This window comes from Malaclemys terrapin, chromosome 6, assembly GCF_027887155.1.
Source record: "Malaclemys terrapin pileata isolate rMalTer1 chromosome 6, rMalTer1.hap1, whole genome shotgun sequence".
Lineage (NCBI taxonomy): Eukaryota > Metazoa > Chordata > Testudines > Emydidae > Malaclemys > Malaclemys terrapin.
The window spans coordinates 92,446,720-93,600,152 of NC_071510.1; the positions used below are offsets into that span (position 1 = coordinate 92,446,720).

Genomic DNA, 1,153,433 nt, shown 5'->3' on the forward strand with positions numbered 1-1,153,433 from the left:
GGTCATAGTTTATGCACCTCAAAAGTTGTTTCATGTTGTCATAGGTTTCCTTCATAAGGACTGCATGACCAACTGGAATTGATGGCAAAACATTGCCATTATGCAGTAAAACAGCTTTAAGACTCGTCTTCGATGAATCAATGAACAGTCTCCACTCATCTGGGTCGTGAACGATGTTGAGGGTTGCCATCACACCATCGATGTTGTTGCAGGCCACAAGATCACCTTCCATGAAGAAGAATAGGACAAGATCCTTTTGACGGTCACGGAACATGGAAACCCTAACATCACCTGCCAGGAGATTCCACTGCTGTAGTCTGGAGCCCAACAGCTCTGCCTTACTCTTGGGTAGTTCCAAATCCCTGACAAGGTCATTCAGTTCACCTTTTGTTATGAGGTGTGGTTCAGAGGAGGAGGGTCCTGTGACATTGATGGTTCAGGACCAGAAGTTTCATCCTCTTCCTCATCTGACTCAAGTGACTTCTCCCACCATGTATGTATTCTGGTGCATCAGGAACCGGCAGTCCTTCTCCATGGGGTACTGGGCGTATAGCTGATGGAATGTTTGGATAATGCACAGTCCACTTTTTCTTCTTTGACACACCTTTCCCAACTGGAGGCACCATGCAAAAGTAACAATTGCTGGTATGATCTGTTGGCTCTCTCCAAATCATTGGCACTGCAAAAGACATAGATTTCCTTTTCCTGTTCAACCACTGGTGAAGATTTGTTGCACAAGTGTTGCAGCATACGTGTGGGGCCCACCTCTTGTCCTGATCTCCAATTTTGCAGCCAAAATAAAGGTGATAGGCTTTCTTAACCATAGTGGTTATACTGCGCTTTTGTGATGCAAAAGTCACTTCACCACAAACATAGCAGAAGTTATCTGCACTGTTCACACAAGTATGAGGCATCTCTGCTCACTTTGGCTAAACAGAAATATGTCCCTTTGCAAAATCAAACACTGACAAATAAGAGAGCACAACACTGTATGATTTCTAAAGCTGATATAGGGCAATTTATTCAGCAGGGTGATGTAAGCTTCGTTATGATTGCATCATCCATGACTTCTAGGAATAACATGATGCAATTCATATCATGTATGACACAATACCAGCTTCAGATTGCATCATTCATTGTTTTGCCTAAAAAGCAAGTACTGTCCAAACCCAGTCATAGATTTATTCATAGATCCAGTCAAGGATGTATTTTAGTCATTTCTAGTTTAAATTGAGATCCCTTCCCTTTATAACTCACTTATCCTCCGCCATTGCCAAGTCAAGGGTCATATATACTGACCCAATCGCATATCTTTAAAACTAGAGCCAATCAACAATTTTAAGCATCATTTTCGTTCTCAGTGACCCAGAATTAGTAAAGTTTGACTACATTTATTTCAGAAGCATTTTGGCTGTAGAGCAGTGCAATGAGTGATCATTGTAGTGTTCAAACACCGTAAGGTTTGCAGAGGCTCTGACAACACCCTACTCCTATCTTAGGTCCAGTCTAGCACAGCGTTTATCATAGAATCAGAGAATATCAGGGTTGGAAGGGACCTCAGGAGGTCATCTAGTCCAACCCCCTGCTCAAAGCAGGGCCAACCCCACTAAATCATCCCAGCCAGGGCTTTGTCAAGCCTGACCTTAAAAACCTCTAAGGAAGGAGATTCTTCCACCTCTCTAGGTAACCCATTCCAGTGCTTCACCACCCTCCTAGTGAAAAAGTTTTTCTTAATATCCAACCTAAACCTCCCTCACTGCAACTTGAGACCATTACTCCTTGTTTTGTCATCTGGTACCACTGAGAACAGTCTAGATCCATCCTCTTTAGAACCCCCTTTCAGGTAGTTGAAAGCAGCTATCAAATCCCCCCTCATTCTTCTCTTCTGCAGACTAAACAACCCCTGTTCCCTCAGCCTCTCCTCATAAGTCATGTGTTCCAGCCCCCTAATCATTTTTGTTGCCCCCTGCTGGACTCTTTCCAATTTTTCCACATCCTTTTTGTAGTGTGGGGCCCAAAACTGGACACAGTATTCCAGATGAGGCCTCACCAATGTCGAATAGAGGGGAATGATCACGTCCCTAGATCTGCTGGAAATGCTCCTGCTTATACAGCCCCAAATGCCGTTAGCCTTCTTGGCAACAAGAGCACACTGTTGACTCATATCCAGCTTCTCATCCACTGTAACCCCTAGGTCCTTTTCTGAAGAACTGCTGCCTAGTAATTCGTTCCCTAGTCTGTAACAGTGCATGGGATTCTTCCATCCTAAGTGCAGGACTCTGCACTTGTTCTTGTTGAACCTCATCCGATTTCTTTTGGCCCTAACCTCTAATTTGTCTAGGTCCCTCTGTATCCTATCTCTACCCTTCAGTGTATTTACCACTCCTCCCAGTTTGGTGTCATCTGCAAACTTGCTGAGGGTGCAGTCCACGCCATCCTCCAGATCATTAATGAAGATATTGAACAAAACCGGCCCCAGGGCCAAACCTTGGACAATGGGACTTCTCCCCCATGTATTATGGTTACACATTTAACTGCTTTGCTGTATTGGGGCTCTACAGCATCTTTACCTTTTTCTCAGGAGCCTGTTGTCCCTCCTCCGTCTTCTCAGCTCCTAGCCCTCATAGAACCTGTAGCTTCCTCCCTAAAGCTGGCTGCCTCTCTGCTGAAATGAGACATATATTACCCTACTGCAACATGCAGTACATTGACTCCCCGTTAATTACAAGATCAGGTTCAAGGGCTTGGCTTTACTTTTTAAATTGCTGAGTTGGAATTGGCCACAACAAATGTACTATTAAGGCACAAGGGAACTGTTGATATATACAGTGACACTCATGGCAGGAGGGAATAGAGCCTTGTTCTTGTACTGTCCTTCAGCTATGGATCTCTATACCACAAGAACTTAGAGTAAATCTGAATTCCACCCCTTTTCAGGAAGTAAAAGTTTTCATATGATTAAAAACCAAAGATGTAACCAAGGGAGCTAGGGAGTTCCATTGGAGAGATGCAAAAAGACCTTGTTGCCTTTGTATTTTTGTTTGTTTGTAAAACATCCTGGTAGAAATGTAGTGAGGCTAGGATACTGTAGATTTAGATACATATGGTTCTATTCCACATTGGTTCTTATACCATACTTCTCACTGTAATATCTGAAGTCCTTACAGTAGTTCATTGAGCAACATTAAGCAAATCTGTCATGTGTGTGTTATCTCATCCTTTCTGCAGGGAGAAAGTACATGTGGTGGAGTGGAGTGTTTTGGATTTATAGATACACATGCATGTTGCCTTATGTTTGTCCAAAAAAGCAAAGTAAAAGAAATGCTCCTAGCACTTGGAGTGGAAGGTGGTGTGAGGTTTGTGATGGTCGTTAGTTACATAGTCTCTGACCAGCCCCTGAGAAAGCTCTGTCTCTTAACACAGAGGAGCTTTACCCTTACTGAAGAAAGCTCCATTGGGCCAGAGCAGCTGTTGACTACAGTCTTCATCTCAGAGCTGTTTATCTCACCCACAAGATCAGATAAATGTGTTTTCAAAATTTGTCTAAATTGATATCTGAGTCAATTTGCATGCCTTCAAAATCATCAGGTCAGTAACATTTCTCTTGTCTTTTTTAAAAGTAGTTTATTACTTTTTGAAGGATCCTTCTCTTCATTAATTCATCCTGTTGTGCCTAGCTGCTATAGATGTGTCATACATTTTAATACATAGGCACAACAGGATGAGTTAATGACTGTGAGAGCCAATTTCTTCCCTTTGCTGTTGTAGAATCAAACCCTCCATGTTACCTAATTATCTTGTAAGTTCTGTGTGGTTTAATATTCCACGGGTGCAGATCTACGCATTATTACAAAGCACAAGTCCCATACATGTAACATTATTAATCTAGAAATTTCCCTTTGGTTTCTTTGTGTCATTTTCTCTGTTACATATAAAATTATGATTCTGTTTATTTAGATTATTAAGGTTTGGATAAAGCTAAAATTTTGAACTACAAGACATATTTACCAATGTCCTGATGATTGGTAAAGAAATGTTTAATAATTAATGATTTATCTTTCAGCAGACAGTAGCCATTTCAGTGGTGCTGATCTCTTCATCCTTTCTCTTCCCCTCCCCCCCCCTTTTTTTTGTATGAGAAACTATTTCTTAAAATAACAGCCTTCTTTTGCAATGACTATGTTATCATTACCTCAGTAATCTCACTTTGAGATTGCGGGCCATTCATTTTAACACCCGACTTCAATTTGCCTTTTGATATTTTTCTCTTCCTCTGTTCAAACAGTCTTCTGATTGCCCTGGCTCATCGCTGTGGGGGCTAAGATTGAAGATGAAATCAGCTGACATCCCACAATGTCACTCAGCAGACCCCATGCTCTCTTCTAGCAGCAGCCATTGTAGGAAATGGTCAAAATGTCTCACTCTTAAAATTCTTTTAATCATTGTCCCCATGCTATTTTTTAATCTTTACATTGTGTCAAAACGAAGCCATTTCAACATCAAAAATGAAGCTGTAAATCTTAAAATATGAAACCTATGTGGTTAAGCATTGTCTGGAAATTGAATGCAATACTGGCTTCTGGCTTCCTTGTTTGTAGCTGCTTGCCAGTGCTTCTGTAGTGCAAAATTTTACTTCTGAGAAGGGATTTACTTTTATTATTTTAACATATTATTATATGCCTCATAGTTGTGGCTTCAATGTCACATTTAGAGAGATTTGGCTTGAAAGGCGATATTGTGATTTCATAACATCCCTTCTATGCATCTTTAGGACCACTATTCAAAAGTCTCTTTTCTTTTCTTATCCCAACTTGTCTTTGTAAACCTTGTTGATAGCAACATATGTTCAAGAGCTCCAACTCAGCTTTTAAGGATATTTTATCTGCTTTCTAAAACTACTGCAGACCACTAGGTACATGATACTGTTGCAGTTCACCACCTAAAGCAGGGGTGGCCAACCTGTGGCTCTGGAGCCACATGCGGCTCTTCAGAAGTTAATATGAGGCTCCTTGTATAGGCACTGACTCCGGGGCTGGAGCTACAGGCGCCAACTTTCCAATGTGCCGGGGGGGGGGGTGCTCACTGCTCAATCCCTGGCTCTGCCACAGGCCCTGCCCCCACTCCACTCCTTCCTGTCTCCTCCCCTTAGTCTGCTATGCCCTCGCTTCTCCCCCTTCTCCCCCAGAGCCTCTTGCATGCCACGAAATAACTGATTGGGAAGGAGTGGGAGGCACTGATTGGCGGGGCTGCCAGTGTGTGGCAGGCACTGGGAACAGGGCAGGGCAGGGGGATGGTGTTGAGGGGCTGTTGATGTATTACTATGGCTCTTTGGCAATGTACAATGGTAAATTCTCACTCCTTCTCAGGCAATTAGGAGTCCTTGTGGCACCTTAGAGACTAACAAATTTATTTGGGCAGGCTCAGGTTGGCCATCCCTGGCTTAAAGCCATATGAGGAGGATGGTGACTTAAGGTGGTCCATAGAGCGTATGAGCATTATAGATTTGCTTGTACTGTACTATTTAGTTCAGATAAATCTTTGTTCCAATTAGAATTCAGTCTCTGCATAAGCATTACATTAATAAAAGAATGGAGTGTTGTGGGGCTGCCATACAACTATCTCTGTATTAATATCACTGTAGGAGAGATGAGCAAATCTTTCTGCCTTTTCCTGTTACTCTATACAGCCTTTTATTACTCTTTTGTTTTAAGGTCTCTTAGGTATAGATTTTCACCAATGCCTCAATAATCACTACTGTAAAAACGAACAACACATTTTTGCCCATATCCACACTTCATAGCTTTCAGCGTTGAACACGCCGTGCTCACTCGGAACATAGTAACAGAATGGCTAGGACTTGCACCCTTCTGTTCCAAAACCACATGAACTAGAGTGGTATTGGGTTTATGACGCACAGTGGAACAGTTCTGATGCTATGCAGTAGAGAAGAGAAGTACAGACACACTCATTAATTTGCTGCAATAGCAAGTTCTCAAGTTCACTTTTGGCTGAAAACATTATGGGAATAAAACTGCGGTTAGCTGAACATGTAAAGGGCTATGTTCTGCCCTGGGGTACTCACACCCACATCCATTGACTATAAAAAGAGACCTGAGTGTAAGTACCAGAGAGAAGAATATGTCACATAGTACATAAGTGATGGACTTGATTGGACCATGGGTGAGTCACAGATTTAAAGCTGGCTTATATCTTTGTTTTACCTCATGAGATGTTTAAAACCATTCTTTCCTTCTTACACTGCTTTGCTTGCATATACAGACCCTACTTACCCCATTAAAGTGACATGAGGGATGCAAGGCTGAGGCCTGCTTATCAGTGGGAGTAGTCTTTACTCACACAAGTAGTCCCATTTACCTCTGTGTGTACGAGCGCGCGCGCGCACACATACATCCTGATCACACAGTAGGAGTAAGCTGCACCCCACGGAAGGGTGGTGTCTCTACTCAGCCAGGAGCTTCAAAAGGCATTCTGTTTCCTGGTGCTTCCACTCAGACTCTGCCTTGCTCATCATAATGCAAGGCTGTGCTTTCTGGGCACAACTGAGCCCTGAATGACAAGCAAAGGCAAAATAACATGAATTAAAAATAAAGAGAGCAAAATAGGCTGGGGCAAATAACTACATACACACACACACAATACAGGAAAAAATAGGAACAAAAAGTGTTGTGTGTCCCCTTGTTTCTATCTCTTTTTGAACTGTATTGTTGTCACTTTAGGGCCCAATTCTGCCACAGATACTCACACTTAGTACTTTAAATCAAGGAGGTCACTCATAGGTCAAATGAGGTCAAAATGAGGTCATTAGTCTCTAAGCTATTTGGGCCATGCCCTGTGTTCTTACCTGCCTGCAAAATACCAGTACACTTATGGGCACTATATAAATATCAATAAATCAGCTACACATTACAGAGCTGCTTGGTAAATGGAGAGCATATGTAAATAAGCACCTGGAAGGTGGAAAGTGCATGCAAATGAGTTTATGCTCTCTGGCCCATAATTCCCAATGCTTATTACCTTCAAAACATTTGTTTGCATCTATGCAGCACTCGGAGTTACTCCAGCTTCTTTCTCAGCCATGGAAAGGAGGACATATAGACTCTGAGGTCCATATTTAAATGATCCATTTTAAAATCAAAAGAATTGAAAGATAACTGTCAATTTTTTAAGTGGTTTCTATATTTGTTTGCTTAAAAATCTTTGAACTATATTTGCCCCCATGTGTTTTTTATGGATCTCTAGGATCAGCCAGTATTTGCTGTTTATAGGATATATTGAGATAGAATGTGATGTGCCTTTTATGCTCAAGGCACCACAAGGTATTACTTATAAATTATACAGAAAGTTTCATCTTCAAAGTGCTTTATGAACAACTTAATTTATTAAGCCTCACAACACCCTCATGAGGTAGATAAAGCCTCAACTCCATTTTACAGATGGGGAAAACTATGGCAGAGAGGTTATTTTTATTATTTTTTATATTATGGGAGCACACAAAGGCACTAACTGGCGCCCCACTGTTTTAGTGCCATGTTCATGGCATACATACAGTAGTTAGATAAAAACATAAATCCTCTTGCTGGAGGGTTACAGCATCCCACTACTTTATTTTTTAGAATTCAGAACAATAACACAGAAGAATCCAAAACCAGAGACACACAAAGCAGGCTTCCCCCTAAAACAGAGTGGCACACCCTTCTTTACTCTAAGCTGACTGCAAATTCTTTCTGATCACACTGTTCCTTACAGTGCAAACAGGACCAGCAAAATCCTGAAAATTTAAAGTGATAGATCACAATTTAAACAGAGTTTTCATTACACCACAGTTAGGCCCTGTAGAAACACATGGGAAAACATGAACCCTTCCCCAAAGAGTATTCAGTCCAGACAGAGACAACCAAAGGGTGGGGAAGAGAGAGAAACAAACAAGCAAATGATCAGAATGAGGATAGGCACATTTCTTGTTAGTTCCATGTCGTCTGTATCATGTATCAAAGTTTATATATTATATATACACAATTTGGGTCAATGACTGCGAGGGGCAGTTTTTTGGGTGGGGAGTTAGTGTGTATAGATATCACAAAGGCTAGGTCTACACTACCCGCCTGAATCGGCGGGTAGAAATCGATCTCTCGGGGATTGAATTATCGCGTCTCGTCGGGACGCGACAATCGATCTCCGAATCGACGCTCTTACTCCACCAGCGGAGGTGGGAGTAAGCACCATCGACGGGGAGCCGCAGAGGTCGATTTTGCCGCCGTCCTCACAGCGGGGTAAGTCGGCTCAGATACGTCGAATTCAGCTACGCTATTCGCGTAGCTGAATTTGCGTATCTTAAATCGACCCCCCTCCCCGTAGTGAAGACCTGCCCAAAGATTATGTAAAAGAATGTTAAGGTACCAAAGGCAAACATTCAAAAGTTAAGAGATGCCAGAAGAAAGGCTGCCAATGCAATCTTAGTTCTGACCCCTTGTGCATATGCATTAGGAGTCAGTCTTTAATTACAAAATCACATACTATTTTTTCCACAAAACCCCTAAATGGGTGGGCTCTTTTTATCCTCCTCATCCCAAGGGCAGCCCCCGGCCTTATTTAATGCACACCATCCAATCCAAACTGCACAAATAATTTCCTCATGGGTATTTCTACAGTATTTTCATCACAGTATCTAATTTTAAAAATAAACTGAAAAAAACCCCAGAAATTCTATCATGTGGAACCATAATGACCCCCCACTTGGGTCATCAGTAGGGTTCAAACCTTAGACACAGCTTAGATCTCTAGCTAGGGTGACCAGATGCCTGATTTTATAGGGACAGTCCTGATTTTTGGAGCTTTTTCTTACATAGGCTCCTATTACCTCCCACCCCCCGTCCCGATTTTTCACACTTGCTGTCTGGTCACCCTACCTCTAGCACTTGAGATAACTGAGCAACCTGATAGAAGAAGGTTCTTCTCTAAATCAATGAGCTGCAACAGAAGGATAAGACATACACTTCGGCAGTGGATGTCACAGCGCAGGCAGCCAGGTGGAAATATTGCAGGGAAAGTCCTTCTCAGCGTCGGGTTGGGCATAATCAGTTGCTGTGGGGATGATGCCTGCACAGTCTGGTTAGCCTATAGGATCTGTGAGGGGATGGACTGTGCTCAGTGCAGACTATGCTGTGGTAGTGGGTTCCAAACTGCCACCGAGGGCTGGTTCTAGGGGTGGGAGAGCATGGCCGTCACCCGAGGCACCAATTTCCAGAGGGCACCATACCACTGGGGCTTTTGGGGGGAAAGGGGATGGGCTCTGCTGTTGAGCAGGAGATAACAGAAGAAGCAGGACCGCTCCTGCTCCCATCCATTGGCTTGGGGTAGAGACCCCTCCTACCCACCTTTAGGGAGGAGGAGCTCACACAGAAATCACTCTAACACCCTTATCAGTAAGAAACACTTGGCTTTACCACCAGTCCATCAGTCAGAGATTGGGGCATCGCTTTCCCATGGTGTTCGGGCAGATCCTCATGTGTACTTACAAAGGCCCCACTTCTGTTCCCCAGCCCAGAGCTCGAACTCTGAACCTGCTGGGTCCTTGGCGCAACAGCAGCAGCTGCTGCTGCCCAGCTCTCTCACTGTCCAGCACTGTGCATTCTCCCCCTGGTGGGACACCCCAGGAAAGTGTGCAACGTGAGGGTGGGATTTCCTGCCATCCCTCTATCCATCCAGAGCTCTGTGAGGGTGAAGAGGCTATTCCTGTTTGCTTGCCCCACCAACAAGAGCCTCAGGGGCAGGCTGTCACCGCGTGCAATGATGTGGGCATTCAGCACCTCTTACCTGGCCTCAGGTCTATTGGAAATAAGACCTGCTCTCCTAACCTTCTAGTTCGATTCTAGCTATCCTCAAATACCTATATCATATTCCACCTGGCCCTGGCACCAAGATCCTAAAGAGTCAGTTCTGCTCTCGCTCACGGAGTATAGGACAAGTACCTGCCTAGGGCCCCCTGTTCCTTCCCCCCATAAGTCTCACCCTAGGCCATAAGGGCTTCTGATACTTCTCTTTGGGCAGCTTAATGGCAGTCTGCTACTGATGCAGTGTAACTGTCAGCCTCTCTGGCTGCCAACCCCAACTGGCTGGGCTACAGCCTCTTATCCCAGCTGTTGCTGGTCGCCCATTTAGCCACATCTTGAGAGGTAGCTATTCTATCCCTTAGTGGTTGTGGCAGACACAAGATGGAATCTTCAGAAGATTTAGTTGCCAAACTCTAACAAATCTCTATTGAGCATGTGTCATCTGAGATTTTGAGACGCTCATAACATGGACAAATTTGGACAAATTTTCATATAGCTAGCAAAAAGCACATCTCTACCACCAGGGCCATTCCCTGGCACCCTGCTCCAAAGCATGCTGGTGCTGGAGCTTCTTAAAGAAAGTCTTACAATTGTTTCATTACAACCTGGGCAAAATATTGTTTCCTAATCTCATTCTCAGAAACATCTTAACAACTGTAAGAAAATTGTAAAAAAAAAAACCCAAAAAACAAAAAAAGAGTCCTGCTTGAGGCAGACATCTGATGTGGAAAATTTCAAACTGTTAAACTTTAGCAAAGTTATAAACAACGGAAAACAAGTGAAGTGTTGGGCAATCTTAGGTTCAATCAGAGCAGTTTCCACTCCCCTTCTCATATGTGAGATTCCCTTGGTACAATAGGAAAAACGTGCTGCAAGCAAACTGGTGACAAATGTTGGCCTGATTTTAATTCTTACTAGAACAAAATGGTCCCCAGACATAAGCATGTATAAATGGACATATTTTGCCATCTGCAGTTATTTTACTCTTTTGTTCGTACCTAAAATAGTGTCCTTTAACTGAAAATTAGTATGAAAGCTCAGTGCATATGTATCCAACATAAAATATATTTGCCAGATTATACAATACAGATATTACTCACAAATAAGAGAGACCGAGAGAGAGAGAAAATATTAGTGGTATGTTGGGCTTTTAGTCCTTCCTAAACTAACAATATTCAAGTACTCCTGACACTTAGTGACACCTAGTGGTGTTTCCTTTACTGGGGAATAAAAATAAAGTCCATAATTATCTTTCTTAAATGGTAGACTTTTTAAAAGGAACTAGTCCTTTTAGGATAAGGCATTCTTTCCCATTCCACTTGACTCTCCTTCCCTGGCCTCCCATAGGCAGATATCAGGGGGAAATTTTAATCTATAAGAGCTACTAATATATGGAGATATACCTATCTCATAGAATTGGAAGGGACCTCAAAAGGTCATTGAGTCTAGCCCCTTGCCTTCACTAGCAGGACCAAGTACTGATTTTGCCCCAGATCCCTAGGTGGCCCCCTCAAGAATTGAACTCACAAGCCTGGGTTTAGCAGGCCAATGCTCAAACCACTGAGCTATCCCTCCCCCCTAATAAGATCTAAAAGCAAATACATTAGAAACATAGAAAGAATGATTTCCTTAAAAGAATTTTTTTCTGAAAAAAAAAAAAAAAAAAAAAAGTCCAACATGAGGCTTAAACTTCCTACCTCTCTGCAGAGGGACGGTGCAGAGAGCCTCACTTAAGCTCTGTTAAGGGCCTGAGTGAGTCTTAAGCGGTACAGAGCCTTCTTAAATTGCACAGCTGATTAGCCCATGTCCCTAAAAAAGCTAATAAATATAAAATAATAGTTTGCTCCTTACAGCAGTTTGTTTTATTTTCTTCTGATATGTCTAATAAATGTTAGTCTTTTGTATTATCACTCTCCATCACTATCTGTCCCAGTGTATGTCTTACTGCATTTGGTTTTTAATTGTATTCTGCTGAAAATACATGTTATCTAGTAAAATGAAGGATCTTTGCCAACAGGTGTCACTATAATATGATACATTCAAAATGAAACGGAGTTCTGATATGCAAGACGTTCTGACAGAAAAAAAGTTCAAAATATTCACCCCTACACATTAACATACCGGGTGAAACTCACTTTGTGCAAGGGATAGCACAAGGCATATATATTACTTAAAGCCCATTCAGTCCCTCAGATTTGGGTGTAAGTGGGTTGCACATCTCTTGTGCTGGTCCTCTTCACAAGAATGACTTTCACCCACAGGATTTGTTATATAGGGGTCGTAGGCAGATAAACAAAAATGTGTAGGGTTGTGTTGTGCATTGTCAGCAACTGAGGAACAGTGGGGGTCTGTGAAGCTATTGTCTGAATAAAAGTACTATTAATACTCAAAGAAGTTGGAGTACGGCTGGTTTACACTACAACATATGGCAACAAGGTGGAGCCAAACTCACAAGAATGAAAAAGAGAAAGAAAGAAATAGGTTTGGAAGTCATCTGTAGGTAAGGCCTACAAACCCCTACAAACACGAGGGAAATGGCTGCAACATTTGGGACTATTTCACCATTTAATCAGCAACACAAAACTTGGGGGAAACGCTGCAAAATAGTGTCTTATTTGTTCACTGCTAATGATATTACAGATGAAGGTAAGAAGAAAGATATCATACTCAGCAGCATAGGGGCCAAGACTTACAGTTTAACAAGACACCTGTTAACCGCTGAAAAGCCTGGAGATAAAACTTTTGATGAAGCTAGTAAATCTGGTAAAAAACCATTTCAACCAAACACCCGGTGAAGCAGTAAGATAATTTAAGTTTAGCTCTTGGTTGAAGAAATCCAGGGACACTGTAGAAGAATTTGTGACAGAACTGAGCAAGTTCTCTTAAGATTGTAATTATGGTTAACTCTGACACAGATGCTAAGAGATAGATTAGTTTGCACATTAATGATTGATGACAAAATGCAAAGGAGATTACTGTCTGAAACACAGTTAACATTTGAAACAGCTTGGAAATTGGCCCAGGCTATGGAATCTTCAAATAAAAATGTATAGGATTGTGATGGGTGGCGCTCACCAGTAGTGGCCCCTAGTGGTTAGGTTACTAGGTCTCTACTCGCCCCTCCTTCAATGTCTCTCACTGACCACTGTCACATCCCATGGCAGTCCGCTTTTTGGTTGGTGTCGACCTGACCCTCTGGTCAGGTCACCAGTTAGCTGTATCCCTCTCCAGGGTAACAGTCCCAAGAAAGCAGGGGGTCCCATACCCTCTCAAAAGCAAGGAACGTGGAAAGACCGTCAGTTTGTTTAGCAACCCCTGTTCAGTCCCAGCAATGGGATTTGCAAAGTATTTATCCTCTGTGAGTTTGCACATGGGAGAGTCTGGAAGAGACGGTTTTCATACCCTCCATAACAAGGTGATTGGTAGGAAAGCCCAGGCCCTCCTGCTCCACTGGGCTCTGGCCCAGGGCCCCAAGAGAAGCAACTATGTCCGGCACCAGGAGTGCCTTTAGGCTACCTCCCTAGGCCACTCACTACCCTCTCAAAGTCTTACAGTTTGACGCAATAGCAAAGAAAAGGAGAATAACTGGGCCTTCAGCCCCTCTGGGCTCAGTGGAAGGCTTTTTCTCCCAGGGAAAGTTTTTCGAGGCATCCCTCTTCAGGAACTCTCAGGGTACGTCTCTCTCCATGCCCTGTCAGGCCCCTCCTCCTCCTTCAGTTTTGTGCCATAGCAGACTCATTTCCTGAATCTATGACTGCCATGCACTATACTTTGTATCTTTTTCATGATTTAGGGCAGGGGTTGGCAACCTTTCAGAAAAGGTGTGCTGAGTCTTCATTTATTCTCTCTAATTTAAGGTTTCGTGTGCCAGTAATACATTTTAACGTTTTTAGACTATAAGTCTATATTATATGCCGTTTCTGGGGGTGAGACATGTGAGATAGTTTTAGAAGGTAAATCATCAAAAACACAAATTAAGCACAGGCACATAAGTACAACTACTTTGTTTCATCAACCTATGTATTTATTAACATTATACATATACAAACAAAGTTTTTAAGTTTTCAAGTTTTTAAGCTAATTGTAGTGTAATTTTTTTTATAAGGGCTGCAGAGTGCTGGGACCAGGCCAGGAGCAGAGCCCTGGGCTGTCTGCCAGGACCCCAGGCTGGCAGGAGGGCTGAGCAGGGCCAGAGGCCCAGACTCCGGCTGGCAGGGGGCCGGGCAACTGGAACCCCAGACCAGCAGCGAGGTGAGCGGGGCCGGTGGCTGGTATCCCAGGCCGGCAGCAGGCTGAGCGGGGCCGATGGCTGGGACCCCAGCTGGCAAGAGGCTGGTGGCCGGAACCCCAGACCGGTAGCAGGCTGAGCGGCTCAGCCCCTGCCGGTCTGGGGTTCCGGCTGCCGGCTCCTGCCAGCTGGGGTCCTGGCTGACGGCCCTACTCAGCAACTGCTGGATGGGGGTTCCGTTCACTCAGGCCGGCAGCAGGCTGAGCGGGGCCGGCGGCCGAGATCCTGGCTGGCAAGGGGCCAGAGGCCAGAACTCCAGACCAGTGGTGAGCTGAGCGGCTCAGCCTGCTGCCGGTCTGGGGTTCCATCCGCCAGCCGGAGTCCTGGTCACCGGCCCCGCTCAGCAAGCTGCCAGCTGGGGGTTCTGGTCACTCAGGCCAGCAATGGGCTGAGTGGGGCCAGCGGCTGGGACCCCGTCTGGCAGCAATGTGCCAGTAAAAATTGGCTTGTGTGCCGCAGGTTGCTGACCCCTGTTTTAGGGTAATCTACTCTGCAGTTTAAAACACAACCGCAGGCCCTTGCCAGATGACTCAGGCTCAAGGACCCTGCGAGAATGGAGAGTCCCAGAGCTCAGACTGCAGTCCAAGCCAGAACATCATTTAAACAGCCACACAGCCCGAGCCCCATGAGCCTGAATCAACTGGCATTGGCCAGCTGCAGGTGTCTAATTGCAGTGTAGACATACCATTAAGGTTTCACACTTTCCCCAGTTTTCTTGAAGAACTGTAGAAGAGCTTTTTCTCCTGGTCCCCATTTTCCTTGTATTCTTGATAGACGTTGCAAAGAAAATTTTGTTAGTTTAAGGCCTCTGAGTTTTTTATATAAATGCCTCCTTTCACAGGTACAGTCTCTGCAGTCCCAAAGGATGTGCTCTATCATTTCCTGGACTATACATGTTACACATAATCCATCTTGGTGCATATTAATTAGAAATAAACTACTATTTAATCCACAATGCCCTTTAGAATTCTAAATAAAGCCACTTTGCTTTTTCTTACTGGGCCTTAGATTATATCAACTTTGTCAACTGTTGGGCATACGTCTAAAAAAAATTTCCCCTTTGTTTTTTTGCCTCCTGCCATTCCTTCCTTAGCTCATTTTGATTAGGTATTTAAATTCCAGTTTTCTTAAGGGGATTCCTAGGTCAACTTGTTCATGATTAATAGCACTTTTTGCCTGTTTGTCTGCCAATTTGTTGCCTGCTATCCCTACATGCACGGAAATCCATGCTATTACTATGGTTATATCCAATTGCACCAGTTCAGGGGTTAACACTAAGAATATCATTTCTGTGTCTGACTTACCACTGTAAATTGCCTGCAGCACTGATAAGGTGTCAGACAGGATGGCCACAGCAGCTAGCCACACATCTAAAGCCCAATGTAGTGTAGTGTAATGCCTTGTAGCTCAACCACAAAGATAGATACAGAGTGAGCCTAATGGCTTTCTTGAGTCCAAGTGAAGGCATGCAGAAAACTTCCTATTCTTCCTGTTCCTTCCTCTATGGAGCTATCTGTATATATTTGGCAATAGTGTCCCCACTGATCACAAATATATTGATTTGCTGTTCCTTTTATTTATTTCATTATACAATTCCATGTCTACCTCAGGGTGAACGGTTTTCCAATGTTAGGATATTTTCCCATAAATAAAGATTTTGGTCTTTTTCATTAAAATCCTTCTGTACCCTACTTACATGGGGAATTTTTATTTTTTTTTGGTCCTACCTGGCTTCTACTTAATTCCCAACAATCATTATATATTAGCTTTGTGTTTTCATCTTCATTATTCCCTAGTACTTTAGCCCAAAAGGTTAAGTCAGAGTTTCATTCTAACAGTGATTTCACCAGCTGCTATCTGTAGTACAAATGGAGGCGTAGTAATGAAGGCACCACATGTGATATGCAATGCCTGTGCTTCAATATAGACTAGTTTTCTCATACTTGTGCTCAATGCTGAGCCAAAGGTCTGGCATCCATATGCAATAATTGGTCTAATTAGTGCTCTGTATAACATTGCCACCATTTTCTTATCCATTCCTTAGGATATTCCAAAGACTCTTTTAAGTAAGTTACCTTTACACTTACCTTTAATATTTTTAGTATGGTCCCTGTAAGTGAGCTTGTTATCAAACATCACACCTGAGAATTTGTAATTTTTTTGCTATATTTATCTGTTGGTCATATAGATATAACTTTACATCTTTTTTGATCTTCCTACTTGTAAAGATCATTCCCTTAGTTTTGTCTACATAGAATTTGGAGTCCCACCTGTTTCCCCATTCTTCATTGCTCTTAAGTACATCATTGATTTGTAGGTATTTCATCTTTTTGCCATATGTTATTATATAATTTTAGCATCACCCTCAAGCTTCCTTCACTTAGGTGTTTAGGCATTTTAAAGCTTATTTTGACCTTGCCTGGGGTGGTGCTTTTGCTCCTTATTGTCACTTTTTGGAGTTTTAAATATCCACATCCTCCTCCCACCTCTTCATCCTCTCATAATTATCTTTAAATAATGTTCTTTTCCTCTCTCTAATTTCTATCCTCTGATACTCATCCTTACTGACTATTTGAAACATGGCGGCCAGAATTGTCTCTTTTTCTTTGTTGGAGCTTATTACTCTATGCCCTGCAACTGCAAGGCTTGGTATTACATGGCTCTTACTCTTTATTCCATTGATTTTCCTAATTTGTTTATATACCTCTGCTGTAATAGTATCTTCATTTACTTTCCCGCAGTATGTTCTCCATGTCTCTTTTTGCTCTTTATAGCCCTTTGTGCAACTGCCTTACTTCTTTTATAGTTCATTAAGTCCTTGCTATTTAAGGAATGTTTTTGCTGTCTTACATGCCTTATTCCTTTTCCTAATTACCATTTCATTTCTTGTTCCACCATGGAACATTTTTCCTCTCTTTAAGTAGTGTTGGTATCCTAAGAATAGCTAGGCTGGCTGTCCTTCTGACTCCCTTACTGCAGAATTCCCAAGTATCTTTATACATTGCTCATTCACCTATTTCCTCACTTTTGTTTCTAACGAGTTTCCAATTTGCTTTTTTTAAATTCCAAGTTGGGATATTATCCTTGTCTTTGGTATTTTCTTTGCCTGGATATGTAATTAATGTCAGGAAGTGGTCACTATCATTCCCTCCTCTCTGTAAATATCTCAGTTGTATTTACTCTCTGTGGCACTAGAAGCTATTCCTAGAGCCAGTCATGAGAAGCTTCCATCTGCTGTATTGAACCTGGTAGGTGCTCCATCATTTAATATTATTAAATTATTCTCTTAAAAGAATTGCTCTAATCACTTTCTATTTTTATCATGTCTTACGTCCCCACAATCTGCAGGCCCTTTCTGTCCGGCTCCCTTTTGAGCTCCAGCCGGAGCATGCTCCATAGGTGGGGTGGGACAGGACCGCTTGGGCTCAGATTTGCTCCTTAACCCCTTCAGTTCTGGTATGGAATGTATACACCCCATCACAAGGATTTACAAACATGAGCTGTGGGAGCCTGGGGAGATGGAAATAGCACACATTAAACAGATGATACTGTGCACAACATTGCAAGGCAACCTGGGAAACAGATCCAACCAGCTAGCAGAGAGCGTATCATGGTGGAGGCAAACACACCTCTATAGTCTGTATATTTAAAAATGAAAAATGTCACATTCACGGAGCATGCTGAAACAAATCCAAGAAAGCAGACATGCGAAACCATGAAAAAAAGCAGCCTCATTGTTATGGCAGCTTTAATGTACTGGAGGAGGAAAATAGTGAAAAAGAAGAAGAAATAGCTTATACTATCTATAAATGATCTGGAAAAAGTAAACAGTGAGGCGGCAAAATTTGCAGATAATACAAAACTACTCAAGATAGTTAAGTCCCAGGCAGACTGCAAAGAGCTACAAAAGGATCTCTCAAAACTGAGTGATGGGGCAACAAAATGGCAAATGAAATTCAATGTTGATAAATGCAAAGTAATGCACACTGGAAAACATAATCCCAACTATACATATAAAATTATGGGGTCTAAATTAGCTGTTACCATTCTTGGAGTCATTGTGGATAGTTCTCTGGAGAAAGTAAATAAGGAAGTGTTATTTGCTCCTTCTCATAACACAAGAATTAGGAGTCACCAAATGAAATTAATAGGCAGCAGATTTAAAACAAACAAAAGGAAGTATTTTTTCATACAATGCACAGTCAGTCTGTGGAACTCCTTGCCAGAAGATGTTGTGAAGGCCAAGACTATGAAAGGTTTCAAAAAAGAACTAGATAAGTTCATGGATGATAGGTTCATAAATGGCTAACAGCCAGGATGGGAAGGGATGGTGTCCCTAGCCTCTGTTTGCCAGAAGCTGGGAATGGGCAACAGGGAATAGATCAGCTTTCTTCCTCAGCTTTCTTCTCATTACCACCCAATGCTGTTATACCCTCTTTTGTCACCTGCATAGAGAATTTGTAATCTAAGCCCAACACCTTTGTTGCATACCTAGTCCATTGTGCTTTCTGAAGATATAGAATATCAATCACATCAGCTACTTCCATACCTTTGCCCATCAAACTGGACTCATTTCAGTGTAGGGTTACCATACGTCCGGATTTTCCCGGACATGTCCGGCTTTTGGGGGCTCAAATCCCCGTCCGGGGGGAAATCCCCAAAAGCCGGGCATGTCCGGGAAAATCGGGAGGGCTGGGTGGTGCTCGGCCGGGGCCGGCGGTGCGGGGCCGGGGGCATGGTGCCGGGCCGGGAACCAGGGGCGCAGTGCAGGGCCGGGCGCGGGGCCGGACGGGGAGCTGGGGGCGCGGTGCCGGGCCGGGGTCCGGGCTGGGAGCCGGGTCGGCCGGGCCCGCGGGGAGCCGGGTCGGCCGGGCCCGCGGGGAGCCGGGCCGGCGGGGAGCCGGGTCGGCCGGGCCCGCGGGGAGCCGGGCCCGCGGGGAGCCGGGTCGGCCGGGCCCGCGGGGAGCCGGGCCCGCGGGGAGCCGGGTCGGCCGGGCCGGCGGGGAGCCGGGCCGGCGGGGAGCCGGGTCGGCCGGGCCCGCGGGGAGCCGGGCCGGCGGGGAGCCGGGCCGCCGGGGAGCCGGGGAGCCGGGCCGGGGGTGTGCCGGGCCGCCGGGGGCCGGCAGTGCTGGGCGGGCCGGGGGTGGTGGGCCGGGGCCGGCACCCCAGGGCCCGAGCCGACCCAGGCTGGAGCCGCCGGGGGGGCTAGCCTGGGCTGCGCCTCCTCCCCCCCACACCCCCCTTACCTGCTTCAGGCTTCCCGCGAATCAAATGTTCGCGGGAAGCAGGGGAGGGGGCGGAGACTTTGGGGAGGGGGCGGGGTTGGGGAGGGGGTATGGGCGGGGCTGGGGGCGGGGCCGGGGGCCGTGGAGTGTCCTCCATTTGGAGGTACAGAATATGGTAACCCTATTTCAGTGTTTCTACCTTATTGATATTGGTCTTCTTTGGCCGTGCAGGTCACCGCTTTTCATTTGACTCTTTGCTCTGACTGCTAGTTCCCCGACCCTCTACAGGACAGTTCAGAGACCAGCTGTGTAACACGTCCTCTGCCCGGCCTTCTTCCTGGGGCCTACTGGCTGCCCCAATAAAGCACAGAAAGGCTTTTCCTTCTGCAGCACCCGTGGCTTTATTTACAGACTTCTCCCACCACCAGTGATATACTATATACAGTTTGCAGGCCTTACAATCTCCACTTCCACCCAGAGCCTGCCCTCAGCCTGGAGACTGACCTTCCCCTGGCCATCCTCCCTTCCTTCTGGCTGCCAGCCAGCCTTTATCACCCTTGAACCCTCAGGCCCACAGGTGCAGCCAGTTCTAAAGGCCAGGCACCAGACTTCTCCCCAGCCCCAATCTATTTCCCCTGATTGGGGCTGGCTGAGCAGGGGCTAATTAGGTGCCTCTGCACCAGCACCCTGCTACAAGCTGCTAGAAATCCTATAGGCCTGGGGCTGCCAGGCTTGAGGCGGGCCAGCTTGTGGCATGGGGTGAAATGTCTTTCCACTATTAGCAGTAGTCCTTGGTGGAGAAGTATACGGGCCAGTCTCCCCCTTCTTATAACTGGTATCTACTACTGCCCTTTGGAAACCTGTCACAAAAAGAAGAAAATGGTTTGTACTGATGTGGGAGAGACCAGGTGGGTGAGGTAATATCTTTTATTGGACCAACTGGTTGGTACAGGATGCGTCTTGTCTCTCTAATATCCTGGGACTGACACAGCTAGAACTACACTGCACTGATATAGTCACCTTGAGCCAATAAGAGCTGCAGAGCATTGGTTAATTCCCTGGTATTTTATTCTATTTAAACTAATTATTTTACAACGAATATTTCAGTGGTCAAACAATCACAAATTAAAGATGGAAAGGAATTATTACATCTATATTCTACTAATTAACTCTATTCTTGGGTGCCTTTTCTAATCTATTTAATCTGTCGAGAGCAATCAGGAGTGAGGCAAAAGGGGCAACGACGTTAAAGCGCTGCTGCGGCAGCGCTTTAACTTCGGCTGCGTACGCGAGGGTACCGGCCGCCACTTCTTACCGGTACGCCGTACCGGCCCACATTCACCCTTGCCTGGTAGCAGAAAAAACGCCAGAAAAGAAAAGCCAGACAACTGTCACGCAGCAATTGCGGCCAAACCGTGACTTCCAACACCACCTGCAATGTTTGCCAATGAGCCTGTGGCTCAAGGATCGGACTCCTTGGTCATCAAAGGGCCCATAAAAAATAAACACCTGTGAAAGAGATCGACCTCAAGGGATCGCCGACACACACCCTGTTATGAAACACTGCCATATTAGCATAAAATGTTTTAACTTTCAGGTTTGCTTTTTGGTTTTTACAGAATGTATGACAGGTGATGTGAGATAGCACACTACTGAGTCTGGCTTTTGTCTTTTGATCTCTGAAGATAAGTTTCCTTGAGGGGAACAGAAGATAAAAAACTGTGCATCCTGTAGCAGTTACATTTCTTCTAGTGTACACTGTAATTTTCACTTGTTAAATTACTTTTTATGAAAGCAACACGTTTCCCAATAATGAGAGAATAAGATTTAAGATAGTAACTAAAATAAATGTGACCTTTCTTGGATCTTTCCCTCCACTGTCTGCTTCTCTATGTACAGTATGTGCTATAATGTGACTGAGAACTTGACCATAGAAATACATACAAAACCTACACAGCAATACCTAGAAGCTTATCAGTGTTTCTGATCTATGACATGGGCGTCAGAAATTTTTTGTAGTTCTCTTCATGACTTAGTAGCTCAGTTAAGCAAAAAGACGTGACAGGATGTGTGTCATGCTGGGACATTGCCATGTCCGTAGTGAACTTCACAAACCACACAAAACATGCATATGGGGAGCTCTGTGTGACGTTGGAGGAATGGAATCTACCACCCTCAATCAATGGTCCGGAAATAGCAGCTGCAGCCAAGTAGTAACACTTTGTGGGGGTTTTGGACTTCTGGCTCCTTATAAGTATACATCCAGTAGTCTCCCCTTGGACCTACAGCCAACAATACCCCCATTCACAGAGCTTCATTTGCAGCCATTCTGCTCATGCCCAAGTGGTAGGGAGAAGTGGGACTAGTGGCATGAAAAGCCTTGTGCAGACCATTAGCAGATGGGTGAATTGCTGAAATGACTACTAAAGTCTATGTGTGTTTGTATAAGGATTCCAGGATTGGGCCCAGAAAGGGGAAAGAATGAGGAAGAGAAGAGCAGAGCAAAGATGACAGATGGCAATTAAAAAAGCACAGAAGAATGAATTGGGGTACAGCAACCATGGTCCAGAGAAATAAGGGAGCCTAGAACAATAGTTACTAACAACAGAAAACAGACAGAAGAGAAAGAAAAGCTTAATTATTGTTTGTTTGTTTTTACATCAAAATGTGTAATTAAAAGACATTCCATGGCATCAGAAAGTCCTACAGTTTGAATGGCCAAAAGCCATTCTTGTGCAGTGTATGTGTGACGCATTGCAGCAAGACAAAGTAGTTCCAAACTGACATTATGACAAAATATCACCTTGGTTACTAAATAGTCCAATGGAAGGATTTACAAGATTTCACAATAGTGCTATAAGAAGTGGGGGTGTTGGGATGGACTAATGCTGTGCATCAGGTGGGTTGTTAAGAGGCACATGCCGAATACCACAACCACTCAAAAAAAAAAAAAAGTAAGATGACATCCTAGCACAGCAGCATTGTATTGGGATTATATCCCCGTGTAATTCATATTTGGGAGAAAGAAAGGAAAATGATTTGTTTGATTTTATTTTTAAATAAAAAGGTATCTGATGTCTCTAAAAATAATTCCAAAAAGATCAGTTAAATGAAATGAAAACTGCCTTGACTTCTGTTGTTTTCTAATGCAATGCTTTTTTTCTTGATTTTTTTCCTCTCTAAAAGAGTTTGACTAGGATGCCGTTAGCCTTTGCTTCACACCCAGGAAGCTGAATATGGGGCTGAACAGAGACTTGGCTTTACCCTTTACCCTTCACTGCTGTTGAAGTGGTGCTCCAAGCGATTTGGATCTGACGTGCCAGGCCACTGTTTCTCTCTTTTGGAAACCACTTTGTTTTGCTTTTGAGAACTAAGCCCAGTTCCATCCAATTCAGATGTGTTGTTTGTTCTCCTTTTTTTGTTCACAGCTTTCTATAAGCACATATCCCAAACAAATCTCTAAGTACTGTATTTTTCCTCTCCTCAGAGTAAATACCTTGGGCCTGATTCTCCATTTCCCTAAAGACTTTGTCTAATAATTACACCAATGCAAAATGAGAGTAAATTGCCTATCATTGCCATTTGGTAGCATTTTACACCCACTTTGAACTGGTACAAATGACTAGACAAGATACAGTTCAGAACAGAATCAGGCCCCCGTCCTGAATTGGTTCTATAGAGATAGCCAATACTTTTCTTGAGATGCTCCCGTATGCTTTGTTTTAGGCCAGGTCTATATGTACAGCACTACAGCATGTCTGGTGAAGAAGCTCTATGTTGACAGGCGAGAGCTCTCCCATTGGCATAAAAAAACACCACCATGAGTAGCAGAAGCTACGTCATCAGGAGACGCTCTCTTGCTGACATAGTGCTGTGCACACAAGCGCTCATATCAGTGTAAATTATGTTGCTTAGGGGAATGGTTTATTCATCCCTCTGAGCAACATAAATTATGCTGACATAGACTATAGTGTAGACATAGCCTTAATTTCATTTTGGTTTATATTTTCTGCTAGTTCCTTTGAGCTTTCTGTGTGAACTGGAGAACCTAGGAAGGGTGGATTCATGGGCAATCAAGCTCATCTCTTGTCCAAGTAATGACTTTGAATATGCTTTGCTAAACAAAGTTACTACAGCCCAATGGCTGGAATGAACTGCAGGGGACCTTTAGCCTCCTTGTCTTCACCTCCACGCCATAGCTGAGGGACAGGGGGATCTTTGCAGTGGCTCTTTCCAGGGACCTGTCCACAATTCTCATCCTACATGTCTATCTAGTACCCAGTCTGGCTATATAGCCAGAGCACTGGGGTCTAGATCTGGAGCAATGCCGTTTTGCTGCATAGGGACCCTCTGCAGCCATGGTAAAGGGGCCTGGCTTTGCCCTTCATTATTTAAAGAGGCAGTTGAGTGTTGAGTCATTGATTTTACTTAATTATATAGATGAAACCAAGCCAAAAAGCTCAGATCCAAACTTTCTCAAGTTTAGGGCTCTTCATAATCACAGGTTTAGTTCAAGTTCATCTTTAATGCCATGCCACTTCTACCAACTCCATTGGCTTTTCCCCTTATATAAGGACATTACAGTGGCTTGCAGCAAGCACCCCAAACACTCCAGTATGACTACTGTACCATACAGAGTTCTGGGGTTTCTTTGTTGTAGAGCACAGTAGTAGGTTGTTGTTTTTTAAAAAAGAGCTTTCACTCCCAGGGTTTCCTCAAGTCCAATGTAAAAAAATCAGAATAAACAACCCTTAATGCAACACATTTCCTGTACCCCATCTCGTGGTTTTACTTAGTTCTGATGGAGAACAATGGGGTTAACCAACATTTGGCACATCTGAACACGTGATCGTCTCGCCTCACAAAGTAAAGAACATCAGAAAAGAAAATACCACGAATTGTTTTGAACTACTAAGGCATTTTAACAAGATGTAATTGATAGAGATAAATGGGCTTCAAAAGCTTCATGAAGGCAAAGGGAAGTATGCAGACAGTGGTGGTTTATTGAAACTATACTTGTGTTGTAGGGTAAAGCAAATAATAATGCTGGTTAATTTGGAAGTCACCACAGTTTTATTTTTTATCTGCTCTTTATACTCTTCATTTCTGCCGTTATCTTTATATCTGAGGCGAATTAGATTTTAGGCTGGATGCTCACAGGTACTATTGGAGACAAGGAGTCAATACAAAACTCTAAGATACAATATAGACAGATGGAAACTGGATGGGGGAACCAAAACAAAAACAAACAACAACAACAAAAAACACACAAGAGAAGGAAACAGATACAGAGCTAACTTTGAAATGAGTAACTTACATAGTAACTAACCCTAAGAGCAGCGGAATCTGGACTTGAGGGAACAGTGTTTCTTGTGTTTGCAGTTTACACAGCTCTGTGCCACAGAGATCTATGCCTTTGTGATCTCCGGGCTGGATGAGTGCAACGCACTATTGCAAAGGCAGTCATTTAAAATCATATATTGTACATACTAGGCAGACTATTACTTCTCAAAACTGATGCTCTACCAGGCCAGAAGCATTGATGGAACTGGACTGATATGCTGGAACTAGACTTTTCCCAGATGACATTTACAGTTAAACTTCTTGGCATCTTTTAGAGCAATTCTGAGCCCTTCCTTAATGAAATCAAAACTCAAACGAGTCAGTGTGACTTTTGCCTAAATAAGGAGTTCAGGTTCAGGCTCCTATTTTGGATAAAGTAAAATGAATATTCTGCCTGTTTTACTTTTTTAAGGCGCCTCACACCATAGTATCAGAAACACCATACAACAATTAAAATAGTCTGAAGCATGCCCTAAATGGCAATATTCTTGTAGCCTATCTTGTTCCTGGTATGCCTGCTTGGCTGTGTTTTGGGGATTTTTTTTTCCTTTTTTTTTCCTTCTTGCCTTCTATTCAGTGCCATCTCCCCCAATTTTGGGATGGGACTACGAAGAAGCCATTACTGACTTACTATCAAAGAGATGGGTCCTGGAAGTCTGTGAATGAAGAGGCAACTTCAGAGGTTGCATGGACCCATTAGGAGCCTTGTAAATCCTGTGACCTTAAATTCTAGTTGGTTAGCATGATGTTGTTACGTGAACTTCATCTTATTTGTGATGATCAAATTAGTCTCCAGCCAGAACAAGCTACTGGTGGTGACAAACATGATATGAGTGGACTCTGCAGATTATTTTTGTCTGCTTTCAGAACCTTGACTGTGCTTAAAGTTGACTTTTAGTCTTCCATTCTAGTCATCGTACAATAGGAATTGTGGTCCAGGAAGTCAGGCATGTGACTGTTACTGCATTCACTTAGGGCCTGATCCAAAGCCTGTTGAAGTCAGAGTCTTTCCATTTACTTTAGTGAACTTTGATCAGGCTCTTACACTGGTGTGAGTGAGGAATAACTCTGCTGAAATCACTGCATCAGTGTAAAACTGGTGTTAGTGAGAGCAGACACTTGGATTATATTTCCCCACTCTGCCAGTGACTCATTGTGTGACCTCAGACAAACCACTTACATTTTCTATGCCTTACTTTTCCCAACTGGGCGGGGGGGGAGGGGAGTGAGGAGGGAGAAGCTTTTCTAGTTTTGTAAAGTGCTTTGAGCTCCATGGATGAAAAGCAGATAGTGAGTCAGTATCCTAGTTCTACCAATGTAAATTCAAAAGTACTGAAGTTACTCTGGATTTACACTGGTGTAGATGTGACTAGCGACTGCCAAATATGATTAATAACAATGTTTAAAAAATTTATACTGAATGCAAAGTAAAAGTGGGTTAAGGCCAAAGGAAATAAGTTATGGCCAAAAGGGTAGTGTTAGCACACAACTCTCTGTTGGGTTTCTGTTAAAATGTTGATTTATTTTAGGGCTGTCGATTAATCGCAGTTAACGCACACGATTAACTAAAAAAAATTAATCACGATTAAATACATTAATTGTGATTAATCATAGTTTTAATTTCACTGTTAAACAATAGAATATCAATTGAAATTTATTAAATATTGTGGATGTTTTTCTACATTTTCATATCTATTGTATTCTGTGTTGTAATTGAAATCAAAGTGTATATTATTTTTATTACAAATATTTGCACTGTAAAAATTATAGACAAAAGAAATAGTATTTTTAAATTCACCTCATACAAGTACTGTAGTGCAATCTCTTTGTTGTGAAAGTGCAACTTACAAATGTAGATTTTTTTTGTTACATAACTGCACTCAAAAACAAACAACGTAAAACTTTGGAGCTTACGAGACCACTTAGTCCTACTTCTTGTTCAGCCAATCGCTAAGACAAACAAGTTTGTTTACATTTACAGGAGATAATGCTGCCCTCTTCTTATTTACAATGTCACCTGAAAGTGAGAACAGGCGTTCAGCTGGCACTTATGTAGCTGGTGTTGCAAGGAATTTACGTACCAGATATGCTAAACATTCGTATGCCCCTTCATGCTTCGGCCACCATTCCAGAGGACATGCTTCCATACTGATGACGCTTGTTAAAAAAATAATGCATTAATTAAATATGTGACTGAACTCCTTCGGGGAGAATTGTATGCCCCTGCTCTGTTTTACCCGCATTCTGCCATATATTACATGTTATAGCAATCTCGGATGATGACACAGCACATGTTGTTCATTTTAAGAACACTTTCACTGCAAATTTCACAAAACGCAAAGAAGGTACCAATGTGAGATTTCTAAAGATAGCTACAGCACTCAACCCAAGGTTTAAGAATCTGAAGTGCCTTCCAAAATCTGAGAGGGACGAGGTGTGGAGCATGATTTCAGAAGTCTTAAAAGAGCAACACTCCGATGCAGAGACAACATAACCTGAACCACCAAAAAAGAAAATCAACTTTCTGGTGGTGGCATCTGATTCAGATAATTAAAATGAACATGCGTCGGTCTGCATTGCTATGGATTGTTATTGAGCAAAACCCATCGTCAGCATGGACACATGTCCCCTGTAATGATGGTCGAAGCATGAAGGGACATATAAATCTTTAGTATATCTGGCACATAAATATTTTGCGATGCCAGATATAACAGTGCCATGAAAACGCCTGTTCTCACTTCCAGGTGTCATAAACAAGAAGCGGGCAGCATTATCTCCTGCAAATGTAAAGAAACTTGTTTGTCTGAATAACTGGCTGAACAAGAAGTAGGACTGAGTGGACTTGTAGGCTCTAAAATTTTACATTGTTTTGTTTTTGAATGCAGTTTTTTTGTACATAATTCTACATTTGTAAGTTCAACTTTCATGATAAAGAGATTGTACTACAGTACTTGTATTAGGTGAGTTGAAAAATATTATTTCTTTTGTTATATTACAATGCAAATACTTTGAATCAAAACTAAATATAAAGTGAGCACTGTACACTTTGTATTCTGTGTTGTAATTGAAATCAATATATTTGAAAATGCAGAAAACATCCAAAATTATTAAAATAAATGGTATTCTATTATTGTTTAACAGTGCGATTAATCACGCAATTAATCGTGATTAATTTTTTTTAATTGCTTGACAGCCCTAATTTATTTGCAAAACAGTTTAACCACTATAACTTAGAACATCAATATTTTTCAGACTAGCAGCTGATGAATACTTTAGGATATGTACAGCTTTATATAGTATGTCCCCAGTCTCCAAAGAGCTAATAGAAATTTCAGTAAAAGATGTCACCACAGATTGGAGGAAAGGGGACTTATTCTGATCACTCTAATAGCATTGTTTTTACCATTGTAATTCAACTGACTTTACTCCTGCTTTACATCAGTGTAACTAAGAACAGATTCAGGCCCCAAAAGTCTATTTTACATCAGATGCTTCCTTTTGAAACAAGACCCCTCAGTAAAATTTGTTTCTAATTGCTTGTTGCTTGAAGTATGTTCCCTTTTAACAACATCTGTTTTCTGCTTCTCATAGGCTGCATTTTAGTGTAGCGAAAAACTTCATCACAGAATGGAAAAAATAAAACCTGTCAAAATGTAGACATTTGTTTTCTGCATAGCCAATGGAGTTCCTAGTTGCAGGTCCATGCAATCTCAACACTGGGTATTAAGAACATAGGTTATTGATCTTCTTTTTCTGTGCCCTATGTGGGATTTTCCATTTTATAGTCAGAGCTGGTTATAGTGATTCAGCACATTGCAGAAGCCAGTCCTATGAGATTTACATTTACAAAAGTCCAAAGGAAATAGCTTATGTGGGGGAGGGAGAAGATGAAATTGTCTGTTAAGGGTTTACAGGTGACAGGGTTTTTGTGGAAAGTTAAACAGAGGATGGTCAGATCACTAGCTGTGATTTCCTGCATCCTGCGTCACAAATGACAAAACCAAATAAAGATATGAAACCCTTTTAAAAGAAATTAGTTTCACAGCACCCAAAATGCACAGAATATCCAGATGCTAGAAGCCTATATAGAGCTGGAAAAACTATCCTTTTAACTCAGCTTGAAAGCCAGACCAGGTGATATTAGCTCCGACCCAGGGTTATAAAGGATTTCAGTGTCTCTCTTGTGGAACATGGATACGGAGAAGGGAAAAGAACAAGGAGTACTTGTGGCACCTTAGAGACTAACAAATTTATTTGAGCATAAGCTTTCGTGGGCTAAAACCCACTTCGTCAGATGCATGCAGTGGAAAATACAGTAGGAATATATATATACACAAAGAACATGAAAAAATGGGTGTTGCCATATCAACAGAAAAGGATTAGGAAAAGAGATCTTGACAAGGAAAAGCCTAGGAACACACAAACTGATGTGAAGGTGGGATTGATGGCAGCAGCAGCTTCTTAGGTTAACATTCATAGTCATTATTATTTAATGAGCAACAAAAGCAGACTTAGGCGAGAGGCTAAGTGTGTTGCTGGCAGACTAGGTGCCAGCTCAAGCCAAGGTCCCTAGGTCTCAGCTGAACCCAGATAAATACGTGGTGGGAACCAGTCTGGATTATTGGTGTGTTATTATTGTTAAAATAGGAATTAGAATTGTAAGAATGAGTTTAGACTTTATGAAATGCTTGTAAGTTGCTGCATGCACTGATCTCACTTGCAGTATCGGTATCCCATGTTATAAGGTAATATATAAGGTCTTGGTCTTGTCTACACTTAAAATGCTTCAGCAGCACAGCTGCACAACTGCAGTGTTTCAGTGTAGACACTACTTGTTGTGCCAACAGGAGAGACACTACCAATGCCAATCCTGCATTTACCTTTATATTGATTGATACTTTGTTAGTGATTGTATGAGGCTGATCCTTCTCCATGCAAATGGGAGTGTTGGTTGTTGAGGAACATAGGCCCCAGGTGGTGAGCATACATGAATGAGGAATGGGTTTATAAAAACAGTCATTACATTCACTTTCTATTTTCAGAAGCTGGTTAATATCTGAAAACAGACAGGTTAAAATTAACATGTAAAGTGCGCTCAGAGGCAAGCCACGCAAAGCACTATTGATTCAAAACAAGGTACTCACAACACATGACCTGCATAAGGAGCTGTCAGCTTGTTTCTGTAAAATGCCATGCATCTCAAGGAGCATCTCTTCCCACTTTTCTCCACAAAACAACCCCGCATTCTAAGGCATAGGTAGTGTCTCTCCTGTTGGCACAACAAGTATCGACACTGCAGCTGGGTAGGTAGCCAGGCCAGAGCAGGTAGACAGACATACACACTAGCTCTGCTTGAGCTAGCACACTACAAATTTCAGTATCGTCCGGGTAACACTGATGGCAGCTCAGGCTAGCTGTCTGAGTACAAACCTGCCTGGAATGCCAGCTGCCCAGGCTATCCTAGCTACATTAGTTTTAGCACACTTGTACATGTCTGTCTACCCACACTGGAAAGCATGCTCCCAGCCACAGAGCAGACATATCTTAACTGTGAAGTTGTAGCAAAAAAAGAGACATTGCCTGTCCCTCTAAAAATATTTTCTTGTTTCTTAAAAATATTCTAGCTGACCTACTAGGACAAACTCTGCTCTTACAGACACCAGTGTAAATCAGATGTATTGGAGCATAAGCTTTCGTGGGTGAATATCCACTTTGTCAGATGCATCCCACGAAAGCTTATGCTCCAATACATCTGTTAGTCTTAAAGGTGCCACAGGACTCTCTGTTGCTTTTTACAGATCCAGACTAACACGGCTACCCTGCTGGTACTGGAGTGTAAATCAGGTCACTCCTTTGTCAGTGGAGTGAGTGCAGATTTACACCACTGTGAACAAAAGTTAGACTTTGCTCTCTCAAGACTTTCTTAATAAAATGAAGGAAGATTTTGGTTTCTAGTCTGTTCTTCAAAAGAAGCTTTCCCCTGAGATTGTGAATTGCTTGTTCTTCTGTATTCTGAGTTTGCTATCTAGTATATATATTATTTGTGGTTTGTACAGGCTTCTGGGGGGATTTTTTCAACCTCTTGTTTGGAACTCAACCTTTTGACGGTCTCTGATTAGAGAACACATTAGGGTGTACATCCTGATTCTCTTTGAGATAATATGTAAATATTTTAGCAATAAGCTATTTTACGGTGTAACTTGAAATTGACAAGGAGGAAAGTGGGTGGGGTGAAGATTTCCCTGTGGTTCCAAATTTCCCTCAAGGGGTGTGGCTAAGGGCTGTGTGGGATTTCTTCTGTACAACATGTCAGAGTTAGTCTCTGAGGTCAGAAACACAATGTGTTTCTTTGGCAACTACACTCTGCAAGAATCTGTCCTACCTTTTACTATCTTGGAGTCCTGGAGGTGAACCTAGAGGAAGTGGTGTTGGGTACAGTATTCTATTGTCTGTGAGTTGATTTTTAATTAAAGCTAACCTTGATTAGAAGGGAGATAAATCGAACTTCAGTCTTTACTAATAAAACACCCAAAAAGTATTAATTTATTAAAATGTCCATATCCCACAGAAACAATACTTATTTAAAATAACTATATTATGCAATTTCAGCAAAGGGGCAATGAAGATTTCTCAGCTACCATACTTCAAACCAGGTAGGACCTTAATTAAATATGCTATATTGCTTACCATATACAATATAGCTGTATTCTATGATGTGCCTGTTGGTTTCTGGGTTGATTTTAAGGCATTGGCTTGACTTATCAAGCTCTAAATGGCCTAACCTATCTGTCCAAGACCCTGATGCAACGGACTTATTCACATGGGGAGACTCCTACTGATTTCAGTGGGGCTCAGTGTGAATGCAGGGGTCTATCCACAGGAGTGCAGCTGCAGGATCAGAGTCTGACCACCTCAGCTAGTGATATATGGGGATGCATGAGCTGGAGCCCCATTGGTAGAAAGCTGAAAAAGCCTAGCAGGGTATTCTTCATTAAGGCCCCAACCTTTAAAACACACTTCCTCTTTGGAGTATAATAGAAAGAGATGGTTAATAGGGGAGGGTTGGAGTGAGTGAGAGATTCTATTGTGGGGGGGTTACATTAAATGTTTTGTTGTTGCTAGATTATTGTTATCTAGGGTAACTGATGGATTGGTGGAAGTGGTTTATTTTAAGATTGTGTTTTGAAGAGCTTCAGGGTGCCCAGAACCTGCAATGGTTGTCTTATTGTGAAATAGTACAAATTTAAATAAATGAGAGGAGGAGATGAAGACATCCAGTAGAACACTGACTTTAGGCATCAGCCTTTTTTTTTTCCTCTGGAAACTTGGGCTGAAATTCTGCATTTGTCCCAAGTGAAGTGAGTTTGGTGGTCTAGTCTAGACAATACTGAACATTTGCCAACATCTCAGAGAATGAAATTCAACCTGGTTTGCAGAAACCAGAAAAATTCATTTCACTTCTGATATAAGTCCAGGCCTGCAAGGGTGAAAGGATAAGATTGACAGGTTGCAGAAAGGGGCTATTTTTAAAGTACATTTTACATAGAATAATTCAGGGTTCATTATACATAAAAAGGTTATTATAGGAACCTGGCAGTGCTGCTATAATTAAAGATGAGTTCTTATTCATTCCTATTATAAATTCCAGTTTTCAGCATTTTATCATCTCGGCTATTTTGATTCGCAAGGTTCTATTATACTTGTTATATTTGGCCCAAAGTCTTTATTTTTAAAATGGCATTAAAGCAATGTGGAGTTTTGGAGTGCCAATAAATATAATTTGGACTTGGTTTATGGTGTTCTCCTCTCTAAGCTTCCTCATACTCTACACTTATCAAATTCAATATATTTGCTGCTGAACTGTTTTGTTCACAGTGCAGGCTTTCTTCACTGGAAACAGGCTGCCTTAAATGTGGTTATCCCTCTTGTTTCAAACAAGAACTTTGTATTTAACAAAGTTGGCTCTATTGTTTTCTTTTGATTTGTTTCATCTCTTGTCTTTTATGGTCTAATCTATAACTCTTTGATCCACTGTTTCTGCCATCAAACTATAATTGACAAGTTGACTTTTATTTTCTTTTTTGAGTTTTTCTTTAGCAATCATAACTTAACGATGGAAAACTATTCTTGACTGGTTTTGAGCAATCCTATTTTTCAGTGACTCAGATTACTGTATTCTCCCCCTCCCTTTCTCTTTGGGACAGCCTAAAAAATCTCACAACTAAGGACTTTTCTAGGGGGTAGTTCAAAATGGATTGATTAGACATGCATTATTTAACTTGCAGTATGTAAGCCACACATGAGACAGCTGTTCCTCTTTCAATCTGCATTATTGTGTACACAAAGCAGCATCTTGCTGAGTACTAAGCATACGACATTCTCGGAGAGCATCCCATGGCTTTTTTTTTTTTTTTTTTGCTGCTGAGCAGTGTGCATTCTGGGATTTTTCTTGCTCTGCATTTTGGGATGCATAGCAGAAGCCAGGCAGGTTTCCACGGGCTTCACCCCATGCTTCCTTTCTGGTTGAGCTAGCTCTGTTTTCGAATTGCTGTCAGCCAGCATGGACCCAATAATGCTCAGCAATGCTATACTGGCAACTCAGAATAGGCAGAGGCTGCTTGGGCTGTATTTCAGCACTCAAAGCTGGATGAATTCAGAGATTTGAGCTGGCAAACTGTGTTTGGATGTAAAGGGGTTCACCAGGCAGGTCAGACGTGGAAAGCGGAAAGGAAAATATGTGGATGGGCATGGTGTCCTCCATGGCATGGGCCTAGATTTCTGGCTGGGAATTGGGCTCTGTTGCTCGCATCAGGATCCTCTGTCCCAGAGATCCTGGCTTTCTGGGGACAGCTCTTCACTGACCTCCTCATGCTCATCATACAATGAGTCTTACTGGCCATCCTTTGAGAGGTGGGGGAGGTTAGCAGAGTGGGCAGCAGCATCCACAACCTTCCTGGGTTGGGCAGTAGGGTAATTGATCAAAATCTTGTCCAACTCCTGAAAAAAGTGGACAGGTCACATTTCTACTGCCAGACTTTTTCCAGTCAGCCCCAATTTGAATGCAAATCCTCCTGAGCTGCTTGCTCTTTATCCTGCACTAGTCAGCATCCCAGTTGTGGCCCCTTGCAGTCATGTCCACAGAAAGATCCTTATTCCGGTGACTGGCCACAAGAGCTTCCCACCCCGACACCCCTCCCCACCTGAGTATAACTAACAGCTGACTTTGAGTCTGGGTATCTCTTACAATCCAGTGTATCACCAATAAGCACCATAAGAGAGTCACTGGTATTCACTTGATGTTAGTGTAGTAGATAGTGGATTGAACGGGCAGTTTGGAGAGCTTCAGCTAGAAGTGGACTGAAGCCCATGAATACGCCCATACTAACGATTATGCTTCTTTTTAAAGGAGAAGATGAAGCGCTTCTTATTGCTTGTGTCTATGGCCTTGTTCACAACAGGTGAGTTTTCATTCACTGCATAACTCATCCATTTACAAACAGTAAAAAATGGTAATAAACTATTTAAATATGATCACCCCATGCCCAAAGAACTGTCTGTATTAACTCATGGCAGGAGAGACTATGCAAAAACTTTAAAAAGGAAGAACTTCAACACATATATTCTTTCCATATTTGTTTTACATTCTTGCTGTTAATTTTATCCTATGTTATCTTCCAGATTCTTCTAATTGCTTGGAATCTGATCTTCCATTTTGCAAGCAAATTACAGGTAAATAACTCTCTTTAGGCAATAGTCAGTTAATGGCAAGGATGAGCCCCACTGCTGAAGGAAATCCCCCAGTTGAAGTGATTGGGTAATCAATTTGGGTTTGAAATATTCATTAGTGTAAAGTTTTTTGGCTGCAATCCAATCTCCATTGGATAGGGATTTCTGAAAGTAGCACCAGAAGTTTCTTCAGAGCATGAACCTTTACTCATTGGTGTCCCACTGCAATCAATGAATTAATTCAAGGGCATGGAGCAGAGGGCTTTACTTGGAAAGATTAACTTTTTATGTTTGCAGATTTAGTGAAAAGCAGAGACATTCATACCATTGAAATGGTTGACATATAACATCTGAGCATTACTATTGTATGGATACAACCAATCCATGCAAACATGCAGCTTTCCAGGCCATGGAGTCTAAAGCAATAGGGCCAGCTAGGATGACAATGTCAAACACTGAAGATTTTAGAATATGTGATAGAGAAAGATAGTGCTTCTGCATCTACTGACAAGTGATTGATATCTCATATCACAGTGATCAAAACAGTCTAATTTAGATAAACTATTTTCAACACAGTTGTTGAAGCAACTGACATGCTGCTGTTATTAATGTTACTGTCACATCTCTAAGCCTCCATAATGGACCAGGACCCTATTGTGCTAGACACTGTACAAACACAGAACAAAAAGAGTCCCTTTCCCAAAATGCTTTTGCTGTAGGTAGAAGATGAGACAACAGATGGGGAGTGCAAGGAATCAACATGAAAGGCAGTTGTCTCAGCACCTCAGCAGCTTAACCATCGTCCATTTATTTTTGGTAGGCATTGTAGCAAAGGAGAATTTTGAGAAGGATAATGTGGTAGCTGTAGGGATGTTTACAGGTAGCTCCACCCAGCCACAAGAAGCATTATGGGAGAAAGCACAAAAGGGCTTGTTTGAAAATAAGTGGCCAATGGAGACTGACATCAAGGGTCAATCTGAGGCAGGAGTCAACATCTTGATAGTGAATGACACATAATAGGTAGGATGGGCATTGACTGTGAAGGGCCTTGAAAATTAAGAGAATTAGCTTATGTTTGGTTCCCCCTTCTCTGTTGCCTCAATGGAGAGATGTGACATGGTCAAAACGCTGAGCTAGGAAAATGATCTTTGCAGCAGAATTCTGAATGGGTGTGAATGGGGGTAAAATTGTATTTGTCAGGGCCAGAGAGAAGGATGTTGCAGTAATCGAGGTGCAATATGATGATGCAATAGGGAAGGGGGAGCCAATGGATGAAAGTTTTAGCTGTGTGGATAGATAGGAATATAATCAAAATCTTGCATAACATCTCTATGTAGCCTGGATGCAAGGCCCTAGACAGAGGTCCAAGTTGAAGAGGACACCCAGGTTACAGGCCTGAGTGACCACCAGGATTGTGGAGTTGTCCACAGTGATTGCTCATTATAGTGTAATCACCTGCAAACTGAAAGCATTTTTGTAAAGCCACCAGTACTAAGACTCAGATGATCTCCTCCACAAGCATAGGGAGCTCTTCAACACTATGGCCACCTCTTCCCTGACCCCACAAAAGCCCCATATGCATCCAGGGAATTTTGACTGGTGGGGTAAGGAGAAAGAGTTACTCTCTGCCCTTGCAAAGGTAACAGGTATCTGCTCTTAAATTAATGCAGCATTAATTTAGACTCCACAGAAGCCCTTCTTTTGGGTAGGGGTGCAGGGGGATTTATGCAGGTGCAGTGTGCTTGACCATTGGCAGAGGAACAGATGCCAGCAAATAGCATGGCGGGGCTGGCTGTAGGACTGAAGCTTCCTTTCCCTGTGAAGCTTTAGGGCCACAAGAATTAAAGGCTGCACTCCGTCTCCACTTTGTGGCCCTAAAACGCCTTCTAACTGAAGGAACAGATTCCTGGGAATATCAGAAAGTCACATTCTTGGAGTTTTCTGGCTCCCTGCTCCTTCCCATATCCTCTGCAGTGAAGACCAATGCAAAGAATTCATTTAGCTTCTCCACAAAGGCCTTGTCTTCATTCAGTGCTCATTTATCAGCTCCATTGTCCAGTGGCCCCACTGATTATTTGGCAGGCTTTCTATTTAACTAGCTTCCTTTGTAAACTTCCCTTTTTTAAGTTCAATGCTACTATGATGGGTGTCTTTGGCATTTCCCCTCCACCACCACAAGGATGTTAAATTTAATTACATTATGGTTGCTATTACCAAGCAGTTCAGCTAGATTCACTTCTTGAACCAGATCCTGGTTTTCACTTAGGACTAAATCAAGAATTGCCTCTCCCCTGGTGTGTTCCAGGACTAATTGCTCCAAGAAGCAGTCATTTAATGGGTCTAGAAACTTTATCTCTGCATCCCAATCAATGAGGATAATTGAAATCTCCCATTATTATTACATTGTCTGCCTTTGTAGTAGGGCAGTCAAATGATTAAAAAATTATCAGAATTAATCATGAGATTAGAAAAATAGTCACAATTAATCACAGTTTTAATCACACTATTGACTATAAATATTTTTGGATTTTTTTCTACATTTTAAAATATATTGATTTCAATTACAACACAGAATTCAAACTGTACAGTGCTCACTTTATATTATTATTGGTTAAATATTTGCACTGTAAAAAAATAAAATAAAGCATTTTTCAATTCATCTCAAGCAAGTCCACTCAGTCCTGCTTCTTGTTCAGCCAATCGCTAAAACAAACAAGTTTGTTTACATTTACGGGAGATAATGCTGCCCGCTTATTTACAATGTCACCTGGAAGTGAGAACAGGCATTCACATGGCACTGTTGTATCCAGCATTGCAAGGTATTTACATACCAGATATGCTAAACATTCATATGCCCCTTCATGTTTTGACTTGTAAGTTCTAAAGTTTTACATTGTACTCAAAAAACAAAACAGTTATGTTAAAAAAGTCTACATTTGTAAATCTTTCATGATATGGATTGCACTACAGTACTTGTATTAGATGAATTGAAAAATACTATTTATTTTGTTTATCTTTTTTACAGTACAAATATGTGTAATAAAAATATAAAGTGAGCACTGTACACTTTGTACTGTGTTTTAATTGAAATCGATATATTTGAAAAAGTAGAAAAAACATCCAAAAATATTTATAGTAAATTTAAATTGGTATTCTATTATTGTTTAACAGTGCGATTAAAACTGCAATTAATCATGACTATTTTTTTAACCTAGTTAATTTGTTTTGCTTTAATTGCATGCATTGACTGTGATTAATTGACAGCCCTAGTTTGTAGCATCTCTAATTTCCCTGTTCATTTCAGTCACCCTCACCATTCTGGTCAGGTGGTCGGCAGTATATTCCCACTGCTATACTCTTATTGTTCAAGACTTGTTTCTATCCATAGAGATTCTGTGGTACATGGTTTGATTCATTTAAGATTTTTACTTTGACTCAATGCTTCCTTTCACATTTAGTGCCACGCCCACACCAGCACAACCTATTTTGTCATCCCTATATATTTTGTACCCTGGTATTACTGCGTCCCATTGATTATCCTTATTACACCAAGTTTCTGTGATACCTATTATATCAATATCATCATTTAATGCCAGGCTCTCTAGTTCACCCATCTTACTATTTAGACTCCTAGCATGTGTATATATAACACGAACAGATCCCGGTCGTCAGCGGGTGGGATCAAACCTGGGACCTCTAGTGCATGAGCCTCTACTATATGAGCTAAAAAGCCATCTGGCTCTTAGATAAGGCTGTAGAACAGACTCATTAATCTCTCTCTCAGAGGTCTCTCGATCCACTAGATGGGACAGAAAACCATGCCCAGGAGGTTAGTAGCGTAGCTGGGGGGGGGAGGGGGAGTGGCTGCTCCCCCACCAAGCACAAATGACACCTTTTTAATTTTACTCACCCGGGAGCGGAAAAAAAAAAAAAAGGCGTCCCCTCGGCAGTGCTTTTACTGACGGGGCGGTGCTCTGGGTCTTCGGCGGCACTTCGGCAGTGGGACCTTCACTCGCTTCGGGTGTCTTCGGTGGCACTGAAGCTTCATCACCGAAATGCCGCCGAAGACCTGCAGAGCGAGTGAAGGTCCCTCTGCCGAGGTGCCGCCGAAGACCCGGAGCGCTGCCCGGTCAGTAAAAGCGCCGCAGCAGGTGGCACCTTTTTTTTTCCGCTCCTCCTCTTCCCTCCACCTGGCTACGCCACTCCAGGAGGTGTGTGGGTTACATACTTCTCCTAACTGAGGAAGCGTGTCCCAAGCTTCAGAGACTTCCCAGTTGAAATCCCAGATGAGCCCGCGCTTGTAACACTGACACACCCTGGTCATTGGTGGGATTGAACCTGGGACCTCTGAAGCTTAGTGCATGAGCTAAAAGCCATATGGCTCTTAGCTAAAGCTGTAGAACAGACTCATTTTCTCTCTCTCTCTAAGTGATCTCGGTGCCACTAGATGGGACAGAACACCTCACCCAGGAGGTGTGTGGGTTACATATATAAGCACTTGTATATTGTGAGTATTCAGTTGCTTACCTTCATGTGTTCTATTTAAGTAGGACTTTTACATTTGACTGTTCCTCAGTAGCTCCTACCTGTACTTTACCAACTTCTCTCCTATCCTCTTTACTAGGATATAGAGTTCCCCTTTTAATAAAAATTCATCCCTAAGGGATGTCTCTGCCTGAACCATGTTCTCATCTGTATCTGTTGGCTTTCTCCCACCCCTTAGTTTAAAAAATCCTGTATAACCTTTTAAATTTTACATGCCAGCAATCTGGTTCTGTTTTGGTTTAGGAAGAGCCCATCCTTCCTATAGGCTCCTCTTTTCTCCAAAGCCTCCCCAGTTTCTAATAAACCTAAATCCCTTCTCCCTATGCCATCATCTCATCCATGCATTGAGACCCTGCAGTTCTGCCGGTCTTCCTGGCCCTGTGCTTGGAACTGGAAGCATTTCAGAGAATGCTACCATGGGAGTCCTGGACTTTACTCTTACCTGGCAGCTTAAATTTGGCCTCCAGGCCCTCTCTCCTACCTTTCCCTATGTCAGTGGAACATATGACTGTGGGCTCCTCCCCAGCATGACACAAAAGTCTATCTGGATATCTCATGAGATCCACATCTTCACACCCGGCAGGCAAGTTACCATGCAGTTCTCCCAGTCATCACAAACCCAGCTATCTATATTTCTATTAAGTAAATCCCCCACTCTGCTACCTGGCTCTTCCTAGTAACTGGGTCCTCTCCTTCAGTGGGTAGCCTCAGTATGAGGGGATATCATGACATCATCTAGAAGGAGGTCCCAGCTATGGAATCATTTCCCTCTGCTCCAGCTTTGTTTCCTTCCCTGAGACTTTCATCCTCCTCAGCAGTACAGACGCTGTCAGACTGGGGGTGGGACCGTTCTACTGTGTGTCTGAAAGTCTCATCTATGTACCTCTCTGTCTCCCTTAGCTCTTCCAGTTCAGCCACTCTGGTCTCAAGAGCCCATACTCAGTCTCTGAGGGCCATGAGTGCTTGCACTGAAAATACACACACGTCACCTGCCCACAAGGCAGGTAATTGTACATGCTGCATTCAGTGCAGTAAACTGGTTAGTTCTGACTTCTGCCGGTATTATTTTTACTCTTGCCGGGTTTGTTTGTGACCTAAGTTTAGAGAATGTTAGGTGTAGAAGATTGTTTTTGTTTGGTTTTTCTCCTCCTTTCTGTGTTTTTTTTCTCGAGGGTTGTCTGGAGTAGTTAGGTTAAAACCCCTCAGCCTCCTCTTCCTGCCACTGAACTGTCTCTGCTGCCAAACTCTCCTTGGTAGCTCACTCTGTCCCAGGGCTCTCTCTGCTTGAGAGCTGGACCTAGAAGGAATGCCTCTCTGAACTCCCTCACATAACTCCCCTGTTTGCTGCTGGTGGTCACTTAGGAGCTGGCTTTTTAAACCCCTGTTCTCACTGAGGTACGATACCTTGACAAGGGCATGGGGCTAACGGGCTTAGGGATCAAAGAATAGCACACTAGAGCCTCATTAGTAAGCTCTCAGCCTAGCCTAGCTGGCCACTTGGCTCAGCACACAGCTCCCACAACAGATCACACCATGCTCTAAAACGTACCTAGTTTGTGTTGATGTAGTTAATTTCAAACAAGTCTATATTAACCTGAACTAGGTACATTTTAGTATATACCAGCAGGGTCTAGATGGGCAGTTAGAGCACAGCACACTTGTGTGCTTTACAAATCACGCCCTTCTGGTGCTCTTTGTATAGACAAGCCCTAAAGTGGTTGGGTTTTAAGTAATTCCTGAATGTAGTCCTAATTGCATAGATGTCTGTTTTGCTCAAACACTATCATTTTGAGAGGAAATCCCACTGGTTAATTAAGAAGCTGAATCCCAGTTCACACTTGTTGCCTTTTTATTTTGAGAGTTGCCTTCCTCTTGTTAATGGGGTATTATAAATAGATGTCCAAGATAGGCCTTCACTATATAGTGTGATTGCTTATTTAGTTTGCTTTCATTTTGCAGATTGGCCTGGCGAACTGACTTGCTACACAGAGAGAAAAATAAGTCTATTTTGCTCCTGGTTGCCTGTCCCCTGTGCTCCAAAAACTACTACTTATACAATAATTTTAAAGTGGTAAGTTTGAAAGACATTTCAGAAAGTCTGTCATGGTTACTTGGTGTGATTCTTTCTGTCCTGACTTAAGTTCTCTCTCCTATATTAGACAAGCAATCAGATTCAGGACAGTTAAACACTGAAGGTCAAAGTCTTCCCTCAGATTTTGTACTCACATGTAATACCCACTGATTTTAGGGGGAACTGCATTTTAGAAACAGATGGGAGAAATTGGTGTGGAGGATGAAAAAGATTCAAGGCAGGTGGGCTAGTAAGCAGTGCAGAAGCATACAGGACCTCTGCATAGATGGCTCTGGCCTCCACCAGTTTATGTATCTATCTCAACATTTCCTATAGAGTCCACCACACTAGTATCTAATTTCAGTAAGTAAAGGGATTAACTGCTCTGCTAGTTCCATAGGGGAAGGTGCGGGTGACAATCTCTTCCTTGTTGGGGACAAATCAATGGAAATGCCATGAATATGATCTCACAGGTTTCTTGTCCCTTGCAAAGGTTCTTCCTCCTTTGGGGACAACCTGCCCATGTATTTTTTTTAAAGTAGTAGTAGAAAGCAGCAGTACCAGTTGGTAGTTGTACTGGGGAGGAGGGGGAAGTAGTGGTCTGAACTGTGATGTGATTTTTCACCATACCGGGGGGGTGACACGTACACCATTTGCTTGTTTACATTTACAAGAGCCGTGGTTAGGAGCATACATCCTAATGCTATGTAAATGGCTGTGCATTGAGGAATTCCCCTGGTCCCACTGGGGCCAGCGACCAAGAGAATAATCTCTTACAGGCTGGTCTGGCAGTGGAGGTGCTTGGCAGCTGCAGTGCTTCTCACTGACTCCTGCACTCTCCCATTCTGTGAAGAATGGCTGGTGGATCCACCCTATGGAGGATGCACTAACTCCACTCCAACTCCTCCCCTGCCCAGCTCAGTCTCCAAAGCGCCTCTATTCCCTGGAGTGCTGGGAACCCTTTTGGAGCACAGACTTGTGTTGAGAACCCATTGCACTTGCCTTGACCCAGCAGAAGCACCAAATCTGTTGCACTCTGTAGCCGTGCAGAGCAGGCAAGTCTTGCCTATCATTTGCCTCACTCCTTGCTGAATGTGTGTTTCTATATATGTAGTGGATGTGAGTATTCCAATGGCTCCAGAAGACCCCAGCCATCATCAGGCCCCATTATGCTAGGTGCTGTATATACACATAGCAAGAGAGAGATCCTGCCCTGAAGAGCTCACATTCAGAAGAGAGAAAGGAGATGAAGGGTAGGAAGAAGAGATACAGCATACAAGCAGAAGACTGAGAACCAAGACACAAAGAGATTATGACTTTTCCAAAGTCACAGAGAGGGACTGTGGCAGAGATAGGATTTGATCTCCCAAATTCTAGTCCAGAGCTCTTAACAAGAAAATATTCTTCCTTTTTATTGGGTTTTAAAAAAGCATTTGCTTAAGCCAAGCTGAGGACATTATTGCTTTCTGCAATTAACATCAGTTGGAAATTGGAAGAGTACTGAATAGGATTTAGCTGTCATGAAGGAAGAGATTAAAGAAAAACCTCACACAGATGCTCTAGCTGTGCACTCAAAAAATCATGCTTTGAAACATTAACCGCTAATCTACAGCTAAGTTGACTTAAAAGATGCAGGAGAAAACCTTGAAACGTTGTTCATGTATTAAATATTGCATTGTGAGCACATATTGAATTCTAAAAAATCTGGTAGGTAAGTAATATCACTAGCCATAAAATAAATATTCCATTTTAAAAACAGTGAGACTGCACACCTTAGCTGTACAAAGTCTCCTGTCCTCAGTGTGCAGGTAAGGATGTATAACCTTTTAGGGGATATGAGATAAAAAGATAGGATGTTCCACAGTGTTTATCTCCCATTTTTGCTTACATGCCAGGAAATTCTATTAAAAGCTGTGTTTAAGTATCATTAAGGCTCCATGGTTAAATCACTCAGAGGTCAGGAAATGCCAAAGTAAAGGTTTGTCCATAAAGTTAATCTGCCCCCTTGTGTATATGCATTAAAATGCAATTTTTAATTACATCACATACTATTTCCCAAATAATGCCCTGTACTATTGTGATGGTGCTGCCCGTGGGAGCCTGCTGAGGTCACTCAATTAGGGTGAACTGCAAACAAAACAGGGCAGACAAACCCCAAAAGCTGGTGGATATTCCAATACTTAGATTTCCCAAGCCAGCACAAAACGGCTTCTATAGTACCTCACTGCTTACTCAGAAGTCCAAACAAGACAATTCCCTTAAATTACCCAGCCTCAGGCCTCCGTCCAGACACACCTGTTAGATGATGATGATGATGATTACTGAAAATCTTATCTCATCATATAAAAGAAAAGGTTCTTCCAACCCCAAAGGGTTAGCCACATACCTAGGTTCAATTATAACTTAGATCTTACCCAAAATACACGCTTAAAGCCAATTCTTATTAATTAAGCTAAAATTTATTAAAAAAGAAAAGAGAGAGAGAGTGTTGGTTAAAAGATCAATATACATACAGACTTGAATTCAATTCTTGAGGTTCAGATACATAGCAGAGGTGAGCTTGTAGTTGCCGAAAGTCCTTTTAGAAATAGTCCATAGGTTATAGTCCAATGTCCATATTCAGGGTGGCTCCAGTCAGTGACTGAGGATCTCAATCCTTATGGCTTAAGGTTTCCCCCTCTTGAAACTCAAAGCAGATCTGAGATGAAGCAGGATTGTGTCCCAGGGTTCTTATACATTTCCAGCAGCCTTTTGGCCTGAGAAAACAATAGGCTTAACTCTCCTTCTCCCAAACATCCTGGCAATTAGCACAGGGTAATTTATCTATCAAACAGTTCAGATACAGGATACCACAACCTTCAAAGAGACATATAGACAATAATACTATTTCACTCAAGTGTCATCATAAATGTTAATATTCCTTTTTTGATCTTTGAATTAATGCTATAGCAAAAGACAAGACTTGTTTGCTTATATCACAAGACCTGAGCAAACACCTACCCTTCTATCTCTAACAATGCAGACTTGCATTTCAAAGCTCTATTCATTTACATATCTCCCTAACCAGTCTCTAAAGTTCAGCCATGGGTCAGGTCAGTCTGCGAGGTAATTAACTCTTTTCTGCCCTGTCACCTTTCAATGAGATATTATATTACACTCATAACGTCACAACTATAATATACAATTATTTTCTACAGCCATGGTTACAGATGTAACATTTGCAGAACTTTGTCCTACACTGCGACTGTCAGACAAAAAGGCCCAAATCCTCAACTGTGCTGGGGCCACTCCACCTGCTTTCATTTCCCCAGCATAGGAGAAACATTGGGTTGTTTAGAGATGCCACAATGGCTCCTGCACCAATCTCCCTTCCTGGTCCCACCAATGGAGTCATGGCTACAGTAAGGGGATTTGGTGGAGGCAGTTCCTGGGTGCCTCAATGGCCCATAGGAGGTACTGACAGCAAGCACAGTTTAGGGCAGTCTTCAGGCTGTTTTAATTTATGCCAGGGAACTAGCTTGGCACTTAGCTAGCACATGATACCTTCTCATTCCTCCTCCTGAAAAGCATTGAGACCATAACGTATTAAAATCATTCCTATACCAGGTATGTGAAAGAGTTTTATCCTGAGGACAGTGGCAGTTGAGAACCCTCTGGATCTTGCAAGTTTGATCTGTAACTAAATAAAGGTTCCTGTGGAGCCCTGCCTCTGCACCTGACAAGATTCACCTTACAAAGTTGTGGGAAAAGTGATATATCTGAGAAACCATGTGATTCAGATATGTGTGGGGGCAGAGTTAACCTTTGACTGTAAAGCCTCAAGTGTTTGTAAAGTTCATGTAGGGAATCTCAAAGTAAGGCTAGCATTATTTTATTTGCATTCATATTCAACAAAAATTACATGTCAAATTTGTAAAGACACTTAAATCTGGACATAAATAGAATTGCTTGGTTACCAGTGTTACATTCATTGGTCTGGTTCAACTGGATTGCACTGTAGTGATAACTGGGGCCTTCTGAGCCTAACTGAGGGAAAGTGGATAAAAGTTTATAAAGTATCACAATAAATTAACAATTAATGTGGATGGACAAAGGTTCAAAAGGGAATCAGATTAAATTAATCTAAACAAAAAGGCCTACTGATATAATTCAAGAACTGTGTTAAGATCATATCTGGTAATCAAGAAAAGTGTGGGACCAGAAATTAATGAACCAATATTGGTGTGTTGGAAGTGAGGCCTAACAGAATAATGAGGGGGTGGGCTATTCTGCTCATTACTACTTTTGGGATTCCTCAAAAAGATTTTTTTGGGAAAGCTAGAAATGAGTGAAAGATGAAAAACACAGGAAGAAGCAAGCTTCTCCATCATTTCTGACCACCCATGGTCTCCTAGGACTACGAGATCCACTGTGACATAATTGGGTCTTTTTCATCCTAATCTTGAGAGATGTCCTGACCAGAGACAGAGACCCAGATGTCATTCCCACCAGTTCTGGCTAAATTCCAAACAGCATCTGGGGTGTGAAACTTTGTCACTTCCTCCCATATGTCCTTTTTCCTTCCCTACCATATTTTTGACTCTTTCCTAGCCTTCTTCCTTTGCATTCTGTTTAATAAGAGTTAGGGTTGCCAACTTTTTAATCACACAAAACCAAACACCCTGGCTCCGCCCCTTCCTTGAGGCCATGCCCCGGCCCCACCCCTACTCCGAGGCCCTGCCCCCCCCAGGCACTACATTCCCCCTCCCTCGGTGGCTCGCTTTCCCCCACCCTCACTCACTGTCACTGGCTGTGGTGTGGGAGGGGGTGAGAGCTCTGTCTGGGGGTGCAGATTCTGGGGTGGGGCTAGGGATGAGGAGTTCAGGGTGCGGGGGGGCTGTGGGTTGAGGCAGGGGTTTGGGGTGCAGGAGGGGGCTCCAGGCTGGGGGGTGGGGCAGAGGGGTTCAGGGTCCATGAGGGGGCTCTGGTCTGGAGCAAGGGGTTGGGGTGCAGGGGAGGTGAGGGTTCTATCTGGGGGTGCAGGCTCTGGGGATGAGGCGGTTGGGATGCAGGAGGGGGCTATGGGTTGGGCGGGGCTCAGGGCTGGGGTAGGAGCTCGGTGTTGGGGCTTGGGCTTACCTCAGGCGGCTTCCAGTTAGCTGCACAGTGGGGTGGCTAAGGCAGGCTTCGTGCCTGTCCTGACTCCACACTGCACCCCGGAAGCGGCCAGCGGGTCCAACTCCTAGGCAGAGGCATGGCAGGCGGCTCTGCGCAATGCTCTCACCCACAGGCACCGCCCCCATAGCTCCCATTGGCCGTGGTTCCCAGCCAACAGGAGTGCGGAGCCAGTGCTTGGGGCGGGGGCAGTGCATGGAGCCCCGTGGCCTCCCACCTAGGAGCCGGACCTGCTGGCCGCTTCTGGGGTGCAGCACAGAGCCAGGCCAGGTAGGAACTAGCCTGCCTTAGCTCCTCAGCACTGCCAACCGGACTTTTAACAGCCCAGTCAGCAGTGCTGACCAGAGTCACAAGGGTCCCTTTTTGACGGGTGTTCCAAAACCCAGACACCTGGTCACCCTAATAAGAGGCTGGGTTAGCCAGCCTAAACTGCAACAAACCCAAAGAGACAGTTAAAAGCAATGTCCTAAACAGCCCAGCACTGGTACAAGTTTGCCAGGTCTTGGAGTGGCTGATAGTGTGCCTTGCCTGAATTTTTTCAGCAGTAAGATTACAAGGAAAAGTGAGCACCAAAATCAGAAGCTGCATTTTCTATCTGCTGTTTTCTTCTTTCCCCGTTTGTATGCGGTTGTCTTGTTTTGTTTTCTAGGAAATGGGATTGGATGTTAACAGCGACAACAGCTGCTCCAGCCCATCTCAACTAAATTTCTCTTTCCCAAAAAAGGACCATTATCACCATCTTTAATACCATCTAAAAGACTGTCAGACAAGCCGTTTTTCTTTATGAAAATGTTCTACAGTTAAAGGGAAAGGGAACAAAGGATATTATTAAAATATAAGCTTTATTACTTTGTTACAAATTCAAATGCTTTAACTTCTTTTTGTATATTTGGTAACAGGTTTAAAAGATTTTAAAAAATCTCTTTGCCATGGTACTAAGCAGATTGAGGTGACTGAATTCCAAGCCTGAACTTTATTTAAAATTGTTTAATATTGGACAATAACAGGGTCATGTTAACACCACTAAGTCTTTGGGCCCATATATTCCACCAAAATTAATACACGTCTACACCTTTGAGATTGCCTTTTAAAGTTGTTGTGTGTGTTCTAACTGCCCCCCAAATTCACCAGTTGTCATATTGCTGCTTTAATGAGTTATAGTGCAGTAATGTTTATTTTAATGCTCTTTGCTTGAAGGGATAAAATCTCAAAACCTTTTGCAAGAACTACAGCATCAACGTCCATCACAATAGAACGAAAATTCCTTTACATGAATCGTGCTGTAATTATTTGGGTATCAGCAAATTACTCCCATGAGAGCTGTGTGAAAACAAAGAACATCTCCATTATACCCAGCAAGGCAGGTACAGTGCCTCTAATATGGTTCATTATTTGTATTACCATAGCATCTAAGATGCAATAGTTTGGCTAAAACTACAGTATAATTTTATTAAAGTATGGATTTATTTGCTAAATTGTAACTCTTAGTATAAACTTCTTACCACCAAATCAAATAGTTAAACCATAATTTGGACCTCTGGGGTGAAATCCCCACTCTAGTGATGTTAATGTGGGAAGGATTTCACACCTGGAGTGTTTGCGAGACTGTAAAGGAGCAATATCCAGAAACATATACATCAATACACACACACTACGTAGGCTCTTATTTTGTTTGCTGGCTTTCTTGAAGGGGGGGCTGGTTCAGCAGCCTGTGTTTAAGGAAATCTATATAGTTAGAATCTCTGTGTGTTCTCAGTCCTTTTCCAGGTTTTGGTCTGTTTCTTGGACCACTAAGGGTATGTCTACACTTAAAAAGGGGGGAGGGGCCTGGGGCGGAGGGTGTGTGTGTGCAAGCCATGGCAGTGAGTCTGAGGTCAGATCTACAGACTCTGGCTCGCAGTGCTCACACTACAGTGCTTAAAAATAGCAGTGTAGACATTCTCGCTCAGGCTTAGAGACCCACCCTGCTTGCTGGGTTTCAGACCCCCAGTGGGAACATCTAGACTGCTATTTGTAATGTAGTGCCTGCACAAGTCTGTAGACCCAGGTTCTGAGTCTCACTACAGTGGCTTATTTTTGGGGGAGGGGGCAGTGTAGATCTACCCATTGGGTAAGACCAAGTCTGATTCAGGTTTGAGCTCAAGTCCCCCTTCCATCCACACACAAATCAGTCTGACTTGGATCAGCAAACACCCAGGACCTGGGTCCTATGACCCTGCTATAGGGCTCGGTCAGAGCCAGTGTCCTACTGTGACTGTAGTCCAAGCCCTGCCATTTTGCAATGTGGACACAGCTCAAGCCATAGACCCAAGTCAGTCAGTCTGTGTAGTGCAGTATGGCCACATTAGCACAGCTGAGACCTGGGCCCAGCAATTGTAAGCCCAGGTTTACAGTGCAATGTGCATGCTCGGGTGTAGCCTTGGAAACCAAGCCTGGGTCCCACAGACCTGGATTTACAATGCAGTGTACACATACTTAAGTTAGTTACACAATAATTTTATATAAAAGGATACCACCTGGTTACAAATGAGATATCAAGTCCTGTTCTTCCGATTAGGTATTTATAGTGAATTCACCATGGTATCCAACTATTGCTCTAATCCTCAAGTGCTGCCCAAAGACATGGGCTCTTCTAGGAGACATGGGATTGGAGGTGGAAGGGAGAACAGAGTCCTCACTACTGCAGCACCCTACCACTCCACAGCTGCTACTCTAGCCTCTGTTGGGGGCCTTTGGCCACCTTACATGTGTTAGGTTATGTCTACACTTTGAGCTGGAGGTGTGATTCTCAGTTCGAGGAGACACCCATGGTAGCTCTCAATGAGCTAGCACACTAAAAATAGACTGTAGCCCTGACAGTGAGAGTGGTGGGAGGTGTTGCCAGTCAGAGATGCTAGATATGTAGTCTGGGCAGCTAACCCTTCCCATCACTTGCACTACTGCAACTACATTCTATTTTTAGTGTGCTAGCTAGCTCAGGTACTTCTCCTGGAGCTGGAATCACACCCTCAGCTCCAAGTGTAGCCATAACCTTAGAGAAAAAGAAATTGTACTTGAAATTACACCTCTGACATACCCATAAAATACAGAAGTAATTAGAGTTCAGGATAGTCTTTTTAAACAGCATTATTGCTCGTGCTGTAGACGTTCTGATTTGAGGATTATGCCACTCATGCTGACTTTGAATGGTGTCTGATACCATCAATTCTCATTGAAATCAACAGGACTACCTGCAGAGAAAGATCTTACCCTCGCTGAGTAAATGTGCCAGAACTGGGCCTTTGTCTCATACTGCAAAATTTTACTAATGAATTCTTTCTGGATTTTGAAGATTTAAAATCAACATATTTAGTACTGAACAAACAGAAGGGAGAAAAAAATTGTATTTAGCATTGGTTTCCTGCTGTGTGTGTGTGTGTGTTTACGGCTTCTGCATTGTTTATTTTAGAGAAGTGTGCTATACACTCCATAAGTGCTCACCAGTTATCAAACAAATTAATAATTAAGTGGGACGCACCAAAAAAGTCTATGCAATATGAACTGCAATATAAAGAAGCACGTCCAACATCCTCACAGTGGATATTGGTGAGTATATGAAGATAGATATCAATTTAAAAGATTCAGCTGAATATTATTGGTTCTACGATACACAGCACTGTTCTGACAAGACCAAAAAATACTCCCTGTTAACCACCATTTAAATTCTGTTAAGATGTCCCAGGCTGTGGGACAGATCCTGAGCTAGTGTCAATCAGAATAGCTCTGTTGACATTAATGAAGCCATGGTAAATTACATCAGCTGAGGCTCTGACCCTACATTGTTAATGGCTAATTTCAGCTTGACAAAAAAGTGCCAAATGTTGCACCCTCTGCTCATGCTTAAACCCCACCTCTTAGACACACATTACATTTTTAAACTGGTGTTCAAGAAATCAGATACACAAGACATTTTCAGTGCCAGTGCAAAAGCTAGCTTAGCATTTTGAGCATTCACAACTCTTATCAAAAATCAATCTCAAAAGTTGCACATGTGGCTTGAGGGCTTTGAATGTATTACCTCACCTCTTCCATGTGCCTCAGCTTCAACCCCAAAGAAAGTGGAAAGTCTCTAACTCTTTCCACAATTCTGTATTTTCCCCCAAATCAACTTTATTAATAGAAATATGTTACAAAACAAAATATTGTCTCCTAAAAATGCTTCTGCTCACTGTCGTAGCACTAGAGCAAGAGCTAGCCACCTAATTGCTTTTATTCATAATTATCGCAAATATTTTCATGGCAATAAAAACTATAATGGAGAGCAGTAAGGAGACTTTTAGGCCCAAATTTTCAAAAGTCCATCTCTGCCAACTATGTACATTGCCTATGTGATCACTGTAATTGTACTACTATTAACTGCATACACAAATTAGCATTGAGGCACTAAGTATGTGCATGCAGTTTTGAAAATTTTTGAGCCCAATGTGCATTTTCAATACTTCATTTTATCTCATTTTCTAGCTCTTTTGAGCTCCTAAATGAGGCCCCAACTCAGTAAAGCTCCTAAGCTTGTGCTTAAATCCATCCTTGGTCACAAAAGTACTTAAGCTTATGCTTCACTTTCAGTACCTGCTTGAGTCCCATTGAAGTCAATGGGACATAAGCACGAGCTTAACTTTAAACATGTGCTTAAGTACCCTTCTTGAATGAGGATACTTTCCTGAAATGGGACCGTAGTACATGCCTTGAGTATCTAATGGTTCTCAAAGTGCTTAGGTGCGTAAGTCCCAGACTTATGCGCCACTGTAATCCCCAAAACCCCACCAAACCCCCTAGGTGTCTACACTCACTCAAGTACCCTAGGTGCCTATGTCTCTGACTCTGAGCATACACAATGCTACCTCACACTCGAGGTGTCTGAATGCCTAGCTCCTGCCTATGCCCCAGACCGATCCGCAAAGCAAGGGAAGATAGGTGTTCCTCCTTAGTCATGCGCAGGGCCCAATCCAATAGGCATGCTCAGATGCTGCCTACTGGATCAGATCCCATTCAATATCTGGCATCCTGTTGGAGCTGGGAAACTGGATCCTGGGACCTCCCAGGTGGATGACCTCACCACTGAACTATACAGTCATTCACTTTCTCTCTCTCTTGCCCAATGATTGTTCCACTATGAATAAATACTTAAGTAGTCATTGGGCCAGAAAGAGAGCGAATGAATGTTTCTATAATTTAGGATCCAGTCCCCCTGTTCCAATCACTAGTTAGTTATACACAGTAGAACACTTTCACCAGAAGAAAGTAAGAAACACTATGTCAGAATATCCCATAGCTCAGTGGGTAGAGCATTTTCCTGAGAGGTGGGAGAACCCTGTTCAAATCCTCTGCCCCACTCAGGCAGAGGGAAAAATGGAACCTGAAATGCCCACATCCCAGGTGAGTGATCTAACCATTGGATACTACTGCCTCCAGCCATTTTGTAAGGAACAAGTCAGGCTTCTAACTCTGTCCCAGAACAAATGACTAAGACACCTAAGACACCTGATTCCAGGAAAGGCGTTCCCGTTCATGGATTACTGGCAGAGATAGGTGTCTCCCTGCAGCCTCTGAGAGAGAGATGGAGCTTAGGACACTGTCTTCTTAATGGCATCTCCCATTGGCTAGCTTAAGTGGCTCCCTGCCTTGTGTGCTGGCTTTTGTGGCTTGCATTCTAAGGCACTTCTCTTCCCCGTTTGTTATACAGGGAGCCCAGGTGCCTGATTCAGGCTTTTGTGGATCACAGTGTTGTTCTTGTGATTTTCTAAGTGCCTAAAAGTTAGGTGCCATGATGTTTAGCATTGCAATACCTACATCTCTTTGTGGATCTGGGCCTTAGTGACTCCTGTATGTTGGTGAGTACCCTTAACTTCCATGGAAATTAAAGAATTGGGCCCTTAGAAAGGAGAGCAATGATTACAGAGTATAAAATTATTAAAAGGGAACTTTAGTTTAATTATGCCAAATATTGTTTAAAATTTGTTTGTTTGCAGGTGCCCACAGCAAACGATGCTGTCAATGTGACTGTCTCCGATTTAAACAGTACATCTTCATATGTTATTCAGCTCAGATGCTTACCCAGTGAGGAACACCACTGCGTTTGTGTCTGGAGTAAAGAGATTTTAGTCCCTCATAGTACGTGGCATTTCATTTGGTTGTTCTGGTGATTGGTATAAATCAGTTGTTGTTGCATAAAGTTATGTAATATTTATAGATTGAAAAATATTAAAATCAAATTATGAGACTGGGTTTCCCCATCCTTCTCTTCTTTAGAGCTGATTGACAAGCCAACAATTTCAGCAAATGAAACCATAGAAATCTCTCCAGGAAGAATAAATGTTTTTCTTCAGTGGCAGGTAATGTATTCGTTATTATTATGGATATAGCAAAAAAGTTAATCATTTTGAGTGACACAGGGGATTTAGTTCATTATATTGAAATGTCAGCAAATGTTCTTATGCAAGTAAAACTATATTTGAGTATTGCGATCTTGTGCACCTTTGCATCAGCAATTCCTAGCACTATATATATAAATTTGTACAGTCATGGTCTTAGAGAAGAGTGAGCAAAACCCCTTTGTAAACTTACAAAATGATTGACGCAGCAACATCTGAACTCTGGACATTGGCTTAAATGAAGTATCTTTCCATTCTACACTAAGTATTTGTAGGAGCTGGATTCTCAAGTCTCTCTCTCACAGTCACCCTCACACTTCACCTTGAAAGATTCCTTTAGGCAGAGACACCTGGGGCCGTAGAGCTAAAAGACTCTCTTTGTCTCACATATTCATAAGGTGTCATCTTATTCTCAAATGGAACTACAGCTTTTGAAGGAGCTCCACTCTAGGAATTCTGAAAGCAACTTCCAAGTTTATTTATTCAAAAATCTAGATACAGCATAGGTTATGAGGCTTTTGCTGACAAAAGAATGTCTATTCACCGTGCAGAGTGCTGCATATTCACCATAATGCCATTAAAACTTCAGAAGCTGAAATCTGGAAGTGTCCCTTCTTACATAATGGACATCATGATCATCAATTGACAGACTACTGTACATCAGCCATTTTTGCTGAATTAATGATGTGAAGGTTTCCTGACAAAGTGAGCACATAAAAAGTGTGAGGGAAGTAAATCCGACAACCTTGAGTTCACTGCCAGGGGGCTAGCAGGACATTTTGATGACCAAGGAGCTATTATAGACTTCAAGGCCTGTGGTCTTCATGTAAAGACTCTCTATCTAAAACCAGAGGGAAAAAGAGGGCTTCCAATTCTAAATCAAAGGGGGCTGTCATGAGTGAAGCCAAGAGACCAAGTCAGAATCAACAAAGACACCCATATCTGTATGTGAAGTGATCTATCAAAAGGGACATTTTGCAGCAATCTGCTGAAAAAAAAGAAACTTCTTAGGATGAAGCTAAACTAGAAATAAAATTATTCCTCTTACAGTAATGTTGTAAATCGTACATACTAATTCCAATATCAAACTGAAGGAAGAAATCATCTTTAGACTGAGAGCTTGAGTTAGAGCTTATGTAATTGTTTCATCTGATCCCATCTTCTATAAAATTGAAGGCCTTTTGTGCACTTTAGTCCCATTCAACTCAACTGGGATGCACTTAAGTGCATGCTTAAGTGCTTTCCTGACTTGGAGCCTAATGACTTTAAAGATGCACAATAGTGTAAGAGTAGCTGGGATGTGCTTCTGAGTCTTTAATAATTATAAAATGTTAAGAAAAAAAAATGCAGACTCTCCTGCCACGGCTATTTACACAGCATTGGAGCAGAGACCAGTTTGTAACACAAGACTATAGTATCTAGTACTAGTATCTGGATGCTTAAGATGCATTTGCCTTGGTCAGCGCTCACCTTGTTCTTTTGGAGGATTGCTCTGCTCTTTTACCATACTAAACAAACTTAATATCAGTAGGCAAGGACACCTTTCTGCTGTAGCAGTTTAATTACCAGTCCCCTCCTCCTCACAAGGTAGTTCAAAATGCCCTATCGAACCTAGGGGATTAAGATTTTCAAAGGCATACATGGCAGTTAAGCACCTAACTCTCACTGACTTTCAGGCTCCTAATAATTAGGGGCACATTCTGAGTGCAGCATACAAAGTGTTTTAGTGGCTTCATCCTCATTAGCGTTTATTGGATTTGCACAGGTAAGAACCCAATTCATCATCATCATCACCACCACTCCCATAACCGCATTGGTCATTGGGGCACCATCACTGATAATCAATCAACCTATTATCTCCACCCCTGATGATTGTGTGTCAGTGCTTGAGTCTCTGCGACGTCGATTCCTGTCTATTCTTTTATGTTGTCAATCCATCTCTTCTTCTCTCTACCTCTTCTTCTCTTCCCCTCTACTGTCCCTTGGAGGATGATCTTGGCTATAGGCCAGATGATCTTGTTACATGGCTGTACCACTTCAGCTTGCGCTTCTTCATGGTCGTCAGGAGGTCTTCATATGACCCAGCGCATTGGGTGATGATATTGCAGACCTCTTCATTAGTGATGTGGTCAAAGTACAAGATGCCCAGGATTTTATGGAAGTCTCTCATCTCTACTACCTGTATTTTCCATTCAAGTTCTGCTGTAAGGGTCCATGTCTCACACGTATACAGAAAAATTGAGATGACCAGTGCATGCAGCAGTTTCAGTTTGGATTCCAGGAAGATGTTCTTATTTTTCCAAATTGGCTTTAGCTTTCCCACTGCTGCTGCTGCTTGTGCAGTTCTTGCCAGAATTTCTGCCTTTGATCCTTCATCAGTGATGACTGCCCCCAAATACTTGAACTGTTTCACTATCTCCAGCTCTTGTCCACCAACAGTGATATGTGATCCCGTCACGTTTGTTTGTCATCAGCTTGGTTTTCTCTGCACTGATTTCCATGACATATTTTGCGGAACCCAATTAAGCAAAGCATTTAAGCACACGATTATGTGCTATATATTTAAATAATTTCAGTCCCAAGAACATGCTTAAGTGCTTTGTTGAATCATTTCCTAAATCCCCAATCACAGCACTAAATTTATCTCCTTTTGACAATCAATGTGCAAAGACAGGGAAGATTTGTTTATACATAATTTTATGTGTGTTTTGTGGCTTGCAATTTTTTGTAACTGTTCTAATTTTATTAAGAAGGGGATTGATATCTGATTGTTCAGTACTAATCTTTTTCTATTAGATAACACAAAGCAGGAATGCCATTGGATACTATGTTAATATTGAAAGAATACCCAACAGTTGCAATGATCGACCCGAACGCATCAACGTAACCGAGAGAAGAGTGCATCTGAATCTCTCCATGGCTTATTATCGGTTTAATATTTCTGCCTATAATGAAGCAGGAGAATCTCCACAGATCACTTATGTTGTCCCAGATTTCACCGCAACAGGTACTTTATCACTTATTCCAGATAGGTGAAGAAACATTCTTTTGTGGGCAATGTTGCCTTGTGATAGCAACAGTTTGGGAATGATTGTTCCTCTTTATTTTTTTCTTTAAACCTGCACCAGATTAAGGACTCATATGAAAACTGGCCAAAAAGAGCAGTTTTATGGAGCTCTATCAGAACACGTTATGTCACATGGTACTATCTATTATGAAGATTAAAGTTACTCGTATCAAATTAATGCCTGTAGGAGGAATTCAAACTGAATTCTGTGTGAGCTGATCCAAACCAAGAAATCTGAAAAATAATCTTGAAACCTGAGAGAACAGCTACATTTATTACAGCTAGGCCATTGGATTAACCACTAGCAGACTAATTTTACTGTGCATTACAAACACTGTGGTATGAGGTGGTTATAGCTGTATATGACCTGTCAGGTGCATATTTACAATTAAAAGTCATCATGATCTACTGCTACTCCATTCAGTCTTTATCTTATGTCATCTTCTGGCAAGTTGCATGTGCGCACAAATTTCCAACATGAAACTAATACGATGGTAAGAACAAAATTAAGAGAGGATGGGGAGGTCCTTCCAAAAATTAGAAGGCTTCTAAGAAATCCAGGAAATATAACTGCCACAGTACAATTTCCATGTTTTGCTAGACACTTGCTTGTATATCTCCATTCATAGTTAAAATCAATGTTCCCATGGACTGGCACCTATATTACATTGTATTATAAATGTAATAGGTATTGTAAAGGTCAATGTTTGTCAAGTGCTTTATAGATTAAATATGTCACAAATGCTAATTGTAATTATATATTATCTCATATCATGATGACTGTGACCTCTTTCCCTCTGGCCTCCTCCCATATTACCACTCTCCAATCCATACAAAATGCAGCTGCCAAGAATCTCTTCCTGCCCTGTTACTCTGACCATGACATCCTGTCTCATTGTCCACCAGATCATATTCAAGATTTTTGTCCTTACCTTCAAGACACTGCACAACTCTACTTCTCCCTGTCTTTATGGGTTGTCTCTTAATCCCTTCCCCACCTTCTCTTCTCCATCAACAGTGCAAGATTTAAGCACCCAGTTGCTCATTTCTCCCACAAATATATCTGCACTGTCTTCTATGCGACCCAAACTCATAGAAGGAACACTCAGAACTTAACCTCAAGACCACTCCTCTCCCCTTCTTTCTCCTAAACATTCTCTCTTTTCTGATGCCTATTAAAAAAACAAAATAACCAGTGGTGATTAGGTTTAGTGACATCTGGTTTATTAAAACTTTCAAATGGTCTAGAACCTTCTGTTGTGCAATAATTACCTTTTGTAGCTACACCTTTGTTTTCTATTATCCTTCTTGTCGTTTCCTACCCATTCCTCCTCCTTTTGTTTGCCATACTCAATCATTGAATCTTATTCCAAACAAGATTTTAAGCACCTCAGGGAAAGGCCATGTCTTCCTATATTTTTGGGCAATGCTAAGTGTACAGGACCTGCTACAGCGGGACTAGCATTTTTCGACTGATCATATCAAAGTTATAATTAGTATTGTGACAAAGTCAGTCCTGAGAGGTATACCAGAGTGGTGGAGGGCAGATATATCAGCCCTAGAATGGTAGAGGCCTGTTCCCTATGAGCTTAACAAGGGTTACCTCAGGTTAACTAGACACACTTGAGGCCAGTTAAGGGCTCACAGTGACATTTAAAAAAAACCTCCTGGTGAGAGAGGGGAGGGGAGATAAGATGCTGATTGGAAAAAGGCTTCTCCTGAGTGGAAGGCTGCGCTCCTTCCGATAGCAACCATGCTAATGGACTGTTAGGGGAAGGACTGCACCCAGAGGCCAGCATAACAATGGAACACCCCAGAGAGAGGGCATGAAAAGATATTCCCCTTTTTGTGTTATGAACTTGTTTCTTTTAAAACAAACAGAATGAAGTATTTCTTCACATAATGCACAGACAACTTTATCAGAGGATGTTATGAAGACCAAGACTATAACAGGGTTCAATTCTGAGTAGTTTGCTGTAAGACTTTCTAATTTGAGTGTAGTTATTGTAATATTATTATTGAAATATTAGGACAATGTATTGTTGTAAGGTAGAATTTCCTATGGCCTGATACTGTGTGTGAGTAACAATCAGCATCTGGGTACCTCTGTCAGTCTCCAGCTGATGTGTCTGCAGTTAATGTTTCATACCTTCTCCTTTCCACCCACCACCAGAATTTTCCAATTAGTCCTGAACACAATTCTTCCCCTTCCTCCAACGTCATTGTCACCTTAGCAAATCTCTCTTCTGGTTTCTCTTATTCTTGACTTATTTAGTTCTAACCATAATTTTCCTCTACCTTTCCCTGCCACTGAGGAATATAGTATCCACCACTTCAATCTTTTCTGACTAATCCTACTGATAGTCAATGGTTTACCAAGTCTGCCCACTTAAGCATCATGATTTTCCTTAGACATTTATTTTCAACTCTAGCCATAGTTTCATCCTTTGTTTTCCCTAATGTGCCTAAGGTCTTGCACATCAATAAAAGCATTACTGTGATGATATAGGCATTCAGTTTGTTTCCCATGACGTTTTCTTAGACCTGGTCTACACTATGGGGTTAGATCAAATTTAGCCACATTATGTCGATTTAAAAATGAATGCATCCACACAACCAACCCCGTTCCATCGACCTAAAGAGCTCTTAAAATTGACTTCTGTACTCCTCCCCGGTGAGGGGAGTAGTGCTAAAATTGACTTTGCTGGGTCGAATTTGGGGTAATGTGGATGCAAACTGACGGTATTGGCCTCCGGGAGCTATCGCAGAGTGCGCCATTGTGACTGCTTTGGACATCACTTTGAACTCCGATGCACTAGCCAGGTACACAGGAAAAGCCCCGGGAACTTTTGAATTTCATTTACTGCTTGGTCAGCGTGGCGAACTCAGCAGCACAAGTGACCATGCAGTCCCCCCAGAATCATAGAATGTTTCTCCCCCTATCATCTCTGTCTGTGAGGTTATCGCAGATTAGAAGGCGAAAAAAAACGCACTCGTAATGACATGTTTTCTAAGCTCATGCAGTCCTCCCTCACTGATAGGGCACAGCTTAATGCATGGAGGCATTCAGTGGCAGAGGCCAGGAAAGAATTAAGTGAGCGCGAAGAATGGAGGCAGGACGCGATGCTGAGGGTAATGGGGGAGCAAATGGGCATGATGAAGCATCTGTTGGGGGAGCAAATGGACATGATGAAGCATCTGTTGGAACTGCAGGAAAGCCAACAAGAGCACAGACCCCTGCTGCATCCACTGTATAACCGCCTGCCCTCCTCCCCATGTTCCATAGCCTCCTCACTCAGACGCTCAAGAATGCGGTGGGGGAGGCTCCGGGCACCCAGCTACTCCACTCCAGAGGATGGCCCAAGCAACAGAAGGCTGTCATTCAAACAGTTTGATTTTTAGTGTGGCTCCAATAAGCAATGTGGCCTTCTTCTTCCCTCCTCCCCCACCTCACCCAAGCTACCTTGTCCGTTCTCTCTTTTTAAAAAAAATAATAATAAAGAATGCATGGTTTCAAAACAATAGTTACTTTATTTCGAAGGGGAGAGGGTGGTTGGCTTACAGGGAATTTAAATCAACAAAGGTGGCAGGTTTGCATCAAGGAGAAACACACACAACTGTCACACCGAAGCCTGGCCAGTCATGAAACTGGTTTTCAAAGCCTCTCTGATGTGCAGTGCGCCTTGCTGTGCTCTTCTAATCGCCCTGGTGTCTGGCGTGAAATAATTGTCTGCCATTGCTTTCATGGAGGGAGGAGCGACTGACAACATGTACCCAAAACTACCCGCAACAATGTTTTTGCCCCATCAGGCAATGGGAGCTCAACCCAGAATTCCAATGGGCAGCGGAGACTGAAGGAACTGTGGGATAGCTACCCACAGTGCACTGCTCCGTAAGTCGATGCTAGCCACGGTAGTGAGGACTCACTCTGCTGACTTAATGCGCTTAGTGTGGACATACGCAACTGACTGTATAAAATCAATTTGTAAAAATTGACTTCTATAAAATTGACCTAATTTCATAGTGTAGACATACCCTTAGATCAAGTTCTCCTCAGCTAGTTTTGTCACTCTTTCATTCTTCCTTATAGCCACTCTCCTACTGTTTTTCAGATAGAAGATGAAATGGAGGTCTCTATCAACCACAACATTCCCTGATGTATAAGTTGCCCATCTTCCTTCTTAGTGTCAGCCAGTTAGTCTTGCCAATTTTGATTAGTAATGACTACACTATCTAGTGTTCATTGGGAATTTTTAGATTAAATGTTTTTTTCAGTCAGAAAATGCTGATTTGTCAAAACCAAGACTTTTAGCAGAAATGTATCAATTCAAATGAAGCTTTTGTTGGGACAATTTCTCAGGCCCTGGATGGAATTTCTAGGAAAAACCAGGGAAAGAAAGACAGACACTCAGGTTCAAGATCCCCACTCTGCCTAATTTGGAGCAGGGGCTTGAACCTGAGGATTCCACATCCCAGGTGAGAGTGTCCTAACCACCAGAACTTTAGGTATTCTGAGGTGGAGGAGCCCAAGTCTTTCCTGTTGGAGTGATTCCAATTTGTATAGATAATTAAATATTAATTGGATATGAGTGAGAGAGAGAGAGAGAGAGAGAGAGAGAGAGAGAGAGAGAGACTGACTCTAGCCTGATGTTTAGAACACTCATTTGGAATGAGAAGGACTTGGGTTCCAGTTCCTGCCCCTTCTAACTTGGTGCCCTAACTACCAGGCTACAGTCAGTCTCTCTCTGGTTTTTCCACAGAGTTTCAAAACTTTGTGTCTGTTCACACAGACACAAAACTAAATGCTGAAACCCCAGCTTTTCTTGTGAAATGCAATTCTCATTTTCTAGCCAGTCCTACTATTGTCAGACTTTACATAAAGAAGAATACCACAAAAACATCTTATTTCCCTCAATCTGAAGCCATGACTGTCTCCCCCACTCAGAAATGTCTCACATAGCAGTACTCCATTCAGTACTATGTATGACTTTCCTGGGGGGAGGATTCCTGTTAAGTAAGGTGCTCCCCTTCCCAAGGTTTGAATGTTCTCTTCCCCCTTTGTAGTAAAGGCCATGTCCAGAAATCAAATGTGGATCTTCGCTAAGGCAGTGCAAAGCACTAGACTGGCTTGAAACTATTTTATAAACTATATTGTTACTAGTGATTAGAGTTCATTAAGCCTTACTATTCCCAGGGTCTCCATGACTTGCCACAGGATGCTGACTTCACAGTGAATTTTTTTTTTAAATATGTGCTTTCCTATTTATTGATCTATACAATATTTTGCTTTTCCCTCAGTTTTGCCTGAACAAATCACTGCCATACCACAGGGAAACAACACTGTTGTCACCTGGACTCCAGAATACATTCCAAAGTGTTTTGTGGTTGATTGGGGCACTGGTAAAGAAGATATGCACATGAAAATAATAACTACGCCCATGGGAAATTTCACACTAGGTAACAATTCAACTTTCTTTCATGGATTGTCCAGTTATTTTATGGGAAACATGCCTCTGTCTTGTGGTTTTTAAAACTGCAAGTGAAAGAAAGACGAAGATCCTTCCTCACACTTCTACTCTTCTTTGTTCTGTGTACATAGGGAAAAAAAATATTGAAGTACATGGGAGTTTCAGTCCTCCCTGGGAAGCCTACTGGTCATGGTCAGTGAAGAAATGCAGCTATACAAACACAGACTGTTTGTGCTATTCCCCTCCCCCAAATCCAGGATAGAGACTTATATACTGCAGGCTAACAGCATGACAATGGTGACAACATTTTGCCCTCCTAGGTAAACTTCACTTACATGACGGACAGCTGTGTCACAGGCTGCCCAGTAGATGACATTCCATCCCTTTCCCCATAACTTGTCCTTGTAAAGTCGCAATAACAAAACAAAGCTTGTTATGCAGCATATCTGAGTTATGTGCAAAGTGCTTCTGTTCAGGAACATTTTACAGGACTTGCATTCTGCATATTGACTGAGATCATACAAGTGACTCTGGCAAAGATCAATCAGGATTAATGTCAATGTACATTGGAGACATTTGATCTGAGGGTCACAATTGAAATGTTATCAATAATTCATCCACTGTTTTCATGGATCCTCTTAATATATGAGCACCCCAGTTTAAGTTCCCAGACAGAAAAAACAAAATCCATGCTTGAGCCAAGAGGCCTTCGAGCTATTTTACTTTCCTGCTTTCCACCCTGTAGCTCCATCTGTGCAACAGAAGCAGACTAGAAACCAATTTGGCATACTTTACGAACAAGGTTGTATATTAATATTTGTCATTTTAATTATGAAAAAAATCCAATATACAGGTTGTATGAGGGTGGTCTAGGAAGCCACCTGGAGAATGTGTACATTTGGACTCTTAACATGAAGACCTGAAATTTGTTAGACTATATTTGGGGAGGCTATACAGAAAATCTGAAAGTTCCCTCCCCTTACCTGTTCAGCAAATACTGATTCTAACTTGATTGTTTTCCAGACCATTTACAACCATATAAATTGTACAAAATAATGGTGCATGCATCTGATATATGTGAATGTGAAAGTTTCATGAGACATGAGAGGACATTTGGAGTGACCCACTTCTACTCAGTTCAAGGAGGTATTTCCTAGAAAATCTTCATTCCCCGCCCCTCGCCCCGTTTGTTCCCCTCCACTTTTTCTCCTATTTCTCCACCATCAGTAATAAGGGAGCTCCACCATAACATCTTTGCTGGGATGACCTAACATAACACTACTATCCACTCAGTCATGCCCCTAACTCCAAGCTGTGATGTGCTGGCTTTGTGTGTGAGTGAATGTGATGTTGCTTGCTAGTGATGGGTCCACAGAGATGATGGGGTAACTATTACTATTCATGGCAGAGATGTTTAAGGCAATGGAGCAGGGGGTTTGTCCCTTCTTGCAGTGTGTGATTTGTGGCCAGATTCTGATACCTTTACCCACATTGACTAGCACCTTCCTAGGTGAGTAGCCATTCATGCCAATGTGACTATGGTGAGTAAGGGTATCCTTAGAAATTGTATCTGTAGCAGATGGATGATATGTCTCTACCTTCTTTGGTATTGTTTTAAGCAGGACTCAGCCTCCCACTGTATGTAATTGTTCTCTTTCCCTTCTCTGCCATTAGTTATCTGTGTGTCAGTCTGCAAATTGGGGAGATGCTTCCCATTCAGCGGTCAATTTCTATGTACATTGGATTACAGACAATAATTATCTGTATGATTTGAATTATTTATTTTTAAATGACCTGATGCTTAAGTTCCTAGGACAGGTCCAGCTACTGTGAAAATTTCAAATATCATGAAGCATTCCGCTATTGTGAAATGGACTGAAGTACCTGCAGAAGACTGTTTGGGCTTCCTCCAGGGATACAGAATCAACTACACAGATACAATGAAGAATCTCTCTCTGGGTAGGTCACTATGTCATATCATCATAAGACAAGACCAACATTTCCCACATAGAGCAGTAGCAATCAGACATAACTGTTGCCTACAAATTACAAGTGTTGAGCGACTTAATACCTTTAATCCATACATAGAACTTTATTCACCTTTGATTTCAGTGGCAGTTGAGTCTATCAGCAGATCAACTGCAAGTGAACATTTTAATATTCTAACTGGTTTAGACTATCCAAAGACTTCTAATGATTACAGGGTATGTTCTCAGTTTATTATGAAATGTATCTTTAAAGATTAAGCATCAGCATCACCACAGGAAGCCAAAATTCAGATCAATTTAGGCCATGAAAGAAACACTCAACATATTTTGAATTCAGAAAAATGTTCAAAGGTTCACAGAATTACCCTCCAGTTCAATACAATTTGTTTTAGTTTACAAGTGATCAAGTTGCTGTTAAAGCTTCAGCCATTTTCATGACACTAGGTTTTAGTGTCATGGCCAAATAAAAGCTTCAAAGATGCTTAAAACTCCTGCTGCTAAAAATATAGTAGCAATTTCTGTTAAACACTGAAAGGAAGGATATGCTATCAGCAGGTTTACCACTTAGCTTAAGTTATTGTGACAATTCACACTATTTCTGTGTTGTATTATGACTCAGCCCATCTTGTTTCTGAAGATCTCTACTGGGGGGTCAAAGATAATGCATGATTCTTATTTGCTGCTTATTAGACAAAAATTAAATATAGTCTCAACAGTTTCCTGCTCGTATTGAAAGACAGATTAGATAAGTGATCGGTTATTACCATCTCCAAAGAATATAGTTTTCAGTTGGTTCCTAGAGGCACTATATTAATTACAAAGAAAGATTCATTAAATAGCTAATGAATGGTGGGCTGATTCCGTTTTACATGAGCTCATATCAGAGAAAATTTACAACAGATTCTCTTTTGATTGATATCCTCGCTCTTGTCTGCAGGGGAAAGATTCCAAGCTGCAAGTTACAACACATTGAGGTTTAGAACTTTAACTTTCATAGCTAGTGCAGTCTGCATATCAAGAGAGATGACAAATATTTCCTGAAAACAATAGAAGAGCAAAATAGAAGAGCCACTGGTTTCTAGAACTCAAAAAAAATCAGCCGATGGACGTAATGGATGATCAAAAAATAATCTAAATTTGGTGGATGAAATCCTGGCTTCATTGAAGTCAATGGCAAGAGTTCCATTGACTCAAAGGCAGATTTCATCCCAGGTGCCTGCTTAGAAAGTTTAGTGTTTTGCAAAAACAAATCCCAGGGTTGCTTGAACTTTGTGGGCAGAAAGAGTTGAAAAACTGCTGAAGTGTAGTGACAATTCAAGTTGCTGCAACGAGAATTAACCTGACAGATGATTACTGGGTTTTCCAGAAAGGAAGGATGATAAGCTTCATTTCGCAGACTCTTTGCCTCACTCAGCTCTACGGTCACACCTTTTGCTTTCAGGAAATAGGCTATTTTCTTTAACATTAAAACTTCCATATCAAGAGTATCTAAAAGCTTGGCAGCATTCTACAACATAAAAGGCATTGTTGTATTGCAAGTGAAGTTATTCTGGTGACAGCAAAACCATCCACTGCACCTTCAGAAAGGAAATATAGTTTTGAACTAAACCAAAGCAATACAGCTGTGGATCTGAACATACAGTCCTTTCTCTCACAAATACCTACCTGAGTAGTACATCTCTGAAGTCAAGTAAGGTGAGTGTTGCTTGATGAATGAGGATTGCTCATGTTAGTAAAAGTTGCGAGATTAGGCCCCATGGTACGTTCCTACTATCACCTGCTTTGACAGTTACCAGGCATCTACAAGCTCTTTTGAGTCATGCATTCTACATTAGGGGTCAAATTCAGGGCCTAGACACTTAATGCAGATGTATAAGCATACTGATTAAGCAATAACCTTCAGATAAGTCCTTATTCTGACTGTCACAACAGTAGATACACAGGAAACTCACTTTCAGTGTGTTTCACACCTCTCTTCTCCCTTCCCCCCCTCCTCCGCCTGCACCCGGTCTACAGAGTATACGAGCCTATCACGGCTACCCTTTAAGGATAGCTCAAGTGGTAGAGGCTTATGCTTTTAGCTCTTGAGATCTTGGGTTAAATACCCAGGCAATTACCTATACTGGAAGTTTATGGCACACCATCTTCAAATAGCCATACACTGAGATTACTTGTTCCAGGATCCTGATTAATTTCAAGAAGAGAGGATACATAGTGAGTCCCAATCCCAGCATCCGCCATAGAATGCTTCCTCCTTTGGCACCAAGCATCGAAGGTCTGCAGAGTATGGTTTCCTACAGGTTTGGGATGAGGGCATGAAGTTAGGCCTCTTCTCAGCTACAGCTTTATGGGCTTGTTCCTATGTACAGCTTGAATTTGGCTACTTTTGCTGATCCCTCACCCTCTTGTGTTGCAGCTGTTGCTGTCAATTCTTCTACCACCTGCTACCTGTTAACAGGACTTAAAGAAAAAACTACCTATAAAGTACAAATTTCAGGAGTCACCACTGCAGGAGAAGGAGCCCAAAGTCGTTCACAGTTTTTCACTACTCTGAAATATGGTACCGTGAAGTTCTTTGTGTGACTGTACTGTGCTGCATTGATTCATACCATAAAAATCGGTTGCGGTATTTTATTCCAAAACCTCAGTCCTGGGCAATATTAGCTATGAGTAGAACAACCTGTAAAACTGAAAGACAGAGCTAGGGAAAGGGTGACATTCCCCTACAGCTTTTTGCCTCTTTGACCTGAAGGAGGGGTAAACATGATAGACTCCCATGAACTCTCTTCAGCAGACAAGCAATGAGGGAGGCCTATAATTTCATTCCGGTCAGTTTTTGTACAGCGCAAAAACAAACAAACAAATAAACCCACACACCTAGGGCTTGAAGCAGACAGAAATGGGAAAGGAATTAAAATTCCCCTGCAAACATGAAATGGTTCATCATCAACTTAAACCAACTTTCATATGAGAACACTTGGATATAAATTGGCCATGAATAAATTTTAGGCTGGAAGTTAGAAGAAGGTTTCTATAAACCCTCAGAAGAGTGAGGTTTCAGAACAGCCTCCCAACAGGAATAGTGGGGGGCAAACAACCTAACTAGTTTTAAGAATGAACTAGATACATTTTAGTGGGATTTAATGACTGGGTTGCTTGGGAGGAGGGGTAGGCTGGGCTTGGTGGCCCAAAGGGTTCCTTTCGGGTTAGTTTTATGTTCCTAAATCTCATGCAGGACTTTAGCTGGTCAGCTGTAGATGTCAGGAAGGAATTCCTTCCTTCCCACCCATCCCTGGCATAATCAGAGTTTTTTCCCCTCCCTCTTCCGATGCTTCAGAGATGACTATGCCCAGATGGGACTCTGGAAAAGGTGGGCTAGTGCGCTGAGGCTGTGTAGAGAATTTTCTTTACCGTTCAATTGGCTGGTGGGTCTTCCTCACATGCTCCGGGTCACTGATTGCCAGATTTGGGGTCAGGAAGGAATTTCTCCCCCAGGTCATGTTGGCAGGGAACCTGGGGTAGGGGGTTGGTTTGATTTGGGTTTTCACCTTCCTCTGCAGCATGGGGCACAGGTTCCTTGCTAGAATCGTCTGGATATATCTCACCAAATCTGGATATATCTCACCAAATCAATTCCCTGCCATTGCAGGGGCTTCGGACATTGGTTTGCCTCAGTCCCTTGTACTCTCTACCTGAGGCACATAATAGTTTAGTCTCCTGAGGGCTGTATTACATTAGTTTAATCGCTAGGTTATTAGGTTCAATGTAGGGATAACTGGGTGGGTTTCTGTAGCTCGTAATGTTCAGGAGATCAGAGTACATGATCTGCTGGTCGCTTCTAGCCTTAAAAAACTGTGACATGCTGCTGCCAAGGAATCAAGCTTGGTACAATCAGTGAGTAAAGCAAGGACACACTGTTTGTATCAGATTCTATTTGCACTAACTTTCAAATGAATTTGACCGGTTACTGACATGGCTGGTTAAAAAAAAAACAAATTTTGTAAAGAGAAAAACTCAGCGTTTTTATTTTGAAGTGTTCATTTTTTCAAAGTTTCACAGTTTACTCATTTAAAAATATGAAAAATTATCAAAATGGATGAAAATTACCAAAATTACCAAAATCCTTTTTTTGGAACTAAAAAATTTACAATACCTATTTAAAAAAAAAGAATTCAGCCAGCTTTATTGCAAGTGTTGTTTGTGTCCACACAAAACTTAGTTAATACTCAGTTCTAATCATGCATTGACCATGTCAACAACATAGGCTAGCATATGATTATCTTCCAGTAGCTAGGCTAAAATGCTGTTGGTTTTGCTGAGTATACAGGACTCTCTACCTGCCATCTAGGTAACCAAGATGACATGTACTTCCTTACAGCTCTGTGCTGATGGTGGTCTTTGTGCATCTCCTCTGGGCACTCAGAAAGGGGGCAGAAAGGGAGAAAGAAAGGGGTCTCTAGCAATACTTTCCCAGAAATTGTTGATACAAATAATGGTAGGCTGGGTAGTAGGTGTAGTTGCACAGCCACAGTTGACATGGTTGTGTTGTGAATAAAGCTGCCTTTTTGTTGTAACCAGGTCAAATTAGCAGGTCATCAGCTGATTACAGAATCAAAGTTATAGTTATAGGGGACAAAAGAGAAGATCCTTGGACCAAAATGGCTCCTGGTTTAATTTAGGGCTACTTTAAATTATGCTGGTTGAAGCAATCTCATAATCTGGGGCTACAGATGTAGCCCATAGCTTAGATGGGGCCCTACAAGACAGAATACTCCCTACTCCACCCACTTTTTATATAGCTCCTTTCTATGGTCAGTGTGTGGATTTAAAGATTTATCATTCAGTCATGTGTGGAACTTGAAATTAGTTTTATAGTGATTTGATTGTGACTAAGCTCACAGGAATCTCATGCTATAACTGTGAGGTTTATGCTTTGTGCAAAGATAATTCCATTTCGTTCCAGTCTCTCAAAACCTGGTCCCATAAGTGATTTACTTCTCTATTTATCTCCCATCAGATAAAGGGGAATTTGAAGGTATTGTTGCTGCCCTTTGTCTTGGCATCATATCCACCATGTTTTTTCTACCCATCATTTGTTCTTTGATGCTTAGAAGGTAAGAGGGTAATATTAATTGGGCTATTGCACAGCATAAGTACATTTTACTGACCTTGCACATTCTGTAGTGTTGAGTCATGTCTTATTTTTGCACAATTGGTCTTTCTAATTTGAAATTAGAAATGACAATTCCTTATGAGACAGGATGCAAAAAAGCAAGTTATACTGATAATTTACTCAATACTTGTGGTTTTGGAACAGTATTAACAAACCAAGAATGTGCAAGCTACAGATGACTAAAGAGGCTTCTTTGCCACAAACTCAGAATGTTTTAGTCTTTGATACAGCTGCCAGTCCAGTTACAATCTCAGACATCAATGGGATAAATATGTAATACTTCCTACTGTCCCAAAAATAGATAAAAGTTCTTATGCAAGGAATAATTGTCAAATTGATTATTATGGGCCATATTTCCTGATGGACTGGGATCATCCATTTCCTATTACAGTAGGACTGTGGATTGATTGTTCAGTGCCACGTACAGATGGATATAATTTAGAAAGCCCAGATAACCTAGTAGTGCATCAACTCCCACTAGTGCTCATTTGGGACATAATCTCGTACCACCCCCAACATTATGTTAAATGAGTGAAGAGGAAACAATGAGGGGAAGAAGACAGGGATAACAACACACCTGTTGAGATGTGATGGTGGTTTTTCCCATTTTGTGAGGAACTACTTTCTATAGTGGAAGAATGTTGCATAACATCCCCCTCCCCCCAAGAACTGTCTTTTTAAAATATTATTTTTACAAAATGCAAACTGAAGGAGCTATAATCTAATAAATAATAATAATAATAATAATAAACCATGACTGGTTGCACATTAGTAAACTATTGTTGTGCATCTGAAAATGCACCAATAGTCTACTAATACAAAACCTGTCATAGATTACGATAAGGAAACCCTGGAACCCTGCCCCCATCTCTGTTTTCTCTGCTTTAACTACTTCTCCTGTCATTATCTGACTTGACTGGTGCTGAGTGACTAGAGCAGACAAGATGTCAAAACCATGGCCCTAAGGTCAAATATGGTCCATGGCATGATTTATTCTGGTCTACTGCTCCATCACAACCCTTCTCCCTGCAGCAACTACTCATCCTTGCTGGCCTCTCTCTGGCTTATTGCTACTTTCAGAATGAATTTGAGGCTCATTGGTATCTGTTCTGTAGCCGGAGGGGACAGCTTAAGTTTGTGTAGGCCAGAATCAGGGCATTGGGAAATAGTGTGTCAAATCATGTGAACATGATTTCCAGATTGGAGCATTCCAAAGTTAAAAAAACAAAAAAAAAACTGAAGAGTGACCCTGCCCTTTGCATGGGGGCGGGAATATATATATATAAAAAAACATGTTTAAGATTCCGGAAACCTACATAACAGTAGTTTCTGTTGTTTCTGACAGGATATTTTTGGAGGGTGGGAGTGGGGGGCAGGGTGGAGGTCTAAGAAAATGAATTCACTCAGTCACATGAGCTACACTGATTTCATAAAAAGTGCATCTAAAGGGAGAGCAGACAGACAGCTTGAACTCCTTCATTGACTGCAGGAAGGCTCTCAGCTCATGAGAGCAGAATCAGAAAATGTTTATACAGCCAACAAAATATAATATAGCTTTGACTTATTGCACTGATAATATTAAAGTGAATAATTTAAAAAAAAACACATACAAAGTGCTATTGTGCCGATTTCATATGCAGAGAGAATTGAGGCCAGGAGATTCTCAATAGTGGACAAGTTAAATTAATTCAACTCACACTGACTTCAATAGGAGCAGAGTTAGGCCAGCATTAATTGCTTTTGAAATTCCTTCCCTGCTTCCACATTTTGCTCTCCGCCATTTCCACTGGAAAATAATTGCCAGGAGCTCTGTTATTGTTATGGCAGTGCCAAACTAATCAAGATGGAGCCTTGTGTTGCTCGGAGCTATATGGAGGTAGTCTCAGTCCCTGTTCTGAGAAGCTTACAGTCTAGGATGACCCATATGAAAGTTGGGATGGGAGGGGTGATGACATAGATTCATAGATTCATAGATTCATAGATTATAGGACTGGAAGGGACCTCGAGAGGTCATCGAGTCCAGTCCCCTGCCCGCATGGCAGGACCAAATACTGCCTAGACCATCCCTAATAGACATTTATCTAACCTACTCTTAAATATCTCCAGAGACGGAGATTCCACAACCTCCCTAGGCAATTTGTTCCAGTGTTTAACCACCCTGACAGTTAGGAACTTTTTCCTAATGTCCAATCTAGACCTCCCTTGCTGCAGTTTAAACCCATTGTTTCTGGTTCTATCCTTAGAGGCTAAGGTAAACAAGTTCTCTCCCTCCTCCTTATGACACCCTTTTATATACCTGAAAACTGCTATCATGTCCCCTCTCAGTCTTCTCTTTTCCAAACTAAACAAACCCAGTTCTTTCAGCCTTCCTTCATAGGTCATGTTCTCAAGACCTTTAATCATTCTTGTTGCTCTTCTTTGGACCCTTTCCAATTTCTTCACATCTTTTTTAAAATGCGGCGCCCAGAACTGGACACAATACTCCAGCTGAGGCCTAACCAGAGCAGAGTAGAGCAGAAGAATGACTTCTCGTGTCTTGCTCACAACACACCTGTTAATGCATCCCAGAATCATGTTTGCTTTTTTTGCAACAGCATCACACTGTTGACTCATATTTAGCTTGTGGTCCACTATAACCCCTAGATCCCTTTCTGCCGTACTCCTTCCTAGACAGTCTTTTCCCATTCTGTATGTGTGAAATTGATTTTTCCTTCCTAAGTGGAGCACTTTGCATTTGTCTTTGTTAAACTTCATCCTGTTTAACTCAGACCATTTCTCCAATTTGTCCAGATCATTTTGAATTATGACCCTGTCCTCCAAAGTAGTTGCAATCCCTCCCAGTTTGGTATCATCCGCAAACTTAATAAGCGTACTTTCTATGCCAATATCTAAGTCGTTGATGAAGATATTGAACAGAGCCGGTCCCAAAACAGACCCCTGCGGTACCCCACTCGTTACGCCTTTCCAGCAGGATTGGGAACCATTAATAACAACTCTCTGAGTACGATTATCCAGCCAGTTATGCACCCACCTTATAGTAGCCCCATCTAATTTGTATTTGCCTAGTTTATCGATAAGAATATCATGCGAGACCGTATCAAATGCCTTACTAAAGTCTAGGTATACCACATCCACCGCTTCACCCTTATCCACAAGGCTCGTTATCCTATCAAAGAAAGCTATCAGATTGGTTTGACATGATTTGTTCTTCACAAATCCATGCTGGCTATTCCCTATCACCTTACCACCTTCCAAGTGTTGGCAGATGATTTCCTTAATTACTTGCTCCATTATCTTCCCTGGCACAGAAGTTAAACTAACTGGTCTGTAGTTACCTGGGTTGTTTTTATTTCCCTTTTTATAGATGGGCACTATATTTGCCCTTTTCCAGTCTTCTGGAATCTCTCCCGTCTCCCATGACTTTCCAAAGATAATAGCTAGAGGCTCAGATACCTCCTCTATTAGCTCCTTGAGTATTCTAGGATGCATTTCATCAGGCCCGGGTGACTTGCAGGCATCTAACTTTTCTAAGTGATGTTTAACTTGTTCTTTTTTTATTTTATCCGCTAAACCTACCCCCTTCCCATTAGCATTCACTATGTTAGGCATTCCTTCAGACTTCTCTACATTCTAGGATGTAACTTTTATATACATATTGTAATAGAGACTTACCCAATCTGGCTCTGGGCTGGTCTCCTGCCTCAGTTTCCCCTTGCCTGGAAATGGCTCTTTCTGCCTTCGCCTTCTGGTCAAGTCAAAAGTCCACCCCTTCCGGAGTATAAGCCAAGTCCAAACACACACACGTCTTCCATGCCAGACTCACCTGACACAGTCCTTCTATCAAGGGTTCATCTTCTCTTCCACACCACACGCATTCAGCATTACCCTTCTCCTGGGCTCAGCTGTAGCCTTCCTGGGCTCTAGTCTGTCCTTTCATCCACCCTTCATTCACAGAGTTCACTGCATCACCTCAACAGGTGGCAGTTTAAAAAAAAAAGAAGTCACTCCTGGCTTCCCTTAATAGTTTGGGTGCGGGAGGGGACTCCAGGCTGGGGCAGGGGGTTGGGGTATGGGAGGGTGTTTGGGGTCTTGGCAGCGCTTACCGTGGCTCCCGGAAGCGGCCGCCAGGTCCCTGCAGCCCCCAGATGCATGGGTGGCCAGGGAGGCTCCGCGTGCTGCCTACGCACCCACAGGCGCCATTCCCACAGTTTCTACTGGTTGTGGTTCCTGACCAATGGAAGCTGTGGAACCTCCCTAGCCGTCCATGCATCTAGGGGCTGCAGGGACCTGGCAGCCGCTTCCAGGAGCCACACAGAGCTAGGGCAGACAGGGAGCCTGCCTTAGCCCTGGGCCCCCGCTGCACCGCCGGCTGGACTTTTAATGGCCCAGTCGGCAGTTCCGACCGGAGTTGCCAGGCATTCCAGTTGAAAACCGGATGCCTGGGAACCCTAGTGAGCCAAGAATGGCACAGATGTATCTGAGCCCCAACCCTCTTAAAGGCCCAGTTCACTCTGTGGCATGTATATTTATTTCCATTTTAGATTAGTTTTGTATTTATATAAAATAGTATCACTTTTCCGCATCTGCCCCTCAGTTTAACCATCAAATACTGTCTGATTTCTTGTCGGTCTGGAGGCTTAGTTTGAACACATACATGGTAAAGTTAGCCAGAGTTAGAGGTGGATAGCTTAGTAGGGCTTTTGAAAGCTTGTTATTTCTCAGGTCCCAAGTTCAATAAGAGATTATAAACCACTGAGAGATTGTATTCATGAAGGCCCTCAGCTGAAACTAATTTGAACAAGGCTCATTAATTTGGTTTTACCTTGGAAAAGCACCACAGTTTTTCTCCCACCACTAATCCTAGTAGGATTTAAGCACAGAGGCAGACATACTATCTGAGCCCTGAAAAATGCAGCTAGAATTTGGATTTTATATGAAGTCTGCATGAGGAAGTACCTATTGCTCTACAGCTAGTTCACTGAATACCATGTCTGATCCTTCAGTCAAGATAGGTGGAGCTCCCATTGTGTCTGAGTCCTAAGCAAGGGGTGACATGGGCTAATATGCCAAGATAGCTCTGCTGCACTCTGCCTTCTAGTCCCTAGGCCTCCACAGGTTTGTAGCATCATGGGGGAGGAGCAGATGCTTGCTTTGGGGGGATGGGCAGATTTCTAAATGGAAATCTATCTATAAGTTGCTACTGGTAAAACAAGCCTAACCTGCAAGGGAGGAAAGGGGGTTGGAGGAGCCATGAAATAGTGGTGGATTAAAGAAAGAGAAAGCTGATATGTAGTATAGATGGGAAGAGAGTCACATGCTGATGGCCTTCATAGCTCTTGTTAATTACACTAAATAATTGTGCATCAGAAACTCACTAACTTACTGTGAAAATATGGACTATAGTTTTGGACCTCCAATTTTTGTGTGTCTTGTTAATAGCTGCTATAAGACATCCTGGTCTGATGTGCATGAAAACACTGATAAACTATGTACATGACTTGTGATGAAAACAGAAGTATATGAAGGCTCAGTTATTTAATTGGCTCCTCAGTTTAATAAGCATGTCTTTCCAGGTCAAGAAAATTGTGCTGGCCAACTTTACCAAGTCCAAGAGAGAGCAGCGCTATCCAAGATGTGGCAAGAATCATTCCACGGGTATGAAAAGTGTTTATGAATGGGCCCTTTCAGTGAATTACAGCAGCACTGATTACTAGCATCTTCTCTTTTTAATTGTGTCTGGTAAATGTACAGCATTAAAGATCTAGCTGAAGCTCTGATCATATTAGGAATGTAGTGTCAGGCTTTTACAAGGGATTTTCCTACTTCGTTTTAAAAAGGTTTTATTGATTTCCCCCCCCCCCCCCCAAGCATTATGCAATATGCACTAAGGCAAATGTGTGAAAAACAAAGACAAAACCATGAAGTAATTCAAAAGGGGGGGGTGGGGGGAGAGTTACATTTTTTTGACTTAAACAAAGTCCATTATGTAAGAGTCAATAATCACCAGGATTGATGGTTACTTGAGAAATCCAGAGTGTGAAAGTTCATGTGAATCTGGAATTGTTCAAATCCACAATTAATAGAATCCCCAAATATATGAAAGTTAGATAAAATATTTTGATCCAAATTCACAACTGCATCACAAAGGAGCTGGTTTCTGCTATCTGATTCTGGGACCAGTTCTTCACTGACCTCAGCTTCAGCACACTTTTGAGGGCTTTGGGGTTGCTCTAACTAGACAGAGAGTAATCGCAGCAAGAGATTGTCTACCAACCAAGTATTGCCAGAACTCAGTAGGGTGCTCAAGTCATGCCCTTTCTCTATCTACACATGCCTGCCATATGCCATCTGCTGGGGCAGGGGCCAGAGGAGCTGGCTACATCAGTTCTGTGTCAGCAAATTGCTAGCTAAAAAGATCCATTCTTCAGGGTTTAAGAAATCTCTAGCTTGTATGCTGTCAGGTTTCTTGCACCTTCCTGTGAAGCATCTGGTGCTGGCCAATGTCTAAGCTAGGATACTGGACTAGAAGCACCATAGGTCTGATCTAGTATGGCAGTGTTTATGATCATATCCTACTGTGTTCCATAGCAGAGTGGATCTGATCCTTTCTTGTTTTGTTTTTTTGTTGTTTTTAACACTTCCAGATTTTTACAAAGTACAAGTAGATAAAGTAGCATGTTCATGGTCAGTTAGAACCATAGAAGATTAGGTTTGGAAGAGACCTCAGGAGGACATCTAGTCCAACCCCCTGCTTAAAGCAGGACCAACCCCAACTAAATCATCCCAGCCAGGGCTTTGTCAAGATGGGCCTTAAAATCCTCTAAGAATGGAGATTGCACCACTTTCCTAGGTAACCCATTCCAGTGCTTCACCACCCTCCTAGTGAAATAGTTTTCCTAATATCCAACCTAGACCTCCCCACTGCAACTTGAGACCATTGCTACTTGTTCTGTCATCTGCCACCCCTGAGAACACCCTAGCTCCATCCTCTTTGGAGCCCCCCTTCAGGTAGTTGAAGGCTGCTATCAAATCCCCCCTCACTCTTCTCTTCTGCAGACTAAATAAGACCAGATCCCTCAGCCTCTCCTCGTAAGTCATGTGCCCAGCCCCCTAATCATTTTTGTTGCCCTCCGCTGTACTCTCTCCAAATTTGTCCACATCCTTTCTGTAGTGGGGGGCCCAAAACTGGAAGCAATACTCCAGATGTCGCCTCACCAGTGCCGAATAAAGGGGAATAATCACTTCCCTCAATCTGCTGGCAGTGTTCCCACTAATGCAGCCCAATATACTGTTAGGCTTCTTGGCAACAAGGGCACACTGCTGACTCATATCCAGCTTCTCATCCACTGTAATCCCCAGGTCTTTTTCTGTAGAACTGCCACTTAGCCAGTCGGTCCCCAGTCTGTAGCAACGCATGGGATTCTTCCATCCTAAGTGCAGGACTCTGCACTTGTCCTTGTTGAACCTCATCAGATTTCTTTTGGCCCAATCCTCCAATTTATCTAGGTCCCTCTGTATCCTATCCCTACCCTCCAGTGTATCTACCTCCCCCCCCAGCTTAGTGTCATCCACAAACTTGCTGAGGGTGCAATCCATCCCATCATCCAGATCATTAATGAAGCTGTTGAACAAAACCGGCCCCAGGACCGACCCATGGGGCACTCCGCTTGATACCGGCTGCTAACTAGACATCGAGCTGTTGATCACTACCCACTGAGCCCGACAATCTAGCCAGCTTTCTATCCACCTTATAGTCCATTCATCCAATCCATACTTTTTTACCTTGCTGGCAAGAATACTGTGGGAGACCATATCAAAAGCTTTGCTAAAGTCAAGATATATCACATCCACCACTTTCCCCATATCCACAGAGTCAGTTATCTCATCAGAGAAGGCAATCAGGTTGATCAGGCATAACTTGCCCTTGGTGAATCCATGTTGATTTTTCCTGATCAACTTCTTCTCCTCCAAGTGCTTCAAAATGGATTCCTTGAGGACCCGCTCCATGGTTTTTCCATGGACTGAGGTGAGGCTGGCCACTCTGTAGTTCCCTGGATTCTCCTTCTTCCCTTTTTTTAAAGATGGGCCCTATATTTGCCTTTTTCCAATTGTCTGGGACCTCCCCTGATCGCCACACGTTTTCAAAGATAATGGCCAATGGCTCTGCAATCACATCAGCCAACTCCCTCTGCACCCTCGGATGCAGCGCATCCGGCCCCATGGACTTGTGCATGTTCAGCTTTTCTAAATAGTCCTTAACCTGTTCTTTTACCACTGAGGGCTGTTCACCTCCTCCCCATACTGTGATGACCACTGCAGCAGTCTGGGGGCTGACCTTATCTGTGAAGACTGAGACAAAAAAAGCATTGAGTACTTCAGCTTTTTCCACATCTGTCACTAGGTTGCCTCCCCCATTCATTAACTAACTTCCAGCCTAAAATTAATTTCACTATAGTCAGAGCGCTCACATAATTGCTTCAAGTCACGAACGAACACTGTCAAGTAAATCAGTAGTAAATTCCTAGAAGAAATAAAGGAGATCAAGCATAGGATTAAAAGTACCTACCATATATACTTGTTCATAAGCTGAATTTTTTTTAGTAAAAAAGGGAAGCATCAGAGAAGGGGGTCGGCTTATGAATGGGTATAGAGAGGTGGAGAGGTGGGACACAGCCCCACCTCCCCAACATAGGGGGCAAGGAGTGGCAGCACAGCCAGAAGAAACAGAAGGGAAGAGGCAGGGCCACAGTCTCTCCACTTCTAGCCACGCTTTTCTCCCCCCAACCTCTGAAGCAGCTGCAGCTCCGTGGCTGGCAGGCTGCGGCCGTGCTGCCCGGCCTGCCGGAGCAGCTCCAGCCAAGCCAGGGACATCCTCCCCGGGCCCTCCCCAGCTAAGGTGGGAAGGGATGAGATAGGGAGAGTGTGGGGGTCCCAGGCTAGGGGTAGGACAGGGAGAGGTTACACGGGGAGGGGTCATGTGGAGGGAGGTCACAGGGGTTACTCCCTTGACCCCCAGCTTCTCCACCCCAAAAAATTTCCCCACCAGAATCACTTTAAGGCACAATTATGGAGTAACTTAACCACAGGAAAGTTTTTGTTCCTAACCTCAGACTGCTAGAGGATGCCTTATGCCAGGAAACAGGCAGATTTAATGCCACTTATATTTGTAAGGTTACAAAAATGATATTATATGGGATCAATATAATATATAATTTTTTTTATCTTGGAAGACTCTAACTCAATGTTATCTTGTAGCAATGAGTTCCACAGATAACTATGCATGGTGTAAAAAAACAAAAGCATTTCCGTTTTATCACTTTTAAGTTCGCCTTTCTATTTCACTGGATGTACCTTTGTTCTTGCATAATGCATAATGAGGGAAGTCTGAAGTCTGTTCTTACTGCTTTTCAGATTCAGTTAAACAGACTCAGTTAAACAGTCTTCATTTTCTCTTCATCTCACTCGTATGTGTATTGCCATTGAAGTCAGTAGGGCTATACACTTAAGCAAGATGATCAGGATTTTGCACTAGTTCATCAACCTGCAGGCGATTATATATATATATATATATATGTGCATGCTACTCCTGCGTGACTGCACACCTGTAGAAAACGCCCCCCCCCCCCCCCCCCCCCCGCAGAATTTATGTGCTTCCCTGACGAAAATGGCAGGGAATTAAAAGAAAGCCATGCGAGGGTGGGGAGGGGGGGAAATGACCATGGGTGCAGTTTGGGGGGCAAGGCATGGAGGGGAACATGGGATTAAGTGCCACTGCCCCACCTCATTTCTGTCCAGCTGAAGGAGGCTACCTCTCAGCTTTGCCGACTCTGCAGCTGAAAGCTGCCTCCTGAGACCTAGTGCCAGTCGTGCTCCATTCCTCTTCTGTGTGCTGGTAGTCTTCCTGTTTTCTGTGCAACAGTGAGTGCCCGCAGTAGGGCTGGGTAAGAGGGGGTTGGGCGAAGAGGCAGTGGGGAAGGAAGTGGGGTGGGAATAGGGCAGGGGGAGGGGGAAGAAAAGGGGAATCATGGGGGGAAGCAGGAGCCCGGCATGCGGCATCCCCTTGGCAGCAGCTGGGACTCTCCCATTAAGCAGGCCCATCACACCCTCACCCTGATAAGCCCTATCCCCCTACACCTGGACCCCTCTGATGAGCCTCCCACCCCACTGATCCCCAACCAGCTGCACCTGGATTTCCACCCCCATCAAGCCCCACTTCCCCAGCACCCAGACCTCCCACTGAGTCCCCCTACACCCAGACCTGCCTTGCTGAGCCCCATCTCCCCACAACCCCTTGCTAAGCCCCAACTACCTTCACCTGGATCCCCTGAAGAGTCCCATTGCCCCTGCACCTGGAACCCCCCAATGGGCCCCTGTGAATCCAGATCTCCTACTGAGCTGTCTGCACACAGATTGCCCCATACAGAAACCTCCCACCCCACACCTGGATCCCTCCACACTAGGATCCTGCTAGGCTGAGCCAGCCACCCATACCTGGTGCATCTGGCGCAGAGGGGCAGGGCCCCGGGGTGTTTCTGGGGCAGACGTGACCCTTGCACTGTGTCAGGTTGGGTGCAGCCTCACTTGTGAGTTCCTCTACCAAGGTAGGTGGGAGCTTCAGGGTGATCTCCCACCTCAATGCAGCCAGTGGCCTGTGCTCCTCACTGCCATGCCGGAGCCACATTTATTTATTGATCAATAAAATTTGCAGAATTTTTAAATATCGTGTGCATAATTTTGAATATTTTGGCACAGAGTAGAGTAATAATATGCAGCTCATGCTTCTTCCTCATATGTTAATGCATCTTCCAGTTAGGAATTTGTGGAAAGCTTATTCTGGACTCATAAGGTAGAGTGGTACAGCTGTTATCCAGTTGTCACCACTGGTGTATGTCAGACCATTCCATAAACCATGGAATATCATCAGTGCCTGAATATGCAATCTCAGTTTTCAGAGATGCAGAAATCTTGTAGATTAGCTGGGTCCAACAAAAATACACACACAATATGCAGGTCTTTATTCAAAACAGGACAGATTCTGAATGTGCTGAGGTACCTGCTGAACCAACTACCACTGCTGGTAAGAAAAACCTTGACATTTTATGTAGGACTGGTGAGGTTTCATAGAAAGCTAAGCCCTGGCTGGGTGAATGGCCCAAAGTAGCAGTCATTCTTCCGCTCTTGAATGGGAATCAGAAAGAATGAATGAAATACAATCAAATCTTGATAATTTCTCAGGTCATCAATGCTGTAATTCACCTATTCCACTTAAAATAAATGAAGAGGGAAGCAGTTACTGGTGGGTCAGAGAACATGACATCCAGTCTGTAATTTAAGATAGATAATGGAAAAACCAAGGCAGTGTCACCAGAAAGGAAGGATGCTATTTATGGACTCTAAAAAGCCTTGCTATTCTGTGTGTTTTGTGATAGTTTCTATGGCTCTAATAGGACACACACATTTCTAAGCAGGTAGTACTTGGCTTTACATCACACACTGCTCTGCAGTTTAGCCAGCTGAAATATACACAATCTTTACCTAGACCAAAGCGATAGTGAAGTGAATAGAAGGCACTGCAGATGGACATTGATATCAAAGGGTAGTTAGGCAGAATTGCACTGTTCAATTCAACCTGTTAAATGTTGATATCAGCATGCGAATCACACATATCGATAGTTATAGGGCCCTGCAATATACATTTTATTAGTTATGTGTTACCTACTTCACCTCACGTTAACAATGAAGAGATGGAGAATATGGTCCTCTTGGGCAGAAATATTTATTTCCTTAATTAAGTTCCTCATACGGATGCACATTGTAAATGGAATTTAAAGATTAAATAAAATAGCTTGGCCAGCTTGATTAAACAAGAAAGTAATAGCTGCGGCCATGCTGCCCATTAACTGACTGTTTTTCTGTTGCTCAGTATTAGTAAATTATTTATTTCAATATTGTAAGTTTACACTATGTGCAGAAACATGCAATTATTTTTTTCTTTCCATTTCATCTTGTTTGTAGGCTAACCAGGGACCCACTTCAAGGCTGTTGCTTCAAACACAAACAGACAATGATACTACCAGCCTTCATGTGATAGAAGAGGATTCAAAGGCTTCTTTGAAGCTGCAGCCCTTTATTGAGGACACAGAAGACAACAGTGAGTGTGATGCAGGCCAGTCTGAAAGTGCTAGTGGTAGCCCAGACATCTGTCCAAGTCTTTTGAAAATCCCTGAAAAAGCAACTGCAACCGAAAAAGAAAGAGTCAGCTCTAGCATGAGGGCACCTCTCCTGAGTGATTACACCAGCATGGAATTCAGTCAGAAAGCCATGCTAAGTCTGGCGCTGAATCTCCCTCCATGGGCTGCCCATCCTCATATGGAGGGGAAACTGAACAACAGGCCAGGAAAAGTGGAGCAACACACACTGTTTACGCCTCAAGACTATGTGAAACAGAGCCAGGTGGTGTTTACGCCAACTGGACCAACACTGATGGAAGAAACCAGTTTGAGCTGAGGTGTCTCAATGCCTCTCTGTGACATAGGATCAAGCCCCAAAACCTTTGATGCTTGATCGGAGCAGTTACAATATTGTAGGATGGTGATTCTGTGAGTGTTGACGGTTCTTTGCTTTAATAAGTTCCACAGCTAAAGTGGTTCGTGTGTATAGTTACATTAGCCATTTCAGGCCCTTGCTCTTACCACAAATCATGCTCAACTAACTCTTACAGGCACGACATGGACAAAGCTCCAGTTTGGGTCCTCAAAAGATTTTCCATCTGGATATGGCTCCTTGCTACTTTGAGTCTGATTATTTGTCAGTGTTAATGTAGTAAATGCAATGTGGTCTCGTGACTCAACTGCAGCACTGGTAGACAAGACCCCTTGATTCTAGGCCCAGCCTTGTTTTTGGTTTGCTGTAAGCAAGTCAAAATCTCCAAAAGTGACATCCAATTTTGGGTGAGCAATTTGAGATAACTAAGATCTGCTTTTCAGAGCTGGTTAACAAACCCCATCAAGCTGTTGGAAAGGAATCCAACCAACTTGTCTGTCTTTTGCATTTTGGGGCATTGTGGCAACTTTCTCAACGAGGTTCCTGTTCATTCCTTCCAAAAGATGTTCCTGATCATTGTGTGTTGGTCATTGTGAAGGGTACAGAAAATCCTCAATAGCGGGAGAGCAAGCTTTCAGCCATATCACACTAGGCTCTGATAGTCTTGGCTCTCACAAGCCAGGCACGGAATTTGCTCAGTATATGGATGAGACATCTTCAATGAAAACCTAAGTGGTTACTGTAAGTGATGTTAGTGAGTCAGACTCTTTGAGTCAATGATATATCAACCCCCCCCAGGCAGATGTTTCGCTGGTAGAGGTGGCATCTTTAGGATGAGAAGGAAAGGAAAAAAAAGCCCTCATGGCCATTGGAGACCCCTTGACACTTTCTGCAAGAGTGGGAATATTTGCTAGATAACTTAGCCAAACTCAGGAGGAGGAGGAAATGATTCCCTGAGTTCAGCACTTCACATTGATAAAGCACCTTACAGCCTGAAGTAGTGGTGCTATTGTGGGTGTGTTCCCCTTTTTGACTCAAGCAGCAAATCAAAGTTCAAGGCCCGTGGGTTGTTTCTACTAGGAAGAGAAAATAATAGAGGCAGGTATTTCTTTGATGCAATCCTGTTTATGTATACAGAATGTACAAAGTCCAGTTTCCATGAACAAAGGAGGAAGCAACAACAGAAGACAGCATCCTTTCTTTCATCCCATAGCCCCAACCCAAAACCTCTCTCTAGCTTCTTCCAGGGCCACATCATCAAACTCTCTCTGTCCTGAGTTTGTTCTCTCTCTCTCTCTCACACACACACACACACACACACCCCACAGTCCTTTCACCTAGATTGTAAGTTCCTGAGCTGACCTGCCTGTTCCTTTGTTTTGAGCTTGTTTAACTGTCTTTTACAGTTCTCTTAAGTGAAGGGTGGCAGTTAAATCTGCAACCGGCATTATGATTTCCAGCTTTATATAAAATAGTTACTCACCTTCTTGTAACAGTTGTTCTTAGAGCTGTGTTGTTCATATCCATTCCAATCAGGTGTGCACATGCCGTGTGCACGACAGCTGGAAGATTTTTCCCCTAGCAGTATCCGTAGGGTCAGCCTAGGCGCCCTCTGGAGTCGCACCTTCCTGGCGCCCAATATAGGGCCCTGCTGACCCGACCCCCCTCAGTTCTTTCTTGCCGGGTACCCTGACAGTGGGGTAGGAGGATGAATATTGGAATGGACATGAACAACACATCTCAAAGAACAACAGTTATGAGAAGGTAAGTAACCGTTTTTTCTTTTTCAAGTGCTTGTTCATGTCAATTCCAATCAGGTGAATCATAAGCCAAAATTCAGGAGGTGGGGTAGGAGTTGTCCACCGACTGGAGTACCGCTCTACCAAAGGCTGTGTCGTCTCTGGCCTGCTGGGTAATTGCATAAAGTGTATATGGAGGATCATGTCATTGCCCAGCATATTTCCTGGGTAAGAACCTGAGCCAGGAAAGCCTCTGAACAGGCCTGCGCCCTGGTGGAGTGTGCAGTGATCAGAGGGCCCGGCACTCCTGCCAGGCTGCAGCACTCACGGATGCAGGACATGATCCACAACAAAATTCATTGAGAAGAGACTGGAAGACCCTTCATTCTGTCTACCACAGCCACAAATAGTTGAATGGACTTCCGGAATGGTTTTGTTCTTTCGATGTAAAAGGCTAGCGCTCTGCGAACATCCAAAGAGCGAAGCCTTTGCTCCCTGCCGCTTGAGTGCAGCATAGGATAGAATAGGGGTCAGCAACCTTTCAGAAGTGGTGTGCCGAGTCTTCATTTATTTACTCTAATTTAAGGTTTCGCATGCCAGTAATACATTTTAACGTTTTTAGAAGGTCTCTCTCTCTAAGTCTATAATATATAACTAAATTATTGTATGTAAAGTAAACAAGGTTTTTAAAATGTTTAAGAAGCTTCATTTAAAATTAAATTAAAATGCAGATCTTATCAGTTTAGTCCAGTGATTCTTAACCTGGGGTGCACACACCCCCTGGGGGTGCAGGATGCCCTTTCTGGGGGTGCAAGACATGCGAGATATTTTTTTAAAAGGTAAATCGTTGAAAACACAAATTAAGCACAGGCACATAAGTACAACTACTTTGTTTCAAACGTATGTATTTATTAACATTATACATGTTTTAACGATTACTGTAATATACAAAAAGTTTTTAAGTTTTCAAGTTTTTAAGCTAATTGTAATGTAATTTTTGATAAGGGCTGCAGAGTGCTGGGACCAGGCCAGAAGCAGAGCCCTGGGCTGGCTGCCAGTATCCCAGGCCAGCAGGAGGGCTGAGCAGGGCCAGAGGCCCGGACCACAGCAAGCAGGGGGCTGGGCGCTGGAACCCCAGACCAGCAGCGAGGTGAACGGGGCCAGTGGCTGGTATCCCAGGCCGGCAGCAGGCTGAGCGGGGCCAATGGCCAGGACCCCAGCTGGCAAGGGGCCGGCGGCTGGAACCCCAGACCAGCAGCAGGCTGAGCAGGGCAGGGGGCTGGGAGCCAGAACCCCAGACCATCAGTGGGCTGAGCGGGGCCGGCAGACAGAACCCCAGACGCGCGCCGCCGGTTGCCGACCCCTGGGATAGAACACTGGGAGGAAGATGTCCTGGTTGATGTGAAACAACCTTTGGTAGGAAAGCTGGATGTGGCCTGAGCTGAACCTTGTCCTTGTAGAACACCATATAAGGGGGCTCTGATGTTAGGGCCTTGAGCTCAGACACCCTCCTGGCTGAGGTTATTGTCACCAGAAATGCCACCTTGTATGAGAGGTAGAGCAGGGAGCATGTTGCTAGTGGTTCAAAAGGCGGCACCATCAGTCTGGAAAGGACCAGGTTGAGGTCCCAGGCCAGGACCGGCTGCCTGACATGTAGGTATAGTCTGGCGAGACCTTTGAGGAAACAGCTGACCATAGGGTTAGCAAAGACTGACCGGCCCTCTGAGCCTTGATGGAATGCAGAGATGGCAGCCAAGTGAACCCTTATTGACGACATGGACAACCCCTGCTGCTTGAGATGGAGGAGCTAGTCTAACGTAAGTGGCACAGAGGCAAGGATCCGCCTTAGCCAGCCAAGACTGCATCTTTTGTAATATTACTGTGAACCCTGTGACCAGAAAGCCAGCCAAAAGCCTTTACCTGACATACCAGTGTCAGGTTTGCCAAGTCTCAGAGTGCAAAAGGATGTGCTGACCCATGTGTCTTTAGCAGCAAGGTTGCAAGTAAAAATCAGCACCAGAAACAGAAACTATACTTTTTCTGTATCTTTAATAAAAGGTTAAAAAAATAATGGTGTGTTTGCAATACAACTAAGCAGGCCAAAGCCTTTGTACTCAAACCCCCAAACCATGTTTAACTGTTTAGTGTTGTACAGTGACAGGCTCATGTTAACACCTTTGACTCTATTGTCCCACTTATTCCATTTAAATTAACACAACAGCATGCTCTGGGAAGAACAGTTGCCAAACTCTCACTCTCTGAAAGGGAGAAACAAAATATATATGAAGCCAGAAAAGTTAACTGTAATAGTTTCATGGACTAAAATATTATTGCTATGCTGATTACTCATCTCTATATCAGGTTTGAATAGGACTGTGTTTTCTTGCTTAACAAGCTGCTTGTAGGGGATAGTGTCCTAGATGGACTCTAGCTAGTGGAGGTGATCTAGAGGCTAACATTTAGAGGAATTGGCAATTAGTGATCACATGCACTTTCAAGTGAGGGCATTTGGCTGCAGATTGTCAAAGTGATTTACAGTCTCAGGTCATTTATGGACTAATCTTTGTCACAAAAACATGTTTTTTTTTCATCTTAGAGATTGCACACCTTTCCTTCATGCGCAGACCTAGCTACATTTATCCATGCTTTCATTTTACTTTAAGGCCAGTCTACAACAGCTCTCTATCTGGGCTCCCCCAAAGGCCATGTGGCATTCAGTGAGTGAGAAACATGGCTACTCAGCTTTGGTATATGGTAGATTGGCAAGATGTTAACACACCAAGTTTTTGTACTCTGTGCTGGCTACCAGTTCACACATGGGTCTAATTCAAGATATTAGTTACAGTCTATAAATCCCAGAATGGCCTAGGCTTTGTTTATCTCAAAGACCACCTCTCGCTCAGCTCTACCATGGCATCTGTACTTGAAAAAACACCTCAGCTGTCTTCATAAAGGAGGCATGGGGACTGGAAGAAAGGTGCACTCTGTATTGGTCCCTCAGCTCTGGTACATGGGCCTATTGGACGTCACTCTGAACCCAAACCAGGTCATAGCTAGAAAGCTCTTTGAAATGCACGTCCTTGTTTAAGCCTTCTACAAGTGACAGGCATTGATTTCCAAGCTTGTGTTACCCTATTTTATGCAGTTGGTTTGCCTAGCTTGGGCTTAGTGGCATTGACATTGGCATCAGCATCCTACTTTGGGGAAGTACATTTCTTTTGTCTAAATTATGTTAACTGTGCTCTAGTACTGTGGTGAATCACAAAACTAAGTGATTTCTCTCAAAACTAAGTGATTGGGCAACAAAATGGCAAATGAAATTTAATGTGGATAAATGTAAAGTAATGCACATTGGAAAAAATAACCCCAACTATACATACAATATTATGGGGGTTAGTTTAGCTACAAGTCAGGAAAAAGATCTTGGAGTCATCGTGGATAGTTCTCTGAAGGTGTCCATGCAGTGTGCAGAGGCGGTCAAAAAAGCAAACAGGATGTTAGGAATCATTAAAAAGGGGATAGAGAATAAGCCCGAGAATATATTATTGCCTTTATATAAATCGGTGGTATGCCCACATCTTGAATACTGCATACAGATGTGGTCTCCTCATCTCAAAAAAGATATACTGGCACTAGAAAAGGTTCAGAAAAGGGCAACTAAAATGATTAGGGGTTTGGAACGGGTCCAATATGAGGAGAGATTAAAGAGGCTAGGACTCTTCAGCTTGGAAAAGAGGGGACTAAGGCTACATCTTCACTACGGGGGGAGGGGGTCGATTTAAGATACGCAAATTTAGCTACGCGAATAGCGTAGCTGAATTCGACGTATCGCAGCCGACTTACCCCGCTGTAGGGACGGCGGCAAAATCGACCTCTGTGGCTTCCCGTCGACGGCGCTTACTCCCACCTCCACTGGTGGAGTAAGAGCATCTATTCGGGGATCGATTGTCGCGTCCCAATGGGACGCAATAAATCGATCCCCGAGAGGTCGATTTCTACCCACCGATTCAAGTGGGTAGTGTAGACCCAGCCTCAGGGGGGATATGATAGAGGTATATAAAATCATGAGTGATGTGGAGAAAGTGGATAAGGAAAAGTTATTTACTTATTCCCATAATACAAGAACTAGGGGTCACCAAATGAAATTAATAGGCAGCAGGTTTAAAACAAATACAAGCAAGTTCTTCTTCACACAGCGCACAGTCAACTTGTGGAACTCCTTACCTGAGGAGGTTGTGAAGGCTAGGACTATAACAGCGTTTAAAAGAGAACTGGATAAATTCATTGTGGTTAAGTCCATTAATGGCTATTAGCTAGGATGGGTAAGGAATGGTGTGCGTAGCCTCTGTCTGTCAGACGGTGGAGATGGATGGCAGGAGAGAGATCACTTGATCATTGCCTGTTAGGTCCACTCCATCTGGGGCACCTGGCATTGGCCACTGTTGGTAGACAGGATACTGGGCTAGATGGACCTTTGGTCTGACCCGGTACAACCGTTCTTATGTTCTTATTAGGAAGGCATGTAACAACTATATCTGGACTGTTCATGGCAGGGTTTCAGAATACAGTTCATGTTTTAGGAAGCCTTCCCCTGAAGCAAGTCATATTATTCATACCAAGAGACCAGTCTTGTATCTGGGGAGCTATATCAATCATACCCATCCCCATTTCTATAACCAAGTGCAGGTCTAAGGAATAATATATGTTGGGGTTGCGAGACGGGGAAGGGCGGGAACTCTGGGTTCATTAAATGGAGCCCAAGTCACATGCATGAAAGACCCCTGCTTGCCCCCAACTATGCGTGAACTCCTGGTTCCCTACCATACCTTTGGGGAGGCAGGAATTAAATCCAGAAATAAATACTGCACCTCAGCTATAAAACACTTTTAGCAGGGCAGAAACAATGACTCAATTAGACACCTCCCCCCAAGCAGTAACACAACGTACTGCGTCCCCACTGCCTCAATATACTGACGAATGTTCTCTAAAGCAATTAAAGTCCAAACAATCCCCCAACACCAGTCTTCTTGTTCCTAACAGTTTGAACCAGTCTATACAAGCCTCCTGAGGAGATGGTATCTCCCTGTGGGAGATAAGACCCGAGTGATTCACCTTAATCACCCTGCACTGCTCTTAGTCCCCGCAACCCGCAACTGGATTTGTATACAGTCCCTGGCTCAGTAATGTATAAACCATTTATAAACTTGGTTACAATATGGTTCCCAAAGACATTGCACGCAGTTGCAATAGTTGTGACAGATATAGGTAACTCTAATTTAGTATTATTTGCTAAACAACAACGTGCTTAACTCTGCATAAGACACAAAAATCCAGCCAATTATCCCAATGAGCTCAAAAAAATGAACAAGATTGTTTAAGTTAATATAGAGAAATATAGGTTGAAAACTTGAACAGATTGCGTTTTCATAGCGGTCAGTTCCCACACAACCTGGACAAGTGCATTGTACGGTTGTTCACTTAATTCATTTGCCAGTGCAGTTCCCTGCCATAATTTTGTGGTACATTTGCCTAGTTTTTATTTTAAACGGTGGTTCCTGCTGCCTCAAAATGGAGGCTTTTCATTGAGTAGCTTTTAATGAAAGCATCCCTTTTTGGCAGGTGTACTGAATCTTATACTACATACCTTTCCACCTGCACTAATGACCCAAACTTCTGCAAAAGACCTGGTATTGGATGTACACGTGCAGATACTGCCAAGAAAGAAAGCTTTCCGAAGTGCCAGTCCAGCTGTATGAAATGCAGCTGCCAGCAACTACAATATTAACCAAGGATATGAGCATCCCAAACTTGCCCTTTGGGAAAGTTTGGAGCTGAATTTTGCAGCTCGGGCCCAGCTTTATTATGAATATAATTCCATAATTAAGAGGACAAGTTTAAATGATCAAGGTTGAAAATGTGAGCTCAGGCAAAATTCCTCTATGAACTTTAACCAACATTCCTCTATGAGCAAAAGTTTTTAAAATAGCTACAGCAGCTGTAACTAAAGGGAAACTGAACATTCTGACAGGTTTCAGAGTAGCAGCTGTGTTAGTCTGTATCTGCAAAAAGAACAGGAGTACTTGTGGCACTTCAGAGACTAACGAATTTAGGTGCCACAAGTACTCCTGTTCTTTTTGCGGATACAGACTAACACGGCTGCTACTCTGAAACCTGCCATTATGCAAGGCACTGCACTTAGCCATATGGAGTGGAAATCCATCAACTTCATGAAAAAAAATTAAAATTTGTTAGTCTCTAAGGTGCCACAAGTACTCCTGTTCTTTTTTTGAACATTCAGAGTAATCATCATTAGGAATATAAAATCATCTTGTGGAAAATTACCTGCAGGCTATAAAGGTTATGGGCAAAGTTGTTATTGCCATTATGTTGTAATGTATTTAACTTTCAACTCCCTTTCAGAGCATTTCAATTTCATGTGTTTAATCCAGTCTTTAGTTAGAACTTATTCTGCTATAAAGTCCCCAAAGTAATTGCTATTCCTATGAAGCTTCCACACTTGTTTGAGCCTTGTAAATTTCCTCTTAATTCAAACACTACGAAACACTTATTAGATGTTAAATAAGCCTCTGAAGGCTTCACAGCCTTAATTTATACCAACTTGATAATTATGTCACTTTTTGGCCCTGCCATGTGTATAAATTTGCATAGCTGTAATAGCGAGACAACGGCATAATGTTTTGTTGAAAATGGCAAATGCAAGACTAATTTTGAAAGCTTCCCCCCCCCGCCCGCCACGCTCTTTTGTTGTGTTATGTTGAAAATGCTTGGAAAGATCACTTCTTAAGATTAGTGCCAACTTGGCCCTAGTATTCCACAATAAGAATACTACCTAACTCTTATACAGTGCTTTTCATATATAAATTTTCAATAAAGAATTGTAAGTCTTCTTCATGCTAGGTGAGAAAGTGTAAAACTGACATTGATGTAGGGCTTTGGGTGTTCAGCATGGAAAAGAAAATGCTTTAGTTTAAAATGTGTATGAAGTTCAACTTGCCAGAGATGAGGCCTAGACTAGACAATCTGCTCCACTCTGGCAGTTGCTATGTTACTAACTGTGTGTGGTGGTCTTTTTAACAAGGTCATGCATCTTTAGTAGAGGTAACTAAAGCTATACAAGTGATACCAATGAACAAAAATCATTCTGCCAGGGGACAGGCAAGGGAATAAAAGTGAACAATCTAGATACTGAGGGCTTGTAATCAGCCCCCAGTACCTCTGAACACATTTTACAAATACTTTGTTACAGAAGGTGGCTCTTCAAAGCCAGAGGGTGGTTTCCATTTAATGTTTAACTTCTGTTAGTGCAAAATGGCAATTCTAAGGAACGGACTGCATATTGCTGGTGTGATGTGAGGAAGATAGCAGTGTTAGTGGTTCTCCTCTTCCTGTTCTGAGTAACTAAAGGACTGTGGTTTCCCCAGCTGTCATTCCTGTGAATTTCACACTCATCTGACATATATGAAAATGAGTAAATTCCAGCTTTAAATTATCCCGATTCTCTCCACCAAAACCAGATTTGAAATAAAACATTGTAAAGCTCATGTAACTCCAGTCATCAACTTCACATCCCCTCATAATAGGCCAAAATAACCCTTTCTATATAACCTCTTCTCTCTCTCTTTTTGGCTTTTTCTTCCTCCACTCTCTTTTTGGCCACATTGTTGTCTTGAGCCAGTTACTACCATGTCCACATATTCACAACACAGAGCCTCACTCACCTCAAAATAGAGCCTGACATCAATTGTAAATACCACACAGTCTAAAACAGAACCTGGTCGAGAGTGAAACTGACAGTTTTATTAGCCTGTCAGATGTGCTCCTTCTTAACTGGAAAATGGAAATCCTGCCTTGCTCTTTTGAGAAACTTGGAGCAGCAAAGAGGAAAGAAATTTAACAGTTTTTCAAACATAGGTTGGAAACCTTAGGAAAAAAACAAAACAAATGCTAAGTCTGACTTATTGTTGGCCAGGCTGTTCTGTGGTCATGGATGAGTAGACACTGTTGGGGGATTCAAGACAATTACACACATACAGCAGTCAGGTTTTTCTTTTTGACCCAGCAAACCATCTGTCTAATTACTTTTTCCCCCCTCATGAAAACTTGGTTCCAAGCCATTTGCAATTGAGGCCAGTGGTGCTGGAACTAGGGGTGCTGCTGCACCTCTGGCTTGAAGTGGTTTCCATCATATACAAGGTTTGCAGTTTGGTCCAATGGCTTTAAGCACCCCCACTATACAGATTGTTCCAGTGCCCCTGACTGAGGTGGAGAATAGGCTGAAAAAAAGTGTTAGAGGGATTTTTTTAAAATTATTAAATAAAATTAATAATAATAATAATAATAATAATAGGTACCTTACCAGGACACACAGAAATGGATATGCAAAATGAAAAGGCTAAAAGGATCACCCTGCCACCAACTGGCAGTACTGAAGCTACTGCAAACAATCAAGCAACATATTCCTAGTATTCTAAGCTTGCCATTTTCTATAATCATATATTGCAGAAACATATTAAAATGACAGCAAACTGCAGCAGATAATTTCAATAGCCCCTTACTACATTTAGCCTGGTGTGTAAACAGTCTATTGCAATGTTAGCAAAACCATAGCAACAGGCCACCGGGCCAGTAATATATATGTAAATAATAGTGTGTTATTAACATACTGTTCCAAACCTCCATTTTTGCTACGAGGTGTTGAACAAAGTGTGCCTGGCAGTACCCATAAAACATATAGAGTTGAATTATTTACCCTTGCACAGTATTCACTGTAATCATAAAAGTATGTGTAACGAAGTACCTTGTTGCTAAATGCAGAAGTAGGTATTTAATTACAAGGCCCATCTTGTCAGGTCCAGTTGCACTGGGTCTCACACACTCTCCAATTGTAACACTGAGATTGCCTCAAGATTATGATGAAACTGATGTGACACATGATGCGTGTATTGGATGAAAACTAATAAGATTTAGCAACAAGTCCGTTGTTTGTAGAAAAATAACTATTTCCACCAATCATGCATAAACTGTTTAGATGCTGAGAAGAAGAGTGAGGTCAGGAAATAGCTCAAAATCTGAGTTGGCTATTTGTGCTTCTATCAGTCTAATTTTTTTAAAATTGTGCTTATAGCCATATTAACTGAGCACTTTTTGGTCATTTTACATTTGGTTGCTTTCCCCCCGCCCGCCCCATACTCTTTTTTATGTCTCCTCAAAGGCCTAGTGTTGTTGTGACCTTCGCTCTGACCATAGCGCGCTCTATAGTCCACCAGAAGTTTTACTAGCCACTACCATTGTTTATTTTGTATGTAGTAGTATAGGGGACACATTGTAACTAGTTTAATTTGGACCAAAATATGAACTGGAATCCTGGTATATAGGGATGGGGGTGAGTGGAAAAAAAAAACAACAGGCAAAAGGTTGGGAATGTTGCTTTGGTGGGGTAGTATTTATTTCTATAGAAAGTGAATTGTATAGGCCTCAGATCGTGATAGTTAAAGTTTTATTTTTTATTAATATTGGTAGGTATCATTGGAAGGTTTCAAAGAACAAGTGTATCTGAAGGCAGGATTTAAAAGACGAGAAAGCATTGACTGGCGCACAGGCGGTGGAAGGCTGCTCCAACCACTCCAATCATAAGGAGAAGGATGGAAGACAGAAACACAAAGCTCTCTTTTCCATCTGTCCTCTGGCTTAAGTATGCTGCCTTTGCAATGCACCCAACATCTGGCAGCTTTGGAACTAGTTCTGATGTCTGCGTGCCAGAGCATTGCTTATTATCACAGAGTAAACAGTATGGCACAATGTCTAGTGTTGCTCAGGTGGAATAAAATCCTACAGTCCTTATTTAATCCTTGCTCAGGAAAAACTCCCATTGCACTCAAGGACCGAGTAAGGCCTACACGATTTACATGAGTACATACTTTATTATTATTATTTTTAATGTAGAACAACAAAAAGCATCTACCTATACCCAGGCTCTGAGTGTACTGGCAGCCAGTTAAAAACAAAGCCACAGTTCAATCAATCAACCATGTGTTCTATCAAGTAGCAGCTCATAATCAAATATTAATCCTTGTGTGACTGGGTGCTCCACTCACCGCTAGTTTGATGCCTCCTCCTACCTGCTCTGCAGATTAGCTCATCAGGTCGACACCCCATCTTGCGGTTACATGCCATGACTCCATCTCTCTCTCCTTGTTCCGCAGTCCCTCTCTCATTCCAGAAACCACATCATCCTCTTCATGACTCAGCCCTCTGGCCAGGTCACTCAGCGTTCCCTCTTTCCAAGGTATATCAGTCTTTCCTTCAGCAGCCCTAGGCAGTCGTCCCATTGACTGCCTCAGGTGCCATTCCTTCAGTGGCTGGTAGGGAAACTTGGGCCCACCTGCTACTCAGGTTCCAGCCCAGGGACCCCTACCAACACACAGCCAAGGTCTGTTCAGTCCCCAAGCTTGCTGCTTATGCCCTGGCCTGCTTCCTATTCTTCTGGTTCCTCCTCCTCCCCCACTTTCTCTGGCTGTACTAGCGCCAAATCCTCTTCCCTCTCCTCAGGGGGTAACTACAGGCTACCTCCCCAAAGCCTCCTTCCTCTCTCAGTTCCCTGGCTTTATAGAAGCCCTGCCTGTCCCTGCACAGGTGAGCTTCCTCTAATTAGGACTTTCCTCTTAGCCTTCAGTCTAATAGGCCTATCTAGCCTCCATTAACCCCTTCAGGACAAGTGTGTGGTGGACACCATATCATACTCTGCCACAGCCAATGCCTCAATCCCCTACCAATCCTAAAGGCCCAGTGAAACAAATGGACCTTACAGAATGTCCTGAAAATCAAAAGGCTATTTCAGATCAATCTGAGAGGGCACTGTAGAGACCTATAGCCCTTGTGGAAAATGCCTCCTGTTTTATAGTGAGGCGGGGGATCTACCATCAGTGTCTTTACTGGGCACAGCTGTGATAGTCTCTAAAGGGAAGAGAGGCAGTCTTTCTAGAAGGCTAGTCACAGGCTATTTAGAGCTTTATCGGTTTAAATATTAAAGTGTTTCTAATGCTACTTTCATAATTACCTAAGCATAAGATTTCACACTATCACAAGCCAGCAATATTTCCCTAGCTACAATTAAAATGTATACCATATAAGAACAATCAAGGGGGAATCTTGAGTCAGCACAAATTTGAACCTCTGCAACATTTGACTGCAATATTTTATTCCAAGCGTAATAGGTAGGCACAGGTGTCTGCTCCTAATATTTTATATACATTTCACAGACTTGCTATAGCACCTTCCATCTAAACATCTCAAAGCAATTTTCAAACATTAATAAATTAAGCCTTGCATCACCCCTATGTAAAAAGGTAAGTATTGTAACCCTGTTATGCGGATGAGAAAAATGAGGCACTGAGTCATTTAAATGACTTACTGAAGGTCACACATGTATTTTTACTGAAGGTCACACAGCAAGTCTGTGAGAAATGAAAGTACACCCAGTCTCCTGCAACCCTTAAGTATATGGCCATCCTATGATTCCTGAGCATGTTTAAGTTATTGTCTTAAGTAATCAAATGACCACAGCGTATCTTCAGGACTGGGGTCACTTTCTGATCATAAGAGCCTCAAGGCTAAGGTGAAATGAAATTTGGCTAAACGGAATAGTAGTCTAATACATATCAAGCCCTTAGGCTTTTAGTGGGGTTAACCAAAAAGAAGGGATACTCCATCTTCCTTGTCACCCTAACAGACCAGTTTAAAAAAGAAAAAAACAACTTTCCCAAGACAAACTTAATCAATGGGATCTACACTGAGCAGCTTAAAACACTAACAACAAAAGTGGCTCTGGGCTTCACATCTGTTCCTGCTCACACAAAGCACATCTTACCACCTCTCTTCTCAATGTTATTCCTTGTGATGAGTTCTAGTGATATACAAGGCAGCAAATTTAATCTCAGACCTCACAGTTCAGCTGGATGTATTTTAACAGCATGATTTATGGAGATGCTTATTGATGAACTGCTTTAGCTGTGGGAGTATGATGCTCCATAGCTAAACATAACTAGGAAAAAAAAAATGTTAACATAGCAGAAAGGCAAGTTTCCTGGATTTTACAAGAGCAAAAAACTTTTAAAGGCATCTTGGTAAAATAATGAATGTTCCCCTTTAAAAATCTATGAAAAAATGCTAGTCTAGACAGCTAGCGCAGTAAATAGAAGTGTAATGAAAGTATAAGATTAAACACTTCAGTGGGCATGTTCTACATGGAATACTAGATTCAATCTGAATTTCTGACCATGACGCTATTAAAAACAGCAGGAAAGTGCAAGTATCAAGGAGTCTGGATCAACCCTTTAAAATATTGACCCAATTTGATTTAAACCTAAAATCTTTTCTTCCAGACTCTCTCTCAAAAAATGAAATACTTCTATCATTTATACTTGACTAGTCTCATAAACTCAAAGTTAAATACAGGAGGCATATCTTATTTTTAAAACACTCCCTGTCCACTTGCCATTCCCCTACTTGAATATAAATATTTGCCCTTGATTTAAAAATATCTTTGCTTAAATTAACCTTATTTAATGAAGCCATAAGGCACATTGTTCAAACAAGTAGGACATTATCTGGGCCCAATGCTGAGGCATCACTTTATTTCTCACATGAACAAGATTTTTTCCCTCTTCACCCTTCAGAGGAGAGCAATGCAGTCTCCTCACAATGAAGCACAAGCACCCAGAGTAGAAGACTGTGGTCAGCTGGAACGGGAAGAGTTGGAGTCAAACCAGCCAGAAAATGTACCATAAATAGGGCAACTTTCAAAACCAATATGGCAAGATTCTTATTGACACAGGGCAGGATTTTCAAGAGTGCCTAAGTGACATAGGAAAACAATTGGATTTGTGCTCCAAAGCCACTCAGAGCTAGATTTCCAAAGATATTTAGCCCCTGGAAGATGCAGATAGGTGCCTGATGGGATTTACAAAGTGCCTACACATGTGAAGTGCCTAACTCCCATAGACTCTTGATACTTTTGAAAAAAATCTCACACTCAATGAATTAAAATTATTTGTTAGCACTAAAGAACTTGGGTGAAATTCTGACCCTATTTAAGTAAATGTGAGATGTGAGTACTGCCATTGACTTTAATGGAACCAAGTTTTCACCTCTTTTGTTTAAAAGGAAACGCATCCTTGGTGGCTTAGAGACAAGTAACCTCCCAACCAGCCTCTCGGGATCGCTTAGCACTCTGAGGCCTTGTCTACACTAGAGAATGTTGGAGTGCTAAACACTGTCTAAGCCTCCCACCCTCATTCCTGTAATACACTCTCCGGTTCTAGCCCTCAAGTTCAGTTACCAGCCATTCAATTCTCTGGTGTAGATGCAGCCTGAAAGCACAAAGAGCTTCAGAAAGCTGAGCAATCTGTCATGCTAGCCAGCCAGCCAGCAAGGTGACATTTTTTTCACTAAAATCAGACTGGGTTAGGCGAGAGAGTTTCCAAGACACACACAAATCAAAAAAACCTTAGGACTTATTTATTTACAAAAATAGCAACATAATAGTAGCAGCATTTGACAGTTCTTTACTCATACTATTTAATAATTACTTTATTAACACACAAGTATACATAACCCACACAGAACAATTTTACTTTTTTATTATCAGAAACATCTAATATTAGGAGAAGGGAAATTATTAGTAACAATTTTTATTACAGTAGTGCCGAGTCCCCAGTCAGATCAGGGAGTTTTTTGTGCTAGATATTGTGCAAAAAGTAAAACATGGGCTCTGCACCTTAGAGATCTAGAGAAGAGGCCAAGGATCCGCTAATGATTAATGAAATGAACTGTGCATAACTACCTAGCTATCTCCAGTGCTCCACCACCAGGTTGTTTTGTTTAAATAATAGTGGAGTTATGAATCTGTTAACTGGCAATTTTTCAGCAGTTCATGAAAAATAGTTGTTTGGATTACAGAATTGATGTAGATGTATGAATCTTTTACCTTAACTCACCAGTTCAAAGCCAAATTCATTAGTCACTGACTGAAAGCCCACTGACCTGAGAGTTATGAATTAGTTGTCCCAAATTTAGTTTGTAGTGGACAGTTCTCCATATCCTGGAAACCACTCTCAATTGGCACCATTGAGCTGGAAGTCTCATTAGTGACTCTAAGGGCTGAATGGATGGTAAGACTAAGCTACGCTCTTACTGTTGCCAATGGCAGTCCTTTCAGGTCAGATGTGAGGCACATCAACCAATCTGTGAGAAAGATTGTACTACTACTGCCAGGATGACAGGGGCGGCTCTATGGTTTTTGCCACCCCAAACACGGCAGTCAGGTGGCTTTCGGCGGCCTTTGTCTGCTGAGATGTCCACCAAAGCTGCGCCTTCGGCGTCGCCACCGCTGAATTTGCAGGACCGGCGGACCTCCTGCAGGCATGCCGCCGAAGGCAGCCTAACTGCCACCCCCAGGGCAACTGGCAGGCCGCCCTCTGTGGCTTGCTGCCCTATTCACGCGCTTGCTGCGCTGGTGCCTGGAGCTGCCCCTGCAGGGTGATACTTATTTTGTGATCAAAAGACTTCAGTATCCATGTCTGTCAAAACGTGGCACTAAACTGACTCTTTAAAACAATATACAATCAAAACAGGTCAAATATTCTCAAAAATAATCATAGGATAAAGATTTCTAAAGCAGAAAACAAGCAAACAGCTAGAGTCCATTTTTACAAGGCACTATCATCCTGCAGTAGGCCCAATAGTCACAAAATAGTCAAACTTTACTGGGACAAAGCTCTTTTTCATCTTCTTAAATTGTAGAATTGATCATTTCAAAACAGTCTATGAGAAATAGTTTGTAATGTTTCTGAATTGTAGAATACCATTACAAATACAACTGATAAAGTATAAAGGGGGAAAATGGTTTCCTTCTCAGACCAGGCCAGTGTCTGACTGGGTCATGCTTTATACCGAAAGTAAGAGATGCACTGGGGGAAAGGTAGCCGACACATCTCAAGACCAGCTTATTCAATTGTTGAATATGGAATGCAGTAAAGGAAAAAAACATACACTGATGTGCTCAGATACTTAGATGGCTCTCATGCAGGGTATGATAGATAGATGCCTAGAGCAGCACGAGCTATGCAGAAAACGTGATGACAAGCCTCCTTGTTGTTGGATTTGAAATAGGATATAAATACTGTATGCAAAGGAGCTCTTGATAAGATTGGAATGAAATGTTTGTGGCTGAGGGGATGCCTATCTCACACAAAACTACATTTAAATGCTTTACTTTTCATTTTCAATATATAATAAACATTAGATGGAAGTTGACTCAGCTTTTTTCATGATTACACAATAATCAAATAATCGCCATCTGAAGATAAGTTGACTGTAAGACTAAGGCCTGGTCTACACTAGATATTAAGTTGGCATAACTAAATTGCTCAGGGGTGTGAAAAACCATACCACTGAATGGCATAGGTAAGCTGACCTAAGTCTCCATCTCACAGTGCTAAGTCTACGGAAGAATTCTTCCATCAACCTAGCTACTGCCTCTCAGGGAGGTGGATGCCGACGGGAGAATTCCTTCCATCAGTGTAAGTAGTTTCTACACTAAAGAGTTAAGTGTAGACAAGCCTTTAATGTAAAACAAACGACATACATCTATGAATTTCATCTATCCATTCTCCATATTTTGGGGAGGAACACTACATCTTTCTCAAATAAGCACCTGCTGATTTTAATGGGAGTTTTACCAGAGTGAAGATTGGAGGATCAGACCCACTAGGTCCAATTCATCACTGTTACTTTTGTGTCACTCCCATTTTAACCTGGTTGAAAATGCAATGAAATCAATAGTCACACTAAAATAAAGCTGGAGGAGCAACATGTGGTGGATCAGGTCCATCATATCCCCAGACTTGCTTGTAATAGTGCAGATATTTAAAAATGGTTCATAGTTTATACTGCTGAAACCCAATTTTCAGGCTAACAGCTACAAAAGACACATACGATTTCATCATCTTTTTTAAAGAAAGTCTAGCAAAATAAGAATGGGTTAGCTATAATCCTATTTCATTATAAGATGAACAAACAAAAAAACAAATCAGATATTTCAGTTCTAAAAACCTAAGTAGAAGATAGCTTCTTGAAGAGACAAGAACTACTTGTGTTTAATTATTATTTAGATGAATGGAAAAAAATGAAGGCATTCTGAAGAGAACGTACATGTGAGCAATTTTTTTTACCATCCAAAATTGCCTTTGCTTATTATTTTCTGCTTAGGTAAAAAGTACTGAAATTCAAACCTTTAAGTTCTACAATGGATAAACACAACACATTTTTGCACAAAGGATGAAATTTTGACTTTATGAGTTCTACCCTGAAAAGTGACTATAATCATGGAATTGTGGGATCGAGGATCTTCGTTCCCCTTCCCCAATAAAGGTTTTGCAGGGAAAATTATTTCCTTCGTAGCATCTGTGTAACCCTATTTACCTCAATTGATTTACACAGAGTTAAATGCGTAGCCCTGTAATTGGAACGTCAAAAAAACAACAATCTTGAAACAGAATCCAGCTCACTTTTTCTTAGCTGTGTCACCCCTACAAGAATAAGTTGCAAAAATAATGTTAGTCACTACTGTTCGCAGATAATTCTGAACAAACATTCAGATTTGTTGGATAAAAGATGCCATTTTTACAGTCTCTTTTCAGAGTGGAAAAATCCCAGAAGTTAAACTATGATTCGCCAACACTTTCAGCTACGGCAAATGTTGATTCAGATGAAACCATATTTAAAATATTTATCTAACCATTATTAAATATGTTGTTCTTGAAAATATATACTTCACTCACTTTCAGCTAGTTTACCTAGACTGATGATAAAAAATGCAATGTGACATGGCAGCACAGCATGCAACCCTGCTATGAAGGAGACACTGGTCATCTAGTGGAGGCTGTGCATTTTGAATAGTTGATGCACACGATCCTTGGGGAGCAGGGCATGAACTGTATTACTAAGCACCAGCCTTATAAATACAATTTACCTACTGCAGAGGCACTATTCTTGGATGAGGCTAATTCCCTGGTGGTGGGCTTTTGGGGAAGGAAAAATGGAGTAATAAAATAAAAATAATTTTAAAGAAAAACTGAAAATAGAAATGAAAAATATTTACAAAGCAAACTGAAAAACTAGGGCTTGTAAGAAAACAGCAATTTCTATTTTTTTCAGAGAAAGAAAACTACCACACTTTCTAGGAAAAATCCCGCAGTACAAGAGAATATGCTAAATTATGGAACACATACTCCAACTAGCTAGTAAAACTGCTAGTCTGCTGTTGCAAATTTTCAATTTTTCAAAGATACTGTTCTTAGACAACCGTAGGTAATCTTTTATGAATTTCTACCATATTATAGAGCTGTGCAATTTCAGAATACTAGAAAGAAAAACAACCAATAGGAATCAAAATAAATGTTGACATCTGAAACATGAAGCCATGTTTGACTTCTCACAAGGAAAGATATCATATAAAAGCTAATTTTTTAAATGCTATGTATATTACTGGCATGCACTTTCCAAATCAAAGCAACCCCCTGAGAAAAAGTAGATGAATAATAAACTAAGAATGTTCCTTTCAAATATATGTATATAAGCAAAAACTTCCCTCTAAAATACTTAATTTTATTAGTGAAATGGTACCAAAGATAACAAGTATACAAACAATCTTTGCTCTATGCTACTTACACATAAATAAGACAGCTGTTGTTGCAAGACCTGATCCTTCAGTCTTTCTATAAGCATACAGATTTGTCATTCTTTTATTGGAATAAGCTGTTCACCAGCCAACTGCATGTGGCTTAAACATCACAAAAATGACCATCTATACTTTACACGGTAAAGCATTTTCTATAGTTTTAATGGTACACAATGGCGAGATACTTCAAATCCTAACAAAAATAAAGAGTGATTAAGCAGCTGCACAAACTGGGTTTCATTACCTTATAAAGTGGGCAACTTTTCATTCCCCATAAAACACTTAGGCTTCTGTAAGTATTAACTTTAAAAAGGAAAATCAAATTGAAAGTAACTAACTAATATGCTACTTAGCTTTTAAAATTGATAGAAATAACTCTTCCCATGAGGTAAGGCAATTAAGTCTTTTGATTGTATTACACTGTATTAAAAATAAGTCTACTTGATTTTAGTATTAAACAAGTTTTAAAGGTCTGACTTAGAAATCTTACAATGATGAGATTACTTCAGAGCACAAGTCACATTTTACTTGACAAAATATTTGCAGTGTGTCATTCTCTCAAGTTACATGCTTTCTCCCCAAAGAATGGATCCAAGAAGGACATAGAATCTCTATCATATAACTCTAATGTAAATTCAACTACTATTCTTTTCAAACAAACTTTGCACACAATTCCTTTCACATCACACAACCAACATTAGAGAAGATGATTGAGAGGTAATGATTAAGGCCATTCAATGTACAGAAAAAGTTTAAAGAGCTCCCTTTGATTTTGGTGAAATTAGAGCATGCTCTGTATTCAGTTACCATACTTCATAGTACGATGGTCTCCAAACTGCACTTTTGCATTCATTTATAAATCTCTTCTTAAAAATGGAGCTTCAATCTTGTACCAAGTGAACCCAGCACAGCTTTTCTGACAAAACACTCACATTCTTGTCTACTGGTGTGGTGTTGGTAGAACAGCCATCGAGATTATGTAAGATGTAATTGAAAATTAATAGCATACATAAAGTTCCAGAAAATATACCACATTTTAAGAAGGCACTAAAGCTTTAGCTTGTGCTCCCATATACTATTTTGAAAACAGGGGTATTGATTTTCATAATGAGACCTGAACCATATGCAGCTGAACAGACCCACTGCAATATGGCTCAAAACAAAACCAGAAGTTCTGATACCACTGTACAGATGTGCTCACTTTTGAGGGTAGGAGAGGGGAAAGAAACCCAGTAAGCTAAATTATTATCTACAATATGGTGGTTTTTCCTTCTATAAATAGGACAGTAGCATGCCTTGTTCAACTACTATTAAAAGAAATATTCATTTTAGGGATAGTAATAAGAAAATGACTTTAAATAAGAAAAAATGAATCCAAGCAGTGAGCAAATGAAAACTTAATAGTCAGTGGGCGTTTAACGCAATAACAGCAAAACTATGTACTAAAGTAAAAACCCTTTTTTCCATAGCTGTCATTTACAAGGGAAAGTGTGTATTTTTGCACCATTTCCAAGCACATCATCAAAACAGTACACATTGAAATTAAAAAAAAAAAAAAAAAAAAACACAAGGAAAAACAATACAAAATTCATTAACTAGCAATATTTTAACAACTTCCAATGCATACCGCCAGCTTATACAGGTCTACATCTTTCAACTTCCACTTATTTGAAACAGTTCTTGGCAAAAGTTAACATAAATCATTTTACAAATAAGTACAGCCATCATGGAAATGCATGGATTCTCACAGATGAATAGTTCTGATGGCATTTGCCTTTATCATGGCATATATTACTGGTCCATAGTCTTTCTTGCTTTCCAGCAAGAAGACAACAAAGCTATCACAAGGATTGGAAGAGCTACTAGTACATATCAACCTGCTCAGTAGATTGCTTTGATGTTTTCTTCCTCTTTCAGGGAAATAAAAAGCTTTGGATTCACCCCACAGTTGAGTCAGAGGTCCATTCATTACTTTATACCTCTTCCATTTTAACTGAGAGGTTTTCTTCATTTGGTTGACAGTTCCCATTCTGTTGTAGTTTGACTTCCTCTGTCCTTTGTGCATCATTGTTGTCTACTGTCTTGTTAATTTCTGAATTCGGATCCTCTTTAGTGTGATCTTTGTCCTACCAAGAATGTTAAAAAGTTATATTTTCATAATAACAATATTCCTTATTATGCCAAGATTTCCAGAAGTAACTAGTGATTTTGGATGTTTACATTTCTGGATACCCAATGTGAGACAGCTTAAAGAGGCCAGTTTTAAGAGTGTGGGTGCTCAACAGCCTCTGAAAATCTGTCCCATTTAAGGGTGTCTGAAGTTGGGCACCCAAAAAACACCAATCACTTCTGGAAATATTTGCCTTAAAGAATTATATTTTGCTATATACAATTATTCAAAAGTGAAATAAAACAGAACAACAATACTAGGGAGCTATCACTAACAACTCCATAGTTAAAACGTTGCGGAGTTTCCATTTAAACGAGGACTAGATCTCTCTATTTCTAGTTTTAATGGTTAAATATTTTACCAAAATTTCTGTTCAGATGTCCACTACATTTTTATGATAGCTCTTGGATAAAATAATTATTGAAGTCTGTAGAGGAAGCAATTAGAAGTCAGCCACTTTTTAAATTGGACACTTGCAGTCTCACTTTTTCACTTCTATAGTTAAATAGCCACAATTACAATTCTCTCAAGGACAGGCTACTTTTGAAATGTTAAAATCAAAAGATCACAAGGTAATCAGTCTGAATACTTGATTTTTGCTAATAATATCCGTATACCTCTATTCCCTGACCCACCTACTGAGCCTGCTCGTCCAGCTTTGCTCCTTGTAGAGTTCTCTAGCCAGCCTTTAACCCTGGGGAACCAGGAGGCAGCACTGTGGAAGGGAAGTACAAGGTAGACACATAGTTCTGAAACTGAGCTGCCTTTTTTGGATGGCTACAGGTAGCCAACCCACTCCTTACCCTATGCTTCTTTATTCCATCCCACTCATTTCTCCCTACCTACCCACTCAAGCACCTGAAGAGCTGGGAAAGTTCAAGTAGGGAGACCTAATCTAATGGATCTGCCAAAGTCACTTTCTTTTGTAGCACGTGTCTCTTGCTCGTAGGAACTATACTTAACTGTCCAAACTAGCAAAGAATGAAGACAGAAATGACAGATTTTGCCAAGAATCAATCAAACTCTACTGCTTAGTCACTCTCCTGTTCATCAGTTGTTCACAAGTGCTTACCTTCAGTGTAGTAGTGGTTTTGTCAGACTTCTCCTTCCCATCTTTTTCTTTGCTACTTTTTTTCTTGGATGTGGATTGCTCTCTCTCTTTTCTTTCATTATTTGAATCCTTTTCTTTCTCTCTCTTTTTGTCCTTCTTATTTCTGCTTAAGAAAGTTTTTAGACATTCAATAATCGAGTAAACCAAATTAATACTAAGAAGTTATCTTTAGAAAGCTGTAATTCTTAGAATCAACCCTTCATTTTCAGTGCTGAACTGTAACACTAATGTGTTTCAACTGGAGGCTCCTATGTAAGAGACTGTGTAATTCCACAGCTTATTTTAAAAAGTAAATTTTCTGAATCATCCAGGTAGCATACTTCTAAGAGACCCTGAAGATGTACAGCTGGCAGAATTTACTGAAAGGACAAATCTCTTCATGCCAAATAATAGTGATCAGAAGTATTTCTAATTGAATACATATATGACTTAGCTAACAATGCTAAAAAAAATCCGAAGTCCATATGTGCAAACACGCAAAACTTATTCAGTACAGTAACTCCTCGCTTAACTTTGTAGTTATATTCCTGAAAAATGCTACTTTAAGCGAAACTATGTTAAGCGAATCCAATTTCCCCATAAAAATTAATGTAAATGGGGGTGGGGAGGTTCGGTTCCAGGGAATTTTTTTTTTGCCAGATAAAAGAATATATACACACACACACAGTATAAGTTTTAAACAATGTAATACTGTACACAGCAATGATGCTTGTGAAGCTTGGTTGAGGTGGTGGAGTCAAGAGGGTGGAACGCCTTACTGCTAAATGATGAACCAGCACTCGGCTGAGCCCTCAAGGGTTAACACAATTGATAGCCTGCTGGGCAGCTGCTGCACAGAGAACTTAGGGGAGCTGATAGCAGGGCTGCCGGTCCATCCTGGTTCCAAGCCCTCACCAGCTAGCTCCAACGGCTGCTTTTCCTGCAAGCAGTAGACAAAGCGGGTGGCTGCCAAACAACGTTATAAGGGAGAATTGTGCAACTTTAAACGAGCATGTTCTCTAATTGATCAGCAACAAAACAATGTTAACCAGGACGTTAAATGAGAAGTTACTGTGCTGTATTGTATACTTATATCCATTAAAAAAAAAAAGAAAAGAAGGGTAATTTATCTTACATTCCCAAGTCACTCACATTGATCTGGAAATAACTGCTCACACATATAAGGTTTTCATCATTTGCTCTTTTGTTTAATAGCTATCAGACTTTGGGAAAGTAAATTCACAATCTTTTTCTTATGAACAACTGACTGAAGCAGTTCAATGGTTTGCAGATCAGTAACTACAGTTTGATTCCTTTAATCTCCAATTAGATCTAGAATTACTATCAAAACATTAAATTGCAAACCAGACCCGCATCTGTGAGACTTTCAAAAACAATGGGTAAAAGAGAGAAGAAATTAAATATTTGTAAAAATGCAAAACACTGTCAATTTTCTTACTCAAAAGAGCTAAAGAATTTAATTTTCAAAAATATACAAAGAGGGGAGCAAATTGACAAGTGTGACAAAGTTCCTCCTTTATCTTGGTGGGTCCTGCGCTTATTGGCGGATTTTCTTGCCTCAGAGATTCACCAGGTGGGTTGGGGAACAGCCCAGAGACCTTCCCCTCTGGAAGAACCCACAGTCCAGGTCAATTGGGAGGTTTGGGAGGAACCCGGGCTCACCCTCTACTCTGGGTTCCAGCCCAGGGCCCTGTGGACTGCAGCTGTCTCTAGTGCCTCCTGTAACAGCTGCATGACAGCTACAACTCCCTGGGCTACTTCCCCATGGCCTCCTCCAAACACCTTCCTTATTCTCACCACAGGACCTTCCTCCTGGTGTCTGATAACGCTTGTGCTCCTCAGTCCTCCAGCAGCACACCCTCTCAGCTCCTTGCGCCTCTTGCTCCCAGCTCCTCACACTCCCACCACAAACTGAAGTGAGCTCCTTTTTAAAACCCAGGTGCCCTGATTAGCCTGTGTTAATTGATTCTAGAAGCTTCTTCTTAATTGGCTCCAGGTGTCCTAATTAGCCTGCCTTAACTGGTTCTAGCAGGTTCCTGATAACTGGAACGGGTGCAGAGAAGGGCCACTAGGATGATCAGAGGAATGGAAAACCTGTCGTATGAAAAGAGACTAGAGGAGCTTGGGTTGTTTAGTCTGACAAAGCGAAGGCTGAGGGGGGATATGATTGCTATCTTTAAATATATTAGAGGGATTAATACGAGGGAGGGAGAAGAATTATTCCAGCTTAGTACTAATGTGGATACGAGAACGAATGGATATAAACTGGCCGTGGGGAAGTTCAGGCTTGAAATTAGACGAAGGTTTCTGACCGTCAGAGGGGTGAAATATTGGAACGGCCTTCCGAGGGAAACGGTGGGGGCGACGGACCTGTCTGGTTTTAAGATTAAGTTAGATAAATTTATGGAGGGAATGGTTTAATGGTAAAACATAGTAGTCAAGGAAAACCAAGCAATGGTAGGTAAATTGTATAATGGCTGACAGGGGTCAGGCTGGAGACTCTTGCCTATATGCTCGGGGTCTTACTGATCGCCATATTTGGGGTCGGGAAGGAATTTTCCTCCAGGGCAGATTGGCTGAGCCTCTGGAGGTTTTTCGCCTTCCTCCGCAGCATGGGGCAGGGATCTCTAGCAGGAGGGTTTCTGCCGATTGAAGTCACCTAAAACAGGATTGGGGACTTCAACAGCAGAGTCCAGGGAAGGGGTAGGGACGGTTTTATGGCCTGCAGCATGCAGGGGGTCAGACCAGATGATCATAATGGTCCCTTCTGACCTTAAAGTCTATGAGTCTATGAGAACTCTAGTGCAGCCCCTGCTCTGGTCACTCAAGGGAACCGAAAACTACTTATCTAGTGACCAGAATATTTGCCCTGTACCCCACTGGTCTGGGTCTGTCACACAAAGGACAGCTGTACAGAACAATAAGGATCTTTGATTGGTTTGTAGGTAAAGAATGTGAAGAGCTCCAAAATAATAAATCAATGCAAGATTGAACTGAGACTTGAATCACTTTGACCAAATGAAATTATCTGCAGCGACGGAAGTGTAATAAAAGAGACTCAGGCAGGGGTGATAAACTGATGAGAACAGTGTTTCCAAACAAGTTTTTTTCATATTCTCAGATTCTCCATCTAAGATTCTGTTTTGGAGAAAGAGGGCTGATCTTGTCATTGTCATTTACGTACAAGATAGGTAGAAAGCTTCTTACATGTACTGAAAAAAAAACAAAAAACTGCCCAGAAGAAATCCAAATCTCAACAATTTTTTTTTGCATGATATTGGTACTGATACTGGGAAGCTGATGAAATTTCAGTATGGGAGAAAGATCATTAAAGATTTTCCTTTTTAGCTGTCCGTTTTAGTTCTAATATGTATATAAATCCCACCTCCTTGGTGATGGAGACCGAGAGGACTTTCTCTTGGATGTTTTGGATGTTTTTGGAGACTTGGAAGGACTTCTACTCTTCCTCTTACGCCTTTCTCTGTTAAGACCAAGAAGTTCAAAATTAGGCAATGAAGATGCACAATAAATTAGACAATGGCATAAGAAAACAGATGGTTCTTAACATTATTCTTTGGCATGACAACTGGTTGACACTGTTAATGTCCTGCAACATGTTGGCCACTGCTAAGTGTATGCCTCACTGATTGTACATACATTACACAAGTCAAGAAATTTAAAGCTTCGTGTAAGTGAGAGTTTTGTGGGAGGAGGAATGGCAGAGGGAAGTAGCAGAGGGAGATTATGCTTCTTCAGATTTCTGCTATATCACATTTTGGAAGGGAATAAATTTACCTTCTCAGCCCAAACACCTCTATCAGGTGATAATGGGAACCTGATAAGAGTTAAATTTATTATTACCTATTGTCATTACAGTAAAGCCAAGGATGAGGACCTCATTGTACTAGAAGCTATTGACCTCAGCGAGGCCAGGGTCACCTATGGTCCCTCCTCTGAAGAGTTTGCAATACAAGAAATGTTCCTCCTTCAACATAAGAGCCAAGAATTATCATTATTAAACATGAATCTTTAAATTATCAGCCGAGTTGATGAGTAATGAAAGATAAACTATTACTAGAACACATACCTTAAGAATTACAAATACATACATTTTAAAGGGGAAATGAAAGAAAGCTTTTTAACTGTCTTGTCTTGAGTTTGGAGATCTAAATTTCCTCTACAGGAGCTGATGAAACCACTACAATTTACCTTGTATGGAGCTGCATGCCTTACAGTGATCTGAAGCTCAATTGTAAAATATGATTCCTGCGGCCCTGATCAAAGAAAGCGCTTAGGTATGTGCACAGATTTTAAGCATGTGAATAGTCCCGCTTCAATAGACTAATGTATTTAAACTTGAGTACGAGCTGAAATGCTTTGTGGGATCAGAACCAGAGGACCCAGTTCCACACAGTATCAGTCCCAGAGGTGTTTGTTGTAAATCATGACAGGGAACATTTTAATATGGATTAAAACATTTCTATTATTATTATTTCTCAAAGGATGACATGCTATCGTTAACAAACAATGCTGTGTAAAAAAAAAATAGGACACAATAGTTGTATGGGAAAGTTGAAGCCCAACAAAATCCAACAAACACAGGAAGTTCAGATTAAGTCAGATTCTTAACATTTTATTTAAATAGGAGTTTGGTAGGGTTTTTTTTTTTTTTTTTACCAGTTACCAAAGTTTGCTATTCTAAGATCTAATTCAGGGTGTTGCTGAGTTCTCATAACTCCCTCTGACTGCACGTACAATGAACCAGGCATAAAACAAAAATAAGTTAACTAGATCTAAAGACAGTTTAATATTAAAGTAGAGTAGAAGTGATATCAAAATGGATGCCCCCTTCCTGTTGGCATTTTTCAGAACAGAAAATTGTGTCATGGTTTATTTCAGAAATTTGACCAAGCAGGACAAAAAGAGCTCAGGAGAGCTGGGAGTTTCTCAAAGAGACAATATTAAAGGCATAATAGAAAACTATCTATACAAAGGAAAGATTGAAAGAATAGTAAGAAGCCAATATAGCTCCATCAGGCGCTCTTTAATGACCTGAAAATCAAAAAGGAAGCCTACAAAAAGAGGAAACAAGGACAAATTGCTAAGAAAGAGTACAAAAGAATACCACAAGACAGTAGGACAAAATCAATAAGGTAAAGACTTTGTCTACACTGCCAACTGAACGACAAAACTTTTGTCATTCACAAGTGCTTAAAAAAGCCCCCAAAAAGACAAAAGTTTTGCCACGGCAAGTGGCAGTGTAAATGGCTCATTGTCAGCAGGAGCGCTCTCGTTTCGACAACGCGAACTCTGCATGTACGGGGTGGAAGTATTTTGTCAGCAGAAGTGCTGACAAAACAGGTTTACACTGCCCGACTTTTAGCAACACGGCTGAAGAGTTAAAATCCATGTGCATTTTATATAACAACCTGCTATATGGATTGTGCCAGCTCATTTCCAGACCCAAAGTCCAGAGTTTAGTCCGGAGACCAGAGGCCTTGCAAATAGTGATTAGCTAAGAGAAAAGCAGAATAAATAAGATAACATTGTCTTTGCTAAGATATGCTTGATCAGTAGAAATGCCAGATATTGAAGCAATAACTGAATAATTATGTTTCATCCAATGTTTCAAATTGAACAAAGGATCCCTGTTCCTATTGTGTTTCTCCTGAAGGGAAAACAGTCTTCCCACAGATCCAACCTTGAGTTTATGAAAAATTGGCACATGTCACTATAATGATATGGCATCCTTCCACCTCCCTTCCCAGGGACCAATGACCTGCCTTACGACATAAAGGAGACAATCTCTATTGCCATATGCTTTCACTGTTTCTTTGCTTTAACCCCTAGGAATGTACCTGTTGGACAATCAAAGGAGTTGCTCCATTCCTATGGACCCCAAATCAGAATTCAACATATATATTTTATACTAATAACATTTTATCAAAGTATTAATTAAATGTTAACTTGCTAACTTGAGACCACGGTCGAGACATTATGTAACCTTTTAAACCATTAGCAACTGTGCTAACTTGTCTTGCTGCAAAACCTATCCCAGGGTGTGGAACTGCCTACCCTGTCACTTTCCCCCGCCCATGGTAAATCTATATATTCCATTGTAATCAATTGATTGACAGTGTCTCTGAGCCTAATAAGCCAGGTGACACTCCGCTAGCGCTGTGTGTAATAAACTCCTATGCTTGACCTCTACACGGTGTGGATTTATGTCCTTCAACGGCCATGTTGCTAAAAGCTGAGTAGTGTAGACAAACCCTAAGATACAAAATGCATTACACCTAGCAAGGGACATAAGAGGTTCTATAAATACATTAGGCGCAATAGCAAGACAAAGGAAAGTGTAGGTCTACTACTTAGGGAAAGAGAGCACATGGATGACATCAAGAAGGCTGATGTGTTAAATGCCTATTTTGCTTTAGTCTTCACTAAAAAAGTTAACTGTAACAAAATACTTATCACAATTAATGTTAACAACAAAGGGGAAGGAACCCACGGCAAAATACAGAAATAATAGATTAAATAATATTTAGATAATTAGATGTATTCAAATTGGCAGGGTATGATGAAATTCACTCTATGGTACTTTTAAGGAACTAGCAGTCTCAAAACCATTAGCAACTATTTTTGAGGCTCATGGAAATGAAGTTCCAGAGGGCAGGAAAAGGGCAAACATAGTACCTATTTTTTAAAAAGAGGATCAAAGAGGACCTGGGGAATTATAGACCAGTCAGCCTAACTTCCATAGCTAGAAAGATACAGGAACAAATTATTAAACAATCAATCGGTAAGCACCTAGGGCAGGGGTGGGCAAACTTTTTGGCCCGAGGGCCACATCTGGGAATAGAATTGTATGGTGGGCCATGAATGGTCACAAAATTGGGGTTGGGGTGCAGGAGGGGGTGAGGGCTTTTGTTGGGGGTGCGGGCTCCAGGGTGGAGGACTGGGGATGAGAAGTTTGGGGTGCAGGAGGGGGCTCCAGGCTGGGACTGAGGGGTTCGGAGGGTGGGAGGGGGATCAGGGCTGGGGCAGGGGTGCGGGATTTGGGGTGGGGCTGAGGATGAGGGGTTTGGGGTGCAGGAGGGTGCTCTGGGCTGGGATCCAGGGGTTTGGAGGGAGTTGGGGCGTGGGGAGAGGCTCAGGGGTGTAGGCTCTGGGCGATGCTTACCTCAAGTGGCTCCCGGAAGCAGCGGCATGTCCCTTCTCCGGCTCCTATGTGGAGGTGCGGCCAGGAGGCTCTGAACACTGCGCCGTCCACAGGCACAGCCCCTGCAGCGCCCATTGGCTGCAGTTCCTGGCCAATGGGGGGGCGGCACTTGGGCGGGAGCAGCATGCAGAGCAGAGCCCCCTGGCTGCGCCTATGCATAGGAGCCAGAGGGGGGCCATGCCACTGCTTCCAGGAGCCGCGTGGAGTGGCCCCCGACCCTGCTCCCCGGCTGGAGCATCGGAGCAGGGCAAGCCCCAGACCCCCCTCCCTAATGGGAACTCGAGGGCCGGATTAAAATGGCTGGTGGGCCGGATCTGGCCCGCAGGCCGTAGTTTGCCCACCCCTGACCTAGGGGATAATACAGCGATAAGGAAGAGCCAACATAGATTTGTCAAGAACAAATCATGCCAAACCAATATAATTAATTACATCCTTTAGGGTTACCGACCTACTGGATAGAGGGGAAGCTGTATACGTGATAAATCTTGATTTTAGTAAGTCTTTTGGCACAGTCCTGCATGGCATTCTCATAGGCCAACTACAGAATGCAGTCTAGATGAAATTACTATAAGGTGTATGCATAATTGGTTGAAAGCCCATACTCATGAAAGTTATCAGTGACATGCTGTCAAAGTGGGAATAGGTATCTAGTGGGGTCTCACAGGGGTCTGTCCCAGATCCAGTACTACTCAATATTTTCATTAGTGACTTAGATAATTGCGTAAACAGTATACATGTAAAATTTGTGGATGACATCAAGCTGGGAAGGCTTGCAAGCACTTTGGAGGACAGGGTTAGAATTCAAAATGATGATTTTAGACCAGTTCTCCAATTTAACAAGATGAAACTCAATAAAGACAAGTATTACACTTAGGAAGGAAAAAATCAAGTGTACAAATACAACATTGGAATAACTGGCTAAGCAGTAGCACTACAGAAAAGGATTGGGGGGTATCATGGATCACAAACTGAACATGAGCCAAAAATGTGATGCAACTGCAAAAAAGGCTAATATCATTCTGGGGAGTATTGACACGATGATACATAACACACGAGTGGTAATTTTCCTGCTCTATTCAGCACTGGTGAGGGCTCAGCTAGAATGGCATGTCCAGGTTTGGGCACCAAACTTCAAGGAAGATGAGGAAAATATGAGAGATCCAGAAGTCAGCAACAAAAATGATAAAAGGTTTAGAAAACATGACCTATGAAGAAAGATTAAAAACATGGAAATGTTTATCTTGGGGAAGAAAAATGACTGAGGGGAGGACCTGATAATTTTCAAGTACATTAAGGGCTGTTATAAAAAGGACGGTGTTTGATTACATTTTGCCCTACCCTCAATGGACATAAAGAACAATTGGCTTTAATCGCCAGCAAGGGAGATTTAGGTTAGATATTAGGAAAAACTTTCTAACTATAATGCTAGTTAAGCCCTAAAATAGGCTTCCAAGGAAGTTTGTAGAATCCTCATCATTGAAAGTTTTAAAGAACAGATTAGACAAACAACTGTCAGGGATAGTCGAGGCGTAAGTATTCATGCCTCAGCACAAGAGGGTGGATAAAATAATCTCTCAAGGTCCCTTCCAGCCTACATTTCTATGATTCTACACGAAGGCTTGGTCTACACTTGAAAGTTATAGAATCATAGCTACATCGGTAAGGGGGATCAAAGTAGATATGCCAACATAACCCTCAGTGCAGATGCAGCTAGGTTGACAGAATAACACTTCAGTTGAAATAGCGAATGCCATTCCTCTGCTGACAGAAAAACTCTGTATGTTGGGGTAGGCTGCATCTTCACTACATAGCTATGCCAACACTATGGAAACTAACACTATATTCCCTCTTTCTGAAAACGGAAGGGTGATAAAACCTTTATCCAAACTTTTCATTAATCACCACAAAACACAAATAAATAGACCTATAAAAGATAGGGTAGCCTGCCTAAACCTTCAGTCTTGTATCAGGGATTTATTTTGACTTTTTAGGACTAATTCTTTGACATTCTTGGATTCTAAGGATTTGTTGGGTCTTTATTTGATCTCATTTCTGATACCCTGAATACAAAACTGTCTTTATTTCCTGTTTACACAGGCTCTTATCTCCTGACTCTCAGCTCCCTAGTGGCCATCCTGAATAGTAGGTCTTAACATGACAGTGCAAAGAACAAGAAGATTAGGTGATAGTCTGAAACAGATCCTTCACTGAGTGAAAAGGGTCAAGTGAAGCCCAGTCTGGATCCTGATGCAGTAGTCTACACCATTATTCCCACAGCCAAATTTGACAGAAACAAGGGAGCAAGTGGGACATCCTCATGGAAATGAGAACTCCCACAATGATCCTCAGTCTCCCTCCGAGATGGCAGTCCACAGAATTATTCTAAAGAGGAATTTCTGCACATTCATAATTGGTTCCCTGCTTATTTGAATAGAGGAGTTTGGGGACGGCTCTGAGATTTGCCTCAAACCAGCAGCATTCTCAGCATCACCAGAACCTTTCAAGTACTGAGACAGAGGAGGATGCATTTTGGTTCTTTTTCCCGCACAAAGAAATATCTCAGTAATGATGGCCTCTTTCAGGGCGTCCAATTTACAGAATTCAGAAGAAGAGTGACATTTCTTTCCCTTTTTGACTCTTCTTAGTCTCTGAACTGACTGGTCTCTTTTTGCACTTTGGAATCCATATTCAACTTGGCCTTCCATCAAAAAGGGCCTGCTTCTGATGTGCATGGAGAGTCCTTCTGAGCTAGCCTATCAGAAATTACCAGAAATTGGACTATCAATCCCTCTGAGCTCTTCAGGTGAAAGTGGCACTAGAGAGAACCTCACAGATAGGCAAGTTTCACTAAAGTATAGGAGGTATTGTGTCAGTGAGTCTGCCATGTACATCTTGGCTTTACGCAAAGGGCACCATTGAAGCCAGATGTATTGGTCCTCAGTTCCAAAAGAAGATCCCCTTGGCACAAATACAAAAAAACAAACCAGGATTAAACTGCACAATGCAAATTCACACTAACTTTACTAAACTACAATAAAAGCTAAGTAGAACAAGATAAATAGCTAATATTCCTCTGGCGTCTCTTGGCTGTTTTTAGCATGTAGGAAACAATGCAATGAGGCTCTAGTGGCTAGAAGTAACTGAGGAACTATATAACCTGGAGCCCAAATGGTTGGTGAGACAAGGGAGCGTGCATGCTGCCTCACAGACAAAGCTTTCTAAAGTAATCCAGTGTACAATATAGGTGCATCTCAAGAGTGTGTCTCAAAGCAGGCAACCACCTCAAAAAAGAACTAACTATCACGCTGAGAGAGGATACTGCACAATTATCAGAAGGATCAGACTAAATCTGAAACCAACTTTTGTCAGTCCTGTTCTATGTTAATCTCATCTGTGACATAAAAAAAACAAACTTCCTGCTGATTATTTATGTCATAAAGCTAAATGCAATTAAATGTTGCTTTCCCTGGAGTTGAAATAAAACATGTAATAATTTCTGAACAGAAACAAAGCTTCAAGGTTTCCTCCCCAAAATCAATTTAGAGAGAACAATATCACAGAAAATTAAATTATATCTTATTAATAAATGACATTGCAATACTGATGCATAATATTCAGGTTTTGTGTTATCTCATTGTACTGACAGGTTAAGAAATAGCATAGCAAAATTATCAAACAGAACCAAACCTGCTGGAACTACGAGATCTTCTTAGAGAACTGTAGCTTCTGGGAGGTGTTCTGGATCTCTTCTCTTTCTTCTTTTTATCATCACTCTCTTTGGATCTCTCTTTTTCTCTTTCCCGTTCCTTCTCTTTGTCCCCTTCCTTGTCTTTGTCCTTCTCCTTGTCACCCTCCTTCTTCTCTCTGTCTTTCTCCCTGTCCTTCTCCTTAACCTTCTCCCTTTCCCCCTCTTTCTCCCGATCCTTTTCCTTGTCCCTGTCCCCCCCTTTCTCCAGGTCCGTTTCCTTCTTGTCCCGGACTACCTCCTTCTCCTTGTCCCTGTCCTTCTCCCTATCCTTCTCTTTGTCCCTGTCCTTGACCCTCTCCCGGTCTTTGTTCCTCTCCTTTTCTTTGTCTCTGTCCCTCTCTCGGTCCTTGTCCCTGTCTTTTTCTTTATCTCTCTCCCTATCCTTGTCCCTGTTTCTCTCTTTGTCTCTGTCCCGCTCCCTCTCTCTTTCTTTATCTCGGTCTCTCTCCTTCTCCCTGTCTCGGTCCTTGTCCTTCTCTTTGACCTTTTCTTTTTCCTTGACCTTTTCTTTGTTTTCTTTGTCTTTTTTCTTGTCCCTATGAAAAAGAAACATTCATTCATCATTGAAATGACCCTAATAAAAAGCTGAATTCACTCCTTTACCCTACTAATAAACGCTCAACAAAACTCATAATTCTCTCCTTCAAAAATAATCACAACTATGCAAAATGTAAATTTCCCACCCACCTCATTCCTAACAATCTAGCTTTTTTTCCCCCTGCAGCAGCTGAAGGCAGAGGTATAAAAAAGAAAGAAAAAACAATTAATCTTTAGACTGATAACATAATAGCATAGGAACAGACTATGAATAAGAGCAGTATACAGCCTATGGACATTTGTAGGAACCTGATTGCTGAAGGAGACTTTCCAGCATTTTGTGGGAAATCAGATTTTTTTAAACTTGGCTTTTAAATATTTCTTTTCATAACAATGAGGAGTCCAGTGGCACCTTAAAGACTAGCAGATTTATTTGGGCATAAATCATGCATCTGAAGAAGTGGGTTTTTTTACCCATGAAAGCTTATGCCCAAATAAATCTGTTAGTCTTTAAGGTGCCACCGGACTCCTCGTTGTTTTTGTGGATACAGACCAACATGGCTACCCCTCTGATACTTCTCATAACAGGGAATCCATCACCCTAAAATGGACTATAGGACAGTGTTTCTATTTGTGGTTAGGTCCAGTAAAGAATAGAGACAACTGTACATTATTTTTATTGAGTCTGCAAAAAAGAAACCCTACACAAATAAAGTACAATGATTTCGATGTATATATGTGCATATTTAAGTATTTAGGAAAAATTGTAAGGGATACCAGCAGCAAGAGTTGGTGGCTACACTCTGAGGTCACCAAAAATTTTGTTGCGAGAACCCCTGCTATAGGATAACCACATCCGCAGGAACTCACAAAAGAAACTCAAATTATAAGTTTTAGTCCTAAACTGCTCCATCACACATATATACATACATATATATCCTTAACTGTGCCACAAATCCAGGATAATTGTTATTGGACTTTAAACAAGGGAAGTTAACGTACATATTAACAAAGGAGGGAAAAATATACAGACCGATGGATTCCCTGTTATAAAAAGGCAAATTTACAGGCAAAGGCAACATTGTCTTATTCTCATATAGAGGCAATTCATCAGTCTGGATTAAGCTATTAGGAGTTGGCAAGCTACCCAAAACGCAGAAACGGAGGAAGAAAACAGAAACATATGGCTCACGAAAGGATGGCAGACTGTAGAACCTGATGTCTAAATGCTGTACCTGAGGAAAATGGGATATCCACATTGTAATATTTTGTGAGAGAGTGGACAGATGCCCAGGGTGCTGCTTTGCACATTTCTTTGTAACAAACAATTTCAATATGCATGAGAAGTGGATACAGATTTTGTAGAATTGCATCTTATAATAGATGGAAGAATTTTACCATCTTTTGTATAAGACATCTATTACTTGTAGCCATCAGCAGATGGTTTCTTTTGCAGCTGGAGATGGTTACTTTTGGAGCTATGAGGCCTTTGGTTTTGCCAAAACGATCTTTTTCCTGAACAAGTTTGTTCTGTCCAACTAATATTTAATGGATTGACAGACATTTAACTTCCCTAGAATGAGAAGAAGAATTGGGACAGAACCAAGATGGAAAGAAAAGAAAATGAGGAAGCACCCACTGGTTCCAAGGGCAGCTCTTTTAGTTCAACCAAAAAGATTTCAGCTTCCAGCTGGCCACAGAAGCTTTGATCGGAGAATGAAATTTTGCTACTGCCTTGGTGAACCTGCAAATATGAAAGTCTGAACACAAACTCTCCTTTCCCAGCTGAGAGGGCTCATAATGCAGCCATATGGACATATAAGGGGCTGAGGTTCAGACCTTTACTTGATCTATCAAAGAAGAAGACTAATTTTGACAGTTATTTAATATGAGCCAAGGCTGTTGAAGACAAGTATGAGCCAAGGCTTTTTGAAGACAAGTTAGACACATTAGTAGGCCTGACGCGTATAATTCTTCCTGGATTGGAGGAATACATCCAGTATTTGCTTGGAGTACCCAAGTTCCCACAGATTCATCCTCTCAGGTTCTTCCACAAGAACACCTAGAACTTGTCGATGTCTTGACAACAAAATGACCTCTGAATCAGAAGGTCTCTGGTGAGGAGTAGTCATCTGAGAGCAGAGGTTGCTGAAGAGGCATCAGAATCACTTTTCAGAAAATGTTCCAATCTTTTAGCCACTGAGCTTTTGGAAGCAATTGTTCCATCTTGCAGGATTGGTTGGTTTTGTTTTGGTGGTTTTTGTTTACGAGTCAGATGAGATCTGAAGATTTCTCTTGGCTGTGGGGCTCATTTGGGATGATCCCTCCAAAAAGATACCCAGTGAAAAGCTTATGTGATTGCATAAATATCTCAAAACAAATACACTGAAATTTCGGGATAAGTAAAAACTCTGTGAGGATAAATGCCAGAAGAGATCACAATAACAGGAGCCAGTAATAGGTTTGCAAAGCCCAGGATACCTAGACTGGTTGAGAAAGATTAAGCTGCTTTGGTCACCAGTACGGGACTTACTCTAGGAGGCTCATAAGTGTAGCTAGGGCTCCCTTCAGACAAAGTCCAGCCATGTCCCCATGATCCCTACCTTTCTCCACCAGAACCAGTGTTTGGTCAAAGTTCTTTCCACATAGGCCTTCAGATGATCAAGATCCAGTGGCCAAAGGCTCTGGTGGGGACACCTTTTAAGAGGAGCCTGTGAAGACCACTGCCCCCACCAATGGGACATACCATCTAGAAAGGCTGAACAGGTCAGGAGCAGGGCAGTGCTAATACCCTGTGGCCAGAAGGAGCTAGTCATCGATGGATCAGGCCCAACCAATTCCACCATTGAGGTGCGTTGCTCTCTGACATGCTGGAGGAGGAGTGTGTGTCATGGGGAGAGAAGAGGCCAAATTACCTACAAAAGCAAGTCTGAAGCCTCCCTAAGGTAAAGCAGCGGTTCTCAAACTTCACTGCATCGTGACCCTCCTTCTGACAACAAAAATTACTGCACAACCCCAGGAGGTGGGACCGAAGACTGAGCCCACCCCAGCCCCACCGCCCCAGGTGGGGTTGGGGGGACGGGAACGGAGACGGAGGAAACTGAAGACCAAGGGCTTCTGCCCTGGGCGTGGGGGGGAGGGATGTAACCTTAGCCCAGGGCGCTAGGACTTGGGACCTGGGCATTGGGGCTTGGGCTTCAGACTTGCTGGGGCCCAAGGCCAACACCAGCCTTGGCGACCCCATTAAAATGGGGTATTGACCCACTTTGGGATCCCAACCCATAGTTTGGAAACCCCTGAGATAGAGTATATAGAGATGCTTCTGCCAGACGGAGGAGATGGAGGCAGGACACTAAAGACCATTTTGGCGCCAAAACTTCTATCCAGTAAGCTGCGTTAATGAGTATCTGTTGATGTGCATATTCCCAGAGTGATGGATTGCCTGTGTATGAGAATTATGCTATTGTTCAATAAGATGAAGAATTAGCTTAATGGAATCCTGTAGTTGGCCAAGCCAGATAGTCAAGGGGACTGATCATGAATAACTGGATTTGGATTAGGCTGGTAACAAGTAAATATTTCATAACACAAAGATGTATAGTTTTATTTATAGGAGGGAAAACAACACCCCGAAATAACTAGAAAATTGGCAGAGCTAACACACACACACACACACACACGGTGGATGTCTGTTTTCTGAATACTTGCTGATTTGCGCCCAAATTCAACCCTAGTCTAAGCCAGTGCAACAACTTTGGAGTGATAGTTTGTGCCCACTTACACCACGGTTGAATTTGTCATGTAGAGTAAAATTTCCAAACTTGGTTGCCTAAGGTCTGGCATTTAACTAAAAACTATCTTTTTTTTTCCCAATGATGCTGAACAACTGCAGTGACCACTGACTTCAGTGGAAGTTGAGGAAGCTCAGTACCTAAAGTTTAGGGACCCCAGTTTGAAAATTTTAACCATAGTATTTATTTTGCATAGTTTTCTTCTTGGGGAAATAAACATTATTTCAAACACCATGGAAATCTCCACATTTCTACAGCCATGAAACTGATATCACAAAGGTAGGTATAAAATAGAAATAATTTGAAAATTCAAGACAGAATAGCTTAGAGATGAACTTAGAGATTTCATTTTTCACCTGCAGTCTAAATTTGTAAAGGTTTTTCCAGAAGCTATAAACTAGATAATAACACCAACTGTTAGCAAAGAAAGCTCACCGGGAATGAGAACGACTTCTTGACTTCCGCCTTTCCTTAGACTTGGAACGTTTTTTGGGAGGACTTTTGGATCTACGCCTATCCTTCTGACTAGAGAGTGATCTATTGTGTGATCTACTCCTGCAGCAAACAACATCAGAGAATAAATACTACATTTAACCTTGAGACTTCAGAAAAGAAACAACTGAAAAAATACATGGTATTTCATCTAATTATTATGCCTACCCCACAGTGAACTTTTTCACAGTTCTCCAAATTTAAAATTTGATCAGGCTGTCCCACCTCTTTCAAAACAATATACCATTTAAAAAAACTCTGTTACTGCAATGTCATAGCAAAGAATTAACACACAGAAATATCAGGAAAAGCAGAGTTATGAATCATACAGCAATTGAACCTCCTTGAATATACTGTAAAATATTAATGCATCATATTATCATCCCAACGAGGGATGATAATATGATGCATTTAATTTAAATTTAAAAAATTCAATTTGCACTAATCAGTCCATGTTGCTGGCATGCAATATAGAAACTACGCCCGCTCAGTTAACATATTTTTACCACAGGAATAATTAAGTATGATTGTGCTATTTGAATTTTACTGTAAGATAAACAATTTAATTTTACAATATACTGCTGTTAAATCTATACCTTCGTATGTATACACAATATGGCTCAGTTACAATATTTTGGATCACCCTATTCCTGTGTGTTTAAATTAATACAATGTTACATTTAATAATGTTTTCTCTTGCATTTCTTCAATCATTCAATGTGTGGACAGGCAATCTTAATTTTTGCATTTTCTACACCCAGAAAGAATCAATCTCCTATGTAACACAGGCCACAAAATTTCACCTAGCAATTCTGGCATCAAAGTTCCTAACTTCTGGTTCAGTTAGGGCATATCTTTTAGAAAAAATATCCAATCTTGATTTAAAACACATCAAGCAATCGAGAATCCACTATATCCTTAAGTAAGCAGTTCCAATTAAAGGTACCATGATCAATCACCTCTTAACCTTCTCTTGAATAAGCGAACTAGATTGAGCTTTTAAAGTCTCCCAATGTAATGCAGGTTTTCCAGACCTCAAACCATTTTTCTAGCTCTTTTTCAAAGCCTTTCCAATTTGTCAATTTTTTTTTTTTTTTTAAAATAGAGAGATCAGAACATAGTTTTCCAGTACTGGTCTCAGTCTGCATAGGTATAATCATAGAAAAAAAATGGGGTGCAGAAATACAATAGGAAGAATGTTATTCAACAAAAAAATCAGTAGAGAGAAGAGACAGCCAGGTAGGATTGATTCTAGGTGAATTGCTATCCCCACCCATTTCACACTCCCATCCCATTTAACACAACTGTATCATTTTGCATGAACAGTATCTATTAGGTAGAATTTTTTCTCCCTTGCATTTGTTCTTTTCTTTTTTAACTTCCTTAACTTTATTTTTCCCTTTCTACCACCATGATTCTTATCTTTTGTCTTTTTCAATATGACTTTTCTATGTTGGGTAAATAGTTATCTTTTTTCCGCTCCATTCTGTCTTTCTTTTCCTATGTTATTTTGTCTTCTTCAAGGTTCTACATCTGGCACCATCAGGGCTAGAAAAAAGTGCAGTATACACATACTGATGGACACAGCACTTAATTTTTACAATCCTCTAAAAATTAATTACATTTTCCCCTGCCTCCAAGTCCTATTCAGTTGGCTCATGGTAATTAAAGCAATTTGGCTTTACAGGTTTAATCTAGCTTGGCTTTCCAGCCTTAGTACTAACATACTTTTAAAAACTCTCTGAAACCTCTCAAGTGTTTTTTCTGAAAAAGGTGGCAGATCCAAAACATATGATGGTGTGATATAAAGTTTTAATAGTCCTCATTTTGGATTATCTGCCCAACCTATCTGTGGCTTTGCACTTGGGTATAACATGGCCATCTCAAATCCACGCTAATAAATCCTTTATACCATATCATCATATATTCTCTCTTAGTCTGTATATATGACATTCCAACATAGTATATGCATTTACTGAATGCCAAATCATAGAAATAAATGCAAATAGATTTATTCCAATGTACAGACACTTAAGTAGAAACATGCTTGACTTATTTCTGTATAAACATACTCAGTATGCACTCAGATTGGTGTAGAAAATGACATGCTGTGATATTCTCCACATTATTTTCAATAAATTATAATTTACTGATTTGAACCTTTTTTCTTTTAACTCTGAAAAAAGTACACCCCGCTCAGAAAACTTTGTACTAGAGCTGGGCAGGAAATGTTTGTTTGTTTTTGTCCCACAAGAATTTTCAAGATTTTGAAAGTTTCCTGTCCCAAATCAGGATGAAAATCTTGAAAATGTTCACAAACCAGAAATCTGGGAGGTTACGGTAGAAGAAGGATTGGATCAGACAAATTCATTTAATGAATTTTAAAATGCTTTGTTTCAATTTCAAACTTTCGCTTTTCCTTTTTTTTAAACCTATAAATTAACTTCAATTTAAAAATTAAATGTTGTGTCAACCCCAAAAAAGGAACTTTTGTTTAGAAAATGTCAAAATTTCAAGACTTTCTTTAAAAAAAATTCCAAAACAAAAAATTCATCGACACCTTTCCCATGAACAGTTTAGGATTTGACAAATCAGCATTCTCTGACAAAAAAGAAGTTTCATCAAAAAATTCCAGATCAGTTCTACTGAGTTTGATATTTTAGGGACCAATTTTAAGTTGCCTTGCCCCATCTAAACTTACCAAGGAAAATGGAGGTTGACAGGAAGCAATCATGTTTATTACTGTCTAAATCCTGAGGAACAAAAAGATGCACAAAATGCCAGCACTCCCTGTGTTCTGCAATTCAAGATGCATACTCAAAAGAGGGTAATACCAGGGGAAAGGTTAGGGTTGTTTTGCCTACAGCTGTGTTTCACATATTAATGTGGAATAGACTGTCAACTAATTCCAGCTCACTTAGAATAAGACCTCTGTGATTGATGAATTTGAGATGAAAGTAACTCGGGAATGACAAGCCACCAAGAAACAGGGAATGACTGAGGGAGGTTTATTCTGAAAACGCTGTTGACTCTCTGCCAGGATCAGAATGATCTTTAGTTCAATAAGTCCCCAGAACTGACTTCAAAATAAATCCATCATACTACTATGCAAAGCATTGGATTCAGACATTTATTTACCTGTATCTAATTTTGAAATAGGCAAGTGAGAATTTGGCTCTTAAAGCATAGTCAGTTCTGAGTTATCCATAGACAAAAGAATCTGAAAATTGTAGTGTGTGACACGTAAAGCTTTCCTAAAGAGAAAAAGTTGTCTAATTATGTGCCTACTGTCCCAAATAGGCATTCAGCAAGTAATTGATTGTAAAAAAATAATTCTTCAATCTTCTAACATCATAGAACACAATCTCTGGTTACACCTACTGGAACAAACCATAAAACTAAAGCCAACCCTTCAGCGGTTGACAAATCGCTTCTCTTTGGTAGTATATGGATGTGGTGAGTCCCTATGGGTCACCTCATTGCCCACCATGGAGTTCTGGTAGTTGCCACGTGACAGGACAATGCATTCAGGGGCATAACACAACTGCAGATGCAATACTGAGGAAACAACTTTAAAAAAAAAAAGTTACTTTACATTCACTTCTATGCTAAATTTCTCTCACTCTTTTGCTATCTGAGGTAGTGGGTACATAACCTTGATTATCTAAATGGCTCTGGGAATATTTCTAAGTTTCAGAGAATAGGAATTCTGATTTCAGGAGACATTTCCAAAACTGAGATAACAAGAGAGTTTACCCTTGACTCATTTATGGGTAAAAAAAAGTTTGCAGGTAATTTTTTAAGAGTATACAGACAAGTTTTCTTCCACTTCTAAATAATTTGGAATTTAGAACCTAGCCAAATTTTAAACCTTGAAAATCAAAACAAATTCTCAGACCAAAATAGCGGGGATTAAGTATGAAAAAATTTAGCCAGAATTGGTGCGGGGGTTTTGTGTCAGAAGCATTTTCAGACTGAGTCCGTTAAGTAACATTTATAATTTTGGGATGCTAGGAGTATCATACCAGTAAAAGCTACCAAACCATCGAACAATCCAGGCCATCAATAGAAAAAAAAAAAAAAAATCTGACTACATTGTCCACTAGCAAAACAATTAATTGTATCACATTCTGAAATCCAGACCTTTCAAAATTTAACAAAAAAATCAAGCTACTAAAATGTGAGCATTTTATCTTCGTCTGCTCTAAATCAGTCCTGTATCTTTTCAACACTGTCCAAAAATAGCTTTTCCATGATGATTATCTGGTTTTGGGGAATGAAAATCTGCCCAAAACACAGAACGTTCTTATTTTGGTCCAGTCAACAGTATCAGGTAGTTCAATAAATCTCTCCCAGCAGAATTCAAAGATAATCTCAAAAGCTACTGCCATCAAGAAACACAGTGTAATCTCTTAGTGTAAAATGGAAAGTATTCTCACCTGCGTTTTGAGTGTGATCTTTTCCTTCTAGATCGGGATTTTGAACTAGATCTGGACTCTGAACGAGAATGGGAACGAGATCGACCGCCTTTTCTTTCACTGCTCTTTCCAGACTCTGAGAGGAAAAAACCACTTTGCAGTGTAAGCTCAGAACATTTAAAGATCCCAGTTAACAATCTGGCACAAGTGGAATGTACCACATATAGTGCAATGGGCCTACTCTCTGCACATCTTCCTTCTTTGCAAAAATCCTTCAGAAACATCCAAGAAAGTCATTGCATATACTCGTTGAGTGCAGCCATCCTGCAGCAGTACACATAAACCAGATAATTATAAACAGCTAGCTGAGTAAGGAATGGGATTTATGTTGCTGCCACAATGCACAAGATTACAACATGTTCTCTTCTTGGCTTATTCAATTATATAAATTACTTTTTCTGAAAAAAATTAACTTCTGAGAATAAACAAAATTCAGAGAGTAGTAATTTTGAAAACGTGCACAAAAAGTTAAATGACACTCAGCACTCAAAGCACTGTATAAATAATAACTACTTAATCCTCACAACCCTCTGGAGAAGTAAGTAAAGGTATGATCCAAAAACCCTGTAGTAAATGGAAAGTTTTCCATTGACTTTGATGGGCAGTGAATCAGGTCCCATCTGATGATACTATGAGTAGTATTAATGCATTACAGAAATAACTAGGAAATTTTAGAGTGTTGTGTCTTCCAGTTTTGTACAAGGCAAATAATTATGCAGCATCTAGGTTTGTTAATGATAATGAAACATCTCAAAGGTCTATGAAAAATCTTCATTGTTATCTTAATTACAAGTTTTTTTAAAAAGATAAGCCAATTCATATTCTTTAATGACAAGCAGAGGACAACAAAGAACTGATAGAGTGAAAAATGTAATGTCTGTAAAGCACTTTGAACATAAAAAAGCACTAGCATTAAGCATTATTAGGTATTATAATAGTATTGACTTCACAGTTTTAAGCTATTGACAGCATTCATTGAAAACAAAATATGTCAAAACAAATTTGAAAAGAAACCTGGAACCCACTGGCTTGTCACATAAGAAAATAATTTTGATTATTCAACTTTTACCAAAGACAAATACTGCTCATCCTGGGGGAGTCCTTTTCTCTGTCTGAAAATGCTCTATAAATGCATGTCAAGATACACTGTTTGAGATATACTTGTTTCATCCTAACTAGCGAACATAATGGATTTACCTGGCTCAATAGCTGCCGATATGAAAGACTGGGCTTCCCTTACTCTCTTCATCACTTCTTCCAGCTCCTTGGCAGCAGCTTGTGGAGTCATTTCAGGAGGTTTCACTATTGCATTATTGGAGTGATTTATTCTAAAGTAAGGAACAAACCTAGCTTTAAATTTATGCTCGTGCACACTTTGTTTTAAACTTGATTAAAACAAACAAACAAACAAACAAACAAAAAAACACAAGATAAATATACAATGCACCCTATCCAAAATTAGCATGTTTATAGATTTTTTCCTTATAATCACAATACAATTCAAGTATTTACATGTAGTACCTGGTTTTTATTGCCTAAAACCTTTTTTACCTTGAATAAATGCATTAATACACATGGTGATGCCCATATTTGTGTGGCATACAAGCATATTTTCAAACAATACAAGAGTAAGAAATTTAACTTTTTTTTTTTTTTTTTAATTATTAAAGGTAAAATTTATATCCTGAAACCTATTCACCACATAAGCACCATATTTAGGGCTTAATTAGAGCTTAGCGCAGGTTATCTACACGGTGATGGATTTCACTCTCAGAGATTAAATATTAATATAGGCTGCTCTGTTCTACACTATACCCGTATCCAGGGGAAGTCATATTTCACTCTTGAAAGTGTAAAACAACAGCTATCACAGGCTACAGAAAGCAGTACCCTGCTAATACAGGCCTTGCAAACTGCTTTGTATGGCAGACCTCCACAGATGAGAGGCATAATTACAGACATATTTATAAAGATACTGAGAAATCTTTCGTTCAGAATTCATTTGGATATTTTCAGTTTAATTTCTTACTTCAGTGGCCTGTCTCCAAACATAACTCCATTAAAGGCAAGAGCACGAGGTACAGAATTTTGGTCTGCGAATTCCACAAAAGCAAACCGTGTTGGTTGTGTCTCATCACCTGCCATTCGCACAAACTTCACTTCTCCAACTTGTTTAAAAAATTCAAGCAGCTGATCTGCTGTTGTAGTCTAGAAAAAGTCAAAAAGCTCAGGTGAAGTAAAATATGTAATGAAAAACACTTATCCAACATACCAAGTAACCTAAGAACTTCAGAGATTAGAAAAAATATTTCATTAGTCAAAGGCAACATGAACCAAAACGTTTACATTTCTTTCCTTCCCCATACAAGTTATTTGGAAACTAGCCAATTTAGAAAAGGGAGGATAACATTTTTTTTTCTCCACACATCTAAAAAGTCTGCTTCTATTTAAAATGGTGCCACTAATACGAAGATATTTTGAAAGGGTGATGTTTGGAAATTATACATTATTGGAAAAAAAAAAAAAAAGATGTTTCTGGATCAACCATTTTAACAGAGGTATGTTAATCCAACAAATTAAAATAATCAAGGAAAGGAAAGGTGAAAATGCTTATCCTCCCCCTTCAACTGCCTGTAGAAATGAAGGAAAGGATCACTGCAAGCCCTGAACTCATCATACCTGTGAATAATTAATGTATTTCCATACAGATCTGCTTTTTTCAGGGTAGTTCATTTGAAATCATCCATTAAAAAGCAATTTATTTACATTTCAAATTGAAAAATTTCATTTGCATTACATATACTGATTGAAAGTGCATCAAAATAATATTTTTAATATTTTTTAAAAATGTTGTTTCTATCTATTCACCCATCCAGGGTTTTAGAATGGAACTCATCACAGTAGTGACTTTCTACTTAGGTATATTGTTAGGCAAACAAAACAAAAGCCACATTTACTCTTGACTGAGTGGCATTTTCATATTTAAATAACCCTCTGATAAATAATTGGCCATTTAAGGAAGAGGACTTCATTTCCCTGTTATGGATACAGAGGACTTTTCATACTAGATTATACAAGTCCACCAAGACGAGCCTCCTGTGATGGCCAATTATTCATACTTGAGAAAAAGGTAAATTCCTTCCCCACAAAGCAATGCTGCACATGGATGGGGGGATGACACTAATTCCTTCATAATCCCTGAAGTGATCAATTTATTTATTCTGATACAGATCATCATTATTTCAGAATACACAGTGATAAAACCATCAAAATCTGTAGTATTTGTTTCTTTGCAGCAGTGAATTCTACAGGCTGTCTTCTCCCTCTCACCCCATGCCATTTCCCAAGCAGCATTCACAACACAACTAATAACCACAAAAGTATCTTCTTCTATTTGTTTGAATTATCTTCTATTAGCTTCTACTTTTACCATGTGGAACAAACTCATTATGCACATATGGGTCTTTTCAAAATTGTTTAAGATTATAAATCACACTGACATGGGCTAAAAACTACATTTAACATTTCAAATTTGACAAAAAGGATGGTACCTGAGAATTCAGATTTCCAACGTAGACTGTTCTCCTAATTTCATCAATTTTGGAAGGATCCACATTTCCCATAATTGGTGGCTGTGGTATTTCTCCAAGTGCTGTAATATTAGGGTCCAGTGCTGCTGCTGGTATAGCTCCCAACGTGCCAAGTGAAACACTAAGCTAAAAAAACAGAACATGATTTATAAACAAATGGGAGATTGTGTGTCCCAGCAAGACTTTTATCCCAAGTACATTTGAGTAATAAATAAAATACAAATTAAGTACAGAGACAATATTTTTACAGTTAAACCCTCACCTTACAAAAATTCTATCCCCCAAATTGAGCCTCTCATATATTAAATGTTCCAAAATTCAGCCACAGTCACCATCTTATTTGAGCTTTTTGGCTAGTGATGCTATAGCATAATCAAACAGAAAGATAATGGCAGAATTCCCGTGCAGAATATAAAACATGAACATTTATGCCCATGATATTAATAAACATAGAATTAGCATCTAGGGAAAAGGCAACTTTCTTCTTTGTGTCTATTGCACCTTCCTAGCATGAGACAATAAACAAGAATTCCATAGCTATGCCGTCAAGAATGACATAATTCCCTCCCAAGTCTTAAATTGTAGAGAAAGAGACCAAATTACATTTTCTTTTGTGAAACATGTGCTTAGATTTGAGTTTTTCCCCTAGATTAATATAAAAATTGACAAATTGGAGGAGGAAAGACTAATATTGCTCAACAAAGGAGTTTCTTATGATTAATGCTTTGGTTGCAATGTTTACAGGGGCCATGGAGAGCCCAATGGGAATAATTAGACACACCGTTCTCCTTAATTTTAAAGAAAAATGAGCATCCAAATCCCCTACATGGCTTTGACATCTCAGCCTAAAGCTTTTCTAGCTTGGACCCACTGCTAATGTGAAAGCTCAGAGGAGGACCTAAACTGGCTGAGGTCTAAATATTTCTTATTCAGTCCTGGGCCAGAACTACAGAAGCAGCATTAGTCTTGGGGATCAGTGATAGATCTTGTGCAACATCAGAGAGGTAAATGAACACCGTGTACCAGTGGAAAATAGAATTCCATAGCTAGTATACAGCAGTTGTTTCTATCCCTGGTAGATTGAGAGAGATTAGGTTTTAAAAATCCAACAATTCAAATAACTATCACGCTTTTCGTTACATACATACACACAATTGAATTCCAAAGTGATTTTAACGAGTATCTTGACAATTGCTAGATTTTCATATTCCTTATGCTGGTGGAAAACCTGGAATTCTAGCATTCAAACAGCATTATGCTGCAATTCTGTGGACTATAAAGCACTATCTGGTAGGCAACAGAGAGGTGGTAAGTAACATGGTACCATTTCCTCCTTATTTCCAATTGCTTCTACATGAGTTCAGGTGTCTAAAAACAAAGTCTAGCTACATCCACCAGGTGCCAGTCTAGCTATATCCACTAGGGGTTACTGCAACATAAGAAAAAGAACAGGAGTACTTGTGGCACCTTAGAGACTAACAAATTTATTAGAGCATAAGCTTTCGTGGACTACAGCCCACTTCTTCGGATGCATCCGAAGAAGTGGGCTGTAGTCCACGAAAGCTTATGCTCTAATAAATTTGTTAGTCTCTAAGGTGCCACAAGTACTCCTGTTCTTTTTGCAGATACAGACTAACACGGCTGCTACTCTGAAATAAGAAAAAGAGGAGGAGGAGGAGGAAAGTAAAGAGTAATTGATCTCAGGGAATGGAACTGCCATGCACTAGCACGAGAGGTGCAGGGAGCCCTTCACCAGGTGAAAAATGTTCAGGGAACAAAGAAAACAGGCAGGTGGGGAGGAGGACCACCAAGCAGCGTACCTCTGGAAATGGAGGACAAGCCTGCAGGGGAGCAGAGAAATGAACCAAAAGGCCAAACAGCATATGCCCGTAACAAAGAGGAACAGGCAGCAACAAAGCACATGTAGGGAGAGAAGATGATCAAGCAAAAGAGAAATACATGTAGCTGATTGGGGGAAAGAGTGAAAAACAGGACAGATGACAGAAAGAAATGAAACAAAGAGCAGGAGATACTTATTTTTTCCAAAACAGACAAAACACTAATTGCTTAAAAAAACAAACAAACAATTAAAGTACCTAAGACTTTCCTAATACTAGCATTCCATGTAAGCATGCTGCACAATTGTATACAGGATTATGACTGGAGAGATGGGAGGAGTTGGTCTACCAGGCACACTCTCCATTAAGATGTAATGTATGCCATGAAAAAGTTGAGAATTTCCTATTATAGAGCATTTAGTCTTATTTCTAGCAGCTCTTCAAGATATCAGCTGCAAAAATCATGCCACAACTGAAGAGGAATAAGTGAGATCGTAATCAGAATAATGTGACTTAAAATCTTCTGTATTCTGAGCTGCCAGAACTAAATATCTATTGTTGGAGTACAAAGAATGTTCTTATGATTTTCCAACTACTGCTCCTGAACCAGAGATAAGAAAAAATGTATGTCAATCTCTGAATTTCTAGAATTATTTCCAAATCTTTATACGGTATAAACTTCTGTGTTTCTTTTTAAGTAACACAGAAATACTAGTTGATAACTGAAGTTACAAACACAAGTAGTTAAGATCTGCTCCTTTTTCAAAATGCAGGGATGAAATATTTTCTAAGATTTATACATAATCACTATTTTCCTAATTCCAGAATGGAAATCATGAGCGTTAGTTTAAATTTAATGATTCTCCAGTTTTTGGTCACTGGCACCAAATTTCACCCTCTTTCCTCTTCTGCCAGAATGTATTCATTGGCGAACAGCAGCTCACTTTGGCTTGTATTCACTCCTTTTACCTTCTGGAGAATCCATAAAGAATACAGAACTAGGATTTTTCTAAACAAACATCAAATATCGTCAAATGCTTTACACAAGCACAACTGTCAGTCCTTTATCTGGCATTTAAAAGGTCACTATTTTGTGGTTGCAAGGAGCTCAGATCACGTGTAAGTAGTCTCTCAGCCTATTAAAGGCTATTATCAAGTGTCTCGATATGTTTGGTCTTTTGGCCCCAAGATGAAAGCCTGGTCTGTGTCTCTTGGACTGTGAAGTACAAACATTATCTTTTGATCTAATCTGAACATGCAATGGAAAAATAAATACACTTTTGAGGACTGGAAACCCTTTTCATTTTAGTCTGTAAACTACCAGAGATAAAAATGCTAAGAGTAATGGTCTTCTCTTGTACATGCGTCTGAAAATACCTGAGCGCTATTTACAGCAAATCTGGTTTCCCAAACATACACTGACAGTATTAAAAACAAATCTTTAAAACTGAAATAACACAACCACCACATTGGTGTTGATGAGAAATTTTCTTAAAATATGTTAAAACATCCACATTTACATCCATCCATCTATAGAGGAATTAAAGTGGATCCAAACCTATTACCGTAATTAATATGCCAGATGGCTCTAAGGCAGGGGTAGCCAAATCCAGACCGCCAGATGCTTTTGAACACACTCCAAAATCTTATTTACTTATTTTTATCATTATTGTTATTATTTTTCTCTGGAGTCTGGACTTGAGTATACCTTGACCAAGAAATTTGGACCCTGACAAAAAATAATTGACTATCCCTGCTCTAAGTGCCTGATCCTGCAAAGTGCTGATCACCTTCAACTCCAATTGGTTCTGGAGGGAAGCCAAGAGCCCCTGCACCAGAAGAGGGCACTCATCATACTACAAAATCGTAACTTAGTGCAACACATTACATCCTTGTCACCAGGAACTCACTATGTACTGGAGAAGGCTATTTCCCAGTGACAGAAACATTAGATGTCTTTGAAGAGAGTTGCAATCCACCACAAAATGCGGTACCTCATTTTTTCACCTTATGTCCCTTATTAACATGCAACAGAATGACTGAAACAAAGATTTCACAGATGGTTGCCTACTTGGCCTTTATAAGAATTTGTAAACTGCAGGGAAAAAAAATCTCTGACTGAGAAATATTTGCCTTACTTAGACTGAATGACAAGGGAAGATGCTGAATCAAGTTGGAATCCGCAAAGCCTGAATCAAGGGGTTAGAAGTTTCCTGGTTTTGATAGGTGTGATTATTTTCCTAATCTGCATGTTTTCTAAACAAACTACATCCATCCACCCAGAGGAAAGGTTAGATAACCTTTTAATTGAATAAGAGAAGTGGAAAAGGCATACAACAGGTTATGCAAGCCAATATCCTCTGGACAAAATTTCTTTACCATCTCACTATCTTCAACTATAAATTAAATTATAAATTATTTTCCTTACAAAAAATAAGTCAGTCATTTTCTGCAGCATCAAAGTGGAATAATGCCTTCACTTTCCAAAATATGGAAGTGATCTCTCATGACAGATGCCATAACATTATGTGGTTAGTAAAATCAGTTGACCAGTTGAGTCCAAGTCTAAGCATTATCTTCTTCTCAAAGAACAAAGCAAGTTCCTTGCTATTGAAGAAGTATTTATAACAAATGTCATAACTCCTGATCAGTCTAAACACTAGGCTTATTCTATCATTCTCAGTGCTATAAAAATTAGTACCTGAATTTATTTTAGGCTGCAACAGAGTACTGCTCAATGCGTCTTTTAAATTCTTCCTGAATTACATCTCTATCCTGATATAAAGCGACCCGATATAACACGAATTCGAATATAAGGCGGTAAAGCAGTCCTCGGGGAGGGGGGGAGGGCTCCCACGGGGTTGCGCACTCCGGCAGATCAAAGCAAGTTCGATAGAACGCGGTTTCACCTATAACGCGGTAAGAGTTTTTGGCTCCCGAGGACAGCGTTATATCAGGGTAGAGGTGTACTTTAATAACAGAAAATTCTGAGAGTAGAATTGGGCAGAGATTCTAAAAAATTATTTACAATGCTGAAGGTTGAATATTTTCTCTTGGCTAAAGTCCTAGAGCGCAGATAAACTGAGCAGTTAACTTCTGGAAGATGACTTATAATAAACAGGGGTAATCTGAGCTAGGTGATTAGATTAATCTGGTTCAAAATACAAACGGTGGATTATTTATGGCTGGAGCAGGGGCATTTATGCGCACAAGGCATTAAAGTGTCAGTAACAACATTTTTGACTAATGAATTTCCCTGGCATGTAAACGAGGATGGGTACTGTTTATAGGAAATTACAAAAGGATTGAACTATTGATCATTTTGCAGGAATTTTGTCTTTTCATTTTAGAAGGAAAATTTTTAAAATACTACAGTGTCCCTTATATAACTACTACGGTGAGCCGGTGTCATACTGTGCATATTAGTTTGCAGAAGGTCAGTAGGAATCTATCATGTGTGTCTAACTAGTGGCTGAATGACTACTGCTTCTTTATGAATATTCACATTGTCTACAAGGACTAATAGGGCAGAAATCATCATATTCTAAAAAGGAATAATGCTTACCAGAAGGAAGAAAAGAGTCCTTTCCAATGTTTCTGAAACTATTGCCTGAGCCCTTAGCCAAGCCTGCTTTTCTTATGCCATTTTGTATATGAGGAAGAGACCTTAGAATGTTCATTTCTTCTAGAGGTTTGATCAATATCAAACCAAGAAATTGAAGGTGTTGTTAATGATGCCAGTAACAGAGTTTGGTGAGGAGCCATTCAAAGGCACACTGTTGTTGCCAGTGTCTGTAGTGGTGCTGTCAAATGCACAATGTAGAAATCTAGGATGGTACGAATAACGGTTCTGGTGAATGCAGAGCTGCAGCAAGGTCAGTAGCTCAAGGCCCCATTTCCTCAAATAACGTGGGGCTGATGACAGGGGAACAGAGGGAAGACTCATTAAGCCCTTTTTTGTTGAAGGAAGGTCTGCTTATTCCTTCGTTCCTGGTGGAGAGGGAAGGGGGATGGTAGCCTGTTGCTGCCAGAAAGAGTTAGCAGAAACAAAAGGGAAGTTGAATATGCAATAAGTAGAAGCTAGAGAATATAAAAGCCTCCGTTCTTTTTGCAGTGATCCCATTTTGAGGCAAACATGCAACAGCCCCAGTCACTGGAGGGAGTGTGCTTGAGCATCCTAATGTGGCATTCTAGCCTTCCACAGGACTGAATGTGTTTAATTCTAGTATTTTAAACTTTATTATTATTTGGGGAAGGGGAATGGTTGGTAGTATACGCATTGAGTCAGATTTTGCTCCGTCTATACCCATTCAACTAAGATGGATGTAATCAACTACAGAATCTAGTCCAGTACTTTGCAGAATAGGAATTTGGAAATAAAGAAAAACAGAGTGAATGTGCTGGCCATACTCTAGCCTGACCTCTTGAGAAAAATCAAGACAGAGGGATTTAGTGTCTTCACTGACTTACTAAGTAGGGTGTGATGTCATGGGACTGGGCTATTCCAACTTAGTAGGTAGGGTGTGATGTCATGGAACCGGGATATTCCTTTTCTCTCAACCCAGAAGGGAAGAATTCTTGGTTGGGCTGAAGGAGGGAGCTAGAACAAACAGAACAATTTATTAACTCCAAGTCAAAGAGATTAATTTTACTTACAGTAGTCAGAGGAGTTGGTGTGGGTATAGGAAGCAACCCTGCACCAGGCATCAGGCTTGTCATAGTAGGAGCAGGAGCCAATAAAGAGAGGGCTTTGGCTTCATCTGGGATTTTACCTGGAGAAGCAAATGGAAGTGTTAGAGAGAGTTTGAACACCAAACTAATGTTATTCTTTTTATGATTTTACTATTTACCCTTGCACTTAAAAACAACAGTAAAGAAAAATGCATCTATCTACCAGATCCTAACAAAAAACAAATAAGAACTTAAGTTTTTCCTTTTACCCTGCTCTACTAGGAAAAACAAAAGTGAGCAAAACTTCAAAGACTAGCAATCTCATTAATGGATTATTATTTTAAAAACTGAATAATGTAGACAATTATTTAACACTTTGAGCTATGGGTCACCTGTACTGGAAACTTAATGTTCATGAACCAAACGATATCAAGCATGGACGCTTTCCCAGGGCGGTGTTTTCGCGGTGATCGAAAGTTGTGTTACACATGACAACCGTTCGTGTAGGCTGCATCACTAATAGCACACAGAACATCAGATACAGAAAAGAAGAACATTTTTTAAAGTTTAATCCCCAGAAATGGCAAATAACCAAATTAGTTTAAAAAAAAAAAAAAAAAAGTATGTGCTAATTGAAATCTGTCCCTTTTCTTTTACGGCTGCTACCTGCTTTTGATAAATAAATAAATATAAAAATTACCACTGACCCCATACAAACTCTGTACTGCAGGTAGAGTCAATAGGAAAAAAAAAGACCTGCACAGTTTCTCTTTCTAGGTTGTCTCAATGTAACTGGGACTACAAGACTTAAATCTCTTGTCGCCTAATTGTAAATTTACTGAGATAGTTGCTCCATTACGTTTCCCTTCTAAATGCACTACACTTTCATATATTTTGCAGCTGTGACTAACAAACTCCCCCTGTTGTCATGCCAATAGTTTATTAAAATAATTTCTCATCTGAATAAAATGAATGTTAGTTATATGTATAGTTATAACAAAAATGCTGGGCTAAGAAATCTTCAGAATATTAAACTCTATAATATTTAAACAATTTGCTAAATGCAAATACTGATTTCCAATTTAAGGGAATTAAATCACCACAAAATCTAAACAGTGAACTGAAAAACTGTCAGAGAATTCCTAATCACACTAAATAATTAAGGACTTCATAATCTGCACCAAATTGCCAAAGTAACCATAAAACAGCCCTCATACATTACCTCATGCAATTTAGAGGTGTTAATGGCTTTCTACAATAATGAACTTTATAAGTACTATAACAGTACTCTTCTGGTAGTACTTCAATTTGCACATACATTTTCATTACAGATCTCTAACTTCAGGAGTTTATAATGAATACATACAAAAGGACTCCTGATTTAAAAGTAAAATATGGGGTAAATTTTCAGAGCACTATGAAAAGTTTTGTCAGTGCAATTCCCATTAAAGCCCACAGGAGTTATTTGACTAAAAGAATGTTTTGAAAATATGCACCACAATTTGCAGCTCTGGAATGTATTTGAGTTGCTCTGTCCAAAAGAAAATAAATGTAAATAAACTCAATTTTAATGTGAATAGATGTTGAATGAAAGCAATAAAAAACACAATTTCATCTAAAATATTATGTTGCACTCCTGTTAATCAAACACACAGCTATTTAACTTTAAGATATATTCTGTGAAACTTTGGTCCATAATGTACAACAGACCAAGCCACATTGCTATCTTAAAGAGAAAAATAAAATCAAATTATTAGTATCTGAAAATTACCTTCAAAGTAACTTCTTCCGTAACTTTTAAAAAAACATATCTGATCTAAAGCCAAAATTGTATTTAGCATGAATATAGCGCTTTACAAGCCTTGTTTTAAAATTAGACATGCGATAGCATGTGACGTTATAATGCCTGATTTGCATGACTGCTCATGAAAAAGCAGGTATTTGCTTGCACAAATTGTCAGTTATGCAGCTGAACAGACATTTACCTACATAACCACAGTAACTGTGCATGCAAATTAGGCATATATTTACACGGCTGATTTTAGGGGGAACATAATTTATGTTTTTAAATTGCTGTTGAAACATGAACTAGCCACGAACGTTGATATTACAGAGCAATGAGGCCCTATTCCTGCGGAGATATCCTCCCGTCTTTACACTTGGCACCTATATAAAATCCCACAAAGTCAATGGGGCTTTACATGGGTGGATCCACCTACAGGAAGCTAGTAGTAATGCTGCATTCTAATGTAGGCCCCATAATGCACTTAAGCACATGCCTAATTTAAGCATGCACTTAAATCTATCCCTATTCTGCAAACACTTAAACATATGCTTAACTTTAAGTAGATGCTTAATATGCTTAAGTGCTTTGTTGAATAGGGATGAATTTAGAACATGCATAAATATTTAGTTGAATGAGGGTCATAAGTTCAGAAAGGTACTTAAGCATGTGCCTAGACTTCCAGAGTAAGAACGATGCCACTGAAGTCAATGGGACTATTCATACATTTACAATTAGGTACATGCTAAAGTAACTTGCTGACTCATGACCGCATAAGGTAAACTATTATAGCAGACTGCCAGGTAGATAACATGCATTTTAAATTGAAATTTTTATTGAAATTTCCCTAATACTTTTGATTTCTCACCTATGTTAAAAAAAATTAAGTAGATCTGGTCAAAGTTTTTCCATAGTTTTATTTAAGAAAAAAAAGTGGCTTTTTCTCAAAGATCTTTTCATGAAAAATTATCAACATCTGGGTTCTGCAGATGTTTCTTCAATATTTTCATTGATTTTTTAAAATCAAACTAATGCTCAAAAATATTAAACAAAAATTTCACACACTAAAATCCTGTGGAAACTGTCCCAAAAAATGAATCAATTCAGAACCCTGAAAAATGGAAACAGTTTAGAAATTTTCCACCAAAAAAACCCCACAACAACCTGTTTTCCTCCCCCCCCCCCCCCAACGGAACTCTAGTAAAAAGCTGATCAGATTACTTAGCATTAAAAATCAATTTAAGAGCTCCAAAGGAACCTGTTATGTTCTTGAGTAATATTTTATTACCTTCCTTAATCTTTTTTATAAAAAAGGAATACAAACCCAGAAAAAATATGAACAACATTTAGGCTATTGCACAATCTGATATCTGTTAAGACATTTAAGTTTAAGGCTTGCATGTTTTTCTTAATGCATATTGCTATGGGATGGGTGAAGTCAAGCCTTAAAAGTTGAACTGAAATGCTTTCCCCAAATATGTATTTATTTAAAAAGTATATCAATTTCTTTTTCAATTTATGCCGGTGCCTTAAAATAGTTTTAATGACTTTTGGGTGTTCAATAATTAATGACAGATCTGATTCTCATTTGCAATAAGGCCCCTTTAGACTATTCTAGCATTACAGAGGGACCTCTTAAGTGGGGCGTAAATTACTTTTACATCCATTTTAAGACACTTCAGTGGATCAGCGGCTTGATCTACATTTCAAATTTATACTGGCATAGCTATATGGGTCAGACGTGTGAAAAATCCACATCACCTAGCGACATAGATATGCTGTCAAAAGCCCCAGTGTAGATACAACTATGCTGACAGAAAAATGCTTTCGTTAGAATGTTGTTCAGGGAGGTGGTGCTCTTGCACATGGAGAAAACTCCTATCAGTGTGCACTGCAAGTTCACTGAAGAGCTATGCCAGCACAGCGATGATAGCATTGGCTCTGTAGCGTAGACATGGCTTAACAGAGCAATGTAAAATGGCCTTAGTGTAAATGACAATTAGGCCTGAGATCAGTAAAATTATAGTGTATTAGTCACAAGCTTCCATTCTCATGCAAGTGTTCAGAAGGGATCAGTTTCCTTGTGTTTTGTACTATAAACTGATAGATTATAAAACAAACAAACAAACAAAAAAAACCCAGCTTCAGTGATGAACAAGTATCTTCAATCAAAGACTCTTTATGCTCATATCTAATCTGGAGATTAGAAGAATAAATTATTTTCCTAATATGTTTAATCACTGGGAAATACAAATTTATGGATGAAACCATTTCCCTTTCTATTGCAGCTAAATGAAAATGCCATTCTAATGTGTAAAGGTTAAAAAACAAACAAACAAACAATGCTATCCCCCCCCCCCACAAAAAACCAAACAAACCAAAAAGTTGTTTCCATCTTCCCACAGATAGCAATGTTAAAAGACAACATATCTGACAAAATACTCTCCCATCAAAGCTTCAGAATCCATTTACACTAACGTGTGGTAAAGGTTTTTCTTAAACAAAAGTAATACATGAAATCCCAAGCCCTCTGAAGTCAACGGCTAAACCTCCGTTAACGTCAATGGAGTCAGAATTTCACCCACAGCGAATAAAAATTCTAGAATGTTCAGAATTTTCTCTAGAGTCATTCCAAAATAGATATCTTAACTTCTTCATATTAAAAATTAATACAGAAACCTTATGCTGTGCTGGTTATACAAGCTTAAAATAAAACTGTGCTTCTGATCATGGGAAAGAGACTGATTAAGATCCACGACTTTGTTTGGAAAAGCTAGATTCTTAAGAAAGAAGTAATAAGAAAGAAAGTTTCAGCTGGCTTTTTCAGAGACATACTTTTGAAAATATGGTCCAAGGAGGAACACACACACGTGAGAGCTGATATATCTTTATCACTATTTTAGTCTTCAGACATCAAATACTGATCTGCCTGTCATAGTTGAATTAAGATCCTTAAACATATCTCTAAGGCAGTGTTTATCCCTAGTTTACAACAGAGAATTTAGCTGACCTAATATACCATCCACCACCCTCATAAACAGCTTCAGAAAGTCAACTTTAAAATGAAACATCATGACCCCTTTATGAAACACCATTTTACAGAACTGAAGAACCAGTTCACAAGTAGAAGTGAAAGAGATTCAGCAAAAACAAAAAACAAAACAAAAAAAGGGACAAAATAAAAAAAAAAAAGAAAGGAAAGCAAAATAAAAAATAAAAACAGAGACAGGGCGTCCATCTTCAGCGGGCCAGACTTCGATCTCATTTCCCCCATGAAGGTTTCACTTGACGGCAGGTTTAGTGGCATGGCAAACAATGCCTAACTCAGGCAAGTGTAACAGGTCTGCCTTGGCCAGTCTAGTCATCTAATAATGCACAAATATCACACAGAGAAAACATACAAAACCAAATTAATAGTCAAAATCCATCTACCAGAAAATGTGGACATAAAGTTTAGAATGATGGTTACGGCAACATCTTTGTTACGTTTCAACCTTTGCTTTCTAAAGGTATAACATTTAAAAAACAAACAAAACAAAAACAAAACCCAGGAAACCTGTGATGCACAAACAAAGAAAAGGGTAACATTTTGACAGTGCAATGAAATTTTACTTCATTTAAAATATCATTTTTGGTTAATAAAGTAGCAATGGTGAAGTACATATATGAACGTTAAAAATGAACATTATTTTCAATGCTTAGGGGTTCCCCTTCACACACTACTGAGGTTGCACTGTTGAAAGGCATTCTAAATTTGTTTATTTTTTTTAAACCAAGCTTTCTGTATCCTTTTCTCTTTCCTATCCATCCCATCAAGCTTTGCTTCTGTACACCAAGCCTTTCAGAAATGGCACTTTTGGCCAACGGCAGAATTTAAACTTTGCAGTAGAACACAGCTGTTACTGCTTCAGCAGCCCATAGTATCAATCACGTTTACAGCTATATCACCAAATATTGCACTGTGCTCTTCAGAGCCATATATATCAGCACACATCTCCTTGGAAAGTTAAACTATCATCAATACAGATAGTATTTACAAACTAACATGAATGGTTCTGTAATAAAGTTGCATAGAAACAGCATATTTATGGTGTGAAATTTTCAAGTGGGTTTGTCCCACAACCTAATCATGTTCAGTTAGTTGTACACAAGCTCTGTATTATTCTGTAGAGTCCACAGTGACTTGTAAACAAACTGCTATACAATAATAGTCCTGCTTTCAGATTGCCTCTGTCAGCTATGAAATGGCTTGAACATGATTGGGGAGGTAAAAAATATGTTCTCATAACTTCTGTTGTATTCTTCCTCTATTGTTATCTATCACCAAGAGACAGAGAAAAATTCACCTTTACCTGCCTGCTGCCATGACCCCATCACAAGGAAAAACCCAAGAGTGGTGTTGATTCATTAGGAAGCAAATCTTCCCTCTCTGGTAGTACTGAACCCAGTATTTGAGTTTTCTAGATGAGACATAAAAACTAAAATTGTTCCCGATCATCCTCCTGAATGATCTTGTGTGACCTTTTCAAGTGTATCAACGCTCATCAGATATCTTCTGCCTACCTGGATTCCTTTTGCAGTTTCAATTGGATACAGTATTATTCTTTTCTCCCTGACTTATAGATTCATAGACTCTAGGACTGGAAGGGACCTCGAGAGGTCATCGAGTCCAGTCCCCTGCCCTCATGGCAGGACCAAATACTGTCTAGACCATCCCTGTATTAAAGGTAAATGTAAAAAATCAAAACCTATACTCCATGAAGCTCAGAAATATGTGCTGTATGCACAAATTAACATGGTTGTGGGTGTAGTAGCACATAAATAAGATTTAAATAACCTTTAAAAAAATACTTTCAAGGATCCATGAAAGTCTGCTTGCTCTGCTGAGTTTGCTACAGACATCCCAGTACGGATCATTCTGTAGGCCAGAGATGGGCAAATTACGGCCCGCGGGCCACATCGGCCTGCGTGACCGTCCTGCCTGGCCCTTGAGCTCCTGGCTGGGGAGGCTAGCCCCCCGGCCCCTCCCCTGCTGTTCCCCCCTTCCCCACCACCTCAGCTTGCAGTGCCACCAGCGCTCTGGGCGGTAGGGCTGCAAGCTCCTGCTGGGCAGTGCGGTGGCTGGCTCTGGCCGGCCGGCGCAGCTGCCAGTCCTGGTACTCTGAGCGGCATGATAAGGAGGCGGGGAGGTTGGATAAGGGGCAGAGGGTCCCGGGGGGCAGTTGGATAGGCATGAGAGTCCCCGGGGGACCTGTCAGGGGGCAGGGGTGTGGATAGGGGTAGGAGGAGTCAGGGAGCAGGGGGGGTTGGATAGGGGGTGGAGTCCCAGGGGGCAGTTAGGGGCGAGGGGTCCCGGGGGGTGAGGGGGGAATGGTGCAGTCAGGGGACAAGGAGCAGGGGGGGTTAGATGGGTTGGAGTCCTGGCAGGGGCAGGAAGTGGGAAGGGGTGAGGCCAGGCTGTTTGGGGAGGCACAGCCTTCCCTACCCAGTCCTCCATACAGTTTTGGAACCCTGATGTGGCCCTCAGGCCAAAAAGTTTGCCCACCCCCGCTGTAGGCATAGAACTCAAGCAACAACTCTTGGTATGTTTGCTGTGCCAAAATAAAGCTTTCTGGAGGGTACTGCTAACAAACCCAAAGAAGCCAAAAATAGACTTTGTGGAACCAAACAGTATTTTTTTTTTAAAAGATCAATTAAGACTTATTAACTAACTGATTATTTGGTTAGTGGTGGCATTCAACAGATGTATTAGCTTTGCAGATTACCATTAGCTCACTCTGATTTCCTGTGCAAGGTAAGACAGCTGGTATGTACACCTAAAGATGGCTGAATTCCACTGGTTTAAGAAAGTGATTTCTATGGACTTATGGCCCAAATCCTACAATCTGATCTATGTGGACAGACACTTAAGGCTTGCCTATACTACAGTCACTAAAGCAGCATAGTTATGGTGCTGTAGTGCCATAATGTAGACACTTCCTACAGCGATGGAATGGGTTTTACCTGTCAGTATAGGTAATCCACCTCCTTGAGTAGCAGTCGCTAGACTGATGGAACCTAACTGCATCGTTAAAGTGGGTTAGGTCAGCATAGAAGTGCTTAGAAGTGCGGATTTTTCAAACCTCTGAGCAACGTAGCTATGTTGATCTAAATTTTAAGTGCAGACCTGGCCTAAATGTCACATGGCATCCCAATGAAGTCAATGGGGCTCTGCATATGTGCAGGGATCTGTCTATGTGCATCAGACTGCAGTATCAAGACCACAATTTGCAAAGCGCTTAACTAGTAACTCAAACGTTTTATATTCAAGTAGTAAATGGAACCATAAACATTGAAAATATTTCTATTGGAGAAACCCAAATTGACAAAATACTTAGTCATGTCTGTACTTAACATTAGAACTGGAATTCCTGACAACAGTCCAGTTCTGAAGTTTTATTTAAAGATTTGATTAAATAATTTATCAAAAAATTAGCTTTAGGCTCTGATTTAAAAATGCATATAGGCATTGCTACACTCAGCACTACAATGTCTAACTCATTTAGAAGTCTCAGTCTCATTTTCTGAAGGATTTAGGCTCCACAGTGCCTAAATCTCACTAGGAAAGGAGACTGATTTCTAAACTAGTTAGGTATTGCAATGCTGAGTGCAGCAATTCCTATATATGCCTTTACAAATCCGGTCCCAAATGAAGTTGCAGCTTAATTGATGTTATAATTTAAGAGGAATACTAAAAGGATTACTAAACTTTTTTAAAACAACAATAAACCGAAGCACAGTTAGGCCCTGAACTGCAATCTGATCTGTGCAGGGAGACTCCCTCACCTTTGCAGGAGCACACTGATGTGAATGAAGACTCTGGATAGGCATAAGGGTCCGCTCATGTGGATCAGACTGGAGGATAGCAGTCTTATTTCATAAAGTTTTTTCAAGTATTTCCATATACAAGTATGGAAAACCAGAATAAAACTACTAATTTAAATTAACTTATTAATTTTGCTTATGCATAGTTACAGCTAAATGTATACAAAAGATGTTTAAAAGTGTAGCCAACATATTTTACTACTACTTCTTCTAACACTTTATTCTTTTTACCTTTTTCAAATCTAAAATTTTGCTTACAAAAAGATGAGGGGGGAAAATAAAAAGAAGAGCAACAGTTACTTGCCAGTTTCTGGGAAAGCTATTAACATACAGGACAAAGACCAACATTACAGAAGAATGTCTGAAATACCAACCTTCTGCACAGGGTACGACTATCAGAGCTCTATCAATAAAAACGGTGTTAGTTAGATGCTGGGCCACACCAACACTTGATGCTTCACGAAACTTAATATAACATACTTTGGAGGAAAAAGCAAGAGGAGCGTTGCTGCAAAATAAAAAGGAAAAATCAATTAGTGTCATGAAAACACAGATTTTCGTTTTCCTCAAAAGTCTTTTTTAGTTTACTTATATACATTCACAGGAAGACACCTGTAGCAAAAATTAACTGAATCACTCATTTCTCATTCACACACACACAAATGGTACTATCTTCCTCTTAGAAAGGATTTAGTAGTGGCAGAGTGTAGCTATGAGTTCTATTAATAAGGCACTAGTGCCTTTAGAAAACCTGCTATAGAACATTTATCAGTATAATCCAAAAATCATACTGTAAATTGAACTATAGCACACTTGTCAATAAATGGAGAACATTTAATCTTTCTTTTCCCAAATAGCCTTTGTTCACTTACTGTAGAACACAAAATTGAGTCATTTGTAGTGAGTCCTCCAGACATCAGCACATATTAATTGACTTTCGTGTCTATGCCCTTAATTAGACCCTGTTCATTCTTGTTAATAAAAAAATGTTCTCCAATAGCAGGAAAATTGGTCTTAGCTTACTGGTGGAAAGAAGGGCTCTATCAGCTACCTTAGCATGGTGCAGTAAAGTATGTAATAACTTTGTCATGAAAAAACTCACAGATCAGATTAAGGTGAAACACAGTAAGACAAAAAACAAGAAATCTGTCAGCACATTCATTAGACATCCTATTAATCAAGGTTTTAGCCTTATTTCTTCTAAATGCCATGGTCTTGACCAGTCAAGTTCATATCTATGTACCATATACTCTGCATAGGCTTGGCAGAAGTTAATGTTTTTAAAAAACAATTTTGAGGGATAATACTGATGTTAATTTTTAAGCTTTTTTTATTTTAATCTATTAAAATTTTTGCAATTGGGGAAAATTATAGAGTGGTTGGACAATACTTATTTAATTTTAGTAGATGCTAATATTCAAAAAGATAAAACTTTATAGTAATAAAAAACCAAATTGTATATTTTAACATGTGATATTGACAAAGTAAATATTCTTAAATCAAACTCTAGTAAATTCTCAAGCAGCATTTTTCTAACTTTGCTTATCTGTAAATTTTTATTGTTATTGAGGAAAATATTTGCATGCCTAGGGTGAAATCGACATTTGCCGACATGTACTGATAAAAATATATAATCCTTTAAGTCTAACTATGCACAATGAAATCAGTTAAAATAATTTTAAAATAAATTTTTCAGAAGTGTTCTCTAAACAGGGTTTGTATCCATTGTACTAATATTTACTTTATATTCCTCATGTCAAAAGCAGATTAGTGGTATGTTCGAGGTCTTAAAAGACTAAGAACAGACACAAAATGGGATATTATTGGGATTTGCGAATTGCGTTCAACAAGACCTAGAAGAAGCTCATATGATAATGTCTTTTAATAAAGCAGCTAACAATGGAATTTGATTATTTCCTTTCTGAGACTGGCCTCTACCCCTGTCAGATATATTTAAACAGTGGCTCTCTTCCTGCAAATACTGGAAACAGTTCACACCTTCCATGAGGCACTTGAGGTTGCTTACACCCTTTAAGTCCTCACTCCAGTTGAGTACTTCCAGAACTGTGTGCAATTACTAAATCCTAATTAACAGAACATAAACTTCTCAACAGAAATGCCTTATTTCACCATATTAACTATGTAAATTAACCTGAAGTATCATTACATAGCAACCCAAGGGCACTTAAATATTAGAGCATGAGTAGATTGGAGTGGAGGGGGTCATTTCCAGAAAGATAATCATTAGGTAAAAAGTTTGCCATTCTGGATCTGACCTCTCCCCCAATCAGAGGCATTTGGCACACAGCAAGAGGGAAGAAAAAAATAAATAGGTGAGTGAGAGATTAGAAGAACAGAAAAAAGCATGTTTCCCCTTCTTCCCTAAAATTAGCAGCATTACGCTACTTTGGAACCACTTCTTGGATTCACCTTCCCACAAAAGAATGCTCCTGCGGAGCAATGTAGGCCTGGTCTACACTAAATAATTAGGCCAGCATAACTATGCTGCTCAGAGTGTGAAAAATGCACACCCCTAAGCAGAATGGTACACACAGAGAAACATGTGGAGTGGGCTCTGAGGTCTATTGGAACTGGTTTATCTGCAGCTGAGTAAGCTTCTGCGACACAATATGTATCCACCTGGCTATGGAGGATTTGGGTGGCCCAGGTATTTAAGGAAGGAATGAAATTGATAAGAAATCAATTTATTCTTGGTTCACATTTAAAAGGCTAATTTTGAACCCCTAAGGACTAGAGATTTACTGGGTTTTTGGGGTGTTGGGTCCCCACCCCAAAATGCTTTAGATTCAGTAGACTCTGACAGGTTTCACAGTAGCAGCCGTGTTAGTCTGTATCCGCAAAAAGAACAGGAGTACTTGTGGCACCTTAGAGACTAACGAATGTATCTGAGCATAAGCTTTTGATGAAGTGGGCTGTAGCCCACGAAAGCTTATGCTCAAATACATTTGTTAGTCTCTAAGGTGCCACAAGTACTCCTGTTCTTTTTTTAGTAGACTCTGAATATGCCATATTGCTAAATAAATAAATCAAGCAGTCAGATCTGGCCTGTAGGCCAGATGTTCGACATTTTTGCTATGAAAAAATCCAGATGACCTTGAACTCCTTTGTTTTCAAAGACTGATTTTTCTATCTTGACACCAGTTGCAGAATCCTGTCTAAACACTGGCATAGCTTAAAAGAGAGTGGAAACCTTGCATGAAGATAAGAGTCTTTACTACTCTAGAGGCCTCTCTTATTTTGTTTAGGGTTTGCTACTAACACCAAGCTGTTAGGTTCATGTAGTTTTGACTGAAATGCATAAGCAGGCCTCCAGGAAAGATGATGTCCCAGAAATCTCCATGCAATCTTCCACTAGATCGGAGTACAATGGACCCAAGACCACTGCCTTTTATCTTCTGAATCACTCTTATTAGAAGAGTAGTGGAAAGCTGATAGAGAAGTCAATTCAGTCATTTAGACATTTTAAAGTCTTGCATACAAGAGGTTTAAAAGAGCAGGCTGAGGAGCTTGCTGAGGAGCGTTCAATAAGCCTTGGAACACTGGAAAAGTTCCAAAAGATCAGAAGAAACGTAACCTTATGCTGATTTTTAAAAAGGGTAAAAGGATGACCCAGGTCATTATAGACCTGTCAGCCTGACATCGATCCTGAACAAGATAATGGAGCGATTGATATGGAACCTGATTAATAAAGAACTAAAGGAAGACAGTGTAATTAATGCAAATCAACATGGGTTTATGGAAAATACTCCTGAGGGAATTCTGTGCCAAAAAATTAGAAGTTCTGCACACAATATTTTAAATTTCTGCAAATTTTATGTCAATAAATAAATGTGGTTCCAGCATGGCAGCACAGGCCACGGACTGCACTGAGGTGGGAGATCACCCTGAAGCCCTCCCCTACCCCGGTACAGGGACTCGGCAGTGAGGCTGCACCTGACCCAAACACACCAGGCTGGGCCTGCCCCTCTGCGCCAGGTGCATGAGGTGTGGGTGGGCAAGCTCAGCCCAGCAGGATCCAAGTGTGGAGGGGCTCAGTGTGGGGGGATCCAGGTGTGGGTTGAGAGGCTTCTGTGTGGGGCAATCTGGGTGCATGTGGCTCAGTGGGAGATCTGGATGCACAAGGGCTTGTTGGGGCGGTTCCAGGTGCAGGGGATATGGGACTCTGCAGGGGATCCAGGTGAAGGTGATTGGGGCTCAGCAGGGGGTGGGGGGAGCTCTGTGGGGGGGATCCAGGTGCTAGGGGAGTGGAGCTTGATGGGGTGGGGGTCCAGGTGCAGCTGCTTGGGGATCAGTGGGGTGGGGATCTGGGTATGAGGGGCTCAGAAGAGTCCAAGTGTAGAGGGTTCAATGGGCCTGCTTAACAGTTGCTGCCCCAGTTGCTGCCGAGGGGACGCTGCATGATGGGCTTCCGCTTTCCTCCCGCAATTCCCCTATTCCTTTCTTCATCCCCTGCCATTCCACTCCCCTTCCTTCTGCACTGCTTCTTCTCCCCACCCTCTCTTCCCTCTTTTCCCCCTCCACCACCCCTTATCCAGCCCCACCACGGACACTCATTGTTGCACAGAAAACAGGAAGGCTCCCAGCACACAGAAGGAGAGCGCGACTGGCACTAGGTCCCAGGAGGCGGCGTTCAGCTGCAGAGGCGGCATAGAACTGCAGAGTCAGCAGAGTTGAGAGGAAGCCTCCTTCAGATGGGCATCTCTGCGCTTGCAGAAATTGGGGGGGGGGGAAGGGGGGCAGTGGCACATAAACCTGTGTGCCTCCCCATGCCTTGCCTTTGTTTGGGGGGACAACCCCCCCAAAAAACTGCACCCATGGTCATCCCCTCCCCCTGGTGCGGCTTCCCTTTGCTTCCCTGTTGTTTTCAGCAGGGAAGCACAGGAATTCTGCGGGCTGGAGTGGGGGGAGCATGTGAAAGCTGAAGCTAGAAAAATTCAGACTGGAAACAAGGCATACATTTTTAACGGTGAGTAATTTACCAAGATTCTCCATTTGACAATTTTTAAAACAACACTGGATATTCTTCTAAAAGATATGCTCTAGGAAGTACTTTGGGAAGTTCTATGGCCTGCGTTATATAGGAAGTCAGACTAGATGATCACAATAGTCTCTTCTGGCCTTATGATGTATGAATTTATTAACTGTATTTGTCATGGTTCTGAGGGTTGAAACTGTTTAAGATATCCCACCTGAAAATTGTTGATCTGACACGGTTGCCAGTGAAGCTTTAAGAGTTAATGAAGAAGTTTCAATATTCTTTCTAAGGGTTTCTTCTATCACCCAGTCTGCTGAAGAGCGGTTAGGAAGAAATTCCCCTTAGCAGGAGTTACCACAATCTTTGCCAGGGACGTCACTGCTACATCAACTTTAAGGAAGATCAAGAAGTTGAAGAATTGAACTTTTTGACTGAGCCTTCTCCTTTGTCAGGAGTTTCCCAAACGACTTCTTAAACCGAGGAAAGAAGGAAAAAGGTGAATTCTGATTTAATTTTATGTATTTGCTTTAGTCTGCACATGCACATTTACTCTATGGGGCTACTGCCTTCTTCCCTATTGTCACAAACAGCTGAGAGAAAGAGACTTCTGCTTCTCTGGTTCAGAGTTATTGCGATCCAAAACCAATTCTTTAGGAGAAGAGCTAGAATCGAAGGAAGGAGATGAGATTTTTGGCTTTTAGGGTTTACTTTTGTCTTTTGTGGGGGTGTAGTCACACTCATAAGGAAGATGTTCTTGTATTACCTTAGAGGACCCAGCTTGCTGTCAGAGGGAACTTCAGCTAAGCAGGCTAATCATCATCTAAAATGTAGGTGGAGAGAAAGAACAAGGAAACATCCCTAAGAGCCCAGATCTTTCTTTTGGGGAAAAAGGATACTAAATTTTTTGCCAAGTGACTCATTTACCTACTTAAGAGATTAGGATGGGACCAGACGCCCTTCAGAGGTGGGCTGGAGCAAGTGATCAGGTAGCTTTTCAGATTTACCCCAAAGAGTCTTGAATGGTCTGGTTTGGTGAGACTCAAGAGCTAAAGAGGACTGAACAGATTTTGCAGTGGTCTCTCCAGAGGAATCTCGGCTGCTGCAAGGGAATGGAGAGGTTACTAAAAGCCATACAAAACACTGAGCCTTAGCAAAGCAACAGTGGGTTGGGACCAAGTCTGGCAGAGCTTCTCCTCTGTATTTTCTGGGTGTCTCCTCACATAGGGACCTCTTAACCTTTGGCTTGCTCTGCCATGATAACGCAGGAGGAAATAAACAGAGCGAAGGAAGGTAGTGGATGGTCCTGTTTGGGAAGTAAAGCCCCTGAAGCCATTTGGTCCCCTAAGGCAGACGATGGAATGAGGTAAAAAGATTCTGCTCACTACTACCAATGCTTAAAAGCAGGGAGTTCAATGGGTGAGGGAGGAGTGCTAACAGCCAGTCTGCGGTGTGTGAGCAAGCCTTTGGGTCTTGTGAACAGCTATAAACTGTCTCCAGTACTGGCATTAAAAAAGAAGAGTCACAGTCTTGGACTGAAGAAGATGGTAGGACCCATAAATAGTCTATTAGCACAAGAAGTCCTGGTACGCGGAATATACATACAAAAAATATTGTCCACGGATGATGTTAAAAGGAAAATTATATATATATTTACTCTCAGAGGCCCAGTGCTGGCACACACAGGGGGCAGAGAGTGCCCGCTGGGGTGAAGACTCCCAGATCCCAGCTCATGAGGGATAGAGAGAGGGGTTCAGACCACCCAGATCCTGGCATATATACAGAAGGGGAAAATGTGAGGTCAACAGTCACCTATACCTGTTTTCCCCCAGCCCTTCTGCCACTCACCCCCATGTGTACCTCCCCAAAGCCCCCAACCGCTCTCACATCCCATATTACCCATCCCCATTTATCCACCTCTTCTTGCACTTCCAAACCTTCATCTTACCCTTATTCCCTCCATTCCTCTACTCCCCTGCCAGCAAGCATTCGCATATTTATTTTTTAAACAAAAATACTTTGATTATATTCCCCCAAAATAAAATTTGAAAAAGCCTCACTCAGAGATTTCAGCAATATGCCACCCAATCTTTTCCATATTGCTACACAAGATGTGACTTGAACCAAGGTTATATCTACACTATAAACACTACAGTGGCAGAGCTGCAACTATGCTGCTGTAATACAGACACTTGCTACAGCAATGGAAGTGGTTTTTTGTTTGTTTGTTGCTATAGTAAATACACACCCTTGAGAGGTGGTAGCGAGGTTGACTAGCTGCATCTATAGTGGGGGTTAGGTTGACCTAACTGCATCTCACAGGGCGTGAAATTTTTCACAGCCCTGAGAGATAAAGCTAGATTGACCTAAGTTTTAGGTGTAGACCAGGCCTGATGCTGGCAGAATGGGTCATGTTCAAAGGACTACTGGTTATACTGCTGGTGTGAAACTTTAAAGACTAACAATCCTGTTTATTCCTCTATCCACACATGCTCAATATAATCCATTAGGTGTATAAATAGGCTCATGAGTCTTTGCATGACTAACAGGAGAAGCAACATTTCTTTCAAATGTTGTTTTAATTTGATTTCCCCCTAAGGGCTGGTGGGTGCCATGCACTCTGTTGGAGTAATCCTCAAGCATTTGAGTACTTGTGGCACCTTAGAGACTAACTAATTTATTAGAGCATAAGCTTTCGTGGACTAAGTGGGCTGTAGTCCACGAAAGCTTATGCTCTAATAAATTAGTTAGTCTCTAAGGTGCCACAAGTACTCCTGTTCTTCTTTTTGCGGATACAGACTAACACGGCTGTTACTCTGAAACTCCTCAAGCATTTGAGACCCTTATGCAATGATCTAAGACCTGGTTTGATTTGTACCTGTGAGCAAAAACAGGTTGCCAAAATCTGTCCACTTTAAGAAAAGCCTCCTCTGATCCCAGAGGCTGTATCTCAGGAAGCTGTTGATCAAATGGTCCCAACTTTGGGTCACTAGTCATATCCCATGCTGCACACCAAATTTCAAGGCAACTAACCTGTAGATTTCAGAGCACTCAGAACAGTCAAGCTTTAAACAGAAAGCTGGTCTTAAGCTTAACTACAGCAGAGTTGTGACACTGCTACAATGACCAGAATGCCAGCTGGACAGTGCCAGATATTCCAAACAAGCCCTTGTCCTCCCTATACAGGGAAGTTGGGAGTAGGGTGGTCTGTAGCCAGTTATGCTGGGTTCTATGCCACCAATTCTCCTACAACAGGGGCATCCTTCTTCTACCCATCACAGCACTGCAAAGGGGCTATATTGTTGGAAAGAATCTGAAACTATTATATAATGATCATTCCCTGCAAGAATGGAAAAAATAAAGACTTCTGTCAAGCAGTGAGGAGTGCTCCCCTACAAACTTTTCATTGTGCTTCCTGGTGGAAAATGGGTTAAAACTTAATTCTTTCCATTAGTTCATAGCAATATTATGGGATAATAGTTATAGACCCATTTTTCTCCTCTTCTTTTTTTTTTTTTTTTTAACCACAGCCCATATTTTTCTGTAAGTTAAAAACAATCAAAAGATGATCAAAATTGGTATCACACAAGAATAGTATTGTAACTTTGAGAGATTTAAATATTTATATGTAACATATTTTAATTTAACGATTGGACTAAAGAATTGATAGCTTGTACTGTGCAAAGAGAAAATATAAGGATGACATAAGAACATAAGAGTGGCCGTACTGGGTCAGACCAAATGTTCATCTAGCCCAGCATCCTGTCTTCTGACAGTGGCCAATGCCAAGTGCCCTAGAGGGAATGATCAGAACAAATCATCATCCAGTGATCCATCCCGTCACCCATTCCCAGTTTCTGGCAAACAGAGGCTAGGGACACCATCCCTGCCCATCTTGGCTAATAGCCATTGATGGATCTATCCTTCATGAACTTATCTAGTTCTTTTTTGAACCATGTTATAGTCTTGCCCTTCACAACATCCTCTGGCAAAGAGATCCACAGGTTGACTGAGCGTTGTGTGAAAAAATACTTCCTTTGTTTGTTTTAAACTTGCTGCCAACTTATTTCATTTCGTGACTCCTAGTTCTTGTGTTATCAGAAGGAGTGAATAACACTTCCTTATTTACTTTCTCCACACCAGTCATGATTTTATAGACCTCAGTCATATCCCCCTTAATCGTCTCTTTTCCAAACTGAAATGTCCCAGTTTTATTAATCTCTCCTCATACAGAAGCTGTTCCATACCCTTAATCACTTTTTGTTGCCCTTCTTTGTACCTTTTTCAGATGTAATATATATATTTTTAGATGGGGCAACCTTATCTGCATGCAGTATTCATTGCGTGCACGTACCATGGATTTATATAGAAGCAATATGATATTTTCTGTCTTATTATATATCCCTTTCTTAATGATTCCCAACATTCTGTTAGCATTTTTGACTGCCCTGCATTTTGAGTGGACGTTTTCAGATAATTATCCACAGTGACTCTAAGATCTCTTTCTTGAGTGGTAACAGCTAATTTAGACCCCATCTTTTTATAGGTATAGTTCGGATTATGTTTTCTAATGTACATTACTTCGCATTTATCAACATTGAATTTCATCTTCCATTATGTTGCCCAGTCACTCAGTTTTGAAAGATCCTTTTGTCGCTCTTCGCAGTCTGCCTGGGACTTAACTATCTTGAGTAGTTTTGTATCATCTGCAAATTTTGCCACCTCACTTTTACCCCTTTTTCCAGATCATTTATGAATATGTTGAATAGGACTGGTCACAGTACAGACCCCTCTTTCCATTTTGAAAACTGACCATTTATTCCTATCCTTTGTTTCCTGTCTTTTAACCCCAGTTACCAATCCATGAAAGGACTTTCCCTCTTATCCTATTGACAGCTTACTTTGCTGAAGAGCCTTTGCTGAGGTTCTTAAGTCAAAGGCTTTCTGAAAATCTAAGTATATTATATCCACTGGATCCCCCTTGCCCACATGCTTGTTGACCCCCTCAAAAAATTCTAATAGATTGGTGAGGCATGATTTCCCTCTACAAAAAACATTTCCCCTACAGATTATATTCATCTATGTGTCTGACAATTTTGTTCTTTACAACAGTTTCAAACAGCGTGCCCGGTATTGAAGTCAGGCTTACTGTAATTGCCGGGATCACCTCTGGAGCCCTTTTTAAAAATTGGTGTCACATAGCTATCCTCCAGTCATTAGGTACAGAAACTGATTTAAATGATAGGTTACAGATGACAGTTAGTAGTCCTGCAATTTCACATTTGAGTTCCTTCAGAACCCTTGGGTGAATACCATCTGGCCTTATTGTCCTCGAGTGCTCCTTTAGCATCTCCATCATCCAGTAGCCCCACACTGGTTAACAGGCTTCCTGCTTCTGATGTACTTAACTTTTTGCTATTACTTTTTGAGTCTTTGGCTAGCTATTCTTAAAATTCTTTTTTGGCCTTCCTAATTATATTTTTACACTTCATTTGCCAGAGTTTATGTGCCTTTCTATTTTCCTCACTATGATTTAACGTCCACTTTTTAAAGGATACCTTTTTGCCTCTCACTGCTTCTTTTACTTTGTTGTTTAGCCACAGTGGCACATTTTTTGTTCTTTTACTATGTTTTTTAATTTGAGGTATACATTTAAATTGAGCCTCTATGATCAAAAATGATAGAATTTTTTTTGGGGGGGGGTGTTACTTTATAATTTTATTTAATAATAAACATTTAATCATCTGGAAGAGGCCATAATATTTTGATTCCCGATTAGAAAATTGGGGTTTTGCTATACTTAATGTTATTTATGTATTTTTATATGGCACCCATTGCTGAGACACCTGGGTGCCTGACAACCATTAAAATGTAGTTCTACTCTATACTTTCATATTCAACTGATCTGCTCCTGATTCATGTTAGGAATCATAGCTATTTACTTTGAGCTCCAATCATGTAACTTCTTGCATGCTCTCTCCAGATACGAAGACTGCTGCCCCCTACACCCCCCTGCCCCAACAACAATCTTGCACAATTGAGGCTCTAGAGATCACAACCTCAATCCTGTAATCTGATCTTCATAGGCAGACCGTTGTGTCTGCACGGATCCAACTGCAAGACTGCAGTTTAAAATGAACTTGTATTGAATTTTACTACTATTAGCACGGTATAGCTTCCACAGCAGAGAGTGAGAGAGATGGATTATAGCAATTCTTGTGAATCACCAGTAGAACTGGAACAGAAGTTAAAATCAATTATATATGTGCAAACTCGTTAAAGGCAAGGGATTACAGAAGCACCTCTTTAGCCCTAATTTATCCTACAAAAACTATTACTGGAGAGGATGCATACAAGGGAAAAAACCCACACTGACTCTCGGAGTTGAGACTTAGTTTGCAAAACTGGCCATTAAAATATTTTTTATTTGTGAAATAAACATTCAATATGGTTTCAATGACAGAAAATGAATATTACTGAGAAATCTTGAGCACATTACTTAATATCTCTCTCTGCCTCATTTCTTCATCTGGAAAATGGGGATAATAATTCTCCCTTACCCCTTTTCTGTGTTGTTCAGTTAGGCTGTGAGCTCTTCGGAACAGGGACTGTCATTTACTATGCATCTGTACAGTGCCTAGTAGGGTCCTGATTTCAAGTGGGGCCTCTAGGCGCTACCATAATAAAAATAATAATAGAAGCCCCCAGAACCATTTTTAAACTGTCACTTTTAAACATGAAACAGCACTTCAAAAAATGTATCTAAATATTTGTCACTTAAGAGTTGCTATTCATGGCAGAACCTGAGGTTCACTTATTCTATGCCCTGAATTATGCCATTCACTTGGAGATCTAACTGAAAAGAGAGTTGTTTCCTTAAGGTCATCAAATCTGGGCTCTGGTATGTCAGAGACAGTTTATTCCAAAAGTGAGCCCCTTCATTGAGAATGCCCCATCACCGTTGTTGGACATAGCACAATTCCAGGAACTACCAACAAGAGTGATCCTGAAGAGCTTAATTGCCACATAGTGGACAGGTGATCTCTAAGATAACCAATATTGTGAATTCCATCCGAAAGTATGGGAGTTCAAACGGACACTGTCAAGTTAAAACAATGAAACTTTTTTTTTTTTTTAAAAGAGTAATTTTTTTTATCTATGCACCAATAGCTCAGATAACTGAAACCAGATAAAATTTTAAAATCTAATTTTTTTATCATCATTTCTGTTTGATTTATTTATTTTACTTGGAAATTGAAGACAAAATAGTCAGCTTCACTTTTTTTAGTCAATTTCACTTTCTTCTTCTCGGGTGCAGTACCATGCTGCCACACTGCAGTTGAAATTGCTACACCTAAATTTGTAAATCCAAATAAAAGTTATCATCACTTGAATTTTTAAAAAATATTAAAATATTCTTCTATTTTGAACCCAAACTGCTTAACAGTGACCCTTTACTATTCATAATGTGTACTTTTTTGTTCTTAAAGCTTTGAGGAAGATTCTTGGAAATGTACTTCCATTCTAAAATCTAAACCCAATAAATATGTAACAAAAAGAAAGCAAAAAAGTATTCTCAACATTCTGTACTGAATTCCTGTCTGATATTCGTTGCTGTCACTTTGTTAACTCAAAGAACTTTTTCCTAAATATGCTTTTGTTACTAATGCATATATATCTATATATAGATATATCTAGCTATATATATATATATATATATAAATATATATATATATACACACACACACACACACCCTGTGCTTGTCTTAATGTTTAAAAAAGTGCTTTTCAAATGACTGCTGTGTTTAGAAAGCCTACTTTTAATTTATTTTAATTTTAAATTGTCAACAAGTATGTTATTGTTGGTTCACAAAAGAAATTAGTTAAAATCCTCAGTTTTATCTAAAATATTAATTGCAAACCATGTCAAGTATTGGAACTCCAGTACCATTTGGCACTAGATTATGTATTTCTTTTTATTTTAAAAGAGGTTTAAATAAAATAAAATCTAAAATAAAATTACAGAAAAATGGGAATATATCCTCTATCCCACAAAATTTCTGAACATAGAATGGATCCACCATAGCTGAGGTTTAAATCCTTTTAACATGCACATGTAAATTAAGATTTGCTGTGGTATTGGATTTCAGTTTAATTTAAGTTTTAAATATATACTATATATTGCATAAACAGATTTCTCTATGGTGTGAAAGGAGCATCCACTTTATTTAAATCTTACAATATAAAACAATAATAAATGAGATCAACAGCTACATCCAACCATACATTTGGAAGAAAACTCATGTTAATTAGCAAATATCTGTAGAGCACTTTTAAAATAAAATATAGCATATAAGTGCTATGTTAAGGCTATTTTAAGTCTCTCCCTGTGGGTATAGAAGATTGTATTGTATGTCAGTCAATAAGATCTTAAATCTCATTTTGGATTTTTTTTTTTTTTTTTAAAACTTTCCTCATTTAGAAATTTCCTAGTCCAATATATTTTGATGGACGTATCCTTATTTCCCCCTACCTCCCATTCCTATTTATAGCTTTCAAACCTTCAGTAATACATATACTTTCAGTTTCAAAGGACAGATATGTCATCTGGGAGAAGGCACTTTTTCCTTTTCCTATTTGCTGCTGTGAAGTCCTACCCATAAGTCCAGCAAATATTTAAAAGGAACACATTCAATTTAAACCATAAAAAAAAAATCATGCTGTCTGAAAATGTTTTACGTACTGTCGTTACACATTCACACAGAACTCAAGACTATTATAGTTGGAAGAGATTAGTTATTTTTCTCTTTTTTCAATCTTGTTTACTGTAAACATTTCAGAACACTTAGTGTAAGGCCAGTTTCATTATTTAAAAGTGATAATCACTTTCCCCTTTGTGTATACCTTTTACAGAGCAACACTTACTGTAAAACAAAAAAAAAATGGTAGGTGGGCTTAGGGACAGATATAGTAGTACCTGTTAACCTAGAACTACTTCTGAGCTTATATTCTTTATAAACAGATGAGATTCCACCACCAGAGTGAGGTTTAGGGCCAGATGGTAGAGAGGAGACTCCCCCATTGGGGTGGACTTTAGTTTAGGCCAAGAGAGGGGGTAAGAAACGAGGCCCCCCTCATCGGGCAGGGACGGGAGGGGGGTGGAGAACAGCTCCACTCACTGGGAAGGGGTTTAGGGCAAGGGTGAGAGTGGGAGGAAGCTCCCATCATTGGGGGTAGGTTCAGAGGAGAGTGCCCTCACGGGGGGCGGAGGGAGGATTCAGGACTGAGACCAGAGTGGGCGAAGGTTCAGGGCAAGGGCCAGAGTGGCGGTGTAAGGAGGAGGAAACTCCCCACACTGGGGCGCTCAGGGAAGTCTCAGGACAGCAGGCGGGGGACGACTCAGGTTCACTTTTCTACAGTCGCTGAGCCCAAGGCACTTGACGCGTCGGGAGCCCGCAGCCCTGATTCCGGTTACTAGGCTACAGAGGCCGCTCTGGGTCGGAGCGGAGACAACAGAGACCCCGCGGCTCCCTCCCTGTGGCTGGGGGAGGGGCAAGTTCCCAGGCCATGGACGGCGGCCGCCATCTTAGCTTCGGGCAACATTCCTTCCCATAGACCGGCAAAGCCCAAATAAATGGGGTCACGTGACCCCATCGCCATGGAGATGGGCCGGCCGCCCATAACCAAGATGGCCTCCGCGGCATCCCACAAGCCTCTCTGGGCTCCTCTCTTCCTCACCCTCTCTATGGCCCGGGCAAGGCCTCACTTACTCTGGGGGATAAAGGCGCAGCTCCTCGATTTCTCCCAGGAAGCCGAAGAGCGTCCGCATCTGCTCGCTGGTTACCGCCGAGGAGAGGTTGGTGACTTGGATGACGGAGGTAGGGCCCAAGGGGAAGCCGAGCGGCACCCCGATTCCACCGCTGTTCATCATGGCAGCACCTACACAACTGCTCCGTGCTGTGCACTCGCAGCCAAGGGCTCAGGAGGCGGGGCCAACCATAGAGAAGAGCGTGCGGTGCTTGTTAGAATGTCCCGGCGTGGGGACGCTCTAGCAACGACATCGGCTACTCAGTGGCAGTGGCGGTTTTTCTTTCCAGCCTCCCCTAGCCCCGTGGGGGAGGCGTCGAGGCGCAGGGCTGGGCCTGCGAGAGGTTCACGGCGTTGCCGGTCGCTTCGCGGGGGGCGGCTGCTGCGCGGCCGTGCGTGCCTTGTGGGTCCGGCCTGTTCCGCGGGTCACCCACCGGGCACGTGCTGTGCGCCACCCACGGCGGCCAAAGCGGCTTGGACGGGTGCTGCGCTAGCGCGGAGCCGGGAACCTGCTGGTGGCTCGGCCGGCCTTAGGGGAGCGGCAACCAACCCAGTTCCAGTGTGCCCTTCCCGCTTGGACAGCGGGTGCAGCTGAAGCCAAGGAGTTGCCAGGCGGGCGCCGCCGGCCCCGGAGCACGCGCCTGCACAGGGTGAAGAACTTTGTCCGTTGGCTTTTTGAGAAACAGGCCCTTCAGCTCCCCGCATTGGCAGGGGTCTCCTGGCTAAGGCAGAGCTGGGCCCCAGTGGAGTTTTGGTTCCTTGCCCAGGTGAGCTGTTCTCAGTGTCCGTCAAGGCAAACCAACAGTGATTTTTTTTTAAACTTTTTTTGGCAAAATGAAACGTTGAAAATACTTTGTCAGATTGAAACAAGGGTTCGTTTCACCCATTTCCGGTCTTTTGGGTTTGGCCATGTTGAGAAAAGCAGCCTCTCTTATAGCCTTTAGCCAAGTGGTTAGGGAACCCTCCCAGGCAGGTTCAACAATCTGAATTTGGACCTCCTACATTGCTGGAGAGTGCTCCCTAGGCAATGGGATATTCTGGTAGTGGGCTCTTTCTTTTCTCTTTTGAAGCGGTGCCACTTTCTATAGGCATTGGAGCAGGCACTTGAACTTGGATGCCCGATATCCTATCTCAGCCCCGCTGTACATCTGAAAACTAGATTGATATAGGCCACAGGTTGAGAACCACTGAGCTATGTGACATCTTCAGGGCCATACAGGTAGATATGGCCCACACTGGTAAATAGTAGGGCTGTCAAGCAATTAAAAAAAATCACAATTAACCACCCTGTTAAACAATAATAGAATACCATTTATTTAAATATTTTTAGATGTTCTTGATTTCAATTAGAACACAGAATACAAAGTGTACGGTGCTCATTTTATATTTATTTTTTATTACAACCTAATACAAGTACTATAGTGCAATCTCTTTATAATGAAAGTTGAACTTACAAATGTAGAATTATGTACAAAATATAACTGCATTCAAAAATAAAATAATGTAAAACTTTAGAACCTACAAGTCCACTCTGTCCTCCTTCAGCCAATTGCTCAGACAAAAAAGTTTGGTTACCATTTGCAGGAGATAATGCTGCCCACATCTTGTTTATAGTGTCACCTGAAAGTGAACAGGCTTCCACGTGGCACTGTTGTAGCCAGAATCACAAGATATTTACATGCCAGATGTGCAAAAGATTCGTATGTCCCTTCATGCTTTAGCCACCATTCAAGAAGTCGTGTGTCCATTCTGAAGACGGGTTCTGCTCGATAATGATCCAAAGCCAAGCGGCCTGACGCACGTTCATATTCATCATCGGAGTCAAATGCCACCAGTAGAAGGTTGATTTTCTTTTTTGGTGGTTCGAGTTCTGTAGTTTCCACATCGGAGTGTTGCTCTTAAGACATCTGAAAGCATTCTCCACACCTCGTCCCTCTCAGATTTTGGAAGGCACTTCAGATTCTTAAACCTTGGGTCGAGTGCTGTATCTGTCCATAGAAATCTCACATTGGTACCTTGTGTTTTTTGTCAAATCTGCTGTGAAAGTGTTATTAAAATGAACAAGTGTTGAGTCATCATCCGAGACTGCTATGAAATGAAATATATGGCAGAATGTGGGTAAAACAGAACAGGAGACCTGCAATTCTCCCCCAAGGAGTTCAGTCACAAATTTAATTAAAGCATATTTTTAATGAGCATCATCAGCATGTAAGCATATCCTCCTGAATGGTGGCTGAAGCACGAAGGGGCACATGAATGTTTAGCATATCTGGCATGTAAATACCTTGCAACGCCAGCTACAAAAGTGCCATGCGAACGCCTGTTCTCACTTTCAAGTGACATTGTAAATAAGAAGCAGTCAGCAGTATCTCCCGTAAATGTAAAACTTGTTTGTCTTAGCAATTGGCTGAACAAGAAGTAGGACTGAGTGAACTTGTCGGCTGTAAAGCAGGGGTTCTCAAAGTGGGGGTCGGGACCCCTCAGGGGGTCATGAGGTTATGTGGGGGGTCGTGAGGAGTCAGCCTTCACCCCAACCCCGCTTTGCCTCCAGCATTTATAATGGTGTTAAATATATTTTTTAAAAGTTTTTAATTTATAAGGGGGGAATCACACTCAGAGGCTTGCTATGTGAAAGGGGTCATCAGTACAAAAGTTTGAGAATCACTGCTCTAAAGTTTTACATGATTTTGTTTTTGAGTGCAGTTACATCTCTCTTCTCTGGCTGGGATCTAGTATCAACAGCTAAGCTGGTACGGAAGCACTGAAATAGTAAACCTCATGGAAAAACTTATTTGAGGAGATGTCTGAGACGCCCTCCCTGGAGCCACTTTGATCATGATTATGATAAAAAATAACCACAGCTTACACCTACACCCGCCTCCCCCCAACAAAAAAATGCTGTTTAACAGCCCAAACTACAGGGCACAAAATTACCCATTTAAAAATAGTAAAAATTAAATTTTATCCCCCAAAGAGTATTAAATTATTGTCACAGTGGACATAGAGACCAAAAGAAAAACTTAGGGTCTTGCTCTGGCCAAACTCTTCAAAGTAATACTTTTTTTTTTAAAATATATTTCAAAAAAAAAAAATCAATAGAAGAAATTGTATGGTCAAAGTGAAGGTAATTCATCTTGAATCTAATATGGGAGAAACAGAAAATAATCAACTCCATGGGAAACAACAGAAACTGGAAGAAAAAAATTCAAAGATGGAAACAAAAGCTGTAAACTACATCAAGAAAAACAGATGACTTGGAAACCCATCCCAACAATATCTGATCAACAAGACGGCTTAAATATACACATCAAGAAGAATTCTTAGAAAATATGCTGAAATCATTATTACGGACAAAAGACTAATATCTCTATAACAAATGTGAGAGTCCACAGAGGATCTGAGGGCAGGGAATGTTAGTGTGCCAAGGCCTACATTTGGCAGACTTCTTGCTCTGGACCCGAATATTCGTTTTTACACAAGCTAGAAAAAATGGACATCACATCATAATTCTTCTCATAGTTTTTTCTAAATTTTAGCACCAAAATATAAAATAACAGACAAACCTTTGAAGTGAAAATAAAGTGACATGGAAAACATTGTTAAAGGAAATTCCCAGACTAGCTTTGCTGAAGTAACAGTGATCAAATTTGGCTTACAATTGAGGTTTTGATAAACATACTCATGAATAATCATGCTCTTTGGATCCTGGGAATTGTCCATTTTAGCTCCTCTCCATGCAGTGATTGTGAAACAGACAAGTAAAACATTTACATACTTAGGTTAACTATAAAATAGTAGAGTAGGGATTCAATTACATTGTAAGTATAAGACTTAGAATGCCTTGTTTTAGGGCCAGTTTCCATAACACACCATAGGATGACAAAGTGATTCTGATTCTAAACTCAAAAGTCTCTGCCAAAGTAGGCAATAATTAGCCTGGAAAAAAAAACACCATACAAACAAGCTTAGAATGATAACAGAAAGTAGTAAACAGAAAATAGTAACTGCTACTGTTCACATGTAATCCTTACAGAGTCTGTGGGACGTACAGGAAGTTTGAGGATTTTCAGTTTTTTTGCCTTTATCTACAGCGAAGTTTTCTTTGTATCACTGTTAAATTTGTTTCCTGCATTTGTGGAAAAAGAATCTCCCTACAAGCAGTACCTCAGCAGGGAGAGATACACAGATGACACTTACAGAGAAGTGCGACCCCCATTTGGAATAATGTATTCTGAGATAGTCCACTGTAAAGAAAGCTAAGAGGAAAAGCTGACCAGACAGATCAGTTATACAGACACAGAGGGTCCTGTCTATACTGCAAAATATGCTGTGCTGAATCAGTTATATGAGGACTACTCTGTGGCTGCCTAAGCTTCTGGGCGGTGATAGAACATATTTTTAGTTGCCATGGTTACTAAACAAGTAAACGCGTGCATATGGACACAGCTGAACCAGCCTTGTCACTAATTTGGATACAAATAATTAAAAACTAATGTAGACAGGGACTTTGGGTCAACAGAAGGTATCAGCATAGCACTGAATCCTGATGCCTGTGCAAATGAGTGAAGTGACCATCATTCTGAGTTTCACAATACGGCTGTAGTGCTATGATTGACATTTAGTGCTGCACTGTTGCTCACTGCTAGCCTGATGTGTGAGAGAAAGATGAAGAGATACAAAGAAGTGAAGAGGGAAGGGAGATAGACTATACAGGAGAAACCGTGATAAAATGGTTTGTATCCTGCCATTTCTCCACTTTGAGGTATATGTAGCTGGTCAGAGAGATTATCTGTTTTAGAGTTTATGAAATCCTGGAAGGAAGGGGATGAAAAAAATTGAGACTTGGGCACCAGGGGAGTCAAGAGAATTAAAAGTAAGCAATAAGAAGACATACTGTATACAACAAGAGCTGTTACCAGCCAGGAAAAGTGTATGAGTTTCGGAAAGGGCGTGGATGCACAGACCAGATCTTCACTCTACAAACATATGAGTTTCAATGCTACAGAAAAAAACTTGTCACAGGTGCATGCTCATCTTGGCCTTCTGGGCTCCATTCTGTCCTTAGACATGCATGCACAGCTTCCAGTGATTTCACTAAGGGCTGTCTGGGTCTATCTGTTGCCTGCACTGGGCCCTATGACTTTAGTTAGTACCTTGAGTTACTGAACCCACATGTGGTAGATATTTATCCACCCTGGAGAGAGGCAATAATCAATTATTTAAAAAAAAAAAAATTTTTTTTTATTTAAAATCGGATTTTTGAGGGAAAAAACCTTTCTAAAGATAGTTTTATTTAAGATACATTATAGGTCAAGAGATCTCATAATGGAATAGAGATTATAAATTCTAATCCTATAGTATGAGACAATATATTCATGTAATGTTTAAGAAAAGTTTTGTAAGTGAGTTCCAATAGTTCATGGATTAGGGATCCAATCTTATGGGGTTCCAGGAGCTTCTGTATAGATTAGTTAGGTTAATCTTTCTATCTACCCAATGGGATTCAGTGCTCAGTCTAGAAGATACCATCAGAGATGCTTAGTTTTGCAGTTCTCAAACTGTGGATTTGTCTCTCCAGAGATAACATGCTTGTTAACAGCAAAAAATGTTTTTAAATAAATAAATAATAGAGGTGAGAAATAAGACCTCCACCCTATTGTCCTTCTGCAAATTTGTGTACACAGTCAATCCCTTACCTCTCTATAAAAGTGCAAAGTTTCAAAAAGTTGAATAGAAGATTGTTGGGGGTAGATTAGATCTGGACAAGGAGAAGAAGTCTGGAGATAAATGTGAGAAGGGAGGGACAGGGAGTAGAAACAAAAGTGAAACCGTTTGAGCAGCATATTCCAGAAGTCTTGAAGTCTTTCTGATTTGAGAGCCTTCATTGATTTGAGATCTACCATACTATTCTCTAGAAAGGAAAGCCTATAATGGCAGGAGGCCGTAAAAGAGACCCAGTTTGGGAATATTTTAATGAAGTTTCTCTATCTGTGGGTAAGACAGGCATGTGTGCAAAATGCACACAGTGCAACAAAAAAATGCAAGGCCTGGTTACCCGAGAAACAACATCATAAGAAGCATTCCTTCTCAGGAGGAAACTGCGTGGAAGATGATGAAAGGAACATGTCTGAACATGCAAAAATCTTCAGGTTGGTAAACTTTTTTTATTTCATATTTCTTTGTAAAGAACTGCCTGGTCTTCCTTCTGGACTATTCTTGAATGCTCATGTTTGAGCAAAAAAATATAATTGTTACTCTATGGTACTATCCTTTTAGATGCAGTTTTGATAAAAAAAATAAATAGCTGAAATAGGCAGATCTTCCTTTTACAATTTCACCTTTTAAAGTAGTACTGAGTGTCAGTGAATACAGTGAGTAATACTAAATGAACAGTATGGTAATAATTAAATAACTGCATTGACTTATTTTGTTTATGAGAATCCATCCTCAACATACAGGATTCTGAAGACTATCCACCTTCAAGATCACCATCATTTTCTATAGTTTCAGAGTTATCTGCCAATGATAGTTGTGACGGGTTGGATCACAGAAACCCCCTTGGAAGCTGCCACCCGATGTGCAAAGACTACCCCTGCTTCTGTTTTCCCTGCCAGCTCAGGACTCCAGCACCCTGTCTTGCTGAGCCAGACACTCCCGTCTGGCTCCAGACACAGATCCAGGGTCTGAATCACCTGTCCCAAAGCTGCAAGTTTACCTGAAAACAGCTCGCAGTAGTGCGCTTGTCTTTAGCACTCAGATGCCCAACTCCCAATGGGGTCTAAACCCAGATAAATCCGTTTTACCCTGCATAAAGCTTTATGCAGGGCAAACTCATAAATTGTTCGCCCTGTATAACACTGATAGAGAGATATGCACAGTTGTTTGCTCCCCCAGGTATTAATACATACTGAGTGAATTACTAAATAAAAAGTGATTTTATTAAATACAGACAGTAGGATTTAAGTGGTTCAAAGTAGTAACAGACAGAACAAAGTAAGTCACCAAGCAAAATAAAATAAAATGCGCAGATCTATGCCTAATCAAACTGAATACAGATAATTTCCTCACCAGTTCCAGAATGCTCCCTTTTACAGGCTAACCTCCTTTTAGCCTGGGTCCAGCAATCACTCACACCCCCTGTAGTTACTGTCCTTTGTTTCAGTCTCCTTCAAGTATCTGGGGGGGGTGGAGAGGCTCCTTCTTTAGCCAGCTGAAGACCAAATGGAGGGGTCTCCCACAGGTTTAAGTAGACTCTCTCTTGTGGGTGGAGATCTCCCTCCTATGCAAAGCCCAGCTCCAAGATGGAGTTTTGGAGTCACCTGGGCAAGTCATATGCCCCTGCATGACTCAGTCTTTGCAGGCCGACGCCATTGTCCACATGGCATCTTGCATGTCTCCAGGAAGACTTCTCATGTGGATTGGAGCATTCCAAGATGCATTGTTCCCTGTCTCCTGATTTCTAAGTGTCTCCTGATCAGGTACTTAACCTGGCAAATTCCTTCCTAAAGAAGCTGACCAAATGCCTCACAAAGCTTACTTAGAAATCAGGCAAGCATACAGCCCATATTCTTAACCTAGAGTAGAAAATGATATATATGTACAAATAGGATGAATAGATATAGTAGATCATAACCCTTACGGAGATATGTTACATGGCACAGGCAGCACAAAACATATTCCAGTTATGTCGTACATACATTTATAAGCACCCCCTCCCCATAAAGCCTTATGGGGTACACTGTCACAATAGTGTTTCAGTCACATCATGCATGTCACATAATCACAGTATATCACCTGTAGCAAAAAAGAAAAAAAATCTCCATCATCCAGAAACAACCATAGATAAGTTTGTGATAAGAACCAGCAGATTACAAAAAGAGGTAATTGATGAAAAAATTGCCCGGTTTGTTTATGCAACAAACTCTCCTTTCCGTATGATTGAGAACCCACACTTCATTAACATGGTTCAGTCATTAAGGATTCAGTCCACCCAACAAAGCAGATGTCGCAGGCAAATTGCTGGATAAAGTGTATGAAAGAGAAATTGAGCAGTGTGCAAAAGGTCTAGAGGGTAAAATTGTTAACCTGAATCTTGATGGGTGGAGCAGTGTCCACAGTGATCCTGTGGTATGTGCTTGTGTGACAACAGAAGAAGGGAATATCTTCCTTACAGAAACAATTGATACATCAGGAAATGCACACACAGCAGAATACTTACAAGAAGCAGCAGTAAACTGAAAAAAAATTCAAATGTCTAGTACGCAGCTTGGTCACAAACATTGCTGTAAATGTATCCAAGATGAGAAGAAATTTAGAAGAGCGTGAAGAGAGTCCCAAGCTAATAAAATACGACTGCAGTGCTCATTTGATGCACCTCCTAGCCAAAGACTTCAGTGTTCCAGAAATAAAGGCTAATGTTGTTGAAATTGCAAAATACTTCCATAACAACCACTTTGCAGCAGCTGCTCTGAAAAAAGTGGGAAGAACCAAGCTAACTCTCCCACAAGACGTGCGATGGAACTCAGTAGTGGACTGTTTTGAGCACTATATCAAGAACTGGCCTAATCTGATGACAATAGGGGGACGAGGGGGCGGAGTCGGGGAGGGGGGGGGGCAAGAGCCTGTGCACCAGAGCGAAGGGACAAACAAGCAAATATCGGGACGTCTGGTCACCCTAGTTATCTATGACATGGACATCCAGCAATCATCCCTCCATAATGCCAACTATAATAAACTTCAGAGCTAAGGGTGAACTATTCAAGAAATATGTTTGCTGATGATGTTTTTAAAGAAAGTCACACCAGTGAACTGGTGGAAGTCACTTAAACACGTGGATTCAGAGACTGTTGAAGTGATAATCTCACTTTTAACAGCAGTAGCTTCTTCTGCTGGTGTAGAAAGAATATTTTCTTCTTTTGGACTAATTCATTCCAAGTTGAGAAATCGTTTGGGACCTGAAAAAGCAGGAAAGCTTGTTTTTCTTTTCCAAATTATGAACAAATAGGAAAATGAAGGTGAAGACTACTAAGTTAGCTGCAGAAGCCAATATTTTAAGTTTCTCATGTTGACTTGGCTGACATAGTCTATTTAAATTTTTTTAAAAAAATATTTCATTTAACTTTTTTAGTTAAAAACAATTAACAAAAACAAACCTGATTTTAAAAAACTTGAATGTTTAAATTCAAAAATTCATATGCTTGTTTTGTTAAAATATTATGTTTGCTCTTGAGGAAAAAAATCCAGAATACATAACATTATTGTTTTAGTTAAATAAAACAATTAAATGTCTGTCTGGTGATTGTTGGGATATATAAGGGTTAAGTAGAGACCTGGGAAACAGCTGGTGTGCTGGTATGGTATTAAGGAGTAGAGTCACAGGCCGGCACCGTTTCTGTGCCTGACAGAATAAGTGTCCATCCCTCGCCCTCCCTTTCAGCTTGCTGGGAATAAATAAGTGTTGCAGCTGCATAAGAATTGTAGTTGTCTAAAGGATACTTTTGTGTAAAGAAGTGTTCTCTCTCCCTCCCTTCCTTTCCCAGCTACACAAACGAGCTCAGGTCATGGTCCCTCCCTCACTCCCTCCCCTGAGAACTGCTGATTAAGGGAACTTGTAGCAACAATTATTGCAAAGAAATGTATGTATAATATGCGTAATGCTGTAATCAGTCAATAGGGGTGGGTATAATCATAGTATGGGAGTTTATTACTTAATAAGGTTTTTTGGGGTGTTGTAGCGAATGTAGGCGTTTACATACTAACTTAAATAAAAGAAGTGTTATGTAACTAATCCAGTACTCACTCGACAATTCTGTTGAGGGGAACAAGTATTGCAATAAAGAAGCTCGTACTCAAATCCGCCTCTGGGTCAACCTGCTCATTCTTCTCTAACAGTGATGTTCTCCTCCTAATACATCATGGCAAGAAAATCCTCCAAATATTAGCGATTAACCAGTTGAATTGGAGATAGTTCACCTCCCAATGACTTCATAAGTATCTGCTTCAGTTACCTTTGGTAAACAAAATAATCATTCATTTTCTGATATAGCTGTAAAACTATTCTGAAAAGTTTTCAAAATAAATCACTTAAAAAATGTATAGTGTTACCTTCTAAAAATAAAACCTACATCTACCTCTGAGTTGTGAAGAACATGTATTAAGGTTATAGCAACCACCAAGAATGTACTTTTTATGTAGAAATCCATGATTAAACCCAGTCTTCCTGACTAGTGATTTAGATCAATTTGATTTAAATCAAATTCACCCTACTTCTCCCTGATAATAGCTAGGGATAGTTGAAGCTCTGGACATCTTGGTTGGTTGATTCTGGACTCTATTTACATATTGCTATCCTTCAGACATATAGGATGGCTAGGATTTCATTTGAATCATGTAAAGACTTATAAATGCTACACTATAATGCAAGTGTACTATTCCCTTCCAATAAAATGGTGCAAAGGAAAACATGTATAGACAATATTTTGTCCATATGCAATTACACTAATTCAGTATAATACAGAAAACTAAGGCAGAGACTTACTAAAGTTAGAGAAACCACTTAAACCCTTTAAATATATCAGCATCTCTTTCTCAGAGACAAAACACAGACATGCTATGGATGGACACACGACGCCCTTGTGCTTCTTTCTCCTCCTTCTCTTTCAAAATGGAGAACTCTTCTGTAGTTAACAAGTTTAAGTGCCCGTCCCTGTGTCATGCAAAGGTCAGGCTCTCTCCTCAGTTAAATCCCTCAGTAGATCATTCTTGGTTGATAAGGGATTCAGAAAAACATTTTCCAATAAATAGCCATAATAGACATTTTCCAATAGTCTAAGGAAATCTTTGGATGTTTGTGTGATGTTTTCTTGCGCAGATCTTTTATAGTTGGTACATATCTGATTGTAATGTTCATCCTTCTTAGAAACTTTACATATATTCTTAAGAAAACTTATTGACCTCTTTACAGAGACAATCCACTAGTATCCTGCATCATCATCTGTCTTCCTCAAAGAGAAAGATCTTAACAAAGTCTTTTATGACTGATGGCCAGAACTGCCCACTGTAGCAAACCAGCTATACTTTCTGTTTGATTGAAATGATATTGAACAGCGTTTGAAGGAATGCAACTGTCAGGTGAGACTATTGTTATTCTTAATATTTCTTCTGCTGTCGTAAAACAGATGAAAGACTCTTGACTGCCACTGAGATGTGAGTAAGAACAGATAGGGTTTCTGGGAATCCGTAAGGAAGCTTGGCTGCCAATTGTCTGGTTAATGTAGCGTACAATACTAATAATACTTCAGTAAAACATGGAAAATACCACACTCTTTGCCAATCACAAGATGGTATGTCAGCCACATTGTGCTTCAAGCCAAGTATAACTGTCAGGTGTCTGCGCCATGGGGCTGAGTGTGCATGAAGAGCATTGTTTTAGAATAGAAATCAAAATGATCATGATAAATTGGAGAATTTAAAGAGAAAATTCTATTAAAGCAATAAGAGGAATTCTATTCAAGCAAACACAAAGTACAACACTTAGAAAGGGAAAATCAAATGTACAAATACAAAATGGGAACAAACTGGCTAGGCTACAGTACTGCAGAAAAGAATCTGGGGATTACAGCAGATCACAAATGGAATACAAGTCAGTAGTGTGAGGCTGTTACAAAAAGATAGATGTCATTTTGGAATATATGGGCATAACGATTGGGGTCCCGCAGGGATCAGTTCTGGGTCCAGTTCTGTTCAATATCTTCATCAATGATTTAGATAATGGCAGAGAGAGTACACTTACAAAGTTTGTGGACAATACCAAGCTGGGAGGGGTTGCAAGTGCTTTGGAGGATAGGATTATAATTGAAAATGATCTGGACAAACTGGAGAAATGGTCTGAAGTAAATAGGATGAAATTCAATAAGGACAAATGCGAAGTACTCCAGTTAGGAAGGAACAATCAGTTGCACACATACAAAATGGGAAATGACTGCCTAGGAAGGAGTACTGTGGAAAGGGATCAGGGGGTTGTAGTGGACCACAAGCTAAATATGAGTCAAAATGTAATACTGTTGCACAAAAAAGCGAACATCATTCTAGGATCAGAGGGGTAGCCGTGTTAGTCTGAATCTGTAAAAAGCAACAGAGGGTCCTGTGGCACCTTTAAGACTAACAGAAGTATTGGAGCATAAGCTTTCGTGGGTGAATGCCCACTTCATCAGACGCAAGTAATGGAAATTTCCAGAGGCAGGTATAAATCAGTATAGAGATAACGAGGTTAGTTCAATCAGGGAAGGTGAGGTGCTCTGCTAGCAGTTGAGGTGTGAACACCAAGGGAGGAGAAACTGCTTCTGTAGTTGGATAGCCATTCACAGTCTTTGTTTAATCCTGATCTGATGGTGTCAAATTTGCAAATGAACTGGAGCTCAGCAGTTTCTCTTTGGAGTCTGGTCCTGAAGTTTTTTTTGCTGTAAGATGGCTACCTTTACATCTGCTATTGTGTGGCCAGGGAGGTTGAAGTGTTCTCCTACAGGTTTTTGTATATTGCCATTCCTGATATCTGACTTGTGTCCATTTATCCTCTTGCATAGTGACTGTCCAGTTTGGCCAATGTACATAGCAGAGGGGCATTGCTGGCACATGATGGCATATATAACATTAGTGGACGTGCAGGTGAATGAGCCAGTGATGTTGTAGCTGATCTGGTTAGGTCCTGTGATGGTGTTGCTGGTGTAGATATGTGGGCAGAGTTGGCATCGAGGCTTGTTGCATGGGTTGGTTCCTGAGTTAGAGTTGTTATGGTGCGGTGTGTAGTTGCTGGTGAGAATATGCTTAAGGTTGGCAGGTTGTCTGTGGGCGAGGACTGGCCTGCCTCCCAAGGTCTGTGAAAGTGAGGGATCATTGTCCAGGATGGGTTGTAGATCACTGATGATGCGTTGGAGAGGTTTAAGCTGAGGACTGTAGGTGATGGCCAGTGGAGTTCTGTTGGTTTCTTTTTTGGGCCTGTCTTGTAGCAGGAGGCTTCTGGGTACACATCTGGCTCTGTTGATTTGTTTCTTTATTTTCTTGTGTGGGTATCTTAGTTTTGAGAATGTTTGGTGAAGATCTTGTAGGTGTTGGTCTCTGTCTGAGGGGTTGGAGCAGATGCGGTTGTACCTCAGCGCTTGGCTGTAGACGATGGATCGTGTGGTGTGTCCGGGGTGGAAGCTGGAGGCATGAAGGTAGGCGTAGCGGTTGGTGGGTTTTCGGTATAGGGTGGTGTTAACGTGGCCATCGCTTGTTTGTACTGTGGTGTCTAGGAAGTGGACCTCCCGTGTAGATTGGTCCAGGCTGAGGTTGATGGTGGGGTGGAAGCTGTTGAAATCATGGTGGAATTCTTCCAGGGTCTCCTTCCCATTGGTCCAGATGACGAAGATGTCATCAATGTAGTGTAGGTAAAGAAGGGGCATGAGTGGATGAGAGCTGAGGAAGCGTTGTTCCAGGTCAGCCATAAAAATGTTGGCATATTGTGGGGCCATGCGGGTGCCCATGGCGGTGCCACTGGTCTGGAGGTATATATTGTCACCAAATTTGAAATAATTGTGTGTGAGGATAAAGTCACAGAGCTCAGCAACAGCCCAGCCTGACTCATGAAAGAAACCCCCTTCCCCCCCCCCCCCGCCTCTGCTTAAACCAAAACCCATCAGAGGAAGAAAACTTGCAGAGAGCAGTGAAGGGCGTTGGGAGACACACCTAGATCCCTCCCGACAAGGGTGACAAGATTAAGACATCTCCATTAGCATACAGAATGGAGAGCAGAGACAACTCCCCTAGCCTCATCTGCATGAAAGATGGGACAGGAAGACATCTAAATTTACATACAGAATGGAGAACAGAGAACCACACTGAATTCTGGGACCAGAAAAAGCAGGGAAGCACTGCATCCTGGGAATCTCTGCTCCAGATGCTAATGAACCTACACCTGCACAAAGAACAGGAGTACCTGTTCTTTTTACGGATACAGACTAACACGGCTGCTACTCTGCACCTGCACACACAGCCAGCTCAGCAGTTATCAGACCAATTCTAGTAATGAATCCTTAATTGATATCCAAATACTGAAGCAGCCGAGTTGTATTGTGAGCTCCCTGGAAGAAAACACCACCCATAGCCAAGATGCATCTGAAGAAGTGAGGTTTTTACCCACAAAAGCTTATGCCCAAATAAATCTGTTAGTGTTGAAGGTGCCACCAGACTCCTTGTTGTTTTTTCGTAGCCAAGAGTGATCAGCTCCTATTGTCTAGTCTAAAGAAAACCCTTGAGTCATCAGTTTACCTATAAACAAATTTAGTGTTCTCCCTTGAACCACTGTATTTTCTCTACAAAAATCCCTCTAGTCAGGGTTCTGATGCTTGGATCCAAATAGGCATCAGTTCCACTGGAACTCCATCATCTCCTCACTGATCGTGCTGGGGACTCTGCCTGCCTCTTGCCCTCAGGACCCTCAGCTACTACCCGACCAGTTCAAGCTTCAGGGAGCGGTGAGACCTCCCCCCCCCCCCCCCCGTTTTCCTGTCTACCTTAGGTATTAGCCTTTAACCATGTATGTTACGTTGGTTTAGTCCTCCGTGTGTAGTTATCACTATTATTCAATAAATAACTTCTGTGGTTAAGTTGGTTGCTTCTCTTGCTCTTGCTGAACTTTACTCGTTTGTGTTTTTAGCTTCCCCCATTCACTCTACTTTACTTAAGCTAAAGATCCCTGCAGCGCCCAAAATACTGTAGGGTTTGCTCATCGAGTAGGTTACTGTCAGTACAATTGTGTTGGGGGAGTGGGGATAGGGACGTGCTGAATTTGGGACGCATAAGGGTAACAGCTTGAAAGTGCTGCTTGACCCAGTCCATGGAGCCCAGGGGCATATAAGGAGAGACAGCTTGAAAGTGCTGCTTCCTCCAGCCCAGAGACATATAAGGGGTCAGCTTGACAGTGCTGATTGACCCAGTCCGCTCAGACTTGCTCTGTTAATGTATGTGTGGGTGTTCATCCAGTTCTAGGGTGGGAGTAACCCAGCCCTAGGGACTCTAGGTCCTGCAAGATAGCTCCATTGGGAGGGGACTTGCAGAAGGGAGAAGTAGAGCTCCATATGTAAACACAAGTGACACAAGCAGTACATTGACAGGATTACAGAACCTCTTCCCCAGAGGAGTAACCCGAATAAATGAGCATACCCCAAAGTAATGGGCACATCTGGTAACAGCCAGGAATGTCTGAGGGTAGATTCTCTGGCACCAGCGTTGGACTTTTCAGCAAGAGGTAAACCTCCTGCTGCTTCAGGCCAATGTATGGGGTGGGGGTGGGGGTTCCGACCCTGGGTCCGATTGAGGCCATATGGTCTTTTCCATGAGGCGTTTTCAAAGGTGGAGTTCCTGTCCTTCTCAGGTATGGCGAGGGAATGAGCGGCAAATACTACACCTCACTGCAATGTGAGCTTCCCCAAGGCCATACAGGCAGTGCTGGTGGTCATTGCTGACCGAGAAGGATCATGGGTAAGAAACAGAGTTTAAAGGCTGTAGTCCAATACCTGCACAGGGTATGGGGTGGGGAAGGGGAAGTGTTCCCCTATAGATTAATCTAGCACTAAAACTATGGAAACATTAAAACTTCACGGTACAAGATGCTAAAACTATTTACAAAGTTAAATATTCTCTTAAGCGATGAAGACGAAGCTACAGAGAGGTTCCAACCTGGATCATGTGGCAGTGAGAAGGAACTGGAGAGGTGGTTGGTCCACCCTGCTCTTTATCCCCTCAGTCGGAGGCACAAGGTGAGCCAGGTGCATGCGTGGATCAACGGACACTACTTTCAAATCCTCTGGCTCTGGGCACATGGGTGATACGTGTAGCCCACAGTGGAATACAATAGGGACCATCATTCAAAGAAGAAAAATAGATTATGAAAATGGGTCATGTCCGAGATCCATTTTCATTGCTTTTAGGGCATATCCTACCTATATTCAATATTCTCAAAGCCACTATACCTTGTAGCTCTGTTGACATAACCGTGAAGGATGCTGGGAGCTCAAGGCTTATATGTGGCAGCATTCTCAAATTCAGCAAACGTCACAGCATCAGTTACACTTGATTTGAAGGTTGTCTGTGCAATCATAAGGGCTAGGGACTTCTGAGCTTTTAAATTAACAACAACAACAACATCTAGACAGCAAGACAGTAGCCTCAGAAAAGAACAAAACCAAACCTCTGGATTGTTGTCAATGTTCCCTCTAATTTTTTCCATCCATGTGCGGAATAAATTTTGATATGTGCACCAAGGTAATGTGTGGATGTGCACCACCAGTAGAAACAAAAAAACCTAGATATAATATATATTTTTAGAAAGTTACCAATAGGGATAATTACTCCAGCCAGGACAGGTTAGGCATTTTAGAACTCACTACTCAAAGGGGGTTCAATTTTCAGTTTTTAAATTTAAGTGTAAGAAAAATAAAAATTATGAAATGCATAGACCAGTCAAAACACTAAAATAACACACGTTGAAAGAATAATATTACAGAGAATATATGTGCATTGCAGGAAGTACCAAGTAACAACAACAATAATAATATAAGTAGGTATGGGGAGATGAATGTGACACACACAGACTGTGTGTGTGTGTGTGTGTGTGTGTGTGTGTGTGTGTGTGTGTGAGAGAGAGAGAATGAAAGAAAAAGAGCGAGAGAAAGACAGACACTGTGCGCACGTGGGACACAGACTGTGAGAGTGTGTGCACGTGCGAGAGAGAGAGAAAAAGACACAGATTGTGTATGCTGGCTGCTGGGGAAGTCTGAGACCGTGCGCTGTCGCTTTAAGGCTCTCACTCACTGGGAGGCTTGTTCAGACCTCAGAGCTGCTGCAAGTCCTGAACCCTGTCCCCCGCCCCCCCTGCTCTGTGGAGATGGGGTACAGGGGCTGGGGACACCCTGACATCAGCACCTGCTCCTCCTCGCTCTGCACAGTCAGCAGGAGGGTCCCAGGAGCAGCTGCAGGAGCAATATGGCTGCAAAGCAGCGGGGAGGAGGGGCACCTGAAAACACGCTGCCGGATGTGCGCAGCTCTGCTCTTCAAGTGGGCAGCACTTGAATCTCTCCTGGGCGGCCGCCCAACCACGCAGCTTAGAGGGAACACAGGTTGTTGACCTGGTTCCACTCGAGCTTTGATGCTCAATTTTGTAGGGTATAGGAATGTCTCTGGGTACCGCACACTCCTGAAATAGTGGTACCTGGATCTATCTAACCGTCTCCATTGGTTAGCCCTTGCCAGATTTGGAAAGATGTGCAATCTGTGGTCCTGGAAAAGAAGCTGTTCACTATCTAGGGGAAGTCACTTAATTGCTTGCTGCCTCACTTTCCCCATCTATAAAGTGTGGCTAATACTTTAATAATAACTGGGATTTCAATAAGGCTTAATTCATTAAAATGATTAAAGTGCAGCAAGTCTTTAGATGGAAGGCACTAGATAAGTACAAAACAGTAGTAGTATAAGAAAATATTCTGGTAGGTATATGTCCTAACTGTTGCAGACAGTTCATATAATACTGATTCCCTATAATTCCATATTTCTGTTCCAGAATATAAACTTGGTATTACTTCAGATATACTAACAAACTACTTTGTGGCCATTCCCATCTCTACCCACTTGGAGAGATAACAAACTTAGGTTATCCTCTTAAAGCATTTTCTAGTGATTCTCCTTTTTAAAATGGATTGAAACGTTATCTTAATTCCAACAGTCTGTACCTTCCTCAGCCTACTGCATTCCCTTTTTAAACATCATCTGTTCTTCCAGCATTTCTAATCTTCCTCACAGCTTTTTGTGGTTTATTTTAAAGCCTTTTCTGGTTAACAGTGTTGCTTTTTAAGTCCAGCAGGGTGCTTTTAACTAACTTTAATGGCTAAAAGTGTTTTTTATCCTTATATCTAAACTGCTCTTCCTTTAAGCCTGTTTGTGATCAGCTAGCCAAGAAAGTGGGGCTGTCTCCTTGGCTTTCTTGATAGTAATAACTTCATCATTAAAGTACCGTCCAAAGACGTAGCCTCAGGTTACTAGTAGTTCACTATTTTTCCATCTTTGGACTAAACTTTCTTTACATGACTTGCAACTAGATCAGAAATTCCCCAACCCTCTTCCTAAAATAAGATTTCCATACATATGCCCATATTACAGATATACGAGGCCTTTCCCTTTAAAGGAGATTTGGTCATACAAAGCCTGTCCTGCACCACTGAAGTACAAAGGAATTTTGCTAGAGAGCAGAATCAGGTCTGAAGGAACTGAACTGAAAGCATTTAATTAATATTTAGCAACTCTACCCTGTGATGTATTATTCTCCACATTTTACAAATGAGTAAAATGAGGCACAGGTTAAATAATTGATCAAAGCCACATACTGAGCCCTTTTCAGAGTCTGGCACAGAATCCAGGAGTCCTGGTTCCCAATATCTGCTGCTATCATTAACTCAACATTATATCTTCCCTGCTTGTGAGAATTTGCCACAAAACAAAGTGGTAAGACAGGAGAGGAGAAATCCTATCTTCCAAAAGGGAGAAAGTGGATTAGACATTTTAGGATTATCATTGCCTCCTAAAATCAGGCAACTTCTTTGGAGGTTCAGTTTTTGATGTGGTAAAAGCTGAGGTCCAACTACAAAATTCCTGTACCCATTCCAGCTCTGAACATGTGAGCATGTCTAATAATGATCAAGTTTTGTTTCCATAGCTATTTTCACATAGTGCCTGTATCTTGAAATCAATGGATTGCGTGACTGAAATGACTTTGAATAAATAATAAAATCCACAGGAAATCTACTCTGCCAATAGAAATGTCTGGTTTAGGTCTTAAATAACTGGATTTCTTTGGAGTGAAATTGATCATGCTCTTACTTTGGACCATAACATTTTGAGTTATGGAAAAACAAAGCAATGATGTTTTCTGTGTAGCTTTCAAATCAGTAATAGTTCAGGGTTTTTAAAAACCTGCTGTTCAAAAGCTCTTTTAATCCCATTTTAAGTGATTTAAACCAGGATGGTTGAAATCAGTTGTACAGAGTCTCAAATCTAGTTTGAAAATTATCATTACAATTTTAATGAATTAAACTATAAATGTTCCCTGGGTGGCATGCAGAGGTGAAAGTAAGGCGGTAAGCCCCAGTATGGTGTACCAGCAAGAGCCGGTGCGCCGTACAAGGGTGGATAGGCTTCCCCTGGTGACAATTTAAAGGGCCTGGGGCTCCCAGCATCTGCCAGAGCCCTGGGGAAGCGGTGGTGGGGCTCCTGCCGCAACGACCACCCCAGGCCCTTTAAATCGTCCCCGGAGCCCTGGGGTAGCAGCAGCAGGTCTCCGGCAGCTATTTAAAGGATCCGGGGCTGCAGCAGCCACTACCTCCCCGGCCCTTAAAATAGCCACCGGAGACCCGCCGCCACTTCCCCAGGGCTCTGGCAGCAGGGCTCTGGGGACGATTTAAAGGGTCCGGGGCTCTGGTAGCTGCTACCGCCCCGGGCCCTTTAAATCGTACTCAGTGCCTGCTGGAGCCCTGGGGTAGCAGCGGCCGGGCTCCAGCAGCGATTTAAAGGGCCAGGGGCTCGGCCACCGCTACCGCCCTGGGCCCTTTAAAACTTCGCCAGAGGCCGGGGCAACGGCAGCAGCCAGGAGCCCCCTCCGATGGTGATTTAAAGTGCCCAGGGCTCCACTGCGGTAGTGGCAGCTGGAGCCCCGGGCCCTTTAAATCACCTCTGGGGCTCCCAGCCACCTCTGCAGCTGGTAGCTTGGGGGTGATTTAAAGGGCCGGGGGCTCCCTGCTGCTGCTACCACAGCCCTAGCCACTTTAAATCCTGATTTAAAGCGCCCAGGGATTTAAAGGCCCCACCTCTTCCGGTAGAGCACTGGAATGGGTTGCCTAAGGAGGTGGTGGAATCTCCTTCCTTGGAGGTTTTTAAAGTCAGGCTTGACAAAGCCCTGGCTGGGATGATGTAGTTGGGAATTGGTCCTGCTTTGAGCAGGGCATTGGACTAGATGACCTCCTGAGGTCCCTTCCAATCCTGATATTCTAGGATTCTAGAGGCCACGCCTGTTCTGGTTGAGCCCCTCCCCCTCCTAAGGACTCTGCAGTACCGGTAAGTCCTTTAAGTTACTTTCACTCCTGGTGGCATAAGAGCCAAGTTGAAGTTCCTGCTCCAATGACTAATTATTTATATAGAATATATAGCTTCTACAGGAGAAATTCAGAGACCCCCCACTCCAGCATAACCATTAGCACAGTGCTTAAGGCACCCTTTTAGTAGTAAGGAGATTCCAGTAGGTGGATTCAGACCTGGGTCTCCCACATCTCGGGTGATTATTCTAACCACTGGGCCAGTACTATTATTTTATATGTGAGTGTAGTCCTTTGAAACTGTTTTGTTTCCAGGCACTTTTAATTGAACGAAACACTTCATTTAATCTGCAATGGACTTTTTCAAGTTACTGAAGTTTGGATTCAGTTCAACACAATCTGAATTTTTTTTTTTTTTTTCAGAACTGCCAGTGAACCAAAAGAGAAGGCCAGTTACCTGTAATTGGAGGTTCTTGGAGATGCATGGTCCCTATCTGTATTCCACATGTAGGTGCACTATGCTATGTGCCAGAGTCTGGAAGCATTTCTTAGCAGTGTCTGTTGACTTGCACATGCGTAGTGCATCTCCTCGTGCTCCCAGCTGAGGGTATAAGGTAGTGCGGGTCAACACCTCTCCAGTCTCCTTCTTACTGTAATGGAATCCAGTCTGAAGCAGAGGGAATTGTAGGGCAGGTAGTGCAATATAGATAGAGACCACACATCTCAAAGAACCTCTAGTTACTGGTAAGTAACCTCTTCTTGGAGTGGTAGTCCCTACATGTATTCTCTGTAGTATTTTCTGTTGGACAGTGTGATTGCTATATGAAAGTACGCGTCCTTCAAGTAGAGGGCGGCATTCCAGTCCCCTAGATCCAAGGAAGGGATGATGGAGGCCAAGGAGACCATTTGGAACTTGAGTTTCTTATGAACTTGTTGAGCTCTCTCAGGTCTCGGAGGGGCCTGAGCCCGCCTTTGGCTTTTGGTATTAGGAAATATCGGGAATAGAAGCCCTTACCCTTCTGCTCCTGAGGAACCTCTTCAACTACCCGCAGCAAGAGGAGCGATTGCACTTCCTATATGAGGAATTGCTCATGAGAAGGGTCCCTGAAGAGGGATGGGGAAGAGGGTGTGGAAGGGCAGGAGGGCAGAAAATTGGAGTGAATATTCCCAGCGATCTGATGTAATACGGGCCCATGCATGGTAGAAAGGAGATAGATGGGATGAAAAGGTAAGGCAGGCTGGATCCAGTCCATCACCCCCAAGCACACATTCAAAAGGCCAGTTTTGAGCCTAAGGAGGGTTTAGACTGGCCAGAGGAGAGATGAGGTCTCTTCCTTGAGTTCCTAATTCTCCTGCACGACCCATCCTGCCTACCCTGAGGTTGATAATTCCTCTGAGGGCCTGGGGTCTAAAGTGCTTCCGTTGGGTGGCAGGGGTGTGGCAGCCCAGGGACTTCAAGGTGGCTTGAGAGTCCTTGAGGCTGTGCAGACGAGAGTCAAGTCTTCTCAGAAAACAAAGACTGACCCTCAAAGGGGAGGTCCTGGATTGTCTGCTGTATCTCGTATGGGAGGCCAGAGACCTGCAGCCAGGAACTCCTCCTCGTGGCCACCCCCGTAGCCATGGTGTGAGATGCCGCATCTGCTGCATCCAGGGTCGCCTGCAAGGATGCACGGGAAATTAATTTATCGTTCTCTACTAGCACAGAAAACTCAGCGTGAGAGTTCATAGGGAGGAGTTCTGTCATAAGAACAACCATACTGGGTCAGACGAAAGGTCCATCAAGCCCAGTATCCTGTCCTCGGACAGTGGCCAATGGCTGGTGCCCCAAAGGGCATGAACAGACAGGTGACCATCAAGTGATCCATGCCCTGTCACCCAATCCCAGCTTCTGGCAAACAGAGTCTAGGGACACCATTACTGCCCACCCTGCCTGCTAGCCATTGATGGACCTATCTTCCATGAATCTATCTAGCTCCCTTTTGAACCCTGTTATAGTATTGGCCTTCACAACACCCTCTGGCAAGGAGTTCCAGAGGTTGACAGTGTGTTGTGTGAAAAAATACTTTCTTGTGTTTGTTTTAAACCTGCTACCTATTAATTTCATTTGGTGGCCCCTTGTTCTTGTATTATGAGTAAATAACACTTTCTTATTTACTTTCTCTATACCACTCATGATTTTATAGACCTCTATCATATGCCCGCTTAGTCGCCTCTTTTCCAAGCTGAAAAGTCCCAGTTTTATTAATCTCTCCTCATATGGAAGCCGTTCTATACGCCTAATCATTTTTGTTGCCCTTTTCTGAACCCTTTTCCAATATATCTTTTTTGAGATGGGCCGACCACATCTGCACGCAGTATTCAAGGTGTGCACTTACCATGGATTTATATAAAGGCAATATGATATTTTCTGTCTTATTATCTATCCCTTTCTTGATGATTCCCAACATTCTGTTCGCTTTTTTGACTGCCGCTGCACATTGAGTGGATGGTTTCAGAGAACTATCCACAATGACTCCAAGATCTCTTTCTTGAATGGTAACAGCTAATTTAGACCCCATCATTGTATATGTATAGTTAGGATTATGTTTTCCAATGTGCATTACTTTGCATTTGCCAACATTAAATTTCAGTTGCTATTTTGTTGCCCAGTCACCCAGTTTTGTGAGATCCTTTTGTAGCTCTTCACAGTCTGCCTGAGACTTAAGTATCTTGAGTAATTTTGTATCATCTGCAAATTTTGAAACCTCACTGTTTACCCCTTTTTCCAGATCGTTTATGAATATGTTAAATAGGACTGGGCCCAGTACAGATCCCTGGGGGACACCACTATTTACCTCTCTCCATGCTGAGAACTGACTATTTATTCCTACCCTTTGTTTCCTATCTTTTAACCAGTTACCAATCCATGAGAGAACCTTCCCTCTTATCCCATGACTACTTATTTTGCTTCAGAGTCTTTGGTGAGGGACCTTGTCAAAGGCTTTCTGAAAATCTAAATACATGAGATCCGGTGGATTTCCTTTGTCCACATGCTTGTTGACCCCCTCAAAGAATTCTAGTAAATTGGTGAGGCATGATTTCCCTTTACAAAAAACATGTTGACCATTTCACAACAAATTATGTTCATCTATGTGTCTGACAATTTTGTTCTTTATGATAGTTTCAACCAATTTGCCTGGTACTGAAGTGAGGCTTACTGGTCTGTAGTTGTCAGGGTCACCTTTGGAGCCCTTTTTAAAAATTGGCGTCACACAGCTATCCTCCAGTCATTAGGTACAGAAGCTGATTTAAAGGATAGGTTACAGATGACAGTTAGTAGTCCTGCAATTTCATATTTGAGTTCCTTCAGAACTCTTGGGTGAATACCATCAGATCCTGGAGACTTATTACTGTTTAGTTTATCAATTTGTTCCAAAACCTCATCTAATGACACCTCAATTTGGGACAGTTCCTCAGATCTGTCATCCAAAAAAAAAAATGGCTCAGGTTTGGGAATCTCCCTCGCATTCTCAACAGTGAAGACCGATGCAAAGAATTCATTTAGTTTCTCTGCAATGGCCTTATCGTCTTTGAGTGCTCCTTCAGCATCTTGATCGTCCAGTAGTCCCACTGGTTGTTTAGCAGGCTACCTGCTTCTGATGTATTTAAAAGCTTTTTTGCTATTACTTTTGGAGTCTTTGGCTAGCTGTTCTACAAATTCTTTTTTGGTCTAATTATATTTTTATACTTCATTTGCCAGAGTTCATGTTCTTTTCTATTAACCACTTTTTTAACCACTGTGGCTCTTTTTTGGTTCTCTTACTATGTTTTTTAAATTGGGGTATATATTTAAGTTGAGCCTCTATTGTGGTGTCTTTAAAAAGTTTCCACCCAGCTGGCAGGGATTTTACTTTTGGTACTGTACCTTTTAATTTTTTTCACTAACCACCTCATTTTTGTGTAGTTCCCTTTTCTGAAATTAAATGCTACAGTGTTGGGCCGCTGTGGAGTTTTCCCTGCCACAGAGATGTTAAATTTAATTATATTATGATCACTATTACCAAACGGTCCAGCTATATTCACCTCTTGGACCTGATCCTGTGCTCCACTTAAGACTAAATCAAGAATTGCCTCTCCTCTTGTGGGTTCCAGGACCAGCTGCTCCAAGAAGCAATCATTTAACGTAAGAAACTTTATCTCAGCATCCCTTCCTGAGGTGATATGTACCCAGTCACTATGGGGATAGTCCTCACTCAGTCTCGCCCCACCCAGTTTAACAACAGCACGCAGCCGTAACTTCATCCCTTAACATTCATATATGAAAAAATTATTGGATTATAAAATCTCTATTAATCTTCATCCCCGTTCCTTTCCTGCCTCCTGGCAGAACTCCATTCCAAGTCTGAATAGCACAACTCAATGCAATCCAGTCCCTTAGCCCTTCTCCAGCTTCTGGCCCTCCACATTCCCACTCCCACAGTTCCTCCTCCCCAAACTGTTCACAGTCAGAAGCAAGTCAGTATATATTTCTGGAAGTTTAAAAATAATTTTAAACATTGCTCTGTAGATATGGGAGAACAGTTCTGTACAAGCATAGGCCAATCTGGAGATCAATTAAAACAAAAGAGGGGAAAAAAACAAGAAAATATATTGCATTCTACATTTCAAGGCCACAGATCTTTGTATAGGACATTTCTCTGCTCCAGCCTAAAATACGGACCAAAGACCAAAACAACAAAGGGCAGTTTCAGTTTCTTCTCCCTCCTTACCTGAAACAAGCAGTCTTCAACGTGCATCTGCCCTTCCCCTCAAACAGTTAAAAAAAAAAAAAAAAAAAAGGCACTTTCCTAGCAAGACAGAAAGACAGACAGACAGAGACAAACAAACAAAAACAGCTGGAGTTGTAGAGCGAGCCATTCTGGAGCTATGATGAACCAAAAGAGTTAAAGAATTTTTGTTAAAAATCAACAGGGGAAAAAAAGGGTGAGCATCATTACTATAACATTTTGTTTCCGATTTTTTTTCCCCCACAAACTTCTCAGAAAAGTTCTACCCAGAAATGAGATCTGGTATGTGACATTTCAGAAAGATTGATTTCTTTTTGAGAATGTTGCATGTGTGGGGGAAAAGTCAGGCTTCTATTACCTTAGCTGTGGAGGTGCTGCTCCACAATTCAAGAATTTACCAGCAAGATTTCTATGTTGGGAAACAAATCAAAAGATCTAAGTTAGGAAGAATAAGAGTAGATTCAGAATGTTATATTAAATCAAGGATTATCCAAAAAGCAGAAGGCCCTACTCTTAATGTTACTTAGGACTGTTTTCCATTGACTGACAGGTTTTTCATCAGTACTGGAGTATATTTTCCAAGTTATGTAGAGGGATTAGGAATCTATGTGGCTATGCAGAGATCTGTCTCAGTCTCCAATGCTAGCTTGGCTACAACAAAAAAGCCAAGAACTCCTCAAGATGCATTAATGCAAGGAAAAAATTGCTGTGCATTGTAATATTAAGTCTCTCAATCATGAAGGACAAAATGAGAAATGTGATAACCCTAAAACTCCAACTGATCTTAATTAGTCACATGTTAAATTATTTTGCATCGTTTGGAAAATGTTGTCCCATTGTGTCCAGAAATTTTTAAAATGTCTTTCAGCTGTCAGACTATCACAGCTGTTAATTATTTTATGATTTAATATTTTAGACAAAGATTTTTTTTTTGTTCTAATTGCACACTAATCCACATATTTTGTTGACAAATTAATTACCATTGGTGGTGAGACAGCTTCATTTCATAAGCCAAATTGACTATAACAGACTATAACATAAGAGGTAAGGACATAATGTTTAACTCTTGCTAGTAGTTTCCTGTCACCCTTTATATTAGTCTGCAATTACAACTTCTTCTGATGAATACACTATTATCATCTCTTTTCCTTTGCCATAAATCTTCATAATTGTAAGAACAATCAGATTAATTAATGTCAGAAGAAATTAAATCATCAGTTTCAGTGCTCAGTTGTTGAGGATGACTAAAACTCTGAATTAAATACATGTGACTTCTAAACCCAGCAGCAACTGACTGGCTTTCAGTATATAATGCTTTATCTGTATTATGCACTGTTACTGTCGCACAAATTGAAAAATCATTTCTGTTTAGTCAAACAGAAACATTTTAAAATTTCAGGGATACTGTACATTTTCAAACTGTAGAGGAATTTCATTGTTAAGTGAGTAATGTAATAACCACCTAAAATTATCTGTACTGTGATAACTATGCATCAGTGCTTTAGCGGAACAATATATTACTCTCATCTAGGTGCACACAACAACAACAACAAAAAAAAAAAAAAAAAAAAAAAAAAAGTAAATGCAACCTTAGTCTTTTTAGTGGAATGAGAACAAACTCAATGTCATTTGTAATCTCTGAGTGGGCAGACAGTAATGACAAACCCAGTTTTCCCAGGGCTTCCTCTTAACTATTTACATTTCTGCTAACTTATGAGCATTTCTTCCTTATTAACTCAAACTAGTGCTACCCAATATGCAAAATACTGCACACAATATAAAGGTAAGAATGCTAGCACATTCTGCCCTCAGATTATGAATGTGGGTTTCCCGAAGCTAGTCACTAAACCTTCCCAACTTTTGAAATACCCAACACCACACAGTCTCTCAACTGACCAAAGTCTTATGTCTTGTCATTAGGACAATTCAACCCCCTTTCTGCATCAAATTCATTACAAAAAAACAGTGGATATAGAACAATAATTTTAGGTTAGTTTAAAACTACATGTACATAAAAAAATTATTTACTCATAATTTTCATCTTCTCTTAGGGTTTTCCTCTATCAGTGCAGAGGGTTTATTGCCGAGAATAGTCTCACCCCCTGTGCTGCAAAGGCAGTTGATTCTGATTTGTGGCAGCAGCTAGCCCCAGTAACTCTGAAATGAAGTTCTCCAGATGGCCTAGTCCAGGGTCTTGAGCAATACATGACAACAAGCTATAAAACAGCCAATAAAAGAAAACATACTTATCTGGAAAAAAAAACTAGGGCTGTCAAGCGATTAAAAAAATTAATCGTGATTAATCGCACTGTTAGACAATAATAGAATACCATTTATTTAAATATTTTGGGATGTTTTCTACATTTTCAAATATATTGATTTCAATTACAACACAGAATACGAAGGGTATTGTGCTCACTTTATTTTTATTTTTGATTAAGAACATAAGAACCGCCATACTGGGTCAGACCAAACGTCCAGCTAGCCCAGCATCCAGTCTTCCGACAGTGGCCAATGCCAGGTGCCCCAGAGTGAATGAACAGAGCAGGTAATCATCAAGTGACCCATCCCATCGCTCATTCCCAGCGTCTGGCAAACAGAGGCTAGGAACACCATCCCTGCCCATTCGAGCTAATAGCCATTGATGGACCTATCCTCCATGAATTTATCTAGTTCTTTTTTGACCTCCGTTACAGTCTTGGCCCTCACAACATCCTCTGGCAAAGAGTTCCACAGGTTGACTTAGCATTGTGTGAAGAAATACTTCCTTTTGTTTGTTTTAAACCTGCTGCCTATTGATTTCATTGGGTGACCCCCTAGTTCTTGTGTTATGAGTGAATAACACTTTATTTACTTTCTCCACACCAGTCATGATTTTATAGATCGCAATCATTTCCCTCCTTAGTCGTCTCTTTTCTGAGCTGAAAAGTCCCAGTCTTTTTCATCTCTCCTCATATGGAAGCCATTCCATACCCCTAATCATTTTTGTTGCCCTTTTCTGAACCTTTTCCAATATATCTTGTTTGAGAGGGGGCGACCACATCTGCATGCAGTATTCAGGATGTGGGCATATCATGGATTTATATAGCGGTAGTATGATATTTTCTGTCTTATTATCTATCCCTTTCTTAATGATTCCCAACATTGTTAGTTTTGACTGCTATTGCACATTGAGTGGATGTTTTCAGAGAACTATCCACAATGACTCCAAGATCTCTTGAGTGGTAAACAGCTCATTTAGATCCCATCGTTGTATATGTATAGTTTGGATGATGTTTTCCAATGTGCATAACTTTGCATTTATCAACATTGAATGTCATCTGCCATTTTGTTGCCCAGTCACCCAGTTTTGAGAGACTGGGAATTAACTATCTTAAGTAGTTTTGTATCGTCTGCAAATTTTGTCTGCCCAGTCACCCAGTTTTGAGAGACTGGGAATTAACTATCTTAAGTAGTTTTGTATCATCTGCAAATTTTGTCACCTCACTGTTGACCCCTTTTTCCAGATCATTTATGAATATGTTGAATAGGACTGGTCCCAGTACAGACCCCTGTGGGACACCACTATTTACCTCTCTCCATCCTGAAAACTTACCATTTATTCCTACCCTTTGTTTCCTATCTTTTAACCAGTTACCGATCCATGAGAGGACCTTCCCTCTTATCCCATGACAGCTTACTTTGTTTAAGAGCCTTTGGTGAGGCTCTTAAGTCAAAGGCTTTCTGAAAATCTAAGTACACTATAACCACTGGATTTCTCCTTGTCCACATGCTTGTTGACCCCTTCAAAGAATTCAAGTAGCCCAGTCCTCCCAAATCAGACTGCTCCCCAAAATATCTTCTGACTCTGATGCCTGACCTCACCTGCCCTCGGGCCTGTTGAAGCTAGAGTCGTCACATTTGAGGCATCTCATACCTCAGTGATAGGGGCAGTTGGTTATCCATATTCTTCTGAGATTCCTGGACACTCCTTAGCAATAAAACAAACTCAAGTGGAAACCAGATCTCATTTACCTAATTGCATTTAAAAAAAATTAAGTCTCAAATTGTTATTCAAAATACAATGCTTTTCCCATTGGTTTCAATGGAGAGCAAGTTTACATTGGTCTTAGTTTCCCTTAGTTTCGGTCTGTTAAAGGGAAATGGCAGCCTCAATGGAACAACAATGGACATATCCACAGTTATAGCCGGCTTGGAACTATAAACAGTAGTAGTTTTTTTTTTTAAAACAAATATCTATTAAGTGTTTACCTTTAAGTGTCTGACCAAAATTCTGACCCAGTCCTCCAACAAGATCCACTAAAGTAGACCCCTTAAGCATTCACTACTGGGCACATGTGAATCTGTACTAATACATTTTGATTAAAGACTGAGGTCTGTATTATGCAAATTATATGAAACTATAGAAAAATATGTTCTGGAGAACTTTTTAAGTATTAAATAAGTCAGTTACACACGGCTTTAAAGAGCATTAGTTTATTATCTATTCTCCATGTGTTATCTCAGAAACAATCTAATTATATACAAAAATTTGGAATGTTGGATAAATGCTGATCAATAAAAACATTTCATAACTGCTGACAAGGAAATAATTCTAAAAAAAGTAGTACAGCAAATCAATCATCAAGGCTTGATTCTGTGTGTTGCTTATTGCTGTTTGTGTTCATAGAATGCTTTCAAGTATATACACACTTTTTAAACTCCAGTCCAAAAAAGGAAGTCAGAAAAATATTTACATAATAAATACGTGGGAAATTTCATTGCAAGTTGAACTGATTCTTTAATGAATTGTTATGATGAGAAAGAACATTGAGTTGATGTAAACTTTATTAATTCCACACTTGTGTTGATGAATTTGATTTTGTTTGAAAATATAGGCTAAATAACTTTGATATGGTTCTGCTCCTCCTGTATTTTGAATGGACTAATTAAACAGACCTCTCCCTTCCCACTCTCCAAAAAACATGAATGTTGATTTTTTTTTAAATCCCCTAACCATTTTCAATACATTTTTAAAAAACACCTCCAATATTTTCTTTGTAAAATCAATACAATCAATATTTTATTTCATGATTAGTTTGCTAATTTCTTGAAGACAGACTTTGGCCAAGTATTTCCACAAGAAGTACTAAACTCCTACAGTTATACCATAGCCAAACCAATGTTTTTGGTAACAGTATTTTTCTGCAATACACAACCTTACAAATTAAGTTAATTGACACAACATAGTTTAAATCTTCTGTTAACATTAAAGAAAAATGTTACAGCATTTGCAACAGTAAAACCCTCATTGAACTATTTAAACCTACTGTATAATATACACAAAGTTAAAATAAGTCCAAGATCAGTAAAGAATCAGTTCTGGTTTTTGGACTTTTCCCTCCTCAAAGTTACAGTTTATGTATCAGGTCAAGTTAAATTAGGATTTATCTGTATGTATTCCCTTTAAAAGGCAGAGTGTGATTAAAAATAGTATGATTAAAAGCAATGAAGACGTCATGTGATCATTTTGCATTGTCGATAAAAAAATATATTGAGAAATTAAAAAGTCTTAGGGGGAAAAAAGGAACGCGGAAGCCTGCCATTATATAGCTATATTTTTGTTCTTTTCTGTAAAGATTAAAGCACACAGAAAATAAGTGAATTTTATCAAAATACAGCACACTTCTGCTAATATTAAAAAAATCAATTCCTATGTAAATATTACAGAAAATCAACTAAAAATTATAATATACAAAGAGTTGTTAAAGGGTTTCAGTTAAAATTATTAGAACTATACACAGTACAAGAAGCAACAGATTAACAGTTTTGAAAGAAGTGCAATAATATTGGAGTTCACGTATTTAAAAAGTACTGCCTGTTTATTTCAGCTAGCTATGTATAATTCCTTTATGTTCCAGCTCATTTTTCCAAAAATGAAAGTGGGCTGGTGTTTTTGCTAGCTTTATTAAAAACATTTTATTACATATGGGTTGAAAAGGCAGTTTCTACCAGTTTAAAACTATGAACTTATATTTATTAATTAAAAATGAATTGCAACAAATGAATATTGCTCCAATGATGGGCTAATAATTAGCCCTGATTAAAAACAGTTATTGGTCTTCTATGGCACTTTTCCCTGGTCCATAACAACCATGTTTTAATTACCACTGCAGATTATGCAATCTCTACTCAATTACATAGGAAAAAAAGAGAAAATAAAGTTAATGTGTCAGGCAAACAAAAAGTATAATCAAATATTTTATACAGTAATAAGGAACAAAGGCAGCCTGTGGTAAATCACTATTACATTAATATAGTTAGAAACCCTTTAATGACTCTGAAGTGTCTAGTTCACATTTAATGTTTCCTGTAGGAACAGCCCTTTAAGAAATATCGTTACAAACTGGTGGGTTCCAAGTACCCCGTCCTTTTGCTCTACAGTTACCCTTAGCAATTATCCGTCACTGTTCAACAGTTTCACAAACTTGCTTTGGTTACCTAGCTCCATGCGTATTGTTTCCTTTTAGTTTAACAAGGCAATGCAAGGCCAAACAAAAATCAAGATGACTTTCCTAATCCTTCTTTCCTAACCCATTTACTGTGTGTGTGTGTGTTTTGTGGGTTTTACAGGCAACACAATCTTAAAAACTGGCCTTTTTAAAAAAATCTATAAATAAGTTTAAAATTGAGTACTTATTACAAAGAAGATAGAAGTATCACCATTTGCACAAAATCGGGGATTTCCATGGCAGAGAAAAACCTCTGGGCACATCTCCACAGTACAGCTGAAAAAAAATTGTGTATGCAAATAAAAAAAATAAACTTGAATCACACATAGCAAATGGATAGTCGATGATGATGATAAGAACAAATCCTGAAGAGCTCACAATAATGTAATTATAGTCTTCCTAAAAAGACATTATGCTTTTATTGCGTTATTCTATTGGTAGACGTACACTCCCAGACTAACCAAATGTTTCCTTCTTTCTTGATTCCAGATACTGATAGCAAATAGTTCTTCACTAGGCCTTTAAATTAACCCAACCAGCACCAACTTCCATCTACCCATTCATCTATACAATGTGCACATAGCAAAGCCAACATTTCAAATCTCTTGCCCATATCTAGAGAAGTGGTTTCAGCATAACACATTAATACCCAGTGAATAAAAATAAAGGCAGTAAACAGCTACAGGACAGACAGCCCTGCCATCTGTCCACTGGCTACAGCTGAGGCTTCTCACAGCCTTGCACAAAGTTTAGTAATGTGTATGAATTATCCAAAAATAAACCGACCGTCTGTACAAAAACAACACAGGTCTGTTCTTGGAGGAGTGATTCTTGATTGCTATAATGCTTAAAAATGTAACCAGGGTTATTCACCATATGCATTTCAAAAATGGTTTCCTGTATGTTCTATACAGTGGTTCTTCCCCATAACCACAAGTTCAATATTTCATTACTGTACAAATTTTGATCATAATTTTTTCAAGTTCCTTTCATATATAAAAATAATCAAAATACTCAGTTTCCCACAAGTCCTTTGATGAATCTTGCTGGCTTTTTCCCCCACAGTATTTATGAAGAAACCTCTCGCACAATTATGAGTTCCACTGTGTTCTGAAAAGTCTTCAGCAAGGACACCGCTTGTCCATGATCAATATTGATGAAGCTGTATCCATTAGCCTAAGAAGGAAATTATATTTTATTAATAATGTCCCCAGGATGTGTTATTTGTAACTTGAGTTTTAACAAATAGCAAGTTGTCTTTAATTTTAGCAATAAAACTCTATAGGTTTTCACATTATTAGATTGTTCATGGTGTGGTAGAAACATTCTGTATTGTACGATAGGGAAGTGAACCGATCAGCATGTTTAAGTGTTTGTGGAAGAATTTTGCTCCAAAGATTGGCGACAGGGACACATTTTCAGCTACCCCAAATGGAGGAACCAGAACTGAAAAAGCATATAAATCCCATCTCTATTTGACTTCATATGACTGCACTAGACAAAGCTAATAAATGGAACACAGGTGCCCTCTCCCACAAAGAAAAAGTGAACATAGTACTGTAACTCCTCACTTAACGTCATCCCGGTTAATGTTGTTTCATTGTTACAATTGGTCTATTAGAGAACATACTCATTTAAAGTTGGGCAATGTTTGCTTATAATGTTGTTTGGCCATGGGGGCTTAGATCCAGGGTTGGCCAGCAGCTCCCTTATCAGCTCCCCTCCACCCGACCCCAGCACCTCCCGCCCGCCAGATCAGCAGCCCTGCAGATCAGCAGCTCCGCAGTAACGCCTTAGGTGAGTGTGGTCTGCAGCAAGACTTCCATTGTGAAGAGCAAAAGCTGGGTAACTACTCATAAGCCAAGAACTGGACAGTAGTGCTCTCAATCTTTCCAGACTACTGTACCCCTTTCAAGAGTCTGATTTGTCTTGTGTACCCCCAAGTTTCACTTCACTTAAAAACTAACAATCACAGTAACTGTCACAGCACAGTTACTGAAAAATTGCTTACTTTCTCATTTTTACCATATAATTATAAAATACATTGGAATATAAACATTGTACTTACACTTCAGTGTATAGTATACAGAACACTATAAACAAATAATTGTCTATGAAATTTTAGTTTGTTCTGACTTCGCTAGTGCTTTTTATGTAGCCTGTTGTAAAACTAGGCAAATATCTAAATGAGTTGCTATACCCCCTGGAAGAGCTCTGAGCACCCCAAGGGGTACACATACTCCTGGTTGAGAACCACGGCTGTACAGGACCAATTTCAGATCTTAACCTTCCTACTGATATCCAAAGCGCATACAAAAAAACTTTATAGCCACCAGTCAGGCCTAAATTTTACATTATGACATACATTTAATGCATGTTTTCCTGAGAGAGCAATAACCTTCTGAGACCATCCTTTGTATACAGACCAGGGCTAAAGACATCCAAACACGGAGATGCTTTTGTGCTTTAGAAACACAAAGGTTGTAAAGCGTACAAAGGTGCGATTAGCAGATTTGTGTACAACCATGGATTCTCTCTTTAGCAGCTTCAGGGAAGCTTCACTAAGACACACAAATACAAAAGTTGTGTAACTGGCACTGTGGCCGTATAGGACAGGTTTTCCATTCTGCCACTCCCAGATCCTGCTTTACGATTTACATGAGAAAAATAGAATCATCATGAATAGCAAAACCTGTCATAGAGCAAAATATGGCCTAGTAATTCTGAAAAATGAAAGAACCTGTAATTACTACCTCAGCACATTCACCAGACATTTTCTCTTTGCTCTTTTTCAGAGAATGAATTCCTTCATAAAAACCAACCCACATATAGGCAGTACAACAATGGGAAAATTTAACTACTGAACTATCAAACAAATATCAGGAATAACAATCCATTCCAACAGAAGGCTACCCTCCGCACATATTCGATTTTACAAAATACACAACAGTAATTCACATATCTCCCATGTGTCTTACTAAACGGTTATGTATGTTTGCAAACAAACAAACACATACAAAACCCTACTGTATAAATAACAACTATAAAGATTTCTGCACTTATAATGGAAGAGTACTTGCACCCTTTAAGATCCAAAGCCAGTCACATTTCCCAGCACTGGTGGGAGGAACTAATTTGCAAGAACTATTTAAGCCTCACTCAAATGCAGGCAATCATTTAGCTGGAACGGCTCAATCTCAAGTCCAAGTTTGTATTCTGGGTGGCTTTATTTTATGTTAGGTAACTTATGTTGTCTATCAAAATGCTTTTACTTTCGTAAATTATTTGATTTTAGGCTGCACTGTAATTGTGATACTAATATATCTGAAAAATACTCAAACGCAGCAGAGTATAACCGGTTATCTAAGACTTCTTTTGGAAGAGATATTGATAAAACTATGTAAAGAATGTAAGTACTAAACTTGAATGTAGTCTGCCACTAGTAGCCATAAAAATGAAAGGCACTGACTGACTGAACAAACATACAAACAAGGACTATGTATATTAAACAGAATGATTACAATTACAGTACCTGAATTATTTTATCTCCAGGCTGCAACAATTTAGATGCTGGTCCTTCAGGCTGCACTCTGGTTACAAATATACCCTGTAAAAACAAATAGGGCAGAAAAAAAGAATTCTGACTGAGCCTATTTAATAGATATTGGAGCAACTTGAAGCCATTGTAACTTAAGATATTCTTTGATTTTTCCACACTAAACAGAAGAGAATGTGAAATACTGAAAAATAATAGGTTCATTGGCTTTTATTATTAAAATCTTTTCAGAGATTAAAGACAGAAGAATTGCATTAATTGGAACACTGAAGGGAAAATATTTCTCCATCTGAATTTTAAGTTAACCCCTCTGTTTAAATTGCCAGATATAATACGTGTCAAAATGTAGTACCGACACTGGATGTAAGGGCTCTAGGCTAAATCCTTTTCCCTTTAAGAGACATTGTAATTTTAAACTCCATAATTCATTATCTTGTTTATAATGCTTGACGTTTCTAACATCCTACCATTCACCCAACCTAGATTGTCCCCCACCACTAACTTTCATGTACTGTAATTTTGCCAAACTACTTTCATCCCTTTCTATCTCAATTTTCATAGCCTCCCTCCTGCACAAAACTCCAACTTTATTACAAGTCTCACCTTCCACTCTTCAGTTCCCTCACTTTTGTAAGCCAGTCTCCCTCCCCCACAACCCTACAGTAAACACAATCAATTTTAGCTTTACAAAAACACAGACTCCAAGCCCCACAGAACTTACCGTATAAGAAGCATTCACAGGCAAATAAATTATTTCTTGTGGCATTATGAGACTAATTTGTGAGGAAAATATGGGAGGAGCTGGAGCACCTTGTGTGTGACTGGGAAGGAGTTAGCTAACAGGCAAGGACTGAATATATCCAAGGATTAAATCAGTGGAGGTCAGATGGTAGGGCTAGAGCTAGGTAGTGAGCAAATGGGCATGGGTTTGAGAGAAAATAGAATGGAATCAATAAGGGAAGGAAATGAAAGGAAAAGAACACCCTACAAGAATCGGACAACAAAATGCATTTCAAACACTATCTCAAATCACTTGCTCGTATGTTTGCTTCCCTTCCCCCATCCCTTGCTTATTTTTTGTATACTTAGATTCTAAGCTCTTTGAGGTAGGGGATTCTCTAATATGCCCGTGAAGTGCTTAGCACACTTTTATTGTTTATTTTATAGCACCTAAAAAATAAACAATAGCACATTTGGATATTTTATAAATAATAATACTAATGATAATATTGTTACCGGTAGTTGAAAAAATAAAAGAAATGGTCATGGAGAGATTAATTCCATCTGCCTCTTTCCATCTGTTATATGGATGGGAAGTGACAACACTTAAGAGGGGAAAAAATACTGGAGATAACCTCTTTGTTCCAGTCAACACTATTTGGAAGGCAGTGTGGTATAGTGGATTGGAAAAGACTGAAAGCTTGAGTTCTAATGTTACCCATCACTGACTCCATACCTGTAGACAAGTCACTTAACCTTTCACCTTCAGTTTTGTCATTTAATAAATCTCTTAGTGTTTTGAAGATGAAAAGTACTATATAAATGCTGAGTATTGTTTTGCTCTATATACACTTAGTTCCAATTAAAAACCTCACAAGTATGTATGAGATACTGTTTAGTGCAACAAAGAGGTAATAGGTGCTAGGTCATTTATTATAATTTAAAGTGAAGCATGTAAAACAAACCTATTTTAAGAGTTGTTTTAAAGATAAAAGATGTTTTAAACAGGTACATATATATGAAATACTCACATCATCATCAGGTCTGAATGGGTTTCCTCTACCACCAACTCCTCCTGATATACTAAATCCTAGCTCTGGATCTTTTTCAATTCTCACTCGAATCTAACAAAGTAAAAGGAATTGCTCTGAAAGCTCAGATCCACAGAAACGGACATACTATAAAATGCTGAATCACTTGTATCATATTGTCTAATTACTATAGTTGGAATTATGACCAAACAATAAAAGACTTACATTGACAAACCGTTGAACTCCATCTCAATGTTTTTCCTCTTACCATTTTTAATATTAATACAAGGAAGTTTTGAAGATGGTAACAGACATACAATATACCCCCAAAATATCAACGATCAAAAAACAATAGTAAACTTTACTTTTGGAATGCTGATTAATATTCATACAGATGCTTTTATTTAATTAGTACTAAACAGCCTTCAAATTAACAAACACACAAAAATATTGAAGAGCCTACTCTGCAGTTCAAAAGAAATAATTGTATCTCAAATATAATTTCTGGTAACAGCATGTTAAAACATAATACATAGCCATAACAGCCAAGTTTTATGGTGTATTAGTTTAGTTAGATTACAGCACACCTCCTAAGGCTGTAAATCCAGAAATATGGAGATATAACCCAAATGATTTAAACACGCTAATCTGCACACCTGGCAAATAGGCATTATCTCATTTACATAAGCTTACTCCCCTCTTTTCCTGGCTTACGCCAACTGAACTCCCCCATTCTGGCTTTCCCTCAGTTTCCCACACCTACTCCTCTCTCTCGCTGGCTCCCCTCATTCCTACATAATCCTGTTTTCCCAGGTCTCCACAATGTACACGAGGCACAGCATCTGTGGACAAAGCTTGGTCCCCAATCCACTATGGTCATAAAAATATGATTAGAAAAATAGCTGCCAATGTACCACCATTCTATCCAAAATACTGCCTTGTGCTCTTGCCATACCTTAATGGTGTGGGCAGGCTGGGCCTATGATCTAGATAGGTGCTCTATGGGTCAAGTCTCAGAGGACTCCTAGGAATCTCTCTGAATTAGTGTCCTAGAGCAGTCCTCCAAGACACTACCTACAGCAACATAATATACTCCTCCACACAACTTTCTCCCAATATTGCTCTCCCAATAACAGCAGAAGATAGGAGCAGGTAATTGGAAAGAGGCTCCAGAAATCAGGAGCTTTCCAGCCTATCAGGGAAACTTAGATCTGAACTATGGTCTAGCAACTGATTTTCCTAGGGTACAGCTAGAGTAAGGAGCTGCCTACTGAGGTACAATAATGCCTACAGTTTCACCTAGTTTCTCTTCTATTATATACTGCAATGACCAGGGCAGACAGCACTTCCCCTAATATGTGGTGCTGTATCTTTATTTTAGTGTTAAATTGTTTTGTTTTGATGTTATGTTATTGTCTTTGTTCAAGGGGGAAGGATGGAGGGACTAGAAGGAAGTTAAGTCCTGCCTGTGTGTGCTGGAGTTATTACTTGCTGGGTTCCAATAAATCCTTTGATTTCTATAAAAGTGAGAATTACAACTATTGGCAGTCCTGCAGTTTTTTTCTGGATGCTTTTTCCAGTTGCAGAGCCAAACCTTCTCTTCTTCAGGGACAGGCATAATTCTTTTTTTTTTTTTTTCTGGCATCTTGTGCCTGTCATGTTTGCTTCCAACTGATCTGTTCCTCCATCTTTTGGAATGCTGCCTTCAGGTCACTAATAAATGACACTGCTACCTGTGTAGGTGCAAAGGGCCTTGCAGGTTCTTGCTGCCTGAATGTCACTTCACAAGGAAGCAAGTGTTTACGGAGTTAAAAAATAATCTCATAGGGAGAGTAATGCATAGCTGCCTGGTGTTATACGCAAAGATGACAAAAGGTACTCTTGGGGGCATTCTGCACCAAAAAATAAAAAATTCTGTGCCAAAAATATAAAAATTCTTCATAATTTTACATTTTATTTGTAAAAATAACACCAGTTTCATTATTTTGGTAATTAAGTTCAAAATACCTGTCAGCAAGTATGTCTATAACAATACAGACAACAAAAAAGATTCAGGAAATGTTTTTTTGACAAACAGATTCCTTACTAGGCTTATTAATACAGAACTTTGTGTTATAATTCAGAACCGTATTTCCCATGCTGCTCAGAAGCAGTGCAACGGCTTGGGGGACTCAGGGATAACAGAGGAGCTGAGGGAGAGGGAAGTAATTGCTGGGACTGAACCTGGAGGGGTTGTTGGGTGTGGGTGGCAGAAGTATGCATCAGGTTGGTTGGTTGTTTTTTTGGGGGGGGAAGAGGAGGGAGGGGAGGAATTGGTCAGCAAACCCTGGCTGACCCCTAGCATCTCCCATTCAGTCAGGCACATCTGTCCCTGTCCCCATGTGTTCCTGCACCCGTTCTTCCCCATCCTCATATGGCCCTACACCCTCAGTCAATGTCACCCCAATAGCTCCTATGCCCCCACCCCAGCCCGTCCACTGCTAGTAGTCCTTCTGTACCCCAGTCTGTGTTACCCCCCCAGCTGCCCCACGTGCTCCGCTCTGTCTGTCCCCCTCATATCCTGTGCCTCCTCACCTGGCCCTGCAGGCAGGGCACTGTGAGAAAGGCAGCCTCTGCCCCCCTCCCTCTCTACAGCCAGCTGCTCTGGCCGATGAGCCAGCTGCCCTCTTTTCTGGCACCACATCAGCCCCTGGTGGGCGAAACATGTAACTGCAGCGTGACCCCTCTTCTTGTTTCCTTTCACATCCCTGTCAGAATAAATTATTGTGTTTGTGTGTGTGTAAATCTACAGGGGACATTAATTCTGTGCTTGCACAGAATCTCCCCAGGAGTAAAAAGGTGTCTTTTATCTTAGTCTTGTTGTTCTTCACTGACTACGAGTCTAAGCATGGAACCAAGGGTGCGGTTTATTCGCTCCACTCTCCTATTACTCGTGGTGTGGACAATACTGGTCCTCACCTTGGTTATCTGGAGTTGCTGGCAAAACTTATGTAATAACCATGACTCAAATTCTTTTCCAGATCACTGAAAATGAAGCTTGGTGGGCCAAACTGCAACACTACTTATTTCATCCATTCATTGATTAACTGTATCAATCCTTTTATCCTTCAGTAGTTGTGCCATCACACACATATCTACTTGCAGCTGGTGTTTCTGGTAATAGGCCTTTCAAGTAAATCTGTATGAATTATTAGATTGAGGCCTTTCCCCTATAGGAGTTTTGCGTCCACTTGCTGGTACTTTCCTTTCTTTACAGGTAAGACAGGAAAGTACCCACTTTTTAACTTCTGCAGCCATGTCCAGCCAAAAAACCTGTCATATACCTTGCTCAGTGTCTTTTCATATCACAGGTGTCTGCTGCTTCACCATCAAGACACTCCAGTACTGTTCTCTGTAAACTTGCTGGCCATACAATCCTTATACCAGCAAGTTGGTAGCCAGATCAATAGATAATCATTCCTGAACTGTGTTTAACCTCCCCAGTCTGAGGTTATATCCTTTGATATATATGTTGGTGCACCAAAAGTAATTCAGGGGCCTTAGACTGTTCTTGCCAGATGTCCTCACTAGAATCTACTTTCACTGCCCTCACCTAGCTGAGTGCATCCACAACCATATTTTGCTTTCAAAGGTTTATGGTAAACCATGAATATATATTTGGACAGTTTGAGATACCATCTCCACAAGTGTCCTTCTGGGTTGTGCTTTGTAAGGAACTACTCCATAGCACTACGGTCAGTATACACCATGAATTCCATACTTAGTAAATATGGACAATAGGCCTTGAAGGCCTCCACAATAGCCAGACACTTCTGTTCTGTAGCCAAAAAAAAACTTGGTTTTCTTCTCATTTAATTGGCAACGTCCAAAAGCCACATCTCTGTGCTTACTGAGCTAATGAATTTATTCAAGAGCAAATCTGACAGCAATCTTTGAGGCATCACAGGTTCATGAGTGAGTATTATAGTTGTGCAGTTGTGATCACTCAAGAAAACTGAATTAACAGCCCTTGTTTCCAAAGAAAGGCCCCAGTGGAAAGATGCTCTCCATGATTGGTCCAGTTGCTGGCTCTGGAACTTACTTCCCTACCTTGGTCTGTCAGATTTTATTAGTTTTCTGGGCTTGCTGCAAAAGTCACCTTTTTTCTACTATAGACGTTTTGCACTATTAAATGTGTTGATTATTTTACCATCTGGGTGAGTATTACTAGTCTAGATGGTCTTGAAAATTAGTAGTAATTAAAAACTCAAAATACCTATTTTTGTATATTTTAATTATTGTATAAGCATGAAGGGCCATGGATAATCAGTTAGCTGAAGGGAGTTGTAATTCAAGTTTCTGCAGAAATACTCTAACTAAAATCCTCACTAACTTCTGATAAAGGTTAGTAACAGGTTTATTTCTCTGTATAACATCCACATCACAAGAAAGGGAACAAAACAGATTAAAATCAAACTGAAGGTCTGATTTCAGGCAACCATTTTTCTTTTAAGAGTGGGATGACAGAACTCCAGTGAGCTACAGCTCTTTCTTGCTGGAGTTAAATTCCTAAACTGTTTCTGTTATCACCCATTTAGTAATAATAGTAATAGCAAATAAAATAATACCACCTTGCACTTATGGCTACCAAAAAGTGCAAATCATATATTCAAACACTTATTAAAAACCTTACCTCTTGACTTGAATTAATATAATTTTTATCCTTACCTCTTGCTTTGCCATCTCATTGACTTGTTTGGGAGAACACTGAGGCTGAGTATAGGGAGGTTGATGCGCAACTTTCAGCATCAGATAATCAATTAATTGCTCTCTAGAGGGATGTCTTGCCACAGATGCTTGGGGAGGTGGATGATGGGCTTGACTATAGTTTGTCTGAGGCCTGTGAGGCTGGCACATCTGCCCATTTGTCAAAGGTATCTGAATAAAACATGAATCGTCTTTAAATCATAACATTTTATAACAATCCTGAATTTTTATACAATTATTTCAACATTTCTTGACTGGTCATTGCATTTTTATGAGCATTACTAAACCTCAGTTTTAAACTACGTGCCACTAAATTATATTTTCATTATAATTATCAGTATTAACTTATGAAGACAAGCATGAAAAGCTAAGCTAACTTTGCACTCTTATCAGCTAAAACAGAGTAGGCCGCTTCCTGTTCCTTTTTAACACTTGTTTCCCTGTAATTCATCTCAACCGTGTTTTTTGGTCATACTTCTAACAGTATCACATTTGGTTTACATTGTTAAATTATATAGTATTTTATTTTTTATTCATATAACTTGTCTATCAATTCTAGTTCTGAACTATTAATAGACAAGTGTAATAATATTACAAAGGTGTGAATGCTATGTCAAAATGTCTATTCAGTAAACTCTAATTATGCTACTGTTGGATGTGTTTTCTCCTACCACTTAATATGGAAGACCTCTTCCACTAAAGACTTTACAACTACAGACCTTATAGAATCTTAATTTTAAAACTACGGTGAGAATCTTTCCAGTATATGTTGCTCTCTGGTTTGACTTGATCTGTTGATTTGATCTGGCAGACACTATGGCGTTAATGCCACAGGAATATGTTTAAATATTTAATTAACTAAAGTTGCTGCTCTGCACAACAAAACTTAATTTGTACTGGAGCACAATGTCCATGGACAAGAATACCTCCTCCCCCCCCCCCAAAACACCTACTAAATTTACTCGGTACCCTAATACGGTGATATCTCCTGTCACTCATTCTGTAAAATCCCCCATTCCAAAACCACCATCATCTTCCATTTATATCACCACTGCTATGCTGAATTAATCTGTCAAGATATACCATACTAGTATGTCCAAATACTAATAAAGTTTTACTCTCTCTAAACCATAAATAACTGAAATAAGTAGGTAAGAAAATTCCATCTTCTATTTATGCTGTGTCAGTTGTCTTCTGTATCTCAGACCCTGTTCTGAGTAAGTGAGGTTCTACCTTGTAAAGTGATTCTCAAAAATGGCAATGAGGGGTTTAATATGTATTATTTCATTTATTTACATATCAGATTGGTCTGGTTTACAAGTAAAAAAGATGTTTTTTCCAACTGCCATTTACAAAAAATAAAACAATTGAGAAAAAAAGTTAGATTCTTTCCTTCTTCTGCAATCACACCAATAATAAAAGTTTATACAAGCCAAAATCTGCCCAGGTACAATTGTGCAACCTCACTGCCTTCAGTGGGTTTGCACAAATGTAGTTGAGTGGAAGTTAATAAACTATTGATGATGCACACGAAAGTATAGGTTCCAGCTCGCTTCCTTTTAGCTGTATTGGCTCCTGAAGTCCTAACAAGAGTAGAAAGTTATTTTTGTCCATATTAAGTAGATGCAACTCTGAAACACAAGGAACAATGTATTGCATAAGGTGGTGCTAGTGTTACCGTGAAGGAAGTGGGAGTTGTCTGTAATATTTTATGACTGTGTCTCCTTGTTTGTTACTGTGATGTATACTGTATGTATACAAGGGGTTAATTCAAGATGGGTTAGTTACAATAGGCAAAAAAGGAGACAATGACCTGTTAACAGCTGCTCTGCCAGCAACTGACACAATGCAACACAATCCCTTTGAGGGCTCTGTCTGATTCCCTGGTGAGCTGCCAAAACCGGTTTAACCAGATTCAAGAGATACAAGAGAAACAAAGGACATGGCTGGTCCTAAAAAGGCAATACTTTACTTGAAGGGTGCAGGAAAAGAGGGGGTAAAATGAGGTTCTGAGCGAAGGTGAACTGAGACTCCAAAGGCTGAGGTGTCTGCAATATGATAGACCTACCTAAGACCATAAGTGAGACAGATACGCAAGTAGACCTTTGATTATGTTACAAACCCTTTTTTCTGTTTTGTTCCTACTTTAAGATTAAACAATACTTGGTTTTGAAAAGGCTGTTTGGGTTGCTTTGTTATCCACTTTGGAAAGGAAGACTTGCTGGTGCCAATCTCAGTTGGACCTGCGGAAATATCACAATTGGCACACACAGTGCTGTAGCAGGGGACCTGGTCTAAAAGTGAAAGACTCACATGATTCCACCCCAGGACAGGTTAAGGTAAGAGGCCTAATACCTGAAGGGTCCACTAATCAGACTCCTGGGAGTTACAGAATGAAGGTGCAGCTAGACCTATAACAGTGACTGTTACATAATAATTTTTCAAAGTAAAACCATATCTTAAGGCAGTAAACCGTTTCTCAGACTGTAACTAAAGAGATAATTACAAGGTTAACATCTGGGAAACAAATAAAATATTCTATTATTTTGTAATTTCTAACTACTTGATGTAATTTTTTGTCTGTATAATTTAAGATAAGTAGAAGGTTGGTGTTTTTTTTTTAACACAACTGTATGTTTTGTGAGGAATAGCTCAGTGGTTTGAGCATTGCCCTGCTAAACCCAGGGTTGTAAGTTCAATCCTTGAGGGGGCCACTTAAGGGTCTGGGGCAAAATCAGTACTTGGTCCTGCTAGTGAAGGCAGGGGGCTGGCCTTGACGACCTTTCGGGGTCCCTTCCAGTTCTATGAGACAAATCAAATATATGGAGATATACCTATCTATCTTTCAGAAATATTCTTAACCAAATTCCATACTACACAAAATGAACATTTGTTTGGTGATCAAATACATTGGAAGTCACAGCAGTTCTAGGATGAGATTTTCACCCCTATTCTGGCCCCTTTATACTGCATAAAAGGGATGGAGTAGAATAAAGGAGCCATACAAGTCCCATATCTAGTTGGAGAAGGATTTCCCCCATAAAGCTGCCCACAAAAGGACTCCTTCACAAGCTCTGGCTTAGGGAGTGGTGCTGGAGGTAAGGCGTAGGGGCATGTCAGAGTCAGGGCCACACTGAGGCAATTCTGGGCAGTGCTACTACCCATAGGACAGCCCAGGAAGCTGTTATAACTTCGGCTCTCTGGGGCTCTTTAAGATGTGCTGGAAATGTCTCAAGCTCCCAGAGTAACCCAGAAAAAGAAGGGTGCAAAGGTGGCTTAAAGCTCCCTTAATCCTTCATCCCCAGCCGCAAATTCTGTACTGTGCCTCAGAGGAATACAGAATTTCACTCTCCAGTGTCTGCAGTTTACTAGTCCAATTTTATCATGATATGTAAATAAATGCTGACTTTTTTTTTTTTTTTAAAGTTTATTCTGCTTTGTTTACTGTTCTAAAATTGTCTGCCACATGCAGGATTCTGCATGCAAAATGCAGGCCCCCTGTTATTGGGAAACCTATTAAAAACCTTCCCCATTAACTTTCCATGACCAGAAGAAAATAAAACAAAAAAATCACGCAGTTGTTCCAATGAGATGATTTCTTATTTCAAGAATGATCTTGAAGTAGTGGTAGTGGTGGTTGGAGACACTCTTCTGAGGTGGACGGAGGCGCCCATCTGTCGCCCTGACAATTCATCTCAAGAGGTATGCTGCCTGCCGGGGACCTGTATCCGAGACGTTACGGAAGCATTGTCGAGGATTATCCAGCCCTCTGACTACTACCCCATGCTACTCATCCATGTGGGCACAAATGATACTGCGAGGTGTGACACTGAGTGGATCAAGAGTGACTACAGGGCTCTGGGAGTACAGGTGAAGGAGTTTGGAGTGCAGGTGGTATTCTCTTCCATCCTTCCTGTCAATGGTAGGGGCCCGGGCAGAGACAGGTGCATCGTGGAGGTGAATGCCTGGCTGCGAAGATGGTGTCGCTAGGAGGGCTTTGGCTTCCTCGACCACGGGATGCTATTACAGGAAGGACTGCTAGGCAGAGATGGCGTTCACCTTTCAAGGAGGGGAAAGACCCTATTTGAACACAGACTGGCTAACCTAGTGAGGAGGGCTTTAAACTAGGTTCGATGGGGACAGGTGAGCAAAGCCCACAGGTAAGTGGAGAACATGGAGACCTGGGAAATGGGTCGGAAATAGGAGGGAGCGTGGGCTATAATGGCAGAGAGAAAGGAGGCAAGATCAAATCAGGATCTTAGATGCCTATATACAAATGCGAGAAGTATGGGTAATAAGCAGGAAGAACTGGAAGTGCTAATAAATAAGTACAACTATGACATTGTTGGCATCACCGCAACTTGGTGGGATAATACACATGATTGGAATGTTGGTGTGGATGGGTACACCTTGCTCAGGAAGGATAGACAGGGGAAAAAGGGAGGAGGTGTTGCCTTGTATATTAAAAATGTACACACTTGGACTGAGGAGGAGATGGACATAGGAGACGGAAGTGTTGAGTCTCTCTCGGTTAGGCTAAATGGGGTTAAAAAGCAAGGGTGATGTCATGCTAGGGGTCTACTACAGTCCACCTAGCCAGGTGGAAGAGGTGGATGAGGCGTTTTTTTAAACAACAAACAAAATCATCGAAAGCCCAAGATCTGGTGGTGATGGGGGACTTCAACTATCCAGATATATGTTGGGAAAATAACAGCGGGGCACAGACTATCCAATAAGTTCTTGGACTGCACTGCAGACAACTTTTTATTTCAGAAGGTTGAAAAAGCTACTGGGGGGAGACTGTTCTAGATTTGATTTTTAACAAATAGGGAGAAACTCATTGAGAATTTGAAAATGGAAGATAGCTTGGGTGAAAGTGATCATGAAATCATAGAGTTCACAATTCTAAGGAAGGGTAGAAGGGAGTACAGCAAAATAGAGACAATGGATTTCAGGAAGGCGGATTTTGGTAAGCTCAGAGAGCTGATAGGTAAGGTCCCATGGGAATCAAGACTGAGGGGAGCTGGCAGTTTTTCAAAGGGACACTATTAAGGGCCCAAAAGCAAGCTATTCCGCTGGGTAGGAAAAACAGAAAATGTGGCAAAAGACCACCTTGGCTTAACCACAAGATCTTGCATGATCTAAAAAATAAAAAGGAGTCATATAAAAAATGGAAACTAGGACAAATTACAAAGGATGAATATAGGCAAACAGCACAGGAATGCAGGGGCAAGATTAGAAAGGCAAAGGCACAAAATGAGCTCAAACTAGCTATGGGAATAAAGGGAAACAAGATGACTTTTTATCAATACATTAGAAGCAAGAGGAAGACCAAAGACAGGGTAGGCCCACTGCTCAGTGAGGAGGGAGAAACAGTAACAGGAAACTTGGAAATGGCAGAGATGCTTAATGACTTCTTTGTTTCGGTCTTCACCGAGAAGTCTGAAGGAATGCCTAACATAGAGAATGCTAATGGGAAGGGGGCAGGTTTAGAAGAGAAAATAAAAAAAGACCAAGTTAAAAATCTCTTAGAAAAATTAGATGCCAGCAAGTCACCAGGTCTGATGAAATGCATCCTAGAATACTCAAGGAGAATACTAACAGAGAAGGTATCTGTGCCTCTAGCTATTATCTTTGGAAAATCATGGGAGACAGGAGAGATTCCAGAAGACTGGAAAAGCGCAAACATAGTGCACATCTACAAAAAGGGAAATAAAAAGAACCCAGGAAACTACAGACCAGTTACTTTAACTTCCATGCCAGGGAAGATAATGTAGCAAGTAATTAAGGAAATCATCTGCAAACACTTGGAAGGTGGTAAGGTGATAGGGAATAGCCAGCATGGATTTGTAAAGAACAAATCATGTCAAACTAATCTGATAGCTTTCTTTGATAGGATAACGAATCTTGTGGATAAGGGAGAAGCAGTGGATGTGGCATACCTAGACTTTAATAAGGGATTTGATACGGTCTCGCATGATATTCTTATCGATAAACTAGGCAAATACAATTTAGATGGGGCTACTATAAGGTGGGTGCATAACTGGCTGGATAACCGTACTCAGAGAGTAGTTATTAATGGTTCCCAATCCTGCTGGAAAGGTATAACAAGTGGGGTTCCGCAGGGGTCTGTTTTGGGACCGGCTCTGTTCAATATCTTCATCAACGACTTAGATATTGGCATAGAAAGTACGCTTATTAAGTTTGCAGATGATACCAAACTGGGAGGGATTGCAACTGCTTTGGAGGATAGGGTCAAAATTCAAAACGATCTGGACAAATTGGAGAAATGGTCTGAGGTAAACAGGATGAAGTTTAATAAAGACAAATGCAAAGTGCTCCACTTAGGAAGGAATAATCAGTTTTACACATATGGAATGGGAAGAGACTGTCTAGGAAGGAGTATGGCAGAAAGGGATCTAGGGGTTATAGTGGACTACAAGCTAAATATAGCTTGTAGTCCACTATATGCTACAAGCTAAATACAGTGTGATGCTGTTGCAAAAAAAGCAAACATAATTCTGGGATGCATTAACAGGTGTGTTGTGAGCAAGACACGAGAAGTCATTCTTCTGCTCTACTCTGCGCTGGTTAGGCCTCAACTGGAGTATTGTGTCCAGTTCTGGGCACCACATTTCAATAAAGATGTGGAGAAATTGGAGAGAGTCCAGAGAAGAGCAACAAGAATGATTAAAGGTCTAGAGAACATGACCTATGAAGGAAGGTTGAAAGAATTGGGTTTGATTAGTTTGGAAAAGAGAAGACTGAGAGGAGACATGATAGCAGTTTTCAGGTATCTAAAAGGGTGTCACAAGGAAGTGGGAGAAAACTTGTTCATCTTAGCCTCTAAGGATAGAACAAGAAGCAATGGGCTTAAACTGCAGCAAGAGAGGTGTAGGTTGGACATTAGGAAAAAGTTCCTAACTGTCAGGGTGGTTAAACATTGGAATAAACTGCCTAGGGAGATTGTGGAATCTCCATCTCTGGAGATATTTAAGAGTAGGTTAGATAAATGTCTATCAGGGATGGTCTAGACAGTATTTGGTCCTGCCATGAGGGGAGGGGACTGGACTCTATGACCTCTCGAGATCCATTCCAGTCCTAGAGTCTATGAATCTATCTTTTAAGGCCATATGATTGATCATTTCACCATAAATAAGTGGGTGAAAATCAAATAATGTTTTAGATTTAAAAACAAATTACCAATTCTAAGTGCCACCATATTTCAAATATACATTTTTGCGAAGGATAACTTATCCAAATATGGTAACATATTACTCATTACCTGTGCAGCTACTTTCTTCATGCTGTCTGGAGGAACATCTTTGAGATTAAGTGTGCCAGATGAGTAGTTCTGCTGTCCTGAAATGAATACATCCTCTTGGCATGGCTCTCCTGGGGTGGATGTCTGGGGATGCTTTAAAGAGGGTAGAAATAACTAAGCAAATATTTCTTCAAATTATCAAAATGACTCAATATTTCTTAAAGTATTAGAATAAATTGCTCAATTTTTACATTTATTTTTGCTTGTAAGGATGCTAATCATATCATCTGAGTTTGCATGGACAACTTAATCCTATTAATCAAGTCAGAGATCCATAAAATTTAACCCCAACTTTCAAAAAAGAAATTACAACTGTTGAAGGTCTTAAAGCCACGTAACACAGATGGGTCACAAGAAAGGTGAACAAATGTCCATGGCTGCTATGCATGGACTTACAGGATTAATACAAGTTTCTTGTGGACTTAATTCTTCTAGATTTAAACACCAGATCTTCATTCAGGTTGTTCAATGCTGAAGCTACCTTCATCTTTCTTGCCAACCTACATATCAACTTAATTTGCTTGATTGCCTCTAGACATCTTTAAATAAGGCTTACTTTACCAAATATTGAAAATAAACAGATAAACTCCAACTCAGGTCTCTTTAGACCTGGATCAAATTCAGAAACAAAGGATCATCAGCTCAAGTTCTGGTTACGGAGGAGGGCAAAACAGAAAATAATCTTAGCTCTTTACAGCCATCCGCATGTGGAAGCCAATTAGAAAAATTTGTTTTGTAAGTTGTAACGCCCTGCAAAGAAGGTTGAGCATATGAACTCAAGGCAATTTAAATGTTTGGGTTCAGTGCCCAGGAACTCATAGCACAAGTTTAAACTATTTTTATAACTATGAAAGTGGTTTCATGTATAAAAGGACAAAACTCTAATTATTGATTTAAAGACATATTTCAAGTTTCCTTTCCCCCCCTCTATATATTGCAATAGCCTACTGTAGGTACTCACACGAACAATGTGCACACCAGAACCTCTTCTGTCTGCAACACTCAAGGCAACACTACTCTGGCTGCCATGCAGATCCCTAGAGCTGCCATACTGAAAGCTGCTAACTGCAGCATAATTGGAATTAAAGGACCTAGACAGCATGCTCTGAATAAAGAGGGGACAGATTTAACATAGAGATTAGTGCAGCATGCATAAACCACAGGACATGTTATACACCGACTTACACAGACATATATTCCATAACATGCAAAAATAAATACCATGCAACTGAATTAGCTGTGGCATCGTGAAGTACAAAAAAACGCAGTGACACTCTGTTTACATTTATTTACGATCAATCAACATGCAACCTAACATAGTACACATACAAAATTACATGTACGTAAGGCCATTCAGATGTATGTGCGCTTAGGAAAACAATATGGATGTTTAACTCATCTAAATTGTCATACTTTAATTATTCCAACATATATAGACATGTTGGTGGAAAGGAAAAACTGACAGCCAAGATTCACTTGTGCTGAAATTATTTCATTCTCAGCAGAGCCATTATTTTGTCTCAACAGTTTTCAAGATTACTTGTCCAACAATGAAAATTTTTTCAGCCATAGAAATTTTGTTTTTTCTACCAACACAAAAGTAACACAAAATAAATAACATGCACTCAGACAAATTTATTGAACAGAGATTTACCTAGGAGGGAATGTAAGTTCAAGAATACTTGGAGGCTTTTTTTTTTTTTAAGCTACAGTACCTTGCAACATTGACCTCTGTAGTATTGGCAATGGTTTCAAAAAGAAAAGCAGCAAGAGCATTACCATCTTGGCCCCATGAAGTTTTGTCAAGACAAAACAAATGAAAGAACAGGGACACCCAAAATAAAAAAAAAAGGGGAAAGTCCCCAAATTAACCAAACTGACAAATGAACTACACCTATTTAAACACGGACATTGAATCCACTGCATGACAATATTTGTGTACAAAAAATTACTTTCATAATGTTAAGGATATGCCACAAAACATCAAAAGCCAGGAAATGCAGTTTTGTTTGTTTCTATGAAATTCCTGTGTGATTGTTTTCTGTTAAAAAAAGGTCTCATAAAAAGTTCCAAACTTATAATTTGACTAAGATACTATAATCACTGTTGGGTGAATACTTTTTTTTGTTTTGTTTTTAAATGTACATACAATACTGATTTTTGGAATGCATACAAGTCACCAGAGACTACACTGACTACACTACTAGGAGCGTTCCCGCTACAGTACACTCGTGGGATGCTCCATCCAATGCCACTGACCATTGGGAGCCTACTAAATCAGCAGTGCCCATTGGGACTACATGGTTCTTCTTACAGCACCAACTGTTTGGAACCCAGGACATGAGAGGCTCTACAGTCCCCAGTTGTCTCACTTTGTTTTGCTAAGCCTGGGAATACAATGCCAAGGGAAAGGGGAAGGTGGGTGAGCAGTGTGAATCTGCTGAGGCAACATTAAGAAAACCACAGTTACCTTTCTTCAAGTAACCTCTCTCATTTAAGGTGGTCTCTACATATTCCCATTTGTGGGAATCTAGCAAAGCATTCCAACCCCCAGGAAAGAGTCCTAATTAAACAAGGATTGCAGTATTGCCCTTCCAAAATGGGCATGAGATCTAAATGACAAATTAAAAAAAAAAATAGTGCTGTGTAAACATTTGGGCAAAAAGTTCAGGTGGCAACATTGAAGATTTCTATCATGGAAACGTTACAGATGCAGGCCACTGATGTCTGAGCTAATGAAGAAAGCATTAAGACTTTGAGATACGGACACCATAGTTAAAACATACACATGCCAAAAAATGGTCTAATTGACATCATTCTGCTCCCTCCACTTCTGACTAACAAATCCTAGTAAATGCTAACCAAAGATGAACACCTTAAACACTTGAATTAAGCAAAGAAGGTATTTACACATTATTTCTTTGGGAAAAGCAGAGGAATAAGTTTAAAAGAGGAGGTTTTTCAACTGTTTTTTTTTATGGTCACCATGAAGCTAAAGGAAATCTGCTAATGTAGCCATGTGCACCCTCTGAATAGAAACCTATGATCCACTCCTGTGCTCATAGATCCATGGCAACATTTTGTTCTCTCTCTACAAGGTCTCCTGGTGGAGATACCCCACTCCCTCCACAACTCTGTTTCTTCTTCCCCTTAAACCATCTCCTCTACTGAACACAGTGTATTGTCTCACAATTGAAAGAGATTTGTTTCAGTTAAATACTTAAAATGGGAACTTGCAACAAGATAAGTACAGAAACACTACCGTGACATTATGTAAAGTACATGTAAATAATCCGTATCATTAAAGACAATTTGATGAAAAAGATTAAAGGCTTTTAAAAACAGAATAAAACTCAATCTGTGCAAGAGGCTAAAAAACAAAATAAAACAAAAACACACACCCAGGGCATGGATGATCAAATATTTTTGGCAGCTTATATATACATAATTATTTGTGACCACTAGAGAGCAGCTTTACATTAGAAGGAAAAAGAATGGCTTCTATGGGTACAATAACTGATTCTTTGCGATGTGTTGTCCACATGTTCCACTTCTAGTGCATGTGTGACACCAGAATCTTTTTGAGTAGCAGTGTCTGTTGTGGCCTGTGTGCCTTCCCAACACTCCTTGGCCAAGGGCATAAAGGATGAGGCAGCTGCATCAAATCTCCCTCCAGCTCCTTCAGTGACACCAAATCCAAATTAGCAAGGATTCTCCAATAGCAGGAAAGGAGGGCAGGCCATGGAAAACATATCTAACACATCTTGAAAAGCCAGAATTACTGTAGGGTAGTAACTTCTTTTTTCAAGTGACTGTCCACATGTTCCACTTTGGATTATGCAAGTGATAACTTGCATGGACACGTAAGCACTACTAGAGTTTACTGGAAAAATGACTGCATGACAGCTCTGTCAAAGCAGGCTTCAGACAGGGAGTTCTCCACCAGGGAATAGTGCTAGGTGAAGGTGTGAATTGAACTCCGGGTAGCTACTCAGCAAATCTCTAAGACTGGGGCACCTTGCAGGAAAACTGCAGAGGCTGCCTGAGTTCTGGTGGAATGGATCCAAATGAGCCACCATATAGCGTGTCTTAATACGATCTGAGACCCATTTTGACAGTATTTGGCTGGAGATAGGTTGACCCTTCATTCTCTCAGCAAATGCTAGACGCAACAAAGCCTTTTAAGAGCCCTTCTAGATAGTAGGGAAGAGACATGACAATGTTGAAGGTGCGGCTCGATGTCTAGTTGGCAGCTGGTATCAAGCAGAGTACCCCAAGGGTTGGTCCTGGGGCCAGTTTTGTTCAACATCTTTATTAATGATCTGGATGATGGGATGGATTTCACCCTCAGCAAGTTTGCAGATGACACTAAGCTGGGGGGAGAGGTAGATATGCTGGAGAATAGGGATAGGATCCAGACTGACCTAGACAAATTGGAGGATTGGGCCAAAAGATATCTGATGAGGTTCAACAACGACAAGGGCAGAGTCCTGACCTTAGGATGGAAGAATCCCATGGACCGCTATAGGCTGGGGACCGACTGGCTAAGCAGCAGTTCTGCAGAAAAGGACCTGGGGATTACAGTGGATAAGAAGCTGGATATGAGTCAGCAGTGTGCCCTTGCTGCCAAGATGGCTAATGGCATATTGGGCTGCATTAGTAAGAGCACTGCCAGCAGATTGAGGGAAGTGATTATTCCCCTTTATTCGGCACTGGTGAGGCCACATCTGGAGTACTGAGTCCAGTTTTGGGTCCTCCACTGCAGAAAGGATGTGGAAAAATTGGAAAGAGTCCAGCGGAGGGCAACAAAAATGATTAGGGGGCTGGGGCACATGATTTATGAGGAGAGGCTGAGGGAACTGGGATTGTTTCATCTGCAGAAGAGAAGAATGAGGGGGGATTTGATAGCTGCTTTTAAGTACCTGACGGGGAGTTCCAAAGAGGATGGAGCTAGGCTGTTTTCAGTGGTGGTAGATGACAGAACAAGAAGCAATGGTCTTAAGTTGAAGTGGAGGAGGTCTAGGTTGGATATTAGGAAACACTATTTTACTAGGAGGGTGGTGAAGCACTGGAATGGGTTACCTAGGGAGGTGGTGGAATCTCCATCCTTAGAGGTTTTTAAGGCCCAGCTTGACAAAGCCCTGGCTGAGATGATTTAGTTGGTGTTGGTCCTGCTTTGAGCAGGGGGTTGGACTAGATGACAAACTGAGATCTCTTCCAAACCTAATCTTCTATGATTCTTTGGGCAGGTCTTCACTATGGGGGGTGGGGGGGTCGATTTAAGATACGCAAATTCAGCTACGCGAATAGCGTAGCTGAATTCGACCTATCGGAGCCGACTTACCCCGCTGTGAGGACGGCGGCAATATTGACCTCCGCGGCTCCCCACCAACGGCACTTACTCCCACCTCCGCTGGTGGAGTAAGAGCGTCGATTCGGGGATCGATTGTCACGTCCCAACGAGACGTGATAATTCGATCCCCGAGAGATCGATTTCTACCCGCCAATTCAGGCGGGTAGTGTAGACCTAGCCTATGATTTAGCTCTCCCTGGGTCGTGTGAGATTTGGAAAAGAAGACAGGTAAATGGATCATCTGGTTAAGAGGAAAATCAAACCACTTTGGGTAAAAACTTTAGATGAGGTTTTAAAGTTGCTTTGTCCTTGTGGAATACTGTATAAGGTGGACCCACCATACGGGCCTGAATCTCTTCAGGCTGAGGTTATGCCACTAGGAAGGAGGTCTCCACAGAAAAGTGGTATAAGGAACAGGCTGCCATAGGTGCTAAAAGAGGTTCCATCAAAGCTGTTAAGACAATACTGAGATCCCAAGAGGGCAGCATCTTTCTAACTGGTGGGAAGCTATGGAGGATACCTTTGACAAGACACTGTCGGATAAGAAGGTGTGGCCTTCCACCAGAGGATCATGGGCAGAGATGGCTGCCAAGTGTACTTGACAGAACAGATAGAAAGGTCCAAATGCTTTAAGATGAGGAGACAGTTCAGGATGGCAGTCACTGGTGTTTCCAAAGGAGTGAAATTATTCTCCAACTCCCAGATAGAGAATCTCTTCTATTTAGCAGCATAGGTCAGTCTGGTGGAATCTTTTCTGCTGCAAATCCGGATGTTTTGAAATGCTATACAGCAGCCAGGATCCATGCTGTGAGATAGAGGTGCTAGGTTCAGGTACAGGACTTTTCTACCTGATTGTGTATCATTTCAGGGTGTGTTTCAGTGAGCATGATCAGGAGCCATGACAACAGGTTTATGAGGTCTGAGAACCAAAAGTGTCTGGGCCATGCTGGGGCTATCTTATTACCAGAGCCCTAGCTTATCTGATCTTCCCAAGGACACTCTGTATCAGAGGAATTGGGAAGTAGGCATACATGAGTCCCGGTTACCACAGTATCAGAAAGGTATCTGAAGGCGAGCTGGGACTGGCTCCTCCCTTGGAACAGAATCTGAGGCACTTGTACTGGTCAGATAGCAAACTGGCCCAAAACTGCAGGCCCATAGGTGCAAAAATGTCTCACAGCATGGAGTCCTTGAGTGATCATTCATGGCTGAGTACTGACGACTGAGTTGGTTTGCTAAGGTGTTTTGTAGACCAGGATGATGTAATGCTACTGATGTGACATGGTGACTGATACACCATTCTCAAAGGTGGGTTGTCTCCTGGCACAACCAGGATGGGTGAACACATTCCTGTGGTTGATACAGTACATTGCTGTGGTGTTGTCAATGAACATCTGTACTGTGGCATCTCAAAGCAATGGGAAGAAGGCTATGCATGCTAGCCGAATGGCTCTCAGTTCCAGGATGTTTATAGGAAGCCTGGCCTCTTGGGTGGAATGGAAGCCTTGGATATGATAGAGGAATGGGACTGCTTTATAACCTTGGCTACAGCGCATCCGGGTGCGTGTAGGACACAGATGTGGCTGCAATTCACAATGCTACAAAAACAAAAATTCCAGTCGTGTGTGGATGGTATGCATGCACTCCAAACGTGGAATACATGTGGACAATCACTTGAAGAAGAGCCTTTCTTCCACTTACAAAAAAAAAAAAGTAACAGTATAATGAACAATCCGACAATTTTTATTGAATATTCAAGTCTCTATCTGAAGATCTATTTTCAAGAAGTCTTAGCTATCATTTTTCTTCTAGTTGCATAGTTTCAGGTTACTCAATTATGATAGGAACATATCCCTAACGTGCTGTAAAATGGGTTACACATATTCATTGCTATGTTGAAGTTAGTCAATCTTATTTGCTAGACATCAGGCTTTCATTTGATCCCTTATGCAAACTGCTGCTTGAAATGTTTTCCCCTTTACATCACCAGGCGAAAATGTCCAAGAGACAGACAAAACAAGAATTAGCTTCTCTGGTTTTGATTTATAGACAGCCTTTGATTATTTAAAATTTAAAAAGATTATTCTTGTACAAGTTTAGAAACTATGGAATCTATAATTTTAAAAAAAAATCATTCATGAAAACTTTTATTAAAAATCCCTAAATAGAAATAATGATAAGTATGTTATATAAACCACTGAAAGTCAGGTAATGCAAAGGAAAGGTGAACAGTGATCTTAATCATACTACTGTGTAAGAATACAGGCAGCAACATATGAATTAAAGATGGCGATATTATTTTTAAGTTTGTATTTTCTGATTTTTTTTGTTTTGTAACCTTTATAATGTTTAAACACAACAGATTCTTTTAATCTGTGAATTTCCTTTCTTTGTTGTGGAGCGTTTGTTAAAGAATATGTACTTGTGACCTTCTAAATTAAATAATACTGTTTCTTTCCCCTGTATACATCCCAGAGATCTAGAATACAGTATGGAATAACTCCCTACAAAATTACAAGCCCATTTTGAGTTATAAACAGAAGCACACCGGAAACTACCAAATTCTGATTTATGGGACTCTCATAATTTAAGTGATCTGAAAAACAAAAAATGTAAAAAGATACGGTAATTGTAATGCTATTTGCTTAATGTCTTAAATAGAAGCGGATAGAGAAACATGCAGCAAATAACTGGATTTTCACATTCCTCACTATTGTATTGGCCAGCCGTCGCTCAAAGCCAGCTCAGAGAAGCACATCTGTGGCTCTTTTGAAATTCATGGCATGGTTTTGAGATGTTTATCATGTACCAAACAATATAAAATAAATGCTACCTATAAAAGCACACTCTCAGAGAAAGAGAAAGTGTCTCTCACACAAACAGACATCTCCACACTGTGCTCAGACCACTGAATGAAAAACCACTGTAAAAATTAATAGCATTATTTATAAAAACAAAGCCACCCTCTTAAATGTTGAAGAACAGATAAACCTAGTGGTTCCAACATAAACTAAACTAGACTGGTGGAAGGGAAGGATAAGAATTAAGGAGACAGCATTTATTACACAATACCATTCCAATAGGGAAAAAAAGTAAGGTGTTATTAAACACATGGAGGGAAAGGATGAACTGTGAGGGCAAGTTTCTCACACTACCCTCATCACCTAGTATCTGGCGTCTTTCAGTAATGTATTTGGTGCCCTGCCTAACATTTGTAAAGTCACTATCTGACATAGTTCCCTCTGGTACTTCATTCACTGAAGCACAAGCACTCTGAGGTCTGGGTATGTTTGGACCATCAGTACTATAAGTTCTGGCAGAAAAAAGTCCCTGTTGCCAAGACATTATTGGCAGAGCTCTACCCATTCTCTCATCTTATCCCAAGTGGGAGAATTGTGCATAAAGTGTAGTATTTTGTTTAGGTAGGGTTGTTTTTGTTCTTTATGTTTATGCTTCAATGTATTTATACAAGAGAAGCAAGGTTGAAGACGTGCACCTTACACTGGGAGTGGAAGGTGATGAGGTCTGTGATGGTTAGGGCCCTACCAAATTCACGGCCATGAAAAATGCGTCCTGACCCAAAATGGAGTTCCAGGAGGGTCGCAAGGTGATTTTTGTGTGTGTGTGGGGGGGGGGTGTCATGGTCAGTAGTGGATTGGGCACTGGCCAACTGGGGAGCCCCCACACCACACTCTGCCTGCCCAGCACTGCTGCCGTTAAGCGGGGTTGGGGCGCGGGAGCTTGCTCTACTCAACCTGCCTGGCGCTCCTGCCAGGGAGCAGGGAAAGTGTCTATGCCCCAACCCTGCTCCCCAGCAGGAATGCGGGGGGAGGGGAGAGAGAGGAAGGGGGTGACTGCAGGTGGAAAGAGTGGGGAGGGTCCCCCCCACTTGCTCTGGCAGAGAGCCCCAGAAAGGCGTAATCCGCAACTGGTCACGATATTGTCACCCTTACTTCTGCACTGCCTTCAGAGCTGGGTGACCGGAGAGCGGCAGTTGTTGGCCAGGTGCCCAGCTCTGAAGACAGAGTCCTGCCATCAGCAGCACAGAAGCAAGGGTGGCAATACCATACAATTACCACACCGAGAAATTTCAGATTTAAATAGCTGAAATCATGAAATTTATGATTTTTAAAATCCTATGACCGTGAAATTGACCAAAATGGACTGAGAATTTGGTAGGACCGTAGTGATGGTCCTTAGTTTCTGTGGGTACTCAAGGATCCACCACAATAAAAGCACTATTGTGAGATCCTTAAAATGTACATGATATCAGAGCTCACATACCTACCCAGATAAGGCTTGAAGCCAGAGTCTAGAACTTATTCCTATGAGGAGGGAATTACAATAATTAAGATTCTTGGTCATGAGGGCTAATATTGCTGTTCTGATATCACATAAAAAGAAGATTAGAGCCTGAAAAAAACTGCAGATTCAAAAAAACACTTTTGTTCCACGTCCATTGAAAAGTCATGCTTGAGTATGATGCCAAGATTTTTAACCTTGCTTATCATCTTCAAATAAATCCCCTTAACAAGAAGGGACATTGAGGTGAGAAAAATATTAACATGATAATCATTACCCACCAGAAAGACTATCTTCCTGAGGGTAAGGATAAAGCAGCTTGATGCATCTGACTGACAATGTCATCCAAGGCAACGTGTTTTCAAGGACAAGAAATGTGTATCGCCAGCAGAGCAATGACACTCTGCCCTATATTTAGAAAATACTTTCCTAAGGGGCTTTGTATATACATTGGGCAACATGAATGACTACATTCCTGAAAGATGCTAGCCTCCCTTCACATCCCTTGGTGATGACCTATAATTGTTCAACAATGCCAATCAACTCTTATCTTCTGGGTATAGCAAAGCAGCTCCAGAAATATCAGCCACTGTCTTTTAGCCACCAATGATCAGTCAGATCAAAAATCTGCTGGGATCTACTACATGATCAGGATGGTTAAGTGCCTTATCTCAAAGCAGCAAAAGATCATTCAAGATTCTGACAAACATGAACTCCAAAAGACTAGATTCCAGATTAATATCTACTTAGTGTGGCTTTGGTGCTCAGATGCAACTGAAACTACAAAACCATTAACTTTTCAGTCACCTTGCAAAATATAATATAATTTTTTAAAACTACACTACAATTAAAAACACTTACCTGAGCCTCTAAGCACTGGGTCTATAGTCCAGCAAGTCTCCTTGGTGGAAGCCATGATGTTACATAATGATTCATTCTAACGTAGTTGAACTGAGCCAACAAGTATGATGGGGGGCGGGGGAGGGTTTTTCCTTTTTTCAGGAAGGGTAAGTTTATAATCAGTTATCTGAATATTTCTCGGAGACATTCAACACATACATTTATAATTACCTATATTTTTTGAAAAAAAAATTGTTCACAGGTCCCATTTAAAAAGTTTCAGAGCACATTTTCATTACAAAGTGAAAAATTAATCAAAATACAGATTATGTAGTTTTTTTATAATACAGGATGACAGAAAGATGAACATAATTAACAATTTTTTACCTTTTCTAACTTTTTAGCTTCAATGTGTCGCAGCACCTGTTCCCGCCAATCATGAGGGACTTTGCTTTTTCCTGGAGGGTCTAACAAAGAATGTTCAGAATTAACCCTTGGGTTTGGTCTTTTTGTGGGACTAGTCCGTGAATAATTAAAGTCACTAACTGACATAGTTCTTTCTGGTATTTCATTCACTGAAGGACGAGCACTCTGAGGTCTAGGTGCATTTGGACCATCAATGCTGTACGTTCTTGCAGAAAGAGGTCTCGGTTGCCCAGACATTATTGGTGGAGCTCTTCCCATTGAATGCAAATCTCTATATGTTAAGTAGTCCCCTTCAGGAACCTGGGCACGCCTTGGGGGTCCAGTATCACCAACATTTATGGAAGCTGTAGAGGATATGCTGCTCTGTCTCTGAAGAGTATTTCTGGTTGCTCCAGGAACAAGTCTATCATTCGGTGGAATAGCCCACATTTCTAAATGTCTTCCACCCATCCTTTGATGCATGTTATATGCAGCATTGGCTCGAACGTTATTATGATTGGAGAAATTCATGTTGGCAGTATGTTTTACATAATTAGAGCTTTCTGTGCTGTCTGACCTAGATAGACGCTGAGGTGGTAAGCTCCCTTGTTCTAGTTGGGCATTTTGTTTTGGGAGCCACAAGGTGTCTTTGGCTGTTGTACTGCTGCTATATTGGATATTATACTGAGGTACACTGAACATCTGTGCACCACTTGCCCCTGGTCCTCTAACTACATTAGCACCTTCAGGATTGTGATTTGAATCAAACTTAAACAAAGTTTTTGTACAAGATACTAAATCAGAAGATGATGATGATCCAGGAAATACCTGCAAAGGTTGGTCATATAGAAGAGTAGCAGACTTGCTTCGGACAATGTTTTTTCCATCTGGACCAGCAGATGCTGATTTTACCAGTGAGTTGGGCTCTTGGGATCCATTGTCATTAACAATATCAAAAATTTTTAGAGCACCAGTGTCGATGTTGGTGATACTGTGAGATTTCACCACAGGACCACTTCGCTGTGGGGACAGATCTTCAGTGCTCTTTGAAATACATATATCCACAGAAAAATCAGTGTCAACTGTAATGCCTCTCTTTAATTCAGCCTTCCTTGGAGATTGTGGTACTTTCTCAGAATGTCCATTCACTTTACTTATAGAACAGAGGTTAGAATATTGATTTCTATTTTCCAAGTGCTCAGTTTCTTCTTTCATGTTATAGTTTAAACAGCCCTTTACTGACACTATTTCCTGTGTCTTTAATCTTTCCATAACACTTGGTTGTATTGTATCTTCACTAGTCAGTTTGTTGATGTTCATGTTAATTTGGTCTAATTTGTGTGATTCCTCAGTAGTTGTGTTTAGATCAACACCTTTTTCTATTAGAGCTAATCTCTCTTCAATCCTTAACTCATATTCAGGTAAATTTGTAACTTTCTCTTGCACATTGATTTCTTCTTCTGCTGTGATGTTTAATTCACCTCCATTTTGCAAAAGGCTATTAAAATTTTCATCTTCTTGCCTGAAAAAAAGATAGTTCTTTAAGAAAACCAGAGAGGCTGCCAATAGCATTGATCTATTTTTAAATACTGGTTCAGATAAGTTGTGTATTATCATGCAGAAGTCCCACACCATGGATGCATGATGAGACAAAAGACCAATTGCTGACCTAATTTATAATGTTATATTCCCATTAGGAAAAACATTCTGTACTAACGGCCTAATCCTGCAAGTCTTACTCACATGACAAGTTGCACTTGAAATTAATGGACTATTCATGTAAACAAGAATTCTTGAATTAGCAACAGGTTGTAAAATCAGGCCCTAATTTCAGAATTCCACTTAAAAGTTCAGTGTTAATGTTTCAATATTGTACTTGCGTCATTTTTGTTGCAATAAAATTATATTTCTGATTGGATACTTCTAAACAAGATCAGCATGAGAAAAATGCCTTGATTTTAGTTCGTTATATCAGATTTTAATTACTAAACTATAGACTGCTAGCCATTAAACTAATAGAGTACAATATTTAAGGAAATCTAACCACTTTTTGCAACCTGTGTCGTTAAACTATTTGCTCTCCAACATCCTCTGAATAATCGTAAATGATATGATGAAGTTTTCTGTAGAGGTAATAGAAAAATAAAAGTTGAAAAGGATACAATTATTGTACCTTAAGAAGATGGGAACAGATTCTTGACTATTACAATTTGCTGGGGTGCCTTTTTTTTTTTTAAATTAAGAAAAACAAGTTATTTTGTGTTACACTTCAAGATAAAAGTCCTATTTTGTTATTTAAAATTATTTTAGAATATGAACATATTTAAATTAATTATTTAATGAACAATAATCAAGGTGTCAGACTGGACTATATAACAACAATTTTTACTAAACGATAAGCAACAAGTTTCTCTATTGTAGTTGCTCAGGTATCCTTGCTGTTATAGCCTTGCTATAAACGGTTTCACAAACCTGATTTTGGAAATAGCAGCACTATGTGTTTCTTTGTCCGGAGAGCACACTGAAGTGTCATTGCTACTGTCGGTATTTAGAGAAACTGAATCTGACATTCGAGAAGGAGAGGAACAATTGCTGTTATTGTGATTGCTGTTGTGGGTAGCTTCATCTGATAAGGAATCTGCATCTTTATCTGAAACAAAATTTGTCAGTTTAGTCATGCACATATTGATTCTCTATAAAGTCAACAAATATTCACGTAATGCTTATTACTAGAAAAAGAAAGTATAATTTCTTCATACACTAACACTATCAATAATTATTAATTATTATTATTATAAACATTGATAAATTGCCTTTGCAAAGTTCAGTTTTGCTTCATACAATTTGACAGAATTTCTGTTTTTGTCAGCAATGGTTCCTGTTTAAGGAACAGCTGGTTAAGTGCAGCCAGTACTCGTCCACTACTGAAATTCAACTTGTTGCTCTTTGTAAAGTTTATTGGCCAGGTACCAACGTTACACTATATAATCTTTTCCAAAGGCCATCAATCAAATTATGTTTCACATGTTTCTGTTTTTAGACCCCCTTCAAGTGCTTATATTGCACAAACTTTATTAGCTTTTTTCCAAGTAAAGTGTTCAGCTTCGAATGTGAGACAAATAGTAATGTAGCAGTACACAAAGTTGCTACTCGCTAACCTTATGGTATAATTCCATTTAATTGAATCCAGTGTGCCCCTCATGTAGCCCTATGTAAATCATCTGCTAATTGTGGAGATAAAGGGAGGGGGACACGCATTAGGACCCTAATTGGGCCCTGGATGATTGCTACTTTCCACCACCCACCACAGAGGTAATGAGGTTGAATAGTGCCCGTATAAGAAAAATGAAAATTACTGATTATTTTTTAAGAAAGGTTTTTAATGACTTACGGCTATAAATGCAACACAGACAGAATAGGAAAAGAAAAATTAAAGACCAGCAATGAAAAAGGATTAATATAAATGGCAAGTTATACTGAAGACAAGCACAAGTACAGGTAATATTATGCATTAGTTACTTACTACTATAAGGGAATGTAATATTATGCATTAGTATTGAATATAAATGGCAATTTATACTGATGACAGGTACAAGCACATGCAAAGCTATTATTACTTATTAACTACTAACTTTACATGTACTGTTTTTGCCCTTAGTAAGCACAAGTACAAGTAAAGATATTATATCTTGATTAACAACTTACTACTATTTTTAAACAATGTAATACTATTATTGAGCTTTTAATACTACTTTTAATACTGCAGTATTGATACAACTGGAGATTAAATTATTCCGACACTACCATTTTTAATACTGTAGTGTTAACACAACTTGAGATTAAATTAGTTTGAGCGACCAGACTTTTTTTTACTTTATAACCCTACCCCGCATTTGTTTGAAAATACGTTACCCTTTAGTCGGCCATTTTTTGCATTGGCCAGGTACAGACGGTTGAGAAGTGCACATTCCTTTTGTTCGGGGATGTTGGCTGGGTTTACCAAAACACACACGCACAGTTTTGTGCCTTCATACTTTTTATTTTATTTGTTGGCCGTATTTTAAAACAGACCAACCAATTAGGGTAGGCCAATTGTTTACTGTGGTGGTTGTGTTTACTTTGATATTTAATTGTTGTTTTAGTTTTATAAGTTAGCACAAGGAGATAACTTATTTCCATATAGCCCGTTGTTTTGACTGAGTAATGTGGTTTTATAAGCTATGCCTGAAGGCCTTATTTTACCACATAGGAGTTAGCATAAAGCGTTGTTTGGTTGCAGTGTTTTTTGACCACAGGTTTTAGCCTAATTTTGCAAAGCTTGCTTTTTGAAGCTTCTGGAAGTTTGAGGCCTAACACTGACAATACTTTTATTCAGTTTAGGCTTGACAATACAGTTGTTCAAATTATTTACACTAATAACTTCTCAATAGCCTTCATCACTGACGGTGATTAGTCAGGTTTTTTTTTTAAAAAGACAAATACTTTAAATTATGTCCCACAATGGTTTTAATACAATCTGGGGTTTTAATAAACTCAACGAAATTTTTTTTCTACTCTTTAATAAAGTACAAAGTATTAAGCAAACATCAGCATTACTCCCTTCTTTCCCCATATTTCTGTATCAATGAAACTGCAGCTCAAAATAGCACTTCAGTTTATCTGAATGCCAAGTTATCCAAAAGTTGTATATGTCCCCCAGTCATCTGGATAAACAGTAATGTACTGTATATAGTTATAACACAGCTATGTATTAAACAAAATATTCTGGAAGAAAATGAATCTTTGAAAAACCTTTGAATGTGCTCTAAATACTGTTATGTTCTGAAGAATCAGTTTTATAAATATAGCAAGAGAAGATCAACAATGTTTTTATGCCTAACCATAATCCAGAAACAGAACTCCGTAGTATTTTCATGAAGACCTAAGTAAGGCATGTATTCTTGCACACATTTGCTCTTGCCTAACCTATGCATACAAATACCTGATGAGATAGTACAAATCATCTATATGCATGGCCTACTAGGCACCAAACTAGCCATGTGCATAAGCAAGTCAGGTTTCATACACATAAATTAGACAGGCAAATGTACATATACAATTCACCTTGCCTAACTTTGAAAATTTGGCTCCAAGAGACTAACTCAGGCACCAGCAGGAATTAATTTGCCAACCTGGCCTCTGGCTCCTGGGACAAAGAAAGAGCTTTTGGCTCATTTTATTAACCAGACATCAGATCTCAGAGAAGGCTTTGCTAACTGTCAAGATCATCTCCCTTTCTCACACTTCTTCCGCAAGCAAGTGAATGAATGTTATGTGGGTCCAAAGCAGGGCAAAGCCCTACAGATCCATAAGATCTCATTAACCCTTATCCCTTTATATAGTGTGTCCAGAGTCCTTCTTGCTCTGAAAGGAACTGGACTGGGCAACATAGGAGAATATACAAAATGGGCAAAGAGCCATCTCTTTCCTAACCTTTAAAATTTGTGCCCCAGAAATCTGGACTAGCCCTTACACTTCTGACAAAACGGTTGCTCTGGCTAGAACAATTATCCTCCAGAAAACCAATTCTGGTTCTTCTAACAAATTTCATAATACAAAGTTTCCTCTGGAAAGGAAGAGAGAACTAAGTGGCTTTGGATTTACGAGCACCAGTCTGGAATGGCAAAGAGGCACTTGACAAATTCCATTTTTCTGCAGTTTAAATTTTCATTTATTCCACAAAAATGGGATATTTATAGGCTTGGCAGGATTCAATTTAAATTGGTAGTCATCAGTAAACGTTGATTTTACCTGACACACAGATATCAATGGAAAAAATTATCCATTGATAGCTATCAGGGAGTGCAGCTTCCCCCACACTTTGCACCCACAGGGCCCCTGTATCCCAGCCATGTAGAGAGCGCTCTGCAGCCCTGCTGACACAGTCCTATGACAACACAGGGTGCCTCCTGCTGTGAAACTGTGAAATTTACAAAAAAATAAAGCTCAAATTCTGCCATACCTAGGTATTTACTCAATAATAGAGAAATGAACAATCCTCAGAACCATATAACAGTACTCTTGATTTTGTGTGTTTTGTTATCTAACCTTTTTTATTATTGCTAAGTGCTACTACTTTTGGTTGGTTAATGGAAGTTTCTATCAGCGGTGGGCGCATTTCTGCCATTTTCATCTCTTCATCAGAAGAAAGTTCTTCTGACTCCTGCCAAAGGAAAAACAAATAGCGTTTATGCTGTAAATCTGTAGTGGGTTGCTTTAAAAAGTTAAACGAATGCTATAAAAATTGCCACCCTACAGAAAGCCCAGATATTACAAATAGCCCTAATGAATGCTTATATCGTAGTTAAGTTTCCAAAAGTTGCTAATGATTTGGATACCTCTTTTGTTTGCCGAACTTGAAACACCAGGGCAGATGAGCAGCCCTTTCTAAAAAAAAAAAAAAAAAAAATCAGGCCACTTGAGGTGTCTCAAGTTGGCACCCAAAAACACAGATATTCAAAATCATAAGTGACTTTGGAAAATCTAAAACAGCAGCTCTAGCAAAACAAAGTGTGGTAAGGAAAGCCTATAGGAAGGCTGCAGGGGCTCAACCTCCAACCTGAGAGTGCCCTCCACTTTGCAATCTAGTTAATCCTGAGGCAAAAAGTGATGCTATTTTGGCATCACTTTGAGGAACAGAAACTAGCTAAGTCTTTGGATATTTTGCAGAATTTCAGAGTCTGATAGCTTAGGGTTCGTCTATACTTACTTCCAGGTCTGGCGGTAAGCAATCCATCTTCTGGGATCGATTTATCGCGCCTTGTCTAGACGCGATAAATCGATCCCGGAAGCGCTCGCCGTCAACGCCGGTACTCCTGCTCCGTGAAAGGAGTACGCGGAGTCGACGGGGGAGCCTGCCTGCCGGGTGTGGACCCGCGGTAAGTTCGAACTAAGATACTTTGACTTCAGCTACGTTATTCACGTAGCTGAAGTTGCGTATCTTAGTTCGAAGTGGGGGTTAGTGTGGACCAGCCCTCAGTCTCTCCCCTTTTTCTGGGCACTTCTATTATGATCTAATAATAATCTCAAATAAAGTGTGGAGCAGCAGTAAACTGAATTCAGATTTATATTCAGAGGGCAGGTATTTGCTAGGAAGTTTGAAGTCTGAATCTAGGTTTTAAGGCTGAATACTCAAGGGAAAACGTTTTCTGCTTCTTTTGGTCAGGGTTCAGTGTGAGAAGCTGAAAATTCAACCTCTTTCAGATGTGAAGAGCTGGAACAGGAGGAGAGCAGGGTGAGATGATCAGAAGGCAATATATGTTTTTCCTTTTGTGTTGTTTGGCTACCTCCTTCTCTAGCCGATCACGGAGCAGCTAGCTTGATTGATGCCTGTAAACTTTGAGGGGGTAATATCAGTTGCGCAAGCATCCACTTTCCAGAGATACATCCAGAGAAACTTTTAAAAAGTATATTTGAAACCAAGGGACTTATAGGAGGACAACATTTAACTTTACCCAAGGAGATTAAACAAATAAAGTTCCAGCTTGACTGATTTTGTGCCAGGCAGATGTCAGCTTGTCTTTTATTTAATCACACCAAGCTAAAAGAGCTCTGGTGAAGGTATTAAAGACCATAGCAGCTTGCCCAGATGCAGCTGAGCATCATAATTCTTTCTTAGTCACTTCTTTATTTTGCTATCAGTTTGCTCTTTAAGAAAAAAAAAGAAATCTCCTTCCATGAAGTAGATGATTCTTTCAGGGAAGTCTGTTTCCTCTTAAAAATACTGCAAAATCCTTCTAGTAGGGAGACTGGAAACGGAAACCTGCAAGTTTAACATTTTTTGATACAGATTTCTTCCTGCTAGGAGTTTCAGGATATTTCAGCTGCAGGACTTCTGGTAGGAGCTACAGGGGGCTCTTCTTCCATGATGCAGACTGACTGATAACTCTATTCCATAGTGTCTTTGGCTGCAGTAAGGAAGGACACAGCCTTATTGTGAGGACCAGCAAACACAACTTAACTCCCAAAAACAGAAATGTGTTTCAATGTAATTGGGACAGTCGCTCACTCTAACTATCTCTATAACTCTCCCCTAGATTTTAATGCAGCAGATAAAACAGTTACTGACCTGGACTAGAATTGTTATTCTTTGAGATATGGTTGCAGACGTGTAATTCTACTCAGGTGTGCAAATGCCCAGTACACCAAAGGCAAAGAACTTTGCTTAGCAGTACCCATCAGGGTGGTGCTTGTGCCCTGTGCCTTTAAATAGCCAGGGGAGGGGCTAAGGGCAGTGCCATCCCAACCCTTCAGTTCCTTTGCACCGAACATGAAGAGCAGAGACACCGATGCAGAGGGGATGGAGGTGGGTCGTGGAATATGGCTTAACCCACATTTGAACAACAACGATTACAGTATAGGTAAATAACCATTTTTCCTTCAAGTGGTTACAGACATGTGTTCCCCTCAGGTGACTCACATGCAGTCATCTTAGGAGATGAGGCTTGGAATCTACTTAAACAACGATTGTAGGTCTGCTTTCCCAAAGTCTTCATCTGACTTAGATGCAATGTTAACAGCACAGTACTTGGTAAAAGTATATACAGAAGACCAGATAGCAGCCCTGCGAATGTTTAATATCAAAACATCACTGAGGAATACTATCAACATTACTTAGGAACTCACTGAATGAGCCCGTAATCTCGGTGGAGGCATTGTCTGAGGTACTTCATATGGTGTCATAATGCAGGAAACTATCCACCTGCAAATCACCTGTGCAGAGACCCCCTGAACTTTCATTCGATCCTCATAGGAAACAAAAAAATGAGGGGATGCTTGAAAAGTTTTATCCCTCTCTGGGTAAGATGCTAAAGTACTGTCTCACATCCACGTGAAGTCGCTATTCATCAGCATTCGAGTGCAGTTTAGAAAAGAACACTGGTAAATAAATCATTTGGGTAAGAGGAAACCACTTTCAACAAAAAGTTTGATGTGGCTGTAGGGCCACCACTTTGTCTATGAAAAAGTGCGTATATAGAGGCTTAGCCATGAAGGCCTGTAGCTCACTTACTCTCCTTGCAGATGTTATAACAACAAGGAAGGCTGTCTTCTAGCATAGGAGGGACAGAGAACAGGTTGCCAAGGACTTGAATAGAGGTCCCATAAGAGGAGCTAAGCCGGTATTAAGGTTCCACCAGAGAACCGTTTCTTTCATAGGTGGGTGGAAACGAATAACTCTCTTAGAAATCTCACTACCATGAAGTTCAAGAAAATTGACTTCCTTTTGATGGGCAAATGAAATGCTGAGATCACTGCTAAATGAATCCTCAATGAACTGAGCAACAAACCAGAAGACAAAGTATAACAGGTATTCCAAAATGCCCTGAAAGCTGGCCAGCATCAGCTGAATTTCTCAAGCTAGCGTCCAAACTGAAAATTGCTTCCACTTGGCCAAATAAGTAGCCTTTGCAGAGGGCTTCTTACTAATAAGTAACACTGGTCAAACATCAGGGGGTAGCCGTGTTAGTCTGTATCTACAAAAACAACAAGGAGTCTGGTGGCACCTTAAAGACTAACAGATTTATTAGAGCATAAGCTTTCGTGAGTAAAAACTTCACTTGCATCCGAAGAAGTGAAGTTTTTACTCACGAAAGCTTATGCTCTAATAAATCTGTTAGTCTTTAAGGTGCCACTGGTCAAACAGCTTCTAAACATAATTTCTCCTCTTCATCTAGCCATGCAGCTATTTTGTAAGGTCCAGACTGCTCAGTGTTAGATGCCAAATCTGACCCTGGTGCTGGATCAATAGGTCAGGATAAAGAGGAAGAGATATGGGAGGTCAAGCCAATAAACTGAGGAGGCTGGAGAACTAACCCTGTCTCAGTCAAGCTGGTGCAATGAGAATCAATCTGGCATGATCCAACTTAAATTTGAGAATGACCTGTGAGATGACTGGGAGTAGGAAGACAACATACAAGAACACCGATCCCCAACTCAAGTAGAAGATATCTGTAAAGAAACCTGGACTGAGGCCTGCTCAGGAGCAAATCTGATGGCACTTGTTTGCAATGAAAGACAACAGGTCAATAGTCAGAATGCCTTGTTCTCTGAAGATGGACCTCAACACACTGTTCTTCAGAAACCATTCATAATTCTGAGAGAAAATCCTGCTGAAGTGATTGGCTAAGAAATTCCGCACCCCCGGAATTGTGAGACCATGATGCATTCTCCCTGATACAGAACTGCTAAAACTTGACTGCCTCCTGACAAAGCTACTTTAGTGGGCTCCACCCAGTTTGTTCACATAATACACTGCAGTACTGTTAGGAATAAGTATATGAACCACTGTGCCTCTGATGTGCAACTGAAAGACCTGGCACACACTGTAAATAGCTTGAAGCTCCAGGACACTGATATGAAGAGAAGCTTCCTGATCGGTCCACAGTTGCTGAACTTTCCAAGTCCCAAGATATTCTCCTCAACCTACTGTGGAGGCATTACTGTTATGGTCTGTGGAGGACGGGTGAAGGGTACATCTTAGCAAACATTGATTTGATCCATCCACCACTTAAATGTCTGCAGAATAGCTGGTGGCATTTTCACTAGGCAGTCCAATGACTCACAACTCTGGCAATATGTGAACTTGAACCAGGCCTAAAGAGGACAAAGATGCAACCTCATATGCTGGACTACATAATTACATGTGGCCATATGAACTAGCAACTTCAGGCATACATGAATTATAGTGGAAAGGTGAGACTGGACGGACAGCCACAGACAATGAATCGTCTGAAATTGCTCACTTAGCAGAAATACCCTCAAACTTGTAGAATCTAGTAGGGCCCCAGTTAACTCTATTTTTTGTGTTGGTATTAAAGTTGATTTTTCTTTGTTTACAATCAGATTCAGATGATCAAAGAGATACAGTGTAAACCAGACACGGTCGAGGAGTTAATCTCTGGACTTGCGCCTCACCAACCATCGTTCAGGCAGAGAAAGACACCTATTCTTCTCTTCCTGAGATGTGAAGCTACTACAGCCATGCATTTGGTGAAAACCTGAGAAGCTCAGGAAAGGCCAAAGGGGAGCACTATGGTTAATAATGCTGCCCTATGACTACAAATCTCAAAAACTTCCCGTGGCTCAGGAAAACCACTACATGGAAATAGTTATCTTGAAAATCAAGAGCAGCAAACTGGAAAAAAGGGTAAACAATGAGGTGGCAAAATTTGCAGACAATACAAAACTACTGAAGATAGTTAAGTCCAAAGCAGACTGTGAAGAGTTACAAAGGGATTTCACAAAAAGTTGATAAATGGGAAACGAAAGGGCAGATGAAATTCAATGTTGATAAAGGCAAAGTAATGCACATTGGAAAACATAATCCCAACTATACATACAAAATGATGCGTTCTAAAATAGCTATTACCACTCATTGTGGATAGTTCTCTGAAAACATCCACTCAATGGGCAGCGGCAGCCAAAAGAAGCTAACAAAATGTTGGGAACCATTAGGAAAGGGATAGATAATAAAACAGAAAATATGATAATGCCGCTAAATAAATCCATGGTATGCCTACACCTCGAATATTGTGTACCGTTTTGATCACCCCATCTCAAAAAGGATATTCTAGAATTGGAAAATGTACAGAGAAGGGCAACAAAAATGATTCAAGGTATGGAACAGCTTCTGCATGAGGAGAGATTTAAAGAAGATGGGCCATTTCAGCTTAGAAAAGAGATGACTAAAGGAGGATATGGTAAGGGTCTATAAAATCATGACTAATGTGGAGAAAGTGAATAAGGAAGTGTTATTTACTCCTTCCCATAAGACAAGAGCCAGGGATCGCCAAATGAAATTAATAGGCAGCAGGTTTAAAACAAACAAAAGGAAGTACTTCTTCACATAATGCAGTCAACCTGTGGAAGTCATTGCCAGGGGATGTTGTGAAGGCCAAAAGTATAACTGGGTTCAGAAAAGAACTAGCTAAGTTCATGGAAGATAGGTCCATCAATTGCTATTAGTCAAGATGGTCAGGGATGCAATCCCATGCTCTAAGTGTCCCTAATCTATGTTTGCCAGAAGCCAGGAGTGGATGACGGGGGATGGATCACTCGATGATTGCCTATTCTGTTCATTCCCTCTGAAGCACTGGCATTGGCCACTATCAGACGACAGGATACTGGTCTAGATGCACCATTGGTCTGACCCAGTATGGCCATTCTTATGTTCTTATATTAGTTGTCATGATTCAAAACAGGAAGGATAGACGCTAGGATAACCATGTGGAATCTCATGTATTTTATGTGCCTATTGAGACCCTGGAGATTCAGAATAGGTCTCATTCCTCCCTTGGACTTGGGAATCAGGAAATACTGAGAGTAGAATCCTTTTCTCTGATGCTGCAGGGGGACTTTCTCTATAGCCCCCAAAAGGTCACAGACTCTGGACCTGCTATAGGAGCAGTGACTCGTGAGAGGGGTCCCTGAAAAGTGATGGGATAGAGAAGCATGATGGTGTAATGGACAGAAAACAGATGGCATAACCCAATCCCACAATGCTTAGGACCCATCTGTCTGAGGTTATAGCTTTCCAAGCACTGTGGAAATGAGAAAGCCTGTCTCTGAACAGCAGGAAGTTCACAGCTAGAATGATGCTCTCAATCTCACAGTCAAAATGGCTGCTTGCCAGAGCTAGGGGAGGACAGGCTGGCTGGTTAAACTTGAACCCAGAAGGCCTTCTCCTGTGCAATTTATATCCCTTCCTGGAGTAGTCCTATTGCCTCAACTGGTAAGGTGTCTGCCCAAAATACTGCTGAGGTGGTACTGCTGCTGCTGACCTGGAAAATGACAACTTGTGTGTCTGTGGTATGAAACTCCAGTGAAAACAGCTGCTCACGAGTCCTTCAATGAAGGTAAAATCTTAATTTTTGTTCTCTGGCAAAATGGTTAACCATTGAAAGATAGCTCTGGAGGTCCATCAGAGCACAAAAGACCTATGACAGAGTTCTGCAACCACAAGGCCCTTCTCATCGTGGCAGATAAAGACATGACTCTGGAAGCTGTGAACACTATACATCCAGTGCTGATTGTAAAGACAACCAGATGACCTTCCACAATAAATGCCCTAAACTCTTCAATGGAGGATTCAGGCAACTTATCCATGAATTTGGCTACTCACACTCAATTCACGAAATTATTTTGATAACATCACCTGTTGATTTGCAGTGAGAGGTCAAATATATTTTCTCCCCATGAGATCCAGCCTTTGGCCTTGGGCATGGACTTCTCTCTTCCCTGCCGTGATCTCTTATTAGCTGATCTTACAACAACAAGAGAGTTAGAGGCAGGCTCACAATAGAAGTTCTCAAAACCCTGCATAGGAACATAATATTGCTTGTTGGTATGCTTCACTGTAGGAAGGAAGGTACGCCACAAAGTCTTAGCAGGTTCTAATAGTGCTTCATTTATAGGGAGTGCTACTCTCCCTGAACTGAAGAATATCCACTAACTTGTGTGTATTTTCCTGCACAAACTCAGCCTGAATACCCAAGGCTGAAGTCATTTGTCTCAGGAGCTCTTCATGCAACTTAAAATCCTGAGACACTAGAAAGGAAGAAATACAGTTCTGCAGAGTCATTTGGTGATGAGGGAAGCAGAGCCACCAGAACCTCCCCTGCAGCAGCACAGTTCCATGTACAAGTGGTTCAGGCTGAGCCTGCTCAGAGGAAGCAGCCTCTGTCTCAGTCTGCAATGTAGGTGGCTAAAGAAGGGATACCATGAGCTGGCTGGGTGAATCTTGCCCTGGAGTGGGCCAAGGATTGGGACTTTACAGATTGAGGAACATCCCACAGATTCCAAAGAGGCCACTGAGGATAGGGAAATGGCATTGGTGGCCAGGAGGCACTGGGCCAATAGGCCCTGTCCCTATTGTAGGAATGGTGATGATCTTGGTACCAACTGTGATCCATAGGAGGTCTTGACAATCTTTGAGAATGGTGTCTAAAAGACTAGGAAGAGAGGAACAATGCATCTGACGAAGTGGGTATTCACCCACGAAAGTTTATGCTCCAATACGTCTGTTAGTCTATAAGGTGCCACAGGGCTCTGTCGCTTTTTACAGATCCAGAGTAACACGGCTACCCCTCTGATAAATGTCACTGAGCTCAACCTCAACAAACACCCCCAGTTATCAGAAGGCAACAGAAGAGAGCAAACATTCAGCCTTGACTGAAGCCCAATACACTGACTACATCAGTACTGAGACAAGTAGAGAAGTTGATGCCTTAAGGATTGGTAGGAGCATTGCATTTCCACTTGCTACGAAAACAGAAGATGGTACCAAAGCATGGGTCAGTACTGAACCTGCAAATGTAGTCTGCACCACAGTCATTGTTGGTACTGAAGATAGTAACAGTGCTGACAGCCCCTCGATACTGATAAAGAGGCCAATCTCAACTGCCCACTCTGAGTCTTAGACAGTGCTAAAAGAGACGATTGAGACGAGTCTGCAACCAGTGCAGGTCATGCTGAGGACCGCACAGTAGTCCTGGCAGCAGAATGCTCTTGAATAATTGGGGTATCAGGAACTGTGAGGCCAAGCAGGTATTACGCTGCTTAGTATATCAATGGTGTGCAATGTCATTGGTACCAGACTCAATGGGCATCTCACAGCTGGTACAGGAATCAATACTACAGCGGCCACATGTCGCCTCAGAGAGTGAGCAGACGGCTCAGCTCCATCTTGTGTACCGGAAGAATCTTCACTCCTCCTGGAAGAGGAAGATTAATCTCCCCAAATTCTGAAGTGGCTGCAATCCATTTTGAGAGATTATTGTTTTGGACATTATCTCTGCTTCCTGGGGGAGGCAGCAGCATCTGGCTGAGGAACATCAGCTTGCTCCAGCTTTGAAGATGTCTGAGGAACAGGATGATCTGCAGAGGTCTCAAGTGCTGAAACAGGCCTCATGACCTGCTCAAGGAGCAAGTCCCTCATCCACTTCTGTTTTTTTCTTGAACAATTTGCAGGTGGAGCACCTTTCTTCAACGTGCCCTTCTCCAAGGCACAACAAGCACTGTGTGTGGGCATCACTATTGAGAATAACCCTCGTTACCAACTGAAAGGAAGGAATTTTTTTCTGGTGTCTGATCAACTGGATCCTGCCATCTCCTTCACTTATTGGTATACTGCTGGCTTTGGAAAGTTGCTGTGCAATTATTAAAAACAAAACAAAAAAACAAACAAACAATCTGTTGCTCTGATACCAAAATTTTTTTTTTTTTTTAAATGTCAGAAATAACATTTTTCAGAAACATTTGCAGTGGCTTGTCAGAACTAAGAATATGCTACTGGGAAAGGAGATATAGCTGTCCATGATTCCAAAGGGTGGCTTCGGAGAATGTGCAATATATATATTGTTCATTATTTAATGAACACACATAACTGCACTTAATCTATGAAAAAATACAGTTTAAAAATTGTGATTTGAAGTAATTTTGTTCACTGGTGAGTTCACCTGGTTTATGTCATGTCTCTATGTAGAAAGAGATGAGGGACTCATATACACCGAATACAAAGATTACAGGAATTCAAGCTCTCTGCCTGAAGCTTAAACAAAAGCCGGCAGGTTTATAAACTCACAACAGCTAAATTAAATTCAAACCTCCTTTACTATAGATGTCTCTATTAATCACAGCGAGACAGATTTTTGAAAACATGTCTCCTTTTTACATTTAAAATGTGTAGGGACAATTTAAGTCACTTGAAAGTCTAAGTTTCAGACTGCTCCCACAAATCAGATACTTGGATATCTAAATGACAGCTGTGGCCACAACTACCTATGCAACAAAAAGGGAGATACAGTTAAGGGGAAGCAGAAAATCAGTACCAACATGAACACCCTCTAGACCACACATTTATCAGTGTTTTTAGTGGGGGGGGGGTTTAATTCACATATATTTCAGTCTGTATCTCCAAATAAATGCAGATAAAAACTTATTTCAAAATAATTTGAAATGAGAAAAACATTGCATTACTTTGTTTATAACCATACTTACTTCCCAAATGCTCGCAATGCTAACGGGATGGGCATTTCTGCTATTGTCAACATAATTTTTCATTGCTATCTTTCAGAATAGCAGATTCAATCCGACACGAACGCAATTCTTTTACTGCCATGGTGTTCATCACACTGCCATACCTCAAGCGTATCTTCATGGTTGACAATTATTTTCGTGTTCTCTAAGGTTTTAACATGTGCAGTCATCTGTGAATTTCCAGTGCTGTGCTCAGCTTCTGGTTCAGTGGGCTTCTGCACGCAGTTTTCCATCATATAGTTCTCTCTGTCTTCTGTTTTGCTCTTTGCTGAAGCAATTTCTGAAGTCTAGAGTAGTTTAAAAAAAAAAAAAAGATTACTGGAGAACCACCCTGGTTCATAATTATTAATATTTTATAATTAGAGCTAATATTTTATATTTTGGGGAAACCATGCAATGACATAAAACAGACAACTTCAAAAATAATTTTGACTGTGAAGCAAAATTGGAGAGAAAAAACCTTTCAGATTATTAAAACAGCTGATTATAAACCTTTTTTTCCTAAGGCCTATTTTATCCAATACATTCCTATTAGAATGGCAGACAAGTGAATACAATCAAAAACAACAAAACACACACAGATGGACTGACAATGAGAGAAGTGAGCAGTTGTCAGCACTGTTCTCCCACCTTACCACCAAGCAGAATCAACATGTTTCAGCCAGTGAAGGATCCTCTAGATGCTTCACCACTGCTGCCTTTTTCAGCTTTTCCTATAAACCCTCTGGTCAGATGGGAGAAAAGCAGAGTCCTTTGTGATCATTCTGATTTCCAATTTGAGAGTCAGCAAATAAGGGATGCTTAAAGGTGATGGAGATGCATCTTTTGGAAGATCGAACAAGCTACTTTTGTGATATGTCTGATTTATACTGGCCTCAGGAGCGAGTCACTCGGGTTGCTTCCTAAGCAGAGTCATTCAGAGGGCAGCAACTATTACTAACACAAAGCAGTCATTTATAACTGTCTCTTTTAAAGTACTGAATACACAGGTCATGATCTTTGACATTTTTTTCCTCACTGAAATATTTAAAAAAAAGAGATTGAATTAGAAGGAATAAATCAATATATTGTTATGCAATATCATACTTCAGATCTTTGGGATAGCTGTCAAAACTGGAAGAGGATATTGATTCTAACCTTTACACCCACATCTTTTACTGAAACTTGCTGGCCTTCTCTCTTTGACTCTTTGCCACCATCTTCAGTGGTTTCTTCATCTTTTAGTCTGTGTACTATCGTTTGAACTGTTTTGACCATATTCTTTAGTTCATCAGGATATGGCGTTGGATATCTCTTCAAATTACCCTCCTGTGAAACAAAGAAAATAAGAGCAACAAAAAACTTAAAACATGAATATTCAATCAAATACGAATTTGACAAGAAGGAATTAACAGAACAAACCCTGCGTATCTATTTTGCCATTTGAATTATACCTGGATAAACCTATGGGAGCTGAGGCTAAATTAGCTAGTCCTAGAAAACAGTTTGTTGTCTAATGCATGCCCCATCCTGTCCCATTAAAGTGGTTGCAGTTTCTCCTTGACATATATTTATAGAAAACTCAAAATACAGTCCTTAATCGCTGTGAGATGCCAATGATTCTTCTCAACTACTATCTTCAATTTTTTCCAAAGCATCATAGTTCAGTAGTATCCCAGAAAAAAAGTATTGCCTTAAACCAGTTCACAATTTAATAACATGTGCTCCATTTTAATAACATATCCTAAACGGCCAGGCAAAGGAGACACCCGCTGATCAAAAAGATTTCTCCCTTGGGTAATTTAAAAAATATGAGGGATGAAAAGAAAATAGGTTTTACGCTTTTTAATTCTGCAGCTACTAATCAGTGCAGATAGAGGTTGATCGCCATTAGCAAGAGTAAAGGGGAAGAATTAGGAATTCAAAATGGAGTTGGCAATACTGACCCTGGGTGGTGCCTCCCTTTCATCTTTATCTTCATCACATTCAAATGCCACCTGAGCACGCTGTTTTCTCTGCTCCTCCCACAAAGAGGGATTGAAACTTTCATTATCAGATATGAACAGAACTAAAAAACAAACAAACCACAATTCCAATAAATACAGGACACATGAAATTATATTAGAAACCATTTCTTTTTCATTCCCTTTATTAGGTGGGGTTTGTATTTATATCTGTGCTTGAGAAGGTAAAGAACCAAAAAGTACCAGAAATTAAAGCTATGCTGCAGCTCATTGCATTGAGAACCTGCCCGTTTTCTATTAATAGTGACTTCAGCTGCAATCTACAGAAAAAATACTCTGCAAAGCTGTATTTCAGTTTTCAAGTATTCTCACCAAAGGAACTCTCCTGAGCTGAGCTTGCCAACTGTAACCAATTATGCAGGCTGCTTTTCTGATATGTCTAATAAAGGCTGATATGGCAACACTCAACTTCATTTCACTAAGATTTACATATTTCCACTAAAGGAAGTGTTACCTACAAATATGCCAGACTTCCAAATATCCATACTACTATTACTACTACTACTGAGCCTTAAAAATAACAAAAAACCCCACTAAAAACATTAAGATAGGCCCATGGTTAAGCAGGAATTATGATAATTACAGTTTTACAAACTATTTCTTAGATATGGCGTTGGATAGATTACCTTGTTGTCACCATTTACTGCAGCATGTATGTTCATGATAGACAACATAAATTGGTTCTGTATTAATCTGTCAAATTTTACTACAAAAATCCCCTGCATTCCTATATATCACATTAGCAATGAAGAGGTTGCTCACATAAACAGCTGCTTTTCAACATTCCTATACTTGCAATAGAACAGTGTTTCTCAAACTGGGGTCTGTGGACCCCTGAGGACCCCAGGGGGTCTGCAGGCCCCGCTGATCATCTCCTCCCCCCACCCTCGCTCAACTCTTCTCCTTCCCTTCCAGCGCCTCCTTCACGCCGGGGAACAGTTGTTCCCCGGCGTGAAGGAGGCGCTGAGAGGGAGGGGGAGGAGTGGGGATCCTGGGTCCACGCTGCTCCTAGAAGCAGCCAGCCCGTCCCTGTGGCCCGGAAGGCAGGGCGTCTCCATGTGCTGCCCGCAGCCTGAGTGCCACTCCGCAGCTCCCATTGGCCGGGAACTCTGGCCAATGGGAGCTGTGGGGGTGGTGCCTGCAGGCTAGGGGCAGTGCGTGGAGAAACCCTGGTCCCCTGCCTTGGAGCCACTGCCAGAGGGACGTGCTGGTCGCTTTCGGGAGCTGCCCGAGGTAAGTACTGTCCCCTCGCCCCTTCCTGCACCCCAACCCCCTTCCGCAGCCCAGAGCCCAAACCCAAACTCCCTCCCAGAGCCTTCACCCCCTCCCACACCCAAACTCCCTCCCGCACCAAACACACTTGCTCCAGTCCTGAGCCCCCTCCAGTGCCCAAACTCCCAGCCAGAGCCTGCACCCCTCACCCCAACCCTCACCCAAACTCCCAGCCCAGAGCCTACACCCCCACCTGCACCCCAACCCCCTGCCTGGTGAAAGTGAGGGAGGGTGGGGGAAAGCGAGCGACTGAGGGAGGGGGGATGGAGCAGGGATGTGGCCTGAGGGAAGGGGGTAGGGCATGGCCTTCAGGAAGGGGGCGAGGCAACAGCTGAGCGGGGAGCCTGGAGGGGGAGCGTCTCTGAAAAATTTAAAATCAAAATGGGGGTCCTCAGGTTGCTAAAGTTTCAGAACCGCTGCAATAGAAAAATAATTTCTAGACTATATGAACCCCAAATGTATCCTGTTATAGTCAAGATGATTAAAATTATATTTATTGAATGAATAAGGCAAATGTTGACATTTCAGCAAAAGACGTCTTTGAAGACAAATTTCAGTTGACTAATCTATATTTGGAGTGCATTACTATGTAGGTTTTTCCTACCTAAAAACAAATAAAGGATTCAATTTATAGTTCTTTTTGAAACCTGGTTTTGGGATGGTGACTTTTCTCCTTTGTGACTGCTTTGGAGTGGAGGAAGAGCACCTACTCCTCTTTTCTGCTTCCTTATATGGGGTTGGAACGACCCCTCACCCTTTTTGTGATAATACTCTCACAATTTGGGATCAGAATATATGTTAAAAGAACATAATTAAGGTTGTGAAGTCACAAGGTTACAAGGGTCACGCAATTCTGACATTTCCCAACTTCCGAGTACTTGATTTCACAACCTTAATAACGTTACTTTAACTTTTTGCATGTGGGTAATTTCCTGGATTCTCAGAAAAAGCAAATTAAAAAAAAAAAATCAGAAATTCCCCATCATGTGGCATCATGTTGATAACCACATGGTTCATCAGCAGAGTTGGAACTTTTACATTCACTGCACAGAACTCTGCCACTTGAGCTGAAGAAATAACTGATAACGGAAGTGGGTTGTCATCCTCCTTGTGGACTAACACTAGTGGGGGATGAGACACTTTGCCAGTAGGTTTCAGAGATATTTGCTGACAGCAGATGAATGGTGAGAAAAAGGGAGTCTAGGATTTCATTCCAAGCTCTGAAGTGGCCAGGTATCCTTCTGCTTGTCCTCCAACAAGTGTACCTTCTTCTGCCCTGACCCCTCCAACCTGTCCCTGTGCCATTTCTTCCTCACCCCTGGCTCCTCATTCCAGACACATTCTTGTCACCTAGCCAGTCCTTGTCTCCATTCCTCACATGTCTCTTCCCAGTTAGTCTCCTTGCCCAACCAGCCCTATTCTCCACACTCCCTAAGTCCAACTCTCTTCCCACCTCCACCTGGATCAGAGCAGCAACTCTGCTGAGCTCCTATATCTCTGGGCTTGTGCATGCTCAGTTATTCTATGGCAATGGCACATGAAGAGTTTGGTCACACATAGGAGCTGCTGCATGCTCAGTGTGGACAGAATCTTTGGAAATTCTATCTGCAAAGTTCTAACTTGTCTACCTACCAGGTGCAACTTAGATTTTGCAAAGGCTTTCAACTTAGCCAAATCTGGGTGTTTTTTTCATGGGGACAGCAACAGCACGTCCCTGAAACAAAGGCCACCCATGGACCCCCACCAACTTTCAAGTTCCTGTGCCAAAGCATGGACATGCTAGAGCTTCTCAATGAAATGGCTTTAAGAATTTTTTTTTTCCAGTATGGCAAAACAATATATTTTTCCCTAACCTCATTCTTGGAAATGGCCAAACCATTCTGGATCAAACTTTCAAAAAAAGTCAGTCTGAGGCAGACACCAGGCAGAGCAATTTCCAGCCCAAAAGGTTAATCTTTGGCAAAATTATAAGCAACTGAAAACAATATCTCTTATAATGGGATGAGTCAGGCAAACATAATAATAGAAGGCACTGCCAGTCCTGACCTCTATTTCTCTCTCTGTCACACACGCACACTCTCTCGCCTCCCCTTTAATAATCCCTGGACTCGCTCAGTTCTACCTCTGAGAAGTTATTGTTCACATTCTTCAGACAAATTTTCATCAAGTTGTTCTTGTTTTTAGATCTAAAAAGTTTTATATATTGAAAATCATGTTCTCTGAACTCTTTCAATTTTTACTTTCACTGGTCAGCATTTTTGACAAAAAGAATCAATTCCTACCATCTTCACTCCTTGGTTGCTGGGGGAACATGTAATTAGTAAGCACTGTTTTCTGTGTTTCAGGGTCGACTTCTTTTTGAAGGGGGATGAGCGGTTTAGACTGAGAAAAGAAAAAAATACTATGAGAATATACATGTGTAATATTTAAATAGGATCTCAACATTGAAATCCCTGCTGCTTATCGACTGAATGCAGATTAGATTTTGAAGACTGATCTATCTGGCATAAATTCCCACGTATTCTTCTCTGAAGGATTTTTACAAGTTATACAAAACAAAGTTATATCAAAGAAGTACATATTTAATAACAATAGTGTGGGAATTCTATAAACAAACACTCTATAATAGTCTATTAGAGATGTATAAAATGGATGGATATGGATACATGACAAAGTATTCCGTTTCATTCTAGGACATTTCATAGTCCCAAAATATTCTACATCTGGAGTGTAAATTATCTATTTGAAACTGCAGGGAAGTGCATAGAACAGAACAATTTTCTAAACTAAAATTTGATCAGGACAATAGGTTCAGTGCCCTGCCTTACAAAAAATGTGAAGGATCCTGAAATTACCAGTGTGGCTGCTACCTCTGTTTTATATCGCAGGTGAAATAATGTATTTCTAGCAGCATAGTACCCCTTAACACCAACCTGGGCACTGGTTCAGTACTGACTCAAAGAGAAGAGAGAGTGTTATCTACTAAATTACCTGCACTACCAACACTATTGGATTGCCAGAAGTATGAATGTCTCCCATTCATGTGCCACTCACTGCTGTTTAGCTTATAAAAACTGAGAAAATTACAACCCAAGGTTGTCTTGGTGTATCTGCAAATTATCACTTTTTACCCAACTGATTACTCCATAAAATTAACTATTTCTATTGAGAATAACTTGGACAAATATCAATTATACAAATTTATTAAAAATACTTTTCACCTGATTGTCTGATAGCCACATCGCAGTCAGCTGTTGTAGCTTTGTAAAGCTATAGGGCAAATTCTTCAGTCTGTGAAAGAAACATCACAATATACAAGGCAAAAAATTAATCTAAGTATGGCTGTCAAGACTAATGGTCTATTCAGAAACAATGCTATATATATATATATATATATATATATATATAGCCTCTGAAAAGCTTGCAAAACATTTAAAGAAAATATTGTTAGATAAATAGAAGTTCAATATTTTGAAATTTGGTATTGTTTTGTTTAGCTACATACTCCTCCCTCCCGCCTGCCGCCCCTCCCCCGCAAATGTCTAAACTGTCACTAAAGCAAAGGAGAAAATCCAAATGTTGGGCTTTCCCAGATCTGCAGACCCTAGAACGTCTGCGGTCTCCAACTCTGAGACAGTCCACCTGGTGGGCTACCAAGGAGCCAGGTAGGCAAGCTGGCAGGAAACTAGGCTGTGTTCCATTGGAATCCTGCTTCACTTCCAGAGGAACTTTGCCAAAAATCGAATGATCTCTGTGAAATGTTTCAATTTCAATGGAATGGCAAATTCCTGCAAAGAAATGTTTTATCACAATTTCACTGACCAGTCTAGTAAATGCAGCGATGCATTCAAAGTACTGTACAGTGTACTGTGATAGTATTCTGTATCCTGTCTTGTACTGTTCAACCATATATGGCATTCAAGTCTTTCCTGAAATACTGATTCAGATAGTCTTATAAATTTAACTCCAAAAGAATAAATGTTGATGATTATGAATGAGATGAAGCTGTGCCACATAAGGAAAAAAAGATATACATTAAAACCACTTGGGCTTAACAACTACAACATATCTGCTGGATTCACATGCAGCTGGAAGAGTACAATAGCAATACAAATGTGAAATAGTGCAGTTCTGCTTCATGAATCACTCCTACTGCAGTGACGGGAAAGGAATAAAGAAGCTTTTACAAAATGTAGAGGCGTCCAAATATATGCAGTAAGACGATTAGTGTGACAAATAATAAAATATAAATGAAATGTGTTATTTTAACTTTAAGATGAGAAAGAACTCCAAGAGAAATATCACAACATTTTTGGAAGGGTGGAGTGAAAAGGATTACATTTTGTAAAAAATGTCTTGGAGACACAATGCATTCCAATCTCTGCAATGCTTCTACATTTTATGCCATAATTAACTAAATGAATGCAATTCACAAACCTATTGTCACTTAGATTGATGACTTTTAATTTCTGCATATCACCCATTTCTTCAGGGAGAAATTCAAGCTTGTTGGAATGCAGAAATAGCACTGTTACATTTTTCCAGTTTCCAATCTGAAAAAATAAATTATTATTCAGCTTTACAACTCTACTTACACTGATTCACAATATTAGAATGAACACATCTAATATTAAATTTTATTTTGTGTGTACAATTATTTGCTTTATTTTTAAATATGAAAGTGAATAAAGCCATTATAATATTAAGTAAAAGTAATTATTCTTTTCTTCATTTTGTATCATGTTGTTTATGAACTATTATGAACAATTCAGACATTACTTTTGCAAAACCAAGCTTGCCTCAAAATATTTCAATACTTGGATTGCAATTGCTTGAAAGCCACAATATGTACATCAATGAATCAAAGCTGTCACTTTGGTATCTGAAGTGAACAGAACTAAGGTAAGTATAAAATATAGTCTATATCCAGGTAATATGGATTAATATTGGCTCTGAGCAAAAACATACCTCTGGTGGCAGCTGTATTAAAAAATTATGATCTGAAGCAAAGGTCCTTATGTTAGTGAGTTGCCCAATAGATGAAGGCAAAGCTTCAATCTCATTGAAACTACAATCCAGTTCTTCTACGGATATTAGCCTGAACAAAATTAAAGAAAGTCAAAATATTAACCTGATATATACATAAAAGCTTACTTGCTTTAACAATATAATTCTTACTACAAATAATTTTCATTATAATTAGAATAAATTTATTTACAATTAAATTTATGGATGAAAAAACGCTTCAGAAACCTAAATAACCATTAAAAATTTCAGATACTTTTTGAACCTGAACTATACTGATACTCTCTCCTCATGTATTCAGGCAAAGTAGACTTTTCCCTCTTAACTATCTGTAGCCTGTTTTCCAATCTCTGCTACCCCAACGCAGTCCTTAAATTGAAATGGCTGATGACCTAGGTACCTCTGTCGTAGGGCCCAGCATCTCTACTTAAAATTTTTACGCACTGCATCATACAGTGCTGTTTGAAGCATACCAGATAATAGAAACATTCGAAGTCGACAAGCCAGAATCAGAAAAATGTCAAGCTGGGGCGGCAATGAAGGGATAAAGACTTCTTTAGTCCTAAGAAGTAGGAATATGGCATGTAGAGAGCAGTTGGTGCCAATGTGATGAGGACCTCATTAAGCAAACATTTTTTTTAAAGGTAAAGAAACCGGGCTGACGTGCAAACTTAACTTATTGTTTTACACGAGCTGCTTCACTTATGTCTCACAGTAAGTAAACTGCAATTTGTACCTAAGCACCTTAAATTATGTTTGGACATCAGAATTCAAAGTTAACAAATTTAGTACAGTTAGGCAAAAATAACGTAATAGAATGAATGAATGCCTGTAAGTTTTTACTATATCCACTCATTTTTTTAAAAAAAGCCTAAATTCTCTACAGTATTTACATTTTGAACCAATGTACCTAATAACAATAAAAGATGAGTGGTTTGGCCCAAATCTGATTTGTTGACTCTGTTTAATCGGGGAAGAAATTCATGTCTCATTGTTAAAATGGAATGTATAAAATACCTGTTATTTCAGTTTATTTGAAATGTTTACAGTATGTAACTCACGCAGCCACAAATATGAAGCTGGGACCTTTTGTATACACTATGTCTGTACATTTTAATTTGACTGAATGTTTTACTGAACTCATAAGAAAGGCTACGTTTTACTCATGGGGAATTTTTAGTAAAAGTCATGGACAGGTCATGGGCAGTAAACAAAAATTCACGGCCTGTGATCTGTCAGTGACTTTTACTATATACCCCTAATTAAAACTTGGGAAGGGTGCCACGGGTGCTCTGGGGGGGAAGGGGAAGGGGAAAGGGAAAGGGCAGTCCGGGGGTGCCACAGGAACTGGGAGAAGTGGCCCAGGACGCCTGCTGGTGCTGGGGGCAGGGAGAGAGTTGGCGGGACTGGCAAGGCAGCTGTTAGGTAGCAGAGGGGCAGGGGGCTTTGCACGCTGCTCCCGCCACAAGCGCTGGCTGTGCAGCTCCCATTGGCTGGAAACCACAGCCAATGGGAGCTGTGGGGGCGGGGCCTGCGGGCACAGCCAGCACGGAGCCCCCTGACCCCTCTGCTGCCTAGGAGTTGCAGGGCCATGCCAGTGGGAGCCGGGGAGCCCCCCACCCCGAGGTAAGCACACCCTGCCTGGCTTGGTCAGCCCCTGAGCCAGCACTGGCCACTGCAGAAGTCAGGGAAAGTCACGGAATCCGTGACCTCTGACAGACTCACAGCCTTACGCATAAGTATTATTTTATTCTCCCATACTTCCAGTTCATTTCTCATATATATTGATGCCTGAATTTCTGAATGCAGGATTCAGCTCCTTGAAAATACCAACAGTTACATACAGCCAACTAGCAGTTGGATGTGAAGGCTACTGTTGAACATCATCATCTCATGGAGAAAGATTAGTGCAACCAGTCATACCAAGCAAAGATATAGGTATACCAACACCATAGAAAGTAGATGATTGTTAATGAAGAACTTGCAGAAGAACAATGCAAAGTTTTGTTCAGGTGAAACACTTACCCTCCTATGGAGTCTGGCAAATACATCAACTGGTTTTCATCAATTTTAAGTGTTGTTACTTTCTTTAGTGAACCTGTTGTAAAATGAAAATCTAATCAAAAAAAGGAGTATTCAAATAAGAAAAAAGTGTAATTTCTTCAAATAAAGGAAGTTGCAGTTAAGAATAAATGTTACTGGCAATTCATGTTGTCTTCTATATTACCTGAAATCTTGGGAAACATATATGCTATGTATCTCTTGGGGAAATAAGCAGATTAGTTTATAGAGTTTCATTTCCAGCTCATCGTGTGTCAGCCACACAAAGGATAAACCACTCATCTCTAGTTAAAGTTAATACTTTGCCATCCATTTACAAAAAGTTTTTCAAAATTTGTGATAAAACTGCAATTCCCGCATGTTACTCAACCATGCATTATGATTTTATCCAATGTCTTGCACATTTATGAACAGAACAGTTTAAGATTATGGATTTGCTTTTGGGTCCATAGGCTATTCCAATTTGTATTCCATAAAGTTTTGTCTAACAGCTACCTTAATTTTTTTTAAAAGCGCATAAATTAGATGATAATACAAACCTATGGACTCTGGAAGTTGCTGAAGTGAATTACTGGATAACAGCAGGTCTTGTAGGCTTTCACAGCCTGAAACACCTTCTTCAACTATTTCAATGTTGTTTTTAGAAACATCCAAGTAGGTCAGCTGTTTCAAGCTGCCAATTAACTACACGAGAGGGGAAAAAATGGGTTAACTCTGCAACTTCAATCAATTAAGAAAGCCATTATTTCTGACAGTCTACTGATTCTAAAGCCGCGTTTTTCAAACTGGGGGTCCTGACCCAAAAGGAGATCGCAAGACTATTGTAGTGGGGGGTCACGAGAGTGGTGACTGCTGGCCAGGCGCTAAGCTCTGAAGGCAGCGCTGCCACCACTAGCAATGCAGAAGTAAAGGTGGCATGGTATGGAGAGGGGTTGTCACAGCCTGAACTATTTTCAAAGGGGGTCCTAGCAAAAAAAGTTTGAGACCCCTCTGCTCTAAAGTATCATGCTGCAAGAGAAGATAAAACAAAGTATTATTAGCATCATGGTGTAATTTGATATTAAATAGCCAAACTATATCATAGTACTCAATTTATTTTTAAAATATCAGAATATATAAATATTTAAATATCATAATGTGATGTATAGTTGTATGCAAGCCTGCACAGTTTAAATGTAAACAATCCAGTTATTGGGGTTTCTTTTTAAGATTAATTAATTTTACAATTCAGTCTCTGGATCAGTAAGTACTCTTCCAATTTGAAGACTTAGGTTCAGGAACACTCCTTAATTTAGCACAAGCAGAGACTGTACTAATGTAACATGGAAGTATCATAATTTATCATAGGTGAAGCAGCATTATTGCTCTTCAAGCACTCAACTTTCTCCCTGATGCATACAGTTTTTGTAGAGTTGAACCCTACCTTCCCCTAAAAAGCAACTCCAATGGCAATCATTAACTGGACTAGGTTGAGGGATTAAACAAGCAAAAACCTAAGCTCTTCATATTTTTACTTTAACTTCCTTATTTTTCTGCATGGCTCAAGCATACACAAATGTTTATGAACACTAAACCAGCTAACACCACTTTGTGTCACTTATGGTTTTACCAAACTTAGGCTGTATAGTATAGAGAAAGGCTTAAAAAAAAAAAAAACCACTTATCCAAGGAATAATTCATTGAAATGGGAAGAGACTAAAGATGGCTTTAGCTCAGTTCCTAGAAAAGTTCTGTAGACAAAAGTAGACTAACTACAAGCCTCAAATGTCAGAAGACCACTATGACTTTGTAAGTCTGAAAGCAAAATACATATTGACCATACTTTGAAGTACAATTTATAAAAAAATAAAATCAGCAGTGAAGTTCCAAAATAATCAAATTGCTGTAATTGTAAGAACAGCCATACTATGTCAGACCAAAATTCCATCTAGCCCAGTATCCTGTCTTCCGACAGTGGCCAATGCCAGGTGCTCCAGAGGGAATGAACAGAACAGGTAATCATCAAGTGATCCAGCCCGTCTCCCATTCCCAGCTTTTGGCACACAGAGACTACGGATACCATCCCTGCCCATCCGGGCTAATAGCCATTGACTGACCTATCCTTCATGAATTTATCTACTGTATATACTCATTCATGAGCCGAATATTTTTGGTAAAAAGGCGACGCATCAAAGAGCGGGGGGTCAGCTTATAAACAGGTCTACACCACAATTTGATGATTTTAAAACTCTATGGAATCATTGAATTGAATATCTAATACATTGTCGTTTTGTTTACCTGGAGCGTCTGCAGGCACAGCGCCCCTCAGCGGCCTGTGGCCGGGGTTTGCCGTTCCCACCCATTGGCTGGGAATGGCAAACCATGGCCACAGGGAGCTGAGGGGATCCGTGCCTGCAGCCACTTCAGGTAAACAAAACGTTCTGACCTGCCAGCGGCTACCCTGAAGGGCTGGGAGCCAAAGTTTTCCAAACCCTGAAATATAGGGTCGGCTTATGAAAGGGTCACATAGCTTTTGCTATTTTTACTTATCCATCTTGGGGGGTTGGCTTATAAATGAACGGGTTAATGAATGAGTACATAGGTAGTTCTTTTTTGAACCCTGTTATAGTCTTGGCCTTCACAACATCTTCTAGCAAAGAGTTCACACAACTCACAGTCAACCTTTTGTTTGTTTTAAACCTGCTGCCTATCAATTTTATTTGATGACCCCTAGTATATACTATTTATTTTAAGGCTCATTAGAACAGGAATAAAATGTCAGTATGGACCGTACATAACTGTAACTGAGATCCAGAATATAGAGCCTGTCCCTAAACCTTTTACAATCAATGGGAGCATTTGCACTGGCTTCAATTGGCTTAATCTCCTGGCTATGTGGTACTGTTAAATATTCTTAATTTAAGAAGTTAATTGACAAGACAGGTACTACTACACAGTTAAAATACAATGCATTTAAAACATCAAAAAGACATACCCCAGGGATAAGAGTTAGTCTATTACCATCCATCCAAAATTCCTTTAACCCACTCAGTTGTTCAAGTACTTCCGGCTGTTAAAAGAATTTTAAAAAATCAGATACAAAAGAACAGTTTAAATGCAGCAGTGAAACAGTCAATTCAGCCATTTGAATAGTCTTATTAAATGAGATTTTTTAATCCTAGTTTTAATTTATACTTGCTTTGTGTGGAGCCACAGAACACAACACAGATAACTAACTTTACAAAATGTAAGTCTCTGACAAGTGTAAGAATTTGACCAAAATTTTTAAAACAATCTTTACAAAAAACTTAGTTTGTTTTCCTTTTGGAACACACATTAAATAAAGCTTACATGTACCTATTGCCTTTCATACTGAGAGATTTAAAAAACGTTCTATTAATTTTACACCTCAGCATGGCTATTTATTCAACAGCCAGTTAAAGTCTATTAGATCCTAGACCAGGCAAACTTCAAATCTGTAGGTTAAAACCTGTAATAGTGTAGCAGCAAATCAAAAAGTGTATATGGGATAAATGATATGGGATATATCAGTGAAGAGAATATTTTAACAATAAGTTCCTATTATAACTTTCCTCCTTAATTTGTCCTAGGCCTCAAAGGAGGACATATAGAAAACAAAGGAATCTACAATTTGTTTTCCCATTTAAATACAAATGTTTTCTCAAGCCCCAGAAAAGAGGCAATACCACTTGACAAAACACACATATTATGTATGCTTCACTGAAAATATTTATACTTTGGTCCTGAAAAAACAGAGAGAGTATATGATGGAGGTATTGGCTGTAGCCCAATAGTTAAGACTGAGTTGAGTTTTGCACTTAAAACGTGGATTCAATCACTTAATATGTATGAAGAATACAGCAACCTCTTCCTAAAATTACGGTTCTTACTACAAGTACAGAATTAATTTTCTGAGAATTCCCAAGCAAGTCCTAATTAGTTCATGAGTGAAGATTTAAAGTGGATTCCTTAAGAAATTAAACATTCATTGCCAAAAGATCTTCATAGAACAATGCAAATTCTTTAAACTTTCTAAGTAGGAGGGAAAACAGAGGCATAGAGGGATGAAGTGACTCATCCAAAGTCACAAAGCAGCCCAGTGCCAGAGCTAGGAACAGAAACCAAGTAATCTGATCCTCAGTACATTTTCTTAGTACACGGGCTAGTAGTGCATAAGGAAGTGCATGGTACAACAGCACTCCTCAAACTGTGTCCCACACAGCACTTACTAGGGTTACAGAGAGTCGGCTGATCACAAGTGTTGGCTCTTCATCATGTTTCCAATTGCTAAATTCCATTATAAGTCAGCTAAAAATACATTGAATACTTTCCTAATATTACTTTTCTGTATCAGCAGTTGCTGTAGTTGCTACAGAGACATTATGCTATTGTAAATGGGAGAGGAAGTGCTTGTCTGCAGCATCATAAATGGGAGAGGAGGCAGTCTTCCCTATGACAAGGTCTGTGAACCCCAAGCCAATACTCTTGTGGGCACTACCCAAAACAGCAAGTAAATAATTTATCTTGAGCCCAAATAGTTTACATTCACTATCTATCACTAGAAGGTTCCTCTTTACAGTTTATGTTTGCCTGCCATACTAAAGCAAATGAAGACTTGTACCATTTAATTATTTGATTACCAAATAAAAGAATCCCTATGCCTGCATATTAAAATGCATATTAAAATACACCTTTACCAAATGTCACAGTCCTATCACATCATTAGGGTTTTTTAAAAAGGAAAAGGGAAAATAAATAGTCAGAATTTTAAAAATAGATTCCATAAAGCAGTAAGAAGTGTATGCAACATTTGTTCAGTAACATAGCTCATAAGCTGATTTTTACATTTTGATGTTGATTAAAAATAGATTTAAGGATAAAGATTTAGAAAAAGATTCTAAGCTCTGCTACTTAGCTAAAACTCACCACTTCTGTGAATTCATTACTTCCTAAGTCCAATCTCTCCAGCTGAGTCAGTCTGTTCATGGTTCTGCACATGGAAGGAATTAATAAGGAATTAGATTTTAGGGGGGAGGGATAGCTCAGTGGTTTGAGCATTGGCCTGCTAAACCCAGGGTTGTGAGTTCAATCCTTGAGGGGGCCACTTGGGAATCTGGGGCAAAATCAGTACTTGGTCCTGCTAGTGAAGGCAGGGGGCTGGACTTGATGACCTTTCAAGGTCCCTTCCAGTTCTAGGAGATGGGATATCTCCATTATTTAATTTATTTAAAAAATACCAGTTACATTCAATCTTCCTGTATTCATACTAATACATGTTTTTAATCAGCATTAAATAGTGATGCAGTTTTGTAAAAAGACTGATACTTAGTCAGGGTCAGATTTTCATACATTGTTCAGTTGAATAACTACACATTAATGATCCTGCTGACTAAATCACGCAAAAGAAGTCAGAGCTTTAAGTCATCTAGTGTCAGCTAGTTTAGTTTTTGTAAATTAAATTAAGACCAATATGGTCATCTCAATCATTCCAAGTCATTCTGTAAAGCTACTCTCCATTTACACTTCCTTCCATCTCCCCCAACTCATTGTAATCACTTCAGAGTTCTCTCTTGTTACATCAGCGCTGGCACAACTATGGTTGGCCCAGGTCATCTGGACACTGGCTCAGGGCTAAAAATTTCTGTATAGATGTTTGGGCTCGGGCTGGAGCCCAAGATTTGAGACCCTCACCCCTGAGCTGGAATGTCTACACAACAATTTTACAGCCCTACAGCCCGAGCTCTGCAAGCTCGAGTCAGTTGACCCAGGTCAGATGTGAGTGTTTTATTGCTGTGTAGATGTACCACCTATGGCAGTGATTCTCAAACTTTTGTACTGGTGACCCCTTTCACATAGCAAGCCTCTGAGTGTGACCCCCCCACCCCTTATAAATTAAAAATATCTTTTATATATTTAACACCATTATAAATGCTGGAGGCAAAGCGGGGTTGGGGTGGAGGCTGACAGCTCACGACCCCCCCACATAATAACCTCATGAGCCCCTGAGAGGTCCCGACCTCCAGTTTGAGAGCTCCGATCTATGGCCAGAATGCTGGTTTTCTATCTACCTTCCCTCACCAATATGAGCACTGCATAATGGATTAGCTATGGCCAAAAAGAACATGGCTGACAACTGAAAGTTTTTGACCCCCCACTCAAAGGCTGACAGCATTATAATAATATAACTCTAGCAGTAAACAAGGCACATTTTTAATTCACTCCATGAAATGTATTCATGTATTCAGTGCCTATTTTTATATTTAAGAATTTAAGTAAGGTGAATTAAAAAAATAAAGAAACAAACATTTACTTATATATAACGCAATAGCTGAAGGACTATAAACAATTCCTTAAGTTACTTTATATTTCTAATAAATGTTTGCTTTGACTGATTTCTTGTTCCATTTCCAAACATTGTGCCATTGTGCATAAAGCAGCTATTCCTTTAACTTAAAAAGCAAGCAAGATTTAGGTGAGTCACATTAAGCACTAAAGTGACTTAAAATCTTAAATAGAGTTAAGATAGCATTAGGGAGTACAATAATGTTTCATATTATACAAAAATCAAAATCTCAATTTAGTTAAAAATAAAGAATTTAACAGACACAGTTTTAATTAAGCTTTAGACCCCAATACTGCAAATACTTATGGCCATGGATAACTTTATTGATGCTAGCAATATCATTTACTTCAGTGGGAATAACACACAGCTTTAGTTACATGCATATGTTTGCAGGAATTGGCCCTACATAGTGCAAAAGTAACTCTTCCTAAAAATCATTTGCATTTTTTTTGTTTGTTTTAGGAATTGGTCACTGCATTGTTTACAATCAGAACTACATTTAAAAAGCCAATGAAAACGTTTCCAAACTGAGAAGCTTCTCAGTTTCTGCAAATATAAAAAATTATTTGTCTTTACTTTTAGCTATCAAATAAACTGTCTATACAATGTTCAGTACTCTTGCTTTCCTTTCAAATAGAAGATCTATTTTTAATATGAATTACAATAGTTCCTATCTTCAATCTCTAAATATTGGATCAGCTTAAAGCTAAATAATGTATTTGGCACAAACTAAGGTTAATTTAGTTCCTTGGCATTATTTACCCACTTTGATTAACAGCTTTAACAAGTGCTTTTTGCTTCACTGTTAAATATTTTACTCAAACCTAATTCAGTAGGTGTGCTAGCTCTGTGTTACTATAAGTTTGTCCAATGACATCTATGGGTTGGTCCCCACTTAGTCCGGACTTCGGACTAAGGTACGCAAATTCAGCTACGTTAATAACGTAGCTGAATTCGAAGTACCTTAGTCCGGACTTACCGCGGTCCAGACGCGGCCGGAAGTCTCCCCCCGTCGACGCCGCGTACTCCTCTCGGCGAGCTGGAGTACCGGCGCCGACTGTGAGCACTTCCGGGATCGATCCGGGATCGATTTATCGCGTCTTAACCAGACGCGATAAATCGATCCCAGAACATCGATGGCGTGCCGCCGGACCAGCCGGTAAGTGAAGACTAGGCCAGAGATTAAAAATAAAAATCAACAAGTATCAATAAGTGTGAAGAAACTAAAGGAAAAAATACAGAAATATAAACATGAAAACAAGCAAGAAAATTGTTTAGGCTCTGTAGCAAAATATTAATTCAGGCTGGTATACCTAATTAGCGCCAATAAAGCATTTTCCCCTTTGCATCTACGTTCCAATTTCTTTTATCCTGTGTTATTATTTAGTTCTATATTGATTTTTTTCATCCAAACTCATTCTTCACAGTTATAAAGCACCTTTATTTATAAACATACCTGGACTTTTAAAAGTATTTTAATTTAGATGTTTGTTACAGTCCCTGCCTTCACTTCATAATTGAAGGTGGGCCAGGCATTAATCTGCTAATCACATCACCTGCAAAGTAGACGCAGGGTGCAGAGAGTCTCAGCAGCTATGCTGGGTTTCTTCCTTAGCAATATCATATATAGACTAGGGCCCCAAATCAGCAAGGTACTTTTGCATGATGTTATCTTTAAACACACAAATAAAACCAATAGCTTTGAGTACCTTGCTGAACTAATCCTGGAAGACATGGAAGAGTTATGGCAGCAGCTGTGTTGCTAGGAAGATTATGGTGGCGCTAGTCAAGACTGCACAGTTAAAGCTGAATTTATTTTTGTGCATACAGAATGAAATCCTGGCCCCACTGAAGTCACTAGCAAAATGCCCATTGACATCAGGGGAGCCAGGATTTCACCCATGAAGCATTACAACATTCCTGTCAAAATTTTTATCCGTAAGAGAACTACGCTTAAGTTACTGATATCTTCTCTTAAACTTAACTCTATCTGCATGTAGGTTTTCGTCTGGGAATTACCAATATATTTGCATTTCAACTGTAACTATATGCCAAATATCCCTCACTTTGAGGGATGTCAGTTTACATATACCACGAATAAAAAATCATGAAGCTAAAGGTAAAGAAAATTCTTTACGTCAAATGAACAAATATCACAGCATTTTAAGTTCTCTTTCTGAATAATGTTTTCAATATCACCTTTTTTGGGTCACTGTCACATGCTGACAGGTGAACCCTTCACCATACAGGGCAAGGGTGGTCAACCCATGGCTTGCGAGCCACATGTGGCTCATTTACAGTTAAAGTGCAGCTCACAAAACCCCTCCCTCCCCAATTCTCTGCCTACTAGACTGCAGGGGAGGGGGTGAATAGCCTCAGGCCTTCTGCCCTGCAGCAGGATGGTGGGACTAGAGGCTACTGCCAGAGACAACTGGTGCCCGATGAGAGTGTATGTGTGTGGGGCACCATTCAATCGTCATCCCCAACAGCTTTAGTCACGCAACCCCAGGCACACCTCCCCTTTTACCCTCAGCAGCCTCTCCCTGCAGCTTCCAGGTGTTAGCTCTGTGGGGAGAGGCAGCATCTCTCCCTGCTGCTCCCAGCTGTTTGCTGCTGCCTCTCCCCACAGCCTCAGCTTTAACAGCTGCTGTGCAGGGAGGGGGCCTGGCTGCATCATGTGACAAAGTGGAGTCAGCAAACCCTGGCAAAAATCAGGGGAGGGGACACACGACACATGAACCTCGGGCCTCCCTGGGCAGTCACGCCCTGCGCAGCTGGCAGGCGCGCTCTGGCTCTTGAATTTCTGAAGACTGTCATATGTGGCTTGGAGGGTCAGAAAGTATGGCCACCCCGATGTAGAGTATCTAAACATAATGTGCAAAACAAGTCACAATCAATTCTGTCCAAGAAAGGATTTCAACTGTATGCCATTACTTGCATATATCTCAAATGAAAACAGTCTTAGTTAAGTAGGATCACCATGTGGATTAGGTGGAAAATTAAATTACTCAGGACAGTGCCAGACCACAGAAGTAACAACAATGTCAGCTTCCTGGGTTAATTTGTCCCATGCTAGAATAAGGAGAGCAACCCACAATCACTGCCTGAAATTAAGAGGTGAAGGAAGGGACTAGAAGTGATACACAGTCTAAAAAATAAAGCATACAGTTGAATTTTACTATTAAGACAACCCAAGATTAAAATTTTAACAAGCATTTTACAGCTGTGGAAACATAATTGGGGGATACTCACACTAGCTATGTTAAATGATTCAGTGAAGTGTTTTGAAATATATCTTCCATAACAAATTCCACAGAACATAGGTATGTACTGTGTTGTATTTTATCAATAATAAATTTATTCATTATCAACGTTGCTCAAAAACAAATGAATCACATTCACTCACTCTGAACAATAAGCGCCCATTAATCCCACATACATTGAATTTATTATTAGAAATTGAATAATATCCACAAAAGATTTCAACAGTAAAGTCAAGAAGACTTAGTGCCACTAAAATAAATTTATGCATGCACATACAGAGTGCGGCAATGGTACACTAAAATTTGTCAAGATTTCTGGAGAGGGAAATTGATGGATTACAATTTGAAATACTTTCAACTGGAATCAGGACATTCACAGAGCTGGATTAAGGCATAATTCTTGGGATGCAGTCCCAGTGACTGGGGGGAAAAGGGGGAAATTAACAAAGTACCTAGTCAGTAAAAACTCAAGTATCTGAGCCAGAAGATCAAGGAGTCCACTGGGTTAAAGAAGAGAGAGCAAGAGCTAATTTGGAAAGCCAGGACAAGGAAGAGACTGAGCATGAGGAGGAGGAAGAGTTTCTGCAAGAGGGCTGATTCATCTGGGTTTGATCATGAAGTTTTGGTGAATCCTGGGCCAATTAAGGCTCAATCCACTTTTGAAAAGTCATTAAGAGTTTACTGGTTTCAGAGTAGCAGCCGTGTTAGTCTGCATCCACAAAAAGAACAGGAGTACTTGTGGCACCTTAGAGACTAACAAATTTATTTGAGCATAAGCTTTTGTGGGCTACAGCCTACTTCATTGGATGTTAGTCTCTAAGGTGCCACAAGTACTCGTGTTCTTTTTAAGAGTTTACTGAAACTGAAAACCAAGCAGGCATGTACCTTAAATATTCCATCTGTACTTACTTTGGCAACATTTTTAACTGGTTTTCTCTCAGTTCCAATATCTGGAGTTTAGTTAACCTGTAATATAAACATGATAGAATGATTGACCATTAAAAGGTAAAATATTTCTATTTTCTGACAAAACCCAAACTTTGTGATAGAAATAGAAATTGTATTGGAAGTTACTTTTTGTACAACTACTAAAAATAATTTAAAGACCAGAAATATTTTTCACTTAAGACTGCAAAGATAGTCTGTACAAAAAGTCACACAATTGTAATCTCACCTTTTCATTCGGTTTTTTTTTGTTTTAAACTGGATCTCTCTTCTGATTATTTGGTCTTCCTTGAGCACAATTTTTCTTCTCTACCCACAGATTTTTTTATACATTTCAAACAATTCTTAATTTATATAAATTCTCCAGAGATGTCAAAACAAAAGGTTGTTTGAGGGGAAAGGGCAGGATTAAGGAAAACAAATTAAAACACAATTTCTGATATAGGGAATATGTTAGACCAGAGGTAGGCAACCTATGGCACACGTGCCAAAGGCGGCAAGCAAGCTGATTTTCAGTGGCACTCACACTGCCCAGGTCCTGGCCACCGGTTTGGGGCTCTCTGCATTTTAATTTAATTTTAAACAAAGCTTCCCAGGGCTTTGGAGCTGTGCTCTGGCTCCGCTCCAGCTCCAGGCGAAAACCTGCAGCTCCACTGCTCTGGAGCTGCTCCACGCTCCAGCTCCAGGATCTGCTCCAAAGCCCTGCCTTAAACATTTTAAAAACCTTATTTACTTTACAGACAACAATAGTTTAGTTATATATTATAGATTTATAGAAAGAGACCCTCTAAAGACATTAAAATGTATTACTGGCACGCAAAACCTTAAATTAGAATGAATAAATGAAGACTCGGCACACCACTTCTGAAAGGTTGCTGACCCAGTGTTAGACCATATTGCATATTCTATGCATATACATAAAGCTATGTTAAAACAATACATCTGGTCTCTAGCCCCACAAGTACCCATCACAGAAATGTAGGGCTGGAAGGGACTTCAAGAAATCATTAAGTCCAGCCCCCTGTGCTGAGGCATGATCAAGTACACCTAAACCATCCCTGACAGGTGTTTGTCCAACCCATTCTTTAAAACTTTCAGGTGGGGATTCCACAACCTCCCTTGGAAGTCTATTGCAATGTTTTACTATCCTTACAGTTAGAAACTTTTTCCTTATATCTAACTTAAACCTCTCTTACTGCAGATTACACCCATTACGTCTTGTCCTACTTTCAGTGGACATGAAGAACAACTGATTACAGTTCTCTTTATAACAGACCTTAGCATACTTAAATATCTGTCCCCTCTCAGTCTTCTTTCCTCCAGACTAATCAAGCCCAGTGTTTTTAACCTTTCCCCATAGGTCAGGTTTTCTGAATCATTTATTGCTCTCCTCTGGACTCTCCAATTTGTCCACATCTTCCCTAAAGCGTGCCACCCAGAATTGGACAGAGTATTCCAGTTGAGCACTCACCAGTGCTGAGTAGAGCATACTGTTAATATACCGTTATTATACCAGAATATTAGTCTTTTTCATAACTGCATCACAACCTTGACTCATTCAATTTGTGACCCCTATGGCCCCCAGATCCTTTCAAGCAGTACTACCACCTAGTCAGTTACTTCCCATTTTGTAGTTGTGCATTTCAGTTGTACTAAGTGAAGTACTTCACATTGTCTTTATTGAATTTCATCTTGTTGAATTCAGACCAATTTTCTAATTTGGTAAGATCATTTTGAATTCTAATCTTGTGTCCAAAGTGCTTTCAAAATTGCTCCCTCTTCCCAAAGCTTGGTGTAATTCCCAGATTTTATAAGCATACTCTACATTCCATTATCCAAATCAGTCATGAAAACATTGAATCGTATCGGAACCAGGACTGACCCCTGAATCGTATCGGAACCTGGACTGACCCCTGCAGCACTCCACTAGATATGCCCTCCCAGTTTGACAGTGAACCATTACCAACTACTCTGAGTATGGTCTTTCAACCAGTTGGGCACCCCCCTTTATAGTAATTTCATTTAGACCACATTTCCCAAGTTTGTTTATGAGAATGTCACATGGGACTGTCACTAAAATCAAGATACATCAGGTCTACTGTGTCAGCCATCTGATCAAGTGGCCATTGGATTCACCTTGGACTTCCCTTCCCAAGTTTCCTTTCTAGTCATTAATCCATTTTTAAGTTTTCTATTTGGAAATTGCCTGACCTTTCTTACAGTAAAGCCTTGATGCAAGATAAATAACCTCTCAGTCTCTGAACTCAGCTGCTTGGCCAAGATAAATTCAACGGGGTCTTGACATCCAAGCAATGTAGCTCTGGAATTCTGTGGATTAAGACAGAAGTGACAAGGCTAGATGAAATGTAGAAACTGCCTTAGATATAAATTCAGACAGGATCATGAGGACAAGAGTTCTTCATATTACCTGCTGGCAGTCCTTCTACATTACAGAATAGGACATTAAAGTTCCCTGACTCTAGCAGAAGTAATAGCAAAAAAAATTAAAGGCCATGATATGCAGCAAATAGACTTAAGGGGCTCAACAGAAGATGCTATGAGAATATGGAGAATAAACTTAAGTTTCACTGAATATTAGCAACCAAATTTAAGGGAGAACTGGAATGCCTATTAACAGTATCATTTTTTTCCCTCCAAAGCTTTCTCATGCTTTTGGTCAAATCTGGGTGATGTGCATAGAAAAGTGAACCATCACACCTCACACCCTATAATACTGTAATAGCTACATTGTATCTTTATAGAACTGGTATTCAATTCCAATTCTGACCAGCTTACTGGAATGGCAGGATGTCCAGAACTACAGATTGAGAAGGAACTATTTTTGTTCTCCTGTACCAGAAGGGGACTAAGGTGTTCTTTATTCTCATATAGGACAACAAAGTACATTGTTTTCAGATGAGTATTCTAGCAGACATTACCTTATCTGGCAGCACCTCCTCCCTTTTTATTAAAGGTTTTACTCCCTCATACCTAGATCACTTGCTCTGGTGAATTAGGATTTCTAGGAAAATTGTGTTTGCATGAGCAGATCCTTTGTGACAAGCAGAATGATGGGTCTTTCACCAGGCATATCTATTAAGATTTTGGTACCATGGCATCTTTAGCCAATCTGTGGCTACGAAGTTAAACCTCCTGGAGAGCTTCTGCAAGATTCTGTTCATCATGGACATTAGAACATTTGTTCTGCTTGCCCAAGGCTTCTTGAACCTGCTGAATGATCTCTTTGCCTTCCTGCTAGTCTTGAAGGCCCTTCGGTCCACTTCACGCTAACCTCAGTATCTGTAAATCTCCTAGAATATCACTGGAAACTATCTCCCATTCTTCTGACCTCATCTGCATCTAGTGCTACCAGACCACTTCTTCCTGCTGTATGAATCACTGACAGAACAGAGACATTGTTGTTTCTGTTGCCTTCCTTAGACTTATTCCATTTTCTCCTATGTTCAAGTTATCTCCTCAGCTGGTTCCACCTACTGAGACAAACACTTTGGAACTCTCGGAGATACAAAACCTCTTATATGTACGGGAAGGATGAGGTGATCAAAAGACAGTTTTACTTCATCTGCTGGCCTTCAGGAACTATATCCAAATATCTTGAATGGTATATGGGAATTGAACAGAGATAGTTATTTAAAACAGAAACACTTAGACAACCTTCACTATAGATGTCCCTATATAGTCCACCTGTATTAAGTATGTAAGGTTGTCTATGCAAATCATAGCACACAATATATATTTTACATGTTATTTCACCCCAAAAAGGCAACAGAAAAAATCTTCTTGCACTGTTGGGAAATGGTATCTCCCCCTGCAGCAGAAAATATGGTATGTATTATGAGACAATAATCCAAAATGCATAAAATCAAAAAGGGAAGCAACATGACACCTGTCTCAGAAGTGAGTTGTGCAATATTCCTGCAACATCTGGGGTTCTGAACTTTAAACAAAAAACACACACTATATTCAATCTTACCAAAATTCGTTTTTTTTTAATCCATTTTAATATTTTAGATAAACCTGAAGCTTCGTTACAAAAATGTTTATAGGTCAACTAACAAAGCTAAAGTAATTTTATTTCATTTTAAACAATGGGCCAAATTCATATCTGGAGTAACTGTTTACTTCAATTGAATATTCCAGGAATTATTTTGCCCACTGTTACTCTAAGCAGCCTGCATGTATTACAGCTCAACTTTTAAACACAAAAATCTAAATATTTAATACCCTGTATGAGAACCATAGTCAGCAGAAAATTAGTTCAACAACTTGGCTAAATCAGATTTCCTGTCTGTTTAGGTTTAAGATCCTGCATCAATACAACTCAACATCACAAATATATAGTTCCACTTTCCAAGAAGATATGCCTACAAAGTCACATTACAATCACTCTTTCACTCCCAAACAGAATACTTCAGACATTCTGTTTTTTCAGCATGGTCACAAGTTCTTTAATACAGAAAAACATTTTAAATAAAATACTATTAAAAGCAGGAGGCTAAAATAATCAGCTTTCTGCTCTGTAGCAGCCTCTGAGTCTTGCAAAATTATTTCTGTAAAACTGGAGAGATAACATTAAAAGATTAGTGCCTCAAAATCCTAACCCTGCATTGTCAGTTTATGTAAAGTACAAAATTTATGGAAAATTAAGATCTTTTTAAAAGACAAGGTGGGTGAGGTAATATCTTTTACTGAACCAACTTTTTGAAATATGCACTGTACAACACTTGAAAGATAAGATTAAAAATGAGTTCACAGCACTGCCATATTAACCTCTTTACAAAAGACATGGAAGGTTGTCTACAGCTAGCTAGTGCTGAGTTATAAAATGATTCTAAGCATCAAAGATCACATGTGCCAGAGGCTGAGGCTGAACTCCTTGGTAACAGGTCTATCAACAAGAAACTTAAACGTGAGCAGCAGCAGCGGCTGTTGCTTTACCAGCTCCATTTCTATACACTTCAGAGTGCTTATCAGAGGCTAGAAACAGCAGTAGAAAAACTAATGGTTTTCCCAGATGTCTTCTTTTCATGAAAAAAGTGAAAATAGAAGACATAATGGAGTAAAATAGAAATAAATGTGCCCTTTTCATTCTTAAAATAGTCCAATGTGCTCTACAAAACAATGAATAAGAAGCTGGAAATATGATGGCTATGTAGGCATATGCCATAACCATTTGCCAAGATACACAGTTTTGGACACTAGAACCTGTTTTATTGAAAAGGTCTGATCTGGACACCAAGATTATCATTGTACTCTTTCTGAATAGAACTATGGGCTGTAAATTCCAGTGGGACAAACACAACAGTATAGTATCTCACCCAAAGGCTATCACACCTGTAATACTGCACTGCTATATTAGCATTAGATAAGATCTAAATGCAGATATCAGCCTTGCTTAAAGGCACAGCCTACAGATTTGTATATTTAGACATGAATGAACTGATTTTCAAAAGTGCTTAGCACCAGCCAGTGAAATGGAATTCTGTATATACTGCAATGGAAGCTAACTCCAGTATCCTGGCCAATATTCATCCTTACAGTAAAACATATTCTTATGTCTCTGGCTCTATGTTAATGAATACTGAGTATAGAATGACAGCTGCATAATACTGGATCAGTAGAAATTGAGACTAGTTCTGTAAGGTTTCAAATTTGGATTGTAATAAATGAAGTCCGTACTAACTACTACAATGTCACATAGGGCAATTTCACTAAAGAGTAATTTAACCTAATTGTAACAGAGTTGTGGGGGAAGTGCAAGTGTTCTAATTGTTATCCAGCAGAGGTAGAGTCACAGGGAAGCCACATGAAGCAAACAATATTATTTTTGAAAAAAAGAAAAAAAAATATGAGTGAAGACCAAAGCCAAGCACACTGAGAGAAATACTATTTTGACATCTGATTTGTATGACTGAGGAAAACGTGGAGAGTAGTGTGAACATTAACAATTTATTCTCCTATACCAACCTCTAAATTAGTAATTTGTTTACCAGATGCCAAGTATTGCTCAGCCTGAATTTTATTATTGTTGTATTATTATTGGACTGTATTCACAAAGGCAGGGCCTCACTTCTCAAACTGAAACTTGGCAACACAGAGGCAAGAACTCAGAAAGTTTTCTTTATTTTACATGTTAATTTTTTTCATAGGCTTTGGAGGAAGTGAAGCAGTTTCAAAACACTTCTAACACATAAGTATATATTAAGTACGATCCTTAGATACAAATCAGAATTAGTGTATATAATTATCCAAAGTAAAAAAGTGAATTGAAGAGACGACAGTTTTTTCCACCTTACCAATTTCACCATCTGATTTTATCTAAACAAAATAGGTACTGAGTACCTGCTTCCTATAATTTCCACTATTCAGAGGAGAAAGTTAGGACTTCACAAAAGGTTTCAAGCATCCTGGATTTGCCTTAAACAATGATTTAAGTTAGAAGCACACACAAAATGTATTTAAGTGTAGGGTCAATCAAAATTAGACACTTGGGTCAAGAAATAAAGATCTCTCCTTTATAATCATACAAGACTTCTATTTCAATATCCAATGTTGTTGTAGCTGTGTTAGTCACAGGCTATCAGAGAGACGAGGTGGGTGAAGTAATATCCTGGTCTATTTCAATAGTTGATAAAATCATTGCAAAGTGGCTGATTACCGTTTTCTTTTGGTTGAAAAAATAGAATCTATATAGAATAAAATATGGCTGAGCAGGGAGTCCACTGACTGAGTGGCTATAAACGGCTACCTGTACATACCCTACACGTCAGGAAAAGGTAGGTGTCTGCACTGCTGCCACATGAGATGGAGCAGAAGGCCACTTTGGGAGTGGGCTAAGGGTGCAGATCTGTGTTTATGAACAGGTTGGAATAGCATTCGTAGTCTAAGCATGAGAATCATAGAATTCATAGAATCAAAGAATATCAGGTTTGGAAAGGACCTCAGGAGGTCATCTAGTCCAACCCCCTGTTCAAAGCAGGACCAATCAGGAAAATGTTTAGCAAAGCAGTACCGTGATTCTGGTTTTGGGGGGGTTGAGGAGGTTGGCTTTTCCACCTCCTCAACCATTCAGCACTCCACCTATATAGGGCTTTATGTGGTGGAGTATAGAACACCCTTAATGTCTATCTCTGCCTTTAAATAAATTTATATGATGATTACATTAAAAATGTCCTTGGAGAAGATCTGAACTAATTAAAGAAATACAGATAATTCTCTAGGAGATTTTAATGTGCAATTCAGATCTGAATAACTATCTTATTTAGGTTTCAGAGTAGCAGCCGTGTTAGTCTGTATCCGCAAAAAGAAGAACAGGAGTACTTGTGGCACCTTAGAGACGAACAAATTTATTAGAGCATAAGCTTTCGTGGACTACAGCCCACTGGCATCCGAAGAAGTGGGCTGTAGTCCACGAAAGCTTATGCTCTAATAAATTTGTTAGTCTCTAAGGTGCCACAAATACTCCTGTTCTTTTTATCTTATTTAGCTTCACTGTCATAATGCCCTATTTCTGTGAAGTGCTGGGCTCCTTCAACACTCTTTAACCTCATCAGGGAAGAGCTGAGCTCTTCCCAAAACAGAGCTTTTTGGCAGTGAAGCTAAAAAGGACAGCCATTCAAATCAGAACTAGACAGTGAAACCTGTTGGAGGGTTAATCTATATCAATTTAACTTAATTTAATAGGAGTTGAGTGTGTTTAGCACCTAGTACCTCACAGACTGATATGACTTGTCCCAAGCTTATGTTTTTTGTAGACTGCTACCAATGAAATTATTGCAGGCAAATGCTAGTATCAGAATGGCTGGCTTTTTAAGGGGAGCTGAGCCCAACTGCATCCAATCAGACTAATCAACTGCCTCTCACCTGAGGCTGTAAGGCTAGGGATCAAATGATAGCTTGAAGATCAAATGGTTCTCATAAAAGTGAACAAGTAGCTTAGTTGAGGATAGGAGCTGCAGGCATATAAGAGGTTTTGTATCTCCGAGAGTTCCAAAGTGTTTGTCTCAGTAGGTGGAACCAGGTGAGGAGGCAAGAGGTCCTGGGGCAGAGGAAAGAACACAGTTTATATGTGATTCTCAGACAGAGGGCCTGCAGAGTGTAATCCTGCGGGCAAGCAGTGCTAGGAAGGAGATGGGATCAGAAAGGTTTGCCTTGACTTGACTCCCAGGCAGATGGTCTGCAGAATGTAATCCTGAGGGGACCTAGATAGGTCCCTGCAGAAGACTCTAGGTCAGGGGAAAGGACACAATCGATATTTTGAATTTCTAAGTTTATTTTGAAGAAATCAAATCAAAGCCTTTAAGAAAAGGACAGAAATCCTGTGGCTGGAAGAGTGCTCTTTGGTGCACCGGCTAGTGAGATAGCCAACTGGCTTATATCTAGGCTCTGTTTGACATTGCTCCAAATAAATTAAGCAGACATCACATGACACTTATACTTCATTTCCACATTCAGACTAGCAGCTAACTAAAGCTCAGCTGTGCTTACAAAACTTGAAAAAAAGCACACTAATCTGCTACAAAAATATAATAGCTTAAATGTATATCAAACTGTGTCTAAAACAGATGCCAATAAATCTGCAGAATGCACAACCAAAAATCGAAATGTTTTTAAAGCACATTTTGGAGGTTTTATTTCAGTTCTAGTTTATTCTCTTTCATTTCTAATATTTTCAAATATGTAACAAGTACAGATGAAAAAAATCACTTGTCTTGCAATTTCTAATTTCTCTCCATAATTCTATTCATACACAAGACTAATTAACTAAGCATCTGAACGAGCACATTACTAAACAGAAAATCTTACTGTATAGAGGGTAGCTACAGCAATGGTGGTAATATCTTTTATTGGATCACTTCTGTTGGTGAGAGAGACAAGCTTTCGAGCCACACAGAGCTCTTCTTCAGGTCAGAATAGAAGGTAAAGGTAAGAATAAAAGATCAGGAACTATTCAATGTTTTCATTAATGACTTGGATAATGGAGTGGAGAATATACTTATAAAATTTGCAGGTGACACCAAGCTGGGAGAGAATGCAAGAATTTTGGAGGACAGGCTTATATATAATTCAAAAGGACTTTGATAAATTGGAGAATTGTTCTGAAATCCACAAAATGAAATTCAATAAAGATAAGAGCAAAGTACTACATTTATGAAGGAAAAAGCACATGCAAAGATGCAAAATGGGGAATAACTGGCTAGGAAGTAGTACTACAGAAAAGAATCTGGGGGTTATAATGGATCACAAATTGAATGTCAGCCAATAGAGTGATGCAGTTGTGAAAACGGCTAATATAATTCTGGAGTGTATTAACAGGAGTGTCATATGTGACACATGGGAGGTAATGTCCTACTCTACTCAGCACTGGTGAGGCCTTAGCTCGGTGGTTCCCAAACTTTAACAACCTGTGAACCCCTTTCACTAAAAATTGTCAAGTCTCACAAACCCCCTCCTAAAAATGAATATCTCCAGGGATTTTCTCCTTTACCTGAGTATAAATTATAAAAGCAGTGATCTTGAAATATAAAATTTGTTTTTATAACATGCTTATTACACACTTTATTATTAATTATTATCATTACAGTATTTTTATTATATTATGAAAATGCCAACACTCTTACCAGATCTCACTTTTGTAGCTTATAACAGGCTTATTCAAAGTGATACAAGGCAAGGCTCCTACCCTTGTTACCAAGAAGGCTAACACCATTTTGCGCTGTATGAGTAGGAGCACTGACAGCAGATCGAGGGACGTGGTCATTCCCCTCTATTCGGCATTGGTGAGGCCTCATCTGCAGTACTGTGTCCAGTTTTGGGCCCCACACTATAAGAAGGATGTGGAAAAATTGGAAAGTCTAGCGGAGAGGCTGAGGAAACTGGGATTATTTAGTCTGCAGAAGAGAAGAATGAGGGGGAGATTTGATAGCTGCTTTCAACTACCTGAAAGGGGGTTCCAAAGAGGATGGATCTAGACTGTTCTCAGTGGTAGCAGATGACAGAACAAGGAGTAATGGTCTCAAGTTGCAGTGGGGAAGGTTTAGGTTGGATATTAGGAAATAACTTTTTCATTAGGAGGGTAGTGAAGCACTTGAATGGGTTACCTAGGGAGGTGGTGGAATCTCCTTCCTTAGAGGTTTTTAAGGCCCGGCTTGACAAAGCCCTGTCTGGGATGATTTAGTTGGGGATTGGTCCTGCTTTGAGCAGGGGGTTGGACTAGGTCCCTTCCAACCCTGATATTCTATGATTCCATAAACTCCACTAAAAGATGTTACCTCACCCATCTTATCTCAGGAAATTTTACTGTAACCTTAGCAGTTTAAACCCATTTTTAAATTTTTTATATATATACAAATATAAATATAAAATAAAAGCAATTGATGGTATAAGGTCTGTTAATAATTCCTGTTCAGATCTATTAGCCTAGAAATTAGGGTGTTTTAAAGTCAGTACCTGTATATTTTAAAAACCAAGGCTGAGATTTTCATAGCTATTAAGGGATTTGCATCCCAATTCCCATTAATTCTAATTTTTTAAATTATTATTATAAAACACATTTATATTGCAGTACCACCTACAGGCCTCAACGATATTGGATCTCATTGTGCTGGGTGATATACAAAGATGATAAATTGAAGTTCCTGCCCAAAAAAGCTTACAGTCTAAAAAACAGATGCAACAGGTGGGTGAAAATCAAGCATGCTGGGGTGTGGTGACGGAGACAAGATAACAAATCAATTGCACAGGATGTGTACTATTCTTAGCCAGCCAGTAGGTGGAGTTATGTATAGTCTCTGATATGTCCTGGAGATTCTAAACGGACAAAGGTGACAGAACAGGTTTCTTCTATATAAAGGGGAAAGAAAATATAGTGACAGAAGCCATGTCCAGGAGAGAGGGCTCTAAAAGGCTGCCTCTGGGTTAGCTACTAGCTAACTTTCCTCTATCTTTGTAATGGGAGAGGTGTGATGCTAAAAGCATGCCAATGCAAGAGGCTCACTGGTATCAGGTAGTGAGTTTCAGCTGGCCTGACTAGTTCAGTGTACACCAATTCACTATGGTTATAATCTGCATCTAAAAAGGTGCCATGTGATAGGTCATTGGGAAACTAAGAATTCACTAATCAATAATATTCTTGCATGATGTATGTACACAGTGTGCATTAAGAGTAATGGCTATATGCTAGAATTATGACTAAAATGCGTTTAAACCAGATATATCGGGAGAGTTGGTAAATTGGTCTGCCCTAGACAAAGGCATGTATATTTGCTTCTCAGACTAGCCCTGTCACCAGGCAGAGACAATGAAGGTCCATTTACATAGAAGGTAAACAAAGCTATCAAGCTAACAAATATAAAGACAGGGGGGTTGAATCTCAAGTGATAAGCAACTGAGTCAACAGATTGTATACAATATTACTGTATTATAAAAGTGGGTATACTGAGATCTTCTATGAAAGCCTATGACACACTGGTGATTAGTATCATCGTGAAATGTATGTATTATTACAATATAAGGAATTATGAGTACCCATTGATATTAGCTTTTACAGTTTGTGTTCAAACAAAGGAAGATACAGGTCTCTCCCAGACAGGAGGGAACATCACACCTACTTACCTGTCTCCGATGTAAATTAAGCATGGTGGAATCAAAACAACGGAAATCACATTTACATACATAGGGATGGGAAGCCCACATGAAGGAAAAAACAGCATGAGGTTATCCTGCCTTTTGAAACACGTTCATTGAACTTTGGAAGATATAAGCAAGGGCAGAAGCCATCTTTGGCATCCATCACTAGACAGCCACAAGGGCCAGAGCTCTTGCAAGCTGAAGAAGATGGGTCCTTCAACCAAGAAAAGAACTGAATATAGGTGAGAAAACTGCTTGGGCAAAGTTATTTCATCTAGGAAGATAAGGGAACCAAGCATCTTGTACTTCTGTGGAAGATCCCAACTGAGGGGAAGTCAGCCATGGTTGGGAAGAAGGAAGATTGATGAGAGAAACCATCTTGAACAAAGCCTGTACCTTACAAGATTAAGTTTTAGACTATTAAATATATATTTTCACTTTTAATTGCTTGTAACCATCTCCACTTTTATTTCTTTTATTTGGCAAAACTTAATCCTATGTATATTTTGTTAATAAATTTGTTTTATTTTTTACTATAAACCAACTCAGTGCTGTGTTTGAAGGGAAGGGTGTAATTACCCCCATTATTTTAATAAGATGTAATGGGCTTCTGTCTCTTTGAATGAGCAACAAACTTTAATATTTGTCTGAGTGGCCCAGATAAGGGCTGGACACTTCAGGGCACATGGTTTTGGGGGAGTCTGGGGCTGGGGGAGTGTGTTGGGGTCACTTGCTGGTTGTAACCAAGGCTGGTGGAAGTTTGGTTGTGAGGCAATAGACAAGCTTCTGGGGTCAGAGCTGCTGAACCAAGGCTGTCTGGCACACAGACACTCAGGGTATAACCTGCTAGCTGTGAGTACACTCTAGCAGGCTCAGAGCTACAGCAGCAAAGCATTGTAGTGCACCCAGGGTTGCAGGATAAGCAGTGGTACAACCCCTTGCTGGTCTGATTTATACCCAGAACACCATGACAGTATGTCTACACTTCAAGCCAGAGTTGTAAATTCCAGCTTGAGGAGACATACCTGCATTAGCACACAGAAAATAAAGTGTAACCATGATAGTGTAAGGAGCTAGCCACCTCAAAGGCCTACCTAGAGTCTCAGATGGGATCATATTTGGGGTAGCTAGGCCCTCCTGCTGCTGTGGCTACACTCTATTTTTAGCATGCTAGCTCAATCAGAACTAGTAGAGGTATGTCCTCAAGCTGGAATTTACACATCCAGTTTGAAGTATAGACATACCTCATAGCTCAGTTCTAAGAGTGAAGTGAAGAAAACAATTCCCACTCAACCTATTTGCAATCAAAATGTTTAATGTACAGTGTAGCTTATTTTTTAAAATACTGAATTCAGGAAATGTGTACATACATAAGAGAGATCTAGGCCAACAATCCTAAAAGTGTGCATCTCAGATGACTAGTAAATGCATCGCTAACAGACTACTTTTGTTCTTGCTTTTCACTGAGTGCCTACCGGTCTGCCAAACTACTTCAGCAACTGTAGAAGAGTAGTGTTATGCTTCTGCTTTCACCACTTTTCTGAGCACTTGTTTACTGAATTGTATTGACTAGGATTATAGGATCCTCGTCACTTGCACTCAAAGGGTCAGATCCTCAGCTGGTGTAAATTGGTGTAGCTCCTAAAAGAAAAGTTTGGATGAGACATGGGAAGGGAAAGGGGTTGAAAGAAAGAGACAGACAGGACAGGGAAGAAGAGAGCAACAAAGCAGAAGTGGACAAACCAAAAGAACAAGAAGGAAAGGACAGACAGTACTGTCCTAAAAATAATTTTCTTCTTAACTATACTATCCTATCATTTTTGCACTGAAGAATTAACCCAGGGTTTAAAGGCTAGGATATAAGTATTTGCCTCATACTCTGATTGAGAGCAAAATTTTCTTACAGGGTAGGACACTGCATCTGATATTCTTCACAGTGATATTATGTTGATATGATTATGGCATAATTATAATGCATTCTGTACAAGATGGGTCATGTGAGGCGTCATTGGAAAAGTTATGATTTGCTGAATACGATTATACTATTTGTATGTATGTATCATTTTTGTATCTAAAGTTAAGAATATTGACTATGTATCTGTATTTCAATCGTGCTTACTCTGGGTGACATCCACAACTAGCCTTTCTGGTACAACAATGAAGAAGCCAGACAGTGCTGATGGTCCATCAGCAAAAACAGTGGACCCTGGAAGAATTTAACCTTCCTGTGAATGTTTTGGCCAACCTGTAAGCAATTGCTGCTATGACTCAGCAAGGGATGCAAGGGCATGTGACCAGGCCACATGACTCTGGACTCCATCTTGGATACCAGTGTTTTTCCACAAAATGAGGTTGGGCCAAAGGGTTCCTGCCATATGCTAAAGCTATATGAGGCAGGGAGTCACATCCTCTCTTGTTCTTCATTCCCCACACAAGAAAACTCTTGGAAACACCTACGGAACAAAAGACTGAACTGGAGGAAGTGCTGGAGGGATTTCTAGCCTGTGTAGGAAAATTCTGGGGATTTCAAACTGCAAAACAAGTGTAGCTTGTGCCTTAAGAATCTGCAGCCCATTTTTATCATTAATCAGGGTGAGAGACTGGTAATTCAAATCCTATCTTTCTAGTATATTAAGCTTAGTTTGAGATTTTGATCTGTTTGCTATCACTTATAATAACTACAAAAGATAAATTTGTTCACTTAAAATCTATGTTTTAATCTAAACCAGTATGTTTTAATCTAAACCAGTTAGAGTGAAGTGCTTGGGAATCTTAGCTCAAGAGGCTGCTTCATTTCCTCTCCAGATTGAGGGAGGGGTGAACGCTATGAGTTTACGCTGTACAGTTCCTTGTGCAGCGCAGGATGGTATAATTTTGGGTTTATACTCCAGTGGGGTGAGAGAGTTTGAGAAGCGGGTAGTTATTCTGACTGTAGCCTCCTTATTGCTGGTTCGTGCAGTGGCTCCACCAGAGGTCCTTTGGGCCATCTGCCTGTCCCAAGTCAGGATAAAGGAGGAGGGTTGGGCGTGGGGCTAGCAACTCCACCCCGTAAAAAATTAACCTGCTACAGAAACGCCAACAATAGAGATAACAGAGACTTTTAGCCTGGAAAAAGAAGGGTCTTCAACTTGAAGACGCATGACGCTGGGTGGTGAAAGTCGTGAGGATGCCACTAAGCTGATTACCCTTCTTGCAACCAGGAGGATTACCATCGGTACATGGAATGTGAGGACCATGTACTAGTCAAGAAAGATGGCGCAGGTCGCAGCAGAGATGAGGAGCAACAACCTGACCCTACTAGGCATTAGCGAGACAAGATGGACGCAAGCTGGACAGAGACAACTGTTGACAGGAGAGCTGTTGCTGTATTCCGGACATGAAGAGAGCGATGCACTCTACACACAGGGAGTAGGCTTCATGTTGTCCAAGCAGGCACAGAGAGCACTGATTGGTTGGGAGGCACATGGTTCCAGGATCATCACAGCATCCTTCAGAACTAAAATGAAGAGGATTAAGATGAATGTTGTACAGTGCTATGCTCCAACCAATGACAGTGAAGAGGGGGACAAAGACTACTTTTACAACAGACTTCAGAAAATATTAGAGATTCTCCCAGACAAAGACATTACCATCCTTATGGGAGACTTTAATGCCAAAATTGGACCTGACAACACAGGAGATGAACAAATCATGGGGACCCACGCTCTGGGAAAGATGAGTGAGAATGGAGAGAGATTTGTGGATCTGTGTGCACTTAACAACATGGTCATAGGAGGTAGCATCTGTCCTCACAAGCGGATCCACAAGAGTACCTGGGTATCGCCAGCAGGCACGATAGAAAACCAGATGGATCACGTCTGTATTAGCAAGAAGTTCAGAAGATCTTTGTAGGACGTTAGAGTTAGAAGAGGAGCAGACGTAGCGTCCGACTATCACTTAGTGGTGGCCAGATAGAAGCTGAAGAAGAACTGGATAGATGTGTCAGATAGAAGAGCGAAGTACAACATCAGCCTTTTGAAGGATCATAAGACCAAGGAAGATTTTGGACTGACGCTGAAGAATAAGTTTTCAGTACTACAGGATCGGTCTGAGGAAGAGAAAGACAGTGTATCCAACAGATGGCAGAAAGTGAGAGACACACTTAGGTCAGCATGCCAGGAAGTGCTTGGAATCAAGAAATACCAGCAGAAAGAGTGGATCACAGCAGAGACCTTGACTAAGATAGAAAGAAGAAGGCGGCAGTAGTTAATAACAGCAGGACTAGAGCAGCAAAGGCTAAAGCGCAAAAAGAGTATGCTGAAGCCCATAGAGTAGTGAAGAGGAATATTAGGAAGGATAAGAGAGATTATGTGGATGGACTGGCAGCAGAAGCGGAGCAGGCAGCATACAACGATAATATGAAACAGCTGTATGACATCATCAAGCGACTGTCTGGAAAGTTCAGCAAGCCAGAACGTCCCGTCAAAGACAAGCAGGGAAAGACTATAACAGAAATAGAACAACAGATAAATAGATGGGCGGAGCACTTTGAGGAACTCCTGAATAGACCAGCACCATTAAATCCACCAGACATTGACCCAGCCAATGAAGACCTTCCAATCAATTGTGATAGACCAACCAGAGATGAGATCAGAAAAGCCATCACTATGATGAAGAACAGGAAGGCGGCTGGACCTGACGATATTCCAGCGGAGGCCCTGAAAGTAGATCTGGATGCTTCAGTGGAAATGCTGTACCCCCTCTTTGAGAAGATATGGGAAGAAGTGATTCCGGCAGACTGGAAAGAGGGATACCTTATTAAAATCCCCAAGAAAGGAGACCTCAGAAATTGTGCCAACTACAGAGGAATCACACTTCTATCGGTGCCAGGGAAGGTCTTCAACCGAGTCCTCTTAGAGAGAATGAAGGATGCCGTCGATCCACAGCTACGAGATGAGCAGGCAGGTTTCCGGCAAAACAGATCATGCACGGACCAGATAGCAACGCTCCGCATCATAGTCGAGCAGTCTATGGAGTGGAACTCTTCATTGTACATCAACTTTGTTGACTATGAGAAAGCATTCGATAGCGTGGATCGAGAGACTCTCTGGAAGTTCCTTCAGCACTATGGCATCCCAGCAAAGGTGGTCAACTTGATTAAGAACTTATATGACGGCATACACTGTAGAGTGATCCATGGAGGGCAGCTTACAAACAGCTTCCAGGTGTGAACCGGAGTTAGACAAGGATGCTTGTTGTCACCATTTCTCTTTCTCCTTGTCATTGATTGGATTATGAAGACATCCACTTATGAGCACAGGAATGGAATCCAGTGGATGTTGTGGACCCAGCTAGATGACCTGGACTTTGCCGATGACCTTGCACTCCTTTCGCATAGCAAACGGCAGATGCAAGAGAAGACCAGCGTAGTGGCAGCCACGTCATCACAGGTTGGCCTCAACATCCACAAGGACAAGACCAAGATCCTCAAGATTAACTCCATCAGTAATGACCCACGGAATGGAAGCCCTCTGGAAGAAGTGCAGTCCTTCACCTACCTAGGCAGCATCATCGACCAACAGGGTGGAACGGACGCAGACATCAAAGCAAGGATCGGTAAGGCAAGAGCAGCTTTCTTACAGCTCAAGAACATCTGGAGCTCCAGAGAGCGGTCTTTGGCAACAAAGATTAAATTGTTCAACTCCAACGTGAAATCAGTTTTATTGTATGGAGCTGAAATCTGGAGGACAACTAAAACAACCACCAGGAAGATCCAGACCTTCATAAATAGTTGCCTTAGAAGGATTCTCCAGATCCGCTGGCCAGACACAATCAGCAACATCTACCTCTTGGAGAGGACCTGTCAACTTCCAGCAGAGGAAGAAATTAGAAGGAGAAGGTGGGGCTGGATAGGACACACACTATGCCAACCAACATCACTAGACTGGCATTGCGGTGGAACCCCCAAGGCAAGCGGAAAAGAGGCCGTCCAAGAAACACCTGGCGACGCGACCTTCAGGCTGATAGCATAAAAATGGGCTATACCTGGAACCAGCTAGAGCAAATGGCCCAGGATAGAGGACTCTGGAGATCTGTAGTTGGCGGCCCATACCCTGATTGGGGTGACGGGCATGAGTGAGTGAGTGTGCAGTGGCTAGTCAGAGTCTGCATGTAACTGCAACTGGGTGTATCCTTGTCTGTGTGAATGCTGGTGAAAGTGCAAGCTTGGAGGAGCACAGTGTGAGAGGGAGCCCAGTGCAAGAGGCAGCACAGTGTGAGAGGGAGCCCAGACTGGTGGGTCAGAGGGCTCAGTGGTACCCCAGTTCCAGGTGACACCCCAAGGGGGAACCCATCACACAGGGTACTGCGAATAACTGATAGCGAATATGTTGTGTGCTCCTAAGCACTAATCGTTCAGGAATCACTGGTTTACATAAGTTTACTAATGTGTAAAAACATCTCTGTGAGTACCAGAAACAGATGGAATGTTCATAAATAAATAGATTGCTGAAGACGAAGTCATTGTTTTGCTCCATTCCAACAACTAAATGGTGACCAAGCTGTATTTCAGCAAGATTAGTTTCTCATACTTAAAACAAGACAGACTTACCCCATGAAGTGAGACAAGCATCTAATTGTTATTTTCCACTAAGTAATGTTTGGTAAGGTTTCTCAAGGGTACAAACAGAACACTCAGGAAGATCTACCAAAGAGAATGTTGGTGTTTTTTGTTTTATTTTAAGCTATGTAATATATGGAAAACTTGTTGGAGATTTATCTCCCACCCTTTGCTTAAGAGGCAGCAAAACGTTTTCTGAATAGTTAAGAACCAAGAATTAAATATTATAGGTTTTCAGATTCAAATTTAACTTACCTGCCAAAATTGGCTGGCAAAAACTCAAGGAAAGCATCATTCAGGTACAGCTGTGTTAGGTTTAACAGTTGGGAAAATCCATCTGGAAGCCTAGATGAACACAAAAACAATTTTTTAGGCACTGTTTTTGTTTCAACATTATATCGTCATTATATTGTACTCTCTTATAACACAGTATAATTTGTTTAGTATAGCAAAAGGAACATATATGCTAAAATTAAGGTTTATCAGCATTTCTACAAGGCTCTCTCAGCCTACATTCGGCTAACTGTTCATACCAGGATCAGTTTCAAGGCCCTTGTTTTTCAATGCTATGAACAGGTTATGGTCTAGCTATCTGAAAGGCTTGTTTTCACACTGCAATCCACTGTGGAAGATGCACTGAGTGGAAATACCAAGGCTAATGAAAAACTAGTAAAACTTTTTGAGTTTATTTGTTTTTTAGGCATGGAAGTGGGGTGATGGTCATTTTCAGCAGAGATCTCACCTGTGCTAGTACTACTTCCAGAAACTGGGCCAAGCCTAAATCTTGTCACCAGAGAGACAAGAGCCATCACTTCTGGGCAAGTCTTATCCTAGGAGATGAGTTTGCAAAATGGTCCATGGTTTGTGCTCCCATGAAATAAACTAGACAGATTGGATTCTTTTTCATTAAGCAACTGATAGTTGAGGAAGAGGAATATACATTTGTCCACCTTCTTCAGAGAACTGGTGACTTCTAAAAAAGTCGGTAATGGCATTCAAATGTTATGGCTGTAGGTGCCTAAGAAATAGCAGCAGAAGCAAAAGAAGTAGCAGCAATTTCCTATTTTTAAAGATTTATGACTCTGACATAAAAAAAAAAGAAAAACAATAATGTTCCCAGCAAGCTGAGAATCTACATGTTTCTGCCCATCCAAGGAGATGGTATTGTGGTTCCCTGCATCTTTTGTCATTTTAAAAACCAAAAGTTTATGTAAACATTAGTCTCTCTATAAATGCTTCCATTAAAAGCTCAGTTTAGAAACCCCTGCAACATCATATTTAACTTCATCAAAACCAAGAATTGAAAAATACACTCCAGTAATGAAAGGGAAGCACAAGAAACTGTCTAAGTCCTACTTTCCTGAACAATTTAAACTTTAGTCTAAAACAAAAAGTAAGTTTCTAACACTTACAGTCTTAAAAAGATAGAAAAATCTGACCTTAATGTAAAGCAGCATGTGCTATATCAATAAATATTTACTTATTTATCTTTATCCAACATACCCACTCAGCCCTTATGCCTACAAAATCCCATAATTTTAAATTGAATAGAGTGTAGATGGATCATCTGATCAGTTAATTAGTACAAATTTAGTACAGTTTACTTACACTTAATTAGTAATAATTATGTAATATACAGTTACACATTAAAATATAAATGATTATATAATTATATATGTGCATGCACATGTTGGATTATTTTCAAATGTTATTTTATTAAGGTTGCAAAAATGTTAATCCCTTTTTTTATTTTTGTATATATCTATTGAGGAAGACGATGTATATATAACTACACACAAAAACGATGTTAAAAGAATATCAAGGTTGCAAAAATCAAGCACTCAAAAGTAAGGAAATGCCAGAATTAAGGTTGTCTGTGCAACCCTAAGTTACCTCCCATATGTGCATCCATTATGATACCGTCTTTTATAACAAGATCACTTCCTCCCTCCGCTCCCCGCAGAACTCCTGCCTCATTCAGTGAACAGGACAGATGGTATTCACAGAACCAATAGCTATTCAGTATCTTGTTTTATCCTTATTTTTCGAAGTGTGATTCTATGTCTTATTTACTGCACACTATTCAAACCTTGCTCTGAATACTGAGCTTCTCAGAGGCTTTTTCCATGGCACTCTTCACTAAAATATCTGAGTGCTTCCCAAACATTAATGAACTGATTTGCACAACAACCCTGTGTGTGGTGAGGTGGTATGACCCCAATTTTAAAGATAAGGAAGTGAGGATCAAAGAGATTAAGGTCAGAACTGTTCTTTGATTTTGGGTGCCCAGTTTGAGATTTCTAGGACTTGATTTTTCACTGTACTTAGCATTATATAACACTCTGTGTGTTCTAGCCCAGTGACTTCAGTTGCACCTATGAGTACTCATCCAAGGATTTCAAGTCCGCCACTCAGAAAATGAGGAACACACAATTAGCGAGCACCTATGAAAAGTTTGGTTTAAGTAACCAGTTTAGCATTACACAACAACTCTGTGGCAAAGGCAGGGAAAGAATCCAGTTTTTAGAGCAGCATTCAACTGATTTAACCTAATTCTATCCTGTAGAACCATACTGATAGCCACATGGTTCATCAACAGGGTTGGAACTCTTAGATCCACAGCACAGGCCTCTGTCACTTGAGCTAAAGAAGTAATTAAGAACAGTAGTAGGTTGTGTCATCCTCTGTATGGATCAGTCTCTAGATCAGTGGTTTTCCACATGCTGTCCGTGGACCCGTGGCAGTCTGCAGACTATGTCTAAGATTTCCAAAGCACCTCCATTTGAAATTTTTTAGGGGCTCGCAAATGAAAAAAGGTTGAAAACCACTGCTCTAGATCCGTAGCTATTTGCTGACAGTGGAGACCCAAGAACCTTCCGTTCAATTCCAGATTCTGGAAGGGAGTATGTTCTTGTGGGCACACTCTTCTGCCCCATTCCCCTGCAAGTCTGACCACTTCTGCTATTGCCTGCTCCAGCCTGTCCCAGTGCCAGTCCTGCCTCTCCCTCAACAACCCCCTCATGCTCCTTTCTCCCAGTCTCATTTCCCTGCCTCATCTCCCCATCCTGGCTCAGTTCTTGTCCCATCTGCATTTCAGTCAGGCTGCTTCCGCCTCCATGATGACAGTTCTGTTCTTAGTTCCAGAGCCCAGTGCCACAGACACCTCTAGCAGCCAGGAGCAGCTAAGAGCCTGCATTCCTGGGCTTGGGCCTGATCAGTGCAGACGGACTCGAGAATTTACCTGCCAAACTCTAGCAAGTTACTACTATACAGTAATTATTATATTATTTATTTGTTGTGGCAAATGCAATTTTTAAAAGGTTTATAACTTGGCCAAATTTGGGCAATCAGTCATACAAACACTAGATAGCATGTCCCTTACACCGGGCTATCTCCCTGCTAAATTTCAACTCCGTGCTTCAAAGCATGGGGGCACTAGAGCATCTCAGTGAAAGAGTCATAAGAATTCAGTTGGTCTGTTTGTTTTCTTTTAACCATGGGGAAATATATATTTTTCCACTAAACTTGTTCTCAGAAACCGTTGAATTGTTTTTGCTGAAACTTTAATCGAACTAGGGCTACCAACTTTGGTTGGACGAATTCCTGGAGGTTTCATCACATGACTTTACCTTTAATTAAAGATTAATCTTTAATTCCTGGGGACTCCAGGACAATCCTAAATCAAACTCAACCTGAGGCAAACAACCAGCATAGAAAATTTCAGCCTGGACAGTTAAAGTTTGGCAAAGTTGTAAGCAACTGAAAAAGAGCATCTTATAATGGGACCTGCAGGGCAACTTTAATTATGGGGGGCACTACTAGCTCCTTGTGTAACTATACAGACATACAACACAATAAATGGTAAGAAAGTTTAGGTTTTGTCATCAGAATGAAGGGGGGGAGGGGGAACTTACTTTGAAATTGGATTTACACTGGCCTCAACAATTGCCAAAACTTTACAGTTTTTGATGTTTTCTGGAAACTCCTGTATGCCTGTTAAATAAGGAAAAGACAAACTATGTTAAGTTATTAGACTCAATCACAGGCAGAAAAATGTTTAATTTAAAACATTTAAAAAAGAACCAATTCATTTAACAATTAATGCAGTGGTTCTCCAATTTTTCATTTTGAGGACCACTTCGTATGATAAATATCCTTTTTCATGCACTTCCTTCTCTCGCAATACCCATTTCATACCCACTATTTGTTTCTCAAAATGCTTCTTTCTGTGTTCTATCAGGAAAGGCTCCCACCAACACTCCAGAGAACCACTGCAACAGTGATTTTCCTGGATCAGTAAGGCAAATGAAGGGCCTGATCCAGAGCCCACTGAAGTCAATGGCAGCCTTTGGGTCAGCCTTCAATCATCAATTACACATATATACATTTTCAGTAACAAATTGTGCTCCCTGTCTCCCCCGCCAAATTTAGACAGACTATAGCTCAAGCCCACCTGATGTGTTTATGTGGCCTGCAAGACATGTTCTGATTATGTAGAATATAAACTTCATTCCTTTAAAAAAGTAAGAGTCTAGCCTTCATGGTTGCAGAGACCTTCCCAATGTTAATTAAATGTAATTGATGCTGTTGTCTTCCTAACTCTACAAACAGCCTGAAACGATAGACTTTGTTTTTACTGCCCAGAAAAGTGTGTTTTTTTCCCACAAGATAACATGCATTAACTAGTCCACTATAAAATCCTCATGGAGACATGGCACTGTAGTTTTACTATGTGGTAAATTAAGCAAGGCCAATCACAGGTGGGGATATAGCATTAGCCCCACCTAGCTACCTTTCATTAAAGTTTTTATTAAAACTACAGTGCTTTGACTCCAACAGGATTTTACAATAGGACAGCTAATGCAGATTAGTTATCCCACTGTGAAAAAACAACACCTGGTGCAGTGAAGGTAGCCTCAGAGGTGGGAACTTTCCTACCTTCTATTAATCTCACTAGGTAACTCTAAAGCCCAATTATGACTCTTCAGTGTCAATGTAATCTTTGTCACCCCAAGGCAAGATTAACAGTCCTGTTTCTCAACCCTAGGTTCAGCAAAGAGGATTACCATTCCTCAGCCTCAAATTAATTTATACCAGTAAGACAAACAAGATGTAAAATTTGTTGGGTAGACCAAAATATTTACAACATACAATATACATAATCACAAATGATCATGTTAGCAAATGCAATGTGGAGAGTAGGAGTGAAGCCCATGGAGAGATGGGAAATGATAACTGCTGCAGGGCAGGAAATGCTGAGGGGTGAAGAGAGAGGAGGAAGAGGGAAAGAAAAAGAGTGGGGAAGGAAAAGAAACAAAGGGATACCTTTGCGATGGTCTAAAGGTAAATATTTTCTCACTGAGTGACTCTGAATGCAACAATAAAGTATTGAACAAACAGCTAAATATTCAGCAAATCTCTCATTCAAATCAGTGGTAGTCCAGGTGTAGATTCAGGGTAATACTTTAACAGATCCACAGGAATAGTGCTATGGCCCCCGCTTTTACTCCTTGGGGAATTCTGCGCCACTGCACATGCACAGAATTCATGTCCCACACAGATTTCTTTGCTTCCCTGCAAAAAAATGACTGACAGGGAAGCTGCAAGAACAGTCATGCGCCACACCCAAGCAGTGCAGGTGCATTGTTTTGGGTGCCCAGAGCAGCCAATGGAGTGGCAAATCACTGGAGGAGCGGGGTTGGGGAAGCCTCGGCCAGTGACTCCTACTCTGTGCCAGGCTCAGCTACTAATCCTGGCTGGGCTGGAGAGGACAGAGTTTCCTCTTTCCTGGTAAGGAGTGGCCAGGGCTGTGTCAGACCCACTCCCAGAAACCTCTCCAGCTGCAGGAAGTGCTGAAACCCCGAGCCCCGCTTCCTGCCCCCATCGCTCCTCAGTCGTGAGGAGGAGGAGGAGGAGGAGGGGTCATTGTACGGGGAGCTGCTCCCCCATTCGCCCAATCTCCATTCATCCAAATTGCCCTGCCAAGCCTCACCCCCTGCACTCAGAACCCCTCCACTGACCCCACATCCCAACAAGCCTCACCCCCTGTACCCAGACCACCCCCTGCACTTGAACCACCCTGACTAGCCACCTGCATTCAGATTCCCACTCCACTAAGCCATCACCCGGATTCCCACCCCACCAAACCAGCACCTGGGACTCCCCCCCCAAGCCCGCCAAACCAAGACCACCACCCCGCTGAGCCCGAACCACCTTCACCTGGATCCCCCTGTGGAGTCCCATTGTGTCTGCACCCAGAGCCCCTCCCTCCCAACAAGCCCCCATTTATCCTGATCTCCCTCACACCCAGGCCCCCCACCGAGATTGCCCCACACAGAACCCTATCACCCCACACCTGGATCTCCCTACACTAAGCCCTCCATATTTGGATCTCGCTGGGCTGAGCCTGCCTGCCTACAGCTCCTGTGCTTGGCACAGAGGGACAGAGCCCCCAGGTGTTTCTGGACAGTCCTGGTCCTTGCGGGGAGGAGGAGGGGGGAGGAGAGGGGTGATCTCCAACACCTCTGTGCAGTCAGTGGCTTGTGCTCCCCGCTCCCATTCTGGATCCAACACATTTATTTATTGACAAATAAAATTGGCAGAATTTTGAAGAATTTTCAAATATTGTGTGCAGAATTTTTGTTTTTTTGACGCAGAATACCCTCAGGAGAAAGCTTTGGAACAGTCTCTGGGAGGACCCCTTCAGTATGCCAGACTCCACAGGGGGTACCACTCCTTCACCGCCTCCTTAGACTGGACCTCTAGGCCTTTAGCACACCTGCTTTACACTGTGAGCTCCATTCTGCGAGGATACTGAGACAGACCCTTGAGGGAGGCTTAATCTTAGTGAGCAATGCACCTCCACAAGCATCTGCAGTGACACTCAGTCAGTGATGTTAAACAGTAAGGTATATTAGTTGACTAGAACACAGTATAGGAAGACCCTGGATAGCACAGAGAAATGAAGGTTACAGTAGAGTACCTTCTAGTTAGCCAGAGCTCAAAGCTCTCTCCCTCTGTTAGTCTGTCTGACCTCCTCAATCAGACTTCCCAGTGAGCATCCCCCTGACTCCTCCAGCAGCCAATACTTAACTCCCACCTCACACCTCTCCAGTCCTTAATCTCCAAACTGGGGAGATGTGGCTCTGCCTCCCTGCTGAGAGGAGGGGAGTCTAGATCTCTCTCTGGGTCATTGGTTACTAGGTGTCCACATCCAGGCAATTGGATCGGCCACTGTATTCTCAAGAGCAGCAAAAAGTCTTGTGGCACTTATAGACTAACAGAAGTATTGGAGCATGAGCTTTTGTGGGTGAATACCCACTTCGTCAGATGCATGTATTCACCCACGAAAGCTCATGCTCCAATACGTCTGTTAGTCTATAAGATGCCACAGGACTCTCTGCGGCTTTTACAAATCCAGACTAACACGGCTACCCCTCTGATACTTGTATTCTCAAGAGCTCTGCTGATATGGGACCTAAGGCCCCAGACAACTAGGCATCATTCACATCTGTGTCTTAGCCTGCCAAGAACAGTCTCTTTTCACCCACTAGATAACAATGCAACAAATAGGGGAAAACTGAGGTATAGACTGGCTTCATAAACATTACAAAACATTTGCCCATCACAGATATACAATGCCCACTGAGATTAATTAAAAAGAGAAACCATCTCTATCCATCAAATAAGTTTGACACCTCTTCTGAAAAATTCATTTTTTAATACTTAATATGTAGGTATGTAAAAACTATATGATTTGTAATCTGATGATTACAACTACTTAATACTTAAACAACTTTTTAAAAGAAAGTTACAAGTATACAAAAATTATGTTTTGGTTAAAATAATAAAGGCCAGAAAGTAAAAGATGGGTATATCAAATGGAGTTGGGATGGGGACTAAAACAGAACTACAATCATTTTATTTACATTTTCGTTAAATTTGTCTTCTGGTATGTCTTCTCATCTATGCTGTAATTCAACAACACAACATAGAGATGAACAAGTTCCAAAATTAAAATACTGGCTTAGTACTCTAAACTGGTGTGTGTATCAGCATAATTTCCATGATCGAATTGTTAGAAGCTTGTTTAAATATGTAGATTTACTTTTCTTAATGAATGGACTATTATCAATAAACATAGCAGAACATAAGAATGGCTATACTGGGTCAGACCAATGTTCCATCTTGCCCAGTATCCTCTTTTCCAACAGCAGCCAATGCCAGATGCTTCAAAGGGAATGAACAGAACAGGCAATCATCAAGCGATCCATCTCCCTGTTGTCCATTCCCAGCTTCTGGCCATCAGAGGCTAGAGACACCCAGAGCATGGGGTTGCATCCCTGACCATCTTGGCTAATAGTCACTGATGGACCCATCCTCCATGAACTTGTCTAATTCTTTTTTGAACACCATAATTTCTCCCCCGATTATTGTTATCAGAAACAAATACTATGGCCAATAAAATAATTGAAAGTGAAGGTCCTTTTTTGTAAGGCTATAGAATAGAGATCAAAACCATTTTCCAAATTTGCAACTCCTCTTCCTAAATCCAAGGAAGCCTGCATAAACCCACATATTACACAGTGAATTTGTAATCTAAACAGTCTCTGCCAAAATTCCTATTAGAACTTGTCAGAGATTTGGGCAAGAAAATGATTTGAAATACAGATACTATAAAATACTCTACAATGTGAGTAGGAAAAATGGCACTGAAGCCCATTTTCCCTGGCCAAGAGCATCACCTACACCAGCGGTCGGCAACCGTTCAGAAGTGGTGTGCCGAGTCTTCATTTATTCATTCTAATTTAAGGTTTCGCGTGCCAGTAATACGTTTTAATGTTTCTGTAAATCTATAATATATAACTGAACTATTGTTGTATGTAAAGTAAATAAGGTTTTTAAAATGTTTAAGAAACTTCATTTAAAATTAAATTAAAATGCAAAGCCCCCGGACCGGTGGCCAGGACCCGGGTAGTGTGAGTGCCACTGAAAATCAGCTCACATGCCGCCTTTGGCACGCGTGACCTATACCATGCATCTAGATCTTTATTATCCTATAATTAAGAAACATGAGTCTTATTACAATTGCATTTCCTTTTCCACTGTAATGTGCTACATTGCTCCTATATCCTTCTGCAGGTATTTTTATTTTAAATAAATTCTTGCATCTGAAGAAGTGAGGTTCTTACTCACGAAAGCTTATGCTCCCAATACTTCTGTTAGTCTTAAAGGTGCCACAGGACCCTCTGATGGTAAACTGTAGCACTACAGAGGAACCATCACAGTTTAACATGTAATCCAGCCACAAAATATTTTTTAAACCTAAGTAAACTGGCTATTTTGAAGGTAGTAAGTCATACTGTTGACTTTTCCACACAGCTCTACCAAGTAACAGTTCTGACCCTGCTAATCCAGAGTTCCTGTCTCTCTTGGAAAGAAGCTGTTTTTAATCATGCCAAATGTTGAACTCTTTCCCTTCTGACTTATACAAGGATTTGAACTCTTATTTAGAGATGATGGTCTAGGAAATCCACTGAGCCACACAGTATCCAGGTGTTTAGATAATACACTACAATGACTCTTTTGGCAAATGGCTCACTGAGCCAAGGACAAATGACAAAGCAAAAGAGTAAAAAAATTGAGCCATCATTTGTAATACTGATCTCAGATATCTGTCAATTATGTGATACTACTGCATATAATTTATAGATTCAGCCATTTGAGTTTTACAAGAAAAGAACAATTTTTTTTATTCTTATGGCTCAAACGAAAACTGAACAAATTTAACACACGTTTTCCAAGAAAAGTTCACTTTTGAGAGTAAGCAGAGAAATTTTCATCTCAAAAGATTTTAAATAAAGTTACCAGGAATTGAAAGAAGCTAGAAACCATAACTCATAACTATAGTGCTCCAAAAATTGTTACACAACAAAAGGTTATTTTCAAAAACCTGAAATACCCAATAGCTACATTCTACTTGTAGCATGAAGTCTCTATTTGACCTGCACCAAGTAATGCCATCCAAATCTCCTGATAGAAATAGCCTAATATGGCATGAAACGTTAAACCAATGTGAAATATACACTATGAAGAATCTACTGCATAGGAGGCTTGACTAATTTTCCAGATATAATTAAGGAGGACTCTTGAACTCATCTGTCATTAACAGAGTGTACCTCAAGATTTCATGTATTGCTTAAAGGATGACTTTTTTGTTGAAAATGAAGGAACAGTATTGGTAATAACTTCTGTTACAACCCTGGATGAGCTCACGCTTGTGGTGTGACACCAGGCTGCTGTACTGGACCCAACCTTTGGATCCCACGTGCCTTTAAATTTACTGGGTCTGAGCAGCTTCCAGACACACTTATTCCAGCCTCTCTGGCACACACCAAGCCTACAGACACCCTGTACCATCTTACTGGGAGGTGGGACCCAGTGATCCAGCTATCCTAGGCCGGAAGACTAGTGCTGAACCCCTAATTCTCCCCACCAATTTAAGCATCCCTTTCCCAGAGCTCCATCCTTGTGAGTTTTCTGGTTTACTGTTTAACCCTTTGAGGGCCCTGTGATAGTTAAAACAAAGGGAGCACACAGACTTTACAAAGGAACTTCTAAACAGACAAAGCACAAGAGGTACAGATCTAGGTAAAAGTAACAAACACCTGCATATAAAATCTCTCTCCCTCCAGCGTCCTTACCACTCTGAAAGCCCTTTGTATTTTGGTTAGTATCCTTTCAGGGTCCCAGTATGCTCCTGCACTCCACTCCTCTTGCTTAATCTTCCGGTTGTCAGCAGATGGACAGTGAGAGTGCCTGGGGGCACAAAAATCTGGCCCTTAAATAAAATTCTGGCCTCCTCTGTCAGGTGACCTTCGGACAGCTTCAAAACCTGTCAGGTAATCAGCTGCTGAACTCCCAGACCCCCCTTCCTCATGCATCTAAACTGGAACTAGTAATTCCCCTGGAACTGCAGCCAGCCTGCTGTCCTAGCATAAACACATTTGAATGGAGGTCCATCAAGGCTGAGGAATTTTGATGACTTTCCCATTGTTATCCTTTCTGCTAGATGTAAGGATTTCTTCTAATATCTCCTGGGTGTCCCAGCTCAAGATGGAGATCACAGGGCAAAAGTGAAGGGCACAGTAGTTTACAATCCAAATGACGTTCACAAAACAGAATGGAGTTTGTAGATTAATTTAGACATATACTAATCACTCAACTTTTTATCTAAAACCGAAAGTATATCTGGTGACTAGACACAGAGGAATAGAGAAGTGGGCTGGCAGAAGAGAAGAGTAGATTGGCTGGTGGGATTTGCATTTTTGTTGTTTTTATTAGATAAATGGATAGTTAAGTATTCTGAATGAAAATATCAGCTATTGATGGACTGAGAAAATACATGTAAAGTTTTTGTGGTGGTAATTTCTTGCTCATTATTGACTTATGAGTGCAAAACAGTGCAGTCTGAGCTATGCAGATTGGCTGGTGGATGCGCTGCTGTGACTATCTATTCTATTTTTAATTAGAGAAAAAATGTGTGTCTTGTTATGAAAATCTCAAACAAGAAATGGTGATTTTCTACAGTATATAACTCAGCCAAATGTGAATGACTTTCCATTAACTTAATTGTACTCCCCTGCAAAATTTCAAAATCCCACTGCAAGCTATGGAAGCAACCAAAGCTCTCCAAAGAAAGATTGCAAGATTTTTTTTTAAATAATGGAAAGTGTTAGGCAATCTTAATATGGGGTATTTTGTATATATAAAACCAAGACCACAATTGTGCACGTGCTTAAACGTTAATGATATGAGCAGTCCCCCTTTAATGAACTATTCAAGGGAGCAAAATAAGCATTCCAATATGAGCACGGTGGATAAGAGACACTTTTTTACTATCCCATTCTTTCAAAAAATAATCAGTACGTTTTAAAGGTGGCTGGGAAGGCACCAGATGATTGGTGGCAAAATATTTCTTAGGCATGGCAAAAAATGCCAAAGCGGACTCTGCTTGTAAAAGGTATGAACCTATCCTCCCTACTCCCCTGGTGGTTTTGGAGATCATTAATTAATACAAAAAAGGGAATTACTAAACCAGAAGTTGCAGTACACAAGAAAAAAAGTGTGCAGGAAGCCCATTAATTAATGTATTTAAAACTTTGAAAACTATCATGAAACCAAATCTGAAATGGCAAAAGGAAAAATAAATTAGGCCAAATCTCAGTTGCCATCTCTCTTGGCAAGCAAAACACCTTGATTTGGTTCCACTTACTTGAACAAGGGAATAAATTTGGAAAGATGTTAGTCAGATTGTTAAAATCTGTAGGAGTCTGTATGCACATCACTGCTATCATAGAATCATAGAACTGGAAGGGACCTTAAGAGATCATCTAGTCCAGTCCCCTGCACTCAAGGCAGGATTAAGTATTATCTAGACCATCCCTGACAGATGTTTGTCCTACCTGCTCTTAAAAATCCCCAATGATGGAGATTCCATCACCGCCCTAGGCAATTTATTCCAGTGCTTAACCACTCTGATAGGAAGTTTTTCCTAACGTTCAACCTAAACCGCCTTTGCTGCAATTTAAGCCCCATTACTTCTTGTTCTATCCACAGACGTTAACAACAATTTTTCTCCCTCCTCCTTGTAACAACCTTTTATGTACTTGAAAACTTATGTCCCCCCTCAGTCCTCTCTTCTCCAGACTAAACAAACCCAGTTTTTTCAATCTTCCCTCATAGGTCTGTTTTCTAGACCTTTAATCATTTTTGTTGCTCTTCTCTGGACTTTCTCCAATTTGTCCACATCTTTCCTGAAATGTGACACCCAGAACTGGACACAATACTCTAGTTGAGGCCTAATCAGCGCGGAGTAGAGCGCAAGAATTACCTCTCGTGTCTTGCTTACAATACTCCTGCTAATACATTCCAGAATATTTGCCTTTTTTTTGCAACAGCATTACACTGTTGACTCATATTTAGCTTCTGATCCACTATGACCCCCAGATCCCTTTCTGCAGTACTCCTTCCTAGGCAGTCATAAACAACAGACGGACAAAAGAAAAACAGTTAAACGTATCTTTGTAAAAGTTTTCAAAGTTTTTATGAACTATCCACATCCAACATGTTAATATAAGGGTGAGCAGGTAATAAGTTTTTAAAGAAACTGGGCATACCTAAAATAGATCCCCTTGGGGAGAAGACAGTGAGAGACGTCAAAGGAAACAAGCAATTAGTGAATTCTAATGCAAACAAATGCAGAACCACCTTGAGCTCCTTTACATTGAAGTGGAGCAGCCTCTCATCTCTGGACCACAAGCCTTGTGTCCTTAGCTCCCCTAAGTGGGTTCCTCAGCCGAGGTCTGACGCATCTGTCACCAGCCTCAGAGCCGGCTGCGCTGCTGTGAAGGGGATACCCTCGCATACTACCGGCTGATTGAGCCACCATCGCAGGGAGTCCAATACTCAGGCAGGAAGTGTCATAACGTCTAGGGGATCTCTGCCGGGGTGATACAATTGGGCTAGCCATGCCTGTAAAGTCCTGAGCTGTAGCCAAGCGTACTTGACTACGTGAGTGCACGTGCTATGTGTTCCAGGAGCTGCAGGCAGCATCTGGCTGTGGTTGTGGGGAACCTTAGCATCGAGTCTATGACACGCTGGATGGCCAGAAATCTGGATTCCGGGAGGCTCACTGGTGCCTGTACTGAGTCCAGCACTGCCCCGATGAACTCCAGCCTTTGCGTAGATATCAAGGAGGACTTGGGCACGTTGACTAGAAGAAATGACAGGTCATGGGCCATATAATCAACTGAGATCCAGGCCCTTTACAGCACTCAAGTGCCTCAAAAGGGACAGACTTTGGCCATAAAAAGCCAGTCAGGAATTGCCCTAGTGCAGACGGCCTCCTCACTGCTATAAAGAAGACTGATGCAACTCCTGGTGCCAGCCCCATCCTCCCACACCTGCATAGCAGTTGTATCAGCTGTAAGGAGGGAGCATGGCTTCTCCATCACACACATTCTCTGACGGCATAGGTTCCCTATTGGACAGAAGTTAGAGCAACTCTTCAGCTACTCTAATACTCAGTAGGGCTAGAGCAAACTGGCTCTCAGAATCAGGGAGCCACAGTTGACCTCCCCTCCTCTCTTCCAAAGAGGAAAATCAGGTCCTATATCTTTTTGGGAATAAGTGATCCATTTTGTTTGCAAATCACATCATACCAAATTTTGCAAAGACACAGTGCTGTTTCTTTCTAGTGTAAATTCTCCCTAATTGAAACACTTGAAATAAAAGCTGTGCTTGGTACACTACTGGTATCCTGATCAGGAAACAGAGTATACAAAGGTGGCTTTGAAAAACACTCAGCCAGACTGCATCCTTTGTTAAATTGGTGAAAATCCAGAGCAAATTGAAATTTCTCCAGATTTAATCTAGTGTAAATGAGAGCAGAATCTGACCCAAATCTTTAAACAAATATTGGCAAAAGTAAGTTAATATATATATATATATTAGTTGAGATTCAGAAAGGTTATGTATGTTAATAGGACAGGCAACTACTATATTAAACTTATCCAGTTATCAGAAGTTTCAGAGTAACAGCCGTGTTAGTCTGTATCCGCAAAAAGAAGAACAGGAGTACTTGTGGCACCTGATAATGTCACAGCTAACCTGGTGGCTGAACTTTGTGATTTTGTCCTCACCCACAACTATTTCACATTTGGGGACAATATATACCTTCAAGTCAGCGGCACTGCTATGGGTACCCGCATGGCCCCACAATATGCCAACATTTTTATGGCTGACTTAGAACAACGCTTCCTTAGCTCTCGTCCCCTAACGCCCCTACTCTACTTGCGCTACATTGATGACATCATCATCATCTGGACCCATGGAAAAGAAGCCCTGGAGGAATTTCACCATGATTTTAATAATTTCCATCCCACCATCAACCTCAGCCTAGATCAATCCACACAAGCGGTCCATTTCCTGGACACTACTGTGCTAATAAGCGATGGTCACATCAATACCACCCTATACCGGAAACCTACTGACCGCTACACTTACCTACATGCCTCCAGCTTCCATCCAGGACACACCACACGATCCATTGTCTACAGCCAAGCTCTAAGATATAACCGCATTTGCTCCAATCCCTCGGATAGAGACAAGCACCTACAAGATCTCTATCAAGCATTCTTAAAACTACAATACCCACCTGCTGAAGTGAAAAAACAGATTGACAGAGCCAGGCGAGTACCCAGAAGTCACCTCCTACAAGACAGGCCCAACAAAGAAAATAACAGAACACCACTAGCTGTCACCTTCAGCCCCCAACTAAAACCTCTCCAGCGCATCATCAGAGATCTACAACCTATCCTGAAAGATGATCCTTTACTCTCACAGATCTTGGGAGACAGACCTGTCCTCGCTTACAGACAACCCCCCAACCTAAAGCAAATACTCACCAGCAACCACACATCACTGAACAAAACCACTAACCCAGGAACCTATCCTTGTAACAAACCCCGATGCCAACTCTGTCCACATATCTATTCAAGTGACATCATCACAGGACCTAATCACATCAGCCATACCATCAGGGGCTCGTTCACCTGCACATCTACCAATGTGATATATGCCATCATGTGCCAGCAATGCCCCTCTGCCATGTACATTGGCCAAACCGGACAGTCTCTACGCAAAAGAATTAATGGACACAAATCTGACATCAGGAATCAAAATACTCAAAAACCAGTGGGAGAACACTTTAACCTGTCTGGTCATTCACTGACAGACCTGCGGGTGGCTATATTACAACAGAAAAACTTCAAAAACAGACTCCAAAGAGAGACTGCAGAGCTAGAATTGATATGCAAACTAGACACAATCAACTCCGGTTTGAATAAGGACTGGGAATGGCTGAGCCATTACAAACGTTGACTATCTCCCCTTGTAAGTACTCTCACACTTCTTATCACACTGTCTGTACTCGGCTAGCTTGATTATCACTTCAAAAGTTTTTTTTTTTTTCTCTTAATTAATTGGCCTCTCAGAGTTGGTAAGACAACTCCCACCTGTTTATGCTCTCTGTATGTGTGTATATATATCTCCTCATTATATGTTCCATTCTATATGCATCCGAAGAAGTGGGCTGTAGTCCACGAAAGCTTATGCTCTAATAAATTTGTTAGTCTCTAAGGTGCCACAAGTACTCCTGTTCTTCTTTTTCCAGTTATCAGAGTATGACTGACAACTAAGTTATTAATGGTTCATTAAGTCATATCTGATTGTTAACAGTCACAAAATGTTATGGCAAATGTGAAAAACAATGTGTGGAAAATATTTGATTAAAAGAAAAGCCACACATGGCCATACAAAAGTACAATAGATATAAAACCTATTATATTAATACTTTAGCCATATTGCCACTCTTCTGTATCAGACATGAACAGCATCAGCTGAACTGCATGTTTAATATTAGAGTACGCTGCTTGTATTAAGGAAAATATCACAAAAGACTTGTTAAACTTTCATATGAAACTGGTGATGAATACCTATAAAAAACAAATAAATTGCATATATAGTAACATCTACTAAGGAAGAGTAAAGTATCAACATAAATTTGCTCTCAAGAACAGCCAAATAGATATCAAGTATCCAAATATAGACATGTTAATCCACTGCGCTTGATATATAAAACAGAAGGCTCTGCAGTAGCCTTATGTTTGATTATGCCTTTGGCAAGAGGCATTAAAAGCATCACTGTCACTAATCTTATCCCCTTGTGTGTTTTACACAATTTATTTGCCTAGTGAAGACTAAGTTATTTCTTATCTGTGAGAACAAGACTCCTTTTTCCATCAAAGTGTGGATCTGTAAAGTAATCAAAGGAGAAAATATATTTAAAGATGATTGGAAAAGAAAAATGTTTGCTGTGCAGTAAAACTTACTAGCTACAGGGACAAAGTCTTGATTTTGTGTATATACACCACAGACCAGATCTTCAGCTGGTGTACATAAACTTTAATGGTGCTACAGTGAGATATGCCAGCTGAGGATCTGGCTTTACATTCAGTTACAAATAAAGAACAGAAGAACTCTTACAGCTAAATTCATATTAAATCAATAACTAAGAACAATATGAATAACAAACAACTCATACTAGAAGTCTGACACTGAAGTTGATCAGCAGTTAATGCCTCCAGACATATACCATGTTACCTGCTAAAAGATGGCTACCAGTCTCATTCAGTTTTTTTACATAGATAAAATCTGTCATTCAAAGCATTAAACTTCATAAAAGTGGGAATAAGGGACGTGAGTAATGAAAAACAAACCTATTTTTGCCTGCTGTGTTGCAAATACTACGGATTCTAAAAACTATTTCTGGAAGTGAATTAAATGACTCTGTTCTGTGTCTCAGTGGCTTTAACCATCAGGAAGTAGGAAGCAATATTTATCAATCAACTGTACCAAAGCCCCAGGCCACCCGCTTTCCTTCTGCTGTTTACCTCCCACATGCTAGAAGCATAGAGTTGCAGTTACTTCTGCCTTTCTCTTTGCTATCCCTTCTTTCATCTCTCCTTCTAGCAAGAAAACCGAAACTGAAATGAAGGATACAAAGAAGGGAAAGTAAAAGGATAAACACAAACGGGCAGGGGAGAAAGCCTGGAGAAAGAAAGAGAGAGATGAGAGAAGAGGGTCAAGAAGGGCAGTAAGCAAGATGATTCATTCTATCTCTGCTCTTTCTTCTGTCCCTAGTGGCCAGAGTTCCAAAAATTGTTGTTCTCCACCTTCTAGGTTGATCACTAGGTATTCAGAAAGTAACCCCTTATCTCCCCAGAGAACTGGTGATCCTCCTGGCTTTGAGAACTGCTGGTCATTAAACTTCATTTTCTAATCACCAAATCCACAAACGGAAGCTGAGAGTTGAAACTCAATTTTTTCCCTTCCTCATGCAACACCACCAGGAATAGAGATTCTGTTACACCTATATAATCTCTATTGTCTTTAACAGGGTAGTTTTAGTGCATCTCAGGGGTTCAAATTTGTCTCTCCCACAACTAGGGTTGGATTGAGGCAATCTGGGGCCCAAAGTATACCATGACACAAAGCCTCACCATGGCCTACCACACCACTTAGCAGTGGCAGTGGCTGGGGGCCACCTCCTCTCCCAAAGAGACAAGGACACTGGCATGGGATCCCTTTCTTCCTACCAGAAGCAGCAGCAAGGGCCATCTCTGCCTCCCTCAGAGTGAATTCTAAATTCAGAAGAGTGTGTATGTGCTCTTCCAGACTGTATCTGCATGGGTGGGTGGGTGGAGGATAAGCCATGCCCAATGGAAGAGCAGGTACACACTTTGAGTACTTTTGAAAATCCCATCCACCATGCTTAAGTGCCTTAATAACGCTCAGTTCACTTTGAGTAGAAATGGAACCTTCCCCCCACCCACCCACTTTTCTCCAGCCATGCATACAATCCTCTGTTGGAGTGGCGCTGGCAAGGGCCCCCAATGCAACAGATCTTGGAGTCAACACTCTATTGAGATGAATAGGGCTGTTCAATCCTTTCAGAGCTATTGTTCCAGACTTATTACAGACTCAAGATAGGTTTCACTTCATCGGTTATGCTCTGATCACGTTTTCATGTTTTACTTATCATAAGAGCTAGAGATTTACTTTTTTAAAAAAGAAAACCAATGCTAATGTAAATCACATAACTCCATGAGCCACAGACCAAGGCATGGATCCACAGTATTTATGCCTTAATCTAGCTCTGCCTTTAGCACATAGCACAAAGTCTGACACCTACAGTATGTCCCATCAGTCCATGTTCTGAGCTCTTAAGAGATGCTGCCAATTGATACAGTTGCTTTACTGGTAAGAATCCCAGCAATTTGGGTCCTCACTGTTTGTATACAGTTGGTCACAGAATATGCACCTGTGTGCGTCTCAGGAAAAAAAACCCTGTGCCTTGAAATCTGTGGAAATACTCTACTTGTATCAAGAAGAATAACTCAGATAGCTAGAGCTCTCATTTGTTATAGATTGAAATGTAGTACATAAATGTACCAGCCACAGGCACCTATCACTGGTAATCCAACAACTAGTATTATCATTAAAATATAGAGCCAATATTCTTCATCTTGCCAGAATCAAAAGGAAAATAGTAACTCCATCTTCAAGAAAAAAGTCCAAAGTCTCAGCAGGCAGGCAAAAGTCAAAAGACAGAAGCCAAAAATCTCTTTAAAGAAACAAACACTAACTGTTACTGAATGCAGTGGGATTATAAATAAAATTAAGATTCTGTCACGGGTATTTTTAGTAAAAGTCAGGGACAGGTTGAGGACGATAAACAAAAATTCATGAAAGCCCACAACCTGTCCCTGACTTTTACTAAAAATATCCCAGAGGGGAGGGAGGGCAAACAGAGCACTGCTGGGGCTTGCAGCTGCTCCAGCCCCGCCACTGCTCCTGCAACAGGGGCTGACCGCTGCTGCTCCGGAGCTGGCCACCAGCCAGCTATTCAGTCAGTCTCAGGGCTGACTGCTAGCCAGCTGTTCCGGTGGCCACTGCTCCAGCAGTCCCACGGCTGACAGCTGCTCCAGCCCTGTCCCAGAAGTAGTCACAGAGGTCCTGGAAAGTCATAGAATTCATGACCTCTGTGACAGAATTGCATCCTTAATTATAAAATATGCCACTTATACTTTTGTTGGAAGGGAGGGGGAAGGAGGGTTCATGTTCCACTTGTAGTCATACATGCAGCTATTTGAAGGATTGAGTATCAAAACATAGTATACAAGGGCAATGCTACTCTTGAGTATTCTTCTGGAGATGAGCTTAACAGCATTCATGCATAATTAATTTTTCATTCTGATGATGAGCTTAAACCTCAAAAAAATATTAAGCAAGAAATAATACATTTTGTTGCACCTAGAACATTAACAATTGGCTCTATTTACAACTTTTCATTTCCTGAGAGGATACTAATGTAGATCTAGTCCTTACACAAAAAGTTTGAGATCTCTCTTACCCAGGGCCCAGTTCTGCAAGATGCTAATTTCATACAAACTTGTCTTCTACTATGCCTGAAGGAATTCAATCGATACTCCTATAAAGACCATCAACGTTCTCTACAATTGTACGTATTATAGAAATTCAGATCAGAGTGTGATGAAGGAACAAAACTTTGCTACAATATTACATCTTCTGCTATGCCAGTTATGTTGTTGTTCACAAGGCCCACAGCAGAGTCCAGCACCCTCAGAACAAACAAAAAAGCCAATCTGCATAGTATCTTTCTGAGGGCTGGTCCACACTAACCCCCCCAGTTCGAACTAAGATACGCAACTTCAGCTACGTAAATAATGTAGCTGAAGTCAAAGTATCTTAGTTTGAACTACAAGGTACTTACCGGGCCCACATGCTCCCCCGTCAACTCCGCGTACTCCTCTCGCGGTGTACCGGTACCGGTGTCGATGGCGAGCACTTCCAGGATCGATTTATGGTGTCTAGACAAGACGCGATAAATCGATCCCAGAAGATTGATTGCTTACCCCTGAACCCGGAGGTAAGTATAGTCGTACCCTAAGTCAGCAATGCTGAAACTTGGTATATCCTATTGTGTACATGTCATAAAAGTGTAAGTAGAGGAAGAGGCCTATAGGAACATCACTTAAGAGTCTGCTATCCAATATGGATACTTCTAAGACAGGGGTGGGCCAACTGTTTGGCCCGAGCGTCACATCGGGGTTGCGCAACTATATGGAGGGCCGGGTAGGGAAGGCTGTGCCTCCCCAAATAGCCTGGCCCCCGCCCCCTCCCCGCCCCGACTGCCCCCCTCAGGACCCCAACCCATCCAACCCCCCCTGCTCGTCCCCTAACTGCCCCCTCCCAAGACTCCCACCCCCTATCCAACCGCCCTCTGCTCCTCGTCCCCTGACCACCCCTTACTGGGACCCCCACCCCAACTGCTCCCCCGGGATCCCACCCCCTTCCAACCCTCCCCCCCCCCCCGTTCCGTCTCCTGACTGCTCTCCCGACCCCTATTCACATCCCCACCCCTGTCAGGCCCCCCGGGACTTCCACTCCCAACCCTCCCTGTTCTCCATCCCCTGACCGCCCCATCCAACCGCCCCCTCCTCCCTGACTGCCCCCGAGAACCCTCCACTCCCTTACCCACCCATCCACCCCCACTCCCCACCCCCTTACTAGCAGCAGGAGCTCGCAGCCATGACACCCGGCCAGAGCCAGCTGCACTCCCCACACTGCCCAACGGGAGCAGCGGGCCAGAGCATGGCCCACACGTCGGCGTGGCTGCAGGGGAGGAGGGACAGCGGGGGAGGGGGCGGGGGATTAGGCTCCCCGGCCGGGAGCTCAGGGTCCAGGCAGGACAGTCCCGCGGGTCAGATGTGGCCCATGGACCGTAGTTTGCCCACGTCTGTTCTAAGATCAGCAGCTCTGTTTCACCCTCCTCTCTACTGCCCCATCTCCTATGTCTCCCACCAATATGACCTACTGACTTGTAAAAAGATTTCAGCATGCATTACATTCTCCATTACTACTGCTGAAACACAAGTAATTAACATTCTTCAGAGAAAATGCTCTGCTCAGTACTCATGAAAAAGTTAGATGGCAGCTATAGATCTAATGCCATTTTCCATAGAAGAAAAAGTCAAGTCACTTTCACTTCATAAAACCATGGTGCACTATTTCTCTTTTGTGGAAATTCCCAACGTATATTAAATTGTACAAATCATGGTCATGCAGGCAAGTGCCCTTTTCACCAGTGACATGAGGACAGTCTCTATTTGCTCACTGGCTTAGTTTTCACCATTCACATTAAACATTTACAATAAGGATAGAATGAAAATGGTACTACTGCACCCCAAAACCTTTAACAAATCTCATAAGCTTAAAATCTGCAGCATGAACCTGATAAAAGGTTTTGAATACCTGACCTTGAAGAAAGGTTAAAAAAAACTGGGCATGTTTAGTTTTGAGAAAAGACTATGAGGAGGTTGGGTGGTAGAGGAGAAAGAGATCTGATCACAGTCTTCAAATAAGTTAAAGACTGTTATAAAGTGATCGGTTGTTCTCCATGTCCACTGAAGGATAGGACAAGAAGTACTCAGCTTAATCTGCTGAAATAGAGAGATTTAGGTTAGATATTAGGAAATGCTTTCTAATAGGGCTGTCGATTAATCACAGTTAACTCACAAGATTAACTGAAAAAAATTAATCACAATTAAAAAAGATAATTGCGATTAATCACAGCTTTAATTGCACTGTTAAACAATAGAATACCCATTGATATTTATTAAATATTTTAATGTTTTTCTACATATTCCAACATATTGATTTCAATTACAACACAGAATACAAAGTATACAGTGATCACATTATTTGTATTACAAATGTTTGCACTGTAAAAATGTTAAAAGAAATAGTATTTTTCAATTCACCTCACACAAGTACTGTAGTGCATTCTCTTGATCATGAAAGTGTAACTTACAAATGTTTTTTTTGTTACATAACTGCACTCAAAAACAAAACAATGTAAAACTTTAGATCCTACTTCTTTAGAGTCTAAAGTCCAACTTCTTGGTCAGCCAATCGCTAAGAGAAAAAAGTTTGTTTACATTTATGGGAGATAATGCTGCCTGCTTCTTATTTACAATGTCACCTGAAAGTGAGAATAGGTGTTCTCATGGCACTTTTGTAGCCAGCATTGCAAGGTATTTACGTGCCAGATATGCTAAACACTTGTATACCCCTTCATGTTTCGGCACCATTCCAGAGGACATGCTTCCATGCTGATGGCACTCACTGAAAAAATAATGTGTTAATTAAATTTGTGACTGAGCTCCTTCGGGGAGAATTGTATGTCTCCTGCTCTGTTTTACCCACATTCTGCCCTATATTTCATGTTATAGCAGTCTTGGATGATGACTCAGCAAATGTTGTTCGTTTTAAGAACACTTTCATTGCAGAGCTGACAAAACGCAAATAAGTTACCAATGTGAAATTTCTAAAGATACAGCACTTGACTCAAAGTTTAAAATTTGAAGTGCCTTCCAAAATCTGAGAGGGATGAGGCATGGAGCATGCTTTCAGATGTCTGAAAAGGCCAACACTCTGATGCGGAAACTACAGAATCTGAACCACTAAAAAAGAAAATCAACCTTCTGCTGGTGGCATCTGATTCAGAGGATGAAAATGAACATGTGTCAGTCCATACTGCTTTGGATTGTTATCGAGCAGAACCTGTCATCAGCATGGACACATGTTCTCTGGAACAGTGGTTGAAACATGAAGGTGCATATAAATCTTTAGCGCATCTGGCATATAAATATCTTGCGACATTGGCTACAACAGTGCCATGCAAATGCCTGTTCTGACTTTTAGGTGACATTGTAAACAAGAAGGGGGCAGCATTATCTCGCACAAATGTGAATATACTTTTTTGTCTGAGCGACTGGCTGAACAAGAAGTAGGACTGATTGGACTTGTAGGCTCTAAAGTTTTACATTGTTTTATTTTTGAATGCAGTTATTTTTGTACATAATTCTACATCTGTAAGTTCAACTTTCATGACAAAGATTGCACTACAGTACTTGTAATGAGGGAATTGAAAAATACTATTTCTTTGGTTTTTTACAGTGCAAATATTTGTAATCAAAAATATAGAGCACGGGTAGGCAACCTTTCAGAAGTGGTGTGCCGAGTCTTCATTTATTCACTTTAATTTAAGGTTTTGCGTGCCAGTAATACATTTTAACCTTTTTTTAGAAGGGGTCTCTCTCTAAGTATATATTATATAACTAAATTATTGTTGTATGTAAAGTAAACAAGGTTTTCAAAATGTTTAAGAAGCTTCAGTTAAAATTAAATTAAAATGCTGATCTTATTCCGCCAGCCTGCTCAGCCCACTGGGTGGGAGGTTCAGGGCAGAGGGCTGCGGTTGGAGGGGGACTCGAGGTCAGGGCAGAAGGCTGGGTGTGGGGGGGTTCAGGGCAGAGGGCTGGGTGTTGGGGGGGACTCAAGGTCAGGGCAGAGGGCTGGGGTATGTGTGGAGGTGCAGGGGACAAGGCTGGGTTGGGGGGGTTCAGGGCAGAGGGCTAGGGTGTATGTGGAGGTGCAGGGCAAAAGGCTGGGTGTTGGGGGCAACTCAAGGTCAGGGCAGAGGGCTGGGGGTGTGGGGTGCAGGGCAGAGGGATGGGTGTGTGTTGGGGTGGGGAGGTGCACGGCAGAAGGCTGGGGTGCTCGGCTCGTGCGGGTGCTCCCAGCCCCCTGCCCTGAGCAGCTCATGGCAGGGGGCTGGGAGGGATATGACCTGTTCCACCCTCTTCCCCCAGGTCCGTCCCTACCTCTCTCTTCCTGCTCTACGGAGCAGCGAGCACGCTGCCGCTCAGCTCTGCTCCTCTGGGGGGAGGAGGAGGGGCCGGAATGCACCACGTTGTGTGAAGAAGCAGGGGAGGAGGGAAGCTTGCCGCAGGACCAAGCTTCTGCCTCCTGCCTCCGCAGGGGAGAGCGGTGGGCAGGGGGGCTGAGTGGGGCGGGGGGCCGGGACCCCCTCCCCACCGCTCTTCTCTGCGGAGGCAGGAGGCAGAAGCTTGATCCTGCAGCAGCTAAGCTTCCCCCTCCCCCGTTTCTTCCCACAGTGTGGTGCATTCCGGCCCCTCCGCCCCTCCTCCTCCTCTCAATGGGCAGCAGCGTGCCACTCAGAATTGGCTCGTGTGCCGTGTTTAGCACTCGTGCCGTAGGTTGCCGACCCATAATATAGAGTGAGCACTGTACACTTTGTATTCTGTGTTGTTATTGAAATCAATATATTTGAAAATGTAAAAAATACCCAAAAAATTTAAATATATGGCATTCTATTATTAACAGCATGATTAATTGTGTGATAAATCGAGATTAATTTTTTTAATTGCTTGACAATCCTACTTTCTAACTCAGGGGTGGGCAAACTTTTTGGGCCAAGGGCCATAACTGGGTGGGGAAATTGTATGCAAGGCTGGGGCAGGGAGTTGGAGTGTGGGAGGGAGTATGGGGTATAGGAGGGGATGTGGTGTGCAGGAAGGGGCTCAGGGCAAGGGATTGGGGCAAAGAAGGGGTGCAGGGCATATGAGGGGGCTCAGGGAAGGGAGTTGGGGTGCAGGAGGGTGCAGAGTGCAGGAGGGGGCTCAGGACAGGGGTGCAGAAGGGGTGAGGACTGCGTCAGGGGGCTCAGGGCAGGGGGTTGGGGTGCAGGGTGCAGCATGGAGCTCAGGTCATGGAGTGTGGAGTGCAAGAGGGGTGTGGAGTGTATGAGGGGGGCTCAGGGCAGGGGTGCAGGAGGGGTGCAGGCTCTGGCCCCACTTACCTAAAGCGGCTCTGGGGTGGCAGTGGCACGCACCGGGGCCAGGGCAGGCTCCCTGCATGCCTGCCCTGTTCCTGTGACGCTCCAGGAAGCGCTGCAGCCCCTGGGGGAGGGGAGGCGGAGGGGTCCACATGCGCTGCTCTTGCCACGCCTCCAGGTACCTCCCCCGAAGCTCCCACTGGCCTCAGTTCCCTGTTCCCGGCCAATGGAAGCTGCGGGGGGTGGTGCCTGGAGCCAAAGGCAATGCCCCCCCACCCGGGGGCCGCAGGGACACGGTGCCAGCTGCTTCTGAGAGTGGCGCGGGGCCCACAGCGTCACGGGGGGCAATCTTGCGGGCCGGATCCAAAGCCCCGAGGGCCGTAGTTTACCCACCCCTGTTCTAACTATAAGGATAGTTAAGCTCTGGAATAGGCTTTCAAGGGAGATTGTGGAATCCCCATGACTGGAGGTTTTTAAGAACAGGCTGGACAAACACACGTCAGGGATGGTTAAGGTGTACTTGATCCTGACTCAGCATAGGGCTCAACTACATGACCTCGTCAGGTCTCTTGAAGCACTACAATTCTATTATTCTGTTATTGAGTATGTGCAAGCTGCTGTGTCAACACCACCACACAACAGCTCTGGCAAAGAGGTAATGACAGTTTATGAGCCCTATGGGTTCAAGCACGACTAGATGTCTTGTCAGTGCCTACTGCATTTCCTGAGTGACCCAGGAACAGTATTTAAGGCCTAAGGAAAACATGTAGAGGCTGTCTGTGCAAGCCAGCGGATCCCCAGCTTGCTGTTGCAACAGACCCCTCTGTGTGCTTCTGATACCTTGCCTTGCTCCTAGTTCCCGGCCCCAGCCTTACTCCTGATACCTTGCCTCATTCCTAGTCCTGGTTTTTGGTCCCCCGCTCTTGCCCTGCCTCTGTTCCATTCACTCTACCTCAGCTGACTGACTTGGTTCTGACCCGGTGCAGCTCCCAACCCTGATTCCCAACTGATTCTATGGCATGATAATAATATGAACTGCTGCTTCTAGCCTTAACAAGGTTTAGTCCAGATGGTCATCAAGCCCCCTTCAAGCCAGGACTCTGCTTCGATCCACATCTTATAGACAAGATCTTGACATTACAAGTTATATTAAAAATGACACATTATGCGCTTGCAACACTAACAGGCAAGGTTCAAGATTCTCTACTTTTCTGAACTTAGGTGTACATGAAGGACAGAATAGTGTTAGCAGAGCAAATATTTTTTGTTTAGTTAAGCACTGCACAAAACATAGTTGGAGGGGAGGAATAGCTCAGTGGTTTGAGCATTGGCCTACTAAACCCAGGGTTGAGAGTTCAATCCTTGAAGGGGCCACTTAGGGATCTGGGGCAAAATCAGTACTTGGTCCTGCTAGTGAAGGCAGGGGGCTGGACTCAATGATCTTTCAAGGTCCCTTCCAGCTCTAGGAGATTATTTATTTCTTTTATAACAATTTCTACTTCCTTTTTTTCTCAGTACATTTCCTAGTGGTCTTGCTACTCAAAATTTCAAAAATCTACCTTTGATGAAATGACAAATTTCTGCTCAGCAAATCCAGTCACAGGTATAGCATTACATACCTGCAATAGTGTGCTTATACGTCAATTAACCATGTAAGGATATTAAACACCTGTCCAGTTCAATACTATTAAGAAACCAAATCATGATCACCTGCTCTTAGATTGCAAAATTATCCACTAACAAGTATATTCTGAGTAGATGTTTAGCATGACAGATGTGAGCTAAATAGGCCAATCTGACCTAAGCCTATTCAACACAAGAAAATAGAAGAAGTTTTTGTAACAACCTTTAATTGTATTTCTTAAGAGAGCTCTGTTTCCAAGAAGTGACTTTTTACCAAGCTAAAATAGTAAAGTTCCCCTATGTTGCCAGCAAGGCCCAGAATATTTTTTTAAATGCTGAGTGAAAATATGCATGACTGGAAGTATGGGTGAAGATTAAGAACAACAACAACAGCCATTGATCCTGCACAAAGCATGTAGAAGCCTAAGAAGGAATGTGACCAGCTGAATCTCTTAACTGGCACCCCAAATTTAAGAGATGTGGTTTTCAGCACTTCTAAGTCATCCCCTACTGATTCCATGTTTTTTGTATTATCAGTACACCTGTACTTGCAGTTGGTGGTATATTGTATCATAGAACTGTCAGTAAAACACTTTTCAGATGATCTAAAAGTCAGCTTGCTCACCCCACAACTCTGAGTGGTTCATGTTACTGGGGTATGAGGCCTATAATCCCAATTTACTCTGCAGATTTCCAGTGAGTTGTCATGGGGTGGCGCGACCCAGAAGTTGCAACCTTAAAGATCGAAGTAAACATGGAAGAAGGTGTGTCTTATGTCCTGAAGCTAGCTGAAGGAAGGAGGAGACCAAGACTTCACAGGCCATGCCAGCTGGTCTAGCCAAGAGCCCAAGAAAGCCCATCGGCATGAGATACCAACCAGATGACAACATCTGATCCTTGAACTGCAGTCCTAGCCCTGAAGCTAACACCATGCAAGCTGAAGAGACCTTTTTTTTAAGTAACACTTCTTTTTTCTTTAGTGGAGACATCCACAATATTATTTATTTTTCCTCTGCACTTTTTAAAGTGTGAATGAGTGTGTGACTATCAAAGAAATAGCATGTGTATATTTAGATTTTAAGTAAATCCTACTTCAAAGCACTTTGTGTTATCCTGAGTCATAAGAATGTTGCAGAAACTGTTGTATGCAATAGCCGTGCCGGTCCCAGGATATTAGAGAGACAAGTTAGTCCACTAAAAGATATTACCTCACACTCTCTGCCCATAAAGGGGCAGTTAGAGGTGGTCAACCACACTGTACCACAGTGAATAAATTAGATGGGGAAAGAGCCAATGGTGAAAATCACCTGGTAATATGCAGCTTTGAAGGGAACTCAGCATTATTTCCAAGGGCAGGGAAGTAGATGGTGTCTCCTTTAGTTTCCAGTGATACCAGTTAATCAAGCCTTATGCCAACTTCATGATTTAAATCTTGATTGTGTTAATTTAACGCTTTGGTCAGTTGCTGAATCCATTCCATATGGTCATCAATTGGTTGATTTATTATCTCAAGTTCAGTTGTAACTCCAATTTGCTAATTGTATTGCTAATTCTTAGATAAATAGAAATATTTTTAGTATTTAGTTTTAGTGACAAGTTGAAGTGACTAAGTTTGTTTTTACTAATTTCACAATAAAACCAAAAAACCATACAGCTGGTGTTTATTTCAAAAAACAACAACATGGGTCACAAAATCCTCACTGAGTGTTAATGGTCATCGAGAAACCATTTAGGAACTCCTTGGCTCTAATCCTAAATTAATACCTTTATCCCTCACTCAAAAATAAGAGGCCAGGATCCAGATTGCTCCCTAAACATGAGCATACGATGTTTTTGAAAGTGAGCTGAACAAAATTTAATTACACAAGTGTATTCTGGATAGAGTCACTGTGTAATGAAATTGGCAATGACAAGATATGTTACTCATAAGGTCCGTACTCCCCCAGGAAGGCAGAGACTGAGGCAATGGCAGCAACAGCAGCAGCAGAGCATGGGGAGTGTCACACCATCAGAGACTCAGGACATTCAGGTTGCTTTCAGAACCTCCGATGTCCACATGCAAAACTGAACTGAACTATATGTGAAAGTAGAAGGGGCTAAAAGCATTTTCCTGGTGATTAGAGAGGGACATTTAAAGGAAGAGTGAGACATAAGGCATTAGAAGAAACCAAAAAGTAGCGGTAACAAAATAGGAAGGGTTAAGAACAAAACTAAAACGTGGGATTTGCAGAATGGAAGGAGGACATGCTGGATTAGCACTGGTAGAGATAGTTGGGTGAAGCCCCTGGAGAGAGAACTGGGTCAGGGCAGTCCTGGAGGGATGGGGGAAGAGAGAAAATAATGGCTTGGGGAAATCCAATATATGTAACTATGACAATATTTTGCTTATATGTTGTTTGTATGTTACTGTTAGTTTAGGCTCTTTAACTGCAGGGTCTGTGTTTTGTTTATCCCAGTCAGCATCAGGACTTTATTGGGCTAGGTGCTGTACAAACATTCAACCATTATAAAATATTAAAGCCTCAATAACTGTGTTAGTTTAATTGCTCATGTGCCTTTTCTATCTGATGAGTGTGGTGACTCACCTAATTTTTCATTGTGCCTTGACAGTTAGGGGTGTGCATTGGCCCATTCTCTGTAACTTCAATTACATTCTGTCTCAGAAAACATTTCTACTTTACCAAAATGTTTAAAACATTAAATACAGATTGATCAATTAGAATAATCTGTGACAAAATTAATCATTGTCTGCTTTTCAGTGGGTGGAAGAATTAGAGATACAAGTAAAATGAGATCCCAGTTCACCAAGGCATTTAAGCACACACCTGACTAAGTGCTTTGCTGAATCTTGGCCTACGTTAGGGTTACATCGTGTCTGAGAAGTGCCATTGCAGGCACAGGGAAGAAAATAATACCACTGTTGCCAGACACATGCACAATAGGAGGATGGCCTGCATCATGAGCCTGAATACATATTTTACTGCATTTTATCTGTGGCATAGTATTTTCATCACATATAGTAATTACCTCACCCCTAAGGCAACTGTACATTAACCCAAGCTTATTTTAGGCCATGTCTACATTAACAAACGTACAATGGCACATCTGTACTGATGCAGCTTCACCGCTGTAAGTTTGCTTGTGTAGCCACTCTATGATGATAGGAGAGTGCTCTCCCATTAACATAATAAAACAACCTAAAAAGTGGTGATAGCTATGTTGGCAGGAGAGCATGTACTGCTGACACAGTGTTGTGCACAAGGGTGCTTATGCCAGTGAAACTTATGTCGTTCAGGGGGGATGTTTTTCCCACACTCCTGAGCGATATAAGTTTTGCCAACTTAAATGGCAGACATGGCCTAAGTGACTGGAAAGAAAAACAACTATATATAGACATAGATATAGATATAGATAGTAAATCTTTCATTGGATCTCCTCACCATTGTTTGCATAGCACAAATTTCCCTTGTTGTTTTTATTGATTAGGTCTTAAAAACGTGGGTTTCATTAATGAGAAAAAGGAGTTAATATACATTTTTCAAATTTGTAAGATACTTTTTAAAGTTCATTAAGCCTCACAAAATCACAGTCTCCACTGGATTCACCCATTCCTATTTGAACTTAGCCTGAATTGGCAAAACCAGTAAGATTGCCTCCCAGAATGTATATGATGTTAATGATCCACCAAACACTATCCTGGTGATGGTTTACTGGAGGACACCAAGATTCCCCCTCAAACTACCACCACCGCTTGAATTTTACAAAGCTTTTTAGGCACTATTTGAAAGTTATGAAATATTTTTTTCCTTACCAATTTGTCTGGTCTTAATTGTACATATATACTGGTTTGTCCTATCAGGATTGTTGATGAATGTTGGACTGCTGTCTTCTTTTAGAAAAAAGGTACATTTTAGGGGTTTGGGGTTTATGCTTCTATATATATATAGAAGCATAAAAGTACAAGTAAATCAAATTTTGGGCCTCCTAGCCTTAGGGTAGATTTAAAATCAATTTTTACATCAATCCCCAATTTAAATTATTTAAATTAGACAATAGGAAACCTTGATTTAAATCATTGAATGTAATCATATTTTTTGATTGTATAAGATTCATTCTCATTGGTTGGTATAAACATTGAAACATGTTTAATATTAACAACGAAATGTAGCCAATTGCCAGGAATAAGCTTTGAGGATACAAGGGAGAGACAACAGAACTTCCCCTGTTGCAGTAACTGCAGCTAGGGAAAATAAGGCGGGGGGTGGGGGGGAATCTCCCCCTTTCTTTACATAGCAAATTGAAAAGCCTGGGACAGCTTCAAATTTATCACACATTCTGGAGGGAACTTATCTCACCAGCCAGGATGAAAGGGGAGAGAAAAACTCCTTTTCTGGTTTTTAATCAAGCTTCCCAGAAAAAGTCTATCCGAGGATAAAATGTAGCATGTAAATTTTCAGGAAGATTGGTGGGGATTTTTTGGTTGGGGATGGAAGAGTTCAAATTGTGGTGAGTGACTGAAAATTAGGTTTTATGATAGGAAGCTAACTTCAGTCTTAACTATGAAGTAGCTACTACTGCTCCCATAACATTTAAAATACAAAAAAAAAAAAAAAGTTATTTCACAGTTTGAGATACCAAATTATACAGCTACTGCCTCCTTAAAATACTTTATGCCCCAGCAACAAATGTTCTTTGAGCAGATCTTTGTACGCTTAATTAAAGGTTGCATTATTTTGGATGGATAACTCTCTACAGCTGGTAACTGATCAGTTGTCCCTTGTCTGTGAGCTGAGTAATTTTTTAGCCCTAATACTAAAACAAAGAAAACCTTTTGATTCATTTAAATATCATTTAATAACTGCTATACTGGAAACAGTTATTCCTTTCAGCAGTTCAGGCTAGACAGAAGAACACTTCTTTTAACTTATCATAGTCATAGTGAAAGTATTTAAGGATGGTCTTATTTAGTTAACACTATTAATTCACTTGTACCAGGAACAAAGTAATAACAATCAAGTTACTATATTTCAATAAAAATGCTGTGTTCATTAGAAAATTAATAATAAAATAGCTCAAATATAAAGCTGGTCACAAAGAGCAATAAGGGAAAAAACAATATTTCCACAACAATATATATATATATATATATATATATATATATTTTTTTTTTTTTAAGAGGAACCCTTTTGTAACTCTGTGGAGTTATAGTTGATTAAAAATGGACATGTCGTCCAAATAAAGCAGTACATTTTATACAACTAGATTATGGAATTGTGCAGAAATAACTAGCTTAAATATACAGAATACTCTAACATGACTAATGTGACACCTAGATCTCTCTTTTCTTTAGAGCTCTGGACTTTATTAGAGACATTCAGAAAAGAGATGATATGTACAAAACAGACCTCTACAATTTCCATAGCAGGCTTCATATGCACAACATTAATTTTATCCTCCTATTTGGCTATGTTTGCATATTGTAATAAACATTCTATATCCTATAGTTTTACCCCTTTGAATGCCAAGCTTCAGATTAAATGATGATTTTATTCATTCTCTGGAAAGGCAACAACTTTGCTCGGGCTTTGAATGTTTTTGTTAATAGTTTTCAAACAAAATCATTAATCCAAGCTGAGAAAACTTCACTGTGATTGTGGTAAACCCAACTTCCTGTTGTAATTATTTTTTTTAATTGCTATGCAATGTACGAGAATGTTAATTAAGGCAAAATATGCTAATCTGCAATAGGTCTCCCATCATTAAAGTGAATTAATGAGGTGATACTGTACGGTATTCTGCAACAACTTAGTTCCTGATCAAGCACACCACTTTTTCCTATAAACAAGAAAAACAAGTCTGCTAACAATATGCAGGGTCGGATTAACTCTCCTGTGGGTCTGGGGCTAGTAGATTTTGTGGGGTTCCCATATACAAGTCTCTTTCCTAATTTAAAACAAAGTGATCACAATGATGGCATCGAGGCTATTAACGCTATACTAAACTTGCCTTTCAATTAACATAAAGCCATTCTGTGGTTACATTTCAGTCCTAAAACATGTAGAATTTAGTTAAGTTAATTAAAAATAGCCTACTTCTTACCTTAGAACAGCTGTTATATTAATTTCTTTCTGGAAGGGAGTTTGGGTGCAGGAGGGGGCTCCAGGCTGGGGCAGAGTGTCGAGGTGCAGGAGAGGGTGAGGGGTGCGGGCTCTGGGAGGGAGTTTGGTGTAAGAGGGGATTCTGACTTGGTGCATGGGGTTGGGGTGCATGAGGGGTGCGGGGTCTGGGAGAGATTTTGGGTGCAGGAGGGGATTCTTGCCTGCGGCAGGAGGGTGGGGTGCTGGAGGGGGTGTAAGGTGCAGGCTCCAGCCAGGAGGCGCTTACTCCCGGCCGACGACGCAGCAGGGTTTAGGCAGGTTGGCTGCCTGCCTGCCATAGTCCCACGCCACTCCCAAAAGCAGCCAGCTGCTGGCACATCTCTGCGCGTCCCTTGGGGGAGGGGACAGCGTGCCTTCGTGTGCTGCCCGTGCCCACAAGCGTCACCCCTGTAGCTCCCATTGGCCGGGGGTAGTGCGCAGAGCCGCCTCCCGGGCCCATGGCCGCAGAGACATGCCAGCAATCGACCGCTTCTGAGAGCCGTGTGGGGCCCTGGCATGCAGGCAGCCTGCCTAAGCCCTGCTGCACCAGGGCCCCCCTTAGCCCAGGGCTGCAGCCCCTAAAGCCCTTGCGTTAATCCAGCCCTGACAATATGAAATGTTTGAATTTGCTCCTGTCAGCACAAAACTACCAATTTGGCAAAATAAAATAAAATAAAATAACCCCCCCACACACAAAATCCAATCAAGAACATTCAAATTTCTGACTTTCCTTTTACACTAAGAATTAGCTGTGTACAGCATTTAATTTTGTTAATATTAAACAAAATAAACTATTTATATTTGGATTCAGCAAATGGAATCCACTGCTGAAACTATATACAGTAAACCAATAATGATAATTATTACAGGCTCCTGGTTATTCTCTGCCTGTTTCCAGTCACAAGATTTAGATCTCAGTATTTCAGACTTCAGACTGCTGCTTACAGCCCCGATCCTATAAACAATTATGCACATGCTTTGCAATTTGGCCGCTTAAAATAAATGAACCAACTCGTGGTGGTGCAGTTCAGTGTGTGTATGTTTAAGTTTGCAGGATCAGTGTATTTCATTCCTCTATCAATTTTTTTTTTTATACTGAACCACAAAGTTCCAACTAAACAGTTTATTTTATTTTTTATACCTCTGAAAATAATAAATGTCACACAGACACATTACAATCAACGTTTTTCCATACAGTAAGTTTGACAGTCACTTAGGCTGGTGATTTATATTTAATATTAAGACAAGTGTTTTCTGAAAGTAATAGTTGCCTCTGCGATTCTGTATACTGTTTTGCTCTTTCACTCCTCTAAAACGTAACAAATAAAATAACTTACCATTCTTGCTGACATCCAGTTCCCTGAGATTAATGAGATTTGCAATGGATGCTGGCAATGTTGTTAGATCATTGTCTGGCAAACTCAGCTTGTGCAGGGATTGACAGTTAAAAAGTTGCTATTGAAACAAAGAAAAAAGTGACTGAGCATCTTTCAGTTTTCTGTATATATCTTTTGTTTTTAATCCTTTTTAACTTCTGACCTTCTCACTAGAAAAACAGGATATTTGTGAAACAATTTTTGTTTTAAATTTAGTGAATTACTGAATTACAAAATGTGCATTAGTGAAAAGCTGTAACTGTCTAGAGCCAGCAAAGTGTGGCAAACACTTGTTAGATGCTCTCTACAAACACCTTCCAATGCTGCAGAAATCATTAGCTAGAGCTAATATGTAGTAATGAGGAATACTAAAATTCACGTTTCAGAGTCAAAATGCCCGACAATTCTCAAACCTATAAATAAAAAAAGCAGAAGCAATTGTAGGGGAGAGAGAGAGAGAGAGAGGGAGAGAGAGGGAGAGAGCGAGCCTGGAGCACTAGCTCTGGTGCAAAATTTGAAGCTTGCATCAGAGGCTGTAAACCAAAGTCAGGCCATGTATTAAAGTAAATGCTTACAAGTTCACTGTTTGTTACATTGCAAAGTTGTTGCTAGTGTACTAGGCATTAAATATTTACATAAATATATTTTAGAAGGGTAGTACAAATATACCCCAATCTAGTACAAAATAAGATGGATAAATAGAAATGTTTTCTCCAAGATATCAGAAACAAGTGGAGATAAACAAATGTCACAAAACACATAAGGTGGTATGTAAAGCGGTACCTAAGTTGTTTATCCCAGTTGTTTGTCTCAGTCTATAAATATCACCATTTGCGTCGGTGAGGGGACAGCAAAAATTCCTGATAACTGAGCCACTCCTTGCCATAGTGCACTCATGTGTTAATGAATTTGGCAAGTTGTGCAGCTTGTTAGAACTGTGCCTTAAGGACAATAAATCTGGCCAAGCACATTTGTCACCAAACTGTGCCTGTGGTCTTTCTCTACAAGTAATATCAAGGTCTGCTAAATTAGCAGGCTGCACTCTCTACTACTGCTGAGAACACCAGAGTTCCAAAAACAAAAGCGCTAAGCAGCCATAACAACATTCCCCTCTTCTACAGCAATTACACTTGCTTCCACAAATAAAAAAACTGAAGTCTGGATTTAAAACCATCCATTCTGGAACACAAGCTTTAACACCCACACAGATAGGTGTTAATTTTTTAAAAAGGGATGAAGTTAATCTAAATTAAATATATTTAAAATAAATCTAAATTATGCAGCCTCCTTATTTCCCCTTCCCTCAAAGGTAAGACTAAAGAAATTTAATGGGGGTGGAGGAAAGGGGAAATGACTAACATTTTGAAGTTATCAAGACCAGCAGGATAGTCTGACTGTGCATATATATGCATGGGTTAATTTAAGAGAATATACAGCCAATGACCTCTGTAAACATTATCATTAACAATATTAACAAAAATTATTTGTATTGGGGTAGTGACTACAGCCAGAGCCCCACTTTGCTAGGCACTGTACAAAACATATAATGAAAAGATGGCTCCTACTCCAAGTATCAGAGGGGTAGCCGTGTTAGTCTGAATCTGTAAAAAGCAACAGAGGGTCCTGTGGCACCTTTGAGACTAACAGAAGTATTGGGAGCATAAGCTTTCGTGGGTAAGAACCTCACTTCTTCTTGCATCTGAAGAAGCGAGGTTCTTACCCACGAAAGCTTATGCTCCCAATACTTCTGTTAGTCTCAAAGGTGCCACAGGACCCTCTGTTGCCTCCTACTCCAAAGTGCTTACAATCGATCTATAAGACAAGAGAAAGCTGATGAATACAAAGAGATGAAGTTGAGGGGAAAAACACAAGGAAACAATGGAATGATGCTGATCAGCATGTTAAGCAGTGGTCATAGCACTCTGGCTGCCTAAACACTGTCAAGGTTTTTGTACATATCACATCAAAGTAGTTTTTAAGGAAGGATTTGAAGAAGGACTACAAAGTGATTTCGTAGGTATTTACGGGGAGTTCTTCCCACATGGGAGAAAGCATGATAATACCTGTTGGAAAACTTTACAAATGGGCAGTCAAGACAATTTGAGGATCAGAGGCAAGGGTCAATGTTGGATAGCAAATAGGAGATGACAGGTAGGCCAGAGATAATCTATTGTCCATGGACAATAATTCCTCCAAAGATTAATATTGTCATCTATCATCAAATCGTGCATAACATTGGTGTTGATGATTTGGTTCCTGACAATCTTCAGTAAGTCACAACTCATTATGTTCTCTTTTGCAACATTTCCCCTCACTTATGTTTAAACAGAATTCTAAGGAAGCACTGGCCAAACAGTGGGATAGCTCAGTGGTTTTAACTTTTTAGTGACTGCCACAACAACTGCCATGAGTACGAGCGAGAAGTCACTGGATTGCATTGCTCACATAATAAACCAATATTTCAACCACAAATCATGGAACAAGTCCCAGGAATGTGATGTTCATGTAACACCCAAACCATAAGTTTGGAGGATGAATTATTCAAGAGACTAACGCTAGTCTGTGTAGTGACACAGTACCTTTTCTTCAGAAATATGGGCGTGTTACAAATCAACTAGCTTGCACCATCAGTGCTTTCATGAGTTAGATTTCCTTGGGTAATGTACTGGATAGGTGCTTTGGTTGGCATACATCTTTTGGAGTCTTTCCTTTTTCTTACTATTTCCAACAAGACAATGTGCTCAAAAGCTCATCCCTGCATGCAAATAGCTATATAAGATTTTAAAAATCATACTAAATTTATCTAATTATTCATGTGAAAAGAATGAAAAACATATGGCACAGGCAGTGGGGGAGAGGTTTACAAAAGTGAAAAGTTTTAAAATTTTGTTTTTTCATCTTCTGTATTTTGATACAGTGATCCATCATCGGGAGTGTAGAAGCCAACTATAAGATGTGCTTGTGCAGGAATGATTTATCCTTCCCGCTAACAGATATACCTCCAGAAAGCTGTACTGGTAATTGAGTTCTTTTGCAGCTTTAGGAAGTTTCAGTGTTTATTGTTAGCTGGAAGACACCATTTTGGCCAAAGCCAACTGGGGAAGGGGCTATGGTAGATAAAGCCTACTCTAGTCTTAAAATTTTTGGATACATTTAAAAAAAAAAAACACATAGGTAACATCAATCTAGCTTTGGGAGGTTATCTTAGACAGATGTCTGTTACAGCCTTGAAAGACTGAGTAAGCTTGATGTAGGCAAAAGCCTGCCTAGCTTGAAAGATTGGTTCTAACTCTGGGGTGTTCCTCTTTAGCTGGAAGAAGACATACTATGCAGCTACCAAGAAATGTTTCTAACTTATGTCAGTTTCTTGGGGACATAATACTAATTTATATATATTTTCTCCTATATTTTTAATGCTCCTGAGTCTCCTTCTACCTTTCCCTTTCTCAATATTTGAGTCTATGATTCACAGGTCATATTAGTGAGACAGATACTGGAATACTGCATACAGTTCTGGTATCCACATGTTGGAAAAAACTTAGAGGGAGTTGAGAAGAGCAATAAAAATTATTTGAGAGCCGAAGAAAATGCCTTATAGTGAATAGCGCAACTCAAATCGACATAGCTTAGATCAGGGTCCACACTACGTGATGTCGGCGGCCCACTCTTCTCGATCCAGTGGAGTCTAGGAGTTGACAGGAGAGCAATCTGTGGTCGATTTAGCGGGTCTTCACTAGATCCGCTAAATCAACCGCCGATGTATCGATCACCGCTCGTCAATCCCCCTGTAAGTGTAGACAAGCTCTTAGTAGTATTAGTAGTAGTGTTGGCTTAATTGCTCCCACTCACGTCCAGTGGGCTTAATGAACTGTAAGCTGCTACCTTATTTGTGATAAACAAGAAACTGAGTAACTTCCTCTTTGGTTTCAATTGCTTGGACTTCCATTGGTTACAAAAGCTATAAATGTGAAAAATAGTCAACCTTTAAAGAGCCTAGCATAGTAACATTCAAAAATGATTCAGGCAGGATAATGATTAAATTTTCCATATACTGGTGATGAAGATGAAAAGAAGCAAAAACAACAAACTCTTCAGTTACATATTAAGAAGTTTAAACTGGTGAGTTGAAAATGGAAGTTGGTCACCTACGAGAGCCCTCAATGACAACAGACTTAGCATTATTACTCCACTGCTGTATACTATAGATGTAGTAAAATAACAGGGTTAATACACCTCACAAAAAATAAACCCCAACATCATACCTTCGGAAGCTCCTCAATCTGATTTGCATCTAAATAGAGTTCTTCCAAGGTCTTTTCAAAGGTAAATATCTCTTTCGGCACTTGTTCCAGGCTGCAGTGAGAATAATCAAGTGCAGTGACAGTTTCTTCTTCTCCACGCAGACAGCGGCATGGCACCAACCGCACAAACAAGTTCCGCTTTGTTGTCATTTTCAGGCACTGTAAACAAAAATTAGGTTTCTGAATTAACTTTAGATTTTGAGAAACTAATATATAGTTTTTTTACCTCAACGGCTTATTAGACACAAAGTTTAGAATTTTTACATTTTAAGGACTGCAGATCACCTGCAACTTCCATTGAAAAAAAAGGATACTGTGGCTGATTGGCAGTGGTGAAAATCAGGCTCTACATTTTTATTTTTTTTTTAAAAAGAGAAAAAACAAGTATCAAACTGATACCTCTGCTTCTTACAGCAAAGTTTCACTTTCTCAGGAGCATTATGCTTTAGTTCCTAGAAAATTAATTAGACATTTCTTATAAGAGGTGCTTTTATATTTCATATCAGGAAAACCATTCTAACTATAAGGATGGTTAAGTATTGGACTGGGCTTCCAAAGGAGGTTGTGGAATCTCCATCACTGGAAATTTTAAAGAACAGATTAGACAAACACCTGTTGGGGATGACAAGATGACCTTGAGGTCCCTTCCAGCCATGCATTTCTAGGAGATAAGGTTTTCACCCCTCAGCTCATTCAAAAAGTAGGACATAGATAATGAACCAGTATGGTTTCTGTAAATTGATCCAACTACAAACATGACTGCCACTAAAAATTGCACTACAAAGAAACACTTAAAAAGTTGCTCAGACACAGGAATTCTGTTCATTTTATGCAATTCCACCCGCAGTCTGGAAAATTTCACAAAATACATATTTTACCAAAAAAGCCATTAAACATTTGTTTTACTTCTTAAAAGTAAATGAATAGCCAATAGGAAAAAGATTTTGATGGAAAACAATGAACCCAACTTTTTTTTTTTTTTTTAGCGGTGCAAAAGGTAACTGCAATCTATGATCCACCTTTGAATTTACGCAGTTACAAATTCGATCATGTGAACATCTAGTCTGCTACATATTCCAAATTACACTTCGCTCATCTGGAACCCATTTTGTGGTGATGCCTTACCTTCCAAAAATTATTTAACTCATGAATGAGTGTTAGTATTATTATAGTGCCTGAATTTCCATCTATCATGAAAGGGTGGAAAAGCAGCCTTTTGTAGATGGCAGGCTGTCAGAGTTCCTTACTGAATAATTAATATTACACAAAAGTCCAGCAGTATTAAAATAAGGCTTTGTATAGTTGTCTTTTTTGTTATTTAAATCAAGATAAATCTCTTTGCCTAATCAGTACACAGGGATTGGAATAAAGTAAAGTAAAAATCCATTTATTCATGTCTGAATATTGGTGACATCGTAGCAGAATTTTCAGATGCTTTCTTGATCTATTGTTAACTTCAAGCACACAGACATCTATCCATTTCCTTGCTGGTTGCCCCATACTACAACGGCCACCACCATTCCTTCCCTAAATTTCTTGAAGTTATTTCCATCTATATGCCTCATGTGACTAAAGTACATAGAAATCAGCAGGTGCAAATGTAATATTATAAATAAATAATATTGCCAACTAATATTTTTTTTGGCGGGGGGGGTGGGGGGTGGAGGGGAAAGGTTTCGAACCAGGAGGTACGCAAGAACATTTGCTACCACCACCACATCTCAAAAGCTTAAATTTTCATCTTGTCAGCAGCATTTATTTTCCACAATTCACATCCATAAGTCACTATGGAAAAAAGTAAGTTTTTCACCAAGCGAACCTTTACACATTTTGAGATGCCATGGTTTTTCCAAACTTTCATAAGCAACCCATTCCTAGTCTTCTAATTTCTTTGGAACAGTCTCGTTGGTTGGATATGTAGAACCCCATCTACTACCTACTTCGGCAACTTGACCATTAATCATGTCGTCGGTTGCATTTTTGTTAATCCTGTCAATATCCAGGCATTTTGTTTTTTTGCCATATTCAGTCCATATTCCTTACTAATTGTTTTTACAAACTCCAACATTTGTTGCATTGCATCAGTGATTGTAGCATAGGGCTACATCGTATCTTCAGTGTATCTGAGGTCAGTTAAGAAGCGTCCACCAACAGAAACCCCAGGTCCTTCCATTTTGTCACACCCTTCCACAGCTCGTCTCATACCCTGCCCGCACCTTGAAAAGGCTTAAGGACAGAGTACACCCTTGTCTCACACCCTGTCCAGGGAAAAACCACTCATTGCCACCTGTACCTGTTCACACAGTGCTGTGTCTGATCATGGTAGAGACTTAAAATGAGTTCAATGAAATGCTTTGGAATCCCCATGTCTGCCATTGTTCTCCAAAGATGGCCATATTGGATGGTATCTAATGCTTTTACGTAGTCAATGAAACACATAAGTGGGTGACTGTAGTCCCTGCATTTTTCAGTGATGTAGCAGATGTTCATGATTTGATCACGTGCCTTGTCTCTCTCTGTTGTGGTGGTAGTTCCACTTTTATCATTAACTTAATGCATATCTGGATTAAGCAGAACACAACTTTGCTCACATGCAATATCAGGGAGATGATATGATTGTTTCTTAATGCCATGAAGGTTCCCTTCGTCCAAACATCATTGCAAATTTTCCACATGAGATAGATACAGCAGTCACCAAACGCTTTAACAATTATGCTAGTACATTAACTATCCAATGTGCCTTCCTAGGCTTCATTTTCATAATAGCATGCATCACTTCCCCTTGCAAGATTGATGGCTCCAGGTCCCTACCCTTTCTGTCTTCCTGTTTCGTGAATGATTCTGATAAGGCATAAGATTGTCATAATAATCTCTCCACTGGCATTAGATGATATCACCTTCAGGGAGGACTCTGGCACTGTGATCTTTTATTATGTTCGACTGCAAGGGAAACTTTTTGGTAAGAAGGCTGACCACTATGAACGTACAGTTTGTACTGGAGACTGCATGTAAATTCCCTGGTGGGGTTTCCAACAGCATGAGGGAGATCCCAGCAGAAATAGAGTCAGTGTTACGAGCTCCTCTCTCTCCCTTCCCACATCCCCCCAGCACAGAGAGCATCTCAGACAGAGAGTGGACTGGGCAGAGCATAATGGGTTCCAGACATACACAACTAGCAAATGGTCCCTTAAAAAAAAAAACAGCTAATGCAACTTAGAACTACACTTATTTTAAGATACTTGGGTGATCCTCAGAAACTATAGTGATGGGAAATTTTAGCAGACAGATTAGTAAATAAAATACTAACATCAAAATACATTTAAAAATATTGATAAAGTGAACAAAATCAATAAAGTAGTAGTTGTTAGATGTTTGGCTGCGTGTGTATTTCCTCTGTGTGGTGCCCCAGCCCCGCACAGACAGCTGGTATGGCAGACCTCGAGTGAACTGCCCAATGACCACAAGATTTGTTAAGGGATGAAGGCACCTGGCCAAGTTTATTGTTGACAAATCACAGTACTGATATCCTGCAGACTCTATCGGACCACTAATGCATGTATGCCCGTAACAATGGACCAGCTCAGTGAACAGCATGACTTTCCTTTTTTCGCTAGGCCAGACAGAGATACTCCCTCTGACACACATCTTTATATCCCCATACAAACAAGTTAGTACTGCTCCTTTGACATAGTTATTGTAGTTACTGCCCCCTGACATAGCTAGTTATTATTTATCACTTTGTACATGTGGGTTAGATTAAAACATTTCTATTACATACGGTCATCCTGATCTTATCTTTTAGAGGGATCAGTGTGTACCTGTTATTTTTGGGGAATGTTTTTATACCATCCTTGATATTGGGATGTTTTGGTACCATTTGATATTGGGATGTGTTTGCGTAAGTACTATGTGACTGGCACTTTTTAGGAATGTGTATTTTTGCAATATTAGCCCTGTTCTTGCCAAATTCTGTAAGCAGGTCCTGCCTCATACCAGACCTTTGATACAAGGGCTTATGTCTCAGGCTCTCTTCCTACTACAGTAGTATGTTAAAATGTTAGTTGAAAACAGCTTTAACTTGCTGATACATAATAAAAATGTATATGTAATCCACAAATAACTTTACCTTTAACTTTAAAACTCTGTGTTCATTTTTTAATTAGATGAGGTGGGTGAGGTAATATCTTTTATTGGACCAACTTCTGCTCGTGACAGAGACGAGCTTTCAACGTACACAGAGCTCTTCCTCAGGTCTGGGAAACAGGTAAAAACTGAATCCAACAGTTGAGCTTAAGTAGTTAGCCAGTTAACACATATTCTAAGGCAGTGTTTCTCAAATGCGGCCACCACAGCCACATGTGGTCGCCAGGTGCTTTTCGTGTGGCCATAGCCTCCTGGGCAGTGATTGGGGGAAAGCAGTGGCCCCTCCCCCAGGGCCATAAGCAGGGGTTGGACCCTGTTCCCTTCTGGAACCACAAACGCCAGAGAAGCAGGCAACTGGTAGAAGTTCCCCACATTCCTGAAGGCAGTAGGGCTTGGATTTCTGGCTTCAGTCCTGGGGTGGCGGGCTCCATCCCCCGGCCGTGGGGTTTCAGGGTCCAGCTGTGGGGCCATAGCTGTGGTCCCAAGTCATGCAGCAACAGGTGCCAGCCCTGTGCTCACAGTCTCCTCCCCGCACCCACCCATCACTCCTGGTCCCCACTGTGTCCTCTGGCCCTGGACTTCGGTCACACAGCTGGAGGGCTCCAGCTTCAGGCTCACCACCACTCCATTGCCACTGCTCACTGCTGCTTCCCCAAGCCCTTCATCCACTCAACCTCACTGCATCTGGCCCCTGCTGCCTCGCTTGGCCCCCCCATCCATCTCCCAGGCACCCGCTGCCTCCCTCAGTAACCCATCCATCCCCCTCATCTCCTCTGGCCCGCTGCCTCTCTACCCACCCCCACATCCCGGGCTTAATTTCTCCGCCAGCTCGCCATGTCTGAGTAAGTCTGTTGTGAAAAGTGATGTGATATTATGTTTGTTAATATCACTTTTCGCTGCATCCCAGCTTGCTAGCAAGTCTGCTGCTATGAAAAGTGATATTAACATAAAAACAAATATCACTTTTCACAGAAGCACTTACTAACTAGCAAGTCTTTAAAAAAAGCAACCAAAAATGCAAAAGAAACAAAAAGACAAGAACATTTAAAGTACCTGATTTGTTTCTATTCTGTCCAGTTAAGAATAGAGACAACTGTACATTATTTTTATTATTGAGTTTGCAAAAAACCCTACATAAATAAATTACTATGATTTGGATATGTATATGTGCATATTTATTTGGTTTTCCTAAAGTTAATTAAATATTTTAGGAAAAATTGTCAGAGCAGCCACCAGCAAGAGTTGATGGCCACACTCTGAGGCCACCAAAAAAATTGAGAGAACTCCTGTTAATCTACGGGACCATTCAAGGTGAAGTGCCCTGTTAACACCCCTGTTGGCATAGACAAAAAAGAGGGATTAGTGGGTTACACGTTGTTGTAATAAACCATAAATCCAGTGTCTTTATTAAGACCATGATTTTTAGTGTCCAACAAAGTTATTAATTTAAGCTCCCAGGCTTATCTTTTGAAAGTGTTGTGCAGGTTGCCTTTGACAATGAGGACAGAGATCAGATATGGAGTGATCGCTTTGTGAAAAGCGACACTTTTCCAGGACACACCACACGATCCATTGTCTACAGCCAAGCTCTAAGATATAACCGCATTTGCTCCAATCCCTCGGATAGAGACAAGCACCTACAAGATCTCTATCAAGCATTCTTAAAACTACAATACCCACCTGCTGAAGTGAAAAAACAGATTGACAGAGCCAGATGAGTACCCAGAAGTCACCTCCTACAAGACAGGCCCAACAAAGAAAATAACAGAACACCACTAGCGGTCACCTTCAGCCCCCAACTAAAACCTCTCCAGCGCATCATCAGAGATCTACAACCTATCCTGAAAGATGATCCTTTACTCTCACAGATCTTGGGAGACAGACCTGTCCTCGCTTACAGACAACCCCCCAACCTAAAGCAAATACTCACCAGCAACCACACATCACTGAACAAACCACTAACCCAGGAACCTATCCTTGTAACAAACCCCGTTGCCAACTCTGTCCACATATCTATTCAAGGGACATCATCATAGGACCTAATCACATCAGCCATACCATCAGGGGCTCGTTCACCTGCACATCTACCAATGTGATATATGCCATCATGTGCCAGCAATGCCCCTCTGCCATGTACATTGGCCAAACCGGACAGTCTCTACGCAAAAGAATCAATGGACACAAATCTGACATCAGGAATCAAAATACTCAAAAACCAGTGGGAGAACACTTTAACCTGTCTGGTCATTCAGTGACAGACCTGCGGGTGGCTGTATTACAACAGAAAAACTTCAAAAACAGACTCCAACGAGAGACTGCTGAGCTGGAATTGATATGCAAACTAGACACAATCAACTCCGGTTTGAATAAGGACTGGGAATGGCTGAGCCATTACAAACATTGAATCTATCTCCCCTTGTTAGTATGCTCACACTTCTTATCAACCTGTCTGTACTGGGCTATCTTGATTATCACTTCAAAGGTTTTTTTTTCCTCTTAATTAATTGGCCTCTCAGAGTTGGTAGACAACTCCCACCTGTTTATGCTCTCTGTATGTGTGTATATATATCTCCTCAATATATGTTCCATTCTATATGCATCCGAAGAAGTGGGCTGTAGTCCACGAAAGCTTATGCTCTAATAAATTTGTTAGTCTCTAAGGTGCCACAAGTACTCCTGTTCTTCTTTTTGCGGATACAGACTAACACGGCTGCTACTCTGAAATTTGTGAAAAGTGTTCACCCATAGGTGATATGGATGCTATTTTTCTTTCATTTTTCTGTGCAAGTTCATTCAAAAGTATAGATTATCTGGTTTCACCCACAGTTATTGAGGCATTTAGTGCACTGGCTGAGGCACACCACATGTAGGACCTATGGATCTTGATAAGTGTGTTGTAGGAGGTGTTGATCACTGTAGCAGTGGAGATATCACTGCAGGCTTTGCATCTGTTGTTCTGGCAGAGTCTGGTGTCATTCTGAGTTGGTGTGTCCTGGTCTGTGAGGGGCTTGCTTCTTGCACTTAGAGGAGCGGAAAGTGATCAGGAATAGTCAGCATGGATTCACCAAGGGCAAGTCATGCCTGACTAACCTAATTGCCTTACATGACGAGATAACTGGCTCTGTGGATGAAGGGAAAGCAGTGGATGTGTTATTCCTTGACTTTAGCAAAGCTTTTGATACGGTCTCCCACAGTATTCTTGCCAGCAAGTTAAAGAATTATGGGCTGGATGAATAGACTATAAGGTGGATAGAAAGCTGGCTAGATCGTCAGGCTCAATGGGTAGTGATCAATGGCTCCATGTCTAGTTGGCAGCCAGTATCAAGCCGAGTGCCCCAAGGGTAGGTCCTGGGTCCAGTTTTGTTCAATATCTTCATTAATGAGCTGGAGGATGGCGTGGCCTACACCCTCAGCAAGTTTGCAGAGGACACTAAACTGGGAGGCGTGGTAGATACCCTGGAGGGTAGGGATAGGATACATAGGGACCTAGACACATTAGAGGATTGGACCAAAAGAAATCTGATGAATTCAATAAGGAGAAGTGCAGAGTCTTGCACTTAGGATGGAAGAATCCCATGCACTGCTACAGACTAGGGACCACATGGCTATGCAGCAGTTCTGCAGAAAAGGACCTACAGGTTACAGTGGACGAGAAGCTGGATATGAGTCAACAGTGTGCCCTTGTTGCCAAAAAGGCTAACTGCATTTTGGGCTGTATAAGTAGGGGCACTGCCAGCAGATCGAGGGATATGATCATTCCCCTCTAGTCAGCAGTAGTGAGGCCTCATCTGGAGTACTGTGTCCAGTTTTGGGCCCCACACTACAAGAAGGATGTGGAAAAATTGGAAAGAGTCCAGCGGAGGGCAAGAAAAATGATTATGGGGCTGGAGCACATGACTTATGAGAAGAGGCTGAGGGAACTGGGATTGCTTAGTCTGCAGAAGAGAAGAATGATGGGGGATTTGATAGCTGCTTTCATCTACCTGAAAGGGGGTTCCAGAGAGGATGGATCAAGGCTCTTCTCAGTGGTAGCAGATGATAGAACAAGGAGGAATGGTCTCAAGTTGCAGTGGGGGAGGTTTAGGTTGGATATTAGGAAAAACCTTTTCACTAGGAGCAAGGTGAAGCACTGGAATGGGTTACCTAGGGAGGTAGTGAAATCTCCTTCCTTAGAGGTTTTTAAGGTCAGGCTTGACAAAGCCCTGGCTGGGATAATTTAGATGGGGATTGGTCATGCTTTGAGCAGGGGGTTGGACTAGATGTCCTCCTGAGGTCCCTTCCAACACTGATATTCTAGGATTATGAGCTTGGAGAGGTTGGGGGCTTGCATAAAGGCCAGAAGAGGGGGGTTCAGGAAAGATTTATTTCAGGATGGAGTCCTCATCAAGTATGGGCTGTTATTGTTTGATGATACCCAGGTATGGGTTTCAATGGGGGGTTGTAGGTGACAACTAGAGGTGTGCAGGTGGAGAAGGTTTTATTTCTATATTGAAGAAGGTTCTCTTGGGGGGGGAGGGTGTTTGAGTGGCCTGTTCCATGATGCAATCGATTCTCTAGTCTGGTCTGGTGAAGGCATTTCTGAGTGTGTTAAGGTGTATATTGCAGACTTTCTCCTTGGAGCATATTTTGTGGTATCTGAATGCCTGGCTTGATAAGAGTGTGTCTGGGATGGTTACTGGATCTGTGAAGGTAGGTGTGCTAATTCGTGGGTTTCTTGTATGTAGTTTATCTATAGGATTCCATTACTGAAGCTGATTGTAGTGCGGTGTTGAAAAATTTGATGCTAGTGTGGGAAAGTTCTAGAGAGTTTAATGAATGGGTGGTGGCAGTTGAAGTTGTGGCGGAAATCTATGAGGAAGTTTAAATCATCTGTCCAGAGGATGAAATCATCAGAGTATCTCAGATATATGATTTGTTTCATGGTGTATTTTCCAGAAATTCTGAAACAGAATTTTAAAATAGGCTTGTCCACTTTGTTCCTTTATTATGTACAAATAAAGAGACATTTTGTTGCTGTCTTTGTGGCTTTGGGGGGGGGGGAGGGGTTTGTTTATTTTTTAACGTGTATTCAAGTACTGTCTACTCTGGAAGACTATGTTGGAATGCAGAACTAGAGAAATTATGACTTCGAAAGAGCAAAGAGTGAAAATTAGACAACTGAAAGAAGGTATTTTTATTCAGACTGTTTAAATCTTCATTTTTTAATATTTATTAAACCACACGCACACACACAAATCAGAAAAATCCAGAGCTGACAATCCTGCTATCTCTATGGTAATAAACAAGCAAAGAAGGATCTCTTTAAAGTAAAACTTTCATGATATCTTTATAAATCAGAAAGAAAAAAAAATTCATTGTTGGTCATCTTTAACAGATTTCAACCAAAGCACTACTAATAGGAGGGACATCCCATAACTAAAATACATCCAGATCTGAGAGGGAATACAGCAGTCATTGTGTTGTATTCTTTTGACAGTGCAGGTGTTCTTTTATGTAATGTTTTGGGATGTTTTTAAGGTTGAAAGAATATGAACAAATTTTCTCCTGCTGAAACTGCAGAAAAAAGTTTTATGAAAAATTGATTAGTGCTGGAATTTGGTCATTACAACAGGGTTAAAAACACTCTTATTCTTGATAAAAGTTCTACTATGAAGAAAAGGCAGATATTATTTTAACTAAAGCATCAACTAATCAATTTGAAGAACCTGAGGAGATTCTTGGTCAAATTGGACACAGAATAAAGAAATCTGCACCCCTTTTTCCACCATCTTCCAAACAGAGTGACAGACAGTAAAGAGCTCACTGCGAGAGAAACAAGGGCCTGTCACATCCCCCAAGGATTTCTGTTCCACAAGGGAATCGTAACTAACCCCATTCTTCAAGAATCATCCTAACCTTCTTTCACAGGGTTTTCTGAGAAAAGGGAAGGTGAAGAGCATAGGGATCCTACACAGCAGACTGAGTAAGATGAGACTCATAGGGTTGCAAGGTGCCAGTTTTCAGCCAAACACCTGGTTGAAAAAGGACCCTCCCCAGTCTGGTGAAAATGAGCGAGTCAGGGTGGGGGAGAGCGAGTGACAGAGGGAAGCGGGGGGAAGATGGAGTGGGGGGGTCCTCGGAGAAGGTGCAGGGCAAGGGTGTTCGGTTTTGTACAGTTAGGAAGTTGGCAACCTTTGGAAAACTTCCTATAAATGAAAAAATGAAATATGAAGATTGCCACTGAGGACAGAGAAGAGGTCCCTTGAGAGAATGGAGGAGGAAAGAGCTCTCTTGGAAAGCTCTTTCTCAGAGGAAGTGAAAAGATCCTTTCTGAGACGAGGCAGAAGGCAGCAAAAGCCCTGTGTATCCATGCTACAGCTCCTGGATGAAGAGATTTCCCTGTAGTGATTAAACAGGGAGAAAGCAGAAAGATGACTGGGCACCCCCTACACTCATGTTACTCTATGGCCTTGATTGGTGATATTGGATGCTCCTCCTTTTTGAGTGACTGAGCCTAGGGAGAGTGACTTGAGAACTCTAGCCCCTGGAGTCTGCACAGGTTGCTGAAGTAAAATGAAGTCACCAGTTCAGGGTTGCTGCGACCCCTATTCAGACCTGGTTGCAGTGGTTTCATTTGAAGCAGCAGCAGGGGAGGATAGGATGGAGAGAATGGTTCCTTCTTCGAAAATTTACAAAGAAGGAGTATTTTCAGCCCTCTTTCCTTGGCTTTTGGCAAGATGAGCGCTCACCTGGAATTTGGGAGATCTTGGGTTCAATTCCCCCTACCTGGAGAAGGAATTTGAACTTGGGTATCCCACATTGCAGGAGAAACGCCTAACCACTGAGATAAGGATATTCTGATGTCAGTCTCTCAGTCGCTCCTGTTGAAACTGTTCTACTGTGTATACATAATTAAACAGTAATTGGAGCAGGGACATTGGAGCAGCGTACTAATTATTCTGGAATAAAGTGTTTTTATTTTTATTCTGGAACAGAGTGTCCACATGGGCACTGTTCTGAAATAGTTAGTGCAGAATTGCTTATTCCGCAATAGCTATTCTGGTCAATTTTTCCACGTAGAAAACCCAGAAGAGAAAAAAGGAAGGAAGCATCTCAGATTAAAAGGGATAAATCAGTATGACCTTTTGAGGTACAAGGAAATGTGATGAAGCAAGGAATGCATGATTTTCATGCATGAATTAAAACAAAGGGCTCCCACTGATGTCTATAGGTGGTTTGCCTAACGTTCAAAGCTAGAAATGGACCCTGAACAGGGAAGGGGAAGCACAGTATTGTTTCTCTTCCCTGAAACCTCTTCATCTCAGAAGACAGAAAAGCCTAGCAAGCAGCAGATTCTGGTTTCACTCTACCCCATCCTCCTTAGACAAGCTCAGTCAGAGAGGAGGCCCATGCACCAATGGAGGTGAGACAAGACAGCACTCTAGAGTGCTACCGCTCACTGCAGTACCTTTTCCCCCATCATATCTGCCACTGAATGCAACAATAATTGATAAGTAACTTACTAGCTATGTCTGCTAAAATAATCAAAGAAAAACTGACAATTCGGAATCCTAAGGATAAACTAACACACCATTTAAAATAGGAAGTACACACAACTATTTTTTCAGGATGTCTACAGATTCAGGGAGTAAGTCATCCTTGATTTTCAAAAGCTTTTCTTGGCAATCACTGAAGGCTAGCAGTTTAATTATTAATATGACAGTTTGAATTCTGTCATGGGGCAGATTAATACAACAAATAAGATGGAGTTAGATTCCTAGAGCTAAACCAATGTGCCTGCTAAATTTAATCAAATTATATTTCTGTTTTAAGTAACCCTGTGAGCATATTTCAGCATGAGGTACCCCATTTGTTATGTTTTTCAAGATTATTTGGTATTCATAGTTTCATACAGAGTGACTGGAACCCTTAGTAAATCCACAAACATAGGGCTAAGTTAAACTAAATGCAAATATATGAAGTGGATTGGGTATCTGAATAAGACAAGGTGGTATATTTGACTGAAGTACTGGTGACTCATTCAATTTGTGGTGACTCAAAGAGGACAGTTTTCCATGTTCAGTGAAGGACCATATATAATGGGCTTACTCTGCAGCAAGGTTAGATATTAGGAAAAACAACTTTCTAAGGAACATTTTGCTTAGTTCACAGGAAACAAATGAAATTAACAAGTTGATTTTTTATAAGAGGTAGAAATAAACTGCTGTGCTTTTAATTTCATATTAGGAAAAACTTTCTAACTATGAGAACTGTTAAGTACTGGATTGAGCTTCCAAGGCGGGTTGTGGAATCCCCATCACTAGATGTTTTAAAGAATAGGTTAGACAAACACCTGTCAGGGACGGTCTAGGTATACTTGGTCCTGCCTCAATACAGGGGGCTGGACTACAGGACCTCTTGTTGTGTTCCCCTCAAGCTCTACATTTCTAGGATTCTAAAAAGATCTTTGCCAACACTTTCATCTTAAACTCTTTGCTAACTTTATTAAGTTTCCACCACTTGGTTTTCTGTATTGCTTTGGACTATTTCTTCTCATGTACGATATGTACCCATAGCCAAGAACAAACCTTCTGTGTTGCGTTGCAATGCTTTCCTCTAGGATGACCCTACAGTTTTTGTTGTACTTCAGCTCTGCTTGGTTTATCAGGAAGTAATCTATCTGCACCCTCATGCTACTACCCTTATAGGTAATCAATGTTCTTCCTTCTTAGTGAAAATGTATGAATGACTACCAAATCATATGCTTGGCAGACTATAAGCTTGTTTCCCCTTCCTTATTTCTATGTCCATATCCATGGCTGCCATGGTACCTTTTGAAGCATTTATTGTCTCTCCTTACACAACCATTAAGTTCAGCTCCAGTTATGACTCTTTCATTCTTCCTCACTTTCAACAGTGTCTGTTCCCCTCCCCTGTAAACCTCTTTTTTCTTGTTCATCATATCCCACTTGGAGTACATATGCACAGAACATTTAGGGGGTCCATTTTCAAGAGCTAGCTTAACCAAAATTATCCTATCACTTATCCTCTCCACAACCACTACAAATTCCTACATCACTTTCTCTAAAATTACATCAACTCCATTTTTCTTGTTCCACATGCCATAGTATAATAGCTTCTAGCCTTTTCCAATATCTCTTGCCTTTGCTCCCTTCCATTTGATCTCTTGAATGCAAGCAGTCCGTACTTTCCTTTTCATCAATATCTGAGCTAGCTAGATACTTCTTCCAGTTAATGGCTCTATATTCCAAGATACCAATCTTATTTTCCAGACTCTCTTTTTTGACTGCATCTGTCCAGAATGATGCAGTAGCACTCACACAAGTGCTACACTTCACTTCTGGGGCAACATCCTAGTTCATAAAGGACTAATTGCACAAAAAAAGTCTCTTTTTTCCTTTGCCAAAGTTTTATGGACAGCTGCCAGCCTGACACCAACACTCCTCCTTTATTAACTGGTCTTGGGACTGGCTACGGTGTACTCCTTGTACATTGCCAACATTATTTGAAAATATGGATAACTTATCGCAGCCTAAATTTCAGAAGCGACTAGCAGGGCCTAATTTTTCAAGGTTTAGGCAGTCACAACTTTGTGAAAATCAGATCCATTTATGGTACCTCAAGTGGGGCACCTAGTCTTTGTTTTGTGCTGTTTAACTGATAAGAACAGATAGTAGATAATGTTTTATATTAATATTCTCCATCCAACTGAGAGGTGCTACCAACTGAATCAGTGTCTTTTATGCAGTTTACAGTAGTCTGAAATGAGAAATCAAACTAAAAATACAGGTCACCATGTTGCGGATAACTAAATTGTTTCCTATTAATGTTTAAGCCTTTCAAACTTTCATTTAAAAATCACTCATACAATTTTAGCAACTTTGTTTAGTTTATGTGTATTCTATTCCTCCCCCCAGAACGTTTCATTGTATAAAATGTTGTTCATTGATCTTTGATTCAGACCCTAAGGAGTCTTTCCATTAACTTCAATGTATTTTCTGATTAGTCCCCTTACAGAATAAGACAACTGAATTCATGTGAAACCATAAGAACAAAGCTCAAGTGGTTTATGAACTAATCCAAACCTAGAAAATTTTAAGAGCATAATTCAAAATGTGACTATTTCTATATTGTTAAATATCATGTATAGATCAGAGATTCAGTTCAATGCCCTGCAAACAATCTCAGTGGATTCAATTCCGGCACCCTCAGGACTAGTTCTCTTTGCGAACTCTTACAGCAGCATCACTGAAGGAACATATTTAATATTGTCAGTTATGAGTATGATATCACACATGTGACCTTTATAAAAACTGGTTTGCCTTGTATTTACCACTGGAGTCTATGTATTACATTACAATATTAGTTGTACCTTTAATGAATGAATCTAGTACAAAATAGAACCTTTGCAAGTAACAAAACCAATGACAAAGTAAAAAAAATGTTTATGAAAGAATTTTGAACTATACCAATTGGTTTTCCTCTTCACAAAGAGACACTGTTTACAAACATAAATGCTCTATAGAAACAATTAAAACATATCAATCCATTTTGATAACAGTGAACAGGTCATACAATCCTGGCCTTGAGCTATGCTATACAACTATTACAATCTCTCCAAGTTTTTTCCCTCCTACAAAGCCCTGTTTAAATTCTTAAATCAAACTAGATAGATCCCTCATGCAGGGGCAGCGAGTTATATGGGCCCGTGGTGCCCGGACTCCAGCAAATTCAGGGCCCAGCTGCACCAATATTCGGGGCCGGGTCTCTCCCAGAGCATCCCCCAGCCCTGCCTACTGCCCCTGCGCACCTCCCCCAAGCATCCCTGTCTGCCCTGGGCAGCGAGCGGCTACCCCCTGCAGCACTGCACTGTGCTCCCTCACTGGCCATTCCGGCTACAAGGAAGCAGGGCTGGGGGCAGGCTGAGGCAGCTGATGTGCCTGTGGAGGGAGGAGGTGCATGGCAGACCCCCCAGCAGGCGAGTCAATTCCAGGAGGGCAGAGGGGGGGTTTAGGGGCTGGACCTCCTGAGCAGCGCCATGCTGCTGCTGCCTGCGGGGAGAGGGGCTGGAGGAGTCCTCCTCTCTGGCCCCCAGCCCTGGGGCAGCCTGCCTGCTGCACCCAAACTCCTCATCCCCAGCCCAACCCCGCACCCCAACCCTCTGTCCCAGCCCAGAGCCCGCACCCAGCACCCAAACTCCCTCCCAGAGTCCGCACCCCCTCCTGCAACCTACCCCCCAGCCCAGAGCCTGCACCCAGCACCCAAAGTCTGTCCCAGAGCCTGCACCCAAACTTCTTCCCAGAGCCTTGGGGGAGGACGGTGGGACTTGGATGGAAACAAAGGGTAGGAATAAATGGTCAATTTTCACAATGGGAAGAGGCAAATATCAGGGTCCACCAAGGATATTTATTGGGACAAGAGCTTTCTTATTTACCATTTGAATTATTTTTGCCTGAACCACCTTCGTAATTAAAGGGAACAACTTAACGCATTCAGTGCTCATCTTTTAGGTGCTCAGGAAAAGAGCCCTTGCCTCAGTGTGCTTTATAAGATAAAAATTATACAGCTTTTAAGTTAATGAGAAAGGCTCCCCTTTAAACCTTGTAATGTGCATGAAATAGAGGTACTGATGTTTAACTTTTCCTTCAAAACACTATGTTAAAAAATCTTGTTTGTATAATTAAGGACCCCAAAGTCAGGAAACATCAAAGGTCAACTTGCATATACAAGTTTAACTTTGCCCTTGTGTGTGCAAAGTTTGAGTTTTAAGTCACACGTGTAATCATGTGTAATTTCTCAAACAATTCAATATATACACACAGGCATTTTCCTCAGCCTAGTAAGCTGCCTTTTATAAGAGTGCGACATAAATAGAGGCAGGGCACTGCAAAGTGCACAATCCATGCCTCATTCACAGCATATTCTTGTATATGACTTTCATGGATTCTATCTGACATGTGCACTGTAATAAATAGCACTACACCTGTATATTGAAGGTTGTAAACTTTTTGGATTACATTATATTCAAGAAACAGCATGTGATCATGTAATTAAAGACTACTACACAAGAGAAAAGAGTTACGCTTGTGCACATACCCTGACTTTGGCATTTCATAACTTTTGCGTACTTGCCAGTTAAACCTTAATATTCTTTTAATGAAGGTTTTTAATAGAATTAATAAGATTTCATGTGTTAGTATTCCTTTGAACAAACAAAACTTGTTTTAACAGAGGAAAGACAGCAGTTAGCTACAGCAAATAAAATCACCACAAACCGTGATCATTTACTTGAAAGAAGCAAAGAGGTGCTGCTGAACCTGCAATTTCAAGCACAAAAAAGTTCTCCCTGGAAATGCTGAAGAAAACTGTATACACCATTTAGAAGCACAAAAATTCTGGGGCATGTAGTGGCACAAGTCCCTTTTCAGGGTTATTAATTACTCCCAAATACACTTCTGAAAATAATTCTGTTCCTCTAAATGTACAATTTAAGTAATTACCCCTAACTGTATACTTAAAATGCACACTGAAAAATTAGTCATAATTGACATTACAATCTATTTTTCTACATATAGTTGGCTCAGAAAAAGGTTGCCTTAATATTTTTTCTAATTCCAGTGGTGATCTCTGGCACTGGCCCAGTTCAGAATTTGTCAGCATTTTGTGGGTAGATAATTCAACCATAAAAAGTCACTTCAGGAAGAAGATGCGTATCCCAACTTCTTAGCCTGGAAGCAAGTTGTTAAAAAAAAAGTGCTAATTTTTTTTTAATTATTATTATTATTTGTAAGTTCTAACAACCAGTAACCCATTTCAGCTGGTTTGTACTTTCAAAAGGGAAGGGATTACCTTCATTTTTATCTCTACCTTAATTTCACCTATTCAAACATGAATACCACCAAAGCCTCGAATCGAACAGTATACTAACAGTTTTTCAAATAAAGTGTTGCAATACCTCATATACTTTTACATCACTTTCCCAGGTTCTCTGAATACTTCAGAAACATTCACTAATTAAGCCTTGCCATCCTTGTCAAGTAGGTAAGAAACTCAGATCACTTCGCCCACCACCGAAGTTCTGCCTAACTCTGGTATGAAACATGGAAGCTATTGAACAGGACAAAGGAACATTGCACAACAGTTCAGCACAGGAAGTAACTAACAGTATGCAGGTCAAAACTGCTGGAAGAATTCAGGTAAGAAAAATGTAATCATTCTGCTAGTTAGAATTTAGCAAGTAAAATTTAGCAAGTACCAAAGGATCTTTACCCGAATGCAAATCATCAGGTTTTGTGTTTTAGCTTCCGTCTGAAAAACAGACAGTGCCCCAAATGCAAAGCTTGGACATGAGTTTAGTAATAACTAAGAAGCAAAAATGCCATCCAGTGAATCACCGTTACTTCCTGTAGCATCCAGATGTTTCCTAGAACACTCCTACCCAAGATCTGGCAGGATCCCACTATAACGCTGTATGTTTAAACATGCAATTAAACAGAAATACTGTGCCTCATGGCTATTTAAAGGGATACCATAGGCTTCAAAATCATATTTCTAATTGAAAATATTGTATCTTGTTACAATTAATACCTAAAATTACAATAAAGATAGAGAAAAAAGTATTTGCAATTTGTTTACTTTGTTTACAATATTTCATTTATAGCTAGTTTCACTGTATTATTCATAGTCACTTATATTTCCTGTCACACGCTCTAGCAAGACGTCAACTTATGCGCTACTTTGGTAGGAGTATACTTTTCCTCAGGTCCAACAAGAAGCATGTTTACCAGTTTCATTTTCAGCTTTGCTGCTGATGTAACTTCAGAGCCAGCAGTCAGATCACAAAGAAGGTGGGGTGGGCATGATTATGTTTTGTCACATTCCTCTCAGCCTGCTCAACACACACGTGAACAGGTCCACAGAGGTCACAACCACTTTTTTGGGGCTAGATGGAAGCAGACCTCAAATTTTGATGTAAAATGGTCACTGTACAGAAAAAATTGAGAACCACTGATTTAAAAAAATGGACACATTAAACAATTCCCATTGCTGCACCATTCAATTCACTTAACTTCACCGAGTCTATAAAGATACGGAATCTGCATTCAAAAGCTGCATCTGAAGCAGAGACATGTCTTCAGCACATTTTTAGAGATACCATGAAGAACAAAAAACATGAATATTCTATTCTACTCTCCTCCTACAGTGGAGACATGCCTATTGTGGAATATGCCCAGATATTGGTTAAATACGTCTGGCATGCTTGTGAAGTGAGACAGATTTGTGAAAATGTTTAGTTTGTTGTAAATGAATCTCTTCCAGGGAGCAGCATTACTTATCCCCATGGTTTAAAAGAAATAGTAAGTGTGTCTTAATGAGCTGAAGGAAACCGGACACTATCATTCTCTGATATTTTGCCTGAAAGAAACAGAAACTATACCTAAATTGTGTAACCTCAAAAGTCAGGGGCATGCACTGGTCTCTCTTGAAGTAAAAAAAACCTGTGTGGAACCCTATAGGTCTACTCGTGTTTTAAGGATTTGGTCCAGACATTTAATGAACAGCTGAACTATCGGCAAGTGAAAAGCTATGACTAATACTCATTATATTAAGATTTGATTCTTTAATAATACCTCTCCTTTACTCCCCCCCACATTTGTTTATTTCATTCACTTATTATGTTCTGTTGTAACCTACAATGCAAGCTCTTCAGAGCAAGGCCTATATATATTTTTAGTAAGTATTTGTAGTGTACCTAGTATAATGGGGCCCTGATTCCCAATTATGGTGCCAAAATAGTCTTCTGTGCCAACTGCCTCTTTTCAAAGACAGTCAAGGAATTTGAAGCATCCTCCAAACCTGAATCCGAGGGCTCCTTATCTTCTGCAAGACCCTTAAATAAAAGTCCCAGATCTAAAGGAGGTAGCAAAGAAGAAGAAATATCCTACAATGGTCCTACTGGCTGAGACAGCAAATGGCAGGCATTTTTAAATCTCATTCTCTTGTAACTTAAGAATATAAAAAAAAGTCATACTGGATCAGATCAACAGACCATCTAGCCCAGTATCCTATTTTTGACCCATGCTAGATGATTCAGAGGGAATGAACGGAACAGGACAATTTCAAGTGATTCATCCCCTCTTGTCCAGTCCCAGCTTTCGGCAGTTGGATGTTTACGGACACCAGGAGCATCCTGACTAATAACCTTTGATGGACCTATCCTCTATGAACTTATCTAATTCTCTTTTGAACCCAGTTATACTTTTGGCCTTCATAACATCCTATGATAATGCATTCCACAGGTTGACTCTGCATTGTGTGAAGAAGTTCTTTTGTTTGTTTTAAATCTGGTCCTTATTAATTTCACTGGGTGACCAATCATTCTTGTGTTACATGAAGAGGTGGTAACACTTCCTTATTCATCTTCTATCATCTATCATCTTCACCATTGATTCCACCGCAGTCCAGCCAGTTGAGCACATGCAATCCTGATACAGGGGAAGGAACATCTGGTAAGTATGCAGTTTATTTTGAAATTATGGGCATGGCACCCCCAAAGTGACAGGACATATCTTTTGGTTTGCTCATTTTTATTTGCACTAGAAGAGCTACTGGAACAATCAAGAAAAGTAGAGCTGCTATCTGCTTTTCATTCCCCTCTACTGTTGGCTAGTGGGGGCTTTGTGGAGCCGTTTGTTTATGTTCACAGGGATCTCCTGTAAATCCTCTGTAGACCTCTTGATGAAATTTTCATGGAGGTACTCTGAAATCCTGTGCCGAAAGTGTCTGGGTAGGAATTGTGACGTGCACTCTATGATTTTATGAAAGTATATGTGAATATAATGTAACTAAAATATGCTTCATGCAAAAGGTCTCTTGTAAGGTATCATTACAAAGATTATAATCTACTGAGTGTGGTCAATCTATTTGTATAAATGTATCACGCTTGTATCTGAAACTAGAAATATGAAATATAACTGAGGGCCTATTGTAATTATGTGAAGTGTGGGCCATTAATGGTGGTTTGGAATCTTGATGGCACCCATCAACCAGGACAATTGACTGTGGATGGCTCTGTTTGCAGGCAGGCCTTCCTGTGAGTCAGGCTGGGAGAAATGAAGGCTTGAGGTCTTACAGTGACATGTGATCATGTCACCTGAACTGGAACCCATCTTTAACCTGGTGTTTTTCCATTGAGAAGGAGGGGTGGGAACCCAGAGGGACAAAGAATTCCCACCTTATGCAAAAGTTATACAAGTGTGTGGAACAGAACAAATTGGGCTGCAATCATGAGAAATCCCCTACCTATCACCTGAGCTGGAACAAGGGCAGTACCAGGGGAAAGGATTGTGCCCAGAATAGGAAGGCATCCAGTCTGTGAAATAAACTTATTGAAACATCTCTGAGGGTGAGTTTTTATCTGTATTCAGTTTCATTACTGTACTAGGCTTAGACTTGCGTGTTTTATTTTATTTTGCTTGGTAATTCACTTTGTTCTGTTTGTTACTACTTGGAACCACTTAAATCCTACTTTCTGTATTTAATAACATCACTTTTTACTTATTAATTAACCCAGAGTATGTATTAATAGCTGGGGGGAGGCACAAACAGCTGTGCATCTCTCTCTGCGTTATAGAGGGCGAACAATTTATGAGTTTACCCTGTATAGGCTTTATCCAGAGTAAAACGGATTTATTTGGGGTTTGGGCATCTGAGTGCTAAAGACAGGAACACTTCTTAAGTTGCTTTCAGTTAAGTCTGCAGCTTTGGGGCACGTGGTTCAGACCCTGGGTCTGGGTTGGAGCAGGGTGCTGGAGTCCCAAGCCGGCAGGGAAAGCAGGGGCAGACGTAGTCTTGGCACATCAGTTGGCTGCCCCAAGGGGGTTTCTGTGATCCAACCAGTCACAGGAATGTCTTATTTCTTCTTCTGTGGTAAGACACTTTCTCATACCACTCGGCAAGTACGTCAGCAGGCACCACTGCAGTATACAGGCCAGCAGTATGTGGTCCCAGACAGCTGTGCTCTCTCTGCCTCTGTTACCCTGAGGAGTGAGATATCAGCTAAAATCACTATGCCTGTGGAAAACAGTACTGGGATTCAGTTCCATTGCCCTATACAACTTGAATCACGCAAGCAAGCTATTCCGTCCTCATGTCCCAAACCCCCAGAAGGCCATACTCACCACGACTCCCAAGCAAAGGGGAGAATGTAGTGCTTACAACTTTTGGGGAGCAAGGGCAGTGAGTTCAGCATTTTAAGATTCGATTTCCATTGTGAATGGTTCCTGTGTGTTGTATCCACAGCTGCTGCCATTGTGGCCTTCAGGGTCTACCCCTCCAAACTTGCAGAATGCCTGAGCCAGATAAGGAGGAGAAAGAAGAGGACTCGGGATAACATGTGTCAGGAGATCCTACAAGCCAGGGGTGCATCAGAAAAGGATCACCCTTGCAGACAGCATGGGCAAGGACAGAGAGGAGAAAGGCACAAGAAAAGGAGAGGGACATGCAGTAAGAGATGCTTGCACATCTCAGAGAGCAAATAGAGATGTTGCATACTCTGATGGACCTGCAGATTCAACATTCCTGTGCTCGCCTCCCATAGAGAACTCTATATTGGTACCACCCTATAACATTCAACCTGGCATCAGGGGTCAGTGCACTACCCTTACTACTCCACCTGGGAGGACATTAAAGAAAACAACAGCTTCATATACACTGACCTGTGAAAGACATGATTGGAGTATTTGTACCTGAAATGGAAATTACTGTTCTTTCCCTTTCAAAAGTTGTTCCCTTAATTTATTAAGTTTTATTAAACTTTAAGTGTTTTTATTTAATTCACTCGTTCATTTTACAGAATAAAATTATATTTTTTGAAATATAAGTCTTCTCTATGAGTTCACAACATATGCTGGCTGGTGATGAGCAAATTTGACAGCAATTTCCTGCACTGTGTCACAGAACCTAGAACATCACAATTCACAAACAATATTAATAGGTGCATTGACAATGTTACAGTCCTACATATACAGCAATCACTAGAAGAGTCACTCTGGACCACAAAAGAGAAAGGCCAGGTAGAGCACACTACAGCAACACAAACCATTTTGGCTCACTATTAAAATGGTCTTTCAAAGCCTTCCTGAACTGTATAGCTCCACGCAAAACTCTTTTTATAGCCCTGGTGTCTGGCTGTTCAAATTCGGCAGACAGCCACTCCACTTCCACTCTGTCAGAATTTTTTTCCCCTTTGCTTCACAGATATTATGCAGGACAGAGCAGGCAGCTATAACCATTGGGGTTTTTTTTCATTGAAGTCTAATCTTGTGAATAAACAATGCCAGCGACTCTTCAAATGACCAAAAGCACATTCAATTGTCATTCTGCATCTGTTCAGCCTGTAGTTGAATTGCCCCTTGGTGCTGTTGAGGTGACCAGTGTATGGTTTCATCAGCCAGGGGGAGGCTAGTCACCCAGCACCACTACTGGCATTTCAATATCCTCAATGGTAATCCTCCTGTCAGGTAATAAAGCCCCTCCTTACAGCTCTCTGAACAGTCCTATGTTCCTAAAGATACACAGGTCAAGCACCTGCCCGGACCAGTCCACATTAATGTCGGTAAGGCATGCCCGGCAATCCACCAGCACTTGCATTACCATAGACAAAGTAGCCCTTTATATTGATGTACTCTGTGGCAAGGTGGTCTGGTGCTAAAATAGAGCTGTGTGCCCCATCTATTTCCCTAATGCAGATCGGGAACCCCATTGCCACAAAACCACCCACTATGTCCTGCACCTGGCTCAGAGTCACAGTCCTGCATAGTAGGAGGTGATTAATTGCCCTGCACATTTGCCTCTGAAGTGGATTTCCTGATTCCAAAATGATTCCTGACTGACTGGTAACAATCCGGCCTTGCAAGTTTCCACATTGCAATTGACAATCACTTCTTCACGGTCAGTGCGGCTCTCATTTTGGTGTTGCTAACCTGGAGGGCTAGGGCAGATTCTGCACACAGATCCAGGAATGTGGCCTTCTGTAACCGAAAGTTCTGCAGCCACTACTCATCATCTCAAACCTTCATGACAATGCAATCCCACCAGTCAGTGCTTGTTTCTTGGGCCCAGAACTGGCACTCCACCACCTTCAGCTGCTCTACGAATGCCACCAATAATCTTGAATCTTTTCTTTCACTCTATCCTCCAAGGAATCATCTTGTTCCCCATGGCTCTTCTTACAGCTCTTCAAACACTGCAGGATCAGGCACCCTAGGTTTACAACGCTCATGACAATAGTGCAGACCTGTGCAGGCTCCACGCATCCATCAGAAATGGCAGACAGCAAGGAAGGACTCACGAGATTGTGTGATTTTGTAAATAAGGCATGCAATATTATGGTCTGCAGATGAAATTATGGGCAAGAGAACACTATATTATGGGAAGTTGACTGCATGTGCCCAGTCACCCCTGTGCAACTCATTTCAGCCCCATCAGGCATTGCAAGAACTTCCCAAAAGACCCTGCACTGGAAGGTGGCGAGTTACATAGTAGGATACCTACCCATGGAGCACTGCAGTCTACATCAGTAAAAGTGCTCCTGGTGAGGATGTGCACTGCCAATACAAGGACCCAACTGTGCATGCACACAAACAATTTAATAACTCCAGTGGCTGTATGCCAGCGTAACTTAGGTCTACATAATTTTGTAGTGTAGACGTGGCCTCATATCTCTTTCTTGTGTGATAACTAATTTGGTTCCCATCATTTTGTATATATAGGTGGGATTATGTTTTCCCATGTGCATTACTTAGCATTTATCAACATTAAATTTCATCTGCCATTTTGTTGCCTGGTCACCCAGTTTAGTGAGCTTCTTTTGAAATTCTTCACAGTCAGCTTTGGACTTAACTATCTTGATTAATTTTGTTTCACTGTTTACCCCTTATTCCAGATCATTTATGAATATGTTGAATAGCACTGGTCCCAATAAATATCCTTGGTGGATATCCTGATATTTGCCTCTTCCCATTGTGAAAATTGACCATTTATTCCTACCCTTTGTTTCCATCTTTTAACCAGTTACTGATCCATGACAGGAACTTACTTCTTATCTCAGGACTGCCTACTTTGCTTAAGAGCCTTTGGTGCGGACCTAGTCAAAGGGTATCTCAAAGTTCAAGAACACTACTTCACCCTTGTCCACATACTTGTTGACATCCTCAAAGAATTCTAATATATTGGTGAGGCATGATTTCTCTTTACAAAAGAAATGTTGACTTTTCCCTAACGTATCATGTTCATCCATGTGTCTGATAATTCTGTTCTTTACTAATAGTTTCAACCAATCTGCCTGGTAGTGAAGTTAAGCTTACCAGCCTGTAACTGCCAGGGTTGCCTCTGGAGACTTTTTCAAAGATCAGTGTTACATTAGCTACCCTCCAGTCATCTGATACAGAGGCTGATTTAAGGTTACATACCACAGTTGTTAGTTCTGCAATTTAATTTGAGTTCCTTCAGAACTCTTGGGTGACTGCCATATGGTCCTGGTGACTTATTACTGTTTAAATTGTTCTACAACTTCCTCTATTGACAACTCAATCTGGGACAGTTAGATTTGTCACCTAAAAAGAATGGCTCAGGTGTTAGAATCTCACCCACATCCTCTGCAGTGAAGAACAATGCAAATAATTCACTTAGCTTCTCTACCATGGTCCTGTCTTCCTTGAGAGCTCTTTTACCACTCTATCATCCAGGGGTCCCAATGATGTTTGGCAGGCTTCCTGCTTCTGCTGTACTTAAAGGTTTTGCTGTTAGTTTGTGTGTCTTTAGCTTATTGCTCTTTTAAGTCTTTCTTGGTCTATCTTATTACACTTTTATACTTGACTTGTGAGAGTTTATGCTCCTTTCTATTTTCCTCATTAGGATTTGATTTCCAGTTTTTAAAGGATGTCTTTTTGCCATTAACCAACTCTTTTACTCAGCTGTTCAGCTGTGATGGATTTTTATTTATTTTTTTGTTCTCTTACTGCTGTTTTTTATTTGGGGTTTAACTTTAGTTTGAGTCTCTGTGGTGTTTTTAAATAGTCTCCATGCAGTTTTCAGGCATTTCACCCTTGTGACATTTTAATTTCTCTTTAACTAGCTTCTTCATTTTTATGAAACGTCCCCTTTCTGAAGTTAAATGGTAATGTGGTGGGTTTCTTTGGTATTCCCCACCCATCCACCAATTTTAAATTTAAAATTACATTACATTATAGTCATTATTACTGAGCGATTTAGGACCAGATCCTATTTTCCACTTAGGACTAAATCTGGAATTGCCTCTTCCCCTGTAGGTTCCAGGACTAGCTGCTCCAAGCAGCAGTCATTTATGTTGTCAAAAATTCTCTCTGCATCCCTTTCTGAGGTGACATATACCCAGTCAATATGAAGATAGTTGAAATCCCACCTTACTTTTAGGTTATCTATTTTTGAAAACTCTCTAATCTTCCTGAACATTTCGCAATCACCGTCATCCTCCTGTCAGGTGGTCGGTAGTATATTCCTACTGCTATACTCTTATTGCTCAAGCATGGAATTTCTATCCATAGAGATTATATGGCAGTTTGATTCATTTAAGATTTTTACTTTGACTCTGCTTTCTTTCACACATAGTGCCACTCCCGCACCCAGCATGACCAACTCTGTCATTCCTATATATTTTATACTCTAGCATTACCGTGTACCATTGATTAGCCTCATTCCACCGAGTTTCCGTGATGCTTATTATATCAATATCCTCATTTAATGCCAGGCACTCTAGTTCACCCATCTTATTAGTTAGACTTTAGCATCTGTATATAATCACTTGTACATTTTATCAATATTCAGTTGCTTGCATTTATGTGTTATACTTACATGGATTCTTAAGTTTTGACTTTCCTCACTAGCTCATACCTGTTCTTTACCAACTTCTTTCCTAGAATATTTACTGAGTTTTATATTTACTAGCATATAGAGTTCCCCCTTTACTGTGATAGCAAATGGCAACAAAATCTGAGAAGAATTTTTTTTTTAAAGGGAAAAATATGTACAGAAAGAGTAAGGTAGTTGCTAATTTACAAAAAGATAAGAAAAAACTTTATTGCAAAATTAAAAATTAAGGGAAAAGGTCAGTTCAGAGGCCCGCAGGTCTGACATCCAACAGGATGAAAACCCTAAAGGAGGGGGTCATCTTCGGTCTTCAGTCTAGATGCAAAGTTGTACATGCATCACATGACACTGCACCTTGACACTAGCATGAGACAATTTTATTATTTTTGTATTCACTAAACTGTTTGCTGAACTATTTTTTGTTTCATGAAGCAAATTCTAAATAGCTTCATTCTGATCATTTAACATTACAAAATTAACATTAAAGATACAAATGATCTTAAAACTGAAAGACTATTGAGAGTTTTTTAGTCAAATCTTACACCTATATCTTGTCTTCTTTATCAAGTTAGAAATAAAAAAAAATATTAATAAAGAGGGATGGTCTTGCTTTAACCCAAGTGCATTTAACTAAAAATATAACCATATCAAGCCATACATTTGTTGTAATTATTATTCCCTGTTTTGATAACTAGTTCAACAAATCAACAGCTTTTATTTATGATAGTGTGTTAATAAAAACCACACAAACCAAGCCCACCTCAAGCAGCTTAGCAGGGACTTTTGAAATTTACCAAAAAAAAAGTATTAGAAAGGCTCTCTGGAACAATTATTATTTCTATTAGTTTTCATGATAATTAAGAAATACTTCCACTAGGAAATGGGTACACTTGATCTATTAAATAGGCCAAAACTACAAGTGAAATACCCTTAGCTCTTCATTGTAAAATCAAACAACCATTTCTTGTTAAACGGAGATGAAAAGCAGATAATTTTTTAACAAATGTCATATTAAAACTAGGACTTTTTAAAAGCCACAATACTGTTTCCATGCAATCTCTACCCTCTGCATTATTGGGTTATATTCTGAAACAAAAACATTAACACAGAGTAAATGTTGAGAGCACATATCCGACTCCGATAAAATAATAGCATTAGGTCTGATCTCAATTTCTAATGTTTGACTTTAATCCACAGTATCTGGATGAGTAGTAGGAGTGTTACTAAGCAAACAATGAAGATGGCCTATAGAAAGTGGGCTAGAGTGACTTGGGCTAAGCAAGTGGGCAAAAGGATTAAGACCTCCCTAACTCCTTATGCTCCTGGATGGGGGCCCTTTTGGTGCTTCCATTTGGATGTACACAAGTAAGTGCTGTGATCCTACTACCTGCACCCCCAGAGCTGGGAGTAGGTGCTTATTTTCACCTGCCATATATCAGCCAGCTCAGCTGAGCCAGTGTCGGGGGAGGGAGGAGAAGAGATAGTGGTAGTAATTTATACCAGCATGAACCAGCAGCAAATGGCAATCCTTGTGCAGCAAAGAAAGAATGCAGAGAGCAGCAACACACTGTCCCTTGTAACTCAGGGCAGAGTGCATATGCAATCACTAGCCCAAAGCAGTGTTTAATGCACAAATAAAGAAAGCAAAAAACTCTACTCTTTCAATTATAATTATGTTATGCATTATTTAAAACAGTGGTAGTTAAAAATACTCACACAAGTGTGTTTGAAGACTAATTAAAAATACTGTCAGTTTAAATACACTTATGACCACTGAGGTGTCAATATTAACTAGCATTTCCACAAACTAGAAAATCTTATTAAAACACTCAGAGTAGACAGAAGTAGCTATCATAATTCCATTTGTTTGGAAGACATATCACAGAAGTTTCTCTACAAATTTGGTACATACAAATAGGCAAATATTCATTTAACATTCTTTTTTATTGTTCAGTTGTAGACACTTTATATATCCTTACAACTTCAGGTGAAATTTGTATTTACATTGACATCAGCCTAAAGATAGACTCCCATATTGCAGCTTTTCCATAAAATTTAGCCAGAAACAGCAAAATATATATACAATATTAATTATATAATATTAATTAGTGTGTGTGTTTTAGTGTGTGTGTGTGTGTGTGTGTGTTTGTTTTAAATACTTTCAACAATCCCACATTAATAGGGAAGCACTGAACTCTTATTTCCAAGATGCAAAAGTTTTGCAGATTTGGGGGTGAAGGTGAGGAAAAGCCCTGCAAATTGTTAAATATCCTCCATACATCTACTGCTGGGGTAGGCAACCTATGGCACGCGTGCCAAAGTCAGCACACGAGCTGATTATCAGTGGCACTCACGCTGCCCGGGTCCTGGCCACCAGTCTGGGGGGCTCTGCATTTTAATTTAATTTTAAATGAAGCTTTTTAAACATTTAAAAACCTTATTTACTTTACATACAACAACAGTTTAGTTATATATTATAGACTTATAAAAAGAAACCTTCTAAAAACATTAAAATGTATTACTGGCACGCAAAACCTTAAATCAGAGTGACTAAATGAAGACTCGGCACACCACTTCCGAAAGGATGCCGACCCGTGATCTGCTGCCTCACATAAAAGCTTCACAAAATATTTTTATGATCCAGAAACCATCTTTCAAACATTTATGAAAAATATTGTTAGCTTTACAATGGACAGTTAAATTCTAGAGCAGGCGTTTTCCCCTTAGTTTCCTGTATATCCTCCTTTCACATAGACAATAACACGTAAATGTGTCTAAACTAGCTTGAAAACATGCATCCTTCAAATTGGCTCTCACAGCAGATATTTTTAACCTTAAAATTTGGCATCAGTTCTCAATGGAAAATATTTTAGAACAACATGGGATTGATGTAGCATAAAGTCTTAAAATACATTAGTCAATCCTGTTTGAGAATTGAAAGTGTGTTTACATATTTTAATAAACATGCTGTTGGTTCAAAAGAAAAAAATAAAAAACATGATACTTACCACTGTGTTACGTTTTTCCCCCTACTGCTTCTTCCCTGAGCTTTCAAAGCCAACATTCTGTGAAAGGAAAAGAGAAAAAAAGTTTACTCAATGTTCTGCATAATTAGATATAAATTGTTCTTTTATATGTATTATATCAGAGATTCTCAAACTGTGGTCCGCAGACCACCAGTGGTCCGCGAGTTCCATTCAGGTGGTCCGTGGATAGTTCCCTCTAAGGGGCGCACCTGGGCAGCTGCACACATAAGAACGGCCATACCAGGTGAGACCAAAGGTCCATCTAGCCCAGTATCCGGTCTACCGACAGTGGCCAATGCCAGGTGCCCCAGAGGGAGTGAACCTAACAGGCAATGATCAAGTGATCTCTCTCCTGCCATCCATCTCTATCCTCTGACAAACAGAGGCTAGGGACACCATTCCTTACCCATCCTGGCTAATAGCCATTAATGGACTTAACCACCATGAATTTATCCAGTTCTCTTTTAAACATTGTTATAGTCCTAGCCTTCACAACCTCCTCAGGTAAGGAGTTCCACAAGTTGACTGTGCGCTGCGTGAAGAAGAACTTCCTTTTATTTGTTTTAAACCTGCTGCGTATTAAAGAGAATGATGGGCCACCCACCTAATTAGTGAAGCCGCACAGGCATGGCTCCACTAATTAGGTGCCTGGACCCTGGAGAAGACGCACATGTAAGGTGAGATGGTAGCCTTGGGGGGAACAGGGGGTAAGTGGGAGGGGGCAGTAGGGTAAGAAGAGGAGGTGGAGGGAATTGGGACGTGCAGGGCTGTGATGGCCAGAGAAAGAGGTGACTTTCCCCAGCTCCAGGGCTAAGGCAGGATGTGCCCTATCTCCCCCATTGGGCACATCCATCGCATTAGAAAGGTAAGCTACTGATATTACAATATGAGTTGTGTGCTTTTATTTGTAGAACAAAAAACGTTTATTATGAATACTTTTTTTATATAGCGCTTTCATCCAAAGCGCTTTACAATAGTTAGCTAACGGTACAAACAACATTTGGAAAGATCAGTACGTGATCCGCCAAGACCCTCAGCAATTTTCAAGTGGTCCACGGGAAAAATACGTTTGAGAACCACTGTATTAGATATTTTACTTTGCATTCAGGTCATTTTAAAAAGTTGTGCTTATCGTGGTCTGAAGAACTGAGGGAACTTGAAAGCTTTTTCATAAACAGTAGCCAAAAAGTATCTCTACAGTAAAGGGCAACATCACTTTCTCCTCTACTTTAATTTTGATTTTAGATTATTTCTATATTAATTATTATTATTTCTTCTATAATCCTTACCTAGCATTTTTGGAATAGTTAGCAAGTATCAACCCCAGTATAAAAAAGTTGAGAATTCACTTTAATGATGTTGAAAGACATCTATCCTAATAAACTGATTTATATCAGCACCATTCTCTCCATATGATCCTGAAGAAATCTGAGAAGCTAAACATAATAACTAGAAATTAATGGAGCATGACAAGATTGCACTTCACCCATGCATTTAATAACTTAACTTTCTACCAGATTCCTTCTCAGCAAATGCTGAACAAGGCACATTAGATAATTTTTTTTTTTAAGCTGAACTAAAACAATTTGTAGTAAGCAAGCTTTTGAACCAAAAATTGTTCCTCAGGTGAAAGACATTTCTTTTTCAACTGAACTTGTGCATATTTTAAATTATTTGCTGCTCCTATAAAAAGGGCAATTTTATCTACAACAGGGATGAGCATGGTACAATTGCCTCTAAAGATCAATCTACCTTGTCTACTTTTTCCTTTAGAGATTAGAATTGTCAGCTAAAAACATTTTCTGCAGCTGACAACAATTATGCACAAAGGAGTTCAAGTTGGTTGCAGTATCCTTTGAAGTAAATATACATTATGTAGATAAGAGTGTATATTTGGACCAGACAACAACTTTATACCAATACAGAAGAGTGAGATTTTAATTACACCTCTACCCCGATATAACGCTGTCCTCAGGAGGCAAAAAAAAAAAAAAAAAAAAAAAATCTTGCTGTTATAGGTGAAACTGCGTTATATTGAACTTGCTTTGATCCACCGGAGCGCGCAGCCCTGGCCCCCGGAGCGCTGCTTTACCATGTTATATCCGAATTCATGTTATATCAGGTCACGTTATATCGAGGTAGAAGTGTATTTCAATTTCAGTCTAAAAACATTCCACACCAAAGATTACCTATCTTGAGGTTTGGCATTGTTGGCATACAATTAAAAACAATACCATAGGCAGTATTGCCAAAATGTCCAAGTGTCTAAATAATTCAAAGTCACATACCCCCCAAAAAAATCACAAGATTGCCTTAGAACTCATGACATCATAAAAATATTTTCTGGGTTCTTTTATGTGTCTTTTGGTTTTTGAGCCTCCATGGTTTACAGTTTCAAACTTTACTCAAACAGCCATGAAGGCCAGAAACACAAACAAAACAATCTCTCTCTCTCATGTAATCAGATGACTCCAGGAGCTGGGGTTTAACAAAAATAAACACCAAATATCATGAGCTGGCAAAACAGTACATAGAAGTTAGTGAACAAATCACCTAATATATTTTTCCTTCTGCCTTACACTTCCAATTATCATCCAGTCATCACATTAACCTACTTTTAAACCCAACTATCTTCACCATGTTATCACGCTACACAGAAATCCCCCCCCCCCCCCCCATCTCCAACCACCTGAGCCCCTCACATTACCAACATGAGTTTTGTGCACTCCTCACAAGGGCAAAAAAATTGGGCTATTTCAGAACAGGGTGGGAGAAGAAGGAATTCCAAAGGAAGCTGGCCCTCATGTAGGACACACTGCCAGTAGTACCCTCTCTTTTATACCAAAGGGGATCCAGGCCGAGCGTCCCGCTGATCTCAACTCCAACAGTAAATACTACAACTTCTTACAAGCAGCAGCAGAACTTTTTATTTACTAACTCCATTTGAACACAGCAGTAAGATGGAAAAACAAGAGAGATGGAATATGAAAATCCACTTTTCTCATTACACAAGTAAGTTATTTATCAGACCTTGTTCAGACCCTGCTTTCATACAAGCCACCAGACAGGCACAAAATTATTATAAAATTTCAGGACTTGAAAAATTCACTCACCTGCCTGTCCAATGTAGGAGTAGTGAACCAGCATTCCCCAGACTTTTATACTAGGAAGGATCAAGCTGATACTGAGCACAACAGAGTGCACACTACTTCTCATTCAATTTACTGAACCACTGTTAATGGCACACAGCCCTAATCCCAACACATACCTTTTTTGTATACAGATGAGGTCAAAAAGCTCTTACTAGGAAGAAGAGGAATAGAGCACTGTCGTCTCTTTCTAGTGTTGCTAGATCATGCAATTTTACTGCGAGTTCTATAATATTTGGTGTTTTTCTTCAAGCCCCAACTTCTGGATTCAGGAAGCCACATGAGAAACCCAACTTTTAAACTTTTTTTTTTTTTTTTTTTCCCAAATGAATTATCATGGCTGCAGAGAAAGGCTGAAAATGTATTCATTAAAAGGCTTAAAAATCAGAAAGGAAAAAAAATATATTTTAAAAAATTCATGATTTTTAAGAAAATCGTAGCTCTCCATTTCAAGTAGGGATCTTTCTGGCAGTTCATTCATTTTACTCCAACATCTATATTAGATGTAAAATTGCCACTTGTCCAGGTTTTCCCAGGATCGTCCCTTCTTTGAAGTAGCTTCCCCAGAAAATCTGTAAGAGGGTTCAGTTCAGACTGCCAGCTGTTCAGTTTTACGGGCTCAAGATCATCTTAGATGTCATGGGGGGTTTATACCTCAGAGGTGGCAAGTGGCAACCCTAATTTGATGAAACATCTCTATTCTTCTGTGAACCTAGTGCTGTGTACACCAGTGGTTAGATCAGCTTAGCTAAATTAAATACAACTACTACAGCTACATTAATGAAACATGATGACTGCATTTATGGTTCTCACAGCCATCATAACATTCTCCTCCTGCAACCACGTACAAAATGTTTTAGGGTTTGGGGGATGTTTAAGTTAATCTACTATTCATAAAAGATGGGTGCAACCATAAAAACTAAAATTCTATTTATCCACACACAAAAAAGTAAAGCAGAGAGATCAGCACTGCAATCTTATATACTATACTCTACCAATGCAACTCAACCCTGTTCTGTCAGTATCAGCTTTAAAAATAGGAGATGTTAGTTCAGTCTTTATGCTCGATCAACTCTTTGCATCTGCAGAGACTGTACATAAGACAAGTCATTAGTGCCACTAACAATGACAGTTTTGTAGTGTGAATACTTGTCCACTGAATTAAGACCATCAACTGAATCACACCTTTAGTAAGGCAGTTAACTAAGGCCTGGTCTACACTACAGAGTTAGGTCAACTCAAGCTGCCTTTGTCGACCTGACTAGGGAAGTGTCTACACTAAAATTTCGCTCCCGCCGATGTAACTGCCCCCCTACACAGACTTCATCATTTCACTTCCATGAGAGGTGTCGAGTTTAGGTCAACATAGTTAGGTCAAAGCAGTGTCAGTGTAGATGCTGCATTACTTATATTGATTTTAGTGGCCTCCAAGGGGTGTCCCACAATGCCCCACCTTCACTGCTCTGGGTCACTGTTTTGAACTCCACTGCCCAGAGCAAGGTACACAGGAAGCCGCCCTCCCCTTTAAAGCCCCGCAAAATTTTGCGACTGCATTTCCGGTTTCTCTTGGAGAGCTTACCTAGCAACTAAGCAGCTGACCATGCTGGCTCCATACTGGAAACGCACTCCTGCCTGGAGTACCTAGAAGGTGTTGTATCTCCTGGGTCTGTGGGGTGAAGAGGCTGTGCAGGCACAGCTCTGATCCACCCATAGACACTTATGAGCAGATCACTCAGGGGATGGAGGAGAAGGGCTAGAAGAGGGACAGTAGCAGTGCCGCATGAAAGCCAAGGAGCTGCAGCAGGTGTACCAGACGCCAAGGGTGGCTAACAATTGCTCTGGTGAGGAGCTGCAAACCTGTCAGTTTTATAACAAGTTGCATGCAATCCTCAGACGAGATCCCACCACCTTCTTCAAGAGCGCCATGGATACTCTGGAGGAGCCCAAGTCACAGGCAGTGTTCCCTCTAATTTTTTAAGTCCATGTGTGGAATGAATTTTGTTATGTGCACCAATATGAAGGTGACGTGTGGCAGGGGTGGGGCTGAGGGTTTCAGTGTGTGGGAGGGGGTTCAGGGCTGGGGAAAAGGGTGGAGATGCAGGGGGTGAGGGCTCTAGGGTGGGGCCAGAGGCGAGGGGTTTGGGGTGCAGGCTGCCCTGGGGCTGCAGCAGGGAAAGGACTCCCTTCTAGCCCTCTCTCGCCGCAGCAGCTCAGGGCCGGGGGAGTCTCGCTTCTCCCCAGCCACAGCAGCTCCAGCTGGGCCAGGCGAGAAGCGCCTCTCCCTGCCTACATGGCCCTTGATATGCTGCTGCGCAGCTGTGCAGCTTAGAGGAAACTTTGGTCACAGGCCCCTGCTGTGAACCACAAGGAGGAGAACCACAATGAGTGAGAAGAATATGGGGGACAGGCGACTGGGGAAATCCAATAGCACAGTGAGGCAGAACCTGTTTTGGATTCCTGGGCAATCCAGCTAGTCCCTACAGTCCAGCATGGGCGAGCCTCATACAAGCAAAGGAACTTCTGGTAAGTGTGCATCTTGCTTTGAAATTGCAAGGATGGAACCCCCAAAGTAGCAGGACACATCTATTTATTTACTCTTCTTTACTTATGGAACAAGAGATAGTGAAATAGTAACTCTACCTCTACTGGTTATCTGCTTTTCAGTCCCCTGTAGAGTTAGAAAGAGGGAGCCCCACAGAACAGTTTATGTGCACATGGATGTCCTATGAATCCTCCGTAGATATCTCAAGGAAACTTTCCTGGAGGCAGTCTGCAATCCTCTGCCAAAGATTTCTGGGGAGGGCTGCCTTATTTCTTCTACTACAGTAGGGGGCAGGCTTGGGGAAGGAGTTGGGTGCGGGCTCTAGGCTGGGACAGGGGGTTGGGTTGCAGGAAAGGGTCAGGGAGTTGGCGCCAACCTCAAATTGCTCCCAAAAGCAACTGGTACATCCTCTGGCAGTGGCTCCTAGGCAGGGAACTCTGCATGCCGCTGCCCGCAGGCATTGCCCCTGCAGCTCCCATTGGCCACAGTTCCTGGCCAACGGGAGTTGCAAAGTTGGCGCTGGGACCAGCGCATGTAGACCCCCTGTCTGTTTCCCCCCACCCCCCTCCAGGGGCCATAGGGCCATTCCTGCCGCTTCTGAGAGCGGCATGGAGTGAGGGCGGGCAGGAAGCCTGCCTGTCTTAGCTCTGCTGCGCTGCTGGCAGTGATGGCGGCCCCCATGCACCTGGGCAACTGCCCCCTTCCCCCCCACCCCCAACGGACCTGGATGACATGTTCCAACAGACCCTGCAAGCTTCTGCTGCTTCAAATACCAAGCACAGGGCTTGGAGAATCACCTTCGTGGACAGTATGGCCAAGGACAGAGCAAAGAGGAGAAAGGCATAGGAAAAGGAGAGAGACATGAAGCAGTAGATATTAGTAAGAAAGACAGAGTGCAGACTCTTGTGACCTTCCGGTTCATAGGTCCCATGCTCACCTCCCTCTTCAGCCCACAGAGAACTGCATTCTGGATCCATACTGGAAACCCATCAGCGTTTCTCCCTACCTGCTCCCCACCCCCACCCCACCCACTCCACGTGGCATCTGGGGCCGCAGCACTACCAGTACCAACTTCACCCAAGGGAAGCGCACAGGGAATCACAGCTGCACATACACTAACCTGTGAAACGCGGTTGGTGTAGGTGTTTCTGAAATGGAAATTACTTATTTCCCCTTCAAAATACTTATTTTATTTATTAAGCCTTATTTTGTTATAAGTGTGTCTGTTTCCATGGGTATGGAATAAAAGTCTATTTATGAAAACTTAATTAATCTTTATTAGTTCACAACATATGCTAGCGGGGCTAACATCATTCACAAATAGTAAGGTGTGTCTTTGCAATGTTATATTGCTGCACACTCACTGCACCCATTACAAGGTTCATACCGGGATGCAGAAGAGCAGGGCCAGGCAGAACACACATTACTGTGGTTCACTATTGAAATGGTCTGTGTCAGCCTCCCTGAGCCATATAGCTCTGCTGAGCTCTTCTTATAGCCCTGGTATCTGGCTGCTCAAATTCAGCAGACAGCCACTCCACCTCCACTCAGGTGGAAACTTTTCCCCCTTTCCTTCCTTATGCAGGACACAGCAAGCAGATATAAACATTGGGATTTTTTTCACAGAGGTCCAATCTCATTAGTAAACAATGCCAGTGTCTCTTCAAATGACCAAAACCACCTTCTGCATCTCCTCAGCTTGCAGTTGAAGCACTCCTTCATGCTGTCGAGGTGACTGGTGTACAGTTTCATGAGTCAGGGGAGTAAGGTGTAGGCTGGGTCTCCCAGGATCACTATTGGCATTTCAACATCCCCAATGGTAATCTGCCGGTCTGGAAAGAAAGTCTCTGCTTGCAACTTTCTGAGGAGTCCTGTGTTCTTAAAGATGCGTGCACACACCCCATGCACCTTTCCTCACCAGCGCACATTGATGTCAGAAAAGTGTCCCCAGTGATCCACAAGCACTTGCATTACCATAGAAAAGTAACCCTTTCTTTAACTCTTTGGCAATGTGGTCTGTGCCAAAATAGGTGTGTGTGTGTGCGCGCAATCTATTGCCCCATTGCTGCAAAACCATCCACTTTGTCTTGCACATTGCCCAAAGTCAAAGTCCTTCATAGCAGACGCAATTAGTCGTCCTGCACACTTGCATCACAACAGCTTCCACCAGTGGATTTCCAAATTTCAAACCGACTCCTGACTGATCGGTAGCAATCAGACACTAAGTTTTCACAGACCAAAATGACACTGCATTGACAGTGGAGAAGCGAGTGGCAATCGGAATCCCTGCGCTAAAGGGCTGGGAGGATCTCTGCACACAGAACCAGGAATGTGGCCTTGTGCATCCAAAAGTTCTGCAGCCACTGGTAGTCATCCTAAACGTGCATGACAATGCAATCCCAAAAGTCAGTTCTTGTTTCTCAGGCCCAGAACCGGCGGCTCCATCATCTGCACCTATTCCATGAATGCTGCCAACAACTTTGAATTGTTTCTATGTCCCACAGCAATCTAGCCTCGAAGGAATTGTTCTGTTCCCCACAGCTCCTCTGGTAGTTCTGCAAATACTGCAGGATTAGGCACCCTATGCTCGCAAAGCTCATCAGAATAATGCAGAGCTGTGCAGGATTCATGCTTCTGCCATAGATGGCAGACAATGAGGAGGGACACATGAGTTTGCAGGGCTTTTGAAAAGAGGCATGAAGCATTATGGGATGCAGATGAAATTATGGGATGGAGAACACTGCATTATGGAACATTGAAATCATGTTCCTAGTCGTAACTGAGGTTGACATAATTTTGTAATGTAGACGAGCCCTATGTCTACTCATTTTTGCTCCTAGTCTAATTAAAGTAATGCCACTGATTACAATGGGAGCAGAACTGGGTCTTTAAACATGTGTGTGTAAACACACCCATATTCAGGGGGGTAAGAGAAGAAAAATCTCTAATTTATGTATGTGCACAATAAGGATACATCACAATTTCTAGAATAATGATAAAACTAGCTAAACTACAATGTTGTATTACTGTAGTTTTTAGAAACCCAGCTTCTGCTGGACAAATCACATTACAGCAGTAACCCAGTTGGCTTTTTACCATCTGCATCTTGCTAGAAAGTTGCAAACTTTCCTTTTGGATGCAGATGCTGCCAGTTATCCATGTGTTTGTTACACAAGGTTACACTATTGCAATGCACACCTTAAAACCATCTGGAAGCTGAGGCTGGTTCAGAAAGGAGTGGCTCATTTATTGAGCCAAGCATCTTGCTGGGAACATATGACAAGCGCTGCAGGGTCTGTGTACGGTTTCTAAAGGGAATTTAAGGTGTTAATTATGACCTATTAAACCCTAAGTAACCTGAGAGTTGCCTACCTCAGGGATCCTGCTTCTCCACGTGGGCACCAATGATACTGCCAAGAATGACCTTGAGCGGATCACTGCAGACTACGTGGCTCTGGGAAGAAGGATAAAGGAGTTTGAGGTGCAAGTGGTGTTCTCGTCCATCCTCCCTGTGCAAGGAAAAGGCCGGGGTAGAGACCGTCGAATCGTGGAAGTCAACGAATGGCTACGCAGGTGGTGTCGGAGAGAAGGCTTTGGATTCTTCGACCATGGGATGGTGTTCCAAGAAGAAGGAGTGCTAGGCAGAGACGGGCTCCACCTAACGAAGAGAGGGAAGAGCATCTTCGCCAGCAGGCTGGCTAACCTAGTGAGGAGGGCTTTAAACTAGGTTCACCGGGGGAAGGAGACCAAAGCCCTGAGGTAAGTGGGGAAATGGGATCCTGGGAGGAAGCACAAGCAGGAGAGCGCAACAGGGGAGGACTCCTGTCTCATGCTGAGAAAGAGGGACGATCATTGAGTTATCTTAAGTGCCTATACACAAATGCAAGAAGCCTGGGAAACAAGCAGGGAGAACTGGAAGTCCTGGCACAGTCAGGGAACTATGATGTGATTGGAATAACAGAGACTTGGTGGGATAACTCACATGACTGGAGTACTGTCATGGATGGATATAAACTGTTCAGGAAGGACAGGCAGGGCAGAAAAGGTGGGGGAGTTGCGTTGTATGTAAGAGAGGAGTATGACTGCTCAGAGCTCTGGTATGATACTGCAGAAAAACCTGAGAGTCTCTGGATAAAGTTGAGAAGTGTGAGCAACAAGGGTGATGTCGTGGTTGGAGTCTGCTATAGACCACCAGACCAGGGGGATGAGGTGGACGAGGCTTTCTTCTGGCAACTAGCAGAAGTTGCTAGATCACAGGCCCTGGTTCTCATGGGAGACTTTAATCACCCTGATATCTGCTGGGAGAGCAAAACAGCGGTGCACAGGCAATCCAGGAAATTTTTGGAAAGTGTAGGGGACAATTTCCTGGTGCAAGTGCTGGAGGAACCAACTAGGGGCAAAGCTTTTCTTGACCTGCTGCTCACAAACAGGGAAGAACTAGTAGGGGAAGCAAAAGTGGATGGGAACCTGGGAGGCAGTGACCATGAGATGGTCGAGTTCAGGATCCTGACACAAGGAAGAAAGGAGAGCAGCAGAATACGGACCCTGGACTTCAGAAAAGCAGACTTTGACTCCCTCAGGGAACAGATGGGCAGGATCCCCTGGGAGAATAACATGAAGGGCAAAGGGGTCCAGGAGAGCTGGCTGTATTTTAAAGAATCCTTATTGAGGTTGCAGGAACAAACCATCCCGATGTGTAGAAAGAATAGTAAATATGGCAGGCAACCAGCTTGGCTAAACAGTGAAATCCTTGCTGATCTTAAACGCAAAAAAGAGGCTTATAAGGAGTGGAAGATTGGACAAATGACCAGGGAGGAGTATAAAAATATTGCTCAGGCGTGCAGGAGTGAAATCAGGAAGGCCAAATCACACTTGGAGTTGCAGTTAGCAAGAGATGTTAAGAGTAACAAGAAGGGTTTCTTCAGGTATGTTAGCAACAAGAAGAAAATCAAGGAAAGTGTGGGCCCCTTACTGAATGAGGGAGGCAACCTAGTGACCGAGGATGTGGAAAAAGCTAATGTACTCAATGCTTTTTTTGCCTCTGTCTTCACGCACAAGGTCAGCTCCCAGATTGCTGCACTGGGCAGTACAGCATGGGGAGAAGGTGACCAACCCTCTGTGGAGAAAGAAGTGGTTCGGGACTATTTAGAAAAACTGGACGTGCACAAGTCCATGGGGCCGGATGCGCTGCATCCGAGGGTGCTAAAGGAGTTGGCGGGTGAGATTGCAGAGCCATTAGCCATTATTTTTGAAAACTCATGGCGATCGGGGGAGGTCCCAGATGACTGGAAAAAGGCTAATGTAGTGCCCATCTTTAAAAAAGGGAAGAAGGAGGATCCGGGGAACTACAGGCCAGTCAGCCTCACCTCAGTCCCTGGAAAAATCATGGAGCAGGTCCTCAAGGAATCAATTATGAAACATTTAGAGGAGAGGAAAGTGATCAGGAACAGTCAGCATGGATTCACGAAGGGGAAGTCGTGCCTGACTAACCTAATTGCCTTCTATGATGAGATAACTGGCTCTGTGGATGAGGGGAAAGCAGTGGATGTGTTATTTCTTGACTTTAGCAAAGCTTTTGATACTGTCTCCCACAGTATTCTTGCCACCAAGTTAAAGAAGTATGGGCTGGATGAATGGACTGTAAGGTGGACAGAAAGCTGGCTAGATCGTCGGGCTCAACGGGTAGTGATCAATGGCTCCATGTCTAGTTGGCAGCCGGTTTCAAGTGGAGTGCCCCAAGGGTCGGTCCTGGGGCCGGTTTTGTTTAATATCTTTATTAATGATCTGGAGGATGGTGTGGACTGCACTCTCAGCAAGTTTGCAGATGACACGAAACTAGGAGGCGTGGTAGATACACTAGAGGGTAGGGATCGGATACAGAGGGACCTAGACAAATTAGAGGATTGGGCAGAAAAAAACCTGATGAGGTTCAACAAGGACAAGTGCAGAGTCCTGCACTTAGGACGGAAGAATCCCATGCACTGCTACAGACTAGGGACCGAATGGCTAGGTAGCAGTTCTGCTGAAAAGGACCTAGGGGTCACAGTGGACGAGAAGCTGGATATGAGTCAACAGTGTGCTCTTGTTGCCAAGAAGGCTAACGGCATTTTGGGCTGTATAAGTAGGGGCATTGCCAGCAGATCGAGGAACGTGATCGTTCCCCTTTATTCGACATTGGTGAGGCCTCATCTGGAATACTGTGTCCAGTTTTGGGCCCCACACTACAAGAAGGATGTGGAAAAATTGGAAAGAGTCCAGCGGAGGGCAACAAAAATGATTAGGGGTCTGGAGCACATGACTTATGAGGAGAGGCTGAGAGAACTGGGATTGTTTAGTCTCCAGAAGAGAAGAATGAGGGGGGATTTGATAGCAGCCTTCAACTACCTGAAGGGGGGTTCCAAAGAGGATGGAGCTCGGCTGTTCTCAGTGGTGGCAGACGACAGAACAAGGAGCAATGGTCTCAAGTTGCAGTGGGGGAGGTCCAGGTTGGATATCAGGAAAAACTATTTCACTAGGAGGGTGGTGAAACACTGGAATGCGTTACCTAGGGAGGTGGTGGAATCTCCTTCCTTGGAGGTTTTTAAGGCCCGGCTTGACAAAGCCCTGGCTGGGATGATTTAGCTGGGAATTGGTCCTGCTTTGAGCAGGGGGTTGGACTAGATGACCTCTTGAGGTCCCTTCCAACTCTGATATTCTATGATTCTATCTCTCCTCTGCCATTCTGCCATAAAAGCAGTTAGCAGGAATGCCTTAGCTGGATCCCTTTCAATATAAAGATGTGGGAGGACTAGTAGGGCGTTTGCTGTGTGGACTCTAGAGCTTGCGCCCTCTTAGGCCTTGGCTATACTTGAGAGTTACAGCACAACAGAGCCACCCACAGCGCTGTAACTCACTCCCCGTCCACACTGGCAAGGCACGTACAGTGCTGTATCTCTGAGGCTACAGCGCTGCTTGTACTCCACCTCCCCGAGAGGAATAAAGAGTACTGCGCTGCTGCGCTGTGGTGTCAGTGTGGTCGCCCAATGCGCTCTGACTGGCCTCCAGAAGTATTTGGCAGTATCCCACAATGCCTGTTCTAGCCACTCTGCTCATCAGTTCGAACTCTACTGCCCTGGCCTCAGGTGACTAACCGTCAGACCCGCCTTTTATATTCCTCAGGAATTTTAAAAATCACCTTCCTGTTTGCTCAGCCAGGTGTGGAGTGCTATCAGTAAATCTTTCCAGGTGACCATGTTTCCATGCGCCAAACGAGCCCCAGCATGGAGCAATGGCAAATTGCTGGACCTCAGTAGTGTTTGGAGGGAGGAAGCTGCCCAGTCCCAGCTGCGCTCCAGCCACAGGAATTACGATACCTTCAGGCAGATATCAAGGGCCATGATGGAAAGGGGCCATGACCGGGACGCACTGCAGTGCAGGATTAAAGTGAAGGAGCAGCGGAATGCCTACCACAAAGCCCACGAGGCAAACCGCTGCTGCCCCCACAACTTGATGTTTCTACAAAGAGCTGGTCGCGATACTTGGGTGTGACCCCACCTCCACTCCAAGCATCACCATGGACACTTCAGAGCGGGGGGGGGAGGAGGAGGAGGAGGAAAGCAGGAATGAGGGTGCTGGGGTGGGGGGAGACACCCAGAATCTCTGGAGGCATGCAGCCAGGAGCTCTTCTCAAGCCAGGAGGAAGGTAGCCAGTTGCAGCGGCCAGTACTTGGTGGAGGACAAACAGAAGAGCAGGTTCCCGGTAAGCGGCTTTTATTTTCAGGAAGGAAATTTTTCGGGAGAGGAGGGTTAGGGCTGCATGCATGCCTAGATGCGGAATAGCGCATTGATGTGGTCTATCACATTGCGGTAATCGGCCTCAGTAATCTCTTCGAAAATCTCATCCTGAACGTGGGCAATGCGCTTGTGCAGGTTTATTGGGAGAGCCACAGTGGTCCTTGTCCCAGTCAGGCTAACGTGTCAGTGCCACTGTGCCACGAGGGGCGGGGGAACCATTGCTGAACATGGGTAAACTGCATATGGGCCAGGGCAGAAACCACATTGCAGTAGAAGACCCTCCCTTGCTTCACAGGTCACCTTCAGCAGCAAGATATCTTCCAGGATAAACTACTGTGGAAAATGTTGGGACAGTGTTCAGGGTAGGTGCCCCCTGCAGCTGTTGGCTCTCCTCAAGGCACAGAAACCCAGAGGACAGTACAGCCCTGAAACAATCAGTCCCCCTTACTCACCATTTTGGGGCTCCCGTGGGTTATGTGTGCTCTCTTTGGGACGGGAAAATTATGCTATTGTGTAGATTGTGTGTGCCCTCCTTAAGTGCGGGGGAATCATTACTCTGTCTGGTATAAACAATGCTGCGCCTCTGTTAAGTGTTGCATTTTGCCTTTACAGATGCAACCTTGAGATCTCAGCCGTCCGTGTTATCACTGGCTGAGAGACTGCAAAAACTCTGGAAGAGACCGTGAAAAAAAGCAAAGAAGACATGCTGCACGAAGTGATGCATCAATCTCTTACAGAGAATCAAAAAGTGCAGGAGTGGAGAGAGAGCGAAAGCAGGATCTGCAAGGAAAACGCAGCGCACTGGAAGCAAAGCACGGAGCGGCTGATAAGCATCATGGAGCGCCAAACGGACTCTATCCAGGTGCTCGCAGCCATGCAGGCGGAGCACTACTGCGCCCGCCCCCCCGGCAGCCCTTGTTCCAAGATTCTTTCCCTTGAGCCCCCATGTCCCCTCCAACCCACTTTCCCCAACATCTGGATTATTACTGCCACCAGCTGCCTCCAACACCTGTATCTTCACCAACCAGCCCTGAGAACTACAATCCTTACCCTCTGCACTCAACCCCCATCATGTTGCAGTATAGCCATCCTGAAGTGCAGCACTCATTGCACAGCGCTCCAGACAGGACATAAGCAAATCTGTGATTGTACCGTTCCCCACCCCACCCCCTTGCCCTTTCTGATTCCCAAACAGTTGTGTTTCTTTCACTAAATGAATTTTCTTTTCAATACATGGATTTTTTGGCTTTGAAAACATTCTTTATTATTGCATAAAGTAAAAGATACCTTAAAAGATACCTTAGCCCAGGAAAGAAACAAGCACTGCAAATCAGCTTAGCAAACACAAGATTCCTACTAACATTGTAACCACTGCACTTCACTTCCGTGCAGGGCACCAGACATTACTGCTGGTTTTCAGCCTCAAATTGCTCCCTCAAAGCATCCCTAACCCTAGCAGCCCTGTGCTGGGCCCCTCTAATAGCCCTGCTCTCTGGCTGTGCAAATTCAGCCTCCAAGTGTTGAACATTGGAGGTCCATGCCTGACTGAATCTTTCACCCTTCCCTTCACAATTATGATGGAGGGTACAGCACGTGGATATAACCGCAGGGATGCTGTTTTCGGCCAAGTCCAGCTTCCCATACAGAGATCACCAGCGGCCCTTTAAACGGCCAAAAGCACACTCCACAGTCATTCGGCACCGGCTCAGCCTGTAGTTGAACCGTTCCTTGCTGCTGTCAAGGCTCCCTGTGTAGGGTTTCATGAGCCATGGCATTAACGGTTAAGCGGGGTCTCCAAGGATCACAATGGGCATTTCGACTTCCCCTGCTGTGATCTTCCGCTCTGGGAAAAAAGTCCTGGCCTGCAGCTTCCTGAACAGGCCAGTGTTCCAACAGATGCATGCATCATGCACCTTTCTGGGCCAGCCTGCGTTAATGTCAATGAAACGCCCACAGTGATCCACAAGCACCTGGAGAGTCATAGAGAAATACCCCTTCCAATTAACGTAGTCAGATGCTAGGTGGGGTGGTGCCAGAACAGGAATATGCGTCCCCTCTATCGCCCCTCCACAGTTAGGGAAACCCATTTGTGCAAAGCCATCCACAATGTCCTGCACGTTACCCGGAGTCACGGTTCTTCTTAGCAGGATGCGATTAATAGCCCTGCAAACTTGCATCAACACGATTCCAATAGTCGACTTTCCCACTCCAAACTGGTTCGCGACCGATCGGTAACTGTCTGGAGTTGCCATCTTCCAGATTGCAATAGCCACCCGCTTCTCCACCGGCAGGGCAGCTCTCAATCTCGTGTCCTTGCGCCGCAGGGTGGAGGTGAGCTCCTCACACAGTCCCATTAAAGTGGCTTTTCTCATCCGAAAGTTCTGCAGCCACTGCTCGTCATCCCAGACTTGCATGACGATGTGATCCCACCACTCAGTGCTTGTTTTCCGAGCCCAGAAGCGGCGTTCCACGGTGCTGAGCATGTCCATGAATGCCACAAGCAATTTCGTGTCATACGCGTTACGCGACTCGCTATCATAGTCGGATTCCTCACTGTCACTTTGAATCTTAAGGAATAGCTTGATTGCCAAATGTGACGTGCTGGCAAGACTCATCAGCATACTCCTCAGCAGTTCGAGCTCCATTTCCCGCAGACTGAAACGGAACACAGATCGCGCTGCACAGAAACCGCTGAAAGATGGCGCCAAATGTGGACAGAAACACAGGGATTGCTGGGATGCGAAGCGATGCATCATGGGACATTGGAACAGGACCCAGAATGCCCTGCACCCCCTTCCCACAACCCAAGGCACCAGAATGGAAAGAGGTGTTCTGTGGGATAGCTGCCCATAATGCACCGCTCCCAATGCTGTTGCAAGTGCCGCAAATGTAGCCACGACGGTGCGCTGTCAGTGTGGACAGACTGCAGCACTTTCCCTGCTCAGCTGTATGAAGACAGGTTTAACTCACAGCGCTGTACAGCTGCAAGTGTAGCCATACCTTTAGCCTGAATTTGCTCATCTTCAGGTCATACAGCAAAATACATAGGCTTGATGGGGTTTTTGGAAAAGCCTGAGAGTTTGCTTCTCATACCAATGAAGGAGTGCAAAGGAGTTTCTGTAGGTGACTGGCTGACTGAGTTGCTGCAGAAATTTTTACTTTAAAACTTCTGGAATTTCACAGTCTTGTTAGTGATTTGTTAGGGTGCCTAGAGACTTGGATACACATCTTATTATTTAAAATCTAAATTAATAAAACGTACAGAGCCCAACATAATGGAGGCCTGTTCCTTGATTGGTGTCCAAAAGTGCTACTGCAATACAAATTATCAAAATACACAGTAGTAATGCACACTCTCATATGCATTTATCTGGATAACGCAACTCTGCTGACATTCAGGAAAGATACTGTAATGAACATATGCAGTAGAGGATCTCCACCATTTTCTAACCAATTTTTTTTTGTTCATACTTGGCAAATTCCTCAAAGAACTGCATGCATGGCAAGTTTGAACTTTTAAAACAAAATTATTTGTGTTAGACAAATGCCAAAAAAGCCTCTGAACAATTTTCTTAAGGCATAAAAAAAAAAATCTTTTAAAACAATAATAATTCAACAACAGCTGAACAGATTTTCAAACTTTCCTAAATTTCACCATGAGGCTTATAGCAATATTGAGAAATTTTACCCAAGAGTCAATTTTATGATAAATTAGAAGGCTGAAAGGGAAGACTAGAACAGAAGTGAGTTTTCTCACACTAAAGTATGCTGAAAACAGATTTCTTTATTCTAAAATATCTTTCACTTAATGAAATCTTAAAAATCAAATAAATAAATCGTGTGTAGAACATGGCTCCATAATGAATAGGGGCTTGTAATAGTTTTTTCTTTTATGGGAAGTTGGGAAACAGGAGGAGCCTCCAAAATGACTCACAACTTAAGACAAATCTAAATTTCTCTTTTTAAAAGTTGTCTGGACTAGGGACTTCCTTTCATCACTGTAGGTAAACCTGTGTATATGTGCTGCACAAGTGTAAAGTGGGGTTTGCAGGAGGATCTACATACTCTGTTGTTGAAATCTGAGTAAATTCCACGGGTGGACGCCCCGCTTTAAACTGGACCAGTGCGTCTAAACAGAGTTTGTACTGGGTTAGGTACATCAATATAGCTTGTCTAGAGCAAAAACCCCTAATGTACACAAGTCCTCAGGCAGGTAGAAGACTCCTTATTTTTTTTTAATTTGCTAGGAATAACCTATGCAGTGTTGTTGTAGCCATTTTGGTCCCAGGATATTAGAGAGACATGGTGGCTGCCAGAATCTCTTTACTGGACCAACTTCTGTTGGGGAGACAAGCTTTCATGCTGCACAATGACCTGAAGAAGAGCTCTGTGTAGCATGAAAGCTTGTTTCTCTCCCCAACAGAAGTTGGTCCAATAAACGATATTACCTAACCCACTTTGTATTTAGAGTTGCTGCCCGTTTTTGGCTTCTGTGTTCAGGTGCCATTTGGGATTGCCAGGTGCCCAATTTTCAACTAGAAAGGTCAACCCCAAATGGCACCTGAATCAAAAGTCTGGTTACCATCGGGCAGGGGGAGGTGCTGGGTCATTAACTTGCCCCAGCCCCTGCTCAGCCAGGGCTGCCTCCTGCCTGCAGGCTAGCTCTTTGAGACGATCTAATGAGTAATGGGAGGAGGGATGGAGGGAGAAAGGAACGAGCAATGGTGGTGGGGCTTTTGGGAGAAGGGGCGGGCCAATGGACCGGGCCTCACAGGAGGAGGCAGGACAGGAGGTGAGGCATCAGGGGGTTTGGTTACCAGTAATTAAAAGATGCCAACCCTATTCTCTCTAGGAATAATGTGGTAGTCAACATTTTTACTGATATTTGACATGTAAACCCCAGACTAGGTTTGTCCCCTTTCTTTCACCTCCCCAATATAACAATTTTATGTTCATTCTATTAGTGCCTTTGACATTTTTAAAATTTTAAAAGCAAACATCTACCAAGATGTACATTTTATGGAGGATGTCCATTAAAAAAAAACATGTCAGTCACAAACAGTTCTCAGAACTGGAGAGAATTATATTCCATGCACAGAAAGGATCCCTGAAAATTACTCCTGCTAAAAAAAAAAAAAAAAAAAAAAAAAAAATACTAAACTTCAATAAAAAAAAAATGCACTGCAAAAATATAATCTTACCATAATAATCTAACTTGTTTCCATAATTATGAATTAGTTTCTAGTAAAAAATTAGAGTTACTTTGATGGTTTAAAACAGGGGTCGGCAACCTATGGCACATGTGCCAAAGACGGCACGCGAGCTGATTTTTAATGGCAGCGTGCCATTAAAAATCCTGCCCGACCCAGCCTGCTCTTCTCCGCCGCTCTCTCTGGTGGGGGCAGAAGCAAGCTTGCTCCTGCTGGCTGCTGCTGTACAGCAGGCTACAGCAGCCAAACTTCCCCCTCCCCCGCCTCTTCCCCCAGCATGCTGCGTGGAGCCCCGCCTCCTCTCCCTCCTTGCCGCCGATGGCCCTTGTGAGGGAGGGGAGAAGAGCAGCCCCAGCGCCCTCGCTGCTCAGACCAGTAAGGAGACAGGGTAGGAGTGGGGCCGCGGGGAAGGGGGTAGGAGCGGGGTGTATCCCTCCAGCCCCCTGCCTTGAGCCGCTCAGGGAAGGAGGCTGGGAACACCCCCCTGATCCCAGCCCACCCCCCCCAGCCCTCTGCCCTGACCCCTGCACCCCCTTTGCACCCCAGCTCCCTGAATCCCCCCCACGACCCTATCCCTGATACCTGCACCCTCCACATACCCAGTCCCACAACATCCCATGCCCTGACTCTTGCACCCCCCACAGCCCCACCACCCACCCTGAGCACCAGGTTGGCAGCGGGTTGAGTGGGGCCGGCGGCTGGGAACCCAGCTGGCAAGGGGCCAGCAGCCAGAACCCCAGACCGGCAGCGGGCTGAGCAGGGCCAGCAGCCGGGACCCTGGCTGGCAGGAGCCAGCGGATGGAACCCCAGACCAGCAGTGGGCTGAGCCGCTCGGCCTACTGCTGGTCTGGGGTGCCAGCCCCGCTCAGCCCGTCGCCAGTCCGGGGTCCCAGCCCCTGGCCCCGCTCAGCCCGCAGCTGGTCTGGGGTTCTGGCTGCCAGCTCCTTGCCAGCTGGGTTCCCAGCCGCCGGCCCCGCTCAGCCTGCTGCCGGCCTAGGTGAACGGAACCCCAGGCTGGCAGCGGGCTGAGCAGGCTGGCGGCTTAAGATCAGAATTTTAATTTAATTTTAAATGAAGCTTCTTAAACATTTTGAAAACCTTGTTTACTTTACATACAACAGTAGTTTAGTTTTATTATATATAGACTTATAGAAAGAGACCTTCTAAAAAACGTTAAAATGTATTACCAGCACGCAAAACCTTAAATTAAAGTGAATAAATGAAGACTCGGCACACCACTCTGAAAGGTTGCCGTCCCCTGGCATAAAACAATGTCTTTCCAGACACAAAGCATTTTCTTTAAAATTTAAGCTAACAGCTAGTACCTGACTACAAACTGACTTTTACAATATCAGATGTAATTATATTTGTTTATTGACACCTATGTTACATAATTCTTAAAAAATGGTTTAACAAATTGTGATCTAAATACAGCTTTCTTTAATACTTTTGACTTGTATAGCATCTTAGGATCTCAAAGCATTTTTAAAAGAGATATATAATATCTTTACTACATATAGTGAAACTACTGTACAAAGAGGTTCAGTGACATTCTCGTGATCACACAGCAATCAGTGATAGAGTAAGCCATAGTACAAGAGTTTCCTAAAGTCCTGTCTCAGTGCTAACAATGCTGCCTCCCAATATTTTGTTCCTGATATGCAAAACAACTCAATGCAGTCTTGAAGAAGTCACTTTTAGTCTCTCACCATTTTGAGCTTTTCATCTAGTTAAAATTATTGATTTTTCCTCTATGTATAAGGGAGCAGAATTCAATATGGGGATCTTGATTACCTCTTTGTGTACTAAAGCATCATCAATGACATCACCAGGAACATACACTGCCCAACTCTAGGAATAACCCTGTTAAATATTACCGCAGGGGGAATAACTGATTTAATATGTCATACCAATAAAATGGATAGTTATGATTTTAAAGAATGCTACTAAATGTTACAAAATAAGATGTAGAATGTGTAGGTCAGTCTACCCAAATAAAATGACAGCATTACTTCAAAATCTGCGCACAAAAATCCTTACCTTTATGATTTACACTGGGTCCTAAAGATATATGGTACTTCAGATCTCTTCCACCAAAAATAATCTGATCTTTGAGAGCAAAACTATAAGTATGCATGAATATTCACAGCAGGTGAGGGAATGACAACTGTTTAGAAAAAATCTAATTTTGGTAGTATTATTAATTTGTTTTGTAGTTCTGCTATGATGGGGGAAGGAATATTTTTCTTAGTGTATATCCATAGTATTCAAAAAAACAAGCTGTGAATTTATATTTTCATTTGCTAATGTATGTAGTGTTTGACTATGTTTTACTTTTTCCAAGTTATCTACAAACCACTAATACTATTTTACAGCTTTTATAACTGCATGTTAGGTAATTAAAGCTGTTCTTCTAGCAATTAACTTGATATCATTACACCCTTACAGACCTATAGATCAAGCTGTTTAATAAACCTAAAAATGCTTCTGTATATACATCATTGTATGAAAAAAATATATACAAGAATTACCAAAACATAGCTTTTTCCTTTCAGTTTGCCAAATCACCATATCTGCATGAACATATTTCTGACATAGTGGCAAACTTTTCTTCAAAAGCATATACAGTATAATTAATACTAAGATTATATCATGGAAGTCACAGAATCCGTAACTCTAGAGACCTCCATGACATTTTTTGCTTCAGCCCCAAGCCCCCAGAGCTCCAAGTCACCCCAGATAGTGGATGCTGGACCACCATCTTCTCCCCCTCCCCCCATTTTGTAATGGTTATTTTTAAAAGTCAGGGACAGGTCACATGCTTCCCGTGACTTTTTGTTTATTGCGCTTGACTTGCCCGTGACTTTTACTAAAAATAACTGACAAAATCTTAACTTTAAATATGATATAGATAGATACACACACACACCATTTTTTCTCATTTCATATAAAGAGACATGCCCTAAACAAGGTCTAGGTTTAGAGATTAGCATGTGATCTGCAATAATGGACGAAGCTATGAAAAGAGTTCTCTGAATTAACATGTCCACTGCATTTAGTAAAGCTGTAAAATGCACTGAAGTGCTCCTGGGCATAAACATGATTCTACAGAACACTGAGTGGGAAGGAAGACCACAGGGAACCAAGCATTAAGGTCAAGATCCACAAAGGGACTTAGATGTTGCAACACTCACTGCCATGGCACCTAACTTTTAGGTGCCTTGAAGAGTCACAGGAACAACACTGCAATCCACAGAGCCTGAGTTAGGCACCTAGGCTCCCCTTAAATTAATTGAGATAGACGGGAGTCTTAGAATGCCATCCACAAAAATCCAGCATGCTAGGCAGCTCCCCACCTAAACCAGCCAGTAGAAGATGCCGATGAACAGAGTATGTGCTAAGCCTGCCCTTTACACAGACAGGCACCGAAATCTGGGCTACAGGGAGGCACCTCTCTCCTTATCAATCCACAAACAGAAACCATCTGTCTGGAGTGTTTGTATTTTATGGAAGTGACATTCCATACTTGATTAATCCTTCTTGGACAAAATGGTACTGTATAAAAGTGCACATAAGCACTAAGGTGCCGTTGCCTCTTAGACCAGCCAACTAGAGACCAAGCTGAGAGTGAAAGAATGGAAAGTAAAAGGCATGGCAGTTCATACTATTTATATATACTACAGTTACAGGATTTAATTTATATATATTACAGCTACAGGATTTTACTCACATGTAGATATTAATACTAACATAAGAACAGCCATACTGGGTCAGGCCAAAGGTCCATCTAGCCCAGTATCTTATCTTCCAACAGTGGCCAATGCCAGGTGCTCCAGAGGGAATGAACAGAACAGGTAATCCATCCAGTCACCCATTCCCAGCTTCTGGCAAAGAGAGGCTAGGGACATCATCCCTGCCCATCCTGGCTAAGCACCATTGGTGGACCTATCCTCCATGAATTTATCTAGTTCTTTTTTGACCCCTGTTATAGTCTTTGCCTTCACAACATCCTCTCGCAAGGAGTTCCACAGGTTGACTGTGCATTGTGTGAAAAAATATTTCCTTTTGTTTGTTTTAAACCTGCTACGTAGTCCTTCCATGAGTGCAGCGGACTGGACTAGATCTCTCGAGGTCCCTTCCATTCCTATGATTCTTTGATATACAGAGATGAAGCAGACAGTTACTAAATACTTTCCATTAAGCTTAAATAAAAAATTATTCGTATCTCACATCTCCTTTTTCTGCAACAGATCTTTGGTATCTGGAATCCCCTCAGCTTACAAAAGTGCTTTTTCTTTGTTCCATGAAATTCTATTTAGATTTGGCTGAGAAAGAGAGTATTAATTATTACCATTGTCTTCTCTCAATTATGTTCTCCAGAAAAATCCAGCAGCAAGCCTAAATCTTTCAACATTCCAAAGCTGAGCTCACACCACCGTGGCTCAAACCATTACCAAAGCAATAGCACCTGTGCCACTACCACACAATGCATCAGGATGGATTAAAAAAAAAGATTTAAATACATATATCTTTTTAAAAATAAACCTATTTAAAATTAAATTTGAAATTATGACAACTTATGTTAAAGCCAAAACTTACTAAAATCTATTTAAAATCAATTAAATACAAATATTATATTTAAGCAGTACATGTTTGCTACCAAAGTTTTAAAGAAAGTCAAACCACTGAACTGCTGAAATGTCACTAGCTAAGCACCTGGAACCAGAATTCACTACAGTGTTACACCAGCTTTTGACAGCCGTAGCCTCTTCTGCATGTGCAGAGAAAATATTTCTTCATTTCACTTTATTCAACTAGTTCAGCTCAATGACCAATTCATTCGAAGTTGAGAAAACAGTTGGGAAAAAAAAAGCAGAAACGCTGGTTTTTCCTTTTCAAATCTATAAATAAAAATGAGATGCGCAACAAAAAAAAGGGTACTACTGGCTCTAAAATCTTGAAGGACATGGTGACCAGAAAATCAGTTCAATTCATTAACTACAGATAGTATTTCCTTTGTTTAATAAATCAGTTTTATGTGCATTTTCTTCTTATGCAACCAGCACATTTAAGGTAGTTTTATTTAATAAAACCAATTTTTAATTAAATTCCAGTTTTTATCCATGTGGCTTGACACAAATCATGAGTAAAAAAATTTATCACTTAATAAATAATAAAAAATGTAAAAATTAAGAATCTGAAAAATGTATATTAAGCTTTATAATTACTTAAATAAATTTGTATTAATATAGTATAGCCTCCTGGGTAGCAGAAAGTAGTACCAAATTATATCAACCATTGAGAATCAACCTCTCTTTAGGAACAAATAAAAAGTATAAAACAAGATTAAAACTGATGACTTAAATCAATGTTTCCTGCTTTGTGATTTAAATCATGATTAAAAACAGTGATTTAAATTAATCTACCCTGTACTACACAGAAAATGCCAGGAAACTGCTGAAAATATCTGTAGCAAAGGAGACAGAAGAGAGCCTGGCTCTCCAAACCCAGGGACCTACCATGTGGCCCCCAATGACCCATTTACACACACACACACACCCCTGGGCACTCCATGTGAGGAAGGAGCTCCCGTAACTCCCAGATGGGCAGTAAGATGGGCCAGGCTTCTCAAAACTACCTTCTGGGACCCAGCACATGGCAGCAGCAAATCCCCACTCTGGGTTCAACACACACAGCAGAAGACCCACCCCAGTTTCAGGGACAGGGAATCAAGCCAAGCTTACCCCGATACAACCTTCCATAGGTGCTGACTCCATGGGTTGGAGAACCCATGGAAAAAAAAAAAATAGTGGGTGTTCTGCACCCACCAGCCATAACTGATTGAAGGTGCCACCAAACAGCTGATTGGAGGCTGGAAAAGGAGCTTGGGGGAGGGCGGAGAGCAGTAAGTGGGCAGAAGCCTCAGGGAGGGGGCAGAGCAGGGGCAGGAAGAGGCTGAGCGAGGGTAGGGTCTCGGGGCGAAGCAGCAGTGGAGCACCCTCGGAGAAAAGAAAGTCTCAGCATCTAATGCATCCTGCCTTCCCCTGAATGCAGCCTTTTGCTGTCAGCTAGTGATGTTGTTAGTCCTGTAGCTCAAGCAGTAGCAGTCTGTGCTGCAGTGCTGAAGGCTCAGGGTTCAAATGCTAATGATGATTCATTCATGGATGGGGTAGATTGCTATACATATACATAATACAACATTTTTAGACTTTTTGTTTAAAATAAACGACTTTAGAAGTTGCATTTAAAAGGTTACATTAAGAGATTATTTTGGTTGCAATAAATAAATAAATAAAATAAAAACAAAAACATTCTGTCACAGCCAGGTTGTGGTCAGACAGACCTAGTAGCTGGAGCCAGAATCTGCAATCACAAGACAAGAATCAAGAGTTGGCTGAGTCGGGAGATTGGGAGGTCAGAAGTGAGACAAACTGGAGATCAGAACTATTAGGAACCAGAATCAGGCTGGGTCAGGATACCAGAGGATCAGCGACAGGAGACAACCAAAGATCTAGAACCACAAGTCAGGTGCCAGATCAAGCCAGTGAAGCAGGCAGTCCAGACCAGGGTAGACCAGTTATTCAGGACAATTTCCTGTTCCAGAGCCTCACATTGAGGCCGGACTTGACGAGTCTCAGATAAGCTATTGCCAGCAGGCTGCCACATGGAAGATTGTTGGGTAGCTATTCCCATGCAACTTGTAGACCTGGGTTTGAAACCCATGGGTCATGACATGTGAAAGTTCATAAAACTGGCTTTTTGCAACCTCAACATTCTTTTAATGTAGGTGTGACAAGATGGCCGATCCTGCACTGTTCTTGGTGGGGGGGAGGGGCTAAGACGCCACCCCTTTCCCCTGGTCTTGGGCACCGAGGGCCCCATTAGTGGCCCAGGAAGATGGTAGAGGAGGGAAGTGCGGGAGGGGTCTGAGTTTGCTCCTCACTCTGAGCCCCAGCCCCTCTCAACCCCTGCGGGTTTCTTACCTTCTTCCCCCTGGGGTGGGGTTACCTTCGGTCCTTAGACACTGGGGGAGGGAGTCTCCCTGCCCTGCTGGGGCAGGGTCTCCCTTACTTTGGTTCTCTGGTCTTTCAAATCTCACAACACACCTCCAAGCTCCAGTCCTCTCTCCTTCCTCCTCCTCCCTGACTGCCTGGAGCAGGGGGTTTTATTAGGTTCCTGACAGGAATTGACTACAGGTGCTCCAATTAACCTGGAGCAACCCTTCCCTAGTCTGCAGGGAACCACGCCTTAATTATATACTTTCCCTCTACCACTGCTCCCTGGCCCTCCTGTATCACAGGATATGGGTTTCTGGTGAGGTGGAGGGGGCAGATATGTCAACAGACTAGCAAATCTACTTTTCTACACCAGACTTGTCCCCAATTCCCTAACTGTGCAGTCCTGGATTTCAGTTGGTCTGACATTTCCTTGTGGATGTCCTGTTGACAATCTGAAGTGTAGGTCTATTCTGAAAAATGACCCCATCTAACTCTAAACTATTTCTCATATGTATTCAAAGTCATATCTGCTTAGGTTAGTAAAAAAAAAAAAAAAATTATACAATTTTGATTTAAAAAAAAAACACTGAACCAAACAGAACTAAAAGTGAGCTGCATTCTATGCCCTGTGAGTCAACATGATTGTTTACTAAGTACCAAAGTGACATTTGTGCAAACTCATTGATGGGAACAGGGAATTTGATAGATGGGGAAAAAAATCAACAGGGCCTAATTTGGCTTGCAGACCCTTCATTACTGGTGATGATGCACGTGACAGAAAAAAATCCCACTTGATTCAGACTCCAAGTTTGAGTTTACAGAGCTGACAATTCTTTCCACTTTACAACTGCTCTTGCATAGACTAGCAATTAAAAAGTTCTCCCCAGGCAGCACAGAGAGAGGAGCAGCAACAATGTAGCAACTTGCAATATATCTACCTAACTTCAGAAGCCCAAGTTGCTATCATAAACGGTTAACTGTAGGTGTACTTCTGAGGATGTGGGGGGAGCATAGATTGATTTAAATTACCAAGGTGAAAGCCTCAATTTAAATCATCGATTTTAGTCAACTTCTCCATCTGTACTTCCGTTATTTTTCTAAAGAAAGGAGCATTCTCATGAGTTGATTTAACCATTAAAACAAGTTGATTTGCAACTAAATAGAACCTTTTCACTAGATTTTGTACTTATTTTTGCTGCCAAGGACGGTATATTATAACTATTTACATTTATTTAAGCAATTATTCACCTCAATATTTTCAGATTCTTATTTATTGTACACTTTTAGTATGTTAGAAAATGGTGAATGATATAGGGCTTATTTACTAGATAATTAGCTATTTGCTCATGATTTGTGTTAAGGTGTATTAGAATAGTAATTGGAATTTAAATAAGCATACAAAAGAGCTTATTTTTATTCAAATGTTTTGAGATTATAAATATAGGCCTTAATATATTGTGTATTAAATTCAGATTTCATCTTAAACAGATTTTTAAAAAGAAAAAACTTATAATTTAAATAACCCGATTCTTTGAATTTGGTTAAATTAAGTAAAAAAAAAATCCGATTTAAATAAAAAATTAAAAAAAAAAAAAAAAAAAAAACCACACTTTAATTCCCCCTTCCCCAGTACACGGATTCTTATCCACACTAGTGGAGGGAGAGGAAGGCAAATGGAACTTCGGAAGGAAAAGGCTAAGAGAAAATGGAAGTAATCGAGGAAAAAATATTTTTTTAAAATTTGAAATAGAGGTTTAAAAACCATAAATAAGTCAATTATAAAAATAAACGGAATGTGGGCCACATTTTCTCTCTCTCTTTCTCACACACACAACCCACCCCTGAATCAAGTTATGGATGAACTAATGTGAAATCTTATTTTATCACCATGACCCTCTTCCTCCCTCTCAGGTGTTGTGATACACCCATTTTTGCTTCTCATCTTAAATTAGGCCATGTCTGCACTAGAGACCTTTCAGCAGCGCAGCTGTACCAATGCAGCTACACCACTGTAAGATCTCTCATGTAGCCACTCTATGCCAACGGGACAGCTGCTCCCACTGACATAACAGTTATCCACACCAGTGCGCCTGTTGGTGTAACTTATGTTGCTCAGGTGGTGGGGCGGGGGGGAAGGGTTCATACCCCTGGGTGACAAATTATACAGACAAAAAGTGCTGTCCACACCAGCGCTATGTCAGTGGGAGAAGCTCTCTGTTGGCATAGCTACCACTGCTCCTTGGGAATGATTAAATTATGCCAATGGGAGAGCTCTCTCCTGGTGACAAAGAGCTGCAGCTGCACCACTGTACGCATAGACAAGCCCTCAGCACAGAGATGTGTCTTACTTGTGTTTGTAGACTTCCTATGAAAATAAAGCACCAAATCTGCTAGGGACTTTGTGATGTGTAACAAGCTAGCAGTGTTCCATAATACACCCATCCTGTTAGCAAGGAATGAGTTGGCTAGAAGAGTGAGAAGTAGGTGGTGATTCACTGGGATAGGTGGATCCCTAGCTATCGCCTATGAGGGAGGGGGAAAGGGAGGACTTGGAGAGCAAGATGGTGAACCGAGGATGTGGAACATATTCATGCAGGGAGGAGAAGGCTTTGGCCAGGACAGTTTCCTGTATAATTGTTTGAAAACTGTTTTGTGAGAGACTTCATTAAACCTAGACCCAGAAAGGGTGAATTTATTTGAAACTAAGGGCTTGTCTACACTGGCAATTTACAGAGCTGCAACTTTCTTTCGCTGCCACGCCCCTCATTGAGGTGGGATTTTTAGAGCACTAGGAGAGCTCTCTCTCAGTACTCTGCCACGACCACACAAGGCACGTTAAAGCGCTGCCGCGGCAGCACTTTAGCATTGCCAGTGTAGACTAGCCCTAACTCTGTACTCATTAAACAAGACTGAGGAATGAGAATTGTTTGGAGTAGGCTTGGAAAGAAGTAGAGTAACTCCCCACTTAATGTCCTCTCACTTAACATTGTTTTGATCTTACGTCCCTGCTCAATTACAGAACATGGGCCATTTAAAGTTGTGCAATGCTTTGCTATAACATCATTTGGCTACCTGCTTTGTCCACAGCTGGCAGCCCCACTATCAGCTCCCTTATGGCCCCCCCACAGCTCCTCTCACCCGCAGACCAGTGCCTTTCCCCTCCCCCCCGCCCCTCCTGCCCACAGCAATCAGCTGGCTTGCAGTGTTCAGGAGGGAAGGGGGAGGAGCAAGGACTCGGCGCGCAGACTCCTCCTCCCTCCCCTGCCTCCCGAAGGCCGCAAACCAGCTGATTACCGCAGGCAGGAGGCAGGGGAGAGCCTGCGTGTTGAGTCCTCGCTCCTCCCCTCTCCCTCCTGAACGCTGCAAGCAAGCTGATTGACATGGGCAGGAGGTGGGGGAGGGAGGAGGAGGAGCGAGGACGCAGCATGCGGAGTAAAGGGGAAGGGGGGGGGGAAGAAGAGGCAGGTTAAGGGTGGGGGCTTGGGGGAAGGGGTGGAGTGGGCGGGCGGAGGGTTGAGCCCCCCACCCCTGGTGCTTGCAGAGTAGGGGAAGCTACCGCTGCGCAACGTGCTTCTCCTTGCCTACAGCACCTTCAGCCTCCTTGCCTGCCTCATTGTCTGCAGTGCCAGTGGGCTGTGCTTGTGTGGGTTAAGGCAGGGGGACCTCCCAACTATAGTACTGTACGGCAAAAAAAACATTTCCCTGGAACCTAACATCTCCCCCCCCCCCCCATTTACATTCATTCTTATGGGGAAATTGGATTAGCTTAACATTGTTTCACTTAAAGTCGCTTTTTTCAGGAACATAACTACAACGTTAAGTGAGGAGCTACTGTACCTACTTACAAAAATGTTACCATAACAATAATTCTTCAACTTTATTTTTTTAAAAGTGAATATCATAAAAGCTCTAGTCTTTATATATTTGTCTAAACAGTTAAAGATACAAAATACAATAATTTGATTTCTAATGCAAGAATTTTACTGTTGGACCTTTACAATGGGTCCTGAAAGCCAACTTGCAACTGGAAGTCCACCAAAGTTGGGTAACAGTCCTGTTTGAAGAGAACTACATTAACATGAACTAGGAACCTTTTAGTTCACACCCACAGCATCCACATGGGGGAGTTACAGCACAGCACTTTGATGCACACAGCTATTCACACCCCTGTTGTCCAAAATGCAGGGTACTGTACACCTAGACTCTTTCCTTCCTGCTCTTTCAAATGTTTGTCATGTTGCCATCCACACAGTACAGAGAAGCAGGAGGAGAAAGCTCCTGCAGACAACGGGAGAGAGAGTATGAAAGGACCAGAGTAGGGCGAATGTGATAAGCAGAGAGGGACTGTGGTAGTGTGGGGGCAGAGGGCATGGTAGTTGGCAAGGGAAGAAAGAGGTCGAGAAGGGTCTGAAATAACAGAGCACACTCCCCCGCAGAACATGGAAATGAAACTCAGGACTCACCCTGCTGCCAGCAAATATCCATGAAATCCATTAGCAAAGTATGTCTGATCCCCTTTTAGTGTCTGGCCCATATAGAGGATAACAGCCTACAAAACTCCATTCATTCAAATAGTGGACATCTGTACTGTAGGTCTAGTTTCCAGACCTGCCAATGACTCATGTGGGTGTTAATATCTTGCACATGGTGGAATTGTGTGTGCCAGTTAGCTTTTTTTTTTTAAATCTAGGTATTTTCGTATATAAAAAACTACATTAAAAACATTAAGGTTGCAAAGTCCAACATGCAAAAATTTGCAAATGTAAATCAATCCTCTTGTGTGATGCAATATGGTATTTTTCCCCTTACAGGATTCCTGAATCATTCAGTGCACAAAATAGGTAAGTGCCCATGGAATTAATCAGGGATGTACAGTATCACCTCAGGCAAGGTATTCCCAGGAGATAAAGGAAAGTGTTATCACTGTATAAGGCACTGGTGAGACCTCATCTGGAATACCATTTGCAATTCTGGTCTCCTATGTTTAAGGAAGATTAATTCAAACTGGAACAAGTGCAGAGAAGGACTGCTAGATTGATTAGAGGATGGAGAACCTACTTAAAGAGAGGAGACTTAAGGAGCTTGTCTTGTTTAACCTAACAAAACAAAGGTTATGGCACAACAACAAATGGATAAACTGACCATCAACAAGTTTAGGCTTGAAATTAGACAAAACGTTTCTAACCAGCAGAGGAGTGAAGTTCTGGAACTCCCTTTCAAGTGGAGTAGTGGGGGCAAAAAAAAACTTAACTTGTTTCAAGACTGAGCTTCATAAGTTTATGGAGGTGACAGTATAGTGAGGTTGCCTACAATGGCATATGGCCCACTTGTGACTGCTATTAGCAAATATCTCCAACGGCTGGATATGGGACACCAGATGAGGAGGGCTAAATTACTACAAAGAATTATTTCCCAGCTGTCTGGCTGATGGGTCTCACCTTCATGCTAAGGGTCTAAATGATTGCCATATTTGGGCTCAGGAAGGAATTTTCTCCAGGTCAGATAGGCAGAGACCCTGGGGAGTTTTCACCTTCCTCTTGCTGACTGAACTAGAGCAGTGGTCACCAACCAGGCGATCGCAATTGACTGGTCAATCCTAGAGAATCTCTCAGTCAATCACGATCTCTGGTGATGCAGTGTGGCTGCCGCTAAGGCAGACTCCTTGCCTACCCTGGCCCCATGCCACTCCCAGAAGCGGCCAGCACAGCCCCAGAAGCCTCCCTTCGTGTGCTGCTCCTGTCTGCAAGCACCGACCTCGCAGCTCCCATTGGCTGGGAGAGCTGCAGGGGGAGTGCTTGCAGAGAGGGGCAGCGCATGTGCCCCTCCGCCCCACCCCCAGGAGTACATTGGCCCCTTCTGGGAGCAGTGTGGGGCCAGGGTAGGGAGGGAGCCTGCCTTAGCCTCACTGTGCTTGCCGCCAACCGGGAGCCGCCGGAGATAAGCACTGCCTGGCAGGAAGCCACACCCCAACCCTCCTCTGGCTCCCTCCTGGAGCCAGAACCCAACGCCCCCTTCTGCTCCCTAACCCCCTGCCTCAGCCCTGGCCCCCTCCCAGAACCAACACCCTGTAGCCCCTCCGGCACCCCAATACTCTGCCCCAGCCTGGAGCCCCGTCCTGCACCCAAACTCCCTCCTAGAGCTTGTACCCCTCACCCCCCTCCTGCACCCCAACCCCAGGCTCAGCCCAGAGCCCCTCCCACACTGCAAACCCCTCCGCCCCAACCCAGAGCCCGCACTTCCTCCCAAACCCCAAACCCCTACCCCAGCCCAGTGAAAGTGAGTAAGGGTGGGGGAGAGCGAGCGATGGAGAGAGAGGGGGGGATGGAGTTAGTGGGGTTGGGCTTTGGCGAACAGGCAGGCCCAATCCTGGGTTGCCCTTAGATTCAAACGTGATCTTGGGCATTAAAACGTTGGAGACCACTGAACTAGAGTAAATGGTGAATTGTCTGTAACCTGGAGTCTTTAAATCAAGATTTGAGGACTTCAGTAACGCAACCAGTGGTTATGGGCCTTTTACAGGAGTGGATGGAGGAGGTTCTGTGGCCTGCAATGTGCAGGCGGTCAGACTAGATGATCACTATGGTCCCTTCTGGGCTTAAAGTCTATGAATTAATGAGACTTGGCTGCAGGACCCCAGCCATATTTGTTGCGAAATTGGAAAATGTGAAATGAAAGAGGCAAAGGACTGCAGCAAAAGAGGATGGTCTCATAATTAAGGCAATAGAAAGCCACCCTTAATAACTAGATTCTCTGTCTGCTACAGTTCCTACTGGAGACTGGGCAAGTCACTTAAGCCAAAATTTTCACAGGTGGCCAAATAGGTGCTGACTTGAAACATCTGAGGACTTATTTGCAAGAATGCTGAACACACACATCTCCAACTGCAGCTGATTGGAGCTGTGCTGTGAACATACAAAATGCTACAAAAACATTAAGTACAGTACTCTGAAATATCACACCCCAGGCATTTCAAGTTGGGGACCTGAAGTTGCTGGATAAGGCTCAAATTATGGAAAGTAATCACTCTTTGCCTCAGTCCCTTATCTGTCTTGTATGCTTGTTCTTCAATATATAATTGAATGTGTCATTCTATTATAGTTCCATTCTTTAAAAAGTTGCTTAATGTTCCAGGAGTTTGGCCTTACAGGGACAAGATCCCATGCTTTTCGACTCCAAATGTGAACAGGTTCTTAAAACTTCTAAGGATCCTCCCAAAAGGAAGATATCACTGAGACACACTGTCAAGTGTCGAGGCATTTTAAAAACAAGGCAATTAAAAACAGGCAGGTTTCAGGAAGTACAATTTCCTGTTTGCATGTCATAATGGTAGTGACAGATACGAGGTTCTTATCTTTCTGCAACAGCTACTTGATTTTACTTGTCCATATACATCACTCCAAAGAATATTTTTCATTCTATTGTGTTTCAAACAAATAGAGATGTTCAATCTGCTATTGAGGTATGATCTGTTTCTATGTGACATCATCACATTACACTTGAGAAGACTAATACTGCCATTTAATCTCATGGCTTCAGCCAATTTATAAACACTAAACCTTGGCTCAGTTTCAAAACTCCTTACTACCTGCCATATAAGTAATGATAAAATGTGTGGATTATCTTTTTTATCATATAATTTAGAACTACTCTACTATGATGCAAGGCTTTACATTTTCTACAAAAGGCAATTCTAAATAAATGATTTGTTATATGATTGAACTAGAACTTTTGTATTGTCTCTTTGGATTTTTTTATAATACAACAGAATCCAGTCATTATTCCTCTTCTGACCCGTAAAAGCTATCCAGGGCCACAAGTAATGTGTGCTGAAGTGCAAACAATTTATTACAGCAATAAAGATTTTTATATTCTGGAGCTATTGTATATTTGCAAGGTAATTGTTATTTCTTCAAGTTAACATCTTACTCAAAGAAAGAGAATTTTAAGAATATTTTAATTTCCTTGAGATTTACTAAAAATTATTTTAATACCTCTAATCAGAAAAAAAACTAACTGTGCAGGTACAGTTTGAAACCATCTTTACTGGGCAAAATAATACATGTGATTTAAAACAAGCTGTCTTTGTGTCTACTTAAACAAGAGGATTACTGAGAGAGCACAAGGTGTTTAGAGAGGCAGTGACAATAAATACTCCTAAGGATACTTTCCTTGGAGATGCACCCCCTCAATAAAAGTAAAACACCTTCAGGGATATGAGGTTTTAGAAGGAATTCATTCAGGCTAACATAACCCTGGAACAATACATGGAAGTTGCTGAAACACTAGTACTACCAGAGTCATCTAGAAGTTTCTCCCTGTTGTGGAGTCTCTCTCTTGGTCTGAAGGGTGTTTTGACAGAATTTTGCTTTCAGTGGAAATAACTGGCCTCCACCTACAAGGACAGGACTGCCAACTCACACTCCAGTGCATCTTGGAGAATATTTAAGCACATCATCCCAAATACTTGGCTTTCACAGGAGTTACTCATTTGTGCCTCATGACATCCTATCCTCTAGTGATGCATCCAGATCAGTGTATGCCTCTAACATGGTACCCAAAGAGAGATTTTCCTAGTAGCTTCTCTGCCTTCTTTTAATTACCTTCTCTTGTTTTGTAGACCCATCTGGTGGGGACGGCATGGAGAACTAGGCCTATTATAACTCTTTTGAGAAGGATCTTATGTTCTGAGGCATATCTTAACCAAATTCTATTTCTCCTAGTCCTTTTGAGAGGAGGGGGAACAACATCTCCCATCTTTTTGAATATATTATACTGAAAGAACTGACTTCAGTACAGTGTACAGCTGAAAATATCAGAGGCTTGTCAGAACCTTCCACCAAGTACAGTATGTTCCAGTAACAACCCAGGTGTCAAAAACTATGGTAAATCCCATGGTTTAATATTCAGCCTTAAACATCCCTCAGCAAATGCTGAGAGGGAATTGGACTTTCACATATTCTGTCTGTGCACAAAGAAGAAATCCATCTTTTTGACATTCTTGAAGATTTTCTCTTGTATTTTTAAATGCCATATTTTAACATTTTTTTCTACACTGGATCTAGAAATTTAGCAGGGTGCCAAATTCCAAGTTTAACATCAGACAAATTATGGCTTCTTTCCCAGAAAGCAATGAATTTTTAAAATTTTACACTAAAGCATCTGAAGAATGCTCAATAAATTCAACAACAGACTACGCTTTGTGAAATAACCAATACACAGTTATAACAAACAGGCACTTCTATAGCAGTTTCTAACCAAGTACTTCAAAGCTCTTTATAAACATTGCTTAGGCCTCACAAGACCCCTATGATGTAGTACATTATACAATCCTGTTTTACAAAGGAAGAATCTGAGGAGACATGCTTGCAGCCACACAAGTCTGTGGCAGAGCCAGGAATAAATTCCAGCTCTCACCTAGTCCTGTCCATTAGCCACTAGGTAATAATGCAGCTCTGCTTGGGAGAGAAAAGCATCATTCACCGACTAAAGTTTTCCACACAAGCAAGTTTTCCACACAAGCCAGCTGGAGTCCTTCCATTAAACCTCAGTGAGCTTTGGAATAGGTTCTTACTCACTGTCCCTTTTAAGATGAAATGGACAAAGGACTGGACTAATCTTCATATAGAACAAACTAGTATAATGGAGGTTATTAGTTAAACTAATAGAAATTATAGAAAGAATATTGTACTTGAAATAAAACCTATTTTCTGATGGCCTGAAGTTATCACTTTCTTCTCCATGCAGAAATTCATACTCATTGTATGAGGCTCTGGGAAAAGTATTCTATTCCTTACAGACATTAAGGAACCTGAGCCAACATAACAAACAGGAAATGGACCACCTCAGAATTAACATTTTGCATTGCTTCTTAAACTTCCAGCTTGATTATGTTATGTGGTACTCTAATGTATGTGCTTACCAATAACCCAATTAAAGTTACCAGTTCATTATATCAGAAACAGCACAAAGAAGAGATGCAAGTTAGTATTATGGAAAAAAAGAAAGTAAGCACCACAATAGCAAAAAATGAAAGAAAGCTTTGTGACTCAAAAAGCCAGCAACTGAATCTGATTCTTTGCTTTTCAAAATCCTTGTCTACAATATGCATTGCAGTATTTGCTCCAGAACTCAGACACAGCAGCAAGAGAGCACGTTTAAAAAAAAAAAACAACCCCAAAAAACACTTGTTAATCTCCTCTCCTCTCCCAGTACACAGAAGCTACAACCTAAGGCTGGTCTAGACTGGGGGCAGGGGAAGAATTCATCTGAGTTACACGTAGCTGAAGTCGATGTACTTAAATCTACTCACCGCGGTGAGTTGACTGCTGACGCTCCCCTGTCGACTCCGCCTGCACCTCTTGGCCTGATGGAGTACAGGAGTCGACGGGAGAGCACTCAGGCGTCAATTTATCGCGTCTAGACTAGACGCGATAAATCGACCCCTGCTGGATTGATCACTGCCCGCCGATCCAGTGGATAGTATAGACATACCCTAAGTTATTCTCATCTCTCTTTTCCATTATTACTACTTTTGTCTCTGTCTCCTAAATTTACTGCCATGCTACTACAGAGTCCAACACAATGTCCAATCAACATTTCCTGTACTACCTTTTCTTTATTATAGCCATTGAACAAGCAACAGTCTTGCTGGCTATTTGCATTTAATAGCATGTTATTTCATTTCTAAAATGGCATTTCACCCACAAAATGCTTAATAAAACAGTGTTTTTGCTAGTGAATTACTAATGTCAAATTCAAGTGAAATCCCTGATGAGAGAGTCAGGAGTTCCTAGGGTGCATCCTATCATCAGCAAAACTGGTGTTCATTAACTTCTGGCATCAGGAGAAGCAGGGGAGGGGATGTTTGCGTTTAATGGGTTTAATTGGCTTTCTATGGTGAAATTACCTAAGAAGGCTGAGACCACCATGTATATTCCAAAAAGATCCAATTAACCTGCAGTCTCAAAGAATTATGCAACAGGCTCCAATTAAACACATAATTTAATATGTATGTATATACATTTGTATTGCCCATATATAGATTGTATACATTTTTATATATAATCACACAGTTCTGGTTATTCCCCCTCCCTTCAGTCGTTGGACTGATGTGAACCTGTCTATTCATCTTTTATTACCCTCAGAGCTTGGAAGCAGACAGGAAGCCAGATGTATCAGCTTTTGCTGTTATAAACAACAACAACAAACGTGCCAACCTCTTCACAGGCTACCCTAAAGAAGAATTACTGGACAAATGCACCACGAAACTAATGATACATTCGTATTTTTATCCTATGAACAGACGACAAACTCCCTCACAGGATTTCCACAACTTCACCATCCATTCATTCAACTCTCTCTAGAATTCTCCCACGTTAGCAACAACTTCCCCAACACCACAGTCAGCTTCAGCTATATACAAGAAACCCACGCATCATCACGCCTATCTTCACAGACCCAATCACCATGCCAAACCAACCAAGAAATCTCTTATCTAAAGCCAAGCACGGAGATTCCACAGAATATGCTAAGGAGAAAGTCTAGGATACACACCTTAACGCACTTAAAATCACCTTGGTCAAACAAGGACACTCCACCAGAGAAGTAGATTGCATCATGGAACGGGCCACCCAAATACCCCAAGTGAACCTACTTCATTACAGAAACTGCCAACTGTCACCTACCACCCCATACAGAAACCCATATGGGGTATTAAACAATTACAACCCATACTAATAGTGATCACATCCTGAAAGAAATCTTTCCTGAACCCCTCTTCTGACTTTCAACCAACCCCCCCCAACCTTACCCAACTCATCATCAGAAGCAAGGTCCCCCCCCAACTCAGGAACACCAACTCAAAGAGGCACCAGACCCTGCTAGAACAGATGCAAAATCTGTAGACATATCTCCATCAATATGATGATCAACACTGCCCACATACACCTTTCAATAAATATGGGTCCCACATATGCCTACCACAACATGTGGTGTACCTCATCCAGTGCACTAAATGCCCCAATAATAACTATGTGGGTGAAATGAGAATCATTATGCTCTCAAATGAACACTCATAAAAACGATAAAAGACGAAAAAATACCATATCACCTGTGGATGTACACTTTTCATAAAGCGATCACTCCATATCTGACCTTTCAGTCTTCATACTCAAACCTGAACAACACCTTCAAAAAAGACTATCCAGGGAGCTTAAATTCATTACTCTGCTGGACACTAAAAATCATGAACTGAACAGAGACACTGGATTTATGGCTTTTTACAACATTTGTAACCCACTAACCCCCTCTTTTTGTCCTATGACTGCAGAGGTGTGAACAGGCCGCTCTACCTTGAATGGTCCCCTAAAATAAGTGCTAACTACTTGTACTAAACACACTGTTCCACCCTGCATTTTGCTGGGATGCTGCAAGTACCTTTCCCAGACCTGAAGAAGAGCTCTGTGACTCCAGAGCGTGTCTCTCTCACCAACAGAAGTTGGTCCAATAACAAAGATCACCTCATCCACCTTATCTCTGCAATACCTGTATTCAGAAAATACAACTTTAAAACAACCGAAATGTAAAGCAGCATATTCACAGCATTTTTAAGTGTGCAGTTACAAAAGATAAAATGTCATATGCATTAATATTAAAAAACAGCAGTGGTCATCTCTACCACTCTTCACCAGACTGCAAAAAACACTTCTCAAACAGTTCTTCCATAGGTGGTGGGTATAATAGGTCAGGGGAGGCTCAGCCTCCCCGGCGCTGCTGCTGCTGCCGGATGCCCAGTTGAGGATTTTGGCAGCTTGCACAGGGGAAATTTTTGATTATTATGCCCCATCCAGGTTCCGGAGCAGCTGAAGAGGCAGTACGTGCTACTCAACTTCCCGGGTTCATCAGTAGTCTCCCTGGACTCCAGGGAGACTACTGATGAACCCGGGAAGTTGAGTAGCAGATACCGCCTCCTCAGCCACCCTAGAACCTGCATGGCACATATAAAAGCATATGAAAGCTCAGGTTCTTCGGGAAGAACCAAGAGCTTTTCCCGAGTGGCAGCTTGGGGTCTCAGGAGGAGAGGTGCAGCGCGGCTGCGGAGGCACGGCATGGCTGGGGCGGCTCCAGCCAGTCCATGGTCCTCCAGCGATGGGTGTGGGGAGGGGTGCCTTGGGCAGAAGGGGTGGAGCCAGGGGTCTAGCCTCCATGAAGTGGGGCTCCACCAGCCACTCACAAGTTCTTCCGTACTTTCCCTAGATGAAGACTCAAAAAGAACATGCTTTTTTTGTTGTTGATTTGTGGTGGGTGGAAGAACAAAAATACAGGATCAGAGGAAGGAACATACACTAGTGTACATGGCTTCACCTTCAATAACATGACATACTTTTGCATTGTACTTCTCTCCAATCCATTCAGACCATTACCTACCCGAATCACTCCACCTTGTCCAGTTCACACCATTGCAGCCTGAATCGGTTTCTGAACTTGGATCTCAAACTCAGTGGGATGCAGCAATCAGCTCAATATAACCATCCACATGGAACTGTAAAAAAGACCAGACTTATTTTAATGAGTACATAATTTTTTTTTCGGTCACTAATAGTGCCTAATGAAAACGCAATCAAACTGAAATCAAAAATACTAAGACTGACAAGTAACCATAGGAAATAAGGCAGTGTAGTATCTAAGGGCTTGTCTACAGTGCAACGTTGTTTATAAAACATTTGTCTTTCATGGGTACTTAAAAAAAATCCCCCCTCGGGGAAGACAGAAGTTTTGCCAACACAAGTGGCAGTGAGAACACGGCCTTGTTGGCAGGAGCGCTCTCCCGCCGACAAAGCTACTGCCGCTCGTGGGGCTGGAAGTATTTTGTCGACAAAAGTGCCGACAAAATACCAATTGAGAGTGTTCACACGCGCTGACTTTTAGTTACACGGCTGTGTTGACACAACCATGTTGCTAAAAGCTGCATAGTGTAGACAAGCCCAAATTCTAAACCAATAATTTTTGCTGACTGTTTAATATTAATGTGACCCAGCTATTGCTGAAGGGCAAACATGAGCGGAATGCAAAAACAGAACAGAAACAATAAGAGTGATTAATTTTTTTTTATTCTCATGCACCAACCAAAGTATTTGGGTTGCAGAGAAGTGTTTGAATTCAAATATAACAAAAACCCATATGCACAAAATAGCATGAGAAAACATTTTGGTTTCTAAAACACAGTTAATAGGTAAACAAACAAAACAATTGAAAAACAACATTTCCAAAAATTAAATCTTGAACCTAAACCAGATGACAGTATCCATTTAAGGATGCAATCTCTGAGAGCATCGGAGGCATATTACAAGACAGAGAACCTGTATGCTGAAAGCATTGTGGTGTGATGGTTCTCCATTGGCCCCTCCTAGGATTAGGATCAAGAAGCCACAATTATTTGGCAGACCTGTCGGCTGCCCTTCATTTTAGTTTAAAGTAAGGTTTTCCGGGAATGTCTGTGGTCATTTATAGGAGGGGATGGAGTTGCTCTTGAATGGTTTGATCCATTTCTATCTGGAAGTTCTGTTCTGCACAGAGAACTCTCTTGTGGAGAGCTGCTGCATATTATGTATGTTGAGAAAAATCATTTCTATTATATGGTCCTGGCTAGTATACTGGAACAGTAGCAGCTATAACTCCAAGACAGAACATACCCATCACCTTATCTTCATGACATTTATTGAGACCAACTCAAATAACTTTAGAAAAATATAGCAAGGAACAGGAGGAGGAGGAGGTGGTGGTGGTGGTAGAGTTACTGACACATAGTTTTATCATCCCTTTTCAGAACAGGAGGTTACTCACCTGTGCAGTAACTGACATTCTTCGAGATGAGTGTCCCTGTGGGTGCTCCACTCCAGGTGCTCATGCGCCCCTGTGCCTTCGCTTGGAGATTTGTACAGCAGTACCTGCATGGGCCTCATGCGCTGCTGGTGCCTTAACTATGCGTGCGCGGCCCTGACTCCTCAGTTCCTTCTCTACTTCGGAGTGGTCTCCATTGTAGAGAGGAGGAGGGTGAGTAGTGGAACACCCAGAGGGATACTGCACAACAGAGTAACCTCCTCTTCATCGAGATGTCCCTGTGGGTGCTCCACTCCAGGTGACTGAAAAGCAGTATCTCTACGTTGGTAGAGACTTCAGATCTGGTAAGAGTCATAGACAACACAGCTCAGACCATTCAAGTGTCAGTCAAGGATCCCTGAGTAAGGGCATAGTGTTTAGCAAAGGTGTGCTCCGAAGCCCAGGTAGCAGCCTTGCAGATGTCTATGAGGGGAATGTTACGCAAGAATGCAACAGACATTGACACAAATCTGGTAGAGTGTGTCTTAACAGAAGTTGGAAGATGTATCTTCTTTAGTTAGTAGCATAAGCGGATACAGTCTGATATCCGGCTGAATATTCTCTGGCTGGCTATCGATTGAGATAAAAAAAGTTTAAGGGAAGCCCTGAATGGCCTAGTCCTATCCAAATAAAAAGACAATGCTCTGTGAACATCAAGTGTGTGCACTGCTGCTTCAAAAGTGCTTGCATGCAGTTTAGGAAAGAAGGTTGGTAGATGGATAGGTTCATTAAGGTGGAAAGACCAATGCACCTTCAGGAGAAATCTGGGATGTGTTCGGAGCGTGACTTTATCCTTAAAAATAAATAAATAAATAAATAGTGTGTGGTGGGATCAGCCATGAGAGCTCCAAGTTCTCCTATGTGTCTGGTGGATGTAATTGCCACTAAGAACGCACCTTTCATAGATAGGTGTAGTAGAGAGCAGGATGCTAGCAGTTCAAATGGCTTTTGAGTCAAACATGTGAGGACCAAATTTAAGTCCCATGGTTGAGTGCATGGTCAGATGTCTGGGTACAGGGTCTGGATGCCTTTGAGGAATCTTTTTGTGATACGGTGGGCAAAGATAGTGGTGTCACAGATCTTCTGGTGAAATGCTGCGATTGCGGCCATGTACCTCATGGAGCTGAAGGAAAGCCCAGATTGTTTGAGCTTCAGAAGGTAGTCCAGTATGATTGGAAGAGGTGCAGAAGTAGGGGCGATTTGCCTGGCAGAACACCACGCCATGAACCTAGACCATTTATGGATATAGGTGGTGCATGTAGATTGTGCCCTGCTGTGTAATAGTACAGTTTGCACCTGCGCAGTGCAGTCTAGTTCTTCATTGGAGAACCACTGAGGAGCCCTGCCTTGAGGTGGAGTATTCCTATGTTTGGTGGTGTAGATGGCCCCTGCATTGGGACAATAAGTTTGGGGGGGGGGGGGAAGGGGAAGATTGGTGGACAAGTGGACATCGTGTTAGAAGTGGGCACCACGACTGTCTGGGCCATGTAGGGGCTATCAGTATGATCCTGGCCCTCTCTGTTTGCATCTTTAATACTATTTTGTGTAGGAGTGGTATCGGTGAGAATGAGTATAGCAGGCTGCTGCTCCATCTGATCGTAAACACATCTCCCATGGTTTTCCCAGACCCCCTCTGGAGCAGAATCTGGGGCATTCCTTGTTGGTCGCAGTCGCGAACAGGTCCAGTTGTGGATAACCCCAGGTTTTAAAGATGTTGTATAAGATGGTGTTATCTCCCATTTGTGGTCAAGCAGGAAGGATCAGCTGAGCTCGTCCACTGTGGTGTTTTGTGCACCAGGCAGGTAACAAGGCGGAGATATCGATAGTGTTGGAGGCACCAATTCCAAAGTTTCATAGCCTCGGTGCAAAGTGAATGGGATCAAGCTCTCCCTTGCCTGTTTATATAAAAACTTACAAGCAATGTCAGTCACGATCCTCATCTTTTGGTTCTTGATAAGCGGGAGAAAGTGGAGGCAGGCGTTGTGGACCGATTGGAGCTCTAGAAGATTTATATGTAGTGAGGTCTCTGTAGGGGATCATAGCCTTGAGTGGTATGGTGTCCCAGCTGTGCCCCCCAACCAATGAGAGATGTGTCTGTAGTAATTATAATTGAAAGGGATTCGTGTAAAAATGGAACCTCAAAGCAGAGGTTGTGTGGGTCGAGTCCACCATATAAGTGAGTCCTTGATCTTGGTAGGCATGATGAGAAGTTTGTTTAGTCTGTGTACATTTGGTTTGCAGACTGCAGCTAGCCCAACTTTTAGGCACCACAAGTACAGGCGTGCGTTCTTGACCACAAAAGTGCATGCGGCCACGTGGCCTAGAAATAGTAGGCAATCATGAGACGTGACCTGTGGGCTGTTCCACAGTTTGGCGACCAGATTCTTTACGGTGATGATGCCAGTTGTGGAGTCGAGGTGTGCACCTATGAACTCCAGACGTTGAGTAGGGATTAATGTGGATTTGTTTGCATGCCAAGGCCCTAGAAGCAGTTGATGGTCATCTGTGTAGATCACATGGCTTCCTCACAAGTTTGCGATTTGAGGAGCCAATAGTCCAGGTAAGGGAAGATTATTATGCCTTTTCTCCTGAGGTGTGTGGTAACCACCGCGATCATCTTGAAGACGACGCAGGGTGCTGTTGAGAGGCCAAAGGGTAGAACCCTGTATTGGTAGTGGTTTGTTCCCAGAAAATATCTGGGGGCAGGGTGTATAGTTACGTGAAAATAAGCATTCCGCAGTTGAGGGCTGAAAACCAATCTCCCTGCTCCAGCACGGGAATAATGGTCATTAGGGTAACCATTTTAAATTTTTGCTTTTTGATGAACTTATTGAATTGCCTGAGGTCAAGAAGGGGTCACCATTCTCCACTTTTCTTTTCCATCAAAAAACAGTGGGAGGAAAAACCCTTTCCCCTGTGCTGATCGGGTACCTTCTCCACTGCTCCTAGTTGCAGATGATGTTGTACCTCTTGGTGGAGCAACTGGTTGTGAGAGGAGTCCCTAAAGAGGGACAGGATGAGGAGGTGGGCGGGGGGGGAGGGTACGGACAGGAAGGGGATAGATTGGGCTATCCTGATAACCTCTAGGGCCCATCTGTACGTAGTGATGGCTTGCCAGTTGTAAAATAGGAGCAAACGGTGACCAAAGGGTTGAGTAATTAGTGTGAACGCTGGAGTGGATGGGGAGGTCTCCTAGGTGCTCGACCAAGGCTTCAAATCTACTTGTTAGGTGGAGGAGGTCGGGATGCTGCTGATGGTGGGGGACGTCATCATTGAGGCCTAAGTCTCTGGCGTTGATGCTGTTACTGATCATATGACCATTGTTATTGTTGTTGTGTGTATGCTGGGTATTGTGGGCGTTGGTAAGACTGATACCTATATTGTCTCCTTCTAGAGGCTGGTGTATGAATGACAAGAGATCTCAGCATAGCCCTGGAATCCTTCATGGTGTGCAGCACCTTGTTGGTTTTTGCTGCAAATAATTTCTCACCATTGAAGGGGAGATCCTCCACTGTGTTCTGTATCTCACTGAGAAAGAGTTGAACCATGAAGCCCGACACAACATCTGTCATGGTGGACCTGGCTGCAATGTCCATAGCATCAAGGTCAGCCTAGAGTGCCAGGCAGGAAATTATTTGTCCTTCAGAGACCACTGCCTTAAATTGCTGTCTCTTCTGGATATCATTAATAAATTCCACTAATTTCCTGTAGTTTCTATGGTCATATTTGGCTAGGAGGGTGGCATAGTTTGCCACCCTGAATTGCAGTGTGGAGGATGCATAAACCTTGTGGCCAAATAAGTCCATTCTTTTATTGTCCCTGTCAGGAGTAGACCGTAAATGCTGCTGCTTGTTTCTTTGGTTTGTTGCTTCCACTACCAGCGAGTTTGGTGCTGGATGTGTGAAAACTGAGTCCTTGGAAGGGACATGGTATTTCTGATCTGCTCTCTTGCAGGTCGGGGGTATAGTGGCTGGGGTTTGCCAGATATTCTTGACCAGGTCTATGATAGCGCCATTGATCAGAAGGAGCAATCTTGGAGGAGGCCATAGGATGCAAGATGTCTGTCAGTTCATCATGGAGGAGGTGACAGACTCACAGTGATCTTGAGCTCGCTAGTCACCCTTTTAAATAGGTTTTGAAAGTGGATGAAATCGTCTGCCATTGCTAGCGGTGGCGGCATAATAACCTCACCAGGTGAAGATGATGAGTTTTGTAAATTTGAGAGGTAACAGGTGGCACCTCTTTGTGTGCACCACTTCAGGTTCCTCCTGTACAATAAATCCTCGCTAACTTTGTAGTTATGTTCCTGAAAAATGCTACTTTAAGCAAAACTATGTTAAGCTAATCCAATTCCCCCATAAGAATCAATGTAAATCAAGGGGGGGTGGGGGTGAGGGTTCCAGGGAATTTTTTTTCCACCAGACAAAAGACATTTTATATTCACACACACCGTACAAGTTTTAAACAAACAAGTTAATACTGTACACAGCAATGATGACTGTGAAGCTTGGTTGAGGTGGTGGAGTCAGAGGGTGGGATATTTCCCAGGGAATGCCTTCCTGCTAAATGATGAACTAGCACTCAGCTGAGCCCTCAAGGGTTAACACATTGTTAATGTAGTCTCACACTCTACAAGACAGCACAAATGGTGGGAGGAGACCCAATAGATGCATGGCAGTGGCTGCAAACATTCCCTGCGGAAACTGAACATGATGATAAACCCACGCTGTCCCACTGGAGCACACCACTCCCTCCACTTTCCAAAGTGCTGTGGAGTGGATGTGTGTGTGAGAGACAGACACACACACACCCCGTGTGTATGAGAAACGTACATTGCCCCTTTAAGTACACTGTCCCCACTCTTAAATACATTGCCTTTTTAAGTAGATCAGCAAGTTGAAACAGCAGCTGCTGCCAGCAAGCTTCCTCTGTCCTGAGCCCTGTCATGTTCCCCCTGACATCAGCATCCCTCTTTCCTCCCACCCCTGCACAGCAAGCAGGAGGCTCAAAAGCAGAGGGCAGGAGAAGCACATAGCAGTGGGGGCGGGGGGAGGGGCACCTGAACTGCCTGGCAATTGATAGCCTGCTGAGCAGCTGCCGCACAGGGAAAAGACGGTTACTCACCGTTGTAACTGTTGTTCTTCGAGATGTGTTGCTCATATCCATTCCATTAGGTGTGTGCGCGCCGCGTGCACGATCGTCGGAAGATTTTCTACCCTAGCAACACCAGCAGGTCGGCTGTGGAGCCCCCTAGAGTGGCGCCTTCATGGCGCTGAATATATACCCCAGCCGACCCGGCGCCCCCTCCGTTCCTTCTTGCCGGCTACTCCGACAGTGGGGACGGGGGGCGGGTTTGGAATGGATATGAGCAACACATCTCGAAGAACAACAGTTACAACGGTGAGTAACCGTCTTTTCTTCTTCGAGTGCTTGCTCATATCCATTCCATTATGTGACTCCCAAGCCCAACTTAGGTGGTGGGGTCGGAGTGAGACATTGCTGTGTGCAAAACCGCTGATCCGAAAGCAGCATCGTCTCTGGACTGCTGCACTAGTGCATAGTGAGCTGTAAATGTGTGGACTGATGACCAAACCGCTGCTCTACAAATGTCCTGGATCGGAACATGTGCCAGGAAAGCCGTCGAGGAAGCCTGGGCCCTCGTGGAGTGAGCGGTGAGGTGCGGTGCTGAGACACCTGCCAGGTCATAGCAAGTCCGGATGCAAGACATAATCCAGGAGGATAGGCGTTGTGAGGAGACCGGTGAGCCTTTCATTCGGTCGGCCACTGCAACGAAGAGTTGTGTCGTCTTTCTAAAGTGCTTTGTGCGGTCAATATAGAAGGCCAGGGCCCTTCGTACGTCCAGGGAATGCAAACGTTGATCCTGGCGAGTGGCATGTGGTTTGGGATGAAAGACCGGGAGAAAGATGTCCTGGTTGATATGAAAAGGAGAAACCACCTTAGGGAGAAAGGCAGGGTGTGGACGAAGCTGCACTTTATCCTTATGGAAAACTGTATAAGGGGGCTCGGATGTAAGCGCCCTGAGTTCAGAAACGCGCCTTGCTGAGGTGATGGCTACAAGGAAGGCTGTCTTCCAGGATAGGTACAAAAGTGAACAGGTGGCCAGTGGCTCGAATGGAGGACCTGTGAGCTTGGAGAGAACCAGGTTGAGGTCCCACGTCTGAACGGGCTGACGTTGTTGTGGGTACATCCGGTCTAAGCCCTTGAGGAATCTAACGACCATCGGGTTAGAGAATACCGAGGACGCGAGTTCCCCTGGGTGAAAGGCCGATATAGCGGCCAGGTGAACTCTAATTGAAGATATCGCCAACCCCTGCTGTTTTAGGGAGAGGAGATATTCCAAAATGAGAGGAATGGGTGCCTGCAACGGGGACATGACTCGTTGTTCGCACCAACAGGAGAACCGCTTCCACTTGGCCAGGTACGTGGTGCGTGTTGAGGGCTTCCTACTGCTCAGCAGAATCTGTTGGACAGAGTGCGAGCATTGCTGCTCTGCCTGGGTGAACCATGGAGCAGCCACGCCGTGAGGTGGAGTGATTGCAGGTCGGGGTGACGCAGCCGGCCGTGGTCCTGAGAGATGAGATCCGGACACAACAGAAGCGGGATCGGTGTCTGAACCGAGAGTTCCAACAGTGTGGTGTACCAATGTTGTCTCGGCCACGCTGGAGCGACCAGAATTACCTGTGCCTGGTCTCTGCGCAATTTGAGCAGTACCTTGTGGACCAGAGGAAACGGAGGGAAGGCATAAAACAGGTGGTCTTTCCAGGGAAGGAGAAACGCATCCGAGAGGGAGCCCGGAGCTCGACCTTGTAGGGAGCAGAACACATGGCACTTCCTGTTGTCTCGAGATGCAAACAGGTCTATCTGGGGAAACCCCCACTTTTGGAAGATGGAATGTATGATGTCCGGACGGATAGACCACTCGTGCGTCTGGAAGGACCTGCTGAGTCGGTCCGCTAGAGTGTTCTGGACTCCAGGGAGGAACGACGCCGTGAGATGGATTGAGTGGGCGATGCAGAAGTCCCACAGGCGAATGGCCTCTTGGCATAGAATTGACGAACGTGCTCCTCCTTGCTTGTTGATGTAAAACATGGCCGTGGTGTTGTCGATGAGAACTAACACACATCGGCCACGTAGGAGGTTGAGAAATGCCTGGCACGCCAGGCGCACCGCCATCAGTTCCCGAACATTGATGTGCAGGGCTAGCTGGGGTGCAGTCCACAGGCCCTGGGTATGGTGTTCGTTGAGATGGGCGCCCCAACCCAGAGATGAAGCGTCTGTGACCAGGTGCAGAGAGGGTTGTGGGGCGTGAAATGGCATCCCCTCGCAGACCACATTGTGATCTAGCCACCAGGTGAGGGAGGTCAGGACCGAGATCGGGACCGTGACCACCATGTTCAGGCTGTCCCGATGTGGTCGATATATTGACGACACCCAGGTCTGGAGTGGGCGAAGCCGAAGTCTGGCATGCCTGGTTACGTACGTGCAGGAAGCCATGTGACCCAGCAGGGTAAGGCACGACCTCACCGTGGTAGTTGGGAACGTCCGGAGCCCTTGAATGAGGCTCGTGATGGTGCCAAATCGGTTGTCTGGCAGGATGGCTTGTGCACGTCTGGAGTCTAGAACTGCGCCTATGAATTCTATTCTCTGGGTAGGTTCTAGAGTGGATTTGTCCTTGTTGAGTAGGATGCCCAACTCGTTGAATGTGTGCACTATTATGTGGACGTGAGCTTGAACTTGCTCCTTGGTGCGACCGCGTACCAGCCAGTCGTCTAGGTACGGGAACACCTGTATCCCTTGCCGACGAAGGTACGCTGCCACGACAGCCATACATTTCGTGAACACTCTTGGGGCCGAGGATAGGCCGAAGGGAAGGACTGCAAATTGGTAGTGCACCGCGTTTACCATGAATCGCAGGAAGCGTCTGTGAGGTGGGTAAATTGAGATGTGAAAGTATGCGTCTTTCATGTCGAGGGCGGCGAACCAGTCTCCAGGATCGAGGGAAGGGATAATGGCCCCCAGAGAGACCATGCGGAACTTCAACTTTACTACGAATTTGTTGAGTCCGCGCAAGTCCAAGATGGGCCGCAGATCTCCTTTGGACTTGGGGAACAGGAAGTAACGGGAATAAAATCCCCTGCCCCTTAACTCTACTGGAACCTCCTCTATGGCCCCCATGGCCAGGAGCGTAGAAACCTCCTGTATAAGAAGTTGCTCGTGAGAAGGGTCCCTGAAGAGGGACGGGGAAGGGGGGTGGGAGGGGGGGATAGAAGAAAACTGGATAGCGTATCCCCTCTCCACCGTGCGGAGGACCCAACGGTCCGAAGTTATAAGGGACCAAGCGCGGTGGAAGTGGGAGAGGCGATCCTGAAAGGAGGGGGCTGGATCCTGGGGGATGACTGGGGCGCCGTCCTCGACCGCACCTTCAAAAGTTCTGTCTAGGACCTGAAGGTGGTCTTGGTGGCCCCTGGTTCTGACCGGGTTGAGGGCCAGCCCATCTTCTCCTACCACCTCGCCCTCGCCTCCGGGCCGAGTCTTGTCTCTGACGAGGCGGGGGGGGGGTAGAAGCGCTGAGGCTGCGGCCTAAATGGTCTGCGCTGAGGGCCCACAACATGCATCCCCAGGGAGCGCATGATTGTTCTCGAGTCCTTGAGGCTCTGCAGGCGAGAGTCCGTCTTGTCCGAGAACAATCCATGTCCCTCAAAGGGCAGATCCTGTAGGGTTTGCTGCAGCTCCGGAGGCAAACCCGAAACCTGAAGCCAGGAGATCCTGCGCATAGCGATACCCGAAGCCAGGGTCCTCGCAGCTGAGTCTGCTATGTCCAAGGAGGCCTGCAAGGAGGTCCGAGCCACCTTCTTGCCCTCCTCTACCATGGCCCCAAACTCTTCCCTGGACTCTTGGGGAATCAACTCCTTAAACTTTCCCATAGAGTTCCAGGAGTTGAAATTGTAGCGGCTCAGTAGCGCCTGTTGGTTTGCCGCTCTAAGTTGTAGCCCTCCGGCTGAGTATACCTTACGGCCAAACAAATCGAGTCGCTTAGCCTCTTTTGATTTAGGCGCTGCAGCCTGCTGGCCGTGGCGCTCTCGTGTGTTCACTGATTCCACCACCAGTGAACACGGTTGGGGGTGGGTATACAAGTACCCATAGTCCTTAGATGGGACAAAGTACTTCCTTTCCACCCCTCTCGCTGTGGGTGGGATAGAGGCAGGAGTTTGCCATATCGTATCTGCATTGATTTGTATCGTGCGGATCAGGGGTAACGCTACCCTCGATGGGGCATCCGCTCCAAGGATATTCACGATCGGGTCGTGCACCTCCACTATCTCCTCCGCCTGCAGGTCCATATTACGGGCCATCCTGCGCAGAAGATCCTGGTGAGCCCGAAGATCTATTGGAGGTGGGCCTGTGCACGATGTGCCCGCCACTGCCTCATCCGGAGAAGAAGAGGAAGATGCCTCCGGTGGAACAGGATCCAAGGGCTGGTCCTGGTCTCTCTGTTCCTGGGCTGGAGCATCACCTGCGCCTGGGTCCAGGGCGTCAGGTGGTGCGGACACAGAAGCCTCCATGCCCCCTGGCGGAGGCCGCGAAATGGTGGACTCCGGGGCCCCTCTGATGGAGTGACCGGAGCGAGAGGTCGAAGCAATTGGAGCCCCTTGCGCCTGATGGTACGCCCACGGGGTCCAAAACGACCAGTGAGATGGGCCATAAGAATGGTCCTCTGCCATCTCCTGCCAATGGCCCAAGTCCTGTTCCTCGGCTTGCCCCTGAGGGGGGTATGCCGATCTCGAGAGGTCCTCCGAGGAGTGGGACTCCGATCTCGATGGCCACGGCGGTGCCGAGAGCGTCGAGACGATTCCGATTGGCTGCGGTGCCGCACGGTGCCGGTCCGGAGATGATCTATCTCTACGCGGTGCCGGCAATCGGTGCCGGGACCGCGATCGGTGCCGATGACCTCGTCGGTGCCGGGAGTCGGATCTGGACCTCGACAAGGACCTGGAGTATGCCCGGTGCCGGGAGCGGCCTCTCGACGTCGAGCGTCGACCGTAGCGGTGCCGAGAACTACGTCTCGACGTTGATCGGTGCCGACGATCATAGCGGTGCCGAGACGTAGAGCGGTGCCGCGAAGAAGATCTTGGCCGCGAGTACGACCGGTGCCGAGGCGATATTCGGTGCCGGGACTGCGAGCGGCGTGGGGACCTGCTTCGGGACCTGGATCGGTGCCGAGGTTCCAGCCCTTGCGATGGAGGGCGCATCAAGGCAGGTTTCCCCCTCGACTGGACCGGGCGAGTCAACGGTGCAGTCGGTGCCGGTGGTTGAGGCGGTGCCGGCTCCGTGAGAGCTATTAAGTCTCTCGCCGCCGCGAAGGTCTCTGGAGTCGACGGGAGGCACTGTATCACCACCGGTCTCGGTGGAGACGCTATCTGCACCGGACTCAACGGCCTCGGCGCCGGAGTCGACGGTGCTGGAGGCACCTGTTTCCGGTGCTCCACCGGCGGACGCGGCTCTACCCCCGGCACTGGGGGAGCCGGCGTCTTCGGCACGGATGACCCCGTCTTATGGGCTTTTGTATGCCCCGGGGATAATGACCGGCGCCGAGGCACTGCTTGCGGTGCCGACGAGGTCCGGTGCCGGGGAGGCTTGTCTGACGCCACTCGCGTGGTCGTCATAGCCAGTGCCGCCGGGGCACTGCGCACCGAGGTGCTAGGTGCCGGGGCCTGACTTGTAGATGGAGCGTCCGGACTAAGTGCCGCCTCCATCAGGAGTTGCCGGAGCCGAAAGTCCCGCTCCTTCTTGGTCCTTGGTCTGAAGGCCTTACAGATCTTGCACTTGTCTGTTTGATGGGACTCTCCCAGGCACTTCAGACAGGAGTCGTGCGGGTCGCTCGTGGGCATAGGCTTAGCGCAGGAGGCGCACTGCTTGAAGCCGGGAGCGTTGGGCATGAGCCCGGCCCCGCGGCCGGGGGAGAAAGGGGGAGACGACCCCCTTAATCCCCTGAACTACTTAGAACAACTAGAACAACTTTTAAACTATTTAACTATTTAACTATAAACACTAGAACTATAACTATGATACAACAAACTAAGCTAGGGAGAGTGGAGAACAGCTAAGCAGCGCTCCACAGTTCCAACGACCGTCAGGGGCGGTAAGAAGGAACTGAGGGGGCGCCGGGTCGGCTGGGGTATATATTCAGCGCCATGAAGGCGCCACTCTAGGGGGCTCCACAGCCGACCCGCCGGTGTTGCTAGGGTAGAAAATCTTCCGACGATCGTGCACGCGGCGCGCACACACCTAATGGAATGGATATGAGCAAGCACTCGAAGAAGAACTTAGCCCTGCCAGCCCACCCTCGTTCTAAGCCCTAACCAGCTAACTCCAATGGGCTGCTCTTCCTGAAAGCAGTGGACAAAGCAGGCAGCTGCTTTGTTTCAATGTTTTATGAAACATTTAGAGGAAAGGAAAGTGATCAGGAACAGTCAGCATGGATTCACGAAGGGGAAGTCGTGCCTGACTAACCTAATTGCCTTCTATGATGAGATAACTGGCTCTGTGGATGAGGGGAAAGCAGTGGATGTGTTATTCCTTGACTTTAGCAAAGCTTTTGATACTGTCTCCCACAGTATTCTTGCCACCAAGTTAAAGAAGTATGGGCTGGATGAATGGACTGTAAGGTGGATAGAAAGCTGGCTAGATCGTCGGGCTCAACGGGTAGTGATCAATGGCTCCATGTCTAGTTGGCAGCCGGTTTCAAGTGGAGTGCCCCAAGGGTCGGTCCTGGGGCCGGTTTTGTTTAATATCTTTATTAATGATCTGGAGGATGGTGTGGACTGCACTCTCAGCAAGTTTGCAGATGACACTAAACTAGGAGGCGTGGTAGATACACTAGAGGGTAGGGATCGGATACAGAGAGACCTAGACAAATTAGAGGATTGGGCAGAAAAAAACCTGATGAGGTTCAACAAGGACAAGTGCAGAGTCCTGCACTTAGGACGGAAGAATCCCATGCACTGCTACAGACTAGGGACCGAATGGCTAGGTAGCAGTTCTGCTGAAAAGGACCTAGGGGTCACAGTGGACGAGAAGCTGGATATGAGTCAACAGTGTGCTCTTGTTGCCAAGAAGGCTAACGGCATTTTGGGCTGTATAAGTAGGGGCATTGCCAGCAGATCGAGGAACGTGATCGTTCCCCTTTATTCGACATTGGTGAGGCCTCATCTGGAATACTGTGTCCAGTTTTGGGCCCCACACTACAAGAAGGATGTGGAAAAATTGGAAAGAGTCCAGCGGAGGGCAACAAAAATGATTAGGGGTCTGGAGCACATGACTTATGAGGAGAGGCTGAGAGAACTGGGATTGTTTAGTCTCCAGAAGAGAAGAATGAGGGGGGATTTGATAGCAGCCTTCAACTACCTGAAGGGGGGTTCCAAAGAGGATGGAGCTCGGCTGTTCTCAGTGGTGGCAGATGACAGAACAAGGAGCAATGGTCTCAAGTTGCGGTGGGGGAGGTCCAGGTTGGATATCAGGAAAAACTATTTCACTAGGAGGGTGGTGAAACACTGGAATGCGTTACCTAGGGAGGTGGTGGAGTCTCCTTCCTTGGAGGTTTTTAAGGCCCGGCTTGACAAAGCCCTGGCTGGGATGATTTAGCTGGGAATTGGTCCTGCTTTGAGCAGGGGGTTGGACTAGATGACCTCTTGAGGTCCCTTCCAACTCTGATATTCTATGATTCTATGAAACAACATTATAAGGGAGTACTGCGCAACTTTAAACGAGCATGTTCTCTAATAGATCAGCGACATAACGAAACAATGATAAACAGGATGACGTTAAGTGAGGAGTTACTGTACGTCCATCACAAAGGTGTGTGAGGGTTGAGGAGGAGATTTGGTGTCACCTCTATGTGGGGCTGTGTTGACTGGTGTGATATCTCCTGTAGTACCCACATGGGTTTCAATAATGCCATTGTCCGGGGAAGGGCATGGGTGGTCCCATCCAATGGTGCTCATACCAGGATGGTAAGTCTCCAGCGTATGAGGACCTTGATCTTATTGGTCCAGCATTAGTAGGTGTGTTGAGTGGGGAGGAGTAGTGTGGTGAGAAAAAAAAAAAACCCTCCACTTAGTCATCACTAGAAAAGTGAGAGGGGATAATTGTCAGTACAGTGCCAATGGTCTCGGTGAGACATCAGAACCCAGTCAAGGAGATTCAGGGGTTGGTGAAACAAACAAATCCAGTTGGTGATGAAACTGCGGTGCCGATGTAGATGGCGCCGATGGGTACTGCACCAAGTGCAGCAACGGTACTGCAGGGCCAGTTGGTGCCAACTGGCGTGGCAAGGTGTGCGTCATCAGAGGTGGTTGAGGAGTCGGTGCAAAGGATGTAATAGTGGTTGTGTGCAGCACAGACAAGTGTGCCTGAGGCAGCATCGAGTCCTTTGCGGTGCTAGGAGGTGCCATGGTAGAAGAGGCAGGCAACTTCAAGCCATTGGCCTTGGCACCAGAGCAGTGTTTATCAGTAGCAGCTGGAGTGTGGATGGCGCCAGATGTGCCCGGAGCATCGTATGTGCTGAGGTGTGGTGCGGTCAGCATGGACGAGACAGACCTGCTCAGAGACCATTTGGAGGAAGTCTGGTTCCTGTGAGGTGACTAAAACTGGCCTCTATTTTTTGCCAATTTTTTGTCCTTAGTGGACTTAGGAGGTCTCTATCATGAGGAGGACTCATGTCCTGGATCAGAAGCGGGTCTGAGGGACTTTTCAATCAGAATTAATGTAAGCCTCAGGTCTCTGTCCTTTCGTGCCCTGGCTTCAGCTTGCTACAATGGGCATATTTTGTGGGGACGTGGGATTCCCCCAAACAGCAGACGCTTTGAGAATGGCCATCAGAAATGGGGATGGCCTCTCTGCATGTAGTCATCTCTTAAAGTCTGGGGAGGCAGGCATAATCTAAAGTCCCTAACTAACCAGGAGGGGAAAAAAATTGGGGGGAGGGGGGGGGGAAGAGAGAGAGAGAGAGAGAACGAAGGGTAGAAGGAAATAAAATTTATCTGACTAAAATACTATGCTAACTATACTAACAAAACTATCCAAAAGTGAAAAAATTTTGAGCGGGACCACTGAGCTCCGTGTCAGGCCGAGGACAGTAGAGAAGGACCTGAGGAGTCAGGACCGTGCACATGCTGTTAAGGCACCAGCAGCGCATGAGGCAGGCAGCGTGCGTGCGCGGCCCGCACGGGTACTGCTGCACAAATCTCCGAGCGAAGGCACAGGGACGCACCAGCACCTGGAGTGGAGCACCCGCAGGGACAGTTCTCGTAGAAGAGCAAGCAGTCTATTTAGGGGGAAAGAATCCTTGATTCAAATGACAACAAGATTCTTCATGAAGTACTCCTGGGGGAATTCTGCACCAACAAATTAAAAAGACTGCACATAGAATTTTAAAATTCTGCAAAATTCTGGATATTTGTCAAAATAGCACTATATAACCATGCCAGTTTCATTTATTTTGGTAATTTATTTCAAACTACCTGTCAGCAAGTATGTCTGTAACAGTACAGACATACAAAATTTCCCCCAGGAGTATAGAATTAAAGAAACCCCTATGACAGCCTAGTTTTTCTGCCCCCCCCACGCCCCCCCCGAGCCCAGCCAGGGAGTTAGACACTTTGGGGGGCAGGGGCAGACTATATATGGTTATATACAGATGCAAAAGGGGATAATCCTTTCCTAATAGTTACTAAGATGCTATAGCAAGGAGTACCCATCTATTAAAGGCAGCATCAGATGATGGTTGGATATCCAGCTTTTAGAATTTTGAAGGTGGTTCGAATAGATGACCAGGTGGCTGCTTGACATACAATCTTTCTGCCCATGAAACTGCCACAGTTTTGAGGGAGTAAGCTCTGATGCTGGAAGATGGAGTCAGACTTTTGGCCTTGTATGCTTCCGAGATGCACAGAGCTAGAACTGGATAAGAAATAAAAATGTACAAGTACCCAGTGTTGGAATATACCCAAATTCCATGCCATAACGTCTCACCATACACAGTATGCCAGCTACTCAGAAATATCTCATTCAGTTTAGAGCTTCTTTTAAAACCATTCCCCCCCACCCTCCCTTCTCACTGAAAGCTGAGAAAGTATTCTGCACCTTTACCTGGACATTTCTATTAGCTGTTTTAAGATGTTTTTATCACAGCAGACAAGCTTGGGTTATGCACTCCCTTGCTGCTTCAAAGAAAGTATTCATATTCAATTTTCTTTGTCCCTCAATATAGATTCCAGTCCCAGATAATTAAAAGTTTCTTCACATTAGTTGAGTGCAGTGATTCACATAAATCATGTGAAGACCTACTTTCCTCAAGGCAATTAGATAAAGAATTCATCAACTCCAATGAATCCCAACTAGATTCATTCTCATAGGAATTAGTTTTAAAAGAAAATAAAAGACAAAAAATAATTGTGATACAGTATCCAATACCATCCAAAATGTTTTGAGATTTTCTTTGCTTTAGGTGTCAAGGAATTTTGTTTCCCCTCCAGCATCCCAAACAGGGAGACTGCCTCCTTTCTGAGAATCACCTTGTTCCCTTTACACTACAGCACAACTGACTAATCAGAACCAAAATGGTGTGTTTAATAAAAGCAGGGAGCAGGACATGAAAATACCAAAATGTTTGCTAACTTGAACATTTATTTTTCCTGAAACGGGCCTGGACCACCAACCCTAGACAAATGGCAATAAGAGGTAACACTATTTCTTGACATCTGAGAACAAAAGAGTTTGATAGTCACTCTCCCTAAGGTAATTTGGAAAATATAATAGTGGGATTCCAATGCAAGAGTCAACTCCCAAACTTACCTTGGTGAATTGACTGAAATTTAAAAAAAAGCTACAATGACTGAGGGGAAATAATGAAGCTACTTTAAGTGGTTCTAAAACAGTGTCTCTCACATGCAGCCACCAAGGACTTTTCCGTGCAGCTACAGCCTTCTGGGCACTGATTTGGGGGAGGGAGGGAGGACGGGAGCAGCAGCCCCTCCCCTGGGGCCATCAGCAGAGGTTGGGTCCTGCCTCTCTCTGGCACCACAAACGTGGGAGAAGCAAGCAGCCAGTGGAGTTCCCCAGCTTCCTGGGGGCAGTGGGGCTTGGGCTTCCAGCTTCTGCCCTGGCATGGCAGATGGTGGGCTCCATACCCTGGCAGTGAGGCCACAGGCTCTGGCCCTGGTTCCCAGCTGCACAGCAGAGGGTGCCAACCCTGCACTCACCCCTTCACCCACATCGCTCCTGGTCCCCACTGCATCCTCCAGCCCCCAGGCTCAGGCTCACCACCATCCCATCACCCCTACACTCCCTCCCACCCCCCCCAATCCACCAACCTCACTGCATCTGGCCCCTACTGCCTCGCTCGCCCCCCCCATCCATCCCACAGGCACCCACTGCCTCACTCAGCCCCCCATCACCGCTGACCCCTGCTGCCTCCCTACCCACTTCCCCATCCAGGTCTTAATTTCTCCCCTCTGCTTGCCAGGGCTAAGTAAGTCTGTTGTGAAAAGTGTCATGTGTATGTTTGTTAATACTACTTTTTACTGCCTCCCAGCTAACTAGCAAGTCTGCTGTTATGAAAAGTTATATTAACAAACATACAAATATCACTTTTCACAGACTTGCTAGTTAGTAAGTCTTTTAAAAATCAACCAAAAAGGCAAAAGAAACAACAAAAAAAGACAAGAATATGCAAAGCACCTTATTTGTTTCTATTCTGTTTAGGTCCAGTAAAGAGTAGAGACAACTGTACGTTATTTTTAAGAATATAAACAACGGCCATACTGGGTCAGACCAAAGGTCCATCAAACCAGTGTCCTCTCCTTTGACAGTGGCCAATGCCAGGTGCCCCAGAGAGAATGAACAGAAAAGGTAATCAAGTGAGCCATCCCAGCTTCTGGCAAACAGAGGGTGGGGACACCATCCCTGCCCATCCGGGGTAATAGCCATTGATGGACCTATCCTCCATGAATTAATTTAGTTCTTTTTTGAACCCTGTTATAATCTTGGCCTTCACAACATCCTCTGGCAAAGAGCTCCACGGATGGACTGAGCGTTGCGTGAAAAAAATACTTCCTTTTGTTTGTTTTAAACCTGATGCCTTTTAATTTCATTTGGTGACCCCTAGGTTCTTGTGTTACAAGAAGGAGGAGTAAACAACACTTCCTTATTTACTTTCTCCACACCAGTCATGATTTTATGGATCTCAATCATATCCCCCCTTAATCGTTTCTTTTCAAAGCTGAGAAGTCCCAGTCCTACTAATCTAAACCTACTTCAGCATAAGAAAGCCTAATCATTTTTGTTGCCCTTTTCTGAACCTTTTCAAATTCCAATACATCTTTTTTGAGATGGGGCGACCACATCTGCAAGCAGTATTCAAGATGTGGGCATACCATGGATTTATATAGAGGCAATATGATATTTTCTGTCTTAGTATATATTCATTTCTATATATATATTTTCTCCCAACATTGTTAGCTTTTTTGACTGCCGCTAGTTCTCAGAGAACTATCCACCATGACACCAAAATCTCTTTTTTGAGTGGTAACAGCTAAGTTAGACCCCATCGTTTTGTATGTATAGTTGGGATTATGTTTTCCAATGTGCATTACTTTGCATTTATCAACATTGAATTTCATCTGCCATTTTGTTGCCCAGTCCCCCAGTTTTGTGAGATCCCTTTGTAACTCTTCGCAGTCTGCTTTGGACTAAAGTAGCTTGAGTACTTTTGTATCACCTGCAAATTTTGCCACCTCACTGTTTACCCCTTTTTCCAGATCATTGATGAATATGTTGAACAGAACTGGTCCCAATATAGATCCTTGGGGGACACCACTATTTACCTCTATCCATTCTGAAAACTGACCATTTACAGGGTGGATAAAAATCAATGTTTTTTTTTTTAAATATATAAAATCGGATTTTATTTAAAATCGGATTTTTTTTTGATAAAATGCTTTTTGAGGGGAAAAAAACCTACCTAACAGTTTTAATTAAGCCCTAGTCTACACTACGAGGTTAGGTTGAATTTAGCCACATTAGGTAGATTTTATAAGCAATGCGTCTACACAACCAACCCTGTTCCGTCGACCTAAAGGGCTCTTAAAATCAACTGCTGTACTCCTCCCAGCTAGGGGAGTAGAGCTAAAAATCGACCTTACTGGGTCAAATTTAGGGGTAGTGCAGACAAAATTTGACGGTATTGGCCTCCAGGAGCTATCCCAGAGTGCTCCAATGTGACTGCTCTGGACAGCACTTTCAACTCCGATGCACTAGCCAGTTACACAGGAAAAGCCCTGGGAAATTTTGAATTTCATTTTCTGTTTAGTCAGCGTGGCGAGCTCAGCAGCACAGGTGACCATACAGTCCCAGCATGGACTGAACAGGACACTGGAACTGATTGCTGTATGGAAAGAAGAAGCTGTGCAGGCAGAACTCCGATAAAAAAAAAGAAGAAATGCTAATATATATGCCAAAATCACACAGGACATGGTGGAGGGGGGCTACAACAGGGACACACAGCAGCGCCGCACGAAAGTTAAGGAGCTCAGGCAAGCCTACCAAAAGACAAAGGAGGCAAACGGTCGCTCCGGGTCAGAGCCCCATACATGCCGCTTCTATGATCAGCTGCATGGCATTCGGCAGGAGGGGAGAGAGGGAAGACCCTACCACTACCCCACCACTATCTGTGGACACCTGCAAGGGAGGAGTCTCATGCAACAGGGAGGAGGAGGAGGAGGAGAAGAATGCACAGACGACAAGCGGAGAATCCGTTCTCCCCGGCAGCCAGGACCTTTTCATCACCCTGCAGCCAATACCCTCCCAAGGCGGGTTCCTGGACCCTGAAGCTGGAGAAGGCACCTCTGGGAGTGCATATGTGTACCTACACTACAGGGGATATGTTTAATGTTAGGTTTGCCCTGAAGAATACGGCATTCGCGGCCAGTACAGCTACTGGAAAAGTCTGTTAACGTGTCTGGGGATGGAGCGGGAATCGTCCAGGGACATCTTCATGAAGCTCTCCTGGAGGTATTCAAAGCCTCTGCAGAAGGTTTCGTCCTCCATGGTAGGACACTTTACCACGCCAAGCCAGTAGCAAGTAGTCTGGAATCATTGCAGCACAAAGCATGGCACCGAATGGTCCTGAGTTTTGGTCACATTCAGGCAACATTAGGTCTATATCTTTCTGTGTTAGCCTCAGGAGAGAGTGATATAATTCATGGTCACCTGGTTGAAATAAGGGAATTTTTTTCAAGGGAACAGTAAAAGGACCCCGTTCATGCTGGGCTGTTTGTGCTTGGCTAAAAGGGATCATCCCAGACAATAGCCACGCAGTGGGGTCGGGGTAGGGGTGTGCTGCACATCCACCCGAAAACTGCAGCCGCTCCTTTTAAATGGCAAACCCAACCCGCATTGCTTGCTATGGGAAAGGAGGGCGCTACAATTTGAAACCATTCCCACATGTTATGAAGGCGGAAGAAGCCAACCCCGCATACCCTTTGACTTACCATGGCTGCCTGGAAACCGAATTCCATTGCCCAGCCGTGTGTGTCACCATACCGGCAGGCACTCAATATAAATGCCAAATGCGACCTTGTACCTAAAGCACATGTGCTGTCTGCTGTGAATTGCTCAATTTACTGTGAAAGAGTCTCCCTTTTGTTCTCAGAAATGCATCTTAAAATTTTTATTAAGATAATGTTAAAAAAAGTGAACGGCACAGAGTTTAAGCATAGAAGTTTCTGGTTATCAGGGAATAACATACAGACTATCGAGGGTGCAAAGTTTGGTTTAAGATCGGGTGTCATAAAGAATACATAATCTGCAATATCCCCGATTGGGGATAAAAGGTTGATGGGTCAAAGTACATTGAAATATGAGGGTATGAAATTCATAAAGTGGCTATGTTCAAGTGTGGAATATAATGAGTGGATATGATGATGAGGATGGATTGACCCTCAATTGGTGAGATTTAATGTTCAGGGAGTTTATAGTTCCAGTTCATATGATCCAACGGAGAAGGTCACTTGGTCCCTTTCTCGTAGCGGGAGAACGATGTCACTCTGGCTCACGCCTCCTGGTACTGTCGGTAGCCGGTGATGTGCTCAATGTAGATGTCCCTGGGTCATCGGATGGCGTCTGAGACCATGAGGCGCCACATGAGCTGTGTGTGTAGCGTCAACCGATCCCGCAAGTCCGCGGCACACGCTTGTTGCAGGGGTCCCAGGAGCCCAGGGCTCCGACAATCAGGGCTTCCATCTGCACCGCGTAGCCCCACTCTACTCTTCCTTTTTATTCCCCCGCAGGTGCAAACGTTTCTATGTTCCCCAAATCATCTCCGTCCCTGAGGTTATCACAGATTAGAAGGCACAAAAAAACAACCACGCACTCACGATGACGTTTTCCAAACTCATGCAGTCCTTCCGCACTGATAGGGCACAGCTGAATGCATGGAGGCATTCAGTGACAGAGGCCAGGAAAGCATTAAGTGAGTGCGATGAGAAGAGGCAGGAAGCGATGCTGAGGCTAATGGGGGAGCAAACGGACATAATCAGACGTCTGGTGGAGCTGCAGGAAAGGCAACAAAAGCACAGACCGCCGCTGCATCCACTGTATAACCGCCTGCCACTCTACTCCAGAGGACGGCCAAAGTAACAGAAGGCTGTCATTAAAACAGTGCTTATTGTAGCCACACTACAAATCAAAAATATGGCCTTGTCCTTCCCTCCTTCCCCACCCCATCCGGCTACCTTGTCAGGTCTCACTTTTTTTTTTTAAATTAAGAAAGAAAGAAAGAAAGAAAGAAAGAATGTATGGTTTCAAAACAATAGTGACTTTATTTCCTTTGCCAGCTTGATTGAAGGGGCAAGTTTGCATCAAGGAGAAACACATACAACTGTCACACTATAGCTTAGCCAGTCATGAAACTGGTTTTCAAAGCTTCTCTGATGCACAGCGTGCCTAGCTGTGCTCTTCTAATCACCCTGGTGTCTGACTGCTGAAAAATCGGCCGCCAGCCGATTTGCCTCAACCTCCCACCCCACTATAAACGTCTCCCCCTTACTCTCACAGATATTATGGCGCAAGCAGCAATAACAATGGGAATATTGGTTGCGCTGAGGTCTAACCTAGTCAGCAAACAGCGCCAGTGAGCTTTTAAACGTCCAAAGGCACATTCTACTACCATTCTGCACTTGCTCAGTCTATAGTTGAATTGCTCCTTACTACTGTCCAGGCTCCCTGTGTATAGCTTCATGAGCCATGGAAACAAGGGATAGGCTGGGTCCCCAAGGATAACTATTGGCATTTCAACACCCCCAATGGTAATTTTCTGATCTGGGAAGTAAGTCCCTTCTTGCAGCTACTCAAACAGCCCGGAGTTCCTAAAGATGCAAGCATCATGCACCATTCCCAGCCATCCCACGCTGATGTCGGTGAAAAGCCCCTTGTGATCCACCAGTGCTTGCAGCACCATGGAGAAGTACCCCTTGCTGTTTACGTACTGGTTGGCAAGGTGGTCTGGTGCCAAGATAGGGATATGCGTTCCATCTATCGCCCCACCACAAATAGGGAACCCCACTGCAGCAAAGCCATCCACTAGGACCCGCACATTTCCCAGAGTCACTACCCTTGTTAGCAGAAGGTCAGTGATTGCATTCGCTACTTGGATCACAGCAGCCCGCACAGTAGATTTGCCCACTCCAAATTGATTCCCGACTGACTGGTAGCAGTCAGGCGTTAAAAGCTTCCACAGGGCCTATTGCAACTCGCTTCTCTACTGTCAGGGCAGCTCTCGTCTTGGTATTCCTGCGCTTCAGAGCGGGGGAAAAGCAACTCACAAAGTTCCAGGAAAGTAGCCTTACGCATGTGAAAGTTTCGCAGCCACTGGGAATCATCCCATACCTGCAACACCGTGCGGTCCCACCTGCCTGTGCTTGTTTGCCGGACCCAGAATCAGTGTTCCACTGTATCAACCTGCCCCACTACCGTCATGATATCCCAATTGCCACATCTTGTGCTTTCAGAAACGTCTGTATCCATGTCCTCCTCACGATTGTTCTCGTGCTCGTGGCTCTTAGCCAGGTTCTGCACATAATGAAGGGTAATGCACGAGGCGTTTACAATGCTCACAAGAGCAGCAATGAGCTGAGCTCAGCTGGCTCCATGCTTGCCGTGCTATGGCATCTGCACGAGTAACCCAGGAAAAAAGGTGCAAAACGATTGTCTGCCGTTGCTTTCACGGCAAGGAGGGGAGACTGACAACATGTACCCAAAACCATCCGCGACAATATTTTTGCCCCATCAGGCATTGGGAGCTTAACTCACAATTCCAGTTGGCAGCAGGGACTGCGGGGACTGTAGGATAGCTACCCACAGTGCACCGCTCCATGAGTCGATGATAGCCACGGTATTGAGGACGCACTCCGCCGATTTAATGCGCTTAGTGGGGACATACACAATCGGTATAAAATCGCTTTCTAAAGATCGACTTCTAGAAAATAGACCTAATTTCTATATCCCTTAGATATCTTTGAGCTATTGTGTATCATCATGGAATGGGGATTATAAATTCTAATTCTATAGTAGGAGAATATATTCATCTAATGTTTAAGAAAAGTTTTGTAAATGAGTTCCAATAGCTCATGGATTAGGAACCCAACCTTATGGGATTCCAGGGGCTTCTGTATAGATTTTTTAGGTTAATCTTTCTATCTACCCAATGGGACTCAGTGCTCAGTCTAGAAGATACCATCAGAGATGCTTAGTTTTGCAGTTCTCAAACTGTGGATTCCTCTCTCCAGAGATAACATGCTTGTTAACAGCAAAAATGTTTATAAATTAAAATTAAATTAAATTAGAGGTGAGAAATAACAGACCTAAACCCTATTGTCCCTCTGAAAATTTCTGTACACAGAGTCAATCCTTTACCTCTCTCTAAAAGTGCAAAGTTTCAAAAAGTTTGTTGGGGGCGGACAAGGAGAAGAAGAAGTCTTGAGATAAATGTGAGAAGGGAGGGACAGGCAGTAGAAACAAAAGTGAAACCGTTTGAGCAGCATATTCCAGAAGCCTTGAAGTCTTTCTGATTGTAGCTTTCATTGATTTGAGATCTACCATACCATTCTCTCACTAGAAAGGAAAACCTATAATGGCAGGAGGCCGTAAAAGAGACCCAGTTTGGGAATATTTTAATGAAGTTCCTCTATCTGTGGGTAAGACAGGCATGCGTGCAAAATGCAAAGAGTGCAACAAAGAAATGCAAGGCCTGGTCACCCGAATGAAACAACATCATGAGAAGTGTTCCTTCTCAGAGGAAACTGCATTGAAGATGATGAAAGGAACATGTCTGAACATGCAAAAATCTTCAGGTTGGTAAACTTTTTTTTCATATTTCTTTCTAAAGAACTGCCTGTCTTCCTTCTGGACTATTCTTGAATTCTCATGTTTGAGCAAAAAATATAGTTGTTACTCTATGGTACTATCAGTGCTACTTTAAAGGTGAAATTGTAAAAGGAAGATCTGCCTATTTCAGCTATTTTTTTTATCACAACTGCATCTAAAATGAGTGTCAGTGAATGCAATGAGTAATACTAAATGAGCAGTATGGGAATAATAATTAAATAACTGCACTGACATTTTGTTTATGAGAATCCATGCTCAACATACAGGATTCTGAAGACTATCCACCTTCAAGATCACCATCATTTTCTATAGTTTCAGAGTTATCTGCCAATGATAGTGTTTCAGTCACATCATGCATGTCACATAATCACAGTATATCACCTGTAGCAAAAAAGAAAAAAATCTCCATCATCCAGAAACAACCATAGATAAATTTGTGATAAGAACCAGCAGATTACAAAAAGAGGTAATTGATGAAAAATTGCCCGGTTTGTTTATGCAACAAACTCTCCTTTCCGTATGATTGAGAACCCACACTTCATTAACATGGTTCAGTCATTAAGATCAGGATACAGTCCACTCAACAAAGCAGATGTCACAGGCAAATTGCTGGATAAAGTGTATGAAAAAGAAATTGAGCAGTGTGCACAAGGTCTAGAGGGTAAAATTGTTAACCTGAGTCTTGATGGGTGGAGCAATGTCCACAGTGATCCTATTGTATGTGCTTGTGTGACAACAGAAGAAGGGAAGGTCTTCCTTAAAGAAACAATTGATACATCAGGAAATGCACACACAGCAGAATACTTACAAGAAGCAGCAGTAGAAGCTATAACAAACTGTGGGAAAAAAATCACGTCTAGTATATAGCTTAGTCACAGACAATGCTGTAAACGTATCCACAATGAGAAAAAATTATTTAGAAGAGAGTCCCAAGCTAATAACATGGTTGCAGTGCTCATTTGATGCACTTCCTAGCAAAATACTTCTGTAACAACCACTGTGCAGCAGCTGCTCTGAAAAAAAAGTGGGAGGAACCAAGCTAACTCTCCCACAAGACGTGCGATGGAACTCAGTAGTGGACTGTTTTGAGCACTATATCAAGAACTGGCCTAATACGATGACGGTTTGTGAACAAAAATCATGAAAAAATAGATAGCATGGTCACAACCAAAGTTCTCAACATTGGGCTTAAGAGAAATGTTGAACACATGCTGAGTACCCTGAAGCCGGTTTCTGTAGCCCTGAACAAAATGCAGGGAATCATCGTTTTATTGCTGTTGAAATTTGGAAGGAACTGAGTGACATCTTAAAGAGAAATATGCAATGACAGAGTTAAATTACAAGCATTAAAAAAAACAAAACAAATGGGACAAGCACTATCTCCAGCTCATTTTCTTGCAAGTATTCTCAATACTCTGTACCAAGGTCAAACTTAAACTGCTGAAGAAGAAGAGTTAACAATGACATGGACATCTAGCAATCATCCCTCCATAATGCCAACTATAATAAACTTCAGAGCTAAGGGTGAACCATTCATAGAATCATAGAATATCAGAGTTGGAAGGGACCTCAAGAGGTCCTCTAGTCCAACCCCCTGCTCAAAGCAGGACCAATTCCCAGCTAAATCATCCCAGCCAGGGCTTTGTCAAGCCGGGCCTTAAAAACCTCCAAGGAAGGAGACTCCACCACCTCCCTAGGTAACACATTCCAGTGTTTCACCACCCTCCTAGTGAAACAGTTTTTCCTGATATCCAACCTGGACCTCCTCCACTGCAACTTGAGACCATTGCTCCTTGTTCTGTCGTCTGCCACCACTGAGAACCGCCGAGCTCCATCCTCTTTGGAACCCCGCCTTCAGGTAGTTGAAGGCTGCTATCAAATCCCCCCTCATTCTTCTCTTCTGGAGACTAAACAATCCCAGTTCCCTCAGCCTCTCCTCATAAGTCATGTGCTCCAGCCCCCTAATCATTTTTGTTGCCCTCCGCTGGACTCTTTCCAATTTTTCCACATCCTTCTTGTAGTGTGGGGCCCAAAACTGGACACAGTATTCCAGATGAGGCCTCACCAATGTCGAATAAAGGGGAACGATCACGTTCCTCGATCTGCTGGCAATGCCCCTACTTATACAGCCCAAAATGCCGTTAGCCTTCTTGGCAACAAGAGCACACTGACTCATATCCAGCTTCTCGTCCACTGTGACTCCTAGGTCCTTTTCTGCAGAACTGCTACCTAGCCATTCGGTCCCTAGTCTGTAGCAGTGCATGGGATTCTTCCGTCTTAAGTGCAGGACTCTGCACTTGTCCTTGTTGAACCTCATCATCAGGTTTTTTTCGGCCCAATCCTCTAATTTCAAGAAATATATGTTTGTTGATGATGTTTTAAAGAAAGTCACACCAGTGAACTGGTTGAAGTCACTTAAACACTTGGATTCAGAGACTGTTGAAGTGATAATCTCACTTTTAACAGCAGTAGCTTCTTCTGCTGGTGCAGAAAGAATATTTTCTTCCTTTGGACTAATTCATTCCAAATTGAGAAATTATTCGGGACTTGAAAAAGCAGGAAAGCTGGTTTTTCTTTTCCAGATTATGAACAAACAGGAAAATAAAGGTGAAGATGACTAAGCTGCAGAATCCAATATTTTAAGTTTCTCATGTTGACCTGGCTGATATAGTTGATTTAATTTTTGTGGGTTCTTTTTAAATATTTCGTTTACCTACTTCAGTTAAAAACAATTTTAACAAAAACAAACCTGATTTTAAAAAACTTTAATGTTTAACTAAATTCAAAAATTCATATGCTTGTTTTGTTAAAATATTATGTGTTTACTGTTGAAGAAAAAAATCCAGAATACGTAATGTTGTTGTTTTAGTTAAATAAAAATAGTTGGAAAAGCCGCCGGAGGGCACAAGAGAGGTTAAAGAGAGCCTTTGGGCCCAGCTAGCACCACCGTGTTACACCTGCACCCAATGCCAGGCCTGGAGGGGAGAGAACTTGGTTCAGTTTGGAGCCGACTGGCAAAGAGAGGTAGGAGCTAGCTGCCTCCCTACCTACCTGAGAGGAATGGTCACTAGCCTACCAGCCAAGGCAGCTACGAGGAAAGAAGCATCATCATCTCTCTGGCTAAAGGAGATTATGGAAGAGGCTTAGGAGCATCTGGACTAGGGGACAGAGGTACAGAGATTTGTCTGGTTCTAACCCCGCCAAAACTTACAGCTGCCCACCCAGAGGAATCTGGGATTGCAGCAGGATGACGCCCAAGGTCCATAATGGGGCACTAGTAGAGGCAAGCCACCACAGAGACTTGACTATAGGGCCCATGTCGCAAACTGAAGGGAGAGTGGCTAGAAGTAGCCCAGGTCAGTAGATACAGACTCCCCACCGGGAGGTCCCCTACTCAATAGTTGACTTACAAACAGCCCTGAGCTGGGACCCCCTGGAGTCGGAAGGCTTGGGTTCCTGTCCCCCTTGCCTTAAAGACAGACACCCCTACCAAGCAGAGGGACCAAAAAAAAAAAAAAAAAAAAACACACCACACCACCATCAAGTGCTCTAATCACTAGACCACCTGGCCCTCCAAGCCCCCGAGTTACAAGAAGGTTGTCAGTTCTTCAGAGCCACAAGCAAACTGAACTCAAATGTAACCTGGCTATTTTGTCTCAGTCATCCATATGTGACACTACTATGCTGTAATTGGATCCGTAGCTAGATCTCTGGCAGCCTTACTTGCACCTAGAAGTAAACTCATTTTCAGAATAGAGCATTAGAGAATCCAAAAGACTATTGTAGAGAGAACCTTTGCTTTCTTCACAATAGACTACTTTGGATGGGTGGCAGTTTGTGTCTGTTCCTCAGGAAGATATAAAAAAGAACCCAGGTCACAGTGTCTGGGAAAACAGACACTGTTCAACACAAAAGAAGGTTTCAACAAGAGCAGCTTCATTTTCTTCCTAAAACAGGAAGCTTTCTTTCTTTCTTATGAGGATAGAAATTATCACATTACATCGATTGAAAAATGGAAACAATCTCAAAGTGAGTGACACTGGAATCATGGAACTTTTGGCTCTGAATTGGTGTCAGAGCTTTCCTACTAGAGGCAAAAGAGAAAAAAATACATACATAAACTTCTCCAATGGATAGGGAGAGCATCTCCTCCCCACATCTTGTGCCAAACACCAAGAGGCTGCTGTTCATTGCTTCAAAAGCTCTCATGAGTACACTCCATTAGCGAAACATACAACCATTACTTTCTAATTCAAGAACCACACATTAAGGCTCAGACTAGACTGTTTCCAACAGGGAGTAAAGTATTGTCATTGCCCAAGCATCAGCTGTCCAACCAATTCAGACCCTCACTGGAATTCGTAGAAGGTAAGTCTCAAAGGGCAAAAACTACACTGCACATAGAAGGGCCCACGTGAAGGTTGAAATGTGAGACTAGAACACATGGAATGTGGTGCCTGGCATGCACAGGTATGAGAGAGTGAGCATCAGAAGAATCCAAATAGAAGGCAAGTGTGTTACGAGAGAACTGAATTTGACTTAACTGCAGCCATTGTGTGTGTCCAGCCACTGTTAGCTGAAAACCAAATACCACATAGCTAGAAATAATTATTAGGACTCTGACAGGCAAGGCCAAATAGCTGCATGATTGCAGTTTGCTAATCAGAATAGGAGGATGGAACAGAGAGTTAATGTACCATGAGAATGGATGGGAGTGTGTGAATAAAGTGGTTCTAAAGTGCCTCTGACATACAAGTTTTATTGTTATGACTAGAAATACTTTGCTGATAAGAAGTAATGAGCAATTTACTGAAGCTAGGAGAATTGGTGACCCACTAGGAGTCACTGAGTTATGTGCTATGTTTAAGATAGCAATAAAATATTGAGCAGGTTGAGAGAACTTTTCTTTGAAGCAGAGATTGACATCCTCTCCCCAGCAGCTAGACGGAAGGAGGGCCCCCAGAAGCCAAGCTGTTCATCACTAGAAACCATCTCAGACTTTGGGTAACTATGTTTGCGATGCTCTCAACCTATTGCCTTTGCACATGTGTATGTGCTTGAAACTCAATTAAGAAGGAACTTTGGGTGAAAGAATTCTTGTTGGTATCAATCAATTATCAAACGAAGAGCTGTGTCCCCATTAATTTATTCCTGACACTGCCTGGACAAAAAGAAAGTTAAGTTACCACAGTTTTGGGTTCTGAAAACATCAGGTAACAAGTGGAGATGATGCCTTTGGAGATGAAGTCTGAGGGAAGGTGTACATAGTGAGGAAAGCTAAAGGATGTTGTGTTTTTAATTAATATTTTACTGTTAAATGCTCGTTTTCTCCCAAATTATGTTTCTAACAGCAGTTCTGAATATTATGGGAGATTTAGAAACAGAACAAAGGGGAGATGAAGAACTTTAAGGTAAAGCTGAATTTCATTCTTCTTGGCTAAGGAGCATTCCAACCCATGAGCTTGGATTCCTGGAGTGCAAGAGAGACTGAGAAAGGAAAAAACTATAATTGATTCTAAAATGGAGCTCCACTGAAACACCAAGTCAGTCACAGGATTTCTCGATTCAGCCTCCTTTAAAGTGAAAGCTGTCATTTTGTGCATTTACTTTTAATATTGAATACAAGGAAGTAGCCTGATATGTCACAAGGCGCTTCTTTGGCTACCCAGTGAGCAGCCCTACGTAGTTTGTTTTCGTGGTTCCCCCCAGTCAAAAACCACACGCAATTTGTTTCTTTTTCACCCCATGAACTTTTAATCCTCAGTTTCCAAACAGAGTAGGACATATCACCGGTACAATCAGGAGTAACCTTCCACAGCTTTCTCTCCTCCCCATCTTACTTTTGAGCTCCCCTTACTTCTGGTTCCTCCCAATTATATATCTTCCCTATTACTAAACCAATTACCTCATTAGCCCAACAACTGTCATTACATGTCAGTAATCCCAACCAGTAACACATGGATTGATTTCCTCCAAGCCTGCAGCCTTCTCTGTACTGCAGCAGTCTCAGTGATCAGGGTACAACTACCACTCTGTCACATGTCAGCACAGATATTTTAGTACTTCTGACAGCATGCATGGGAGTACAGTCTTAGAGTGTGATTTAATGCTGTATTAAGTTACATTAGATTATATAATTTAACATAATTAACATGTCATGAACTGATTTGTGTTAGTCAATCGCTATTTTTAAAAAAATAGACAATGAAAACAAATGTTCAAAGATTTAGGAAGAAGATATTTGTGTGATTAATCTTGCTCCATGGTCTAGGCCTAGGATATCTAAAAGGGCATCTAAAGCTCCAAGATGAAGACCATGATCAACAACTACATTCTTCTGGAATAATTGAACTCTCAACAATAACAGTAAAACTCATCTGTGCAGGAGAGAACTTTCTCCAGAGACAGTCAGACACTGCAGAATGAACTCCATGAACTAAGGACCATCGCTAAGTGCATCACTTTCAAGTGCAAGGTGACCTTTCTTTGACCTTGCACTCTAACAAATAAATAGCAACCTATATATTTAAATAAAACAAAAACAAAAACACAATCCAAACAAGACACTCCAGTCTACAAGCTTCTCCCCCTGGACAGATCTTGAGACACCGGTCACCACGTAATAGGATACTTCATCATATTGCTTAAGTATGGAAGGTGCTTGAACGCTATGGTCATGACTGTGGTATAAGAGCATATATACACACAATAGCCTAGATTGCTGAGTACCTATTGACATGTTCTGACCCACAACTATGTCAGATACCCAGAAAAGGATAAAACATTCAACAGAGTTCAAAAGTTATGATTAAGACAGTGATGTGCCAGCAGTTTAAATGTTAATTGCTGTAGTGTGCATTCTACATTCAGACTGTAGAGAGCTATTTACAGGATGTGGTCTTAACTGGAAGACACCCATGCTAAGAAAAAGCTGTTCATATTTTTGCAACATACCATAGACTATATGGCCAGAAAACATTCTTTTACTTTTTTTTTTTTTTTTTTTGGGGGGGGGGGGGGGGAAGAGATTTTAAAATCATCATAAAAAAGGACAGAATTTCTGTCAAGTGTATATCTACAAAGACATATCCCCAAAAAGTATAACTTTAACAACAAAAAGCAAAAACATCTTAAGATAAAACTGCTAAAAATAGTTTGTTATAAGAACCTTTTCAGGTAGACTTATTTTTTCCTTAAAATTTCTATTGAAGAAAATAATCACAGCAAAGATTACATTTTGTGATAGAAATCTCAACTAGACAATATTTTTTAAAAGGTTAAAAGACATTTCAGTTACTGCATGTGCCCAGGAGTGCTTTTGTGGACTGACTTTAAGTTCCCATTTTCTTTTTTTAAGCATCTCTTTCTCCTGTTTTGGATAACAGGGGAACTGACTAGCTAATTGACTATGCAAGGGAGAAAATTTAACTGACTTTACACAAAGTGCTGACAAACACACAAAACCACTTAACTGGAAGATTAGTATTAAAGAAAAAAATCCTTATCTTTGATGATCCTGTAACAATAGTAGACAAAAAATTGTGATACAGCAGAAAATACACCGGAAAAAATACACTGATGCTGTACGAGAATGAATCCCTGATATTTATGGCAGTTTGCAGCCCAACTTCCAGTATTAAATCCATTTTCTTACGTGAAGCCTTAGTAATAAAACTATCAGTAAGCTGTTTTCTGCAGTGTGGCAGAACTAATGGCAGTTCTGAGTAGAGCCAGCTTCTCTGTCAAATAGTCAGGCTTCTCTTCTGGATGGGATGTTTCCCACCCCTTAAGTATCCTACCTCTTCTAAGCCTCCCATTAGCTGGCCTCCAGTTAACATTTTAAAAGTTAAAATGTATCAAGTGCTGCCTACAGCTTCCACCTAAAAATTGCTTTATACATGCCTGATGTAATATCCTTAGAGGGCGTCACACAAGTAATAGGTGAATTGTTTCTCCATAGCATACTTGTCTGCTAGTGCAGACTCTAGGTCAGACTAGCAATGTCCTAGAAAGATGGAGAAAAGGAAAAACAGAAATACCCAGGCTGAAGACACAGCAGAAATTGGAATATAAAAGGACAAACCGTACCTAGCCAAATTAAAGATACCAACTGTAGACAACTAAATCATTTTAAATAAAGTATTAAACCCTGATTATTGTCAATTATATCAGCTACATAGGATGGGGCTAAGTTGTGAAGGGCTATAAATAAAGACTCAAAGAAGGATATGATGTGGCCAGACCAACGAACCACAAAGAGGATATTAGCAGAAATATTCTCAATGGACTTTAAGGGGAATGCTGCAGCAGGTAAGGCCAGAAAGGAAGCAGTTGCACTAGTCTAGACATGAAATGGTGAGGGGTCGGATGAGAATTTTAGCTGTCTGTATGGAGAGAAAAGGCCAGATCTTGGAGGAGTTGTATAGGAATGCTTAAGTTCTCCCCTATTAGTAGTAAAGAGTGCTGAAGGAATCTGAAATAAAGTTTGGCCCACAGAACCAGGTCAAGAGAGGATACTAGTATGCCTATGGAAGGCAAGCATGTTTGAACAATCATTTTTTCAAGTTAACTAATGCTATGAAGTCCTCTCACTCATGGCTACTAAAATTGAATGGAGAGGCTACATCTTGAACTTTCGATACTTCAAACTGGTTCAGCCACTAAGTTCAAAACAGGCTACATATCCCTTCTACCCCCCACCCACCCCCAACCTCTTAGCCTATGCAGTTTCTTGAATAAACCTTTGGACCCTCAGTTTGCTCCTGCAAGTTTGAAATGATCACCCCAATGTGGATAAGATATTTTAGGATCTGCATCACATGGTCCCTTTTGAGGGCTCCAAAGGAATGGGAGGGGGGGGGAACAGAAGGCCGAGTTTCCAGTAGTAACCACAAAATTTTAGCCATCAATCACAAACTGACAGCATACTTCCTGACCTCAAGTCACACATTTATATACCATGGTGTGGCAGTTGGGCGTAGTAATTCACCATCAATGTAGTCTTCCTCTACAACCAATGAAACTGTTGCATACATATTAGCTATAGACTAAGAGTGGTGATTAGTTGAGCTAACTCTGATATCACAATGGTGTAAGACTCTTGACATGACATAGATACATGCCCTTACTATAGCTGTACACACAAGTAATTCACAAAGTCAAAATGGGTGAGAACTTGCTCCGGGTGAAGGACCTGCCATTGAAATGCCGCCGAAAACCCGAAGCGAGTGAAGGCCCTCCCCCGCCGCCGAAGTGCCGCCGAGGACCTGTTAGGGAACCGGTTATTAGGATTTTGGGAGCTCATCACTGCATGTATCTATGGCATGCCAGGAGTTTTAGACTATTGTAGAGATCAGCGGTAACTCACCCAACCACCACCATTATTGTACAACTGTTCTGCATGCAACAATCTCATTGGTTATATGAGGGAGACTGCACATATGGTGGATTAGATGGCCTAAGACCCATAGTTCTTCGTAGCCACCCACACAATACCACAACAATCTCAAACATACACAGTCCCTCAACACAGCACACACCCATTTGCTAACAGCACAAGTCAACACAAATCTCCCAGTGAAACACACACATATATGCTCAACGTCATTTACACTTACCACATAAAAAGAATGACTATCCCTTAGTTCAAATAAAACTTCACTTTCAAGTATAATGCAAGAATCTTGCCCTGGGCTTGTTTCTCCATTATAATAAAATCCTACTATACCCTACTTGGGGATATGGTTACTTCTCACTGCCTTGACACCCTGTTAGGAATTGCAGAGTTTGCTGGGCAGAGATAAATGTCCTTTTCTGCAAATTCATATTTGTAATAACTCTGGATTTTTTGGTTTGTGATTTTTGCACTGAAGGAAGAAAAACTGTTTTCCGCTATACACTGTTAAAAAGACATTTGTTACCAAACACTTTTAAATGGTATCACTGTTAAATACTTACTCTTCATAAATATTTATCTTTGCATCTACCTCGCATATTGATAGATCTACTTCCACGCAAGCATACAGAGACATCAAGTTAGTGTTTCCCTCATAAGTGAAATGTAATTCTAAATGGAATACCCACTGAGATACAGCTTAGAGATAACCATGGAGGTTTCATCAGCCACCCAAAAAAAAAAAAAAAAAAAAAAAACCCAAAAAATAAGTTACTCTGACGCACAGGTTAGAAAAAAGGAAAAGAAAACAGGAAGAACACACAGAGGAGGAGACTGCTAAAAGTGTACGTCAATAAGTACTAGGTAATGAAAATGCTGCTTAACAAGTCCTTCATTTAATGCTATTCTTTAGAATTAGGGGAAAGAAATAAGATTTTATTTTTAACACTAAAACACAGAATACTACTCCGTTTTGCATAGGAATGTACCATTTTTATTCTTTCTACACATGTTGCTTCTTCAATTATTTAATATATTTTGGCATCACAGAAGAGAAATGTGTTCATAATATTGTATAGTGCAGTGTCAATACAACCAAGAAACCACTTCTTAAACTATGCAATGATCTGCAGCAGATATTCAAAGTAAGCTGTATTGTTAAAACTGCACTTTTAAATTGATACTTCAAGAAAACGTCTCATCTATCAAGTGGATTTTCCATGTAAACCCGCATTACCTGAAGACTATTTTAATTTATCTGCAGTGCAACAGTTTAGTGCAAAATTGTAGGAAACAAGCAATATTTCAAAAAGTACTAAAGAAGTGATTGGTTACTTATTTTCTATTATTAGCGTTTAAGTTAGTGGTTCTTAACCTGAAGAGATGCCCTTTCTGGGGGGAGGGGGGGGTGAGACATAGCAGATTTTTTTAGAAGGTAAATCATCGAAAACACAAATTAAGCACAGGCATGTAAGTACAACTACTTTGTTTCATCAAACCTATGTATTTATTATTATACATTTTTAATGATTACTGTAATATACAAACAAAAATATATCTAGGTTTAAAGGGTGTGAGAACATATTTTTTAGCTTTAAGGGGTGCAAGAACATATTTTGATTTTTGATATTGGGTGCGAGAACATATTTTGAGAACCAAAGAGGTGCAGGCTGCAGTAAAAGTTAAGAACCACTTAAACTTTAAGCAATGCTTTGTGCACATATTACAATCTGTCCTCACATTGGGGGGGGAGGGGGAGAGAAGAAGAGAAGAACCCTCAAATTGAATAAGTTTAAGTTAACTAAGAGTAGCTGCAGGTACTACAAAGATGTTGCCTGTCAGAGCTTTTGCTCTGGCCCATGCCACATCTTCCCATAAATGTCATATTAATCTCTGTAATTACTAATTCCTTCCACATCATTTGGAGTGACAGTTAGACTAGCCAAACAAAAAGCCAAGAGCAAGCATTTCCCTGCTTATTTCCCAGATTCACATGAACCTGAAAGAGAATGAGGACAAAGTAACGACTACTCCATCTGGAGGATATCTGGGAATGGAAAGATATTGGATTACTGATTTTTTTTTCTTAAAGTCCAAGAATTTCTAGCTAAAACTAGTATAATGAAAAAGATTCAATAAGTCAAATCAAATGAATGGAATTGTGGGTAGTGGACCCATTACTCAAAAAATCTTTAAGTCACACTGCATCTCTAACACAGAATCAAGAAGGAGAAACAGCAAACTCTGAACCTATAACTTATTAAATAGGTTCCCATAAAAGCCTCTGCATTGAATTTGAAGAAAAGAGCACCAGACACTCAGCCAAGTGGAAGTCTAGACTAGCAGAGACCATCCCCTAAAATGATCCAGGTGGTCAAGGTGTGGAGGGATAAGGAAGGGGGTGAGGGGAGAAGAGAAGCTCCTTTTCCTTTCAGCAGCCAGGGTGAGAGAAGGAATGCTAGGAGTTCAAATTTAACCAAACATCTACCAACCAGATGCCAATACTAAAAAATGAACCCACCCAAGCAAGATGCAGCACAACACCCTATCAGGAATCCTGGAGATAAGGGAAAACACATATGGACTAGGATTTTCACCAGGATACTGTCCTTGGACAGTTATTAAATACTAAAGTGAAAAGCTCCAGAGTCAGGTGCTAGGGAAAGCACCAAAAGAAAGGTTAATCTTTGATAAACAAGGCAGCAACTACAACTTAGAGATAAATTAGAACAGAACATATGCTTTATCTCCTTTGTTTCCCCCACATTAATTGATACATACCTCCTGGTCCATATGACTAGCTCTTCATAGCAGTTTATGGAGGATTAGTCTCTGTTTGCTTTGAAGGCTGGTTCCAATGTGGCCTCTTCCCATACATTTGCGTGGATAGCCATATAGTGAGTCACCATGTGTTCCAGTATTTGCTTTCCCCATGTTCACTTAGTTTTACTCTCACTAAACCTGCTTAATGTTTATCTACTTATGGTCTCTCTCACTCCTGGAGGAAGGGAGGTTAGAAGTATGGTAGAACATAAGAAAGTCATTATTATTAGTTATATTTGATACTGCACACTTCAGGTCAGGAAGAAATATGAAGAGCTATAGAAGTCATTATTTCTGTTGCAATAGGCAGTTTTGGCGTTAGAATAGTTTGGCGGTTCTCCTAATAATTTTGTTACAAATATATTCTATGATGGTTTCCAGAGGACTAGTATTTTTCTCGCTTTAGAGAGAGGAGAAAAAGGTACCACTACTTATGGAACTCAACCATTAAGCAGACATGCTGGCTACAACAGCAAAACAGCATGGTAATACAAAAACTTCTTTTGTGAAGAAAACTATAACAAGTCCCTTCAAATATTTATTAAACATTTGGTTACTGTATCTTAGTCTTGGTTTAAAGGGAAATTCCACTGACTTCCAAAAGGTCATGGGCCAGTTCATCTTCCCAATTTCTACATTAATATTCAGCTTCTATTTCCCTGGTTACCACCAACAAATATTTAATATTCAGAGATAGATGTTTTTTAAAAAACAAGAAAAACTGAAAATATATGTGGACTAAAAATAAAGCCCCTACAATAAAGGTGGGCTACTGTGTGCCTGCAAGTCAATGGTCATTCCTGGATACTCAGTACTTTTTAAAGTCAGTCCACTTATTTAGGAGCTTAAATAGGGATTTTGTATCTCAATAAAAAACATTTTTTTAAAAAGTCTTGATCATAATGCTTTCAGTCAAAAGCAGCAGAATTTAAATATGGATATGTTTCATTTTCCTACAACACAAAAACATGTTATTCATTAGGAGAGATTATCTGAAACTGAGAATCAGTTACCTAGATGCCTACATAAACATGATCACGTCTACCCCTCCTTTTTGCGTGTAAGTAGTGGAGTAGAGGGAGAAAAATAATTATGGGGGAAAGAATTTGCAACAGCCTTCTGTTTTGCCCTCGCCTGCTCCTTACTGGAAGTGAAAGACACACTGACATGTCTGTACAGGGTTTTAAGATATTTAATGTTACCTAATCTACATTTCAGATATCTATCTCCACTACCGTTCTTTGTCAGAAACCTAGAATTAATCTGTTTCAATTCTATTTCTATAGTACTCTGACTACCATTGCTTTTATTCTATTCTGTGCAGGGCTGGTTTAATTTAGCTAGATATCTACTACCAAAAAGCAAATACAAAAATACTCTAGTGAGAAGCCTAACTCCCACTCACCAAAAAAAGGGGAAGAGTGCTAGGATTCCATTCAGGATGCAATTTGGGGGCTTCTACTTTCATAGTCTCTGGGTAGGAAATGCCTAATTAATTTTAAGTCTGCTCCACAATTTCTCAGACTGCTGAACAAGCAAGGGTCTAGAAAAGGGGAAGGTACCAGAACAGTAGTGAATTGGAGAGAACAAACAAGGGGGGGGGCAGAAAGAGAGGTAGATTTGCAGACTCAGAATCAAGCAATAAATTAAACCAATTTAAGGTATGCTCTGTTTCACACAGAATTTCTATTTTAAAAATAATTTTGGTTGAAAATCCTCTGCAAAGGAAGTCAGTAGTATCTGCAGGTTCTTGCAGGTTTAAACATTTCATAGAAGGAGTCCAATCTCAGCACTGTTGAATCAGATTGGTAAATATCTACTTGTGTGATGAGTCCAACTGAAGCCAGTGTGTAAACAGGTGTTCACTAGTCAGAGTGAAAACTGATCAACTCCAAGGAATTTACTTGATTGTTTTGGAGTTTTTTGTCTGATGATATTTGGCCAAAGTTTTTCACATTTCACTACTGAAGTGAATGGGGAGGAAGGCAGAAGAGTGTTTAACAAACTCGCAACCATCCCACTACTTCCTTCCACTTTCTCCAGCAATGAGGGCATAATCCTTAACTCAGGATGCCATTGCCTGCTACCGCAATATCACCAATCATCATTATTCCTTAAATCTAAGGTCAGAGAGAAGATAGAGCAGGGGTAGGCAACCTATGGCACGTGTGCCGAAGGCAGCATGCGAGCTAATTTTCAGTGGCACTCATACTGCCCGAGTCCTGGCCACCGGTCTGGGGGGCTCTGCATTTTAATTTAATTTTAAATGAAGCTTCTTAAACATTTTAAAAAACTTATTTGCTTTACATACAATGATAGTTTTGTTATAGATTATAGACTTAGAGAAAGAGACCTTCTAAAAACGTTAAAATGTATTACCGGCACGTGAAACCTTAAATTAAGAGTGAATAAATGAAGAGTCGGCACACCACTTCTGAAAGGTTGCCGACCCCTGAGATAGAGGATTTGGCACAGGATCCCAGGAATTCCATATTTCTCCTCTCCTGTTTAAGGTTAAAGCAGGAAAAATCCTATAGAATAATATTCCTATTTCACCACATATCTCCAACAGAAACAGTATGAATTGCACGAGTCTCAGCAGTTTCACACTTCTAAGGAAAATAAATGCAGTAGCACAAATGTTATTTTCCTTAGAAGTAGTAGGAGAATGCAACAAGGTACACACAAATCGAAGGGTAACAGAGACAGACAGGAATGAGGTGGTGCTGGCTCAGTGGGCCTATGCCAATGTGTTTCAGTTCAGGACAAAGCTGGGACCATTATTCTGGTTGCTGGTAACGTTGCAGCTCAGCTCTTTTGGGACAGATTGAGGAAGGGAAGGATTAGGTAGCTAGCTTCTCTGCAGTTCCAAGAGCTATTTGGCTTTTCTAATAGTTCCATTTTTTTTTATGTTCTATTGTTTCAGAATAAAATTTGGTTCTATATGCTTATGAACTGAAAAAGTTTGTGTTAGGAACAATCCTGAGAAAAAGCAGGATTTTCTACTTTAAAATAATTCTGAATGCATGATTCCATGATAGTTAACCAAAAGAACCATTCAAAACTGCCTTTGTTCAATGAATTATGCAAAAGGGTAATGTACTAGAGAAAGAGATAACTGAACAATCCTTTAGCTATTTCTCCTGTATTTACATTTCTCATCTTGTCTATCAGACTCCAAGTTCAGGGTTCTTTGGTCTATATATTTTTTTCCTTTTAAAACTGAAACACTAAAGCAGTGACATTTTAACATTCTGTAACTAGAAAACTTAAGAGATCCACACAGTGTTTTCAATACATATTCCTTCCTATTAACCTCCTGCAGAACAAGATATTAAAAAGTATTCTTTTCTATCACTGTAAAGCAGATTGGGGGGGGGGGGCCGAGGTGGGGGGAGAAGAGGAAGAGGAGAAAGACCTCCAAAAAGAATTCTGGGTTTTGGTATGTTTGTTTTGAATACTCTACCCAATAAAAAGAATAAATGGAATAGTTGTTTAGGGGAAAAGGAGGTGAACACTAGTCTAAAGCAAGTCCTACTGAGTATGTGTCACTCTCTTTTACTTAAAGACCCTCCTTATAGCCAGCTGATGAACCACGATTCCAACAACCCATTATAGGATGACTGGATGCTCCAGATCACATAGATGTATTATATTCAGTATGAAATGAAAAATTCAAGACGACCCAAAACATGACACCCTGTTCTAACCATCTATGTTATGGTCATATAAGAAAAGTTGTGACTAGAAGTACTCAGTTGGGTATATCCTCCTATAAGAATCCAATGCTAAATGGCAGGCCAACATTCTGAATCACCACTGGTTTACTGCAAAAACAACGAGTCCGATGGTTTATTGCAGTTACTCTTACTTCTGTTTGCAACAGCTTATCAACATCTTTGCTTGTGACCCATTAAAGTGTCCTGCAGTGATAAAGAGAACAATACAATTTTTATATCTGCATATTATATATCCTGTACTTTGAGCATTTTTCCATGAAAGCCCTCATGAGATTGGTATGCTACCGAACCCACCCTGACTTACTATTAAGAGCCACACAAGTGCATGAGGAAGTATCTTTTATTGGACCAACTTCTGTCCACTTTGTCTCTCTACCATCCTGGTACCAACATGGCTACAACAACACTGCATTTTAAGAGCTAGGTATTATTGTTATCATTAGTTAAAAATACAGGCCCCGATCCTGTAAACATTTACGCATATGAGGAATTTTAAATACATGCATAAATACCTGCAGGATCAGAACCATAATATGCATAGAAGTTTTCAAAAGAAAATAAATGTCTATAATTTCCACTAGTTTAATTGCATCAGTTTGGATGTAAATGTTTCCTGCAATTAAGTTCCAAGTTAAAGCTTCCCTCCCATCTTCTGGGTAATTTAAATTAGTTGTAGTTTCTATTTTACAGCGACCTGCTACATAAAGGAGGAAAGTTACTGCTTAGAACAGGGGTGGGCAAACGTTTTGGCCCAAGGACCACATGTGGGTGGGGAAATTGCATGCAGGGCCATGAATTTAGGGCTGGGGCAGGGGGTTGGGTTGTGGGGTGTATGAGGGTACTCAGGGTAGGGGGTTGAGGTGCAGGAGGGGTGCAGGGTGTGGCAGGGGGCTCAGGGCAGGGGGTTGGGGCACAGGAGGAATGCAGCAGGGGGCTCATGGCAGGGGGTTGGGGTGCAGGAGGGGTGCGGCAGGGGTTGGGGTGCAGAGTGAAGGAGGAGTGTGGGCACCAGCCCGGCGCCACTTACCTTGAGCGGTTCCGGGGTGGCAGCGGGGCTAAGGCAGGCTCTCTGCCTGCCCTGGCCCCGTGCCACTCCTGGAAGCAGCCGGCAGCACGTCCCTGCAGCTCCTGGGGGAGGGCGGAAGCAGAGGGCTTCATGTGCTGCCCTCGCCTGTGGGAACCTCTCCTGAAGCTCCCATTGGCCACGGTTCCGTTCCTGGCCAATGGGAGCTGCGGGGGACGGTGTCTGCAGGTGAGGGCAACATGCGGAGCCCTCTGAGCCCCCCCTCCTCTGGGGCTGCATGGACGTGGTGCCAGCCATCCCAGGGCAGTGTGGGGCAGGGCAGGCTCCTGCCTTAGCCCTGCAGTGCCATGGGGCCTGTAGTTTGCCCACCCCGGCTTAGAAGGTATAAACTCCACAAGGATTCTCAGTCCTGGGTCTCAGAAGACAACCAGAACTCTAACTTCTACATTTTTCTACACTAGAACTTCTCTGGGTTCCAGGCAGCAACCCTCACAATTCTTATCTTCAGCCAGCCTTCCCTCCCCAAATATCTGGAATCGCCTAAACAATTGAAGGATGGGGGCAGGAAAGCAGTACGCACCCCAGGAAGCACAAATAGTTGCCTTACTAATACTTGTAAGACAAGAAGCACCAGTGCTAAAACTGAACAATTTGCTGAGAGTCTGCTCCTGGTATATAGGCACTAAACTTGGCATAAAGTGTGTTCTAATTGCAACGAGAGTTCCTAGCACTCCCCAGTCAGCGTTAACCCTTCAAAGCAACCTCATCGTGTATCAGGAACAATTTAGCTCGATCACTGATCATACACTATGTCTTCTGAATCATTTTTATTCCTTGCACAAGAACAAATTCCTGGGGAATTCCATAAACCTTTTTGTGAAACTTCCTGAAGTTGAGGGGTTTGACAGCAACGCATCCCACTGGCTCTCCTGATACTTCCTATCTTAGCTTCTTCCATCAAGGGTCCATCTCAGAGGCCTGATCCCATTAACTTCAGTGGGAACGGGAGTCTTTTCACTGACTTAATGGGTACCGGACCAGATGCCAAGGTAAGCTGAAGCACAGTACCATCCATTTGAAGTGCCAAGGTTTGGCAAAGCATTTGGCTTAAATGGAGACAACGTAAAATACTTCGGTAGTAAGGCTATCCCTCCAGGTCTACCAAGGAAGCTAGATTTGTACCAACCCAAAGTTCAAGCAATTAACTGTCTTTCTTGGTCAACTCTGGCTATTTTTTCAAGGATAAGCCCTATAAACAACTCCGAGCAGCCTCATGAGAATCCCCCTGAGGTGCCTCAAAGAGGGTTTAGAGGCATTCCCCATGTTGTCTCAATAGTCAGAGTGACAGCAGCTGCCAAATCTGACACAAACAAATGATGCAGTGTGTGTTAGTCTGTTACAGATGTTGTTTTGCTGTATGGACATGACCTGAAGCAATTGAGCAGTCTCAGTTTCTTAGTCCCTCAGAAGGAAAGAACAACTTCCTGAAATAAATGATACAACAAGCATGTGTGAGAGCACCTTGGGTAAGCATCAAAGCACCACAAAACTACTTAACTCCTGAAATACACACCCAAAAGGCTAAGGACTAACACACTGCAGTGCTGAAAAATAGGTGCTAAAAACATTACTAGAAAGGTGGGCCAAAGCACTGAGATAAGCACCCAATAATTTTAATAAAATTTTCCCTTGCTAGAATGTGTGGCACAATAAAGGATATCAGAGAATGCTAGAGCAGAGATTAGAGACACACAGCTCCCGTAGAAAGCTCCAACATTGACTGTGGTCAAGAAAGAACTGATGGGAAGGTTCCAGAGGCAGGCACATGATGACAAACAGAAAGACTGACTCTTATGCCATTCCTCTATAGCAATCTGTAGGGATACTCTAAGCTCTTGACTTTTTTTTTTATAACCTGTTTCACACTGGAGAGCTGATCTTTAAGAGCATGAATTCTGATGATGACCTCTTCAAATGAGGACAAAACTGATTTGGGAGAGATAATATTAAAGGAATTTTTAATATCAATGACTTGCAATGTTTAGGGAGATTACAACCACTTCAGTTACTAAAACTAATGCTAGCGCTCAGTGTGTGCGGGTACAAAGTTCACCTAACAGTCTGCAGAAAGACAAATATAGCCTGAGTGTCTGCTTCAAACAGGTAATTTGACCTAAAATAAAATAAAAAAATAAATGAGAGAGAGAGCACGCGCGCGCTCAGTAGAGATGTTTTTAATGCATTTCCTTTCTGGGGGTTTCTAGCAGTTAAATTCCACTTGTGCTCTCTGCAACTGTTCCCTATGGTGCTGTCTGGCATTCCAGAATAACCAAAGCACATAGCACTCAGGACATTTCCTCCCTCACCCCTGGCAAACAGGTATGACAGCGGTTACAAGATGTGGTGGCATAGCTCCATTATGATGGCTCTACATCAGCACGGGGAATATTCTATGCTGGAGGAAGTTCTGGCATGGGAGGGGAAAGGAAATCCATTTAAGACCACACCCCAGACTCAGCACCTGCTGTATGACAGTCGCTTTTACCTTCTACTATTACAAGATGCACCTAAAAAAACTGAATGGAATTAGAGAATAAATTTTTATTCCTCCGTCCCCATATTTCCTTTGTGCATTTGACACAACTCTGTGTATAGCCAATATTGCTGTTCCCCCGCTCCCAAGAGGCTTTTGTACAACATCAGGGAATGTGTAAGTGTGGTTATAAAACCACAAAACTTGACAGGAAAGTAAAGGTAGAGATTGTACCCTATTTTTCTTTTAATTGATGGATGGGATTTCTAACTTTTTAAATACAGATTATTCCAAAATAAACAGCTTTCTCCCACAAAAGCTGAATTGTTTTTGTAGGCCTACACTTACAGGGGAACCTGTTTGCAAAAAAAAAAAAAAAGGACAAGATAAGATTATGGCTAATGATAGAATCAGATGAATGTAGGAAATAGGGCTATCAATCGCAGTTAACACAAGCTAGTAACTCAAAACAAATTAACTCAGTTAAAAACATTGTGATTAATCAGTTTTATTCGCATTGTTAAACAACAGAATATCAACTGAAATTTATTAGAAATGTTTTTGGACATTTTTCTACATTTTCAAATATATTGATTTCAATTACAACACAGAATACAAAGTACATAACTAAACTCAAAAATAAAATAATGTAAAACTTTAGAGCCTACGAGTCCACTCAGTCCTACTTCTTGTTCAGCCAATCACTAAGACAAACATGTTTGTTTACATTTACGGGACATAATGCTGCCCACTTCGTATTTACAATATCACCTGAAAGTGAGAACAGATGTTCTCATCGCACTTTTGTACCAGCATTACAAGATATTTACATGCCAGATATACTAAACATTCATATGCCCTTTCATGCTTCAACCATCATTCTAGAGGATATGCTTCCGTGCTGATGACGGGTCAGATGCCAACAACAGAAAATTGATTTTCTTTTTTGGTGGTTCAGGTTCTATAGTTTCCGCATCATAGTGTTGCTTTTTTAAGACATCTGAAAGAATGTTCCACACCACACCTGAGTGAACTTGTAATCTCTAAAGTTTTGCATGGTTTTATTTTTGAGTTTAGTTATGTAAAAAAAAATTCTACATTTGTAAGTTGCACTTTCACGATAAAGAGATTCCATTACAGTACTTGGATAGATGAATTGAAAAATACTATTTCTTTTGTTTGTTTTTACAGTGCAAATATTTGTAATCAAAAATATAAAGTGAGCACTGTACACTTTGTATTCTGTGTTTTAATTGAAATCAATGTATTTGAAAATGTACAAAAACATCCCAAAATACTTTAAAAAATGGTATTCTATTATTAACAGTGCAATTAAAACTGATTAATCATGATTTAAAAAAAAAAAAAAATCGCTTGACAGCCTTAGCTGGAAGAGTCCTCAAGATAGTCCAGCACCCTGCACTGAGGCTGGATCAAGTATACCTAGACCATCCCCTACAGGTTAGGCAAAGCCTCCACTCATGGGGATTTTACAACCTCCCTTGGAAGCCAAATCCAGTATTTAACAACCCTTTCTGTTAGAATGTTTTTTCTGATACCTAACCTAAATCTCTCTTGCTGCAGATTAAGCAGTCTCAGTAGGCATAAGAGAGGAATTGATCATCATCCTCTTTATAACAGCCTTTAACGTATCTGAAGACTTATGAGGTCCCCCAACAGCCTTCTTTACTCAACACTAAACATGCCCAGTTTTTGGTTTTTTTTTTTTAAGCCCTTCCTCATAAGTCAGTTTTTCTAAAAAAAATTTGCTACTCTCTTCTGGTCTTCCTCTAGTCTGACCACATCATTCTAAAGTGTGGCACACAGAACTGGCCACAGTACTCCAACTAAGTCTAACCAATGCTGAGTAGAGCAGGACTACTACTTCCCATGTCATCCAGACAACACTCTTGTTAGTATACCACCAGCCTTTTTAGCTGGTCGTATATGCTTCACATTGTTGGCTCATTCAATTTGTGATCCACTATCACCACCATATTCTTTTCTACAGTACTACTGCCTGGTCAGTCATTCCCCATTTTGTAGTTGTGCATTTTTCCTTCCTAAGAAAAGTAGCTTCAGCCTGTCTACTGAATTTCATCTGGCTTGAATTTTCCAAGGTTGTTTTGAATTCTAATCCTGCCCTCCAAGTGCTTTCAACCCCTGCCAGCTTGGTATCATCCACAAATTTATGAACACACTCTCCACTCCATTATCCAAGTTATTAATGAAAACATTGAATACTATCAGACCCAGGACTGACTCCTGCAGGATTGCATTAGGATATGCCTTCTCGGTTTGATGGTGAACCATTGTTAATTACTGTTTCAGCATGGTCTTTCAACCAGTTGTGCACTCACATTAAGTTACTTATAATCTAGATCACATTATCCTAGTTTGCTTATTTGAGAACCAGTTACAATGCTGATGTCCTCCAACATAATTGAAGTACGGTTCTGTTAGGGTTAAAACAAAGTTTGGTTCCATTTAGACCTCTCTCTCAATTGTACAAAGCCTTGGACACATCCTATATCTGCAAAATGCAAACACCAACTCAGTGCTGAAATATCATTCCTCTGCACAACCTCCAGAAAAAATAAAACCATACAAGAAATTAAGTGAAGAGCAACAGTGCTAAAACCAGCTATATTAAAAGCTCAAGGATTGTAAAACAAACATTTTACATTGTTGAATAGTAGGTAACTGCTAAGCAAAAACACTGCACAAAAATAGAGATAAAGGATATCCCAAAAATACTACAAAATAATAATTAAGAATCATTTAGAATACATTTTATAAATAAAATGATGAACACACTGCTTGTGTTTGAATATTTACATTCTATTGTGACAAGTATCATCATCACTTGTACAGCAATTCAACTGTTTTAACCATGCAAAAACATCAACATTACTCCATCTGACCCTCTGTGTTTATAGCAATTTCCACCCAAAGCATATTTTAATCAAAAATGTCACCTGTAAGCACCTGTTAGCTGCCTGTACCAAACAGTAGTATGCTCTCATGGGCATGAGCTATTTTCAGGTCAATAAGAAAAGCTTTCCCTCCCAAAACTGTCAAACCTTCCTTCAAAAATAGTAGTTTATTCCAGAAGGGAAACCTCACTGAAGAGCCTACACTTGATATCATCATAAATGTTCATATTCTCAAAAATGCCACAAGAGATTGATAAGCAACCCTAAAATAATAGAAGCATGCCCATCATTCTGAATAGAGGGATCTTTTCTCTTCTGAAGTATTTCACTTTCAGAAGGAAGAAGGTAAACTAATAATGGTATAAAGTTGTAAAGGTGAAAAAAATTCATTTACATTAAACCGAGTGGAAGTAATCATATCAAACTTCCCCTAACATGCTAAAAAAGTATTAACTATATTCTAAACCCATGGGAAAAGTTCAATATTGCCATTTACCTTAAAGCCATACACTATGCATGAATGCCATTAAAGAAAAAAAAACCCATACATTTACTTTCGCACACCATTTTATGAACACTTGAATAAAAATTGCTAATAGCTCTTCATCCCTAAAAGTCCCTAAGTCAACTTTATTTGAACTTGATATGTTATTAGACAGTATTTGTACATATCTACTTAAATAACTAAAGTATCTACACATATGAATAGTGATGTTCTTGTGGCTATTCTGCTACCCTCAACTGGATTTTGTACACCACTACAATTGTATTTTTGATATTTTCATTTTAAGTAGCTATGTTACAAGACAATATTTGTTTGTACATATTTAACTCAACTGAGGTGGGGGGAAAGTGTTACATTAAGTCTTATGTTCATAAAGTGGCAGTAGCACACCAAGTTAAAAGATTTCAATAAGATACCAAACACATTTTTAAGACATTGATTGAAACAGCACCATATATAGCATATATACACAGTCACACAACCTACTTACCAGCAGGTTTAACATTTTATAAAATGAATTGATCAAAAATTACAATTTAAAGATTTGACTACCATGTAATTTTTTAGTCTCAAACACTGTTGGCTGCAAAAAAGAATAAGTTCTCTAATACATACTAAACTATGTTAATGAAATTAATGCCATTCTGTGTCAACTACTAGCTGTAAGGTGCAGTGAACTGCACTTTTGTCATTTAAGAAGGGCCTTGTAGCTGCCATAGTGACAAAACTGTAGTTTAAAAAGTTGCAGCCCCAAATACAAGGATCCTTTCTTCTACATGGCACTGAAAAATACCTAGTGCATCATCAGAAAAACAAAAGGTCTGAAAAGAAACAAAATTGCATCCATTAGGAATACAGTGGTTTACAACTAAATTTGTCACGCGTTACTACATTTTTTTTCCCCCTGTAGAACCTAGTCATTATTGGGAATGAAGCACTGCTTTGCAAAGTGATCGTTCTTTGTAAAAGGATTACTCTGTTTATACTTCATTGCTTTACTGCCAAGCATAAACCATATAAGGAAAATGAAGTTCAATGTCATCTATTTTGTTTAGTTCTTTCAGATGCCCAAGAATAACCTTTTCTGTTGCCCGTGAAGTCTATAAATTGTAAAACCGATCACTTGTACTTTATCACTTGAAAAAGCTATTTTATATCAATACAAATTTGTCATTTTTCCACTAAAGACTAATATTACTAAACCAGTTTGTGCTAGATAAATAATTGTTTCATATCTACACAAAACTGCCTATTGTTATTTATCTGATCTGGGTCATTAGGTATTTTACTTTCTTGAAAAACAGACAGATACAGTAAGTATAAAAGGTTCACACAAAGGTGAACTTATTTGACTGTCAGGTGCACATGCTTCTCAGACATGCCAGTTCCATGTTTCTATACCAGACTGATCAGACACCATATACAATCAGCATAACTGAAAACACACCACCCTCCAATTTGTTACACAAGGACAAGAATTTAGACTGTCTTCTACCAAGGGGAACACAAACCAGTCCCAAGTTATGGCCTTTAATGCATTATTTGCAAAGATATACAATACTTGAATGATTTTCTACATAAATGCAGGAGGGAGGTCTCTCTCAGCACAGGTAGTTTTGGAACCCCAACGTAATCAACATCTGGTAATTGCCTTTTTGAAGCATCTTAAACCAAACTGTGATACAGCTTGTAGAAACTTTGTTAAATGTTTTTTGTTTAATGCAGTAAGTCAAGACACAAAGTAACTTGTAGTAGTCACAATTATGCAATACTGCAAACATCTTGTTAAGGATACCACATTGAATTGAGCTTGTGCATTTTCTGACCCCTGCAACATATTTTGATGAGAAGTCGTATCTAAAGCAATGAAAACTAAATTGTAGTCACCAACTTTTTAACCAAAATTATACCATATGAATTTTTAGAATCAGTCCTCACAGTTACTCATATTAAAGTATGCTATTTACCATTCTTTTGTCTACATAGATGTTATCAGGATAATCTTCTACAGCTTCCAAATTTAGAGCATATTTCCTGCATATGAAAAAAAGGCAATTTCTATTGTAAGGAGAAGTGTTAGTTATCCTCCCCCAGATATTAAGATAAAATTAAACAAACTAACTCCTCTCCAATTAAATAGGTAGCCAAACTCTTCATTCTGAAGAGCAGAAGAAAAGTAATGCAACCTTATTTACAAAGGACTAAGTAAACAATTTTTTTACAAATAAAGACCAATAGTTCTTTTGAAAGGGTTCACATATCAGATGGCCAGAGGAAAGGAACCAACACCCCTGAAAGAGTAAGGAAAAATAGTAAATATAGTGATCTCCAAAACCTGGACTTCTTTTAAGTAGAAAAGAAAGAGTAGCACCCTTTGGAAGTGCTTATTTGCAAATAAGGGAACTAAGCTGCCAGGCTTAGTAACTATTTCTGAAGAGAACGATTTAAAAAAAAAGCACAAACGCATAACCAGGCAGTTTCACTTCAATACTTCATCCTGCTGAACAAAGAAACTTCTGTGTTTGAGGAGCTTAAAAACTTTCGATCCCACCAGATTCTTGTTGCAACCTCCATGGAAATAACGATCCCACTCACACAAATAGCATTGGAAGAGACAAAAGGAGACTCGGGCTTATTTCAGGCAGACAACACAGCCCACCAAGAAAAATAAAGGCCAAAAACAGGATATCAGAATGAAACGCCAGCTCCTTCCTTTCCCCTCCCCTCGGCGCAAGGCTTCTTCACCAAACCTCCTCCGCACCGCTTACCTTTGATCGCCGCGGTCTCAATAAGCTTCACCCCACGCCAGCGGGGCTCCTTTCTACCCCAAGGAAAAATTTTAAATCCAACCAAGTTTTCTTCCCGTGGGCCGAGCGGATGCAGCCGCTTTCGGCCGGGAGGCAAGTCTGGGGCGGGGGGAAGCAGCGCCGGCTTCTCGGCACCCCCGATCCCAGTTACAGTGGCTGGCCGATCCCAAGCGAGTCCCAGTCCCCCGGCCGCGGCGCTGAAGAGTCACTTCCTGCCCTGGGCACAGCCACAGACAGCGAGTCCGCAGCGTCCACCCAGCAGCCCCCCGCACCCGGCTCGCTCCGCCGCCACCCCTTGCCGCCCGGCCCAGGCTGCCTCCTCCCCGCTCTAGGCCAGCTCGGCGCGCCGAACCCGCCCCGCCCCGCCCGCTTATTGTCCTATAGCGACTGCCGCATGCAGCCCGGCCCCGCCCGCCCCGCGCCGCCAACCGCCGCCAGGGGCGCGAGGCGAAGAACGAAAAGCTCCTTCCTCACCTGCCCCTTCCTCTGCCCGCTCCCCGCTCCCCGCGCCCGGCCGGCTGCAGGGGGAGCCGCGAGTAGCCGAGCCACGTCCCGCCCACGCCGCAGCCAAGGGTGCCCGCGATACACAAGGCGGCAGCACCGCCGCCCAGCCAGGGGGAGACTCTGCAGCGCCGCCGTGAGGGAAGGGCGGACGCGCCTCTCTCTCACACTCCCTCCCCCTGGCCGCTAGGGGAGAACCCGCCTGCCTCACCCCAGAACCAGACAACAAGTCTGAAGCTGAGTGCGGGCGGCGGGTCACAGCCAATCCGGAGCCAGAGCCTTGAGAGGGGCGGCCATCCCCAGCCAATCACTGCGCTCCGCGAGCGAGGCCTCAGCAAGTTGCGTTGCGTGAAACAGGGAAGTGGGAGAGCGAGGAACACACGAGGGCGGGGGTAGGGGAAGAGGGAGGGTGTGGGGAAGTGGCAGCAGTGCACGAAAAGGTAGGAGAGAGAGAGGAGGAGGGGGAGGGAAATGGGAATAAAGTAGCCGAGAAAAGGCTTGACCTAGGTCAGTTTAACGTTCGCGTTTCTCTCGTTACACCCCAAATGTTGCAGCAGCTGCAGCCTTTAGCACGCTACAGTTCTCTGTGTATAAAAAAGCTACAGCTCTTAGTTGTTGGTGCCCTTTTTCTTCCTCGTTAAGCAATCGCCACGTGGTTTCGCTGTCTGTTTTTTCTAGGGTAAAGGTGTAACTACTTTATTCTGCTTCTTTTTGGCAGAGTTAATGCAATGAAGGGTGCGGTGGCTCATTTTTCTTTTTAAGGAAAGGTGTCAGTTGTTTAGACAAACTCAATCTGGATTCTGCAATGACAGTTGTTTCCTTAGGTGTAAGCAGCTCAGCATCATAATTTATTAATTGTACATATTACAGTCAGTCCTATGCCAGGCTTTTGTTCTCTTGCATTCATAACAACCTTGTTAGTTATCACTCCAATGTACCATTTACCTCCAGTATTTTTATGGGGGAGTAGGGTGAATAGGGCACAGTGCCACCTGGGGAGTTTCCAAAAGATATAAAAAATAAGTGTTTGTGTGTTCTTTTAGAGGACTTAAATGCTAATAATAGTACCATGTTATAGTTGGGATGTTGCACACAAAGCTAGGAAATTCAGAGTAGTATTTCCCACTGAAATATTTGATCCCTTTCTACATAAGTAGCATTTTGCTGAATGTGCTATTAACTTTAATGTTTCATAACATGTAAGCATATGTGAAATGTGGCTAGCAGATTTGTTGTGTGTCACATGATTTATTCATCTGTGTATGTTAAATCTCAACAATATGTGGTAGTAACTGTTTTTGCATTTTGTATCCTTAGTTGTTTTTAAATGTTTCAGTGAATCTGTTGCTTATGTAAAATGCCAGATTGACAATTCTGGAGTCTGAAGTTCTGCTAAGCCACAGGACACTGCACTAGTAGCAGCAGGGCAGAGTTCCACGTGCTGGTCACCTTATGTTCCTTAATCATGTTCTGAAGGGACCACTTCTAAGGATCATGTTTTCATGCCCATTTAATCCTTGGCCACTCCAGTGGGACTGCAAGCAAATGTGCCAGTAGGAATGGTGATTCTGTATATTAATATGTGCCCATTAAGAACGGGACTAAACCCAAACTCTTTATGTAGGGTACTGAACAGCCATCAGATAATAATGATTTCTGGTCGCTAACAACCTACACCTGATTTCAGCACACACCTATGCCATATCTCCATGACTAAAGACGTATGCTGGTATAACTACGTTGCTCAGGGGTGTGAGAAAAATCATGTGGATCGGGGTGTGGGTATGGACATGACTACCCCTCTTGCGGAGGTGGTTTAACTATACCAATGGGAGAAGCTCTTCCATCAGCATGATAGCATCTTCACTAAAGCGCTACAGGCAGGTGCAGTCCTGTAGCACTGTACATGAAGACAGGCCCCTAGAAGTGAAAAGTTCTATATACCATTGCCATTCCCCTGAGATTGATCATTAGATCAATTACCACTTCAGTTCAAAGAGCATTACTGTTACCATTCAGTTCACTGACAGGTTATGGGTGAGAGTAGTTTAGTTGAGAATTAAGTGCAGATGATCATATTTAAATAAATGCACATAAGTTTGACTATGCCTTCAAATGTTTATTTGACTATTTTCATATATATGGGAATTAAATATTTTTCTATCATGTTCAATTATCCAAATATAGAAACTCGTACACTTTTATTAGAACAATAATGCATTAGACTACTTTCACTCACTTATTGCTCCTATATTTTTCTCAGATAATCCCCTCCTCAGTTTAATAAAGCACACATACCTAATTGAGAACAACTATGCCAAATTTTAAACTTTTAAATAAAAGCATTGGAACCATCAGAGTCGGAAGAGGTCTTACATATTTTTCCAAACCTTGAAACCACTATCATTTTCTGGTGCTCATATAAGTCATTTTCTTCAAAACAACTCACCTTTGGGCTAGAATCAACTGTGACAAACTTCGGCCCCCCAAAGTTAAAAATAGAGACTTTGAATCAAAGTACCTCTTGACTCATCAGCATAGTGTCACTACAGTGGTACCTGTAGACAAGTTTCTCATCCCATGTGAACTGTTGAGAGTTCCTACCCAATATCCAGCAATGCATCTTTATCTTAAGTAATGTTATCACAAGATGGTAATTTCCCAGTGATGTCCTCCTTTTTTTCCCTCCATGAATTCTTTCAGGCACTTGCCTTATGCATGAGATTACCATACCCCTTGTTTAGTGCAGATTACTCTTTAGCAATGTTTGTTGTGAATTGCCTAATGCATCTACTAATGCAGCTGGAATAATAGATGGGTGTGGGAAATTCCCTGTGGCTGTTGGTCCCATACAACATCTAGTATAAAGAACAGGAGTACTTGTGGCACCTTAGAGACTAACAAATTTATTAGAGCATAAGCTTTCGATGCATCCGAAGAAGTGGGCAGTAGCCCACGAAAGCTTATGCTCTAATAAATTTGTTAGTCTCTAAGGTGCCACAAGTTCTCCTGTTCTTTTTGCGGATACAGACTAACACGGCTGCTACTCTGAAACATCTAGTATAGTCAGTTTTAGTTTCAGTGTAAAATTTTGTTTTATTTATGGTATTAGCCATCCCAAATCAAACAATGTAGCCCCAGATTAAAAGAAAATAGTTACCCTACAGCTCCTCATGATGTTTTATTAGACAAGATAAAACTATATATACAAATTAAGAAAATACCAACGTTATTCTAGGGATTTAAAAGGGCTATAAATACCAAGACACTGTTTAGAATGATTCTAGCTTCAGGAAACTTCAAATGCAGTGGGATTCATTACTATAGTGTAAATAAATCCTATAACTTCATAATAATTCTTTATTTTTAACAAAAATAATCAATAAAAGTAAGGCAGTGCTAAAGTTATGTGAAACATAAGTACCTCTGAGACAAATTGAGTGATGTCTCTCAAAATGAATTATGTACATTTAATAGATGCTCTTGCCATAAGGGACTTGCAATCTAAGACCCTGCTCCTCCAAACACTTATGTGCAATGTCTCAGACCATCCATGAGCTTTTCTTTATGAGAATATCCCATACTCTGACCCGTAAAATATTATCAGAGGGTTCATTTCTCTTCCAAAATTCCACCTGAGCACAACTTGATGCTATCAGTTGTTGAAACAATTTTGTATTATAAAGAGAATATTATAGCTCTTTTAATCCAGGAGAGACAGACACACTATGCATAGATCAATGGGTAATTTTGCTTTTATATGATATTACATTTAAAGAGTTACTTCTTAAGGTTTCTAAATCTTCAAGATAGAAGATCTAGCATAATCAGACTAAAGCTCATTTAACCATTGTTCCTTGTGTTCTGGGCAGTACTTGTCAATGTTAGGAATTCCCTACTTATTTAGTTTTCAGATGAAATTTAGAACCTAATAAGTACCTAACAGTACTAGTCAGCAGCTGATTTCAGTTGGAGAAGATTGAAAATTTCGACCTCTTATGACAGCAAGTGCGTAGGCTCTAAAGAGATATTTTGTAATTTGGTGAATGCAACTTGTCAGTGATGAAAAATCTCAAAGTTAGTATGATACTAGTTTAGAAACATCAGTTTTAAGTATAATTAAAATTTGGTTAGAATACTTCTATGTGGTATATACTGGTTGTAAGTTATTATGCAATCACTTACAGCTTAGGGGTAATAAACATTATGGTTAAAAGGAAATACCAACACAGCATTACTTATATAATACTCTTACTTCCATAAACTTAAAACAGCTCTGAAAACAAAACAAAAATTCAGTTTTTAAACCATTTCTAGCTTTAAAATTGTTGGGAGGCAGTTTCCTCCCAACATTTATATTTAATTTTCCAAACGGAGACAAATTTAACAAAAAATGCAGCTGCCAGGGATTACCTATTAGAACATGTTTAGACCAAAGTAGATTACAGGAACCTCAGACAAATATGTAGAGTAATTTAACACCATACAGAGCAATAGCTTGAAAGAGGAGAAAGGAAATTTCATGCCAACAATTTATCCAGTCATGCAGAATCATCTATGCATGCAAGTAGCTCAGTAATGAGGATAATGAGGCAAGCCTCTAATTTATATACACTGTGTCAGAGAATTTGGTGAACAGTGTTTGACTAGCATGGCAGAGCATATACCTGTTCCTCTGTAGTCTCAAATATTTTCTATCATGACAATGTCCTGCACTTTACTATCCACTAACATGGGCAACCTTTAGGCAAATAGAGCATAGCAGCATTAGGAAGGAGCCTTCCCATTTTAATCCCAAAGGAACAGTGCCATATGACTGGGCAATCACAGAGAGATTGTGCACATACCTCAGTCAAGTTTCATGGTATTCAGTATGAAGCCCAGTCCAAGTCACTGATTATTCTCCAGAGAGTCAATGAGTCACTGCACTTTGACATTCAGAATCCTTCACATGGTAAGGAAAGCAGGAGACGTTATCTACTGATTCCCCAACAAGCTAAGAGTACTGACTACTGAAACATACTGTGTAAGTGCTATTTATTCTGGTAGTTAGTCACCAGACAATGACAAAGCTGTAAAACATGCCATGGGCCTTTGCTGACATTTGGCAATTACTTCTTCAGGGCCCAATCCTGCAATACATACAATACGTGGAGGTCAGTGGGACTACTCATGTGCCTAGAGACATCGCTCCTAAGTGAAGATACTTATTTAAAGAAGTCCAATGCCTAGATATTCTAGATACCAGATTTCAGCATAGAGCGGGGATCGGCAACCTATGGCACACGTGCCAAAGGTGGCACGTGAGCTGATTTTTGATGGCACGCGGTGGCGGGCTGAGCGGCTCAGCCCACTGCCGCTCTGGGGTTCCGTTTGCTGCCCCGTTGCCAGCCGGGGTCCCGGCCACCGGCCCCACTCAGTGCCCACTGCTGGCCTGGGGACCCCCAAGGAACCCCAGGCTGGCAGTGGGCTGAGCAGGCCGGCGGCTGAGACCCCAGGTGGCAGGAGCCGGCGGCCAGAACCCCAGAGCGATGGCGGGCTGAGCCGCTCAGCCCGCTGCCGGCCTGGGGTTCCATTCACCCAGCCGGCAGCGGGCTGAGCGGGGCCAGCAGGGGGCTCAGTGGCTCAGTCCGCTGCCAGTCTGGGATGCCTGCAGCACTCAGCCTGCTGCCGGTCTGGGGTTCCGGCTACCGGCCCTACTCAGCCCGCTGCCGGTCTGGGTGAATGGAACCCCAAGCTGGCAGTGGGCTGAGTAGTGCCAGCGGCCGGGACCTCAGACCGGCAGCAGATTGAGCCGCTCAGCCCGCTGCCAGTCTGAGGTACCGGCCCCGCTCAGCCCACTGCTAGTCTGAGGTCCTGACCACCAGCCCCACTCAGCCTGCTCAGCCCAGGCCAGCAGTGAGCTGAGCAGGGCCTGGGATCCTTGTCTGGGATTCCAGCCACCAGCCCCGCTCAGCCCACTGCCGGTCTGGGGTTCTGGCCGCCAGCTCCTGCCAGCCGGGATCCTGGCCGCCCGCCCCTCTTGACTCCCTTCCAGCCTGGGGTTCTGCTCACCCAGGACGGCAGGAGGCTGAGCAGGGCTGGCGGCTGGGACCCCGACTGGCAAGGGGCCGGCAGCCGGAACCCCAGACCGGCAGCAGGCAGAGTGCTGCCGGCTCCCCAGACTGGCAGCGGACTGAGCCACTCAGCCCCCCGCCGGCCCCGCTCAGCCCGCTGCCGGCTGAGTGAATGGAACCCCAGGCCGGCAGCGGGCTGAGCAGGGCCAGCGGCTGGACCCCAGACCGGCAGTGGGCTGAGCGGGGCTGGTGGCTGGAACCCCAGACAAGGATCCCAGACAAGGATCACACTAAATTGATAAGATCTGCATTTGAATTTTATTTTAAATAAAGCTTCTTAAATATTTTAAAAACCTTATTTACTTTAAATACAACAATAGTTTATTTATATAATATAGACATAGAGACCTTCTACAAACGTTAAAATGTATTACTGGTACAGGAAACCTTAAATTACAGTGAACTTGGCACACCACTTCTGAAAGGTTGCCGACCCCTGGCGTAGAGTGAACAGTGAACTGTTCCAGCCATGAATACAAACCCCTGGAATTGGGCTGCCAGTGGGATGGAGACAGTGTCTCACTCCACAGCACTAGATGACAGGACCACAGTTAAAAAGGCTCATCACTGTGTGCTAGAATTCTGTGATTGCAAATCCGTGGAATAAATTTAATGGTTCAGTGGGGTAGTATTGTAGAGCTGGGCTTGGAAAGATATATTAGATTTTATCAATGTTCATGGGTAACATGCATGTTTGTTTGCAGTATGGCAAATCTGAGATGGGCAAAAGAATCCAGTTATACAAATATCTTGAAGCCGTTTTTCCATGGCTCTCCAATACTCCTCTAAGATATGACTCTTGAGTAAGTCCTATTGTGATTTCTAATTCATACACCCCTTCAGTCCTGCTATGTTAACTGTAGCCCTGGCAGCTTTGTGATGATTGGGCTACATCCATCACTGAATTCAAAAGTCACATGCTTTAAGGCTTATATGATTTACAGTACAATACTTACATCAGAGCATTGGAGATTTTAACTCAGTGGGAGCCAGGGACTATCAGAGGCTGCCAGAGCTGCTGGGTTCTGCAATCAGTTCTTTCAAAATATAGAGGATACAGGTGTGTCTGGGATGTTTATGATGGAGGAAGAAGCAGGTCTGTTGGGAAAGTCATGGGGAGGAAGGAAGACGGCGCAGGTGGGGTTAGGAGCTGGCAGTGCCTCATCCAACAGGAGCAGAACCACAGGTAAGGTTTGGGGTCAGTTTGTTTTGGGGGGATAGCCAAAGATTCAGGACAGTTCTGAACTTCTTTGCCTAAGACCCCATTTAAACATAGGGCTTGACTGTGAATTTCTATTTGTCCTAGGCAGTTCCTTTTTTTGGCCGTTTCAGTTCAGTGTTAATGGTTGTGTGTAAAATAATTCTACATATAGGCAGGTCATAAACCTCAGGAAAACAGGGTTTATAATAGAAGGGCCATGGTGCAGAGATCTGTTCTGTGGTACAGTATTTACATGGCCTAACATTTCCCATTAACACACTTGTTTATGGAAGACCCACCTGTTCTGGCTCTCAGTTGGCACCTAGGACGTCAGCAGAACTGTTGATCAGGACAAACTAGTGCTTCTAATGCCATTAAGCAGAACAATTTAGAGTGTAGCAGTGCGGTGTTTTTAAGCAGTGGTATCTCTGCTCTCTCATGGAACAAGTTATTTTAATTAAAGTAGTCCTAGTGGCACAGGAGCTATTGAAAGAAAACATGTCACTAGTTATAACTTTCAAACAAACTGACATTTGATTGGATCTATACAACGGAGGTATTTCCAAAACAAACAAAATATGCTGGCATTGAAGTACTTTTATGCTACATCAGATAAGTTTGTTTAATTAAGACACACTTAAACCTTGACGTTTGCTTTGACACATTTAGATATTTTAATCTTTTTTCTATCTCCCATGGTCACAGTCTCTCACTTAATCTTGTTTTAGAGACGAAGGATGGTTTTGTGGTTAAGGTACTGGAGAACTAGGCTGTAAACCTGACTCTGCCATGGAATTTATCTATATAGAATCTTGAGCAAGTCACTGGATCAATCTGTACACTATTATCCTTCTGTAAATTGGGAAAAATAATAATTCTTGTCTTCTCTATGTAGATTGTAATCTCTTTGGGACTGCAACTGTCTTTTATTAAGTGTTTATTATTTAGTGCTACTGTAACACAATTTTTAAAAAATATAATGTAACATCACGTTAATGCCATGAGCAGCAGTTAAACTCTTCCTGATCATGTGCCAATAGCTGATGAAATGTTGTAGGAAACATGACTGACAGAGACAGCTTGGTTACCCTGCATGGGGTTAAATTTGACATTTGGAAGAAAAATCAGTTTCAGCAGCAAGCCAGATCAAGACATGCCTTCCATAGCTAGTGCTGCCCACTGGGTACTAATTATGTCATTGATATAGCATGACTGTTCTGCTGTAGAGTATGATAGCTACATGTCACCAGGCTGTGTTTCTCCCCAGCTCGAAAGCATGTGCTGCCACACCCAGTCATTTGCAAGGAGATTTATTGACTTACAGAGGCTAACAAACAAACAGGAAAAAAAAAGTCTAAACTTAGCAAAACAAACAAAAAATCTCAGCTTAGCCTCAGGGCCACCTCTCCCAAGGGTTTCTAGCACACCTGTTCCTGGTAACTTCCCAGTTTCCATCAGCTCTGTTCCCACCCTGAAGCAGCCACCCCAGTGCTACTTCTTTGAGCCCCTTGCTCTAGGGACCCACCACAGGCATTAGCTCTGCTCCAGTGTGGCTTTCCCTACCAATTAGCAGCCCTTTATAGGCCCTCTGTAGGTACCCCCACCCCCTTTAATTGGCTAGATTGGGCTCACCTGCTCTGGTCCAGGGGCAATGGATCCAGCCTCCCTGTGACACTGCCCCTTGTTTGAACTTCTGATGAACAAGTCATTCAGAGTGGCCTATTGACATCAAGGCTACCAAGCTTCTCCTCCTCCTCATTTGGTGAGGGGTGGAGAAGGGCTGCAAAGAACAGATGCCTAGCGAAGTCATCACATATATCAGCCAACTTGCCTTAATTGTCCCAATGGGGTACGCTTATTTATAGGAAGCTCACCTTAACATATGTTACGTTTCACTATAGTTCTCCTCCCTACCCCTTATCCATGCTTTACTTAAATCATAATTCATTACCTAAATCTGCTTCACAAAATATGGGAACTTCATAAAGACCAGTAACATCATCTACCAAATAACTAGTAGCAGGAATCCAAAATAATTCCTACTTCATAAAGCAAGTGCAAGCAGTACACAGAAATATATAGAACCTTTGCAGGGTTTGAAAGAAAAAAATACTTATTCCAGAATACTAAAAGGTATTTGATATTTAGGAAGTTTCCACAGTTACATTGATGGCACTTTAAATTGTTTATGTCACTGCTGGACCGAAAGGAGCAAATTATCTGGATAGGTTAAACTACTAGTCTGCTTACAATTTCAGATGAACTGGTAGTCATGGTGGGAAAATTTTCAAAGATGTTCCTAGAAGACAAGGGCTAAGGGTTGTGTAACTGCTGTATTCAGCCCAAGAACCCCCAAGAAAGTTGTTTTTGAGTCAGGTAGAATTTTTCCTGAGGACTCCGATTGCCAAACAACCCTCAGACCCCCCTCCAACGCAGTTGAGGGCAAAATCAAGACCATAATTTGGCCCTACTGCTTATGAAGGTGGAGTCTCATCCCTAAGATGAATTTCCTTCCTATATTTCTAAGTTAAAACACTAGAAACTTCAGAAATCTTATAAAATCTGTAAGTGCAGTTTGCATAATTGTCTTTCCACCTTCAGCCATGGCTGACATTGCCAAGAGTTCAGAACAGTTCTGCTGAATGCTGCTGTACCTGTTCCTGTTTCCATGGAAATGGACATTGGCTAAAGTAAGATAAAAGCTTTAAAGTAATTATCAATACAATTAACATTTTTACCTCTTAGGAATATTTTTTTCAGCTAACCAGTGTGACCAGCCAATTCAGACTCATCAATACAGCAATTAGTGTCTAAAGAGGCATCAGTTAATTTGATCAATGTGAAAATGACACAAGAAAGAAAAGAATTGTTAGAACTGGAACAGCAGAACCCTGTGGCTTTCTTTTCCCTACTTATTACTAATAAGAAGCTCTTCTCCTTTGCTATGATGATTCACTGTTTCAATTTCACCCTTGATTTATGCAGTGTCAAGAGAAAGGGGGCTAGAATCAAGGATATTCCATTATTCCCCCAATGGCTCAATAAAGATTGGAGAAGGAACTAAAAAAGGAAAAAATCTTTTTCAAGCAACAGTCTTTTGCTTATGTTGTATTTGGCTGATATATTTCATTTATCAGACTAAATCCTATCCATAATAGCATCATACAGTGATTCAATATTAATATCTATATTTTGAGTGTATCATTGACACATGCAAGAAATACATTAATTAATAATGTCACTCATTACTAAAATCAGTAGTATCAGTTTATACAATTGTGACTTTTCAAAAGATGTTAAAGACCTCTGCTTCCCCAACCTTCCACTGAGGTGACTTTACATTTTAGTTTTAATTCTCCATAGTGACACAGATGTCTTAAGCTCCTGCCCAAGAGAAGACAGGAAGGTTTTGTTTCAGAATAAGAAATGCTAAAGTGTAGCCCAAGGGTCGGCAACCTTTCAGAAGCGGTGTGCCGAGTCTTCATTTATTCACTCTAATTTAAGGTTTCGCGTGCCAGTAATACATTTTAACGTTTTTAGAAGGTCTCTTTCTATAAGTCTATAACATATAACTAAACTATTGTTGTATGTAAAGTAAATAAGGTTTTTAAAATGTTTAAGAAGCTTCATTTAAAATTAAATTAAAATGCAGAGCCCCCCGGACTGGTGGCCAGGACCCGGCAGCGTGAGTGCCACTGAAAATCAGCTTGCGTGCTGCTTTCGGCACGCCTGCCAGAGGTAGCCTACCCCTGGTGTAGCCTATTCTTTTAAGGATATGATAATTAAAATTAGAAATACTAAGAGTCATATCCAGTCTGATTTCAGCTAAAATAACCAACCAAAAAAACCACCCATAACAACAACCACCACAAAGAAAGCAGCCAATACTCCTCCATTTTATCAACAACAGAAATCCTGGACCTTTTTTCTCTTTTAAACTGAACTCTCTGGGATTTAACTTTTCAAAAGGAAAGTTGTCATGGACACATCCCATCTGCTTAAAATACAAAGTCAAAAGTCAATAGACAACATTAATTCACTTTTAAAGTGGAGTTCACATGCATTGATTGGCAAGGTGTTTTTGTCTGCATAAGAATAGTTGTTACTTATAACAACATTAAAATATTGTGGAGACAACTCTGAAAGGCTGTTGCTATAGTTATTTAGCAGAATGGAAATTATATTTCATAAATCAGGATAAGATAATGTCCAAAACTGGGTATAGCAATTACAATCTCTAGTCATATACTGCACCACACTCCTGAATAGCTATTTCTTAACTAACCCACAGACATTTCTTTCCTCCACTTTATACAAGCATGGCTACTCACTCAGGACTGCATGGGACCTTATAAACATTGGCCTGCATTGGGAGCAGTGGCAGGGTAGAGCTACTGGTGGAAGTCTTCCTGGAGCTCCTCATCACACTCCTATGTCCCTTTGGGACAGAATACTCTTCCCTGTACTCCAGGTGACAGCTGTACTGGTCACTGATTAGGTGGTGGAGCATGGGCTCCCTCTTCCCTGTTCCCTTTGGGGTATCTTGCGCCCTAGAAGATTCAAGGGAGGGATGGCATGGAATGACATTGTCCCTTGCCTGGCCACTGCAGAGTGGTGCAAAGGCTGGAAGAAACCTTCTTGCCTCTTCCTGTCAAGCATTTCTGGAGCAGCCAGGCAGAATCTGGACCTCCACAGACACTTGATGGAGTGTTACTATGACAATATTTAGCTAATAAAGTATCTATCTTTTTTTTTTCATGCAGTGGGATTTCCAGGACCCTGTGGGATGGCAAGTTTATCTGCGTGAGCCCATTTTACTCATTATTATTCCCTTTAGCAAGGCATTTGTCAACATCAGGATGATGTAGTCTGTCCCTAGAGATCCACCAATGTTAAGTAATCTCAGAGGAAGTGTGAGGGGATGGGCTAAGCACTTCCATTAAGGGCAAAAGATCTCTGCGGGAACACAGCTCTGCTTTCTGGATTAAGACATATCTAACGGGCTGGACAGTGTCATTCCAACAGCAAACCCTTTGTATGGACTCAAGACATTAGCATATTTTCATGCCAAATTTCAGAAAAGACAGAAATTTTTGTTCACACAGTGACACTAAGAGCCCGGCTTATGCCAATTATACATTTTAAAAAACATGTTGGGGCCCTTCCTATGGGGGAGGAGAGGAAAGAGAGTAGAGAGTCTCCTCCCACTCCTTTGAGCCACTGTGAGGTCTGGAAAAAATGCTGCCCTAATGTTCCCCAACCAAACTTGAGGGACTAGCTAATGTGTCCATTAGCGCTCTATGCCCCAAATAGGGACTCACCGGGAAAGGTGTGGGAGTGACAGCATCCAGCAGCAGGAGGAAATTGTCATGCTGCATCTTTCAAAAGGGGGTGTAATGAATGCTGGAGATTGCCTTTTGCTTCTACAATCATAAAACTTTAAACAAGCTCAAAAGGGCTATTCCTGGCTGCAAGTGCCTCTTGAAGTTTCCACTCTCAGCCCTCCCTCCCCCCGATCTCCCCCCACTGAAGAGCTCTCATTCCCCAGAGAAGCTTTACCAAGGTAGCCAGTAACAACTTTATCTTTGATCCACAAGACATATGGATAAACTATTTTGTCCTATTACATCATTAATATATGTGTATATTTGACTGTCTAATGTATAATTTGTACATGTCAGTGTTGGAAGAGTTTGTCCATATGTCTTGTGGGTCTGAGTTACAGCTGGTCAGAATTTCTTGACACACACAACTTTGACAAAATTTTCCATTGCCATTTTGAATTTCAATCACAACAAAACATACTTAAGATTTTGCTGTGTTTGTGAAAGTTTCATCTAATTTTTTGGCCAGCTGTAGAACTGACTGAAACATCTCAATGAGACTTTTCACTGAAGAGTTGCTCGGAGATCAAAAAATGATCTGATTTGCATGAAAACATTCACAAAAGTGACGTCCTTTTTTTTTTTTTTACCAGCTCTAGTCAGAGTTAAGACTGTCACTGAAATGTATAAGGTGAATTTTCACACAGCAATAGTATGGCCAGATCCTCAGCTGGGGTAAATTGGCATAGTTCCATTGAAAGTCAATGGAACAATGCTGCTTTACACCAACTGAGAGTCTAGCCAATCTTTGTTAACAAAATATATGAATTCTGAGGCTTTGAAGTACCTGTTAATATAGCTTAAGGCTTAGGCTTTTTTTATAAAAAAAAAAAAAAAAAAACCTGCAGTGTTTTCATTTTGTGCTGTGTATCAGAATTAGGTGGACTGTAGCAACCTTAACTGTAAATGAACCAGGTTTATTATTTGTATTGCAATAGCACCTAGGACTCCCAAATCATGGACCAGGACTCCATTGTGTTAGCGGCTGTACAGGCATAGAACAAAGAGGTATGTGGGTATTCATTCTTAGCTAAAAAAGTTTAAAATGCAGTTGTCTCAAACAAAGTCATTTCTCCTGGGCTGAATGGAGAAGTAGCCAGAACTACCCCCTCACCCTTTACACGCAGCCCGGTGAGGTCAGAATTGAAACTCATTGTCATGGGGCTGCCACTGCTGCTACTTGTAAACAGTGTGCAATGCAATTCATCCCTATGTAAGATAGCTAAGTGACCGTTTTCCTAGATATGCATAGTTTTAGGAGACATGGGTAGAAGGATAGAGAGCAATTCTTAAGAGTCTAATCTAGATTCAAATAGGGCCCCACATTAAGAAATTAACCTTACATTTATAGGCAAGGTTAGGAAGGTAAACCAGAAAATGATCTCAGTCTGCACCCCACAAGTTGAGCAAGTGTTGAAACTACAAGCAGGATGGCACTATGGATGGGTAATTACAAGTGGGAACAGGAAGCTGATTACGGAAGGCTTGTAATCAAAAATTATAGAAATCAGATAGCTTTTCCTGTTTTAACTATAAAATCAGATCAATTGAATGAGACTGACCCCAGCAAGATGTTCAGTTATTAAATGTGGCAATATGGAAAGAGACATCTCTGACAAGTAGCGCAGATTAGAACGGTTAAGATATTAGCAGCAAAAGCTTGTAGTTATGCATGTGTGTGTATGCAGGATATAAATATGGGACTGAGGTTAAAAATATTCAGTACTGGTGGGAGAGAGCATGTGGAGGGAATATAGCCTCATTAGAACACTTGTTTGGTTTCCAGAGATATAATAAGATCTTTAATCTTATTTATCCTGGTGTAATGTAATACATCAGATAACCTTCTCCAGTTGTTCCAGGGACACTGAGTCATAATAAATCTGGTTTGCCTAGTGTGATTAAATGAGGGTAGAGATAGTTCCATTCTTGCTGCCAACTCAGATTTTTGTATTTGGAATTCATGGTATTGAATAAGGCAGCCATGTTGAATGGTCTCTGGATTACAAATACCATGACCTCCTTGGTGCAGGGAGGTAAGTGTCCTCACTGAATTATTTTATATAACAGCCTTCCAAGTTGATTCCTGCAAATTAAAAATAAATTAGAAAGTGAGTATACTTTTCTTGATTGGACTCATAATAACCCAGTGACTCTCCCTTGTATACAGTATACCTGGTTTAATACGTCAACCAGGCTTTGTTAATTTTAGAGCCAGCAGGATTACTAGCTATATTTTGGACTGACCAAAAGTTAGGGACATAGAGTTTGTATTCTGTTAAGGAATCTCCTGGAATACCACATAGCATTAGTCCAGCTCACAAATAGTGAGCTTCTCACCAGTATTTATCTTTAGAAGCTATATATAGATTTTCTAACAGCACAGTCTTTCTAATGTACCAGGTTAATTTCTCTGATCAAACATTTTGTCATATAGGCAACAGAATATAAGGGGTACAAGTCTTCATGTGGGTGTGGCTGTAAAAATATTCAGTTCAGTTGTTTCTTGCAAAAACTTTCCTTTGTTTTAGCGACACAAATATATTCTAGAATCTTTTTTAAATGAATCATTTCTTGAGGTAGACCTATTTGTGTTCCAGAAATTAACTCTTTTTCATCATTAACACATTAGCACTTCTCCTACTAAGTACTTGTATATCTTAGTGTATTTTTCCTTCATTGATTATCTGGTATAATTATATTAAATGCAAAAATAAAATATGCACATTTGTTATTTTACTAGTTTTACACAGTACAGAACAACCATGTTTATTGTACCCCTTTTTAAAATCAAACTATAAATATTATATTAACCTGTCATTTGAGATTGTGTTCTAGATATCACCAATGTTACTGCTATATAGGCTATTTACTCTCCCTCTAAAATAGCAGCTACATTCTAGGGTAGCACTAGATTAGAATCACTGTTCAGTGATGTTTTTATGGATAACTATGGTGACATTAATAAGTAGCAATTTTGAAACAATGCCACTAGCTGCTCACAATGTGAATATTATTACTTCATGATCACTAACATATATACTGCAATTGTAAAAGAAGATGAAACAAAGTGAGAGTTTATTCTGAACTTCAATATGCATGCAAGGATTTGCTGACCATTGCCAGCTCCACTTAGTTAAGGTTGAGAAGACCCTTTCTTTTTAAAGGAAGGCTTTTCTAAGTGCTATAAAATCCACATGGTTACTCAAGTTGCCTTGAAATTTGGTGTGCCTCATTAAGGTGCAGGCCCTAGTTAGCGATCCAAATTTAGGGTGATTTGATATAGCGACCCCTGAGATGTTGTCCCCCACCAAAACCAGCATTTTTTAAGACTGAGATTCTACCAATGTTTCCTGACGTTCAAACCATAGCTATGATTAGGCTCCAAAGGTTCTAAATCACCCAACATTTAGCCCTGCTTTTGCATGGCACCCACCACCCCTTTGGGGAAGCAATATTGAAAATTTCAGATTAGCAGCCGTGTTAGTCTGTATCCGCAAAAAGAACAGGAGTACTTGTGGCACCTTAGAGACTAACAAATTTATTAGAGCATAAGCTTTCGTGGACTACAGCCCACTTCTTCGTATGCATCCGAAGAAGTGGTCTGTAGTCCACGAAAGCTTATGCTCTAATAAATTTGTTAGTCTCTAAGGTGCCACAAAGTACTCCTGTTAATATTGAAAATGTTATTCAACAAAGGATTAAGTTCCACAGATGGGTCAGTGGCTAGGCTTGAACCTTACACTCACATGCCAATGATCACTAACTCCTAAACAAACAAATAAATAATTATCTTTCAGTTTTAAAAACTAACAAACCAAAACCCCAAGGAAATTAACTGACAAAGACTTAGTTCGGAACTAGGGTCATCCAGTGGCACCTTGTGCCCTTACAGAACATAGAGTTCAGAAAAACTTAAACTTCTGAAAACCAGGAAATAGAATTAAGGTATGCGCCCAGGCAAAATCATCTCTGCCCACTTTGAGCAATGGTGGTTAGAGCCCTCACCATGGATGTGTGAGACCTGGGTTCAAGTCCCCACACCAAATCAGGCAGCATAGGACTTTGAAGGTAGGGCTCTTAGATCCAAGTTGGGCTATTGAGAGTCTTTCATTTTTTATGAGAAAGGGCTGACCTGAAGGCACCTAACTCTAGGAGAGAATTCACAGCTGAGAATTCCAAGTGGAGATAAGTGCCTCTCTCCAGCCTATTAGTCAGGTGCCTAAGGCCCAGATCAGTGAGACATAGGCACCTAAACGCCTTTGTGGCTCTGGGCCCAAGTCCCGTCCCTTTCCTTTGTATTTCATTCTTGACTAATTTAGGTGGCTCCCCACTTGGTTTTCTGCCTCTAAGAATCCTTTTCTTAGGTGCTTTACTCTCCCCATACAATGCATGGGATGCCTTGCACCTAACTCAGGGTTAAGAATTGCACTAGGCAGTAGGGTGCCCAGATGTGGCTATGTTTGTAGCCACAAAGTATTATTAATAAACCCAGCTGAAGAGACAAGAATTATTATGTTATGCTTCAGAAAAAGAAAGTTATTTTCTAAGTGCTAGAAAGGTTACTTTAAATCCCTTCTTCCCCAACTGCTAACAAAATAAGCAGCACTTTTACAAATATAACATACAACTTAACAGGCAGGATCCAAATGCTTTGACAGTGTCCTTATAATCTAAATTAAATGTGAATTTAGAAATATTAATTTCAACTGCTGTCCATTCTTAACACTCCTTTAAATACACTGCAGTCCTTCAGCTGATCAAACTAATGACAGGCTAAAGGAAGTATGTTGTTCAAAGGTGTGTTGTTGCTAATAATAAAAGTCTATTTGCAGGAAGTGTACAGAGACAGCTCTCAAACACAGGAGGAACTCATGCAATTACCCAATTATTGACAAAGCCATATGCGAGGACCAAATCTAATTAAAAATCAAGAACAAGACTACACTCTCATATTATATTCTCTTCCAAGATAAAGCAATTCTATCCTATTAAACATAGATAGCAAGTTGGGATGTTCCTATTGTAATCCTTCCCTATTGTGATCCTCAATGATAACTTTCCCAGAACACGTAGAACAGGGGAGTGGCAGTTTTATGAGTAAAGCAAATATCTACAACTCACAAACCTCTTGTGTAATTGACTTTGGCTTGGCACTGAGCACAATACAGCATGAATCAGATTATTTACATTTACATTGGCCTTCCTTTTTAATGAAACGTATCACATAACTAAACAACTTCTGAAACATCCTTAAGCATCATGAGGTAATAATCTGGAAAGGTTTAATTTTCCACAATGTGTGTTGATCAATGATAATGGGCTCTGCTCCTTACTAAACCCTGGGGAAAAAAATCAGCATCAGTTTTAAATATTTTAGGAAGCTTTCTTGATAACTAAACACTTCCTAGGCTAAGAGAGGCATTGTGGGTTTCACTTACCTATTCCTTTGTGGATCATGTTCATGCAGTTTGAAAATGTAGGTTATTAAGGGCCAGATCCTCAAAGGAAGTTGATGGAAGTTAGGAGCCTGAATACCTTTGAGAATCTGTCCCTAAGTCACAGAATTGGGACCATGGTGATCAGAGATCTGTTCTGTGTAAATACCAGTCACTACAAATCTCAAACAACCTTTTAAAAGAAATGTATTTAATCATCAAGAATTTAATTTAGAAAAAATGCACATGCTGAGCTACTGTTAGCTCTGTAATCTGATCACTCAAGTGAAACGAGCAGGTTTACCTAGTCTTAACAATAGTAAAGAAATCATTATACAATGTTTAAAGGTAGAAATATTTATTTTGAGGTAATAGCTTTGATCATACTATTAAACTCAGCCTTCACTTCCACAGGAATTTTCCCAAGGGTTGCCAATGAAGGATGTTATGCAAGACAGATACCCCTTGACTATGGCCCCTCAACAGGATATTTACTCCTTTTATCCCCTTCAAAGTCTGCAGCATTGGGGAGGGGGAAGGGATTGGCCCTTATTAGTTGTTATTTTAAAAGACTAATAATAAAGATGTCAGGAGGACGGTGTTACCAAAAAGATGACAAGATTACTTACTTGTCCATTCCATTAACAACAGTACCAGACGAGTCGGGTATAGCTATCACTGCCTTTCAGCACTATGGTGGAATACATTAAGAAGATTGGACCAGACAGAAGGAGAGAAAGAAAAGGAGATGTTAATAACTGTATGAGTGAATATTAAAATAATGAGACATTCAATCTACTGTTAATTCATGTAGGTTAATGCTAGCAGGGGATTCAGGAAGGTTAAAGTTAGAGCCTTTCCTGGTTAAAAATACCTTTTGCTTACTAAAGAAAATTTCTTATATTCTGTATCAATGGATATATACAAGTGCTGCTTGACTTATCAAGATTATTAGGTCTTGTATCACTCAGATAAAGACAGAAAATAAAAAGCCACAGAAAAGGATTTTCCCCTTCAAACTCTTTAATTAAAAATAAAATTAACAACTGAAATTATGTATCTTTATATAATAACAAATCTAACTAAGTATGGGTGTGGAGTGGTGCCTATACCAAATAATAACAAATGGATAAAAAGCCAGACCATGTACATATGTTGTTTAATTTAAAAGAAGTGACTGTTTCTCTATGGCCTTGCAAACTGATCACAGTTCTGTGTTGCTTTTGGTGATTTGCTCTATTATGAGGTTTATTCAGAACAGGTTAAGCCATATAGATTCTTGTTGTTCTGCTGGATTCATCCATGTTCTTAGGCTGCTATTTTAGATAGCGTTAACAATAGTAATAGAGCTTTTATAACAGTTTCACAAAATGTTAACGTCATTAACACCAAGGATACACAACTGTGGGATTTGAGAAATAACAATTTCCAACGTGTTATTCAGTGTGTATTGCCTAAAAGGCTTATATTAGTTGTCAGGACCATATTACAAGAAAATAGGAGGTTTCTTGTAATTTTTATTTATTACGACTGCTGTGCTCTTTTTTGTATATTCTGTCATCAAAGCCTGATGAAATAAAACTTCTATAGATGATACAGGTTGGGAAAGATAGTATGTTTTTATAGCTTTCAAACAGTGCTTTTGACTCATTTCTGTATTTAAATATTTATTCAAAGGGCAATGGTGCCTATGAAGTTGCATTGAGTTAGGTTCATTAGTATTTTACAGGTTGCTGGTATAAACCCTTTAACAGGTCTTAGTATCAACTTTTCAATAGGATGCAGTTACTATAGATGTTTGTGAGGACTGAAGTATAAAACTATAGCTTCTGCCCTGCAGATAGTGCAGTCAATGCTTATATGAAATGCATCTTTATTGTTGGTTATGCGAAACCCGCTATTTATGTGCTTTTATTGCAATATCTTTTTAGGCCAAAACTTGTCCATATTTGGAATGTCGAATCAATTTGTCCTTGTGAAAAGCCTGGGTCTCTCATTATTGACTGTACCCATTAAGTTTTATATTGCATTCAGAAATTGTATTTCTGATGTTGTGCCAGATCTTGGCTGTAACTTGTTTATGGGGATTGTCCATATAACTAATCACTCTTAACAAATAAAGGGGTTAGAAAGATAACAAGGGGCCAAATTTTTCAGCTCCCAGTCGAGTGCATCCTCCAAAATTTAGAGGGTAGACTACTGCTTTTTCATGCACTCCACTTGAATATCTATAAGGAATAGTATCAGAGGGGTAGCCGTGTTAGTCTGTATCTACAAAAACAATAAGGAGTCCGGTGGCACCTTAAAGACTAACCGATATATTTGGGCATAAGCTTTTGTGAGTAAAAAACCCACTTCTTCAGATGCATGGAGTGAAAATTACAGATACAGGTATAAATATATATTGGTACATGAAGAGAAGGGAGTTACCTTACAAGTGGAGAACCAATGTTGAAAGCCAATTCGGTCAGGGTGGATGTGGTCCACTCCCAATAATTGATGAGGAGGTGTCAATGTAATCAGATTATGATCACTGATACCTCAGCAATGACCTCTTCTGTTAAGAAAATTATCATATATAATTTTTAGAAAATAATGAAGTTTTATTACTGGCTGCTCAAGAGTGCCAGTGTATGTCTCCCAAATTGAAGTCCCCAATAGCAGAGTTTTTCTTTACACACAAGAGAACTAGCATCAGCGCTATTCATAGAGAATATGTTGTCGTCACAAGATGATGTCCAAGTGGAATCATTTAAACATTTTGATGTATAATCTCAGGCTCTTTAGCGCTATCTTTTGCAGTTGATTTAAAAGACAATGATCTCTATATACCCATATGTGTACACACACACACAGCTAAATTGTATACTTTTCTTAGAACACTCAAACGTGATCAGTAAACCGACTGAGGTACTGGGTTTGTATAGTTGTCCACGTCTCCTATTCCTTCCTGCTGTCTCCACCCTAACATTCATCTTGACCTTTCCACAACCCTCACAAAAACACCCCAGTCCAACTTCCTCCTCTCAGCTGTTGGTTCCCTGCCTCTCACTTTAACCTCTTTTGCCACTGACATCTAGTCAGTCTCTAACCCCTCCCAGTAGTTGGTTTACTCCCCAACACTTCCAGACATCTAACTCCCACCCACCACATCCTAGGCTGCCAGCTCCCTCTCTGTTCTCACCATTCCCCATGCAACCCACTCAGCTTCTGGAAAGCCCCTTTAACGCTCCCCACTTGACTTACCTCTCAGCCCTTATATCACAGTTCCCTAAAAAGTACTTAGTGTTCTAAGGCTGAAAGCTGGAGACATTAACCCTGTGACTCATTTTTCATTGCAATAACTGCTCTTATAAATGATCATAGTCATCGTAATTGTTTTTTGTCTAACCGACATTGGTACAATAGATTTTAATAGAATTGTGCAAGAAACAAGATTGGTGATTGGCTAATCCTATTTACTGATTAAAATTAACAATCTGGTTTATGTCACAAAGTGTGTTATATTTTCCAGTGGCATTGTTTTAAACATGTTCATTTATATGAGGCTAATGGCAAATTAAAGTGGATCCTTTGAGGGAATGAGAGGAAGCTGGAAATATGATGAATCTAGGCTCCACTTAATTTGCCTCTGCATGATGCCATAACATTTTCATTTTACTGGGCAAACAGCCCCCTTCATCATGTGGGATAAAATAGCTTTCCCCACAAAGAAAGGGAGGGGGGAAAGGAACTGCCAAGAGGAGATGCAGAAAGAGGAAAGATTCCAATCTCGCTCCCAAAAACTGGAGAGGGGGAGGGATAGAAACATATGTGGTGCTGACAGATTTTAGCAGGGAGTTATGTGGCTAAAACACTGTGCACCACTTTGGCAGTGTACCTTTTAGAGTATGTCTATGCTTTGAGCTGGGAGTGTTATTCCCAGCTCCATGAGAAGATGCACATTAACTCTGAGGAAGCTAATACACTAAAAATACAATGTAACCATTGTGATGCAAGGGGCTGATGGGGCTCACGAGATGCAGGAACATCCTGAGGGAGCCTAACCCCTCCTGCTGCTTACACTGTTACAACCACACTTGTATTTTCAGTATGATCACAGCCTGTCTGGGTATGTCTGCTCAAGTTGCGAATTACAGACCCAGCTCGAAGTGTAGACATACCCTTCGCTCTTCATACATCTTTCTGTTATTCCACTCCTGGATTTCTCTTGAATACTGAACTATATTGTTCCAAATTGTGAGGTGGTTTTTTTAATAGGGACAAATTGTCTCCCCTTAGACATAAAACTATTTTTTACTTGTAGGCTTAACAGATATATTGAAAGTTGACAATATCCAATGTGCCTTTTTAGAATGAAGGAATATATTGTTAGTTATAGCTCCAATTCCATTTATTAACCACACAACCACATTCAAGATCATTAAAGCAGTAGGCATTTTACCTGCACCCAGACAAATGATTCAAAAGAGAACTGGCTTGCAAAATTAATCATTTTTTTCCCTGCTGCTGAGCTACACAGAGTTGTACTGAGATGCTGGGAACTGGGCAGGACAGGGAGAGGAGTGCCAATGGGTAACAAACGTAACATCACAAATTCCAACTGCTCATTTGAAAGTTTGTTTTTTTAATTGAGAAATCATTGAGTACATCTATAACTTGTGATGATACAAACATCAGTATATATAAAAACTTAGTAAACAGTAAAATCATTTAAGAAAATTACATTCACATTACATAATGACTACACAATAGGAAGCTTTATTTTATAAAACAAATGGTGACAACAACAGCAGTGTGATATACCCAAGTGACAAAGCCATTTTTCCTGTCACACACTATAAAAGTGGATTGTGGGTCTTAACTATCTCTCTTTATTGGAAGGTCGATGCACTGATTATGAAGATGGACATTTTAAAATCTTCAGTTACAATGTCAGAAATTCCTTTCTTGAGGCAGTTACTGTAGTTCCTTCCTATGAAGGGGCAGAAGGTCCAGTTTGCATCAGTGATCTAACTGTGTCCCTCCGTTTAACATCTTGGCCCGCAGATCACTTACAGGTCCTTCCTATTCTGTGATCCCTTACCCCTTTATCCTGCATGTTCTCCTAATAGGTGTGATCACATTTTTCTGAGGTGTGCTATGGTCCTACAATTGCTACAATGAAGCAGTATCAGGCACTGATGTTAAATAGTATTAAGGGATATAGATTGTTACAGAAGAATATGATGCAGTGTCATTAGCTTTGGAATAATCTTTTAAGAGTATCATGAGAGCATGGAAAAAGTATTGGGATAGGAAATGAAGGTTAAATGGTATACAGGTAGGAACAGCATGCAGCCCTGATGCTAGAGACAAAAGATAAGAAGGGCAGGAGACATACTGTAGTAGACAGACAAATAGATCTTTCTTTTACTTGTCTAAAAAGAACTAGCAGCCATATCATTTCCTATTGGAAAACCAGCCATTTGCAGCAAGATAGCAGGACACCAGTGTTTTTTCTGGTAGCACCATACTCAGTGGAAGCACCAGTCCTTATAATAATTGCCAGATTATGGTAGAAAAGGCGGCAATATTTTCACCGTTTTATTGTTTGACTCTCATTTTAGAACCCTGGGTTGTGAAGCCAAACAAATGTTCTAAGCAGCTGAAAGCTCTGTCTTTTTGGCACATGCCAGAAATGAGTACTCAGTGAGAATGATATGAAAAAATTTTCTAAAAGAGGTATTATACCACTTTGTTGATAAAGTACAAATTCAGCAGGTAGCTGTGTATTATAAACTTAGGATACAATGAGGGCCAACATTTTAAAACATGGGTGTTTAGAGGTGGTATCTAAATAAGTGTCCTGATTTTCAGATGTTCTGAAATGAGGTCAGTGGGATTTGCAGGTTCCTAACACCTCTGAAATCAGACCACTTTTATCAGTTGCCTAACTTTTGACATGCAAGTTTGTATATTAAAAAGTAACAGCAAAAAAATGTTTAAGTACATCAGAAGCAGGAAGCCACTGGACAATCAAGGTGCTAAAGGAGCACTCAAGGAAAACAAGGCCATTGCAGAGAAACTAAATTAATTCTTTGCGTCAGTCTTCACTGCAGAGGATGTGAGGGGGATTCCCACACCTGAGCCATTCTTTTTAGGTGACAAATCTGAAAAACTGTCCCAGACAGAGATGTAATTAGAGGAAGTTTTGGAACAAACTGAAAAATTAAACAGTAATAAGTCTCCAGGATCTGATGGTATTCACCAAAGAGTTCTGAAGGAACTCAAACATGAAATTGCACAGCTACTAACTGTGGTATGTAACTTACCACTTAAATCAGCTTCTATACCAGATGACTGGAGGTTAGCTAATGTGACATCGTTTAAAAAAGACTCCAGTGGCAATCCCAGCAATTACAGATTGATAAACCTAACTTCAGTACCTGGCAAACTGGTTGAAACTATAGTAATGAGCAGAATTATCAAACACATAGATGAACATGATTTGCTAGGGAAGAGTCAACATGACTTTTGTAAAGGGAAATCGTTCCTCACCAATCTATTAGAATTCTTTGAGGGGGTCAACAAACATGTTGACAAGAGGGATCCAGTGGATATGGTGTACTTAACTTTCAGAAAGCATTTGACAAGATACCTCACCAAAGGCTCTTAAGCAAAGTAAGCAATCATGGGATAACAGAGAAGGTCCTCTCATAGATCAGTAACTGGTTAAAAGATAGGAAACAAAGGGGAGGAATAAATGGTCAATTTTTAGAATGGAGAGAGTTACATAGTGGTGTCCCCCAAGGATCTGTACCGGGACCAGTGCTGTTCAACATATTCATCAATGATCTGGAAAAAGGGGTAAACAGTAAGGTGGCAAAATTTCCAGATGATATAAAGTACTCAAGATAGTTAAATCCAAAGCAGACTGTGAAGAGTTACAAAGGGATCTCACAAAACTGGGGGACTGGGCAACAAAATGGCAGATGAAATTCAATGTTGATAAATGCAAAGTAATGCACATTGGAAAACATAATCCCAACAATACATACAAAATGATGGGGTCTAACTTAGCTGTTTCCACTCAAGACAGAGATCTTGGGAGTCATTGTGGATAGTTCTCGGACAATATCCGCTTAATGTGCAATGTTATTCAAAAAAAGCTAACAGAATGCTAGGAAACATTCGGAAAGGGATAGAAATAAAACAAAATATAATGCCTCCATATAAATCCATTGTACGACCACATCCTGAATACTGCATGCAGATCTGGTTGCTCTCTCTCAAAAATGATGTATTGGAATTGGAAAAGGTAGAGAGAAGGGCAACAAAAATGATTAGGGGTATGGAACAGCTTCTATCTGAGGAGAGATTAAAAAGACTGGGACTTTTCAGCTTGGAAAAGAGACGACTAAGAGGGCATATGACAGAGGTCTATAAAATCTTGATTGGTTTGGAGAAAATGAATAAGGAAGTGTTATTTACTCCTTCACATAACACAAGAACTAGGGGTCACCCAATGAAATTAATAGGCATCAGATTTAAAACAAACAAAAGGAAGTATTTATTCACAGAACGCTCAGACAACACGTGGAACTCTTTGCCAGGGGATGTTGTAAAGGCCAAAATTGTAACAGGGTTCAAAAAAGAACTAGATAAGTTCATGGAAGATAGGTCCATCAATGGCTGTTAGCCAGGATAAGCAGGGATACAACACCATGCTCTGCATGTCCCTAGCCTCTGTTTGCCAAAAGCTGGGAGTGGACAACAGGAAATTAAGGGTGATGCCTATATATAGTCCAAGAATGAGTGCCTCTGCGCCTATGGTTTTATTTGGGTAATTGCATAAGTAGTTATTTTCTATTGGAGGAAACTGCAATGCAATCCACTGCATGAACTTACAGTCACGCTCTCCATCAACATGTAAAATAATTAAGTTATGTGACTTTTCTTGGAACATCTCCTGGTTGCCACCTTGGAAAGAATTACTAATAAGATTCAGGGCACATGGATACCATTCTTGGATTGATTTTCACGATCTATTAAAATTTACCTCAGACATAAATTGTTTTTTTTCTACATATCATGAAAGACTTCACAGAACAATTGAAATTATTATAATTGTACAAGTATTGCTTTCTAGTCACTGCCAGTGGTGGTATGAAAGAATGAAAAGGAGATGGATGGTGACCTAGAATAAAGCTTTATATCAACAAAAATAGAAGATAATGATAGAACTGCAAGGATCTTAGCTTCTTTACCTGTTTCACCCAACCCAGGAGACACAACTGAAATTAGGAAAGAAGTTCTTAAATTACATGGTACATGATGATAGTTTAACATAAAAATAAAAGATGAAGGTTTCATCAATGCAAATCTCTCATCCAATAACACCCTCAGGAGCAAAACACCTCTCCCAAGTCTGATTCTTGGATCGTCTGCCTGGAAGCAAGATAAACCCAAATCATAGTAAAGAGCGTTTAATTTAGACAGTAGATGTTAGTGAGCTATCAATACAATAAAAGAAACTGTAGAAAAAAATGAATCAATTATTTAATTTTGGGGAATGTATTTTCTCATTTTTAAATTAATTCATAAAGAATAATTCAACCATGTCTCTTTTAAGAGAGATACAAGTCAGTATTTTTCCTAGATTAATTTGTAGAATTTCATAACAATTCACAAATAAAATCACTATACAAATTTCATCACAGTATCTTAGAATGTGTTTGTACAATGTGTTAAGTTTTGTAGCCCTGTGAGATTTCAAATCAAATTGTTTATTTATACAATAATAATTAAAAAAAAAATCTAAAAGTGACTGGTTTTCCCTTGTGTGATACATTGTCTAAGAAAGGCATGAAATATACTGAAATTTCAAGATGCCCACCTTGCTGATGTACCATTCCAAAGGATCAGTTGCTTCATTGAATATTCAATCCCTTACTCAATAGGAAAGCTTTCTGGTTTGGTTTACACTGTAAGAAATTTTGGAGTATATCCATCCCATCCAAAGATCCTCCAGGTTTCAGGATAAGGTTTCTGTATTTCATTCCAGCCTGACAGAAAAAGTAAATCAGAATGTTAATGTTTATGCAATTCTCTAAATCAGTAACAAATAAAGGAAAGACAGCTTGCTGATCATGGTAGGAGCTGCCTCTCTTCTCAGTCTCCCTTAATACTAAGGGCCAAAGTCTGAGGTGTATCCTAGAGACAACCAGGGCTATGTGGCCAGAGTGGGCTCAAGTCTGCAGGGGCCTCCATCAATTCCTGAAGAAGAAACAGCTCTCATGTTGTCTTATAACATTTATGTAGTCACAATCCTTCCATTTGCCTATGGTATGTAAGATGTTCTCCAAGAGGCAGCATGCATACAGTGCTTTGCCAAAATCCAGGGTGGATGGGTTATCTCAGAAGACTGCCAGACACGCCAAGGGGACCTTAAGTCCACACTCCCCTAATTCAAAATCCTTGGCTATCAGCTCCCAACAGAAGGAATCCCTATCTGCAGTATTGGGGGATAATAAGGATCTAAATTATCCTAAATCATTATCAGAACACAAACTCATAGACCTTAACATTAATTTTAAATGTATTAGGTAACAAAAACTTATTCCCTGCCAAAACCCAAGTTCAGGGGGCTTTTCCACAAGAGTCTGTTGCCTAAAGCACATGGATTTGTTACAGCACCGACAACATCACAAGTAATGTTAAGAATATTGTTATTTTAACCAACAGTTGAAATATGATGCTAGAACAACAAGTAAGAACTTCTCTTTCTAATTTTAAAAACCATTTAAATTCTTTTAGATTTATTCATATGGAATTAGTAATTTAATGAAAATATCACACTGTACTGAGCTGACAGGTTTTATGTTTTCAGGTACCTTGTTTCCATTATAGTACCTATTATGCCATCTCATAGAAGTGTTAGGTGTGAGAGGAATTTTTGTTTGGATGCAACAACAGCCAAGCACCAACACTGCTTCTGTTTAAGTGGACACCTTTAACAGAATTAGCCAGTAACTCCTGAAGCAATAATTAGTTATCAGAACTACCCGAGCAAGAAAGGAGAAGGGAATGTTAAAACATCTGAAGTCATCTTCAGTACTAGTTCCCATTCATAGTTAGTTAATGAATCTTCTTATAGCATTTTGGGCCCCTGAGATATGAATGCCAATGGGAAGATGTTTCTTTGCATGCGGAGTTCCTAGATCTATTTGGCTTCCTGACTGAAGAAGAATTAGGATAAGGTGCTTCCTTGTTTGTCATAAATAATACATCACTAATAGGTTGTCTGTTGATAAGACTATACAACTTCTTGATAGCTGTGCTGATGGACTAAGTGAAGGTTCTGTTGATTGGTTAAATTCTAAGATTTGATGAGCATCTTTTTGGAAACTCTACAGGCCTCTATGCTGTTGTTTCATCCCTTAGCTTCATTTCCCATCACATGGTCTCTAACACATCGAAAAAACTGGCTATAGCAGTTGGACTACTGGTTAATACTGCTGTTTCTTTACCATCTTTAAAGCCCATTCTCTGAGAAAAGCTTCAGTAAATGGTCTTTCCACTGGTATTCCAAGATAGGTTGGAGCAGCAGGAGAAAAAATTATTTCCAAACCTCTCATGGTTTGACTCAGAGCAGCCATGTCTGCCCTTAATTGTGGATTTAGGCCTATGATACGCCTGGAAGTTCCTGTATGGCTTTCCCCCATGCAGCAGAACCATAGTAATTCTGCTGTGTTTTGAGCTTTCTATTCCAATGGAGGGAAAAGAAGGGAAGAATTTGCTCCTGAATCTTTAACATCTCTCTTTAAAAACTCTGGGAAGTGTATTGAGGCTACCCTGACTTACCAAGTGCACTGTCTGAATAACTTATTGAAGAGCGAACATACTGAAAGTGCTGCTTATATTTTACTGCTTGAGTTAGTCTCTGGAAGTCTAATGCAGAATCGAGCCTTTGTTCTTTGGAGAGTAAAGAGTAATTTGGAAAAAAAATAATCTGTGGTATCAGTGGAACAAATCTTTCACTACATCATACAGGTAATCACATCTCCCAGTTCTTGAGAGAGTAGAGATTCCTCAATAAAATCTGTAGGGATTGAGGAGTCTGACAATAATAAAGCTACAGAGTTAAGAAGAGTATGAGTGATCATTAAAAATACAGTTTCTAACGCTCAAGTGGTTAATGTGATAGCTGCTTATGCAGGAAGAGAAACCTCAGTTTCATTCTGACAGGAAGAGGTAAGCTGAGGTTCTAAAAACCCCAGTCTTGTGATATGCTAGTAACTGCCTTCCTTTCATGAATTTCTGAAATTGAAATTATTTGAGGTCTTATTTGAAATTGCTTCTGTAGTAAAAAACCTAAATTGGGCACCTGGGGGTGGCTGTTTTTGTTTGAAATAAGAAAAGATTTAATCTTACTAGAGTATCTGATATTTATTTATGGAGGGTTGTTCGTCCCATCAGGGAAACTCTATTATGCCTCTAAAGAATGCAACCAGAAAGGACAACAGGTTAAACAGATCTGATTTGGAGATGAGGTTACTTTAAGAAAAAAAAAGCCTTCCCCAAGTAGCTCACACAAGTAGATCCTTCTTAAAAAGTTATATGAGCAGCTGAACAAAGATAAAAGGTCACAGACTGTAGTGAAATAACTATTTTTCTCCTCCTCTTCATAAAGAGAGTTTCCAGAAGGCTTTGGACTAAAGAAAGGCACCAAGAACCTATGTAGCTGAAGCACAGTGAATATCCATTTGGTAGTGGCATGATAATTGAAAAGATAAATTATTTTTAAGCCTCTCATATAAAGAGAAAAAAGTCCAGAAAAAAAACAAAACCCTAAATAAAACTCAGAATAAAAGGCACTTTAATGTGTAGGGAAAAACAGAAGTCACAGAGCAATTTGGGGAAATTTTGAATAGTCAAAACTCTAAGCCATCTTTCAGAGGCTCTCAGAAAATGGATTGTGCCTATGCAGAGAGAGAGCACACGGAACAGAAAAGGAAAGACCTAAGGGGCTAGATCCATAAATGGGACGTAGATTCAGCGTTGCAATACCTAACTATTAGGTGCCCCACGGTCTAGTGGAATCCACAGCACTGAATTAGGTGCCCAGGATCCCTAAACAATGCCTGGGGAGAATCAGGTGCCTACAAATGGGATTAACAAAAGCCAGCATGTTGAACAGGGAGCTAATTAAGGTACCCACCAGGAGAGGGGTGAAGCCTAAGCCCCACTCCTCAAAGGGAGTTAGGCACCTAACTCCAGGCCAGAGGCAGGTGCCTCTCTCCTCTCAGCATTCACAGCCACAAACCCTCTCATGGAGTTAGGCACTGAAACCCTTTCTTGTAAAAAAGGGGATGGGGGGTAACACCCTTATAACTTTAGCTCAGTGGAACAGGGACTTGAATCTCCCACATCTCATGTTAGTGCCCTAACCACTGGGCTATAGAACCATTCTCCCTCTCTCTCCCTCTCTCTCTCTCTGGCCTGCTGAATATTTATATGTAAAAAATGGAAGAGCTTTACCAGGAGAGATCGAGATCCACCTCAGAGCCCAGTGGGCAGAGGATTCACCTGAGAAGTGGAAGCCCTGGGTTCAAATCCCTGTCCCCATCAAGCAGAGGGGAAGGATTTGAATCTGGACCTTCCACACCCTGGGTGAGTGCTCTAACTATTAGGTTAAAGGTTATATAAGGGAGGTTTGCACCACCACAACCATGTCCTCCTCCATTTTTTGTGAGGCTTAATCCAGTAGGCATGCTTGAAGTACACCTACCAGATCGGGCCCCACAGTGAGAGAGGCAGGGAATGATTAGTCTGAGGACCCACTGGGCCTTAGGCATGAGATGGGTGTATACCCAGCGACAGAAATGTAGGCACCTAGGGGGCTTTAACAGTAGCAATTTAGGCACCTGCAGGATTAGGCAGCAGCTGAACAAGGATTCTGAGGATCTAAATTATGAATTTAGGCATATAAATGGCAGTTGTCCACTTTGTGGATAACCCCTTTATGGATTTAGCCCAAGGTCACAGAGGAAGTCTGTGTCAGAACATTACATATAGGTCTCTCAAGTCCCAGGCTAGCACCTTAACCATTAGAACAGCCATCCTTCCTTCCTTTGTGCTGTGAAGAGAAGTGGTCAAGGCCTACAAAGGAGTAAAGTAGCAGCTCTAGAATGAACCAATAAATAAAGATTCCCTTTTGAGGGAATGTATTTTTTAACCTGCCAAAACCAAACAAAGAAACCAAAACACAAAATACTTCAACTGATCTGACAGAGTAGTAAGTTATACTGTGCTGCAAAAGGGGAGGCCCAGAATAGATTTAGATTTCCATACTCTGAATGGTAATTGCATAACAAAACACATAGGTGAGTTGCTATTAATGGAGAGAGGTCACTGGTGTCATACAACTTTTACAGCAGCAGAACATGCATAATCTTTTATCATGAGACAGTGTGCTCTCCCATACTGTACAGTGTAAAATAAAAGGGAAAGTGGAAATCATCTCCTAACAAACCATAGGAGTCATATCTTATACAAGTTTTAAATATTTAACTTTATAGCCAAGAATTGTGTAAAACACAAATGCCCTTAAAATACAGATTTTCTACTATGAAATTAAACCATTTATAAACTTTTTTATTGATATAGTGGATTTGATACATACAATAAGAAAGGCCTAAAATGTTAAAACCTACTGATTTGCTAATTATAATAAATCTAGTTTTGGAGCTTGTACAATAGCTAATTCTGAAGTTTAAAAAATTCAGTAATGGTATATGCTAAAAAGCTAGTTCCTATCTTACCTTTGGATTCATTATTCCTTCTTTTTTAAAGCAGCTATAAAAAATATCCATGGAAAAAACTTCACTCCACAGATATCCATAGTATTGGCCATCATAGCCACCTGCCAAATGTCCAAAAGTAGCCGGCATGTTTGTCCCTTAAAAAGCAGATAAAAAATGGTTACTAACTTTTCCATAACTGTTGTTCTTTGAGATGTTGCTCATGTCGATTCCATGATAGGTATGCGCATGCTACAAGCACTGTTGCTGGAGATTTTTCCCTTAGTGGTATCCTCAGGCTGGCTCTAGTGCCCTCTGGAGCTGCATGCTCATGCGGCAGTATAAGGGGAGCAGCGCAGCCAGCCACGCACCCTCTTGGCTCCTTCTTACCGTTAACTCCGACAGAGGGGTAGGAAAGTAGGTTGTGGAATGGACATGAGCAACACATCTCAAAGAACAACAGTTATGGAAAAGTTAGTAACTGTTTTTTCTTTGATTGCTTGCTCATGTCCATTCCATGTTAGGTGACTAACAAGCAGACCATCAGGAACACCACTCTCCCGAAACTGGCATTGTCCCTGGCCTGTTGTTGTGATGGTGTAGCAAGATGCAAAAAGGTATGTACTGATGATCAGGTTGCGCCCCTATACAGATGTCCTGGATTGGGACCTATGCAAGGAACACTGATGCTAGCCACATCTGGAGGGACCTAAGGCACAGTCTTGTGTGTTGAACCATGTAAGTACATGCCGTCACATGCCCCAGTAGCTTGAGGCAAACCTGACTTGTCGTAATTGGGTGGACCATGATATTGGATATTAGGTCCAACATAGTCCGGAATCAGGCCTCTGGTAGGAAGGCCCTGGCTTGGGTCAAGTTGAGCATCACTCCAATAAATTCTATACTCTGAGCCAGGACAAGAGTTGACTTCTGTTCGTTTAGCAGCAAGCCCAGTGTTCAGGAGGTGGCTTGGACCACGCTGATGCTGATCTGAACTTGAGTCTGTGACCAACCTTTGATCAGCCAGTTGTTGGAAATATGAGTAGACCTAGATGCCTCGCCATCTGAAGAAGGCTGATATTACCATCATACACTTTGTGAAAACCAGGGGCTGCCGATAGGCTGAAGGGAAGAGTGGTGAACTGGTAGTGGCACTGACCCACAACAAACCTGAGAAATCTTCTGTGGCCACGGAAGATAGAAATGTGAAAGTATGCGTCCTTTAAGTCGAGGGTAGCGTACCAGTCTCGGCTAAGGAGATCACGCAGAACATCAGTTTCTTGAGATATCTGAGTAGGCGAGACAGGTCCAGAACAGTCTGGAAGCCGCATTTGGAATTAGGAAATATCATGAGTAAAACCCCTTTCCTCCCTAGTCTTGCGGAACCTCCTCCACAGCCCCCATTTGTAGGAGAGATTGCACCTCCTGGACAAGCAGTTGCTTGTGAGAAGGGTCCCTGAAGAGAGGTGGGAGGGAGGGGCGGATAAAATTGAAGGGTATAACTGACTGTCACTGTACTTAGAATTGAACAGTCCGATGTTATCTATGACCATGCTGGGCTGAAATGGGACAGACGGTCCAAAAATAAAAAGGGGAGATGGATCTGAAGCAGTGACTGGTAATAATGCCCTCAGGTGCACCTTCAAAAGGCCCTTGAGTACCTCTGAGACCCCAGCTGGGAGGTTGAGGTGGATAGAAGTGGTTGGCACCACTTAACCTCTCCCTTTTCTTTTGTAGGGCTCTTGTCTTGGAGGCACCAAGAAACGTGGAGGCTGCTGGGGCCTGAAGTGCTTCCTGGAAGCCAATGGAGCATAAAGGCCTAAAGATTGTAGGGTGGCCCTTGAGTCCTTCCGGCTGTGAAGTCTTGAAGGGGAAGTCCTGGATGGACTGTTGGACATTGTGAGGAAGCCCCAAGAATTGGAGCCAAGAACACCACCTCATGGTGACAGCGGAGGCCATTGTCCTGGCGGCCGAGTTGGCTGCATCCAGAGCCACCTGGAGAGTGGTCCTGGCCACATCTTACCCTCTTCCAAGAGGGCAGTGAACTCCTGCCTTGAATTTTGGGGCAGAGAGAGTTTTTAAATTTAGCCAGGGAGTACCATGGATTATAAATCGTATCTCTCCAGCAAAACTCGCTGGTTAGAGATACATAGTTGAAGGCTACCCTTTGAATAAACCTTTCTGAAAAAGTCCAGTTTTTTGGCGTCCTTTTGTTTACGGGTAGTGCTCGACTGGCCCTGCCTGTCCCTCTTGTTTGCTCCAGACATAACCAGGCACCCTAGAGGAGGGTGCGAATACAAGTATTTGAATCCACTCGCTGGCACATAATACTTCTTCTCTGCCCTCTTTGAGATGAGGGGCAAAGGAGGAGGAGTTTGCCACAGGACCTTGACCGGTCCTATCACAGTCTCATTGATGGGTAAGGCCACCTTGGAGGGAGCTGCTTCAGCCAGGATATCAATAAGGCTGTGTGATGTCTCTTTAATGTCCTCAATTTCCAGACCCAGGTTTGCTGCTGCCCACTTCAGGAGGTCCTGATGGGCCCTGAAATCATCATGCGGAAGGGTCCTGCAACAGCCTCGTCTGGAGAGGAGGAGGAGGCTTGCACCAGAGGAGGGGGATCCCTCTTCTTCTTTAGCCTCAATGATGTCCACTACAGTCATCTCCTGAACATTGTTACAAGGGTCAGTTGGGGGCCAGTGCCAGCAGCCCATCTCTCGGAAACCACCGAGTAGAAACTATGGGAGCGAGGACCCGGTGCTGGGAGGGAATCTCCCAGGGGTTCCAGTAAGGCTACTACATTCGTCAGTGACTTACTGGCCAGGTGCCAACAGGGGGACTGGTACCGAAGTCCAGTGGCACATAGGCTGAGTACCAGTGTTGAACCTTAGGTTGCATATACGGTTTCCCTTGGAACTAAGAAGAGGAATTCTCTCTTGGAGCAGTACCTGATTCTGCCACCATGTGGTGCCAAGGGTCCAGGGACCAGCAACGGACCATAGATGGTTGGGACGCTGGGATCAGGGTTGGCTTGCCACTAGAAGGTGCCAAGACGGAGCTCCTTGTTCCTTCCTGCTTCTGGATATCAGAGCTGGAAGGTGTCCCAATGGGGTTGAGGGGACTGGGAGAGAAAGTAGGTCCCTTGCCACTTGGAAAGCTTCTGGGATCAACAGAACAGTCAGACTGCTGGTGCCACAGTGCCTTCCGGGTGTCGTCGGAGGGTCCTGCACCAGAGTCAACGTTCTAGGCAGAATCAACGGTGACATTGTGTGACAGGAATGGAAGAATGGCCTGGCATGGATCTCACTGAGCTGCCTTCCCCACACTTGTCTTTCTTGTGCACTGGCAATCGCCCTCTGTTGGTTGCTGCTTTTTGTACTTCTTCCTTGGCACCAGAGATAGTGAACAGTGCCAGGAAGAGCTTGGTGCCGGAGGAGCACTTCACACTGATGCCTAAGTGCTCGGCACTGAATCAGAGCGGTGCGGCTCTGAGGGTGGCTTCCATGAGGCTAGCTTTCAGCCTAATGTCTCTGTCCTTTTTAGTGCGGGGTCTGAAGTCCTAAAAGATCTGATACTCATCCACGTGAGTTTCCCCCAAGCACTTCAAGCAGCTGGAGGGCGAGTCACTCACGGGCATAGGTTTGCCACAGGAGGCACAAAGTTTGAAGACTGGGGCGAAGGAGTCCCTCAACAACAGGAACTATTTACACTATGTACACCAATACTAATTACAAAAACTATATACACTAAACGATGACAACTAAGTACAAAGAGTTAGAGTTCAAAAACCACTGGGAAGAAACCTTGCCAAAGCAAGAAGGGTCATTCAAGTAACTGTCATGGGCGGTAAGAAGGAACTGAGAGGGCGCGAGGCTGGCGTGCTCCTTATACCGGCACATGAGCACGCAGCTCCAGAGGGCACAAGAGCTGACCCGACAGATACCACTAAGGGAAAAATTTCTGGCATCAGTGCACATGGCGTGCACACACCTAACATGGAATGGATATGAACAAGCTCTTGAAGAAGACAGAAACATTAACAAATTATTAATGTTGAAATCAAATGTAATCATCCCTTTAACGCAGGGGTGGCCAATCTGTGGCTCCGGAGCCACATGCAGCTCTTCAAAAGTTAATATGCGGCTCCTTGTATAGGCACTGACTCCGGGGCTGGAGCTACAGGTGGCAACTTTCCAATGTGCCAGGGGGTGCTCACTGCTCAATCCCTAGCTCTGCCACAGGCCCTGCTCCACCCCTTCCTACCCCCTTCCCTGAGACTGCCATGCCCTCACTCCTCCCCCTCCCGAGCCTCCTGCATGCCACAAAACAGCTGATCGGAAGGTGCGGGGAGGGAGGGGGAGGCACTGAGAGCGGGGCAGGGGGAAGCTGATATGGGGCAGCTGACGTATTACTGTGGCTCTTTGGCAATGTACACTGGTAAATTCTAGCTCCTTCTCAGACTCAGGTTGGCCACACCTGCTTTAACGTATAATAGTGCTTCAGATTTAGAAGGACATTAATGTATCAATCTGGAATATATCCTAGCTGCAAATGGATATTTTTGATGGAATAACATTAATGACCTTTCTTGTCTTATTTCAAAGTAATTACTTCAGTTTCATAAACTGGATTTCTTTTCTAAACCACATTCACCTGATTTGCTATAAGACCTATTGTGAAGGTACTGTATGCTCATCTGAAGCAGCCAACATGCTGAACGAAAACTTTACTTTTACGTACCTGGGGTTGCAGAAATTCCCAGAATCTCCATGCAGTACTTGGCATATTCATCTGCAGGGTCAGCAGATGATTTGGTATGAATGGACTGGTCAACCTTGCTCAAAACAATCTGACGAAGAGTCAAAAGACCTAGAGGTATGAGGGCATTTGGTTTATAAATGTTACAGTAATACGCTGGGTTTCTATGGTATCAGCCATCGAAGGATCTCATTGTGCATTATATACATTAACGAGTTAAGCACTGTAAAATCCAGTGAGGACAATAAGTATCATTTTCATTTTAAAGACAGAGAATCAAGCACAGAGACTTACCCATGTACACACCGGAAGTCTGTGCCAAAGGAAACTGCCAAGTGACAATAGCTAGGAAGAGGACTTGAGGTGATTGTTGATATTTGACAATAAGCAATTTTAAGTAATTTGAAACTTTCAAGGTAGACACATAGGTGGGCCTCTGTAAACACATGCTCTCATTACTGTTACCTTTGTCCTCTATCCCACTTCCCTTCTTATTGTTTTTTATACACACTTGTCGGAGAGCAGGTATAATGTCTTTCTATGTGTCTGTTCAAAGCAAGCATAATCCTGGTAGCGGTTTTGGGGGGTGGTGTGTCATCACAGCACATATAATAATAGTCAGGAAGAGACTGTAGCAATCAGGAAAGTATCCAGACTCCCAGTCTGGTGCATTAATTGTTCTCTCTCTCAGTTGAAATGAATAATTAAAAAAAGATTGGAAAGGCTGTTGAAAGGAGTTGCTGTTACAAGCTCCATCTTTTTTAATTGTATTTTTCTCACAGTTTGAACACAATTAAGATATCAGACATTTTTACAGTCAATCTGAGCATTTAAGCATTTCCAAGGTATAATCTAATGGGCCTTTCTTCCATAGAGATGCGCTTACCTCTCAGTAGTAGTCATGGGGGAGGTGGATACACAGTGAAGGAAGAAGAGACCACTATCTAAGACATGTCTGTTCTGTATTACACAGGATATTGCCCTATGTCTTTCCTACATTTTCATGAATGCTTTTTGTATGTAAAAGAAAAAAAAGATACCTGTATTGGCCATTCTAGAGGCAGCAAGTTTCTCAAGAAGAGCATCTGCAACATGGCTCCCATCTTTATAATGTTTTGACATTTGCTGTAGAGGTTCTTTTTCCCATACCCAGTTCTCAAACATTTGTGAAGGAACTTCTACAAAGTCTGTTTCCACATTAGTTCCACTAAATCTAGCAAAGTCGGTCTAACAAAAACAAAAAACAAGCAAACAAAAACACAACAAAAATTCCTCCATTATATTAAATTAAAATACAAATGAGATTAAATCACATATCTAGTAAAATGTCAACCTATATAAGGTGCCAAAACTGTGATGATGTAAAAACAGGGCAGAATTATAAACAGCTATATTACAAGAAAGATCAATGTTAGAATAGCCTCAAACTTTAAAAGAGAGGGAACAAGAAAAATTAAATTATAAGCAATGAGAAAACTAACCAAAACAATATATCATGCAGTGATTCTTAGTCACAGGAACTCAGAAACAGATCTATTTTTCTTACTCTCTCTTACGTGACATATTATAGCAATATAATTACATTTCAGCATTGCCCCATGACATCAGACAAGAACTGGGGCCGTCAAACGATTTTAAAAAATTGCAATTAATTGCGAGATTAAAAAAATAGTCGGAATTAATCGCATTTTAATTGCACTGTTAAACCATCAAAGAATACCAATGTAAATGTATTATAAGTATTTTGGATGTTTTTCTACATTTTCAAATATATTGATTTCAATAATAACACAGAATACAAAGTGTACAATGCTCACTTTATATTATTTTTCATTACAAATATTTGCACTGTAAAAAAGAAACAAAAGAAACAGCATATTTCAATTCACCTCATACAAGTACTGTAGTGCAATCTCTTCATCATGAAAGTGCATCCTACAGACATTTTTTTTTTTTTTAACATAACTGCACTCAAAACCAAAACAGTGTAGACTTTAGAGCCTACAAGTCGAAGCATGAAGGGGCATACAAATGTTTAGCATATCTGGCATGTAAATACCTTGCAACGCTGGCTACAACAGTGCCATGCAAACACCTGTTCTCACTTTTAGGTGACATTGTAAATAAGAAGCAGGGGACATTATCTCCTATAAATGTAAACAAACTTGTTTGTCTTAGTGACTGCCTGAACAAGAAGTAGGACTGGACAGTGCAAATATTTGTAATAAAAAAAATATTAAGTGAACACTGTACACTTTATATTCTGTGTTGTAATTATAAGCAATATATTTGAAAATGTCGTAAAACATCCGAAAATAGTTATAATAAATTTAAATTGGTATTTTATTAACAAGTGTGATTAAAACTGCGATTAATTGCGACTATTTTTAATCTAATTTGTTTTGTGTTAATTGCATGCATTAACTGCAATTAATTGACAACCCTAAAAATAACTCTAATTTACTCAATATAATTACTTTGTAACATGATACTAAATTTTGTTCTATCACAAAAGTAACTCAGGGACTAACTTGTATAATTGCTGCATAATGCCGTAGTTCTAATGCATTTAAACCTGTTTCAGGGATTTCATTTGACTCACTTATTCTGTTAAGCACTATCCCTCCAATTTTGTAGGAGTATGCTGGCGCCTGAAATACTGCACAATATTTTTCAACTAAGGGGTGCCACTGGGCTTGAAAGAAGGGAAATCCATTAGCAACATAAATGAAATGTTCCTGAGTCTTCTAAATCACTCTGTGCCATGGAGGCACATCTGTATTTGGGTCCCTCAAATCCTGCTCCCATTTCTGTAGCAGATCCACATGTGTTCCAGTCACCAGGAATCCCTCCGTAGCTGTGAAGGAAGGGGCAGGGTTTGCTCCTTAATTTTTGCACTCTGAAACTGTGTTTCCTAGATATCTTGGGGCAAGAACGAATAGCTGGATTCTTCCCATTTTTCACAGACAAGCCAGGAGAGAAAAGCTATGTACAAAATTTAGATGTTAGCTCTGAATTCCGAATCCAACTTGTTTAACTCCAAATTTAACCAGTAGATTTAGAAGTTCCTTGTTCTGTGAAAGTTCTACCTGGGACTGGAAGCCAGGAAATGAAGTCCCAAGTATGCTGCATACCTCTGACATTTTATTTGTGCTGCTACCTATTGGTTAAAGAGGCCACAGTGCAATCACATGAGTTCTGGACTGGTGGGCTGATGGTGCAGAATTTACAGTTTTTAAGAAGAAACACTGAAGGCTATACCTTTCAAACAAAGGGAAACAAATTAACTGGACTAATAATAAATCTATCATCATCATGGCAGAATCCATCTTAAATATGGTTCAACTAAAGATGAAGCTAAGTAGCTTATTTATGTCTTTATGACAAGTCTCCAGGCCAATTCCAGCCTTTCTGCTGATGTGGAGGCTCCTGACTGCTGCAGGACTGGTGTGATTCTGCTACATGGTTGAGGGAGGAATAAAGGTAGCATTCAGAAAGCTCAAGTAGGTGATGTATGCACCCTCTGTACCAAGAAGCGCAGCTTTGTGAGGGTACCCTATGTGCATGCCACCATGCAGAATATGACTGGGATCGGAGGCATGTGAGGACAGTAGATTCATCGGCCATTTTCACTATTTGGGACAAGGACTCTGCTTTCTTTTGTGTCTGTACAGTTCCTAACACATTGCAGGTACTATCAAAAGCAAAAATTGCAGCATCAGCCCCAAATCAGCTCTGTTGCCTATGGGAGGGTTCCTTCCTCATGGAGCTGCTCATTGCTCAGCCCCAGTTGCTCAGGCTGTGCAGAGGGGAAAGGATTTGCTGTAAAATGAACATTTTACAGAAGCTGTATTCACTGCGGGGCTTATACACAAAAACTCAAAACAAGTATCAACTGTGAAAAGTTACCATGAAGCTCTCAAATACTTACCTTAAGGAAACCATACACCCATCAAACAGGCTTACCCTCTCCCCCACCACCACTTTGAGAGACTATGAAGGAAGAATTAAATATTTTAATGAAATAGAAACATTACTTACCTGTGCACATATCTGGTGCATTACGTGTCCAAACTCATGGAAGTAAGTCTTCACCTCATCGTGTCGCAGCAATGATGGGCGATCTGATATTGGTTTTGTGAAGTTGGTCACCAGAGCAGCTACAGACATAATTCTGCTGCCATCAGAGCGTAGGCAGCCAGGCTGGAGACCAAAGCATGCTGCATGCCCATACTTCCCTTCTCTGAGCAAGAAAATATACCAAAAGTCATCCTTACGCAATAGGCCTATCTTCCACAAGTAACATGGTAAAGAGGGCTGTTTCCCTCTATGATTTTATATGAGGAAGAGACCCTCTTTCTTTTATTAGAAAAACCACAATGAGATAGCTCAATGCTCAAACCACTGAGCTATCCCTCCCCCTATGAGATAGTGTCCTATGACCTTTATAAAGGTCACTGTGCTTAGGATTCTACTGAGAGCACAAAGAAAAAGTACTTCTAAATCCCCTCACTTTAATATTTAGAGCAGCATCTGCAAGCCTCTTTTTTATTTATATAATATATTATTGAAATCAAAAGTGATAACTCTGCTCCTTCTAAAAGTTAATTTTACTTAATCTGAGACAGGACAATTATAGTAGTATGAAAGACAAATCCCATTCTGTGAAGCATTAGCTTTTGTTACCAACATTTGAGCAGATTTAAAGAATAAAAAGAACCAGGTTTGCTGTTTTAGCAATGTGATTTTAAAACAAAATGAGTCTCTTAATTAAACTGTTAGTTAATACAGTTAGAAAAATTGTCATAATTAAAAAGTGAGTCACGAAACATGAAGTCCAAAATATTAATGTGCCCCCTTCCTTATTGCAGTTTTATGATGCAAAAAGTTAGTGTCATTTCCCCCTTGCTTTTTACATTAATAATACCAGGCCCTCACTTCCCTTTCTTTACTGAAGGACATTGATTAGAGGACCTGCATAATGATGTCATATGAGGTTGTAGCCTGAACTGTAGAATTCCCTGCCCAGCAAAAAGTCAATTTCCAGCACATAGAGAGGGAGAGACCTCAGAGGTTTAAAAGGATCTAAAAATAAGAAAGTCTCCACAGAGGCACTGGAGACTTAATTGGAGGCCTACGCTAAGAGACCACTTTCAGCAAATTGGAGATTAGTTGGTCTGTGCTACTGGAAAGCCATCTATCTGACCAAAGTGCATTAAGTGCACAGGCCTGCACTCTAGGGTACCTAGCTGACATGTTCTTGTCAAACCCTGCCTAGAGGAAGTCCAGAATGACAGGAAGAAAGATTTTTAGGCTGAAAGACTATAGGATTTGCACCACCGAGAGTGAAGTCCAAGCCCCACATTATGTGAAGGATGCATGAATTCAAGAAAATGATCAAAAACTTGCCTGAGATGCTCAGACACGTTAGAAGGCTCTGCTCAAGGACCAAGCCCGAAGGAACATGAGCCATTTAGGCAAGATGGGACCTAGATGGGGAATCACCTTCAGTGTGAGACTGACACATCCACTAAAGAAAAGACTATTGGATGAGCATCTCCAACATGGAAGACTCAACAGAAACTGCCAAAAGGTTCTGGAATGAAACTGTGGCAATAGAACCAGGTCCTGGCACAAGACCAATGTTATCAGCAAGACTGGACTGGACAGATGTGGCTATCAGGAAGAGTTGAGTTTTGAGATTCTTTCCAAAGAGGGTAAGACTTTTTCCCTGCATCGTGTTGATGGCTGCCCCAAGGATGGGAGAGTCTTGGTGAAGGAGTCAGGGAATTTTTGCCTGCTCAGTCTAAAGCACTTGCAGACTTCTCCTCAAGGAGATATTGGAGCGAGACACAGAGCAACTTCCTACCACCTAGAGCGGAGAAGAGGTCTCTAGACAATATGTTGGGAACGGGCACAGGGATAAAGAAATAGAAGCAAGGTTCCTCTTAGGAGGCAAAGAGAAGACACATACAGATCACTGATAGGGGATAGAAGGAATTTGACCTTGCTCCCATCAGTAGCTACTAGGGCTGTCAATTAATCGCAGTTAACTCATGTGATTAACTCAAACAAATTAATCACAGTTTTAATCGCACTGTTAAACAATAGACTACCAACAGAAATTTATTAAATATTTTTGGATGTTTTTCTACATTTTCAAATATATCGATTTCAATTACAACACAGAATACAAAGTGTACACTGCTCACTTTATATTATTTTTATTACAAATATCTGCACTGTAAAAAACAAAAGATAGTATTTTTCAATTCACCTCATACAAGTACTGTAGTGCAATCTCTTTATCATGAAAGTGCAACTTACAACTGCAGATTTTTTTGTTACATAACTGCACACAAAAACAAAACAATGCAAAACTTTAGAGACCACAAGTCCACTCAGTCCTATTACTCATTCAGCCAATCACTAAGACAAACAAGTTTGTTTACATTTAGGGGAGATATGCTGCCCACTTGAGAACACTTTCGCTGCAGATTTGACAAAATGCAAAGAAGGTACCAACGTAAGATTTCTAAAGATAGCTACAGCACTTGACCCACGGTTTAAGAATCTTAAGTGTCTTCCAGAATCTGAGAGGAATGAGGTGTGGAGCATGCTTTCAGAAGTCTTAAAAGAGCAACACTCCGATGCAGAAACTACAGAACCCAAACCATCAAAAAAGAACCTTCTGCTGGTGGCATCTGACTCAGATGATGAAAATGAACATGCGTCGGTCTGCACTGCTTTGGATCATTATTGAACAGAATTCGTCATCAGCATGGATGCATGCTCAAGGGTGCTTGAAGCATGAAGGGACATATGAATCTTCAGTGCATCTGGCACATAAATATCTTGCGATGCCAGCTATAACAGTGCCATGCGAAAACCTGTTCCCACTTTCAGGTGACATTGTGAACAAGAAGTGGGCATTATTTTCTGCAAACAGGGCCATCCCTGGGTGGGTGCAGGGACCAGGACCACCCCCCCACCCCCCAAAAAATGCCGGGAACCGGCGGGGAGGAGCGGGGCGGGCTGGGGTTGCTGCTGCCACTTCCTGCCAGTGAGTGCGGGCCTGACCCCCGCTGCCGACGCCAGGCCCTATAGCCCCCGGGCCAACCTGCCTCCCCACCCTAACCCCACCTTCCCTGGGCCAGCCTAGCAGGCCCTGCACAACATGCACACAGAGCCGTCCCTAGGCTGCGGCGTTTCAGGGTGGCCACCACGGGGCTCCCTGAAGCGCAGGACTCCCCGAAGCACGGGGCCCAAGACGGCTGCCCCAATTCGCCATATCCTAGGAATGGCTCTGCCTGGAAACGTAAACAAACTTGTTTGTCTGAGCGTTTTGCTGAACAAGAAGTAGGACTGAATGGACTTGTAGGCTCTAAAATTTTACACTGTTTCAATTTTGAATGCAGTTATTTTATGTACATACTTTTACATTTGTAAGTCCAACTTTCATGATAAAGAGATTGGACTATAGTACTTATATTAGGTGAATTGAAAAATACCATTTCTTTTGTTTTTTACAGTGGAAATATTTGTAATAAAAAATAAATATAAAGTGAGCACAGTACACTTTGTATTCTGTTATAATTGAAATCAATATATTTGAACATGTGGAAAACATCCAAAAATATTTAAATAAATGGTATTCTATTATTGTTTAACAGTGCAATGAATCGCGATTAATTTTTTTAATCGCTTGACAGCCCTACTAGCTACCTGTGGAGAGATGGTGCACCCAGGTCCCACAAAAGGGGACTAAAGTTCCACATTGTGGTCAGAGTAAAGTTTTAATTTCCTGAGTAACTCTGCTCTTTCCTCTACCCAGAAGACTGAGGCTGAATGAGCTCCAGGAGGGTGTTTCAGCCAAAGGCACCAGCTGTTCTGCTCAGTTCCTGCAACATGAACCAGAAAGCAAGTGGAAGATTACCTGCAGGGAGTTAAAAAGAGGTGGAGCAGGATACAAAAATTCCTTCATCCTGATTAGCATCTCCTGCCTGATGGACAGAAGACAGGACCACATCCATCTCTACCAGTGTTGACATGCCATGTGAAAGGCACATTACAAACAAAAGAGAAAAATAAATATCACCTATAGTATTAGCCAGCAATCTCACTTATGTTTGGGTCAGGGATTCTGACCTGAACATAAGTATACCCAACAAAGACAGATGTTAAAAGGAATGGTGTCTGATATTGAAGATATATGCAGATAGAATACAAGTAGCCACATAAATGCTTCCCTCCCAGAAACACCCTGGAATTTAGGCAAGAAAAAAGTTTACTTCCAGATTCATATAACTCCACCCCCAGCTAAGATTAACTCCAGCTTAACACTTTTAAAATAAAGCAATACACTATAGAATTACCTGGGATAGAGGTCTAAGTAGAACTGACCTAAAACTTCTCTTGTTGAATCGTCTTTTACTGTATAAAGAGTAACACTCTCATGCCAAACATGAGCATTTTCTACCTGCTCAAATACAAGTCCAAGCAGCTTCTGGTAAATGTTCAATAAGCCTTGTGTAACAGCTTCAACTGGAAAGTATTCCTTCAGCTTCTCTTGATCTATGGAATATTTAAGCTCTTCTGTCTTGTTCATATAATAATGTAAATCCCATGCATTGATTCTTCCATCATAGTCAAAGCCTCTTTCTTCACACTCCTTTTTCTTCAAATCCAGAATAAACTCTCTCTCCTCGTCACCCAGTGGTTTTAGCTTCTTACTTAAATCATCTAAAAATGCAACCAGAGATTTACCTTTGTATCAGCTTGTCTGTTCCATGTTGTACTATGTTACTACTACTAGTACTGGAGAACTAATTTATTTATTTAGATTTATACAAATATTAAAAAAGAGTATTTATCCAATACCAGTCACCACAATTTTCCCTTTCTCAATTAATGACTACTTTAATGCTTGCCTTTCTGTTTTGGTTACAGGGATGTCTGAGATATGAGCATGTGCACTCTTGCACTATCACCACTGGCAAGGGTTAAGTGTCATAGCGTCTTTCATTCTTTTCTAAGGACATCCAAAAGAGAAACAGACTGATAGACTTTAAGGTCAGAAGGGACCATCATAATCATAGGCACCAACTTTCTGCTCCCGCCAGTGGGTGCTCAAACCCGCTCTGTCCCTGGCCCCGACTCCACCCCTTCCATGAGGCCCCGCCACCATTCCAACCCCTTTCCCAAAGTCCCCACCCCAACTCCGCCCCCTCCCTGCCCCTATTCTGACTCCTTCCCCAAATCCCTACCCCGGCCCCGCATCTTCCCAGCCTTCTCCACTGAGCGCACCACGTTCCTGCTCCCCCCCGCACTTGGAGCGGCCAAACAGCTGTTTGGCGGTGGCTGGGCGGGAAGCGCTGGGAGGTAGGCAGAGGAGCGGGGACGCAGTGCGCTCAGGGGAGGAGGCAGGGCAGGGGGGGGAGGGAGCTTGGCTGCCGGTAGGTGCAGAGCACCCACTAATTTTTCCCCGTGGGTACTCGAGCCCCAGAGCACCCACGGAGTCGGCGCCTATGATCATAATAATCTCTAGTCTGACCCCCTGCACACCGCAGGCCACAGAACCTCACCCACCCACTCCTGTAATAGATCCCTAACCTTTGGCTGAGTTATTGAGTTCCAGCTAGTTACCTGGAAAATAATTCCCTGTAGTAACTAGCTAACACTGTACTCATCTATCTTAAATCTCTGATACCACCTCATGTAATTCTGATTTTTCTTCATTATGGTTAGTAGTAGCTACAGTTACAGCACCTATCCTTCAACTGTTTTTTTATCAGCCATTGCAGGTGTGACATTATGATTCACATTGTACTTTTCCCCGAGATCCTTAGAGGGTAACCTCTGTTCTACTCCCAGCTCAAGCCAATTAGCTGAAGTTAGGAGAGTTCCACTTTTTTTTGCCTACACTGGATCTTCTCAATAGCAGCCCATATTTGCTAGGCCATTAGACATTATGCCCTGTAATTCCACTGATTTTTACATTATTTTTCTATGGAGATAAAGGATCAAAAAGAGTAAAACATTTTATATCAGTGAAACTCCCAGAAAACACAATCTATACTTACTCTGACATTTATACTTGAGTCCTTTTAGAATGTCAAAGTTCTGCAATCAGATTATTTTTAAAATTCTAATATTTCAATACAATAGTGAATGCAAATGTAAATTGTAAGCTTTGGGGGCAAGGACCTCTGTTTCTAATTGTACTTTGAAGTACTGTGTACGTTTATATTGCTAATAAATAGTAACAACATACTATCTCAACAAGATAGATTAAAGCGTGTCAAAGGAGTGCACACTTTTTCATCAAACTGTAGGACTTATTGATGATCAACTTCAAATATGAACATTGTTAAAAAAAACACAGCAGATCAGATCCATATACTTATATGTCTTATAATAATATCAAAAGAAATAGAGCAAATATGATTATTAACTGAGGAAATTCTTCTCTTCACAGTAAATAATTACAAAACTTTAGATTTAAAGGACACAATCTTAGAAAATTAATATATGGGCTTGTATTGTAAGTCCCAATGACATACAAGGACTAATTTTCAAGTGTCTCACGCAATCTTAAAACAAATAATACAAAAACAAACAAGTAAACAGAAACCAAACAGCATTCGCCGCTGACATGCAGTTATAGAAGCCTATTTAGAATAATACAGAAAAAAATATGTTTATTCCAAGTTATAGTAGATACTTTGATATTTTAAATGCACTAAAAAAAAAAATAATCAAGCAGTTCCCAAAATGTATGTTCCTATCAAAACCACAGCTAGGTCCACTGTTAAATATGTATATTTTTGTATTACCAAACATGCTGCTAAATTCATGTCATACTATAAGAATTACAGTTGCAAGTCTGAATTTCCTGACTTTTGTACATCAAAATCTCAATGTTACTGTTGCACTAATTTATCTGTAGTTTTTTAAAATATAATCTTCTTGGTTAAAATACATGTGCATAGAAAACCGCCCGAATATTGATTAAACCCATTTATACATGCAGTATATCTTGAGCTGCACGCACGACTATCTTAGACCTTGATTCTGCAACCAGTTACACACATACTTAAGTGTACGCACATGAGTTGCCCCATTAAAGTCAATAGGACGACTTGTGTGCATAAGACACATGCGTAACTGTTTGCAGGATGTAGAAAATCATGTATTGTGCAGTTCACAGTTTTCAAACATAATTACTTCAAGAACAAATTTCTTCATGTGTGAAAAGGCCCTTGTCCTCATTGAAGAGTCAAGCCATGACAAATTTAAATTGGCGGAGTTAATAATTTAAAATAAAAATTCTGAACAGATGTGTTTTTAAAATACTTGGATACTAACAAAAGGTTGAAAAGAATTTAAATTAGTAAAATGTAAAAAAAAAAGATTAGATGCATAGATAAAGGGCTGTTTTGACAAGGTGGTTTTTAGGGATGGTCATGGCATGGTTATAGTGAAAAAAGCAGACAAATTAAAGATACAGTTTTAAAATGTCATACAACTGGCATTGTTTTGTATACCGTAAGAGCCTTTATTTTCTGCATAGTACTCCAAATAACTGCAATTCTGCCTGTACTGTGATAACACAAAAAATATTTAAAACACAGTAGTTGCCAGATTAATTCCAAGGTATTTTGTTTTAGAAGTCTTTATTGCCTTGAGTGAAGGGAGAAAACTCAATCTCTGGAGAAACTGAGTTCAGCACTTTGTATTACTACAATGTTAATGCTGAGCTCCTGCTCTATATTAACTTCCAATGTAGCCCAGGGTTTCAGTTGGCAGACTTCAAGTTGCTCAGTGAAATCAGTTCAGCTGTTACCATCACCTCCACGCTCCCACATAGAAAAATCTCAAAATGGCTAAAAGTTATGAATATTTTTGAATTATAATGAAATCCATGACTACTGTGATAGCCATGACAAGTCTTGCTTGTATGAATAAACACACCACTGTCAGTTATCTTAGCCAAGATAAATATTACTAGGACCATGTCAAATGCTAAATAATGGAAGCAAGTACAGCGTGAGAGCTTTTTTTCCTCTCTCTAAAGCACCGATTAAAAGCAATTGCTGTGGACAGGACAGTCAGCTAGATGGATCAGTTGCTTGTTTCAGGACAGCAATTCCTACACAGCTGTTTAATAGAAGTTTTTCACTGCAGTTATTGAAGCAAGAATACACTGACATGGGAAATGAGATCACAAAACAGATTACTAGAAAGGAAAACCCCTTGATGCATTAAGTAATTTTAAATTGTTCCTCTGGAAACTCTTATGGCCTAAGAACTCTCTTATCCTCTCTATTCATACCAGAACTCCCATTACATTTAACATACTTGGAGAACAGACTCTTAAAAATATTAAAAGGGGTGGGGCAGAGAGCTCCTGTTCCAAATGAACCGTCTGTGCTCCAGTTTCATATTTAAGTTTCCCTGGGGTACAGAGACATGTTGCAGATCTAAATATAAAGTATAACACACAAATAAAAACAAACCTAAAAAGGTTGTTACATTATCCATGCTCTTTGCAGTGTTCACCTCCAGTACAAAGTTGGCATGTGTATTGTACCCAAGAAGTTCTGCTACTTTTGCCCTTAAGGGAAGCAACTGCCGAAGAATATTAGTATTTTCCTAGGAAAAAGAAGGCAAGGTTATGATGAATTAAAGACAACTAAATTCATATGATCAAAACAATAATTTGAATAAAATTTGAACTAAAATCATAAGGAATAGCAGACATTTTAAATGAAACATATTGAGATTATTACTCAAAAATGTTATAAATAAAAATGTATTTTTGGTAGGATTCCTGAAATTTTTGATGGCACAGTATCTACAATTTGATGGAAAGTGGTCAGAGTCCTGATTTTTCTAAGCAGTCAGGATAATTATCATTCCTACACTATCATTCATTTCATTTCACTGAAACCAAATAGCAACAGTTTCTTTTTAAGGTTACAAATCTGAGCGCTAGGAAGAGTATTATTGGGGTTTTTTGGTCAATTAGAAGTTGAGTAAAATTTATAAAAATATAGTTGTGGTGTGCATTCCAAATGCAAACAAAGCCATGCCCAGCATTTGTTAAAAATGGTGAAATCAAGAATGTCTCTACATTGTAGCTCCCAATTTGGAGAAGTGAGATGTCTTAGGATCAGAAGGAAATACTTTTAAAAAGCTATTTTTAGGGTAAGTTCAACTATGGGCCCCATCAGCCTTGAATGTGTATCCCTTTAAATATGCTAGATATGTAGTGTTCAATTCTTAGTGCTGTTTTATCTTATCTTGTACTTTTCACATTTGCCAGTGTACCAAGTACAAAAGCTCAGTTAGGCAATTGTTCTCTAATTAAATGCCTGAATGACAATTAAGGACACATAGGCAAACCCCTACTTCTATTAATATCACCATCAAGACTTCAATGTCCTCACAGAGAGAACATGGGGTGTTAAAGTCCCATCTGAAAGAATCAAAAGAATAAACTATGTGTAACCTGGAAGTATGAAAGGCAAAATCAATGCTGACAAGTTTGAACCTGTAGTGCCAGGGTGTCTAGACCATACAAATCTAATGTTTTGACCACTAAACTATCTCCTGCAGCTCAGTCAACAGGAGAATCCCTGTTTTTCATTTTTCCCCCCACCTATTCACATTGCCCATGCTACACCCATCTTCTCAGCCACAGCGTATTTAGCTGGACTCACTCTGGAGCTCACTACTTCTGTCCTTTAATTGGCAAGAGAGGTCACTGTAGAGCAGTATAAAGTGCCTCCTAGCATTCCCACTCACTACTTGTCTGTGGAATGAGAAACTGAGGTCTAGATCCAGGTTCAATGCCAAGTCTTAGAGCCTGATTCCTATTTACATGAAGGGCTTTTTACACTGTTCTACTAGGGTAAAGGGACCATAAAGTGAGCATGAATTCATTGTCCACTTTACTGCCCATTTACACTGCCAGAGCAATATAACGAGTCTTAGTGAGAGACTTGACTTTGAACCTGGATCTTTAGGACTCCCAGTAGGAACCCACTTAAGGATCCTCATTCCACAGACCAGTAGTGAGTGAGTGCTAGCGTCAAGCCTCTATCTCTAGCAGGACAGTGCCTAACACTAAAATTATGTCGATGGGCTGGACCTCAACTGCGAACATATGACAATTTGTTCTAGAAAATAAGATCTTCTCTACCACAATTTTTTCCTGTAAATATAATGTTGTGTCAAGGTTTGAGTACTGATGAATATTGGCAGCAACACAGTCTGATTCTTTCCTTAAAACATCTACAATAGCTCATATTTGTGTTAATAAAAGATATATTCAAGTACACAGAGTAGATACACTATGCTACTATACTACGTACTGCCACATAACACTCCTTTTTTAAGTGTGGTTCCTTTTACAAGATCAGGAATACTGAAAGGACTGAAGCACAATCTTCTATGGTTTCATGTTTATCATGAGAGCAAAGTGGAAAACAATTACAAGCCTGCTGGTTTCAAAAAGGAGAGATTTGCATGAAAGCAAACCGAGATATTTTAAATCAAAATCAAATCATAATAGAGAGAAATAAATCTAATCAGGTACTAAATCATGACTGTATGGAAAAGATGAATTAGCTTACTGGAACAGAGAAAGAAAAAGCAGTTTACTTGTGAGGTGGTTTATTAATATTGCATGTTATGCTAATATTTCTAGCTACCAAACAGCACTTTAAAGAAGTAATTTGATCCTATTGGTAAACAAATCTCCTAGCCATGTTTTCCAGAACACTAGGTAAGAATTTATTATGGAAGTATAAAATAAAAATGGGATGATTTGTCATACATTTTCTGCACTTTTACCTCAATAATTTGTCATTAACCGATTAAAACTAACATTTAGAAAGATTAGTTACAGAAATATCTTTTTGTTGGAGATCCTGGCATATTTATAAAAAACAAAAATCTCTATGGATCACTAAGATTAGCATGACTTTATTACGGTATATTTTGTGGGCAAGTACTTGGATAAACTAAGTAGCCGGGAGATCAGTTCATTTAGATATGTACACTATTTATTTTAAAACCTTGTGACAGGTTTTACAGACTTTGCAATATGCACAGTAATTGTGTGTGTTTACTTAAACGTACAGTTGTTTGGAAAGGGGAAAAGGTAGTAAAATCTAACTAGGTAGAATTTACTGCTTAAAATAAATTCTTAACAATGCTGTCCAAGAAGATTCTTCAGACAGTGAGTGAATGGAAGCAGCAGACAGACCTGGACTGATTTTTGTATAAAAATGATCTACAGTCAAATAGGCAGTTATGGTCTTCTTTTATTAATTGTATTGAATTTCATTATTAGAAATTCTAAAGTACCAGCTGATTAATACATTTTTTATCTACTACCATTACTAGCCATACTTAGAATTTCATAAATTAAATATCTGATGTACCTCCTTGCATCTTGTGTTAAAGGCAGTTTCCATTTTTCTTCTTGTTTCTGGAACGCAGCACTTTTTCATGACAGAAAAATAGTGGGGATACTTTAAGGTAACTTTATACTTGTTCTTTTCAGTCTTCTCTAAACTATTAATAAAGTCATCAGGAAGGGCTTCTGTGGAATATAAATTAACAACATTCAAAAAAGGATTTTTCAAGTATAAATTCTTTTTTAAAAATATCAGAACAATGTTTAGTGCATAAAACAGTAATTCATTTGTTTTACTGCAGACCAGTTTAATATAAGAAACATAAGAACAACGGTCCATATAGTGCAGACCCCTGTCTTCTGAAAATGGCTAGTGCCATATGCTTAGAGGGAATGAACAGAACAGGGCAATTTATCAAGTGATCCATTCCCTGTCATCCAGTCCCAGCTTCTGGAAGTCAGAGGTTTACAGACACCCCAAGCATCTGGTTGCATCCCTGACCATCTTGGTTAATAGCCATTGATGGACTTATCCTCCATTAACTTATCTAATTTTTTTTTTTTTTGAACAGTTATACTTTTGGCCTTCACAACATCCCCAGGCAACAAGTTCCACAGGTTGACTGTGCATTGTGTAAAGACGCATTCCTTACGTTTGTTTTAAACTTGCTGTCTATTAATTTCATTGACAGGTTTCAGAGTGGTAGCCGTGTTAGTCTGTATCAGCAAAAACAACGAGGAGCCCTTGTGGCACCTTAGAGACTAACAAATTTATTTGAGCATAAGCTTTCCTGGGCTAAAACCCATTTCATCAGATGCATGGAGTGGAAAATACAGTAGCGACGTATAAATACACAGCATATGAAAAGATGGGAGTTGCCGTACCAAGTGGGGGGAGGGGGAGTCAGTGCTAACGAGCCAATTCAATTAAAGTGGAAGTGGGCTATTCTCAACAGTTGACAAGAAGGGAGGAAAAATCACTTTTGTAGTGCTAATGAGTTCAATGTAATCAAGGTGGCCCATTTCAAACTGTTGACAAGAAGGTGCAAGTATCAGCAGGGGGAAAATTAGTTTTTGTAGTAACCCATCCACTCCCAGTCTTTATTCAGGCCTCATTTGATGGTGTCCAGTTTGCAAATTAATTCCAGTTCTGCAGTTTCTTGTTGGAGTCTGTTTTTGAAATTTTTGTTGTTGAAGAATTTCCACTTTTAAGTCTGTTATTGAGTGTCTAGGGAGATTGAAGTGTTCTCCTATTGGTTTTTGAATGTTCTAATTCTTGATGCTTTATTCTTGATTCTTTATCCTTTTGCGTAGAGACTGTCTGATTTGGCCAATGTACATGGCAGAGGGGAACTGCTGGCACATGATGGCATATATCACATTGGTAGATGTGCAGGTGAACGGGACCCTGATGGTGTGGCTGATATGGTTAGGTCCTATGATGGTGTCCTTTGAACAGATATGTGACAGAGTTGGCACCGGGGTTTGTTGCAGGGTTTAGTTCCTGGGTTAGTGTTTTTGTTGTGTGGGGTGTAGTTGCTGGTGAGTATTTACCTGAAGCAAATATCCCCTGCTTAGTCGTCTCTTTAATACGTTCAGCAGTCCCAGTCTTTTTAATCTCTACTCATCTGGAAGCTGTTCCAGACCCCTAATCATTTTTGTTGTGTTTCTCTGTACCTTTTCCAAATTTTGATACATCTTTTTTGAGATGGGGTGACCAGAACTGCATACAGTAATCAAGGTGTGTGCACACCATGGATTTATATAGTGGCATTATGGTATTTCTGTTTTATTATCTATTCTTTTCCTAATGGTTCCTAACATGGTTAGTTTTTTGGACTGCCGCTGCACATTGAGCAGATGAACTATCCACAATGATCAATCCAAGATCTCTTTCTTGAGTGGTAACAACTGATTTAGATCCCATCATTTTGTATAAATAGTTGGGATTATGTTTTCCAATGTGTATTACTTTGTACTTATCAACAGTGAATTTAATCTGCCATTTTGTTGCCCAGTTTTGTGATTTGTAATTCTTCACAGTCAGCTTTGGACTATCTTGCTTAATTTTGTGTTGTCTGTAAACTCTGCAACCTTACTGTTCACCTGTTTTTGCAGATCATTTATGAACAGCACTGGAGCCAATATATATCCTTGGGGGACCCCACTGTTTACCACTTTCCATTGTGAAAACTGACCATTTATTCCTACCCTTTGTTTCCTAACTTTTAACCAGTTACCAATCCATGAGAGGACCCTCCTTATCCCCTGGCTTCTTACTTTGCTTAAGAGCCTTTGGTGTGGGACCTTGTCAAAGGCTTTCTGAAAGTCCAAGCGCACTGTAACAACTGGACTACCCTTGTCCTCATGCTGGTTGACACCCTCAGAAAATGTTAAGAGATTGGTGAGGCATGATTTCCCTTTACAAAAGCCATGCTGACTCTTCTCCAACATAACATGTTTGTCTGTGTGTCTGATAATTCTGTTCATGACTATAGTTTCAATCAGTTTGCTTGGTATTGAAGTTAGGGTTACCGGCCTGTAATTGCCAGAATTGCCTCTGGAGCCTTCTTAAAAAAGAAAAAAAAATCCATGTTTTACATTAACTATCCTCCAGTCATCTGGTACAGAGACTGATTTAAGTGATAGGCTACATACCATAATTAGTTGATCTGCAATTTCATATTTAAGTTCCTTCAGAACTCTTAGGTGAATACCATCTGGTCCTGGTGACTTATTACTGTTTAAATTATCAATTTATTCCAAAACCTCCTCTACTGACACCTCAATCTGGAATAGGTCCTCAGATTTGTCACCTAAAAAGAATGGCTCATATGTGGGAATCTTCCTCACATTCTCTGCAGTTAAGACAAATAAAAAGAATTCATTTAGCTTCTCTGAAATTGCCCTGTCTTCTTGAGTGCCCTGTTAGCACCTTGATTGTTCAGTGGCCCCAGTCACTGTCAGGCTTCTTGCTTCCGATGTACTTAAAAAGAAGTTTTGCTGTTAATTTTTGTGTCTTTTGCAAGTTGTTCTTCAAATTCTTTTTTGGCCTGCCTAATTATACTTTTACACTTCACTTGAAAGAGTTTATGCTCCTTTCAATTTTCCTCAGTACAGTATGACTTTCAATTTTTAAAGTATGCTTTTAACGTCCATTTACATTCTGCTGTTTAGAAACAGTGGCATTTTTCTGGTCCTCCTGGTTTTTTTTTTGTTTTTTTTTTAATTTGGGATATACATTTAGTTTGACCCCCATTATGCTGTTTTTAACTAGTTTCCATGCAGCTTGTCTGTATTCCACTCTTATTTGTGTTCCTTTCAATTTCCATTTAAGCAGCTTCCTCGTTTTTGTGTGGTTCACCTTTTTGAAAGGAAATACTACTGTGGGGAGCTTCTTTGTTATTTTTACCCCCCCATATAAGGGTGTTAAATTTAATTATAGTTTATTACTGAGTGGTTCAGCAGTATTCACATCTTGGACCAGATTCTGTGCCCCACTTTGGACTATATCAAAAATTGCCTCTCCCCTTGTGGGTTCCAGGACTAGCTGCTTCAAGCAGCAGCCATTAATGGTGCCTAGAAATTTTATCTCTGCATCCCATCCTGAGGTGACATGTATCCAATAAATATGGTGATGGTTGAAATCCTCCTTCATTATTCGTTTTTTGTTTTTGTAGCCCCTCTAATCTCCTAGGCCATTTCACAATCACCTTCACCATCCTGGCCAGGTGGTCGGTAGTATATTCCTACTGCTATCGTCTTGTTATTCAAGCATGGAATTTTTATCCAGAGAGATTTTATATTACTATTTAATTCATTATGATTTTTACTTTTTGTACCTCTCGGCTTTCCTCCAGATTGTAGTTTAAAAACTCCTCAACGAAATACAACCCTACATGTTACGGTTAATTGTTAGTGACTTTTTTAAATCAAATCAAACAATATTAAAATTATGAATACCTCACTTATAAGAAGCAGAAATATATTTAACAAGATAATCCCATTTAAAAACAGATTATAGTTTTAAAAATCTCTAATTTTATTTAACTCATAAAATACATTTGACAGAGTGACCTCCAGACCCGGGATCACCAAATCCTTTAGCGAGATAGTGAATAATACAATAAACCGAAAATGAAGGCTTTAAAGTAATATTTAAGTAGCTTAACTTCCTGAACAGCAGAAAAGTGTTTTAGATAGATGGAACACTACAAATGGAGTGTGCAGCCCAATGGTGGAGATGTGAGGGGAGAGGACAGAGAAAAGCAAAGATGGGAAGAGTAGAGTGGGCTGGCAGGGTAATAAGTAACACAAGACCTGAGAGATTAGGTGGAGCAATTCCATTAAGAATTTTTAATTACACAAAGGCAATCCTGAGTTGGATCTGGAGAAGGATAGGAAGCCAGTACAGGCTGTAACAGTGTTACAATTTCATTTCCTAGATACTGTATGACAATTGAACCTTACCTAAGAACTGCACAGAAAGGATTCCTGAAATTTAACTGCAGTTCTAAAGAAAGAGAAATACAATACTCACGAAGTTCATCCTTAGAAAACATAAGAAATGTGTTTTCCTCATTGAGGTTTTTGTTGAAATCTATACACAGCTCACTCAATTTTTTCTTCATGGTCTTTATTTCCTAAATTGAATATAAATTGAACTGACCATTACAAACCAAAATTGTAACTACCTATTGCTGCCCTACATGTACAAAGAATTTAACTTTCTCTAAGATTTTCTTTTACCCCAAACTTACATGTTAGAAGTATATCTTCTTAACTCACAAGGGATTGGTCATGTAAATCAGTGGTTCTCAACCTTTTTTTCATTTGTGGACTCCTAAAAAGTTTTGAATGGAGGTGCGGCCCCTTTTGGAAATTTCTAATGGAAGTGTGGATCCCTTTGGAAATCTATTGTCTGTATATATAGCTGAATTCTGTTCAGTCAGTTTTCAGTCAAAGTCTTTTGTGGGTTCCTTAGACATAGTCCGTGGACTACCAGTGGTTCCAGGACCACAGGTTGAGAACCACTGATGTCAATAATGCTCTAAAATAGTTTTATGTATTAACGTTTAGTTCCTCCCTCTCTCTCATTTGAAAAGTCTAACTTTAATTTTAAATAAAATTTGCTGTTGTATTTCAATGGGAATTGCTGTCCTAAAGCTAATCAGTAGATGGCTCCAAAAGGAGCAGAGAGACAACAAAGGTGTGTCAACAAGCTGATGAAAAATTAAATCGCTCATAGACTAGTTTGGGACCTTTAAATATATGGCATAAAGAAAATAACATCTATGAAAGAGAACAGCATTCCAAAATCTTTTCTTAAACACAAGAAATTGGATGAGCAAAATATTTTTGACATATCAGGCTGACTTCTGAGGTGTTCTGGCTCCTTACTACCAAATTTACATACATATAGTTTGTATACATTGTGATTCATTTGTTTCTGCTGCTGGTGAGATTTTAATAATAGTCAAGATTTTACTTCACTCTGAGCCACCAACAGTCTTGTTACATATAGTTTCTAATGATCTTCTAGAGGCATCAGGAACCTTAACATAATATAAATATGCATAATCGAGATTTAAGCTTCTGTCAATTGAAGGGTTTGCACTGGGAACAATTACCAGGGAAAGACAGAGGGTCACTTCAGGTTCACAAGTCTGTGCTGTTAAATAGCGTGACAAGATGGGTGAGGTAATATCTTTGATTGGGCCAACTTCTGTTGGTAAAAGAGACAAGCTTTCAAGCTTACACAGAGCTTTTCAATTTTTGGGTGCTCAATTTTGGATGTCCTAAAGAGGTCTGATTTTTAGGGAGTGCTGCCTTCCACTTTCTGATAATCAGGCTCCTTTTAAGTTGTCTCAAGTTAGTTACTCAAAAATTCAGGAATTTAAAATCATTACCTGCTCTCAAAAATCTTGAGCTTATTTTAAAATCTTTTATTTTTATTTCTTTGTCTTGTACAAATTATCATCATTACAGTCTCTAAGAGTAAGGATGGCCTCAAAGCAGCACTTAACTGAGACCTGAGCACATAAGCAAAAATATACACTTAGGAAATTCTTCATAGCAGTGAAACCATACTTTCTTCATATTATAAATATAGGAAACCCATACTCACATTCTGGACTTCTTTGGGAAGATGGAGTCCATTCCTTTTTCCCATTTGAATTGACTTTTCTAAGTATCGCTTAGCTTCAGGCTTTAGATGTCCAAGATCACATATTTGCTGAAATTATATTAAATGGAAGATGACGAGTAGAAAAAACAGGAGTATTCCAATGTGTAAAGTTCTATTACTACAATTAAAATTAAGGACAAAAGTTACAGAATTCCAAATTGAATTTGTTAGGCCCCATGTGGGATTTTTTTCTTAACTCACTTTCACCCTAACAACCACCTCTTAAAACACAATTTTAAACCGAAATATCACTATAGCTGCCTTGAAGCTGTCTAATGCTCCATCCTGCAAACATTTGTGCACAGGCTTAATTTCATGAACATAAATAGTCCCTTTCACTTTAAGTAGGCTAGTCATGTGTTTAAAGATAAGCAATTGGTGTAAGATTTTACAGCAATCATGGACTTAATGTGTTATGGTGTGAATTTTAAACTTCTAATTATTAATGATATTTCACCTCACCCAATGTTTCTCTGAGGTACAAGATTTGTGACAGAGGTTCTAAATTTGAGTACTTTACCTTACATGATTATTCTGAGTTCTTCAGAATTAAGGATAATTGCTTTCTGAATGTCACTTTGCTGATATTTACATAATATAATTTTTAATTTCAGTTTTGAACAACCATAATATTCCATGTATTGTGTGAACAAGTCTTTAAGGAGAACTAAAAAAAGGAGACTATGTGGAATATTGGAAACTAGGGTAGTAGCAACTGTTTAAACCAGGCTGCGTTTTCTAAGGATGTGTGGGTGGGGAGGTTTGATAACATTCTTAAGCATGCCCCTGCTAGCCAGTATGTGCAGTTGGTAGGAATGAGTAGGCTTAATATTATCGCTTCATCATACACATTACAATTAAGAATCTATTATAAACACCTATATTCAAGGGTTTAAATCACTGGAGTAAAAATTTCCTATAGAAGGAAATCTGGAATATACATCTACCACATAAACTTAGGATAGAATTCTTTCCTTAATATTTGGAAAAAGCTTTTTTATTTGATTAGACATAAAAAAAAACCCATTTTCAAAAAATATTGGTGGAAAAGGATGTATAAGAGTGATTTAGGAAGTAACATAAGCACGATAAATAACTTTAGCAGACTCAGGCCTGCATTAAGGGATTAAAAATGGGCCTGGGGTCAGAGAGAGATCTAGGAGATCCTAGATCAGGGGTAGGCAACCTATGGCAGGCGGGCCGAAGGCGGCACGTGAGCGGATTTTCAGTGGCACTCACACTGCCCAGGTCCTGGCCACCGGTCTGGGAGCTCTGCATTTTAATTTAATTTTAAGTGAAGCTTCTTGAACATTTTAAAAACCTTATTTACTTTACAGACAACAATAGTTTAGTTATATATTATAGAGTTATAGAAAGAGACCTTTTAAAAATGTTAAAATGTATTACTGGCACGCAAAACCTTAAATTAGCGTGAATAAATGAAGACTCGGCACACCACTTCTGAAAGGTTGCCAACCCCTGTCCTAGATGTTAAATTATAACATCCAACTTTTCGTGGGATACTATGAAAATAAATAATATGAGATTCTCAGGGGCCCTGTTTCCACTGTACTGTTAACCTGGCCCTAAGCAGGCTCATGATGTTTAAATTAAGAATCCATGCTTTAGCCCTGAAAATTCCATGGAAATCCTAATTTGATAGAAATACTACATTGAAATAAACTAGGCTGGATTATTAAGATGGCTTCAATGTTTTCAATGGTTTTAATTCAGTCTCTCCTCTTCCTTTAGAAACTCACTTGGAAAAGTCATTCTCCAGGTGCAGTTGAGGCAACAACCTGCAAGAGCAGAGGAGTCGTGCATCATAACCTGGAAGTGGCAAGATTCAGCCTGGTCTTGGTGGAAGCAAATTACACAGCCTCATGTCCTCCACCAAAAATGTTCTTCTCCCAGACATTGTGAATTTTAGGAGTATTCAGATCTGAGATCTTAGCCCAGGTCACGTATCAGTGTTAAATAGACGATTAATAAATATCTGCATATTCTTGTACTGTTTAACTGAAGGGGGAAAACCCTCAAACTAATTTAAAGGATTAACAAAAAGAAATTAGAAACACTATAGTATTCTGAAATAGATGTAAATGCCAAATATCGTCACAAAGGGAAAATAAATAGAAAGAATACTAAGGTGAATATGAAATAATTCTGTTGACCGACAGTAATTATTGTAGATATTTATATTTGGTTTTCACACGTGACTGCTACAAATGCCCATAAATATGAACATAAGAATGGCCGTACCGGGTCAGATCAAAGGTCCATCTAGACAAGCATTACTGACTTCTAGAATAATTTAAACAATAAAAAAAAAGTAGTCATTCCTAACTCCAATGAAGTAAGAAACAGTGAACGAGTGTGCACACAAGCGTATCTGGCAGCCAAATATCAATGTGAGAGAATGCTCCTTTTCCCCCAGGTATCTGGTAAAGGTTTTCTTTAAGCAAAATCCTTAGCTTTTTGAAGCAAGAGAATTTAAATGAGGCCCCTCATGTAATACATACACTACAGCTCTATTGAGTTGATAGTGGATTTAACAGTGTTTGAGATTAACGAAGTGATGGGGATATTGAAAAGCACAGCATGTACTAATTTATTGGGAAAAAAAGTTTCACTCCTGGCACCTTACATATTCCTCTACAGGTTATTTTTAGTTATCTTCATTGTCATTTACCTGCAAATAAACAATCCTCTGAAACACATCTTCTCTCATGCTCATCTCCACATCAAAATAAGAAAGTCTTTTGTCAGCTTCTGTGCTTGCTGAGCGCACATCTTTGTTGGACGAGACATGCTGCGGGAAATCCAGCATGCTTCTTTCCACTGTTAAAATAAAAATACATTTTAAAAAATGCACCGAGCACTTACAATGCAGTCAGTCCATGTTAATTTTTTTCAAGATGAGGAACTTTCTAGGAATAGACAAGTTATTTTAATAAATCATTCTATTTAGTTTTTACACAAGCTTTCAGAAATAAACTTATATAAACAGATACCTGAAGCAACCACTGATTAGGATTTACAGATAATGAATGGATTACAGATTATGTAAAAAATGAACCAATACAATTATATACACAGTAGCAATTACAATTAGAACAAATGCATATTTCACTGATGGTGTATATTATCAAAGCCTAACTGCCCTGGCAAATGTCCCCACTTTAATCGTTCCACAAGGTCAATTTTGAGTTAGTAAAAGTTTAATACAGATATATTTAAAGCATTGAAGTAATTTTATCTTTTGAAATTAGATTAATCTTTTAAAAGTACAGAAAGTAGATATTTTTAAATACATTATTTTTAATGGATGTCACAGATTCTCTCTCTAGAATATTGGAAGTAGCAAGTTTTGAGTCTTTACAATTCTCCCTCAAATTATTCAAAAATTGGCAGGAGAAAATACAGATATGACCAAGTCTGTTTGTTACTAATAAAAGCAAGCAATAAGAAAACTGAGGGAGATGATGTGTGATTATTTTGGACTATGAGAGATCACAAGCTAACATAATTTTGAACGGAAATGAAAAATAAACTAAATTCTCAGCAATGCTGTCATGCCCCTGTACTAATAACAAACATGAACATAGGTCCTCTAATTAAAAAAGTATTTGAAATGACTAGCTATATTAATTAATTAGGACTTGATTAAATCTAATTATAGTTTTGCCTTTTAAAAAAGTGCTAATATCCTGCATGTTATGCTTTGTTCAAACATTTTACACAAAAGTGTAACAAATGCTTTTTGTCATACTAGCAGATGAAGGTTCTAAAGATTAGTTGGTTACAGATTTTAAGATGAACCGAAAAAGCTTTGTGAAAAACTAAGACACTATACACAACCAAACACTGTGGCATCTTGTTTCTCTCTCTCTCTCTCAAAATCATGGGATGAACATACAAATGTGGTTTACCCTCCCCGCCAATCTGTAGGGCCTGAATTTTATTTGTTTTGCGGGTGTTATAGTAAGATGGTTCAAATGAAGTAGTGAGTTTTACATTTTGCTCTGAAGCTCCTGAGGTTTGTGGTCATCTGGGTCTTTTCTGTGAATGAGTTCCAGGTACATGGGCCAGTTCCTGGGAAAGCTCTCTCCCCTGCTCATGTGAGTGTAATGTTCAAGGCTGACAGTTCCAAGGTTAATAGGCAGCAGAATTAAAACAAAAAGGATGTATTTTTTCCCACACAACGCACAGTCAACCTGTGGAACTCCTTGCCAGAGGATGTTGTGAAGGCCAAGACTATAACAGGGTTCAAAAAAGAACTAGATAAGTTCATGGAGGATAGGTCCACCAATGGCTATTAGCCAGTATGGATAGGGATGGTGTCCCTAGCCTCTGGTTGCCAGAAGCTGGGAATGGGCGACAGGGGATGGATCACTTGATGATTACCTGTTCTGTTCATTCCCTCTGGGGCACCTGGCATTGGCTACTTTCAGAAGACAGGATACTGGGCTACATGGACCTTTAGTCTGACCCAGTACGGCCGCTCTTATGTATTTACAGTTCTAATGGAATGCTGCTGTTGTGGGAGGTCATCATCACATATCATAAGTGATCCCTAAGGAAAGTGAGACCAGTCCCATGTAGAGCTTTGAAGATTGGGACCCAAAGCTTAAATCTGAACTAGTATTCTGATAAGACCCAGGGAAGAGAGAAGAGCACTGGAGTGATATGTACTCTTCACAGCCTCTGCAGCTGGGCAGATTGCTTCTGCGTTCTGAACCAACAGTAGCTTTTTATTTATTTATTTATTTATTTACGTTTATTTTTAATTTAAGCCTGGTAGTTTTATTCCTACACACAGAGAGCTACAATAATTCAGGCTGGAGGTCATGAATGCATGGATCACTGATCATTACTGTGACTAATTCTGAATCTGACAGGAGGCTGTTTGGATCAAGATTGTTCACGACAGTCTTCTTGCCGGCGGTAACGGGAAAGGGGTATAATAACCATAGTCATGGTTACTTGGTGCACAGAAGCTGTGAAGAGTCTAAGAGAAGGGTAAGGCTACAGACTTAATACAGAGCAGATGCCCTCACTGGAGGAGGATGTTAGAACATGAGTTCTCTGAAATGCTTTCCTCCCCCGACTAGCATCACATCAGTCACCTGATCTAACTTCAGATACTGGTCTCAGACAGGTCCTCAAATGGCTGAAGGAAAGTGTTTTTTATGTATGATGTGAAAGTAATTGTAAAGCTGGACATCATGTGTGTACTCTAGACATTTTAGTCCATGCTGTTGCACAGTGCCCCCAAGTGGCTCCATGCAGTCACTGACAAGAACAGGATGGGTCACTGAGATTTCACAGGTGAGGACTTCGAAAGTGGAGGAGCATATGCCCATCATGCTCTCTCGATGTAGTCTGAGAGAAATGAGCGAAGCAATATCAGCATAGTCTTGCTAACCCTTGCCATGTCTCTAAGGCTGGGCCGCAGAATTTCATGGCTAATCATAACAAATACTGTGGCGAGGTCAAAATGAATATGAATGGATATCACTTCTGAGATCTCTACTTTCTCTAGCCGTGAAGGGCACAGATCAGACTCACGGGTGGTAACTGCTTTTGCTGCATTGCTTCCAGAACTCTGTTTTGTGGATAGGATGAATTCAGAGAAGGAAGGTATTAGACTCCACATACTCACCTGTATACTCCACTTCTATGTCGGCCAGAGCCTGCATAGTGTTCTCATATGTTACTTTTTCAAAATCAAGCATTCCAACGTTGTCATACACTTGCTTTGTTTTCATGATCAGATCTTCTGTCCTTGTTCTGATTTGCTCTGGTGACAGGTCCCATTTCAAAAAGTTTCGGTCTGATGCTGCATATGAAGAGGCCTGGAGATGGGTAGTAATTTCCGTTCCTAATGTCATTCTCAGTAAAAGCCTTGGCCCACCAGCTCTGCAATTTTAAAAATGAATTTAGGAGATTAAGAATCTAATTGAAGCAAAAAGTCTATTGTGAATTATTTTTTTAAAAGAACATTACTTTTTTTTATTAAACAGTATTTTTAGAAACAAGAACATATTCCTTTTTAGGTCTATCCTTTCCTCTTCAGGACCCTAAATAGTTGTACTTTTAATTAAATAAATCTGTATTTTAAAATAATTCAGATGTCTGCCCTTTTTTCCCCCCTTTACTAGATTGAGGGAGTGCTATCTAATATGTATGCAAAAACAGAGATGAAACCTTTTGGTTCAGCAAAAATAGACAAAACAGTTTTTCTTAGACGACTGAGTTGTTATTCAAAACACCAGTTACTGAAACTCCATGGAAACAGACAATAGTGTTTTGTATTTTGAGACAAGGAAAAGAGAATAGGCAGTGAAATCTAGGTTATGAAGGCTAGTAGTTACATGAAACATAAACAAAATGGTAAAAACATTTAATATGGAAGTGTAAATTAAAATGGATAATTTTATATTTGCATTGAATGTCTGCTGTGTTCCAGGCCATGAGAGCAAAATATCTCATAGTCTCTTACTTCAAAATGTACTCTTTTAACTGTTGCAGATCTCATATGAGTACTTCATACCGTTTTGCTCTGTAGCTGGAAAAGGCATGAAGGTTTCTCATATCTATAAACAACCTTTGTGTTCAGTTAATAACTCTGATTAATTTAGTCAACTGTATTACAAACTTGGTTAGGCAGAAAAGTTTACAATCCCCTACAGTGCTGGGATTGACAGCTGCCTTTTCACTAACCAATACGACAATGCACACACAAAGCTATGTGATTCAGCCATTTTTCAGGAGTTTAATGGCAGAGGGGGCAATTTCAAAATTTCAGGGTGTGTGTGTTTTTTCTGAGTTTCTTTTGAGTCACCAAAATATAGGAAGAAATAAAATATCATCCCTAAAATTCAGTTATTGACCATCATGTTCTCCCAATCACCCCCAGGAATCTGTGTCTTTTTCTCCTTTCATTGCATTTCACACATTTATGACCTGCTGGATAGCCCACCGAATTGGGACTCAGGAGACCTGGGTTCTATTCCCAGCTCTGCAACAGGTCAGTTGGGTGACCTTGGGACAATCACTTTACCTCTCTCTGTCTCTGTTTCCATATCTGTAAAATGGGGATAATGACACTGACCTCCTTTGTTAAGCACTTTGAGATCAACCAATGATAAGTGCTATATAAGAGCAAATGATTGTCATTATTGCCATACTCCACAATTTCTTCCATGCTCTTCCTTTCCTTTTGTTTTCTGTGCATCTCTTTGCTTTTCCATGCTTTGTTTTGGTCCATGCCCAATTCTACAATCTATTCACTTATCAGTATTTTTCAGCACTCATCCCATTCTCCCTGTACCACTGCACCCACACACATCAAAGCCCCATACCACAGCAACCCTCCTTCTAGTTCAGCAGTCCTCTAACTGTGGCTTGCGACGGCAATCCCTACTGCGTGGAGGACACCACTTTACTCTGTACAGCGTGATCTTGCATGCACAATATTTTGCTCTTCAAAATGGCATCCTCCATACTGTCTGGGATCCTGGGAGGAAATAATTCATTAAATTGGGGTCAAGCCAGCAAAAAGTCTGGGAACCCCCTGCTCTAGTTGATCAAGGTACTCTTCTAGTTGAAGAGTAAGATACTGACGGGTCTGCAGATGTAGTGCTACCCCATTTGGCTGGGAAAGGTGTAATGGGAGACTCCTTGAGAAATCTCTCCCTCAAAGGATGGTGTTAGTAGAGCAGTCATCACAGGCATTTTTTTTTTTTTTGGGCCCTGTTGGCTGGTGGTGGGGGGTTGGGGTTTTTTTTGGGGGGGAGGGGGAAAGAGTTGTCTCCTCCTTCTTTTCCCCCCTGTTTTTCTGTTATTTTCAAGACAGGCTCTCTCTCCTTTTGTTCATTTCTCTTGCTTTCCTTTAGCTGCTCTATCAATTCTTTCCCCCACATCTCTTCCCCTTCTTTGACCCTACTGTTTATGTCTCATCTCTCTCCTTCCATGTTAATCTTTTCTTTACCCAGAGCACCTCCAGGACAGTGGGGAATCACACCTACATACATCCTAGCTGCATCAGAAGTAGATGAGTGAAACTAACTAGGAGCTGAGTGAGTCTCATCAGTTTAATTATGCAGCTGCTTCCAGCTCCATGGGAGAGGTGCTGTTTTGTGAACACAGATTTGATCATACTCTGTAGGATTCTTTACAGGGGTAATCTGAAAATTCACAGCAGTGTATTAATAGGAAAACTCAGAATCCTCATGTCCAACTTAAACCCAGAGTTAATATCTATCTATAAATACATAAATACGGACATATATTTTGCACAAACCTAACATTAGTATCTAATAGATAGTGAGAATGAAGTATGCATAGTAAACCAAGCACTAAGCCATAAGTATGGAAGAATCAGAGACAAGGATTTGCTAGAGACCATATTTTGGAGCAAAGAACCAGAGCCAAAGTTTGAGGGGGAACTGACCTTGGGAGTGAAAAAATTTAGCTGGACCAGACAAATTGTAGAGACAAGGTGGGTGAGGTAATATATTTTATTGGACCAACTTCTGTGTGTGAGAGAGGCAAGTTATTGAGCTTAATAGAGCTCTTCTGAAAAAGAGCTGACCTGAAGAAGAGTTCTGTGTAAGCTCAAAAGCTTTCCTCCCTCACCCACAGAAGTTGGTCCAATAAAAGATACTATCTCACCCACCTTGTTTCTATAATATCCTGGGAAACACAGCTAGAACACTGCATACAGACAAACTGTGACCAAGTCAAACAATGAGATGAAGATTTACTGGAAACAAAAGGGCCAAAAGAGAAACCCATTCTGTTCTACCACAATGTTGACCCTGTGCACACAATCACAAGTTGAGCAGTAGTAGCAGAGATAACTGAGAGCAACTCAAAGCCAGTTTGCCTTTGAGAAGCAAGATTTGCCTGACACAGAAGACTAGCTTGGTAGGACTAACCCACATCTTCAGGCAAATGTGATTACAAAGCAACTAGGAGATTTAAAACCTTTGCATTTACTAAGCTGATTGTTCTATGGCACGGCTTTGTAATTAAAATATTTTTAACTCCTGCTAATGAAGTAAAATAAATTATGGTACAAAGGAAGACAGTATGTGTTGATATGTTAATTGCACAAACTAATACCCAGATATAATTAAAGTTTTTTAAAAATGTGCAAGTGTAAAGTGGTCACTATTACAAGGTGACATTTACTAACAGATACCAATTCATGGTAAATGTTGATTATTTAATAGCAATCACTGTAACTGTGTTAATAGTTATTTGGGGAGTATCAAAACCAGTTTGGTACATATATAAATGCTCATAAAATTTGGCATAATAATGTAGTGTGTATGTGGCCCGGATGAAAAATGGTGACTATACAAGCAGTTTGAAAAGGGCATGGGTGCAGGGCTCCCATTTTAAGGTTACACCTTTGTAGTTGAAAGGTTCTACAATTAGACTGTCAATTATTTTGTACAGATATAAATAAGGACATCATTCTTACACAAATGTATTAATGGAAGACTATTTTTTCCTAGTGAACATGGTTTATTCAAGTCCTTCATCACAGCTCAGACAAGAGGTTTATTTTTCTTCTACCAGCACATAGAGGTGGACAATGTTGTGAGTTGTGACAATGCCCATATGTTAGAGACTTGCTGACTCTGACACTGACACATGGATAAAGAAGAGCTGGCTCAAGCTGAATGTAGGAAAGACCAAAATGATGAGAATCGGAAGAAGAAAACATTTCTACGGGCAGCTTATCATCACCAACTTTCCCTCAGATGAAGGCATTTGTCCACTTATAGTCATGAGAGTGGATCAGCCTTAGGTCCTACTGTAGTCATTACTGACCCTGAACACTCAAATAGCAACAATCCTTTTTCCATCTATGGCTAGCAAGATAATTTTGTTTATTCCTCTCTGACGATAACTCAGATCAAAGGTTGGGGCATTAGTAACTTCTGTGCTGGACTACTGAAACTCATTCTATCTGAGTCTAGATAAGAATGTAGCAGCCCACCCTGAAAATGACAAGCAAAAGAGTACAGTACTGTACACTGGTGCTCTGCCATCTACATTGGTTCCTCATTCCAACACTAGTGGGTCCATTTCAAGATTGAAAATTAATCATCAAATCCCTTAAAGGATAAAATGCTGTAATCTCTAGGACCACCTCTCTTTCTGGGCCCCGCTATGACAACTAGAATCACCTGCACACTGACTAAAAGAGTCCTGATATAGAGTAGAAAGAACTGAAGGTGCATCTTCTTAACTGCAGGCTCAAGGCTCTGGAAAACCCACGCAGATGGAACTCACTCAGATGGAGCGTTCTGTAGTCTACATACAATGCTGATACAGTATATTATGGAGTTAAACACTTTAGAAATTCACACAAATAAAATACGCATCAGCTATGTCACTGAGCAAATATATTTGTCAAGAATAACCACTGACATAGTAACTAAAACAGCAATCAGTGATACATTCTCAATTAACCACTGGGCAAAATGTTTAAATGGGTATAGAATTACTTGGATCTCCCCCCGAGGGCTTGAATGCTGGATCCAGAACACTGATAAGCACTACTTTTAATTTACAGGGTGGATAGGGTGACCAGATGTCCTGATTTTATAGGGACAGTCCCAATTTTTGGGTCTTTTTTTATATAAGCGCCTATTACCCTCCACTCCCACACTTGCTGTCTGGTCACCCTAAGGGTGGAACTGGTGACCTAACTCCAGGGCTGGCTTCAGCTTTTCTGCTGCCCCAAGCAGCCAAAAAAAAAAAAAAAAAAAGAGCGGCAGCACTTCGGCGGCAGCTCAATCACGCTGCTTCTTCTGCGGCGGTTCAGCGGCGGGTCCTCCCTCTCTTCCTCTTCGGCAGCAGCTCAAAGAGGAAGAGAGGGAATGAGGGACCTGCCACCGAATTCCCACCAAAGACCCAGACGTGTCGCCCCGATACCAGACGGAGTGCCACCCCTTTGAATTGGCTGCCCCAAGCACCTGCTTCCTACACTAGTGCCTGGAGCCGGCCCTGCCTAACTCTCTCATTACATTAGACAGCAGCTTTGAGTAACAAAAAAATAAAATCTGTAGCCTAGCACTAATTATTATAACTGCCAGCAAGTGGATGTTTACATCTGTTGGAGACAGAAAACAAATGAGAAATGCTAAGTAGCAACCATCTAGTATTGGAGTAGTAACAACTCTGATTTCTCCAGTCTCCAGCTGATGGTATAGAAAGTAACCATTTGTATGGGCAAGTATAGAGTACAATGCTCCAGAAAGGCTTGAACTGATCAGTGTATCTTGCTAACAACAACATGGGACACTGATATCTTTAACTTTCTTGACAAAGAAGTGTAATATAACTTATCGTGACAAAGTCACTAAAGGTTGCACCTCTATGAACTATTTAAACACATTTTGTAACTCCCCATCCTGATATCTCTCTCAGTAAACCAGAGAGTATGTTATGTCTACTTAGATAACAGTGAGAATATGTAAAATAAAATGTAAATAAAAAATGCACTATGGGTGAAATCCTGGCCACACTGAAGTTAATGGGGGCTTTTCCAAAGGCCCAGGATTTCGTATCAGATGTCTACATAAAATTGTAAATAAACATGAATTCTCAAAAACTCCAGTGCCCTAATTATAAAATAAAGCCATATGGCATAAAGAATCAATGGACGGACAGACAGATGGACGGACACACACACCTCGAACTAAAACCCTGGTCCCTCAGCTCCAAAAATGAATGTTTTTGCCATCTGAGATAAAGGAGATAATCTTTAGCTGTTAGCAGTGATAGTTCCCTGATGCTCTTTGTGGGCCCTTTAACATACACATAAAGCCAATTAATTAGAGTTGTTAAAATGACCAGGTAAAAAGTAAATAAAATAATTTAAACTAGATTTTTATGTGTTTAGAGTTAAGGATGACAGAATAGTACAAATAATATATAAATTACAGAGGTGACACAGAGGTGATCTTCTAAATATGTATATTTTCTTTCTAGAAAGTTAACAGTTTATGAAAGAGAGACAAAACAACACGAGAATGAATGTAAAACTATTGTGGAACCAAATATAGATCATATGTTGACATCAGAATTTTATAAAATCTTTACCCTCTTTGAGGCCTAAAACTCTTGGGAAATTACAGTTTTATTTCCAATCACAAAGGCTTGCCTGACAAGCCATTTTAAAAGCTTTAAGGAAAAAGAAAACATAAAATTTGGCCAGAGGTGAAGTGAAGATATAAAAGACTTATCAACTATCTGAATCATATATTCCAGAATAACTATTCAGTAACTGCAGACTGATTCTGAATGAGCAACATATGTGAATGAACCTCGGACATAAATCCTAAGATTTAACCCAGTGATGTCACCACGAAACAACCAGACAAAATTAAATATAAAATAGTGTCAAAAAAGAAATCCGTGGATACTCTTGAACAATTAGATAGTACATTTCCTCATAGGGAAAAGACAAGAAGAAATGAAATACTGGTCTTCCTCACACCTTCCCATAAAGGGACCAAAGCTTGCAAGATGCTGAGCACCCCTTCATCTCCCAATGACTTCACGGTCCCTTGTTTTGTTAACAGAATTAAAATAATTTTTGACTAATTTGGCCTTTTTCATTATAGAACATTCTCAGAGGACAGACTTCCTGGATAAAATACCTTTGCTAGCTTTATTATTTTCAATAAGGCCTTCTTCCATCTGCAGCCAAATAAAAGGAATTGTATTTTCCTCTTGTCATAGTTCCAGGGTAAGCTGGCCCTTTGATCCTTCACTCAGTGTCTTGGTGGGCTCCCCTTTCAATTGATAGGCCCAGCCCCTTCATTTCGCTCAATGGAATCCTATGATTCACCCCACTTTTATACTGGCTCTCCGGGTGACAGCACCCCTTTTTACCACTCTTGTTTTCTCAACAGGTTTGGTCTCTACTAGAATCTTTCCTTCAGGAGCAGTGATCAGTATGAAAATGAAGGTGACTCCAAACAGTTTCTTCAAAACAAAATATTATTTATCCATCCATTGGAACACAGTTGTCAGAGAGAAAAGGGCTTAAAGAAAGAAAGGCCTATAGGCATATTATCTTACCTACAGCCACTTGCCCATACCCAGCTGACCCCTTCTGCCTCCCCTGTCGGGGGCCCTGCCGGTAAGATCTGTATGGGCAGGGCCGCCGACAGGGGAAGCAAAAGGGGCAGGGACATTAAAGCGCTGCCATGGCAGCGCTTTAAGGATGGTCCTTTGCCGCCGCAGCACTTTAATGTTGCTGTGCCCCACCATTGGCAGGGCCGCCGGGGGGAGAGGGAGGGGAGAGGGAAATGAAAGAGATAAAGTGAGTTTTTACGGAAAAATCACAGTGAAGCATTAGAGATAAAAACTTCTAAATTTAAAACTCGTAAAAAGAAAGAGCATCCACCTGCAGTTTCAGGTACCACGCCCGCCCCTTCCTGTCCCTCTGCCAGTTGTTAATTTTTTTAAGTGTTTTTTAAAAAGTGTTTTTTTCTCACCTGTTTGAAAAATCCAAACAACAGGGGAAACTAAGTGGCTTATACATAGTAAAAAACAGTGAAAATGACTGTACACAAAGGGCTGTAAATACACAAACCGAGAAAACATTTTTACCTTTTTTTTCCCAGTTATAGTGACCTTTGGAGCTACTTACAATAGCAGGTAAATACTTTTAGGACAGAAACTTGATTTCTAAATTGATAGTGTCCCTTTAACCATAAGTGGACATAGCCAAGAGCTCTGGGACGGGATAGCAATGACAATGTGCAAGGAATATACGTATTATTTGTATTACACTAAACAATTAATGGAGATATCCTATCTCCTAGAACTGGAAGGGACCTTGAAAGGTCATCGAATCCAGCCCCCTGCCTTCACTAGCAGGACCAAGTACTGATTTTGCCCCAGATCCCTAAGTGGCCCCCCCAATGCTCAAACCACTGAGCTATCCCTCCCCCCAGTCTACAATTTTTGAGAAGTCGTCTGCTTCAGAGATAAAATGTGCTATTTATTATGTATTTTGATGTGCTGAATTCAAATATGACAATTAAAACAACTGATTGGCTACTGTTTCTAAGATATTTAAGTTTTTACATTTGATGTCTATGTACATTGTGTAGATAGTAGAGTTTTAATCATAAATTGTAAACCTAGGTCTTTTCATGGGTTTATGGTTCCTTTACATGATAATATTTCACCTGTCCTGTTTATGTAACACTTTAAAAATCAGCAAAAGGGTTATATAAATAAAATTTATTATGAAACAAAAGGCAAAAAACTATTATGTACATAATTTAGTCCTATTCAGTGTCTACTCGGCGCTTCTTGGCTTGTCTCTTGTATTCATTAAATGGAGCATCTCTTGTCACTGTCCAGCAATAGTCTGCAAGCATTGATGGGCTCCATTTGCCCTGATAGCGTTTCTCCATTGTTGCAATGTCCTGGTGAAATCGCTCGCCGTGCTCGTCGCTCACTGCTCCGCAGTTCGGTGGAAAAAAATCTAGATGAGAGTGCAAAAAATGTATCTTTAGTGACATGTTGCAACCAAGGCTTTTGTATGCCTTGAGAAGGTTTTCCACCAACAACCTGTAGTTGTCTGCCTTGTTGTTTCCGAGAAAATTTATTGCCACTAACTGGAAGGCTTTCCATGCTGTCTTTTCCTTGCTACGCAGTGCATGGTCAAATGTATCATCTCAAAAAAGTTCACGAATCTGAGGACCAACAAAGACACCTTTCTTTATCTTAGCTTCACTTAACCTTGGAAATTTTCCATGGAGATACTTGAAAGCTGCTTGCGTTTTGTCAATGGCCTTGACAAAGTTCTTCATCAGACCCAGCTTGATGTGTAAGGGTAGTAACAAAATCTTCCTTGATTCTACAAGTGGAGAATTCTGAACACTTTTCCTCCCAGGCTCCAATGACTGTCGGAGTGGCCAATCTTTCTTGATGTAGTGGGAATCTCTTGCACGACTATACCATTTGCAGAGAAAACAGCAGTACTTTGTGTATCCAGTCTGCAGACCAAGCAAGAGAGCCACAACCTTCAAATCGCCACAAAGCTGCCACTGATGTTGGTCATAATTTATGCAACTCAAAAGTTGTTTCATGTTGTCATAGGTTTCCCTCATATGGACTGCATGACCAACTGGAATTGATGGCAAAACATTGCCATTATGCAGTAAAACAGCTTTAAGACTCATCTTCCATGAATCAATGAACAGTCTCCACTCATCTGGATCGTGAACAATGTTGAGGGCTGCCATCACACCATCGATGTTGTTGCAGGCTACAAGATCACCTTCCATGAAGAAGAATGGGACAAGATCCTTTTGACGGTCACGGAACATGGAAACCCTAACATCACCTGCCAGGAGATTCCACTGCTGTAGTCTGGAGCCCAACAGCTCTGCCTTACTCTTGGGTAGTTCCAAATCCCTGACAAGGTCATTCAGTTCACCTTGTGTTATGAGGTGTGGTTCAGAGGAGGAGGATGGGAGAAAATGTGGGTCCTGTGACATTGATGGTTCAGGACCAGAAGTTTCATTCTCTTCCTCGTCTGACTCAAGTGAGAATGATTCTGGTGCATCAGGAACCGGCAGTCCTTCTCCGTGGGGTACCGGGAGTATAGCTGATGGAATGTTTGGATAATGCACAGTCCACTTTTTCTTCTTTGACACACCTTTCCCAACTGGAGGCACCATGCAGAAGTAACAATTGCTGGTATGATCTGTTGGCTCTCTCCAAATCATTGGCACTGCAAAAGGCATAGATTTCCTTGTCCTGTTCAACCACTGGCGAAGATTTGTTGCACAAGTGTTGCAGCATATGTGTGGGGCCCACCTCTTTCCTGATCTCCAATTTTGCAGCCAAAATAAAGGTGATAGGCTTTCTTAACCATAGTGGTTATACTGCGCTTTTGTGATGCAAAAGTCACTTCACCACGAACATAGCAAAAGTTATCTGCACTGTTCACACAAGTACAAGGCATCTCTGCTCACTTTGGCTAAACAGAAATGTGTCCCTTTGCAAAATCAAACAGTGACAAATAAGAGAGCACGACACTGTATGATTTCTAGAACTGATATAGGGCAATTTGTTCGGCAGAGTGATGTAAGCTTCGTTATGATTGCACCATCCATGACTTCTAGGAATAACATGATGCAATTCATATCATGTATGACACAATACCAGCTTCAGATTGCATCATTCATTGTTTTGCCTAAAAAGCAAGTACTGTCCAAACCCAGTCATAGATTTATTCATAGATCCAGTCAAAGATGTATTTTAGTCATTTCTGGTTTAAATTGAGATCCCTTCCCTTTATAACTCACTTATCCTCCGCTATTCCCAAGTCAAGAGTCGTATATACTGACCCAATAGCATATCTTGAAAACTAGAACCAATCAACAATTTTAAGCATCATTTTCGTTCTCAGTGACCCAGAATTAGTAAAGTTTGACTACATTTATTTCAGAAGCATTTTGGCTGTAGAGCAGTATTATGTACACAGTATTTGCATTACTTCTTAAATACCCATTACTGCAAAGGTCACCTCTCATCTTCACTCAAATTTAGTTCCATTCAACACAAATATCTTGTTTTCTCATTGCTGCAAAGTATTTACATTGTGAACCCTTCCACTGGCTTTTCTTTCTCCATTACACAAGCTTCTTGACCGCACCTTGAAGATCTCTTATTCCCACCTTCAAGGCCCTACATGGATCTGCCCATCCTCCCCCTTCATTCAACTCCTAAATGATGCCTCATTTGTCTACTTCTTCCACAACAGTCTACATGCCTTTTTTCACACTGCCCCCACTGCACTGAACATCTATCCTCAGCTGGCCCACAAAGACACAACCCTTCTCTCATTTAAAACCCCCTTGAAGACCCATTTCTGCTACAACTAGCTGCAGTGAGTTAATGACATTTATTTTAATATATAAAATTACAAATTGTTCCATCTGGCTGTACTCATGCCTTTGCTGAAAATATCTTACTGCTCTACCCCATCCTTCCTCCGTGTCTCCACTCCATTGTTTCCTTGCCCATTTCTGTTGCTACAGGTCTGGAACTAACTAGACTGCAAGAATTTCAAGGCAGAGACCCGGTCTGATCGATACTGCACGTGAGGGTGCTGTAAATAGTAAGGGTTTTATCAGGCTGTAGAAAGTCTGACATGTTGAAGGAAGCAATCCCACGTGGTTTAACGTTTCCTGCACTATTATTTTCCTGGTATTTCTCATCTGGGGCCTCTGAACATGCCCTGGGAAAACTATCACACGCAAATCTAACCGCTTTTGAGGGAACCAGATTTTTTCTCTCCTGAGCTGACTGGAAGCCAGCTCGCAGCCTACCTCACAGGGGACAAGCAGAGACTCCCCCCGCGTTGGGGAGCGGCTTGGGGCCAGGGTCGCCGCTGGGGGGAGGTGTGCAGGAAAGGGATGACCCGCCCGCATAAAGGGACGGAGGGCAGGACACGCCCTCCTCAGTGAGAAAGGGGTTTAGGGCAGGGGGGTTCGGCGGGCAGGGGGCGCCCTTTTCCAGCTCGACATCCTCATCCCCACCGATCCCTCAACTACCCCCCCACACCGTAGTCACCCTTGTCCAGCCCGACACCCCCATCCCCACCGGCCCCTCAGACATTCCCCACCCACCATAGCGTAGCCACTGCGGGCCCCGCAGCAGCCCGAGACTCTCCCCCCGCCGCAGTCACAGCGGCTGTCGGGCCCCCGACGCTACCTGCTGACCGCTCGGCCCGCAGCGCTGCACAGGGAGAACATGGGGGCGGCGGGGCTGCAGCTGCTAGGGGCGCCCGAGCCCAGGCGCACGCTCCGCTACCATGTGCCCGCGGACAAGTGGCGGCTCCGCTGAGCTGCGCATCCACTTCCGCCAGCCGCGCCTCCCCCCGCCCTGCGCGGCAACCACGGAGCTCCTCTGCCAGCGCCGTGGGGAGAGAGCATCCGGACAGGGGAACCCTACAGTAGCCAGCCCTGCTCCGGCCGGGCTTCTCGCCCCTTGCACGGTAAGGGTTCCGCCGCCACCCTCCATCCTCAGTGCGGTGGCTCTGGGCGCTCCCGTGTCGCAGCGGGGATAATGCCGCCGCCTGGGGGAATCGGGCTCTTCCCGGTGTCTCTGTGAGAGGGGAGGGTGCAGCAGGGCATCTCTTGTGCCTCCTTCCCCGTTCGAGGCAGTGCCAGGGGAGGGTCTCCCGGGGGGCAGCCGCCACCGCCCGCTCCGGACCCGGGCACCACACCCTGAGCTGGGGCAGAGCAGATGGGTGAGAAAAGCCATTTCGGCCAGATTGACTAGTTTCGCGATTGAGCGGGTTGCCAAGGAGCTCCTGGGGCTGAACATGGGCAGGCTTGGCTGGTGCCTGACACCGCTGAGCTTGTTGCGATGCCTTGCACTGGGGGAGCTTGTCAAATCTAGTATACAGCATGTCAGTGCACGTAGTGAACCATAGAAAAAGGCAAAAGCTAACGGACAATGAATTTTAGAATGCGTGTATTATATATGTCTTCAATTATTTAGATACCTATGAGTGTATATTATTGTGATCTTTGCTGTACCTTATACAGTGAAACCTGCTCTACTGCATACCTCTTCTTTCAAAGGATCACTTGAAAGTAGGGTCAAAATATCCGGTATATTTTGTAAGATTATTACTTACACATCACCTCTAATAGGCAACCCACTTCTCCTAGCCTCCTGAATGGCTGCTTAAGATGGTTGAACCACATCTATAGTATAACCAGTATTCTATAAACAAAGATGCTTTTTACAGGTGTAGTAGCCTTTTGACTATATGTTAAATCTAAGATCTTTTTCTAGAGCATAGTTAAACACGGCTCTTTTTCAAAAATAAATTTTGTTTACTAGTTTAGGAAAAAAACTCAGAAAAAGTTGGAACTAATTTTCCTCCCAAAGAGAAGTTATGTAACTCCTAATAGATGCTGAATGCAAATCAGGCTGAGTCAGCAGCATGTCACTAATCACAAGTTTGCACTGAGGTCACAGTGTTTTAGTTTTCAGTCTAAAGAGAAAATGGAAGTGTTTAATTATGCCAGTGGTGAGACATCTATCCATGTACTTTTAAATTGCTTTTGATTTGAGTGAGTATTCCTGCTTCCAGTTGTATGTGCTTTAGAAATTAAATCAAAACTATATCTTTGAGCAAAATTAATTTACTAAATTATCCATAACGAACTTTTATGAACTCCTTCAGGAATTAATTCAAGGAAGTCCTATGACCTGTTTTATGCAGGTGGTCCTACTGGATGACCACAATGGTCCTTTCTGGTCTTATGATTTATGAATCTTATTGAAATAAATAAATGTCCAGTGATACTCTTCTTGAGATGCTTTTTGATGAAGATCTATTGCTGCATATCTTATACATCCAAAATTCCTAGTGAAGTTAATGGGACTTTGGGGTGGGCAGAGTATTCAGGGATTGGCCCTAAAGTACCATTCTTATGGTCTTGATATTTCTCTGAATATTTTTATAATTTAGGTGAAGTTCATAAGCTTCTAAAATGTCATCAGTCAAACACCTAGTATATGCCGTCATCCATTTCTTGAGAGAACAGAGTCAGCTGGATACTTTCACTTCAGATGAACAAGAAAGCTTAGAAGGTAAATACTGAAGGCCACATATCTGTATGCTAGGTTGGTTGACATATACATCATGACAAAAAAGCAATGTGAATGAACTATATTAATTATTTATGTTGTCTTATTGTATTTTGTTTCTTGTATGTCAGGAAGATATTATTATTTGAACAATTTATATCCTTATCCTTTAGATTCCAATAGTCTCTCTGTCAGTTTATCTATTACCAAAGAAAGTTGCCAATTTTGGACTAGGAATGGGAGAAGTTTGGAGTTTCACAAAACCTGAAGAACTTTGTGAAATGTTTTAGAATTTTTGTTATTAAAGGAAAAACAACTTCATTCCTGAAATAGATTGAAATTTTACATGTCTGCAAGATTCTTATTTCTAAAATCTGTAAATTTGAAGAGGTCCTAAAGTTATTGGCCCTGCATTGTCTTATATCTGAGCAAATGGCACTTTCTATTATGCTAAGGATTTAAATTAGATAATGCCATAGTCACAACCACTGGCGGGATGATGTGGACTGGCTCTTGTCTCACTCAATTTTCATGCTTAGTTTCCCTCGACTTTTCATATGTGCTATAATCTATGGATAACACAATGAAGAACAACACTTCTGTCAACAGCATCTGTATTGGCAAGCGGGGGTTGGGGGGGGGGCGCAGCGGCTAAATCATGAACAGCCATATTCTACCTTGATGCACATGAAAAGCTCTTGTTAATATTGATAGGAGCTCCACGTACTATTTGAGGGCAGGCTAGTGCCTCTCAGAGTGAATGCTCAGAGAATGCACCATTTATATGTCTTGACAAATATATTTTATTGTAAGAGCAGTAATGCTGAAGAGGGCTGTTATTAGTGATTCCAAGTATCACATAGTGGTAAGGATTCTTGATAGGTATATTTTTGTCTTGGCAAAGGAAGATTAAGTTACAGCAAACTGAGACCACTTTACTCCTGAGCAAGAACATCCAAATGGGGGTTTAACATGCTTTAATTTATAGGCATTGACTTCACACTTTTAGTTGATTCACCTTAATTTTCCTGAGTGCCCCCATGCAGACATGCCTTTACCAAAGTTTTTAATATGGTTAACTCCTTCCCTGCTGACTCTTTACATTTTTTTAGAACCTGGTGTAGTGTGCACTCTTCTTGTGCCATGTTTAAACATATCATTCAATCACAGATTCCCTGTTTGTGTAAATGTGGTTTGAAGTATGGTTTCTACTGAACTGGATGTGTGTAACACAGTTGTTCACTAATGTGGACAGGAAAGAGAGATTGTGTTGTCTAGACTGTTTTTAAAAATTTTTAAAGATGCAGTTTAACAACAAAAGCTGAAATAGTCAGTGTATTTGATATGTGATGAACAACTATATTAATTTAAAATATCCCAATATCTGTTGAGAAACTTATTTCCAATTGATAAAAAGGCCACACTTTTAGAAATAAAATTATGAAGTAGGATTTTTGTATTCATAGTGTTTTTTAATAAAATACTGATAAATGTTGATGGTTTATAACTAAGAAGGGTTAATTGATCACTTATTTGACACAGATGTTGGCTAGAGTCGCCCTGTGACAAACGAACTACAATTTTCATAGAGATTTATTTTCTAAACAAAAGTGGATTATAATACTTTTAATGGTATGTAAACGCACAAAGATAAAATTGAACACTCCCACAATTGAGCATATTTTAACAGAGAAGTGAAGTCCTAATTTTAGAGTTTTATGTTGCCAAAAATATGGTACCATATGTTGCATTATACAATATACAGCATCTTTGCCAACCAATTTGCATAGCTGATCCTTTTTTAGCTATAGAAGTTAACTTTATTTTATGTGAAATAAATGTCAAGCCAAATCTTGCCCGTGAATGTGTGAACATAGCTCCCAACAAGACTGTGAGGGAAGAATTTGGTCCATGAAGTACATGGGTACTCTATGTACCTTACAATGTGCTGTGGGATTGTAAAGCATTGTATAATTGTTAACTATCAAATACCAAACAAACTATACAAAAAACAACAACCAACCAGTTGAAGACTTTATCAAAATAAAAGTACAGCATGCTTTTCAAAGTCACCTTCTGTTGATAAAATGTACTCTGATTGGCTGAAGCATACAAGTATATCAGACTATAGGTGAAGTTCACCGCAGTGTAGAAGGACTGCTCATTTGCATGTTTCATTTGTGGAATTCACTCACCTGCATAAACAGAAATCAGAGGGTGAACTGGGGCGGTGACACGCACCCTGCCATTTGCAGGGTCTGGATCTGCTGTGCAGCCAGGACAAAGTCTGTGGTTGACAACTCCTCTGCTACAATGGAACTCTCAACAGCAAGAGTAAAGCTAATCTGTGTGTGAGACAGAACTTTCATGTGTGGGTGAGGAATGGCCTGAGACTGGAATGAACTCTCCCAAAAACTAACAACAACACAAACCTCAATACTTTCTGCTCTGAGTGCAAGGTGCATTTCTTTGATCTTACTTCTTCTAATGCAAACACATAGCAACAGATATATGTATTTAAAACAAATAAAACCTTACCAAAAACAAGACTCTCCATTACACATGCTTCTCCTTCTGGGGAGAGAATGAGAGAAAAACAGTCACATAATGCATGACTGGAAGGTGCTCAGAAACTATGGTGATGAGCACAGTACAAAAGCCCGAATAGAATAGATAGTTCTCTTGCACCTGATTCTCCAGCGTATGCATTAGTAGCTTCAGTCCTTCCACCTCATTTATGCAGTTTGTTTAAATGGCTGCTTTTGCTCTTCCGTTGGCCATTCCAGCATCTACACTTCATTGCTGTCTTCAGCACCAACCTATGTGGGATCAGTGTGTAGTTCAAACTGGAATTATTTTGGGGAAGTTTTATTACCAATTATTACATGAGGTCAGACTAGATTATGACAGTGGTCCCTTCTGTCCTTGGAATCTGTGACCCCTTACACACTGCACCAACAGGTAGTGTAAGAAGGGATTGATCCTAGTAAGTGCCACCACCGCAAAGCCTGTGGTTTAGGTAAAGCAGAGGTCCTTGCACTGGTCCTGTGAATCAAGGTGAATTTCACTGAGGGCTTAAGTGGTGTGGAGGACCTTGCCTAGCCCTCTGCTCTGGGGTGAATTAATTTGCCAGTGACAGTCAGATAGCAGGAGTGTGATAGTGGGATAGAGAGCAAGTGGCGTTTATTCCATACAGATATCCTTCAGACAAATTATTGCAACTACTGTATATAATTGGAGTGAAATCCTGGCTCCATTTTGATGTCAGTGGGGTTAAGGTTTCACCTCAGTTGCCTAGTATATTAAAAAATTATACATTGTCAAAGGATCACTCTCTCCCATTTTAAAAATAAATATTTGTGCTTTGGCTCCACATTTATTTTTAATAAAGTCTTTTGTTTTGGCTTGCCATTTACATAATAGCAGGAGACTATCATCCTGTGGGAAGAAAAAGTCTATTTAATTGATTTATCCCATAAGGGTACTAACATTTGTTAAAATCGTGGCAGAGGAATTATAAAGACCCAGATTGTGTTACTTTTCCAGTTAAATGGGAATTGTGTGAGCTCACTGTAATATATGAGCCAGTTATTTCTACCATGGAAATTTATTCTAATATTAATAGTAGTAATACATCCAGAATATTTTATATAAGCATAATTTGATCTGTTAGAGTTGAGAGTTCTCTTCCCCACTTCCCTGAACAGAAACAAACAAGATGAGGGGCTAGGAGTCATCACATAGACTTAATGCATTTTCCCCCCAAAAGTGAGAAGAGTGAAAATTAAAATATTTTTAAGTGTTTTAAACTATAGTTTCTGTTCTTAGGCTGAGTTAAAAATGAGATGAGGCATTTAGAACAGGGGTTGCCTGAGGGTAAAAATAAGTGTGATGGAATGTGTGTCATTTCCCCGCATCCGTGGCCACCCCAGGAACTGCTCAGACTCTCATACTGAGTGGACACTAAAGGAAAACTTAGTCAAGCCCCCTCCACCGACATCTGTACAATACAAAACAAGAGTCCTAATTCCTATGACCATCAGTCCCTATTCATCAGGGCTCTGAGAGGCAGAGAGGTCTTGCTTCCTTGGGATCACCTTCAATCTGGGTATAGCTACTCCTGTCCTCCCCACAACACTTCCTAGCTTTTATCACGCTAGTCAGCTGATGCACTAGTTAATTCCTTAACTCACCCAGCCTCCCCCTCTGATTCCTCCCAATTTCCTCAATCAGCCATTTCTGGGGAAACTAATTGAGGCTACAGTGATCAGAGTGCTGATTTGTCTGTCATGACTCAGCACTGTCACAGATGGGTTGCTGAGATACTCTCCAAGGGAAAGCCTAAATTTAGCATTTATATATGACAGTTAATACTTCATAGTAAATTGTCAAGATAAACTGGATACCCTATTCCATTGATTCTCTGACAGGCATTGTAAAAGTACTATTAATATCATTCACTTATTGTTAATGGAATTGTGCATGTAGTTTTCCACAGAATATGTACACCATGGAAATGCAGTGGGATATTTTACTTGTCTTTCACCTCAGAAGATAAGATTTGAATTTAGGTCACAAATAAAATGGTTTGAAAGTCACCAACTCACCCCTAGATATTCATTAACAGGCTAAAATCAATATTCAGTTTACCACAATTAAGTTTCTTGTCATGGAGGTCTAGTGCAAGGAAGAGAGGGAATTTAATTCAGACCCTGAATTGTTTTTTACTGAATGGCACAGAACCTGGTTAACATTACAGAACACAGAAGCAAACTTTCTGTGCAGTGTTAATAATTAGCCATGTACCCAATCAATATTAAAGAGTCATTGTCAGCATAAAATATGTAAGAATTTTACTTACTTTTGTTACTTATAACTTACTGTATGTTATCAAGACTGAAATAATTAAATAAATCTATTTTACCATTTATGCTGGGTATTTACTTTTTGCATTTCTCTCAGTTGGGACAATAAAAAATAGACTCCTTAACATCAGTTATTGTTAATTTTTAGTAGATTTTACTTTGATTCCCCTGCACTAGCTCATTATCATCATTGTTCAGATTCACAATGCCACATCTGAATGTTAAAATTAGAATGGACCCTCAACACCCATGATCCTGATGCACCCTGAACTTTTGGGAAGTTCAGACCCTGATTTGAATTTAGTTTCTTGAGGTTATCTCTGGTTTACATTTAAAAAAAAAAACCAACCACCCTGTTTTTATTAAATTAAAAAGAAAATGTAGGAATAAGTTTCTATTCACATCGGGTTTTTTTAAAAACATTTCATACCATTTTTCAGTTTTGAGTCTAAAACTAGCAGCACCTTAATGGGAGTCATGCTGCTGGATTCCCACAAAATGTGTTGAATACTTGCCCCATAACCTTAAGATACATGAATTAGACACCCTCTCTAAGCTATATATAAAGATTACAATCTATGACTGTGTCTACAAACACTTAAGCGTGTCACTCATGTGCAGTCCTATATACATCATTGGAACTGCTTACATGAGTAAAGTTATGAATTTGCTTAAATGTTTGGAGGATTGGGGCCCTCTGATCCTGGGAAGGGATCTGCTCATGTGGATCCTTAGGCTTGGGCATCAGTGGACTTTGTGTGAGTGCAAGGGATTTCACAGGTGGATTCCTTTGCAGGATGAGAGCCTATGATTAATAAAGCAGCTATTAGAAAAAATCTTTTGTTTGCAAAGTAAAATGTACACATTTGAAAACAGTAATTATTACTTAGATATTTCAGTTTAGAATTGGCCCATCTTTTGTGTTACACATAATGTCATAAATGTGTTGCTTTCAGGCTTTATATGTAGTAGACAATTATAAAAATAGCAGTTTATGTGTAGCTAGCATATATATCTACATTACATAATATGTGCTGTTTTATCTTTTGTTTTTAAATTTAGTCACTGTAGGTCAAAAATGAAATGAAAAAAAAAAAGTGAGTATTAAAAAAAGTGTGTCTGGATCAGGAATTAAGTTTGGTGGCTAAGTTCTCTATATATAAACACTAAAGAGCTTGTGCCTCTATTGCTGTGCAAAGTTGACTAGTAGAGACTAAATAGGTTATTTTTTCTTTCCATTAGGGGAACTTCTCCAAAGAACTGCCTTTTGTTTTTAGGCTTAATTAGCCAATAAATATGTCAGGAAGTGTACTTTTGCCTTATTTATTTTTAGTTTTATTTACACATTTCTATTGAGAAAATAGTGATTTTTTTTTTTTAATCTTTCTTTCTTTTCTTTGAAGTTGCAATTCAGTGTTTGGAGACTGTTTTTAAGATTAGCCTAGAAGATACGCATCTTGCAGTGCCACAACAGTTGACAGAAATGTTCTCAAATTCTTTTCACAAGGTAAGAATTGATTTTAGTCTTTTAGACTTAAAATTGATAATTAGACTAATGATAAAGTAAGATTGTGACTATGGTGTGGAATCTTAAAATGTTATATACGTCAAAACAATGTGGAAACTTGATAAAAATTATATTCAAGTGAAATTCCTGTAATAGATAGGAGAACAGGATAGTTTTTGGACTCTGACAGGACATAAATTCAGTCAAGGCAAAGATAACCCATGTAAAATATGTTACTAAAAACAATGGGCTCCTTTCTATCATGCAGGATACTTGCCCTCAGTGACACTTAAGCATTTTGCAATTCCAAAGACAGTTGACGAGAAACTGATTGAGGTCATCCACAGCTTCCTGGTCCCTCTGCCCCCAGCTCCAGTGCATATCCCCTCCCATGCAGAAAATGTAGTCTCTTAAAGCATGCCACACCACCAGTTTAGGTAAAACTAAAAGCTATACTTTTAAAATTCAAAGGTGTCCAACATAGGAAGAATACTGTTGGCGCCAGGAAAGCAGAGAGAAAACTTGGGAGGAAGAAAATGGGGATATCAGAAGTCATACTAAATCCCCCCTTCTTCCCCCTTTACTGGGGCAGGGGGATATTGCTGTAAGATTTTAAGTGGGAACAGACAACTATCTTGGTCTAGTGTGTATTACAGAAATGGTATGATCCCTTGCTGACTTAAGGCCTAATGGTGCAATCACTAAAAGGTATCTGTGTTTACACAACCCCTTTCAGGATGAAGGTTGAGGAAGAAGCCATTAATGTAGCCAGGGCCTACACCTGAATCAGAATATACTTCTAGTTATTTGTTTTTGATTATTTTTTTTTTTAAATGTAGAATGACATGTTGCCTCTCTCCGATTCATTGCCAGAAGATATTGAAAAGGCTGACCAGCTGAAGGATGAAGGTGTGTAATTGATAAGGATGTGTCACACTGTATGGAGTCTGGAGCGCCGCCAGCTCTTTAGCCATCCTAGGCGGCGGAAGGTCCCACCCCCGAAATGCCGCCCCCAACAGAGGCGGTGGAAGGTCCCACCCCCGAAATACTGCTGACGACTGGGGCGGCCGAAGATCCGGCCGCCGCGCCCCAAATGTTAGCATCCTAGGTGACCGCCTAGGTCGCCTAATGGTTGCGCCGGTCCTGTCTGGAGTAGCTCATGACCGTGAGTGCCAACCTCAGGGGAGACTGTCAAAAAGCAGGGCAGAAACCCCAAACTGGTTGAGGAAACTCCTTTTATTGCTCCAGTACTTTGAGCTGTAATGTGTGAGTTCTATATTGAGCTTCTAGTTGTTCCATGCATCTGTGGTGGGCTGTCTCCTCAGCCTCTTCGGTTTCTTTGATCTCCTTGATCTGGGGGTCCACCATCAGTCTCTGGGGCTTACGTTCTCCCTGGGCTGCCCACTACAAGCAGTCGAGCCAGTTCCACTGCAGCAATCTCCATGGCATCTGGGGCAGGCGGGTGCTTAGCTCCTGATCTGGGGTTTTCTGTTTATTGGATATTCCCCTCTCCTTACATAACGTTTCAAGGTCTTTTGTCTCAAGACCATAATATGGCTGTGGTCTACTCATTGTGTCTATTCTTTAACCTTTAAACACTCTCAATATCAAGTTTTAACTTTTAATAGCTCTGGATTATGATCTATAAATCCAATTGATCTGTAACATATGAATCCTGCCACCTATACCAAAAGTTATACTGTCTGGAGTGGCTCCCGACCATGAGTGCCAACCTCAGGACAGACTGTCAAAAGCCAGGGCAGAAGCCCCAAACTCGTTGTGTGGTGTATAATTAGATTTCACCAACCCAGTAACAAGTTTGAACTCCTAAAGCACTATAACAGTTTTACCATGGAATCACAGACTGTCCCGTGGGGCATTCCAGTCTATTTTGCCACCCAGACAAGCTGACTATGTGATAGATGGTAACTTTACACCAAAAAGCACAACAATATTCAGGTTACTCTCAATCCTAAAGGACCAGTCACTTATCCCAGGTAATTTGTACTCAAATCTCAACCAAAGACAACTCCTGTAGTCAATCCTGTAATAAATTAACTAAAGATGTATTAACTAAGAAATAAGAGCGTTATTTAGAAGGCTAAAACAGGAAACATACACTCACAAATGAGTTACTGTCTTAGATTTTAAAAAGGTAGTATAAATTTCTGTAATAAGCAACTTTACATGACCTTTAGGGCCTACCCATGCCAAGCAGCATGGGGATCTCTTGCTTATGCTTAGAAATCTTTGCCCCTCAGAGACCAAACAGCATAAAGAGACAAGTTTCTCCTTGTCAGGGATTTTTTCTCCCCTTCTCCCCAGATTCCAAGCTGATGGAGTGAGTTAATGTATAGGTTTCCCCTTCCTGGAGGGAATTAGAAATGCAGTCAACAAGGTATCTCTCCCTTGGTCCTACACAATGCCTCATTTGTCTACAGTGGGCCATCTTATGTGAAGAACGAGCACTTTACCTTAATTAATGCTTCTTTTCCTCTTTGGTAGGTTACACAATTAGAGGTTTACGATGCTAACACTCAATATAACTTCATACTATGGGATACAGATATTATAATTAGGATTAATACATTCAGTATTCCATTAAGTCTAAACACTAAGCACATTCTTATAACACTAATACCTATTTTAACTATACTAATCCAGAGGTAAGACAGACTGCTTTCCAGTTATGCATTTGTCAGTGTTCAGTGAAGCTCTGGGATGCAGTGCCTCTGCAAAAGATTTGGGGGTTGTGGTGGATAATCAGCTGAACGTGAGTGCCCAGTGAGAGACTGTGGCCAAAAGAGCGAATGCGATCCTGGGATGCATAAATGGGAATCTCAGGAGTAGAGAGGTTATTTTACCTCTGTATTTGGCACTGGTGTGACTGTTGCTGGAATACTGTGCCCAATTCTGATACCTACAATTCAAGAAGAATGTTGTTAAATTGGAGAAGGTTCAGAGAAGCGCCACGAGAATGATTCAAGGATTAGAAAGCATGCCTTACAACGATTGAGCCTTTTGAGTCTATCTAGTTAGCTTACAGAAGGTTAAGGGGTGATTTGGTTACAGTTTATAAGTATTAGGGATGTAAATATCATTTAAAAAGTTAACCATTTAAATGATTAAAATATTTCATTTAAACGGTTAATCGATTAAAGGGAGGGGGGCTGGGGTCGGGTTCGGCTGGCCAGCACAGCTGGGGCTGCTCTGGCCAGCCGACGTGGCTGGGGTTGGGTTTGGCTGGCTGGGGCTGATCCGGCCGGCCAGCGCGGGGCTGCTGGGGTTGGCAGGTGGGCCGGCCCGGGGGTTAATGGTTAAGGTGGGTTAACCACTAAGACTAATGCTTACTGGTTAACATTTTACATTCCTAATAAGTATATACATGGGGAACAAATATTTAATAATGGGCTCTTCAATCTAGCAGAGAAGGTTTAACATGATCCAGTAGCTGTAAGTTGAAGCTTGACAAATTCATACTGGAAACAAGGTGTGAATTTAACAGTGAGAGTAATTAACCACTGGAATAATTTACCAACAGTCATGGTAGATTCTCTCTCACAGACAATTTGTAAATCAATATTGGATGTTTTGCTAAAAACTGTGCTCTAGGGATTATTTTGGGGAAGTGCCATGATCTGTGTTATGTAGGAGGGCAGATAAGATCATCACAATGTTCCCTTCTGTTTTGTAATCTATGAAACACAGAAACATACTTAGCTGTTTTCAGTAATTGTCTGAGATGAGAACTGCCCCTCTGCAGGGTCTATCTCGGTCACAGCTGCAGCCACACTGGATGGACCTGCCCAGTCTATGCATCCATAGCAACCTGTTGACTCACCTCCAATACTAAAGAGAGAATTTACCAACTAGCTGAAAAGTTAGTGAAATGTCACCTAGGCTTGTCATTTATTTCAAACTACATTATTGTTGAAATTAATTTGTGATCCATTAGCTACGTTACTAGACTCTACTCTCTGTTACACTTACACCTGGTTCTGTGAAGATTATGCATTCCTTCCAAATGGAAGTGACTTTGCTAATATGTGAAATATTTAGGATTCAACCTTTCATACTATATTGCCATGAGTAACCTCATTGTGTATCAGTTATAACAGAGTTGAAAAATCTGTATGGTTCTGTTAATTTGGAATGTTGGTTCCTTCACTGCCAATGGCGGAGACCGAAGGATCTTCCTCATTCAGCCATGTGTCCTGCATGGAGAGGACTCAGCGCCTTCTGGAGCATGTCAGCTCCCTGTACTCTCTCTACACTTTGTAGGATACTCTTCTTCCTTCATACTTTCTTTGCTGTGTTCCTTCTCTTACCTTGGCCCATTTGCCAGGACTTAAAGTTTTGTTAGTCTCTTCCTGTTAAATCTGAGCTTTTTCCCTGCCTGAGTGGGATTATGTACTGCTGCCAGACATGGTACAAGGGATGGGGAGAAAAGTAAGGCAGGGTCCTTTTTCCTTTTACTGTGCTAGTGCTGCTTGGTGGTTTTCCTTTCCTGGCTGCATAACATTTTTAGTCTCCTTTAGTGATGCATCTGCTGAGGTGTTGGTGAATACTTCTGCATCTGAGTCATCTTATGACACTTGTGGTATATATGTCCTCAGTGTCTTCATGAAAGAGCTACTGGTAGCTGCATGGGACTGTTCATTTACCTGCCCATCGTTGTTGTCCTTGTTTTTAGAGTCCTCATGTTATGGTTGTAGTTACAGGCAAGTTTTGGGTGAATTAAATCAAAAAGGGTCTCCACATCTAGTTCATTAAGTTGTGAGACCTGCTAGGATATCCATCCTGACCAATCCAAACTGCAGCTAAGCTATTGTGGTTGATCAGCCCATTGAGCCAGTTCCCAACAAACTGGTTCCCTGCTCAACAGCAGGGAACTACCTGCTAAGTATGTAGAGTGTTGAGAGGGCTGTAAACATTAAGTGTCGTGCTGCTTTGTAGATAACAAGTCTGCATGAAAAAAAGCATACTGTATATTCAGCAGACTAATACGAAATCTTTCTTCTGAAAAGTAAATCACAAAAGGCAACACAGTCCCAACTGCTTTGTGAGGTACTGTAGTGATTCTGCTCTGTGTTTATCTTTCAGATCTAGAATTACACCTTTAATTATCTTAAAACATCATTTTTACAATTTATTTCAGGTAATAATCACATGAAAGAAGAAAATTATGTTGCTGCAGTGGATTGTTATACTCATGCTATAGAGCTGGATCCAAATAATGCAGTATATTATTGTAACAGGTAAAAAAACCAACAAAATATCCCATAAACTTCATAGAGATAATTTTAAAAAGAAAAACCGAACTAGATCAAAACAAGGTAAAGTGAAAAGCCCTCCTTTTCAGTGAGTAACAACATTTCATTTATACCAGTTTGGTTATGCACATTTTAAAATGTATCATTTTAACTATACTCAAATGTTTGTCTTCATTATATTTGTCGTGTAGATTTTAACTTTTTTTCAAGACTTTATTTGGTGACTGATGTTGGCAACTTGAAGCAACTTCTATACAAGAAATTAGTAAAGGCCTGTTTCAAAGCTCATTTGAGCTAGGGGGATCCACTCTATGGAATTCTAATGGATCAGGCCTAATACGCATTAATTTTCCAGAGCAAAAATATTTGTAAAGTGCTTTGAAGGTGTAAAACATTATATAGGAGCTAAATATCTTTATGCCAGGATTATTGCAAAAGTAACAGTTCTAATACAGATTTTACTTTTAGTTACTAAACAAGTGAATTATATAGTAGATAGAGACAAGCACAAGGATACAGAGGAACTACAAACATTTACTAAGATGGCATTCCATATTTAAGGCAGTAGTTCAGAGTTTGAACCGTATCTTTTCTCTGATAAGACAGCAGTGCCATAAATTCTCTCTAGATGTAAACTGGTCATGTAGGACCTGATCCAAAGCCCCCTGAAGCCAATTGAAAGACTCCCATTAACTCCAGTAGGTTTTGAATTATCCCAAAATGTGTGTAATTAGCAATACAAAGTAACTACTACTACTTTGATATTCAGTAAGTATGGAAAATACGTGCAACTTGCAATGAGTTAGTACTGTAAGGCATAAGTGGGTACACTGCCAGTGGAAGTCATTTAAAACTAGGATTGAATTTTGCTTCAGGAGTTTTGAGGATGGTACAGACATAAGTTGAAGCAGAGGAGGGAGGGGTTGCTTTATCTTAAGAAAAAGGGAGAGCCTAATCAGGCTGATTCCTTATTTGGTCCCTTGAGTCAGTCTCTAAACATTAAAAAAAAAACCTGAAGTGCATGCAGGGCTAAATACTGCCTTTGATTACACTCATGCAACTGTATTGACTTCAGTGGGGTTGAACAGTTGTAAAGCGGTTCATATAATTAAAGACAATGAACACAACCCAGTAGGAAGGGAAGTAATTTGTTCCATCAAACCTAGACAGATTTAGAGGGCATAGTAGGAAAAAGGTTTAAATAAAAAAAAAAAAAAAATCATTTTACACAGAATTTTTCATGGAAAACTAGCACAAAATGCTTTGCAGAATTAAATATTCCTCCTTCTGTAAACTAGCATTTTAACTATGGAAAGACAAGCTGGAATGTTTTTTCTGAATACTCTTAAACCATCGGAAAGATTAAATTTGAATACTGATCTGAACTCTTTCGCTTGGCCACTCTATTGTCTTAACTCATAAATCATATGTAAAAATAATTAGCATTTCCCTGGTAAAGGTGCAGTAATAATTCAGTGATTCAGAAATTATTAGGCCTCTTTATTCACACTTACCTACTAGCATGAGTGGCATTACACACACAATTGTATTTCTGCAGAGACTTTGAAAAAAAAAATCAGTATAGATCAAATACATGGTCAGTCAGTGTAGAGCTTCTAGCTCCTCTAGCAATTCTCCTGGAGCCAGGCACCTGAGGGATAATTGACCTCAACATAAGGATTGTCATTGTGATATGAGACTGATAGGTAGAGGGGTAAAGAGGGAGAGAGAGAGAGAGAGAGAGAGAGAGAGATCAATGAGATCCTTTGAACAGTGAGGAGTGAAAAAGTATTATTGCTGCAAAAGGATGACTGTACATAATACTTGTTTTCCTAGACAGTCATCATATATCACCAAATCTACCATTTGACAGTTTGTCTTGTTATAATTGATTTAATGATGTATTTTGTGTGTATCCGTATTCTGGTTCTCATACGCTTTTCCACACTGTTATGTTTTTTGTAAGATATGACTCTATATAATTGAAGGCTCTAAGTCAGTAAGGCACTTACACATGTTTAACTTTAAGCACTTGAACAGTCCTGCTGAAGTCAAGCTAGGTGAGCAAATTTTCTATAATGTAACTGAGTAGTCAGTAGGATTAAACATGTTCTTAATGTTAAGTGTGGTCTTTGGGGCTTAAATCTGGATGCTCAGATTTTTCTTAAATAAGTTCTTTTCCCCCTACTTTAGGGCTGCTGCTCACAGCAAGCTCAGCAACTACAATGAAGCAATAAAAGACTGTGAGAGCGCGATAGCAATAGATCCAAAATACAGCAAAGCATATGGGAGAATGGGGTAAGATAATCCAGATTTATATAAGCATTAAGGGCCAGATCTTTCGAAGGTGTAAATTAGTGTAGCTCTATTTAAATCAATGGCATAATTCCAGTTTGTGTTGACTGAAGATCTGGTGCTAAAAGTGCAGTTGTTTTCTATGACTAAAGCTGGCATGAGGTTCCATGTACAGGTTCTCTCCTACTGACTTCCTGTCAGATTTGCTCTGTTTACACTACAGATTTTTTTCTTCAGTTTATCAGCACTGCAAACTCAATCGAGGGAGTCAAACTGTGTTCTTTCTCGCTCCTACATAATCACCAGTAATTATTCTGTAACTGGAACAACAACTGTTCTGTTAATGATAATGAATAGAGAATAGAATCCAGGTCCCACTCTCAAAAGTGTTGGGTTTGCAGAGCTAACAGGAGTACAAACTTATTTTTCTCACTTAAATACACCTAGGAAGCGGATCTGTTGAGGTGGAAAGTGCTGTTTATTTAGTAATTCTTCTGACCCTAACATCACACTCTTAAGTACATACTATTACGAATTCACATCTGCACACTTAGGGAAATTCATCCTTATGACTTTTTTCAATAGTCCCTGTGCAGAGGCGCTTTTGTGATGGGGATATTTCCCAGAGTGCCCATACAGTTGCTTTGTGTCTTCTTTGTCCTGTCATAACTGGGCCGGGCAATTAATCATTGCATGCTTAGAGTGTGGGAATTAGAAACTAGGACCCTTAACACCAGAAATACAGGCCTTTACCACTTGAGTTACAAGCCTCTCTGGCTGATGTTGTAATAACTTGTAGGCAAGACTGTGATTACATTGACCCATAAATGCCCAAGCAGGTCAGACATTCCATGCATCTATATGTATATAAAGAATCAGACCCCATAACCAATAAGAGTGAAGTTCATCTGGTAAACCTCTTTAAAGAAATTTTAATAATAAAACAAATATTTAGTGCCAAATTCTTCCCTCAGAGGCACATACATGGCTCTCATTGAAGTCAGTGAGCTCTGTATATGTACATGTAAGGTCTGACTTTGGTCCTTAGCTTTTTAAATTTCAGAACATGAATTTTAATTCTGAATATTGAATGAAAATATGAATGCTGCTTCTGTGAATACTAATGGTTGAATCTAGTAAAAAAATGTGAATATAGCACAGCGAGAGCTGTCTGGAAGGATCAAATGGGATTATGCATCTTTACTACCTGAAGTTTTATGAATGTCTCCATGTTTGAAAGGGCTCTTGGCCCTAATGTGAAGGGAGAACTATGGCCAGCATAGTACTAGCTTCTGTAAATGTGTCTGTGCCAAAGTCTGTGGTCTGAAGTGCAGTGGACAATTACTTGTTCAACTTTGGTGATAACGAGGATCCCCTATAATTTAAATTAACATAATTTAACAGTTTGGCATAGCTAGCATGATATTTAGGGAATCTAAAAATAATATGATCAATAAATTACTTAAGAGATTCCTTTTGGCACTCTGGAGAATGGTCTCTTTAATGACCCTCAGATGTAGCCTACTGGGGTTTTCCATCATCATGACTAAGCAGGTAGAAAAATTAGATGACTTCAGTTTCTTATACTGCTAAGATTATAATATTAACAGAACACGGAGAAAAATATTAAGATATCAGAATAATCACTGAACTTTTTTCACCTATTCAGATGTAGGTCTGATTGAGTATTCAATATCTTAGATACAATGGAGCTGCCATAAGTAGCAGCTATGAACAAAGTGGAAAACCCTTATATATTAGAAGTGTCATAGTACATAACCATGAAACCCAACTAGAAGAGGGACAAATTGTATTAAACCCAGGGTAGGCAAACTGCCTGGCCTCTGAGGAGGCTTGCCCCCAGCCCCTCCCCTGCTGTCCCCCTTCTCCCGCAGCCTCAGCTGGCCCTGCTGCTGGCGCAATGCTCTGGGCGGCAGGGCTGTGAGCTCCTGGGGCAGCGCAGCTGCAGAGCCTGGCCTGACCTGGTGTTCTGAGCTGCGTGGTGGTGGCGGCGTCGGCGTAGCCTGGCTTCAGCCAGGCGGCACGGCTGTAGCGCTGCCAGCCACCAGTGCTCCAGGCAGCGCGGTAAGGGGGCACGGAGTGGGGGGGAGGGTTGGGTAGAGGGCAGGGGAGTGAATATGGGGTGGGGTGATCAGGGCGGAATAGGGGGTTGAATAGGGGCAGTCAGGAAAGAGTTGGATGGGGCGGCCGGGGGTAATCAGGGGACAGGGAGAAGGGGTGGTTGGATGGGGCAGGGGTCCCCCAGGGGCCATCAGGAAAGAGAGGAGGGGTTGGATGGGGTGGCAGAGGTCCAGGGGCGGTCAGGGGACAGGGAGTGGGGGAGTATGGATGGAGCAGGGGTCCTGGGGAAGGGGGGGAGGAGGGCTGTCAGGGAATAGGATGGGTCCGGAGTCCCGGGGGGGGGGGGGGGCAAGATAGGAGGTGGGGGCCAGGCCACGACCCCCTCCCCTAAGCGGCTCCCCATACAATTTCCGAAACTTGATCTGGCTCTCAGGCCAAAAAGTTTGCCCACCCCTGTATTAAACCATATAGGTGACCATATAGGACAACAAATATAAAACAGTTACTTGTAGTAATTGTGCTTTGTCAAGATGATTGTCTATGTGGATAATGCTCTAGCATGCCACTAGTGCATGAGCTTAGAAGACTTTGGCTTACTAAACTCAGGGTTTAGCAGGCCAAATCCTTGAGGGGGCCCCTTAGGGCCAAAAATCTGTCTCGGGACTGGTCCTGCTTTGAGGAGGGGATTGGACTAGATGACCTCCCGAGGTCCCTTCCAATCTTGATATTCTATGAATTTGCCTAAGAAGTGTATATTGGGGCAGCTTGCTGCTCCTCTCCTTCCCATTCTGGGTTCCAAAGAGATTGCATTGCCCCAAACATCTTTTAGTTCATATCACTAATTTAGGAATCCCTCTACAAGAGACTGCAAAGAAGTGGAGAAAATGAGCAGGGAGCATAGATCCATATGGGTAGTCATCAACTCAGGGAGCTGTAATTACTATGGTAAGTAAATGGGTTTTTTTTCTTGGAGAATTTCCCATGTGAGTTCCAACTTCCCACTCTTGGAAGATTAACAGGTGGGCCTGGGGACTGTTCATTTAAAAATGATTGCAGGACTGTTATCCTGAATTGGGTATCAGATTAGAGCCCTACTTGAGAGGGCAACTCTGTGTAGAGGTGGTTACAGAGCTCTAAGAAGCACCCTTGTGTATTTCACTAATTGATAACTTGTGAAGGCATGGCCTAGAATAGAGCCAGAAGCATTTAGCATTTCTGTTGGTGGCAAAAAGTTTTCATAAGGCTTGCCTGTATGTGGAACATATGCGGGTGATCATCTGTGCTGCAGAAAGTGGTATGACAAAAATAAATGCCAACACCAGTCATTATGCATCAATACTTACATTCTGGTAGTAAACTTACATGTATTTCGGAATGATCAGGATCTAAGTTAGTTGTGAGATTCTCTCACTTACTCCTGTGCTAATTAGATCCAAAACTGTTAGTATCATTACTACTTTGATGCGCTCATACTGGCTTTCTTTATTTCACTCTAGGTTGGCCCTGACCTCTATGAACAAATACCAAGAAGCAATTACCAGTTACCAAAAAGCACTGGTTCTTGATCCAGAAAATGACTCTTACAAGTCAAATATGAAAATAGCTGAACAGAAGCTAAGAGACCTCTCCAGTCCTGTAAGTTACCTTAATTAGTTTTTCTTTTCAGTGAGTTTTTTTTTTTTAATAACTCAAATGGCATTTCCTAGACATAGTACTCTTCAGATATTATTTGTTTACAGACTGGAACAGGACTGAGTTTTGACATGGCAAGCTTGATAAACAACCCAGCATTCATTAGTATGGTGAGTATATTAAGTATATCTTGTTGCTTTTAATTAAGAAACAGAATGTAAAATGTTTTAAACATTACTCCTGCTTCAACAAGAGAAGATGGTTTTAATACTTATCATAACTAGTGTATACATCCAAAGCACAGGACTTGGTGGTGATGGGGGACTTCAACTACCCAGACATCTTTTGCGAAAGTAACACAGCAGTGCACAGATTATTCAACAAGTTCTTGGAATGTATTTGAGACAATTTTTCATTTCAGAAGGTGAAGAAAGCCACTGGGGAGAGGCTGTTCTAGGTTTGATTTTGACAAATAGGGAGGAACTGAGGGAGAATTTTAAAGTGGAAGGCAGTTTGGGTGAAAGCGATCATGAAGTGCGAGAGTTCATGAGTCTAAGGACTGGTAGGAGGGAAAACAGTACAAAAAGATAATAGATTTCAAGAGGGCAGACTTTAGCAAACTCAGGGATTTGGTAGGTAAGATCCCATGGGAAACAAGTCGAAAGGAAAAAACAGTTCAAGAGAGTTGGCAGTTTTTCAAAGAGACACTATTAAGGACATAAGAGCAAACTATCCCACAGCATAAGAAAGATAGGAAGTATAGCAAGAGACCACCTTGGCCCAACCAGGAGACTTTCAATAACCTGAAATTCAAAAGAGTTTTACAAAAAGTGGAACCTAGGTCCTCAAAAAGTGGGAAAAAAGGATGAATATAAACAAATACAAGTATGTAGGGAAAACATTGGAAAGGCCAAGGCATAGAACAAGATTAAACTAGCTAGAGAAATAAAGGGTAACAAGAAAACAGTCTACAAATACATTCGAAGCAAGAGGAAGACCTAGGACAGGGTAGGCCCATTACTCAATAGGGTAGGGGGAAACAATAACAGAAAATGTGGAAATGGGATAAGTGCCAAATAACTTTTGTTTCAGTTTTCACTAAGAAGTTGAGTAGCAATTGGACAACTAACTGAATGAATGCCAGTGAAAATGAGGTAGGATCAGAGGCTAAAATAGGGAAAGAACAAGTTAAAAATTACTTAAGTTAGAAGTCTTCAAGTCACCAGGGCCTGATGAAATACACCCTAGAATACTCAAGGAGCTGACTGAGGGGACATCTGAGCCATTAGTAATTATCTTTCAAAAGTCATGGAAGACAGGTGAGATTCCAGAGGACTGGAAAAGGGCAGATATAGTGCCAGTCTATAAAAAGGGGAATAAGGACAACCTGTGGAATTATTCCAATCAGGTTAACTTCAGTCAATTTGCAAACACCTAGAAGATAATAAGGTGAAAAGTAACAGTTAGCAGGGGTTTGTCAAGAACAATTGTGTCAAACCAACCTAATAGCTTTCTTTGACAGGGTAGCAAGCCTTGCGGATAGGGGGGAAGTGGTAGAGGTGATATATCTTGACTTTAGTAAGGCTTTTGATACTGTCCTAGATGGAACTACTATAAGGTGGGTGCATAACTGGTTGGAAAACCATTCCCAGAGAATAGTTATCAGTGGTTCACAGTCAAGCTGGAAGGGCATATCAAGTGGGGTCCCGCAGGGATCAGTTCTGGGTCCGGTTCTGTTCAGTATCCTCATCAATGATTTAGATAATGGCATAGAGAGTAAACATATAAAGTTTGTAGATGAGACCAAGCTGGGAGGAGTTGCAAGTGCTTTGGAGGATAGGATTAAAATTCAAAATGATCTGGAGAAATGGTCTGAAGTAAATAGGATGAAATTCAATAAGGACAAATACAAAGTAGTCCACTGAGGAAGGAACAATCAGTTGCACAAAATAGGAAATGCCTATTTAGGAAGTAGTACTGCAGAAAGATCTGGAGGTCATAGTGGATCACAAGCTAATTATGAGTCAACAGTTTAACACTTGCAAAAAATAAAAAAAGCAAACATCATGCTGGGATGTATTAGCAGGAGTGTTGTAAGCAAGACATGAGAAGTAATTCTTTCGCTCTACTCTGCAGTGATTAGGCCTCAACTGGAGTATTACGTCCCATTCCGGGCGCCAGATTTCAGGAAAGATATGGACAAATTGGAGACAGTCCAGAGAAGAGCAACAAAAATGATTAAAGATCTAGAAAACATTCCCTTGAGGGAAGATTGAAAAAATTGGGTTTGTTTAGTCTGGAGAAGAGAGGACTGAGGGGGAACATAACAGTTTTCAAGTACATAAAAAGTTGTTACAAGGAGGAGGGAGACAAATTGTTCTTTTTAACCTCTGAGGATAGGACAAGAAGCAATTGGCTTAAATTGCAGCAAGGGCGATTTAAGTTAGACATTAGGAAAAACCTCCTGTCAGGGTGGTTAAGCACTGGAACAAATTGCCCAGGGAGGTTGTGGAATCTCCATCATTGGAGATTCTTAAGAGCAGGTTAGACAAATACCTTTCAGGGATGGTCTAGATCAGTGTTTCTCAAATGCGGCCACCTTGGCAGATTGTGGCCACTAGGGGGCTTTTCTTGTGTCCGCAGCCTCCTGCATGGTGATTGGGGGGGGGGGGGGTAGGGGGGCGAAGCAAAGCAGCGACCCTACCCCCGAGGGACACCAGCTAGGGTTGGGCCCTGCCCCCCTCTGGAGCCACAAACGGCAGAGGGGCAGGCAGCTGGTGTGAGTTCGCCACTTTCCCAGAGGCAGTGGGGCCCAGGCTTCTGGCTTCAGCCCTGGGGTGGCAAGTGGTAGGCTCTGGCTGTGGAGCTTCAGCCCTGGGCTTACCACCCCCTCCCCCCATCATCCTTGGTCCCCACCACCTCCTCTGGCTGCAGAGCTTCAGGCTCTGACCGCAGGGCTTCCATCCCAGCCCCCAGTTGTGCAGTGGAGGGCACCGGCCTTGGGCTCACTATCCGCCTCCCCTCCCCGCCCCATCATCCCTGGCCCCCACTGCCTCCTCCAGCCCCAGGCTTTGACTGCATGGTGGCAGGCTCCAGCCTGCGGGGCCCCAGGATCTGGACCGGGGGGGGGGGGGGGGGGTCCGGACACAGGCTTAATATCACCCGCCACCAATCGCTCCTGGCCCCTGCGGTGTCCTGTGAGCCTGATTCAGCTGACCGAGGCCAGCTGCAGCTATGCCATGGGTCTTTTAATGTAATTTAGATGTACCTTGACAGACTCCATTGCCTTTATTCTAGGGGAAGACCTGGCCACTGTGTTCAGGTTCAAAAATTCCCTAAGGGATAAAGTGGCCTTATGTATTAAATTGATCAAAAGGTACATTTAAAGTGTGTGTGTTTTCTGAACATTTGCCTAAACCTATACTTACAACATACAGGGTTTGCCACTCTGGTATGTTTGGTCTTTCCATACTTATGGATGTGCCTACCAGCATTTGTATGTTAAGTATAACACAGGCACTATAGTTAAGTGGAGGTTGACTAAAATGGACTAGTCAAGCAAAGCACTTCAGGTTCACTTTAGGCAATGTCCATTTTAATTAGGCCTCCTTATAACTCTATGCTGCAGTGCTCCCTCCCCAAATCTTTACAGGCCATCTTTTCCCTTCAGAACCATAGAGCTATGGAAAGAGATCTATTAGGTCATTTAGTCCATCACCTTGTGTCACAGACCTGCTCAGGTTCCAGTTGCCCACTAGATTAAGGACCCAGCGTCTGGGTCCCCAGGTCTTTTAAGCCTCTCAGAGCTTGACCAGCTACTGCCCTGATCTTGGGGTCCCTAGGTACACACTCAGGGTGCTGACATGCTATCTAGTAGGAATGTAAATACCATTTTAAACGTCAACCGTTTAAATGATTAAAAATTTTTGTTTAAATGGTTAATTGGTTGGGGCCATTGCCGCCGGGCGGTGCGGCTAGGGCTACTCTAGAGTTAGATCGATGCAAGGCAGCTTACCCCTGTGTAACTGCCCAGCTATGCTGACTTTACTCTACCTCCACAAGTGGTTAAGAGTCAAGGTTGATGTAGTTGGGTTGATGCAGTGTCAGTGTAGATACTGCGTTGCTTATGTTGACTGTTACTGGCTTTCAGGAACCATCTCAAACTGACAGAATAATAAGTACAAGAGCAGCTGGTGAGGATGCACACCACTGACACAAGTAGCAAAGTGTAGACACCCACAAGCAATGTAATTAGTGCAGAGGCTGTATGGCTTTATAAATTAGGATGACTTAATTTTGTAGTGTAGACCTGGCCTTAAACATCTTTTCAGGCTAGTAGAGTATTGTGAATACACATTCATGACAGTAGATTTTCCAGTCATACTCATATCAAGAGGAACTTTCAGACAGATCCCCAACTTGTCACACCCTATTGTCACACCCCGTCAAAACACTAGCATCTGGAACCACATGTGGTCGAACCAGAGAGAATTGAGCCGCTGTGTCCCTATACCCCAAACACTCCATGCCATCAATCTTGACAACCTTGATGTGTTCTCTATCCACTTCACTAGGCCCCATGTCCACCAAGCTGGTGTGATAAAAGGTAGGAGTGCCCTCTGGGGCCTCAGGGCTGAGGGCAACTGAGCTAACATGGGACAAGGGAGGTTTACTCTCCTTTAATTTGGGACAGCTGTTTCTCAGGTGCTCTGGGGAATTGCAGTGAAAGCACCTTCTGGGATCCCCTGCTTGTGCAGGAAATTTGGGACGAGTAACAGGGGAATGGGGAGGTGAACGCCCAGCCTCCTTTTTCCCCTGGGTAAAATGGTGATTCTGATTCCCACCAACCCTGTACCCCTCTGCCAGTGGTTTATGTTTAATTGCAGCCTGTGCTTGCACATAAGAGTCTGCATACCCAGCTAATTCACCAACTGCATTTACCTTTTTGTCCCACAAATACTGTTTTACATCACTGCACATATCCAGGAATTGTTCCTGAGTAACCAGATCACACATCCCTTCAAAGCTTGTAATGCCTTTCCCCCTCACCCACTTATCTACCAAATCTTTCATTTAATTTGCATAAGCCACATTACTCAATCCAGATCCCCTCTTAAGACTCCTGAATTTAACCCTGTAGGTTTCAGGTGTAACCTGAAACTTTCAAAACCAGTTCCTTAAATTTACCATAGCTTGAAGCATCATCAATAGGCATCTTATTGAATATGTCCAGAGCTCTGCCAGTCAATTTTGCTATCAATGTGGTCATCTTTTGGTCTTTAGGGATTGCATGGAGGGTGCGCAGTCTCTCAAAGATGATGAAATATTCAGCAATATTGCTGGATTCATCATACTGTGGATATAGTCGCTCCCATTTGTGGATTTTTGGGGAAGTGGAGCCAGCATGTGAAGGGTTTGGTCTCTTCAACTCCATAACAGCCAGTTCATGCTTCTGGGCCTCCATAGCTCTCTCATGGGCAGCCTCTTCCCTGGCTTTTTCTGCCTCCATAGCCCACTTGTGGCAGCCTCCTCTCTCTCCCCATCAGTCTTTTATATTCATTTTCTTTCTTGTTTATTCTAGCCAGATCTAGTTTGCTAGCTGTTTCACTGGTAGTCATTTTCCTGCTTTCTTGTGCTGGGCCACACCCCCTCTGCAGTTCACTGAAACTGGGATGCACTCAGCTCAGGGGATTCATAATTAAGAGACTTCCCCACTGCCCAGTGTTCAGACTTTATTTTGCTTCCTTTTCTGTCCCTACTTCCCTTGCCCAAAATAAGCAAACAGAAAATAACAAACCAGTAACCACTTTGTTCTCCAGCCACCACACTTAAAATCACTACAAGTATCTCAAAGCAATCAGCTATGCACAGGATCCTGCTTGACTACGCCACTGTGATGGGTTAGATCACAGAACCCCCCTTGGGAGCTGCCAACTGATGTGCCAAGACTATTTCTGCTCCTGCTTTCCTGCCCCATCAGCTTATGACTTCAGTGCCCTTCCTGGTTTGAGTAAGACTTGCTAGCCTGCTGCAAACCCAGACCCAGGTCTGAACCACGTCCCCTAACAGACGTGTTCTTGTCTTTAACACTCAGATGCCCAACTCCCAATGGGGTCTAAACCCAAATAAATCCATTTTACCCTGTGTAAAGCTTATGCAGGGTAAACTTATTTTTTTGCCCTCTACAACACAGAGAGATATGCATAGCTGTTTGCCCACCCAGGTATTAACACATACTCTGAGTTAATAAATAAAAAGTGATTTTATTAAATACAGAAAGTAGGATTTAAGTGGTTCCAAGTAGTAACAGACAGAACAAAATTAATTACCAAAATAAAATAAAACAAAACATGCCAGTCTATGTCTAATACAGTAAGAAACTGAATACAGATAAGATCCTCACCTGTTCCAGAATGTTTCCTTTTAGTCTGGGCCCAGCAATCACTCACATCCCTTGCAGCCACTGTCCTTTGTTCCAGTTTCTTTCAGGTATCTTTGGGGGTGGAGAGGCTCTCTCTTTAGCCAGCTGAAGACAAAATGGAGGGGTCTCCCCCGGGCTTAAATATACTTTCTCTTGTGGGTGGAGAACCCCTCCTCTCTCCTATGCAAAGTCCAGCTACAAAATGTAGTTTGGGAGTCACCTGGGCAAGTCTCATGTCTATGCATGACCAAGTTCCTTACCAGCCAAGCCACATTCCTGGGGAAGTCCAGATGTGGATTGGTGTCTCCAAGTTCATAGTTGGCTTAAGTGTTTCTTGATAGGCACTTACTGAGACTAGTCTTTTCTCAGGAAGCTGACCAACTGCTTCACTACAGCCTACTTAGAATCAAACAAGTATGTAGCCAATATTCATAACTTCGAATACAAAAATGATACATGCATACAGATAGGATTAATAGATTCAGTAGATCATGACCTTTACAGAGAGAGGTTACCTGGTATATGTAGCATAAATCACATTCTAGTTATGTTAAATACACATTCATAAGCATATTTCCATAAAGCCTTATGGGTGGCACCGTCACACGTACCATTACGAGATTGCTCCCTACATTACATTTTAAATGCTTTGTCCAGTCTTATGTCAAGCAATGGGGTTTTCATAGTTTCCAGGGTGAGACTATTCCAAAGCATAACAGATTTTGCCATCAGCAGTGGCGGATTAGCCACTGGGCCAACGGGGCCTGTGCCCACGGGCCCCGGCCAATCAGGGAGCCCCAGAAAAATAGGCACGCTGACCCGCTCTGCCCCCCTACCCAGCACTCTTGCTGAGGAGCGGAGCAAGCCCCTGCTCCCCGATAGGAGCACTGAGTGGAGTGGGGCAAGCCCCCGCACTCCGACCCCGCTCCCTAGCAGGTTTGGTGGGAGAGTATATTTTTATGTAGTAAATATTTTTAATCTCTGTTTTTTAATCACTACTTATGAGCCTTCACCATAATATCTAATACAGTAGTATCTAATATCCAGTAGTAAATACTGTAGTCAGCTAAACAAATTATATAAATTATATTCCATTATATTTATTTATTAACTAAACACTGGAGTTTTCCAGAAAGATAAATCCCAAAACAGCAGGATATTCCGCATTCCCCATGCAACTTAAGAGAAACTATGTGAGTCTATTCACTCATGAGAGGTGAAGGAAAAACCTCATCTTCAGTCACTCTTAGCATGGAAAGAGAATTTTAACATTTACCCAGGCACTGAAGCCGGTTGCTGAGCCTAGTTTACTGCAGAGGTGCAAGAACAAAAAGCAAAGCCAATCACCCATTAATGCCATTTTAGGGCTTGCTTGTATGGGGATGCACCAGAAGCAGAGAATTATATCAGAATGGAGTGTGCACACAGGAAGTTATACAGGCTTAGCTATAGTTCTATCTGTCAGTTTCCCTGCGGAGACAAGCACTGAGTCAACCTCAATCCAAGGAAATTCATGACAGAGTGCATGATACGCTAAGGGATAAACTGCTGAGCTTTAATTGCCTCAGGAGTGCTCTTCACACTGGAAGTTTTCCAAAATACCGTGGTGAAAGTTTGCTCTGTTTTGACCAGTGATAAAGTGAGATGAGTTGGGTTCCCAGAAGCTTCTTGGATTTGTTTGAAAATACAAAGTGCAAGTCAGCTGTAATGAAACAACTACATGAGTGCAAAAAGCTGCTTGTGTGGAACTAGAGACTGGTGAATCCCTGTGGACGTCTCCAAGACCTTGCAATGTGCAAATTCCAGTCCTGGTGGGAGTGCGCCTCTGATGATTGGGAGTTTTCATTCACAGTGGGCCTTAAAGTCATCTTTGGAGAAAACAACTCTTCTCCTAGAAGAGATGCCTGAGGTGTTTCACCAGCTGCTGACTGCCACACACCCTCATATCTGCCCCCGGTGAATGGAAGGATTGTGCGCCTGTGCACATGCACACACGTATCCCTGCGCCCTGACCTGCTCCCCGGCAGGGGCACCGGAGGGAGAGGGAGGGGGCCACCCAAAACCATAATCTGCCTCTGGCTGTCAGGAAGTTTTCCTATTATTTGGTTTAAATTTTCTCTTTCATTCCATTAGTACTATTTATACTCCCTTTTAGTAAACAAATCTTTTCCCTCCTTGCTGCTTACATTTGCATGCTTGTGGTTTAGTCATTGCTCAGCTATACCAGTCACATTTAGCACTTTTTTTAACCTTTCCCTTCAGATTAATAATTTTTGTTGCTTTTCTCTAAACTGTCCAGTTTCTTTTTTTCTACTCGTGTCCAGAATTGAATGTAGTATTCCAGATGCAGTTACAGAGCACTAGAGAGAGACTGTTACTCTCTCTCATGACATACTTGTGGGTGGGTGGGGCAGGGCAGTGCTCAAAATTACATTTGTTCTATTTTGCTGCCATATCACATTACTAACTTGCATCTAATATCTCTTTATTACTGCTTTTCAGGTTCCTTATTTGTTTTGAGTATCTGTGTTTCCAATTAGTACTGTCTATCAGGCAAAAAAGAGTTTGCATTCCCCCCCCCCCCCCCCCCCAATCCTCATTTGGTTATTTCCTACCCATACTTATAAACACTAGGGCCCAGATCCACAAATGGATTTAGGCATTACAATCCCTAACTCTTAGGTGCCTAGAAAAAAAAAAATCAGTGGAACAGTAATAGGATCCATAAAGCCCTATACAAAGAATGGGGAGAGACTGCCTTAAAATGCCGCCCACAAAAGCCAGCAAGCTAGGTGGAGAGCCACCTAAGCTAGCTAATGACAGATGCTGATGAGAGGGGTATGTTCTAAGCCCGTCCCATAGAGAGAGGCGCATAAATCCAGATTGCAAGGAGGTGCCTAACTTCACTTGCCATCAACAGCAGAGAACCCCCTCTCCTGGAATCAGACAACTTAGGGATCTCGTGGGGAGGGGCCCTCACCATGGCACACTCCCAGGCAGCCTAGCACAACAGTGCAATTACATCTGTCTGAATTTCTCCCATTGGGGTCTCAATAAGTCCAACAAATCTTATGTATATTGAACAGTGCCCCCTCAAGGCTGTAGTTTATTTAACCCAAAGGCAGAATGATATGCAGGCCTCTACCCCAAAGTCTGCAGCTAGAGGGGGAGGGGGCTGAATTAACCTTAGTCCATCAATCCCATTTATGTTCATGTCCCTTACCAGTGAGACCTCTTGACCCAGAAACCTCTTCTTGAACCAGGGACTCTTATCTTCAGAGGAAGGATCTCTTCTCTTGGGTCAAGATCCCCAGATGTTCTGAGAAAGGGTCTCCCAACATACAATTCTTCTAATCTGGGGCTTTTGCTACTTGATTAAATCCTTCCATGAGAACCAGGTTCTGCTGAGACTTGGCACGCCTTCCTTTCAGAGCATCTCCCACCTAAGAGCATTCTTACAGGTACTTAGTTTCCTTTCCTAGTAAGCTCCCTTAATGGCTACCCCATGAAAAAACATCTCACATTGGAAGCTTCCTTGTTCTGCTTTTCTCCCTAAGAGCCTCTGTTCCTTAGTAGTGTCTATTGGGAGTAGCTTCCTTTTATCATGCCTGGTGCTTCCTTTCCTAATTAACTGCCTACCAATTACTCAGTGAGTTAATTAGCCCCAGGTTCACCTGAGTTACCTCATTTCCCCTGGTGGAGCTTGTCAGAGATAGGCTCAGCTCCTGAATCCTATTCAGGGCCAGCTACCCTCTGACAGTGCCTGAGCCATTTCTTGTGAGAATGAATTAGGTGTATGCCTCTTTCCACACAAAATGGGGATAGTCATAGTACCCAACTTATAACTTTTAGCTCAGTGGTTAAAGCACTCATGGGGGATGTTGGAGATCTAGGTTAAATTCCTCCTTCTGCCTGATGGGGAGAGAGGATTTGAATAGTGGTCCTCCACCTCTCAGGAAAGTGCTTTAACCACTGGGTTATGGGATATTTTGATGTGGGTTGTTCTCAATCTGGATAAATAGTCAGAGGGCCACAGAGAGACCTAGGTGTGGCAGCACCCACTGGTTTAAAGTGATTTCCATCATATACAGGGTTTACAGTTTTGTTTAATGGCTTTCAGCACCCCCATTATAAAAATTGTTCCAGCATCTATGCAGAGAAACTGTGAGAATGACTCTATAGCTTGGTGGCAAGGATACCTGTCCACAAGATGGGAGACCTAGGAGCCAGTCCCCCTGCTCCAGTGACTCTAGTTACTTATCCAAAGTTGAAAAACTTCAGCAAGAGAGACTGAGAGAGATCCACACCAGAATATCCCATAGCCCGCTGTTTAAGGCACCACCTCTTCCTCCTCCATTTTGAATGAGGCCTGTTCCAGTGGGCATGCTTTAAGGACACTTACCAGATTGGGCCCGGCAGGGAAGATCGGTGAGCAAACACCCCTGGTTTGTAGATCCTGCTGAGGTTTAGGCGTGGGACAGGCCTGCACATGCCCAAACATAGAAATTTAGGTGCCTAGGGAACTTTCACAGTGGAAACATAGGCACCTAGTGACTGTAACTACCTATAGCATTAGGCAACAACAAAGTGGAGGTTGTATGAACTGCAGTGTTGCCTAAAACTGGGACTTATGCACTTAAGTCCATTTGTGGATCTGGACCTAGATCCTTTCATATTTTTTCTGTATATTCACTTTTGTTCAAGACCCCTCCCTCTCAACATATTATCAATTGGTAAGTTAATTAATCTGCTGTTACGAACAGACAGAACACTGAAAAGTGACATCTTGACACAGTGCTGTAGTTTGTTGTTTTTCATTATCTTTTGTTTATGTTCCTTCAATAAACCTTCACTCCACACAGTGCTGTTATCCAAACTGATTTTAATTAATTTGGGAGCATAGTTCAGGAGACTAAATTTCATATATTCATCTCTGAGTCGTGCAAGAATCCTGTTGTATTCTTCCGAGTTCTTAAAGAATTTCACTGGTGGATCGCAGCATTACTGGGAGCCTTTCTTGTCCAAAGCAGACCACAACACGTCAAACTTAACATCTGTGTGCTAAAGGGTACACAGTAAACTTTGGAGTACGTAGCCCCACAGCATGCAATAGCTCCTAACCTAAAAGAGAGGCCAATAGGTCTGGTCACCTATTGAAATTGTAGGGTAGAAATGGTCTGTGAGGAAGGAGTAGAGTGAATTTTCTACACATCTTAGTTTATTAAGTTGCACAGGAACTCCATCTGTTTTGAGTTGAAAATCTTCTCTTCTGTCTGTAGCTAACTACATTAAATGGATTTTTTGTATTGTTTCCAGAGGTTGCCTGATCAGTCAAGTAACTTGAACCCAGAGCTGAGAGCCAAGAACTCCTGAGTTCTCTTTCTGATTTTTACCACTGTCTAGCCTTAAACAAGTTACTTGTGGCTCAAGTTTCAGGCCTTTAATCTCCTGGACCAAATTCACTGCTGATATAAGCGAATGTGACTTCATTGACATCAAGGATTTGCAACAAATTTGGTTTTCTGTCATTTCCCAACTGTAAAATGGAGACGATATGACTAATTTACCTTGGAGAAGTGTTGTGAGGATAAATTAGTTAATAAACGTGTTTTAAGAAGAAAAGTGTCAAGTATTTTTATTTAGTTGAATAGATAAGATCAATGAGTAAGTGAATGTGCTGAGCATTTTATATACAGCAAATGTGCTTATTGGGTCTTTTTATGTATTTATTTCAGATTTCAGTTGCTTTGGGAACTTCTACAGAAGTACAATACAAACATGTAAACAATTCCATACACAGAAGACTATCCCTGCGACTGCTTAGATATTTTTACCCAATATAATAACAACCACCCCCAGCGGCCCCAAGACTAACTGTTCCCTCCTCACAGCCTAGAATCCATAAGCCTTCTCAGATTCCCAAGGGTAGGCTTTATCACGTAGAAAGCTTTTAATTTGTTATCCTTGCATATATCATTATCTAGAGGAAAACATTAGATAAGACTCCAGTTGGAATGATGGAAGCTTAATATTAAGCAATATATAATTCAAAGCTGTTTTTTTAAACCATTAAGATGATTGCCCAAATATCTGACACATTTTAATGTCTAATTCCCAGGGCATTGGGTCAGAGTAGCTCTAGAGATTCACAGACTTCCTCTTTTTCATGGTTGATTACCCTGAACAGCAATAGTACATCGTAACTAAGATTCATGGTGTAGAGTATAATGATTTATATTATCTTCATGTCCTTGAAATACATTACTTTAATGAGTGAGTTTGTTGAGGATCATATGTCTCTAGAGTCATTAACTTAGCTTGTGTATTGTAATACAAGATATATATTGTGCTTCTCATGTCTCCCACAATGATAACTAAATATATGACTGCATTCTGACTTGCAATACATCTTACCTATTGTAGGCAGCAAGTTTAATGCAGAATCCGCAAGTTCAACAACTGTAAGTATTAACATGGAGTATCAGTGAAAAAAGATGCCAGTAGTGTCTGAGTGGGCTAGCAAATCAAAAGCAAATGGCAATAGATTACTAAAATTTGTATTGTGTTCTTATTATTGCCTTTACAGCTGTACTCTTTTTGTAACTAAATCTACCACAGTTTAGTTTCCCCTACCGCTCACTTAATAACTAGTACTCTTCCTAGTAACCCAGCAAAGAATTGCAGTTTGTCACTTAAGATGGGGTTCTCAAACTGGGAGTTGGGACCCCTCAGGGGGACATGAGGTTATTATATGGGGGTCACGAGCTCTCAACCTCAACCCCAAACCCCGCTTTGCCTCCAGCATTTATAATGGTGTTAAATATATTAAAAAAGTGTTCTTAATTTATAAGGGGGGGTTGCACTCTGAAGCTTGCTATGTGAAAGGAGTCACCAGTATAAACATTTCAAACCCACTGACTTAAGATAATACCACCACAATACCAATGCTGTGTTAACTGTTCTAGAATGTCGGGGATGATGTCCAATGCCATTGGTGGCCCTGCTGCAGGTGTTGGTGGCCTAACTGATCTGTCAAGCCTCATACATGCGTAAGTGTTGTGAAGATTTACATACTATTTTAACTACCTAACATTTGTAGAAGCAGCACTAAGCTGCTGTTTAAAAGAGACAGTACCAAGCTGATTTTTAGCCTATTTCTGATAACCTTAGATGATTAAACTTTACATCTTACTCTTCATTATTCTGTTTACTTACTTTGTACACTTCATTCATTCAGTTTGAACAAGCAAACTGACAGCTCACTTTCTGGTGCTCATGTATTATTTGCTTTTTAGACTCAGCTCATTAAAAGTGCCTGTTTAAATTTTTAGGTGCTTGTACATTTTTCTTCCAAATTGCATTGGACCAGCCTCCTCCAAAAACTTCTCAGTTCCCTGCAGCTAAAGTCCTGTTCCCTCAAGCCATATTCAGCTTACCCACTTGAGGAAAGGCTGTGAGAATAAATAGGTCTTGTGGAGTGATCTGAAATTCAGCAAACTCAATCTCTGTCAGACCTAGGGCTGCAGTGAGGATGCAAGGCTGAAAATATCCTGCCACACCAGCTTCCTCCCATTTAAACTGGGAGGGGCTGCTGCTTCAAGCAACACCACATGAGGAGAGAGGTGGTTTCTATAGTAGCCAGGACCATTTTAATAGTTCACATTATTGGCAACAAAAGTGCGGATCACTTTGGCAAGGACCCATTCCCTCCCCACCCCCAAAATGGCAGCCTTCCTGCCCAGTGCACATCAAATTAAAGCAGTATTGATAGCTACTGCTACCTGGACAAAATTCTCTCAAGAGCTTATTCCTGGAGTAACAGAGTTCTTCCAGTTGTTTTTCCTAGTGATCAAGTATTTCAGTTGTCTCATCTGAGGTTAATTTCAGCCAGATAGCTCAATAGAAGCCACAATCCTGGCTAGTCACCACATAAATGCAGATCAGAGACTCTTTGGGTGAAGTGAAGTCCACTTGTGGAGCTGGTTATTATCAGCATAATAGAGCCTATGTTACCTCACATTCTCCCAATCGCCTCACCTACACATGCACAAAATGGGTAGCAGAATACATCTCTGAAACTCCACATCAGATTGTCTTTAGGCTAGAAGAGCAATTGACCCAAATTGCCTACTGGCATCTTTTGGAAGGAAAGGAGCAGAGTCATGCAAGAGCAGCTTTATTTACTAATGTTAGTGTCTGCAGGTGAGTCAACAATAGTTCTCATCAAAGGCAGCTGATGGATCTAAAGACTCAACATGGACACATCTCCATCTATCATCAGAACAGAATTCAAATAGGAAAAGCTATAACACCATGATTATCATTTTAATACAGATCATCCTAGTCATGCTTGCTTTTGCCTTCATTTACATAACATAGCTTCAGCTATCATAAAACTTGATGTTTTCTGATGAGTGCTGCATGCCAGTTATTTTTCACTTGTTGATTTACAAAAAACTGTTTAACACAGGGGACAGCAGTTTGCACAACAGATACAACAGCAGAATCCAGAGCTCATAGAACAACTGAGAAATCATGTCCGGAGCAGATCTTTCAGTGGCAGCACTGAAGAGCATTCCTGATTTAAAGGAGGCATGTGGTTGTAGAACTAGAAATGTGAATGGTATATAATCCCAAAATGCACACAGTAGCTAGTAGCAAATGCATCATTGTAACTATTCTGCTTGGACATGAAACAGAAAATCCTTTGTGTCTGTTTGTTAAACAAGAATAAATCTGTTAAGCAGATCTGTTGCACACACGTTTGAACATATCATGTATATATAGTGAATCCTTTATAAATTAATATATATATTAAATACATTGACTTATTAAATTCCCGTATATAAAAATGATCATGTTTAGGCTTTTCAAATTAATGAACACTATCTATTAATGGATGTTAAAACTTGCCATCTCTTTTAAAGAGAGACTACTTACTATGCACCAAGGCTGTGCATTGGAGCGATCTACAGGGCTGCTGCGGGGGGAAGTGAGTCTAATGCTTTAATGGGTGCTGGTATGCCTGCATAGAAATTTAGTTTTAAAAATTACATTGTAAAAGGCCTATTGTTCAGTAGCGAAGGTTTGCATGGCTCTGCTTCTTACCAGATCTGCTATGAATCAATAGATCTGACCAGCACTCTGCTTCTTGTGATGAGCCTATGGGGGTGATGGAGTGCAATATGAATTTAAAACATGTGCTGGAGGGTCAGTCCTGTGACTTTGTAGCACAGTCCCTGGCCTAGGGTTGGTTGAGAGGCTTTTGCTATCAGCATCACATGCCTTTCAACTTTACCTGGTGGGAAGAAGGTGGGTAGTAGAGCCTAGGGATGATTAAGAGTTGCACGTACAGAGAGGATGATAAAACTGTGCTAGGAGGAAGATGTGCAGCAATCAGAGGAAGAGATCAGGCCAAGGGAGAAGGAAAGAGGAATTTCTACTGCTATATATGTCCCTAATCATCTTAGTAGCCCTGGAGGTCTCCATTATGGCACTAATAGCATAGGCATGGAAGGTTGTGCTTCATTCTTGTGTGTATACAGTATACAACATGAGTTTAAGAATTCTTAACTGTGATTAGTTAAACTGGTCACATACCTGCACAAGTCATTAGCAGTGAAAACTTAGGTAATTCGAACAAATAAATCAATATGTACCACAGTGTGGTAAATCACTGGCTTAGGGGAAAAAACACAGTTAAGGATTTTTGAAGTTTAATTATGTAACTTGTATATTTTAAATAAGTGATTAATGGTGAAAGGGCCATGAAATAGTTCTTCCAGTTTGTGTTCCTCTTCCCAGCTCTCCTAACCTGACACTTTCAGACCTCCTTGCTTTTCCATATTTTTTCTTTTTTAATATTTTTGTAACCTGTTTCCCTTGTTTGCTGTTCATGCCATCTACTGCTGCTGGATACACTTAGGCTTGGTCTATTCCAGTGTTTCTCAACAACTGGTCCAGTAACCTGCGCCAGTCCCGGAGATCTCCCTGCCACAGTTTAGGAAGGCAGCAAGCTGGTCCCTGGTATCAAAGAGGTTGTGAAACACTGGTCTATACTAACTTTTGTCAGTATAACTACGTCACTCAGGGCTGTGAAAATCCATACTCCTGAGCAATGCACTTATACCGACCTAACCTCTGGGGTAGACAGCACTAGATTTACATAGCTACCGCTTCTCAGGAAGGTGGAATGCCTGTGCTGACAGGGGAAGCTCTCTCGCACATGTAGTGTCTTCGCTAAGTGCTAGAGAGAAGACATTGTGCAGAATGTAAGCGAGAGCAGAATTTGGAACTAAGGCAGAAGCACCTTTCTGAATTTGGTAATGGGAGGGTAAAAATTCCCAATTTTGTCAGGCTGTATATATTGCACAGGGGGAAATTTACAGACATGAAAATCAGACTAACATCCATTGCATAAGACACTTTATATTTTATTAATTAAATAACTCTTACATGGCATTAGATTATTAGCTTGATTTTTTCTAAAAAGACTGCTATTTATAATTGCACTGCATGCTCATTAATGTACTCTGGGGTGCATTGGAGACATTAGGCAAACACCCCTAAGCTCTAAATTGAATCAGTGCTATTCTGTTTTATTGGCTGACCACATGGAAAGAAGTGTTTACACTGGCTGTGTCTGCCTTGGGGGAGAGGCGGGGGGGGGACTAACTTATGTATGTACTTTTTTCAGTTGTAGTTCAGGTAACTAATATTTGCCTTCAGGCAGATTATTGTTTTTACAAAAAAAAAGAGATTATTGCTTTTTATAAAAAAACTGATAAATGATTAAGCCCCAAACAATATAGTTACATTAGGAATCTACATATGCAGAAATCATTTGGCAGATTTTTTCCATAATGCACTCTTTAAACAGACCATTTACACAGTGTATTCTCCGCTATACTTTACCCTTCCACATTTTCAGCAACTCCAAGGTCAATTCCAGATTTTTTGCACTAAATTTAATAAAGGAAACAAAACAAACATAAAACAACAGTGGGGCTTTACAGAAGCTAAGGATGTGACCCAGTATATTTACCCTTGTGTTGTGACAATCTTCACTTAATATTTTAGTTTTCTCTTACCCTCTCCTACTAAAATGTCTTTTGTAGCTGAGTGTCTCTAATGATTAAGTATAATAATCCTAAACTATACTCTTCTGTATAACAATTATATAAACAAAGGTTGGCTGTATGGGTTCAAAACAGCCACTCTTTCTGCTTGTAAGTTATATGTACATGCAGCTACTGAGTATTCTGCAGATGTCTGTGTTCTGGTAGAGCCAGCCCTGTCATAAAGTGCTCTGGAGTAGTTATCACTAATGCTATGAACTGTATTCTTGGAACCATGCTTATTAGAAGTCGTAACTTCCATTTCACATACCACACTGTTAAGAATGTGAGTCTTATTCCAGTATCTGTAACAAGAATGCTTGTTTTTAGATTTTTGATGGCATTACCTAATGCAGGAACATGCCACAATTGACACAATAGAAAACTTGTAACTGCCTATTATATTTTGCATCTGAGCAGATGGGACTTTATAGCTTAATAAAAAAATAGAAATTCCCTAATGGACAGTAGCTGTCATTAATTACTCTTTCTATTTAAGTCCAGGAAGAGTTTTCATTTACGCTAAAATGTATTTTGCCACTCTACAGGCTACATTGTTCACAATGTCAGGACTTGTTTTAATCAGTGGTTGAAGAGAGAGCTTGGGTACTTTGAACTTTGAAAAAAATTCAGACTGATAAGACTGATAAAACCATGATCTAAACAAATATTGCTTTCATTTTAGACTAAATGCAGTTTATCAGTGAACTAAATAAATAATTATGCATTTAAAATTTGTTTGGTTTTCTATCATTACTGGTGCAGCAGCAAATTCATGTGGTAAGCAGTGGAAAAGGGGGAAATATCTTGTAAAATGAAGAGTTTACTTTATTCACACACTTAAAAGATATGAATTTCAAAAAAACAGGTTTGTGTGGAAATGTTTTATTTTCATCTGTTTGATGTCCCTCTTGAAAAGTACAACTTTAGTTGTACTTCAGCACACAGCACCAAACTTAAGCATTTTCTTTTGCTAAAATGCAATTTTGGGTTTTTCTTGAAGGGAGAGGGTAGCCATATAGTTACATCTCCTTAAACTTGTGACAGATCAATTTGAAGGTACTTAGGTTCTATTTTTTGGGGGGGGTGGGGGCAGTAGTTTTTGTTTCTCTTATTACTCCATTGAACTCTGTGGATTATGTGAGGCCACGTTGCCCTCTAACTAGCTGAAGTTTAGAAGGAACATAAGGTTATTTCTGTAGCTGCTATTCTTTAGCTTTTGCTCAACTGATAGATGCACGTTGATTATTTATTGGGGGGAATTTTAAAATATTGTGCGCGGAATTCTTAATTTTTTTTGGTGCAGAATTCCCCCAGGAGTACAACATGCAGAGTGAAGATAGGCTGTGCTGTTCATGCATACATGGCAATTTAGCTACTTTAGGAGTAAGCTATCAATCAAGCATATATTGATTAAAACAGCTCTGAAAGAAAAAGTTTAGCTTGGCCAGTACCACTCACTCTCAATTTAGTAATCTGGTCATGATCCATCCCATATACTTAAAACCCTCTACACTAAAGGGAAAAAAAAAAAAAGATGATAATATTGGAAAGTCTAAAATAAACATTTCAAACTAGGCAAGATTGCTGTGTGATAACCCTGAGGGAAAGTGTGAAAAGCCAGAGAGAAGGACTTTTCTTTATTTAGTAATAGTCTTGAAAATAACTTGGAAGTAGGAACCGGCCACTTTGGGTAAGCGTGAAATTATCAACCTACATAAGGCCATGGGGAAAAATATGTTTACTGTGTGAATACAAAAAATGTTTTCACAAATCTATTACAAAAAATACGGACCCCCCCCACCCAACAATTCATTCTAATTGTGTATCAGGTAATTGCCAAGAGTATTCAGTGACAGGGGCTGGAGGATGTTGCAGGGAGCTCTCTAAGGATTCAGGTTGGTGTGTGTCTATCACTATCCTGCACAGAGAGGGGAGGTGTGCAGAGTGCTTGTGTGTGACAGGAGGTGTTGGTTTCAAGGAGCTGAGTTACGGCAGGCAGTAGACAAAACTGCTACTTGCTAAGGGCAGGTAGTGAAGAGGTGCCTCACAATCCTGGGTGCCCAGGGGGAGCATCACAGTAGTGAGCAGGGAATCTGGGAAAGAGATTGGAACCGTGGGATGCTTGCATGGTGGAGTTCAAGTCCAAATCCTCAAGTCCCTGACAGAAGGGTGAAAATGAGAACTGAATTCTAATAAAAAACAAAAAAAAAAAAACCAAACCTTGCCATTAGAGGTTAGTCCCTCCACGTTAACGCAGCTCTGCAATCAGTGCCACAATGGGCACCCCTTTAAAGCCAATGGTGAAGTGGATAATAACTTCCTTCTTATGATGGCTGCATATTCAATACAATAGTGCAAGAAATCCTGACAGCTGCATTTTCAGACTTTAAAGATTTTATTTTCAAATAATAGATAAAATATGTGTAGTTATCTCTTTAAAACATATTTTAAAACATTCCAAAAATACTCACAGAAGACACAAATAAATAAACATACTTATATTGTTTGCAGATGTTTTAAACATGATTTTGCCATCAGTCAGATGTAAAATTTAGGAAGTTGGTCCAAAAAACCCCAGGGGAAATGTTAAAAGGATTTTTCTTCAATGTTCTTCTTTTACTTTTGAAGAAATTACACAGACTTGTGCAATATCATCATATTCGTATGTTCTCTTCAAAAAAGTGTCCATTAGTCTTAAGCCAGAGACACTCTAATGGGAAAAAGATGTGTACAAATTTTAGTAAGTAGATGAGAATAAGTTTTGCACTACTGTGACCATAAAATAGCCCATATATCATAGTTATGTTATCTCTTACTTGTAGTCCCTGTACTGAAGACAATAGTGTAAGTGCAAGATGGAGGGATGAACTGGGGTGTAGCTTTCCAAGCTGTCTTCCTGAAACTCCACACCAGTGGATGGAATTAGTATTGCACATTTCCAAAACCAGATCCATAGTTCTTTCACTGCTAGATGAAAGCAAACAATAAGGAAAAAACCTAGTTCTTTACCATTCAAGAAAGACTGCAGAAGTACAATAGCTTGATGATTCTGAGAGCACTCATTAGAAACTCCTGATATGAATGGTTTATTACTGAAGTTAGGATGATCTATTACAAGCCACTAAGTCTCAAAAGTTACTCAGTTACATATTAATTTGTTTTCATAGAATCATAGATTTTAAGGTCAGAAGGGACCATTATGATCATCTAGTCTGACCTCCTGCACAACGCAGGCCACAGAATCTCACCCATCCACTCCTGTATCAAACCGGTGTCTGAGCCATTGAAGTCCTCAAATCATGGTTTAAAGACTTCAAGATGCAGAGAATCTTCCAGCAAATGACCCATGCCCCACGCTGCAGAAGGCGGCAAAAAACCTCCAGGGCCTCTGCCAATCTGCCCTGGAGGAAAATTCCTTCCCGACCCAAATATGGCAATCAGCTAAACCCTGAGCATGTGGGTAAGACTCACCAGCCAGACACCCAGGAAAGAATTCTCTGTAGTAACTCAGATCCCACCCCATCTAACATCCCATCACAAGCCATTGGGCATATTTACCGCTAATAGTCAAAGACCAATTAATTGCCAAAATTAGGCTATCCCATTATACCATCCCTTCCATAAACTTATCAAGCTTAGTCTTGAAGCCAGATATGTCTTTTGCCCCCACTACTACCCTTGGAAGGCTGTTCCAGAACTTCACTCCTCTGATGGTTAGAAACCTTCATCTAATTTCAAGTCTAAACTTCCTGATGGTCAGTTTATAACCATTTGTTCTTGTATCCACATTGGTACTGAGCTTAAAGAATTCCTCTCCCTTCCTGGTATTTATCCTCTGATATATTTATAGAGAGCAATCATATCTTCCCTCAGCCTTCTTTTGGTTAGGCTAAACAAGCCAAGCTCTTTGAGTCTCCTTTCATAAGACAGGTTTTCCATTCCTCGGATCATCCTAGTAGCCCTTCTCTGTACCTGTTCCAGTTTGAATTCATCCTTCTTAAACATGGGAGACCAGAACTGCACACAGTATTCCAGATAAGGTCTCACCAGTGCCTTCTATAACGGTACTAACACCTCCTTATCTCTACTGGAAATACCTCCTCTGATGCATCCCAAGACCGCATTAGCTTTTTTCACAGCAATATCACATTGGCTGCTCATAGTCATTCTGTGATCAACCAATACTCTGAGGTCCTCCTCCTCCATTACTTCCAACTGATGCATTCCCAGCTTATAACAATAATTCTTGTTATTAATCCCTAAATGCATGATCTTGCACTTTTCACTATTAAATTTCATCCTATTACTATTACTCCAGTTTACAAGGTCATCCAGATCTTCCTGTATGACATCCCGGTCCTTCTCTGTATTGGCAATACCTCCCAGCTTCGTGTCATCCGCAAATTTTATTAGTACACTCCCACTTTTTGTGCCAAGGTCAGTAATAAAAAGATTAAATAAGATTGGTCCCAAAACCGATCCCCGAGGAACTCCACTAGTAACCTCCCTCCAGCCTGACAGTTCACCTTTCAGTACAACCCGTTGTAGTCTCCCCTTTAATCAGTTCCTTATCCACCTTTCCATTTTCATATTGATCCCCATCTTTTCCAATTTAACTAATAATTCCCCATGTGGAATCGTATCAAATGCCTTAATGAAATCGAGGTAGACTAGATCCACGATGTTTCCTTTGTCTAAAAAAATCTGGTACCTTCTCAAAGAAGGAGATCAGGTTGGTTTGGCACGATCTACCTTTTGTAAAACCATGTTGCATTTTGTCCCAATTACCACTGACCTCAATGTTCTTAACTACTTTCTCTTTCAAAATTTTTTCCAAGACCTTGCATACTACAGATGTCAAACTAACAGGCCTGGAGTTGCCTGGATCACTTTTTTTCCCCTTTCTTAAAGATAGGAACTACGTTAGCAATTCTCCAGTCATACGGTACAACCCTTGAGTTTACAGATTCATTAAAAATTCTTGCTAATGGGCTTGCAATTTCATGTGCCAGTTCCTTTAATATTCTTGGATGAAGATTTAGTCCCATTAAGCTGTTCGAGTTTGGCTTCTACCTCAGATGTGGTAATATCTACCTCCATATCCTCATTCCCATTTATCATCCTACCATTATCCCTAAACTCCTCATTAGCCTCATTAAAGACTGAGGCAAAATATTTGTTTAGATATTGGGCCATGCCTAGATTATCCTTAACCTCCACTCCATCCTCCGTGTTTAGCGGTCCCACTTCTTCTTTCTTGGTTTTAAACATGTAAGAATTGTACAGTGAGATGGTAGTCATGCTGGGATACCATATCACTTACACGTGGGACAAGAACAAGAAGACTACCAAAAGAGGCAAATGCAGAATAATTGCTTTCCTTTACTTCCTGGCCTCATCTACAGCTGAGAATTACATTATTTTAGGTACTTTTACAATCCTACTGTAGCATGACTATTACAAGTCATGTCAAGTGCCAACTTGATATTCAAGACTTGGATAGATTTAATTTTTTAAAAAACATCTAGACAATGCTTCTGGGGGGTTGCAGGGTAAGTGACAGTTAAAGTTGACACTGAAGGTATCCTTTATTCTTATGGAAATTAGTTGAAGTAGTTTAACTTAATGCTTATATTTATGCTAATAGCGCAAGATGTTTTGTAACTTAACACTGGTATCCACATTAATATACAAGATTGCAGTTACACAGACTTCAATCACAGAATTTTGGCAACATCCAAAGCCATTCCAGCAGTATCACCACCACCTTTGGTGGAATTATAGCTTTATGATCACTTTAATTTACTCTAATATAAATATATTTCAAACAACAAAGGGTAACAATATGAGGTATTTCACTTGCACCACAGCTCATAGAGCCGGGAAGCGATATATCTATATAGATCTATATCTACAAAGATGCATGTTTAAAATTTACTTTAGCAGCAAGCACTAAAGAAACCAAACTTCCCGGATCAAAAAAGCTCAAAAACCAATTGATATTACCTGCAATTTGTTATTTTACACGTAATGTCAAAAGGCTCTTCCAGATTTACAGTATCTGGTATTGTCTCCAAAGAAAGTCTTACATCACCATAGCCTGGGGCCTGCAGAGGTACAAGAATAGTTAGCTTTTCAAGTCGTTGGTAACAAAGCTCAAGTACTGTATTGAACCTTCTTTTAGTCTAGTCTAACAAATTTAAACTAAGGCCATGTCTACACTTACAAGCTTACAACAGCACAACTGTATCAATACAGCTGTGCCGCTCTAAAAGGGCTTGTGTAGCCACGTTATACTAATGGGAGAGAGGTCTCCTGTCAACATAATAAAACCAGCTCAACTAGTGGCAGTAGCTATGTCAGCGGAAGAACGTCTCCTGCTGATATAGTACTGTACACATGAGCACTTACGCTGGCAATCAACTTATGTCGTTCTGGGGCTGTTTTTTTCATACCCCTGAGCGACAAAGGTTTTGCTGGCATAAGTGATAGTGTAGACACGGCCTAAGAAATAGAAAGAAAAACAAATAAATTTATCACAAGTTAAGATGGGGGAAAGACTCATAGGAAAAATAACAAGATCTGAATTTTGTGTTTTCCAATTTCTTAATTAAAGTTTCGAATGTGAGCCACATTTCACTCTCAGAGGGTGATAAAATCTTACTTGTGCTCAAAAGCAAGCGACAGTGTGGATAATGGAAATATACGTTTCCCCGCACTATCCCACTAATACATCTCATCCTTGACAGAGTTATCAATTCTATGGGTGAAACGATAATTCAATCTCTATATCCTTTGTCTGTAGAACCTCTACTAGGACTGCCAAAAATATTGCTAGTAACTGCCAGCTAGGGTGGCATTTGATGTCAACACATGTCCACTATAATTTGAATCGAGACTCAAGTCATTTTACATAGCTCACTGATTAGCCATCATATGGCAAAGGCTTTGGTTACTACCAGCTTGAATTCAAGCCAGCAAACGAGATAAAAAGCTCTATGTTCTATTTCCAAAAGCCTTAACTGTCCATTCCCACCTGCCTTTTTTCTTTCTTCCCTCTTTTGAGTCTCATTGAGATGAAGCACTTAAATACTAGGGTAGTGCTGGTATGTTTATTATAAGTTTTCCTGTATGAAATGTAACTTTTCATATGGCATCCTTCAGCAATTATCACAGAACACTTTACAAAGAAGTGATGCAAAAAGATAATGATTGACAGAGTGGGGAATACATACTTGCTGGCAGGCTGTAACGGAGAGAAATATGATTAATTTTTAAAAGCGTAGATGTGCAAGAAAAGCCTGTCTTGAACACACTAAAGTGAGTAGAGAAGTACTAAACTCATTTGAAGAGCTGAAACAGTTGCTTAAGAGAGAATTCAAGATCAATAGAGCAGCTATAAAAAATGGCAACCTCTAACTTATGGGATTTGAGGGGAAGAGACATAAGAGGCAAACACAGGAGACACAGGTTAAAATGGGCCAAATAGGCCATATTTTCAGTTGGATTGGGAGATAGGAATCCAGTGAAGGTGAAGAATGGAAAGGATCTGATCCCATTTCATAATGGAGAGGGTAGTTTGGCCATAGTATTTGTCACAAACCAAGGAGTTAGTTAGTGCTACCTAGTGGCCACAGCAGAATCAGAAGGCAGGAGGTATGGTCAGGAGGCAAGCCAATGATCGGAGTAAGGAGTCAGAACGGAACCGAAGGGTAGAGTGAGTTGTGGTCAAGAGGCAAGCCAGTGGTCAGAGCCAGGAATTAGGAATGAAGAGTTCACAGGTAGGCAGAGTCTAGGGCTGGAGTGGAGCAGGCAAGGGGTAGAGAAAGGGTTAGGTAGGAAGCAGGTCTGGAACACATTGAAAAGCCATTGTACTGCTGTTGCTAAGGGCTTTAATGATCATCTGTTGGTTCTTCTGACCAATCAGGTAGCATAGTCACTTAGTGAGGGCTTACTGGGTCCACTCCAGTTCATCCAGTTGCTAGCCCCAAATCAGCTGAGTTCCTGACAGTATTCTAGACTCTCTCAAGACTAGGGATTAAGAAAAACAGCAGTGCCATTCAGCAGTAGAATGTTAAGGTCTAGCAGCACCTTACAGAATTAAGACTGTAGGACAGATAGAGCTGATGAGTCAGAGGAGAGATGGAGATCACATGCACAAAGCAATATCTAACGTTGAAGCTAACAATTAGACATTCCAGAATGAGAAGCGGCCAAAAGTGAATCCCTGAGATACCATGTCATATCTGAATTTGTGTTATACCGGGTTGCGTTATATCGGGGTAGAGGTATATCTTTGAAATAGCTAAGTGTAGAAAACTCCTCCTAGCTCTCATTAGAAAGAGGGCTACTGTGAACCACTGTTTTACAACAATGACAAACTAGAAGTGAACCCATTTCTGAAATTTAGAGATTCATTATATAGTCAGCTTCGGTTTCCATATGCCCAATGAAGAGGAAACTGAGGAGTACCATTGGCTTTTCAAGCATCAGCAGCTGAAGTTAAGCTACTGGAGATAATCAAATTACCAAAGTAAGCGTCCAATGAGGAAGGGGACAGAATGAAAGAACTCTGATTGTAGATGGGAAAAGTCTGTTTTAAAGGGGAAAGAGGAATTAGCGATAAGGTAGGCTGAAGATGGGAGAGTTGGTTGACAAAGGACAGGAAGTTATAAGCAAGCAGGCTACAGGTTCATCAGTATACCTATGAAGTCCTAGTGATGAAAATAATGATGACATCGACAAAATCCAGGCATACTAGATGAAAGGTGCTTACAGAGGGAACCATTTCCAGTTGGATTGGGGGGAGGTGGGAAGGTGGAAGGAAGAGATGCTTGATGTAAGCATACATACAAGTAAAAAGGAAAAGAACTGTCAGTAATTCAATATGAATTTCCAAGTGATTCTCAGCGTGGCAATTCTGCATTTCATTGATTCCATATCAGACGTACTGTTTACAACGAGACAAGATAGGTGAGGTAATATCTTCTATTGGACCACCTTCTGGTGGTGGAAGGTAAAGCTTTCAAGTACCTTAAGAGCTCCGTGAACCTCAAAAGCTTACACCTGCCAGTAACAGAAGATATTACCTCACCTACCTTGTCTCTCTCAGATCTTGGAGCCAAGACAGCTACACCACCACTGCAATAAAACTGGTTACAAAGAGACTTTTTTCCTGACTGCTAGTTCTGGAAGTGCAGCCTGGGATGCAATTGTCAAGTTGGTATGTGGGAAAGGAAGAACCCATCACCATCAATAAAGGTGCTGCTACAAGCCAAATGTAACTCTTTGTGATGCCTAGTAAAGACAGTGGGGTTACATAGTTGACCGATTGGCCCTGTAATAAGAACTTGTAAGCAACTGTTGATGAGCCACAAGAAGGAAGAATAGATTTCATTCATTTTTGCAGTGTTGGCTCTGCAAGGCTAAGAAGAGTAAAATATAAAAACTATTTTCTATAGTTCATTATGTTCTGCTTAAGAAAGCAGATGAGTCCAAATGCACAAAAGGAGCAGATCTGTGGGATAAAAGAGGAGCCATATTTAAAGACACTCCTTTTGAGACAAGAACTGCACTTCAATATGTTGGCAAACTCCAATCAAGGAACTAATTTTTCTTCATTCTCTGGTACTTTGGTAAGTTAAATGCTTTACTCTTGCAATTCTAAATTTATGATCCATTAAGTTATGTGGTTCAATGTCTCAAAAATGGACATGTTGCTATGCAAAGTAAAACATCAAGCAAGCTGAAAGGAATTTTGCCTCTCATACACCAACAAAAGTCAGGAAAACCAGCATTTTTGTTCAGCTACGCTACCTTCGGAAACATGGTTTTTCACACTCCACAGAGCAAGTCTTTGCTGAAAATTTACACTACATAGTTTTCCAAAATGTGTGTGAAGTATAAAGACACTTGTTGAATTCAGAATAAGTTCAGCTAGCAGGCAGGCACTGAACTACTTTCTTTCCTGTCACAGTTTAAGTATTCAATTTAGCATTCAGTTATCTTGAAAATGGATTTTCTGATTGTAAAAGACGTACCATTCTTTGGAGCTGGCTGGTCTGCAACCTTCCCCGTTCACCTAAATTTGTTTTCCATACGATGTCTAGTTTTCCAATTACTGTTACACCTTTAATCACTCCAGCTTTCTCTGCAAATTCCTGCTTGGGTTTTAGGCAGTATAAATACTGACGAGTATCCATAGGTTGTAAATACGTCCTTGAACCAAATGTAGAGACACTAGAAGAAATAACATTGTTTCTCAGTTTAAACTGTTACTTTCAACAGGATTCTTGATCTTAGCCTTAGCAATAATCCAATAAAATCCTATTTACTTTGTGTGTGGTTTCTTATTCAAAGATGAAAGATGCCTACAGAAAGCCGTTCTTACAGAAACATGGAAAATAAGCTAAGCAGAGACCGTGACCATGCCAAACAAGGAAACACAAAGCATACAGAGCAGAATTCAGGATCAAGGAACTAATTTAAAATATTTGAAGTATAATAACCATGAAAAGGGTATTTCCATGTGGGGAAAAAGCTGTCCTGGGAAAGTCAGTTTTGCTAAATTATAGCTTGGATTGTCCATTAGTTTCTAGCCTAAATCATAGTCTTCTGGTGACACTGTGTTGTTTTTTTTTTAAACAGGGTTATCTAATTTAGACAAGGTTTGTACACAACTTTGAAAAAGTAAAGCACTATGAAAGTTTTAAGTATCATTTTAGACCAGTGTATTAGAACATCAGCTTCATTTTAAGTTCAAACAAACAGCTGTAACACTGCCTCATTTATCACAGATATCAAGTAAGAGAGATGATTTGCACTATATTCAGCCTGGGTTCGAGGTGGGTGGGAGAGGGAGAGAGGTAAATAAGAGCGTGGCAACATAATGTGCAAAAATGTAACTTCTATATTTCATCTAATAATATTTGTCCTAATAATTTGAGAAAGGCGTTCTATGTACAGGAATGGAGCAGATCTCAAAACCTTAACTAAGTATATGATCATGGGAAATGGTGATATTTGTACAAAGAGCAACAGGGAAGCCTGCTTTGTCTTTAAATCTGTTTAAAATTAATATAAACAGACAAAAGCGGAATGTGAATAAATATTCTAAATATCAGTAGTATTTCTAGCCAAAACATTTATGTTAAAAAAAATAATAAAGTTTAATGAGGCTTCCTCTACTCCCTTGTGGAAAAAAAACACTTCAGTGTGTGAATAAGCAAGGAACTCTACAGATGACATGTCAGCCAAACTGACTCTCTTCCAACAATACTAAGGTCTGTTGAAAGGTTTTATAGTGAAAGGGAAAAGGATAATAATCTATTTTAGGAAACTGGATTCACTCACTGCTTACACAGTACTGATAGTGTTCGAAGTTGCATTAAAAATAATCCACATACCTGGTCACTTTAATAACCTAGCAGTTCACTTCTATAGCCTAGAGCAATATGCTGTAATATTAATAAATTCAAGAGCAAATTAGGCTAAACACCATCCAGTAGCACCAAAGAATTGAATTGGTAATAGCACAATGGCACTCCCTTTCTCAAAAACTTCCTGCAATGTTACTGGAACTGGTTGCTCTACCAGAGGCTGAGCTATCTTCCAACCAGAAGGAACAGGTATTTTAGCCGAGGAAGACCTATTCAAGTTGGTGAAAGCTGATGGCTTTCATCAATAGTCCAAGGACAGCTAGGTTTAAGAACTGTATACTAAAAACCTAGCACTGGCAATTCTTCCTATCTTTTAGTATCACCACTTCATGCTGCTAGTGAAGAAACACATCAACACTGTCCCCACTCTCCTCCACCTGCAAAATCTCAGATGACTGTCTTTCTTTGCATTGATCCTTAGTCCCCTCCTCTCTGCCATTGCCACTAGCCTTGATACCCCATTATTCTGCTCTTCCATGCTGTACCTACACACTAATGCCTTCCTGAGCTGGTCTGCTATACCATTTAGATGCCATACTATAGCACTGCTCAACTAGAGGAGCCTGATCCAGAAGTGGAGAACAAGAGTGCACCTGGTGGGTTACATCATACTGTTTGAGAACTATTTAAAATCCAACAGCAGCTCAATCCCTACTCTTCTCTCTACTTCTGCTATCCTCTGTCCCCTCCCACCCAATCCCAGAGCATCTCTTCCACCCTCCCTGCCCTGCATGTAATTCTGCTCTAGGACAAGGGAAACAGTGCTGCATGGAGGGCTGGAGCAGGCTTTACAGTCCATAGGAACAATGCTTCCTCTGCCCTGGATCTGAGCCCTGTACAGGCAAGGAGAAGTCCCACTTTACCCCACAGCAGCACCACAATCCCTACCTTACTTACATTTTTAGATCTGACACACAAAGTGACCAAAACGTCATCCATTATTCAAATCCCACAATCTTTTGCACCAGTAGGATTTTGGGATATGGTGAGTCACAGGATGATTTTTCAGTCATTTTGTGGTTCATGGACCAGAAAAGATTGAGAACTCCTGCTATCAGGTATATTAAAATAAATACTACATTTTTCTAGGGTCTTGCAGGGCCATTCTGCTGATCTACTTTGGCAGCTGGCTCTAGTGAGTCTTATTAGTTATAACTGAGACCTATAAAAGGGTTAAAGCGCTCTCAAAAGCAGAAAGCAGTAGGGGCAAGGTCAAAGGTGTCCTGCAGGGAGAAATCCTAGGAAAAGGCAAGGTTAGAAAGAGCTCAGGCTAACGTTTGTGTTTAAGTAAACAATAAAGGAAACTCCAAGAAGGGAAGGGAGTAAACTTTCAACGCATCTAGTTTGTATTTATCATGTAAGGAGTAGTCAGGAAATCATTAAAAATAGCATCTATACAAAGAAAACTGTTGTACCCTTTCCCACTCCTAGCTCTACATGTCAGAGTAGGGGCTCAATTCTTTAGTTCCCCAAAGGAGAGTTGAGTACTGCCAACTGAGCTATAGACTACTAACATTAGGCTAATTTTATACTTTTATCTTAAGAAAAGTTAATATAGTAGTTTGAGTCAAACAGGAGCTTTTCTCTGAATTTTTCCTTACCTTTCCCCAGCTTTGTTGACAGTATTTAGTTCTGCTACGTTGTACATAATAGATGGCTCTAATGAAACCTTCTCCATAAACATCGGAGAGGTTGTAATATTCTGAATCTGAGCTTCCAGAAATACTTCATCTGTCTGAAAAAGCAGAGGACCAAGTTTATAAAAATGTTACTAGGATTGTAAATAAAGTGCAGTGTCTTATTGTTTGAAAAATATTAAATCACAAATGTGATTAGTTCATGCCTGCAAATCAAAGCTACAGTAATTAAATGCAAGAAAAAAATCTCCATCCCAATACAATTAATGGGAGCAAAAGCGTTAGTTAATTTATCTTGCCAAACAATGGATGTGGGATACTGTACTACATTCTATCACCTATTCTTTTAAAAGGTTTTGAATTATAACTTCTCAAGGCCTTCTTCAAGTCAGCAACAACTTTAGGTTTTATCTAAGATAATTTTTGAAGTTTTTGAAGTTAGGGAATTGCAATGCACATAAAAGACATGCCATGCCAAATTACTGGTGCATCAAGCTAAGTACAAGAAAAATAAATATTACAAGAATATTTAATACAGGTAGTTTATTTATTGAACTGAAATACAAGAGATTAGATTTATGCTCTAAGCTTCTAGTATTACTTTAAAAGGACATTGAAATGTACTAGCTACAAAGCAATCCAATCTCCTCCCTTGTTCAGCAACATCATACAACAGTTATTAACATTATGTAAATCCATCATATCATTGGCACTCTATCTCCAAAAATTCTATGAGAAACATCAGGTCTCCTTTAGTGTTCATGTCCAAGAATGGTACATGTAAGGTGTTCTAGAATGGAAATCAGCCTCCACACAGTTTCAACTGTGCGAGTTCAGATGGAGGTTTTCTGTCACCAAGGAAGGTTGGGTTTACCCTTCAGCATAGAAAACAAGGAACTGGGAGTGTGTGTATATTTATGGCTCCTCTAGAGTCCCACATAGGTGACAACACCTTGGAGTTCTAAAGTCTTAAGACTAAAATAATTGCTGGAAAGTCCAGGTTATCAGAGGCAGAAAGCATTGGGAGAACTGAAAAGAAATTCCTTTTGTAATTAGTTAAGGACCAATCCTGCACCAACTAAAGTCAACGGGATTTGCCGTTGATTTCAGCAGGAAATAATCTGGACCCCTTGTTAGGATTAGGGAAAGGGTACATATTTTCTCTCTTATATTTACAGGGTGTTTTGTTTGTTTGTTTACTTTTCTGATTGTCTGCAAATAAGTTTCATTTTATGTTATGCAAATACGTTCTTGCATGTAAATTAAAGCAGACAAAATGGGATAAACATTCTCCTATGATTTACCCTCAAAAGATGCTATATTAAAAGCAGAAGCATGGAAGGGCATTGGAGACCTCCATTATGTCCTAAAAAATTTTAAAAATGCAAACTGAGGAATGGTAACAATATATGTACAATAATGAAAGCTCACCAAATCCACATGTTATGGACAGGTTCTACACTTGTGGGAGAAGGTGGAGAGGGATTCAAGTAAAATGCTGTCCTCTTAACTAACATTTCTCAATTAATATAGTGTGTGTGTCAATTTAAACTATCATCCCAAGTATCTCTATGGACAAACTGTTACTGTTTGTTTGTTTCAAACAAATCCCATAAATCCATTGCTTAAAATCTCCATTTACCCAAATATCACATCAGTTATTTTTAATGCAGCAACCATCAGCAAAAATTTAGAAAGAGCTATGTTGAAGGGGAAAAGAAAAAAAGCAGCATAATGAAAAAGCAAGTTAGTTTAATAAGGCCAAGGCGGATTAGTTTAATAATATGGTTAAATTCAAGTGCTTATAAAGGAATTCAATTCATTTTAACACAATGCATACCTTAACCCTTGAAGTAAAATAACACTGCAGAAATACCATACTAAATCATCACTGCATGCAATCAAAAGTTTGAAAGCATAGTTCTAACTAGCATGAAGGAGGATAGAAGACATTTGGTGCTCTCTCCTGAAACCCACTGTCTCCACCTGCTGCAAATAGGAAAGGATCTATTACAGCTTAAACAAGAAGGTAATCTTGTAGCTGAATTTAGATATTGGCAACAGTTGATTACTACTGTTCTACATTCTCCCGAAAGTGAAAATGTAAAAAGGGATTAAACTCAGTTTCCCCAAACATGAAAGAAACCATTACAAATCTCTTTGTCTAGTTAAAAAATAATATTTAAAAAAAAAAGGAAGAGATAAATACATATGCCTGCTAAAATTATGGTAAAATAATTTGTAGAATGACCATTCCAAAAAAGTCTCAACTTTTGGCTTAAACAATGGGTATTAAAGAAAGAGCTAACATTTTTAAAGGATTATATATAGCTGCATATATTAAAAAAGAATGGATGTGAAAATATCAGTTAATTTTATGCAGAACATTGCTTTTCCATTATGTTTTTAAAATAAATAATCTTAACAGGAACAGAGACAAATAGAAGACACTTTAAAAAAGCATACATATTTATAAAAAATAAATAAAAATTACCACAGAACTGAGGTCACTCTAATGGGAAAATAAAAAAAAAAAAAAGACAGCATTAGAGAAATTAGGGTTAAATGTTAAAGAAAAAGGAGGATAACTAACTTTCAAACAAAATGCATTTCTGCATTTTTTGTTCCTTCTAAACAAGACAGCTTTAGTGAGAAGAATGTAAATAAAAACAGATACAAACATATGACAACTATATCTTCAGCAAGGTACAAGTAGTATTGTTAAATAGTTAACTAGCATTGCTTATGATTATGCCTCTAATTTTTCTGAATGCTGAAGAACAAATCCAATATGGGATAGGTTCTGAGTATAAGGTGAGTGAGCTACAGATAAACGTATGGTGGGATAAGCTAATGAAATCAAAGGTGGTTAGTCCTTTGGCAAGACTGAACTGGCCAAGTTTATCCCTAGTGTAAATCCATATTATGATTTTTTTCTGAGATGGATGAGGATCCTTGTCATCTTTCCAGAAGAATGGAACTGTTCATATATAAAGGCCAGGAAAAATGTGATATATGCTAGCAAAATACTCATTACCTACAGTTAGCAATGGCAAAACTCAGAATAGCAAGTTCCCAGGAAAAGCCTATTACTACAGACAGGTTCCTCAACAAGGCTAATTGCAACTGTAAGCTTTTTTTTTTTTTTTTTTTTTTTTTTTTTAAAAAAGGCCCAGTGCAGCAAATACTTAGGCAAGAGAGTACTTGTACTCAAATGACTGCAGGACCAGGATCCTTCAGGCCTGATCCAAAGCCCATGAGAACCATTCCACTCACTTCACTGGGTGCTGGTTCAGGCCCTAAAATTCCAAGGGATAATGTCTTCCTATTCATTTATATAAGAAGTAACAAATCCTGGTTCTGATCCTGATTTGGGACTGTTGGTGCTACTGCAATACAAACAAAGACTTTACATATTACCTTTTCTCTTGTCTCAACAGGAAACATGTTGTTATAACTGTTATAACTTTTTATTGGAGAGTGGTAATCCAGTCTCTTTAGCGGGAGACCTTATGAATAGGTAATATTCCATTCGCAGTAGTCCTTGCAGTAATTTAGCAGGTTAGTCACCCTTTAAAACTTTTAATTACTAGACCTTATATACATATAAAATAACTTATTTGTAGCTCCCTCTTATACCCAAGGATCATTTTGCTTTCTTCACAATGAGAAGGCTTCAGATTTCATCCTTCCAACAACAATGTTGCTATTAATGTAATACTACATGGAACTTCCAACCAAAGAATTGCTTTTGATAGCTCTTCATTTTGATTTGGCTTTCCAATTATCACAAACAGCAGTGCTAATTATACTTTAATAAATGGAATTACAAACCAGACAAATCCATTAATTGTATTTGCTATGCAAACAAAATTCTTAATAAATTTGGACTTTTTATTCAAAGTTTTCTTATTGAAATTATTCCATTTATTCAGATAGATACAGCGTGGTGACATACTATGATAATAAAGCTGTCTGAATTCCTGGACAGATAGAACAGAATGTATTATAACAGCCTTGCAACACTCTTTAAAAATTTACCAGCTCAAGCACCAAATCTACTTGGCCACCTTTTACCGTGATTATGACAGATGGATGGATGGATGGATGGATGGATAGATAATAGTGGAATGAGGGGGGAAAGGAAGATATTTCACTCACCTGTTAACATTTTCCCCCTTCCTCTAGACAAGTGGGCAAACAGAATTTTGGAAGGCTGTAATAGTTATACCATCATATGGTAATTCAGTATTTTTATTGCAGACCCATATTTTCAGCGATTTGTTAGTGGGCCTTAAAAATAACTGGTCCTAGCTAACACTTAATATAAGGGTTCAGATTTATGAAGTTTTTTATAGTCTCGTGTAATTCAGAAAAAAATACCTGCTCTTTAAAAATTTACTGTAGAGATTCGGTTTCCATTCTTCACGAGGGTATTTCAGGACAATAGGACATTCCACTTATGGAGTTAGATGACACTTTTGTTCACAGATATCCATGGCTTACCCCTGTGCTCTTTCCAACTGGAATACTGCTACTGAAGCAATAGTAAATCCACGATACAAAGTAGAAGCATTTATTTTGCCCCCTGGAGAACTTTACTTTACTTTACTAATGGCACAAATATTTGCCTTGCAAGAGTATACTGTAAATACTCCTGTCACTGGAAATTAAAAGAAGATAATCCCAGTTCTCTGAAATAATCCATTTTACCCACTCAGATTCTGATACTGTTTAAATACCTCACTCCTAGAGAGTTTAGTCAAAGTAGAAGGACTCAGCCTTGCAAGATTAGATTAAATTTAATCATATACTTTAAGAAGACTTAAAACTTTAATTCAGTTTCAACTTTTTATACATCTTTTCTGAATTTTAATCTGAGTAAAAACCTAGTAATTAGTGTGCTATTCATTGGCAGCTCAGGGGAAACAGCCACAGACTTCCTGTGAGACCTTGACAAGAAGACAATCTTTGTGCCTCAGGTGCCCATCTGTAAAACAGGAAGAATAATCCTTCCCTTCCCCTGCCATTTACCGGTCTTGTTTATTTAGACGGCCAGCTCTTTGGGACAAGGACTGTCTCTTAGTACGTGTATGTACAGTGCCTGGCACAATGTAGCCCTGATCTTGTTTGCAGCTTTTAGGTATCAGTGTGCATGATTACACCTCTAGAAAGTCTACAGTTTTCTTTTATCAAATCCACTCACAGTACATATGAATAAATACATTTAAGGACTTTATATGTTAGCAAAATAGTTTAAATAAGTTTCATGCAGAGAGGTTTTCTTTTTTATGTGTGCGTGTGTGTGTGGGTGGGGGGAAGGAATCTTCTCCAGCTCTGTGTATTTCAGTTCCTCCCACCCCCTTCCTTCATCCTATGCTTAGGTCCTAAAATGAATGAAGTAAGTATCTTCAACTTTATTCTTGTGGAATTTCCTTTCCATTGACTCCCCTCAGATTAGACCAGTGGTTCTCAACCAGGCGTACGTACTTCTGGTAGTACGCAAAGGTCTTCCGGGGGGGGTACATCAACTCATCTAGATATTTGCCTAGTTTTACAACAGGCTACATAAAAAGCACTAGTGAAGTCAGTGCAAACTAAAATTTCATACTGACAATGACTTGTTTATACTGCTCCATTTACTAGACACCAAAATGTACGTATAATATTTATATTCTGATTGATTTATAATTATATGGTAAAAATGAGAAAGTAAGCAATTTTTTCCAGTAATAGTAGGTAGGGACACTTTTGTATTTTTATGCCTGATTTTGTAAACAAGTAGTTTTTAAGTGAAGTGTAACTTGGGGGTACGCAAGATAATTCAGACTCCTGAAAGGGGTACAGTAGTCTGGAAAGGTTGAGAGCCAATGGATGAGACAAGCACATTAGGTGGATGTTTCTGATGAAATGATCAGCAAAGAAATAGTTACTTTATTTAGTAACTCAAACATAATTTAACACCCACTTTGCAACAGAAGATCTTGAAACACTTTACAAGCATTAATTATCTGTACAACATTGCTTTGAGGATAGTACTAAATTCATGCCAGAGGTAGGGAATATTAAGAAGAAATTAAGTGACTTGCCCAACACCATACAGCAAATAAAGGGTAAAGCTGGGAACAGAAGCCAGATTTCCTGACTACATGTCTTGTATTCTATTCCTAAAGGTTACCACGGAAGATTAAATTCTGCAGAAAATGTAGAAAATACAAAAATCCACAGGGAAATCCCTAGATGTACAGAATACACTGAAATTCCATTTGCAAAAGAGTTTCCAATGCCCATAAAGTCAAATAAAAAAAGTAAAATCTTCTATAAGTCTCTAATTAAAAGCATAAAAATCTAAAAGTACATACAAATATGTAGCACTTATATAATGTCTTATATCTTTGAAGTACTTTGTGCATGTACTTATTATATATTTGTGTCATTTATAAGACATTTACTTTCAGAAAAACCACGTTCACATTAGAGCTAAACAAAATTTTCCTGAAGCCAGCCAAATTAGTACTTTGATACTGAGCACAATTAATCCTCTTTATGGCAGTTTAAACAGTACTCTCCCAGTCAGCCTTAAAATATTTATTACAAAACAGAAATACAGACAATTGTGATTGCAGTTATTAAACTTCGTAAGGAGAAAGCAGTATATGCGCATATTATTACTGGATCAAAAACAAACATATTCCTTAAATCTGAACTTATTTCTCCCCTTCTCACTCCAACATTGAAAATGGATGATGAAATGGACGTTCCATGTCTAGCTTGTTGTAACAAAAGGGTGAAATCAAAGTAAATTAGTCTTTTTTCATAGACGATATAAACAAGGCTGGAACAACTAGCACCTCAAGCTACTACATTTATTTAAAAGAAACTTTTCATATTTAACCTTAACACTATTTGCTATGCAGACACTTACCTCAGCATTATAGAACTTTGTTTTCACATCTAGTGGTTTGAGAACCTGATTGAAAAAAGAATACAGATTAAAGAGGGCTTTCTCAGATTTCTCTGCCATTATTAAAAAAAAGATACTGATTTAAACTGTTATTTCTTAGGTTCTTAAATATTGAGATATCTACTCAAATCATAAAAATGTTTTTGTTTCTGATCTAGCAGAAAAACAATATGTTAATGTAATGCATAAGAGCTAGCTCCTAGGATTCTTCCAGTTAAGAGATGCAGCACTACTCTTGTGCACAATCGCTTCTTAGCTACATACTTCACTGCTTTGCTAAATGCATGAATAATTTGACAAGATGTTGGAAAATGCTTTCATATAAGAAAAAGTCCTCTTACACTGGGAGAAAAAAATCTAGTTTATGCAGTTGATCAGTCTCTTTAAAATAATGATACATTCTTCTCCCCTATTTAAAAAATGTTTTTTTTTGTTTTGAAGAAACAAAAATGTGTAAGATTTGCATAACATTTCCCCCAGAGTTTTACAGGAAATGCAGCTTGCCTAGGAACTTAAATACTAAGTACAAACAAAGCAATGAAATATCAGCTGTATGCGATTAACTAATCAATTTCTGGCTCAGCCTTCTAATTTAAAAAACAACTGTTACATCTGCAGTGAAGATTATTAGAAACAAGCTAACGAGCATTTTAACCACATAAGATGAGCCATTATATACACAATCAGAAGAGACACTCCTCAATAAAGATACAAATTACTAGTGCCAAAAGCCACAAATGTTATGTAAATTTCATATCAAACCATACACAGTTTGCTTGTGAAGTTATATTTCATCCTAGTTCACATCAGTTGATGAATTCAAGCACAGAATTTATATCTGCTCTCCAATTGAGGCCAAAGAGAGCAAGAAAAAGATTTACTTCTTTTACGCAGAGTTTTGAGAATTTTGTATTACATAAAATTATTTAAAAAAAACAACCAAAACTTTCAATTGATATAGTTGTAAAATTTTGTGATATTATAAAATCAGCTAGAAATCCCAGAATTTATTCAGAAAATGGTCACAATCTAATTCTTTGCCAACACCATTACGTATAAGCTGCTTTGAAATTATTCTTGTTTTCAAAGATTTTACCCAATTACCTCAGGGCTATCATCTTTCTCAGTACCCATAATTCTTAAACTATGTGGGTTGCTTGCAAATTTCTCTACATAATATCTTATTATTAGATCATTTATATCACATTTTTTATTGTTTGCATGTGTTCAGATACTATCTCCCTGAATTCCCTTATAATTCTCTCCACATACTGTTGCTTATAAGGACTCCGTATTACATAAATATATGTTCTACCATTAGTGCCATGTTTACACAAGAAAGCCTAGAGCCAACCCAGCTCAAACTCTTTATAGCAGAGTTATAAAACATAAAAGTATCACATCTGAAATTCCCAGGTATTTTGTAGGCATAGCCAATTAGTTTAAAAAAAAAAAAAAAGGTCTTTCTATAAGCCAGATACCAACATAGCTCACAGATTATACCCATATATTTATGACCATTAAAATATCCTAGGATCATGTCAGGGCATTCCAATACGTATTAAAAATGTCACATATCACACTTTGATTATTAAGCTATTTTTAAACAGTAAAGTCAACATGCTACCTTCTGTTTTAGAGTGCTCTTTGATAGCTCATGCTTTGGATACTGAGAAATGTGCCTGTTTCTTGAGCCTTATATACACTGTTGGAACACAGATACAAACCTTTAACTATAGAACTATCACTGCTTCTCATAATATGTCCTGGGAGCAATTAATTCCTCAAATTATTCCACATGTTCCTAATGAAGCCCTGAAGATGCCCGTCAACAGCAGAAGTTAGGTGAAGTTGGTGTTTCTGCAACATTACAAGTTTCTACCATCTTTTCACAATCATAAAATAGTCTCTCTCTATATCCTGTGTCCTACAAGGCCTGAGGAGCATATTTAAATTCCAAGGTGGATGTTCATTTTGATGGGTATATCATATGTAAAGCAAATAGTGTGTGTTTTTTTAATGTTTGTGTTTTTGGTATGTGATCTCTGATTGCTGTGTATAAAATAGCTGTGATTATTAAAACTTAAGAATGTATTTTAATCATCAATAGATTTGTAACAGTTGTGTGTATTTAAATGAGGAAAAACTAAGACAGCAACTAATTACATACAGCTGATGTGTCACTACCTTGTTTGCAGATCCCCCTCTCTCTGCTATAAAATGTGTTTTCTTTTATGCAAATGTTGGCAATTTCCCCTTTCTCCCCCATCTAAAAATCCCAAAATGTAGGACAATAGAGGAATGTTTTATTATTTACAGTAGCTGACTACCTATGTGCATTTTCTTTTTCTTCTATCCTGGATGGCTGGTTTTGGTGTCAAGACCTCTTCCTATTCTACTTTATTTAACAATCAATAAACACCTCTCAAAGTTTTTCTGATCAAATTTTACTTACCTTAAAAATACAGTAACTATCAACAGAACCAGAAAATCAAAGACAGAAAAGACCTATGAGGTAATTACTACATTTCCAGCAACTAGTCAGTTTTATTTCTTTCAATATATTCACCAGTCCTATTTTAAATGACTGAGATAAATGAGCTCACACCAGTTTCTTCAGACTACACCTCTACCTCGATATAACGCAACCCAATACAACACACATTCGGATATAACGCGGTAAAGCAGTGCTCCGGGGGGGCGGGGCTGCGCACTCTGGTGGATCAAAGCAAGTTCAATATAATGCAGTTTCACCTATAATGCGGTAAGATTTTTTGGCTCCCAAGGACTTCTAAATTTTGTAACTTCTTTCTGGTGGTCTAATACCAAGAGTCCTTCATTTTCCATGTAACATTTCAAATAAACAAAAAGTGACTGAATGCACACACACACACACACCAAAAACAGCACCTCCCCCCTGCAAAAAAAAAAAAAACAAAAAACAAAAAAACCCACAACACACCAATGTGTTCCAATGCTCCCTCTCTTTGTTGCAATTAACAGACAGACATTGATAATTTGGGTTGGGGTTCGAAATGTGGTTGTTTTCAACCAATCATGGTAACAACAGGTCCATGAAAAACAAAACAAACAAAAATAAGGGAAAGAGTTCACTATTTGTCAATGGAAAGAGTACACATTTAATATATTATAGGCTGGGCAGCCTACTATTAAAGTTGCCCAATATTTCCCATTTTAACACATTCTTTTCAGTTAGTTATAACTTTTACAAACTTTAACCATTCAAGGTGAAATATTAGATGGTGGTTTTCTTCTTCAGGCAGAATTTTTTCCGGAAAATTTTACCAAAAATGTTTCAGCCATTTCCAAGACCAAGTTAGAGAAAAATATGTTATTTTTCCCCATGTTCAAAAACAACAACGTTTGGAGCAGGGGACTTGAAATCCAAATTTAGTCAAGTTATCTTTGGAAAAAAAAATTGCAGTTTGCACATGATCAATAGAGACTTAGTAGCTAAGATCTCAAAAGATTCTGTCAACAGTGGACATGTTCCTGCCTGGGGTGGAGCAGGATGTTCGCTGCAATTGCAGCTCTGGGCTGTTCAAGGCCATGCCATGCCATGCTGTGCCAGGCCCAGGCCCCTATGCTAAATGCAGACAGCCTCTCACGCCTGTGCTCTCAACGACACCCCTACTGGCACTCAGGCAATGATGGAGAAAGCTGCCCAATTTGAATCCAAAAGGGTCCAGAGCCTTGTGGGAAGTGAGCCGGAGTAAACTTAGACAAGGAGCTGGAGAGACTGGGACTGGGGGAAGGCAAGGGAAGGGAGCACTGAGATTGGGAATTGGGACTGGGGGAAGACAGGGACTGGCTGGGCAAGGAGATTAGGAATAGGAGCCAGGGAGGGAAACAGTGGGGGATTAAGATTGGACAAAGAACCAGAGAGAGACTGGGACTAGTAATCAGTGGGGTAAGTGGGGAGAGAGAGAGAGATCTAATGAGGAATCAGCATGGAGGGCGAGGAGGAATGGGACTGGTTGGACAAGGAGACAGACAAAGCTGGGATGGCGGGAATTGCTGAAGTTGAATTAAGGATAGAGAAATGAAGCCAGGAGAGATGAAGAACATGGGTGTGGGTTAGAGAAGGGCTGGGAGGAGGGGAGACTGGCTGGGCAAGGAGTCTCAGGACAACAAGTGGGGTGGATGTAGGGGTGGGACTGGGAATGGTTGGGCAAAGAGACCAGGACTGGAATGAGAAGCCAGAGGACTGGAAACTGGGCTGGGCAGACAAGGAAAATGGGACTGGGGAAAAGAGGACTGGGACATGTTGGAGGGGATGCGACAGAAGGGGTCAAAAAACTTAGGGGAAATAGACAGAAGAGTCTGTGCTCAATACAGTCCTCCAGAGTGTGTAATGGAACCCAAGATTCCTGAATCTTACCATTCCTCTCCTCTCAGCAAACATCTGTGAAACACACTGGCAAAGTGTCTCATCTTCCTCTAGTGCTAGCCCCCTGCAGCTCCCACTGGCCGGGAACTGCGGCTAATGGGAGCTGCAGGGGCGGTGCCTGAGTATGGGGCAGCGCACAGAACCGCCTGGCTGCACATCCACATAGGAGCTGGAGGGAGGACATGCCGCTGCTTCCAGGAGCTGCTTGAGGTAAGCGCTGCCTGGAGCCTGCACCTCTGACCCCCCTCCTGTACCCCAACCCCCTGCCTCAGCCCAGAGGGCCCGGGCCCCTGAACTCCTTATTTCTGGCCCCACCCCAGAGCCCACACCCCCAGCCAGAGCCCTCACCCCCTCCTGCACCCCAGCCCCAATTTCATGAGCAGTCATGGCCCACCATACAATTTCCATACCCAGATGTGGACCTCGGGCCAAAAAGTTTGCCCACCCCGATCTAGACTATTCCTGACAGGTGTTTGTCTAACCTGCTCTTAAATCTCCAATGATGGAGATTCCACAACCTCCCTAGGCAATTTATTTCAGTGCTTAACCACCCTGACAGGAAGTTTTTCCTGATGTCCAACCTAAACCTCCCTTGCTGCAATTTAAGCCCATTACTTCTTGTCCTATCCTCAGAGGTTAAGAAGAACAATATTTCTCCCTCCTTCTTGTAACAATCTTTTACATACTTGAAAACATAGGAAATTACATTGTAAAAAAAACCAACACTGAAAAAATTCTAAAAGGTGGGACAATACTGAACTCCATCACCCATAAAAAAAAAAAAAAAACTGTATCTCATAGCACTGAATATTTTTCTGCATTTGTTAAATGTCTTATAAAAGCAAGTTCTACAACACTATATACCAGCCCTAAAGACATACTGTGTTAAACAGACTATTCTAAATGTCTATTTTCAATAAAAAAGTGAATATATTTTTTAGATTTCCAGTCCTGAAAGTAAACAAACAGTACCTGTTAGCTACAGACACTGCATATTTTTATGCACAGTACCTGGAATTTGAAGAACTTCCTGAAGTACATCTTCTCTCCTGTCTGTGTAGTATAACTTACTGCACATACTAAGCTGAAAAAGACAGGCATTTTAATAGTTTTGAACAAATTTCAATCTTTTGTTTGTACTTAAGAAGAACCAGAACAATGCATGTGTGCAATGCTTCCATGTAAGCTTTATCATACTTGCTATGGTTAAAAATAAAGGCAATTTAGATTTTCGTCAGTGTCACGCTAGTCTTTTGCTATGTAAATAATTTCAGGGATATGTGTAAGAAAATGCCTAAGTCAGGAGGAGATATAAAATCTTACATGTGTGTTCCTATTTCCTTTACTTCATGGTGAATAACATCATCAATGCAACAGTCAGATTTAAGTTCTGCCACTGCAGCACTGGAAGCTGAAAGATTTAATCGCTGAGAACTTGTCTGAAGATCAGCCTTGGAATTGAAAAACAACACAGGTTACAATGCTGTCAAATCATCAGTGTGTCTAAAGAGCAAAGCATTACAAAAACAACCAAAACATACCTTGTGAGGCACTACATTTAATTCAAATAATCTACAGGATACTATGAAAGCCGGATGGCCAGAAATGAATCTACTTTTTAAAGTCTTTTTAAAAAAATCCTGTCTTCAGACACAGTCACATACATTACATGTTTTTTTTAAATTAATTGGAATGTAAAAGACAACTCATGCAATATTTGCAGCAACATTAATGCATGAGAATGACCTGTGGAGCCTGCAAGCAATGACAATTTTGCCTGAATTAGGACAGCAAGCCCATATTGTTTTAAGAGGAACTGTGTTCTATTGTTGTCTAATAAGTGCAGTATTGAAAAGGGACCCAAAAAAAAGGGTGGGGAGGGGAGAAGAGAAGCACTACATACTAGATCTTAGTTACCATTTCTATTTATGGCCCAACAGTTTTTTTTCTGCAGCATAATTAGATCCATGGCATGAGTAGTGTTATAGTACAGAAGGTTTTTTTCCCCTTAAATGCTGATAAATGAAAAGGCTGGGAATGTGTGAATACCAGAAAATATATTTTATTTGGTTATAGATTGACTAAATGCATTTGTACCTGCAATAGAACTAATATATATAATATGTAGCTTTTCAAAGCCAAGGATAATATTCATGACACATACAGAAGGTCTGCTTCTGTATGGCCTTGGCTCACAGCACTGCCACTGACTTCAAAAATAATTCCAAATGTAGAGGGCTTCCATGATTCAGATTTTAGCCCATGTTTGTTCAATATGAGAGCAGTTATTACTTGCTGAGATTATTCTCATTTGAAGTGGACTTTCCATTTGATACACATACACATACACACATACACATACATAGATTCCAAGGCCAGAAGGGTCCTCTGTGATCATGTAGTCAGGCCACAGAACTTCCCCAAAATAATTCCCAGAGCATGTCTTTTAGAGAAACATCCAATTTTGAATTAAAAATTGCTAGTAATGGAGAATCACCACTAACCTTGCTAAGTGTGTTAAGTATATATTGTTGCCCCTTTTGACCAGAGAAGCTGGCCAAATATTTAGGGCAGGAGCGGGCAAACTTTTTGGCCCGAGGGCCACATCGGGGTTGCGCAACTGTATGGAGGGCCGGGTAGAGAAGGCTGTGCCTCCCCAAACAGCCTGGCCCCTGACCCCATCTGCCCCCTCCCACTTCCCGACCCCTGACTGCCCCCCTCAGAACCACCAACCCATCCACCTCACATCCAACCCAACAATACTCAGCAAAAGCTCCTTGGTGGAAACACATACTCCTCTTGTCTTTGGTGGGGGCTTATGTTTACAGATATGTTAACTGAAGGGTGAGTTCGTATCTATCAATCTCAATGGAGCTTTTAACTCAACCCACAACAAGATTTCATCCAGCTAATTATTGCACACACTAAGATGAAAGACAGGCATTTTAATAATTTTGAACCATTTTCAATCTTTCATCTGTACTTAAGAAACAGAATACTGCATGTTTGCAATGCTTCTATGTAAGCTTTTCCATACTTGCAATGGTTAAAAATAAAGACAATTTAGATTTCAGTCAGTGGCATAGTAGTCTTTGGCTATGTAAATAATTTCAGAGATTTGTATGCTTTAACTGGGACAGTCTTTGAGGACCATTTGGGAAGCTAGAGCTAGTGCAGAATACAGTTCCTGCTCGTCTTAGCTGTGAAAATCATGCCACACTAATACTACAAAGACTTTCTTCCCATTTGCTTCTGGATGCAATCCTAACTTTAATTTTGTCCTCTAAAGCTCTTTACGATTTCATTCCAGACTACCTGAGATTTTTTTTTCCCCTGAGCTAGGAAACCTTTTAATGGTTATTTCTTAATACATGCTGTGTATTATGTTAAAAATCCACCAGATACTATGGATTTGACACATTTTATAAATCCAAAAAATAGATATATCTTTTCACATACCTTTACCAATATATCCTTGACAACTTGGTTACTGTCATTATGTACGCTAATGTAACTGGAAAAGGTCTCTCCCAGAAATATATTTCTGTTCAAAGAAAACAGTACTTTTTAACAATGATTCTCAACAAGTCAACCCACTGAAATCCTTTAGAGTCCATCTTTAATTACTGTAAATGTTTTATTTTAAAATTCTAGAATGATCTTGTCTATGCTATGACCAGTTCAGTTCCATCAGTGCTAGCAATATTAAAAATCTGATCACAGATGGGCCACTGGCATTTTAAAAACTGTCTCATCTAACCCTGCTCAGAACATGTCTAATTGACACTGTGCTCTAATTCCTTGAAGCAACCCCTCTCTACTCTAGGAATCCCAACGTTGTTACCACTAGCGGAGCTGAACCAGGCGTAGTAATAGTGGGAAATTTTGCTGTGCCTGTTGTAATCAAGGCCAATGGAACTGCATGTATGAATAAAGTTACTCACATACGTAAATGTCTGGAAAACGTGGCCCTAAAAATACCCTAGCAATTTCCTATTATACACAATTTTTTTAATTTTAACTATCCAAAATAAATAAGTAAATAAATAAATCACGTCAGATTCCTACTTGAAAATGACAATCTCAGTGATAGCTGTTAAACTAAAGTTCCAATCCTGCAACAAGATATACAGAGGTGGTCCCTTAAAACCTTAAATGTATGTGCACTGCACTAGTTTAAAGTGAGGCTTACACCTGTGCAACTTAATAAAGTAAATCACTGGAGTAAACTGTTGGTATTGTTAGGCCCAAAAATATGGAGTATAGAACATTGTTTGGCCAGCTTAGCCAAAGTTAGGCTAACAGTAGTTGCTGGGCCATTCCTGTCTCTCTGTGAAACCTGAGGGCATGCTTGCTTGAGCTGCAGAGAATGAAATAAGAGGGCGGGGCCACATTCTTGTACCAGAAGTGCTAGGAACAGTTTGTTTGGACATATGGAAACTTGCAGTCTCCACTCCCTGTTTCTGTTCTTAACTCCCTCCTTTCTCCTAGTTTCTGGTGCATGACAACAAAGCTGATAAGAAGTTGCTGAGGCATCACGAATGTTTGTAGTGTCAAAGAAGATAGATATGCATGAATATTAGAAGCTTTCTAACTAATAAAGGGGGGTTGGGTTGTTTTAACTATAACGCGACGGAACTGTCTATATAACCCTACTAGTTGTTAAAACCGTGGCTGGTTCTCTTTGGAGACGGGCCGCTCTCTATTGTTGTGTGCACTCTTCAATAAAGAGCTTGTGTTTGGACCTTGCTGGTGTTGCCTGTCTCTCTGCGGTCAGATAACAAACCGTGCCGTCTGGGTTCAAGTCCCCGACAGTATAAATCCTGCTTTTCGTTGGTACAGCATATCTTAGGGGTGTGTACATGAATGTAAATTTCTCTAATGCAGGCACATTACTAAGGGACTGTCTGCGATAAAAAGGGTTATATTTCACCTGGAAGTTAAAAATTGCTGCACATACTGCAGGGCACTACACAGTGCCATGCTGTCTACTGTCTCCCCTAGACCCTACTACACAGAGAGGCAGGTACGTATCGCAGAATACATTCAGGCTATATTACACCAGTACTGTGTGTTTATACTTCATAAATAATTTCCTGTTATTAATGAAATAAACAAGTTATACACAGTCATCACCGAAATACTGCAATGTATATTTGTAAAGAAAGGAAAGGGAGCTAATAAGCACAAATAATCCAAGTTCCAGGATTCGTGTAGCAATAATCTTCATACCTTACAGTTGCTTATTTGATTCTTACCCAAAGTTCTGAGGCAAAGTCAACATTTCTCCTAGCATTAAAGTTTCTGCTCCTTTTACAGTGGAAGGGTCATCTTTCATGAGTTGATTCAACAGATCTCCTGTAATAATATATAATGGCATAGGTCAAAAACATTTGCATAAACGAGATCCTTGCCTACATATAAATGACATGTTTACTCCCTATGTATTTGGAAATTGATAATACAGTGCTGCTTTTGAATGTTATTGATATGACTGCTTAATTTAAATTATTTTCCTTTAGTGACCCCAGAATAAAGGACAGATTGAATAGTTGCATGTTAAACTCTTTATTGCTTCTTGAATTACACTCATGCTAAATTCTAAGCATTAGCAGAGTTTTGTTTAGTTCTTGAACAGGGTATGCAGATTAGGAACTTTGTGATTTTGTAAAATTAAGTTATAAATAAAAGGGCACCTGAATACACCTGCAACAGCAAAGCTATCATAATCATTATACACTGATCTTAGTACTACTCAGTCTTTCATATTAGATGTAGCACCAGTTTATCTCGTATATTAATTCAGCAAAAATATAGATTCATAGATTCTAGGACTGGAAGGGACCTCGAGAGGTCATCGAGTCCAGTCCCCTGCCTGCATGGCAGGACCAAATACTGTCTATCCCTGATAAATGTCTATCTAACCTACCCTTAAATATCTCCAGAGATGGAGATTCCACAACCTCCCTAGGCAATTTATTCCAGTGTTTAACCACCCTGACAGTTAGGAACTTTTTCCTAATGTCCAACCTAGACCTCCCTTGCTGCAGTTTAAACCCATTGCTTCTGGTTCTATCCTTAGAGGCTAAGGTGAACAAGTTTCCTCCCTCCTCCTCATGACACCCTTTTAAATATCTTTAAATCTTACATAAAATGTCATGCTTCCTTACAGAATGAAAAGCAAGCAAAACTGGATTTTGCCTGAATAGCTATAGATACATTTAAAAAAAAAAAAAATCTGGGTGACCAAGGCTTTGAGGACTGACTTGTCTAGGTCATATTTTCCTCACTGAGGTAATACAAGTTAGGTGGAATTTTCAAAAGCATTCAATGTTGGTCTAACTCTACTCCCCTTAACACAGTGAGAATTTCTGAAAATTCCACCTGTTGTGTTTAATAATTCAGTCAACAGATACACAGAAGGGCTCAATCACAAAAACATATCTCAGGTTAAACATTAATCTCAATGGGAATTCTGTCTGCATAAGACCTACTGCACATCATATCAGAAATAGCTGACCCATTTATTTTTCTTTACTTTACTCTATTTACATTCCTATACAACTTTCTTTATTTTGTCTTTTTATCCTGATACGTGGTTTTGAAGGTACATTGCCATTGCACTGGAAGGAGATGGGGGAAGGAGAATGACAGTTGCTGGGATGGGGAGGAGGAAAAAATCTTTAGGCTGCACGGCACCTCTCTCTCCACCTTGGCTGGCCTCTAGAATATAGTCAATATCTGGGGAGAACCCAGCCATTTCAAGGGGAGAACTTTGAAGGCTGTGCTAACACCAAAAGACAAGGGAATCTATCAGGCAACAAGTCCTGAAAAATCATTCTCAACTGCCCATTGAAATAGGGTGCTGGGTAAACTAATGGCTGTAATGAGGGAGTAATACAGAATGCCTTGTCTCCAGATATGGACGGTGATTCCATGCTTCTATTTTCTCCCCAGTGTGCATTTGGTTCTCTGAAACCTTCCCTCCATATACAATCATCTCAAAACACCAAAAACAGTTTCCACTGGGTGTTATGATTTTCCTAATTCCTCAGATTTTTAGGGCACATGTTTATAGGTTATCCACCAAGCTTCCAAAGCCTTGGAGTGAGAACTGTGGTGGTGAACTTTGCTATTTTTTTTATGGGCATTACAAGGGGAATATTTACTTCAGATAATACATTGTAACCTCTCTGACTGCAGATGTGTGGTGTAGAAGTCTCAGATGCTCATTCTGGGCTGCTTTAATCCTTTTTGCTTTTGTGTGCCAGGATGAAACTCCAGTTTATGTTGCTTACTAAATTAGTCTAAATGTTCTCAGATGTCCTTGCCTTTCTAGTACCATCCACCCTTTTCATCCTTTTTTGTGTTCTGTATTTATTAGATTGTAACTCCTCAGGGGATGAACCTGCTTTTCTTTTAAAAAATATGTTAAGTAGAGCAACTGAACACCTCTGATGATATATAAACAATAATTAATTAATTATCAGGAGATCATCATATACCTGGCAAGTCTCTCTCTTCACAAGTCACTGGAATATTGGTGAATAACGTAGGTTTGGTTAACCTCATCACTGTGAATTCAGAAAGGAAAGGAAAAGTTAATGCAAACATTAAAAGATCCAAAAATATTTAGTAGTTTTAGTAAGAAACAAAAACCACCACCACATTTTTCATTTTCTTGTTTTCAAGTCTGCTTTTATCACCCTCTTTCAAACTATCACATTACCAGCACTTCCTGGTGAATATCTTTGGTCAGTATGGAGTTAAAGTTTAATAGGGATCTAGGTCATTGCATACAATTGATTTCTTGTACACCTCTACCCCGATATAACTCGACCCAATATAACACGAATTCTGATATAATGCGGTAAAGCAGTGCTCTGGGAGGGGTGGGGCTGTGCACTCCGGTGGATCAAAGCAAGTTCGATATAACGCGGTTTCACCTATAATGCGGTAAGATTTTTTGGCTCCCAAGGACAGCATATATCGAGGTAGAGTTGTAGTCACAAACTTTAAATCAGCCTTGCAAAATGATCAAAACTAAATGAATGAGATTTTACTTACCTGTCAAACAAACCAAATAATCTTGCCCCAGGAAAGGGGACAAATAGAATTTTGCAAGGCTGCTGTAAACCATCTTACTCAAATTATGTAACCTCATCTATATCATGGTGCCTGCGATTTATCCTCAAGAGAGATTATTTTCCAGATGGAGAATAGGAAAAAAAAATAAAAATAAAAATAAAAAAAAACCCAACCCTCCCCCCCCCCCATACAACAACAAACACTGATCCTGATTCTGCAAATATTTACACATGACAGTAATCCCATTGAGTTCTATTGCATACATGTTTGCAGGATCAGGACCATTGTCTGAAAACTGCTTTGAAGATGTAAAATTCTAGACAAAGGCTCAGTATTTTTTTTAAATGCAAATGCATAAAATTATTTGCTAGGACCAACATCTGCAGTTCCTCTCTGCAAACCAGTGTTCCCCTCATTTACAATATATTTTTGGTTAAGCTTTACCTCTAAACTTGATCTTAGCTCATAAGTGTAATAAGACTCACAAGACTAAACAAATACTGATAATTGTGCTATTGAATATTACATTGTAAGTCATTGCTTCTCAGGCAAAGTAATTTGAGAATGCGGAAGTTCCAAAATACAAATAATATTCCTTCATTTTTTCATATAGAATGTATTATTTACCATTTAAAAATAGGAAATACATTTTATGTAGCAGATCAAGGCAACCTTCAGCTCAGGATCTCTTCAGGCTATAGAAAAATAAACTGGACAAGCTTGCATTGAAAGTTGCTATTTGAAAGACTGATGAATTTTCATTTCATATTCATTAGTCTACTCAGCATTCATTGATGCCAGCTTGGTAAACTCACTGATTGTTTTGGGTATGCATTTGGGCATGATGCAATGGTTCATGTGGTAGTTTATGCTACAATACAAGATACCTACATGGGATGGTTAGTGGAGACACACTCTGTTGCTTTAGGGAATGTATATATTACAAAAGTGAACCATGCATAAAGCTTTTTTTAATAGGACGGTGTAAATTGGAGATTTTAGCTGAAGAAGGCATAATGTACTCCTGGGGGGATTCTGTGCCAAAATTTTTTTACAATTCTGCAAAATTCTGCATATTTTATTTATTTGTCAAAATAAGGCAATATAATCACAGTAGTTTCAATTGTTTTGGTAATTTATTTAAACTGCAATACAGAAAAAAGTCACAATAACTATTCAGCATTTCCTAAACACATGGAAGTCAAGTTACAAACACTTGGTAACTAATACCCTGCATTTCAGTTATAATCCTGGATTTTCATTTAAATTACATTACAGAACAGAAACAAAAATAAAATTAAATTGTTCAAAACTTTCATAGTTTTTGCTAATTACATTACAGAACACCAAACAGCGCACACACAAAAGTAGAATATCATTTTAAATTGCGCAGACTTTCACACATAAGTCATGCAGTTTTGCTAATCATTGTCCTGGACCTGGCTGGGTACTTTGGAAAGTGCATGGTTCTGATTGTCCTGACATTTTATTGACTGCTTGGTAAATGTTGCCCTTAAAGTTTTTTTTTTTTTTTTAAATGGGTAAGTAAAATAAATCCTGAGCTGTAATCTAACCCCATTGTGCCACTTTGGCACAGGAAAAAGGCGAGAAAGACACCCAGATCTTCCTAGCTGAGGATTACCTTACTTGTTATTTATAATAAGGCTCCTTTACATCATTCTGGAAATGTAGGGGCCTTAAAACTTTTACAGGTTTTATGCTCCTGGGGGAATTGACTGAGAATGGGAACAGTTAACTAACAATAGGAACATTAACAACCTTACTATACAGGCAGGCTGCTACATTTCGGCCTCAGAGAATGAGCCTTCCTCCTGAAAAGAACTATCCCTCCATGCCCCTGGCGAGTCGCAGTAGCAAGGGACAGAGTCTCGCTCACTTATTGGCAGGCACCCATGCCCAGCCCCATCCCCTGACCGTGATCAAAGTCTCCCCCACAGGGATTTGCCTCTCTGAGGCTGCTCCAGGCACACTGGAACAGACGCACTGTCTGGGTTGCCAGGGGAAAAGCGCGTGTCCCCCCGGAGATTTCTTTTGCATTTTTCTGTGTGTGGGGGGCACATAAATATGCAGGCCATATGAATTCTGCACCCCTGTCAGGAATAATAATGGCATAAAATGAAGAAGTGTGAAAACATCTTACTTCATTCAGCCTGATTTGTTGTCTTGAGTAAGCATCAGCGATAAATGAGAATTTAAGGTATATTCCATAAGATCTGCATCAAGAGGGACTGGATGCCTCCTTACGCAAGTGCAGAAACAACAACAAATATTACACCCTTCATTTTCCTTATTGCTCTGCTGACAACTATCAACATTCCACTGAAATTAGCACAATATTAGGCAAACAGCAAATACAGCAGCATAGTAAGTGTTACAGGTGGAACATTTAGTAGCTGGCGAACAGTTACTGTAACCTATGTAAAAAAGTTGATGAGACACTGGAGCACTGCACTGAATAACATGCCTTTTCACACCATAAGACAAATACAGGATCCAAATGAAGGTAAGTCCATCTGGGAAGAGGAGCAGCTGGATTAGTAATCGCTACTTCCACAACCACTGCAGCAGTTACATTAGCATTACTTTTGTTTAGAAAACTGTTAAACCTCCTATAGAAATGCAATGCCACTATAGTGATGCCCATATTTTTAAATTGCGCTCAGCTGAGTAATTTGTTCATGCCATAAAGTTACAAAGAGTATCAATAGTGAAATCCCAGACACTTTTCCTGCAATTTTCATTGAAAGTATTATGATTAACCACCCCACCAAACTTAACTTTTCCATCAAGCTTCTAAAAACTTTCAGCACTTAGGGCTTGTCTACACTACCAAGTTTTGTTGACAAAACTTATGTCAACACCCAAAAGTCGACAAAACAAAAATCGCCAAAGAGTGTTCACACTTGCTCCCTCTGTCAACAGATCATGTCCACATTGGGGACACCATCATCAACAGGGTGAGCAATGCACCATGGGTATGTATTCCACAGTGCAGTGTTGTGGGAAGGAAGAGCTGATCACTGCACATCTTTGGATTCTCTCAGATTTCTCCCGCAGCCCCCTCAGCTGCCGAGAGCAGCATCATGAGCAGCTCTGTGAGCTCTCCATGCTGAAGAATGGCAAAGCAGCACAGCAGTCTGTTCCCCTCCTCCTGCAGCAGCAGTCTGCCTGCCGCTGTGTTCCTAGTGCAGGGCAGAACAGGAGCATTCCCATGATTTGTTCTTTGTTTGTTCCCCAAACAGAGCAGCACACAGATACTTCCTGCAGCTTTGAAAGGGGAGGGGTGCATGCCTGGGGGGCAGCAGAGATCAAAACACTGAGCAGAACAATCAGGGCAGGCATTGTGGGATACTGGCGGAAGCCAGTTCTGTCAGCAAAACAATCAGCAATGTCTACACTGGCTCTTTGTCGACAATAAAGGGAGGGGAAAAGACAAGTCTCTCTTACAGTTGGAAGTTTTTTGTTGCCAAAACTGGGCATTTTTCGCAACAAAAGTCCCATTGTAGTGTGTATCCTCTTGCTGTTTTGTCGCCAAAAGGCAGTTTTTGGCGACAAAACTTGCGAGTGTAGACAAACCCTTAGAAGTCTAGGCCTGTTCAAACATCACGAGTGTGATTTTGAAAGAGTAGCATTGGGCATCATGTCATTCTTGATGCACAGGCTATGTGTGGATTGCTTTAAGGTTTCTTCCAAATATTATATGGGGACTTTTACTACACCCATTGGAGATAAGGTATTGTTGTCATTGAAGTCAATGGGACAGTATCCCTCCATTGTAAACACTGGTAAGATTTTTTTTTTTTTTTTTTTGGGCCTCCTTACACAACTCTAGCATAAAGGGGTGATAAATTTTCCCTGGAAAATAGCCTGAGAGCAGCCTCTAATACAGAACTACTGCAACAGCTCTACGCCTGTCCCAACCACTAGGGTGAACAGACAGCAAATGTGAAAAATCGGGACGGGGGGTGGGGGGGCGGGTTATAGGAGCCTATATAAGAAAGACCCAAAAATCAGGACTGTCCCTATAAAATTGGGACATCTGGTCATACTATCCACCACATACCCAGAACATATCATGGGAAAGATGGATGAATCTGGATTGCTGGTGAACTCTGGCTATTCTCTGCTTCCCATGGACAATTGAGGGCCACAGGAGTCAAGTAAAATTAATTCCAAGTCGTAGGACTACTCTAATTTCACCGTTGCCTCCAACTCTTGTGATTTTATCACAAGTCTCACAATATATGGCATTTTCCTTAAAACTACAGCTCCTGAGTCATGCAACTATATGAAAATCCCAGCTTTCATTTAAAAAAAAAGTTTGCCACAATGATGAGACATAGAAAGAACTAAAAAACATGAATTCTAAAAGCTCAAAAACAAGAAGGCAAATAAAAAGACCCAAAATGTATTATTTAAAAAAACGACATGAATTTTAATATAATCTCATGACTTTTGGGGGGCCTGACTTATGATCCCTGAATGCTTGAAGTTGGGAATACAGTAATTCACACTAACGGCCAGGCCCACAGTGTAGGAAAACACGCAAGTAGCTTAAAGTCATCTTCCCACACTCCCAATCCCATTTCCTGTAAAGAGTGTACGTAACACAGTAATGGAGAAATGGGCCAGAATGAAGGCAAGCAAAATACTAAGGAGATTTAAATACATATGCATTTCAGCTAAGCATTTCTAAAACAAATTAAAATAAAGTTCCGGGTTTAAGACTGTAAATCAGTACTAACTGAAATAATCCTCTTAATAGACAGTATTGGGGGTTCACAATCCATTTGACGGCAGTTATCCAGAAAACTATAAGCACTGAAGAAAGTGGACATAGAATAAAAGTCCTAACATTATTTGATTCTCACAGTAAGTTCTTACCAAGAATTTTAAGTCAGAAAACGGATACCAAACATGTTTAGCTAGAGAAAATTAGTCCAATTTTAATTACATGTATAAAACAGACACAGATTACAATGATATAACCTGTCACACTGGGAAATCATAAGCCAAACATAAATTAAAGGTCCTGATCCTAAAAAGATTTATGCATGTGTGTAACTTTACTCAGTGGGGACTCCTCATGTGAGTGAAGTTACATGCATAAATCTTTGCAGGGTCAGGACCTGACTTCAATGGGACTACTGACTTAAATAAAGCTACTGCCTATGTAAATCTTTGAAGGATCTGGGCCCAAAATTGGATTTTCTTGTTATAGCCCAAGATCAAAGAAGTGTGATAGTCTGAGGTACTTAAGCTTATTCTATACTGCACTCTACCACAACGTTTCTTTTCTATACAGTATATTAAAAGGAAGAAAATTCTGACTAGACAAGGGCTATTTGTATCTCTATTACTAATTTTGTTGTTATAAAGAACAGTAAATTAAACTATGCAATTTAGCTATGCAAGCTTTTAAATTAATACAGACCCTGGGTTATCCTATGAAACTCTCAATGCAGTTGTACTAAACAGAAATATTAAAAGATTTTAAAAAAACTCATACCTCAAGAGAAAACACTGACCATTCAGGCAAGAGCAAGAAGTACTTATAGAGAATCAGAAGGAAGAAATTATACTGCTGGGTCGGACATCTGTCCTGTCAGTGTGATGGCAAATGGTTAGGCTAGTGATTAACTGATTTGTTTACAGAGGTAAGAGATGCCAAAAGAACTGCAATCAGATTAAATCAGTAGTATTCACAATGAAACTTACCATTAAAATGGAGGAGGCAGGATGGAAGCATTAGGCAAAATATAGACACTTCCCATCTAAACTGTTAATTTACCAATTAAATCAAAATCACATTAATTTTCAGATTTTTGCTTTAGATAGCAACTTGTGTGTGTTTATTGAAAATAAATAAGGTTAGAAATGGAGTTGTGGAACTATGTTTCCCAAAGGGTTTTGCAATGTAAAATTACTACTCAGACCTCTAAAGTGGGAAACAACATTTGCCAATAGTTACAAATGGTTAACTTTTAGAATAGTTGGGTCTTCTGAGAAATAAACAGGGACTTTCTTTCTCTGTACTCTAATCCAACACAATGGCCTTCAGGACACTGTCCAACATCCTGGGATCCTCATTCACTAACTATTTTCCCTTCTTCCCTCATAGCTAAAGCCTACTGTAACAATTTACATCTAGCTAGGCTATAGATTCTTCCAAGACAGCTAGCATAACTGTAAACTTCCTAGCAGAGGTCCCCAAGAGAAATACATGCCCATACACTCCTACAGGGTCCCAAGGTACCTGCTCTAGTTTATCACAAACCCTCTGAAGAGAACAAGAGCATACTCAACATTCATACTGAAGATGGGTCTCTTCTCTCATGTCACTGCAAGCCATGCTGCATTCAAACATCTTAACATACCAATGCATCCAGTTATATTATCAATATGTACAATTTCACAAGCTAGTCAGACTAATTTCCAAGATGCTGATGGTTTAATAACCATTAACCTAGCACTTTCTTTTTGTTCACCACTATAATTATAAGCTACTGAGGCTGTAGGAATGAAATCAAAAAGCAGGGACACCAGAAAAATATCAGTGCAAAAGGCATAAAATAATGGAGGTGAAAGAATTTACAATGTTTTCACCCCTCAGCTACAATATAAACTTTTCTCTAATCTTTATTATTTGGTATTTCAGAGCAAATAAGCACGAGATGACAAGATTTGTGTGGAATGGAAGTCAGTTTACATTTTAAATGTAAACTATTCATCCTAATGAGAATTTTTCCTAGAGATAATCAGCATCTTGGAACTCTAGGACAAAATCAAAATCCATCATGGTGACAATGATGACTCACTTAAAAAAATATATTGTGCTTTTTCTCTCCTCCTAATTTTAACTCAATCAGTACAGGAAGGAAGTCCTCTGACAGAAGTACAGATTTCATTTTCCTAACACAGATCATCTGCAAGAGTCACTGGACAATGGACTCTGACTCTATGCATGGGGGGAGGGGAAAAGTTACACAAATGCTATTCTAATGTTCTTAACTACAAAATACAGTGATATAATTCATGGTCAAACAAAATTATATGTAAACAAACAATTCTAATCAAACTAATAAAAACAACGAGGAGTCCGGTAGCACCTTAAAGACTAAGTTTTATTTGGACATAAGCTTTCATGGTTAAAAAACCCACTTCTCCATGCATCTGAAGAGCGGGTTTTTACACCCACGAAAGCTTATGCCCGAATAAATCTGTTAGCCTTTAAGGTGCCACTGGACTCCTCATTGTTTTTGTGGATACAAACCCTAATATTCCAGACAGTAATATTACTATTTCCTTTGGTTTTAAAGTTACAAACTAAATATAATTCCATATTTATGTACAAGCAAGTTCATTCTCCCAGTAAGATTTAATCTTTCTTTAAGAAGATTGCCAACATATTCACTGTATAATAGGTCACAGAAAACCCATATCTGGTCCACACATCTCTGGATTGTAGCATTGCAAGACGGCAATTCATTGTGTTTGATCATTGTGTTCAATTTTATCCAAATGTCTTCTAGAGTTTGATTATTACAAATAGATTGCTCAATTGTCCACTTTGCTCTATAAAATGCATGTAGCTTCATTCTTTCTAAATTACTCTGCAGTTCTCTAGATAAAGGAAGAATTTTTTCTTTAAGTTTAGAACTAGGGACAGAGATACTCCAAGACCTTCTCAATTTTGGTTTTTCATTTGCTGACTGTACTTCCAAATTGCTTGAATTAATTTGTGCATGCACTGTTTGTGCCTGAATTAAACTTTGACCAGTTTTCAAATTAGACTGAAACTCCAGAAGGTCCACTGTGCAGTCATAATATCGCCCAATAAGAGGTTCTGAAGCTGCAACAAGTTGTTTCACTTCTTCTGCTTTCTCACCAGAAATAATAGGTGGTTGTCTTTTAGGCTTGAGTGGAAGTTTGTGTGAAACATTTGGAAACCAGGGAACAAATCTCGGTAGTTGCCGAATAGGAAACTCCTTCAGTGTTTCTTCTGCAAGTTTCTGCAATTTTGTGAGGTCATTCTGAAATGGTCGATAGTGCAAAACTACTTCCATGCTGGTACTGTAGGAATCCAGTTATTCTTAATAAAAGCAACAGTCTCTTGATTAGGATCCTCGACTCTAAAGCGTAATACATCTTATTTACAAGAATCTCTTCTTGCATGTGATGCACAGATCAGAAGAAAACAGGACCTAAAGCAGAAGTATTGTAAAGAATAAGATACCACCATATTAAGCCATATATTGCTAGAATATTTTACAGTAAAACAAAATGCTGTAAAGATAAACTAGCAATATTTATATTTATGTAACAGAATGCTTCATACTTTACCACAAGTGATTACTTACTGGTATTTAATCATTGCTAGTGTTTTAAAACACCAGGTAAGTACATTTTAAACTTTAACAAAACAAAACATACATAAATTTAGATGATCTGCTTTTCATGGAAAAACCTATGCTGTTCCCCCCCCAAAACAATATTCTCCTCCCTGTTATCCACCCATTTCTGTGGTCATATGAAATTGATGTGAAGAAGTTTTGCCCAGTTAATCATGCCTCAATAGAACCCTCAGATTGTATGCCACTGTATTTACCCACAAATTACCATGCATCTATGGTACTATGTTCTTAACACACATATCTAATGCTATCCACTAAAAGTACCAGGATTTCATTTAAAACGTTAACTGTCATACGATAAAATTACCACCAGCTTGAAGTTAAAACCTATTATATCGTCTTAAATTATCAAGCCAAAAAGAAAAAGGGGGCGGGGGAGAAGAGAAGAAAAGAAAATATTAATTTTAAATACAAATCCAAAACAATATCTTCCTTCTACTCCCATGAAGGAAACTGAATAATATACTGCAGATTACAGTTACTGATGATGAAAAAAATACTCTCTGAAATAGGACTAACAGAAATACACAATTTAAAGTAGACGATTAGCCAAGAAGCTGTTCTGGACTCCAAGTATGCCAAACAATATATAATAAAGATTTTCTTATTTCCATTCCAAAGCATAACTATATATCAACCAGTCTTAGCTCTACACATCGCAGTCATGCTATTATATGAAATCTTTAAATACGATACTCCTTAATTTCCAAATTTCAACATTTCTATCGCTCAGATGAAGGTTAAATTGCATGTTAGGTAATGGATACAAACAGGATTACCAATTATGGAATGAATTCATAGCATCCTTTACTCTCTGAGTTCTAACAGACACCAACAATAAACAGACACTAGACTCTGATCATTTAACTATTGCATTGCAATGACTGAATTCTAGAAGTTGAAAGGGACACATGCTACACTCACTTCTCTGCAGGCCCAGGGATCTACTTACACCTCTTATCAGTCCTCTATGCCCCAAACAAGGGTGTATTAAGAAAAGATTTTGCTTTGAATGAGCTGTTACAACAGCAGAACTGTTGATTTTTTTTTTTTTTATTATGGAAAAGTGGAAAAGCAGCTTGATGTTGTCATTTGAAATCTCTAACTGCTTTAGACAGCAATAAGGTAACACCATTAAAACCAATATACTGTCTTCTGGAGTGTTTTAAAAGTGAGCGTATTAACATGAGGTGGATTCAACTAAGGCTATGTCTTCACTACCACTTATGTCGGCAAAACTTATGTCAGCGGTGTGAAAAAAACACCCCCGAGTGACATAAGTTTTGCCAGCATAAGTGGTAGCACACACAATGCTACGTCAGCAGAAGAGCTTCTCCCACTGACATAGCTACTGCCACCTGTTGAGGTGGTTTTATTATGTCAACAGGAGAGCTTTCTCCCATCAGCATAGAGCGGCTACACAAGTGATTTTATAGCAGTGCAGTTTAATCGGTATAGCTGTGCCGCTATAAGCTCGCTAATGTAAACATGGCCTAAAACCCCAATTCTGCAATCACTTATGCAGATGTATAACTTATGTACTTGAGTAGCCCCATTGAGTTCAACTTATTACAGGATTATGGACTTCATCTTGCTCATTATTGCTACTTAATAGGAACACAAAAGCACAATGGTAGACAAACAATGCCAGAAGCAATATAATGTTTATTGACTCAGAAAAGGGAAAAGCAGATAAAGATTATTTAGTGCTCTGTTCTCTCATTGTTACAGGTCCCAATTCACTACTGGCAAAAATGGTCAGCACTCCATTGTGGAGTTGTGCTCTCATGCAAATTAGACTCAAAGAATGTAGAAAACATGAATTTATCAGTTCTGGACTATGGAGGCAAGGAATCAATTAAGTCTGCAATTATCTGTTGAGCAAAGAGTTAGAAGACAAAAATATTGTATTTTATATACTATAAGCCCAATGGATAGCAAATGTAAGCACTCTGCTGAACATGCTAAAACTCATCTGCTAACTGCAGGTATTGCAGAACACAGGATTTTCACCCCCCATAAGTCAGTGGTATTTATATGCTCTGTGACTTCCAGAAGCTTTCTAGCCCTTCCCTCTCCAATCCACGAGGAACACTACCACCAAGATTGTCTTCCAGACAAGATCTTCTCTCACCCTCTTTTTTCCTAACAAAGTTCAAGTTTCTCCTCTTCACCTTCAAAGCATTGCACAGCTTTTCCACCACCTATATCTTTGTTTCTCTTCCAATCTGTTTGGTCAAGACTGTAAACACATCAGTCTCCAATTAATACAACATTCTGTACTTGCATATTTTTTCATTCAAAGAGCTCACAGTACTTACTCCTGAGAGAATCCTTAACCAGAAAATTAAAAATTGTGGGTGCACACACACACACACACACACAAAAAGCTCTGGATGCATAGGGGATCATAGGGAGGTTCTGGGTGCTGGGGAAGTGGGGCTTGTTGGAGTGAGGGTGCAGGTGGCTGGGGCTCAGAGGAGCGGGGGGCTTGTTGGGGTGGTCCAGGTGCAGTGGGATGGGGCTCACTGGAGTGGGGGCTAAGGGGGCTTTGTGAGAGGTCTGAGTATGGTGTGGGGGGAAGGGGGCTGGATTACACAGGGGCTGGGTGGACAGAGGAACAGCTCCCCATACAGTGACCCCTCCCTCCGCACCTGAGGAGCAATGGGGTTAGGGGGTGTGGAACTTCCTGTAGCTGGGGGAGGTTTCTGGGGGTGGGTCTGACCCAGCGCCGGTCGCTCCTTGAGGGAGAAGGGGAAGTCCTGTCCTCGCTCAACCCCAGCCCCGCCGGAACTACCAGCTGAGCCTGGCGCAGGGTAGGAGCCACCAGACAGGGCATCCTCAGCCCCCGCACCCGGTGATTTTCCTCTCCGACGGATGGTCTAGGCACCCAAAATGACGTGCCCAGTGGTGCTAGAACAATTTTTATAGTGGGGGTGCTGAAGGCAGAAACCATGTATTTGGGTTGTTATTACTACTTCAAGCCACAGGGGGCACTAGCACCATCCTCACAGCTAGTTCCAGCATCTGTGGACACGTCCATGCTGCTGGTGAGGGACATGTGACCATTCTTGTAGCTTCCCAATCAGAAAGTCATTTTAAAGGGAAGCAAAGAAATCTGCAAGGGACATGAATTCTGCACCCATGCAGTGGTACAGAATTCCCCCAAGAGTATACAGTACTATATAAAGATAGGTGGTTATTCCTATTTTACAGCTGGAGGAAGTGAAGCTAAGAAGGATAAGGGAGGTTTCAGAGTAGCAGCCGTGTTAGTCTGTATCCACAAAAAGAACAGGAGTACTTGTGGCACCTTAGAGACTAACAAATTTATTAGAGCATAAGTTTCGTGGACTACAGCCCACTTCTTCGGATGCATATAGAGTGGAATAAATATTGAGGAGATATATATACACACACACACACAGAGAGCATAATCAGGTGGGAGTTGTCTTACCAACTCTGAGAGGCCAATTAAGTAAGAGAAGAAAAAAAAAATTTGAAGTGATAATCAAGATAGCCCAGTACAGACAGTTTGATAAGAAGTGTGAGAATACTTACAAGGGGAGATAGATTCAATGTTTGTAATGGCTCAGCCATTCCCAGTCCTTATTCAATCCTGAGTTGATTGTGTCTAGTTTGCATATCAATTCCAGCTCAGCAGTCTCTCATTGGAGTCTGTTTTTGAAGTTTTTCTATTGTAATATATGTTTATGCTCTCTCTATGTGTGTGTGTGTATATATATATATATATATATATATATATATATATATATATCCTCAATATTTATTTCACTCTATATGCATCCGAAGAAGTGGGCTGTAGTCCACGAAAGCTTATGCTCTAATAAATTTGTTAGTCTCTAAGGTGCCACAAGTACTCCTGTTCTTTTTAAGGATAAGGGACTTACCTAAGGCTACAGATTCTTTGACAATGCCAAAAGCAGAACCCACGTCCCCCGATTACATAGCTAACGTCTAGCACAAGCGTTGCCCACGTCTCATTGAGAAAGTGACCAGTGAACCACTTCCTCCCCCATTTGCTACCACACGATGATATTTCTGTGACTACAGCAAGTGCTTCTGTAGACGGGCAGCATCAGGACAATATTTATATACAGTATTTTCTCTTTAATACACTAAGTGTTTCATTCTTCCTCGAAAGGCGCTAATCTCACCGGCCCGCTCTTCATCTCACTCGGTGCACGGAACCGCAGCTCAACCTGAGCAGTGCAGCCACTGCCAGGGCTAGCGGGCGGGTGTGGGGGGAGGCAGGGGCCTGTCTTCTGGGCTCGTCATGCCCACCTCCCAGAACTTAACAGGACACCCTCCTGACCGTCGCCGGCCCACCCCGCGCTGGGCACGGCCTGCTTCCGCGCGCTACCCACTAGCCCACACTCCCTCTCGTACAAACACACCGGGGCCTGCGCCTTGGATTCGCCCCCTCCCCCGGCGGAGAGACCCGGCCTGAGGCTACCCAGGGCAACGAGGGCAGGGGCCACCCCGCGCCCCAGGCTGGCGCGAAAGGTTGGGGCCCAGGCGGGGGGAGGGAGGGGCAGTAAGCTCCCGTCTCGGTACCTTTCAGGGCTAGCAGATGCTCTTGCTTCGGCTGATTCACATCCATTGCCTCGGCCTCCCCTCTCTGGGCCTTCGCCGCCTACAGGATTCACCTAGGCCAAGATTCTACTAATGGCGAAAGGAACCACGATAAAGGTCCACAGGCAGCCCGAGCCCAGCTGCCCGGGTCCCAGAAAACCCGGAGGTGCGTTTCCCGGCATGCAACGCGCCATCTGGGACTAAGCAGGACCGTGAAGAAACTACAGGTCCCAGCATGCACTGCTCCCCTTGATCCCAGCTGCTCACGGAGGATCTGGACGAAGAGGGACCCGTGGTGTAGTCTTCTAGGGATCTGGACTAATCGCGTTGCATGCTGGGATTTGAAGTCTTCGCTGAGGTGACTGAGATGAAGTTAGAGCATTTCACGCTGGAACCTGTAGTTTTCGCGAGCCGCTGAGCGTCAATGTGACCCGTTGAATGATGGGAACTGTAGTCTTCATGCATCCCTTGGGTGTCACTGTGGGCTTTGCGAGGAGACGCATGCGCAGTGGTGATCACGGCGGCCGCTGGGGAATAACTCCTTTAATATTATTTTTCATTCCTGCGCGGACGCTTCGTGTGGTGACATCACAGCGCAAGGCGTGTAGCGTCAGCGCGTGGCCCGCTCCCCTTTCTCTGCTGGCTCATTGGCTTATCGGTGCGTAGGTAGCTCGTTCCTCCTTCCTTTTTCAAGATGGCGGCCATAGGTGTAAACAAGCTCGGCCTCGGAGCGGGGCTCGATGCCGGCCCCCGGCACAGCGGCAGTCGGGGGCCGGCCGGGGCTGCTGTGAAGGTGAGAGGAACTGCACCCGTCCGCCCGGTTCACATAACAGATCCTGCCAAAGGGTGGCGATGCTGTGTCGGCTAATGGGCTTCTCCTAGCGACTGAAACAGCCTGTGCAGCAGCAGCCTCCCCTGGCTTCGGGGGGCGACACCGGTGGGGACATGGAGAATCCTGCACGAGTGGATGATTTGCTGTGTTGGGCGGCCCTGGGTCCTGTGGGCCCGTGCGAGCGTAGGGGACAGCCTGTCGAGAGGCGGGTGGGGTGTCAGGCCAATGGCTGGCCCTCTGAGTAGGGCCCTACCAAATTCACGGTCCATTTAAAAGAAATTGAATTTCATAGTTTCAGATATTTAAATTTTAAATTTCATGGTGTTGTAACTATGGGAGTCCTGACCCAAAAAGAGGGCCGTGGGGCAAGGCTATTGTAGGAGGTTTTTGCCACCCTTATTTCTGCACTGCCTTCAGAGTTGGGTGACCAAAGAGTGGCAGCTGCTGGCCAAGAACCCATCTCTGAAGGCTGTGTTGATGCCAGCAGGAGTGGAAAAGTAATACCATACTATGGCACTCCCCCACAAGAGCCAGATTTAATGGGGGAGACCAGATTTCACAATCCATGATGTGTTTTTCATAGCTGTGAATTTGGTAGGGCACTACCTATGAGATGGGGAAGTCCTGGGGTTCGCTGAATCAGCTGGGCCATGGAGTGGCTCCCCATCAAGAGCCTTAGATCAGACAGGCAGTTGGGCGGGGCTGGCCCATGGTTCCTTTTACCCGGGGCTCGCTGTAAGTGGGTCCAGTTTCAGTTCATTTGCAGAAAGAAAGGGCTGTACAAAAGCAAATTGTGACTAGAATCCATGAAGGAAGAACTGTCTAATGCAGGGGCCGGCAATCTTTCAGAAGTGGTGTGCCGAGGCTTCATTCATTCACTCTAATTTAAGGTTTTGCGTGCCAGTAATACATTTTAATGTTTTTAGAAGGTCTCTTTCTATAAGTCTATAATATATAACTAAAGTATTGTTGTATGTAAAGTAAATAAAGTTTTTTTAAATGTTTAAGAAGCTTCATTTAAAATTAAATTAAAATGTAGAGCCCCCCCGGACGGATGGCTAGGACTCGGGCAGCGTGATTGCCACTGAAAATCAGCTCGCACGCCAAAGCCATAGGTTGCCTACCCCTGGTCTAATGAGACGATTGCTGGGGTTAATTGGTTTGAGTGCAGCTGCATGGTAGATTTCTTTATACAAGAGCTACCAGTATAAGATGGGCCACTTACCTCTTGATGTGTGACTGCTTCTGATCTGTTCAAAATGCTTTCTTGATTTATAGGTTCTTGAGTGTGGAGTCTGTGAAGATGTATTTTCTTTGCAAGGTGATAAAGTTCCCAGACTGCTTTTGTGTGGTCATACCGTCTGCCATGACTGTCTTACTCGGCTTCCTCTCCATGGCAGAGCAGTTCGCTGTCCTTTTGATCGACAAGTTACTGAACTAGGTAAGGATGAAAACTATATGTAGAGATAAGGAGGTGTTAGTACCATTATAGAAGGCACTGGTGAGACCTCATCTGGAATACTGTGTGCAGTTCTGGTCTCCCATGTTTAAGAAGGATGAATTCAAACTGGAACAGATACAGAGAAGGGCTACTAGGATGATCCGAGGAATGGAAAACCTGTCTTATGAAAGGAGACTCAAAGAGTTTGGCTTGTTTAGCCTAACCAAAAGAAGGCTGAGGGGAGATATGATTGCTCTCTATAAATATATCAGAGGAATAAATACCAGGGAGGGAGAGGAATTATTTAAGCTCAGTACCAATGTGGACACAAGAACAAATGGATATAAACTGGCCATCAGGAAGTTTATACTTGAAATTAGATGAAGGTTTCTAACCATCAGAGGAGTGAAGTTCTGGAACAGCATTCCAAGGGGATCAGTGGAGGCAAAAGACATATCTGGCTTCAAGACTAAGCTTGATAAGTTTATGGAGCGATTATTGGGCCAGCGTTGCTATGTAGACATCATGTCAGACGTGTGTCTCAAGAAGGATAAGGTAGTGCTTTTACAAATTTGGGGTGGAGGGAGTTTATACATAAGGAATGGTAGGAGAGGTAGACTAATGGGTGGCAAAACTTGTGAACATTGATAGAGCAAAGGGAGTGGAAAATGATACAATAAGGTAATAATTCTGAGACCTTCTCTTTACTAAGAAAAGTGTTTCTACCCTATGTTAGGTTGGCTCCCACCCCCACCCCCACCTCCCCCTTTAACTTGACCTGTTAACATGAAAACTATAAACTGCTTTGTCTTCACTAGGATTTTACCTCACATTACTTACCATGTGTTAGCTAACATGGTAACATACTTTTCTTGAGAATATGCACCCTGAGATGTGTTGTGTTAAATTAAATGGACTAAGATGAATAGTTCCAGTCTTTTTAGTCTCTCATTATATAAAAGCTTTCCATACCCATTATCTTTTTTGTTGTTGTTGCCTTTCGCTTTACTTTTTCCAGTTCTAGTACAGTAACTCCTCACTTAACGTTGTAGTTATGTTCCTGAAAAATGTAACATTAAGTAAAACGATGTTAAGCGAATCTAATTTCCCCATAAGAACCAATGTAAATGAGGGGATTAGGTTGCAGGGAAATTTGTGTCACCAGACAATAGACTATAGTTTTTTATTTATATATATATATATATATATATATATATATATACACACACACTATAAGTTTTAAACAAACAATTTAATACTGGTACACAGTGATGATGATTTTGAAGCTTGGTAGAGGTGGAGGAGTCAGAGGGTGGGATATTTCCCAGGGAATGCCTTACTGCTAAATGATGAACTAGCAATTGGCTGAGCCCTCAAGGGTTAACTCTTACACTCTACAAGGCAGCAGGAATGGAGGGAGGGGAGACAGCATCGCAGACAGAGACACACACCATGTGTGAGAGAGAGATGCGCATTTCCCCTTTAAGTACGCTGACCCTACTCTTAAGTACACTGCCTTGTTAATTAGATCAGCTTGCTGAGACTGCAGCTGCTGCCAGCAAGCTCCCGCCGTCCTGAGCCCTGTTGTGTGTCCCCCCTGCTCTATGGAAGATGGGGTAAGCAGGGGGGAGGGGGACGCTCTGACTGCCCCCCTTTTCCTCTCCCCTCCCCCCCAGCACAGCAAGCAGGAGTCTCGGGGAGCAGCTCCAAGGCAGAGGGCAGGAGCAGCACATGGCAGTGGTGGGAGGGACAGCTGAACTGCCGGCAATTCATTCCTGAGGGTTAACAGCTAATTTAGACACCATCATTTTGTATGTATAGTTGGGATTATATTTTCCAAAATGCAGTACTTTGCACTTATCAACATTGAATTTCATCTGCCATTTTGTTGCCCAATCACCCAGTTTTGTGAGATCCCTTTGTAACTCTTTACCGTCTGCTTTGAATTTATCTAGAATAATTTTGTATTATCTGCAAATTTTGCCACCTCAGTGTTTGCCTTTTTTTGCAGATCATTTATGAATATGCTGATCAGCACTGGTTCCAATATATATTCTTGGTGGACCCTGTTATTTATCTCTTGTCATTATGAAAATTGACCATTTATTCCTACCCTCTGTTTACATCTTTTAATCAGTTACAGATCTATGACAGGACCTTACTTCTTATCCCATGACTTCCTACTTTACTTAAGAGCCTTTGGTGAGGGACCTTGTCAAAGGCTTTCTGAAAGTCCAAGTACACTATATCCACTGGGTCACCCTTGTCCACATGTTTAACCCCCTCAAAGAATTCTAATAAATGATTGAGGCATGATTTTTCTTTACAAAAGCCACGTTGACTCTTCCCCAACATATTGTGTTTGTCTGTCTGATAATTCTGTTCCTTACTATAGTTTCAACCAATTTGCCTGGTGCTGAAGTTGGGATTACTGGCCTGTACTTACCAGGATCATGTCTGTTTTAAAAATCGGCATTACATTATCTATCTGCCAGTCATCTGCTATAGCAGCTGATTTAGAGCCTCATTAGGAAGAGTTTTCAGCCTTGCCTAATGGAGCTAGGTTCAGCATACAAGCCCCCAAACACTATGAACTTCAATCGAGCAGTCACAGGACAACAAACAAACCTATCCCAAGGGTCACATAGTCACTCCTGCTTTACCTAGAAAACTCCCTGGCAAAACTCCTATATGCTGCCCTTGTTCACTGAAACTTAGAATTTTTCTAAAATGTGGAAGAACTTCTAATAGTTTTAAAATATTCTTGCAATGTTAAAATCATATAGGTTAAACTTAGTTCCTTAATACAATTAAACCCCCATTTTTTCTACAATAGTCTACATGTTTAGTGAAAGTTTCTCTTTTGTACTTTCAAATCATTGTATGAAGAAATATTTCATTATCTTGTTTCTGAGATCCATGTTGTCCTATTGGGCATAAGACTGTTCGTGACCTCTTAACTACACATACAATTGAACACTCACTGGCCATGATCCAGAAAGAAGAGAAAACAAAGCCCGCTGTGTTCTTCTTCAGCTTGTACGCCCCAGATGCTAGCTGAACAGAAGGCTTGCTCAGTTTAGAGAGAGGTTGTTTTGTCGGTGAGGGCTCCTCACAGGCATGCCAATCAGAGGAAAGAGACTTCTGTGTAGCAAAGGAACTCAGAGGTAAGGAAGCTTATGCAAATAAAAATCTCATGCTTAGCAACTAGCTATTTTGGGGCAGAAGGAGGGGCAGGTACATTATAAAGCCTAGAGTTTCTGTGGTCAGAGGAAGAAGCTTATCTGTTGTCCCATGTGAGAAGGGGGAGTTAGCCAGCCTATGGGCCAGGTAAAACTTGAGTTCTGTGGGGTACTTCTCTTACTGTTTCCCCTCCTTGATTACTAGAAGAGGTCCACCACATCTATTACATTTCCTCTATCCACCTTATTTTTGCTGCTTTTGGAGGGGGCTTGCCTACTGAGCTGCTTAAGATTTCCTCTCCTGTTTCCTTGACTGAACTTAAGAGTAGAACTTGTCTGCCAGTGAGATTTCTCTGGGATCTGTGGCCCATTCTAAAGTTTTGTGCTATCTGAATGTCAATCAGCCAGTGAGGAACCCAACTTAGCCTTGGTCTACCATAGGGGCGGGGATTGATCTAAATTATGCAACTTCAGCTCGTGAATAACGTAGCTGAAGTCGACGTACTTAGACCTACTCACCGTGGTGTCTTCACTGCGATGAGTCGACTGCTGCCGCTCTCCCGTTGACTCTGCCTGCGCCTCTTGCGGCGTCGGAGTACAGGAATCGACGGAAGAGCGCTCAGGGGTAAATTTATCACATCTAGACTAGACATGATAAATCGACCCCCTCTGGATCGATCGCTGCCTGCCGATCCGTCGGGTAGTATAGACTCAATGAGCCCCCCATTTGCAGGACCGTGATTGCTATATATGGTAATTGGGCTTTCTACCCTTATAATGATGTAGTTTGAGCCAGCTGCTTAATGACTAAATGTACATCACAGGTTCACTATTAGGGAGAAGTATTTTCATAAAGGAAGTTTTGTAGCCAGTGAGGCTGTGTGGAGCTGCTTTCTACTTCATAAAGGCCCTTTATTAGTAACAGTGAGTTTTATGCAGATTTTCTATTCAGTTGGTTGTTGAAACAATGTGGTGCCTTGGTGTATAAAAGAACCAAAGAAGAGAAGCTAAGCTACTACAGGATACCTCAAATATTTATCCAGCTTCTATGGGGAAGTCTCAGGTAGATTCCCAAAGTACACATCCATAGCTCTGCATGCAAGTTAGACTTCCTTTATTTTAAAGAATCAGATTTTTTTTTTTCTTGTATTGTACTCCTGCTGAAGTTACCCACAATGGAGCCTATGCATTTACTGTTCCTGCTAAAAGAAAGCAAATTGGGAAGGCATGTTTAGAAATTCCTGACTACTGCTGAAGTAGCAGATGAAATAATGTGGGATTTGAAAGTATTTATTGATAATGCTATGCGAAAAGTATTTTACTAAATGTATATGTTAGCTGTTCATAGAATCTCATTACTGCTCCTGGGGAGATTCTATGTCAAAAAATTCATAATTCTGCACCAAAAAATTCACAGTTATGCAAAATTCTGCATATTTTATTTGTCAAAATAATACAATATAATCACACCAGTTTCAATTGTTTTGGTAATTTATTTAAACTACAATACAGAAAAAAGTTACAATAACTATTCAGCATTTCCTAAACACATGGAAGTCAAGTTACAAACACTTGGTAACTAATACCCTGCATACCAGTTATAATCCTGGATTTTCATTTAAATTACATTACAGAACACCAAACAGTGCACACACAAAAAGTAGAATGTTATTTTAAATTGCGCAGACTTTCACACATAAGTCATTCAGTTTTGCTAATCATTGTCCTGGACCTGGCTGGGTACTTTGGAAAGTGCATGGTTTTGATTGTCCTGACATTTTATTGACTGCTTGGTAAATGTTGCCCTCAAAGTCTTTTTTTGTTTGTTTGTTTGTTTGTTTTAAATGGGTAAGTAAAATAAATCCTGAGCTGTAATCTAACCCCATAGTGCCACTTTGGCACAGGAAAAAAGCGAGAAAGGCACACACATCTTGCTAGCTGAGGATTACCTTACTGTTATTTATAATAAGGCTCCCTTACATCGTTCTGGCAATGTAGGGGCCTTAAAACTTTTACAGGTTTTATGCTCTGGGGGAATTGACTGAGAATGGGAACAGTTAACACAGCGAGCTGCAGTAGCAAGTGAGAGGGACAGAGTCTCTCTCTCCCCCTCTCGCTTGTTAGCATGCACATACGCCCAGCCTCTTCCCCTCACCCCTTTTCCCCCCCCCAATGGTGATTAACCACACAGGCATGCATGCCCAGCCTCCCACCCCCATCTCCGAGGCTGCTCCAGACACGCTGGAACAGACGCGCTGCCGGGGAAGAGACGTGTGTCCCCTGGCAGAATTTTTGTTCGTTTGTTTTTTTGCAATTTTCTGCGTGGGGGGTGGCCACAGAGATATGCAGGCCATATGAATTATGGGGTGCAGAATTCTGTCAGGAGTACATTACAAGACAAAAGCAGTTTACAGAAATGGACAGATAAAACCAAAGTCTTTTAAAAACAATTGTGCAAACTATTACTTTACATTGGAAATTACTCTGTCTTCTATATTTTTATAGCACCCCAATGAAATTGGCTTCGACCAACCTTGCTGTGGAAAATTAAAATTGGAAATGTATGTGTTATAGGTCTCTTAAGTTCGTATATGGAACATGTCTTAGCAGGTGTCTGCAAATTCTTACACACAGTTTTGTTAAATGAGATATTGGGTGAAGGAGTCACTGTAAAGCTTGTTACATTTGGAAGTTCCTGATTAAATATTGGTGCAGGTGATTTTACCCTCATCCCTTACCATTGGAAAAAATCTGCAAAATGGCCCCTTGGAAGGAAAACTCTTAGAGTTCCACAACAACATTCTTGCCCTCCAAAATGTTGTGGGTAAAGGATGGTTATTTTCTCCCCCTCATGTAATTAACATGAGTTCCACCTCTCTGAAGGGATTGCTCCCAAGGGATTTGTTGGAAGTCTTTGTACCAGTTCTGGCGTCCTTGTCTTTTCACCTGTCCTCACCTGCTTCCATAAAGTAGTGCTTCAGCTGAGCCTTACTGCTAAGGCAGCTTCTACCAGTGGCTACCGCTGGGTGCGCCCTCACCACCAAAAGTCCTGGTGTTCCAGATCATGGAGGTGGTAATAGGCAAAAATCTAGCTACTGTTGCCAGGACTTGACCCATCTCCACATGCAGATCCCTGGACCTTGCAGAAGGCCTTCCATGGACTGTATCTCCTTCCCAAAGTTTCCACTTCATGTCCGATACTATTTGAGCACTCGGGTTCAGTTTTAGTTTTAGAATTTTGTGTGTAATGGAAGTATTAAGTTATATCCTAAGTTTTCTGTACCATATTGTCAGTTGCCTTTAAGGCAGTTTGTGTCTAAAGATATGTAAGCTTTGGAATTTTTAAAATTTTGAGGCTCTTGAAAGTGACAGATTGATGTCACTGGATTAGAATCAGTCCAGATTTCCTTACACTGCTCTGTTACTATGTCTCATTCCTGATCTGCATACTCTCTGGTATTTGTCTTATGCCTCTTCTGAGGGGAGACTGCCAGATCATGTAGTCGTTTTGTAATGTACAAACATCCCCACTAGGCACAAGAATGAGATTATTAAATTTTTACCTTGTGCCCCAAGCAGCATTTGAACTGAGGTGTTAGAGAAATTAAAGGAGAATCTATTTATACACCACATGACTTAATCCCTGCAACATTTTTTTATTTATAAAACAAACACTTGATCAAGTGTTCTTGAAGGTCTATATTTTAATACAGAATAATTTTGTAATTAAGTTACGGTGTGAAAGTAATTCGGTCTGACTTCAAACATCTTGATTACTTGGCAAATTATACTGAAATCACGAAACTGATCTCTTGTCTGAAGACGTACGCTTCCAACCACCTACTTTAGCAGATTAAAAATTAAATGTTTACTTCCTGTCCATTCTACTTTGTGGTTTTTAGATATGTGGCACAAGATGTTTGGGGGATTGTGTGCTGAGCCTAGTGACCTGCTAGCAAGGCTGAGAGCTTCTTAATGAGGCTTTGATCCCTAAGTCGTTTAGCACCCATCAGCCCTTACCTGGGGGCAGGGTTACTTAGGAAGACCAGGGCTTTAAAAAGCCCGCTCCTAAGTGACCAGAGGAGCTAGTGAATGGGACCGACTAATGGGAGTTTTGCGAGGGAGTTCCCCAGGTAAAGGAGGACACCATCCCTGCCCATCCTGGCTAATAGCCATTGATGGACCTATCCTCCATGTTTATCTAGTTCTTTTTTGAACCCTGTTATAGTCTTCACCTTCACAACATCCTCTGGCAAGGAGTTCCACAGGTTGACTGTGCGTTGTGTGAAAAAATACTTCCTTTCGTTTGTTTTAAACCTGTACCTTGTGTACATAATAAATATGTGAAGCATGAAAGCAGGATACATATTCTGACAGTGACTCTGCTTACTGCACTGCGTATCAGCAAGTAGCTGTGCCTCTCTAGATACTCATCTTACCTCTATGGGGTTGTGACAGAAAAGTGCAGTAGTAAAGATATCACTGCAGTAAGTAAATTTTTCCAGTAGAATAAATTCTGCTAAAATGTAGTAAGATATTACTGTGTCCCCTTCTCTAAGTATGTGCACAGAGCATTATCTCTATTGGCCACATTGCCAACAGTAGGTCTTCTATTAGGCTGTTCAGAGCTAGTGGTGAACCTCTGCTTAAATGTCCTCAAACACTTCCCACTTGCTTCCACAAATACGCAAAATACAACAAACAGAAATAATGGGTGGAAGAGGAGATGTTTCTCTTGCCCGTCAGCATATTAAATGTGCATTTCACTGACATTGTGCAGCTACTCAGAGTGCAGTTAAATTCTTGAGCCTTCTAAAATTCCCACTATATGGCTGTGTAAGCCAGGGCAGTAGTATGTAAGCTTTGTTACCCAGGATAACTGTTGGTACAGTCTGTGCTGTTTGAGGGGGAAGTAGTGGCTGTCTGAAAATTGTGGCTGTGTGGATTAGGTCCTGTTTTCCTGACCTGCAAAGATTGATGGTGAATTGGTCACACTGACACACCAAGGCCTGAACAGCAATAGAGAAGTATCTCTTTTAGCTGATACACTGAGGTTTGGTGGGATGGGAGTCATAGAATGGACACACAGGTCTTATTAGTTGCCTCTGAAAAACTGGGGATCCCTAACAATTCGTAACCAGTAATGATGTCCTGCCACTCCCTCATACGCAGCATTAGTATAGGGTGAATAGCCTTATATACCTCCAGTACAACAGCATCAACTGCATTTATCAACCCTGAACTTGTTCCCAACTGACTGGTGGCAGTTGGGGAGTGACCAGCTTCCAAAGGGTGAAACCCACTCTCTCCTTCATGCTGGGGTGAACTCTCCACTGGGAATTCTGGTGCTGTAGTGCTGGGTTGAGCTCATCACAGAGCTCCAGGAAATTGCCTTCTATGTTCTGAAGTTGTGTGGCTACTGGTGGTTGTCCTAGGTCCCCAACCCTATCTTGTCCTAACAATCTGCCTGTTGGCCTGGCCCAAGAGTGGCACTTAGCCTAACGCAGTTGATCAAGGAATAGTTCATAGAAACCTTTGAAAACTCAAGATAGCATCAGACCAGGCAGATTGGATCTCTGACAGTTGCAAGTCTCTCTCTTGCTCTCTGTATTTCTGCCCAAATGATTGCAAAAATTCCAATTGCTTTCTGGCTAGTGCCATGCTCATAGGTTCTCAGTATTGTAGGATCTGCATTTGTCTTAGCAATGGTCAGGGGATCACAGTATTCTGGGCTGCCTCCAGGCTGGGAAATCAATTTAGAAATGACATGATGTGAGTTCTGGGACACAGTCAGGGGAATTATAGGCATTTGACTGCTTCCTACAGGTCCTCTGGCCCTCTAGAAATATCCCACAGTGTGATGTGAAAATTGCCCAGAGTGTAGCAGGCCTGGGTTACCTACCCATATGGCTGTGCATAACACTTCATAGGATCACAGAAATGTAGGACTGGAAGCGACCTCAGTAGGTCATCTAGTTCAGTCCCCTCCACTGAGGCAGGTCTAAGTATTATAATAGAACCTCAGAGTTACAAACACCAGAGTTACAAACTGACCAGTCATCCACATTCATTTGGAACAAGAAGTATACAATCAGGGAGCAATAGAGACCAACCCCCCCCACCCAAACAAATACAATACAGTACTGTAAAACATAAAGGGAAAGTTTAAAAAAAAATTTTTTTTGACAAGGTAAAGAAACTGTTTCTGCGCTTGTTTCATTTAAATTCAGATGGTTAAAAGCAGCATTTTTCATATGCATAGTAAAGTTTCAAAACTGTATTAAGTCAATGTTCAGCTGTAAACTTTTGAAAGAACAACCATAATGTTTTGTTCAGAGTTACAAACATTTCAGAGTTACAAACAACTTCCATTCCCGAGGTGTTCGAAACGCTAAGGTTCTGCTGTATCTAGACCATCCAAGCAGGGACTTTCTTTCCAGACCACAAGATTAGAGTGGGGAATGTGGAAATGCCCACAGTGATCTTGGGACACCCAATTTACCCCTTTCAGCCCTGGCTCATGAAACCTTACACGGGACATCTGGACAGCAGTAAGGAGCATTTCAACAACAGGCTGAGTAGATGCCACATGACAGTTGAATGTGCCTTTGGCAGATTAAAGATGCGCTGGCATTGCCTTTATGACTGGTTAGACCTTAATGAGGAGAATATTGCCATAGTCATAGCCTCATACTGCACTTTGCATAATCTCTGTGAATCTAAGGGTAAAATGTTTGCTCAGGGGTGGAGCGCTGAGGCAGAGTGCTTGGCTGCTGAGTTTGAGCAGCCAGATACCAGGGCTGTCAGAGGAGCCCAGAGGGCAGCAATTGAAATCAGGGAGACTTTGAGGAAGCACTTTGACAATAAGCAGCAGCAACATATTTCTTTAGAGTAGCTTCCATGATGCATTCCATGTTTTTTTTTTTTCCCTAGGAGACTATGTTGACATTTGGGGCCTCATATCCCAGTAAGAAAATTATTAAAATGCCTGTACGTGTACATGTGATTGCAATGTGAATTTGTAGAAAACAAAATAAAGATGATTTACCATTATAAAACTTTTTGCCTTTATTCACCAAGAAAAAGCACAGTGACACTCAGTAAAACACATGCTTGCTGGGAAAGGAGGGACTGGGAAAGGGCAGACCGTCACAACTGAGTGTAGAGCTAGCTGTCATTGTGAAAGTTGTGTGAAGGGGTGGAGTGATGGGGAAACTGAGGAGTCCCAGACAGTGGAAAGGAATGTGCGGGCGGAGAGTGTGTGTGTGTGTGTGTGTGTGTGTGGAGGGGGGGGGGGGGGGGGGGGCGCGAGGGAAGGCTGGTAAAGAACTGTGCATGTGCTGCTGTGGAGGTCGAGCCCGGATCTGCTCACTCTTCAGCATTATTAAAGACTTGAGCATTTCTGTTTGCTCCTCCATTACTTTTATCATCCGCTCAGTTGCATCCCTGGCAAATGCTTGATTCTCTTTTCTGTCCTGCCTTTTGGTTTCCCAGCACTCCTTTCGTTCCCTTTTCTCTGTACTGGAGTACTGCAGTACCTCCCAGAACATGTCTTCTTTGCTGTATCTTGGCCTCTTTCTTATCTGGCAGAGATGGTCGGCAGGGGTGCATGGGGTGTCCCTGAAGGCCACATCTGGTGAAGCCCGGGACAATGCACAGAAGCGGGATTGTTAAATTCAAGCACAACATTGAAACATTTCACTTATATGCACCTTTTTCAACGTACCAATCACTTTCTCACTGACCCTCGCCAGGCACACATCTCTGCAAGCACCCAAAACATGGTGAGTTTTGGGTGGGGGTACGGGAGGGTGCTGCACCTGGACAGAAGAACATGCAGTCTTTGCAGGGGTTGTGGTGCAGCTTTACAGGGAAATAACTCTAAAATTATCCCACACTTTTCCACAGGCAGGGATCATTCTAGCAGACATCTTACTGCTGAGGGTAAGCAGGGAAACCAGGGTACATCTGCTGCATGCTTGTGGCTTCTGCCCTGCTCTATATGGAGCTCACCTATATGCCACTTTGGTCTCTGCACAAGTGATTGCCGAATGGCGCGGGACAGTGTCCTACAATGGGGGAAGGAACAAAGCTGCACTGCCATGCAAGCTGCACCAGAGAATTATCGAGTACCTCCAGAAAACTTTCCTGGAGATCTCTCTGGAGGATTCCCATGAGATCTCAGCGTGCATTAACACCCTGTTCCACCGTACTGATTAGCTACACGGGGAAATGTCCAGCTCACAGAAACACGGCCAGCCTCTCACATTTCTATGCCCTGAACCCACCTCCGCACTACACAAGCCACAGCCACTTGCCAGGCGTCTCATCGGTTTCTTACTCACCGGAGAGCAACTGCTGAAACTGGCTAGGCACCTCAGCAGTGGAGAAAAGTTCCTGGCTGCTTGCCCCACTGGTTGACCTGCTGGGAGCTCCACATCCAAGTCTAGCTCCACCTCTTCATCAATAACTTCATCCTCCTGGTTAGGTACTCTTTCCGCTTCCTCCGTTCTCTCCGAAGTATCCACGAGGCTCTTGGAAGTGGGGTCACCATTGAGGATACCATCCAGCTCCTTATAGAAACAGCAGGTCTTATGTGCAGCACCGGAGCGACGGTTTGCCTCCCTTGCCTTATGGTATGCCTGCCTCAGCTCCTTTATCTTCAGTCTGCACTGCAGCATGGCCCGATCATAGCTCTTTTCACACAAGCTTCAAGAAATGTGCCAATAGGTATCCCATTCCTACGGGTCAAGCGCAGCTGGGACTGCACAGACTCCTTTCCCCATATACTGATCATATCCAACAGCTCTGCTGTGGTCCAGGCAGGAGAGCGTTTGATGCGATAGCCAGCCATGGTCATCTGGGAAGATGCGATGAGACTTCCCTATGCCAAGCCAGCAAGCAGGAAATGGAATTTAAAATTCCCGGGGCTTGCAAAGGGGAGGGGCAGATTGTTGTTTACCTGGCTGCCTGGCAGCAGAGTTCAAACTGCTGACCAGAGCGGTCAGGATGGTGGTTGTGGGACACTTCCTGGAGGCCAAATAAAGTGATTAAAGCATGCGTGGTGTCTACACTGGCTCTTTGTCGATAATAAAGAGAAGGGAAAAGAAAAAAGTCTCTGGTAGGGGTGGAAATATTTTGTCACTGAAATTGGGCATTTTTTCTGACAAAAGTCGCATTGCAGTGTGTACACATTCACTATTTTGTCACCAAAAGGCAGTTTTTGGCAACAAAACTTGGTAGTGTAAACAGAGCCTTACTGTACTGCCTGTCTTTCCTGCACATTGGTATAGTTTGCTCTTATGCCATTTAATGATGTCTCTTTGAAAAACTGCCAATTCTCCTGAACTCTTGTTTTTCCTCTTAGATTTGCTTCTCACGGGATCTTACCTACCAGTTCTCTGAGTTTGCTGATGTCTCCCTTCTGCTGTTTTCCCTCCTACCATTCCTTAGAATCATGAACCCTCCATTTCATGATCACTTTCACCCAAGCTGCTTTCCACCTTCAGATTTTCAACCAGTTCCTCCTTAACCAAATCCTAGAAACAGTATGCTGGCTTAAAAGAGGTGCTCACCCATTGATGTCTGTCAAAATCAGATGCAGAATAGCCTCTCCTCTAGACACTTTCTCCACCTTCTGTAATAAAAAGTTGTTTTTAATGCATTCCAAGAATTTGTTGGATAATCTGTGCCCTGCTATATTATTTTCCCAGCAGATGTCTGCGTAGTTGAAGTGCCCCATCACCAAGAAGTCCTGTGTTTTGGATGATTTTGTTTGTTGTTTAACATGGTGCAGAACAGACACATGATGTCTCAAAATTGCTGTAACTGTACCAGTGTGAACAGACTTGATTGGAATGAGAAATGTTGGTTTAATGACATCAACACATTATACCTTTATGGAGTTTTACAGTCTAGACCGAGATGGGCAACTTTTTGGCCTGAGGGCCACATCAGGTTTCCGAAATTATATGGAGGACCAGTTAGGGGAGGCTGTGCCTCCCCAAACAGCCAGGTGTGGCCCGGCCCCGACCCCCCCCACACTTCTTGCCCCTGATGGCCCCCCGGGACTCCTGACCCATCCAACCCCCCCCCATTCCCTGTCCCCTGACTGACCCTGGAACCCCTACCCCTGACTGCCCCCCCGCCACCCCCTTCAACCGCCCCTCCTTCCTGACTGCCCCCTTGGGACCGCGTCCCATCCAACCACCCCTTCTCCCTGTCCCCTGACTGTCCCCGGAACCCCTGCCCCTGACTGCCCCCTGCCACCCCCTCCAACCTCCCTCCTTCCTGACTGACCCCCAGGGACCCCTGCCCCCATTCAACCCCCCTGTTCCCTGCCCTCTGACTGCTCTGACCCCTATCCACACCCATGCCCCCTGACCACCACCCCGAACTCCTCTGCCCTCTATCCAAACCCCCTTACCGCGTTGCGTGGAGCACCGGTGGCTGGCGGCACTACAGCCACGCCGCCCAGAGCACCAGGACAGGCAGCTGTGCCACCTGACTGGAGCCAGCCACGCCACTGCGCAGCACAGAGCACCAGGTCAGGCTGCAGCTCTGCAGCACCGCTGCCCAGAGCATTGTGCCAGTGGTGCATTGAGCTGAGGGGTCAGGGGCTAGCCTCCTGGGCCAGGAGCTCAGGGGCTGGTCAGGAGGGTCCTGCAGGCTGGATGTGGCCTACGGGCCGTAGTTTGTCCACCTCTGGTCTAGACAAATCTTGAGTCAGCTCAGATATCCATTTTTCCCCCTTTGCTGATCATATGTAACTTTTATTGTTATTCTGAGAAACAGTTTCCAGAATGTCTTTCTCCCTTCCCCAGTAATGAATACAAGTTAAATTGACAGATGATTACGTTTGTTTGCCTACCTCTTTTTTCAGAAGATCAATCGGTATAATGATATATTAGGTTTTATTTAGATATGGCCTGCTGAGTGAAAAGTACCTGAGGGTCTTGGCAGGGAGAGCGTTGTAGGGGGCACCTCTGTGAAAGCCTCATCACATCCATGGTATTGGATGCAGAGGGGAACCACAGACAGTGGCTTCCTTCCTGGGATTTTAGGAGCAAATACTCAGTTCCTGTCCACATTTTGGATAATCCTTGAGGGGTGGCCCCAGGGGCAAGGAATTGTAGGGGATTCCCTGTCTTTGCTCTGCATCACTGTGTGCTTCCAGGTGGCCAGCCACAGGCTGACTTCTGCAAAACGGTGATGATGTAGGAGAAGTGGACGTGGCTTGCCGCTTTCCTCCAGTGTTTTTGGCCATGTGGATCAATGCTCTATGTGGTCCCTTGTTTTTGGATGACACATCTACTTCTCCTATTGCATAACACAGCTGTGAAATCTGCAGCAGATCTCAAACATTTACCCAGTATGAGATCTGCTGCAGATTTCACGTCTGTGTTATGCAATAAAGCATGAAGTTGTTCTTCGTGGGTTTTCCATTACGGGACCTGCTAGGGCAGCAGAAATATATATTTTCTGCTGCCTTTGGATCTTTTGTGGTCATGCAGGGATCTTAAGGATGGGTGCAAATCGTATTTTACTGTTCAATGTTTGGTAATAGTATATTTATAATGGGTGATCAAGGAAAAAGCTTTGTATTGTACAGATTTTTGGCAGTCATAAATATAGGCTATTTTTTTTTACCTTTTTGCTTAAAATATTGCAGATCCTTACCACTGGTTTTGCTAAAATACTGTAAATTCTTACAGTAATCTTGCCAGCTTCCGTGCTGTGGAAACTACCCAGAATTGTTTTTATAACTGACACTGGTTCTAGTAGTTTAGTGGGAATATTTATTTCTTTTAATCTCTAACTGGCAGAAACGCAAATGCAGTTTGTGGTGGTTGTTTTTAAATCAAATTTTCTATTTCAAAAATAGGAGATTCAGGTGTGTGGGGCTTGAAAAAAAACTTTGCTTTGCTGGAGCTTTTGGAACGACTGCAGAATGGCCCTGCTGGCCAATGTGGAACAACAGAAGAAGTAATTGGCCAGTCTGGAGAGGTATTGATTCAAGAATGCTTATCTTTGTTTAAAACTGAAGAGAGAGTTCGTTTTTAGCTTAACAAAAATTAAAACCAAACACTTACCAAATTAAAAGTTCCTATGGTTGCAGAGTGTATGTATTGTATCTATACAAATCCTAGATCTCACCCAGCTAATAAACGAATTGCTGTTTAATTGTTTGCATTTTTTCAGAATAAAGAAGTACTAAAAACTTGAATAATTAATTTGTGCAATGAATATGGTCCAATACATATAGACTCAAGTAGAGGAAAAACCAAAATTACCACTTATCTTGCACACTTACGTTCACTGAAAAAGGTCATAAAACTCTTTTGGAGACTGCCACTCTTTATAAGTGTCTTTTAGCTGCAGTATTACAAAAAAAGAAAAGCTGCAACACCTCCTAAAAATCTGAAATTAATTTTTTTCTTTCCCAAATTTCATCCTTTTACATTAATTTGGTAAATGCATTAATTAGCTGTTTTGAGCATTTCCTGATGGCTGCTTATACACCAGTGTTATTGCAGTGAGATTGTGATTGAGCCAGTACCATATAATCAGTCCTAGAAACAATGTATTGTCTAAAAGAGGTGCTCACCCGTTGATACCCTGTTTTTGTTTTTTAAAAGAGACATTGGAGAAAGGTCTCGGATCTGACTTTCATTGTTTTTGAGCATCTTCAGTACCTATTGAATTCAGTTTGAGTTGTGGATACTCAGTACCTCTGAAAATCAGTCTCCTGTGGTTCACTCAAATGCTGAATTTTTTATTTCTAAAGAAGGGCTTGGTGAAAGAGTGCAGAATTTAAAATCACCCGTTTGGAGTAAGGTGAACGTTCCTCAGCAATTAATGATTTTAAGGGGAGTGAAATTTTTAGGCTTGAACAAGTTGAAAGTATCTAATCTAATTTATTTTCAATTATTGGAATAAAATATTAACGCAATAAGGTTTTTTTTGTTAAAGAGCATCATTCGTTGTGATGAAGATGAAGCTCATGTTGCATCTGTATACTGCACTGTTTGTGCCACTCACTTGTGTGCAGAGTGTTCCCAGCTTACCCATTCTACGAAGACATTAGCAAAACATAGGCGTGTACCTCTTGCTGAAAAACCTCATGAGAAGACCATGTGTTGCCAGCACCAGGTGCATGCCATTGAATTTGTTTGTTTAGAAGAAGATTGTCAGACCAGTCCCCTTATGTGTTGTGTCTGCAAAGAATATGGAAAGCATCAGGGTCATAAGGTACTGTTATTTTTCTATTACACTCATGCTGTTGGGTGATTTAAGAAAATAATACTTTTTTCCATTATTAATCACACAAAGAGAGGGAGGGAGTTTATGCCTGATCTTTGAGCCTTTTATCAAGAATGTCACTGCCTTTTTGTTCCTTTCCTTCACTGCATGCAACTGCTGTGGTAACAGTGCAATAACAAACAAACAAAAATCATTGTGATCTGTAAAACCACAGTGCTGTTCTTCATCTATTTATTAAGGCAGAAAGGCTCATCATCTATGCGAGCCACCAGTTTTGATAGTTGTTAGCTGTTCATGATGTAGAGGTTGCAACATCACCCAGACAATTTAAGCTCGTCTAAATAGTTTTTTTTCCTTTTTCGCTTTACATTTTATTAAAGATAGTGGGCAAAGACAAATGTGCACACATAGTTATTTGTGTGATTGCTAGATCCCTGTTTCAGTCGCATAACAAAATGAATAATACCTGATTTATTTAATTTATCAAAGATTACGTTTAGTCTACATTTTTCCTCTCTTTTTCCTTCCCTAATTCTTTTGCACAGTATGGGGGAAAACCTTATTTTAGCTGGGCTGATGGTGACTGGAAGGGAAACTTAGAACTGACATTTGGTATGTGTTACTTTTGATTGTAGCATTCTGTTTTGGAACCAGAAGCAAACCAGATCCGTGCATCCATTTTAGACATGGCACACTGTATAAGAACCTTCACAGAAGAAATCTCAGACTATTCCAGAAAACTAGTTGGAATTGTTCAACAAATTGAAGGAGGAGAACAAATAGTGGAAGATGGAGTTGGAATGGCCCATACAGAACATGTAAGAAATTGTTTTTCTCAAACACAACATAATTTTTTCTGTAGTAATCAAAATCTTTTAGGAGTGTTGTATAAGAATTATACATAAGAGTTCACTCAGAGTCCAGTCCTGAAAGTTACTGAGTACCCTCAGTTCTGCAAAGTCAGTGGAAATTGAATGTGCTCACACTAGGGTGACCAGACAAGAGGAAGAAAATATTGGGACACATGGGGGAGGGAAGGTTGCCGGCGGAGGAAAAAAAAAAAAATTGGAGTGCTGGGAGCAAAAAAACCCCAAAAATGGAGTGCCGCGAAATATCGGGATGCGGGACAAACACCTAATTATCGGGACAGTCCCAATTTTATTGGGACGTCTGGTCACCCTAGCTCACACCTGGAAAGACTGAGTCTCAAGAGAGATTCCAGGAGAACTTCTATCACATTGATTGTCTCCTTGATTTTCCTGAAATTAGAGCGGCTGTGGGGAGAACTATATACTTATACAGCATTGAGGTACTATGGCAAGTAGTTTGTCCATGTGTCCTCGTATGCTGTTGTATTTTTTTCACGTTATTTCTCCCTGATAGTATTTATTTTCATACACTGTATACGTGTAATAAGTAATTGTTTATTGGAATAACCTATGCAAGGGCCTTAGTGCTGGGAGCAGATATACAACCCTCACCAAAACTCTGCCTGTTGAGATCTGAATCTGCTGGTCAAAATAATTTAGAAGTTAGGAGTTGGAATGTAACACAGCACTAAGTATTATACTGTTTGGATAAAATGATTTTTGATTGTTAATTTTCTCTCTTTGATTTTATGACTTTACACTGTAGGTCCCAGGTACTGCAGAAAATGCCCGTTCATGCATCCGAGCCTATTTTTCTGATCTTCATGAAACCCTTTGTCGCCAGGAAGAAATGGCACTTAGTGTAGTTGACGCACATGTGCGGGAGAAATTGATTTGGCTCAGACAACAGCAAGAAGACATGACTATCCTGTTGTCACAGGTTTCAACTGCTTGTCTTCACTGTGAAAAGACTTTACAGCAGGTAGGTGATTAAGTGAGGTGTAACATGCAGCAAGTGCATAGTTCGGTCCATAAATGAAGCTTAGGTTATAAACTGCTAAATTGGACAATGCTGTGCTTTTAAATTTTCTTTATCGTGTTAGAAACACACTACTATAAAGTGAGATTGAAAACATTATAGTAATTATTCGTGATGTGAATATGGAGACACAGATGTGTAGCTCAGGCTAAAAATATAGGTTTTATTGGGGAAAGGTTTTACAAATTGCTGTTACTAAAATGAATAATTTATTGGAAATAAAGTCAGGGTGGAAAAATGTTTGCTTGGAATTAAGTGGTTCTCTGGAAGGTTTGCAACCCAAACATTGCAGCATTGTGCTAAGTATGAGAAGGAAGTTACCATTCTAAAGATAAAACTGACCAGTCTGTTTTCATTGTCCAAGATGAGTAAAGAGCAAAAAGTAAATAAACATATTTAGTAAAAAGGAAACTTTATTTTTAATTTTTTTTCAGTTTTGTCTATTTAATATGCTATTATTGTAAGACAGCTTTTTATTTTTTAAACATGATTTTAAATTGCTTTTATCTCTTTTAAGCCATTGGGAACTAACTCTGGTCAGATTTCATCTTAAATACTGACATTCTACTTAACTAAATTTCCCGGTTTTAACACCTAGGTACAGTTTTTCACCGTGTTATAGTGTTGCTGTATGCTATTAACCAATTGCCATATTCCAAGTCTGAGTAAGCTACGTTTCTGTGAATGGTATTAGATATTGTTCTTTCACATCACTGGGGGGATTAGGGGAAAGAAAGATAGATATGTGTGTTCTTTTTTTTTTTGTTTTGCAAAGCTCTTTGAGCTCTATTAGGATTATATTTGCAGTATAAAAGTGGAAAATGTGTCATTATAATTTCTTAAATGCATTTTTTGTAAATATAAATTTTGTTCTATTAGATTATTCGAAATAAAAAAGAAAATAGTTTTATTGCCATACATAATTATCTGCCCCTTTTTTTCCATTAAATGATTTACTAGTAGAAAGAGTGCTTCTGCTTTGTCTGTTTTAGGATGACTGCAGAGTAGTGTTGGCTAAACAGGAGATTACAAGGCTACTAGAAACATTACAAAAACAGCAGCAGCAATTTACAGAACTTGCAGATCATATACAGCTTGATGCTAGCATTCCTGTCACTTTTACAAAGGTATAGTCTTCAAAACCCTTTTCATATGTCTTCTATTTTCAACAGAATCTTGAACTGTCGTCTTTCTGAAATTCAAAATGTGTACAAATACACCTTTTAACCATTTTTTCTAGCTGAGACTGACTCTGATTTCGGAATACGGAGGCTGCCATCTTGCACTATGACACAAGATACTTACTCTCTGTTGAAATAGATGGGGAAAAAACAGTCACTATGAGTGCTGTTTCTATGTCCATTTGAATATATAATATATTTGCTACATAGATAGCTGTTTTTTACTTCAACTGCTATATTTTTCACTATTTTTAAATTTTATTTTAATCAAGATAGTGGTCAGGAGTTCTGAAAAAACAAGAGATGCTCTCCAGAAAGCAGCCCTCCCCCCTATATCCGTTCCCCCCCTCCCCCTGAAATGGGGAGTGGTTTTGTACAAACGCCAAGCCTGATTGGATGCTGGTTATTTAATTTCTTATCTGCCTATTAAAAATACAAAATAATAATTCCATTGCATATTTCCATTTACAGCATTCAAACTGATGTATTTCTTCCATGATTCTAATGGTGAATTTGTTCCTCTCATAGCTTAGCATTTGGTACCAACTTGGCAGCCTTCAGATTCTGAGTAGGTTTTATTGCTGAGTTTCAATGTGCATCTCAAAATAATATGAAGTTGTTTTTGAAAGAAGGTTGAGATGATTGTGAAATTTTGGTAATACACTAGAGTTTCCGTTAAGTGATTTATTTCCTAATTCTATAATTAAAGAATTTTTAAATGGGCTTTGGATCACAGTTGAACAAAAAGACAAGAAGTTTGAGAATATTGAAGGATGATGTTTGTTTGTCTTGTATATTTGGCTGTATCTTCATCTCTTCATTGTTAATGAGGGAAAGGAAACACTGTTGTTTTGAGTGACTTGCTGCTGTTTTCATTATGAAGTAGCAATAACAATGCCAATTAAGTGCTTTCCTTCAGGGAAACAGGGGTTTCAGTCTGGAGACTGTCTCAGTTGTGTACTGTGTTATTACTAGGGTTACTATCAAAATCTGTATGGTAGAACCTGAGAGTTACACCTCGGGAATGGAGGTTGTTTGTAACTCTGAACAAATCGTTACGGTTGTTCTTTCAAAAGTTTACAACTGAACATTGACTTAATATAGCTTTGAAACTTTACTATGCAGAAGAAAAATGCTGCTTTTAATCACTTTAATTTAAATGAAACAAGCACAGAAAGTTTCCTTAACTTGTCTAATCTTAAACTTTCCCTTTATTTTTAGTAGTTTACATTTAACACAGTACTGTACTGTATTTGCTTTTTTTTTCTTTCCCTTTGGGGGTGGGGGGGAGGGAGAAGGGGGTCTTTGCTGCTGCCTGATTCCATACTTCTGGTTACAAATGGGGGGTGTGGATGACCAGTCAGTTAATAACTCTGGTGTTCAGCACTGAGGTTCTACTGTACTTCAGTACTGCTTTTAATTTACTATTAGTAGATACTTCATGACTTGGAATCTTTACTACTTTGTGCAAGATATTCATGTGAACTTGCATGAAAGAGTCAAGAAGACAGTAGTATGTATTTTCAGATGTATTCCTAGTATTTCTGCAGCAAGGTCAGTGATTCAGAAGTGGAACATATAATTTCTATTGCACAGCTTTTCTCATTGATTACTGATGGGTAAGGTTAAGATTTTTGTCACGGTTATTTTTAGTAAAAGTCATGGACAGGTCGTGAGCAATAAACAAAAATTCATGGGGGCCCTGACCTGTCCGTGACTTTACTAAAAATAACGGAGGGGGGGGGAAGGAGGGAGAGAGAATTTGGAAGCTGTCTAGTGTAGTTGTTGGACGCTCCAGGACGGAATCTTGTCCCTCAGCTCAGGCCACCAGGTTTTTCTGCCTCTGGTGGTGGAACAAATTGGCAGTTCAGTTTCTCCTGACCATTTTGTTATATAATTTTCAATTTTTCACGTGGCAGTGAGTTAAAATATATCTTCCTCCCCCCTAGATCAGGTATTTGGCAGCATGGTGGTTTCAACCACCCAGATCTGCTGCTGCAGTACCTCCTCTCTGAGACTCCTCTGTCCCCATTCAGGTATGGAAGAGCTGTCTCACAAATACCAGGTACATTAAAGTGGTGTTCCCAATGTGAGGCAGCATTTACATACTTTAGAGGGTAAATTATGCTCTGTCTGTCCCCAGCCAGCCAACCCTCTTGCTGCCATGGCATGGTGCTCAGAGTAAGACCAGCATTTGGGTCCATCCCTGCCCTGAGGAACCAAAATTCCAACACAGAGTAGTCTGATCAGGAGCTTCTGAGCATTTGGGGAGACACCACCATGAGGACACCAGACAGCCAGCTCAGGGGGTATGTCCCTCAGCAGACCTGGGCTGGAGCGGGGAACCACAGAAAGAATCCAAACTCTTTGAGGTCATGGAATGGCATACTTGATACAGCACAGAATACAGTGTCATTCTCCAATCATATCTGAGTGTCCCTCAGATATGATTAGAGAATGACACTGTATTCTGTAGATTGTTGCTGAAAACCAACCCAGTTTTTTTTAAGTGGCAACCCAGTTTTTACTCAAGACCTTGCATACTCACTATGGAAGCAATCTCTGCAGGATGGGGAAGCATATTTGGAGGACAACATTTCAGAGTATACATCCTTTTAGTTCACTTCGACACCCCTGTCAGTGGTGTATCTAAAGTTAAACAAAACAAACAAAAAGCACCCCACAAACATGGTTGTATGAGATAGGACCAGAGGCCCATCTATTCCAATACGCTGTCTGTGACAGCAACCAATACCATCTGCTTCAGAAGAGGGTACAAGTAAGTACATAGGAAGCAATTAGCTGCTCAAAAGGGAAGTCTCCTGCTACCTTCTGTTAGAGGTTGGTCTGTGACTAAGACAAGAGTGTTTTTAGCCCTTCCAAAAGCGAGAGCAACCAGATGTCAGAGCTTCCCCATGGCAATGAAAATAATGTCCTGGGCAGAGAAGAATCTGCTACCTTTCAAGACAGTAAAGGTAAAGGTTACAGGAAAGAGGGAAAGGGAAAGTTGAAGTCCTCCTAGTTTTCCACTGACCTAGAAGCCATAATGGACTTACTAGATAGCCAAGGAACTCACACTGCACCTGCAGAAAAGCCCAGATATATTTGAAGCAAGGACTTTTTAATCCAGACCAGTTATATTTTGGTATACAGACAGAACTCAACCAGGAAATTTCATTCCTTGATATCAAATTTATGTTTGTGGTGTCAGTGGAAACAGAAACTTTAGGGAAGGAACTGCCTCTTTGTACAGAGCTCAGCACAGGGGAGCCCTGGCATCTAGATGCTACCATAATACAAATGTAACAATAGTTATGAAGTACTGATGGATATCTGCTACATTAGCATTTCTACAATGGATTCCTGTACAACCAAGCACCATAGAAATGAGAGCTCAGGGACTCGTGGTGTTCTGCAGATAGCTACATCAGACTTTTCATCTTGGTATCATCAGATGCCAACATTAATCAGAATGACAGATTACATAAGTCAGTGGCTGGCCTTCCTAGTCACCATTAGCTCCAAAAGGCAGGTTTTGGAATTAGTTCCCCTATCTGTACAAGAACCACATTGGTGGCATTGTGAGGGTTTCTTATAGCTCCAGAAACTTTCTGTTTAAGGCACGTTCCTCTTTCCACAATTCCTGGCAAATGGTTCCCCCATCATTTACTGAGTGGGGTTCTGTAGTGTAGGGAGTAGGTCAGACTAAATGATCATTATGGTTCATTCTGGATTTAAAATCTATTAATCTATAAATTGGTCTCTAAGGTGCCACAAGTACTCCTCGTTCTTTTAACTTTACAAATAGTGAGACGTTGCATGCCACAGAGATCCTGGAGTTTCCTATAAAGACAGTGAAGATGTATCTTTTAGCTTGTTTTCAGTGTTTATATATTTTTTTCACCAGGACAACAGGGTACATATTGGACCAAAAATGGAGATTCGAGTTGTGACCCTAGGATTAGACGGAGCTGGCAAAACAACTATTTTGTTTAAGTTAAAACAGGATGAGTTCATGCAACCTATTCCAACAATAGGTATGTAACTGAGTGATTTAAAAGTTTGACTGATTCATTGTTAGGAATAACAGTATAAAAAGTGAACTTTTCTCTTTTAGGTTTTAATGTTGAAACTGTAGAATATAAAAATCTGAAGTTTACTATTTGGGATGTAGGAGGGAAGCACAAGTTGAGGCCTTTGTGGAAGCATTATTACCTCAATACACAAGGTAGGATTGCTAAAACATTTAGACTGTTTGTTTGGTTTTGTAGTTTGTGCATTCATTAGTGCCAAAAGAATATGACTAGAAATCATTTAATCATAGAAAATTGACATAAAATAAGTAGTTATGTGTAAGGTGAAGTATGGGTGCTAGATTCATGGCCTAAGAAAATATTTTGGACCAGTAGATCTTGATGTCTGCTGGAAAAAGTTGCATTCTTTGTAAATTCATCAGCTCCATAATTCATGGAGCCATAACAAAAATTAGAACCTCTGTTAAATTAGTTTTAGCTGACAGTGGACAAAGATGTAGCATTCCAGAAGTTCACATGGTGATAAGTAGCACTTTACATGTGTAAACATTTGATAACATTTGAAATTAAAATACTCAGCTTTACAAAGTAATGTAACTTCTGACCCAGTACTGCAGCACAATATCCAATCATAGTTACATTAATACAGATAAAAACAAGTCTATCAGAACAGGTTTGCTGTCCACATGGTAAAACGTTCTTCTGAATGTTACTGGCATGAAAGTGCCTACTATACTTTTGGGCACTGAATTATGGCGATGTCCTAAGTGGTCTATAGTTAAGTTTGTTTTCTATTTAAAGTGGGGTTCAGATTCCTGAATTAAATATTTCATGAAATCATTCCTAAACACACAGACTCTTTCAAGGACAACAAACTTCAGTTTTCTAGATGCATTCTTCAGAGCCGCCTTTGCAGAATTCTGTGACATTTTAAATCACTCTTCTTTTAAAAAAATCATTTTCAGACTGTAGTGATCACCAACATAGGTCTTTTCTCCTATGAGAGAAGAAGATGGGCAGGACTAGGGTGAGAATTGAAAATACCAACAGTTAATTTGCTTCTTTGCTATAACTGTTTTCTTTTTCCACTGTAAAAGCTGAGAAGCTCTGAAATTTATACAGAGAATTACTGTTCTCCAGTTCTGCCTCCTTAGCTCATTAATTTTCCATGGTCTACAACCCCCATGAGTTCCTAATAGTAAATGACTCTATGCCACCCCTTCATTCATGCCATCTTACAGCCTCTTTGGCATGTAAAATCCTCCTACAAGTATACATAACCTTAACTTAAGGCTTGTCTAGATGAGAAAATTGCACTGGTTTAGATAAAGATGTGATTTTAAACTGATTTAGTTATACTGGTGCAAAGCCATGTGGACTCTCTTATTTTGATTTAGTGTAAATTGATTAGGAATTGCTTTAAGCTAAACTGAAACAAGTGTCCACACAGGGCTTTGAGTTAGTTTAACTAAATGGGTTTAAAAACAGATTTAAGTTAAACCATTGCAACTTCCTTCTGTAGACAGGGTCTAAGATGCTGGCTTTTGGGGAGACTTTTTTTTCAAATAAGTATGTCTATCTTTTTTTTCAAATAAGTATGTACAATATCTTAATGCTGAGGTTTGAGTAAATGTGCAATTCTGAGACATGCAATCTGTGCATTGTAGGTGGTTCTATGTTGAAAATAAATGAGAGTTTATGGAGTTGAGTCAGTGCATTTGGGTATTATGTCTGAGTGTGTGTGTAACATGTGTTGCTATTTTTTTCATAGCGGTGGTATTTGTTGTCGATAGCAGTCACAGAGACAGGGTTAGTGAAGCACACAGTGAACTTGCAAAGTTATTAACAGAGAAAGAATTGCGGGATGCCCTACTGCTGATCTTTGCCAATAAGCAGGTATTGGTGAATTTTTTTCTACCTCTTGTTTCTTTTTAAAACTGTAATTAACACAAACTTTGTGAACTGTCTGCCATAATTAAAAAGTGGGGATGGGGAAGGAATAAAATTTAGAAGTTTTTCCTTAATGTTTAGTGACAATATTATAAGAACAGACTAGTCACTGATTTAATGAATTCAACAGTTATTTCTGCCTGGGTGACAAGGTCAGTAAAACCTTCTGTCCAGCCTTAAGATTATTCATTTGGTTTGCAGTTTTTAAGATGTGAGAGATTTTCTAGCAGTTCTAAATAATCTATATTCTTATCAGTGAAAGTGAAATCTCTAGAAAATTTACCATATGCATTTAAAGTAATGCCTGGCTCTCTTGCAGGATGTAGCGGGGGCTCTTTCAGTAGAAGAAATCACAGAAATGCTGAGTCTCCATAAACTCTGCTGTGGCCGTAGCTGGTATATTCAGGGCTGTGATGCACAAAGTGGCATGGGACTATATGAAGGATTGGACTGGCTTTCAAGGCAACTGGTGGCTGCAGGTGTACTGGATGTGGCTTAATTTCACGACAGTTGCAAATTAAATTTGTAATTCACTTATTTGCACGGGTTAGGATGTTGTAACAAGGTCTGCATTGTGAAGATGGAGATTTATCTAGAGCTCTGGTTATAGAAGAAAATGTACGTGGCATCTGCTTATCAAAGATTGTGGAATTGATACAGTAAACGTGCAGTTGCTACAGTTTTTAAAATTTGGTAATGCAACAGATTAATAGGGTGGTCTGGCTGCTAAGGTGCCTAGATTTTTTGTGTGTGAAACTAGATTGTTACTTCCAATTTAAGCGAGCTTTTCTGCTAAAACGTTGTGTATCTAAATTGGTCCAATATTCAGCATAAGGTCACAGAAGTTACTTATTATTAGAATAAAATTCTTAGCGACTTAAATACTTATCCAAAAAGCAACTTCAAAAAAATAAAAACAAAAAAAACCCTTGAGCTATTTAGAAAGCAACCAAAACTCTAGCTGCTCTTTGGTAACACATTATGCCACTTGTAGTACATTTAAAAAAGCACTAGCTTAAACTTTGCTTTGAAAACTCCATATAGACACTACAAGAAGGAAAGTTATTCCCCAGTCATTTATTTATTAGCCTTATTGCATGCCATGGGATGTGTATAGGGCTAGAAAGTGGTAAGAACATAGCAGTCTTTCTAGGACCTTGCAGATTTAATGGGTGTAGGCATTAACTACCATTAGTAATAAAAGATGCAGTTAAATGAAAGCAAAGCAAAATTAGACACATTGAAATGTCTTCTTTCCATGAATAATACAAAATATATTGATTATAGATGGGAGTTGCCTGTGCCTGCCCAAGGACATAATGTGTCTTTAGAGATTAAACTTCATCCTTAAGAAATCAAGTGAACCTAAGAACTTCCTAAAGAAAGCAATTGAAATATCAGCCCACCTATGTATTTTTATGTGAGTTATGCTTCCGGAAAAAGGTAGCAGCCTTAAAATATTGAGTAACCTGCTGTAAAAGCATCGCACGCTTAATAACTCTTACTTAGAACAGCAGATGGTAAAATCTGATCTAAACTTTTAGTGTCTGATTCAGATTCTTTATATACTTGGAACTATCACCAGTGCCTGTATTCAAAGACTATTAATTCACAAACTCTCAGAATCTTGGGGCTGTGTCTCTGTTTAAATTTAGGGAAGATTGGAATAATTTATTGATGTCTCCTCTTTTGCTGTGCACACAGTTCTGATCACCATAAATCTGTGTGGAGAGCACACCTGGTATGACTCCTCTGTTCCCTTCTGTAACTGTAACCCCTGGAAAGTGACAAGACCATGCAGAAGGAATACTATGCTATTAGTATGTATTTTGTAGCATTTTTCCCACTTCGTACAGTAGTTAAAGCAAAGAATATATAAACAAATTATTTTAATACATTTGCACTTCAGAAGGAAGCAGTTGTGGTAACTGCTCCCTCCTGATACACTGGTTTATAATCACCTCCATTCTTTACATTTCATACTAATGGTGTTATGTACATTTAAGCTTGCTGAAACTGAATGGTTTGAATTGTAGCTCAAGTGACAAGTGTCACTATTTTCAAAGGTGTAGATACAAATTAAGCTTGTCTTCACATTTAGAAGTGATCTTACAAATTCTTGCACCCATACTGGAATGCTAAGAGAAGGATTTTACAGACACTAAGTTCAGACTGTATTTGAAAGCTATATTCTCATTCAGAATACACCTGATAATATTGTATATAATTTACATGGACTGAAGAGTTTTTGCTGCCCAAATTGTTCCTTTCAGCCTGCAACCTCTTGCACCATAGACATTTTCTGCCCCTTTGACTACCTGCTCAGCCTATATTGCAAACCCAGCATAGACCTTCATAATTCTTTGACTGTCCTTTTCATAGTTTTATTTTCAAATATTAACAAGTTCTAAGTAACAGACACTTTAGCTGGAAGATTTTTAATGAAAAAAGCATGCATTGGTTGGAAGATTTAATATGAAATTTGTCATTTTAGTTGGCACATTCTACATCTTCAGTGGGTTCAATTGTACATGCTCTCCCACTAGGCTGTTACTACTTTTGTTTTCTCTCGTTATTTTAAAACACTCATCAGAACCAGTCAGTACTTTGAAGGGCTTGTAGAGATGAGTATGTTTGGGGAAAAAATTCACTTACTCATCTTTTACTTTCAGAACAAAGTTCTGCTGCCAATGTAGTTGCAATGTACTTGCATAAAAGTATTATTTTTTAAATGGAAACTAATGTGACTGATTCAAGTAACTGTGAAAATAGGTCTTGCATTTGTCTGTGAACTCTTCAGGTGTTATCAGGTAAACTTAGATTTATTTGTGATATAAGTTAATACTATATATAAACTGCTTCAATTGTAAATTTTAAATGTCTTGAACTTTAATTCAGTTTTTAGTGTACTAACTTATGCAAGTTATGATTGGGATGTGTTTCTCGCATTCTGTTAGAATTAAAAAAAATTACAAGTATTGGAGAGAATTTTCTGGGTAAAACTAAAACCTTGTTTAAAAAGTTAACTATAGCATTTAGCTATCAGGTCTAGATTTTGGCTTAATTGTGAAACTGAGTATACATAACCTGTGCAGTGACTGAAGAAAAGTGTTTTTAAATTCATCTTGTTTCAAAATAGTAAACAATAGCTAAGCTATTTGAGCAGTAATGCCTGACTTCTTGGTATAGTCTAACTTTCATTGTATGTAATTGAACTTTTTCTAATTCTGCTTGTGGACTGAATGATGACTGAGGTTCTGTCTGCAGGAAGATATTCACCAACAGTTCTTGTTCTAGGCTACTGGAGCAGGGTTGGGTATGGTAATACTTCACAAAGGAACAGCTCTGATCTAATAGAAGAGTGATTTAGCTGATGGAGTTTCTGAACTGCCTTGAAATTTTTTTTCCAATAAAGAGAATACTTTAACCCTCTGGTTTAGGGTACTATCCTTCTTTTGAGCACTTTCATTTAAACCACTCTTGTTGCAGGTTAATCTAAGAATAGGAGTGTGAGTATTTTGATAGTCAGTCTAATGCTAGAATTTGGAAGTTGTTCACAATGAAAAGGTTATGACCATTTCATGATGCTGAAAATGTTGGTACTGGTATACAAAATTCAAGGATTGGATTGGATTAGACTAGAACCAACCTACAAAAAAAAAAAAAAGTAACAATATTTAGAAAGTAGGCCTCAGGGACTTCACTTTTAATACTAGCAGAAAAATATCTATCTATACGTTTCAGCTAAGGTTATTGTGACTATCGGGCACAAATCTCAACACTTAAAAGACCTTGACTGAGGTAAATGCATTTTGCAAGTTTGAAGTGCAGCTCTACTCAGAAGTGGTATTTTATCTAAATGTGTGTTTACACATTTGTGTCATCGACTTCAGTCACAAATGATATCACTGCTTTAATACAGCTACCATACTGGATTTGTATTCCTACCTGTGTGCCGGGAATTTCTATTTCTCATTATTAATACTATTGTAACTCCCTGAGTGAGAGAAGAGCATGTTGTGGGATGGGCAGTGCTTTAGCATACTGCTGCTGTGCCTGTTCTGTAATCTGAGGTTGAATCCAGGTGGGTGATTCTCAGGAAAAAAAACTTCCTGGTTCCTCTGACAACATCAAGACTGCAGTTATATTAATACAGAGGAAAAAAAAAAACCCTGACAATGAAAATAGATTGTATACAGTGTTGTATCCACATCAGTTCTAGGATATTAGAGCGACAAAGTGGGTGAGGTAATAACTTTCACTGGACCAACTTCTGTTCAAAAGCTTGTCTCTCTCACCAACAGAAGTTGGTCCAATAAAAAAAAAAACAAAAAACAACCTCACTCACCTTGTCTCATTGAAAAGGGCTGAGTTAAAAAAACAAAACACCCTCTAAGTATAAATATGTAGCATTGATTATTCTAATATAATTAAACCTATTTTTGAATTAATGCAGGACTATTGAAGTGACAGTTTACATTCAGTGTGCTGTTACCTATCTGCTACACTAGTCCTGTTGCATTGAATTTAGTCTAAGCTAGGGCCTTCCCAGGGGAGGCAAAAATGTGTTGGTTGTCAGCATGACATTAAGGGAAAATTGTAAGCCAAAATGGGGGCTTCGATTAATCTAACTCTGGGAATACTAATGTCACTATAAGCCTTGTATTCCTGTAGAAGTTGGAAGAAATAAGACCTACACCTCTACTCTGCTATAACGCTGTCCTCGGGAGCCAAAAAAAATCTTACCGTGTTATAGGTGAAACAGTGTTATATCAAACTTGCTTTGATATACCGGAGCGCTGCTTTACCGCGTTATATCCAAATTTGCGTTATATTGGGGTAGAGGTGTATTTGGTGTTGTAGAGAATAGAGGGAAGATACTGTAGTATGACTACTGTACACCATGCTGGCAGATTCCAAGGAGGATGAAACTATATGTATAGAGCATCATTTGGCTCTTACTCAATGTATCCACCTGCTGGCAGCACAGCAAGGAAAAGCGTGTGTGGGATGACCTTACACCATGGAAGTCCTCAGCTTCTTGGGGTTAGTTGCTACTGGCAGAAGTTGGAGGTGTGTTCAGGCTGCTCTAACCCAAGAAATTAGGCTGATGCCCAAGGATTGTGGAACTATAAAAGGTGATTTTTAAACTTTGTCCACACCCCCAACACTCTTTACCTGTAAACCATGTAGATTAGCCCCAGCCCTCTACCCTTTTGTACAGAAATGTGTCTTAATTAGGCTTCAGGCTACTGAAACTCCTAGAACCTTTCTATTCATCTCTACATATCAAAATTAACTGTTCAAACTATTGAATGCAGCTGCTTTGCCTGATATTACCCTAATTCAATATGCTACCTACAGCTATAATCTCTTGTACTCTGAATTTATAGAAATCAGATATTTGAAAAAGCATGTGTTTTTTTTTTTAAAGGCTAACTCTAATAACCAGTAATTCCATATTCTGCCTGACTCTCCCCAAAAGTCATTATGTGTAACCTCTTAGCAACCTGTATTGCATTATTCCGAAGTCCTGTAATGACAGAAACAACCTAATACAAGTGCTGAGTTCAGCTACCCAAAATAAATGGGGAAAGTACAAACCTTCATAAGGAGTGGAAGTTCAAATTACATGCAGCACTCACTTATAAAGATCCCCTGGGTGAAGAGAGATTTCAATTGAACAGGGGGAAAAAAAGATTTGGCATGCTGCAATAGGTTTTGTGAATGGGCTACCCTAAATGTTAACCCAATTAAATCTTGTGGTATGGCCTAGGATTAGATGAACCCAACAAATAGTTTTTGACAGAGTTAAAATTACTTTGTAAGGAGAGCATTTAGTGATATGATCACGTTTGACACAAGTTCATTAGAAGTCTGTAAAGGTGATATTTAAATGAAGAGCAGATAACTGATAAGAGACATTACGAGAACACCTGAAATGGTGAAGAGATCTCAATCAACCAGATATTTTAGTGGAAAGAAATACTTGTGTAGAATTTTAGGCGGAACTAGAAATTTATTAGTCCATTAAGTCTAATGCTAGCAATTAGTGCTCTACTACAGCCTAAAATCAAGCAGCTCATGTCAACCTAAACTGGATCTTATGCATTAGTATTTCAGTACCTGACTCTTAGTTTGCCACCCTAAGGATACTTAGCCGGATACACATATGCAGTCTCTAAAAGACAGAGGCAAATCCCATGTACTGTCATAACTTTTTTTTTTTCTAATTTTGGGATGGATGTGCATGAAAGACTGTATTAATTAGCAGACTAGAAACTGCTCTGCAGACTACATGAAATGCTCACATTTGCTCTTCCAAAAATATCAATTTTGATGGGGAAAGAACCTATTTTTGGCATGAAATATAAACTCTAAGGAAAATGCAAACATATAGAGAAATTCAGTAAAGAAGACATTAGCAAGAGTAATAGGAAGTTAGATTAACATGCTCATGATTATGCAAAATCAGTACCCTTCAGACATTTTGAATGTACAAATACACGTAATTTAACATAGAAAAGATGCAAGAGACAAAAAAACTTAAACATGGTCACCTTTTATTTTAAAATATAAAAGTTATTAAAAATACAGTTTGGGGCATTTCAGCTACACGATTGGTGGAGGGGTTGGTGTATGTTCAGTCCTGGGGGCTTCCAGAACAGAGAACTATTAAAAAATGAAGTCCGCTGCTCAGTTTGTTTGCTTCTGGATCCCACAACATTATTTTTAAGGTAGGTTTTTCAAATTCTATTTTACTTCACAGTGATATTAATGATGCTGACATCTTCATATGGTTTGTCAGTTTTGGGATTTACTTTCACATTTGAGATTCTCTGAACAACTTCCATTCCTTTAGTTACTCGTCCAAATACACTGTGCTTGTTATCCAGCCAAGGCTGTTTAGATGGTTGGAACGAAAAGAGGAAGCAGAATTTTTGTTAAAATATAAAGAATTCTGTAGGTTAAATAGTAGGACAGAAAGATTTAGTACTAGAATAAATGAACGCAAATGCAATTGTAGATTAAGGTTATTAAATTTTAAGCTTTACACTTTAAAGTGTATTCACTGTTAATTACTCTAACAAGTATACAGTGAAAGCATATAAAAGTGTCTTTTTTAAATGGAATATGTTTGCATAAATTCCATTCCAACCTATTTATATATGAAAACTAATGCTTTCACATGCTTGAAACTCAGTTGTGACAATTATAATCTTCTACTTTTACCACCACTAGAAAATGGGTAAAGTTCATATTTGTAAGCAATTAAGAATTAGGTCTTATGTTAATAACATTTCCCTGCATACCACTACAGCTATCTTAACATCAGCTATTAAATTGTTTATAAATGCCCCTAAAACAGTTCTAAAATGGCAAGTCTCTAAAATAGTAAAATGATGATGCATATGCAGATTGCTTCTAAGGACATCCAAAGGCTAACCTTTGAAGGTTTTTGTTTTGTTAAAGATTCACATACCAAAGTTTCCTACTTCTAGTATATAGTGTACTAAGTCACACAAAAATGAAAGTATTAATGGAGATATTTTGGGGCCAAATCTTGACCCTCTGTGCAAAGCCAGAATACAACAGGCCATAGGAGTAGTAGAGTCTATACCTGCTAAATCTTCACAACCAATGCAGAAGTTTTGCCAGACTTAGTGAGAGGGATATTTTTTAATAAACGAAAATTAAATTTAGATGTTAACAGCAGAAGATGTAACTCCGGTTAATATAAAATTTCATTGTCTACAATAAGATTTAAAATTTAACATGTGCCTTTTACTGTGTCTAAAGCCTTTCATAGTCAAAGGCTAATCACGCCTTCTAAAGGACATTTTTCAGTTAAACTTAAGCGATGTGCTTTTGTCACATCATTAACTACATAAAATTAGCTGGACAACGGCATCCTCCTTTTTCACTACAGAACTGGCACAACTGCTTCTTTACATAGTACCATCATAGTTGATCTTCAAATCAGACCTTAAACTGGGTTTTAAAGATTACTTACAGTTGGTACCACTGTTATGAAGAACTGGGAACCATTGGTGTTTGATCCTGCATTAGCCATACTAAGTGTGTAGGGTCTGTCATGTCGTAAAGTTGAATGAAACTCATCTTCAAATTCTCCTCCCCAGATGCTTTCACCTCCCATTCCTGTACCAGTTGGATCACCAGTTTGAATCATAAAACCCTGCATAGGAATTAAACACACCATCACGTTTCGCTATAGAACATACAAATCTGCAAGGCTGTGTAATTCAAGACAAGATTTGTTTTTAAAAACTGACAGACTTTTATATAAGATATGGAAGTGTTAGAATAAAATCCAGAGTGCCCCAAATAGGGTTTTTTTTGACTTAACGTTTTTTTTAAATGATGGCCAACTCATCATCAGAATAAGATCCTCTAACATATCCTGTGGGTGAGAGAACATGAGCCTGTAGGGGTTATGTACCTGTCATTCTGTACCTTCCGCAAAAGCGTTCAGTTTTATCAACTTGTTTTTCTATCCCATACATCAGAAGTTTAAAGCTTTACAAGATGCCCATTCCTGCAGAAAGCACAGACCTACCTAACCCCTACGTTCCTGCTTTGAGTTCTAAGTCATGTCATATCAGCCTGTTGCACGCCAGAGCTAGTGGAAAGGGATGAGCATCTGGCATGCCTCTTGGCTTTTCACTTGTGCAGTCTGGCCCCTTTGTATTTTTTTTCTTTGCTTTTCTTTTATCCTTTGGAAGGAGGGTTTTTGTTTTTATCTGTTTGTTTGTTCCCAACTAGAGATCGATCCCTCTCCCTAGCTCGTGTTGTCTTCTTGCACTTTTTCTGCAGGGAGGAATCTAGCACCTGTTTCTCATTGTCGAATTCAGCTGGAAAGTAAACACAAGGGAACATCCCAGAGGAAGCGTCAGCAAGAATGCCAGACTCCTTGCTAAGGGACTATTACTTGATAGCTTTTCTCCAGAGGACAAGGGCTGGGGAAGTTTAGAATGTTCCCTCAAAAAACTCCCAATGGTTGAAGATAGACTTTGCTGCTATATTTCAAATGGCAAAGAGCTATAACCTGCCCTTGCAAAGGGTCTCAAGCTGGTGGGGGGATGACACAGATGTCCAGACTTTCAGCTTGTGCGAACAAGCTGTCCAGACTCCGAACCTATTCTCCAGGTAGAGCAAGGATTCGAGTGCGGGGAGCAACTGTGGCAGAGCTTCCGTTTTGTGTCTCCCGAGAATGCTTCCTCATAGGTCAAAGCTCCTCTTAGCCTTCAGTTTGCTCTTTAGGGCCAACTCCACCATGCCAGAAATGAAGGGGAGAAGGTCTGGGGTGGTCACATTCAGGGAATAATCCCTAAAAATATTTCATCCTTTACAAGAAAAATGGATGAGCAACCTTGGAGCCTTCAAGGACAAGTCAGAGCTTCTGTATTTGCAGGAAAAGTGATTCAACTCAAGTGATTTCAACTAGGGAAAGGATCAGGATAAAAAAAAAAATTCTCTTGCAAAATCTTCTTGATACATCCTAGTTCACAGAAGATCTCAGAATGTGTTATCACAAATATCAGTAGTCCCATTGCAACTTACTTCTACTGATGTTGCATAGTAATGCACTCTGCAATATCTTCAGTGAACTAAGCACAACCAAGACTTTGCAGAGAGTTTGTTTGCTTGTTCGTTTTGGTTTTGTCCTGGGTAGCAAGGGCATTCAGTATAGTAAGGTAGAACCCTCAGAGTTACGAACACCTTGAAAATGGAGGTTGTTTGTAACTCTAAACAAAACGCTATAGTGGTTCTTTCAAAAGTTTATAACTGAACATTGACTTAATACAGGTTTGAAACTTTACTATGCAGAAGAAAAATGCTGCTTTCCCTTTACTTTAGCAGTTTGTTTAACATAGTACTGTACTGTTTTTGCTTTTTTTTTTTGGTCTGCTGCTGCCTGATTGCGTACTTCCGATTCCAAATGAGGTGTGTGGTTAACTGGTCAGTTCGTAACTCAGGTTCTACTGTAATCTGTGCTTAACTCAAAATTTCAGTTTTCAGGTTTGCTCTGCAGTTTACCAGCAAGACTACTACTTTTAAACTGAACTATAACCTTCCTGAATCATAACATTCTTCAAAATCTAACAGTTCCCTGTAAAGGCTGAAGGTCTCTATGAAATAATTTAAAAAAAAAAAAAAAAAAAAACCCACACAATTTAACTGATTTAAATATAATAATTCACCATGCTTAAATATAACAAAAAAGCAATATAAGTGACGAATTCAGATAGAACTGGCACAAATGTCTTATGCTCTGTATTTTGTGTCATACAAACCAACAGGAAAAGCATTAGTCTTTTGTAAATTACCTTGATAATACGGTGAAATGTGTGCCCATTGTAGTAACCATTCCTGCTGTGTACACAGAAATTCTCCACTGTTTTGGGGCACCTGCAATTGCATAACAAATTTAAGGCAAGACTAAATAATACTTATTTTTACTGCAGTAGTGCCCTAGGGGCTCCGCCTGAGATCGGGGACCCATTGTACTGGACACTACATAAAAAACACATAATAAGACAGACCCTACCCCCAAAGAATGCATAAGCTTAACAGGTAACCGACAAAAAGCAGGAGGCATAGATGGGTGCAATGACTTGCCTGGGGTCACACAGCTGGTCAACAGCAGGGCCATAAAAAAAGCCAGTTCTCCCAAGTCTAGTGCCCTAACCACTAGACAGTATGTCCTCCCCATAGTTCCACTTACATACTGTAGATAAAATTACAAAGTATTAACAAGTATAAAGTGGAACCAATGTTCACAACAGCAGTAGTATGCAACTCACAAGCAGAAAAATAAATTAACATCCCTTTACCAAGGTAATTCTATCAAACAATGGCCTGCAACATGAATGGGTATACCAAGTGACGTGTTCAATACCATCTAATAGATGTAAGGAATTTGAGGATTAAATGCTTTAGTGCTAAAGGAAACTTCTAGATCAGCACAGAGCCACACAGTTCTTTACCCCTTCTTTAAAACTGAAACTGCTGATTGTCAACATACAAATACTGTTTGGATCACAGAGGGACTAGATTATACATTACTGCTAACAGAATAAAGAACCTTTCACCATCATGGCTTGAATTTGACACAGACAAAATTGTTACCAGAGTTACAGAACAATGTAACAACATTACACTTAATCTACACAAAAACTCTGTTGTAAAGCAGTTAGGGTTGCTTTACACATACAAACGTACCTGACTCAGATCCACAGAAACATGAAAATGAAAAGTTATGCCACTTAGCCATACATACCTGGCTTATCCACCCAGAGGCACACAAAATACCATTTATCACAAATGCTGTATATGACAAACCATGCATTCCAAACCTTAACTCTGTCCTCTTCAACAAACCTACATACTCTTAAGTACTATTAGTTGTGGACATTTGTTGTAGTAGGGCGTTGTATAGGGACAGTGTGGGTTGGTAAAGGAAGTGATAGAAGGCTAGCATTATTGGGGGCAGAGTGAAGGTTGTGTTGCACAGTGCTGTATGGCAGTTGTGATAATGGTAAGGCACGTATGTGTCTGTGGGTGGAGGAGCATAGAGTATGTACTGTTGAGTGGTTTTACTTTTCATGTCCATGCGTTTGTGAAACCGTCAGGGCTGCTACACATACAACAAACCTTAAGTGCTTCACAACAAAAAGTTTTTGTATATTAAGTTCCTAGGGATTTTTAATGCTTAAGTGGGCTTGGAAAGTTGAGAAGGAGCAGACGTTGGGGTACAGAAGTACAGATGTGAACAGAAGATTTTATTCATCAACAGTTGTACACAGAACCCTTCTCAGTTGTGTGCCAGCAGTTGAACATAAATGGCATAAATTCATGCATAGTTGCACGTAAAACTTTCTCCATTGTAGGATACAATTTTGACGGAGAAGGTAGCTCTCATGAGTGGTTTCAGGTTTGCAATAGCACAAAATTTATGCCTAAAGCAATTTCTTTCGGAGTTGCAGGATGCATCATCCCTCTGGTTTAGAAAGCTGTTGGCAGATCTGCTGCTGCCACCCACATGTTCTATTCTCCTTTCCCCTAGACTGCGTGAAATAGCACAGCTCTGCTATCTCTGCAGTAACACATAACTTGCACAAAACAGTGCTGTATCACACCAGCATCTGGGGGAGAATCAGAAAAAGAACAAAACAAGGTAAAAAGAGCAAATCCATAAATCAGAAAATGAAAAATAAAACAAGAACACAGAAGAAAGGAAAAGAAGATAAGGAAAAATAGGTGAGATTTGACAACTTAGTCAGACATGATACAAGCAGACTTGAGGATTTACAGTTTCTAAGGAATACTCCAACAACAAAAAAGGTTGAGAACCACTGCCCTTGCTACTGCTTTAAGCTATTTTTTGCCCTAGTGTGCTTGCCAACATCCCAGCAGCTTAATTTATATAATTAATTAAGCAAATATGCAAGCAATAATATTATGTAATAAGATGGGGAGCAATTATGTAATTGGGTGGGGAGCAGGGGAAATCAAATTTTAAACAGTCCTTCTGCCCTGGTAATCGACAACAAACAGCCTCAAAGAAAGGAATAATAAAAGCAAAACTCTTTTTAAAAAGGTACCAAATACATACTCAACAGGGAAAAGCTTGACATGAATATCTCCCATACTTGTGTGGATAATGGCACTATCAGAAACCCTTTTGGGGCCTTCAGCTTGAGTGGCTGCCATGACCTCTTCCTTAGATGGTTTCTCATTAAATACATCTCTGTCAGAATCTGCACTCTTTGTATCTTCTGGTTCACGTTTAGTAAACTGAAGAACAAAAGACAAAGGTTGCTACCTTTATTTTTTCTTATTTAGATACCATACAAAGCTAAAAATCAGTGAGAAAGATCATATTATAAAAGTCTATCTTCCTGCATTTCAGTATGTGTGAAATAAAGTAACAGTCCTTCCACCTGCAGATTAAAGGTCACAATTTCCAGTCCAGATATAAGCTGGTTAGTTTATAAGCTGACCCCCCATGTAACCCATGACCACTCCCCACATGACCCCACCCCAGTCCAGGACCTCCACATTCTCCCCATTCCATCCCTTCCCATCTTAGCTGGGGCGGGCCAGGGGAGGATGTCTCTGGCCTCGCTGGAGCTGCTCCAGCAGGCTGGGTGGCACGGCCGCAGAGTGCTCCGGCATAGCGGGCAGCGTGGCCACAGCATGCCAGTCCTGGAGCTGCAGCTGCTTTGGAGGCTGGGAGGAGAGCAGCATGCCCAGAAGTGGAGAGACTCTGGCCCCGCCTCTTCCTTGCTGGCTCTGCTGCCTCTCCTTGCCCCCTCTGTAGGAGGGGAGGTTGTCTCACCTCTCCCCCTCTCTATACCCGTTCATAAGCCGACCCCCTTCTCTGATGCTTCCCTTTTTTACTAAAAAAATCTGGCTTATGAACGAGTATATACAGTACTCTTTTGTGATCTCTCTCCCCTAGACCTCTCGCCTGCCTTTAACATTGTTTTATTTAAAAGGGAAGAATGTAAAATTTGTACAGGTAACGTACACTAATTCTCAGGCAATGCTCCTTGTGCTAGGATCAGACAGAGTTGGAAGTCTCTCTTGATTTCATTACACGGGTATAGTAAGTACTCTTATTCTGTCTTTATACTAATATAATACTATCAAAAGACATTGATTAATTCAAAGAGCCGTTCCCATCCACAGCAATATGATCCCTAGACTAGTCCTCAAAAGGCAGAAGACAAAACTAGTTAGAGAAAACCCACAATAAAGGTCAAACAGTAGAGGAGTGTCAGCATACAGCACCAAGAGTGTACATTATAAAGTTTCAGATGGCAATTACAGTCACTGAAATACAGTATATTTTCTGTATGTTTGATAAATACAAAGGTCCCATATCCTGTCAAACTTTTCTTCCTGGTCTGTACTTTTGCAAGTTGTGTGTTCAGTTCTATAATTGCCTTCTGATAGTTTAGAGTACGCACACTTGGTGCTGTATGGTAACAATCAAGGTTAAGCACAAATACTAGTTAAGCAAATGACAGTCAGGCTTCTGCAACCAATGTCTGTTACTTGTCTATACAGTGCTTAGCACAAATGAGCCCTGATCCTTCATTGGGGTTCCCAGGCACTGTAGAGTAATTACATTATATATATATATATAGCGTCAAAAGAAATCCTAACTACCAAACACAGGAACTAAAACTTTACTAAGATATAAAGGAGTCCAAGATTCACAATTTCTTGACCAACTCAGTAAAAACTGAAGGATCATGAAGCTACTCTCAGATAAATCCAAGCTAGAAATTCTGAAATATTGTTGTAATTTAAGAAGTCTTGTCTGGGAAAGTTGTCACTACCAAAATTCTTCAAGTCAAAAAGCACTAAAAAGTCTGTGAGAAGAAGTTTAAAAAACAAAACACACAAAATAGACTAATCCAAGATAGAAATTATTCAAACAGAAACCATACATACCATGTAAAACCTGTTCTTTTTGAAAGATGTGCAGACTATTGTTGGATCTGCCTGGATATTCTGGAGAACAGGGTTTTCAGATGCTTTCATCTCTATAGTGGTTGCAGCACGATGTTTCTTTGCCACGCCTTGGAACAAAGCCAGTTGCATCACCCTGATATTTTCCTGTTTCCCTAAGATACGAACACACCTATAGTACATGGTGTTTAAAAACAAAAACGAAAAAAGGCTGACTACTGTTAAACTTTCATATTATACAGTCTCTCCCCTCCAGCCATAACTAGGCTCTGATTGTATTTACTATTAGCCAGAAATGGACTGCCTGGGCAAAATACTTATTCCAAGGATTTTTATGTATATCTTCTCTCATTTTACCAAGTTTTAAGCCATAAAATTCAATATTTTGCATACAAACAGTTCATTTTCAACCTAATTTAACAACCGCCCCCTCCTGAAGAAATAGAAAGATCTATTAACATGCAAAATTTTAAATGGAACAAGAATATTAAAAAATTGTCTGAAATGAGACTTTTTGAGACTAACTATTATATGTAGGTGCATAAACACAGTTGGAATAAGACTTACCGGTTAGTTTCTACATTTATGACCTTAACACCCAGCATTGTTCCATAGAGCACGAAGTGTCCAGTTTCATCAAAAATTATGTTAATTAACCTGACTGCATCCACCTTCTCCAACTCACGCTCAACAGCCATACGTCGGCCAAACTCCATGTCTGGCAGCTGTTGTCTCATCTGTTGCAGCTCAGTAAACATCTACAGAAACAAGACAATCAATCACCAGTGGTATGAACGTACAATAATGCTGTGATCTAGCAAAGCATTGAAACATACACTTAACTTTCGCTTCAGTAGGATTACTCAACTACTCACAAAATTAAATAAATGTTTGAATGAATCATTCAAGTATTTCCTTTAGCTAAAGCAGGAACTGAAATATACACAATTAGAATTATTTTTCTTTTGACTATCAAAACACGAGCTGTAGTTAGCATCCAAGACCCTGGGCAAATTTAAAAAAGTATGTTTGCTCTAGCAAAGCTATCTTTAAAAAGGATTTTTTCCCTTACATTTTTCTCCTGATTTTGATTAAAGCAGACATTTTTTCCAAATGCTTTCTAGCAAATGGGCAGTCTAGCTGCACAAAAATTACAAAATTTCCTAAATGAAAAACAGCAATTAAATTTCAAAGTATATTCAGCACAGATTAATATGTAGAAGTTAGATACCATAGAAATATAAGATTAAAAGATGCTAATATAGAAAAAAACTCCTTTGTAAGATAAAGTAATAAAACCCATCTTTATAGAAACTGGTGATAAAGTAGATAAAGGTACTGGTGAGTAAATTAATATGCAAAAAAAGAATAGAAGTCAGAATATAGAAGCAAAATTGAACTCACACTCAGGGATTCATCAAAGACTCTCATAAGCTTCCCAGTCAAGAACCTGAAAATTCTAACTTTTCTATCGGAACCAATAGTGGCCATTTTCTTGCCATCAGGTGAGAAACATATACTGGATGGGTAAGCTTTACATTTAGCAAATTCATATAAATCAGTGTCTGTTTTATACTCCCAGTTCACATTTTTGGGGAATTTATATTCATGAGGAGGCCCAGTCCAGTATTCAATCATTCCAGACTTGTCAGAAGACACTACTACTTTGTAGGTGGGGTTCAGCCGTATCTGAGTAAGAGGGGATGTATGGAGTTTATCAAAAACATGAAGTGGCTGGTTATTTCCTCGACCATCGTATATGAATATCTTTCCTGTGCTCTTCTCAGAAGATGCAACAGAAGATATGGCATCTCCAGGGCAGTATATCCATTCACACTGGCCAGGGTAGTAGCTGGAACAGAAAGTAGAGGAAAAAAACAAAAACAAAGTAAGCAGGCCTTGATTTACCTAGATAGATCTGCATAACAATTTGCTAAACAGACAAGGTGGGTGTTGTAATATTTTTTATAGGACTAAAAAGATATTACCTCACCCAACTTGTGTGTCTAATATTCTAGGATCAAAATGGCTATAACAATACTGCAAATAACACTTGGCTACACATTCGTCTAAGGGCTAGATTTCTGTTCAGTATTATTTTCGATATTACAGATAAAGAGAGATCAATAATGTAGCAAGTTACCTCCTCAATTATCATATGTAGCAAGTTACCTCCTCAATTTTTTGAAGTCAACTGAACTATCAATTTGAAATCAAATGGCAGAGGCAATTTTGGGGTAGAATTATTATTTACTGCTTTGATAATATGTGGTCTATGAAAATTCAGTGGTGTATTACCAAAGGAATGTGCCAGTTACCTAATCTCTGCTTTTCCACAATGCTTCACAAAGTAGTTGTGACAGGAAGTTAGGGTACAGAAGGTAGGTGGGGAAAATAAGGATGTGATCCACTACAATATCTGGTGTGGAAATCTATTACTACTAAACTTTCATGACAATGGCATTTCTTCTCTGTCCTGAAATTGATCATTTAAAGTCAGATTTTGGTGCAAATGAAAACAAAGGCACTTTTGCCATCAAATTCAACAGGAGCAGGATCGGGTCCTGCAATAAATCACCAGGACTTAATTACAAAGTGATTAATAAAAAGTTCAATAGATTATAAATTGCATTAAACCACCAGGACCAAATTATATTAATGAAGAATTCTGAAGGAATTTAAAATGAAATGGTTTAGCTGCTAGCAAAGATATGTACTCTAATTAAAATGAACCAGAGGACTGAAGAATAGCCAACGTTATGCTTATCTTTTAAAAGGATGCTAACAGAGACTCTGGGAATCATAGACCAATGAGCCTTATTTCAGTATCAGCTAAGCTAGTTGAAACAATACTAAACCTAGAATTATGAAAAACAAAAACTAACATTATGTAATACAAAGAACCAGTACAGCCTCCGGGGGAAAACTATGCTATCCAGAATTCTTCGACAACTCAACTATCAAATCTCTAAGAATTGGTAGATAAAATTATTTTGGACTTGCAAAATACTTTTGGTAAAGATCTTCAAAAAAGACGCTATTAAGGAAATTAAGTAGTTGTGGCATGAAAGGCAAAGTTCTGTCATGGATTAAAAACCGGTTAAGAGGCAGAAAACAAGAGAATAGCTGTCACAATGGCAGTACAGATACCAGACTGTGATTGGCTCTCCAGTTAAAAACAGTATCTCCTACCCTAACTGGGTTGATTTAAAAACTGGTTACAAGTGCACTGTTAAATATTAAAGTAAGTAGAAACGGTAAGGTAAACTGAGAATAGGATTAAAACAAAACAAAAAAACCAATCAGCCCTAATAGAAACACTATGTTAATTTCACTATGTTAACATCGCAGTAATAGGTGTGGTACAAAATGCCTATGTTGCTATGATACTTTCAGAATGAGAAAAACTAAAGACCTGACAAGAATTTTCTGTGGGCTACAGAACTCTTGTTTTTTCATTGTTTTTGCTCTCTTATGAGATATGACTAACATCATGTATCTTGTCAGATGCTACATGACAAATATCCTTGAATGTCAGGTGCATGTCATACTGAAAAATATGAAAACTTTGTTGCACACTTTTTACACCAGGAGATTAAAGCCACATATTAGTACAATTCTACATATATCAGGAAATCTCTAAACTGCTGGGCACATTTCTAATAGCACACACTCCCTTAACTTAGTTAAATGAAGGCTGATTGAATAAGAGTGAATTAAACTAAATTCTGTTTGATCATTTTAAGTTAAAAAAATGTCAAAGTACTCAAAACACTTACGATCACCAAAAATGTTTTTACAGAATGACATGACTTACCCAAGTTTCAGCATGTTGATCATATCAAAGTTCACTACATCAAACACCTTCATTGCTTTGTCATCCCCAACAGAACAGAATAATGCCCCTTCTGAACTAACTGCAATACTCTCAATGACCCCTGTTACAATAAACCCAATATAATATTAAAACATGGAAAAGACAGATACGCTTCATGCTTTGTTCTGAAAGTTATATTTACCACTTTGAAGGATTATTCAATTATCATTCTGTACTACAGCTTTAAAATACAGATACTATATACAACAATTGCAGGCTCTAAAATGTTGTTCTCAGATCTGAACAACATTTTAGAGACTGCAATTGTTGTATATACTATCTGTACTTTAAAGCCATAGTACAGAATAATAATAATAATAATAATAATAATAAAAAAAAGAGTTCTACATTGCACTGTTCATGTCTGCATTGTCTTGGAGTAGTTAGCCACTGTACAGAGAATTAGTGACCCAACATAAAATTGCTTATTTTTTTAATTGGTCCACTAATCCCACTTAAGAAAATAATGTGCTTTTTTTGGCTCAGAAAGGATCAAATTTTGAACGTGTAAACATACTTGTTGAGTCAATGGTAGCAATTAAACTTTTGGAAGGACTCTAAAGGATAAGTTGATTGGTACATCTAATTAAAAATAGCAATCTACAAGTTCTACTGTTACCATGAACAATCAGTATCATCAAGTTCTAAAAATGAAGCATAGAAAATTATAAAATAAATTGTTAAGAATCCTGTAAACAATACACCTAACAAACATTAAAGTTTATTTCCACACTAACTCCTAATCCCTCAGAATCCTACTACATAATGGAGTAGGACCAGATTATCCAGCTTTGGAGAACACCTGATGAAACAAATATTTAACTACTACTAGATATTGCAAATATAGAACATAGATAGTAGAGTTGAAGAAAAATTGTGTTCTAATAAAAACAGATCAAATACAATATGATTTCTTACCTAAATGGCTACGAAAATGTTTAACAAATTCAATCCCTTCTTCTACTTTCTTCCAGAATTTGACATGTCCATCATGGCTGGCAGTTATGATAAAATCTGTCCTGCAATGATAAGTGTATCAATTGAAACATAACATTAAGAACTAGAGAGTGAAAGGGAAGAATCAATAATGGTGTACAAGACCAGTTTACTAGTACAGCATAGCTATTGCGATGGATATGCATTTTTTTCCTTTTTCCTCACTCAGAAAAGTACAACATGAATATATAATGTATTTGCAACTAGTGGGTAACAGCTAGTATCAGGACCTTACATATTAGTACAATATTCTTTATATCTTACTGTAAACAATCTTGAGTCTGTCAGTGTGCAGTAGCAGTTCGATCTCAGTATTAATCATTAAAAAGCAAGATATTACCTTCCCACACTCTGTGACTTGATTTGTAAAGAGACTACACCAACTTAAACAACACACTTCAGTCATTTTTTTCATGCTAATATTGTTAGAAGTAACATGCAATTATAATAGGTTAGAGATTTTTTTCTGTCTCTGCAGTTGTTTACACAAGCAGGAGAAGCTATCCATCAAATGCATCAAAAAGTAGTTATTTCACATAGCAATAGGGATGAAAAAAAGTAATTTAAGAATAGGAAAATGGGGTTTTAAATCCACAAAACTAAGCAAGGGATTACACAGTACTACTTTTAAATTGACGAGATTTCAAATGTCTCTCTCTTTAACCAAATCAAATCTATTTGAAGTAGCTCTGAAGAATTTAAAATCCCACCTCCAAAATCCTCAAGTTCCATTAGGAAAGTTTCTATTTAAAAAAAAAAAAAAAAAAAAAAACTTCCTATCATATACACATAAAAGTTTTGGGACTGCAAGACACTGTGAAAAACAAAAGACTCACTTAGTACACACTACATGTGTAATGACATCTCTGTGCATGTAACTGCGTTCATACATTGAAGCACTCGGAAGATTTTCAAGGTAGACATGTTCAAATTCAAGGACTGAACAAAATAAGAGAAAAGCACAAATTATTTCCTTTTAATAAATATTATATCCCATCTTCTGCTCTCTATTATTATTTACACTTGGATTAGTTTACCTGCATTAGTTTTAGTCAAAAAGGTAAGATACCAGGGCATCATGCTAACATTATGAATGAGATTTCTACCACTATTTTTTGAACCTGAATCTCCCAACTGCTGGCATGCTAGAAATAGCTAATCTCTCATTTCATCAATATTTAAATAAGCACACCGTTTTAAATAATTACATCTGTTTTCTGAAATGATAAAACAATATTAATGTCAAAGGTCCAAAGTCTGTCCCTACATGCATTTTCTCCCTCCCTCTGCCCCACCGCTAATTAAGTTAACTTGAGCATCGAAGGTCAGAATTTGGCTTTATGCAAATACTTCTTTAAAGTTTATTATTTCTCATATAAAGGAAAACTTTCACGAAGAAGCCTATAGAAAAAATCCTTTTGTTAGAGAATATTTATAATTTTCAGAATTTTGGGGACGTGTTTAGAATCAATACATCTCAGGTCGAGGTGTCAGAATTTATTCCAAGAAGAGAGAGAATTAGTCATGACCCAAGGCTCATGGATTTATGCCCCTTCTAAACATTGTTTTTCTTTTAATCCTTACCAGTATTGTGTTATTCTCTGGAACACACACAACTTTGCAAGATTCAAAATAGATTGGACATTATATGGATAATGAGAACATTCAGTCACATACTGGTAAGGATTAAAAGAAAAACAATGTTTAGAAGGGGCATAAATCCTTAAGCCTTGGGTCATTCCATTTGCTACAGTCATGGACATCATTATCCTCTGTTTGATATGTTAGTTGAAAACAAAGTCCACTTATATAGGTATCTGAAGTTACTGCTTCTTATTTTAATTGAACATATTCTTGTTTTTTTCCTCTCAAGAAGGTATCATCTAGGGACAGTACAGCAAAAATATCTAATTTTAGAAAAGGTGGTCTATAACTACAGTCATGAAAGAACTCATAAAACAAACAAATCTTCAATCTTTGTTACAAGATGACAATATCTGAACAATAAGAAATGTGTTTACTGACAGGACAGATGTAATCACTGCTACTTTTGAGCACTCAAAAACATGTCAGGTACCTCACAAAAGTTGTAACAACATTGTACCTGTCCTGAAGAGTTTGTAGTGTAAGTTTGACATGACAAAAATGTGTGATTCATAAACAGACTAAAGGGAAAGGAGAGAAAAATGTGACAATGATATCACACAATTATTGAATAGGACAAATATATTTCTTGAAAGTTCCTTTTTTTTTTTTTTTTTATCATCTTTCTTCTTCCATTTTTGGTGGTTTTCATTAAGCAACTAAATCAGCGTCATCATTTGTGTGTCACTATTTAAGATCTAACAATTGCATCTCTACCCATTTCATTAACAGACTGCAAAATGAATCTGATTCTTTATGGTCCAACTCCTTAAATGACAACCATGACCATTTGTCTAGCTGGAGGCTACTGCACTCATTGCTATTTAATTTAGTAGGCCTGTGTGCGCATGAAGAGTCAATCCCATGTTTGTATTATAGCAGAATCCATGATGGAGATGTCAATCAGGCAACTCTGTTAAAACGGTAGCAACAAAATAACAAGCAGCTGATTGCCAGTAGTTGTCTATTTTTGAGATTTTAAGCTTTGTAAAGAATCTGTTCATGCAGGTGTTCTCCAAGAAGTATGTCTGTTGCTTTACCCTAGCCTTACAAATAAAATGTGATCTTCCTTGTAGTGAAGTTAAGCTTTTCCTTTTGGGTGGAATAGTAATTAATCTTCATAAGTGAAAGCATTTCAAACTGTAGGCCTCAGTTGTGTATGCTTAACTTCCATACTGTGAATAGCAGGTAAAGTTAAGATTGTGCCTGTTTGCACAATCAAAGCCATAGTGAGTGACATCTTGAAGCATCTGTTCCTATAACCCTCTTTCTTAAGGCCAAGAGAAGCATGTGAGATTTAGAACAAGGACAAGTTTCAAGTTCTTGTGCTGTGCAACCTTCAAAACAAGTCAGAGAATGCAGCATCTTAAATATTTGCCTTTGTTGCATTAATGAAAGAGGAACCACTCTTTGACAAAACGCATATTCACGTACTGCTCTTAGCCAATTCTACACCCAAGACAACAGACTTTACAGCACTGGCATGAAAATCCACCAGCTGGGGCACAGCGTTTTCCCGATCACCTTTTATAACAACAAAACAAAGGTATTTTTATTCATGAGGAGAAGAAGGAGCTACTTATTATGGGCACATGGGATCCCGCACGAGGCTGGATCACAGCCACTTTGGGGGCAGTTTTGATTCTGTTCCCTCAAAAATGCCAACGGAGTAAGTGTTTACCATCGCTCCGGCACCGCACTCCAGCACCCTTCCCGACCGGAGCCCGTGTCCCGGCGCCCGCCGCCCAGACTCCCAGCCCGGACCGCCCCGCCCCGCTCCCCCGTGTCCAGACCAGGGCGCGGCTCCCCACGTTACCTCTCCTCTTTTTGGCCTGCGCAGCCTCCCCCGGGAGGGGCCCGACCCAGCGCTCCTCTTCCTCCGGTTCCTCGTCTCCATCCCCAGCTACGGCGCCCACCGCTGCCTCCTCGAGCTTCCGCCTCTTGCGCTCCGAGTCGGCGGAGGCCATGTTAATGTGCGTCACACTCCTGCGACACGCCCCGCTCGGGCGCCCGACAGTGAGGGCGACCGCGCTTCTCGCCGTCAGCCGGACACAACCAGTGAGAGCGCAGCGCGCGCAGATTGAGGCGCGTCGGAACCCGCTCAGGTCGCCGTGAGGACTGGAGGGCGCTGGAGCTCGCCATGGTAACGGGCTGTTTCCCCCCATCCTTAGGGCCCCGTCCCGAGTGTCTGCGACTCAGTTGCCCCGGGCCGCGCAGGCTGCGTGGAGTCCCCGTTAACTCCCCCAAAGGCCGCAGGCGGGGGCTATGCCTAGGCGGCCGCTCTCTGGGAAACCCGGTAACCACCCACCAGCCCTGCTGCTCCCAGGCTGTCTGTTTCCGTCGCCATGGGTGTCCCCTCCCCACCGTCCTGCGTCGCCTGGGCTAATGCCCTGCTGGGGCTGCCGCCCGGGTGCCGCTCTCTGTCTCCCCTTTCGTCACCCCTCACCCCAGCACCTCAGGCGGTGTGTAAACGCACCACTGAAGTGCAGCAGTACGGGGGAAGGGGCAAAGGACTCGGGCTTGGTCTTATGTCCATGCAAAGCAAAGGAGGCTTTGGTTTTTACAGGTTCAGTCAAGTCTCCCCACAGTAAGTTGCATAAGCATTAAGGTTTTCTATCTTGGACGGACAAAGGTTTTTTTTTTTTTTTTCATTTTCTTTTCATATGAGAGTTTTTTCCAGTCCTTTAATCATTCCCCATGCTCTTCCCAGACCTTCCTCTAGTTACACAATGGTGTTTTTGAGATGGGGTGATCAGTACCGCGTGCAGTATTCCATGGCGGTCACAGCATTGATTTGTCTATTATAAAATTTTAGGTAGTCTTCTTATGCATTATAACATTTTGGTCTCTCTCTCTTTTTTTTTTTTTTTTTTTTTTTGGACTGAACTGAGCAGAGATTTTCATTGAACTTTCTCTAGTAACCCCCTAGTTAGATTAATATCGTTTTTGATGTACCCGTAAGGTGAAAGAGTAGTTAAATTTTTCCATCCAATGTGCATAACTTTTGATTGTTACCGAACTATCTCTCTGACTCTGCCTCCCCCAGCCCTTCAGTGACAGCCCGCCCTGGGGAACGGGGTTGGGAACTCACTGGGCACCAGTTTCCCTGTTCCCCAGCTGGGCGGGAGCAGGGGAGCTGTCCAGTGGAGCATCCTGGCAACCAAATGCTGCAGCCACCTCCGCTGACGAGAGCCACCTCCGGTGCCGTGCACATGGTGGGCTGTCCAGGGGTGCAGGGTGCCGATCCCAGCCGCCAGCGCAAACACCAAGACGGCAGATCTCACTGGCATTGATAACAGCTATTCAGGAGCAACAACTGGGCGCTGCAGGGAGGGGCTGATGTTTTTGCCCCCCCCCCCCCCCCCCAATCTCTGCCCATGCTTTGGAGGCTGTCATGGCAGCAAAAAAATCCGCTGGTAGCTGCATTTGAGAAATGCTGCTTTAGTTTATTGGCTTCACTAGAGGCAGATTTCTAAATTTTGCGGATTTCTGTTTGGCTCCCTTTTTGTTTAACGGTAATAACTTCTGAGATACTATCCTAGCCACTTCTAGGGATTTTACTTGCTTTACTTTTAGCTTTAGAGCCATTTTGACTATCATTTTACTGAAATCTCCTTTTCCAGAGTTTAGTGTAAGTGGTTTTTTTTTGTTACTTTACTGAGTTTTTGATGTTGAAGAATGTAGGGTTGTTGGATTTTTTGCCAAATTTCCATACTGCCAAATGTATTTAGAGAAGAAGACTGAGAATTCCCTATTGCTCTGTAAGATTAGAGCAGATCTTAACCAAGGCAAACTATTTGCATTTCTCATTTAGTCTGTCTTAAGGTTGGTGTGGGTTTTTTTTGTTTAATTATCATCATCATCATCATCTGTTGTTTTGGTCACAAGCTTTTCTGTGTTCAAACCTGCCACTTAAAAACCATATTAATACACAGGAGATTTGCATATATGCATGCTAATAATTCTGAAGCTGTTTCCTTTACAGCACTGTAATAATCTGTATCTGGAATTTAACAAGACTATTAGGAGGTAACACCGGTTATCTTCTGTTTTTAGGAGAGGGTGAAAGCAGCTCCATGTCTCGATTTTTAATTGTTTGAAATCTGCAGTGTTCTACAACTAGTTTGGGAACAGTCTTGTATATTTTAAAAAAAATGTTCCTGGTATTTCCTTTTAATTATTGTCACTGCTTTCTGACTGACATACTTCTCATACGTAGTCTTCCCTTATGTTGGCATTCAGAGTAAGAATACAGAATTCTGAATCTGATTCAGGATATATGCTTGTATGAAGACAGTGAAACCCACCCCCTCAGTCCTGCAAGTTATTCAGTGTAGGTGGCCCCTATGTCCCTAAGGAGCCTAGCTGAAGCTAATGTGGTTCTGCAAGGATGTAGGGGTGTACATGCATGGAATACACAGAGGATCTAGGCCTAAATAATTATTAAAGTAGTGTGGATATAGACTTGAACTGAATTAGCTGAGCCAAAAGGATGTCATGTGAAGCTAACAATCTTTCTGTGTTGCTTTGTCACAAGCCATATATTGTAAAAGAAATAGACATTACAAAACTTTAGTAGTCAATATCACTTATTTTTTGTGCTTTTGTTATAGGATAAACAAGATGAACTTTTAAAGGAGGTATGTACACTTCTGGTTCATTTATTAGGTTATTTGTTAAATTTAAGTAAATTGTTTGTGGCTGTTCTACATAAAGCTAAGTTTAAAGAAAATGTTCCTTGAAGATATAAGAGGCAATTTCTGTCAGGTAGTTCCGGTTAAAAACTTGAGATAGATTTATTATAGGAAATAATAATAATAAAAGTAGTAATGTTCTTATATATCACAAGTTTAAAATTTATTACTTTAAACTCTTGTATATTTTTATGTTGTCATTGAATTTGTTTGCCGTTCCAAGGGGACTATAAATCTCACTATCTACGTTCACTAGTTTTTACTTATGAAATTATCTTTGTAGGGAAAACTAAATCCATTTTTTTTTTTTAACCTGGTGTCCATTGAAGTATTTTAAAAAAGAACAGCATTTGTTTCTTACTGAGTAATCTCACTCCTGGATTTTAGACATTTTATAGCAGCATAATTATTTTGGTTTACCTACCTTTTTTATAAAGGGCAAAGTACATGTTTTCATTCATTAAAAAATGTAATGATTAGTCATATTTTCTGTCCTCAGCTTTCTTGTGAAGAAAGGAAGTATTAGTAATGCTTCCCATTTTACAAATGGGAAATTGAAGCACAGAGATTAAGGCCTTGATTCTTCAAACACTTACATAGATGAGTAACTTTATCTTTGTGTGTAGACCTGAGCTCATTGAGAATTTCCATGTGCACAAAGTTAGTTATGCATAGGAGTTAACAGGACTAGGCGTATGTGAAGTGCCCAAGGTCACACAGGATGTCAAACCGAGATCCGAGACTCAGGATATATCTGCACTACAAAATTAGGTTTATTTTATTTAAGTCGACATTGCGCCTCCGATTTAAGCAAGTCGATTTTGCATGTCCTCACTATGCTCTTTGTGTCAGCAGAGCACATTCTCACTAGCAGGGCTTGCATTGACTCATGGAGTGCTGCACTTTGGGTAGCTATCCCACAGTACCTGGAGCCAAGTGGAATGTTCGGTTGGGCTTGCAATGCCTCATGGGACCAAAACATTTGTGCGGGTGGCTATGGAAATATGGCATTAGCCTCCCATGTTGCACTTACCTAACTCTCTCCCTCCCTCCCTGAAATCAATGGCAAACAAACCAAGCCTTTTTTCCTAAGTCTGGGTTACCTGCGCAGATGCCATAGCACAGCAAGCATGGACCCTGGTCAACTGTACACTGTTGTGAGCATTACAAACACCTCACGCCTTATCCTGCAGTATTTGCTCAGCTGAGGCAGGAGCCACCAGTGGAACAATGTGATGCCACCCAAGCTCTGCTGGAAGCCATGGAGCGGAGCAATTCGCAAATGCTGGTGACACTCACTCATCACCTTGACACGGTAGAGCCCTGCTTCTGGGCTCGGTAAACAAGCACTGACTGGTGGGACTGCATAGTTATGAATGTGTAAGGCCACTTTCGTGGAACTGTGCGAAGAGTTTTCCCCAGCCTTCAAGCGCAGCAATACTAAAATGAGAGCTGCTCTGACAGTTGAGAAGCAAGTGGCGATAACTGTGGACGCTTCCACCGCCAGACTGCTACCGGTCAGTGGGGAATCAATTTGGAGTGAATAAATCTACCGTGGGGTCTGTTGTGATCCAAGTTTCCAGGGCAATCAATACACTTCTAAGAAAGGTAGTGACTCTGGGCAACATGCAGAACATAGCGGATGGTTTTGCCGCGATGGGATTCCCTAACTGTGTTGGAGTGATAGACGGAACACATATCCCTATCTTGGCACCAGACCATCTTGCCAAAGAGGTACTTCTCAATGGTGTTGAAAGCGCTGGTGGATCACAGGGGTCGTTTCACCAACATCAATGTGGGATGGTCGGGAAAGGTGTATGACGCATGCATCTTTAGAAACTCTGGTGTGTTCAGAAAGCTGCAAGCAGGAACTTTCTTTCCAGACTGCAAAATAACAATTGGTGATGTTGAAATGTCAGTTGTGATCCTGGGAGACCCAGCCTACTCCTTGCTCCCATGACTTATTAAGCCGTACACAAGCAGCCTGGACAGCAGTAAGGAGCGGTTCAACCATAGGCTGAGCAAGTGCAGAATGGTGGTGGAATGTGCCTTTGGACGTTTAAAAGCCCGGTGGTGTAATTTGCTTACTAGGTTAGACCTCAGTGAAAGCAACATCCCATTGTTGTTGCTGTGTGCTCCGTAATATCTGTGAAACAAAGGGAGAAAAGTTTCCGGTGGGGTAGAGAATTGAGGCAGATCGCCTGGCAGCCAATTTCGAGCAGCCAGATACCAGGGCAATAAGAAGAGCACATTGAGGGACACTACGTCTCTGTGAGGCTTTGAAAACTAGTTTCATTTAATCAATGACTCACAGTAATATAACACTTATGTGTGTTGTTCCTTACCAAGATGTCCCCTTCATTGCATATACTCCCCGGTAAACTACACCCCCGCTAACCACAGTGTGCTGAATAAATAAAGAGCCTTTTCTCCTCAATCCATTAATTTTTATTATGCTCACAAACACTGAGAGACAGCAAAGAAAAGTAAGATAACCTGGGGCAAAAGGGCTGATAACACGTGGATGGGGAAGGAGGGAGACAATGACAGCTTGCTTACAATTGCATTGCAATAACAATCAAAGGTGTAGGAATGGGCGCCTTCTGGTCCTTGTATCCTCCCTTGGTGCAAGGGATACCGGACTCTCCCCCCACCCCCACCCTTCATCCTAGGACGCCTGGGAGAGGAAGATATGGAAGTTGGCGACGATGGCAGCAGGTTCAGCATAGGCTGCGGTGGTTCTCTAGTGTACAGCTGCCTTGAACCTCAACCAGATGCCTCAACATGGCTATCTGCTCCCTCATAAGCCGCACCATTTTGTCCTGCATGTCACGCTCGTGTTCCCTTCATGCTCTCCTGTCCTCGCAGTCGTTGTGCAGGCTGTCAGACAGGGCAATCCTCCATGCGCTGAGCTCCGTCTTGTCACTCTCAGAGGCATGCATTAACTCATTGAATATGTCCTCCAGAGTCTTCTTTTTCCACCTGCTAATCTGGGAAAGTCTCTGTTCCGGTTTGGAAGACGCGTCTATGGACAAGGTTTCATCTGCAAAGAATACAAAGTACAAGGGTAGCATTGACAGTGCATACATTGTTTCTGGTGCAAGGTTAAATGTTTTTATAAAAGAAACACCCCTCAATGCACATCCCTGCAAGCCACAACGTAATCAGAACCGCTGGCTACTGCAAGAGTCGGTTTGCTGCTACAGCCATGGTGAATGATGCCATGAGGCATGGGCGAGAGGTCTTGTACTGGAGTTTTTTTAAGACATCCTTGGGATCAGTGGTTCCAACCTCAACACAGCCCCCTTTCCCATAGCAACCTGGATGGTGCTTGAGGACAGGCACCAGTGTAAAGCCCCACAGATAGTTTGATTGTTACAAAAGCGGCATTGGGTTGGGGTGGAAGGGAGACAAACAGGAAGCGTCGTGATCCCTCCCCCCGCTTCTTAAAATGCTGGCTGCAATACACGGTGATCCCTTCCAACCACAACCAGGGCTCGGGAAAGCGTGGTTGTGTGACACAGAATTCACCAAACGGGTGGATTACTTATTGAATCGCTTGCAGTTTAAGGGCTAGCATTTAAAACTTCCCCCCGTTTCCCCTAGGTGATCACATGCGATATCTCTCTCCTGAGGGAAACAGAGGTAGAAAGGGAGCAGATGCTGCAAGCATCTGAGTACAGACCTGGTCCTTATACTGCACTTCTGTGTGCCGCAATGATGCCAGAAGAGTTAAATACTGGAGTGGCACGGGAAAGCATCCTACCATGGTGAATGAAATAAGGCAGCCCTTCCCAGAGTAATCCCAAAGGATTGCAGAGTAATTCCATGAAAGCTTCCTAGAGATCTCTGTGGAGGATTCCAGGGCCATCCCCGTGCACATAAACAGTCTTTTTCGGAGAGCACCCTCTGCATAGTTGGAGTGGCCACCGATAACCACTATCCCAATTTTTTTATTCAGATTCAGCATTAAAAATAATATCATGTAACCCCCAGAGTTTGATTGAAAATGTGTACTCACCAGAGGTGCATTCCACAGCATCATGCTCCACTGACAATTGGTCCTGTGAGGGGATGGGTTCCAGAGTTTAGAAAAAGTTCTTGGCTGTCAGGGAGAATGGGTCCTCTGCTTGCCTGCCATGCATTCTCCCCTTTCCTCTTCAACAATGTCCTCCTCGTTGTCGCCCGGGGCTCCTGGGAGGTATCCACAGAGCATTTTGGAGTAGTGATGGAGTCACTGCCAAGAATCGCATGCAGCTCCTCATAGAAGCAGCATGTCTGAGGCTCAGAACCAGAGCGACTGTTTGCCTCCCTTGTCTTCTGGTACGCTTGCCGAAGCTCCTTTATTTTCACGCGGCACTGCTGTGTGTTCCTGGTGTAGCCATTCTTTCCCATGCCCCGCACAATTTTGGCATAGATGTTAGCATTTCTTCTGCTGGATCGGAGCTCTGCCTGCACACTCTTCTCCCCACACAGCAATAATATCCACCACCTCCTGTGTGCTCCACACTGGAGTGCGTTTGCGGCCGTGAACATCCATGATCAGCTGTGCTGACGAGCTCTCTATGCCGATTAAACAGGAAATGAAAATTCAAAAGTTGCTGGGGCTTTAACAGGGGGATGGCTGTTTCCTGTGTACCTGGCAGAAGTGCAGTGGAGTTGAAAGTATTCTCCAGAGCGGTCACAGTGGAGCACCTCCTGGAGGCCAATTCATTCGAATTACATGGCACAGTGTCTACGCTATCCCCATGTCGACATGTGGATGTCGACTTAAGCACTACGCCTCTCACAGAGGTGGAGTACAGAAGTTGACTTTACAAGCGCTTTAGGTTGGTGGAAGGAACTCGGTAGTGTAGACACATACATTATTAACTCGACCTAATGTGGCATATGTCAATTGAACTTTGTAGTGTAGACTAGGCCTCAGTCTAGTTCCATCCTTCCCCTCAACTCTGTTAGGCTGAAACAGTTCTGGCTTCATGTATTGCTGAACCAGACTAGCATAGTTCTCATCTTCTTGATTATTAGGGCATACATAACTATTACATTACTTTCTAGTATGGTGATTGTGTACTTTTGTAGTAATTATTGGCCCTGAAGATTATGTGGTGGCTATACTAAATGTTAACAAATGGTGAAATATGTAGATTTTATGGGAATCCAGAGTTCAAGTCACCCTGTGTTCTGTAATACTATGGCACTTGAAGGTAACTTGTGGTTATTTCAGTTCTGAGGAAGAAAAAAATACCTTTTTGTAGGTGTTCACCTGTTGTTACCATCTCATTGTTTCATTAATAAAGTCTCCCAACAGAGGACAAAGGAAAACATGAGGACAGATGACGTCAAGCACTTTGAAAAATGGGAATTTTGTGTTAGAATACAATATATAGCTATATTATGTAGCTGAGGCCTGGCCTGACGTGAGTGAGTAACACATGGAGGGAGGCCTTATTTCTTGGAGGATAGAATTAGGGAGATAAGCAGATCATTAAACTGAAGACAGAATGTTTGTGCTAAATAAAATACGTTAAAAGGTCATGCTAAAAAGAGAATATCTGAGCCAGCTAAGAGGGAGAACACACATTGTTAGGAAATGGTTCCCTGGACAAGATAAGTTTGGAATGTAGAGATGAGGTCGAGTGTGGACAATGCATGGTTAAAGCATGCTGCACACGTGATGCAGTGTATAGTAAATGCAATGTAATGTCTAAATGGGTATAAAAGAAGAGATTTTCTGCGTAACTTGGGAAGTGTGGTATGCTCTTGAGTCTAATCAGCTCAGTGTAGCTTTGCAATATGCCAGATAAAGATACCTGTAGTTGAACTGAGTTTTTTGGTCCCAGAGAACTAGATGAAGTCTTCTTCCAGAACTGACAAAGTGTCCTGAATAAGCCAAATGGAAAAGGTCTCTGAGGGAACCTCAACATATTGGTGCTTTGTTTGTTTTAAAATTTTACTTCACTAATAGAGCTAATTGCTGTTAATTAATGTTTGTACGCTACCCAGGATTTCTATTAAGTGTTAATAACTGAAGGGTTAAGAAAAATCATACTTCTTTCCCTGTTTTGCTGTGGATATGATTCTCTATCCTTTCCTAATTATTTCAGTTCCATACAATGACAATTCTTTTCTGCTTGTTCGTAGTCTGAGAAATTGGCAAAACATATGTCATCATACCAACATGATCTGGCTCCAACAATCACCAGTAATACAGTGTATTCTATAGATGCCAAAGAAGAACTCTTGGATGAATGTGAGGAGATATGGAGGCAGATGGAAGAGGTATGTATATCATTAGTAATAGACTAAGTTTATTGTATGTCATCTTCAAAACAATGTATTCTCTCAGAGAAGACTGGGAGAAAATAATACAAAATACAGGCCAAAACTGAAAGTGTAAATGGCACTGAGGGATCCATTATAATGTGACTTTTTGTTTGCAGTATTAATATTATGTCTATTTTAGATTAACAGAATCTAATGTAGTGTAAGTTTAAAAACAAATAAAAATATTAACTATTATTATTTGTTTTGAATTAGTGCTTAGTGGGCACAGCTGAGATTGGGACTCCATTGTGCTAGACCAGTGGTCCCCAACCTTTTTTGTCTGGCGGGCGCCAGACGACGAACCACGGAGGATCGTAGCAGCGGACGAGCATCCACTGAAATGCCGCCGAGAAGCGGCAACGTCAATAGGCGTCTTCGCCGAGAAGCAGCGTCATCCAGAAGTGTCGCCGCCGAAATGCCGCCAGCGGCGACACCTATTGACGTTGCCGCTTCTCGGCGGCATTTCGGCTGATGCTCGTCCACTGGCCAGTACGCGGGTGCACTTAGATGCCCCGGCGGGCGCCATGATGCCCACAGGCACCATGTTGGGGACCCCTGTGCTAGACTCTGTGCTAGACATTGTACAAATACTGAGTAGATGAGAGATAGACAGAGGGAGGCAGAGGTTTACAGAGCAGTGATGTTAATTGCCAAAGGTCAATGGTCAGTGGCAACACTAGGAATAGAATTCAGGTTTTCTGACTTCCAAGCCAATGCCTTAACCATTAAACTGTGCTGCCTATCCACATTTTTATTGTTACTTAAAAAAAAAAAAAAAGAATCCTTTGTCTGATTTTTTTTTTTTTTTAATGGTTTTGAGGAATCACTATACATTCTGAAAGATGCTAATACACCCATTCTAATTAAATTGGATGTGAAAGGAACAGTGATGTTCTAAATTATGGTACTTTGATTCTGAATGGTTTAACAGGATTTTATGTAGTATTCATATATGATAGTATATTATTTTGAGTACTGTGTACTGGTAATAAGATAAATAAAACGATAACCCAACTAATACATATGAATAATCTGTGCTGTCAATTTTACTTCAAGAACTACTTGCAATATTTTCTTCAGTGATTTTCGCGCCGTTATTGACATTTTTGAAATAGGAAGCACCTCTTTAAAAAATCAAAATAAAAAATGGTTTAAATACTTGTGACCTACAATAAAATATGTTAAATATATGTAAATATTGGGGGCTGTACATAAAGAAATAATGTCTAATCATAAGTATATTCTAGGACTTCCTTTTTTCTGTAGGATTCTTTACTATATGTACATAATTTGGCATAGTGCATCACTTGGGATTAAACAAGCTGCAGGGAATAATGTCTCTTGCTTTATCAAGTACTCTTCCTATCAACAGAAATATCATTAAAATTTTTTATCTAGGATGATGTGATCTCTCTTGCCACCAATTTTTCAGAAACTGAGGAGAATCCAAAAATTTTTATCAGTTTAGATTACACCTCACCAAAGATGTTCAGTGTAATGATTTCCCAACCTCTTTAGAACAATAAAGGAAATGCTTGCACACAGTTTTTGATGGCAGTTGATAGCTGCAGCTACCACTTTCTTTCTCCTTTTTGTCAACATAACATCACCAATGCATGTTGTATGCTGTATCAGATAATTCTAGAGAGCTAATGATTAGCATATTACCTGCTCAGATTGCGTGGTTTATCATCTAACATTCCATTTATTTTATAATCATTTTCACCCTTTATTGCATAGCAAAATATAATATGTTTTATTATTTATTTCCAAAACATTAAGGATGAAGTTTTGAAACCACTGCTTGAGTCATGTAGTGTTTGGGAGAAAATATGCAGTTCTCAGGGGAAACTGACATACAATTTAATAGTGAAGATGCTGTAGGCCCATTACTAACTTCTTGGAATATTATGCACCTGTTTATCCCATAGTGGGGTCCACCTAAGAAGACAATAGGAAAATGTTCACATAATGTGATAAACTTTGTCTAAGGGCCCATGCGTGAGCCAAGGTCGGTCATTCCCCCTCAACTATAGAAACCAAAATGACTAAATGAGAGTATGAGACCTGAAAAAGAGCTCTGCCTGGCTTGAAAGCTTGTCTCTTTCACCAATAAAAGTTGGTCCAATAAAAGATATTATCTCACCCACCTTGCCTCTCTAAATGAGGGTATTGTCAATCACCAAGGCAAAAATCTCTCATAATTTGCAGGTGTATAAACCTCTTTCTCCCTCCCAACCTAGCTTAAAAAAATCTCCAAGTTACCAGACAAGAGTCATACGCTGCTTTCCTATGCAGTATTTCAATCCCAAACTAATGTAAACATTGTGTTTCTTATAAATCAGATATACCATGAACAGCTTTTTCACCCCAGATTAGAATCTGCACATTTGTTTGCATTGTGAGTTACATCTGTGTCCTCCAAATTTAGGAGATAAGAATTTTGTTCGTTTTCATTGTAAATAATTGTTGAATTCTAACAGTAATAGAAATTGTGTGTCACAAATAAGAAGAAATATTAAAAAATATAAACCAGGGTATAACTGTGGTATATTAAAAGAAAATGCTTAGAAGGGGGATCCCAATTGATAATAGGGGCAAATAGTGCAATACAACCCGTGAAATGAATCTAATGCCTAGTCTTCACTTACCGGCTGGTCCGGCGGCACGCCATCGATGTTCTGGGATCGATTTATCGCGTCTGGTTAAGACGCGATAAATCGATCCCGGATCGATCCCGGAAGTGCTCACAGTCGGCGCCAGTACTCCAGCTCGCCGAGAGGAGTACGCGGCGTCGACGGGGGGAGACTTCCGGCCGCGTCTGGACCGCGGTAAGTTCGGACTAAGGTACTTCGAATTTGCGTACCTTAGTCCGAAGTCCGGACTAAGTGGGGACCAGGCAAAGCCTCTCATAAGAAAGGGATTAAAGAAATGTGTTTGTACACCATCACCATCTACTGGATACCAAGGGAAGCAGCAGAGAAACTAAGTTGAAATCTGAGCGCTCATTTGGCACATGTCCAATAGGAATCAGAAGATGGGCCTCCGACCAGCCCTGAAATTATGATATATAAAACTGAAGTTACCATGTGCTCAAGAGAGTTGACTGAACCCAACACAAGCAGCTGCAGAATCCTAAATGCATCTGACACCTGAACCAGCTAGGTGGAAAGGACTCTTCCTGCATCACAGGGTTAAGAGGATAAAAAGAAGTGCTGAGATTTAATTTCAAAGATTGTATTTACCCTTATGGTCTTTAATATAAATGCCTGTAGGTTATCTTGCTAAGCCTTCACTCTCTAGCGAGAGCTCAAGTAACCATATTTTAGATTTTAATTCCTTTATAAGTCCATGCAAATTGATCTAAAACGGGTTCTCAAACTGGGGGTTGTGATCTACATGGGGGGTTGTGAGCTGTCAGCCTCCATCCCAAACCCCGCCTCACCTCCAGCATTTATAATAGTGTTAAATATTTAAAAAGTATTTTTAATTTATAAGGGGGGGTTTCACTCAGAGGCTTGCTGCGTGAAAGGGGGTCACCAATACAAAAGTTTGAGAACCACTGGCCTAAAAGATATTGAAAAGAATTTTTAAGCAATTGCTTTTAATATTCGAAATTTATCCCGTGTGGACCAATCCTGTCAAAATGTAGTAACCATATTCTTAAAAGAGGTCTTAAAGACAAGTGCATTCTTGGAAGTATGATAAATGTGTGAGGAACTGAGAATTTGACTGTAAGTAAATGGAATAAGAATCTTGGTAATTTGCATTGCCTATATTTTACTGTTGATTATATGTTAGTGTGGTACAGGGTCAATTAATAAATGGTTGGTTGGTTGGTTAAAAATAAGTAAGTGCGCTGATTTGAGAAATACTGTTCAAGTTAAAAGTTGACCTGAAAAAATCCAGTGTTAAAACTAGTAAGCTAGCTCTCTCTGTACTCAATAAAAGGAGTTATCCTACTGGATTATCTTGTATATTGGCAAACTGAGTTTGTTAGATTTCAGCTTTAAAGTCAAGTATCAGAGGGGTAGCTGTGTTAGTCTGGATCTGTAAAAAGCAACAGAGAGTCCTGTGGTACCTTTAAGACTAACAGATGTATTGGAGCATAAGCTTTCGTGGGTGAATGCCCACGAAAGCTTATGCTCCAATACATCTGTTAGTCTTAAAGGTGCCACAGGACTCTGTTGCTTTTTACACTTTAAAGCTGTAACTGGCACCCTGGCAAATTAATAAATTAACCCCCTTCTGTGTTTATGTCTGCACCTTGGAAAATTGGGCCATTTGTGTTCAAATCAGTTTTTCCCAATTTATGAGGCATGCTGCCCTGGTGGGGGTGCAGAAGACTACAGGGGATGTGGACAGAAGTTTTCAGTTGCTTTCCAGTCTTAGCTTTCATGAAAAATAAAGTCTTTAGCTGTTATGCTAGTCAATAAAACTTTGAAATGTGACTCCAGTGTAATTGAGGCAGCAATGTCTGTCCAAGTTTCCAAAGAACCAGAAACAATAGCTCTACAAGAATTGTCTCATTCATTTCAGTGGGTGCTAACTCAGATGCCAATGCCATATTTTGTATGCCAACATCATTAACAATTTCATGACTTATCAAAGCAAGTGAGAAAGGATAGGATGTATCATAGCATAAAGATTTAAGATATGGATAGAGCTTGAACAACCCACAGTGTGATTGAAGCAGGACATGATTTGAATGCTGAACTCCTTCAGGAAAACAAAGTCTGGGAAGTGCTAGTTTAAAGTGTGAGCCATCGCTGATTCACTAACTTCCCTCTCAATTCCTTTCCCAATCAGTCTTGTCCCCACCTTTCTTTCTTAGTTTTCCCTTCAGTCCTGTCTCTGAGCCTCCCTTTCCCACCTGATCCCCATATATTCAGAACTCTGTCTTCCTCCTGCTCTCAGACATTTCCCAGCTATTGTCTCTCTTTCCAGGTGGCCAACCGTCTTTTTCCAGTGCCTCCACTTCCACTTCTTCAGTTAGTGAAGGCCCAGCCCTATCCCTTTTGTTGTGATCTGCTGTTGAAACATTCTGTCATTGTCCTCTCAGGCATGGCCTCCAGCAACGTGATGGGAGCCACGTTAATACTTCTAACTATAAAACAATAACATTATTTTGGAGGAATTTTAAATCATTATTTGGCTGGCCTAAGAAGGGAAGGAATGATAAGTAATCACTGTTTTTTCTTTCTACTAAGTGTCAGAGCAAGCTAACACTGCTAGGAATAGAAACACTTCCAGAATCAGATGCTCAGGTAAGTCCATCTTTTCTGTACTCAGTGCATAGTCGCCGACTCCATGGGTGCTCCGGGGCTGGAACACCCACAGGGAAAAATTGGTGGGTGCTCTGCTCCCACCGGCAGCTCCCCGCCCCAGCTCACCTCTGCCTCCTCCCCTGAGCGTGCCACTTCTGCCCCTAGCTCAAGTGCTTGCCGCCACGAAACAGCTGTTTCACAGCGGCAGCGCTGGGGGGGGAAGGGGGAACGTGGCGCGCTCAGGGAAGAGGCGGGGCCGGGGCGGGGATTTGGAAAAGGAGTCCAATAGGGGCAGGGAGGGGGCAGAGTCGGGGCAGAGACGTTGGGGAAGGGGTTGAAATGGGGGCAGGGCCGGGGCGAGGCCAGGGGTGGGAGGGCGCAAGCTCCCACCAGCACCGGGAAAAGTTGGCACCTATGACTCTGAACAATTTTTAGTTTTCTATCAGACAAATACCAATTATCTTGCTTTTTTAGGAAATAGGCTAACATTCTTCACTTACCCTATACAAAGTTGTCGACTTTATCCTTATTGACTCTGTTAATAATGTGTGAACATTTTACTCTCCGAGTATGCTCCTATCCAGCAATTGCAGGAAAGTTGCATTTAAATTTACCAAATTGATTATGGGCAAAGCTAGCCAACCAAATTGACTATTTAATGTTGTCCCTAGCGAAATATGGGGATAGGCAGGTCTTTCTAACAGCCATTTGGGCGTGTTGGTTGCTAGGGAATGGGAGAAGACTTTAATGGATCTGTTTATTGGGGAAGGTGTGTCTTGTGCTGAGTTTTTTGTGTGTGTGGGATCTGAGAGATTATGTATAGAAGTATTTTACTGTCTGCTCTGTTTACTTGAGAAGTACTGTTTACTTGGGAACTCTGCTGCTCTCTGTTCATGACTGTTTTAAGGAAGCAGAAATAGTTGAGTAATGCTGCCACAAACTAGGAAACTGGATATCAAAGGAGCAAGTTTGAGCATGTGGGAATGGACTTCTTGGTCCTTGTAGTGTTTGGGAGGGTAGGATAAGCAGCGAGTGGACCATTCATAAGGCGGATGTTGAGTCCTAATCTGTTGTATGTTTTTATAAACTTTATATATGCACCCAGAGCTCTGGAAGGGAGTAGTTTTATAAATGTAAAATGCCAGGGGAGCTAATCCTGGGCCAAGTGGAGAACAAGTATTTGACAAAATAACACTTCTATTTAACCATTCTCCATGTGTAAGTTACTTAAGGATGCAATAACATAAAGTGGATGTATAAAATACAGTCAGACTGTTCAATTTGTTAATCAAAATTGAATATGCTACAAAAATTATTTTTGAACAAATAGAATCGGTATCTCTTGAATAAAGCCCATATTGTTAATTAAAATCTGTTTTTACCTTCTTATATCAATCTCTTAATAAAAATAAAATAGTTTAACACACAGTTCATATATTTATATAAAATAGAGTCAGGAAATGTAACTGATGAGACAAATGAGTAAAATATGTTTGTCCCACCGTAGAACTCTGGGGGAAAAAATCTCTCCAGTACAAATAAAAATTAATTATGGGGATAAAAACAAAACTGTGGTCTTGAGTTTCAGTCCCTGGAAAAATCATGGAGCTGGTCCTCAAGGAATCAATTCTGAAGCATTTAGAGGAGAGGAAAGTGATCAGGAACAGTCAGCATTGATTCACCAAGGGCACCTGACTAACCTAATTGCCTTCTATGAGGAGATAACTGGCTCTGTGGATGAGGGGAAAGCAGTGGACGTGTTATTCCTTGACTTTAGCAAAGCTTTTGATATGGTCTCCCACAGTATTCTTGCCAGCAAGTTAAAGAAGTATGGGCTGGATGAATGGACTATAAGGTGGATAGAAAGCTGGCTAGATCGTCGGGCTCAACGGGTAGTGATCAACGGCTCCATGTCTAGTTGGCAGCCGGTTTCAAGCGGAGTGCCCCTAGGATCGGTCCTGGGGCCGATTTTGTTCAATATCTTCATTAATGAACTGGAGGATGGCGTGGACTGCATTCTCAGCAAGTTTGCAAATGACACTAAACTGGGAGGAGTGGTAGATACGCTGGAGGGTAGGGATAGGATACAGAGGGACCTAGACAAATTAGAGGATTGGGCCAAAAGAAACCTGATGAGGTTCAACAAGGACAAGTGCAGAGTCCTGCACTTAGGACGGAAGAATCCCATGCACTGCTGCAGACTAGGGACAGTTCTGCAGAAAAGGACCTAGAGGTTACAGTGGATGAGAAGCTGGATATGAGTCAACAGTGTGCCCTTGTTGCCGAGAAGGCTAACAACATTTTGGGCTGTATAAGTAGGGGCATTGCCAACAGATCGAGAGATGTGATCATTCCCCTCTATTCGACATTGGTGAGGCCTCATCTGGAATACTGTGTTCAGTTTTGGGCCCCACACTACAAGAAGGATGTGGAAAAATTGGAAAGAGTCCAGCGGAGGGCAACAAAAATGATTAGGTGGCTGGAGCATATGACTTACGAGGAGAGGCTGAGGGAACTGGATTGTTTAGTCTGCAGAAGAGAAGAATGAGGTGGGATTTGATAGCTGCTTTCAACTACCTGAAAGGGGGTTCCAAAGAGGATGGATCAGATTCTAGACTGTTCTCTGTACCTTCTCTGTGTGTAAATCTGGCTTTGGCATAGAGAATGCATTGACTGGATTGGTTGATGGATGGAAATCAGGTATCCAGGCTGGTATTTTTAGATCTGTCATTTGATGCCATTGATCATGAATTGATGTTGATGGGGTACCTTCCAGCAGCCTTATTCTTTTCTCTAAGAGAAATCACAGTGGGTAGTTCTGGGTGATTGCTACTCTTCCTAAAGGGCTCTTGTGTGATGGATGCCTCAGTATGTTATCCTGGCACCCTTCCTGTTTCAACGTGTATATAGAATTTAAGAGGATTAGTACGCAAGCTCAGGGTATTATTTTCTCAGTACAGTAATGACACCCAACAGTATGTGTCTATCTCATCCAACTTGGCGATGATGTGGTTTAGTATCTCAGCCAACAAGCAGTTGAGATTGGAGCATAGATCAGAGTGAGCTGATTGAAACTCTACCCATATAAGACTGATGTGATGATGGTGGAGGTAATGGAACTAGAGTGTGCTTCCATCATTGGCCATCAGAGTTTGCAACTTTGTGGGGTGATGTTAGCCTCTCAGCTGCTTTAGATGATCATATTAGAACAGTAACCTGTCTACTTTTTATTATCTACAGCTGGCAAAATGGTTGTGACCTTTTCTTTCAGATGCTGACCTTGCCACTGTTGTCAATGCCTTTGTCACTTCAAGATTAGATTACTGTAATGTGCTCTATTTGGGACTTCACTTTATTAAGCAGGGCACATAACAGTGCTCTGGGATCTACCTGGCTTCCTTTTGCTCATGATCTGTAAAGACTTCAGTGGCCTGGAACCTGCCTGCCTGAGAGATTGCCTCTTCCCCTACAACGTACTGCCCCAACTGCAGTCACTGGAGGCACTCAAATTATAACCCTCTACTTATAAAAGAAAGGGTGTTGCCAGCAGGGCATTCTCTATGTATGAAGGCCCTGGGACTTTGGAACATGCTCCCCATCCAAAATAGATTTGATGACCACATGGGCACTCTGAAAAAGCCAATTGCCTGATAGGGCTTGAGGGGAAGAATAAAGGTGGGTGTTCCTTAGTATGATTTGGGTAAGGGGCTTTTCTGGAATTTTTCTTTTTTAGTGTCTGTTGCTGAAGTAAATTATCTCTATGATTATTTTAAGGCTACTGGCTGGCAGAATTTATTTGTATACTAGTATTGTAAGTACTCAGATTTTTGTATGTGCATTCTTCATGTCAAATATAAATAAAGACCTGATAAGGGAATTGTCTGTTTTTGTGACCCGAGACAGTGCTACAGTATTGCAGAAGAATGGGCATTGTCTATCCTATAAAAGTAACTTTCTAGGCAGGATATTTGTATGGTGGCTATATTTTCTATGTTTTTTTTTCCTTTGGTTAAAATTACTATAATGGGTTCTCTCAGTCAGTGAAAAACTGACATTAATTTTTCAATTCCTGATATTTTTATTATGTGAACTTGGCTGATGATTCATGGTGCATATTAATCTTGAATTTTTTAGCTGAGCGAAAGCCAAATTTGAGTCTGCCCTACCTTTTATGGAATGCATGATCATTACAGTAGCTTTTGTACTTAAATGTACACTTCATTTCTTACTAAATTACTTTTTTTTTTTTTTTTTAATTCAAAAGCCTGTACCTATTTTAGTGTATTTAAATGCTCTGGAAATAGAGGAAAGTATTACTGTTCCATCTCTCCTACAACTGGGAACGGCAAACATTTTGATAAATGGAAGCAAAGATTGTTTAGCTTCATTTTTCATATTATCTCCTGAAATGGTATTTTGTGTTTTCCAGCTGCAGTTTCTCAGTGTATCTCAACAGCAGCAGTACACTGGGGGCTGATTGCCCTTTCTTCAGCAGCTGAACACCACTATAATAAACCTCTGTTAAATCAGAGGAGTAGTCCTTTTTTACACAGATACAAATACATCTCTACCCCAATATAACACTGTCCTTGGGAGCCAAAAAAAAATCTTACTGCGTTATAGGTGAAACCCGCGTTATATCGAACTTGCTTTGATCTGCTGGAGTGCGCAGCCTTGCCCCCCCCCCCACCCCCGAGCGCTGCTTTACCGCGTTATATCTGAATTCATGTTATATCTGGTCGCGTTATATCGTTGTAGAGGTGTATGTAGGCCCTTACACATAAAGTGAAGACTTAAAAGTTTGGATTTTGAATTGCTATAGATAAGAGGTAGTATACTTAAATGTTATAAAAGTTGTCATGGATGCTACTAATCTGTGTTCTGTGACCTGCACTGGCTGCCTGTTAGTTTCTGGATTGATTTTTAAGTTGTTGGTTTTGATTCAGAAAAGACTGGGACTTACCTGTCAAAGAATCCACCTCTCTCTCTCCATGACATTACTGCCACAGTTGTGATCAGCAGAGGCATGTGAGCTGAAGACTTTTCATCAGTGATCTGGAAGTAAACCTGAAATCACTGCTGATAAAATTTGCAGATGACATGATTGTTGGTAAATAATGATGATGAGGACGAGGGAGTCATACAGAACAATCTGGATCCCTTGGTAAGCTAAGCCCATTCAGACAAAATGCATTTTAATACAGCCAAATGCAAAGCTCGACAGCTAGGAACAAAGCCATACCTATAGAATGGGGTAGGAGACTGTATCCTGCAAAACAGTGACACTGAAAAGGATTTAGGGGTCAGAATGGACAAGCAGTTCAACATGAGCTCCTAGTGTGGTGGTGATGCAAAAAGAGCTAATCCAAGCCTTGGATGTATAAGCAGTGTTGTAGAAGTGAGGAGGTGATTTTACCTCTGTATATGGCCTTGGTGAAACTGGTATACGGTTCTGTTATCCAGATTTTAAAAGAAATGTTGACAAATTGGAGAGGGTGCAGAGAATAGCCACAAAAATTATTCAAGAGCTATGGAAGGTGCTTTACAGTGAGAGGTTTAAAGAGCTCAATCTGTTTAGTTTATCAAACAGAAGATCGAGAGGTGACTTAATTATAGTGTACAAGTACCATCACAGATAAAAAAAATCAGGTGCTAGAACTACTTTAATCTAGTGGAGAATGGCTGGAAGCTGAAGCCAGACAAATTCAAATTTTAACAGTGAGAATGACAAACCATAGGAACCAACTACCAGGAAGTGGTGGATTCTCCATCTTCTGTTGTAATCAAATCAAGAGAGGATGTCTTTCTGGAAGATGTGCTTTAGCCAGCTACAAGTTATGCTTTAGTCAAACACAAGTTATTAGATTCCATACAGGGGTAACTGGGTAGAATCAATAGTCTGATACACAGGTCAGATTAGATCAGCGTTTCTCAAATGCAGCCACTGTGGCTGCATGCAGCCACCAGGGGCTTTTCTTGTGGCCACAGCATACTGGGCTGTGATTTGGGGGTCGGGGGGAGGAGGAGGAGGAGAGGCAAAGCACCAGCTCTTCCTCTGGGGCTGCCCAGGGGTTGGTCCCTACCCCCTTCTGGAGCAACAAACACTGTAGGAGCAAGCAACCAGTGTGAGTTCCCCACCTTCCCAGGGACAGTGTGTCTCGGGCTTCAGGCTTCTGCCCTGGGGTGGTGGGCGGCAGGCTCTGTCCCCCAGCCACAGGGCTTTGGGCTCCATCCCTGGATTCACCCCCCCACCATCACCTTGACCCCTGGTGCTTCCTCCAGACCCCCATTGCCACTGGCCCCCCTGCTGCCTTATTCACCTCCTCATCCAGGGCTTAATTTGTCCTCCAGTATACCAGGGCTCAGTAAGACTGCTGTTAAAAGTGATAACAAATATACAAATATCACTTTTCACAATAGCAGACTTACTAACTAGCAATCTATATAGATAGATAGATGAGATATATATAATAAAAAAAAATATGCAAAGCACCTTATTTTTGTTTCTATTCTGTTTAGGTCCAGTAAAGAATAGAAACAACTGTACATTATTTTTGTTATTGAGTCTGCAAAAAAAAAAACCTTCCATAAATAAATTACAATGATCTGGACGTGTATATGTGCATAGTTAATTTTAATTTTCCTAAAGTTCCTTAAGTATTTTAGGAAAAATTCTCAGAGCTACAACCAGCAAGAGTTGGTGGCCGCACTCTAAGGCCATCAAAAAATATGTTGTGAGAACCCCTGGATTAGATGATCTAATGGTCCCTTCTGACCTTAAACTCTATCAGTCATAGTAGGCAGTTGGCAGAGTGTTCTCCATTAGGATACTGGGCTTTACCTGCCCAGGTCGTAACAGCCCAAATTTGTCACTTTTCAGGGCATGCTGGAAGGTCTGCCTTTTCTTCCCAGTTCATGAGGAAATGGAAGATAGCTACAGCTGGGTGTGGGACTCTGGGGATTGTGTGTGGGGTTGATTGATTTCAGTTATACTTATGTTGTCAATCTTATTTGAGTTGATCTGGTGGAATTGACAGGTCTCTTTTTTTTTTTTTTTTTTTTTTTTAGTGTATTTTTTAAATATTGTCCAGGGCACTCAGAGCACTGGATTGGGTGATCTTTTATTTTATTCTGTATAAATCTAAATAATTAACTTCTAAGTAGTTGTACATTATCAAAAGAAATAGACTGTAAGCAATAGTGATTCTAAAAACTAGTAAAATGTGCTCCATTGTATCTTCCAGATTCTTCCTCATGGAATACTAAATAATTTTTTACCATGTTCTGTCTCATCTTACTCAAATACTATTCAGCACATTTCAAGAATTAGTTTTTAAATACTCTTTTTTTTTTTTTTTTTCCCTTCTTGTTTTACAGCTTTCATTGTTAATGGTGCGAGTGAAGGCTTTAACAGCAGAGTATCATCAATGGCAGAAACGAAGTCCTGAGAGTAAGGATTTTTATTAGTATTTTTATAGACTTCGTTTAAACTAAAGTTTATATGATTATCTTGGCTTTACAACACACCGTTCATCCAAGCATTTGAGTGTGCATATGTAGAATATTTATATTGCATGCATCATCACACCTAGGTACCTTGCAGAAATCAAAATGAACTACAGTACTGCCTACAATAGTGTCCTTCCACTTTTGTCTCTGTGCTTTCTTCCTTGTAGCACCAACATCTGAGTTAGCACCTGTTGAAATGACTGAGGCAGTTCACAACTTAGAACTACTGCTTCTCTCTCTTAAGGCTATGTCTACACTACCGCTTATGTCAGCAAAATTTGTCTCTCTCATGGGGTGTGAAAAAACACACCTCCTGAGCGACATAATTTTCACTGGAATAAGTGGCCGTTGCACAGCACAATGTCAGTGGGAGAGCTTTCTCCCGTCAGCATAAAGCAGCTACATGAGAAATCTTACAGTGGTGCAGCTGCATCAGTACAGCTCTGTCGTTGTAAGCTCTCTAGTGTAAACATAGCCTAACACTCCCTTTCATTAGAATGGGATTTGTCGGTGTTCAGCACTCCTAAAAATCAGGCCACCAAAGAGATGAATAATATTCCAGGAGGTTAACAAGAAGCCTCTATAGCAATTTCTGAAGGGCCTCCATCAAGAATTCTGGCCCTTAGTTATAGAAATTACAGGAGCATTCTGGCAGAAAACTCCTGTTCTGTTGAGGGTTTTATAGGTAACCAATACCTTGAAATGCATCCAGTGTTGGATTCAGAAGCAGTGCAAAACATTTATTATATGTATGGTGTGTTCATGTTGGCCTGCTCCAGTCAAGAGGTGGACTGTCATAGTGTCTACTAGCTGAAATTTTCAAGGTAACTTTGAGGGTAACTCAATTACAGTGCATTACAATATCCTTTTTGGATTTAGAGTTCACAGACACCAGGTCAAACAAAGATAAGAAACAGTTTGGGCCATTACAGCATTCTGGGAATCCAAGAGCAGTTACCGATCCAGTAATTCCGTAACATTTGCAGATCCCCTGAGATAAAGGGTATGCATCCTTCCTGTGTTCTTAGCAGTCATTATCAGACAAAACATGCATAGCCCTATCAATTCTTCAAGATTTCCTCTTCTACCCACCAGCTTCAGCACCATTTTGGTCTGAATTGAATTGTAGTTAACTTGAATTTACCCATGACCCTAATTTGGCCAGGCATTGGAAAAGCAAGATCCAACAGAATCTATTTGACAAGAAGACACAAAACTGAATATCCTCTGATAGTACTATAGCCCAAAATGTTGTCTTATTCTCCACAATGGAAGATTGGCTCTAGGCAGAACAGATGAATTCTTAATCAGCAAAGATCCTTTTTCCATACAAACTTATTTTAGAACTTGTCTACAGGAAGAAATTTAGCGGCATGATTATACTGGTATAGCTCTCCTCGTGCATGCTCCACGTGCACACGCGGAATAAGAGTGCTTTTTCTATCATAGAATATCAGGGTTGGAAGGGACCTCAGGAGGTCATCTAGTCCAACCCCCTGCTCAAAGCAGGACTAATCCCCAGACAGATTTTTGCCCCAGATCCCTAAATGGCCCTCTCAAGGATTAAACTCACAACCCTAGGTTTAGCAGGCCAATGCTCAAACCACTGAGCTATTCTAGTTTAGCTTATGTTGCTTCCAAAGTGATTGGATCACAATACAAACTGTGTATCGTGGCTTTCAACATTTTATAACTCGGCAATATCTGAACAGATTGTAATAGCACCTCTCCTCCTCTTCTAAATTTCAGGTATGTATGGTGTACCTTGGAAATGTTAGTTCTTCGAAGGAAGAAGGAAAAAAAATTATAATGGGAAGTACTAGGCAACCTTAATTTAGGTGTTGTTACTGCTCCTTATGTAATATCAACTGAATAAATATTAAATAGAATGTTTTTTTTTTAAACTTTCCACAAGACACCATAGCTTTGATTTTGTATTATTGTGCTGGGTATGAGTCCTAGTCATGGACCAAGACCTCATTGTGCTAGGTACTGTACAAACACAGGACAAAAGTACAGTCTCTACCCCGAAGAGCTTACAGCTAAATAAATATAAGACAAAGCAACAGATGGATACAGACAGATGAAGGAGTACAAGAAATCAGTGAGACTACATTGGTGGTAGGCAGTGGTCACAGTATACCAGCAACCTAACCATCTCTTCCTAAACATATAAGGAGAAAAAAAGTAGTATATAGGGTGATAAAAATTTCCATAATGGGAAAGCATCAGTAGTTTGTGTGGTCTGGGAACCTGTCTCTAGCAGTGGTCAGTTCCAAATTCTTCAGACAAAGGATAGACCAAAATTAGACCAATTGTACCAAATTGTGCAATGCTATCCTATGCAATGCTATTCCCTATGGGGGAATATTTCTTCTTGGCCACTGCTGATGATCATCCTTGTAACATAAGGATTGCAAGCACTTTTAATTTTTATTCTAGCTAAGATAACTGCTGATGTTTTTGTTACTATAAATATTTAATCATTTTTAAAACCTTAATCTATTTGTGTTACAAAAATAGATTCTTGTGGCATTAAATATTTTTAGCATTATATTTGAGTATTAGTTGGCCCATAATGTTCTAATTTATTTGCACCTGGTTAGATTTCTTATTACATATGTTAATTTTATAGTACAGAAATGTTGTGTATATAATGTATCAATAACCTCAAAAGACAAGGTGGGTGAAGTAATATTATTTCACCCACCTTGTCTCTTTAGTATCCTGGGAACAACACAGCTACAACTATATTCCATACAACATATAAATAACTTATCTTTTTGCAGTCTAGGCTTTCCCTTGTTACTTATAATTCTCTCTTTTGAGCCACTTCGTTGGAGAATGGGAGGTGGGGGTTAACTTTAAGAGATGTCATAAGATTATGGCCATTATATGAAAATAAAGAACTGCCATGCTTTCATTGTTCTGTGTCCATCTGGAATTTTCTCAGTGTACCTATTCCTCACTATGAGAGAGAAGATGCTTCGTTAATAGAAAATGCTGTCTGAATGATGCTAAATATGGGATAGGAATATTAGTCAAGTTGCCACAACTCAATATTAGAGCCTGAATGTCAGGCTGTCTTGTACCCTGCTGTATATTTTTAGCAATAACCAGTACAATTACTATAATTGAGAGTCTGTCAGCATTTCCATTATAAACCTTGCTTTTGGGGGTTATAACTTGGCAGTTACAAATTTCATTGGGCAAAATCTTGGCACACAGGCTTGAATCCACAATGCAAATTTTTATTTTTCCAAGACTCTTTAGTCTCTTGTTCTTTCTGGGTTTCTGATACTCTATATATAGCTCTAGAGATGCTTAATCAGCTGAATTATAACTTTTTAACAAGCAGTTGGCACTTAAAATAGATTTGAATTTTTCTCTTTTCAAAATAAGAATTAACCACATTTTAAAGTTTATAAAACATATGTGGTCTATGTATAGTACCTTATTTGTGTGCATAGTATCAGTATTGTGCCAGACTCCTATCACTTGAATTGGAGTTTCCGTACAAAGGCTTGCATAGTAATGATTCCTTGCATTGCTAACATCTGGTAGTATTTTGCATTGCAATCATGCTATACATTGGCATGCTATTCCATTTGTGACCTCCAGGCTTGATTTTTTTGTATATTTTGTATGTAGCAATAAAACCACACACCAGGAAAAGGCTCCAACTGGTAGAAGATGCATCAGCATATATGCCTAGTGACTAAAATTGCCTTTAGCACATCACCCCAGTGCTCCTTGCTATGCACTGGCTCACCATTGAATACAGAACAATTCAAAGTCTCTATCCTGATATTCAGAGTCCTTCATGGGATTGGCCCTAGCTACTAAAGAGATTCCCTCTCCTTCTATAACCACGACCTCCACAAGTCATAGCGCAGGAGACAGAATTTACTGCATGTGGACTATTGAATTCTCTTCTGCAGGAGATTGTTACTTCTATTTTTAAATACTTGATGGGCACTCAGATATTACAATTAAAGGAGGCATATAAGTACTTGTGTAGAAATGCTTAAAGTTGAAAGAAGCGATAGGAAACAAGTGATTTTGAATGGACTGAAGTGGATAATTCGAGATAGAAAGGATTTTTGATCATCACAACGTATAGAAAATTGGTTTCTTTGGATTCTTCATATCAAATGTCATTGACTGGAACTTGGCCTATTGAAAGGAAAGAGCAGAACTCTAACGAAATTAATTCTGCATTTAAGACATTTTCAAGTCATTGTCATCACGAAATATAGCCATGATGATGATTAAAGTCACTGTACAGGGCCTCCAGTAGCTCTTTAACATCAGCTTAGTTCAGGGGTGCTCTACTCAACTTTTGTGTGTGTGTGTGTGTATATATATATATATATATATATATATATATATATATGTGAGACCGAAGTAAAATCATATATATATATATATATGATTTTACTTCGGTCTCACATGCTCGTAATTCTTTATCTGACACTTTTTTAAATCACACTTTAATTGAACACACTTTGGGTGCAGAAATCTTCCTTGTTTCAGTATCAGCTCATACTCTGATCACTGCTGAAATCACTACTTCACCGTTTGTTCAATAATCATAGAGGTTTAACCAAACTTTTATTTAAAAATCTTTTCAAATAGATTTATTTTTGCAAATGTATCAAGCGCACTATGTATTTTGGAAGACATCTAATGCTTCTATATGAGGAGCTATAATTTCTTTCCCCTTTAGTAAAAAGAAAGCTTTATCACGGGAATTGCTTATGTTAGGATGAGATATTATGGATCTCCCAAATTTTGACATACAAATATGCTTCTGGTGCTATAACAATTTGAAGCTGCTATGGTAGCTTTAATTTCTCTCATTACATAAAAAGTTGCAAATGCATGCTTTAGTTTCTCAAAATCCGTGTTTTTATTCATATATAAGCAAAGCAGGGAGGATGATGGCACACCTAATCAACTCTTCAAATCTCCTGAAGGGGATTGCAAGACCTATCAAACAAACCTGGAAGCTCTGAATTAATGAAATCTGAGATGATCTCTTGCATTTGAACCTTTTAAAAAAGAATCTCTCTTTCTGTGACAAAATCAGCTCTCTCCATAATATAATCCTTTTTTTTTTTTTTTAAATGATGTCCAATTACCTCTTCTTTCTGTTGAACAACTGGAGTTTTTGAGTGAAGGGTGACTTTGTTAGTGTAAACATAACCTAAAACACTAAGTTCAGATGGTTTTGAGAGAAGTATTATAAATGACTTCAGAATATGTTGATTGATTCCTTGTGGAAGATTTTTTTTTTTTAACAAAGGGGAGGGTCTTCTCATGTTCTTCTAATTACCTCAGTTTCTCTTATTCTTAAAAAAGACTTAAGACCCTGAGAAAGGTGCCTTGTATCAAACAATCTTCTTACATGGATTTAAAATGTTTTGCAAAAACTTTGGCTTGTAGCCAGGAGGAAGTTCTGTCATACCTATTGATGAGGCAAGTTTTATTAAAATTGGAATTTAGTTTGTGATATTTGTAAAGTAATGTGTGCAGTTTGGACCATAGGGGAAATTGATATTAAAACAATATTTTCCTCAGTGCAGATTAGACATTTGATAGGGCCATTTTTTTTGAGATTTGACTTCATCCCTATGATAATGCAAATGGTATGTCTTCCTCAAAAGTCAGATGTGCATATTTTGCTAAATTTATTAATATTTGTTTATATTAAAAAAAAAAATCAGGGAAAACAATCTGTTTTATTTTTCAGTAATTTCCACCAATCCAGATGTTCTGGTAGCATTAGGAAAGGAAGAGGTAAGTGTCTTAGTTCATTACTTGTAAAAAACCTACTTGTAAGACGTTACTTCCTAGTTTCTTTTCATATGATTGGCTAGCCATAAGAAATTGTGTGTCTATTTGAGCACTATTAATTTTTTAACTTGCTTTTTCCTGAACCTTGTTGTTAGTACTGAATATTTTTAGATGTAGTGAAAATGATCTTTTTACCAGAACTTATTATATGGTGTCTTTTATGTTTAAGATATGATTTAAAAAAATGTGCTGTGCAGAAGAGGCAGTACTCTGAGTTCTGTAGGAATAATATATGCAAATATCTATTTGAGTTCTTCCAAACTGGGGGAGAAAGGACAAATAAAGAATGTGTTAGTGGTAGCATTTTAATATATTGGTTGGACATTGGTATGTAACATTAGCTGGGAATATTCTTGTGGCTATAACATTGAAATGAATAGTTATACTTTGGCTAACACATAAAGACACATTTAGATTATATGGGTTTTGTTTAAAAATAACTTTTGCTTCACCTACCTTTTTGGTTTGGCTACCTCCCAGCAACTTTCCTCTGCCTTGGATCAGTCAGGCCAGGGAACCAAACTGCCAATACAAGTGCTCTTTTAACGAAAAGATTGGCTATGTATTTTCCTTTGAGTGAATATCCTCTCCAATACATGTTTGGTTTGACATTCCATTTTGTGGTTAGTTTAGCTGAGGGATACTGCATTTCTCATAAATCTTGGGTATATAAAACCCTTCTGCTCCTGGGGAATATTTTCTATATTTCATTTGTATTTGTTGTGAGCTAAATTTAAATTTTATTTTATTTTATAATTACATAATAAAGGGACTGTGATGGGGTGTATAGACCCCACACTGATGAGGAAGGTGCTAGACAGGGTATGGGGGCAGGGCTAGATGGAAGGCTTTTAAAAGGAAGGCAGCTGCAGTCAGCTGAGGTGAAGGAGCAGGATTGCTGAAAAGGAGACTGCTGGGATTACTCCTGGAGCCACAGGAGGAACTCCCATCTAGGAGCTCTTCACCCTGTCCCTACGGGGAGTGAAGTCCCGCAAAGGGTAAGGGCCTAGCTAAGAAGTAAGGAACTAGGGCCGTGCCAGAACCTCCCAGTGCAAGTAACTGGGCGCGATCAGGTTCTCCCACCATCTGAGAGACAAACCTCAGGGAACTCCAATACAGGGACACACAATCATTTAAAGATAGTGTGTAGTGGACAGCCCCAAACTTATTAAGGGAGCCACATCAATCTCAAAAGGACAGAGAGCATCTCAGTGTTAGTCTTCAGTAAGCCATGCATCAACTAAGGACCCAGTCCAATAAGGTGTTGGATACTGCCCACTCCTATGTGGAGTGGATGGCGTGGAGCCTCTGACAGAGTCAAGCTCTAAATTTTTTTACTGAGAAATAGTCTGAAGTGAACCAGAATGCAGTGTCTTATTACTTGTACCATTTCCCTATCCAAGATATGAATACCTCATTCATCGTCCGTTTGATTAGTAAGAGTAATCACCCTTTCTTTGAGATGTTCTCACTTTGGAGTGCCGTAATTGTTTTTTCTGCCAACTATTAGTTCTTCTTCGAGTGCTTGCTCATATCCATTCCATTAGGTGTGCGCGCGCCACGTGCACGATCGTCGGAGAATTTTCTACCCTAGCAACACCGGCGGGTCGGCTGTGGAGCCCCCTAGAGTGGCGCCTTCATGGCGCTGAATATATACCCCAGCCGACCCGGCGCCCCCTCAGTTCCTTCTTACCGCCCCTGACGGTCGTTGGAACTGTGGAGCGCGGCGTAGCTGTTCTCCACTCTCCCTAGCTTATCCAGTTATTCACAGTTATAGTTATAGTTCTAGTTGTTTATAGTTATATAGTTGGTTATTCACTTGTTTATAGTTGTTATATAGTTAAAGGGGATTCAGGGGGTTGTCTCCCCCTTTTTCCCCGGCCGCGTGGCCGGGCTCATGCCCAAGACTCCCGGCTTCAAACAGTGCGCCTCCTGCGCTAAGCCTATGCCAACAAGCGATCCGCACGACTCGTGTCTGAAGTGCCTGGGAGAGTCCCATCAAACAGACAAGTGCAAGATCTGTAAGGCCTTCAAACCGAGGACCAAGAAGGAGCGGGACTTTCGACTCCGGCAACTCCTTATGGAGGCGGCACTTAGCCCGGACGCTCCATCGGCGCGTCAGGCCCCGGCACCTAGCACCTCGGTGCGCAGTGCCCTGGCGGCACCGACCATGCCGACCACGTCGGACAAGCCTCCACGGCACCGGACCTCATCGGCACCGCACTCACAGCAAGTGCCTCGGCGCCGTTCATTATCCCCGGGACATAAAAAATCCCATAAGGCGGGGACCTCAGTGCCGAAGACGCCGGCTCCCCCGGTGCCGGGGGTAGAGCCGCGTCCACCTGTGGAGCACCGAAAACAGGTGCCTCCAGCACCGTCGACTCCGGCTCCGAGGCCGTTGAATCCGGTGCAGACAGAATCACCACCGAGACCGGCGGTGATACAGTGCCTCCCGTCGACACCGGAGACCTTCGCGACGGCGAGAGACTTGATCGCCCTCACGGAGCCGGCACCGCCCCAACCACCGGCACCGTTGACTCGCCCGGTCCAATCTAGGGGAAAACCTGCCTTGATGCGCCCTCCATCGCAAGGGCTGGAACCACGGCACCGGTCCAGGTCCCGAAGCAGGTCCCCACGCCGCTCGCAGTCCCGGCGCCGGATATCACCTCGGCACCGGTCGTACTCGCGGCCAAGATCATCGCGGCACCGTTATGATCGTCGGCACCGATCAACGTCGAGACGTAGTTCTCGGCACCGGTACGATCGACGTTCGACGTCGAGAGGCCGCTCCCGGCACCGGGCCTACTCCAGGTCATCGTCTCAATCCAGATCCGACTCCCGGCACCGGCGAGGTCATCGGCACCGATCGCGATCTCGGCACCGATCGCCGGCACCGCGTAGAGATAGAACATCTCTAGACCGGCACCGTATCCCACGGGATTCGTCTCGGCGCAGTCGGCACCGCCATGGCCATCGAGATCGGTGTCTCGCTCCTCTGAGGACTTGTCAAGATCGGCATACCCCCCTCAGGGGCAAACCGGGAGCAAGATTTAGGCCATTGGCAAGAGGGAGCAGAGGACCCTGACCATGGCCCATCTCACTGGTCATTCTGGACCCCGTGGGCATACCACCAGGCGCAAGGGGCTCCAACAACCTCTCGCTCGGGTCACTCTGATACAAGGGCCCCAGAGTCCACCATCTCTCGCCCTCCTCCAGGGGGCATGGAGGCCTCTGTATCTGCACCACCTGACGTCCCGGACCCAAGGGCAGGTGATGCTCCGACCCAGGAACAGGGAGACCAGGATCCTCCCCTGGATCCCTTACCACCAGAGGCATCTTCCTCTTCCTCTCCGGATGAGGCAGTGGCGGGCACGTCGTGCACAGGTCCACCCCCAATAGATCTTCGGGCTCATCAGGACCTGTTACGTAGGATGGCCCGTAACATGGACCTACAGACGGAGGAGATAGTGGAGGTGCAGGACCCCATTGTAAATATCCTCGCGGCGGATGTCCCATCAAGAGTGGCGTTGCCCCTGATCCGCACGATCCAGGCGAACGCAACTACGATATGGCAAACCCCTGCCTCTATCCCACCTACAGCGAGAGGGGTGGAAAGAAAGTACTTTGTCCTTTCCAAAGACTACGAGTACTTGTATACCCATCCCCAGCCGTGTTCGCTGGTGGTGTCATCAGTGAATGCAAGGGAGCGCCACGGTCAACAAGCTGCAGCTCCCAAATCAAAGGAGGCTAAGCGACTCGATTTGTTTGGCCGTAAAGTTTATTCAGCTGGAGGGCTGCAACTTAGAGCGGCTAACCAGCAGGCGCTCCTGAGCCGCTACAACTTTAATTCCTGGAACTCTATGGGGAAGTTCAAGGAATTGGTTCCCCAAGAGTCCAGGGAAGAGTTTGGGGCCTTGGTTGAGGAGGGTAAGAAGGTGGCTCGGACCTCCTTACAGGCCTCCCTGGACATAGCGGACTCGGCCGCGAGAACCCTGGCCGCAGGTATCGCTATGCGAAGGACCTCCTGGCTCCAAGTTTCGGGTTTGCCCCCTGAATTACAGCAAACCCTACAGGATTTGCCCTTTGAAGGACAGGGGTTGTTCTCGGAGAAGACGGACTCTCGATTGCAGAGCCTCAAGGACTCCAGGACAATCATGCGCTCCCTGGGGATGCATGTTGCGGGTCCCCAGCGCAGACCATTTAGGCCCCAGCCTCAACGTTTTTACCCCCCTCCACCTCGTCAGAGACAGGACCCTGCCAGAAGGCGAGTGCGAGGTGGTAGGAGAAGATGGGCTGGCCCTCAACCCGGTCAGAACCAGGGGCCACCAAGACCACCTTCAGGTCCTAGACAGAACTTTTGAAGGTGCGGTCGAGGACGGCGCCCCAGTCATCCCCCAGGATCCAGCCCCCTCCTTTCAGGATCGCCTCTCCCACTTCCACCGTGCTTGGTCCCTTATAACTTCGGACCGTTGGGTCCTCCGCACGGTGGAGAGGGGATACGCTATCCAGTTTTCTTCTATCCCCCCCCTCCCACCCCCCTTCCCCGTCCCTCTTCAGGGACCCTTCTCACGAGCAACTTCTTATACAGGAGGTTTCTACGCTCCTTGCCATGGGGGCCATAGAGGAGGTTCCGATAGAGTTAAGGGGCAGGGGATTTTATTCCCGTTACTTCCTGATCCCCAAGTCCAAAGGAGGTCTGCGGCCCATCTTGGACTTGCGCGGACTCAACAAATTCGTAGTAAAGTTGAAGTTCCGCATGGTCTCTTTGGGGGCCATTATCCCTTCCCTCGATCCTGGAGACTGGTTCGCCGCCCTCGACATGAAAGACGCTTACTTTCATATCGCAATTTACCCGCCTCACAGACGCTTCCTGCGATTCGTGGTAAGCAGAGTGCACTATCAATTTGCAGTCCTTCCCTTCGGCCTATCCTCGGCCCCAAGAGTGTTCACGAAATGTATGGCTGTCGTGGCAGCGTACCTTCGTCGACAAGGGATACAGGTGTTCCCGTACCTAGACGACTGGCTGGTACACATTCAACAAGTTGGGCATCCTTCTCAACAAGGACAAATCCACTCTAGAACCTACCCAGAGAATAGAATTCATCGGCGCAGTCCTAGACTCCAGACGTGCACAAGCCATCCTGCCAGACAACCGCTTTTGTACCATCACGAGCCTCATTCAAGGGCTCAGGGCCTTCCCAACTACCACGGTGAGGTCGTGCCTCACCCTACTGGGTCACATGGCTTCCTGCACGTACGTAACCAGGCATGCCAGACTTCGGCTTCGCCCACTCCAGACCTGGGTGTCATCGATATACCGCCCACATCGGGACAGCCTGAACATGGTGGTCACGATCCCGAACTCGATCCTGACCTCCCTCACCTGGTGGCTAGATCACAATGTAGTTTGCGAGGGGATGCCATTTCACGCACCACAACCCTCTCTGCAACTGGTTACAGACGCTTCATCTCTGGGTTGGGGCGCCCACCTCAACGAACACCATACTCAGGGCCTGTGGACTGCATCTCAGTTAGCCCTGCACATCAATGTTCGGGAACTGATGGCGGTGCGCCTGGTGTGCCAGGCATTTCTCAATCTCCTACGTGGCCGTTGTGTGTTAGTTCTCATCGACAACACCACGGCCATGTTTTACATCAACAAGCAAGGAGGAGCACATTTGTCAATTCTATGCCAAGAGGCCATTCACCTGTGGGACTTCTGCATCGCCCACTCAATCCATCTTACGGCATCGTTCCTCCCTGGAGTCCAGAATACTTTAGCGGACCGACTCAGCAGGTCTTTTCAGACGCACGAGTGGTCCATCCGTCCGGACATCATACATTCCATCTTCCAGAAGTGGGGGTTTCCCCAGATAGACCTGTTTGCATCTCGAGACAACAGGAAGTGCCACGTGTTCTGCTCCCTACAAGGTCGAGCTCCGGGCTCCCTCTCGGATGCGTTTCTCCTTCCCTGGAAAGACCACCTGTTTTATGCCTTCCCTCCGTTTCCTCTGGTCCACAAGGTACTGCTCAAATTGCGCAGAGACCAGGCACAGGTAATTCTGATCGCTCCAGCGTGGCCGAGACAACATTGGTACACCACACTGTTGGAACTCTCGATTCGGACACCGATCCCGCTTCCATTATGTCCGGATCTCATCTCTCAGGACCACGGCCGACTGCGTCACCCCGACCTGCATTCTCTTCACCTCACGGCGTGGCTGCTCCATGGTTCTCCCAGACAGAACAACAATGCTCACTATCGGTCCAACAGATTCTGTTGAGCAGTAGGAAGCCCTCAAAACGAGCCACGTATTTGGCCAAGTGGAAGCGGTTCTCCTGTTGGTGCGAACAACGAGCCACGTCCCCGCTACAGGCACCTATTCCTCTCATATTGGAATATCTCCTCTCCCTAAAACAGCAGGGGTTGGCGATATCTTCAATTAGAGTTCACCTGGCCGCTATATCAGCCTTTCACCCAGGGGAACTCGCGTCCTCGGTATTCTCTAACCCGATGGTCGTTAGATTCCTCAAGGGCTTAGACCGGATGTACCCACAACAACGTCAGCCCGTCCCGACGTGGGACCTTAACCTGGTTCTCTCCAAGCTCACAGGTCCTCCATTTGAGCCACTGGCCACCTGTTCACTTTTGTACCTATCCTGGAAGACAGCCTTCCTCGTAGCCATCACCTCAGCAAGGCGCGTTTCTGAACTCAGGGCGCTTACATCCGAGCCCCCTTATACAGTTTTCCATAAGGATAAAGTGCAGCTTCGTCCACATCCTGCCTTTCTCCCTAAGGTGGTTTCTCCATTTCATATCAACCAGGATATATTTCTCCCGGTCTTTCATCCTAAACCACATGCTACTCGCCAGGATCAACGTTTGCATTCTCTGGACGTACGCAGGGCCCTGGCTTTCTATATTGACTGCACAAGGCACTTTAGGAAGACGACGCAACTCTTCGTTGCAGTGGCCGACCGAATGAAAGGCTCACCGGTCTCCTCACAACGCCTATCCTCCTGGATTACGTCTTGCATCCGGACTTGCTATGACCTGGCAGGTGTCTCAGCACCGCACCTCACCGCTCACTCCACGAGGGCCCAAGCTTCCTCGACTGCTTTCCTGGCACAAGTTCCGATCCAGGATATTTGTAGAGCGGCGGTTTGGTCATCAGTCCACACGTTTACAGCTCACTATGCACTAGTGCAGCAGTCCAGGGACGATGCTGCATTCGGATCAGCGGTTTTGCACACAGCAATGTCTCACTCCGACCCCACCACCTAAGTTGGGCTTGGGAGTCACCTAATGGAATGGATATGAGCAAGCACTCGAAGAAGAAAAGACGGTTACTCACCGTTGTAACTGTTGTTCTTCGAGATGTGTTGCTCATATCCATTCCAAACCCGCCCCCCTTCCCCACTGTCGGAGTAGCCGGCAAGAAGGAACTGAGGGGGCGCCGGGTCGGCTGGGGTATATATTCAGCGCCATGAAGGCGCCACTCTAGGGGGCTCCACAGCCGACCCGCCGGTGTTGCTAGGGTAGAAAATTCTCCGATTGTGCACGCGGCGCGCGCACACCTAATGGAATGGATATGAGCAACACATCTCGAAGAACAACAGTTACAACGGTGAGTAACCGTCTTTTTTTTCAGTATACTATTATGTGAGATGTGGGTTGTTACTGATTTGTCTGTCAAGATAATTTTGGTTCCTGTCACTGTGGTATCTGAGTGATACCACAACAGCACTATCAAGTTTTGTTTTACATAGCACTAATAGAGTTGCATTTCTCCATAATATACACTTCAATTTCCAATTTTGTAGTTGCAGAAAGTAGACCATGATCTTGAAATGGTGCTGTCTACAGTTCAGTCAAAGAATAAAAAGCTGAAGGAAGACATGAAAAGGTATAAAGTGAATTGAGCTTATGAATGCCATACAATTTTGTTAGAAAATCAAGTAAGAATCATTGTTTCAGTAGGTCTGAAAACTTCTAATTATCCATTGTTCCCTCTCTCATTTTTTTTCTCACTTTTATGTTTAAAGAGAACAGCAGTGGCTGGATGAGCAGCAGCAATTGGTAGATGCTCTTGATGTAACACATGAAGAAATGAAAAATCAAGTGGTACAATTTTCTGAAAAAAGGTATTTGTAGTGCTTTTTTCCAGCAAAAAGAGTGAAAGGATTGAATATTAGGATGACAATTAAAATAGATTTTAAAAATCTAATATTAATGTTTGATATCTTTGGTAAAGATCAAATAATCAAGTAATAAAATACATTTGAAAACTAGGTTGCAAATATGCTACAGGCTGCACTTGCACTTTGTGATATTTGGGTTATTAATGCCATTCTTGTAGGAACAGTACCTTTTTATTGAATTACATGTCACATCAGTTAAACTTTATTTTTACATTGGGTTTTTAGAACGTTACAAGAACTGAAAAGTAAAATGCTGAAAATAAGGGCATATAAGGAAGAGCTCTTGAGTGCTCTGGGGGAGTTCCTAGAAGAACATTTTCCTCTCCCGGAAGAAGATGAAAGTGCTAAAAAGAAGAAAAAAGTATGATTTCTTTAAAATTATCAAATTTGAAAAGGTTTTATTAATTTTTCTTTAACTTGGTTTTATATAATTTTAAAGTCACAATGCTGGAAAGGTGGAATCCATATTTAAGTCATACATGTAGTTTTGGTACCATTATACGAGGCACTGGTGAGACCTCATCTGGAATACTGTGTGCAATTCTGATCTCCCACAATTAAGAAAGATTAATTCAAACTGGAGCATGTGCAGAGAAGGGCTACTAGGATGATCAGAGGAATGGAAAATCTACCTTATGAGAGGAGACTCAGGGTACATCTACACTACAGCGGGGAGTCGATTTAAGATACGCAAATTCAGCTACGTGAATAGCGTAGCTGAATTTGACGTATCGCAGCCGACTTACCCCATTGTGAGGACGGCGGCAAAATCGACTTCTGTGGCTTTCTGTCGGCGGCGCTTACTACCACCTCCGCTGGTGGAGTTAGAGCGCCGATTTGGGGATCGATTGTCGCGTCCCGTTGGGACGTGATAAATCGATCCCCGAGAGGTCGATTTCTACCCGCCGATTCAGGCGGGTAGTATAGACCTAGCCTCAAAGAGCTTGGCTTGTTTAGCCTAACCAAACGAAGGCTGAAGGGGAGATATGATTGCTCTCTATAAATACATCAGAGTGATAAATACCAGAGAGGGAGAGGAGGTATTTAAGTTAAGTGCCAATGTTGACACAAGAGCAGATGGCTATAAACTGATCATCAACAAATTTAGGCTTGAAATTAGATGAAGATTTCTAACTATCAGAGGAGTGAAGTTCTGGAACAACCTTTCAAGGGGAGCAATGGGGGCAAAAAAACTAAGTGGCTTCAAGAATGAGCTTGATAAATTCATGGAGTGGATGGTATGATGAGACTGCCTGCAGTAGTATATAGCTGACTACTAGTAGCAAATATCCTCAATGGCTGTTGATGGGATACTGGATGAGGAGAGCTCTGAGTTACTATAGAGAATTCTTTCCCAGTTACTTAGCTGTTGGGTCATGCTGAAATGCTCAGGGTCCAACTGACTGCCATATTTGTGGTCGTGAAGGAATTTTCTCCTAGGTCAGATTGGCAGAGACCCTGGGGGATTTTTGCCTTCCTCTGCAGCACGGGTCACTGGTCACTTGCAGGTTTAAACTAGTGTAAATGGTGGATTCTCTGTAACTTGAAGTCTTTAAATCATGATTTGAGGAGTTCAGTAACTCAGCCAGAGGTTATGGGTCTATTACAGGAGTGGGTGGGTGAAGTTCTGTGGCCTATAATGTGCAGGAGGTCAGACTAGATGATCATGATGGTCCCTTCTGACCTTAATGTCCAAGTCAGTTCCTACAACTGTTCTTGTTGTCTAAGTGATACCTTTCAAAGTTTGGTTATATCATAGAGGGCTGGTATGGGGGCTTAGTGAAACAAGTTCTGAATTAGTCTACCCTGCTCCCGTCTGGATAGTTTCATATTTTTCTTCAAAGACAAATTTTAATTCTTCAGCAATATTGTTGGCACAAAAGTGTTACAGAGAATAGTTTAGAATATTAACCTCAACTTCCTACTCAGGGAAACTGAGCTAAAAGTCATCTTTAAACTTTAGGGAAAATAGGCAATCAGGGAGCATTTTAAATAATAAAATCAAAGTCCATAGTAAAATCAAATACTTTATCATTAATGTTTAAAAGAATAGCTACAAAAACTAAAAAACTAGTAAGGTTCTCAGTTGGGCTCTTGAGGACACTTGGGCCTTGTCTGTTCAGCATCAGGTTCCCAGAACCAGTATAGGGAATGGTTGAACTGCCCCTGAACCGAAAAAGAGAGACAGCTGCTTTCAGCCATGTTATAGCTGTAACCTTAATTTAATGTAATTCACATACTTTGTCCTTGTCTGAATTAGTAGTTAAACCATTTTCCACACTGCTTCAGAGGGACCCATTATTGACAACCATTGTCAGCAGCTGGTTCGTTTCATAGGCCACAATCTGGCAAACTCTTAAGCATATGCTTAACTTTAAGCATGAGTAATCCCATTGATCTTAGAGGCCTCTTGCATGCCTAATGCAGAGCTGCCAACTCTCCCTAATTTTTAATAATTCTCCCGATTTTTAAATGTGATTACAAAATTATCAAATCAGATATAAATCTATGAATTTTGCAAATATATCGAAAAATTAGGAAGATTATGTATGTGTTGCGTGTCATTCACCACTTGGGTCTGATGAACACAGTGCTGCATCTGCAGGGGTGTTCTTCTCCATTGCCAGCACCCCTGTGCAAGGGTGCCTGCAGCCTAGCCGTACACATGTCAAGTGCCACCATTGTGTCAGTCGGGCTGGGAGAGGCTTGCAGGGTAGCTCCTCAGTTGCATGGGTGAGTTCTCCTGGCAGGAGCCCAAAAAGTGGCTGCTGCATAACCAACCGCCACAGGGAGCACGGAGCTCAGCTGAGAGCACAAGCAGCATGTGGCAGGGATGACATGCTGGCATCCCTGCAACTTCTCCCTCAGCATAACTGCCAGTACCTGGGGCTGGATGGGCACCTCTGGGTATGTGACATTGCAAGCAGTTGCCTGCAGCACCAGTAAGTAACCACCACCCATCAAGCACTGCCTACATCTGGTATTGGTGCCTCGTCTCCATGAGCCAGCTGACACTGGGCAGCTACTCCTCTTTTACCCCCCAACCCCACCAAACAGCCCTCTTCATCCCTATCTCTTATCCCCCAACTCCACCCTAACAAGTCCCTTTCCCAGCTTTCTGAAACCCACCTAATCCTTTCAGCCCAGCCAGCAACTCCACTTCAGCATCCAGTGTCCCTCCGTCCCCTGAGGGCAGGATGACTCCCTCACAGCATACCATGAGAGAAATTTCTGAGGGCATTCCTGTCCCTGTGGCACATGCAAAGACTGCAGAGTGAGGATCATTCTGATAGGAGGCAAGCTGTGGCCATTTTGAATGGGTTGGCACACTGCAACCAAGCAAGCCACAGGCTGCGTGTTGCATTCTAACTGCTCTATGTACCCCTGCTGGCACACTCCAGGTATCTAGAGCACAGTAATATAGTCCAGCAGAGTCTATGGGGGCAGTTGGAGTGCAACACACAACCTGTGGCTTGTGCGGTGAATCCACACTCCAAACCCCACTGACAAAATGAGCCAAATATGGCAAAATAAAAATGGAATGGTTTTAGAAATGCTTGCAAAGGACCGAGGATATAGCCAATATCATGGTCAGACCTGATCATGGCTGTTGATGTTACTAAATGTCACTTCAGTTTGTACCGCTGTTATTACTCTAACATTCACAGAAATGGACCTAAAATGCACTACAAACTTTCATGGTCCTACCTGAGACACCCTATCTGTATTTGGCTTTGCAAATTTGGCACTTGAGACCACTTCAAGCAACCTCCTTAATTTTTTTCATAAACATCCATAAAAGTCTAAGTGCAAGGTTAGCATCTCTGCTAATGTTGAAGCATGTGATTCAAGATTGGGGTCTTAATATGGGCAGGCATGAGAATTAAATTGAAAATGCAGGATAACTCTCCAGTCTCAAAAGAAAGATGCACCCTTTTTGTCACACACAGCAGTCTGAAAGTTCACGTTACAAGAAATATTTTATATGTCAATTGTACTTGTGGGAAGGAAAAAGTATACTTTTTCCCATGTGGTGATGGCTATCTTGCTTTAAAGTGATGTAATTTATGATACTGGTTAAATTTGTCACACTACAGAATCTGAACTTAATTTAAGAAACTGTAAATATTTAACACCATTGGTCTACCAAAAATAAAGTCAAATCTCTCCCTTTTTTTTTTTCTTTTTTTTTTAATTTTGCAAGTATAAAAACTTCTTTAATGTTTGAGCTAACATCCTTAGGACTTAAAAGTAGCAAACCAATAATTTCTCTTTGTACAATTGTTTAAAATGTCTCCCATGCTGATACTCCATATGCCAATTCTAGCCTTAAGGCAAATCTTGAATCCAGTGCCCAGCCCAAGAAGTGAGATGCTGGGCAGGGGAGCAGGAAGAAAAAAATCACCCAAGGCTGCAGAGTGTCTTTAGAACCACTCCATGGAGGCTGCTACAGCCAATAGGCTAATATAATCTCCACATCCCCTTCTCCCATATTGCAAGGAGGAGGGCTCTGTAGCACAATGGGATGTGTGTGCACCCCTTTGTGGCCCTTACCAAATATGGTCTCTGGTATAGCTGAGTCTCAGAAGTGATGCTGTCAGGGGACCCTCCACAGTCATGGAGGAAGGAGATAGGATTTGGCCTTATGTCAATTTTTATAAGTTCTTCCTCCACTCCAAAGTTGGGGTTTATCATAAATCCTGACCATCTTTTAACTTGTAAGACTCGTGAACTGGCTCTGTTACAAATGAAGACAACAGAGAGTCTTGTGGCACCTTTAAGACTAACAGATGTTTTGGAGCATAAGCTTTTGTGGGTGAATACGTGCGTCTGACGAAGTGGGCATTCACTCACATTGGAGCTTATGCTCCAATACATCTGTTAGTCTTAAAGGTGCCACAAGACTCTCTGTTGGTTTTTTACAGATCCAGACTAACATGGCTACCCCTCTAATAAATGAAGACAATTTCAAATAACATTAAACATTAAAAAAGGAAAACATTTAAAGAAAATCCTATGGCAAAACTGAATTTTGTTTCTTGAACATAGTAAATGTATTTGGATAACCTCTAGAGGCTTAATCCAAAAAATATTAAATTGCAATATAAATTAAGAGTAAACATTAAGGCACTATGGACTGAACTCTTAAAACAAGATTACAACATTTTTGCAGTAATCACATGTTTACATCTCTTTGCCCAGAACTTTAGAAAATTTACTTAAAGGCATTGATCTTGTGACTTTTCTTACCAATCTTAGACACAGAATGAGTACTTTATACTCGCAGTCATGTTTAATAATATGTTTGAATTAATAAAATGTGAATCCCATTCTTGACAGATGTAACATTTAATATCTTCTTTTCAACTTAGTTTAAGAGAAACATTCATTTATGTTTAGAGTTTACATTGAATTTGTTGCTGAATATAGGATTAAAATATGTAACTTTAATATGATGACTCAATATTTTTAAATTTTAAAAAATCAGTTTATTCATTACTCTGAATTATTTGCATTGAAATTTTTCTTTGTCAATTAAGATTCTTTTCTGACTGTGTTAGAATTTGAACATCTTTTGTGTTGCTTTTGTAGAGTCCAGCTGAAGAACCAACTGTACAACTGGTAACGTTACATGAAATTTTAGAGGTAAAATGGTTTTGTGTGTGATGTCATTTTTTGTTTGTTTGTTACAGTGCTCAAAATCGGAAATGGTATATAAGCAAAATGAATGATGGTGTGTGATAATATAATTAAAATAACTAAGATAATAGAAACAGTGTTCAAAAAAATCTTACTGGGTTCCTCTTTTAATCCCCGGGACACCCAAAGTAACTTTCTGGTACTAAACGCTTTAAAAATGTAAGCATAATTTAGCAAACTGATCCTACAATTTGAATTGGAAAATTATAGGCTTTTAAACTTCTAATTTTAAGATACAAAGTCAAACTTAAGTCATTTTTATATTCACTACTTTTTAAGTCAGGTTTTATAACTCTTAACTTAATGGTTCACATTAGAAAATAATATTAAAATGGTTTGGTTAAAAAAAAACCCTGAACTAAAATGTTTAACTTTTTTATATTTTGTACTATTTGCATGTACATGGTTCTGAAATATAATGCAGCAACAAGTCAATTAATTTCTAATATATTCATATTGTTGGGTTATTTCATTTGATCTACAGGAATTGATACTTCTGTTTTTAGTATATATATATATTTTTTAATTGCCAAGCAGGCTCCTATTGTTGAATGGACACTCCTATTATAATTTGTAAAAACCCAAATAAATTATGAATTTGCAAGGCATAAATCTGATAGAGCTAATGGATGACAGCACCTTCTCTATCCTAAACTTAGTATTTGGGAATACAGGTTTTTTTAATAGGGATCTGTCTGAGCGAGACCTCCATGAAGAACAGCAGTTGTTCTGAGGGAAGGCCTGCAGAATTATAACATTCTGGTGTTTAGATGCTAAAATCCGGTCACTATGACATTGTTATGCTTTACTTGAAAGTGCAGACTGTGAGGTTTTTGTACTTATGTCATTAACTTCAACTTCATGTTACATGCCTCAAGTATTTCAGCATGCCATTTAGTGCCAAATTAGGTAGGGCTTGAAAGCAAATCAGAAATTAAAGTAGCCAAATGAGTTAAGGCCTGTGGAAATATAATTTCAAAAAACCTATACCTTAAAATTACTCTTCATATTCCCTTAACTAATTTTAAACACCTGCAAAGTACTAAAAGACCCAGATGTCTGATTTGTTTGAAAGAATAAACTAGTCCCAGAAATTCAGACTTGTTTTTAATTTTAATTATCATAGCCTAAACTTTGAGTGTCACTGATCTTTGTTTTATGTTTTTGTTGAGCCATTTAGTGCTAGTTTCAGTGCCTGTTAAATTTCAAAACTGTTGTCTTAGAGACTAGTTTCTTAGAGACAAATGCAAAGCGAGGCACATTTTGCTTTTGTGATCACAAATTTAGGGTTTATTGTTTGTGTAAATCTAAGCTATTCCTATTCAGAACTGGGACCAAATAATGTATCCATTCCCATCCATGTTTCCACAATTCATCCATGTTTACTTTATCTTTTAAAATTATCAATGTATTGATTTTCATTTATGTGGCCCTATAAAGCGTCGTCTTTGAGTAGATGCAGCCATGTATTTCACTTAGGTGTGTGCGCGCCCAGTGCACCAGAGAGGGAGAAACTTGCCTACCAGTACCCATAGAGAGGTGCGCTCACACCTTGTGGCCATAGCACCTCCCTGGCTTCACAAGGCGGCGCCGCCCCAATCCTCCCTTAGTCCCTTCTTATCCTCCATGGCTGGAGTCAGAGCTCTGTGTGGTCTTAACCTCACAACCTCTCAATTAGTTTAGTTTTTCCCTTGTAGTATATAATTAGTAGTACCATAGTGTTAGTTATGTTAGTGTTAGAAATGGACTCAAGTGATTCAGGACTTTCTCCTGAAACTGCAACTGCTGGAGCAGGCTATGCGGCCTGCTTCGGTACTGAAGCCCTCGTCAAGTCGGAGATTGCCCTTGGGTTCCAAGAGTGCTGCGGTTTCATGTTCCGGAGCAGGTGCCTCTGCAAAGAAACAGAGGAGAGCTGTTCCCTGTCTTCTCTGCCAAGGAGAAGGTTGCATAAGACCAATCAAAACCACTCCAGGTTTCAGGTAATTCTTCCACTTCCCAGGAAAAGCAGGAACTAGCACAAAGTTGGTGCCAGTGTATAGGATGGCACAGATACCTCTAACCCTTCCCCGGTATCGAGTAGGGAGGTTAGAAACACTGTACTGTTGACTCTTGTTCTGGCCACCAAGCATCTGCTGAGTCCAGTACCGATGAGGGAGATACTGGCATTGACTGTTTCCACATCAGCAGTGTACCAGGCAGCAACAGATCTCCTCTGCCTTTTGGTCCCAACCTCTCCTTTGGCCCAGGAGTTTGCCATGTCTGCGTCATCTATAGCCCCATCGATTGAACAAGCTGTTGAACTCTTGGGTCTGTCAGCACTACACCCCAGTGTTCCCTTTCCACAGGTTATGGAAGCAGGTCCAATGCCAGGATTGGTACAGGGGACCTTGGTACCAGGAATCTCCTCAGCACCACTGCAGTTGGCACCATGGTGGCTTTCACCGCTCAATGTTGGTATTGTCAGACACTCAGATATCACTGCTGATCAGGATTGACACCACTTCTGGGACCAGCATGCTCGGTACCAATGGTACTGCTTCCATTGGCAGCACTGCTTCCTGCCTCGTTCTGGGGATGGACAAGTCCGATCAGTTACTCGCTCCCTCTAGTTTTTCTCTGTCCTCATCACTGGGATCCTGAGGCTCCTCAGCATCTGAGTCAGGGTTGTCATCCTCTCACTCGCCATCACCTCACCAGCCTCAGGGGGAATTGATGGATTGGTACACGTCTCATGGTCAGGACAGAGGCTGACTACCAATGCCTTATCCATGCTAGTGGCCTCCATGGAATCTGTGGGATACTCCTTTATTGGTGAGGTCCTACACTTTGTCTTGCTTGAAGGCAAGATCTCCAGCCAGAGCTTTGGCAGTGACTATTGATCTGCCACAGGCCCAGGTATCTGTTATCCTCCCTGTGGAGCCTCCAGAGTCATCCTGCCACGGTCTATCAGCCCTGGAACAGAATCTGGTTTTGGATCAGTTAAGGACCTCCTCTTCATCTTTGGATGATTCTGTGTGGCCTGTCTCATTCTCCTCTTCCATACCAGAGAATTTTAAGGCATAGCAAGACCTTTTGTGGTTTGTACTTGCTTCCATCGGTTTTCAAGTGGAGTTCTTGCAAGAGAACACGCACAAATAGTGGATATCCTGTTGCCATCTGCCCCTGGGAGAGTCGCCATACTTATCAATTATGGGCTTCTTGAATTGGCTAAGGCACTCTGGAGCATGCCAGCTTTGGTATTGCCTGCGGCTAAGTACATAGAAAAGCTCCATTTCATTCCCGTATGGGAATTTGAGGTGTTTTATTCTCATTCGGTCCCAAATTCCCTAGTTGCAACTGCGGTGAACCACAGTGCCTGACAGGGCAGGTTTATGTCCATCCCTAATGATAGTGACTCTAAATTATTGGCCCTCATAGACAAAAAGATTTACACCTTCTCTTCTTTAGAGATGCAAATTGCTAACCAGCGAGCCTTGTTGTCCAAGTACGATTTTGTTCACTGGACAGCTATGTCAAAGTGACGCAGACTCCAAGGACATCTTAACTAGACCTCGCAGACACCTCGGCTAGGGTGATGGCCTCTGCGGTCACCAAGAGGAGGGCAAAACTGACAAGATGCTGCAGTCCTTCAGTCCTTGGGGATGTACATGCCGGCAGTGTAAAGGCACCAATACGGCATTCAACAGCAGTGTTGTCTACAGCATACATTTGTCCAGCCTGTTCCTCCTCCTTGGCAATGAGACTACCCCAGAAAGAGGGATAGATCCCACAGCAGAAAGCAGTTAGGCTCTGAGTTCATCCAGTCCACACGCCACACATCCCAGTACCCATTTTGATTCCTTGTTCCAGAGCACTGTTTCAGCCATTGCTTTCCCTCTTCTCATCCTCTCCAGTTTGGGGACAGGCTGGCCTGCTTTCCTAAGCACCATCAGATCAGGTTATGCCATCCAGTTCCTCTCCACACCTTCACTTCAGGGACCCCTCTCATGAGATACTGCTCCTCAAACAGGTCTGCTCTCTGCTGGTTTTGGGAGCAGTGGAGGAGGTTCTGCAGGAACATCACGTCATGACTTCTACTCCCAGTGCTTCCTGATACCCAAAACTAAGGGAGGTGTAAGACCCACCCTTGACCTTCACAACCTCAACAAATATATCAGGTACATGAGTTCCTAATGGCCACTCTATTGATCATTTTCCCTACATTGTCTCAGAATGACTGGTTTGCTTCTTTGGACCTTCAGGATGCCTACTTTCATGTGCGGATTTTGCCAAGCCACAGAAAGAACTTTCTATTTGTCATGGTGGAACGCCATTTTCAGTATGCAATACTTCCATTTGGCCTCTCTTCTCCTTCCCCCTCGGGACTTTACCAAATGCATGGCCGTTGTTATGGTGCATCTCAAGAGGAAGGGATGACTGGTTATGAGGGATGGATCCAGAGAGGAAGTTCGTGCTCATGTCAGCACCACACCGCGCTTGCTCGACCATCTGGTCATTAGCTTGTGGAATCCAGCCAATGCTGGCCTCTATCCAGGACATTTTGGAGTATCTGCTGCATCTTTTGGTCATTGGGGCTTGCATTTAGTTAATTGAAAGTGCATCTGGCATTTCATCATATTGGTATTTCATCCCCCCCCGCCCCTTCAGTCTTCTCCAATAGCCAGATTCTTAAAAGGGCTTATTTTTTTACATCCCCCCGGACCAAGAGCTGGTTCCTCTACAGGATCTTAACATGGTCCTAGCGGCCTTAATTGAACCACTGTTCAAGCCCTTGACCTATTGTCCCTTCCCGCTTTTGTGTCAGAAAACTGCATTCCTGGTAGCAATAACATCTTCAAGGAGTGTGAGAGAGTTGCAGGCTCTGAGGAAAGAATCTCCTTATATATACAATTCTCCAAAGACAAAGTGGCTTTAAGACTGCGTCCAAATTTTTTGTCTGAAGTGGTTTTTCAGTTTCATTATATTTACCTGCATTCTTTCCTAAGCAGCATTCATCTCTGGAGGAGCAGTGTCTCCCTACATTAGATGTCAGGCGATGTCTAACCTTTTATCTGTACAGGCCTAAACCGGTTTGTGCTTAACCTCCTTCATTTGCGTAATGTGCAGAATGCATGAAGGGTCAAGCAGTCTCTTCACAGATGATCTCCAAATAGATAACATCATGCATCAAGACTGCATATGAAACAGCTTCAACTAATCCCCATCAGTGGGTGTGAGCTCATTCTTCAATGTTCAATGTTCTATGTTCATAGCATTCCTGAGTGACGTTTCCATATTGGACATTTGCATGGCTGCTACATGGTCCTCGATGCATACATTTGCGAACCATTACACCATAACCGCATCTTCCAAGGTTGAGGCAAGCTTTGGTAGAATGGTCCTGCAGTCCTTGTTTAGGTAGACTTTGAGCACTGCCTCCTGCGGAGGACTGTTTGAGAGTCACCTAAGTGGAATACACAGCTGCATTTACTCAAAGAAATGGTTACTGGCTGTAAATGTGGTTCTTCTAGATGTGATGCAAATGTGTATTCCACAAACCACCCTCTGTCCCCTTTTGCATCAGAGTCTTGATTCTGGGCATTCAGTGTGAAGGAACTGAGGGAGGGTTGGGGTGGTGCCCCCTAATGTAGCCAGGGGAGGAGTTACAGCCACGAGGCATAAGTGCCACCTGTCTATAGGTACTGCTTTGCAAGTTTCTGCAGTTCTGGTGTGCTGGGCGTGCAAACGGCAGAGTGGAATACAGTCTGTATCCATGTCTGCATCACATCTTGAAGCACCACACTTACAGCAAGTAACTGTTTCTTACTGTATATATTTTTTTTGCTATAGAGCAATACCAATAGTGACAACTATTTAATTGAAATCACATACATTACCAAGGCAAAGAATAGGCATAAATACAAAAAATAAAAATTAGTTAAACCCACAGTCCACTGTGGCAGCCATTCTTAGACACTCCTATAAGTGTTACATTCTATTTTATCTTTGGATTTAACTTCATTTTGTATAGCAACTTTGCATAGACTCCTGCTTACGTGTTCCATTACTCCCCCTGTAGGAACATGTAATCCGCCAATACTGTTCCCTTAAATTCCCTTTGTAAATTTTTATCAGAAGTGCCTCAGGCCTTGGCTACACTGGCGCTGTACCGCTGCAACTTGCTGCGCTCAGGGGTGTGAAAATGCCCCCTCCCCCCGAGCGCAGCGAGTACAGCGCTGTAAAGTGCGAGTGTAATCAGAGCCTGCTGTGCTGTACGCTCGCTCGCAGCGCTGCAAGCTATTCCCCTCGGAGAGGTGGAGTACATACAGCGCTGCGAGAGCTGTCTCGCAGCGCTGGCGGCGCAACTACATTTGCGCTTCACAGCATTTACTGTAGCCTGAGCTGTAGTCACAGCATTCCTGAGTGTAGCCAAGGCCTCAGTAAGTTTTCTTGTGCTGCTTCATACTCTAGGGATGTTGCATGTTTCTATGCACAGTGTAACATTCCTCCTTCAAATCTCTTCAGTGATGATTCCCATTCATGTTAAACTAAGAATTATTTTGAAAAAGAACTAACATGATGCTTATGGTACAAAAACAAGTATAAATAATTTAAATAAAATCAGGGGAGAGAGAGAGAGAGTGTGAATGATGGTAAAGGTTATTTCAGAATATGGGTGTTGCTGAGAAGTCTCACCAGCAACAGTTTATGAAAGATCATGAATTAATATTGTGAGAGATGAATAGAAGATATGGGGCAGGGAAGTACAGAGCAAACATTTTGGTAGATAGGCTGGAGCAAATCAGTGGAGTGTTTTGAAAGAAGGAAGGCAATTTTGATCTGAATATAAAATGAATGAATCACCAATGAGGGTATTTGGAGATGAAGATTATTATGTATCTTTGTACTGGGAACAAGGCAGGCAGAAACATTCTGTATATGCTAAAGTCTGGAGAGCTAGAACTTGTAGAAGCCATAAAGAAGGGAGTTGCAGTAGCTAAGGTGAGTAGAGATGAAAGCATGAGAGGATTTAGGCTAACATGGCTGTCAAGGCAGTGGTGTTCACAAACAATATTGTGAAGATGGCAGTAGGCAGATTTACAAATATATGGGCTCTAAGATCAGGAACAGAGACACCAGGCTGATGTTCAGATTGCATTTGACTCCACTGTCTGTAAAGTCTAGGTCAAGGAGAAAAAAAAAGACGGAATTGTTTGTAGGAACTTATTTTGGCTTGGGAGGGACGGAGGGATTTGTTTGAGATACATAACTGAAGGAAGTTGATTAATACATTGATTCACTTGCTCAAGACAAGCAAGTGCAGTAGATAGCGAGGAGATAAAGCATTAAAGATGTGAAAAGATATGCATCTTTGAGTATCATAACTGTAAAATTAGTAGTTAAGGTTAAAAGTAAATAGAAGATGACTGGAAAAGGGGAGCCGAAAGCCAAAAATAGAACCTTTTGGGACTCAGAAAGCAGTTTCTTGGCTCATGGTCAGATAATGGAAATTCCATTGTTTTAAGTCTGAAGAAAGGCGAGGGAGAAGGAGCCTTTGTTGGCAGAAGAGATCACTTAGGGAATTATATTGCAGTGAAATGAGAGAGGGGTGATATCTGTTGGTGGGTATGAAAAAGAGAAAATATCTAAAATGAAGGTTTGCCTAACTTTCTCTCTAGCCTGTTAAACAAATACTAAATCTTAAATTGCTACATTGTCTTTGTGGGCTTTTATTTTAAAAACCAAATAAATTGCAGTTACATTCCATTATCTTTTGACTGAGCGGCTTGCATAACTAGATACATACCTAAAATCCAATATATGCTTTTGTTTTATTGGGGGGAAATTAAAATATTGTTGATTAAGGGAAGATAATCAACTTTAATTTTATATTCAACAGTTTCATATTTTAAAAGATCAATTAAACATTCTTTAATGAATAATTTCTATTTGGAACGGGCTTTGTATCTTTTAGGTAAGCAATTCTTATGACATCAATGTGTTCACCTTTCCTTGATTAAAATTTATTAAAATCAACCTATTTTATGCATATTTTGAATCTCATTCTCTTGATCTTCCAGCGTCTTATAAACAAATTAATGAGTACACCACATGAACCATATTTGACAATCAGCGATTCGTTCTGGCCACCTTATGTTGAACTGCTGCTGCGGTATGGAATTGCACTGAGACATCCAGAGGATCCAAACAGAATACGCTTAGAAGCCTATCATCAGTAAAGACACCTTTGTGACTATTTAAAAAACAGAAATGTGTTGAACCAATAATCATACTTTAAAAATATATTTGTGTGTGTGTGTGTGTGTGTGTGTGTGTGTATATATATATTCTTTGTGATATTTTATCGTAAGTCTTTGGGTGTTAATCTTTTCTGCTTGGACAATATTTTTTGACAAACCATACCTGTTTTAAGTGCAGTTACTTACAAAGCTTGTGAAATGACACAACTTTCTTTTAACTTCAAATTGTGATGGCCATTCATCCCATTAGTTGTTGTTTTTATGATAGGTGTTACAGTACTGTGAAATTAGGTAGTGCTTGTATTCTGGAAAATTTTCAGACTGCTTAGATAAGACTCAAATTCAATTGCAGACAAAATTATTAAAGTTGCTTGGTTTTTGTTGATTAATTAAAAAAATAATGCTTTGCATATGGTATATTTGTTTTCTTATGTAACACTCCCTCAGGATTTGTCTACACTATCACTTCGGTTGGTAAAACTTTTGTTGGTTGGGTGTGTGGAAAAAAATACCCCAGACTGACAAAAGTGCCGGAGTGAACTACTCTCACTTGTTTGCTGTGGTTTAATTATGGGAGAGCTCTGTTCTGTTGGCATAGAGCAGCTACATGGGAGACCTTACAGCAGTGCAGCGGCACAGCTGTGCCACTGTAAGGTCTGTAGTGTAGACAAAAGCTGCTGTGTGGCTCCAATCCTCTTACTTCCTTTTAACATTTATGCTACACTTCTGTGCTAGGCTTGAACTATCCCAGTTCAGTTTGTAGGTTTGAAGATTAGCAGTGTGAATTTTAAAAAATGAAGAAATTGCATTCAGGATGTTGCATTCAGGATGCCTTGTGACCAATGGCAGAAATTAGTGTTGGGTTTGAGATAAACATTCAAGAGAATCCATAGGTCTTTTTGTGCTGAAAGAGTTGGAAATTGCTCATCATGCAACTGTGGGTGGGTGGGTTGTGTGTGCGGGTGCTGGGTGGTGTTGGTGGTCTGAGATATACAGGAGGTCAAATTTAATCAGAGGTCCCCAAATTGTGGAGCGTGAAGAAATGTTCATGGGTGTGTGGTGGGCCTGGGCCAGCCCACACGGGGGGGAGGGGTAGGGAGGGAGCCAAGCTCTGCTCTGGCCCTGGCCCCAGCTCCTGGCCCCATATCTGACCCAATCCCTAGCCTTGGCCCCAGGCTGGGAATGGAGCCCCAGCCAGAGGCCGCAGTAAGGGCTGGCAGCTGGGTCCGCGGCTGCATGCAGAGCCACTGTTACCGTAAATTTTAGACGCCAATTAAGTTAGTCTACAATTGCACTTTTAATTTAACAAGAGTGTAACAAGGTTGTGGCCTGCCTTAAAGGAATTGCCAGAGTGTTATCAGGGAACTTATCTCTGATCTGCAGAGGGCTCCCCAGAGCAAGCTAGGCTTGCTAACCCATGAAAGGACACGGATACAGCCTTCCGCTCAAGGATTTTCTCTCACTCTCACACACACACACACACACACGCAGAAATTCTTTGAAAACAAGGATTATTTATGTAAAAGAAATTTAAAAAATTAGTAATTTTAATAAAGGAAGAAAAGATACATAGAATTTACTAAAACACAATAGAATTACATTTAAGAATTGTACAATAAAGCAACGCAACAAAATAAGAGACTGCATAAAATATCTAACCCATACTGAGAATACAGTAGTTCCAATGTAATAATCATATAAAGATCCTGCATACACAAAGGCTTTAGTCTTAATGTTACAATCTAATACCATACTTAATACAATGCAGTATACGCAGCCTCTATATGCACATATAAGAAACCATTGTCACAGATTGAAAAACAATTTACTTAACACAAACCTTAACATTTAACACTAAACATTTAGCATTTAATATTTATTTAACATCCTGTGAGCACTGGCCAAGTGGTCGCAGGATGGGTACGGGAGATATCTCATTCAGGAGCAGGCATTCAACTTTATTAACAGACACACCCAGGCACTCTTTTAAACAAAACAAAAAAACATAAAATTAGTCTTACACTCTCACACCAAAATCCCTCTGACTCATCTTCGGTCCTTCTGCTCTGTCTAAATGGTACCAGTGCCAGAGATGGTGGTTGCTGTTATTTCTGAAAGTCACCGTGGCTGTGTATCTTGAAAACTGCTGGTGGTTGCCTTTACAGGTAGCTGTCTTCGGGTGGCATAGCAGCCTTAAAGCTGCTGCCTTCTAGAAGGTTCAGTTGCTGCTGCTGCTCCTCCAGGTAGCTGTTTGATTGAGCTACTATGAAAGCCGTTGCCGTGAAAGCCTTTAGAGTTCTGCTGCTTTTTCCGGAACTATTTGTTCTTCTCTTCAGGCAGCTTTTGTTCTTCCACAAAGCTTCAAACCCACTACACTCACTCTGCTAGCTGTCGGCCTTATATAGTGGTTGCTCTTTAAAGGTCAGCTCATCTCAGCTAATTAGTTTCTAGTTCTTCTAGCTCCACCTCTGACGTCATCCTATTTTTAGATACAGAGCTCTTCCCCTATGATGCCATCTTTGGAAAGCTAAGCTCCTTCCTATGATGCCATCTTGGATGGACCTCCTCCCTCTTACCATCTTCAGCAGAGCTCCTCCCTTTGAAGATGGAATTTTCCACTCTAAATGTAAACTGCGTTATCCCCATCTCCACCATTTTGGTCTGCCATGTTGGATTTTTCTAATTTTAAACTATCATTAATTTCTACTTATTTAAAGCCTTAATCTTAGAACATTTTGTGCAAATAATGTGTCCTGATACTATCACATCTTAATTATGTTAATTAAGAGAAGTAAGTTTTATGGTGTTTTTAAGCCACCTCTGGGGTTTTTCTGCAAGCCCCTGTAAAAGTGCTGCAAGGTATCTCAGAACATTCAAAGCAAAATCTTTACACCACTGCTGGTCCTTACCATGGCCCAGTTGCAGCTCCATTCCTGCCCCAGCTTCAGCCCCCTCACCTCTGTCTTCAGTCCCCCCCCCCCACCCTTGGAGCCGCAGCCCCACTCCTGGCTAGCGCGGGGGGGGGGGGGCGGTGTGGATAGGGGCAAGGAGGAATGTGACCCTGAAAAGTTTAGGGACCATTGGACTAGATGATCTAAGGGCCCTTTTGGCCTTAAACTCTGACTTTTCTCCTAAAATGATCCCCTTAATGTAGTGTACCACTTCTGTGAATAACACTGTATTTTACATTGTCTACACTCTTCAGAATTAATTTAGCAAGGCTTGTAATACTTAATATCTGTGTTTTGTGTTTGTCAACAGTTTATAATTTATATCTGGCACAGGGAATCCATTAATCCAGCGAGAAGTCTTCTGGATAACCACGCCTGTCTGATCATAATTTTCTTAAGTGTACCCATGATCACAGTAGTGCCCGAATAGATATTAAATGACTTGCACAAGGTGACACAGGAAGCCTGTGACTGATCCTGGAATTGAAGCCTGAGGTTCCATGCCTGTAGGCCTGCAACATGTGTAACATTGGGAGATATAACCTGCCTTTTGGTTAACCAGATTTCAGTTTATTAGTGTTTAGCACTATATGATACAACCCCCATGCTTTTTAAGTAATACAAAAAGTATTGTGCTGGCTTAGAGAAACAAACCACATTTTACAATAATTATGAGAGGAAGCTAGAGAGGCTATTTTGCATGGTTTGCTCCTGTAGCATCTTAAAATTACTATGGAATGTAAGAGAATTGTATATGAAAATACCTGCAATCTCCCTTGAATTTACAGCTTTTTTTTTAATGACTTGAACAGAACGGAATATAGTATTTCACATGTATTGCCATCAATTTATACAATGGCATTAAAGCGTCAGTATAATTTTCTGTCCCATCCTTTATACATCCTAACAAACTATGGGAGAGGGGACCTGGTTAGCACTACTGTGTATTGAGCCAAGGGTTTTGTTGAGTTATTCTCAGGACTTTTTGTGAGTGATTGCAGTTAATTTAGAATCCACAAGGATCAATTCTCTCTCTGGTCCTTTTCAGCATATAGATGCAAGTAGGTGAACTGTTCAATATGCAGTTACACACAGCTCTACCTATCCTTCAAAATATACAGCCACACCACTACCACCAAGATGGCCCAATGGGTGGATGAGATCAGCTCCTGGATGAACAACAGCTGGCTGAAGCTGAACCCAAGCAAGACAGAAGGTGATGCTGATGGGCAGAGAAGAGCATTTTGAATAGTCCTCAGCCATGGTACAGTCTGCTTTGGTTGAAGGTACACATCCACAGCTGGTCAATTCAGTCAGTAGTTCAAGAGTACTTTGGATTTCTCACTGATGCTAAGCTCTCATATAGCAGCATCAGTGAGTAATGCTTTTTACCATCTCCAGTTGGTAGGAGACGGTGTTCCATCCTGACAGATATGACATGGCCATACTCATTCATACCATCATCACTTCTCAGCTGGATTTCAGCAATACAATATATCTGAGCATGAAGCCTTCAGCACTTAGGAAACGACAATTAATATAGAATGTTGCAGTGCATATTCTCAGAAACACTGGCTACTACAAACATATCAAAACTGTCCTCCATTCTTCACATAGGCTTCTCATAGAACTGACAATCAAGTTCAAGGTCTCAATACTTCAAGGTGCTTCATGGCCTGGGTCCAGGATATTGCAAAGACCTCTAAAACTCTAGAATAAAGACTGATTGACAGAGATGTTCCTCTGGCATAATGGAACTCTACACAATAAGGGTAAAAGCGTGTCTGAATGGGAGACAGAATTTTCCCAGGGGGTGGTTTAAAACTAGGATGAACTCTGTAGAAACTAAGGACCACCACAAAGCTCCCCACTTTCCGATTCAAGTGCAAGGTGCCTTTCTTTGACCTTGCCTTCTCCACCATATCTACAAGATAGAAAACCTAAAACCCTGCCAAAACAAGACACTACTTTTCTGGGAAGAAAATGAGAAACAAATAATACATGAAACATGTTTAGTCACATTGCTTAATACACTACTAGAAGGTTCTCAGATACTATGTTGACGAGCACAGTATAAGAACCTACTGTGACAAAGTTCCTCCTATCTTGGTGGGTCCTGCGCTTATTGGCGGATTTTCTTGCCTCAGAGATTCACCATGTGGGTTGGGGAACAGCCCAGAGACCTTCCCCTCTGGAAGAACCCACAGTCCAGGTCAATTGGGAGGTTTGAGGGGAACCCAGGCCCACCCTCTACTTCAGGTTCCAGCCCAGGGCCCTGTGGACTGCAGCTGTCTATAGTGCCTCCTATAACAGCTGCATGACAGCTACAACTCCCTGGGCTACTTCCCCATGGCCCCCTCCAAACACCTTCCTTGTTCTCACCACAGGACCTTCCTCCTGGTGTCTGACAACACTTGTGCTCCTCAGTCCTCCAGCAGCACACCCTCTCACTCTCAGCTCCTTGCACCTAGCTCCTCACACTCGCACCACAAACTGAAGTGAGCTCCTTTTTAAAACCCAGGTGCCCTGATTAGCCTGCCTTAATTGATTCTAGCAGCTGCTTCTTAATTGGCTCCAGGTGTCCTAATTAGCCTGCCTGCCTTAACTGGTTCTAGCAGGTTCCTGATTACTCTAGTGCAGCCCCTGCTCTGGTCACTCAGGGAACAGAAAACTACTCACCCAGTGACCAGTATATTTGCCCTGTACCAGATTCCTGTACCCCACTGATCTGGGTCTGTCACACTACATAGAATAGAACAGAATGTGTTATCCTCATAATGTGTTACCTTGTACAGATATTTTTTGTCTGAATTTTGACTGATATCGTACTGTCCTTTCAGCAGTGCTCCTCTGAAGTGCCTCGAAGTCTAGCTCAAGTCTTAACTAACCTAAATAAATTTATCACCTTCAAATTTTGCTACTTCACTGTTCACCCCCCTTTTTCAAGGATGCTTAGCTGTTTCCCAGTTCAGCCTTTGGCTCTTTATTTTCCAAAATTTGCTTTTTAATATCCTGGTAATGTTGTATTCCTTTGCTAACTATTCTTCTCTTTATTCTCCGACACCCTCAGGCGCATAGGCCGTCCATCAGTTTCCAACCTTCATTTTAGTTTTGTGGTGGTCTGTTCAGGCTTCTGAGTGTCATGTTGATAGATTTAGCTTCTTTCTCTGTTCTGCATAATGTTTCTCTAGGTCACCCTCTTTTTCTCTACCCCAGTGCTGTTCATGTTATCACTTGACATGAAAATCAGGCTCGTGGCATCCTTAAAGCATATCTTAAATATGTCCATCGTGTCTTCTTACTATGTTTGATGTTTTAGGTTGGTTTGGTCCTATAACTTCTGATGTTGCAGAAATTCTTTCCAATTAACTCTGAAGATCTTTCGCGTGCATTTACTTTGGAATGAGTAATTCTGTTGTAGAATTTGTATTTTTGTATCTGTGCCAATCCGTGCTACTTTTCCAAATCTTTTCAAGTTTACAGAAGTTGTTTGCTGCTTTTGGTATTTGTTGCTTGACATCTAGTATGGTGTCACCATCATTGTACATCTGACTCCATAGACAGGTAGAATGGCTTGCTTACTTCTAATATTTCTCCTCTGCTCTGATGGTTGCTTTTGGGACATTGATAACCATATATTTTGTCTTCCCCTTGTTGAACAAACCAACTTTGTTTTGCTGTGCCTGAAAAAAGTTGGGTCTCGTCTTCCATCAAACAATGTGTTGGACTAAGCAGGGTGATGTCATCAGCACAAAAACGGTAATCTAATTGTGCTTTATCATTTTTCCATAAAATTCGTTGGTTACCTTCTATAATTATTTTCTTCATGACATAATCAATGACCAGTGCAAACAACAGTGAGGACATAATAAACTTTTGCTTTACTCCAGTTGTCACTAATGGTATTAATACTTCTCTCTCTCTCTCCTGGAAATGCCTCACTGGAAACATCCTAGGCACAAGATAATTACTGACTACTCCTAGGATTGTATTTGCCTTTTTCACAGTTGTATCACATTGGAGGCTCATAGTCATTTGTGATTGACCCACGCACACAGGTCTCTCTCCTCTTCTGTCTGTTGCAACTTGAGGCCCACCTTGTAGAAGAAATTCTTACTATTAGATCTTTAGTACATGACCTTTCACTTTGTACTATTGAATTTCATCCCATTCACTCCAGCCTTCAGGTCATCTAGATCTTCCTATATGATATTCTGATCCTTGCCTTCCCAGCTTTTGTATCATCAGCAAATCTCATTCTCTGACTTCTTTTTGTGCCAACCTCATTAATAAAAATATTGAATAAGATTGATCCCAAAACCAATCCTTGAGGAACTCCACTAGTAGCCTCCCTCTAGTCTGGTAGTTCACCCCTCAGCACAACCCATTGCCCTCTCCAATTTAGCCAGTTCCTTATGCATCTCACAGTACTTGTATTAATCTGTCTTCCCTAATTTACCTAATAATTTCCTGTGTGGTATCTTGTCAAATGCTTTATTGAAGTCCAAGCATATTAGATCTACTTTGCTTCCCTTATCTAAAAAAAATTATTTTTCTCAAAGAAGGAAATCAGATTAGTCTGGCATGATCTACCCTTTAGTAAATCCATGTTGCATTATCATATTTACCATTTTCCTCCCTGAATTAATTATTTTTTCTTTCACAATTTATTCTAAAGCCCATGTACTACTGAGATCAGACTAACAGGACTGTAATTGCCTGGAACATTTTTGTCCCCTTTCTTTAATGTAGGTACCACATTAGCTATTCTTTTACTCATGTAGTGCCACCACTTCATCAATTGATTTATTAAAAATCCTTTCTATCAGACTAGCAATCTTATGTGCCAGTTCTTTCAATATATTGGAAGGGAAATTATCCGATCCCCCTTATTTGTGCACATTACACTCTTTGTTTTTCTTCTACTTTATATGTGCTAATTTTCATTTCTAAACAGTCATTTCCATCAGCTGGACTGCTTTCATGCCTATATTCCCTATTATCATTCTTACTGAAAACTGAGGCAAAGTATTAATTTAGTTTTTGGACCATACATAGATTATCTGTACTCGTATCTACACTGCATAGCGGCTCCAACCTCATCCTTCCTTATTCTCTTTTTATTTATATAAATACAAAGCCTATTCTTATTTTAATTTCCTTAGCAAGAGTTAATTCAGCAATTCTCACTTTATTTCCTACATTTTCTAACCTCCATGATGTAGGTTTCTTTGCTGATCCAACACCCTTTACCATTCCCTATAGGTTCTCTGCTTACTCCTCATAACATGTTTGAGTTAGTTATTCATCCACCTGGGTCTGGAGTATTTCCCTGTCAGTTTTTTCCCCTTGCTTGGGATGCACATTTCAGATCGGGGTTTTCTTATAGTTGATTTGAAGGTTGTAATAGCTCCTAAATCGATATCCAGGTATGATGGTAGATCTTCATCACGTATTTCTAGTAGTTCACTTGGGCTTGGTCTGTTTTAAAACAGACTGAAAATGTTCTGCCCATCTTTTCCTTTGTTCTTCTGTACCAAGTGTCTTTCAATTTGCATCTTTAATAGGACCTCCATTACTGCTAAAAGTTTTCCTATTAGCTGGCTGATTGTCTGATACAAAGTTGTAAGGTCACCTCTTTTGCTAGCATCTTTAGGCTTGTGACATTATATCAACATATAGATAGATATAGCATTTTTATCTCACTTACTTATCTCTTTGCATGTCTTAGCATTCATGAGTTTTTGCTTTACACTTCCCTTTTCCCTTGGTCTAGAATCTAGATAATATAATCCTGCCATGAGTGCAGGGGACTGGACTAGACGACCTCTCGAGGTCCCTTCCAGTCCTATAATTCTATTATTGCTGCCCAAATAACATTGCTAATCCATTCTTCCCATTTTTAGATTTTGATTGCTAACTATGTTGAATTCAAATAGTTGATGGAAACCTGGAACCAATGACTCTCTTATGCCCACATTTTCATTTGGCTCCTTGAGATCCCAGGTAGGTGCTCTTCTAATTAGGAGGAAAAGTTGGAGATCCTCACTGCAGTATAATGGAGGCTTTATTATGAGTCTTCAAGTTGATTGATTTCCAGTTACTACTTTTTACTACTTACTTTGTGCAGTTGAAGGCCTGGATGAACAACAAAATTTTGTGTCCCAGAACATGTGGAGATTAGCATTTACAAAAGTGTTATCTGACAGTCAGTTAACTGGAGTTACAACATAAGCAAAAACTGTAGATAAACGTTTACAGTGTTGTGCTGGTCCATGTCCTTCACTTGCATTACACCTCTCCCTGTGGTCCTTCTACATCCTGCCTTTAGATCTTTTCTTGGGTCTTTCCCAGCTTTATTGATGAGACAGCCCTATTCCAGATCTGGTCTCTACTTTGAGCAAGGCTGCAGCTTTTTTGTGGTATCTTTATCAAAAATCACATAAAGTCATGTAAGTTCAGTAAAAGTCATTGGTTTAGTGACAACCCTTGTGCCATTTTTTATTAAAAAATGTCCTGACAAATGAGGCAGCACCAACCACCTGTAACAACACCATCTGCCCTGCACTGCAACCCTAATCCCAACCTCGTGTAGAGGGAAGGCCTGGTGGTGGGATTGGGCTGAAGCATGAGCCCACCCTCCTTGTACTCACCCCAGGCACCAGTGGCTACTGGACTGTGTCCCAGGGTTGAGAGGGAGCTTGCTGTGCACTCACTTCAGGCCTGAGCAGTGGCATCTCCTGTGTATTGTGGGGCTGTGCCTGGCTCCACACTTTGAGTGGTGACTTGGGGTGCCAGGTCTCGGAACCACTCAGGTTTGGTCAGCCTCCTTGTCCCCTATCATGATGGAGGGTCAGCTGAATGAGGAACCGGGCCCAGCCCTGCAGAATACAGGAGCTGCTGCTGTGGGGTGAGTCACACAGACACAAAAAACAGTCACGGACAAACGTGAAACTCATGCTAGCTGTGACTTTTTTTCCTCCACTGTGACAAACTTGCAGCTCAAATCATGATGGAATGCTGCTACTTATTATTGCCAGGCCCATCTTCCCAGTATACCTTGCAGCAACCTGCAGTTCCCAGGATTTTTCTGGGAACTACATCTCTCAGAATTAACTTGTTCAACCCCAAGTCAGCATGCCCTGTTACAGAGAAATTGTTGATCAGGAGTTGTCCATGTAAGCAATCAGCATGACTTAATCTAGACCCTTCTGAGGAAGCAGCTCTTCAAGGGAAAAGGGGCTACAGAACTTCTTCCTTCAATGGCAAATAACCAGAAAGATAGGTGTGGAAAATAATTCAGAGGCGTCATGCTATAGAGTTCAAGAAAATGCTTAGGTATTTCAAGCCTTCAGAGACCCCAGAGAAGCAGGCTGTATTCCAAGAAGCAATCTCACATCTTTTCCACACATCCTCCAATTTCCCATATATCCGAAGTAATAAAATTTAAACTGAAAAAGCCTCTGCTGTTCTGGTAGTCTCTATTGGTAAAGGGAAGCTTTAATTTTTGGGATTCATTCAAATGGCAGAAAGAAAACCAGTGTAGCTACCGAACCACAGATTTGCCAGTTCAAGGCCAACTCAACTAGCTAACTGTAGCACAACTAAAATTGAGAGTTTGGAAATTGAAAGGAAGAAGTTAAAATCAAATGGCTATTGCAAAAATTTAACTGTCTATTGGCATCCAGTAGAAAATGAACAATGAATAGTGTATAATGGGATTTGGAACAAGTTCAGTAAGGTTCAAAGAGATGTGGTCTCCTCATCTCAAAAAAGATATACTGACACTAGAAAAGGTTCAGAGAAGGGCAACTAAAATGATTAGGGGTTTGGAACGGGTCCCATATGAGGAGAGATTAAAGAGGCTAGGACTTTTGCTCGGAAAAGAGGAAAATAAGGGGGGATATGATAGAGGTATATAAAATCATGAGATATGTGAAGAAAGTAGATAAGGAAAAGTTATTTACTTATTCCCATAATACAAGAACTAGGGGCCACCAAATGAAATTAATAGTCAGCAGGTTTAAAACAAAAAAAGGAAGAAGTTCTTCACACAGTGTACAGTCAACTTGTGGAACTCTTTGCCTGAGGCGATTGTGAAGGCTAGGACTATAACAGCCTTTAAAAGAGAACTGGATAAATTCATGGAGGTTAAGTCCATTAATGGCTATTAGCCAGGATGGGTAAGAAATGGTGTCCCTAGCCTCTGTTTGTCAGAGGGTGGAGATGGATGGCAGGAGAGAGATCACTTGATCATTGCCTGTTAGGTTCACTCCCTCTGGGGCACCTGGCATTGGCCACTGTCGTTGGACAGGATACTGGGCTAGATGGACCTTTGGTCTGACCCAGTAGGGCCGTTCTTATGCTCGTATGTTCTAAAAGAACATCTGTACTTCAACAGATCAGTTCAAAACCATTCTGGAGATCTTACAGAGTGGCCTCTGTAAGACTGGGGTAAAAGTGAGTAGTGACCTAAGAAAGCATGTCAGCAATAGCCAACATAAATGCTGGGCTAGACCTTGCTACTATCTACTTGCATTCCAGTGTAACCAGGTTCCTCATCTGTCATCCAAGTTCTCTGATTCTATTCATGTAATCTGTTGAGTACTCCAAACACTGAGCCATCTTATACTCAAGCTCTTGAATACACTCTCCATGGTACTTCCTCTTCCTCAAAGTTTCAGCTGTCACATCATCCAGAAAAATTCCTGAGTTTGGAAACCTTCCAATCAAACCATATTATACCTTTCACAAGGACAAAACTTGGTCCTTAGAACAGACTCAGAATTTATCCTGAAGGTTAGTTCCTTTTTTCACAGATCTCAAAATATTTCTCTACCCTTCTGCCTAATCCCCAGGTACCCTTAATATGCCAATGGCAGTGAATATTTGTTAGGGAACTCCACATGATAATATAATCCAACACCACCTTCATTTTCTACCACCATGGTCAACTAGCTTTCTCTGTGTTCACTGCTGACAATAGCCATTAGCAGGGCAGCACTTTTAGGATATATCTACACTGCAAAAAGACACCCGCTGCTGGCCCGTGCCAGCTGACTTGGGCTCATGAGGTTCAGGCTCACAGGGCTGTTCAGGCTCAGGCTGCAGCCCGGGTTCTGGGACCCTCCCACCCTGCAGGCTCCTAGAGCTCTAGCTCCACCCCAAGTTGATATGTCTGCAAACCACAATTAAACCACCCTGTGAGCCCAAATCAGCTGGCATGGGCCAGCTGTAGGTTTTTAATGGCAGTGTAGATATAACCTTAAAGGCCAAAATAGGTACCATTTTTCTCTTGGACTGCCTCTCTCAAAAGGTCAGAAGGTTGTCTTCTTCAAGAATGTACCACAGTGACTTTACCTGAAATCAATCAAATGTTCAAATGATCTAACTAAAAATCAGACATATTAGGAATAGAGAGAAAATCATATTAATGGAAACTGTCAGAACATATGGGTACCACGTGGCTTTTTTTTTGGTAGTGGCTCCTTCAGTCTCCAAATAATAGCCTTATATTCTGGTCTACTAGATATAAATAATTGATCTGAATTCCCCATTTCTCATATACACACATAGTATCTATGGCCCACAAAGTTGTGGGACCTTCTCAACCTTCTCCTGGTGCTGGCCAAGATGATCATCCTCCAATCCAGGAGAAGGAAACTCAATAAAGAAGTTCTCTGAGACTGCGGGGCCTACTTCCATTCCCTTATCGTGTCTCATCACCAGGTAGAGTTCCTCTGGGTGGTGTCCACTGATTCGACTCCTTTGCAGAACAGGGGGCACTATCTGGGATTCTCTTCTCAGTGTTCCCCTCCAAGTCCCTTGTTCTAAATCTATGACCCTCACCCCTGTTCCTGTTTTCTCATTTTTGTACCCCTGGTTGTCTTCTGGACTCTGTCTCCTCTCCCCCTTCCCCCCAAAAAATATGAGAGGGCAGGCCTTCATTCTGGGTGGCTTTACGTCCACCATCCCAGGATTCAACTATGCTGCCCCACCCTAGTTAAATATAGTTCTCTATATTAAAATAAACTTAGTTAAAATACAAAATTCTGTTCAAAATGAGGTTAAAAGATTCTTCTATTTACTAATAGTATTGGTCTTAGACTTCTACTGACGAGTTTATATAATGCACAGTTGAGATAAAGCTGCTGTTATTGCTGCTTTTGGTAACTTGCAATGTATTGACTTTAGCAAGATATATCTTGTTTACAGATTATCTCACACACTCTTATAATGCTACCTGTATTCCTCAGGCCATCCCTTCAGTTGTATTATTTCCATGTCTTCTGCATGGCACCAAGTTTTCTCTTAAATTGTTATGAAATCGTACCAGTAAATGGTTTTGGCTAATTGTTTGACATTTGTTGAATTTTTAGCAAGTTGCTACAGTTTTCATTTTGACTGCAAATCAGGGAAGTGTGTGGCTCTGATTGTCATCATTTGTGTCTGTAAAGTTTATAGCAGATACCTGAATGAGCTATTTGCTTGCTTTCTTGAGAGAGGACAAGTGGTGGTAATGAAGCAGTATGATGGCTGTTGAGCCTCGGTATTGTGAGGCAGTCATAAGCCTAAAAAAAGTCAATTTGCCTTATGTTCCAGTACACATTGCAGCAGTTCAAAAGGGTAGCAGTAACTTCTTCAAAAATTTGTTTACCTTACCTTTAAAAACATGTTCTCTAGAGTCCATGAAATCATAGATAAAATATAGTATTGAAGGCATGCACTAAATTTTCACCTGTTCATATTGAGTCTCTACTGCACCCCCTACTGGCCCTCTTTAGACTGGAGACACCCAATTAATGTGCTTTTGAAAGAGAGCCGTGATTACTGAATTCCTTTTTGCCTTTTTGCAATCTAACCATACATTTTTTTTAAAAATTGATCAGATCATCTTTTTCTGGTTCCCAAAGGTGAAATTCCAGTGATTAAGCCACCAAGCCTCTTTTTTCCTCGAATATTCTTGGGCAACACTATGTCTTAGTTCAAATTGTTTCCAGGTTAAACAATGAACATTCCAAGGCACCTCGGCAGTGCCGAACTACCCATAATTATAATCAGCCATAGTTACAAAAACTTCTTTGTTCTGCAGAAGTTTAAAATTCTGTACTTTACAAAGTTTATTATGTCAAATGAAACTTAATCTTGCCTTCCCTTTTTGGCAAAAAAATCTGTTTGCAGGTGCTTCCAAATGAGCTTTTGGGTTATAGTGAGCAGAGAGCCAAGACAAATGTAATTTTGATGGTATTTCTATTGTAACTGTAATTTAGGACTCATTTACATGAGTAGCTGGAGGCTGTTTCAGGCAGACATACTTAAAATATAAATTATCCTCAATTAATGTTGTATACTTGATAAATATACGTGGTAATTGCAGTCCTTTACTATTTATAATAAATCATTTCCTCATCAATCAGTTGCTCAAGTTTCCCCAATGTTATGAAGTGCTTTTGTTTTCTAAAGGAAACACTGGAGATTTCTGATTGGCAAAGAGTTAAGTTGTTATTCTTGGTGAAATGATCTTCCAGAGATGTCTTTTCCAGAATTCTAAATTAGCTGCAAAAAATCCAAACTCAGAAAAATAATCCCATTATTCAAAATACATTGGTACATATCAGCGTACATCTTTCCTATATCTTTTTTCTTTAATAGGAGTAGAACTGCTCAGTTTTCCTCTGTGGATTTTGCACCTCATGCAAAGCTCCTAAGAGTAAATTGTTAGACCACTGAATGTGGCCAAACAGCAGGTATTATCGTACAGTGTGTGTGTGTGTGTGTGTGTGTGTGTGTGTGTGTGTGTGTGTGTGTGTAAAACCTGGTGCACTGATGTCCGGCTTCAGTGACCCAACTCTAATTTAAAAGTGGAACATCATTTTCTTTTAGTATTTTCCCTTAATGTTAATGGAGCTGTTGTCTCTTTTATTAATATGGAGAGTTTTGTTTTGTGGCAAGCCTTCACAGTTTCTTAAAATTATATATTTGATTAGGTCCCGAAACATGTTTGGTTATAGTTCTACAACACTGAAATGAGTCTTAAGAATAATGACTTTGCTGTAGTTAAGAGAAGAACCCAAAGGCTAAAGTAACCATTAATAAAGTTGCTTAATAAAAAGGGAGCAGAACTGTGTTTCCTCATAAAAATGTGAAGCTGCTCAAGTGAGCTGAATTTAGAGTTAAATAACGTTTCGAATAGTCCTCCCACCTCTATGTATAGTATTTTTAATGTACATGTATTCTGAATAAATATACAGCAAAACTTTTTTTTTCAAATGCAATGTTTAGTTCTGTTTCTTTATCATATCTAAAAGCTTTTCAGGGCGGGGAATTTGTTTTACTGGATGTTTATCTCACACATTTATAGTGTTAAGTGCTTTTTAACAATAATGCCATTCATTTTATTACCCTCATTTTTTATCGTTTGGAACTTTTAAAAAGAAAACCATATTCTGCTGTCAGTCATACCAGGTATACAGGAAGTAACTCAGTTGAAATCAATGGCACTATGTCATATTTACACTGCTGTCATATTTACACTGAGAGCAGAATTAGACCTGCTATCTCTTAAAATGCACTTACTGTAGGTATATTCATGTATTAGAAATACTCAGATTTGGAATGTAATTACAGTTGCTGTAAAAGTCATGAAACAGGTAGACAATGTGTCCTGCAATTAAAGCTTATGAGAAGTTAAACCAGTAAGTAGTTTCCCAGACACCTCCAACCCCACAGAGTAATTCCTGATTGTGAGCAGGAGCTTGGTTTTGATGTTCTTTGCATATAAAGGCTGAGGCTGCACAGTCAATACATGCTTTGACAGAGTGCAAGCTTGACAAAAATAGTGTAACCTGATCAAAGTCCCTTATATATGACAGGAATCTGGCAGCATTGCAAATAGCCTGTTATTTGTGAAGATATAATACTGAAAAGCTGGCAAAAGTATAAAAAATAATAATGTAACTGCATGTGTCAGGGTCTCAGCAGAATTCTGTTAAGAAGAACATGAGTTCTTATGTAACTTTTCTTCTACAAATAGGGCTGCTGTGAGCAATAACAACAGCTGAATTTTAAAAAAATGCTTGAGAGTCTCTTGACTGCTAACTTTGAGATGATTAACTCAGAAAGAAAGCTCTCACATATGGGTTACAGTTCAATAACACTGAAACTAACCTTGAGAATAACAACTCTGTCTTGACTGAATTAGTCAAACAGTGACTGTTCTACATCAAGGAAAGTATAGTTGCTGCAGTGTTCAAATTTTATAATGGAACACAGATACTTTATGGAATATTATTACATTTGTATATTGACTATGAATTAATCACAAGGAAAACAAGTTTTTAAGGATGCCAACTGTCATTTAAGTCAAATTAGACTGGGGAGGGTGGGCAGAATCACTATGTGAACTATAATAGAATTTGAAATGGGAAGTCTCATACAATGCCAAATACATTAAGAGATCATCTAACTCTAGCTAGATCTTGATTATACAGAAACTTCTATCTTAAATCTATAGGGAACTAATTAGTGGACCAAATTTATTTCTGGTATTCTTCCATTACACCAGGGACATGCACATCGATGGACTTACACCAGATATGAAATTGGCTCATTGTACCAAATGCAGTAGGAATGTCTACAAGTAATAGTTCAAAAGGAGCATTGTCGTTAGTTTAACAAAATTATCTTTGCAATGGTTTATCAAAGCTGTTTTCAGGCTACTATTGGTCATGAATCCAAATCTGCAAGGTGGTCAGAGTGTAGTTAGTTCTGTGAGTGAAAACAGACACACACTGCCAACTTAAAAAAAGTTCCAAACAAGAAGAGAAATGTAGAGAGATAGTTGGACAAACCCAAAAAGTCCATGTGTTTATGGTTTTTAAACATTTAAATTGTAGCAGCAGTTCTAACACACTTAATTTAAGAGGCCAAATGATTAACATGATATTAATATGTAGTTTAAAAATAAATATGCGAGTTTATAACTCAGTGTCTTGTGTCAGCAAGGATTTTTGTATTTGTGAAACAACCTTATCAGACATGGTAGTGTGCAGTTTATCAAATTAGCACATGATACACTGTGCACCAAAGCTATACACTATTTAATATAAATATCTGTATTTCATTGCCTAGTTGCTTGTTAACTACAAACAAATCTCACAAGCAGAATGTATGGAATATTTTGATATCCTAATTAGGCTGTTACTCTCAATTATGGCAATGCTTATTTCAGAGAATTTCACCTCTGGTTTTTGATAGGTAGAAAAATCCTTTGTGTAAATCCACAGTGTTTAAAATGTCATGCTTCATTAGCATAGTTTGATTAAAACTTAAGCAGTTTAATAATCATCTTAAGGCCTTACTAATACTTTGCAATACTGCCAGATATTAAAACTGAGTACTTTTGTTTGCACTAATTCTTTTCTGACCAAAATATATTATAATGAAAGAGTAACAGGCATGCTCCGTTTTACAAAGAAAATCTGTTTCCCCACTCATAGCATGGTAATTTATTGCTGATAGGTAATCAGGTTATACCATAGAAAGTGACATGCTCCTCTTATTATATTTCACCCAGGGTTTGAAATATTTACCCATTCTCTACTAGACTGAGTGAAAAATAATTGCCTCACCATAGACCGTGCTATTAAAGTCAGACCTCTGATAATTTTAAATAGTGTATTTTTTGTGTACTATCTTTAGTTGCAAGAATCTTTTTTTTAATTTATCCCCTTTTTGAAACTTACCATGTCTCTTGATTTTATTATGCCTTCTTCCCTTGTATATTTTAGCTCTTTTCCCCTTGATTCTTATATATTTTATTGCAAAGTATCCAGAGCCTATTTCCTCGTTCTTTCTCCATTTCCCTACCCATCTAGTTATAGAGTTCTTTCCCTATCTTGTTTTCCACTGTCTTCCTTATATTTTGTGTCTGTCTTCTATTTCTCCTTCCAAAATCTCTCAATACTGTGCTACTCTTTTTTCATTCCCCACTATGTCAAACAGTATTCGCAGTGGGGTGTTCCTTATCTCCATAGTAACTACAGGCAGACCAGATCTTTGGCTCTGAGCCAGGTTTTAGGATGGTCCCTCAGGAAGGACTCTACACAATCTCCATTTTTGGCAGAGTAGGCTTTGAAGATTTTTCTCCTCAAAACTACTACATTGAAAGAAATATTTTTGTTTGGTTTCTGAGGCAAGTTTGAAGCACAACACCCTTCCCTTCTCCTCTCAGAAATGCTAGACAGAGACAGTCAGGGAAGAAAAAGGGCAAGAAATGTTTCCTTTTGCTCACTTTTTCCCATCAAGTAAGCTGCCAGGGGCAAAGGTTAAAGCTCCCAGCCACTCTGTGGACATGGTCCAGCCTGAGACAATTGAGCAGGCTACAGGGAAGATTCCTTTACTGAGAACAGGACAGGAACTAATGGCATGGAACAAGGGATACTTTCCTGCTCCCCCCCAAGATTTTGAAAGCACATTTCCTGCCCTCCCCTGCCCCCCCCCATGGGGACCTTTATTCCCACAACTTGCAAAGTAGGCACAAAGGATTCAGATGAGCCAGGAAGAAGAAATTCCCTCTCCCAGCCAGCGCTCAGGCTGTGGAGATGGTTGAGAAGGCTGCAAAGGATCCTCTCCTGGGAGGTCTCACCCATTAGCAAGGTGCCAGGTTCTCTGGCAGCCTATCAGATCCTGTTGAGTCATCCTGTCTTATGTGGCTTCAGCTCTATTCTCTTTGTTCTTACAGCCCCCATTTGACCAGGACCCAGCAGCAGGGATCAGTGGGGTAGAATGATTCAGATCCCTTGCTCAGAGGTATGATCCTACCCCCTTTCCTCTTCTAGCCTCCAGAGGTCCCGTAGGAGGTGGTAAAGTGGCTACTCTTTTCCTTAGGAGACATGCACAGTACATGCCATCGGATTCTGTCTGATAGCCCTCCCAGGGCACAACATTCCCCCCTACTCCTTTCTTAAGGTTTTGACTCAAATTGTCCTGCTGACCTGCCTCTAAGAGAAAGGAATTGATGCCTACTCTTTTTCTGTCTGATCATCTCATCAGGTACTCATGCAGGTCAAAGCTTTGAAGGAACTAGCAGTTGCAGTTAGATGCTTTCAAGAACATGACTTTTAAGTAAACGAGTATAATGGACAATTACAGCCTTCATGGAACAAGCACCCACAGGTTTTTCTGGTCACCAACACACAGTTTCTTTCTCTGAAGAAAGACAGAACAAGAGTGTATCTGATTTGTCAAACATTGACATATCCCTCCTACACTAAATTCACCGACTCAACCTTGGGGCTTGCAGGTCTCATGCATGAATAACTTCTAATAGATCTGCTTTCACATGAGGACCCTGCACGTTTACCGTTTCTCTTCCAGCCTGTAAAGGCAGAAAATCACTCTATAAAGCTGTTGGTCCAGATACAGTATTAACATTTCTTGAGGAGTTCATCTTAAAGACTTTTCATGCTATCTGATGTTGAGGCCAGAGAGGCAGGTTCTCAATACTGCTAGACTCCACGTAAGTGGGGCAGAATTAGACTTTTATGTAATTTAGGAGTGGTGACATGCAGCTATAAACCATTAGGCTGGCCCACCACGTCCAGCAGATGATTCTTCAGAAGTATGGCATATTGAAACTGATAAGACAGATGATTTCAGTGTTACAAAGGCAGTCAGCCTTGATCATGTCGTAAGCACAAACTCATTTCATCTCTACTTATTGAAGTAGAAGAAAAGACAGGATGAGCTGATGCTTTAGCCCACAAATGAGCTCGTGCATGTTTGGAGCTCCATTAACAGTTCTGCTTGCAGGATCAGAACCTAAATTATATTCCCTCTCCCATGTTGCAAATTTCAGGACACACTTTTGAAAGGTTAGAGGGTGGGAGAAAATAGAAGTAACTTTGCAATGGTTTGAATTGGGAAAAGTCTCCATGATGATAGCAGTAGAATTGTTAGAAACTCAAGTAACACAAAAGGTGCCTTATTTCACTGATTTTTGTCCCTAAACTGTTTAGTAATAGTACCTTTAGGATTGCAGGATAAAAACTCAGCCTGTAGACAAAAGATGGTTGGGAATTTTTCAATCAAACAGTTCTGTTGGAAAATGTTGATTCATCAAAATTGAAACTTTCTGCAGGAACATATTAGTTTTGACGAAACTTTCATTGGAAAGGCTTCTCAGGGTGAAACTTCTGGTCAAAATGAAAGCAAGAACCAACCCAGAAAAGCCAGTTGGTTAGGACTGTGACAGAATGTACCACCCCCAGACTGGACCAATGGGGACAGACCAATCACTGTGGACCCAGGAGGCCACACCTCCTCACCCCTGCTGCACATGCTGCAGGTGGATGGGGCAGATAAAAGGAAGCAGTCCAGCTCAGTCTGGGTTGGCTGAGGAGGAGGAGGAAGGACGCATGTTGCAAGCTCCTGCAGAGACACCAGAGTCTCCCCAGGCAGTGAAAACTATAGACCATGCCTCACTATGCTGTGAGCGACCAGAGATTGATGGGGACGCCAACTGCAGAGATTGATGGGGACGCCAAGCTGCTGCCAGCCAGGGAGATGCATGAGAAGCACCTTGTGGTGGGACGTGACCCAGGGAAGGTAGTAGAAGTCAACACTTAATCTCTTAACGGGGAATCTCCCAGCTTCGTGGGGCCCTGGGTCAGAGCCCAGTGAAGCAGGGTGGGCCTGGGTTCCCCTCTCCACATGCCACTAGGTGTGGCAATTGCTTGTTTGCTCTGCCCCACCTGGAGGCTAGAAACTGACTGTTCTTTCCTGTCCAGAGGGTCAGAACCCCAGTTGTTGTTTGCTTGCTCCAGCCAGGAAGGTCAGGGGCCCGAGACAGCTTGTTTATCAGCCCTGTCTACGGGCTATAGACTGACTGTTCTGCCCCACCCAGAAGGCCAGGAACCATAATTGTTACTGTTGACCCCAGCCAGGAGGCTTGGAGGCTACAGACTGTTTGGTCTACCCCGCCTGGGGAACGCAGGTGGATATTTGTTTGTCTCCCACCAGGGATCCTGAGACCACATTGTTACAATTATTTGATCCCACAAGGAGTACAGATGACTGGGCCAATAGGGAAAGCCCCACTTGACAAACAGGGCCCCCCATCACAAGGACACTCATTTGGGATATGATAGACCCAGATGCAATTCCCTGCTCTGCCTGAGTTAGAGCATGGCCTTGAATCTGGCTCTCATCCTAGGTGAGTATCCTAACCACTGGGCGATTGGCTATGGAGTGGGTTTTTCCTCAGTCTCTTTTGCTGGAGCTGTTCCATTTTGTATAAATAACTACTAATAGGAGCAGGGACTTGAACCTGGGTCTGCCATAGCCCAGGCAAGTGCCCTAACCACCAGACTACAGCATCTGTCTCAATTTTTGTGAAAATTTTCAAAAGGTCTTGGTTTTTGTCTCAACGTGTAACAGGAAAATACTTGAAATCTGAAAAAATTTTGTGGAATGAAAAATTTTTTACTTGCCCAGCTCTACTGCAGACACTCTCTAAGGCAATGTTTCCCAAATGCTGGAGCCTGACCCACTCCTGGGTCATGGGAAGAGCTTAGGTGCATCAGACATGCCCCAGAGACATGCCCCCCACAGTACTCTTATTTCCCCTGGGCAGCAGGCAGTGGGATCCTGACAACAGCAGTGTGGAGGAAGCAGCTGCAGCTAGCAAGTGGATAATCATCAGCCTGTCCCCTGTCCGGATCCCACTCTCCACAGTGCTCCCCAGGGGAAGTGAGAGCACGGAGGAAGCTCATACAGGGCAGGGACAGGCTGCTGACACTCTCTGTACACTCTCTGGCTCTGCCCACTTCCACTGTTCTGCTGCAGCTGCTGCCTCCTGGATCTTGCTCTCACTTGTCCTAGACAGCAGCAGCAGTGTGCAGGAAGTGTCTGGAGCCAGCAAGCAGACGTCAACAGCCTGGTAGCAATTACAGCCCAGCCATGGCGGGAGAGGGGCTGGCTGGGGTGCAGGAGGGTGCAGGACTGGCAGAGCGAGAACAAGGGGCTGAGAGGAGCCAAGCAGGGGGCTTGTGGAGGGGGAGGGGAAGGGGGAAGCAGGGGTAATGGTGAGTCACCTTCGTAAAAAGTTTGGGAACCACTGGGCTAAGGTCTCAAGCTTAGCAGGAGTTGACAGTTGTGGTCTATTAGGTAGTTGGAAGATGGAACGGATGGCTGTTTCTTGTGAAAGGGGGCTTTAGGCCTCCTACAAAGGGAATATTCCTAGAAAGGCATCTACCAAACTGAGAAGAGTAACCTAGGATATGCTCTTCTCTTTATTTTCCTTAATTCTTATCCTTCCCTCCGTCAAATGTGTGACCCTCTGCTAAATGGAAATCAATATTGTTTGAGTGATTATTTTAATTAGGACACCAAAAAAGGGGTGAGGGACAGTAAGACTAATCACAGGAGGAAAGCATCCTGAAGAGATGCTTTGTGTTTTTTTTAAGTTTGCTTTACTACCCAGACTTAAAGGATCAAGTAACCCCAAACCAAATGAGGGAGAAGTGGCTCTTCTAGATATCTGATTTATTAGCAAAATATTGACAAGGGTCGCTTTCTGCTAAACGCTTATGCTATTAACAAATATAATTAATAAGGCCTCCGCTGTATGTAGGCATAGTACATTCATATATTATGTATATCAGTGGTTCTCAATTGGGTGCGCATATCCCAGGGGTATGCAGAAGTCTTCCAAGGGGTACTGAACTCCTCTAGATATTTGCCTAGTTTTACAACGGGCTACATAAAAAGCACTAGCAAAGTCAGTACAAGCTAAAATTTCATACAGACAATGACTTGTTTATACTGCTCTACATATTATACACTGAAACGTAAGTACAATATTTATATTCCAATTGATTTATTTTATAATTATATGGTAAAAATGACAAAATAAGCAATTTTTCAGTAACAGTGTGCTGTGACACTTTTGTATTTTGATGTCTGATTTTGTAAGCAAATCATTTTAAAGCAGATACACAAGACAAATCATACTCCTGAAAGGGGTACAGAAGTCTGGAAAGGTTGAGAGCCACTGATGTGTATGCATTATTGAGAAGGCCAACCTCTGACCACAGAAAGGTCCCAAAGGTTCTGGTGCCATACTCTCAATGGAGAAACTATTTTTTTAATTTGAAGGCCCTCTGTATATCTGAACATCTGGCAACCATGTTTTTTCTTTGCATTCAGTTTAGTACCAATAAACTGAGGAAGCAGATAGGTTGGCTTGGCTGTAATGTTTTTTAACAAGTGGCTTGTAATCCAGTTCCATTTTGCCTCCATGTGCAAGGGTTTTAGGGGTAAGGGTCTCTGACAGGAGACAGGTATAAGTTATTAGGCTACGTGAAAAACTTAATTAGTGAAGATAAGAGGACCAATCCTATTCTCCTTAAAGTCAAGGGCAAAAGTACTTTTGATTTCACTGATTGCAAAAACAAACCAATGGAGGGGGACAGATGTGTATTGTGTCAGAGCTACAGTACCTTAAGGATCACTCCTGTGGCTCTGTGTTTCTTCTTCTTCGAGTAGTGTCCCTGTGGGAGCTCCGTTGTAGGTTGCCGATTAGAGAACTTCAGTAGCAGTGTCTGTTGGGTCCGCACAGGTGCTGTCTCGCCTCTTGCTGTGCCACCTGGGCTTACTGTCCTCAATTCGTTCTCAACTGCCCCATGCTAGAGATGGCACTTTTAGCTGTCCATTAGCGGATCATTAACTCTCTTTTTCATTGTTAATTTTAGCTTTTAGAAACCTTTTAGCTTGTCATTCTGACTTTTATTTGGCCATGCCTTTAAAAAAAAAAAAAAAAGAGAAGAAAAAAACAAGAAAGAAAATACTTTGTTCTTGTGTCCCCCGGGACAAGGGTATGCCCAGCTCTCTGGGCTTCAAGAAGTGTCGTACTTGCAACAAGGCAATCCCTGTCATGGACAAGCACTCCCAGTGCATTCACTGCCTCGGCAAGGGCCACATCCAACAGCAGAAGTGCTTCCTCTGCCAGCAGCTCTGACCAAGATCCCGCAAAGACAGAGAGCTTTGCCATAAAATCTTTATGGAGGAGGCTTTCTGACCACAGCCCTCCAGCAGGCGAGTCTTTCCCTCAACTTCGACTTCAAAGCATTGTGGGCCAAAGAAATGGTCTGGGGAGTCCTCTCCCAAGTTGAAAAGAGGAGCAGGAAGTCCCCTCAGTGAGCCTAGCGATAGCTGAAAGCGATCACCCTCTCGCTTCTTATCCTCGGCACCGAGACTGTCCGGCACCCAGGTCTCACAGCGACCGTCAGTGTCCAGTACCGTTGATAGGCCCATGGACCCTTTGGACACAGGCACTGAATCTTCAGTACAGACAGATAAGGGAAACGCCCTAAGATGCTCCTGGTACACAAGCTGACCTCAGTACTGACAGCAGCATCAGCCCATCTGTCACCGGAGAGATTGGTGCAGGCAAAGACACCAGGATACACGGTACCAGCAGAATCCCCGCAAGCCAGTGACCTGGCCACATTGGAAGCACCTGACTCTCCGCCCCTTGTTACCGAGATCCTGGCACCGAGCCATGGCCGACCAAGGGGTATTTCCCCACAATTATGCCATGCCCCTCCAATGTCAAATGAGGGATCAGACAGCAAGCCGGAAAGTGTTTTTCGGTACTCCTCCCAGGCTCCATATGGGACCCAATATCAACAGGGTTTGGGAATGTACCACCAGATGGCACTGCCACTATCTTAGTACAGCCACCTGTGGGCACCTCCACGAGGCCGTATTCCACCGCAGTGGCCATATTGGGACCCCTAGGCAGCACACCAACAGCCTATCTCAGGGGCACCGAGTATCACTCAAAAGCCTCCCAGCCATGCTCCCTCAGCCACAGCATCGTGGATCTAAGAACCCTAGGAAATGGATGAGCAGGAGGTGGATGCAGAGGAGGAGGTCATTCTCAAGGCAATATCATAGAATCATAGAATATCAGGGTTGGAAGGGACCTCAGGAGGTCATCTAGTCCAACCCCCTGCTCAAAGCAGGACCAATCCCCAACTAAATCATCCCAGCCAGGGCTTTGTCAAGCCTGACCTTAAAAACCTCCAAGGAAGGAGATTCCACCATCTCCCTAAAAAATTTTTTTTTCCTAATATCAAACCCACTGCAACTTGAGACCCTTACTCCTCATTCTGTCATCTGGTACCACTGAGAAAAGTCTAGAGCCATCCTCTTTTGAACCCCCTTTCAGGTAGTTGAAAGCAGCTATCAAATCCCCCCTCATTCTTCTGTTCTGCAGACTAAACAATCCCAGTTCCCTCAGCCTCTCCTATAAGTCATGTGCTCCAGCCCCCTAATCATTTTTGTTGCCCTCCGCTGGACTCTTTCCAATTTTTCCACATCCTTCTTGTAGTGTGGGGCCCAAAACTGGACACAGTACTCCAGATGAGGCCTCACCAATGCGGAATACAGGGGAATGATCACGTCCCTCGATCTGCTGGCAATGCCCCTACTTATACAGCCCAAAATGCCATTAGCCTTCTTGGCAACAAGGGCACACTGTTGACTCATATCCAGCTTCTCGTCCACTGTAACCCCTAGGTCCTTTTCTGCAGAACTGCTGTCTAGCCATTCGGTCCCTAGTCTGTAGCGGTGCATGGGATTCTTCCGTCCTAAGTGCAGGACTCTGCACTTGTCCTTGTTGAACCTCATCCGATTTCTTTTGGCCCAATCCTCTAATTTGTCTAGGTTCCTCTGTATCCTATCCCTACCCTCCAGCGTATCCTATCTACCACTCCTGCTAGTTTAGTGTCATCTGCAAACTTACTGAGGGTGCAGTCCATGCCATCCTCCGGATCATTAATGAAGATATTGAACAAAAATTGGCCCCAGGACTGACTCTTGGGGCACTCCGCTTGATACCGGCTGTCAACTAGACACGGAGCCATTGATCACTACCCGTTGAGCCCGACAATCTAGCCAGCTTTCTATCCACCTTATAGTCCATTCATCCAGCCCATACTTCTTTAACTTGCCAGCAAGAATAATGTGGGAGACCGTATCAAAAGCTTTGCTAAAGTCAAGGAATAACACATCCACTGCTTTCCCCTCATCCACAGAGCCAGTTATCTCATCATAGAAGGCAATTAGGTTAGTCAGGCATGACTTGCCCTTGGTGAATCCATGCTGACTGTTCCTGATCACTTTCCTCTCCTCTAAGTGCTTCAGAATTGATTCCTTGAGGACCTGCTCCATGATTTTTCCAGGGACTGAGGTGTGGCTGGCCGGCCTGTAGTTCTCCGGATCCTCCTCCTTCCCTTTTTTAAAGATGGGCACTACATTAGCCTTTTTCCAGTCATCCGGGACCTCCCCCAATCGCCCTGAGTTTTCAAAGATGATGGCCAATGGCTCTGCAATCACATCCGCCAATTCCTTTAGCACCCTCGGATGCAGCGCATCCGGCCCCATGGACTCGTGCTCATCCAGCTTTTCTAAATAGCCCAGAACCACTTCTTTCTCCACAGAGGGCTGGTCACCCCCTCCCCATGCTGTGCTGCCCAATGCAGTAGTCTGGAAGATGACCTTGTTTGTGAAGACAGAGCCAAAAAAAGCATTGAGTCCCTTTTCCTCACCAGACAAAGCAGTTATGCCATCACCACCTTCCATGGCAGACTACTTTCGCTTGGTCCAAGAGCTGGCAAAGAGAGTGGCGGACACCTTCCACATACCATTGGAGGAGGTTAAAGATATGCACCACCAGCTCATCGATATCCTCCATGCATCATCTACCTCCAAAATTGCCCAATTAACAAGGACATCCTAGACCCAGCTAAGAGGATGTGGCAAACTCCGGTTTCAGTGGCCCCAACATGCAAGCGAGTGGACAAAAAATATTATGTCTCCTCAAAGGAATCAGAGTTCCTATTTACCCACCCCACTGCCCAATTTCATCTTGGTGGACACTCTGAACTCTCGTGGCTGACAACACCACTCTAGGACAATGCCCTACGACAGAGATTGGAGGAGTCTTGATCTCTTTCGTACAAAGACGTACTCCTCAGCCACTTGACAGTTTTTTGAATTGCCAATTACTGGGTGCTCACGGCAAAGTGTGACTACACGAATTACAGAAACTACAAGACTTTATTGATAAACTGCCGGAGAGCTCCTGGAATTCCTTCAAGGCCGTCATCCAGGAAGGGTAACTGGTGGCAAAAACAGCTTTGCAGTTGGCCCTCAACACCGCTGACACAGCTGCCAGGACCATCTCCACAGTTGTGGTGATGAAATGGGAGTCGTGGCTTCACGTTTCGGGATTCCTGAAGGAGGTGCAAACCATGGTGGCGGACCTCCCCTTTGATGGGGTGAAGCCCTATGCCACCTGTTCGCTAGCATACCTACTGATGAAAACGGTCTTTCTGGTTGCAATCACCTCGGCTAGAAGAATAGGGGAAATAGTAGCTCTGCTGGCATATCCCCCGTACACAGTATTCTTCCCTGACAAGGTTACACATTGGCCGCATCCCAGGTTCATCCCTAAAGTGACCTCGTTTCCCATGAATCAGTCTATTCACCTTCCTGCCTTCTACCCCAAGCCTCACCGAGACAGTAGAGAGGTCATACTGCATACCCTAGACGTTAGAAGAGCCCTTGTCCCACCTTGGTAGGACAAAGGCCTTCCGGAAGTCCTCTAACTATTTCTCTCTAGGGTGGAAAGATTTAAGTGCTCAGGGATATCAGCCCAAAGACTCCCCAAGTAGGTCTCTAATTGCATCAGACACTGCTACCAAATTCATAACATGACCCCACTGGACTCAATATGTACACATTCCACGAGATCAATCTCCTCCTCTGTCGCCATCCTCAAGGATGCCCGATCTCAGAGATCTGAAGAGCAGCAACTTGGGCATCAGTCCACACCTTTGCAGAACATTATGCAATCACTAGGGACTCTGCCTCTGATTCCATCTTTGGCTCCACAGTACCATCATCTGTGACTAACCCGACTCTGAAGTTCCAGCCTTCCAAAGGGGATACTGCTTGAGAGTCACCTATAGTGGAGCACCCATAGGGACACTACTCGAAGAAATTACTCATCTTGTACAGAAACAATGCTTCTTCAAGATGTGTCCCCCTATGGGTGCTCCACAACCCACCCTCCTCTTCTCTACTTCAGAGTTCTCGCTATGACTTTGCGGTAGAGAAGGAACTGAGGATGATTAGCCCTCATGTGCTGACTAGACTCATGGCACAGCACAAGGAGAGAGAGTGCTTGTCCGGGTCCAACGGACACTGCTACTGAAGTTCTCCTATCAGCAGCCTTGGAGGAAGAAATAGTGATGCTGGAAGGTACAGTTTAAAGATGGCAACAAGCTGGCTGAGTGCTGTGAGCAGCAGACACAGTAGATTACAAGTAACCACTCCACAGCTACCTCCTGCTATCCTTAAATAGTTCCTTCTTTGGAGCAGAGCACAGGAGAGAGGAAGAGAAGAGGAACAAACTGCTGGAGGAGGATAGAGAAATGGCAGAAGCAAAAGGAACTATGTTCTGCCTCCTCATCTCCCTCAGGGAATACAACTTTCTCTCCAACAGATCTAGGTCTAGTCTGCACCCAAAAGTTGATGTAAGTTTTTGTGTGAACACCCTTAAATAAGTTTAAGGATATGTTGATTCAGTAGAAAAGGCCCTCGTCCATGGGATTCATTATCAAGAGCAGGGGTTGGCAACCTTTGGCATGCGGCTCTCCAGGGTAAGCACCCTGGCGGGCCGGGCCGGTTTGTTTACCTGCCACGTCCGTAGGTTCGGCCGATCACGGCTCCCACTGGCTGCAGTTCGCCATCCCAGGCCAATGGGGGCAGCAGGAAGCGGTGGCCAGCACATGCCTCGGCCTGCGCTGCTTCCTTCCGCCCCCATTGGCCTGGAGCAGTGAACCGCGGCCAGTGGGAGCCGCGATCAGCCGAACCTGCAGACGCGGCAGGTAAACAAACCGGCCTGGCCCAACAGGGTGCTTACTCTGGCAAGCCGCGTGCCAAAGGTTGCCGACCCCTGATCTAGAAAAGCAGACCCAAAACTCTAGGAAATTCCATATATGTGGCATGGTTAAGAACTCAGTCAGGGAAGGCCAAAATTAAGGTTCAGTGCACACCATTAACTCTCCCCTTTGAAAGGCTTGTAGAAACTGTTTTTTATTGCTGCGGATATTCAAAATGGGAAGAACACAGTTTAAGCCTATGCGCCAGAATCTCTTCTGTAACCAAGCTCTGCTTGGTGTGAGGAAGAGGTGGGGAGCTCAGGGAGCTGAAACTGGCTCCTTGATTTTGATGAATGGTCTGCACCATCCATGGCTTTGTGGAGGTTTAGTGCAACTGAAGGAATGCTCTAAGTTATATCACTTGTCTGTGAAAAACCTTATGCCTATTCTCCACTGACATAGGGGAGCTCTGCTCCTCTTTACCCCTTCTTTACCCTGACATGCTTCGTATGTCAGCAGCTGGTGAGGCAGCTGGAGTCTGCTGTGGCATCTTTATGCCAGTAGGGAGCTCCGCTATGCCGTAAGAGACCCCAAACAACAATTCAAAGTTGAATTCTTTAACCAGGTGCTAGATTGTGCAATACAGTCAGTTGAAGAATGTTTCATGAAGCTCAAGGAACACAGCAGTATATTTGGGATGTTGTACGATGTTCCAAAACTCCTCACTATACCTGAAGAAGACCTACACCAGCAATGCAGGGCACTAGAGACAATGTTGACACATGATGACATGCACGATATTGATGCGAGTGATTTAGGTGATGAACTGAAAGCCCTTTCAAGATACATTTCAGCAGGATCAACTCCAAAGTTCTGGAATATATGTGCACAAATAAGCTGACCACCCTCTTTCCAAATGCTTTTGTTGCTCTGCGCATACTTCTAACACTTCCTGTAACAGTTGCCGGTGGAGAACGCAGCTTCTCCAAGCTGAAGTTAACAAAAACACATCTACACTCCACAATGACACAGGAGAGGCTTGTTGGCCTTGCAACCATCTCAATAGAGCATGAGCTGGCCCAGACTGGGAACCTTCAGCAGGAAACAGTTCAAATCTTTGCAACCAAAAGGCACGGAAAGCACCACTTTGATTATTCAAACAGATAAAAATGCCAGTGTTTATTATGCAGACAAGAAAAGTTACATTTGCTGTTCAGGCGTTTGAAAGTTAAGTGTTACTTAAAAATGTTGAACAATGTATTTTAAGTTGTTAGTTCTCTTTTATTGGGGCAGGTAGCAGAGCAAGTACCATGAGAGGAGTAGAACAGGAAGAAGGCAGAATTGAGACCTTTCAAAGTTTAGGCCCAAGCAAGGGGGCATGGGGATGTCATTTGAGCTCCCCACCTCAGGTGCCAAAATGTTGTGGGCTGGCCCTGGAATTGTCAATCTTGAGTAAGGCTTAAGTGTGTAGGAGCCAGAGTTTTCTTGGCAGCTGGCTAATTATATTTATTTTAAAATGACAAATGGGAACAGTGTAATGGTGCAATTAAAATAACAGAGAAACCTGAAGTTTATCTAGGGCATCTGGGAGTTTCTCTTCAAGAAATTGTATTGTTTTAAACTGCAGAAAGGGACAAATTGGATATACTTGACATTTGCTATTAGGGTGTGACTTTTGGACATTTTCAAAACAAGATAGTGCTCAGTCCTGCTAAAGATGGATTTGTTTGGATCTATTCATATACTGGTTGACACTGATAGGAATATCTCTGTTTAAGTATGTTGGTTAATAGCAAATTGCTAGCATGGTTTTCCTAAGCAGATGGATGATGATCTTTATTTCCCATTTACCACCATTAAAAAACTGCTATGGATGCTACTCAATATGCAGGAAATTTCAGGTTTAGTGAGGTTTCTTGAGCTAAAGTTCATTACATTAAATCCAAATAATTGGCATTGACTATACTCTTAGTCAACCAGAGATGGTAGAAAGTGCAGATGCTGTGTGAGAGCTTAGCATCCATGAGGAATCCAGGAGCACTTCTAATTATGGATCAAATTGATCAGTTGTGGGTGTGTGCCTTCAGCCCAAAGAGACTGCTTTCTTGGCTGCAAACTCTTCAAATTGTTTCTTCTTGCCACCAGCATCACCTCTGTCTTGCTCGGATCAGGGCCCGCTCTAGGTTTTTTGCTGCCCCGAGCAAAATTTGCTGCCCCCGGCCCCCAGCCCTGGGCTCTCTCTCTCTCTTCCTCCCCTTCCCCCACTTCCCCCCCAACTGCACCCTCCTGCTGCCCCAGCCCTGGGTCACTGGTAATTCGCTCCCAGGGCGGGTCATTTAGCAGGAATTTTGGATGTGCACAGAAAACAGACAGGATTGGTTCCCATATGGTTACAGAACTGCAGTAAAGTGGAACAATTTTCAGCTTGTGTGTTTGGAGGATATCTGGATGCATATTATAAGACTGTCCTACATAAATGAGGAAAAGTTGAGGTGCCTTTATTATTCTTTTGTTCCATTCTTTGTTTCTATGGGGAATTTGCCAATGCAATATCACTGTCTTCCTTTTAAACAAATAAAACTAAAACTTAAAAAAAAAAAAAAAAAAAAAAAAAAGCAATGGTTGTTGAAAATAGCAATTCTAGTCCTAATAACCACTGGGAAGCATTTCTTGCTCAATTTATTCTACTTTTTCTACAGCAAGTTACAGTGGATCAGTATATTTGATTTGGGAGAAATGAAGTAACAGCTTCCCAAATTGAGCTTGAGCACTCCTGAATGTTGAGGGTGTTCAAATCTGGAAAGCAGGTGCTAGATTCCCTTTCTGAATATTAGCTAAATCTGGAAAAGAAAAGTCAGTTTCTGCTTCCATGGCTCAGAAGTGTAAAGCCTCCGACGTGCCTGGTACTGTATCTAAAGCTGCCCAGGTACTAGTAGAGCCTCCCCTCCCTTACTTTTTATTTTAAATTCTAGTGGGATCTCCCTTGCTAGGCTTCAGATAGAGAGGTGCACTGTCTATTTAGTCCACCCAATTCTTTCTTTGAGGGAAAGCTCAGGACTGGGGCGGCAGGAGGTGTGGGTGCGGGGGGAGGAGGGGGAAGAAAGTCCAGGGCTGGGGCAGCAGGAGGTGTAGGTGGGGGCCAGAGCTGGGGTGGCAGGAGATGCAGGTGGGGGGAGAGCCCAGGGCTGGGGCGGCAGGGGGTGCAGGTGGGGGGGGAGAGCCCAGGGCTGGGGCGGCAGGAGGTGCGGGTGGGGGGAGAGCCCCCAGGGCTGGGGCAGCAGGGGGGTGCGGGTGGGGGCTAGAGCTGGGGTGGCAGGGGGTGCCGGTGCAGGGGGGGGGGGAGAAGAGCCCAGGGCTGGGGTGGCAGGAGATGCGGGTGAGGGGAGAGCCCAGGGCTGGGGTGCCAGGGGGTACGGGTGGGGGGGTGCAGGTGGGGGCTAGAGCTGGGGCAGCAGGGGGTGTGGGTGGGGGAGAGTCCAGGGCTGGGGCAACACAGAGATGCGGGGGGGGGGGAGCAAAAAACCTAGAGCTGGCTCTGTCCCTACCATTCACAGCAAACTACAGCATGAGGTCTCAGTTCCACACTCCTTCCCGCTCCCTTTCCTGTTAATTGCAGCCGAGGGAATGCTGGGAAATGTAGTTCTTTCCCTGCTCCAGGGCCGGCTCTATAGGCAGGGAGCTAACCAAGGAACTACAGCTCCCAGGGCTCCCTGTTGGTTCTCGGCTCCCATGCTGGATTCTTGCGCCCCTGCAAATTTGCCGCCCCAAGCAACTCCTTGCTTTGCTGGTGCCTAGAGCCGGCCCTGGCTCGGGTTCAGTTTCAACCAGGTGTTCTTCATCTGTGAGCTGATCTCATCCAAGCACTGGGCCATCTGGGTGGTAATGGTGTGGTCATATGTTCTGAAGGATAGGTAGAGCTGTGTGTCATACATATCACTGGTCCATGTCCTCTGGCCAGTTCACTTAGCAGTTGCATGTAGACGCTGAGAAGAAAAGAGAATTAATCCTTGTGGGACTCTACTTGAGGGTCTAGTGGTGGAGTTCCAGTTTCCCATCACTATTAATTGGGTACATCTTTCCATGTAGGACTCAAACCAATTTAGCACATTACCCTGGACCCCTGCCACCTTTCTCAAGCAAGATAGCAATATATTTTGGTTGACAGTGTCAGTTGCTGCAGAGAGATCCAGAAGGATGGAGTGGACGTCTGCTCTCTATCTATTGACAGGAAGAGATCATCCATTAGTGCTGCTAAAATGTTTCCGTTCATGTCATGGCCTGTGTCCAGATTGTGCTGGGTCTAGAATATTCACTCTAAATTAGAGTTTGAAGTTGGCTAGCTTCTTTGTGAACTTGCTCAGGAATGAGAAGTTTGACATTGGGTGGTACTTCGCTAGAAGTGATGTATCCAGAATGGGTTTCTTCAATGTTGGTCAGACTATTGTATGTTTGAAGGAGGAAATTGATGCATATACTGTTTTGGTTAGGAGTGGCAAAAGGTGTCCATCACTCTCTTTCACGAGCTAGGAAGGGTATGGTCAGAATTACAAGTCTTGGGTAAAGTCTCCTTTATGGTAACCAGAACTTCTTGATGAGTGAATGTACTTGAACTCTGGGAATGCATTTGGACTACTGGTTGGTGAGTGCAGATGGGACAGATCCAGGTTGTTTGGAACATTCTGGAATGTTTGTGACCTCTTTGGGAAAGTAGGATGATAGTTCTTAGCAGGACTTGATAATCAGTTCTGATGCAGGCTGCAGACACTCAGTAATCACTGATGAAGTTGTTTACCACCTAGAAAACTCCTTGGGATGGGATTTGGCAGCTTATATGGAGGTTGATAGAAGGTTTTCTTGTCCTATAACCACTAAAAGAAGAGCAAGTTCTAATGCTTACTTTAAAAAAAATGGCCTCCAATATTAAATTGTAGATAGAAATTTACATACAAGATATTTGCACCTGCATTTATTCTTATTAGATGTCATATGCCCTCACAAATTAAGTAATTAAGTTTATAAATAAAGGGATAATAATAGTTTTAGGCACTTATTTTTAGCTGGGCCTCATGCCAGCCTCCAATATTAATGGGGCAATTTCGTGTCTGTAATGAAATCCAGGCACAAAACTGCAGGTGCAATCATTTACACCAATAACTGCATCTAGTTAATAGTCTAAGTGCCTAATTTGTGGGTGAAATCCTGTAGTTAGGCTTCAAAATGGCTGTGGTTATGGGTGCAAACAGCTAAAAATAAATGCTTACAACTATGATTCCTTTCCTGAAAAATGTGTAACTAAAAAAGCAGCATGCACAGCACAGCATGAACAATATAGTTGAGCTTCATTGGGCCCCATTGTATCAGATGCACCACAGTATGCACTGTGCTTCTGTTTGCTTTTCCATCCCAGTTAATCCTCTGTATCTATAAATGTATCCCCACTTCGTGTGCCCTCTCTTCTCTGCCTGATCTTGTCAATTAAATGTTAAAAAAAAAAAAAGGTGTGAAATAAATAATGTAGTCATGATTTTTGCTAGCAGTTTCAGCATGTGTTAACAGAGACCATAGAGTAGGATATTTATCACATGGAAAGTTGACTCTTTCCTATAAATCAGTGTTTTTCATGGGGAGAGGATTGTTGCAATAGACAACTTAAATCCCTTCTAACAATTTCCAAAGATGATCACAAGGAGGTTGAGGCCTCTTTTGATCCTGAATAGCCATACAGTACAGAGACCAGAAAGAAACCCCCCATCATCTGACACATTGAAAAAGAATTGCTCTGGCTGTCCTATGGCTATTTTATGTTAGACTGCAAAACTGTTAGCACATACTGTGCAAGTCTGGTATCAGAGGGGTAGCCGTGTTAGTCTGAATCTGTAAAAAGCAACAGAGGGTCCTGTGGCACCTTTGAGACTAACAGAAGTATTGGGAGCATAAGCTTTCGTGGGTAAGAACCTCACTTCTTCAGATGCAAGTAATGGAAATCTCCAGAAGTCTGGAGAGCAAGTCTGCTGAGCCATAATATTAAACTTTCTGAAAGTTTTTGAGAACAATTGAATCTGATCCTTTTTCAGTAACTTGTCTATTGACGCAAATAATCACTTAATGGCTATAGCAGGAACAGCAGCATGCTGAACCCAGTTTATATTTCAGGTCACTGATTGTGCCCAGAATATAGACCTATAACTAAAAAATTTCATTTTTAACTCTTTAGAAATGAAAAGTTGTTTTGGGATTTGATGCATAGCTGATTCTTTAGCAATTTGACGTAAAAGATTTCCCTCAATGTATCTTGAACAGTATTAAACAAAAAACAACATGAAACATAATAATTGTAGCTCAGAGAGGGACCTATTCTGGTTCCCAGCGATTTCAGGAAACACTTGCGTGTAACTCACTGGTCTTCTAACTTTATTTGAAACGGTCTTTGTTTTAGTTTTATCTTTAAAATATAGCAATCTGAGTTTACCAAATAATAATCCAAAATGTATACATGAGTTAAAACATTTCAAGAATATTCAGTAGAATACCATAATGTTAACAGGTCCAAATCCTAACCAAAGGAAATATAATCTTTGTTCTAACTTGTGTTAGTTTGCCAATTAAGGGCCAAATTGGGTATGTTCAATTCCTTTCTATTTTTAAAAATCCATGCTCATTCTCAAATCTGACATTTAATACAGGCAGTCCTTGGACTTAAGACACAATTGGTTCCTGAAAATCACGTCTTAAGTCAAAACATCATAACTTGATTTTCCCATAGGAACAATGTCGGATCGAGTATTGGAAAGTTGAAACTGATGTCGGAAAGTCGAAACTGGATGTAAATTTAGAAACATCGTAAGTGCCGTTCATCATAACTCGAATGTCATAAAGTCGAGGACTGCCTGTGTACACATTCATGTTCATATTTATTATAAATCATACAAACAGGTGAGGGATCACCACTTGCTTCAGGAAATGTTAGTTGGGAGTATGAGATGCCTATCCATGTGAATGCTATAATCCTCATTCAATCCAAATATTTCAGACAGATTTTTCATAAGTCATGTGAGTTCTATTCATTTAATTCCAATCAAATCTATATTTCTAATAGTTGTAGCCTGGTACTTCAGAGCTTTCATCCTACAATCAAAACTAACAAGTGACTTTTTAACTTTTGCATGTCCATGGAGAATGTCTACATAGTTTGCACATGTATCTATATACCCTAGCCCCAAGCAGTGCTGCCAACCAGATTTTTTCAGAGGGAAGTTTTGTAGAATTTGTCTCAAATATGCTTTTTATGGCTCTTACGGAAGACTGCTAAACAACTTATTCTGGAAATGGGACTACAACAAAACAGGAATACATATAGTGTGAGCCAAAAACTGGTCTCCTTCATCACATGAATAGGCTCATTGGGCCAAACACATCCTTGATGTAAATCCATTGACTTGGAAAACTGAAAATAGACAAAGTAATAAAACAGGTTCCCCACCTTCTGCACAAAACAATTTCCTAGCTTACGTCCCTCTTTCTTGCCCCACTAATATCATGAAGAGATGGAGTAACTCTCTAACTACTCTGCATCAGTCCTGGTAAGGAAAGGACCAGCTCCCTCAATTTACCTGGCAATCTAAAAGGAAGGTAAAATCTTGGGCATATATCAGAGTCCAGGAGGAGGGATCCCCCGATCAGTCTAACCAATGTGTATGTTGGATCCCCTAATCAGGTCTGCCACTGGGACATTTAACCTGTGCTCCTTCAGTGGCTGCTGGTTACGTCTGGAAGCGGGCAGTGCTCCACCTCTACTCCCAACCCACCCATCACAGTGATGAAGAACCTTTATGTTGCCCTCGCAGCAAGGTGGAGGAGGAGAAGCCATCTACACCAACGGCTGGGAGGATCACAGCCATCACTCCTAGGAGGACACGTATGGTAGTGGTGGTTGGTGACTCTCTGAGGGGGACTGAGGTACCCTCTGTTAGTCTAACCTGGCATCCTGGGAGGTATGCTGTCTGCCAACGGCCTGTATCTGAGACGTTATGGAAGAAAGGTCAAGGATCATCCAGCCCTCTGACTACTACCCATGCTACTCATCCATGTGGGCACTAATGATACTGCAAGGTATGATCCTGAGCAGATCAGAAGTAACTACGGGGCTCTGGGAGTAAGGGTGAAGGAGTTGGGGGTGCAGCTGGTGTTCTCTTAGATCCTTCTGGTGAAGGGTAGGGTCCAGGTAGAGACAGATGCATCCTGGAGGTGAATGCCTGGCTGCGAGACTGGTGTCACCAGGAGAACTTCGGCTTCCTTGACAATGGGATGCTCTTCTGGGAAGAAGGACTGCTAAGCAGAGATGGGGTCCACCTATCGAGGAAGGAAAAGAGCATATTTGGATACAGACTGGCTAACCTAGTGAGGAGGGCTTTAAACTAGGTTTGATGGGGGCAAGTGACAAAAGCCCACAGGTAAATCCAAAACATGGAGACCCAGGAGAAGGGTTGTAAACTGGGAAGAGTATAGGCCATTAGAGCAGGGATTGGTGACAGATGAGAGAGAACATAGGGGGGAAATCAAATCAGTATCTTACATGTCTGTTTGCTAATGTGAGAAGTATGGGGAATAAGCAGGAAGAACTTGAAATGCTAGTTAATGAAAACAACTATGACATAGTTGGCATCACAAATTGGTTAAATACACATGACTGGACAATTGATATTGAAAGGTATAGCTTGTTCAGGAAGGACAGGCAGGGAAAAATGGGAGGAGGTGTTGCCTTATATATCAAAAATGTATACACTTGGACTGAGGCTAAGATGGAAATAGTAGACAGACTTGTTGAAAATCTCTGGTTAAGGATAAAAGGGGTAAAAAAACAAGGGTGATGTCATGGTAGGCGTCTACTACAGACCATCTACCCAGGAAGAAGAGGTGGATGAGGCTTAGTTGTTTAAAAAAACAAAATCATCCAAAGAACAGGATTTCGTGGTGATGGGGGACTTCAACTACCCTCACATCTGTTGGGAAAATAATTCGGTATGGCACAGATTGTCCAGCAATGTTCTTGGAATGTATTGGAGACAATTTTTTTAGGTCAGACAGTGGAGGAAGTTACTAGGGGAGAGACTGTTCTAGATTTGATTTTGACAAATAGGGAGGAACTGGTTGAAAATGGAAGACAGCTTAGGTGAAAGTGATCATGAAATGATAGCGTTCATGATTCTAAGGAATAGTAGGAGAGAAAACAGCACAATAAAGATAATGGACTTCAAGAAGGCAGACTTCAGCACACTCAGGGAGTTGGTAGGTAAGATCCCAGGGGAATCAAATCTAAGGGGAAAAACAGTTCGTGAATTGGCAGTTTTTCAAAGGATCATTATTAAGGGCACAAGAGCAAACTACCCCACTGCGTAGGAAAGATAGGAATTATGGCACGAGACCACCCTGGCTTAGCCAGGAGATCTCCAATGATGTGAAACTCAAAAAAAAAAAAAAAAACCTATACAAAGTGGAAAATAGGTCAAATTACAAAGACTGAATATAAACAACACAAATATGTGGGGACAAAATGAGAGAGGCTAAGCCACAAAACAAGATGAAATTAGCTAGAGACTTAAAAGGTAACAAGAAAACATTCTACAAATACATTAGAAGCAAGAGGAAGACCTAGGACAGGGTAGGACTGTTACTCAATGAGGGTGAGAGAAACAATAACAGAAAACGTAGAAATGGCAGAAGTGTTAAATTACCTTTTTGTTTCAAATTTTCACCAAAAAGGTTAGTAGTGATTAGACATCTAATATAGTGCATGCCAGTGAAAATGAGGTAGGATCAAAGGCTAAATGGGGAAAAAACAAATTAAAAATTAGTTAGACAAGTTAGATGTCTTCAAGGCACTAGGGCCTGAGGAAATACATCCTAGAATACTCAAGGAGCTGACTGAGGAGGTATCTGAGCTATTTGAAATTATCTTTGAAAAGTCCTGAAGACAGGAGAGATTCCAGAGGACTGGAAAAGGGCAAATATAGTGCCCACCCATAAAAAGGGAAATAAGGACAACCCAGGGAATTACAGACCCAGAAAGATAATGGAGCAAATAATTAAGCAATCAATTTACAAATCCCTAGAAGATAATAAGGTGACAAGTACCAGTCAACATGGATTTGCAAGAACAAATGGTGTCAAACCAACCTGATAGCTTTCTTTGACAAGGTAACAAGCCTTCTGGATAGGAGGGAAGTGGTAGAAGTGGTATATTTTGACTTCAGTAAGGCCTCTGATACGCTCACATATGACCTTCTGATAAACAAACTAGGGAAATAAAACCTAGATGGAGCTACAATAAGGTGGGTGCATAACTGGTTGGAAAACTGTTCCGAGAGAGTAGTTATCAGTGGTTCACAGTCAAGCTGGAAGGACATATTGAGTTGGGTCCCACAGGGATCAGTTCTGGGTCCAGTTCTGTTCAATATCTTCATCAATGATTTAGATAATGGCATAGAGAGTAGACTTATAAAGTTTTGCGAGTGATACCAAACTGGGAGGGGTTAAAAGTGCTGTGGAGGATAGGATTAAAATTGAAAATGATCTGGACAAACTGGAGAAATGGTCTGAAGAAAATAGGATGAAATTCTGTAAGGACAAATGCAAAGTACTCCACTTAGGAAGAAACAATCAGCTGCACACATATTAAATGGGAAATGACTGCCTAGGAAGGAGAAAGGGACCTAGAGGTCATAGTGGATCACAAGCTAAATATGAATCAACAATGAAACACTGTTGCAAAAAAAGCAAACATCATGCTGGGATATATTAGCAGGAGTGTTGTAAGCAAGACATGAGAAGTAATTCTTCTGCTCTATTCTGCGCTGATTAGGCCTCAACTGGAGTATTGCATCCAGTTCTGGGCACCATATTTCAGAAAAGATATGGACAAATTGGAGAAAATCCAGAAAAGAGCAACAAAAATGATTAAAGGTCTAGAATACATGACCTGTGAGGGAAGATTGAAAAAAATTGGGTTTGTTTAGTGTGGAGAAGAGAAGACTGAGAGGGGACATAACAGTTTTCAAGTACATAAAAGGTTGTTACAAGGAGAAGGAGAAAAATTAATCTCCTTAACCTCTGAGGATAGGACAAGAAGCAATGGGCTTAAATTGCAGCAAGGGAGGGTTAGGTTGGACATAAGGAAAAACTTCCTAACTGTCAGGGTGGTTAAGCAGTGGAATAAATTGCCCAGGGAGGTTGTGGAACCTCCATCATTGGAGATTTTTAAGACTCGGTTAGACAAACACCTGTCAGTGATGGTCTAGATAATATTTAGTCCTGCCTTGAGTGCAGGGGACTGGACTAGATGACCCCTCGAGGTCCCTTCCACTACAATTCTGTGAACAGTCCTTTCTTTCAATTTGTTGAGTGAGCGCTTGTTTTCTAGCAAACAAATTACCACATGTTCCAGCTAATTTTCTCATTTCTCACTCCACTAGGGAAGAACCTGTCCCACACTAAGATGATGGGGGATGTACTGGGCACATACACAGTGACACTCCCAGTTTCATTTCCAAGATTGACTGCCAGGGCTGTTGGGCTAGTCGTACTCTGTTACGCCACCTCATAGAAGCAGAAGGCTTGGATGTCCGTGTCATGCCAAAATCAGCATTACGCAAGTGTTTTGAAAAGGGAACTAGTCCTTAGAAAAGTTGCAAATCTCCAAAGCTGTGTTTAAAGAAAGGCATTCTTGTGCATAGCAGTGGTTCTGCTGGAAACTAAAATGTGGACATAATCTTGGGAATGCTTTTTATGTATTATTTTTTCAAATGTATTGTGATGGGTTCGGTCACAGAGATCCCCTTGGGACTGTCCCCTGTCGTGCTGAAACTACCTCTGAGCCCGTTTTCCCTGTCAGCTTGGGACGCCAGAACCCTGTCTTGTTGAGCCAGACACGCAAGCCTGTTGCAACACAGACCCAGGGTCTGAACCACATCCCCAAAGCTGCAGGCTTTAACTGAAAACCTCTAAGCAGGTTACCTGTCTCCAGCACCCAGACACCCAGCTCCCAGTGGGATCCAAACCCCAAATAAATCCATTTTACTCTGTATAAAGCTTATACAGGGTAAACTCATAAATTGTCCGCCCTCTATAACACTGATAGAGAGGTATGCACAGCTGTTTGCTCCCCCAGGTATTAATCACTTACTCGGTTTAATAATAAACAAAAGTGATTTTATTAAGAATAAAAAGTAGGATTTGAGTGGTTTCAAGTAGTAACAGACAGAACAAATTTCTTATCACACTGTCTGTACTCGGCTAGCTTGATTATCACTTCAAAAGTTTTTTTTTTTTTTTTTCTCTTAATTAATTGGCCTCTCAGAGTTGGTAAGACAACTCCCACCTGTTTATGCTCTCTGTATGTGTGTATATATATCTCCTCATTATATGTTCCATTCTATATGCATCCGAAGAAGTGGGCTGTAGTCCACGAAAGCTTATGCTCTAATAAATTTGTTAGTCTCTAAGGTGCCACAAGTACTCCTGTTCTTCTTTAGACAGAACAAAGTAAGTTACCAAGCAAAATAAAACAAAACACACAAGTCTAAGCCTAATACATTTAAGAAACTGAATACAGGTAAATTTCATCCTCAGAGATGTTCCAATAAGCTTCTTTCACAGACTAGACTCCTTCCTCGTCTGAGCCCAATCCTTTCCCCAGGTATAGTCCTTGTTCCAGCTTAGGTGATAACTAGGGGATTTCTCATGATTGCAGCCCCCCCCCTTGTTTTTTCCCATGCCCTTTTATAGCTTTGGCACAAGGTGGGAATCTTTTGTCCCTCTCTGGGTTCCCACCCTTCCTTCTAAATGGAAAAGCACCAGGTTTAAGATGGATTCCAGTTCCAAGTGACATGATCACATGTCACTATAAGACCATATTCTCCATTCTTTCAGGGTTGGCCTGTAGGTACCCAGGAAAGTTTGTGAGTAAACAGAGCCATTTACAACTGATTGTCCTCGTTAATGGGAGCCATCAAGATTCCAAGCCATTATTAATGGCCCACACTTTGCATAATTACAGTAGGACCTCAGAGTAATACTTCATATTTCTAGTTTTAGATACAAGAATGATACATACATACCGATAGGATGAACACACTCAGTAGATTACAAGAGACCTTTTGCATAAAGCATATTCCAGTTACATTATATTCACATTCATAAGCATATTTCCATAAACATATGGAGTGCAACGTCACATATATGACCAAGCTGAATCTTTTAACAAGCAGTAAAACATATAGTTTAGTCTATATTGCACACCAAGAGATTCAATAAAGGTCACTAGTAACAAATATTACAAGACATTAATAGTAATATTAGTTTAAATAACTCTAGTATCATGATAGCTCACCATGCTTGTGATAGTATGGTCAGAATTAAAATGGCATGGGGAGGTAAATACAATACAATGGGAATGTACATGTGAGGTCCAGCCTCCTTAGAGGGAGTAGAAGGAGGGAATGCTGAAATATCAACCTGCCCTACCCTGAAGAAGCCTCTCCACAGAATTTGGGATCTATGTATAAGGAGCAGATCGACTGGGGAGATGTGCAAACAGACTTGACCTCTGGCAGATCTCCTGAGATTCCTGGGGCCTGGAAGCCAAACCACCTGTTTTCCCAAATGGGCAAATCCTGCCTTTTGACAGAAGAATGTGTAAGGCAGAGTTTCTAGTCCCTTACATGGAATTTACTATGCAGAGAATGATTTTGGCCTAAAGTCCTCATATCCAGTACAAACTGTATACACAGCATGGAAAAAAGTGGTAGTACCTTATAGCCTAAATTCTGTAGTACTCAGTATCTCAAAATAGTACTGCAAAATCCACAGTATGTCATTTTTATGTGCCCATCACCATAATATCTGGTTTCAGAGTGGTAGCCGTGTTAATCTGTATCAGCAAAAAGAACGAAAAATACTTGTGGCACCTTCGAGACTAACAGATTTATTTGGGCATAAGCTTTCATGGGTTAAAACCCACTTAATTGGATGCATGCAGTGGAAAATACAGTAGGAAGATATATATACACAGAGAACATGAAAAAATGGGTGTTGTCACACCAACTCTAACAGGACTGATCAATTAAGGAGGGCTATTATCAGCAGGAGAAAAAAAAACTTTTGTAATGATAGTCAGGATGGCCCATTTCAAACAGCTGACAAGAAGGTGTGAGTAACAGTAGGGGAAAATTAGCCTGGGAAAATAGTTTTTACTTTGTGTTATGACCCATCCACTCCCAATCTTTATTCAAGCCTAATTTAATGGTGTCCAGTTTGCAAATTAATTCCAATTCTTCAGTTTCTCGTTGGAGTCTGATTTTGAAGTTTTTTTGTTGGAGAATTGCAACTTTTAGGTCTGTAATTGAGTGACCAGGGAGGCTGAAGTGTTCTCCAACTGTTTTTTTAGTGTTATAGTTCTTGACCTCTGATTTGTGTCCATTTATTCTTTTGCGTAGAGACTGTCTGGTTTGGCCAATGTACATGGCAGAGGGGCATTGCTGGCACATGATGGTATATATCACATTGCTAGATGTGCAGGTGAATGAGCCTCCGATGATGTGGCTGATGTGATTAGGTCGTATGATGGTGTCTGAATGTCTTATCTATATCTTTGAACAGTATTCGTTAGTATTTTTTCTTCAAGTGCCTTTAACAGACGTTCAGAGATTTCTTCGATATTAAGCAAATATGCGAAGGAAAGTTCTGAAATATAAAGGACAATTAAATTAAAGTCAATTGAATTATACCATGTTAAATTGGGACAGAGAGAGACTTTTTATTCTGTTTTTTTACAAAGCTTAGCACAATGGAGTCCTTGTCCATAACTAGGGCTCCTAGGTGCTACAATAATGAATTAATAATAATTTGTAAGTTCGGTTTCTTCAGTATGAAGCTATAAACAAGTCCTTTAGTGACAGCAGGTTGCTAAAATTTAAATATTATGAAGTATTATTCTTTCACTATATATTGTTGGAATTTTTTCCATGTATTTTGGGTGATCATCCTCATGTCTCCATTGAGCTGACCAGAAGGAGAGGAAATTAAAATGTCTCGGAAGAAGCATACATGCAAGCATACATATCTAAATGCGTGGGAAACAAGAAGCTCATTTTACTAAACATGGACAGCCCACCAAAGACTTAAAGATTTCTCTTCTGGTCTCACTAAAGTTAATGGCAAAATTTCCAGGATTGGGCTCAAAAATACCTTTTAAATATAAAACATTGTTTACATAAAGTTTAAAACAAATGTTTGTTTAATCACAAACTCTGTGTAGCAATCTTTAGTAGTCAGTGACAGGCAGGCTAGAGGATTTAAAGGCCTAAAGTGAAGTCAGGGGTGCTTAATGCTTCAGCAAATCACTCTCATGATTAGAAAAGACTGGCACACAAGTTAACATGTAGAGTAAAGTACACTATGCTCAATAAATATGTAATCCCATCCAGGGTTTCTGGTGACATAATTACTCAAGTTGTTTATTAATGTCACCGGAACCCCAAAATGGAATTATTGTCTTTGCCATGTGATAGTACAACAGTGCCTGTCACACTTAGCAAAGCCTCTTCTATGTAGTGACTCTGCATACTGTTTGCTGTGTGGTTCCTTTTTAAAAAAAAAACCCTGTAGGCTTTCAAAAATTCCATATGATTATTATTCAGATACTGGCTGTTGAAACAAAAAATAGACAAACATTAAATAAACATACTGCTAATTTTAGTTTAGCTGAATTAAATTTGAAGCAAGGCTTACTTTGAAAATATCCATTTTATGCAGTCGAGTGGGAGCAGCAATCCACCCAACAGTTTACTTTACAATGCTACTACCATTACACGGTGGAGCAGAGTACACCAGCATTCTCCCCTCACATTGCCAGGGCCAGCTCCAGGCACCAGCCGACCAAGCACGTGCTTGGGGCGGGGTGGCACTTCAGGTTTTTATTTATTTATTTTTTGGTTGTCAGGGCAGCGCTGGAGGGTATTTTTTTTTTGTTTCCGTGGCGCTGGGGGAGCGGAGCTTCGGGCGGCGCTTGGAGGGGGGCGGGACTTGGCGCGGCGCTGGGGGGCGGGGGCTGGCGTGGCGCGGCACTTGGAGAGGGGGCGGGGCGAGGACTTCGGGCGGCGCGGCGCTGGGGGGCGAGGGCTTGCGTGGCGCTCGGGGGCTTCGCAGGCTTTGGGCGGCGCTCAGAGGGGGGGCGGGGGCTTTGGGCGGTGTGGTGCTCGGGGGGGCGGGGATTTCGGCGGCGCTGGGGGTGTGTGTTCGGTGGCGCGGCACTGGGCGGGGGGGCACGGCGGGGCGGTGCTCTTCTTTTTTGCCTGGGGCAGCAAAAAAGTTAGAGCCGGCCCTGCACATTGCCCCAGGCTCAGGAAGGTGGGGAGGAAACTAGCTGTCTCTCCTTACAATCTGATCTTTTCAGAAGTGGAGAGCAAAGTAAGAGCCAATACCTCCCCACATTCTCCATACTGTTGCCTGAAGGAAAGGTGATAAAGAATAGTCCACTGAGACATGTGCTGTAGCAGAGTAGAGTGGTACTCTCCACTAAAGTTTAGTAATTTTTTTTTAAATGCAGTTTCAGTTGACTTGAAACTATTCATGATTGCCAAATAGTTTTGACCAAACCAAAAGACTCAATGTTTCAGTAATATTGAAACAAAATGTTTCCATGCAACTTTTTTTTGTTTCTAGACATTTTTGCAGAAGGGTAAGATTCACAAAACACGGGGGAAGGAAACAGATCTCCATTATAGCCTTTAGCCTAGTGATTAGGGTGTTTGCTCTCCTGATATATGGGAGACTATGCTTCAGTTTTCCTCTGCCTAATGAGCAGAAAGAACATGAATTCAGATCTCAGGTTGTAGGAGACTGGCCTAACCACTGAACTATGGGATATACTGATATTGCAATCCATCAGTTTTTCCTGTTGAAGTACTTCTATTTTGTATAATTAAATAGTCAGTGGTAGAGGGTCTTTAATTTGGGTCCCCTACATGGCAGGTAAGTGCCCTAATTACTAGCCTTATATAGTCATTCTCACTTTCATTTCTTGGTCCAATGACTATTCATTGTCATTATGAATTGCTACTTTGAATAACCCACTATGAATGAGCCAAAACTGATTGATTCAACCCAAAATTAAACTTTTTTTTCCAGAATTGCCAATAAACTAAAAAATCCATTATTCCACCAGCTCTACTCATCACCTCTTTTTGCTTTTTGAATGGTTCTTGTGTGACAAGTGAATGTGATCACAAGATAAATAATTTGCTGCAGCTGAAGTTTTGAAATAATCTATTATATAAACACTACATACATCAACTGAAAACAAAATCATGTTTATCCATATCCTTTATTACACAGCTGTTGCATGCACACCACAGAGAAACAGAACCCACACAGGCATAAACACACACTGAAACACCAGGCACACCCTGGAAAACTGGATACATATTGGAAAACAACACAGAGAGAGGCACAAATCCCACAGAATAACACGCAAAGCATAAAGAACACAAAATACATACACAGAATGCACACAGAAGGAGTAAATTTCTGTCTCCTAAAGTTCATCCACCGTAATCTTCCCTTTACTGCTTTCAGACGCAGGATGGCGCTCTTTGAATAAGCAATTATATCAAGGGCAACAAGCTCATATCTCGAGAACAAAACATTTATTTTGAATACTGGTATTTCTTAGAGGCACAGTTCAGCTAAGGCATGCAGTTACACTCTTATTTATTAGTAGTGTAGAGACGCTGTCACATTACTTTGGTTAAAGACTACGACAGGATCGCACCAATAAGTGTTTATAATACATCCAACGGCCATTCAGGTAGTATTTCAGTACGACAAATGCCAACTATTTCCCCCAGGTTTTTGTGTTAGTCGTTAGAGCTACTGTTAAAAGCAGTTTAATATAATTAAGTGTAGAAATCCAATTTCACTATAATGGCTCTTTATCTTCAAAAATAAAACGTGCTGCGCCATATGGAGTGTGTTTATTTGAAACTGTCAATGCCAACCACAGGACCTATTTCTACATTTTAAATGGCACGTAGCCAAATCCTGATTAAGGTCACGATGAGGACTATTGACTCTGCAGACAGATGCTTTTCCCTTTCAGCACTCGAAGAAGAATCGCAATAACTGTATTCTTGGACCTTTCCAGTCTGAATAATTTCATACTTCAGCCAACTATTCATGGATTCACCAGAAGAATTACACCTACTACCTCCGGCGTAGGATGAAAACAAATCTCATCAGATGGGAAATAATGTTAGCAGAAGCTTGAAACCTTAGAGTCTAGATTCTGGAAGGATTTTTGATCTCTCTTCTTTTGGCTATCGGAAATGGACTAGGCGGTTATACGAACTGGAATTCCAAGGCACCAATTCCATCCCTCGCCCCCCAAAAAACCCATATTCATCATTAGTCTCGCTGAACATAAATGATTCAGCAGAGCACGCTGCTCAAAGGCAACATTGTCCTATACTATTTTCACCTTTTTCCTGTTTCCGATTTGTATGTCAGATTTTTGTTTACGATCCAACTACGTGGAAAACATATTTGCGCCCCCCCCCCCCCAACGGGTGCCAGCTGGTTTCATTGCAAATGAAAGTGAAAGTGTTTGTGCTACGTGTTGTATTATTTGATCTGTAAAGTCATGGCTGAACGCATGTGGTGCGTGCGGGCCAAATGTTTGTTTTGTTGTCGTTTTTTCAGTGAAAGGCTGAGCTTTGGTTTTTGTTTTCTCTATGCCTCCGAAGTTAGTTTTCATTGCTGCAGTCACTGATATTTCATGCAATGAACTTGCTTTAAAAAAAATACCCACCCTGTCAAGTACCAACGGATCGCTAATAATGCAACTTTTTGTAAAGCCTTTCACAGAGCCCAGGGTCAGTGAACAGACAGCAAATGAGCCGTTTTCAGTGATAAATCTTCAGACTGCTCTAGTTTCTTCTTTCGTGGTTATTCTTACTAGTAAAGAAGATAGGTGTATAATATCTACTCTATGTCCCTATATGAAACACATGCACCAGTATATATAGTGTCAGAGCTATTACACAACCCTTTACAGAGCCACAGATAACGATCTGTTTGTACATATTATGTGGATCAGATCAAAAGGCTTCTTTATAAGGGTCTTAACGTCTGTTTACTGAGGAGCCACTCTTTAATAAGACCCCTTTCCAAAGACTCCAACCAGCGCTCTGCAGCCTCACTTACACGCCTTCTGCCTCACCCCTCCCCCAGCCCCATTCATTGGGCAGCGGTGTTGTACAACTTGCAGCATTTTCGCTGGTTTTGCACTCACACTAGAGCACTGCAGCCCAGAGGGCTTGCCAGTGACATTAACTCATAGTCCTCCCCCCTGCCGCCCAGCCACAACACCCCAGCCTGGAGCTGTCTGTGAGGTGCCAAGGCACGGGCAGGGCTGGAGAGCCAGGTTCTCTCCCATTCACTTAGAGGACAAGTTTACATTGTACCTTGTGAATGATTTTTCTCTGTCTCGCTTTTTCTTTCTTTCTTTCTTTCTTTTTTTTTTTTTTTTTTTTCCTTTTTGGTTACCCTGATTGTACCTCTGCATCCCCCTCCCCCTCCACGTGATGGGCCCGACATGCGCAGCAGCGCCAGGGGAGCCAGAGGCACATCTGCAGACTGACGTCAGTGTGCGCTCAGCCTCCCAGGCAAAGCTGCCAAAACTTCCCTCTGCTGCTGGAGCTCTAAACTTGGCTGCAGGCCGGCAGTGAGAAGAGACCTAGAGCTACTTCAACAAAACTTTCTTGAGTCCTCCCTGCCTGCTTTCTCTATCTCCCTTTCTCTCTCTCACCCTCCAACTCTGATGAGATTCACATGGTACTTTGCCCAGAAGAAGGTGGCCAAGAAGAGGGTACGCACCCCCACCCCAAAATAAGTCTGTTTTCCTTCCTCCACCCCCTCCCTTTTTTAACTTTTTCGGTTGGAAAGACAAAATGTGCAGGGTGATAGATTGGGTGAATTGATGGCATCCCTTTCTCTGCCAAGTCAGTCCGCTCTCTAAAAATCCCTTTTGGGAAGACTGGAGGATTTCACTTTGTTGGAGAATATAACTGGTGTGGCTTGAAAAAGGGGGAAAGCAGAGAGGAATACGGGACTCGTACAGTGCTATCTCTATTGTTTGAAATTTACTTTATATCAGAAATTGAAGATGAAAACGGTAAGAAAAGACTTCACGCTGTTCAATGAAACTTCTCCTTGTGCTTTTCTTGTGTGCTGAATAATGATGCATGTAGATCTTTTGGGGGATGGGGGAGGTTATACGGCACTAAGCGAGGTGGATTTGGAATAATTTCAGAGAGAAAAACCTTTGAGGCTGAGGATTACGAGAGGGGGGAGATATTTTCTATTGCAAAGAATAGTGTGATATTGTATAGAAAACCTTTTCAGGTTTAGATTAAAAAATTGGTGGAAAATAGTCAAAACCTTTTAAAAAAAGATTCGATAAAAAAAAATCCAGTATTTTGTCGTGTCATGTCAGTGTCTACTTAAGCGGTCAGACAAGTGCATATTTTGTGTCTGGACTCAAAGGGTCCGCATTAATGTGATAGCTGCAGCCTGATGCTCTAGGAGATGTTAAGCTCTTAATAGGCTAATCAGCGAGATGGAAGCGTGTGTTTTTGATTTACTTCGAGCCATTTGGGATTTGCTAGACTCTTAACCCCACGGAGCCTTATTTATCGGTGTGTGGCTATGTATATATTGCATGGCACACAGTTCAAAGGATTTTTTTTTTTTGGAGGGGGAATAATTGAAATCCCGCTTCCTGATAATGTGTGTACAGTTCTTGTATTTGCTAATTTCATTGTACAAGAGGAAAAAGAGAAACACACACAGAGAGCGAGCGTCTCAGACTCTTGTTTTTATTTGGGCTGCCGGTGCAACGCATTTGGGCCACATGCCAAGTGTCTGGGTCACACGCGTTTTATCCAAATAGATTTAGCGCTGCTGTCTGGAAATGAGCTGCTGAATGTTAACTTTAGGATCAACTCCACCAGAGCAGCTAGACTCTTCCCCTCAATCTCTCTGGGGAAGAGAATTGTTCTTCTTTATAATCTTAAGTGTGTGTGTGTGATTATCTCTAATTTTCTTTCATGCTGATATTTCACGTGAGGTTATTTTAAAGAATATTTTTAGTTGCTAGTCCGGGTTTTTAGACATAAAACTGACAGCTGATCCCCCTAGAAAGTTTGGCATGACTTGAGGGGAGGAGTGGGGCAGACTAAGGAGGAAAATGCCGTTCAGATAACTGCAGTTTTGTTTCTCCCCCAAGGTGGTCGCTGATCTGGTGGTTTACATTACAACATACACAGCAGCACTTTGGTTGTTCCTGCTTTGGTTTTTGATTAATAAGTGGGTTGCAAAGCCCCCTCTTTCCCTTTGTGTTTACTTTTCTTGCATTTTCTCCTCCCCCACACATTTCTTTTCAACAAGCCCGCTAACTCCCAGGGGCAAATCTCTCTCTAATCCTCGGGCTTTGAAGCGGGGCAATGCTTTTCATGGCTAGCCCAATACCTGTAATTGAATTTGTTTTTGTTTTATTCCCACCCCCTCCTTGTCCTCTTTTGCCCCTCCCGCCGCATTTCCTTAGCAACCAATCATACTACCAGTGATCACTGACTGCTCCTGTCCTTTCAAGACACAGCTCTGTCCCAAGTCTTACCCGTCTCTGTGACTTGCGTGTGAGAAGTAGCGAACGGGAGTGAGCGGAAGGAAGGGGGAGGGGTTGCACCTTGATCACTATAGAACACGACCGTAGACCAAACAATGTTTGCTCCTTACCCAGAGATATAGCTGACGACCAACCATGTGTGTCTAACCTGAAGATTGCTCAGGAAGCGAGAGACGTTACTCCTGAGGAGAGGAGATGTGGTTTATCTTTGTGATCAGCAATAACTGTAGGTTATTTTTAACTGTAGGCATAACTTCCAAATATGTCATTTCCCTCAATTTCTTCTACGTGGGGCTCTTTACTGATAATGCCTTATCCCCCCTCACCCCCAAACTGAAACCTGTGGTTTGTTTATTGACATACCCTGATGTCGTTTAATGAGAGGTTATTACTGGACCTCAGGTGCTGCCGCAAGACCTAATACCGTCCGAGGACAGATTTAGCCTGGAGATGCTGTTGAGGATGAACAGCTGCTGTGGGAGAAGTTTGAGCTTGGCGTGGTGACTGAGCGGAGGCAGCTCCGCACTGTTGCCAGCGGCAGAGGCTGAGGGGAAGAGGAAGGACATGGGCGTGGGCTCTACCTATCTCATGAGACGTGTGCCTCTTAGGTCACGGGAGGGAGTCCCTTAGTTCACCTACACACCCGCTGAAAGTACAGGATGGTTGCCTCTAAGAAGTCGAAACCAAAGCTCCCTGGACCACAGTGAGCCTGCAGCGGGACAAGTAGTACCACGTGTGGCTCCGTCTCTACAAACTAGCCCTCACTGAGTGAAAAAGGAAACCCGTGTGTGTCATTGTAGCTATATGGTGTTATGGCCACGCATCGTTATTGCATTTGAACAGTAGCATAACAAGGAAGAAGAAATAGAAGTTTGGAACCAGTGGAAGGCTGCTAAACCGATCACCCCATAGCCCACAGAGCTCCCTGCTGTGTGCACAGTTTTTACCAGCTCTATCTCAGATTTCGAAATACTTCTTGTATCTTTTCCTTCACCACTCTAGCATGGTGTTTTCATGTATGTGGTAGCTGTTGCATTTTGATAAATGTTAAGAAAATGAAATCACAAACTATTACCTTGGATATGCATATAGTTCATTCCCTATACAATTTATTTATTTATTTATTAATGAACATTTAGGGCTGACAAAAGGTATCAGCTTGATAAGAGTGGAGACTGAAATCCTCAATTTATTCACAGAACAGGTATGCTATAGCCAGTGGAAGCTTGTACACACTTCCCCAGCTTTGGAAGGACCAGTCTAGGGTTGAGTGTGTGGTTCAGCCTCCATGTCCATTCTCAGTCTTAAGGCTTGGAGCAGTAGTAAAAACACCTATGGCCTGTTCAGATAGTGCGTACACCAACTGCAATGCTGCTGGAAAACAGATTCAAAAGTCGGTGACATTTCCATCAAGTGTACTAACTCTCTTGGGGATCTTGTTGTGTGAACAATTGTCCCCTAAAGTATAGTAAGGGGACTATTCAGGACTTTCACTACACTGTAGCAATGTCCACACAGGATGTTACTGCATTGCAAGCTGGCACACAGTAGATTCACACCTTGGCTTGCCATGTAGACAAGCCCTTAGACTGAGACCGTTTCACGCAGGCCACTGAAAAGACATTAAATAATAATAAATTTTGGCCACTACTACTGACCAATGTTAATTTGAACAAGTGTCCTAGAGGTAAAAGGTACCATATCTTACAAGTAGTATTCTGAGCCATCTAGTCCCCTTTGGCTCTACAGTTGAAGGAGACTGTGCTGTTAGGACAATACGTCATACACACAGACAGAATATGAGCTCCCTACTGTGATGCTGTGGCTAAGAGGACTGATGTGATCCTTGCATTTATAAAGAGGGGAATATCAAATAGGAGTCGAGAGGTGATATTAATTCTGTATACAGCATTCACGAGACCATTACTGGAATACAGTATCCAGTTTTGGTTATCCATATTTTAAAAAAGATGTTGACAAACTGGAAAGGGTTCAGAAAAGAGCTACAGAATTATTAGAGGCCTGAAAAACCTGCCTGACAGTGAGAGATTTAAGAAGCTCAATGGAAATGTAGACATGTAGGGCTGGAAGGGACCTCGAGAGGTCATCAAGTCCAGCCCCCTGCGCTGAGGCAGGACTAAGTAAACCTAGACCATCCCTAACAAGTATTTGTCCAATTTGGTCTTAAAATTCTCCAATGATGGGGATTCCACAGCCTTCCTTGGAAGACTATTCCAGAACTTAACTATTATATTTAGAAAGTTTTTCCTAATATGTAACCTAAATCTCCCTTGCTGCAGACTAAACCCACTATGTATTGTCCCACCTTCAGTGGACACGGAGAACAATTAATCACTGTCCTCTATTGCCTTAACATGTTTGAAGACTGTTACCAGGTCATCCCTCAGTCTTCTTTTCTCAAGACTAAGCATGCCTAGTTTTTTTTAACCTTTTCTGATAGGTCAGTACTCCAGCTGAGGCTTCACCAGTGATGAGTAGAGTAGGACAGTTACTGCCCATATGACACTCCTGTTAATAGACTCCAAAATAATATTAGCCTTTTTTCACAGCTGCATCACATTGTTGAATCATATTCAATTTGTGATCCACTGTAATCCCCAGATCCTTTTCATCAGTACTACTACCTAGGCAGTAATTCCCCATTTTCTAGTTGTGCATTTGATTTTTCCTTCCTACATGTAGTATTTTGAACTTGTCTTCACTGAATTTCATTTAGTTGATTTCATACCAATTCTCCAATTTGTCAAGATCATTTTGAATTCTAATCCTATCCTCCAAAGTTCTTGCAACCTTTCCCAGCTTGATGTCATCCACAAATTTTATAAGCATACTCTCTATTCCATTATCTAAGTCATTAATGAAATTTTGAATAGTACCTGACCCAGGACTGACCCCTGCAGGACTGCATAGATCAGGGGTAGGCAACCTACGGCACGTGAGCTGATTTTCAGTGGCACTCACACTGCCCGGGTCCTGGCCACTGGTCCAGGAGCCTCTGCATTTTAATTTAATTTTAAATTAAGCTTCTTAAACATTTTAAAAATCTTATTTACTTTACATACAACAATAGTTTAGTTATATATTATAGACTTATAAAAAGAAACCTTCTAAAAACGTTAATGGCACGCAAAACCTTAAATTAGAGTGAATAAATGAAGACTTGGCACACCACTTCTGAAAGGTTGCCAACCCCTGGAATAGATTCATCCTCCAAGTTTGACAGAGAATCATTGATAACTACTCTTTGAGTATAGTCTTTCAATCAGTTGTGCACCCACCTTATAGAAATTTAATTCACAATATTTCCCTAGTTTGCTTATGAGAATCTCATCTGGGCCTGTGTTAAAAGACTTACAAAATCAAGAGATATCATGTCTACAGCTTTTCCCCATCCACTAGGCCAGAAACCACATCAAAGAAGGAAATCAGATTTGTTCTTGACAAATCTGTGGTGGCCAGTGCTATAACTCTATTATTCTCTATGTGCTTACAAATTATTTAATAATTTGTTCCAGGTATTAAAAGTGAGATTCCCTGAGCCTCTTCATTCTCCTTTTTAAAGATCTGTACAACATTTGCCCTTCTCCAGTCTTTTGGGACCTCACTTGTCCTTTATGAGTTCTTGAAGATAATTGCTAATGGTTCCGTGATTGCTTCAGCTAGTTCCCTAACTACCCTAGGATGAATTTAATCAAACCTTGCCAACTTGAATGCATCTGACTTGTCTAAATATTCTTTAATGTGTTCTTTCTCTCTTTGGCTTGTGTTCCTTCCCTTTTGTTAATATTAATTATGTTGAATATCTAGTCACCATTAACCTTTTATAGTGAAAACTGAAGCAAAATAGGCATTAAACACCTCAGCCTTCTTGATTTAATCAGTTATTAGTGCTCCTTCTCTGCTAAGTAGAGGACCTACGCTTTCCTTCATCTTTCTCTTGCTCCTTATGTATTTAACGAGCCTGTTCTTATTACCTTTTATGTCCCTTGCTTGGTGTAACTCATTGTGTGGCTTAGCCTTTCTGATTTTGCCCCTACATACTTGTGCTATTATTTTGTTCCCTACTTAGCAATTTGTCCATTTGTTTCTACTTTTTTAGGATTCCTTCTTGATTTTTCAGGTCTTTAAAGAACTCCTGATGGAGACATAGTTTATCAAAAAGAAGATTAAGAGGCAATTTGATCAGAGTCTATCAGTACCTGCATTGGAGAAGATTTCAGATAGTTAGAGGGCTCTTTAATAACAGACAAAGACAGAACATAATCCAGTGGCTAGATATTGAAGCTAGACAAATCCAAATTGGAAGTAAGGTACACTTTTTAATACTGAGGGTAACTAACCATTGGAGCAATTTATCTAAGAATGTGGTGGATTTATCATCTCTTGAAATCTTCAAATCAAGATTAACTATCTATCTAAAACATAAACTGTAATTTAACCAAGCGGTTTTAATAAACAACATGTTTCTAAATGAATTCTAAGGCCAGTATTATACAGGCAGTCAGATCAGATGCTCATTATGGTCCTTTCAGGGCTTAAAATCTATGAGTTACAACACTAAATCCCCCTGTTCTCTCTGAAAAAAACCTTACTAGCTTAGGCTTGCCATTTACTTGAAAAGTATCCTTTAATCTCACTGTTATTTCCTCATCATACCATAATTAAATACTATATGCTATTTTGAGAAGAAAGCTAAAATAACAATATAATGTGTATAATATGTAGCAATAATTAGCTACAATTTAAACACTGGCTACAGAACATGGCTAGTCTTCACTACAGTGCTAATAAATAAATTGACCTAACTAAATGTTGAGTTTGTTGAGAAATTTGTTGTACACTGTGATGAAGCAGAGAAACTGCCAACCAGCACAGCAGGGGTTAAAGAGAGTCTTTGGGCCCAACTAACTCTGCCCTGTTATACCTGCAGCCAATGCCAGGCCTGGAGCGGGGAAAAAAGGAGAGAGCCTAGCTCATTTCGGGGCTCAGTTTGGCAAAGAGGCAGGAGCCAGCTGCCTCCCTACCTGAGGGGAAGGAGCACTAGCCCGCCAGCCAAGGAAGCCCCCAGGCAGTAAACGCTGTCTCCCCAGACAAGGGAGATTGCGAGGAAGACTTAGGACCCTCCAGCACCTGAGGTAACTGAGTAAGTGAACCCCAGTGACATTGTGGGGCTCGCCCTCACCAACTTCCGGCTGCCCTGCCCCAAGGAGCTTGGGATTGTGGCAAGGGGCTGCCCAAGACCCACGAGGGGACCCTATAGGAAACAAGCTGCCCAGCAAATTGGACTAGCAGGGCCATGCACCAAACTAAACAGACTGGTAGGAAGTAACCCAGGACAGCGGATTTTGACTCCCTGCTGGGAGGGCCTTGCCCTGTTAAGGGGTTGATGTACACAGGGTCCTGGACTGGAACCCGGTGGAGCGGGAGGGCCTGGGTCCCCCTACCATCCCCTGGCCTTAAAGTCTGAGTCTCCTCAACCAAACTGGGCTGAGAGCCATGTGCTCTAACCACTAGGCCGCTTGGCCCTCTAAGCTACCTGTTACATACACTTTGAACTGTGCTGGACATTATGATCTTGATTCTGTAACCTTTACTCATGCAAGTAATTCCATTGACTTCAATAGGACTTTCTGTGTGAGTAAAAGCTGTAAGAGCAGACCTTCTGTTTTGCTACAATTCTGAGGTAACATAAGTTCCTTCCAGCTGTAGATGTTAGAGTGACTTCATATGGTGTTGGGTATTTTTATTTAAGATGTTTTCAACCTTTCATGTGTTTTGTTGTGACTACTGGTGGACCCACAGAGCCCAGTGTGAGGCAGGTGTTACAGATTGCTGTATAAAATTTTAAGACCAGCATTTTATTCAAAACAAAATAATGGGTAAATTGTAATGTGTCATTATCAACAATTTGTACAGTTCCCAGCATACTAAAATTATTAAAGTATGTACAAATACATTAAATGATGAGCTGTATGTACAAAATGTCTTTGTTAATATTTAAAACACAAAATTAATGCAATTAATAATTTCAAATGATTAACTTAATTTTCTAGCAGAAACACATGGGAAACTTCCATTGAAGTTAAACTGAATTTTGCCTGCATAAGGGGTTCAGGGTGAGCCCTGAATGAATAATAATAACAATAACGTTCATGTTGTAGATCAGATAACCACACATTTCTCTGTCTGAAAATGTTACGATGCATTCCAGGTTCTTCCTTTGTCTGCCAGCATATTGGGTCTAATTATCCACTATTGAAATCAATCAAAACATTGCACTGACTACAGTGAGCCAAGCATTTATATTTAAAGCAATATGTTTGGCTTTGTAAATGTTTGTTAAAGCCCTGATCCCGTAAACACTTACATACGTCAATTGGATAAGTAGTTCCACTGAATTCAATCAGAATGACACGTGCTTAAAGTGTGTGTATAAGTTTCTGCAGGATTGGGGCCTTAGACCATACAAGCAACAATGTTCAAATCTGATTACCAACTATGTAGTAATTCATGACACTTGGATAGCATTTTTGCAGTATAGATCTTCCAATTTAAAGTAGACCTTACTTTGATATGCCTTTTTTTCTATTTTTTTCAGGTAAAGAAATGGACAAAGTTTAATAACTATCAAGTCTGACACCTTATTGATATCTAAAGGAATTTTACAACATACTCGTTTTTGAACTGAGAAAATGACTGCAGATATAGAAGAAAGCACAGGTTGTTGGAAAAGAGTACCTGTCAAAAAGTGGAACATCCAATAATTATTTTGGAAGAAATATAAAATAAATATCCCTGTTATGGTGCGATTCTGGAGTGGAGTTAACTCTATAGCACATAGGTAGCCCTCCAAAAAACCCCAAACCCTTTCTGTTTTTCTAAATTATGGAAATTTTGTGGAAGACGTTGACCTGGATTTTGAGCCTAGTCATGGCTTCATCGGAATTTCACAGTGACAACAGGCTTTCATATAATTCTCAAGGTAGGGGTCCCACTTTTATAGCTGGAAAGATATATCCCTTTTGCACTAATTTCAGGTAATGCTTTCCTAAGCCATTGTTATATAAATAGCTAGTAATCATATTGACACTTATGTAGTTTTCTCATGATTTATTATCATGAAAGTCAGGGGTGTTGGAACAATTTGTATAGTGGGGGTGCTGAAAGCCATTGAGCCAAACTGTAAATCCTGTATATGACGGAAACCACTTCTAGCCAGGGGGTGTGACAGTACCCCCAGCACTCCTAGTTCCAGCACCTATGATGAAAGTTCATTTACAGAGAAACCCATTAGGTCAAAGTCTATCTTGAGATTGATGTTTTAATTTCTTTTATTTCTAACTTTAACTATAGCAAAGTCCCGCAAATTAAATTTAATCATAGAATCATAGACTTTAAGGTCAGAAGGGACCATTATGATCATCTAGTCTGACCTCCTGCACAATGCAGGCCACAGAATCTCACCCACTCACTCCTGTATCAAACCTGTGTCTGAGCCATTGAAGTCCTCAAATCATGGCTTAAAGATTTCAAGGTGCAGAGAATAGCACGTTAAAGACTGGCCATGTTCTCATAAACATTTTTTAAAATTGCAGAAACTATAAGAGTCTAAAACATATCTTGAAATATTTGCATTTATAGCCTTTTTTAGTGAAATGAGGATACATTTAAATGTTTTTGCAAAGATAGTTTTTCATTGCAACTGTTTTTATTTTCGCAGGTGGATCTAATAGTTTTTGTCTTTAAATGAAATCATTGGTAGATGTACATTCTTCACAGTGTAGAATGTAGCCCCAAATGTTTACATAGTAGGTTAAATAGGAAAAATATATAGTGAATTTGAAATATTTGCATTTCTAGTGACATCAAATTAACAGGGACCTGCGTGAATTTTGCTGACTCTTTCTAAAAATAGAATATTTTCCTTGATTTTATTTAGCAAAACTTTTCACCTTGCATATACCTGAATTCAACTTTCACTCATGAGGGTGATGGGATTTAGCCAACTGTGGTTAATGTTTATACTACTACTTGTTGTTTCCTGTTATATTTTCTTTTCTTTTATGCCCATTTCCTGGACTGGCTTACCTTGTGATTACAAAGAGGAATTCCTGTCTGACCTTGAACATTACCAACTAACAGTCCCAATAAGGGTTGATCAAAATGGAGCCTTCCTCAGCTTTACTGTGAAAGATGATGAACCCTCAAGCAGAAGGAAGAGGAGTACAGACCTTTATGACCAAGCATCTAAATTATTTTTTAAACTTTCTGCCTATGGCAAGCACTTTCATTTAAACCTGATTCTCAACACAGATTTGGTGTCCAAACATTTTACAGTAGAATACTGGGGGAAAGATGGACCTAAACGGAAACATGATTTGTTAGACCACTGTCATTACACAGGATATTTGCAAGACCAACATAGCACAACTAAAGTGGCTTTAAGCAACTGCAATGGTCTGGTAAGTGCATGTTATATATTTTAGTGTACTTTCCCCTTTAAAATATAGAGGAAGAACTTAATTAGCATATGTTCATGTTCTTTGAGTTCCTGCAAGAAGCAAACACACAGAAAGGCAAGGAACTGAATTCTGGCTCCTGAGGAAAAGTACTTATTCTAAGTACTAAGGCCCAGTCCTGTAGTCCTATTTCAGACAAAATTTTAGTGCTGCCAGTGCCTGTATTAGGGCTGCAAGATTAGTTATGGAGTGAGATTAGATTTGTCAGGACTGTTGCAAACTCCAGGAATAAAATTGTCTGGTCTTATGGGTGCTGAGTGCCTTTTGCAACTGACTGACTGGCATGAACTTCAGCACCTCTCAGTATTGTGTCCAAAAGGCCTGAAATAAATAATGAGGAAGGAAAACTCTCTGGCCTTCAAGTCTTCTGTGCTACAGTTCCAAGGAGTGAACAGGAAAACAGAATCCTTTGCAAATAGAAAAGCCATAAAGTAATTATTTACATTTTTTACAGGATCTTTATATTTATAAATCAAATAAAAATGCTTTAAAGTAACAGTAGTGTTAGAAATCCAAGTATTTACAATGGTTTTTGAAAAAAATTCTCTCATTGTTGATGAAACTCTTGGTCATTCAGCACTAGTTCTTATATGGAAAAAGTCTTACCCCCTAATACTATAATTGAAGCCTAAAAATAACAATAGGCTAGGGAATTACAAAGTGATAAAATAAAAGATCATGACTGGGAAGTACTAAACCAAGAGTCTACTGAGTGCTGTAGTAAATTTTAAAATACATATTGCTATTATCCACTGCAAAAATATTATTATTTTACTGTTTCTATTACAGTAGCCTGTAGAGGCCCCCAACAAAGATTAGGATTTTATTGTATTAGGTGCAGAATGTTGAAATGTTTTTTTCTCTGAATTACTTTGAGCACTTCCTTTCTTCCCCTGCAGGTGTCATAGAATAATACATCCTGTGATATTCATTGATAACAAAAGTCTACTATTACAGTACAGAGTGCCAGATGATAACCTAGCTCACTAGATAGATTGATGTTCACTTAGCTAATTGTATCTGTGTTATCTGAGTGATGCATTCTGGGGCACTTCTCCCCCAGAAGGATTTCAAGAGGGAAAGTCAAATGTAAGAAGCTTAGTTAAAATGTATTTCTGTGTTTAAATGCATCCACAGCCTGGTGAGTGGGGGCATACAATACATGTTTCTGGGCTTAACTTCAATTTCACTTTACCTTTGCAGTTCATCTGTAAGGATGTGTTTTCATCTTTAAGGATGTGTCTTATGCTAATACACTGAGTTATCGGCATGTAGATTGTATTCTAAAGATACTGTAGTGACTGCAGCTCCACTCTTGGGTCTCAGCTTGCTAGTGTACATGCCCGAATGCCCTGACACTCAGAAATGTTTGCCCTTTGAGGCACAGGCTGGCTCACCTCATTTTGAGATCAACTGACAGTGCCTCAGAGCCCTTCTGGACATTCCATTTTTGTTCCTGTCTGGTCTTGGCCAGCTCACAAGCTCCCTGTCAGAGCTGGGGTCGTTGCAGATGATCCCTGTTGTCTGCCACGCCTACAGACTTTGACACTGGTGTTAACACCATTCTATACCATTTGATTTCTCCTCTAGCCATCTCATTCATCGGTGCTAGCTTTCCTTCAAAACTTTTAGCTGCATAGCTGGGGACATCTTGAGGTTATTGGCATCTCCTTGAGATAGGGAGCTCCTTTTGACTTGCATGGTTCACATGCTCCAGTGTCTTCAGCAGGTGTCTGTTGGTCACTGGCCTTGTCACTTCCCTCAGACATTCCTCTGGCTTCTCAGTAGGTTGATAGTCTCAGTGTTTTGTCAGTAGTTTGACCTTCTCAGCACACTGTGCTTCCAGAGCATTGATGCCTAACTTTAAGTGTCAGGTTTCCCGTTTAATTCATTATCTTTGGTGTCTGGCTATTGATGCTTGTTCAGGATTTCTTCCAACCAGGGCTGGATTAAGGTAATTCTGGGTCCCCAAGCACACCACAGATAGGGATTCTCAAGGCCTATTCTCTTGTGGGTCTGCCCCTCACCAGGGTCATGTCTCCTACTTCGAATGGCCGTGTCACAAAGCCCACTACCCCTCCCAGAAAGGCTGAGACAGTGTTATGGGGCTCCTTTCACTCCCCAGAAGCAGGAGTAGGGGTGGAAGTAAGGCTCTCTTTCCCCTTCTCTTTAAAAGAGGTGGGGACCCTCCACACTTACACTTCAGCTGTTGGGATATCTCACTGCACTCTTGGCTGGGCTCACTGCACACTTCTCCTGCCACACAGAGACTCCTTTGCTGGATGATGATGGCAGGGCCCTCCAGAGCAGTGGGTTTTGGAGTTAACACCCCATTCAGATGAACCCATCCCACAGCTATTTTTTCAGGCTCTCTGCCATTTCAGGCAGAAGTCACTGAATCAGTTACAGTCACGTCATATTTTCAAACTTTTCCTTCCCACCACTGAGAGTAGAAACTTCCCTTCTTACATTGAAAGCTTACATTTCTACTGTAATCACAAATCTCCAGGAGCTGGGGCTCTAGCTTGTGCCTTAATCTTGCCCTGCTTCTAGTTCTCCCAGCATCTGTTTTTTTTGGGGGAAATTTGGGAAGTCTCCATCATTCTCTGGACTGTCTGAAACTATTTTGTATAGTTTCTTTTATTCCTCTAAAACTGGGGTTTTTGGAGATTGCCCTGTGGTTTTTAGCCTCTAAGAGTAGGAACCAAGTCAGTGTGATAAAGAAAGAATAATTACTTATTGACAATTCTGCTTCTCTGGAGAGGTCATTTGTTTGAATTCCTACTTCACATGCCTTCCTCCTCTTAGATATGTGGATGGGCCTACATTTTCAATTACTAATTTTTTTTCCTGAAAGTTTCCTCCTATCACAAATAGCCTTTAGTATCTATTATATTTTGAATGTGAGGAGCCTTGTTTTTCGCCTCCTCAAGGAACTAAAACAAAATGTTCTTGAAGGTATTGAGGCACTAGCATTTGATCTTAGAATAAGGCTGTGCCTGAGAGGCCCAGATGCCTTTGAGACAATTCTACCCTGTCCCAGGCTGGCAAGCTGAGAACCAAGAATAGGAATACAGTCAAATGATATCTTCAGGGAAACAGAATTACAGGTGACCAATTATTCCTTTTCCAAGAGTCTCAGTTTAAAGTCTCACTTTAGTAAACATGTCATGAATATGGAGAAAGAAGTCTCTAATGGAGTAAGGGGAGATGTTCTTACTGAGCTACTTCCAAGGTATAATGGCAGGAAAGCCTCATTCTGTTGTTGTAAGAAAAATATTTTTTGTTTATTACAACCTGTCATTTTCAAAGTAACACACACTAAGTTCATAAAGACCCTGTTTAGAAGTGCAAACAGAGAGTAATATTATATACTGTCATTTCTTCTATCCTAACATTTCATAGGATTCATATTCATAGAGTTTAAGACCAGAAGGGACTATTAGATCATCTAGTCTGACCTCCTGCATATCACAGGCACTTAAATTTCACCCAGTTACTTCTGCATTGAGGTCAATAACTTGTATTTGACTAAAGTTGGGTTAATGCATAATTTCCAGAAAGGCATCCAGCTTGGATTTGAAGACATCAAGAAATGGAGAATCCACAGCTTCCATTAGTAGTCTGTTTCAATGGTTAATCACCCTCACTGGTAAATGTGGACCTTATTTACAATATGTATTTGTCTGGCTTCAGCTTCCAGCCATTGGTTCTTGTTACGTCTTTCTTTGTTAGGTTTAAGGAATCCTTTAGTACCTGGTATTTTCTCCCACTTGATCCCATTCTGATCAAGTCACCTCTCATTCTTCTTTTTGATAAGCTAAGCAGTTCTTTAAGTCTCTAACTGTAAGGCATTTTCTCCAGCCTCGGAATCATTTTTTAGACTCCTTTCTGCACCGTTGTCAAGCAACATCCTTTAAAAATGCAGAGACTAGAACTGTGCATGGTATTCTGGTGCCAGTCTCAACAATGCAGTATACAGAGGAGAAATCCTCTCTATACTCCTCCTTACTACTTCCCTGTTTATAAACTGAAGGATCACATTGGCCCTTTTTGTGACAGCATCTGGTACTGGGAGCTCATGTTGAGTTGCTCACCCGCCTTGTCCATCTTTTAAAGTAATTACCATTTAACACAACTAAATATTTTCATAGACGTGAAATCAATTTTAAATATGACACCTTGGATGACATTTAAAAATATTATTTGATTTATGAAGATTAAAACCCAGACCATATCCTGTTCTAGATCTGTCTGAGTGGAGTTCCCTTTGATGGAAATGGGTATTTTGTGTGTGGGCTTAGCTTTCACAAGATCCTATAAAGGCTGTCCTGTGTGTGTATGTAATTACTGGGAAATGAGCGCACACATACAAACATAGTCATTTGCAGCATGAATGTGCAACTATCTATGTACTGTGCAAGAACAGTTGAGGAGTGGGTGGAGCTGTATTTATGTTGGCACATTTGTAACTTTCAGTGGAAAATTGTGTAGGAAGCTTCCATTATTGTCAAGCAACAATACATATGTGTACAAATTAAAGTAGGAAAGCTACTATTTACTCAGTTGCTAAAATGCTTTTAGATGTGTGGATTAGAAAGTCTCAGAAAGAGCAAAGTCAATACAAGGAGCAAACTATGGCTACGTTTACAGTAGCAGCTGGTGAGGTGATTCCCCTGCTCGTGTGCACAAACATAGCGTGAATCTAAATAGCAGGGTAGCTGTAGTAGCACAGGTAGCAGCAGTGGCTAGCTCTGTGAGAGCTAGTGTGAGTATCTGTACATGAGCAGGGGAATCATACTCCTAGCTTGTAATCTAGAAATAGCCTAATACATAGAAATACGTTATTTATTCATGTCTGGTCCTCACAGAAGAACAAGAGAAAAGTAACATGTTGGGCTTCTTCAGGAAGATATGAAAAGTCAGATATTAATTCTATGCTTTACCCCTAATGGAGAAAATTATGTCATCCATAATATTTTTGTAATAGGTGTATTTTAAATGGTAACTCGTACAAACACCTTCTCCCAAAAAACTTGTTTCAAAACCCAGTTAAGATTGCTACCAAACAACATAGTTACCTATAACATCATTTAGAAACCTCAAATTCATAAAAACAAGGAAATAGGTTTTCAGTAGATACAGGACTGGGTTTACAACTATTACTGAATTCAGTAGGAACAGGATTGGACCAAAACTATCCAGAAAAGCCATATATTTTTTTTAGTTTTGAAATATTTTTCCATATATGGACAGCACTTGAGTTTTTTCAAGGAACTTTAATCACATGGAAAGTTTGAAGGAGTGTTAGTAAACTAGATAAAGACAAAAACATTTAAAAAGACAATATTTGAAATCATGGTAATTTTTGAGTAATCCGTAATTCAAAAACACTGTGATGTGGTTCCCCTACCCTCCCTGGGCAAAAATGTTTTCTTTTGCCTTCACAGATATCTGACAATTTTCAGGCCAAACCAGTGTTCAAAGCTGAAGTTTATAGGGGGCTAAAATAGAGTATCACCCATTATGGAGAAATGGTAGCCTCTCCATAATTAGGGTTTTATAATAGAAAGTGGTTGAAACCCTAAGAAAAACTATTTTATTAGTAAAATTATATTTCTTTTCCATTAGATAGACAGCTTTAATTGCAAGCCATAAATTAAGTTTATTAATGGTGATCTGCAAAAAAATTTAACAAAGTTCCATCAGCTTAGCCCTGGTCTACACTAGGGGGAGGGGGATCGATCTAAGTTATGCAACTTCAGCTATGTGAATAACATAGCTGAAGTCGACGTACTTAGATCGACTTACCGTGGTGTCTTCACCGCAGTGAGTCGACTGCTGCCACTCCCTTGTCGACTCTGCCTGTCCTTCTCGTGGCACTGGAGTGCAGGAATCAATGGAAGTGCGCTCGGGGGTTGATGTATTATGTGTAGACTAGACGCGATAAATTGCTCCTTGCTGGATCCATCGCTGCCCGCCGATCCGGCGGGTGATGTAGACATACCCTTAAGAAATATATGCTGGCTGCCTCTCCCCAAACCAGAGTAAGCAGGACACTGAGTCTATAAAAATGGCCTTGTTTAGATTCCACAATGTGCCAGTCCCTCTCCAGATCACCATCTCTTCCTCCAAATGATGCTTAAGAATATGCTATGCTGATGATGTTTCATCAGTTAAAGAACTACCTTGATTAACATTTTATTAAATTTCTTAGAGGTCACTTTTACATTGTGATGATCTTTACTCGTGTTTTGACCTTGAGGTTTAACTCATGTACTGTATATATTCAAGCAAGCAAAAATACACTCTACCAAAACAAGACTCCCCACTCCACATGCTTTTCTTTCTGGGGTGAGGATGAGAGAACAAACAACATGTGACATATGTGTAGTCATTTTGCTTAGTGCATTACTGGAAGGCACTCACATTCTTTGGTGATGAATATGGTATAAAAACCTATGTAGAATAGAAATAGAATAGAAAACACAAAATGAAAAATTAATTAAAAAACATAAAAAAGTTTAATTACTTAATGGTCAGCTCAATCTAACACTCCTTATTCAAAGAAGCTTCTTATTGCTGTCAGTGCAAGTTTTGCCTGACTAAGGAGTGGAAGGGCAGGCCCAAAGTGTGCTTTAAAGTTTCACTTCGGATGTAATAGCACAATTCCTAGAATTCATTAGCCAAAAATTACTAAAGGTGTACAAACTGGAAACATTTCTAAATGCATATACTTTCTAATATTGCAAAGATCATAATTGTTCTGTATTCTTGTTGATATAGTCATTGACTACGTACGGAGGCTGCATTGGTTTATCTAAAATATGTTTCAGAATCAATTTAGTTAAATCACTGCAAACCCCTTGTGTGGGTACACCTGTATCAAACTGGTTATAACTGTTTGCATATATAAATTTATTGATGCAAGTTAAATGATCTACACCAGGCTTAACATGATATATAGACAGAGTTTTTGTCCTTGTTTAACAAAATCACTTTAAAAACTAAACTTTAGTTAAACCAGTGCAACCTATGTATAGGCTAGGCCAGATACGTACTGTTGAATTTCTTGATTTGAGGTAGAAAAGTATGGCAATACTCACTGGTGGTGCTATGGTTTTTTACTCACAGTAGATTGCAGATCTTTGTAGTATTTATTTTCTCTCTCTTTTCTTACATGCATTGAGCAGTGAATTAATGTTGAAATTTGAAGTGTTATCATTAATATTTGAGTTAGTACCCTTTGAAATGAATGGAACAGATCTTGCCTTTCAGATTTAGGTTCTGTAAACACAGGCAGATATCACTCCATCTGTTAGCCTCAAAAACATGACCCTAGTGTATCTCAGCAACCATATAACAGCTAGAGACTCAGTTTATACATTATGTGGACTATACTGGCATAGATACGTCACCGTAACTATGCTGGCATAACCCCATAGTATAGATACAGCCTACTGTGACAGAAGGGGTTTTTCCATCAGTGTAGGAACACTGCCTCCCCGAAAGACAGTAGATAGATTAGTGGAGGCATTCTTCCAGAGACATAGCTGGAGGTTATCTACACTGGAGGTTAGCTTGACATAGCTATGTCTATCAGGGATATGTCAACCTAAATTTAAGTGTACACCAGGCTTTAGGGCTAGATTTATAAGAAGGATATAGGCATCTAACCTTTAGGCAACCTGCTGCCTAGTGGAATTCACAACCTCAGCTTAGGCTCTTAAGCTCCCTACATTATGTGTTGGTGCCTAAAACAAGGATTCACAGAAGCCAGCATGCTGAACGGGGAGCTGCCTAAGCTAGCCAGTAGGAAATGCTGAGGGGAGGGGTGTTGCTTAAGCCCCACCCTTCAAAGGAAGTGAGGCATCTGTCTCTGCTTGGGATGCCCGATCATGAACCTGTGCCCGGAGTTAGGCACCTAAGCCAGGTCAGTGCTTTCTAAAGAAAAAGTGAGGAGGAGCTGCTGCTACCCTGCGTATATCCACTAGCTTAGTGATTAGAGCACTCATCTCGGATGCTGGAATCCTGAAGTGCCGCTTTGACCAGATTAAAAGCGAAGACTAGAACCTAAGTCTTCTACCTCCTAGGTGAAGGATTCCCCCCTCAACCACTGGGCTATAGGAGGATATTCTTGAATGGGTCTTTTTCAGTCGCTCCTGTATCATTTTGTATGACATACTTCAATAGTCATTGGAGCAGTTAGTGAGTGAGAATGATGCCATAGCCCTGTGGTTAGGGCATGTAGCTGAAAGCTCTGGGTTTAAGTCCTTCTTAAGAATTGGGGGAGGAAGAGAGATTTGAACCTGGATCTTCCACAATCTTGGGTGAGTGCTTTAACTATTGGCCTACTGTATATAAGGGGTGGCCACCATCTCCTCCTGTCTGTCTGGTGTGGGTTAGGCACACTCAGAGCATGCCTACTGGATTGGGCCCAACAGCCAAGACAGGAAGGGGAATGTCTAGCTTATGAATCCTGCTTGAGCTTAGATGAGCATTAGATGCTGAGCAGCTTGGAAATGTCAGGATTTTGGTGGCTTTGCACATGCCCACTGGCAGAAATGTTGCAAGGATTTTTATTGGTGGAAACACAGTGACTTTAGGTTAGGTAATAGCTGAGTGGGGGGGTTGTGAATGCCAGTGGCACCTAAATGTTGTACTTAGGTGCCTAAAAGGGTAGTTAAGTGCTTGAGCCCCTTTTGTGAATTTAGCCGTTCATTTTTATTTTAAATGAAAACTTAGGGCTTGTCTTCACTACCCGCCTGGATCGGCGGGTAGAAATCGATCTCTCGGGGATCAAATTATCGCATCTCGTCGGGACGCGACAATCGATCCCCGAATCGACGCGCGTACTCCAACAGCCCAGGTAGGAGTAAGCACCATCGATGGGGGAGCTGCGGCGGTCGATTTGCTGCCGTCCTCACAGTGGGGTAAGTCGGCTCGGATACGTCGAATTCAGCTACGCTATTCATGTAGCTAAATTTGCGTATCTTAAATCGATCACCCCCCAGTGTAGACTTAGCCTTAGATGTGGAACAAGAAGAAGGTGGAATGGAAGAGGTCTGGTACCAGCATATGCTGGCTAAATTTGAGCCCAGATGTTATTTCTTTTGTGAAGTAACTCAGTTTAGTGAACATGTAGTGAAAACTACTGTAGAAGAGGAGCATTTATGGTAATGGTTTCCATGTAGGAAAAGGCAACTGAAAGCTGTGTGTGCAGTTTAGGATATGTGCTCATATTCTTTGAAAATAAATGTATAAGGTACATATGTAAAGCACCTTCCTTTCCAAAGTGTCCCACAGCACTTCACAAGCTATATAAAAACTACTGAAATATGGATGTGCAAATGTACAGGGTACCTCTGGCAGTTTTTATAAGTCATTAGGTGAACGTTACAGCCTTGTAAAATGACCCCTTACAATCTTGCTGTATGCATGTTACACTGCCTGCTGAGACACAATAGCTTATGTGTTAATTTTTGAAAATAGAGGTTCTGAGCACCACCTGGGAGATGCTGAGTATGCTCAGTTAAATAGTCAGACCATATCTACACTGCAAAATAAAACCCGTGGCAGCGAGTCTCAGAGACAGGGTCTACAGACACCTGGTGGGTGGGTCTCAGAGCCCAACATCCAGCCTAAGCAGGAATGTTTATACTGCTATTTTTAGCACCGTAGTGCAAGCCCCTCAAGCCTAAGTCTGTAGACCAAGCCTCTGAGACCCGCTGCAGTGTGGTTCTTTTTCCTTCAGTGTAGACATACCTAATGGACTATTTAAAACTATGTCTAACTCTGGTTGACTTCAAGATAGTCTTTATAATGCCTTTAATGTAAATAGTATCAGTTCCTAAGTGACTTGCCTAAGACCACAGAACCAGGGTTAGAATTTGAAACTTCCTGCTTCCCAATCCTCTTGCTGTTCCATACTTCTCTCTCTCGTATTGTAAAGATTGTCATCAATTCCAAAGCCCTTAGGTGTTGATGTAGGGACTGGAATCTTCAGATTGGCAGATATAGTGTGGAATTATGTCTATAAGGCAATTCCCTAGTGTTTCCACATACAAAGGAGCTCCAAAGCTGGAGTTATTTCTTCTAAATTCAGTTTTAATGGCTGAAAATCCACATATTAAGGCATGTAGGAATTTGTGGAGTTGGCCTGACATGTCTCCTTTCCTTCCTTAACCACTTCCCCTTTCATGAGACTCTGAGATTGCAAACATGGAAGTAATGAAGAATAAAAGGTCTTCTCTCATGCATTGTAAAATTTGGAAAAATGATCAGTTTCCTGGGGAGAATCCAAACTAGTGAATAATCTGCTACAATCATGATCTGCCTAAGATCTGTAGTGGAATTCTGAGGTAAAAATGTATATTTAAAAAGTACCTCATAAATAGTGTAAATTAATGAATGTTATTAATTTGAGCCTAAAGAAGTGCAATATAGTGTTAGAATTCAGCATTTGGATACAAAACACAGTGGTTTCATTGAATAATATTTGCCTAAAATAAATCTGTTATGTAAGTTTTCTCTTTTGATGCAATGTGTTGCATTAAAACATCTCTTGGTATGCCATCATAGAGAGACACTGTGTTCACTCTTTGAACAAGGCCATTTTGGCTTGGCATCATTTTTAATGGATATGAATCATATAATTCTGGAACATCTTTGTCAATAGATTGTTTCATGAGGGGAAAAAAAGGCTGATTGTCACACACCAAAAATGTCTCTTGCTGTCTTACCACATCTGGCCAAAAATGGTGGGAAAGAATTGAGGAAGGAAGGCAGTAATTTCTTCCTCATTTTCTCTTTGTGTTGCTAATAAGAGCCCGCTCCTTCTCCCATGGAAGTCAATGGGGATTTTGCTGTGAGTTCAATGGGAGGAAAGCTGGAGTTTGCTCTGTTTAGTATGTTGTCTTATAATGAAGGATATTTGCAGAGAAACAGTAACTAGTTGCTTTTGTTTGTCTTTTTATTCTCCTTTAAGCATGGCGTTATTGCTACAGAAGATGAAGAGTATTTCATTGAGCCTTTAAGGAATATAACTGAAAATTCCAATCATTTTAGTTATGAAAGTGGTCGTCCCCATGTTATTTACAAGAAGTCTGCCATGCACCAACGACATCTCTATGATCATGCTCATTGTGGCGTCTCAGGTAAATAAGCATGAACATCAATTATGCTTTCACTCTTTTAAAAAAAGTGTCATTTAAGATTTAAAACTAAAAATACCTTTATATTATTTCTACATTAGTTCCATGTACAGTATGTAATAGGGTTTTATTATAGTGAGTTTTGCGTTAGGAACTCTCCTCTTGGATGATGCTGTTCACCCCTTTGAAAAGTAGCTTTGCATTTTTTTCAGATTCAAGTCAAGAATGTAGTGTCTTTGAAGGCTAAGGCACTGGGAGTGAGTCTTATTTTATTCCTGTATTGAGTACAGTGGTAGTGATGAGCGCAGGCTTCCTCACAGTGTGCTGTAAGTGTACCTCATCCCTGACTGGAAGGCATGACTTGAGTGACTAAGTATTACAGCTGAATGTTTAGTAATTGTTGTGTATCTCATTTGAAAAAACTTGACACATGATAAATGTGTGTTGATGTTATGATTAATACTATATTTGGAAATGAGCTGGAAGTGACCAATTTTTTCTTTGATACTCTTTGATACTGATTATTGATTCAGTTTGTTAAGGTTACTCCCAAAATAGTTGCATAGGTGATTTAATTATGCGTGTCATGGGAGTGAAATCATAGTTTTGGTTGAAAGATGTTTCCATTCATAGCCCAATTTTCCATCCACTTTAAACTTTTTCAAAACTCTTCTATTATCCTCAATGTTCCCTGCTTAGACTGATGCCAAAAGATAACTTTTTTTAGGTCAGTTTAGAGTAAATCTAACAAGCTGTTTTAGATTTATGGAACTAAAAAAATATTTTTTACATCTTTGACAAATGGTCTAACCTTTTATTGTTTATGTACATCTTAAGAATAGTTTGTTCTTAAAAGTTCACTTTAATCTTGGGCATTAGTCCTCAGTAAGATCTTGTGCATAGGACAGGTTTGGCAAATATTAATTTCAAAATAAAAAAAGGTAACAAATTCATTATTGACGTAATCTCTGTTAGCTGCTATTGTTGGAGACTGTAACTTGCTGGCACCATCTGACTGAGATTACAACACACAAACCCATACCTGGAGAAGAGCTTTCCTGAGTGGTTCAGTTAATTGTGTTCTTCCTCTGTGTGGGGAACAGCACCCTTCAATTCCTCCTATTTAATGAAAGGATCATGGAATGTAGGTTACTGCTTTTTTCCCCATGATCATAGCCCCTATCAAGGCTAATTTCCCACTCTGGCACTTTGAGTGCAGAAGGTGGGGGCCCGCAAGGATTCTAAAAATTAATACTTGCCACTCCAGGCTTGTATTAAACTTCCAAGATTACAGCTTTTCAATTACCTTGCACCACCCAAGTGCAAAACCCCCTTGAGAGCCCAGGAAGGCGCACTTGGGAATTCCTTCCTGTGGGGTACCCTCAAGCCCTTTCACCCCCCCCTCCGGAAAAGAAAAGAAAAAAGAAGGAGAAAGAACAAAAAGGAAATCAGCTGTTGCCACCAGCTAATTAAACAACATGTGCACAAACCTCTTAAGACACAGAAATCCAATCATGTTCTTAAAAACATTAATTTTATTTTTTAAAAAAAGAAGAACATACATCTGGAAACTTAGGCTATTGCTAGATTTTAAAAGAGTAACTACAAGGATTAAGCATCAAGAATAGTTTTCTTGAGGTTCAGCTTAAAAGTTACAAGCAAAACAAAAGCATTTGGGGTTAGCACAGAGGAGTCCACAAGCCATAAAGAAATAAAAAGGATAAACCTAATTGCGTCTTCCTAGACATTTCCTCATCTACTTACATATCTGGGGTTTTAGATGAGTAGTTTCTAGGTATGATACTGACGATTTTTCATATCTGGCCCAAAGCTTCTTATAGCATAACTGCAGCCCTATCTGCCTCTCCCCGGAGAACAACAGACAGACAAAAGGGGAGTCTTGTTTCAATTTTAAAAAGTTCTAGTCTTCCCATTGGCTCTTTTGGCCAGGTGCCCACTCACTTCCTTTTACCTATGCATAGCAGTGAGACTTTTTAACCCTTTATAGGTAGAGCAATTAGAGAACAGCTACTAAGAGGGATTTTATAGGTACTGGCTGGCTGGGTGTCCATAAAAAGGAGCTATCTCCCCCTTCATTTATCACAGCCCCAGAGCAGGGAAGACATATCAGCCCCTCCTAAGGACACCATGTGGGGAGAAAGATAATTAACTATACCCAAAAAGTCATCCGTGACAACTGAGGGGAGGTGAGATGACCAGCCTGGTGTGGGCATATTCTAAGAGGTGATCATCACACACACAGTTCATCAAATGTGTATATTGAGAGCTTGCAGTCCTATAAAATGTGTCCCTGCACTCTCTTAAAAGTGTCCATATACTACCCACAGCTTTCAAATCCCTCCCACCCTCAAGTCCCTCACATTCATAACCCCTCCCCCCCCAAATGCAAACCATCACCTGCAACAGATTCCTCTCTACTTCCCCTCACTGCCTTGGAACCTCCTTGTCCCAAGTTCCTTCTCCTGACATACTCTCCACATTTCTCCCAGATGTGTGTGTCTTCCACCCTGCCCACTCCACTCCTCCTCCCGCCCACAACTGTAAAACCCTCAAACTTCCTCAGGACCTCTGACAAGATCTCTTTTTTTCATCCTTTCTCAACTTCCAAATCCCAGGACCAGGTCTACGCTAGAAACGTTTGCTGATATAGTAATGTTGGTTAGGTTGTGATTTTTTTTTTTTAAAAGATACCACTTTGAAACCAGCAAAAGCTGTAGTGTAGATGCAGTTACATCAGCAAAAAGTGCTTTATTATATATTCAAGGAGCTATACTGGTAAAAGCACTCTGGCTGATATAAACTGTGTCTACGCTAGGAGGGTTTGCCAGTTTAGCTATATTTCTAATATAGACTAGACCAAAGTACCAAAGGACACCTAGCCTGTATCAGCAAAATAGACAGGTATAGAGGGATCTCCAGTCGATAGCATTTGGTGGACATGGGGAAGATGATATTTCTGACTCATCCGAGAAAGATGTTCAGATATGTGGCATGAAGTGGGCAGATTGTCTGGAGGATGTTCAGTTTTCCTTCGAGTGATTGTGTAGATATACTTTCCACCGGATGTGCATGTGCGCTCAGTGCACTGGAGTGGGAAATTTTTGTACCCCTACATAGCACATATATCTCTATTGTCCTTGTGTTCTTAGGTGAGGGCATAAAAGGGGCGTGTCCACCACCTCCTTCTCACTTCCTTCTTACCGCCTGTGGCGAGAGTTGGAGTCCCCTGTAACATTAGCTTTGGTTAGCCAGCTCTGGAAAATGTTCTCTGTATAGTTAGTATAGTTGTAGTTAGTATTTAGGATAGGATAAGATAGTTAGTTTAGGTGTAGCTTTATTAGTACCTGGAGGATTTATTATGAAAAAATCCCCAGGTTTTAAACAGTGTGCCATGAGCAGGGCTGTTATCTCTGTCACAGATGGGCACAAGAGCTGTCTGGTTTTTCTGGGTGAGGGACAGAAGGGGGACAAATGCCCTATTTGTATTTTCTTTTGCACCACACTAAGAAGCAGCGTGACTATCATCTTAAAAGTTCACCTCATGAAGGAGGTGATAAGACCTGCAACTGAACCAAGCCCCAGTCATGACCCAGAGGATTCTGAATCAACTCAGAGTGCTACTCCAGCTACTTCTGACTCCAAACGTAAGTCTGGGAATAAACATCATCCTTCCCCTTCTCTATTTGAATTGAAGTGTTCTAAGCATTCAGGCTCTGACATTACCTCTAAGTCTCAGACTGCTCTCTGAAAATCATCTGGTAAATCCTCTGGTGCTGGTTCAAGGCCTCGTAAATGGAAGTGCTCACTTCTTCAGTCAAGCATGGCATCATCAAAAAGTAAATGCAATTTTGGGTTGCATTAATAGAGACATAGCATGCAAGTCACAAAAGGTGATAGTACTGCTCTACTCTGTGCTGGTGAGGCCTCAGCTTGAGTACTATGTCCAATTTTGCTCACCAATGTATAGAAAGGAAGTGGAGAAACTGGAATGTATCCAGAGGCAAGCAACAAAGATGATCAAAGGGATGGAATGCACGCCATATGAGCAAAGGCTGAAGGAACTATGTTGTATGTTTAATTTGGAAAAGAGGAGATTAAGCGGGGACATGATAGCAGTCTTCAAATACTTGAAAAGCTGCTATAAAAAAGATGGAGAGAAGTTGTTCTCTCTTGCCAGAGGGCAGGATAAGAGTCAATGGGTTCAAATTACAGCATAGCAGATTTAGATTAAATCTCAGGAAAAACTTCCTAACTGTAAGAACAATAGGACAATGGAACAGACTGCTTAGGGAAGTTGTGGAAGCTCCTTCACTGGAGGTTTAAAAAAAAAAAAGGCTGGCTAGCCATCTGTCTTGGATGGTTTAGATACAACAAATCCTGCATTTTGGCAAGGGTTAGACCAGGGAGGGGGCAAACTACAGCCCGGGGGCCACATCCGGCCCTCCAGACGTTTTAATCCAGCCCTCGAGCTTCCTCCGGGGTCCGGGGCTTGCCCTGCTCTAGTGCTCAAGCGGGGTCGGGGGCTTGCCCCGCTCTGCACGGCTCTTGGAAGCAGTGGCATGTCCCTCTCTGGCTCCTATGTGTAGGAGCAGCCAGGGGTCTCTGCATGCTGCCCCCGCCCCAAGCGCCACCCCCGCAGCTCCCATTGGCCGGGAACCGCAGCCAATGGGAGCTGCAGGGGCAGCGCCTGTGGATGGGGCAGCGTGCAGAGCTGCCTGGCCATGCCTCCACTTAGGAGGTGCTGGAGGGGTGAGGGCTCCAGCTGGGGGTGTGGGCTCTGGGGTGGGGCTGAGGGGTTGGGGATGCAAGAGGGTGCTTTGGGCTGGCACCGAGGGGTTCGAGGGCAGGAGAGGTATCAGAGCTGGAGGTTGGGGCGTGGGAGAAGGTCAGGGGTGCAAGCTCCGGGTGGTGCTTATCTCAAGCAGCTCCCAGAAGCAGCAGCATGTCATCACAGATACCTGGTCGAATGATGACAATCAATAGGACACTAGAATATCAGGGTACAAAATGTTTAGGAATGACAGACTAGGTTGTGCTGGTCAGGGAGTGGCACTATCTGTGAAAGAAAGCAAAGAGTCAAATATAGTAAAAATCTTAAATGAATCAAGCTGTACAACAAAATCTCTATGGACAGAAATTCCATGTTTGAATAATAAGAATATAGCCGTAGGAATATACTACTGACCATCTGGCCAGTATGGTGATGGTGACTGTGAAATAGTCAGGAGATTAGAGAGGTTATAAAAATAGAAAATCCAATAATAATTGGGGATTTCAACTATTGCCATGTTGACTAGCTACAATCACCTCATCACCACAGGATGGGATGAAGAAATAGTTTATAGACCCGATTGATGACTGCTTCTTGGAGCAGCTAGTTTTTGAATCCACAATGGAAGAGGCAATTCTTGATTTAGTCCTAAGTGGAGCACAGGATCTGGTCCAAGAGGTGAATATAGCTAAACTGCTCAGAAATAGTGACCATAATATAATGAAATTTAACATCTTTGGGGGGGGGGGAAGGGGAGTGAAATACCAATGAAGCCCTCCACAGTAGCATTTAACTTCAGAAAGTTAGTGAATGAGAAAGCTAGTGAAATGGAAATTAAAAGGAGTAGTCACAAGAGGGAAATGCCTGTAAGCATTAGAATTGGAAAAGTTACAGAGAAGGGCAACAAAAATGATTAATTAATGAGACCGTTCTCTGAGCTCCCCAACTGCCCCCTTAGGTTGGTGGAAGCACTCCTGGTGAGAATACACACAACCAACCCAAGGAGGGTAGTGTGGACATGAACCACTGCAGTAATTACTGTGGTGTTTGTAAGTCAATCTAATATAGGTCCACTTAAGTTTTTAGTGTAGACATATCCCCAAGTGTTCTCCCAAGTAGGTCTGAAACTAAATGTGCAGAAGTCAGTTACAACTCACTCAACATATAACTTTCATAGAAGCAGACCTCCACGTCAGATCAGCCATAGCTTATCTCCAAAAGTGGGGGTATCAATTTATAGCTGCCCTTTCCAACAGCCTCAGGTCCAACCCAGCAACAACAGTGCATGTCTGCCTTCAGCTCCTGAGCCACATGGTCTTGTGCACATACATAACTCCGCACGCCAGACATCACCTTCTCTTTCTGCAGGGCTGGCTTCATTTGGTATATTGCCCTTCCAAGCATCCTCTGGACATGCCCATTTGTGTACCTCCTTCAGTGTTTCAGTCTCTGAAATAATAGTTGGATTCATGAAGCATACGCAAGGGAATTCCATTTCTATCTCCAGAACTGACTATGACTCTGGTAACAGATGCATCTTTAAAGGCTGGAGTGTCCATCTTGGTCATCTTCAGACACAAACTCTTTGGTCACCTCAGGAAGCTTCCCTCCACATAAATGTCCTGGAGCTCAGGGCTATTCGTGAGCCTGAAAAAAATTTATGCCCACTATTCAGAACCAGACGGTGCAAATTCTTACAGACAGCACCACCACAATGTTTTACCTGAATAAGCAGAGAGGTGCAAGATTGTCTCCACTGTGCCTGGAGACTATTGTCCTGTGAAATCTGTGTATTCATAACAATGTTTCCCTGAATGCTTTTCACCTTTCAGGAATGAGAAACACACTAGTAGATTCCATCAGCAGGGTTTTCACAAGTGGTCAATCAAGAAGAATATTCACCTCCAGATTTTCCACTGCTGGGGATACCCAGTAATAGACTTGTTTGCGACCAACCTCAACAACAAATGCACAATGTTTTGCTCCAGTGCCGACTGCAGCTGGGCTCCATCACGGATGCTTTTCTTTTTTTCTGGTCGGTCACCTCCTAAATGCATTCCCTCCTGTTTCTCTCATTCCGAGGATACTCAGGAAGTTGAAACAAGACAAAACATAATTAGTTCTCATTGCACTGGCATGGTCAAGACAATATTGGTTCACAGATCCACATTACCTATGTATCTGTTCACAGAAAACTCTACACTAATTAAGGATCTTCTGTCTCAAACCCAGGGCAAATTTCTGCATCCCAACCTCAGATCTCTCCACCTTACTGTGTGGATGATATGTGGTTGAACACCCAGGAGAAGATGTGCTCCAGTGAGGTTCAGACCATCTCAGTGGGCTACGGTGACCAGATCGCAAGAGTGAAATATCAGGACACATTGGTCGAATGGGGGAGGGGGAGGGAGGGAGATGCGGGGGACAGACAGACACAGGTGCACAGCCCCAACCAGAGCCAGAGGCATCACTGGTCCACCTGGTCCTGTGCTACCAGCGTGCCCCTTCCTGTTGAGGGTGGGCCCATGCTGCACCACACAGCTACCCTGCTCAGCGCCCCCTGGATCCACTATGCCCAGAGCCCCCCTACAACCCTTCCACCACAAATGCACAGTGCTGTGCACACACACCCTGCCCAGCGCCCCCCTGCCCACAGCCCCACCACAGCTGCCCAGCACCCCACACAGAACCCCCCACTCGCTAGTTTCCCAATACACACAGATTTCCCCTCCTTCCCTTCCTTCCTCCCTCCCAGTGCCCTTCCCCACAGCCCCACCACCACAACTACATAATGCCTCACACAGACCCTCAGTGCCCTGACACACACAGATTTCCCCCACTGCCCAGCACCCCCCCAGACCCCCAATGTCTAACACCCCAAAACACACAAACCTCCCCCACTGCCCAGCACTCTGCACACCCTCACAGCCCAGCGCCCCACACACCCTACCCAGACACTCACTCCATCACACCCTGCCCCCTTCCCTGGCCGCACTCACCAGCCCTGTTGGGAGGTCTCGGACTCCTAGGGTGAGAGCGGTGAGGGGAGTCTCCAGACTCTCCATGTGCTGCGCCCGCCACAAGTGCAAGCTCCGTGGCTCCCATTGGCCGGGAAAAGCGCCAGTGGGAGCTTCCGGAGCTGCGGAGTGGGGCTTGCAGGCGCTGGCAGCATGCAGAGCCCCCCCACCCTAAGAGCCAGAGGGACCTGCCAGAGGGCGAGGTGGGGAGTCCTGGCAGTGCTCACCTGGGGCAGCTCCCGTCCTGGGAAGCATCCGGCAGGCTGGTCCCTCTGGCTCCTAGGGTTGCGGGTCAGGTCGGGTGTGGGGGGCGGAGAGCTCTCTGCCCACTCCTGGCACCTGCAAGCCCCGCCCAGCAGCATGTGGCACTCCTGCCGGCAGGCGGGCGCCGGGAGCTGCCCCAGGAAGCAGTGAACGGTGGCGCCACAGCTGCGGTCCGGACGGTCCCCGATATTGGGACAAAAGGGCGTCCTGACCAATGTAAAGTTGGGACGCGGGACAAGTCCCGTAAAATCGGAACTGTCCGGATAATATTGGGACGTCTGGTCACCCTACAGTGGGCAGCAGAAATGAGTCCACTAGAGCCATATATGCAGAAAGTGGAAGAAGTTTTCCATTTGTGTGCAGTCTCACAGTTTATCGTTCCTTCACACAGGGATTTCACATGTGCTGGACTATCTTCTGCACCTGAAACTGTTAGGTCTTTCAGATCCTTCTGTTGGAGTTCATTTAGCCTCTATTTCTGCATTACATCCACCACTAGACAGATTTTCTAGTTTCTCTCATCCTCTTGTTTTTTTATTTTTTTTGAAGGGTCTCATTGATGTTTATCCTCCTTTGCTCCTGTGCTTGCATTAGATTTAAATCTAGTTCTCTCCAAACTGATATGACCACCCTTTGAGCTTATGGCTACAGCTTCATTACCTGTATCATCCATGAAGATTGCATGTTTGGTGGCAATCACTTCTGCAAGGAGGGTTTCAGAACTCTTGGCTGATCCTTCTTTCATGGTCTTTCATAAGGACAAAGTATCCCCTATGCTACTGTGACATTGAAGTCTATATGGTATTATAAAAATATGCTAATGAGTGAATATAATGTAACTGGAATATGCTTCATGCAAAAGGTCTCTTGTAAGGTATCATTACAAAGCTTATAATCTACTGAGTGTGATCATCTTATTTGTATAAATGTACCACTCTTGTATCTGAAACTAGAAATATGAAATATAACTCTGAGGGCCTATTGTAATTATGCAAAGTGTGGGTCATTAATGGTGGTTTGGAATCTTCATGACTCCCATTAACCAGGACAATTGTCTACAGATGGCTGTGTTTTACTTTCCTGTATACGTGTGTGTTGGCAAGTGGGCAATGAAGTCTTGCAGTGACATGTGATCATGTCACCTGAACTGGAATCCATCTTTAACCTGGTGTCTTTCCATTGAGAAGGAGGGGGTGGGAACCCAGGGAGGGACAAAGGATTCCCGCCTTATGCAAAAGATATATAAAGGGGTGGAACAGAACAAAAGGGGAGGAGCCATCATGAAGAATCTCCTAGCTACTACCTGAGCTGAAACAAGAGCTGTACCAGGAGAAAGAATTGTGCCCAGGCCTGAAAGGTGTCCAGTCTGAGGAAAAAACTTGCTGAAGTATCTCTGAGGGTGAGATTATCTGTATTCAGTTTGATTAGACATAGATTTGCACGTTTTATTTTATGTTGCTTGGTGACTTACTTTGTTCTGTCTGTTAGGACTTGGAACCACTTGAACCACTTAAATCACCTGGGGGGGAGGGATAGCTCAGTGGTTTGAGCATTGGCCTGCTAAATCCAAGGTTGTGAGTTCAATCCTTGAGGGGCCCAATTAGGGATCTGTGGCAAAATCAGTACTTGGTCCTGCTAGTGAAGGCAGGGGGCTGGACTCAATGACCTTTCAGGGTCCCTTCCAGTTCTATGCAATAGGTGTATAAATCTTACTTTCTGTATTTAATAAAATCACCTTTTACTTATTAATTGACACAGAATATGTATTAATACCTCGGGGGAGGCAAACAGCTGTGCATATCTCTCTATCAGTGTTATAGAGGGTGAACAATTTATGAGTTTACCCTGTGTAAGTTTTATACAGGGTAAAACGGATTTATTTGGGTTTAGACCCCATTGGTAGTTGGGCATCTGAGTGTTAAAGACAGGAACACTTCTGTGAACCTGCAGCTTTGGGGCATGTAATTCAGACCCTGGGTCTTTGCTGGAGCAGACGGGAGTGTCTGGCTCAGCAAGACAGGGTGCTGGGGTCCCGAGCTGGCAGGAAAAGCAAGGGCAGAAATAGTCTTGGCACATCAGGTGGCAGCTCCCAAGGTGGGTTCTGTGATCCAACCCGTCACAGCCACATCCTAAGTATATGCCTAAGGTAGTGTCAGTCTTTCCTCTAAATCAAACAATTACTTGTGTGGTGTTTTCCCTAAAACCCTATTTGTTTAAGGCTGAGGAAGCACTCCATACCTTGGATCTTTGTAGAGCCCTGACATTTTACTTGGACCACGCTAGATCCTTCAGGTCTTCTTCCAGGCTGTTTATAAACTATGCTGAAAGGATTAAAGATCAGTCATGTCATCTCAATGAAGTTCACATTGGAACTCTGACTAATAAAATCTGTTCTGCTTTTGCTAAAGTCTTTCCTCCATTAGATATAATGGCTCAATCCATGCTCAGGTTATCCCTAAACTTGTGACTTCCAGATGCGGGGACTGGATGACAGTGGATCACTAGATAATTGCCCTGTTCTGTTCATTCCCTGTGAAGCATCTGGCATTGGCCACTGTCAGAAGAAAGGATACTGGGTTAGATGAAACATTGGCCAGTATGGCCGTTCTTATGCTCTTCACATCAGCTATCCCGAGTAATATTTCAATAACTGATATATGCAAGGCAGCGACATAGTCATCTGTGCATACTTTTCCAACTCATTATGCCATCACTCAAGCCTCTTGTGATGATGCCAAGTCAGTGTTACGGTCTGTTCAGATGATCCGAAGTCCCTCCACCTGTAAGGGAAGTGCTGATGAATCATCTACAGTGGAATGTATATGTGCACAATCACTTGCAGGAGAAAAAAACATTACTTACCCTGACAGAAAGTTTGTCAAAATGTGTTGTTCACATACACATTCTGCTGCCCTCCACTTCCCTGCTACTTCGGACATTACTTACTGTGGTGCAAAAGAATAGAGAGATGGGTAATGGACACATACTTTTTATGCCCTCGCCTGAGAGCACGTGGCACGTGCACCACCTCGTGGTAATGTTGGCAAAAGTCTCTGACTCGAGTGCACTGAGCGCACGCACATTTACAGTGGAATGTGTATGCGCATAGCACCTCTCAAAGAAGAGCAGTTATTGTAAGGTAAGTAACCGTTTGGTCTTTGTTCAGTGAGTAAGTGGAGGATCACATGCAGTATGGGTGAAGGATCATGAGGGGTTTGTGACTTGTATTGAAAAATAACATTTGAGGAAAATATAAAGATTTCTGTCTCTGGCCCCTAGATGTGGTGTAGACAAGGATTTAGGGCAAAGTTAAGAAAGAAAAGTCTCATTCATGTTTCTAACTAATATTTAGAGTTTTGGTTTTTTTAACTATAATGTTCAATAAACATTTCATTTTAAAGTATGTATACACTCACAACATTAACTGAGTTTGGTTGTGAGAATAGTGTTTCATGAACAAAGTCAATATACAATAGGACCACTTTTCTGCTCTAAATTACACTAGTGCAAATCCAGAATAACTCCATTATTTCAGTATAAAGGTTATGATATCAAAAATTTGAACAGCATAAATGAGATTTATTTTATTTTTCAGGAAAAAGGAGTTAAGAGTAATACTATTTCATCTCTTAAACATCCTGTCCCCACCAAACTGATTCAGTTCCTCACTCCTCATTATGGGCCTTGTCCTACTCAATTGAAGACAGTGGCAAAGCACCCACTGACTTAGAGTTGGATCAGGCCCCCCTGTATACCCCTGAATACATAGCTAAAATCATTAAGGGCTTCATCCTGGGAAATTCTGGGCACTCTCAGCTCCATTGACTTCACCAGGAGTTGAGGGCACTCAACTTTTTGCAGGAGTGCTGAACATCTAGCAGGATCAAGACCTTAGAGCTATCTCAATTTTTCTATCAATTTTTACTGCTCTTTCATATATATAACTAACATTGTCCAAATGCAGGACCACATTAAGCATTGGTAAACAGGCGAAACTGCATTATGCCAGAGCAGAATTTGGCTCAGTTTATAATCACACTTAATGTAAGAGTTCTATAGACAGCACGCTGAAGTCTTCCATTATTAGCTTTGCAACAAAGATCATATTGCAAATTTACTTTCATGGTATTTTCACTTGGCTGCATAGTTTGTTGAAATGATTTTTTAAATGGTTTTTTAGCAGATGCCTAGCAGTGCATGCTGTATTGTTAAGGTTGCAAAACAGATTTCATTGTAACCTGCTATTTTTGCATACTCATAATTTTTAAATATACACACCGCTTTAGCTTAGCTGAAATGTTTTATATTAGATTTTTGCTTGAAGGTGAATTATTGTGGTTTTTTGAGAATTTAGCAAAATTCCTTCAGCAATTTTAGAGTTATAAGAGAGTGAAAAAGAGTACACTTTTCTCATTGCAAAAACAAAACAAAACTTTTGAATTGAATCCACTGATTGTAAAAACAATTGAAGTTTGAAAATTGACAAGTATATAATCCTGGGATGGCACAACTATGTGCTTCCCCATACCCAGAACAGATTGTATATACATAGTCTAGCCTAAAATGAAGGGGAGGGGGAGCTCACATTCATATGTCCTTATCTTGCACATTTAAAATGATATTAGCATTATTAAAGTATTTGTCAAAGTTAGGAAAAAAGTGGTATCTATGGAACATTATTTTTTTTAAAGAATCTTTATGCTTTCTCATGTGTTATTCAATTGAATAGCAACACTTGCTAATGAATGCTTATACTCTGCTGCATCATTCTATAACAGGGGTAGGCAATCTATGGCACACGTGCCGAAGGCAGCACGTGAGCTGATTTTCAGTGGCACTCACACTGCCCGGGTCCTGGCCACCGGTCCGGGGGGCTCTGCATTTTAATGTAATTTTAAATGAAGCTTCTTAAACATTTTAAAAATCTTATTTACTTTACATACAACAATAGTTTAGTTATATATAGACTTTTATAGAAAGAGACCTTCTAAAAACGTTAAAATGTATGACTGGCATGCGAAACCTTACATCAGAATGAATAAATGAAGACTCGGCACACCACTTCCGAAAGGTTGCCGACCCCTGTTCTATAAGAATTAATCTAATATATCATTCAGTAAATGAAACTTTTGTGATTTTTGGGCCTGCTCCTGCTATCACTGAAATCAACAGTAAAACTCGCATCAATTTCAATGTGAACAAGATTTGGCCCTTTATTATGGAGATGTTGTGGCGATCATGAATCCACCGATTAGGTTTAGTCAAGTTTTGCACTTAGTCAGGTATTCAACATCTACATTATGTATGAAGAATGCAGAATATTCTTCCCAAACTGACAGCATATACTCTTTGTGCACTGAAATGCTAAGAATTTGCAATAACATTTGTTAATTTGAGTTAAAATTAATTTTAAATTTGTTCTTTTAGAAATTTAGTACTTGTCAGACCTTTTTGTGTCCCAAATTATATTAATAACAGAATAATACTGATTCTTCGAACTTTACATAGAGTCAAAAGTCATTAGTTTTATGCATAGGTTACATTAGGCTGGAATTAATTATTAAAGATTAATAGACAGGGCCAGGTCAATAATTCATATCACTCTTCATTAGTGCTTTTGTGCCATCAAGATTTACTTAGCCAATCATTGATCTTCTTCTCCAGCTAATTGGCATGATGCAGTTCTCTTGTTTGTAATGAGTCAGTGGTTGTGAGGGAAGTGTACATGTGTCAAGTAGGTTGTCAGGTGTCTGGTTTTTGACTGGAACACCTAGCCTAAATCTGGCCAAAAAGGGACTCTGGAGGCTCTGGCCAGCAGTGCTGACTGGGGCATTAAAAGTCCAGTTGTTGCAGGGCAGGCAGGCTTCCAGCTCCGTGTGGCTCCAGGGAAGCGGCCAGCATGTCCCTCCAGCTCCTAGGCATAGGGGTGGCCACAGGGACTCCGTGCACTGCCCGTGCCCTGAGTGCTGGCTCCACAGCTCCCATTGGCCAGGAACAGAAGCCATTGGGAGCTGCAGGGTTGGTGCCCATGGGCAGGGGCAGCGCATGGAGCTCCCTGGCCCCCCTGCCTAGGAACTGCTGCTAGAGGGATGTGCTGGTCGCTTTCAGGAGCCGCCCGAGGTAAGTGCTGCCCCCTTCAACGCTTCCTGCCCCCCAAACCCCAGCCTGGAGCCTGCACCCCGCACCCAAATTCCCTCCCAGAGCCCTTGTTAGTTCCAGCAGACATCTTAGGTGGAAAGCAGGGGTGTTCTCATGACTGGCAGCCCCCTTTGTTCTGTTCCACCCCCTTTCATAGCTTTGGCACAAGGCAGGAATCTTTTGTTTCTCTGGATCCCCACTCTCCCTTCTAAATGGAAAAGTACCAAATTTAAGATGGATTCCAGTATCATGTGACATGGTCACATGTCCTCTGAGACCTCATTTTTCATTACCCATTTTTCATTGCCCACATGTACACAGGAAGGCTTTCAGGTAAATAAACCCATTCACAACCAATTGTCCTCGTTAATGGGAGCCATCAAGATTCTAAGCCACCATTAATGGCCCACACTTTGCATAATTACAATAGGACCTCAGAGTTATACTTCATATTTCTAGCTTCAGATACAAAAATGATACATACATACAAATAAGAGGAATGTATTCAGTAGGTTATAACCTTTGTAATGATACCTTACAAGAGACCTTTTGCATAAAGCATATTCCAGTTACATTATATTCACATTCATAAGCATATTTTTATAAAACATGTGGAGTGCACCATCACAGTGCCATTAGACAGTTGGCAACCCTACCCATCAGGGAGGCTGGGAGGAATCCTGCTCTGGCAGGGTGTGGACAGTAAACCCAGGGGCGTGGGGAAAATCCTGAGGGAAAAGAAGAATACCAGCCCACTGTTAAATGGAAGCGCGGGACCCACCAAGGGAGAGAGGAAGCTCTGTCACAATATATATATATAAGTACTTTGTTACCTTGCTATGAAAGCCATACCTTTATGTGCAAAATGTTTTTTGTTATTTACTCTTTAAAAGGTTTCTATAAGTGCACACTAAATGATTTTCAAATTATTTATATCTTTTATTATGAAAGAGAAAAAAATTCCTAGTCTACATTTCATGTTTATAAAATAATTTTTATATTATAGAAGCACGAAAAATCCTCAAACTGATGAACTTATGCAACTTGAATACGGCCAAACAAAGTTTTTTTTCCCATCTTATTACAAAATGTATCAGACAAGATTCCAGACATTCCTAATTCACTGCTTCAGTAAGACTAGAATCTTTGATTAATTAAAACAAACTTTAATTTCCTTGAACAGTGATTGAAATACAGGAAAATGCTTTTTTTTGGTTATAGAAACTTCAGCAGTCTTTAATACCTGAAGTTGATTTTTTAACAGATGACTATAACCTTGCCTAAGGGATGTCACAATGATATCAATAAACCCAATGGTTTGAAGTAACCAAGTTTATTTTCATTTTGCAGTGTCTCTACAATTTGATATGGGTCTTTTAAAGAAATGGCTCTGATAAAGCTATATATTCTATGAACTGTAAACATTTAATAAATGAGAAATATACTGCAACAATGAGTCCTTGTTTTGACCTTGTACACATTTTCTTCATAGCTGAGTCATTAACCATTGAAAATGAGGTGTATAGTTGAAGCAACTACTGACTCCCATTGACACTATAGGCACCATCACAAATTAACTAATTTCAGTAGATACATGCAGAAATAGACCCATGTTTATTACTCCCATGAGCTATCCTTTTAAGCCCTCAATTCAGCAAAGCTCTTAAGCTCAGATATAGCTTTAACTACATGCTTAAGTCCATCCATACACAGCAGAGAACTTAAGCACATGCTTAAGTTTAAATATATATGTAAATTTCATTGACGTAAATGGGACATAAGCATGTGCTTAAATTAAGCCTGTGCTTAAGTGCATTGCTGAAGAATAGACTCAAGCACATGCTTAAAGTTAAGCATATGCTTACTTTATTAAATTGAGCCAAACCCACAGGGCTACTTTTTAAAATACGGACTGTTCATTATGGATGTGACGTGCCAGTCGCTGTTCCGTAGTTGAGGATGACATACTTAAATATTCATTCAGAGAAAGAGAGCGAAAATGACTCGATAGCCCAGGAGTTTGGGTGCCCACCTGGAATTTGGGAGATCCAAGTGCAAGTCCCCGTTTCAATGACTATTTGATTATTTATACAGAATGGAATAGCTTCAGTGGGAGAAACTGAGAAAAACCCACCCCAGAGTACCACATAGGCCAGTAACTAGGGCATTCAGATGGGAGAAGTAGACTGGAGTTCAAATTCCTGTGCCATTGTAGCCAGAAAAAGGATTTGAACATGATTCTCTTGTAGCTTGGATGAGTGCTGTAACCACTGGGCTAACGTTGGTAGGGGTACTGCTGCTGTCTCCTCCCACTGACCATACTTACCTGATTGGGCTCCACAGGTGAGTTAGGTGGGGCAGTGCCTATCTTGAAGGTCCCACTGGGGTTTAGGCATGAGCTAGGTGCTTGGGCATTAGGACTTAGGTGGCTATGCATATGCCCGGCAGCAGAAATTTAGGTACCTTGAGGACTTTACTAGCGGAAACTTGGGTGTTTGCAAGGTTATGTGGCAGCTGAGCTGGTGTTTTGAGGATCTAAATTTTGGACTGAGGCACCTAGCATGCCAGTTAGTCACCTGAATCTCTTTGTGGATCTAGCCCTTAGTTTATTTTATTGTTAAAATTAATTAAAAAATAGGCCCATTAAGATGTGTAGTCAGACCGTTATTAACTTCCTCCTGAATGAAAACTATTTAATATATTTTAAAACATCAGTTTAATCTGTCAGAACAGACACTATTACGCACTAAGCTTAATTGTACAGTTATTGCATGATGTCATTATAGGGCAAAATTAAGGTTTTTTGAATGCCTTAACTGTGTATTACCATGCCTTAATATGTTTGGATTTCTTTAAACTTTAAACCTTAACTCTGAATTTCCTAGGCTTGTAGTGCTTATTTTTGGGATAATTACAAGATCCCTGTAGTGTTATTACCATTTAAATACTGAAATGTATTAATCCTTAATTCCATGTTGTAATGTAATTTGTATCTGGGAATATAAATAAGAGTTTTGCAGGATCAGGCCTTTTAAGAGAACAAGTTGATATTGTTAGCAGTAGCTGTATGAAACAATGTATGAAAGCAAGAGAACTTGCTTTATATTTATTTAAAAAAATATTTCTCTGTATTAAATCTAGCTCCTTTTCAATCTGCAAAAATATTTGCTAATGAAAGTGTAAAATATACTATATATTTATAGAAAAGATTTAATTTCTTCTTGCCCTCAAGAAACTCTTGTTATTTTAGAAGCTTTAAGATAATAATATCAACATAAAACAGCTGTATTTGAACATGTTTAACTAGTGACCCATCTGAAGTGGTTAATTATTTTGATTCCTAGAAGACCTCACAAGAAGTAATAAACCTTGGTGGATGAATGATGCATCTGCTTTTCCAACTTCACTTCCAATTAATAACACTCTAAGTAGTCATCGTCGACAGAAGAGATCAGTAAGCATTGAACGCTTTGTGGAGACGCTGGTAGTAGCAGACAAAATGATGGTGGGATACCATGGTCGCAAAGACATTGAACATTACATTTTGAGTGTAATGAATATTGTAAGTTTGACCCCTCTATATATTAACATAATTAACACTTTTTATAGGATGGGCAATTATGCAATATGGTTTTCTGATTTGAAATAAACAATGCTTTAAAATATGTATCAGCCTGCAAAAAGTGATATATAGTAAAATGTTAGTATTAGGAGATAAATAAGATGTGCAATACTATTGTCTTTTCTCCATCAGGGAGAATATTATGATCACTGTTAAATCATGTTTCAATGCCTTCGGGTTTCATTTTAAATAAATTGACCCTCTAATTACGAGTTATAGTGATTACACTTTTGGTTGGTTCTTTTCTTTAGCTAGCGCTCTGAACATCTCTTGTCATGAGTTATTCAGTTGTGAAACAAGTTTATTCTATAAAGTGTTTGCAGTGAAAATAGTGTAGGGAATATTGATTCATCTTACTGAATAGATTAAGGCTGACTTAGAAATAGTTCTTTAGATGCGTGTAAGAAGTGTTCAAATTATGAAATTATATTTAGTAAGAGACAACAGACTAATTTTTAAGCATATGTCAAATGAATGGTGTTTCTTGTCTGACTTTGTGTCTTTTCTTCTTTTCTGGAGGTCAGGTTGCCAAACTTTATCGTGATTCCAGTCTAGGAAACGTTGTGAATATTATAGTGACTCGTTTAATTGTTCTCACTGAAGATCAGGTAAGACTGAGCTGCAATTACATTAAACTTCAGACCAATAAACTACGGCATACTTCACTCTGTACCATTGTAGAATCCACCTAATTATTGTTTAGAAAGGCTATATTTGAGTATAAAACCTCATCTGTAATCTTTTGCTATTTTTAAGGAAGATTGAAATAGTTTCAAGGAATATGCCTCATTTATCATTTTAATATTTACCTAATGTTACAGATATCTTCAACTTACTTTTGGAGATTTCAGGGGTAGAGACTTACAATTACAATTTTATTTCTATGTCTATATTTTTATAATCTAAAATTTTTTTATTGACATAATCATTATTAAAGCTGGAAGTGAAAGAATGCCTGTTCAGTAATACACTAACTGAACTCTGGGTCAGATTTTAGAGATAAAAATTGGCAAGAAGAGATTATTCCTAGAAACCACTGCTTCTAATTATAGTCCCATTTTAGTCTTCAAAAAGCTTAACAACTGACCTTAGTAATTTGTTTGGAACATTTCTGGTATGCATGTTGTATTGCAGCCAAACTTGGAGATAAACCACCATGCAGACAAGTCCCTCGATAGCTTCTGTAAGTGGCAGAAATCCATTCTCTCCCACCAAAGCGATGGAAACACCATTCCAGAAAATGGGATTGCCCACCACGATAATGCGGTTCTTATTACTAGGTATGGTTTATTGCAGGTCTTGTATTTATTTTATCTTCTTTCTATGGTTTTCTTGTATTTACTTATGTATAAAACCTATATTTAAAGTAATTTAAGGGGTAGGTAATCTTGTGAGGGTAAAAAGATAATATGTTGCTTGTCTTTGAGAATATATCAGACCATTAAAACATAGATTTTAAAAAATTGGAAAGAAAATGTCTAAGAACTTACAGTACTTACAATTTCAATAACTTCAATAACTGTGCTTCTCATAACTGCTCCCATAAAAAAATCTTGGAGTAGATCTGATGAATTTGCTTGATCGTTTCAAACTTTTATAGTTGAACAAAAATTCTAAACATTCTGGGAAAAAGATCAACAAGCAGGAGAAAAAAATTGTTTTGTTACTACTGTATAATGTTTTCAGTGTAAAACATTATTGCCAAATTCTTGGTGTAAATCAGTGTCACTTCACTGAAGTCAATGGAGCTATGCAGATTTACACCAGCTGAGAATCTGGCTGTGCATTTGTTGCTGTGCTATCTAACTTAATTTAAGAAAAAAGTGAAATTTTTAGTGTTCATATCAAGGCTACTTATGTGTAAAGGTATCTTGCTGTACATATTACCATTTCTATGAGCAGGTTCAACACTGCTAAATCTATAATCTTTCAATCCTGTTAAATACGTTTTCTCTGTGTAGTTACAGGTAAACAAATATTGTACCCTACAAATAGATTGTCTTAAAATAGCATTTCGTGTGCACCTGTTTCTTAGGGACAGTTTTCTTTTTTTCTAAATATTAAAACAGTGATGCTAGTATTGATCTATATAGCTAAGGATCGTTAATGTTTCTGTTATAAATATCCTTTTCAAGGGGCATATTCTATACTCACTCAACATGTCAAATTTTAATGGAGGTTTTAGGTATGGAATCAGTGTAGAATAATGCCCTCAAGATTTATAAGACAAAATTCACTCCTGGTTGGAATTTGAGCATAAAAGCGATGATATTTTTGAAAAAATTCTTTCATCTGTTTTTGAATTACAGCAGCGCAGCGATGAAAGAATATGCTAGAGGTCCTGGATTCTTGTATGTAACCATTTTGAGTGCAAAATATGTTTTTCATCAATATTTCATAAATTACTTTTAATATATGCAATTAATGAGCACATGTAGTAGCTAGATTGATACAATACATTCCAATATCCTTGAAAGAACTGCTTTGGTCTAATGGGTAAAAATCACTTTGAAAACATCCTTAAATAAAGTACAAATTTAGAACCTAATAATGTTCCATTTTAAGGCACTGATTCTGCAAAGACATGCTTAATATGCAGGCTTAATTTTATACATGTGAATAGTCCCATTTATATACACATATGTATGTCTCTATCTGTTGTATAAACAAATATTCTCAAAGTCAATGATTTTATATACTTTCATGAGGGAGTGCTTCTTTTCATTCAATGATTATAACTATCTAATAAAACTATAAAAATGAAATTCTCACACAAAATCTACACTAAATAATATTAAGGACTTGACCTTCCTCACCCAGAAATCCCTGACTTATGCTGATTTATTTTAGTAAACAGTGCTAAGGCTGAAACATTAGTCTTAAGTCCCCAGTTACATCAGCCCCCTCCTGGAGCATGGCACCAAGCTGGTATAGAGAAGGAGACTGTAAGGCATTCTCTCCTCCCTTTTTCTTTCTCACAGCAATTAAAAGAAGCTTGATAAAAGAGATTTGCATGGTCTGCTTACTGTAGGCAGGATTGGGGACGTGGCATGCTTCTATCAGCGATGCCAGTGTTTATGCTATAGCCAGAAAGGAATGCTGATCAGCAAGAGTATTTCCTGGCAGCAAAAACTGTACCCCCTCAACACTGTTGTGGAGACCCTGAGGACACAAGGCGTGAAGCTGAGTTTGAAGATTTTTTTTTTCTTTTTGAAATAGCTCAGCAGTTTATTTCCTTTCAAATAAATGTCATGGTAGCTAAGTGCAGGTAGCTAATACTGTAATACTGTACACTTATTGCAGAGTCTCAGAATAGTGGTTAACATATTTCACTTAAACACAATGGGAATATTTGATAAAGGAATTGTGCCCGTTATTCAACATTTCCTTGCTTTTATCTCTTTACTTGAAAACTCTGAAGTTATTTTGTTTGTGTTGGTTTTGTGCACAGGATAAGTCTGTGGTTGAACTAAAATGTTAAACAAATAAAGGCTGTTTTCTCTATCACAGTCCCTTATTGGATGGTTCACTTAGTCATTTTTAGTATGACACTATACCAAATCCTAATATTTTATCCTGTAATTGTTGCAGTGAATTCTTTAAAAAGAAATATTAATAATGTTAGGATACTGAGCTGATAGTTTTCTATATAAAGTCTACTGTTGATTAATACTATAGTATTGTTTGGATAATCAATCTCCTCCTTCCCATAAACTGACTCTGACTTTAGCAAACCCCAATGGAGCCTTAGCAATTTTCTTTTTATTGACAAAAGAACATTAAAAATAGTGTGGAAACTTGTATAGGTCCATATTTTATCTCTGAATGTGCACAGGAGCAGTGTGTGCCTTTTGAGGACAAACTACAGTCATTAGACTTGAATACAACATTGTTGGTGTCATAAATGGTATCATCCTATTTTAGCAAGATGATCTCCATCTTGGTAGGGTCAACTCTGTGGAACTGGGCCTAGGTTTTGTGAATCTCTGTGCAAAACAAAAAAGCATAGAGACCCATCCAGTTTCTTTCCGTCCTATGAGTTGGATCCCATATCTTTGTAGACGTACAGCATCCTCTTCCTGGTAGCCTCTTGTCTGCCTGTGACCCAGCTGCTATCTCACATCTGAGGCTCTAAGAACCATGTTCTACATAGTTTCTCTTCCAAATATGAAACTTTAGAAGCTAAAATACCCAATATACTATACTACAAATTATTTTTGCTATGGCAGATTGAGTTAATACTTTCAGCCTGAGTTGGGCTTTTGGCCCTACTTCCTCCCCTGTTTCAAAAAATCTCTTCCTCTGTTGAGCCTGAAAGCCAAAAAAAAAAAAAGAAAAAAAAAAGATTGTTTGAAACCATCCATATCTTTACCCTCCTGGCAACTTTTTAGCCCCCCCCTTGTACCCTCCCCCACTCCATGATTAATTCTATAGCAGCATAAATTAGGTGCAAGAGTGTTGCTTGACCTAGTCACCTGTGCAGAAAAGTATGGGGACATGAAGTGTCCTCTTGCTCCCTTGCATGGTCTGCTTGCATCACCGCTCACAGTGTGAGGGGAATAAACAAAATAAAAGTTATTTTCGCTCTCAACAAAACAAAAGGATCTTTAATCAAGCCCATTAATTTCTGTAAGGTATAGACTCATAGCCTGAGACCGTTAGCTTGTTATACCCAGGTACAGAAAAGCTGTTTTTTCAAATAACATATATGACTGATTGAATAAAATGTTCAGGGAATGAATCTCCTCCTGCTGGGAGAGAAGATCCAGAGCCATTAATTTTATTCCCTGGTATGGCAGCAGACCAAGTAAAACACATATCCAACAACCTATGGAGAAAAGAGTTCTAGGGGGAAATTGAGATGCGCGTGTGTATCTCCAAAGGGCAGAATTTGGCCCCTAGAATTTAAATGTTTTAAACAGAGAAACATTTGGAACTTCATTCACTTAAAGGGATAGTGTTTGTTTAAAAGAGTAAGAGCATGAAATTTCACATCCCACTGATAGTATTCCATCTTTGGACTTTTTTTTTGTCTTTTAGAATTAAATATAAATATAATGTGGTTTGCAAACAACGAAGTGATTTAAATAAGAGAATAACTTGTTACAGCCATAAAGGATTTAAGAAGAGTTTGTTCTTATTATTGAGTTAGAGGCAGTTTCTCTTTTCCTATTCACAAACTGTATTGTTACTTCTTCAATAAAGTGCTGCAATGACATTGACACAGATGTGGCCCCTGCAGTTAGTACCTTATCATGCCTAGAAATTTTGGAAAGTTTGTAATATTAAAGTGATTGAAATCCCTATAAATAATGATTTTATATATACCTTAATCCTTCAACTCTATATACACAATAATCCTACTGAGTTAAGTGGACTCCTTGTGTGAGAATAAACACTACATATATGAGTAAAGAATCAGGCCCATAGTGTTTTATACTGAGTAATCCAAGTATTTTAATAATCTATATTTTAGACAAACTGCAGAAAAACTAGAAAATGCCATATGTGGTATATTTTGTGCATTTTCAAGTAGTTACACATACTTTTTTGGGCTGGAGACATTGAGGAGGCCCTGAGCACTTTTCTTAACTAGACACTTCTGTACTGTTGCCAGCTACTACTGTCCTTATTATTTAGGAAGTATATTTCTAGGCAATACGCTGTGTTTCTCCTTTTGTCACCAACCAATATGCTCTGCAACATGCATCCCCAGCACTGCCAGTATCCACAGGAAAGGCAATAGTATTGCTATACATTTGTTTCTCTGGATTTTTCACATCCTTTCAAATGAAAATGCATAGAAATATGTTCATGTTTTATTGTATATGCAAAAGAATCACTTCACCTACTGAATGACAGACCTACTTCAGTGAGTCACTTGGCAGCTGTTTTCCAGGACACAGCAACACTATGTAACATTTTAGAATGCACAGTAGAAAGTATTGTATCCAGGGGCATAGCCTATGGTAGGGGTTAATGCAGAGGTGCAGTGGCCCAATCAGAGTTCCTCGAGGCATAATGCCACAAAACTCCCTCTGAGGGCATAGCAGTGAGGTCCTTTAAAAGAGTGCAGGATGTGTTCCCCCAATATGGGGCCATCTTTGCTGGCCTTTTCAAGGGAGAGGAAAGGGTTATGGCATCAGTGTTAGACTCTTAGTCTTTGTGCTCCTGAACTAAAGGACTCTAATTTTTCTTGACCTCTGCATAGAGGCACAAAAGAGAGGCAAAAAGCTTCTTTCATTTTCATGCATACCTGTGCAGAGCTGACCACAGGCCTTTTATTTTTAATATATTTAGGGCTGGATTTGGCTTTTAGGAACCAAGAGATGGTGTTCAAACTTACTCTTTCTCTGCTTCCCCTTTGCTCAGGGGGCTCTTCTTAGAGTGCTTGCTCAGTCAATTCCATGTTAGGTATGGGCGTGCCCATGTGCACAGTTGCCGGAGATTTTTCCCCCAGGAGATTTTCCATAGGGCTGGCCTTAGTGCTCCCTGGAGCCCCATGCTCATGCACAGTATAAGGGGCTCTGCCTGCCCTGTGCCCTCTCAGTTCCTTCTTACTGTCCATGATGAATTGCTGAAACAGCTTTCTCTCTTCCACTTGCAAGTTCTCCCAGTGATTTTTTGCACTCAGTTGTTCTTGTGTATAGTTAGGAGTTTAGCTGTTAGTTAATTAGTTAGACTGAATAGCAGTCCCTATCACGGGATGTCATCCTAGGGATGGGATATGCCCTGGTCCCCGGGTTTTAGACCATGCGCCACCTGCCATAAGCCCATGCCAGTGAGCGACCCGCATGTGAGCTGCTTGCAGTGCTTCAGGGAAGATCACATTAAAGATAGATGCAAGATCTTCAAGGGCTTCAGGCCACGCACACAAAGGACAGGGACATTTGTCTGAAGGCCCTGTTAATGGAAGCGCACTTAGACCTGCCTCGGAGCTGTCCTGCTTCAATTTGGCACTGAGCACTTCAGCCTTGCTATGGAGGGCTCCCCCAGTATTGGGAATTTCTTGGCACCAATCACCATCTCCGGTGCCAAGGAAGCGGCACAAGAAACAGTGTGCCAAAAGAGGGCACTCCCCTGCGCCGAAAAAGGATAAGCGGGGAGTGACTGATGAGGTGAGACCTGTACCAGGCCACTCGTCCTCCCCAAAGCCTCCACCCAGGGCTCTGAGCCCAGTCTGGGCCCCACCACCTTCTCCTCGGAGTGGTCGGGTCACCCTACTCTGGAGAGCCCCTTCAACACCTTAGGCTTTTCAGGCAGCAAAGGACCTTATGGCTCTCCTAGTATTGCCCACTCCCCAAGACTATCCACTGACCTTGGAGTAATTGAAGGCAGCTCCTTCCAGAGGGAAACCCCCCATGGGTCTGCTGCAATGGTCACCAACTCAACACCAGTCCCCAGCTTCATGGCCCGCTCTCCAGCTTCGCAACACTGGTCACCAGCTTCGCAACACTGGTCCCCGGCTTCTCGGCACTGGTCACTGGAGCCATGTCACTGATCCCCTCCTCGGCATCTCTCCCTGGTTCCGCATCACAGCCAGCAGGTGGAAGCGACAATGGCTCTACTGTGGTCTCTCAGGGAGGAATCCTCAGAAGAGGAATCCATCCTCCCACTGAGGAGACACTGCTCATCTTATGGACTGGACTTCAGTGCTGTACCTGCCGCAGGTGCTTGGCCACCGGGGCAGTGGATGATGCTTTGGCAGTATTGAGACCCCTGGGGATTGCCTCCGATGCCAGGTCCTCATTCCCCCCTGTGATCTGCGGCAGCATCTGAGAGGTAAGCCCCAGTGCAGCCTCGACTGGTACGGGACCCAGGCTCGGACTCCAACCCTGGTACCGAGACCCAAGCAGTGGCCCCAGTGAATGCGACCCTGGTGTTGGAGGAGGACCCAGCCCCTCCTGCAGTGTTGGCATCTTCCTCATCATTCCCAGATGAGGTGGTCACGGGTCCCTCCCACCCACTGTCTCTGGATGATTTCCGAACTCACCAAATGGGTCATCACGAATTTGGGGCTAGAGGTGGAGGAGCTAAAGGAGCCCACGGACAGTCTTTGTGATATTTTGGCTGCAGCAGCCCCTTCTAAGGTTGCTCTACCAGTCTATGATTGGGTGTTAAAACTGGTTAAGGTGCTGTGGCAGACCCCATCTTCTCTGCCCCCAACCTCAAAAAGGGCAGAGGAAAAATATTATGTCTTGGCCAAAGGGTTTGAGTACATGTACTCACACCCTCCCCTGACCTATAGCAGTAAATTTATAATATCCCTGCACCCATTCATATGTGTTAGTTGGGGAATTGGCTAGGGATGTGGGGAGAGCCAAAACTCAACATGTTTCTTGCCCCTCACAGGTCCAGGATCCTGCAGGAGTATAGTATGGAGTTCTTACTCCCCCTTAATCCCTTGCTTGGGTATGTAGTCCAAGTCACAAGTAGTTCTTAGACACTTAAGACATATAAGAGAGTTTTAAGTATTATAGGTAACCATTTGGATAACTTTATTAGTTTTATTTGTATTTTGAGCTTTACAAGCTATAAAAAATAGTCTCTTCCTATAGGAAAAGTTAGTTGGCATTTTGAATGACTGAGACCAGCAATTTGGCATGAGATCCATATCCGGAACTACTTCTATTTCTTCTTTTATAAAGTAACATGTAGCTGAAAGTTGAAAGCATCTGTCACAAGTATAAAATGAAATCCATTTTCAAGTTTGCATTGTAGTAAAGCAAACCATTGATCACTTACATTACAGAAAGGATTTACTGTTCTTTATCAGAATGTGTTTTATGTTTGGTAGTCAGCATGAACAGCCTAATGCATCCATTTCTTGGCTCTCTTTTATGTAAACTCTTTAAACCATTACACTTCTTCCATATATGTGAGATCAGGAAATGCATGGAATTGAAATACTTAAATCTATTATAGTAATTATTGTAATATATACTTCAGAAAAAAATTAAGTTGTTTTTTCCTCTTGTGAATTTCATTATTAACTAGGATTATCTGAGGGATTAAGGAAGTACATTAATGAAAAGGAAAGCTACTGCAGATACATTTATGAAGTTTGGATCAAGTATTTGCTTTATGTTTAAGACTTCTAAAAAAATTCATGCACAGGACCAGATTGTTCTCCTAGTGTAAAACCTGTGCAAGGGGTCTGGAGGAGAAAATCTCTTCAATGAGATCCCTTGGGGTAATAGGGAGGGATGGGTTTGGTCTCCTGTGAAAATGGCTAAGGGGACTGGCCAAAGTCTGCTGGATCCTAGAGAGAATTATTCAGGCCACTGAAGGCACCCTCCACACACAGATCTTTTCCTCTTATGCAGAAGGGAGGGGTGAATCACCGCACTGGCTCCATTCCCTCCACCCCAGCTCCTGCAGAGAGTCATCCATTGGTCTGGGGTCCAAGCTTGGGGGAGGAAGTGGAGACTGGGCAGTATGAGGAAAGATTGGGAGACCTGGAAAGGTTATACTTTGTCTTTCCACACACCCTGGCCCCATGGAGATTCACTGGAAAAGATAATACAGCATAAGTCTGTATTATCTTTTCTACAGAACCCACCTAGTGGAAGGCCCAGGGCATCTATAGTCACTGGAAGTCTCTGGTAGCACAGCTCCAATGGAGCCAAGCAGGTGGCACTGCTGGGAGTCAGGGCTGGTGTGGAAGCCCAGAGCCTCTGTGAGGATGGTGCTGGCCTCTCATAGATATCTTGGGATTTACCAGGTTTGGGGGAGGGACTAGGGCTGGAATAATTCTCCTGTGGGCCCAGGGCTACTAGATTTTGCGGGGCCCTTGTATACAAGTCTTTTTTCTAATTTAAAACAAAATGATCACAATTATGGCATTGAGGCTATTAATGCTATACTAAACTTGCCTTTTAATTAACATAAAGCCATTCTATGGTTACATTTAAATCTTAAAACATGTAGAATATAGTTAAGTTAATTCAAAATAGCCTACTTCTTATCTTATAACAGCAGTTATATTAGTTTCTTTCTGGGAGGGAGTTTGGGTGCAGGAGGGGCTGTAGGCTGGGGCAGAATGTTGGGATGCAGGAGAGGGTGAGGAGTGTGGGCTCTGGGAGGGAATTTGGTGAAGAAGGGGGCTCCAGGCTGGGGCAGGGGGTTGGGATGCAGGAGGAGGTGCAGGGGTCTGGGAGGGAGTTTGGTGCAGGAGGGGATTCTGACCTGGGGCAGGGGGTTGGGGTGCAGGAGGGGGTATGAAGTGCAGGCTCCATCTGGGAGGCACTTACCACAGGTGGCCTAGCTGGCGACGCAGCAGGGCTTAGGCAGGCTGCTTGCCTGCCATAGCCCCATGCCACTCCCGGAAGCGGCTGGCTGCTGGCATGTCTCTGCACAGCCCTGGGGAGAGGGGAACAGCGTGTCTCCTTGTGCTACCCGCGCCCACAAGTGCCACCCCCACAGCTCCCATTGTCCAGTTCCCGGCCAATGGGAGCTGCGGGGATGGTACTGGGAGTGGGGGCAGTGTGCAGAGCCACCTCCCCTCATCCCTATCCGGAGCCGCAGAGAAGTGCCAGCAGCCAGCCGCTTCCAGGAGCGGCGTGGGGCCATGGCATGCAGGCAGCCTTCCAAAGCCCTGTTGCACTGGGGCCCCCCTTAGCCTGGGGGGCTGGGCTGCAGCCCCTAAAGCCCCTGTGTTAATCTGTCCCTGGGAGGGACCTGAAGCATATTCTATTGGGAAGGGGGCGGGGGACATAAAATTTTCTCCCTTCCAAATAAGGTGATATGGGGGAACATCAATGAGGGGATCCTTGTGGAGACTTTAGACCCTTCATGTTTTATGAGGGGTGGGGATGATCCGGCTCATGTAGAAACTGGTTATAAACATTTTCTCCTGCCAGTGATGTAGCCCAGTGTTGCCCGCCAATCTGTGATGCCTGTGCCTGCTCTGAGGCAGTCCAGCGGTGTTGATAGGCTTCAGTACTTGTTTGCTGTCCTTTTTCTCCTACGCACCGCCTCTCTTGCAGTGATCCATATCAGGATTGCTGTCCCTTTTCCACTCTGAAGCCTGTCTGGGCTTGCAGAGAAGTGTTCCTGCTCAAACTTGCTACTTACATGAAGCTCTGTCTTAGGTTCTCAGCTCATAGACCCTTGCTCTGTCAGGGAAAGGGGCTCTAATTTCAGGCAGCAACATAAAGGAATTGTGCCTGTCTTGTTCTCAGCCCCTGGACCCTTACTTCTATAAGAAAAAAGGTTCTCAAAATTTCAAAGACAGGAATCCCCCTGTCCCTGTCTCTGCAGGCAATTAAAATGTAAGGAGCACTGCAGGCAGTCCTTGCCCAGAACAGAAGTGCTCCATTCCCACATGGGATTACAGTTCAGGTCCAATGACCTACTACCTCCTTCCTGAAAACAAATCCAAACCAGAAAAGTGCAATATTAGCTACAGGGTTTCCTGTACTCTTCTCCTTTAAGGACATCATAAGATCTGAAGAGGCGATGCCGGTTAAAACTTAAGGAAATTTCATAAGTTATGAGAACTAGTGCAAATACATAAGATCAGCACAGTAATAGCCCCCTTGGTAAAATCATATTCACCTCTTCAGCAGGAGACCTCTTTCCAAAATATCCCAGATCAGAGGAGAGAGGACAATTATGCAGAAATTTTAAAGCCTCAGTTTGGCCATTGGACTAAATGGATTCTTTATCGTTAGTTAGGAAATGTACTTGGTGGCAAGCAACTAGCTTATCGCAGTGAGTATGATTCGTCTTAGCTTGAGATTCTGGAGAACTTCTTGCAATGGTGTATAAAATATTCTTGGCTGTCTTTACTCTGGCTTGATGCAATTTGCAATAAGGACAAAGGCCCCTAACTCAGTGGCTACATGGCAGCCATGTCTATACTTATGTCTATACCAGTCATCCAAAACAGATACCTATGCTTAAAAATGCTCAATGAGGATGTTATCTTCAGAGATTTTTAGCTGTTAACTCTAGTAAATCTCTACTGAGAATGTACAAACTGAAATCTTTTTCAAAGGCTTATAGCTTGGCCAAATTTGGCCACATTTTCATGAGAATGGCACAAGGCACATCCCTGATCTAAAGGCCTCCGCTTACCAAATGCCAAGTCACTGCTCAGAGGGGCACTAGAACTTTCCAAACAAATGGTCACCAGAATTTTTTTTAATATTGAAAAAGGTATTTTTCCATAGCCTTGTTTTTAGAAATGGCTGAACTGTTTTGGCTGAAATTTTATATATATATATATACACACCTCTACTTCAATATAACGCTGTCCTCGGGAGCCAAAAAATCTTACCGCGTTATAGGTGAAACCGCGTTATATTGAACTTGCTTTGATCCACCGGAGTGCGCAGCCCCACTCTCCCAGAGCACTGCTTTACCGCATTATATCCGAATTCGTGTTATATCGGGTTACGTTATATCGAGGTAGAGGTGTATATATGTTGTGAACCAGTTGCTTTTGGCATTTTGCATTGCTTCATTTTAGATTTCTCTGTTATTTACTTTATTAAGAACCAAACTCTTTATTGCATGTGTGTTGCTGGCTATATCTGTCCAAACATTTAAAAAGATGTACCTAATCAGACAAGGTATTTACACCAACTGCTGAACTGAGCCAGAGAATATTACACATTTTATAATGTTGCTATGTTTTAATCAGTTTTAACCCAAAGAAACCAGTATGGTTGTGAATTATGACTAAATGTGTAATTAGATTGTAGAACTTAGAGTTTAGAAGATAAGTTAAGAATAAAGACGGGAAATTCAATCAGCACTTTGGCCTTAATTTCCATTGTTGGAATTTATATAATTTTATTTGTCTGTTTATTCTTTTGTACACATTTGTGAGCTAAAGCCCTGAGATACAGCCCAGGTTTTCATCCTTACCTATGAACTTCCGGGCTTCCGCAGGTGTAAATTGGACCCTTAACATTTCTTACTCATAGATTTTTGTAGCTGAAAGGAATAAAACAGACTCTGGGAATTAAGGGAACATGGAACAATAAAGAAGTTAGAATGTGATTCTGAAAAACTGCTTACTACATGGCAAATGTCAACCAGCAGGTGATTTGCAGCTAATTAACAAGAGCATTATGTGAGTGGAATGTTTTCTAATCACTAAAAAGGGAGTTATTTTTCAGTTAGCTGAGCTGTGATTTTCAGTTGATTAGCAGGTGTCTTCAGATTTAGTTTATAAAATTTGTGTGTGCACAGTGACAGGGATAGAGAGGTGGGGGAAGGTATACCCATAGACTGCATAATCCGTTCCAGATGGCCACAATGAGTTTTATTTAATACCAAATCCAGAAAAGTGACCAGTATCACAAAATAAAGTCTAGACTTTTGTGATTTTAACTGAAGGAAAGTCTGAAGGTTTCATTTAACACTGGAGATGCACCGTATGACTAAACAAATATATACTTTCATCTCAATTTAAAATGGAAACTTTGAACCTAATACTGAAAACACTTCAGCTTAACTCATGTAAACAAACACACTGAACTCAATGGGACTGCTCATTGAGTAAAACCACTCACATGAATAATTTTTTGCAGGATTCAGCGCCAAATTAATCACTCAAAGCAAGACTGCCTCACCATTTTGTAGGTACGTTGATGGGTAGAAGGTACCTTTTCTCATCTCTTGTACACCCTGCTAAAGACGAGGCACAAATGTATTCCTTGGACTTATGGGAGCAGGGACTTCTCTCCTCACTTCCTCAGATTGCTTGGTACTGCAATGGGGCTGGAGAGAAAGCAAGGCCTCCTCTTCCCTCACTTCACCAATTCACTGAGGAGGACTGGTACATACAGAAAAATAAGATGCACATTTAGATGGGGTGTAGCAGCAGGAATGCTGTTCTTACTTGCTAGGGAGCTTCAGAATGCCTACCAGTGACCCATCGGGGGTGACGCAGCTCCATATTGTCCTCAGTTTAAGGCTGTGTCAAAATAGCACAACTGAATGATTAAAAGTACATTAGGATGATTAATAAGAAACTAATTATCAGTAGAAACTAATTATTCTGTAAATAGCAATGGTATTAAAGCCTGGTTTAGGTTAGAAATAAAACTTGTTCCTGTTACACACTGAGCTTACTACAGAAGAAAAAAAAATCAATGAAAAACTCTTTTGTGTGCTACACTTTTTTTTAATCAGGCATTTAACTTCTGACTCTGAGTCTCACAAAGGGTCATAAAACTATTCAAATGATAGTTTTTCCAGGAAATGTGTTTGGATGTAATAGTTTGGGATATCTGTTAGAACATTCAGTTAATACTTGGCCAGATATAAGCAATGACTTTCTAGCAGTCCGAAATGTCATATTTTTGTCTTCTTTTTTAAATAACATAGACTTGTTTAAAATAACTTTTTTTTGGTACACTAAATCAAAATCCTAACATTTTTTCTTTTTTTTTCTTCTTTCTCTGCCCCATACTTTGAGGCAAAGTACTAATTTTATTTTCATGAGTTACAGTGACTGGCAGAATAATGCATCTGCTAGTGAATAGCTCTGCTTCTCCTTCTTAATAACCCAGAAAAACATATTAGGCCAATTTAATCCTTGGATTTTCACCAAAGATGAATTTGGTAAGTGACTGCAATCTCTTGCATAAATTCTGCCTCTCACCACACATAACTACGTACTGCATTTTCATTTTTCTTCACTTTTTCAACATCAGCGTAGACAATTTACTATAACTTTATGACCAAATTGTATTAGATTGCTTGTGTATAAGAACACATTTAAAGCATATGTTTTTACTTAAAAGATTGTATATTCATTGCAAATTAATTCTAGTGATTAACCGCTCATCCATTTAACTTTAGTTCAGCAGTCTGAAGTTTGTGCTAGTTGAGAGACCTATTGTAACATAGATAATGATCATTCATGCTTTGAGGTCAATGGCAAAACTCTGATTGGATTTAAGGGGGCAGGATTGAGTTCCAATTTGGGGTCATATCATGTTCACTTTACTCATAAAAATAGCTCCATTGAAGGTGAGCAAGATTTGGTCCATGGTACTTAGCAAATTCCTAAAATATTTTAACATAGCTTTACAAGATAAGATACTGAAATTAAATGTATGTGTGTGTGCGCGCATGCGTATGCGAGCCTTGAAATAAATAAATATATATGTTAAATATATGCCCTTAAATAAATAAATAAATAATAAATATACACAATGTGCCTTGAACATTTTTTAATTAGGACTGGTGTTTTCTTTTTAATTGATTTACATCCATCATTACATTCTAGTCACTGTTCTTATAGATTAAAAGCCAGTTTAAGTGAAGATAGATCACTTCTGAATTAATTGTGAAACTGTATTTCATATGTTGTAAATACTTTCCAATGTGATTAGCACTGCTTACAGATGAGCGTTTGGGCTTGCTTTATGAGTTGTGGTCAGAGTTAGTTCAGACCAAAGAGGTGACCCTTAACAGGAAATGTCTGGATATTTTCTAGTCAGAGAGCAGGTGCGAGTAGGCAGGAGCAGAGGATATTGAGTTGTCTAAAGTAGAAAACTATCTCCCAGCTCATGATTGGAATTGTGGCTGCTTAGTTTCACCATTACGCTATAATATGGACTACAGCTTAGAAGGTTATTCTGTCTTTAAAGGAACTGAATGATAAAGATATCATTCTTTATAAAAAAAAGTAAAAATTCCTATATTTAACTGTTATCTGTTTCATAATTGTGCATCATTATTTTAAAATGAAGATGGCTGTGCAGTCTGTTAATTGGTACTAATGTTTATTCAATGATAATTGTTAAAGATCTGTTTTACAGTAGATAAGATAAGGTGCTTCTGTTTAAACTCATGTCAAAACATGTTTAAACAAAAGAATTTTGATAAGAAACTAAGCTGGCAGCCTCTGATACTTACACAATTTTTTTTTCTTTGCTTAACTTAGAGATGTAATGTTAGTATTCTGAGATAGTAAATGTTAGTATGGAAAACACTCACATTTGTTTACATGTAAAATATACTCAAATTGAAATGATAAACAGGGAGAACATACATTCTTTTCTGAACTGATACTCTGAGCTTTAGAAAAGCATATACAGCACATTCTCATGTGTGTGAAGTAAACATGTTAAAGAACGTTATGAGTGCAATAGAAATATAGAGACAAATAAGTTTTTAGCAGTTAGCTCTGCAAGCGTTTTTATAGAGTTTATAGTTATATTTATTAATAGAAAATGTTTCGGAAGTTATAAGGAGAGACTAAACATATTTTGGTCAAATCCTGTACTGTGCTTAAATTAGTGCCTTTCAAAGTGAATAAGGATGGAAGAGTCTGGCCCACTGCAGAGAATTATGTATATAGTTAGTTGGTAGCCCATTCAACAACAGGCATGATTTGTGTGATGCTGCTCTTTCCACTATGTTATATTCTGTCTCCTTTTACCATCCTCTTTATTTTTCTTTCTTTCTGTTGATGCCCTATAAACTGGGTCATTGTTGGGTCATGAGATTATGACAGCCTGCCCAATGGGAATGTGACATCAGTGATAAATTTGGTGATTATTAACCTTTATAATTTTATTCACCTGCATTTGTATCTTATCTTCCTGGAGTTAATTTTAGCCTATGAGATGCTAGGGGATCTCTGTTACTTTGGAGTGGTATCTAATCGTGTTTAGATCTTGTTGCTCAATAGGCAAGTTTCCATGAGATCACCAACACAACTAGGCAAATAATGGATTCTTCAGTTCTTTCATAATTTTGAAAAGTTAAACTTTCTGCTCCGAGATATATTTTTTTAACTCTTGATTTGCTATTGGTTATTAATCCAACCTAGTATATTTAAATGTACAAAGAGTTCCATTTCTTTATTCATTTGAACCAGAGATGCTGTAGTCCAGGACTGGAAAGAAAAAGACTGAATGCTTTGTTGCTGTGTATACAGACTGCAAAGAACTGAAGCTTGCTACATGCTCCCATTTTTTTTAACTTTTCAAAATTGTGAAAAAACTGAAGCATCCATTATTTGCCTAGTTGTGTTGGTGATCTCACTGAAAGTGTCAGAATTTTCTTTTAATGGTCTAAAATAACAGTAGCAAGACAAGGTAGATGAGATCATCTCTTTTATTGACGAAAGAGAGAAGCTTTCTAGCTACACAGCTCTTCTTCAGGTCTGGGAAAGATGGAACAGATTGTTTAGCATAAGTAGTTAGCACATATTTTAAAAAGAGCAGGAGTACTTGTGGAGTACTCCTGTTCTTTTTGCGGATACAGGGCTGCTACTCTGAAACCACATATTTTAAGGGACCATTCAAGGTGAAGTGGCCTGTTAACACCTCTGCAGTCAAAAAAGGGGGGTTAGTAGGTTACAGATTGTTGTAATCATCCATAAACCCAGTGTCTTTATTAAGACCATGATTTTTTTGTGTCTAGAAAAGTTATATCCTGGGACTAACATGTCTACAACAACACTGCAAACATAAAATACTAGTTTTTTTCCTTTTCTTTACACCATGTACCAGATTCTCTTACCCTATAAATATGTAAAAAGGTACTATTAGAAATAATTAAAAGGATATCCCCATTGTATATGTTTCAAATTATAAACTGCTCTCAGGAGCTATTTTTAGAAACACCATGTACTACAAACTAGACATGAGAAATTCTTGGTATCTCAGATAATATCTAACTCTTATACAGCACTTTTCATCAGTTGATCTCAAAGTGCTTTACAAAGGAGATCAGTAAATGAGAGTTTATATTTTCTAATGGCAAAAATATATAACCTATAACCTATAAATTCACTGGTTCTGTATAATATAAGAAGAGAGAAGAGTGATAGTCCTGTGCCCTACACACCTATTTGCTGGTCCCAAGAAAACAGAAATGTCATACCTTTCTGATATGAGCCAGGATTTAGAGGTGGGCGATCAGGGTGATTGGTTAGGTGCCAACTTCCAGGAGCACCAAATCAAGTGCAAGGGGAGGGAGGGCGACATTGCTTTGTTGTTTTGTTTTGGTTTATTTGGTTGGAGGCACCGAGAAGGTTTTCCACTTTGGGTGACAAAACACCTGGTGCCAGCCCTGGCCAAGGGGAGCACTCCCAGCCTAAGGTTTGTAAATGTTTAAAAAAACTTACATTTTGGGAAGATTTGAGAGACATTTCAGTTATTATTGACTAGGAAGAGAGTGGGTAAAAATCACTTTTCTCAGTATAAAAATATATTCTTGCAACCATTCAGCTGCATAGCTGAAATTGGCCAGGTGTGGGTGGCAGGCCTCTGGGCCCAGAAGAGGGGCCCACATAAACTCCTAATCCCCGTGCAGGTGAACGAAACCTCACTAATGGCCCTGTTCAACTGGGGATGTAGTCAAACACTTGTCCAAGCCAGCCTGGTAGAATCCCCAGATCCAGCAAAAACAAATATCCACCTACAATGCATCCATGGGGATGCGCGGCTGTACCTGACCACCAGGGTACCAGGGAGACCACCTGGCATGAGGAACTATGTTGAGTCAGTCTGGCCCTGAAGCTGGCCTACCCCGTGATCTTGGGATGTGACTGGCAATTGTTCCATCAGGTCTTGCAAGAGTGGAGTAGGCTCCCCACAGACAGGAGAATGGAGCCAGCAAAAAGAGTGCTCCTGGGCCACCAAAATCCCTCTGACTGACCCAAGATGCTCGTTCGAAGCCACCCCATGAAAGGGAGGATGGAGAGGGGTGGCTGGACATCGATGGGCACTTCCTGAAGGAACAAAGGGAGGACCCAACCCTAAGCCAGGCTTGGGAACAAGTGGTGTACCCGGACCCTCGTGACGTTTGAACAAGTCACCGCCGCCGCATAGTGGCCGCCAGAACACTGGGCTACCCTCTTGGCTCTGTATTTGGCTAGCCCAGACTGCCTACCTTGCCTGCCTAGACCCCCCCACGAGGTGCTGGAATACAGCAAAGTGAAGGGGGCCATCCTGGAGCAGACTGGCATCAGTTCTGAGACATACTGCAAATTATTCAGTCATGAATGGTACCTGCTTGGGGCCAGGCCTAAGGCAGTAGCCCAGGATTACTGCTAGCGATGGCTAGAACCAGAGAAGCTGACCAAGGTCCAAGCGGCAGAGATGGTAGCGCTGGAGCAGTTTACCCAGATCCTTCCCGGTGGGGAGAAAGAATGGGTGCAATGGTCCTTGTGCAATGGGCCAGTGATCCTTGTTGGGCCCGTCTCCTTAATGAAAGGTTACCTGACTACCAAGGTGTCAGAGCATCAGACCCATAAACCAAGGATCCAGGGAAACCAGGGTCACCCAACCGAGCGGGGACCACACATGACTCAGGTAGGGAGCTCCTGATGCCAATTGAGGCTACCTGCGACCACGACAACCCCCGGCCGGAGCTACATGGGGATCAGTCTACACTGTCACCCAGCACTATTCCTTAGTGAGGTCTCAAGATCTGATGCCAACCTTGACAGAGCTGTCCTGTAATTATTCTTTAAAGAGGACTCCTAGCATCCACCTCCTGACTCTGAGGTCTCTTAGATTTTGCACTGGTGATTAGTAATCTGGACAATCACTCAAAGTAGAAAGAACAGTTACTTAACCTACAGTTGCTGCAATTCTTTGAGATGTGTTGCGCACATGGATTCCATGACCTGCTTCCCTTCACCTCTGCTTCCGAGCCCTATACCATCTGTATTCTATGGGTGAAGGAATGACGGATATTTGGGCTCACATTGCTGCCCAGTATGCCCTCAGTTGGGGGTCATGGATCACAAAGTCATCCAGGGCGCAGTCACGGCCCAAGTGGACACTGCTGTCTAAAAGAATCAGATTTTGTGTGCACTGGGTGCGTGCACACCACAAGTGGAATCTATGTGAACAATACATCTCAAAGAACCACAGTTACTCTAGGGTAAGTAACAGTTCTTTGTCTGCCTTAAGTTAATATGTATAGGATACCAAATCTTTCAGTTCATGGGCCATCATGACAGATGCTAATACTGCAGTGATGAAAGCCATATAAGTACCTATCAGTAGATAGTTACCATTTGATATTACTCTCTGAGGGCTTGTGTACACATTGGGGTAATGTACACAATGGGTGATTTCTATGTGCACTAATATGTTGTGCATTAATTGGTCCGTGTATACCCTGCTGCTGGCATAATATGTTAGTGCACTTTAGAAATCACAGCCCCTAGTGCGTATTACCCCACCATGTAGACAAGTCCTGAGACTGTTCTGTGGCATATGTGAAATGAATCACTGGCTTTAATCCAGTTCATAGAAGACAGGTGTCCACATTACAGAACTCATTACCATAGTTGGCGCTCTTTTTGGCAGTCAAACTATACACACCCTAGAATTAATGGACACAGAACCTGAACTATTTTCTCCACCTTAAACTATACATTCCCAAGAATTAATGGACATGGTATCTGTACTATTTTTGCAACCTTATATCTATTTAAGGTTGCCCAATTTAAGTTGAGGATAAAGCACATTTGTGAAATGGTGTGGGGAAGCTTGCACTGCTAGTCTGAATGTGGTGCACATTCTGTGAGTAAATGGAAATCATAATTTTCTAGTGAAGTCGATCTAGTGCCTTTGATGAGTAATACACTGACTTAAGAATACTTAGAAATGTAAAGATCAATAATAACCAAAAATGTGAACTATTGCAGATTACTAAATAACGATGTATGTAACTCTTTAATTTACTTCCTCTTTTGAGTTATCCAAAATAAAGAAAATGGTTTGAGCAATCATAGCATCAATCATTGGATTAAGAAGAGAAAGAAGAGTACTTAGGTCATGTAGTTAGAATATCAGTTATCATAAGCTTTGTTGATTGGATTTCTTCCAAACTTGCCATGTAGTTATCTCATGTGACTTACAGTTAACACACGTTCTGTTATTTTTATAATCAATGCATTATTTCTGCTAAGTGGTCAGTGGTAGCAGACTTTTACAACTGCACAGATTCTCACGTAGATCAGTGGGATGGCAGGCAGGCATAAGGTTCTGTCTGAGTGGATTGCTTTGCAAGATTAGGGACTAAGCTAGGAAACAAGTGAGAGTTGGCACAAGCTTAATTTACATAACTAATTGTCACTTACTAGGAGGGGATAAATCACCAAAAGATGGTATCTTCCCTATTACCACTATACTGCTAACTTCAAAATAGGGTATGTATGTTCCTGAGGGAGCAGGAAGTGCTTCATGACCACTCAGTGCTGATATCAGCTGAATCGCTGGTGCACATACTGTAACATTATAGTGATAGTAATGAGTCATAACACTATCATGATTTTTAGTGTCTAAGGTGCCACAAGTACTCCTGTTCTTTTTGCAGATACAGACTAACACAGCTGCTACTCTGAAACCTATCATGATTTTAGTTACTTCTTTACATTTCCTGTCAGTTCTGTCTCTAGAAGCACTTAAGAAACAGATGTAAATTATAACATTTGTGTGGCTAGGAGTCAAGAACTAGTCTTTTATTATTCAGGAATAGTACATTGATGTACTAACTCTAAAACTTCAGGCCAGTGAAACTCAGTGTTTCCCAGAAATGATTGCAATCAGTCTTAAGAGGGGTATCATGTTTATACAAACCTTACCAGACCTTTTAAATGGAAGATCTTTTGGATGGCATTGACAGTGCAATTGGAGAGGCTTTCATACTTCAACCAGATTACAGGCAATTTTCCCATTTATTTCTATTGGCAGCTTGGAGAAGGGATTGCTAAGTGATGGGATAAATAAGGGGGAAAAAAGGGACAGCAAGTTCTATAACTTACACATCAATTTAGCTGTAATGAAAGATATTGCTTACATTGTAATCTTAGTACATTTAATCCTATTTTAAAATTGGAAGAGTGTAGGTAATGATGATAAATATTCATTGTCCAAATTATTTTAGAACAAACTCTACCCTACTAGCTCTTTGAACAACCTGCCAAATGGAGTCATATATTATGCAATCCTGGAAAATATATTTGGAAACCTCCACTGCCAAGGTAGTCTGTTTGATGTTGTGTGGTACAGGGTTTTTCAGTGGTGGTTTTCCAGTTTTTTTTTTTATATTACCTAGACATGTAAAATGTAATGCAATGACTTTATTAAGCTTTTATTAAACGTCCACCACTTCACAGAGGTCAGGCATTTATAACATCAGACATTAACATATTATAAGATTATTTCTGTTGAAAACAATAGCAACATTTTATTTTAAAAAGGCAAATATTTCAAGTTACAGTACAAAATTAAATTCCTTCACTAGTTAACAAGGTGTATTATATAATGACACCCCATGCAAAAGTGCACTTTTCTGATTCCAGCTCATTAAAAAACAGCTATGAGTAGAATTAGTGCAGTTTATTCAGATTAAAGGCCTATATATTCTCCCCTGCTAATCTTAATTTAACTTTATTAATTTTCAACTGTTTTTATGCCACTAATCTTTTTCTGATATAAGAGTCTGGAATTTTTGGATATCACTTAATTTAAAAGTCATGAAAATAGCTAGGATTGATGTAAGAAGTTATTTAAATTACTGCTTTTAATCCTGATTTAAATCAGAAAGCAGGAACCCTGGATTTAAATAACTGATTTTAATTTCATGTTCCATTTGTACTTCAGTTATTTTCATAAAGAAAGGTTCATTTTCTCTGGTTGGTAACGATTAAAACATGTTGGTTTGCAACCAAATATAGCCTTTATATACTAAACTTGGCACTACTTTTCGCTAACTAAGAGGATACACTATGCCTATATGCATTTATTTAAGCAATTATATAACTTACATTTATTCAAGATTCTTAATTTTTACATTTTTTCTTATGTTAGAAAATGGTGAATGATGCATGTATTTGCTAGATGATGATTTTTTATTTGGGATTTGTGTCAAACTGCATTTGGATAGAAATTGGAATTTGATTAAAAAGATACAAAACCACCATTTTAAAATACCTTTTATTATTTAATAAAGCTACTTTAAATGTGCTGGATATGTAAGGAGAAAAATACATTTATCAAAACATGTGTTGCATTTCAAACAAACTGATTTAATAAACAAGAGAAGGATTATCTGTAGTTAGTGAATTGAAAGAATGTCTCTGGTCACCCATAGTCCGGTTTGCAAGGGGATTACTACCTAAAAATGCAGATAGATCCCTTTCATGGGATTTTGAGAAGAGCCTCATCAGGTTATGTGTCTACCTTCCATAGATATAAATGGAAATTCAAATCAATTTGAGTTAGGTGCCTCACCTGCTTAGGTGGTTTTGAAAAGACCGGTAGGCGCTGCTCTGCATCTGTAGGCACCTAAATAATTTGCAAATCTGGCCTTATGTCCTTCAGATTTTTAAGACTAGTAGATCTCATCCTCCCCACCTGTTTTTTTTTTGTTTATGCTTAGATTGGAAGAGGAAAACAAACTTTCCTGCTTTTTCAACTCATAACAGGTTTCTCAACTTTAAATGAACTAGTTCAACTGAAGAAAATATTCTCTTCACATCTGCTAGTTAAACAGCAACCAAAAGTAATTAGAGCAAAATCTTTTCTCCCCAACAGAAACTGAAAATACTTACGTTTTGAAAAAGTTAAATACCGGCATCTTCTCCAGTGTAAAGAGTGAAAATAATATATACTTAATACAGCAGATGATATTGTGACATATTTATAAAGCTTCAGTTGATCTTAAATGTTAAGATAGTCCCCCCCATTCTGTGTATAATTTAAAAATAGCACCCTTTAACGCATTAAAATTTGAGATGATCTTATTGATGCAGCATATTTTTTTACTTAAATTGTTTTAATAGACTATAGTAAGTTTAGGCTTTAACATAGGTTGTCATAATTTCAAGTTTCATTTTAAACGGGTTTATTTTTAAAAAGAAAACGTTATTGAATTTAAAATAAATTCTGATTTAACTTTAAAAATCCATTATTTTTATTTAAAAAAATATTGATTTTTATCCACCTTACCACCAAGCATCCAGTACTTTATTCTTTGAGAACCCAAAGACCCATGTCTCCTAGTGACTTTATTGGGCTTCAGTTCAGCACAGTGAGGGCTGAAAGTTGTCATTTCAATGATTAGGCACATTAACTCTGAGCTACATAGTACAAGCTGTTCTGGTTAAGAGCTAATCGAAGTTCTCTGTATTTTTCAGCCATATTTTCAGTTAAATATTTTAGTGGAAGTTAATTCCTCATTGATTGTAGAAGTCATAATCAGTGTGCTTACTGATGTATAATGGCTGCATCCATACTAGTTTTCAGGACTTATTGGCGAACTGGAAAAAAAGGAATACACTTTCTTCTTAGAGTTGTGTTGTTCACACTGATTCCACCCTTGGTACACATGCATGTGAGATTGGATTCTCTGGTAATAGCAGAAGCCGTCGGGCTGTACCTGTGCCTTGTGCGCCCTCATGACCACCATAGCCAAGAGTATAAGGGTTGGTACAGCCTCTTTCTCAGTTCTTTCCCACTGCCTATGACTGAGATGGAATGCTTCACCATTTAAAGAGATTAGCAGACGTATTGTTATTCTAGTAGTAAGTTCTTCAATAAGTTCATTTTCAACCCTTTGGTGTTTATTTTTTTGAAGTTATTTATTGTAGTTTTAGTAAGACTTGGGGCATAGATGAGTTTTCTTGCTCTCCTACCCTCCCATATACAGTCTAGCATGGCCAAAAGCAAGTCTCCGGGATTTCACATCTGCTCCCTGTGCAAAATGGCAATGGTCATAAACAACAGCACACGTGGTACCTGAGCACTGTTCACTGTGCAGGAGATATTGGAAGTGCACTTCGAAGGCTTGAGAGGGTAGATTAAAGCTACATCTTCTGCAGACCTCTATGCAAGCATTGTCTGATCCTGGCAATCAGCTGGAGAGACTATCACCTCCATCTCAATCAGACTCCTCTAGTACCCCTGTGAGCTGAGCTGACGCCCCAAGCTTGAGGGACAATCAAAAATCTCACTCCAGGTTTAACAAAGAAGAGGGGTCACAAGGAGCACAGCTGAAAGGACCAGGGAAGGTACAGATCTTCTTTCCCAGCCAGGAGACAGAAATCCTGATCCATCAGAGCTCAAGGGTGAACCTTGCATAAGCACTAAGGTGAAACTAGTACCAACAGTCACTTCTTACTGTAAACACTGTGCTGCCCATGGTACTGCTCAGGCACCACTTCCACCAGCACTCAGTAACTCTGTGCCAATGGCAGTGGTGCCAAGGAAAATTGTACCAGACTCATTGGCACAGATTACAGTGATGCCTGCAGCACATGCAGCAGCAAGTGACACATTGATACCCAAAACCTTACCTACACTGAAGCACTTCTCAGCACTGGCAGACTTAGCAGTGGGGCTGGTACCAAAGTCTCTGATCCTGATCAGACAGAGGCACTAAACAGAAGGGGTTTCTTTTGACTGATCAGTGCTGGTCAAAGACCTGACTGCCTAAGGTACACTGGAATGGTGCCTTTGGAGAGGACTTTAATTTCTTTGTCTCATCTGGGGAGTGCAGCATACTGTCTTCCTTGGAATGTGACCCATTTCTGCTGTGGATAAATCAGTGGGATGCAGATAAACAATCTAAGGAGGAATTGCTGAGAGGCACCCATAAGTCTGTAGGGAAAGCACTAACTGCCCATTGGCCAAAACTCTGATTAGGCAGGACTTAATGTCTCAGACATGACAGGTAGGGCAGACCATTGCTATGGCAATGACCATGAGGAGTTTTCCTGGCTCCAGGTGCTTGGCATCCCTTGTGAAGTCCAAGCAACTAGTGAGGTCTTACCCTTTCAGGAAAACAAGCTATTTAATACTGGCACTGAAAAGATGTTACATTTGATAAAGGATGCCAGAGCAACCCTTCACTCTCTGGGTTTAAATGTTCCAGCCCCGATGAAAAATAACAACTCCCACAATCCTCTTTCAGGTTCAGGTCTTAGCAGCAGTTTTACCCTCAGTAGCACCCTTCAGAGTAGCCAAGGCAGCCCAGCAACAGAGTCAAGTGCAGAGGAAGAAATTTTGATGAGATTGTAAACAGCCGATATGGATCCACTCTCTGCCACTCAATTTGGCAACTACTTTTTTTATTCCAGTGAGGCCTGGACTGGGATTACCTTGAATTGGTGGGTCCATGAGATTGTGATCCAGGGGTGTCCCATCCAGATTGAGACTATTCTACCTCCTGTTCCTCTTTGGGGGCCCTCCTTATGGGACACTTGAGACAAGAAGTTGTCTCTCTCCTACAACTGGGAGTGGTAGTGCAGGTTCTTCAAAAATTTTAAGGGAAAGGGTTCTACTCCCATTACTACTTCTTTCTAAAGAAGAAAAGGGGATGGAGACCCATCCTGCATCTTCAATGTTTCAACAGTTTCATCCATCATTTTAAATTGAGGATGGCCAACCTACCTTCTATCATCTGCTCCTTTGATCCTATGGACTGGTTCACAGTTCTCAACCTGCAATGCACCTATTTTCATATTTCAGTACTTCTAGCACACAGAAAATGCCTTCAATTCCTGGTGAGATTGCCACGTTACTGGTATAGGATCCTACCCATAGCCCTATCCACTGCTCTAAGGGTATTTACCAAAGTTCTTGCCATAGCATCTGATTATCTAAGAAGGCAAGGAATCCAGGTATATCCTTATCTGGACTACTGGTTGATATGATCCTCATCCCTGAATTAGTCACTCATTCATTCACAAGACTCTAGACTTCTTAACTTCTCTGGGCCTCAGGGTCAACAAGGACAAATCTACAGACTTCAGCACAAAGCATCACATTCATTTACAGTCCGATGTACACTTTTACACTCATACCCATGCTCCTCAAAATATTGAAGAAATTGATGTAAAATGCAAGGAGTATCCTCCTAATAACCCAAGCTTAGGCCAGGCCATTCTGGTACTTGAATCTAGTAAGACCGTCCATTCAGAAGCTCATGACATGAAGTTTATTCCTTGGTGAGTCTCTGGTTGAGAATTGATAATTCTATCCGACCTACTGACTCAGGAAAACAGCCATGTCCTGCATCTGTACCCAAAGTCTCTAGGCCTGATGGCCTGTATGTTAGCTGGCTGACATCTGCTGAAAAGAATTGCTCTACAGCAGTCTTAGACATTCTACACCAAATTAGAAACCCCTCAATAAAATGAACTTATCAAGCCAAATGGAAACTATTCTCCATTTGGTCCAAACAACACACTATGCTCCTTTGCTAGTGACAATCCCCATTATTTTGGACTGTTTGTTCTCACTCAAGCAGTCAGGACTATCTGTCAGTTCAATTAAGTTTCACCTTAAGGTCACAATCTCAGCAAATCATCCCCTAGTCCAGGGCCACATGGTATTTTCTCACCCCACCATGACGAAATTACGTAAGGACTTACCCGTTACTTTCCACCAGTCATAACCCCCTCCTATGTGGTTTCTCAGTGTAGTGCCCACTGGTTTGATGGGCCTTCCCATGCCTACTTGCTCCCTCTACCACTTCTCCATAAAGACATCTCTCCTGTTGGCTATTATATCACCCAGGAGAACAGGGGAGATTCAAATCCCATGGAAAGACCTTATACCATCTTTCACAAAGACAAGGCACTCTCAGGCCTCACTCAAAGTTCCTGTCCAACGTTGTCTCAGACTTTCACAATAACCAGTCTATTTATCTACCAGTCTTTTCCCCAAAACCTTTTTCTTTCCTGGCCAAGGCAAAACTCCACATGCTGGTTGTGGGTAGAGTATTGTCTTTCTACTTGGACAGGACTAGGTCGATCAGAGCCTCATCTGTTGCATTTGCAGAACGGAGGAGAGGGCAACTGATATTCTCACAAAGGCTGTCTTAGAGGGTTTCAGACTGCATCCGTAACTGGTCTGCACTTGCAAAAAAAGATCCTTCTGGATTCATCAGTTTTCAAGCCCTGGCAGTCTCCTTCACCTCCTTGAATAGTGTCCCATTGACTGAGATTTTGACTTGGAGTTCAGTCCATACTTCTACCACTCACTAGGCTTTGGTTCAGGCCTGTAGAAGAGATGCAAGCTTTGATAGGGTGGTCCTTCAGTCAATATTTAAGTAGGACTTCTCTTACCTGCCTCCAACCATGCAATACTGTGTGCTAGTCACCAAGAGTGTGGAATCATTATAGACAATCATTCAAAGAAAGAACAGTTACTTACTTTATGGTAACTATGGTCAGAGCTGTCCCTTGGGTAGGGCAAATTGGGGTGACCACTCCAGGCCCCACACTTTGAGCGGCCCTGTCGGCCAGTGTGATAGGCAGGCGCGGTCGGTCCTGGAAGAGACGAATCTGTCACTTCTGCCTCGGCCCGCCCCGCTCCAGGCCCTGCACTTAAGGGTGCCCCATGGGCCGGTGCGATTGGTCCCAGAAGAGACAAATCCATCACTTCCACCCCGGGCCCCACACCCTCCTAGGGACGGCCCTGACTGTGGTTCTTCGAGAAGTGTTGTCCACACAGATTCCATGACCCACCCTCCATCCCTAATATGGAGTCCCACCACTTGGGATTCTGTATTGGCAAAGGAACTAAGAGGCCCTGCTCCTGATACTGTGACTGTGGTGACTGTGGTCACAAGGGTTCCCAAAGCACAGGTCCCAATGGACACTGTTAAAAATATTATCTCGTGCATATGAAGAATCTGTGTGGGCAACGCATCTCGAATGACAGTACTGTATAATAAGTAACTGTTCTTTCCTCTTTCAGCTAAGAGAACTTTTCTGATCTCTTACAGTTAGGGTTTTAGTAGCTTTGTCAGTGCTGCAGAAGGGGCCAGGATTTACAGTAGAATTACAGAAGCTTTGAAATCTTAACAGCCCATTAACAGCAGGATATGGTTCATGAGATTTAATGGGTAGTTGTAAAAATGAGACAGGACTATTTCAATTCAGAGGGGGAAAAGGGCACCAAATGTTTGTTTTTCCTGTTTTTTCCCTGATTTAGGCTGTAATTAAAAGTCTTTTCTCTTGATCAGTAGTACTATGAACATTACAAAGCTTCTATTTGCTGTATACATTAACTTTCTTTTCCATTCACAATCCCTCAGTACTGTGTTAGAAAAATTCACATTTGTGTCAAATGTTTGCGTTCTTTAAATCAAATATTAAAGGACTTTGAAATAACACCTAGTTTGTTCAGTATTTTAAAAATTACAAGACTTGTGGGAATAGTCATAGGAACAGCCTTAAGCTAATGTCCAGGGTGGAATAAAATCAGAAGCCTTTGGATGTAGGACATTTTAAAAACAAACGTGCAATTAGTTACAAGACTTTGGGATAATTTTTTCATAGAATCTGAAGAAAAATATTAGAATTTGGAAACAGAATTTTGGAAACAGGAATTGATACAGAACAGTGAAACCAAACTGACAATTGTCCATTTTTCCACTTTAGTCTAGACTTTAGGGCCTAAGGCCAAAATTTTACCTAAAGGTGAAGTCTCCATAATTCTTATTTTAGACTCCTAAAAAGTTATCTGGGATGGATCAATGGGAGCTGCTGGCTCTTTTTGAAAATTGGCCCACTTATTTAGTTGTTTAAATATGTACTTCTTAGCCTAAATAAAAAAAATTAGTCTTAAGTTTTCAAAGCAGTGCCTTTTCTAAAGCCGAACATCTTCCACAATAATTCTGTGGCACGTGAGCTATTCCCCTCCTCTCTGCAGTTCTGGAGGTAATTCATTGTTGCAAAGTAGCTGGCCATGCCCCCTTCTTTGGTTTTGTTCCAAAACTTATTTTACTGGCAACAGTTAGTGGTGCTTTCCTCCTCATAATTTCCTTTGCCAACTTTACTTGTAATTCCTTTTTTGGGCAGTAGCAAGCAGCTTGTCATTTTTTTGCCTCCTCCTCTCTTCCCCCTCTGATTGGGTAATTGGCAGTGAGGTGGTCTTGACCACCTGGATCTGCTGCAGCACCTCCCCTCGGAGAATCCTCTGCTTCCTCTCAGGCAATAGCAGAGTTGTCCAGCAAAAACACTAAGCTAAATTAAAGTGGTGTTCCATACATGGAACAGCATTTATTGTCTGCTCTTCATAGGGTAGATTATGCACTGCTTGTTCACATAGGTGACTCTTGCACTGCTAGGGCATGAGACTTGGATTTGAACCGGCTTGTTGGGTTCCTTCCCTTTCCCAGTGGACCTGCAGCTCCAATGTAGAAAAGCCCAATCAGGAACTTCTGAGCATTTTGAGGAGAGTCCTAAGGATGAAGGCTATCCAGCCAGCTCAAGGGGAAGGCCCATAATAGACCTGGGCTGGAGGAAAACTCCAGAAAGGATCCGAAGTCCCCCAGCCCCAGATACTCAAGTGGGTCCTCAGCTCCTTCAGAAAAGAAGCAGGGCTTCTACACAGCTCCTCTTCTTCCCAAGTTGAATTGGGGGATTCTTATGAAGAAATTGCATCCATCCAGTGGGACGGGGACCTAGAGTGAGAGGAGTTGGAGGAAGAAATATCTAACAAGCTCAAGGCCGTAAATAAAAAGGGCTGCAAGAGATTCCACTTGGCCACAGTCGCTCAGGAATCCCTGCAAAATAAGCAAAAAGAGCCAAATAACACAAAGCACAAAAAGGGAAAGACAAAATTCAAATGTTCTAGGAGAGTCTTAGACTCCTCCGCCTCTGAGGAGTGTGAACTTTCTCATTCAGGCTCTGATCAGAACAAATTCACTCTGATAAGTTTGCAACTACGTATAATAAAATGTCATCCACTGTACAGATATAAGTGGATGACGTATTAGATAAGAAGTGAAAGGGAAAATGTCTGAAAGCCAAAACCCAGCCTGAGACATCCATTCCCCTGCACACTTCCTTTGAAGAAGTAATCAGGGATGGATAGGAATGACTGGGGAAGGGTATAAGTAGACATGCACTTACATACTACAAGATATAAGAGTCAAAAAGTACTCTCACAGAAATACCAAAGGTAGATGATTTAGGTGGCACAATTAGTGAAGGATATGATAATCGCAACAGAAAGGGTTTTCTTTCCCAAAGACACAACTGTTGCAGAGGTGGAGGCCACCCTTAAGGGGGATTTTGTGATTTCCTCAGCTGCCTGTTGGATCCTTGGTCACATTTTTCACAAGAGCTGTGGTGTCCTGGCTGGATGACTTAAAAGCCCTAAATGACAGAGACCAATGCATCCATACAGAAGCAGTGCCTCCTGTCTGTGCCTCAGGAATGTACTACAAGTCTAACAACAGGCAGAGAACTCTCTTTTCATCCATCCTCTTCACAGAAGAACCAAGGGAAGGATGTCAGAGGACAGCCCTGGAACTATGGATTAGGCTTTAAAATCTGTGGTGGCAGGCAGCAACACCTCCAATTGCTCATGGTGACAATGAAAGACTGCTTCCAGCCTAATCTGAGTGTAGAAGGCAGGATATTTTGCTTCAGAAGAATAGTCCCACTCCAACATAGATGTGTAGGTGAAAGAAGTAGTGAGGTTCAGTTCTCCCTCAAACTAAGGGTCCTGCCCATCCCTGCTTTATCCAATCACTCATCTTGGGCAACTCTATCAAACATGAGCTGGTGACGAATGACTTCTCACACATTTTGGATATAGACTCATAGACTTTAAGGTCAGAAGGGACCATTATGATCATCTAGTCTAACCTCCTGCACAACGCAGGCCACAGAATCTCACCCACCCACTCCTGTAACAAACCCCTAACCTATGTCTGAGTTTAAATCATGGTTTAAAGACCTCAAGTGCAGAGAATCCTCCAGCAAGTGACCCGTGTCCCATGCTGCAGAGGAAGGCGAAAAACCTCCAGGGCCTCTGCCAATCTGCCCTGGAGGAAACTTCCTTCCCGACCCCAAATATGGCGATCAGTTAAACCCTGAACATGTGGGCAAGACTCACCAGCCAGCACCCAGGAAAGAATTCTCTATAGTAACTCAGATCCCACCCCATCAGAGGCCATTGAGTATATTTACCGCTAATAATCAAAGATCAATTAATTGCCAGAATTTAGGCTATCCCATCATACCACCCCCTCCATAAACTTATCTAGCTTAGTCTTAAAGCGAGATATGTCTTTTGACCCCCGCCTACTCCCCTTGGAAGGCTGTTCCAGAACTTCACTCCTCTAATGGTTAGAAACCTTTGTCTAATTTGAAGTCTAAATTTCCTAATGTCCAGCTTATATCCATTTGTTCTTGGGTCCACATTGGTACTGAGCTTAAATAATTTCTCTCCCTCCCTGATATTTATCCCTCTGATATATTTATAGAGAGCAGTCATATCTCCCCTCAGCCTTCTTTTGGTTAGGCTAAACAAGCCAAGCTCTTTGAGTCTCCTTTCATAAGACAGGTTTTTCATTCCTCGGATCATCCTAGTAGCCCTTCTCTGTACCTGTTCCAGTTTGAATTCATCCTTCTTAAACATGGGACACCAGAACTGCACACAATATTCCAGATGAGGTCTCACCAGTGTCTTGTATAATGGTATTAACACCTCCTTATCTTTACTAGAAATACCTTGCCTGATGCATCCCAAGACCGCATTAGCTTTTTTAACGGCCATATCACATTGGCGACTCATAGTCATCTTGTGATCAACCAGTACTCCAAGGTCCTTCTCCTCCTCTGTTACTTCTAACTGATGTGTCCCCAATTTATAACAAAAATTCTTGTTATTAATCCCTAAATGCATGACCTTGCACTTTTCACTATTAAATTTCATCCTATTACTATTACTCCAGTTTACAAGGTCACCCAGATCTTCCTGTATGATATCCTGGTCCTTCTCTGTATTAGCAATACCTCCCAGGTTCATGTCATCCGGAAACTTTATTAGCACATTCCCACTTTTTGTGCCAAGGTCAGAAGCAATAGAACCAGTTCCCTTAGAAGAAAGGTTCTTAGGTCTATACTCCATATTTAGGCTTGACAGGATTCTATTAAGTCAATATGTCAGTAAATTTCTATTTTAGCTGACACTGAAATCAGTGGGAAAAAAATCCATCTGTAATAGTCGGTGTGAGAGCAGCCTCTCCCTGCAACTTGTGCCTTCAAGGATTGGGTGTCCAGGCTCTGCAGCAGCACAAAGAGCCGTCTGCCGCAGCCCTGCTATCACAGGAATGCGTGAGCAGTGTCGTGCTATTAGAGCTGCAGAGGGCTCCCTGCACAGCTGTGGGGCTGGTGATACCTGATTGCTGCAGGCACGAGGTGTGTTGAAGGCTGAGATGTTGCTGGAGCAGAGCAGAGAACCCTAGGCCAGGGCTGCCAGGAAGGATGGGTCCCTGGCTGTGGCAGAGGCCACCCTGCAGCTGAATGGATCCTGCCCAGGGATGGAGCCAGTGAGCAGTCCAGTAGCCTCTCCTGCAGCTGGGGGCTCACCCTCCTCTCAGTCCTGGCCAGGGGTCTTTGCACTGCGCCACTGGGACTGGAGACTTCACCACACCCTGTGCCTGCAGGGATCAGGTGTCACTAACCCCATGGATGTATAGAGAGCCCTCTGCAACTCTGCTTTCACAGCCTTGATTGTTCACTCGCTCAGCACCCAGGAATGTAGGGGTCTGTGTTTGGGCAGGAACTCTTCAGCAGCAGGGTGGCCTCCTCTTCAGCCAGGTTTCATTGTCCTTCTTGCAGCCCTGGCTGAGCATCTCTGCTCCTCCGGGCCAGTACTTCAACCTCCCCCACTTCAGCCTGGGTATCTTGGGCCCCTTGACCGCACAGGGAGCCCCTTGCAGTCCCACTGTCAGCCCTGCCCTAACCTTAACCCCAACCCTACTCCCCTTAATTACCCACAACTGTAAACATAAAATGGTTAAATAAATTAAAAATAAAAATTGATATTAGTTGTTGAAATTGAAAAATAAATTAATTCTGCCAAGCATATCTATACTCTTCATTGTCCAGAAGTGTACAGGGGGATTAGAGCTGTTCTAGACCTCCAACAACTCAATAAATGGACGAAGAACATGAGATTTCAGATAGAAACTCTAGCTTTGATCATAGCATCCCTCTCCCAAGGAGCTTTCTTGCCTCAGTATTCCTAGCAGATGCTTATTTCCTCATCCCCATATGACCATGTCACTATCAGCTACAGATATTTGCATATGACATGGCCCCCTACCAAGAGAAAATGATCCCATCTGGCCTTTCATCAGCTCCCACTGTCTATCAAGATGCTGGTGGTGTTCATAGCCAGACTCTGGCCTCAAGGTACTTATCTATGTCCATTCTTGGATGATGTTTTGATGAGGCCCCAATTGAAGAAGCAGCTTAGAATGCTACAACTCAGACACTGGAATTGCTTCAAGCTCATGGGTTTGTGAAACAGAAGAGCACATGGAGCAACATGGTAGTAAATCATAATATCAATCTCTTGGAGCTCAGGACAGCGAAGCTAGCCCTCAGTGACAATGTCATGGGAAATAGTGAACAATGAATATTAAGTAGGGAGGGATAAACAAACAGACTGAAATAGAGACATCTCCTCTTGAAAGTAAATGTCTGAAAGGCAAGTTTTTGGCTTACCACATGCAGCACCTTCTTTCTGAAGGAGGCCTCCTGCTGGGAATAGAAACTCTGCCTTATTATGTTAGATAAAGGTGTTGACAGAAGGCCATCTTGCTCCAGATTTCTTCAGTTGAGGCACAAACTCTTGCTCTCCAGATCTTGCAGAGGGGCTCCAATTCTTTCAAGAATAGGTTAATTGGATGCTTTGTATGCCACCATAATGAATAACTTTATTAATCTGGCTTGGTATAGTTTGGATGCTCAAAGACCTTGGCACTTCAGGTGCAAAGACAAAAACAGAGAGCCTGATCTTCTATTGATTCAGTGCACTTGAGATAGATTTTTTTTTTTTTTAGTGCTCTACATATAATCATATTATGCCACAGCTCCTCTGTATGATGTCAGGGGTTTGGACAAAATGATGGAAAGATCATTTCATCTGAAGCGTGGAAAGAGGAATTCACCTTTAGTAAGAAAGTCTGTGGTCATTAGAACCACATAGTCATTGGGGAAACACAGAGTGTAGATCTCACATGGATAGAGCAGCTGTAGTGAAATCATTTTTGGTGGCAAGGTCTTTAGCACCTATACAAACAGAAAAATAATTACTTATCTATTTGCTCAGAAATGGAAATAGGCTGTATTTATTGCTCTTGAATATACTCTGTGTCTGTAGTTTGTCCTTTCTCCAAGTCCATTCCAAGAATAATTAGTCACAGTTGGGGTGTACAGGTGCAATAGCAAACAATGTGTGATAGCAATAAAGCAAATATAATTAGAGATGCATCTGAACAAGGAAGTTTGGGAGTATTTTGGCACAGGGCATTAAATGATCCCATTACACTCATTGCAACCAGATGCAAAACTTAGATACAGATCCAAATAGTTTCAAGAAGAAGGGGGTTTTGAATCAAGGGTGTTTGTTTGGGCCCACTTTTAATTGTAATAAAACATATTCCTTTTTCTTTAGAAAGTACACAAGGTATTGAAGCATCTGACTTAACCTCCAAATCATAATTACTATCAAAATATGAAATCATTTCATTATTTAAACATGAAAAATGTGATTAAAAATAGTGTTATGTTTTGGTTATATGAAGAAAATGCCAATAGTTTATGTAAAAATGCACATTATTTAGGTTTAAGGCAGAAAAGCTGTTTTTAAAAAAACAAATCAAGAAAAATATTGGGTGTTATCTTATTTACACTGATTTTCATAGTTATGTGCCTTACAAAATAACTCAATTAGGAAAACATAGAGTGATTCAATATGTGAATGACTTTAGTGTAAGCCACTACACAACTAATACAATAGCTGAGTGAATTTGCATGCTAGTAATCTTTGAAAATCACTAGAAAAACTGCACACACAGTGTACATGATTTTACACTCTTAATTGCACACTCAAATATGCAGGAGATCTTCAGAATATCCTTTGTTACCAGTAATACCTTTGAAAATAAGGCACTATTTTGAGGTTCATAGATGTGTACTTCGACACATACTGCCCAAACAAAATGACTTAGGTGGTAGGAGGGGAGAGGGACCAGAGAAAGTTTTCAGAAGATTAGTTTCAAAACCTTGTGTTTCAACAATACATAATGGTAATAAAGGTAATAAAGCTGTCAATATAAATTGGGAGCATTTTGTAGGTAAGGTTCATGAGGCTTGCACTGAAAATTTGTTTGCTTGGAGAAAATAGTGATAGTACAGTGTGCCGAATAACACAACCTCCAAACAGAATGTAGGGAAAGAATATTGCAATAAAGATACTGGCTTTATTTATATTTAAAAATCCTACCTATAAATCCAAATTGATTATCATAACAATTAGTTACAGTACACAATAATATCTGCTGAAACCCTTTTATAATTCTTAACAGTTTCTGTAATTGAAACTAAAGAAGATGGATCTTAGCAAATGGACTCCTCCGCTGATGAAATCAGCCCTGGAGCTACAGTATCCACAAAGCAGATGTTCTACTTTTCAAGCTAGTAAAAATCTTTTAGGATTGTGTTTTCATTTCTAGCTATCTCAAGAATTAGTGCTGGTAACTTTGAGGTGTTAGACATATATTGTTCAATAATAAAAAACAATGTCACCAGCTGTTGAGACCTAAACTGAGAGCCTAAGGTCTTAGGTGAAAAATGGTAAAGCTAAGGCTGCAAATATGTAAATTACTAATTTGATCAGACTATAATAATGAGAGAGGATAGACTGTCTCTATGTTACTATGGTAGACACCTCTTATATATGTTGCAGCCATGCATTCTTAAACTGGCAGTGTTTACCCAATTCTAGATAGAAGGCATTACCTCATAATCAAATAATAAGGGCCAGACCCTAAGCTACGGCAAATCAGAAGCTGTCGTCATTTATAATAGCTAAGGTGCTGGCCCTTATTATAAAACCATAGAATCACAGAAATATAGGGCTGGAAGGGACTTTGAAAAATTGAGTCTATCCCCACCCCACGCTGAGGCAGGATTATGTATACTTAGACCATCACGGACAGATGTTTGTCTAACCTGTTCTGAAAAACCTCCAATGACAGGGATTCCACAACCTCTCTTGGTAATATAGTCCAGTAACTTAATTATCCTTAGTTAAAAAGCTTTTCCTAATATCTAACCTAAATCTTCCTTGCTGCAGATTAAGTAATATCTTCTTGTCCTACCTTCAGTGGACATTGAAAATACGGTAATTGATCATTATCTTTTTTATAGCAGCCTTAACATCTCTTAAGAAAATTATCAAGTCCCCCCTCAGTCTTCCTTTCTCAAGACTGATCCCCAGTTTTTTTTAACCTTTCCTTCCAGGTCATGTTTTCTAAACGTTTTATCATTTTTGTTGCTCTCTGGACTGTCTCCAATTTGTCCACACCTTTCTTAAAAGTGTGGTGTCCAAAACTGGACACAATATTCCAGCTGAAACTTCATCAGTGCTCAGAAGAATGGGACAGTTACTTCCTGTGTCTTCCATATGACATTCTGGTTAATACACCCAAGAATATTAGCCTTTTTTTTTTTTGCAACTTCATCACATTGTTAGCTAATATTCAAGTTATGATCCATTATAACGCCAGTTCCTTTTTTGCAGTACTACTGCTAACTAGTTATTTCCAGTTTTGTATTTGTACATTTGATTTTTTTCCTCCCTAAATGTGGTACTTTGCACTCGTTTTTATTGATTTTTATTTTATTGATTTCAGACCAGTTCTCCAATTTGTCAAGGTTCTTTTGAATTCTAACCCCATCTTCCAAAGTGCTTGCAACCACTCCCAGCTTGTTGTCATCCATAAATTTTATAAGCATGGTCTCCACTCCATTATCCAAGTTATTAATGAAAATATTGACTAGCGACAGACCCCTATGTGACCCACATGCTCCCATTTTGACAGTGAACCTTTGATAACTACTCTTTGAGTAGTCTTTCAATTAATTGTGCAGCCACTTTATACTAATTTCATCTAGCCCACATTTCCCTAGTTTGCTTATGGTAATGTCATGCCAGACAGTGTGAAAAGCTCTACTAAAAATCAACATAAAATCATATATACAGCTTCTCCCCTATCCACTATGCCGTAACCCTGTCAAAGAAGGAAATTCACTTGGTTTGGCATGATTTAGTCTTGACAAATCCATGTTGGCTATATTTTCCACCTTATTATCCTCTAGGTGCTTACATATCGATTGCTTAATAATTTGTTCAAGTATCTTTCCAGGTATTAAATTAGATTGACTGGTCTATAATTCCTTGGGTCCTCTTTATTCACCTCTTTAAAGATAGAGACAACATTTGACTTCTCCAGTCCTCTGGGACCTCATCTGTCCTTCATGAGTTCTCAAGGATAACTGCTAATGGTTCCAAGATTGCTTCCCCTAGTTTTTTAAGTACTGTAGAGTGAATTTTATCAGGCCCTACTGACTTGAATAAATCTAACTTGTCAAAATATTCTTTAACCTGTTCTTTCCCTATTCTGGAATGTGTTCCTTCCCCTTTGCCATTAATATTAATTATATTAAGCATCCATTCATAATTTACTTTTTTAGAGAAGACTGAAGCCAAATACACATTGAACACCTCAGCCTTTTTGCTATTGTCCGTTATTAGCTCTCCTTTCCTGCTAAGTAGTGGACCTGCACTTTCCTTCATCTTTCTTTTGTTCCTAATGTATTTATAGACCCCTGTGTTTATGTCCCTTGCTTGTTGTAGCTAATTTTATGCCTTACCTTTTCTGATTTTGACCTTACATGTTTGTGCTATTCTTTTGTACTCCTCCTTAGCAATTTGTCCATGTTTCCACTTTTTGTAGGATTCCTTTTTAATTAAAGAGTCCCTGACACAGCCATATTGGCCTCTTACTGGTCCTGCCTTAGCATCGGGATAATTTGCTATTGTGCCTTTAGTATTGTCTCTCTGACAATAAATGCTCTGCTGCCAGCCTCTAGTCCCAGCCTTTGTCCCCCAGGCTCCTTCTCCTAATCGGCTCCCCCTATCCTTCCACACAATACCCTAAGTCTGGCTTTTGTCCCCTCTACATTTGAGTCAGATGGCTTCCTCCTCCACGCTGCTTAAGTGCCAGCAAGGGAGGGGCTGTCATTGAGATCACAGGAAAGACAGCCTCCCGGTTCTCAGTTATGGTGTCCAAACCTATCCTATCCCACAGCAGCCATTGCAGTTCACCTTTACCCCTGGAGTCAGGAGCTCAGGAAGTTGCCCTTGTCATTGCTGCTTTTACTATTTTCTTTTCCACTTTGAGTAAGCTCCTGGACTCTAGTGACATCTGCCACAACTTTGATGTACATGAGGTTCTCTTGCATTGAAGCGAAATATGCACCAGTAATTTGCAATTGAACTGAAAGACCATCAACTTTTGACTAGCCCATACCACTTGACAGCTCTTGTAAATCTGATTATTTTCATTCTGCTGGAATCTTTCATCCTTTGCCGCAGCTTTTTGCCAGTTGCTGAAGCTATTACCATAAACACAGACTTTTCTACAGCAATGTATGTTGTAAAAAAATCTGCACTGGAAGCAGTAAGCTGCATTCATTATTTTGCATTTGACCAATTGATATAAACAAAAACAATCTATTTTTAATCTTCTCTATTCATTCTTGTATTGCGTTTGAGGAAAAAGCTTAGCTATGGTTGTTTTGGGCCATCAGCTATGATTTGCACAATATCACTTGGTCCTGGTGGAACCTTTCTCCCTGGGTTTATCAGGGATAGGCAACCTATGGCACGGGTGCCAAAGGCGGCACATGAGCTGATTTTCAGTGGCACTCACACTGCCCGTGTCCTGGCCACCGGTCTGGGGGACTCTGCATTTTAATTTAATTTTAAATTTATTTATTAACAACAGCCATAAGCATAAGTAGGAGCGTACTCAATTACACCTAGAGACATTTGTCTTCTCAGGCTCAGTCCAACTAGCAGTCTCTTTCTCCATCTTTCAGGATACTCTTCATTCCTGCCCCTGGAAACAGTTTCTCTTCCTAGAACCCTTCCAGGTTCCTTCTCTGAGTTACTCCTTTTCAGTGTTTCCTTAAACAGGAGCACCCAGCCCTCCTCTTTGGAACTGGACTGAATTAGTTAGTCCGTCAATCTCTCCTTAACCAGGAGTCTCCCCAGCTCTCCTCACTGGAGCTAAGTTGTCTGCTCCTCCCCTTCACCGCAAGGCCCCACCCCCTGGCCTGGCCAGAAGCTGGAGTCAGACCATGATAAGAGCAGCCCAGGAAGCCCAGGCTGCTGTGGGGAGCCCTGGACCTTCCACCTGCCTTGGGTGGCGTGTCCTGGGGGGCAGGGGCACAGGCTAGGGACTGCTCTCGGGCCCCCTGGCTCCCCACCCTGGGCAGGTGGAGGGTCTGGGACTCTTCACAGCAGTCTGGGCTCCCTCAGTAGCTCTTACCACAACCTAGGGTGATCATACGTCCTGTTGGTCCCACAGTAGCTATGAAGCTCTCCCATCAACATAGCGCTGTGCACACAAATGCTTATGCCCGTGAAACATATGTCGCTCAAGGGGGTGTTTTTTTCACACCCCTGAGCGACGTAAGTCTTACTGACATAAGTGGTAGTGTAGATATGTCCTCAGAAAGGCAAAAAGTCTTTTCAGTTTTAGATGTCAAAGACAGTTTTGTCTGACAGGTAAAACTTGATGACGGAAACCTTCTGGACTCGTTTTGGAAGGTATAGATGACTCTGAATCCTATTTAACATTTCTCTGACAACAGAAGAGAACCAGTGATGTCACCATTACATGCTAGAAGGATTTGAGGGGGGTGATGTACTTGCCCCCAGATGACATCTTAGTGTTAGCTTGTGGAGGCTCTCTTGTGGATGTTAATGCTGATAATGATTGTAAGCTGATAGCACTGCTCAGTAAAGCATATCCAACTGAATAAGAAAAATATAAGACTGCATCTGGTAACTGTAATAGACCCCTAACAACAAGAGTCTTAAAACTTGACCCTGAAAAGATACAAGCAATTCTGAAATGTCCCATCCAAGAAACGAGCAAGACATGCACTGCTTTTTGGCATTTGTTAATTATCTGTCTTAGGTCAGTGAACCCTTTAGGACATTGACTAATAAGATTCTGGAATGTGTTAGGAATCCCAACAGCAAGACACTTTCAAACAGATCCAAAAGCTAGCGACTAACTATCTGGTGCTAAAATGTTATGTAAAGGAACCTGTAACTAGTGCTAGGTGAAATTTTTCAGCTGAATAGTTTATTCACTAATAAATGCAGTATTGGTCGACCAGAAACTGTTTGTGAGTTTGACCTGATTAGTTTCATCTGGGAAAAATGTTTTCTCAGCAAACTCGGTATGAACCCTTCAGCCAAGTGTTTAGGGCAACTGCCTGCAATGTATGGGATCCAGATTTGAATCCCACTCTGGAGCAGGGATTTGAACTCAGATTCTCCACTCCCCCTTCTGAGTGCCCACTCCACTCTGATGTGGGCTGTTCTCAGTCTCTCTTGTTGAACCCGTTCTTTGAATAAATATTTACGTATTCATTGGGCCAGCAAGAGAATGAGAATGACTCTTTAAGTCTGCTGTGTAGGGCACTCACCTGGGAGTTAGGAGATGTGGAAGCAAATCACTCCTCTGAATCAGGCAGAGAGAAGATTTGAATCTACATCTCCATTGTTTTTGCATGTAAACACCATGGTTTACCATTATCTCCTAGGATGTGATCATATACATGTGGACATAGATTCTAAAGATTTTTGGTCCATCTTCAGAAAATCTTTATCAGCTCTAAACCACCTTCAAGTAATATTAATGAAACTTCAAAAATGTTGCTTGAATGTAGAATAAAAAAATTGCAGACTTTCATAAGTGTAAGATGAGAAACCCATGTATAATAAGATTATATGTGGAAGTGGGTAAGTTATGAGTCTTACAATACTTTTTGTAAATGCTATTGTTATATTTAGACATTGAGCTAGACATATTCAGCTGGCAAATGTAGGCTGCAACTTACTTTTGAATAATAGTATACTATGTATGTGGCAATTTTACTTTTTGGTCTCTTGATTGGTTCTTCACTTTTGCTAAGTAGTAATTGCACAAATAATAAAGTTTGAATATTGTGACTTAATTTGTAAATGATGACAAGTAGCATATGCTATGCATTGTGAACTCTGTTATGAAATTTTTTTTAGTGTATGAATAGTTTTAGTAGATCTCATTGAGACTCCTTTGGCAGTAGGTCACTAGCAATGTGGATGTGTTGATCCTTATTATCATTATTATCAACATCTTAGCACCTAGGGGCCCAAGTCAGGGGCCAGGATCCCATTGTGGTAGGTGCTGTACGAGTATGAAATAAAAAAATGCATCTTACTTTAAATATTTTTATCCAGAAGGTTTGTCCATTTTTTCCTATGGCATTCTGCACAGGACAAAGTTAAAGCTTCCTGAGTTTGACCTTGGTGATTATGGTTGAGTAGAGTTGATTGTCTAGGAAAGTGGACTCTTTGTGTTGGAATATGGCTTTACATTGTATTTCTTCGTTTTGTGGGTTTGAGTTTTGTATTACTGTCCCTTAGCAAGCTTTAACTGTTTTTCACTAACTGTTCTATATATTCTGAATATTAAATTATTATAATTAAAAGTATGAGAGTATTTGAAATGCTAAATGAATGCAGTCGAAAGCTTTGCAGGGCTGTTAATAATGAATCCACTGATGGAAACACCAGCATCTAGTTCTTATAGTAAATTTGTTGATAGAAAAATGTACTGAAAGATAAGGCTGACTGTATTAAAGATAATTAATAGGATCAGCATGGTGGCAGTTTTTCCATAGTAAAAGGCATGGGAAGGTCCCAGTGTCTGTAAATTGCAAACATGTGTGCAGGATGTATGGCTGTATAGTTGCATTGTATTGTTCCATCAAACATACTTGCAGTGGGTATGACCTAGAATAGCAGAGGAAACCTCCTGGATGAGAGTAGGAACAGTCAGCAATTTTAGATTACAGCTAGATTTTTGAAGGTATTATAGGCATTGCTGTGGTCAGCATTGCAATGCCTAATGATTTAGGATCCTAAGTCTCATTCTCAAAAGAGATTTATGTTCCTAACTGCCTAAATCTCTTTTGAAAATGAGATTTAGTCTCCTCAAACAGTTAAATGTTGTAGTGCTGAGTGCAGCAATGCCTAAATACCTTAAAAAATCTGAACGTATATCAATGGGCACCACTCGAGAAGCAGCCATCCCGAACGCACCCTTGCCATACAACTGTTAATAACTATGTAGTCGATGGGAGCTCCATTGTTACGTTCCATTTGAGGTTATGGCTTTTTGTTATAACAAAATGTTAAGATTGTATATTTTCCTCAGATTGACTGTCCACTGACGGCGGTACAGCGCAAGGAATGTTCGGTAACATGTTCCACAAAGCATAGATTGGAGTATCAACAATGTGTATTGTGGGGCGCAACATATGCTATTACTTGGGGCAACAATAACTTGTGGTATTTACTGAAGAATTTGGATGCTCTGGAGAAGCATGTATGCAGCAGGTCTTTTAACAGCTAATTCCACTTACCTGGTCACAGAACCATGGCATCTATTTTCCAGCAAATGCAAACATGATCAATGATTTGTCATGCCATATTGTTGTGACTAGATGTGGCATGGCATCCCATCATTTAACCTCTCTCATCTTTTACAAAGGAATTTCTGGCATTTTCCATCTAAGTTGTTGTTTTCTATTATCCCCTGTAGTGTATAAGCTATGGGAACTGAAGTATAGACCAGTGGGCCAAGTGAGCCTTCTTGGAGAGTATCTGCTCCCCTTTGCACTCAGCCACATCTCTGTGACAGCTATCCTTTGTTGACTGCTGTAGAGTGGGGAAGAGTCCATGACCCCACCCTGTCTCCGTCCCCTTTTGGAGAGTGTAGAGTTAATACTACCTTGGAAAGTTGTGCAGGTTACAGGCACAATCTGGCTCTAAGTGGTACATTTTACAAATGGTTCATAAAGTTTTAACACATGCATTTCACTTGTGTTGATAGTATTTTCATAGTTTGAATACTGTGCAGTGTTTAAAAATGTATCTTTATGTTTAGGTGGTTTCTGTCAGCATCTGCTGACTAACAGTACATGGAGTATCATTGACTCCATGGTCAAAAGAGGCATTGCATCAGCGTTAAGGATCCATCTGAAAGAGGTGGCGGTTAAATGTAAGAAAGTAAAGAGGAAAATGTGGTAGGCAGTGGTCGATTCCCATATATCTGGGAGATCTACTGTAATAAAAAATACCAACTAAGAGAAATGGATAATGATGGCACTTTTCTAAATACTTATCTTGGTAGGCAAAAATAAATGCTGCTCTTGACTTAGCTGATGAATTCATACCTTGTTAGAGTGGAAATGAAGTTGGGGTCAGAGGATCTGATTCTTGTCCCATGATTTGCTTTTTTGGCCTTATTTCCAGTACCCCCAACATTGTTTATTCATTTATTTTTTGGTTTTGGCAAGTGTGATTGTTTCAAGAAATGAAGTTTTACTCTGTTTGCCAATCAAGCTACTAACTCAGCAGGTTGGAAGGTTGCCCTAATGTTCTGTAAACCAATTAGATTACAAAGTATCTGACATAATTTGGAATGCTGAACAATCTTAAACATATCTGAACAAGTAGAATTTGATATGCCATATGAGAAGTAAAAATATAGTTCCCTTCCCCCAACTTTTAAATGCAAATGAAGAGAACCAGGAACCTGGGTGTAATTACAAACCTTTGAAAAGTCACTCTGGTAATCAGTCATAACAGCTGAGTTCTGCTAATCTTTCAACAAAAGTACGCATCTGGTTTCATGTTAAAACTGTCTCCTTTGAACAATGGGTTACATATAAAAAAGTTCCCTTAGGCAGGAAGATGTTTGAATGGTCAGATGTGAATGTTGGTGACCTTAAGCTGTTGCTGATTTCAGCCGGTTGCAAAGGCTGTGATCTGGGGGCAGGGTGAGTAATTAAATAAAATGGGAACATAGGAAATGTAGGTTGGAAAGAGGCCAGGGTTCCTCCTCCTTGTTAATTAAACTGATAATTTATAGCAGTGGGTTTCCCTTATGTCAGTCTAAAGTGTTTATATTTAAAATAAACTTTGAAAAACATGGTTAATATATATCTCTAGGGGATATATGGTGAGTAGTATCATTTTCTTAGACATTTGTAATATCATTCAATGAGTGCTTCTTTTTCATTGCATTTTTGACTATATATTGGAAGTTAAAAGTATCTTAATTTTTGTGAAAAATCCTCACTTATAGTCAACAGTCATCTTTTTCATATTGTAACCCTTACATATAATCAGCATTGTTGTATTAGAAGTCTCTGATCTGGCTGTAAGTATACGCAAACTGCTTTTAGTATTTATTTTAGAAAAACAATGAAGCATAACAATGATTAATGGCTTAGCTGGCAAAGAAAATGAGTAAGACATGAGTACCGAGTTAAAAAAAAAGTCTCCTCTCTTTTATTTAGGAATTTAGTTTAGAAGACATAACAAAGATCACAGTCCACTCTTGCCTTGTCCAAGATCTACATGAAGCTTTTAACAATATAAAAACATAAGTTTGTTCTATTTGTACATTTTGGCATAATTTCAATATGGGCTTTCTAAATTTTTATAATATTTCGTTTTAAAAAGTTTCATTATTTGTACACTAAAAAGGCTTGATCCTAGTCTACGGATGTCGGTGAAAATTTTACATTTACATTTACATTCAGTGGTTACAGGACCCCAGTCTAACTCAAAAACAGATTACTTGATAGTGCTGTGTTGTAATGGCTATCCAGTAAATACAGTAGTAAAAAGTGCAGGGGAAGAAAATCTGACTCTGCTCTTTCCCCACAAACCTGATGAAGTTGTGGAATTATTATTGATAAAAGCAAAATCTATGCATGAAAACATGAACCTCAATTTGGTCAATTTTTCTGTGTATTGGGATCTCCTCATGGAAAAATATATGCAGGATATCAGATATAAATCAAGCTGTAATAGTTCTATTACAAGATTTAACCCAATAAGAATAAGAGACATTAGCCGAGTTAGACCCCCTACCTACAAGTTGTTCCATCTGAACAGATCCCAGGGCCTCAGCAGAGCTGCATTGAAGACAGTGGCACTCCATGTAGGTACTGAGGTCTGTGTTGGTGGATCAGCTTCCAGGATCAGGAGCCTAACGAGTCCAACAACAAAATGCATCCATTTATAAATTAGAAACAATTTTGTGGCTGTTCATCATGGAGCAGCCACTCCATAGTGATTGACCATGTAGTAGAAATAACTTGTAATAATACTATTCTGTTTAAGTTCTTATACCACACCTATCACTGGTTTATATGAGCACTCTCCAGAATATGACAAGCCTACCATCTGTCATTCTTACTCTCTCTCTTCCTTTCTCAAGGGTGAGGTTGACCATTGGGACTCTGACAAAGGGAATACAGTTTGGGGGCTTGGGGAATGGGTGTAGCCCTCCAGTTGAGGAACTGTCGTTCGCAAGTGGACCTGTTGGAAACATGTTGGAAAGAGATGCGGTCATTGCAATGTCAAAGCAAAGGAGCATTGCAAATCAGAGGGAGGTGAAGGCAGGACAACTGGGGTGAAGTTGGACTTCGCAGCCAGGGAGAGGAGGAGTTGATTCCCTCTTGGGGTGTTAAAAAAAACCCTTTTATTGTGATGGTAATTTACAGTTTATTATTTTCCTAAGCAAGTATTTGATGTTACTTTATATTATTTATATTGTCCCTGCCTAGTTTCTGAATTTTCCTTTATAAAGTTTAAACTTTAAGGTTATATCCATTGTGTTGTTTGCCTCTACCTCTCCTCTCAGTCAGCATAGCTTAGCTGAGGCCTGGGTCACTGCACTGTGGTGGGTGTTTTTTAGTGAAGACCAGGTGTTGCAGATCCTAGTGAGTGCCCCCGCCTGGCCACCCATTAGGACTACTGTGAGGGGAATCCAAACTTCTGTGTTCTGGATCTTGTGGGGTGTTAAGCTTTTGGAGCCTCGGCAAACTGCAGCACTGTTTCCTTCCTTGGCCTCTCTGGCACATTTCCCCCCCACACTGACCGTCAGTCTGTTACCCCTTCTCAGAAATGGGGCTCCTCATTCCAGCTGCCATAGGCCCCGAGGACCAGCACTGACCCCTGAAATATCTGTTACTTAAACACACCCCTGTTCTATAACTTCACCCCAAATGTGTGAAGTTTCTGATCTACGATTTAACTCTCTCAGTGGCATGCAGTAGTTGTGAAGGAGTTATTATATAGAGAGACATTTTGCATGGTCTGACACCTTTATGCTCTTTTATACTTAATCATGTAAAGCAAAGCAGAGTACAAACCTCAAATGTCCCTCACTTTCTAGCTCACCTTTCTTTTGTGGGTCCTAGAGGAAACATCTGGATCTAGGAAGGCAGGCAGGCAGTCTATGCCCTGCCTCATGCCGGCTGTCACATGGTGAGTGGTCTCCCTCATGGATTGGAGGAAAGGTCCCCAGGCAGACCAGACTCTACCCTTTTAAAACCTTCAGTCCCTTGTGTCAAATTACACCCTTGCCATCTTCCTCACTTGAGCACAAACCCCTATCAGGTGACTTTGTTGCCAAGGTGACTTCTTCTGGGCAAGAGTTTTTCTGGGACCAGTCTTCTGTCTAGAGAGACTAGATTTCCAACAATTGTGTATTTAAGAGTCAGCTGCCCTCTATTGTTGTTCTTTTGCTACCAGCCTTTGGAATTTTCAATGCAACATGGAGTCAAACAGACTACAGAGAAGGCAAAAGGCTGCACATTCAAAATGGAGTTTTCAGCCCCACACAGACACATAGGGCTTATAACCTCACACAGAGTTCACAACTTGCAGATATAATTCCAGTTCATCGCACCAGGTTGAAGAAGTGCACCTTCCACTTGGAATGGAAAAGGGAGAAGGTTTTCAGTAGTTTTAAAATCCTGTAGGAGGTCATTCTACAGTTTTGGACTGGCCCTCAGAAAGCTGTCTCCTGTACAAATGAGCTTTACCCTTACAGTAGATGGCACCATTATGGCAGAGGAGTGAAATTATTTAACATAATCTTTGTCCTGAAACTTAAGGTACCTTGTAGGATTTCCAATGGTTTTGATTTCATAACTAGTAGAGGAAATCCAATTCAGTAGAGAAATGAACATATACAGCCTACCCAGGAGGTTTTCTAAATTCAGATGCATGCATAAAAGCAATCCTCTGTGTAATGTCTGCCTCTGATCTTAAAAATCCTAGGTTACAATAGCTTAGATCAGGCAAACGGATTTCCCCCTGACTTTCTAAAATAATTCAAAATTTAGGGAAAGTATTAGATACAGATAATACTTAAAATACAAAATAATCATCTTTGAACAGCAGGTGATATATTGTACTTTTAAACTGAAAATCCAAAAAAGATAATTGTATTATAACAGGCATTGCAGAGTCCACATTTAATTTTACCAGGTGATTATCAAAAAATTCCCCTAACTAAATGAGTGTGTTGGTACAGTATTGAGCTCTCCCCCTCCTGATGCTTAGTATTCAATGAATTACACTTATCACTATTTCTTTATAATATCCTGCAACTGCTCCCATCAAAATCAATAGAAGTTTGGCCATTGATGTCAGTGTGAGCAGGATCAAGGCCGTGGTGACTCAATACTAATTGAGGTGAAATCCTGACCCTATTGAAGTTAATGGGAGTTTTGCCTTTGGCTTTAAAGGAGCCAAGACTTCACCCCGGAAGAATAAATATACATTTAAGTGCTTCTACAGTGTGCAGAATGTCTCACTGCTGACACAAAAGAAATAGCCCAATATCTGACAGGATTTATTGTCTAGTGCCCACTACCAGTGTCAGCAACACAGTAAATAACAGGTCTATTTGTAGTAGGTAGTATGTTTATTAATTATTATTATTATTAGCTCAATACAAGTCTTTGAAGGAGATGGATTCTGTACCTGAAGAGCTGACCTTGTAAGGGCCAGATTCTGATCTCATTTACCAGCGTGTTTCAAGAATAACTTGGTTGACTTCAGTGGAGTTACTCTGGATTCAGTGGAATTACACAAATGTAACTGAGGTCGGGATCTGGCAGAATACAGCTCAGACACAAATAATATACTGGATGACTGGGTGAAGATCCATTCATAAAGTAGTATCTTCTCTCTATGTATGTGTCTATTTGGTGCACAAAGGGCCTCCATGATCCTGCACCCTTTACTCGCAGAAGTAGTCCTGCTTGATTTCCCTAGGGGTGCTCCACTTTGGGTGGACTTGCATCCTCTGCACTTTCAATTGGAGATTTCTCATAGCAGTGTCCATTCTACCTGCATATGCATGTTACTCAGCCTCATGCCCCATGCCATTGCTATACTGCACTATGCGGGCTAATTGTCCTCAGTTCCTTCTCAACTGCCCCAGCTTGAGAAAGAGCTTTAGCAAGTTGTCCGAGTTCAGACTTCCCTGGGGTTGTTGGAAACTCACGGTATTGTCACCTCCTTTGACTTCAGCTCAAGCCCTGGACATGGTACCAACAACGCTGTTGGTACCACAAGCATTCTGGTTTCCCTGAGACTTCATGGTGTCTGAGACTCCATTGCTCGGCTCCAATCTCTTCTTGGTACCAAGAACTTCCAGATCTTTGGACACCCATCCATTACCAGTGGTGGTACTCACTTTTCCTTGGTATTGAGAGCCTCCAGATCTCTGGACACTTGTCTTGTTCCGTTGGTGGTACCTCAGGCTTCTTATGCTGCCCCACCATTACCGAGTGATTTAGAGGAAGGGAATTCTGATGAAGATTTTGCCTCAGCCTCCCAAATATCTGTGCAATGCTCTCCACTCCACCCCTCTGAAGGTTCTTTTCCTGAAGTCCCTGAGTTCACTCGTGACAGACATCCACAGCTACTATCCTGCTTGGGCGAGCATCCATGGATTCCACCACCAATGCCATATGTGCCACGCCCTCGGTCATACTGGGACCCCTGGATAGCTTATTGCCATCAATTCCCTAGGGCCTCAAGCTCTGCCCTTCATAGAGATAGACACCATTCCTCCCCCTCCCTTTCCAGGAGACTGCAGCCTCAGGAAGAGACCTTTGAGGAACAGGAGGCCAGGGCCGATGAGGAGGTCTCTCCAAATGCAAACATTTCTCCATCATCCCCAGATGAAGCTGTCATGTCACCTCCCCCATCCCTGGCTGACAGTTTCTGGATCTCATCAAGAGGGTCACGGATTCTTTACAGATCCACCTCAAGAGACTGAAGAACTGCATCATAAGTTCCTCGACATCCTCCATACAGCATCCTCTACCCGCATTATGCTGCCAGTCAACAAGGCATTCCTGGATCCTGCAAAGGTCATCTAACACACTCCAGCCTCAATTCCTCCCATGTGCAAGAGGGCAGACAAAAATATTATGTTCCCTCTAAGGGTCAGAATTTTTATTTTCTCAACCATCTCCTAACTCCTTGGTGCTTGAGGTGGTTAATGGACATGGAAGGCAGCACCAAGCTAAATCTACACCCTATGATAAAAATCATAAGTGTCTCAACCTCCTTGGTAAAAATTTTTATTCTTCGGCTACTTTACAGTTTAGAATCCCCAATTACCAGGCCTTAATGGCGAAGTACAACCACACAATTATACCAAGCTGAACTCCATTGAACATTTGCCATCAGAACACAGAGAGCAGTTCCAGGCAGTTATTGCAGAGGGCCAACTTCTCTCCAGGACATTTCTGCAGGCTTGTCTCGACGCTGTTGATATTGCCACTCCAGTAGTTATGGGGAGGGCCTCCTGGCTTCAGTCCTCAGGATTCCCAAAGAAGGTCTTAGAACATGATAGAAGACCAACCTTTTGATGGCACTAAGTTGTTCATTGGCAACACAGATGAATCTCTGCATACATTCAGATTGGAGGGAGGCCTCAATTTGGGTTCCACAGGAATCTGTTCTGGGTCCAGTGTTGTTTAACATTTTTATTAGTGACCTGGATATAGGCATAGAGAACGTACTGATCAAGTTTGCAGATGATACAAAGCTAGCAGGGGTGTTGCCAATACTTTGGAGGATAGAGCTAAAATTCAGAGGAATCTTGATAAATTGGAGATCTGGGCTATAGATGACAAAATGAATTTCAACAAAGACATATGTAAAGTGCTACACTTAGGGAAGAAAAACCAAATGCACAAATACAGAATGGGAGAAAACTGGCTTGGCAACAGCACTGCTGAGAAGGATCTGGGAGTTATGGTGGATCACAACCTCAACATGAGTCAGCAATGTGATGCTGTTGCAAAAAAACCAAATGCGATTTCAGGTTGCATTAACAGAGGCACAGCATGCAAGTCATAGGAGGTGAGAGTGGCACTCTACTCGGTGCTGGTTAGGCCTCAGCTGAAATACTGTGTCCAGTTTTGGTCACCAATGTATAGAAAGGATGTAGAGAATGTGGAAAGGGTCCAGAGGCGAGTGACAAAGATGATCAAAGGAATGGAATGCAAGCCATATGAGAAAAAGCTGAAGGAACCAAGTATGTTTAGTTTGGAAAATAGGAGATTAAGAAGGGATATGATAATGGTCTTCAGATACTTGAAAGGCTGTCATAAAATAGATGGAGAAAAGTTGTTTTCTTTTGCCACAGAGGGCAGGACAAGAGACAATGGATTCAAACTACAGTATAGCACATTTAGATTACATCTCAGGAAAAACTTACTAACTGTAAGAAGAGTAAGACATTGGAACAGACTGCCTCAGGAGGTTGGGAAAGCTTCATCACTGGAGATTTTCAAAAGGACGCTGGATAGCCCTCTGCCTTGGATGGTTTAGACACAACGAATCCTGCATCTTGGAAGGGGGTTAGACTAGATAACCCTTGTTGTCCCTGATAACCCAGTGATTCTATGATTAAAAGATTCCAGAGCAACTTTACGACCTCTAGGGATCTACACACCTGTGCAGAAAGGAAAATTTAGTAGGTAACAGACAGCGCAGTAATCCATCCTGTCCAGTTCATGAGCTTGCAGAGGCCATATGAACCTCATTGCAAGAGGCAGAGGTTCCAAGGGAGGAAACTACCCATGTCCCAGCCTTCAACTTCACAAGCTTCCACCTTGATGCATCAATTTTGGTGGGATGGTTGAGGTCCTGAGCTGCTATCCCTTTTCTGACCAGCTGCAATGTTTCACTGGCCTTCCTCCCTTCAGCAACAGTCTTTACCACTTCCAGAGGGCTTGATAGCCCATCACTATGGATTAGTGGGTTGTGGAGATCATTTTAACAGAATACTTCATCCACGTCAATTCTCTTCCACCCGCCAATCACCCTTCCCTGTCACTCTTCAAGGACGCCTTGCAGAAGAAGAAATGGTTACTAACCCTGTGCAGTAACTGTGGTTCTTCGAGATGTGTTTCTCTATGGATGCTCCACTATCCACCTTCCTTCCCTCTGCTTTGGAATTCCCTGTCATGGGGCTTTGCGGTAGAGAAGGAACTGTGGACGGTTGTCCACGCAATGCTATAGCAACAACACAGGGCACGAGGCTGAGTAACACATGTGTGGGCTGAATGGACACTGCTATGAGAAAACTCGGATGGAAGGCACAAGGGGTGCAAGCGCACCTAGAGAGGAGCACCCCTAGAGTGACATATCTCGAAGAACTAAGTTATTGCATAGGATGTGTAACCATTTCTTTGGTTGAGAGCTGAATGGCTGAGCCTAAGGAAATGAGTTCCAAATGTAAGAGGGCATGGAAGAAGGTGTAAAGATGGGAGTGGGAAAAGGATACAGAAGTGATGAGGAAGGTGTAATAGGAGGCAACAAGGGCAAGAAGGTAGGTAGGGAGGGAGAGATTTTGCAGAGCCTTGAAGATGATGGCCAGAAGTTCAGACTTCTTGCAGAATGTGAGGGAGTGTCATGGTTGGAGAAATTAGAGAGCAAAATTAGTGTATGTAGATTATATAGATGGAAGTGATGGGGATACGGCAGAGAGGGAGTTGCAGAAGTCAAGATCAGATGATTTGGCCAAGGCCTGGTCAAACATTTTAACAGCCAGGATGGATTTTAGATATCAAATAGAGCAAGAAGTGACAGAATTTGGAGAGCCTGATTGTGGGAGGAGGTGAGAAATGATAGGGAGAATAACCATTGCGGTGATGGTTGTTTTATAATTTTAAAAGCAATAAAATAAACACATCTTATATTTAAACATTTATTCAACTTGTCTATTACTTTTTAAATTTTCTTTTTTAATTTAAGTTCTGTAAACTTTATCTTTAATTATTTGTATAGCACTTGTATGTACACATTGAACTTTACAATTGGAGAGCTGTATCAACAGTAACATATTCCTGCTCCAAAGGGTTTATACTCTTCGGGTACACTCTGGTACAATAAAACCAGATTACCTTTTATTTTAAGAGCAGGCAATTCTGTTTAGTGCATCTTTGTTATCCATATTTTTCACTCTGGGGTATTCCCATAAAATAAAATTCACTCCTGCACAAGGCCTCTGCACCAACTAATTCTTATATCAACCCTATTTTGAGCTTTTAAGCAGGATTTAAGTGGTTACTAGGGCTGTCATCTTTCTAATTGCTGGTAACCAAACCGCCAAGGCCCTGCCCCTGCTCTGCCTCTTCCTCTCAAGGCCCCGCCCCCGTCACTCGCTCCTCTCCCCCTTTCCACTGTCGGTCACTGGATCATCTCCACCTTCCTCCCACACCCCAGATGGGCTCCCCCTGCTCTGGGGCTGGGATGGGAGCTGCTTCAGCCTGACAAGGAGCCTGCCTGCAGGTAGGAGGTGGTCCTGGCTGAACAGGGGCTGGTGTGAGTTAATGATCTCATGGCTCGCCCCACCCTGTGGTTACCGGACTTTTGGTATTCGGTCAGTACATCTGACCAGACACTGCCAGGTCGCCTTTTTGACCAGACTTTCCAGTTGAAAACCAGGGACTTGAGAACCCTAAATGGTACCTGGACACAGAAGCCAAAAAATGGACTGTCTGGGTAAAACCCGAATGGGTGGCAGCCCTGTAGGCCCTGTAAACGAGGGTAAATTTCACCTTAAGTAAATAGCACAAAGTGAATGTAATATTTCTATATTGTACAGAAAGTCCATAAATCTGTTACAGTGGGTACTTCAGCCTGTTTGCAACTTGGCGGCAGACCCAGACTTGTCAGTCACTGGCAGCACCACAGCCTCCTGAAGTTCCTTTCATTTTCTTCTGTCTAATGGTCAGCAACTCAGCCAGATCTCCCTGCCACAGAGCTTTTCTGAGGGAAATTTTGAACTTTATTTCAAATGTTTAGACTAATAATTTAGCTCAATAATTTGTATGTCTGATTCTCAGCTGTGGGGGGCTGCACTTGGCTTTTGAGGAGATTGTCCCGTCAGCTTCGCTTCCCTTCTGAGCCATTTTTGGCAACTACTGCCCCCACAGGCTTCAGGGAAAGACTTCATCTCATCCTGGCAGACAATAACCTGACCAAGGAACCTAGGCCAAGGAAAGTCAGAGGCAAAAGGAAAGGTCTGTGTATCCCGCTTTTACCTCCCTTATCAAGTGTCTTGTTGTGGAGCTCAGTTGGCTCTGTGGACAGAGTGCAGTTTCCTCCTCACAACCCAGTCTGAGAGGGATCATCACAGATCCTCTCCTCCGAGCTAGAAAGGAGACAGCACTGGAAAAAACTGGCTCCACAGTCAGAGGCCTGGCTACTGGCTATAGGGATTTTGGTGCAGTCTTCCATTCGGCCTGCTGCTCTTCTGGAAGATGAGGGATGTGAAGCCAGAAGCCCCACCATGCCAAATGAAAGTTTGCACCTAAATATCTATAGCCTGTGACAGCAACCACACCCCTGACTGCAGGGCTTAGCTTCTGTCTCCCCCTTTGCTTCCCCTTCAGGCTGTGGATGGAGGAAATTAGACACAGCATGGACACTGCCAGTGTTGGAAAGTGTGGTAAAGGGGCCTATGCGCACAGCATCTTCCCCTTGCTGAAGCTCTATAACATATCTCCCAGGGGATCCCTACACGTATCCCTCGTTGGGTTATCCAGGGGAACATAAATCATCTGGCCCTGGAGCTATAGATGGTCTTTCAGACACCCTAGGCCCAGACCATGGAGTACCTTGAAGATAAGGACCAAAACTTGAAGTAGGTTCCAGTGTAAAGAGCAGAGGTTTGGTTTGATGTGCTTCTGAGGAGATACAGCACAGCTCTCTGTATTAGCTGGCATTTCCCTAGCTCTGAACGCTATGAGCGCAGTTATATTACATTGTTGTAGTTCAACTGAGAAGTGACAAAGGAGTGAATAACTGAGGTCAGGTTATTGTCTGCCAGGATGAGATGAAGTCTCCCAGCCAGCCAGAGACGATAACATTATTCCTCGATGATGCTATGTGAAAGCTTAGTGTCCTTGAGGAATCCAAGAGTACTCCTAACTATGGACTGAATTGACCAATTGTAGATGTGTACTCTCTATGAAAGGAGATTGTACCATAGCTACATTCTCATATATCCATACATCCAACTCACAGGAAATATCTCTGTTTTCTAGTAGGAACAACTCACTACCAATACAGGGCCCTGCCTTAGGTCTTTCCACAGCCCTGAGGGTATTCACCCAGAGCTTGACAGATGTAGCAGCTCATCTAAGGAGAGAGGGGATCCATGTCTAGCCATATCTTGATGAATGGTTGATCTGAGGTGATCATCTCAGCAGGTGACTGTCATAAGGTGGCTTTTTTCCTCAGTTTGCCCTTTCTTCCAGAGTCCCCAGTAACTCCGTGAAAGCTTTCAGAGTATAAATAACTCTTTGCAGGGTTAATTTATTACAAAATGTCCCACAACTATAATCCAGAATTTACCAGCACAGTTCAAACAGTATATTCACTCTTTCAAGTCTGAAAAGTCCATCAACAACACAAATATGGCTCCAATATCTCTTATAGGAACAGGAGGACTGGACCAACTTCATTTAAGGGGCCAGGTACTCTGTTACAGTGACCAACTCAGTTCAAGTGACCTTAAAGCTCCTTACTACTCTGGGCCTCAAAGTCAACTGAGAAAAATCCACACCTACTTTGACTCAAAAATATAGAGTTAATAGGAGCCATGTTAGATTCCAGGTGCTGGCAGGCAACACTGCAGCTGTGTATTATATCAGCTGACAGAGGAGCCATCTCCACTCTGTCAGGAGGCTATTTGACTTTGGATTGTTTATATTCATCACCAGATTATATTGCTGGTTGTGCATCTTCCAGGCATACAGATTTTGCTATCATATCACCTGAACACACAGTTCTCAGACAACCACGAGTGGTCGATCAAGGACCTAGCGTTGCAGAGCATCTTTTGCAAACAGGAATATCCATCAATAGACTAATTTGCCACAGAGCAGAACAAGAAATGCCAAATGTTCTTTTCCAGAGGGAGCTCTAGTCCAGGCCCCCTGTCAGATGCCTTTGGAGCGTGTGGTTGATGTATGCCTTCCCCTGGCCCCCATGATCTGAAGGTGATGAGGAAACTGAGACAAGATGCTGGGTCAATGACCATGATAGTCTTGGGATGGGTCAGACAGTTGTGGAATTTGGATCTGGTGAATCTCTCAGCACCGTGCCCAATCACTTTGCCTTGTCTGCCTGATATAATTTTCACAGAAGAGTGGTCAAATCCTACACCCTTGCATCGTTATTTCTAACAGGCAGGTTATGGGGTGCATGACATCCACTGAAAGAAGATATTCTGCTGAAGTTCACAACGTTCTGCTCCAAAACAGAAAAGCCTCAACTAGACTGATTTACAAAGCTAAGTGGAAGAGATTTTCTGTGTGGGCATCTCAGCACCAGCTGTCTCCCTTGAAAACTCCCTTGGAGAGAGATAGGGCTCATCTAGAATAGAGATGGAAATTGACAGCCAAGATTTAGGTTTGTTGTCATTAGTGAGAATTTTCCATGCTCTGCAGTAGGAGAAATTGTTGTGCTTTTTCCTTATACAGGAACTCCTCACTTAAAGTCATCCCGGTTAACATTGTTTCGATGTTAAGTTGCTGATCAGTTAGGGAGCATGTTCGTTTAAAGTTGTGAAATGCTTCCTTCTAACGTCGTTTGGCAGCCGCCTGTTTTGTCCACTGTTTGTAGGAAGAGCAGCCCATTGCAGCTAGCTGGTGGGTGGTTGGAACCAGGGTGGACCAGCAGCCCCCCTATAAGATCCCCCATCAGCTCCCCACTCCCCTAAGTTCCCTGTGCAGCAGCTATCCCTCCCCCCAGTGCCATATGCTGCTCCTGCCCTCTGTCTTGGAGCTGCTCCCAGAGACTCCTGCTTGCTGTACGGCGGGAGGGAGGAAAGGAGGGGCTAATGTCAGGGTGTCTCCCCCTCCCCCTCCTCCTGCACCCCGCTTACCCCATCTTCCATAGAACAGGGGGGACACACGATGGAGGGAGGGAGCTTCTAGGCAGTAGCTGCTGTCTCAGGTGTCAGCAAGCTGATTTAATTAACAAGGCAGTGTACTTAAGCCTGGGGTCAGCTACTTAAAGGGGAAATGCACATTTTTTCTCTCACACACAGGGTGTGTGTCTCTGTCTGCCCTCCCTCCTTTCCTGCTGCCTTGTAGAGTGTTGTGAGAGTTAACTCTTGAGGGCTCAATCAATTGCTAGTTCATTTAGCAGTAAGGCATTCCCTGGGAAATATCCCACCCTCTGACTCCTCCACCCTAACCAAGCTTCACAATCATCATCACTGTGTACCAGTATTAAATTGTTTGTTTAAAACTTATACTTTACTGCGTGTGTGTGTATAGATATATAAATAATATAATCTTTTGTCTGGTGAAAAAAATTTCCCTGGAACCTAACCCTCTAATTTACATTAATTCTTATGGGGAAATTGGATTCGCTTAACATCGTTTTGCTTAAAGTCACATTTTTCAGGAACATAACTACAACGTTAAGTGAGGAATTCCTATAGTACAGTTCACAATCTGTAATTTAGGAAAATGAATTTGACTTATCCTGGCTGTGGAAGTTATCTCAACTGGAGGGAATTTCAAGGGGAACGACATTCCCCTGCTACCAGTGATTGACAGGTCTGATTGTCCACACACTGCTTACAGGCGGAAGTACCCATGGAAATGGATCTGTGGACCTTATTACTTGAAGAAAGGAATTTTTCAGGTAAGCACAGATAAATTTTCTCATCTTTAATATTTCCAACTAAGAGAAATAATAAAATTTGAATATTGCAAGTTAAGAATATACAAACATATGAAGACCCAACCATATAAATAAGACATGTCTGGTCTCAAAATATTGAGACCAATAGGCATATAAAATAACATTTCTTTAAAACATTTTTAAATAACATTTTTATTGCCTCAGGAACTTAGGATATCTCAAAAGCTTTAGAAGTAGAGAAACAATAAAAGTGAATTCTTACACACACACACACACACACACACACACACACACACACACACACACACACACACACACAAATTGTATTCATGATCCTTATAATGTATAAATATGGACTCAATTTTTGTAAATTTAAATCCAACACCTTATTTTCTGCATACTTTTTTACATTTTTTAAATCAGGCTTTCATTTCCCACCTTTTGCTAGAGGGCAGATTCCATATGTTGTTCATACAGCTGTTCCAGCATGTGCATAGTAGAATTCTATCACATTACAACTTACTATATCGGCTGTTGAAAGGGAAGACCACTGTACACATCCAGCTCCTTGAGGAACTCAAGCTGAACAAAAAACACTAACGGGGCCACAGATTTCACAGGCTAGAGTGAGCATACTGTCCATGTTCTTGTTACTTCCTAGGAACTTTCTTGATGATAGATTTCTTGTTTTTTTTTATTTAGAAAGTCTTGTCACACTGTTACTGTATCTTTGTGGGTTTGCATGTTTCTTTGTGGCATGTTTTGTTTAGCAGTCAGTGTAAATATGGAGCTTGATTGATTAAAACTTTGAGTAAATGTAGAAGCAGCAACAATTTAAGCTGTAAATTAAGGGCATTGTATTAGAGCAAATACTTCATGTTTTGGAGACACAGCTTCCAGACTGCTGGAGAAAATTATAATGTGTCATATAGGATTTGAGTCAGATGAGGAGAATTGTTGGCTCACCAGACAAGTATCTGCTCTTCTCCACATCAGAATGATTAGAATTGTATGACTTCCTTGATAGAAAATGTCTTATTGTATTATGTAAATATCACAGTTCAACTGAGCTATAGGAAAGGGTCATATGCAGACTCTATTTTTGTTGTTAGCCTCATTTGGGCTAAATATTAGCTAAGAATGAGCTGTTTCTAAGTGTAAAGAATTTTACATTTTACAGTATTTGGATAGATTTGCTTGCTGATATTGAAAGTGAGTATTATTCTTTTATATCTGCCCTTACACATTAGTGCTCAGTATTCATTGACTGTAGTGAGTCTCCTAATCCGGTGAAACTGATTCATAATAAACTATGGATCAGATTCTAAGAACTTTTTATGTGGATAGCCAGTTTTTCATCTTTTCCTTATTGTTCGCCTGTAGTAAACAATTCTTTTCATGCTGTGGATCTTTTAACTTCCAAATAAATGGAATAAGATATGTGATAATTGAATGATAATCATATGATAATTTAAGAGTGAGAGAATGGTAAAACCATTAATGCACCTTTATGAAAGTGGAGAAGCTTAGAGTAAAAAAAATGTTTGGAAATAATAGAAAAATGTACTGAGTATTATTTCCCCTATATTTTCTCATTTTTATCACTATGAACAATTTAACTGAAACGATTTTTTTTTTGGCAGAATCAAGGATAATATTATGAAGGCAGTAAAATAGCATAGAGGATGTTTTATAATGCCGATAAAACATGCTTTGGGATGTCTCCTTACATATTCAAAGTGTGTATTAATAGACCAATAAAACATGCCCTGTTTTGTCCTGCTGGCTAATACAGGTTTGGAAAAATTAAATTATAGTATAATGGATCATAGGTAGAGATTGCACCTTGAACTAGATTGCACAGGGATGAACTGTGGTGGTTTCAATTGGAGTGTAGGTTTTGTTTTTGTAGTGGCTTCTATTTAAGAACCATACTTTCTTGTTGGTGACTTAATTAAAGTCACAGTGCTGGGCATATATTGGAACCGGTTGAAAAATTTCTACTGGACATTTTCCCATTGAAAAATGCCTTTTGTCGAAACTTCCCATGGGAATGTGTTGTTTTTAACAATATTTTGTTTTGGGGAAAAAATGAAAAAATGTATTTTGACAAAGTCAAATGTTCTATCTTGACATCTTCAGAACAGAAAATTATAGTTTTTTATTTCAAAACAACTTTTTGTTTAGAAATTTTGAATATTATGATTTTTTTAAAATGCTTACATTGAAATGTTTTGATTGACAATAAAAACAAATTTTGTCAGAATTTTCATGGAAAATTTCAAAATTCTTTGTTTTAATTTTGATTCAGAACAAAACATTTTTTGAAATGGTGGAATTTCTTGCAAAATAGAAATTGTGTTTCTCACATAGCTCTATCAAATATATTTAATTATACCTGTTTACTATCCCTCATGACATACATTTGAGTCTGAAATGAGAGAGTATCTCCTTCCCACACCAAACCTGCTATCTCACATCATAAATTATTAACCTCAGATTTGTTACATTACAAAGAAAAGTTTACAGTAAGTTTTGGGTTAAGTTATGCCCTGTGGATAACATTTTCATGGAAAGTCAGTGAAACAAAGGCTCCTAAATCACTTAAGTCCATTTGAAAATGTTTCCTTCATGACATTCAGCGAAAGTCAATGGGATTTAAGATGTAAGTGCCTAAGTCATTTTTGAAAATGGGACATAAGCACCTAAATCACTTGTTTTTGAAAAATTTATTTCACATGAATTGAAGTTAATGGATCTATAGAAATGTATACTGTCTGAGGATCTGGCTCATTATTTGTACTAAAAAAAATTGGTCCCACATTTTGCTGAGTTTCCTTTACTTCTTTGTATGTTTGTGTATACACAGTCATGGTTCCTGGGTAGGCTGCTCCCTTTGCACTTCCCCCAAGTGCATCCCTTTCAAGTGGCAGGCCTGTGCCTCCATTTCTCTTTTGAATGGGATCTGGGTGGGATCCTGAGATCCAGCCACTCTCCAACTGGGTGTCCGGATTAATCCTGGGTGCCAACTCTGTTACTTAGCAGTCCCAGTGGGCTTGACTCCTGCTAGACTTTTTCTTCAGGAGTATGTGGATAGTAAGTGTGCAGTGATACAAAAGCAGCTTCATGAAAACAAAGTGTGCTTTATTTTGCCAAAACGTACAAAGCCATCGAGAAATGGATTTAAAACAGCAAAGACCTGTAGGCATCTTGTCTTATGCCTGGCATTCCTCTCAAATCCCTAGATAGACGTGATTTAGCTTTGGTGTCTCCTGATTTCTTGGGGACCAAGGTAAAGCTTGCTTGCTGCAGGCCCGTGTCTGTGTCAGCCTACATCCACTGACAACTCTCCCCCCTTCTCCTCCCAGGACAGTTCATTTAACAGATCTGTGTCTTTTGATCTCCAGATTTCCAGCCTTGTAAACAGCCCTGTTGCCAGGATTGAGGAAGAGGACTCCCCCTCCTCATGGCAGTAAACCTGGCTATTGTGTTTGAAGGGATGCTCCTTATCTAGGCCATTGTTTTACAATTCCTGACTGGTTTCTTTAAGGACCCTTCTTGGTGTAACTAATTATTCAGGTAGTATAATATCACACATATGCTGAGGGGCATGTGATGTTTCAAATAATAATACAAATATTTTCCTGTTCTCCACGTCTACATCTTGTATTTTAGATGTTTTTACCAATTTTCGTCAAATAGGTAAAACATTTATATAATTGAAAAATTACATAATGAAAACAATAAAACACACTTGGGTTTTATTATTTGCATATTCAATATAATAACTTATAATAGTTGAGGGCCTGATCCTTCATTTTTTACTAAGGTAACTCTTTCACTGATTTCTATAGATGTTTTATATGAGTAAGCACTACAGGAGTGGGCCCTTAAGGGTTTCAGTGGGACCACTTGCAATGTAAGATAGTATTCAGTGTGAGTAAAAATGGTAGAGTTGCGCCTTCAATTAATAAATCAATTTTTTGGTACTCCCAAAGACAAATAAGTTAGTCACTCATAATTTATTGAAAATTTTAAGAAGGAAGAAAGGTCCTATCCACAGCACAACTTGTAGGGCTTTATCTATGCTGGCAAGTGAATGATAAAACTTTTGTCATTCAGAGGTATTAAAAAAACACACACCCTGAAAGACAAAAGTTTTGTCGAGGAAAAGCACTGGTGTGTACAAAGCTTTGTCTTCAGGAGCGCTGTCCTGCTGACAAACCTACTGCTGCTTGTTGGGAGTGGAAGTTTTTTGTTAGCGGGAGAGTCTCTCCCCCCGCAAACAGTAGCTACACTGCGTGCCTTTTAGCAGCACAGATGTAGCGGCAGACCCCTGTCACTAAATGCTGCATAGTGTAGACAAAGCCTAACTATATTTGTAACCCTTTACTGGTATAGTTTAAGCTAAATATGATTTGTTTCCCCACAACATAGTTAAAACTTGATTAGTAGCTATATCACTTACCCATGTTTTTCTTCAGCTAGAGCAGTGGTTCTCATACTTTTTTTTTCACAGACCACTTGAAAATGGCTGAGGGTCTCGGCAGACCACTTAAAGATCTTTCCAAATGTTGTTTGTATCATTAGCTAACTATTGTAAAGCGTTTTGGATAAAAGCGCTATATAAAAAAAACCTTAATCATAATTAATATTTTTTGTTCTACAAATAAAAGCACACAACTCATATTTTAATATCAGTAGTCTTACCTTTCTAATGCGATGGATGTGCCCTCTCTCCCCGGCAACGGCAGCCCCTGAGCTGGGGCTGGAAAGGAGTTGGGTCTCCCCCGCTGTGGCAACCCCCGAGCTGGGGCTGGGAAGGAGGGGCATCTCTCTCCCCAGCTGCGGCAGCCCCTGAGCTGGGGCTGGGAAGGAGGGGGGTCTCTCCCTCTCTCCCCCGCCACACCAGCCACAGAGCTGAGGCTGGGGAGGAGGGCCATCTCTTCCTGGGAGCTACAGCCCTGGAGCTGGGGAAAGTCGCTTCTTTCTCTGGCCACCGCAGCCTTGCACGTCCCAAATTCCCCCCACCCCCTCTTCTCAGCCCACTGCCTCATCCCACCTCCTCCCTATTCCCCCAAAGGCCACCACCTCACCTTACACGTGCGTCTTCTCCAGGGTCCAGGCACCTAATTAGTGGAGCCATACCTGCGCGGCTTCACTAATTAGGTGGGTGGCCCTTCATTCTCTCGTGTGCAGCTGTCCAGGCGTGCACCTTAGAGGGAACTAACCTGAATGAATGTGGTCCGCAGACCACAGTTTGAGAACCTATGTACTAGAGGATTAGGTTAGTGGCTTCTTACATATTGTTCAGATTACTGTTTTCTGCCGTGTGGCAGGATGCCCCCAACCATGCCTATCAGGGCCGGCTCCAGTGTTTTCGCCGCCCCAAGCGGTTGGGGGGGAAGCTGCGATCGGCGGCACTTCGGTGGCAGCTCCAGCGCGCCACTTCGTTCTTCTGCCGAATTGCCACCGAAGAGCCAGACGTGCCGCCCGTTTCCGTTGGCCGCCCCAACCACCTGCTTGCTGCGCTGGTGCCTGGAGCCGGCCCTGATGCCTGTGTAAGTGGTTTTGACAATGCTCCTTCCTCCCAGCTCTCTGTGCATTAGAACATTCCAAAGAGCATTGCCCTACAAGTTGCTGGTGCTGTTCTGTGTGAATGTCCTCTAGGCCAGTGATCTCCAAACTTTTTTGATCGCGCACCCCTATCAGTAAAAAAATCTTGAGCACACACCCCGTGCTGCACCAGCTCTACCATTTTTGCCAAAGCAAAAAAAAAAAGAAAAGCGTTCCTCCTGTCGCGCACCCCCAAAGAGCCTCACTTTGCGCACCCCACTTTGGAGACCACTGCTCTAGGCTGAGGCCCTATAGGTTAGCTGCCAGATTTTCCCCAAATTCCCCAGCAGTACACAAAGGAATGATGTGGTCCAGCATCACATCTGATCGCTTCTGACTACCTAATCTGATAAATCAAGTACTCATTTTGCAGCTGGGTAAACTGGAGGAGGCCTTTCGTTTCAGTGTGAGATCAAGCGAGACTTGAACCCACAATTTTCAGAGGATGCTGTTGAATAATGTTTTATCTTCCTCAGGGGTTCCCACAGGCAAAATGCCACAGATTTTGATAGGGTCACACCTATTGTTCAATGTTTATGAAATACACTGAAAAATATTATAAGGTGTTGATTTACAGTACCTGTGTGTCGATGATATTTAGCTTTCTGTATCTTTTTCATTTGTTTGCTTTCTCAGTACCTGATGAAGATTTGATGGACCTGTGTAAGTGGAGGGAGGGATAGGAGGGAACTGGCTGAATTTGGATTGAGATAAGACAGACTGGTGCTGGTTGGTCAGGGGACTCACCTAGGGTAATAAGGGCCTTTTTTATTTGGAATTGTGTTTGTCAGTATAGTGATAGCCTTTTCAAATAATATTTATAGTCTAAGTCTTGTTTTCTTAGATTTTGAGGCCAGAAGGGAACTTAATGATAATCTGGTCCAGTATTTCTCAGCCATTTCATCTTGTTGACCCCTTATTCAAAGTTAAAAACATTCCATGACCTCCTCCTTACATTACACTATAAAAGTAAGAGTAACGATAATTTAATGACAACATGTGTCACATTCTGGGGGTGCAATCCAGATCAGTGAAGAGTTCTCACCTCTTAACCTGTAACCTCAAGTGCCTAAGTGTATCCTTCCCAGGAGTTTTGGATAAGATCTAGATGTCCCTCACTTTCCTTCTGTATAGAAGATCAAATGCAGCAAATCCTGTGGGCTCTTGGGATACTCCCCGATAAGCAAAAAGCAAGTACAGTAACATTTCATTCCAGTCTTTGGTTCTCTTATTTGCATACATTCCAAGCATTGATTTTAGAGTTTCATTGAACTTCTCCACCAGACCATTTCTCTCTGGATGATATGGGGCGGCTTTTAGTTGCTTCACCCCACACAACTTCCATAACTCCCTGAATAGCTGAGACTTAAAATTTGACCCATAGTCAGATAATCTCTTTAGGGAAACTCATGCTGCTAAAAATAGTGAAAAGGGCTTTTGCACCAAATCAGCCTCTATATTAATTAGAGCAACTGCATTAGGATTTGTAATGGCAAAATCCACTACCACCTGCATATATTTCTTCCACCTTTGGGTAGGACATGGCATATGGCCCACAGTCTCCATTGCTTTCCTATAAAATGCCTCTTGTATCACAGGCAAGGAGTGTAGAGGAACTTTCTGGGGCCCTGCAGGTCTTTTACTTTTTGACATAATTCACAAGACCTGCAATAATTCTTCACATCATTCTATATCCCTGGCCAATAGAAATTTTTCTTTAACTTCTCGTGGGTTCTCAGTGCCCCCAAATGACCAGCAAAAGGACAATCATGTGCTAGCAACATTAATTTCCCCTGGTGCTGGGCAGGCACAACCAGCAACAATTTTATATTTTCTTTTACATCATTGATAAAGATATTGAATAGGATTGGGCCAAGAACAGATCCCTGTGGGATCCTACTAGAAATGCTTCCAATGGATAATGATTTTCCATTTACAATTCCTTTTTGAGATCTATTATTTAGCCAATTTTTAATCCATTTTATTTGTGCTTTATTGATTTGGTATGGTGCTAATTTTCTTAATGGAATGTCATGCAATATTAAGTCAAGTGCCTTTCAGAAGGGAGTGATATTCTATCAGGTGTATTGTGTCAACATAGTTACCTTTGTCAACTAAACTTGTGATTTCATCAAAAGAGTTATCTAATTTCTTTGACAAGACGTATTTTCTATTTGCTTTTTCTCAGTCTTCCGGTCTTGCCCAGTACTTCAATATCAATGTCAATGGCTGAGAGAGATTTTCAGACAATTAGTTTAGCACTCTTCAGCACAAGTTACTGGCTCTGAAGATTTAAAAATGTTTAACTTTAGAAGTTGCTATTTAACTTCCTCCCTAGTTGGATCCCTTTTTGTTTCTAGGATATAGCAGTGGTGGTCTATATCACTTTATCTCTGGAAAAGCAGCCCTTCCTCTTGTATATGAACCTTGTCACATTTATTCATGTGTAACTGGGTACACTCGGAGTCTTTTGTGAGCCTGTGCTGCTGCAGAATGCAATAGCTTTTCTTCTGAGTGGTATGGTCATCATGAACAGAGAGCCACACTCTCCACAGCCTACCAGTTTAGTTTTGAATGAAGTTGAAGTTGTTAAACCTTTGAAGTATAACATATTTGAAGCCCAGTTACTGAGGAGGCTGTCTCTTCCATAGGTTCCACCCAGGTTGAAGTTGAAGTCTGCTACAGTGTCCTGACTGTGAGTCTTGCTATATCCCAGATTATTGTGATCTCCTTAAATGAAGGCAATGCAATTCAATGGAGACATTTTTTATGGCCAGTGGACTATTAGTTGTTCAAATCTGAGATTTGAGCAATTATTCTGAGTTATGGAATGTAGAAAAAAAAGGCATTAGTCATGTTCTGAAGATTTTTTTTTGCTACAACTTTTCTCAAAAATGGTTTGTCATAGAAATTTCAAATGATATTAATTAAAATATATTGGTAAGATCTAGAGCACAGGATGAATTCTGAGACTTGGAAAAGCATATTTGTCAATTAGGAATGTCACAGTGTCTCATCAGGCTATCATTAACTTCTAAAATGTGTCAAATTACTGGCGTAATTTTTTTTTAAAGCAGGTCTCTAACCCTTTCCCTTGTGTAGAAAGCCTTCAAACTGAATAGTCACTAAGCAGGTTTGTAATGGTGAATTTTTTGGAGGAAAGAAATGAGTAATAACAGACTACTGCTTCCCCCAACCACAAACAGACAGAGTTCCTAACTTAGTTATCTGCTTCTGACATCTCTTACCTCCTGCCAAAGGAAACAGACATCATTAGAATATTTATTTTTCATGCATTCTCTTAGCTTCAGTGGTTGTGCCAGTAGTGCCACCATATAAAACTGTCAATATATCTCTTTCCTGGTACTTGAACATATACAGGTTTCCCCATTTCTTTCTGGTGACAAGAAGTCCCACTTATGTGAATGTCTTCTGAAAACTTTTCTGGGTGCTGAGAAGAATTCAGGAAATGAGACTCCCTGCGCCTAGTCAATATTTGTGGGGGAGAGGAAGTGACTCTCCCCAACCCTCGATGCCACTGAATCTGAGGCATCTGGCCACATCCTCCACCCAGCAGGAGTCTTATCTCATTAATGTCCTGTCAGGGCTCTGATCCCAGGGAACAAACAAATTATTTAGGAGCAGCAAAATAAACACAGGAAAAAGAAATATACAGACTGTTCCAGCCAGGCCACTGGCCCCTGTTCCTTCAGAGGGACCTTCGACTGGCCACAGTGTGGCTCAAAGTCTGCTGGTTCACCAGCAGAAGGAATAGGATACTACTCCCTTTTCATCGAGGGACTTTGGGCCTTCAGGTAGAAGGATATAGGCTCTGTTCTCTTTCTGGGAGCTGGGAAGCTTAGCATTCTCCTCTCCTCCCAGAGCTGTCTGATACTGAGCTGAACTTCCCCCCTCTTAAACTCCTCCTCCATTTTTGAGATGACCTGTAGGTGTGGAGGTGTGGGGCCAATCCAGCCCAGATCAGGTCCTTAACCCTTCTTGCCTGGTGTGGGGCTTATACATTGATGATGATTTCCAGTGGTGGAAATTTCTTCCTCTGAAGGTGAAACATACTTATATAAACTTCAAATCCTGCTGAAGAAGACAGGAGGTAGCAGAATCTTCTAATCCCCTCACCCTAGCATGGGTGGCTGTGGTGGCAGAATCTTCACAACCCACCAGTAAGGGGCAGGCAGCAATATTTTCATACACAGTCACACCCATGTACATGTTTCAAGGTCTTTTCCTATGGTGATGACCCTTCTTTCAGTCTAGCGGGAGAAAAAATCAGTCATGGAGCTCAAAAGGAAGATGGAGAAACGTAGAACCATGATTTCCTGGGCACAATTGCAAAACTACTTTCTTTCCATTCATGTAACACTAGGGTTTTACTGTTTGGTATTTTACTATCTGTAATTGTTTATACAATTTAATAGTGGGAAGGTGGCAGCCATCAGCAGCAATGCATCAGCTAAGCACAACTCAGGCAACGGTCCTTCATCATCCTTGTCTCTTCTGATTCCTATAGACCTACACAGCTCCTAAATTCTCTAGAGCTTACCTACCCTTCCCACAGCTCAGAGTGTCCGCAAGGCACCTACTCACCACAAGATTCCCTTGGTACCAGAGAATCCCTGCAGCCCCTCCTACTATTTCCATAGTTCTCCCCACTGGCTGCCCTGAATCATCTGCCCTCTGTTCTCAAACCTGTCTTCTCCCTAGGTTCCATGCCTTCATTCTCACTCCTAATCCCAGATTTAACTCCCTGCTGACTCCAGTGTGGACTTCGCCATGGATCCCACTTACTTACAGAGGTCCACAGAAGGTACTGTGGACTTTAGAAAGTCTAAAGGGAAACAAAGTTAAGAGGGGCAACAGAGATCAAAGTATGTAGTCTGGGGGAGCAGGAGGAGGCTGGAGAGTAAAGGGGACTTGACCTATGGAGTTTGGGTAGGAAGCCACTGCTGTTAGGAGCAGAGGAGAATGACGCTGACGAACAATTAAGTTGCTTCTGATTCTGGAGGAACAAAATATACTTGTAACTCCTTCTGGAGCTAGTTCTGGATAGTCAGTATCTGAAGGTGAACCTTTTCTTTTCCTTTTCTTGACTAGGAAGTTGAAGTTTACTGAGCTCAGTGGCTTCCTGGATGGCTGTATCCAAAGTCTCCTCGAACAGCTTGATCCTGTTGAAAGGTGCCTGGCTCAGATGGGACTGTGAGATGGAGTCTGCATCCAGGTGTGGAGCCAGATAGTGTGTGTCACCCCATAGTGGAGGAAAGGAGAAAATGAGAGGAAAGATGTCATGACACAAAAGTCATCATAGGCAAAAGACAATGAGGAAGAAGATCTTTAAGCAGGGTGCAAAGGGGTCTTAGTATCATTGCTCTTAACTTTAACTGAGGGAAAAAATTCATTTTGTAGTACATCAAGATTTTTGGGGGTCTAACTTGGAATTAGGGGTAGAGGTAGACCAATTAACCAAGTCACCCATCCCAGAGGAAAAAGGGGTAGGACAAGGCAAGCAGGGAACAGGTTGGAGGAGGATGGAGGGTGATGGAATGGGAACCAATGTATGTCTTGCTCAGAATGGAGTTATCATACTCTGAGGAAGATGTGCTGGGTCTAATTAATTGTGGGCAATAAAGGCTGGAAGGCATGGTTGGTGCACATCCTGAATTGTGGCTTAGGCCAGCTTATGCTTACTAATGGGCTAGGCTCACGTATGGACCCTGGCTAATGACTGTTTAGGCCAGGCTTCTCTGGCTGCTCGTGTTCCTGAAGTGGTGGTGGTGAACTCTGTTGGAACCATGGTTCTTTGAGGCTCACAGAAGAAAAATGCATGGTGGAGTGGGAATGAGAGAGCTGCTAGATCTGTAGCCACTGGATGCTGCAACCGGGAGAGCTGTATGAAACAATTTCCAGTAAGAAGAAACTGAAAAGAGGGAAAAGTAGCATTACTGGTCCAATCCTTGCACTTTGCCCTCCTCCAGCACAACTTGTTCGAGGGTCTCAAAGCATTTTATCAAGGTGGCTCATTACCATCAACCTCATTTCACCGGAGGGGAAACTGAGGCACAGAGCTGGGTGAGGACTTGCATAGTATTGCACAGTGCTTTAACATACTATTTAAGCACAGCCCCACATCGGCTCTAGGAGATCTGCCAGTCATGCCGGGGAGCTCAGCCACTATCCACCCATCACTGTTTGTGCACCAAGATACAAATTTTCTGAAAGACTGTTTCTAGACTAAAAATGGGCATGGCCAAGCAAAGTAGTTTCATGAGATTGGAGGCTGCTCATTTGTCTTAGAAAGATAGAGTACTTGATTCTTCAGGGTAAAGTAGCTGTGCTGACTCTAGTCTCCTTTGCAACCATACACAGTCTATAGAAAAATACTGATTAGACAAATAGCATACTGAAGGCAATTACACGCCATTCTTTATTAAGATTCCATGTGCCACCAGTGGTATATGTCATTAGACACAATGAAATCATATCTAGATACATAAACCTTCTAGATTCAATCCATGAAATGGTATTTTAATAAATAGACTAATGGCTGGTGTTGTGACTAAGTATCACACTTAGTATTGGAAACAAGTATACAAAAAACGATTTATAAAACCAGTGCTGTGTTTTGAGTATTTTTGACAGTCTGCAAACTGTACAAGTACAGTCTTCTCCAAATGCAAGAAGTTCGCTATCAGAGGTTTGAAAAAATTCTAAGCCCTCTGAAAAAATCCTTGAATCCCAAAATAATATACCTTGCAAAGTAGGTATGAAGATGGATGTGATTATTGGTAAGGACAGAGTTAAGGTTGTTTGAGTGACTTTAATTGGGCATTTCCATACTTTCAAACGTTTGGATTTCTTTTGTGTTTATCTTTAACTCTGAATTTACTAGGTTACAAATTATGGGTGGTGGTGGTTGTATAACTACAATGTTCCTACGAAATTTGTTACCTGTAAGTTATGATTAGTAGTCTCAACCATAACTCCAGTTTAATTAATTTTTTTTTTGTCTTTTCACTTTTTCCACTCCTATAATCTGTTTCCTCATCCTCATCTCTTTCTGACTCTTGTTTTGTCTAGCACTATTTCATTATTCCTTCTCTTTCCCTACTCCTTAATCAGTTTTTCTTTTCACTCCTTCTCCTAACTTCCACACCTGCTCTCAACAGTGTTGTCAACTTTTGTGATTTTATTCTGAATCTTGTGATACTTGGTATTTTTCTTAAAACCCCAGCTGCTGGAGGCAAGTGACTATGTGAGAATCATAGCTTTAATTAAAAAAAGGAATTTTCTAGCCCTCATGGTTGTGGAATAAAAATGTGTCCCAAATGCACCCTAAAAGGTCAGAAACCAGAAGACAAATAAGCATAAACTTTATTATTTTTTAAATCTCAGTTTTTAAGACAATCTCATGACTTTTGGGGTCTGACTGATGATTTTTTGGGTCATGCCTCAAGCCTTGAAATCCCCATTCTATCTCTCCAACCATATTCTCATCTGCCTTTGCCCATCCACCTCTAACCTACTTTACTTTCATCCCCTCAATAGCCCTCCTACCATCTCTGTCATGTACTGGTTCAATACTTCAGGACAGAGTTGCAAGAAATTCAGGGAAACATCATAGCTGCATTTTTGTTGGACTTAAGTTTTGTAAAATCTTATTTTTGTAAAAATTACATTTTGGATTACATTTGACATTACAATACCTCTATACAATCATTACAAAATTAGGTTGTGTATAATTGCCCTGAATACATTGATGTGTAGAGTATGGTAAATGTACAATTACTATTTAAATATTATGATGCCAAATTGTTAAAGAAAAATTATAATATGAACAGAAGAGCTTGTATCACCTAGAATCTTTTTTAACCCTGGTGTCTGCATTTGTAATTTTAAAAACAGTGTAAAATATACTAAATATGAAGCATTCATCTCCTGAAAGCCTTTTTAATATAAATCCATTAGTGAGTTATAACTTTAAAGTGGTAATAGTTCTTCGAGTAGTGGCCCTCTGGGTGCTCTCTGTCAGGATGTGCATGCATCTGTGCACTCTTAATAGGAGATTTTTGTCAGCAGTGTCTGTAGTTTGCCTCTGTACCCTAGACATCCTCATACTCAGGTACAAGGGTATATAGGGAGGGGGCAGATTCGCTTTGACTCCAGTTCCTTCTCAACTGCCTGCAACTTGAGACAGAGCATTGCAGTGTCCACTAGCTAGCTAGCTATGCAGCTTGCCATCTCTCTCGCTTAATCTTTCTTTTTTGTTTTGTTTTGTTATTTAGCATAGTTTGTGCTTGGGCAAGGGGAGCAGGGAAGGGAGGGTTGCCCTTTCGTTCTTCATTTGCCTGATCTGAGCCTTTGCTTTTTTTCCTGGGCATTGATCCATGGCCTCAAATACGGGTTATTCCTAAGATCTTGGGCTTCAAACCCTGCCAGACCTGTCATAGGTCTTTCTGCCACAGCGATGAACATTCAAGCTGCCTCTCCTGCCTTGGAAAAGCTCACATCTCCTCCAAATGTAAGATCTGCTTGGGTTTTAAATGTATATTTAAGGAATTGAGGGAGAACAGACTAAAACTTGTGTTGTTGGAGCACTCTCTAAGACCCGTGGAATCAGACTCAACCACCAGTACTAGCACCACCACTTGCCCCTCTGTCAGACATGGGGGTTGACACCTTTCCAATTCTGAGGTGTCTATACAAGGTTCCTCCACCTTCCAGCCGCTCTCCCTTAAAGTACACTCTGAGGAGGAAAATCCCAGCAGGAGATGCACCCAGTAACATTGGCAAGAACAACGTTGTCACTCTGCCCCTTCCCTTATGCCTCATCATAGTGGGCTTATTGGAACCTGTGGGCCCTTTATGGTGACCAGTTCTACAGGATCCTGTCTTGTAAGAGAGCATGTCAGGAACAAAAACTACCTACCTGGCATCCAGCAGAATCTTACAGAGGAGCAAGAGCCAGCTGAAGAAGAAGAAACACCACCTTCTCACAAATCCTTCTCCTTCCTGATAGGCTGAGATGCACCCTTCCAAATCTTCAGAGCGCATGGCAAATAGACCCTTCAAGAGGTGATCTTCCATATCAACATATTAGAGTTCAGAGTCATTTGTTATGTTTGCCAATACTTCTTACCCCACAGCAGGGGTCATCCGACCAGAATAATTATAGAATCATAGAAATGTAGGTTTGGGAGGGATCTTGAGAAGTCATCAAGTCCAGCCACCTGTGCTGTGGCAGGACCAAGTAAATCTAGACCATCCCTGACAGGTGTTTGTCCAATCTTTTTGTTTTTAATTTCCAGTGATGGAGATTCCACAACTTCCCTTGGAAGCCTATTCCAGAGCTTAACTATCCTTATAGTTAGCAAGTTTTTCCTAATATCTAACCTAAATCTCACTTGCTGCAGATTAAGTCCATTACTTCTTGTCCTACTTTCAGTGGACATGGATAACAATTGACCACCATCCTCTTTATAATAGCCCTTATCATATTTGAAGGCTGCTATCAGATACCCCTTTAGTATTCATTTCTCAAGATTAAATATATCCATTTTTTTAACCTTTCCTCAGAGGTCAGGTTTTCTAAATCTTTTATCATTTTTGTTGCTGTCCTCTAGACCAGCAGTTCTCAACCAGGGGTCTGCAAGCCCATTCAGGGAGGCGTGGAGCCCCGCCACTGAAACCTGATTCCCCGAGCCCTAGCAACCTCCCCCCACTGGGCTGAAGCCCCAAGCCATGGTGCCTCCCCCCCCACCCCCCGCAGGGCTGAGGCCAGGAGCAGTGTGGGGCTGAAAACCCAAGCTCCCCCCATCCTCCTGAAGCCCCACCACCACAAGCAGAAGCCTTGAGCCCATGAGCAGAGTTGAGGGGGCACCAGGGTGTTGTCCCCCAAACCGTAGTGCCTTACCCAAAGTGGGGTAGTTCTGGGGGCAGCTACACCCCCCACCTCTTTCTCTCCCTCAGTCCCCTCAGGCCCCACCCTCTGGCCAGATCCTAGGCAGGAAGACAGAGCCAGGCAGTGAGGGGCAGCTGCTTCTTTGGCTGGTTGTGCCATGGAGTGGGCAGCTATGGCATTCCCACATCTGCTGCTGGTGCCTGGGCTTGCGGCTGCTCCTCAGCTCCCAGCCTCCTTTGACTGCTCAAGCAGCCAATCAGAGCTGCCTAGGCAGTTCCGAGCCCAGCAGAGTCCTTGAGTAATCACCGGCACACAGCCCCAGACGGGTGGGTGGCCTGATGAGGTGAATCAGGGGGTGGAGGTGGCATTCCCTCCCTGGACCCCGCTGTGCAGAGCTGGCCCGAGCCCTGCCAGCCCTTGTCCCCCCCATCCCCCGAAATAGAAGTAAATGTATGCCAATGCCCCAGAGTCCCATTCCTGGACCCGAGCCACCCCACCCCACCCACCCTTGCTGGGCCCTGGAGTTTTTCTAGCATGTTGAGGGGAGGCCTCAGAAAGAGAGAGGTTGAGAATCCCATCTCTAGATTGCTAATTTGTCCACATCTTTCCTAAATTGTGATGCCCGAATTGGACACAGTACTCTAGCTGAGACTTCACCAGTGCCAAGCAGAGCAGGAGAATTATCTCCCATATCATACATACTACACTCCTGTTAATATACTCAAGAATGATATTAGTCTTTTTCATAGCTGCATCACATAGTTGACTCTCATACAATTTGAGATCCACTATAATCCCCAGATCTTTTTCAACAGTACCACTACCTAGCCAATTATTCCCCCATTTTGTATTTGCATTTGATTTTTCCTCCCTAAGTACTTTGCATCTGTCTTTTTTGATTTTAATCTTGTTGAATTCAGACCAATTCTCCAATTTGTCAAGGTCATTTTGAATTCTAATCCTGTTCTACAAAGTGTTCGCAACCTCTCCTAGCTTAGTGTCCGTTGCAAATTTTATAAGCAAACTCTTCACTCCATTATCCAAGTCATTAATGGAAATATTGAATAGTACCAGACCCAGGACTGACCCCTGCAGGACCCCACTAGATACACCCTCCCATTGTGACGGCAAACCATTGATAACTACTCTTTGAGTATGGTCTTTCAACCAGTTGTGTGCCTACTTTATAGTAATTTCATCTAGACCACATTTCCCTAGTTTGTTTATGAGAATGTCATGTGGGGCTGTGTTAAAAGCTTCACTAAAATCAAGATATATCATATGTACATTTCCCCCTTCCACTAGGCCAATAACTCTGTCAAATAAGCTGTCAAATAATGCTGGACAACAGAGCAGCAATGTATTCTATCAGTAGACAGGGAGGAGCAAGATCTCAGTCCTTATGTGGTGAATCCATAAAACTGTGTAACTGGTGCATATCACAGCACACACGTATCTCAGCAGTTTATCTACCAGGACTACAGAACACAGTAGCAGGCTGTCTCATCAGGCATATTCACATTGACTATGAGTGGGAGGTATTCCAAGAGATACGTCTTACCTGGTGTCATTCAAAGATAGATCTCTTTGCAACACCATCCATGCAAAATGCAGTAGATTCTGCTTGGGGAGAGGGCACAGCTGCAACTCTATGGGAGATGCCCTAGTGATTCCTTGACCTTGCATTTTATTATACGCTTATCTTCCAACATCTTTACTGCTCAAGGTCCTAACAAATTGAAACAGGAAAAATTAGTAGCCATCCTCAGAGCAGTCATGGCTGAGACAGGTGTGGTTCCAAGAGCTGGTTTGCATATCTCTGTGACTCTCTGCTTTCCTACAAATCTCCTCACTGAGGTGTGGGTCCATCACACGCCAACATGTTGGTGCTTCACCTCAAGGCGTGGCTAATAGCTGGCTCTCTGGTATAGAACAAGACTGCTTTCCAGAGGAACAAATAGCACTGCTTAATAATCAAAAACACGCAACAGAAAAACTCACCTACATTGGCATTCCCTCTGAGACCTTTCCACTTGGCTTATCCAGAACGCTTTGTCCAGTTTTGAAAGAAAACTTCATTGAGTACTCTGAGATCCAAAAAAGTCAGTTTGACTCCAGCTCATCATTCAGGTTAGTGTATTACGTGTATAACAGCTCTTTGCACATGCTGGCCAGGCCCAGATGCAGGGGGTTTAGGTACAGGGTGATACTGCAACTCCAATTCACGTCACACACTACACAGTTTATATACATCTTTCCCCACTACACCTCTACCCCGATATAACACGACCCGATATAACACGAATTTGGATATAACACGGTAAAGCAGCGCTCTGGGAGGCGGGGCTGCTTTACATCCGGCAGCGGGGCGTGGGTGGAGATTTAAAGGACCTGGGGCTCCCCGCAGCAGCCGGAGCCCGGGGCTCTTTAAATCATTGTCAGAGCCCTGCCGCTGCTACCCCGGGGCTCCGGCAGTGGGGCTCGGGCAGAGATTTAAAGGGCCTGTGGCTCCCCGCAGCAGCCGGAGCCCGGGGCTCTTTAAATCACTGTCAGAGCCCTGCCACTGCTACCCCTGGGCTCCGGCAGCGGGGCTCGGGCAGAGATTTAAAGGGCCCGGGGTTCCCCGCAGCAGTCGAAGCCCTGGGCTCTTTAAATCACCGTCGGAGCCCTGCTGCTGCTACCCTGGGGCTCCAGCAGCGGGGCTCAGGTGGTGATTTAAAGGGCCCTGGGCTCCCTGCAGCAGCCAGAGCCCGGGGCTCTTTAAATCACCGTTGGAGCCCTGCCGTCGCTACCCCGGTTCTCCGGCAGTGGGGCTCGGGCGGCACTTTAAAGGGCTCAGAGCTCTGGCCACTGCGAGGAGCCCCAGGCCCTTTAAATCACCGTCGGAGCCCTGCCGCTGCTATCCCGATATAACACGATTTCACCTATAACGCGGTAAGATTTTTTTGGCTCCCGAGGACCGCGTTATATCAGGGTAGAGGTGTACTAAAATTTATGCTTCTTGCATGTAAGGACCAATTGTTTTGCAGATTGTGTAAGGCAAGCTTAACAGTTCAGGGTGTTTAGAGCCTTGATGGCTGACCCCAGTGTTCTGTCATGACAGAGTGATGCTATAGCCACACCCTTGCGTCTGACCTCAACTTTCGTCAGGATTCCACGTTAATCAGGAGATTCACATACTGGTATTTTATTCCAAACCTCACTCTTCCAAAGAAGAAATAAGTCTCACTGAATGTAAGAAGAGTTCTCACCTTTTATGTAGACAGGATCATGCCCCTTAGCGCTTCATGAAGGCTTTTCATCTCAATTGCAGAATGAATGAAAAGACACCTGTTTTACACCCAAAGCTTATCCAAATGGATTGTAGGATGTATTTTAACCTGTTATGAAGCCTTTGGAGTCTCGCCTCTCTCCAAGGGTGATGGCTCATTCCACTAGGACTCAATCTACCTTTGAAGCCCTACTGAAAAACACATCATTCTCAGACATCTGCAGGGCAGCCACCTGGTCTTTCAGTTACACGCTTTTCCCAGAACTACACTCTCATGCCTTCTTTGAAGCCGACGCACCTGTCAGTGATCTGTTCTACTCTCTGTACTGAATCCGACCCCTTGGCACCCTCCTTCATAATTGAGGTACTGCTTATGAATATCCTGATATGGAGCACTCATAGGGGCACTACTCAAAGAAAAAGGGGACTTTACTTACCTTGTACAATAAGTGGAGTTCTTTGAGATGTGCATCCCTATGGCTGCTCCACTGCCTGCTCTCCTTCCCTTCTGCCTTGAAGTCTTTCATTTTTGAGAAGGAACTGGAGTGGCAGAGGGTCTGTCCCTTCCTTATATTACCCATGTGCTGGAGCACTAAGGTGTCTAGGACCCAGGCACAGACCGCAGACACCACAGACAACAATCACTGATTAAGAGTGCATGGATGCATGTGCATCCTGACTTGGAGCACCATAGGGACATATCTCAAGCAACTCCAGTTACTGTACAAGATAAGTAACTTCTTTTCCTAACTATAACTCAGAATTTCACTTATTTAACCAAGTTAAGTTCTGAAATTAAGCCCAGTAGAGCCAGACTTTGATTGTCTGTGGCAGTTTTTAAAAGACATGGAAAACTAATAATAGAAAAAGTTATTTCTGTTGAGTGATGTGTAACATGTATATTATGCTTTTCCTTCCTTAGTTTAAATAGCTCCTTTGGTTTTGAGGTTTTTGAGGAAGAAACCAAATAAGATGTGTACTTTATTTTAAGGCAAAATGCTGTTGTGGTATACCACTTTCTGTAAGACTAAGCAGATGCTATAGTAAAACTTTTTGAAAGAAATCAAAAGGGTTTTAGTGTTGTAAAATGTATTGTTATTTGTAAGGTATGCACATGAAATGAATTAAGATGTTGTAAAAATGATGAACAGATGAATAATTGCTATAAAACCTTCATTTTTATACAGCAGCTGTCTAAATGTGCTAAGCATAAGATTTATGGTATCATTATTTGTCCACACAACTCCTTTAACACTGAGGGCACCAATTGCACCTGCAAAAATACATACATACACTTTGTGCAGGCAAAAACTGCATTTGTGTGTACAGACAATAGCTGTTTGAAACTCCAAACCACACACAACTTGCCTGCTTTTGTTTTGTGTAATGATTTTGAAATATAACCCAGATTTGTTTAATGATTCTGTGAAGCTTGTGAATCCTTTTTGTGAGTCCAAAGGCCCACTTTTGAGAAAGTCTGAACCAATTTATGGTTTTATGTTGGAATCAGGTGAATTTGCCTTTTTGAATGGTGTTTTGCTTTGTTTTTTAGTTCACTGAAGTATGAAACTTAGGGAGCTAGATTCAGTATAAACCTAGACAGGTGACCTGGGCCTGCAGTAAGTGTTTCCAGTGTAAAGATGCAATATGATTGATATGCGGGCAGAAGAAGAGGGTGAGAAAAGCAAAGAAGTGGATGGAATCAGATTGTTTGTTTATATTATGGTAATTGTCAGAGGTCCTAGCTGAGCTCAGAGCCCAGTTGTGTTAGGCCAGCATTTCTCAAACTGGGAGTCCTGACCCAAAAGGGGCTCACAAGGCTACTGTACGGGGTAACGGTATTGCCACTCTTACTTCTGCACTGCCTTCAGAGCTGGGTGTCCAGAGAGCAGCAGCTGCTAGCCAAATATCCAGCTCTGAAGGCAGTGCTGCTACCAGTAGCAATGCAGAGGAAGGGTGGCATGGTATGTGTGAGGGGGTCATTACTTTTTTGGGGTGTCATCAGAGCCTGAAATATTTTGAAAGGGGAGGCCCAGCAAAGAAAGTTTGAGAACACCTGTGTTAGGCACTACATAAGTTTGTAAGGGACAGTCTGTCCTCTAAAGAGCTTACAGTCAAAATCTGTGATGTTGCGATGATGAGAAACAAGGGAAAGAATAAGCAAGATTCAGTTAACAACAACAACAGTAAAATAAAAAAACCTCAGTTCATAGATATGCTCTTTAGAAATGTTTCCTGAAAAGAAAGTAGTGTTAATAATTTTTGGTCAATGGCCCTCTTCCCTCTGAATTAGTACCATATCAATCATTAGGTTTAATCTGGTTCCCTGACAAACATCTATTAAATAGATCCCCCAATAAAGTTACATCTCAATTAAGTGGTGCAAATTGCATCGGTAATTATCTTAACCTTACAGCAAATTCCATCTTTCAGAGGAACGACAAAGGGAGCCTCACCTCTCTTTGCAATACCCACTAGTTACTTTCCTCCAACCTGAACTTTTTCCATTGCAGGTATCCTCATTGACATTTGAGCATTTTTGTAGTCCCCTTCCCAGATGGAAATAAGGCATAAACTTTTAATGGTAAGAGTAATTAACCATTTTTGGAACAATTTAGGAAGTGTCCTGGTGGATTCCCCATCACTGACAATTTTTACATAGGGATTGGATGTTCTTCTAAAATATATGTTATAGGAATTATTTTGGGAAAGTTCTATGGAACTGAAGATGTCACATTCTACAGGACAGTCCCAACAAAGAAAATAACAGAACGCCACTAGCCATCACCTTCAGCCCCCAACTAAAACCTCTCCAGCGCATCATCAAGGATCTACAACCTATCCTGAAGGACAATCCCTCTCGCACAGATCTTGGGAGACAGGCCAGTCCTTGCTTACAGGCAGCCCCCCAACCTGAAGCAAATACTCACCAGCAACCACACACCACACAACAAAAACACTAACCCAGGAAAACTATCCTTGCAACAAAGCCCATTGCCAATTCTGTCCACATATCTATTCAGGGGACACCATCATACAACCTAATCACATCAGCCACACTATCAGAGGCTCGTTCACCTGCACATCTACCAATGTGATATATGCCATCATGTGCCAGCAATGCCCCTCTGCCATGTACATTGGCCAAACCGGACAGTCTCTATGCAAAAGAATAAATGGACACAAATCAGACGTTGAGAATTATAACATTCAAAAACCAGTAGGAAAACACTTCAACCTCACTGGTCACTCAGTTACAGATCTCAAAGTCGCAATATTCCAACAAAAAAACTTCAGAAACAGACTCAAATGAGAAACTGCAGAATTGGAATTAATTTGCAAACTAGACACCATTAAATTAGGCTTTAATAAAGACTGAGGGTACATCTACACTACAGGGGGGAGTTGATTTAAGATACGCAAATTCAGCTACGTGAATAGCGTAGCTGAATTCGACGTATCGCAGCCGACTTACCCCGCTGTGAGGACGGCGGCAAAATTGACTTCTGCGGCTTTCTGTTGACGGCGCTTACTCCCACCTCCGCTGGTGGAGTAAGAGCGCCGATTCGGGGATCGATTGTCGCGTCCCAACGGGACGCGATAAATCGATCCCCGAGAGGTCGATTTCTACCCGCCGATTCAGGCGGGTAGTGTAGACCTAGCCTGGGAGTGGATGGGTCATTACACAAAGTAAAACTGTTTTCCCATGCTAATTTTTCCCCCTACTGTTACTCACATCTTCTTGTCAATGGTTGGAAATGGGCCATCCTGATTATCACTACAAAAGTTTTTTTCTTCTGCTGATAATAACTCACCTAATAGCTCACCTTAATTAATTACCCTCATTACAGTTGGTATGGAAACACACATTTTTTCATGTTCTCTGTGTATATATATTTTCATATTATATCTTCCACTGCAGGCATCCGATGAAGTGGGTTTTAGCCCACAAAAGCTTATGCTCAAATAAATTAGTTAGTCTCTAAGGTGCCTCAAGTACTCCTCATTCTTTTTTATATGGAACTGTATTCTACAGGAGGTTGGACTAGATGATCACAATGGTCCCTTCTGGTCCTGGAATATATGCCGTTTGCTGTGTTTCTACTTTCTCCTTCTTCAGCTTTTTGCTTTAAAACACATTTCCTTCAAGTCTTGTCTATCACCAGCCATCTCTGTTTCATACATGTGGCTTAGTGAGTAAAGTAATCCCCTTAACAGGGATGCTTTCAGGTGATTTTGTAACATTCACTGGCATTTGGTCTTTGTGTGTCTCTGTCTAATGTTGGTTTTGTACAGTTTTCCTTCTAACAACAGCTTTCAGTCTTTCTTTTGTTTATGATACATGCAGAAAACATATACTGTGCATCACCACTGCTTACTCCTATCTGCTAGTCAGTTCCTTTCAGGCACGCCCATTACACATGTTGGCCCACAATATTGCAAATCTCATAGAAGTCTCTTCTACCATTTCTGAGCAGACACCTGGCTCAGTGCCAATCCAATGCAGATAATCCCTTTTCCCAACATTATAGGCATCTCCAGTAACATGCATCTCCCCAGACAGTAATACTACTGAAATCCCTTTTTCTGTTACATTACAATTACACTTAATCAGGATGAAAAGCTATCCACTGGGGCTTCCTGATTAAGTGGATTCCACTGTAATGCAAAACAAGGCTAGAGGAAGTGGAGTCAAAGGACGAAAAGGCAAGTACAATTCAGATTGATTTGGATAGTACACAAACAGATGAATGAATTGTGCCGTTCACCTCATAGAAATGTTAGGTAATGAGTTTAAGAACAAACCAAATGAAAAGAGAGCATCCAGAACCTTGTGGCACAAAGGATAGAAAAAGGAAAAGATCTATAGTAGATAAAATAAATCCTTTGGCATTGTTTAATAGAAAAAACAAAGGTTTGGGATTCATAAGAGAAATTATGAATGTTATTAGGACAATATTCTAGCCTGTACCATTGGACTGTTTAGTGAGGCCATATTTAGAATAGTCTGACTGTTTGAGGTGTTTTTTTACAAAATGGTTAGAGCTCATCAGAAAGCAGAAAAATATTTTTCTGCAAAATTTCATTTTGTTTTCTCACTGAAATTTCTTTTTCATAAAACTTTTCCTTCTAAGTCTACCCTACACAATGGAATAATAGAAGGTACACAGGACAATCAGAATGATAAATGGTGTTGATTATTAAAAAATGTGAGAGAAAGTAGGGATTTTACTCTGATCTCACTATTGTTGCACTGGTGGAACTTCACTGAGTGCAATTCATACCAGTATAATTGTGAGTAGAATCAGTCTCTAAGAGTAAGTGCTGGCCCCATTGAAGTCAGTGATAAAACTCCGATTTACTTCAGTGAGGCAGGATTTTATCCTGAGAATATATTTTTGTTTCAACATGTGCAGGTCTAACTGTTCAGTTCCCAGTAGCATTAAATACTACAACACAATAGTAAAATATTTACTGTTTACTCCAGATACTTTCTTTTGTTGGGTTCAGAGCTACATATTCATGGTATTCATACAAGTTACTTTTTCTCACTTAATATGTCTGGACCCAATCTTTCTGCCCTTGAGATGAACAAAAGTATTGCCATAGCTTCAATAGGAGTAGGTTCAGGCCCTGTACTGAATGCAAAATAATAAGTCCTGCATCTTCAAAGATGTAAATGACATGAAGTGTGTGGTGAAAATCTCGCTATCTGCCTATTTATATTTGTGTGACCTATTAGATAGTTATGTTCCCACACGTTGTATAGCAGAATACTGATCTGAGTACCCATCCCTCAAATTGCATAAGAGGAACTAGGTTAAAATGTGGCCTTGGATGCCCATATAGGGCTTCTCTTGAAATTGGTAAGAACTCTGCATGCACATATTATGACACAATTTGAGCCACTTCAAGTGGGAACTGAATACACACATTTCTGAGATCACAATTAGGCCATGTTCCTGCCCACTGCTCCACATAAGCAGATTCTTGCATCCATGTGGAGCCCTATTGAAATCAATAGGGTTACACCTGGACAGAGAGGTCTACATGTGTGGGGCATTTACAGGATTAAGGGCCTAATTTTGCACTCAGAAATTTAGTGCATGGAGTTGGGTTGCAGACAAAAACTTATTCTGGCACTTAAAGAGTTTATACATCTCATACATTACTCATAAATGGTCACTGAACCATGTTTAAAACAGGTACTATTAGTTTTTAAAAATATTAAAAAAAGGTCTAAGTTAAAAAATGAGAGTGAAAAGAGGAATCCATGTCTCCTCATCTTCTTTATTGGTTTTACTTTCTCATAGTGCAAAAACCTTGTAAACACATGCTCTGAAACATTATACTGCAAGGAAATCATTATAAATCCCTGAAAACATAAGTCTATAATAATGCTGCATATCTTAGCTATAGGATTGTGGCTGTAACACATTTAAAAATATGCAGTTATAGTGCATTGGCCGCATTATTTACACTGGATATTAGCTGTACTGCAGGAAACATGTTTTAATTCCTTTACAGGCTACAAAACACTGATATGTTTATTTCACCATGTCATCTGAACAGAGACTCATTGTCTGAACTTCAGTATTGGGAAGATTGTATCTAAAATGAGGGAAGTTTTTAGCAATTTATTTAGCCGTTTGTAAGAAAATATCATAAAAATTAAAAAATGTTAATAACTTGCAATGCATTACTTTTAAAGCACACATAATAATTGGAAGATAACAAAATGAGAAACCTGATTCTTATTTGCCTGAGTTTTGATAATTTAAACACTTAAACTTCTTAATGAAAATTAGAGAGAATGGTAGCAATTAAAATGAAAGCTGTTCAATGTTGTAAAATATGCCATGTCCACCATAAGAAAATGTTTCAGCAGATTTAGAAATATAAACATTGCTAGTAGCCTCTTGAAGGAGTAGCAGTCTGCAGGCATGCAGCTGTAACTTCCTAACAGCATGGTAGACTGTTTTATGGAGCCGGTGATTACAAAGATCCACTTTAACTGTTTTTTTCTTACTGGCAGGTGTCCCACTGGCCTGAGGCCAAAGGCTGTGAGCATACTGCAGCCTGTGGTTTACACCAGAGTGTAGAAAATGCCGTCACTAGTTGGCTGCACATACTTACACTGATTGTGGTCTGACAACTTGACCTATGATATAGAAATGTGATAAATATGCAAAATATCTCACAGATATGATCCTCTTACAAGTTGTGTCTGATTGTTTTTCTCCTCAACAGATACGATATCTGCACTTATAAAAACAAGCCCTGTGGAACACTGGGTAAGTTTACAAAGTGGAACTTCAGCTTGTATTTGTTGTTTGTTTGCATTATTCTGATTATTGATTGATTAGTTTTGACCTCTTCTGCTAGTGAGCCTTCTCAAATATAAGAAGTAAAATGTAACTTATGTGGGTATATGTTTTGTTAGATCACTAGAAGATTAAATTATGTGAATTGCTGTTGGGCGTTTCTTTTCTGGCATCTGTAATGCTGATAAAACCTACTAGATGATTCAAACTTACCAAGCAGTAATTAAAGCAGAAAACTTACTGCTTATTTCCATATAATCTATTTCCATTATATATTTCAAAAATACAAATGGGAGAGGAAGGGAAAAAAAGACACAGCCCCAGGAAACACTCTTTGTGGTTTAAATTGTTGCCATACTGTATGAGTCGAGGTGCAACATCAAGACTGCTTCTTCTATAAAGCATTGTGGAAAATAATCCAACAATGTAAATTAAAACAATATTGGAACTCCTTGGTGCCTTCTCAGTGGAAAGCACATTTGTCAATATTATGGACAGGGTGGAGAGATATTGTCCTTGCCATCCCTAAATTTGTCACCACAAAGGTGTGTGTTATATATCATAAATATTGCAGTTTACTAGTGTTTTAAAGACAGAAATTATTATTAAAGAGCCTTTCATACATGGACTGAGACTAATATGTACCTAACAAATCACTTTTTCAACCTTAAATCATTCCATTAGCTTCTTCTTTGTAATTAACTATCAGCACTCCAATTCTGAGTTGCAGACTAGTTCGGCTTATTGATTTTGTGTGTGATTATTTTGTAGGTCTTCCACCGATCAGAGTCAACCATAGTATTTTTTTTTCTGTTTCCTCCGTTACTGTCGTCACTGAACCAGATTCTGATAACCTTAACTCATGTTGAATAGTAACTTATTATACAAGTGGTCCTATTGAAGTCACTAGGGAAACTTGTGTAGTTAAGCTATAGTCAATGTGAGTAAAGGATGTTGGAATCTGGCCCACTGTAAACATAATCCATATGCATAACATATTTTAGTGTAACATAAATGCCTTCAGACTACAAATTTCTAAATTAAAGCCAGCACAGAGATGTCAAAACAGCAAAGACATACTAATGTCACAGAATTGCCACTGCAAGTGTTCAAAAGGGGAAAATATCAAAGGAAACATTTAGTGAAAAACATATTTTATGTATTTGACTATTAGTGCACTAATCCTCAGTTTATAAGACTTCAGCATAGAGCCAAATTCTGCTCCACTTGAAACCAGCACATTGGAGGCCAGGCTTGACTGCATACTTTACTAAATAGAAAGTGAACAAATTTTAAATTGATGCTTTTGTTCATAAAGAGTCAATTACTACCCCCCTCCTCCTTTTCTGCAATGGGCATCTTGACAACAGAACTATGGCAGTTTCTTTGCATTTTGGGAACTGTAGTGGGAGTAGGGACAATATCCTCTATGTCTCTGAGTCAACAAAACACTTAAGAAATGCTTAAGTGCCATTGACCTCAAGAAGTTGGAGTGAAGCACGTGCTTAATGAGAGCATATATACGAAGTCCCCATAGACAGGAGCACAATGAGTAGGAGGAACCCTGGGTACCCTGGGGAGAAATGGGACTAGAAGATCTGCTGCTAGACAGATCTTCTAGTTCTTCCCTTCCAATCTCTGGCATAAGGAGCTATGTAGAAAAAGCAGCTTGCATCAAGGTTATCTCTATACTGCAATAAACCACCTATGGCTGTGTCTGGCCCACGTTAGCTGACTTGGGTTCAAAGGGCTCAGACTGTGGGGCTGAAAAATTGCAGTGTAGATGTTCGGGCCTGGGTAGGAGCCCAAGCTCTGAGACTCTGTGAGGGGGGGGATCCAGAACTCAGGCTACAGCCCGAGACCAAATGTCTACACCACAATTTTACAGCCCTGTGAACCTGAGTCAGCTGACATGGGCAAGCTGCGGGTGTTTTATTGCAATGTAGACATACCCAAAGTGGCTGTGCAGCTGCTATGTGGCTTCAGTGGAGGATTTCTCCTCCCTCTCTTACACATCTGCTGAGCAGCTGGCTCAGCATCTTGGGCCAGGTCTGGGTTCTGGATTTGGCCTCCACTGTTTTTTGCAAACATAAAAGCACTGTACAGAATTACAAATCATTAGCCTGATCCTCAGGCCATTATTCCTGTGAGTAAGGGTTGCTGGACCAAGTTCTATACACTGACCATATAGGGATCTCTTTACACACCCTTGAAATGTGGCCACGTCAGTGGGGAAACATGACAGTCATAAAAGTGCTAGGTACACTACATTCAAATTCAGGAAGTAAAGAATACCTCATCCAATTAAAACAACAGAGAATTTTAGGCAGGTGGAACATTATTATTAGACTGGCAACAGATAGTAGACTGCAAAAATTTGTTAAACATTTTTCTTAATTCTCTCATGACTAATCCTCTCTCCCCAGTCACCTCATCCTCTCTTTCCAGTGGTTACTAGTCATCTCATTCCTACTTATTTTAGGCAGAAGGGCATAATTTAGCACCATTTTCTCATAAAAGGTAACAACTTGCCTTCCATGACAAAGTAATTATTTTTCCAGTCACTGTTTTGGAGTACTGTATTTCGCAGGGCAGGTGATTCCCTTGGAGAGGCTGTTAATGCTTCTTCCAGATAACAGACCTCAGGAAAGAATACCTTAGGTAAGGCTGCTGGTTAGAGTCCATCACCAGTGACAGCAAAGTCGTTCGGCTATAGTATATATTCTATGTGATATTCTAATGCTGAAGAGTGTGTATGACACAGCAGAGCTATATTCTGTAAGTGCCAGTAGCTTTCTTCCTGTTAAGGAATCTTTAAAAAGCACTTATAATACAATGATAAATGGAAAAGCCTTCCATATTTAAGTGAATGCTTTGTATTAACATGTCTCCTCTCCTTTATTGATGCATTCAGTTTTATTTTTATACAAAAAAAAGTACCCCTTGGGGCTTTTTGTAGCTAAAAAAGTTTCTTGTATGTTTTTAGGAACCCACTAAACTTAAACAGATCTCTTTAGAAAAATAATGTGGATACATTTTACTTTCTGCAGCCTCAAGAATGTTAAAATAGAAATGCTTTCTTGAATTCCCTCTCCTGGCTCAAGTTACTAGGTGGTCCCAAGTTACCCGAAGTAAAATTTATAAATCTAACCCCTAGTCTAGACATTTTCCAGCACTGACTGTAGTTCAAAAAATATTAATGTCTAGCCGGCAAAGAGAAATTCCCCCCAGTGATTTTGAAAATGACTAGAAAGTTAACCTTTTGCCAACTGCTCCTTCTGTGTGTGGAGGTTATTAAAAAGAATCCAGCCATTTATAACTAGGGCTTTTAAGACTTGAACACCTTGGCATGACCCTTTGTGTCTCCTTCTGTTTATTCAGGCTTGGCCTCTGTGGCTGGAATGTGTGAGCCTGAAAGGAGCTGCAGCATTAATGAAGACATTGGCCTAGGTTCAGCTTTTACCATTGCACATGAGATTGGTCACAAGTGAGTGAGTTTAAAATATGTATAATAAATTTGATTATACCACCTTTGAAATAACAATGTAATAATTACTATCATGATCTCTTGCGTTTTGGCAGTACCATCTCTCCTCTAGTGCCTCTGGTTGCTGTAGATAACATTATCCATGATGAGTGGTGATACATTTTATTTGTTGTATTTTAACAAGAACTTCTACTTTAGAATTAAGTCTGTATTGCTTACTTTTCTACTTCAGATCCCAATTTAATGTGATTCTGAGGCTGGGCTCACAAATTGCCTACCTTGTTTCATATATATTTTTTAAGATTTGGTTTTGGTATTGTCTTTTTCCCCTCTTTCCTTTGTCTACCTCTCTTAGTGGATCAAAAGCAGTTAAAAGGTAAAGATTATTATTTCTCATTTTTTTAAAATCATAATTAACTCTGTTTTGATCTGTACTGGGACCATTGCTGTTCAACATATTCATAAATGATCTGGAAAAAGAGATGAACAGTGAGATGGCAAATTTGGTAGCTGACACAAAATTACTCAAGATAGTTGAGCCTAAAGCTGACTGTGAAGAGTTACAAAGTCACTAAACTGGGTATCTGGGCAACAAAATGGCAGATGAAATTCAATGTTGATAAATGCAAAGTAATGCACACTGGAAAACATAATCCCAACTATTTATATACAATGATAAAGTCTAAATTAGTTGTTGCCACTCAAGAAAGAGATCTTGGAGTCATTCTTGATAGTTCTCTGAAAACATCAACTCAGTGTGCTGTGGCAGTCAAAAAAGCTAACAATTTTTGGAGCCATTCAGAAAGGGATTGATAATAAGACAAAAAATATCATAATGCCACTACCATGCCACATCCATGGTACACCACACCTTGAATACTGTGTGCAATGCTGGTCACCTCATCTCAAAAAAGTTATATTAGAATTGAAAAAGGTGCAGAGAAGGCAACAAAAATGATTAGAGGTAGTGAACAGCTTCCATATGAGGAGAGGTTTAGAAGACGTGGACTGTTCAGTTTAGAAAAGAGATGAGTGACTGGGGATATGATAGAGGTTTATAAAATCATGAATGATGTGGAACAAGTGAATAAGGAAGTGTTATTTACCCCTTCATATAATCCAAGAACCGGGGTCCCCAATGAAATTAATAGGCATCATATTTAAAACAAACATAAGGAAGTACTTCTTCACACAGTACAGAGTCAACCTGTGGAACTCTGCCTAGGGATGTGAAGGCCAAAAGTATAACTAGGTTCAAAAAATAATCAGATAAGTTAATGGACGCTAGGTTCATCAATGGCTATTACCCAAAATGGTCAGGGATGCAACCCCATGCTCTGATGTCCCTAAATCTCTGACTGCCAGAAGCTGAGACTAGATGACAGTGATTGGATCACTCAATAATTATCATGTTCTGTTCATTCCCTCTGAAGCATCTGACACTGGCCACTGCTGAAAGACAGGATATTGGGCTAGATGGACCATTGGTCTGACCCGGTGTGGCCATTCTTATGTTTTTATGATTAAAACAATATTTTTATTTTTACTGTTGGTACAGCTGTAGTAATGAACTAACCATGAAGTATGCACAATAGTCATAACATCACTTGCATTTTCAAAGCACCCATATATCATTTTGAAAGAACATGATGTTTTGGGACAACAATAACCTTTGATTAAAGATTGATCTTGGAATGTTTCAGGTCTGCTTTCAAAAACAAGCATCACCAGTAACCTCTGATGAATATAAAATGACTAGGCACCTCCTATTATGATTCATCAGGTCTCCTTCCTTGTTTACATGGGTTGACCAATGCTGAGTTATGGATGACATGTTTTTCCAGTCATTAACTGATGCAACAGCTAAAAGTTCCCGTACAGACTAAAATGGAAACTATCAATCTACTGAACAGAATCAGCAATTGGAAGTACACACTTATTCCAGCCCACCTATCATGCAAGATAATTGTTAGGCAAGTATTACCTCATTTATTTTATCTGTGAAAAAAGGCTGATTTTTACAGGCATTTACACTGAGATAGATCATTTTTTACAAATCCAAAACCAATTGTTCAAAACTGCATCAAAAGTAAGAAAAACTAATTTAAAACACATGTAGTTCATTCTCTCTTTATATCTTTCCTTCTCTTTCTGTAATTATTTACATAAGTGATAGAGTAAAGGAAAATATATTTCCACTCATGAGGGAATAACTTCTATGATTCACTAAAAGCCCTGGAATTCTTACTCATTAACGTCTTTTATAATTATATACAACCCTACTGTGAACTTAGTGTACTCTATTCACATAGAAAAAGATCTTCAGGTGATACATCTACATACATACAGTATGTATTGTAGTGCTGTTAAATCATGCGGTATAGGTTTTAAAGAGGTTATTTATACACGCGTAAATTTAAATGGTAAATCATTCATATCTATGGTGGTGTGAGATGCTGGTGTGATGACAGTGATTTCTGCATATGGTTTGGATATGGATTAGAATCTGGGAACAATAATGCAGCCATCCTGCATGTCTTGTGGTCACAGCATCTTTTTTTCTTTGAACTGCAGCTATGTTTGCTACTACCCATACTCATACATTTTTGGCACTGTCTCCTTTCTTTATACTTAATGTCTCTTTTAAAAAACTCTGAATTGGTCCTGACTGGAGGTTCCCACCTCACACTCCAGTATGGACCGAGTTTGTCAAACTTTGTGTTGAGAAGTGTGTGGACACCAATTTCATTGTCCCCTATTTTCTAATGCAGGGGTTCTCAGGACACATTTTTTGGTGGCCTCAGAGTGCAGCCACCAACTCTTGCTGGTGGCTGGTCTCACACTTTTTCCTAAAATACTTAATTAGCTTTAGGAAAAACAAATAAATATGCACATATACACGTCCAAATCATTGTAATTTATTTATTGCTAGCTAGTAAGTCTGTTGTGAAAAGTGATATTAAGAAACATACAAGTATCACTTTTCACAGCAGACTTACTCAGCCCTGGGAAACCTGGGGACAAATTAAGCCCTGGAGGCTGTGGCCACAAGAAAAGTCCCTGATGGCCACATGCGGCCACAGTGGTTGCATTTGAGAAATGCTGTTTAATGCATGGAGTGACTGCACAATCCAGCACAGCTTGCCCTGGTTGTAAAAGCTAGTTAAAGTGAAGACCAGGAGGAATGTATGGAGAAAAAAGTTGGTCTATAAAGAGTAGTTAGTGGCACCTGTTCTAATATTTTGAGCCATCTAGCCATCATCCTACCTTCCACCCAAAAGGTTTTGTGACTAAATTATAAGAAAGTGCAAATTTCCTCTCCTCCTATTTCTCCTTATTTTCAAATTGGATAGAGCTTGATACTGAGTGTACTTGAGGGTACTTGAATGCATGAGTAAGTTAACTATAACAAAGAACATTCTTAACTGTTTTCTTTGATTGTGCCATGATGATCACTTTACTATTCATAACTACATGGGAAATTGGAAATTGGCTTCCTTATTAAATGGAAAATTGAAGCATATAACTATATTTAAGTGACATGTCTAGACTGAGTACATAATATAACAAAAAACTGAATTAAATTAAAAAGGAAATAATTCACTCTGAAATACTGTGTTTTTATTAGTTATATAGTAGCCATGGCATACAGAAGTTGTGAAAACTGTGGAACTGAGGAGAAGAGAGAGTAGCAAAGAATGAAATAAACTGCTGTGTTTATATGTAAATTGTAATGTAATTGTACATATTTTGCTGACTTGTACATATTTTCTCTGAAATATGACTTCTAAGATATCATTGAAAGAAGTGTGACTCAACAGGTTTCATAGATTCATAGAGTTTATGGTGAGAAGGGACCATTAGATCTTCTAATCTGACATCCTGCATATTATAGGCCATTAACATTCACTCATATATCCCTCCCTGTATTGAGTCCAATAACTCGTGGTTTGCTAAAGCATATCTTCCAGAAGGGTATTCAGTCTTGATTTGAAGACATCAAGAGATGGAAAATCCACTACCTCCCTTGGTAGTTGTTCCAGTAGTTAATCACCCTTACTGTTAAAAGTATGCAGGGCCGTTCTTACCCATATGCAAAGTATGCAGCTACGTAGGGCACCAGGAAACTTGGGACACCAAATTTCCTGGTGCCCTTGCACAACTGCATACTGCTCCAGCCCCTGCCCCACCTCTTCCCACCTCACTCCGCCCCAGCCCCGTCCTCACTCCACCCCTTCCCCAAAGCCCCTGCCCTGTTTCGCCTCACTGTGCCCCAGCCCGGCCCTTCCTGCCCCTGAGGACTGCAGCAGGGCCGGGCCTGCACTCACTGGTGGTGGGAAGTGCAAGCCCCCGGCCCCCAAGCCAGCCCCCTCACTCCCGTGGAGGCCTGTCCATCCGTCCCCCCCCCCCCGTGTGTGGGGGCTGCATAGGGCCTCAGAATAGCTAGGGACGGCCCTGAAAGTATGTGCCTAATTTCTAATTTGAATTTGTCTGGTTTCAGTTTCTAGCCATTGTCCTTGCTATGCCTGTCTCTGCTAGATTAAAGATTCCTTTAGTATCTGGTATTTTCTCCCTATGAAGGTACTTGTACACTGTAATCAATGTCACCTCTCAATCTTCTGTTTGATAAATTAAACAGAGCTCTTTAGGTTTCTCACTGTAATGCATTTTTCCCAACCCTCTAATCATATTTGTGCACCCTCTCCACCTTTTCAGAATCACTGCTTTCCAGGATACAGTCCCCTGTTATGTAGATATGACCTGCATTTCTTGTTCCTAAATGTCTACATTTCCATTTCTCTGTAATAAAATGCATTTTGTTTTAATGGGCCCAGTTTACCAAGCAATCCAGATTGCTCTGTATGACTGTCCTGTCTTGATCATTATTTATCACTCCACCAATCTTTGTGTCATCTGCAAATTATCACTCATGATTTTATATTTACTTCCAGATGATTGATGAAAATGTTGAATAGTGTTGAGTTTATCACCAGTTCCTACCAAACCCTATTAGAAACACCCCTGAGTTGATAATTCTGGAATCCTGAAAGCCAAACCTAGATTCTTCACTATGGACATAGACAACACTGAGATTGGAAGGGATTTGTTTTTCTTTCCTGAGTAACATAAATGTAGCATGGCTAGCATGTCCCTCCCTTTCATCACAAGAGAAGCAAAATTCAGCATTTGTCATGTTGAATTTGAGTTGCCTGTTGGACATCTAATGTCAGATGTTGTAAAGACAGAGATGTGAGACTGTACAGAAGAGGAAAGGTCTGGCATAGAAAGGTAGACTGGGGAGTCGTTGGCATAGAGAAAGATAATGGAGTAGAAGGAAGGCAAGATGAATGTGTAGTGGAAGATGTTTGGATGGTTTCTAGATTTTATACAAAGTCTTTCAGTAGCTCAGGAGCAGAAGTGGAGGAAATGGATATGAGAAGAGAGTGAGAGTATGGGACTACTGGGGAAAAGAAAGGAAACAAGTGTGGAAGAGAAGTTGGGATTAAAGGAAGACTATGGAATCAGCAGAAGGGAATATAGGAGGGAGCTGAGAGTAGCAGAGAAATCAGTGGATTGATGGAGCTGAGGTCACAAAAGATACATCTACACTGCAGCGGGGAGGTATAATTCCCAGCTCTGGTGGATGTACATGTAGGGTGACCAGATGTCCCAATTTTATAGGGACAGTCCCGATTTTTGGGTCTTTTTCTTATATAGGCTCCTGTTACCCCTCCCCACCCCGTCCCAATTTTTCACTTTTGCTGTTTGGTCACCCTACGTACATGCACTAGTTGTGATTGAGCTAGCATTACTTATGGGGGAATTCTGCGCCAAAAAATCCAAAATTTTGCAACATTATGCGTATTTTATTTGTCAAAATAATGCAATATAATCACACCAGTTTCATGTATTTTGGTAATTTCTTTAAACTACCATACAGAAAAAAAATCACAATAACTGTTCAGTATTTCCTAAACACGTGAAAGTTAAATTACAAATACTTGGTACGCCATACCCTGCATTCCAGTTATAATCCTGGATTTTCATTTAAATTATATTACTTTTATTTTGGTGTTTGGTGTTCTGTAAAGTAGAATGTCGCTTTAAATTGCTCAGACTTTCACACACAAAAGTCATACAGTTTTGCTAATCATCATCCTGCATTTTTTTTAAATGGATAAGAAAAATAGATCCTGAGCTGTAATCTAACCTCGTTGTGGTTCTCTGGCACAGGAAAAAAGCAAGAAAGCACATAGACCAGGGGTCGGCAACCTACGGCACACGTGCCAAACACGGCACATGAGCCGATTTTGAGTGTCACGCAGCTCCCCTGATGCGGTCCTGGCCCCCAGCCCCACTCAGCCCCCCCGCTCACCACTCTCCCCTGCGGGGGCAGGAGACAGAAGCTTGGTTCTGCAGCAGCCAAGCTTCCCTCCTCCCCAGCTTCTTCCCCCGGAGTGGTGCTTCCCTGCCCCGCCTCCTCTCCGTCTCTGGCCAATCAGTTGATGGCCCTAGCGAGGGGGAGGGGGAAAAGTGGCAGTGTGCACACAGCTCCGTAGAGGAGGCAGAGAGAGGTAGGGATGGAGCCTGGGTGAAGGGGGTGGAACAGGGCATATCTCTTCCAGCCCCCTGCCGTGAGCCACTCAGGGCAGGGGGCTGGGAGCACCCCCACGAGCCGAGCACCCCAGCCTTCTGCCCTGCACCTCCACACCCCCCCAGCCCTCTGCCCTGACCTCCCCGCAACACCCAGCCTTCTGCCCTGCACCCTCACACCTCCCCCAGTCCTCTGCTCTGACCTCCCCCCAACACCCAGCCTTCTGCCCTGCACCTTCACACACCCCCAGCCCTCTGTCCTGACCTCCCCCCAACACCCAGCCTTCTGCCCTGCACCCCCATACCCCCAGCCCTCTGCCCTGAACCCCCCCACCTCAACACACACCCAGCCTTCTGCCCTGCACCCCCACAGCCCCATTCCTCTGCCCTGAACGCCCCCACCCCAACACACACCCAGCCTTCTGCCCTGCACCCCCACAGCCCCATTCCTCTGCCCTGAACCCCCCCACACACTCAGCCTTCTGCCCTGCACCCCCATGCCCCCAGCCCTCTGCCCTGAACCCCCCACACCCCAACACACACACAGCCTTCTGCCCTGCACCCCCACAGCCACATCCCTCTGCCCTGAACCCCCCACACCCTAACACACACCCAGCCTTCTGCCCTACACCCCCCACACACCCCAGCCTTCTGCCCTGCACCCCCTCCCCCAGCCCTCTGCCCTGACCCCTGAAACACCCACCCCCAGGTCTGGGGTCCTGGTCGCAGGCCCTACTCAGCCCACTGCTGGCCTAGGTGAACAGAACCCCAGGCTGTCAGCGAGCTGAGTAGGCTGGTGGCGTAAGATCAGCATTTTAATTTAATTTTAAATGACGCTTCTTAAACATTTTGAAAACCTTGTTTACTTTACATACAATAGTTTAGTTATATATTATAGACTTATAGAAAGAGACCTTCTAAAAATGTTAAAATGTATTACTGGCGCGCGAAACCTTAAATTAGAGTGAATAAATGAAGACTCAACACACCGCTTCTGAAAGGTTGCCGACCCCTGACATAGACCTTCCTGATGATTCTGTTACTGTCATTTACAATAAGGCTCCTTTACACCACTCTGGCAAGGTAAAGGAGCCTTAATTGACTAAGAATGGGAACAATTAACTAACAATAGGAACATTAGCAGCCTGCCTGCTTAGTTGTTACATTTCTGCTCTGCCTCAGGGACAGAGTCTGTTTCACACAGCCCTACACCTCCAAGCCTGGAATGCAGCAACAGCAAGTGACAGGGACAGAGTGAGTCTCTCTCACTTGTTTGCATGCAGACACGCGCCCAGCCCCACCCGCTTAACATCTCTCCATGGATGCATGCCCAGCCTACCTCCTCCCCCTCCCCCCTGTGGTGATCTGCTCTCTGCTGCCTGCTGCTCCCAGAATTCGTGCCCAGGCTGCCGAGGAAGGAGTGTTTGTTCCCCACAGATTTCTTGACTCCCCCATGTTTCTGTGGGGGAGCCAAGAAATCTGCAGAAGGTATGAATTATGCACCCCTACAGGGGCGCAGAATTCCCCCAGGAGTAGCTAGCTTGCTAAAAATAGGAGCGTGGCCATGGTGGTATGGGTGGTGGCTCAGGCTAGCTGCTCAAGAACAAGCCTGTCTGAGACCCTAGAAATGAACTCAGAAGGCCAACCCTACCTGCTGTGGCTGCACTGCTGTTTTAGTGTGCTTGCTGGATCAGAGCTGGCATATGTATGTCTACCTGAGCTGGGAATTACATTGCAGTGTTAGATATACTCAAAAGGAGTGAATGATTGGAGGAGAGAGAGAACGAGTCATTTTAAAGGAAATAAGGTGGTAAACAGAGAACAGGGAATCAAAGTTTGAAAGACAAGATAAGAAGAGAGAAATGTCGAGTGAAGACAAGATCAAAAGAACAGTTAAGGTAACTGATGGACAGATTGGTCGAGAGCTGGAGAATGTGAAGGAGAGGAAATGAGAGGCAGATAAACTAGATTGTTAATGTGGAATTTGACAACCCCAAGGATAAGGGTGGTGGGTTAGTATCAGAGAAAATAGCCAGGTATCCAAGTCAGAGAATAGGGAAGGAAAGAAAACAGCTGGATAGATGTGGAAAAAGTGAGGTTTGAGTGAGTGGAGGGAGGTAGGATATCAGCAGTCACATCTTGCTGAGGGCAAGGAGGGAATGAGAGAGAGAGAGAACATGTATTGATGAGTTTCTTGGAGATGGAACTTAAAACAGCTAATGCACACCCAGTTTTGAAATAGCTAATACCACTAGGATGTGCTTGGGGTATTAGCTGAAGCTGTGGGACTCCTCTTCACTCTATACTCAGGGTAGACAAATGGTCTACTTACCTATGCTGTCTCTTTGGGTATGGCTACACTGCAATTAAAAACCCGCTGCTGACTTGGGCTCGTGTGGCTCAGGCTAAGGGACGGTTTAACTGTGGTGTAGACATTTGGGCTCTGGCTGGAGCCCGGGCTCTATGACTCTGCACGGTGGGAGGGTCCTAGAGCACAGGCTGCAGCCTGAGCTGGAATGTCTACAACACAATTAAACAGCCCCTTAGCCCAAGCTCCATGAGCCCGAGTCAAATGGCAGAGGCCAGCGTGAGTGTTTCATTGCACCGTAGACATACCATTTGATGGGCTAGCAATGCTGATCCATTGTCCCTAACAGTCCTCCTAGAGACATTTTCCTGAATTTTAGCAAGTTGTCCTCAATTCTTCCTGTTCCTGTATATTCCTGTTCCTCATAATCCCATCTGCATGATGGGTCCTTAACTCTGGTACTGAGAGGTTCCCTAGAGTGCCCTAAATTATGGAAATCCGTTTCTCATCCAAGGGGAGCGTATAGGTATGGCTCTGCAAAAAGCGGTTAATTTAAGCTGGTTGGAGGCATGTTCGAATAATGACAGGGGAATGGAGTTACAAATGGCATAGAAGACTCCAACCTAAAAGAATAGGGGCATGCATATCACAGCCCAAACCACATCTAGCACCAGCTACCACCAACTGGCACTTGGGTCTCCAATAAACCTGTTCCTCGCAGTCCATGATGGATGGGTTAGTACCTAATTATGAATGAAAGAGCATGTCCTCCATCACGGGGAGGGTTGAAAGACCATATGAAACCTATGGGTGATATTTGAAGTCCTGTTACCAGGATCACTGGCTCAACAGTATGTGATGGTTTAAACGATCCATGTGTGAAAGAGAAACTCCGCTAAGAGACAATTGGCCCCTAAGGTCAGCCCAACCACTGAGAGTCCATGAGGCCATTTTAAGACAGTCTCCACTGGAATTCCAGTGTTCCACTTAGCCCAAGCAATAGTTTCTTGCCCTGTTGCATATAGAATAATCACTTCACCTTAAAGAGGCACTGAATTAACTGGAAAAATCATATAAAACAATCATTAAATAACAATATATTCATTTCTATATTTCTTTTGGAGTTCAAGAAATGGTGATTTCCTTTATTATGTCTTGTGTCTACCTCATGTTATATTGCAGTTGTAAAAACTCACAATTTATGTTAACATAAAAAAAACTTAATTGGGACTTTAGCTTTAATGATTAATTGTCCAAATAGACTTAAATGTCATAAACATGAGGCTAGAAAAACAATTCTGGTTTCTGTGATGTGAAATAAGATTAATATCTTGTGATATGTGGAAAATATAGTTTAAACTTTAGAATTATAAGATACTAAAATCATTAGTCTTACATTAAAATACATTAAAATATTCAAGGAAAGGGAATGCAGTAACATTTCACAGATCTTAACAAAAGCATAAGTAGAGTTGAATAAATGGAGGTGGAAAGAAAGGTTATAGTAACATTCAGGGCAACATGAATGCCGGTTTCATATTTCCAAAGGAAATCTAAGCACAGAAGTTTGCTTCATGATTAAAGGCAAAGCTTACTTCTCTGACCCACAGTGCTGATGATCACTATTGCATATTCACACTCCCTTGTGCATCACCTTCACTGACTTTACTAGGTGTTCCACTTGTGAGATATGTGCAGGCTAGTTATCCACAATGCAGATCTGGGAGGATAATTTTGCCCTATGTCATTAAGATGTGAATGAGAGTTTGCCATTGCCCTGTTGCAAAGTTTATGTTTCTGAGCTGACTATCATTTTTTTCAGTGAATCAGACTTGATTGTATTTTAAAGTGCTTCATAAGTAGCACAACACAGAATTATGCTCAATTAGGTGACCACTATATATATATATAGTATATATATATATATAGTGGTCACCTAATTGAGCATTAAAAAGAAGCATTGTTCAACTATGTTTGTGTTCATTTACTTTAAAATTTCAGAGAAAAACTATGTTAAGAGAGTTGAAGTTGAGAATACCTATAGTAATTTAAGGGAAAATATTAGAGATATTGTATCAGAGGGATAGCCATGTTAGTCTGGATCTGTAAAAAGCGACAAAGAGTCCTGTGGCACCTTATAGACTAACAGATGTATTGGAGCATAAGCTTTCGTGGGTGAATACTCACTTCGTCAGATGCATGCATATATCTGACGAAGTGAGTATTCACCCACGAAAGTTTATGCTCCAATACATCTGTTAGTCTAAGAGCTGTTATAATTAACCCCAAAACGTGCATTACAAACCCAGGAAATTCACAGTTAAGGTAAAACTTAAAATAAATACAAGTATATTAAAGCATGAAAATGCCGAGTGAAGGCACCCCAAACAACCTTAACTCTGCTCTGAAGTGACACCATGCAACATCCCTAGAATTATGATTAATGTATATCAATGTTTGTTGTAACAAATTAAATTAGTATGATTTTTAAGACCATATTAGATTTTTCTTCTCTTCATAATGTCAGAAGTGAAAAATTCAACTCAGCCTTAACTATGGAGCCATTATTGACACCTTCACAGTATATTCTGGAAATACATGAGGGTAGTAAAAATGTTGAATATCAGACAAAAGGATATATGCAGGTTCAAATATTACATATTACTAAGTAGAAAACTAGAAATGACTTTGTAGGTATTTGCTTCTGGATCATAAGACATCAACAAATAAAATATAAGAAAATTAATATTATGTAGTGTTATGTTTGAATGTAATGAATATGTTACATATGCATTTTATTTTGAGAGTAAGATTGTATTGTGGTATACAGTGAAGAGTATAAGTTAAGTTGACCAAGAGGCATGTATTACATCAAATTCACATGGATAGCTGTCATTAATTCTACATAAATATAATGGAGAGGACACTGTCTACTCTAAATCATGATATGGAGAGTATGTTAAAAACCAAGTGCTGACAATATATTGCTATAAATGAATAAAAAATGAAGATGGATCCTGCTTCAAAGAGATTACCATTTATAACATCACACCAGTTTACAAATAATTATTCTATTAGCTGGCATAAAAATAACGTATAAACTAGTGGTTCTCAACCAGGGGTATGCGTACACCTGGGGGTACGCAGAGGTCTCCCAGGCGGTACACCAACTCATCTAGATATTTGCCTAGTTTTACAACAGGCTGCGTAAAAAAACACTGTCAGTACAAACTAACATTTCATTCAGAGAATGATTTGTTTATACTGCTCTATATACTATACACTGAAATGTAAGTATAATATTTATATTCCAATTGATTTATTTTATAATTATATGATAAAAATGAGAAAGTAAGAAATTTTTCAGGAACAGTGTGCTGTGACATTTTTGTATTTTTGTCTGATTTTGAAAGCAAGTAATTTTTACTTGAGGTGAAACTTGGGGTACACAACACAAATCAGACTCCTGAAAGGGGTACAGTAGTCTGGAAAGGTTGAGAACCACTGATATAAACAATCTTGCTGGATATGGTCATAGAGGTCTTGTTGACTGAGCTGACAGGTAGAAGAGATCCTAGTACTCCATACTGGTGTTTTTGTGCAAGTTCACACTTTTTTTTCTAATTGGAACAGATTATTAATTAATGATTATTCATTCCCCTTTTTCTCCCTCCCTCTCCTTGCAAATTTTTCATTGTCACTACGAAAAGACATAATTTAGAGTCCAGTTTACATTTTAAAATAATAATAATTTTGATTTTAGCAATCCCTTGATTTTTTTTCAACTTAGTCCTTAAGTAGAATTCAGTTATCCTAAATAATGTTAATATGATATTTCTCAGTTATAGAAAGTATGTTATATTTTTGAAATTTTTAATTATTCTGTTTGTACAATACTGGAACAAGCACAATGTATTTTAAAACTTTACGGTGAAGAATGATGCAACAGAAAGTTTATGAAAAACAAAGTGTAACTTGTTTAATACAAACAATGATGTTAATAATAATGAGTTGACAGTGTTTTACATCCAGATTGCTTAAGAACAAAGAGTGAATTAGATTAAAGATTCTCTTTAGTTGTCTTGAATCTGTATCTAATTTGAAAACATCTGTTCTTCTTTTACTGTCCTCTGCATATTCCCCCATAAAATGCACCAGTGGTGCTGATTCTACAGTGGAACTTTTTGATAGCAGTACCTGTTGGAGCACTCTTGTGCCCCATCCCTTCCCCTCACTGCTCCTGAAGATTCTGAAGATGAGGCTATAAAAGGGAGCATGTCTTGGCCACATCAGTTCCTTTCAACTGCCGTAGGTGCTGGATCAGGAACTGTATTTGGGCCTTTGGCCCAGATTCTTAGCTTGAATAATGTCTATTACTTTTACAAGGTAGATTTTAGCTTTTAGTGTTGGGTTTTATTTCTTTTTATTTATTTATTTATTTTATTTTTTCTGAGTATTTATTTGAAGTTAAGACTTTAGTTCTGCTATTGGGATCTGACGGTGGATTGGAAGTTCAAGACGCTGAGTATTTAAGAAATTTGCCTCCTGCCCAGCAGTCTTTCCAGCTTTAGATGTTCATACAAGATGCCTAGCCTGCCTCAGGAAGGGACACTCCATCAGGGTGCTCAATCTGCAGTACTTTTACCTGAGAGCACAGAAAGAGTAGCAAAATAGACTTCAAGCTCTACTGCTGCATCAGGCTGTGAAACCAAGCCCTCCAGAACTGGTACATCTCCTGATCCATGAGTGAACATAGATTAGCTTCAGCCTTTGATACTTCCAGAGAGAGCCAGCAGCAGACACTTCTGCAGAAGGGACTGTCACAGTTTTGGGGGTAACTGCACCTTTGACCCTCCTCCACCTCGGCCTGTTCAAGGAACGCACCCTTAGGTCTTAAGCCTCTAGACATCACCTCTCTCTGGGCCAGAATCCAGGTCCCTCTTCCTTCTGACTGAGTTTTTAGGCTGCATCCCTCTTTTTCTTTACTGTGATTAAAGTCCAGCACCTGATATTTGCTTTCTATCCAAGAGCTATGTGCAATGTATGCCTGTGGTTACAAGAAACGAAACAGCTCTTTCAAAGCAGAGAACATTTATTTTAGGATAAAAGCAATACAAAGAAAACATAGGAAACAATATAAGTATAAACACTGATTTAAGCTTCCAGTGGCCTCCCATCAGTCCTATGGAGACCCTGGTAGATTCCAGTCCTCATCCTGCACAGTTTGCCTCCCCTTGGACAAAAGACACACTTTTGGAAGAAGAGGCGCCTCGGGTGCCTGAAGAATACCAACAAATGAACCCTCAACTGGAAGAGTAAAACCTCTCCAGGTGAGAGTGTAGGGATTACAACTGTGTGTTCCCCATCAGAGGGTGCAGTATTATTTCATGAAGTAGTTAAAAGAATGGCAACTACTTTGAAAATCCCCTCTGTGATAGTAGAGGAGACTTCTCATCATCTTCAACATTCTTGACTCTCCATCCCAGGATAGAATTACACTGCCAGTTTTAGATGGGCTCTGGCAGCCAGCAAAACAATAATACGGTTCACTTCCATGTCTGTTCAGGCAGTATTGAAAAAGGTAGCTGCCAATTACTGCATTAGGGTTTTCCCTTCTTTTTTCATAGTCATCCAGTTCTGAACTTGCATTTGGCTGAAGCTGCATCCCACAGGTCTTAGGGTGGCTTGATGTAGTCTACACCTTCTGATAAAGAAAGCAAGAAAATGGACATTTTAGGGGAAAAAAGTATTTTAACCTGAAACATTGGGTGTAAGAATGTCAGATTACCAGACTGTAATTGCATGCAGCCAATACTGTCTTTGGGAAAAGATGGTGGTATTTGCAAAATCCATCTCAGAGGCTCCAAGAAAATTAGGCAATGCCCTCATGTCTAAAGATTGTTGCAAAACACAGTCTAAGAGTAACGTTTGATTCCTTGGATGTTTCTCCTAGAAGCCATCTCTCTCAGGAATCCATCTTGTTGTAGATCATATGGACTACCTTCAGAGAGAAACACTAAAGTGGAGGAGTTTCCCTTTAAAGGGGATGGTGTATTTAGCAGTAAAATAAGGTTCTTGAAGAAGTGACAGTCACTAGATCTGCACCCAGATCTTTGTGAGTATATCAGCAACCTAGGAGAGGGAGTAGGTAGCTGTGTTCAGGTATCAGTGACAACAATATGCATCTTCATCTTCCTAGTCTTTATTTTCTCAGAGATCCTCTACCATCAACAACAGTCTGCTGAATAACATTGGCAGCAAAGGAGGAAAGTGTTTAAGCCTCAAGTAAAAGGCAAACACATCTCAGTGTCAACATCTGTGCTGGACCTTCATCCTCAGGTTTGACATAAGGTCTGAGACCTGCAAACCAAATCTGGATTATTCTTTACCCCATTTGATGACTGCTTGTGTTGTTTCTGCAACCGGAGTGCTATAACTATGGGTAGATAGATATTAGAAATAATTCACACCAGATACCCCATCCAATCTGACTCCCCCTCTCCTCCCAACCTTCACCCCATCCCTATTCTCACGAGGGCCTGTTAAAATGGGAGGTTCCCTGTCTTGTGGAGGCAGGGCTAACAGAAGTGGAGCTGAAGGAATTTGCAGGAAAGGGTTTCTGTTCAAGGTACTTCCCAATCCCAAAAAAGGATGGAGGTCTTTGACCTACATTAGACCTGAGAGAATTCAATTCCTTCATCAGTAAGTTCTGATTTCATGTTGAATTTGGCATGTATATAAAACATTTCCTCTCAACACAAGATTGGTTTGAGCTCTCAACCTGAAGGGCATATATTGCAATCAGATTGCAAATATCTCTGTTTCCTAGTTGGGAAAGATCATTTTCAATTCAAAGTCTTTCCCTTTGGCTTTTCTCCTGCCCCAGAGTTTTTACAAAATGCCTCTTGGCAGTGTTAGTGCATTTACAAAGCCAAGGGATTCACATATATGTAGATGCTAGATCACTGGCTAATCAAAACATTGTCAGAACAAAATCTATCAGAAGTCATATCCTACACACATTCCCTTTTCAAGAAGCTGGGACGAAAGATAATTTGGGAGAAGTCAATCATACTACCCACTCAAAAGATCCCCTTTACAGGGGCAATTTGGTCTCTCAGAAAGTCAGGCACTTTCTGCCATTATAAGGATTCAGCCAGTCATAGCCTTATTGCATAGTTCACATGTCAAATAATCATATTTTTTCTCAGATTAATGGGCCTCATAACCTCAAAACCTTCAAAAAAAATGAAAGGAATGGCTTTCAATGCTCCAGCTTTATCAGCAACAATCACATCAGATGTTTCCAACCTAAGTTGGGGAGGACATTTAGACAAATTGACAGTTTGTGGCCAATGGATTTTCCAGGAAAAGAAATTGCACATCAGGCTGCTACAGATAAAAGCAATACATTGGGCTCTGAAATCATTTCTGCCTATCATCATCATAAGATAATTTAGGTCTTTATGGACAATACAATGTCAATGTATTATATAAAGAAGGAGGAAGAGTTCATTACACGTAGCTGTGTAAGGAAGCAATATCTCTGTGGGAATGGTAAATTAAATACAAGACCTACCTGTAGTTTTACACCTAGTAGTGAAAGAAAACAGCCTTGCCAACCGCCTGAGCAGGGATACAACAGAACTCCATGAATGGTCTTTCAAGCTGTCAGTGATACAAGAGAACATCAGTGCATGAGGTTGTCCAGAGGAAGACATTTTGTGACAAAGGAAAACACAAAGGTGTCCCAGATGTTGCTGAAGAGCAGGAAGAGACAGTCAGTCCATCTGTCACCATGCCCCAGTCGGTCACAGCTGAGAATACCAGATTCAGGACAAACTGCTGAAAAATAGGGCAGACTCACCCCAAACTGGTAGTTATTCTATCATTAGATTATACCAAGCCAGTAACAAAAGTAAACTTCTGCCTCACCATACTGGTTAGCAAGAAGTCAAAAATGCACTTTCCTTAGACATTCCAGCCCTTACCTCAGCTCCCAGACACTGGACTCTATGATGAGTAGTTATTGAAAACCAGTTTCATTACATATAGGGTCCTTCTAATCTCAAGAGATCAGCCACATAGCCAGGTCAATATATAATTCAGATTTTACCCAATAATCACTTTGCCGCCAATCCTTTAGTAATTAAAAACTAAAGATTAATAAAAGAAAAGAAGAGAGCTAAAATGGTTAACAGATCATATACATACAATAATTGCAATGTTCTTATATCAGGTTTGGTAGCAGTGATGTTATAGACCGCTGGCTTGCGAAGTTTCTCCAGTAACTTCCAAAAGATTGGGAGATTATCAGTCCATAGTTCAGTATGTTCCTTTTAGTTGTAAATCCACAGTCCAGAGAATCAGAGCACTAAAGAGGCAAAACGAAATCGTCCCAGGGGTATTTTATACCGAGCCATATGCCTGTAAATTTTTTGTTTCAAACAAAGCTCACAGTCCAGTTTGTGGAAAGTTACTGGCACAAGATGGAGTCCAGGGTCACATGAGCATATCACATGTCCTTACAAGGCCGGATGACTCACGGGGATAGCCATTGGCCCCTTGGAGGCTGAGGCATTCGCAGGAATTGATATCTGGGCAGAATGAGTTTCTTCTATGGACCATTGTTAGAGTGATGTATCCTTAATGGACCATCAAACTTGAATATTTCATTCACAATGGGCTGGCTAGACTGGATGTAAACTAGCTTGTCGGTGTTACCCCAGGAATAAACCGATCTGAACTATAGATATATAGCCAATATTCATAACTTTAGATACAAAGATGATACATGCATATAAACAGGATACTCTTATTTAGCAAATCATAACTTTTCCATTGATACCTTACATGACATACTTTTTACATTGGCAACATTAATGATATACATGGTCATATTTCAATCGTATAGCATCATACCATCTGACACATTCGGGATAAATTGTGTATGAGGTCTTCTATATTTCTTCCCTCCATTTCCTCTCAATCGGAGGGTAATAAGGAAGATAAAACAGGACAGAGCCAAAGTAATCATAGTTGCTCTGGCAAGGCTGAGGCAACTGTGGCTCCAGGACCACCTTCAGCTATCCAAAGGCGTTTTCCAATTTCTCCCTCTCACTCCTGATCTGTTGACTCAGCAGAATGGAAAAGTTTATCATACAGACTCATATTTCCTACACCTGATGACTTGAGATATAGGATTCTATCAGGATTATTAAAATGTGGTTCACGGGTACAGCAGGTTTTTCTTAGCTCTAGAAAATGATTAATTAAGCATTAATTAAGGTTTGATAAGCAGCTATATCAGTGTATCACTCACTTATCGAAAACAAATCTATATCCACACATGAGACAGTTGAAAGATTTATGAAAGGGCTAATTAATATCTATCCACCATTCAAGGGCCCTCCACTGACATGAGACCTTAACATAGTCCTTATGCAGTTCATGAAACCTCCCTTTTAGCCAATGGGAGAATGTTCTTCATTTCATCTTTCAGTTAAAACAGCTTTCATCATAGCTACAACATCAGCAAGAAGAGTGAGTGCCCTGTGAAACCCTCATGGCTGACCTGCCATTTACTGTATTCCGTAAAGATAAGGTTATGCTACATTGCCATCCCAAGTTCCTACCTAAAGTAGTGACTGAATTTCACATTAATCAGACAATTAACCAGCCAGTGTTTCTAAGACCCCATGCACATGCAGATGGAAATACGTTACAGAGTTTAAATGCTAAGGGGGCTTTAGTGTATTATCTTAATAGGATGGAACAATTCAGAAAATCTCCAGATTTACTCATATCTTATGGTAATAACAAAAGAGGTCAAGCAATTGCTTCTCAAACATCAAAATGGGCTAGACTGTGTATAGAGGATGGCTGCTTATTGGCATCTGTTCCTATTCCTGAAGGGATTAGGTCCCATTCCACGAAGGCCAAGGCAACATCAGTGGTATAGCTTAGATGCATTCCACTTAGCAAAACTGTGTAGAGATGTAATGTGGAGCATATTCACGCTCCCCATGTACCTTCACCTTTTCCTAAGTCCTAATTACAGCATCAGGATTTTGGGAAGTGGTAGAAGAAACTAAGGTGGTCAGAGTGCTATACCCCTTTTATAATCTTGCTCTCAGAACATTCAGGAACACTGAGGGAAAGAGCAGGGGGGTGTACAAGAGTGCGCCAGCAGGCAATATTATCAAAAGTTTCTACCATCAGAGCTGCCCAGTCGCTGTATCCGATGGGTGTGACTATACAGAGCACGTCTCAAAGAATTCCAGATACAGGTGAGTAACCATAATTTACAGTATTACAGAAAATCTTCAGACTGCATGCATAAATTACATTTATGTACACTGATGAATTAATTTACAGAATTTTCACAATACTTAAGTGATTGTATAACTCAGGAGCAGAGCCGAGAGAAGTGATTGTGATTAGCATTACATTTTAAAAAAAGAGTGAAAATAAAAGTGCATTTTCCTCTTTCAGGATGTTGTTTTTGCCTAAAAATGTAAAAAGTGCTACCACTAAGAACTAAGCCAGAATAAATGCGCCATGTCTGAGAGATAACTTGTTTAACATATTCTGATTTTGCTTTGAATATTTTCTCACAGTAGGGGTGGGAAGGTTGTATTTTAGAGTTATGAATATTTCACTTTCCCTAACAATCATTCTGTCTCTTCCCATGAGTAATGAAATCTGCTATTTCAAATGGCTCATGAGATATCATGATCTTTTGTCACTTGATCCAGAACTGAATATAACAAGCCCATGATCTTGAACGATATTTGCATGGAAAAGAGAAATTCCTTCGTGATAGATGAATATTTAAGAAAATTTGCCATACCCCAAACTAACTCCAGCTCACTCAAAGACATACAGGAGAGATGCTTTTTTAAAAACTATACAATTACTTAAATAGAGCACCTTTTTGTATGTTATCTTTAATTATTATGATTAATTTATGTCATATCAGTCACAGTGCTGACAAACTGAATATTTCACTAACGTGTTATATGTAAAATGCAATAGTTATTTAATTTTAAAGGTTAATTTTATGTATAAAGTTAAACATTTGCTCTTAAATAGTCTGTTAAAGCAGAGTTCTTATGGATTTAGCTTTTAGTTTTAGTTTGGTGATGATTTAGCTGTTGTACATTGTGCTGGCCAAATACAGCTCCAAAGAGCTGTTCCAACATCCAAGGATCCTGGGGTACACCCCTTTTTCTGTGACCATGTGAACTATGTTGGATGTTAAGAAGGGGGTGATGTATGAATCATTTTGCTGACCCTGCACCACCCAAGGATTCTCCTTCACGGGTGGAATTCTGAGGAGGCTGTTTCTGCTGAGTTTAAGACTGTTTTGCATTTGAGGACCACCACAAAGCAGACTTAGAACAGCAGAGGATCAAGGCCACTTTATAAATGGATCAATATAGGGAGCAGAGGTTATTTAGTAGTTAGGCTGCCTAAGTTCTATTCTGGATTGTCATTGACTCACTGTGTGATCTTGGCAATATCACCCAGCCTTTCTGTGTCTGTGTTTACTGATCTGAGTGCAAGAGCAGGTATTGACCTGTAGTTCTTAGATGGGCCAAACTCCCAAATAAGGACTGAAGTATGAGTCCCTTTTGTTTATCTCACAGGCCTATTGTGAGATTTACGCAATGTAGTAAAATGCTTTGATATCTTTGTATGAAACAGCAAAATTGCATAGTATTCTGAGTGTACAGAGTTTAATCTGAATTAATCAGACATATCTTATTTTAGTCCTCCTACACTAACTGAGCATGGCCTTCCAGTTCCAAACTTTATTTTTTTCTGGTACCATAGGAATGTAATGGGATACATTTTTCTTCTGTTTTGGACAGTTTTGGTATGAACCATGATGGAATTGGAAATTCTTGTGGGACCAAAGGTCATGAAGCAGCAAAACTTATGGCAGCTCACATTACAGCAAACACCAACCCCTTCTCCTGGTCAGCCTGTAGCCGGGATTACATCACCAGCTTTTTAGAGTAAGTAATCTCTGGAGAGAGATAATGAATTGCTCCAAAATTTCATACTCATCAGAATAAATAATTGGTAGAGATACAGTGATTTACACTAATTCACATTCTGTAAAATGAGTAAATATATGGTGACTTACTGCTGACTTGTACATCATAGGTAATTTCTTTGTGTTGTGGAAAGTGCTTCCCCTTCCCATCCCTCTTTTTGAACTGTTCTGTTTATATTTAACTATGGATGGGGAATAGAGGTGAGAGGGCTTTTTTTTTTTTAAGGTTAGTGATAAGGATTGTTTTGTTAAATGCATAGTGATGTCAGGTATAGATTTCTGTTTTGTTTATCTGAGTACTGGCCAAGATCTGATTAAAATACCATATTGTTTTGGAAAAGAGAGTATCTAACAAGTTTCAAAGTTTGTCCTAGTAAAACAAACAAACAAACAAACGAAAAACAACTAGTGATTGAACCCTGAAGGAGGTAGAAATTTCACCTTAGTGAGATCAATGGTTGTCTCTTTGAATGATACACGGTAGTTCGTAAAAGAGTCTTGAAACTATTCTGCAGTTCCCCTGTATGAATATTAAAAAATGTTATGGCTGAATCCTGAGAAGTTCTGGGCCCTGCCTCTCTAATTAGCTGTTGCATAATTTATTTCAGAAAATGCAACTCAATTGGAACTTGTCATTGCTACATTTTCTCTGAATGTATTTAAATCAGTTGAGTTCAGTTGAATTATTTGCATAAGAACTACTCACACAAATCAAAGTTGCAAGCTCTTACACTATGAGTCAGATCCTTAGGTATGGTTGAGATGCGCGTAGTGCAAAACCCAAGAGTTGGGAGAGCAGAAGCAACTTTTCCACTCTCCCAATCCCAAGGATGGCCAGGGCCAATTTGGCCCCTAGTGCAATTTACAACCCCCCCCAGAGCTGTTAGTAGTGGAAGTGGCCACCAGTGGGACATTCCATTGCCTTGTGATTCCTAGAGCACAAGATAATCTGGCCAACCCCGCTCAGACATCCTATGTATGGGGGGCCAGGAGCAGGAAGTGTAAAGTTATATATACTGGTCCTCCAACAACTGGGGATTTCTACTGCAGGAAACAGGGATGGGGGCAGAAGAGTGGCTCTTAATTACCTTTCTGCTCCGCTGATTTTGGGATTGACCTAAGCAGTGCAAAGCAGCCTGAAGAGGGCATCAAAGATCAATCCCTATAATCTGTCAAATTTGATTGTCCTCATCCTCCATGCCTTTTGTTTTCTTCTGTGGAATGCCCTTAGATACATTTTGTGAAAGTAGATAGGTTCATAAGACAGGATGACATACCTTTAGACATTAGAATCTTACAATAGTATCGATGATTTTTATCTAGAATTATATTTTGCCCTTTTGGCTACATAAGGATTTTACTTCTATTTTTTAAAAGAATTATTAATATATGTTAAGTGCTAACAATGTGCTCAGTGCTTTATATGATATAAAATGAAGAGGGGTCCTCTGCCAAAGAGTTTACAGTGTAGAAGACAGACAAAGAGGCAAATTGGTTGAAACTATAGTAAAGAACAGAGTAATCAAACACATAGATGAATACAATTTGTTGGGGGAAGAATCAACATGGTTTTTGTAAAGGGAAATCATGCATCACCAATCTACTAGAATTCTTTGAGGGAGTCAACAAGCATGTGGACAAGGGTGATCCATTGGATATAATGTACTTAGATTTTCAGAAAGCCCTTGACAAGGTCCCCAAAGGCTCGTAAGCAAAGTAAGCTGTCATGGGATAAAAAGGAAGGTCCTCTCATGACCAGGAACTGGTTAAAAGATAGGAAACAAAGGGTAGGAATAAATGGTCAGTTTTCAGAATGGAGAGAGGTAAATAGTGGTGTCCCTCAGGGGTCTGTACTGGGACCAGTACTGTTCAACATATTCATAAATAATTTGGAAAAAGGGGCAAACAGTGAGGTGGCAAAATTTGCGGATGATACAAAACTACTCAAGATAATTACGTCCAAAGTAGACTGCAAAGAGTTACAAAGTGATCTCATAAAACTGGGTGACTGGACAACAAAATGGCAGATGAAATTCAATGTTGATAAATGCAAAGTAATGCATATAAAAAACATAATCGCAGCTATACGTATAAAATGATGGGATCTAAATTAGCTGTTACCACTCAAGAAAGAGATCTTGGAGTCATTGTGGATAGTTCTCACCCACTCTACGTGCAGCAGAAGTCAAAAATGCAGATCTGGTCACTCCATCTCAAAAAAGATATATTGGAATTGGAAAAGCTACAGAAAGGCTACAGACTTTAGCAAAGCTTTTGATACGATCTCCCACAATATTCTTGCCAGCAAGAATATAAACTATGGATTGGATGAATGGACTATAAGGTGGATAGAAATCTGGCTAGATTGTTGGGTTCAACGGGTAGTGATCAGTGGCTCGATGTCTAATTGGCAGCCGGTATCAAGCGGGTGTGCCCCAGGGGTTGGTTTTGTTCAACATCTTTATTAACGATCTGGATGATGGGATTAATTGCACCCTCAGCAAATTTGCAGATGACACTAAGCTGGGGGGAGAGGTAGATACACTGAAGGGTAGGGATAGGGTCCAGAGTGATCTAGATAAAGTGGAGGATTGGGCCAAAAGAGATCTGATGAGGTTCAACAAAGACAAATGCAGAGTACTGCACTTAGGAAGGAAGAATCCCATGCACCGCTACAGGTTGGGGACGACTGGCTAAGCAGCAGTTCTGCAGAAAAGGACCTGGGGATAACAGTGGACGAGAAGCTGGATATGAGTCAGCAGTGTGCCCTTGTTGCCAAGAAGGCCAACGGCATATTGGGCTGTATTAGTAGGAGCATTGCCAGCAGATCGAGGGAAGTGATTATTCCCCTCTACTCGGCACTGGTGAGGCCACACCTGGAGAATTGCATCCAGTTTTGGTCCCCCCACTACAGAAGGGATGTGGACAAATTGGAGAGAGTCCAGCTGAGGGCAACGAAAATTATTAGGGGGCTGAGGCACATGACTTATGAAGAGTGGCTGAGGGAACTGGGGTTATTTAGTCTATAGAAGAGAAGAGTGAGGGGAGATTTGATAGCAGCCTTCAATTACCTGAAGGGGGGTTCCAAAGAGGATGGAGCTCGGCTGTTCTCAGTGGTGGCAGATTACTGAACAAGGAGTAATGATCTCAAGTTGTAGAGGGGGAGGTCTAGGTTGGATATTAGGAAACACTATTTCACTAGGAGGGTGGTGAAGCACTGGAATGGGTTACCTAGGGAGGTGGTGGAATCTCCATCCTTAGAGGTTTTTAAGGCCCAGCTTGACAAAGCCCTGGCTGGGATGATTTAGTGGGTGCTTTGAGCAGGGGATTGGACTAGATGACCTCCTGAGCTCTCTTCCAACCCTAATCTTCTATGATTCTATGATTCTAGGGGCAACAAATATGTTTAGGGGTATGGAACAAGTTCCATGTGAGGAGATATTAATAAGACTGGGACTTTTCAGCTTGGAAAAGAGATGACTAAGGAGGGGGATAAGATAGAGGTCTCTAAAATCATGACTGGTCTAGAGAAAGTAAATAAGGAAATATTAATCACTCCTTCTCATAACATAAGTACTAGGGGTCACCAAATGAAATTAATATGCTGCAGATTTAAAACAAACAAAAGGAAGTATTTCTTCACACAACACATAGTCAACTTGTGGATCTCTTGGCCAGAGGGTGTTGTGAAGGCCAAGATTATAACAGGTTTCAAAAAGGAACTAAATAAGTTCATGGAGGATAGGTCCATCAATGGCTATTATCCAGGATGGGCAGGGATGCAAAACCATGCTCTAAAGTGTCCCTAGCCTCTGTTTGCCGAAAGCTGGGAACAGGCAACAGGGAATGGATCACTTGGTGATTACCTGTTCTGCTCATTCTCTCTGAAGCATCTGACATTGTCCACTGTTGGAAGACAGGATATTGGGCCATTGGTCTGACCCAGTATGGCCGTTTTTATGTTCTTATGTGATAATATATATATATATTTGGGAAGGACTTTTTTTAGGGGGCAAGCAGTGGCTTAGCTAATTCAGTGCCATCAGCACTAGCACATGTTCAGCCAGGGAACAAACATATTTGTGATCTTGATTTCTGGGAACACAATCAATTTTCCAATGCAACAAACAAATGAATTTATTGAACACTATCTTGGAGCTATATATCATGGATTCACAAAAGTTAAAAATAGAAAAGACCTACCAGACCAACCAATTTGTACAAGTCCGTGTCAATCAGTTCAAGATTGTACACCCTATAGTACATTTCTATTGTATTGTCATGTCTAGGTTTAACTGTGCCATGTAATAGTCCATGTCTTCATTTGGGACACTGTTCCACAGCCTATCAGACCTCACTGTCTGGAAGGTCTTTTGTGATATTTAGCCTAAATTAAAGTCTTGGGTGTTTGTTTTGTAGGGCCTTTTGTTTGTTTACTTTTACTATATTCATTCCACTACATGTAGTATTATCTTAGACATTTTGTTGCACTCTTCTTGAAATCCAGTTGATCCATATCATTCTGGAAATGAGTTGTTTGACAAATGAACACAGTATTAGACATGTAGTCATTCCAGAAACATGGCAGGGGCTGTCTCTTAGTTATGGGTTTGATGTAAGAACACTAGGTGAAATTTTATGGCCTGTGTTATGCAGGAGGTTAGAATAGATGGTAATTATGGTCTCTTGTGGCCTTAAAATCTATGTATCTGCTTCCTTGTCTCATGACATAATGCCTCTGTGTAGGCATCCCAATGATGCAGTGGTCTTTTTAACTTGTTACTGTATCATATTGCAAACTCTCTGACTACTAGCACCTCCTTCACTCTTTTTCAATCCATGGATTTAATTCACCAATACATGCTCCAGTTTTATGCCAGTGGACTGGAATTAAAATCAATTATACTGACATTAAACTGGATGATCACTATGGTGAATTAGATCTCATATTGCTAATCTCTTTTGGTTTCTTTGCATTAATTGTCACTTGTGTTTGTAACTCCTGCCAGATTATACCATCTGTGAATTTCATTAATATCCTAAGCACTTTTTAGACCATTAAAAATATATATTAAATGATACTAGAACTATCATAGATCAGCAAAGTAGCTACTAAACACATCAGTTCCCCTAGTGCATAACCCTTCCTTTTTGATATTTCCATATGTTTCTAGTCCATGTTAGTGTTCTTTTTCCAAGGCAACTTATATTAATTATTTGATTGTGAGACATTGTATTAAATAGTTTATTAAGATCCAAATATATTATATCTACTACTTTCCCTTCATCCACCAATTTTAAAATTCTATCTTAAAAACTAATTAGGTTTTCTGGCAAGAGCTGTTCATTGTATTTTCATGATGATTTTTGTTTATGGTTCCAATAGCCTCTAAATGCTTCCTGATTTTTCCAATTAATATTTGTTTCATTATTTTACTGGGAATAGACCTTAGAATTATGGGACAGTATTGACCAGGATCAGTCTTCTTTCTTTTCTTGAAGATTAGTGGTTCATTTGTTTTTCTCCAGTCTATGAGTACTATATATCCCAATTTTTTATGCTTTTTTAAAAAAAAATAATTGTCAGTGGAATGGTAAGGGACATGCTAGTGCAATCACTTCTTGCATGAAATATGGCTCCAGTCTGACAAGGGCCCTTGTTTCCTCCCTCCCTCCTGCTTCCTTCCCCCACCCTTCTCAATGAGGCAGGAGCAGCCTTAACAGCAGAGGCTTATCCACTGGAGTATTCATACTCCATCAGAGAACAGGAACCAGGAAGCACAGGGACTACTCAGACAGCAGCAGCCCAGATAATTGGCTCCCAACTTGCTCCTGACTTGCAGAACACTGCATCCAGAGAAGAAAAGCTGCTCCAGCTCCTCTGTCAGCTCCCTTAGAGTCCATCAAACCAATCCCTGAAAGCTGCCAGACTGTAGCTGGAGAGGCAGTGCCTACAGCAGATGCTCACCAAGCTTGGAAAGATGACAGCAACTAGCTTCTCTCAGGGGCAGGAAGGAGACTGGGGACAAAGAACCAGTGTCACTTTTATGTTCCCCCAAGAGTAGGGAGGAGTGAACAAAGGAAAGGAAAGAACTCGGCAAACCCAGTTAGGATGCCTGCGGTCCCTTCCCTCCTCAGGCTGAAGCACTATGGAACAGAAGCCTGTTCATTGCCACTAGGGGTGGGGCCTTGTCTTCAGCTTCCTCCTCTTGTTCCTCCAGGCCTGGGTCCCCACTGTTCCTTCCAGAAACTGTAGTCCAGATCATAGAGTTTTGCACTGCGCCTTTTGCACAAAGAATGAGACAAAAGGACAAGCACAGCTCCCCTCATTGCAGAGGGGAAATTACCAAGCACTAGCCACTGAATACCACTTGGAAGATGTCAGCTCAACCAGACACTGCTCAGCAAGATTCCACCCGAGTTGGAGGATGACATTTAGTGCACTGAATGAAGTACACCACATGTTGTGATAGGCATGTGTAGGACTCGTGGATCTTGAAAAGTGTTTTGTGGGGGTTATTGATCATTGTAGCTTTGGAGATATGTCTGCAGGTTTTCTATCAGTTGTTCTGACAGGGTCTGGTGCCGCTTTGAGTTCGTGTGTCCTGGTCTGTGGGAAGTTTGCTTCTGATATTGAGCTTGGAGAGGCTGGGGGTTGTTTGAAGGCCAGAAGAGGGGATTCAGAAAAGATTGTTGTAATAATAATAATCTTTCCTGAACTCCCTCTTCTGGCCTTCAAATGGTAAAGCTGATATAATGCAATTGGGTTTACCCAAAGGTAGATCATGCCAGACTAATCCGATTTCTTTCTTTGAGAAAATAACTCATTTTTTGGATAAGGGAAGTGAAGTAGATCTAATATACTTGGACTTCAGTAAAGCATTTGAAGACAACCGGTTATGCTGAATGGTGAACTATCGGACTGGAAGAAGGTTATTAGTGGAGTTCCTCCAGGATTGGTTTTGGGATCAATTTTATTCAATATTTTTATTAATGAGATTGGCACAAAAAATAGGAATGTGCTAACGAAATTTGCTAGTGATACAAAGTTGAGGGGCATTGTCAGTACAGAGGAGGACTGGAATATTATACAGGAAGATCTGGATCACCCTGAAGACTAAAGTGACAGAAAAGGGATGAAATTCAATAGTACAAAGTGCAAGGTCATGCAATTAGGGTCTAATAATAAGACATTCTGCTACAAGTTGGGGGATCATCAGTTGGAAGAGACAGAAGATGAGAGAGACCTGGGTGTGTGGATTGATCACAGGATGACTATGAGCCACCAATCTGATGTGGCTGCAAAAAAAACCTATTACAATTCTAGGATGTATCAAGTAAGGCATTTCCAGTAGAGATAGATAAATATTAATGCTATTGTACAAGTCAACTGGTAAGACCTCATCTGGAATACTATGTACAGTTCTTGTCATTCATGTTCGAGAGAGATTAATTCAAACTGGAACAGGTACAGAGAAGAGCTAATAGAATGATAGGGGAATGGATGACCTATCTTATGAGAGGACACTCTTAGAGATTGGCTTGGTTAGCTTTCAAAAAGAAGGCTGCTATCTATAAATGGATCAGGAAGGTAAAACCAGAGAAGTGAAGAGCTAAAGGACAGTGTTGGCACAAGAACAAATGGGTATAAACTGGCCACGAACAAATTCAGGCTGAAAATTAGAAGGTTTCTAACCACCAGACAAATGAGATTCTGGAACAGCCTCCCAATAGGAGTTCTGGTGGCAAATAACTTGATTATTTTTGAGAGAGTTGGACAAATTTATGAGTGTGATTATATGATAGGGTTGCTTGTGATGGTAAGGCTTAGCAGCCCTGGGGCTCACTTCCAAGTTTATATCTTGAGTTCCTAAAACCTTATGCTTCAGCCTTCACTCAGCCACTGCCTGCAGGGATTAGGAAAAGAGTCTTTCCTCCCCCCACAAATGTATTCTGGAGTGTTTCTTTTTGGTCTCCTTCCTCTGAAGCATCAGAGATAGCCATGGTTGGAGATGGGACACTGGATGCAGTGGGCCAGTGGTCTGAGGAGGCACTGCGCATTCTCTCTCTCAGGTGCTTGGCTGCCTGGCTTTTGCTCACATGTGCCGGGTCTAACTGATCAGCATCATCTGTGGGTTCAGGAAGGAATTTTTCCCTGATCAGTGACCTTGGTTTTTGTTGTTGTTGTTTATTTTTTGGTTTTGCCTTCTTCTGCAGCATGTAGATTCAAGTCACTTGCCAGGATTATCTGGGTATATCTCACTTAATAATTTCCCTCCATTGCAGGGGCCTTGAGCATTGGTACACATAGGTCCCTCCTATTCTCTGCCTGTGGTATATAATAGTCTAGTCTCCTGTGGGCTGTAATACGTTGATCTGATTTTGGTTGTTGGGTTTAGTGTGTGGGTGCTGGGTGATGTTGGTGGCCGTGATATACAGGAGGTCAGACTAGATGATCTGGTGGTCGCTGTCAGACCATAAAATCTCTGACTCTGGGTGCAATAGGTATTGTCTATCAACCCTGCGTCAGATTGACAATGAATAGGGCACCCCAGACAGGAAAACAGCCCTTAGCATGGCATTAAAAGCTTGTCCTTCGAGTGACTGTCCATATACATATTCCACTTATAGTATGCATGTGCCCATATGCCCAAGAGCAGAGTCTTTTGGCCAGCCGAATCAGTTGTTGTGACTGTGCATGCGTGCTCAGTGTCCTTGTGCCACAAGCCAAGGGCATAAAGGATGGAGCCCTCAGTTCCTTCTCACAGCTGCTGGCTCTGAGATAAAGACACTCACTATCCATTTTTCGTTAATGGTTGGCTGTTTTTCCTATGTATATAGAACTACCCTAGTACAATAGGTTAGTTTTTTGCCCATTGACAACAATTTTTTGATAGGTTTCCTTCCATTTGAAACTTTTATATTTTTTCTTTCCTGGTACTGGGGTTTAGAAACACCTAATCCTGAATCTCCTGGATTCTAGAACAGCCCCTCACATGAGGGTGCTATCCCCATTAATGATGGTAACATAAGATGTCTGTTCTGTTTGGGGGGATCACATCTCTGGGAAATGTGCTGTATGTGAGTCCTTTTCAAAGAAAAGCAACAGAAGGTCCTGTGGCACCTTTGAGACTAACTGAAGTATTGGGAGCATAAGCTTTCGTGGGTAAGAACCTCACTTCTTCAGATGACTTGCATCTCAAAGGTGCCACAGGACCCTCTGTTGCTTTTTACAGATTCAGACTAACACGGCTACCCCTCTGATACTTTTCAAAGAAGACATTAAAAGAGGCTAATCTCCAAATGTTTTAAATGGATAAATCTATGAGACTGTCTTCAGACCATAGGGTGTCTGATCCCCCTGTACATAACATACCTATCTCCAGAAGTGCTAATGTCAGCATGTGGTCTACCCCCCTTTGAGCCGCTTCAGCTGAGACTTCAGCTCCAAGCTCAGGAAAGTTTGATAAAAAACTTTCTGAAAAGAAAATTCAGAGCTTGTATTAGGGAGGTGTATCCCTAACTAAGATTTCCTCAACAAAGTGAGTGGCTTCCCTGGACTGTTAGGCCTGGTCCACACTAACCCCCCATTTCGAACTAAGGTACGCAAATTCAGCTACGTTAATTATGTAGCTGAATTCGAAGTACCTTAGTTCGAACTTACTGCGGGTCCAGACATGGCAGGCAGGCTCCCCCGTCGATGCCGCGTACTCCTCTCACCGAGCTGGAGTACTGGCGTCAACGGCGAGCACTTCTGGGATCGATCCGGGACCGATTTATCGTGTCTAGCAAGACGCGATAAATCGATGCCAGAAGATCGATTGCTTACCGCCGGACCCGGAGGTAAGTGTAGACCTACTCCTAGAGAGGCAAAGAGACTTTGCATCTCAGTATAGCTACTGCTGAAACTTGATGAGGTCTTGGTACTGAGGCTTGGGCACTGAACTGGTATGCAAAGATGATGGCTCCAGCAGCAGCATCTCATGTTGTCCCTTCAGCTTCACTCGTTATACCATTGAAGTGCAGTATGGCTCTTTCAGTAACAACTCTGACTGTTGCTCCACTACTGGTTATGTTGGTACTGATTATGTAGGCACTGCAAACTCCACTCTTTCCCCTTGGCTCTGCTGTTTGTCTCACTGTTGTTATTTTCATGGTATACACACAGAGAAGTTAGATTAAAAAAATACTCTTGCTGGAAGGTTGCAATGTAAAACTACTTTATTTCTTAGGATTCAAAATGATAATACACAAAACCCCAAAATGGAGACAGACAAAGCAGGCTGCTCCCTAAAACAGAGAGCCACTACTCAGCCTGCCCAACTCTAGACTGGCTGTCTGCTGACTGACTCTGATCACACACTTTCCTGACTAGCCTGCAAGCAGGACCAAGAAACTCCTTACAGACCAAAGTGACAGTCTATAATTCCAACAATTTTCAAATAAACCACAACCACACATCGCACAATACTAAAGCATGCCCGGTACCAGGGTATCGCAAGAGCCTGAGTCCACATTGCTTTCTTCAGCTCTAGCACCTGCAGTACCAGGTGTGATGCTGGCAGACTAGGTGCTAGCTCAGGCTAAGGTCCCCAAGCCTCAGTTGAATACTGACAAATATATAGCTGAAATCAGTCTGGCTCATTAGTATTGTTAAAATAAGTATTAGAATTATACAAACGGGTTTAGTATTTTATGGAATGCTTGTAAATTGCATGCATTAATCTCACTTATAACATCTGTATCCCATATTATAAGATAATATTTGAGTATTTGCCTTGTAAGCTTCTGTAACTGTATAAATCACCAGACAGCACAGAGACATTAGTTAGGTTAAAATGCTGATCTGCAACAGAATGTTTTCTCTCTTGACCAAGAAGAAAGGTCCATAGACACCAGATGGACTATAGTGAAACATTAAAGAGGACAAAAGACTTTGTTGGTTAACCTCCTCCCACCCAGTGAAGATGCATCTTGCAAGTAAATTCCTCCCATCAGCTGAGTTTGCAGCTTAAAGTAGAAGTGGGGAAGGGAATAAAAACCCCTAACAAAGAGAAACTGTATCTTTTTGCTGCTTGGACTCTGGAGTACAAGGATTACTAGGCATAAGCAAAAGATCCCCAGTGCTTAGCTTGGGTTTGTCCTAAAAGACATATAGAGCTTGCTTATTATAGAAGCTTCTATTACCTTGGAAACTTAAGACTGTAACTCATTTATGTATGTGTTTATCTGCTTTAACCTTATAAATAACTCTGTTTCCTTTTCCTGTATAATAAATCTTTATATAGTTTATTGTAGGATTGGCCCCAAGCGTTGTCCTTGGTGTGATATCTAAAGTGCAGTTGACCTGGGGTAAGTGACTGGTTCTTTGGGATTGGGAGTAACCTGAATATTGCTGTGATACTTGGTGAAAGGGACCATCTGTCACAAAGTTAAGCTTACCTGGGTGGCAAGACAGATCAGAGTACCCAAGGGGACTGTGTGTGGCTCCATGTTAACTCAAATAATAGTGCATGAGGAGTTTACACTTGATAATTGATTGGTGAAATCTAAGTATGGAACTTACCACCGATTTGGGCTCTCTGCCCTGGTTCTTAACAATCTTCCCTGAGGTTGGTAGTCATACTCTTGATCCACAGCAGGACAGCTTGACACCAGATCCATCTTTCTCTATGGTAGCAAGTACCTCTAGGCTCAATCCTTTACACCTGTTACCTCTATGCCACTATTAGACAGAGATTGATCTTTTTCATCAGCATCTGAGGATAGTATGAGGGATTGTCATAGGTACTCTCCAAGGGTGTCTCTTCCTGTCTTGTATGGATCACGCAGGGACTCTAGAGACTCCTCCTGTGATAGAACCTATGGAGTCCATTATTCTGGACATGGATCATGATTTTTTACTCCATGGCTACCTATAATTTATCCCAACATACCTGTCTGACTGTATTGGAAACCTTGGGGATCACATGGGCTGGAACCTCACACTGGGAGATCTCCACTCTCAAGAGATTTTCCTCTGTTTTTGCTACTCAACCTGTTCTGTTCAGTAAACTTTCGTCCATCTGCTCAGCCTGAGGATCCAGTGAAAAGAATCCATCTCACTAAGCAGACATATTGGGCCCTTTGGTTATTTCCTTGTTTTATCCAGATGAGACAGTAGTCCTGCCTAGCATATCACAGCTGGATGATTCTCAAGGGTTTCAGGATCTACTCAAGGGGGCATAGGATTCATATCCCTCAGGAGGTGCAGGATCCCGCACATAAAGTGACATTCTTCAGTCCTCTGCTGCTGGGAGAATATCCTTCCCATTTAATGAAGCTATAATGGATTCTGCATGAATCCTGTGGCAGACTCCTGCTACAGCAGCTCCTATGTTCTGGAAAGCAGATAAAAATACCATGTCCCTTCCACGGAGGTTGAATTCATATCCTCTGCCTGGCACCCAGTGGTTAGTCAGGCATGAAAAAGGCAACAAAATAAGGCAACATCAAGAAAACAGGAACCAAAGTGCTTGGTCAAAAATAATTCTTGTTACCTAGTTTGCAATTTAGAATGATGAATTATCAGATCTGTTGCCCAGATACAATTTTTGGAATTACAAAAGGATAATGGCATTTTCAGACAAACTACCACCAGACGTTAAAGGAGAATTTTCTTCACTGGTCACTGAGGATCACTTGATGGCCAGAACCAATCTGCAAGCTGAACTTGAAGTGGCACATGCCACCTCAAGATCAATAGTAATGAGGGGAGTCTCATTGCTTCAGAAGTCTTGTTTTTCGTGGGAGGTTCAGTACACTGTGGAGGATTTGCTATTTTAAGGGCCAGACTTGTTAAGTTTCAAAGTGGACAGTGTCCTTCATACCCTGAAGGGTTCTTGAGCTACACTTAGATCCCCCAGGGTATCTACCTTAGGACAGGTTTGAGAACATGTCTTCCTTAATATCTCACATAGAGTCAAACCCAAACTCCACAGTGAGGATGTGTTTTGGTCTTCTTGGGGACATGGCTTCATGCACCTTTTTAACGACAAATGCCACACTACTGCTGCAAGCAGGGCTTTGTAAGGTTGGTTTATGTTCCCACCAGATGTCATTTGGATATGTCTCTGTGTGTGCCTCCACTGGTTCTATCCTCCCTGAAATGGTGGAAGTAGCCCAAGAATGTATGCAAAGGAGTACCATTGCCATCAACGACTAATGGATGCTTTACTGTTGGGAGGGGGATCCCATATGGAACATATGGATCAAAGCCTCTGGACTCTTTGGGAAGCACAAATGCACATAAACTTGCTGAATATCAGACCAATGTTCAGAGCTTATGAGACATTCATACCTCACATTGAAAATCAATCCATCCGAATAATGACTGACAATTCAATCATGTTTTATAGAAACAAACAAGGAGGAGTAAGATTTTCCCCATTGTGTCCAGAGGCAATCAGCCTATGAAATTGGTATATTTGACACTGAATCTTCCTCACAGCTGTGTACTAAGCAGTTCTGCAGAGCAGCTTGGTGGACAAACTGAGCAGACACTTCTCAAATCATGAATGAGAGATCAAGGACTTGATCTTTCATGACATCTTCTCAGATAGAGGCTATCTTCGGGTGGACCTGTTTGCAATATACAATAAGAAATTTCAGGCCTTCAGTTCAAGAGTGGGTTTCAGCCCAGGCTTCCTCTCAGATGACTTTCTGATTTTGTGGTCAAGGACCCTAATGTATGGATACCTACCAATTCAGTTGATCCCAAGGGTCTTGCAGAAAATCAGACTGGACTCAGCCAAAACGATATTAATTGCATCAGCATGGCCAAGACAATTTTGGTTCCCTAACATGCTGAATCTCTCAATCTGTCAGCCAAAGAAGTTACCTCTTGTTCCAGACCTGCTGATGCAGCTCTCCATCTCATGGCCTAGCTACTGGATGGATTTCAGACCTAGAAAAATCTTGTTCCAGATATGTACAAAATATATTAGTATATAGTAGAAAAGATTTTAGGAGACAAATCTACTTGGTATATTGGACAAGATTTTTCTTTTGGTGTCAGCAGAAATCTGCATACACATTCACAAAGCACTATTCTATCATCAAGTCTTCTGAATCAGATGCTACTTTTGGAAAGCCTGTACTCCAATCTCTGTTCTTCTAGATTCTGAGCTCTCACCTCCACTGCATTGCTCCACTGCAAGTCACCATAAATGCAATATGCATATGGGTAACTCTTGAAGGAGAAAAGTTACTTGCCTGTATAGTAACTGGAGTTCTTCAAGATGTGTTGTACATATACATATTCCATCATTCCACTACCCATCCTGCTTCTCCTGTGCTTCGGAGTCCTATATCCTTCAGATTCCATGGTGGAGAAGGAAGCGAGTGGCATTTGGCCCACTCCATTCTTTATGTCCTTGGTGTTGAGCATGAGGACACTAAGTGTGCACACGTGTGACCATAATGGACTCTGCTTTCCAAAAAACTCCAATCTCAGGCATGTGCGGGCACATGCACATCATAAATGTAATATGCATATGGAGAACACATCTCAAAGAAATCTAGTTACTGTACCCATAAGTAACTTTTATTTCCTGTCCTGTTAGAAAGTCAAATGCAGAGACACTCACTGAAAAGCTAAGGGTGGATGCTGCCATATCAGGGGTGCCAAAGAGGATGATGGTTCCTAAGGAAAGAGAAGCAGCTTTTCAAGGATCTCTTTGACTGGCAAAGTGAAGCATCCCCGGAAATATCCTCTGTGATCCCAGGCCTGATATTAACTTCAGTTTATGCAGCATGTACCTCAAAAATGGAAGTGGGGTAGCTACTGTAGCATGGCAATTATCCAGAGGCCAAAAATGAGGAGCTTGAATTGACTGAAACTCCTAGTTTTGGGCTCAGCTACTTGCACTTCTGGTGTGAAGTCAACCATCTGGTTGACTTCTGGAATTATGGCTGCCACATCACCTCAGTGTCAGGCAGGAGAGCCCTGTTGCTAAAAGAGTGGGCAGTGAATCTTTCCTCCAGACTAGCAATTCTGCCTTTCACAGGGAGCTATCTTTCCAGGGAAGATTATTGGAGAAGAGCCAACAGTCCTTAGCCACAGTAAAAAACAAAAGTCTATCCCAAGAGAAGCCCAGATGGCCCCTAGGATTGCAACAGGAGCAGATCCAGAGAGACTAGGACTTTATCACCTAGGGAACAAAACCAGTTCAATAGGAAGGCAGACTTAATTGGATTAGTCCCTTTCACTAGCAAAGAAGTAACAAACATCAGGAATCCGTTCAAACTTTAAACAGTCAACCTGAGAAGCAGGGGTCTGAGTGCAGAGGACCAGAATGAGGGGAAGGCAGGAGAAACTCTTTCAGACCTGAGCGCAAGCAGCATCCTATCAATGAGTCCTGGACACACACACACAGATATGCAACTGAGTTCAATGTGAGATCTTTTGGCAACTGCTTCATTCTATTGCCTGTGACACATTGGCCAACTGATAAGGTGCTCAGGAGACCCTAACCTAAACAATCTCCTAAACATATAGGCCATCACCTTAGTCGGAGAGATCAGAAGGCCCCAAAAGTCTATTCCATCTATTTCACTGTCTCCATATCAATGGGAAATTGTCATCCAGTCCTGCTCTTGAAAAGAGTCATCATCTTCCTCAGGATCTTGAGTTTCAGAATGATGTCATTAAAGGCAGTTATTTAAGAAGTGAGCCCAGACAAACTCCTACACTTCATGAATCTCCAGAATATGTACCCGTATGTGTTGCTCCTGCAGTCTCATTAGAAGATGTATCTGCAATTTGCTGTCCTGGATCATCACCTTTAGTACCAAGTCTTCTCCTGTAGCCTTCAGAAGAAAGGTCATATGCATCATCCCATATCTGGACAAATTGTGTCAGAAGCTTCATCCCAGTTGTGGTGGAGGAGTTCAGTGGTTACTGGAAAGTCATGGATTAGTGATAAGCAAGAAGTGTTCCATCAATCCCACAGCAGAGTCTTTGTACCTGGGAGCAACTTTCAACAGCGTTTTACGTAGATATTTCTTATGCAGGATACAATAACGAAGGTATATAGCCAAGTCACAGACCACAGTATTTTACTGCTTGGAGGCTCTTGAATTGGTGGCAGTGAACCTGGGAGAAGTGCTCTGTGTATGCTATTACCTATACTCTCTTCAGCACATCATCCTCTTGCACTGAAGTGGAATAGGTAGATTCCCTCAAACCTTTTAATATTGCACAGGTTGTCCAAATCTTTCTCGGGTGATGTCTAGCAGAGGAAAACTGCAAGAAGGAGATCCTCTGGACTTGCTAGTGAGAAGGAAATTTTGATCATGGATGCGTGGAGGGTCCCATTTAGGAAATCCATGTCAGGTGTTCAGTGGTCAAAAGGAAGGGTCTATAAACATGCTGCAGGCCAAGGTGGTGAGGCTTGCTTTGTTGCACTTCCAAGAAAAGCTAAAAAATCTCAGCAATAAGAATTCAATTACACAATGCCATAACATGCATAATATGCATCAGTCACCAAGGAAGCACAAAAAGTCAATGAATTTCCAGGGAATCAGACCTATTGATAACTTCGGCTGAAAAGTTCTATCATTCTGTCATCAGTCCACACTGAGAAAAATAAATACTCAAGGAAAATATGAGCTAACCACCCCCACTCCAGGTCTTTGCCTGTGTATGTGAAAGGTGGGACAGGCCTCAGATGGTTCTTATGGCATTCGGGAAAAGCAGAGAAGTCCCAAAGTATTTCAGCAGGTACAAAGAAGCAGGAGCAAAACAAATGTCCTATTAAATCCCTAGACTGTCAATCTACTGCACCGTTTCCCCCCTCCCATTCTGCTTAGAGTCACGTAGAAAGTTGCCAGATCAAGAGGAGTCTTCACATTCATAGCCCCAGACTGGCTGAGAAACCTGTGATACCTGGACCTGGTGAACATGTCTATGTTCTCCCCTCCTCCACTCTTCACATCTTCACTGGCTCCTGTTAATTCTGTGGTTTCTTCACAAAAAGTGATCTCTGCAATCAAGGAAGCCATCAGATTCAAAGCCATACTCTAGGATTTGGAGAACTTTATATGGCAAAGTGAAGACAGTGCCATTCAAAGCCATGGTACCAGTCATAAGTGAATTTCCTACAACTGGTCTAGTCTTTGGCATGAGGGTCAGTTTCATTAGAGTTTAAGTTTCATTACAGTAACTATTGTGGATTTCAGAGATTTAATGGACATGGTCTCAATAGGCTGCCACACCAGTATTGTGGCCAGGTTTCTGCAGGCAGCAAATAAGGTAACACTGGTAGTTTATCCCCTGGTTTCTGAATGGAATTTGAAACTGGTGATGAATGTTTTTATGGTTCCTCCTTTTTGAATATTGGATAAGGATTTCCCAATAATTAATATGCTTAAGTACTGTTCTTATTTTTAGTAGCAGTGTATGTTTAGCAATAGGAGAGCAAGGCCTTATCTTCAAGCAATAGTATATGATTTTTCACCAGAATAAGAGGGTTGCTGGGTGCTCTGCTGTAATTCAAGGCCAAGACTTGCTGGCCTTTCACCTGAACAGGGAATCCATCCTACCCACTTTCAGCCCCTAAGATTCCTAAAGAGGAAAGACTGCATTACTTGGATGTCCATAGGGCCTTACAGACTTTCTTTAAAAAGATGCCACAGTTTTGGCCAAAGTCTCAAAGATCTTTCATCCTATAGGATTTAAAGGTCAAGTGGCCTCCAATTCCACCATGTGTAGATGGATTAAGGTACTGATCAGAGAGACTTTTATGTTAGATCAGAAAAGGAAACATCAGATCTTTAAAGGTCACAATACCTATTTACTAGGCTTTCCATAGGCAGAAAGAAGGAACTTCTTTAATAGGGCGTTGCAGATTTTTCTCCTGGGTTTCTGCCCACATCTTTGTCAAACAGTACAGAAAAGGTTTACAGTTGTGGCCTTTTCAGGAGGGTATTGCGGGCAAAAATGAGTGATAATCCCATCTATACAAAAATTAACTGCTTTGGGAGGTTTCAATATCTGGACTAGTATGGAACATACTAAGAGAGAAGGTAGAAATTTTCTTTAGCTGCTAATTTTCTTTTTTGAGATCTTCTGTATCAGTCCGGGCCCCCATCCTGCAAAATTTGAGTTTCTATCTCATTGCTGAGAGTTTCAGTGCATAGTCATAAACCAATACTCAGATTGCTACAGTTTAAGTTATTTGTTAGTGGTTATTGAATAGTGTTAGTCTAATTTTTTTCTTTGGAACTACTTTAGAAATATTCAACTGAAGGCTGATGTGGCTAGACCCTTATTATGGAGGGTATGACATCATCATAGTCTTAGTGTTCTGTCTCTATAGAACATCTCAAAGGAAGATTTAACAGGTAAGTAAAATTTCCCCTTCTTCCACATTAGTGGGTCTTAATAATGCCTTCTATTGGACCTTTATTCATTATGGTCTGAGCCTGCAAGGTGCTAAGTGCCTCCTGTGCCTTGTCAAGTGTTCTCAACTATCTTAGAAGCCAATATGCTTAAGAGGCTCTCAGCCTAGTGGATTCAAGTCCCTGATTTCTCACTTTGCCATAGCATGTGAATATGAGATTTGGGGAAGTCACTCTCTTACTTAAGTAGCTCATTGTTGCTGTTTCCAGTCCACCCTATTGTTCTACATTTTGGATAATAATTTGTCTTTTGTTTAATTTAGGAACTTCCTTCTGATGCAAATATAGCCGTATATTTTTATCCAACAGATATCTTGGTAGTTAGTTTTTAGATTTCTTAAACTCTGTGATTCTGTAGGTGATTTCCTTAGAAGCCAGACCAGTTTAAATAATAAAGAACCAATTTCTGTAATAATAGACTTATTACCTATTTTCTGATGTTGTGTTTGCAGGTAGTATGCTCTGTCTATCTGTTAGTCTATTATTAATTAAGAAAATCAATGGTATGATGGCTCTGTGATGACTTGGGTTAACTTGCAAGATGTTGAAGGGCAGCTGAAAGTGAATTAGGCCAGTTTGTATGCATTTTTAATTCTGAGAATATTGAAATAAAAGTATGTTCAACTATTTCTGGGGCTTCATGAATCACTCAGAGTTTCATTTCAATTAAGTTCCATTCCAAGTGTAAGGTGCATTTATTTAGCCTGGCCTTCATTAACAAACACACACAGTACAGCCGACACAAAATAAAAATAAACAACCCTCAAGATGAGGGCAGTAGAAGAACATGAATAGAATAGAATATGACTGCTGAAATGCCTCAGATCCTGGAGATATATATCAGAATACCAGTCAGTCCCAAATTAAATACAGATCAAGGATTGGAAATTTCAGTCATCTGAGGTTCATGGTTTGGTATATAAAAATACTGGCCCTCTGCCAAAAAGCACTCTTACCTGAGGAACCAGTGACACACTTAAGGTCTGATATCTTATGAATCACCAGGGCTAGAAAAGAATGATGTATTTCATAAAAAAATGGAGACTCTGGAGATACAAAGTATCAGAACTTAAAATCACATCTTTCTAATTACCATCTTGCTTTCCCTCTCTTCTTGCTTCAATTCTAAGCTGTTTATAGTTGATGCAATTTTAAAAGTTCCTGGAGTCACAAATCAATTATTTATACCATCTTAGAGCAACTACAAATCTTTGAAAAGAATATAGCAATAATTTCCCAGCATTACCGCGTTTTAAGAGATTGACCATTATAATTATAGCAGAACTCAAGTAAAGGAAAAAGCGCAACATTGTAATTAGAATAGGATGATTTTAAAGCATGAGTCACCTAATATATTTTTTAACATTTTCTTGTGGTGTTGAATGTTTACTTTATAAAACTTCTCAACAGTCCCACAACATTTAAATAAAAGTTAAAGGGCCAAATCCTGAATTGGCCAGTGCCCAATTTTGTGGACTACTAAAAATTTTTATAAAGTTAATATTTAGCAACAGATTGATCCCATGCTTTCTAGTCTAATATCTCACAATCTTTCAGGGCCAGAAATACTTCGGTGGACCAGTACTAATGCTTTTGGAACAGTAAACTTTTCCTAATATTCTTCCTGAACAAAACATCAAAGAAAAAAAAAAGTTTGCTGCACCCTGATCCTTTATAGACAGCATAGTAGCTGAAAACATTGGGGAAAATAGCAAATTATTTATTAATTCTATTTAAGGAAAGCAAAATTGAGCATTACTGCAGAATCACTGAAAATCAAAGGGAGGGACTTTGATATGAGACATGAGCAAATGTAGGCCAGGTAATCTACTATAATGTCAGTCCTAGGTAAAAGTCTAAAAAAAATAAATACAAGTTGGAGAGTGAGAGAATGGGTTAAGGAACACATTTAGCAACTAGAACAAACATGGTTTTACTTCCTCCCCCTACAAAAATCTAACAGACTGACCTATTTTTTTTCTTATGCAGAAGTCTAGATTATGTACAGAGAGAATGACTATAATGCTTTTTGTCTTAGACTTTAAATATGGTTGTACTCTGAAAAGTATCTGTTCAAATGGCATCTTCTTACTCAGTCTCTGTGTATATTCGGAGTCCTAACTGCTTACGCTGGTGACCAAAGTAAGTTTTTGCTACCCATTTTCTCTTGTTAGCACTGCCAAGCCAATAAAGATCAACTAGAATGCAGGTTTATAAACTGGACAACAAATCAGCTCAATGGAATTCAATGGAAAAAATGAAAGTGTGTCACAGTTGGGAGCATTTAGGACCCAATCCTGCACACCCTAACTCCTGTGAGTAGTCCTTATTCATGTTAATAGTATAGTCCCATTCAAAATAAATGGGAGTAATCACTCTAAGGACTGCTGTCATGGGTGAGGGTTTTTAGAGTGAGATCCATAGTGGAACTGAAATATGATGATTGCTTTTAAGTTTGTTTATCAGTGACCTAGAGCTGGGCTGTGCCTGTGGCATGGCAGAATTTATTGATGTCATGAGAATATGCTATATCCAAAATGAAATGGATAATCTTCAAAACTACTGTATTTATACTAAAGATGGTCCTAATTCATATCTAGAGCTAAACTTCCCCAAAGTTCAAGGAGAATTTGATTCAGTGATCCAACTAATGCCCATCTTGAATTTAAACATACTGGACCAAATCCTGCAAACCATACTTAGGCTCTGATTCTGCAAATATTTATGCAGGTGTTTAACTTTATGCACGAGTAATCCCATTAGACTAGTCATCAGGGTAAAGGTAAACAAATGTGTGAATATATGTAAGGATGTGCGTTAGGACTGGACTACACTGAAAAGTTATATTGGCATAATTACTTCTCTCAAGGGTGTGAAAAATCCACACCCGCTGAGAGATGTAGGTAAATCAACCTAATCCCCAGTGTAGACAGTGCTAGGTTGATGGAAGAATTCTTCGGTCAACCTAGCTAGTGCCTCTTGGGGAGGTGGAGGACCTACAATGATGGGAGAACCCCTCCTGTCACACTAGTAAGTGTCTACACTGAAGGGGTACAGTGGTGCAACTGCAGTGCTGCAGCTGTGTCTTTACTAAGCCTTACTAACAGGTAAAGTATGGAGTGAAAAAGGACAGAATAAGGATTCAGGATTGATCCCATATTTTTATATATGTGTATATAAATGTGTTATTTATATATGTTATTGATATATGTAAACTTGATATAAAAGATACACAATTGATACACGGTATAATAATTTATCAATATGTTAATAAGAAAATATTTAATAGAATCAACTAAAAGATTATACATGTTTACATTTTACAACAGATACATATGTGTATATTATCAATATACTGTAAAAATATGACTGAATATCTCTATAGATGCAGTGATTTCCACATAGTTATGTATTATAAAAATATGCGAGTTTTGTAAAGTTTAAAACCTATTTTCAATGTTAGTATGCTGTTTGGTCTGAGAGCAGACTTTCCTCCAGCACTGAATGCTGATACCCCATGCTATCCCAGCAACTAAAGGGTTAAAATAGACACTGCCAGCCACCACTGATAGGAAGTCCCCACAGCAGGGAGGATAAAAGGACTGGAAAGCAGAGAGGTGGGGCAGCTACCAAAAGGGAGTTAGCAGGCTGGAGGAAGGAGCTTCTGTCTGCAGGCTACCAGAAAGCAGCCCAAATACAGCGCCCCAGGAAGGGAATGATCTGACCAGAAGACTAGAGAGATTGCAGAGACCCAAGGGGAAGGTAGGAAGGAGCTCAGGGCACTGGAAGGATTGATATCCTTCTGACCCTGTTTACTTAATTTGAGGGCCCTGAGCTGGAACCCCTTGGAGTGGGCGGGCCTGGGTTCCCCTACCAACCCCTGAAGGACGGGAGAGTGGAGGAAGCGCCTCAGACTCTGGAGCACTAAGAATGAACTGATCCTCCTGTTGGGCTACACGAGCTCCAGGGGCTGTGCCACATTTGGCCAGAGAGAGGAGCCGTCAAGTTGACATGCTGGGCTTTGGGTATGCTGCTGAGATTTCTGGGGATTAGTATTGTCATGTGAGTACCGAAGGGGGCTAGTATGTGCTGCATCTGGTTTTTAGTACTTTATCTCAAACAGCCCCATAGTACAATGGCATCTGCAGGGCTGCAGCGGTTTTCACTATTGCAGAAACAAGGCCATAGTGATGAACACATTTTAAAGTAGGTCTTCCCATGTGCCAATAAATTGATCAAAGCTATAACAGCTCTTTGCTGTGATGGTAAACTTGAGAGCTTAAGCCTGTGAAGTTCAAAGAAGAGGATGCTACAATATCTTTTGTAGAGTATATTAAATCTAATCAGGACTAGGAATTTATAGACTCTCCTGAAATATTAAAATAAAAAACTAAGTTTAGGTTAAAAGTATGCCAGGGAGTGCCTTACTCTGATCTCATCCCAATTTTACATTGGTGTAGCTAAATTAATTTCAGTGGAGATACTCTTATCTTATATACTTACGGGCTGTTTAATTGTGGTATAGATGTGGGCCTGTAGCCCGAGCCCTGTGAGCCCGAGTCAGCTGATACAGCCAGCCACAGATGTTTAATTGCAGTGTAGACATACTCATAGAGTGCAATTAGACTCAGGCTCAGAAAGTCTCACAGATATACACTTATGGAATCCCCCTAACATTAAGAAAAGGGACGTTGATGGAACACTTGTAGCATCTAGGTGTATAAATAAATTGTATAGTGATTCTGGATCACATTCTCAGGTTAAAAATTTTCACCATATTTGTGGTACAGAGAGATTTTTTCCCCTCCCCCTTAACCAAACACTGTCAAGGGTACTGTGGAAGTTTTTTCAGCTTTATCTGGGGCACCTAAATGGGATAATTGGTTAAAAACAGAAAGCACAATAAATTTACTGCAATTTCAGTGTTGTGGGAATTGAGGCACCTTTGTCCTTCCCATTGGCCTTGTCAGTTTCTTCATCCTCATCTATGTTTCTGTGGTTTCATTTGGATTTTAATCATTGGCCCAAATCACACCTACTACTTTTGTGCTTAGAGAGGGGACCTCCATGCAGAAGTGTGGCCAGATGCCTCCATAACATTCCCTTAGAACCTGTTTGACCTCTCTCTGTGTTGTCTGGCATCTGCACTGGAGGGGGTAATAGAGACGGAGATGGTCAGGGTGGAGGATCAAGAGTGAGACATATAGCTCTTCCGGCCTCATGGAAATTTTGTGGAAAATTTTAATACAGCCTCAATCTGTATTCATTTTTTTTTTTTTTTGCATAGCCTCCCCAGGACCTTCAGCGGTCAGAGGGGAGTCCCTGGTAGCAGGGTTCTATTTTTCATAACTCATGGCAATTCTGTTCCAAATTTTCTTAATTTATAAAATACAGAGTGTCAGATTTCTGTACTTCTATAGAAGTTTATAAAATGCGTCAATCATCCAAGTACTTTGAAAGAAATAATAGTTCTGGAATAGAATGAAAGAGAGAAACCTAAATTATTCAGTCTTGGTAATGGTGATGTAATCTAGCCCCTTTAAGTGAATGACTGCTTTCTAATCATTCTCTTGGTTTTCTTATTACTATGTCTATTTGGACTTCATTATAATGAGAGTGCTTTCATTAGAGCAGAGGAGGCAAGCTTCTGAATATTCTTAAGGGACTTTAATTTAGATGATTTGAAATTAACATGAAAGATCTATAATTCTCCTTGCGATTAAGGATTTTTTTTGGGTGTATGGAGGATGGTGGAGAAAAGTAGTTTTATAGATTAAGGCCTGATCCTGTAAACTAATATGAATAGGCAGACCCTTATGCACACACAGAGCTCCATTGAAGTCAACAGGGCTTTGCAGGCATCTGACCGTGCCATCAGCTTGCAGCATTAGGACTTAAAAATCCAGTGCTGCACCACTGAAATCAGTGGAAATTTCCCCATTGTCTGCAATAGTAGCTAGAGCAGATGCTAGATGCTCAATTCTTCACTGCTTTTTAAGCAAAATTCCTGTTTGACGTTTGTCTGAACAAGGAGTGCAGAACCAGGTGGTAGGTGATGCTTCTGCACTATTTAAAATATTGGTCTGTGTTCTTTCCACACCCAAAGTGATCAGTGCAAACAATGAAACATTTGGGTGCACAGGAAATGTAAGATCAGGCTCATCAACAGCTGCTGCGTTAAAAAAAGAAAAGAAAATTTTACATTGACAACTGGGTTAAAGAAGAAAGGACTCTGGTTATTATCTCTGAATCCTTTGCATTTGGTGTTTTGAAGATGTATTGGGGAAAATGCTTTGAGCCCTGATCCTGCAAACGTTTGTGCATGTGAATAACTTTACACTTGTGAGTAGATCCATTTAATTCATTGGTATTACTAACTGCATAAAGTTACTTGTGTGTTCACATGATCGATGCCTTCATTGATACTTGCCTTTTTTAATGTTCAGTGTTTTTTCCTTCAGTAGTTTTGTTGAAATATTTAGAAAATATGAAGAAATTAGGGTTAAAAATTAAGACAATACAATGCATAATTAAAGGGTGTTTTTCTCTTATTTATCTCCAAATAAAAAGTAATGAATTTTTTTTTAAATGTTGGCATAGGGATTCTTTAAAAATTCTAACATATTCACATGTGAAATTAAAGTAAAAAAGCATCTGTCCTATTTTATGCACACTAAATAAAACTGAACAATCATATTTAGCAAAACATAAAGCTTTCTAACAAAGGAACTCTGTCTGACTTTTGGCTTTCTTTATATTATTTGTTCCACTGCATTAAAATATTATTGTTGAACATGGGCATACTTTGAAAAAAACGACAGTGATTATAAAGAAGAAAACATTAACTTTTTAACGAATGATGACCCTCACTGAAATGTGAAATTTGTCAGATTAAACGCTACTAATGCATTAGAACAGAGACCTTTGGCTCCAGGTATTTTGTCATTCACCCCACCTCTTATTGGCATATTTAAAAACCATAGACAATTTTTACCACACTATCTATTTCTTTGCCCAGATGGAAGAATATAGATTAAGGACCCAATCCTGCAAACACTTAAGCATATCTTTATATACTTGGGACTTGTCTATACTTGAAATGATACAGCAACACAGCTGCAGCACTTCAGTGTAGACACTATCTATGCCGCTGGAAGGAGTTCTCCTGTCGGCATAGGTAATCCATATCCCTGAGAGGTAGTAGCTAGGTTGATGAAGGAATTCTTCTGTTGACATCGCTGTCTACACCAGGGTTAGGTCAGTTTAACTATGTTGCTCAGGAATATGAATTTTTCACACCCCATAGTGATGTAATTGGGGCAACTTAACTTTTTAATGTAGACCAAGCCTTGAATATTCCCACAGAAGACAGCGGAGTTCTCACATGCATAAGGTTGCACAAGTGCTTAACTGTTTGTAGGATCAGTACTAGTCCTGAAGGGTTACACGACATTTATTTTATTGGTTTCATTTTTTGTTTTTAATTCTACAACTAGAGGTGGTTATGTTTCCAATGAGAACAAATAGGCTTAGAACAGAAATGAAAATCAGTCTTGTGTGGCTCAGAAATTATTTAAATTTTTTTAAAGATAACATTAAATCCATTTAATTGTCTAAAATGAGTATTTTTGTTAATTAATATTAATTCATGAGAAATTATTCTGATCTCTTAATTCCCTCCTAATTATAATTTTTCACCATGGGTGTACCATTTCACTGTTTGTTTATTTGCAACCTTATCTGTTTCACACACCCAATGCTGTTAAAACTAAGAACTAAATACATGATATCATAACTGTGATTAACAGTCAATAGAGTTCCTAATTCCTTTGGTCCTTTATGTTGAACAGTTCAGGCCGTGGTACTTGCCTTGATAATGAGCCTCCCAAGCGTGACTTTCTTTATCCTGCTGTGGCCCCAGGTCAGGTGTATGATGCTGATGAACAGTGTCGCTTCCAGTATGGAGCAACATCCCGCCAATGTAAATATGGGGTAAGAAGTCTTAATCCTTATGCTGAGTGTTCTGCTTAGTCATTTGTATATATTCCTTCATGACAAAAAATTTAGTTAGATACAATACTGAGTGACACAGTTTTCCTATAGTAATCCATGCAATACCGCCTGTGTAAATAAAGAGCAAGAGGTTTTAATCCTTATGCTGCATCTTTTGCTTGAGTCATTTGTGTATACTGTATTCCCAAATGTTTGGGTAATAATGAATGTATGCAGTGTTGTGGTAGCTGTGTCAGTCCCAGGATATTAGAGAGACAAGGTGGGTGAGGTTATATCTTTTATTGGACCAACTTCTATTGGTGAGAAAGACAAGCTTTCGAGCTTACACAGAGCCTGATCTGAAGAAGAGCTCTGTGTAAACTCGAAAGCTTGTCTCTCTGGATATTAATGAGTTGGATAAGTGTCTTTTAAGTAAGGCAGGCCAAATAGCTGATTAGGCTCTGTCCTGCTTCCTTCGAAGTCAATTTAAAAACTCTCATTGACTTCCAGAGGAGCAGAATCAGGCCCACAATGTATCAAATCTTGAAATATGAAGTTTGTGGTGCTGACTTTAATTTTTTAATTTAAAGCTACATTTTGCAGCCATTTTCTACTTCTTTTTTTTTTTTTTTTTTTGCCAGGTCTATCTGTTTCAATTCATATTTCCTGGCATTGAGGTTGTTTCACACACTGCTCAAACCTCCTACTAAAACAGATAATTGGGCAGGAACACAGAGTAATGAGAAACTAAATAGCCAAAAGGGATACTAAAATAGCTGCTGATAAGAATGGCAGAGTGAAAGATTTATTCTCCCCCACCAAATTTCAGTTGAATTTCCAGTAGGGTTAGCAATAGCTATTTGCACACTGCTATTTTAAACAGTTTATGCAATGTATTTTAAAATATTGTTTTAAAGAAAATCTTGCAGCCCAAGATTACATCTGTTACAATGATGCTTTCATCAATGATAGTCATCAGATAGTTTCAGTAGTTGAAGATTAAATCTGAATAAAGCTAGAAAAGTTCGTTTTGTAGTTTACAATAGTAAACTATTATAATGAAACCAATGTATAATATACGGAATAAAATTAAAATATTTAGATCATTCAAATAAACAGTAATCATTGCACTTGCAGTAATCACTTCTAATAGGGCTAAAATACAGAGGGAGTTTGTTTTTAATAACCCTTGGGTGATAAATCCGTGTTATTCTTAGGATGGATCTTATGTGATCATATAGGGCAATGGATTTAAAAATTGTATGTCGCTGGCTGGCTGGGTGGGTCTCCCATTCTTGACCCCCCACCAAAGCACTTTTGGCCTTTATTGTTTCTCTTTAAGTTCTTACTCCTTACACCTTCTGGTTTGAGGGCCCTGTTTTCTCTCAGTACATCTAGGGCACACACATCCTTTTTTCTCCTTTCAAATTACCATCACACTCTCTGTACTTTCAGAATAAGAAAATTTTCAGGCATTTAAACCATTATAGGGACCATGCCCTTTTGAAGTATACTGCATTTTAAATCAAACTGGAAAGTTAATTTTGTGCAAAAACTGACCAATGCACATATATATTAACTTTTTCATAGTCTCTTTGCTAAACTATATTATCATTGTTGGTGATTATCATACTGTACAGTAGTATTCTGTTCTTAAACCAATATCTTTCCCTTAAATATGAAAACAAATAGACATAAGGAAGATTTATGTAATCTTGGGTTTATGATTCCTGCTTTCTTTTTCTTAATTTTTTTCTTTGTGTATTATGTTAAGAAAGACTCCTGTGTAGCTACGAAACAGACTGAAAACCTAGAAGAATTAAGACACTATTTAAAACAAACCAGTAATCCAAGTGTGACATCACCAATGCTGTGAACTGATGTCATCTAATGTACCACATCAGTGAGTCAAGCAACAATTCTAAAAAAGTGTCTCGAGGAAAATAAATCACTTTTTAAGAGGATCTAAATACAAGATTCAGAACTGTATATATTTACACAACAGATTGTTTTTAAAATCTTTGTACATCCTATCTGGGAAATAATGTACATTTAAACATTATCCAGAATAACCATAATGTATCTGAAAATGCAATTATTATCATGTAAATGATACCACATTTCAATTGATGACCTTGAGGAAAGAGGAATGTCTTCTCTGGGAGTTCAATAACAGTTTGGGAGTATTCAAGTGAAAAAGGGCTACTCACATGAGCGAGGGTTTGCAGGACTGAATTCTGGATCTAAATGCTAGGAAGAGCTAGGCTGAATATTTATTTATATATTTTCATTTAAAAACAAGCACACAAACAATGCTTCGGATGCCCTGCTTAATTTAATTTTCACAGTAAATCATTGTAATAGCTTGTTCATCTCACTCCAATAAAAGAATATATAAATATGCACCAGTAGACATAATAAAATAAAGCTCATTCACAGTAGACATAATATCCTTCCAACAGTCAGTCCTCTCCCTGTCAAAATGCTTGTGGGAAAAGACGGGTATTATAGTGTTTCCATTAGGTTAACAAATTTGGACCTTGATGCCCAAGAAAGGAATGAATTCTGAAGTAAAGAAAACTTTACAGAGATCTAACAGTAGATTCCTGTCTCTAGCTTGACTGACTCCACTGATCTCAGCTGTGGCTGTATGGCATGGGAAGAGAGACTGTCAACCGCTCAAATAGAACTGCTTGGGAATTTTCTAGCGAAATGGTTTTTCATTGGAAAATGCCAGTATGTTGAAACCAAAACTTTTCACAAGAAGTTACCAGTCTTGACAGCGCTTTCATCAGGAAATGTTTCTCAGAACCAGGATGGAAGTTTTGGTCAAAATGAGAGAGGTTCCCACACCCCAGAATAGTCCACAGGTTAGGATGCTTACTGGGGATGTGACAGACCTAGGGACTAAAACTTCAGTGTCCAGGTGAGTGCCCTATTCACCAGGCTATTGTAGGATGGGTCTTTTTCGAGTTGTCCTGTTGTAGCTGTTCCACTTCATATAACTAATTAATTGGTCCAGAGAGAGTGACTCTATAGCTCAGTGGTTCAGGCACTTAGTTAGGAGATTCAGCTTTGTGTCCCTGCTCTGCTATTTTCCTGCATCCCAGGACAGAGCCTTAACCACTAGGCTGCTGAGTCAGTCTTTCTCACTCTCTCAGTGTCTCCAGTTGGAACTGTTCCACTTTGTATAAATAATTAAATATTCATGAGGTCAGCGAGAGTGAGACACACTGACTTTATAGCCAATGGTTAGGGCACTCACTTAGGATGTTTGAGATTGATGTTCAAATCCCTTCTCCAATGACTATTTAACTATTTATTCTCAGTGGAACAGTTCCAATAAAAGAGATTGTGGGAGACATACCCTGGAGTAGCCAAAAGTCTGGTAGATAGAGTGCTGATGTTCAAGTCCCTGGCCCAAATCAGGTAGAGCAAGGACTTGAACCTGGATCTCCCATAAGTCAGATGACTGCTCCAACCACTCGTCTATTGGGTGTTCCAGGACAGGAAACTCTTTCCTTTTTTATGAAAAACTTCAAAATTTCCCAAGTTGGAATGGGAAAATTTTATGCTTTATAGGTAAGGCCCTACTTAAATCGTGGCATGACTGTACAAAAATTGCAGCTGAGTTGTGAACAAGCCATGGAAAATCACAGAAAAGTAATAATGGATCTTATTATTTGCAGTAATAAGATCTATTATTACTTTTTCATGGTTTTCCACTGTTGGCCTCCCGAGGCTGAGAGCAGGGCCTCCCTCTGTCAGCCACCCAGGCCTCCCACTGTCAAAACTGCAGTGGAAGCCTAATATTGCGGGATCTGCAATTTCCACAATATTGGAAATTAAGTAAGGTGTTATTTATAGGTGTAATCTATCCTGGACATGTATTGACAGACACTGCAATATTAAAGGAAATATTTCCCACACTGTGGGAAAGATTCTGCTATCATTTACACCTATACAAATTCCATTGTCTTAAAAAGGTAAAAAAAAAAAGTGTCTTCAATAAACCTGCATAAATGAAAGCAGAATTTGTTCACTGTTAATTGAATGCACCCGTACCACTTGGGGCTGTGACCTCCTCAACAGTCAAAATCTCAGACAGTACTACAGCCCAGATCTCATCCTCCAATAAAGACGCTCACAGTCAGAAATGAGTCAGAAAGGAAAGAAAACTTCAAGATTCCCCTTAAAAACTTCCCTGCCATATCTAGGTAGAGATTAGGGACTATTTAGATCTATTTATGGCCCTACTTAATTTGTGATATTGCAGATCCCACAATATTAGGCTTCCACTGTAATTTTGATAGTGTGAGCCCTGGCCGTTCTGGAGCTGAGAGCAGGAGCCCCCGCTCTCAGCCCCAGGTGGCCGACAGTAGGAGCCCCCGCTCTCAGCCCCAGGTGGCCGACAGCAGGAGCCCCCGCTCTCAGCCCCAGGTGGCCGACAGCAGGAGCCCCCGCTCTCAGCCCCAGGTGGCCGACAGTAGGAGCCCCCGCTCTCAGCCCCAGGTGGCCGACAGTAGGAGCCCCCGCTCTCAGCCCCAGGTGGCCGACAGTAGGAGCCCCCGCTCTCAGCCCTGGGTGGCCGACAGTAGGAGCCCCCACTCTCAGCCCTGGGTGGCTGACAGCGGAAAATCATCGAAAAGTAATAATGGGACTTTTTACCACAAATAATAAGGTCCATTATTACTTTTCTGCAATTTTCTGAGGCTTGTCCTCATTGGCAGCGGGTATAATAGGCCAGAAAGGCGGCGGCCGGATGCCTGGTTGCGGCGTTTGGCGGGGGAAGTTTTGCTTTATTATGCCCCAGGCAGGTCCCGGGAAGCTGAGGAGGCAGTATGTACTATTCAGCTTCCTGGGTTCATCAGTAAACTGCCTGGACTCCAGAGAGATTACTGATGAACCCAGGAAGCTGAGTATCAGATCTATTTTATATATTTAGGCTGGGATTTTCAAAGGGGCTTTAGGGAATTAAGGGCCCAACTCCCATTGATTTTTGATTAGTGTTGGGCTTCTAACTTTCCTTTGTGCCTTTGAGAATTCTAGGCTTATACCGTCCTTATTATTTAGAAAAAAAAAATTGACTGAAAACCATCTACACCTCTACCCCGATATAAAGCAACCCGATATAACACGAATTCGGATATAATGTGGTAAAGCAGTGCTCCAGGGGGGCAGGGCTGCGTGCTCCGGCGGATCAAAGCAAGTTCGATATAACGCGGTTTCACCTATAACGTGGTAAAATTTTTTGGCTCCCGAGGATAGCGTCATATCAGGGTAGAGGTGTAGTTGTACTCATAGCTAGCCTTTATAAGTGATTTCTATCACTGTTTCCCTCCCCATTCCCTCTATGTGCTTATTACATTTACTTGTTACTTCTGGTCTCAAATTAAGTCCTAATCCTGCAAACACTTATGCACATTCTTAACTTTAAACACCTGAGGAGTCCCATTTATGACTCATGCTTAATTTAAGTACATGCACAAGTATTTGCCTCAGATTGTGGGTGCTTCAGTGACACTGTCTATCTATGTGTTTGTATGACGTGTATACAAGGGGGCCCTCACTGTGATGAGGTCTCTGGCTAGTAGTGGTGGTGCTAACACTATTATGATTACTACTGCTACTAAACGAAATATTCTCTCTCCTCAGTTGTCCTTCTTCCTACTGACAGCACAGCTTCAGCTGGAGCCTGGCTGCCATTAGCTGGGTCTCCCTCTGGTTTTCTTGTAGTAGCTGCACCTAAAGAGTTGTTGTTTTTCTTCAAAAGTATTCAGTATTGGCCTAACGCTTCTCCCATTGAAGCCAGTGGCAAAACTACATAGAATTAGCCCCAGAGCACTTTTGAAAACCCCACCCAGGGAGATAATGCTACTTTGAGGAATATTAACTCCTTCTTAGGTATCTGCTAGGATAATCTTGGGCTGTGGCTACACTGGCGCTTTACAGCGCTGCAACTTTCTCACTCAGGGGTGTGAAAAAACACCCCCCTGAGCGCAGCAAGTTACAGCGCTGTAAAGCGCCAGTGTAAACAGTGCCCCAGTGCTGGGAGCCATGGTCCCAGCGCTGTAAGCTAATCCCCTCATGGAGGTGGAGTACCTGCAGCGCTGGGAGAGCTCTCTCCCACAGAGCGCCGTGACCACACTTGCACTTCAAAGCGCTCCCACGGCAGCGCTTTGAAGTTTTGAGTGTAGCCACGGCCTTGGAATCATAAAAGGACAGTGACACAGGATGTTGCCTACCTTCTGTGCTCCTTACACTCAATAAGCCCTTTGGAGCCCTCTGGAGCTCCTCTCATGCTGATCTATAATGGAGACACATCCACAGGGTACCAGGGAATTACCAGAGGCAGATATGAGATCCCATTGGAGTTACTCTAAATTTATACCTATATAAACTGAGAGGAAGACTTGCCCCAATGTTTTTAAAATGTGAATTTTCTGTTTAGATTACATTTTCAGCCTCATGACTTTCATTGGGCCAAATTCTGCCATAGGATACATGTGTACAGCTCTTCCTGAAGTCAGTGCATGCCTTAAAGCAGGAGTAGGCAACCTTTCAGAAGTGGTGTGCTGAGTCTTCATTTATTCACTCTAATTTAAGGTTTTGCTTGCCAGTAATACATTTTAACGTTTTTAGAAGGTCTCTTTCTATAAGTCTATAATATATAACTAAACTATTGTATGTAAAGTAAATAAGGTTTTTAAAATGTTTAAGAAGCTTCATTTAAAATTAAATTAAAATACAGAGCTCCCCGGACCGATGGCCAGGACCCAGGCAGTGTGAGTGCCACTGAAAATCAGCTCTCGTGCCACCTTTGGCACACGTGCCATAGATTGCCTACCCCTGCCTTAAAGATACTGTCCCTTATTGAATGCAGTGCAGAGGAGTTTTCTGGGGTATTGTGGCACTGTAGTTCCCTGGCATCCATGTGGAACATGGATACGGTTACACCTTTTAAGTTGATGTAGTGTGCATTCCTCTCTGTGGCAGCAACCATGGCCCCAAATTTCCCCATTCTCTTTGAGTGCTAGTGCCACTGGTGGTACAAGGCCTCTTTGTCCTTGAGCAAATGCACTGGGAACATTTGTCACTGGCCTCTGCGTAAGGACAATAAAGGAGGGAAGGCTCCTTGCCCTGTCTCCCCAAAACCCTGAGCACCTGCATAATGACTGGTCAAAGTCTGGCTCTGGGTTAATTCAGGAAGGAATCTCAGCTTTGACTTTGAATTTTCTTGTTTTATTAGTTTAAATAATACTTGAAATATGCATGACTTTAACTATAGTTTTGTGGTTTAAAATAATGCACAGCTTTATTACTGGTTTGCATCAAGTCATAGAACTGGGTCACAGATTCTTAGGGCAATGGCTAAAACCTCAGACATTTTTATAGAGGTTAACACTTTATGCATATGGTTGACTTTGTTGTGGTGCATTTTACTATCTGTGAAGATGTTGACTGCTAATGTGGACTTATGGATAATGCTTAGCCATTCTTTAGTACACTAATTGCCTCCTTTGCTGCTGCACCTTTAATGGAATACAGACAGATACATAAGGGGCCAAACTTTGTTTCATATGCAAATGCCTGCTTCTACTTGGGGAGCCATCTATGCACATCTAAGAATAGAATTTTGCCCATACATCAAGTAATGTACTTTAGCAGGGATTGATATTTCTCTTGTTGGTCATGGTCTGATGAGTGTACTCAAGCTCTCCAGTCAAATTGTCAGCTAAGATACCAGGAAACTCAAATGTCACAGTTCTTATTTGCATTTTATTTGTGCATATCTGCGTTAGGATTGCCAACTTTCTAATCGCACAAAACTGAACACCCTCGCCCTACCTCCTGCCCCTTCTCAGTGGCGGCTCTAGTTTTTTTGCTGCCCTAAGCATGGCAGGCAGGCTGCCTTTGGCGGCCTGCCTGCGGGAGGTCTCCAGTCCCCCGGATTTGGGGTACCTGCCGCCGAATCTGCGGGATCGGCAGGCAAGCCGCCGAAGGCTGCCTGACTGCCGCCCTCGCAGGGACTGGCAGGGCGCTCCCCGCAGCTTGCCGCTCCAGGCACGTGCTTGGAGCGCTGGTGCCTGGAGCTGTCGCTGCTCTGAGGCCCATCCCCCCCCCCCCCCCCCCGGTTGCTCGTTCTCCCCCACCCTCATTCACTCGCTCTTTTCATCAGGCTGAGGCACGGGTTTGGGGTGCAGGAAGGCATGAGGTCTCCGTATGGGGGGTGCAGGCTCCAGGGTGAGGCCAGAAATGAGAGGTTCAGGGTGTGGGTGGGAGCTCTGGGATGGGGTAGGGGGTTGGGATGTGGGCTCTGGGGTGGGACTAGGGATAAGGATTTTGGGGTGCAGGAGGAGACTTCAGGCTGCAGGGGGAGCTAAGGGGTTTGGAGTGTGGGAGGGGGCTCTGAGATGAGGCAGAGAGTTGCAGTTTGGGAGGGGGTATGGGCTCTGGGCTTGGAGTGTGGGTTCCAGGGTGGTGCCAGAAATGAGGGGTTCAGGGTGCAGAAGGGGGCTCCGGGCTGGGGCAGGGGGTTGGGGTATGGGCTCCGGGAGGGTTTTGGGGTGCAGAAGGCGGCTCCGGGCTGGGGCCAAGGGATTCAGAGTGCAGGAGAGGGCTCAGGGCTGGGGCAGGAGGTTGGGATGCAGAGGGGGTGCAGGCTCTGGGAGGAGTTATGGTATGGGAGGAGGCTTAGAGCAGGGGCAGAGGGTTGAGGTGCAGGAGGTGGTGCAGGGAGTGGGCTCCTGGTGGCGCTTACCTGGGGGGGCTCCCCAGAAGCGACCGGTATGTCCCTCGACTCCTAGGCAGAGGCATGGACAGGCTGCCTCTGCCCGCAGGCACCACCCCTGCAGCTCCCATTGGCTGTGGTTCCTAACCAATGGGAGCTGCAGAGCTGTTGCACGGGGTGGGGGGCAGTACGTGGAGCCACCTTGGATGTCCCTTCGCCTAGGAGCCAGAGGGATATATCGCTGCTTCCGGGAGCCATGCGGAGCCAGGTAGGGAGCCTGCCAGCCCCACCAACCAGACTTTTAATTACCTGGTCAGCAGTGCTGACCGGAGCCGCCAGGGTCTCTTTTCGACTAGACATTCCGGTTGAAAACTGGATGCCTGGCAACCTAATCTGAGTGCAAATGAAGTTTAAGTCATGCAAGCTGCAAAAGGAAGCACTCAAATTGCCTCAGAATGGGTAGCCACAGCACACATTCTCACACTAGGGAGTGCTCCTCTACTGTCAACAGCCTACCTAAGATCCCATGGGCGCACACACATCACATTGCACTGGAGAGTACTCATGTTTCCTACCGAATAGATTTCCCAGCAGTGGCTGGACTAGCTGTGCCTCTGCTCTTCTTGGGAAGCCTGCTATGAGGCAGTGGGAGTGCCCATGAACCTGATTGCCAACAATGGAAATTTACTGGAAACTTTAATACAGCAATCAAGTGGCACTGATACTCATACCTTCACTGCTGCACCCTCCCTGAGGACCTAATTCTCTGCCTTCTACTGTCCAGGTTCATACTTCTGTTTCCTTTGTTGAGTAGATTGCAGTGCCAGGGAAAGCTAAGGACTATGTGTGGCTTGTTTGAATTTTAGGAACAGAGCTTAAAGCCTCTTGCAGCCGGTTTCAGCATAGACTGTCAGAATATCTTAACTAAAAAGAAAATGGCCAATTAATTTTCATACTTTTCAAATCCAGAAAAAAATAACAAAGAAGACTGAATGGGCAGCAGTTATTTCCAGTTCTACAGTACTTCTTTCAATGGAAAATAAAACTGCAAAAGGATTGAAGTTATAGTAGACATTGTAGTGGGGTGCTCTAGTTTTAAATATTCAGGGGGCATAAAAGTAATGGATTGTCACACTTGTATTTTGACATACTAATGGATGTTTTATATATAGAGAAATAATCAATGCTGCAGAAGTAGCATGACCTACCACTTGCGGTGAATGAAGTGTTCCTTGTTGTACACAAGTAACCTAGTCCAGCTAAGTGATGTTGATGAGATATGCTGTTAGCCTAACTTGGGGCCTTTGTGATGACGGAAATAAATGTGAGGATGTGAGAGCAGATTCTGAGAGATGCTTTTCCAAAAAGAAAAAAGAGAAATCATTTGGGGGTCTTCACCTGAATAACTGACAGTTTCCACCTTTTCTTCATTCCCTCAACCACTGACATTATGATATATAGTGTGAATTATGTTTTCATAAATTCCTATCTAGTCCCTCCTAACTCACTGTATTGTGACCTTCTTTTTCCACTTGAATCATATCACACTGAATTCACATTATATTTTAATGTTTGTCAGAAGAGCCTAAATAATTCAATTGGGCACTGATTTATACCTTTTTGTATCTAGTTCATAAATGTGTGCTAAAACTTTTTGTAGGCTGAGAGAGGATCTGAGCTTTTAACATTATACTTTATCATTATAGGCTCTCTAATTTCTATTATTCTTTAAGGTGAGACTATCTTGGCTATCAAGTGCAAAATCTGTTATCGCTAAGGGTCCAATCATGCAGGTCTTTTTAATTCAAAATTATTGAAGTCTGTCAGAGTTTTGCCTGAGAAGTACTTTCATAATCATTCCCTAAGTAAAAACCAATTTGAAGTACTGCTTTGTTCTTGAACTGTACTTGCATCTTTTTTTAAGATTAGCATGGGTTCTATTAAGCAGGACCATAGACTTGGCTCTTTCTAATACCCCTTGGGTTTTTCATCCTTTTCCATCCTTTGCCTTACAAACTCCCACAAAAGCAACATCAACCACCATCCTGACTCACTCCCACTTTCCCCACCAAAGCACTCCTGTGTTCATCTCTCCCTACCTTTAAAGATGTACACCAGAGCACATAGAAATTAAACGTAGGCGTACCACCAAGGCATGTAGGCCCTGTAGTTCAATTTTAAATGGAGGAACGAGAGCCAGTGGCCAAATGTGGGTTACAGAAGGATGGTAGATTACAAGGTGGATTAGGAGACATAAATGACAGTTCAGAGGCTGGAAGGTGGTTGGGACAGAGATAGAAAAAGCTGTGTGGGTCTGAAAGAAAAGGTGTTTGTTTCAGGCTGACTTACTGAGTGGGACCGCTGTAGTTCTGGAAAGCTTCAGATAAGCACCCAATACTTAGTCAAATAAGATGGTAACATAATATGCATAAATCGTCTAAGTTTAAGAATGACACTTCACATTCCTTCAGCATGTTTTGATTCATAACATGCTGCACCGCATAATGAGCATTTATGGAAATGGAGCATTAAAAATATTAACTTTTGGGTGCTTATCTGAACTGAGCAAAACCTCTGAACTGTCTGAGGTTCACCCATGATTCGTAATCACCCTCATAATTCTAAACATGTTACAAATAATATTTTTGTTGTGAGGGTGGAAATAAATCAGGCAGAAATTTTTGCACATCTCAATTATGTCAGAATTCAAGAAAATTATTTTAATGCTCTATTTTAACAAATGCTCATCAAAGGGTGCAGCATATTATGGATCAATACATTCTGAAAGAATGTAAAGTCCCAATTTTTAAGATTTTAAAATTTTATTAAAGAAAATCAAATCTCAATTTTATCATTAATTCATGTTTCTAGTCAATGTGTTTCCCATCTTATTTTTCAGAATGTTTTGGGTTTGAAAAAAGCCAAATTCTTTAATGAATTTAATTCGAGGCTTTCATTCGAGTCTAGATTTTGGAAACAGCACAGCAAGTTGATCTTTCTCATATTATTGAGTTTTCATTGTGCTGTATTGTTATGATCATTTTATCATTATTAATATTAATATGTAGGATGCTTATCTGTTACATAATTTAAAAATGACTGTATGTAACTCTGCATGACACACAGAAAGAGGCTCCATCATTTATAGCATGTAGGCAAAAGGAAGATAATTTGATTTGCTGTTTTTTTTCTCTAGATGGGTTCAGCTTTGTTTAATTTACTGCAAATACAGCCATCCGAATTCCAAACTGAAGTCATGGAGCCCTAAGATACACCGTTACAGGTTGTCATCTATCTTGTCTTAATCTTATGAAAGGCCTCAGCTTCAGTTTATGTTTCCTGGATTTTTAAAACACTTTTCATTGTTTTCTTTACAAATTAATAGGTATTACATCCAGAAATCCAGTCACTGACTTTGAGCTCATTGATTAGCTTTCAGATTGTTTTCTTCTTTTACCATGATCCTTTTCGTACAACAGGATTAAGATCTATTTGAAGTCGGGGAAAGGATATACAATCCTCATTTGATGTCCAAAAAGGAGTGGGGCTATCAGGTCACCTTATGTAGATTTTGTTTTGTTTTGTGTGATAAAACATCAGTATCCTTTTTAATAGTGGCTCTGGCCCTGACCTTTTCAGGGCAGTGCTCTCCGATGGTTTTCAGACTGGCTTATTAGAAACAGCTGTTTAGAGATGTTACTGATAGGATAATGGTAATAAGGAGAGTGTCTCAAATCCATAATCAAGGAGTAAAATTAGTGCTAGGTTTGGGGCTATCCTCGAGGGCAGAAAGCTTTGTGCACCATAATAATTCTTTTTAAGCCTTTCTTTCTAATTTTTCCAAAATTAGTTGAAAATAAAGAACACATTGAGTCAGATTTATCCCTGGTTTAACCCAGATTTATTTTATTCACTAGAGTTACATTACAGATATCTGTGTGTCAACTTTTATTCTTTTAAATTAGCATATTAGGGGAAAACAAACTTTTTAATATTTGTTATAATATGTAAAAGAATCTACAGAAATATGTTTTTATTTTTTCTTAAATTCTCTACATAGAATGATAAATTGTGCTGTTGTGGTCAGTAAGGCCTTAGTATTTTCCATGATTTTCCAGAAATAAAAATATTATATACATGTGGAGTGATATGATATCATAATTTTTTTAAGTAGAACTCCCTTCTTATTTATATGTGGAGTACTGCTTAAAAACTAGTATGGAAAAGCCCTTGATAGTTTTACTTAATTTTTTATTTCATTCCTTATGTACCAATCCTGCAGATTTTACTGAGGCAAACTCCCACTGAAGCTAATTCTGAGTAAAGACTGCGTTCATAATATTACTTAGCTCTTATACAGCACTTTTCATTAGTTCAGGGGTGGCCAATCTGAGCCTGAGAAGGAGCCAGAATTTACCAATGTACATTGCCAAAGAGCCATAGTAATTCATCTGCAGCCCCCATCAGCTCCCTCTACTCCCCGCTCCCAGTGCCTCCCACCCACCAGCAGCCCCACTGATCAGCGTCTCCCTCTCCCTCCCTGCACCTCCTGATCAGCTGTTTTGTGGTATGCAGGAGGCTCTGAGGGGGACGGGGAGGAGCAAGGGCACTGCAGGCTATAGGGAGGGGGCAGGAAGAGGTGGAGTGGGAGCAGGGCTTGTGGCAGAGCCAGGGGTTGAGCAGTGAGCACCCCCTGGCACATTGGAAATTTGGCACCTATAGCTCCAGCCCCAGAATCGGTGCCTATACAAGGAGCTGCATAGTAACTTCTAAGAGCTGTATAGTAGATTACGAAGTGCTTTACAAATGAGGTAAGCATCATTATCCCCATTTTACAAATAGGAAAACAGCAGTGAAAGGACTTGCGCTAGATCACCCAGTGGCTGAGCTGTGACTGGAACTCAGGTCTCCTATGTCTCCTACCAAGTTATTTATTTGTAGTTACACACTATAGGGTAAAATTCATCTGTATGCTACAGTAACTTTGTGCTGCTCAGATGCCACAAAGTAGCCAGGGTGCAGCAGAAAATCTAATGGTCAAGAAATGTTTAACGTTTAATAACTCTTCACTTTGATATTGCTACTCTGACACTGGATGGATGAAATGTTTGTTCTAATAATCATTTCTCCCTTAATAGTAAAGTACAAATATGGTAGATATAAATCTCAACTGAGGGAAACTATAGATGTTGATATTTCAAGTTAAAGTTAGACTTAGAAACTGTCGTCTGTACTGAAATTCAGCTTACTTGTAGCTAGGCTGTTAGGTAGCCTAGAGATATGATAAGCATGAATCTGAATTCAGATGACCCTGGAATTTAAAGGTGTTTAAAATCCAAACCAGGATCCAAATCTCATTTTTGCAAATTGCTTCTGTCTTTACGAGTGGAATCAAAACTCTGTATCCAAAAGCACAAAAACTTTGGGCTGTTTAAAATCCTGATCCAGACTTCACAACCTGAGCCCAACTGTTAATTTACACATTAAAGTTGATTAGGTGCAAACATAAGTAGTGAGGTTACATGCAGGTTGATCACAAATGAGGTGAGATCTCTTTGGCATTTGCATCAGTATGAAAAGATGCCTAAGCCACATGTTATGGCACATGAGCCAAAAGATAATGAAATGGGACATGAGATCCCCATACCTTATCTGAAAGCTGAAACAAAAAAATTTCAGCTGTTCCGTTTGGAATCCTTTCTAAAATGGATTGGAGTCAGGAGTCCTGGTTAAAGGCATATGTTTATGGTTTGGTATGAATTTTGAAACAGAGTTTAATCAAAGTAAAATTAATAAATCCATTAAATAGATTTTTCATGGTGGTACTTTTTTTGGCTTGTCTTCTTTGCTTTCCCTCCTCTCCATGATCTTTTAAGCAATATAAGCATCTGACAGTGTGTTTCTTTATATATGAGATGTTGCCACATGAGCAGTCCAGGTACGGCAAAGGCAGTAGTCTTTCTCAATATGAGATTATCCAAATAAGTGTTTTCAACACTTCAGTGGAGGGAAAATCCTAAATTTGAAAATGAAGGCAGTTTCCCCATCAGTCATCATAAAAAATCCAGGATTGCTTTTGCACATGGCAACATCTCTCCTAAAAGGAGTCACTGAAATATTTAGTAAATCTGAATTTCTGAGTAATCTCATCAACTTCAACAGAACTCCAAAGATCAATAGAAAATTGTCCTTCAACTGGTTTAAAATTAAACTGGGTGCACACAGGGTGCAGACCATGTAGTTAAAAATGGGACAAAGGTTCTAGAAAGTAACAAAGCCCTGATCCCTCAGGGCTTATTCCCCAGCCAGCTAGGACCATTCTATTGCAATGTATTTTAGAAAATCATTCCTTTAATATTCTCTATTTATACCAACATTGAAGCTAAATACACCAGGGACCCAATCCTGCAAACATTCTCTGTGCACATCTCTCACTAATTTTAATTACTTCAGTGGAAATTTTGCATACAGGATGGCCTGCAAGATTGTATTCTAAGTTACTAATATTTAGTGGAATCATATAGTACAGGACCATTACTATAGCTACCAATAAATAAATATGTACAGTAATATTTCTGTATGTAGTATAATAGAAGAAAACTGAATCTTGTAGCAAAGTTTAATAGTTTTTACAAGCAAGGTGCATATAAGATGCAGCCTTAATGTAGATGTGGAAGACAGAGAACCTAATTATAAAATACACTGTATTTGTAAAAATATCATTATATATTGTGAAAGGTAAGATAAAAGTACTTCAGAATGGAAATTTTCACTTCTTTTAAATCTAACTTTTGTGAAAGAGGGAACATAATGAGGCCTGATAGTCATTTCTTCAGAGAAACAGTGAATTTTGAGGGGAGAGTTGACCAATATCTTTGACTTATTGGCACTGCCTTTTCCTTTAATTCTTTATATATGTGTTTGTCTGCATGCGAAATACTATTAGGCTATTATGTTAAACTATCATTAAAAGAGCTATAATAGAAATGAAAATTGCATTGGATCATTAAAAACATCTCTCTAATTATTTATCTTTGCATTTTAAATTTTAAAAAAATATTTCTTTGCATTTAACAATAAAAAGTCCCACCTATAATAAAGTCTAGATACCCTGACAATAATTAGATTCCCATTCAATAATTAGATTCCCATATCACCTCCCAGCATAACACAAAAATTACTTTACAAACCAATGAATACAAAAGCGAAATATACCCCATTACACTGCACATAAAGAACATGATCCAAAAGGCATTGAAGTGAAACAAAAGACTCCTAAAGACTTCAGAGGTGTTTGGGTCAGGCCCCCAAACCCCAAGCCTTTCTCAGAAACCCTATAAATGGATGGCTTTTGCCGTGTACCCGGATGGTCCACAAATCTGGGCTAATTAAAATGCATAGAATTTCAAGTGCGAAAGTCAAAGATAAAGTATTTTAGAAGAAAAACTATATTGATTTATTTGATACCATCAATAGTTTGTGGCATGATGATATAAATCTATGAAAATCTCATTTATAAATTTGTGAAGTCTAAAAAAACCCTTTAATTTAGTATATTATTCAATTATTACAAAATTTACATACATCATTTTAGTTAACAGTAATCTGAGCTCAGAACCTGCATGGTTTAAAATAATGGGAATAAAATACAATATTGCTTTTTTATATTTCAGAAGTTAAGTTATTCTACAATTGGATATTTGGGGTGGATAGGTAAGGTAATGAGGATACATCAGCGGACAGTAAGACTTCTTTTAAAAAGACACCAAATACAGAATTAGCATTAAGCAGCAGGTGCTGCTTATGACAGAACATCACTTCCATGGAAACCTGGAAGATACATTTTTATAATCTACTGTTGATATTGCCAGATTTTGTTGGCAGAATATTCTTAGGCAAAGTATAGTGGCTTTGAAATTGCTCCAAAATAGTTTCCAAACTTAAAATACATATATAAAAATTTTACCTATTCTTATTATCTCTATTCAAAACAAACCATGTGTGCGCGCGCACACACTTTTGTAGGACGACTGGAAATAATTTTAGATTGTTATTCTGATCAACTTGCTTCTGCCTTCTTTCCTAGGAAGTGTGTAGAGAGCTCTGGTGCCTCAGCAAAAGTAACCGCTGTGTTACTAACAGCATTCCAGCAGCTGAGGGTACTCTTTGCCAGACAGGGAGCATTGAGAAAGGGGTGAGTTCAAATGATTTATTGTTTTAGAAGAACTATAAACACTGCAAAAATGAAAAACTGAAAGTGCTTACTCTTTGATGCTTAGATGACATGCATTAATTCAAAATGTATTTGCATAATGAACTCCTCCCTAATGGAAAAGTCCTAAATAATTTGATAGAAAATACCTTTTTTTTTAACCAGTATTTATAATTTAATAAGAATTTTATCCCTGTTATAGGTTGGCTTGAAAAATATGTAGAAAGGGTGCTATCCTCTATCAAATTCTATCGGTTTTCAAATAAATTTCCATAAATCCCCTATTGATTTAATCTTTATTAAATTATATAGTACTCTTCCATAATGCATTATTTTAACTCTGGGCTTATCATGTTTTCATGAATGAGCCATGACATATATCTGGAGACTGAAAGTTTTTATTTTGTTCAAACATAAAAAAACTTTATTCTTCCAGTAATAAGCCAAATCACTCAGGCATGTAGAAAAAAGCTGTCATAGTAAAAGGGTTCTTTATGGTCCCACATTTATCACTGACAGCTGTTTTGGCTTTTAGAGTTATTTCTATAAAACCCTTTTGTTTTCATAACTACTCAGTTTTAAAGGACTTTTCCATAAGAGCTGATAAACTTTCAGATTATAAGGGTTAACGGTGATATCTGCAGAAAGTAATTGTTTCAGTGGGGATACACAGAGATTTATTCTCTTCAATCGCAGGTCTACAAAGGCTGTGTGTATGTATGTCTGCACATGTATATTTTTAATAAAAAATCTAACATTTTGTGTGGTTAGTAAAGATCTCTGTTAATTTTTTTCCATGGAAAATGTTATGGCCGAAAATGTGTAGTCCATTCAGAACTATAAGCAGAAAGTGGAAATAGAAATATTTTTAAATAAATCAATTTACTGAATACAGATAGAAACAGACCTGAAATAACTTGAGTTTCATACATCCATTTGCAAGATAATATACAATGCACTTTACACAGGTTTGTTTAAATTGACAAGAGTAATTGTATAAAGCCATTCTAACTCTCTGGGAATTGGTGTATTTGTCAAAGCTACATTTGTAGATCAGTCCCTAAAATTTACTGCTCCAGGCTGGATTTAGGCTCACAATGACTACTGTCATCTCTCCTCAGTTCTAACTCCTGCCATGTTAGTTGGGCTAGTTTCAACAAAGATTACACTACATTTTGACTTACAATCTGATGTTTAAATAAAGAGAATGAAAGCTTTTGGGGAGTTGTCATAGTTTATTAATCCTTGCTGATGACTTAATTCAAAACATGCTGAGTTTGGAAGTATTGGTAAATCTTGTTAAATAATTTCATTGATGGGGTCATTAAAAATAATATTTACAGTTAGCTAATAAAAATATGGAGACCTTCACATTCTACCAAAAAAGGCGTAATAGAAAATGATAGGATCCTTATTCTTAATCAGCAGTCTAGGTTTATTTTGGAATCATCTGCCCTTGCCAATGACAAGAAGCAATTTACCTCTATTTATATGCTTAAATCCATGAGATTACAGTGAAGAAGTAAAAATGCTTTGTCCATTTTCCAGAGATTACAATCATTCTCTTCTCTACAAAATATCATGTCCAGTCATCAGACATTTATTCCATCATTGGATTTTAGTAGCAGTCATGGAAGCATGTATATTTTTTACAAATGTAAAATTATTCATCCCACTAAACAGTAAAGAAGTATATCTATAAATTGGAACTTCAAAGTATCCTGTAAATTAATAGTTCCTGATAGCAAAAAGCCATAAAGCACAAATTCTTTCCAAATATGAGGTTCAGTTCACCACACACTAAGGAAAAAATAATAACTTACATTTCTGTAACACCTATTATTATTATTATTAACACATATATTGAAGTTGTGCCTAAATGGCACAACTGAATTGGTCCCCACTGTGCTAGGCACAGTCCAATCATATAATAAATGACAATACCTATCCCAAAAAGCTTAACTGTACTTAAAACATATTGAGAAAACCAATTTCTGCTTTCAATTTAATTGGTGTAAATTCTGAGTAAATGTGTTAAGTCAATGAAGTTACTCCAGATTTACAAAGGTGTAATAAGAGTAGAATTTGGTCCAGAGTGCAAGTGTTTATAGTAACGGCATATCTGCAGAGCTGGCAGCAGTATCTGTAATTAAGATTACCTAACACTTTTTATAACAAGGGCCTGCTTTCAGTTGCTTATAAACTTGCCAAATTTTAACCCATTTGGGCTGAAATTTTCTATGCAAGTTCTGCCTGAGGCTGAAGATATTTTTGAAAGTTTAAACAGAAACTGTTCAGCTATTTCTGACAAAGACATTAGGAAATAATACATTGTTTTACCAATGTAAAAATTCTTACAACTGTTTTGTTGAAAAGCTCTAGTACTTTCATGCTTTGGTGCAGGGACTTGAAATTTGGCAAGGTGTTATCCTGGGCCAAAATAGTGCCTTTTGCTTTTCCGTTGAAAACCTAGCCAGATTTAGCTGAGGTAGGAGCCTTAGATATTATTGTTTGTCCTTCTGTCACATATGTAATATTATGCTGCTGCATAATATTACATATATAAAATGTACTCTATTATAAAATCTCTAGGATTATTCTTTTCTTCATAAATTTATACAATTGTTTTGCTTGGAAAATGGATTATAGATTGCTATCAATTATTTTATTAGCTACGTTATCTTTAGAAAATTGATACAGTATTCTTCAAACTTTGTCTGCTAGGTAAGTCACCAGCAGTTTTTAAAAAAGTCATAACATACAGGCTGCAAGTAAAATAATAAATAATGCACATTTTTATAAATAATAACGTACATTTTTGTCATTACGTTTAAAGCAACTCAGAAAGCATTAACTTTTTCTTAAGCCATCAACCTGGACTTGTTTTAGTCAGTTTACCAAAGTCCTCATAATCTGCTTCAGATTTAAAATAGGTGATGAATTGCAGACCATGGCAAAAATTAGACAAACAAAAGGTACAGTAGGCAATTTACCCATTTTCAGATGAAGATAAGGTAACTATTGAAGTGATTGATTGATTTATTCTATCCACAGATTTTTCCCATTATTTTGCTTTCCTTAATCTACTGACACATTTTGCTGATTGTGATAATGCAAGTCAACTTGAGCTCCTAAATCAATAGGTTATTTCTTGGAAATGGGTATAATTGATAGTATAAGGGTACACAGCCAAGGTTCTTGCATCAGATTTCATTTGTAAAATTCTAAATGAATATTATGAGTTGCTTAGGTTTTAAAGAAGAGATTGTTGCATGAAAAATGTAAATATCCTGTACACAAAGAACAGTGTCAGTGAAAAGCTTATTCTTGGATATTGAGCTACATACCATAACAACATATTATGGAAGCTCCAGTTGCAGCACCATAGCTAAGGTGAGATGAATATTGCACTTAAAGTAAATTCAACCTCTTTATTTTGTATGAAAAATAAGCATATTACCTGCAAATGCAACACCTGGCATCACACTTTATTTTGTCTTTAATGATCTTTATAACAGAATAACACAGATTGTTCAAACTTCCTGTATAATTAAAACTCTCTGAAATCTTGTGCCTAGGCTATATTGAAAGCATTGCGAGTTTTTTTCTGATTAATGGACATTTAGTCCCATTTTTTCTCATTACTGAAAGTTACTGCTACAGCAGGGAAAAATAATATTCTACCACAGAGACTTCTATAAAGAACTGCCCTTTTTTCAAAATAGCTGCTATTTCCTGTTTTTCTCAATGGGACTGAGTCTATGACCTGTTTTTAGCAAATATGACCATTTTGTCCATTCATCTGGTCCTTAGTGTTCTTCTCCTATTCCTGGCAGCAAATGGGGCCACATTTTCTGTGAGGGAAGTCTGTGACCCCGGTTCCATTAGAAAAATGAGAGGTGGTGGGCCTTTTGAAAGAGATTTTTATTTCTTTGAAAGAAATTTTATTTACTAACCTTTGCTGAAGGATGAACTTTTAGTTTAAAAAAATAACAGCAAAAATGAGACTGTATCCTAAATATTTCTTTTCAAAAGTAACCCATTGAATGCTTTTACCTAACAGAAAGAGGAGGTAGGAGAGGGAATTCGGGGAATATGTGCAGCAGGATATAGAAGCAGTGGAAATTTGGAGGACAAGAGAGAGGGGGGAAGTGTGGTGTACACCCTGTCTGTTTTGTACTGCTCTGGAAAAACCAGGCAGCAGTAAACCCACTTTGGCTGTTTTGTGGTGCTCCAGAATGGTATAAAGTAGCCAGAGTACACCAGTAAATCTGTCCAGAAAAGTTAAAATAAAAAAATAGATTTAAGATTCTTACTTTGTATCTTCAGATTATTAGAAATACCACATGGTAATAGTCTCTTTCAATTTTTTGTTTTTGTATTAATTTTTTAAATAAAAAAACAAGGAAATTTCCTGACAAAAATTACGTTAAAATGGAGTTAAGATTGATACTACATATTAGTATTGTAGGGTAGAATACATTACAGAGCTATTGTGACTATTTCAAAACAAAGTGTTATAAACCAAGAAAATTCACATTTAAGATTAAATTGTAAAGAAAATCTATATGCTAAAATATGGAAACACGCAATTAGAGCTTCCAAGCAATTTTAACTTGGCTCTGCAGTGAAAGCAGAAGGGAAAATAAAAAGAAACTGTAATATGTCTTTAAAAATCAGTTTAATCAGAAACAAACGATATTAAAATGCCTTAATTATAGTCGTATAGCTATTGCATGGTGTCACAACAGGGTAGAGTTAAGGTTGTTTGGATATCCTAACTGTACAATTCCATGCTTTAAACTTGTTTACGTTTCTTTTAAGTTTAACTTTAACTCTGAATTTCCTGTATTTACAATGCTTGGTTTGGGGATAATTACAACATTCCTATAATATATTTTACCCTAAATTACTGATATATACTTTCAATTTTAACTCTTTTTTTAAACAAAATTTCTGGGAATTATATATTAAATGTTGTATCTGTCTCTGTGCAGGTACTTATATGATCCTCATCAACAAAGCATTTGAATTTCCGAGCACTTTTAATAGGCTTATGAAATGGATGCTTGCCTTTAATGGATGTAATCATTATCACTTACTTTTTTACTATAAATATCTGAATCATTAACAAAATAAATCTCTTCAAATATAATTTACTGAAATACTTCTTTACCCACCAGGGCATAACTAATCTGTGGAAAGCATTTCCTCAAAATATTAAGGAGGAGAAGAGCTTAACAGGATTCAGTAAAGAATTACACATTTATATGAATAATAAGAGTTACATTAGAAAGGAAAATATAGACCCTCATGCTTCAGGGCATAATCCAGCCACTAACTGCCCGGATTTAGGGAAAGAAACTCCATTTGGAGAACCTTGCTTCTGACAGATCCATGAATATTTGCGAAATCTCCAATCAGTGGGGTTAGTTAGAACCACAGGCACCTTCCACAGGGCAAACCTTACTGCCCCAATGGAAAAATTCCATTAAAACTGACTACATTTGCTTATGAAAGCTTTTTTTCTTATAGTGAAAGATCCTGTATTTTGAACTAGGATTTAAAATATTCTGCCTCAGATGTTTTGAATGGGCACATAAGAATGCCCTTTTTTTGTTTCTCTAGCTGGTGGAGCATGAGGTTTTTGTAAACAGAACTGTGATGCACTACAGCAGCCCTGCTTAAAAAGAAGCTATATTAAAGGTAGACAGCTACAAAAATCCCTATAGCATAGATAAATGTTTTGAAAAAGTGACTGGCATGTGTATGGCTAGCAAAATAAGAAGGCTAAAGGTCTCATTTATTTATGTTGATGCTAAACTCTAGTGTGTGTGTGTGTGTGTGTGTGTGTGTGTGTGTATATATATATATATATATATAAATATTGCTGTACTTGAATGCACTTGTTGAAGGTAAATTACAGTAATTTCATTATTGATATTGCCATGTTGTTTCAATGTTCCTTCATTATGATTATGCATATAGCACCTCTTATATCAAAGCACATTTGACAATTTAGAATGAACTTCTTGATAAAAAATATAATTTTCTGATTGCCCTCCCTACTTGCATTATTTGGAGAGAGAGTGTTTCAGTTTACTGAAAGTCACATCCTTACTCATATAAAACACCTGTGAAAATTGGAGTTTTGCCGGAATAACTTCAGGCTACATTCTGCTCTCAGTTACATTGCTGAAAATCCACAGTAACTATGGTCATCTTAAGTAGAGTTACCCTGGATTTTCACAAAGCATAGAAAGCAAAATTTAGTCCTAAGTAAGGAGTGCAGGATTCGACCCCATATTACGTAAATAAGATTTGTGAGATGATAAATTTATTGTAATCTTCATAATTTTATAATCAGTTCCTGGCTTCATACTGACAGTATGTATGTTCAGAGTATGTAACATATTGCAGATGCTCAGCTATTGTCTGAAAAATATTTCAGTACACATGTTCATTCAATCTCTGAACAAATGGTAGCCAGCACATATAATGATTTTCTATACCCTATCCCTGGTGTCTTGGCATTGCTTTTATTATGTCTGCAGTGTTAGTGTACTGAAATACTGCAACAAATTCCTTTTCCACTGTAACTTCACCCAGATTTTTTTTAATAAAAAAAAATATCATCATAAAAATTCCTTAATGGGGAACTTTCCATATCGTGTTATCAAGCTATTAGTTGAATAGTAAATGGAATGTTTTTACTTAAGCAGTCTTAAAAAACAGATCTTAATGTCTAAATTCTAAAAGAATTGAAAAGACATCAGTCCTCTTTAATGAGAAATTCTAAGTAGGGCTGTGAATAGAAAAAAAGAAAGTTAGTCTTTAAACTTAAGCTCCTGGTGTATGTTAAGGATTTATAATACAGGATTTAGCTAAAGATAATTAACAAATCACATAAGCCCTCACCACTGTCTAAACATGGTTAGAGAAAGTAAAATATCAGTCTGTTATCTATACAGGGAATGCTAATGCCTATAATTGGTCATTGTCTGACCCATATATTTTTCTGTCCTGATAACTCTATCAGCCTGAAAGCTAATTCTGTGTTTTCTGTAAAATCTTTCAGTGGTGTTTTCAGGGAGAGTGCGTACCTTTTGGCACTTGGCCCCAGAGCATAGATGGGGGTTGGGGTCCGTGGTCAATATGGGGAGAGTGCAGCAGGACCTGCGGGGGAGGAGTCTCCTCATCCATAAGACACTGTGACAGTCCAGCGTAAGTAGCTAAAGTAAGCCGGAGCCAACAAAAAGATACATTTGGAAATTATTCAAAATTGTGGTTTCACATATTATCTGTAAAAATGTTTCACTAGTGTGCCAACACTTGTCTTAAAAAGAGCAGACAGAAACAGCTATGCAAGAGAAGTTTGCTAAGCATTGTTTCACATTTTTTAAATTTATGCATTATACATGTACTGTAAAGAAGTCAGGCTTTATATTTAGCAGTAATCAGAAAAATATTCCTCCACAAACCTATTTATGCAAAATTAATGTATCTATGCCTTAGATATAATTCTGTCGTCTTAAAATATTATGTCTATGTTCTTCATATTGAATGTAAAATAACGATTGCTATTTAAGTATTAAAAAAGCAATACAGAATATTTTAAGGGTTAGGAATACAAAGAGTTACATACAAATCACAGTGAATAAAAATTACTGCCCATGTAATAAATTTTGCCCATATCACATCTGATACTAATCGTTTTCCTGAGCTGCCACTCTCCATTGACTCTTTATATGGTTTGTCTACTCCTCTCCCCATCACTACTATCTGTCGACCGAGCCAGCTGTCTTCTTCCCCACTGCTCCTATCATTTACAGTTTTGTCCTTCCCTGATGCTCCTGTCATCTCTGTCTGCTTCTCTCTGTCCTAATCCACATTCCAGAGAAGGTCTATCAGGCAGGCACTCTTCTTTCTCTCACCACCACGTCTCATTTTAAGTCAGGAGCTTCTCTTTGCCCCCAATGTTGCTCTTTTTCTGAATAGGCCCCCCTTGCTTTTTTTTTTTTTACTACTGCTTGCTCTTTTCAGGTTTATTACACCTCATCATAGCTACAGTTACCTGTAGCCTGGGACACTTCTCTTCAGCCCTACTTTTTTTCTCCTTATGCCTGGTGGTGTCCATTTGCTTCCCCAACACTGCTCTCATAAGACTGAATTCTCCTCAATACATCAAGTGACATAAATATATGATTTTAGAATAATGTTATTTGATTAAGTGTGATATAAATACCCATGAAATGAAAATTTGTTAAATAAATTTTCTAATTACTTATAGATATTTCATTAATTTTAAAATAAAATGGAACACTAAGATTTTTTTCTTACCTGCTTTTAACTTAATTATCATCAGCCAGTCATGTAGTGCACTGAAGTCTACGTAGGCTTTCCTTGGACTTCAGAGAGAGATGGATAGGGTCTTGATGACGTTGGGCACTTTGAGGGCTAATTTTGGTTCAGTCACATTAATGTAAATCTGGACTGACGCTGTGACTTCAGTGGAGTTACTCCAGATCCACAACTGTGTAATTAAGATCAGAATAAGATAATTGGTCTATAAAGAATGCAGCCTTAGCTACTGACCTCATAATATGACAAATAATCTTTCTATATTTTGTTATATCTACAGATTTAATATGTGAAATTAATACATAATGTTTGCACACTAGTCATTATAATTTTGAAGGCAAGCATGGATAAACAGAAGGAATATATTTTAATTGCAGTTTTATTGCATATAGTTTAATTCTATAGTTTGTGGATCTATGCAAACTACATAAATATTATATAAAGGTAGGATTTTCAAAAGTGCTCTGCAGTGCTCTATTTCTGCTCCCATTGAACTCAATGGTCAAATTCTCATTGATTTTGGTGGGAGAAGAGTTAGACCAACTTTAAGCACTTTTGAAAATCCCACTGTAAATTGTATATATATAATTGTATTTATTTATATCCTGTATACACAGTATAAAGTCATGTATATACTAATACAACACATAAATAAATGTTCTTTTAGACCTTCTGGTGGAGGAAAATACTGTCTTGGAGAAAGGAAACGATATCGATCCTGTAACACGGATGTGAGTAAAACTGTATTCAACTATAACAATGAATCAATGGTCTGTTTTTACCCTCTGGAATCAATGGACAAAATTTGTCTTACTGCACCGCACCTTTAAGTGGGGGATGGGGGGCTGTTGTCCAGCTTATTGGGGGAAGGGGAATAATGCTTTACGGCCAGGAGGGAAGCGAGGCTCAGAAGCTGTTGCAAAAAGAAGGAGTGGGTCAGCGTGACGACGCTGATTCATCCCCAGGGATGGAAGGATTGGGGAGTTCAAAAGGGGCAAGCCTGGTGGGAGAAGCCCCTTTTCCCCAGACCACCCTCCCTCCCCTTGAGGAGGCTAAATACCAGGTTTGGTCAGGACCTGCTGTGGGCATTGCGCTAGCCGCTCCTTTCTAGGACTGCCGGGAAGGACTTTTTCCCTCACCACTAGATTGGCTTAGGTGGAGTGGGGATTTTTTCTGCCTTCCCTACAGCAGGTTTGGGAAGGGCTTTGTTATGGTGAGTAGGGAAGGGTGTTAGGCTATGATGTCGCAACTCATGTAAGTGTGGAGTGGATGTCCAGTGCAGGTACTCCATAGGGAAGGGATACCAGATAAATTGCTTGGTAAATGATTTTAAAAGGAGGTGGTTAAAGGAGTAAAATAAGGGTGGTGGTGTTCAGGGCTCCTATGGATGGTACAGCTGGGATTTGAGGGGGGAGGGATGGCCTCCACCCCCCCCACCCATTCCTTGGATATTTATTTAATGAACCATGGAGTTACCTGCACTGCACACTTTATCTGCCAGGTAGTCCCAGACATCAAATAATGATGTTGCGTCTAAGGCTGTCAAGCAATTTAAAAAAATTTATTGCGATGAATCACACTGTTAATAGAATACATTTATTTAAATATTTTGGGTGTTTTCTACATTATAAAATATATTGATTTCAATTACAACACAGAATACAAAGTGTACAGTGCCCACTTTGTATTTATTTTTTATTACAAGTATTTGCACTTGTAATCAAAAACAAAAGTAATATTATTTTTCAATTCACCTCATACAAGTAATGTAGTGCAATCTCTTTATCATGAAAGTTGAAGTTACAAATGTAGAATTATGTACCAAAATAACTGCATTCAAAAATAAAACAATGTAAAATTTTAGAGTCTGCAAGTCCACTCGGTCCTACTTCTTGTTCAACCTATCCCTCAGACAAACAAGTTTGTTTACATATGCAGGAGATAATGCTGCCCCCTTCTTGTTTACAATGTCACCTGAAAGTGAGAACAGGCGTTCTCAAGGCACTGTTGTAGCCAGCGTCGCAAGATATTTATGTGCCAGATGTGCTAAAGATTCATATGTCTCTTCATGTATGTGTCCATGCTGATGACGGGTTCTGCTCGGTAACAATCCAAAGCAGTATGGACCGACGCATGTTCATTTTCCTCATTATCTGAGTCAGATGCCACCAGGAGAAGGTTGATTTTCTTTTCTGGTGGTTCAGTTTCTATAGTTTCTGCATTGGAGTGTTGCTCTTTTAAGACTTCTGAAAGCATGCTCCACACTTCCTCCCTCTCAGATTTTGGAAGGCACTTCAGATTCTTTAACTTTGAGTCGAGTGCTATAGCTATCTTTAGAAATCTCACATTGGTACCTTCTTCCATTTTGTGAAATATGCAGTGAAAGTGTTCTTAAAATGAACAACATGTGCTGGTCATCATCTGAGACTGCTATAACATGAAATATATGGCAGAATGCGGGTAACACAGAGCAAGGGACATACAGTTCTTCCCCAAGGAGTTCAGTCACAAATTTAATTAACACATTATTTTTTTAATGAGCGTCATCAGCATGGAAGCATGTCCTCTGGAATGGTGGCCGAAGCATGAAGGGGCATATGAATATTTAGCATATCTGGAACATAAATACCTTGCAATGCCGGCTACAAAAGTGCCCTGCAAATGCCTGTTCTCACTTTCTGGTGACATTGTAAATAAGAAGAGGTCAGCATTATCTCCTGTAAATGTAAACAAACTTGTTTGTCTTAGCGATTGGCTGAACAAGAAATAGGACTAAGTGGACTTTTAGGCTCTGAAGTTTTACATTGTTTTGTTTTTGAGTGCAGTTATATAACAAAAAAAAATCTCCATTTGTAAGTTGCACTTTCATATCAAAGAGATTGCACTACGTACTTGTATGAAGTGAATTGAAAAATACTATTTCTTTTGTTTATCATTTTTACAGTGCAAATATTTGTAATAAAAATAATATACACTTTGATTTCAGTTAAAACACAATACAATATATATGAAAATGTAGAAAAACATCCAAAATATTTAATACATTTTAATTGGTATTCTATTGTTTAACAATTGATTTAAACTGAGATTAATTGCGATTAATTTTTTAAATCACAATTACTTTTTTTTGAGTTAATTGTGTGAGTTAATTGCAATTTATTGACAGCGCTAGTTGTGGCCTGATTAAAACCATATCAAGTGTCTCCTGTCCTTCTTTATATATATATCTGTATATCTGGACAACTGGTTCAACTCCATTGACTTCAATGGAATTATAGAAGTGTTGCATTTTGCACTCTGTTTGTATCTAGCATAAATACTTGACCTGAACAGTCTGATGTCATGTCAAGTGCTTAGATAAATAAATATTTGAGTATCTTTTATAACAAAAGATAATTCTGTATAATTTTTCTTTAACCCAGCCTCATCAGTCAATTTATATAGTCTTCATTGGCCTAATCTCTCTGTTTTATTGTCTACATTTGTTTAATCTGAAACTAAAGGTCATCCATATAAACTGCTCTAGAATACTTTGATCTTTTACTTAGACTCAACCATCTTGTGGGTTATTGCTCTTTCTAGTTAATATATTTTGTTAATTAAGAAAAACCCATATGTGGCATTTAAGGCTTCAGTGAAATTATAGCAGGGATGAACTTGCCCAAGAGAATAAGATACAATAGGCTCCACTAGCACTTAGAAGTATAGAAATTCTAGGTTAATGGAAAAGTGTTTAGCACTTCTTGCACAAAACCTTCACCACTTTCAATTTCACACTCTCACTATCCAGAGGGTAATAAATTGTTTTATCTCCAGCAAATACTGAAATGTTATGCACAACTAGTCAAAAATTTCCCAACTAAACTTTTTTCTATGGAAAATGTCTTTCTGAAAATATAAAAATTATTGCAAATTTTTGAAAAAAATCAAAATGAAATATTTCATTTAATTCAGTGGGAGGGAAAACCACTTTCTATTACTTGCTTATGTGCGAGTTCAGGGTGAATGTGGGGTGCATTAAATGAGAAAGATTTCAGTGTTCCCTAGAATATGACGATTTATTCTTCTTATCACCCATGAAATGGCCAATTATTTTCCTTTTTTTACCTTCCCTCTCCCAGGATATACTCCATCCATATTTCCCCACACAACAGAGTAGATTGGGAAGGACACCTCTGTTCCCCTAAATCTATGTAATAACATGGCTTTAGTTATGTTGCAACTAAAATATCAAAGTTAGTTAACTCTGTGGTAGAATCTCCTGCTTTGTCAAAGATTATGGTCTTTGTCACAAAGGTCTGGTTTCAACAGAGCTGAGGTGTTCTACTATGCAAGACTTAGACTGGAGAACTGGGACCAATTGCAGATCACTGGCCCCATATGAGTAGAGAAGAAATGATCCTGGGAATATAGAGGCCTTGGCAAATGGGAACACCAGATGAAGAGGTTGGTGCTATTGTCTTGGATGATTAGAATCAGCATGGAGACAAGGAGCACACAGCTGAATCAGACTGTGGAGTGGAAGCATGAACTTCACTTTTGCAGCAAGTCTTTGCCTGTGAACCTCTTGGTGATCTTCAGAGGTTTGGATAACCCACAGGAGGATCAACAAAGGCAAGATTGACTTTATCAATGGAGTTAATGCCTCCATTCCTGGCCATGACCTCTTCTTCCCCTCTCCCTGATTCCTGGGATGGTTGGAGGGGACAGAGAGAGCGGGAACACAGTAAATTAACCTAGTTATGGATCAGAGTCATGTACCCTACAGCTGCAGTTAAATCCTGCCTCTGTCAACTGTCCTGTGAGTCATCAGAGGCACAGCTGCCCCAAGGAGCCACTGTTGACTCCTCAGAAAGAAAGCCCTGAAGGGGAGATTGAACCCACCCCATGTCTCCAGATATGAGCAATCCATCTGGGGTGGAGATTTTAGGGAAGAGACAGGAATGCCTCCTTACCCCTAGCATTGACAATTACTTCCTCCTCTCCCAACAAATGGGATCTTTACCACAGCCCTACCACCATTCTGCTGTTATGTGCTGCTCCGTTCCCTGACACTCTATTCTTAGCAGGCCCCCAGTGTCCTAGCTTGTTGAAGATTGAATAAGGATACAAAGAAGGGCTGGATGCTCTTGCTACATGTGTATCTTAGGTTTACAATACCATAAATTGCATGTTGCTTGCATAACAGGAATTGTGCAGGGCTTTTTGTGAAATTCTTGTCAGTTATGCCAAAAAGGACATTTTTATCTAAATTATTTGAAAACTACTATGTTTTATATTAGAGGGGAGCATCCTAAGTGCCTGTGTGCAATTATGGGGAAATTTTGTATGGTAAGATGCCGGTAGGAGGAGAGTAAAACATTGTGGGATTCAGCCATGCACATTTTTAAAAAGAATGATTTTTCAATATATGTATCTGAGAACAGGAGAAAGTTTTAGGCTACACAGTCACCTAAAATTTTGAGAGACACAGGAGTTTTTCCATTTTTTTATTGTACATTGTTTGCAAAGGTTTGAGGTAGAGAAGAGTATGACGGGCACACTGAAGAACAAAGGGAACCTTTAATGTATTGGAATAGAGTATTGTTGGCCCAGAACTTAGAGAAGATCAGCTCCTGAATGAAGAACAGCTGGTTGAAGTTGAACCCAAGCAAGACAGAAGTTATGCTGATGGGCAGAAGAAAGCTTTTTAAGTATTTGCAGCCATAGTGCAGTCTGCACTTATTGAAGATATACGTCCTCAATTGCTCAATTCATTTGGTAGTTAAGGAATTCTCTTGGATTCCTTGCTGACACTAAACTCACATAGCAGTATCTGTGAGTAACACTTTCTACCATCTTCAGTTAGCTAGGAGACTCCATCCCATCTGACAGATGTTGACCTGGCCTCAGTAATATATGGCTTTATCACCTCTTGGCTGGACTACAGCAATTCAATATACCTGGGCATGAAGCCTTCAATGTTTAGGAAACACCAACTAGTACAGAATGCTGCAGCACTTCTCCTCAGCAACAGAGGCTACTGCAACCATATCAAACCTGTCCTCTGCTCCCTCGCTCCCTTCAATGGCTTCCGACAGACAGAGCTTTCTTTGGGGGGCAATCCAAGACTATGGAATGAATTCCCACAAGACAATCACAAACATCACCATCTTCTGATTCAAATGCAAATCACATTTCTTTGGCTTGCCTTTTCTAACATAAACACATAGCAACATATATATTTATTTAAAAAAAAAACCCTACCAAAACAAAACTGTGCCCTGCATACACTTCTCCCCTGGGGAAAGGATGGGAGAACAATCATGTGACAACTGTTAACCATGTTGCATAATGCACTGGAAGGCTCTCAGATATTATGGTTCTGACACTCACTGTGTTCTATGTTTTAGAACAGGGGTCGGCAACCTTTCAGAAGTGGGGTGCCAAGTCTTCATTTATTCACTGTAATTTAAGGTTTCGTGTGCCAGTAACACATTTTAATGTTTTTAGAAGGTCTCTCTCTATAAGTCCATATTATATAACTAAACTATTATTGTATGTAAAGTAAATAATAGTGCAGCGAGGTGAGCAGGGCCAGCAGCTGGTATCCCAGGCCAGCAACGGGCTGAGCGGGGCCGGTGGCCAGAACCCCGGCTGGCATGGGGCTGGTGGCTGGAACCCCAGACTGCTGAAGGCTGAGCGGGGCCGGTGGACAGAACCCCAGACCGGCAGTGGGCTGAGCAGTTCAGCCCGCTGCCGGTCTGGGATTCCCTCCGCTGGCTCCTGTCAGCTGGGGTCCCAGCCGCCAGCCCTGCTCAGCCCGCTGCCGGCCTGGGGTTCTGTCCGCCGGCTCCTGCCAGCCGGGGTCCCGGCCGCCGGCCCCACTCAGCCCGCTGCCAGCCGAGGATTCCGTTCATCCAGGTAGGCAGCGGGCTACGCGGGGCTGGTGGCCAAGACCCTTCCTGGCAGCAGTGTGCCACTAAAAATCGGCTCACATGCCGCAGGTTGCCAACCCCTGTTTTAGAAGCTGCCAGAACTCAGACAGATTATCAGTATGTATATTTACTATATAGGGTTATTTGGACCCCACCATGATTGTGTAGTTCCTCTATATCACGGTTGTTATGTAAACAACAGCAGAGGACACAAGAGTTGGCAACAAGTATGGTTGTCTAATATGTGATACTAGACTGGTTATTCCTATGAAACTCAGGTGATGTTTACTTCAATAAATACATGAAGCCCATTTGGGAACTATAAAAATGAAAGTCCTTATCAGGAGTTGTGTAGTGGCCAGAGATTAATACACAAATAGAGGTAATGGCAAAACAATGTCAAGATTGTCAGCAAACAGAGGCCTAAACATGCCCCTTTGCATCCTTGGGGGTAGCCAGCCATTGGAGTGCAACCAAACAGACTGTGCTGGTCAGTTTATTGGACCTACATTTTTGATTGCAGTAGATGCCAATTCTAAATGGCATGGGGTATTCTGTATGAATTCAGCTAATTTAGAGAAAATGCTAGAAGTGTTAAGACAATATTGTTTTCAGAGACAGGAATTCCTGAACAGGTTGCATGTGACAATGGAACTCCATTTATATCTAAAGAGTGTCAATTGTTTGTCAAAATAAATGGTTTCAACCATGTGACGTCAGGTTCTTACTACTCTGCTGAAACAAAGAGATTAGTGGAAAGACTTATCCACACATTCAGGCAAGTGATTCATGCTATGGCTCCAGATAGAGGTAGGTTACAACACATGACTGAGAATTTTCTGTTGGCCTAAAGGAATTTAGTACATCCTACTACAAATCAGACACCAGTGTTGCTGTCTATGGGATGTAATTTCAGGTGTATCCTGGACTTGTTGAAGCCCAATCTACAGCAGGCCATTGTAACAGGGTATATTTGGGCCCTTTAATGTCAGAGGGAGAAGTCTCAAAGCCAGACAACCCCTTCCAAGACAGAGAGAGACCCAGAGAATAACAGAAGCATATACAGAGACAGTGAGGAAGTGTTCCTTAGGTAACAGTTGGTGTCTGGAAAACCCTTAGGCTGCTGTTACTTTTAGGGTGTGGCAAGTTCTGGGAAGCAGCACGTAATCTGCCTCTTCCTTCATAACAAAGAGAGATACTGGTAGATAGGAAGAGGATTGCCTGCTAATTTTTCTCAGGCCAGGAAGAATAAGATGGAACTGTTTGACTCTGCCTCCAAAAAGGTGGAAGAATATTGAAAACTTTCCACCCCAGCAGGAATAGAGAAAGGAATGTTTGGAAGTGAAGATCTTGTTAAAGTTTTGTTTATTTGAGTGGCTTTGCTTTCAGTGTGGGCAGAGCCAGTTGGATGTAATTTAATGGGCCAGCTAGGAGAATACAGCTCAGGGTCACAGCATGGTACAGACACTCTTAAGAAACAGTGTGGTCAAATGCAGGGCCGGCTCTAGCTTTTTTGCTACCCCAAGCAGCAAAAAAAAGCGCCGCCCCCCGAGCCCACCCCGCCGAGCGCTGCGCCGCCCCCCCCAGCCGAGCGCCGCCCCCCCGCCGAGCGCTGCACGCCGGAAGCCCCCCCCTTCACCGAGCGCCGCCGGAACCCCCCCCCGAGTGCTGAGCCCTGTGCCCCACGCCGCCCCCTCCCCGCCGAGCACCGCGCCGCCGGAGCCTGCCCCCGCCCCCTGCCGAGCGCCGCCGGAACCCCCCTCCAGCGCCGCGCCCGCACCGCCCCCCATGCCGAGCGCCACGCGCCGGAGCACGCCCCCCCGTGCCGAGTGCCGCCGGAACCTTCCCCCCCCGAGCGCCGAGCCCCGCACTGCCCCCCCCCCGCCGAGTGCCGCGCCGCCGGAGCCCGCCTCCCACCGGAACCCCCCCCAGAGCGCCGCCCCCCCGCCAAGCGCTGCGCCGCCGGAGCGCCCCCCCCCACGGAATGCCGCGCCGTGCTCCCCCCGCCACCCTTTACCAGATGCCGCCCCAAGCATGTGCTTGGGTGCCTGGTGCCGGGAGCCGGCCCTGGTCAAATGGTCACAAATAGTCTGAGACTGAACTAATTTGTAGAAAGCTGGAGTGATTACATCACAGAATAGTTCTCTGTAAAGCTGGCTGGAAACAGGAAATCCCTTTCTGTGAAAAAATTTGCATTGTTGGAAAAATTTTCATTCTGAACTAGGACGAAACATTAAAAACACAAAGATTTTCTATGGGAAGAGTTTCCAAGGAAAATTCTGTTTTGGGAGAACCAAAACAGAATTTTTGAGCTTTTTGGCTGCCACATGGCAAAACTGAAATTTTCTCATTAAAGTTTTTGGTTTTGTAAAAGGGCATTTTTAATTGGAAAATCATTCAAAAATTTTTTTCAACCTGCTCTAGTCCTCTCTCTTATAGGATAGAATTGACACCAAATTTGTCATAGAGAAGACACATAAACTGGCTTTTAAGCACAAGTTCAGCAGGATGTTCTATATCAGTGATGCTGTGTTAGGGTCTTCTGTGGCCAGGCGGACTAGTGGCTAAATCGCTGGTCTTTCAGTCTGTAACACCAGAGGCAGTAGTAGAAGAACCCATGCCCTCCCTCTCCACTGGGTCCTAGCCCAGGATCCTGTGTAGGTCAACCCCTAAACAGGGGAAGAGGGTCTTCCTTCAGGCACTTCCGTAGACTACTTCCTATAAAAAGCAATGTAGATATGTGGACAGAGTTGGCATCGAGGTTTGTTGCATGGGTTGGTTCCTGGAGACCCTGGAAGAATTCCACCATGCTTTCAACAGCTTCCACCCCACCATCAACCTCAGCCTGGCCCAATCTACACGGGAGGTCCACTTCCTAGACACCACCGTACAAATAAGCGATGGCCACATTAACACCACCCTATACCGAAAACCCACCGACCGCTACGCCTACCTTCATGCCTCCAGCTTCCACTCTGGTCACACCACACGATCCATCGTCTACAGCCAAGCACTGAGGTACAATCGCATCTGCTCCAACCCCTCAGACAGAGACCAACACCTACAAGATCTTCACCAAGCATTCTCAAAACTACGATACCCACACAAGGAAATAAAGAAACAAATCAACAGAGCCAGACGTGTACCCAGAAGCCTCCTGCTACAAGACAGGCCCAGAAGAGAAACCAACAGAACTCCACTGGCCATCACCTACAGTCCTCAGCTTAAACCTCTCCAACCCTTCCTGGACAATGATCCCTCACTTTCACAGACCTTGGGAGGCAGGCCAGTCCTCGCCCACAGACAACCTGCCAACCTTAAGCATATTCTCACCAGCAACCACGCACTGCACCATAACAACTCTAACTCAGGAACCAACCCATGCAACAAACCTCGATGCCAACTCTGCCCACATATCTACACCAGCAACACCATCACAGGACCTAACCAGATCAGCTATAACATCACCGGCTCATTCACCTGCACGTCCACCAATGTTATATATGCCATCATATGCCAGCAATGCCCCTCTGCTATGTACATTGGCCAAACTGGACAGTCACTACGCAAGAGGATAAATGGACACAAGTCAGATATCAGGAATGGCAATATACAAAAACCTGTAGGAGAACACTTCAACCTCCCTGGCCACACAATAGCAGATGTAAAGGTAGCCATCTTACAGCAAAAAAACTTCAGGACCAGACTCCAAAGAGAAACTGCTGAGCTCCAGTTCATTTGCAAATTTGACACCATCAGATCAGGATTAAACAAAGACTGTGAATGGCTATCCAACTACAGAAACAGTTTCTCCTCCCTTGGTGTTCACACCTCAACTGCTAGCAGAGCACCTCACCCTCCCTGATTGAACTAACCTCGTTATCTCCACACTGATTTATACCTGCCTCTGGAGATTTCCATTACTTGCATCTGAAGAAGTGAGGTTCTTACCTACGAAAGCTTATGCTCCCAGTACTTCTGTTAGTCTCAAAGGTGCCACAGGACTCTCTGTTGCTTTTTACAGATTCAGACTAACACGGCTACCCCTCTGATACTTCCTACAAGTCTCTTTAGTTTGGGGCATGGCCCAGCTAGTGAAGTTGCCCTGTGGCCGGGACTTATTTGCAGGTTCCCCTTGGCAGGAGAGCCCTTATTTGTCTCAAGTGGCTGTGCTGGTTGGCAGATCACTGATCCATCCCTTTGGGTAGGCAGACATAGAGGTCCTGTCTCCTCACCAGACAGCCTCCAATTGAGCCAGGCTATATATACACACACACACACACACACACACACACACACACACACACACACACACACACACACACACACACACACACACACACACACACACACACACACACACCAGGCCTGGCATTGGCTGCAGGTGTAGTGGGGTGGGGCTAGCTGAACACAAAGGTTTTCTCTGCTCCCTTGCAGATGCCTATTAAAAATATCAAGCTTACGAAACAGCAAGAGAGAGTGTTGTAATAGGCAGCCTCATATATCTGTTTCTACTATAATTAATCTTAACACTACAGAGCAGGAAGATGTTGCTGACATAGCTACACCAGAAAGTACAGATTGTTCTAGACGTGATGCCTGTGAGACTGTATCCAGAGAGAAGCAATAAAGGACCTCTCAAATTTAATGTGTAGCATGTTGTATTTGTAATTATAGTAATGCATTTGTAATGTTTTCTTTTTAATATCATTTTACATTATAGGAACAATAGTATATAGTTTATAGGAATAGTGTAGTATTCTTTTAAATTGCTTGTGAACCCTCTATTTGCACCCACTGTGTTGTGTGTGTTAGAAGCCACTGGAATCTAGCCAGAACAACAGTGTGGATAAGCTAGGCCTTACATGTTGTATATATTTAGTAAACTTGGTTAGTGGGACCCCACCATGATTGTATAATTCCTTCTTATCATGGTTGTTGTATAAAAAATAAAGGATACAACAGGAATTCAACTTTAACTATGGTATTGTGCCTCTATAACAGCTATTCCCCTTCAAGTGCTTGTGCACATTTATATTCCGCCTCAGATGTGTGCATGCCCAGTACACTTGAGTCAGAGACTTTTAGCTAGCAGTATCCACTGGGGCAGCTCATACATCCTGTGTGTCCTTGTCCCTCCAACTGAGGGCATAAAGGGTGTAGCTGCCCTTGTAGGGCAAACTCTCAGCCAAACCAGGGCTGCTCACTCAGCTGCTACGGTGAGTCTGCATTCAGGCATGCAGCAGCAACCTATCGCTGAGCAGAGCCTGGGTCAAAAGACCCGCAGGCTCAGGTATTTTTCACAACCCCACTAGAGCTGCAGACCAGACTGAGCAACAGCGCTACCTGGCCAGGAATTCTCCTGCTGCCTTGCCCTTCACCAGATCCTTGAGACTCCCAGCCTGCTCCTGCCCCAGCCTTGCCTGAGTCCTATTCCAGTATCATCCTTGCCCTACTCCAGCCTTGCTCCAGTCCTGTCACTGACCTGCTCTAGCCTTGCCTCCACCTCGTGATCCTCCCCAAGCCCTCGGACTCTGACTACCTGACTTCGACCTTTGGCCTGCACTGGACTCTGGCTACATTTCTGATCCTGGTTTGTCTATGGACTCTGATCTTGGTTTTGATTCCTGTGCCACCCTTGGCCCAGGCCCAACCCCACACCTTGCTGCAACCTACTCTCCAACCATTTGGTATGATTATTGGAGGCAGCGCCTGACAGCCCTGAGCCACCATCAGTTCCTTTTCACCCCTCTCCTCACAAGGCTACAAGTTGGGGCTCTCTCTTATGCTATGAGCTCACAGTCTTTTCTAGCTTAGCAGTACTTTTCTAATATGTAGATAATTCTTAGGGTTAGTGTTTTTAGAATTTCCTTTGTTTATTCCCAGGTGGGAAAACTTTTCTGTTCCTAAGGAGGTACTCTGGTACGGCATTACTAGGCAGAAATCCTCAGGATTTCAACATTGCCCTTCATATCAGGCTGCTTTGCCCATTGCCTCCTTTCTCTAGGTGAAAGGCATGTAAGGGACAGGTGCAACCTTTACCATGAGGACATAGAAATCTTGTAAGGCACACTTACTGGAGTACATAGAGAAATCCATGCATACAGCCTCGGATCCAGGCCAATCTAGAGCTGAACAAGAAAAGTTCCCCTTCAAAAGTGCTCCAGCTGCTCTGACTGCTTCTTTGGACTCCCACAAGAGGAAAAAGCACTTGAAGACACACACGGAGAAGCAACATTGCTCTTCTTCCCTGGGGCCGTCTTTTAAGACAGCCAGTTTTCCATTTGTCTTCAAGGAAAGACTGAGTTGAGACCCAGGAAGGACTCCTCAACCTCTCACAAGAACGCCAGCTGGTGTATTTTAGTTGATAACGGCCCCCCATAAGCCCTCCAGAACCGAGGCAAGGGCAAGGCCCCAAGAACATTGCTCCACGATATCATCTAAGTTGTTTTCAACACCAGTACCATTGACTCTGGTGTCAACTTTGTCAATACCATTGAGGCTAGTGTCCACAACTAAAGCTCCTGTACCAATGGCCATGGTACTGACACTTTAAATTTTCATGCACGTGGTGCTGATGATGGAGGTACTCCTATTGTGGATCCCATCACCCCACAACCCCCAGCATGCATAGATGCCAGAGACTGCTCTGCCTCCTGGAAACAGATTTTCCCTTTCTGCAACAAGCTGTGCTTTTGTGGCTTTTTGTTTCCAGCCCTGTGACCGTCAATTTCTACAGTATCACATGGACTTTCCAAGCTGCCAAGCATCCTGACTGGTACTGCACTGCCTCTGCCAGAGGAATATTTGTTTTCGTCCGGCTTCTCTGGCCAGGTCTCAGAGATTCAAGTGTTGCCTCCTCTTACTCCAGGAGAGCACTCCTCACTGGCAACTCCAGTCAATGACAAAGGACTTTTCTCCTGGGTCCTTCAGCTTGTCCCCAATACCTTATTGTTACCCATCTTGGTCCTATTGGACACCATGTGGCATCCTTCAAAGCTACCAGAGTAGAGTCAGCCTCCCACTCTCAGCCCAGGTCATTGACTCCACCTCCAGGAAGACACTATACCACTCCAGTGCCTGAGAATGTCACTGGTTGGATCCTTCCAATGAGGTTATACAGGAGGCAGAGCCGGCTCCAGGGTTTTGGCCGCCCCAAGCAGCCAAAAAAAAAGAAGCCACGATCGCGATCTGCAGTGGCAATTTGGTGGGAGGTCCTTCACTCCGAGCGGGAGTGAGGGACCATCCGCTGAACAGCTGGACATGCTGCCCCTCTCTGAAGTGGCCGCTCCAAGCACCTGCTTGGTAAGCTGGTGCCTGGAGCCGGCCCTGACAGGAGGAAGGGGAGCACATGCCCACATATTTCATCTTCCTCATCTGATGAGATAATAGTGCCTGAATCATCCTTTCCAGATGATTATAAGGCCTTTCAGGACCTTATGTGGAGGGTCTCATTGCCACAGGGCAGACAAGCAGAGGTGGTTCCAGGGAACTTCCTCAAACTGGTAGACATTCTACAGACTGGATAAGATAGCATTACCTATAAATGAGGTGCTGCTCAGTCCTGCCAGACTGTTTGTGGAGACACCTTCCTTCCTGACACCTTCCTTGAAAAGGGTGAACTGCTGATATCAAACCCCATATTAAAATATTTTTTCTCTTGTCTTGTGCTGCATTCCCTGATTATGGCCATTGTGAATCATAGAACAAGGCAGGGGCACAGTTCAAATCCATTCCCAAAGACAAAGAGCCCAAAAGCTAGACCTCTTTGGTAGGAAGGCTTACACAAGATCTAGCCTACAAATGCATATAGTACACTATGTTGTCAAAATAAGTTTTTATTAATTGGTACTCCATAACCAAATTTTCCAACAAACTCCTCCAGGAATTGAGAGAGTAATTGAAGACTTTGGTAGAGGAAGCTTTTCCATGGTGGGAGAACATCCTTACAGGTGGCACTTGAGGCTGAGGATACAGCATCCAGGTTGATGGTGATAGCCATATCTATGCAGAGATCTTCCTGGCATCCATCATCCCTAGGGAGGTCCAAAACACCACTGACAATTTGCTGTTTGAGGGGTGCAAGCTTTTTGCAGACAAAAACTGACAAAGTGTTGCATTCTCTCAAGGGCTCCCAGGACAATCCTTCATTCCTAGAGGTGTGTACACCAGTCCCAAAAAGGAGGCAAAGCAGGGTTCAACATAATTTAAGGCAGCCTTCTTCCCAGTCCCAACAGACTGACTCTCTCAAAAAACACCACAAGTTTCCAAGGAGAACACTTTCAGCATGTGCCTCAATGGGCTGACTGCTTCAGGTCTGTTCTACTTTAAAGCAGCTGTTTCGACTCCTTTGTCAAGAGCAGAGTATCTGTCAATCAGGATTTTTCCAACCCATCCTTTCCCTTTGGGAAATGGTTGTACCTTTATAACTAATGGTCAATGGGTTCTAGACACTGTGGAACTGGGTTACACCATCCAGTTACAGACCTTGCCTCTCCCCCCGCTTCTCCATCCCTATTCATGAGGCCATACTGTTTCATGATGTACAGTTTCTTTTAGATCTCAGAACTACAAAGGAGGTCCCTTTACAGCACAGCAGAAAGTGCTAGGTTCATTGAGACTACGCCCTGGAGAAACTATAAACGCAAGAGACAATGCTGGTACAGTCAACTCTGGAGGAATATGCAGCTGCTAGAGAGTTACATAACCTCTCAGTATTGGTTTCCCTGGTAGTATAGGAAGGCGTCCAACTGGTACTGGAGACTAGGGACCCTACTCTGGTCCCTTGGCAACTCAGGGTGCTGTTGCAATCAACTTTCCTTACCTAGGAAGCTGGTACAGTTGAGGGGGAAGCAGTCTATGATTTCATTTGCACTACTATCTCTGGGCTATCTTTCTCTGGATTCTGCTCCCCTATTATAGGAGATCTAAGAGTTTTCATCTTCTTCAGACTCAGATGTTGGTTCTAATTGTCTCAACTGAGACAGGGCATCCAGTCACTGTCAGAGATTTATGTAAAACCTTGGATCTCACAGCAGCCTCAGCAGTGCTCACTTATCAAGGGGCAATAGCTCAGTCAACTGTGGGCCCCAGGACCATGTCAGTGAACCTTCTGGGTCCTGTGGTGTTACTTCCCCATGGCAGATCACCTCTCATACACCTCCATCTGTTTCTTCAGGTTCATGCTGAGAGCACTGACACTGGAGACAACAGCTCCTTGTTGCTGGGTCTGGGACTGGGATTGAGTAAGTGGAACCCATTCCAGCAGTTCCTCCACCACAGGAGATCAAGCAAATGCCGTCTCAGTATCTAGGCTTTATACCTCAGTCACAGGACCTGCCAAGAAAGAGGGGCAGAAATTACAGGAGGTGACTACCACCTCCTTCTTCTGCAGCTGCAGATTCCTCCTGTCCAGTGGCTTCATCCATACAAGTATTTTTCATACGTTGTTCAAGGACAGACTGCCATTCATAGGTGCTGACTTGTATTTTTCCTGGTGGGTGCTCTGCCCTTTCCCAAGGCCCCGCTCTTTTTCTACCTCTTCCTGCCCTGTTCCACTCCTTCCCCCAAGGCCCCCTGGCCTGCCTGCCACACCCCCTCTGCGTCCCCCATCCCCTGAGCACCTCCTGCACGCTGAACAGCTGATCGGCGGCCAGCCCCAGGCTGGAACCAGTGTGGCTGGTGGGTGCTGAGCATCCCCTATATTTTTTTCGTGGGTACTTGCGCCCCGGAGCATCCACAGAGTTAGCGCCTATGCTGCTAGTCCCCAGACTGCCATCTGCTCCTACCTCTCTGTTTGCCAATCATTTATCCCATTTCCTAAGTGCTTGGTCCGACATCACTTCAGATCAGTGGGTCTTAAGCACAGTGAACTTGTATGTAGCCTTTAATTTGTTTCTTTTCCCCTTTCCCACCATCCTTCCACATCCCTCTTCATGGACCACTCTCAGAAGACCATCTTTCAGCAGGAGGTCCAAGCTCTTATTCAAATGGGGGCCACAGAGGAAGTTCTTCTGTTCCTCAGGGTGGGGGTTTTATGGGGGTACTCTTTTCACCCCCACAACCAGCACTCACTTTAGGCACAGATACATCGTCCCTGCTATTTCTTTATTCTAAAAGCGAAAGGCAGTCTTGGGCCTATCTTAGATCTAAGAAAGTTACACAAATTCCTGAAGAAAATACAATTCTGCATGGTTATCCTAGCCTCTATTATTCCTTCCCTAGAGCAAGAGGACTGGTATGCTGCCCTCAACTTGAAAGACACATGCTTCCATGTGGTGATCCAGCAGAACCAATGGCAGTTTCTCTGGTTCATGGTAAATGGAATCCATTAGCAATTTACAGTGCATCCATTCAGCCTGTCAGCAGTGATAGCAGTGTTCCTTTGAAAGCCATGTATTCCCTTAACCTGGGTGATTGTCTGGTGAAAGGCTGATCCAAGGCCAAAGCTTTTCTATCACATTCAAAGTTTGAAATGCGTTGGAGCTTAGTGTTGCAGCTGAAAGCACATCCTGTCACTACAGTGCGCAGCTGCCTTAGGCTCCTAGAGTCCCTGGCAGCATGTACACAAGTAGTGCAGCACTCCTGACTGCATCTCAGAAAGCTACAAGGATGACTAGCTTTGTGTACTAAGGATGTCAAGGTTACCATTGGACTGGTGGATAGACCATCTGAGAATTTGTATGGGGGTACCCTTTTCACCCCCACAACCAGCACTCACGTTAGGCACAGATACATCGTCCCTGGGCTGGGGAGCACACATGGGGTTCCTGCAGACTCAGGGTCTTTGGTCTTCCCATGATCTGAAGGCTCATATAAATGTCAGAATTGTGAGCTGTCCATCTTATTTGTTCTGCCTTCCTTACAGATGTCAGGGGGAAAAATCTGCTTGTGTTTACATAAAACATAGTTGCTGTGTTGTCTGATAACAGACAAGGAGGAGAGCATTCCACTCAGTTGTGCCAGGAGTCTGCATAGCCAATTCCATTCACAAGAGAGTTGCCTACCTTCCAGGGGTGCAGAAGACAGTGGTCGATCATCTAAGCAGGTCCTTTCCCTATCATCTGGATATGGCCAGATCAATCTTCCAATTGTGGGGGACTCCCCACGTGGACCTGTTTACGACAAGGACGACCAGAAAGTGCCGTCAGTTCTCTTTCCCAGGAGGTCAGAACCAAGGTTCATTGATGGATGCATTCCTGCTGCCATGGAAGAACACCCTGTGGCATGCTTTTTCTTCAGTCCCGTTACTACCCAGAGTTTTGTCCAAGACTATGCTCACCTTATGCTTACAGCATCAGTGTGGCCTCAGCAGCACTGGTTCTCGACCTTGCTAGGCTTGTCCATCAGGCTCCTATGTCCCTCCCACTGGATCCAGATGTGATTTCCCAAGACTATGGTGGCCTTTTTCACCCCAACCTGCAAGCCCTCCACTTGACAGCATGGATGCTTCATGGCTAACACCATTAGAAAAAAATTGCTCAAGACTGTGCAAGAAAGTAATTCTAAATAGTAGAAAGTCTTCAACTAGGAGTACTTATCTGACTAAATAGAAGGGTCTTTCCATCTGGTCCTGCCAGAAAGATGTTCCTCTGGAGCAAGCCCCCATCTGTCTTCTCTATGCAAAACATCAGTGTCTAGCAGTTAACTTTATCATTAACTTTATCAAATTTCATATGGCAGCTATCTCAGCTTTCCTTCCTTCGGTGAATAACAGATCTTTTTTTCCTCAATCCCATTGCTCTCAGGTTTTTGAAAGTGCTGGATATACCCAGAGGTGCAAGAACCTATTCCCCCATGGTATCTGAACCTGGTATTAGTAAAATTAATGGAACCACCTTTTGAACCACTCACAACTTGTTCTCTACTCCACCTCTCTATCATGGTGTTGTTTTTGAGTGCAATTACCTTGGCAAGTAGAATGGGTGAGTTGAGAGCTCTGGTTTCACTGCCTCCCTATATGGTCTTTTACCAAGGACAAGGTTTACCTTTGCCCTCAAATGAAGTTCCTGACAAAAGTGGTTTCCAACTTTCACATTAATCTAATTGCCAATTTCCTTCCCAAAGTCTCATATTCATAGAGATGAAGAAAAGCTCCCCTCTTTACATAATAGAAGAGCTTTAGCTTTTTACCTAGACCAGACTAAATCATTTAGATCATCCTCACAGTTGTTTATTGCAGTGGCAGACAGAATGAGAGGCCACCCAGTACCCTCTCAGAGGATTTCCTCTTGGATTTTATAGTGTATTCATTTGTGTCGCCAGTTGGCTGATGTCATTCCACCAACTAAAATGCTAGCCCATTTGGCAAGAGCAGAAGCAGCATCTGTGGCTTTCCTAGCACAAGTTCCTAATTTGGACATTTGCAAAGTGTCAGCTGAGTCATCAGTACACACATTTGCTTCGTGTTACACTATAGCTCTTCAATCCAGGAACAATGCCATATTTGGGAGTGTTGGTCTACATTCAGTTCAAAGAGACTCAGTTCCTACTTCCAGATCAATCTGCTTGCGAGTCCCCTACAGTGCAATGGACATGTGCAACACATCTCATAGAACAATCGTTACAGAAAGATAGGTAACCCTTTGTTTCCTACAGTAGTGCCTAGTAGGTCCCACCAAAAATGGAGCTCCAGTGTGCTAGATATAGCAGTAGACAGTCCCTGCCCCAATCTAGTTAGGTTTATAATCTAACTAGAATTGTTCTGAATCTGAGGGCATACAGAAATAAACTCAGAAAAAGCTTAATGTAATCTTATAATTGTAGGTAACTATATACAATATCTGAAACTGGATCCAGGGCCGCCCAGAGGCGGGGGCAAGTGGGGCAGTTTGCCCCGGGCCCTGCAGGGGCCCCCACGAGAATATAGTATTCTATAGAATTGCAACTTTTTTTTATGGAAGGGGCCTGCGAAATTGCTTTGCCGCAGGCCCCCTGAATCCTCAGGGTGGCCCTGACTAGATCTCTTTACTGATAGGGTTCCTCTTTAATACTTCTAATACAATGTGTGGGGAATATTCATTTTTCTCATTGTATCTTTCCATTGAGATATCACATCAAACAATTTAATAGTTAATCTGGTGGCCTCTTGAAGACTTCTGCAATTCTTTTGTATGGTTCTGAAGCCTCCTCAATATCATCACTTGGAACCTTATGTGATTCTGGGTTATCTTCTTAATCCTTGTATTATAGTTTTGCAGCTGGGTGGGAAACAGTTCTCCCATCCTCTGAAAAATGTTATTATTTCAAAAACTTTTCTGTTTCACAGCAGGACAAAAATAGATCATTTGAAATGTTCCATGCAAAAGAACAAGACTGACTCTGTAGTCCAGTGGTTAGGCCACTCATGTTGGATATGGAAGACCTAGCTAACTCTTTTAGAATTCTTGCATGCAAGTTATTCATACCTGCTGATTTAAACATTTATTATCCCCAGAAGATGTTTAACATGCTCCTTAGTTACTAGTGGACTTGAATGTATTTCATCATCCTCATGTAATATGAGTAAGTATCTTGCCTCTTTCCAAACGGAACCAAAATATTTATTGAATATTTGAATACTTCTTCCCTTTCTACATCATCATTATTAATAATTTTATCACCTCCATCTAGCAATGAGCCTATCCAATTGCTACAATTTCTTTTGTTCCTAATATATTATTTTAAACTCTTTAATGTCCTAAGTGCTACCACCCTTGGATTTTCCCCTGATACCTTAGATTCCCATATCAGTTTTCTACACTTCATAACTTCTCATTTATATTTATTGATCTCTGTTTCCTGTGCACTGGTGTTCTAATGAATCCATGTGCAATAGTGTCAGCACAGGGTCATGGACAGCCTGGCCTGGGCATTAGCATCAGGCACAGGCTGAGGGGCCAGGAGCCAATTACTAGCTATCAGACTGGGTTAGCATGCCAGGAGATCAGACTCAAGAGACAAACTAGAGGGCAGAGATCAAGAGGCAGTTACCAAGAGTGAGAATACCGGGAGGTCAGGATTGGGAGATGGAACCAGAAGACAGGAACCAGGATGCAGTTTCCCAGAGTCAGGATACCAGGCGGTCAGGATCATATAGCAGGAACAGGTAAACACTATACCAGCAGTCTATGGCAGGGTGAATTTCAAGTTTTACAGACAAATTCTTTTTCCTCCTCTGCAGCCCAGCCAGGAACCTTGGAGCTCTCCCAATCAGAGAGTAGTGATTTGAGGGTTTGTGGGCAGTTGGGCTTCATGGGCCCACTCCCACATGCTATCTGTGAGCTGCTGGGTGCAGGATTGGCGTGTGATAACTCAGGACCCCCTTGGACCTGCATTCAAGACCTGTAGGAGCTGACACATAAATGCCCAGATAATCTTTTAGTGCTGGACTTAACAGTGTACAAAACACATATCTAATACTAATTTCCTGTCCTTTTTTGAATTTTAGTTTTAAAGGAAAAAACTACTGTCATTTTATGAGGTTAGCTAAAATTTTAGTCCAAGTTTGAATGATTACAACAATTTATATAATTACTTTTTGAAATATATATTACATTTTATTATGCTGAGAGGTAAATATAGTAATACCTGTCTTAAGTAAATATTGGGAGAGACCAACAAAAATCCAGTGCTTAATGGAGGTTGCCATTAATAAAGGAGGAGCAGAATGTACTCAATACATTTGGGTATATTTTAGGGTGATTTCTTAAGACTAATTGTCTAACAAGAGTGTCCTCCTGTGCAGATTTCACTATACTAACCTCTGTGTACTATGGTTTAACATGCCTTAATTGTATTGTGTGACATGGATTTTTCCCTTGATTCTTCTCTGTGCCTCTCTCTTTTCCACTCTGGTCCCATTCTCCCCGCATCCCAATTTAATTTGAAATCAGTACCATTCAGGGCTTTTCAGCTTTTTACACTCATTCTTTACTATCTGCCTGTTGTATCTTTGAGGAATTTGCTGACTGACTTTTGTTCCTCTTGCTCTCTTTTTACTTCTGGGTGCTGTAATGTCCCTGGTGACTCATCATCATCATTTTCTCACAACTATTTTTGCTCTGCTTAATTCTTGATTTCATTCTTTTTGCCTTTTCTAACACAGAGATGGATTGCATATAGGTTTTTTCTAAATCCTTACTGCTTTCTGTTTTTTACTCCTATTTCTGATCATATTTTTCTTTCCCGATTTCTCCTTTTATACCTCTCTCTCTTTCCTTAATCTTAATTCTTTTATACTTACGTTGCTTTTTCTCTATCCTAATTTCAACTCCCTACCTTTTCATTTATTCAGTATCCTGGCCATTTCATTCGTACTGACATCTTCAGTTGCACTTACATCTTCAGTCTGGAATTAATGTCTTTTGCTTCTTTCACAATGCAAATTCAGGCCCAACTTTAGTTTACTTTTGATCTTAGAATTCAGTCAACTGATATTCATTGGCTAGAATGCCACTGGTAAAAAGTCTGGCATTCTTTAAGCTTTTATTTCTACCTATCTTCATTGCTCTTTGCAGTCAAATACTCTTTTACCAAACTTTTTATATCTAAATCTTGTGTTTCATGGCATCTTTTCACCATATTAGAGTCTCAGTTTAAGTAGTCAATGGGATGAAGTAGTCAGTCTTCATTAAATTCTCACCTTTTCTCACTGGCACTTTCAGAAGTATGTGTTGTAATAAAGTAACTCTTTGCTATTCAGACTACAGTCTTCAGTACATCTAGAATATAAATCTGGAATCTGCATAAGAAGGCACAGTCCCTTTATTATTATTACTGTGATGATCTGTAATGATAACTGGAAGTTGACAATCTCTTTTTAAAAATTTTAATAGAAACCCCTTTTATCTTTATACCAGGTAAGATTTTTCAGGGGGATCTTCTGATGGGGAAAATGTTAAACAGTTTAAGTTTATGTCCTGAAAGAGTCCTAGTTCAGTTCTGTTTTTCAATGTAAATGAAAGTAGAATTATTCTAATGATATTACTATGAGGAGGATATAAGTTAATTCAGGCTTGCAGCAATTTAAATTGCACTAGAACTCTGATAATCAGTGTTACCCATTTGTTATATAGCAATTTCTTTAAGGTTTAAAAAAATCGAAAATCGCTGAGACTTGCAGATTGTTTCAAGATTTATGATGGACTTTATTGCTAGTCAATTTTTGAAAGGCGAAGAATGTTTGATTAATGTAAACATTAAGAGTCTGCAAAACGGTCGTCATTTGTATGAACAATTTGTTTGTACCCTTTCCTTTCTGTTGGGATTTTGTGTAGTGTCAGCATTCATTACTCCTCAAGTAATTTAAAAAAGTATTACTCCTTAAAGTTCCTAGTATTCATAAACAAAAAAAAAAGCTTCTTAGACTTCATTTTTCACTCAGAAATGAAGTAATGCTCCTGCCATTGACCATTTTCATTCTTTGAAATCAGCATACTCAACTCCTACTAGGCATATTCCTTAAAGGCTTTCAAAACAATATTTGACTTTTTAGTTGAGAAGACATCTCCTAATAGAAACATTGAGATCAGCAGAAAAGAGCTAATGAGTACTGAAAACAAAAAGGTGATAGAAAGAACACAGTAATCAGAAATGTATTTCCTATCACCAACCATCTCAGTAACTGATATAAAAATATACATATTGCCCTAAGCCTCAAGACTTTTAATCAAAAATTAATTTATAAAGTGCTATGAGAAATGGAATCCATGTAACAATTCTTCCTCAAGCCTCACTTGAATAAAGATGAGTAGCAGCTGCACACTCTGGACATAAGAACAGTGTTAGCTTTCTACTTCAACTGGTTCAAACAGTTCTGCTTGTTTTCACGGCTGTTTGTGGCAAACATGGACAGGATGAAAGGGCCAGGGGACAGGGTCTTGGAGCCGCAGCCCGGCCATGGCAAGAGCCACCTGCACAGCTGTGAGGAGCCACGGACCCTCCACCTGCCCTGGGCAGGGAGCTCTGGGGATGGGGACAGAGGATGGGGGTTGCTCTCGTCCCCCCTACCACAGGCAGGTGGAGGGTCTGTGGCTCTACAGCTGCTGTCCTGGCTGGGGGGAGAGGGGGGCAGGGCCTTAGGGGGAAGCGTAGAGGCAGGGGCAATGCCCTTTTCAAAAAGTGGGAGGACCATGGCTCCTTGGCTCCTCCTGTTCCAGTGCCCCTGTATCTTGTGCTTTAGAGTACAGCAAGATGCAGGTGTCATATTGTCACTCAGTATCACTGAGCTTGAAGGCGAGCACCTGAAGACTCTAAATCCAGCCTTCACCTATCAAGAGTATTTAAAAGGATTCAGCCTCAAAGCAGGATCCTGAGATGAGTCCCTTGACCTGGTTACATTCACTGACAGCAAGTGCCCATGTTGAAACAGACCCATTCACCTCTTCAAGCCTACCAGATCTCTTTTACCAGTTTTATGCTGAAGTGGTCTGCATCATCAAAGCAAAAGTCTTCAGAGTATATCGTGGCTTTGACACCTTTGTTATGTCAATTCATAAAGTTAATGTTATTGAGCTCTTAGTCCTTTAGCAATCGGACATTACAACTGCAGCAGTACCAAAAACTAGAAAACACACAAAGAGAGCTGGACTTCATTACACCACTATCAAAGACTGACTCTGGGCTTCTCTGTATTGTACTGAAGTCTCCAGCTACCCTTCTCCAAGTGCAATATTTGGAGAACAATTCAGAGGTTCTAAGTATGGCAGTATATGGTGAGTAAATTACTCCAGTCATTCAGGTTTGTAACTGAAGTGACCTCAGAGATGACAGTATCATAAGGGGAAGTTCTATGGCCTGTGTTAACTAGATGATCACAATGATCTCTTCTGGCCTTAGAATCTATGAATCTGTCAGTCATTTATTCATAGTGCGGCTGTACTCATGTTGATGCAGGTCAGAGCTGAAGGAGCTCTGTTTGCATCCAGATTAATACCCACTCTGTTTGCCTCCAAGTCAGTCCAGCACAGGTGATGACTGTAGAGTTGAAGCCAGCCTCTGTGTTTTGGTTGGGAAATCCTATCAGAATGATGTTTTTAAAGAATGGCAATTTTACGTACAAGTTTTTTCAATTTATCATTCATATAATTCTCTCTCACTTCCCCTCAAAGTTTGGGATGGTATTTTTCAGGTGATGTGTTTTTCTGTCTTTAGAGATAAACCAGATATATGTTTGTATTACATACAAAATACCTGTTAAAATGATATCATTTAGATTGGAGCATGAGCTTTCGTGGGTGAATACCCACTTCATCGGATGCATGTCTAATGAAGTGGGTATGCACCCACTAAAGCTCATGCTCCAGTACATCTGTTAGTCTATAAGGTACCACAGGACTCTTTGCTGCTTTTACAGATCCAGACTAAGACGGCTACCCCTCTGATACTTGACATCATTTAGATTGCAAAGTCAAGCATACTAAAGTTTGGAAATGTCAGATATACCTTTGACCATGTACTCATAATATGTCCTGTCATGTTTCCACCCTGTGCACTGAATAAGGTGGGATCTGTGGAAAAAGTAATATGTAAGATAGTATCACAATGTATATGCAGAGGCAGAATTAAGACTGCACAGGCAACTGTAAAATTATCATTTCCTAACTTAAGTGCTTGATTTTGCAACCTAAATGCCATTGTTTTAACAGGTTTTTTTTGTATGTAATTTCCTAAATAGTCTTTTAAGGAAAAAGATAAAAAGAAATTCTATTATGCACAACTGTGACAATCTCTCCACCTTGAGCAGGGTTTTGAATCTTGAATGTTCAGCATCATAGCACCAACTTCTATCATTTGAAAAGCAGGTCTAACTATGGGCATGTCTATACTTACAGCTAGATCTACACTGCTGTGATCAATGCAGCTTTGTCGATTTAGCGAGTCTGGTGAAGACCCACTAAGTCAATGGCAGAGTGCTCCCATGTCAACTTCTGAACTCCAGTTCCCCAAAAAGATTAAGATATGTTGGCGGGAGAGCGTCTCCCATCAACACAGCTCAGTGTAGACACGGCTGTAAGTCATTCTAAGTTACGTAAGTTACGGAACTGAAGTAGCATAACTTAGGTTGACTTACAGCTGTAGTATAGACCAGCCCTCGCCAGGCAAAGGCTGTTAGTCTATGGTGTGGGGCAGAGATAGGTCCAGATGCTGGGACCTAGAGGCAGTCAGTGGGTGTGGAGAGCCTAGCCTGGCCCTTCTCTCTCTCTTTCCCCTGTCCTAGGAGTTAAATGTGCTCTTCTTCCATGTGATGCCCCCAGGGGAAAAAAAAAAGGATAGGCTGCTTGGGCCATGTGTTGATTCCAGGAAGTTGTTGGGGGGAGTCAGGCCTCCCTATCTTTCTTTCTCCCACCCCTTGGGGAGTTCTGGAGGATCTGACTTCATGTGGCATCTCCAGAGAGTGAGGAGATCACCTGCTGGGTCCAGGTGCTGAGCCTGGGGGATGTGATGTTTACAGCATTTGATCCTGGCCCTGTTCCTGCTACATGTATTGCCCTCAGAGAGGGGCGTGTGCTGGGTCCTGATATGCGGGGAGCTCAGCCCAACTCTTTCTCCTCCCCAATGCTACAAATGCTCTGGCAGCTCTCGGTACAGTGTCTGCTGCTGTTTTGGCAGCAGCATGAGCCCAGCCTTAGAATATTTGTTTATTATTCTGTCAGGCTGCCAGAATTTTCCTGAGGAAAGCTAGAGAAGACAAGTGCCAAATTTTAACAGTTAAACTCTCAGCAATGGCTGAATGGAGTTTCATAGGGCAAAGAGAAGGCACTGCTGTAGCCTGATGGTTCTGCCTCCGTGAATAGCAGAGGCCTGCTGCAAACAAAGATGTGGGAGCTTCTTAAAGGAAAGATTGGAAGAGGGTGGAGGGGTAATTTACGAAGGAAACAGTGCAGAAATTACAGGGCAATGCCATGTTCAGTATTTTATTGTACTTAAAAATATTTTTAAACTTGTAAGAAACTTCTTGCTTAGTTTCCAAGTCATGTTTCTATGGCGTTTATATGATAGGAACTTGAACTACAATATACTAAGAGTTTTGGTGATTATGCAAATATTTGCATAGTGTAGTATGTTTTACCATACTTGTTTATATAACCCCTTTCACAATGAATTCATTCCAGATTTCTGAACACCGCAAACTGGCTTAGAAATATAGGTAGACCAGTAAAAATATAAAAAATGATCTCTGAGGCTGCTTATAAAAATCAGTAATGTTTATTAACAGTTAAAAATTTCTGTCAAACAAGTTCTTCTGTTCTATCTTAAAGACAATATTCTTAATCTGTTTAAAATGTTTTAACTTTACCTTGTAAATCTTGTAGTTGCAGAACTGTAAAAGATAATTATCTTAGACTATGCTATTTTACACAGATTTCAGAAAAGATCATCTTGCAATGTTAAATTCAGAGGTTAGCAATTAATTGACTTTGTTATTTTGAACCTAAACCTTGCATAGACAAAAAAGTGTAAGTAATAGCAGTGAATTATGTTGTTCCTGTAATTCTTCCTGGGAGAAAACACAGTCTTCAACATCACCAACAGCACCCCAGATGAGAAAACTATTTAATACATGTCTGGGCTCAGTAATTGATTGTGAGGAGTTAATAGGTTAAATGTAAATAGTGATTCCAATTCTTTACATTTGGAAGATGCTTAGAATTGGGATTAAACCTTGTCCAGTCTCATTCTTAGATATAAAATGTTTTTTGTCAAAGTAGCCAGTGAACAATAGTAGGTCTTCAAACTGCAATGGAGTGTTGAATGTGATGTTACGAATCTGTTTCTTGATCTCTTAAATGCATACCTAAGAACAGCTGTGGCAACAGATCCTGAATCTGTCACCAAAAAGATTTTGTGTTTTAGTTTCTTCAGTTGGTTTTTGTATGTGTTTATAAGGAGATACCTGATGGTTTGATTGCAAAGTGAACCGTGACATGATTCTGAGTGTAAAGTTATACGGAAACTGTTGTAACACTTAACTTTGTTTAAGTTACTTCGTGCCTGCCTAAGATTACAAAATAGACACTTTACTCTGAATACCAGTTGTAAAACAATAAAGCAAGTGTCAGAATCAGAGCCACAAAATAAAGGAGTGAGCTAACATAATGTAGTTTAGGACCATTTTATTTTTAAGTAATATAACCATGTCCTTTTTATATGAATGTTAACGTCTAATACATTTTTTATTTTAATTTTACTTTAGCCATGTCCTTCAGGGTCCCGTGATTTTCGAGAAAAACAGTGTGCAGACTTCGACAATATGCCCTTCCGGGGAAAGTATTATAACTGGAAACCCTACACTGGAGGTAATGTGTAGCTTGGCAGAGATATAAACGTGACATCTCTGAAAACACTCAGCTGACTAATCTTGAACTTTGATTTTTCAGTAGCCATCTCTTGACCTATTAATTAAAAATACAAAATTCACTGAAGGGCATGTCAATGGAAGGGCCATATTGGTGGTGAACTGGTGTGGTTCAGCTATGAAAATGTGACAGGAGGTGCTATGCAAGAAGAATGCACCACTTCATAGTGTAAAGCCCTTCCCTATCAGCTCCCTTAGCAGCAGCATGCAGAGACTGGACATGGGTGGGTGATCCACTACTCCACTTGGACACTGCAGTGAGGTGTACAGTATAAGAGTCCCAATAGAGTTCCCCTACTTGGAACTCCACCATCCTGGATGGTGTGCATGTACATAAGAGCCATTGAGCTACAACAGCTTCCATTGTGTGGGAAAGGACAGTTTTGTTCCCCTGAGCATCTGTATTGTGCTCAGCATAGCTATTTGTGCCAGATTTTTTTCCATTTTGGGACAGATTTTTTAGATTTAGTTTATGCCAGCTGTGTGCCTATCATCACTCTGATCAGTTAGCTTGTACGTTGTATGCCTTCCCCTACAAACTAAAAGATCAAAGCAGAAAAAAGGTAAGCTCTTTAAGACAAGGAATGTCTCTTCCTATGTTTTTGTACAGTATCTGGTACACTGGGCCTCAATCTTGTTTGGGAGTTACGGATGCTACAGAATGTAATATAGATAAATTAATAGAATAATTTGCAAATAAATTATACTAATTGCATTGGGAGAATGCCAGGATTACTCAAAGCTAAACTGAAGATATATATATAAATAATATATTTTTTTACATCCCAAGACCTAATTTCAAGCCTTTAAGTGTGTATCCCTGAGTCTTAAGAGCTGATGCTATTACTAAAACCAAATTCAGAGCAGTGAGCGGCGGTACCTGCACTGCTTTACATGTTAACCGTAGCAGTAGAGAAACAATCATGGATGTCTCCACTCTGCAATTTCAGCTTCTTGGGACAGTTAGCAGCTGACATAAGTTAAAGAAATCCTCAACTGCTCTAAGTTACTTCACAGTGGCCCCATGACTGGCAGAATGCAAAGATGACCTTTGCATCGCCTTCTCTCCTGGCTTGTGCTGTTTGTTCTTCAGCCATAGTCAAGGATCTGTCCCACCGTTTCTTTCTTTTCCTCTTTTTTGCTCCTTAGAAGAAAAAGGAGAGATGGAGAAGGATGGTCTTTTGATTTAGATACAGGGCTATTCGTCAGTAAACAGGGGTCCTTACTTCATGCCGACTTTCCCACACTTCCTGTCCCCAATCTTGGGCTATCCTTGGGCCGGTTAAGCCCTCGCACAGATTAGAGCAACATCTGGGCTGCTTTAATTTCTGTTTGATTGCCAGTAACTCCCTGACCTACCTCCTTCATCCAGTCACACCCCCTGCCAACTTTATGCTTTCAACAGTTTAGCTAGCTTTGCAGTCATTTGGCTACTGAAGTGACACAGGATCTGTCCCTCCATTGTTGACTCTAAGGGGCAGAGATCTTGTCTAAGGATTTGCTTTGTAAAAATAGTGGGCCAAATTCTGTTCTCAATTACTCCAGATTACATTGGCATGACTGAGAGGAGAATTTCACTCAATTGGGATACAGGCAGTATATTCATGATGTTGTATTCTAGAGTTTTGATAATGTATAAAAATTATTTGATTTAAGCTTTGACTGTTATATACCCTTAATAATACCTTAGCTATCTAATGAAAATCCTTGCTGGCCTTAAAGAATGTGATACGATTGTCACGAAAAGACTTGGATTTAATTTTTTTCAAGCTTAAGCATGTATAATATGTTTTTTCTTCTTCTACATTTTCATCATCTTATAGGCATGATAGGTGTAGTTTTGCCCATACTTGAACCAAACAATGAATGACAGGATCAGGGCAGGGTGCAGATTTTGGTTTTATCTTGTAGCTGATTCATTCTTCCTTTATACAGGAGATGGTTTTTTTTTTTTTTTAAACAGAATGTCTGGTGAGACAATATTTTTCTATTTGGTCTCAAGTTTCAATAGCAAGTCTTCAGCAGAACTTCCTATCTAGGAAGTTAATTATCTGATTTTTCCTATAACCCTACTCAGATAGAACCACTGTGATTATCTAGTCTGATCTCCTGGATAATGTTGGCTATAAGACTTCCCTAATTAATTCTTATTTGAACTAGGGCATGTCTTTTTAGAAAAACATACAATCTTGATTTAAAAATTTCCAGAGATGGGGAACACACCATAACCCTCAGTAAATTGCTCCAATGTTTAATTATCCTCACTATTAAAAATGTGACCTTATTTCTAGTCTAAATGTGTCCAGCTTGAGCTTCCAGCCATTAGATATTGTCCACTAGACTAAAGAGCCCTCTGTTATCAAATTTTTGTTTCCTAGGTAAGTACTTAGAGTGGTCAAATCACTCTAACCTTCTCTTTGATAGAGCTAAATAAATTGAACTCCTTAATTCTGTCTCTACAAGGCATGTATTCCAATCTGTTAGTCATTCTCTGAAGCCTCCCCTATTTCTTAATAGCCTTGTATTGTGGACATCACAACTGGACACAGAATTCTAGTAGCAGTCACACCAGTGCCAAATACAGAGGTAATATAACCTCTCTGCTTCTCCAGTGTTCCCATTTATACATTCAAGATCATAGTAACTCTTTTGGCCACACTTTTACATTGGGAGCTCATATTCAGCTGATTTTCCACCATGACTCCCCAAGTCTTTTTCAGGTCACTGCTTCCCAAAATAGAGTGCCCCCCCATCCCATAGGTAGACCAATCTTGGTTCTTAATGACTTTACATTTAGCCATTTTGAAAGGCATATTGTCTGCTTGTGCCCAGAGTACTAAGTAATCCAGTTCTCTCTGTCTAAGGGTACATCTACACTACAGGGGGGAGTCGATTTAAGATACGCAAATTCAGCTACGTGAATAGTGTAGCTGAATTCGACGTATCGCAGCCGACTTACCCCGTTGTGAGGACGGCGGCAAAATCGACTTCTGCGGCTTTCTGTCGGCGGCGCTTACTACCACCTCTGCTGGTGGAGTAAGAGCGCCGATTCGGGGATCGATTGTCGCGTCCCGTTGGGACGCGATAAATAGATCCCCGAGAGGTCGATTTCTACCCGCCGATTCAGGCGGGTAGTATAGACCTAGCCTCAGTGACCTGTTCTCTTCTTTATTTACCACTCTTTCGTCTTTGTCTCATCTGCCAACTGGATCAGTTGGAGTAGGGCTGTCAAGTGATTAAAAAAATTAATCGCGATTAATCATGCTGTTAATAATAGAATACAATTTAAATATTTTTGGATGTTTTCTACATTTTCAGTTACATCACTGAATACAAAGTGTACAGTGCTCACTTTATATTTTTTGTTACTACAAATATTTGCAATGTAAAAAAACCCCCAAAAGAAATAGTATTTTAATTCACCCCATACAAGTACTGTAGTGCAACCTTTTGATAATGAAAGTTGAACTTACAAATGTAGAATTATGTACAAAAAATAACTGTACTCAAAAATAAATGTAAATAAAAATAAAATGTAAAACTTTAGAGCCTACAAGTATACTCAGGCCTACTTCTTGTTCAGCCAATCGCTCAGACAAACAAGTTTGTTTACATTTGTGGAAGATAATTCTGCCTGCTTCTAATTCACGTTACCTGAAAGTGAGAATAGGCATTTGCGTGGCACTGGTGTAGCCAGTGTTGCAAGATATTTATGTACCAGATGCGCTAAAGATTCATATGTCCCTTCATGCCTCAACTACCATTCCAGAGGACATGTGTCCATGCTGATGACGGGTTCTGCTCGATAATGATCCAAAACAGTACGGATTAACGCATGTGCATTTCATCATCTAAGTCAGAGATGCCACCAGCAGAAGGTTGATTTTCTTTTTTGGTAGTTTGGGTTCTGCAGGTTCTGCATCAGAATGTTGCTCTTCTAAGGCCTGGGCTACACTATCCAGCTACAAAAGTGCCATGCGAACGCCTGTTCTCACTTTCAAGTGACATTGTAAATAAGAAGCAGGCAGCATTACCTCCAGCAAATGTAAATAAAACTAGTTTGTCTTAGCGATTGGCTGAACAAGAAGTAGGACTGAGTGAACTTGTAGGCTCTAAAGTTTTACATTGTTTTATTTTTGAGTGCAGTTATGTAACAAAAAAACCCCCTACATTTGTAAGTTGCACTTTCACGACAAAGAGATTGCACAACAGCAGTGGTCTCCAAAGTGGGGTGCGCAAGAGGATCCAGCACGGCAGGGGGTGCATGCTCAAAATTTTTTTACTGATAGGGGTGCACGATCAAAAACGTTTGGAGTCCACTGCACTACAGTACTTGTATGAGGTGAATCAAAAAATACTATTTCTTTTGTTTATCATTTTACAGTGCAAATATTTGTAATCAAAAATATAAAGTGAGCACTGTACACTTCGTATTGTGTGTCATAACTGAAATCAATATAATTTAAAATTTAGAAAACATACAAAGTATTTATATTAAATTTCAATTGCTAGTCCATTATTGTTTAACAGTGCGATTAAAACTGCAATTTATTTTGATTAATTTTTTTAATCACAATTAATTATTTTGAGTTAATTGCATGAGGTTAACTGTGATTAATTGATAGCCCTAATTAGGAGTGCTATCCATTAACCTAAAAATATACTGAAAGCCTGTGTCCTGTTTGGGACATTTTGAATGTAAGCCTTAAAACTGCTAAGCAGGATATTTCTGTTCGTTATCCTATCATAAAAAACAAAAGAAAAGTGACCTAATTAATGATATTATTGCTACTCCATGCTAGCTAGTAATGATGAAATAAGAATAGAAATCTTTGCTGTATATTTTGTTCATTGCCCACTCTTCACACATATGAAAAGCTGTGCTCAAGAACGGTGTCTAATGCCTTGTTATTATATAGTTGTTAGGGATCCTTTTTGGTGCCATGTGAGATAGTGTTTATGACCTAATTTTTAAAAATTAGGTCTTTTTGTGCTTACAGTTTGTGCTTGCAAATAATTATGATCCCAGTACCTCCCAGTATCGTCAGTGGTTGCTGAAGGGCATTTAGCACCTCACAGATGTGCTTGTAAATTATTTGCTGAGCAAATGAGGGCTCCTAGATATCCAATTAATGGATTGTTCTACAAGTCAAGTAATTAGACATTTAATGTCCTCTTATGTCAACAAAATATTGAGCCAGCAGAATTATAAGCAGTCAAGAAAAGGGAGGGCAGGTTAAATTCACTTTAAATTCAGGCCCTACATCTCAAAACATTGTTCATTTTATTAGGTATATTGTGAACTTTACTATATTTCAAAACTGGAAAGTACAGTAACCATCGCTATACTAATGTTAGTGCTTTTTAAATAACATCTATGTATTTTCAATTGTTCAGCAGGCATTAGGGTGGTATTATCATTAAAGACTCTTTCACCTTAACTCACCTGTAGGCTGTTTTGCTGTAATCTGAAGTAATCTTTTTAGAGAGAAAGAATCAAGTACAGAAATTACTTGGAAGGATTAAAGAAAGCTTATAAATCTGTCTGTATTCAGATGGGAGAAGAGACTATCCATTTCCAGTCTGATTTTGTATATGCTTTTAAAATTGGTTCTTACCTTTTCAGGAACTGTCCATTAATTTTGTATTTGTTTTGTTGTTTAGGAGGGGTTAAACCATGTGCATTAAACTGCTTGGCTGAAGGTTACAATTTTTACACTGAACGTGCCCCTGCAGTAATAGATGGAACTCAGTGCAATGCTGATTCGCTGGATATCTGTATCAATGGAGAATGCAAGGTAGCATGTTTTAATAAAAACTACATTTATGCATTACTTCATATTGTCTAGTATTTATCAGCAGTAATTTTGTATAGCATTTTAGTTGCAGTACTTTTTTAAAAATCTTAGATAAAAAAGGATTGTTGACAGTAAAAGTTAATTTCTTAAATAAGCTGTGAGCCTGAGACAAGGGAAAGGAAGACTGCAAAAATTAGGCAAATTATTATGAGTTGCGATAAGCTTTCATTAGAAATTGCAGCAGACTTGTAATCAGAGCAGTCACCTCCAGAGCACCCACTTATAGCCAGAGGTCATTCTGACACATCCTGCCTGTTTCCCCCTCTTCAAGGCCCCTGAAGAACTGCAGTCCACAGTATTTAAAACATTCCATATCTCTCTCACTTTAGGTAGGGAGCCCCCCAGCTCTTTTTCCCAGAGCTGGGTCACACTTCAGACACTACTCCCAGACTTTTCCTGACTGCAGCTCAGCCTCCAGGCTCTGACTTCCTTTTGCTCTAGCGGTCTTCCTAGCTGGGATACAACTCCTCTAGTCTGAGGATCATCCTTTCAGGAGTCTTTCCTCTTTCTCTGCAGCATCTACCATAGCTTCCTAACATTCCCACCCTCCCTACACCTTTCTGCTGCCTTTAGAGGGGAATCAGGCCCCATCAAGACTGGTAACACAGCACAAATGGGGTGGTGCAGTTCCTTCATTAATTAGTGTTGTCTGGCCCCAGGCCTCCAACCCCAAAGGGGCAAGCCACTCTATTGCAAGACTAAATTAGAATCCTTTATTTAGTCTCTTTTGGCTTCTCCTCATCACTGGTGTCTGTTGGAGGACCAATTGATTAAAAGCATGTGCTTAAGTTCTTTGCTGAATTGAGGCCTTTTTGGGATGAATAGTAGTATAACCATAAATGTGGCAGTAAGTACTCCATCTTTCTTAAATATCACATAACTGCCACATTTATGGTTATACTACTATTCATCAGGGGTGCGGTTTCAGAAAAAAAATATGTCAGCATATAGAATGTTATACAATGCTATCCTGCAAAATCTGAAGTGCAGGCAAAAAATGAAAGACGTAATGGAGCATATAGACCTATGAAAAATCTGCGGGGGCTCAGATAGCAAATGATGCCCCTGCTATTCATTCCAATAAAACCTCAGTTCAGCGAAACACTTAAGCACATGCTTAATTTTAAGCATATGAGTAGTGCTATTGACTCAAAAAAACCCTGACTTCTTTGAGACTTCACATGCTTAAAGTTAAGTCCAGTCTTAAGTGCTTTGTGGAACCAAGACCTAAAGATTTTTTTTATGATTGAATCAAAGATGATGAGATCAAATTGTTTCTAACTAAGAAAGGTGACACAATTAGCACCAAAGATTTGCCATGTATTAGCAAACCAAATCACAGATCAGACAAAAAAATCACAATAAATACTATCCCAGTATGCTAAAAATATGTGAAGATGCTAGAAAACAGCTATTACTTTTGATGATTATTTTAAAACTGACTATGCCAGATATTACAAGTATTTCCACAAAAATGGGCCCCATCAGGATTAAAATACAAGGGAATGTATTTGATAAAACTGAATTTAAATCTTTCACACAGTTGCAAGAAAAATATAAATTAAAACCAGGAGGTTTGTATTTTCTTATAGTTAAGGTATTATTTAGTAAATGAGCAGAAATGGAGATTAGATTTATTCCCAATAGAGGACTACATAAGGAAACACAGGTTAGTCAGATCTCGGTTTTGCTTTTTGTAATCAGTAAGAAAGTCCAAATTTTTATGATTGTATTCATTTGCCTAGCAGTGAAAACATTTTGCAACTTTAACTTCTGTGATCATATCTGTATTATTTATAAACAAGATGGTAGAAAAATCACATTTTCCCCCATATGTTCATGTGGCTGCCTTATGTTCTGTTTTGGAGATCATTTGATTCTTCTTTTTATTATAGAATCATCTGAGGAAGTGTAAAGCTGCAGTTTTCCTCCATGTAGACATCCGGGGTGGGGCTCATCCCTCGCAGGGGCGAGTGGGAGCCAGGCCGCCTCACTACACGAGGCTGGGGAACAGATCAGTCTCGCAGGTCCAAGCCCTAAGCCAGGGCGGGGTCGCAAGCAATCAGTAGTCCCGGGCTCAGGCTCTCAGGCAGGGGCTGAGCAAACAAACAGTTAGTTCAGGGCTCAGGCCCTCAGGCAGGGGCTGAGCAAACAAACAGTTAGTTCAGGGCTCAGGCCCTCAGGCAGGGGCTGAGCAAACAAACAGTTAGTTCAGGGCTCAGGCCCTCAGGCAGGGGAGGAGGAGAGACTACCACACGGCGTGGGGGGCAGGGGGGAACACAGGCCCACCCACTCCACTGTGTTCCAACCCGGGGCCCTGTCAGCAGCAATCCATCTGCTGCTGGGTCAGTGGGGATCCTGACCACAACACACTGACATAGGTTCGGGGTCAGCTATCCCCGGGCCACTTCCCATCTCCTCCTCCATGGGTACCTGCACGTCCTTAGCCTCGTCCACTGTGTCCCAGATCATGGGTTCCTCAGGGCAGCGAGCGTTGGGTAGATTGGGCGGCTCCTCCGGACCCTCAGTGAGGGGAAGTTCAGTCCGCTCCTCAGGATACCGGGCTTGGGGCCGGCTCAGCCAGTCCTCCTCAGGATACCGGGCTCAGGGCAGGCTCAGCCCAGTAGGAGCTCGGGCACCAGCATCTGTCCTCTCCCACAGTCGGGCCACAACTGAGCGCTGGGGCTGGGCCTTTATATTTCCTGTCTCGCCCCTTGACTTCCGGGGTGACTCCGCCCACTCTGGCAGCTGTTCTGGCTTATCCCTCACAGGGGCGAGTGGGAGCCAGGCCGCCTCACTACACTCCTGTTCAGTTTTTCCTCTGTTATTATCCTTCCTTCCCAGCATATATTTTTTCCCATTCTCTGGCTGAGGTGAATCCTTAAATCATGCATAGATATCCCCTCTACATAACATACCACCTGTAAATTTTAATAGCTCCCTTTTCTTCCTGACTCCTCACAGTAGTTCTTCCAATCCTGTCAGCTGCTGTTTTCTTGGCATCTTATTTCCAGGTGGTACTGTGGGATAAATGTATTTTTGTGTAACTAATGCTGGAGTTTGGATGCAGGGGAGAATCAAATCCAGATAATACAGAAGCTCTCTCTGCATCCAGTTCAGTCTTTCATTCTGCTTGAGTGTGCAGTGAACTCACATATTTAAGCTTTTATATGAGTTTGTTGTTCTCAAAATAATTGTGATGTCACAAATTTAGCTGCATTACTTTTCTGTAGGATGTGAGAAGATGGTCTGTGAAATGTAAAGGTTTATAGAAACAAAAACAGCACAACATTTATTTTTAAGCAACCATTCAAGGGAGACACAGAAAACAGTGTTTTGTTAGAGAAACCAAAGGTAGAGGAAAATTAGAACATTTGGGGGCACTGTATAGATATTAAATAATAATTGTGTTAAGGTGTAGTACATTAATGTTTGTAAAATACTGTGACATTCTCCTATGAAAAGCACTGTAGGAGCACAAATTATTAATTATCAATAAACTAAATTTGGATCATCTCTGATTTCTGAGCCTCCTTTTCTGGTAACTGAAAATTCTCTTATGATATGGGCCACTCAAAGTGAGGTAGGCAAAGGGAGAACAATCTCAGATACTTAGGAAGAAATCTCTTGAGAAAATATTCAGTATTTTCAGGTAATGATCCAAGAAACCTCCTGAATGCAGTAATATTTGTTCTATCTTTATCTGTTCTCAGCATGTGGGTTGTGATAATATTTTGGGATCTGATGCTAAGGAAGACAGATGCCGTGTGTGTGGAGGAGATGGTAGCACATGTGAAGCCATTGAAGGTTTCTTCAATGATTCATTGCCCAGAGGAGGTAAGGATGCAGATGTAGATCACTCCCTACCCTGTGATTCATTGTATGAAGGTGGACTGTTGTACCCACATGGAACCTCACTGAAAGCTCAAAACATGGAAGATAATATACTAGTATTTCACAGCCAACGTATAAATTAATCAGTGAATTCTGAAACATTGTATGAAAGACTTTATTAATATGTAGAAAGGAGAAACTCATGGCTTCATGTTAGATTCTTGCTATTGTTTTTCACATTTGTGTCTGAGATTTAAAGAGTTCTCTGCTCTCTGGCATAAAAGGCAATGTTCAGGTGCCTTTGAATCCAAAGCATAATTTATTAATTGATAGTTTCACCTAGGTAATAATAATAAACAAGGTTTACCTTTACCTTATAGGCTACATGGAAGTGATTCAAATTCCAAGAGGTTCTGTTCACATTGAAGTAAAAGAAGTGGCTATGTCAAAGAACTACATTGGTAAGAGCTGGTTTAAACACAAGACCTTAATTAACTAGTAATATTTATAAAGTGTTTTTAAGATACTGGAGCAGATTCAATGTTCTGGCTAAGCTTTGCTGGGTGCAGGACCAGGGGAGGTAATATTATCCATCAATTTTAGGTACTTACATGTCCCCATAACCATAGTATCTGATTACCCCACAGTCTGTAACATACTTAACTTTACAACATTCCTGTGAGGTGGGGATTATCTCCATTTTACAGATGAGGAAACTGGCACAGAGAAGCTAAAATGACTTGCCCAAAGTCACACAGGAAGCCTGTGGTAGAGCAGGAAATTGAATTCAAGTCCCAAGTTCCAGGCTGCATCCTTTCTCCCTTTAAAGGTGGCTTTAAACCTGCCTTGTACTCTTCTGATCTTGGGGTCAAACAAGTGCCAACCTGATCCATGAAGTAATGATTCTATGGCTTAGAATCATAGAATGATAGAATATCAGGGTTGGAAGGGACCTCAGGTCATCTAGACCAACCCTCTGCTCAAAGCAGGACCAATCCCCAACTAAATCATCCCAGCCAGGTCTTGTCAAGCCTGACCTTAAAAACCTCTAAGGAAGGAGATTCCACCACCTCCCCAGGTAACCCATTCCAGTGCTTCACCACCCGCCTCCTGAAAAAGTTTTTTCCTAATATCCAACCTAAACCTCCCCCACTGCAACTTGAGACCATTACTCCTTGTTCAGTCATCTGCTACCACTGAGAACAGTCTAGATCCATCCTCTTTGGAACCCCTTTTCAGTAGTGGAAAGCAATTATCAAATCCCCCCTCATTCTTCTCTTCTGCAGACTAAATAATCCCAGTTCCCTCCGCCTCCCCTCATAAATCATGTGTTCCAGCCCCCTAATCATTTTTGTTGCCCTCCGCTGGACTCTTTCCAATTTTTCCACATCCTTCTTGTAGTGTGGGGTCAAAACTGGACACAGTACTCCAGATGAGGCCTCACCAATGCCAAATAGAGGGGAATGATCATGTCCCTCGATCTGCTGGCAATGCCCTGACTTATACAGCCCAAAATGCCATTAGCATTCTTGGCAACAAGGGCACACTGTTGACTCATACCCAGCTTCTCGTCCACTTTAACCCCTAGGTCCTTAGGTCCTTTTCAGGCTTCCCTAAGGACAAAAGAGCAAGCATGGCTAGATGTTTCCCTAACCTGGTTTACGTAACAGTCAGTTCACAAGCATACAAGGCAACACATTTCTCAGTCAAAAGAAACTGATGAGTTAGTTGTTCTGCAACCTAATGAACTGACAATCCTAGGCTGCAGATCTGCTGATTAGGCTGCTTTGTTGTCCCTTACCCACAGGAATGCAAATAACTAGCAATGCAAATGCTTGCGAAGGACTGTCTGTGATGTGTGCTAGATGGGAGTGTGGCGGGTAGCTAGCCTTCTAGATAAATTAACCCCACCCACCCATAGTTATTTGCTGTAGTGCTAGTATTGGATGTCTGCTTCCCTCTACCCTGTAATTCAGCAGGATTGTCAGCCTCCTTCCTTTTAGGAGGAAGAGTAACATACTTAGCCCTAGCAATGAGGAATGCTTATTAGACTACTCTCCCTCTCCTCTTCTCCATCCTGCACCAAAAAGTTGTATTGCTGGTGAAATAGCATCTATATCTTATAACTGACATTTCAAGCAGAGAGACAGGGTGGGTGAGGTAATATCTCTTTTATTGGACCAGCTTCAGTTGCTGACAAGGTTTCAAGCTTCTTCTGCCTGAAGCAGAGCTCTGTGTAAGCTTAAAAGTTTGTCTCTCTCACCAACAGAAGTTGGTCCAATAAAAGATATTACCTCACCCACTTTGTCTGTCTAATATTGTTGGACTGACATGGCTACAACAACACTGCATAGTTCAAGCAGAGGAATGCAGGTCACAGGATATCCTGTCACAGCCATTTCATATTAAGAACCACATTTTCAAAGGGTCAGTTTGTACCTGTAAAATCTGCACTCATGTTACCGCAATTACAATTGAATACAAACCAGGTTCTTGCATCTCTCACTCCATGCTTGAGGGTATATATCAGACAGAAGGGAAACTAGTTTTCTTAGCTACTGCAATTCATTTTGCAAATGCAAAATTGCACAGAACCTCATCCCTTTTGAAAAAAAAATTGTCTCATATGAAACAATGAAAAAATTATGTGGAAAAATATTTTTATTTGTATTGACAAATCTGTTTTAAAATCTGTTAGGAGAAAACTTTCTAGTTTTATTTTTTTAAACAAATTTTAAAAATCATACAAAATAGTTTGCAGAGAGGTTTATTTTAGTTCTTTGATGTTTGTGCAGTAGTTTTAAATGTTTTCGTGTTTAAATGTCCTGTCCGGTTAATTTAACCTAATTGGATCTTTTGAAGTTAGAGTGGATAAAAATTAGGATTCCGGAAATTTAGATTCTGCTGAGGCCAAATTCTGATCCAATATTCTACTACCAAGCTTTATTCTAATAATTTTTCATACACTTACTCAAAATAGATAACTAGCAAGAAGCACTGCTCCCTTCCTTTAGTATTGTACAACATCATGGTTTGTTCTCTCCTCTACCTGATGAGTTTGGTGGTGGTTCAGCACAGTTTGGGAATTAATAGAAGTTTGTGAGGAAACTCTGGTCCCTTTCCTGGTGACACACCACCATCTCTTCCTGCTCCTTATCATTCTCTTTTCACATACACGTTTCCCTGATATCAATGCCCTTCGCATACAGTCAGGAGTAAACTCAGGAACCCTATAAGAGTGAAAGTTTGAGGACCAAATTCTTCTCTCAGTTACATGTGTAATTTCAGAGTAATTTCAATGAAGTCACTAGAATGAGATTTATATTGAGGTATATTAGAACAAAATTTGGCCTGTGATGGTTACTTGTCTTATTCCTCACTCTTGCAATCTATAAGACAAATCCTAAATTCTCTCCCTATTAAGGTCAATAGATGTTTTGCCTCAATAAGGACTGACTAAGGATCCATGGCTGGCCTTGAATTTTTAGACTGTCATTTTCCCAATATCAACAAACTTTGGTTACAGAAGCAGATATGAATTCCAAAAAATTGAGTAGTCTTCTTTATTACCTTAACCAAAGATATCATAGAGTCATAGAGTTTAAGGCCAGAAGGAACCACCAGATCATCTAGTCTGACCTCCAGTGTATCAGAGGCCACTAACACCACCAAGAACCCACTCGCTAAACCCAACAACCTAAATTAGACTAACGTATTACAGTCTACAGGAGACTAGACTACTATGTGCCCCGGGAAGAGAATAGGAGGGACCAAAGTGCATCCTGGCAAGAGACTTGCAGTCACGTGCTGCAAAGGAAGATTTAATCTCCAAGGTCACTGCCAACCTGACGTGGGGGAAAATTCCTTCCTGGCCCCACATATACTAATCAGTTAGATCTTGAGCATATGAGCAAGAACCAGCCAGCCAAGTACCTGAGAGAGAGAATGCTTAGTGCCACCTCAGAGCAAAAAGAGCATTCAGAGTGAAGTCTGAACGCTTCCTAAAGTCCATTTCATATTTTAGAAACCAAAAAAGGAATCTTTTTGATAAAGAAAAAATAAAATATCTGCCCTTGAATAGAATCTGCAAGACTACCCTTAACAAACTGATAAAGATTATAAAAAAGCTAATAATATTTTATTTGTTCATCAAAATAATTTTTTATTTCAAGCTGCTTTAAATATGATTGCAGTCTTCTGAAATTTCCATAACCTGTTGAATCAGAAATAGATATGCTACCTGCAGTGCTGTTTTCATCACATGCTATATTGACAATAGAAGCTTAACAAATTATATTGGAAAAAGTAATAGCTTACCAGTGTTTGGTTTTCTAAATTTTATAGTTTGATTAAACTATTGGTATTTATTACTAATTTCTTGCTGATATAAATGATTTTCAGTTATTTGATATTCATACAATTATTAAAATGTAAATATTCCATATAACCATAATAATGAACTGTGGTTGAATATGTATGTTCGCTTGGAACAGCGTAGCCAACTGACTAGTTCTAGGACTCAATCTGAGAGCTGGTCACACTTTTGTGTTGTGATTTAATATATATTTATCTTCCATGCTACCTGACCTCAGAACAGAATCACTGAGAAATCATCTGGGAAATGTGCAGGGTTTTCTGATTTTGAACTTTATTGTCTTTCTGGGTACATGCTTCTAAAGCAGTATACCAAGGATCAAAGATAAGGAAGTAAGAACTGCTTGGGAACCAGCTTTGAAACTCAAACTGCCTCTTCCTTGCTCCTACACACACACACTTCTATTGTGCCCACAAGGTTTGCATGTCCCACACTCCAAAAGGCAGTTACCAACATTTTGTTCCACTGTAGTGTACATTGCGACTCATACATTTAAGAGGCAAATCTAATTTGCATATACTAGAGCAGATTGCAGGTTTCTGTAGTACAGAGTGCACAGCCTATTGATACAACAAATTCTAGCATGCACCACTGTATCTCGATCTTCATGGCCTGTTCTTGCTGATACCTGTAGTCTGCAGATCACACCTGCCTACTGGAGATGATAGCCGAAGTCAGTATTGTAGATCTCCATGGGCCACACTTCGGTCATTCTGCCAAAAGGAAAAGTAGGTTTTAAACTACTTTGAAACCAGTGATATAGAACTAAAGTACACATACTTCTGTCACATTAGTAGTTTCATTTGCAATGGCTTCTCTATTATAAATGCTGCTTCCAATTTTTAGGTGGCTTGTATTTTTTTTTAAGCTTTAAAATCTGAAGAGGATGACTACTATATTAATGGTGCCTGGACTATTGACTGGCCTAGAAAGTTTGATGTCTCTGGGACAGCTTTTCATTACAAGAGGCCAACAGAGGAACCTGAATCTTTGGAAGCTTTAGGCCCTACTTCAGAAAATCTCATAGTCATGGTAATGTTATAATGAATATATTTCTGAACTCAAACATGATTTTATGTTCCAAGTAAGAGAGGGCAATAAACAGAGTAAAATTGCATGGAAAAAGAGTAGGGCTTGCCCAGCTCTTGCACTTTGAGATTACCTCTCACTCACCTCTTTGTCTTCCCAAAACTGATGGGATAGCTATGGTGATAAAGAAGAGAGCTAACAACAAACTGTTGTATTGCCAGGAGATCTACAGAAAATATCAGTGAAAATCCCACATGCCTCAGGCCATAGGGGGTATCCCTTCTAGTTTCATTTGCTTCTTGGTCCTCACAGTAATGACAACATACATTGAAAACTGGATATATGGTGTGGTCATACCTATTGGGGTGTATGAAAGTGTAAGGCAAGTTATATGACAATTGCATTGGGCTGTATTGTTATGCCCTTATTCACAACAGGTAATGCCTTACTCCAGAAGTAGCCCTCTTGATTTCAGTGGGTCTAATTATGGTGTGAGATATCATGGTCTGGCCCATAGTATATTCCCTGACTGTGGACATACCTGGCCACGCTCCCAACAATGTGAAGCCCGTTTTGCCTGTTCTAGCTGTGGAGAGGCTAGAAGTGGTTATGTGGAGGGGTGGTGTCTAATGCATTAACTACTTTTCTCATCAACTCAGCACCAGTGACTTCCCTACTGAAGATTATCCACCATTTTTCTCTCTCACAGAGGGGAGCATATACCTCAAAGTAATTTATAACTGGAGGCATGATGGGGTGAGATATATCTCTGAGACTCATCCAGGCTGCTTTTGTTAACATGTACTGTAGATCTTAGCAGCAGCAATAAAAAAATGTCAGGTTGGGGATTCAGGGCTAGATTGCTTTGAAAGCACAGCACTGTATTGAGCAGGTGGCATGTGGAAGTACTATGCTACAGCAGGAACCACAAGGAGAATTATTGATGGTTTCACCTGGTGATCTGTGGTGTTGCACGTGCAGCAGGAGCTCTGCCAGTCTATAAAAGGGACCAGTGTTCACTCTTCCCATATGCCCAGCCACACCACTGCCTGGTACTGTGGGAGTGGAGGAAATAGCTCCACCCTCGTGTATCTCTCTATTGGAAGCTAGTGCCATTACTGATGCCAGACTGGAGTATTATTCGTAATATTAATATTGTGGTAGTATGTAGAAGCCCTAACCAGGTAAGGGTCTTATTAGTTCCCCAGCCATGTTGTGGATAGTCCCAGCAAAAGAGCTCAATATGGGGGTTTGAAGATTGTTGCACACCTACACAGGGTCAGCCCAATAAAGTCCCTTAATATTATCTGGTCTTGACACCTCCTTGAAGTAATTTAACTTAATGAGGACCAGAAGATTAGAATTGTTAATATGTCAGAAACAAATTTTGCTGTTAAGAAAAAAAATTGAAAAAAAACAAAAACACCTTACACAATAGAAAAAATCTTTGTGTGCATGTTTTAAAAATTAGTCCAGATTTCTTTTGGGAATACCTGCAAGAACTATTGTGGCTTGCTTTATGACATTTCCCCCCTCTACAAGACATAACACATACCTAGATTAAATTCGTTGTAGTTGCTCTCTGCTTGCATATTTTAATGGTATAACCAGTTGTTTTCAACTGCAGATTCTGCTACAGGAACAGAATTTGGGTATAAGGTATAAATTCAATGTTCCCATCTCTCGTACTGGCAGTGGAGACAATGAAGTTGGTTTTGCATGGAATCACCTGCCTTGGTCAGAATGTTCTGCCACTTGTGCTGGAGGTAAGACACATATCAGGCAATCAAGCTGAAGGGTCAGTTGAATTACAAAATACACATTGCCTCATATTTGTTTAGGTAACTAATTGAAAACATTTATTTCAGGTCTGCTTCAAGCCTTAATTTAGTGAAAGAAAGTTTCTTTTGATTATCACATTGTATTTTGTTTATTTTCAACTTCATGTAATTTGTACAGATTTGTTGATTAAATACAGTACTTCTTGGCACAGTGAGTGTCTGTCGGCTGGTGCTTCTCCTGAGACTCTCTTGAAGCTGGCATGCTAGCTTTTCAAAGGAGCTTACTTGATAAAAGACATCTGAAGTTTTAAGTAAGGAAATAAACAAGACTCAGAAGGCAAATATAAGGTATCTGTAACAAAGGGAAGAGGGATGTAGTTCATATGATCTTAGGCAGGCCCTCCTATCCTCCAACCACCAAAGTTAAGGATGCAGACTGGCAACTTTTCAGTAGTAGATATTTCACTACTGGATGATACTTCCCAGCCCATAGCAGTATCTGAGATTCATTGGCTATTGGCAGTGGTGGGGGATTTGTGGGTTGTCCCATGTGAGTTCATCATGGGTGCCTTTTGCCCACAATTTACTGTATTCCTAATCCTCCTCCCTCTAGTGGCCACCAATGCAATTCTTAACCTCTGGCTGGGAAAGCAGGACAGTTGGCTTCCTTCAAAGCCAACACCATTGCTGCTGCATGGACTGGTGAGTAGAAGTGCTGTGTGAGCAGCATCTTTCTTCTCTCTGGAGACTAAATTCATCACCTCCACCACACACATCAATTTCAGAAGACAAGAGAATGAGAGTTTTAAATCCATTCCTGGCCCTTGGTAGTGCATGTCCCCATATCAAGGGAAATGCTTCATTTTAATTTAAGGGTGACTAATACTGGGAGGAGGGGGGAATTTTTTTTTAAATTGAACTCAAAGTACTTAAGTTCCTTTTCTTGCTTCTCAAGGTTTTTGTATTTAGAGCTTTCTCCCTCACAGTATCATTCTGCTAGATCCTGAGGTAGTTATTATTACTTGTTTATTGTTTACATTCCAACAGTATGCTCAGCATTGCACAGGACACAAAGAAAGATACAGATCGTTTCCTGTGGCGCTAACTAGAAAAATATTTGAGACAAAAATACACTGGGAGATCTAGAGGACGGTGCTAACTTAGTGTCTTTTTTGTTGTTTGTTTGGCATAGGGGTTTTTTTGTTGCATAATAGGCGAGTGACAGAATTTTTAGTGATCTACATTAGCATTTGTGAGCCTTGTAAAAGAATTAAGTTTTAAGGAGGAAGTTCAAAGAAAGAGGTAGAATGCCTATCTCATTAGGATAGAAAGGCAGTTCCAAGCATTAGGCAAGTAATGGCAAATCCCAGGTTTGACGTAGTGAGTCAAATCCTGGCCCTACTGAAGTCATTGGCAAAACTACCATTGACTTCAGTAGGGCCAAGATTTCACTACAGAGTCTTTTGTCATGGAAATGATTGTAATGTCACAAATTCATTACTATATAGGAGCAAGAGATTGGCTGTGAAGGAGCAAATCTTTGTTTAATTAATGATGCTAAAATATTAGTATTTAATCTGTAAACAGTGTATGAAAAATTGAAAAGTAAATGAATTGATTATGAATTTAAAAGTTTACCTTAACACAAAAGTCCCTTTTAAAGTAGTTAATGGTGGCTAAAACCAGATTCTTCTCTCTCTCTCTCTTCTTTCTTTCAGTTTAATGTGAGAAAGTGCTGTAGTGACTGATTTTCTTTAAGGAAATGAGGGCTCTGTTCAGGGAATAATTGTTTCACTGTAGCTATAATTCATATAGAAACTATCTGCTTTTCCCGTGTGAATTGTTTTTTTATTGCAGTTTATGAAACACCTCTTGCTATATACCAACAGAAGACAGGGATACTCAATTCAAAAAAGTGGCTGGGTCAGGGAAAAAGAGAAGTGAGGGAAATATAGTAACTAGAAAAAATAGGCTAAAAAAAAAAGAAAATATGGAAAAATCCTAGAAAAACTATGTGGCTTTGGTTATTTTATAGAATTCATTGTCTTGTGCAACCTTAATTTGGCCTCGTTGTGTGTATTTGTTATAATATAGTCTTTAATTAACATGATCTTATGCTATTTTTTCCACAGGATTCTTGCCTCATTCAGTGTATAGGATGGATAGTGCTCAATTAACAATCAGCTATTCAATATTTTGTTTTATCCTCATTGTTCAGTGTGTGGCCCTAGGTCTTATTTACTGCACACTATTTAAACCCTGTTATGACGACCAAATTATAAATGTCCTCACAGGCTTTTCTATGGCACTCATCACTATGGTATGTGAGTGCTTCAAAAGCATGAATTAATATTCACAAAAACCCCATGAGGAAAGGACGAGGTATTATATCCATTTTAAAGATGGGGAGCTGAGGCACAAAGAGATTAAGGTCAAAAGTATCCTCATTTTTGGGTGCCCAATTTGAGATACCTACGACCTGATTTTTCAGAGTACTTAGCATTATATAGCACTTTATATACTGAAGCACATGAATTTCAGTTGCCGTTGTGTGTGCTCAGAACTTCTGCAGTTCGGGCCCCAGGGTCTCATGTTGGGCACCCAGAAAATGAAAGACACACAATTGGTGACCACCTCTGACTTGCCCAGCATCACGTAGCAACTCTGTGGCAGAGGCAGGGATGGAATCCAATTCTCCAAGCCCGCATTTAACTGTCTTAATCACAAGACCCTTCTTTCTGTTCCAGAAATGAATCCTCTACCTAATTTACTCACACCTTCCAATCTCTGAATAAAGGAGGCAGGGGTCTTACAGACAACAGCCTGCTTTACAACACAACCCCAATTCATCCCCAGAGCAGATCCATCCTGTGTACTGAATGAGGCAGGGGTCCTGTGGAAAAAATAGCATGTGCTGCTATAATTAAAGACAGTATCATAATGGGTACATACAAGGGGGCTGAGTTATGGTTACACAAGCTTTTATTCCCTCCACATTTGAATCAGACAGCTTCCTCCATTACGTGGGTGCCAGCAGGGGATATCATTGGCAGCACAAGAGAGACAAGCTCCCTGGTCTCTGTTTCATTGCCTGGCCCTACCTTGGCCCAGAGCCCCAGTGGGTGAATGTCAGGCCGGGGGGCCTCAGGGGAGGGGGTGGACAGGCGTGAGAGTGGGAGATATTTGGGGGAGGGAGCAAAGGTGGCAAAAGCTTAAAGCCATCTTTACACTCCTCCAAGTCTGGGAGTATAAATTAGAGCAGGGTGCTTTAATTTACACAAGCTGGTAACAGTCCCCTGTTGGCCATTACATAGCCAAGGATTGCTGGAGCACAAGGCGCTCCTGCCACACCTCCAGTATGCCCTATATGCTAAAGCAGTAGTTTTCAACCTCTGGTCCGTGGACCCCTGGGGGTCCACAGACTACGTCTAAGATTTCCAAAGGAGTCTGCACCTCCCTTTGAAATTTTTTAGGGGTCCACAAATGAAAATAGATTGAAAACCATTGTGCTAAAGGGGCTGGTATAGAGCCGACTATATGCCAGCCAGGAATTATCCCATGCCAAGGGAATCTCCAGATGCCTTATTAGGGTGGTTTTCCTGAATGGTACAAAGAACTCAGAGCTGGTCCTGAGGTTCTGACCTATGAAATGTGTATACTTAACACCTATCTTGCATAAATACTCCTAGGCAAAGGTTGCATGAATCGTTTAAAGTTAAACTGGATAAAACACTGAAGGATATACTGTAGGAAACAATCTTGGAATACCTCTTACAACTTTTTTATCTCTAATTTTCTGATTTTGCAAGATGAGAAAAAGTTAGCCAGGCTTAATACATTTCTTGCATTGCTTTTTGGTGGAAGGTAGTTCTTATGAGGTAATGTATTTTGATTGAAATAAGGCTGTTAAATGAAAAGTGTTGGAGGATATGATATTAAAAATATCTGTGTCCTCTGTCCTTTTTAAACAGAGATCCAAACTGTATACAGAGATCCAAACTGGTCTTTTTGTCATTTATCTAAAAGTTGTTCCTCTTTGAATTGCTGCTGTGGTCCAAAACACTTGTCTGCTCAGTGATATAGACAATGCTGCTGGTTAGAATAGATTACTTGGAGTTGAGAGTCCCAACTCAGTGTGTTTAACCTTGGCAAATAATGCAACCTTTCCATTAATTAGAGTGGGATGGCTAATTAATTAATGCTTATGTGCTGTGAGATTCTGGAACGAAATAGGTTAAGGATTATGAGTTTTCAAGGATCTTAGAATCCAAAAACCAGGATGCAAATGGCAAAAATTAGTGAATTAGAGGCTTTTCTGTTTATATTTATTCTAATATATACCATTAAAATGGCCCAGGTTCTATATGTGCTTTGATGTCATTCACCTTTTAGAAATTCCAGTCAAACCTTAGATAAAGGTGATTGTGTCTTCGTTATGATGGCCTCAGGTGTGGAACAAGCTCCTCTATGGCATCCATTTTAACCTATTCACTACACAGTTAAATAACATCTTTAAACATTTTTTTCAAGTGTTTTGTTGGTTTCATATTTAGAATTTTTCTGTGTAGGATTCTGTTTATCTTCTTTGGGACTAGTCCTTCAAACACTTTCTTTGTTGGGCAGGAAGTGCATCCTCTTTACCCATGTTTGTCTGGTGCAGGAGTGACTGGATACACACATGAATTTTTGCAGCGGTTTTAAAAATTACCTCTATAATTCATCTGCGTGCATGTTCTGATTTCCTAATTTACTCACTATACCTTTCGCAATATAGCCCTAACGGGTTAATCCAAACCCATAACAGTGAATTATTTCAAAGTTAAGACTCAGCTACCACATTTGTGGGACCTGTACATTATAAAAGATGTGTTAGAAGCTTTGTGTAAAACAGTAGGTAAGCACAAAATGACAAGTTGAAAATAGAGTTTCAGCCTTACCAAGACTCACTGGGATGGATTCTCATCTGGTGTAAATTGTCATTGTTCCATAGACCTGTGACGGTTTGCCCCAACTGAGGATCTGCTCCACCATGTTCTTTCTTTACTTTATGATAGTAAAAAGAGATAGTGTCGTATAAGTATCCAGGATACTTAGGCTTGGTCTACACTACAGACTTATGTCAGTATAACTGTGTCATTCAGTGATGTGGAAAATCCACACCCCTGAATGTTAATGACACTGTTATACTGACCAAACTCCTAGTGTAGACAGCACTATGTTGACAGGAGGGCTTCTCCCATTGACATAGCTACCACCTCTCAGGGAGGTGGAGTGCCTATGCCATCGAAGCACTTCTGTCGATGTAGGTAGTGTCTTCACTAAGTGCTACAGTGGTGCAGCGGCACCACTGCAGTGCTGTATGTAGACAAGCCCTTACATTCTGTTTTTTCCATAAAGAAACATCTGTTTCAATTTTAAATACTCACACTCCATTTATGTAGCCTTTGGCTGCAACTGCATTAACAATTCACTTATGCCTTCCACATATCTTTTCCCCTTGGACTGTGTTTCCTACCTTTTCCTCACCCAGAGAGAGTCAAAATGTTGTGTCGTGCAAAGGAACTGACATTGACTAGTCAGCAACTTCTCTGTCAGCACCACACCTGCCAGGACACCTCTCAGCCATGCAGATTTTAACCCTGGGAAACAAGAGAAACTCAAACAGTTCTTGGAATAAGAAGGAGAGGCAACATTTATCCTTGTCCCTTTTGATTTTTTTAGGGCTGAAGGCTACAGCATTCCATAGTTTTCCTGAAAATCGTTATTCACCAAGTCAATTGTTTTTAAATGTGCCCTTGTTTTAAGAGCAGAAACGTATAATATGTATTATCTGGAAAGATTCTCTCTTCTTTCCTAAAGAAAAATGTAAAGCATTTTTCTAATTTTTAACTTTTCTTCTATTATTTTTGCAAATCAGCAACAATCCCAATATGTATGCAAATATTTGAAACCCGTTAAAGAGATGAGATACAGTTAAGTAGTTTATAAAGCAGTGGAATGAAAATCCCAGATTATTTCAATACAATGCAATATGCAAATTGTAAATCTACTTATAATGAAACTCATCATATAGGTCCCAATTCACAAAAGTATCACTAGTCATGAGATAACTTAAGCACATACTTAACATTAATTATGTACTTAAGTCCCATTAAAGTCAGTGTTTCACTGTATCTGAGTCACTGAGATTTAAACACATGATTAGAGTTAAGCACGTGCTTAATGAGGCTAATGAAGAGTTTAGGCATAGTGACAGGGTGGCTAATGGGAATGAGGACAAACAGCTTAATGGGACTAAATCAGGGGACCTGGATAAACTCCATCCAAGAATATTAAAGGAACTGGCACATGAAATTGCAAGTCCAATAGCAAGGATTTTTAATGAATCTGTAAATTCAGGAGTCATACCATATGACTGGAAAATTGCTAATATAGTTCGTATTTTTAAGAAAGGGAAAAAAAGTGATCCAGGAATCTACAGGCCTGTTACTTTGACCTCATTGGTATGCAAGGTCTTGGAACAAATTTTGAAAGAGAAAGTAGTTAAGGACATAGAGGTTTAACGGTAATTGGAATAAAATACAACATGATTTTACAAAAGATAGATCGTGCCAGACAAACCAGATCTCTTTCTTTGAGAAGATAACTGATTTTTTAAACAAAGCAAATGCAGGAGATCTAATTTACCTGGATTTCAGTAAGATACAGATCCACATGGGAAATTATTAGTTAAATTGGAGAAGATGGGGATTAATATGAGAATTGCAAGGTGAATAAGGAATTGGTTAAAGGGGAGACGACAACAGGTCATATTGAAAGGTGAACTGTCAGGCTGGAGGGAGGTTACTAGTGGAGTTCCTCAGGGATCAGTCTTGGGACCAGTCTTATTTAACATTTTTATTACTGACCTTGGCACAAAAAGTGGGAGTGTGCTAATAAAATTTGCGGATGACACAAAGTTGGGAGGTATTGCCAATATGGAGGAGGACTGTAATATCATACAAGAAGATCTGGATGACTTTGTAAATTGGAGTAATAGAAATGGGATGAAATTTAACAGTGTAAAGTGCAAGGTCATGCATATAGGGACTAACAAGAATTTTTGCTATAATCTGGGGACATATCAGTTGGAAGTGGCAGAGGAGGAGAAAGAACTGGGTATATTGAGTGATCACAGGATGACTATGAAAAAGGCGAATGCAGTCCTAGGATGCATCAGGTGAGGTATTTCCAGTAGAGACAGGGAAGAGTTAGTACCATTATACAAGGCTCTGGTGAGACCTCATCTGGAATATTGTGTGCAATTCTGGTCTCCCATGTTTAAGAAAGATGAATTCAAACTGGAGGAGGTGCAGAGAAGGGTTACTATGATGATCCAAGGAATGGAAAACCTATTTTATGAAAGGAGACTCAAAGAGCTTGACTTGTTTAGCCTAACCAAAAGGAGGCTGAGGGGATTGCTGTCTATATATACATCAGAGGGATAAATACCAGGGAGAGAGAGGAGTTATTTAAGTTAAGCACCTATATGGAGACAAGAACAAATGGATATAAACTGGCCATCAACAAGTTAAGGCTTGAAATTAGGCAAAGGTTGATAACCATCAGAGGAGCAGAGATGCGGCACTTCCCCACTCCTCCCCCTCCCTCCCAGCACTTCACGCTTAGGACTTTCTGGGAGGGAGGGGTAGGAGCGGAGACACGGCACTTCCCCGCTCCTCTCCCTCCCTCCCAGTGCTTTGCGCTTAGGACTTTCTGGGAAGGAGGGGGAGGAGCAGAGACACGGCGCTTCCCCACTCCTCCCCCTCCCTCCCAGCGCTTCCCCCACTGCCAAACAGCTGTTTGGCAGCACTTAGGACTTTCTGGGAGGGAGGGGGAGGAGTGGGGAAGCGCCGTGTCTCCGCTCCTCCCCCTGCCTCCCAGAAAGTCCTAAGCACGAAGCACTGGGAGGGAGGGGGAGGAGCGGGGAAGCGCCACATCTCTGCTCCTCCTCCTCCCTCCCAGAAAGTCCTAGACACTGCCAAACAGCTGTTTTGAGGCACTTAGGACTTCCAGGGTAGGGGAAGAAGTGGGGATGCAGCATGCTCTGGAGTGGGGGTGGGAAGAGGTGGGCCTGGAGTGGAGCAGGGACAGGAAGAGGCAGGCCTGGAGCATTCCCGGCAAAGTCAGTGCCTGTTCTTCTCCAGGGAAGCTGCCATTGCTGCTGCGAAGGTGCTTCCTAGCGTCCTTGCCTGCAGTGGACTGTGCCTGTGTGGGGTAAGCCAGGGGCACTTCCCAACCACAGTACAGTACAGTACCGTACAGTATATAATGCCTTTTGTCTGCCCCAAAAAATTTCCTTGGAACCTAACCCCCCCGCATTTACATTAAATCTTATGGGAAAATTGGATTCGTTTAACATCATTTCACTTAAAGTTGCATTTTTCAGGAACATAACTACAACGTTAAGTGAGGAGTTACTGTATAAATTCCTGAGGAGTTCTTTATTTTTTTCCCTGGAAAATATTAACAGACATGGAATCAAATCTGAGATTTATTTTGCTATCCTCCTGTATTTAGCCAGAGACAGGGTTAGATGTACTTGCAAATATTTCCATTTGTGGTTGTGCACCCAGCACAATGAGGCCCTGTAAACTTGTAGGCAGATTTACCCCCTGGGGAAGTCCAAATAACATACAAACATATTAGGGAGGCACTCAGATACTATGGTAATGGGAGCCAGTTAAGTGTTTGAATTGATAGAGACAAAAATACAGGAGAACACTGGAGAACTGAACCACAGAATGTGGGGTATACAACTAGACAGTGCAAGTTTATATTTAGAGAGAAGAATAGAAGAGGATAGAACAGAGGGAACTGAGAGCATTCATCATCCAGAATGGGCTACGTGCGCTGAGCATTGGTTTTTATTTCAAGCATTTCTTTGCAGCTCACCACAAGCTCTTTTTTCATATGGCATATGAAATTTTTAGTCAACAAACTGTGATAAATAAATTGATTGTTGGCTGCTTTTCTTCGTTGAATGACTGGTGCCCACTATGTTTTTATTCCATGCCCTCAGAAGAATTGAAAAATTGTCTCTGAACAAATAAAACATACATTTTCCTTGCTGAGGGCAAGTATGTTTGGCTGTGTGATGAATATCTTGTAATCTGATGAGAGAGCTCAAAAAGTACATCTGGGTTAACCAGCATGCAATAGTTTTAGTGATGCAAAATTCACCATGTATTGGTATTGGCATCTTTATAATTAACCATTGCAATTGCAAACCACAATTTTTGGGGGTTGCTCTTAAAAATAGATATAGCATCTACATTCCTGCAATTTTAATTTAAGAATAAAATGTGCCCTGTGTAATTTAAAATTTGGCCACTGAAAGTCATGCAGACTATTTGGAATTGAAATCCGCAAAACATCTGCAAATCTCCAGGGAATATGGTCATTAAACTACTACAGTTTTGTTTTCTATTAGACTTGCACCGACCAGTTATGAGGACATTTTATGTCTTTTGTGACAAACTATAAATCTGTATATTTGAAAGCACAATGTTTCTGTCTAACTTGTTGTAATTATCCCCCTAAGGGTTTAAATGAACTTGTTTAGCAATGTTTTTTTAGATTATTTTAAGAGAAGTCATATACTCAGGGAAGAGTTGATAATTTAAAGAGATTCCTCAGGGCCCACAGAGCTAAACTAGACTTGTCTGTTGCTTAAGTTTACAATATTTCTAGCTTTCTTCCATTGTTTTTGTAGTTTAAAGTTAAAAGCTGAATTTTGTTTAACAGAGAGCAAATTTTAAATAGTACAGTAGTTAGGTGGCAATGCTTAAGAAAAGTCCCTAATCCATACCTTTATTCTTCATTCATAAAGTAAATTCTGTAGTACAAGGTGTTACAGAATAGCATATTTCAAACTGGATCAGCTTATGTTTTCACTAGCAAGTCTTCATCTGGGTCATCTGCTTGGAATGAATTAAAGAGTCTTCATTATGTGGACAGTGATGAGTGATGTCTTGTTTGGTTTATGAAACATTACCTATATAGGACTAAAGAACACTGATGGTATAAAAGTGAATTGAAAGCTGAGCACAATAAGGGTTTGTGTTTATAGTGTTTTAAAGTGCTTTTCTACTAAACAGTTCTTCAGAAATGAATTTCACATAGTTGCCAAGTTTTGGCTATACAGAGATGTATGTGATGCAGGAAGGAAATTTGGAGCAGATGATTGGTTTTCAGTGAGAATTAATATTAATATTTTTTAAAAAATAACTTTATTTAGTAAAACTGATAGTAATATGAGTTTACCATTAAAAAGTTTTCATGCTAGTTTTCAAAAATATTTTAAAATTACCTTTTAAAATGATGACATTTGTGAATAATGTCATCTGCACAACATCACCCTCTAACCTCGAGAACTACGTAGGTTTGACATTGAAAGGACTGAATGATTAGTCACCATCTTTAAAGTGGTATGAAAAAAAGTGGGCAGGGGTCTGTCGTAATCTCAACCAAAATAATTTTTCATGCACTTGATACAGACAATTGGCAATTTTGTATACATATATACATGAGAATCATATTCAGTTTTAGTTCATGAAACTATTATACCTCTGTGATGGGTTCCCTCTGGGGTGCCACTTGGAACTGGGATACCACTGAGCCCTCCTGTCCCACCAGCTTGGGTTTCCCTTACTCTGTGCTGCTGTGACAGGCTCTCAAGCCCCCTTCCAGCACACACACAGGTAGAAACACACCCAGCTGCAGCTATATTCACACAGATGCTGAGATCAGCTCTGTATGGGAGAGTTCGATTAAGGAATTGTCCAGCACTCAAGTACATACTCCCTCTGGAGTGTAAACCCAAAACTGTATCATCTTGCGCTGCACACAGAACTATATAGTGTAAGCTCATAAAATGTGCCCTCTCCCTCAATATGGTGAGAGATATGCAAGAGCTTTCTGCCCCAAGTATGAGTTTTACACTGGTTTTACAGACAAAACAAAACAAAATAAAGCAAGTTTATTAACTACAGAAGATAGATTTTAAGTAATTATAAATGATAGCAAACAGATCAAAGCATATTACCATAGTAAAAACCGCAAACTGAGCTTAACACACTAGGATATAAATTAGCAAATTCTCACCCTGAATGATAAACAGGCTGGCAGATTCTTAAGGCACAAGTTGCCTTGGCTTTCCTAGGTTTTCATACACAGGCTAAAAATCCTTCTAGCCTGGAACCATCACTTCCCACAGTTCAGTCTTTGTTCCTCAGGTGTTTCCAGGCATGTTGTTGTAGGCAGAGTGAGGACCCCCATGATGTCATTTTCCCCCTTCTATATCTTCTCCCCACTTGTTGGAAAGCTCTTTTGCTGTGACCTGGGTCAAACAGTTCCCATTGTGTAGTGCTATCTCTGAGAGGTTTCTATTGTACACAGTTCCTGGGGTAATCCTTGTGCTTGTGTGCATTTCCTCAATAAGCCATTAACATTGTTTGATCCTTTTACTGTCATACCTGAAAGGCTGCTTACGGGTGTTTTCAACCTCATGACATGTTTCAGTAACACATACATAGCCAAACTTCGTAACTTCACATACAGTCCAATGAGATATTACTGTCTAGACTTTTAGAATGACACCTCACAAGGCATACTTTGTATAAAGCATATCCAAATTACATGACAGTGGTGAATATTGGGGTGTCATCTATTTACTGTTTGTTGTTATTAAATGAAGCAAAAGGCCTCATAAAAATCAATAAAATAAAATATATCCTGTGAGTTTAAGGAATCAAGTTCTGGGAGGTTCAGTGAGATTCAGTGGGATTGGGGGGGGTCTCTCTGGGATTTAGGGCAGCAGTGACATTTGGTGGGGTTTAGGGTCCCCAGGGTTTAAGATGTCTGGGATCTGAGTAGGTATCTCTAGGATCTGGGGTCTCTCTGGGTGGCAGAGAATGCAATGGCATTCAATGGAGTTGGGGGTTTCTCTGGGACCTGGGGGTACAGTGACTGAGTGGGGTTTGGGGTCTGTCTGGGAGGCACAGTGAGACCTTGGGGCTGGAGCCAGGGGTAATCCCATCCCTGCTTCTCTTCACCTCAGTCCAACCTGGATGGCCCAACCCAGGATCCTGTCCCTAAAAGGTGCTCTGAAGCCAGCAGGGAAGAGTTATTGCCTCCTGTGGCTCATCATGTACTTTCCACAGCCTTTAGGCAGCGGGGCCAGGATTGAAGGTCTCTCTATTGATAGAGGTAGGAGGGTGCAGTGTGATTCAGTGGTGCTAGAGGTCTCTCGGGGATCACCCTGCTCTATTTACTGCCTTGCCAGTGGTGGAGATGCACCCTCACCCTGCCCTCTGCCAGAAGGTGGGAGGATGCTGCTAGGCCTGACTGTCTGTCTGTTTGTGAGCTGGGAGTAAAGAAGTAAACAGAGCCAGGTGGGGTGGTGGCAGAGTCCTTCCCCTGCAAGTATGATAGACAGGCAGATGGGCCAATGATTGGATGGTGCCTGTGTCCATGGAGGAACAAAGCCCTGAACTAAGAGAAGCAGAAGCCCAAGGAGTTGTAGATGCAGCAGCTTTGGTAAAAGATCTTCACCCCTCAACCTGGCTCATTCTTAAAAAAAAATTTCCTGAGTCTGTGAACTCTTGTGCCTCCCCCACGAAACTTTAATCACTGATTGGATGTCATCCACAGCTAATGAGCACCATGGTGCACAAATTCTGTGTTAACAAATAACTCAGCAAGAAAGAGGACTATTAGCATTAGTGCTTGCGTTGGTGTTATGAAACATGAGGCTCCCTATGAGGGAGTTAAGTGGAGTGCAGGAGAAGTGCTCCTTCTGCTCAGGTGAGAGTCTTGGGAGATTTGATTTCAATTGTGCATCTCTGTTGTTTGTATGTTGTATTTTAATGATTTAATGTTTTAGTTAGAAAATACTGAGATTTCAAGTGAATCATTTTGCTTGCAGCTGAGCCCTTCAAACCTCAAGACCTTTTACTTAACTGACAGGAATTGAGAGAGTGAGAGTTGAGGAGATTACCCTAATAATCATTTTCTTCCATCTCTCTTATGATAGTTGAGATTTCTTGATCCCTATAAAATGGTAAGAATCATATATGCGGACGTGAAAAAGGCTAACACAATCCTGGGATTATTATCATTATACAAGGACTGGTGAGACCTCATCTGGAATACTGTGTGTGTGCAGTTCTATGTTTAAGAAAGATGAATTCAAAGTGGAAGTAGGGCAGAGAAGGGGATCAGAGGAATGGAGAATCTACTTTACGAGAGGAGACTTAAGGAGCTTGGCTTGTTTAGCCTAACCAAATGAAGGCTGAGGGGAGATATGATGCTCTCTATAAATACATCAAAGGGATAAACACCAGGGAGGGAGAGGAGTTTTTTAAGCAAAGGGCCAGTGTTGGCACAAGAACAAATGGATATAAACTGGCTATCAAGAAGTTTAGGCTTGAAATTAGACAAAGGTTTCTAACCGTCAGGGAAATGAAGATCTGGAATAGCCTTACAAGGAGAATATTGGGGACAAAAAAACCTAACTTGTTTTAAGACTGAGCTTGATAAATTTATGAAGGGGATGAGATTGCCTGCAAGGGAATATGGCCCCATCCTCATCTGCTACAAGCAAATATCTCCCAGGCCAGAGATGGGACACTAGATGGGCAGGGCTCTGAGTTACTACAGAGAATTCTTTCCCAGGTGTCTGACTGGAGGGTCTCACTCAATGCTCAGGGTCTAATTTATTTCCATATTTGAGGTTGGGAAGGAATTTTCTGCCAGGTCAGATTGGCAGAGACCCTGGGGAGTTTTCACCCTTCTCTGCAGGATGGGTCATTTGCTAGTTTAAATCATGATTTGAAAACTTCATTAATTCAGCTAGAGATTATGAGTGTATTACAGGAGTGGGTGGGTGAGGTTCTGTGGCCTGCAATGTGCAGAAGGTCAGACTAGATGATCACGATGGCCCCTTCTGGCCTTAAAGTCTATGTATGAGCAGTAGCTGTAGGAGCACTCTTGTTATTGTTATTATAGTTTTCTGGAGAATTAGATATAAGTTCTTCAGTACTAGAATGATGGAGTTGAAAACCAAAAAGCTGGGGTTTAAGAGATACTTGTCATGCCTAGCTGTATTCTTGGCATCAGACACATAAGCTAGATCTCTGGCATGCTTGCACAATGGTCATTCACCATCAAAATATTCAATTTGCTCTACTCTCACAATGCAAGCAAAGAAAGAGAGATGGAACAGGCTTCAGATAATTTTACTCCAAGAAGCTTTGTTAATGAAGTCTTCTGGAACCAAGCAACTGCAGGTTTTGGATATGCCTCCTACACCAGCATTGGTTTTGAATGTGTCTGGAATGAAGAGAGTTAAGTCCTCCTCTTTGATGCGAGCATCAAGGGAAGGATCCAAAGAGTAAGACTACTCAAGCTACTATGGGGTTGACCTCTGTTACTAGAACCAATCCACCAAAAAATGATTGGACTGGTACGGTGAGTAGAAGTGTCATTTGTGTCGGCCTCTTCTTCAAGAGCCAAACCACGAGAAAAAGACCCATCTAATCCACTGATCTTCAAGGAACAGGCAAAAACTCTTGTGGTAGAGTCAGAAAACATTCCTCTAATCCAATTGTTGAGTATCTGGATGAGTCGGTTCCAAAGGAAGAGTAAAGAGCCTGCTTCACAGACTCAAATATCAGACTAGTATGCATCTACAGTCATAGAAGGGGATGAGATTGCCTGCAAGAGAATATGGCCCCAGTCTGACTCTGTGGGTGCTCCAGGGCTGGATCATCCATGGGGAAAAAATGGTGTGTGCTGAGTGCCCACAGGCAGCCCCCCTATCAATGCATTTCCCTCCCCCCAGCACCTCCCACCCACCGGCGGCCCTGCCAATTAGCGTCTCCCTCTTCCTCCCAGCGCCTACCGCCTGATGCGGATCAGCTGTTTCGTGATGTCAGGAGGCTCTAGGGGGGAGGGGGAGGAGCAAGGGCGCAGCGCGCTTGGGGGAGGGAGTGGAGCAGGGGCAGGAAGAGGTGGAGTGGAGCGGGGGGTGGGAAGGGGTGGAGTGGAGGTAGAGTCTGGGCGGAGCTGTGGGGGAGCACCCCCCAGCAGATTAGACTCTTGGCGCCTATGTCTACAGTCTGGTACCAAGCTGGCTTCCCAGCCAGTAGTGGTTACGGCACAAATTCACCAATCAGATCCATTTCTATCACGGTTGGTAATGAATCCTTGTGTGTCACTGGAACAGGAATCAGAGAGTTTATTAGCAAATTCAAATAGATTCAAATAGATAGTCCTTCAGGGATGAGAAGGCGAGTTGAAGAAGTTAGGATTTCTCCAATACCTTCACCACCTAAGACTCCATCAGGATCCCTGGATAAGAGTTTTTCTCCAATCTCTTTAATTCAACCTAGACAATTGATCTCAGAACTGAGAATGGGCCCTTATCGATAGCTGGACCTGGAAAAGTGATTTTACAAGCAGACTCAGTCACAGGATCCATATGCTCACAGATATTTTCAACTAGAACTGAATGTGGCGTTTTGTCTAGATTGGCAGTTTCCACCTTGGTTTAGGTGGGCTCATTCTCCTGAGCATTACTCCTCAGTATGGTAATAGACCTTCTCTGACTCTGCACCAAGAGGGCATTCATCAGAGCTGAAGAATTTGTATCGGCAAATAATGGGTAAAAAATTGCATCATTTTTAAATACTTTCCATGAAGAAGATAGGAAACTAGCAAATGCTCTTTTGGTGGAAGGGCAGAGTGGTGCTAAGCATGAGTTAAGGGCAGCATTGGATTCTTCAGATGGAGCTATAGCCTAAGCCATATCTTTAAGACACCAGGCCTGGTTGAGATCAGTGGGTCTCTCCTGAGACAAGGATGAGAATTTAACATCTTCTGTTTGAGGGAGATGGTCTGTTCAGTATAAAGACAGATGAGGTCCAAGAGAAAATGAATCATAGAATATCTGGGTTGGAAGGGACCTCAGGAGGTCATCTAGTCCAACCCCCTGCTCAAAGCAGGACCAATCCCCAGATGGATTTTTACCCTAGTTCCCTAAATGGACCCCTCAAGAATTGAACTTACAACCCTGGGTTTAGTAGGCTAATGCTCAAATCACTGAGCTATCCCTCCTCTCTGAATGTAAGCTCCACTGCTGGATCTTTAGGTATTTTTCAGACAATTTAGAGATCATCTGTTCCACTATTTCGATAACTGAGACAGTACCTGCCTTCTTCGTTGACTTCTTACTTCTAAGAACATAAGAATTGCCAAACTGGGTCAGATCAAAGGTCCATCTAGCCCAGTATCCTGTCTTCTGACAGTGGCCAATGCCAGGTGCTTCGGATGGAATGAACTAGGGTGACCAGATAGCAAGTGTGAAAAATTGAGACAGGAGGTGGGGAGTAACAGGAGCCTATATAAGAAAAAGCCCCAAATATCAGGACTGTCCCTATAAAATCGAGACATCTGGTCACCCTAGAATGAACAGAACATATAATCATCAAGTAATCCATCCCCTGTCGCCCATTCCCAGCTTCTGGCAAACAGAGGCTAGGGACACCATCCCTGCCCATCCTGGCTAATAGCTATTGATGGACCTATCCTCCATGAATTTATCTAGTTCTTTTTTGACCCCTGTTGTAGTCTTGGCCTTCACAACATCCTCTGGCAGAGTTTCACAGGTTGTGTGAAGAAATACTTCCTTTTGTTCTGCCAAAGAAGGAATTATTAACTGCCTCAATGTCACTGTGAACAACAGCAACAACATCAGCAGAAGAAGGTCATTTAAACCTTGTAATAAAAAGAAGTCTGTGACTTCAACACATTCTGTGCCTAATTCAGGGTCGCAGATTTGCCATAAGGTCAGAGAGCTGTATACCATTCCCGTTAAACACTTCTCCTCCATTTCGGGACCATGTATCCCACTTTTATCACCAATGGCAATCAATAACTTTGGACAGGTGGATTCTAGATATTATCAGTTATTTAATACAGTTCTAGGCCCTTTCTCCTCCCAACCCCTCTCCCATCGGCCTTCTCAGGGATACAGCTCAAAAGAACTTGCTGATTGCCAAAGTTCTTTCTCTTTTAGAGTTGGGAACAATAGAGGAGGTACCTCATGAGTACACAGGGAGGGGGTTTCATTTGTGTTATTTTCTGATTCTGAAAAAAATGGGGGCCTTCACTTCATCTTGGATCTCAGAAAATTAAATATGTTTATAAAAAAGTTCCATTTCTGCATGTTATCTCTAATTTCTGTAATCCCTTCTCTTTTGCCTAAGGATTGGTTTGCAGCTCTGGATTTGAAAGATTCTTATTTCCATATTTCAAACAAGCCAGGTCATTAGAAATACCTGTGTTTTATGGTAGGAGAGGACCATTTCCAGTACAGGGTCCTCCCTTTTGGCCTGTCAACTGCACTGAGAGTGTTTACAAAATGTCTTTTAGTAGTAGCAACATATCTCAGAAAACAAGGAATATTTGTGTAGCCTTACCTAGACAATTGGTTAATAAAGGCATTATCAGTGGAAAAGATCCTGATAGGTATAAGTCAGATGTTTACTTTTTGCCAGTCTAATGTTATATATAAATTGGGAAAAATCACTCCTGAGTCCAATGAGAGAATTGTAAGTCAGGCCTTTCCTCCATAAGGTCGTCCATACTCCTGCTCTTGAGGTCTCTAAAACAGATGGTATTCTTTTTTCTAAGGTTAATGGGTCTTCTAATATCAACCATGTCAGTTACTCCATACGTTCGTCTTTAGATGAGAGCTGCAACACTATAATTGAGAAAGTACAAACCGGGGTAGACAATATGCATTGAAAACTAATAATTTCACAACAGGTATTATCTGCACTCTGGTGGTGGACACAGGGTCAAAATGTGATGAAGGGAATACCATTAAATCTCCCTGTGCCATCCAGAATAGTTACCTCAGATGCCTCCACTCTGGGATAGATGCCCTAAAATCTGAATGGTTACATGGATTGCTTTGAAATTTGATGTATCTCATGGGGACATGGGATAGCATTAGTGATCCAAATTTGGGGTAATTTGACCAAGGTGTTTCTGAGTTACGTGTCTCCCCAAAACAGTTTCCTTTTGCTATCTTTTACTGTTAAACTGAGAGAATCACAGACCTCAATGAGATTGATGGCTATGCACTCATCCTTCAATTAACATAACTAAGCATAAGATAATTTAGGGTTACCGTACGTCCAGTTTTTCCTGGACATGTCCGGCTTTTTGGTAATCAAACCCCCGTCCAGGGGGAATTTCCAAAAAGCTGAACATGTCCGGGAAAAATACTCCCTGGCTTACCTTAGAGCGGGCGCCGGGGGCTGCTATGCTCCCTGACTCCTGGGCTCTGTAAGAGCCGAGCTGCCCGAGCGCTACCAGCTTCGCGCAGCCCCCATGCCTCTGGACCCTGCGCCCCCAGCCGGGCACTTCCCCTCCCGGGCTCTGGGGGCACAGGGTCCAGAGGCATGGGGGCTGCCCGAAGCCAGTAGCGCGCGGGCAGCTCGGCGCTTACAGAGCCCAGGAATTCAGGGAGTACAGCAGCCGCCAGAGCCCGGAAGGAGAAGTGCCCGGCCTGGGGCACAGGGTCCGGAGGCATGGGGGCTGCCCGAAGCCCGAGTGCTACCGGCTTCACGGTTTGCTGGGCAGCCTCCAGACCCTGCGTCCCCAGCTGGGTGCTTCCCCTCCCGGGCTCCAGCTGCATTGGGGAAGTGCTGGCTGGGGGCGCAGGGTCTGGGGGGCTGCCCGGCAAACCATGAAGCCAGTAGTGCTCGGGCAGCCCTTTTTGCATGGCTGGGAGGGAGGAGAGGGAATGCGGGACGCTCAGGGGAGGGGGCGGAGTTAGGGCAGGGACTTTGGGGAAGTGGCGGAGTTGGGGCGGGTCCGGGGGTGGGAAAGGGGCAGGACCAGGGCCCCGTGGAGTGTCCTCTTTTTTTATTTTTTAAATATGGTAACCCTAGATAATTACAATCCTCCATTTAAGACAAAGGAGTTTTGGACTGAGAGGTTGGAGATTTCTACAATTTGTGAGGCTTGGGTGGCAATTTTATTTTGGGGGGAAAGTACTCAGTCTTTGGAGAAAAGAATTAGACATGTGGATGCTTCCTGGAGGGGAGTAGCATTTGGGGCCAGAGGATGGGAGGAATAGCTGGAGAGAGGTTAGTGACTGCAACAAGGCAAGGGGGACTATGGGAAGGAAGATAAATGGGAATGGGTGGTAGGGGAGGGAAGATAGGTTGGTGGCTCAGGTGAGGAAGGTGTGAGGGTTAGAGGGAGTGTATGGGTAGGACACTGGGAAGCATAGGCGCTGACTCCGTGGGTGCTCTGGGGCTGGAGCACCCACGGGGAAAAATTAGTGGGTGCTCTGCACCCACCAGCAGCCAAGATCCCTGCCCTGACCCACCTCACCTCACCTCCTCCTCCGCCTCCTCCCCTGAGCATGCTGTGTCCCTGCTCCTCCGCTCACCTCCCAGTGCTTGTTGCCACCAATAAAAAGCTGTAGCAAGCTCCGGGAGGGATAGGGAAGGAGCGGGAATGTGGCATGCTCAGGGGAGGAGGCGGGGAAGAGTCGGACCAGGGTGGGGATGTAGGGAAGGAGTCAGAACATGGGCAGTGAGGGGGCGGAGTTGGGGTGGGGACTTTGGGGAAGGGGTTGGAATGGGGGTGGGAGGGAGTGGGGCAGGGGTGGAGTCAGGGTGGGGCCTGGGGCAGAGGGGAGGTCGAGCACCCACCGGCGCCAGTAGAAGTTGGCGCCTATGCTGGGATGGGGGTCGTGGAAGTGAGGAGTAGGGAGACTGGGGAGAAAAGGGGTGGGGCACCTCTTAGCCCAACATTCTCCCTTCCTGTTTGTGCCAAGATCTGGGGAGTCCCTTGCCCCTGCAGAGAGTCTGAGTCCCCCATCCTGCCTCCACATATGAGCTGGCATATGGGGGCCTAGCCCCTCTGGAGGTGTCTAAGCCCCTCTTGCTACTCCCCATGTGTGTGCCAGGATCAGTGCCCATCTACTCCCCTTCCTTCCCCCCGTTGTGTGAGCTGGGTTTCTGGAGAAGGGCTTGACCTTTGAGGAAGCCCTGAGGCCCTTCCCTGCCCCCCATATGATCCAGAATATGAGGAATTCCTGACCTTGTGGGTGGGGAGCTAAGAACAGACATACTTCATACATATCACAGGATCTAAAGTACTCAGGATGGTGATGGGAACACCCAAGTGAATGGAGCAGTTCACACATCTCAGAGCTATTGTTTCTGGTTTTATTCATCTCCATGGGGTGTTCTCATTCAGATGATAACACCCCATTGAGATGAACGGGCCACTTCACTTCTTTCAGAGCCTCTTTTGCGTAAGATGGATGTGCAGGGAAACCCTTTTCCTCCTTCATCTCTCTGTCCTTCCCATTTAAAGGATGATATTCTAAATGCGCTAAAATTCACATGCTTGCGGGGCTTTTCTTGAAATTTGCTATGCATTGTCGGGGTGCAGAGAAGGGCTAGTGAGCTAAATTTGCAAAAACAACAAGGAGTCCGGTGGCACCTTAAAGACTAACAGATTTATTTGGGCATAAGATGCATCTGAAGAAGTGAGGTTTTTTACCCACGAAAGCTTATGCCCAAATAAATCTGTTAGTCTTTAAGGTGCCACTGGACTCCTTGTTGTTTTTGTGGATACAGACTAACACAGCTACTCCCTGATACTTGAGCTAAATTTGGTGTCATTTGAGCCAGGGGTTCTGAAGACAAGCTCAAAAAAAAAAAAAAGGCCATTTATCAAAAAGTTTCTAGGTGGGTTTTTTTTTTTTTAAACCGAATTAGAGTTCAAACTATTGCTGCAATGCAGGTTGAAATGGTCTCAATCAGTTAATTTTTACCCAAGGTAGTGCATGGCACCCACTAAATCTTTGGAGGACCCAAATTGTGAATGGTAATTAAGAACATATTCACTTCCTTGCTTGTGTAGGTGTGCAGTCTGAAAGGATTATAGTGCACATGCACCAATAAAGAAAAAACATTGAGAGGGTTTCTGTGCAATCACTTCATGCATGCATGGATAGTTTGAGTGAATGTGCTGACGCTGTTGCCCCTGGTGAAAAAGCCACCACTGATTTTTCTAATCCGAACCTTTGTACACCTGTGCAATAAAGATTTAATATCTCATTTTGCTTAATATAACATGTTTTTATTTTATGAGGTTTACTATGAACACAGCAGAATAGTCAGCAGCCAATCTAATGAATATTTTTGTTATAGTAGGTAAGAAGATCCAGGGCCAGATAACTTTGTATGTGGGGACAGAGAGAGGGGTTGCAGCTGTGGAGAGGGTGGGAAGCAATAGTGGGTGGTAGCCAAGCCTTTTTTGAGAAAATCTGTATTTTACTAGCCTGGGAGGGAGGTGGATGCAAGTGGCTGTTTCCTGATCTTGCAGCAGACTTATGTGATGTTTTCAAAGACAGAATGCAGAGGTTTGGATCTGACAGAGCAGGCACCTCAACCACTAAAGGGAAAGAAATATGTGTGCTGCTAGGGTTGCCATCATGTGAATTCTGGGTGATTCCTGGATCACAAGGTTGCAGAAGCTTGCGGGAGAGCAAGCAGTACACTGTGACAAAGGGATTGTTGACTATAGTCTGATTTGGGTGGAGAGATTTTGCACACTGTGCAGCATCTAACCAATGACTTGAGTGATCTACTGGACATTGTGGTGATTCATGGTGGTGGAAATAATCTGAGCCTTTTTCCTGGTGTGCACATAGAATGATAGAGATTTAGGACTGGAAGAGACCTAGAGAGGTCATTGTGTATTTACCCCACACAAAGCCTGAATAAATAAAAAGGGTCAATTAACTCTGGGACAGGTGGCACCTGGAGGAGAGTCAAGGCTGATAAGCTCTGATCCACGATGAAGCTCAGCAGGGTAAGGGGCAGGCTAAGCTGCTATAAAATCAGGAAATAGAGAGTAAGAAGACAGTGACCGCAGGACTTCTGTACTGCAGTTGTCTGGCTTAGAGAGGGAAAAGAGGAAACCAGTGGAGATTAGAGGCCCAGGGATCCAGGCCCTTCATGGAGGGCATACCCAGAGGAGGCTGAAGAAGGAACCTGATAGCAGTGAGGCAGGCAGCAGCCCAGGGAAACAGCAGCAAGATTTGGGACAGTGAAGACCTTGGCTGCTGGTGTAGCTTCCCTGGGCTGGAATCTGGAGAAGTGGGTGGGCCCACGTTCCCCTACCATCCACTGGGGAAGTGGCACAGACTAGGCTATGGAGCAGAGGGACTGCCTGAGACAGTTTGTCCAGTTGGACTTTGATACTGCCCTGGAAGAGGAAAAGTATAGTGACCCGGCCAGAGGGTTAAGTCACAAAGAAGGTGCACCCGCATGATGAAGAAGGAGTAACCTGACCCCAAAGAGAGAGACTGAGACCATGGGGTGATAAACCAAAGCAGGGGGTGTCAGATTGATTGTGAGCTAATCCCCAAATGAGCCAGAAGGAGGCACCACAGAAGTGGGTAACAAACCCCATGATAGTCACCTAGTCCAGTCCCCTGCTCTGAGGGAGGACTAAATATTATATAGACCATCCCTGATAGGTGTTTGGAAGTTTTTAAAAACAGGTTAGACAGTGATGAGATTTCACAACCTCCCTAGGTAACTTGTTCTTGTGCTTAACTATCTTTACAGTTAGGAAGCTTTTCTCTAATGTCTAACTTAAATCTCCCTTGCCGCAATTTAAGCCCATTGCTTCTTGTCCTATCCTCAGTGGATAAGGAGAAGAATTTATCACCCTTCTCTTTATAACAACCTTTTATATACATGAAGACTGTTATCATGTCTCCCCTCAGTCTTCTCTTCTCCAGACTATACAAACCCATTTTTTTCAATTTTCCCTCATAGATCATGTTTTCTAGACCTTTAATAATTTTTGTTGCTCTCTTCTGGACTTTCTCCAATTTGTCCACATCTGTCCTGAAGTGTGATGCCCAGAACTTCACACGGGACTCCAGCTGAGGCCTTATCAATGCACAGCAGAGTGGAAGAATTATTTCTCATGTCTCACTTGCACTTGTGCCAATGTATCCCAGAATGATGTTTGCTTTTTTTCAACACTATTACATTGTTGATTCATATTTAGTTTGTGATCCACTATAACCCCCAGATCTTTTTTTGCAGTTTTCCTTCCTAAATAGTCATTTCCCATTTTTAATTTGTGCAATTGATTATTCCTTCCTAAGTGTAATACAGTACATTGCATTTCTCTTTATTGCATTTCATCCTATTTATTTCAGACCATTTCTCCAGTTTGTCAGATCACTTTGAATTCTAATACTGTCTTCCAAAGCGCTTGCAACCCCTCCCAATTCGGTATTGTCTTCAAATTTTAAAAGTATATCCTCTGTGCTATTATCCAAATCATTTATGAAGATATTGAATAGAACCAAACCCAGGAGAGATCCAGGCTGGACCCCACTCAACTGACTGTGAACCATTGATAACTACCCTCTGAGTACACTTTCACAACCAGTTGTGAACCCTCTTTATAGTAGATTCGTTTAAGCTATATTTCCCTAGTTAGCTTATGAGAATGTCATGTGACACAGTATCAAAAGCCCTCACTAAAGTCGAGAGATATCACATCTACTGCTTCTCCCCCTCCCCAAAATGTGTTAGCCTGTCAAAGAAGGAGATTAGGTTGGTATGACATGATTTGCTCTTGACAAATCCATGTTGACTGTTACTTACCTTATTGTCTTCTAAGTGCTTACAAATTGATTGTTTGTTTGATTATTTCTTCCACTATCTTTCCAGGTACCAAAGTTAAGCTGACCACTCTATAATTCCCTGGGTTGTCCTTATTCCCCTTTGAATAGATAGGTAATATAGTTGCTCTTTTCAGTTCTCTGGGAGCTCTCCCATCCTCCATAAGCTCTGAAAGAAAATTGCTAATGGCTCAGAGATCTCTTCATCCTGTTCCTTAAGTATTCTAAGATATCTTTCATCAGGCCATACTGACTGGAAGACATCTAACTCGTCTAAGTAATTCTTAACTTGTTCTTTCCCTATTTTAGCCTCCAATCCTACCCCGTTTACATAGATGTTCGCTACGTTACCTTTTTGGTGAAAACTAAAACAAAAAGGGTACTTAATACTTCAGCCATTGCTGCGTTTTCCATATCTCATACAATGTATGAGAGCAGATTTGGACCACATTGTAGATTTGTGTCCAGTTTTCTCTGAATTGGCTGGGGTGGGGGAGGGGATTGTCCTGGGGAGAGGGAGGGAGGAAGGAATGGAGCAAGCGAATGAGTTCTATGGGAATCTCTTTTGTATCTAACTCTAACCAAGATATACAATAATGGTGTGTATAAAGGTTTTTTCTTCCACTTGGCATCCATCTTTGAAACCTTGTGGTGGATGTGGGGGTGGAGAGTGGGCTTGGGGAGAGGTAGGGAGTGAGGTCTGTGGGAATCTCTTGTGTACCACCCTCAACCCAGGCTAAACACACCCCTTAGCCTGTGATATCCTCCTCCATAACAATAATGTTATTGGTCATAACCCGGAAATCCTGCCCTAACAAACCAAAGATTAACTGTATGTCAATCACAATAATAAACATGAGGGTTGACTATTACCAGGCTGTGGATCAGTGCCCTGACCCTGCTTTGCTGTCTCTCCATGCTTGTCCTTGTATCCATCCCCAAAGAGGTCCCCAGAAAAAGGGCCCAGAACATCCTAACCCATCCTGCTGAGTGGGCTGATTTACTATATTGCATAAAGATAAAGTAGTAGTATGCACTTATCCAAGGTTCTTACCCTCAGCGATACCCTATATTCATATAAATCAGTCTATAATTGTATCTGTGTTCTTTCCCAAATCTCACATTTAGGTTGGTGATGTTAGATTATGTACAATATATGTTAGGAGTGCATTAGCCTATATAGACAAAACTAAGCATTTCAGACAATCTCCTAACTTGTTTATCTTTTATAAAGAGAATAACAATGGTAGGGCTGTACGAGTGCAAACACCTTCCAGATGGGTTAGACTATGTATTAAAGAGGCTTGTAGTTTAAAGGAGATCCCTTTTCCTAGGGGAGTTAGAGCACATCCTACCAGGGCTAAGGCAGCTTCTATGGCATTCTTCAGACACATTCCTTTAATAGAAATTTGTAGAATGGCAACATGGAGTACAATCCATACTTTCACTAGGCACGACTCATTAGACTTAGAACCTAAGTTAGATGCAAAAGTTTGCAAGGCAGTCCTGCAATCATTATTTAGTTAGGACTCTGTTTTTTCTCACCCTCTTGGGTCAGAATTACTGCTTATTAGGCTACCCTATGGGTGGAATATACAGAGGACACTCAAAATAGAAATCAGGGTTACTTACTTGTAACTGGAATTCTTTGAGATGGACTCTGCGTATTCACACTTACCGCCACCTTCCACACTTCTTCAGAGTCCTACTTATTAAAGGGCCTGGGGTCACGGGATAAAGAACTGAGGTGGTTGGAGTGCCACAACCTTTTATACTCTTGCTGTGGAACATTTGCTAAGAGAAGGAGGGAGGGAGATGTGTGAATGCTCCAACTGGTGCTGTCAGTTTAGTTCTACCATTCAGGCTGCACCAGTCAGAGCATCCCATGAATGTGGATATGCAGAGGCCATCTTGAAGAACTCCAGTTACAGGTAAGTAACCTTCATTTTTTTAGTGCTGAGAATGGAGATCTTGCAAAGTGACAGTGTGATGGCCTTATTGTCTAATGGAGGAAAGTCTGAAAAGAGGATTATCCATCTGCAAATACTACTTATGGCTGGGGATTAATTCTTCTTTAACTCAAGTGGTGAAGCTGCTGCTCTGTGACCTGAGACTTTAGTTCTAGTCCCAACTGGGAGAGATTGTTCTGAGCACAGTAAAACAAAATGTTTTCAACATGCCTGCAAGAGATTTGGTGGCTGAAGATTATTCAGAACTAGTTCCTGCTGTTAGTTTTGAAAGGTTTATGTAGTCATATGTAAGATCTGACAGGACTGGTTTACCTCCTCAGTTTAATCACACAGATATATTGGTCTAATGTTGTAGTGTACAGATATATGTCTAAAGATGTAGCATATGGAGGTATCTGACCTGGCACACTGAAGGTCTTGGCTTAATGGCGAGAGTGGGCACCAAGTATGCCTGGTGCTAAACCATATCTTTTTTTATAAATAAAGCTGAATTTTAAAAAGAATTTATGTTTATGGTCAACCTGAGATGTCTGCCATATTTGATGGGATTTACTGAGTAACAATGGCAACATTTGAAAGGTAAGTTGTTTAACTGGTTTAAAGCAGGTAAAAGGTTAAGAAAACGTGAAGAAAATCTTTTAAAACTTAGTTATATGGCCTTTGGGTCCTTGCAGACCATAAATAATGCTTTCTGAAATGTATCCTTCTGACTACCCTGAGGGCTAGTAGGCCTCACAAGCTTGATGGGTCTGATGGGTTTTCCTTTCAGCTTCCTGCTTCTAATGTATGTGATAGGGGATTGGCCAGAGCTTACCCAGCTTAAGTAAAATAACCACAAAAAAAAGGTGTGAAAATAAATCTGACAGTGTTTTAATGACTGTTGTACAGTTCAGAAAAAAGCATTAGATGCCTAGCATTTGAGGAGACAGTTTCTCGTATTTAATTATCATGTTTCAGATTAATTCACTTAACATGGGATCGCACATTGCTTTCTTCTAAATGCCATCACACAGAAACAGTTGGTGGACTTTACGGAGCAATTGGAGAGAGATGAACTGAAGCTGTTGTTTAAGAGGATATTACAATGATTTTTTTTTTCTCCTGCAAGAGAATTTAGCATTCCTGGATATTCTTAGTTTTAAAAAAATATAACTAAAGTAAAGTGTTGAAACACCACCAAATACCTCTGTATGGACTGGCTAATTCCTAAAGTTTTATATATGCTAGGGGTTCTCAACCTTTCTTTCTGAGCCCCCCCAAACATGCTATAAAAATTCCATGGCTCACCTGCACCACAACTGTTTTTCAGTAGATTAAAAGCCAGGGCCAGCGTTAGGAGGTAGCAAGCAGAGCAATTGCCCAGGGCCCCATACCATAGGGGCCCTGCAAAACTAAAGTTACTCAGGCTATGGCTTCAGCCCTGGGCAGCGGAGCTCAGGATTCGGCTTTCTGCCCAGGATCCCAGTGAGTCTAACGCTGGCCCTAGTCTCTGGTTTATGTTGGTGGCCCCCCTGAAACCTGCTCCTGGCCCCCCAAGAGGCCCCAGACCCCTAGTTGAGAACTGGTGATATATGGCACATCTAGGTCCTTCATTTTACCACTGTTAAAGTCTATCTCATGCAAAACCCTAGTCTTCAAAGGGAAAGGAGCATGTAAAAGTGTAGTGACTGAGGATTTTCTCATTGAAATAAAATTTGGCTGATATTTTAAAGCCAGGTTGTGTTAATTCTTATTTGTTTTTAGACATGTTACAATGCAGAACAAGTAAACCCCCAAACCTTTACCTCTGCTTTTTTTCCATAAGGTATTTGCATGAAACTGCTCCCAGTCCTGCAACTCTTACGCACACACACAAAAATATCCTCTATATTTCAGTGAGAAGTTAACTTGTGAAAAAGAATTACTCGTGAGTATGTGTTTCAGTCAGGCCCTCTTTTTGCTCAAGTAAACAGACCAAGATTGATCTGAAAAAAGGAAGAGGGGTGCATATTGCGTGCAAATTCCAATGATAAATATACTAGATTTATAACAATACTCTAAACTACAGGATTATTATGTGTAAGTGATTCTTTAGCCCCAACATCTTAATTTAAATTGCATGGAATTCCGGTGTTTAAGTGACAAATTCCTATTCTCTTAAAATGTTGCTATTGGGCAACAACCTATCATTATGTTTTAGTGAGTAACAATCAGTTCTGTACGACATGTTGCTGGTTAATGTAATTAAAGAGGAGCTGGAAGTGCTAGACACAGTGAGCACTCAAAAAAACAAGCTGTGTCTTGATGATTAATAATGGTTTATAATTTTAATGAAGATAATACTTATGTGATGTAATGTGCAAAAATGAGACACTGAATCCCATACTATTGCTCTTTTATTTAAAACAAAAACATAAAAATAATAATTATGCACTGAAATGTGACCATATTCTGTCTGATGTTATTTTGTTTGGAAACTGGAGAGTTTTTTTGCTGGAGAGGCAATAGATGGAAAATAGATTTTGTGCCATATGCAAATAAAATATTTGTTACTAAATCTATAAATATAATGCTCTTTTCTTAGAAAACATCAGTAATTTAAAATTCTCTTTGCAGTGCGGTTGCCTAAAATTACAGTAAATTGAAAGCTTTCTACCGGAGCATTCAGTCAATTGGTCCTTTCACTTTTTTAGCTTTAGGAATATTGATTACAAATAGGTGAAAGATACATTTATTCAGCAGAAAGATACATTTACTGTTAAGTAATGGGGTCCAACTTGTTTTCAAGGAATACAGAAACAAGAGGTGGTGTGTAAAAGGTTGGATGATAACTCCATTGTACAGAACAACTACTGTGATCCAGACAGTAAACCACCAGAAAACCAAAGAGCCTGCAACACTGAGCCTTGCCCACCCGAGTAAGTACTACGGACAAATGGTAATTTATAAATTAACTCTCCAGGCAATCATTTATTTTATTTATATAGAAAAATCTGTGGAATATTTACTTTTGGCCAAATGTATTATAAAATACAATTTCCTGGTCTTGTGTTAGGATCCCATATTACCATGCAGGAGACTTGGGTTCAGTTTCTGGTGTTGGCTTCTTGCTCTTCAGGCCAGGAGAAGCTGGGTGAATGGTGGAGGCACTATACTCTGACCTAGATGGGGCCCTTGTTTGATTAATGAGCAGCATTAATAAGCCTAGAGGAAAAATGTGTGAAATTCAATCTCTGTTGGTCAGAAAGATGGTACTGAAACAGTTTCTTGAAGTATCGGGGGTAGCCGTATTGGTCTGTATCCACAAAAAACAACAAGGAGTCCGGTGGCACCTTAAAGACTAGCAGGTTTATTTGGGCATAAGCTTTTGTGGGTAAAAAAACTCACTTCTTCAGATGCATATAGAGTATGGGGAGTCATGCTGAGAATAGAAATGAGGGATACCTTTAAGGCTCCAACATTGGCATAGAGGAATTTTAAGGTGAGAGGGAGAATTAACAGTCAATGCCTTTATAATAATTCTTATACAGTTGAAAGGTTCAGTAGATATTTACATTATGAGCTAAGAGCTTGCTGTATTTTCAAATTGTATCAAGTTAAAATTTGTGATAAGATTTTCAAATATGATGCAATCTATACATAAACGTTTAGGCTGGCCCTGACATCTACTGGTATAGCAAGTAAGAAAAATTGGGGCTGTGGGTAGGCGATAATAGGCGCCTATATAAGACAAAGTTCCAAATATCGGGACAGTCCCTATAAAATCGGGACATGTGGTCACCCTATCTACTTGTAACTTTTTTATCAAGTGATCTTTACTGACCAACATATAGAATGATATTGACAGGATTTGGACTGATTGGCATCTAACAGGAGGTGATGAGTACCTTATAGGATTAGGTTCCTAATTGTTTATGTCTACTTGCTTTTAGTTTTTGAAGATAGCTCTATGTAACATTAAAAATAAAATTAAAACCACAAAGCTCACTTATTCATGAAACAAAATATGGCAAGGAACTAGACCTCAAAGGGGATAAGTTTACTTAAAGCTGTAAGAAACAGGTGAAATATTTCACTTTGAAAAATAGTTATAGTACATGTGCAATAACTCCTTTTTATGGTTATTGAGATAATTAAAACTTTTACTGAAACTAGTGAGAGAGATACAGCATTTTGTCCCTGCATATAATTCCGCTATACCATGGGAGACTGGCGATGCAGCTAAGATCTTCAGAGCCTCTGAGGAAGAAGCAGAGATTTAATCACAGATGAGTCTCTGCCTCCTCCTTGACTGCCCCACACTCCAGAGCATTAGACAGGCAACAGATTTGATGCCAATGTCGAGACACTGACGGGCCCACGATCAGATCCTTTATCTTTCATCCCTCCATTTGGCAACTGGCTTTCTTTCTTCCAAGAAGCCTCGTCTGGGATAACTGGTAGGTATTTGAGATAGTAAGCAAGGGGTATCCTTTTCAGTTTCAAGCTGCTCAAACCTCTCCACCCTCCATGTCCCTCTTCAGGACCCTTTTTACAAGAGACTGTTGAACGAGAAAGTAGTCTCCCTTCTATAAATGGGAGCAGTGGAGAAAATGTCCTTAGAGTTCAAGGGCAAGGGCTTTTATTCCCACTACTCCTGAATCCCAAAGAAGAAGGCAGGGCCATGGGGAGGCCTGTCATCCATATTTGACATCTCAACACATTTAGCTGTCATTTCAATTTCTGCATGGTTACCCTAGCCACTATAACTCTTCCATTGGATTCTATGAACTGGATTGTGGGTTTTGATCTGCAAGATGCATATTTTCACATTTTGATACATTCAGAGTACAGAAAGTACATGAGATTCCTGGTGGGCACATCTCACTACTATACATAGTTCTACCCTTCGGCCTCAGCATCTCCATAGCTCTGTGAGTCTTCATGAAGGTCCTGGCTGTGGTAGCAACTCATATTAGGAGACAAGGAAGCCCATTTCTGGACAACTGGTCAGTAAAGGGGAAAATTTCCACAACAAGTGAGAGACTCTATTTACATAGTTCTATACTGATCTCAACTCATGTGCTTATCCAATGAGGGTCAGCACTGGTGGGCTCATGTCTCTCAGGTGAAGCGTTATAATGTCTTAACCAAATGCCAGAAGGAATGAAGTGATTCTGTTTTTCAGGACTGGAGGGTAGGGATAGGATACAGAGGGACCTAGACAAATTAGAGGATTGGGCCAAAAGAAATCTGATGAGGTTCAACAAGGACAAGTGCAGAGTCCTGCACTTAGGATGGAAGAATCCCATGCACTACTACAGACTAGGGACTGAGTGGCTAGGCAGCAGTTCTGCAGAAAAGGACCTATGGGTTACAGTGGACAAGAAGCTGGATATGAGTCAACAGTGTGCCCTTGTTGCCAGGAAGGCTAACAGCATTTTGGGCTGTATAAGTAGGAGCATTGTGAGCAGATCGAGGGACATGATCATTCCCCTCTATTTGGCATTGGTGATGCCTCATCTGGAGTACTGTGTCCAGTTTTGGGACCCACAATACAAGAAGGGTGTGGAAAAATTGGAAAGAGTCCAGCGGAGGGCAACAAAAATGATTAGGGGGCTGGAACACATGATTTATGAGGGGAGGCGGAGGGAACTGGGATTATTTAGTCTGCAGAAGAGAAGAATGAGGGGGGATTTGATACCTGCTTTCAACTACATGAAAGGGGGCTCCAAAGAGGATGGATCTAGACTGTTATCAGTCGTAACAGATGACTGAACAAGGAGTAATGGTTTCAAGTTGCAGTGGGGGAGGTTTAGGTTGGATATTAGGAAACACTATTTCACTAGGAGGGTGGTGAAGCACTGGAATGGGTTACCTACGGAGGTAGTGGAATCTCCTTCCTTAGAGGTTTTTAAGGTCAGGCTTGACAAAGACCTGGCTGGGATGATTTAGTTGGGGATTGGTCCTGCTTTGAGCAGGGGGTTGGTCTAGATGACCTCCTGAGGTCCCTTCCAACCCTGATATTCTATGATTCTATGATCAGGGAGGTATTAGATTCCAAAACAGTGAAAGCATATGTTCCTCAATGGAGATTTCAGACAATGACAAGCAGCTCCAAGCAAACCCCAGAACACCAGTGATGACGTACCTAAATTCATGGGGCATATGGCAGCATGCACTTATGTCACACAATATACTAGATCTTTGTCCTCTGCAATGATGGTTGAGATCAGTATGTCTACCCAACAGGCACAGCATGGATCCTTCTAGATTCCTATCATTAAATTGGTTGACAGAACCATTTCAAGTGTGCAGCAGAATTTCTTTTTGCATGCTTCTGCCTGCCAAGACTTTACTAACAGATGCCTCTTCTCTGGGATGGGAGCATATCTCAACCAACTGAAAGTCCAAGTAGGGTGACCAGATGACAGAAGTGAAATATCGGACGCCGGGGCGGGGCGGGGGGGGCAGAGCCAAAAAAAAAAATCCGGAGCAAAAAAAAGGAACAAGCTGCCCCGACCGCTGCCTCATACACACTGTAGGACCCCGCCCCCACCGCCCAGCACCAGAGGGTGCACTCAGGCCACGTCCCCCAGCCCCCTCCCTCCACCCACTCTTGGCCAACTGCCACTCGTCCCCTCCCACTCCGCTCGGAACGTACCAACGCTGCAGATGGGGGTGGGGAGCCGATGGCCAAACACACGCCTCCCCTCACACCCCGCGTCTGGTTCGCAGCCGGATCGCGACCCACGTGCGCGGTGCCCACAGGTGCGGCCCCATGGCCCTGCTGAGGGCCGGCCCTGAGAGCACTGCCTCCATCCCGGCCTCCCCATGGGTCTCCCGTCCCTCGCCGTCTGTGGGCTGCTGCTGCAGCATCATCACCCCTCCCCGCACGGGCTACCCAGAGCGGCATCGGACCCCCGTCCTCCCTCCATCCCAGAACCTGCCTTGCACAGCCCTCCCCCCACCCCCCGCAGTGCTAGCCTCAGCATCCAGCAGGCAGGTCCCGTCCGGGGACCCCAGCGCTCAGCACCCACTTACTGCTGCACTCTGGGTTTGTGCAGCGCTTGCGCTCGGCGAAGTGCCGGTCCAGGTGCTTGGTGGACAAGCAGAGGGGCCACTGCGCAGGCAGGAGCAGGGCAACTAGGGCGAGGAGGGAGAAGCACGGCCGTGCTGCAGCCATGTTTGCAGGGCTGGCGGCGGGGGGAGGAGGGAGCGTCTCTCTGGCTCCTGTCCACGTAGCTCGCGCACAGGTCGGGTTGAGGGGGGCAGGGGCGGGGGGGCTCGCTGCCTGAGCTGCTGGCGCCTACAAGTCCCACCCCTGCCTGCCGGCCAGCGGGAACTCAGCTGAACTGCCCCAGGGTCCGGAAGAAGAGGTGAGTGGTGCCGGGTTGCCGCCGTCCCCCGATATCGGGACAAAGTGCGTCCCGACCGATGTAAGGTCGGGACGTGGGACAAGTCCCCTAAAATCAGGACTGACCCGATAAAATTGGGACGTCTGGTCACCCTAAGTCCAAGGGATATGGTCCCCTCAGGAAGCCATCCCTCACATAAATATCCTATAACTCAGAACTATATGACTGGAGTTCAAGGCTTTCCTGCCCCTTCTTTGAGGCTTAACAATCCAGATGTTGATGGACAACACCACGGTGATGCAATATACCAACAGACAAGAGGGAGCAAGATCCTTCCCACACCATTAAGAAGCCATGCATCTTTTGCACATCACCCCAGTACCTCCCCCCTCCACCCAATCAACAGAATACCCCAGCAGCCAACTTAGCAGGTACTTTTCAGAAAACCACAAGTGGTATATCAGGGGCTCTGTCATTCACAGCATCCTCACAGGTAGGAGATTCCAAAGTGGACCTGTTTGTGACATGCCACAACGAGTACATTTTGTGCCAGAAGGAGCTCAAGTCCTGGCTCCCTGACAGAGGCTTTCCTCATTCCATGGTCTCCAGGACTAATATATGCCTTCCCACCAATACTCATGATACCCAGGGTTTTGATGAAGCTGAGACAAAATGCAGGTCATCATGATAGCCCTCACATGGGCCAGGCTGTACTGGTGTTTGAACATTCCCGCCCGACCATGAATTGGAGATTCACCTGTCAATACTTCACAACTTATTCTCATGTTGGGAAACACCAGCCACAGACGTGTTCACCACTTACCAGAACAAGAAGTGCCCATGATACTGTTCCAGGGTGGGGATCCGACAGCACTCTCTGGGCAATGCTTTCCTCCTCCCGTGGGACAAGGACCTTCTTTATTCCTTTACTCCTTCCCTCCATTTCCTCTTCTGATGAAGGTCCTGCTGAAGATAAAAAAGGACGGAGCTCACATAATTATGATTGCTTTGTGACAGATTCCCCAGGGTGCAACCTGGAACTGGAGTACTCCTGAGACTTCTGTCTTACCAACCTGGGCTCCTTCTCACACTGTAATGCTGTGACAAGCTGTAAATCCCTCCAGGTCCTGCACTCACATAGCCATCCACAAGCAGGGACACCCCAGCTAAGTTAAATAAATGCTTTCACCAGCCACTCATGAACCAACAATAGAGAGGCTCCAGCCAACTCCCCCCAGCTCCTAAGCCTAGGACCCCAGAGTTATACCATCCTGCCCTGGTCAGAAGCCTAACCACTGTAAATTTATTACCCAGTACACCCCTCCCTCAATGTGTAGAGGGCATACACCAGGTCTTGTTCCTGAGCAGAATTTCCCTTGCACTTCAAGCAACACACTGTAAAAAATATATAACAGATTTATTAATAGCAGAAAGATAGATTTTAAGTGATTATAAGTAGTAAGCATACAGATCAAAGTTGATTACCTAAGAAATAAAAGTAAAAATGCAATCTGAGTTCTATAAACTAGACAGGATTTAAATCAAGCAGTGTCTCACTTTGATGGTATAGTTCCTTAATATAAAAGCTAGGATTCTCCTTTCCAGCTTGGGAGCACCTCCCCAGTTCAGTCTTTGTTCTCTATACATGTTTCCAGTTGAGTTGTGGGGGGGAGTGAGGACAAGCAATGATGTCACTTCCTCCTTTTATAGCTTTTTCCAGCTTGCTGGAAAGATCCTTCGCTATGATGTGCGTCAAACAGTCTCCACTGTGTACGTGCTATCTTTGAGAGGTTTCCATTGTATACAGTCCTGGGGTACTCCTTGTGAGTGTGTGTTCCCCTCAGTGGGCCATCATCAGTGTCTGGCTGCCCCATTGTTGTACCTGAAAGGTTGGTTGTGGGTGTTTCCAGCTTCACATCATATTTTAGTAACATACACATAGCAAAACTTCATAACTTCACATACAATAACACATACAATTCAACAGTATATTAATTTCAACAGATCAAGACTTTTAAAATGATATCTTACAAGGCAGACTTTCTTCAAAACACATCATAATCATATCAACATGGTAAATGTGGTGCCAGGGGGTTGCTTTAGGGTACAGTGTCACATGCTCCCAGATGGCCGAGACAGACCTGGTACCCTTACCTGATGCAGTTCGCAATTGTCCCATCGATCTCCCTTCTCTCTCTGGACAAAGGGGCGTACCACACATCCTATCTCAGGGATCCTCTGCCTCAAAGTACGGCTTCTACATCGTTCCAGCACCTAGTTAGCTCATGCTCAAACGAAGTACAAGAGGTTGTACTGCACAGAAGAAAGTCCTCCACACGACTCACTTACCTGCAGAAATGGTCCAGGTTTCAGATTTGGTGCACGTCTCACCAAATCTCTCCCGGGTCAGCAACTCTTCCACATATTCTGGGATATGCCCTGGCCCTTAAAAAATTGGGTTTTTTCCTGAGCTATCTCAAGGTCCACTAGCAGCTATTACAACATTTCACCACCTGTAGAAGGATACTCAGTACGATCGCACCCAACCACTACAAGGTTCCTTAAGGGAATAACAAACCTCTTCCCTCAACCTCAACTTCCTACCCCCTCATGGGACCTAAACCTAGTGTTGAAAGGGGTGACTACGCCCCCCTTCGAACCTATTTCACCTGTTCGCTAGCCTAGATGAAAACAGTCTTTCTGATTGCAATTACCTTGGCTATAAGAATAGGGGAAATAGCAGCTCTGCTGGCGCATCCCCCATACACAGTATTCTTCCCAGTCAAGGTTACACTTAGGCTGCATCCAAGGTTCATCCCTAAAGTGACCTCCTCGTTTCACATGAATCAGTCTATTCACCTTCCTGCCTTCTACCCCAAGCCTCACTGAGACAATAGAGAGGTCATACTGCATACCCTAGACGTTAGGAGAGCCCTTGCATTCTTCCTCGACAGGACAAAGGCCTTCAGGAAATCCCTTAGACTATTTCTCTCTATGGCGGAAAGATCTAAGGGCTCAGTGACATCAGCCCAAAGACTCTCCAAGTGGGTCTCGAATTGCATCAGACAGTGCTACCAAATTGTAATATGACCCCTCCGGACTCGATCAGTATGTATTCCACGAGATCCATCTCCTCATCTGTCGTCTTCTTCAAGGATGTCCCCATCTCAGAGACCTGCAGAGTGGCAACGTGGGCATCAGTCCACACCTTTGCAGGGATCACCAGGGACTCTGCCTCTGATGCCATCTTTGGCTCCACATTACTATCATCTGTGACTAACCCAACTCCGAAACCCCAGCCCTCCAGTAGGAATACTGCTTGGGAGTCACCTATAGGGACAGTACTTGAAGAAGAAGTTACTCACCTTGATTTTTTGAGATGTGTCCCCCTGTGGTGCTCCACGATCCTCCTTCCTCCCCTCTACTTTGGCATTCTCACTGTGACTCTGCGGTAGAGAAGGAAGTGAGGATGGTTAGCTCACATGCATTGGCTAGCCTCATAGTGCAGCACGAGGAGAGACAGTGCATGTCCAGACCCAACTGACAGTACTATCGAAGTTCTCCAGTCAGCAGTTCAGGGACTCAGACACACCTACAATGGAGCACCCATAGGGACACACATCTCGAAGAACCATTGTTACTGCACAAGGTGAGTAATTTCTTCTTTCAGTGAGTGTGATTGAGAATCTGGAGCAACAATAGATCAGTATATCACCAAACTACACAAAATGGCTGGTTCATGATTATCAAATATCAAAAGGTGAGCAAATATGTGATAAATTAGTAATAGGGATGAAAGATGCAGGATCTTGAATGAGAATTCTCAGAGAGCCCACACTAACTCTAAAAAGAGTTATAGACATGTGCAAAGCTAGTGAACGAGCTCACATCCAAATGCAGAGCATAAGTAGACACAGATAATTCACCAAGTAGCATAGGCAAAAATATGAAAATACAAGGAAAAATACACCAAAATTTGTGTAAAACAAATGCAAAACAGAGGAGACAAAGAAAATGCAAAGGAAAACCTGTGGATCCCATGCAGTAAAACTTTATAATGGAAAATGCCCCTTCTATGGGGTCATATGTAAAATTTGTGGTAGTCAAAGGTTGCAGTCAAAAAAAGCAAAGAAATAAATGCACCATATTAAGGAACCATCAGAGGAGTGAGGTTCTAAATTAGCCTGTCAGGAATCAGAGTCTGCAGCAGAGCTAGTCTCCAGGCAGCCTCATCAGTACAGCTGGCCTGCAGCAGACTGATGGATTGGCCATGTCACCTGATTGGCTGCAGGGGCCGTCCAGCAGGCTGGCTCTTAACTCAGCAGCAGCAGCAGCTCACTGGCTTCTTAATGCTCATGCCCACCATTGTACCTGCTCCTGCCTGTTCCTCCTGCTCCGGCCTTGCACCCAGCCTTGCCTCTGTCCTGCCCCTGCCTTGAACCCCTGCTTGTTCCAGTACCTGCTCTCTGGTTTGACCCTTGGGTTTGGCTTTTGACTACTGACTCCAGCTCTTACCCTAGTCCTTGGGTCCTGATGCTTGCTCCGACCACTAGGCTAGATCATCCTTGTCCTGGTAGGCTGACAGACTGAGAGCCTTTAAAACTAGGGCCTGGGTCCTCAATGCTAGCACAGACCCTACTAGCAGCAGAACTGGTGGACACCACCCAGATCCTGCAGAATGATGCCCATTGTTACCGAACTCATGGCCCACATCCAGCAGGTCACCAAGAACTTCAAAGGCAGTTAGAAGTCACCATGGCAACCTACAAACGGTATGCCAACCAGCCCTGCCAGCCAATGCCTGGCATTGGGGTTGGGGACGATGTGTGATTGTCCACCTAGAATCTGCGATCAACTTGTCCCTCCACGAAGCTGGACCGTTAGTACCTGTGGCCTTTCCAAAGCACAAAACAGATTAACCTGGGTACATACAAGTTACAGCTACCAGATTTCCTCAAGATTCACCCTGCCTCCATGTCTCACTTCTAAAACTATTAGTCTTGAATCCCTTCCCACTCCATACTACTCTCTCTCTTCTGCCTATAACTGTTCAGGGCCAAGAAGAATATGTGGTTCAGCAGATTCTAGACTCCCATGAGGTCTAAGGAAAACTACAGTAACTAATTAACTGGGACAGTCATGGCCCAGGCGAACATTCATGGGAACCTGGAGAACGTTGCCATGCCCTGAACCTCCTGTGTGCCTTCCACCACGCTTACCCTGAGAAACCAGGCCCTGAGGTCCCTAGACAGCACCCTTGAGTGGGGGCTATTGTCAGGAATCTGGGCCTGCAGCAGAACTAATCCCCCAGGCAGCCTCATCAGTACAGCCGGCCTTCAGCAGGCTGCCCAATTGGTTGCAGCAGCCAGTAGGCTGCTGTTAAGCCAGCAGCAGATCACTGGCTTCTCATTGCTCATGCCCATCCTTGTGACTGCTCTTGCATTGTTTTGTACTTATACTTTAATTTACTCATACTTTATTTTACTAAGAAGAGCATGTATGTTATTGAACATAATTTAGGATTATTAATTTAAACTAAGGTTTGGATTTTATGATTGTGTAATCATCTTCTCCATTTGAGACAAACACCTGTCAGGAATAGTCTAGTTATTACGTAGTCCTACCTTGAGTGCAGGGGACTGGACTAGATGACCTATTGAGGTCCCCTCCAGTCCTACACTTCTATGATTCTATATGTGAAATGGGTTACTTAAATTTCCTGATTTTCTCTCTATAGGTGGTTTATAGGAGATTGGTCAGAATGCAGTAAGACCTGTGATGGAGGAATACGTACACGAACAGTTCTCTGTATCAGAAAGATTGGACCATCTGAGGAGGAGACACTGGACAATATTAACTGTTTAACACACCGGCCTATTGAAAAAGAACCCTGTAACAATCAGTCTTGTCCACCACAGTGGGTTGCCTTGGACTGGTCAGAAGTAAGGATATTTCACACAGATTAGCATTTTTAATTCATTGGCAATGGGCAAGTCATGAGTTCCTCCCACTGAATGTAAATACATTTTTATTGCTGTTTATCATCTGGAAATCATCATCTAAAGGCAGAGGATTAATAAGAAATCAGTAGCTGTCTGATTTAGAACATTAAACATGTTTAAAATTTTCCCCTACTGTCATAATGTAACCAATGGGGCATGTTGTTTAGCCAATAAAGGCTAAAACAAGTGCTGCTGCACAATAGTTTGTTGGCATGGGGTAGCTTCCTAGTTCAGCAAAGTCATAAATTGAGAAGGGGGACTTTAGTTTCCAGAGGCTTCTTTACAAGCATATGGCTTAAAAAAGGATATGATGATTTTTTGAGCACTTAGGTATCAAAAGCTACAAGAAATGCTGTATTTTTCCTCAAATAACCCAACAAACATCATAAATAAGTACCTTAGTAAGGTGATGTGAAAGGTGGAACTAAGACTTGGATCTCCAGTAGTCCTAAGAGAGGCTAGTATACCTTTTATTAATATGGCAGTGTCCGTTAGTGTATGAGCCAAGATCTAAACTCAATTTATGCTGATTCAACCTTACTGAATTCAAAGGATGTGCACCCATACAACTGAGAACAGAAATTGATTCCATTGCCCCAGTTCTGAGCTGAATTCAAACTTTGCAGAGCACTACTTGGGCAAGGTGGCAAAGATGGTTGTGCACCACCTTTGCAACTCCTAGTTTCCAGGGTGGGATCCCCATCTTATATTAGAGCAGCCTCGGGGCTGTTTTAAGTTATGGCACACCTGCCTCCAGCTCCAAGGGACTGTTCCGGCATATGTAAATAGACAGAGCACAGAAGCACAGCAGTCACACACACACACCCCCCCATATGCTGGGGGCCATGGTGAAGTTGCGTAGAACAGTGCCATCAGCTCCACACCATATACAGATGATGGACATCACTTCCTCTCATAAACTATTGATGCAGGATTCTATGAGATGCTGTGGAGCTGTTCCATTGATGGCCTAATTTCAGAGTGATGCTATCCCTCTCTATAGTTTGTATTTCAGCTTGTAAAGAATTGTGGTGTGTTTTGGGATGTTAAGTGATGTATAATGTCTAATAATTATTGATATGAACATTGAAAACAATTTTCTCCACTGGTAAAAACCACCACTAACTTACGGGGGGAAAAAACCCAACCAAATGTGTCTAGCTTAAAAATAATTTTTTTTATAATTTGGCCAACATAGAATTTTATTATCTTCGCTGTAGTGGGCAAGCATTCGTTCAGTTTCATAGGGGATCTTCCATTAAATGTGTGATTGGTTTTTTAACTAGGAGCAGAAAAATATTTTTAAAATTTACAGGTTGTTTTTTTTAAAAAGCTTCTGATCATCATTAGTCCTTTATGCTGACGCTATTGCTTGGACTCCAAAGGTTCTATTTTTTGTCACAAGTTTATGTCATTCATTTGGACAATACAAAGATGGGCCAGCCACAGAGCTCAGATCTTAACCCGTCTCTGGGTTTATACAGTCTTAAAAGAATGACCCTTTTTCCTGGAGTACTTTTCCTAAGAAGAACAGGAGTACTTGTGGCACCTTAGAGACTAACAAATTTCTTTCCTAAAAGGTGTCTGGTTTACATCCTTAATATCTGTCAGAAAGCAGTTCCCTATAGCAACATCTCTATGTATAGAGCAGGGCCTTAAAAGCCTCCTGGATTGTGAGTGAGTTTTTAAAAACATGCCAGGAGGCATGTACAATGTCCCCTCTCTTCTCTACTTGCCTATTCCCTGCAATTCAAGCTGGTGTTAGAAGTGGAGTGGCAAAGCCGGAAGCGGGGGGGAGGGAGGGCTTGCAAGCAATCCCTACTTGGTCATCCACTTCCTGAGAGAGAAAAAGGCACAGAGCATCCCACCCTATTAAAAGTTAATCCAAGGCTTGGGGGAATAGTTTGGAAAAGAAAGAGGATGAGTAGGAAGAAAGAGATGAATGGAGGGGGAAAAGAGGAAGGGTGGATTGGAGGAAGGGAGTAAGTGAGGAGATAGAGACAGAAAAACCTTTTATAGTCCACTTATGTGGTGTTGATTAGATTGTAAGCCCTTTGGGACCAGGAATCATCTTTCCATTGTGTGTATATCACAATACAAATAAATAATAATAATATCCCCATGATAAACTGTGGAGCATTGTAGCACATTGCATTTATTAGGCACCTTTGACTCCTTCACCTGCATTCTGCTTACTAAACCATCTCCCTGGGACTGCTGATGTTCCAACTCTGTGAGCAGCTACAGGAGTTTTATGGCTCCCATATATAAACTTCTGTACGGTCTGTGTAGGATATCTTGGAACAGAAATTTCCTCATCCAAAATAGGGTTAGAGCACTGTTAAATCAGAAATCTTGGTGGGTGCTCTGACAAGATTCTGAGCAAATAAGAACATATTTCTATTTATACATTTCTGCTTAGAGTAGCTTGGAGGTGTGTCTCAACTGGTAAGAACTTTTTTAATATAATGAGAAAGTGCTTATTTTTCTATCCAGCATTTCCTAGAAAAATAATTATTATATATTAAAAGTATATACTTATTTCATGTAGCAGATAATACTTCTTTATTATTTTCTAAGGGTAGCATGAAAATGATGTATCCTGTAATATTTGTAATAGAAAGCAGCAGCAATGTCCACTTCTGCTTCCATTTAAGTCAAAGCTTGTCATCTTTGGGAATGTAAAGTCTCTTCTTCAGCTTTTGTTGTTGTACTAAAAACAACTAACACACTTGCTGCAATGCTGACTCTCTCTGAACACAAACTAAGCAATTCCAGCACTCATTCATATGCTAACATGCTTGTTGAGCATCAGATAAGCAAGGAGTTGTACCTCTTTATCTCTGATGAAAACTGATAATCGGAAATAGCTTGTTTAGAGAAAAGGAACAATAGATTTAGGCTTCTTTTGGGTTAGTGGAGTTAAAGTATCTGTGCAATTTGACTAGGTTGAGAAATTAATTGTTGTCCTAAAGCTTTTTTCCCCCGTCTAAAAATCATCCATATAAGCAGTGATATGGAAAGCCAGAAATATTCTACAAAATACAATGTGTAAAGATAGAAAGAGATAATGAAAGAAAAAATATATATATAGACCAATGGGATAATGTAAAAGTGTTTACACATGGTAGGGAATGGTGTGCTAAAACTAACAAGTAGCTTGTGGCAGCACAAGGTAATTAGTCATTCTTTAGTGACAGGGTGACAGTTTGCCATGCCAATTTCCAAATGCCTTGAAATGGTTGAGTTTTGGCTGCATTACCGCCCTTGCAGGAAACAATGATTGTATTTTATATTTATTCAAAGTATCTCAAGGTAATAAAATCAAAACAGCAAAAATTGCTCTAGGATTTCTTGGGAGGATCCTTATCAGACTTTTTAGACAAGCATTTCTTCCTTTGCATTCATATTACCATTAGTCATGCTTGCCTCCATTTGTTAACTGAGTCAAAAATTCTGAAAGCATGCAGTAATGGGGAACTTTATTCCCAGTTTTTTGTTTGTGTGGGCATTTTATTTTTCATTTGCTTTGGAGACATAGGGCTTGTCTACACTGGTAATTTACAGAGCTGCAACTTTCTCACTCAGGGGTGTGAAAAAACATTGCCCTGAGCACAGCAAGTTTCAGCGCTGTAAAGCGCAGGTGTAGACAGTGCCCCAGCACTGGGAGCTACTCCCCACATGGAGGTGGGATTTTTAGAGTGCTGGGAGAGCTCTCTCCCAGCGCTCTGCTGTGACTACACAAGACATGTTAAAGCGCTGCCGCGGCAGCGCTTTAGCGTTGCCAGTGTAGACTAGCCCATACTCTTTTTGTTGAATTCTAGTGATGCCTTTGGTTTTTGGTCATTCAGTATTATTGTAGGCAACTTAAGTTGTTATTTCCTTATTTCACTTTCATTGCTGGGACAAAGTGTAGTTCATCTTATTTAGTGGAATTTCGGCTGTGTCTCCATAGGAAATTTTCTTTCTGAAGGATGTTTTTGTCTCTTGTTCCCAGTAGCTACAACAGATAGGGGCTTACATCTTTTCCCTCTGGTGTTTGCCATATGCTGCGTTGTTTGGATGTAGAATTCCTGTGTTGTTTCACCCGTGAATTTTGCTCTGAGTTCCCACATACTATGGTAGTACGTATTGCAGCTGCTTATACCAGAAAGGGAATTCAAATATTGTGACAGATTTAGGTTATTCTATGTACAGGCCCTGTGTACCATCAGAAACTGATTCCCATCTAAATATCTTACTGGTGAATTTGCAGGAAAGAGATGCACATGCAATTATGCAATTCTGAAGCAATTCTGAAACTGCTTCTCTGTCAAAATCTCCTACTTGAATGATGGAGGCAAACAGGTACCAGGAACTTCACTGGGTGGAATTTTGAAGTTATTCTGTCTTCTTTTGTCTCTTTCCCCTTGGTACCTGTTTCCCTATCTTCTTCCCAGTTTGCTGCTCTGCTAGGGTTAGTAACGGGTAATGGAGAGTAGCAAAATAAGGGAGGAGCAAGGGGAGATAGAATAATGAGAAGGAAGAGAAATGAGCATGGAGGACTTCAGACCTGCCTCCATTCAAGTTCCTGCTTCATTACCTCGTTGCTATCAAAGCCAGCAAAGCAGCTAAACACCAAAGGAAAAAGGAGGGGCAGTATCTGGGGGAAGAGAGGGTAACAACTTGAAGAAAGGGAGGAAAGTTCCTACCTTGGTCCAAGAATCTCATTTCTACACATCCCACTAATGCACTCACCTTTACATATGTTGAAAATTTTCTTGTGCTGTATTCTAGTATGTCACCCTCCATCCTCTGTATTTTATTAGTCTATATGGGATGTAGAGAGAGGCTTTCACTGGTTCTGCTGAGAGTTGTGTGCTAGTGGATTCCACATTAATCTCTGAAATGCATTCGGATTTATTTTCTGAGTACTGATATACTTGGTATACTTCGCTTACACACTGAAAATTAGGAATGTGTTGCAGTACAATAAGGTAAATGATAGGAAGGAAAATATGTTAGAAAATGGTGATGAAGAAAATCAATCACCAACCATCTCATTTATAAAGACTTCAGTATCTGTGAAGATTTTCAGTGTCCATCACTGTAGCATTCTGAGTGCAAATCTCATTTATACTTTATGTGGGTCTCATCCCTACTATGGATAGACAGGGGACATCTTGGATCTTGTGGAAATTGTGATCATAGTTTGGTATAAGCGTACCTGAATATATACTTTCTTAAGAATATTTCTGAAATATTTATTGTCTTTTCAAATTGTAACTATAAATTTGTTTGCATATTTTTCCAGTGCACTCCAAAATGTGGTCCAGGATTCAAACATCGGATTGTTCTGTGCAAAAGCAGTGACCTTTCAAAAACATTTCCAGCTGCACAATGCCAAGAGGAAAGCAAGCCTCCAGTCCGCATCCGCTGTAGCTTAGGCCGATGCCCCCCTCCTCGCTGGGTTACTGGAGACTGGGGACAGGTAAAATAACAGACCATATAACCATCTGCTACCTTTTCTTGCTATTAATATCCATCAGCATTTTCTAAAAAGGAAGATATTTTGTTCTTGGAAATGAGCGAGGGATGCCTCAGGTGACATCCTCTTTTGTCTCAGACTGGAATGTTACACAGGGTGATAGTGCCCACAGCTAGGTACCTTCTGATATCTGTCTGTTGGTTTATATAAAATGAGTAACTAATCTCAGTCCAATTCCTAATGGACAAGTGTTGGTGGGGAAAAATAATCCCAACTCTGTAATTAGCACTGATTTTCACACCTGTTCATATTCCTACAGAAGAAGTAAAAAAAATTGAATGGGAGTAGAGATTCAACTAGTGCTTATAGGAGAGGCAACATGGTCTACTAGCTAGGAAACCTTTGTTCCAGTCCCACTTCTGTCACTGCCTTCTTGTGAGACCTTGGACAAGTCATTTAAATTATCATTGCCTCAGTTTCCCCATGTTAAAAATATGTACCTACTGTTATGATGTTATTGGAGAATTTTGATTAAAAAGTCCTATTGACATGCAAAGTATTATTTATTGTTATTGTTACTCTTTAATTACTAGAGATGGTTCTTCCAGACAAGGTTTCAGCCATGTTTGGTGGAGGTGGCAGTGTGGTGAAACTTGTGCTGCTTCTGCCTGTGCTATATCTCTTCTATGGGTCAAGGATATCATATATAGTTTCCAAACAGAAGCAATAAGGTTCATGCCAGAGAAAATTCATGGCAATATTTTGACAGATTCCTAAAAAGACACCATCTGCTAGTTTCAGGTTTATAAATATCCACAAGCTCACAGTTCAGGATTCTGCATGCCAGTTCCCACCAGTGCGATACATGAAAAATGTTTATTGACATAATCCCTGGAGAAATATACATATACATGTAGGATCCCATATATGAAGTGAGCTATTAAAACTAATATGAATAGAAATGTTTTTCTCATTTTTTTCTTGTTCTATTTAAAACATTTAAAAATATTCTCCTGTCGTTTTGTGACCTTCAAAATACCTGCATGTGTTAGTGCTTGTAAGCCAGAATGTGAAACAGACTAGAAACAAAAATGATACTGGCCACAGTGAACTAATTTAACAGTAAAACTTTACTAATAATTTTTTATCCCAATTAACCAGAGCTGGTGAATGTTAAAGCAGTTAGAAATTTGAAATTCAGTGAGCATTACAATGAGTGTTGTGTAGTGACTAGAGCATGAAATAGGGAATTAGAACTTCTGAGTTTAAATCTGAATTTCCCACTAGTTGACTATGGGAAGGTATGCATTATCTCTTTTCCTCTGCGCTTCAGTTTACTCACATGTAAAAAGGCTAGCGAGTGTTTTGGGGTGTACAGCAATGTTGCAAGGCATAATTTAATAAATAGTTTAAAAGTACATTGAATTCCTTAGTTGAAAGGTACAATAGAAGTAGTATTATTACACCAAAATTACTAGGTTGACTTACATTGACAATAGGTGTACAAATGCAGCATTAATTGACTTCTATGGATTTTGAAAAACATGTTAAATCTTATATACAGAGACATGCTTACCTATAGCATAGGACTGTGGTTTGAGTTGTTATAGCATAGGCAGAACAGTTCAGGCAATGAATGTACCTTGGTTATGCTATATATAGAGCTACATGCTCTCTCTTTGATTAAGATTTAGCAATTTAAAGTATGATTTATGGCTTGTTATTAAGTAAGAGCTTGATCCTTGAAACTGTAGTTCCATCAGTAGTTTACTCTTCATGTGAGCTGTTCCACTGAATTCAGTTGGAGTACTCAGGGAACAGCAGTTGGCCATATTGGCCCTAAGTAATAGATTAAGGATCTATCTTATGCTGACATGCATGTTATCAGTGCAGATGCATATTTCTCTTAAATTGATGTAAATCAGTTAAGCCATTGTTTAGTTATAGAGCAGCAAAACATGTTTTGGAATGGCCAAAGCATTTCCATTTGAAAAGAACTATTGGTTACACCTCCCCCCACGCTAAAATGCATGGAATCAACTCAGTTATAACAACAGTTACTCATGCAAATGATACACCTCTTGTTCCAGGGCTTCTGTGAGAAATAGTGCAGAGCCTGTATGCTACTCTGTGCCTATTTGGAAGAAACCCCTTGTTGGGATATATGCGGGTGGGAGTCCTTATTGCTGAGATGAATACTTCTGCCCTGATCAGTAGTTCCCGTGGTGCCCCATATTACTGTTTAAAAGAATAGTCTAAAACAACAGCTATTGTTAGAATAACATCACATAGGAGACATAAACTCAAAGGTTTCTGTCCATCATTAAATCCTTGAAGGGACACTGTCAGCTACTATTTATTTGTTTTTATTAATTGCTCTGCACTTTCCATTAATTATGCTCTAGTGGAAGTTTGAAAATAAAACGTGCATTTTATTTACTGAAAAGACCTAAAGAATGGGAACAGAGGATTCTGGGAACTCTTTATTGTGTTCACTTAGCAGTGTCCAGCTATTCTGCCTTACATGGGAAGGGTATTGGTAGGTTGTGAAGTGAGCAAGGCTAAAGCTTCTGTACGTCTGGGGAATCAGTGAGAAAAGGAAACTCCAGCTGTATGCATGCATGGAGTATGAGTCCTTTTTCCCTCTGGCAGCATGGCTACTTCAATCAGGGCTGGCCTTATGGAAAATAGCACCCTGGACGAACTTGCATTTTGGTGCCCCTGGCCCCCGTGGGCATGGTATGCCCCCCTATAGCTCCTTGCCCCCATGGGCTCCCCACCCTCCCTTCATCCCTAGCCCCTGCACTGTGCCCTCTTCACCCCAACCCTGGACTCCCCTCCTGTGTCCCAATCCCTGCACCCCCTTCATTCTTACCCCCTGAACCTCCCTCATGTTCCCCTAACCTCTGCACTGTGCCCTCTTCACGCCAAAGCCTGCCCCTTCCTGTGCCCCAACCCCTGTGCCTCTAACACCTGCACTGTGCCCTCTTCACTCCAATCCCTGCCCCGCTCCTGTGCCCCTAACCTCTGCATCCTCCTCCTGCACCCACATGGTAAAACTGACCTGGATGCAGTGATGGAGCAGCTGGCATTGCTGCTCACTCCCCTCCCTGGACTGGTGCTCCTCTGCCCCACACACCCTTAGGGGGCTGTGAGGTGGCGAGGAGCAAGGAGCGAGGTCAGGGCTCCCTGCGTCCAGGTCACTGTCCCCACCTGGGCTGCATAAGGAGAGGGTAGGAGAGCGGCAGCAGCTCCTAATCCTCGCCACAGGTGGGGAAAGTGACCTGGATGCAGAGAGTCCTGGTGTGTGCGTTGGGGGGACTGTGTGAGGGAGACTGTGTGTGAGAGAGAGGGAGTGTGTGTGTGTGTTGGGAGTGCGTGTGTGTGTGTGTGTGTGACAGTGTGTGTTGTACTGAGGAGAGTGTGTGTGTGTGTGCCAGAGGGTTTGTCTACACTGGCACTTCGTCTGCAAAACTTTTGTCATTCAGGGGGTATTAAAAAAACACACACACACACACACACACACCCGAATGATAAAATTTTTACTGATGAAAAGTGCCGGTGTGAACAGTGCTTTGTCGGCGGGAGCACTCTCCTGCCGACAAAGCCGCTGCCGCTCATGGGGGGTGGAAGTTTTTTGTCAGCAGGAGAGCTCTCTCCTGCCAACAAACAGCAGCTACACTGTGCGAATTAGCGGCAGGGCTGTAGCGTCACAACTGTGTCGCTAAAAGCCTCGTAGTGTAGCCATTGCCTGAGTGTATGAGTGCACTGTCTCTTTAAGAAAACACTCAGGGTCAGGCGCCTAAAGGCTTGTTCAGACACAAGCAGCTGCCAGCAGCTCTGGACCCAGAGAGACAGCAGCACACACAGATTCCCCCTGTCCTGTCACCCCAGGTCAGTGGAGATTGGGTACACAGCGGGAGAGGGACACCCCGACATCAGCTCCCACACACACACACAGCAGACAGGAGGATGCTCCTAGTCTGGACTGGAGAGGGGACAGGAACAGTGGTGGATTTACACGGCAGTGGCACAGGGGGGAGGAGGGGCACCCCTGCTCCAGAGGAGTCACCTGGCTCGGCTTTTCATCCAAATGCCCCCTTGCAGCTCGGGTCCCTCGCCCCAGCTCCAGATGCTGCTGCTCCGCCTGCCTGCCTGCCGCCTCTGCCAGCCCAGCTGGCTCTTGGCAGGTCAGGTAGCAATCAGGCAAACCCTGCGCATGACGCCCCCTTTGGTGGGCCCGCCCGTCCACCCTCAGAGCCAGCCCTGACTTCAATCATGCTTCCACTGTATGGCCTCACCACATTTGTGCCCTATTTCTGCCCTTTAAAAAGAGGGTGAGATATATCACTGCATTTTATCTACGGTATATTATTTTGCCCATTTTATTTTTATTTATTCACTATGCTTCACAGAAGCGGGCAACATAAAGGCTATTGGTTTTATGCAGGGATTGGAAAATTCTGTTGTCTCTTACTTTCTCTGAGATGGTTTAGCACATTGTTTTGAAATATTGATGAATACCTCAATATTTCTATCCCCAATGACAGAGGTCTCCCAAGGAAACTAGCAGGGAGATTCAAATTCTTGTTCCCTTTATATTTTTTTCTGTGATCTGAGGTAAAAGAGTAACTACATTCAGAGATGATGTCTTAGGGCTTGTTTATATGAGCACTTAACTTGCAGCAAGCTTCTTATTAGCCTGCTGCACAGTAAATATTCCCTAGAGTGCTTTAATCCACCCCGTTTTGAAATGGTAGTGCAAGGTAGATTTACACCACAGCTTGCTGTGAAGTGTTTGTATGGACAAGCCATTAATGTTGTTAAAGACAAAAACCTAAGGTAGGGTAAAATAGAATTCTCAAACTCAGCTCTGGGTTGATTCAGGGAACTAGTATTGCATTGTTCTTCATCTCCTTTGTAAGCCAGATGCTTGGATATACTGTTAGAAATGCAAAATCCTAAACTGTTTATGAGTGCCCTTTGCTGTATTAGCCAAAGGAGGTGCTGAGAAATGCTGTATATGCTATCCTTGCCCAATGTTTTTTCTAACCACTACATGTCCATAGAATAATCTATTCTGGAACACATGTCCTCAGTGGCTTTATTTTTTCCATTTTATGTCTATGCCATCCCTGTTCACTCTTCTGCTATCTTGTTTATATTTTAAAATTTGACCAGACTTGTTATCCTGATTTCTCTCTTTTCCTTAGTGTTCTGCACAATGTGGTCTGGGACAACAGATGCGAACAGTGCAGTGTCTCTCATATACTGGACAAGCATCCAGTGAGTGTCTAGAAACTGTTCGACCTCCATCAATGCAACAGTGTGAAAGCAAATGTGACAGTACTCCCATTTCCAACACGGAAGGTGAGTTTGCCTTCTTAATGTATTTCATCCCTGAAAAGAGTAGAGCTGAATGACTAATATTCATGAATTATGTATTTAATGATTTTTGTCCAATCAATCATTGAATGATTTATCTACAAATATTTTTTTCATTAGTCAGCCAGTTCTAATTTGGAGACCACTGTGCAAATACAAATATCATACAGCAGTCATCATTAAAAAGACAACATTTACCAGCAGTTACCATTGATATATCACACTCTTTTTTCTCTCGGTGTGTGGAAGAACTGAGATGCTGCAGCTACCACCACGTGTCAACTGTTGGTTTAATGAAAACCATGGCACTTACATTGCAGTTTTAGCAAGACATTTCTACTCTTTATGATCCCATATGACCACCACAGTGCACTGGCCTTGGCCCATTTTACTTTTTAATGCATTTTCTATGTATTTTTCCTATTATGTTTGGTAACATTTGCTTTCGAGGGCAAACTCTTTGGGGCAGAGACTATGGGTGAAAGTCCCGGCCCTAGTAAATTCCATGAGAGTTTTGCCATTGACTTTGCAATACATCACCAAAACATTAATGGTTTTATAATAATGTCTCTACTGATTTTAAAACAGTTAGACAAACTTATACATAAAATAAATTCTGAATAACAACACAAAACAAACACACACTTTATAAAAACAATGTCCTGGACTGCTACACCACCTCATTCCCGCAATTCATACTTAGCAATATCATGGATGAATTAATAATATACACATTTTGCTCCATAAATGTTTCAGTCTCTCTTGATATATGTACTAGTGGGATCTTCTATTACATACAGAAACTTCATATGTTCGAGGAACCATCAAGGTTTCTTGTGTATGTAAGATATCAATGAAAGCATTAGCAAAACTGATGATTGTTCTGGTAGCCTGAGAGACTAGTGGTAGAATTTTGTAACCACCTACCTCTTGCAATAAGATATTTGAGATTTTAAACAGTCAGTCCCAGAATACATAGCAAGGCAGAAAGAGTGGAAAGTGTACTCCTTATCCATCGAATGCCACTCACCCAATAACATTAACCAAGTGGTGACGCCATACGAGAAAAAATGAAAATATCTAGTGGGTCTTTAAAAATAGGTTTAATGTAACCTGGGACCACATGGCATCACTATGGGTCAGAGCTAAGATTGCATGCATTCCTTAATTGTGTTTCCATACATTCACCTGTTTGCTGTTCTTTTTTGTTAACTTTAACCGTGCATTTCCTTTGTTTATAATGCTTGTTTTGGCATATTTACATGGCTATAGTGATTTTTACCCTAATTTGGTCATATGTACTCTCAACCTTAACTTCATTTTAACATATTAGCTTAGTGGTTTGAGCATTCGCCTGCTAAACCCAGGGTTGTGAGTTTAATCCTTGAGGGGGCCACTTAGGGATCTGGGGCAAAATCAGTACTTGGTCCTGCTAGTGAAGGCAGGGGGCTGGACTTGATGACCTTTCAGGGTCCCTTCCAGTTCTATGAGATAGGTATATCTCCATATATATATATATATAATATTTTTTGTCTGGGAATGGGCAGGGCTGGTAGCACCACCTATTATTAAGGTTACCCAACACTTTTCCCTATAAGACCATGATTTCAGTTGCTTATAATTGTGCCAAACTTCAACAGATTGGGCTAAAATTTTGCATCCTGGGTTTCTTCCTCAGGCTGAATTGTTTTTGAAATTTTCAGCCAAAGCAGTTCAGCCATTTACGAGAATGAGGCTAGGGGACAATACATTGTTTAGTCCATGGAAATAAAATATTTGAAAAGTACTACCACTCCCATGCTTTGAAGTAGGGACTTGAAATTTGGCAGGGGGGTAGCCTTTTATGTCAGGGATGTTCCTGTTGTAGTTATGATGAAAATCTGCTCAAATTCACCAAATCATAAAATGTTGAAAAATTGTTGTTTGCACTTGCTCAATAGAAACATCTTTGATTTTAGCCGCTAAATTTCCCGAAGAGTCCATCAGCCTGAGACTGAGCAGAACTTTCCATTTAATTAAAGCTCTGGGCTACAGCAGGTTGTTTCAGGTTTGAATCCAGGCACCTGAACTGAGAGCAGGGTGCCTGTCTTTCTTATGCATTCAGTGGCCACCCTACTGGTCCCAGGAAGTGTGGAGGAGGAGGATGCTAGATTCAAATGCAGAGGAGATGATAATTAGACCTAGGGGTGGGGCAGGAGTGTACATTGGGACTGGACCAGAGACGGGGGCAAAAGTTTGGAGTGAAAGCTGGTGGGTAAGAAGAGGGAAACTTTATAAAGTCAGTGGTTTGAGCATTGGCCTGCTAAACCCAGGATTGTGAGTTCAATCCTTGAGGGGGCCAGTTAGGGATCTGGGGCAAAAATCTGTCTGGGGATTAGACAGATTTGAGCAGGGGGTTGGACTAGATGACCTCCTGAGGTCCCTTCCAACCCTGATATTCTATGATTCTATGAAAAACCTAGAAAATAACACACCAAAAATATGTGAAAGGAACGTTATTAAGGTTGCAAAGTCAAGTATTTGAAAGTTCAGAAATGCCAGAATCTTGTAATTGACGACTATCTCATAATCCATATGCACAAGGGACTGAATTAAGATTGCATGTCCAACCTTAATTTTGGCATTTCCTAACTTCTGAGAGCTTGACTTTGCAACCTTAATAATTGTCTTTTAACATCATTTTTATGTGTAATATGAAATACAACATAAAATATTGTTTACTGGTGTTTTCTGACTGAATTGAATGGTTAGAAATCTATTGTCCTATTAGAGTTTACCATCATAATATTATCCTGTATTCTACCTTTTAATTCAGAAGGCACAAATTTAGACTTGAGTCTTTCCTGTTTTGGATTTGGTTCAACTACACCTCTACCTCGATATAACGCTGTCCTCGGGAGCCAAAAAATCTTACCGCGTTATAGGTGAAACCGCGTTATATTGAACTTGCTTTGATCCACCAGAGTGCCCCCCCGGAGCACTGCTTTACCGCGTTATATCCGAATTCGTGTTATATCGGGTTGCGTTATATCGAGGTAGCAGTGTATATAACTGCAACAGTGCTTGTATTTACCCTAATACTTGCATAAAGATACAAGATTGCTAATAGCTGCTATATCAGATCACATTGGCTCCATAAGCTGCAAAATTAACATGAAAACGAGTCAGATGGAGATTTCAATGAGATAAGTGAAGCAATGTAGTGTGAGGGTTAGATGGGCATTCTATTCCATCTTTTAGAACTTCTGATTTCAAACGAAAGCTTCTAATCTCATGTTGTTGATTGAAAGTACACCTCTACCTTGATATAATGCTGTCCTCGGGAGCCAAAAAATCTTACCGCGTTATAGGTGAAACTGCATTATATCGAACTTGCTTTGATCCGTCGGAGTGCGCAGCCCCGCCCTCTCGGAGCACTGCTTTACCGCGTTATATCAGAATTCGTGTTATATCGGGTCGCGTTATATCGGGGTAGAGGTGTATCTTCATAACAGACTTTCCCTTTGTAAACATGATATTTTTAATTCCAATTCAGATAATATTACACCTGTTATTCTTGGCTGTCTATTATCAATGAAGACAGCAGTATAAAATAAATCCTGCACTTTTACAGATCAAGAGCTAACTATTAATTTGCTACAAAGAAGTTGTCTTTTGTCCATAGAAAGCAATGTAAAAAAGTCTTTATTAATGGGTATGACTTATTCCCTACTTATCACCTCTTAATTTACAGACAAAAAGGTCATGCTGTTTAGTAACACAGTGATTGCAGAGAAAATATCATGTTCTAGGAACAATAAAGAAGAGGAAAGGATGGGATAAGTTCTTCTAATGAAGACAGTTGTTCTTTCTAATTTTTATCTTAAGTAACAATTTTAAAAGTTACATTGCCACTAAGGGACACATTTCTGCCCTTGGCTCACAATGAAGATATTCATTGGAGGTTGGTGACATATGAAAGTAGTTAGGGAAGATTGATAAAGATGCTGTTAGAGCCAATTTATATTACCTAGTATAGATCATAATGTATATTGGTTCCAACAAGGGTGAGCAATGCCTACTGTACCTTCTATTGAAGTTACTAGAAAACATACATCTTTGAGCACAATTTGGCCCTAAATTATGAAACATTAAAGATCCAAAATTTCAAAAATAGGAAACTAGATTTTGACTGCAAAACAACTGTTTTCTCTCTCAATTTATCAGGAGTTTATTACAAATAACTCTGTATGTATAAGCATCTGATATCTATAGTTAAAAACTGAATATATGCATGTAGACTGTATTGTCTCAGAATAATGTGTACATAACATACATTTTCTGTGTATCCCTCTTGGCCTTAAACAAATTCCTCTTAAATATAACAGGAGCTGAAGTTTCTTGAATTAATAGATGAAGTGGCCCCTGTCTATTTAGTCTACATGGCCAAATTGCTTGTATTATAATGTCACCCTTGAAGTAAATGATCAGGCAAAGTCTTTTAACATGCTGGTGGTGACAGAAAGCTTTTAGGATTTCAAGAAGATACTAATCCTAAAGATCATAACTAATCGCAGGCTTTTATTTCATGAAATCTTTTCTTCTCATAAAGATCAACCACTTTCCATTCATCTCAAAATAGACTGAGCTAAGCAGACAATTCCAGCTGCTCTTAGTGAGACTACTTAAAATTTATTTTAAAATTATATTATTTAGTTTCTAAACAAGCAAAAAATTGAGCTTGGGTTATATATTTGGTACAAAACTAAATTCAAAGTGAATGTTAGTCCACATAACCAGAATGGAACCAGATGGCTAAAATGTAAAATTCAAAAGCTTGTAGAGGAGTTTTTAAACTAAGGGCTGGGGGAAAGCTGACAAGTGCAGAGGAGTACCAGGTTCAGACAGACAGACATATCCTGTAGGGGATGATTTATTAAAGGGGATACTCTATATCCTAGTAAAGAGGAGAAGACAGAAATTGATAAATTAGAGGTAGGAACTGAAGAGAAATAATCAAACAAAAAGAGTCCCATTCAGTTTACATCACATGAAAGCAGACAGCTAAATACTGACAATTTTTATAATTTATAATTTTACAAATGCTAGAAGTCTAAGTACTAAGACAGGTGAACTTGTCTGCCTGGTATTAAATGAGGATATTGAAATAATAGGCATAGTAGAAACTTGATGGAACGATGATAATCAATGGGACACAGTAATAGCAGGGTACAAAATATATAACAAAGTATAAAGAAGAACAGGAGTACTTGTGGCACCTTAGAGACTAACAAATTTATTAGAGCATAAGCTTTCGTGGACTACAGCCCACTTCTTCGGATGCATATAGAATGGAACATATAATGAGGAGATATATATACACACATACAGAGAGCATAAACAGGTGGGAGTTGTCTTACCAACTCTGAGAGGCCAATTAATTAAGAGAGAAAAAAAAAAAAAAACTTTTGAAGTGATAATCAAGCTAGCCGAGTACAGACAGTGTGATAAGAAGTGTGAGAGTACTTACAAGGGGAGATAGTCAACGTTTGTAATGGCTCAGCCATTCCCAGTCCTTATTCAAACCGGAGTTGATTGTGTCTAGTTTGCATATCAATTCTAGCTCTGTAGTCTCTCTTTGGAGTCTGTTTTTGAAGTTTTTCTGTTGTAATATAGCCACCCGCAGGTCTGTCACTGAATGACCAGACAGGTTAAAGTGTTCTCCCACTGGTTTTTGAGTATTTTGATTCCTGATGTCAGATTTGTGTCCATTAATTCTTTTGCGTAGAGACTGTCCGGTTTGGCCAATGTACATGGCAGAGGGGCATTGCTGGCACATGATGGCATAGATCACATTGGTAGATGTGCAGGTGAACGAGCCCCTGATGGTATGGCTGATGTGATTAGGTCCTATGATGATGTCACTTGAATAGATATGTGGACAGAGTTGGCATCGGGGTTTGTTACAAGGATAGGTTCAAAAACTTCAAAAACAGACTCCAAAGAGAGACTACAGAGCTAGAATTGATATGCAAACTAGACACAATCAACTCCGGTTTGAATAAGGACTGGGAATGGCTGAGCCATTACAAACGTTGACTATCTCCCCTTGTAAGTACTCTCACACTTCTTATCACACTGTCTGTACTCGGCTAGCTTGATTATCACTTCAAAAGTTTTTTTTGTTTTGTTTTGTTTTTTTCTCTCTTAATTAATTGGCCTCTCAGAGTTGGTAAGACAACTCCCACCTGTTTATGCTCTCTGTATGTGTGTATATATATCTCCTCATTATATGTTCCATTCTATATGCATCTGAAGAAGTGGGCTGTAGTCCACGAAAGCTTATGCTCTAATAAATTTGTTAGTCTCTAAGGTGCCACAAGTACTCCTGTTCTTCTTTTTGCGGATACAGACTAACACGGCTGTTACTCTGAAACATAACAAAGTATGTTGTTCTGGTAGGGGAATGGCACTGTATGTGAAAGAAAGCAAAGAGTCAAATATAGTAAAAATGTGAATAAATCAAACAATACCATAGAATCTCTATGGATAGAAATTCCATGCTTGAATAATAAGAGCGTAGCAGTAGGAATATACTACCGATCACCTGACCACCACGTCTCTCTAATGTTCTGGGGCCGACATGGCTACAACTACACTGCATAAAGGATGGTGAGAGTGATTGTGAAATGCTCAGGGCGATTAGGGGGGCTACAAAAACAGAAAACCCAGTAATAATGGGGGATTTCAACTATCCCCGTAGTGAATGGGTACATGTCATCTCAGGAATGGTTGCAGAGTTAAAATTTCTAGACACTATTAATGACTGCTTTTTGAAGCACGTAGTCCTGGAACCTATAAAGGGAGTGACAATTCTTGATTTAGTCCTAGGTGGACACAGGATCTGGTCCAAGCAGTGACTATAGCTGAACCACTTGATAATAGAAACCATACTGTTATCAAATTTAAAATACTTGCAGGAGGAAAATTACCAAAGAAATTTACCATAGTAGCATTTAATCTCAAAAAGGGGGACTACACAACAGTGAGGAAGGTAGTTAAATAGAAATTAAAAGGAACTGTCACAAGAGTGAAATGCCTGTAAGCCACATAGAAACTCTGTAAAAACGCCATAAGAGAGCCTCAGAGAAAATGTATACCCCAAAGAAAAAAAGAAAAAAAATCAGAGGAGTAAAATTTTCCACCAGGGCTAAACAACAGAGTAAAAGAGGCAGTTAGAGGCAAAAAGAAATCGTTCAAAAACTGGAAGTCAGATCCTACTGAGGAAAATAGAAAGGAGCATAAACTCTGGCAAGTCCAATGTAAAAGTATCATTTGGAAAGCTGAAAAAGAATTTGAAGAGCAACTAGCAAAAATACACAAAAACTAACAGCAAACATTTTTAAGTACATCAGGAGCAGGAAGCCTACCTAACAATCAGTGGGGCTACTGGATGTTGGAGGTACTAAAGAAGCTCAGAAGGAAGACAAAGCTGTCATGGAGAATCTAAATTAATTCTTTGTATTGGTCTTCACTGCAGAGGATGCAAGGGAGATTGCCACATCTGAGCCAGTCTTTTTAGATGACAGATCTGAGGAACTGTCCCAGATTGAGGTTTCAGTAGAGGTGGTTTTGGAACAAATTGAAAAACTGTAATAAGTCATCAAAACCAGGTGGTATTCAACCAAGAGTTCTGAAGGAACTTTAATATGAAATTGTAGAACTACTAATTATTATATGTAGCCTATTGCTTAAATCAGTCTCTGCACCAGATGACTGGAGAATAGCTAATGTAATGAAATTTATAAAAAAGGGCTCCAGAGGAGATACTGGCAATTACAGGCAGGTAAACCTAATTTTTGAGGGTGTCAACAAGCATGTGGACAAGAGAGATCCAGTTGTTATAGTGTAATTAAACTTTCAAAAAGTCTTTGACATGTTTCAGCACCAAAGGCTCTTAAAGAAGCTAAGCCATCATGGGATAAGAGCAGGCCCAGCTCCAGGCACCAGCGAAGAAAGCAGGTGCTTGGGGTGGCCAATGGAAAGGGGTGGCACGTCCAGGTCTTTGGGGGCAATTCAATGGCGGGTCCCTTAGTGCCTCTCGGAGCGAAGGACCTGCCACCGAAGAATGAAGCGGTGCGGTAGAGCTGCCGCCGAAGTGCCGCCAATGGTGGCTTTATCTTTTTTTCCCCCCACTTCGCCGCTTGGGGCGGCAAAAAAGCTGGAGCCGGCTCTGTATAAGAGGGAAGTTGCTCTCATGGATCACTAACTGGTTAAAAGATAGGAAACAAAGGGTAAGAATAACTGGTCAGTTTTCACAATGGAGAGAGGTAAATAGCAAGGTCTCCCAAGGATGTGTACTGGGATCAGTGTTGTTCAACATATTCATAAATGATATGAAAAAGGGTAAACAGTGAGGTGGCAAGGTTTGCAGATGATACAAAATTACTCAAGATAGCGAAGTCCAAAGCTGAGTGTGAAAAGTTACAAAGGGATCTCACAAAACTGGGTGACTGGGCAACAAAACAGCAGATGAATTGTCATGTTGATAAGTGTAAAGTAATGCACATTAGAAAACATAATCCCAAGTATACATACAAAAAGCTGTTACCACTCAAGAAAGAGATCTTGGAGGCATTGAAAACATCCACTCAGTATTCAGTGGCAGTCAAAAAAGCTAACAATGTTAGGAACCACTAGGAAAGGATTAGACAGAAAATATCAATATGCCATTATATAATTCCATGGAACACCTACATCTTGAATACTGTATGCAGTCCTGATCAACCCATCTCAGAAAAGATAAGTGTCATCAGTTGTTGGCTGTGTATCTGTTCTTTCTGCGTGCTGCACTGGTTCTGGCCAGATAGCCCACACAGCAGGCTCCAATTGAACTGCCCAATAACCACAGACCCATTAGTAGCAAAGGCACTAGGTCAGGTTTATTGTTGACGAAGCACAGTCCTGGTATCCCGTAGACTCTACAGAACCACTAACACATGTATGCCTATAAAAATGGATGCAGCTCATCAATGGTGGAATTTTCCACTGCCCCTAAGCTGGCCAAAGACACTCCTTTTGAGACTCCATTTTATACACCAATACAAACAAGATATGTATTGCCCCTCTGATGGGGTTAGTTGCCACCCATTACGTTGTACATGTTGGTTCAATCAAATCATCTCTATCCATCACACTATCATCCTGACCTTATCTTTAAAAGAGGTCAACATGTTCCTGTTGTCTTTGGGGAATGTGTTTGTACCAACTTGGTATTGGGGTGTTCTGGTACCATCCTTCTGGAATGTGTTTACACAAGTGTCCTGTGCCTACCACTTCTCAGGAATGTGTGTGTTTTTGCAATACCAGCCCTATTTTTGCCAGATTCTGTGAGCCTGCTCACAGCCTGTCTCTTGCTAACTTTGCTTTATATTAGCAAGGCTTTATACCTGCCTCTGGAGATTTCCATTACTTGCATCTGAAGAAGTGAGGTTCTTACCCACGAAAGCTTATGCTCCCAATACTTCTGTTAGTCTTAAAGGTGCCACAGGACCCTCTGTTGCCTATTAGCAAGGCTTGATCACTACTTTTGTTCAGGCCTCACATCGAGCCTCTGATACAAGGGCTTATGTCTCAGGCACTCTCTCTCTACCACAATTAAAATTGGAAAAAGTTCAGAGAAGGGCAACAAAAATGATTAGGGGTATGGAACATCTTCCATATGAGGAGAGATTAAAAACACTGGGACTAGAGACAACTAAGAGGGGCTATGATGGAGGTCTATAAAATCATGACTGGTGTGAAGAAAATGAAATAGGAAGTGTTATTTATCCCTTCATATAGTTTAAAAATCAGGGGTCACACAATGAAATTAATAAGCAGCAGGTTTAAAACAAACATAAGGAAGTACTTCTTCACATAATATACAGGCAACCTGTGGAATTTGTTGCCAGGGGAATGTTGTGAAGAGCAAAAAGTGTAACTGGGTTCAAAAAATAATTAGCTAAGTTAATGGAGGATAGGTCCCGGAATGGCTATTAGCAAAGATGGTCAGGGATGCAGTGCCAAGCTCCAGGTGTTCCTAAACCTCTGCTTGCCAGAAGCTGGAACTGGGCAATAGGATGAATCACTCAAAATTCCCGTTGCGTTCATTCTCTCTGAAGCATCTGGCACTGGCCAATGTCAGAAGATAGGACACTGAGCTAGATGGACCACTGGTCTGACTCAACCTGACCATTCTTATGTTCTATTTGGTGTGTTTGTATCTGGCAGCCTGTGTCACAGTCATCTTGATAAAGTTCAGAGCCATTTTTGTCTGGGAAAGTGTAACTAGCAGTACATGAAAGAGCAGAGTCAAAATTGTAAGGTTATGAGAATGAGAAAAAGAAAGCAATAATACTTCTTGTCACATTTAAATCTGCTTGATCTCTTTGTTTCTGCAAGCCCTTCATTGGAGAGTTAGAGCATAGTAGGCCAGGTTTTGACAAATTGTCATTGATAAGGATAACATTATATTTGCTGTTAGAAGTGAATTACTGACAGAATATACCATGACATTTGAAATATTATTCAGAATGATTTTATTTTCTAAGTACACATGGCAGCTGAATCCAGACTTCCAAGGTCACCTAAAACTCTACCTGAATGCTATTTTGTCCTCTTTTATGCAGTTTCAGATTTCTTTATAGTTTATGTGGTGCATCTTTGCAGTCTCAGTAGCTGAAGAATTTTGTATATATTGCTGCTGTGTAACACTTAATCTCATGGTATATTCTGAGCTGGTCACAGAGTTCAGGAAAGGAGGGGTTAATATTTGTGGTTTACTGGTGATTAAGTAACAGTGGGTTCTGTGGATATTGTTCCCACAAGGAATAAGAATGGCTCTGTTAAACCACTTCCCTATAACTACAATCCCATACAGAAGAGGCTATTTCATCATTCACATATCTATTTCAAAACTGTTTTTTAAAACAATAGCTGTGAGAAGCTTCCAAAGTACTGTGTCCACCATCATCCAAATAGCCACTGAACTAGGCTCGTATGTGTCCATAGAGAGGGTAAAGCAAAGAAAGGTGGAATGGAGATTCTGGAAATATTATGAAGCCTTGGGACAAATTCTACTTGGTTAAAATGCATGCAACCCCACACTGAATCATTAAATCCGAGAAATGTAGGTTTGGAAGGGTCCTCGAGAAGTCATCAAGTCCAGCCCCATGCTCTTGAGGCAGGACCATGTAAACCTAGACCATTCCTGACAGGTGCTTGTCCAATCTGTTCTTAAAAACTTCTAATGAGGGGGATTCCACTAACTCCAATAAAGGAGGCGAGGCATTTTGCCAAAGACCAGAGAAACATTTATCTTTCCACAGTTTGTACATCACTCTGGGGCTTAGGCATCTGGATGCCTAGAGTGATGCAGCAGTGTGCATGTGCAGAGGCAGAAACGTAGGCGGGGAAACATAGGGAACTTTTACTGCAGAAATGTAGGTGCCAAGCGAGTCCAGGTACCTACAGGTTTCAGTCACAGCTGACCAGGATTTTGTGAATACCAGTGGGGCCTGATTCTGGGATTTAAGCATCTAAAGTGGCAGTTAGGCATCTAACTCCTTTTGTGAATGTAGACCTAAGTAAGAAAAAGCCCTTATATGGCTGTGAGTTACAGGTGTAGAAATGGCTTGTCTCCCTGCAGAATATAAAGTGTTGATGCAGAAGAACAAAACCTACAGTAAAACTCACAATGCCATGCTGTGCTGTACAGTCAGTGAACTCACACTGCTAATACCTTTACTAATACTGTTCATTTTCCCAATCGCTGCTAGCAGTAATGCATGTTCTACTTCAGGGAATCTTATAAATGCACAAACATGGTACCAAACAATGCAACCCAGGCTAGATTTTGGATAACTTTTCATTGATGAATAAAATAACTTCTGAGAAAGAAGCTATAAAAATATAAGAACGACTCATATTTCTAAGCTTTCTAATGTGATCACTTATCCCAACAAATGGTGATTCTTTCAACACAAAGTGGGCATACTTATAAACGTCTGAGAGAGAAGACCTGCAAATATTTTATTTACTTTTTAAAATATACTGTATCGGCTAAACTGTACTAGAAAGAACATTTACACAGAGGGAAGGTGGATAGACAAAGCAGAAGCATGCTAAATCTCAATAGCTTTCCTTTCGTACCTTTTAATTTGTCTGTCTAATCTGTTCCCTTTTATGCCCTCAATCATCAGAGTGCAAAGATGTGAACAAAGTGGCTTATTGCCCACTGGTGCTGAAGTTCAAGTTCTGCAGCCGAGCATACTTCAGACAGATGTGCTGTAAGACCTGCCAAGGACACTGACCCACAGAAAGCAAGAGAGAGTGCCTTGTTATATCATTGTGGAAATGTGTCCATCGAAGAGAGCCACACAGCGGAATGGGATTGAGGTCCTTGCAAATACATTACCCTGTGGAAAACGTAACCACTGGTCAGCCCCAGCTGACAGGATTTCAATATTATTTTAACTTCTGTGAAGTGGGATTTATTCATCCAAAGTGCTGGACACAGTATAAGGAGGGCATGCCAAATTGGAAAGATCCACACAACACATATAGAATAGCTTACTGTGGAACATTTGTGTTCTTTTGACTAAATCCAATAGTCTGTTTACCTCCTTGGACCATTAAAGTAATTTTTATTATGGACTTAGCAATGACACTGAATCCATTTATATTTAAAACTGTTTAAAATGTAGCTGTTATGACTTGGTCTACTATGGAAGTAAAGAAGAATCAAACAATCTTAAGTCATAGCTTAAAATGTTAACTATTTTATCTCATTACACAGCATCACAATTTAAATTATAAAATGGCTTGGAAATGTTATTTAAGGAGCAATTATAAATCTGAAGTAAAGAAAATTATATTTTTTCCTTCATTCCACCTAATTCCCTTAGGAGTAATTCATATTTGCTGAACACTGCTGTGAGCCATATATTAAGTTAAACTAAACAAAACAACCATGAGGAACTTAGTTTTAAGAGGTGCAACAGTTATTGCAGGTGTGCATGAAATACAAGTGTGCTGATAAATCTGTGCTACAGATATATAGCCATTTTGCCATTGTACAAGTGAATCTGAGATGTCCACTAAAAGGGAAAAACATTTCAATACCATGGAGAAGCCAGATTTCAATAGTGGTGAAGACCATAGTGCTGCATACTTCACTACTAGTGTATAGGCTTACATTTTATGACTCCAATTCACTATTGTTTACATCACTAGCCACAGAGAGGCATCTAGTCGTGTTTTACATGTTACTCCCTACTCACGATCACCAAGAAGTTCTAGTGCAAAAGATAAATGTACTGTGTAATAGTAAGGCAGTCTCTCTGCAAACTTTGCTGACAATTACAGTGGGTTCCAGATGTTCCCTTCTTTGATACAATAGAAGGGCATTTATTTATGAGAGTGTGTTTTAATGCACAGATTTGGAGACCGTAACAGAGTGGGCAAGGATTACAACCAAAGAATAAAAGAGTTATGGGGACTTTCTGGTCATATTATCATAATCTTAATACTCACTGAATACTTTTTTAGTTAATACTCTGAGTTGCATTTAAATGTGAAACCAAACTACTTGGACAAGTCAGATCCAGAATTTAGAATAGTCCTCTTCCCCTTCCCCTCTTGATACAAGGTTCAACAAGGAGATAAGGAAAGTGGGTACTTGTTTATATTAATATATTGTACTTGAACATTTGCAGTTTGCAGCAGGTACTTGATGAATGTGCTTTTGTGACCAACTATGTCTCCTTTGTTGTAGTGCAATTAAAATTATGTGAACAACACATTGTGTTAACACTAAAAATCAAATGGCACTTTTAAAAAAAAAAGTACTCTTTCAATGAAACAAGTAAGTTCAATAAATCACATGAAATCTAAATGTCAGTGTATTTAACAAATAATAATAAGCCAAATGTGTTGCACACTATTTACTAATGTGAATTAACAAGGAAAAATAGATATTCTTAACAGGATTCTTGTACTATGAAACATGTTGACAATCTATATGTGGCATTTTATGTAGCCCACTTATTCAGAACCATCAAACTCCTGTCATCTGCTACCTCTTGACAGTGTTTTTCACTTCCTTACACATGTGACCAGTGCAATTCATTTCCAGTAAGCATGACTTTACTCACATACGGCCATCTGCTGCTCTCAGTCCCCGTGTTCACAACTCCTATTGTCACTGATTCTCAATAAATAAATAAAAAAAATAAAAACTGGGAGTTGCATATATGGATCAAGGACAGGGTATAGCCCTTAGTTAATGAGTGAATGACCTTTCTACATCTATTGAGAGAATAACTTGGTGCTAGCATGCGTTGACTAAGTCAAAAATATGATAAAAGGGAAAGGTGTTGCTGTGGCATTCTCTAAGCAAGCAGCTTCTTTGTATCAGGATCTGGTTTTCTCCAGGGCATAATTGTGTTTATTAGCTAATGTGTCTGTTCGACTAACAAGAAAGTTTTTTTTTTTTTTTTAAGTATTCAAAATGAACTTTTTTTTTTTTTACCTCACTTAGGACATTAAAGTTGCAAGGAGTGTTTCCACAGACACATTTTGCTCTCTCACTGGTGCTAGAGGACTAGGGAGTCCAATGTTTACTCTGCAACTTAAAACAGCACTGAGGTTGGAAATTTAAGGAACTCCCTGGAGCAACATTGATTTGCATTGTTAAAGGGAACAAAACCCAGAATGTATTTGAATTTACAAACTAAACCACACTTCTGACTAAGACCTGAAAATAAAACCTAATTGAAAGGAAAAAAAATCATTGGTTTCCCCAGCACAGTTCATTGCTGCTGCTACACTGTAGCCACCTATGTAAGCTAAGCTAAATAATGTTATATTCTTAAGTAGTGACAATAGGACTATTTGTTTAGGCTGTATAAATATTACAGGCCTAGAATTAAATAGTAGAGTACTAAATACACAGAGCAATCTGGTGCAGTACTTCCATTCAGCAATATCACCAACTGAAGCAGATCAAACTAAAAGGAAAAAAATTCTATAAATAAAACCCTTCAAAGTGTATACACCCAGAAATAATCCATTTCATTAGGAACTTTGTTAATGGAGTGAATGTCACATAGATATCCTTAATAATACAGACTGAAGATATCTTTGTATTATTGTGATTAGTTGCTTATTATTTTATACTCAGTATTAATGTGGTACACTGTTACTTTATTATTATTTTTTGCTTTTGTAAATTATATTCTAATTTATTGTCATATTTCCTAACACATGTTCTACATGCATTCTCCTGCTTGTAATGAAAACAAAAGTATTGTAACACTTGATGCAGTGAAATTCCACACCAGGCACAGATTTGTTTTTAACATAGTTAATTTAGTAAAATAAAACTGCAGCTTTTAAAAATGGCGTCCATGGTAAAGTTGTCTGTTCCCTGACATATAGATGCTAGAATTCCACAAGCACGCATATTTCCTTCCTCCATCAAATACACTTAAAACTGTATAGGATGTTTTCTTTCCTATTCATAGATAAGACATCTATATGTTGTCTCAGAAATCTGTCCCTGACTGCAGCAATATTTGTCATATATGAGAATAACAATAAAGACAGAAACTGTGAAAGACTAAATCATCTATATTATCAGGAAAATATTTTAGTTAAGCAATAAATATTAAAAGAGATCAAATCAGGAAAGGAATTAATGGGCAGCAGAACAACCTGCACCTAGTCAGTAATAAAATGTCTCTGGCATTGTGCTTTTAGCCATGACTTTTTTGGATTTCAGAAATGAGGCCATATCAGAAGATTTAATATGCATGTATCCTAGAATTATCACAAAATCTAACTTCTGGTTTAGTGAAAATAATTGATCTACTGCTATTACCAAGATGTCAACGAAAATATAGAAAACTTTAAAGATTTTAAACCAGTCACTTAATCATTTTGCTTACTCTGATGTGATTTTTTTTTCGTATTTCTTGACTTCTCTCCAGTAATGAGAACCCCAGAACTGTATGCTGTAATCTAGAAGTACTGATAGTCTCACCCAGGGACTATGAAGAAGTCCTGTTGCCTACCAGCTCAGAAATGAAAGATGGAATAAACCTTGTCAATCATACAGTCTAATAATACCTCTCTTTCTGCAATCCAAAATCATGTTGACTTCTCCCCCACCCTTTCACACTGCAAATTCTTACCTGATATGCTGCCCGCTATTGTTCATTTTCTAATATTACTTCTTTCCTAAAAATTACTTGTGTTTTGGATTACTATTTCACAAAAATGACAACAGCCTGCACAAACTGAATCTTATGCTCTAATGCTTCTTCTTTTCTCCCTCTGCTGATTCCCTCACTTCCAAATCTGTAGTCCACTGAACCCCTTTGAATCTTCTTTAGTGAGCCTTTCCAGTTCCTACTACTGAATGTTCCTCTGAGAGTCTCCACAATCCTTCTCCAATTCATATATTGGTGCATATATTTGATAATGGGCTCTTCAATCTAGCAGAGAAAAGTATAACATGGTCAAATGGCTGGAAGTTGTAATTCAGATTGTAAATAAGATGTACATTTTTAACTGTGAGGGTAATTAACCATTGGAACAATTTACCAAGGGTCTTGGTGGATTCTCCGTTACTGGCCATTTTTAAATCAAGATTAGATGGTTTTCTAAAATATATGGTCTAGGAATTATTTTGGGGGAAATTCCCAGGCTTATATTATACAGGAGATCAGACTAGATGATCACAGTGGATCTTTCTGGCCTTGAGATCTATGAATCCATTAATTCTTCTTTGAGAGATTGCATATGTCCATGCCACTGTAAGTGTTTGTGTGCTACAGCTCACAGTTGTTGGACTTTAGTAGTACCCATCGGGGCAGCACAAGTGCCCTCTGAAGCCACCCCCGATTCCCATCAGTTAGTTCCAACTGCCCATGATGGTTGTTGGAGCTCCCTGTCCTTGCTTCTGCAAGTCTGTAGTCAAAACCTATAAATGGTACCCTCGTATAGTTAGTATAATTTAGTAGTTAGTTACTTGTTTAGTTAAAAAATGTTGTTTTGTGTGGATCTGGGTACCCAGTCTGGGTGCCAGCACTGGTACCGGAGATATGCCTTGCTCTCCAGGTCTCAAGCCCTGCAATACTGTGGTAAGGGAATGCCTAATAGTCACCCTCACTCCAGCTGCTTTAAAGGTTTGGGGGAGGCTCACGTGAGCAACAAATGTGGCATTTGTAGGATCTATGAGCCCTGCTCTAAAAAAGCCAGGACAGATAGATTGAAATATCTGCTGCTGGAATCAGTGCTATGTTCTCCACCTGAGCCATCTATATCAGTCTGGGTATGAAGAACTTTGGCATCAGTCAGTAGCACAACTCTAGTGCTACTGGTACTGAGAGGCAAATAAGCATAGCCTGTACTGAAAAAGAGGCATCAGAAATCAGACTCAGTACCAGGATTGTCCAAAAAAACCAAACCAAAACAAAACAAACCCAAGAGGGTGAGCTCTTCTAAACTAAAGACTCAGGAAGGTGTTCAAAGAGGAAGCACACTTCTAAACACGGGAGTTAGTTGACTCCAGAACCCAATATGGGGCTGTCAGGACCGACTGCAGAAGTACATTTGTTGGCATCACCTGCCACCCCAGTACCATAGGGTGTCTTCCCGGTACAGTCTACTCCTGAGGCGTATCAGGATGCAAGAGAGTTGTTAAACTTCTCGGTGTCACCATCATCAGCAGTTCAAGAGATTTGCCCAAGGTACTGTCTTAAGTGCCTTCACCTCTGCACTGGGAGTTCCATCTGATTCAGTCATCAGGATACTGATTAAGGCGATACTGTCTAGGGGAAAGCCACAAATGAGCTCCCCTTTCTTCAGAGTCTAAACTTTCTTCACTAGTACTCATAGATTCATGGACTTTAAGGTCCGAAGGGACCATCGTAATCATCTAGTCTGACCTCCTGCACATTGCAGGCAACAGAACCTCACCCATTCCTGAAATAGACCCCTAACCTCTGGCTGAATTACTGAAGTCCTCAAATCAAGACCTTGCATACCAATGTGGTCAAAGTAACAGGCCTGTAGCTTCCTGGATCACTTTTTTCCCCTTTCTTAAAAATAGGAACTATATTAGCAATTCTCCAGTCATAGTGTACGACCTGTGAGTTTACAGATTCATTAAAAATCCTTGACATTGGGCTTGCTATTTCATGTGCCAATTCCTTTAATATTCTAGGATGGAGATTATCCGGGCCCCCTGATTTAGTCCCATTAAGCTGTTTGAGTTTCACTTCCCCCTCCATATCCTCATTGCCATTAGCTACCCTGCCACTACCCCTAAGCTCTTCATTAGTTTCATTAAATACTGAGGCAAAGTATTTGTTTAGGTGTTGGGCCATGCCTAGATAATACTTAATCTCCACCCCATCCTTGTTTTCTTCTTATTTATATGACTATAATTATCTTTGCAAGGTCCAACTCTGTTTGGCTTTTGGCAGTTCTCACTTTATTCCTACACTTTCTGACTTTCAAGAGGTAGCGTTCTTTGCTGATTCTTTCCCATCTTCCATTCTTTGTAGGCTTTCTGCTTTCTCTTAATCACCTGGTTTAGATGCTTGCTCATCCCCCCCCTTGCTTGGAATGCAGGCTTCTGATAGTTTCTGCAACTTTGACTTAAGGTAATTCCAAGCCTCTTCCACATGCAAATCCGTGAGTTCTTCAGTCCAGTCCACTTCCCTAACTAATTCCCTTAATATTTTAAAGTTAGCTCTTTTGAAATCAAGGATCTTTGCTGCAGATCTATTTTTGTTTATCCTTCCATTTAGTTTAAACTGAATTAGCTCATGATCACTCGAACCAAGGTTGTCCCCTACAACCATTTCTTCTAGGAGGTCCTCACTACTCACCAAAACCAAATCTAAAATGGCATCCCCTCTTGTTGGTTCAGCAACTACTTGGTGAAGGAATCCATAAGCTATCGCATCCAGGAAAATCTGAGCCCTATTATTATTACTAGCACTTGTCCTCCAGTCTATATCTGGGAAGTTAAATCACACAATTTCCAGTAGTATTTATTTATTTCATTAAAAACTTTAAAGAAGTCTCTATCTATATCCAAATCGGATCCTGGTGGTCTGTAACACACCTCAAGCACTGTAGCTTTCTTCCCCAAAGTGATTTTGGCCCAAACAGACTCTGTCTTAACCATTCCATTACTTCTAATTTCTTTACAGTCTACCTCATCATTAATATACAATGCTACTCAACCACCTTTGCCTTTATTTCTGTCTTTCCTGAACAGCACATACCCTTCAATACCTGTACTCCAGTCATGACTACTATTCCACCATGTTTCTGTTATCCCTACAATATCTGATTTAACTTCCCACACCAGTAGTTCTAGTTCCTCCATTTTGTTACCCAGGCTCCTTGCACTGGTGTACAAACATCTTAACTGTTGCTGCTAGGCTTCACCCATATTCCTTGCCTGATTGGGTACAGTTATTCCACTGCCAGTATCACCTTTCTGACTGATATCAGCACTGTCCTTCCTCTTAATGTCCATTCTCCTACTCACTGCTGTTCCTTTCTCCATTGCTGTATCCATATACATTCTTACTTGATTTTCCTCCCTCTCTATGTTAAAATCAGGCACGGAGATTACATGAGCATCTCTAAGCAGTCTCCCCTGAGTTCCTAGTTTAAAGCTCTTTTAATGAGTTGTGCCAACATCTATCCCAGAAGTCTGTTTCCCTCCCTACTCAGGTGGAATCCATCCCATGAGAACTGTCCCCTATCCATGAATGCGTCCCAGTGGTCAAACATCCCAAAGCCTTCCTTATAGCACCACTGCCTGAGCCATCTGTTGATCGTCATAATCTTGTCTCGCCTTCATTCTTCTCTGCTAGTAACAAGCAGAAGCCTATTGAAGATCCATGAGCCTCCATTTCCTTAAGTGTCTTCCCCAGCCTGTTGTAGCCTCCCTCGATGAATCTAGCTATGTCATTTGTTCCCACATGAAGGATAATCAGTGGATTCTTTCCTGCTCCCATTAGGATCCTCTTTAGTTTCAAGTCCACATCCTGTATCTTTGTTCCCGGCAGACAGCACACTCTTCTGTTCTCCAGATCAATTCTACTGACAGGCCTGTCTGTTCTTCTTAGTAGGGAGTCCCCAGTCACACAGACCTGCCTTTTCCTAGTGATGGTGTGGTTCTCCGGCCTTCCTCCTGTTCTTTCTGGCTGTGCATCCTCTTATCTTTTATTCTCCCCACACTGGACAACAAGGGATTAAGGAATGGCTCTGGGCTCAGCCAACTCAACCCTGCCACACCTGCAAGACATTAATTGGCTGGAGGAGGAGTTAAAGGCAAGCAGAACAGCTCACTTCTGGGCAGATCAGGGAAGAGGACAGATCTTCAACCCTCAGCTTCTGAGGAAAGTGCAGAGGGAAGGCAGGAGCTTCCCTGACAGCCACTGCCAGACGGTCCCGTTCTGAGAAGGGTAGGGCCTTATCTTGATACACCCTAAGAGGGAGTCATTCTCCTCTCTGACTTACTAACTCCGTTTATTTGTGTTAACTTCTTTGCTTTTTGTTTACGGACTACCCCAGAAGGGGAGAGACTTTGAAGTGACCTGGCCGAAGGGCAATTCACAGGAATAGGCAGGGCACTGCAGAGGCGGAGCAGCCAGCGGCAGCAGACCCCAGTGGAGAGAGACCTGCCATGCCGCGCCCGGCCGTGAGGAGGTGCCAGTGGTAAGCCAACCCTTTCACAGATCAATATTAATGTAATTACAGCTATTGCCTATAAGCAAATCACATGGTCTGAAACATAGACTGTGTTTTAACCCAATGCAGTCATTTAGAGTGTGCTTAGTGCTAGTTATACTCACTGGCTGAAATTTCAAAATAAGAGAGATTCAGTTGGGTCTTGATGTTTCATTAAACTTTGAAAACCCCTTTAGGTTGTGTCTACGTCTAATTCTTCCACTTACTTCTGCATTAAAAGTGGGAGAATGCCATCTCCTGCACCTGGAAGCCAGACTGAGGGAAGGAAAAGCAAGATAACTTGGTGAATACTCCCACCTCCTTCAGTAATTCTCCTTAGAATGAACTCATCAGATTCAGTCTGAGGTTGAAAAGGAAATGTTCTAATTGCTTAAAGCAACAGTTTAGCTACCCAAAGTGACCACACTGCACCTTTAATGAGGGGATATTGTCTGGCTGGCCCAGGGAAAGGGACTGGGGCTCTATGGGTGGAGCAGGGAGGTCAGAAGCTGCTGCAAAAGGGGGGAATTGGTCAGCGTGATGACACTAACTCATCCTCTGGGACCAGAAGGGTGGAAGGGCTGAAAAGGGGCAAGCCTGGGTGGGAGAAGCCCTTTTCCACAAAGCAGGCAAGGCTGCACCCATCCTTCGTCCCCTTTAGGTGGCAAAATACCAGGTTTGGTCAGGACCTGCTGTGGGCCTGGTGCTAGTCACCTTTTTGGAGAGTGCTGGGAAATAATTTTTCCGTCACCACCAGATTGGCTTAGGTGCAGTGAGGGGGGTTTCTGCCTTCACCACAGCGGGTTCGGGAAGGGCTTTGTTATGGTGAGTAGTGAAGGGTGTTAGGCTATGATGTTGCAACTCATTATGTAAGTGTGGGGCAGATGTCCAGTGCAGGTACTCTGTATCAAAGGGATACACTGAGCAGATAAATGGCTTGGTAAAGAACTTACGAAGGAGGTGTTGATTAAAGGAATGGAACAGGGCTGAGCATTCGGGGCTCCTATGAATGGTACAGCAGGAAGCCAACCCCCATTTCTTATAGCCCACCTTAACCCTCATTTGACGGGGGAGGGATGGTAAGGTCCCAGCAATGGGTTGGCTGAGAGACCTGATGGAAAAAGAGGGAGGGCTGGCAGAAGTCCCCCTGGGTAGTTATTGAATGAACATGGGGTTACCTGCACTCTACACTTTATCTGCAGGATAGTCCCAGACATCTAATAATAAAGTTGCAGCCTGATGAAAACCACTTCCAGTATCTCCTCCCTCCTTTCGGTATAGTTGGACAATAGGAGAGCTCCATTCCCTGGCTGCTACAACCAACATTTCAGTGTTTTGCCAGAGGAATCAAATTCAGGCTGGCTCCTAGAGGCTTGGCAAGGTCTCCCAGAGAATGGAGTTCTTCAGTGCTCAGGCCAACAGAACTGTCGGCTGCCCCACCACCTCTTGATATCAGGATCTTTAAAATCACTCGTAGGTTTTTGAGGTTTTTTTGCAATGTCCCCAATGCAACAACATTTTATGGTTAGTATTGACTGAAAATCCATTTCAGAGCATAACTTGATTTCTGTAATGAAGGTCAGTCTGTCCCAAATCTACTCTCTGGACAGAATCAACCCCTCTTGCTTGGTTCTATATTTTCCAGACTGTCTTTTAAATTAGTAATTGTGGCACTATTTGGGATTTGGGAATCTGTGGTACCAGACACATACTATTTCCCTCCCGATCACAAATTTGAAAATTATAATAATATTTGTTATTTACAGGTATGCCAACATATGATAAACTGTGCAAAAAGAAAACAAGAGCACTTAATGGAAACACTATTAAGGGCTGTCAATATATGAATGTTGCAGAACTATTTTTTCCTGCTGACATAGTCCCACTAACACAACTGTTAAATACATTTAAATTTTCCTTAATTATTTACCTGAACACCCTCCTTAAAATACCTCAGAATCACCACCTATTCCCAAATGTCCAAGATGCCTGGAACATAATGGATTCTGAGCTCCACATTAGATTTATTAGATCAAACTATACAGAAGTTGTCTATAAATGCTCAGCCACGTAGAAGAAAGATCCACCTCCAAAGCAGAACTCCAGAAAGTGGAATTTACCTTAGGTTTAAATTTTTAATGCTAAATTTAAAAAAGGGATCAGAAACAGCTAGATTCTGATCGCAGTTTCAGTGGTGCAAATCCAGAACAAGTCAATTTAAGCTATTGGAGGTTTTTTGGAATTATACTGGTGCTGCTGAGATCAGAATTGGGACCCAAGCTTGCTCTTTTAATTAAATTGAGCTTCACATATTTTAAATCTGCAGCCAGTTAGCATGACCAAACCTTAAAACTAAGGCACTTCAGATGGTAGTCCTTAGTTATGTAATATTCTGTAGAATTATAAGAGGTATGTTTCTACTTTTACTTACATATAACACCTTTAATGAAAAAGGGCATTGTGAAAACAAACAAGAATAGTTTTCTGTGCTACTAGATTTATTATTCACGAGCCATCTTGGTTAAATAATCAATTGCAGGAAAATGTCCATTGCTTAGCTGTATCATTGATTAGCAGAAATCATTACAATATTTTGGATTTATTAAACTACTATGAATTGATGTATTAAACTAATATCTGTGCAGAGAATGCCAATTAGCAAGTGGTCAGAAATGCTTTTCCCGGCTTTTGGCTAGGGTGACCAGACAGTAAATGTGAAAAATTGGGACAGGGGGTGGAGGCTAATAGGAACCTATATAAGAAAATGACCCAAAAATCGGGACTGTCCCTATAAAATCAGGACATCTGGTCACCCTAGTTTCAGCTGGCCAACAGACTATGGATTTCATTCACCATCACACTGCACCATTCTAATTCTGATCAGTGAATGGACCCCTTATCTTTTTTTCTTTGATGAACACTTTACCTCAGTTATCTCTGCCTTTGTTACTTTTAAGAGAGAATTTTGCCACACATTCTGCTTGAATCTCATTAAGGCCGCCAGAAAAATCCAGTTAGTGTATGTGCGTGTAACTGTCCAACTTCTGAGCATTTTTGCACATGTGCTCTACAGTAATCTTCCAGGTGAATTTCAAGGAGATAGTTACTATCTAAAATGTTATAAATGTCCAGATCTCACCATCTTTGACACTGCCACATAATCTGTGTTTATCAGCAGCATTTAATCCCCAAGGCAGAGTGAAGTTGATAGAAGCTGAGGCCAGGTTGTGTTCAGTGTCAGACCTTCACTATCCTTTGAAATGAAGTACTACCAGGAATTCACCTAAGCAGCTCATCAGTATTCAGAAAATGTGGTAAATTTTACCTCTTTTATCAGCCTTTTCCATTAGTTTTAGCTCATTTTCCTCTAGCACCTACTGTGGCTGATCTAAAACTGTGCTCTGGTGATCTATGGTGCACTTTGTGCACAGACAGCTGGTTGGTTCATGGTGCTGGCTTTTATTTCTCCTTGTTTCCACCTGTTTAACTGCATTAACAGACAGCCAAAAATACATTCAATACTCTCCCAAAATTGCTTTTCTATATAATCAGTTACTATAGTTGCCAGAAGGATGTTATGTGATCAAAAAAGGAAGGGAAGGTGGCCAATGCAAGCATGAATGGGAGGCACTGTTGCTTGTACAGTTCTGGATGGGAGAGGAAGTGTTCATGAGACAATCTCTTTTTTAAAAGATATATTCTAAATTTGAGAGTCCATATCCTATTGCAAATGCCCTCCTTATCTCTATTTACTTCCTTTTGGGGCCCAATCAAGTTGCCATTGCAATAAATGGCAATACTACAATTGACTTCTAAAGGGCGCAGGATCAGGCTCTTGAAGGCTCTACTGAGAAGGGGCATTGGCCAGTTAGACACGGTAATTGGTTTGAACAATGCACCAGTGGCAGATTTAGACTTAGTGAGACCCTGTGCTCAGCTTCATCTTTGGGGCCCCCCGGGACCCAGCCAAGAAAAAGAACATTCTCTCTTATCTCCTCCACACCCTGGTTTCCATTATTTTTTTCTTCACCCTCCCCCTATATTATAACTAATAGGAAGTGAATGAAAATAAAGTGAGGTACCTTGATTGATTTTGTAGTCTAACTTTTTTTCACAGACCACTTGAAAATTGCTAAGGGTTTTGGCGGACCGCTTAATGATCTTTCCAGATATTGTTTGTACCATTAGCTAACTATTGTAAAGTGCTTTGGATAAGAGCGCTTTATAACATAACACACAAAAAACTGGGGTGCGGGGTCTGGCCAGGAGTTAGGATGTGGGAGGCGGCTCAGGGTTGGGGTGTGGGGTTTGGGTGCAGGAGCGGGCTGGGGGTTGAGGTGTAGAGTCTGTCCAGGAGTTAGGATGCAGGAGGGGGCTCAGGATGGGGGCAGAGGGTTGGGGTGTGGAGTGCTTACCTGGGGCAGCTTCTGTTTGGTGCAAGGGGTGTAGGTGGGGATGGGGGGGTGCAGGAGCTCCCATTTGGTGCCCAGGGCAGGAGTGGGGGCGTGCAGGAGTCAGGACAGGGGGGTTGGGTGGGGCTGGGTGTAGGGGTGCAGGAGTGAGGGCTAGAGGTTGGGGAGGCTGAGCGGCTCAGGGCAAGGGGCTGGTGGCTCGTGTGTGTGTGTGTGTGTGTAGGGGGCAGTGTGTGTGGGGGGAGCTCAGAGCTGGGGCAGTCCCAGTCGCGACTGCTGGGTTACCCTACCTGCCTGGCTGGTGGACGCATCCCTGTCCCGCCGCTGCTCCTGTTCTCTGCCAAAGGGAGCTGTGGTCACAGCAGCACATGAGAGCTGAGACGCACTGGCTTGCCGCTCCCTTCCCCTGGCCTTTTCCATGGGCCGCCAGCAGAAGTGCATGCCAGGGACTGCACCTGCACTGCCCGGTGTCCAGAGGATCAGGGCAGCAGGACAGGCGCGGGTGGACACCCCACCAGGGAAGCACACTCGCCTCCCATACAGCACACCCCCAGCTGGCCCCTCACCTGGCTGCCAGCAGCAGCAGGAGCCCCAGGAGGCAGTGGGAGCCCGGCTCACTGGCTGGGAGAACGCACCGCACGCTGTGCCTCCAGCACGGCTCTTAAATGGCTCCCTCCCTGCTCTCCCCCACAGCTTCTGCCCCTGCAGGGGGTGCTGGATGGTGCTGGGCTGCCTGGCCCTTGGGCCCCCTGTAGTTGGGGGGCTCTGTGCCAGGGCACTGTGTGTTTCATTGTATCCGCCTTTGCAATGCACAAAGATATTATGCTGATGGTTGCAATCCAAGCACAGAGATCAACAACTGTACTCCTTAATCTATATAATTAGATTCCAGCAACATCACTCTGTGTCACTCTGAAGCCTAGAATCTGAGGCAGTGGGAACTGATGTATAAATACTTGGGCTATAACTAACAAAAGAATCTTGAAGAACTTGTAAAAATGAATTTAGAATTTGCCCTTCTACAGCTAGCAGAAGACACCAATCAGTTGCAATCGCTTTCCCTGAGAAAAATAGAGATACCAGACGGGTATGATCATTTTGGCCAGAAGATTAAATTTTCATGCCTGACACCATTCAAAAGCCATATGTGGGGTAATTTTGGCAATTAACATTGGCAACTAACGAATCATATGGAAAGAATGGATAGAGAGACATATACCTATCTCTATTGATTGACAGTTCCAGGTCCTACAACATCAATATAACCTCTCCACCATAATGATATTGCAGCATATATAGCTGAAATGTTTATTGACCTGTCACTTTGGCCTGGACACCCTGTGACTACCTGATGCCCCTGAAGTACAAGGTGTAGTGGAAATGGTCCACAAACTCCCCTGGTCTATGCTATCCACATATGCCTTTGATAAAAAGTGACTCCTTGAGTCCTGAAGATATTATTGAAACCTGGGATAAAGGGCTAGAGTATCCTTTAAAGGTTCCATAATGGTCAGTTTTATTACACAATGCAAAACATGCTTTTATAGATTTATGTTCACATTTAATTCAACAAAAATTGTATTTAGAATGTATTGAACATCACAGAGACATCATAAGCTTAAAGCTCTTCCTTTGATACACAGTGCTGCTTTGGTAAAGATAAGGGTACACTTGTGCACATGTGACAATGTCCTCTGACTAAACATTTGTGGAAAGAAGCTGACACTAGAATTAAAATGATTTGGGGCTTTAGCTCAAACATCAGTCAAGAACTACACGTTAGGGTAGTTACCTGCGAATCTTGGACTCATCAGCATAGCATTCATGGTTTCTGAGAGCTGCCGTGATCACACAACAAATTATTTTATGGAGGTGGAAAAGTAAATCAATGCACAGAGTAGAATGATGGAATTCTGACCTAGCAGACAAAGAAGGGTCAGCTTCTGTCACAGGGATCAACAACAGGAGTTTGAAGAAATCTGGGCCTTAGTTCTGAAAACACTGGTCTAAAGACTACCCAAGAGCCCCCAGACCAGTCCAGATCTCCTTGTCTCTTCCCCTTCCTCCTCCCCCTTGATTGTTCCTCCCTCCCCTCCTTCTTTTCCCTTCTGCTTTCACACCTCTCCTCCCTGCCTTGTCTGTGTTCCCCCCACACTCCATTAGATATAAAATATTGATTTATTTGATTTTATAGTTGAATTTTGATGTTATAGTTTGATTATTAACATAGCTATTGTATATGTAAGTTACAGCTAAACTGTTTGTTACAGATGGTAATTTTAATTTTATAGTTTTCACTTTTTTGGTTTGTGATAATTGTATTAAAAAGTAAAAATAAATCAAAACCTTAATCAAAAAATAATAAAAATACAAGAGATACATTTAAACCATTACCTGTTTACAATTATTATACCAGATGAGGAAAAAATATCATTTCTTTTCTAAGTTTCTGCCATTTTTCATCATTGGACTAATACTTTCTACCACGAAATATGTGAGGATAGTAAGTAACCAAAATATAATTAGGGGAATCTCAATCAGTGCAATCTCTGAGTGTTTTTAGACTCTCTTTCACATCTAGTCTTGCCACTAAACTGCATTATAAAAACAAGACCTTCCACAGCAAAAGGAAGCTGAAGCATCTCATTTGCCTTTTCTGGCTGAGAGTTTCCATAAAGGTTTATTTACCTAAGATAGAGTTACATTGTTGAACCTTCTTGTCAATTAGCAGATAACATTTGACTCCAAACATCTTATTCTTCACAAGCATTTTGTCAACAATATCACTCCTCATTGAGCTTTCTTTTAAGATTTATTTCACAGCTGTAAATTACAAGAAACAATTAACTGTAACCCATCAAATCTAAATCACATATTATGAAATAGGGCATTTTATAGTTTATATAAAGAAAAGGAATAGTGAATTAAGTTGCATTTGTGTTTCAATTACAAATGAAAGGTCTAGCAAAGAATGACATTATATGCTAGGATTTTCAGCGGTGCCTAAGGAAGTTAAATGCCCCTTTTCCATTTGAATAATTAAGATGATCTTAAATTAAAGACCAGACCTAACACCAGTCTCTGAAATACTCTGTAGAAGTCTGCTTCCAATGTGCCATGGGGGCTTTTCCAAGCTCTTGGTCACCATATTCAAGTCAATATTAACGTACAGTTACCATACCGTTTTATTTGAGACACTGTCAAGGCAAATGTTGCAGTATTCTAAGGACCACCTCAGGAATATGCTGGCTTGAATATAGTGACCCCTGTAACTTTAATAAAAACTAAGCTGTACAGAACACATCGATTTGGGAAACTCAATTTCATGACTCCCTTCTTTCGCTTGAAGTTTTGGGTTTGGATGTATCCAAAACCTAAAGGCCTTATTAAAAGCCCATTGTAGTCAATGGGAGTCTATATGTATCTGTCACTACTGATTCACACTCAGGGTATGCTCCTGCTCCTGTTTCCATTTTATGTAAATGGTGAAATTCCCATTGATTTTCAGTGGAAGCAGGAGCAGGCATTACATTTTATTGGGATGTGTGAGAAGGATAAGCACCAATTTCTATTGCTGTCTTTTGTTCTTGTATAGCTTTGAAAAAGCATCCCAAGTATTAAAAACTCAGTTTATGTGCCAAAATATAGCCTCACCTTTTTGCTTTAAATGATGAGGTGATGGAGAAAAATCAGGATAACTTTTATTGCACTTTCCCTAAACATATGGGAAAATAACCTGAAACGTGGATCTAAGGGGCAAAATCCTGATATCTTTAAGTCTGGCATTATTCAATGATTTCAATGTGTGTTTTGCCTGAGTAAAAACTGATTAAGAATGTCAGGACTTGGCCCAAGAAAAGCAATCTAAAATGCAAATATGTTGCTTTTTCATGTCCCATAGGAAGTCAGTGAAGTACAGTCTCTTGCATTGTTGGAAAGAAAATGGTATGTTTAGGGAATCCTAAAAAAAAATACCTGGCAAGCCTTTTATTGCTGGGCAGTCTGAAGGCTGACGAATTAGCGAATCACACATCTGGAAATTCTTATTTTCAGGCTCAGTAAGATCTGCATAATGTTTACATGATTAATAATTAATAATTCACACAGTCAGCCCATTGCATATTGGGTTTAATTTCTCAAACGTGTTTTCTAAGCAAATTTACAGTTTGTTGCCCCTCCCCCTGCTCCCTCGCCCTTCACCTTTCTGTAAGTAGATTTGAAGGACTGGTAAGTACATTTTACCTGAAATGAACACAGGATTAGAACCTTGGTCTTGGCATCCAATATAAAATAAAAAATAAAAAATAATACAATTACCATTATAACTGATCATAGAGGTAATAATTGTAGCATTTCTCTGTACTGTGCCTTTAAGGGTTGGCTGTGTGAATCCATCAGCTTCAATGGGAGTAAATTTAGGCAGATGTTGAGTGCTTTGAAAATTCCACCCTAAATCTCTATTAAAGACTCTATCTACAGAGGGCTTGTCTATACTTACCGCGCTGGTTCGGCGGCAGGCAATCGAACTTCTGGGTTCGATTTATCGCGTCTTGTCTGGAGGAGTACGCGTAGTCGACGGGGGAGCTGCCTGCCGCGTCTGGACCGCGGTAAGTTCGAACTAAGGTACATCAACTTCAGCTACGTTATTCACGTAGTTGAAGTTGCGTACCTTAGTTCGAATTGGGGGGTTAGTGTAGACCAGGCCAGAGACAGGGCATGGCAGACTGTTAGCTACATAGGTTAGACCTTCACAGTCCACAACAAGTTTTATTGGTCCTACAAAACCCATGAACAGTGGCACATTCTTGAACACTGTCTACTGTCACCATAGCTGTTTACATACTTAACAGTTATAGAGCAGTCTTATCAGGAGGAGGAGACTGTGTATGCTTTCATGGATATCTTACTTTTGTTCTTTCTTGCTTTACAGTTTTCTTAACGTAAAATAAAAAGGGATACAAGAGGAGAGAGCTCTAAATTCACTTATTGGCCCTTTACCCATACATTAGGTCCATTTGCAATACTGTCTTTATATAAACGGCAGCATAAAATGAATCACTGCCCTTTGCTGACTGCCCTCAAGCCTGCTCAAATGTGTGACTGGACTTTTTCTCTGGCCCATGCTCCTCCAACTCTATCCATCCCCCCCCCAGTCTCATCAACTCAGCTTCACGCCACACCTGGCCCCTTTACCCTCTTCTTCCTGTTTTGTCCCCTTCCCTTCAATCTCCCCTTTCCCTTCCATTTAGCTTATCACCTACTTACTCCCCCTCAAAAAACCCCATGACAATAATAGGATCTTTGTCACCATCACATTGTTCACTTTGCTCTTCTGGGCAGGGACTGTCTCTGTGGTTGTTCCTAGCACAGCACAATAGGGCACCATTCTTGGATGGGCCTTAGGCACAACCATAATAAACATAATGTTGAATTGTGATGCTCCCCAGAAATAGCTGATTTACAAATAGGAGCTAACCAAGGGTTAAAGTAGGAGAAGCATTGCCCTTCCTCCCTCTGCTAAAAGCAATTAATTCACCCCTTCCCCAATGTGGGAGAGCAGGCTCTCTGTTCTTCCAAAGGCCACTTCCTTCCTTGGACTCCTTAGCTGCTCCTCTCCACTTGCACTCTCAGAGCACATGCACTGTGCTGAATTATCAGGGCATGGCTATAGCATCTCCTGCTGCTTCCTCTCAGGCAGCAGCTGTTCTCAGGGAATGCTGTACTGCACCTCAGCCTGTAAGCTGCTGCTGCTGCATAGTTCCCCATGGCCACTAGCCTTGCTCCTCCCTGAACCTTCAGGAAACATATCTAAAGCCCAGCAAGTAGAGGGAGCAGTGAGCCAGCTAGTCCTTCTCCCTCTGAAGGAGAGGGTATGCAGACAGGACTGCTGAGCTCACTCCCAGCAGAGCAGCAGTTGCCTCCCTACCCCAGCCCTATGGCCCTTGTCTTTTCCCACTATCCAGCTCAGGAAGGAGAAATGTGTAGGGTCGCCATGGATCCAATTTTCAAAAGTCCAGTTGAAAAAGGGATCTGACAGTGTCTGGTCAGTAGTACTGACCGGACACCAAAAGTCCAGTTACCTGAGTAACCATCTGCTTCCATTCCACCACTAGGAGGGCGGGAAAAGCAGTTGCTGCTGGAACTGGAGGAGCACTCAGGAACTGCCTGGATCTGGTGGAGAACAGTACTGGCACCTGGGGGTGGGAAAGGATCCTGAAACGTGTGGTGGTTGAGGAGCAGGGCCAATAGCCTGGCTCACTGCCTGGGCCCCCTTCTCAGACTCCTTTGTGCCCCACCGTGGGGTGCCACCGCCCCATCTTGCCCCAGTCACCCCTCCAGTCCCAGACTGCGGCTCTCCCTCCCCCATCCTGCCCCAGTCACTGATCCTTGGAGCGCAGCTCTCCCTCGAATGTCCTGTCCCAGTCACCCCTCCACCCCTAGAGCCCTGCTCAGCTGGCAGGGACAGGGAGGTGGAGAGAGCAGTGAGTGACCGGGGGGAATGGGGAGGGAGCTTAGAGGGAAAGAGATGGAGCAGTGGGTCGGGGAGGTTCCAGCTCTCAGTGCCTGGTTTTCACAAATTAGAAAGTTGCGTGCTGGGGTGGGGAGTGGGCAAGCCACTGAGAAGATCTCAGGCCCCCTATAGCATTGAAAGGTCAGGTGGGAGAACTTCTGGAAGGGCCCATCCCCTCCTCCCCCCAGCTATAAGGATCAGGGGATGAACTACTGAAGCGGTCTAGCCTTAGTGGGAGGAGCAGCCATTTGGGGAGACACGTCTTAAGGGATCCCAGCCCCAGAGATAGTGCCCAGGGGGAGCAAGATATGAAGAAAAACTGAGGGGAGTCTAGGAAGAGGAATGTCTGGAAGAGGTAGATAAAATGGCTTGTGGAGCTCTAGCCCAGGCAGTAACTATAAAGGTTGGGGAGCCCCCATCTCCACTCCTCAAGTTACCTCATTTAAACCCTAAATAGAACAGCTACAACTATTTCTTCTATAGCTTGAGTAGCAACTGTCTGCATTTTGAATCACAAGGTCCTAAATTCTTTACCTCATCAGACATGTGCTGCTAACTGCTGATGGTATGCAGCTGTGGGTTTGTTATATTGTGCATAGCAAGCAGTCATTAAAACTGGCATAGTTACAAAATAGTGTCAATAAATATGTCTGACACAATGACAGCAGCAACCATGTAACATCAGACACTCAATGAATCCAATGTACAACTATTAATCTGGTGAACAGATCCCTTTAGGCTCACTTGGGAATGTGTTTGAACTCACCACTGTTCTCCAGGGGAGGTTTGAGATGAAATACTGTACAAGCCTGAAAGATGCCAATAGATAACTTAGTTGTTACCATCTGAGGCTGCAATTTGGTGAGCCCTGGACTGAAATCTTGATTAATTTATCCATTAACTTTATTTGAGCTTTCCTGAGGCGTGTGAGAATGGAGTCCAGCCATATCCTAGATACTTTCACAGCTCAGTTAAAAACCAGTTGCTTAGGCAAAGTAGTACAATAAGTGCTGTAAATGGAGCTAGCTGTTTAAACTGAACGCAGCTTTTATTATTGTTTGTCATCTCTCTCTCATACTCACACTCACTTACTTTAGACATTCTCTTATGTGTTTTCCCCTACTGATACCAAGGTCACACTGCTCTGCTTGCTTTCAGAGGCACTTGTAAAGGTCCCTGCTTTCTCTGGACCTAGTCTGCACTTATTGTTAAGAGCATGTACAATTGTGTATTACTGTATTGCCAACCTCAAGGGTTTATAAACTCTGAGTCAGAACCCCCCCCCCCCAAATCAGGAGATTGTCTTAAAAATCATAAGATCTTTAAATGATAAAATTGGGGTTCTTTTGTTTGCCTTTGAGCTTTTGTTATACTCAGATCATGTTTTTAGATTGTTCTCCACAATGAGGAGAGTTATAAACTTTTTGTGTGCATGTGTGTGTTTTTCCGCTGAAAGCTGAGATTCTCATGCAATGACCATGACTTTGGTTTATGTAAAAAAGCAAAACAAAACAGATATTACCAGGCTTGTGGATAAAATCACAACAGTTGGCGACACTAGTATTACATTTGTTTCTGGAATGAAATGCTCATCACCTTTTTAAAAATTATGTTGGTTACTTTTATCTTCCTTGGTGAAGGTAACTGTTTTATAAATATTTTAAGCTTCATTCCCCACTATATAAAATTAATGAGCTGACCTAGTAAAATCCTTCTTCCTTTCAGGCCATTTCAAGTTGGGGATTGCCAGAGCACAGTAATACTCCAGCCACACTCCTTTTTACCCTCAACATGTCTTATGCAGAGACTGTTCGGGATGGATGGATGGGAGCTGGCTATGCTAGCTGGCCATGCCAGCTGGGGAATTCTCAGATGATAAGACCCAACAGGTTTCTGGACCCGTTGTGCCCTATTGATTCCACTCTTCCAAAGACCCTAGTGGAACCTGAAGTTGCACTCCCCCGTCAAACTCCCTGGCGGAATATGGTGGTAGAAATACTGCCTCATCCTGGGGCACACAACTTTCTTCCTGTGCCATTGAATATGAATCTGGACCAACGTTTGAAAACTGATCATTTAAAAATTATTTTGAAACACACACACAATGCTCTGGGCTCACCAACGTTCCTCATATACTGATTTGAGCTGAAACTGCTTGAGTACTTATCCAATTTAGTCTCATTTCAGGGTGCATCTGATGATGGGTGCTGTCATGCAGTTCTTACTCACTCACTGGAGTAAGCACTAAGGATAAGAGTTTCAGCAATTTTGAACCCCCCAATGGCCTTTTTCAGGTGTTGCACATCTACAGTATAGGTAATAATCCCATAAAGACAGGGTCATGAGCAGTCTCCTTTACTATTTGCATGTGTACAGGTAAGCATGTTCATAGATGTTCAGGGTCTTTGATCCATCTACTACAAATATTTGCAGGACAGTCAAGCCAGCGCAACTTTGTTCCCAATCATTTTTTAAACTGAAAAATTGAAAAAATTGTGAATACTTTGATACTAGTGAATATAATGGATAAAAATGTATAATTAATCACCATTGAATATTTATTTACTAGCAGATGATTTAAAATTAAGTTTTCATGAACTATTAAAGGTAAGAAAAAATCTAATCTGAGGTTACACTGTAATAATCATAAAAAGCCCCTCAAACTAAAACATATTTGGCTGTTTAGAGGCAGATAATCCATTCTTAGTCCAGTGCACAAATTTGATTTACAGTGCATTTCAAAATATTTATCTTTTTTTAGGGTTTCCATCACCGCCTAAGCCAATAACCTGCTGTGTTTGAAAATGTCTGGGCAGTAATTGTCATTGTTTGCAAAGCTATTTTGGAAAATAGTGAGCGTCGTGGCATTTTGTAAAGTAAAGGAATGCAATTACCAACGTTGTATACATAATCCAAGTGACCTTCTGGCTTCAGAAGCTCAAACCCATAGAAAAAAAGTTTAACAACAGCAAAATGTTTGTTTAATTTTTCTTCTGTAGTTGGTCAGTGGTAGGTGGCTTATGTTATAGCCAATTTGGCATAAAGACCATTAGTTTAACAATTCCTTATAAGTACATAACAATGTTGAAATAAACATACAAGGAAGAGTATGATTTCTCTGGATGGATATTTTGACCCATTTTCATAAGTACTTGAGAAAGGACTGCAGATATCTGGGTGATAGCTGGGTGCTCCTGTGATGCACCTATAATGAGACAAGACTTTTTTTTTTTTTAAGGTAGCAGAAAGGTTTATTTACTTTAGTTGTAGTCTGAAAACTTATTAAAGTTTACAACAAAAAGGAGGATTTGGAAGTCTGGATCATAGATACAATTTACTAGTTAGTGAACATATACAGGGCTGAGATTTCATGGATACTTTGAGTTACTGGCAGGCTGAGACATAGGTACCGGGACTAGGGATGCTGCTGCACCACTGGCTTGAAGTGGTTTCCGTTATATACAAGGTTTACAGTTTGGTTCTATGGCTCTCAGCACCCCCACTATACAAATTGTTCCAATGCTCTTAGGCTGAGATCCTTCCCAAATGAAGTATTTTTTTTGTGCTCTTCCCCTTTCACTTAAGATATTTCTGCACATACTGCATTGTTATATCCTGCATATAATTTTCTGGGGGAAAAGCTTAAAAGCTTTTGGAGTGATATCAGCACGGCATAATGAATATGTTACTACAGCTTAGTGACAGTATGAAAATAGCTAATGTGCTCAGCACTCTCTTACCAGCTTATTTTGCTCTTCTCTAGCTCTGTTCTTCAGGGTATCTTGGAAACATGAATTTACACCCTCAAAAGTTATCTGAATGTTAGATCCATTTTACAAATGGGCAAACTAAGGCATCAAAAAGTTAGTGACAGATCCAGTGATAAGACACGGGAATCCTGACTGTGTTACCTTACTCTGCCTACTAAACAACAGTTCCTTCACGCAGTAGGGTTTTTGGAAGGGCAACATAAGAATTATATTATATCACAAGTTACTTGTCACATCCTTTTTGAAAATTAGCCACTAGAAGTCACGTAAGCCATAAAACTCATGGAATAAGGTGCTCATGGTTACTATTTTAAGCTCCCTGGAAGCAAATATCAGCATTTGCATGTCATGTCATTTATTTTTTCTCCCCAGACTGATAATACTCACATTTCAAGCCTGCATTCAATGTATATTATAGGCAGAGCTGGTAGCATTGCCTATGAGGCTATGTCTATACTACAGATCTTACAGCAACACAAGTTGTACCACTGCAGCTGTGCCACTGTAAGGTCTCCCGTGTAGCTGCTCCGTGCCAATGGGAGAAAGCTCTCCCATCAGCATAATTAAACCACCCCCATAGCGGTAGCTATGTCGGCGGGAGAGTATCATAAAGTATATAGTATATAAGACCCTATATTTGTACCTTATTCTTTAGCTCATTAATAGCCTCCCTGTTATCAAAGAACTGTTTTACTTCTACTATGCTGAATTTGCTTTATAGTATTTTGCTACTTTTCATATTGTTCTTTTAAAAGCAATAGTAAAAGATGAGGTACCAGCTTCTTCTTGGGTCAGGGAAACCTCATGCTAGAGAAGCAAACTCAATACTCTGATCTGATCAGTGTGATTTTGCTATGGCCATATTTGAAACCATCACGCAGTGTATTAATCCAAACTCCATCATGTGGTAGTAATTCTCTCCGTATTTCTGTCATTTGTGGTGATGGTGCTGAACCAGGAAGAGGATCTGTGATAAGATGAATCTAAGCTTGCATAAGTAGGATACTATGGTCTATAATGAGCTGTTTGGCAAATTAGAACCATGACAGCAATAAAAAAAGGTGCAAAATGGAGGCTGCTTTCTGTTTCCAGTTACTGCTTTATCTCTGCTTTACTCCTCCTAGTTATCCCAGTGTTTTCATAGCTGTCAGCCGTTACTATTTAGGATTGGGAGGATAAATGTGAAACTTAACTAATTATAAATATCTTGTTTCAAGTTGTGTTATAACCCTCTGAATAGAGACCAACAGCAGTCAGAGACTTTTGAAAGCAATGTTCTCTTTTAACTATTTGGCTATACAGTTTATTTAACAAAAATCTAGACAACTTTGAGGTTGTGGTGGCAGAGGTTAAACTTCCTTTGCAAAAACCAAGTGTTTAAAATGCAGTGAACGTTGACATGGAAACCCACCTGACTCTTTGTTTAGTATCTTGGGGGGGAAATAAAACCTCAAATGAACAATTGTTGTTGGAGAAGGGAGTGCTTGCAAACAGCAGGACCTTGAAACAGCAGGTAATGGTTGGCCTAGGAAGTCAGTGGCTTGGCTTATTTACGAAACTGGCTGGATCAGGAGGCTACACATAGAAAAGAGTCAGGAGGGAGAAAAATCAAAAATGCAAACAATATAAAAGATGAGGTTTGGCTTGATTTAAATTTTCCACCTCAAGGCATGGTAGAAAAAAAGTATGGTTCTGCTGGATAATTCCTGATGACAATGCTTTGGTAGAAACCTGAGTTATCTAACTGACAGAAAAGGTTACTATTTAGGAATATTTTTAATAGCAGCTGTGTGGGCTCATTTGCTGCCCAGAGCCACGCAGGTTTTGAATGTTAGACAAGGTCAAATGTTTTCACCATTTATCATGAAGAAAGCCTTTACCTTGCAAAGTAAGATCTGTCTGAATAAGGAACATGCTGCCTTTCTATTTCTGGCTTGCAGCTGTGTGAGAGATAATGGGGCATAATGCAAACACTTTAGGTCAGGAGTTCTCAAACTGGGGGTTGGGACTCCTCAGGGGGTCACAAGGTTATTACATGTGGGGGTCGTGAGTTGTCAGCCTCCACCCCAAATCCCGCTTTGCCTTCAGCATTTATAATGTTATTAAATATATAAAAAAGTGTTTTAAATTTATAAGGGGGGTCATAGTCAGAGGCTTGATATGTGAAAGGGGTCACCAGTACAAAAGTTTGGGAACCACTGCTTTAGGTGAAGGGTAGGGATAGCAGTATGCTATTACAGGTATGAAGGAGTGTTTAAAAAAAAAAAAAATCCACCCAAAGAACATTTCTTGGATGTATTTCTCTGCTGGGTACATAGGCTCTGAGTTTCTAATCTGCTGGGCGGGTACTCCCCCCAGCTCCGCCCAGGCCTCAGCCCCGCCCTGCTTCTTCCCACCCTCGCTCTGCCCCCACCCTGCCTCTTCTCCACCCAGTTCCGCCCCCTCCCCTGAGTGTGCTGCACTATCTCTCCTCTCCTTCCCCTCCCCCCGCCTCCTGATGCTGCGAAAGAGACAGGAAGTGCAGGGAGGGAGGGAGGAAAGGGGAGGCGCTGATTGGCGGGGCCTGTGACGTTGTGCAGTCTATATGGTTTTATAAAAACTTGATAATAAGTCAATATAATGTAACTGAGATGGTTTTAGAGAAAATACGGTAATAAGTGAATGTAACGTAACTGGGATATGCTTCATGCAAAAGGTCTCTTGTAAGGTATCATTACAAAGCTTATAATCTACTGAGTATGATCATCTGATTTGTATAAATGTACCACTCTTGTATCCAAAACTAGAAATATAAAATGTAACTCTGAGGGCCTATTGTAATTGTGTAAAGTGTGGACCATTAATGATGGTTTGGAATCTTGATGACTCCCATTGTCTGCAGATGGCTGTATTTACCTGTGAGTCTTCCTGTATATGTGTGTGCTGGCAAGTGAGTAATGAAGTCTTGCAGTGACATGTGATCATGTCACCTGAACTGGAATCCATCTTTAACCTGGTGCTTTTCCAGTGAGGTGGGGGTGGAAATCCAGAGAGACAAAGAGTTCCCGCCTTATGCAAAAGATATATAAAGGGGGGAAGAGAACAGAGAGGGAGAGAAGCCATCATGAAGAATCCCCTAGCTATCACCTGAGCTGCAACAAGAGCTGCACCAGGGGAAAGAATTGTGCCCAGGCCTGGAAGGTGTCCAGTCTGAGAAAAACCTACTGAAGCATCTCTGAGGGTGAGATTATCTGTATTCAGTTTGATTAGGCATAGATTTGCGCATTTTATTTTATTTTGCTTGTGACTTACTTTGTTCTGTCTGTTACTACTTGGAACCACTTAAATCCTACTGTCTGTATTTAATAAAATCACTTTTTATTTAGTAATTTACTCAGAGTATGTATTAATACCTGGGGGAGCAAACAACTGTGCATATCTCTCTATCAGTGTTATAGAGGGCGAACAATTTATGAGTTTATAAGCTTTATGCAGGGTAAAACAGATTTATCTGGGTTTAGACCCCATTGGGAGTTGGGCATCTGAGTGCTAAAGACAAGCACACTACTGCGAGCTGTTTTCAGGTAAACTTGCAGCTTTCGGACAGGAGATTCAGACCCTGGGTCTGTGTCTGGAGCCAGACGGGAGTGTCCGGCTCAGCAAGACAGGGTGCTGGAGTCCTGAGCTGGCAGGGAAAACAGAAGCAGGGGTAGTCTTTGCACATCAGGTGGCAGCTCCCAAGGGGGTTTCTGTGATCCAACCCGTCACAGGGCCCACTTACAGGCAGGAGGTGCTGTGGGGAGGGGGAGGTTCTGATGGGGGGCTGCCAGTGGGTGCTTAGCACCTGCCATTTTTTTCCCATGGGTGCTCTAGCCCCGGAGCACTCACGGAGTTGGTGCCTATGGCTGGGTAGTTCATACATGCAAGTAGTCTCAACTGATGGCAATAGTCTATTTTTCATTGCTACTTTACTTTGAACCAATAGGAACTCATTAGATTCTCGTGGAGGTGTACAGAGTGGTACATCACTATGCTATATATCTTGGAATTTGGATATCTAGAAGTAGTATATCTGTCATGTCTTTCAGACCTGTAGGACAGAGTGGTTCTTTATATAATACACAGATGGCTTTGTTGCAATTGCCCTTATAGGAGAAGTGTCCATTTAAGTATTTGTGAAAATACAGTAATCCAAATTTTCAACTAGCCACCTATCTTTTTAAATATATGTTTCCTTTCTATGCCTTTCGAAGGAAGACAGCCCAATATCAAACACGCACATAAATTTGGAACAGAGAGAGGGAAGGAAAGGGTGGAAAGCCAGTACAGCCTCTCTAACCAGGTGTTGGCCTCCATGCTATCAAGTGACACCTGCTGATAAAACAATTGTATGACTGTGAGCAATTACAAAACCATGTACTATAGTTAAAATAAGACATGACGAAAACCATGTCTCTTAAGTAATATGCATTTACATTTGAGTTTAATAACCCGGAGGAACTAATGATCTCACCTGTACTGGTAACAGAAGAATTCAGACACTCATATTAACTTTGTTTCAGGTCAGTCCCCAGGTTACAATGCATTAAGCATATCTGATGTTGACACAGAGATCAAGTTTAAAATACACCTGTACCTGTAGACTCTTCAGCAGTGTGCAGCATAGAAACAAGTCCAATTGCTATTCATAAAGTAGCATTCCGTACCTCTGGATGAGTTTACAATGGGTCCAGGAAAACTTTGTAAATAAAGGCTCTAAGAAATTCCATAAAATGCAGTCCCTTCAATTTGACATAAAAATACCATTTCTAGAAAAATCACCCAAACTTGAATATGTACCATATGTTGTACAGGCTTATCTATGATTATACACTGGCATTATATAGAGGGACAGTCCTGATATTTGGAACCTTTTCTTATATTCTCAAATTGGGGGGTTGGGACCCCTCAGGGGGTCGTGAGGTTATTACTGGGGGGAAGGGGGGTCGTGAGCTGTCAGCCTCCACCCCAAACCCCAGTTTGCCTCCAGCATTTATAATGTTGTTAAATATATAAAAAAGTGTTTTTAATTTATAAGGGGGTGTCGTAGTCAGAGGCTTGCTATGTGAAAGGGGTCACCAGTACAAAAGTTTGAGAACCCCTGTAGTAGAGAATGAGGATCTCTGTACTGAATGGTTTGTTACTGGCTATCAGGGCTAGTCTTAGGGGCAATTCAAAACAACTGGCTGCATGAGGCAAGGAAAGGGGCAAACACAAAAGTGAGTATTCTGTGGGCTTCTCTGTCTTACAAAACAGTGAATACCTTTAAACGTGAAACAGATGATGACAGTAGTGCTGCTTAAGTACCTCAGATATTAGCTATCCAGAAACAGAGTTCTATGTTTCTAGCTTCCTATTCGTAACCCCCAAGGAGATTACCTAGATTCTTGGGCTGGGTCTGTGTGTGCTGGTAGCTCAGGGAGAGGTATACGGTTCCTGATAGGGAGGGGGAGACAAGACAGACTCAGAGTCGGCTCGGCAACCAATAGGGAGTGAGATGCCCTACCCAGGGAGCTCAGAAGAGGGGAGAAACCATTTTGGAGCAGTCTGGATCCAGCCAGGGAAAAGGAGTGGTTGTCTGGGTTGCTGGGTGAGTCCCAGGTCTGCATGCAGGGTTCCCCCTGACAACTGGTGTTTGGGGACCTGAAAACAAGATCCCTCAGCTTGAGCCTTTCCTGCTCCAAGGTGACTGCCATTTTGCAGAGCTTTTTGGGGACAAGCCAGACTGAGTTAGCCCTACAGCCCTGACATCAGTCACCACATGGCCATATCTGCTCTGGCTGTTAGTCCAGAGCTGCTGCCTGCTCTAAGTGTATCTGAGTGCTGGGGTGGGAGACTAAAGTTTGGATTTTACTATAGTTTTGTAATCTGCACATGAGCACTACACCCATTTGTGGTGAGGGGAAATTCTAGCACCAGAAGCAGCCTGACTCCTGCAAGAGGAAGACGACGCCAGCCAGCAATGGTAGTCAGCCCTCTGCAGTGACTGAGGAGTCCAGAACCATCTCTGAACCTGAGGATCCGTCGTGGAGTTGTGAGTCACTATCTTTAACTATTTAGTCAGGGAAATTGTTGGGAGACCCTTACGCACTGTGTCCTCAAGCCAGGGGTAAGGGTTTGAGGATTTTGTTACCTGCTGCTTATTAAATCTGTGGATGGAGGGATTTACCACCTTATCCCACTTGTGAGACTCTTGGGTGTACTGAACCCAGTCAGCCACTTTGCTAACCACTGTACAGATAATATGGTCACAGGTCATCAAGGGCTCCTACAAAGTATGTGTACCATCAGGACACTAATTTGACATGTGTGTATCAATCAGATCACGTAACTGGGGAAATTCATAGGTATTATCAGTAAGGCTTAGATTTAGTTCTGAGTATTTTTAGTAAAAGTCATGCACAGGTCATGGGCAATAAACAAAAATTCACGGCCCATGACCTGTCCATGACTTTTACTATAAACATCTATGACTAAATCTTAGCGGCCCCTGGGGCGCTGCTGCAGTGTGTGTGTGGGGCCCCTGGGGCACTGTTGCAGTGTGTGGGGGGGCCCCTGGGGCGCTGCTGCAGTGGGGAGCCTGGGTCAGCTCCACCAGCCCCTGCTTGGGTGGTCCCTGGGGCCAGCTGCACACTGATTGCTGCTGGGGCAGTCTCCTGGGGCCAGCTGCCTGGAGCCACCAGGCAGTGACTGGTCCGACTGCCCTCCGGGCAGCTCCAGCTGTGGCCAATGCAGCTGGCTGCGGGGCCACCCAAGTGGCTGGCTGGGCGCTAACAGCTCCAGCAGCTGCTGGTGTGGCTGGGAATTTCATGGAGGTCACGGAAAGTCACGGAATCCGTGACTTCTGCGATCTCTGACAAATTCGCAGCCTTAATTATCAGCATGGGCACTGGCGACCCTGAGAATAATGTTTTATCCTGTTACATTATATGTATTTCCTGTTTAACATAATTACTGTTCTAAATATATTGTATGTGTTTGTGTTATTTCTTGGACGCGTCCAACTATCTGGCTAGTAAGTGGGGGTTACCCTATGATTAGGATTTTCCTACCCCGCTGCCCTGGTGACCCTGCCAGGAAGGTGCAAGGGGGTGGAGGCACCTCCAAACAAATACATAGGGAAAGAAAAAGAAGTTACACCCTGCTGAGTGGTTGGCGGGATCCAGAAGAACCCAGGCCTGTCCATCACAGCTCTTAAGGAGATTGGTGCTAAAGGAGGTAACCGGGTGGATAGGGGGAACTACACTATGTTTGCTTTGCATGTTAATAATGACCCTACCTATAAATGTAACATGGCAATAATGTGTACATACTACTATTAATTACTTGAATATTGCTTTTCATCTTCAAAAGTGCTGTACTAATATTAACCAGAGTAATTAAAACTTCCTGTCTTAGTTGCACCCTGGAGCATTGGTAGTCTGGTCATATTGAGAGCACCTTAAAAAACTGAGATTGGTTTGGGTTCTTCTTTTTCAAGTAACACAGCCTACCAAATGTTGTCCATCAATTTCCATTCTACGCTATGGATGGAATTCTACCTTTGCATGCCATGGGAGCTAGTCTCATAATCAGGTCCTACATTTTAAGCAATACAAAAGTGAGTGCCTTCATATTTAGTTTCTCTAGAACAGTTGTGATGCCAGATTGTTACTTGACTGGAAAGTGGTGGTGATTAAATCTGACTTGTCCTGTTTTATTTAGCAAATTAAATAGCAGCTTTTTAAGTATTTCTTTTCAAATAAATGCAAATGTCATGTTAATATGAACACCTGATGTATCACACATTTTCATTTTTTGCTGATTCTGCTGACAATTCAATACAAAAATAGATAAGAATGCAGTGATGCTGACAGTTAGGTATCACACAGTGTTAATACTCTTAGTTTGGCAGTGAACTACACTGTTCTAAAGAAAACGAAATTGTGCCAGAATTCATCACACTTTTTTTCTGTGACAATCCTGTCTTCTGTTCCGCAGCACACCATATCATGTATATGAATGCAAGGGTCTTTAGAAGAGATGTGGCAGATTCAAAGGGACCATTTAAGATAAAATCTTTTACAGTTTTTAAAAATAACGTAGTTATCTGGAACATCAATAATATTTTAAGATAATTAAAAATGAAAGATTTGAAATTCAAGTTTAATTGCACTATTTGTGGGTTGTTTAATTTTTTTTTTTTTTTTTTTTTGCATTTTACTCTTTAAAGACAATGAAACTAGACTATTTACTTTTAGTTTCATTTATAATAGAAATGGACCTGAACAAAAACACCAGTCACAAATATTCCCCCAAATTGGATTGGGGCCAGAACCCAGATCCAGACCTGAAGTTTACACCCACAAAGTTTGCTCAAAATCTGGATCCAGATTCCATTACAAATTTTGTGACTTTGCAATTGTCAGCCTATAGTAAATTTCACCTTCTAGTTCTTGCATTGGCAAAATGATGCTGCCTTTGGGCTAACAAGAATGCTAACAAATATGTTTTAAATACAACATTTGTTTTAATTGTAGTTTCAACCCCCCCCCCCAACAACAAACTCCTTTCTGTTCACACTAGGCTTTGTAAAATAAAATAAAGTTAAACCTACATTTATGGGCCAAAGCTATGTAGACAGTGACACTGTCACAAAAAGTTGGGCCCAGATTTTCCCTCTGATAGGTAGTCATAACTTTCATTGACATCAATGGGAGTTGCAACTATTTATGGCCCGCATTTAGGAAAGCATTTAAGCATGTGCTTTAGCCAACTTTGAAGTAAATGAAACTGAGGCCTGGTCTACACTACGGGGGTAAGTCGGCCTAAGTTACACAACTCCAGCTATGTGATTAACATAGCTGGAGTCGATGTAGCTTTGGTTGACTTACTGCGGTGTCTACATCGTACTGGGTTGACGGGAGAAACTCTCCTGTCAACTTACCTTACGCTTCTCATTCCTGTGTAGTACTGGAGTCAATGGGAGAGCGATCTGCGGTTGATTTAGCAGGTCTTCACTAGACCCACTAAATCGACCCCCGGTGCGTCAATCACCACAGTGTCAATCCCTAGGATGTAGACATACCCTTAGTTAAGAACATACTTTCCTGATAGGGTGACCAGATGTCCGGTTTTATAGGGACAATCCTGATTTTTGGGTCTTTTTCTTATATAGGCTCCTATTATCCCCCCACCCCGTCCTGATTTTTCACACTTGCTGTCTGGTCATCCCATTTCCTGAATAGCATGCTTTTGTAAGTGGGGTCTATGAGAAGGCAGAATTCATATTATTTGGTATATTTGTGAACCATAGAATGATGGAATGTAGTTTCTCATGGATTGTGAGTGAATCCTATCAGAGCTAATGGACGATGTGCAAGAAGTCCTCTGTGTACGGATGGGAGAACAGACGTCAGTGTTCACAGGCCCTGTGCTCACACTGATGTACCCTAACACTTATGGAACAGAGACATACATATACCTGCAACTCTCATGGAAATCACTGGGAATTGTGTATGCATATCTAACAGCAGGACTACACCTGCTGTATTTTTTTATTTTATTTTTATTTTAACTCTTACCAGTTAATCATAACATCTAGAGATGAAAACAATCTACTAGTTCATACAGTTTATCACCCTTACAGTACATGATTATTTCATGTTGTACATTTACCAAAGTCATGAGCAGTCTAGTTTTAAAGTGTGCAAAGCCAAGGGGCTCCCACTACCTCATTTGAGAAATTATTCCACAGCCTAATAAATATCTCTCTTGGTTGATTCACTGAGGACTTCAGGAAGAATGAGACAATGCTGAGCTTTAATTTTCCCTGAACTGCATTGTAATGTTTTATTTACCCTCCTGTTTGTTTTGCTGAGTAATTCCTACCCCTTCTTGATGTTAACATTCTTCCTGGAATGTGTAAACCTAACATTTTAACTTCACATTTAGTTTTTCTACAATCATGGATCTGAGGCATCTGTAAAATAAGCTTGCTTCCAAAATGTCCAGCTCATGTATGTGGGGTTTCGGAGGAGAAGATACTTGGTTTCTTCCTGTTGATTGGCTTCGGGAGATTGTGTTACACCAGGCTGCTGCTTGAAGTGCAGTGAAATGCTGCCCAGACTCCTGTTGCTTGAAGAGTTGGAGATCTTGGTTTCAAGCAGGCATCCATAAACCTGGGAGAGCAGGAAGGTTACCTGCTTGCAACTAGGATCTGCCAGCCTTCAAGTGATAGGAGAGCATTCTCCACAAGTAGCCACCAGTTTCCCACTGCTCCTATGAATGTTGGGGAAAAGGGCTTCAAGTCTTCGTGTCTGGCCTACCTGGGTATTGCTTGTACAGCTGAGACCATGACCCATTCTCTTTTTGCAAGGGGGTTACCTCCTCATGTTGCCAAGTATGCCCTTGCTAACTGCTTCAGGGGAATAGTCCGATATTGACTTCTGTTAATTTTTTTTTATTTCATTTCTTTTTTTTTTTTAATTTCAAGAAAAAGTAAGTAGGAACATGCAGGGTACAATAGGTACAACATTAAAACTGACATGAATATAAATAGTTCTGCAGTATTTAGAGACGGTTATATCCTTTCTTAGCCAAGCTGTACTGTACATATTTAGATCTTCTTATCTTCTATGAGAAGCTGAGCTCTCTTACAGCCCACCCATTTTGTTGCACTTTACTCCCTGTAGCGTGTCAGTATTTTTCTGGTATCGGTACCCAACATAGACACAGTATTCCAGGTGCAGTCAAACCAGAGGCATACTTCCTAGTCCTTATTGTGCTATTTCTAGTTATCACAGCCCAAAACTATATTGACTTTTTATAACACTGTCATATAGCAAACTCATTTCTAATTTGCTTTACTTTATACCCGCTAACTTTATTTCAACATTAATAGTTTGCCTTCTTTCTTCCTCCCACTGACTATTTAATGCTTTGGGTTATTTCTCACCAGATGTATTAGCTTCCATTTGTCCAAATTGAATCTCATTTTGTTATTTTCTGACCATATTTTTTCTCTCTGTGAACCTTTATTTTTCTGCCTTCACTAATATTGGCATCACTTTCAGATTTCACCAGTGTTCTGCTTATGCCTTTATAGGTCTTTAATGAAGATACTAAATAAGATGGACCTACCACAGATCCCTGTGTAAACCATGAGGCACCAAACTTAATAGTCTGGCATTGATCCCAATCCTTTGTTTGTAATCCCTCAGCTGTTTTTCAGTTCATGTGACAGTGTTCCTATCCAAGCCAGTTGGAAATAATTTTGAGATAAAGCTTTCACAAGACACTGTATCCAATGCTTTACTAGAATTCCAATCTATTTCATCTACTCCTTTTCCTTCAGCAACAAATTTTTGTAATTATATTATTAAAAAATCCAAAAAATACAAAAAAGCGGTCCAATTTACATGAAAAGACCTGTTCTTTGTAAAACCACATTGCTTTTATTCAGAGGTGGGCAGATGATAATGCACCCATCTTTAATACCCATCTTTAATGCCCATCACCATAGGAGCCGACTCCATGGGTGCTCCAGGGCTGGAGAACCCACGGGGAAAAATTAGTGCGTGCTCTGCACCCACCAGCAGCCGGGCTCCCCTCCTCTCCCTGACCTCCTTGCCCCACCTCACCTCCACTCTGCCTCCACCTCCTCCCCTGAGCGCGCCGTGTCCCCGCTCCTCCGCCTACCTCCCAGTGCTTGCCACCGCCAAACAGCTGTTTGGCAGCGTAGCAAGCTCGGGGGGGGGAGGAGTGGGAACATGGCGCACTCAATGGAAGAGGCAGGGCTGGGGCAGGGATTTGGAGTCGGAATAGAGGCAGGGAGAGGGTGGAGTTGGGGCGGGGACTTTAGGGAAGGGGTTGGAATGGGGGTGGGGCAGGGGTGGAGTCAGAGCAAGGCCAGGGGGCAGAGGGGGGAGTCGAGCACCGACCGTGTGAGCAGAAGTCGGCACCTGTGCCCATCACCTTGACATTTGACTAGTAGGTAAGGATAATACTGGAAATTTTTATTTTAGATTGAAGTAAGATATAAAGGATGAAATATGGCAGGACTATTGTTTATTAATTTATTGTTTATTAGTACTTCTTTACTCTTCTGGAATTCCCCAGTTTTCCATGACTTTTCACAAAGAATAATTGGTTACAGGTTTATTAATGTTGTTGTTATGATATCACCTATAGTCCTAAACTCAGAGCAGGGCCTTGTTGTGCTAGGCACTGTACGAATGCATTCTAACAGACAGGCCTTTCCCTGAAGAACTTACTGTCTAAATAGACAAAACCGACTAAGAGTCTGAGGGAAGGGTAGGGTAAGAGTGGGTAGGAAAACAGAGGCCTTGGCTACACTGGCGCTGTACAGCGCTTCAACTTGCTGCGCTCAGGGGTGTGAAAACGCCCCCCCCCCCCGAGTGCAGCGAGTGCAGCGCTGTAAAGCACCAGTGTAATCAGCGCCTGCAGCGCTGTGCGCTATTCCCCTCAGAGAGGTGGAGTACATACAGCGCTGCGAGAGAGCTTTCGCAGTGCTGGCGGCAGCGCTGTGAATCCCCAAGTGTAGCCAAGGCCAGAGAAGTGAAGTGACATGCCCAGGTCAGCAGCAGAGCTAAGAATAGAATTCTGGTCTTTTGACTTCCAGTACCATAGATGATTAGATTACAAAGCCTTGCTTGACCCATGAACAAAAGTAAAATGGTTTTATAAAGAGTAGCTCTTTTCATGCAAATTGTACTGCTTTGTTTTTGTTTTTTTAAATAGAATTACAAATGTGGGGAAAAATCTAGCCAGCCCTATTAGTTTAGGCTTTAAATCGACAAAGGCTCGCCCTGCAGGCCACAGGCCTGAACCAAACTAAGTGTCATGTTGTCTGCCAGTAACTATCAAAGGTTATGACTAGAGGAGGGGGGGGCTGGAAAGGAAAAGAATGGAAAGCCCCAGCAGCAGCAATAATAAAGTGTGTGTTTATGGCTGGCGAAATATAATAACCGCTTGTGTGGAGCAATAAGCAATGCAGTAATTAGCTCAACTGACTAATCATGCCTCCCCATTTGTGTAACCATGCCCCCGCCCAATCCAATTGCATAAATACCCCATTATGTAATTGTACCCTGCGAGGAACATTTCAGTAACAGACACCCCAAATGATGCAAAGAAATGACAGTATAGGAAACCACCAAGAAGACTCTCCTATTCCTGTCAATGACGTGTAACATGTAATATGTTTGCGGTTTTCGGCTTTAAAAAGTCAAAGCGTACTCCGAATCGGGGGAGTAGTTCTCCAACTGCTACCCCCAGCGCGTTGGTATGTATTGCAATAAATGGGCCTCAGGCTTGAGTCTCTGATCAAAATGATGCGTGGGTGACTTTTTCCACAACACAAAATATGCATCTGAAGGGAAAGCAGAGGATGAAACATATTGGGATTTTAGCAAAGCTTTGGATACAGGATATATTCATTTTGGAAGAAGGATGCTGAGTTACATGAGCTGAGGATCTGACTGTAAATTCATTTGCTAGTTCCTTAAATATCCAACTGGAATGGCTGATTTCAAAATGTGATATACTAGTATGCTTTTCCAAGTATTTAATAACTACTTTTACACAGTCTTCCTCTTAACTTATGTATAATCTTGTGTTCTTTAGTCTTGTTTAAGGGATGGGACAATGTTTTTGCAAATGGTTAACACATCTCTTTTTAGTGTGCAGAGCTTTTTCTATCCTTGTCAATGGTATTGTGAGGATTTGTGTGAACGTGAAATACTGTATATCATGGTGAAATATATCGCTACTGGAAGCTTGAGTCATGCAGGCCACAGGGGTGCTCGTTTAGTCTTCTGTTCAGTAACTGATGCTGTTTCTTTAATAGCAGTGATGACATTTACTGCAGCCAATGGAAGAGAAGCTGGCATTTGTTTCCTGTGCATTAATCACTTATGGAATTGTAGACCTCAGGGGTCTCTCCATCAAAGTAGGCCACACGAGCTACGTTCTTGAATTCCTGATTACAGTCAGTGCACAGTAAACTGAAAGAGTTTGAAAGAGCCACAAATGCCTTTCTATCACATAGTAAAACTATTCTGCTAATAGCATGCTTTGGAAGATCATTTAAAACAGTTTTTTAAATGTACCTGCAGATTTCAATTGCTATCTATTCAAGTCTAGATCCTCAAAGGTATTTAGGCAACTAACCACCATAGATTTGAGGTTCCTAAATACCTTTGAGGATATGGGCCAACACTTGAACTGTTACATTGCAAAACCAAACTAACATACAGCCCATACAATATGTTTCCACACCATTGTTCATATGTGCTCAATCTTGCCTTTATGAAATAGGGCTAAATAATTTTGCATAGTTTTTTCTTTACACAAAACATCAGAAAAAATGCTTTTGCTTTTTCAAATGAAAGACTCCATTAATTGTTGTTGTTTTTTTGTAATGCAAAGAGGTTTATTTGGTTGCATTGTTTGGTTTCACTTTTGTGATTAATGTGCATAAGTCTTGTCAAGCAGTGTCAGGCCTCAACCTTCTGAAAGTTGTAAAAAGCGAGCACAGTAAAATCCTGCAAGCATAAGCAAAATCTAGCTAGGATGCTTTACAGACTAAAAGGGAAGTTTTGTAAAAGGAGATACGGACTTGTGGTTACTATGCACTACAACCAGATACTACTTTAGGCTGACTCAAGCGTTTTTGAGTTTAGCAAATTGACCGCAATTAGGATAACAGGAAAGATGAGCTGAGCATAGGTGCACCGTTCATAAGATCAAGACAACCGCAAATACCATAGTAGAACATTTGGCCATCTTAATTGGTTGACCTGTTTTGAAACACAGCCAATAAATACACCTCTACCCCGATATAACACTGTCTTCGGGAGCCAAAAAATCTTACCTCATTGTAGGTGAAACCGTGTTATATCGAACTTGCTTTGATCCACCGGAGCATGCAGCCCCGCCCCCCTGGAGTGCTGCTTTACTGCGTTATATCCGAATTCATGTTATATCAGGTCGCGTTATATCGGGGTAGAGGTGTACTGTATAAAAAAAGGTGCAAAGATGCGTGTGTGTGTGTGTGTGTGTGTGTTTTGACCTAAAAGAGATCACTCTTTGTCACATACACCCCCTGAACCGAAGGGACTTGCACTTCACCAACTTTGTACCTGGCCAGTGTGGAAAGCGGTCAACTGAAGGTAATGTATTCTCGGGAAAATGCAGGGTAAGGTTTCGGAGTAAAGAAGTCTGGTTGTGCTTGAGCTGGTTAATCTTAAGTCTGTATTAATAGAATAGCTTTATTATTTATACTAAAATTGTTTAGAAATAGTAATAAGTTGTTTAGAAATAGTAGTAATAAATAGTTGTATATCTTCTTGTGCCTTGCTGGGAACGGGCACAGCGCTGGTGAAGATAGTAGTTTGTAAACAATAATAGCTGTAGTTTGTAAACAATTATAACAGTATAATTGCCATCCTGTGTTTAATAATAGTCAGAGGTTTATAAGTTGTTAAATAAGTTTATAGATAGTTAATCGATGTATCAGTATTGCAAATGAAATTGTGTTTATTGGGGATGGTTACAGTACATGTGAAGTTGCTCGGTAATAAGTAATGGCAGCATTGTGTGTGTTTGTGACTGTCTTCAATATAAATTGCTTTTTATATATGTAATTATAATAGTAAATACTTCATGCATAATATTACATGTGCTTGTCTTCAGTATAACTTGTCATTTATATTAATCCTCACTCAGTGCTGGTCTTTAATTCTGTTTTTCCTATTTTGTCTGTGTTGCCTTTATAGTCGTAAATCATTAAAAGTTTTCCTTGAGGAATAACTGGTTGTTTTAGTTTCTCTTTTGCGGACACTACTCAACCTCATTACATCTGTGTTGGGTGGTGGGAAGTAGCAATCACCCAGAGCACCATTAGGGTCCTGACGTGTGCCTCCTCCTTCCATATTTTCCACAACTTTCTAAAAGAAACAAAACTCCTATGATTTTCCTAGGATAGATATGAACAAGTATGATGCTCTCAAACATCTGATACATAGTGGCCAGTTCAATGCCATATGCCAGAATTGCCCAAATACTGAATAATTTATCTGAGCAATGAAGAAAATATTCCTAAACTGTAAATATATTGTCTCAGAGGATGTCGAAGATTTAACGTCCCAATACTTTTAAGTGAGATGGACATCACTGAGATTGCCAAAAAGTCTTCAGCAAAACCAGAGAGAGCCTAGATGACATTCCTGATATTTCTAATTACACACTAAGTACACAAAAAAGAGAATAAACCTAACTTTTCAAAAATCCTTTGCAGTCCACCTTTAATAAGCAGTGCTCCTGAGTCTGGCACTGTTTTGGCTGATGTGGCTGCAATTAAAAAAGAAAAATAAATGAGAGCTAGAAATATGTAGCAATATCTGCTAAACTTGTAAAATGAGATTTAGACAAAACATGGAAAAACTAATTTTAAATTCCACTTTTCAACAACACTGTGGAATTGGAGCCCTCTGTCTGGAAAGCACTCTTAAAATCAGAAATGCAGAGATATTACCCAAGTTTGTTGGTTTTATCTTGACTAATAAGACTGAGTGTTGACACCTGCACACTCAAGAAGCTGAGGTTTAAACATTTCTGGTATTCAGATGTAATGATCTTATGGATACAGTGAGTGGAGGTTGAGAATGGGTTAATATTCAGAGGTGTGCTAATGCTCATGTACTGTGGAGCCATGTCTCTATTTCAAAGCCTTCGCTGTCCCTGCACAGAATTGAGAGGATTTGGCAATGGAACAATGCTTTAAGGCAAACCACCCTGAGAGTGTTTTGAAATACACTAATTTTTAATGACACTTGGGCTATGTCTACACTACCACTTAAGTCAGTATAACTTATGTATCGGGGGTAGCCGTGTTAGCCACAAAAACAACAAGGAGTCCGGTGGCACCTTAAGACTAACAGATTTATTTGGGCATAAGCTTTTGTGGGTAAAAAACCTACTTCTTCAGATGCATGGAGTGAAAATTACAGATACAGGCATAAATATACTGACACACGAAGAGAAGGGAGTGACCTCACAAGTGGAGAACCAGTGTTGATAGGGCCAATTCGATCAGGGTGGATGTAGTCCTAATAATTGATGAGGAGGTGTCCATTCCAGGAGAGGCAAAGCTGCTTTTGTAGTGAGCCAGCCACTCCCAGTCCCTATTCAAGCCCAAATTAATGGTGTTAAATTTGCAAATGAATTTTAGTTCTGCAGTTTCTCTTTGAAGTCTGTTTCTGAAGTTTTTTTGTTCAAGTATGGCTACTTTAAAATCTGTTAGAATGTCCAGGAAGATTGAAGTGTTCTCCTACTGGCTTTTGTATATTACCATTCCTGATGTCCAATTTGTGTTCATTTATTCTTTTATGTAGCAACTGTCTGGTTTGGCCAATGTACATGGCAGAGGGGCATTGCTGGCACATGAGGGCATATATAACATTAGTAGATGTGCAGGTGAATGATGGTGTGGTTGATGTGATTGGGTCCTCTGATGGTGTCGCTAGAGGAGATATGGGGACAGAGTAGGCAACGAGGTTTGTTACAGGGATTGGTTTCTGGGTTAGTGTTTCTGTGGTGTGGTGTGTAGTTGCTGGTGAGTATTTGCTTCAGGTTGGGGGGTTGTCTGTAAGCAAGGACTGGTCTGCCTCCCAAGGTCTGTGAGAGTGAGGGATCGTTTTCCTGGATAGATTGTAGATTGCTAATGATGTGCTGGAGAGGTTTTAGCTGTATGTGATGGCCAGTGGCTTTCTGTTATTTTCCTTGTTAGGCCTGTCCTGTAGTGGGTGACTTCTGGGTACCCGTCCGCTACGTCAATCTGTTTCCTCACTTCCCCAGGTACCTATTGTAGTTTTAAGAATGCTTGATAAAGATCTTGTAGGTGTTTGTCTCTGTCTGATTGGATTGGAGCAAATTCAGTTGTATCTTAGGGCTTGGCTGGAGACAATGGATCATGTGATCTGTCCTGGATGGAAGCTGGAGGCATGTAGGTAAGTATATTGTCAGTAGGTTTCCAGTATAGGGTGGTGGTTATGTGTAGTGTCCAAGTGGATCTCTTGTGTGGACTGGTCCAGGCTGAGGTTGATTGTTGAAATCCAGGTGGAATTCTTCAAGGGCCTCCTTCCCGTGGGTCCATATGATGAAGATGTCATCAATGTAGCGCAAGTAGAGGAGGGGCGCTAGGGGATAAGAGCTGAGGAAACGTTGTTCTAAGTCAGCCATAAAAAATGTTGGCATACTGTGGGGCCATGTGGGTACCCATAGCAGTGCCACTGACTTGAAGGTTGTCCCCAGATCTGAAATGGTTGTGGGTGAGGACAAAGTCACAAAGCTCAGCCACCAGGTGTGCCGTGGCATCATCAAGGATACTATTCTTGACAGCTTGTAGTCCATCCTCATGTGGAATATTGGTGTAAAGAGCTTCTACATCCATGGTGGCCAGAATGGTGTTTTCAGGAAGATCACCAATGCATTGTAGTTTCCTCAGGAAGTCAGTAGTGTCTTGAAGGTAGCTAGGAGCACTGGTAGCGTAGCGTCTTGAGAGAGTCCAAATAGCCAGTTAATCCTGCTGTAAGAGTGCTGATGCCCGAGATGATGGGGCGTCCTGGGTTTGCAGGTTTATGGATCTTGGGTAGCAGATAGAATACCCCTGGTCAGGGCTCTAGGGGTGTGTCCATGTAAATTTGTTCCTGTGCTTTATCAGGGAGTTTCTTGAGCAGATGGTGTAGTTTCTTTTGGTATTCTTTAGTGGGATCAGAGGATAGTGGCCTGTAGAATGTGGTGTTGGAGAGTTGCCTGGCAGTCTCCTGTTCATAATCCGACCTGTTCATTATGACTACAGCACCTTCTTTGTCAGCCCCTTTTATTTTAATGTCAGAGTTGTTCCTGAGGCTGTGGATGGCATTGCATTCTGTACGGCTGAGTTGATGGGGCAAGTGATGCTGTTTTGTTCACAATTTCAGCCTGTGCACATCTCTGGAAGCACTCTGTGTAGAAGTCCAGTCTGTCATTTTGACCATCAGGAGTCGTTCTTCTTGTAGTGCTGGTAGGAGGGTTCCTGTGGGTCAGTGCACCGTTCAGTCATGTGTTGAAAATATTACTTGAGTCAGAGACGACAAAAGTAGGCTTCCAGATCACCGCAGAATTGTATCATGTTCGTGGGGGTGTAGGGCAGAAAGAGAGACCCCGAGATAGGACAGACTCTTTTCTTTAAAGAGAAATTGCAGAACTAAAATTCATTTGCAAATTTAACACCATTAATTTGGGCTTGAATAGGGACTGGGAGTGGCTTGCTCACTACAAAAGCAGCTTTGCCTCTCCTGGAATTGATTGGGAGTGGACTACATCCACCCTGATCGAATTGGCCCTGTCAACACTTGTGAGGTAACTCCCTTCTCTTCATGTTTCAGTATATAATACCTGTATCTGTAATTTTCACTCCATGCATCTGAAGAAGTGGTTTTTTACCCACGAAAGCTTATGCCCAAATAAATCTGTTAGTCTTTAAGGTGCCACTGGACTCCTTGTTGTTTTTGTGGATTAATTAATGATAATGCCCAAAATGTGCTCTGAAAGCCAGATGGACCTGAACTTTGAAATTTGAAATTTTCAACCTGTACCTTTACACAAAACAGTTCATTTCAGAGCAGAAGGCAGTGGGAGGGAAGGTGGAATACTTCTGGAAACTTTGCATGATTTATAATGTGCAGGGTCAGGGTGTTGTAGCTCTTGAACCCTGGAGCAAGAGAATGATTACAGTGTCCCACATGGGATCAGAGATAGCAGAGTTTGCACCTGTGATTGCTTTTTCAACCTTTGTGCTCCATGCATTTGATTGTCCAAAGGCCCCCGAGGCCATCCCAGATGATATGGTATGACCTGGTAAAATGTGAGCAGTAAAAGGGTGCAGGAAATGAATGGAGAATGATTGATCTATTAAGAAGAGGATACTAGTGTATTGTATTTTAAAATTCAAAAGCTGAATTAACTCTTAAGATTCCGTAGCTCCCTAGATTTTCCATGCTGTTGTTTCAAAAACTTTATAGCCTTTGGTGGTGGTGATCTTATTATGCATAATTAGCATACATACATTTGTGAGTGCTGCTGTATGATACGTCCTAGTGCCAGCTATATTAATTTATTTGTCCAAATCATGGCTTTGAAGGCAGTGGTAGATTTGCCTGCATAAAATGCTGAGAGCCTTTTGAGCTTTTGCTGTTAACATGTAAGAAAACATATGGCTAATGGACATTATATTTTTCTGGCACAGACGCATGAACTGATTTTTTTAAAATGTTTTTTTAGTATAATTATTCTAAGTGCAAAGATTAACTTCTGTATTATTCAAGTTAAACTTTGCACTTAAAATAATTATATCTGTGAGTGTATGAATATTCAATATCATGAGATGATTTTTCCAGGCTGGAGTCAGAAAGACGGATCCCTACAACCTGAGAAAATGCCAATCCACCTAGATTCCATAGGGTCATCTCCCAATCTTCATTTTCTAGAATTAACTACTTGTGTCTTCCCAACCAACTCGCCTTTTCCGAAATGTCCCGCTTCTGTCTTGATTTGATGTGTGCTAGGGTTTTCTATTGCTGACTTTGTCTTTCATCCCATATTCTAAGTGCTATTTTCTCTAAAGAAGTCCATCTGAGTTCGTTACTCACCTCCTCAGTGTGTAATCTCCTTGTTTTTTTAAATATGTATTTTAAGTATTTTTTGTTTTGTTTTACTGTCTAGTTCCAGTGTTGTTGTTGCTGGCTTTCAGTTCTTTGGTGCATATAGAGCCTTGATGAGCTTCTGCAGCGTAGAAAACTGACATTTTCTTAATTGAATCCAGCTCTTCTCTTGCAACAATTTCTTCCTTTACTTTCAGGATTATGAATACTACTATAAACCTTTTAGTCTTCCGATGTTAGAATTGTTAGCAACTAGAAGGGCTGGGCGTGATGAATGGTATAGTGGGAGTTTAGTTTATTAACGAGTCGGAACTCATTAGGACTAGGTGTAGTAACATTTCTTTTTTAAATTGCTTCAAACTAGTGAAGTGCTGCCAGTATTTTAACAAGGGCTTTCCACAAAAACTCCCTCCCTCTGTTAGGAAAGATAAACTATGTGACAAACTCTATGTACCAAGGGGTGCATGAGCTTGCAGATGGGGGTGAAGGACATGGGAACCTATCAATTTATTTTCCTTTTAAAATATAAATGCTTTGTTATAACCATAATTATGGAAACAGACAATACCACATAGCAAGCAGATTTGTAAGCTGCACTGTACTGGAAATATTTATACTTTTTGTTCTGGAAAAATATCCTAAGTGTATTGATTATATAGCACTTAGTTCAACATGTGTAATGTGAAGTGATGTGGGAGAAGGTCTTTAAAGCAGTTGGCTTGCTGACTTTCTGAGCTTTGTGTGCCAATTCAAGTTATGCCAAGAAAATCCAAGTTTTGGGGTATTTAAAAACTGTATGCCTATAACTGTGACCCCCAAGAATTTAGGTTCACAAATAAGAGGGTGGGTTGAGATGCTTTTGGTCCATAAAGACCTAAGCAGATTTTGCTGCTTTGAAAATGGATTCCATTTAGCAATTTGTAAATGGGGGACAAATGAATCCCCAGTGTAACTTAACTGCAGTCAATAGTAGTGTTACTGCAAGGATGAATTTGACCAAGTGTGTGGGGAAGGAGGTGTGTGTGTGTGGGGGGGAGGGGAAACAGATTACACAATGATCAGTAATCTGACTCTTTCTACTTATTAATAGTTTCCATTTACTGACACCTGTTTCCTGCCCATAAACTAAACTTTATTTTAATACTTCCATCCCATATCTTTTTGACCATACAAATAAATCCAGACTGTGGTGGCTGCAGTGGGGCATTACCGCTTGCCTTAGATGTACAAGTGCTCATTTATTAAAGCCACTTTCGAAAGTGCCCTTCAGTGTTGATTTGCAGCTCATAGACTGCTCATTCAAATTCTGCTGCTGCTCTGTAATCCCTAAAGGATTATGTACATGTGCTCATTCCTCAGGGGCACTTCTGAAATTGCTCTTAAGTGGTCAGATGTGTCTGCCAAGGCTATTCAATTAACTCCTGCTGCTGCAGAGTTGGATCCCACTACTGGAATAAGCACATGCACTAAACAGTCTCAGGCATCGGAGCAGCTGCCTCTGCTTAACTCCTTCATCAGAAAGAGCTGTTCTCTTACGCTAACAACTCTGAATGAACACAGAACTGGAATGAAGGTCAATTCATTTTACTCAGATTTTATTTTCCCACTTTTCTGAGGGGAGCCGCTCTCCTAGTGGGTATTACATTCTTGCTTTAATTCCAAATAAATTATCCCTACTGCCAATCCATTCTAGTATTCACTGAGAAATCTGGTGAGTGGTGATCGATAAATATCTAAGGCCTGGTCTACACTACAAACGTAGGTTGACATAAGTCAATCTAATAATATATGTGTCTACACTACTGAGACCCTTCCGCTGACCTAAATGGCCTGTAAAGTCGACTTCTGTACTCCACCTCTGCGAGAGGTGTAGCGCTTGGTTTGACATCCACAGGTCGGCATAGGGATAGTGTAGACACTGCGTTGTGTTATCCAAATGAATTGGCCTCCAGGAGGTCCCCCACAATGCTCCTCTGTGACCACTCTGGAGAACACTTTCAACTCCACTGCATGTCAGCCAGGTGCACAGGAAACAGCCACTCCCCTGTAAAAGCCCTGGGAACTTTTGAATTTTCATTTCAGTGTGGAGAGCTTGCCAGCACAGTTGATCGTGGACACTCAAGGCCGCAAACGTGCTCCAGCATGAAGCACGCAGGAGATGGTAGATCTTATTGCTGTATGGGGAGAACTGCCAGCACAGACTGAGCTCTGATCCAGCAGAAGAAATGCTGACATCTATGCCAAGATTGCCTGGGGCATGGGGAAGAAGGGCTACACCAGGGTGCCACGTGAAAATAAAGGAACTTCGGCAAGCGTAACAGAAGACAAGGGAGGCGAACAGTTCTGGCTCTGCCCCTCAGACATGCTGCTTCTATGAGGAGCTGCATGCGATTCTGGGCAGCAACTCCACCACTATCCCAAAATGCTCCGTGGCTACCTCCCAGGAGCCCCGGGTGACCTCGGACAACAACGAGGAGGAGGAGGATGGGAGTCCGGCAATCAGAAGATCCATTCTCCCCAACAGCCAAGAACTACTTTTAACCCTGGAGCCCATCCTTTAACAGGACCAGTTGGCAGCAGAGTATATTTCCAATCAAACTGTAAGGGGTTACATGCTATTATATTTTTGTTTAATCTGAACAAAAAAGTAGGTGTAATGGGTATCGGTGGCCACTCCAGCTACATAGAGGGTGTTCTCTGAAAAAGACTGTTTATGTGCATAGGGATGGCCCAGGAATCCTCCATGGAGATCTCTAGGAAGCTTTCTTGGAGTACTCTGTAATCCTTTGCAGAAGGTTTCCCGGAAGGGCTGCCTTATTTCATCCACCACGGTAGGACACTTTCCCACACCACTCCAGTATTAACTCTGCTGGCATCATTGCAGCACACAGCAGTGCAGCATAAGGACCAGGTCTGTACCCAGACGCTTGCAGCATCTGCTCCCTTGCTGCCTCTGTAACCCTCAGAAGAGTGATATCACATAGGGTCACCTAGGGGAAATGGGAGAAGTTTTTCAATGCTAGCCCTTAAACTACAAACAATTCAACAAGTAATCCGTCCCCTGTTTGGTGAAATCTGGATCACACAACCACGCTTTCCCAAATGTGCCAGCGTTGTGTTTAGAAGGGATCACCATGTATTGCAAGCAGTACGGGGGGGGAAGGGGTGTGAGGCGGTGGCTTCCTGTTTTGTCTCTTTCCCCCCCCGCTCCCCCAACCTGGTGCCGCTTTTGTAAAAAACAAACTATTTGGGGGGCTTTACACTGGTGTCTGTCCTCAAGCATCGTCCGGGAAAAGGGGGCTTTTCTCAAGTTCCAACCTGTGATCCCAAAGAGGTCTTCAGAAAAGCAGCAGCAGAAGACCTCTCAGCCATGCGTCATGGCCTTACTCACCATGGCTGGAGCAGCAAACCAAATCTTGCAATAGTCAGCAGTTGTGATTACGTTGTGGCTTGCAGTGTATTGAGGGGTGGGGTTTTTTTTTTTTTTTTTATAAAAAATATTAACCGTGCACCAGAAACAATGTATACACTGTCAATGCTACCCTTGTGCTTTGCATTCCTTGCAGCTGAAACCTTTTCCTTCGGTGCATCTTCCACACTGGAACAGAGACTTTCCCAGATTAGAAGGCAAAAAAAAGAAGGTTCGGGAGGACATGTTCAATGAGTTAATACGCGCCTCTGAGAGTGACAAGACGGAGCGCAGAGCTTGGAGGATTCCACTGTCTGAGAACCTGGACATGGAGAGGGAGGACAGGAGAGCATGCAGGGAACAAGAGCGTACCACACAGGAAGAGATGCTGCAGAGTATGAAGGAGCAATCAGACAGGTTCAGACGTCTGGTTGAGGTTCAAGAAAGGCAGCTGGATGCTACAGTCCCTCTGCAGCCTACGCTGAACCTGCTGACTTCATTGCCCAGTTCTACATCCTCCTCCCCAAAACGTCCTATGGAACAGGGGGAGTTCAGTATCCCTTACACTCAACATCAGTTAGGGAACCCCATCGCGGCAAAACCATCCACTATGTCTGCACGTTTCCCAGAGTCACTACACTTCTTAGCAGAATTCTGTTGATGGCCCTGCAAACTTGGATCACAACAGATCCCACAGTAGATTTACCCATTCCAAATTGATGTCCCACTGACGGGTAGCTGTCTGGCGTTGCAAGCTTCCACAGAGCTATCGCCACTCGCTTCTCCACTGTCGGAGCAGTTCTCATTTTAGTATTGCTGCACTTCAGGGCTGGGGAGAGCTCTTCACACAGTTCCTGGAAAGTGGCCTTACACATTCAAAAGTTCTGCAGTCGCTGCTCATCATCCTGTAGCCGCATAACAATTCAGTCCCACTAGTCAGTGCTTGTTTCCTGGGCCCAGAAATGGTGCTCAACCATGTCAAGGTGATGCATGATCGTTGCTAGCAACTGCGAATTGCTCTGCTCTGTCTTCCAGCAGGGCTGCTTGTGTAGCATCCGTTGTTCCGTGCGGCGGCTACTGTATAAGCTGTGTAAATACTGCAGGATAAAGCACGAGGTGTTTGCAATGCTCACAACTGTGTACAGCTGAGTGGGGTTGATGCTTTTCATGCTATGGTGTCTGCATGGGTAAAGGCTTGGTTTGTTTGCCGTTGATTTCAGGGAGGGAGGTAAGTGCATCCTGGGAGGCTAATGCCATGTTCCATAACCACCCACATCAATGTTTTGGTCCCATAAGGCATTGAAAACCCAACCCAAAACTCCACTTGGCTATGTGCTCTGTGGGATAGCTACCCACAGTGCAGTGCTCTGCGTCAATGCAAGCCGTTAGTGAGGATGCACTTCGCCAACACAATGAGCGTAGTGTGGACACACAAGATCGACTTGTTTAAATCGAAAGCTCGATGTCGACTTACATGAAGTTGACTTGCCTTTCTAGTATAGACATGACCTAAGATAATTACATTCATAGAAATCAAATGCAGTTTACTTCTCAGACGTCATTTGTTTCTTTTTTCTTTTCTTTTTCAAACCTTCACTGACTCTCATATTAGTTACACATTTTGCACAAATTTATAATCTCCCTAATCAAAGTTTTTTTATATTTTTGCCTACAGCTAAATAAATTGTTCCCTGGCTCCTTCTTTCCTTTATTAAATGTGGTAACTGCATCAGTTCTCTCTCCATTTTTTAGTAATACTATCCTGTTCTCAGTAAGCTCTAATACATTTTTGCTTATAAGATTTCCTTATTTCCCTTTCTTCCTCTTTTATAATTTGGAGATTCAAGTCAGATGGCTCTGGTGGTTTGTTGGCTTTCAGTAGTTCTAATTGCTTCTTATCTGCTCTGGGATGAGGGTAAAGCCTTTCAACAACTTACTGCCCCAAGTCTAGGAAAACACGCCTCCGTCCCTAGGACGGTATCACCTTTCCTTTTGTGTGTACTTTTGTCAAAAAATCATTCAGACCCTCAGCATATTATCAGTCTATCACTGGCTTTCCACTTTGACCTTTCAGTGTCTCTCCTGTGTCTTTCCTTGTCTGTTTCGGCTCTTATGTGTTGAAATATTTTTTGCATTATATTTAATTTTGTTCTTTTTGTTTCCACTTTACAACTGCCTTTATTTACATTATACATCTTGTCGATTTTGTTTTCTCCTGCCTCCTTATTGTCTGTCTTGGACATTTTAGATTTTTAACAAACTGCTTCTTTCTCCCTTTAATTTTATTCCCTTTTTCAAACTAAGAGCCTTCACACTTATCTAGGATTATATTATTTCACTACTGTATATTTATTGCTAAATGGCACACAGACAGCTTTTTCCTGAACACATAATAAATGTGGTGGTAACTATTCTATTGGAGCCATCCTAGAACCTCATCAGTGGCTATTTCAGTCATTCTAAGTGTGAATTTCTTATAGCAGTCCCAGAGGACTGCTACTTTCTGCTTCTCTTTCTTAAAATATTATTTGTATTTGAATTACTGTACTGCCTGTGAACCCCGGTCTTGGACCAAGACTCCACTGTGCTAGGTGCTGTACAAACACAGGGAAAAAAAAAACAGTCCCTGTCCCTAAAGAGTTTACAAGCTGATACCTGTCAGACTTAATCTCAGTATCAGCCAGCTGTTGTTGTTGGCGTCTATGTAATTTAAAATATTTTCTGAGAGCACTGGTGTTCTTTTCCTATGTTTTTTATTGCAAGTGAAGCTTGACTGTAGTGATCATGAGAGACTGGGGAGTATAAGCAGTGATAAAACTGTGATATCCCACCTCTACCACTGCCATCATGGCTCTACTCTGGGCATTAACTGGTTCATAGTGCGTGTCTGTTTGTTTTGGAACTTAAATATCATAAGGTTTTGTTTTCATGAGGTTCAAGTTTAATTTTTTTAAAGTGCTGCAAAACATTTAATGCAGAAAAAAGCCAAGTAAAAATAAAGCAACACTTCAGCATATGAAGATGAGCTATCCATAAAAATAGTCTTATTATAAAAAACTAAGTCATATTGTTTGTTTGTTGCCTTCAAGGCCTTATGAAGTGCTGGATAGTAATCTGCCTCTTTAAGATTAGATTCCAAAACAAAATTATTTGATTTCTACACAATTTCAGTAACACGTGCTTTTTCTTAAGACTTTAGCACAATCTGTGGCTATCCAGATCCCTTTCTGAGCTTGATGTTCTTTCAAGTCCCTATTGCAGATTTCTGTAATCCTGTTTTGAAGTTTCTGTGGACAAGCATCCTAAAATCCATATGTCTTCCCCAATGGAAAACTAGGTTTGATTAGGGTAGGAATAGAGTCTGGAGTCTCCAGGGACCATTTTAAGGAAATTAATTCCTACCACTTCTGTGTTGCTGCAGATGTACACTTCCTCTTTAAATATTAGTTCACACAACATATAATTAGTTATTCTCTCTATTTGTCCTAAAGATGTTCCCTAATAACTTTTGGCTCAAGGTCTTTCGATTCTAAATTATTTCTAATAATAAATAGCAGTGAATATAATTGGCTCTTATTTATTATTTCATACATAGATCTCAAAGTTGCTAGTGCGTCCACCGCTTTAGTATCTGATCAACATGAGAATCAAGTGTACAAGCAGTTTAATAGCTTAAACATCCTCTCCTGAGGGATTTATTCTTGTACTTGTAAAGAGATGGGCTCAGTCTGGTAGACTTTTCTTTCTCGAACAGCTATAATCCCTTTATCTTTTTTTCTTCACCAAAATCCACATGGCATTTCACTAGGTCTTGGATAAATGTAGCCACAGAGCTTTTTTGTAGCATTTATGTGTTACAAACTGCAGCTAGATGAGATTGCTTGCAACACTTCTATATTTCCCATCCCCTTGATTAAGTGACTCTCAAATGATTTCATTTATAACCTGACAACAGATTATAAAACTAGAAAAAAAAGTTTTAGAACAGTGCTAAATGCAGCTTGATCAACTATTTCCTTATGGCTTCTCTTTTCAAGTTTATTCTCTAATGGAGCCATATATAAATTATATCAGAAAAGCACATAACACCAGTATGTCAGATATATCCAGCTCCGGAACCAGAACAGTTATAAACCAAGCAATCTACAAGGATAGAAAGGGTCAAGATGGGAACAGTCAGTGAATTTACATGGGGAAGACGGCTCTCTCCTGTAAAGGGGATTCATAAAGTAATTATATTTGGCTGTGTACTGTCTAGACATAGATGAAGGTCAGCCGATGTGCTGATATTTGGAGCACTTATAAAAAGAAAAAAAGAAAAGAGAATAAAAGAAGTGTATTTGTCTGTAAAAGAATACAATCTATCAACCAGTCTGTCTGTGCAGCTATCTCTTAAGCTCTGTTGCGGTTAGATTGTCTGACTATAGCTATCCACCTGCATCTGGTTTTCTGTCTCTCATATATGTGTGCTATGTGAAACTCTAAGTGGAACCTTTTTTACATTATGGAGGTATTAGTAGTGACTTCAGAATTAGGTTTAAGTTGAGACTTACTCATAAATCAGGGCTGAAATTCCTTTGTTTCAGATTTTAATGAATTCAAACTCCACGTTTGGCACAATAACTCTTTTTAGAGGACAATCAGATTTTCCATGTAACTTTTGTAGAACGATATTGAATAATTTTTATAGAGAAATTCTTTTTAAAAAAAAGTCACTGAATTTTTTCCTTGTTTTCCTCACATTTTTAGTATCCTCTTCAGTGGTTGCACTAGCAAAGTTTTTTGCATAATATTACCACTTCCAACAGTATTCCCAATACTTGAAATGGGGAATAAATTTCAAACTGGCAAAATAATCAAAATGAAAAACTTTAAGTGCAACCTTTGTGGCTGAAAAAACCCAAAGCCCCACAAACTCCAGCCTTCACACATATAAACACACATGCCTCAGACACAGACCACTTCTGAAATTTTAGAATTAGACAAGCAGCTATTCCTCTTCTTAAGGCTAATCTTGTTAAACTATGCCAAGAAAGCTACAACTGCTTAGATCCATTAGCTATTTCCTTTTTCCAGCACTACAGGGCCTAGGGAGGGTAAGCTCAATTCCACCTGGGGATTATTCTTATGCAAGCCAGCCTTCCAGCTGTTTTGTGCCACAGGAGTGGTGCAGAGCAGCTGAAGAAGGGGCCAGAAACTGGCCTGTTGCTCCTAAAATGGTGTCTCTGAAGGTAGTCTGTGTTAATCTAGACTAACATTTTTAGTCTAATTATGTAGATATTTTTGTTTTACTGTAGAGAAAATATGTTTTGCCTACCGTATAGGTTGAACGCTGTTTTTCTTGTTATATTAAGTGTTAGCTCTGTGATTCCATCATGCCAGGTTGGTTGTGAAGGGGTTTCTTTGTCTCCAGCACTGGAGAGATAACAAGATGAGCTGTTTGATAGCGTGTCCTTTTGGATCTTTCAAAGATGCAGCAGATTTTGGTAAATCTTTTAATGAAATTTCACTTGTCAGTTTTATGTATCTACAGGGTTTATTTCATGCAAGTCCCCCAATATGTTGTTAAAAGTGAACCCAATAAACACATAATTTCAAAAAAAGCTTAGTTTAATTTTTAGCCTAAGTTTAACTGTAGGGAAAAAGATGATATATAGTTTAGTTCCATAATAAAAACACATAATCATACAGCAGAAATAGCTAAACCCAATAGATATCAACTATTTGGTAGGTAAGGGGACCAAGTCACTGAAACCATGGCCACTTTTAATGTATCCCAATGTATGAAGAAGTACTACTTCGCATTGCTTTAGGGCCTTCCATCTGCTGATACCCAATCCTGTGCTCTAACAAGACAAATTAACCCATTTGGTGTGCACTGTAAAGGTCTGCATGAAATGTAAATAGAGAAAGAGGAGATAAACTAACATTATCATTGGAGCCACACAGCATTTGATGCGAAAGATTAATAAACATAATGGGGTGAGATTCTGTGCTGTGCCTCTAAGAAGCACAGCAGAGAACTTGCAGCCCAAGGACAGGAAGGGCTAATTTGGCTTTAAGCCACCTGTTGCCCTGCTGATCCTAGACTGTTGCAGGAATTGCAGAGACCTGTAGTGTAACTTGGTGTCCTAACAACCTTATGGCAGCCTCTTAAGGCTGCCCTATGAGCTACAGGGCTGCTTGGACTCTTCAAAGCATTGCATGCTGCAGATGCATCCCCAGTACAGCTTTCCCACCCCCCTTCTTACCCTCATCATGTCCCTTATGCCAGGGCCCTTGACACACAGACTTATACTGTCTTTTTAAGTGGCTGTGCTGGGGAATCCTTCCTTGGCCAGAAGCAGGGCTTTCAGGAAACTTTTATGCCACTCCTAGCCCTTTCACCTGGTATAAAGAGCTAGAGCTGGCATCAGGATCTCACTCGGCGTATTTGCCCTTTTATGATTTATGAAATTGAATCATTCTTCTTATACTGGTAAATATATAATGCAAAATACTATCAGAGGAATCTATGCTGTTTCTGAATGGCAGTTTTTCTGTGTTTTGAGTTCTGAGTACAAAGAGTATGGCCTGTGGTGGCATGATAAGAAGGATTTCTAAAAGATATGCTATAGCTCAAACAGAGGTTATGGGCTTGGTGCAGAATATATTAATAATGTCCAATAACTATTCCAGGTGACAGAAAATAACCCACTTTTGTATATTGACTGAAGAGCTATTATACAAAGCTGTATAGTGGATAAATTATTTATCTTTAAACCTTGTTTAGCTAGGGTTACCATATTTTGTGCCTCCTAATGGAGGACACTCCCAGGGGGCCCGGCCCCGCCCCCAGCCCCGCCCCCGCCCCAACTCCGCCCCCTCCCAAAGTCTCCGCCCCCTCCCCTGCTTGAAGCCTGAAGCAGGTAAGGTAAGGTAAGGGAAGGGGGGGGGGAGGGAGAAGGAGGCGCGGCGCGGCCCAGGCTGGCCCCCGGCGGCTCCAGCCTGGGTCGGCTCGGGCCCTGGCCGACCACCCCCGGCGCACCCCCCGGCTCCCAGCCCCGCGGCCCGGCTCCCGGCTCCCCGACCCCGGCCCGGCTCCCGGCTCCCCGACCCCGGCCCGGCTCCCCGACCCCGGCCCGGCTCCCGGCTCCCCGACCCCGGCCCGGCTCCCGGCTCCCCGCCCCGCGGCCCGGCTCCCGGCTCCCCGCCCCGCGGCCCGGCTCCCGGCTCCCCGCCCCGCGGCCCGGCTCCCGGCTCCCCGGCCCGGCTCCCGGCTCCCCGACCCCGGCCCGGCTCCCAGCCCCGCGGCCCGGCTCCCGGCTCCCCGACCCCGGCCCGGCTCCCGGCTCCCAGCCCTGCGGGCCCAGCTCGGCTCCCAGCCCTGCGGGCCCGGCCCGGCTCCCAGCCCCGCGGGCCCGGCCCGGCTCCCAGCCCCGCGGGCCCGGCCCCGCGGGCCCGGCCCGGCCCGGCACTGCGACCCTGGCCCGGCCTGGCCCCCGGCCCGGCACCATGCCCCCGGCCCCGCACAAAGAGGCCCCGGCCGAGCCTCCCGATTTTCCCGGACATGCCCGGCTTTGGGGGATTTCCCCCCGGACGGGGATTTGAGCCCCCAAAAGCCGGACATGTCCGGGAAAATCCGGACGTATGGTAACCCTAGTTTAGCTTTCCTATACCAAACACTGGTTCTAGAAAAGCCGCAGCAATTGTTTGCCTAAAATGCTTATGCAGTTGAACTTTTCCCCCAGCTTTTTCAGCCTGTGGGGTTTCATCTCATGCATCTTTTTATTTGAGTCCTATTTACAGTATCCTAATAAATCTGCACACTTTAGAATCATTTGGACGTCTGAGGATACCCATGAGAACTGTAACATTCTCAAGCATATGGCAATGCTTTGCTACTGTGTGGACACTGGAATCTCAGTCACTTCAAGACTGAAATTAGACCTCTTGTTTTTGGTGTGGAGTGAAGAGATCCTGAATGAGGACCAGTGAGTTCCTTATGAGCCGTAAAGTCAACCCAGCATCCTCAGTAAGAACAGCAGAAAGTAGTACTAAAACTCCATTTCTTCTTCTAGAAAATAAGATTTATATCACAGACACATCTGTGAAAAATTTGTTCAATGCAAACTCCTCTTTTAAGATTGTGCCTCTTGGCTAAGTTAGTCTTTCATAACTAACACACGCAGTACAAAGCTCAATACTGACCTCTCCTAAACACAATTTCTCCCACAAAAATCTATTACTGGTACATTCTCACTGTACTTTTAATTGATGATTATGATGAATTGACAGTGCCATCAAGTTTTAGATAATTTGGATAATATCTATGTCTCTGAGGAAGTTTAATTTTCCTGGAAAGTCATTTCAGTGACTAGAAATTAAATAGTTTATGGCCCAAGCTTTGGTTTGTAGGAACCGTTTTTGAGAGGAAGGAAATGTGACTGCTTTGTATTATTTTCTAATGTCTGGCTTAGATATTTGGGTGTGATACCAGTTACTTTATATTCATTGTCTTAGCAAATTTACACTTGGTATATTGTCTTCAACCCATTAGATGCTACTTATCAAACCTTCTTGCAAATAATCATTTTAAATTTCAGCTCCCACTCCTTCCTTTTCATGTATTTTACCATTCTAAGACTTTGAATATGCTATCTTGTTAACATGTATATTCACAAGCATGTGTTACAAATTTATTTTTCAGAAATATCTTTTTGAATATTCAGATAGCCACTATGTTCAAAAGTGTTTCTCAGTTGTGCATTCATATTTTTGGTTAAGCTTAAGACTTCCAAAAATAATATAGGAGAGGAAAACTCAAAAGCTCATTGCTTTTGTGGCTATTTTTGCTGGGGCCAGTTTTAGGCCATGTTTCCAATGATCAGTCTGTACTCCTTAGTTATGTACTATATACATAAACTGTGTCTGCTACAAATTATGTTTTTTTTAGCCTACCCATATAGCCTATTAAACAGTAGTTGGAATACTTCCATCCCTAAAAAGAACCTTTGGCATAAATAATATTGTCATTTGGGTAGGCTAGACATAGTTTTGTGAAGTGACCTTGTAAAAATATTGTCTGAGGTATGACTGAGCTTAAATTATATGACAGTGAGCTAGTATATTCTGGTCCCTCCAGTGAATGAAGTCTCTTCTTGTAGCAATGGAATTACTTGAATATTTTTTTCCAAAAAATGCAACATAGTAAAATGCACAAGAGGTTGTAATGAACAATCTATCCTAGGCACAGACCTATATGTGAGTCCTTTATAGTAATGACAAACCGTGTTTGCTGCGTTTTTTACTTTCTGATGCTTTTGTCTTTTTGAGGTGAAAGGATAGAAAATTTTGGAAGGAGGTTGTTCTTGTTGCTGAAGAAACTTCAGTCTGGCACAGCTGAGCTGAAGAAACCATTCTGACTCCCTGTACAGTCATTCCAAATGTCTTTCCATGCCACTCATCCTCAGAGGTTTAGCAGATCAACAGCATTAAGGCTAGGGTGCTTTATGTTAAAGTAGTTTGCAGATCCATTTAGACATATGAGACAGCTGCATTTTTCTGTTTCTCTAACAAATGTGTCCCAGTCTCTGCTCAGAGATGAGCAAACATCAAGCAATTTTCCTCCTAGCGTATAAGGCAGTGATGGATATAGTAGCTAAATATTCCATTTACTTACTTTGGAATCTATTATCCAGCCTTACAGCTTTGATTTATTCAGCCAAATCTATTCTAGCTCATGAACAGAGATTGGGCCATTTCCAAATTTCCAAACATAGGTAGATCTGTCAATATTTTTCTATCACATCATTTGCACTACTTCTCAAACCTAATGTGTCACCTTTTGGTTTGTGTATTCTCTAAAAATATGGAAGAAAATAGTGTTACTCCCACAGCTGTAATGGAAATTTTTACTCAGATGATTGAACATTAGCTTGTATCTTTTTTTGAAACCATCTCTTTGAAATACTTGAAAACTAAAAGCTAATTTCTAAAACTAGAAATCTGAAATTACTAACTTTTCTTCACTGGCTTGAGGGGAGTCAACACCTTGGGGAATTCAGCAGGGGTAGAAAAAGCACAATGATTTTAGGTTGGATCATAAAGCTGCTGTGATATAATTAGAACAATACAGTGAAGCTAAGACAGAGACATGGAAAAATACAAGGCTGCTATTGAATTAGTCTCCTACTCCTTGCCAGGAAAGTACAGGGGCACTCAATACAAGCAGGTAGAAGAAATGTGTTGAGGAAAAGAGCTGCATCTGGAAGGGCCACTTCCCAGGAAGAGCTGTTACTACATTTTGGGCCAAATTTTCAACCACAGCCTCAAAACTACATACTCCAAGGTCTGTGCGCAACATTATAGGCTTGCAATTTTGGATCTCTAAATATTTGGCTGCCTAATTTATGGTGCAAAAATTGGAAGCCAGGTGACTCTCTGTAAATATGGCCCTTTAATATTATTGGATGGGGCTGTCAACAAGCAGAAATGGTCAGTAAAGATGCTCTTTATAAGCAAAACTGAGGCGCAATGTAGGAGATCTCTACATTTCTCACGCATATGATACTCTGAGTCCATAAAAAGATCTTTAACCATGGCACAACTACCTTCTTCAAAATCCACCCAGATTTAAGCTTATATATATAAACTCATTTTCTCTGTAAAGCATCCAAGCTCTAATGGCAGATCGTCACTGTGGGCAAGTTCTTGTCTTGCATCTGTTTCCATCTGTGCCTTCAGACTGTAAGCTCTTTAGGGTAGAAGCCCATTATCTGTTCGTTGCTGATTTCATTGTGCAGTGCTATGTGCGTTTATGGTGCTAGGTTAGAACATGAAAAAGTAGAGGAATTAAGTTTATCTTTGTGAATAGTTGCTCAAGCTCAGCACCTAATAAAGGGCCAGACTTGACCGCCTTTGTGGTGGGAAGGACTACTTGCATAAGTGCTAGAGCTCAGTGGGACTGCTTGCGTCAGTCAGTGCTGCTCACCATGAATAAAGGTTGCAGATTTGGGGGAGAAATGTGCCCATGTGACTTAGGAGTCTAATTTGTTTTTGAGAGTAGGTCTTAGGTTCCTAAGTCACTTGGTGCATGTCTTCACTGCCAAAAATGTGTGTTCTTAACTTGGGCAAGCTAACCCAGGTTAAAATAACAGTGAAGACTTGGCAACTCAGCTTTTAAGCCAGGTTCTCCTTCAAGTATGTGTCAGTGTTGAGTCCCCTCTAGGTGCCAATGCACCCAAGACTGGATTTTTTAGCTAGCAGTGTCTGGTGGGGCCATGCCTGAGCCTTGCAACTCTTCATGCTCCTGTACGAGGGTATAAAAGATAGGTGGTCCCACCCCTCCCTCAGTTCCTATTTACTACTTGTGTGGCAGCGAGTCAGAACCTAGCAATGTCCTATCATGTGCTAGAATTCTAGAAAGCTTCAGAAAATCCTGAAAAATCATCAGAACTCCTTTTGACAACTTTACTTACCTGAAATCCATAAAAACTTTAAATTGGACTACATTGTCAAACAGACCCATCTATACTGATGTCCACACCCTGTACAGACCCCGTTGTACAACATGGCAGAATCAAAGGCAGGCTTCGAACCTTGCCTGTTCTACAATGGACTCATCCCACTGAAGGACAGCCACAGCAGATGCCTTTTCTCCCATGGTGAATCCCACATCCCTAGCAGACTAGGAAATTTCACGGACAGAACTCAAGCTCTGTCTCTTAGAACAGTCGATAAGAGTGGCATGTGAACCAGAAATCCTAAGACTGAGCACTCAACTACCAGTAAGTGATGCTGGTCAGTGCACTGTCAATCAGCAGGGCTACTTCCAAGACAATGTTGGGAGAAGTTGATGCTGTACAAAACATCCTCTGCCTCCACACTGACTCTGGTACTGACTGCAGCATTGGAGTTACCTCAGCCATCGACGTCAAGAGCGACTGCTTAAGTGTCACAGCAGGCTGAGTGGGTGTGATCACAGCACTGAGGTTAGGACTCCAGAAAGAGCTCAGTGTCCTCCCATGCCATGTGATACAGGTAGACCTTGAAGGTCAAGTCCTCCAAGATTTGCCAGGCATCTCCAGGTGAGAAGGAGCAGTCTGTAATGCAACATGCTTCATCAATTCCATTTTCTGATCTGTTGGTTGCTTAAGAATCCCTAATTAATGCTCTGAGGTTTGGCCCAATGCTATTAGAATTACTATTAAGTTGACGTGCACAGGAGCAACATTCTCACTTAGGAAACACCTCTTGAATTTTCATAGTTTTATTAACACAGTAAAATCACAAACACTTCAACCCAGCAAGGTAGATAGAGATAATACAGAAGTAGCGTCTAAGCATCCATATACTAACACTATCCCTTACAGAAAAATTCCAAAGTGTTAGTCATTATCTTCCTCCTCCTCCTTACCAGTGGTTGTCAGACTGGCATCTCCCAAGGCATGCAGGCCAGGACACAGCTTTTATAATGTGATACTCTGATACTCACTATACCTCATGCATATTGGGTAGGGATTTCAGGCCCTTTTTTCCTTATTTGAACTTCCACATCCCACTGATGTTTGAGTACCCTTCTCCCATAGGTTACTAGGCCTTTTACCTCAAGCTTTTTAGCATGTGCATCAGTTAGTTACCATGGCATTCTTGTGGTCAGACATCTGCCAACGTTCCTAACTTAAAATATCTCAAGATGATATCAACTGGCATCTTGTGGTTAACTGTCAGCAGTTTAGTCATTGCAGCATTCTGTCTTCTGATCTCTTACAATGTAGCGTTATTCCTGGTTAGCTGAATATGCTAAGGCTTTGGGGCCTTTATACCTTGATTAGTTTAGTTAAGTTATTGTCTTACAGGCCTCGAGATTTATAAGCTCATTGTGTTTCTTAATTAATACCTATGCCTTACCTAGCAAATACCTATACCTATAGCATATAGCAGTGGTGGACAGCCTGCGGGCCGCAGGCGGCCCATTGGGGTAATCCGCTGGCAGGCCGCGAGACAGTTTGTTCACATTGACCGTCCACAAGTACGGTCGCCCGCAGCCAGTGGCGTAGCCAGGTTCTAACATCAGGGGGAACGAACACATAAAAAAACGTGCCACCCAACATATCAAATTACTAATTACATACTTTTAATTTCATTATACATACTTATTTTGTACTTAAAATAAAAACACGAGAATAATATTGTTTTACAAGTACGTGTGTTATTTTGCTTTTAAAATATAAAAACAGTTTTACAGTATATCTATTTATATTGTATATAAAATCAAAACAATAACACGTTATTTACTTATTTTATATTTCAAAGATAAGATCAAAACAATATGATTTATGAAGCAACTACAACTGCCTCTTTCATCTAAGCTTCATTCTAGCAAAGTTATCTATTACTTATTATAATCTACTTTAGTAGCCATTTGTCCTTCAATGGAGAGCAAAGCTAACCCAGACAATCCATCCTCACCCAGTGCAGGTAGGACTTTATAAGTTCGAGTCGGCTAAAGGATCGTTCCACAACTGCGCTACTTATTGGCATAATTGCTTCAATAGGGTAACTACAGAGTCTGGATCTGTCACCGCGTTTAGCTACCTTATCTATCCATCCCCAAACAGTTCCCTCTGTCTATCCATCCAGCCCCATATGCACCCCTCTATCCATCCACCCATAACCCCATACTTACCCATCTATCCCCATATACACCCCTTTGTCCATCCATCCATCCACTGATCTCCATACACATCCATCTATGTATCTATCCTCACTCCTGATTTACCCTTGCAGGAGGCTTTATTGGCATCAGTGGGGATCATGAGTCCCCTGTCTTCAGTCAGGAGCCCTGCTCCCTGACCCCAGCGCAGCACCCATGTAGGGGAGCACCAGGACCTGGGGGTTTGCTGTGTCCTTTTGCAACCAATGACAAGCATGTTTGTCTGGTATCCGCCCCATAGACTGTAACAATCCCCTCAGGGGACTTTAGCAAATACATACTTAATCCAGCAATTACAATGGCACCGCGGGTGACTGACATTCCCCTGCTATATATAAGACTTCCTTTGTTGTGTTGCGGGGGGAGGGGGTCTTCATCGCTGATTATGGGGCAGTAAAGGCTCTAAGTGAGGTGGTAATTCAAGCAGCCCCTGTGAGCTGCATAAAGCACATGGCAGTGGAGAGCGAAGTTAATTCACGGCTGCTCTGGGAGCTGTTGATTTTCTCAGTGGCAGCTGAAGAGGCACAGCTAAGTTTGATTAATCAACCCCAAGCACACTCTTTGTCCCCAATCCCACACACCCATCCGTCTACCCATCCATCCCCCTATGACCCCCAGGTCCTCAGCGCCTCCCCCAGCGATGCCCCGTGCCTGCAATTCCAGAGAGACCAGCGGGGCAGCAAGCTTTCACTGTCTTTTCAAACCCAGCTGGGGCTAATCTCCACCCCTCCTCCCCGAAACAGTAGCCTCGAGCCTATTGCAGCAGCACTCAGGGGTTACAAGGGAGTGAAACTTACCGGGTGAGAGAAGAGTTTATGAAAACATGAACTTTGGGGGATGCCTGGGATGGAGGATGAGGGGGGCCTGCAAGGGAGGAGGAGAGCTACGGTGGGGTAAAACAGTGGCGAGGGAATGTGAGGGCCCCTGGCTCGCTTAGTCGCTTTGGAAAATGCATTGGCCAGCAGCCCTCCCTGCTAAACCCCCGGCAGCTCCGGTTTGAATAACCAGGTGTGTGAGGAACCCGGAGATTTGAAGGCTGGCTGGCTGGTTAATTCTCTGCCTGGAATAAATCTTGCCACCCAAGCAGCAGCGGCCAGAAGCGAGCCACCGCTGCGTCTGCAGCTGGCAGCGTGTGTAGCAGCAGCAGCGCTCATATGCCCCCAGCTGGGGTCTAACTAAGCTGCGAGGCAGAGGACACCCAGAAGGTCCAAGCCAAGGAAACATGATGCACACGGCGGGGTTGTTGTGAAACGAGTCACAATGTTTTTGCAAGCTGCAGAAACCATGACTAACTCTAAAACCTCATGATTAACTCACCCTTTTCCCTCTGCTCGGCCCCACAACATCAGGCTTGGTGCTTTGCGTTTTCTACCTACAAGGTGGAATGGGCGGCCTAACGCGCCACTGTGCTCAGGGGGGGAGCAGCTGTTCCCCCCTGCTTCTCCCACAGCTATGCTACTGCCCGCAGTTCCCAGTAGCTGCGGTTCACTGTTCCTGGCCAATAGGAGCCGCGGGAAGCAGCTGCGGGTGGCCATGCCTGTGGACAGTCAATGTAAACAAATTGTTTTGCGGCCTGCCAGCGGATTACCCTGATGGGCCACGTGCGGCCCGCAGGTCGCAGATTGCTCATCACTGGTACATAGTCATATATAGGCTACAGTGCTGGCACCGGAAGCATTGATACCAGCACCATCAGTATCGGCATCTACAATGATCTCTACCTCAGCACCGGCATTTGAATCAGTGCAGACATTACAGTTAATGGAACAGGCTCTGGAAGTGGCTTTGGTGCAGAGGTACCTGCTGATTCAAAGGAAGGCCCCTTTGCTGTTGGAGGAGCCACCATTGGCACTGCCCATAGAAGTGATATACTCTTCATCTCCATCATCAGGGCAGACTTTCTTCCCTCTGTTGGGCAGGGAACCATTTGCTATGTGGTCCCTGGGCAGCACCAGAAGACTGGGAGAACTTTGACTCATAGCCACAAGGGTGGCAATGGCTGGGCCAGCATGCATAACTGTATGGTATGCCACTCTGGTCATTCTGGGAAGAACAGGCTAGAGCTCACAGAATCCGTTTATTCCCATAAGTAAAAGGAAAAGATCACCCTGTCTTGCCACATCATCAATGAGAGCCCAGATACTTGACTATCAGGAGGAGCAGAAACCCAACGTGTGGACACACCAGTACCCTGCTTCATCTCTTAAAAACCTCTCCTCCTCATCACCAGAGGAGGTAATGACCCTGGTGTCTGCACTGGCATTGGACGTTTAAGGCCTTTCAAGACCTCTTATTGAGGATAGTAGGCACACTAAAAATTGAGACCTTCGTCGTTACAGAGAAACTACCCAGACTCCACATCTATCTGCAGTGGGCCCAGCATGCATCATCATCCTGATAAATGAATGGCTTCTGGACCCAGTTAAACCACTATGTCAGACACCAGCCACTGCACCTCCAGCTGTGAAAAGGATAGAGAAACACTATCAGGTGCTCCCATCCAGACTGGAATATTTCTACTCTGATCCTAATCCTGGGTCACAAGTGGTTTCAGCGGTGCAGGAGAAGTCCTGCTCAACCAAGAATACTCTTAAGGACAGATCCAAAATGATTTGTATCTCTTTGGGAAGAAGTCATACTGGACGGCTTCACTTCAGCTGAGGGTAGCTAATTATCAGGCCCTTTTAGTGAAGTATGACTTCCTCACATGGTACAGTCTTCCGACAAAGCTTTCCTAGAAGGTTAGAGAGGAAATGAAAGACTGTGTGAGAGGGACAGCTAGTGTTGAAAACATCCAATAGGTTGCTATGGATGCTGCTGATACTGGAAGCCAGGAACATGACCACAGCTGTGACCACAAGAAGGGTGTCATGGCTCTAGGCTTTGGGCATTCCTTGTGAAGTACAGGCTACCATAGAAGACCTTCCATTTGAAGGTTCAGAGCTATTTCATGAGAAAACAAAACAAAAAAGCACATTACACTCGCTTAAAGACACAGGTGACCCTGAGATCCTGAGGAACATACACACTTCTAACATATTGGAAAACCTATTGCCCACAGCAGCTGCAGCACCATCAGAGACAACAGACATTCTCTTAATAAGGCATCCAGACTACCAACCTAAAAAGCTGCCTTATTTGTAAGAGAACATCAGACCTCCAATCCTTCAACCTTGCACCCTGCCCAGTCCTCAGGGAAGCAGGTCTGACATACCAGTTGAGAGCAGCACGAGAACCAGTCACTCAGGGAATGCTCTTCAAAAACCACCTTGCTCCATACCACTGTGCTTGGTTGGACATTACTATGGACAAATAGATATTAGACATTATTACCCATGGATACACCATCCAATTTCTTTCCCTGTGCCCTATCCATCCTTCTTCCCATACCATCTTCAAGACTCTCTTCTCATGAGAGCCTTCACAAGCAGAAGTCGACTCACTGCTCCAATCAGGAGTAATTTAAAAAAAAAAAATTCCACAGGAATACAGGGGAAAAAGTTTTAATTCTCAGTGCTTTCTCGTTCTGAAGAAGATAGGGGGTCTTCATCCTATCCTAGACCTGAGGAGACTCAGCTACATGTGTTGCTTCAGATTCAGGACGGGAAAGCTTGCCTCCATCATTCCTACATTCCAAGCCAAGGACAGGTTCACAGCTCTTGACCTAAAAGATACATACTTTCACACTGCCATTCATCTAGCCCACAGGAAGTACTTCACATTCAAGGTTGGGCCCAATCATTACCAAGCAAAGTTCTGCCTTTCGGACTCTCCATGGCACCAAGTGTGTTTACCGAATGCCTGGCAGTTGTAGTGACACATCTCAAGAAAGAAAGCATATATGTATACCCATATCTGGATGATTAGCTGAATCAACAATACAACCGGTTTTATCCTTTTTTTCCCAGTTGAGATTCTTGGCAAACTAGACAGTTATCTCCCAAGAATTCACAGGAGCACTACTCAACTCACAAGCAGTGACGGGCTACGTACCAGACGACAGATTCTTACCCATTCAGACCTGTGTAATTAAACTACAGACAAAACCATCTACCACAGTTCACACATGTTTACTCCTTTTGGTGTACATGTCAGTTTGGCTTATGTGACACCTCTCGCCAGACATTGCCTGCGACCATTCCCACAATTGCTGAGATCAGCAGTGTACTTTCCGGCCAAGCACCAGATGTCCAAGTTGATAGCATTTCCTTCCCAGGTTCTATGGGAATTAACCTGGTGGATAAATCCTTTAAATATGCAGAAAGTGGTACCCTTTGCGGCCTCCTCCCCATCCTGAACACTGGTGATGGATGGATGCATCTGGGACTAGCTAGGTTGCTCATCTGGATCACTTCCAGAAACAAGCGGTGTGGTCTTCAGATGACTTAAAACTCCATATGAACATCCTGGAACTGAAACTATAAGACTGAGCTGTATAGATTTCCATTCCATTTTCAACGACTTCGTACTACAGACCATGATACACAACATGTTAGCAATGCATTGTGTTAACAAACTGGGCAGTGCACACTTATCCCAGTTTTTTATGAAGAGGCCCTAGAACTCCGATAATGGTGCCAACTGCATGTGGTGACCCTAGTGGTCCCTTACTTCCCAGGGATCAACAACAATCTTGCAGACTACCTAAGCAAGGACATTTTCCAATCAAGAGTGGCCATTGAGGGACCCAATATTACATCCCATGTCTGGAAGATGGGGACACTTGACTATAGACCTATTTGCATGAGAGGAGAATGCCAAATGCAAGGAGTTCTGCTCCATGGGAGTCACAAGCAGTGGATCCCTACTGGACACTTTTTTCCTTCCTGTGGTGAAGGGATCTTCTCTGTGCATATCCCCATGTTCTTCTGATTCCCAGAACACTAGCAGAGATCAAACAGAACAAAGCCACAGAGATTTTAATAGCCTTATACCATCTGGGACAGTTTTGGCTCTTGGACGTCCTGTGACTGTCCAGTAAGCCTCCCATCAGTCTCCTTGTCTGCCTGGACATAGTGTCTCAGAATCAAGGCCAGATACAAAAACCGGACACCAAGTCATTACACTGACAGCTTGGATGGTGGTTGAATGAGCAGTAGCGAGAGACAATGCTCCAAAGTAGAATGGCCTCCACCAGGAAAATATATGCAGCAAAATGGAAGGTTTTCTGTGTGTGGGCATTCCACTTAAAACTCCAATACCAAGGGTTCTAGACCACATATTACCCTTGAAGTAAAGAGCCCTTGCATTGAGCTCCCTGAAAGTCTATCTGTCTGCAATCTCTGCAGATCATATTCCGGTTTAGTCAGTCTTCTCACATTCCACGAAGATAAGATGCCTCGAAGGACTGTTACATTTGTGCCTCCTGGTAAGAGACCCAGCTCCTCTGTGAGATGTCAACATTGTCCTTTTACATTAATGCAACCACCATTTGAACCTCTTTTGGAATGCTTTTTGTACCTTCTCACTATCAAGGCGGCATTCTTTGTAGCCATCACATTGGCCCAGAGAATCCAATGAGATCCAAGCCCTTGTGGGGCTGTGTAAAACTTTTCATTAGGATAAGGATCTGATGAGACCACATCCTAAGTGTATTCCAAAGATAACATGAGAGTTCCATCTGAATAATCATTTACCTTACCAGTCTTCTTCCTGAAACCACATTCCTCTTTGGTCGAGAATTTATATCTTCTAGATGTCTCCAAGTCTCTGCTTCATCACCTGAACAGGACAAAACCTTTCAGACTCTCTCCCCAACTCTTTATTGCTCTGTTGCGTAGATCTAAGGCCCAGGTGATTTCCTCTCAACAGTTGTCAAAGAGGATTGCTCAGTGTGTCACCACCTGTTACCAACTGGCTGGTGAGACCCTTCCTACAAATGTTAGGGCACATGCTACCTGAGCTCAGGTATCATCCATAGTCTGCTTCAAGGACATACCAGTTGCTGAGATCTGTAAGATATGGCTGACTCATATCTCCTGTGTCTGAGGAGGATACCACTTGTAGTCCTCTCCAGACTGACTACAACATCTCCAGGACATATAGTTACTGTAATGTAAATAACCATACTTTAGCAGCTCGAGTTCTATCCCAGACTTCCCTGTCAGCTTTAACTTAGGTTGGTAACCAGAATTAAAAGCTGAGTGACCATGTCTTGTTTTTAACCTGAGGGCTTGGCTACATGGCAAGATACTGCACGGCAAGCCAGGGTGTCAATCTGCCGTGCACAAGCTTGCTGTGCAGTAACATTCCATGTGGACACAACTGCAACATAGTGAAAGTCCCAAAATGTGGCTTAAGTAGTAGTGGGAAAGCTTGCATGCTCTAGATTCACACCCTGGCATCTAGTGCAGTAACTTCCTGTGGAGACATGTTCCTGGGCACTTTTGAAAATTTTACCCTTGATTTTTTTTATATTATTCTTGAATCCTAGTAAGCAATTTTAAGTTGCTTAGAATCATAGAATCATAGAATATCAGAGTTGGAAGGGACCTCAAGAGGTCATCTAGTCCAACCCCCTGCTCAAAGCAGGACCAATTCCCAGCTAAATCATCCCAGCCAGGGCTTTGTCAAGCCGGGCCTTAAAAACCTTCAAGGAAGGAGACTCCACCACCTCCCTAGGTAACGCATTCCAGTGTTTCACCACCCTCCTAGTGAAATAGTTTTTCCTGATATCCAACCTGGACCTCCCCCACTGCAACTTGAGACCATTGCTCCTTGTTCTGTCGTCTGCCACCACTGAGAACAGCCGAGCTCCATCCTCTTTGGAACCCCTCTTCAGGTAGTTGAAGGCTGCTATCAAATCCCCCCTCATTCTTCTCTTCTGGAGACTAAACAATCCCAGTTCCCTCAGCCTCTCCTCATAAGTCATGTGCTCCAGACCCCTAATCATTTTTGTTGCCCTCCGCTGGACTCTTTCCAATTTTTCTACATCCTTCTTGTAGTGTGGGGCCCAAAACTGGACACAGTATTCCAGATGAGGCCTCACCAATGTCGAATAAAGGGGAACGATCACGTTCCTCGATCTGCTGGCAATGCCCCTACTTATACAGCCCAAAATGCCGTTAGCCTTCTTGGCAACAAGAGCACACTGTTGACTCATATCCAGCTTCTCGTCCACTGTGACCCCTAGGTCCTTTTCTGCAGAACTGCTACCTAGCCATTCGGTCCCTAGTCTGTAGCAGTGCATGGGATTCTTCCGTCCTAAGTGCAGGACTCTGCACTTGTCCTTGTTGAACCTCATCAGGTTTTTTTTTGGCCCAATCCTCTAATTTGTCTAGGTCCCTCTGTATCCGATCCCTACCCTCTAGTGTATCTACCACGCCTCCTAGTTTAGTGTCATCTGCAAACTTGCTGAGAGTGCAGTCCACATCATCCTCCAGATCATTAATAAAGATATTAAACAAAACCGGCCCCAGGACCGACCCTTGGGGCACTCCGCTTGAAACCGGCTGCCAACTAGACATGGAGCCATTGATCACTACCCGTTGAGCCCGACGATCTAGCCAGCTTTCTATCCACCTTACAGTCCATTCATCCAGCCCATACTTCTTTAACTTGGCGGCAAGAATACTGTGGGAGACCGTATCAAAAGCTTTGCTAAAGTCAAGGAATAACACATCCACTGCTTTCCCCTCATCCCTTTGTTACACTGAAAAATGGAATTATCTAAGTTAATGTTCTGGCATCTCAATTATTTCTAGCAGGTTGCTTTTTGTTCTGGTTTTCATTGTACTCAACAATAAGTAGAGAAAAGCTTTTCAAATATGCTGCTGTTTTTCAGCCTTATGGATTTTGGGCATAGTACAGATATTTTTGTTTACTTATTCCAGAAATGGGAAAAATAAGTATGAACAATAGCCTTAGACCTTTCTTATTTTGCTTCTCCCATTCTGTGACAAGAGATACCATACATATACTGCTTCCTATAAAATGTGAGAGTCTTGCACAGAGCAAAGTCAATATTCATTAACTTTATTTTTCCCCACTGCAAAAAGGATCAATAAAAACAGCAACCTACATACCTACAATCTTTGAGTGAAGGGGCTGAATGTCGTACAGCTGTAGAAACAACATACCATTCAGTAATCTGTTGGCTCACTGAGACATATTTTAGACTTTCCCATTAGCTCCTAGAAAACTGACACTTCCAATAAAATAATATTTAGCATTTATATAGCTAATTGCATCACCAAAGTGTTGTGCAAATAGTCCTTACAATACTCTGGTGAAATAGGTAAATAAGAATTACCCCCATTTTACAGATGGGGAACTGGCAAACTGATTTAGCTGAGGTCACAGAGGGAGTCCCAGTCAGTGCTGGGATTGGTATTCAAGAGTAGCTCCTGGATTCCAGTCCTGTAATCAGGTTACATATACTGTATTGCTGGTGTTTGCTAGTTGCCAATTTCAAAATAAGGATTAACCTATGATGCCCAAGAGAAGCATGTAGCAGACATAAAAGGTTCATTCCATTATCCCAGTTCAAAATATAGCTGCTTGCCCTTCTACCTGTTTTCCCTCTTCATCCAAGTCATTCAGAGAGAAGGCGTGTCTGCTCTTTGAGCTGGAGATGTGATACCCAGCCTTAAGAGATGTGATTAAGCTAATATGCTAAACAGAGTGCAGCTGCAGAAGCGCCAGCAATGGTAGACGTTAGCCACTATGCCAAGCATCTCTGATGGGCACACATTTGGGCAGGGGGCAAGCGCCGCTGCAGATGCATTTTGTTGTTGTCATGCTAGCTTGATGAGGGCTAATGCGGGTAGGTCTTCCTGAGTTGGGAATCACACCCCCAGCTCCAAGTGTAGACATGCCCTTAGTTCTCACTCAGGTGACATACCCTTGAAGTCAGAGAGAATTTTCCTGAGTGAGGATCAAGCATTTCAGAATTTGGTCCTAAAAGTTTCAGTATTGTCAGTAGTACACCAGAAAAGAGGTTAACAACTGAAACAGAGAATTTGACGTTCTCACATGCCAGACCTTAGTTCTCTTTCTTTGTTTTAAGGAGCAACAGAGGGTCCTGGGGCACCCAGTTCATTTGCAAATTTGACACCATCAGATCAGGATTAAGCAAAGACTGTGAATGGCTATCCAACTACAGAAACAGTTTCTCCTCCCTTGGTGTTCACACCTCAACTGCTAGCAGAGCACCTCACCCTCCCTGATTAACTAACCTCGTTATCTCCATACTGATTTATACCTGCCTCTGGAAATTTCCATTACTTGCATCTGAAGAAGTGAGGTTCTTACCCACAAAAGCTTATGCTCCCAATACTTCTGTTAGTCTTAAAGGTGCCACAGGACCCTCTGTTGCTTTTTACAGATTCAGACTAACATTGCTACCCCTCTGATACTTTCTTTGTTTTGTAATCCATGTGATAATTACACTTTGCCAAATACAGCATGGTTGAGTTTTCTCCATATGAAGTGCTTGATAAATCAACTTATCAAGACCAATATTGCTTGAAGAGTTTAAATTAGTCCCAGATGATTTTTTTCCCCAATAAAAAATAAATACATTTTAAACAAACCTTGAATGGAAACATTTTTGCAACTTGCAGGTTGAATTACAACCACAGAGAGCATAATTTGATATGAAGTGGGTGATGTTTTTATTTTTGATGTTTTTACTCTTTGTTGAGCTCTGGTTTGGATGTTCATTTTTGGGCTAAAATACCTTGCATTTTCATATATTCCAGAAATGTATGTTAGCAGCATAAAGGAATATATTTTCTCAAGTATTTCATAATCAAATGCATTATTTTCCTCCATACTTAGTGTGTGAGGGGGCTCAAGTTGTATTTAATATGAATGTGATGTGCTGGAAAATATTTTTAGAATATGCTTTTATAAACTCAGTATAAAAATTGATGTCAAGTATCAGGGGGTAGCCGTGTTAGTCTGTATCTACAAAAACAAAAAGGAGTCTGGTGGCACCTTAAAGACTAACAGATTTATTTGGGCATAAGCTTTCGTGGGTAAAAACCTCACTTCGAGGTTTTTACCCATGAAAGCTTATGCCCAAATAAATCTGTTAGTCTTTAAGGTGCCACCAGTCTCCTTTTTGTTTTTTATAAAAATTGATGTATTTATATCATTAAAGAAATACCAACAATTTAAGCTCACAGCTTGACTTGCAAATCTGTTTGGCAGATTTCACTCATTCTAAATATCTATCACCTTTAGATATGTTTATAATGAAAAAAGCATTAATGCAACGTTAACTTTGAGTGATCAAACACTTGGCAGTTATTAAATGCAGTTAAATTTGATGTCTCAATCTGAGCCTTTAGCCCCCATGCCCTTATGTATATATGCCTCAACAACTGTCTTTCTTAACAGGCTATTATATTGTATTTGTTAATACAATATATAATGTTGGTCACACTTTCAACTAAGGGCCCTTAGCACCCAGTTGTGAGAGTAGTGTGCTGTTTCTTTTTAGCTGTAATAAGATGCCAGCATGAAGAGGCTCCAGAAGGTTCTAGGTAGAAGCTCTTCAGTGAAGCAGAGAGGGAGAGAGTTGCTATAAGGATGTTTTCTTTGTTCCTTAGATCCTTTCCATGACTCTACCATTGTCTGATGACAACAGCAGCCCATGACCATGGCTGGCAGAGCAGAAGGGGAACCTTTGGGAAGATAGGAGATGAGAGGGATGCAGGAAAGGTGCTCATGCCATTTAGTGCTGCTAAGTGCTGCAGGAGTGAAGTCTTGTGAGTATATTTACACTAGAGTTGGCGGTGTAATTTCCAGCTTGGGTAGACATACCTGCGCTAGCTCTGATTGAGCAAGCAAGCTAAAAATAGCAGTATAGCCATCATGGCACAAATGGAAGGATGGGTTAGCAACCTGAATACATACGGAGGATTTCAGATGGGATCATACACAGTGTGGCTAGCCTGTCCCACTGCTTGCGCCATTGTGGCTACACTGCTATTTTTAGCAGACTAGCTCAATCAGAGCAAGTGCAGGCATGTCTTACTGAGCTGGAAATTACAGCCCTAGCCCCAGTGTAGATGTGCCCTATGACAGTACAAAGCATAAAATAAAATAAAAAAATCCTTAGAGCAAGTTCTGTTACATTCATGAAAAACGCTTTAAATATTTGTAAATTTAAAACCACCTATGAAATTTCATTCAAATGTAGCCTATTCCTTAAATGCTAATGAGATCTGCAAAATTGTGTGTGTGTGTGTGTGTGTGTGTGTAAATATCCTTTTAATAACTCTTGAGTTTGTATGTGCAAAATTTCTTTTGGAACATGTGAGGAATGCTTTTTCTGTTCTTATATAAATGCTGAGCCAATTTTGCTCATGTTTTCCCAGAAAAGTTCATTGCTGCGGTGAGATTGAGCATGGATAATTTCAGCAGTAAAGGAATTTGTTTCAGAAAGTTAAGAGCATTTCAACCCTATTTAGTGTTCACTACCTTTTATAAGACACATTCAAAATCCTCACCTCTGTTACTAAGATGTATAGAAAACAAATAGTGCCATCTGTCTAGGCTCTATCCAAAAATGATTTGCACAAGTGTGTGCTCTGTTGGGTTTGCAGCAGCTTTTCACTCGGAACCTTCCCAGTACTATTGACACTATAAGCATGTGGACAAGGGTGACCCACTGGATACGTGTACTTGGACTTCCAGAAAGCCTTTGTCAGGGTCCCGCACCAAAGACTCTTAAGCAAGCATAGCTGTCATGGGATAAGATGAAAAATCCTTTCATGGATCAATAACTGGTTAAAAAATAGAAACAAAGGGGAGAAATAAATGGTTGGGTTTTTTCACAGTGGAGAGGTAAATAGCAGGGTCTCCCAATGAACTAAATGATAAATTATGTGATCTGGAAAGAGGGGGTAAAGCAGTGAAGTGGCAAAGTTTGCTGACTATACAATATTACTCACAATAGTTAAGTCCAAAGGTAACGGCAAAGTGTTACAAAGGGATCTCACTAAAGTGGGTGACTGAACAACAAAATGACAGATGATATTCAAGGCTGGTAATGCACCTTAGAAAACATAATCCCAGCTATACATACAAAATATTGGGGGTATAAATTAGTTGATACCACTTAAGAAACAGCTCTTAGTCATGGATAATTCTTTAAAAAATCTGCTCGGTATGCAGGAGCAGTCAAAAAAACTAAGACTGTTGGGAACCATCAGGAATGGGATACATAATTTCAAACTGCCACTATATAAATTTATGTCCACACCTTGAATACTGTGGGCAACTTTTTTGAGATGGGGTGACCAAAGCAATATTAAAATTGGAAAAAGTGCAGAGAAGGGCAACAAAAATGATTAGGGAAGTGGAATAGCTTCCATACAAGGAGAGATTAAAAAGTCTGGGACTGTTCATCTTATGAAGGAAGCTAAGGGGGATATGATAGAGGGCTACACAATCATGAATGGTGTGGAGAAAGTGGCTAGGGAAATGTTATTTCCCCCTGCACATAACAGAAGAACTAGAGGTCACCCAATGAAATTAATAGGCAGCATGTTTACAATAAACATAAAGAAGTACTTCTGCACATAAAACACTGTTACCCTGTGGAACTCATTGCCATGGGATGTGGTGAAGGCCAAAAATATAACTGGGTTATAAAAAGAATTAGATATGTTCATGGAGGATAGGTCCATCAATGGGTAGTAGCTAAGATGATTAGGGATGCAGTGTCATGCTCTGGGTGACCCTAAACTTCTGACTGCCAGAATCTGGGCCTGGACGACAGAGGACGGATCACTCAAAATTGCCCTGTTTTGTTCATGCCCTATGAATAGGGTTCCGTGTTTGTCATAGAGATTGTGGAAGTCACGGATTCCATTACTTTCTGTGACTTCTGATTGGCTTACCCCAGGGCTGCTTAAGCAGTTGGTTCTAGGGCCAGCTGCTCAGATGGCCCCAGGGACAGCCACACTGACCGCTGCTGGAGCGGATCCACAGCCAGCCGCTCAGGCAGCCCCATAGCCACCTGCAGCGGCCACTGCTTGGGCAGCCCTGGGGAGTGCCCAAGCAGCGGATGCTGCAGCTGGCCCCAGGACGGCCTGAGTAGCCGCAGGTGCAGCTGGCCCCAGGGATGGCCAGAGCAGTAGCAGGCGGGCGGCAGCCGCAGGTGGGAGCAGCAGTGGCCCCCCATCAGCAGCAGCCCCCTGGGAAGCCCCCCCCAGCAGGGACCCCCCACAAGATTTAGTTAGGGGTATAAGTCATGCACAGGTCATGGGCCATGAATTTTTGTCTATGACCTGGCCATGACTACTACTAAAAATACCTGTGACTACAGCGTAGCCTTACCTATGAAACATCTGGCACTGGCCACTGTCAGAGGCAAGGTAGTGGGCTAGATGGAGCATTGCTCTGAACAGGTATGACCATGCTTATGTTGCTGGTGCCTTCAGAAAGAAGTTCAGAAAAAACATTGAAAAGAAAATCCTTCTGTTCCCTTATAAAGATTTTTTTTTTCAAATGGCCTGTGAGTGGGGGGACAGTGAGGAAACAAATGTCAGTTACTCAATTATTTGTGTTATTTTGAAAAATGAGTGTAAAAAAAAGTAGTAGTACTTGAGCTTGTCCCTTGTAATTCTTAGGAGCGAGGTAATGTCAAGATACATTCTGGACACTGGCACAGTCAGTTGGGCTTCTGTTAGGTGCATGGGGCTGGGGAATCTTGTTTGGGATGGTTGAAGGAGGGACCAATGACTTGGATGGTGGATTTTTTCCTCCGTGGGGAGAGGTCAAGATCTGGCAGCTGGAGGAAAGGCATTGGGTAGCACAAGCTGAGTGGTAGCAGGGCAGAATCAGCAACTGGCAGGGACAGATCAGATTGTGGCACTTTTCTGGGGTAGTCAGAGGGTCCATAGCTATTTAATAAAGTGGAGCAGGGAGGAGAAGGAGGGATCAGGAGCTCAGCCAAGTATACTTAACTTGAGTGCAGTATATACGCCGCCTCAGCCTTCCAAGGGGTAAGATGGTTGGTGGCTCAGAAACAGTGTCACTAAATTAAGTCATATTTCAGAAAGAGTTTAGTGGCACCTCTTTGAGCTGCACATGCCAATTATATCAACTATCTGACCTGTCTTATATTTTAATTGATGCATTCAGTAGATGTTCCTTGTTTGTTTAACTTTCTACATCGTGATTAAAAAAACAAACGAACCTGAGGACACCACAAGATCAGATCGGGGGACACGGTCCAAGCGTTGGATTTGCATTTTCTGTATTGTAGATCTTTCAGCAGGAACCTGTCTAAATATAAGCATAGCCACTGGATAGTGAGCTAATTTTGCTGTAGCGACCACATGTGCTATTAGTTTGTAATTGTCAGGAGGGTTAAATAGATAGATGTAGGAGTCCCCATACCTAGGTGTTCTGTTAAGTTTAACCATAGTCACATTTCAGAGTTAACTGCAGGGAATCAGACTGAGATTTGAAATCACAAGATTAGCACTATCGTCATGGCAAATGGAGAAAATAAGGATCTGTACATCCTGCAAACTTGAGGTTCTCTAACCATAACAAATGTGAGTGAGAGTATTCTTGTTCAAATACAAGAGCTCAATCTTTTCGTCTGCTTCATCGGTGATGATTTGTGGATAGTGGAGAAAAAGGGTGGGGGGAACCTCTTTTATCATCCCTATTCACTACATATTAGCTACAAGACTATCATTCCACTGCTCTCAAAATGATGTCAGAACAGAGGGAGATCTATCTAGTATGACAGTCCATACTCTACATCTCGGAAGTGGCATGACATGTAGCTAGGTCTGGTCCATCAAGCTGGCTAGCAGATAAGCTGCAATTGACAGTAAGTGCAAACCAGCTGCAAGTATGGTTGCAATTTCCTTTTGTTTATAGAAGCAGAAAAGTGTGCATTCCTCTAGTCCTCTGCCCCAGTCAGCAGGATTCATGAAGCAGAGGATAGACTACACAGTTCCTCCTCGCTATACTAGCCAGGATCAAGATTGGCTTAAAGGGACACTCCCCACTTGAAATCTTATCAGGTTTTTAAATGACATAAAAATAAATACTTACCCTGATGGCTTGGTTAATGGGACATTCAATGTGTAGATCTGGAAATTACCTTAATTTTCAGTATAGTTCTATTAGAAAATGAAAACTTGAACTAATGGTATGTGACATAGTATTGACAGTATGCATAACTGGGAGGCATCTTGCTCTAGGGCAGAGAGTCAGCCTCCTGAGTTACCTTCTTGCCTCTGATACTGACTCATTGTGAATCCTTGTGAAAATTCCTTAACAGAGGTTTCACTTTGGCCATCTTTAAAATAGGGATAAGCAATACCTACTTCAGGTATGTTCTGACACTAAATTCATTGAGATATTTTGCACTTGCACTTACTTCTCGTACTCTGCAGATCAACAGTGTAACTGCTAAGTAATTTTATTACTTACTATCTTCTCATTTTTCTCTCTTCATCTCATCCACACCCAGGTTGAAATGTTCATTGTTTGACCATTTTAATTTTAATAAAATCAACATTACCAATCAAAAGGAAATCAGTGAAATAAAATTGTAGCCTACAATTTAAAATAACCCTGCTCTCCTTTTTATTGGTACTATTTGCATCTACTAATCTTGTGGGTGCATTTTTTTTTTGTACCTGGATGAATTGCAGGCACACACATTTGGATACTCTCAGGGTAGTGGTTGGCTATCCTCTAGACTTAAACTCATCTCTTCAATATAGAGAAAAGAGGGAAGCAATGAAACTGCAAAGGACATGTGGAAGTAAATAAATAAATCTGTGCAAGATGACAATGGCTATCCATATATGAAAAGAAAAACAGCTGAGGGTGATGATGGAGGGTCCTTATGAATCCCAGTTATTACTCAACATTTGTAACGTATCCCAGTATTAGCCATACTTGGCAGCTAGCGCAGTGTTCCTGAGTTACTGCATTACATGCTGGCCTGCTAGAAATTGCTGTCTGGAAAATCAACCTAGATGCAAAGCAACTCTGGATGGGAGAATTGTTTCCTGTGTAACACACTTATCATGGAGGTCCCTCAGTAAAGCAAACCAAGGATTTGTGTTTTTCTATTCATTTGGTGCCAAATAGTCTGGAGCTTGTAAAGTTTTTCTCTAAAAAGTCTGCAGTATATTAGGGTGATGAGCTAGGAGAACTTTTCCTATAGGTTGTCAAATTAGTTTCAGAGGTTGCAAATCTTCCAACTTGTGAGCAAAATATTAGACCATTAAATAAACGTGAAAAATAAAGTAAAAATTTTCTGTCCTGCTCTTTCTGCTAACCTTCAAATGTTTGAGTTTTCTGCCAGACTAAAAATAGTGCTCTCCCGCTCCCTCTCCTAGATTTTAGACTGGGGAGTGCTGCTCATAGTCACACATGAAGGATAAAGGATATGGATTTACAGCCAAATGTGTATATTTCCCCCCCATAGGTTTGGTACAGCACAAAAAGAAAATGTCTTCAAGGGAGCTTAATCTTAGCTCTGGAAAAATCTTCCTTTCAGAAAAAGGGAAGACAATTGAGCTTGCATGATTTCTCCTTCTTCTGGGGGTTTCTTTTCTTTTTCTTTCTTGCACCCACATTTTCTGGTATTAGTCCAAACCACGTGTTAGACTTCAAGTGTGATCCTGGAATATATGCATTAAATGTACATTATACTCCAAGACCTCATAAACAATATTTATTTGTCAGATGTAGTGGAAGAATATATTGTGCTTCTGCAAGATCATTGCTTTTGGGAGAACTTTTTCCACAGGGGAAGGCTTTTGCACTCTGTCATCCAAGTGGAGTGAACAATTCATTTTCTAATGCCATACCACATGGATTTTGTCCCATTAACCTAGTGCACAATATATAATGTCACTAAGATAATTCATTAATATGACCAATTTCTCAAAAAACAAAGCAAAATTAAGGCTAAAAATAGGAATAGAAAGAATTGCTAGGCTGAATTGAGTTTAGGAGCACATCTCTTCTTTAACTGTAAGTATGTTCTCTAGTCCAAAACAATTTTAAAAAGTGTAGTAAGAATTTGTTTTAATAAACAAGTAATACTGCTTCTTTGGGAAAGAGATGTGGAAATAAATATTATTTAGAAAAACTATAAAAATGCCAAGCAGAAAGTGTTCTGTGGAGATTCATTTCAGATATACAGAATAGCTGCTATATCACAGGAATTTTATTTAGATCATTTCAAAAGGATGAGAACTTTTAGTGAAATAAGCTGTTCATTTTGCTCAGGGCTAGTGATTAAAAAAAGAGAGAAATTTTAACGTCTTAGTAGCCTAGTTGTTCTTCATGAGTGAGAACAGTTACAGAGCTCTAAATAGGAATTCAGGAACAAGTCAAAAATTAACTATAAAAAACATGCAGTACTAAGGATTGCTGTCTTACACTATATGTAACCAAAAAGGAATCTCTCAACTCTGAAACTTTTGTGGAACCACTGGTGAGGTTCCAGTTTGTGTGTGTTTTCAGTCAAAATAAGCAAAATGTAAGAACGGGGGATTAAGATAAATTAAGATAATGTGATGATAGGTTGTGATCTGCACATTTTTCCTGTTTGTTTTGACCAGTCTTCAGTTTTTAGTAGTAGATTACTCACACAACTTCCTGTGGTGGTTCCCAAGCCAGTAGAAGCAGCAGCCCAAGCAGGATTGCTGCACTGAGGGGAGGAGGTAAAATAAGGTCCAGCCAGGGCTACACTTCCCCTAGCAAGCCCCACATTCCCTCCCCCACCCCACCCCACACACCCACCGCCGGGGAAGTAGGATCCAGGTGATGCCTCTCATCCCCCATTTTGCCTTGGGTGAGATTGTGAGAAATCACAGTGAGGAACTAGTCAGGGATTCCAGCTGGTAGGAGAAGTTGCAGAAGCAGCCAAAGAAGGGACCATTCAGAGAACTGTCTATGGTTTTTGAGTGGATTTTCTCTGCCCTTTGCTTACTCCTGGGTGAATTCTGTGCCACTGCACTTTCATAGAATTCATGTCCCTGGCAGATTTCTTTGCTCCCCCCCAGAAAATTGACTTTCTGACAGGAAAGCTGCAAGAGCAGTTACGCACCACTCCCTATCTGCGCAGGTACATAGTTTCAGGCACCCAGAGCAGCTGGCGGAGAGGTGAATCACTGCAGGTTTGGGGACACCTAAGCCAGTGACTCCTACCCTGAACTGGGATCAGCTGCTAGTCCCAGCTGGCCTGGAGGCTGGAGAGAACAGAATTTCCTCTTCCCCTGCAAGGAGTGGCTGTGTCAGACCAACCCCCAGAAACCTTCCCTGCTTTCTGCCCCATCGCTCCTCAGCTGCGGGGGGGTGGGGTCACTGTATGTGGAACTGCTCCCCCAGCCACCCAACCTCTGTGCATCTGGACCCTCCCATACCCAGACACCCCTGCCAAGCCTGACCCTCACTCAGAACCCCCTTAGCTTTCCATTCCCAAACCTCACGCCACTGAACTTCAACCCCTGCATCTGGAGTCCCCTTGCACCCAGACCCCCTGCCTCTGGACCCCTATGCCCAGACCACCCCCACTGAGCTCTCTGCACCCAGACCTCCACCCCACCAAGCCCCAGTCCCCCAGACTCCCTTAATGAGATCCCCACACCCAGACCCCTCTGCTGAGTCCCAGCCACTTTCACCTGGAAGCCCTTGCAGAGTTCCATTGCCCCCCCCAATGAGTCACTGTGCATCCAGATCCCCCCACACCTAGACACCCCCACACACACTGGCCTGCCTGCACCGAGATTGTCCCACAAGAATACTCTAACCTTACACCTGGCCCACCCCTTCCTCACTGAGCTCCTCCACACTTGGATCCTGCCTGGTTGCTTCTGCCTGCCCCAGACTTAGTGCACCTGGCACAGATGGGCAGGGCCTCGGGGTGTTTCTGGGGTAGGCCCAGGCCTTGTGCTATGTCAGGTCCTGTGTCCTGGGGGGTGGGGAGACTGCAGGGTGATTTCCCACCTTCGTACAACCAGTGGCCTGTACTCCTCACTGCCATGCTGGAACCTCTGCATTTATTTATTGACAAATAAAGCTTGAAGAATTTTAAAATATTGTGCACAGTTTTTAATTTTTTGGTGCAGAATGCCCTCAGGAGTATTTGCTGCTTGGCTGTTTGCTTTAACCCCCTCCCTCCCTCACAGTTTCTTCACCTCAGCCTCGCTGCACACATACCTCTTTTATCTCACTCACCTCTCTTCCCAAGAATTGCTTCTCATGTCTTCCTTACAACATTCTTGCTAATACATCCCAGAATTGTTTGCTTTTTTTGCAACACTGTTACATTGTTGACTCATATTTAGCTTGTGATCCACTATGCCCCCAGTTCCCTTTCTGCAGTACTACTTCCTAGCCAGTCATTTCCCATTTAATCTGTGCAACTGATTGTTCCTTCCTAAGTAGAGAACTTTGTATTTGTCCTTATTGAATTTCATCCTATTTACTTATTAGCATTTTTCCAGTTTGTCCAGATCATTTTGAATTTTAATCCTAGCCTCAAAGCCCTTGCAACCCCTCCCAGCTTGGTATCATCCACAAACTTTCCTCTGAACGTTTCAGCTAACTGCGGCGCTAGCTAACGGTGTGTTATGGAAGTTAGAGGGGGCCCTGCAGAGATCTCTGCTGTGCATCATTGTGCTGCTATAAAGGCACCCACAGCCACCCTAATCTCTGTTAGTGATCCAGGGTACAAGAATTTCCCAGTGTATGGACTAAAAATAAGGTGGAGTGTGGAAAAATAGATTGCTGAAGTTTTGATTGAGGAAAAAGATCCCCCTCCCCAAAGGCAATATAAATACCCAGCTGCAGCAAAGGAGGGCATTAAAAATACCATAGACTGTCTCTTGGAACAAGTATCTGCAGTTCACCAGTATGGCCAATCCTTAAGGCGGACTGGGTCACTTACAGAATGACAATAGACTTCTGTGCATTAAATGCGGCCACCCCTGCAGCAGCCCCTGTAATAGCTAAATACAATGAAATCATAGCAGCTCGCTCAAAATGGTTCTCCATGATCGATTTGGCTAATGCTTTCATGGCTATACCCCTCCATCCTTACAAAGGTCCTATCGACACGTCAGCTTTCCAGATGATGATGCGGAGGAGATAGTGCGCATTAACCCACAAGAAAAGATTTGGATGACAGGTTATAAGGACTACCACCATGCCCCCTTGCGAGGGAAGTACATCGACGCCGATGATGTGGACTTGTACATACGTTTTGCCAAAAGCGATGCCTCAAAACACAATTACAATTATCCTTACATAGACAGCTCAGACTTTGACCTGGGTGAAGATATGAAGGGTGCTGTGATAAAGACTCAGCCTGTCAAGTTCAAACCAAGATGGAAGGAAGATGGCAAGAGATCGCGGTGCGTGTATTGCAGGGACATATTCAATCATGAGGAAAACAGGTGGGGTCAGAGTCAGGACGCACCAGACCACGTCAGAAGTTGCATCTGTTGATTCAGCTGTATGTGGTGTGCGGACAGTATATTTATATTTAAAAATAAATAAATAAAAATTGGGGGAGGGATAGCTCAGTGGTTTGAGCTTTAGCCTGCTAAACCCAGGGTTGTGAGTTCAATCCTTGAGGGGGCCATTTAGGGATCTGGGGCAAAAAATCTGTCTGGGGATTGGTCCTGCTTTGAGCAGGGGGTTGGACTAGATGACCTCCTGAGGTCCCTTCCAACCCTGATATTCTATGATCCTTCATGTTAGTATAAGTTTGCTTTTACCTATAGGGGACAGCAATATGCCTTCAGCCGGACTCCCGAAGGTTTCCATTCTTCCCCTAGTATTTGTCATGCCCACATCCCTAAATTGTGGAACTATTTGCACCCTAACCACCACTCTCATGTAATTTCATATATGGATGACATTTTAATACACACCCCCACTTCGGAAATGAACAGGGAAATCACCAGAGAAGTATTGACTATAGTGCAGGAAACTGGATTTAAGGTAAATAGAGGAAAGGCTCAGTTAGTACAGCAACAAGTGGGTGTGTGCCTCGGGGAGGATGGCCAGACTCCTGATCAACAAAGGGTAGAAACGATAGGAAAGCTACCTGCTCCCACCGACACGCACTCCCTACGAGCTCTCTTGGGAACTTTTAATTTCTCCAGTGAGTTCATTGAAATGTTCTCTGACAAAGCCAAGCCTCTGTACCAGTTATTAAAGAAAAACAGGATTTGGGAATGGGGACCAGACCAACAGACTGCCCTGGCCACCTTGAAACAAGGTTTAGCTAGTGCTCCTACCCTGGCTTATCCGGACTCTGCCCTGCCCTTTGTGATTCAGTTGGCCTCCTCAGAGACAAGCATCAGAGCTACGCTCAACCAAAGGCAATGCGACCAGCTCAGAGTCATCACATATGCCTCCAGGCTCCTGGATCAAACAGAGCAAGGTTTTACCCCCTGTGAAAAGGAGTGTCTTGCATTGATGTGGAGCCTCACATATTGGGAATTTATTATTGGAGGGTCGAAGATTATTGTTCAGACTGTGCATTCCCCACTCAAGTACATCATATCAGGGAAAATACAGGAGGGCCAGGTCTCTAATCCCCACATTGCTCAATGGACCCTCACCCTAGTAAATTGAGGAGTTGAGTTTAAAAAAGAGCAAGCCATTTCGCCTGCCCCATATGGGCTGATTATAGAAGGAGAGGAGCATATCTGCCCCCTCCCCTTTGTAAAACACCTTGAGTGGCCAGTCAAAGGAGGCATGAGGCTTGAAGATGCTAAACAGAAGGGGTTTTCAATTTGGTTTAGAGATGGCTCAAGTTTTCTACATACAGGTCATCTCCAAACAGGGTATGGAGCCATCCGCGTAAATGACTGAGAGATGCTCCAACGACGAGCTTGCCCTCATTCTGCCCAAGCAGCCGAGGTGGATGCAGTTAAAGCTGTCCTAGCTTATGAATCTTGGGACACTTCTGTTACTACTTATACTGACTCTGACTGGCCAGCCAGAGCAATCACTGTGTGGCTTTCCCTTTGGTTGAATAGAGAAATGGTAGCCGCAGATGGGTGGTCCATTTCTCATTCAGACAAATGGAGACAAATTGCAAATCTGATCAAGGAATGAACTGGCAACAGCTGGGTGAAACACAAAGGGGCATCAGAAAAATCACTCAGAAGAAGCACACTGGAACAATAGAGCTGATGCCTTAGCCAAAGCTGCTGCTGCTACTAGTAACCACACTAGTGACACAGACCAATTAGAACAAATAGAGGCAGTAACTACCCAGGGAAAAGCTTTAGGCAAAGGAATAGATACCTTGGACTTAAGTACCCTTCAAGATGGGGATACACAAATCCAGTCCTTAGCCAAGACAGGGAAAGATCCCACAGGAAAATACAGGATTGCGCAGGTTGGAGATGTCTGGTGGGCTGTGGATGCAGATGGTCAAAGGCACTGGATAGTCCCCAGCCAGGTATGGGGGGAACCTGATTCAGTTTGTGCATGAGCAAGGGCATAGAGGAAAACAGGATACTTTAAATAGGGTGAAAGATACAGGGTGGTGGCCGGGCATGAAAGTGGACATAGATCAGTGGTGTGATAATTGTCTGCAGTGTGCCATGGTTAATGCTGATCACTAGGTTAAAAAAAATGCATTGGGGCACCAAAGAATAGAGGGTCCCTGGTCACGGATTCAGATAGATTACATAGGCCCTTTATCCACCAGCAGTAGAAGGAATAAATACTGCCTGGTAATAGTAGATTCTTTCCAAATGGGTCAAAACCATCCCTACTATAACCAACACTGCCTCTGTCACCGCTAAGCAGCTCTTTAACATGGTTTTCTCAAGAATGGGAATTCCCAGAGTAATTGATTCAGATCTCGGATTCCATTTTGTGGGAGATGTTATGCAAGATCTATGTAAGGCTTTAGGCATTAAGTAACGTTTCCACATAGCTGGACACCCTGAGTCCTCTGGACAAGTTGAATGAAGCAATCACATGCTAAAGGAAGCTTTGAGAAAACAAGCTCGGAGAGATTGGGATGAAGAGCTACCAATAATTTTAATGGCTCCAAGAGGCTCTGAGGCGATACATGGATACACTCCCTTTGAAGTTATGACTGGAAGACAAATGTGCATGCCTGAAAGTTGGTGATTGGGAGTAGAACTGCGTAGTGCCTGGGAAAGAAAGATGGTAACAGATGAATGGGTACAAACCTTAGTAGAGGCGATAGCTGCTTTACACAAGTGAGTGGCAGCATAGCTAGGCATAGTACAGCAAATCATGGGCAAAATACTAGGCTGGGGGAAACCTCCTTTGATATGGGAATTAGGCCTACCAGTAATGTACAGAAGGTTTTCAGTGAAGTAACACTATTTGACACACACCTGGGATGGCCCCTGCTTTATTGTGAATTGGGCCAGCCCCAGTGTTTATCAGGTAGAAATCCTGAATGGAAAAAATGGGAAACCCTGGCGGAAATGGTTTCATTCCACACAGCTCAAAGAGTGGAAGGGTAAACCACGGGACCTCAAGGAATATTGTAACTGTCTTCTCCATCTTGCCAGCCACCTGTCTTAGCTAGCAAAAAGGAACAGTTTGGGGCCATTGGAAAATACACGTCGGGTGGGCTTGTCAGTGCCTACCCCGATGTTGAGATAGGAAAAGGCCAGCGAAGTCCTTGACTTCTTATGGACACCCTCACGTAGGTCATTGCTTCATGTTCACCCTGCAATATTGGTCTCAGATTCTCCCAGTATATACAGGGGTGAGTGAGGGAGTTCTTCTCTTCTCTGTCCCCTCACAGGTCCCAAACACGAGGCATGACATCCCACAGTGCACCAGCACCCTGCTGTTCATAAGTGTCTGGAGTCTGATGCTGTCCAGGCTCTATGCTGAACCTGTGATCCCTCTGAACCTCAGGAGGTGCTTGCCAGCTGGAGTCCAGGAAGTAAAATTGCTGTGCCACATGCATGGATTCTATGGGAATGGGAGCAAACCCCTGGCCATGCAGCGTCGCTACCATTTCTATGCTGATGGCAACTCCTTGGGTTGCCCCTGGGAAGCATTGCCAATTGCACGCAGAGTGCCACCAGGGAGTCACTCCAGTTTTGTTACGAAACTAAGACCACACCAGACTCCATCCCGTTATTCTATAAGCCGTTGTGGTCTTGAAAGGGATGTACACCATCAGATGCAACCAGTGACAGCCTCCTGGGTGGCAGAATGTGCAGGATAGTCCTGGTTTCCTCTGCTGTTTGGGGAGTAACCATGCCCCTATGTGTCATCATTATCGTCGGAACCCAGACACCTCCGTTACCCGGAGATGAACTGCAGCTGTCTCTGATCACACCAGCAGGCAAGACTATCACCGGGTTCCTCGTAAACTGGGAACCACTGAACTGGACTTTAGTTGGACATGACCTGATTCAGCAAGGTCCCACAGACTGGGTAGTTCCACTAAAGGGCACACATTGTGACAAGCTCATGCCAACAATTTGGTTTAAATTCTATCGGCACATTGCTGTTTTGGAGGGATTCCATGAGCCTGGATTGTACAGAATGGAATTGGGCCAACAACAAAAAACTGTTTTAAATTTCAACCCTCTGATCACAAACCTCGCTCCCCTCCGATGTTTAACAGCCCCAATTTCAGGACCCCATGTGTTGAAATTGGATCAACAAGAACATTAGGTTCTTCAACCTCAGACTTCTTTGAAGAAGGTTCAAATCCACTTAGAAGGCATGAATATCTTTCACATTGCACCTGTATGCGCTCCCTTGATTGGAACTAGCCATAAGGGTTGGGATGTGTGGGTAAGAATATGGCAAGGGGCCGACCATGTAAATAGAGTAAAAAGGGAATTAAGTGATTGGATTGCACCTGTAACAAAAGGAATCTCTTTAGTTGATGCGGAAACATAGAAGTTCTGGGTAATAAACTATCATATGACACCGAAAATATAGGAAAGATGGGAACCCCATTAACAGCACTTTGAAACAGTTAAGAGAGGAGCAGCAAGCAGTTAATAAGTAAGGTATTTCCTGGGTGAGAGAGACTCATAGAAAAAGATGAAGAGTTAATAATGTTTGGTGTACAGTCCCTCCAGAATAATGTCTCATTGCCTCAGCATGTGAACAAGCTCAGGATCTCGCCCAGAACGTAATCATGGGAATGATTCGGCAAGCCATAGCAGGACAAATTCCCATGGAGGCAATCAACTTGATTCGGTCACTTGTAACTGAGGAAGAATTAGTCCTCCAGCCCTGGTGGAGACTTGTTAATGCTCCGTACAGTCACCACCAGCAAAGCTTGCAGTTATTCCTGATAATTGTCACAGGCAAAGAAATTAGAGTAATCCACCCAGTAGTCCCACTGGGATTACAGAATAATGATAACTCAGTAATGTACTCCAGAGATCCTAACATTGGGCCTGGCAGAAAGATAGTATGTGGAACACAGTACATGTAAAAGGGTGTAGGAGAAAAGAAGGTTTGGGCTATAGCTGTGAAGAACAAGCATTGGAGGAACATGATGAATGCTTCTTCCCAAAACCTTGGAATAAGTCTCAATGTTCCTTCTATGTTATCCAGGAAGAGGGGGTCTGTTATTGTCTATGCTGGTAAAGCATGTGTGTGTGTGAGAACGAGATGTAATATTGTATTGATTAATGGACATTGGATTCAACCCATGGTGCCTTACATTAATCGCTGTTTCTGTAATGTAGTCACCATTGTTAATTGTGATATTAAGTTTACTGTGCCTATATGGACTGAACAACATTTTAATGCCTATCCTGAGCTCTACAAGGAGGTTTCCCCCATTTCACTGGGAATGAGTCTCCCTGCCATTAAGGGACTATTAACTCAGCCCTCCTTACAAGCTGAGCTGCAAAGGCTCCAATCTTTGGGGGAGAATGGGAAACTCAAGATTCAACACCACAATCAGGAGATCTCTAGGCTAGCAGCTACAGTTAAAAACACAGGCCATCACTCCTGATGGGAGACTTTGCTTGGGGGGAGCCCCAGTGCAACAGGTCTTTTGAATATCATGCTTCACCCCATTGTGGTGGTGATCAGTTTCCGAATTATACTAGCAATTGGTCTGGTTCTACTGGTTTGCAGGATCCAGCGACTGATGCGGTGGCTGCGATGGATTGAAGATCAAACCTGGTACCACAGAGTAAGGATGTGATGGGGATACTCAGCGCAAGCATCCCATCAGTGTGGGGGGAAGACTTGTTACCTGTCAACTCTGTGTCCTTGGGGAACCAGGGCTCAGTACCCAGCCTGTCCGACTCATGAAGTACATCCTGCCCCCCAGCGTCTGCTTGAACAAAAGCTGATCAGAAGAAAGACTTACAAAAAGCAATGAAAAGGCAGCGGGAGATACACCTAAACCCCTCCGGACAAGGGTGACAGGATTAAAGAAACTCCCCTAGCCTCATTTGCATCGAAGATGGGACAGAGAGGCATCTCTATTACCATACAGAATGGAGAACAGAGATTCCAAGGCAAGAACCGCACTGAACTTTGGGACCAGAAAAGCAGGGAAGCACTGCATGATGGGGGATCTCTGCTCCAGATGTTAATGAACCCACACCTGCACATACCCAGCTCAGTAGTTATCAGACCAATTCTAGAAGTAAATCCTTTATTGGGATCCAAAATACTGAAGCTGCCTAATTGCATTGTGAGCTCCCTCGAAGGAACACTGCCCATAGCCAAGAATGATCAGTTCCTATTGTCGAGCCTGAACAAAACAACTTTGGTATACTGCCTTGAGCCATCAGTTTACCCATAAACAAATCTAGTGTTCTCCCTTGAACCATTGTTGTTTCCTTACAAAAAAACCCTACCCACGCTCAAGTAAGTGTTTTGATGCCTGGATCCAAAATCTGCATCAGTTCCACTGGGACGTCATTTTCTCCTGACTGACAGTGCTGGGGGCTCAGCCTGTCTCCAGCACTCTGGAACCTCAGCTACCACCACCATCTGGGAACCCCAACCTGTTCAAGCTTCACGGAGTGGAGAAAACCCAACTCTCTCTCTCTCTCTCTTTTTTTTTCTACTCTAGTAATAGCTTTCTATCCCTGACTTGAGTGCAGGGCCATCCCTAGCTATTCTGGGGCACTATGCAGCCCCCCTGTGGGAGGGGTGGGGGGCCCCAGGCCTCCGCGGGGGTGGGAGGGCTGGCCCCAGGCCTCCGCGGGGGTTGGAGGAGGCTGGCTTGGAGGGCAGGGGGAACCATCCCCCAGCACTCACTGGTGGTGCAGCTGGGGCCGGGTTCCTGCACTTCCCACTGCCGGTGAGTGCAGGCCCGGCCCTGCTGCAGTCCTCAGGGGTGGGAAGGGGCGGGGCTGGGGCAGAGCAGGGGTGGGAAGGGACGGAGCAGGGGTGGGGAGCATGGGGAAGAGGCGGGGCAGGGGCTGGAACAGTATGCAGCTGCGCAGGGCACCAGGAAATTTGGCGCCCCAAGTTTCCTGGTGCCCTGCGCAGCTGCATACTTTGCGTATGGGTAAGGACAGCCCTGCTTGTGTGATCAGGTATAGTTCTCTAAACCTGACTTTTGTAATCAAGTTTAAGCTAGATTTAACATTGGAACTGTTTTGTTTGCTTAACTCTCTTTGTATGGTTATTATCTGGCAATAAATAACTTTTATGGTTAAGCTGGTTGCTTCTCCCCCCCCCCCTTGTGTTTTTGGCTTCCCCATTTACTCTGCAGCAATGCTCCTCTTACCTAAGCTAAAGATCCCCAAAATCCTGTGGGGTTTGCTCATCAAGTGGGTTACTACCAGAACAATTGTAACATGAAAGTGGGGATAGGGACATGCTGAACCTGTGGCATAGGAGGATGGCACCTTGGAAGTGCTGCTCGACCCAGCCTGCTGAGTCCAGGGACATATAAGGGGTCAGCTTGGGAGTGCTGATTGACCCGGTCCCCTCAGATGTTCTCTATATTTTGTGTGTGTGTGTGATTGATTGATTGATTTTTGGGGCAGGAGGAACCCAGCCCTGGGGAACCTAGGTCCTGCAGGATAGCTCCATTGGGAGGGGACTTGCAGAAGGGAGAAGTAGAGCTCCATATGAAAATACAAGTAACACAAGCAGTACATTGATAGAATTACATAAACACCCCTCTCCCCCACCAAAGAGTAATCCTAATAAATGCGTATACCCCAAAGTAACGGGAAAATCTGGTAACGAGAGATAGGGAGGGAAAGAAGGAATCCCTAGGATGTTTTTACCCCTCAGTTTTATAGTCCAGTCAGCCTTTGATATGCATTTTCCTGAGGGATACTCCTAGATAAAGTTCCTTCCCACTCTGTGGAGGGAGACATTGTCTTGTAGTGAAACAGGTTCCATGTTGTTTATTAAAATGCAGATAGATCTGTCCCCGCCTCCGTCCACTTGACTAGTGATTGCCAATCAACTTTGATGATATCTGGCTAGAGGCATCAGCTTGTCTTTTGTCTTGGGAAACAGTTTTACCCCCTTCCCAGACTTGTCTAGTAAACACATTTCATTCATAATTTCAGTTTATATTCATAACTTTACATATAATGTTGCTACATGTATTTTACCATGCTATTATTAATCAGTGAGTTATTAGTTTTCAAATTATACCTCACAAGGCACATTTTATACAAAGATTATTACAATAGCATGTAGGGTGTGTATACAGGGGTGCATTTCGTCACAAAGAGGAACTATATTCCTCCACACAATTGCTGATTTACTCCTCCTCATTGGCACCAAGCAGTGATCCCTCTCCATTACCCTCAGAGTGTAAAGGGGGGAGGGTCCTCTTTCAGAGCCCCACCCCAACTGGAGTGGGAGTGGCACTGGGCTGGTCAACCTCAACCAGGCTAGTACCCATTTACCATGCCATCCTGGACATATTGGGCTTATTGGAGACTTTCATGTCACATACCCAGGAGGAGATCACCATGCTGTGCTATCAGGAAGAGAAGAGCTCATTCCCCAGTGGCCCTGTTAGCCAGGCTGCCCACACTGGAACTGGATGTTGGTCCCCAGGAGCAAGAAATTTTGGAAGAGGTACAACTACTCCACTGAAGAAGTCCTCCTCATCACCAGACAAGGCAGTGACACCAGCCCCGACACAAGCAACTGACTACTTTAAAGCTTTCCAACACCTAATATCTGTATCACAGAGACCCTGGACATTCAAACTATACTTGTAAAAGTTAAGTCTCTCAACTTTTCAATATTTTTAGTACCATGACACCAACGAGAATAGCCCTCATGATTAATTAAAACTGGCTAAATCGCTATGACAAAACCTGGACATACTTCCTCACACAGAAAAATTGGAGTCCAATAAAGGTGCTCCTAAGGACAAAGATCCTAAGGAGCAAGGTTGATAGCCATGACCATCAGAATGAGCTTCAAACATGAGACGTATCATGTGAAGGACAAGATATAATGGAGGACTTGCACTTTGAGGGAATGGAGCTCTTCAGCCAGAGACCAAAATGCTCCATTTCCTCAAGGATTTAAGCTCTCTGGGGATCTATACACCAGCTCCCAGTAGTGAGTCATACAAGTACCAGACCCCAAAAAAGGCAGAGGATCTCATCCAATGCCTGGGGCTGATAGCTAGATTGCCAGCAAAGAAAGAAGCATATGGTCTTCTTGACCAACCTGACACCATCTCACAGGCAGCAGATTTGACAGAAGCATTGAGAATCATTCTGGAGCCAATCCGGAGCTTGCCCTCACCTTCGGGAACCACCTTGCCCCGTTCCACCGGACCTGGAGGATTATCACAGCTGACAAATGGGCATTTAAACATCATTGCCCCAGGCTACCCTGTGCATTGCCACACCACTCGCCCTACTCACCCCTCTTCCTTGTCTGTCTTCAGGAATTCTTCCTGTGAGAGATTGTTACAAACTGAAGCGGCCTCATTGTTTTGTCTAGGAGCTGTAGAAGAGGTACCACAGGAGGATGGGAGAAGAAACTTCTATTCCTGATATTTCCTTATCCTGAAGAAGAAGAAAAGGAGTCTTTTCCCCTTCTGAAGAAATGGAACAAATACATTATGCTGCCTCAGATTGGTAACATTTACCTCAATCATTCCATCATTTAAGGCTAAAACCTGGTTTGTGGCTTTTGACTTGGCTATGTAGATGTATGCATCCTGCAGGATGGTTTGCCCCTGAGCTGGAGATCCCGGGGTTAAGCCACCCTGATACAAGATTCTGGGGCTAAGCCACCCTGACTACAAGGGATTCCAATATAAAAAGGCAACAGGGAACTGCAGGGAAGGGGATGTGGTTGAGCAAAATAGCTAGGAGACTCCGTAGAGCTGAAACTGATGAAAGACTTTGTGTTTGTTTTGGAACTTTTTTAGTTCTGTTTCTGACAAGCTCTGTTGCCAGCCTGATGAAGAATGAATTACAGGAGTTTTGGCTGAGAAGGTGACTGTAAATTTTATGAGGGGCCCTGATGAAGGGGAAATAGAGGTGGGTGGCAGCCACCGTACTACACCATCCAGCCAGCCCACAGGAAGTATATATGATTCACAGTGTGGCCCAATCATTACCAGTACAAGGTGCTTTGGACTTTCTATGGCTTAGGAGAGCCCTTTGGACGCTCCATAGCATAGAGAGTATAGTGACTAAGGCTCCAAAATTCTGAGTTCCTCTTTTTAGTGATGGTCCCTATTATATTCCAGTTAGGGTTTATGCATACCATGCACCCGGAATTGGAGAATTTGAAAGTAGTGTCTGTTGATCTGCGCATGTGCCCTGACACGCCTGATGGTTTTATCCAAGGTGACAAAGGATGGGATGGTTCAACCACATCTCCAGTTCCTTCTCACTGCCACATGATCCAGGTCAGAACTTTCAGCGTCCTTGTCTCTGACACACCTTTAAAAACATTGATTTTTTAGAATTTTAAAGTTTTATAGTACTTTTTAGCTGTTTTATTGTAGTTGTCATAATTTTACTAATTAGGATAGATAGATTGGGGGTTTGTTTCTCTACACATACACACCCTGTTCCCTTGTGAGGGTACCGGACTTTGCTCAGGACCCTCAAACTCTGGGCTTCAAACTCTGTGCCTCCTGCCCGCATGCTTTCTTGGAGAGCGACGAACACCAACACTGCCTCTACCCAAGACGGCTGGGCTCACTGGAAGCACCTTATGGAAGTCACCATGATGCCCACTTGAACCCAGGCCAGGGGATCTCCCTGTATATCAGCCTGAAACTCTGAGGAGTGTGCCTCCTGCTTCTGAGTCTGAATCTGGACCCCGGGGCCTACTCGGGAGGTAAGGAAGGAAGCATACCCATAAGTATGGGAATAAGTCTTCTTCAAAAACAAAGAAATCAGGTGCTCCTTCCATGAGTTCGAGTCATGAAGATGGAGCGCGCACTAAACCACATAGACACGACAAGAAGTTCCATAAGAAATGGGATCCGGCAGTCTCAGCTGCTGGACCAGTTACCGTCAACATGCGGGATCCACCTGTTCCAGGGAAGTCTGTGGCACCACCACCAGTTCCAAGTAAAGAGAAGGTATCACTAACACCAGAGAGATCAGGAGTGGTGCTTGAGACCCAGGACATCTTTGCCTTAACGGAACTAGGATCACCGCGTTTGTTGGAACTCACTGTCTCTAGGGAGACTATTTCTCCCCGTCATGATATGCCACCATTGCGAGACCCCTTGCCTTCTGCTCTGAAGGTCTACACACTGCCACCAGCTCTGATGGTACCGCCAATAGAACCACAGTCCACCTTCTCATTCTCTGATGAGTCGGATGCCAGAGAGGGACCATCGATGTCGTACCAACTGTATGCGTACTCACAAAGGCCATCCTGATCTTGGCAACACACTCCACTCCAACCACCACGGAGCCACTGGTTTCCCATGCCCTGGGGACCACCTCAACACCTTCAGATCCAGCCTACTGGCCTTATTAGAGGTCCTGGTCCCAATACCCCCCTGAAAGGGAGCTTTCACCTGCTTCCCCATTGAAGGCCCCTTGTAAGAGGCGTTCGAATTCATTGTTTGATGGTGCCAGGGGCGGCTCTATGTATTTTGCCGCCCCAAGCACGGCAGTGAGGCAGCTTTCGGTGGCGCACCTGCGGGAGGTCCGCTCGTAATGTGGATTCGGCAGCATGCCTGTGGGGGGTCCGCTGGTCCCATGCCTTTGGCATACCCGCCGCCCTCACGGCAACTGGCAGGCCGCCCCCCGTGACTTGCCGCCCCAGGCACGCGCTTGGTGCGCTGGTGCCTGGAGCTGCCCCTGGATGGTGCTACCTCTTCCAATCCACCCCCTGTCCTGGATCCCTCCTCAGGGACCACTCTCATGACAGCACCCTCACCCAAGAGGTGAACTCCTTATTGCAACGGGGAGCAGTAGAACACGTTCCCCTGGAATATCAAGGGACGGGGTTCTATTCAACTTACTTCCTGATACCCAAGAAGAAAAGCAGGTAGAGACCAATCCCAGACCTCTGTCAGCTCAACTGCTTCATTTGCAAGCCCAAGTTTCATATGGTGACACTTGCAGTGATCATCCCATTCCTAGAAAGAGGCATGTGTCCTGGTACAGTATTTCCATATCTTGACAACAGGCTCCTAGCCACATGGTCCAGACATGAAGCCCAAGTTTCAGCCTCCATGTTACTTGGCCTTCTTTCATCCCTCAGGGTCAGTATCAATGTGAAAAAATTGACCTTGGACTCCACAAAATCCCTGGACTTTATAGGGGCTAACATCAGCTCAGTCACAGCATGGGCCTACCTACAAGGGACAGGTTCCAGACACTACAAGAACTTGTAACTCATATCATCAACAATCCTTATGTCCCAGCCCGGACTTGCCTGTCCCTCTTTGGCCACATGGTTTCGTGTTCACACATAACCACCTTTGCTCAACTCCACCTTTGCTACCTCCGGATGTGGCTCCAGACAGTTTACTCCTCGAAACATCAACCCCTGGACCTCATGCTGAAAGTCCCCCCAGGGTATTCTCATCCATCCAGTGGTGGACAGATCCACCTCATGTCTGCATAGAGGTTCCCTTCCTCTCCTCCTCCCCGGACAAGATGATTATCTCCGATGCATCCCTTGTAGGCTGGGGAGCGCACATGGATGATCACATGACATAGGGAATGTGGACTCCTCGGGAATCCAGGATGCACATCAACATCTTGGAACTCTGAGCTGTAATGAAAGCATGTCAAGCCTTTCTCCAGTTCATCTGTTCCCATCACATTCTGGCTGCCTCAGACAAACCACTCCCGGCACTGGAGTTCGAACACAGTACCGAAACCAACGTGGGTACAACGCAGCAGACTCCAACACCTAAGAACCCACCCCTCCCCTGGCAATGGAATCATTATCGTCATCTCTGGATGAAGTGGTTGCGGGTCCCTCCCAAACAGGCAGTCCCCCTGACGACTTCAAGGAGCACCAGCCCCTCCTTACAAGGGTGGCTACTAATTTGAACTTAAAAACTGAAGAGTTCAACGACCTCTTTAATGTTATATCCTCCTCCACCCCGTCCTGGGTCGTGCTGCCCCTCCACCCAGACGTCCTTCAGATTGCCAAATCGCTGTGGTAGACCCCCTCTTCAATTCCATCTACTTCTAAGAAGGTGGAAAAGAAGTACTATGTCCCTGCAAAAGGGTACACATGTCACTGGTCGTATCTGCTGTTAATGAAAGGGACAGACAGGGCCAAGTCAGTGGCATGCTGAAAAATAAAGATGCCAAGAGACTGGACTTGTTTGGCAGAAAATTTTATTCAATGGCCAGACTGCAATTTCGGGTGTTGATTTTTTTTTTTGCAGTGAGGCCAAAGCTCGCTCTCATATCTTTTCTAAAAGGCCTTGATGCCTGGGCAATTTTTAAATAGTAATAAGAGGAGGTTACTTACCCATAACTGGAGGTTCTTTGAGATGTATGGTCCTTAGCTGTATTCCACCCTCTCACCACCTCTCACATGTGCCTGCGATTGTTGGGCCATATGGCGGCCTGCACTTATGTGGTCTGGCATGCGCAGCTCTACCTCAGGCCCCTGCAGGCATGGCTGGCATCGGTCTACATTCCCAATAGATACCAAACTATCTACTGTCGTCACTCACATGGTAGAATCCTGCATAGGTGTTGGAGGGAGTTCCCTTCATTTCTGATGTCTTGGACCTGGGTTGGGGAGCCCACCTGGGCGATCTCAGCATGCAAGGTCGTTAGTTGAGTCACGATCACTTCCTATGGGGGGGAGGGATAGCTCAGTGGTTTGAGCATTGGTCTACTAAACCCAGGGTTATGAGTTCAATCCTTGAGGGGGCCATTTAGGGATCTGGGGCAAAAATCTGTCTGGGCATTGGTCCTGCTTTGAGCAGGGGGTTGGACTAGATGACCTCCTGAGGTCCCTTCCAACCCTGATAGTCTATGATTCTACACATCAATGTCAGGGAGCTCAGAGCAGTTCGCCTGGCCTGCCAAGCCTTCCTACCTCACATAAAAAGCAGGGTGGTCCAGGTCCTGACGGACAATACAGCAGCTATGTTATATATCAACAAGCAAGGTAGAGCCAATTTATCTGCCCTTTGCCAAGAAGCCCTCAGGCTCTGGAACTTCTGTGTACAACGTGACATCCATCTCATAGCCATACACCTCCCTGGGGCCAGGAACGCTTTGGCAGATTGCCTCAGCAGGACCTTCTTGTCCTGCCACGAGTGCTCCCTCCATCCGAAAGTGGTCAGCATCATCTTCAGGAGGTCGGGGACTCTCCCGGTGGACCTGTTCGCATCCAGGCAGAACAGGAAATGCCACGTTTTCTGCTCGATTTGGGGGATCAACAGAGACTCCCTGTCGGATGCTTTTCTGCTCCCAGGGTTGGGGGTTCTGTTGTATGCCTTCCCTCCAGTGCCATTCATTCACAGACTCCTCATGAAGCTCAAGCTGGACAGGTTGAAGGTGATCCTCATTGTGCCAGCTTGGCTGCATCGGCACTGGTATGGCATGCTGCTGGACTTCTCATTGGCTGCTCCATTACAGCTGCTGTTCAGGCCGGACCTGCTGTCCCAAAACCACAGCAGTCTTCTGCATCTGAACCTGGCGGTGCTGCATCTGACGGTTTGGCTGCTGCACAGTTAAATGCGGAGGAGCAGGAGTGCTTGTCTGGTGTCCAACTGGTCCTGTTGGGCAGCAGAAAGCCCTGCACCAGAGTGACCTACCTGGCTAAATGAAAGCGGTTCTCTTGTTGGACCTTGGATAAAGGCATTCAGCCCAAGTGCGCCTCGCTGCAGTTATGGAGATATACCTATCTCATAGAGCTGGAAGGGACCCTGAAAGGTCATCGAGTCCATCCCCCTGCCTTTACTAGCAGGACCAAGTACTGATTTTGCCCCAGATGCCTATGTGGCCCCCTCAAGGATTGAACTCACAAGCCTGGGTTTAGTAGGCCAATGCTCAAACTACTGAGCTATCATGAAAAAGAGTTAATCCTGGACTACCTTCTGCATCTCAAGCTCCAAGGTCTGTCTCTTGCATCTATCATGGTCCACTTGGTCGCTATCTTGGCCTTCCATCCACTGCTGAGGGTAGGTCGGTTTTTGCCCAGGACATGACTGCCAGGTTCCTCAAGGGCCTTGAGCACCTCTACCCGCATATCAGGGACCCCATCCCTCCGTGGGACCTGAATCTTATGCTGTCACAGGACCCCCCTTCGAGCCTCTGGCTTCCTGCTCTCTCCTCCTTTCCTGGAAGGTCACATTCTTGGCTGCAATAACATCTTCCTGCCGCGTCTCTGAGATTAGGGTGCTACCTCTGAACTGCCCTATATGGTCTTTTACAAAGACAAGGTCCAGCTGTGGCTACACCTGGCTTTCCTGGCCAAGGTGGTCTCACAGTTTCATATGGGCCAGGACATTTACTTACCTGTCTTTTTTCCAAAGCTGCATAAGTCAGAGGATGAACGTAGGTTATTATATTCCCTAGACATCAGGAAGGCGCTAGCATTCTACATTGAAAGGACCAAACCATTCCACAAATTGACGCAATTGTTCGTTGCGGTGGCCATAGGATGAAAGGTTGTCCAGTGTCTGCTCAAAGAATTTCTTCTTGGATCACTGCCTGAATTTGCTATTGTGACAATCAGGCAACGGTGCCCCCTCTGGTGATCGTAACCACTCACTCAACCATGGTGCAAGCCTCTTTGGCAGCTTTCCTAGCCCAAGGGCCTATCCAGGACCTCTGTAGAGCGACTACCTGGTCGTCCGTCACACATTCACATCCCATTACACACCCAGCAGACCTGGGACAATGCTGGCTTTGGTAAAGCAGTGCTGCAAGTCGCAAGACTGTGAACTCTGAGCCCACAAACTCTGATTGTTTGTGAGTCACCTAGAATGGAATCGACGAGCAAGCACTCAAAGAAGAAAAAATGGTTACTTACCTTGTCATGACTCTTGTTCTTCTAAATGTGTTTCTCATGTCCATTCCATTACCTGCCCTCCTATTCCAATGTCAGAGTTGCCGGGAAGAAGGAAATGAGAGGGTGTAGGGTCGGCAGAGCCTGATATGCCAGCGCATGAGCTCGGCCCTCAAGGGGATGCCACAGCCAATGCTACGGATACCACTAAGGCAAAAATCTCCAATGACTGTGCACGTGGGCGCGCACATGCCTAGAATGGAATGGACATGAGTAACACATCTCGAAGAACAGTTATGAAAAGGTAGGTAACCATTTTTTACTGCAGCCTTTCAGAAGAGTCTACCATTGATGCACCTGAAGAGACACTTCCCCCTTTCCCATCTGTGAATGAATGAATTGAAAAAGAGATATCAAATATTAAGATACTATATTATGTTTCCAGATACAGTAGTAAGAAAAGAATAGGGAACCAGACTGAATAAATTATTGTGATTAAATGAAGTTTTATGTGTGAAAGGGAAGAAGTCAACTGTAAGTGATACAATTTTCTGCAAAATAGTGTAAACTTTAATGACAAGGTTTATCACATGGACAATCTGTTGGGGAATTTGTTTCAGCTTAGCAATAAAATGAAAAATGAAGGCTAATATTTGCAATCAAGCACAATTATGTTAAGTTAGTGAAATACACCTGTGCTGAAAGAAGCAGTAAATAAAAGGGACTGAAACCAATGGTGTGTTATAAGGACATTTAACAGCAGAGTTGAATAATAATGTGCAATGTGTAACTAAGGTCCCACCATTGTTATTAAAATAAGAACAGAATGAAACGTTTATACAGCTGTTCTGGCCTGCTGGAGAACAACCATTCTTGAAGTGACTTTGTTTAATGGACTGTTAAAACAAGTTCAAAGATCATAACAGAATATGGAGGGACTTTGTATAAACTTTAAACTGGACATCTCAGCAGCTAGCTAAGTGTTGATGTAGAAATTGCACAGCATGCTTGCTGAAGTTTCAAAGCTGGCAACAGGATGCACTGCAAGGAGTCCCCAGGGAAAGTGACTTGTGGAAGTAAGTTGCTGACCAGAGCCAACAAGCTTGAGCTTTGTGTATGTCCCAACATGGTAGTACCAACAGCTATGACCCAAGTTATCTTACACAAAATGGTCTCACAAGATATGTTGCACAAAGAGCCCGGAATATTTGAACTCAGAGGTGATGACATGTTCTCTGGACAGTGAGAGGGGACAGCTCTCAATTTGATTGGACATTTCAGATCTGTAATCAGATGGTGATTCATATTTCTGACAGTCCGCACCAGCATCTCCAAGAAGAGGAACCAGGTTGGATGAACCAGCAGAAATTACTGGTCGGGGAATTCTGTGCCACTGCACATGTGCAGAATTCATGTGCCATGCAGAATTTTTTTTCTCCACAAAAAATATTCTGCTGGAAAGGTGCCGCAGTTATGTCTTTCCCCCACCAGGGGCCGCTGTGGTGCCGGAACAGAGAGCAGCTGCTCCTGGGCCAGTCCCAGCTGCGGATAGGGAAGAGAAGAGGCAGGTCAAGAGGCATGGGATATGAAGGGACAGACAGCGTGGGGCACATGGGACTCCTGGAGGGTGGGTCACAGACTGGGGTTCGGAAGGGCTAGTGGGAGGGACAGATGAGCGAGGGCTGAATGGTTGCAAAGACACATGGGGATAGGGAGGAGGGCTGGCTGAGTGGGGGTGCAGGCATGGAGCTAGAGGTCAGCTAGGTGCGTGGTGAAGGCTCCCTAACAATGTCTTCCTGCCCCCCAAAACCTATTCCATACTTTCCCCACCCACACTCAACAACCCTCCAAGTTCACACCCAGGCTCCTTCACAGCAATTACTTACCTCTCTCTCAGCTCCTCTGTTACCCCTGACTTCCCCAAACCTTTGCACTGCTTCTGAGCAGTGCGGGAAATGTTTCTATATTGTAATTTAAATCAGTTACTCAGAGTTCTGTATTAATATGCCTCGCAAGGAATCTATTTGTCAAAAAACATTCCCTGAATCTTTTTGTTGTCTGTATTGTACATAGTTGCTGACAGCTATTTTGAAATAAATTACCAAAATAATTGAAAATGGTATGATTATATGTGTTAGACAAATAAAATATGCAGAATTTTAAAATTTTGTGCATAGAATTTTTGTTTGGTGCAGAATTCTCCCAGAAGTAAGAAATGGGATAAAAAAGCCTGTCTCCTTCAGCACATCACTTCCCAAAAGCCAACACATGCGGAGGGAGAATACTGAGGTCCTGGACCAGCCACCTGGGAGCCCACCTGGTGATATCACATATCTAGCTCAGACAGGCACCTTTCACTACCTCTTTCTCTTTTCCAGCAATTTAGGTTGCCTATTAGCACATCATAAAAAGATAATAGTGGTGTCTGGCCTTTGCTCCATCTATGTTTGCAGTGTCAACTCCTACTATGAACCATAACTGATCAGAAAGCTGGTGGCGGAGCAAAGATCTAGAGATAAGTAACAGACTTTTTCTTGCATGATGACTCAAATTAGTCAATTGACTACTTTTTGAAACGGAGTAGTTAATTAGTAAGGAAGTATGCATGCTTGGGTATGTGCTTTAAAGATTGTCACAGTTACAGTGTTCCAAATCAAAATTGTTGTAAAGTAACCTCAAATCTAAACAAGTTACTGTTGTTAACTAAAATTGTTAAACACTGTAGCATAGTTAATGGTTTCATATTGGCTTTCAGGTTCTAGGTGTTTCCAGGCATAAAACTAGACCAACTGTGCAAGCCTCTTAACCTGCACACAGTCTATGCAGTGTGTTATAAATTTAGGTGTTTCTGAGTGTTAGGAGTGTTAATCAGATCCTGGGGCTAATATAATTTTTGGGAAGTAGGTTAAATAGTAGACTACTACAGATCCATTAGGAAGGAGCTTGGTAAATTGGTGTGTAAGTAATAGCCCACACTGTCTTACGTTTTGGATTGTTTTTCCACTATTGTAAGCAACAGTAGAGTTGATGAGCAGTTGGTGCATGTGAGGCTCTATTCTGAGGGACTCAGTCAAAATTCTTAATAAAGTCACCTCAGGATAGTGGTTGAGTATAAGTGTTATTTTCTATTGTGATTGTGGTGTCTGAGTCTTAAGATCTAGATGGTTATCACATCAACCAACTTTCTAGTTTGTTAGCAAGATCATTGTCCAGTACTATTTCGGCTTTGTTATAGCTTGTACACTATTAGTTGCTGTTAAGGATAGTTAATATAACACTATACAATTAAAGTCAACCTTCAAGTTCTTTTCTTTAATTAAGCAATCAAAATCCAAAGAACCTTAAGAAAGGCAGTATGGATAAACAGTTAAGCAGTTTGCTTAACTAAGGTTTGTTTTATGCCCTATTTTTCTTACAAGAGTCTTCACAAAATGCCTAGCAGTGGTAGCAGCACATCTGACGGCTTACCTACGCTTGAAATGCCACAGCAGCACAGCTGCAGCACTACAGTGATGGGAGGGGCTTGCCCATGAGCGTAAGTAATCCACCTCCCCAAGAAGCAGTAGCTAAAGAATTCCTCCATTGACATATTGCTGCCTGCATGGGTGGCTGGGTCAGCTTAACTACATTGTTCAGGGGTTTGGATTTTCCACACTACTGCTGATGTAGTTGGGTTGACCTAACTTCAGTGTAGACCAGGCCCTATAAGAAAGGATGTTCATTACCTGGGCAACTGGCTGATCAAAAGCAGATCCCAGCAAGAGGTGGCAGCAAGCCTTGACTATGTCCTCTTCCTGTTCTGTCAGCTGGGCCTTCTGGTGATCTACTTGATGATTATCTGTTCTGTTCATTCCCTCTGGGGCACTTGGCACTGGCAATTGTTAGAAGACAGGGTACTGAGCTAGATGGACCTTTGGTCTGACTCAGTATGGCTGTTCTTATGCTCTTGTGTAAAAAAGGTCTTATCCCACTGCAGATCAATAGAATTCATAGACCTGATCAACTCCAGGACAATGAGAATGTATCCTTCTGAAGACAGGTCCCTGTTGATGCAATTGCTAGTGCTCAGGATAGAATCAAACCTGACAACGATTTTATGGATGTGTCTTGGACTGCTAGGCCATGTTGGAGTGCATGTATGTGGTACTATTTACCTGACTTCACCTGAAACCATTCCAGTTCTGGCTCAGATCTGTCTATTCACTGGCAAAACATCAAATGAGCAAGAAGGTCCTGATTCCAACTCACATCATTGCAGAACTGAAATGATGCTGAGATGGTGGAATGAACCGACAAAGGTGCATGGAGGAGTACTATTTTCTGTCCCCTTTCTGACAAGGATGTTGATCACAGGTATGTCAGACAGGTTGGGGAGCCTACTTGGACCACTTACAGATGCAAGGGACTGAGTCACCAGAAGACATGAAATTCCACCTCAACATCCTGAGGTTCATTATACATGATATTCCTTCATTGGGATACCCCTGTGATATACTTGTTCGCCGCCAAGTGTCAGAAGTGGTGTGAGCTCAAGTTCGCTAATGGATGCTTCCTTCTGCAGTGGTCCCAAAACCTCCTATATGACTTTTCACTGATTTTTCCCCTTATCCCAAGGGTGTTTTCCAAAATCAGAAGAGACAACACTACAATGATTCTCATAACACCCTACTGGCTGAAGTAGTTTTGGCTGACTGACCTGCTACAGGTATTCATTCAGCTGCTGATCCAGCTCCCACACTGCCTGGACCTGCTCTCCTAACACCATGGCGGGATACTCTCTCCAGACCCAAAGTCACTGCAGCTGACAGCATGGCTAGTGGTTGGTTAAGTACCAGGGATGAGAACTGCGCCTTTCAGGTTCAGAAAATCCTGATACAGAGCAGGAAACATTGACCAAAAAGATACATTCAGCTAAATGGAAGATGCCTTTGATATAAGCTGCCCAACATGGCTCAGACCCTATCCAGCCCTCTGTATTGAAGATCTTTGCCTATCTTGCTCTTGAAACAGTCTGGCCTTTCACTCATTTATATTAGGTCTACCTTGCAGAAATTCCAGCTTGTCATCCACTGGCAGTTATGCCTGGTTGTTTCTCTCCCCGCTGTACCAAAGTTCCTCAAAGGACTATTACATACTTACTCACTAGTCAGAGAACCTGGGACCTCTTAAGGCTCATGGAGCCTCCTGTTAAAACCTCCCTCAAAATGCTCCTTGCAACACCTCATTCTTAACACTGTCTTCCTTGTGGCTATCGCTTTGGCCAGAAGAGTGAGTGAGCTTCAGCCACTTACGGATGAACTCCCTATACATCATTTCATAGAGATAAGGTGGTCCTAAGACCTTACCTGAAATTCATCCCCCAGATGAGTTTCATCTAATCTCTCAACCTACCTGTCGTCTTTCTGAAACTATTTGTCACACACAGAAAAGGTTGCCGACCCCTGGACTACAATATTAAAAAAAAAAAAAAAAAAAAAAAAGGTTACTGTAGTGTGACAGTTTTCACTGTAAATAGAAAATTGTTATTATTTATAAAGCTATATTAAAAGTTACTTTTCATAAAAATAGTGTTCATTATATTGTATAGTTCTTTTACAATCATCATAGTTACTTTACAAGCTTCAAACTATGTCCCTGATGCTCCCACTAGATCCACATGGGTAGAATACAATGGGGTTCCTCACAGGAGCAGATTCAACTGCAAAATTAGGGCCTATATCCATTCTGTTCACAATACCAATGATGGGTAAGTCCTTAGGCAGTTAAATTACTTCCCCCATTTTTATATGCAGATTACTGTAACTATCTGCTAAGTGTCTGAAGATAATAAAACTCTAAATGATTTTTGTTGTGGCTCCTGCACTGTGGAAGAATCTACCACAAAGAAAATATTTATTTGGCCTGTACCATGAACATAATTTTTGGTGAGGTTGTTATAGACTATAATATATATTAATGGCATGATCTTAGCCAATATTTAAAAAAAAAATAGTAAAGGAATACTGTCCAAGAGATGTAGAAGGAGACCAGACTTTTATCTCAACTCAACAGAGAAGAAATTATCTTTGGGTAAGAACAATGAGGAGTCATTGTGGCACCTTAGAGACAAATAAATTTATTTGGGCATAAGCTTTTGTGGGCTAAAATCCACTTCATCAGATTCAAGGAGTGAAAAATACAGTAAGCAGTATAAATATTACAGCACATGAAAAGATGGGAGTTGCCTTACCAAGTGGGTGGGTGGATGAGTGCTAATGAGTCTAATTCAATTAAGGTGGAAGTGGCCTATTCTCAACAGTTGACAAGAAGGGGTGAAGAGTCTCCCCTTTTGGCTTTCAATAAAGGCGTATAGCTAACTTTCCTGATCACTAGAAGACTGTTGCCTTATGGCAATAAAAAGTTAGTGTATACATCCCTTCCTTGTTTTGACTGAATATTGATTATGGGCTAATTCAGAGTCTTATTAATTCTTTTTAGAATTGGTGACAAAGTTCAAAAAGATTAACTCAATATATGGAAACTGTCTGAAAAAAAATCCAATATTACCAGTGGAATTTAATTCAAAGTGAATAAAGCAAAAAAATCACCTTAGAACAAGGTGAATTGATAATGGCATTACATGTTCTAACATGTTTTAAAAGTCTAGTGTAGACAAGGCACTATATACTTCAACATGATATAACTGCTCGTTTAAAATCTAGGCTCCCCAGTAGGCTTTAGCTTGACCTGTTTAGCACATATTAAAAGCAGAATGCCTTAACTGCATTAGATTTTTAAAAACTAGTTACTAGTATGTATTAGTTAACACATTCTATCATCATACCTTCTGTCTTAGTCTAGACAAGGCCTAAGAGGTCCTGGTGCCATCTCTGAGTAAAACAGATGCCCCAGATGAGGTTATTAGGGGTGGGATGACAAAAGAACAAAGGCTTAGGATTTACAGGCCTATGGGAGGGAATAGCCATTGTAGTATTGCAGCTTTATCACTGTGGGATAATGTTAGCATGTACTCTTCCTTCCATGTAGTCTTCCATACAAAACTCAATTATGCTGAGGAGTGAATTTCACCCTTTGTAAGTACGTATAGTTGACCAACATTGACCTCTTTTTTGCTATTTAATACTTTTAGTTAAAGCTATAATCTGCAGGAACTCTATTCATTGTAAACAGATGCCGGTGTGTGTCATAACTATAAAGGAAAGGGTAACAGCCCTCCTGTACAGTACTATAAAATCCCTCCTGGCCAGAGACTCCAAAATCCTTTTACCTGTATAGGGTTAAGAAGCTCAGGTAACCTGGCTGACACCTGACCCAAAGGACCAATAAGGGGACAAGATACTTTCAAATCTTGGTGGGGGGAAGGCTTTTGTTTGTGCTCTTTGTTTTGGGGGTTGTTCGCTCTTGGGACTGAGAGGGACCAGACATCAATCCAGGTTCTCCAAATCTTTCTGAACAAGTCTCTCATATTTCAAACTTGTAAGTAAACAGCCAGGCAAGGCGTGTTAGTTTTTATCTTTGTTTTCTCAACTTGTAAATGTACCTTTTTGCTAGAGTGTTTATCGCTGTTTGCTGTAACTTTGAACCTAAGGCTAGAGGGGATTCCTCTGGACTCTCTAAGTTTGATTACCCTGTAAAGTTATTTTCCATCCTGATTTTACAGAAATGATTTTTACCTTTTTCTTTAATTAAAAGCCTTCTTTTTAAGAACCTGATTGATTTTTCTTTGTTTTTAGATCCAAGGGGTTGGATCTTGATCCACCAGGAGTTGGTGGGAGAAAGGAGGGGGATGGTTAATTTCTCCTTGTTTTAAGATCCAAGGGGTTTGGCTCTGTATTCACCAGGGAATTGGTGAAGAGTCTCTCAAGGCTAACCAGGGAAGGGAATTAGCACTTTGGGAGTGGTGGCAGCAGACCAGATCTAAGCTGGTAGTTAAGCTTAGAAGTTTTCATGCAGGCCCCCACATTTGTACCCTAAAGTTCAGAGTGGGGAAGCAGCCTTGACAGTGTGCATATCCATTCTTTTTCCATCTTAAGATATAACTTGCTCCTTAATTCCAAAGATTTGACTGTTCACAAGTTACGACACTATAAAGGCCACTGAAACTGATTTCATTTAAAGCACTGTAATATCAATTCTTCCAGCTTAATCAAATGTGTATTAACAATTTGGATAAGTATTAATCATACAGTTATTTATTTCAATAATGTAAATTTTTGATTTATAAATATTTTCAGTACCCACTGCATTAGCAAGAGGATGTCAGCTTAGTCATTTCCCCTGGTGGAATGAGAGGATTTGATAATCATTATTGTTCTAAAACTTTGTATTGGCTCTCCTCGGAAAGCAATAAATAAATAGATGTGACTCAGTATGTGACTGTGGGTGGAAAATTGTTCTCTGCTTTCTGGTAAGTAGTAATGACAGCCCACCAGAAAATTATTTACAGATTCTAAAGCAGATCACAAAGAACTTTGACTCACTTTTTTTTTTTTTTTTTTTTGTGAATGACAGCATTAAGAATGTAACCCCTCTTAACTCTGCTATACCCTGCTAGAATATAATTCACTCAGAACAAGAGGACGACATTGACAGCTTTCTCCAGGAACTTGTTTAACACCTACAAGTTTTTTTCTTCTTATCTGAGAGATTACATAGCACATTTAAGCAATATTCTGCATTAATCTAACCTCTGCCATTTGGACCACATTAACACACCAAGACAGGTTTATGTACCTCACACGTCAGACCCTATCAAGGAACTTGGTAGTGGCGGTTTGATAAGGACACCATACCCTACTGAACTTGTTCTAAAAACGACAGCAGCAAAACACTCATCTACTCTCACTTTTTAATGACCTTGTTGTCCCCTTATTTAGTTGTGTTACTAACTGCTTTACTGTATGTATGTGTAACTTAGAAATTTATACGACCAAAAATGCCATATTCCCTGGAATTTCAGATATATTTTTCTTTTATACACACTTCCATGATGTGCTAGAGAAATCAGCGTGATGTACAGTTAGTTAAATTTGCAGCTTCCGCTGGTAGCTTTAAGGTCACTACATGCTAGATGTAAAGTCTTTAAAAACAAGAGTCTGAGATTAGTTTTGCAATTTCTGTATCTCAATATTGAGATAAATAAATAAACCTTCAATACTGACAAATCAGTAGAGAAGATGAAATTAGAGGATGGGTACTTTGTAATAACTACTTTTCATTCTGGGAGTCTAAGCTTCTTATAAACATGTGATTTAAATTATTGTTTTTTTCCCCCATATTAATTGCTCTTTAAATTTGGATTCTAAAATGTTCTCAAGCTTGTGAAATAACATTTCCAAACTTGTAGATTATCATGTCTTTCCAAGTCATTTTTTGGATATGTTTCTCAAGATGAAGAAAATTTAACCACACCCTCAAATTAAATTTTGATTGAGTTTCAAGAGAGCTGGGAACATTGTACACTTTGTGCTGGAAGTCTGGAATTTTTAAATCTATCTTCTGAACTTTGTGATACAATGAAGAACCCAATTGCTTAACTAAACAAAAAAATCAATCATCTGTAAATGGATTTAATCTTACCATTAAAAAAATTAAATCTTAAAAAGCCTGTATAGCTGGTGGGAATAATTTTTTTTTCATTCCTTAACATTTTCATTTTGGCAAATATCTTTTCTTCACTGTCTTGAAAACATACCTTCTAATTACACTATTCTCAATATTTAATTGCTATACATTGATTAAAATGATGACCAAAACTATTATATATTTATTAAAATTTCAAAAGTGTTTAAAGAGAGCTTGGATTATGTACTGAGAGCACTTGCTTATTTTACTGCACAATTCATAAAACAAATAAGATAGCTGTATTTCAAAATCAGACAACAGGTTCTTGAGAGATTCCTTTTCACACTTGTAAAGTGATATTTTTAGGAACCACAGCTATTAAAGGGACGATACTTTATTACACTTTCCAAGCCAGCTCTGGATAGTTTTACATTCATTTCATCTCCTTTCTTTTTTCTCCCGCATTATCCTTTTGCTTTGTTCTCTTCTCCTCTTATTTACAGGATTCCGAGGATCATAGATTTCAAAAGTGTCTTCATCCTGCATGTTTGCATCTTTCACTTTTCTGCTTCTGTCCTCAAACTGAAGTACATGTGACAACCTAAAAAAAAAACAAAAATAAATCATAATTCAAACTCACTGAGTGAAAGAAGTGACATTAGAAATTGTAATTACAATATCCCTGGCAAAATGTACTGTTG

General features: G+C 41.4%; 13 protein-coding genes and 1 long non-coding RNA gene across 34 annotated transcripts in view; 7 read left to right on the forward strand and 7 right to left on the reverse strand.

Moving 5' to 3' along the window:
* The first annotated feature begins 34,119 nt into the window (after window positions 1-34,119).
* LOC128838807 (interleukin-6 receptor subunit beta-like) lies at window positions 34,120-80,816 on the forward strand. The gene is made up of 15 exons (XM_054031231.1): window positions 34,120-34,165; window positions 34,386-34,436; window positions 40,938-41,049; window positions 47,401-47,567; window positions 49,652-49,788; window positions 52,212-52,353; window positions 52,492-52,574; window positions 55,410-55,620; window positions 60,979-61,137; window positions 62,172-62,294; window positions 62,955-63,107; window positions 65,553-65,696; window positions 68,154-68,250; window positions 73,883-73,964; window positions 80,325-80,816. The coding sequence occupies exons 1-15, from the start codon at window positions 34,120-34,122 to the stop codon at window positions 80,814-80,816; spliced, it is 2,199 nt and encodes a 732-aa protein (XP_053887206.1).
* A 15,289-nt stretch (window positions 80,817-96,105) lies between these two features.
* Window positions 96,106-157,627, reverse strand: SREK1 (splicing regulatory glutamic acid and lysine rich protein 1). 4 transcript variants are annotated; one of them, XM_054031410.1, is made up of 12 exons: window positions 157,408-157,627; window positions 143,019-143,152; window positions 133,983-134,098; window positions 127,450-127,614; window positions 125,928-126,106; window positions 125,096-125,226; window positions 123,860-123,974; window positions 119,364-119,483; window positions 114,540-115,136; window positions 107,016-107,111; window positions 103,592-103,736; window positions 96,106-102,475 (listed from the first exon to the last, which is right to left on the reverse strand). In XM_054031410.1, exons 1-12 carry the CDS (start codon window positions 157,566-157,568, stop codon window positions 102,323-102,325), a joined length of 2,112 nt encoding a protein of 703 aa, XP_053887385.1. In that variant the 5' UTR covers window positions 157,569-157,627; the 3' UTR covers window positions 96,106-102,322. The 4 variants fall into 4 exon arrangements, with proteins under 4 accessions (XP_053887385.1, XP_053887388.1, XP_053887386.1 ...); XM_054031413.1 differs by having other exon boundaries at window positions 119,364-119,477; window positions 157,408-157,625; XM_054031411.1 differs by having other exon boundaries at window positions 103,592-103,733; window positions 157,408-157,624.
* Window positions 157,628-186,784: 29,157 nt separating this feature from the next.
* On the reverse strand, window positions 186,785-430,616 carry ERBIN (erbb2 interacting protein). Of its 5 annotated transcripts, none has more exons than XM_054031406.1 (28): window positions 430,428-430,616; window positions 379,280-379,394; window positions 340,165-340,221; window positions 311,069-311,266; window positions 306,768-306,885; window positions 276,240-276,318; window positions 272,581-272,670; window positions 254,043-254,099; window positions 248,454-248,517; window positions 246,502-246,576; window positions 244,067-244,211; window positions 243,492-243,564; window positions 241,410-241,539; window positions 240,879-240,994; window positions 239,663-239,732; window positions 238,724-238,823; window positions 235,092-235,213; window positions 234,304-234,474; window positions 233,271-233,453; window positions 223,180-223,294; window positions 219,565-219,742; window positions 217,075-218,614; window positions 207,154-207,297; window positions 206,154-206,285; window positions 198,830-199,039; window positions 194,123-194,215; window positions 192,348-192,422; window positions 186,785-189,991 (listed from the first exon to the last, which is right to left on the reverse strand). In XM_054031406.1, the coding sequence occupies exons 4-28, from the start codon at window positions 311,255-311,257 to the stop codon at window positions 189,884-189,886; spliced, it is 4,377 nt and encodes a 1,458-aa protein (XP_053887381.1). In that variant the 5' UTR covers window positions 311,258-311,266; window positions 340,165-340,221; window positions 379,280-379,394; window positions 430,428-430,616; the 3' UTR covers window positions 186,785-189,883. The 5 variants fall into 5 exon arrangements, with proteins under 5 accessions (XP_053887381.1, XP_053887380.1, XP_053887382.1 ...); XM_054031405.1 differs by lacking the exon at window positions 430,428-430,616 and adding an exon at window positions 429,915-430,258; XM_054031407.1 differs by lacking the exon at window positions 430,428-430,616 and adding an exon at window positions 429,114-429,161.
* Window positions 430,617-437,549: 6,933 nt separating this feature from the next.
* LOC128839368 (uncharacterized) lies at window positions 437,550-464,567 on the forward strand. 2 transcript variants are annotated; one of them, XR_008445404.1, is made up of 2 exons: window positions 437,550-437,756; window positions 464,115-464,567. It is a non-coding gene; the product is annotated as an uncharacterized LOC128839368 (long non-coding RNA). The 2 variants fall into 2 exon arrangements; XR_008445405.1 differs by lacking the exon at window positions 437,550-437,756 and adding an exon at window positions 462,844-462,994.
* On the reverse strand, window positions 453,207-506,603 carry NLN (neurolysin). 3 transcript variants are annotated; one of them, XM_054032302.1, is made up of 14 exons: window positions 506,525-506,603; window positions 494,415-494,671; window positions 491,442-491,590; window positions 488,690-488,797; window positions 487,103-487,205; window positions 482,588-482,748; window positions 479,654-479,789; window positions 475,511-475,877; window positions 471,177-471,378; window positions 468,176-468,362; window positions 467,118-467,246; window positions 462,399-462,535; window positions 457,472-457,640; window positions 453,207-454,753 (listed from the first exon to the last, which is right to left on the reverse strand). In XM_054032302.1, exons 1-13 carry the CDS (start codon window positions 506,563-506,565, stop codon window positions 457,506-457,508), a joined length of 2,112 nt encoding a protein of 703 aa, XP_053888277.1. In that variant the 5' UTR covers window positions 506,566-506,603; the 3' UTR covers window positions 453,207-454,753; window positions 457,472-457,505. The 3 variants fall into 3 exon arrangements, with proteins under 3 accessions (XP_053888277.1, XP_053888276.1, XP_053888275.1); XM_054032301.1 differs by having other exon boundaries at window positions 453,207-457,019; XM_054032300.1 differs by having other exon boundaries at window positions 453,207-457,023.
* SGTB (small glutamine rich tetratricopeptide repeat co-chaperone beta) lies at window positions 490,694-544,225 on the forward strand. Of its 6 annotated transcripts, none has more exons than XM_054032304.1 (11): window positions 490,694-490,708; window positions 508,299-508,420; window positions 514,686-514,789; window positions 515,629-515,698; window positions 519,948-520,047; window positions 522,256-522,360; window positions 525,936-526,074; window positions 526,179-526,241; window positions 538,916-538,953; window positions 539,458-539,541; window positions 540,963-544,225. In XM_054032304.1, exons 2-11 carry the CDS (start codon window positions 508,321-508,323, stop codon window positions 541,072-541,074), a joined length of 915 nt encoding a protein of 304 aa, XP_053888279.1. In that variant the 5' UTR covers window positions 490,694-490,708; window positions 508,299-508,320; the 3' UTR covers window positions 541,075-544,225. The 6 variants fall into 6 exon arrangements, with proteins under 6 accessions (XP_053888279.1, XP_053888280.1, XP_053888278.1 ...); XM_054032305.1 differs by lacking the exon at window positions 490,694-490,708 and adding an exon at window positions 505,633-505,697; XM_054032303.1 differs by lacking the exon at window positions 490,694-490,708 and adding an exon at window positions 506,630-506,807.
* Window positions 544,226-545,994: 1,769 nt separating this feature from the next.
* Window positions 545,995-589,415, reverse strand: TRAPPC13 (trafficking protein particle complex subunit 13). Of its 5 annotated transcripts, XM_054032142.1 has the most exons (14): window positions 589,302-589,415; window positions 589,161-589,239; window positions 575,568-575,636; window positions 573,321-573,420; window positions 571,522-571,606; window positions 569,386-569,513; window positions 569,074-569,146; window positions 563,613-563,657; window positions 559,182-559,199; window positions 556,652-556,785; window positions 553,653-553,851; window positions 549,619-549,719; window positions 546,429-546,579; window positions 545,995-546,322 (listed from the first exon to the last, which is right to left on the reverse strand). In XM_054032142.1, the coding sequence occupies exons 1-14, from the start codon at window positions 589,413-589,415 to the stop codon at window positions 546,215-546,217; spliced, it is 1,404 nt and encodes a 467-aa protein (XP_053888117.1). In that variant the 3' UTR covers window positions 545,995-546,214. The 5 variants fall into 5 exon arrangements, with proteins under 5 accessions (XP_053888117.1, XP_053888114.1, XP_053888113.1 ...); XM_054032139.1 differs by lacking the exon at window positions 589,302-589,415 and having other exon boundaries at window positions 546,429-546,576; window positions 589,161-589,250; XM_054032138.1 differs by lacking the exon at window positions 589,302-589,415 and having other exon boundaries at window positions 589,161-589,250.
* On the reverse strand, window positions 583,417-589,245 carry SHLD3 (shieldin complex subunit 3). The gene is made up of 2 exons (XM_054032143.1): window positions 589,161-589,245; window positions 583,417-584,375 (listed from the first exon to the last, which is right to left on the reverse strand). The coding sequence occupies exon 2, from the start codon at window positions 584,235-584,237 to the stop codon at window positions 583,491-583,493; it is 747 nt and encodes a 248-aa protein (XP_053888118.1). The 5' UTR covers window positions 584,238-584,375; window positions 589,161-589,245; the 3' UTR covers window positions 583,417-583,490.
* Window positions 589,416-589,835: 420 nt separating the features above from the next.
* Window positions 589,836-620,403, forward strand: TRIM23 (tripartite motif containing 23). Of its 2 annotated transcripts, XM_054032135.1 has the most exons (11): window positions 589,836-589,971; window positions 591,289-591,451; window positions 606,518-606,639; window positions 607,606-607,884; window positions 608,532-608,714; window positions 609,532-609,747; window positions 610,797-610,931; window positions 614,893-615,022; window positions 615,103-615,213; window positions 616,791-616,915; window positions 617,289-620,403. In XM_054032135.1, exons 1-11 carry the CDS (start codon window positions 589,873-589,875, stop codon window positions 617,466-617,468), a joined length of 1,743 nt encoding a protein of 580 aa, XP_053888110.1. In that variant the 5' UTR covers window positions 589,836-589,872; the 3' UTR covers window positions 617,469-620,403. The 2 variants fall into 2 exon arrangements, with proteins under 2 accessions (XP_053888110.1, XP_053888112.1); XM_054032137.1 differs by lacking the exons at window positions 589,836-589,971; window positions 591,289-591,451 and adding an exon at window positions 594,518-594,618.
* Window positions 620,404-623,511: 3,108 nt separating this feature from the next.
* On the reverse strand, window positions 623,512-640,114 carry PPWD1 (peptidylprolyl isomerase domain and WD repeat containing 1; the record flags this gene model as incomplete). The annotated part of the gene is made up of 11 exons (XM_054031232.1): window positions 623,512-623,871; window positions 624,984-625,166; window positions 627,319-627,400; window positions 629,607-629,788; window positions 631,457-631,646; window positions 632,042-632,232; window positions 632,879-633,326; window positions 635,292-635,412; window positions 636,270-636,370; window positions 637,184-637,286; window positions 639,808-640,114. Coding segments are annotated over 11 exons (2,052 nt in total), but the record flags the coding sequence as incomplete, so codon positions are not given.
* CENPK (centromere protein K) lies at window positions 640,060-690,178 on the forward strand. The gene is made up of 11 exons (XM_054032636.1): window positions 640,060-640,134; window positions 642,605-642,631; window positions 648,830-648,967; window positions 654,223-654,279; window positions 661,657-661,729; window positions 667,544-667,590; window positions 675,472-675,554; window positions 675,694-675,792; window positions 676,075-676,210; window positions 681,442-681,495; window positions 689,610-690,178. The coding sequence occupies exons 1-11, from the start codon at window positions 640,132-640,134 to the stop codon at window positions 689,766-689,768; spliced, it is 876 nt and encodes a 291-aa protein (XP_053888611.1). The 5' UTR covers window positions 640,060-640,131; the 3' UTR covers window positions 689,769-690,178.
* Window positions 690,179-738,470: 48,292 nt separating this feature from the next.
* Window positions 738,471-1,048,901, forward strand: ADAMTS6 (ADAM metallopeptidase with thrombospondin type 1 motif 6). Its single transcript, XM_054031218.1, has 25 exons — window positions 738,471-738,919; window positions 747,051-747,434; window positions 748,556-748,914; window positions 759,959-760,127; window positions 777,680-777,897; window positions 778,482-778,565; window positions 779,092-779,237; window positions 862,175-862,218; window positions 865,630-865,735; window positions 886,514-886,660; window positions 912,993-913,134; window positions 929,952-930,059; window positions 937,156-937,301; window positions 939,106-939,169; window positions 966,531-966,633; window positions 972,357-972,490; window positions 976,264-976,387; window positions 976,765-976,845; window positions 981,628-981,791; window positions 983,416-983,554; window positions 1,012,095-1,012,224; window positions 1,022,381-1,022,585; window positions 1,027,939-1,028,115; window positions 1,033,326-1,033,482; window positions 1,045,719-1,048,901. The coding sequence occupies exons 2-25, from the start codon at window positions 747,338-747,340 to the stop codon at window positions 1,045,826-1,045,828; spliced, it is 3,354 nt and encodes a 1,117-aa protein (XP_053887193.1). The 5' UTR covers window positions 738,471-738,919; window positions 747,051-747,337; the 3' UTR covers window positions 1,045,829-1,048,901.
* Window positions 1,048,902-1,126,376: 77,475 nt separating this feature from the next.
* On the forward strand, window positions 1,126,377-1,127,253 carry LOC128838809 (sprouty-related, EVH1 domain-containing protein 2-like). The gene is made up of 2 exons (XM_054031234.1): window positions 1,126,377-1,126,489; window positions 1,126,830-1,127,253. The coding sequence occupies exons 1-2, from the start codon at window positions 1,126,377-1,126,379 to the stop codon at window positions 1,127,251-1,127,253; spliced, it is 537 nt and encodes a 178-aa protein (XP_053887209.1).
* Window positions 1,127,254-1,149,263: 22,010 nt separating this feature from the next.
* The window catches only part of CWC27 (CWC27 spliceosome associated cyclophilin), a 226,383-nt gene continuing 222,213 nt past the window's right edge, over window positions 1,149,264-1,153,433 (reverse strand). Inside the window, exon 14 of the mRNA XM_054032130.1 lies at window positions 1,149,264-1,153,333. Coding sequence (XP_053888105.1) covers window positions 1,153,171-1,153,333 — 163 coding nt within the window. The 3' untranslated portion in view covers window positions 1,149,264-1,153,170. The remainder of the gene's footprint in view (window positions 1,153,334-1,153,433) is intronic.

What these genes read in the sequence shown, in the direction of transcription:
- LOC128838807 (XM_054031231.1), top strand. Translation starts at nt 34,120, where the DNA reads ATGAAGCGCTTCTTATTGCTTGTGTCTATGGCCTTGTTCACAACAG. An exon ending in CATCCTCACAGTGGATATTG is followed by an intron (nt 49,789 to 52,211) that starts GTGAGTATATGA and finishes GTTTGTTTGCAG; the next exon opens with GTGCCCACAGCAAACGATGC. An exon ending in CATGGGAAATTTCACACTAG is followed by an intron (nt 61,138 to 62,171) that starts GTAACAATTCAA and finishes ATTGTTTTCCAG; the next exon opens with ACCATTTACAACCATATAAA.
- SREK1 (XM_054031410.1), bottom strand. Translation starts at nt 157,568, where the DNA reads ATGATGAACAGCGGTGGAATCGGGGTGCCGCTCGGCTTCCCCTTGGGC. An exon ending in CACCAACTCCTCTGACTACT is followed by an intron (nt 127,615 to 133,982) that starts GTAAGTAAAATT and finishes CTGTTTTTTTAG; the next exon opens with CTTAGTGTTTCACTTGGCAC. An exon ending in AAACCACTACTACACTGAAG is followed by an intron (nt 102,476 to 103,591) that starts GTAAGCACTTGT and finishes CATTCTTGGTAG; the next exon opens with GACAAAGATCACACTAAAGA.
- ERBIN (XM_054031406.1), bottom strand. Translation starts at nt 311,257, where the DNA reads ATGACAACAAAGCGGAACTTGTTTGTGCGGTTGGTGCCATGCCGCTGT. An exon ending in AGTGTAAATCCAATTTCAAA is followed by an intron (nt 272,671 to 276,239) that starts GTAAGTTCCCCC and finishes GTGTTCATCTAG; the next exon opens with GCTTCCAGATGGATTTTCCC. An exon ending in TGTGGCTATCAGACAATCAG is followed by an intron (nt 238,824 to 239,662) that starts GTGAAAAGTATT and finishes TTCTTTTCTCAG; the next exon opens with TCTAAACCGCTCATCCCCCT.
- NLN (XM_054032302.1), bottom strand. Translation starts at nt 506,565, where the DNA reads ATGTTCTCCCTGTGCAGCGCTGCGGGCCGAGCGGTCAGCAG. An exon ending in GCGGGCCGAGCGGTCAGCAG is followed by an intron (nt 494,672 to 506,524) that starts GTAGCGTCGGGG and finishes TTAAAATTGCAG; the next exon opens with AGCTGGTGGGCCAAGGCTTT. An exon ending in TAATGTAACAACCTTTTTAG is followed by an intron (nt 475,878 to 479,653) that starts GTTTGTTTTTAT and finishes TTGCATTTTTAG; the next exon opens with ATGATTTAAGTAAGAAGCTA.
- SGTB (XM_054032304.1), top strand. Translation starts at nt 508,321, where the DNA reads ATGTCATCAGTCAAACACCTAGTATATGCCGTCATCCATTTCTTGAGA. An exon ending in TGAACAAGAAAGCTTAGAAG is followed by an intron (nt 508,421 to 514,685) that starts GTAAATACTGAA and finishes TTTTCTTTGAAG; the next exon opens with TTGCAATTCAGTGTTTGGAG. An exon ending in ACCCAGCATTCATTAGTATG is followed by an intron (nt 526,242 to 538,915) that starts GTGAGTATATTA and finishes TACCTATTGTAG; the next exon opens with GCAGCAAGTTTAATGCAGAA.
- SHLD3 (XM_054032143.1), bottom strand. Translation starts at nt 584,237, where the DNA reads ATGGAAGTAGTTTTGCACTATCGACCATTTCAGAATGACCTCACAAAA.
- TRAPPC13 (XM_054032142.1), bottom strand. Translation starts at nt 589,415, where the DNA reads ATGCTGGGACCTGTAGTTTCTTCACGGTCCTGCTTAGTCCCAGATGGC. An exon ending in TGAAGAGAGAGACTTGCCAG is followed by an intron (nt 573,421 to 575,567) that starts GTATATGATGAT and finishes ATATTATTACAG; the next exon opens with GAGATCTGTTGAATCAACTC. An exon ending in AAGGAAATAGGAACACACAT is followed by an intron (nt 569,147 to 569,385) that starts GTAAGATTTTAT and finishes TGTCTTTTTCAG; the next exon opens with CTTAGTATGTGCAGTAAGTT.
- TRIM23 (XM_054032135.1), top strand. Translation starts at nt 589,873, where the DNA reads ATGGCGGCCATAGGTGTAAACAAGCTCGGCCTCGGAGCGGGGCTCGAT. An exon ending in CGGCCGGGGCTGCTGTGAAG is followed by an intron (nt 589,972 to 591,288) that starts GTGAGAGGAACT and finishes CTTGATTTATAG; the next exon opens with GTTCTTGAGTGTGGAGTCTG. An exon ending in TGATCTTTGCCAATAAGCAG is followed by an intron (nt 616,916 to 617,288) that starts GTATTGGTGAAT and finishes GCTCTCTTGCAG; the next exon opens with GATGTAGCGGGGGCTCTTTC.
- CENPK (XM_054032636.1), top strand. An exon ending in TATGGAGGCAGATGGAAGAG is followed by an intron (nt 648,968 to 654,222) that starts GTATGTATATCA and finishes CTTTCTACTAAG; the next exon opens with TGTCAGAGCAAGCTAACACT. An exon ending in CTGAAGGAAGACATGAAAAG is followed by an intron (nt 675,555 to 675,693) that starts GTATAAAGTGAA and finishes TTATGTTTAAAG; the next exon opens with AGAACAGCAGTGGCTGGATG.
- ADAMTS6 (XM_054031218.1), top strand. Translation starts at nt 747,338, where the DNA reads ATGGAAATTTTGTGGAAGACGTTGACCTGGATTTTGAGCCTAGTCATG. An exon ending in CAAGCCCTGTGGAACACTGG is followed by an intron (nt 862,219 to 865,629) that starts GTAAGTTTACAA and finishes CTGTTTATTCAG; the next exon opens with GCTTGGCCTCTGTGGCTGGA. An exon ending in GTATCAATGGAGAATGCAAG is followed by an intron (nt 972,491 to 976,263) that starts GTAGCATGTTTT and finishes ATCTGTTCTCAG; the next exon opens with CATGTGGGTTGTGATAATAT.
- LOC128838809 (XM_054031234.1), top strand. Translation starts at nt 1,126,377, where the DNA reads ATGGAAGTTAGAGGGGGCCCTGCAGAGATCTCTGCTGTGCATCATTGT. An exon ending in CCAGGGTACAAGAATTTCCC is followed by an intron (nt 1,126,490 to 1,126,829) that starts AGTGTATGGACT and finishes CTTTCATGGCTA; the next exon opens with TACCCCTCCATCCTTACAAA.